This window comes from Ambystoma mexicanum, chromosome 2p, assembly GCF_040938575.1.
Source record: "Ambystoma mexicanum isolate Mex_15411 chromosome 2p, UKY_AmexF1_1, whole genome shotgun sequence".
NCBI lineage: Eukaryota > Metazoa > Chordata > Amphibia > Caudata > Ambystomatidae > Ambystoma > Ambystoma mexicanum.
Window position 1 is genome coordinate 282,608,315 of NC_090923.1, and position 1,088,540 is coordinate 283,696,854.

The 1,088,540-nt window shown below is 46.0% G+C and overlaps 1 protein-coding gene across 5 annotated transcripts; it reads right to left on the bottom strand.

Annotated features, from left to right (window-relative positions):
- Positions 1-90,068: 90,068 nt before the first annotated feature.
- PFKFB4 (6-phosphofructo-2-kinase/fructose-2,6-biphosphatase 4) lies at positions 90,069-723,030 on the bottom strand. 5 transcript variants are annotated; one of them, XM_069643562.1, is made up of 15 exons: positions 429,278-429,510; positions 415,980-416,096; positions 370,257-370,353; positions 350,837-350,903; positions 345,957-346,031; positions 339,462-339,518; positions 328,422-328,543; positions 309,335-309,542; positions 296,402-296,548; positions 255,082-255,186; positions 252,165-252,294; positions 195,456-195,518; positions 182,745-182,809; positions 180,510-180,602; positions 90,069-95,557 (listed from the first exon to the last, which is right to left on the bottom strand). In XM_069643562.1, exons 1-14 carry the CDS (start codon positions 429,375-429,377, stop codon positions 180,543-180,545), a joined length of 1,413 nt encoding a protein of 470 aa, XP_069499663.1. In that variant the 5' UTR covers positions 429,378-429,510; the 3' UTR covers positions 90,069-95,557; positions 180,510-180,542. The 5 variants fall into 5 exon arrangements, with proteins under 5 accessions (XP_069499663.1, XP_069499665.1, XP_069499662.1 ...); XM_069643564.1 differs by lacking the exons at positions 180,510-180,602; positions 429,278-429,510 and adding an exon at positions 722,720-723,030; XM_069643561.1 differs by lacking the exon at positions 180,510-180,602 and having other exon boundaries at positions 429,278-429,509.
- Positions 723,031-1,088,540: the final 365,510 nt, after the last annotated feature.

Consider the following 1,088,540-nt stretch of genomic DNA (forward strand, 5'->3'; position numbering starts at 1 on the left):
ATATCTGCATCAAAGGGTTAAGCGAGACAATTGCAGATACTAAATTGAAAACTACGGTTCAACAATGTTTAGGGAATTTGATAACGGAGGTCCAACCGGACGACAAAGGGATTGATAGGTTTCATAGAGCGGGCCTGAAGAGGAGAGAAGCTGTAGCTAGGCCCAGAAATGATGATGTTGCAATATCTTCATATGCTTAGAAAGAGAATATTTTACGAGCAGCAAGTACAGCAGAAGAAGTCGCAATATACGGGACTCAAATCCAGTTGTATCAAGACTTGGCATTGGTAACTTTACAAAAGCGAAGAGATATGAGTCAAGTAACAAGCTTTGGTGATGAAGCAGATTCGGTATAAATGGACATTTCCTTTTGGGTTGGTATTCGCACTGAAAGGGACACAGAACCGCATATAAAATGGGCTGAGGGATTGGCATTGCTGAATTTCGAGGAGAGGCATGAAGAGAGGCAAGCAGGGTCTTCTACTCGATGAGGAATGAGACGATGGGATTGGTCCATGGTAACGAGGAAGATGGGTGGTCATGGAGCAAATATAAAGGTTCCTCAGGGGGAAAGGACAAGGTGGAGGGCCAGAAGGGAGGGGTGAAGGCACTTCCTGAAAGAAGAAATACAAGTTGAATCAAAGAAGGAGTCGAGGTAAATTTAGACAATTAATGGTTTAAGACATGGCTGGTGCAGGGGGCTGGTGGAGGTGGTCTTGGAATTCTAGGTAGGTGTTAGGATACTTTCCAGAGGGGATGTCCCCAGGTTTTACATTGGACCACAACTCGGGGCATGACTCCGGGAAATATCATAGGATAAGGGGCCAGGGCCTGGGAAAGTGGGAAGGGATGAGGGAGGAGGTTAAAGGGGGAAGGGGACAGAGTACAAATATAAGGAAGTACCTGAAGTTGCGGAGGAACATTGCTATATATTTACATTTAAAGTTGTAACGTATAATATTAGGGGATTTAACTCAACGGAGAAGAGGAGAAAGGTAGAAACTAGAATCAAAAAAGAACAAGGAGACATTATAATGCTGCAAGAGACACACATTAGGATATGTCAGTGGGTAAACTAGGACTGTTTACTAGAACATAGCAATCTAACACAGTGGGGAAGACCTTGGGGTAATGATAGGATTTAGGGACTCATTAAAGGCAACAGTAGTGCAACATACAGCGGACATGGAGGGGAGTTATCTGTTTGTGGTAGTGCAAATAGCACAGACTGATCACTTTGGCAACGGTGTATGCACCAAATACTGTTCAAGGGGCATTTTTGCGGGAAGTCGTAAGTAAGTTGGAAGATTTCGCAAGTGGGGAAATAATACTAATGGGAGATTTTAGTATGGCTTGGGATCCCAAAGTGGATAGGAGTGGAGGTCGAGGGAAAGTAACAGTACAACCATCACGAATATTGAAAAACAGCTTTGAAAATGTAACATTGCGGGAAGTATGGCGGACATTGAGAGGAAATGAAAAGGGATACACGTGTTTCTCACATGCATATCACTCCCTCTCGAGAATAGATTACGTATGGGTATCGGTGAAATTGTTGGGAGAGGTGAGAGCTACAGGTGGGATCAATAGCTCTATCAGATAATGCCCCCCTAATGGTTCAGTTTAGAGACAAGGGACCGCGAGCTGGGTTGTGGGCTTGGACGTTTCTTAGGGAATTTCCTAGGGAATTCATATGATGAAGGAATGGCTGTGAAAATAAGAGGTAAAATAGAAGAATATTTCTCAATTAACATTACCCAATCAGTTACTATTGAGCGAATTTGGGATGCTTTTAAGGGCAATCCTTCAGGGAGAGCTTATAGCACTTAAAGTTCAGCGGGAGAAACAGAGGGCCAGGATAGAAGTGCACCTGGAGACCCAAGTGCGGGATATTCAAATAGCTACCGCTAATCTTAGAACGCGGGCTCTTTCCAATAAACTGAAGGAGGTAAACACCCAATTAAACTTACTGCGGACTAGGAGAGCTAAGAGATCTTTGTTGCTAACTAAACAGAGATATTATATTGGCGCGAATACAGCTGATAGATTGTTAGCCCGACAATCAAAAGGAATAGAGGCTGCAAGGCTGGTACAGCGAATAGCACTGCCCAATGGGTCAATGGTTACTAAGACGGAGGAAATAACAAACGTTTGCTTCTACATGTCAGGTTATCCGGAAACCCGAGATACAACAGTACACAAGTGAGATAAAAGTACCTAGAATAACGTCAGAAGAGCACCAGAATTTAGATAGGATAATAAGTGAGGCAGAAGTGATAGAGGCAATTAGGGTATTACCTAGTAACAAAGCACCAGGACCCGACAGCTTCCCACCAATCTTTTATAAGAAATATGCTAAACAACTTGTCCCGATTTTAAGGGAATTGTTCAATGTGATAGGGGTCAATAGGGTAGTGACATCAACTATGTCAGAGGCCAAGGTGGTGGTTTTTGGGAAGCACAGGAAAGACCCGATGAAATGTGGGTAATATAGACCCATTGCCCTGCAACATTGATGCAAAGTTGTTTACGAGCATATTGGCTGCGAGATTGGCGAAGTGTTTGCTCAAGCTGATTCATATGGATCAGTCAGGATTTATAACGCGTAGACAGACCTCTGATAACATTAGGAAGGTTACCCACTTGATCGAGGAAGGTTAACATAAAACAGATTCCCGCAGTTTTGGTATCTTTAGACACGGGAAAGGCGTTTGATCGGATAGAATGGCCTGATTTTCGGTGAACGGTACAGATGGGAATGAGGACTAAATTTGTTCAGATGGTGCCAGCTATTAAGCTCCCACGTGGCGGTTGGTCATAAACAAACAAGTTTCCCGTAGCATAAAAGTGTGTAGAGGCACCGTCTGGGTGCCCATTTTTGTCACTTTTGTATGCCATATATCTGGAACCATTTTTGCCTGGAATTAGAGCTAGGGAGACCATACAGTGAATTGCGTTTGGAGGCGAGGAATATAAGATTGCGGTATTCACAGACGATATGCTGCTGACATTATTGAAACCCGAATGTTCATACCAGTGTCGGGGAGTTTCTCCCGGGGTCGGCTGGGCCGTCCGTGGACCTCCAGGCTGGGAGGCCCCAACTCCTCCCGTGTTTCCCAAAAATGAGTATGAGACACACACAAGAAGCAAGGTGGTTCTGCTATTTATTGAACAACGGCAGGGATGGGTCTAGGATCGTACGCGTCCGTCCAGACTCTCGAAATTCATGGGGCTCGCAGGCCCCTTTTTGCCTCAGTATGACGCGCTACTTTCATCACCTGGGAACGTTAGCGAAAAAACCTATCGCCACTCTGGATTGGTTCCTCGAGTAGTAGGGTTAGTATAGCATACATATAGAGAACATTGTTAGTGGTTAAGGGTCAGTCAGGTGGTATACTCTGGCTGTCCCTTCTATTAGATACTTGAAAATTGTTACACAAAGACCCCTAATGATTGGCTAATGTTAGTGGCGTCAGTGATGAGTGCCCCCATGTTCTGATTGGTCCACTCGCGAGCCCCCCAGCCTGGGACCATTGTTGTTCCCAGCTCGCGGTGTACCCGTCATTTGCAACAATATGTAACTATGTGTTCGTGCAGACAATGCGTGGATTTGCTCATAGGCCTGAGAGCAGACCATTCCCATCGCTGTAGGTGTCCATTGGGTCATTTCATTGTTGCAGCCTGTGTCCCAGACGTGGGACCCAGGCGACTTCTCCCTCGTGGGTTTGGCACCTTGTCAGGTTTGGCTTGGTCACGTGAGGAGAGACCATGGCTGAGGCAGAATTCTGCACATTTAAAGTTGTATTTGATTCTGCGTGCCTGGTTTTGCTTACAGGTGTGACCTTGGCGTCGGCTGGTAGCATATGAGTTGCAACATCGCTCCCTTGGCTGTCGGCTCTCGCTGGGCTCGTTCTGCATGGTCAGCACTTGTACTCTTGCTCGTTCAGTGTTCATGGCGGCTCTTGCTTGCGGCCTACTTGGGCCTGGTTCATAGGTGGGGATATGTAATGCACAGTACTTATGTTGCGGTGTGACATGGCTTTATAGGCAGTATCATGTCTTCGTTGTATTTTCATCACGATGCAAGGGTCGGGAGAAGCGTCAGCAAGCATGTAAACGAGTGCTTTGTGCGTCTTGTGTTGCTGCATTTCGGAAAACCTATGTGAAAAATAATAAAGATGCGCGTCAGCGGGTGTATCTGTCACCTACGTCATAGCACTGAGTATATTCTTCGTGTGGGTTGGTGTGGGAGTGTCCAGTGTGCACGGTGGCATGTGTGTTCTTGACAGTTGGCTAGGTCGTCATGGCATCTCTAACGATATGGATGCTTGTTGTTGAGGTCTTAGTCGAGTTCATCCATGTCGCAGGTGTCGGCTTGAGTAGGGCAGGCTGGTGGGCAGGCTGGTGGGCACATCCGTATGTTCTTGAACCAGGGTATTTGGTCGTCTGGTAGATATACGAATTCATCTCGTGGCGGGTTTCTGGGCTGCGATCCTCTGGGACAGTGTCGCGAGGAGATTGGGGGGGAGTCTTTTCTCCCATTCTCCAACTTCAGTCCCGACTTGTCGACCACAAACATATCATTTTCCTTATCTCCTCTTACTCCCAGGTGTCCATAGTGGTTGACATGGTCCACAAATGACCAATACATGTATACACAGCTCCCTCCCGGTTTGCAGTATACCCATCTTCCGATATAGCTCCTCGGGTTTCTTGGGTTTTCAAGCTCTACGGATGGTGGGTCTAGGTGATTGGCGATGATCTGTCTGCGCAGTTTCTCTCTTTCCTTTATTATCGTGTCTGTGTGCTGGTCATCGTCAGTTGGCATCAAGGGGTGCATGCCGACCATTTCGATCATTTCGTCTGTAGTACGTGCCTTCCTGGCCTTCCAAAACCTTATTTTAATCAATGCAGCTCCAGCCAGTATTATGCATCCAACTATAATCTTCAGCCCGTCCGACAGCCATGATGGCATCCATGACCATAACAATGAAAACCAGCTATCATCCTGCTTCACTCCTTTACTTTCTTCCATCATCTTGGAGTGCATCTGGGCCAGTTGTGATACTGCTTCGGTGAGTGTACCATCATCGGCATTGTTAGCAGGAATAAATGTGCAGCATGACTGTCCTCTCTTTGCGCAAACTCCTCCCTCCATCGCTGTGAGGAGATCCAATACATATCTGTTCTGTAATGCTACCATTCTCACCCCTCGCAGTTCCTCTTTTATTGCATTGAATCCATTTACTGTTGAATTAATCGTCATCATTAGTTCCCATCGTGCTATCTGGAGCCATTTAGCGTTTGCATAAGCTTGTAGTCCAGGGTGTATTATTGACGAGAAGAACATAGCAGCTCTGCTAAATAACCTGTGTTCTGGTGGGATAGAAGTGAGTGCTGTTTCCGACCTTCCCCACAGGTAGTTTCCTGTTAGGGGTTCTCCTTGTCTCTTTTTCCTGTTTAGGACATTATTGTTGTTGTTGTTCTCTCTCTCCTGTGATTGTACAGATCTCTTCTTCCTCTTGTTCCCTTCATCCATCTTGGGGAAGTTGGCCATATTCACATGTTTTTGGGGCACCACTAGCGATGGTACATTGATGTTACCATTGTGCATATACCATTCCACAACGGGGGCAGGGTGTGATATGCCTTATTTCCGCAGGCCCAATAGTGATCCATTATCACTGCCGTTCCAGCACCCCCCTCTGGTAATTCTAACACGTTTCCACAGTTGGTGTTGTATCCCACCTCCACATCTCCTCTGTGTTGGTAGCATAACTTGGGCGCGGTCAGAGGTAGTATGCTCATTGGGTCTTCATCCTTCTCCATCCATGTCAGCATGGGTATGTACTTGCCCCATGTCTTCCAACATCTGTCATTGAGTTCCTTTATGGTGGTAATATTTTCTCTTGTTACCATGTTGCTGCCGACCACTCCTATGTCCCATTCATTGTTCATGTATACCTTTCCTGTTATTGTTACAAGTGGCTTATCCCAACACCCTTGTGTACCAGGAACTTCAGTGGCGTACCAATCACATGGTAGGTATTGTAGTGTTACTTTCTTCGTTTCTCCCTTTTCAGGGCCACTTGTCATGTATCTGAATGCTTCAGCATGCAAACTGCTCTTGTGGTAACTCAAATATGACTTGAGGAAATTGTTTTCGTATGGGTATGTGTCTCTCGTTTTCCACTCCATTCTCATCACCGTTCCTTGAAATCACCCTCTCGTTTGGAATAGTGCCAGATATACTATACATCGTGCCGTCTTTTCTTCTATTTCTGTGGCGACGAATGTTCGAGAAGCGCTCATGGCGTATGGGATCAATAGCAAACATAACAGCTGTCTTCTGTTGTCTGCTTACCTATTTGGGTCATGTGCTGGTACCACATGTTGTTCGAGACGTGTGCTGAATCTGTTATGTAATGATCAATACCCTTATTATCTGAGTATGTGCTGCGTTTAACTCTACTTCCCTTATGCGGAGGGTTGCTAGTACCACTTGACGTCACACCTGTTGCAGCCGTGGGAGGGGGGTATGTTAGGTTTGGGTGCAGCCATAATATTGATAGCATAACTTTTCTGCCATACAGAGGCAGCCAATAGACCAGTGATGACCAATACTCCTATCATTTTTATTACAAAAGCTAGTCTCACTGGCATTTGCTCTTACCTTGCTGCAGTCTGGCAGCTTATTCTTGCGACGTTAAAGTTGCCCGCCTGAAAATTCTCAATACGCTTGTTATTATTGTTAGTTGTTGCTATTAAGCTCTCCCTATCAAGTAATCGTTCAGTGCCCAGGCGAAGAGCTGTTCCCACGCCAACCTTAGTGATCTATCTCTTAGAGCAGGTAAGTGCTGGTGAAGATGGGGAAATGATTGTTCTATGGCCAAATGATTGTTCTATGGCCAAAACAAATGCGGTGTAATATACGCGTATCCTCCTTCTTTTTAGGTACTTTGGCCTTCTTATATGATATACAAATTGGTGTGATAGGGCTTAAGGGTTGTTATCATCCGTGGGTAGCATCTACTCCTGGGCAATGTACACTGGGCAAGTTACTTATTTTCTTGACAATACAATTACACACGGTACCTGCATGTGCGAGAGAAGAAAAAGAGAAGAAAAAGAGAAAACATACAAGTGTTTACATGTGTGTGCACAAAACAATGTCCTTCAATTGGGGGGTGACCTTAGCGGGCAGGGGGTTTGGGGCTCAATTGGCGGAAGTCTGTTTACTTTTCGATCTCGTGACCATGGGATGGGCTGTGGGCAAGTGTGCAGTGTCTATTTCAGTACTTGTCTCTTGGGACTCTGGGGGGTGATCGGGTGCAGTGACACTAATGTCGTCAGCTGTGGTCGACGTCTCCTTCTCTGTAGCCAATGCTGTCGTTGTTCTTCCAATGGCCCTGTCGGTAACGCTAGGGCGGGTCTGGAGTTTGTAGATCTTCATGTCGTGTAGGTGATTCCAAGCACGCTTATCCTGCAACTGCTCTGGTAGCTACCTCTTGTACCAAATGAGGGCCAGTAAAGCGTGGGCCGTTCCACTTTCTATTGAAGTTGCGGAGTAGCACATGGTCACCTTTAGCAATTTTGCTTAGTCCTTCCTTTTCCAGTTCCTTGTTGGTGTCTTCTTGTTGAGAACTCTTCGACCCGCCCCGCGTGCGCTCAAGCTGTTGAGATACAAACGCTACACTAGTAATCAAGGAAGACACATATTGATACATTTCGTCACCAAGAACAGTTGCAGTGTTTTCATAGTCTGTGAATGCTCTTGATGTAGGCGTTAGAGGAAGGCGCATTTGACGTCCTGTCACCACCTCGTGAGGAGTGAGGTCGTGATCAGACCCTGGCCTATTCCTTAGCTCAAATAGAGCTAGCGGGAGACAGTACAACCAGCTCTTCTTGGTTGTTTGCTGTATCTTTGCTATTTCTTCTTTCAATAGGCCATTCAGGCGTTCACACATACCGTTGGCCTGCGGTTGATATGCACACGCAAATTTATGCTTAATGCCCAGCAAAGACGTGATGTGCTGAAACATTTCATTAGCAAAGTGCTGGCCGTTATCTGACCGCAACACTTCACACAAACCCCACCTGGGGAAAACCTCTCTCACTAGAAATTTAGCTGCTCTGAACGCATCTGCATGTGAGCAGGATCCGGCCTCGATCCACCTGGAGAATGGGCATACCACTACAATCATATAACTATTTCCTTGACATACATTGATCATATCAACGTAGTCAATGTGAATGTGCAGGAAGGGTCCTTCTGGCCGGGGTATAGTACCTTTTATCACTTGCAACGTGTGACGGCCGTAAACTGTTGACATGTAAGGCAATTGCTGATAAAATTTGTTACATGGGAATTTAACTCGGGGCAGAACCAGTCTTCCCTAATTCGTGCTGCAATTACTTCCTTTCCTGTATGAGCTGGGTGATGGAGCTGGGCCAGGGCGGTGTTCAAGAGTGCCAATGGCATGACCACCTTTCCAGTGTTACTTTGACGCCACAGTGCGTCAGTTGGGGACATCGTGCATCCTCTTTTTGCCCATAGTTCCTTTTCTGCCATTGGTGCGGCCGCCTGTAATTCCATTATCTGTGGCTGGGAGATGGGTGTACCCTTCTTTCATCAAAATCTGTTTGGCTATCCCCCTCCCTCTCCCTGACTCTGGGGGGTTCTATATTTCACCAAAGTACACCGCATGTTTGGCATCTGCATCTGCCGTTTCATTCCCTTTTCAGATATGATCTTCTCCATTAGTGTGTGCCGGACACTTGACCAAAGCTATTTCTTGGGGATCATTAATTACTTCAATTAATTCAGCTAACAAGAGAGCATGTTGCACTGGGGTGCCATCAGCTCTCCTAAACCCCCTTCTCTGCCATTTTATCAACCCCGAGTGGACAGTTGACGTGACATATGCGCTATCAGAATATATAGTAACTCTTTTGTCAACGCTTTCCTTCAACGCAAAGATCAGTGCAACCAATTCTGCTGCTTGAGCCGAATAATGCTGTGGTAACTGTACACATTTCACCGGGACACACATCAAATCTTCTGTCATATTTACAACTGCTGCCCCAGTTCTCCTTATCCCATCACTTAGGTCTATTGTCGATGACCCATCAATGAACAAGATCTCTCCACCATTGAGTGCATCCTCTTCAACTTTCCTAGTGCATGAATACATTTCGATAGTCTGCGTACAATTGTGAGCATAATCACCTTCCTCAATAACTTCCGCTATAAACCTTGCTGGGTTAACTGTAGTACATCTGACAATTGACAGTTCGGGCCTAGACAAAATGATCTCATAACCTGACGCCCTCTGTGTGGTTAGGGTGGACTTGGGCTTATTCAATATTGCGAACAGTGCATGTTCCACAAATAGTGTGGTTGGGCACCCCATTGTAATAGACAATGATTTCTCTGCCGCAAATGCAGCTGTGGCGATACTCTGTTCGCAAGTAAAATGACCTAACATAACAGGGTCCAAGTGACTGCTGTAGAACGCTAATGGCTTGTGTCCCATGCTGGTTTTCTGAGTCAATACTGCTTTCATTACTGTTGAGTCGCAATGTGAAAGATAAAGAACTGCCGTTCATAATCTGGGGTGGCCAGTACCGGAGAAGTTGATATTGCGTTCTTCAACTCGTCAAATGCTTCCTTCATTTCCCTTGTCCACCCCAATGTTTTGTCCCCTTTGTGTGCTTCTCTCAATGCTTCAAGTAGGGGTCCTATGTATGAGCTGTAATCAAAAACCCATGCTCTACAGTAGTTGCACAATCCCAGGAACTGCTGCAGCTCCCTCACTGTTTGTGGTAGTGGCGTGTTTGATATAGCTTGTGCTCTTTGTGGTGCAATCTCTTTGTGGATATTAGTTGACCAATGTATAATACCTGTTCCTGACAGTACTGTAACTTTTCTTTGTCTACCTTGTAACCTTTTTCAGCCAATACGGTCAACATTTTCAATGAGTCCTCCCTGCACCTTTTCTCGCTTGTGCTGCAAATTATTATGTCGTCAACATATTGCAGCACCGTACTTTCCAATTCAACGTTTCCCAAGTCCATCTGTATTACTCTGTTGAAAATTGAGGGTGACTCGCAGTACCCTTGTGGTAACCTGGTGTGTTTCCATTTTGTGAAGCTTGTCAAGTCTTGTGAATCTAGATGCAGGGGTATTAAGAAAAGGCATTTTTTAGGTCAATCACTGTGAACCGTGAGGCCTCGGCTGGAATTCCACATAATATTGTGGCCGGGTTTGCTGCTATGGGGTATTCTGCTTCCACAATGTTGTTCAAGGGTCTGAGGTCCTGGATAAAACGCCAAGACCCTCCTTTAGCTTTGCGCACTGGGTACACGGCCGTGTTACATGGTGATTCTGATGGTACCAGTATGCCATTATTTATTAGGGCCGTTATTGTTTCATATATGCCCTCATCTGCCTCTTTCGATAGTGGGTATTGCTTAACTCTAGGGAGTATTGCACCCTTTTTCAGCTTTATTCTTACTCCCCCGATACTCTTTATGCAGCCCACGTCATAGGGACTGGTGGTCCACAGTGATGTTGGAACTTTTGCCATATCTTCCTCGTAAAAGGGAACTGGGGTAGATGCGGGTGCTTCAAGTGCCATTTCAATTTTCTGTGCCACTTGCTTATATGTCACTCTTAATCATATATCCACACTCATCATAAATACCATTTCACCCTCTTCCTTGTCTTCTGAAAAGAGCTCCTCATCTGACACCTGGGTGAGCCTGCATCCCTCAGCCAGGGCTATCACTGCCCTCCATGCTCTCCCTTCCCGGTCTTGGGCATGTACTGCGATATAATCAGCAGACGCTATAATACTCTCAATGCTCACCGAAATCACCTTCCCTTCTGGTTCATTGGCCGTTGTCTCAGGCCTAAACAAATATGCTGCTGGCCTCCTCCACATCTTTCCTTCTATTCCTGGCATCCAGGCGAATGCCATGTCCGTTCCGTACTGGAACAGTTCGCCGTCCACTGGCTCAGCCCTAGTTACTGTCTGTCCACATTATGCTTGCAGTATTTGTCGTGCCGTGAGCATGTTTATTCTTGGAGTGGAACAAATTATGCCATCCTCCGTGAAGGAGATTGTCATATTTAGCCTGCTCATTATGTCCCTCCCGAGTATGTTCACTGGTGACTCCCTTGAATACAGGAGCGGGACAGACAAGTCATAATCTCCAATAGAAAAGGAGATGTTATCAGTAAAGGAAACCAACCCCCTAGCCCCAGAGAATCCTTGGGTGTTCATGGCCTCACCTGACATCTTAAATTTACCTTCCCTTATGCAAGACCAGGTCGCCCCAGTATCAACAAGGAATGATCATTTTTTGTCACCTATCGTTACCTCAATGCGTGGTTCCTCCGCACTATTCGTTGTTATCGACAGGATGGGACACACCAAGGACGTCTGTGGGCTGTCCTATTGTGGGTATAATGATTGACCACTTCCTGTGTAAGGGTTGTGTCCCAGGACAGTCACCCTTCCCAATTGTGTTTGTTGTAGCTGTGTATCAGTGGAGGTTACCTTATGGTCCTGTATTTGAGTGGGCTGCTGCACTTGGTGTTGTTGTGTTATTGCTACCTGTTGTTGCGGTAGTGAATATGTCTGTGGCTGTTGTTGTGTTACTTACTGTTGCTGCATGCTGCCCTGTGGCAGCCCCTGCAGTTGTTGGTAACCCTGCTGCTCCCTTGTAGGCCCTTGTTGTCCTTGTCCCCCCATGCTGGTGTGGAGGGTCTCATTCTACATGTACGTGACATGTGTCCTAATATTCCACAAATCCAACATACAGGTGGTTCCCTGGTCTGCCATGGGAAACTTCCTGAATTATCCTGGTACACTGGTTGCCCAGTGGGGTAGAAGCTTCGCAATCCTCCCCCTTGCTGTTGTGCAGGATAGCCATATCCCCTTCCCCTCATCATTCCTCCCCTTCCCCCGATGTTATTATAATATCCAGTTCCTGATGTCATGTATCCTCCTCCCATGTTAGCCGTGTATGGTGGGGGTGGTGGCAGCTGTTGCGTTATAATTCGTGGTGATTGTGGTAGTGGTGGTATTTGTAGTTGTGAGGGATCCTGCGCTGCCACTACTTGCGTGGGGTTTGATGTCATTGTTGTTGGTGTAGTTATTAGTGCACCTTCCATCGTGTACTTAGTCCGTTTTTTCTGCACTAATTTAGCCTCTTCCGCTTTTCTATCTTCTTCCTTTTGTTTCATCTTTTCTTGCCACGTCCTTAAATGGTGTACTATTGTCAGTTGTATTTCCGGCCAAGCCTTTGCTTCCATCCCCACTACTTTCTTCAATTGTTTTTGTACTGCCTCCGGGAGCCCTTGTATTAGTATGTGATAAAATATTGACGGTGTCTTGTCCCATTGCTCTCTAGTTTCCATGCACCACTTCTCCTGAATCTCCTGGATATAATCAACAGGATCTTCGTTCTCACGCATCTTGCGTGACGTAATTGCTCCTATGTCTGAGGTGTCTGGGTATTGTACCCTCAGTGCTTGCCATAATGCATGTCTGCAATTCGCAAATGGCGCCCCGTCATGTGATGTGTTTGTTATTGTCACCCCGGGGAAACCCGCTCTCTTCCAGATGTCATCTGCTGCATCCCCTAATATTGATATTAGTAGGCCCTTCACGTCCCCCACTGCTAGTTTCTGTCCTGCAGTGTGTTTTTCCATCTCATATATCCATTTTCCCGCTCCTCCACTTAGTGATGGGAGCCTACACTTTATATTTTCCTTATCTGCATGCTTCCAGGGGACGTATTGTGGTCTAACCCCCCCTCTCTCCAATAGTGGCATAAGATTGTGTCCCATCTGTCCCCCCAGTTGTCGCGGTGTAGAGTCCGTATACCCCTCCTCTTCTTCTGTGTCGTCTGCGTCATCTGTTATGTCCATATTTCCCCCACTCATAACTGTTTCCCCTTCATCTCTTCCCCTTCTTTTATTATTTCCTTTATTTGATGTGGGCGTGTGTGTTCGTTCTTCCTGCCTGCGTCCGGGGAGTGTGTTCAGGAGCGGGTGTGGGTGGACATGTTGGACGGGATGATGAGGGTGTAGCTGCACGTGTTTGCCTTCCCGCCATTCCTTGTTCTCCTTCCTCACTTCCCCCCAGCTCTTCCTTCCTTCTGCATGCCCATGGTGATTCCCTGTTGGTGCGGGTGATGTACAATTTGTCTAAGCTTTCCCTTTCGCTGTTTCTTCCTTCTCCCCCCATTCCTCCTTCTTCCTCGCTGCAAAAATCATCCAGGAGCGACAACCCCCAATCTGTCTTTTTCCCCCTAATTGTCACTGTTTTTAAATCCATTAGATCGGTTCCCCCCACTTCTTCTTTACCAATTGCTCCCTTTTGTGCTACTTCTGTGTCTCTGCATACATAGTTCCTTATCCCACTCTCTCCTCTCCTATCTCCTCTTTCCCCTTCTCTTTTCTCTATTTCTCTGCCTATTTCCTCTCTTTTCTTTTTTAATTCCTCCATTACCTCACTACTCATCGTTTCTAATATCCTTTCTTCCTCTCTCCTCCTTTCCCATCTCTCTCTTTCCCTTTCTAATATGCTTTCTATTACACTCCCTTCCTCGTATTTCTTGGTGGTTTCTGATAGTATTTTTCTCTTCCATATTTCCATTTCCTTTTCTTTCTCTTCTTCCTCCCTTTTCCTGTCGTGCTGCGCTGCTCGAGATACCCTTTCTGCTACCGCCTTCATCCTTTCAGCTTCCCTCTTCCGTTCTTCAGTTCGTTCCCTCATTTTTTCTAACTCCTTCTTACTTTCCATCCTTTCCCTCCTTCTCTCTCTTTCCTCCCTCTCAAGCTGTTTTATTAGGGCGTTTTGCTCATTCCTTAACTCCGCCAATCGTTCCTCCAAAATCTCCTCCTCCTCTCGTAACAGCTCCCTTTCCTTCCTTTTTCATCCTTCCCCTTTTATCTCACTCTTACTCTCATCGTCTTCATTCATTTTCCTTACTACCTCCTTCTCTACTCCCGTTAATGTCCCTCGCAATTTTAATAGCACCTGTGCAGCTACCCACTCGTCGTGCTCTATGGCTGGGATTGGTTCGTCACTAGTCTTCCCTTCCCTTGCATGCATCTTCGTATAAGTTGGGCCTACCGCACTTGTCACCTCCCCCCCCTGTGTAGCCACCTGTAGTTGTATATGGTGGTGTGCTGGGTTCGAATACCCCTCAGCCGCCGTTAGTTGCTGCCTTACCACTTCTCGTAGTTCCGTTACAGGATATAAGCCCCCTTCCTCCTTTTTCACTACTTTCGCTAAAGGCATGTCGTCGGCCCGTTCCTTTTTTATTTCTGTTTCATTTACGTTGCTAAGCTTTTCCTCCCCCTCTCGGCCTCTTCCCGTGCACTGTGTGCTTTCAACCTCCTTTTCCCCATTCTCTTCTTCCTCCTTAATCTTCTTCTCCTCCTTCATTTCCTCTACAGTGAACATTCCAGTCGGTCTTGGTCGGGACTCCTAGAACATCCTCCATAAGTTAAACACCTTTACATGGTGCGTCAACTTCTTCCCCTTGTATGTGTTGTGTAGATGTGTCAGTAGCGAGTGTTGGACGTATGGGTCGAAACTGCCGTTAGGCGGCCAGGGTGTCGTCATTTTGTTCTCCGTCCCTTGTGTCCATTCTATGCTGTATTTTCTCCCTATGGGGTGACAGTGTTTTACATATATGCTGTAGTGGGGTAGTGAGGGTGTTCCCCCCACACTCCCGATCCTATCCCGTATGACATGGTTGCACTGTGTTGTTAGCTCCCTTCAATATAGTAGTCGTTACCTGGCTAAAAATAAACTCAATCAAATATGACAATTGCAGATGTGTTACCTGGCCCCGTAGTTTTGAGACTTGCGACCGTCCGCTAAAAAGAAAAAATCAGTCAAATATAACTCTTGCAAGTATGTAGTCTTTTCTCTGTCTTTGTTTCTCTTCCTTAATACTGTTACGGCCAAGGCGCACGTAGCCCCCTGCGGCTGCATGCCCTGTGTGACGTGCTTATACAGCCGTCCCACTTTTCTTCACCCCTCCTCCTCCTCCTTCCTCACTCGTCGTGGCTGGCGTTCTCCGTGCACGGTCACTTCCCCCTCTCCACCTGACCCCGATTTAACGTTGCCGTTAACCTCCGTGCCCACCCCCTTACCACTATTTACTTCCCCACCACTCTTCAACAATGCTGTGTGGTCGAGGTATCCTATGAAAGCCCTACAGGTGACGTCACCGACCTCTTCTGAAACTATCGGTAAGATCTTTCACACTTCAGAAAGCTCAAAATAAGTTTTGCTATTTGTCCCCGTTAACCCCACAGCTGTCCTCTTGTCACGCCTGGAACAAGGTAACCAATAATATAATCAGACCGCGCATGCTGCGTCGCCTCGCGTGTGATACGCCCCTCAACAGGAGGGCTTAACCAGCCAATTATCTTCCGTATTAGGCAACCAGTTAGCTACCGCCTACAGGAAAACGTCATCTATCTATCAAGTTTTGCTGCTCGATCAATAGGGATCCTCATCTACTCATTGATCAATAACCGCCAATTCGTAGGAAGTCACACACACACTCCTTACAGGTGGTCACGACCTAGGCCAATCAGTGTCTACGAGCGGCCGCACGTGATGTTTTCGTGCTCCGCCCATTCTTCTCCGTAACGTAGCGGACGGCTCTCGCGCTTATCCAGCTACCATTCACTTCACCGTCAACACTAATTTATCAAATCTTCGCCGTACACCTTGGTAACACCTCCCACCGCCCTTATTTCATTCCTCCCCCCTCCCTCACAATCTCACATTGCTTGTTGGGTGTGGCATACTCACCAAGTTCTCTTGATGCGGTCGACTGCGTGCACCCCTCCAAGCGCCTCGCCACCTCCCCTCGTCTGGACCACGTCAGGACACTCGCCAACCGCGGGCGGGATACTTCTCAACCGGCTCCCGAGGGCCAATATCTGGATTGCGCTGTCCGGTCTTCTCGCAGTTCCGCGATGGTCCTGTAGTCCTCAAAAGGGGGCAGCGGCAGAGGGGTCGCGCCGCCGGGCCTCCTCGCAACGAGAGTACTCGGAAAAATAAAAAGGTAGATCGTAACCAGATCTCAGCAGTGCCTCCAACTTGTCGGGGAGTTTCTCCCGGGGTCGGCTGGGCCGTCCGCGGACCTCCGGGCTGGGAGGCCCCAACTCCTCCTGTGTTTCCCAAAAATGAATATGAGACACACACAAGAAGCAAGGTGGTTCTGCTGTTTATTGAACAACGGCAGGGATGGGTCTAGGATCATACGCATCCGTCCAGACTCTCGAAATTCGTGGGGCTCGCAGGCCCCTTTTTGCCTCAGTATGACGCGTGTAACGCTCACCTCATTCCCACGGAGGCGCGGGTCTTGGCAGGAAGGTGTCTGTGACTCGAAAAGTGATGTGCAGGACTCGATTGGCTTCTGGGGTCGAACCTCTTTGCACTGTGTGTCGAACTCGAAGAGTGAGGTTTCTGCAGGTGAAAGAATATGGGGGTTAATGGCCTGGGTTGTTGAATGTCCCTCTCTCTCTCTCTCTCTCTTCCCAGCTTTTCTGTAGAGCCCCCCCCCCAGGTCAACGTGCTCACCTTAGATAGGTGAATGCTGGGCTCTCCATCTGCGTCTGGTGCAGGGTGCCGTTGCCAGTTCCTTCACTGGTGAAACATTGGCCTCTTGAATTCAGAGGATGGTTACCGTTGTTATCTGCACGAGCGGTGAGATTCTGGAACCTTTTGTCTTTATAGTCTTTAAATGCGTGGCACGTTAATATTGAAGACTCTGTATAATGCTTTTCCCTTATGTATTGCAGGACTCTTGGGATGGAAGATGGAGTGAAGCGCCTGGAAATTCGTAAGTATGGCAAGCGCTCTAACTGTCTCTTTCCTTGCAGCTTAGTTCGTGTTAAAGAGACGCCGGAGTATTCGCAGGCGTTTTATTGCGACGAGCGTGATGGGCGTGAGTAAATACCTGCTTAATGTCTTTTTCTTTTGTCTTTCAGATGTTGGTTTGCAGCGCCGGAGTCAGCGGAATGCTAGTAAGTTTTAACTATACTTTGTCTTCTCAGGCGGCGATGCAGAATGAAGAAATCCGGAATTCACAGCGTGCCGGTAAGTATAACAATGCTTTTGTCTTTGCAGGCGAAGGTGCAGCGTGAAGACACGGCCGCTGCTGATGGATCAGGTGAGAAAGCACCGTGTGTAGAGTTTGTCTTGCTAACCTGTTGTTTCTTGTCTTTTGCAGGTGCTGATGTTGACTGGATACAGGGATGTTAAGTATCATTCTTGCAGGTTCAGGATCGAAAGAGGAAAGGCTGGAACAGACTCGGTGAGCGTTCTGCTGCAGATGCAGAATAACGTGAAGCACATTTCATCTATCGGGTGTGGTTTAAATAGCCTTGGAGTGATGAGGCGTCTTCTTCCACGGCCCCGCCTAGGTAAGAAAAGAGTTCCAGTTTCCAGAAGAGTTCCAGTTTCCAGAAGAGTTCCAGTGCTGTATCCAGGGACTGGAGCTGCCCCACCCAGGAAAGAAAGTAGTTCCTGTTCACAGAGGGCTTCTAAGTGGCTGGTAAGTAAGCAGCATGGTCTGCTGCAGGTAAATCCACCCAAGCACTTTCACACCAATTATGAGCCCGGCGCTTCCAGTGCCGGGACCGATGGTTTTGATGAGCCTGGTGCCACCGGCGCCAGGACCGGGTCCAAAAGGTCCCAGGAGGGACCGGCTGGTGCCTAGGATTAGGGTTAGGGGCCTGCTCCCAAGGACGTTGGGCTGGTCCTGGCTCCTTGGGAACAGTGATCATGACAGCACCCCCCCTCAAGGCCCCTCCTAAGCGTGTCTTCTCCGGGGGTTTTGGCTTGTTGGGGTGATTCAGATGGAATTTCTTGACCATACGAGGTGCGTGGACATATTCTGAGGGTTCCCAAGACCTCTCCTGGGGGCCGTATCCTTTCCAATCAACCAGATAATATAATTTAGATTTGGAGATTTTGGAGTCTAGGATGTTCTTCACTTCGAATTCAAGTTCTCCATCTACTAAAACCGGTTCTGGAAGTTCAGTCAATCGGGTTTCTGGTTGTACTGGTTTTAATAAGGAGACATGGAATACTGGATGTGTTTTCATATGCGTAGGTAATTCCAATTTGACAGCCACCGGATTAATTATGGCAGATATGAAATAGGGTCCAAGGTATCTCGGGATGAAGGTGCGGGGTCCTTTTAGAGGCAGGTGCTTAGTGGATAACCAGACCTGATCTCCTACAGCGTAGTGAGGGGCCTCTTTACGGTGTCGATCTGCTCCTTTTTTTAATTGAGCTTTAGCTCTTTGCAGATGGGCAGTGGCTTCCTTAAAAGCACGGGTGATTTCTGAGTGCAAGTGATCCACAGCAGGTGCTTCAAACTCTTGGGGAGGATCCAGGTTGGAGGTTCTAGGATGGTGTCCGTATAATAGGAAAAAAGGAGTCTTCCCGGTTCCAGAATGAGTCGAATTGTTGTAAGCGTATTCAGCGATCCAAAGAATATCCTTCCAGGGGTTTTCAGTTTGTTGGAGCATGCAACGTAGATATTGTTCTAGTGTCTGATTTGTCCTTTCGGTTTGTCCGTCAGTTTGGGGATGGTGACTGGTCGAAAGTCTTACATCAATTTGGGCTAGACGACAGCAACTGCGCCAGAAGTGGGAGATGAATTGGCTTCCCCTATCGGAGACTAAAACCGAGGGAAAACCATGTAAGCGAACGATGTTTTCCAAGAATTCTCGAGCCAATACTGAGGCTGAAGGTAGACCCTTCAGGGGAATGAAGTGAGCCATCTTGGAGAATAGATCCACGACTACTAAAATGGTAGTATACCCCGAGCATGGAGGTAAGTCGGTGATAAAATCCATGGACAAGGTATGCCATGGACAGGGAGGGATGTCTAGTGGCTGTAATAGGCCGGCTGGTTTCTGCTTCTGACTTTTATTCTGGGTACACACACCGCAGGAGATTACAAAGTCTCTAATATCCTTTTTCCATGATGGCCACCAGAAATGTCTTTTAATCTTTTCCATGGTTTTGGTAATGCCAGGGTGACCCTCCATTAGAGAGTCGTGATAACAGGAAATTACTTGTTTTTGTATTTTCTCACAGGGCAAGTGCAATCGTCCTCGGAGGTATGGTAGGTCTTGATCCACTGAGAATTCTTTTCCCTTTAATTGCCAGTCCTGCAAATCGGCCGGAGTTGGGAGTGATTTAACCGTGGTCTTGATGTCTTCAAAAGATTGAGTGCTGACCAAACCCAAAATCCTTTGTTCTGGGATTATGGGTATTGGTTCTGGATTGGTCAAATGTTCATCTACTCCCATCCGGGAGAGGGCATCTGCTTTTCTGTTCTTACTGCCTGGTCGATAAGTAATTATAAAGTCAAATTCAGCCAGAAACAGAGCCCAGCGAAGCTGTCTGGAAGACTGAGCTTTGGCCGTCTTTAGATATTGTAAATTGCGGTGATCAGTCATTACGGTGACTGTGTGTCTGGCTCCTAAAAGATAATGCCGCCATGCTTTAAAGGCCGATCTGATAGCTAAAAGTTCCTTGTCTGTAATTGAATAGTTGATCTCGGGAGCCGAAAACTTGCGGGACCAAAAGGCTACAGGGTGTAACTGGTGTGTGACCGGATCTCTTTGTGATAAAACTGCCCCCATAGCAAGACTAGAAGCATCCGTTTCCATGATGTAGGGGAGTTCTGGGCGAGGATGTTTTAGAACAGGTGCAGAAATGAATTTAGCTTTTAAGTCCTGAAAAGCTTGTTCTGCTTCAGAAGACCACTCAAAACGTTTGTTCTTTTTTAACAGAGCGGTGATGGGCTGGACTATCCGAGAAAATTCAGGAATAAATCTGCGGTAAAAGTTAGCGAAGCCTAACATGCTTTGAACTCCTTTTACAGAGGTTGGTGATGGCCACTTGATGATTGCATCGACTTTCTTTGAATCCATATGGACTCCGTTAGGTGACAATATGAATCCCAGGAACTCGACTTCAGTTACGTTGAAAACGCATTTTTCAAGCTTAGCAAAAAGATTATGTTGACGCAATCTCTCGAGAACCTTTTTAACATGTCTCTGGTGTTCCTCTTCGGATGATGAATAGACAAGGATGTCATCAATGTAGACAACAACACACACATCTATGAGTTCTCTAAAGACATCGTTCATAAAATATTGGAAAGCGGCAGGAGCGTTACAAAGTCCAAAGGGCATCACTTGATATTCGAATAGCCTGTACTTGGTGCGGAAGGCCGTTTTCCATTCATCGCCCTCTTTTATCCGTACCAAGTGGTAGGCTCCTCTGAGATCCAATTTTGTATATATACATGCGTCTTTGACTTGGTCCAGGAGTTCAGAGATCAAAGGTAACGGGTATCTGTTTTTGACGGTGATTTGATGCAGGGCGCGATAATCTATGCAAGTCCTAAGGTCTCCTTCCTTTTTCGGAACGAAGAACAAAGCCGATGAAGCTGGAGATTTTGAAGGACGAATAAACCTGTTAGCTAGGTATTGGTCCAAATATTGTCTGAGGTGAAGATTCTCTGGCTCGGTGAGGGCATAAATCCTGCTGCAAGGAGGAGTTGTTCCGGGTATCAAATCTATTTGACAGTCGTAAGACCTATGAGGAGGCAGGGTGTTAGCTTGATCCTTCCGGAAGACGTCTTGGAATTCCTGGTATTCGGGAGGTAAATTGGGAACCTCCTCCGAAGAGATTGCCGCCAGTGAAACATCAGGCCTAGGATAACAAGTGGAAAAACATTCTGGAAACTGAACCGTCTTTGCCCGCTAATCGATCTGAGGATTGTGCTTCTCTAACCAAGGGATTCCCAGAATGATCTGGAACTGAAGAGCCTTGATCACATCAAACACGATTCTCTCCCGGTGTCCATCTTGACTCACTAACGTCACTTCTTGGGTGGCATGCGTTACTGGTCCGGAGGCTATCTCTGTGCCATCCACAGTAGTAATGACGTCTTTTACAGCCTTAGGGACAAGGGGTAGATTCATCCTTGATACCATTTCACGGTCCACATAATTTCCGATTGCTCCACTGTCGATGTAAGCTTCAATTGCATGCAAACGATCCGGACGTTCAGGACTAATGAGGACCATGGGTACCACGAAATGCGAGGTCACGGGACAGATCTTAACGCTCGGCAAGAGGACCTCTACTCTTGTCGGGCTAGGTTGTTTCCCTGCTCAGAATTTGTGGTACAGGTATCCGCGGCTCCTACAGCCTTCTTAGCTGGTTTCACTGGACAGTCCCGAAGAAAGTGTCCTGAGTTTCCGCAATAGAGGCATAATTGCAGCTGCCTTCTTCTTTCCCGCTCTTTCTGGGTTAAAGGTCCTTTCATGCACCCTATTTGCATGGGTTCCACCGTGTCAGCTCCCCTAGTAGAGTTTTGTGGTTTAGAAAACACTCGGGTATCAAATTTGGAACGATCTGCCTTCCTGTTCTGCAGTCTGTGGTCCAATTGGACAACTAAGTCAATATAGTCTGAGCATTCATGTGGAGGATTCACAACTTGAGGTAACACATCCTTGAGCTCTCCACGCAGGCCTCTGTAGAAAAGCGTTATTCTCTTATCCTCGGGCCATTGAGTTTCCACTATAAGTCTGTTGAATGAGGCTATATAAGTCAAGAGGTCTTGATTACCCTGTCGTAATGAAAGGAGTTCATTGTCCAAGGCCTGCCCTTGTGCGTGTCTTGCGAACAGTTTCTCCATGCTGGACTGGAAGGCCTGGAAATCATTTAAAACCGGATCATCCTGGGTGACTAAAGGGATCGACCAATCTGCGGCGCTGCCACTGAGATAAGAAAGCACGAAAGCCACCTTGGTCTGGTCTGTTGGGAAAGCAGCTGGTTGACATAAGAAGTGTAAGCGGCACTGGTTGATGAACACCGCAAATTTCTTTGGATCACCAGAAAAGCGTTCGGGCGGAGCCAAGGGCACATTACCGGGCAGATTGATTTGCAATGGATTTAAAGATGATGCAGAAGGATAACTTCCTCCTGGAACGGGCAAAGGTGTCTGTCCTGCCTGCGTTTGTAGCAACTGCCTAGCGAGGTCCTCAGTTCGCTCTTTGGAAATTATCAGTTCTCTTCTTAGAGAGTTTGTTTCCTGACGAGCTGCATGTACTTCTGCTCTTAATTCTCCGAGCAACTGGGCTAGTTGATCAGTGTCTGAGGTTTCCATTGCGCCTGGGTAGGAGTATTGTGGTGGGCTTCGCGTTCTGTAACGCTCACCTGATTCCCACGGAGGCGCGGGTCTTGGCAGGAAGGTGTCTGTGACTCGAAAAGTGATGTGCAGGACTCGATTGGCTTCTGGGGTCGAACCTCTTCGCACTGTGTGTCGAACTCGAAGAGTGAGGTTTCTGCAGGTGAAAGAATATGGGGGTTAATGGCCTGGGTTGTTGAATGTCCCTCTCTCTCTCTCTCTCTCTCTTCCCAGCTTTTCTGTAGAGCCCCTCCCCCCCAGGTCAACGTGCTCACCTTAGATAGGTGAATGCTGGGCTCTCCATCTGCGTCTGGTGCAGGGTGCCGTTGCCAGTTCCTTCACTGGTGAAACATTGGCCTCTTGAATTCAGAGGATGGTTACCGTCGTTATCTGCACGAGCGGTGAGTTTCTGGACACCTTTTGTCTTTATAGTCTTTAAATGCGTGGCACGTTAATATTGAAGACTCTGTATAATGCTTTTCCCTTATTTATTGCAGGACTCTTGGGATGGAAGATGGAGTGAAGCGCCTGGAAATTTGTAAGTATGGCAAGCGCTCTAACTGTCTCTTTCCTTGCAGCTTAGTTCGTGTTAAAGAGACGCCGGAGTATTCGCAAGCGTTTTATTGCGACGAGTGTGATGGGCGTGAGTAAATACCTGCTTAATGTCTTTTTCTTTTGTCTTTCAGATGTTGGTTTGCAGCGCCGGAGTCAGCAGAATGCTAGTAAGTTTTAACTATACTTTGTCTTCTCAGGCGGCGATGCAGAAAGAAGAAATCCGGAATTCACGGCATGCTGGTAAGTATAACAATGCTTTTGTCTTTGCAGGCGAAGGTGAAGCGTGAAGACACGGCCGCTGCTGATGGATCAGGTGAGAAAGCACCGTGTGTAGAGTTTGTCTTGCTAACCTGTTGTTTCTTGTCTTTTGCAGGTGCTGATGTTGACTGGATACAGGAATGGTAAGTATAATTCTTGCAGGTTCAGGATCGAAAAAGGAAAGGCTGGAACAGACTCGGTGAGCGTTCTGCTGCAGATGCAGAATAACGCGAAGCACGTTTCATCTATCGGGTGTGGTTTAAATAGCCTTGGAGTGATGAGGCGTCTTCTTCCACGGCCCCGCCTACGTAAGAAAAGAGTTCCAGTTTCCAGAAGAGTTCCAGTGCTGTATCCAGGGAGTGGAGCTGCCCCACCCAGGTAAGAAAGTAGTTCCTGTTCACAGAGGGCTTCTAAGTGGCTGGTAAGTAAGCAGCATGGTCTGCTGCAGGTAAGTCCACCCAAGCACTTTCACACCAATTATGAGCCCGCCGCTTCCAGTGCCGGGACCGATGGTTTTGATGAGCCTGGTGCCACCGGCGCCAGGACAGGGTCCAAAAGGTCCCAGTAGGGACCGGCTGATGTCTAGGATTAGGGTTAGGGGCCTGCTCCCAAGGACGTTGGGCTGGTCCTGGCTCCTTGGGAACAGTGATCATGACAAAGCGCTACTTGCGTCACCTGGGAACGTTAGCGAAAAAACCTATCGCCACTCTGGATTGGTTCCTCGAGTGGTAGGGTTAGTATAGCATACATATAGAGAACATTGTTAGTAGTTAAGGGTCAGTCAGGTGGTATACTTGGGCTGTCCCTTCTATTAGATACTTGAAAATTGTTACACGAAGACCCCTAATGATTGGCTAATGTTAGTGGTGTCAGTGATGAGTGCCCCCATGTTCTGATTGGTCCACTCGCAAGCCCCCCAGCCTGGGACCATCGTTGTTCCCAGCTCGCGGTGTACCTGTCATTTGCAACAATATGTAACTATGTGTTCATGCAGACAATGCATGGATTTGCTCATAGGCCTGAGAGCAGACCATTCCCATCGCTGGAGGTGTCCATTGGGTAATTTCATTGTTGCAGCCTGTGTCCCAGACGTGGGACCCAGGCGACTTCTCCCTCCTGGGTTTGGCACCTTGTCAGGTTTGGCTTGGTCACGTGAGGAGAGACCGTGGCTGAGGCAGAATTCTGCACATTTAAAGTTGTATTTGATTCTGCGCGCCTGGTTTTGCTTACAGGTGTGACCTTGGCGTCGGCTGGTAGCATACGAGTTGCAACATCGCTCCCTTGGCTGTCGGCACTCGCTGGGCTCGTTCTGCATGGTCAGCACTTGTACTCTTGCTCGTTCAGTGTTCATGGCGGCTCTTGCTTGCGGCCTACTTGGGCCTGGTTCATAGGTGGGGATATGTAATGCACAGTACTTATGTTGCGGTGTGACATGGCTTTATAGGCAGTATCATGTCTTCGTTGTATTTTCATCACGATGCAAGGGTCGGGAGAAGCATCAGCAAGCATGTAAACGAGTGCTTTGTGCGTCTTGCGTTTCTGCATTTCGGAAAACCTATGTGAAAAATAATAAAGATGCGCGTCAGTGGGTGTATCCGTCACCTACGAAATAGCACTGAGTATATTCTTCGTGTGGGTTGGTGTGGGAGTGTCCAGTGTGCACGGTGGCACGTGTGTTCTTGACAGTTGGCTAGGTCGTCATGGCATCTCTAACGATGTGGATGCTTGTTGTTGAGGTCTTAGTCAAGTTCATCCATGCCGCAGGTGTCGGCTTGAGTAGGGCAGGCTGGTAGGCACATCCGTATGTTCTTGAACCAGGGTATTTGGTCGTCTGGTAGATATACAAATTCATCTTGTGGCGGGTGTCTGGGCCGCGATCCTCTGGGCCAGGGTCGCGAGGAGATTGGGGGAGGGAGGGGGGGGGAGTCTTTTCTCCCATTCTCCCACTTCACCAGCATTGCTAGAATTGGCTGGAGTGGAGCGGGTGGCAGGTTTGAAGGTTAATATGGGGAAGTCGTAGCTTCTGGAATTAGGTTTATCCCACCAACAGAAAGAGGCATTGCCTTCTTACTCACCATTTAAAATGGCAGATAGTTATATAAAATATCTGGGGGTCAACACAACAAAGAAAGTGTCTCAATTGTTTTATAGTAATTACCCAAAGATATTGCAGCAAGTAAAAGGATTTGGGGAAATGGAACCTGTTGCAAATATCCTGGCTAGGAAGAATAGCTACCGTTAAAATGGTGACTCTTCCCAGGTTGTTGTATACATTTCAAGCTCTTCCAGTTAAGATTCCTGTATCTTTCTTCAGGGTGCTGCACAAAGTGGTTAGGAGATTTATTCAGAGTAGCAATTCAACTTTTAATGGCACCGAGCGATAGTGGGGGAGTGGGATTACTGGACTGGATTAGTGGCTGCACAGTTACATGTCATTCAGGAATGGTCTACTGGGGAAGTTCAGTAAACTTGGGTAAAAATGGACAGGACAGTGGCTCGATGCCCATTGGTGGGAATATGGCAAAAACGAACAAGCTAGACCTCCGAATGCACAGGCTGATATTCTCAGTAGTTTTAGATATATGGGACCGATTATTGGGTAAAGGTGCTTTGTCTACACACCCCTCACCATTCACTCCATTGTCTGAGAACCCACAATTTCATCTAGGGATGATACAAGGTACGCTTAAGCAATGGCGGAGAGTAGGTTGCACAATACGTGACATGGTGCAGGGCGGCGATATTTACTCATTTGAGGAATGCAAACAGATGTTTGGGTTGGAGTAAAAGTATAGGTTGGAGTATTACAAACAGACATTGGCTAGCCGGATCTTGGGGATGGGGGAGGGATCTTACTATATTTGAAAAGTTTATTACTACACATTCGGGGAATAGACAAATGGTATCAAAGTTATACTCGATACTGATGGAAGAAAGGAAGGTACAGGTTTGGGGATATATGCACAGATGGGAAAAGACATTGGAGATGGAATTACTGAGAAAGCATTGGGAACAGTTATGGAAAAATATACCCAAATTAACGAGAACCATCCAGATACGGGAAGCATGGTATAGGGTCATGTACCAGTGGCATTATACTCCTGAAAAATTACATTAAAAGTTCCCAACCTTAACGGAGAGTTGCTGGCGAGGATGTGGTGGGCGGGGAGACTGGTGGCATATATGGTGGGACTGTCCAATATTAAAGAAGTTTTGGGAAGAGGTGACGATTCATATTAAAAATGTGCTTCCCCAGTAGTAAATTGGTCGCCGAAAATATGGTTGTGTGGCTTGTTTGACCAGGAGAATAGTTTACCTATTAAAACGCAAAGCAAAGCCTTCATGCTAATGGTGATAGGTGCATGGTTGGTTATCGCAAGTGCATGGAAAAAGAGAAAAACGCCAGTGGTCAATGATTGGCTAATTAAATTGTGGGGGTTCACAGACCTGGAGTGGATGACATATAACCTGCAAGGGGAACAAGAAAAGTTTCATCAAGAATGGGCGCTGGTTTTGGATTATCTCAATCGTGACTTTGTAGTACAATGGTGTCCAAACAATTTAAGGATTTTGAACATTATGTAGGTAAAATGAATGAAGTTCCAAGGAATTAGTGCAAATATTAGGTACTCTAAGGGTGAGAAAGGAGGGGGGGGGCGTAAAAATGTTTATTTGAAAAATGTCAATAAAAATATTTTGAAAAAAATAGCAAGTGGGGTACAGAAAAACAAAATCCGAAAATCTCCAATTACAAAATGCAAACAACTGGGTTTTGCAAGTTTGTAATTCGAGATTATGGGATTCGGTTTTAGAACGTCGATCAGTATTTTACATAGCGAGAATTCATGTAGGGTATGTTTTTGGTATTACTATATTTATGGAAATGTGTGCTTGAAGCAAAACCATGTTCTACATGTATCTTCAACTTAACGCGAAGACAGCACGTTTTATTTATGAAAATGTAACTTTTAAATAAAACAATGTTTTATGTAAATGTAATTAATAGTGTTGTTTATTTTGACAATGGGTAGTAAAATGCATTTCTTTTTTCTAACATCAATATAGCTACGTCCTAAAAATGTGTCATGGTCACCATTTGCCTGTGGATGGGTTCTTCAACCAAAACCAGAGAATCACGAACGGAACCATTATATCCCTATTCTGGAACAATCGTGCAGATCCTTTTTGCCACTTTGCGGTGCCCGTCATTAGAACTAATGTGGCTGCATGTCATCAATGAACCCATGTGGAAAGCAATGTCTTATTACGGATATGTAATGAATCATCTCTTCTCACAAGCGGAACGCCATGTCTTTGTGAAAATGGATGATGGAGCTCCATAGAATTATAGTTGACTACACAGAACTTTCATTTGCGCAGTTCAAGTGCTGGTATTAAAACATCAAAGAATGGAATCTGAAAGATTGCATGGAATGTGAACATGTTTGTTTGTTTCATTATTTGTATTGCGCACGCATAACCTAGGGTAACAGGGTGCAGCAGTTACATGAATATGCAAAGCTTAGTTACAACAACAAAAATATATACATACAAACAGTAATAGCATGATTATATACATAGATACAGATAAACACAAGTAGGTACAATATATACAGGTGGCAGGAGTGTGAAAGACTTAACACCTGGAAGTGTTTGAAGGCCTACGTCATCAGCCATAAAACAACCTTAGATCGGAAGTTTTGATGGACCTCCGATGGTTCAGAATGGGACATCTGAACCATCGACCTAAACATGATTACTATAGTTTGGAGTAAATGTTCTGTTTTTCCATTGATTATATATGACAAAAGTAGTAATGGCAGTTTGATGTATTCAGCCGTTCCGTTGCATTAAGGAAAAAAAAACTTTCCCGACTATGAGTAATTATTGAAAAGTGCAACTTATCTTTTTCTCAAAAATATGTAAACATTAACTGTGTGTGTGCGCGTGCGCGCATCTTCCGCATTTTGCGTTCGGTTACATGATGGCATAGTTACTGACAGAGGACCTTTGGCAACGCTGTGTGCCAACGTCATGACAAGGGGCGAAGCATATTGGCTTGACATGGCAATGTAATCTTAAGGGGCATGTGTTATGATTTACAGCCACAAGGGCAATTCTTAGGGTTATTTATCAACAAAGAAGATCATCACAAGGTTGCGGTTTCTGACCTAGACGGTTCGCATGTCTAAATATCAGAAAATCGCAGGTAAGATGCATTGGGGGAATTGATCGATAGATGCTCAAAAATACATGCCCTATCCATGGCCCAATAAAAGTCATGAGTGAACTTTTCTTTTAAGGACTGTGTTTCATTTTGTGCTGTCTGAAAGCCAGACTAATTTAATGAAGCAAAGTACTGGTAGTAATGGATATAACAGTAAGAATTGGATAACTTGAGATCTTAAATAAAACAGACATTTAAAGAAAATCTGATAAAATGTAACACAACACCGAAATGCAATGGGGTAACTGAACTTGGTGATGGTTGGGTTCTTAGGGCAAAGCCATTCAGGAAAACTTTGCTAACGATGGAAGTCAGAAGGCCCCAGAAAAATGACAGTCTTGCCCAGGGGGCATAGCGTACCAAGGGAGAAGTATGGGACTAGAAAACAAAAGAGGACACAAGTGAGCAAATAAACAACATGGGTAAAAATCAAGAGCCAGAGCCCCAGCTGGTGTAACAGTGGTCTACTTTAGGTATATGAATTATTGAACAGACATATAGATATCCAGAAGGGAATAGTTTCTTACCTGTAACTCCATTTCTCCAGCATTGGTATCTTTCATGGATTCACATGCTTAGAATATTCCCCGTCGTCAGGCTGGGAATCCCCGGTACATTATATAGACCCTTTCCCGTAGGAAAACTTTTTCGACGCTTATGCGTCCTATCCACCTCGTTTTGCATCATGCGTGCCCGCGCCGTCGGGGCGTCATGACACAAATACAGGCCCCGCCCCCGCGCTCCCTCAGATTTCGGCCCCCAAAGTAGTGGGGGAACCGGTTTGCATGTTCAGGGGAGGCAGGTGGGCGCTTGTGAATCCATGAAAGATACCAATGCTGGAGAAATGGAGTTACAGGTAAGAAACTATTCCCTTCTCCAGCATTGGATCTTTCATGGATTCACATGCTTAGAATAGATTACACAGCAGTACCACCCCCAAAGAGGAGGCGTGCATGCAAACCCATATACTTTGTTCGCAAAGCCCGTTCCCTATGATCATGTATACATCAGTAATCGTTAACACAGGAAAACGAACCACATACAGTCATAAATTCCATAGGATGCAACCCCTCAGCCGGGGCTTACCTTACTGGAATAGGTGTCGAAGCACCGCCTGTCCTATCCGGGTATCTTCGGCATGTTGCTGCGACAGGCAGTAATGGCGGGTAAAGGTGTGTGTAGCCGCCCAGGTAGCCGCCATGCAAATGTCCCCCAGAGGGACTCCGGCCCACAGTGCCGTCGACGATGCCGCTGCTCTAGTTGAGTGAGCTCTTGGCCGTCGTAGAAGAGGCTTCCCTGCCCTAGAATGGCAGTACGAAATGGTAGATGACACCCATCTTGACAGTCCTTGCTTCGAAATGGCTTTTCCTTTAGCACCCAAACCATAGGCCACGAACAGCTGTCTCGTTTCTCTGAACGGTTGCGTACGATGGAGATAAAACTTAAGAGCCCTTTTTACATCCAATGTGTGTAGCATGCGCTCCGCTCCCGAGCATGGCTCTGGAAAAAACGTAGGCAACACAATAGAGGAGTGTTTATGGAACACCGACGGAGCTTTTGGTATAAACTGCGGGTTAGTGGCTAGGACTACCTTGTTCTTGAAAAATCGTAAGTATGGTGGGTCTACCATTAGAGCCTGAACTTCTGAAATGCGTCGTGCTGAAGTGATGGCCACCAGGAAGGCCAATTTCCACGACAGAAACTTTAGAGACGATGATGACATTGGCTCAAAAGGAGGCTTCATAAGAGATGTTAAGACCAGATTGAGGCTCCACTCCGGCGGAAATTTCTTCTCTGGAGGGAAAATCCGAAAGAGGCCTTTAAGGAAGTGCTTAATCAGGCGGTCGCTGAACAAAGGTGCCGAGTGCCGTCGACGAGTAAACCTGGAAATGGCTGCTAGGTGTACTTTTATTGAAGATACCGACAGGCCCTTTTGGGCTAAGAGCAGCAAGTATGGAAGGAGCTGTTCTGGCTTAATCGATTGCGGGGCCAAGCCTGGTTGATCCTCACACCATTGACAGAAATTTTTCCATTTGTACGCGTATGAGGCGTTTGTGGAAGGTGCTCTTGCCGCTTGTAGGATACGCCGACAATCCTCCGGAATCGTTAGCCGACCAAATTCGGCGAAGTCAGGAGCCAGGCCGTCAACTGGAGGCTGTCCGGGTCGTGATGCCAAACAACACCGTCCTGTCGAGACAGAAGGTCGGGGGTCTTCTTGAATCTCATCGGTTCCGCAGCCGCTAAGTGTAGCAGGTCTGAAAACCACACCTGTCTGGCCCAGTATGGGGCCACCAGAATTACACGACATGGGTACCTGAGGATCCATTGCAATGTCCTCCGGACCAGGGGAAATGGAGGGAATGCGTACATGAATTTGTTCGTCCATGGGAAGGAGAACGCATCCCCCAGAGAGCCCTTCTGAGGCCATCTGCTGGCGTACTGATGGCATTTTTTGTTGTTCTTCGTTGCAAACAGGTCTATGGACGGGTGTCCCCATTTCTTGAATATTTGTTGTAGTTGTTGGTCGTTCAGTACCCACTCGTGAACTTCGTTCATTTCTCTGCTGAGGGCATCGGCTTCCACGTTTCTCACGCCTGGTAGGTGGAACGCTAAGATTTGCATGTTGTGTTGTAGGGCCCAATGCCAGATTTTCTGTGCCTCCGTCGATAGGGACCTGGAACGTGTCCCTCCTTGTTTTCTCAAGTAGAACATCGTAGTGGTGTTGTCCGTCATGACACGCACCACCAAGTCCCTTAGTTGCGGAAGAAAAGATTTTAGAGCCCATCGCACTGCTCTCAGTTCTAGCAGGTTGATATGCAGGGAGAACTCCTGCAAGGACCACTGGCCTTGTACCTGTAACATATCCAGATGAGCTCCCCATCCGCTCAGCGATGCATCCGTCACCACCGTCTTTTGGAACTCTGGTTCCAGTAGAGGCATCCCTTTCGTTAGATGAGCAGACACTCTCCACCAGCCGAGTGCTTGAACTAGTTGTTCGTCGACGACCAGTCTGTCGGACCAGCGACCTCGGCTCTGCGCCCAACGGTCCGCTAGAAATTCCTGGCAAGGTCTCATAAACAGACGGCAGTTGTTTATTAGCGGAATGCAGGACGACATGGTCCCTAGCAGGGGCATGTACTTGCGCACCGAGACCCTGGTACCGCCTCTCCATTCCGACGCCTTGTTTTGAAGTTTTTGAATTCTTTCGCTGGATGGTCTCACGAGGCTTGTGTGTGTATGAAACTCCGCTCCTAGGAAGACCAAGGTCCTCGAAGGCTCTACGGAGGACTTGTTGAAGTTTATTGCGAAGCCCAGTTCCTGTAAGAGGGACATTGTGGCTCGTAGACTGTCTCGTGTTTGTTCCTTGGATGAACCTCTGACCAGCCAGTCGTCTAGATATGGATAGACATGATGACCGTCCTTCCTCAAATGGGCCGCTATAGGGGCCAAGCACTTGGTGAACGTCCTGGGGGAGGACTTGAGCCCGAACGGGAGGACCTTGAACTGAAAATGCTTTCTCCCGACGACGAATCTTAAATATCTCCTGTGTCGTGGGCGTATTGGAATGTGAAAATAAGCATCTTGAAGGTCTAGTGAAGATAGATAATCCATGGGTTGCACCGACCTGATAACCTCTTGGAGCTTTAGCATTTTGAATTTTAGGCTCTTTAGCCACTTGTTGAGTACCCTCAGGTCGAGAATGGGCCTCCATTTGCCGTTTGGCTTTTTTACAACAAAGAACCTGGAATAAACTCCTTGTCCTTCCTGTGCTACAGGAACTCTCTCTACCGCCCCTTTTTGCAACATAAGCGCCGCCTCTTGTCGTAGGATTCGGAGGTGGGGCTGTGTCGAGAATAAAGGAAGACGCGGAGGCTTGTCTTTGAATTGCAGCGCATGACCCATGCGAATCGTGTCTAGGACCCATCGATCTGTGGTGATGCATTTCCATCGGTCGAAGTGATGAGAGACTCGACCCCCCAGGACGTTCCGAAGGCCGTCATTGGTTGCTGGTTTGCTTGGTCTTCGTTGACGACGGACCTGAGCCTCGCCGTCTGGAGGCTTGATAATCCCCGCTTCTACGTGCCGACTGGGACGCTCGTCTGAACCCTTGTGAAGAGTAAGAGGGCCTGTTGAATCCACGGTCCCTCGAGGCTCCAAAGCGGGAGTTTCCAGAAGCACCCCTGAAGGGGCGAAAAGAACGAAAATTTCTACCCGTTTGAAGGGCGCCGAGGGACCTAGCAGTATCCGTGTCTTCTTTCATCCCTTTCAGCGCTTCATCAACCTTTTCGCCAAACAGGTGTTCCCCTTCGCATGGCATGTCAAGGACTTTGTACTGTACTTCAGGACGGAAAGTAGTACATTTGAGCCACGCTTGCCGACGAAGCACTACTCCATGGTTGATTTGTTTGAACCCAGATTCTGCTAGGTCAACTGCGATATTGATAGCGTGGTTCGAGGCCGCTTCGCCGTCCCGCACCAGTAACATAGCTGCTTTCCGGTGTTCGTCTGGCAGGTGTTCTAGGATAGGGGCTAGTTTGTGCCACATTTCCCTATCATATCGTGACACGATCGCTAAGGAATTGTCTGCTCTTACTGTCGTCGCTCCGACCGAGAGCACCTTCTTTCCAAAGGCGTCCTGTCTCCTAGCTTCGCTTTCAGGTGGCGTTGAACATTTTTGCTGGACCCTGGCCTTCCTAGCCGCTGCCGCCGACACCACCGAGTCAGACAGAGGCTGTGATGTTAGACATTTTGGAGTGGACTCCGGAGCTTTAAACTTTTTCTCGATCCGTCCCTTTATGGCTGGCTCCGAGAACGGATGTCGCATCGTCTTGAGACCTTCTTGCCACACGTGGTCCAGGATTGGGATGGCAAATACTGATTTTCTCCTTTGACCCATATGGTCAAAAAGGAAACAGTCTTTCTTCTGCTCCTCCGGAATCAAGCCGAATTCAGAACAAGCTTTCCCCATCATTGCATGGAAGGCTCCCACATCATCCGGGGGAGATGGCTGTGACTGGCTCCTCGTAGACTCTAACTCTACATCCGAATTCCATGTTGGGTCCCTCGAAGGTGACAGGGAGATGTCTGACCCTGAGTCCCCCAGTACAGAATCGGACTCCGACAACTCACCCTCCTCCTGTGCTCGAGGACGATCTTTTACTGCCTGGGGAGCCGACGGGTGTTTCGTCGTCGATCGAGCCGTACAAGTTTGCTCGTCGACGGAAGGTACAGACAAAAGTGACGATGAAGTCCCGGGCTGAGGGAACTGCGTATCCAGCCGCTGCAGGAGCTTCTGAAGAGTATTAAGCACATCCAGAGACAAAACCGTCTGGGGGGTCAATAACGTGGACGATATCGGTACCATACCCCCATTCGCACTCGTCGCCGACGTGGAAGGCCGTAAGCCTAAATCCGATGGCTGCAGAACCAGATCACCTTCTCCTTCCGCCGAGCCGGCCGTGTCTGGCTGCAGTAAGACCTCCGGGGGGATCGGGTCATAGACCTCGGGCAGCCAAGCCATGGACTGAGTCTCCGTCGACGGGGGAATCCCCACCGCTGCTGCTTGGACGGTAATAGGCATTGTCAATGACACCGAGGTCGACGAGCAAGTCGTCGTCGTCGTCGAGCCCTTAGACTTCGTCGTCGATTTGGATGCCGACTTCCCGGCTGAGGCTTCCCGACTCATGGAAGACCTGGGACGGTCCCCTGAGGAGGATTTTGACAGCGCTAGCCTCTCCGTCTTAGATGATGAGGAGGACTTTTTATGTGATGAGGAAGATCCATCCCGTTTCCTCTTATGCTTGTCCTCAGAGCGCATTTCAGCTGGCCGTACCTTCTTCGATGGAGGTTCCGACTTACTCCTGGAGGCCGTGGAGCCAACTTCCGAAGCCGGGTAGGCCCCTGCTCCGTCATTAAGCCAGTCGACCAGCCTTCTTTTTCGGTCCTTAAGGGTTTTTGGGAGAAACCCTGACAAATTTCACATGTATCCGCCGAGTGGTGGGGGTGGAGACAGTAGATACAGTCCATGTGGCCATCTCCTTCATAAACCTTTTTGAGGCCACAGGTTGCACACGGGCGAAATAACGCTTTTCCAGACATATTTCTCCAGAATTTGAACTTCGCCGAAGCGAAACAGACAAAACAACCTAGTTTTCACTAGTAGTAAAACACGAGGATCCCACTACTTTGAAAGACGGTTGAAATCTGAGGGAGCGCGGGGGCGGGGCCTGTATTTGTGTCATGACGCCCCGACGGCGCGGGCACGCATGATGCAAAACGAGGTGGATAGGACGCATAAGCGTCGAAAAAGTTTTCCTACGGGAAAGGGTCTATATAATGTACCGGGGATTCCCAGCCTGACGACGGGGAATATTCTAAGCATGTGAATCCATGAAAGATCCAATGCTGGAGAAGTATAGGTGTATTATGATAAAAGGGAACCATCAACAGCAATTCCCAGCAAATGGGACATTTAACATACTGAAATTGTATTACTTGAGATGGATGTTTTGGAAGCTAAAGGCACCAGAATAAAACCACAAGAATGGGACATTTTGTTAAATTGGTTCACAGAAGTGTCTAAAAGAATTGGAGAATCTAGATTAAGGTTTCTGGGAAAATCTAACATTAAGCTAAATCACAAATTAGAAAGTGGAAAGATCAGAGCCGAGGGGGAAAGCGCAAGTAAGACTGATTAAATAATAACTATAATGAGATGAGACAAAAGGAGAGGAGCAGGATTTAGAAAGAGAAAATATGATTGGTATACTAGGGAGTAAATCATGAATGTGCAGTGCAACCGCAAGTAGCCCAATCAGCATGGGTGATCCAGGCACAAGAGCAAACCCAGTGCACAGCATAAGCACACCCCATGCTCAAGACCCAGTTGGGCAAATACAAAGTGCTTCCACTGCAAGCCCTTCACACACCCACGCAAGTATGATATACAACAGAGAAACTGCGCATTTAGAAGCTCACTAAGGCAATTGCCAGGAGTGGGTGATGACTGTAGTGTAGTAACGGTTCGTGATCTGCAGACTTCTGGAGTTTTAAGTAATTTGAGTAAGGCGTTTCCTAACATTAGATAAGCCATCTCAAGAGAGCGATTGGTCAACAGAGGATATACTGTAGAAGTGGCTCAGGCTAGAGACGCTTTGGGGTTCAGAAAATTTCTGCTGTGCATCATGCTACTCGACATCCAGATGTGGGTGAGCGAATCACCATGGTAGTATCAATATGTGACTAAATGGTGTGTCATTTCCTTATTAGTTCAGGAGCTTTTCATATTGTACTTTAGGTTTATACCAGCCCAATTGGAATTCAATCAGTGAGGTTAGTGACTTATATATTAGTAATTGGTCATTTTTGATGAATGAGTAATGAGCGACTATATATTTTAGGTTACCGATTTTGAACGAATTTAGAGTAAAAGCAGCATAACTGCCTTGATAAAGGATTTAGGATCCAAAAAGCAGCGGCAATTGTGAAGTGTCAGCGATTTACATCTTACAGACTGGGCACTTCCTGTTTAAACTGCTTGATGTTTTGAATGTATTTACTTTATTGGTATTAATGTTTGCTGTATTGGGCAACCACCGCTTTTTTTCTGCTTTCACCTATATGTACAACAAACTTGATACGAAATGTTGGTTTGTATCCATAATTTTCTTTTTATGTCAATTGAGTGTGAAATTTGAAAACACCCTGTATAAGTTGTTTTCGTTATTGAAGACAAGTGCTTCATTTATTGAAGTGCGCTATTTCCAGAGCACCCATTTGAAATTGAGTCAGACTGTCTCTCTTTTGAGCAAGTGACTATTGTTTTTGAATTTGTTTTGCGTTACTTAAATTTTGAATGTTCTTGGGATAGGTTCTCTTGGAGTGCGCATTTGGGATACCCGCTGGCGACAATGGTTTTCTATTCTGTTGTCCCATATGGTCAGGGGACTTCACCTGTTTGCACCTGAACATTTAGTCTTTGAATCATTGATTTTTGAGCTTACGTATCTCGGTAGTGCATCTATTTGCCTCAACATTATTCTTATGTATGCCATCCACAGCAAGACACTTCAGGTTGTTCACTTATGCTCAGGCTTCTTCTCTATCCCTATACATCCAGATAGTCAGCACCTTTTTTCCTTTTACACGTGATGGGCGTCATATTTTATGGTCTGGTTTACCCCAGGGGTACAGTGTAAGCCCAAACCCATTTGTTCAAGCCCTGAAAATGGACTTAGAAAATATTAGGTTCCATGGGATTTTTGCATTATGGAAATATGTAGATGAGTTGTTAATTGCCTCCCCTTCTTATGCAAGCAAGATACTGGTACTATTGAAGGACATGGCAGAAAAATGTCACAAACCATCCAATCAGTACTAATGTATATTGCTTGCAGCTCTAGATTACCCAGTTGATGCAGTGTGGTCATTTATTCAAAAACGCACGCCTTCCATTTGCTTGCTGGTGGGATGATGAAGAGCATCATAGAAGGTACCCAAGCATGAGCATTTGAAATGGAGGTGTATAAAATGTTGTGTACAAGTAGTGACATTCACATCAATTCATATTCCTCGAATGGGATAAGATGTCCTGGTCTCACCCACGGATTGACAATTAAAACCTATGTCAAATTTGCAGTCCACAGACCCTGACAAAAAGGTTATGGATGCACATTTATCTTCAAACGTCAGATGCCAGCTAAAACTTTCAAGTGAAATGAATAGCCTTCCAGGGCCGATGCAAGGCTCACCTCCGACCTTGATAATCTGACCACTCTTGTACGTCTCATTAAAAAGAGCATTAAGAAGCCTGATAGACTCTGTTTTGTCTTTTACAGCAGCATAGTAACCCTTCTTTATTGTCCTCTCCAGATTCTGTCCCCGGCTCTTGTAGCCACTCCTCTTGCTCCCTCATCCCCATGCCGTCCCTCCCTCCCTCCCTTCCTTCCTTAAGGTCCTCCCTGCTTTTAAGGAGGACTGACCTTATTTACTCCAACAATATTCACTGCTGCTGGTAAACTGTGGAATGCTTTGCCCCTTGTGCTCAGATGTACCCAGAACCCCTTGGAATTTAAACTTTTTTTTAATACTGGAGCGGATTGCTTCTCTGTGTGTTTCCTAGCGCCAAGATGCCTTTGGGCGAATGAGAACTCTATAACACTCGTTCTCATAACAGACTGCTGTGGTTTAAACTGTAAATGCGTTTGTTATTTTCAAAGAAACAGACATTTAACTTGTGTTATCCAAGAGTGCTTCACCTCCCTGAAACTTCCATGTGCTAAAAAAACAATGCAATGACATCTTTAAAAAAGACATTTTAAACTGAGTACTATTGCCATTTATAATTGCCAAGAATTGTTCACATTTGAGGGACGATTTGATTGGTCTGTTCTCGTCCTAAAGAAATGCAAGTAGCATACCTTAAGATAGCTCGTATGTGACATGCTTAAAAAGCATGTTTGAAGCACTAATTATTTCAACAAAATTATCCTTCTACTGAAGTTAGGGTCAACAATAGTCACCCTGTAGTTGTGGTGAAATTGGTCTCCCCGTAGGTGCATGGTACGGTTTTGCCAAGAGGTGGGGGCGGGGGTGCAAGGTTAGGTGGGGCCAAGCATTTTTAAAATTCTGATTGACTTGAATGTGGAAGAACATTTGTGTTGCAGCTGTAGCCCAAACTGCTGGACACATTTTCACCAAACTTGCACGAGGAGCTATTGATCAGCAGACTTTGCTAATTAAGGTTTTCTTGATTAGCACACACACCTGTTTGATTAGCAATTCTGTACTATTATTTTTAATGTCACCCTGAAGCTATTTGTGCCCAAGACCTAAAATGAGCAACAATACAGGATTTTTGTGTATCGCTGAAGACAGACATTACGAGATGAGTGTCTGTTAATAGTGTAACTGCATGAATGGACACAAATAAATAGATGTGATAAAAAATCTCTGTAAACATTTCTGTGCGCAGCTGTGTGCGGTCAGTATTCCACAGGACAATGTCCCGTACATTTTATGCTTACCCCATCATTTGTTTTGTAAGGAGAAGTTCATAAACCGAAAACAAAAATGTTAAATGAAAGTCATAGCCTGAGGCTAAGTACATAGTAACATGTTGCGGCAGGTTTTACCGGTCATGGATATCAAATAGTTTCATTATAGCATTAAATAACACTTTTGTGGACGGCTGTGCCGCTAACGGCTCCAAGTCCGAGCCAGGTAGGCCGAAGCGCAGCATTCCAGCCCTGTGTGGCCAATAAAGCACTCCATCGATATTTGTACTCAGAGATGCAATCTGTGGTGCAGATATTTTGTTGTTTGTTTTTAAGGGAACCAGACTTTGCACAATTCATGCTTCCCTTAAAAAGAAATTACACCTATGTCCCCGATTGGGGATAACTATTTCCAGGAACTGTAGGTGAGCCGGGAAGTGCTCAGGTGAGTGGGCAGGGGGAGTCATGGTGTATCATTCCAGTGGAGATTCAGTAGTGTCAAGGCTGGGCAGAGGCACTGTGGGCTCACATAAAAGGCGGGCAGCTACTTGCAGATTCTGGTTTGGCCAGCTCTCCCACAGATGATGATATATATATATATATATATATATATATATATATATATATATATGATACATTACTCACCGTAATCGCATTTCTGATGCTTGTATCTGCTTAGATTCACATGCGGTCCATAGGCCAACGTCTAGTGGAAGCTGCAGAGTATTACAGTTGTTTTCGAAACTCGAAAAAACATTGACCGGCCGTGCCAGTAATACTATCCCCAATGTGACGTCCACTGTACCCATGATCCCTCACGTGTGTAGGTCCCTCAGATTGTATTTTTATGACATGAGGTAGAATGAGGTGTAGCGTGAGTACAGTTGTATCCAAGCAGATACGTATTAGGCAAACTCATAAGCATGCATGCGCCTTCTCTCCTAGGGGAGGAAGGGGAGGTCGCATGTGAATCTAAGCAGATATAAGCATCAGAAATACGATTACGGTGAGTAATATATCCCTTCTGAGGTTTGTGGAATCTGCTTAGATCACATGATGTACATAAATTAGCGAGCAGTGGAAGAAGGAGGTGGGATGTGAGAAGGTTCATGAGTGAATAAATGTCTTAGAACCGCTTGCCCCACTTGTGTATCTGTCTTGGAATGGGTGTCAATGCAGTAGCGCTGATTGTAAGTATGTACAGAGCTCCATGTAGCTGCCTTGCAAATGCTGTCTAAGGGGACATTTGCAATGAAAGCCAGAGTGGCTCCAGTACCTCTTGTGGAGTGAGCCCTGGGCATAAAAGGCAGTGTTTTATCTGATAGGGAATAGCACAGCTGGATACATCTGACTATCCACCTAGAGATAGCATTCTTCGAAATGCTGTCACCTCTGCCTGGCGCTATGGAGACAAGCAATTGATCTGTTTTTCTTAGCGTTCTGGTCTTGTCTACGAAGTAGAGGACCGCTCTCCTCACATCTAGTGTGTGGAGTTTTACCTCAGCTGAGCTGTTGGGTTCCTGGAAGAAAGCTGGCAGCTCAATTGACTGGTTTACATGAAATTTGGAGATGAATTTAGGTGAGAAACTAGGGTGAGTACGTAAAACCAGCTAGTCTTTGTGTACAACAAAGACAGGATCCTGCACTGACAATGCTTGGATTTCACGGACCCTTCTTGTGGAAGTGATGGCCACTAAGAACGCCATTTTATAAGTCAGGTGTTTGAGACTAGACTTGTGCATAGCCTTGAAAGGGGGTCCCATGAGCTTAGCGAGTACCACATGGAGGTCCCTCCCTGGCGGCAGGTTAGAAATTGGAGGGTGGAGTCTCTTTACTCCTTCCATACATGCTTTGCTGACCAGTCACTTTCCACCAGGAGACCTTACTATGAGATGTTGTGTAGGCTGACAAAGCCGCCAGGTAGACCTTTAGGGAGTTAAATACTAACTCTGCATCTAGAAAATTGAACATATAAGTTAGAATGTGGGATGGAGCACATTCTATAGGGTGGGTTTGTTTAGTCCAGCACCAAATTACGAATCTCCTCCATTTGTCAAAGTAACAGTGCCTAGTGTTTGTTTTTCTTGATTCCTTCAAGGTATCCATGCATCTCTGTGGTAGGTTGAGATGCCCAAACTCTATGACCTCAGGTGCCATGCTGCCATTTTCATTGAGTGCGGCTGCGGGTGCACAGTTAGTCCTTCATGCTGGGTGAGTACGGGAGTTTGATGGGAGTTTGATGGGATCGCACATCGCCAGTTTGTGCAGATGTGGATACCATGGTTGTCTTGCCCACATAGGAGCACCTAGGATAAGCGTCATCGGTTCCATGTGTATTTTATTTACCACCTTCCTCATGAGAGGGGTTGGTGCAAAAGCGTAGGCAAATATCCCTGACCAGTTCATCCATAGGGCGTTCCTCTTGGAGCCTGGCTGGGTGAACCTGGACGCGAAGTCTTGGCATTGACTGTTTTCGCTTGTGGCTAATAGGTCTATTGGGTGGAAACCCCACCGAGAGAAGAGGTGTTCCACAATGTCTTCGTGTAGTCGCCATTCGTGCTCTTCTGCTAGTGAGTTGAGTTCCCCGGGAACATGTTGGGCTGACAGGTAAATGTTCAGTTTAAGTGCCCATCTCCAAATTTGTTGGGCAAGCCTGGACAGATTGAGAATCAGACCCCCCCCCCTGTTTGTTTAAGTAAAACATCGTAGTTGTGCTGTCTGTAAGGACCTGCACTGACTGGTTCGATAAGAGGAGTTTGAATGCCCGAAGCGCTCTGAATACCGCTAGTGGTTAGAGCAGATTGATGTGGTTCTGAGCAACCTTGCGAGACCAGAGACCCTGAGCTGTATGGTGAAGGTAGTGAGCTCCCCACCGTGTTAAGGAGGCGTCTGTTGTGACAACAGCCTGAACCTCTGGGTTTCCCCTTTCGTTAGATTCTCTCTCGTCCACGAGCGAAGATTCTGTACTAGTGTTGGCGAAACAACACTATACCCTCCCACTGACCACTTGCCTGAGACCACTGTTTTGCCAACCACTCCTGCATAGATCACATGCACAGGCGCGCATTGGGAACCAGTTAAATGGAAGACGCCATCATGCATAGCAAACGCATTGCTTTGCGCACCCTTATTTGGTGAAATGCTTGATATTGAGGAATTTGCAGCAACACATTTTTAATTCTTTCCTCTGAAAGAAAGGCAACCCTCTAGAGTATTTAGGACAGCTCCTAGGAACTGTTTCGGGGTGCTTGGTACCAGACTTAATTTTTTCTCATTGAAGGAGAAGCCCAATTGAAAGAGGAGGTTGATGGTTCTTTGGATGTTTTGTCTGCAAATTAGGGGGGACTCCCCTGTAATGAGCCAGTCGTCCAGGTAAGGGTACACTGGGATTGCCTCCCTGCCCAGGTGCGCTGCCATCACCCCCAGTATCTTGGTGAATACCCTTGGAGGCGAGGCTATTCCGAAGGGTACTACCTTGAATTGGTAGTGCTGGCTCACTATTTTGAAACGCAAGACTTATCTGTGCGTTGGAAACATTGAAATATGAAAATAGGCATCTTTCATATCCAGTGTTGCCATGTAATACCCCCTTTTTAGTAGGGGGATTACCTGTTGTAGCGTAGTCATGCAGAATTATTGTGGCCTGACATACTTGTTTGCAGGGCGCAAATCTAATACTAGGCGCAATGTGAGATCTTTCTTTGGCACAAGGAAGTAGGTTGAATAAATACTCCCATTTACCTTGTTGGCCGGGACGACCTCTATGGCGTCCTTTAACAGCAGTGTGGCAATCTCCTTGAGGAGGATCCGCGGGTGTTCCTGAGAGTGTACTTTTTGCTGTGGAGGGTGGTCATGGGGGCACTCTAGTAATTCGATGCAGTAGCCACCGGATACTGTGGACAGCACCCATCTGTCCAAGGTGATTCCCACGATGCGGGAGTGAAGTTGGCAATGCGCACCCCTACTGGGGAAGCATGGGAGGGGAACTGAAGTGCAACGTCACTGTTTGGAAGGTGGCGTACCACCTCTAGCGGGGCTGCCTCTTGCCCGCCCACAACCCCTGTGCTGCCCTCTCTGGAAGCCCTGGGAAGACTGTGATTGGTTATTCCCCCATGATGAGCTCTGGCTATGGGAATGCTGTCCTCAAAAGCGGCGAAAATTATTGCTTCCCTTCTGTCCAGAGGGTTTGTTAGTGAGTTGACTAAGGGGTTTTAAAGTGTCATACTCATCTTTCGCTGTGTTCAGGGCATCTTCAACAGCTTTGCCGAAAAATACGTTAGGCTTGACCAGCATGTCTATCAGTGTTGGCCAAGTTTCAGGCTTAAATCCTGATTGTCTCAGCCATGCATGCATTTTAATGATCGTACCCTCAGCGATTATTCTACCAGCATTATAAGCCGCGTCGAAGTTAGTCTTAACAAGGCAGTCAGACACTGTCCTCCCCTCGGCTACCACTTGTGCTAATTGGCTTTTTAAAGGTTCTGGTGCAAAGGAGAGTAAAGCAGAAACTTCCTCCTACTTGTGGCAATTATAGCTCGCCAAGAGGGTGGCACTGTTGGCTATCCTAGCCTGATAAGCCGCAGAGGAGGTGACTTTCCTGCCTAGCCATAAATCCTCTTGCTCTCTTTATCCGGGGGAGCCTCTGAGGAAGCAAGTGGGGTGCCTGCTCTCTTCCTCGTGGTGGTGACAACTAGGGAATCTGGCTTCAGTTGTCCCCTAATATATATAAAGGGTCAGAAGGAGCAGCACAAAATAACTTCTCAACATGCTGATTTACTGCACGTGTGAGGTTAGGGGCTTGTAGAGATGGCTAAATCCTGCGCTCAATAGATTTTAGTAGCGCGATGGACTGAGTTACTGTCCTTTTGTCCCCCAAGTTTTGCACTGCGAAATCCTTGTCCTCTTGAACTTCCTGAGTATCAATTTGGAAGTGTTCAGCAGCCTTGGCCAACACCTCGTTAAGGAGGGGTTGTTATCGGCTAAAGAATCATATACAGGAGGGTCCTTGGGAATCAGGGAGCCAAAGGTGTAAGCGGCAGCCTCCTCTTCAGCCTCCTGTTCCTCATCATCCTCGTAATAAGGGTCTGCATCCTGGTCGTCCTCGAATTGAGGGTCAGGATCTTCATGGTAGGAAGAGGGGTCATAAGGCTCCACAACAAAGGGGTCTATGACTAAGCCCTGAAAGGCAGTCTCAGTGCGAGACCTCTTAGGAGGGGGTTGAGGAGACGCGTGGCACCTTGGAACCAGATGGAGCTGAGGTGGGAGGGGTGCTCATATAACTTTGAAAATAATTTGGATCCTTTTCATAAAAGTTGGCCATAAAGGTCATCCTCTTCATTACTCTGTCTATATCTGCAGAGCTCCATTCTTTGGACTTTGGTATCGTAACAGTTTGAGGGGCTAGTCCCAAGCCCACATCTGTGGAAGGTATAACCTTGGTTTTAGGGGCAGGATGGGGTTCTTTAGATCTCTTTGCAGCCTTTACATCACCATGCTTTTCTTTAGGAGTATGGGGATCTTTAGAGGACTTTATATGGTGTTTACCCCCTCCCCCATGGCCAGAAGTGGTCTTTCCAGACTTTTTGGGGCCTTCCGCCTGGTCCAACGTAACGCATTGACTTTCGGGGGCAGGATCCGACACAGGGCGTCGAATTTTGGATTGGACGCAAAGCGTCTCGTCTCGGAAGTTGGTTGGGACATGGCATTGTCGTCAGACAACCGGGTCTCAACGGTAGTTTGATGGGCATCACCTTTTCCATCCAAGGACAGCTGGGCCCTGTCGTGAGGCCAGCGGGAACACCCTTGGGACAGGGATTCGGTGGACTGCACCCTAGGTGTCGACCGTTGCCGATCACTCGACACGTGTGTCGATTCCCGTTGGGGCTAATGTGTTTGGTGGTGGATGTACGTGCTGCGCTCTTGCTGCCGGGTGTGGTCCCCACAACGTGGTTGCCGGCCCGTCCTACAGGGTCGGGGGCCTGCGCCTGGGTAGCCGAAGCTTCCCTGTCACCCTTGCCGTTGAATTCGGCGGCGTTGCTGCCATTGCTGAAAGCGTCCTCTACGTCCATGGCTTCAAGCTGCCTGGCGTAGTGAGCCCAGCGCTTCGTGGATCGGCCATTTAGGGTTTTAGGCTTGAAGAGCCTACAGGCCCGATAAGATGCCTCAATATGGTCGTTCTTCGGCGTTCAGTGGACAAAGGATAGGAAGAAATGTAACATAATTGAAAGTAGATTAAGGCTTTACGCCAAAAGGAACTCCGCACACATGCGTCCGACTAGTATGGCGGAAAAAACAATATGAGAGACCTACATGCGTGAGTGATCATGGGTACAGTGGATGTCACACTAGGGATATTATTACTGGCACGCCCTGTCGACGTCCCTTTTCGAGTTTCGAAAACAACAACTAATACTATGCAGCTTCCACTAGATGTTGGCCTATGCACAGCATGTGATCTAAGCAGATTCCACAAGCCTCAGAAATATAAATATAATAATACAATAAATAGTAGAGCAAAGCGAGCTGTGTGTGTTATTGCAGTAGTTCTGTAGATGTACAGACTTGATGGAAGTATTGATCACTGCTTTGCGTAAACATCTAGCCAGTGTTGTATATTCATTATGCAAGATGAAAAGAAGGAAAAACTAAGTGGATGGTGTAGCAGGCAGAGAACTGGGAAAACTAGGTGGAATATTGGAATTTGCGGCCATCTCACTTATAGGGTAGTCAGTATGCAGCAACAGGGTTATGAGATAGAATGTCAAGGAGTTTGGCATCATCTCCTGGGTAGAGGACCAGTTGCACGATTGAATGCAACCACCACGTCACAGAACTAGGTTTGACATTAAAAGGGTTTGGCTGTGTGATCATCTATGTTTTCACTCATTAATATGAGGCATCTTCCCCAACAAAATGAAATAGAGTTGACACTATGAGATGTAGATACTATACTAACCTAAACTTCACTGAAAAAGATGGAGTGGAGACAATGCACTGTTTTACAGTAGCAATACTGTAATTATGCAACTTACACATTTAAGAATAGATTTGCAGTACTGTCTTTAAATAAAATTGAGTTAACACATTTCTTTGGCAAACAGGATAGTGTTTGATAACTAAACGTATCATCCTGATTTACTTCTGGTTTGCAATTATTTAAAAAAGAAAACTTGTCTTGCCTAGCACTCTCACACAGGCCTTTAGCACTTTTGAGATTGGAAAAGAGGATTATTGCTGCACTCTCTCATGAACTCCATTGAACATCCCGTGAACAAAAATAAGAGGGTGGAGCGAACCCCAAAAACAAGAGAGGAATGCACTGTGATTTGCACTTTCATTGAACAGGGTAATTTAAATAGAAGGCTGTGCTACACAAGTGTCAATTTAAGTAGCAAACTTACAGAATTGGATAGCAATTTGCTATACAATATTGCTTATTTTATGCCTTGTATTGCAACCAACATATAAAGGGAGACCGGTAGGCCTCGCATGAATTAATCAACCAAATGGTCTACTGAATTTCTGTTGATGATATAACAAAATGAAAATGCATTAACATAGGCGGTGACTGCAGCATGGACCGTATAAGCACAGTATTCTTAATATGTTAGTCCTTCCCAGTAGAATTATAGGTCCTTCCTATTAGAATTGTGTGTATAGTTAAACTTGGATTCAAACGATAAGTATACAAGAATGAATAAACATGAATGTGGATACAGAAAGTATACTTAGAACATCAATGCATACAAATCTAATGCACTGGGGTTAATATCTGAAAGGGGAAAACGTACTATGAAGGGATTATGAAACTTAAGTTAGTTATCATAATTATATTGTAAACAAATTGTATTATCTCTCTGGAACCTGCTTATTGTTCCATGCATGTTCACCATGAGCTCAGTCCAAACCCTCTGGACACTAAATTAAGACCATTCTGAAAGTTTAAGGCCTGCACATTTACCGCCTTCATTTTGTGTTCGTTTTCACTGCCATAGTACCAGGTCAAGTCCTCTACTTATCCTGGAAAGTTCATTTTGTTTAGTGACAGTAAAAAGTTGTGTCATAAGTGAGGTAATTTGTGATGTCATCTTTGATGTCCTGTGTGTTGGTCTAAGCAGTGCATGGGCGCGGCGTGAGTTATGGTTAAATAACAAATTGAGCCACATTATTGATCATCAAAATGAAATAACACAGTTGTTGGCTCAGAAACAAGATGGAAATTTAAAAACCAACATGATAGGAGTTTGTGCTGCCACCCAAACTTTTGAAGATCCTGACTGTGAAATCATAGAAGTGATTTTGGACTCACAAATACATTTCCCTTCCCATATGTCTAATCGCCAACAAAATGTCAAATCGGACATTCCGTTTGTTGAAGGTATTATAAAAGAAAAAATTGCAACAGCCACTTTCACTGATCTGCCCGCTCTTGCGAGGGGAACAAAAGTCAGATTGTGGATATAAATCCCAACCTACGTATTCTGTTTTTGACATGAAAGTGGCTAACGAAGCCATAATCAAGTCAAAAAAGAAGAATTGTAATAAACTCTCAGAACAAAAAAAAAGCCAAAAAATGAAAAAACTGCAAAGCAACCAGGAAATTCTTCTACTAAACAATTTATTAATACCCTTGCTAAAGCAAATATGAGATCGACAGCGGCTGCGAGTCTCATAACGAAAAAATATGTTGCCTTAGCTAATTTGAGGAAAAAAATAATAAACAAGCAGATTCTATTCAATTGTCAAAAGAAATTGCAGACCATCCCCCACTAGATGAACTCATTAAATTGGCTGAAAAACAGCAATCTGCACATGACAAAAACTCTGATGCGCTCTTGAATCCTATACCAGTCATCTCTGGTGATCAGAAAATAGATAATAATGAGGTTGGCAATGACTTAGCAGCAGCAAGAAAGGCCTTAAGACATGAAATTGACTCGTATCTTGAATCTCGGAAGTTTGAACCACCAATCTTCCCAATTATAACTAATGGCCCAGCTAAATGCTCCACTGTTACTCACTGACACTATGCTAAAAATGAGTGCAACACCAAATATCCCAGTAAAGCGAGTTTCGTTTGCTGATTCCGTTCCTTCTGGTGTTGAAAACAAGAGCCAAAACCACTCTAGTAACAATAATCTATTACAAACAGATCTGAATGAAATCAGAGATTCTATTGCGCGTTTGTGGCAAATCAATTCCAGATCGCAGTCGGTATCTCCCCTAAAAAAAGCTAATGAAATACACTGGATAAGCTTGCAGTCTGTTCCAAATGTAAAGTCTTTTTCAGGCAAAACATCAAAGCTATCTAACACTCGGATAGTAAAGGTGGAAAACAGACATTCTGTAACACTTTCGTGCCGACAGGACTTAGGTTTGTCATACAACATGAATTGACAAAGCATCCTAAGACTTTTTGCCGACGTGAAATCATTACAAGAAATTCAGTCACAAGATCTTGATCAAATTGAATTTCCAATAGCAGACGACAATACCATAGTTCTGATATGGTCCTGGTCATTAGTCATTCATAACATTATCTGGGCTGCGCGACAGGACTTGTCTAACTTGGGATTCTTACTCACCCATAATGAAAATAATCAAGGACAAATTAAATCTTGCCTGAAACCAGCACTCAGTATTCAATCTTACACCTCAAGAAATCCTGCTGACCCTACAAAAACTATGTATAAAGCACAAAATTATATGACCCGAGTTTAACTAGCCAGTAAGGAACAGTTTGTAGAACTAGCTGTAGTGAGCTGGAACACACGAGGGTTCACTCATTTAATTAACAACAAGGAGAGCATATTGGGGGATTACGATCTAATTTTTCTGCAAGAAACATGGCTCTCCACTACACCAACGTGGAATAATTACAATGTGTTGCTCAATCCAGCTATAAAGGCAACCAGAGGCAGACCCATATCAGGTTTGCTCACGGCTTCGAACTCTTTAGCAGGCATTCAGCTCTGTTCCACACCCTCTTCTAACGCATACATACAATGCTCTTACGTCACTATCTGCTTGATAAAGATTGCATGCCTTAATATATATTGGAACCCTATAGGCATAGCATCTGCTCAGTTTTTCAAAAATGTAACATCTGTTTTGGAGAATGCAATGTTGAAACATGAAACTATTCATTTGATTATTGCTGGCGATCTAAACTTACATCTTGTAAATAAGAAAAAAGTGAAAGATAATGAACACGCATTTATGTGGAACAAATTCATGAAAGCCTGGGATTTAATCATGCTAAATGGTACGAGTACGGCTGATTCGCAGCCTCATGATACTTGGTTAAGACAAAAACAATCAGCCATTATTGATTATATTTTTGTCTCGAGAAGCTTGTTTGCACATTCAAATAATTTTGCTGTCAAATCATCACAAAACAGCGATCATCAACCTCTGACCTTTAAGATCAATCTATGCCTTGCTTCAACTGCACCAAGACATGTACTCAAAGGTCAATATGGAATTAATAATTCTTTAAACTGACTGAAATGATCACATGAATCTTTGATTTCATATTATGACCATCTACAATCTTATAAAGCATCTGTGTCATCTTCTGAATCAAGCAAAATTTCTCCGTTTAGTCTAATGCAATTGTATGCTTCACAACAAAGCACCAATACCAAAACAAGTAAAATCTCTGATAGCATAGTTCGCACTCGGAAAGCATTATTCAAAATCACAAAAAAGAGAAGCTCTGAAACTACCTTTACTTCTAAAAATACAGGCTTTGAAATCTATCAAGACCAGCTATAAAAATTGGCTGAAAGAATACAAAATCACCAAACATCAGAACAATGGAGAACTCATGTTAAATCTAATTAAAAACAAAAACACGGCACAACTCTGGCAACTACTAAATTCAGTCACCACCTCCTCCCAACTATCTTCACACATTAATGGTGTTTCAGAATGTGATTGGTGCCTACATTTTGAAAAAGTGTATGCCGCTCCAACTGCAGATGATACTGAGCATATGATATCTACTCCGTTTTCTCTTGAATTCGACGAGGATGATATCTACTATTTTATCAACAAAGCCAGTATGTCCCGAGCCCCAGGCCCAGACGGTCTATCTAATGCCATCCTAAAAAAGAACATTGACTTATGGGCGCCGATTCTATTCTCACTTTTCCAATTTATTATCAGTCATCAAAAAATCCTGTCATCTTGGACTCAATCGATCATTGTTCCCTTTTTCAAAAAAGGCAACAGGCAAAACCCGCTGAGTTATCGACCTATCGCCCTCCTTGATGCTTCAGGGAAAATTTTTTGTAGGCTGATTTTACGAGAATTAAACAATTGGTCTCTACAGTTTAAACGAAGAGACCCCTTTCAAACTGGGTTTGTTTCGGGCATGGGCACTGCTGTCAATTTAACTATTCTCAATGCCATCAAATGTTCGTATGCCGTGCGGAAGCAACCACTTTACATAGCATTTGTGGACTTTCGCATGGCTTTCGATTCGGTGGACAGGGTGCTGCTAATTCGGAAATTGGTGCGATATGGCTGTCCGGAAAACTTGATAAGAATTGTGACACTATTACATTCCAACACTTCTGTACAAGTCAAACTAAATATGGAGGGTTCACTTTCCAAATTTATCTCGACTGCAAGAGGCTTAAAACAAGAGTGCATCCTTGCATCCACCCTATTCAATTTATTTTTGCTTGACATGGCTGACGATTTCATGAGAACCCAATCAGACCCTCCGAAGCTGGGTAATCACGTTGTTCCCTGGCTCTTATATGCGGACGATTTAGTCCTGTTGTCTCAAACTCCCTCTGGCCTTCTAAAACTACTGACAGCACTTGAGTCTTATGTTGTGGAAAATAATCTCACAATTAATGAAACTAAGACTCAAATTGTTACATTTGGAAAGCTTCCAAATCACTCACATAGTAAGTTCCAATGGACAATATGTGATAAGAAGCTTCAGGTAGTTCCTGAATATAAATACTTGGGCGTCGATTTCAATAACTTATTATCTGAGAAGATAACTGAGACAAAGCTTCAATCCAAATTGACAGGACTCATTTCCCAAGCAAGATTAATTCATGCCAGATTTGGAAAATTTACCTGCATACCGGTAATGAGGTTTTATCAGCAGAAAGTACTTCCTATAATTACATATGGTTCATAATCCTTGCTACCCAGGTCCCCTAATTGTTTGATCAAATTGGAAGCTAAATTCTGGAAAACCATCCTTAACCTACCAAATAGCACCCCTATTTTGTTGCTTAGGTTTGAACTTGGTCTGTTATCAATCCAATCACAGGTCACTTGGAAAATGTTTATTCTTCTAAGAAAATGTATTATGGGGCTATTTAAACAAGATTGTTTAGCTATTTTAGCAAAGTATCTTTTAACATCATCCCACTCATTTCCATTAAAATGGGGAACTCGGGAGGCCACCAGGGGGCGCACAGGCAATGGCAGCCTGAACACGCCGCTCCCGCCGTAACTGGGACACGAAGAGGGACTGAGCCCCCCCCACGAGAGATCTACGGCCCACGGGGCCCGTGAACCTCGGGTGCCCCCCGAGGCGAAGGAGCGGCATCTGGGGACCCCCGGGGGCCCGAGAACGAGCTCCGCGGCCCGAGGGGAGGAGCCCCGGGGAGCTCCAGGCAGCATCGCATCCATCGAGAGGGGAAGCGGCGGCCTGTATTCGGAGGCGCGCGCGATCCCCTCACCCCCCCCGAACACGGAGCGCGCCGGCGCCCCGGCAGAAGACCCGCCGGCGACACCCCCATAACACCCTGCCGAGGAGCCGTTGCGGAGGGGAAGTCCCCCGCTGAGGAGCTGGGAGAAACGCGGGCCGCGACCCGCTTAGGGAGAGGCGGCCTGCCCGCGCTCCCGAACTCGGCGCCGAGGTAGGTGGGGGAAGCCCATCCCAGCCCCCACGCAACCCTCAAGGACCCCGGGGGACCAGCTGCGGGACGCATCGGTGGGCTCGGAGGGGCGAGTCGGCCCCGCCCCCCCCCTCGCGAGCCCCCCCCCCCAAAAAAAAAAAAAAAAGAGGGTCAGGAAGACGCGGGGGGAAACGCCCCCAGCCCTGGAGGGGACACAAATCTTTTGGAGGAGAGTACCCTCGAGCCCATCACTTTCTTAGGTGGAGGCCCCTGGGCTCAACCCCAGGGCGAGTGCCCGCCTGGGGGCTCTCGCAGAAGGAGTCGCGCCTGAGAGCCCCCCAACAAACCGCGATTGGACGACCATAGCCGCTCCCCCCCACCCTAAGAACTGCCACCAAAGACAGAGGACGCAAGGGGGGGAGGGGGTGTGAGGCCCCCACCGGAGGTCGGTGGGGCGAGTGCCCGCCCACGAGAGGCCCCCCACAGAGGGCCACACCAGAAGGTGAGAGAGCGCGTTCCCCGACCGGGCTCTGTCCCTTGCCCCCAGGGACGCACCAGCGGAGGGGAGAAGCAGGAGGACCGAATGAGTTGGCGCCATACCCTCCAGGAGTACCGCTACCAAGGCACCAGCAGGGAGAACAGCGACCCAGACCAACGGGCCGGCATGTCTCATTCCGAGACCCCACCCCTGCCCACCCTCACCATGGAAAAGGGCTTTGCCTCGGTCTTGCAGGAGATCAGGGACATGCGGGCAGACATCGCCCAAAAAATGGAAAACATGGACCGCAGAGTGGACAAAGTCGAGGATAGACTGTCACAACTAGAGTCCAACCAGTCCTCAGCAGCGACCCAGGAGCTGGACATGGCCCTGAGATTAACGGCCCTGGAAAAGAGAGATGAGGAGAGGGCAAGACAAATGGACGACTTTGAAAATAGAGAGCGGAGGAACAACCTCAGAATTTTCGGGGTGCCGGAGTCGGAGGGGGAGACGGAAAGAGACTTAACCAGGGTGGTGAGGGACATCATTACCCTCCTCTTCTCGGATGAGATGACAACCGAACCGACGTTTGATCGGATCCATAGAGCGGGGGGAAGAGCTGGGGGCCCCCGGTCAATTCTGGTCCGCTTCCACTACTACACTGAAAAAGCGAAGGTCCTGGAGGAGGCCAGGAAATCCAGGGAGATAACCTATAACAACGCTCAGGTGGCCATCTTCCAGGACCTCTCTTCATACACGCTGGCCAAACGGAGGATGTGCCGCCCACTGACCCAGATGCTGAAAACAAAGGGGGTACGCTACAGATGGGGCTTCCCCTTCGCCCTCATGTTCGAATACGAAGGCCAACGAGTGAACCTGATTACAGAGGAAGATATAAGGGGAGCAATACAGGAATACACAACGGACCCGACCCCGCGAAGGGAACCCTCCGGGTTCGCCGCGGATGAAGCCAGAGCGCGCCGGTCACGAGGAGAGAGGAGAAAAAAGACTGGCCCACGGAAATTTAAAAAATTGAACCCTCCGTCCCCATCGGCGGACAGGAATGACACGGATCCCGGCCAGGGTGGAGCGGGACTGTCGGACCCGGGCGAAGAAGGGAGCTGAGGCATCTCACGGCAGGCGTCATCAGCCTCGGGGGAACTGTGTACAGAATTCATCACGGGGACTCACCATCTGTTCCGGCCTGCAGACAGGCCGGGCTCCAGGACCATGGGGTCCGAACTTTTGTGGATCCTCCCGGAACAGCAAGTATGAGAGTTACATTGAGGGGGGGGGAGAGGGGGTAGGGGGGGGCTCATGGAGGCTCTAATTTGGATATTCACCCAGCAGGAGGCGGTAGGCTGGTGGTCCGGCCAGTTACCAACAATGGTAGAACTATTTGGCTGGACGCCGGGGAGGGGGGAGGGGGGTAGGGGGTTTGTTGATATCGTTACGTTCACAGGGGGGACCAGGGGTCAGTTGGGGAAAGGTTACAGGACCACCTGGGGGGGAGGGGGGGGAAGGGAAATGGGAGATCAGAGGATAACACGAAATGAGCCGGACAAGGAAAGTGCCACGAGTCAGCTATCCGGTAGCTGGTTATTCTTAGAAAATGGCTGAGGATCTGCCTACCCTGGGCGTGGGCTCCCTTAATGTGAGGGGACTGAACACCCCCACCAAAAGATCCCTGGTCTGCAGGGAATTCAGGAGGGCTAAACTAGACGTGCTTTTCCTTCAGGAGACGCACTGGGCGAAGGGGAAAGAACCAAAGCTACGAGGGGGGGGGATTGGAGAAGTCCTCAGTGCCTCCCACAAGACCAAGAAAAGGGGGGTGGCCATAGTGCTAGCGAGGGACATCGGCTTTGAAGTAGAAGCCTCACTGAAAGACCCAGAGGGACGATTCCTGCTGACGAGGGGCTCCCTGCGGGGCTCCCCTTTAACACTTGCAGTTGTGTACAGCCCCAATGAAGGCCAGGCGCAATTTTGGGAGGGAGTGAAGGACAGACTGAAATTATTCGTACGCGGGCTAATGGTGGTGGGGGGGGACTTTAACATGGTCCTGGACCCGAAAATTGATAGGAAACGCTTGGAATCCCAACCCACCAGGGCTGCAGACGAAATGATGGCCCGCTCCTTCCAAAGGGCGAACACAGAGCTGGGTCTAGTGGACACCATCCCGACCCCTAGGGCAGAACACCCCTCCTTCACATACTATTCTGCAATCCACACATCATACTCCCGTATAGACTACATCCTGGTAGACGAGTCCCTGCACCCATATGTCTCTGGCTATGAGGTTGACCCGGTCCCCTGGTCCGACCATGACCTGGTCCGTACCACCATTATAGGGGAATGGCGAGGTGGCAGAAAAGGGTGATGGAAGTGCAACGACTCCCTGCTGAAGGACGACGTCCTGGTGCAGGAAGTGCAGGACGCCATTGAGGAATACTTTAAGCTGAACGACAATGGCGAGGTGGGTGCGCATGTGCTGTGGGACGCCTTCAAGGCGACCTTACGCGGGGTTCTCATAAGAATGGGGGCTCAGAAAAAAAGGGAAAGGGAGGCCCAAGAAAAATCCCTTAGGGAAAAGATCGCACAGATCCAGCCGGGGGGCCCCCCGGAGGCACCCTTGGCTATGGAACAGATCACGGCCCTAGAAAATCACAAATTTCAATTGAAAGAGCTCTTGTTGCATAAAACTGAACGCAACCTCCAGCTAGTGAAACAAAAATACTATGAGAAGGGGGATAGAGCCGATAAAATCCTGGCCTGGAAACTCAGAGAGGTCCAGCGAAGCAGAATGGTGAGGGCGATCAGAAACGAACAGGGCTCACTAGACCATAGCACCCCAGTCATAGGAGCGGCTTTCCGACGCTACTATGAACAACTATATTCGTCAGAATATGCCGGGGAAGACACTCAGATTGAGGAGTTCCTGGACTCCATTCAGATCCCGTCCCTGACAGGCGAAATGGCAGAAGGTCTAGAGGGAGGGGTCACAGAGGAGGAGGTGGAGAATGCAATCGGTGGGATGAAGGCGGGAACGTCCCCGGGGGAAGATGGGTTCTCAGTACTCTTCTATAAGAGGTTCCGGTCTATCTTGGCCACACACCTGGCGAGGGTGTTCAATGCAGTACTGGAGGGGGGCACCCTGCCGGAAACGATGATGAGAGCCATCATAGTGGTACTGCCCAAGGAAGGAAAGGACCCCACTGACTGTTCCTCCTACCGCCCGATCTCCCTCTTAAATATAGATGTAAAGATCCTAGCCAAGGTGATGGGTACACGGTTAGAGGGGATAATGCCCAAATTAGTACACGGGGATCAAGTGGGGTTCGTGAAGGGCAGGCAGGGCTCAGATAATATCAGGAAGACTATTGACCTAATTCACTATGCCCAGGAATCAGACCTAGAGGCTAGTTTGCTCTCCCTGGACTCCGAGAAGGCATTCGACAGGGTCGAGTGGAGGTACATGCAACTCCTCCTCCGTCGAATGGGCTTCGGGCCTCACGTCAGGACCTGGGTCTCCGCCCTCTATGAAGCCCCAACAGCGAGAGTGCAGGTGAACGGGGAACTCTCTGACTCATTCCCCCTCACGAGGGGAACACGACAGGGGTGCCCACTCTCTCCGTTAATATACGTCTTGACGATGGAACCTCTGGCCATAGCGGTCCGGGCCCACCCTGACATCAAAGGGATCAAAAGGGGAGAAGTAGAGTTCAAGCTCTCTCTGTTCGCTGACGACATCCTAGCGTACTTGGTGGAGCCCAGCTCCTCGCTCCCCCCCCTACTGCGTCTGATGACAGCCTTCGGGCAGTTCTCGGGACTAAAAATAAATGCAGCAAAATCAAAGCTCCTACCCATGAGGGTCCAGGACCCGAGGTTGGACCCCCGGGACAGGTGTGCGGGGATTGCGGTGGGGAGGGATTCCATCAGGTACCTGGGGGTAACCCTGACCAGAGATCTCTCGAGACTGGCCCCGGTGAACTATGGGCCTACCTTGGCGGGGGTTACGTCAGATCTGAGGAGATGGGATGGTATGATTCTGTCCTGGTATGGGCGCATGACAGCGATAAAGATGAACGTTCTGCCGCGATTACTATATTTATTCACCGCGCTCCCAACGGAGGTCCCCACCCAGCTGCTCCGCGATCTACAAAAAGCAATCCGCGAGTTTATATGGCAAGGGCGGGCCCCGAGGATAGGAAAGGCCACTCTAACACTACCCAGAGAGGAGGGCGGGTTCGGGCTACCGGACTTTCTCCTTTACTACCGGGCAGCCCAGCTGCGGGTCTTGCTGGAGCACATGAAGGAGGGGATGGGCACCTACTGGTCATACCTTGAGGATATGGATGCCCACCCTCTGAAAGTGCGCGACCTCCTGTGGCTGCCGCGCAGACTCATCCCTAGCAAACTGAAAACCCACCCAACCCTGGGAATACTTTGGACACTCTGGAAAGAGGGACCCACAACCTCATACCTCACGACATGGCCCTCTCCAATGTCATCGCTTTGGGGCCACCCGCTCAAACTAGGTAGCAGAGGTTTCAGGAGTACCCAGTCCTGGTCGGACGGGGGTCTGGAATGGGCGGGACAACTGTTCAAAGAGGGCGAGTTCCTCGAATACGAGGCCCTGCGAGACGCACTGGGGCGGGAGTCCCTTTCAATCTTTGAATATCTGCGCCTGAAAGGCATCCTTTGCGACCAATCATGGGGCCAGAACCTACGGAGACAGCTGACCCCCTTCGAAAAATTTCTGGACACGGCCACATCAAGGAAGGGGGCGGTCTCCAAAATGTACCGAATACTGAACACCGTTAACTTGGAGGGGAGAAGAGGGTTTCGAGGGTTCTGGGATGACCTGGCGGGAGAACCACTCACAGAGGAGGCGTGGTCCAAAGTCTTTAAGATAGCATTCCATGGGAACCTATTTACATCGGACATGGAGCATAACTTCAAAATCTTACAGGGCTGGCACAGGGACCCGTTGAAACTGTCCAGGATGTTTTCGGGAGTGTCCCCCAGGTGTCCAAGGGGCTGTGGCCAAGTGGGGTCGAGGAGGCATATGTGGTGGTCCTGCCCCAAGGTGCAGGAGTTCTGGGAGAAAGTACGGGGGTGGATGGCCGAGGTCACCGAGGAACTAATCCCACTCAACCCCCTAACGATGTTGCTGGGCCTCCCCCCGGAGGACACTGAACTGTATAGGTACCCAAGAATGTGGGAGACGATGTTACGGGCGGGTAGAGTGGCCCTTGCACAAAGGTGGAAGAGCCCAGAGACCCCATCCAAAGAAGACTGGCTTAAGAAACTCAAAAACATGTTCTTAATGGATAAACTGACGGCCATGGTAAATAATGAACTGGGCTCCTTTCAGGTCAACTGGTATGGGGTCTATGGGGCATGGGGTTGGGACCCCCACTGACAACATGAGAACACTCTGGCGAGTTGGCGGGGGGTAGGTTTGGAATGCTTCAATCAAGGATGTAGGAGTAGCCCAGGACCCGGGAGACAGCGGATCTCATCCAGCCAATTTGGACGTGAGAGCATAGCATACCTCTGTGGCAACGTACAATGAACTACGATGGCAGCTCCAGCTGTCCGACTTTCGAAGTGACTCTGATCTGGGGGGAGGGGAGGAGTTGGGGTGGGGGGGGAGGGGGAGGAGGGAACCTGGGGGTTTTATGACAATGTTAAAAGTGATGATAACAACGCTCCCAGCGTTGCCGTTTGTTTTTTCCTTCTATAAACTACTAATAAAACCAAAGTTTAAAAAAAAAAAATGGAGAACTCACGTATTGGATGCCCTTGTGGAGGCAAATATATCTATTGACCTATTACTCATCAATCCGAACCGGGCAAAAACCAAAATTTTCCAAGCTGACTGGATCAAATGTTCTAAATTAAAAGACTTCAACAGGATGCTATTTGGTCATAAAGAATACCGAAGAATGGCAGACTATTTAGTTAGATGTCCATCATTGAGTTTGAGACATAAAATACTACGATTTCGATTACATCTATGGCCTGTCAATGATATCTTATTAAGACGAGGACTCATAACTAAAGAGTGGAGTTATTGTCGATTTTGTACTAATAGAACTATCTCTGAAACTTTGGCACACATTATTATGCAGTGCGAAGCCTTTGAACCTCAACGACTTAAAATAGCTGAATGTTTAGCCTGGAATCTTGCTGATCATACGCTTAATGAAATATGGCATGAGATTCTTAGCTCCAAAAGGATTTCAGTTAGGATCGCAACAATGCGATTGATTGATTTGGCCTTTCCGTATGTGTAAAAGCCTGTAAATAATAACAAAAAATCAAATAAGGTATTTACCTAGTAACTGAGAAGCTTTTCCTCATTTTACTCTTACTCCAGATGGAGTTTAAGAGTTCAGGTTGATGTGTTTAAAAGCATAAATTCAAGAGGCGATAAATCATCTCCACATGTGAAAGTATGTAAAAATTGTTATATGTTATTTATGCATAAGTGTTTTGTAATAGTTGTTGTATCAGACTTTAAACTATGTATCGTCAGTTTTAAAAAAAATTGTAAAGTTGCTATTGCAACTAAATCAAATTAATAAATTAATAAATAAAAAAAAAGAGTTATGGTTTCATACCATCACTGGTGTATTTCGTTTTTAGGTTTTGTGCCACAACATAACCAAGTTAACAAACCTTTTTCACTGAATTTTAAAGTTTTTTTGAGAGCAACTTAACTATAACGTCCCTTTAACAATGTTTGTTTATAATCTGACCCTAGGGAAGTTCAAGATAAAACCAGAAAAAGAAAGGGAAGATTTGATTTCATTAGCAAAGCGAAAACAGGAGCAGATCTGGCGGAGGGACCCAGAAACTATTTTTGGCCAAATTCAGATTGGCTTAAGAGCAGGCAATAGAATGCAGAGCAGCAGAGCCCGAGTGCCTACACATTGATTGGGGACCTGGGGCAAGTTTATTTACCTTGCATCTGTTCCAGGTATTGAGGAGGGGAGTTGTCTGGCAGAGCCACCCAGATCTACTATTCTGGACACATCCCAGCTGTCCTGTATCTGAAATTCACAAAGTAAGTGAACCTAGTTTTCACATACAAAAAGGGGCCTAGCTTGCTCTGGCACCTGCGTGTACAGTGGATTTAACAGATTTCCAGTATGCTTAAGAGACTTTTTTGCCCAGTTATAACCATGCACTTCGAAGTCCTGAACAGTCATATTTAGTTCATTGAATGTCCGAAAGCACTATGGTGGAAAAGACAATATGGTTACTAGAGGCTGGTGAATCATTATCCCTTTAATTTGTTTTAGAGAAATGAAGTGTCATTTTAAAACGTTTCCTTTTCAACTACGTTTCAATCTAAAGCAACACAGAAATTAAGTGGTTTACTATTTGTTGACACCTAATTCTAAAACGGGGTATATAGCTAGGGATGTATCTATAAATTTATATAATTCAAAGTAAGTTGGTTTTACATTTATAATGATGGAAATCCAAACCTTTTGACCAGGCATGAAAATCTCTTGCTGGGGAACAATGCTTCTTAATCTTTTCCTTACTCACTAATCTCTCTGAGTTCAGCAAGTTGCAAACTGACAATGTATCCATGAAACCACAGAGTTTATAGCGGGCCCGTGAACCTTACAAAAAAATTATTTTGATGTACTGTGGGAAACTAACACTCTCAGAACCCTTGGCACCATAATAAAGTGATGCAAAATAATTTCCCTTAAAAGGAAAAGCTTTTGTTTTCAGCATTGGAGTTTTGGTCCTCTCTGGAAATGCTTTGGGCTCACTCAATTAGGGAGGGATTGCCCTAGCATATCGCTGCAAGATTCCAAATGAGCTTTAAACAGTCAGAGTTTTTAAGACTGCTTGACTCTACTGGATTGGTGGGGTGAGGTGAGTCTAGAGCCCCAAGACCAGCATTTGGTACAGCACTGCAAATGTCAGTCACATGCCAGGTGACAAAGCTAGGATGAATATGGAATTCTGCCCTAACCTCTGACCCATCATCCACTGGGTGTCAGCCAGTCTCTTCAGTCAACTCATTGCTGGTTTCCAGAAACTGTCTGGGGACTTCACCACTTATCTCCTTCCCTTCTCAATGGCTTCCCTCCCTTTAAACCTTTAGGGAAGGCTGGACCTGTAAGACGGTCTAATCCTTTTCTGTTAGTAAATTCCGGGTCATTCAATCCCCTCAGGTTGGTTGCAACAAAGGCATTTTGTAGGCATTTTGGCTACTCCACTTAGTTCATTCATAATTGAATTGGGGTAAATTAGTGCCCAATATGACTTCTTTAGGCAGCCCTAGTAGCATCACCACATCTGTCTTTTGCTGTTCATTCCCAGTGTTGATTCTAGCCCATGTTGTGATCTCTGTGGATACAGGCAACTGGCCTCTGAAATACCATAGTTCCCACCACAGATGCAAACTCACAGGCCCGATACCATTTTAACAGAGGTGGCCCATTTTTAATCTTAATATTTTACACAAATGGTTAGAGAGACTTGAGAGTGCATGCCAGTAGTGAAATGCAGTACGAGGTCCAGGTGAAAAGAGGGCACCCAGTACGTGGCATGCAAGAGCCTTGTAAAAGGAATAGAAAAATGTCCATCTGGTTAGAGGTGCACTGTCACATGCTGGTTGGACTACAATCACCAATTACTTGTAATCAAGTGAATAACAAACCGAATTGAGAAAAGATCTCTGGTCTTTTGATTGGGTGCACTAAGTGGTCTTGTATTGAGTACACGCCTTGTATTCAGACAAAAGAAATGTCAGATTCGAAGAATAGAGCAACTTCAATTAATTGTTAATCAATGGGAAACACAAGAGCTTGCTCTTCACATGTATTGTAGTGTAATAAGGTGAAGGAGTGCAAGTCACAAATAACATTTCTTTACTATTTATTTTTGTTTTGGTTAGTTTTTCAAACTGGGTGTTTCAAATTGGTTTAGTTATTTCTCCTGAGGAAGGTTCAGTATTGACAAGGATTGAGAACTGAAACATGTTGGGTATGTAATCAGCAACCTTTTTACAAAAGTTCTAGACCAGACCATTTGTGGCCATTTTACGTCGTCAATAAATGATATTTTTGTAGAGAAAAATAAAAATCAATAAAATATATTTTGTGTAAATAATTACGATTGAGAATGGGCCAGCTCTGTTAAAAGTGTATCAGGCCTTCGTATCTGTGGTGTGTACTATGGTATTTCAGAGGTTTAGACATTCTCAGGTCTTCACACCATAGTATAAATCCCAAGGTTTCTCCATTTGTATTTCCATTTACAGGGAACCGACGCCAGGCATAGGGGGATTAACTTGCTTAATGAGAGTAAATCTGATCAAACAGCAGTCTGTCAAGTCCATGAAACCAATACGGCCCGGAAATGTTGCTCGACCTGGAGATCATAATAAGGGTGCCCTGGCCTTCCCTGCACAATGATTTTGGTTTCTTCAGCCAACTCCAGAGTTTGATATCACAGTTCCAGATCTGCATTGTCAATGTATTCTGGAAAACAATAGCTCAAGTGCATTGGTTCAGATTCTGTTCGAATTTGACAGATACAAGTCATATGTTCCAGCTGACTGCAGGCATAACATCAGACAATGGTTTGCTCCAGTGTAATTGATGCTTTCATCTGGGTAACTCTGCCTCCTCCTAATTTCCCAGAGGGGTTGACTGACCTTTCCAGGTTTCAGTGGAGTACTCGGTGGGGCCATATGTCTGGGACCACAGTTCAACTGAGGATAGAGCCTTGCAAAAACTTGGTATCTCTAGTTTCTGTTACCGGACGTAGTTTCTGGAATGGCAGATCTGCACTGTAGTGTGTTGTGCCTACTTTATGCCATTTATAGCGCACACCTTGGACCCAAGGGCATTGGGGGCAGACAAGTTCACAAAACAGAACAAAAAACAAGAAATGTGGTTCAGCTATCCGCTAGGAGTCGCTATGGAGCTGCGTTATTGAAGTTAGAAGCATCTGTAATTAAGATAATAACAGGGTTTTTAGATCTTTCTTGAATGCTGTCGGGGGGAATGGCTTCTTAAGGCTAGTGGGAACTGATGTCAAAGCTTGGGTGCTGCCAGAAAGAACGCCCCGTTCTCAGCTTTCTTTGTTCTACTACGTGGAAGGAATAGATAGTTTTGACCGCAGGACCTAAGTGCCCTGCCATTGACTTTCTCAGTAATGTGGGCCTGCAAATATGACAGCATAAGGCCAAGTTTACATTTAAATGTATTAACCAATAATCTGAACTTGGCGCAAGCCACAACAGGAAGCCAATGCAGGGAGCACCTGGCTTCTGAAAGCCAACTATCACTCTAACTGCCCCGTTTTGTAAAATCTGATGTCCGAGTCCAGCTTGCAAAGACAGATGAAGAGATTACTGCAGTAGTCCATCTTTGCCCCGATAATGACTCTAGCTATGGTTTCCGTGTTAGCTTGTGATTAAGGGGTCTCACGGGTGCGTAAAAAGATTAACATATTAGACGGCAGCAGACAACGCTGGTCGAGAATCACCCCCAAAATGTTTTGTTTAGGTAGGGGGGGCCATATGGTCATCCCCAGCCTAAAAGATCTATAAGCCGGGTCCAGCTTGGCTATTGTAACCGAGTTACCCACAAACATTAATTCAGTCTTCCCCTTATTCAAGGCAAGGTTATTAAAGATCATCCATTTCTCAATGAGTGTAAATACTCTGTTCAATTCCTGTTCGTCACGCATGTGATTGCCGGAAAGAGGGACCACACACTGGGTGTCGTCCGCGTAGTTCGAGAACAGGACCCCTTCCTGCTCTGAAAAAAAAGAAAGGGGGCATGAAAATGTTGGAAGCAGGGGGGAGGTACTGGCCCCCTGCGGTACTCCAAAAAGGACACAAATCAGAATGGCTTCTGCCTCCTCAGAACATACCACGCTCTGCCTATTCTCCAAAAAGGATGCAATCCAGGACACAGCGGCAGGCAATTGGCCACCTCGGCCAGTCTCAACATCAAAATGGCGTGTTCAACCAAGTCGAATGCAGCAGACTGGTCCAATGAAATTAGCTGGGAGAGGGCCTTTATCCAGCCGTCCCAGTAATCTTGACTTCAGATCAAGCAAAGAAGTCGCAGTACCAAAGCTTTGTCTGAAGCCAGATCGGTAAGGATTCAGAATGGGTATTGGTTTAGGTGCTGGGAAATCTGACTATAGGCAACCCGATCAAGAGGGTATTTGTAATTGGGCAGCAGTTAAGAGGGTTATCCACTGATAACCCCGCTTTTTTCAAGATGGGTGTGACCATGGCTTGCTTAAGGTCATCAGGGACCTTAACCTCATACAGTGAGGTGTTCACAAAAGTGCAGATTGATTTTTATAAGAGTTGGTGGGCACGTTTTAATAATCAATGAGAAGCAAGAGTCCCCTCTCCATCTAGTCGCCTTTAACTACTGCACCCATGTGGCCATTTGCATGGCCAACTTCAGGCTTCGTCTGTGGAGCTGCCGCACAGGTCTCTGCAGGAGTATTGGCAGGTAGGCAAAAAACTCTGATCCTGATAATGGACATCCATTAGGTTTTTGTTAATGATATTCTGCGTCCAGGTCCATCTTTTCTAGGGTACTGTAACAGATTGTCATAACACCATCTCTGAACACAGCGTAGACATTTATGTGCATGTGCTGAGAACTTGCTATAAATCCACAAAGTGTACATACATAATGACCATATACCTAATAAATACATTACAAAATTGCCCCCATCACATTAAGCACAGACATTACGCAAGGTAATTTTGATTGATGTCTTGAATATATTCATCTAACATCCCTACTACTGTTTTTATTGTGCATTTAGTTTGCAATTCGAACGTTTGCACAAAACAGTAGTTGATCACAAATCACTTCAATTTAGAACAATCCCCAAAACGTATATAAAATAGCCTGAACACCAACAATTCATAAAATACATGGACGTCCATCATTCAATACAATTAGTCATAAGATGGTCCAGCAACCATAAAATCCCAATTTACAGACCTTAACATTTCATCAATTCCTTAATCAATTCATGTTTCGATCAGTTTCAGAGGTGGAGACTGCAGTAGGAGTGGCCAGCTCCTCGCAGATTTTAAAGAGTTTGGCTGTGTTGTTAGAGGCCACAGAAAAGCGGACCATCTACTTGGAGAGGACAGAGTCTGTATTGCCTTTGGAGCAGCTGGCAGGCCAGTTTGTCAGAGGATGCACCCAAAGCCCTCCCATTCCTCTCAGCCATCTAGCAGTTGCGTTTGAAGCCAGCAAGGTCCGAGTTGTGCAAAGAGTTGCACTTGGAGGTAGGCTTCAGCCGAATTCTCGTGACAGAGGCAAGGATGTCCAGAGTGTTGGAGATCGACAGATGCAGATTAGAGAGGGCTGTGTCAGAGTGCGAGTCAGCCGAAGGAGTAGGCTGAGCAGAGACAGTAGCAGCAAAGGCGTTCACTGACACTCGCTCCAATGACAGAGAAAGAAGGTGGCAGTACTGGGGTAGGCTTTGCTTGAGGGGCAAGAAGATTCAGGTGAGAGGAGAGCAGAAAGTGGTCAGTCCAAGAGAGAGGAGTGGCAAGAGGGTGAGAGAGGGGGGGATGTCTGAGGAGATGATAACATACAAAGTGTGTCCAGCAGTGTGTGCTGGACCAGAGGGTAGAATGGAGAGAGCGCATAGGTTAAGGAAGAAAAAGCCCAGAGGAGGGATTGGAAGCATCCAGGTAGATGTTGTGGTCTCTGAGGAGGCTGATCCAATGAGGGAAGAAGAGAGGTCAGCCCATTCTGAGAGGAAGAGGGTGACCTGGCCGTGTGGCCTGTAGATGGGGGACACAGTCTTAGAGATGCCAGGAGAGAGAGGAGCCAGCAGACCAGGGATTCAAAAGATGAGTAGGCCTGCGTAGGATTAACATAAGCAGGGACCCTTTCCAGAAAGATCATTGACACACCATCTCTGGGCAAAATGGTTCTGGGCTCAGAGAGGATCTTGTAGCCCTTTGGAAGGTGTGTCAAAACTCATGATAGAGCTGGCCGTGAACCATGTGTCGGTAAGAGCGAGGACATCCAGGTCAGGGTCTTTGAGGAGGTGGCAGATGTCCGAGGAATGTTTGACAGCAGAGTGAGCGTTGAGAGTAGCTATGTGGAGCAGGTTGCCACATTTGAAAGCCTTCCGTGGTGGGGTGCAGGAGTGGAGTACACCCAGTGGAGGCAGCATAAGTGCCTCAGAGTGGGTAGAGGCAGTAGACCGAGTTGGCATAGGGGCCAGAGCAGAGGACAAGGTGGGTGCCAGAGACTGTGGAGGAGGAAAGAGGTAGCAAAGGGGCCAGAGGTGTTATAAGGAGTGGCAAGAGCAATGAGGAAATGGATGAGATTTGGGAGACGTCGATCAAGAAGGAGAAGATTGGGCCGAGGGCCCTTCACCATGACGCTACCATTTAGCTACACATTGATGATGGTCTTGGAGGAATAGAAGGGAGCCACAAGGACCTCCCACCAGGTTTCATCATTAATTTGAGAGGAGGAAAAATGGGAGAGAACGGAGTCCATATGAGGGGTCCATAGGTCTGGAGGAAGCACCGATGTGGGTATCCACGATAGGGAGGCCTAGGTTGGAGAACAGGATATCCCTCTTGAACTTTTTCCTTCCATACTTAATGAGATGGATAGGATAGGAGCAGTTTGTAAAGATGGGAGAGATTGAAAGCAACATAGAGGGAGCGAGGAGGCAAGAAAGGAGAGTGAGGCTGGAAGAGAAGCCCATCCCACAGCCCCGCACCACAGGAAGCACCAGAGGGGGAGGTCTCACACAGAAGGAGGCACACAGGAGGCAAAAAAGATGGTAGAACACCACAGGGGAATGCAGGGGCAGTGTGGACGGAAGACAGGGGGGGTTAGGGAGCACACTGCTGAAATAACACATAGATTTGGCTTTCCTAAAATGAGGGGAAAAGGCAGAGTTTCAGCACAAACAGCAATGAAAATAAAACAGATTTTACTTTCCTAAAAAGAGGGGGAAAAAGGCAGTTTCAGCACAAATAGCAATGCAAAAAGGAAAATAGACAGAGAGATGTGAGAGATGGACAAGCAATAAGGTTTACAGAGATGCTCATGAATGGTGCGATATGAAATAAAGTAGAGTAATTGGAGGGGTGGGTCAGTTTTGCTTTGCTGACTGACACCGGCATACACCATCTGGAGCTGCTTCTGAGGTGCTGCTTTTAGCTCTGGCGCCCTTGACCATAGGTGGGTGCAATGAGCAGGGGAGCGCCCTAGATGCCAGAAAGACATAGGGCCAAGTAGCCAATGGGCGTCGGGCGGGACTAAGGGAGGGGAAGCAGTTAGCGCCGACGCGCGAACCAAACTAATTACATAATTGCACGAAATCCCTATCTCCATGACAACGGATGTTTGGGCCGGGGATCCCACACCAAGATGGCCACCGTCCGGCCTCCCCGTACGCATGCGCGGGGTTGCCGAGACAACCTTGAACGCGCCCTGCGGCCGCGCTGCTTTCAGTACAGCAGTCGGCGCAGTTGGAGAAGCTCAGTGACACGGTGAGTGAAGGCATCGACATGAATGAGATTACGATATGGGCAGGCTGCACCTCGATGCATGCCGTACGCTGGGGAGGCATGAAGGGAAGTATATTGAGATACCGTCTCCTCTATTCCACTCTAAGGATCGGGCATACATTGGACTACTGTCCACTGCCTGAGTCCATATTGGTACCTTTGAACAGAACTTAAATTCACAGAAAATATTACTTATTCAATTGTAGGGTTCTCGCCGTACTGTGCCCGTCGCCTCCCAGTCTCCTACGATTGCCATCTGAAGACTGGGTGAGTGCATTGGTGCTGCTTTAATTCGATTTCTTCGAAGGTTAAATCTGACTCTTCTTAGGTTACTTACCTTGGCTCCCTATTTTTGATTGTTTTCATGATAGGTCAAATTCTGGATCTCTCCAGCCCTCGATGATAGGTCAGTAACTTTAGCCTCCCTTTATTTTACGTTTAGCCTCACTCTGTCTTTATTCTTGTTAGTTAACTAAATGAATCCCCCTTGGAGTTGCCCACAGGACCAGAATTAGGAATCTACTACTTCTTGTAGCACACCATATATAGGAACAGCGAAGCCCCCACCCTGAAGATGGATCTGTGATGCAAAACTTGTTGGTTGATTGTTTAAATCTAAAAAGGGTTTCCCTGGAGGGAGTCAACCACTCCAAGAGACAAATGCGTCTAACACACTTTTCACTAACAATCAAAAAATTGTTTTTTATTGCTATGCTCACTATTTGTTTGAAGTATCAACCTTTTGTTTGAAGTGTCAATGTTTCTTGATATTGTCATGAAAGACAATGTTGAAATGTATAACTTGTATTTGTGTAAAACTAGAGAATTAAAAGATTCTCTGAGAATTAAGTTTGAGACTGGGTCTATTGAATGAAAAATATCATTTATTTATTTAATGAAAGGTTTGTGACAAAGCATAAATGCTAACTATTTGTATCTAATCAGAGTATCTATAAATGCACAAATATATATCTAAACCTCCCACAGGTTAAAGTCTACCAAAGTATTAATGAATGTTGATTGGGACTTTCTGTTCCATTAGGAGTGCATTTGGGCCTACTGGGTAGAAATACACAGTGCTGTTTTTTTTGACAATTTCCATGTCCCAAGTGGCCTTGTGATGTTTGCCCGTTTGCACCTGACATAGCAATTATAATCTCGTTACACTTAAGTAGAGAGATATATCTGAAAGTTCAATATACATTGTTTTATAAATCGGAAGTAGCTGTGCACCCCAAATCCTTTGTATCTTAAATTACATTGCCATGAGACTTTGCTGAAGTCAATTCCGGTATCATGTTACCTGTAATAAAGACATGCTACATACACATTTATTTCTGGTACATTTAAAGTGTGCAGGCAATTTAAAGATGGGGAGGCAATGTGCATTGCATGTTGGCTTGTAGCAATAAACAGGAATCATTTTTGTGTTGTTCCATGTTTTTAAAATGCATCCGAGGGTACAATCCAGGTTCTTTCTATGTCCATAACAGCGTTTCTTCCACAGGCACCAATCCTGTTCTTTTATGTTTCAAGTTCATCAAGAGCAGATTATATGGATGTTCATAATGGAAATAAAAGCCCCGAATTCACCAGAATGGAAGAATTCAGAGTTAACATAGCCTTCAAATTACACATTTGGTAGGAATAATCTTCTGATATTCCCTTTCCAGATTACCCTAAAAATTATTTTTTTAAATGTGCTTTTATATCACACTCGTGCTGGAGACAAGCCTTTAAGTGTGGGGCTGGGATTCATCCTCGTGAGGGTCTGTATTGCCCCCGAGCCATCCTCCCAGTACACCACCCCTTGCCCCCATTAACCAATTTAACTTGAAGACTATTGTGATTAATCTGATGGACTCATCACTATTTTCCCGCAGTGACCTCCTCCCATGTGGCCAGTGGATGGCAGCTGCTTCCTGATCCTGATGTTGGCTATGTGAGGGAGGATCACATGGGGAGAGCTAACCTCTGGGTAAATACCATAGCTTCATTGGATGAGACATGGAAGATGAACCTCTCATTTGTAACACTCTGATGGGGGATAGCTCAGGGGCAACACATTAGTCTTGGATGCAAGACAACAAAGCACAATACAAGTTTAAATCCCGATCCCGTGCTTAGAAAACAATCTCTAGTATTAAGCGCGTTATAAAAGAACAATTATTATTAAAAGAGTGCCGATTTTCACTCATTCCAATTTACAGACCAAATTTCAAACATTGACTTGTCGGCCAAACCCATTAGAAACGCTCCTCGAATGTTTCATGCAAGTTAGCTAAACTACTGTTCCCTAGAAACACCTTGATGAAGAAGAGGAATGCAGAGCAGGAGAAGCACAGGCAACGCTCTAGTTGTTGGTAGCATGCACTTGTGCCTAGGACATTTAAAACAGGACCACCAGAAACCATGGTAGACTGCTGGTGGTTGCAGGCTGCTCCTCTCTGTGCAACCGATGTGTTGAGAGAATGACAGTGGGTGGAGAATACGGGAAACACAAACATTGTCACTGTGTTGTGTGAACCTTTTGCCTTTGAAAAATGCTTTTGAAACTTTAGCTCCCGCATTAAACTGTGTTCGAAAAGTAGCAAACTGACAATATATCTGGGGAGTGGCTGAATTCAGGGTCCTGCAAACCTCATGAAATGACTCCTTTGATATACAGGGCCAAACCTACAGTATTAAAACACTTGCAACCATCATCGAGCAAAGCTAACACATTTCACTTAAAGGTAATTGTTTCATTTTCTTTGTTGGGAGTGGTTTGGTTTTCTGCGTTTGAATTTTCAGTCTTCACATGGAGAGCTTCAGGCTCAGTTGGATAGGGGATGCACTAGCTTTGCCCTGCAAGTTTCCACACAGGATTTGGGCAGGATTCGTGCTTTAAGGACTGGTCGTCCCTACTGGCTCGGTGAGAGTAAACCCTGCTTCCCCACTCCCAGCCCCATACAGCTCCCTCAGGTCCTACTTTGCCAGACCCCAGAACCAAGCATGGTACTTCATCATTCTAATTGGCACCTGTGATGAAGTTCTTTTCCGAGCAGGTAAAGGCTGGGGGACACGGTGGAGGCCAAGCAGGATTAATCACACTCTGCACTGGCTATGGACTTTTGGGGCAGAGACAATTGTAAGAGCAAGGGTTCAACAAGCACAAGTCTCTACACGAAAAAGACCTGAGCTCTTCCTGACAGATTTCAAGTGGCGGGAGCCAGGGAAAGTAATGGAATGATGGGTTCTAGTACAGCAATTCCATCCTGTGTGCGCGTGTTTTGACAATCCAAGATGGTGGACAGCCACTAAAAGCATTCTGTTCATGAAACAAGCAAGGTTATGGTCTCCCATGCAGCAAGCAGTAAGACCTCACTGGGACAGACCATGAGAAATACATTTCCCAAACAGATAAGGATCACACCTGAACCATGCAGAGAGATGGTAATCCCTGCGGTTGCACCACATCCTTATAAAAGTGAACTGAGCAGAGTGGTGTCAAAATCTGGCATGAGTAAAGGTGCAGCCCAGGAGTGAGCTGGAGGCAGAAGGAGTTGTAGAATGCTGCTGTGGAAAAGGCTGCTGAGTGGATGAAGTAAACTGTAAAGAATGGAGGGTGGAGAGAGAAGAGCAGGAGGAGGTAAAGCTGTAAGGGTAGGGAGGCTGTAGTTAGGACGAAGTAGATGAAAGAGCAAAGGAAGTGGTTGTTGGTATGGTGGGAATTACAATTAAAAAGGAGGTAGAGGTTTATCAAGTATGTTGATCAGAGTGGAGGGGAAACTAGCATGTGGATTACCATTCTGGAGGCATCGGGAGAAGCCAGTAATGATCAAAGGGCTTGTAGAAGAAGGGCATCTGAAAGGGTCTACCCGGACACAAGATTATCGCAACACAGCAAGGAGGCAGACGAGGGTAGGTTACTGGGCAAAAGAAGTAGCCCCCCCCATCAAGGAATGGAAGTGCAAAACCAAACCAGTTTTATTGGCCCAGTCTTTGGGGAAACATTCCTCCCTCCTGCTAATGCTGTGCCTAGATCAGGCATGGGTGCACCTGAGCTATGAGGACCAAGCGAACAAGTGTTTAGAGACCAAGACCCGCCCAGACTCAAGCAGCTGGAAAAACAAAGGAAAAATTCCTAAATCGGGGTCCAAGAAAAAAAAAAGTGCCAGGGTCACTTAATTTCCTGCCTCCGAAGATATTTCAGAGTGGTATATTTATTTGTGTGGGAAAAACTCTACAGATTATCACAAAAAGACACACCAAGTTAAGTGTTAGCACACATGTTATCTCCTGGGAAGTTCCCAAGCTTGAGGAGAAACAGGGGCGAGACTGGGGCTTGCAGTAGGTGGGGGAAGCCTGGACACTTATTCTGTATACTTGTATCCATGAACCATCCTGAATAAAGAAACTGGCAAAGTCCCAAAAATAAGGATTTGTGTCTTAGTTGTGGAATAATGTGCTATTTTATACACTTCGCTAGGTGGATTCTAGGGATTTACAAATTCTAGGGATTTGCATCAACCCATACTTCACCTATGAGCATATATATATAAGCAAAATATATTTTCTGTTCAAATAGCTAGGCCCGCTTTGGTATAGAAATGCCAACAAACTCATTGGAATTCTTGTGGGCGGCAGACCCTCAGTTTAGTCTTTGTACGAGGCCTAGATGGCTGAGCTGTGATTTCCATCGGCCTTCCGCTGCCCAGACCCTCAGTTTAGTCTTTGTACGAGGCCTAGATGGCTGAGCTGTGATTTCCATCTGCCTTCCGCTGCCCAGACCCAGCATCCCAGCCAAGCATTCACAGAGTGTGAAACTCTCCCAGCTGACACGTTTCAGCAGTAACGCACACGTAACCAACATTCTTCTTATGGGCTCTTCACTAAAGCTGCATCTATTGCCAGACACTTCAATTTAATCAGGTTTGTGCCTCACACATGGGCATGCACAATATACATTTGGCTAAGAAAAATAGTCTGGTGAGTTTCAAAAAATCCTCATTTTGTTATGCTGTGGATGGCAAACCTGTAGAGATTACCTTAATCTGGCAGCTACCCAATGTCCGTCCCAGAAGGTGGAAAGAATGGGTTTCCTGTAAGCTCGCCACTCCCACCAAAGCTCCCTAGTGCAGCGTGAAAAGGGTAAAGATCTCTGCTTAAAAAAACCTCAAGGAAATTACATTAATAATTACTGCCCAACAAATAGGCCCAATTAATAAATCGCTCTCTCTCTGACCTGCTGCGCCCAGCAAAATAATCTCCATGACAAGCATAGCAACAGGCAAAGTCTGCAGGATATCAAGTACCGAATGGACACCAGTATGGAGGACTGTGGTCCCCTAAATTGGCCCTCGCATGGAGCGAGGGTGGAGTAATATTTAAGTGAATTCTGAAGACACCGCGTCTGGGAGACACATTTGTTGAAATCTGGTGAAACCAAAGTTCGAAAAGAGACCTGAAGTATTCATGGAGTGTTTTGGGAAACCAAATATCCATTGAAGCAGCCACATGAGGAGAAGCCTTCACATTATTAATTTTGATCGCGAGTATATATTATTTCTCATATCCAAATTGAGTGTGTCCCGTGCAGCAGGTCCAGATGGGTTACATAATGTCATGATTAAACAGCATAAACATCTATGGGCAGATATTCTATTTGATATGTTTAATCACATCATGATCACTGGTTTGGTTCCTATGAATTGGCAAACATCAATCATTCTACCAATCTTTAAGAAGGGAGACAGAATGGATCCAGCATCGTATAGACCAATTGCGTTGCTGGACTGTCCTGGAAAAATATTCGCCCGCCTTGTCTTAGGAGCGTTTAATAACTGGCTGGATCAATCTCACCTTCGAGATTCCTTTCAAATGGGTTTTGTTCGGGGTTTGGGTATTGCCGTCAATTTGATAACTTTAAAAGCCATCATCCATTTGAACATGCAGTGCAAACAGACAATTTATATGGCTTTTGTTGATTTTAAGGCAGCTTTTGATCTAGTCCTGAGGGAATTATTATTTAAAAAATGGATGGATGCAGGATGCCCCTGGTATATACTTAAATGGATCATCCAGCTGCACTCGAATACATCGATCTCAATTCGTTTGAATAATGAGGGTCTTTTATCTGACCCCATACAAACCACTAGGGGTTTGAAGCAAGGCTGTCATTTGGCGTCAGCCTTGTTTAACTTCTTCCTTCTAGATTTTGGTGCATGTATTACGAGTGTAACTGTTGATTCAAGCAGATTACAAGGTGTTCCTATTCCATGGCTCTTGTATGCCGATGACATGGTGTTAGTATCTAAGACACCCTCCGGTTTATGTTATCTGTTAAGTGCATTGGACATATATGCAGAACGAAATTGCATTACCATTAACACCAAAAAAAACTCAGGTAATGCAATTTGGCAATACCAAAGGGCGTTCTTCGTGTCGTTGGCAAGCACAGGGCACCAATTTGCTGGTTGTAAAGTCCTATATTTATTTGGGGATTTGTGTTTCTAGTAGACTATCGGATAAAACACAAGAACATCATTTATTAATGAAGCTTCAGAATGCCCTATCTCAACTTCGAATAATTCGGGCAAAATATTGCAAATTCAGTATTAAACCTTTGATCATTTATTATAAGCAAAAAGTTGTCCCTACGATCCTATATGGTGCTGAAGTTGAGATAGGTCTAACATATAAATATTGGGCTAACTTAGAAAGTAAATTTTGGAAGAGAGCGCTCATGCTTCCCAGCTCAGAGTCCATATCAATCATTAGATATGAATTGGGTATTACATCACTCTATGCCACATTCAAATGGAAGCTGTGTCTCTTATTCAGAAAATGTATTATGAAGGAGAGTTCTAATGGTTTACTTATTATATCCAACTATTAACTGGCAGCTAGCGACCATTTCCCAAGAAAATGGCGTGTTACCATCTTGAAAATTCTGTCAGGTGCTGATATTTCAGAAACCTTACTCATCGAAAACCCTAATACAGCAAAGAGCAAACTATGGGAATCAGATTGGATTAAAGCCCGTGAAGCATGCCTAAAAATAATTAAATTTGAGTCGAATCCTTTTGCCATAAAAAAAACAGGGGTATTTGGAAAAGTATCTAAATCATTCACCACACCCTAAACATCGTTCTGACTTTTTGCGTTTTAGATTGAATCTCTGGCCGACCAGAGAAATCTTGTTCAGATGGAAGAAGACTTCAGCTCAAATCTGTCGATTTTGTCATCAGCAGGCTGAAACATTGAAACATCTAGTGGTTGAATGTGTTACCCTTTTACCCCTTAGAATAATGTATTTTAAGCATTTGATTAGTAAACCTATAGTGATGCATGATGGCTTTTGGCTAATGATATTCCAAGGTCATTCTAAACAACTCCGGTATGCACTGGTTAACTTTCTCAATGTTTTAGAAATTAAGTTACCAGAAATTGATGTTACTATAACAGCTTAGCTGTGATGACTATTTGTTTTCTTGCCTTGGAATGATTATGATTATTGATGTAGCTGAGCTAAGAACTATTATATTACGTAAATAGCGTTCTTAACAAAGGTATAGATTTACTTTCACTTGCTCTTCTAGTGACTGTAATTTTCTGTGTTTAATGTACTTTTAAAAAAAAAAAGGTTCAAATGTTTTGATAAATTGTTTTATGTTGAAAGATCAAATATTATTGATCAAAACAACAATAAAAAAAAAAAAGAGGAGAAGCCTTCGAGAAGGAACACGATACAAGGAACTGGGAAAGGTTTTCAAAGAAAATGTTTTGTTTTACTAGATTAGGGCTGGACATTTAACATTAGGTTTTGAGAACTTTTGTTGCCCAAACATTGGCACATTTGTGTTAATAACTTAGGGTAGCCAGGAAGCTTAAACAGACTCCTTATGATCAGGGTTTGAACTGCTGGCCACATCATTTAGAAATTGCTTTGTAGAATAAGGGCTCACAAGGTGGGTCAAGGACTTCTAGGAATAGGTTAAGAACATTCTGCTGGCCACAGCATTTAGACGCCGATTTATAGAATAGGGGTCACAAGGTAAGGCAAGTTTAAGAACTTTATGATTTGAATGCTGAACTCTGACATCTGGAGAAAACATTTCTTTGGGTTAACCCAGTCATGACACTATGTACTTTAGAAATGTCAATAGAACTTAAAGCGAACACTCAACCCTGTGGGTGTTTACTCCAACCCCTTCCCAGAAAAGGGATAACATGTCAGGTGCGCCATTGGTCGACCCTAATAAACTGGCAAAGTAATTACAACTCATCGTTAAAACCTGTATATTAGTCAATTACAAAGCATATTATCTTACAATTAAGGTCCTGGGGTTCGCAGTTCATTGAACGTCCTACTCAGTACTTGTCTTTTAATGTGGGTGGACCAATGTAAGAAAAAGGAAAAGGGGGGGGGGGGGCATATGTGGTACGGTGGTGGGACTGTATTAATTGCTGAATTGATCTATGGTAACATAACTGTGCTTAAGGGTTATACATGATCATAACTGTTTGGGTCTGGTATAAAGTCTAGACCGTGGATCAGGTTGGCCTTCAGTTTGAATCATGCTTACAATTCATGGCTCGTCCAGATATGGAGGTGTTGCATGCCTGCTGTTGGGGAGCAAACTGAGCTGGAGTATCTAGTCAATTTTCTAGGTCACAGCAGCAGTATTTAACTTGAAAACCACATGTTTTTTCGAGTGTTTTCATAATGGAAACGAAGACACGGTCAGACATGTTTGAAGAGTGCCCGTTTAATATCCTCCAGTATTCTCTACATAGGGATATGAGTGGGACAGAAACTCTGGTCTCTAAAGTTCAGCTCGATGTCTCTACCTGAATGAGACGTATTAGGGTTGATTGCAATATAGGGTAAAGATTTGATCAACAGCATCCGGAAGGGGGGGGGCGTGAATACTCCACTAGCTCTTCGCTGTGAAATGACAGACATAGATGTCAAGACCAGTGTCCTAGTATACACGTAAAATGCAAACTGCTATGATTGAATCCTGGGGATGTGAACAGGGAGAATATGTTAAGCTATCTAGCCAGCCACAGCACAAATAGTGCCACAATTTGGGAGTAGGGACATAGTGAGAATTAGATGACATGGACTGCTTTTAAGAATCACAAAACGGAGTTGTGGGAGAACACAATGCTAAAGAAACAACTATATAAGTGAAAACCGCAATTTACACACAATACCAATAGTAACATCGCAGGACATGAGGGCAGCGAGTGGCCAAATGATACTTTGAAGTAGAGATGGGTCTGCGATGTGCATGTGAATGAATAAACCACATTCAATAGGGGTACGTGAGAATAATCTAGACGACTCTTTCCCCTGTTCACATCAACACGATGCAGTAAAAAGAAGGTTTGTGTCGCAGCATGCAGTTTGCCATAATGCCACATGTAACTTGTGTAGACACTCACAACTCATGCATTAGTAGGAATTACCACAGGCTTATTCTTTCCTTTTTAATCAGCCAAACACACAGAAGGCCTTCATTTATTTAAGCTTTCTGATGCACCACAATCAGGGGTCAAGTCCTAAAAGTTTAAGTGGGGGGGGACTCAAACTGAATGGGATCAGACGTCGCCAGAAATTAGCATGTCAAGGTGAAATATGCAAAGCCAATTTAATGAAATGTGCGTAACCACGAGAGGATATTTTCTTCTAATAGTGTTTTTGAAAGCGATAAAAGGTGTGCATGTTTTATACTCCATGAACCAATACAGATGTTTTTTCCTGGAACTTTCAGTATCGAAATGGGACATGTCACCTTTAGTTGTTTGTAATTTTTCATTATGTTATATAGTGCAGTGAAGTGTCTGGCCTGCAAACCTGACGGCAGTAAGATCCCCGAGGTTGGCTTTAATTTATAAACTGAAGGAGGACATTCATTTTTTTTCATTTTAGCTGTGGGGGAACTAAGTCCATCCTCTGAAAAAAAAAGTGGGGGGATTCAGTCCACCTGCGTGTACCCTCGACTTGAGCCCTCCACCACATGCATACAGAGGCTTCATGGAAGTAGAGGCCATCAACTGTACGCAATGGTTTTACACTCCTATCCAACCATGTTCAGTCCTGTATAATCCTTACTCTTAGGGCAGTAGCCATCGGGCAGCCTTTGGGAAATGCAGTAATAGGGGGCAATCTCAGAGAGATCGCCATTTATTACAATTGTTTCTGGTGAGCGCTCCTATACAGAGGGCAAGCAACTCAAATGTTGCCCCAAGTCCCATGCATCTCAGTGTGTTAAATAGATAAGGCCATTTTGCGTTATTGAAAACTTTCTGGGCAATGAGACTTCGCAGTCTTGCAATGGTCTTCTACCATGCGGTCCACACCATACTTGAGTAAGTCAAACTTTGAGGTGCCCAAGCACTATTAGAAGATTGATTTTTGCATCAATGTTCATTAAGGATAATTTGATAATTCCTTGGCGTTGCAAGTAGGTTTGGTTTGTTAAGTTATCAGTTCAAATCATTTTGAAGCCTGTTATTGCAGAGCCTTTTGAGAACTGGTGAAAGGAAATAAATTCATGTTTTACCACATTCTGCTCCATTTCCATCTAGGCATGGGGCCTTCTTTTTTGTGTATGCTTTATCGCCTTCCATATTTTATTGCAGTGAGAAAAAGTTAATCATAGTGACTACTGCACTCCCAGTGCAGAGTCCCATTTCTACCATACTTTATGGGCATCACCTTACTGTAAAATCTGAGCAGATCTCCCTTACATTTTCAAGCGTGGGTCAGACCACACTCGACTAGCCCTGAATCCTGGCGCCCCACCCATCTTTTTCTCATCAGAATTGCGCTAACTGCAATAAAAATAAGTGGGTCATGTTGGGGAAGGGGGAATCTGGACTAGGAGTACAGTAGTCATTACGGTGAGTGACATTCGCACTCCTATCACCCATGTAGGAGTAATTACAACACACCACTACTCACCTTTGGGTATAGGCAACCTAGCTGACTGCTCATGCCCCATCAGATTGGAAACGGCCATCCAAACAGCAGGGTCAGAAAATGGCACAGGGAATGCCCAGATATCTGCTTTGACAGTCCCACGAGGCATGCCTTTAAAAGGCCACTGCCATAGCCTTTTGCCCTTACAGTTTGCACTTGGATTCCATCAGGAGGGGCTTTCTTCGGAACTTTGAAAGCCTCGACAATGCTCTACTCTGTCCATTTAGCAATGGAAGCTTTACACTCTTGCCCACCAGGCACTGAAACACAGAAGGCGTGAGCGCGTCGACTTTCTAAACTCTTAGGCATTGGCTAAGTAGAACTACAAGGCCCTTCTGACAGAAAGGTAATGCAATGTGTCCGTTCCCGACTGAGGATTGGAGAAGAATTCTGGTAATACTATCTCTTGGTTTATGGTACGCAAAAATGCTGGTTGGGTGAGTTGTCTTTTTAAAAGACTGCATGACTGGCACAGCCAAATCCTGTATTTCGCTCATTCTTTTGGATGAAATCAAGGCCACAAGATGGTTTTCAATGTGCCCAACTCAATGTCAACCAAACCCACGTGCTCTTATGATGTATGTGCCAGAGTTGCCAAATCTATGTTAAGGACCCACACAGGATGGGTGTGTCTAGTTTGCAGAAAAAGCCTGACATGCCCTTTTCATGATTGGATTGGCAGAGGAAAAATATTATAGTTTCAGAATTCCTATATGCGCCAACTGCTACAAAGGAAGTGTGGAGATACCCACTTGCACACCGATTAGGCTAAATGGGCAGAAATCAACAATGCATCGTTCTGGGAACAAAAGAGAATCCAATCCATTTCCCTCAGCTCCGCCCAACAGAATCGCAGCCATCTCCTTTTAAACTGTGCGCAAGTGGAATCCTTTCTTAGCTGCTGAATTACTCAAATGATCCTCAGACAGCCCAAGGAGAACGAGCTTCAGCTTTTGAGGAATCATGCCGTTAGCACTAGCGACTGTGGAGCTGGATGGTGGACCGACTCCTCCCCCTTATATATTCTGCTGCAAAAGCATGTGCTGAGAGGGTTCCAGAGCCAGGGGCCCCTGAATTGCCAGCAGAGCCAGGTCTGAAAAATACACCATAAAAGGCTGGGAAAGTGCCACCAGAATCATTGTACACCCCTTGGATGACTGAACGTTGCTGATCAGCTTCTGCTTGAGGGGGGTTAGAGGGAACGCATAAGGACTCAACTGGTTCTAATTCATCTGGACCTTGTCCCCCCACGTCAATCCCTAATCTTGGCCTCCCCATGAAGCTAAACTGGGGCACTTTGCATTGCACTTTACAGCGAACAAGTCCACCTGTGGGTGACCCAAAAGGTCAAACACAACCTGAAAAGTCTACAGAGGGAGCTTTTATCCGCCATTGTTCACAGAGTGTGCCCGGGGAAATGAACTGCCCTGAGCAGGATCCCTTGACCAACGCTAGGTCTCGACAGCCAGCATGCTTGCTGATCTAAAACAATGAAGTGTTGAATGTCCGTTCGGATCAGCACAATGTGGCCACGCATGATCGGAAAGAATGATTAGTGCAAGAAAAACGGCGTTGAGGTTCAGATGGGTCATACGCCTCTCTCTGTTGGGACTCAATAACACTCTGCAATCAGTGATTGGGACCCAGGAGTCGCCCCCCCACAACCCTCAAGGAAAAAGTAATTATCATTGGCATGTCCAATGGGATGCCAGAGGGGCACGCTCATCAAGTTGCACTCTTCCTTCCACTAGAGCAAATCCTCTTTCACTGATGTGGGGGACTGACACACTGTCCAACGGTACCCACTTCTGATCCCAAGCCACCACCCAGTGTAGCTGCAAATGAAGCATCTTGAGCATGAATAAAGGAAGACACACTAAATTAATATCATCTGCCAGAATACTTCCCCTTCCATGAATTTATCCAGTTGGGAGATGGCCCCAAAGAAAGCCACCTTGGCCCAAGTTGGGTGCATTCACGGTCGCTGGTGTGCACATTTGTTCTAGTTTAGTCTGGACAAATAAGTATCGACTGTCTGGATCTGTCTGCACGTTTAGGACCTGCATGTTTAAGGTGTCATGAAGCGCTAGGAGAACCCCTCCCATTTTGTATTGTGCACAGGCTTGGTAGATGCACATATACCCCTTCAGCATTTGCACTGCTTTGTCTCTTATACTGATATGTGTTTCTTGGAACATCGAAATATCTGCACACTCGTTTTAGAAAGGCTTGGAATGTTTTCCTTTTAGCTGTGGAGTTCACCCCCCTAAAATTCTTCTGTATGTATTGTTCAACTCTTATCTGATGCAACACTTTCTCCTATCCACTGATGATTCCCCCTCCAAACCTTCCCTTGAGCAAAACACAGTTCTCAATACCCACGCCCCCAACCCTAACGACCCTGGTCAGGTCATAGTTACTATTGACTCTGGAGATCTCCAATCCCCAGCCAGGACCCTCTAACTCCATAGTAACTAAATACATTTCTGAAGAGGATCTACTTCCAGCATCGCGATTCCAAAGCACCCTGGTCCAATCATTCATCAATCCGTGGAGTCTCCCGAGGGCCTACAGTCCTTACAACCTTCCCTTTGTATGACTCCAGCATCTCCCATCTCCTGTCCACTCCAGCTCCTTGATCTCTTGATGTTTTGTTGAGGGACTGATGAACCATTGATATATTTCCAATCCCTTGATTCAGCCTCCTATTAGCAGTCTCATGGGTGTTTTTTTCCCTTTGCCTCATTGCAGTATTTTCTCCCATTCCCAGGCTCTTCTGCCTCTCCCAGTCAGCTGCCTGATCAGTTTCTGTATCTCGCCTTCCTCCCCGATCTAGTTTACACTCAAGCCTTCATCACGTGTTAATTTGTCGTTGTTTAATGTCTCACGTGAAGAGCAACCCAAATGGAAAAGACTATCTCTAACCTTTTTCTGGTGCAAGGCTCCAGTTACTGGCCCCATTATTCTCCATTTCTGTAGCGTCTCTTATGTAAGGTCTTTGATAGAAGTAGATCTCAGTCCCATTTACTGTAATGTTATGTCATTCGGGCTGCTTGTAGACTGGTTTCTATTTGCCCATAAGATGTTCAAGCCTGGTTCGGTCCTTATTGGGACAGCTCTATAGATCCCATCAATCCCTACCTCTTCAGCTGGAAGGTCTGCGACTAGGTCTCCAAAGCAACAGAACCATTTCTTTGAGATCTTTGTCAGGAACACTTTCCAGAAGTCCTTTATTGCGAATGTTTGATCTACGCAATCTGTTTTCCAGGTATTTGCATTGGATGTCTAGGTTTTGAGATAATCTTGACAATTGCTCCAGTGCTTCATCAGTTTGGCCTTGTCTGCTACCTTAAAGCGCTCAATCCTTTGGGTCTATCCTTTCCTCTAGCTTCACCAGCTCTGCTTTCAGCTCATTCACGGATTGCATCAAGTCTTCCTTCAATGCTGCAAATTGATCTTCAAATGAGGCCATGATCTTTTCCTGAACCTCTTTTAGGCATTCAATCAGTTCTTCTTTGCTCACCATCATTTTGGTGGTGGGTGCACTTTGTTGTAGGTCCCTTGGGGAGCCAAATCTTCCCTGTATTTCCTTTATCCACTGTGTCCTGGTGCCAGATACACTAAAGCCCCCCTCTGCTGGGGAGCATGTCCGATTCGGACACGCCCATGGCCTCCTATGCGTTGGGCCGTGGCATCGACAGGACCCGGGTCCCTTATTCAACCCAAGGTCCGGCGCAGTACTGTTTAGGCTCTGGAGCCTCCTCATATTATTCTCATCTGCCCAGAAGGGGCCATGGCTTCTCCCAGCTCCTATGCCATGTAGGGGGGAGGGTAGATAAAGGGCTCTATACATTATTCCAGACCGTGTCCTCTTGGTGCCCTTAAGTGCTACCCATGCCATCACCTGGTGCACCATGTAGCTACTTTTTGGTGTCTCTCCACAGGGCCTCTGGTGTCCTGGAACCTTCTGCATAGGTTTGTACGTGGGTGGCTCTCACCCCTGCCTGTGTTCTCCATTTGCAGCCATGGCCCTGAAGGTTTCTACTGGGTTGCCTTCGATGCCTGGAATTCCTGGATTACCGGGGAACTGCTCCTCCTCTGGTCCCCATGGTCGTTTCGTTAGGCATGCCCACTGTCGAGTGCCGCTCTCCCCGAGCCCCAATCTGAGTGAGAGCAGATGCAGGCGGCCACCAGTGGCGTGTTCCCCTGTTAAGACGCTCTGCCCTGCTCTCATGTATCTCGCCCGCCCCACCTTGTGTCCTCAGCTGGTGCAGGAGCATCCTCAACACCCTCCTTCTTGTGGCCTTTGCGCTGCTCTGTTCGATTCCCTCCTTCCGGCATCGACAGGTGTGTTATCGGGGAAGGGAATGGGGAGGTTGGCTTTGTGTGTTTTCACATCCTTCTTACTTGAATTTGAGCTTGCTATCTCCTCTAGCTTTAGGATTGTCAAATAGTGTGGTACAGGAGTGATTTCCTTCCTATACCTAGGCATTTACCATTGGCAAGCTGTTTGTTCTAAGATGGCCCCCCCTGCAAGACTATCTTAGAGCTACAATGCACTTGACTGTGGTTACGTGGTTAGTCTGTTCACATGACCTTAATCCCCATCATTTAAAATGGCTCTGTGGCTTTTGAAACCGCCGTCCAACCGTGTCCCGGGGTCTTTTGCATTGCTGTGGGCATCCCATGCTATTCACCAGGTAAGAATGTGTTTTTACTGGATTCATTATGCAGACAAAGTGTAGGGTTGGGGTCTTTGTTTTCACTCACGGACCGTTCCACCACTTATTGTTTTGCATACCCTTACCTTGACACAATGGAAGATGCCTTTATTTGTCCACACCGTTCTTAGGAAGAACAGGTTGGTTTCTCTGATCAGGTACTCGAATTGGATTTGGCATCTCTTTGTGCCTACTATTCAAAAGGAGACATCTGGGTTGGTCTTGGCTCTAGATGTTATGCTGTCTGCCACCGTTGGGGACTGGTCGTTTGGCTGGATATCGCTAGCAGTATTAACTGGTGTCCCTTTGGGATATTTGTAATATGGACCATGGACTTGAAGTAGTTTTTTTTGTTCATTTGCATGAAACAGTGTTTGATTTGTCCAATGGAATCAATTAGGAGTTATTGCTTTTTTATTGTACTTTGATTACATTAATTGGCTGTTTTAGCCGAAATTCGAGGAGGAGATCTTGCACCAAGTCTGCTTACATCTGTGACTTTAGACAGGGGATAGAAACACATCATCTGACATCTGGTGCATCGCTGACATACAATTGCAGCTCAATGTGTCCTATAGAAGAAGGGACAAATTAATGTGTTTGTTTTGAGTTACACTATTGCATTTAATTGTACACAGTTCTGTCGTTTGTTTTGTGGTGCTAATTCAATTGGTGTTGTATGAGGGAGATCGTTAAATAGCCTTTGTTTTTTTGGCATTATTGATTGTTGATTTGTTTGAATTATTTCTGCTTTACTTATTTGTCTATGAAGTTATATGTTCTGCATTCTTTGTGGAATGTTTTTCTATGTACTGTAGGTGTGAGCTGCATTTACAACTCCCAGAAATACATGGTTTGTAGCAAACAAGTCCTTACTTTAGCTAATACATTATTTCCCTTTTGTAAACCCTTGGGAATATGTGCAAATTAACTACATTAATTGTCTTTGAACGTGACAGTGAACCCAATGTCTTGATATGTCCTCTCCTTCAAGGCCTTGCTGGTCATGGACTGGCAAGACTCGCCATAGTAGACCTTGTGATCCACCGCAAGGCACCAGAGGCATATCCTATGCTGATCTGTGATCGGCATTTCCGAGTCACAGTCTGCACGCCTCGGACCCTGTTTTAGGAGTAAACATACTCGCAAACACAATTTACATAATAGAAATACTTCCGCAGCAAACAAACCGTTCAAAGCATGTTGTGCATGTGGAAAAATAGAACTGAAGTAATGGTCGCAGTGAGTGCTATTTTTACCAATGTTTTACGGTCAAGGGTGGGGATAGAAGCCACTGAGGGACCTCCAGGACGCGCAAATGTTTCCAAAGCTGCAAGCAGGATATCGGTATATCAAAGAAGAGGAATCTTGTGAGATGCCATAATATTAGAAATATCTTTGAAAATAGTTTGATTGGATGGAGAAATGCAGTCCTAACAGACAAGGACAGATTTTAACGGAAGGCAGTCCTATGCTTAAAATGAGCAGCTGATTGTTCAGAAATAAACGCGTGAATCAGGAAAGCAGACATTGAGCTGGTTTTCCCTCCCAACTCAAATGACCCATCCCTGTAAGAAGCTTCATAAAATATGTTGTAGAATTGTAAATGAATGAAGGACTTTTTATTGATGGTGCAACTCCTTGCTCTTCTTATTATTACCTGTTAACATTCTTTCAATGGGATGGTACGACGACATATTCCATATCTATGACAGTAATCACCACAAGCTGTGCTGCTTCGGAAAATCTTTCGCCGTCCTGCGTCAATACACTGTACACGACAGCCGTCGTCACCGGATGTTATAAGTAGGACAAACGTAGCCTCAGTTATAGTTTTTTCCCAGAACGTGTGGCACCAATCTTCTGCTAGTATGACCACAGAAAGCGTTGCAGAAACGTAAGCTGCAATTGCATAAGAAATTCTGTAGCGGTGCAGGTAGCGATATGGAATAAGTCGTCAGACCACCCCATCGAAAGAACATTACCAGGTAAGAAAGTAACTTGTTCTTCGAGGGGATTGGGTCCTCCGATGTATTCCATGTCTATGACAGACTCCCAAAGCAGTACCAACGTATGAGGAGGGAAAAGAAGAACATTGACTCTTACCTGGTAACGTTCTTTCGATGGGATGGTCCGACGACAAAATCCATGTCTATGACAGTAATCACCACAGCTCTGCTGCTTCGGAAAATCTTTCGGCGTCTGCGTCCGAGGACCTCCTCCGACAGCCGACGCCACCAGATGTTATAAGTAGGACGCACAACGCCCGTAGCCTCAGTTGTAGTTTGTTCCCAGAACGTGTGGCACCAATCGTCTGCCAGTATGACCACAGAAAGCCTTGCGGAAACGTAAGCTGCAATCGCATAAGAAATTCTGTAGCGGGGAAGGCAGGGAGGGAGCAATATGGAATACGTCATCGGACCATCCCATTGAAAGAATGTTACCAGGTAAGAGAGTAACTTGTTCTTCCAGGGGATTGGGTCCTCCGACCTATTCCATATCTATGACAGACTCCCAAAGCAGTACCAACGTAAGGAGGTGGGAAAAGAATTCAGCAAAAGAAATTTAGAATGCACAATCAAATTGCAGAGCAAAGGACCGCCATGCCAGATCCTGCCCACGGATGGAATCGAGGGAGTAGTGACGCACAACAGTATGTACCAAAGCCCAGGTGGCTGCATCACAGATGTTACAAATAGGAACACCCTTTGTAGGGCAGTAGAGGCAGCCATACCCCTGGTAGAATGGGCCCACAAGCAGACCGGTGGGTCCTTACCCACCAAGCGGTAACACTCAGAGATAGCCAAAATAATCCAGCGAGACAAAGTGTTTCGTCACAGCTTGTCCCAAACGCTTTACAGCGTAACCAATGAAGAGTTGATCATCCACTCTGACCCGGGACATGCGTGAAATATAAAAGCTTAATGCTCTCTGAGGATCAAGCCTATGGAGGAGGATAAAACGCCAGAAGAAAACCTTCTGGCCTAAATGAAATTCCGACACCACCTTCGGAAGAAAGGAAGGACGAACTCTAAGGACAACCCTGTCCTTATGAAACACAGTGAAGGGTGGCTTAACATAAAGTGCCTGTAACTCACTCACTCAGCGAGCGGAAGTGACCGCAACCAAAAATACTGTTTTAAGAGTTAACAGTCTCAAAGGGCATGAATGCAAAGGCTCAAACAGAGCACCCATAAGAAACTTGAGAACAAGGTTCAAATCCCATCCGGGCACCTGGAAAGGTGACGGAGGGAACACATTAGTGAGCCCTTTCAGAAACTGAGAAATTAAAGGAATTTTAAAATAGGAACACTCTTCAGACGAGCGCTTAAATATGAACAGCACCGCCAGGTAACATTTAACGGTACCCACTTGCAAGCCCCTGTGGGCTAAAGAAAGCAAAAAAGACAGAACCATGGGAATGTCACATGCAAAAGGATCCACATTCTCAACCCTGCACCAGTTGCAGAACTTACGGCAACGGCACAGGGACTTTGTTGCGGGCCGTCTGGCCGAGAGCAACACCTCCATCACGTCTTCCGGGAGGTCCCAATCCTTATACCTCAACCTTTCAGAAACCAAGCGTGAAGGTTGAGGGATCTGACCTCTGGATGGAGAACCTGACCCCCTCCCCCCGTGAGAGCAGATCGTCTCGGTAGGGAAGACGACGTGGAGGGCGGGCAGATGGACAAGTCGAGAAAGTCCGGGTACCACGTCCTCCGGGCCCACGCCAGAGCAATGAGGATCATCCGGGAACCGAACCTCCGTAACCTCCGCAGTACTTGCAGGATGACGGGGACTGGAGGAAACGCATAAAGCAGTGGGAATGACCACTCCACCACAAACGCGTCTCCTAAAGGCTCCTTTTGGAGGAAATTCCCACGAGCAGAACGTCTTGCACTTCCGGTTGACACTGGAGGTGAAGAGATCCACTTGAGGGAATCCCCCAAAATGGCGAAGATCTCCAGGAGAATCTCCTAAGCCAACTCCCACTCGTGAGAGATCGCGCTCTGCCTGCTCAGAGCATCCGCCGTCTCGTTTTAGTCTTCAGCCAGATGAACTGCCGATTTCGAAACCTCCTGCTGGATTGCCCAGAACCAGAGCTGCATCGCCTCCCTGCACAGCGAAAGTGATCCTGCCCCCATCCCTCCTCCCCCTTTTTGATGAGGTAGTGCATGGCCACCGTGTTGTCCGTCAGGATCAGGAACATTCTTCCCTCGCACAGTCGGCAGAAAAGCCTTCAGGACTAGCCCGATGGCCCTCAGCTCCAACAGATTGATATGGAGTCTGGACTCCGACGGAGACCAACGACCGCTGACTGTCAACTCGTTGGCATGAGCTCCCATCCTGTGAGGGATGGGTCCGTCACAATCGTCACCTCCGGCCAGGGTAGCCAAAATGGAGCCCCCTTCATCAGATTGTCTTTGACGGCCCACCACAGAAGGTTCTGGGCGACCGAGGACGACACCTGAAGAGGGTCCGACAACCTGCCGGAGGACAGACCACTGGAGCTTGAGCGCCCATTGCAAAGATCTCATCCGCAACTTGGCCTCTGGCACCAGAAGAAGGCAGGATGCCATGAGGCTGAGCAATCTCAAGAACTCGAACGCTGGGAGACTCTGGGCAAGCTGAAACTTGTACACCATCTGCTGAATGTGATGAGCCCTCACCTGGGGAGGAAAACACTGCCCCAGGGACGTGTCGAGCACAGCTCCGATGTACTGGAGCCTCCGAGTTGGTGTCAAATGGGACTTCAAGTTGAGGGAGAAGCCCAGCTTGTGGAGGGAGTGGCAGGTGACTGACAGATTATCCAGGACTTGCTCGGGAAATCACGCCCTGATCAACCAATCGTCCAGGTAGGGGTAGACGTGAACCTCCCCCCCTTTCCTGAGGTGCGCTGCCACCACCACCATGAGCTTGGTGAAAACCCTCAGAGCGGAGGTCAATCCGAACAGCAGGAATATGAAAACTGAAAGTGCGAGTCGCCAACCGCGAACCTCAGGTACTTCTTGTGCTTGGGATGGATTGGCACATGAAAGTAAGCGTCCTTGAGGTTGAGAGACACCAACCAGTCCTGGAGTTGAAGGGCCTGAAGACTTGAGAAAGAGTAACCATCTTGAACTTGTCCTTCCTGAGGAGCTTGTTCAAACCGTGCAAGTCCATGATGGGTCTCAATCCCTCGTCTTTCTTCTAAATCAAAAAATAAGGGGAATACTATCCCTTGTTCCTCTCCGCTACAGGCACCAGTTCAATGGCACCTTTCTCCAACAGGGATTGTATTTCCTGCGCAAGGAGTGGATCCAGACTCAAAGAGATTCACTGGTGGATTGTCATGAGGCCTCTGCCAAAAGGAAGACAGTAGCCGTGGGCTATGATCTCCAGAACCCACACATCTGAAGTAATGGCATGCCACTCTACAAGATGCTGCGCCAGCCTTGCCCCCCAACCGGCGAACCATGGGACATGGCCTCATGACTGAGCTGAAGTGGCTGCGGCAGCCACTTCAGCTCAAAGGCAACTGCCCGAGCGGCTTTGGCACCTCGAGTACCCTGTTTTCCACCTCTGGTACTCCTACGGTGGCCCCTTTGACTTGCAGCTCCTCTCGATTTAGCAAAAGATGAGTAATCTCAAAAGGAACCTCCCCTCCATTGCTGTCCCCTTGGACGAAAAGGCGGAGGTTGGTGAACTGCAGCGCTCAACGCCTTCGCTTTAGAGGTCTGCAACCTCTTAAGGCTCTCGTCAGCCTTGCTGCCAAAAAGATGTTCACCATCAAAGGGCATGTTGAGGAGCCGGGCTTGCATATCCGGAGCAAACCCCGACTTCCAACCACCCAAACCTGCGCATTACGATGCTCACCGCCATGGACTGGCTGACACAATCTGCCATGTACAGACCCCACTGAACGGACTCACACATGGCATCCTTGCCATCCTGCACAATAGCAAGAAAACCGTCCCGTTCCTCCCCTTCGGGAATATGATCAGCCGCTAACGAAATACAGTTCCACAGAGTGTGCGTGAAACGTGATAAGGCACACACAGAGTTGGCTGCCTGTAAAGCCATACCCCCTGAAGAAAACACGTTCTTTGCCTAGCCATCAAAACGATAGTCCTCCCTATCAAGAGGGATGATACGGTACGATGCCTGCTTTGCTGGGGCTGTAGCCGCCTGCACCACCAAACTCTCCGGAGTGGGGTGCGTGGTAATGTAGCAGGGGTTGCTACTGGCTGGGGGGTATTTTTGTGGCAAAGACTTGCTCACTGCCGGGAGATTCTCCAGAGCAGTCCAAGCTGCTGCCACCCTTCTCTGCAAGGCCATATGGAATGGCAGTACCGGGTCAGTCGGTGGACCTTGGTTGAGGATATCCATCAGGTCATCCTGCAGAAAATCCACTGGTGGCGCAGATCACCCCAAATATTCTGTGACCCTCGACATAAGGTGCCGGTACGAGGACTCGGCATGGGTGCCAGGCTCAGGCCCACAGAACTCCACCTCCAGAGAGGTGTCCAGACCACTTGCGTTGTGCAACGACTGCCGCAGGTCTTCAATCTGGCTATGCCCAGACAAAATCTCGTCACGTACCTCCTCAGGAACAATACCTTCCTCAGACCCTTAATCCACCTCAGAAATATAATCCATAGGCTGGAATGAGGGCACAGAAAAAGGGACAAAGACATTTTTAGCCTTGGCCAGAGGCTTTCTAGTGCCACGGGGTCCCTCCGACAAAACCGCCTTGAAAGGCATCGATGGAATCGGCGTCATCGAGCGTGGCGCCGACGGGTTCGACACAGTCCTCGAGGGCGGAGCCTCATGCATGTCCTACGACAGACTGGGCGCCGAAGATGTTGATGGCTTCCTCGGAGGCGGAGCTTCGAGAGAGTCCCTCGACGACATTGGCGCTGAAGGCGTCAATGTCTTTTTCGAAGACCTCACAGGCTCCGACGGTCTCGAGGGCGTCAAGGACCGGGACCTGGAGCGGGCATGTCTAGAGCGACCATCCTGGTCCGACCGGGACCTCGAAGGTGCCCGGGTGTTCGCGACGACCGCTCAAACCTGAAGGCGTGCGAGTGGTGTCTCTAGCATGGTCACGGCCGGCCTCTTTCGACGGCGTGGACGGACTGGAGCCCTGCGACTGAAAAATCACCAACATCTCCTGCCGAAATGAATCCCATTTCGCAAGAGTGGAATGCTTGTTGGGACAAGCTACCCGCTGACGGACGAGGAAGGCGACCAATGCCGGCACTTCCGTGAGTGCCTCGAAGAGGCAGAGGAATGGGGCGACCTACTCCTGGACCGAGACCAACCCAGACTTACGCCGATGATGCGGAGAGTCGCCCCTCGAAATGTCAGTCGAAAGCCCAGTAGATCTCGACTTCCGGGGCTTGGCCACCTTACCTACAGAAAGCTTCTTACACTCCTGCAAGGCCTTCGATGAAAGCAACTGGCAGTCTACACAGTCATCCGTGTCGTGGTCCTCCCCGAGCCACCAGAGACAGGCGTTGTGCGAATCCGTCAACGACATCTTGGAACCACAGTCCCGACACTTCTTAAAACACGGCCGTGGGTTGGAAGAAGACATCATGGAAATCTTCACAACGAACAGGTTCGAAGAACTGAAAGAACAGAACTCAGAAGAACAAAGGCGCGCTGAGATCTCCGAAGCGAACACGTTTGCAGAAAAAACGGAACTGAAGCTACGGGCGTCGTGCGTCCTACTTATAACATCCGGTGACGTCGGCACGACGGAGGCCCTCGAGGACAGCGTATCAACGTCATCGACGCAGGAGCCGAAAGATTTTCTGAAGCAGCACAGCTGTGGCGATTACGGTCATAGATATGGAATACGTCAGAGGACCCAATCCCCTCGAAATATTGTTATTCCTGTAACAACCCAGATTATTAAACCATCCGTTGGGCACATTCTACTATAATGGCCCTCTATTAGCTTACCTATTGCAGAGGATATTATTAAAATTACTCTAAAAAAGTTGGTCAAATTCGCCCCATATCGAATGGAAACAGTAACTTAAAAACACATGAACTAGGGAATAATATTTCAAAAAGGTGAAGAAAGTTAACCGAGAAACATGCATGGTCTCTAACAAAGAAGGCACAAAAAGCATTTACGAAAATAATTCAAAGCCAGTCAAAGTTTTGGTTTTTTACTTTGATTAATTTTCATTAGCAACATCATTTTTTACATACTCTCTTCCAGACAGAGACAACATAACAGTCCAATACAGTATTGACGAATTCATGAAATGGTTCTGTACATTACATTTCGGCATAATGCCAGAGCAAGAAATACAGTAGAGTGTTCATTTCAATATTCAAAGTCATTCTCACAATATTGAACAGAAAGATTATATATGCTCATCTGATTACATGCGACCGATTTTCCTTGGATAACGATTGAATATTAAATGTATCCTGCAAAGCGCATTCAATAACATTGGTATATAGTTGCACATACTAAAGTCAGAAAGAACAGCACTTTATTGCAAAGGTACATTCCAAAACAGTAAACCGTTTATATTGTCAATTGCAGACAAGCCGGGTCAATTATTCAATACAGAAATCAAATTAATGCGACAAAGATTCACCAATTTATATTCTGTACATACTTTTTCCTTATAGGGAAGCAATGGCTTACTGGGTCCATATTTGCCAATATAACAGAACCATGGCAAATAAATCAGATAGTGGGGTAAAAGACACTTGCATCAAAAAATAAAACCAAGGACGGATGATCTGTAGATAACAGTGGCCCAATTGAGCATCGCAAGCTACGTACTGGCAATAAAACACTTACATGTGCAATTATGTGCAGGTCTTCAGAGGGCTTTGGTGGTAAACTTAATGGTTAATTCTATAGCTGGTGAATCAACAATGCTACACAAGGACCAGAACTCTACATTTCCCAGATAGGATTCTCACAGTTACATTGCAAGTACCATCTACTCATTTGTTGCTGCATAGTAAAATAAAACCTTCAGATGTGATGCATTATAGGTTAGGAAATTATTTAAAAATAGACCTAATGGAATATATACAAGTTATGCTCTTCTTTGTTAGAGGTATCACACACATTTAGCTTTTTGGGTGTCTATTGCATTCACTATTATCCTGACATTTCTAAAGTGCAGTGGCCAAGTTGTACATCAAGGCACCTATAGAAGGTGCAAATAATTCCTATAAATGAAAAGCATTTATGGTTTCTTATCACAATGTGTACAATTTACTCTTTTTTTATAATACAATATGTACATCATTCATTTAATAAGGGTTTCACCAATACAGAATTTCTATTACATTCAAATGCAGCTTTCAATAAAGAGAATAACTTTAAAACTAAACTATGTTAATCTATCCCTTAATTCTTAAAATCAACACTTATTTTTGCAATCTGTCAAAACATGGCAAGTTTGGGTAAACATTTTCAGAAGCTGGAGTGTCAATACGTGAGGCATGACCCTTAAAAATGTAAACATTTGAGACTTCATAGCTAGTCCCGTGGAATGGTAGGAGTGTGATTTACCACTTAAATTGCTCATTTTTAAAGCCATTGTGGACGGTGGAACAAGCCCGACACCATCTGGAGTGATCGCTTGCAAACAAGACACCAGAGATCCTCAGAAAAGATTGGTTAAAAATTAGCATTAGGTTTACAAGGCCTTTAAAAATGGGTATTTAAAGTGAGGCAACCTAAAAAATATAATGCCCAATTGCTCCTTTAATACCTGGTTTACCTTTTACCACTCAAGGGTTGCTATCAGTGTTTTGGTCAGTCTACCTGGAGGTCCATTCAAGTTCAGTGAAATGACGTGTTCTCTTCGTCTGTGCTTAAGGAGGAACACCACACTTGAGTGAAAGGTTTCTCTGTGAACCCCACCTTAAATACTGGTCAAGGGCACAGACTTAAAAGCAGCCCAAGAGAGCCTAGTTAAGGTTCCATGGGCATTGTGGCACTAATACAAATAGTGTAACCGAAGCAATGTCCACTTTACCTGGCATTTGATTGGTGATGGTGGTAAAGAGAATAGAGATGATGTACCCAAAACTGAAAAAGCCAATGAACGATAACCACATCTCTAATGAAAGAATGGCTAGGCATAAAATCTTGTTGCCACTAGTCAGATGAGACATTTTGCAGGTGACATTTTGCACAGCTGCAGAAATGGTCCTAGTGAAAACAGGTATTGCTTCAATCATTTTTTCAAAGGGAACATTATGCCCCACGTTAAACATCATTCAAAATAGCACTGCATTTGAGCAAAGTTTCTGTAATACGGGCTCCAGAGGTTCTAACCAATGCTTGCTGCGTTCAAACCTAAGTGGAGGCTGCATGTGCTGTGTTAAATAATCTTCAACCCTGTAAAACTGGCTAAGCATTACACCACTATGCAGTATTTGATACCACTAAAAACTTCAATGCAGCTTTTGATGGTTACTTTGGAGTTAATGAAAAATTGTATTCTTCACTTCATATACCGTCATGTCACTTACGGCACTTCAAAGGAACAGAGCACTGTATAAAATACTTTGGCCAAATCTCATCTGCCTCTGAATTTAGGGCGGTTAACAAGATGATTTGGCCATGATTAAAAATAACAGCTGTATATTACTACATTCTTATCATACTACATTCTTATCATACTTTAATGATCGAAGCGTAGGCGGTTTGAGTGCAAGCATTCCGGAGGTATACATTCTTAGTTTTTCCCCTTAGGTTGAACCACATTGTGGTTACGGGAGAGTGCCTTCTAACATTATCTATTCTCTTTAGAATGAAACATACCATATTTTTTGTAAGGTTGTACCCGCTTTTCCCCTTCTCTCAATTGGTGAAAAATTGACACCTAATGCTAACTGATTCAGATCTGCCAGCTGTTAAATAACTATACAAATGAGTATGGAAGGAACATTACCATTCTATTGATCAATGTTGTTCTTACCCTCCATTCATTCCAGAATACTAGATTATTGGAATGTCACCACCAATGATTTGGAAGTGAAGAAAGCATCAACACACCAGGCATACAGTGACAATGCAAAAATAAATTCTACACCCCTTTCAATCAAAGCTACTGGGGGAGAAGAACAAAAGAATGAACGCTAGAAGACGAGGATAATGCTGTTCAAGTTGTTGATGTGCTTATCTTTCTAAAAAGCAACATGCTTGTGATAGGTCACAATACATACTTTTCGTAAAGAAGCAGATTATGTTTGGGTGCAATGGTGAACTAGTCTACATTTGTATTGGCTGAGGGACAAGACTTAAATGTCATGGTAACTTCCCTCTTAAGACCCAAATCTCAATAAATTAGAAAAAGACATATTGAGTTAGATTGAGCCATCATCCCAGGATTTTGGTTTTCTGAAAAGGCCCACACCATCATGGAACCACAAATCCAAGATGTTGATATGTGCTGGGGAAAACGGACATGGTGTTTCCCTAAACTATAATTACTCAAAACAGAACTCGTTTTGACACCCGTCATGTATTGCATGCCTTCAAATGGCAGAGGCCCTGATTCTAATTATTTGTGCGTAAAACAGGGATTTGCCTGCCATTCTGCCCGCAAATCCCCATTTGACGAATGGGGAGTTGTGGGCAGAATGGCAGGCAAACCTCTGTTTTACATGCAAATAATTCCATGAATCAGGGCAATAGGGTACAACTTATTCAGACCATGAGGCCTCTAAGCACTAGCTAGAGGTAAATGAGGTGCAGCAGCATGTGTTATAAAACACAAGTCTCTTTAATAGATGTACCATAATGGTCTAGCTGCCTGCAACTGTTCAATAAGTACAGAACGCTGTTTGGAATCAGGATTGGCGTATTTTCCGCAGTAACATGTGTAGACTTAATTCATACAGCTTTGTCCCATTTTCCGTAATCCTACGAGTGCCACTCCTTTCCCTGTACACATGCTTTACAGAACGGTAATGTGGATGAATTGGCTGAAGTAGAACTAGGAGTCTTCATAGGCATCTTTTGAGCAGATGTCGACACTTCCAGTTTCACGGATGAGAGGCGGAGGACTGGTCCACGGACATTTCTATAGTGCTCAAACCCGGTTGTTGCTGCTTTTTCCCACCCAAACAACCACAAAAGACCCAGAATGTGCGAAAGGTAGAAAGTTATGCCCTTTCTGAATAACTCCCCGGATCACCAGTGATCACACCCATTAAGGTGTGCAACTGTACAAGTTTAGAGATGGTCGTGATTTTTTTTTGCACACAACCAATTGCTGCTGCTTTTTGGTACATTGGGCTGGCCCACAATGGTACCATGCATAGCTCAATTTGTGCACTTCAAAGTCGAATGGATAGTCTAGCTTTATAATTGAGCACCACCGTACACAATGACTAAAGGAGCCATTACAATCAGTACCCATTCGCACAATAGAATGTGAACACGATAAATAAAGTAAATGTTATTTGACATCTTCTGCTGAAAATGACACCCAAACAGATTGCCTTTCACAAAATGTTAAGATTTTAAAAAAATAAAACATACAACCGATTAGAATTTGTTTTCACAAAAAGTATGGATGGGTGTCTTGAGCAGCTGCTTCCTTTAAATCTTCTGTCAATTGATTTAAAAAACGAACGGCGATGAGCATGGGGGGGGGGGGACACGAGACCAAAGCACACTATTAAGCTTTACATCTCATCTCATTGCCAAGTCAATCCTTTGTCTAAAATCAACAGGAAAAGGAATTCTTAACACATGATTGTAAATACTTGAGTCCCGTGAAGTTAATAACTCATACACTAAAAATGAGGGAATAAAACTATTAAAAGATTATACTAAAAATACTACATGTTATTGTAAAATGAAACATGTTATAATATAGCCAATTTGATCAAATCAATACTTAACAATAGTTAAAGAGCCAAGTTGAGGTGTTCTCGCCCACGCTAAAGCCAATGCAAAGCTTAGTAGGGAAAAGCACATAAAAAGCTACAAATACCTGCCCAGTAATACACAGACACATTGGCTCTTTCACAATGCGAGGCAGCATTTAAAAAGTTGAGGAACAAGGAGAAAAATAGCAAGCAGTGTCTAATTTAGCTGAAATGCCTCAAAGTATAAACTACTAAGTATGCAACAGCTATATTGAAGGCAAAAATAAACCGGAATATCCAAAGTGTTCATTTACATATCGCTCTATAACTTGTTTAGGGACTGTTTTCCAACAGGTTTTCCTAGCCCATGGATTCACCTGATTGACATTCACTTTGATCCACAGGAGCAGAACAGACATCCATACAAATGTGCACACACAATGGCAAATTTACAACAAGAAACATTTTCAAATCCATGGTCCATAAAAATATATATGTGAAAACATTAAACTGGTACATTCCACCATAACTGTCACGGTCTCCAGGAAGCCCGGATATCTAACAATGCATATATTTCTTTAAAATCGGTATCAAATGTGGAGTATTTGTGCATCGGAGTTGCTTGACTGCAGAATGCTGCATCCCATCTTGTGTACCTGAGCAATATATCCTGCAGTAGTACAGTACAAGGAAATTTGGTTGTGCCGGTGGACATGATATTCACAGATGGTTCGGCACAGTCTGCAAGGCGTCCTCTGTTGTTCGATCAACATCCACATTCTAAAATGAAGTAAAAATGAGCTTTAGATTACACACAATGTACTTCACCAATCACCTGAAAAGCCCAGTGGATGCATGAACCAACCTAACCGGCACATCTGCATGATCAGGCAATATAATATGTAGGAATGGGAATTGCACAGTGATAGCAGGTGAAAATTAGGGAACTTCCACCAGATAAGTGACCCATTGATAACATTTGCATTTATTGCTAGTATTGATTTGAAAAAACACAAGTAAAATACTTTGCCTTTTATCAATGTGTGATCTTAGCACATAATGGACTGGAGTGTTTGGAAAACATGTTAACGGTATTGTGGATAATAAAAGATATCTACGTTAACGAGAGAAAAAGGCATGGATGGCTTGAACGTTATGACTGGACCGAGCTATGAGCTGCAATGTAAATGTCTTGGCTATTGCTCTAAATCAGAGACCAGAAACTGTGTGGCCAAAGTATTTTTGTAATTCTTAATTGAATAGTATACCTATATAATATTTAGTCATTGCATTCACCTACACATTACCTATCCCCACCAGCTTATTGTAACAATAGATATATTTTTTTTATTCATGTCATTTGTATAGCACGCATGCAACCCAAAGGCATTGAGGCGCTGTTACACGTACAATACCACTAGTCAAGCTAGTGTCATACAGACAGTTTCAACATATTATTTCAAAGTAACAAAAAGGTACATTAGCCATGTGGCAGTACTCCTATCTAAAAAAAAAAAGCAAAACAAATAAAATCAGTCAGGAGGCAGTGTCTACTGGCAAGTAGGGGCAGTGGCTGGGGAGCGAGTTCAGGATTAGGTGAAAAAATGAGGTTAGTGCCTTGCGGAAGTTCCAGTAGGATTACTCTGCCCTTGTTGAGGCAGATATGGTTTATTTATTTATATTTTAAAAGCGTCCTGCGGCCCAGAGGCATCGTGGCGGTGTTACAGTACATTCACTTAGATACAGTTTACAACAGATACTTCAAAGGCAGTATTACAAATTGAACGACAATGTAGAGAAGGTGTTACAGAGGAACAGTGTTAGAAACAATCCAGTCTAGCTGAATAGCTTGGTTTTTAGCGCCTTTCTGAACGCTGTGAGAGAGTCTACGTTTCTTAGGCTGAGTGGGAGGGTGTTCCAGGCTTTTGGGGCTAGCACTTTGAAACTGGTGCCGCCAGCTTTGGCTCTGTTGAATGCTGGGACTGAGAGTAGGTGAGAGTATTGGTCTCGTTTTGGTCTGTGGCTGGGTACATGATGTACTCATTCAGCTAGGTAGGCTGGGGCGTAAGAGGCATCTGTGTGATCGTGAGGGCCTTGAATTTCATGCGCTCTTTGACCGGGAGCCAGTGGGCATCTTTTCTTGCATGAGAGATGTGCTCTCTCCTAGAGATACTAAGGGCAGCTCTAAGGGAATTGTTTAGCGGCGCAGTTTGCAATTTGTTGACGTTATTGGCAGAAGTACTTAGGAGTAGGATGTTACAGTAGTCCAGCTTTGAGCCAATGGTGGCTCTTGCAATGTTGAGGCGGTTTTTAGGCGATCAGTGGGGTTTCAACTGAGTTTATGATTTTTGTTGTGAGAGCAGCTGATGACGAGATGGCGCTGACTTTTCTTTCCATTGTTAAGGTGGAGTCCAAGTATACACCAACGGTTTTTACTGCAGCAGAGACTGTAATAACAGCGTTCTCGATGCTGAAAGAGCTGCATTTGTTCTCTTTTTTTAATCTTTTTTTTTTAGAGGCTCTTTGGGGCCTACCAGTAGAATTTGTTTTTTCCCCCGTTTAGACATCGGTCATTGGCTGCCATCCAAGCCTACATGCGCGCATGTCTTCTGGAGAGTGTTTAGGTCTTGCTCATAGTCACCTGAATGAGGGAGAAGAATGTGTGTGTTGTAGGTATTGTTGGTAAAGGCTATGCAGAATTCTTCTAGGTCGCTAAACAGTGGAAGTGTGAAGAGATTAGAGTGGGGGAGGTGCAGGATCCTTGTGGGACTCCACACCCAATGGGGGATGGAGCGGCTGATGCCTGATCAGAAAAGACCCTCATGGTTCAGCCCTCCAGGAAGGAAGTAATCCAGGTGGTTGCTTCTTGGGAAAAATGAGCAGTGTCTCGAGAGATGTTTACACAGGATCTTGTGGTCTACCAAGTCAAAGGCAGCCGAGTGGCCCAAGAGTAGGAGGAGTGAGGATTTGCCCTTGTCCGTGGCTTCAAGTAGTTCTAAGGTCCCGCAGTGCTGATTCTGTGCCCTGACTAGGACGGAAGCCAGATTATCTTTTGCCGAGGATGTTGTGTGCTTCCAAGTAGGACTGGATCTGCAGATAGGAAGCCTTGTCCAGAAGCAAGAATGGAACGGTGGTGGTTGGACAGTAGTTATGGGAGTCAGGGTCAAGGGTAGGTTTCTTTAGCAACATCCGAACCCAGGCATCCTTAAGGGAGGGTGGGGCAGTACTTGCAGCAAAGGAGGCATTGATAAAGGTGGCGACAATTGGGGCCCTCACACACCACAACAAGACTCGCTCTGGTCCCCGGGGTTACAGATTTATTGAAAATAAGGGATACCTGGTGTATCTCTATGATCCTAAAGGTGAGTATATGTAATAAGTGAAAATGGACCAATAGAACAAGAGGGACAGGAATATGTTTTTCACATTACTTTTTCATAAAACAACTTATTTTCTAAATGTCCACATATTTACACATCTTATAACATAAAAAGGCTCAAAAATAAATACTGTTCCCATCATTCACAGTTCATTCATATCCCATCTATACCAATTTCATATTCAGCAAATCTCGTTACACGAGTGTTCTTTTGTTTCCCAATAGTATGACAAACAAGTGTGACTTCCAAAGTATAACACTCTTATATTTCAAAGATGTGGGTCCCTGTTGACAGTTTACAGGAACTTGGAGTATGTCGACACGTGTTTTGGTTGGGTTTCAAAATTGGTGGGAAACTCCTTGCCCGGATTGTTCTAGCCAACCTTCATCAGACGGAGAACAACATTAAATAGATGTCCTTCCCCCAGAAGCTCACTGTCTCACGAGCCCTGGTTCTCTCAAAGCTGGACTACTGTAACAGGCTCTATCTTAATCTGCCTGCCTCCACTCTCCGCCCTCTGCAACTCATCCAGAACAGAACTGCGAGACTTGTCCTTGGCCTTAAGCCCAGGGACTGTATCTCTCCAGGACTGAAGTCTCTACACTGGCTCCCAGTGGCTGCGAGGATAAAGTTCAAAACCCTCTGCATTGTCCACAAGGCCTTCTGGGGCCTGGGGCCTAAATACCTTCAACTCTCTCTTCCTAAATATCTTCCTTCCCGAGCCCTTCGCTCATCCGTCTCCAACTCCCTCTGGGTCAGCCGCTTCTCGAAGCAACGAGCTGGGGGTAGATCTCTCTCCGCGGCAGGGGCCTCCCTCTGGAACAGCCTTCCTTCCTCCCTGAAACTTGAGGAGAACCATCTACGGTTCCGGAAGCACCTCAAAACCTTCCTCTTTGCTTCTGCTTTCTCTCTCCCTCTCCCCTGCTAATTCTTCGCTGCATCTGCACCGAATCTGCAACTGGGCCACTCTCGCCGACCTCGGTCCTGGGCCCAGCCACTCTGCACTTGCACTGCCTCACTGGCAACCCCTGCTCTGCGGGACTGTCTCTATCCCTACAGCCCCCGTTCCCAGCACTTGTCTGCACTTACCTTGCACTTGCCACCAGCTGGCCCTATTCATTTTATTATATATACTTACCTTGTACTGCACTTGCCCCTTCCCCTCGCGCTTTGTCCCTTCCCCTGCACTTTGTCCCTTCCCCCTTCCCCTGCACTTGCGCGATCTGAATGACACCTGGCCTAGTAGGATCGTTGTCTGTCTTCCCCCGTTTCCCCCTCCCTGCCTTGTCGCGCCTTGAAACGCTTGTGTATAGGTGCGTTACAAATGCCATATCATATCATACGATGTCTCAATCGTAGATAGGAAGAGCCTGGTAGCCTCCACTGAGTTTCCGGGGACAGTTGTCTAATAATGGATTTAATCCATGGTTGTCATGTCAATTAATAAGGGCTGCGTGTCCTCTACTTGTAGTCTAGGTTGTTGGTTCATCTAGCCATGTGGTTTGTAATCCAATGGGTACACGCAAGCCTGGCTTGATGGTAATTTAATCCCAGTAACACAAGCTTCTGTGTATTTACCAAACGTACCTTTTGTAATCCAATTGCAGACTTTGTAATGTTGAATCCCCTCAGGAAGGTAAATCCCCTGTGGGTAGATGTCCCAGAACTGAAATCTGTCTGGTGCGGGGTTCCAGCTATTCAACAGTGGTCTGGAGAGCCGTATACAATCAGCGGCTCTGGTTAGACGGAGTCTCGCCTTCTGCTCGCAATTCAGTTGCAGTTACCAGGGGTGCGAGTCAGCTGGTACATGGAGCGCAGCAGTTGGTGCTGGCTGCCCTCTACCTCCAGTCTCCCTCCGGTTCCGCCCCAGTGTCAAAGTCACAGCTCCAGCAGCACATCACAGTGGCTCAAAGACAATGAAGGACACAAACGCGGAGTATCGTTTTGTTCCGGAGGCGGCCAAGTTTCTGTTCAGCCTTCTGTCCGCACACCCAGTACGGTGGTTGGTGCCAGCAGCACTCTGACTCCAGTCCTCCGGCACAGCAAATCAGTCGCTCGTCCCTCACGCCCCACGAGACTGATCGTAACTAGGAAAAGGTCAATATGCAGCCGGGGCAGTCAGGATTCTGTTGTGTGGCTTGATGTGTTGCAGTTAAGCAAAGAAGCCGATGTAAACCCTTAGTTGGGCCAGGGTGCAGGAGCTCTAGATAAGAGCCGGCATCTTGGTCACCATGCAACAGCGCCCACAAATGTATTTATATTTGTTGGTTTAAGGTGTACAGTTTTAATTTTCACTTTCTTTTCAGCATGTAGCAGTTCAAAAGAAACTGAACACTCACTGTACGATTGCATCAGTACAAAGCTAAATTTTTCAAAAAATACAAACATCATGCATGGTACGCATCCGCCAAGCATGTGATCCGGCGTTGACATGTTTTGATATATTCACTTAGCACAGATTGCAAAATCTTCTTAAGATTGTCCAATTTTCACAAATTTAGCAATTCATTAAAATTCCAAATTTGATTTGCAATTCAAACTTTTATCTAGAATGGTTAATTGGTTTTTTAGCATTGAATATTGTGGCTAAACAAACGTTTGAGGTCTTTCCCAAGTCTAGAACATGGCCTCCGATGTATGAGGAAGCGTGTACATGACGCCACACGTTTACATGCACATCGTTAATCAATGCTAAACAATATAAAAACAAATTCAAAATGGTGACCGCAGTTAACACGCAGGACGCCGGAGGATTTCTCCTCTTATGGGCAATTTACTAGGTGAGCCAAGGTACAGGTCTAAAGAGAAACCGACATTTAGAGGACAATGTGTTATTTTAACAATACCCCGCCTACAGGTACTTACATTGTGGGTTTACTCCCTCTAGATTTTTTTAAGTCCAAATAATTGGGGAAAGTGTAATAAAGAATGGGGGATACATATAAAACAAATTCTGCTTTCAGAACATAGGGAATTAACCCTTTTATAGGAGTTGGAGGAATTGAAAAAAGGACAAGGACCTTGCGACTCGGGTATAACAATGAGGGTAAATAATTAGTTACTAATATCTATCACTAAAACACTATAAAATGCATGCAAAACACACAAGGTCAAATTTAGCAATCGCCAGCAGAGAGAATGTTACTTTGTTAGATTGAATGAATGCAAGGTTAAATATAATTCATAGGAGCATTGAACTACAAATATTCACTGAGGGAGACATACCTTGTAAATGGAAAAGGCACTTTTAAGCATGGAACTGGGTTAATGCAACCAAATGACAATAGGTGTTTGAATACAATAACGGATTACGACGTATGTTGAGATTTTGTAATACAATGTTCAAATAATGCTGTATGGCGCTGTTCTCTTTTCCTAACAATTCAACCTGATACCAACCCCAATTTTATCTGTTTGACTATACAACGGGGTTAATGCATTAAATATAGTATTTTGAATGAGACTTCTTGTTGTGCAATTAACTAACGGTTTTGAGACTTCTTGTTGTGCAATTAACTAACGGTTTTGAGAAAGGCCTTGATGGCCGAAACGCGGGTCATTGTAGACGGGCACACATGAAGTTTAATTTGGTATTTCAAGACCCATACTATTAATAAATAATTAAAAACATAAGGAATGTTTTGAATTAGAATTGAATGTGGGAAATTATTACTGAGAAGCAGAGCACACTACTCCATGGGACCCTGTTGGTACTGACCAAGGACCTTAACTGCTGCCAGCTGGAACCAATCCTGAAGGCAATACATACCTATGCACCCAGGTTCTGTGTACAGTTTCCTCTAAAGCCACCTTTTGAAAGTGTTCCCATGTCCTTAGACCTTGATCCAATCACAGATGTCAACCTCCACCGGCACCTGGCACTAGGAATGAAAGATTTCTCTGCCACATGCACCCTGGTTGATGCTTGGCTTCATGGAACTTCATTGACCAAGGCCTTTTTTGACTTAGCTGGTTGCTGCCCTTTGGGGTAATTTCCCAATTGCTTAACCATTTTGATTACTCCTGTGTCAACCTACAAAGAATTTAGCACTTTCCTGATGGAGTCTGTCTTTGAAGGTAGTAGAGAACAGATCAATCCTTTACGGTTACAATATACATACTGAGTTTGTCAAATAAGCATTATAGACCGAGGACATATTGACAAAATGCAGTTTTAAACTTTACGCAATCCTAAATAAAAGTGTTTGAGTGGGTGGAGGGAGTGTGGATGTGAAAGAGTATTTTTAAGTATGTGCGGCATGCGAGTGTGCCTACCTGTAATTTGTTACCAGCCCATCCCCTCCCAAGAGCGAAGCTTCCCTGCTCTGTCACACTAATAATTGAGAGTTTGGATGAACTTGATGGATATGTTTTACACTGAAGGTCATTTCTAAAGACTTCACTCGAGCAGTTCTGAAAGCCATCCCTAACAACTGTTTGAACAATATCCAAAATAGCGGGTGGTCGCGCACATTGGTGGGGTCAGAATCCCTCCCGACGGGGTTGCCCTAAAAGAAGTCCACCATGCTGAAGGACCATAGCTCAATTACAGATACACTGAAATTTGACTGCATCACCAAGTCCTAAGAGAACTAAACTGGTTCCCTCTTCCGGCCAGGATACTGTTCAAGTCTGCATGTTGTTGGGTAAGAATTAGTGCAGTCCAAGTGGGACTACACAAGTCTTATCTCTTGGTATTGTGTAACCCACCTTTTAATATAGACCTGTACTACACAAGGTGGTAGTGTGGCTGAGCAGCCAGGCTTATCTTAAGAGGGGTAATGGGAGCTGTACAATGAAATCAGTAAATACAAAATATCCAAGTAAACGCTTATACATTTAAAGTTCTATAATAAAGTATGTATTTATACAGAAAGATATTTAAAGCATTCTTTAAAAAGCAGCAATTAGTTGTAACATTAATCCCAAGTTAGGATTCAATTCAAAAAGTAAACAATAAAGCAGGTGACTAATTAATTTGTATGTTACACATGTTGCAGCACCTAGAGGTGACATCAGCTCAGGTCAGTATAACATGTATGTTGTTATCACCTTTGCAGTATTGAGTTATTTAAGGAAGCAAAGGTTAGGGTTAAATCAGAAAAGACTGATAGGCTACAAGAACAGTTAGATGCTCCCAAAGTGATGCAGGCAGTCTATTATCCCAGCATTTAAGTGTTGAACATTTAAAACCTGTAAGGGAACAAGCACTGCCAAAGCCAATAGGTTCAGGAGGCCTTTAGGGAGCCGGGATAGCCAATGTCAAAGTGTTCTTAAATAGTCAGTGTTCAAAAGAGAAATCACAGCAACTCAAGAGGAGTCACCTTTAGAGAGCACAAGCTGTAAGGTCAGTGCAGTAAGTTGAGGTCAACTTAGGGTAGGGTTAAATTGCACTCCCAAAAGGTAGAAAGCAACCCAAATTGCAAAAGGATAATATACCCCAATCCACATAGTACCTTTGAAGTGAAGTTGTTCCAGCTGGATGCCTTCTGGATGCAATCCTGCAGAACCTTGTTCTTGGTCCTTGGTCGTGGTGACCAAAGGGAGGACGTCTGGCGGGCTCCTGCGGCAGCACTCGAGAAAGAGAGGGGGACTCCGCAATGGATTTCTGTCAATTCAGCGGCTCTTTGTGGTTTTGGCACCTTTTTCTCAATGCCAAAGAATAATGAAAAGCTCTGGTTAGAAGTTACGGGATCGCTCTGTCCTGGACTCTGGTGAGGGGACTCTGGGCGGATGCAGATTTCTTGCTTTTGTAGGTTCCTCTGGATGCCCATGAAGATTTGGCCGAATTTGCACTTCGGAAGATAGTACACTCTCAGATGGTCTGGGTAACCAGGGTATTGGGCTTCTGCAGCCTTGGAAAGTCACAGCAAGTCGGGGGTTGCACCAAAATAGAGTTTGTCTTGAGGCTAGTTGGTCCCATCAGCCTAACGGAGGAAGTCATCCCACACGGATTGTTAAAATGGATTTCTGAACTCTGACCTGGAGGGCAGAGGTTCAGAAGGCCAGCCTAGTTTCTTGGAACAGGGTAACCTCTGGACAAGCCAGACTAATCAGGGTAGCTATGGCAGGCGGTCAAGACTAGGTCTCAGGAGGGGCGAGGGTGACTGAAGGACCTCAATGAGCACACAAAGCAAGGACACTTACAAATTACTCCAGACAGGTGTTATATTAAAACTAGACCCATTTATCACAAGGCCTATGTAACAGACCATAGCACATTAAGTAAACCAACACACTATCAATACAATGTATATACAAGACCATTTGGGTCTAAAGGGGTTAAATGCACAACATATGTTGATAACCTAGATGGGAAGGAACCAGGCAGTGCGGATAGTCTTTAGGCCCCTTCGACATCGATACCACACCTAACTAAGAGGCAGTCCAAGCCCCAAGAAGAGGAGCCTTGTGCTCAATAGTACATGCAATGCAAGCGCACGCGGTTGTTCCATTGGGCAAAATAGGGTCTCTTCAGGGGTCTCTAGCAGCACGGGAAGGTGGATGAGGCAATAAAGAAAAAGTTCCCACTATTCAGGGAGGCCCTCCACTTGAAGGCAGAGGCAGTTCCATAGTGCGGGATGGAGTCGCTAGTTTGCACTAGCAGTGGAAAGGAGAGGGGCCCCCAGGGGCCAATCATGCGTAAAAGGGGCCCTTGGCACCAAGGGCCACCAGTTAGTGTTGAAAGTACTCACTGGTCCCAGGTGCACTTGGGCCCAAACTTCGCCCGTTCAGTCCACTCGGGTTGCAGGTTTGAAGGCGGCAAAAAGGACGTCTCTGCGGCTTTCAGTTCCTGAGATACAGCGATGATTCCCAAACGGGACAGTGTCGATTTCTCAGCTCCGGGTGGATAAATCGACGATGTTTCACTGCAGCAGGCTTTAGGGGCAAGAGGGTCACAATTGCAGTGTACCTGCAAAAGACGTTGCCACAGCAGGGCAACACGGTAACCGCGTTTACTCCGGTCTTGGCACACTCGTCTCACTTCAGAGACCTGGGAATACCAAGTGTACGAAATTCGGCGTGAGGGTGCCGTGGACACAGAGCTAGAAGTATACCAAGCTTCGAGGGCCTCCTCGAAACGGCAGCAGTGACCGAGCAAAGCAACTGTGCAAGCTGGTCAGTGCACTGGTTGATCCAGGGACACTTCTGAGAAAGCTTACTTGCAAGTTTTGATGAAAGTGCCGAGAATAGTTGGTCCCACTATTCCAATGGGTCAAAGTGTTTTTGCAGACCTTCTAGGACTAGATGCAGAGGGGTCCCACGGGACGACAGCGGGCCCAGTGTGCAAAACCTTCCAGCGAGTCACCAGCGGTTCCTCGACTCGGCTTTGTAGTTGCAGGATACTTGGATCCTATCCTTTTTTCAGTGAGAACTCCAGAGATCGACATGGTAGGGGTGTTTTTGGCCTCCTCTTATCCAAAGTTCCCTTCGCGCCAAAACGGAGAGGACCCAATGGGAGATCTGCTCACAAACACTCCATACGTGGACCAATCACAGACCACGGTGGTCCCATTCGTTCATGGCACTCTAGGCTCTCTGGCACGCAGGATGTGTATTCGACTTAGACGTTCCAGCCCACATCCTGGAGGCGCACACACACAAGGCATGCAGAAGCCCGCGAAAGCATTGGGTTTCGTGGGAAAGTGCATGACCAAATAAGGACTCACCGGGTCGGCTCGACCTGGGGAAGGTGAAGGGGCAAGATGGCCAAAGGACAGGACAAAAACTTGTGGCATGGCTATTTGTGCCAAACGCGGTTAACAGTTAACATGGCAGGAAAGGGTTAAATATAATGCAAAAAGATAGCTGCCACCAGTCCTGTCCATGATACATCTGCACAGTTCATAGTGTATCTAGGGCCTTTGGAAAATGACTAGAGACCCAAGTGTGCTGAATGGTAAGATGCATGGCACACTTGTTGCATGTTGCACAAGAGTTGCAACATTGGAAAAGGACTAAGGGAAACAAAGTATCCAAGCACTGACTGTTTTAAGGGCATGTCAGTTTCCCCATAAAAAGTGAGCGAAAGCCCAGTGGAGTGCAGCTGAAGGCTGTGTTTCTCTGGCAAAGTCAGTCTAAACAGCAGCAAAAAGTTTGGGGGTGTACACATGGAGGGGAAATTACATACAATTATGAAATCTTTCCTAACACAGGTCTTCCATGTCTATTTGAAAACGGGGACATCACAGCTGGAGGGCTTCACTGGGCAGTTTGTGGTCCAGGAGGGTGTTGCTGGCATCTTTTGCTTCGGATGTTGTCCTCCAGTGTTCGACTCTGCTTCTAGTCCCAAAAACCTTGCTTTTTATGCAAGTTCCCATTCATTCACAGTCCTAGACTGTCACTCACACAGCAAGGTGGCTGTCCTCCAGGGGTAGAAGATATATATATATATAGGCCTGAAGTAGCGGCCATGTAGTTATGGTTAAGTTGCTAAACCCATAGGAAGAGCACTTTTTGGGCGGCTTATAACTACGCTCCCCCTGGACGAATCCTCACCAAACTGGAACCCCTCCAGGACAGACAGCCGGCTAAGAGGAACTGATTTCGCTCAGGTATACCTAGAGACAAAGGACAGGGAAGTTTCGGGACCCTGCCTCACTTCCTGCCTTTCCAGACTCACTGGAACTTGGGCGGGCTTCAGGGCTGAAGCCCGCCCAAGGAAAAACACACAAAGGACTCAAACCTGATGCAAAGTAAAAGCCAAGAAAAAGGAAAGAAAAAAAGGAAAAAAAAGACTGTGGTCCTTCTGAGAAAATGGTCTCCCTTGGGTGCTGAACTGCAGCTGAGGTATCTGCCTGCAGATACATGTCACTAGTTAGTAAAAAAAGAAACTACTGCCACCAGCCATTCAAGAGTTAGTGTAACAAAATGTTACATGAGGAAAGGGTTAAAGGAGTTACTATGTAACCCCTCAGCACTCCACATAAGGTTGTGCGTGCTGGACACAAAGTAAAGGTAAGTAAGACGGGTCATCTTACTATTCTTGCGAACAGTAGTTGACCCAAGAAAATGTAGTTAATCATTGACTTCTCAGTGGCACTGCACAATAAGGTGCTGTGTGTCAATGCAAAAGCAGATGCCCATGGAGTTTCCAAGACTCCATAAAACAGTAAGGAACAGGTGAAGGCAGAGTGTGACTGTGATCGTGTGCAACGGAGCACTGCCACAGTCTCTGCCTGCCAGTTTATGGTGGATTGACACGATCTGCTACTCTACATCGCGGCTGCAGGACTATTTTCAATGGAGTGCTGCAAAAGAAGAAAACCCTACTCTGCTAAAATGAAGGCTCCATCAGCAGATGTGAACGAGGGCCGTCGCCCGCCTGAATCCCACAGAACAGTTTCAGACCCAGGACCAGAGCCAGGTACAGATCTTCGTTCCCCCCCATCTATGGAGTGAATGAGGGGGGGGGGGGGCGTGCCTATGTGAGCACCGAAGAGGCTGGCGTTACACAAATTGTTACGCCCAAAAGCCAGTTTGCCGAACTGAACCGGCATGAACAGTGTACAGTGAACACTTCCAATTTGAGTGCAACGAACCGCTTCAAGATGGCCATGGTTTCGTAGATAAGCCGCTGCCCCTTCTTACTGTGGAAGTTGAAGTGACAGCAACTACTAGTAGCGCAATCCATATCCTGCAATCTGAGAAATCAACTCTAACGCAGACGCTTGAGTGGGCTTTCACTTTTTTGACGGATGCTTCTACTCCTGGCAATTCCATATCTGCTGCTTCGGATCAACGGCCACTCCTGGCTACAGTTGTTGGAACAGTGGAGGTCTCCCATCCTGAGCCTAGACTTCCTAGTAATAGAGGGCTAGGGGACAACAGTAGTCTGGGGAGGGTGAGCAAGCACCTGTAAATGTTGCATTAACTAAAGGCCACCAGCAAGAGGACTCCACTTGTGGCTCGAGTGAGGGTAGGTCATCTGGAATGGTGACAAGCCCTAACACGCATTTTAATTTCACTCGGAAGGAACGCCAATATGTTTATGAGCCCTTCATCGCATCAAGGAAATCTGCATTATTCGCCCCAAGTGGTACTAAAAGGACTGCGAAAGATGTAACGCTATCTTGTAATCAGAGGCAACTACCTTCAGGCCCATCACCTGATTCTAGCATCTGAGCCAATATTCTTGGTGATGGCTCAAGAGAATGCCAAAACAAGCTGTCCAGATATAATGTGGCTGAGAAACCCCAAGGTACGATAACAGAGTAAAGTGGGTGGCCTGGGGAATATACCAATTTGTCACAAAAGGAATATCTGGCAACCGCGTACATTGACTTTGGATGGTGATCCAAAATATGAGTTTTGTTTTCAGGAACTTTCAGTAAGATCTGATATGAGGGATCAACTTCAAGGGACAATACATTGCATGGCCATCAATGCTTACAGGCTGAAAGAAATCTCGGATCAAGTAATGCTAGAAGCCTCCCCAACTGGCGATAGAAGACTATGGATCCCTAAATGTTGCAACTAATTCTAAAATCAATCACCTGCACTCCATCAATTGTGCTTTCACAACCTACCGCCGACTCAACCCCAGGTTCGGGAGGACGTCCGAAGGATAAGATGTACTCCTGTTGGTGCAACTCAAAATCCTGCAAGCGAGCCAATGGCCTCCATCGTCAATGGATCTGAGCTTAGAGTTCAGGGAGGCTCAACCATTGTCCCGGACAAAGAAAATTACTCTCATTTGCACAAAAAAAAAAACAGTCCACATCAACATGTGGGAAAGTATTGTGTGGCCTCACATTCCACTCAAACAATTCAAGATCCCTCACCTTTGAAACATACCGTATCTGTGACCAATCAACCGCTCAACTCTGATTTTGTGCAGATCGACACTCAGGGCTACCCGTCCTCCGCTCCATTCATGAAGCTCTATGAGCAAATGGGGGAGCAACTTAAGGATCAGACTACAGTACTCCCGCTGTTGCGCTCTAAGATGGTGTTTGTAGAGGGATTTGTTTCAGCTATCCCACACAATATGGACAAGAGTACTGCCAACGTATCGAACCTCCTCCATACCATCTTGTATCCAATTATTAAAGAAAAGGAAAACCGACTTAGGTCGAGGTGTTTTGACCTGACAGAAGTTAATCAAATCGGGTCCTCTTCTACACCTCCTATTCCAACTAAAGAGGCTCAAATTATTTTGCAACCCCCAAAGTGCAAATCAACAGTCACAAACCAATCAGGAAATGACCTTTAAACAAATGCAAACAGATCTCCCTATGGCATCTGAACAAGGACCCATAATTAGTCAAAAGAAATCTGCACCTGAAGAAAAAAAAAAAAAAAAAAACACCTCTGCGAGGGATGCAATTACTTCAGATATTGAGGCACCTGCACAGACTAAGCCATTGTTACAGCTCGCCATTGCCCCAGAACTTACATCTGACACCGGGTTACCCAATGAATTCAATGTGGCAGTACAAAGAACTTGTGTGAGATCTTTGTAAAAGCAAAAAGTGCTGGCAACACTCAAGGTTGCACAGCCCAAATCAGCAAGGCAAAGTCAATTAACAAGAACGATCCAAACAAGAGGGGTAGCTGGTAAAGGTGTTAAGAAAACAAAAAACAACCTCAATCTTTAAACAAAACGTTTACCAGTAGTAAAGCCTTTATCAGAAACATCACCCTACCAAAAGTAGGGATAAGGCAGCAAGGCTCATCTTAACCGGTGGATTCTGAGCTCCGCTCAATCAATCAGCCTACTTCCAAGACTTCGGAGAGAATTGAAATCACGGAATCATGAGTTAAGATGAAGGGGATGAAGTCTTGCCGGAGGTTGAAGAACAATATAATGAGTCATGTACTCCTGAGAGCGAAGATGACCAGGCCGAAGATGACAAGCCAGAATGGCCGCACCGACCAGTAGGCCCAAAGCTTCTTGAGCTTTTGGGCAGGCAATTGATCCAGGCTAAGCGGGCTCTAATACACCGAAGATGCAGATGGCGGACGATTGCCAAATTCCTGCAGGCCAAACACACTGCCGGTTTGGGACTTCATATTGCCAGAAGAAGATCCCCTTCGCGCTAGAATACAAAAGTTTATCGTATGGTAGCGAAAGAACTGATACAGAAGATTCTTATGTCAACTCACCCTTGAGAATTATGAAACCAGTGAGCAAAACTAAAGGAGTGAATGCCGCTGACGCACCAAGGAATCAACAAACTGCGAAGATTGGCCTAAAATCTAGAGAGTCAAAATAAATGTGTACCCTCAACACATCTACTCTTGGAGAGAATATTATCTCTGAAAGACCGATTAATCCTAAATAGGGCCAATGTTATCAGGCTCCTTTACCATGTGCCAACTTTTTCATCTTTTGATCTGCTCTTAATTGAATTCCCAAAGGAGGAACAGACTGACTGAGTGATTCTACATGTGGCGACTCCGTTGGTAGCTCAGCGCTTATTGGAGGAAGCTAACCACCTGCGCCCGATGGGCTTTGATCTTGTTGAATATGATGAACCTGATCAACATGCAGCTGATCAAACCAAATCATGATTCGCCAAACTTTACAAACATGGAATGACCAGCATAAAGAACTTCAATGGGCCAGGCAAATAGGGGCCCACAATATCCAAGATCAAATATTAAGAAGTGGGAAAATAAAACTCTTGAAAAAGAGGAAGGAGCAGAACATTGGAAGTGGCTGCCTGGGCTCCTGGCTTACAAGATAGGGAAACTAATGCACAGAAAAGGCAGATCGGAAGCAGTCCAAACTTGCTAGTTGCAATACAAGGTGGTTCACTCACCTCTTTAACAGCGTACAATCGGATCTAGGTGAGCATGACTGTATTCTCCTCCAAGAAACATGGCTAATGGAACCCCCCCCATTGCAGAAGGATATTCCATCTATCTTAATCAAGCGGTGAAAGGGAAAAGAGGTCATCCTCAGTCGGGCCTCCACTTTGCCATTAGCCATCGACTGCAGTTTGAACTTTTAGAACTATACACGCCAAATTCTTTTTTCCAGTTGGTTGGCGGAAAGATAACCACGATTAATTTAGACAGAAGAATTTTTCATTTATTAACTTCTATTGGAACCCGGCCATTTGTGCCCTGAAAAGTTTCCCAGAACAAGTAGCAGCCAACATCGAGTACCAAAGGGTGAAATGGAAGGACCCATATGTCATCATGGATAGTGATCTGAACTCCTACTGTCTAGACAATTATGGAAGGGATACTATGGACGACTTAGCAACACCACCACCCTCACAAACTAGAGGTTACCGCTGGAGATCTACGATAGCCTCGAGAGATCTATTGATCTTAAATGGGAACACAATGGGTGATATCCCAGCACAAGCAACATGGCACGGCACGAACGGAGCCCAAATTACTGACTATATCTGCGTTTCACGAAATATGATGGGGTTGATTAATGGTCAAGCCTAAAAATGCTAGTGACCATAATCTACTCTCCTTCGTGTGGACTGCGCTTGATAATACCCCTGGCCCTCTGTATAAGGAGGAGCTGGTGGCCACCCCGGGCAGAAACAGATTAAGGATAACTTCAAACAATATTATTTCCCTCCATAGACAAAGGTGGAGAAGCTCCCTGAGCATGTTTAAAAAAAGAGCTTAAGACCTGGCTGTTCCACTAAGGCACTTTCCCGCCCTTCCATCGCTTTGGTGGTGGGTTCCTCCACCGCCTGCCTCTTTTTTTGGACTTGTAATGGTTTGTGTATCGTCTGTCTTGTCCAGGCCGTCAAACCTACGGGTTTATGGATGTGCATTATAAATAGAATAAAGTAAAAGTAAAGTAAATCACCCGGAACAACTTTGCCGACACAATTTTACCCATAAACTACTCATCTCTGCTTACAGCCTATGAGATCAAGAAGGGAATGGGGAGGAATCCTCCCATTTGTAGATTGCACGTCTTTGACCAGGTCATCTGGCGGAAATAAACAAACTAAATCAATAAAAGTTTTGAAAAATAGTGCAACAGAGTCAAAATTAGAGATCCATAAATTAAAGCAAAGCTATCACAGCTCAGGCAAAATTCATAAAAACAGCTCATGCGCATGAATGCTGAAAAGAAACTTATGTCAATAAGATCAAGAAATACAGCAGAAATCTGGGCTATGATTAAAAACAGATACACCTCAAGACAGCCTGCTACAAACCCTATACAAGCTTCCATATGGATCATTGCTTGTTCAAAATACTCTGATTCCAACGAAGATCGAAGTCTAAGCCACTGGATAACATCTACCTGGCAGGGTGTCATCACCTTAGACGTCTATAGGATAATCGGAGATTTGGAAAGCTTGAGGGCGGCGGGCCCAGGCGTGATGACAAATGTCCATCTTTTTTATTTTTTTAAAAATTATTTGGTATTACATTTTCAGAACATATAAACCAACAAGTGGCAGAGGGATACATTACATCTCACAGTACAGCAAAATTTATTTAAATACAGCATAAATCATTTCCCCCACCATTTCACATTTTATCACCCGAATTCATTAAACATATCAAGACCATATAAGTTGATTTGTGGATACAAGATAGGAGGGGGAATTCAATTTCATTAAAAGAGGGAAAGATATAGACCATAATGAGAGAGGAAGAAAGAAGAGAACGAGAAAGAAAATAAAAAAAACTCAAAAGTTGGCAGGCCAAAGGTTCATAATGGGATTCACAAAATATTTCATTAGTGTCGGCTGGAACAACATTTGCTCTCTTCTGAAACAAAATACAGAAGTGGGGTCCAAGTCTGTGTGAATTTTGAGAGCTTCCCCTCTAGCATGGCCGTAAGCTTTTCAAGACCCAACAACTCCCACACCTTCACCCACCAGTATGCTATGTGTTTCCAAAAGCAAACCCTTGTAATTCGGCCTGCTGTAAGTAACTGAGCGATTAGAGCTGCTCTGTGACCGGACATCGGTAAGGACCCATCCTCTGGCACTCCCCCAGTATCATAACCTGTGGATCCATGGGAAGCAGGGAGCCAGTGATTTCCTTGATTTTGGATCGCTCCTCCAGCCAGAACGTTTGTATGACTGAACAGTGCCACCACATATGCGCTAGGTCGCCACGCTCGCCACAGCCATGTCAGCATGTATCTGGGTAATCAGGATTCATTGCATGTAACCTGCTCAGGGGCAAGTACCATCGAAAAACAAATCTTGATCGCATTCTCTTTCACTACCGCACATCTGGAGCTCTTCTAGGCTATGTACCATGTCCTTTGCCATGACTCCTCCAGGATCTCTAAACCAAGTTCCTTCTCCCAGGCCACCATGAAAGGGAGCTTTTCTCCCACCGGGACATTTTCCTGGAGTCTGTAACAGGTGAGCCTGCTGACCCTCAAGAATGTTGAGCTCTATGCCTAGTAGGATTCTAGGAGGCAGCCAGAGGGGTATCCCCCGTTCGTCAACCAGTGACGAAGTTGCATATACCTAAAGCGTTCGGATTCAGGCACTCCAAACTTCTCCTTGCACTCAAGAAACGTTAGAGGTTCCTGATTTACATATAGATCTCTCAATCTCAGGGGTACCTCTGGACTAGAGCGTTGGAATGAACTAGAACAGAGACCTGGGGTAAACACTGGGTTCTGGGTGATGGGAGACAATGGGCCCAGGCCAGATGTGATTCCCCTTTGTGTACATGCCTTATCCCAGCTCCGGAGCGTTGTTGGCAATATCTCACTGTGGCATCTGAGCCTTTTTAGGGAGGACAGGAGATAAGCTAGCGGGAATGGGGCCGCTGTTTGCTCAATCTCCTGACACTTAGGGGGTTCCAATGAATTTGCCCAAGTTAGCATTACAGCAACCTGAGCTGTCTTGTAGTCACGCGAAATAGAGGGTAGCCCCACACCACCTAGCAACCTCACCCTAGTAAGAAGTTTGCAAGGAATTATAGCTTTCTTCTTCCATCAAATAAACAGAGATTTCCCTTTGCATAGCGATGCGCTCCCTTTTGGGAATCAGCACTGGCAAGGAGTGAAAAGCATATAGGAGCGCCAGGACAAGGGACATCTTGAACGCGCTAACCCTAGCCTATCCCTGAAATTTGAGAGTCACAATAATGGAGCCATTCCTCGGCTTCCCTCAGTAGAGCGGGTATGTTAGCCTTAAATAGACCTGTGAAAGTCTGGGTCAATTTGATTCCTAAGTAAGGGCTATCGGTGGACGACCAGGGGATGGGAGAACGCCGCTTGGATACCTACCAGCCCAGAAGGGGATTCTGTTAGTGCCATTCCAATCGATTTAGCTGGGTTCACCTCAAATCCAGATATCATTGCGAACCGGGTCAGCCGCTCCATAAGGGGCGGAATAGTTATGGAAGCATCATTTAAGAAACTTAACACATCATCCACATATAGATCTACCTTATGGCTCTGTCCCGCATATTCAAAACCCTGAATTTTAGGGTGAATCCGAATCTGCTGGGCTAGAGGCTCCATCGCCAGGGCGAAAACCAAGGGGGACAAGGGGCAGTCCTGTCTAGTGCCTCTGCCGAAACCGATCAATGGGGTCCAGCACGCATTCATTTTTACTCTTGTCGAGGGGATCTGAAAATTTGAGAGGATCAATTTCGAAAAACTGGGGCCAAAGCCAAATCCCTTCAACACTGCCTCCAAATAGTCGAATGATATGCGTTTCAGGGTAGTAGGGACAGTCTGCCTGAGATCCCGGGGGCCAAAGCAATCAGATTTATCACCCGTTAGATGTTATCATATGTTGAGAAATTGCGTATAAAACCAGTTTGATCTTTTATCAGTACTGTGAGAAACTCCCCCAGTCAGCCAGCTATTATTTTACTCAACACCTTTGTGTCTGTTCAGCAAAGCAATAGGCCGATAGGACGTGCAGTCTGTGGGATTCTTTCCTGACTTCAATACCAAAGTCTTGATAGATTCCGCCATAGATTCAGAAACAGAACCAGTAGCCCAAATAACATTAAAAAGCTTTGTTAAATAGGGGGAGAGCACTGCACTAAAAGTTCTATAGAATTTGTGAGCCTTCTGGTGTCAGCCATGGGGAAGGATAAGTCAACAAATAGAGTACCTTTTCAATTTTTAATTCCTGACTGTTACTGAAGGAAACCATGTGGCCAAGATATTGCAATAAAGGAAAAAAGGGGGCGCCAGACACGTGATGTCAGTGATGTAATCAATGACATTTGTGATGTCATCTTTGATGTCCTGGGTGTTAGTCTTTGCAATGAACGGTGGTGGCGCGAGTTATGGTTGCTTAGCTTACCATAACTGGCGAATTTCAGGTTTTTTTTCCGGTTTTACTTGGAACCATAACGTCCCTTTAACAACGTTTTTTCATTGAATACATATATAAAATAAGACGTGGGGGGCGCTTTTGATTGTCAGGTATTTTCCACCGAAAATCAGACAATACAAAATTGGACGCCTGATATATACGGATGATGTAGTCATACTGGACCAGACACCAGTGGGATTCCAGAGGCAGATCGATGCGTTACACAAATATGTCACTAACAACAACTTGGAAATAAATCCATCCAAATCAATGATCATGGTCTTTAAAGGCGCTTCTAATGGCAAGATCAAGAAAACTTTCTTGTGGCAACTGATGGGGAGTAAAATCCCTGTAGTTAAATCCCTAACATACCTAGGAACTTGCCTAAACACAAGCACGAGGGATATACCGAGATTGGAATCATTAAGAGCCAAAGCCAAAAATCTGGCATCTCAAGTGAGGATTTTGATGAGATTTTGCGACTTCTCTTTAGTACCACTAGTATCATTCTATCGAATGAAAGTCTTGCCTATTTTGACTTTCTAAGCGAAAACATCTTTCACATTTGAAGGTGAAAACGGGTCTAAAATAGAGGGGCTCTTCTGGAAAACGACACTATGAATACCCAGAAGTACACCTATCCAAGCCATTCGGATGGAGTTCGGCCTTACATCAATTAAAACTTATCTGGAAAACCCTATGTTTTTTGAGGACATGTCTGGATACCTCCAAGACTGGAGGTTTCCAGGTATTAAGAGAAGCCCCTCCTGAGAAACGACCAGACACTGTCTGAATGGCGATTTATCGGTAAATCAATCCTGCTTGACCTAAACGACTCAGAACTATCTTTATGCAACAATCCGGATAAAGTTAAAAACAAATTATATATCCAGGATTGGATTCATACTCGGGATGAACAACAATCCAAGAAATATTATGGAAAACCATTCCTAGAATCAAGGAAGGAACAAGTTACTTACCTGTAACTGTTGTTCTCCAGCATGGGTCTGGCATGGATTCACATGCTCATGAATATTCCCCGTCGTCAGGCTGGGAATCCTCGGTAAAGACAAAATCAGTATCAGTTTCGTTTCTGATCTGTCTTTCGTAGTAGTAACCAATCACCGATCTCTGCGTCATACTGACCACAGCCAATGACTGCCCTCTACCTAAGCCCCGCCTCTGGCAGCCATCTTCAGATTTGGTAGCACGTGAAGTGGCAGTATGACCAAGTGAAGAGCCGCAGAGGGGTAGGCGGGAGGGTTCGCATGTGAATCCATGCCAGACCCATGCTGGAGAACAACAGTTACAGGTAAGTAACTTGTTCCTTCTCCAGCATGGGGTCTGGCATAGATTCACATGCTCATGAATAAAGAATACATAGCAGTACACACATGCACAACCACGGGAGGTGGCAAAGGCTCAACATTAAGCATTACATCAAACTCAACATTAAGCAATTCTTACCTCCTCACCAGGCTCACCTTAGGCGAACAGATTGCGCAGCACTGCTTGGCCGACCCTGGAATCTCGATCGACGCAGTAGAATTTCGTGAAGGTGTGCGTCGACCTCCACGTAGCAGCCCTGCAGATGTCCAGCAAGGGCACACCAGATAGGAACGCCGTGGTAGCTGCGATCGCTCTGGTGGAATGGGCTCTCGGACGGCCAGGCAGCGGTCGGTTTGCCAACCGATGACAGTACATGATACAGCCGGAGAGCCATCTGGAAATGGAGGCCTTTGAGAGAGCCTTCCCCTGATTGACAGGTCCAAAGTTCACAAAAAGTTGTGACGTCTTCCGAAAACACTTTGTGCGGTCCACGTAAAACTACAGCGCTCTAGCCACATCCAGCGAGTGCAAAGTCCTTTCGGCCGGCGACGAAGGCGACGGGAAGAAAACAGGCAACACCAAGGGTTCGTTGAGGTGGAAGTCCGACGGCACCTTGGGCATGAAGGAGGGGTGCGTCCTGAGCACTACCCTCGTGTCGTGAAAAGTCAAGTACGGGGGCTTGCAGGAAAGGGCCTGGATCTCTCCCACTCTTCGTGCGGAGGTGATGGCCACAAGAAACGCTGTTTTCCACGACAAGAACTTCAACGGAGCCGAGTGCAGAGGCTCGAACGGAGGTCCCATGAGCTTGGTCAGCACCACGTTGAGCTCCCACGCCGGGGCCGGAGCCTTCACCGGCGGGAACGATCTGAACAGTCCCTTCATGAATTCTTTCACCAGACGATGAGACCACAAAGACGTCCGCCCCGTGGTTCTGGTGTATCGGGAGATCGCAGCAAGATGAATCTTGATGGACGCGTGCGCCAGTCCAGCCTTGGCCAGCGTCAGAAGGTACGGCAGTACCTGGGGAGCCGTAATCCGTAGAGGGTTAATCTTCTGTGCGTGGCACCAGACAGAGAACCCCTTTCATTTGTGTCCATAGCATTTAAGAGTTGAGGACGCCCTGGCCTTTGCAACAACCTCTCTGCAGTCGGCCGGTATGTTGTATCCTCCAAACTCTAACGCTGCAGGAGCAAGGCCTGCAAGTTCAGCGACTTCGGGTCGTGATGGAGGATGGTGCCTCCTTCCCTGGAGAGAAGATCCGCGTCCACTGGCAGCTTGATTGACGGGGACGCTGACAAGTCCAGAAGGTCCGGGAACCATATCTGCCTCGGCCACGCAGGTGCGACGAGGATCATCCTGCACCGTGACCTCTTGAGCTGGTTGATGAGCCGGATCAGCAATGGCAATGGAGGGAACGCGTATAGAAACAGGCCCTCCCAGGGGAACGAGAAAGCATCGCCCATGCTCCTCGGCTGGGTAAACCTGCTGGCAAACCTCCGGCACTTGGAGTTCGTCGCCGTCGCGAACAGATCGATCTGGGGTGTGCCCCACCGTCGGAAGAGGCAGTCCACTAGATCCTGTCATAGTTCCCACTCGTGGCACGAGTGCAGCTCTCTGCTGAGCGAGTCGGCGATGGTGTTTTTTATCCCTGCCAGACGAAACGGCACCAGAAACATCCCTTGGGCGACAGCCCAATGCCACAGATCCTGCGCCTCGTTGGACAGGGCTGGGGATCTGGTACCGCCCTGCTTCCTGATGTAGAACATGGTGGTGGTGTTGTCGGTGAAGATCCTCACCACCTTGCCCTTGAGGGACGGAAGAAAGGACCTGAGGGCCCAAAACACTGCACGGAGCTCAAGGACGTTGATATGGAGGGACTTCTCCGTCGGAAGCCAAAGGCCTCTCGCGTGCAGATTTTCGGTGTGCGCTCCCCACCCTTCTAGGGAGGCATCCATGGTCACTGTCTCCTAGTGGCCGGGGGTCTGGAAGTCCATGCCCGCCGTCAGATGCGCGCGGGTGCCCCACCACTGGATCGCAGGCGGATGAGATAAATGCAAGAAGATGCAACCAGCATCCGCTGCACCTTGCCCAAGATGGCCCTCGTCCTTTCCTCCGACGGAGAGGCCAGAAGCGACAGTGTGTCGAGCTTCGCTCCCAGAAACAGTGCGTCTTGCGCGGGCACCAGGTGGGACTTGGCGTAGTTTATGGAGAATCCCAGGTCCGTGAGCAGTTGGACGGTCCTTGCCGTGTGCTCCACGGCGAGCTCCTTCATCTTTGCTCGGATGAGCCAGTTGTCCAGGTAGGGGTAGACGTGGATCCCCTCTCGGCGCAGCTGCACCGCGAGGCACTTGGTGAACACCCTGGGTGCCGACCTCAATCCGAAGGGAAGGGCTCTGAACTGGTAGCGACGCCCTTGGACCACGAACCTGAGAAACTTTCGGTGTCCCTTTAGGATGGGAATATGGAAGTAGGCATCCTCCAAATCCAACGACGACAGGAAATCGCCCTCTTACAGTTGTCCCAAGATGTGTTGGAGGGTGACCATACGGAACTTCTGTGCCTTGATGAATTTGTTCAGTCGTCGTAGGTCCAGGATGGGACGCCATCCTCCAGTCTTCTTCTTCACGAGAAAGTATCTTGAGTAAACTCCGGAGCCCCGAAGCCTCTTTGGGACGAGCTCGATGGTGCCCTTCTTGAGCATCGCCTTTACCTCCAAGAGAAGTTGAGGGACGTGATGTTCTTTCCTGGCCACAGGGGGGACGCGTGGGCACCTCTTTAGAAACTCGAGCGCGTGACCCCGAGCTAGGGCGTCCAACACCCAACGGTCGGTGGAGATGGACTCCCACACTCTGACGAAGCTCGCCAGCCGGCCTCCCACCGGGGTGCTTCGGTGGGGGCCCGACCCCACGGCCGGTTCAGTCCTGCTTGGACGAGGCTTTGCCGCCTTGTCCTCCTTGGCGACGACGGCGGGGTCTGCCTGGCTTGCCTCTTCCCCTGTAAGCTTCCTGTGACGACGAACGGGCCGCTTGACGGTAGGTGGAAAATCCGCCGCTGGAACCTTTGGAGGCACCCCGTTTGCCTCCGCCGCTCCGAAAGGGCGGCCGCCGTTGCTGGAGAACCCCAAGAGCCCGGGCCGTCTCTGTGTCCGCCTTGATGGCTTGAAGGGAATCGTCCACTGTTTTCCCAAACAGGTTCTTTCCGTCGAACGGCATGTCCAAGTCTCTGGTCTGCACGTCCTGACGGAAGTCAGTAGCCTTGAGCCATCCACGCCGCCTAAGGCACACACCGTTGCCCAATTGGCGAAATCCAGTGTCAGCGATGTCCGTCGCAATCGTAATGGCGTGGTCCGACGCCACCTCTCCTTCCTGCAAGATCTCTAGGGCTTCCGCCCTCTTGTCTGGTAGGAAGTCCAGCAGGGGGGCCAGTTTGTACCACAACTCCCTGTCGTAGCGGGCTACGATAGCCAAGGCGTTGGCCGCCCTAATCGTCGTCGATGACTGCGTCCCATCGTGTCTAATTTCTTTCCCTCGCCGTCCATCGGGGAGGTTGACGTAGAGGCCGCACCCCCCCCCCCCCGCTTTCTTCCTGGCCGCCACGGAGATGACCGAGTCCGGGGTCGGCTGTGCCCGAAGGCACAAGGGGGCCGCGTCCGGGACCCGGTACTTCTTCTCGTACCGATCCCTTCTAGCCGGCGTCGTGGATGGGTTCTTGAGGAGGGCGAGGCCCTCATCCCAAATATCGTCTAGTAGAGGTACCGCGAGGACCGTCTTCCTCTTGGTCTCGCGCCGTTGATAAAGGAAACCTTCCTTCTATTCCAGGCAGAGCTGGAAAAGCTCGGATGCCCTGGCGATCATGGAGTGAAACGATCTGATCTCGTCGGGCGGGGAAGCCCGGGTGGGAGGTGACGACGGGAGATCCTCGTCGTAAACCTAGTCGTATGTACCCGTTGCGGCCGTGTCAGTCCCTGTATCATCCCCACGTGTCGTGGATGGGGAGGAGGGCTGAACAGGGCGCGATGGCTGAAAAGGAGGTGGAGGATGAATCCTTCTCTTAGGGGGAGGGCTCCCAGAAGGGCCTGGCTCCGGGTCCCCCGTCGGGAGTGGTTCCTCCGTAGGTGGTAGCGGCAGTCTCGTCCTCATCTCCGAGCATAAGGACTGTATAGCCAACAAAATGGCCGCCGAGTTGTCTTGCGGCACTGGTTGAGGGAGATCCGACAGGCGATCAGGAGCCCCGTCGGCATCCTCGACGCCCTCGTCGTCTTCCACGTCGGGGTCCCTCCCGACAGGATGGCCTTCTTCCACGCCAGAGCCGTGGCCTAAGACTTCGATCAGCTCCTCCTCAGAGGTTGAGGCCGAGTCCACGACGACCTCCTGCCCCCCCCTTTTCTTCTCCGTCGGTTTCACGGGGGTCCTGTTGGAGGACTCCCTCCGCGGTGGCAGGGAGATTCTGGGCCCCGGGGTCGCCACCACTGGTGTAGCCTCCACAGGCTGAGCCAGGGCCGCCGCGACTGTCTCGATAGAGGCCATGGCCGGATGGATCAAGGCTTTCACCACCTTAGGTGCGCTCACCGCCTTCTCCTTGGGGGGGGGGGGGGGGGGGGAGGGTCACCACCTCGCTCCCCCTCCAATGGGGCCTTAGGGCACCAACGGGGTCTCTCCTGGAGTTTTGCCGGGTGCTCGGCCTTCCTTACCCGAGCCAGAGCGTTGGCTCGTGGTTGATGGCGCCGGGGGGGATGCGCCCTGCCTGGCACCCGTAGAGCCTGACCGTTCGGCGCACCCGGTGCCAGCAGACTCACAGTGCTTGGCCTTCTGTTGGACCCCCATCGCCGGGGCGCCCTCAAAGGTCTTAGAAGCCCGCTCGGACCTTTTCTTCTTCTCACCCGTCGAGCCCTTCTCCAACCAGCTTGCGAGACGGGATCGACGGTCCCTCATGGTCCGCTCCGACAAGTTCTTGCAGAACTGGCAGTCCTTCTCTACATGAGTCTTGTCCCCATGAAGACAGTAGAGGCATCGCGAATGTTCGTCTTCCTTAAACACATTTTGCAGCACGCATCCAGGGCAGCTGCGAAACAGCTTGGGACCGGGTGACGAACTCGCATCCTGGGCCATCTCGAAGTAGGCCGCGAATCTTCTGGAATCCTCCAAGAAGTTGATTTGACGAAATCTTCACCCTTGAGGGGTGTAGGAAAATCCTGCAACGGGTAGCCGTTAACGGGAGTAGAAACGGCGGAGCTTGAGGCTCGATTAACCGAAAAAATGTGAAAATTCACCTGAAAAAGCGCAAAGCACGCAGTAAAAGCTCGGGAGCTAAGCATGAGGACTCCCAACACTTGAACGTGCGGTAAAAATCTGAAGATGGCTGCCAGAGGCGGGGCTTAGGTAGAGGGCAGTCATTGGCTGTGGTCAGTATGACGCAGAGATCAGTGATTGGTTACTACTATGAAAGACAGATCAGAAACGAAACTGATACTGATTTTTTTTCTTTACCGAGGATTCCCAGCCTGACGGGGAATATTCATGAGCATGTGAATCCATGCCAGACCCCATGCTGGAGAAACTAAATTCATTACCTAAATATTTGGAGTTGTTGGTATTTCAGGGACCAATTCCTGAGGTTCCGTTTAAATCTCTTTCCAACTAGAGAAGTTTAAGTGGAAGGAAAGGATATTCTCTGGGAACAGAATGTAGACTGTCAGGACGGAACCTTAATTGAAGTACTAAAGCATTTAGTTCTGTTTTGCCCAGTGATTAACGAAGTCAGGCTGCTTCTAATGACTGAGGTGATTCCATGAACACGAAAAGTGGTTAGCCTTGGTGAAACTGCTGGGTTTGATATGTCAAAGATAAAATGGCAAAGATCTTAAAAAAAAAAAGATAGATTTTTAACTGTATTGCTTAATACCTGAATTTGTTTAAGAAATGTTAATTGGTTTTGTAAAGAATGGCAAAAAGTTTACTGGTTTAACCATGTAACACCAAAGAATAAAAATATATATATATTTTAAAAAAATAAGGAACATCGAAAATCATAGTCAGGATAACATGAGTGAGAAAAAGGCCCCACTCACTCGGGAGTAAAAATGACAGAGCCCTGAATCCAGTTAAGAGCTGGGGGTCTGTAAGGTTAAAAGGGATTTGGCACAGAAATGAAAATTCTCCCTAACACAGGTATCATCTACAAAATTGTTGCAAACACATGTACCTGGTCGCTAAGCTCCATATATGTAGTGGCACACTCACTGTGTGCTGCAAATCGACCAACCGCCTCAAACCACAACTTGCCGGCAAACAATCTTCCTCTTGTTACGTACTCACCATTTGGAACTCTCTGTACCAGCTCGGAATGACTTCACAATTTCCCTTAACATAAAACTCTCAAAACACGGCCTTTCAACAATCTGACCAGGACTAATCCAAATGGAGCAACAAACTACAACTCAGTACTACACTACTGTTAAAAGATGCAAGGCCAAATACTGGCTACCCACACCCTGTGCAGCTCTCCGCTGCTCTTGAGCTAGGTTTGTGATATGGAGAATTTTCATTTAGTACTCAAATCCTCCCACCTTAGAGACCCCCAGCTCTTTTGCTGGACTTTAGGACTTTTTACTTTTAACCCTGGAGTGAGGAAGACCTTTTCTCACTCTCACAGGTTTGCACCTGATTTGGATTATGTGTGTTTCACTGTTTTTGGAGTCTAACAAACACCATACGTATCTACGTTTTGTTTGGTGACACACAGCACCTTCAGTGCAGTGTCCCAAAGAAATCCTTTTGATTTCTCATAAGGCTTAATAATAAAGTTACTCACTGTAGTAACTACCTTACTCCTAGTCCATAGTCCCCTTTCCTCCATACTTTCGGGGACATTCTGTCCTGTGGGACGGGACCGGGACCTTTTGTAAAAAAGCATCAAATTGAAAATTTTTACGCGGGGTACCGCACACGGCCGTAACCCCGCCCTCCTTAGCTCCTCCCCGCACATCACCCTTCAGTCCTTTTCTATCGCCAGGTCTGAGACCTTTTAAGCAATAATTTATAATAATAATTTAAGCAATAATAGAGCATACTTATTAGAGGGGACAGCGGGTGGGCATATGGAGGAAAGGAGACTATGGATTAGGAGTAAGGTAGTTACTACGGTGAGTAACTTAATTATACTCCTACGTCCCGTCCCCTTTTCTCCATACTTTTGGGAGATTACCAAGCACTCCTTAAAGGATAACGGGTGGATGGAACTCCTTTACTGAAAGAGGTTTTTAAGAACAGCTTGCCCGAACTGATCATCAGCCCTGGAGCTCAGGTCTAAGCAGTAGTGTTTCACAAAAGCTGATGGGGAAGCCCACGTGGCTGCCTTGGCAAAGGTTTCCCAGGGAACATATTTTTGTAAGGCAATGGCAGCTGCCTTGCCCCGCACAAGATGGGCATGAATTCCCTTTGGAGGTTGAAGGCCCTGAACGGAATACGCTTCAGAGATACAAAAAGCAATCCATCGGGATATAGTTGCTTTCGAAGCCTGCTTTCCTTTCCGAAGGTCACCAAGAGCTGAGAAGAGTTCTGAAGATTAACATCTGAAGAGCCCGCCTTACATCCAAATTATGTAGAACCCTCAGCATCTGAAGCTGGTTCTGGGAAGAAAACTGGTAAGGAAATAGACTTGTTCAGATGAAAATCCGATACCACCATTAGAAGGAAAGAGGGATTGGTCCGGAGGACAACCTTATCCTTGTGAAAGGTGAGGAATGGATGTTTTACCGACAAGGGCTGGTGTTCGCTTACACGCCTTGCCGAAGTCATCGCAATCAGAAAGGCCATTTTTCATGAAAGGAATTTCAAGTCTGCTGCAGCCATGGGATCAAAGGGTTTATGACAAAGCAGTAAGGACCACACTCAGATCCCATTTAGGATGCGGGTTGCGCACAGGTGGATACAGATGCAACAGACCTACAAAGCGCCTTTTAATGACCGGGTTTGTCAAAGAAAAAGAGCAAGAGTCTGGACAGGTAGGCAGCAATAGCTGACAAATAAGTCCTGCAAGACAAAACATGCATGCCTGAAGCTGCCAGATGAGAAATGAAGGACAGCACCGTGTTGATAGCATATTCTCTGGAGTCCAGCATTCTTGCTAAACACCAGTGACAGAAACTGAGCCTCCTACACTGAGACCTGGTCGAAGGTTTTCTAGCCGTTTGGCTAATATGCATATTATCCACAGACAAATTGAAGCTTTCTAAAGATTTGAACTCGGGCACCAGGCCGCCAAGCTGAATGATTGTGGGGAGGGGTGCCACATCTGCTGATCGCTCTAGTGAAGCAGGTTGGGAATGAGCAGAAGCCTGATCAGTGAGCAGACTGACAGATGCTGAAGCTTCGAAAACCAGAAAGTGGCTGGCCACCACAGGTTTATGAACAGGAGTGCAATTTGATGTGCTCCTGAGCTTGCATAGCGCCCGGTGAATCAGAGGATGAGGTGGGAAGGCGTAGGCCCTCATGTTGTGCCACGAAATCCCCCCCCCCCCCACCAAGGGAAGAAGCTCAAAGTCCGTTCCTGGAAGCAGGAAGTTCCCTGCTCAATGACGTTGCAAAGAGGTGCACTTCTGGAGTGCCCCAATGGCGTAAAAGATTGGAGAGGATCTCCGTGTTCAGCTCCCACTCGTAGTGGAGCACCGCTCGCCGGCTGACAGTCTGCCGTTACATTCAGCTGGCCCGGAATGTGTAGCAGCAACAGACACTGTGCTGAAAGGCACATTCCTAAATCTGAATGGCTGGATCTACAAGGGGAGGTGACCTGGTACACCCCTGCTTATTAATGTAAAACAGATACTGCATTGTCCGAGCGGATGCGGACCACATTGTTCACAATCCCTGGCTTGAAAGCTGTGAGTGCCAGGAAAATTGCCAGAAGCTCCAGATAATTGATGTGAAATTGTATGTCCCGCGACGACCACAGATCGAAAACCTGAAGATGATCAATCGTTGCGCCCCACCCGATAAGGAAGAAGTTTGTCGTAATGGGGTACTTGCCTTATTGCCTTTTAGCTGTGCTTTTCTCAGTTGGGAATTGCAGTGGTTTACCTTTTAGAGTTGATTCTAACTCCCTTTTCACAGGCTTAACAGTTTGTGAACTTACAAGTGATTTTCTACAAACTCTCTAACTTTGTGCAAGACTTTCTGATCTAAAAAGTGCCTCAGCGCCATAGACACTGTTCCAATCGACTTTGGCTTTCCTTGCTCCCTGAAGACTCTTCTAGTCCATTGACTTTGATATTGTTTGTCCCTCATAGGTGGTAACTTATTGTGAATTGTTAATGCTGGGAAAGGCTTGTCTAGATTTCATTAGAAGTTTTAGTTGTCCTCACATTTACTGAGAACCGGTTTAACCTTTTCCTTCCTTAAGCCTTTTGCAACCGCAGAATCTCCAAGTATAACTGGTCTAATATATAAATGCCATTACTATTCTTGTGAGTGAAGTTACCTCAGGGTGTAGGAAATGTGTAAGAAGCATATCCAAAGACTATCCATTAACTTGTTCTGATTCTGAAAAGCAACTTAAAGTACGTTTACCTTGTTTCACGAATTGCCTTTTTAAAGAACGCTTATTTAAAAATTGACGTTAAATAATCATTTATAACTGAAACCGAGTGCAAGTGTTACTTGGTTACTTGTATTTACGGATTTAATCTGTACAGCTCTACCGCTCACATTTACCCCTCTTGAGAGAGGGGCCTGGCTGCTCAATCACTACCACTCTACTACTTGCGATCCTTGGACCTCCAGCAATGGAACCAATGATTGAAGTAAGTGGGCCCTGTGAATCTCTGAACTTTAGGGGTGTTTCTAGTGGAATCAGAGTAAGGCTGAAAAGCATTAATAGCTGACCCCCTCTGGCAACCTCCACCCTGCGCTCCTGCAATGGGTTGTACAGGGGCCAAGTCTTAACTCTACCACTCTTGCCTGGTGGTGATCAGGGGAGTTCTGGACATTATCCCTCCCTGTAGCCCCCATCCCCAAGTTCCCTTAGAGTGGTGTGATTGTGAAAGGACACAATCGTTTAAAGGTATTTTTACATGGAGCCTTTGGGCAGTCTCCTCAAAGATCCCAATATAGCCTTCGACCAATATGTGGACGATACTCTGTTGTACAGGAGAGTAAATTGCAAGCAGGCCATCATTCATCTTTGCAAATTATCTAGCCATCTTCCAATCCTGGATTTCGACTGCCTGCCTCAAACTAGACCCATACAAGACTGAATGTGTACTTGTTAGGGAGTTTTACAATAGTCCACCAATGGTAGGACTTGAAGACTCACACTTGGGACACAGTGCTCCAAATCTTAGTATAGGCCTGAACCACAGGTTTTGTTGGTAGCAATAACTGAGCAGAAAGCCCCATCTCAGGTGGAAGAAAGAGCTTTAGGCAGTGCAAGGAACTTGGGAGTATACACACAGGCCCAAAGAAACATTGACACTAAAGTTATATACAAATAATGGCTTATTTCATATAAACACAAATTTAAGTTATTCTTCAGATGGTAAGTACTAAAAAACTCAATAAGCACCAAGCAATTTTCACAATTAGTAACACTTAAGTACAATTTGAGAATGGCAGTTTGCAATTCAAAAGGTGAGTAAAATACTTTTGTATTGATCGTTTCAGATAAGATAAATTAAACAAAACCAACACAAGGTAAGTAAATAATTTCACAAAGGCCGAACACATTAGAGGTCCATTCCCATCTAGTTACGAGTGTCAGTCGGATTGGAGGAAAAAACAGGTAAGGAACAGCTGTAGAAAGTTTAAACGTTCCAGAGGACGTCCTCAGTAGCAATTAAATTGATAGTTACTCACCGCAGTGACTAACGTACCCTTAGCCCATAGGACTCTTTCCTCCATACTGTATAGGGGTCGCTCGCGAGCGACGGGAGACAGAACCTTTTTCACCAGAAAAAGGTTCTTCCCCTTTAAAATTTAGAGGCGCGTGGGGGCGTGGCCCTGGGAGCATGCACTCATCTGACTCCGCCCACTGGAGCCACTATTCAGAGCCCATTGACGCATCGACAAAATTCAGCATTGCCTAATGACGCCAGTATTATTAGGGGGGAGGATGGTGCGACGTATGGAGGAAAGGGGTGTTAGGGAGAATTCTCAAAAATGTGCCAATTCCCTTCACCTTAGAGATACCCGCAACTTTGCTGCATTTTGAGGACTTGATTTTTTTTACCTAGAGAGAGTGACCCTCTTTTTTCCCACACTCTCTCATGTATTTTAATGTGTGTTTTACTCTTGTGTTCTTTGATGATGAAGTTTTAGACAACTCCATAGGCATCACCTTTTCATGTGTGTCACACAGCACCATCAGTGCAGTGACACAGGGAAGCCCTTCAGGCTATCCCATGGTTTAAATACCTTCTCTGGGATAAACCACTGTTTTCCAGAGAAAGTAAAGTGAAATTGTCTTTAAATTCCTAGACTCAGCACACCTTATCTCACAATAGAGTGCTGGAGGAGTTACCTAGTATCCCGTGTCTAGAAACTCATGTAGCAGTCAAATGCTACCATTTCCTCTCGAAATGGCTGGTGGCAGTGGTTTTCCAACCAACTACCATGATTTTTCCTGACCGCGAACACCGGTAGCGTTAAATCGCGGGAGCCATATTTTTCAAGATGGCATCTGAGCCCCCTTTGTTTAAACAGGTCCCGGTCTTCTTTTTGCACCATTTCTTCTTGGAAAGGTCCTTTTAGAGTTTGTCTCTGCGCGCCCAACCAGGTTTGGGCCCTTTGTTTCATCGCCTTTGGGGGGCTTCAGGACTGAAGACCGCCTCTGGCGCCCGAGTGTCTGGGGTGGGCAGAAAGTGAGGGAGGTGCCCAAAACTCCATGTGCTTAGTCTCCTAGCAGACCCAAATGCACTCTGGAGGGATTGGCTGGCTGACTGTCCGGCAAGGACAGCCATCCTGCTGGGTGAGTGGCAGCTAGGCTGGAATGAATGGGAGGAAACTGGATAAAAGGAGAGTCTCTTGGCTTGGAAGGCAGAGTCGACCACCGATACGAAAGAACCGATGACTAGCTTGAAGACGACGGCTGCAGCAACTCCTGGACCATTGGTTTGCCCGGTGAAGCCCTGCTGCAGGTCCGCATTGCCAAGTTAATCTCAATAGAGAAGCCATGCAACTCCCTTTGAGTTGGTGGGAGCAATCAACTCGTAAGCCAGGACCTGGATACCATTCTCAGAGCTGGTTGTATTTTCCTCAGAGAGCTGCAGGAAAACTAATAGCCAGGGAGAGGGACACTAGTTTGTGTGCTTGTCTAGAGCTACCGGAATTGAAGATTTGCCAAGTGCCAGTTTTGACCAGTCCCAGTGCAGAAGTCCTCCGATGTCCTCCCTCTTGTCCCCACGACTGAGGCTCAGGAAGAGCGAGATCTGCAGGAACTGCAAGGAGCAGAAGTCTTCAGCTGCATCTTTTTCTTCATTGTAAGGTACTGTGACAACCCGACCGATAGAACTTACCTCTCACTGCAAAAGTGGTTGGAACTTTGGCAACTTGCTGGCCTAGTAAGCCTGTGACCAAACATATGATTCTTTCTTTTACAAACTATTTCTGAGAACTTTGGCAAAGACTTTTCAGTTTAACTACCAGAACTGCTTTATCCTACACAAGACTTTAGCCCATTGACTTTTGCCTAACCTATTGCATTGAATCAGCTCCTCTGGTGAACTCAAACTATTTGCACCGTCTAAAGAGTAACTATCTTCTTTTCGTTAACCTATGCCTTTTTGCTCCTACTTCAAAGTACTCCGAATGCCATTTTGCTCCTCCTTCAGTACTTTACATTGTACGTTTCTGAGGCATAAACTACTTTGAAGTATATTTTTGTTTGATATAGATTGCCTTCTTCTAGTGAATGTTTTATAACTGACTGACTAATAAATAATTAAGTGTTTAACCAAGAAACCTTGAGTGTAAGAGTTTGTTTGAATATGTGTGATTGTAGACCTCTGTGTAACATCCTTGCAGCTCACATTCCCTCTTGAGATAAGCCTGGCTGCTCAGCTCCGCTACCAGAAACTGTAGTACAGACTTATACCGAAGGTTGGTTTTGCTTACACCTGTAGTCATAGTTGTGTGTAGTGGTCCCAAAGGGTACTGCATACAAGCTCTGCCTAGCAAGGGGACTATGGACTAAGAGTACGTTAGTCACTACGGTGAGTAACTTAATTACTCATGTCCCGTTCCCTTTGCTCCATACTTTATCAGTGATTTCCTTAAGAAAACATGTTTCTTAGAACCGCCTGTCCGAACGCTGTGTCTGACCTAGAGGCAGCGTCCAAACAGTAGTGCTTACAGAAAGCCGAAAGGGTGGCCAAGGTAGCCGCCCTGCTGATGACCTGCCACGGCACATGCCATTGGAACGCGATGGCCGTGGCCTTGGCTCTGGCCGCATGGGCATGTAAGTAAGCTGGCACAGGTTTGTGTTGCCCCTCAGGCCTCCTTGATGACTGTGACCATCCACCTTGTTTTGGAGGCCTTGGAGGCCTGGCAACTGGGCCTTAACCCACGAGAGTGACAAACAAGGCGTCTGACCTGTGGACAGCCTTGGTCTTGTCCAGGTAGCATGTTAGCACGCATCTGACCTCCAGACGGTGTAAGACTATTTCCTCATTGAGATGGAAGGAGGTCACCTTGGGTAGGAACGCATGGTGCGTTCGCAGGACGACTTTGTCCTTGTGAAAGGTAGTGTAAAGGCTCTGAAGCCACCAGAGACTGGATCCCGCTGCAAGAGCAGGGCTGTCTTTACGGTGACCAGCCTGATGTCCGGGATCAACATTGGCTCAAATGGTTTGGGCGCCAACGTGCCCAAACACAACATTAAGGTACCACACAGGGTGTGGCTTCTTTATAGACGGGAGAAGCCTGGGGAGGGCTGCCAGATGTCGCTTGACCACAGGATTGGAGAAGAGGCCCTCCTCCGAATTCCCGTAAGCCCCTATGGCTGTCAGATAGGTGCAGCATGTATCCACCTGTACGCCAGGTGGGAGAGGTGTGCCGAAAAGGAGAGCACGCCGTACAAGGTTCTCCCTAGAGTTGGCCCAATGACAGAATCTAGACCATTTACTGTTATATTGGCACCTAGTAACAGTGCCTCTAGCTCCCTGTATGACCTCTAAATTAGCCTGAGCTAGGCTCAAGTTTTTCAGAGTGACCTGCTCAGAAAACCCGTTGTGAGGGCTAGTTTGTGATTAGCAGGGTGGAGTACCCTGCCCCCCTGCTTGGCCAGGAGCTTGTAATTGTCCGCCCCCCAGTCTGCAGAGTCTGTCCACTTTCAGGTTGGATTCCCCTGGGTGGTGTACAGCCATGAGGTAGATGTTCTCCAGAGCCCATACCCACATGCTGACTGCTAGGTTGCCTGGTGGGGTTGTCTGTCTGGATAAGAACTGTCTTGCCCTCAATAAAAGGGAGAAAGGCCCTGAGAGCCAGCCATCTGGCCTTCAAATTCTAGCCAATTGATGTGGGACACTCCTGCCGAGTCCAGACTCCATGGACGCTGTGGTTGTCCAGGGAGATCCCCAGCCCTCTAGGGAAGAGTGTTTAGTGACTGTGAATTGAGGTGCCAGCTGTTGGAAGTGCTTGCCCTCCCGCAGGTTGCAGTCCGCGGACCACCGCTAGAGGTCGGAGTGGGGAAGGGAGGAATGTTGACTGGCTCCACTTGGGAGCCCTTCTCTTGATCCCATGAGGCTGTGAAGTGCAGCTGTAATTTTCTCATCCTGAGCCTCGTGTGAGGTACAACCAACAGGACTGCTGCCATAAAACCAAATAGGCATTGGTACCCCCTCCCCACCAGGCCGAGGTCACTAGCCTGAAGAGGCAGTGAGCTGTGGCTCCCTTGATGGCTGCAATCTTGTCCCCCCAGGGAAAGACTCACAGAGCTCGTGTCCCAGATGATGCCCAAGAAGGTTAGGCTCTGCGTGGGCTGCAGCTGAGGCTTATTGAGATTGATAGTGAACCCCAGGCTGTGGTGTTCATCAGTGCGGAGGCGGTATGGTGAATCGCTTCCGGAGGTGTGGCCCGAACGAGCCAGTCACCCAAGTATGGGTAGACGTGGTGGTCCTGGGCCCTGAGGAGGGCTGCCACTGCATTCATTAACCTGGTATATACCCTGGGCGCCGAGTTGAGGCCAAGGGTAGGCACCTTGTATTGGAAAGGAAATGGCAGCCAATGATCCTGAAGCGCAGTAAGGAACAATGTGGCTACGTGTAGCTAAGCGTCCTTCAGATCTGGTGAGCACGTCCAGTATCCCCTGTCCAGCGTTTCCGCAATAAGAGCTGGCTTAACTATCTCACATTTTTGCAGGGGGGGGGGGGGAAGAGATTGATGGTGGAACGGTCCAACAACTCAGGCCTGGTTGGTTCTTCTTCTGTATGGTGAAAATCCTGGAATAGAAGCCCAATCCTCACTGGGACTTCTTCCACTGCCTGGCTCTCGACGAGCGACCGGATCTCCACCAACAGAGTTGTTGTCCCAATCTGTGGGAGAGGAGGGAGGAGAGGAAGGTATTGGTAGGCGGTACCCCCGTGGAGACGAAGGTGAGGATCCCGGGGGTCCGAAAAATTCTGGTGCCAAAATTGCAAGTGAAAGGCAAGACTGCTGCCCCCCCCCCCCCCCCCCCGAGACACGTGGACCTGAAGGGGCGTGTCCTGCCTTCTTTCCCTCTGAGGCAGTTGCAGAGAAGGAAGATTGGAAAGACCCCCTACCCCCCCATCCCTTTTGTTTCCTCCGGTGCTCCGGAGAATGGTCAGGGTCCCTGGATCTCAGTTCTTGGATGCCCTGGAACCTGCCAAACGCCTGACCCTTGTCAGAGCATTGCTGCGACTGGGTGTAGGCGTTAGACGCAGCCTTCATCTAATTCCTCATCCGTGGTGTAGTGGAAGAGGTCACTACCCCCGAATGGAAGGTCCAATAAGCGTTCCTGGACATGGGGATTAACTTAGTAGCCCCGAGCCAGGCCATCCTTCTCATGTCCGTGGCAATGCAGATGGCCCGGCCAGAGGTATCGATGAGGGCCACGGTGGACTCTGCGATGTGATGCACTACCTGCTTGGCGGCTCCTAGGCCAGCCTTGAAGCGAGTTTGTCTCTGTGCCGGACGTTGTGGGGCTAAGTCTGCAATTTCCCGCAAGAGCCTTTGATTAAAGGTTGCCAGCATAGCATTCGCATTGGCTTGACGCAGGTGCAATGAGGCGTTGGGAGTACAGCTTTTTTCGATACGCCTCCAAGATCTTCTCCTTGCCCAGTAGCATTGAGGACGAGGTGGCTGAGGACGACAGGCTTAGAATAGAGTGATGCCACAGCGATCACGGAAGAGTGTGGTTGAGGATGCGCTGAAAGCATGAGTGTATTCCCCTCCATGTGCCGATTGGCAGTTTGGGCAAAGTGTGGCTTGACCCACCCCTTCTTGGCCAGGGCAACTATGTCTTTCTGCATCAGGATCGCCGTTTTGGTATGGGGTCTTAGGGTGAGGACTTCTGCCAAGACCCCCTCCTCAGGCTGTTCTACCTCGGGCTGAGGAAGGCCCAAATATTCTGCCAAACCTGAAAGGCGTTCGTGGAAGGCCCTGGCTGAAGATGGCGTGTTGGGGTCCTCCTCCTAGTAAATGTCCAGAGTGCTCGGAAGATCTGGAACAGGAGTGCTGGGCGCCATGGGCTGCGGTGTGGAAACAGTAGCCGGTGGCTGCTGCGGAAGCTGGTTTGGAACTGCCTGTACTGTGGGAGGCAGGGAAGCTGGAATCGGCTGGGGCAGCGGTGGTTGCGCTGGGGCCTGTGGCACCGGAGCCGTAGGAGGAATGACTATGGGTGCCGGGGGCAGGTGACCTTTGGGGAGCATGTCCCCGATGGCATCTCGGAGGATGGCCCTCATCTGGAGAGTTTGCATCAGCCCTAGGAAACTTCTGAAGATTTTTCTACCCGTCTTCGGAGGCTGAAGAGGTGGCAGGTGATATTGACGGAGTGGCTAACGGCTGCTCGGTCCGGGGCACACTACCTGTGGTGCAGGGGAAACCTTTCCTGCAACGCTTATGAGTAAACTGTAGTTCACGCACCGGGTTGACACCGGTCCCACCTTGTGACTCGTTCTTCCAACCACTCTGCCCCCTTGGCCATGATGGCGGTACTAGGGCATTGCCCCTCGGTAGTAACCCCAGTAAAAGAACCTTGCAGTCCCTCAGCACTGACACTGGAAGGATCCGGTGACCCCTCGGCCGAGAGGCCGGTAGCTGGACTAGCCTCGGTAAGTGTGCCGGTACTAGGGTGTTGCCCCTCGGGAGTAATCCCGGTAAAAGAACCTTGCGGTCCGTCAGCACTGACACCGGAAGGATCCGGAGACACCCCCCCCCCACTTGGTCATGAGCCCAGTAACTGGACTAGCCTCGGTACGTGTGCTGTTGCTAGAACCAGAAAGGTTCCTCCTGGTCGGGTGCTTCTTTGGGAAGGAGTCGCCTTTACGGGGTGCGATCGTAAATAGAGCCTTACCTTCAGCCTCAAGCAATGTTTGACGAAGTCCTGCAGATCCCCCGGATTATCTGTAAGAGCTCTCTCCACCTAGCTGGCCTGTTCTTCAGTGCACGTGGCGTTGGTTGGTCACACGTGGAACAACCTTTCCAGCTGTGGTCGGGGCCAAGGCAGCTGAGGTAAAAGAAGGGGGGGGGGGGTTCGGATGTAGGGAAGAGCCCCTCGCAGGCTGGACACCTGCTGAAGCCCGCTGAAGTCGACATGCACCGGGAAGGAGCATGTGTCGGAGGACCAAGTACCTATTGAAAAGAAAAAGACTAAGATAGAAAAATATCTGGGGAAGAGCGCATGGTATTACATGGCCGAAGCCAAACCCAGGAGCGCTGGTGAATTCGGTCTGTTCCAGTCAACACAGAAAATGGGACTGAGGAGTGGCACCGGTGGGAGGAGTCAGGCGAGTGTATGTGCGGGGGCATGGCCCTGGCAGCATGCCCTCTAAATTTAAAGGGAAAGAAGATTTTCTGGTGAAAGGTTCCGTCTCTCGTCCCTTGCGAGGGACGCCCATACAGTATGGAGGAAAGGGGACGGGGCGTAAACGTACCATTTTTGTTGTATCAGGGACTTCGGAGAACTCTCCCTGTGGGCTCACAGGCGTTAGGCATGGGCAAGCGTGTATTAACACACTCGCAAAGACACAAATCAGCACTCCAGCAACACAGGAGCAGCAATTTCACTCTAGGTAAGTTCTATGAAGAGTCCGTTAGGGGAATTTTCCTAGAGTCCTACTTGTAGTAAGACTTTAGTAGGTTACCGCAGTGGTTTGTAGATCTCCAACTCTTAGCATCAGTCTGTACGCAGGACCTTGGTAGAGTGGCAGAGTAGTCCTGCTCATTTTAAGAGTAAGAAGTTAGCTGCAGATAAGTACACTAAACCTAGTTAGACATGCACACCAAAGAGAAACTATTTATATCAGAGTGTATTTTTATATTCACACCAGTATCACTTTAAACGTTTACACTAGAACACACTTCGGAATACTTGAGAATAAACTTCAAAGGGATCTTTCACTTTTGTGTCTGTTTGTGGTTACATTTGTAGCAAGGTTAGAAAAGGAAAAGTCAATGCCATCGTATTATCGGATACTGCGCACTCATGCGGTTTTCAACCGTTTAAAAAGTAAGGCATTTACTCTACAAATAGATAGTAAAGTCACTTTAAGGGTGGAAACTGGTTAGTGTAACAAGATTCTAGAGAGGGTTTCTTCGCCCTTTAAGTCTCTTTGCGTCCCAAAAAACAACCCTAGCTGAAAGCTTGAGAAGCAACAGAATATGAAGAGTTCCTACAGATTTCTTAGTCTCTAGTGTTATCAAAGCAGCAAATTAACAACTAACAAGGGAGACCTAAAAAAAGCACTCGAGGAAGGGACACAAGCAGCAGCTTGCGTCGGAAGAGGGGTTACCCTGCACACCCCTATTTATACTCCAGCGCTCTGCAGTGACTTCTTCAAATCAGGTAAGCAATACCTTTTTCCCCCCACAGTACCTTAGGTTAGAAGACAAGGTTCATGCTGGATGCTCCACGATTATGCTGCTCTGGGCCCGACTTCCGGATTCCTTGGTCTAATGAGTGAAGGCAGGACAATGGACAGGATCTCTCAGCAGCAGTCTCAAGGGAGGACCTGGGGCACGACTTTCAGCAACGTCTTATTTAACTCTGTGGTTTTGGTGCCTTTTCTGCAGCACAAATAAAGGACACAGATCGTCCGATCAATCTTTTTCACTTACTGCAGTTTCATGCTCTGATGAGGGGGTCTGGGCAAGTTAGATCGGATCTCTGGAGTGTCGTTACGTTTGCAGAGATTTGGAGGGATTTGGCCATTCCATGACGATGCACTCGAAATGGGCAGCAGGCCTCCTAGTATTGAGGTTCCATAGCTCAGGAAACTCCTAGGATCTTTGGAGAAGGGTCAATTCAATGTTTGTCTTGGGACTGGTTCTTCCCACCAGCCAAATCAAAGGAGTTGTCCTGGTTAGGGAGAATTCTCAGAAATGTGCCAATTCCCCTCCACCTTGGAGACCCCTAGCAACTTTGCTGGATTTTGAGGATGATTTTTTTTTAACCTGGAGAGAGTGAGACCCTTTTTCCCACTCTCTCATGTATTTTAATGTGATTTCTGGACTTTGTGTTTCTTTTGGGTGTGGAGTCTGATGAACTCCATAGGCATCATCTTTTACATTGTGTCACACAGCACCTTCAGTGCAGTGACAAAGGGAAGTCTTTCAGATTTCCCCAAGGTTTAAATACATCCTCTGGGATAAACTACTGTTTCCCAGAGCAGTAAAGTGAAATTGACTTTACTTATATTTGTAACTTTCTAGACCCAGCACACACTGTCTTACAAAAGGGTGCTGGAGGGGTTACCTAGTATCCCCTTTGTCTAACTTCTCCGGTAAGAGTTTTATGTTACTCTTTCTTCACTGAATGGCTGGTGGCAGTGGTTTAATTTTAACTACTGTGGTGTGCATTTACCGCGCGCTGCGTTTGCAGCTGCAGTAAAGCGCCCAATGGTGCCATTTTTGTCAAAATGGCCTGGTCGTCTTTTTTCGCCATTTCTTTGTGGAAAGGTCCTTCATGAGATTTACTCTGCGCGCCAACCCAGGTTTGGTGCCCTTGTTCGCTTTGCCTTTGGCAGGATTCACGAGTGAAGCCCGCCTCTGGCTCCAGGGTGTCTGGGGGTGGCAGGAAGTGAGCGAGGTGCCCAAAACTCCCTGTGCTTAGTCTCCTAGGAGACCCAAATGCACCCTGCTGGGTGACTGACAGCTAGGCTGGAATGAATGGGACAGAACTGAATAAAAGGCAAGGCTTTCGGTTTGGAAGGCAGAGTTGACCACTGGATGAAGGAACCGAAGAAGAACTTGAAGAGGACGTCTGCTGTAACTCCTGGACCGTTGGTTTGCCTGGTGAAGCCCTGCTGCTGTACTGAAACTCCAAATTCGTATCGACAGAGGGGCCCCTGCAAGGACGCCTTCTCCCTTTGAGTTGGTGGGACCAATTAACTCCAAAGTAAGCCACGTGGACATTATCTCGGAGCTGGTTGCTTTTCCACAGATTTGCTGCTGGAAACCAAATAGCCAGGGAGAGGAACACCAGATTCTGTGTGTTGCTTCTAGGTTGGCCAAGAGCTCCAGGAAGATCCTCCAGACTCCCAGGAAGCAGAACTGGTCGAGCCTGAGCCCCCCTCAACAGAGTGCAGGACCCCAGAAGCAAGGGAAGTCCATCGACAGCCAGGAACCGCAGTGATGCTATATGCTGTAGTTGCACGGAGCTGTAACATCGAAGTGGCACTTGTTGGAAAGATTGCCGGTTGCGAGCGGTGACCGCCCCATTGGAGTGCAGGAGTCCCCAGAAGTCCTCCCTCTTGTCCCCATGACTGAGGCCCAGGAACAGTGGGATCTGCAGAGCTGCACAGGAACACAAGTCATTTGCTGCATTTTTTCTTCAATACAAATGTACTGTAAAGTCTGAGATAACTTACCTCTTATTGTAGAGTTGCTTGCATCTTCTACCACTAACAGGTCTAATCAGCGTGTGGCCCTACATTTGATTCTACTTTTCTTCGAAGACTTCTAAAACATTGTGCAAAGACTTTTCTACTTATCAACAGGAGGTGCTTCATCCTATGCAAGTATTTTGCCCATTGACTTTGGCCTAGCCGGTTATACTGAATGACTGCTGTGGGGATCCAAAAGTATTTGCCTGCTTAAGAATATTTATGGTCTCTTGTTTGTTCTAATAACCTTTTCCTTTTACCAACTCCTAACAGTATTCTAAATACAAACAGTTAGATTAATGTCCCCAGCACCCTAGCTACTGAAGTCACATGAGGGTGTAGTTTTTGTCTGTGGGCCATCCCAAAAGGGTTTTCACTGATTTTAGAATATTAAGAGTGTGTGTTCTGAAGTGTATTTGAGTGTTACTTGTATATTGCTCCCTTCTGAAGAAGGCTCACTCTGAGAAATTAATTGTTTATTCAGGAAACCTTGTCTATAAGTGTTTATTTGAATACTTGTCACTTTGAATCTCTGTGAAACTCCACTACAGCTCACATTAACCATTCTTGAGATCCGCCTAGCTGCTCAACATGCTACCAATCTGTAGTACAAGCTTATACCAAAGGTTGGGTTTCCTATTACCTGTAGTCAGAGTTGTTGTAGTGCACCCTAAGGGTACTGCATACAAACGTTGCCGAACAGTCCTCTTCCGAGCTGCTCTGTCGCACAGAAAAGGGGGTCAGGACACCAGTGCTCGTTTCACTGTGTTGCAAAGGGTTTGCAGGCATCTCTGGCTATCTTCTTCCGTTACTTCAGCTTCCAGTGGTCGACTTGCTTTTCACTCCAGAAGCCTCTTCTTTAAACAGTTCCAGTACACACCTTGCTCAGCGTTTTACAGAAAGGGGCGTCTGGCTGTTCAATCAGGACAGCCAGACCCTGTGTGGAAGCTGGTCCTATTCAGGCACTCTGGCAGACAAAGGACAAGGGGGTGGAAAACTACTCCCCCACTTCCTGCCTGCACCGACACTCTGGCGCCTAGGCTGGGGCACCCAAAGGGTCCCGCCAAGGGCAAAACACACACATGCCTCCCCTCCCAGGACGGTAGAAGAAGGGCTGACAAAGAACAACCACGCTAGTAATGGCGAAAAAGAAGGGCGGCCCCATGTTGCTACTTGGGTGTCCCAATTGTGCACCACTGAGGCTATGGACATAGCCTTCCAAAATACCTTCCTTTTCGAGCCTTTCCCTCAGCTACCTCCAACTCTAAGGGTTAGATGCCCCTCGAGGCAGGGAGGGGCAGATCTCTCTCCTTTGCAGGTGCCTCCCGCTGGAATGGCCTCCCTGCTTCCCTCAAACTTCAGCCAGACCACATGAAGTTCCGGAAGCAGCAGGCCAGAAGAGGAATTTGAGCTTTCTCCCTCCCCGTTGACCTACCTGTCTGCTGTACCGACTGGTTGCTTGGCTACCCTGTCTCAGAGGGTACCAGGCTCCTTCTTGATCAGTCACCCTTGCACTGCCTTCGGGCCTACCATGCACTTAGGGGCTGTAACTAACCCTACAGTCCCTTGTTCTCCTTTCACTACCCAGAGCCGCGTTGCCCTGACTGGACTCAGAGCATTGCTGCACTGTGTTAGTTAAGATGTTCATAGAAGAACAAGTTACTTACTCCTGGTAACGTTCTTTCAATTGGATGGGTCTCTAACGTATTCCTCATCTTCGACATGTAGTGTCCACAGCTCGGCTGCTTTGGAAATTTTTCGGCAGAGGACGCCCTGCGTCTAGGGCATCGGGTTGAGAAGGCCTCCATTGAGGGGGATGTCATTGGATGTTATATGTAGCATGCACGGCACCCGTAGCCTCAGTTCTCATTTCTCCCCTCCCCCCCTCCACGTGGAGCAGAAGTGGCCACAAATCGGGCCTGACCGTACTCAACCTTGTTGGAACGAAAACTAATAGCACTGGAAATTCTACAGAGGGGTAGGTTGGGAGGGTGATGAGGAATACATTGGAGGAGCATGCAGTTGAAAGAATGTTACTAGGGGTAAGTACATTTTTCTTCGAATGATTGTGTCCTCCAACGTATTCCTCATCTTTGACAGACTCCCAAAGCAGTATCCATAATTGGAGGAGCGTGAAGAATTTTGTCAAATTAGAAATTAAAGGGCAGAATGAAGGATTGCCTTACCAAATGCCACAACTTGAGCATGGGAACTATCCAGGCAATAATGCTTGGTAAACGTGTGCATTGAAGACCACGTTGCAGCATCACATATGTTCTTTATAGGGACACCCCTTTGCAGGGCTGTTGACGTAGCCATGCATCTGGTTGAATGAGCGTGCAAACCCTCAGGAGGGACCATTCCCGCCAGAGTATAGCAATCAGAAATAGTGAGGATGATCCACCTAGACAAAGTCTGTTTAGACACAGCCTTGCCTAGTTTGTGTCTGGTATACCCCACAAAGAGCTGGTCATCCACTCTCACCTTGGACATTCTGGACATATAAAAGCTCAAAGCTCTCCTAGGGTGCAACCTATGAAGCCTTTCCTCTTACTACAACGCGGAGGAGGATAGATGGCAGGTAGCATAATTTTCTGACTCAAATGAAAGTCTGAAACTACCTTAGGCAGAAAGGAGGGCCTGCCTCAACACAACCCTGTCCTTGTGGAATACAGTAAAGGGTGGCTTGGAAGAAAGTGCCTGCAACACGCTCACTCTACCTGCCGATGTAAGAGCAATCAACATAATAGTCTTAAAGGTTAACAGTCTCAATGGACATGAGTGTAAAGGTTGAAATGGAGCGCCCATCAGAAATCGTAAGACCAAGTTAAGGTCCCAAACCTGAACCTGAAAAGGTGAAGGCGGGAACACATTTGTGAGCCCTTTTTGAATCTGAGTAACCAAAGGAATCTTAAAATAAGAGCATTCCTCGGATGAGCGCTTAAAGATACGGATGAGCGCTTAAAGATAGAGAGCGCTGCTGGGTAACCTTTAATGGTCCCCACCTGAAGACCACCGTCAGCCAAAGAAAGTAAAAAGGATAGAACATTGGGAGTTGAACACTGAAAAGGTTTAACATTCTTTTCTCTCCACCAGTCGCAGAACTTATTCCAAGGGCAACAGTACAGAGACTTGGTTGCCGGCCGCCTGGCCGAAAGAAACACCTCCATTACGTCACCCGGGAGGTACCAATCCTTGTATCTCAACCTTTCAGAAACCATGTGTGAAGGTTGCGAGTCTTGACCACTGGATGGAGAACCCGACCTCGGTCTCCTGAGAGGAGGTCCTCGCTTTGGGGAAGACGCATCGGAGGACAGATGGACATTTCAGGAAGATGTGGGTATCACAATCTCTTGGCCCAATCTGGAGCAAATGGGATCATGCGGGACCCAAACCGTCTTAACCTCCTGAGAACTTGAGGAATGACAGGGACTGGAGGAAATGCATACAGTAGCGGGAATTCCCAATCCACCACGAACGCGTTTCCTAGAGCTCCTCTCAGAGAAAATGCCCTTGAACAGTACTGGCCGCACTGACACCGGTCGCAAACAGATCCACCTGCGGGGTTCCCCAAAGGGCGAAAATCTCTTGAAGGACTTCCTGAGCCATTTCCCACTCGTGGGAGACTGCGCTCTGTCTGCTCAGAGTGTCTGCCGCCATGTTCCCCTCTCCAGCCAGATGAACTGCCACTAGGGAGATTCCTTCCTGAATCGCCCAGGACCAGAGCTGCATCGCCTATCTGCACAGTGGTAGGGACCCTACTCCTCTCTTGTCGAGGTAACGCATGGCCACCGTGTTGTCCTTCATTATCAGGACATTCTTCCACCGTACAAACGGCAGGAAAGCTTTCAGTGCTAGCCCGACTCTTCTCAGCTTCAAAAGATTGATGTTAAGTTTGGATTCCGATGGAGACCAATGACTTTTGATGGCCAGATCGTTGGTGTAATCTCCCCACCCTATGAGCGAAGCGGCCGTCACTACAGTTACCTCCAGCCATGGCTGCCAAAAAGGTTCTCCCTTCATGAGGTTTTCCTCAGAGGCCCACCACAGAAGATCCTGTGAGACCCTGACCGGAACCTAGAGGCGATCCGACATCTTGCCTGAGAATTGGTACCATTGAGTCCTGAGCGCCCATTAAAGAGACCTAATTCTCAGACGGGCCCGACACCGGAAAAATTCAGGATGCCATGAGGCCCAGCAACCTTAACAATTCTAAGGCCGGAAGACTCTGGGCATTCTGAAATTTGGTAAACATGTGGAGAATGTTCTGAGCCCTCACCTTGGGTGATGAGCACTTCCCCAAGGACGTGTCCAAGACAGCCCCAATGTACTGGAGCTGTTGGGAAGGTGTCATATGTGACTTCTCCCTCAATTCCAAGAAGCCCAGGCAATGAAGGGAGGGACAGGTAACGTCGAGATGATCCAAGGCTTGTTCGGGAGAACGCGCCCTGATCAGCCAATCGTCGAGGTAGGGGTAGACTTGAATTTCCCCCCCCCCTTCCTGAGATGCGCTGCCACTACCACCATTAGTTTGGTGAATACCCTCGGGTGGAGGTTAACTGAAATGAAAGGACTCGAAACTAAAAGTGCAATCCGCCAACAGCGAACCTCCGGTATTTACTGTGCTTCAGATGGATCAGCACATGAAAATAAGCATCCTGAAGTTGGGAGGATCTGAGAAAGAGTGACCATGTTGAATTTGTCCTTCCTGAGGAACTTGTTCAAGTATCTCAAATCCAAGAAGGGTCTCAGTGCTCCGTCCTTTTCGGGAATAAAAAAAAAATGTGTACCAGCCCTTGTTCCTCTCTGCTACAGGCACTGGTTTTATAGTGCCTTTCTCTAGCAGGGTCAATATTTCCTGTACAAGGACCTTATCTGGTACCCTCAAAGAGTACTCCCGGTGGATTGCCGCGAGGCTTCTGTAGAAAAGGAAAGCAGCACCCGTGGGCTATTGTTTCCAGAGCCCAAGCATACTATGTAATGGCTCGCCATTCTACCAGATGCTCAGCCTGCCCCCCACTGGTGAGCTGTGACCAAAGGCCTCAGAGCGGTTTTGAAGCGGCAGTAGCAAAGCCTGAAGGCAAAGAGGCGGCTGCTGCTTGAGCAGCTTTGGCACCTCTACCTCGTCCACCACGAGGAAACTCACGTTGGCGTCTTTACCGGCCATTCCTCTTGCCCTTCCAAATGAGTAGTAATGAAAATGATCTACCCCTCCATTGCCATCTGCTAGGACGAAAAGGCAGAGGCTGCCTAACAGCAGCGCCCAAAGACTTGGCGGCTGCCTTACAGGTCTGCAGCTTCTCAAGGCTCTTGTCAGCCTTGCTGCCCAAAAGGTGAGACCTGTCAAATGGCATGTTCAGAAGTCTATCCTTCACATCTGGTGCAAAATCCCACTCCTGCAACCACGAAAATCTGTATCACGGTGCTTGTAGCCATGGATCTACTGACACTGTCAGCAACATCCAACCCAGACTGAAGAGATTTACACATGGCTTCCTTGCTGTCCTAAATAGCTAGGAAGCCCTCCCTTTTCTTCCCCTTTGGAAATATGCTAAGCCGCCTTAGATATGCAATCCCACAGAGTTTACGACAATCTTGCCAAGGCATAAGAGGTGTTGGCCGCCTTCCACGCCATACTCCCAGTTGAAAATACCTTGAGCGCCCATCCATCCACACGCTTATCGTCCCTATCCGGAGGGATGGTAGGGTACGCAGCCTGTTTCGAGGTAGCCGTGGTGGTCTGGACCACCAGACTCAGGTGTGGAATGAGATGACAGATACAGGGAGAGTACGCCCCATGATGGAATTATTTGAACATTGGCATCCATCGATTGAAGAAGTTACCACTAAGCAGTTCAGAGTCATCCATACTGTTAATCACCAGCTGCCCAGTTTGGGTAAGAGTATTATTCCTTCTATTGATAACTTAGATCAAAGCTACTTTGTATATTAGCAAGGTCATACCGGCATCACAATATATATATTCTCTCCCTTAGGTAGGGTGGTCAATACCTCTCAGGAGTAGGATAAACAAGCCAAGTGATCTAAGATATCACCAGAAAGAGAAGTTGTTGTATTCATTATATTTATGAATCAGAAAGGTTAGTACCATTAATTCAGCTGTTCTCTAGTGCTTTCTCTAGCACTGTCACTTATCTCAAGAGTTATTTTTACATTAGACTTCCATTTTTGCTCATTAGGATATGTATATAGGATGCAAATGAGCTAAGGCATTGATTAAAACAGATGAGGATTCAGACTGAATCACAATCAACTACAGATTATTAATACAGTTTGCATATCATGTAAATATTGTATAACGTTTTTGAAATTTGCATATAACCAATGTACTTGCGACGTGATGTGTTCTGAAAAACGGTCTAAATGACTTTAGTTATTAATTGGTAATCTAATGATATCTAATTTTTTCCTAGAAATTGTGAATGTACACAATTGCCCCTGAAGAGAAATTCTCTCAATGCGTTGGGCCATATGGAAAAAAACAAAATTTGTTTTGAAAATGAATCACTGTAGAACTTGTATGACTATTACTTTTGACCAAGACTAACCTATTATGATTAAAAAATTTGACAGCCGTACACCAAATAACTTTTATAAACTGTTAGGCTTATTTGACTAAGCCATTGAAAGTGTGCAGGGGATGGGAGTTCCTTCACAATGAACTTTTCTGTTGATCTTCGTGAGATGACAGATAGCCAGGGTCGCTACTGGAGGGGCAGTATTTTCTGGTCAGAGACCTGTTCACCACCGGATTAGTCTCCAGGGTTTCCCAATTTTTGCCCACCCGGTTCTGCAGAGACAAATGAAATGGCAATATGGGATCTGTAGGCGGACCCTGATCCAAAATGTCCGTAAGATCATCCTGATCATAGTGGGCAGTAGGCCTGGCCCAGCTCAAATACTCCACCGTTATCGCCATAAGGCGTCTGTAAGAGGAGTCGGCACGCTCAACAGAATCTGGTCTACCGAACAGCAGCTCAGGAGAAGTGTCTATACCACTTCCATTATGCAAGGAATCACAAAGATCCTGCATCCTACTCTCCTCTGAGATGAGGCATTCTGTCAAATTAGGAGTCCCAAGCTGGAGACCGAAAGGAGCCTCACCTTCATCAGAGTGGTCCTCCTCCACAGAAATGGAGGTGAGAGACTAAAAGAAAATTCTCTTTGGCAGGAGTACACCTTTTCTCATGAATCACAGCCAGAGGCTTCAGAGTCGACGACTTGGACACCGCATATTTAGGTGGTTCTGCCATTGCCGGGGGCTGCGCCGGTAAATTTGGCACCGATGACACCAAAGGAGACGGCGTGGACTACGGCGCTTTAGGCATCGAGGGCCTGATCGGGGTGGAGGACAAGCCAGGCACTATTGACTGGCATGGTGTCGACGACTTCGAGGGTTTGGACGGTTTCGATGGAGACCAAGACCGTGACCTTGCTTCAAGTATCGAGCGATCCTTAGTAACCTTGGCTGAACGAGGCCTCGAAGACCTCCCGATAGGGATTGTGCCGTTTGGCCGGGATCGAGGGTGCGCAAGTATCCGGCCAAGACCCTTCCCTGCCGGCTTCAACCGAAGGCGCGGACGGGGCCTTGCCCTGCCTTTCCAAAAGGTCAAGCATTTTCACCCGGTAAGTTTCCCACTCCGCGGGCGTCGAATATTTGGACGGGCAACTCACCCTTTCGGGGGTGCCGCCTGAACAAGACGAGGAAGGCGACCAGCGGTGCCGTCTCCAAGCGCTTCGACGAGGTGGACGAGCGGTGGGAACCACTCATGGACCTTGAACACTTTGCCTTCTTTATCTGAGGAGATTCACATCTCGACTCATTAGTTGAAGGCCCAGCAGGTCGGCACTTATGGGGCTTGGACACCTTGCCTACTTCGTTTCCCGCAAGGCCATTCCAGTCATCGATTGGCACTTGGAGCACGTATCCGTGTCATGGCCTCTGCCGAGGCAGATGCGGATCAGTGATGGACATCTTGTATCCGCAGTCCCGGCATTTTTTGAACCCGGACCGAGGTGTCGGAGTGGAAGACTAAGACAGATCAAAGAAAACTTCACAGCAAATACTAGAAAGTACAAGGCGCGCAGAGTTTCACAAAGCAAACATGTTTGCGGAAAAACGGAACTGAGGCTATGGGTGCCGTGCGTGCCACTTAGAACATCCGATGACGCCACCCTCGACGGAGGCCCTTGAGGGACATCAACCCGATGCCATCGACATAGGGCGCCCTCTGCTGAAAAATGTCCAAAGCAGCCGAGCTGTGGACACTACATGTCAAAGATGAGGAATACGTTAGAGGACAATCCATTCAAAATGGTACATTTTTCTGGCCTGGGTCAACCCCAAAACGTTTTGCTTTACTAGTGGGATATTTTTCCTTAATACCACAGTGAATGGGAACCTTTTTCCACACTCGCAGCATCTTTTACTCTTTTTATGGGTGTTATTTTTTAGACTCTCCATAGTGTCTTTTTAAAGTTATCCTCTTTAACAACTTATTGGCAATAAGTGCCTGTTGTTGCTGGGTTGCCCTAGGGGCTCCCCGTTTAACTTTCTCTGGCTAACCTTGAGAACTACAGATCCCAAGAGTAGAAATGATCTTTGGATCCCTTTTCCATTTTATTTGGTGAAACCAGCACACCCCACCTTATGTGGAGTGCTGGGGTGATACAATGTATCCCCTTTCACATTAAAACTAACAATTCTGTTACAGGAACAAGTTTACCTTCAATGGCTGGTGGCAGAGATATCTTGTATTAATTTGGTGCACCTTTACCGCGGGCTGTGTTCACAGTTGCAGTAAAGGCAACCAAGGGTGCTCATTTTATCAAAATGGTCTGTCGTCTTTTTTTGCCATTTTAGTGTTTGTCCTTTCTTGTTCCTTCCCTTGACATCCAGGGTGGGAAATTCCCTTGTGTGATTTTTATCAGCCGGAATTCCCCCACACTCCCTGCCCAGGCTCCAGTCGGTCTGTGGCGGCAGGAAGTGAGAGAGGAGTCCAAAACGCTGCAGCCCTTTGTCTTCCTCCTTGCCTGATTGGTGACAGATCACAGTGGGGGGGATGGCTGTCTTGATTGGACAACCAGACCACTCCTTGTTGTAAGATGCAGGGAGAGAATTCAGAAGTTGTGCTGTAGTTCCTGTGAAATACTACGCACCTAGAAGCTGAAGACAAGTCGACCGCTGGAACCAAAACCAAAGAGGATGATTAAAGTGGCTGAAACTATTTCCAGCGACCGGAGAGCCTGTTGTGTAAACTGAGCTTGCTGTAGCCCTTCCTTCCAATCGACCAGGGGACTCCAAAAATGACGACGCTGACCCAGAGCCTGGTGAGACACACTAGACTCAATATGACCTGAATTTTGTGCCATCCCACGCATAGCTGCAACCTTGTGGCACTGCATACCCCAATACCCTGGGACCTCAAGCCATTGTGCGGTGCACTGTCTTCCGAATTCCAAATCTCGCTGAAAGTTTGTGGGCATCCTGATGTATCTCAAGAGACACAAATGGAGTATGAAAAGTCCCCTCAACAGAGTGCTGGATCTTTGTAACAACGAGAATTCAACAGTGATTTTCTGTCTTCTTCTGTGCTCCTTGAAAAGGCGCCAAATTCGCAGAACCGCATTCAGCTGTGCCGATAACTTTGCCTAGAGCCTTCTCCATTGATCCCTGCTGCAAAGTTCCTTCTGGGTCTTTTTCAGTCACCATGACAAGGAATCCACTGACCGGGTATTTGGCTGCAGATCTTGAAGTCCTCCTGCTGCAATCTTCAATGCTGAGGTACTGCGTTGGCCTGGGTATGTACTTACCTCAAGTCTTAGTATTTCTGTGCAGCTATGGGCATTTTCTGTGATTGGGAGGTATCTCATCTAGTACATCTAGTCCTGCTAGGGTGTCTTCTGTGAAGCCCTAGACCCTCATCTAACTCTAGAAGTAATTACCTGTTTGCCCAGTCTTCCAAGGAACTCTGACTTCTGCTACTTAAGAACCTATCCCGACACTGTCTGTTGGTCACTAGATCCTAGTGATCCCCCCCATACACCCCCTTCTGCCACTGAGAACACTCATGTTCCAAGAATAAGGGAAAGACTTAAGGGATTGGGCCTTTTTCCTCGGAAAGAAAATAAGTGTTTAAAAGTTACTTACTTGTAAAAGAGTTGGTTGGTAACTAACTCCAAGAGTTAACAGTTACACAAGTTCTTACTTACCTAGGATGTGTGATGCACTATTCTTAAAAGTATGGTTAAAATCTTTCTCTCCTTATAAACCGTTTTGCCATTCTAATAGAAAGTAGATGTGACAATATATTACTCACCTGTGATTAAATTGTGCATCTTCCCAAAAGGTGTTGGTTTCACCAGATTATGCCCGTTAGGATAATTGTATGAGTGTCCTCCCAATGGGTCTTGCTTCCCATGGACTTGCTGTTAGTCTGTCCAGAATAAGGCTATATTAGGTTGTTGCCTACCTAGATTAAGTGAGGCATTCAGTAAAGTGTAACATTAGGTTTTGCTTTCCCTATGCTGTTGTAGACAGCCTCACTGAGTCTTAGGTTCTAAGTCCAATAAGTCATACACAAGGTACTTGTACAGCTGGGAAAGATCTAACCTGGATTTAATCGTGAGGTAAAAGTATACGGCTTTTACTTAGCTCGAGTTAGCTGTGTGCCATCCCAAAATAAGCTACAGGAGTATTTCACTGATCTCAAAAGCACATGCAATTGAACATTACATTCTTAGGTTTTACTCACCTAGTATAACTGTGTTATAACAAAAGTAGTTCTAGGCTTTTACTGTACCTGGAATAAGTGTTCCACTATCCACAAAACGTATACTGTCCAGTTGACTGATTATGTGATTTGTTACTGAGATTCATTGTACAACTGGTAGGGTCTACTGCCCTGGCATTACTAAATGTAATGTGAAAGTAACACATTTTATTTTCTCCCCAAGAATAGATGTGACCTATACTGAATGTGTATGAAAAGGTTTCGACTTCCTTAGAACTACTTTTAGGTGTTCCAAATCAGGTTTATGCTTTGTCTGTGCACCTTAAACCATAGTGTGTTTTGATAATTGTGATTACATATAATGTGTGATAGTACTTTTTTACCCGTAGATTTATCTGGTTCTACTTGTATTTAAATAAATCCTTTATTTTTACAATACATAGTGTTTCTTTGGACCATTTGTATTACAATTTCATTTGTACTGATTCTACAGCCCTCTTTCCTGCCTAAAATAAGCCTGCCTGCTCTGTCAACGCTACCAGCAAACTCATGTGGCACAGCCTTATACTTAAGAGTGGAGTCTTGTACTGCCTCAGTTGAATGATTTTACTAAGCCCTTAGTTGGATTTCAGAAAAACGGTCTTAACACTCTGTTTCTCCCCGTTCTCCCTTGCCCACAACCCCAGCCCCCCACCCCCCCCCCCACCGGCCACACTTTCCCCTTGCACTTCTCATTCTCGCCGTTAGGGAGAATTCTCATTTCAGTGCTATCTCCCATCTACCTTGGAAACCCCCAGTTATTTTACTGGACTTTAGGACTGTTTAATTGTTATCCTGGAGAGAGGGACATTTTTCTCACTCATGTATTTTCTGTAACGCTCACCTGATTCCCGCAGAGGCTCCGGTCTTGACTGGGTGAATGCCGTATCTTCAAAGGTGATGTGTAACACACGGTTGGCTCTTTGGGCTGGACCTCTGTGCACTGTATGTCTGACTTGAAGAGTAAGATGTCTGCAGATAGAAAATATGGGATTAATGAACTGGGGTTATTGGGTGCCTCTCCTCTTTCCTTTCTCTTCTCCTGTAGAACCCCAAAGGTTAACGCCCTCACCTTAGGTAAGTGAACGCCGAGCTCTCCATCTGCCTCGGGGCAGGGTGCCGTAACCAGTTTCTTCACTGGATAAGGGTGCAGGCCTCTTGACCTCAGAGGACTGCTGTTCGTCGTTTACTGCACGAACGGTAAATTCTGGGCACTTCAAATGTCTTAAAAGTCTTTTGTAATGATATCTCTTGTTTTGCAGGGTTCCGGTGATGGCGGATGGCGGGCTGATGAGAGTTGAGGATCGAACCCGCGTGAGGAATAGAAGCGCCTGGAAGCACGTAAGTAAGCGCTTGTAGCCTGCTTCACGATGCGCACTGTCCCTTTTATCTTGCAGGTACAAGTTCGGAGCTTTAGAGAAGCTAAAGGGTGCTGGAATACCCACTGGATTCGGCGTGGGAAGGAGTAATGGCACGTGAGTAATAAAGTTGCCCAATGTCTTTAAACGCACCTTCTTTTGTCTTTCAGATGCGGGATGCAGCGCCGAAGGCCTCCGGAGCGTGCAAAGAGCTGGTAAGCTTTTGTCTTTCAGATGCCGGAATGCAGTGCGAAGACCTCCGGAGCATGCGAAGAGGAGGTAAGCCTTTGTCTTTCAGATGCCGGAATGCAGCGCGAGGCGTTGGTGACAGCCGATGGAGCAGGTAAGAGATGCGCTGCCACTGAAGACCGTAGTGCTAACCTGTTCTTTCTTTGTCTTTACAGGTGCTGCTGAAGACTGGATTCCAGGATGGTAAGCCTTTGTTCCCTTAGGCCCAGGATCAGATGCAGAAGACACGATGACCATTCTGCTGCAGAGAATGAATAACACAAAGCAAGATTCATCCATCGGGTGTGGTTTAAATAGCCTCCTGTAGTGCTTAGATGTCTCCTTCCACAGCCACGCCTAGGTAAGAAAAGAGTTCCTGCTTTCCAGAAGAGTTCCAGTGTTCTGAACCTAGGGAGTGGCTCCTGCCCCACCCAACAGGAAAAGTAGTCCCAAACAGAAGAGGATCAGGGGTTCAACTGGCAGGTAAGTAAGCAGCATGGTCTGCTGCAGGTAAGTCCACCCAAGCATTATGAGCCCGGCGCTTCCAGCGCTGGGACTGGGCATCTTTATGAGCCTGGTGCCACTGGCGCCAGGACAGGGTCCAAAAGGTCCCAATTGGGACTGGCTGGCACTCGGAACCGGGGTTATGGGTCTGCTTCCAAGGGAGTCGGGCAAGTCCTGATCTTTTGGAAGCAGAGATCATGACATTTTCTTTGATTTGAACCCTGTGTATCTTTTGGTTTTTGGAGTCTGACAAACTCCATAGGCATCATCTTTTTTTATTATGACAGTGTCACGGAGAAGTCCTTTGGATTTCTGCTAAAGTTTAAAAACCTTCTCTTTGATAAACTAATGTTTCTAAGAGTAGTAAAGTGAAATTGACTTTACTTACCGTTTTCTCTTTGTAGAACCAGCACACACTATCTTACATAGAGTGTTGGAGGGGTTACCTAGTATCCCCTTTGTCTACCTTCTCATGTAACATTTTTATGTTACCATTACTACATTTAATGGCGTTTTTCCGCAGGCGGAATCATCCGCTGCAGTATTGCACCCATGGGTGGCCATTTTGCCAAAATGGCTCTGGTCTTCTTTTTCGCCATTTCTTGTTGGAAAGGTACTTCTTGAGCTTGCCAAATCAGGTTGGATCCCTTTGTTGATTTTGTCTTTGGCGGGATTCACTGTTGTAGCCCACCTCTGGCGCCAGCGTGTTTTAGAGGGCAGGAAGCAAGGGAGGTGCCCAAAACGCCCTTTGCTTAGTCTCCTTGGTTACAGGAATGCACCCAAAGGTTACTGACCGACTGGCTGTCCTTGGGGGTCAGCCACCCTGCTGTATTAGTGACAGCTAGGCTGCGAATGAATGGGAACGACTTAAATAAAAGGCGAGGTATTTTGCATGGAAGGCCGAGTCTACCACTGGACGAAGGAACCGAAGAAATAAACTGGAAGAGAAGCTTTGCTGCAACTCCTGGAACGTTGGTTCGCCCGGTGAAGCCCTGCCGCAGTGCTGAAGCTCCTATTTTGACATCAACTAGAGAAGCTAGGAAAGGACGACTTCTCCCCTTAGGTTGGTGGGACCAATCGACCACAAGACGAACTCCATTGCTGCTGCAGGAACTGAGTGCCAGGGCACAGGAACACCAGAATCTAATGCATCGTTTTTAAGCCGGACCCGAGCTCTAGGATGATCCGCCGGACTCACTCGAAGCACGGCTGACAAAGCCTCAGCCACCTCAACAGAGTGCAGGACCCCAGAAGCAAGAAAAGTCCACAAGGTGTCCAAGAACCACGGTGGTGCTATTAGCAAGAAGCTGATTGTGACCATCGCTACTCCCTGTTGTCCCCACGACTCAGCCTCAGGAACAACAGGATCTGCAGGAACTACAACAAGAATATAAACCAGCTGGAACCATTTCTTCAGACCTAAAGGTAATGTGAACTAAGGGGTACTTATCTTGTGGGTGTAGCTTGCCTGTTCTCACTGGAGACTTGCACTGGCTGCCCTTTGCAGAGTTGCTTGCAGCTTTGCCCTTCACAAGCCTCCCAGCTTGTGGCCCAACAGCGATTTATTTTACAACAAAACTCTTAACATTGAGCAAGACGTTTTACCTACCTTCAAGAAGTGCCTTAGCTCCCCTAGACTTTGCTCAAGTGACATTGGCTGTCCTGGCTACCTGACAGACTCCTTACCCTTCGACTTTGTGTTTTAACTATCCCTCCAAAATGTCATACATACCTTACTTGTATAGCTGGGAAAGGGTCAACCTCCATTGCATAGGGGGCGGGGGGGTTGAAAAGTGCTTACCTGTTTACCATTGTTTTCTTTCCTAACATTTTCCTTTTTGCCATTTCAGCATTACCATTTAAGTGTGAAAAGTGATACATTAATGTCCACAGTGTCCTAGCAATTGAAGTCACCTCAGGGTGTAGGAATATCTGTGTGCCATCCCAAAAAGGTATCTACTTACTTTATTGAACTGAAGGAGTGCTCTGAAGTGTATTTTTATTGTTGCCAGTTGCTCCCTTCTAAAGAAGGCTTATTTTAAAACTGTTAAATAATTATTTAATCAAGAAAGCTTGAGTAAAGGTGTTATTTGAATACTTGCCACTGTGAAACTATGTTGCAACCCTACAGCTCACATTGGCCTATCTTGAGATAAGCCTGGCTGCTCAGTCACACTACCAACTTGTGTAGTACAGGCCTATACCAAAGGTTGGGTTAACTATTGCCAAGAGGACAAGAATGGTGTTGTGTCCCACAGGGTCACTACATACTATCTTGCTTAACACCCCTGAACCCCCAACTAACTCTAAAAGTAAAGTACTTACTTGTTCTAACAGTCTTCCTTAGGCACTGACATTTGCTACTTAGGAACCTATCCTGACCTGCCTGTTGGAGACTAGACCCTAGTGACCTCCCTTCTGCCACTGACCACCCATGCTCCACGAATACAGGAAAGACTTCTAAGGATTGTGCCTTTTGCCTAGAAAAAGAGAATAAGTGTTTAAAAGTGAGTTACTTGCAAAAGAAGTTGGTTGGTAACTGTAACGCTGATAGTGAACAGTTAGTTACAAAAGGTATTACTTGCCTTAGAAATGTTCTGCCATTCTGAAAAGTTATGTAGGGTTAACTTACTTTAGTAATGTTCTACTGTTCTGAAAAGTATATTTAACATCTTTCTTTCCTTGGAAACTGTTTCGCTATTCTAATACAAAGTAGATGTAAAGTTATTTTACTCACTGTAAATTGGCTGGGCCGCTTTGCCAAAAGTAATGCTGTTGGCTTCACTAACTATTTATTTCAGTGAATAGGTGTATAAGTTTCCCAAATGGGTCTTGCTTCCCCTGACTTGCTATTAGACTGTCCAGAATAAGTCTGCATTGGGTTTTACCTACCTAGAATAACCTTGAGTCATTCATAAATTAACAGTGGGATTTGCTTTTCCTGGTCTATTTTAGACCGACACAAAAACTGTCTGGGGTTTATACCTGCCTTTAAGTTGCGATTGCTCCTTTAAAACGTGTATAGGTTTTACTTACCTTGAGGTAGCTGTTTGCATCCTAAAAGTTATTGCTTACCTCAATCTGCGTTTTACTGATCTCAAAACGCACCTGTAATAGAATATTACATCCTTAGGTTTTACTCACCTAGTATAACTGGTTTATCACAAAAGAAGTTAAAGGTTTTTACTTTACCTAGAATAAGTGTGCCACTGTTCACAAAATGTATGTTGTCCAGTTGGTTTACCAAGTGATTTCTTTCTGAGCGTCACAATACAACTGCTAGGGTCTACTACTCTTATATTTCTGAAAGTATTCTAAAAAGTAACTATTGGCTTGACTTCCCTAGAACTCCTGTTAGGTGCTCCAAAATAGGTTATATGCATTGGTCTGTGTACCTTCAAGCATAGTGTTGTGTTTTTCTATAATGTGTTCATATGATCTGTGCTGGTACTCATTTCCCCCAAGATTTTTCTGGGCCTACATGTATTTAAATAAACCATTTACTTTTACAATACATAGTGTTTCAGGGTTTCTTTGGACCATTTGTATTACAATTACTTTGTACCGATTCTACAGCCCTCTCTCCCGCCCAAGAAAAGCCTGGATGCTCAGTCTACGCTACCCTGAATTCAGGTGGTACAACCTTATACTAAGAGTGGAGTCTTGTACTTGTAATGTCTCATTTGAATGGTTTTACTAAACCCTTAGCTGGACTTTGGAAAAACTGTCCTAACGGTCCTTTAGCCAGAAGTCGAAGAGCTCTATGGGTAAGGGTCTAGCTATGGTTGTGATTGACGGGAGGGGTGCTTCGTAGCGCAACGGCCAGGTCCAGTAGTACCTTGACCTTGTTCCAGCACTTAAAATGAGAAAGGGTAGAGGATGGCTTAGGGGCGGCAGTGGTGTGAGAATGGAGAAAGGTATGGGAGTGGTCTATCCAGATGAGGGGGTGGAGGTGGCGTGTGTGGCCAGCAGAACGAGTAGGTCTTCCGATATGCTGGGTGAGGTTGAGTGCCTCAAGGCTGCTGACCAGTGGTAGAGGCATGGAGTTGTTGGAGAAGTCAAATCAGATGTTAAAGTCTTACAGTAGGCTGAATGCTGGGTGGGTAACTAGAATGCCAACAGCCTATGCGACTCACTAGCAACCAAAGTGTGTCATAGCCGGGGGGCTGGGGGAGGTCTGTAGACTAGTAGGAAGTTGTGTGAGAGAAGGCAAGCGCGTGTTTGACTAGAAGGGATTTGCAGTAATCTGTCCTAGGTTGTGTTTCAATAGACTCATCGAAATATGAGGTTTGTGCAGGATGCTAATCCGCCTCTGGAAGGTTTGTTGTGAGTGATGAGTGCGTAGTCTGGTGGGAAAGCTTCATGAGCGATAGGTGAGGTCGTCCGAGAACCAGGTTTGGGATATGAAGATAAGGTCGGGGTTCACGGAAGTTAGGAGATCAAAGATGCTGTGTTTGCTCTTGGCTACAGAGCAGGCATTGAAGAGGAGGCAGGTTACTTTATCAGAGGTAGAGTTGGCAGTGTTTAACTGGATGTCCGGGGTTGGCTGGGCTGGAATGCTCGGGGGCGTCGGAGGATGGCTGTTCGTGGTGAGGAGAGGGTTGATTGGGAAGGGTAGTGAAATAGGGCTGATGTAGGTGGTTAGGGGAGGAGGATACTGTGGTGGGTGGCGCGGGTGGCTAGGGACCGGCAAGAGATGTCAGGCGGTGGCAGGTCTTCGTCTTAGTAGTGTTGTGGGAAAGTTTGGGTGGTGGCGAAAGGCCCAGAGGGATGAGGTGTGGTGGTGAGAGATGGTGGGTAGTACAGAAGTGTCTGGCTAGCTTCTTGATAGGGGATGGTGCACAGGGGCTGGAAAAAGGGGAGGGATGGGGTTGAGGGAGAGAGAACTGTCTACAGGGAGGGGGAGAGGGGCAGGTCAGGTGGAGGGCGTGGTAGTGGGGGGGAAGGAGAGAGGAGTTGCATCGACAGGTGTAGAGCAGGCGAGGCCTGCAAAGTAGACGGCAAGGGTTGTCTTCTACCTTTGAGTTTTGTTTGGGTGCTGAGGGAGTGTGCGAGATGGTAGCAGGGGTCAGCAGGAAATGGGGTAGAGGCGATGGTTCAGGAAAGGGCAATAAATGCTACACTCAGTGAGAGGAAGGAGCTTACCGGGTGAGGCCATTTGACGGTGGTCAGTGAGGTAGGGAATGCTTGCCGAGGTGGGTGTGGTCAGGGTAAGGGAGGCGGTAGCGGCGGGTAGGGCGTAACCTGCCATAGCATCTCACGATTCCTCTCGGTTGGTAGTGGAGGGAGAGAGAGAGGAGAGGAGAGGAGCAGAGAGGAGCGGAGAGATTTTTTTTTTTTGAAGGGTGTCAGTTTGGAGGCTGCTGGGGGATAGAGAGGGGGCGGTTGGGCTGAGGGGCACCTCCCCTTGTGTGAGACATGAGCCGAAGCTGGGGTCTTGTGGACTGTTTGCAGCTTAGGTGGCGAGAGACGGGGGGGGAAGTGAAAAAGAGGCAGGTTGCGTTTCTGAAGGAAGGTGAAAGGGTTGAGCTGGCAGAGGGGGGTGTATTTTTGGTAGTGCAGAAGATTCCTCTGGACTGACAGTTGGACGCTGGGACGCTTTGTGAGGAGGAGGCCTACTGCTGCTTGGGGAAGTTGAGAGGGGAGGAGGTGGAAAGGGAGGGAATGCGTCGCGGATGAAGCAAACAGTGAAGGAGTCAGTTGTTTCTGGGCGCCCATACTTTGTAAATCTAACATAGAAAAGATAAACCTTTCACTGGGTCACATATCATTGTGGCCTCATAATTCCTAGCGGCGAGAACATGGAACAGTCACCCATTGACCAATGAGGTTATTAGAATAGCTCTGATTGATCTCATGTATGAAGGTGTTTACTTAACGACTGGATTGTGCTTTCAATGACCATCACCATCCCTTTTAGCTAGTTAAAGAAACCGTCATATGATGCATATTCGGTGCAATATTACTTTTCTTGATGCCACAGCCCACATGTAATTATGGCTTTTGTGCTTGTGTGAACATTTGTGCTGTGCCCACTACAAACCCTCACAGTGCCTTTGTAAAATTAAGGTACATTATAAAGGCTATGCTGCTTTAAACTCTTTGTAACGGAATAGAACTTTTCACCATCCCACAGTGTAACTCGACACAAACCCTATGCTTGTCGACTGATCCAGAGGTCATACCACAAAAAGTACACTTATCTTCACCAACAGCCCTATGTACTTGAGTGCAACGCGTGTGTGAGGAGCATAGTAGCTCAGGGTTCTCTGAATCTGAACTTCCCTCTATTTGTCAAATGGGAAAAAAAAAAAAAAAAAAAAACAGTCTTGAATTTGCATTCTGAAATTACAAAATAAACTAAAACCTCTAAGAAAATACATTACCAAGGGCTCTACTCCCTTGGTTTGGCCAACAGACATTGAGTCTTGATAGTTTCAGTTTCAACTTCGCATGCAACTAGTCCAGAAATTATATGTTACTCGCCATAGTGACTAACGTACTCTTAGTCCATAGTCCCCTTTCCTCCATACTGTATGGGCGATTACAACTGATGTAGCTCTAGGGTGGAGAGGAGACCCAAATAGGTTCCTGAGAACCGCCTTTCCGAAAGCAGCTTCAGATCTGGAGCCGGCATCCAAACAGTAATGCTTGCAGAAAGCAGAGGGAGAGGTCCACGTGGCCGCCCTGCTTATGGATTGCAAAGGGACATGGCGCTGGAATGCAATGGCCATTGCCTTGGCCCTTACTGCGTGGGCATGCATGTTGGCCGGGAGCGGCTTGTGCTGGCCCTCATACGCTTCTTTGATGGCAGAGACCATCCAGCGCCTTGGGATCAGGAAAAATCATACCAAGGACTATTTCCTTGTTCAAGTGGAAAGCAGATGAAACCTCGGGCAGAAATGCCGGGTGTGTTTGCAGGACTACCTTGTCTTTGTGAAAGATGCAATATGGCTCAGAGACGACCAGCGCCCAGATTTCGCTGACTCTCCGAGCCGAGGTAAGGCCATCTTGATGGGGACAAGCCTGATGTCCACGGATGCCATTGGCTCGAACGGTTTGTGCGCCTGTGCGCCCAATACTATGGTTAAGGTCCCACACAGGGTGCAGTCTCTTGATAGGCGGGTATAGCCTTGAGAGTCCCATCAGATGTTTGACAATAGGGTTGGAGGAGGAGAAAATGCCCTCCTCCAAGTTCCTGTAAGCCCCAATGGCTGCGAGGTATGTGCAGCAGGTGTCCAACTGCACGCCTGAATGAGCGAGGTGGGCCGAAAAGGAAAGCACTTAGTCCAAGGTGCACACCAGGGGGTCGATTTCCTTGGAGTCTGCCCAGTGGCAGAATCTGGTCCATTTGCTTGTGTACTGGGCCCTGGTAGCATTGCTCCTGGCGCCCTGTATGATCTCCAGATTGGCCTGTGAGAGGCTAAGGTACTGAAGTGTTACCTGCTCAGGTACCACGCTGCGAAGGCTAGTTTCCCACGCGCACGGTGGATGACTATGCCCCCCTGTTGTGCCAGAAGATGTGATAGGCCCGTCAGGAGGTGAATCGGGGGCACTTCCGAGAGACTGAGCAGCTCCAAAAACTATGGCCTGACCGGCCACCCCTATTAGAATGAGGAGTTGGCAATACTCCTTGATTTTGCAAATTACCCTGTGAATCAGGGGAGTGGGCGGAAAGGCGTAGGCTTTCATGCCGGTCCACTGGAGGTGAAATGCGTCACCCAGAGAGCCGGGGCCCTGATCTTGCCAGGATGCAAACTGGGGACACTTCTTGTTGTGTCAGGTGGCAAAGAGATCCACCTGGGGGAGACCCCACCTGTTGAAGATCTCCTGAATAACAAGGTTGTTTAGCCGTCACTCATAATTGTCTGCTCCCAGCCTGCTGAGCCTGTCCCCTTCCAGGTTGGATTCCCACGAGAGTTGGACTGCCTTGAGGTAAATGTTTTCCAGGGCCCACTCCCACATGCTGATCGCCAGTCTGCACAGAGGAGGGGATCTGGTGCCTCCCTGATTGTTGACGTAGTACATGCTGGTCGAGTCGTCTGTCTGGATGAGGACAACTTTGCCCTTGAGAAGCGGTTGGAACGCCCTGAGCATTCAGCTCTAGCCAATTGATGTGGTATTCCTGCTCCTGTCGAGTCCAGGTGCCGTGGACCGAGAGATCGTCCAGGGTAGCTCCCCAGCCCTTGAGCGAGGAATCCGTGGTGATGGTGGCCTCCGGAGTGGGCAGCCGGAAGGGCTTACCCCTCCGCAGGTTGTAGTCTCTGAACCACCAAGTCAGGACTGGGTGGAGAGATGGAGGAACGTTGATCATCTCGGCTTGAGAGCCCTGCTCCTGGTTCCATGAGGCTGCGAAGTGCAGCTGAATCCTCCTTAGTCTTGTGTGCGGAACGGCTAATAAGACTGCTGCAAGAGATGTTGGTACCACCATGCAGAGGTCACTTCTCTGCTGAGGAAGTGGGCGGTGGCCCTCTTGATGGCCGAGAGGTTATCCTCTGACGGAAATGCCTTCTCGGAGCAGGTGTCCCAGATGAGGCCCAAAAATGTCAGAGTGTGCGTAGGCTGCAGCTGTGACTTCTTCAGATTGAGCGAGAAGCCGAGATCGTGCAGTGTGTTCATAAGGGCATGGGAAGAGTGGTGAACGGCTTCCAGAGATGTAGCCCTGACAGTCGAGGTATGGGTATATGGAGGCCCTGAGCTCTGAGGAGGGCCGCCACTGCATTCATGAGTCTGGTAAAGACCCTGAGGGCCGAGTTGAGGCCATAACGAAAGACCTTGTATTGAAAATGGTAGCCCATGATCCTGAACCGTAGGAAAGAACGATGGGGCTGCCAAATCGGGACGTGTAGGTACGAGTCCTTCAGATCCAGGGAGCACATCCAGTCTCCCTTGTCCAGTGTCTCCGCTATAAAAGCTGGCGTAACCATCTTGAATTTTTGCAGAGGTAAGGAGAGGTTGAGGGTGGAAAGGTCCAGCACAACTCTCAGGCCCGCCTGGTTCTTCTTCTGAATGGCGAAAATCCTGGAGTAAAAGCCAAAGCCTTGCTGAGAGGCTGGGACTTCTTCCACTGCCTGGCTCTCTACGAACGACCGGATCTCCGCCAAAAGAGTTGCTGTCCCAACCTGTGGGAGTGGAGGGGAGGCGGACACAGAGGCTGGGATAGGAAGATAGGACCCCGTGGACACTACGGATAGGATCCAGGGGTCCGTGAAATTCGCCAGAAGGGGCGTGTCATGCTTTCTTTCCCTCAGAGGTTGCCGCTGAGGAGGAGGGGGGGGGGGGGACTGGAAAAAGCCCCTACTGCCCCCCTCCCCTTTTTGTTGCTTGTGCCGGTTCTGAGACAGCGAGCAGTCCGGCTGCCTGGATCTGTGTTCCTGGAAGCCACGGAACCCTCCGTATGTACCACCCCTTTCTGAGCACTGCTGAGATTGGGTGTACGATTTGGCCGTTTGCGAGCTGTTTTTCTCCTTGTCCAGTTCTTCGTCCGTAGAGGAGTGGAAGAGGTCCCACCCCCTTCAACAGTAGATCTAGTATGCGCTCCTGGACATCCGGGTTGAATTTTGTTGCCCAGAGCCAGGATGTTCTTCTCATGTCCGTGGCAATACAGATGGCACAGCCCAAGGTATCAATATGGGCCACTGTGGATTCCACGAGGTCATGCGCCACCAGCTTGGCCTCGGCTAGCCTCGCCTTAAAGCGTGATTGGCATTGGGCGGGGAGTTCCGAGAGGAAGTTCACAATCTCCCGCCATAACCTTTGGTTGGCGGCTGCAAGCATGGCATCGGCGTTGGCCTGACGTAGATGTAAAGAGGTGTTGGAATAGAGTTTCTTGCCATATACCTCCAAGATCTTCTCCTCCTTGTCTAGCAGCGCCACAGAGGAAGAGGACGACTGGGGCTTGGAGTATAGTGATGCCGCAGCGATCACCAAGGAGTGTGGCTGAGGATGGGCCGAAAGCAAGAGGGTATCCCCCCCCTTCCATCTGCCTGTACTTAGTGTCCAGGTGTCGAATGAATGGCTGGGCTGAGCAGGGCTTGAGGCAACCCTTCTTTGCCAGGGAGACTACATTGGTTTGCAGTGGAATCCACAATTTGTCAGAGGGGCATTGTGTGAGGACTTCAGCTAGAACCCCCTCTGGCGGCTGCTCGACCTCGGGTTGTGGGAGGCCCAGGTACTCCGCCAGACCAGCAAGACGTTCGTGGAAGGTCCTGGCCGAGGATGGCGTGTCTGGATCCTCATCCTTATCCTGCGGATCTGGAGGATCCTGTGGAAGAGGAGTAGTTGGCGCCAGAGGCTGGGGTACAGCGTGGCTGAGGAGTTGGCTGTGGAGCCGGAGGAGGCCACTGCACCGGGGCCCCGCTGGAGGTGTCTGTGGTGCCGCTAGCATGGCGGGAATGACTTCCCTGATGGCGTCCTTGAGGAGAATGCCCATCCGAGGTGACTTCATGAGGCCAAGTAACCTCTCGAAGAAAACCTCCTCGCTGACTGAAGCTGTGGGCCGACGGGGTAGCGGGAGGCTGCTGAGGCCGCTGCATACCCTGTCCATATGGACACAAAGGAAAGCTGCACTGCGCGCAAGCGGGTTAGGCTGTAGGCCACGTACCTGGTTGAAGCCAGTCCCACCTTGACACTCGTTCTTCACCGGATTCCTGGAATTGCATCAGATGGGTGCCTCTTTCTGGTACAGCGGCCATTTTGTCAGGCTGCCTGCCATGTGCCTGCCACGTGTTGCTCGGCCGCAGGGCCCAGCCTCCTCCAGGACTCTTGTTTGTGTATCACAAGGCCTACCCTGCTCCTTGGGCCTAGGCCGTTGGGTGGGACACCCTCGACCCGTGGGGCAGTAGAGCTGCATTTAGGGACCCCCCTCAGATGTATTTCCGGTATTAGGACATAGCCCCTCAGCCATGGGGCCCGTACAAGAGCAGAGCCCCTCGGGTGGAGGCCCAGTAAAAGAACCTTTCCGGTCCCTCAACACGGTCACCGGGAGGATCCGAGGATCCCTCGGCCCGGAGGCCGGTAGCGGCAGCAGCCTTGGTGCGAGTGCTGGTAGAAGGGCCTGATCGGTCCCTCCCGCATGAGAGAATCCCTGGGAAGGAGTCTCCTTTGCGGGGTGCGATGGAGAATATCGGCCCTACCTTGGGCCTGGCTCGACGTTTCATGAAGTTCTTGAGGTCCTATGGAGGAGACTTCTGGAAGAGCTTCCTCCACATGTCTAGTCTGTTCTTCAGCGCTTTTGAGGACAGCGAGCCACATGCTGAACAAGCTTGCCAACCGTGGTCTGGGCCAAGGCAACGTAGGCAGAGGGGTCTGAAGTTGGGAATAGCCTGCTGCAGGCTGAACTCCCGCTGAACCCTGTGGAAGTCGACATGTGCCAGGGCGGAGCGTGACACCTGAGTGCCGAGTACCTGAATGACAAAAAAGACCACAAGAGAAGTATCTGCACGTGGAATTACATGGCCGAAGCCAAACCCAGGAGCACTGGTGAATTCGGCCCGTTTCCGTCGACGCGGAAGGGGACTGAGGTGTGGCACCAGAGGGCGAAGTCAGGGCAGCGCATGCTCCCTGAGCCATACCCCTGCATGCCTCCAAATTTAAAGGGGAAGGTTTTTTCTGGTGAAAAAGTTTGAAAGGGGACAGGACTTAAGAGTATGTCGGTGCTATTCAAATAGCTCGCAAGAGATAGTGCGGCCACATTACGCACACTAAATAATCACATGATCTTTAGTCAGCTTTCCAACACAGTTTTTTCGGTTTTCTTTTTTTCTTCCATTTCTACAGAGCAGGCTGGGCGCTCATCCATCTGCATCTGCATCTGCTTCATGGTGCTGGGAAAATAAGGGATGCACAGCAGGTAAGCACACTGGACTATGGGCTTTAGCACCACTAGAAAATGGCCGCCGCCATTGCAGGCACTCTTGTGCCTCCAGACTGAGCACGCCCTTTCGTCAGCTGACTGGCAGCCTTTACAGTCTTTGGGCCAACTGGGGAGCCGGGCCAAGACCCACACTTAAGGGCCCCGTCAGGCCTGTCCAGGCGAGACCACTGAGCCACACCATGCTGAACCGTTAACCTTTACAGTTGATTTGTCTCTGCGTCCACTTGTCCATTTCTCCGAGCTCAGGCCTGTCGATCCGTCAGTAAGCACTGCTCCACAACGTCCTCTGTTCTACGGGCATGCTGGGAGCCTCGGCATGCCAGCAGCCAACTATTACTTCCCCCTTGCATCCGCTATGTGGCCTTCCCACTTAACTCATTGACTAAACCCCTCATCTACCTACTTGTCTTCCCTGCCAGAGCTCCACACTTGGCATGCTCTCGTGGTAGTGAGCAAAGCAAGCTGTCTCCCTACAACACACCTATCTACTGCCTGTGTTATGATCCTTTGAAACTTTCTATGCACCTCACTGCTACACTAGGTAGTCTGACTTGAACCGGTTGCTCTATACATTTTTTGGCTTTATGTATGCTCTGTATATCCAATTCTGGGCATTCAGGTTCTGCCTCTTACACTGACGTGCTATTTTACTGTGTTTTCTGAATCTCAAATCTGGGCATTTTTTGGTTTCCGCCTCTTGTACTAATTGCTGACGTTTGACTGTTTTCCTGGCATTCTAATCTTCTTCTAATCCCTCAAATTATGCTAAATGCGTTTGCCTCTTCACTGAATTTGGGGATCCCTAATCTAATTCCTGCTTGCATTTAAAACCTGCTGCCCTGTTTAGATGCTGGCATTTCTCAGGTATTCTTGAACCTCTGAGCTAGGTATGTACAATCTGCTACCCTTGCTTAAATCATGTTTAAAGTACCTACTTCATCTGTGCCTGCTTGGCTGCTAGGAAACTGGTGAGTTCTCGTGCACTGTACAGCTCCCCGTCTCTTTCCCCTCTCCCTTGGCATCCTTCTGCGCCCCACTCCCATTTCACGCTCAAACAGTGGTGTACGTGCGCGATATAAACAACATTTATTTGAATGTGTAAAGCATACAAAGAAATATCAATATCATATCCCCTATCTATTCTAACTGCTTTTCTACTTCTTATCCTCCCTACTGTTCGAATTCGGGAAGGAAATGTTTAAGAAGCGTCGCCTGGTCTCAAACCCAGGTCTGCCCATTGCCGACAACTATGTCAATGCTCTCTACATGCAGACTATTACTGACATTCTCTTTGTAGTTTCCTCTCCGGACATCAATGTCTACTTGAAAGGCACTATCATTGCCCAGGGCTCTCAGCCCAACCTCCTCCTTCTTGACATGTGACGTCAATCTCTCATTAACTTCCTCCCTTCTCCTGCCACTTCTCAGTCTTCCACCCCCTTCCTCCCCCTCTGGCGATGGTACCTCTTCCCTGTACCACTCCTAGAAAAACATTTAAGCAAGCAGCTTCACTTAGCTACTCTCAATACTCGCTCTGCTGTCAAAAACTCCTGAAATTTGCCACTGCCTCGAAGACTTAGACCTGGACATCCTCTAGCTCACCGAGACGTGGTTCAATGTCAGTTCGGTCACTGCTTTTGATGCTCTTCTTCCTGAGGGCTACAAGATCCTCTCCAAGTCCAGGCTTGGAGACTGGAGTGGCCCTTGTGTTAGGGAGAATTCTTGTGTTTGGGCTAATTTCCCAAACCTAGTGAATCCCCCAGCAGCTTTCCTGGATTTTTGGGGTTTGTTTTTTTCTCCTGCTAAGAGTGAGACTCGTTTCCTCCCACTCTTAGGCATGATTTGAGGTATGTCTGATTTTGTGTGCTTATGGGCTATGGGGTCTTTTACTCCATAGGGTATCATCTGTTTGTGTGTGTTTTACACATCACCCTCAGTGCAGTAACACAGGGGTGTCATAGTGACCCCCAAACAGACTCCATATCCTGGGACTGACTACTGTCTCCCAGGGCATGTCAACTCACCATTGACTTTACTAGTCCAAAATTGTTAACGGAACCAGTACAAACCATCATATTGTGGAAGTACTGGAAGGGGTTAATTCGATTGCCCCTGGGTCTGTTTTCAAGGGGGCACTGTCCAGTCCCCCCCTTGTCGAGTTTCTGGCTGGTGGAATATTTCCTCTGGGATTTTCCCATTGATTTTAAACGCACCACTTTTTGGTGCAATGTTAAAGATACCGCCGGTTTATTTATTTAATTTTAAATTAACGGTTGGGTCTTTTTGCCAGAACTCTTTTCTAAAATGGCGTTCGTATCCGTCTCTGTAACTCCAACTAAGGTCGAGTCCTTTGTTCCACTTTTTGGTGGGCTTCTCCACAGAAGCCCTCCAAATGGTGCCACTCTGTCTGGGTTCCACAGGATGTGTGGGGAGGGGAATTGGCACCCTGGACTGCATTGCCTTAGCAACCCAAGTGACTCTATTCTGATTGGCCCAGTGGTGAGCCGCCCGGCTCACCACTTAGCATGTGTGAGTGACAGATAGGCTGTTGAATGGGGGTTTTTCTGCATAAAAGCAGGGCCTTTAGGACTGGAACTTCAGAAGTCGGCACAGGACCTAAGAATCCGAAGAGGGAAGAAGCTGAGACATCTGCAACAACGACACCACCGGTGGAGCCCTGCTGCAACAAACTCGCCACTTTCCCCAATGACAAGAGAAGATCTTCTGCTGGACGAGTCTTCCTGCGAGCTGGTGGGACCAACCAGTTCACCCCTTTCGCCTTCCAAAGACGTCTCTTGGTCGAATCGCCCGTGCCAAGCACCCCGGCGGCCGGATAGCCAAGCTTCACCACTTTCACTGTGAATAAAAAGAACGCACCTTTTACCAACGAACTCCGCGGCTGGTTTCATCCCTGTGCAGTGCATCAACTCCATGTTTCCTCCTCGACGAGATCCTCTCTTCCCCTGATCGAAACAACGAACTGCAACCACTGCCAGGAACAACCGCCACCATTGGAGCTTTCTCTCTCTTTAAGGTACTGTGTTCTGCCTGGCCTCCCTTTCTTCGGTTTGCCCAAGGTGACCCTTAAATCCTTGGCTTTCCAACTGTGTTGGCCCCAGACCTTCTAACTAACTTCTTGAATCACCCCAACCTCTTTTGAACATTCTGCAAAGACTTTTAGTGCATTTTAAACTGTGTGATCTTGGACACATTTCGCTTTGCTCCATTTAAAGTGGACCAGGCCTATGAACTTTGGCTCTACAGTGTATACTGCCTTTATTCCCTTGCTGAGAACTCCTAAAAATGTTGGGACCTGTTTTATTGTTATGCTATGCCTTTTTCTCTCCCTTTAACTTAACTATTGGAGTGCCATCTAGGTTACGTGCTCACATCTGTTTTAACAAATTGTGGTGTTTTAACTCTGACTTGTCTAATAGTTATCAAGGGAGGTGTGTATACTTTACCTGACTGTTTTAACTTACGTTTGATTTAGAGTGATAGTGTATTGCCTCAAGTGTGTTTTAAATAAATTATATACTTTTGATACAAAGCTCTGGTCAGTGTTTGTTTGCTCTGTGTTATTAGCCCTATTGTGTATACTCTATATACTGCCCTACTCTTCTTGAGAGAAGTCTGACTGCTCAGCTACAGCTACCAGGTAAATCTGGGTGGTGCAGACTGCTACCAATTGGGTTTACTGCTTATTCCTGTTGTCTTAATCTTTTTACAGTGTACCCTAAGGGAACTGCACAGGATTCTGCCCAACACCTTGTCTTCCCTGATTGGACCCCGCCTCCATCATATCCATCCAATATGACACCTCCTTTGAATGAGGGGAGGAAGGATAGCTCAGGGGCAAAACGTATGTCTTGGAAGTAAGACAATGCGGTGCAACAGGTTCGAATCCCGATCATGCGCTTAGAAACCACTCTCTGGTTTTAATTGTGTTATAAATGAATAATAAATAGAAATGTCTTGTCTGCAAGCTTTGCATCTCTCCTACCCAGTAGATCACTCTCGCTACCATCTACAGGACCCCTGGGCCGGTCTCCCTCCTCCCATCAGTTATAGAAAGCCTGTCCCTGTGGTTTGGGTTGTATGGCAGACAGGATTCATTTTTTAACAGTCTGTAGGTTTACAATTCACATGAGGAAACGCTGGATTAGGCAGCATTTTAACCAGAATATTATAAGAATCTGCACTGAGGCAATTAACTTTTATGAATACCAATGATGTCACATTTTTATGTGATGCAGCCAATTTTATTAAGGAAGCTTTTAATGTGTCAAATATTTTATGGAAGAGGAATTTAGTTGTATATGTGTTCGAATATTTTCTGTATTGTTGCATCATTGTTTTAATGGACGCATCGTCCAAATAAAATTAATTTCTCTCCCTTTCTCATTCCATCGGAGTGGGCCGACCTTGCCTCTTCTCTCCCGACTTCTACCTCTAAGCTTCTGAGATTTCAAGATCCATCTAGACTCTCCTGATGCGGCCTTACCCTTCTGCAACTGACTTTCCCTCACCATTCTTCCGTCTGGTCCGACTCGCTCTGTCAGGTACACTCTGGATGTGCTCATCTCAGCGCGCATCTCAGCTGACCCCTCTATAACCCTCTCAGTGCAACTCTCTCCTCTTGGTCTGATCATTCTCCTCTCATCCTGAGCTTCTGGGCACCCAGGTAAGCATCTGTCTGCAATGCCAGCCACCTTCTCTGTCATCTGACCGATGAAGCGAGTGTCAGTCGCAGCCTTTGTCGCCTCTTTTATTGCCCCCCCAGCTATTGACTCTCACCGACTCCTTGCTAAACTCCACTGCTCCATCTCCAACACCCATGACATTCTTGCCCCTGCCATGAGGATTCGCATGAAACCTGCCTCCAAGTGCAACAGTTGGTATGATTCCGACCTAGCCTTGCTGAAAAGCAAGTGCAGAGTTGTGGAACTGTAATAGCTGGTTTTCTCACACATCCTCTGACAAACTGGCCTGTCGCCTTCTCCAAAGGCATAACAGACTCTCCATCCGGTCCAAGAAGCGGGTCCATATTCAAGCACACCTCTCTGGGGCCCCCAACACAGCTTAACTTTTCAAAATCTTTAAGGAACTTGCCAATCCTACTGCAGTCTACTTCTCTTACTTCCCACACCATCTGTACAGCTTTGGCCTCCCAATTCACAACCAAAATGCAGGCCATCCTGTCTTCACTCTCATCTCCCCTCCATCCTCCTGCACTTGAGCCTCCCTTGGCCCCTCTCTCGCCATCCCTACTACTCTCTTCTCACCCATAGCACGGGATGAGGTCACCAAGACTGATTGCTCTATGAAAGTCTCCTCCAAACAGGTGCTTCCTTGCTCCTCTAGAACTATGAAGGACAATATTGCTGCCCTCACTCCCTCTTTGGCGGAGTTCTGCAATCATTCTGTTACCCCTGGCTCCTTCCCATTACCTCAAGCACCCCCTCCTAAAAATGCTGTCTGCTGACCCTTCCTGTCAGGGTAACTACCACCCCATCTCCACTATCCTCTGCCTGGGCAAACCTTTGGAGAAGGTGGTCATCGCCCAACTAATCCACAATACTGAATCTGTTGGCTGTCTCCACGACTAGTCTGGCTTCAGAGCAGCCAGATGCATGGAAACTGCTCTCTTCAACACCTGTGAAGACTTGCTCACAAACCTCGACTCCAACTCTGCTTCCATTCTCAACCTCCTTGATCTGTCCTCTGCCTTTGGCATGGTCAATCATGCTACCCTCTAAAATCAACTGTGCATCACGGACAGGACACTGGCTTGGCTGACCCCTTTCCTTTCGAATCGGTCCTCCCAGGTTCAAATGGGCCCTTTTCTCACCTCTACCTCACTTGCGGTGTCCCCTAGGGGACTATCCTCTCGCCGTGGCTCTGCCCCTCCTGCCCACCCGATCTCCACCTTCTATCCTCACTTCCAGTGTTGTGGATGACACTCTGCTCTTGTTTAGGCTTCCTTCCTCTCTCATTCCTTATTGCATGACTGCTATTCAGGCATGGTGTGTGCTTCTAACGATCTCGGTATTAATGCCGGTAAGACAGAGATCATTCTCATTGGAAGCCCCCACCCCTTTCCTACCCTACTACTCACTGGACACCCTGCTTGGGCCCTCTCCACTCACCTTCTTATGAGGCAATAAACCTGGGTGTCATCTACGACTCTTCCCTCTCCTTCTCACCTCATATCGCTGAACTTGCCAAGGCGGCTCACTTTCAGCTTAACCTCCTCAGAGGCATTTTCCCTTTCCTCGCCTTCCACCAGAAACTCAATGTCTCTAGGGCTCTGGTTTTCTCCAGGCTGGACTACTGCAAGAGCCTCTTCCTCAATCTGCCCCTTTCCTCCCTCCGTCCTCTTCAACTGATCCAGAATAGGACTATAGGACTGCAAAATGTATCCTTGGCCTCAAGCTCAAGGACTGCGTCTCTCAAATCCTAAAATCTCTCCATTGGCACACGGTAGCTGCAAGGATCAAATTAAAGACCCTCTGCATCATCCACAAGGTTTTCTAGGGCCTGGGATCACACTACATCCAACTTTCTCTCCCTAAATATCTCCCTGCTAGAATCCTTCGGTCCTCTAGCTATAACTCTGCAGGTCAGATTTTTCTTCTAGCAGAAAGCGAGGAGTAGGCCTCCTCCTCGTAGTCCTCCTCCTCGTAGTCCTCCTCTTTCCTCCTCCTTTTTCCCCCTTCCGCTTCCTTGCTAATGCCCTCTGCTGCTGCGACTGGCTGCCTGGTCCCTTCTGAGTCTTACATGGACAAGGCCCTCCCTCGACTAGTCTGCCTCAGCACCCCACCCCCTACCTGTGCTTGCCTTTGGGCACTCTTCCGCGACTAGACTACTGAGCCTCGTGTTAGGTATGAATTGGTGTAGTCACACTGGGTGAGACTATACAACACGTATCTGCTTGGTATTCGGTAACCCACCTTTTAGTATAGGTCTCAAGAGGGGTAAATGTGAGCTGTAAATGAAATTCACAAATACAAGTAGCTAAGTAACACTTACACTCAAGGTTTCAGATATAAATAGTTGTTTATTTAACATCAATTTTTAAATAAGCCTTCTTTAAAAAGGAAAGATATGTAACACTCAAATATACTTTATCATGAAAAATTCTTCTGAGAATCTCGGTGCAGACAACAGCCAGGATTCAGTGTAGGGGATTGGGCCCCAATTTAAAATAGGTGAATATCGAAGTACAGGCTATTTAGCCGGATTGAGGAGGAGTTTGAGCATCACTACTTAGGATTATCAAATTGAAAGAATAGGATTCATTTCTCACACTATTATTATTGGAAAGCAGCGCAGAAGAATTTTTCATACTGTCAATTCGGAATCAATAAGACTGCAACAATATCAAGTGATTGTGCCCTAATACCACCAGTGTGCCTTGAGGATGACCAGAAGGGTCGAAACACGTGTCGGCTGTTCATAATCGGAAAGAATAAAACCATTATCGAATAATCGCACTGATGCAGTGATTTAATTCAGATAACAGTGGACTTTCTATATTTCTCCTTTTTTGGAGGGTTTAGAGCGCAAGACTACCTTCTCCAATTAGAAATCACTTAGGCTGTCAATCACACAGCAGGGGAGAACCTCCCTCACATCCTGCCTTTTCAGACACACTGGAGCCAGAGGCAGGTTTCAAGACTGAATCCCTCCAAAGGCAAAATGAACAAAGGGCTCAACTCGGCCCTGACGGACAGAGTAAAACACAAGAAAGACCTCACAAACAGAAAATGGCGAAAAAAAGACTGGGGCCATTTTGACAAAATGGTCACCCATCGGCGCTGTAGTGCAGCTGAGGTTTCAGCCTGCGGTAGAAAAGCACAACGGTAGGAAAATTAAACCACTGCCACCAGCCATTTAAAGTAGTCAGATAAGGGTTACTAGGTAACCCCCCGCAACCCCCCCACTCCACATATGGTGGTGTGTGCTGGACCTTTAAAGAGAAAAAGGTAAGTAAACTCAATTTCACTTTACTATTCTTGGGAACAGTAGTTCACACAAGAAAAGGAATTTAAACCCAATGAGAAATCTAAATGACTGAAGGTGATGCGTGTCACCATATAAAAGTTAGATGGCTATGGAGTTTGCCAGAATCCAAAAACAAAGTAAACACATAATCCAAATCAGGTCAAAACACTTGAGTGTAAGCAAAAGGTCTCAATCCAGGGTTAAAATTAAAAAATAAATCCCAAAAGTCCAGCAAGAGAGCTGGGAGTCTCCAAGGTTGAAAGAAATTTGCACAGAAATGAGAATTCTCCCCAAAACCTGGTCCTCCCCCGTTGCCCCCCCTCACGCCCCCCCACGCGCGCACACATGCTGGAAATGCATCGGAGGGACAGGGCCTCCGTATCCTTGTCCTTTACTGCTTTTTATCGTGTTCTGTTGTGTTTTCCGCACAGGAGTTCATGTGGGACTCCTGGCGGTGCAGCTCTCTCAGTTTGGTGAACAGACCCATGGGTAGGGGTGCAACCCTGTGCCCCTAGTGTATGTTTTTGGGCACCTGTGTGTGACGCACAGAGCAGGGTACGGGCTGGTGGCAGCTCTGTGCTGAATTGACTGGTGCCCTGAGCGTCCTCCATTTTGGGATGCCCAGGCCCTGTCACTGGAATCGGTAGATTCCTGATGGCGATAAAATGGCCCCCATGGTCTCTTGCCTTCCATCGCCTGTTACCCTGATCTTCCCGAAGTCCCAGGAAGCCCTGACTCTGTCCCTTCTCCCTGACTGGCTGTTGGGTGGCAGTTCCATATATGGTAGTGTGGGGAAGTGCTGACCAGACTGTCTGGAGCCTTCCCAACGACCGTATGTTGTGGGTACGCCTGTGGGTGGGACGAATACGCATTTTATTTTGTGGGTGTCTAGTATCTGGTGGTTGACACAATGACTTAGACAGACCTGCCCGAAACCAGTATGAATGCAGTATGAAGTGTTGAATGGCTTGGTACTTGTCCCAATACACATAACTTGTTGTGAGTGTCTGGAGAGAAGTGAATGGCCTGCATGCACTGTGTGCCTGATTGGTTGCCTGCCTGCATGAACGCCCTTCGTAGTGATTGGATGCTCGAGTGTGACCCAGCGGAATGAATAAGATCAACAGTATATCTGGGGATCTCTCACTGCTAGGAATCGTGTTCAGAGCTGAAGTCCAAACTACGAAGAGTAACTGGCGTGAAACTGACGCTTTACCTTGAAGCCCTGCTGGAAGAGAAGAATTGATGTCGCTCTACTTCGCAATCTGAAAGCTGCTGTGTCTCCAAGGACTGACCTAGAGAGGACCTGGTAAGGCGCCCTCTGCCCGAGCTACGAGGGACCATCGTGCACCAGCTAACCTTTGCCAACGCTCCCTGGTAGAGAGATCTTCGACAGGCTGCTGACCCGATATGGGGACTGCTGCGGAACTCAAGGAGAAGCACCCGGACTGTTGTCTGCCAGTGTCGACGACCGCCATCGCCGACCGAAGCCGCCGTGCTCCTGTTTGCCTAAGAACTTAATTGATCCAAGGACACTCTCGTCCGCATAGTCGCCGCTGTATTCTGCTGGAGAAGGCCTGACCGTCGACGCGCCAAGGAGCATCCACCAGTGGGTTTCCCGCCACTCACGACTCGATGCCCTTCCTGGGCCACAGTTCTTCAAACTCTTTGCGGTCCAGAACTATTGACACCGAGGTGCCCCGCACGCCTCTTCCTTGCAGGACGTTTATGCTTCCCAGTCAACGAGCACCGCTAGGAACGACGCGGCCACTTCAACGCCATAGCTTGACCTGTTCCCCGTCGGACGTTAGACGACTCGTGACTCCTGCCTGAAAGGGAGGACACTCAAGAAGGGCCATCGATTCCCCGATGAGGAACGCTACAACGCCAAGGTACATTGGGGTTGCAGAACTATTGGGAAGTCTAGTGTGAATATATGGACTGGGCTTGTATCTTTCGTCTACAGGTTGCCCAGGTGGTGGGGGAGAGGGAGGGGGGGGATCTCCACACAGAACTGTGTCTAGGTATCGGGCCAGTATTCTGCCAATTGCTCAACCCATCTTGCTTTCCTTCCTCTCTCTACTGCTGGTTTCCTCTTTATTTTGATCTGTGTGTCATTCTGACCGTATGCACTTTAATGAGATCCGATAACGTTAGTGGTACCACTTTAGAACTGTATATATTTAACATTGCTGATTTTCGGAGTACAAAGTGAGTTATCGTGATATTGTATATATCTTTCAATATTAATTATATAAAGACTGTTGTAACCGATAGTGTGTGGACATTCCTTTGTGGGTGCTTGGGGACTACACTGTACTTAAAAACCAGCCCGCATCACCTTCCGAGCCGAGAAGCAAGGCCTTGATTGCTCGACCATAGCTACCAAATAGAGAATCTTGGCTGGGGTCCTCTGTGCCTCTCCTCTACCATATAGAGAGAAGAAGTACAGTCACCCCCCACCAGCAGTCTACACACACACACACACACACACACACACACACACACACACACGTTGGCCCTATCCCACCCCGAGTGCACTTGCCCTCCAGACTCCCCATAGCACTTATCCTGCACTCGGCCCCCTTCCTTCTGCACCCCCCCTATCCAATTACCTTCCCTTTGCCCTGATATGGGCCCCCTGCACTTCTGTTTGCTGCACTTGCACGATCTGAATGTCACAAGGCCTATATGACCGTTTATCCTCCTCTGTCCCCCCCCCCTTATGTCTTGTGGCACCTGGACACGCTTCCTGCTGCATAGGCCCCATACAAATGTGCAATAAAATAAATACTGTTGCCTTATTGGAAAAGCAATTCAGACCTGAAAACCTGCATAATTAACCAACAAACCGATCTCACTCACCAAACCTCTATGCTACAGTAGGAACAAGTTACTTACCTGTAACTGTTGTTCTCCAGCATGGGTCTGGCATGGATTCACATGCTCATGAATATTCCCCGTCGTCAGGCTGGGAATCCTCGGTAAAGAAAAAACCAGTATCAGTTTCGTTTCTGATCTGTCTTTCGTAGTAATAACCAATCACTGGTCTCTGCGTCATACTGACCACAGCCAATGACTGCCCTCTACCTAAGCACCGCCTCTGGCAGCCATCTTCAGATTTGGAAGCACGTAAAGTGGCAGTATGACCAAGTGAAGAGCCGCAGAGGGGTAGGCGGGAGGGTTCGCATGTGAATCCATGCCAGACCCATGCTGGAGAACAACAGTTACAGGTAAGTAACTTGTTCCTTCTCCAGCATGGGGTCTGGCATGGATTCATATGCTCATGAATAAAGAATACATAGCAGTACACACATGCACAACCACGGGAGGTGGCAAAGGCTCAACATTAAGCATCTTACCTCCTCACCAGGCTCACCTCAGGCGAACAGGTTGCGCAGCACTGCTTGGCCGACCCTGGACTCCTCCCTGGAATCCCGATCGACGCAGTAGAATTTCGTGAAGGTGTGCGTCGACCTCCACGTAGCAGCCCTGCATATGTCCAGCAGGGGCACACCAGAAAGGAACGCCGTGGTAGCTGCGATCGCTCTGGTGGAATGGGCTCTCGGACGGCCAGGCAGCGGTCGGTTTGCCAACCGATGACAGTACATGATACAGCCGGAGAGCCATCTGGAAATGGAAGCCTTCGAGAGAGCCTTCCCATGATTGACAGGTCCAAAGTTCACAAAGAGTTGTGACGTCTTCCGAAAACACTTCGTGCGGTCCACGTAGAACTTCAGCGCTCTAGCCACATCCAGCGAGTGCAAAGTCCTCTCAGCCGGCGACGAAGGCGACGGGAAGAACACAGGCAACACCAAGGGTTCGTTGAGATGGAAGTCCGAAGGTACCTTGGGCATGAAGGAGGGGTGCGTCCTGAGCACTACCCTCGTGTCGTGAAAAGTCAAGTACGGAGCCTTGCAGGAAAGGGCCTGGATCTCTCCCACCCGTCGTGCGGAGGTGATGGCCACAAGAAACGCTGTTTTCCACGACAGAAACTTCAACGGGGCCGAGTGCAGAGGCTCGAACGGAGGTCCCATGAGCTTGGTCAGCACCACGTTGAGCTCCCACGCCGGGGCCGGAGCCTTTTCCGGCGGGAACCATCTGAACAGTCCCTTCATGAACTCTTTCACCAGACGATTAGACCACAGGGACGTCCGCCCCGTGGTTCTGGTGTATCGGGAGATCGCAGCAAGATGAATCTTGATGGACGCGTGTGCCAGTCCAGCTTTGGCCAGCGTCAGCAGGTACGGCAGTACTTGGGGAGCCGTAATCTGTAGAGGGTTAATCTTCTGTGCGTGGCACCAGACTGAGAACCTCTTCCATTTGTGTCCGTAGCATTTAAGAGTCGAGGACGCCCTGGCCTTTGCAAGAACCTCTCTGCAGTCGGCCGGTATGTCGTATCCTCCAAACTCTAACGCTGCAGGAGCCAGGCCTGCAAGTTCAGCGATTTCGGGTCGTGGTGGAGGATGGCGCCTCCTTCCCTGGAGAGCAGATCCGCGTCCACCGGCAGCTTGATTGGCGGGGACGCTGACAAGTCCAGAAGGTCCGGGAACCATATCTGCCTCGGCCACGCAGGTGCGACAAGGATCATCCTGCACCGTGACCTCTTGAGCTGGTTGACGAGCCGGATTAGCAGTGGCAAAGGAGGGAACGCGCATCGCCCATGCTCCTCGCCTGGGGAAACCTGCTGGCGAACCTCCGGCACTTGGAGTTCGTCGCCGTCGCGAACAGGTCGATCTGGGGTGTGCCCCACCGTCGGAAGAGGCGATCCACTAGATCCTGCTGTAGTTCCCACTTGTGGCACGAGCGCAGCTCCCTGCTGAGTGAGTCGGCGATGGTGTTTTTTATCCCGGCCAGATGAAACGGCACCAGAAACATCCCTTGGGCGACTGCCCAATGCCACAGGTCCTGCGCCTCCTTGGACAGTGCTGGGGACCTGGTTCCGCCCTGTTTCCTGATGTAAAACATGGTGGTGGTGTTGTCGGTGAAGATCCTCACCACCTTGCCCTTGAGGGACGGAAGGAAGGACCTGAGGGCCCAAAACACTGCACGGAGCTCCAGGACGTTGATATGTAAGGATTTCTCCGTCGGGAGCCAAAGGCCTCTTGCGTGCAGATTTTCGGTGTGCGCTCCCCACCCTTCCAGGGAGGCATCCGTGGTCACTGTCTCCTGGTGGGCTGGGGTCTGGAAGTCCATGCCCGCCGTCAGATGCGCGCGGGTGCCCCACCACCGGATCGCTCGTCGGAAACTCTCGAGTGTGATCCTTTCCTCGAAGCTGCCAGTCGTTTGGATCCAGCGCGCGTCCAGGAACTCCTGCAACGGGCGCATCCGGAGCCTGCACATGGGAATGAGGTAGATGCAGGAAGACATCATTCTGAGGAGGGACTTGATGGACCTCACCTTGGCCGCGTCGGTCACCAACATCCGCTGCACCTTGCCCAGGATGGTCCTGGTCCTCTCCTCCGACGGGGAGGCCAGAAGGGACTCTGTGTTGAGCTTCGCTCCCAGAAACAGAGCGTCCTGCGCAGGTACCAGGTGGGATTTGGCGTAGTTCACGGAGAATCCCAGGTCCGTGAGAAGTTGGACGGTCCTTGCCTTGTGAACCACGGCGAGCTCCCTTGTCTCGGCTCGGATGAGCCAGTCGTCTAGGTAGGGGTAGACGTGGATCCCTTCGCGGTGCAGCTGCGCCGCCACCGGTGCGAGGCACTTGGTGAACACCCTGGGTGCCGACCGTAGTCCGAAGGGGAGGGCTTTGAACTGGTAATGACGCCCTTGGACCACAAACCTGAGGAATTTTCGGTGCCCCTTCAGGATGGGAATATGGAAGTAGGCATCCTCCAAATCCAACGACGACAGGAAGTCTCCTTCCTCCAGCTGACCCAGGACGTGCTGGAGGGTGACCATCCGGAACTTTTGCGCCTTGATGAACTTGTTCAGACGTCGCAGGTCCAGGATGGGGCGCCATCTCCCCGTCTTCTTCACGAGGAAGTATCTCGAGTAAACTCCGGAGCCCCGAAGCCTCTTTGGGACGAGTTCGATGGCGCCCTTCCTGAGCATCGCCTTTACCTCCAGGAGAAGTTGAGGGACGTTAAGTTCTTTCCTGGCCACGGGGGGGACGCTTGGACACTTTCTTTGAAACTCGAGCGCGTGGCCCCGGGCCAAGGCGTCCAGCACCCAACGGTCGGTGGAGATGGACTCCCACACGCTGACTAAGCTCGCCAGCCGGCCTCCCACCGGGGTGCTTCGGTGGGGGCCCGACCACACGGCCGGTTCAATCCTGCTTCGACGAGGCTCTGCCGCCTTGTCCTTGGCGACGACGGCAGGGTCCGCCAGACTTGCCTCGTCCTCTGTAGGCCTCCTGAGACGACGAGCGGGCCGCTTGACGGTAGGAGAAACCGCCGCCGGAACCTTTGGAGGCGCCCTTGCTTCCGCTGCTCCGAAAGGGCGTCCGTCGTCGTTGCAGAACTCCAAGGGCCCGGGCCGTCTCGGTGTCCGCTTTAATGGCCTGAAGGGAATCGTCCACTGTTTTCCCAAACAGGTTGTTCCCATCGAAGGGCATGTCCAGGACTCTGGTCTGAACATCTTGACGGAAGTCCGTAGCCTTGAGCCATCCACGCCGCCTAAGGCAAACGCCGTTGCCCAACTGGCGGAACCCAGTGTCGGCGATGTCCGTCGCAACGGTAATGGCGTGGTCCGAAGCCACCTTACCTTCCTGCAGGATCTCCAGGGCCTCTGCCCTCTTGTCGTCCGGCAAGAAGTCCAGCAGGGGAGCCAGTTTGTACCAGAGCTCCCTGTCGTATCGGGCCACCATAGCCAAGGCGTTGGCAGCTTTAATCGTCGTCGCTGCAGACGAGATGACTCTGCGTCCCATAGCGTCCAATTTCTTTCCCTCGCCGTCCGGTGGGGAAGTCGATGTGGAGGCCGCACCCCCCCCGCTTTTTTCCTGGCTGCCGCGGAGACGACGGAGTCCGGGGTAGGCTGTGCCCGGAGGCACAGGGGGGCCGTGTCCGGGACCCGGTACTTTTTCTCGTACCGGTCTCTTCTAGCTGGCGTCGTGGAAGGGTTCTTGAGGAGGGTGAGGCCCTCCTCCCAAATGTCGTCCAATAGAGGCACTGCGAGGACCGTCTTCCTCTTGGCCTCGCGCCGCTGATAAAGGAAACCTTCCTTCTTCTTCTCCTCAGGGCAGAGTTGGAAAAGCTCGGATGCCCTGGCGATCATGGAGTGGAACGATCCAATCTCGTCGGGCGGAGAAGCCCTGGTGGGAGGCGACGACGGTACATCCTCGTCGTATACCTCGTCGTCCGTACCCGTCGCTGCCGTGTCAGTCCCCGTATCATCCCCTCGGGTGGACGGGGAGGAGGGCTGGAAGGGGCGCGACGGCTGAAAAGGAGGAGGAGGGTGGATCCTTCTTTTCTTGGTAGGGGGAACCCCAGAAGGTCCCGGTTCTGGGTCCCCCGACGGGAGAGGTTCCGTCGGCTACGGTAGTCTCGTCCTTATCTCTGAGCATAAGGACTGTATAGCCAACAAAATGGCCGCCGAGCTGTCTCGCGGCGCTGGCAGAGGGGAATCCGACGGGCGATCAGGGGCCCCGTCGGTACCCTCGACAATGTCGTCGTCACCTGCGTCGGGATCCATCCCGACGGGCCGGTCTTCTTCCACGCCGAGGAGGAGGAGCTGGTCGAATATACGACGACGCCATGCCCCCCGTTTTTCTTCCCCACGGGGGATTTCACGGGGGTCCTATCGATGGGCACAAAAGAGGACTCCCTCCGAGGTGGCAGGGAGACTGAGCCCCGAGGTCGCCACCACTGTCGTAGCCTCCACAGGCTGAGCCAGGGCCGCCGCGACAGACTCGATAGAGGGCTTGGCCGGATGGATTAAGGCCTTCACCACCTTAGGTGCGCTCACCGCCTTATCCTTGAAGGGGGGGGGACAGTGCCTCGCTCCCCCTCCGCCTTCGAGCTCGACCGGGGCCTCTCTAGGAGCCTCGCTGGGTGCTCGGCCTTCCTCTTACCCGACCCAGAGCGTTGGCTCGTGGTTGATGGTGCCGGGGAGGGTGCGCCCAGCCTGGCGCCCATAGAGCCCGACTGTTCGGCGCTCCCAGTGCCAGCGGACTTGCGGTGCTTGGCCTTATGTTGGACCCCCGTCGCCGGGGCGTCCTCAAATGTCTTAGAAGACCGCTCGGATTTCTTCCTCTTCTTCTCGCCGGACGGGCTCTTCCCTTCCAGCCAGTTGGCGAGACGTTGATGGCGGTCCTTCATGGTCCGCTCCGACATGTTGCCGCAAAACGCACAGTCCTTCTCCACGTGCGTCTTGTCCTCATGTAGGCAGTAAAGACAAAAAGAGTGTTCGTCCTCCTTGAAGACGTTCTGCAGCTGGCATCCAGGGCAGACCCTGAACAGCTTTCCGGGCGTCGAGCTTCCCTTCTCCTGGGCCATGACCGGGCCTGAGAAACTTCTGGAGTCCTCCAAAAGCGTAGCTCGACGAAATCTTCACCCTTGAGGGGCGCAGACGAATCCGACACGGGTCCCCGTTGATCGGATGGAGAGTCGGTGGAGCTTGAGGCTCTTTTGACCGAAAAAACGACGTTTTTGAGAAAAAACGTGAAAAAATAGCACTAACGCTCGAGAGCAATAGCACGAGGATCCCAACACATGAACGTGCGGTAAAAAGCTGAAGATGGCTGCCAGAGGGGGTGCTTAGGTAGAGGGCAGTCATTGGCTGTGGTCAGTATGACGCAGAGACCAGTGATTGGTTATTACTACGAAAGACAGATCAGAAACGAAACTGATACTGGTTTTTTCTTTACCGAGGATTCCCAGCCTGACGACGGGGAATATTCATGAGCATGTGAATCCATGCCAGACCCCATGCTGGAGAAGTTGGAACGCCCAACCACACACCAGACCGCTGCCCATAAACCACTCAACCAATGTACAATTATTTGCTAAAAAAACTCAAATCCTATCACTTCAAGATAGCCTATAGAACCAGCTACCCATTGACCAAGCTTGAATTCACATTAAAACACTACACGATGTCCAATATTTTTATAAAATGTCTTAGGTCTGTGCTCCAATTCTTCCGATTTCTTTTAGATTGCTTTCTTGCGGCCATATTTATAAAGTTCTGTTTTCATGATACCTGCTAAATTTTGACAAATCTTAGCTATGGGTTACACATCCAAAGGATAACCTCAGGCACAAAACAATAAAAGTGAACATGCTCGATATGACTTAAGGTAAACTTAGTGGCAATGGCATCATGTGCTCAATTTTGTTTGTTTTTTTAGACGTTAAATCTTTAATCCGTCTTGTGAAAAACTTCCATTCAGGTGTTTTATCTGGCAGGGAGTAACGGAGCATTTGAGTCTTCAGAATTTACAATGAAGCCTTGTTCAGACACACATGCTCATATGTGACCTCTACGTCTAAAGCATTTGCTACACTTGATTATTCGCCTTGCTTAGTTTTTCAGTAGGGCACAAACCCCACATCGGGACTACTGCATTTGAAGTCTTGCTAAACAAAATACACGACTGACCAAATAAAGCATACTCATTTTTATATTTGTATCCCATATCGTTAAAATGTTTGTGTTTAAAAATAAAATGAAGCTGTAATGCAGCAAAGTTTTTAACGAGGGATTAAAGTAATTTACGTTAAATTTAACAGATTAAATTTAAATGCATCAATTTGGTATATAAACGTGTTCCATCATAAATTGGTTGATTTAAAGCTCAATAGCTTCCCAGATCACAATGTTCGTCAATTCTGCCCCGAAAATAATGTAAATAAATTAGCAAACCGTCAAGAAGCCATGCATGTGTCATATTTTGGGCTTCTTTAACAAAAACTAAAATTGGTCTTTCTTCCATAAACGAAATTACTTTAAGAATTAGGTTTTCAATTTGCAGGGTTCATTCTGGAGTGATTGAAATGATTGTTTTTAGTAATATCAAACTTGCACCTTAATATTTCCTGGCAGAGGACGACTCAGGTGTCACTGGTGATCAGGGACCGTGACAAGGGCTTCCGCAGGAGGTCTGGATATATCTACATTCTGTGTAATAAAGAACAAGTTCCTTACCCGCGCATATTGCTTTTTCCCCACAAATCATGCTCCCTATCAACAAGCTCGTTTTTTCTTTGTTTTATGAACTAGAAAAACATTCATAAAGGTAAACACTGGCGAGCCAAATCAATGCAAAATCAAACTTGCATGTACAAACGCTACAGCTATTTGTTGCTCTTAATCTTCCACACCTGAATAGCAAATAGGCATACAGAATTGACCAAGTGGTGATATCCATGTGAACTGATATCCAAGTGAACTGTGTAACCGCTCAAACAAGGAGAGGGCAGACTCGGATGTCATCCACTTGAAGAATGATAATTTCAGGACCTTTCAGAAAGTTACCAAGGAAACCAATTAAGTGTCAAGAGTCTGTTCAGATTAAGGTTATCCACTAGATAAAAGTGTGTGATACCATAACTGCAGATGGAAAATGCAGAATTAGTGTTGAGCAAGAGAATTAATAAAGAATCACTGTACAAATAGGGCCACATTATTGATGGTTAAAATCCAGTCAGGTTCTCAATAGGACTAAAAAGACAGTTCTGCAAATCTCACTGAGTTGTATTAGATGAAACCGTGCTTAAAATGTTCATGCAAGTCAATGGTTCCACCGTACATTTTAATCTGTAGTCAAGAGATTCTGGCTATACATGGGGGGAAAAAAAAAGATCAGCAAATGGAGTTCTCCTAGGATCATTAAAGGGAGATTTAAGTGGTGCTGCACTGTGGAGCATCATGTGATGGAATACTACAGCTATACAAATGAGAACTACCATAAAAGAAAAAGACATGGGTGGCATCTGAACACTTAACTTCACTAACTCTTTTAAATAACAAATAGTCATTCAAAACTACATCTTGTGTACATCTTGCTTGTTCCACCAAGTTATTTAACCTTTGGAACATGGTATTCTTATGTGCATCACTACTGGTCAGCAGTGGGTACAATCCAATAGCAAAAAGCATATGTACACCTTAATATGAATATCCCCCATGTCTTGGGTCACTCAAAGTGGCTAATCTCCCTGGATTCCTTTTTTAGGGATAGCTCTCTAAACTATCCTCACTTGCATGTCTCTTCCATCTCCCCATGAAGGCAGGCCCCCTTCCCTTTAGTCCCCCAGGGAAAGACACTTGCAGCCAAGACCCTCATGTTTCCCCGCCATGGACAATCCCTTCTAGGCCTGCTCTAAACGCATGCACCTTCAGCCTCCTCTCCCCACCCACCCCCTCAGCATGCCTGTCTTGACATGCCCTCACCCTATTGTATGGGCATCTTCTGGTGGCTTCCTTTAAACCTTCCCACCATTTCCTCCAGTATTAATTGTCCACTTACCCTTGACACACGTTTCACTGTTCCCACACCCAGACAGCCTTCTGTCCTCCAACCTCCCTTTCACAGCATCTATCACTACCCTTCGAAGAATACAAATGGCTGCCACAACATTGCCCAAGCGATCCCACAATTCTCAACAGCATATATATATATATATATATATATATATATCTTCACTTGGTCCAGGGTTCTGTGGAAAGGTAGGAATCGCTGCATCAAATCTAGAAATCGGGATTCTTGCAATAAATAAAACATTTTAAAAAAGTGCCTTGACTGCTATCGACCACTTCAGATTAGGTAGGATCCATATGATGGTATCAATGGCTGCTCGGTTACAAAACATACCTGATCTAAAGCTTGCCTCCAACGTAGAAACACAGGGTTTAGATTCATTGGTAGTGGCACAAGTAGTATACTTTCAAATGAAATGCATTTTACTTCCTTTAATAAGTAATATTGCATCTTACCTGGCCCATATAATTCTATTTGAAAATGTGCACATCTGGTAAGACTTAAATTTGCCCATCAAATAGACATTCTGATTAGACCGCTTTAAAAATACCATGAAAGGTGAACCCCATAACCTCTAGAATGTGGCATATTAAATGACAGGAATTTTTGTTTTATACCAATTCTGAAAATACAATGTGGCCATTTTACAAAAAAGCTAATTTAGAATCCAAACTTCACTCAACGTTCTGTCCATCAGCAACAGGTTATTAAATATCACTACCCTTAGCCCTGTCAAGGCACTAGTTATTTATGTTAAAATACTTAGTGCGACCTCCTACCTCAGGCCGATCACGGTGTGTGTTCACAGCTTCCACATTCAGGTCGATAGCATCCACTTTACAGCCTAAAATTACCAGGACAGAATTGCTTACATTAACAGCGCTACAAAACACTCTGAAAAGTACATCAATCACAGGCCCTTAAGCCAACAGTTGTGGGTTTACAATGTGCATTCTCCTGCCAAAATATACAGATAATTAAACTCTTCAGTTTTGATTAAGTTTGGCAACACTACAACAGCAATGAAAATAGCCATCCTCGACTTGTGCACAGACCAACCCATTTCAAGCATACATATCTGCAGATCCATTACATTTTCGTGACTTCACCAAGATGCCGACTCAAAAATGCCCACGAGTCCAATTACTGCAATTAGTCCGACTGGACAAGCAGTTGGAATTTTGGTAAGGGGCTTGTTCAGTGTAATTGGAGTCCGGGGTTGTGGGTATCGATAAAGTTAAAAAAAAAAAGTTTTTTAAAAAAGGACTCTGCAACGCCAGTTCCGAGCCATGTTGGTGGAAGGGAACTGACGCCGCAGGGACAGAGATGAGTTTGCGGCACACACAAGTGTGCTGCCGAAAGGTAAGTGGGGAGGGGAAAGAAAGGAGAGGTGGGGAGGGGACGGAAAGGGGAGGTAAGAAGGGGACGCGGGCCAAAGTGATCTGTGTGATCACTGTGCCCCGCCATAACGGAAGTCAGCATTTTGAAAGTCCACATTATGGCGCGGTGCAGTGATCCCAGATTCATATTTCCTTCGAGAATATCAGTGAGAGTCAAGCTAGGGCCATTGAAGATGATGGCTTACATAGATGGAATTCATGTTGGTAAGACAATGACAGTGGTTTATATGGGTACACCGGAGCTAGTGGGTTTTGTAGATACAATAGCACGATTCTGTGAATGCAGGGATGTTGGTGGTCAAAGTGAAATGACAACTTCATAGTGAACTGTTAACTGCACGTAATGTCACGTGGATCTCCTAACATTAAAGACATTCAGAAAACACTCCAGCAAAACAGCAAAGTAACAACCCTCCAGTATTTACGGATGCTGATATACAGTAGAATAAAAGGATCCTCCATTAGATCCAAGCCAATTCGACCAACTTTAACATTACAGGTGTCTCAATTTTGACTTTTCAGATTTTGTCAAATTGAACCATAAATCTTAATAATTTTTTTTTTAACAAAACATGCATCTTTCCATCCAGAAAAATCAAAAATGAAAACAAGAAGATTCATACATTCCCATGACGTCCCAACATTTCTCAACAAGGCAACAGTGTCATCAGATGATAAAAGACGTTTGTCAAGTATCCCCTGCCCCTCTCCTTTTCCACTTTAATATAAACCATTCATTGCCACCCTAAACATTTTTAGCAGCATAATTGCAAATATCAATGGACAAGATTCTCCAGCTGTAATCCAAGACCAGATCACTTCGTCATCTCCATTACATCTATTGTCAATAAGTTCACCAATGTACCTCGTGCACATCTCAGTTAATCTCGGACAAAACAAATGTTTTAATGTCAAGATTCAGCTGCGAGTTGCAGAATCTACACTTGGAATCCGGGACTTCCGCATATAATTTCAAAATGTGTCTCATTGGTAAAGTGTTAAAACGAAATCTCATGAATTGCATGCTCTACCATTCATATGGGAAGTGTTTCAGGTATTTGGGCAGGAAGTCATATGCCTTCATTTCATTCTTCAGATGGCTTTAACGAAGGTAAAATAACCTTACCTTCATGGTCCCAATCCAGTCATCTTAAAATAATCTTTTGGCTTTTCCCGCGTTTGTTAGAAGGGTATCCAAAAAAGTACCAAAGGAGTCCACCAGGGCTAGACATGTTTTCCCCCTTTGGTCCACGAGCTTGTTATATTTCAAATTGTTTTTCAGTGTTGGAATTAGAGAAGGCACAGGCTTTGGTTCCAAAATATATTTTAAAAAACAGGGATAGCGATTTCCAGACAGAGCTGTCGTAGATCAATATCAACCCAAGTTCGTACATTTTGAGTTAGACTCTATATCTTCCTCCAAAACAAAACTTATTTACCCAAACTGTTCCATGGGGTGAATGTGCATGCCTCTGCTCCATAGGTCAAGCATGCCACAACCTGTGCTTTGTAAAAGGACAATATCTGTAAAATGGAAAATCTACAGTATTACTCATAAATCAAACCGCCCTGAGCCGCAAGACCTTTTACTTTTATTTTCTGATCTTTCTGGTGCAAAACATCTACCAAACTAGGATGCATTTGTATACCAAGGTATATTACGGAAGTGACCTGGGATAAGACCTGGTTGCCCAAGTGCCATTTAAAGGTTTTTTTCCCCCCGTCTACCTTTCCTAGAGGAGTAGACTAAAATGTTTGTTTTGGCAACGTTTATTTCTAGGCCATTCCTTTCAATATATTTTTGTAGATCTGTTAACGCTCTTTAGGCCTATAGGTGTCTGGCCCATAAGGACCATCATCTGCACATACAATATGTGATATTTTATGGCCATTTACCTGTGCAGCGGAAGTATTAGTCTGGTCCCTGTTGGTCCTTAGATCTGCTAAGGACAGGTTAAATAAATTAGGGGCTAGGGGGGGCATCCCTGTTTTAATGCTCAATGGGTGGGAATTTCTTTTGTTAATGTTCCCTGGTCATTCAATTTAATTTGAATTCTAGTAGAGGAATATAGGGCTTTTATAGGTCCAGTATCCCCTTTGGGGGGTTTCTCAGCCTCCATTTTTGCCCATAGCAAATTCCTGTCTATCATGTCAAATGCTTCTCTCAGGTCTATAAAAGCGAGATACATTTTCAATTGAGTTGTTAAAGCTCTCCTTATCAGGATGTTTCTCAGAAAAAGATCTAGCTTCATCCCCACTCCCAGGATAAATCCAGATTGGCATGGGTCTAAGCCATTAGTCTATTTCATCCATTTCCTTAATGGTTTTAATAGCAGGGCTGCAAAGAGTTTCCCTAAAACATCCAGGAGGGCGATAGGTTGGTAGTTTGAAGGATCGGTCCTATCGCCCTTCTTAAAGATGGGGACAATAGCCTTTCTCCACGAGTCCGGGATAGTCCCTGATATAATGACCAGAGTAAAGGGGTAAAAAAAGAAAAACAGCTGCCAAGCCTCTCTGTGGTTCTTCCTCAGTGACTTAGTCAGTCCATCCGCACCTGGTGCATTTAATGCATTGGCTTTCTTTATTAAGATCTCTAGATGAAGTCTATCCATAGGAAAGGTCCATGGTAGGTTTGCATCATTCCAGACTTCCTTCGGAAGGCAGTATTCCAGCCCATAAAGTTCTTTATAGAAGGTGCACCAAGCCTCTTCTGCCACCACGTTAATTAAGGCAGATCGATTTGAGGTGGTAAGGCTATTTAGCCATTGCCAGTTCTGTTTGATATCTTCCTTTGCTAGGGCCCGAAGCATTAGTTTCCGCGTCTTTTTGAATTAGTTCTGATTTGTAGCCGCACATCCAGTCCCTGTATCTAGCTCTTCTGAGTAGTTTTCTCTCCTCCCTGATCTTTCTGTCACTAACATGATTATGGAGGTGGTTGTTGAACCCTTCCTACTTTAATTGGTCTGGAAAATTCCACCATGGGTGCATAATTTATATCCGCTAGTTGTTCCCATTGTCTGTCAAAACTCCCCTGCAAAATTGGGATATCTTGGAATCTCAATCGGGTTCTTGTGTTGGTGACCACCACCCTACTTGCCCATCTTTCCTCGCTCCTGTCCCCCCCCACAATAACCTCAAGAGGGCATGATCACTAGTTTTTTTTTGGTAGGACCTCCATTAGGTGTGCGTCTCCCAATAGGTTTGAAGAAACAAATATGTAATCTATAATCGAGGTTTGGGTGCCATTTGACCAAGTCGCCCGTGCTGGCTTATCTCCCTTGATTTGGTCATTATGCATCATTGCATTTGTCCACCAAGGTGTACTTAATCGATTATTCCTCCCAAATTCATCAATGCAAGGAATATTTAAGTCCCCTCCCAGTATCACAAATATATTCTTATGTATTGCAACAAAGAACTCTAGGGCTTCGGTTATCTCTTATCAGGACATCTGCTTTAATCATCAGGGGGTTCCAATAGACGTTCATCAATAGACTCCATATGGGTTGTTTGGCCACACCAAATTTTATCGTCACGTGCAACATCTACAGGAAGGGATTTGGATCATTGACCAAGTACCTCCATACCATTCTGTTATTTATTAAAGTTAGTAACCTGCTGCCGGTCTACCCTTCCCGCTACTAAAGACTGGATTTAAATAAGAGGTATAGCCATCTAAACTGGGGGGTTTCCTTCTCCGGAGGCCTGTAATGTCCATATTCCCGCTACTGATGTCCTTGTCAAATGGTAGGTGTCTGCGCCCCCCTGGTGTTCCAGCAGCCGAACGTCCATGCTTTGTTTCGTGGTTACTGGATGTGCCTGGACAGTGCGTTTGTAGTTCCACGATTTGTAGTTCTCTGCACTTCCTTATAGGGTTTGTCTTCTGTTTCTCTTACTTTACTTTCAATAATTCTGTCAGTTTTAAAAGACACTTTAAGCGAGCCCTTTTGGCTTCACTTGGTGATATGTGATTCACTAATCTTTCCCGGTGCGATATCCCGAGTTTCCGTTCTCTTGTTAACTCTGGACTTTCCAGCTGCTGCACCCCTTTAAGAACATTTTTGCTAAGTACTGGTCCATGGGTTCTTTCCTCCAATAGACATCCTCTCACTCTTAGCTTTTCATCCGCAAACCAGTCTGATATTTGGCTGCAGTCGATGTGCAAGGTCCGATAAAGACCCTTTTATCATCCCTGACCGAAGATCTAAGATTACTCTATCTTTTCAGATCTTCCGATTTGATGAACCTTAATAAGGGGACAGGTTAGAAGAGGTTCATCATGTTCAAACGATTAAGGATAAATCGATCTTCCCCTGGGAAGAGGTGTTGGAGTTGTACTGTGTGGTCATCAATGTTCTTTCTCATCCTTACTCTCTCGTACTTTTTTTCTTTCAAAAGCCTTTTCTCCAGAATCCTCTTTAGGATTCGACATTACTGGTTTTGGACTCCTCTCCCTGATATCAATCATCTCATTCCTATTCAGATGGATGCAAGCTCTTTGCTATTCCAAGGTTAGAAAGTAGGAATCCTCGCTGGCTCTTTGCAGTCGAGGTATAGATCTTTTGTCCTCCCTCTCCTCCGATGTGCGATGACTTTTGTAGGGGGTTTTACCCAATACCGATACCTTTGATTGGTTTCCTTTACTTCTTCTATGTTCTCTTTTGGTTCTCTTTCATTGGCAAAAGGCTTGGATGTATTTGCCTCCTCTTCATCATTAGTGAAAGCTGAGATCCGATAAAGCTATGTCCTTGTCCAAGAGACTGTTTACCCCCTGATGCGAGCTAGAATTCTGGAGATTCGGTTCTTGTAAACTTTTAGTTACCATAGTTTTTAGACTTTTTGATGGGGGCTCAATAGAGCTCCTTACATTCAAGGCCGGTGGAGTTGTGATGTTTCTTACAAAACCGTTTGCCGCGCTAGATTTCCTTTTTTAGGTTGAAGGGAGATATTTTTTTTTTTTGGGCTCCATAAGGTTATGCTTTTTCTCATTAAGGCTGCGCTTCCGAGGGCAGTGACGAGCCTTGTGTGTTATTGAAGCTAGTCCCAGTTGTTAAGTGTACAGCTTCCTGGCAGAACCCCCTGTTGGATCTTTTGTTAGGGTCTCCGTTTGCAAACATTTATCTTAGGATTTGTCTCTTCTTCCTTCACACCGAGGCCTTGGCTCCAGTACTTCTCCTGATCCCATCCGGGCATTGGTTTTTGATACATGGCCTTCTCCATCTGCTCTCCATTCGTATTTAATGAAGGCTTTAGTTTTGCAATGAAGTCTGAAGTTGCAGAATGTGGTGGTTGAGGTGATGCACTTCTTTTTTCTGTACCATTTTCATCAGCAATGTTAAAATCAATTTGATTTCTTGGCGTTCTGCTTCCAAGGTCACATGCATGATCCTTTGTACTTGGTTTGCAGCCGCAGCCTCTTGGTCAACCCTCGTCTGAAGTGAGGTAACAAAAGCCTCGATGTAGATTACTTTCGAGTGGACCATAGCAAGTAGGGGAGCTTGATCTTTAAAGTTCTCCTTTATTGCTTCATATAGTTTCACAAATGGTGCAGGATATATTGTCAAAGCTGACATTAAACTGTTTTGGGTATATATGGTCGATGCTGTTAATGGATTTAGACAATCCCGATTGTTTGCGCAAAAAGACAGTCGTCCAATGATGTTGAAGGAGATCTAATTCTTTCCATCTCTATAGACTCTCTGACTAGATCTTCGCTTTAGCATTGTAGAAGACATCTCAGCCTTTCCTAGATATTCCTTCTTGAACAGGATTTAATTTGATGACTTAACTCTATCCAAATACTTCTCTACTTGTATAGGGCTGTGCCTGATCGGTGACTCTTCTCTTTCAGCCGTTGAGGGTTGCTTATTCTCTTTTGATCAAAATAATTTCTTTCCCAAAAAACATGCTATGTCTTATGGTGATGGATTGGTTTCCGACTCCCTCCCTTGCATTATTCCTAAGGAGGGAGGTCGCTTCCGTTTTGCTTTGAGTAAAGAATTCTCCAAGGGAAACCGGCTTAGATTCATCATTTTATTCAAGGGAGTTGCCAGGAGGTCATCAATTGGTTTGGGATTGTTCAGTACTTGTGTCTCAATAACCTAAGGATTTTTAACCTCCAACATTTCAGCATCAGTTAAATCTAGAGTAGACCTTTTTCTGTTTTATTTCTTTAGGCTGTATCAATGAGTTTCCCATTTCTCCCTTGCTGGCTCAAATTTTTCTGCAATCCGGCATGAAGCTGAGGTTAAAGGTGATTTTTTTCCTTTTCAGTACTATTGCCACTCCACTTTCCAGTCCCTCGGTTTTATCCTCCTTCCACATCTGTACATTTTGGGAGCTCTTTTGGGTCCAAACGGGGGTTGGAGTCCAGGTGTCGGCGCCAACAAGGTGGTTTGTAGTATGGTTTTGAGATTGCCTTTGCCTTTGGCAGAGCGTTTGAGTGCGCATGTGGGTAGGGAGGCGGGGGTCGATCTTCCCTCTAGGCGATTATCTGTGGCAAACTTCGCCAAATTACAAAGTTGCATCTCAGGAAAAGTAACAGTGCGTTGTGCAAGAGATGGAAAACGCGAAAGGCACCTACACTTACTCCAAAGTAATTGCCCTATGTAAACAGTTTCTTTACAGACTCGCTCCCCACCTTCCTCACGGTTCACTAGGAACACACAAAACACTCCGTCTCATTCCGCTACGCATCTGAGACAATGTTTTTAACTGTTTCAGGAATGTCACGGCCAAAGTTTGCAACAGGTTTTTCACTGCGTTCTGAACACATGAAACACTCCGTCTCATTTCAGATTTTGTTCATCTAGATTTTGCAACATGGCACGAGAGTTGGACAGCAACATTTGAGGATAGGTATCTGCAAACTTTGGAGCTGTAGGTCTAAACATCTGGAGACACAGGGATTCCAAATAACAATAACGATCCTACTAGGCCTTGTGTCATTCGTATCGTGCAAGTGCAGTAAGAAGAAGTGCAAGGGAGAGGGGAGTGGGAGGTGCGGGTAGTGATTGGAGCAGAACGCGATAATGCTAGGGTGGGAAGGGAAGTGCAGAAAAGAGTGGAGAGCGTGCAAGTGCTGGGGGCCATGGAGAGAGGGCCCCAGCGGCTAGGGGAGTGCCAAGGGGAGGCCAGGTGGACAAATGCCAGGGAATGCAGGGAGTGAAGGCCCACATGCGAAGTGCGAGAACAGGAGAGGAATGGGCGAGGAAGACCTGGTGCCCTGTAGGACTCAGAAGGAAACTGGCCGCCAGCTAAATGCAGCAGATGGAGGCATTAGCAGGGGAAGGGTTGAGGGAAGGAAGAAGAGGAAAGTAGGGTCTTGAGGAGATTCCGGAATTAATGGAGAACCGGCTGAAGCCTGAGAGGGGCAGGGAGGCCATTCCAGGGGGAGGCCCTTGCGGAAGAGAGCGATCTACCCCCACTCTCTGCTTGACAAAGTGTCTGATCTGCAGAGAGTTGGAGCTAGAATACTCTAATAGGGATGTATTTAGGGGGAGTGATTTGGATATAGCAGGGTTGCAGACCCCAGAAAGCCTTGTGGATGCTGCAGAGGGTTTTGAACTTGATCCGCGCAGCAACCGAGAGCGAGTGGAGATCTTAGGGCTGCAGAAAGGGCGTCCCTGGGCTTGAAGCCAAAGATAGGTCTTGCAGTTCTATTCTGCATGGGGTGAAGGGAGGAAGGGAGGATAAAGGCAGATTGTAGGTTGGTTACTGAAACAACATCTTCCTCAGAGGACCAGAGCTCTGGAGACATTGAGTTTCTGGGGGGGTGAGGATAGGGAGAATGCCTCTGAGAAGGTGCAGCTGAAAGTGGGCCTTCTTGGCACAGTCTGCGATGGAAGGAGAGAGAAGAGTTGAAGAGGACACCACTTTTTTTTGCCTCACAAGAGGCAAAGGGGACCCATGGAGGGCGGTGTTGGGTAAGAATGTGTGCAGTCACTCGGTGTGAGACTATGCAAGACTTATCTGCTTGATATTCGGTAACCCACCTTTTGGTATAGGTCTGCACTACACAAGTTGGTAGTGTGACTGAGCAGCCAGACCTATCTCAAGAGGGGTCAGTGTGAGCTGTAAATGAAATCCATAAATACAAGTGTCCAAGTAACATTTACACTCAAGGTTTCAATTATAAATAGTTATTTAACATCAGTTTTAAATACACATTCTTTAAAAAGGCAAAGGATTGTAACAAAACGAATAAATCAGTGAATAATCTTTGGATATGCTCAATACATTTCTCCTACAATCGGAGCAGACTTCAATCACAGGGATAGTATTTGCATTTATATATCACACCAAAATACTTTGTAAATACGGAGATGCAGAAAGAAACAGCTAAGGCAAAAGGTTAGAACAGTTTCTCAGAAAATGTGAGGACAACTGAATCCTCCAATTAAGTCTAGCTAAGCCATTCCCAGCAGTAACCGGGATTAACAAGCTACAACTTATGGTGGAGCGGGGGGAGGTGGGGGGATAAGAAATACCAATGTTAATGGATTTAGAAGAGTGCCTTTAGGGAGGAAGGACCGCCAAAGTCATTTGGACACAGTCTATAATTCCGATGCACTTCTTGGATAAAAGTCTTGCAAAATGTTCAGAAAAATCACTTGTAGGGACACAAGCTGTTACGCCTGTGCAAAGGTAGTTGAAATCAACTCAGGAAGTAGGCAGGTCCAAGTCTCCAGTGAGACAGTATGACTTCATGACTTAAGGCAAGAAGGTAAGTACCCCTAAGCCCGAAAAAGTACCTTTGGTAAGAAGAAAGGGGTCTAGTTGGATTCAGTCTTGCTACAGCCAAGCAGACCCTAGTTCTTGAGCCTCAGTCGTCGGGGAAAAAGGGGGAGGACATCTGGAGGGCTCCTGCAGCAGTATTCGGGAAGGTAGTCAGAAACTACAGGTTTTCTTAGTTTCAGAGGCACTTCACGGTTTCAGCGCTTCGCAAACACTGATGCAGAACGATGGACACTGGTTGGACTGTACTTGCGCCCTCGGTCCTGCACTCTGGTAAGGGGGATTGGGATTTCCTGCTTCTGGAGTGACATAAGGAGGCTCCTGGAGCATTTGGCTGGATTGGTTGCGCGGCAGACGTTGCACTCTACTATGGACACTCAACTCCTGGCATTGGGCTTCTGCAGCAACTGAGAAGCACAGCAAGTCGGGGATTGCAACAAAGAAGAGTTGGTGTCGGGGTTAGTTGGTCCCACTAACCCAAGGGGAGAAGTAATTCCGTCTGGAGCTTCTCTGTCGAGGTGAAAAAGGATGTCAGCACTGCAGCAGGGCTTCAGCGGGCAATTCAAGGACCAGGACGTTTGCAGTGGGTTCCTCTTCACGGTTTCTTCAGATGTTTCTTCCAGTGGTCGACTGCCTGCAGTCACAAGAACCTCGCCTTTTAAGCAAGATTTTCCATTCATGCACAGCCTAGGCTGTCAATCACAGCAGGGTGGCTGCCCTTTCAGGACAGCCAGTCGGCCAATCAGGACTTGTTTCGTTCAGGCATTCCTAGAGACAAAGGACAGGGGAGTTTTGGGACTCTTGCTCACATCCTGTCCTTCCAGACACACTGGAGCCAGCGGCAGCCTTCAGAACTGAAGCCTGCCAAAGGCAAGACAAGGGCTCAAACCTGTCTCAACGCACAGAGTAAAAGCCAAGAAAGACCTCACAAACAGAAAATGGCGAAAAAAGACGACCAGGGCCATTTTGACAAAATGGCCACCCATGGGTGCTGTACTGCAGCTGAGGGTTCAGCCTGCGGTATAAAAGCACAAGGGTAGGAAAAATTAAACCACTGCCACTAGCCATTTAAAGTAGTGAGGGTAACAAATAAAATGTTACATGAGAAAGTAATAAGGGGCTACTAAGAACCCCCCCCCGCCAGCACTCCACATGAGATGGTGTGTGCTGGACCTACAAAGAGAAAAGGTAAGTAAGTCAATTTCACTTTACTATTCTTGGGAACTGTAGTTCACCCAAGAAAAAAGGTATTTAAACCTTAAGGGGAATCAAAATAATTTCCCAGCGACACTGCACTGAAGGTCCAAAATCTAAATCAGGTAAAAACACGAGAGCGGGAGAAAAAGGTCCCACTCACTCAGGAGTTAAAATTAAAAAGTGCTAAGTCCATCAATAGAGCTGAATGTCTAAGGTTGAAGGGAAGTAGCACAGAAATGAAAATGTTCCTTAACAGGCGGCCAGAGGGTAGGAGGTAAGGAGGGAGCTGGGATCACAATGAGAAGGATCTCAGTCTTACTGGCATCAAGGCAGAGATCGTTAGCAGCGCGCCATGCCCGAACAGCAGACAGTCAGGAATTAGAAAAGAGGCAGTGGAGGGAAGCTTGAAGGAGAGCTGTGCGTCGCCTGCATAACACTGGAAGTGAGGAGAGATGTTGGAGATCAAGTGGGCCAGAGGGGCAAGGTAGATGAAGTGCGAGAGGAAGATCCCTGAGGGATGCCGCAGGTGGCGAGTGTGATGGAGGAGAGAAAAGGGGCCAGTTGAACCTGGGAAGGTGAGGAAGGTGATCAACCAGTTCAGTGCTAGGTCCGTAATGCCAAGGTCATCACAGAGCCGATTTATAAGGCTGGCATGATTGACCGTATCAAAGGCAGAGGAAAGATCAAGAAGGATGAGAACAGAAGGAGAGTTGGAATCGAGATTTGAGACTAAGTCTGTACGGGTGCTCCGGAGTGCAGGCTCCGTGCCTCTGGCAGCTCTGAAGCCAGATGGTGGTCGTGGAGACAACCAACAGATTCAGTGTGGTTGATCAGTTGGGAGATGACCAGCTTCTCTAAGAGTCTGCCCAGGAACGGGGTACTGGAGAGTGGGTGGTAGTTAGCCAGGCAGGAGGGGTCGGCAGGAGTTTTGAGGAGAGTGTGCAGAAGGGTGCTTGAGGGGTAGAAGGAAGGAGCCAGTGGCAAAGGAGTGATTGCAGAAATCAGTCAAGGCTGGAGCAAGGGAGGCAATGTTGTTCTTGAGGGATAGAGGAGCACCTGTTTGGAGGAGACTTTCATAGAGAGGACTAGTCTAGAGATCTCATCCGACTATGGGCGAGAAAGAGAAGGGTAGGCGGTGAGGAGGGCCAAGGGAGGCCTGGAAGAGGGAGGGGTGTAGAAGAGAGAGGACAGGATGTCCTGAGTTTTGGTTATGTGGAGGCCAGTGCAGAGGGTCAGGGATGGCAGAGGAGAGGTTGAGACTGCTGTAGGATTGGCAAGTCCTTTCAGATTTTGAACAGTTCAGCTGTGTTCTTAATGGCCACAGAGATGCTGGCTTGGATATAGGCCTTCAAGAAGATGGAAAGTCTAATGCCTTTGGAGCAGGCGGCAGGCCAGTCTGTCAGATGAAGTGCCTGAAGCCTGCCACTTCTGTCTTTCAGAGATGCTAGGTGGGAGTCATTCCAGGTGTTACGCTTGGTGGCAGGCTTCATGTGGATCCTCATGACAGGGGCAAGGATGTCCAGGGTGTTGGAGATGGAGAGGTGAAGGTTAGCAAGGCCTGTGCCAGCGTGAGTGTCAGTTGCTGGAGTAGGAGGGGGAATGAAAGTGGGAGGGACCATGGGGGTCAAAGTCTAAATGTCAAAAGTTCCAGATCCATGATCATGGAGATCATAAAACAAGATGCAAGCCCCCACCGCCCCCACCTCCGTCCTAGGATATCGTCTCAATGTTAATGCAACCATTTCTATTCAACTCCAAGTACTACTCTACGGCTCAGATTTTCACTGCCATCAACCTTCCGAGAGTAATATCCAAACTTTTACTGCTAAAGTGGACCCAAAAGTCCACTTGCGCGCACCTATTATGAAAACCTGGTTCAAATACATGTCCTCTGGGCAATCAATGTCACCTTGCGGACACAGCATCTACTTTCTTTCTTAAAAGGCAAAACAAGTAAATAACCAGCAACAGTCCCTTAAATCGCCCTGTTCTCAAACATGCAATGCTTTTTGGGGCCGACGTATTGAGGCCCGATTAGTACAAGAGCAAAAAGAACTTCAACAGTACCATTTCATTCCATGAGTAAGGATTTTGCTAAAACAAATATGCCTACCAGGACATCCGGGTTTGCGGTGTTGCCGAGCACATTTTACTTACCATAAGCCACTGGGGTGAGTTGCAGGACAGTGTGAAGCGGGCACTTCAGATAAGGCAGCTGTTCTGTGAAGTTAAAAAGAGACATGCATTAAACTTGTAAACCGTAAGCAGTTAAACAGTGAACCAGTCAGAGAAAATACATGCCAGCCACCAAATGAAGCAAAGCGTTTCTTTCCCATTTCAGACTATCCGATACCCGCTAATCACTTTTATAGATCATTTTCTGTATGGTTCATACCTTAGTGGCCACCAAGGGAGGCAGGATTGTAGAATATTCCATCTACTTGCAATCAGTGCCCTGCCCATTAGTAAGCTCATCACCAATTGGAATCTGGTTAGCGTTGCTCCAATTAAAAGCCATCGGGTACAGGGTTTGTGTTTTCATCTTGGAAACTACGATGATGGAGCTGCTTCCTACCAATAACTCTCACCGATGGTGTGTGGCCTGAGAGCATTACAGTAACTACGTGAAATTGCGATTCTGCCCCGCCTGAAGCAGTTACGAGAAATTGATTTTTTTTTGCTTCCAAAAGGGTTCTAAGAAGTCATAGTTCTGTTCAAACCTGCTGGCTTTGCCAATGCTGTTTTGAAGTAGCACATTTTTATTACGCCTTTAGCGGGTTCACAACTCCAATTAAGTTATTAACTCTCAGAAGACTGCTTTGAAAAAACACTGGCAGGCACTTCAAGTGCAAAGTTTGATAGTGAGGCTTGAATAAAGCGATCTCAAAGAGCTACCACGAGGAGGTGTTTTGGGCGGAGAGGGGCAAGAACTGGGTGGGAATGGCCATAGGGATTAGCATGGCCATGTGTAGTGAATGGCTGGGCAAATAGCCAAACACCTACAAGCCATCTGTCCCTCCTCATATGCCATTCCTCTCCATCTGTACTCTAAAACAAACGTTTCACCTTCTAGGTGTCGCAAGCGACAACTCGTATCCCAAACAAAATACCTTGCATTATCATCAACCAGACTACATACAACAGATGCGTCTTCCCTGCAACAAAACAAAATACATAACACAACTGCCACCTGGACCGAGAAGCTCATAAGCAATGGGATTTGCAATGGCAGGTCACTCGCATTTGTATTCCTTTTAGATTGTGTACACCACAAAGAGCAAAAGGTTTCCACCATGCTGTACACAATGATATCAAAAAGCCAAAAAAATCAAGAAAACCGAATACAGGCAGAGCCTAGAAATACAAACTAGTATCCAATGGGGTTGCTGTAATTTCTAAACCGCAGTACTTTTTCAGTGAGGCCCTAGAAGGACGAGAACTCACCATTATCTGGAACGAGGAACTAGTCAAGCACAACCAGACTTGCAAATGTATTGGCTGTAGGAGGATTTATAAATTCGTCTCATTTCGGTTTGGGTTCAGTTATCTGATCAAAATTTCCTACAAATATTTCAATACAATATCTCCCGCGATAAAGCACGTTCCTGTACAGCGCTTCATGGTGGATTTGCTCTGCTTCGAAGAGCAGTGATAATATAGCCTTGTAGCCAGAAGCAGGGATCCTCATAACGGGTTAAGGACCCGCCGGCCAAGTCATAGCCCGAGGGCCATCATGCCAAACAATGGCGCCTCTGGGGTCTAGAGGGCAACTAGCACATAATGGTAATAGCAATAAAGCTTTTGGATTTGTGGCTAAAAAAATGCAAATTTAATCGGGAGTAAATAGAGAAAACATGCTAGTACATTCAATGTAGTTTTATGTTGTAGTACTTTAAACAACAAGGTTGTCTTTATATGGTATGCGTTTTAATTGTAAGCTTGGTTAAACTGGAGGATTTTGAACAAGGGCATGCATTTGGTGTAATGTAAAAGCATTGCTCAATGTTTTAAATTTCACTTTAATGCATTAGGTGGGTTATTGTCTCACTTTTGGTAGAAAGAAATCTAAAATACAATAGTTAATGACCATGTTCAGATTGGCTGAGAGGTCAATAATGACCTCCATGTACTAATGTGCAATTATTATCCAAATTAATTTGTATACCTCGGAAGGATGACTGACAGTTGGCCCTGCAGTGGGAATCGAACTTGCGAAGTGCAGGCTTCCCTCATGTGTGATGCCAGCTGTTAACTCGCCAGTTTTCCACCCGGACCCCATGAGGCCTAGTTAATGAATAAAATAAAACCATGAAAAAATCGGCACACACTACCCATGCAAAATTGGGTTATGGAAGGTAAATAATGAAGGGCTTCAGTCTGGACAGGTTTGCCATCTGCATCCTTAAACTCTATGACCTGCCCCTACCTTGGCCCCAGGTTCCTCCGGGCCATCCCATCATGGCCACCAGGAGGGGAAGGGGGGGGGGGAGTCCTGGCCACACGTCCCAGGTGGAAGCTTGCGGCTCAGGTAGGAGGATGGTGTACATCTGCATGTTACTGTGCATTCACTCTGCTACCAAGCTTCCTGCAGGAGATACCCTTTCCTATAGAAATCTCTTCTTTGTGATAGCCTGGCCATGGACAATAAGTCTGTTCCTTCAAGGCAGACGAGCCTCGTGCAGTACTGGATTGGTCTGCAATTGCACTGCTGGCCCAGAACACCACTGGCAGAGGATCTAAATGGAGGCCAAGGAAAGGCAACCCATTGTGGGAAAACGAAGAGCCACACACTCAAGAAATCGGTTTAAACGCCACAAACGTGTAATCTACTTTTTCTTTCCGTGCCGTTAGTTTCATTTTGTTTAAATGTTATTTCGTAACGCGCCAACTCACAATAGAATGGGTTTACAGGGCTGGATAGAAACAGCGCGGGGTAGTGCAATCAAACAGTCACGAGAAAGTGCATTTCTTTTTGACTTCGACTGAATGAAAACACTGAGATCTGGGGTCTCAGGCGGGGTGTGTGTGCCGGTTTTGGTGAGTGGCACAGGAGACAATTAGACCAAGTCGTGGATACACAGGTGCATGGCTATTTGAACAGGGCCGATTTGAGGGCTCTCTTAACAAGGATGAAATGTGGTTTTGTCCTGGGAGTGTCTGGAAGATTGTTCCACAGTGTAGAGGCAATTGCAGCCACCGCCCCCCCCCCCCGGCCTAGTAGTAGTATGTCAAACGAACTTTAAGCTTGGCACGGACGAGGCAGGTGAGGAATTTCCCTGAAACACTGTCCGGCTGGCGTTCTGTCGTCCCGGATCGCCGGCCGGGACAGAGTGCGGGCGCTGCCACTTCCCTGGGCTGTCGCTGTCAGCACGGTCTGCCTGGATGTCGTCCTGCCACCTCCTCCATCCAGTATAAGCGTTTGCCGATGTTCCTCCCCGCTGTTGCTTCTGCTGCTGTCTGTGTGGTAGTTCGGTGGGAGCAGGGCTTTAAGCGAGCAAGGGCTAGGTAGTAGGGGAGCCGAAGTATGAATTTCCGTGGGGGCTAAATGTAGGAAGCAACATCACTGCCAGTTATAGGACAGCACATTTGCACGTAGTCGCCAACTTGGTGCACCAGTGAGCAGGGGGGGGGGTTGGGAGAATGGGGAGGGGTTGGGTGGATGAGGCGCGTGCAGCGCAGAACAGTGGAAACATTGGCTAGCATGTACTGCATATACTAAAGTCAAGAAGGAGATTTAAGCCTTCGAGTTGCATTCCAGTAGGCCATCACTGCCCCTACTCCACCCCTCTGAAATCATCCAGGTTGTAGTAGCCCTCAAAAGGCAGAGCAACACAACTAGGATGGGAGAACGAAATGCCGTCCCATCCGAGTGTGTCAAACGTCAGAGGAAAGACTGCGTGTGCCACCTACCTTGGAGCACAATCTGACTAATTTGGTGCAAATCTCGCAAGTGGGAGCATGGGAATCCCCTGCGTGTGTGTGGGCTGCAGACCCCGGATCACATGCTCAATTCTTCAGTGTGAAACTCTGGCCCAGGCTCTTTGGTCAAGCATTCAGGATGGGTCTGACACCTATTAACAGTGTGCTATATTGAGTGGGCACCTCACTCCTTTGAGCATAGTATAGCCGTTGCTGGTAATCTCAACTGAATGTACAGTTTCCCTCTTGGTCCTCTCAGTGACCCCATGTATATTAATGGAGTCAGTCTCCCATCTGGGAAGACCATTCTACTTCTGTTAAAACACTCTGAATTGTCACTCCAGTTTTCTCGATCTATAGATCCATACCATATTCATTCAATGTGTGTGCAGGGGTGATAACTTGTGTCAGAGAGCTCATTCTTTCATTCAGGAGAGATAAAGGGGTAACAACCACCTGTATGTGGGACCAGGCTCATTTTGCCCCATGGCCCCTCCAGAAGGAGTGAGCAGGTTTTAAGACCCTGCTGATTCTGCTATCCAACAGGCTTGAGCCTTCTATCCCTTGCCCCATCACGGCTCCCAACATCCTGAGCGGCAGCTTATGGACAGCAGGCAACTCCAGACATGCCGGTTGCCAATTGAATGTAGACAGATCTATTTAGACACTGGGAGAGACCCATGAATCCACATTGGTGGTGAAGAAGCACTCAACATACAGAACACAATGGTATAGTGTTGCAGTCCTGCTGAGAAATGACAATTCTGAGCATGTGAGCAGTAGGCTGGATCAGTGCTGCCCCATAAAAGGTGTAGAAGCCTCTGTGAGAAGTGGCAGTACTGTCCCAACGGGGAGAAGTGTAGTATTTTCACATTAACTATGCTTAAGAACTTTGGGTTATTGAATAGTGCTGCTACATTCCGAGTAATTCCATCCCTTTAAATATATGAGCTCTTGTATAACCCCGACAGTCTTGAGTTATTCTGACGATGACATACTTGCTCAATAGTTCTGGTTCTGTATCATTAAATGTACTTCAGATCTTTAGAGTATCGGAAGGATAGCTCAGGGGCAACGTGCTCGCCTTGGAAGCAAGACGACACTGAGCAACACCTGTTCGCTCCCTCGGTCCGCGCAACACAGGTTCGCTCCCTCGGTCCGCGCTTAGAAACCTTTGGGTAGTACACGCATTATAAATAACCAATTAAAATAAAAATAAATACATCTGTTGAGAAGTGCTGGGCCTTGTCAATAAGAGTGTAGCAGCTGAACTGAGAGGTGCTGATGTTGTCCCATCAAAAGTATAGCAGCCCCACTAAGATGAACTAGCACTGCCTCAACAAAAGCATAGTATCGCTGAGAAGATTCAACAATTATAGAAGGCCTGTTACAGCAGTACTATCCCATCAAGAGTATAGCCAGCTAACTGATGAGTACCAGCATTGCCCCATTTCAAATATGGCAGCTCTACTAGAAAGTGCTGGCTCATACGCCTCTGCCACGACTTCATTCTGAGGGGATAGGGGGGCGGGCCCCGCAGCTCCCCGTACTCGGCGCCCCTGGGCTCTGTAGCTTCTATCTAGTATCAGCATCAACAGACATTCGGACCTTCCAGTAGCATCGTGGGTGCTGCATAGAAGCCCAGCGTTTTACTCTGTTGCGTTGTCGGGTCATGGTGGCGAGTTGGGGGTCCGGGCCCGGGACTTCTACCATTGCATTGGGGCGCCATTTATGCAGGATGGATATCGGATTCTGGGCGGGTCATGAGGAATGTAGTCGCTTGACGCATTTGTGACCGTTTTAGAGCTGGCCTCTCGCCCATGTTTTTGGGCGGCGGGGGGGGAGGGGTGGGATGCTGACCCACTGGCCATTGCTCTACAGTTGAATGTGATTGTATTTTTTACTGGAACATTTTTTTATGCCCCCCCCCCCCAATCCGCCTGTTTCCCTATGTTTTTAACCCCCAACCCCCTACCCACCGTTTTTTGGTAAATATCACTGGATACCTTTTGCTGGACATTCATCTTCCCGTTTTCCGGTTCATCATTGCATTTTCTTTGTAATTGCTGTCTCTTTCATGTTTCCTGTTGTATTTTGCTACCATTTATCTATTTTGTACCAATTCATTCATTGATTATAAGGCGTCAGGTGCAAGCACTCTAGAAGTAACAAACAAGATTTTTAGGCAGATTCTGGTGGCAGCCATTGGAGTTCCTAGGAGGGTCCTAAGATGCGTCTCATGGCATGATTTGGCACAGCCTGAAACAGTGTTTTTGAGGCTTGGTAAAGTCAAGAAATGACAGTAGTTAATATGGTACCACCAGAGCTTTTGTCGTCAACTCTTTTCTGGCACACTTCTCAATAATGGGTGCTCTTCTGTAGCACGTAGAATTTAAAGTATGCTTTACCCAAGATTGCATCGATTTGCAAAGTGAATGACATCTATATCTAGGGTACAGCCAAGGTTCTTGTGGGCAATTGTGGGTTGTTAGGCAGTCATGTCATCTTGCTAGGATTGGGGTTGCCAAACACAAGGACCCGATTTAGCACAATTAAGGCAAAGATTAGGAAGCACTTGGTGATGTTGTTAAAAGGCATCTTTTCCTATTGACGTTGAAGGAGATTTGTGCATCGTCAGCACAGATTGAATCTGGAGAAAGGATTGGCCCAGTGCGAAAACTAGGGGCCTGATAAGCATTAAAAAACGAGGATGAGAGTGGAACCATCGAGGACGCGCAAGCATAGGCGTCGTGGTTTTGCGCTGAATGCCCCAATTTTCACCTGGGTAGTACGTCCAATGAGAAATTACATTAAGAACTTTACCTTTGATTCACATGGTAGTGTCAAGTCTTGTTAGGCAAAGTTTGTATGCAGTACCCTTTGGGACCACTACACACAACTAGGAATACAGGTGTAAGCAAAACCAACCTTTGGTATAAGTGTGTACTACAGAGTTTCGGCAGCGGAGCTGAGCAGCCAGGCTCATCTCAAGAGGGGAATGTGAGCAGTAATGATGTTACACAGAGGTCTACAAAAAGTGTTCAAATAAACTTACACTCAAGGTTTCTTAAATACTTGTTAATTTATGTATCTGTCACTTATAAAACATTCATAAGGAGGCAATTATTTATCAAACACAAATAGACTAACACTATTTCATAAATACTTTTCAAGAGGAGTAAAAGGCAAAGATTATTAGAACATGAAAGGTTACAGTTATTCTTAAACAGTGCAAATATTCACCAGAAGAGTCAATTTAATTCAATGGGATAGGCAGATGGGGAGCAGGTGCAAGTGGATCTAGGTCACCTGGCCTAAGCCCCGCCTACCTGGTGCCTTTGCAGATGGGGAGCAGGTGCAAGTGGATGTAGGTCACCTGGCCTAAGTTCCGCCCACCTGGTGCCTTTGCAGATGGGGAGCAGGTGCAAGTGGATCTAGGTCACCTGGCCTAAGCCCCGCCCACCTGGTACCTTCCTGCCTGCCGCTTTTTTTCACCAATTAACAAGCCCCGCCCAACTGGTGCCTTCCTTCACCATCACGGTCTTGTGGCCAATGCTGGATTTGACTTTTATGGACTTCATTCATTCACAGTGTGTCACTCTTTCTCAACTCTCATGCTTGACTTCCTTTGCATCTTGTACTCATGGTGGCCCTGAATCATGCTGATCCCATCTTCATCTTGTATCCTGACTTGCAACATTATGTGTTACTACTGACTTCTGCAATTGTATTCGCTCTCCACTCTTGCTTCTCCACTCTTTGACTGCTTACTCTTTTCTCTCCTCCTTTCCCTTCTCCCTTTTCCTATCTTCTCCCCTTACTTTCTTCTATGCACTTACTCTATCAGAATGGTCCCTGGACCTAATATGATAGCAACCTCGTCCGTTTCCTCCACCCTCCCATTACTGTTTTTTTCCTCCCCACCACCCCTCCAGCACTATCTGAAATGTCATCAGGCCTAGTATGATAGTTGCTTGTTTTGTTCCTCCCCTCCCTTTCTCCACCCCTCTCCCTCACCTTTTGTTTTTCTCCTGCTCTACCAGAAATGTCGTCAGGCCTAGTACGGTAGTCGCCTGTTTGTTTCCATTTCCTTCCCACTCTCCCCCTCCCTTCCTTATCTATGTCTTAGCTCTTGCACTATCTGAAATGTCGTCAGGCCGAGTACGATAGTTAATTTCACATCCTTACTGTTCATGGCCTGTAAGAATGTGGTGGTATTTTCCCTTGCCTTGAAGCGCTTTGAAACACATTATGTATAGGCGCTAATCATAGGCCAAAGCCAATGGGCTAAAGTCTTGGAAAGGATAAAGCAGCTCTGGTAGATAAACGGAAAAGTCTCTGCAAATGTTCTTAGGAATAGTTTGTAGCAAGAAGAATCATGTGTTGTGTCACAAACTGATTAGGCCTGTGAGTTGGGAAAGTTTCAAGCACTTTCACCACGAGTGGTAAGTACTCTGATTTGCCAGTACCTTTACAAAGGAAGAAAAAGATGCAGCTGATGACCCCTCTTCCTGACATTTCCTGCAGATCTCGCTGTTCCTGGGCCTCAGTCATGGGGACAATAGGGAGGACGTTGGGGGGACTCCTGCACTGAGACTGGTCAAAAAGCGGGCAAATCTTCAATTCCAGTAGCTGTAGTCAAGCAAATGAGCTGGTGTCCCTCTCCCTGGTTATTAGGATTTCCTGCAGCACTGAGGAAAATGCAACCCAGCTCCGAGATCGGTATCCAGGTGGCTTAGTGTCGAGTTGATTGGTCCCACCAACTCAAAGGGAGAAGTCGTCCTTACAGGGCTTCTCTGTTGAAATGAACTTGGCGATTCGGACCTGCAGGCTTCACCGGGCAAAACAACGGTCCAGGAGTTGCCGCAGCCGTCCTCTTCCAGCTCGTCTTCGGTTCTTTCGTTCCAGTGGTCGACTCTGCCTTCCAAGCCGAGACTCGCCTTTTATTCAGTTCTCTCCCATTCATTCCAGCCGAGCAGTCACTCACCCAGCAAAGTGGCTGTCCATGCCAGACACTCAGCCAATCACCAGAGTGCATTTGGGTCTTCTAGGAGACTAAGCACAGTCAGTTTCGGGCATTTCCCCTCACTACCTACCCACCCCAAAGACTTGGGCGCCAGAGGCGGTCTTCACTCCTGAAGCCCACCAAAGGCGAAGGAACAAAGGGACCAAACCTAGTTTGGCACACAGAGAAACTCTAGAAGGACATTTCCAAAAAGAAATGGCGAAAAAAAGAAGACCGGGACCTGTTTAAACAAAGGGGACCTCAGACGCCACCTTGAAAAACATGGCTCCAGCGATTTAACTCTCCCGGTGTTCGCGGTCGGGAAAAATGGTAGTTCATTGTAAAACTACTGCCACCAGCCATTCTGAGAGGAAAGGGTAGCATTAGACTGCTATATGAGTATCTAGACACCGGGGATACTAAGTAACCCCTCCAGCACTCTATTGTAAGATAGGGTGTGCTGGGTCTATTAATTTAAAAAGACTAGTAAAGTCAATTTCACTTTACTTACTCTGGGAAACAGTTTACCCCAGAGAAGGTATTTAAAAATGAAAAGATTATGCCTATGGAGTTGGTTAGACTCCATAAGCAAAGAAAACACAGGAGTAAAACACACTTCAAAACACAAGAGTGGGAAAAAGGGTCACTCTATCCTGGTAAAAAAAAATAAAGTCCTCAAGATCCAGCAAAGTTTCTGGGGGTCTCTAAGGTGAAGGGAATTAGCACATTTGTGAGAATTCTCCTTAACAAGTCTGGAAATTGAGTGATCCGCTTTGTCATGCCCTGCTGATATGGTAAACACAGACAAGTTCACATTCAACGCAATAAGAATCTCTTCTCCCAAGAAGAGGAGGGTAGTTTCTGTACCCCTTAATGGTTTGAACCACAATTGGTAGTCATGAAGCAAGTCGAACCCTTTGCTAAATTTTAATAGTTGCGTCATTGCAGTTTTCCAATTTTTTGCCAGGAGGGGAATATTGGAGATCGGGAGGATATTATTTCGAGGCTTTCTGAAGTGGCCCCCTCTTTGAAGAAGTTTGGAATTATGCCGGTTGTGAAGGTGCAAACGAGGGAAATTAAAGACAGTGCAGGTTTATACTTCTAGCTAGACCAATGCTAATTATTAGGAGTGGAGGTGGGTTTGAAAGTTCCAAGGCTGGTTCTTCTGAATTTCGTAAAGGCCTGGGCTACTTTGCCCCATAGCTCTTCATAAGGAGCAAAGTTAGTGGTTATTTAAGGGGTGTGGGAGTTTAGTTTAGTTATAGAGCGCTCCAAGCCCTTGAACAGCTGGGCGCTAAACTTGCATGGTACTACAATACAGACAGTTTGTGAGGAAGACAAGATAGAGCAATTTTTACAAAATATACAGTTAGGTAGCAGTGCGACAAATAGTTACAGCAGTACTGTAAGATGACAAAGATCACTAGATTTCCATATATACAAGTCAAGTGAGGGTCTATGCAGTGATGCGGGTTAGGCAGCTATACAATGGTGGAGGCAGATTGCGTATATAGTGCTCTACATATTTCATAATCCTAAAACCGGCTATTTATTCATGCTTGACTGTTCTGAAAGGATGCCATCTTCTCAGTCGTACTCCATATCCCCAGAGTTGGGTTTTCCAGAGAAGGCGGTCTTCTGAGACATGGGTAAATCTTCAGCTATGTTCGAACTTTTTCATGATTCCCCTTAGTATGCGTTAATTAATGAACCATTTATTAAATTTTATGCAGAGGTTTAGTTTTTTTCTGGATGGCAGCAGCAGGGTGTCAAGAGATCTGGTATGTTCTCGGTTGAAAGATTCAATCATTTTACTGTGGTCCTGCTTTGTGCGAGTGTAAAGCTACTGGATTAAAAATTTGGTAATAGAAGTTAAGCTCAGTGACCTGAGGGGTCTGAAAAAACAGGCTTGTCACAATCTACATGGGCGTCCGAGAGTGGGACTTGGGCTGTTGCCGCCATTTATTCATTATCAGCTGATGGTTGCACCAACGTACTGTGGTATGAGTGGTCAGCTCCGATGGGATGTTAATTGAAAAAGTCCAACACGTTTCTTTCCCTGTGGGTGGGGGTGCCGACTCATGTAGAGAAACCCTGGTTATTCTGGGATGATCTGAACAGGCTAGGGAATGTGTCAATATGTGAATCTAATACGTCCCAGTATTAGGATTCTATGCCAAGACCGGAGGTTTGGGTTATGCTTTTCCTTCTTTACTCAAAACTCGAGCGACACTGTAAAGCAACAAATAAATAAAAAATTCCACAAAAATAAAGAACTATATTTCCCGAGTAAATTGTCTTTTTTTGTAGTCCATTTTTGATATGTTAACTTGAGTCATGTGATCCGTCCTGCCAATCCCCTCACTGCCAGTCCAATAACCTACTCTCCATCTCTTTGTCCTTCCTCTTTCTTTGCTGCTCGGGCAGCAGTTAAGTACTCATTTATTATCATTACATAAGAAATTATGTAAGAGAACGTTATGGGTCGTTGATGTGAAAATTTAATATGATGTAGATGTTGCGCATGCACCAACTTGAGAGTTTTGTGACAGAATTTACTATGGAAAACTCTTGACAGGGAAGGGCGAACTCTCACACATAAGCGGGTGCAGCGGGACAGGATTGTTTTTCCGGTGTCGGCCCGAAGTACATTTCCATGTGGAGAGTGAGCCCCAAGACAAGGACAGAGCCCCTTAGGACCAGTGGCGGCTGGTGAGTTTGAAAGTTGGTGGGGCGTAAATTTCCCAGGGCAAATTTGGTAGTCCGTGGGTTCCGCGCCTCTCGCCGCTGCAGCCCCTTCTCTCCCCTGGCTTATTCTGGTTATCTGGACTAGAAAAAAAAGCATGCAAACAACGGGGGGGAAACGTCCTCTGGCTCGGGAGGACAGTAAACAGGATAAAACTAGAACGGAATGAGTTATTGTGTAGGATTCCTGTATTTCGGGGTGCAGAAGGATGGGGACATTACACGGGGGCAGCCTTTGGGGTCTGGGAGATGAGGGGCTGAGACATGGGATGGTTCTGTGACGCTGAGAAAATGTGGTGTACAGTATGACCCATGAAAAGGCTTCTAGGCAATGGGGTGTAAGTAAGGGCACTAGCTAGCCCTAGGGGTGATAGCTGAGAGGAGGCGGGGGTTGCAATGCGGGAGAGGTAATGGGAGGCAGAGCCATATGACGGGGTGAGAGCACTGCCGTGGCAAGGGAGCTATGTGGAAAGGCGGGGGTGAACCGTAATGTAAAAGAAGACCCAAGGCGTGGCCGGAGTCAGAGATGAAATGATCAGGGGAGACTAGAGAGGCCATGAGGTGGGGCTGGAATTCAGAAGCAGTGAGGCTTGTGCCCTAAACGGTGTAACTGGGTGCGGACTGAGTCAGGGTGAGGCGAAGGGCTAGGCCAGCAACGGGTGCAGCGTGCACCTCACGGCTGACGATTCCTGCACACTGCACAGGCACCACATGTCATATCGGAGAGTCCCATGAACAGCTCAGGAGTCATCGACTTGATGGCCAGGCTCTGCAGCCCTATTCCACTCTAATTGCCAATGTTACCTCAACACAGCCATGAGCACTGCTGGGCCATTTGCTGATACTTCCGCATTGGCATTGCTGAAGCACTGACTGTCACTGCTACCATTGCCACACGTAATGACCCCTGGGCCGTTCCCTCCAGCCCCGAATAATACACTTGCAATAATCACTGACAACCAGAAAAACCTGCATGCGTCTTCGCGCATATTCCAACCGCTTTTTAACACATACCCTCAAAACCAAAAGAGGATACCCCTCCAATAGTGATTCTAAAGATACTAGTGTGCGTGTTTTAAATCTTTAATACGCCCTTAGTGCTCAATAAGGCCCCAGTGTGTGAAGGGTGACCTCCCCCCCCCCCGCCGCCTCTGCGCTTGCGCCACCTTGCTAAGGGTGGACTGGCCTATAGGGAACTCTGGAAAAAAATGTATATATATATATATATTTTTGGTAGGCCTCTGCGCCCTGGTCCTCTATTGTGTCGGTATTTTCAAATGTTCCATAGGAAACTTGTTGGGTTTGCTGAAAATATGTAATGTGTGGAGCGGCTGAGCCACTTTGAAAATTATTGCCCGGGCCTCATCTGATTCCCCAGTCCATCCCTGCGCTGAGCGCTCCACCCCTGCACTCCCCCTGGCCCCCCCACTCTGGGGCATGCACTGTGCCTGGCACCTAATTAGGTCATAAAGGACCGAGCGTTTCCAGCTGGCTCCTTTCCCCTTCATCCCTTATCTTCACATACCACTTAGGCCACTTCCCATCCATACGAGCGTGGAGAGCTTCCACTTATTGATTTATTATTATTTTTTATATATTTATTTATACGCCCTCCTCCCCGTTCCTCCTGCCCACCCCCCCCCCCCCCCTCCCCCGCAGCCTAGCTCCCTCCCTCACCTTCCATGCTGAAGTTTAACGTTCTTTAACCAGACAGGGCAAATTGGAAGCACCTTGGAACCGTCTCCAGGTTATCCGTCTTGTCATCGTGATCATGTTTAGAAAGTTGCTGCTGGCAACAAGATGTTTTATTCAAAAGTACATACAGTGACCACATTTGTCCTCTTCGGCAAATTTTTTTATTTTTAAAAGCAAGTTCCGAATTAGGTTCGAATAGGGTTTTAGATGTCTACAAATTAAAACGTTCCCATTTTAGAAGTGTACATCTTTAAATCGCAGATTCTTCAAGAGAAAACAAACATGCAAGGTTAATCAGGAAGTGCTGGCTTGCTATTCTGTACATCCATTCAGGCGCATGTTAAAAGTAGTCAGTGATGATGTGCTGTGCCTTCTTTACAAGAAATGCGTGATCAACCGAAATATATCTCTAAGAAGACTCCTGTCAGATGTTGAGGCATCTGTGCAAATGCAGTACAACTCAGATGTCTTGAACATCTGAATCATTACTCGTTAAATTCATGTTTCTAAAGGACCAAGTTGCCCCATCCAGGCCGTCCAATGGCCTACCACCTTAAATCGACGTGACTTGATGTAGTATGATACACTTCAACAACCACCACTGTCCTCCTTCTGGGTCCTGTCATGCCCCCTGATTTCCTGCATCAACAGACTATTTCATGATTCAGTCCTTTTCATCTATAGATAAATCAAGCATTGGTTTGACGACCTTCCACTATAATAAGTTGCCATGAAGTCCACTGAGTGCTTCTATTGCCAGCCGCGGGCCGCGACCACTCCCGTGGCATGCAAATTGTGCTGTTTTATATTTTCAGCATTTTTCTACAAAAAATGCTGAAAATATAAAATGGCACAAGTCACCAGGGGCAGGGAGAGCCTTTTTTTTTAGAAAAATGCTGAAAATATAAAAACGGCACAATTAGCATGCCACGGGAGTGGTCGCAGGCCGCGGCTCATGGGCAGCAGCGCACGCCTGCCCTGGGCCTTGCGTACCGGTCCGTGCCGTGGCCCAAGGCAAGGCCCTTGGCCCACGATACGGACCAGGGCAAAAAGTAGGCCCAGGCCAGGCGGCCCGCTACCATCGTCGCCCCAAGTTGAGGCAGTCAGCGAGTCGGCAGACTCGGCACTGCCAGTGCCGAGTCTGCCGACTCGCTGACTGCCTCAACTTGATATGATATGATAGGTTATTTATAACACGCTTAATACCCAGAAGTTTCTAAGCGCAGACCCGGGGATCGAACCTGTGTTGCTCCATGTCGTCTTGCTTCCAAGACAAGCACGTTGACGCTGAGCTATCCTGGGGCGACTCGAGTCGGGCGAGCCCGCTACCACCAAGGCTCGCCCGACTCGAGTCGCCCCAAGTTGAGGCAGTCAGCGAGTCGGCACAACACTCCACTCCAGCAACACTGAACGACGCGTAGGCCCTGGCCAGCCTACACGTCGTTCAGTGTTGACTGGGGCCTGGACCCGGGCCGCGTGGTGGTGGACCACAGTTTGGGCCCGGGGAGGGGGCAGCCGCAGGGGTAACACTCCCGAGTCCCCAGGCCCAAACAGATATTAATAACAAACAACAACTAATGGGGTACTTACCGCGCTGGTGCAGCAGCACCGTGTGTTGTGTCGACTCGTCGGGACTCGGGCAGCTAAAGAAAGAAACAACAGACGGGTGTGAAGGTGGCGCAGGCTCACGCACACACCCTGCGCCGCCAGTCGTAGATACAGCAATGTCATTGGCTGTTTGCCAGCCAATGACATTACTGTATCCATGGCAGGGGAGGGAGGGAATAAATAAGTGCACCATTTGCGCACATTTTCTACTGGCGGGGCCACCGCTGAAGCGCCCCGCCAGGCCTTTAGTTAAAAAGGGGCTACGTAGAGTGCATGGAGATACGAGCTCCACGCACTCTACTATAAAAAAATATACTAAATTGGGACGTGCCCCGCAGCCGGGCCCGGCCCTGGGCCTACACTATTGTTTCCTTGTCACAGCGCCCCCACGCTGTTGGCAAAGGAAATGCACCATCTTCTAAGCTAAAAGAGATTGAATCAGAGTTCTCTGATTGAATCTCTTTTAGCTTTTTTTTTGGGGGGGCGGCGCCCGGCCGCCCTATCATAGTAGCCGCCACTGCTCAGGACACCTATCATGGGTAAATAAACCTGAGAATAGAACGGAGCACGACAAGAATGCCTGAAGCAAGGTGTCGCAGCAGGGGAAAGTAATTAACACTCAGAAGAGTAAAACAACCCTTTAGTGAGGGGAACTAGCCCCACCTGGTAGCGAAACAATATATACTCGTTCCCAGAACAAATTATTTGTAATACAAAGAGAATTGTCAGCTGAAAGCAGAAGGTGCACAGCAGACAGGCACAGACCCAAGCAAAACTGAAGAAAAAGGTCAACCCCAGACCCACATTGAGCTGAGCATTGCTGGGAGCAGGCCCAAAAAACCTGTGGTGACCACCCAGTGTGTCAAAAATGCACAGCTCCAGTGAGGAATACAAGGTACCCCATACCAGCAGAAAATGGGCTAGCCCGGCAGGGGACAAGCAGTACAGATTATACTAAACGCAGAACTAGGTCCAATCGTCCAGGGCAGGAGCTTGGTGGACGACTTAACATTGTACTCCGAGGGGATGCAAGTCCTAAGAGGAGAGACCCCAGACAGATAACATTAGGGGTAAGGGGGAAGAATGAACGCCCGAAAGGCGCGCAGCAACCAGACCCCCCAGGGCACACCACGCAGAAAGAGTGGTGGTGAAAAAGGAGTGCAGTGTTGGGGTAGGAGGGGCGAAGGTTACACAGAAGATGAGTCCAATTCTGAGGATCCTTTGGTCCCTGCTAATTTCCAGCCCATTTCCCTTTTTCCTGTTGGTGTGAAATTAATTGAATCTTTGGTTTCTCCATTGTTGGTAAAGTTTTGAGAGTCTACATCTCTGCTTGACTATTTCCAATCAGGTTTTACACCTGGCCAGGGCACAGAGACAGTTTTGGTCTCAGTGCTCGATGAACTCACGCTTATCACTGATCAGGGTGTAGTATCAGCTCCGATTCCTTTAGATGTGTCGGCCGCCTTTGATCACTCCACCCTGATCAGTCGTTTAGCAGCTGCTGCCATGACAGGTCCGGTCCTCGCTTGGTTTCACTCTTTTCTGTCTGACCGGTCACAGCGTCTTTTACTTCAACCTTTTCTTCCCGCAGTCTTGGCTCGGTTGTGTGGGGATCCGCAGGGCTCTGCACTGTCCCCCACCCTCTTCAAAATCTATAGCCGGCCTCTCATCGCTCTCATCCACGCTCACGGCTTGAGATGTTACTTATATGCTGATGAAACGCAGATCTTGGTTAGGCTGGATCTGTGCTATCTAGCCCATGCCGCTCAGCTGCGAGATTGTCTTGTGGTCATGGGTGCCTGGATGGCCGAGAATTGGCTAAAATTAAACAGAGATAAGACTGAGGTTTGGGTGATGGGTTCCTCTTTTGCCTCTTCTCTGTGAACTTCTTCCTTTTGGCCGCCTTCCTCTGGTCCTTTTCCTGCTGCTGTTCCAGTGGTCAGGAACGTGGGTGTTAAATTCGCTGCTTCTCTGTCTATAGCCCCTCAGGTTGATGGGGTTTGTCAAGCAGGCCACTACCAACTGAAGATTCTAAGGAAGGTCTTTCAATTTATCCCTGTCCATCTGCGAGCCCCAGTGGTCTCTGCTTTAGTCCTCAGTAAGATTGATTACTCCAACGCCATCTGGCTCAGCCAGATTACTTGATAGTGTCTGCAGGTTCTTCAGAACTCGGCTGCTCGCCTTGCAACAACGCCCTTTTTCGGGAGCATATTTCTCCTTTTTTGAGATCTCTCCATTGGCTGCTGGTGACCAGGCGTGTTCACTTTAAATCCCTGTGCCTAGTGTATCAGGCATTTTATGGTATTAGCCCCGAGTACCTGCAGCAAATGTTTCAACCATATGTCCCCACCCGTGCCTTATAATCTGGTGGCCGTTTTCTTTTGGCTATCCCCAGGGTCCATTGTGCGAGAACTGGTGGCTACTCTTGTTCAATCTGCACTGCTTCCTTGTGGAATGCTCTTCCCATCTAGGTACCATGTGTTCCTTCCGCTTGATTTGTTGGTTCAGCTCTAGTGCCAAGTTGCCTTCAGGTGTAGGCTGCGCTACACCTTTTGGGGGGTGGAAAACTATGACATACCAAAAGTGGGACAGAATGGCAGGAGAAAGCTCTGAGGAGCGAGACCCCTCATCCCGAGGACCCCTACAAAAGAAAGCTGCCAAGAAAATAAAACAGCAAATTGAGGATAAAGAGAAAGGCAAGGTGTTCAACTCGGATTCTCATACATCCCATGTCAGTGGAGTGGAGTGGGAGCCCCCCCCCCAAACCCCCACCCCCAGAAATTGCCAACTATTAAGAGGAGGATTAGAAAACCTCCATAAAAAGAGGCCAGGAGAATGCCCAAGACCACAGGTACTAGACTGTGCGGCAGACAACCCACAGAGATGTTATCCTTCATGGGAAGGTACAGCAGAGGCATTAAGAAGGGAATTGGTAGGCCCTGGCGTTCATGTCAAGACAAGGTATTAAATATTCTGGGCCCTATAACAAAAATATGGCAGATGGCTGAAGAGGCAAAACAGCCAGAGCAGAAGGTAGATCCGGACATCCTAGCGGGATGGGCACAGAGGCAGGCAATGCCAACACCGCCTTAACTACAGAACGAAGCAGGTCTATTTTGGCAAAAATTGACCCAAAAAGGAGTGAACTGGCCACCGCCGAATCGTCAGCAGACAACAAGGGCAAACTCTTGAGATGCATTACGTATGCTGCCATAGACAAAGCCTAAGCATCACTGAAAAGGGTGTTTGGACAGAAGGCTTTTGTAAGGGCTGGCAGAGGAAGGGGCCGCTCAGCATGCTGCTACACCTCATACAGGTCCAACTACAATAGCAGGGGCAATTGAAGAGACCAGGAAGAGTGCAAACCTAACCCCTTCTTTCAGTAGAGCAGAAGAGGCAGAGGCTGACGAGAAAGTGGCAGAGGCCAGGAATCAAACTCAGGTGAGCCTAAAAGCAGGGGTACCAGATGACCCAGTGAAACCAGAGATCCCAGTAATAGGGGGAGGGCAGCTCTGTTCTTAAAACAGTGGAGACAGGTATCAGGAGATGCTTGGGTAGGACAGACAGTACAGGGATTCCAATTCGAATTCTATCAGGAGCCTGTACAAGCAGTATACCGAAGACTAATGAGGTCCTGCGTAGAAGACAGTCTTATTAAACAAAGACATTTTAGAACTAGAAAGGAAACAGGCCATCATACAGCAAGCAGAATCAGCGCAATGGTAAATAAGCAATATGTTCATGGTAAAGGGAAAAAGGAAACAAAGACCAGTGAAACCTCAGAAATGTGAACGCATTCATTATATACAGGCATTGCAAGATGGAAGGAATCAATCTTTTGAGAGACACATTACACACAGGGGATTGGCTAGTGAGACTAGACCTCAAGGATGCCTACTTGACAATACCAATTGCAAAGGAACAACGGAAGTTCCTTTGATTCTGGTGTGGCGAGCAAAAGTGGGAATTCACATGCCTCCCATTCGGGTGAGCGTCAGAACCCTGGGCGTTTACGAAACTGAGAACAGCGGTCAGTCACCTGAGAGATAAGGGCATCAGGTTGATAGTGCACCGAGACTACTTCTGTCCGATGGGGCAGGACAAAGTAAGGCTAGAACAACAAGCAGAAGTAACTATCCTATTATTACAGACACTGAGTTTAATAAATTGGGGGAAATCAGAGTTGAAAACGAACGCAAGCGATAGAATTTCTGGGATTTGTGAAAGACGTGAGAACAGCCACACTCCGCTTACCAATAACTAAAGTGAAGCTGATCACGAAAGAGATCAGGAATATACTAGCGAAGGAAGAGTTGTCCTTAATAGAACTGGCCAGATTGGTAGGGAGATTAGCGTCAACCATTCAGGCAATCTTCCCAGGGCCCCTACACTATAGGGCATGCCGCCGCCTGAAAATGCAACACCTACAGAGAGGACTGTCATACGAACAGACAGTACCGATATCCACAGAAGCAAGGTTGGAACTACGATGGTGGTTGTCACATGGAAGCGTGAGCGATATTTGGTTCATCCCGGACCTCATTATAGAGTCAGATACCAGCCGCTGGGGCTGGGAAGCCCATTGCGGGGAAATGACTAAGGAAGCAGATGGTCAAAGGAGGAGGAAGAACTCCATGTCAATTGTCTGGAACCGATAGCGGGGTCTGTCGCAGTGAAATGTTGGACCCAGGACAGAGCAAACTGTTGTGACCTACTGAAAATGGACTCACCTCAGTCCCTTTGACACGTCGTCTAGTTTAAAACGGCCAAAAATTGCTTTATTAAGGGGGTGGATGGTGGGCAGTATGGAGTAAAGGGACTATGGAGTATGTTATTCACTGCAATGAGTAACTTACTACTACATCCTGCCCCCTTTCCTCCATACTGCATGTGCAATTACCACTGATTGAAGCCCCAGGGACGTGAGACATTGAAAACCTTTGAGAGCGCAGGTTCCTCAGGACAACTTTTCCTGAACGCAGCATGTGATCGTGCACTGCCATCTAGACAATACTTTCAGAATGCCAAGGGGTTAGCCCGATTGTCGCTGGCCTTCTGAATTAAACTCATGTTGCCCTGAAACAGGTGTAGGTGCTGCAGTGTTGCGTGCTCAGGAACCAGCCTGCTAGGGCTAATTTCTCTGGGGAGGGTGAACCACTGCCCCTGCCCCCCCTACTGTCAGAGGCGCAGCGCTCTCCCCACTGGAAGGGGCACTGGGGAATGCGCACCAGGGAATGCGCGGAGAGCCGTACGGTGTCCAAAAACCATGGTCTAGCCGGCCACAGTGGCGCTATGGGGATCAGCCGCAAGAGTGATCTCGCAGAGGACTGTGGATCAGTGAGGGTCAGAGGGGATGCGTAAGCACACATCCCATTCCATTGAATTTGCAAGGCATCCCCAGTGAGACTCTGCCCTGTCCCAACCTGGCATCGCTGGTTCAGCTCCGTGGTGAACAGGCCTATCTGGGGCTGGCCCCACTTGCTGAATATCCCCTGTAGTACCTGCTTGTTCAACTGATACTCTCAGTTTTCGACACCCAATCTGCGGAGTCTCTCGGCCTCTAGGTTGGACTCCCCCCAGGAGGAGGATTACAGAAAGCCATCTTTGTGGGCTATGGCCCATTCCCATATCTCAATGGTGAGCCTGCACAGGGACGGTCTGTCTCGTCTATATACAGACTGGGCTGTTCTTGATCACTGCTAGTAAGGCCTTAAGAGCCAGCTGAATGGCCGTTAGTTCCAGTAAATTGATAGGACTCATCCATTCCTCGCTGGTCGTGACACCATAAACAATGGTCGCTCATCGTGGCTCCCCACCACTCCAGGTAGGAGTCTGTTGTGATGGTATAGGCCGGCCAGGACTGATGATACTGGAATCTCGCCTCCACCAAACCAGATCTTAGCGAAGTGCCACTGCGATGGTGACGGATGCTACTTGAAAGCCTGTTTCTTGGTTCCAGGAGGATGCAAGATGTAATTGCACCCTCATGTGTATGGAGGCTTCTTTCTGCAGTTTGATGGATTTTGAAAGAAGGTAGGAAGTTCTATGGATTGATTTTCATGGAACTTTGAAATTAACTTAGGTGAGAACCTACGATGTGTTAGGAGGACATAGTTGTCCTTGTGTATAATAAAAAAGGGTCTTGTAAAGACAAAGCCTGTAGCTCACTGACTCATCTTATGGAGTTGATAGCTACTATGAATGCAGTCTTGTAAGATGTTTTAGGCTTGATTTGCGCATAGGCTCAAATGGTGGACCCATGAGCTTGTGGAGCACAACATTGAAATCCCAAGCCGGAGGAGGGCTGGAAATTGGGGATATAGCCTCTTTACCGCTTCCATGAATGCCTTAATGACAAGGGCTTTCCACCAGGACTCCTTGTTCTGTGAAGTTGTGTAAGCTGACAGGGCCGCCAGATGCACTTATGGAATTAAATACTAGGTCGGAGTCTAGTAGGTAAAGCATGTAGTGTAGAATGTTAGCTGGAGAACATTCCGTTGGCTTATTGTTTGTGATGTTCACCATATCACAAATCTCTTCCACTTATTAAACTAGTTTTACAAAGGTAGCGGGCGCCCCTCTCTCGCAAGAACAGACATGATAACCTGTTCAGTGGTTATTAACCACTTGAGAGTTCGCAGCCACTGCTTTTACTCACTGTGCCTTTCACAGATGGGTAATATCCATTTGCATATCAGTCTTTGTCCTGCCCAGGGGCAGTCCAGCACCGAAATACAATGGCAATTCCAATCTGAACGAGAGTACCACCAGCAACCCCATACACGTGTTTAACCCTTGTTGGGGATCATCAATGGGGTGAAGCTGATGCCACTCCAAGCACAGTGAGAGGGAGACCACGTCTGGTTGCCCCCAGGAGACCTAGGGTTACCAATCCCAGGCTCCTTAAAAAATAGTTTTACAAAGGTAGCGGGCGCCTCTCTCTCGCAAGAACAGACATGATAACCTGTTCAGTGGTTATTAACCACTTGAGAGTTCGCAGCCACTGCTTTTACTCACTGTGCCTTTCACAGATGGGAAATATCCGTTTGCATATCAGTCTTTGTCCTGCCCAGGGGCAGTCCAGCACCGAAATACAATGGCAATTCCAATCTGAACGAGAGTACCACCAGCAACCCCATACACGTGTTTCACCCTTGTTGGGGATCATCAGTGATGATCTTGCGAGAGAGGGGCGCCCGCTACCTTTGTAAAACTATTTTTTATGGAACCAGGGATTGGTAACCCTAGGTCTCCTGGGGGCAACCAGACGTGGTCTCCCTCTCACTGTGCTTAGAGAGGCATCAGCTTCACCTCACTGATGATCCCCAACAAGGGTGAAACACGTGTATGGGGTTGCTGGTGGTACTCTCGTTCAGATTGGAATTGCCATTGTATTTCGGTGCTGGACTGCCCCTGGGCAGGACAAAGACTGATATGCAAATGGATATTTCCCATCTGTGAAAGGCACAGTGAGTAAAAGCAGTGGCTGCAAACTCTCAAGTGGTTAATAACCACTGAACAGGTTATCATGTCTGTTCTTGCGAGAGAGGGGCGCCCGCTACCTTTGTAAAACCACTTATTAAACTAGCAGTGCCTGATGGTGTGTTTTCGTGCCTCTAAGGATATCCATAAACCTCTGTGGAAGATTAGTAGCCAAACTAGGACTTCAGGAGCCAAGCTGCCACGTTCATAGACACTGGGAGCGGGTGGAGGGATGCCCCTTTGTGTTGCGTCAACATGTTCATTAGGTAAGAATTGGTGCAGCCACACTGTGCGAGACTACACAAGACTTCTCGGCTTGGTAATAGGTTACCCACCTTTTGGTATAGGTTTGTACTACACAAGTTGGTAGTGTGACTGAGCAGGTAGGCCTATCTCCAGATGGGTAAATGTGAGCTGCACTGATGAAATCAGTCAATACAAATATAATATATATATATATATATATATAAGGAAAACACACAGGCCCCTGAACGGTTGTAGCACTTCAAAGAACCGCTCTGGTAGGCATATGTAAAAAATAATATTCCAGCACACAAGACTTTAGCTATTCTAAAATATCAATTTATTTAGGCATAATACAGCACAAATACAAAAACAGGGAGTAAGTAATACGTCCCTGTGACAGACACAAAGTGCTACAAAGCACTCACCCCATGGGTGGATGTAAAGTCACGCGTTCCGCCTGAATGCTCAGGCTTCCTCAGACCTTCTAAAATCCAAATGCGGCTAACACATCATAAAATAAAAAACCACTAGGCCATTCCAGAGCACCTCCGTGCGTCAAGCATCACGTGCCATTTGAGTCATATGACTACTAATCGAATAGAAGGGGTAGTCTCTTTGACACAATGACCTCCATATTGGAATGGTCAAGCGTCTATGTGGTCAATGTATAAAGGCATAATTACCGAAGCATATCTGAATAGACATACTAGGACCAATGATAGGCTACTGCAGTGCTAATCGCACGGAGGAGGTGCCCGGAACCGCTACTAATTAAAACATTGTCAATATAATCAGATGTGTAAAATCTACGCACAAGTGTGCTCATGTATCATTCAGATGACTAACAGTGGCTCAAAATGGCCACTCCCAGACATCCGCCCCCCCAATAGGGTGAGTGTTCCTCAGCCTAGAGACTGCGAACTGAGCATCAGAAATATCCTAAATATTAGAGTAAATACCCTATTGCGTTATGTATATACATAAAATTATTGTTATCATCGTGTACCAGGCAAGTGCCTGTAGTCTAAATAAAGACCAGCTACAACTGAATAAGACATATACTCATATCTAACAAAGTGCAAGTGAACAATCAACCTTTCCTATGTCAATGCCTCAATATAAACAGCAATTCTATTTAGACTACTATAAAGCCGATATTTTGGATGTTCCTGTTTCGAAAAAACTTCTAGCAAAGAATAAAGCATGTAAACATTTGTCATAAGGCGCGAGTTAGCAAACATTAATTGTTTCGGAACCCCAATATAAAACTCTAACTACGCAATTTGGACACTTCTTACATAGTGCAAAAAAGCCAACAGTATTTCCTATATCAGTACCTCAGTGCAAATCGATAGCAGCTCAAAATAGATGAGAAACTATAAAGTGGCGAATATAAATGTACCCATTCATATCTCCATCAACAAGTGAATAACAATTCTTCCAAATAATCACAGTTGAATAAAGTGCAGTGCAATGAGTGAAACCACTACTGTTCCTGATATAGAAACAACAAGTCTTCTGTAGAAATTTCATAACTCATACAAAGAGTATAGTGATGTTGTAAAACAAATGAGTATGAGACAATATAAAGTATCTACTTCATGTTAACCCATTCAAGATTGCAAAAACACATAAAGTTCAGCATCCACATTCAATCCTTTAGGTTTCAAGGTATCAAATTTGCATATGAGTGTGGCTTCCAACTGTCTCAATTTCAATTCACGGTTACCAAGTCTTTTATTTGGAGGTACATGTGCCAACCCCGTGAAAGATAAAAATTGAACATCACCATTATGCTTTTCTTGAAAATGACTTGTCAAGGGGTATGTTAGATCACCATTTTTTATGGCTCTGTAATGTTGTAAGATCCTCATCTTCAGGGGACCAATTGTAGAGCCTATATAGTGAAGACCACAGGCACAAGTGATGGCATATACAACATATTTGGTGATACAGGAAATTCTATGTTTGTATTTCCAACATTCACCGTTGGCACTCCTAAAAGGAACCATCGATACATGTTTACACAATTTACAATGGGCACATTTGAAAAAGCCAAAACTATTTCCATGACTTGTATGTATGATAGGTGCTGGCTTGGTTTTAACCATACTTGGAGATAACATAGTTTTGAGAGTAGGAGCCTTTCGATAAGTGACCTGAGGGAAATCGTCCAACACCAACCTAAGGTGAGGATCCATGAGCAGCACCTTCCAGTGTTTCTTCATAATCATTTTTATTTCTTTAGCATGATTATTAAACCCTGTAATAAGTCTAATCTTACTATCTTTAGCTTTGATTTTTCTGTTTAACAGGGATTCTCTCGTAACTGAGGCTGCTTGAATAAAACTTCTAGAGACGGCATTCTTGTCATAGCCTCGTTTAACAAATCTGTGACCAATATTTCTAGCCTCACTCATTTAATCATGGTGATTACTACAGGCTCTTTTAGCTCGCAAAAATTCTCCATAAGGGATGGAGTCAATTAGAGCTCTCGGGTGATGACTCTTGGCGTGGAGAGTGGAATTAGAACTAGTGGGTTTTCTGTATAATTTAGATGTCAACTTGTCATTTACTACCTGGAATTCTACGTCCAGAAATACCAATTTATGTTGGCTGCTGACTACCGTTAATTCTAAGTTTAACATATTAGTATTGAGTATCTCGACATATTCAGAAAGTTCCGATTCTGTCCCATCCCATATGATAAACAAATCGTCTATAAAACGGTACCAGACAATGACATGTTTAGTCCAATGTTCCAATTCCTCTGCCCACGCCTTGCGCATCTCCCACCAACCCATATAAAGGTTGGCGTATGTTGGAGCCATACAAGACCCCATTGCCGTTCCCCTTATTTGTTGGTACAACTGGTCTTCATAAAGGAAATAGTTATGTTCCAGACAAAAAAGTAGCATATCTAATAACATCTGATTGTGTTGTCGATAACTGATAGATCTCCTTTCCAAAAATGATTGGCAAGCCTTCATGCCTGCTGCATGTTGAATCGATGTATATAGAGAAACTACATCAATGGATACAAGAAAATAGTTGGGCTCCCAATAGATATTTTCTACCTTGCCAAGCAGATCTGCTGTATCTCGTATATAGGAGCTCAAGCTCAAAACAAATGGCTGAAGAAAAAAGTCCAAATATTTAGATGTATTCTCTAATAAACTCCCAATGGAAGAAACAATGGGACGACTTGGAGGGTTTATTAGTGTTTTATGGATCTTAGGACTGAAATATATCAAGGGGGTCACCGGATTAGCATTTTTTAGAAAAAAGTATTCATCTCGATTGATGAGCTCTAAATCACTCCATTCCTTTAGTTTGCCAAGATATTCTTGTTTGGTATCCAATAGTGTATCCATACTTATAGGTGTGTAATTCATGTTATCACTCAATTGTCTCTTCGCTTCTAGCTCATAGTTGGCACTGTCCATCACGACTATCCCTCCTCCTTTATCTGAAGGTCGTATGACTATGGAAGAATCTTCTTTTAGTGTCTGAAGAGCCTGGAATTGCATATAGTTCAAGTTCCGATTTTTAGGGGAGAGATTGCTAGATAACTTCTTTAGATCTTTAATCACCAACTCTTCAAAGATATCTATATGTCCACAAGTGATGTTGGGGCAGAAAGTGGACTGGGGTCGAAATTTAGTCAGACAGTTTAGATCAGTAGGGATCCCAAATGTGGTTTCAAACATTGAATTCTCTAACCTGATATCATCCTCCATATTCGTTTCGCCCAATTCTTCCATGTCAGTTAAACATAAGAGGCTAGCCAAGTCTCTTTCCGATAGTATAGAAACCTCTTTGGTTGCCTCTTTCTTTTTAGAACCTGGATTGGCCTCAATTTTGGTTGCATGAAATTTAGTCAACTTCAACTTGCGGGTAAATTTATATAAATCTACCCTAGTGGTGGTATAGTCAAATGCATGCGAGGGACTGAAAGAGAGACCAAGGGAGAGAACTGAGGTTTCATGATATGTTAGGCTTCTTTTTGAGATATTGAAGATTTTTAGTTGGAGGTCTTGTTGCCTCTGCTTTTCCCCTTCTGTTTCACTCCAGATCTCGTTGCCATCGGCGATTGATTGTCTGTGTTGAATCCCTATTCCCCCTATTGGGGGGGCGGATGTCTGGGAGTGGCCATTTTGAGCCACTGTTAGTCATCTGAATGATACATGAGCACACTTGTGCGTAGATTTTACACATCTGATTATATTGACAATGTTTTAATTAGTAGCGGTTCCGGGCACCTCCTCCGTGCGATTAGCACTGCAGTAGCCTATCATTGGTCCTAGTATGTCTATTCAGATATGCTTCGGTAATTATGCCTTTATACATTGACCACAGACGCTTGACCATTCCAATATGGAGGTCATTGTGTCAAAGAGACAACCCCTTCTATTCGATTAGTAGTCATATGACTCAAATGGCACGTGATGCTTGACGCACGGAGGTGCTCTGGAATGGCCTAGTGGTTTTTTATTTTATGATGTGTTAGCCGCATTTGGATTTTAGAAGGTCTGAGGAAGCCTGAGCATTCAGGCGGAACGCGTGACTTTACATCCACCCATGGGGTGAGTGCTTTGTAGCACTTTGTGTCTGTCACAGGGACGTATTACTTACTCCCTGTTTTTGTATTTGTGCTGTATTATGCCTAAATAAATTGATATTTTAGAATAGCTAAAGTCTTGTGTGCTGGAATATTATTTTTTACATATGCCTACCAGAGCGGTTTTTTGAAGTGCTACAACCGTTCAGGGGCCTGTGTGTTTTCCTTACATATACGGATTTGGCTAAATTCGTTTTTCTAGCACCAGCCACCGAATGAGGGAGAGCGCCATCTTTTAGCCAAATTGGTTTCTCAATATATATATATATATATATATATATATATATATATATATATATATATATATATATATATATATATATATATATATATATATATACACACATACATACATACGTTTTAGTTAAGCATTCTTTAAAAGGGCAATTGTTTTTAAAGTCAAGTAAACTTTGTAAACACTTTACAAAGTCAATAAAGTTGGTGAATACTCTTTGAATATGCTAATACATTTCTCCTACACCCCTAAATTACTTCAATAACAAGGATAGCATTGCATTTATCTTAAACACCAATATACTATTTAGACTCTGGTTTTCAGGAAGGAAGGGTTAAGGAAATAGAAAGGTTAGAACATACTTTCTCATAACATGAAGACAGTTTGAATCCTCTAATGAAATCTAGGTAAGCCTTTCCCAGCAGTAAAGGTTTTCAACAAATTACAACCTATGAAGGGACAAGCAATGCCAAAGTCGATAGATCAGCAGGGTGCCTTTAAGGAGCCAGGACAGCTAATGTCACTTGGACAGTCGAAGGTTCTGATGTACTTCTTGGATAAAAGTCTTTCACAAAGTCAGATAGTTCAAGAAAATCACTGAAGGAACACAAGCTGTAAAGCCTGTGCAATGGGAGTTGAAATCAACTCAGAAAAGGTAATCCAGTGCACTTCCCAAGTGAGAAAGCAAGACTTATGGCGTTAAGGTAAATACCCCAAGCCCACACAGTACCTCTGGTTTGAAGAAATGTGTTCCAGCTGGATTCCGTCTTTCTAAGCCAAGCAGACCCCTGATCCAGACACTCCGTCGTGGGGACAAGAGGGCGGACGTCTGGCAGGCTCTTGCGGCAGTACTTAGGAAAGGTCTTCATCAGCTACGGATCGTCTTCGATTCTGCGGCTCTTCGTGGTTTCAGCGCCTTGCAAACAGCACTGATGCAGAAGGATTATTCCTGGTTGGACTTTCCTTGCTCCCCCGGTCCTGGACTCTGTTGAGGGGACTCTGGATCGGGGTTTCCTGCTTTCGAGTGTCCTTCGGAGGCGCCTGGAGCTTTTGGCTGGATTCGTTGAACGGAAGATGTTGCACTCTGTTATGGACACTCAACCCCGGGCATTGGAACTCTGCACCACTGGAGAGGCACAGCAAGTCGGGGGTTGCTCAAAGTGGAGCTCGTCAAAGGGCTATTTGGTCCCACCAGCCCAAGGGGAGAAGACGTTCCATCCGGAGCTTCTCGATCAATGCGAAAAAGGAGGTCAGCACAGCAGCAGGGATTCACCAGGCACTTCAAGATACTAGAGGTTGCAGGGGGCTTCTCTTCACTATTTCTTCTTTGGATGTTTCTTCCAGTGGTCGACTGCCTGTAGTCCCAAGAACCTCGCCTTTGAAGCTTGTTCCCATTCATTCACAGCCTTAGACGGTCAATCACCCAGCAGGGTGGGTGTCCTTCCCGGACATACAGCCAGCCAATCATGACTGGTTTTGTTCATGCACACCTAGAGACAAAGGACAAGGGAGTTTCGGGACCTTCCTTCACTTCTCGTCCTTCCAGACACACTGGAGCCAGGGGTGGGCTTCAGGACTGAAACCTGCCCCCCCCCCCCCCAAAAAAAAAAAATCACACTCACAAAGCGCTTAAACCTGCCTTAACACAGAGTAAAAGCCAAGAAAGACCTAACAGAAAAAGGCGACAAAAGATAAGGGCCATTTTGACAAAATGGTCACCCCCATGGGTGCTGTACTGCAGCTAAGGGTTTAGTCTGCGGTAAAAATACACACTGGTAGTAAAAAGTAAACCACTGCCACCAGCCATTTAAATCAGTAACTGTTTCTCATGAAAAAATGTTTCATGAGAAATTAGGATTAGGGGCTACTAGGTAACCCGCCAGCACTCCACATAAAATGGTGTGTGCTGGACCTACAAACTAAAATCAGATCAATTTCACCTTACGATTCTTGGGAACAGTAGTTCACCCAAGAAAAGGTACTTAAACCTGAAGATACATCCAAAGGATTTATCAGTAACACGGCACTGAGGGTGCGGTGTGTCACCATACAAAAAGTAGATGCCTATGGAGTTTGTCGGGATCTCCAAGGTGGGAGGAAATTAGCACAGAAATGAAAATTCTCCCTAACAATGTTGTATGTGCATGGCAGCTTGATTGGGTTACACATTGCCAGTTAGAGCAGATGTGGAAACCAAGGCTGTCTCGCCCACATAGGAACAACCAGGAGTTACTTCTTTCTGGTGCATCTTGTGCACTATCTTGCTCGGAGCGGGGGGTAGGGGGGAGCTTAAGCACATTTCACAGACCAGTTCATCCACAGGGCATTTCCCCTTGGACCCTGGTTGGGGAAACCTTGTGCGAAGTCTGGGCATTGTGCGTTTAGGTTTGTGGTGAACAAGTCTAGTGGAGGGTGACCGCATTGTGAGAATATTCTGTCTAGGATATCTCCGTCAAATTGCCACTCGTGATCTTCTGGTAGAGGGTGTCTGCCAGAGAATTGAGCTCCCCTGGAACATGTTGAGATAAGGAACATGTTCCGCTTGAGTGACCACTTCCATATTTTTTGGGACAGCTTGGACAGACCGAGCGTGTGCCTCCTTGCTTGTTCAGACAGAACAAGGCCCTGGTGCTGTCCGAGGACCTGCACCGTTTGACCCTTGAGATGTTGCTGAAAGGCCTGAAGCGCCTTGGAGGAGTGCCAAGAGTTCTAGGAAGTTGGAATATCTTTGGGCAGTAGCATGTGTTGGGCTGTGTGGTGGAGGAAGTGTCTCACTCCCACCCCCATCCGGCAAGTGAGGCATCTTTCGTTAGGATCTCTTGTGCTGGCGGAGCACAAAAAGGTTTCTCCTTTAGCAGATTGTCCTTGGACCATTATCGAAGAGCCTGAATGAGGGTTAGCAAAATAACTACTAGATCATCCCACTGTCCACTTGCCTGAGAACACTTTTCGCTAACCATTCTTGCAGTGTGCACGCGTGAGCGTGGAACCCAGTGAATGCATGAGGCCATCATCCCGAGCAAGCGCATTGCTCTGCGTACAGTTATCTGGCAACTGACCTTGAGGTGAGGTACTTGCAACAGCATATTTTGTACTCTCGTTTGAGGGAAAAGCCAGCTCCTCTTTGGTCTTTAGAATAGCCCCTAGAAATTGTTTTATTTGGCTGGGGACTAGACTATTTTTTCTCGATGGGAAAACCCAGATTGAAGGGAGGGTTTATCGTTTATTGCATATTTAATTTGCAAATCTGAGGAGATTCTCTGGCGATTAGCCAGTCGTTCAGATAAGGGTATACTAGGATGGACTATCTGAGCAGGAGTGCTGCCACTACTGCAAACCCCTGAGTGAATACTCTTGGTGCCGAGGCGATGCCAAATGGGAGTACTTTGAACTGGTAGTGTACTCCCCGTATTTTGAAATGCAGGTATTTTCTGTGCGCAGGGTGCATAGAAATATGAAAGTATGCATCTTTCATATCCAATGTTGCCATGAAGTTTCCCCTGTTTAGAAGTGGAATCACCTCCTGGAGCATGGTCATGCAAAACTTTTGGGGTTTGAGATTTGTTTGCAGGGCGCAGATCTAATACTGGTTGCATGGCAAGGTCTTTCTTTGGAACAAGCAAGTACGTTGCATAAATACCCTGGTCTACCTGGTTTGCAGGGATGATCTCTATGGCATCCTTTTCCAGCAGCGCCTTTATTTCTTGCAGCAGTATGCTTTGTTCTTCTGCTGTTATTTTCCTCTGTTTCGGTGAGTGGTAGGGTTGTTTTTGTAGAAGCTCGATACAATACCCGTCTGCCACCGTGGACAACACCCACTTGTTCAACATTATCCTCTCCCATGCATGGGAGAAGTGTGAAATTCGGCCTCCTACTGGAGTGACATGGGAGGGGACCTGAAATGGCATGTCATTGTTTGGGAGGGGTTGAGCCTCTCCCAGGTGAGGTTTCGCCCATTTGATTTCCTCTTTGAAAATATGGAAGAGGAGCCTTGGCCTTGCAACTGGCCCCAAGATGAGGACTGTCCACCCTGAGCGTAGCCTGAGGAATGTTGAGCCTCCTGACCCAGAAATCTCCTAGAGTTTGGGGAGCACTGTTGGGAATAGGTTTTGTCCGTCAACTGCCCAAGGGATTTAAGAGTGTCTTATTCCTCTTTGGCACTCTTCAGGGCATCTTCTACAGCCTTCCCAAATAACATATTTGGCTCCACCGGCATGTTTAAGAGGGTTGCCCGAGTTTCTAGCTTAAACCCCAACTGTCTGAGCCAGGTGTGGTTCTTGATGAGCGTTCCCTCTGCTATGATGCGTCCTGCATTATCTGCTACATCAAGGTTGTTCTTTAGGATGCAGTTTGATATGTTTGCATTCTGGGATGGTCTTCAGTAATTGAGCCTTTAGTGGTTCTGGGACGGCTTCAACCTGGCGTTCCAGGTCATCCCATTTGTGGCAGTCATAACTAGCTAACAGTAGTGTTAGCGATTCTAGTCTGGTATGCTGCAGAGGAGGCAACCTTTCTCCCAAAAGTATATAGCTTTTTGATTTCCTTGTTTGGCGGGTCTTCTGCCGATGCCAGGGGAGCGCCTGCCCTCTTTCTGGTGGTGGTGATCACTAAGGAATCTTGTTTAGGTGGACACCCAATATACGGGGTCAGTGGGCACGGGTCTGAATAGTTTCTCTATTCTGGGGTTCACTGCCCTTGTGAGACTAGGCACCAGTAGGTATGGCTGGATGCGTTTTAAGACAGGCTGCAGGAGTGGGATAACTGGGTAGTGGACTTCTTGTCCCTACGAATATCCTCCACAAAGTCTTTGTCGACCTGTGCCCGAGTGTCGATATTGAAATGCTGCGCTGTAGTAGCAGTTCATTGTACTGAAGTTGATTGCCAACAGGCAAATCTGCTACCGGCTGGTCTGGCGACTGGATCACGTAAATGCGGTCATAAAACTGGTCTTGACTATAAAGGTCCCCCTGAGACCCTGGGTCTCGTGAGGGGTCATCATAATGCAAGCCCTGGGAGGGGTCTTGGTATGTGAGTGCCTATAGCATAAGTGCTAGACTAGGGCTCAAGACAAGACTTTTTGGCAGGGAGCTGCTGTGCTGATGCCCCTGGCTGTGAGGCATCTTTAAGGATTGACAATTGGTCAGGGTGTCTGTCCATGAAGTCTACGAAACAGTCTCCTGATTTTATTGACCTGTTCAGGTGTATATTCGCATGAGGGGGGGAAACCCTGACATCACAGGGATGGCCTGGTAGGGAGTTACATCCTTGTGGTGCATGGCCTCAGAGAGTGTCTAAGGGGGTTGGAAAACCCTGCCTGTGTCTTTTGGGGCCAAGGGCATTGAAATCTGCGTTTTTTCTGTGATTTTGCTTTAAGCAGAGAAGCACTGGCATATTTTTTTAATTAGTGCCTGTGTTTTCTTGGGGGACGCCGAAGCGCCTTCCGCTGCCTGTTTTTTGGCGCACGAAAGGAGGGCCTTTTTATGTGCAGTGTCCGAACCGACTTTCGCTTTCGGTTTTGGGGAACTGTCATCAGGCGAAAGCATACATGATGGCCCAAAGGACAGTGAAGAACCTGAGGCTTTGTCTCTGGACACCGCATGGGCCGCAATGCTCGACGGAACAGTGTGGCCGTGGGGTATGTTTTTAGTGTCTGTGCTTCCGGGTGTCTTCTCCATTAGAGGGCCTTCGGCCTGCTTGTTGGAGTCGGGGCCCGTCATGGGGTTTTGACAGACCCTGCTCGCCCTCGGTGTCACTCATGACTGATACTGCCTTCGCTGGAGTCTTCTGTCACGTCGATGGAGGCCTCGGCCTGCATGGCTTGAGCGGCTCAGCGTTTGGTCCGCCAATCCTTTGAGGGCTTTGGCAGAAAAGGTTTATAAGATTTACAATCTTTTTCGGGGCAATCCCTTGGGAGACAGTGATTGCACACTTCGTGTGTGTCCTTCCACAGGAATGTTCGGTGGACGGATGGGCAAAATTTAAAAGGAGTTTTGTCCATTATATTTTAAAAGGGCAGATTGGTGAGAAAAGAAAGGGGATGATAGAACAAGCATTCTCTAAAGAGGCACCTCAATCCCCACAGTAATGGGCCGGGAGGCCTGTGAAGGCCGTGTCTGATCAGCGATCAGTCAGTTGTCGACGATGAGGGTGTTCAGCAGTCAGGTGGTCATGCAGCAAAGTGAACAATTACTGCTTTAGTTAATTAAATGCATCAGCCTGGAAGTGAACTCTGCATTTTCGACTGACTTAGATGGTGGAAAAAAACAACCTGAGGGACCTCGACACGCGAAGGACCATGGGTACAGTACACATCACACTAGGGATAGTATTACTAAACACGCCCGGTCGACGCCCGTTTAATACTCTGCGACTTCCAATAGATGTCAGACTATGCAGAGAATGTGATCTAAGCAAGTCGACAAGCTCCAGAATGATATTAAGTTTTTGCTTTGCATTTCATGTGCTTAAACAATGCTTTATGTATAGCAATGCCCTGGAAGCAATGGAAGCAAACCAAATTACATAATAAACTAACCTCCTTTCATAACTATATACATTGTCATATAAATATGTTGAGCAATAAGAGCATGGCTTTAGTTTTATTCCCCCCACCATCCTGCATGCAAAGTCATAATAGCATGCAGATTAATGTGAACCTAACAGTTCCCCTTGGGTTTTACAACCATAGTCATTTCATAAAGCATGCAGCACTGTGCATGCTTCTCACTTCTGATCACTTCCTTCCATTCACATTTCTAAAGGGACTAAAGTCCCTGCTAATAGTTCCCCTCCCCCCACCCCTCATTAGTGCCTAATGGTTCACATTTGAATGCTCTGTTGACGCAAAGCAATGCGAGAGCCCCTCTGCTGCCTGGAGCTCCTTGGGACATTGTGCAGGCAGCAGGACACCTCTCCCGTTCGGAAAGGTTAAGGTGTCCTGCTGCCAGAACAATGAGCGTGCGGAGCAGGAATTGCTCAGCGCACAGTGTCCGGCCAGTGCCGAACAGGAGAGGTGTCCCATTGAGAAATGTCCTGATCTGGCTCTTAAAGGAGCTTCAGGGGGGCAAGCTGCACCCTGGGAAATCCCAGAATGCGAATAGCCTCACGCCCGGCTCTGGGGCGGACATGGGATTTAACGTCTTGTAGCCTGAGTAGAGGCACTTGCTTCGCTCAGTCCTACAAAGCTTGGGCTGGCAGGCTGTTCAATCCCATGTCCGCCCCGCCACCGGGGCGTGGAAACTACGATATATCCTGGCTTTTAGACGTCAGAGTGAAGTGGACTTTATGGGCCCATGAGTAAGGAGGTCCCGTGGGAGGTCTATTGAATTTATGAGGGGATTTTGCTGCATAGTAATGAGTAGCAACAGATTTCAAAGTTTGGCCTGGAACTGAATGCTCCCAATGCTGTGGCCATTAATCCGTTGTGTTACTTAATGTTGGGGGTAGTCTCTTCCCATCTAAACCATTTGTGAAGGGGGCTGGGATAGGGTCATGAATGAAGAATGTTTTTACAGTAAAAATCAATTTGCTCAGTTATTTGGATATTATGGAGGTTCTGCATTAGTGACCTAATAGTTTAGTGTATGAGATGCTAAGATTTTTTTTCAGCATTACTTTTTAAAAATATTTCTTATCAACGCGTGAGAAAATTAGAAAAAGCCTGTGACTTGCTCAGGACAATCATCGGTAGCCGGTCAAATCTAACTGCTTGATAAGCTTAGGGGAAGGCTCTCGCTGTACCGCACAGGGGTCTGGGACAGGAGGAGGGGAGTGGGGGGTGAAGAGAAGAGCAGCACCCTTCGGTGCAAGATATGGGAATAAGGACAAGGGCATGTAGCAATACAAAGCAAATGCAACATAGACCTCAACAATATGTAATGAGCAAGACGATGCAAGTACACACTTTAGTTACAGCCCAGGTGGTGTAAGAGTTTGTTGCTGGCAACGCATGAAAGTGGCTCATGCCAGAGTTGCTTATGATTTACTATAAAAGGAATGTAACATGTATGGGGAGAGCATTCAAAGGTTCAATCAATGCATGGCGCGGCATAGGATTATAGGTATAAACACTGCATCGCTCCTTGAAGAGCCAGCAATCACCAGCAAACCTCTATTTAGGGAATGCTGTAAGTCACATGCGCTAAGCATCATTTAGGGAAAGCATGGTTTGAGGTGCACCTAGACCTGAAGGCCCTCGTGATATGCTCTAGAGATATGCATAGTGTAATGCGCGAAGCATCACCACCTCAACTAGAGAACCTGATGCCAGCCTTATGAATGCTCTGCCTCGCTAGTAAGGCACTATGGAGCGGGGAGTAGTGGGGAGAGAGCCGGAGGGGTGAGGGGGTCCACCAAATAGGGGTGGGGACTGGGCAGACGGCTAGTAGGCTGGCCATGGTCGGGGAAGGCGAGTCCGTCAAACAGTTGCCACCCACATTCAGAATAACCGTCAGGGAGGACAATAATGTGTGGTCTGGGTTAGCCAAATCAAGTCTCGGATGTTGGCCAGCCTTGGAAACAGGGCTTCTTGTAGTTTAGATGGCACTGATGTAGTACACCCTCCCAATTCTCTCCCCATCCCCCAGTCTAGGGTTCAGAAACAAGAATATGGTATGGACAGGCCTACTGCACACCTGTAGATTTTTTGCCCACTATACATATTCATTATGGGGACTTCCTGATCCCCCCTACCTCTCGAACCGGTAATGTGGTGTGGGATAAATCCAATCAGGGCACCGGTGCAAGCCAGTATTGATCAACAGGCTTCTGGGTATGTGGATAGCACTGACGTACGATGCTTTTTCAGTTCTGGGGCTGAGGAAAGGGGTCACTCCGCTGCACATATACATAAATAGTGCGGAAGGAATCGGTTATGCACAGCTGGACACTGTTGATCACATAGGCTGTTATTTGGCGATATCTCTTTTATGGAACACAAATTATCACTGGAGGCACATCCCAACACTACCTTCCCTATTAGATTGTAAAGAGCAATTATTATTATTTCACACTCCTGTATTTTCGATTTTTAAAAACAAACATTCCCTTGTACATTTCCCTACCAGTTAATCAGTGCTTAATCTGTTGGAGTAAAGTATCTAAAACAGCATTTTTATCGCGCCGTCTTAAAGGTTTTTTTCCACTGACATTAAACAAATCTGCCTCTTAACTAAATGCCTCCGTGGTGGGATACCACCTTAAAAATTCTAAACCCACATTCTAATGAACACTGCTGCTTCCAAACTCAACTGCAGGTGGCGCCATATGACAAGGCATGAAGTTTATGAGAGCATTTTAATAAGGTGCCTCTGAACAATGTGAATGTAGCTTCATAGGAAGCAAGAAAGAAACCGCGTTCTCCCTTTTATATTAACTATTGTGGGTTAAAAGAGAGCGTTGTACTGTCCATCATGCACATCACGAGGAGTTCGATGCACACATTTACAGGTTAAGATCAACATGTGTGGCTTTTACGAACTGTATAAGCATTAGTCAATCATTCTGATCACATGCTCAGGTACTCAACTTTTGGCAGGCATTGACCCCCACTGTCTAAGTACTTGCATCATCACCAAGGAGTGCCATTAAATGCCATGGCCACAAACCACTGGCACGTATTGACAGCAAAGACCCAGGTATGATCATGAAATCACTGCACATTCCCACTAGCCCCAAAGATTTACATAAAACGTCCAAGTACTCATCCCATGACTAGTGGGTGGCAATACCACACAATAGTGAGAGTACCCGATCATGTGCCAATTAAATGCCCACTTGTTCACACCAATGACATGAATTGTAATTGCTTGTCTTTATAGCACTAGGGATTGTCATCAAATGGTCAGGCATATCACTATACACATCTGGCTAATCCATTATGCCAATGTGTACCGAGTTTCCTGCAATACCAGTGAGAGAAATGATTATGAATCTGAAGCTGAAGCTGGCATTAATAGCCAGATTTGGGAAAACTCCTTCCCAGTACCTTAAGAGGTTTAGGACCCTCAAAAAGACTGATGATACCCCTTGGGCTACCTGGGTATGTGAATGTTTGAATAACTTAGATGGTTGGGTTAAGGACTAGAGAGTGAGCTCCTTTGAAGGAATGCAGACATTTTTTGTTAGAATCAATTTTTGATGCCTGCTCCCCTGAGCGGAGACAGCACAAAGCTGACTCAAAAGATATTGCACAGGCTGCTGACTTGTGGGTAGCCAACAGGGCCACTAACAATGGCCATGGTGAAACTCACAAAAAGGAAGAAGGGTAGCAGCACAAGAAAGAGGGAAAAGAGAATTTTAATTCCATCCATAAGAAAGTCACAAACATAACAAGGGTAAAATCCATGGGACACCTGGTAGGTCTAGTGAAACCTCTGGTGCCAAACCAGAGAGGCCAACAGAAACCCCATTCCAGAGAAAATTTGGGAAATGTTTTGTATGTAGTTCTGTAGATCATGTGAAAGGGTATCCCAGATGTAAGGGTAAACCTTCAGGGGTCCACACTGCCTCCATAGCCTTCATCCCTGAGTGAAAAGCCCAAATGGCAAGTGCACACTTTCAATTATTGGCTGACGACCCCACTGGAGTTCAAGCCAGTGTTTTAGTGTCCCTGGGTCTGTGGGGACAACAGAATATGGATTTGTAAAACTCGATACCAGATAACACTAAAGAATATTAGAAAGGACAGTGGTCTTGTAAATGGTCAGGAGAGCCCTGCCATCAGAGACACCGGGGCACGCATTACAGTGGTAGATGAACGTTTTTTCAAACCCGAGGATGTAGCTAGGGCACCCAAAAGGTCCCACTAAACTTCCAGGAACCCCTATCCAAATGGTTTCTATTCTGCCAGCTCTCATCCAGTGCAATAATATGACTTAGAATTGCTGTTAGTTTACAGAATGAAGTGCCAGGGAGAGTCCTGTTGGGAAATTATTTGAAAACTCTGGAGTTGCATCTAGTACCCCCAGCCCTCCAAGCAAAAAGAAGCAAGAGCAAACAAGACTGACCAGAGAAGAAACCTTGAGCGACTCAGTTTGAGGTGAAGGAGATTTTTTAAACACCTCCAGTCCACAGGAAGGCCACCCTTCTATTTCCAAGAAAGAGACGAGGAAATCCAAGGTCTATGGGAGAAAGAAAGGTCTCAAACCTAAACCTGTTCACAGGACAAGGACATCCCTGAGAGGATTGTGCCAGGTCACCCCAGTGACCCCTTTCCCCACTGAGGCTGAGTGGGAGGACCAACCAAACTCTGTAGAGACAGCTACTGGTGACAGAGGTGGAAGAAAACCTTCCCGACGTTGGAGATCTGGATCCAAGAGACCATCCTGAGCTGCAGACTTTACTTGCAGAAGGTGACAAAGTGTCCCTCTCTAGAAGGTATGCGCCAGCAGACAGCTTCCCAGCTGGAAGGGCAAGAGCCAGGGACGCATATGCTTTACTGGGAGTTACTGGGAGGATGGCCTCCTCTACAGTGAACCAACTGAGTCTACCCCAGGGGACTACAGGAGACTGCTAGTGCCCCAGGAGGTGAGACAGAAGTTCCTAATGTTGGCACATGCAATTCCTCAAGAGGACCAAAGAGGTTATCGCTGTACTTCTACTGGCCAAGATGGGGGCGGATGTAGAGAAATTCCATAGGAGCTGCCACACTTGTCAGACTTCTGGCAAGAGTGGGTCCAAGAATGTGGCACCATTAGTGCCCTTCCCTGTGTTGGGAGCTCCTTTTGAGGGTGGGGATTGACATTGCTGGTCCCCTAGACCCTCCAACTTCTTAAGGCAACCAATTTAAATTGGTTGTGGTACACCATGCTACCAGGTATCCCCATGAGAACGGTTACTGCTCAGGCAGTGGCTAAGGCCCTCCTTGGTATCTTTACCAGGGTAGGTTTCCTAAGGAAGTCATCTCTGACAGGGGATACAATCTTATGTCCCACTACATGTGGAAGAACTGTGGAGTGACCTACAAGTTCTCAACAGCCTACCATCCCCAAACCAATGGGTTGGTGGAGAGGCTTAACAGAACTATGAAGATCATGATGAGTGCTTTAGAGGAACCCCTTAGAATAAAGTGAGACCTTCTACTGCCAATGCATTCTCTTTGCTTATAGAGAAGTCCCTTATTAGGGAGAGTGCACATTTCTGTGCTAATTCCTTTCAATTTTGGAGACCCCCCAGCTCTTTTGCTGGACTTTAGGACTAACTTCATCCTAGAGTGCATGAGACCTTTCTCTCAATCATGTATTTCTGATCTGATTTGGACTCTTATTTTTGGAGTCTGACAAACTCCATAGGCATCTACCTTTGTATGGGGACACAGCACCTTCAGTGCAGTTTCACAGAGATGTCCTTTGGATTTCTCTTAAGGTTTAACACCTTCTCTTGGATGGACTGCAGTTCCCAAGAGTAGTAAAGTGAAATTGACTTTACTTATCTGTTTTTCCTACGTAGGTCTAGTACACCCCATCTTATGTGGAAGTACTGGGGGATTAATTATAAGCCCCTTTTCCTACTTACTCATGTAACATTTTTTATGTTACCCTCACGACTTAATGGCTGGTGGCAGTGGTTCATTTTCCTACCACTTTGTTTTTAACGTCAAAATGGCCCGGTCTTCTTTTTTCGCCATTTCATGCATGTGAGGTCTTTCTTGGGTTTTACTCTGCGCGCCAAACCAGGTTTAAGCCATTTGCTAGTTTTGCCTTTGGCAAGCTTCAATGCTGAAACTCGCCTCTGGCTCCAGTGTGTCTGGCAGGGCAGGAAGCGAGAGGTGCCCGAAACTCCTGGTCTTTAGTCTCCTTGGTTACCTGAATGCACCAAGTGCTCATTGGTTGGCTGGCTGTCCTTGCAGCACAGCCACCATGCTGTGTGAGTGACAGCTAGGCTTTGCATAAATGGGAGAAACTTCCATAAAAGGCGAGGTTTCATGGACTGAAGGCAGAGTTGACCACTAGACGAAACACCTGATGAAGGAATCTGGAAGAGCAGCTTGATGTACCCTCCTGAACCCTTGAGTTTCCCGGTGAACCCCTGCTACAGTGCTGAAGCTCCAATTTCAAATCGACTAGAGAAGCCCGGAACGGATGACTTTATACTTGGGTTGGTGGGACCAACTGACACCAAGATTAACTTTGCTGGAGGACCTTCCCCAACTGGCTGTACTTCTTTGCTGCTGCTGGAACAGAGTGCCAGGGGTCAAGAAATCCATAGTAGAGTGCATCGTCTTTAAGCCGGACCAGAGTTCCAATAATATCCTGTGGACCCTCCCAAAGCAGGACGACCCAAGCCCAAGTCACCTCAGAGTGCTGGACTCCAGAAGCAAGGGAAGCCCATCAAGTGTCCAAAATCCGCGGTAGTGCTATTTGCTGGTAGCTGAAACCACGAAGTGCCGCTGAACTGAAGAGAGCATTTAGCTGCAAACGACCAGCGAACTGCTGTGCAGAGTCCTCCAGACATCATCCCTCTTGTCCCCACGACGGAGGCCCAGGAACACGGGATCTGCAAGTCTGCAGCCAGAAAAGAAGTCAGCTGGCTCCTCTTCTTCAAACCTAAGGGGTAACTTGCCTCCTTTGTAGCTTGCATCATCTCACTTGAGACTTGCGACTTGCAATAGCTGCTTTTTGCAGAGTTGATTTCAGCTCTGCCCTTCACAAGCGAAGAGGTGCCTCAGCTCCATAGACATTGTTCAAATTGACTAGCTGTCCTGGCTCCCTGCAGACTCTTTTGAACCATTGACTTTGATACTAACTGTCCCTCTTAGGTGGTGCATATGTTTAACGTGTATTGCTGGGAAAGATCTAATGTAGATTTCATTATGAGATTGTAAAGTGCTCAAATGCTCCGACAACCTGTTAACCTATTTCCTTCCCTAACCTTTTCCACAACCGCAATGTATTTAAGTACCAAAACATGATTTATAAAAGACAATATTGCCTAGTAACTAAAGTCACCCCAGGGTGTAGGAAATGTATTGACAGCATCACTAACTATATCTACTTGCTTAAACTAAATCTGAGAACATGGTATGAAGTGTATTTGGATTGTTGCATATTGCCCTTTTAAAAAAAAAAAAGGCTCATTTAAAACTGACCGTTAAATAATGACTTTACTAGAAAACCTTGAGTATAAGTGTTATTTGGATACTTGTATGTGTGGAATTTGATGCTACAGCTCACATTTATCCCTATTGAGATAAGTCTGGCTTCTCGGTCACACACCCAACTTGTGTAGTACAGACCTATACCTATAGTTGGGTTAGCTAATACCAAGAGGACAAGACTGGTGTACTCTCCCACAGGGTTAGTGCATAGAATCTTGCCTAACATCCCTCAAGCAGGGGTTTGGTTCAGCCCCTTTGAAATTCTTTATGGTCATCCAGTCAGAGGCCATTTGGCCCTGATCAAGGAAGGGTTGGAGAGTGTTCCTTCCCTACAGCCAGTGAGAGTCACTGACTATGTGCTTGGCCTGAGGAAGAGGATGGCACTCATGACAGAAGCTTCAGAAAACACGAAAGCAGGTCAAGCTCTGGACAAACATTGGCATGACCAGAAGGCCAACATGGTGGAGTTTACTCCAGACCAGCTTGTTTTGGTTATGGTACCTACAAGGCAGAGGGCCGTACAGGACAAATGGATTGGACCCTTCAAGATTGTGGGTAAACCCGGAGAGGTCAATTATTTAGTGGACTTGGGCAATCCCAAGGAGCCACCTAGGGGCTATCACACTAACAGTCTGAAGGCCTAGGTTTCCATACCAGACCTAGGAGCTTTGCTTCTAGCCTCTGATCAAGAGGAGAAGAGTGAACATCTCCTTGATCTTCTCAGGGGCAACCATCAGATGAGACAATTGTAGGAGTAAAGCTCCCTTTAGATTTGACTATGCAACAGGAGTGCAAGATTGTTGAATCAGTTTGCCTCCCTGTTCTCATCGACATCAGACCTGACCCCTTGGGACCAGCATGATATTCACACTGGTGACCGTCCCCCTGTCAAAAGCTGGGGTTACAGAATGTCAGACCATGTATGATCCCACCCAAGGAAGAAGTCAAGAAGATGCCTGATCTTGGGGTTATTGTGCCTTCGACAAGTACATGGGTTAGTCCAGTTGTACTAGTACCAAAAGCAGGAACCAAAGAGTTGCGATTCTGTGTGGACTATAAAGCTCTTAATGCAGTCACCACAATTGATGCCCACCCTGTACCCAGGACAGATGAGCTGGTGAACAAGCTTGGTTCAGCCAAGTTCCTCAGTACATTTGACCTGACCTCAGGCTACTGGCAAATAGCTCTGACAGACCATGCCAAGGAGAAAACTGCATATTCCACCCCAGTAGGCCTCTGCCCGTTTAAGGGCATGCCTTTTGGACTACAAAATGCACCCGCTACATTTGAGAGGATGGTGAATCAAGTTCTGAATGGGTTAGGTGACTTCTGCATGGCTGACCGGAACCATCTGACAATAAAGGCTAGTAAATGTCAAATTGGTCAGAGTAAAGTGGTCTACTTGGACATGAGGTAGGAGGAGGTGAAATAAGGCCACTGCCTAGCAAGTACAAGCTGTGCAAGACTGGACCACCCATACTACTCAGACCCAAGTGAGAGCCATCCTAGGTCTCACTTGGTATTACAGGAACTTCATTGAGAATTATGGGACCATAGCTACTCCCTTGAATGTGGTGATCTCATCCAAATTCCCCAAGAAGGCCAGGTGGAATGAATGACTCAAGAAAGCCCTTTGTCAAGCTCCAGTCTTGAGAGCTCCTGACAAAAACAATCCTTCATTGTACGAACAGATGCTTCTAACACAGGGGTAGGTGCGGTTTTGAGTCAATTGGACGTGAAAGGCAGGTAACACCCCATCTGCTTCATCAGTAGGAAACTGAAGGACTGTGAGACAAAGTCGGCAACTATTGAATATGAATGTTTTGCCATTGTGTGGTTTCTTTTTATTGGCAGAGGTGTAACACACACGTTAAAGCGCATGATGTATACAGCAAGTACGATAAATGCAATGCATTAGTCACAGTGATACAAGTATGGCGCGCGGGCGAAGAGCAGACTAATAGTTTATGACGTGCAAGCATTTCCTGATGGGGCCGGGGGATGAGCCATCCTCAGATGCCCCCTCCTCTTGATTGTTGAGGTAGCTATTAAATTCGGACCATATGTTCCTGGGGCAGGAATGAGCAGGGAGCATGGTGCGGTATTCTTCACATTTCCCAGACCATGTGAGCAATCACAAAATTTCTGAAATACCGGGGGGAGGGGCTTTTCCAAATTTGAAGTATGCATTTCTTAGCTACCATGCAGCTGATATTGAGGAATTTGGACATGCGTCTGGTATCGTCGGTTTTCCACACCCCAAACAGGATCCCCAAGGGGTCGGGGTCGATTCTAGTGTCAATTACTTCAGTAAGTGTTTCTAAGATTATTTCCCAAAATTCCCCCAGTTTATTGCAAGTCCAAAACATATGTAGGTGATACGCTTTCTCCGCCCTGCAGTGGGGGCAGGAGTTTACAGTGGTATGGGCAAACCTAGAGGTCCTACATGGGTATAGTACAGTCTGTTCAGTAGTTTATACTGCATGACGCAGTAGCGGTAGTTGAGGGAAACCTTTTGAGTATGTAAACACATTTTCTCCCACACCTGGTCGGAGATCTCCAGGCCCAGTTCCTTCGCCCACTCATCGCACGCCCCGGGAGTCTGGATCGAAATGGTCCCCTGTGATATCTTACACAGAGAGGCGACGACATCATAGGTGCCGCCCGAATTGGCAATGTATGCGATCGCCAGGGTATCCGGGGGGTTCATTAGCGAAGGAGGGTCATGTAGCTCAAAATGCAGACCAGAGCCTATAATATTGCAGGGTCTCCAAAGCAGACCCAGTATGTCCCGGCTTCCATGTCTGGGGGTCAATGAACCTGCCATCGGGGTAGAAGTCAGCCAACGCCTGGTAGCCTAGAGCACCCCCAATGTCGAGCTAGAGCAATATCGTGTGTTGGTTCCAGACCAGGAAAGGCCCACACAGGTAGCCATTTATAATATGGAGGGGATTCTGCAGTGCAGTGTAACAAACGAGCCCAGGTATGCAGGGTGGTACCAACCGGGTCAATGGGAGAGTCGGGTACATAGTGATGGTGTAGTATGAGGGACATTATATTGGTTCCGGCCGCTGCCAAGCTTTCCAATTTAACATGTGGGCGGGTTGGCGAGCCGGGGTACCAGTGAGAGGCGTGTTGGGCCTGAGCCATTGTATTAGATCGGGAGCGGTGAACCCCCCTTGTATATAAGGGAGCGTCATATCAGTCCATTTCTTGCGCACCGCGCCAGAGTGCCACAGGAACCGTGCACATGATGTATGTAGTTTGGTGAAATATTTCTCCCCGGGCCATATGGGTATGTTACTGAAGGTGTAGAGCAGCTTGGGAAGTAGGACCATTTTGATTGGGGAGAGTGCATCGACAGTGGGAGAGATAGCCACCGCGAGATTTGTCTCCACTAGTGCTGTGGCCAGGTAGTTATCTGCGAGCAGGGTGGGCTTGGCTAATGATACCTGGACTCCCAAATATCGGGTTCCTTCGGGGGACCAGCGGAGAGGATAGTCGGTGGCTGGTTGTTGGGTAGAGTTAGTGAGCGGAAACACCTCAAATTTCGAATAATTGTGAATCCTGAGTGGGTGCCTATGCGCGTGTCTCGTATATGGGGTTGAGATGAGTGGTATAGTAATACATCTGCATAAAGGGATACGATTTCGGGGGTGTCTTTTAGTCTTATTCCCCTATGGACATGGAGTACTCGGACGTGATCCGCCATTGGCTCTATAGCTAGAGCAAAGAGGATCGTGGAGAAGGGGCAGCCCTGTCGGGTGCCCCTGAAGAGTGTGAACAGATTGGATGTTAAGGAGTTAGCCCACACCCGCGCCACTGGGTAGGTATATCAAAATTTAATATATTTTGATCATATTCGGGCCAATGCCCATTGACTAACACCAGCCACATGTACCTCCAGGAGACCATATCGAATGCCTTCTGGGCATCGAGTGTGACCGTTACGGTGTGCGCGTCCTGGTCAATACGGGACATTACATTGAATAACTGCCTGATGATATAGGAAGTGGACCTCCCTGGTACGAAGCCTGCTTGGTCTTTATGGACCAGGTGTGTCATGATTGGGAGGAAACGGTTCGCTAGGACCTTGGCAAAAATCTTAGTGTCCAGGTTCATAAGAGAGTGGTCTGTATGACCCACATTCGTTGTCATGCTTAAGCAATCCCGTTATGACGGCTTCGCACAAGGAGGGAGAACTGACACGCGGAGAGACTCATCCCAGACTTCCAGCAACTTGGGAGCCAGTATAGCAATGTGTTCTTGGTAGAATTCCGCAGTGAGTCTGTCCGGGCCCAGCGATTTACCCTTAGGCAAGTCTGAGACAGCTCTGACTATCTCGTCCAAGGTAATCTGGGAGTGCAGTTGGTCTCTGGTGGAGGGGTGGAGTGGGTATTTGGTCAAGCAACTCCCGCATGTGGTGGTCAGTGTGCTCAGTGGGTTGACAATATAGGGACATGTAAAAGTCAGTGAAGATGACTAAAATCTGTTTTAGCACTCCTGCTTCCCTGGATATGGACATCCCCCTGATATCTGCTTTGAAGGCGTCCCACCTGACCCCAATGGATGTGGCCTGGGGGGTGTTCTGTTCGAAGAAAGACTCAATATCGGCCAGTATATCAGCCTTGAACACAGTGTCCTTAAGGGCCTCAGATTTAAAACACCACGTGCTGAATGTCGGGACAGGCGTTCCCAGTTCCACCGATATGGTAATCGGGGTGTGGTCAGACAATGTGCGAGTCAAAATCTGTGCTCCCTCTACCCTGCCCATCACTTCACTTGACACTAGGAACAGGTCTATTATGGAGGATCTATCGTGGACAGGGGAGTAATAACTGTATTTGCACCGTTGGGGGTATAGTGTCCTCCAGACATCACGGATGTGGAGTGTCGTTATGTGGCTGTGTAGCCTGCGTGCAGCGCCGGACAGGGATCGGGTGGTAGTGCCGGTCCTGTCCAGGTCAGTGTCCAAAATGAGGTTCATGTCCCCTCCCCCCATATGATCTGAGTTCCAACGTAGCCTAGCAGTATGGTTGCCACAGTATCCACAAACTCCGGGAAGTCCACATTAGGGCCGTAGGAGTTCACAAGCAGGTACTCGGTTTACTATAGTGCAGTGCAATGTGACATATCGTCCATCGGGATCTATATAGCTCCTGTGTAATACAAATTTAATGTATTTATGGACCAACGTCAGCACACCCCTGGCTTGGGTGGAGTAGGAAGTGAAGTACTGTTGGGGCCCCAAGATGGTGCCATGTTCCCCGCCAGGCGGCCATTGGAGTGCGTTTCTTGTAGGAGCAATATTTTGCAGCCATGTCTTAGCAGAGGCCATGATTTTGCAAGCCTTAGTATGGTTACTCAATCCCCGGACATTCCAGGAAATTATGGTAGTGGGCATTTCAGTTATTTAGGGCACATCCCAGTACGCGCGTCGTGGCATGCGTTTGTAGATTGCTTGGTCACAGCTGAAGCGCTTCAACATAGCGCGTTCTGGCAATCTGCCTCCGCCTTTTAAAATATAACTCCCCAAGACCCTCCCGCCCCCCTCCCTCCCTCAACATACAGCAACTGCCGGTGGCGCCCAGTCGCTCCCACATCCGCCCACCCCCAACACCCCTGAGAACATGGGTGTCATCCCAAGGCCGATCCCAACATGGACCAACCACCTTTTGGCCCAACAGGGGACCACATCAACTAGGAATACGAACATAAGGTTGCAACTGCAGTGGGGTGCCCCGTTGCAGTGTTGCCAGTGCCACAAAAACAACGTAAGTACTGGGGTACCGCAAGGGTACGCGAGTTCGGCTTTGTAGGTCCTTAGAACGTAGTCTACCCTTAGAGAGCATATGGGCCAGCAGGCGATGTCCTACATGAGTAACTCAGGGCAGTAGTTCCGATCAGCTCAGCTGGAGAATAAGGAGATATATAGGAGAATGAACCAGTATCGCTTTGCGGTTGAGCTGGGTGCCGTAGAGCGGCTTCATAGTTAGGGCGTGCAGAGTAATAGCTCAAGTGACAAGACTCCAACAAGCTAATAGCTTTTGCTCTTAAGAGGCAGATAGGAGTCGGAAAAAGTAATTGTCCATGTCGTCCTCATGAGGGACGTTGAGAGGTATCTGAGCTTCTATAAACTTCACGGCCTCTTCGGGAACTGTGAAAAAGTACAGATTCCCCTTAAATGTGAACTTCACCCGTGCCCGAAACAGTATCGCGTAGGGAATGCTTAGTTCTCGCAGCATCTTCCTGACCCCTAAAAACTGGCTCCCTCCTGCTGTACCGCCACAGAGAAGTCAGGGAAGATCCCAATTGTCTGGGAGCCCAGACGCAGCTCCCCCCTTTTCACGGGACAGGCGAAGGATGAAGTCCCTATCCCTGTTATTGAGAATTTTTGCGATGATAGGCCTGGGGAAGTCGCCGGGTGCGGGGCACGATGCCAGGGCACGATGAGCATGCTCCACAGTGAAGGGGAACAGATCGGGGTTATCTAGCAGATCTTTTAACAGATCCTCCACCGCTAGCTCCATGCAGCCCTTGAGTGCATTTTCAGGAACTCCAATTATGCGCACATTGTTCCTGCGCGATCTCGATTACAGGTCATCGCATTTGGCTTTAACCATTTTCATGTCTCGACTAAGGGAGTTAAGTGTCCTGAAGGATGTGTAGGTTGTCTTCATTGGCACTTATACATGTTTCACCTCAGTGATCCTGGTGCCAGCGTGGTCCACTTGGGATTTGAGCGACGTGATGTTACCATTAATATAGAGTTTCTCATGGAAAGAGGCAAAGTTCTTGGTCATGGAGTCCAGTACAGGGGCCAGGACAGGTGGGGATGAGGTGAGATCATCTTGATTAGTGGATGCATGGCCCTGGTCCGATTTAGGCGTAGCTTTGGCAAATTTATCCATAGCTCCCACTTTGCTGGCGCCTCGGGATCTGCTGGACTGGCTCTAGTTGGATGTGAGGTGTTCGCCGCTGGACGGTATCAAGTGTTGAAGCGCGGTGGCCACACTAATGGGGTTCACGAAATATTACAGACAGCGGTGATGGTGGAGTACATAACACCGTAGGGTGCAGATGTATCGTGGTGATAGTTGGTGCTCTGGTTATGCACCAGCATGAGGAGTGGTTGTTCAAGTGTTGGCTCGCCGACCGGGTTGTGTTACGCAGATCCTGCAATGGCGGTACAAAAGCGAGAGCCAGCAGGGGAGAGGTATGGGCGATCCCGGCCCCTCACACGCACAGCAGGGTGTCTCTTGGTAGGTGAAGTCTCAGTTGGGGAGCCCTGTGTGTAGGAGCAGGGTTCGGCGCCCCAGGCAATCAGGCGTAAGACACTTCCTCAGGCACAGGGCCACCCCTGTGCAGGAATGGAGGCTAGCGCCTCAGCTCAGACCCATATACAGCAGCTCGGGGGCGGTCGTCGCAATACCAAGATGGCCTCTCACATCGCGGTGGGTGATTGAGGTTGGTGCAGTAGTTGTGCGCCCTATGCGGAGAGGAGTGGATGTTCCAATGCGTGTTTCAGGTCAGGCAGAGGCTTGACGCTCAAGCGCTGGTGGTGTAGATGGGAGGCAACAGGGGAGAAGTATGGGTGAGCACGGCACCACCACCCATCTGGCCGGCCCCTCCACAGCTGATTAAGTCGCGAGGGAGCCCTGCGTGCCAGTAACAAAATGAGGATCTGCTCCCTAGGGTCCAGAGTCCCCAACAGTGGGGACGTTGGAGCTTAGCGCAGGCAGCCCCTCCAAGAATCAGAAAAGGATGTGCCTCCCCCTGCTCAGTAGAAAGAGTTGTGTAGAGAGGCGGCAGAGCTATTGGGGCACAGTTGAGAGAGTACCCACAATGTTCTATGGGTGGATCCCCAGCACCCACCGCTCAGCCTTCGGGGTGGCTTTGCCCGTATCACTCTTGGCATCCAGTGGAGGTGATGGAGCACCCGCCCGCGCCGCGGCCCCACCCCCCAGCCGCGTCCGCTCAATCCTCGCGGCACCAGTTCTGAGGCAGGATAGGCAGCAGCCCAGCCCCCACGATGGCACTTCGCCCAGGCAACGGCCGCCCGCTTCTGCGGCGGCGGGGGCCAAGGCAAACAGACAGTCAGGTCCCCAGGGCAAGTCGCACAGGTAGAGTGTGTAGAGGGAGCCGCAGGGAGGCTCCAGCACTCCCCTCGAGGCTTAGCAGTCAGCCGGATCAGCGGGCCCCGGCGGTGAATAAGGCAGTTAAGCAGCGCGGGGCAGCCCCGGGGCTCCAGGAGTTGCAGGATGTCTCTGAGGCAGGGGTTCCACCCAGCACCACCCCGGCAGTCACATAGGATCAGGCAATCGGGCTCAATAGTGGCACGGCTCCAGGGTGTACACCGTAGCTCCCCCAGGGGCGATGCTCAGGCGAGCGAATGTCTGCAGCAATGATAAGCAGGGCAGCGGGCGGTCTCACCCACAAGACCACGCAAGGCAGGCCGCACAGAAGGCAAAGTGTCAGGCGGCTGCAACTCGGGCCCCTGATGCCGATTTTGCCCAGGATCACAGGTACATGGAGAGGAGGGCGTCAGTAGTCAGCCCGTAAAATGATGGCCGGGAGCACAACGGATGTCTGCCAATGTTTGCAGATGAAGGCAGGCAAACACGGAGCTCACAGGCTAAGCAGCCATTTTCTGGGCTGCTCAACAGCGCCCACTAGGCCATACTTTTATGGTTCTATTTTTATTTTTCAGACAGACCACCAACCCCAATCTACTGTTCCCAAGAATAGTGAAGTGAAATTGACTTTACTTACCTTTTCTCTTTGTAGGTCCAGCACACACCATTTTATGTACAGTGCTGGGGGTTACTTAGTAGCCACTTTTCCTACCTACTCATACATCTTTTATGTTACCCTCACTACTTTAAATAGCTGGTGGCAGTGGTTTAATTTTCCTACCATTGTGCTTTTCAACCGCAGGCTGAATCCTCAGCTGCAGTATAGCACCCATGGATTTGGTCAAAATGGCCCTGGGCTTCTTTTTCGCCATTTTCTGTTTGTGAGGTCTTTTTTGGGTTTTACTCTGCGCGCCAAGCCAGGTTTGAGCCCTTTGTTCGTTTTGCATTTGGCGGGCTTCAGTACTGACCCGCCTCTGGCACCAGTGTGTCTGGAAGGGGAGGAAACGAGGGAGGTTCCAGAAAATACCCTGTCCGTCGTCTTTAGAATGCCTGACTGCACCGAGTCCTGATTGGTTGGCTGGCTGTCCTTTCAGGACAGCCACCCTGCTGTTTGAGTGACAGCTAGGCTGTGCATGAATGGGAGAAACCTGCTCAAAAGTTGAGGGTTTTGGGACTGAAGACAGTCGACCACTGGGAAGAACAACCCGACGAAGAAACCGTAAACAAACTTTACTGCATCCTCCTGGACCTTTGAATTGCCCGGTGAAGCCCTGCTGCTGTGCTGAAACTCTTTTCTGATTGACAAGAGAAGCTCCGGAAGGGACGACTTCTTCCCTTAGATTAGTGGGACTAATTAACCCAGAGACGAACTCCACTGGACTACCTTACCCTACTGGCTGTACTTCTTTTCTGCTGCAGGAACCGAGCACCAGGGGTCGAGCTTCCCTTTGTAGTAGCAGAGTTAGGTTTTAAGTCCTTGGGGGTATACATTCCAAAGCGGTTTGAGGATAGGTTTGTTGATAATCTGCTCTTTTGGGAAGAGGGAACGGGTGGACATTGGGGAAGTGGAAGATTAGGTCTTTATTGTGGATGGCGAGGCTGAACTGCATCAAAATGATGCTGCTCCCCAATTATTGTTCCTCTTCCAAATGATGCCAGTGGTGGTCCCAACGGACTTTCTCTTGAAGGTGCAAAGGGAGTTTCTGCAATTTCTTTGGGATGGAGTGTTGGGAAAGTTTTAAATATCAATGATAAATCTTCCTGACCTGTGTCATCCCCAGAACTTTTTTGCTGGAATGGTAGATTATTTTTCCCTATACCTCAGTGGGTGGGAATCTTTTCCCACACTCAGTCCTTTACTGTTTTTATGGGTGTCGTTTTTAACACTCTCCATAGCATCTTTTACAAGTTATACTTTTTGACAAGTGTTTGGCAATAAGTGCCTATTGTTGCTGGGTTGCCCTAGGGGCTCCCCTTTTAACTTTCTCTGGCTGACCTTATGAGAACTACAGTTCCCAAGGGTAGAAAGGATCTTTGGATACCTTTTTCATTTTATTAATTGAGACCAGCACCCCCCACCTTATGTGGAGTGCTGGGGAGATAGGGAGTATCCTCTCTTCTCATTTTAAATGCAACATTTATGTTACAAGGACAAGCTTGCCTTTAATGGCTGGTGGCAGTGAACCTTTTTATTAATTTGGTGCACCTTTACTGCGGCTGTTTACACAGCCCCGGTAAAGGCACCCATGGGTGCCAATTTTTACAAAAATGGCCCGTCTTGTTTTTCTGCCCTTTTAGTGTTCCTTGTCCTTTCTTGTTCCTTCCGACATCCATGGTGGGAAATTCCTTTGTGTGATTGTCATCTTAGGCGGGAGTGCCCACACAGGCTCCAGCGTGTCTGAAGGCAGGAAGCGAGGGAGGAGTCCAAAACTCTGCAGCCCTTTGTCTTCCAGCCCGAGTGCGAGATTCCAGTTCAAACTGGAAGGCTGGCTGCCTTGAAAGGATTGCCAACACCCCCAAGTTTGAATGTTGCAAGGCTGTTTGATTGGCTGGGTCCCTGCATAAAAGTCTGAACCTGGAAGCTGAAGAAGTAGTTGAGCACTGGAACGAAAAACTAAGAGTAAGATGAAGAATACACGGCTGAAACGATTTCCAGAGACCAGCAAACCTGCTGTGTAACCGGAGCCGGCTGTAGCCCTTCCTTCCACTCGACGTGGGGACTCTGAAAACAAGGACCCAGAGCCTGGTGTGACCCACTAGACCCAAGACCTGCCTTTCGTGCCATCTCACGCTGTGCTGCGACCTTGAAGGGCTGCAATAACCCATTACCCTGGGCCCTCGAGACATTGTGCAGTGCACACTCTTCCCAATTCCGAATCTCGCAGAAACTTTATGGGTATCCTGCTGGATCTCCAGAGGCACGATTCCAGTCCGAAAAATCCCCTCCGAGTGCTGGACCTCGCAAATGACGAGAATTCGACCAGCAATATTCAGGTCCACTTCCAGCTGCTGAAAAGGGCTCCAAAATCCACAGAACCATATCCAGCAACGAGCCTTCACAGTTGATCCCTTCTGCAAAGTCTCTTACAAGGTCTTGTTTTCAGGCACCACGATAAGTAATCCACCGACTGGGTATTTTGCTGAAGATCCTGAAGTCTTCCTGCTGCAACTCTTCTGTGCTGAGGTACTGTGCTGGCTGAGGTATGTTATTTAACTTCATCCATGGTGATTTCTGTATAGCTTGGGGGAGTTTGCTGTGATTGGTAGATGCCTCATCCAGTTCACCCAGACCCCTGCGGAATCCACGCAGGGGGTCTTCTCTGAAGCCCCTGGACCCTCAACCAACTCTAAATGAAAATACTCACCTGTTTGAACAGTCTTACTTAGGAAATCTGACTTTTGCTACTTAAGAACCTATCCTGCTACTGCCTGTTGGACACTAGACCCTAGTGACCTCCCCTTCTGCCACTGAGAACACTCATGCTACAAGAATAAGGGAAAGACTTTTGAAGGATTGGGCCTTTTGCCTAGAAAAGAGAATAAGTGTATAAAAGTTACTTACTTGTAAAAGAGTTGGATGGTAACGAGAGAACAGTTACAAAATGTATTACTTATCTTAGAAATGTAATGCCATTCTAAAAAGTAGATACAGGTATTTTACTCACCTGTGAATTGGTTGTGCCCCTTTGCCAAAAATAATTGTTGGCTTCACTTAACTATGTCTTTCAGAAAATTAGAGTGTACGTTTCCCAACTGGGTCTTGCTTCCCCCGACTTGGGGTTAGCCTGTCCAGAATAAATCTTCATTAGGTTTTACCTACCTAAAATAACCTCGAGTCATTCATATACAGTAACATTGAGTTTTGCTTTCCCTAGTCTGTTTTAACAGACACAAAAAGAGCCTTAGGTTTATACCTGCCTCTAAGTTGCCAATAGCTCCTGTAAAAAGTGCATAGGTTTTACTTACCTTGAGTATAACTTATCCTAAATGTTATTACTCCCCTTAGCCTGTGAACTGAAAAGCAATTTTAATTGAATATTACACCCCAAGGTCCAACTGCCCTAGAATAACTTATCCTGAATCAGAGTTACAGGTTTATACTGTTCCTAGAATCGGTTTCACAAGATCTGAAAAGTATATTGTCCAGTTGACTTACTATGTGATTTCTTCCAGAGCGTCACGGTACAACGGATAGGGTCTACTACCCTGGTATTACTGAAAGTAATATAAAAGTAACTATTGGTTTTGGACTTCCCTAGAACTCCCGTTAGGTGTTCCAAATAAGTAATATATGCGTCGGTCCGTGTACCTTCAATCATAGTGTTTGTGTGATTATATATAATGTGATAGTACATATTTCCGCAAGATGCATCTGGGCTTACTTGTATTTAAATAAACATTTTTTTTTTTTAACAATACATAGTGTTTGTGTTTCTTTGGACCATTTGTATAAAAATTTCATTTGTACTGATTCTACAGCCCTCTCACCCTCCTAAAATAAGCCTGTATGTTCCGTCAACATGACCATGAACTCAGGTGGTACAGCCTTATACTGAGAGTGGAGTCTTGTACTGTCAATTGAATGGGTTTAGGAAGCCCTTCGTTGGACTTCAGAAAAAATGACACTTTTCAACATGCGCCTATTCAGTTTTATTTGCATTGATGTCCTTCGGTTTACAGCTATTTCGGCCTAGGGGTCTTTTTCAAAACAGGACATGAACCCAACGGTGCATAACTATTTCTTGCAACTGGGTAAGGTAGTGTTCATAGATAGTTCAGTCCCGGGTTAATCCCTTTGCTATTCTCTCATAATTAGGGAAAATCACAGCCTTCCCATACCACCGTTATTGTCTGCTAGAAATCCAGACTTCATTTTTAACCTGTACACTAACAGTGGTATGGGAAAAATGTGATTTCTCAAATTTTTTGTGATTAAGGGGCTAACTCCAAAGACGCCTCATATGTGTCAAAAGTCACAACTTGACTAATTTAACAAATCAAAGGAACTCATCCTGGTCGCAGAGAGATTCTCCCTGAATACCCCAGGCTCAGTCTTAAAATTCTTCAGCAAATCTGCCCTAACCGTCAGAGCTACGTCTGTTTCACACCAAGCAAGCCTGGTCCGTGTGGACCAGCTTGGGTTATACAACATCTAATGTTGATGCTAGGACTCGGGTAAAGATTTTTGCATCTACATTTATAGCGAGATAGGGCGATAGGATGTGCACCGCATCAGATCTTTCCTCTCCTTCAGGATATCAGGAATGATATCCCTCGAAAATGAGGGGAGAAATTTCCCCTGCATCCATGATGCCATTAAAAACCTTTACCAGCTGGGTGCTAGGAGGTCCACACAACTTGTAAAAGCCTGACGTGAGGTGAAGCTGCCCTTCGCAACGGAAGATGAAGCATGTCACTCATGAAGCAAGAATAGAGGCAACGTTGGGATTCTGTGTTAACCAGAGCTTTAAGACACTAACCTCTAGTACATACTGCATTGGTAACTCTCACTAAAGGTGCACACGGATGTGAAAATGTGACTGCCACCACATAAATAGAATGTTTCAGACTAGCATTACATAAGTGGAACAGCACACAGTTAAAATTAATCGAAGCATCTCAGAGACAATCCTAAAGATTGCTAGGAGTTAAGCAAAAAGGAAGCCATAATTTTACATTGCAATAATTGGCATTATTTTAAATGAAATGTAAACAAAGATTAAAAATGTAGCCTCTATCATTCCCACAAGAAATCCACTGATGACCCCAATAACTCCTCTTTCTATAAACCAATCTACCTCCTGTCACACCCCCTCCCCAGATTACTCGATAGAAAGTGGTTTCCAACCATATTGTAGACTACCACAAGTATCTCTTTCTGCGATTCCCTCAAATCAGGTTTCTAGTGCAAACCCTCCACTGAAACGTCTCGTCCACATTTCCAAATGTTTTACAACTGCTCACCACTCGGTCATCCTCATCCTGCTAGACTCTTCCCAGACTTCAGCACCATATCGGCCCTGGGGTCCATTGACCCCCCTCTTTCACACAATATTGGGTGGCCTCCTTTTCTCTCCAACTGGGCTTTCTCCATCTCATGGAATTCATCGTGGGCACCCCAAGGATCAGTCCGTAGCTCACTTCTTCACTCTTTGCACCTCCTCCCTGGATCCATTCATTGCATCTTTTGTCCGTACACCACTTTGATGAGGACACCCAGATAGGTTTCTGCTTTCCCCGTCTCTGAATACATCAGCAGCTGCCTCTCAGCCATCCGCCACTGGATGGCTCTAGGTTTCCTGAGAATAAACTCTTCCATTCAGCCATTTCTCCTTCCCAGCAATGCCAACCCCACTATACCATTCTCATCTCCTTAACCAAAGGCTTGGAATTCTTTGGCAGCAACCTATTCTGCCCAATCTCACCCACTACTCCAAACAGCGATCTCTTTTCTTGTGCTTAGCAAACTTGATTACATCAAGCCTACACCTCATGGTCTTCCTCTCTACTCCTCTCCCCTAAATAAAGTTCTCAACTTTGCTACAGGTGCCCTGCACAAGCTAACACGATCGTCCCACGGCACCACCATACTGCAACATCAATCTCTAAATTCCTGCCGGCTACGAAGCTAAACATGGACCTGCTCCCTCCCCCCTTGCCGACACCCTCTGTCCCATACCCTGTGTACCTTCTACTTGCCGCCTCCAAAGGGACGTCCCCCAGACAACAATTACTGAATCATTAGAATAAGGACAAACACCTTAATAAACAAGGAAAGCGCTCTTCCCATCCCTGCACACCCCCTCTCCAACTCGTCCTGATATAACCCACCTCATGTCCCACAAGCATGTAATAAGTACACTTATCACATGTATCGGCAGTAAGCCCCCATTGTTTATCCCATTTATGATTGCAGCTAATCTAGGTATTTATACTAACCCTACATAAACTTTCACTCTCACATCAACCTACTACTGTACAATCATCCTACCCAGGGAATGCTTCCATGCCACTTATGTACATTTGTTTGAAATGTCATTCCTATTGCTCAAAAAATTAAATACAATTAAGGTGCTGTACCTGCGGTCTTGTCCAGAAAGTATGCAAGCAGGCAGCGCATTACAGCTTGGTGACAAATAACAAGCACGTTCTCCTGTCGCTCCAGCTCCATGATTACCGGCTCCAGCCTCTGAACAAGGTCTTCATAGGACTAATGGAAGACAGAAGAGAGGTTACTCAAAAACAGAGAATTCCCTTTGTTGTGCAAGAATATTCTATTAGTGCACTATTTTCCATGTAAAATAGCCACAAACGTCATTTGTAACGTGCCACTGTGCATGTACAATTTTATGGATCAGCGCAATGGTTTGAAAAAAAGAGAAAAGAAAAAATAGCACACCAGCTATTGAGATCAATTCCGCTGGCTGCATTTTTCTAATAAATCACTTTCTGGACAGACCAGAACTTCATCAAATTAAGTACAGCAAATCTGTTAATTTAACAGTGGTCATCCAAAGGATTTTACCTAGACAAACAAAAGCAAGGAAGAACAAACATTAGATGCTGGATAAAACAAGCCAACTAATATGTAGTTTAAATTCTATAATACCAGCTGGCAGTCATCACGTAAACACCAAAAGCAGAAAAACACGGACAGCTGCTTGGTGGGGCAGGGAGGCGCTTAGGGGGATATTTTATCAGATGCAAAAGTAGTGGGGATTGTGTGGAGTGGAATGCAAGCAATCTGGCATTTCAATGGGTGGATGGTAGTTGTGCGCGAGTGGTGGGTGCAATCTGACGGTCATGTTCAAATGGAAGACAGCAGCAGCCCAAAAGCATTACTACCAACCCACACAAGTGCACAAAACCCCAAACAATGAACAGGGAAGCAATCTTCGCCTGAAATGGTTTTGTGGGATTTGCTGTTTATTTGAACGGCCTGCATTCATTCTGCTACAACAGTGTTGAAAATGGACAGCAAACCTTGGCTTTTTTAGTCCAAAAACAACTGCAGTCTCGATTCCTATAATGCACACATTACAGTGATGTTTGAATATCTTTTCTTGTATGCCTCCAAAATGTATCATAGCATAATGCTACTTAATGGCAAGACTGGGCAATACATGCTGCTTTCCACAACATTAGTAGGACTGCAAGCATTTAACCACGAAAAAGAGCTTGCTAGAGCACAGATGGAAAGGGTTCATGCTTTCAACTGTTCTGGGAGAAGTAACTGGAGGCCACAAGAAGCTACATTGTCAAGTATTCCCCTCCCCTTTACACCTGGGTTAATGTGAGTTTAGATCACTGCTACACAGGAGGATGAATACTGCCATACACACGGTTACTGATCAAGTAAAAACAAAATGGTATAAACCAAATGCCTTTTGCATTGATGCTAATAGCGGAAGAAGAGCATCTGCCCCTCACACAAATAATACTTTAGCTTAGCCTACAGTTTCGTTCTCATGAGATTCTGCATCAAGTTGCCCCTACCCAGCATGGACTCTTCGGGTCAATACCTGCATACACTGAGCCAATGTGTGGGCTGCTGTTGTACTCATTTGAGATCTTGTGTTCTCTGAATTAATTCGGCACAATCGGATTACATCGTTTTCATTAGATGAAATGCACCTTGCTAAATTGGTTGCCACATGTAATTCATCTTTGTAATCTTCCTTGAAATGTATAACTTCTAGGTGGGTCACTGTCCCCTGGCTCAGTGGCATGTCAAATGACGGTCAGCCACATATCAACCGCTTGACTTGTCTGACTTTTTGCTCCAGCAGGCTTCAGTATCTCCAAGGATTGTAATGATGATTCATAAGTGACAAAGCACTCAAAAGGTTTTTATACTTAGGGTACCACATTATTTGTGGGAGGAAAAAGTGAAGGAAAGCCTCATTTAGAGTCTACAATCAAACTGCTTGATAATAATGACAACCTGTCATTTCATACTTTAATTTGTCTGTGGATTATACGTTGTCTTTGGAAAGGCACTACCAGACGTCACCATACTCAATATTTCAGTTTACACAAATTGAGGGAAATAAACCATTGACAAGCGTTATGTCAAATCTATTCAATTTACAAGTTTAAATTAAAATGGAGTCTTGTGTCCATAGTACGAGATGCGCATTACAATACATTCTAGTGTAGGATTACTAGACTACCATCAGCTACAGTGTGCTCAAACTAATTGTCAGCTTTTAGGCAGTAGGCACACAACCTAAACAATAAAATGAACACAGCACTTCTGTAATGTGCCATTTTATGCAGTGTAGTACAATACATATTTTACACAAAGCAGAATGTTAAGTAAAACAATGGGTTTCTCTATGGGGTTGGTATTTTGTGTTTCAGTGTTTGACTCGAGCTGAAAAAAAATTAAAGTAATGTCCAATGTTTTGTATGACAAATAACTTACCAGTAATGTTCTTTCTGTAGCTTGAATCTGCTTAGAATAGCATGCCTTGCATAGGCATGTACCCCTCTGATGATATGTAATACTCTGCACCCAGCACTAAATGGCAGCCTATGCAAAGCATGTGAATCCAAGCAAATTCACACGCCCCAGATTGTGCTTTGAGCTGTAAGGAATATACATAAAATATCTTCGAAAGACTAGAAAGTTCGATGTTAAATTATAAACCTTAGGCAAAGAAATCACACAGAAATTACATTGCTTACTTTTATTGATCTAGAAAACAATATTTTAGCATGTTCCTGTTTTTATCAGCCCAAACAAATTACAAAAACCAAAATCATTTTTTTTGACAGAACATGTATGAAGAAGGAAAACCCATTTCTGTCTAGTACCTTCCACCTTGACCTTGGATTTCACACTGATACAATATGGGCCCTTAGCTGTACATAAAGAAATCCATGTGAAAGAGCTCCATCCTGCCGACGAAGATGCTCAGACCGACCAGTGGATTCTTTGCATGACGGACCACCATTTTCCCTAGTTTCAAGGGGCGTGAACTTCTTAACATACCTCGCCTTTTGGATATCGGTATCTGTATTTGTCTTGATCTCTCAAAGCAAATTCCAAAGGAAAATTTTCCTGAATCTCTTCATATCGCATTTCCTCACACACACCCTAAAAGTAAAGAAATGCCAAAGACAATTAGCAGCAGCATTGCATCAAAAAATTACAATGGGGCTCACCAAGAGACTTAACTGTATGTTAGAAATTGAAAGAGCATGTATGTTACTTTATTACAGCGATAAACTGAAAAAAAGAAAGTTTATAATATTGGTCTCAAAAGAATGAATACAAGATTAGAAATGTTGAGATTAGACTTGCACATTCCTGAAGTTCTGTTTTTTTAAAAAAAACAGGACGGTAAACCTAGGTGGGCATTAAGAGACTGGAGTTAGACTGCAATGCAGCACACATTGCCAGAGGATTGTCACTTTCACTACATAGATATAAATGCCTCCCAAATGGGTCCGACAAGATACTTTTGAGATTGGAGGTAAAAATGAGGTAATACAAATAAAAGATCCTTGAGGCCAATTATTGCATTACTTCATAAGTGTTATTTATATAATGTGGATTTGGCTTTGCAGGGGACAGTATCTAAGTGTTATGTATTCAAGTCCTTTTACAAATCTGTTACATACATCGTTACACATACAGCAGAAACAGTAGATGGCTCAGTGAGTAAGAACTTGACTCAGACATGGGGGTCAGCCTACAGTTTGCAAATTTGAATGTGGAAGAGCAGGCTTGGCCCTTAATCCTTCCAAGGTTGATAAACGGATTACAGTTGAATTGAGAAAAAATAGATTGAGGGGGAAGAAGCAAAGCATCCAATGCTATATGCTATGCTATTTATAACGTGCTGCATACCCAGAGGTTTCTAAGAGCGGACCCGGGGATCGAAACCATGTTGCTCCGCGTCTTGCATCAAAGGCGAGCAAGTTGCCCCTGAGCTATCCTCCCAAGACACATAAAACAGTACATTATTATTCCGAGGGGAAGGAGGCATACATTGGATGCACAGCTAGTAGTGTAGTCCTGAAGTACTGCAGAGTGGTGGTTGGGGGGTGGGGGGTGGATAAGTAAATTAGCTATTCTTCAATATTGTAGGTGTAGAAAGAGAATAATGTTTCCTTGCTTTCCAGACTCACTGGAAGCTATTAAATCATATGATGAACTGTAGGATATCAGTGTATTTATGGAGGTCAATGATCAAGAAGTTCTTCAGCAGGGCTTGACTAAGCTGAACTGCGGATCTACAGTGAATTCATAAATACTCTTTCAAAACCCTTGAGTAGCTGCCCCGGTGCTGCTTTGGACATAAGGTCTACAGCGACCAGGGTTTCTTAGACTGCTTAAACACTCCATATCGTTCACTCTACATTCTAGATTCTATGTTCTACCTTCACATTCCAAGTATTGTAGGATGCTACTGTTAGGGACAATTTTCATTTCTGTGCCAATTCCCTTCAACCGTGGAGACCCCCAGCTCTTTTGCTGTACTTAGGTGTTATGTTGGCGTCTTCCAAATAATCAGACAGGTTTTATGGGAACAATACTTCATTTATTATAGAGAGCCCCAAGGTGAGTACACTCTACAATGGCCGGCGATAAGACTGTTGACAGCACTCTCGAACAAAGCTGAGTTTGAGAACGGCATCAGGACTACATCACATTAGGGCTTGTGAACTCCATAGGCATCTGCTTTTTGTATAGTGACGCAGAGCACCTTAGGTGCAGTGTCGCTGAGGATTCCCTTGGACTTCTCTGAATGTTTAAATACATTTTCCTGGGTCCCACGAATAGTGAGATGATCTCTGCCTTACTTCCTGTTAGGCAAGAATTGATGTAACCCTGTGAGAGACTACACAACCCTTGTCCTCTTGGTATTAGGTAACCCACCTATTGGTATAGCCCAGTATTATACAAGCTGGTAGTGTGACTGAGCAGCCAGGATTATCTCAAGAGGGGTAAATGTGAACTGAGGGCTATAGCAATAAAATCCACAAATACAAGTAGCCAAGTAACACTTATACTCAAGGTTTTTGTTAAATATTTATTTAACAATAGTTTTTAAATAAGCATTCTTTAAAAAGGGCAATATATGCAGCAATCAAATACAATTTAAAATACTTTCTGAAACACAAAGCTAGTAGATACTCTTTAGAAATGCTTCTTACACACTTCCTACACCCGTTGGTGACTTCACTAAGACAGTAATTGCATTTACATATCACTAGTACATTTTGTAGATTGAGGTTGCAGAAAGGAAAGGTTAAAGGAAGGCAAAAGGTTAAACAGGTTCTCAGAGCATGAGAGCGCGATAAAAATAAAATATCACAAATATATCACTTGTCAAGGGTAGAGCTGAAATCAACTCTAGCAAAGCAGCTACTGCAAGTCTCAACTGAGAAGAGCAAGCTACAGACACTAAGATAAGTACCCAAAGTCAGAACAGTGCCTTTGGTTAGAAGACGTGTTCCAGCTGGCTTCTGTCTGGTTGCAGCGATGCAGATCCTGGGCCTCAGTCGTGGGGACAAGAGGGAGGACGTCTGGAGACTCCTGCTGCAACAATTCAGAGACAGCTACAGGCTCTTTTAGGATCAGCGGCACTTTGCGGTTTCAGTGCTCGGTAAACAGCACCACTGCGGATCTTGGATACCAGTCAGGCTTCCTTCACTCCTGCACTCTGATGAGGGGACTCTAGCTCTGGTAGTCCTGCTTCTGGACAGTCCTGGGGAGACTCCTGGAGCTTCTGGCTGGATCACAGACAATGCACTCGACTACAGATTTCTCGACCCCTGGCACTCAGTTCCTGCAGCAGCAAAGAAGTACAGCCAGCTGGGGAAGGTGGTCCAGTGCAGTTAGTCCCGGGGTTAGTTGGTCCCACTAACCCAAGGGAAGACGAGGTCCCTTCCGGAGCTTCCCTTGTCGATCAGAAGAAGGAGTTTCAGCACAGCAGCAGGGCTTCACCGGGCAGTTCAATGGTCCAGGAGGATGCATCAAGCTTTGTTCAAGATTTCCTGGTCAGGTTGTTCTTCCCAATGGGCTACTGTCTTCAGTCCCAAAACCCTACCCTTTTAAGCAGATTTCTCCCATTCCCGCACAGCCTAGCTGTCACTCAAACAGCAGGTTGGCTGTCCTGAAGGACAGCCAGCCAGCCAATCCGGACTGGGCGCATTCAGGTGTCCTAAAGACAAAGGACAGGGGAGTTTCAGGAACCTCCCTCACTCCCTGCTCTTCCAGACAGTGCAGCCAAAGGCGGGTTTCAGTACCTAGTGGAGGGGCATAAATATTTTCCACAAAAATGTCATAGCGACCGAGCACAGTGAGGGAGCGCGAACCAATCAAGGGGGCTGCAGGGGTTTTTCCCCCGTGAATATTTTTTAAATATCGAGTTAAAACGTTGCAAGATGACAGCCATGGCAGACGCCGAGCACTGCGAGAGGAAGATCTGACGCAGACAGCGTGACCAGCCCAGACTGGTAGATGGCAGAGGGGCGGGCGTGCATGGTCAGTGCGGCACCCGGACGAGCAGAAGCCAAGCCCCTGCACGGAAATGGAGGTCCACAGATAGCGCCGGTCGCCACTACACCTCTTCAGCGAGGCAGGGGCTAGCAGAGACCCGACCACGTGAAGCGGATAGAAGGAAAGGCTGCATTGAAGCCGGGGAATCTATGCAGAGGGGAGGCTGTGACCGTGCGCTTGCGGCACATTGAGGGGAACACTGCCTGAGACGCCCGACGCTGGGAACCAGCACTGGAGGAGACACAAGGCGGGCAGGAGACCAGACAATATCGAAGCACCCCAGGTGAGGAAACGGGTGACGAAGGGGCATGCAGACTGAGCTGCCATTGTCCGTAGAGTGTGCCAGGCAGCAAGACCGGCCTATGGGAGGCATACTAAGCGGCTATAGTTCAAGTGCCGGCTGAACCGGCAACAAGCAACAAACTGGGGCAGCACCAGTTTACACAGCACGCGTCAGTTGAGAGGACACAAGACTACGGGAGGTGGAGTAACAGGTCTGCAGCGTAACACAACAGAGGTGTTGGGGCATAAAATAACTGGGTTCAGACCGAGGTCTGAAGCACAAAAACACACAGATAAGGCATCGCAGAGTATCAGCACACAAATGACATGAAACTACCGCCCGCCCCCATCACAGCATGGGCACAGCGAGGCCCAGCAGTGGAAGCGCTGAAGCGGCATCCTGGACAGCACCCATAACTAGCGTGCTGCAATGGTCAGAAACCACAGCGTAACAGAAAGCTGCAACTGCTGATTGGCCCAGGTGACAGTGACACAATGCGCCCGGTTGAAGTAGGGAGGCGACTTATCAAATACTGCGACAGGTCTCTATCTAAACGGAAAAGTAAAGTAAAGGTTACAATCATGGACTCTTTCAATGCCATTACACCTAAAGGGCAACCAAAGAATGAGGCAATGGCACAACAAGTGCAACCAGACAGAAGCCGGGACCAAAAAAAACCAGGTGGATGCAATTCCAGCCCTGAAAACCTTCATATATATGAAAATTGAGGTCAAATCTGACATGCAGCTAATGCGGCAAGACATCTGCAATCTCATGGAAAGGGTCCCGAACACAGAAGGACTTGAAAGAAACAATGGACACCACTAACGACCTGGAGAAGAGACCATCAGAACTAGAAGGGAGAAATGCGGTTCTCGAAGCCAGGGCAGAAGAAGCTGAAGGCCATGCTAGGCGCAATAACGTGCATCTGATAGGAATTCCAGAGGGGATGGAGAACTCGAACCACACGAACATTGTTGAAAATATGATTCTGAAAGAAATTGGGCAGGTAATCTCTCACAGGGATTTGTGGTGGAGAGACCACAGGTCCTTGCAAAAGAAACCACCTCCCGGCTCCCACCCCCGCCCCATGATAGCAAAAATACTCAATTTCCGAGACACAGAGGCGATCCTGAAATTCTCAAGAGAAGGTGGGGAGATGCTCCGAGATAGCTCCAACATAGCCATATACCCGGACTACATTCCTGTGATCCAACGGGCGAGGAATTCCTTTGTGCCAGTTAAAGCAAGGCTTCGGCAATTGCATCTTAAATATATGTTGATGTATCCATGTAGGGTCAAGGTAATCTACAAAGGGCGACCGTTTTTTCTTGAAACGACTGCAGCAGCCACAATGTGGATGTAACACAACAACTTGGACCGGGGGAAAAACGAGTTACCCGAGCGGCGCCTGTTTGGAACAGATATGTGAGGTGGGGGGGTCCTTGGGGGTGGGGGGGTGCTTGCCAACTGAAGTGGACGCAGGAGAACCATAGTAAGGGTTGAACATGCACTTTCATAGCAAATCAAGATATAACATATTTGGCAGGAGGAGGACCGGGACACTTGGCCACGGACGAAGACCCCGCAAACTGTTAGGTGCCGGCCTGTTGTCGGCACCGCACAACTTGCACAAGAAGACCCGGATGGGCCAAGAAGGTACGAGGTCACTCTAGCGCTGCAGTTGGAGCAGCTGCTGAGCGCAGTTCTGTTTTTGGTTAAGCATTACCTGTTGGCTGCAAATGTTGGGTGCAGTCTGTTGAGTTTGAACTGTTTCTTGAAATGTTATATGGTCTTCACAGAAAGCTTGGTAGTGTGCTGGGAGGGGGGCGGCCGACCAGAGAAATGGTAGAACTGAGGAGCTGCGAGAGAGAGAGGGACGTTGGGGCAGCTGGAGAAGGGGGCGGAATGTATGGGAGCTACACTAGGTAGAGATGGCGGCTGATATAAAAGGTACTGTCATGGAATGTCAGTGTGATGGGCACTTATATGCGCAGAAATAGAATCAAATCCTACCTGGAGGAAGAAATTCTCTATAGCAATGTTGCAGGAAACCCACCTCACTGCTGAAGGCAATAGCAAAGTGGTGGACCATTGGGGAGGGCAGGGGTTTGGGGCTACTTACTCTAAATATGCCTGCGGGATATACACATGGATAAATGACGCAGTGCCCTACAGGCTTCTGACTTAAGTGGTGGATGCGTAGGGAAGGTATCTGATACTCAGGGGGAGTATACAACTGGAAATCTGTATAGATAACACCTAATTGCGGAACCGCAGCGTACCTGACCAAGCTGGGCGCGAAGCTGGCCCCATATCGGGGATGTTTTTTCATATGGGTGGTGGATTTCAACTGTGTCCGCGACCCCACACTAGACCGATCAAGCCCACCACCATAAGGGACAAAACTGACCTTGTCCATGCTAAATGAAGTAATAAAGAAGCTGGACTTGGCGGAGGTATGTAGAGAAATGCACGCTGAGGACAGGGAGTTTTCTTACTACTGTTCTCCCAACAAGCTATACACCAGAATCGATTACCCAATGATTGACAGAATGCACCTGCCCCAAATAGTGTCGGCATCTTACCTAGGCAGATCAATCTCGGACCACTCACCACAAGATCCTCCGGACTCAAACGTCGGACCGACTGACCGAGCCCAACTCTCCACATCTGGGTGGGAGACCTCTGAAGCAAGGACAGTTCACCTTGACAGCCAGAACCAGCGTTGTTACCAGTGCAGGTAGTTGAAACGCGAAACAGCCAGTGAAATTGAAGTTTGCCAGTTGCGAGATTTGACCAGTCGCAGTGCAGTGCATGAGGTCCCCCCCCACCCTTACGTCCTCCCTCTCGTTACCGCGACTGAGGCCCAGGAACAGCGAGATCTGCAGGAACTGCCAGGAACAGAAGTCATCAACTGTATCTTGTTCCTCATTGTAAGGTACTGTAAAACAAGACAGAACTTACCTCTCGCTGCGAAAGTGATTGAAACTTTTGCAACTCACAGGCCTAATCAGCTTGTGACCCAACATATGACCCTTCCATTTATACTACCAGAACTGCTTTATCCTATCCAAGGCTTTCGCCCATTGACTTTGGCCTAGCCTATTGCATTGACTCTTCTGGTGATTTGCACTGTCTAAGAATAATTGTAGTCTTTCATGGTCCGATATCCTTTGCCTTTTACTTACTTTTTAAAGAGTGTACAGAATTGAAGTATATTTGTGTGTTACTATATGATTGTCTCCTTCTAATGAGTGTTTTATAATTGAACTGATAAATTATTAATTGTTATAGAAGAAACCCTGAAGAAACCCTGAATGTAAGTCTATTTGAATACCTGTAACTGTGTATCTTTGTGTAACTCCACTACTGCTCTCATTTCCCCTCTTGAGATAAGCCTGGCTGCTCAACACGCTACCAAAACTGTAGTACAGACTTGTACCAAAGGTTGGTTTGCTTACATCTGTAGTCTTAGTTGTTTGTAGTGTTCCCAGAGGGTACTGCATACAAACTTTGCCCAACACTGGTGGCAGACGTTGAGGATAAATTGTAGCGTTGTTACATTGAGAGTTCTGCGTTACTTTTGTTCAAATATTTACCTTCAAAAGGCTAAGCTCCACTAGAAAAGCAATTGTAACATGCCACATATGGATAACTTCAGACAGGAAGCCCTGATCATTTTAACAGTAGATCAACTCAATGAAATGTGTAATGTCAGGAATCTCTGTTAAAGGAAAGAAAAATGAATTGGTTGAAAGATTGTTGAATCAGCAAAGTATGGGTAGTAGGTCTGTCACACCTGCTATCTCAGAAAATGTGGAAAATGTTGATGAGGATGATAATGATTCAGAGTCTAACTCTAATGTTATTGAGGGGTCAGAAGAGTTAGAAGAGTTTCAGGATGTGAGCCCCTCTTCACCTCAACAAGCTTTTAGGCCTCAACCTTTAGCCACAGGGACCCTACCAGGTCCAGTACTGAGTCCAGAATGTGTCTCTCCTGAAAAAATGAGACTCGAGTTAGAGTTCAAAAGGCTACAAATGCAAACTGAAAACAATCATCAAGAAATCAAACTAAGAGAAACGGAAATATAACATGCTCTTGAAATGAAGACATTGTCTCTTGAAAATGTTTCAATCCCAGAGTCTTCTAGGTCTTCCAGTCCTAAGAGACCTCACATGCTTAAGGAAGCTGTGAGTATGTAGGAGGTGAAACTTGATATTTGATTGGTAGCATGCTTTTCAATATAAATATGGGATTCAGGGTTTCACAGGGATTCAGTTGATTCCTTGGCTTTTGTCTAGGTTCCCCCAGGTTGCAACTGATGCTGTAATGGAGGTGGGGGAACTTGAAAGATTGGAGTATGAAAACGTGAAGCTTATTTGGGAAAACTCCTTCCCAGTACCTTAAGAGGTTTAGGACCCCCAAAGAGACTGATGGTACCCCTTGGGCTACCTGAGAGTGTGCATGTTTGAAAAACCTAGATGGTTGGGTTAAGGGTTACAGCGTTAACACTTTTGAAGGAATGAGAAATCTGTTTTTGTTGGATTCTATTTTTGATGCCTGCTCTCTTGAGTCGAGACAGCATTTGGCTGACTCTAAAGAGATTGATCCCAAGAAGCTAGCAAAAGCTGCTGACTTGTGAGTTGCCAAGAGGGCTACTCAAGGATTCTGGGGCTCCTCATAAAAAGGATGAATGGAAGCAGCAAAAGAAAGATGAGAGAATTCTAAAAACTCCCATCCAAAAGGGGGCCAGAAACAGAAGGGTAAGCCACATGGGAAACCAGGTCATCTAGTGATAACTCTGGTGCCAAACCAGAGGGAGGTCAGCAGAAGCCCCCAATTTATCAAAACATTTGGAAAATGTTATGTTTGTGGGTCAACTGACCATGTGAAAGGGGATTCCCAGATGCAAGGGTAAACCTTCAGGGGTCCACACTGCCCCCTTAGCCTTCATTCATGAGGGAGAAGTACATATGGCAAGTGGAAACTTTCAACTACTGGCTGAAGACACCATTGGAGTCTGTCAGTGTTTTAGTGTCACTAGGTCTGTGGGAACAGCAGAATTTAGATGTATATAATTCTATACCAGATAACACAAAAGAATACTATAAGGACAGTGTACTTTTAAAATGGACAGGAGACCCTTGCCATTAGAGACACTGGGGCCAGCATTACAGTGGTGGATGAAACCTTTTTGCAAACCTGAAGATGTTGCTAAGGCACCCGAAAGGTCCCACTAAGCTTGCTGGAGGCCCTATCCAAATGCTTCCAAGACTACTAGCTCTCATCCAGTGCAACAATCGGACTATAAAGATACTGGTCAGTGTACAACGTGAGGTGCCTGGGAGATTCCTGCTGGGGAATGACTTAAAAACTCTTGGAGTTGTATCAAGCACCCCCAGGCATACCAGTAAAAGGAAACCGGAGCAGGCAAGGATGGCCAGAGAGCACACCCTAGATGACTCTCGAGGTTGTTACAGGAGAACGTATAACATCCAGTCCACAGGAAAAGGTCAACTTCCATTTCCAGGAAGTTGAAAGGGGAAACCCAAGGTCTCAGGAAACAAGAAAGATAGCACTCCTGTGCATGAAACCAACACATCCCTGAGAGGACAGTACAAAGTCACGCCTGTGACTACTCCACCAGCTGAGGCGGAGTGTGAGAAACAACCAGAAGAGGTTGAATACGCTGCTGAGGATTCAGAGCTGGAAGACGACCTTCCCTGTGTTGGAGATCTGGATCCTAAAGACCATCCTGAGCTGCAGACATTACTGGCAGAATGTGGCCCCTGAAGGGCAGACTTCAGCAGAGGTCAAAGTGTGTCCCACTCTTGAAGGACTTCGCCAACAGGCAGCTTCCCAGCTGGATGGGCAAGAGCCAGGGAAGCACAGGTTGTACTGGGAGGATGGCCTCTTATATAGTGAACCTACTGAGTCTATCCCAGGGGACTACAGAAGACGTGTAGTGCCTCAGGAGATCAGACCAGTTTCTACAGTTAGCCCATGGGATTTCTTTAGCTGGTCACTTAAGCTTTAAGACGACCAAGGAAAGGACTTCTCTGCATTTCTACTGGCTTAAATTGGGATCTGATGAGATAAATTCTGTAGGAGCTGTCAGACCTCTGGCAAGAGTGGAGTCAAGAATGTGGCACCTTTTGAGAGGGTAGGAATCGACATTGTTGGTCCCTTAGACCCTCCTACCTCTTCAGGCAACGATTTATATTGGTTGTGGTAGACCATGCTACCAGGTATCCTGAAGCTATACCTGTGAGGACTGTTACTGCTCAGGCAGTTGCTAAGGCCCTACTTGGTATTTTTACCAGGGTAGGTTTTCTTAAGGAAGTAATCTCTGACAAGGGATCAAACTTTATGTCCCACTACATGCAGGCCATGTGGAAAAACTGGAGTGACTTACAAGTTCTCAAACGCCTACTATCCCCAGACAAATGGGTTGGTAGAGCGATTTAACCAAAATATGAAGAGCATGATAGGTGCTTTAGAAGAACCCTTTAGAAGAAAGTGGGACCTTCTACTGCCATGTCTTTTTTTGCAGAGAGAAGTCCCTCAGGAGGGAGTTGGATTTAGTCCCTTTCAAGGTCCTCTATGGTCATCCAGTTCGAGATCCATTGGCCCTAATTAAGGAGGGGGTGGAGAGCGCTGCTTCTCCCAAGCCAGTGAGAGTCACTGACTATGTGTTAGGTCTCCAAAAGAGAATGACACATGACAGAAGCTACTGATAACTTAAAAGCAGGCCAGGCTCTGGTGAAACATTGGCAGGACCAGGAGGCCAACATGGTTGAGTTTACTCAAGACCAACTAGTTCTAGTTACTGTGCCTACAAGGCAGAAGGCCTTACAGGACAAATGGATTGGACCTTCAAGACTGTGGGAAAACTTGGAGAGGTCAATTATTTGGTGGAATTAGGCAATCCTAAAGAGGGCCCCAGGGTCTTTCACACCAACCGTCTAAAAGCCTATGTCTCTAGACCAGAACTGGGAGCTTTGCTTCTAGCCTCTGCTCGGGGGGGAGGAGGAGGAGAGTGAACCTCTACCTGACCTCAGGGGACAACCTTTAGATGGGAAGATAGGAGTTAATCTCTCTTCTAATCTGACACTGGAACAACAGGAGGAGTGCACATCTCTGTTAAATCAGTTTGCCCCCCTGTTTTCACCATCACCAGGCTTGACCCCTTGGGGTCAGCATGATATTCTCACTGGTGACTTTACCTGTTAAAAGCAGAGGTTCCAAAATGTCAGACCATGTAAGAACCCACATAAAGGAAGAGGTCAACTAGATGCTTCATCTTGGGGTAATAGAGCCATCTACAAGTCCTTGGTCTAGTCCAGTTGTGCTAGTACCAAAGGCAGGATCCAAGGAGTTGAGTTTATGTGTGGACTATAGAGCCTTTAATGCAGTCACGAAGACTGATGCCCATACTTTACCCAGGACAGATGAGCTGGTGGACAAACTTGGCTCAGCCAAGTATCTCAGTACATTTGGCCTAACCCCAGGCTATTGGCAAATAGCTCTGACAGACCATGCCAAGGAGAAAACTGCATTTTCGACCCTAGCAGGCCTCTACCAGTTTAAGGGTATGCCTTCTGGATTACAAAATGCACCTGCTACATTCCAAAGGATGGTGAATCAAGTTCTGAATGGGATGGAGGACTTCAGCATGGCATACTTGGATGCCATTGCAGTGTTCAGCCCTACTTGGAAAGAACATGTTGACCACTTAGGATATGTATTGCAGGCTCTTGAGCAGGCCCATCTGACCATAAAGGCAAGTAAATGTCAAATTGGTCAGAGCAAAGTGGTCTACCTCGGACATGAGGTAGGAGGAGGTGAAGTGAGGCCAATGTCTAGCAAAGTACAAGCTGTACAAGCATGCCCCCCCTACTACTCAAACCCAAGTGAGAGCCTTTTTAGGTCTCACTGGTTATTATAGGAACTTCATAGAGAACTATGGGACCAGTGCTTCTCCCTTGAATGTGGTCTCCTCACCCAAATTCCCCAAGGTGGTCAGGTAGAATGAAGAGTGCACAAAGGCATTTGAAGGACTTAAGAAAGCCCTTTGTCAAGCTCCCGTCTTAAGAGCTCCTGACTACTACCAAACCTTCATTGTGCAGACAGATGCTTCCAATACAGGTATAGGTGCAGTTCTGAGTCAGCTGGATGAGAAAGGTAAGGAACATCCAATCTGCTTCATCAGCAGGAAGCTGAAGGAACCTGAGACAAGGGGGGCAACCATAGAACGTGAGTGTTTTGCCATTGTGTGGTCTCTGAAGAAGTTTAGACCATACTTGTATGGATCTACTTTCGTGATTCAGACAGACCACCAACCCTTGAGATTGTTAATGCAGATGAAGGTGGAAAATCCTAAATTGTTAAGCTGGTCAATCAGCCTACAGGGGTTTGATTTTACCATTGAACACAGGTCACCAAAATGCTGATGGTCTCTCCAGAATCTATGACCGACTGGAGTAAGGAGATTCATCCAGGGGTGGATTAAATCCTCCTGTCACTTAAACTGGGGGGGACCTACCTGTCTGGACCTCTACTTCAGCCGACATGGACCCTGGGCTGGAGCCCTAGCCGCAGGAGCAGCCTCCTCTCCTTCCCGCAAACATGAGCGCTGCCGAACAGCTGATCCTCGACGGGAGCCGAGCACAACCATATTCATCCAAAGACCACTGTGAGTAATCATTGCTGAGATCTGCCTACTACAGCCGACAAGGTTGGTCTCTTTTCCCCCACCTGGGCGCATCAACATCGTGGAGCTGCTGCTCCAAGATCACTCTGCCCAACACATCACGGCCCCTAAGATGGCCCCCGCAACCGGCATGCAATTTGTTTACATCAGTTGCTTAGCAACCTTGCCTCCGACCAGAAAGCGTTAGCCGGGCCCAACACGTCTAAGGCAGGCCTAGGGCCTGGATCCCCGAGTAGCTGCCTATCCCATCTCATCAACCAGCACTCCCAAACACAGAAGCTAGGGACCGTGCTCCACCGAGCCACCATCCCATACACCTGCCAGTTCATCCATGGCACGTCTACAGCTTACGATCCTCACACTCACCATCTACCTCCATAACATCCACACCAGCTCGGTACCCCAAGGCACAAATTAGTTTTCAAAAAGTGATTAGCAGATTTTGCTAATTACAATTTTTTTTTGATTAGCAAATGAACTAATTTGATAAGCAATTTTGTACTAATATTGAATGTCACCAGAATTAGTTGTACACCAAGTAGAATTAGCAAGAATGCAGAAATTATTTCTATATCTCTGACGTAGAAGTGTGAGAGTAGTGAGTGTGCATGTAGAGAGGACCAAGTGTGTGAGCTAGGATGCAGGAGTGAGAACTATGGTGCGAGAACGAGAGCTTTGGTGCAAGAGTCAAGAACTATGGTGCGAGAGACAGGTTTGGGCAAGGCTTCAAAAGAGCCAGGGTTAAAGAGTGTGAGAGATGGTGTTGGAGAGCGCCAGAGTGCAAGAGAAGGGGTGTGTGGGAAGCTGGTAGAGACAGAGTACCTGTGTTTTGTGACAGGGTGAAAGAGAAAGCAGGGTGCTATAAAGGGTGCCTGGATGTGGAGTGCTGGGAGGGTGAAAATCAGCCCAGGTAAGGTGAAATTTTGAAAATAAGGGTCCGTTAAAAGATACAAAATGTGGAGGGCAGGAGAAAGGCTATGAATGATGGGTGCCGTGTGTGTGGAGTAAAGACCCTGCAATCTCTGGAATTTTGGTGGGGGAAAGCTTTCACTGATTGCTTTTTTTTTGGGGGGTTTGGTTATGCTTGCAGGACTGCGCCGGCGCAGACTCCCTGCCCGAGTGTGGCTTTATCTCTGCAGCAATGACTAACGCTTCCAGCACATTGGAAAAAAGAATGCAGGTGAAGCTAAATAACGCACATTTATTTTGCTTCACCTTTCATTCTTTTTTTACAGACTTTCAATGCTAACGTGCATTTCTTTTGCTATTGTTCCTTTTGCCAGGTTAGGGTGGACTCAGCCCCATTGAACCACAGCCAACAGGTTTACAGGCTGGACAACTCACTCCTGCACTAAACAATTAAGGTGAAATGCCCAAGTTTGGTACTGCAAATTTCAGGGAAAACCTTTGTATTGGTTCTTGGAGTTTACATGTGCACATTGTAACATGATTATTTTATAGAAAGCGAATGCCTTTTGTCCTATGCAATTTGAGTGGTTGTGAAAAGGCAATTTAATGAAATATACATATTTCAATTTGAACTGACAGTGTTAGAGAGCAAGCGCTCTCCAACACCCAGCACCCGACGTAATTCTACGAGCATTAGGCTGTGTTATTACGGTGGGTGCTGGGTGCTAGAGAGCGCCTGCTCTGTAACACCCAGCACCCACCATAATAATGCAACCTGCTGCTCGTAGAAGAGGCCTTCTACGAGCAGCAGGCTGTCTTATTACGGTGGGTGCTGGGTGTAAGTGGCTGAGAATAATATATCTCCTGCCCGCTTACACCCAGCACCCACAGATTAATAAAAAGAGCCCGGCTCCCCCACCCAAACCTCCTTACCTCTTCAAGTTGGAGAGAACTAACCTCTCACTGTGAAAGTGCTTGAAACTTTTGCAACTCACAGGCCTAATCACCTTGTGACCCAACATATGATTCTTTTTTACAAACTACTTCTAAGAACTTGTGCAGAGACCTTTCCGTTTAAACTACCAGAACTGCTTTATCCTATCCAAGACTTTAGTCTCTTGACTTTGGCCTAGCCTATTGAATTGACTCTTCTGGTGATTTGCACTAAGAATAATTGTAGTCTTTCATGGTCCGATATCCTTTGCCTTTTACTTACTTTTTAAAGAGTGTACAGTATTGACGTATATTTCTGTGTTACTATGATTGCCTCCTTCTAATGAGTGTTTTATAATTGAACGGATAAATAATTGTTATAGAAGAAACCTTGAGTGTAAGTGTGAATCTTTGTGTAACTCCACCACTGCACACATTTCCCCTCTTGAGATAAGCCTGGCTGCTCAACACACTACCAAATCTGTGTAGTACAGACTTATAACAAAGGTTGGTTTGCCAGTTGTGTGTAGTGATCCCGGAGGGTACTGCATACAAACCTTGCCTAACATTACATACTCACTGCTTCTTTAGGCATGCAAGGTCTCTTTGGACTGGAAGACCTAGAAGACTCTGGGATAGAAACATTTTCAACAGATAATGTCTTCATCTCAAGAGCATGCTGCATTTCCAATTCCCTTATCTTGATGTTTGGCTTCAGCTTGGATTTGTAATCTTTTGAACTCCAACTCAAGTCTCATTCTCTCAAAAGATACAAACTCTGGACTCAGTACTGTACCTGGTAGGGTGCCAGTGGCTAAAGGCTGAGGTGGAAGGGCTTGTTGAGGACAAGAGGGTCTCACCTCATGAGACTCCTCTTCTGACTCTTCTAGGACAGTTAGATTCTGAATTATCATCCTCAATATTATGATCCACATTTCCTAGGTTAGTAGTTTTAACAGACCTACTACCCAGACTTTGACGATTCAACAATCTTGCAATAAGTTCATTTTTCTTTACTTTAAAAAGGGAGACTCCTGGCCTTTGACATTTCTTTCAGTTCTACTGTCAAAATGACCAGGGTTTCCTGGTTGAAGTTATCCATATTAGGCATGTTTAAACAATTGCTATTCTAGTAGAGCTTAGCCTTGTGAAGGTTTATTTGAACAAAAGCAAAGCAAATCTTAGTGTAACAACTCTACAATTTATCCTCACCGCCTGCCACCAGTGTTAGGCACGATTGTATACAGTACCCTTAGGATGCACTACAACAACCCTGACCTCCTGGCAGTAATAACCCACACTTGGTAAAAATCTGTACTACACAGGTTGGTAGTGTGGACGAGTAGCCAGGCTTATCTCAAGAGGGGTCAATATGAGCTGTAGGGGAGTTACACAGAGGTTCACAGTGACAAGTATTCAAGCCGGCACAGGGTATGTTGATAAACAATTATTCATTTATTTACCGGTCAGTTAATATAAGCCTTCTTCAGAAGGGAGCACTGTAAAACACCACACAAATATACTTCAAATGTACACAATCTTTTAGTTCAGAATCAGTAAATACCCATTTGGGATGGCATACAGCAGAGACCTACACCCTTGGTGACTTCAATTGCTGGAGTGCTGTTGACATCAATGTATTACTGTTGGCTTCTGAATTAGTTGAGAGCTAATAAAAAAGCCAAAGTTAATAGGCAAGAGTCTATATGGCCTCAAGCAGTTCTTTGAAGATGGGTAGAACAGTCTTAGCACAATGTTTCAGAACTCTTTGAAGAAAAATATGAATCAATGTAGGGCCAGAAGTGGTTAGACTTGCGAGTAGTAGAAGATGCAAGCAATTCTACAGCAAGAGGTAAGTTCTCTTAGACTTTGAACAGTACCTTTAAAATGAAGAAAAGATGCAGAAGACTCCTGTTCCTGTGCAGCTCTGCAGATCTCACTGTTCCTTGGCCTCAGTCGTGGGGACAAGAGGAAGGACTTTGGGGGACTCCTGCACTGCAATGGGATGGTCAAAACTTCACTTTCAGTGGCTGTTCAGTGTTTCAGCTCCTTGTGTCTACCGCAAATAGCAACACAGGGGTTCCTGGCCGTCGAGATGGACTTTCCTTGCTTCTGAGGTCCTGCACTCTGTTGAGGGGGCTCAGTCTCAGTCCGTTTTGCTTCCTGGGAGTCTGGAGGATCTTCCTGGAGCTCTTTGCCAACTTAAAAGCAACACACAAACTGCTGTTCCTCTCCCTGGCTCTACGCTTTCCAGCAGCAAACCTGTGGAAATTTAACCAGCTCCGAGATGGATGTCCAGGTGGCTTACTTTGGGAGTTGATTGGTCCCACCAACTCAAGGGGAGAAGTCGTCCTAGCAGGGGCTTCTCCGTCGTTGCGAACTTGGCATTTCGGCACTGCAGCAGGGCTTCTCAGGCAAACCAACGGTCCAGGAGTTGCAGCAGGCGTCCTCTTAAAGTTCTTCTTTGGTTCCTTCGTCCAGTGGTCGACTTTGCCTTCCAAGCCAAAAGACTCGCCTTTTATACAGTTCTCTCCCTTTCATTCCAGCCTATCTGTCACTCACCCAGCAGGGTGGCTGTCCATGCCGGACAGTCAGCCAGCCAATCACAGAGTCTCTTAGTAGACTAAGCACAGTGAGTTTCAGGCACCTCCCTCACTTCCTGCCTACCCCAGACACCCTGGAGCCAGAGGTAGATTTCACTCGTGAATCCCCACCAAAGGCAAAACGAACAAAGTGACCATACCTGATTTGGCGTTCAGAGTAAATCTTAAGAAGGACCTTTCCACACAGAAATGGTGAAAAAAGACAGGGGCCATTTTGACTGTAGCTGAGAAAGCAACCTGCAGTTAATTCACACCACGGTAGTAAAAACTAAACCACTGCCACCAGCCATTTAGCAAGGAAAGGGCAACATAAAACTTACCTGAGAAGCTAGACAAAGGGGATACTAGGTAACCCCTCCAGCAACCTATTGTAAAATGGTGTGTGCTGGTCAAGAAAGTTACAAATCTAAGCAAAGTCAATTTCAGTTTACTGCTCTGGGAAACAGTATTTCATCCGATAGAAGGTATTCAAACCTTTGGTAATTCTGAAAGACTTCCCTGTGCCACAGCACTGAAGGTGCTGTGTGACAATGTAAAAGATGACGCCTATGGAGTTTGTCAGACTCCATAACCAAAAGAAACACAAAACTCGGAAATCGCATTAAAATAAATGTGTGGGAAAAGGTCTCGCTCTCTGCAGGTAAAAAAATCTAGTCCTCAAAATCCAGCAAAGTTGCTGAGGTAGAGGGAATTGGCACATTTCTGAAAATTCTCCCCAACACCCATTCTGCTCTCTCCCTCACCATGTTTCAGAGGGCTGCATTCCTGAGTGCTTAATACTCACCAGCAACAGGAGATGGGTGCTTATGCTCTTACCACCCCAAACGTAGAGAAGGGGGTATCTGTACCATTACACATGCAGATAAGATTTTTCCCTTTCATTTCACTGGAGCTCAACACTGAGGTGAAAATTGTTGTATTGAAAAGAAACACAGAGATTATGTGGGATAGTGAGTAGGTGTATGCAGTACGTGCACATATGCAAATGTCTGTACTGTGGAGATGGGTAGAGCCACTACGTTGGCCCACAGAGACCTTCATCCAAAGTAAGTACCACTTGTACGAGTTTGGTATTGCACAACTGTTTTCATTCTATAGACAACCTGGATTGTTTTGAATGAGACATGGATTACTCTTTTCAACACATCTATCAAGCCTGCCTTTTCTTCTCCTCTAACTGGATGTTCCCATAATCATCTCAGTGGCGGAGGCATCTTGCATCATTCTTCCTGGATCCCATTCCCCTCCCATAGCCAATCTCTCCTCTTCCTGTGAATATCATTTCTCATCCTTTTCCAACGTCTTTCCTCTGTCCTTGCTTCTGGTTTATATACCTCCCAGGCATGCCTCTAGTTTGTATGAAGACTGACTTTTCTTTCTTATCTCCTTCCTTTCTTTTACTGTCTTGACAACTTAATTCATCATATTTCCACCAGTACACGTCTTCCCATCTTATCCCCTTCCTGGACTCCTTTCATCTTAACATCCCTTCCCCCAACAGGTGTCTGGCTAATTTGAGCTCTAAATGACCCAATATCTTAGTCTGTTCTCATCCAGTCTACTCTTCAGATCAATTCTCTCCTTCTACTGCTCATATCCCGCCCCGATTCCTAGTCCTCCTACCCCTCCACTCTTTATTCTACCAGCAGAACCCACGTAGCTTCAAACCATCTTTCTCTTCAGCTCATCTCCCCTGTCTTCCACTGATTTTACCTTTTTACCAACTACTACACCTCTAAAGTATCTGCTTTAAGCTTTTGTCTCTAGACCCTACTAGTTCCATGAGCTCTCAATTCCTTCACTTCGTGCTCCCTATAGAATTCATTCCTTCGTCTTGCACCAAAACTTACTTACTTACGATTTGATACTTGTTCCTCTCCTTCGCTCCATATCTCCTGTATCAGTCTTAAAGCATTCCCTCGCCTCCCTTTCTAAAATCTGTTCTGTTTTCTTCCTGCTGCTAACATTGTAAAGCCATCCAATTGTTTTTGCACCGCTTTTTCTAATCCTGTGTAGCACCTTGAAGAAAGCGCTTTATAAATCTCAATAAAATCCAAATAAATAGTACAAATTAATAAGTCTGGGATGTCACAAACACTATGCTGGAGCTACCCAGTTATCTAGATGGTACTTTTGTCAAAGGAACTGGGAACAGCGTGGAAGTGGATATGAGAGAGCAATAATGCTCTTCCAGTGGCCAACTCTTCTATAATGCTGAAGTGCCGGAGGAAAATGTTGCTTCTTCACCATGCATGCAGCATCCATACTTGGGGCCATGGAGAGGACTTACATGGTTGAACAAGCATAGGTGCAGAACTGCAGCGCTTTAATCAGTCTCATTAATCCATGTGAGGATGGGCCTTTATAGCAACTGCTTTCTTACGAACTGTATATATTTGCCAACTAACCCTTCACCTTTTGAAATGTAACTTCCACTGTAACCAGATATGCACTCCTATGCAACTTACGCTGTATACCTACGGTCTGGGCGTGTAATAAATGCCATAAATTAAATACATCGACAGCATAAAGCAGCCTCCAAGTTTGGTGGAGGTTAAGCGGCAAGTATCTGTGCATTTGACGCCAATTATTAGGCAGGTTCCCAAAACTTAATGGCAATACATGTAAAAGAGGACGTACCTGTGTAACTGATGACAACAGATGAATAGACATTTGCTGACAAGTGGTAGCAGTGGACGAGTATTTAGACAGTTGGGGCAATCTCTGGCATTGGGTTAAATAGCTATGCATTGGATAGCAATCCATGTTAAAAGGTATAAGAAATGAGTTTTAGATGGCAAGCCCCAAAACTGATGTGAGGACATGGCTATCCCTAGCAGTGGGGAGTAAACTTGTTCTTTTGTTGCCATCTATGAGTACCTTAACATGATGGCTCTAGGAGGAGAGGATCAGGGCAAACTAACTATATTGCAATTCAAAAGCCAAAAAACTGTTGAATAAAAAAGAAATCCCTTTTCAGGTAATGGGAAGATCGTGGCCCTAGCTTCAAGAAACAGAACATTGCTTTAGTGAGAGCAATTATTTAATCATAAGTATCTAGTGATTGCGTGGGTGTAAAGGTCAGCATAGGTTACAATTACAAAGTTAGACTGCATAGAATACAGTTGCATATAACAGTTTATAATCCGAGGAATGGGGTAAAGTGATTTGCTCGGCATCACAGAAGTTAGTCTTGAGCACTGCAGGTTTTTGAACGTGATGGTCTGGAATGTAGCCACCAAATACATCTCCCCATTACTGTGGGTTAAAAATCTTACATTCAGCATGTGAGGAATTCGACCATCCGCACAGGGAGAGTGCTCGTCTGGGCTTTTTGATTTTTATTTATTTAAAAAGAATAGCTGATAGGAGTTCAACCTCCGGAATATTTGTGGGGCCATTCCCGCATATTTTCCGCGCTCACTGCACAGCAGAAAAATAGTCGTACTCTGGGAGGACACCGCTTATCAGGGCCGCCTTCCCAGTCATGAGTAGCTGACACCCAACAGCTGTGGGTACATCAAAAGCCTCCGGCCGTGGGCAGCCAGATTAGCATTTCAAGGCCCCATGGATTTGCATCTCCATTGTTACACCTTGCTGGTGGTGGGCAAATATTGAGGAATGTTAATTAGCAGGCCTCGAAGAAGACCTGGGTGCAGGAGGGGACAATGGAAGGGAGAGACCAGCACCTATTTGTAATGCAATGTGTCAACCTGGTACCAACACCCCTCCTTGGTAAGAAAGGGCAGTGAATATCCTGTCTGGAACCACTCATTTCAGTGCAGGGAAGTTGGTGAATTGTAGGAGACGAAAGTCTGCCGGAAACCCTGTACTTCAATGGGCTCACTCCAAATCATAAAGTGAGTTTTGTCCTAAGGTGAGGGCTGGCTTGAGACATTTGCTGGGAGGAGGAGCGACGTTTGTTCGGTACTGAAGCCGGGCCTATTTGTGCATCGCTTTGTTAACTAGCATGCTGCTGCCAATGAAATCACATTCTTTTGAAGCGGATCCACCCCTCACCGATCAGATCATAGGAAGACTCTGCAAGGAGTAAAAAGGGCTCAATTGGGCCTGAGCTGAAAGTACAGTCTACCTTACATCTTCCGCCAGTGGAGGAACTCCAGGTGTTCCAAGAGGGAAGGAACCACCCCCCACCCTCTTCCTCCCCCCTAAACATCTCCCAGGGACCAGAGGGAGATACTCCACTCAGAGGACCCACCCAGCAGCTCCAGAACCGGTACCCAGTCAGCACACAGCGTTCCCTGCTGGGTTCTGACAGCAAGCTTTCTTTTTTTTTTTAAAACTTTTTTTTATTAGTGGTCACGTATAGGCTGTCACACCACAGCACATCTGTTTAACTGTTACATCAGGAGTAAAATATCTGTTACATTTCACATAACAATATTATGAAGACAAGTCAGCATCAGTAATCATATTACATAGATAGGATCTGAACGGGCCCCAAATGTCCTTGGGTCTGCATGCCGAAGGTCGGGTTAAAACAAACTGTTCCTCAGACTCGTTGACATGCGTCAGTTCTTGTAGAAATTGGGTCAGGGTGGGCGGGAGAGAACTTTTACATTTCTGTAAAATACATTTTTTGGCAATAGCGCATGAAATGTTAAATAATCTTCTAATATTCTGATTGCTTGCCAATCAAATCGGGGGGCACCTCAGTGATTTCTTCCAGCAGCTCAGCCACCGCCCTCCAGAATCCCCTCAGTGCCGGGTAGTCCCAGTACATGTGAAAGGATCCAGCCTGGGCTGACAGCAAGCTTTCTAGGTAAGAAGTGCTGGAGAGTCTCTGGACAAATGACAAGGCTGTTGCCTTCCATCACTTCCATCACTCGCCTGAGCTTTGGCCGTCCGCCGTGAAATGACACGGGCCATGCGAAGAGGCTAGGAGGAGTGCCACACAAGCATTATCCAGCATCCATCTTTTTAAGGACAATTTCGAGACAGAGTTCTTGATCTGCATCTGGCTGCACCGCTGACTTCTCACGCTGCAGTCACCAGAGCAGTCGGAGACGCCTCGACCAGCATTCCAGGTTCGTCAACCAGTACAAAGACATTGATTCTTGGCCTGAGCCGCCACGCCGGACAGCATGCAGACATCTGTCTAGCCTCGCTTGCCGCTCTGCCTGGTACCCACAGATGTCTCCTGCCACTTACTCTGTCTCATGGGCTGCGAAGCGCCCTGGAACTGCCTCGACGCTGTCTAGCACCAAGAACTACTTCCGCACCAGGTACATTGTGTTTCTGCCCCCCTGGTCCTTCTCCGAAGGCCCGTAGAGACAGTTACGACCCTTTGCCCCTTTGGTGTTGAAACCAAATAACCTTGAACAGTAAGACTGGATACTGACAGAAGGGTAGTTGGTAAAGCAATCAGAGTGCATCCCTTTCCTTTATGAAACTGTCTGTCCTCTGTTCCTTTATAGTGTGGGTTGTAATTGTAGTGTGCTTGAACTGTCCAACCTTCACTGGACAGTCCCGTTATGAAAGGATGTAGGCAGTACCCTATGGGAGACTGCACCTGCCTTGGCCTCTTTGCAATTCGTAACCCAATCTTTGGTATAAATCTGTACTACACAAGTTGGTAGATTGACTGAGCAGCCAGGCTCATCTCAAGAGCAGTCAATGTGAGCTGTAGGGTTGCAACATAGGGCTTAACAGTGACAAGTATCCAAATAACACTTACACTCAAGTTTCTTGATTAAACAATATTTATTAATTTAACAGCCAGTTTGAATAAGCTTTTTTAGAAGGGAGCAAATATGTAACACTTAAATATACTTCAAAATACACACTGTTTCAATAAATCAGTAGATACCCTTTTGGGATGGCACACAGACACTTCTTACACCCTGAGGTGACCTCAATAACTAGGACACTGGACATTGATATAACACTGGTACATTTAGAGCAATAAGGAGTTTGGTGTCAAAAGGAAAAGGTTAGGGAAGGAAACCATGGTGAAGAAGTTTCTCCAACAGGTAAGCACTTTTGAACCCTGCAATGCAATGTAGATTAACCCTTTCCCAGCTATACAAGTAAAGATTGTATGACTTTTTGGAAGGACAGATCAAAACACAAAGTCAGAGGTTAGAAGTGTCTTCAGGGAGCCAGGACAGCCAATGTCAATTGAGCAAAGTCTAGGGGAGCTGAGGCACTTCTTGAAGTTAAGTAAAATGTCTTGCACAATGTTGAGAGTTTTGCAGAAAAAGACATCACTGTTGAGCCACAAGCTGGGAGGCTTGAGATGGGCAAAGCTGTAAGCAACTCTGCAGAAGGCAGTAAATGCAAGTCTCAACTGAGAGCAAGCAAGTTAAAGAGTTAATTACCCCTTAGTTCACAGAACCTTAGCTCTGAAGAAATTGGTTCCAGCTGGTTGCTGTTCCTGTTATAGTATGGCAGATCCTGTTGTTCGTGAGCCTCAGTCGTAGTGACAAGAGGGAGGACGTCCGGGGACTCATGTACTACGATTCGAAGGTCGGCGGCAGCAATGAGCAAAGTTCATATCAGCAGCACTTCATGGTTTCAGCTTCTCGCGAATAGCACCACCGGGGTTCTTGGACACCTTGTGGACTTTCCTTGATTCTGAGGTCCAGCAGTCTGTTGAGGTGGCTCAGGCTTGGTCAGCCTTGCTTCGAGGGAGTCTGGAGGATCTTCCTGGAGCATGGGTCCGGCTTAAAAACTATGCACTCGATTCTGGTGTTCCTGTCCCCCTGGGCCTCGGTTCCTGCACAGCAATAGAAGTACAGTCAGCAGAGAGGGTTTCCAGTAGAGTTAGTCTTGGGGTCGATTGGTCCCACCAACCCAAGGTGAGAAGTCTTCCATTGCAGGGCTTCTCTAGTCAAGGCGAATTCGGAGCTTCAGCACTGCAGCAGGGCTTCACCGGGCAAACCAATGGTCCGGAGTTGCAGCAAGCTTCTCTTCAAAGTTCTTTTTCAGATTCCTTCTTCCAGTAGTCGACTCTGCCTTCCTTGCAAAAGACCTTGCCTTTTATGCAGGGTCCTCCCATTCATTTGCAGCGTAGCCGTCACTCACACAGCAGTGTAGCTGTCCTCCAAGGACAGCCAGCCAGTCACCTTGGGGTGCATTTCTGTAACCAAAGAGACTAAGCACAGGGAGTCGGGCACCTCCCTCACTTCCTGCCCTGCCAGGCACGCTTGAGCCAGAGGCGGGCTTCACTAGTGAACCATGCAAAAGACAAAACAAAGAAAGGGACCAAACCTTGTTTGTCGTGCAGCGTAAATCTCAAGAAGGACCTTTACAACAAGAAATGGTGAAAAAAAGACCAGGGCCATTTTGACGAAATGGGCACCCATGGGTGCTATATACTGCAGCTGAGAACGCAGCCCACGTTAAAAACACAAATGGTAGAAAAAAGTAAACCACTGCTACCAGCCATTAATTGTAGAAAGGGTAACAAAAATGTTACATGAGAAAGTAGACAAAGGGGATTCTAAGTAACCCCTCCAGCACTCTATGTAAGATAGTGGGAGCTTGATCTACAAAGTTACAAAAGGTAAGTAAAGTCAATTTCACTTTACTGCTCTTGGAAACAGTATTTCAACCAAGAAAAAGGTATTTAAACCTTTGGGAAATCTAAAGGACGTCCCTGTGCCACAGCTCTGAAGGTGCTATGTGTCACAATGTAAAAAGGTGATGCCTATGGAGTTTGTCAGACTCCAAAACCAAAAGAAACAGTGTTCAAATCAAATAAAAACAAGTGAGAGTGGGGAAAAAGGTCACTCTCCAGGATAAAAAATGCAAAGTCATAAAGTCCAGCAAAGTAGCTGGGGGTCTATAAGGTAGAAGGGAATTAGCACATTTCTGGCACATTTCTGAGAATTCTCTCAGACAAGTATCTTTCATCATTGCGTAAAAATTGTATTTTCGCTGTGTTGCAACTAAACAATCCATGACCTTACGGAGAGAAGCCTGCCATTCCTTACACGTTACCAAAATTGGACAAGGTTGTTTTTATAATTTACTTGTATTCCAATCTGTTCTTATCCCTTCTGGTGTACTAGAGGTGTGGGGTTGATCGATGGTCTAGAAACAGATATTCTTTCTTGGAACACTGGTGCCTCTGAAATTGATTCGTGGTTTAGACTCAAACCGAAAACCACTGCAATCATAACAACACGGTTGTATTTCTGATTGAGGTGGCATGAATATAAAAAGTTTTTAAAAAACAAGCACTTACCGGGCAGCAGCCTTCCTGCCTGCCTGCCTGCATTCTGTGCCCTCTTCATCTCACTAATGAAGCAAAAGCCGCAGCTGTAATAAGAGCTAGCAGCAGGTGGCTTTTGTTTCATTAGTGCCATGAGGGCAGAGATGAACTCAAGCACAGGAGGCTCGTCCATTTCACAAAATGGACACCTCCTAGTGCTTGATTTTAAAGGGGTTTAAACATTATTTGTGTAACATTTTACATAGGAACTCTCATTAAAAAGATTATATATTTTGTATTATTGCCCACCTATTAAGCCCATAACATTTTTGAGCGCACTATTGCTTTAAATACCTTCTCTTGGATAAACTGTTTCCAAGAGCCGTGAAATGAAATTGACTTTACTTACATTGTGTAACTTTCTAGACCCAGCACACACTAGCTTAACATAGGGTGCTGGGTCTAGAAACCCCTTTGTCTAGTTTCTCATGCAACATTTTTATGTTACACTTTGCTCGCTGAATGGCTGGTGGCAGTGGTTTACTTTTTACCACCATTGTGTGTTTTTACCACTGGCTGCATTGGCAGCTGCAGTAAGGCACCCATGGGTGCCCATTTTGACAAAATGGCCCGGTCTTCTTTTTCCGCTATTTCGTGTTGGAAAGGTCCTTCTTGACATTTACTCTGTGGGCCAAACCAGGTTTGGTCTCTTTGCTTATTATGTCTTTGGCGGGATTCACGAGTGAATGCCACCTCTGGCTCCAGTATGTCTGGCAGGCGAAGGAAGCAAGGGAGGTGCCCGGAACTCACTGCGCTTAATTCCCTTCGTTACAGGAATGCACCTAAAGGCGATTGGCTGGCTGTCCGCCAAGGACAGCTACCCTGCTGTGTGATCGACAGCTAGGCTGGAATGAATGGAAGTAACTTGTATAAAAGGCAAGGATTTTTGGCTTAGAAGGCAGAGTCAACCACAGGATGAAAGAATCCGAAGTAGAACTTGGACGAGAAGCCTACTGCAACTCCTAGACTGTTGGTTTGCCCTGTGAAACCCTGCTGCTGTGTTGAAGCTCTGAATTTGTCTCGACTAGAGAAGCCCTGCAAGGACGGTGGGACCAATCAACTCCAAAGTAAGCCTCTCTGGACATCCTCTTGGAGCTGGCTGTATTTCCATTGCTGCTGGAACCAAAGTGCCAGGGAGAGGCACACCAGATTGTGTGTGTTGCTTTTAAGTCGGACCCGAGCGCTAGGAAGATCTTCCGGACTTCCATGATGCAGGACTGACCAAGGCTGAGCCACAACAGAGTGCAGGACTCCAGAAGCAAGGAAAGTCTGAAGTGGTATCTGAGAACCGCAGTGTTGCTATTCGCTGTCAGACGCAAGGAGCTGAAACACTGAAGGACCACTGAATTGAAGTTTGCCCTTTGCTGCCGCTGACTGTCCCCTTGCAGAGCAGGAGCCCTCTTGTCCCCACGACTGAGGCACATGAACAACAGTATCTGCAGAGCTGTACAGGAACAGGAGCCAGCTGAAACCATTTCTTCTAAACATAGATACTGTAAATTCTAAGAATTTACCTCTTGTTGTGTAGCGTTGCTTGCTCTCATTTGAGACCATTCTTTGTTAACTTGCAGAGTTGCTACAGATTTGCCCCTCACAATCCTCCCGGCTTGTGGCCTCTTAAGTGTTCTATTTTTCAACAAACATTTCTAAAAATATTGTGCAAGAATTTTTACCTACCTGCAAAGATCTTCAGCTCCCCTAGACCTTGTGCAATTAACATTGGCTGTCCTTGCTCCCTGAGTGACTGTTCTTACCCCGGACTCTGAATTTTCTTTTTCCCAGGAAAGGGTTAATTTACTAAACATTGGAAGGTTTCAAAAATACTTAGCTTTTTATGAATTATTTGTTAACCTTGGTTTTATTCCTCTATTCTCTTTTACACCAAACTCAGTATTGCTGTAAATGTACCAGTGATAAATCAATGTCCACAGTGTCCTAGCTATTTAAGTCACCTGAGGGTGTAAGAAGAGTGTGTGCCATCCCAAATGAGTATCATTTCATTTAGAGACAGTTTATTTTGAATTGTATTGTAAGTGTTACATCTATTGCTCCCTTCTGAAGAAGGCTTATACAACTGACTGCAAAATAAATTCATTGTTTTATCAAGAAACCTGGAGTGTGTTTATTTGGATAACTGCACTGTGAACCTCTGTCACAACATTACTGCTCACATTGACCCCTCTTGAGATAAGCCTGGTTGATCAGCCACACTACCAACCTGTGTAGTTCAGACTTATACCAAAGGTTGGGTCCCTATTGCCAGATGGTCAAGGTTATTGTAGTGCACCCAAAGGGTACTGCATACACTCTTGCCTAACAGAGCAATACAATGTGAAGCAACTAATAAGATTATTGATAATCTTTGATTATAAAAAAAACCCATGTTAACGACTTGGTAGAGACCAGATATGATTGTAATCATTGTGTAGTTTAAGCTGAATATTTCATCAACCTCGATGCAATTTACATGTCATGCAATTCAAAGGTCAGTTTTCATCAAGCGGCTTCAGATTGCATCTCTATACTTCTCAGCATTTTGAGCAACAGGTACAGTTAGGAAATGTCTTCCTTAATCTGGGCCAAGAACCAAAGCAAATCGTTACCCAATATAGCAGACGGAAGAGTGTGACACAAACCCGGCGCGGCTGCGCTTTCGAAGAATGTACTGTGCAGACTGCCACTAGGACAGAGAACTGTTGACCACGTGAAGTACCAATACACTCGACAAACTGAGAAATTAACACCAAATCAATTAAACAAGGTTAAAGTACAAATTAAACTAAAGCTTAGCATTGCATATGCTTCCTACGGAGCAGTACTGGGGCTCTCAAAGGCACAGTGCACCACATACAATTAAAAGGCAATTCCAAACTTAGAGCACAAATCAAAGTTCACTTTGTCTGATGCAGTTTACATCGTGGAGAACAAAGCCGAAAAACTTTGAATAAACGTCAACTCTTAATGATGTGTTATTTGTATAGCGCCTTTATCCAAAGCGCTTTACAGAGCACATATTTAACCTACAATATAACCCAACCGAAATTGGTACTCATTTATCTACCACGGAAGGATGAAAGGCTGGCCTTGCCGGGATTCGAACCTGCCACGTGCATATCACGCTCAGATCGCAGCAGCGAGCGCTCAACCCGCTGAGCTACAATAATGTACACATGTACAATAATGTAAAAACCGGTGTAGGACGGTTTAACAGGTTGAACCACAATTCTCCAGCTTATACCGGTAGGTTACACCTTGTAGAATAGGAAATGTGGTCAGGCAACAAGAGGAACTTAATTGAGAACATCATGCACAGATTAATTCTGAACATTTTGGCTCTGTGAGCATACAGAAAGAATTACAAATGTAAAATTAAAATAGATATTTATAAACAGATTCAACAGTGAAGCTGAAGAGAAGCAAAATATTAGTCTATTCCTGATAGAGCGGCCTTATGACCTCATTTAATAATAGTGTATTGGTCATTTTTAAAGGATACAGCACAACAACCATATTTTGTGTCTTTAACAATGGTTATTATATCCAACATTACTCATATTGATTATGTGTTGGTTGTTGGGGGAGTTTTCACTGTGAGGTAGACTTTACAAAACTATCCCAAAGGTTTGTAGATTCCCCCAACTCATAGTAGGAATCTGTACTACCATGAAACCTTGGTAGAGTGGCAGAGCAGTCAGGCTTATCATAAGATATGCTCTGAAGGTAAGAACACTGAGCCCAGTTAGTAATGCGCATCAAAGAAACACTTACACATACATTTATATTAAAATAAACATTTATTATATTTACACAAGATACACTAAGATACTTCGTACAACTAAGCAAAACACTTGGTAATAGTCTAGAATACTTTTGAAAGGCCACTGCTTAGTTTGTAGTTGCTTGTCGTTACAATGGTTAACGCTTTTGAGCGTAATGCCAGTTCTACTGTATCATCGGTACTTCCGCACACTCGCCAAAGTTATGAGAAATACGGTAAGTACATTTACTCTGCAAAACACCATAAGATTATGTCTTTTAGGAAGGAAAATAGTTGGTTAGTGTAACACTAGCAGGACTTAAAAGGATAGTGCCATCAAAAATGTTATTGGCTAAAAAGATGGCCCATAATCAAAAATATATATATAAAAAGTATTTTTAAACAAAGTTCCTATGTAGAGTTTTGAGAAAATGAGGCCCAAACTCAAAGCCTCCTGTGCTCTTGTTAATTTCTGCCCTTGCGGCACTAATGAAGCAAAAGCCAGCGAGCTGTAATACACAAAAGCTACCAGCAGGTGGCTTTTGCTTCATTCTTGCCGGAGAGCAGAGATTGACACAACCTGCTGCTGGTAAGTGCTTTACATTTAGTTATTTTCTGGAAGCACTGATAAATAAATGTTGAGGTTTTCAAACCGCATTTATAATTATGTTTGCTGTGGCGTCAGCTTTGAGTCTCCTGGGCTCCCCCGACCAAGGTATTGCCAGGATGATTGGCTATTCTCAGAAAAAAGTGACGAAAGAAATATAGCGATGACTGCAAGAACTACAGCGATTGGTGAAAATAGAAATGTCCTGCCAGTAGATATCAATGAACAAAACCAGAGTCAAAACTAGGGGTCTACCGAGCTTCGCCTTCGAGTAAGTATTCAGCCAAATTCCAGCTGAAAAAAAGCTATTTGGCTCCGACCAAGGTCGGGGGAGCCCAGAAGACTCGAAGCTGAAGCCACAGCAAACATATACAACGCTGTTGTATTTAAATATGCTGCTGTTTTCTTTCTACATTTACCGGAGCCCGAGAAATGTAGAAAGAAAACCACAGCATTTAGAAATACAACGCTTTATTTCTGACTGTGGCGCCTTTCGCTTTGAGTCTCCTGGACTCCACCCCGCCCAGCCCAGGAGACTCCAAGCGAAAGGCGTCACAGTCAGAAATACGTTGTTTTATTTGTGATTGCCATGGTTTTCCAACCACAGCAATCAAATACAACAACGTATTTATAATTGATGCACCTTTGCTTTTTTCACTTTTTTTTACGTTTTCTGTGCTTCCCCGGACTTCGGGAGCACCGAAAACATAAAATGAAAGTGAAGGCAGCCTCTCAAGCTCATGTACAGCTCTCAGTATTTCGGTGAACCCATTGTGCATAACCGAGGTGGAGTGTTGGACGAGTGCCTGGACCTGTGACATGTCTGCTACTCTGCTGTCAGTGTTGGAGTAGCTCTTTCACCTCTACTACTGGGAGGCTGGAGGCGGACCCTCTCCCATAAAACCTAACTCTCTACTTAGAGCGGCCGCGGAGTGTCGGACGAGGGTGAGTAGAGGGTGGACTATGGAACATCAACATCAACTGAACTCAATTTCTTGTGACTTGCCAAATGCTCAGGCACCTTGTACTCGGAGCCGCACGAAATTGCCAGGCATTGGAGAGTCTCCAGGTGACCATGAAGAGGTGGCCAACAGTGCAAAAAAGACTGCTGCAGAACAGGCATGGGAGCGGGCTACAGAGGAACAACGTGTGGATAAAAGTAAATGCTCAAACCGTGAACATACTAAACATCAGGACCCAGACAACCCAAGTCCGCTGTGCACGAAAAAAAAGTCTTCATGAATCAGGTATATTCAAAGGCGACCCCCACCGAACAGGCAGATGCTTGCACGGAGCTCATAGACAGAAACCTTTAATCCTCTCCCCCACCCCTGATAAATCCCTCCTTACCAGATATGAAAAAGCCACAGAGTCCGGGGCTGCACGGCGAGTTCGCCCGCCCAGAGTCTTTGCAACCTGCGATCTGCGCAGGGGATCCTGGTTTCGCCGGCAGGGCCAGGCATTGCCCCGGCAGCGACGAGAGAGACAGTGGAAGCAACCACAGCGGGGTGGGCGCCCCGCTGTGCAAGACGCTTCTTCAAAAGGGGCTAGGCGCCAAAGACAAAGAAGCTTTCTGCTATCTGCAGGAAGAGGCTCTCTTGATCTCAAAGAAAAAAAAAACAGACCAAAAACATCAAACCCATCCACACAAAGTTCCCCCTACGAGAGCCTTGACTCGCTCGGTTACGTGGATGCAGTGGACAGTCAAGTAAAAAAAAAAAAAAACAAAAATAGAAATGTTTGATGATAAATCAGACTTCAACATTTGCCGGGAAAATAATAAAAGTGGAGCAGCCAACGCACAAAACTCCACTGAAATTGAACAAAAAATAAACTGAGCATATAGAAGAAAGGACCAACGTCTAGCATGGAAAAAGGATGTAATCAACCTTTTCAACAGAAACCCACACACTTTATCACAAGAAAAACAAAAACCAATACACAAATTATGGGGCAAGTGGCCCACACAAATTAGCGGTTCCTCAAAAGTATAGACCACGAGCAAACCCAGCATCAGAAGTTCAATCAATAAGATGACACTTTAAAAAGAAAGAACTACCAACTCCTTTGAAAAATGACAGAACAGGAAAAAATGAAAATGGACTTGACAAAACAGCAAGAGACAATGGAAATGTGGGACCATGACCCTCTCTTGGCCTCTGGGAGATGTGACCAAACGAATTGCCAGGATGCTTGGCTATTCCCAGAAAAAAGTGACGAAAGAAATATAGCGATGACTGCAAGAACTACAGCGATTGGTGAAAATAGAAATGTCCTGCCAGTAGATATCAATGAACAAAACCAGAGTCAAAACTAGGGGTGTACCGAGCTTCGCCTTCAAGTAAGTATTCAGCCGAATTCCAGCTGAAAAAAAGCTATTTGGCTCCGGCCAAATAGTTTGCTATTTGGCTCTTGCCGAATACTTTGACATTCTCATTTGAATACAATGCAACATGAACTCAGAAAAGCAAATATAGACTTCAGTTTGCAAAACTGAATAGCAATTTGTCTGGTCTAATTCTATCACACAGCTGAAAAATATCTTAAAATGTAATCTGCTCGAGGGCATGTTTTGTTACAGATTCATAGACATAAAAAGGTGCTCATCTTGTAAACTTAGCTTCCAACAATACAGGAAAATCTTTTCTTTTGGCGATTGCATATATGTGCAATGCACTTTTTTCACTTGGAAAAAATAAACTGAAAGAAATGTGCATAGATACTTTCAGTTCCCGTCATGTCACTTCCCCATTGCATGCGTCATAGTCCCCCCTGTTCTTTTTTTAAGGACTTCAGTCCTGAGTTTAACAGTATCTGATATTTTATCAGGAATGATGAGTTGCATAGGTTTGTGTATTGGCGAGAAGGAGTGGCTAAGATAAGTGAAAAGTGAGCAGCATTTATTTAGGTGGGGTGAATAGTTGTGAGATGGAGTTCATGCAATTCAGATTTCCTCTTGACTTGTGTCCTGCATGAGCCGACATGAACCATTATATACAAGGCAGTCCTTTTGCATTTGTGAAGCCTCCTGCTTTAAATGGCACTGAATATGCAACAATCTTTTGTAAATTTGGTCCCTTCATTTTGGTTAAATCTGGTTTATTTCTGGCTTTTATACTTTAAATAAAGATGCTACATTAATTACAATGAAGAGAAATAAAAGTATAGTATGCATTTAAAATGGTGCTTTGTTTTTTTTTTAATAAGTGTGTTTTGAGGTTTGGAACATGATTTATTAAATAAAGCAACTATTCAGCTTCATATTCGGCCGAATACTAAATATGCTATTCGGGACAGCCCTAGTCAAAACCAAGCTCCAAATGAAGTAAACTTAGAAGATGTACCGTTGATCCTTAAAGAACCTATAAAATCATCAACCCCTCAGATACCGAGAATGAAAAGAAACATTGGAGAAGAAGATGCCAACAACTCAAACATGGCTCTGAAAAAAAAAAAATAATAATAAGACAAAAATCTAATGATCCTGGAAGAGAACGAAAATAGGAAAGAAAACACCAATGAAAAATGCTTCCGTCATCCAACCACAAAAAAGCAGTGAAAAACTGCCACAAGAACTGATGTAAATTAGAGACTCACAGATTGAAGAAGACTGGCACATTTCTCTAGAAAACACTAGACCAAGAACAACCAGACCAGAACTAGTAGCAACACAGAACCAATGGTCATATGCGGACATCTGTGCCAATATGCAAGCGGCAGTTGGCTCAATGTTGACGATAACACTAGCCCCTTTCCTTAAGTTATATGAAGCTCTCCATGAAAACTACAGAGATCAATTGACCTTATTCTCTTTTATGCAAACCAAGCTAATATATGTAGATAACTACATTGATGCCACTAAAGGAGGACCCGAGAAAAAGAATCAGAAAATCTCATCTTCGAGACATTCATTGATCCAATGGAAGATGCGCGGGATGATAAGAGCTTTCTTACATTGTTTCAGGGATACCATCAACTTACTCAAACCGGAAACTAGCAAAGACCCTGTCCAGACATAAATAAAGACATAAAGGCACATCAACGGAAGAAGTGGATATAGGGCCTAGGTCCACAGTAAACACAAGGATGGCAAAAGAGGATGTAAACATGAGTAAGAAAGCTGAAACTGAAAAATAAAGCAATAGTCATTATCGACAGGCAAGAAGCTGCCACATCTGAGAAGAGAAATGTGCGAAATCAGGGAGAGCGCCTGGAAAACTGCAAAGCAGCATAGGATGGACAGCACAATGATTGCTCAAAAACAAAACAAAGACATGGTCCCTCTGTTCAATGTGGAAAATACAATGGATCCAAAAAGGCAAGACTTGGGAGCAAGGCCAAAGATACCTTTACAAAAGCAAAGCAATAGACAAAAGGTGGCCTCGTAGAATCTAAAGAAAAACTCTAAAAACTTGCTGAACCAAAAATGTGTGACGAATTAAGGAACGCGACAATTTATACGAAACTTGAAACCATTAGGAAAAGTGAAATTAACCTCGAGCCAAAAAACAAATGCCAACAAAGAGAATTAAGAGTTATCAGAACAAAGGGAACAAGAACGAGAATAAATCAGACGTGGAACCAGAAATGATGGAAGAAAGCTCCACAAGTGCCTCTATCGATCAAGAAGCACTGCTACTCTTGTCAGTCTATGAGGATGAAAGCAAGAGAGATAGATGAGCAGGAAGGTGAAGACAAAGTGAACAGAAAACAGTTCATCGAACGATGAACACAAATGCATAGAGATATCACCGATATTTCGTACACTGCAAGAAAAAAAAAGACCAACTAGAGGCAAAAAATGAAATAGAAACAAAGAAACGTAATCTATTCAAAGCAATGTTAGACCAGACAAATCAAGCCCGAGAAAGAACGAAAATACATCCCAAGGAGTATGCAAAAGAAAGAACCCCAGAAACAAGGGGAAAGGCAAGACACAATGAGTAATCAGAACAGACGAAAACAAGAGTAAAATAAGAGCAACACATATAAACTACTAATGGAGAGAGTTTTAGGAGCTAAGGACGGACTGATACTAAACAGATCAAATCTAATGAAGCTATTGCACAATGTGCCACAACTGAGAGTCATTGAAACCAAGGACATGAGAATCTTGGCTTTTCCCAAAGAAGAAGAAACGGACCGAATCGGCATTCATCAAAATTCAAAGGTGATCATGAATTTAGTATGGTCGGCTGCGGACGAACTCAGTACTTGGTTTCGACATCAAGATGGAAGGCTGATCAGAGTGAGCACCAAACAAAACAGAATGCATCAAAGAAAAAAAGCCTTGAAAAACCAACGTACTCACCTGAGGAGACAAACAGAGGATATGGATTACAGACCAATAAGGTTCTCTCCAACAGTGCTACAGGGACCAACTGCACTCCGTATGAGAATCAAAAGGAAAAGACGAGAAGATGTCAGATGCTCAAACAATGGAAACAAAAATCGACATGGAAAAACCATGGGGCTAGCTAGCGGAAACGCTAGCAACAAAAGGAAACTGGTAGACCGAATGCAGAGAGCTGCCAGAACCGACTCGATTTGCATCTTGGAACACAGGGATTTCAACATTCGATTGAAAAGTTAAATGAGGAAGTGTTGCAGGCCAATATCATCTGCATCCAAGAGAGCTGGCTGCAAGAACCCCCAAACATACATGGAGCCTCAGGTTTCCTAAATAAAGCCTAATGAGGGAAAAAAAGGCCGACCCTCGGCAAGCCTCTTAACAATCAAAGAACAACTATAGCGTAAACATATTACGCACAATATATCCATCTCCTCTTATACAAATAATAATCATGCAACAGGAAGCAAACGAAAGCAATAAACAAAAAGAACAAAATAATTCAAATAGTGTTCAACTTATTTTGGAACATAACAGCCAAGGACGGTGAAATGCTGGTAGAAACAGTCACCAAACATATAGACCCATTGAGATCAGAATATCGAAGCCCGGCCATAATCCTGTGTGGAGATCTAAACAGACTGCATTAATAGAAAAAATGCAAAGGAAAATACCACTAGCCATAACCGACAAAAACAGTCAAGATCTAAAAAATGGCTGACAGAGATGAAGAACCGTGATCTCCTACAAGTAAATGGAAATGTAAATGGAGACCTAGAGGGTAATTTCACATGGGCATCTCACAATGCAAGTGCAACATTGGACTACTTCTTTGTTGATCATGAAACATTCAGCAGAATAACCTCCCTGAAAATCATACCAACAGCCACCAGTGATCATAGAATTCTAATTCTCTGATGTTTAGTCCCAGCCAAACACCCAAAAAAATTATGTTGAACCTAGAAAAACATGGTTAACTGAAGTAAATGGGAATAATGGACTAAACAGGCTGAGATGGTCAACAAAATCAATCCCAACATTACTAAAATCAATAAAGAAATGGGAAACTTCAACAGAAAAAGATGTCTAGTATGAAGCTTGCCTTTAGAGAAGCCAATGGAACAAATAGAAAGGCCACAAAAAACACGACTCTCAATAGCGGAAAAAAAGACAGCTAGCAAGAGCCTTGAGAGCATTGAAAACAGAACATCGACTGTGTAAAAACTAAAAAAAAGGGCATTAAAAATGCATATCGGAACTGGGATAAATCACAGAGCATTACTTTTTCAAAAAAAAATATATATAATACGCTGATGACAACCGACAAAAATGCTAAATTCCTCTTGAGTCTGCTAAAATCAAAAAACCAAGCCTCAATGAGCAGAACTACTTAATCCCATTCATGAAGCAAAATGGAGACAATATTTCCAAGAGATATACAATTGTGAGGTTGTGGAGGATACCCCGCCACAAGAAACAAATGAAACTGGATGGAACCCAACATTCAATAAAATCTAAATTTTGCAATTGATCACAAAAGCAAGTAGATAGAGAGCCCCAGGGCCTGATGGCCTGACAAACGAAACATTTAAGCAAGCCTCGGAACTATGGGCAGACATGCGTCTAGTACTCTTTAGTAGAACTGTAAACAGAGGATGGATTCCGGACTCATGGTCAACATCGATAACCATTCCCATACACAAAAAAGGAGACAGAGCGCCCCGATATTCATCACCAGATAGCTCTTCAGGACGTGATTGACAAACTTTCTGCTGGCATACTCCTTAAAAGACTGAAAGAATGGTTAACAAGCTCAGGAATTATGATCATAGGCAAGCTGGGTTCGTTGAAAACGTAGACTGCAGCCTAAATCTACTAATTCTTAACCTACTGAAAGCAAAAACCATTAAAGAAAATAAACAGTTTCTAGCCTCATAGATATGGCCGACAAATCCTATGGTCCAAGATGAGAGCAAGGCTTCCCGCCAGATCTGATAAACCATCAAAGCTCTGCATACAAACACATCGATGCAAGAGAGATTGGACCAAAAAGGAACCTTATCCAGTGCAATTGCAACAAAGAGGGCTAAAACAAGGCTGCCCTTTAGCATGCATAATTTACACCTTCTATATCCTGGAAGTGAAAGTGTGTTTGAACCGTCGAGAGCATGTTCACCAAAAATAGGTGAAACCAAAATAGGTAATCTCCTGTATGCGGATGCCCTAGTAGTCATGTATAAAACTCCAACTGGCTTACAGAAAAAAAACTGGATGCCATGAACACATGTGAAAGAAAACAAAATCAATCCAGAAAAATCAGTAATAATGATAATTAAAAAGCCAGGTCCAATGGCAAAAAGAGCTTTTAGATGGCACATAGACAAAAAAGAAATAATAGCGAAAAATACAAAATATCTGGGAGCGATGCTAAGTGCCAACTGGAGTGATCAGCCCCGAATTGACCATCCTCTGAATAAAACGGACCAGTTAACAGCACAAGCATTAATACTGATAAGCAAGTTCTGCAAATTTTCAATACGTCCGATTGTGGAATTCTATAATGTGAAAGTAATTCCATCTATTACATACGCAGGTGAGACAGCACTGAGAATCCCTTGGGACACCTGGGACAGACTCGTAGCTAGGTTCTGGCGGACAGAATCCCATCCTGTGTCCCAATGAGTAATAGGACACAAACTGGGACTATACTCAACGCAAGCTCGAATTGTCTGGAAAGCTCTTGCTACATTCAGAAAAATAATATTGTTTAACTGTCCACCACAATATACAATATTGAAAAGAGAAACAGAAAAAATGTCTTTCTGGCCACTAGTAGAATGGAATGAAAAATGCAAGGAAATTGCAAAACTTGAGCGTAACAGAGGTTCTGCGTAGACAACCAAAGAAAGCGAAAACACTTGTGCTGTCTATTGATCGGTCAGAAACAAAGTTTGCGTGCAGCCTCGAATTTTCACACCCTGTCAACTAAGATCACCAGATCGTCACAGATTTTGCCGGGATTCTTAGAAAAAAATGCAAACCAGAACCATAGAGATTTAATCATGTGCTTTTGCTTGAACATTTTGAGAACAAAAACCAACTTGCTGAAATATGGCCTGCTAAAGGAAAAATACCGACTGCAAAAAAAGATGAAGAATCAACACGACATCTAACTTTGTTTTGTCCGGAACTACGACCAGAAAGAGGACGCCTGCTACAACCAATACTAATGCCAATAGGTGATCTAGAACCGGACTTATGGTGGTCAGCGTTGTATGATGAGCCAAATCGAAAAACTACAAGAGGACTGGGAAGGCTTCTGGAATCAATGTTAAAGAGATTGGACCAAATTTAAACTGAATTATTGTACAAGGGACCATATAACAAGTCCAACAGGCAAAAGGGAAACGCATAGCCAAACAAGGACTCAAACTGATGGTTTGACTTGCGTTTGTGAAAGTGGAAACATTTCTTTTAAAAGCAAAAGTTTGTATGTTTTACACTGAATGCTTTAATAAAAAAATAAAAAATAACCGGGGCTATGGACATAGCCTGCGGTAGAAACGTACACAATAGTTGCCGCCAGCCATAACTGGTAGGTTGTCTATGTGACTAGAAAGTCACAGGAGCAGAGAGAAGGGGGGATACTAGACATCCCCTGGACACTCCACATAAGGTGGTGTGTGCCAATCTCTCGTGTATAACGTTTTTGGAGGGATATCCTGAAGAACTACATTTACTCTAGGCTAAAGAAAAGAATCTCTAATGAGCATGCAAAGGGTTCCCAGCAACACTGCCCATAAAGAGCAGTGTGCTGCAATGGTGAACTAGAGATTCCTTTAAGAGATATGGAGGAAAGTAGACTCCATAAAACAGGTAAAGAGTTCCAAAAGACAGAGCCCATAAGATTGAATGAGTGGAAAAAGGCTTCACTCATTCAGGATTAAAGAAGAAGATCCAGAAGTCTGGGGGTCTAACTAGGAGAGTTGGTAAAGCATAAACAAGATAAATCTGTTAGGCAAGATTGTATGCAGTACGCTTTGGGTGCACTACAACAACCCGGACCTCCTGGCAATAGGAACCCAACCTTTGGTATAGGTCTGTACTACACAGGTTGGTAGTGTAGCTGAACAGCAATGCTTATCTCAAGAGGGGTCAATGTGAGCTGTAGGGGAGTTACACAGAGGTTCACAGTGACAAGTATTCAAGCAGACACTTGCACACAAGGTTCTCAAATAAACAATTATTAATTTATCAGTCACTTAGAGTAAGCCTTCGTCAGAAGAGAGCAATAGAAAAGTAATACTCAAATACACTTCAAAATACACACTCTGAATAGTCTAAAATTCGTGAAGACCCTTTTGGGATGGCCCACAGTTACAACCCACACCCTCAGGTGACCTCAATAGCTAGGGTGCTAGGGACATTAATATCTTACTGTTGCATTTAGAATACTTTTAGAAATTGGTTAAAGGAAAAGGTTATTAGAACAAACAAGAGATCACAAATATTCTTAAGCAGGCAAATACTTTTAGATCCACTAACAGAGACATTCAGTCATAAGTTAAGCCAAAGTCAATGGGCAAAAGTCTTATATGGGCTGCAGCACTTCTGGTAGGCAAGTAGGAAAAGTCTTTGCACACTGTTTTAGAAGTCTTTGAAGAACAGAAGAATCAATGTAGGGACACAAGCTGTTTAGACTTGGGTAGAAGAAGTGCAGCAGATGACTTCTGCTCCTGTGCAACTCTGCAGATTTCTCTGTTCCTGGGCCTCAGTCGTGGGGACAAGAGGGAGGACTTCTGTGGACTCCTGCAATGGGACTGTCACCGCCCGCAACCTGCAATCTTTCCAACAAGTGGCACTTCAGTTTTTCAGCTCCTCGGGACTACCGCAAATCGCAACACCATGGTTCCTGGCTGTCAAGATTGACATTCCTTGCTTCTGGGGTCCTGCACTCTGTTGAGGGGGCTCAGGCCTGCTTCCTGGGAGTCGGAGGATCTTCCTGGAGCACTTGGCCATCTTAAAAGCAATGCACACAAACTGGTTTTCCTCTCCCTGGCTATTCAGTTTCCAGCAGCAACTCTGTGGAAAGGCAACCAGCTACGAGAGAATGTCCAGGTGGCTTACTTTGGAGTTGATTGATCCCACCAACTCAAGGGGAGAAGTCGTTGTCCTTGTAGGGGCTTGTCCGTCGATATGAATTTGGCGTTTCAGCACAGCAGCAGGGCTTCACCGGGCAAACTAACAGTCCAGGAGTTGCAGCATGCGTCCTCTTCAAGTTCTTCTTCGGTTCCTTCGTCCAGTGGTCGACTGCCTTCCAAGCCAAAAGCCTCGCCTTTTATTCAGTTCTCTCCCATTCATTTCAGCCTAGCTGTCAGTCACCCAGCAGGGTGGCTGTCCTTGCCGGACAGTGAGCCGGCCAATCACTACAGCGTGCATTTGGGTCTCCTATGAGACAAAGCACGGAGTTTCTGGCACCTCCTTCACTTCCTGCCCACTCCAGATACCCTGGAGCCAGAGGGTGGATTCATTTGTGAATCCCGCCAAAGCGAGGAAAGGGACCAAACCTGGTTTTGCGCGGAGAGTAAATCTCAAGAAGGACCTTTCCACAAAGAAATGGTGAAAAAAAGAAGACTGGGCCATTTTGACAAAAATGGCACCCATGGGTGCTTTACTGCAGCTGCAAACGCAGCCCGCGGTAAATGCACACCACGGTGGTTAAAATTAAACCACTTCCACCAGCCATTCAGTGAAGACATCCCTGAAGGTGCTGTATGACAATGTGAAAGATTATGCCTATGGAGTTTGTCAGACTCCACAACCAAAAGAAACAGTGTTCAAAATCACAGTAAAAATACACGAGAGTGTGGTGGAAAAAGTGTCTCACTCTCTCCAGGTTAGAAAAATCAAGTCCTCAAAATCCAACAAAGTTGCTGGAGGTCTCTAAGGTGGAGGGAATTCGCACATTTGAGAATTCTCCCTAATCTCCCTAACAGTTGTGCAAGAATTAAAATGTATGACTTGAGGAAGTGAGATATACATAGATCACTGAAATGAGCACTAAATGTAATCACAATTCAAATAACCTACAGTCCGAGAACTAGGTGCCAAATCTCTACAGAAACATGTTCCACAGTGATTGTTCCTGGATGCAATAAGCAGTTTGCCAGTAGGTAAATACAGATTTGTAAATGTGAAGCTCATATAGTTAACCACAGGATTTAAAAGGCACTTTCTAGCCACAGAGTATAATGGCCTACCAGAGAGAAAAGGCACACACGTATTTTGAAGAAAAATATTCCACAATAAACACATTAAGTATGGTTAATGGCACTGTGGGTCTTTATAGGAAAATGCTAATGGTTTATTTTTGTATTACTTGCCACAGACTGCATGGACCTACCGCATCAATTTCATTTAAAACTTTCCACTGTTCGTAGGGTACTCCCAAAGCCTCTGCAGTCTGAATGGTCCTTTTCATTTGGCTTGTCCACACCTTCAGATCTTTGATGCTCTGCTCATTGATGAACTCTGCCAAATGCTTGGCAAACTGCAAAAAAAGTGCAGCAGGTAGGAGAATTTACAGATTATGTTTCAGTGAAGCCAACATTTAACAGTTCCCAGAGGGTTTTTGGAGAAAAAGTAAACCAGCAGTGGCATGAGTTTTTTTTTTTTTAAAGCATTTTATTCCAATGTTCTGTTCCCATTATGCGTACACACAGCTACCCTTTTATGGTGTACAGACATTTCTGTATTAGCTAACAAAATATTTTATGCAGGAAAATGGCTCTACCAATCTGTAGAATGACAGCTAGGTCCATCTGAGGCAGGCTTAAACCTCAGCACACATCCAAGCCCTACATTATTTCAAGTACATAGAGCCAGTTATGAAGCAAGGCAAATGCTCATTTAAACAAATATCGGGGTGGGCCAAGAATTAAAAAAGGAAAAATCATTTATGTTATCAATCTTGTTTATTGAGCGGTCTAAAAGGGTAACAGCATGGGAGTATGACAGGTCTTATCCTAACCAGGTATTATTATAAAGATTTTTGGGCAATAGTTTTCCCCTCGACTAGTCTTTTATGTCTCTCCACAGTGGATGATTGGAGTTAGTTTCCTACAACTTTGGACTGACTAATGTACGATGACTGCACACAGCATTTTAAATGCAGTGGCTTCCTTTTCATTCTCTTCTTGGGTGCACTACTGTTCCCAAGAAGTAGGTTTCACCTCCCCTTTACATTGATTTAAGTGACTCAGTACACCCCACCGTATCTGGTGTGCTAGGGGGATACAAAGTATTCCCTTTCTTACTTACCTGGTAAAATCTTTGTTACAATTTTAAAGTATACTTGAAAGGCTGGTGGCAGTGGTTTTACGTTGGTGACCGTTTAGTCTTTTTACGCTAAGGCTGTTAAATCAGCCTTGGTAATACACAGAAGGGCCACTATTCTGCTAGAATGGCGGGCTCTTTTTTTTGCCATTTCTCGTTTGCTTGTTTTACGCGTTTGAGGTCTTCCCCTGCCATTCTACATGGGAACAACCTCAGTGGAAGTTTTGTCTTCCGAGAGAATCCTTTGTATTGCCTGGCAATACTCCAGAGTGTCTGAGAAGCGAGGGAGGAGTCAAAAACTCTGCAGCCCTTTGCCTTTCACTTGCCTGAAAGGAAGCAGATCCCAATGGGGGGTGGCTGTCCTGGTTGGACAGCCAGACCGCCCTTTTCTGTAAACTGCAGGGAGAGTTTGCAGAAGTTGTGCTGTAGTTCCTGATAAATACTCCAAACCTGGAAGCTGCTGACAAGTAGACCATTGGAGCTGAATCAGACAAGGAAAATTAAGAAAAGCGTAGCGACTGAGAGCCTCCTGTGTAACTGGAGCATGATACAATCCTTCCTTCCAATCGACCTGCGTGTCCCGAATGCGAAGACTCTTTCCCAGAGGCTGGTGAGATGAGACCTGCATTGCAAGCTATCCCACGACCTGCTGCGACCTTGCTGGGCTGCAAACCACCAATAACCTTGGACCTCGATCCCAAGTGCAGTACATGGTCTTCCGAAGTCTCAATCCGTCTGAAACTTTGGTTGACTCCTGCTGGATCACCAGAGTGCATGACCAAGAGAGAGAAAAGACTGACCAGCAATATTCGCACATCTGGCTGCTGGAAAAAGGCAACAAATACACAAAGCCGTGAGAATCCATGAAGAGTCCTCTGGAAGCCTCTTCCGACGAATACTGCAAGTTCCCATCCAGTGTCCAGTTCTCTCGTCTCTAGACCAAGAATCAAGCGACCGGGTTGTGTGCAGCTGCATCCTGAAGTCATCCACTCCACAGCTCTTCTTTTCTCCTAAGGTAATATGCTGACTTGGGTAATACTTGGCTTACATCTTGTGTGAATCCTTTGAGGCTGCTGGGGTGATGTGTGGTTGGGAGTTTGTCCATACCACTTGCCCAGTCCTCATGCTAGAACGAATATAGGGAGGCTTCTCTAAAGTCCCTGAACCCTTAACTAACTGAAGCGAATACTTACTTGTTAAAGAAGAGATCATCTGGAACTCTGACTTTCCTGCAAGTGTACCATATCCTGACTTGCCTACAGATGGCATCTAGACAACTAGGGCCTGTCCCTCTTTTGCCCCTGAGAAAACTAATGCTATAGACTAGGGTAGGACTTTATGAGATAAGGATTCTGTCTTGAAACGTAAAACAAGTGTAAAATTACTCAGTTAGTGTTTAACTGTAACAATTGCTAGTGCAAGCCACTACTAGTTAAACAGTGGAATCGTCATTACTGTAATTTTCCTGTAACAATTGTGGTAGCGAGCCACTACTATTTAAGCAGTCACATGAAAAAGTATATAAGTTTACTAACTTTGAATGGTGTTGCCCCCATTTTAAAGAGTAATAAGTGTTGGTACTGTTTTAGTATTCTTAACTGAATTAGTGTAAAAGCTCACCAATAGGGTTACCGACCTTGATATACATTGCGTCTTTCTTATAGTGCACCATTGGGGTTTGCTTTCCCTGCTCTGCTTCATACAGAGTTAAAACGGTCTCTGAGTTATACTTCGCTTTGAGCTGCTGATAGCCCCTCTTAAAAGTAGATAGGTCTTACTCACCTTGAATATCTGATGATACTCTAAAGTTGTAACCCTGGGCTAAGCTTCCCTGAATATCTTTGGTGCTATTCAAAAATAGTTTCATCAAGTTCTTATATTAGCTAGTTATACCCAGTATACTTTAAGAAGTGTATAATGCAGTTTGTGTATAATGCAGTTTCTATTAGGTATCATATAGTTATGCACCCATAGGTCAATTACATACCTTGAAATACATAGTGTCTTTCTTAAAGCATAATTGGGTTTTGCTTTCCCTGAATTGCTTGGTTCATTCTAAAATAGTTCATACCTTTTTTTTAAATTTCTTTATTATATGACTCATCTCCTCAACAGTGACCATATACATTTAGCATACTTTTGCAACATTAATTATCATAAGATCTATGCATCAACATTTACTTGTCATGGATTAGGCCATACATTCGGACCATCGAGTGTTGTGGACACGTTGCACAGTCATTAGTGGGATGGTCATGCAACTGGTAAATCCGTCACTCTCCTGGAGTTCTTGTACTCTTTCCTGTGGGGGTGCCACCGAATTATACCAACATGCTCACAGTCCAAAGCAAAGTGGTGACTGCAGTGAATGGGCTTAAGATGTTTTTGGGCCCATTTTGCAGCCCGCACAGGTTTGCATATTCTATATCTGTATCACTCAATCATATTAGGTCTTTTAACTGTGTTTTCACCCCGGGGTGCACCAAGATACACCTTCTTGCTATTATCATTCAAGCAGAGTGTAACTTGCGGTATTGTTTCGGCAACCCAGGGAGCCACCCAAACATGCAACATAACAATTCACTCGGTACCTTGTGCCCCAGCATCTCAGCCATGATACCCACCACTTCATCCCAGAAGGGCATAATTTAACGCACGCCCATAGCATGTGTATCAGGTCGGCTGGGGCCGTGTTGCATCGCGGGCAAAGTATAGTATTTGCAGGTTCCCCAGCTTCTGGCTACTCCTTCGATCGCCACCCCCCCCCACCCCACTCTCCCATGAGGCGAGTTTCCTGTAGCATGACAATTTTAGCCCCATGTCGCTCACAATAATATATTACCTTGCGGGCTTTGCGCGGGTTAAATCCCTGCACATTCCAGGTGATTATCTTATGTGCCATGACTCGGGAGAGGGCTCTGAACATAGGCGACTCCCCCCACCCCACCCCCCAACTCTTGGCCACGTTCACGAAATGCAAATCCTTTTTGAAGTAACCTAAACCAAAAACCCCAGGAACTACCCACCCTCCCCATCCCGCAGACCCCAAACAGTCCCATTTCCACCTCCCCCACCCACAACCAGCAGTTGTAGGTGCCCCCTCCCAAACCCCCCCCACCCCCCATAATACCTCCACCACCCCCCAACAATATTAACATGGGCAACAGCACGGGGCGCTGGACAGCGGTGCCCAAGTGACCTTAATCGTTCGGACCTCGAGGGGAGGATATGTATCTTACATATGCCGCCAGACTTATTCATTATATTGTAGGCAAAGGGTTATCAAGACCAATCGGGAAGAGCCTGCTGAGTGTCTGTTCGACTGATGTCCTCAAACAGAGCAGGAGACATCAAGGCGGATGTCGCTTCATCAGACTTTTCCAATGGTTTGTTGAAGAGTCTCCGTAGATCATCCTGAAGTCAAGGAAGTCGTGCACTGCACCAGGGTCAGTAAAGAAGTGGGTCTGCCCGTTATGTTGAACCCTTAGTTTTGAGGGGTATTGCATTGAATACAGAATCGCTCTGCGCGCTCATTTTGCCGCAATGAAGGACAGGTGGGCTTTCTGGAATGCTGAGCGAAGTCTGGATAGAAAGATACTCCAGCGCTCTCGTAGGTGAGGTCCCCTTGATATGCGGAGTATGGTGTCTCGGTCCCGATAGTTCAGGATTCATGCAATGACAGGGTGAGGGTTCTGATCCGGTCTCGGGGTGATTCGCGACACCCGGTGTGCCCTCTCCACCAGAAATTGGGAGGAAAGGGATGGGCCTTGCAGCACATCCATGATTAATTTCTCCATGAAGACCTCCATATTTTGCTGCGAAATTTATTCCGGGATCCCGACCACTGATATTATTCCTTCTTGACCTCGCCTTTAAGTCCTCGTTCTAGTCTCTTGTGGATTTTACTTCCAGTCACAGTTTCCCAATTGCTTGCAACGTTTCATTACCAGTGTCTTCAAGCGAACTTACACAGGTGTCGACCTCCAAAGGTCCTGCTACTTTCCTTATCTATGCGTTCCTGCATTCGGTCTACTTTATATGCCATTCCATCCAATTTTGTGTTGATGGTAGCGAAGCCAGATCGCATTTCCGCTAGCACCAGACTCCGCTCTGATGGTGGATTGCTCACGCTTGTGCCGGCAGACTGCCTCTTGGGGCTCCGTGGATGACTTTGTGAGGGCTTCCTGTGGTGCAGTCATCTTATTGCTGCCTTTACTTAGCCCCTCCTTTTGGGTGGATGGCAAGCGGGACTGTCCCTTATTTACTTTTGCCATATGGTTTCCAGCGGGGGGCACTTCAGTTGACCCCTGGCCCAGGTCTGAGTCGCATGGGGGTGCAGCCTGGGTGGTTGCCAGGCCTGTAGCAGTTCATAACTGGTGGTCCCTGTGCTGTTCCCGGCATATTAAAAGGGTGTGAGGGGTTCGTCCCTGCTACTAGATCGTTCTACTCGCTTCAGTTGTAGTGACACCTTCGAGGTGGCCTTGTGCTGCCTTGGGGGGGATGACCTATCGTCATTCCTCCGAAATCCAGGTTCCCCCTCCCCGTTCGTCAGTCGTTGCCATTCACGGTTATAGCTAGTTCTTAGCTGGATCGCAGTAAATCACCTATAGCGCCTCCTAGTTAGTATCTGGATTTGCAACCCCCACCCTGTGGCCCGCGCACATCCGGTGGCACCACCTCCTGGTGTTGCTGGGAGGTTTAACTAGGAGATCAGCCCAATATGGGGCGCTGTGGTATTGGGGGGGGGGGGTAACCTGTGTAGGGTGAGCTGCTGGGTGACATCTCACCACCAAGCCTTTTGGGTCTGAGGAGGTGGTCCTGCCGTAGTTGGACTGCCCTGAGCTTCGGCCTGCTACCAGCACGTGATGGGGCCTTCAAATTGTGTTCCCTAGAGCTGGTGGCCACCTTACTAATTGTCACTGGGGAGCTGGGGCTGCAGTGGTTAATGTTGAGGTATTAGCGTGGATCACTGGGAAGCGCCGTCTTCCTGTCTCTCCCCATCCCCGGGGGGGGGGGGGGGGTCGACCAGGGGAGGGTGCTATCCCTTCCCCCCAGCTGCCGAGATAATTGCATGCTAAGATGTGGGGGGCGACCAATGTGGCCCGTGGCCCTGCTCTCGAGTCTTTGAACTCTGCCCCGTTCCTCCCTGCCTCGGACACCGGCCCCCCCTCGCCCAAGATGCAGCGCTCTCCTCGGTCCTGCGCGCATGGGCAGTCCCCCCTAAGCACCCCCACCCCCCCAACCCCCCACCGGCCCCCCAGTGTTGATATTTATCATAGAGTAGCATAAGGCCCCTCCAGAAAGTACTGCTCTGAACTGTGTTCGACAATGTAATACCTTTTATAAAGTGTATACTTGTACTTGTATTTCTGTAACTGAGCATCATTGCATGACTGATAGTGTCTACTACCCTTGAATTACTGATGGTATATCTAACCTGGTTTTACTCCCAACAAATAGATGACTGCCATTCTGAAAGTTTAGGTTTGAATCACCCTAAACTGCTTATTGCTATTCTTGATAAGGTTACATTTTGGAATGTTCAGGTGTATGCAACAAAACTTCCTTTATCACAGACTACTTTCACTCCAGCTCTCTTCCCCTTAGACCTTCTTGCCATCACTGAAACCTAGATTTCTCCATCTGACACTGACACTCTAGCAGCCCTACACGGCTCCAAACAATCCTGCATTCACTCTCCTCGACTGACTTGCAGATATGAGGCAGACACCTACTCTCTTCCCGTCTCAATGCCTCCCAAATCCCCAATGCCACGTCCTCCCTTACCCCTTTTGAATTCACCATCTCTATTGCTCTGCCTCACTCAGATCATATCATCTCTGTCTACGGCCTCATGGTCCCACTGAAGCATTCTTTGATTCCCTTGGGCAACTCCCCGATTCCCTTTCCACTAAACATCACCTCATTCTCATGTGTGACTAACCTTCCCTCTCCAACTACTACTCCGAAATCGGAACTTCAGTCTTTTCTTAGTGACCACACTCTTCATAACCTACCTTCCCACCCACACAGGGGGGTAACCTTTGGATCTTTTTCTTCGTCTCCAACGCTCTCTCAGCCACTAATGCTACTGTCACACCATCCATATCTGATCACTCAATTGTTTCAGCCACCATCTCCTCCCCGCCCTCTGACATTTCCTCAACACTTGCCTCACCCATTACTAAAAAGGAAATGGAAACCTTCTGCTATTCCCCTTTCTCTCCGACCTACAGTTCTCGCTCTCCTCCTTCACACCAGATACCTCTTCCACCAACACTGCCTTCTCCAGCTTCCAATCCCTACTATATCACTCATTCTCCGCTCACTTCCCACTCCTTACTTTCACCCATAAGTCTCAGCGTCCTCAACCATGGGTCATCCCATTCATACGCTCTCTGCACAGACATGTGTCGGCTACTGCACAAATGGAGGTGTACCCACTCACACGAGAACCTGCAACTCCACCTCTCTTCCCTGAACACACTCAAGTCCACTTCTGATAAAGCTAAAAAGGGAATTCTACCTAAGCCTCACTTCAACCATCCTCGCCGGCTACATGGCACCCTAAACTCACTCTTGCTAAGTCTAGGACTTCTTTTTAGACATTTTTTGTATTTGTTTATTGATCAAAAAGTTTAACCTTAACAAAAGAAACAAAATATGAACAACTTCACTAAAATCAGTCAATCATAAGACATATCATAAAACCTTTCACAAAATTAACACATTTACTAACTTCATTTTCTTAAATAATACAATTCATAGTCATTAATAAAATGCATCGTTAGGTTACAAAACTTGTTCCTGCCAAACCTAGGGAGTTCAAAAAATGAACAACCAAACTTGCAATAAAAGACGGATACCCTTGCAAACAAGCCCAAAAGTATCACACTCCAAATCTTCATATTGTGCGAATAGATTTTTGAAGGGAATTGATCTCATACCTCAAGTTTGGGCAATATACCACAAGATGTTCGATCATTTCAAATGTAACTTCCCTTTTGCAAAATCGACAAAATGATCGATCCTGTGGAATTTTCCTCCATCTGTGCATAGTCTTGTGTAATACAAATTCCATCTAAAATGTTGGAAGTCTTACTAACTCTAGGACAAGGAAGCATCTTTAAATGACCAGCTACTATACCCAATTGCTTATGCTCCTAAGCAAGTTATGCTAAACTAGGTAAATTATGTAATAAATTAAGTGTTATACCAGTCATTATTCAGTGTTCTTTTAACAAGCTCAGGATTGTCGATAAGAACAGATCGAGTTAGACCACAGGCATTCAGGATTACCTCACAGCGTTCTTCAAATATTACAAAAGTATTTATATTTTCCATCCTGTTTCCTATGTCCAGATAAAAGGTATTTTCTGTTGGACTCTGAAATCTACGATATAGTGCAAGAACCTGCCAAGTGCCGTTAGTCCTCAGAGAACCAATTCCAAGCTTGTACCGGATGGCTACAGTCGAGACTGCATTCGGGATACCCATTCCTCTGCGCCATATGTAACTCATAAGCCAAGTGCCCATTTCGCAAATAGTTCGACTATTTAAAAGTTTCAGGACAGCTTTCCCAAAAGAATACCTAATCAGGGCAAGGCGAGGGAAACAGTACCTTGTCCTCATGTATATCATTTGTATAAAGAGCTTTTCCTCCTTTTCTCTTAGGTAATTCTTTTTAAAGAGTTTATTCAAGTGACTTAACCGGGAACCCCACATAATTTAAGGAATCAACCCTCTCCAAAAGGTGTATCCTTCAATAACCACCTCTTAACTTACTCCCACCGCCCCCATTTATGAATGTAAGAATTTTAGTTTTCTGAGAATTTATTTTTAAATAATTCTCCTATGGATATCTAGCAAACGCGTCCAATAACCTCTGTAGGCCTACACCCGTACAGTCTGCTAAGATTAAATCGACATAAGCTAGCCAACTAATGGCCAGCACCCCCGTCTCCTGATTTTTGGAGACACAAAAGATGCAGCTTCCAGGCACTCTCCTATATCGGAGAGTAACTGAAAAGATAGGGGGCCGAAATGCACCCCTGTCTAAGGCCATTAGCGCTTGGAATTTTCCGTGAGAGCACTCCTTGATTCATAGATATATGGTTTCATTCAGACACTTATATCTAAATAAGTACATCCAACAGTGCATCAAGAATTTCCCAAGAGTGCAACTTCTGTCAGAGTTTGTTACGGCTGAGCAGGTGAAACGCGAATGATAAATAGATTGCTGCTAAGTGGATATATTTATAGGTTCCCGAGTAAACTAAGCCCTGCAGGCACCCAATAATGAATCCATATGAGTTGGTTCCATGTAATTTTTAACTGCGTCAATTCTTTTTTCTATCCGTCCCCTACTTAACTTGAGAGGCCACTTGTCGCTAAACAATTCAACATATCTTCAGCGTCTGCCTGTAAGAGAATAGCTTTGTGATTTTCCACCCAGTTTTTCAATAAGTTGACCAATTTTAACAATTTGTTATATAATGGAAGACCTCATCTCCCTATTCCGTTGATCAAGATCTGGGTTGTACTGATGGGGTTTCTTATTCATTCCCCCATTCTTTGATTTTCTACCTATTTTCCTTTCAAAAGTTTGGTTGATAACCTGGCCAAAGAACAAGTCAACAATGTCATAAGTGAACATCTTTAACTTCCATTCAAGCAAAGAGGAAGAACAAACATTGGCCATCTCACTATTTAGGTCCTGTAAGGAAAGTATGGTATCAAACAGCGAAGAGAGACAAGTGATCACTGTTCAAGGGTGTTCATTGAACTTCAATGAGTTGGTTGACCACCTGTCTAAACCTAAATCTAAGGATGGGAGAAAGCGAAGACAATCAAAGTAAAAGGGCCTATACTAATAAACCTATTGCCAATCCTTGCTTCTAAATACAAAATGGTGTGGGACAATAGTGTATGCACAAAGAAAAGTGTTCAAGAAAATAATGTCAGGATAGGGGAGCAGTTGGCTTCCCTTCCCCACGTTTTCAGCATGGGGCCAGGTGGCACATTCGAGCTTTGCACACACTGGCTTCTCTGCAGCGAGGATACAGTTCAAAGTATAGGTATTGTGGACTTCTGCCAAAACCTCCTTTCCAATAACAGTCTCTTATTGCAGAAGGCTTGTCGTAACAAACGAGCAGCAAAATTCCTTTCTTATCAGGATTTTAACATGCATAAATTCTCACTTCCAGGATTCATCATGGGTCTCCATCCTTCAGGCTTGGACCCCTTTTTACCACAATGTTCACAACTGCTCTGCCTCGTTCAGGCTGGGACCATGGATCTCCCTCGTTAAGGGTCGGATCCCTTTAGCACAATGTTCTCGTTTGGTCTCCCTCGTTCGGGCACAGAGCAGGTCATCTCACTTTATGTTTTCCTCTTGATATCAAAAATTGAAGACTTTCGAATGTGCGCTAGCTTTTGCGTAAACCACTGCAGGACCAATTCGATTCACTTCACAAAGTTATCAATCTTCTACTTTCATTTCTGCCATTTCTTGGCGGGATACCTTTACAGAGACCTTCGATTGAACATGCACGCAGCCACGGACCACTCGGTCACTGGTATTGTATCTTTTGCATTCAATGTTGAAACGTGCATCAGCAATTAAGCTTTTCTCGCGTCTTGGAGTGCAATGTTAAAATCACTACAGTTCAGGCAAGTAAAAATTGTTTGCACAGATGGATACACACATTAGATGTTTGCTGTTGCAATACTCAGCTAAATAGTAGAACTTTAGATGATAAACTGTTAAGTATAGTGGTGCTTCAGGTTAGCAAATCATTCATCAACCAATATTTACTAAACATGCAATACTAGTAGGTAGGCAACTTTTGGGAAAGCCCTTTAGAAGTTCAACCCTATCTGGGGAATGAGTGTCTCAAAATGTCAGATGGGGACACAATGGGGGGGACCAGTGATCTTTGGGCGGCAGAACAAATGAAGGCAGACGCAATCAATGTTGTCAAATATCAGAAGCAGCTTTTTCTTAACAAGTAACGGAACTGGATTCAGAAAAGGTTCAGGGGACGAGGTAGGTCACCTGAAGATTTACAACCTCTAGGACGGATATCCTTAGGCTTGGTAGAACAAGGTTGGGTTGTCCACCCAAAACTTGACTCAAAGCTCAGGAGGAGTGAACAGCAGCACAACGGCCCAGCTAAGTACCCAGGAGTCAGAAAGTAACTTCATGATGAATAAAAACAAAGTCACCAGGAGGTCCCCACAGGTAGACGACTGCAACACTGGTTTGGGTCTTTGGCCTTTGCGGCTGGAAGGCGATGGAGTAAGAACATTTGGCGGGAGCAGGCGGTTAGACACAGTCACAGGGATGCCCAGGAGGTGATCTTCGCTGCACTTTGTTCTGGAGGCCCAACCCAGGCCTTGTAGCCGTGACTGTTTTCATCTATCAGACTTTCTTCATTCTCTACGTCCTCGACTCTTCTAAAGGGACTTCTATGATTAGGTCGGAGTCTCCGTAGGACCAGAAAGAGGCCCACAGGTTTGTTGCCAGTACCACGTTCGAAGAGAAGAGGCACTGCAGCAGTTCCAGAGGTCCCAGGATATAAGGGTATTGCAGGCTTGGAAGGTCGTAGCAATTCATGGGATAACTGGTCACGAGACTGGTTAGGCCCACCAGACCAAGGGAGGAAGTCATCTGGTCTGGATCTTAACTGTCGCACAGATAGAGCTGGAGCAGCAGCGGTCACTGAGTTCGCTTTGGCGGTCGCTGGAGGTAGCTGCAGACGTTGCCTCTTCTTCGGAATGGATCTTCTAGTGGTTGACTGGCTTCAGCATCAAGACCCTCACCCTTTATGCAGGAAGCCAGTCAATCAACATGCTACATTCAAACTTTGGGCGGTGGTTGTCCCAAGGAGACAGCCAGGCACCCAGTCAGAACTGGATTCTAAGCAGACATACTGGAGAACAAGGACCTGAGGAGTTTCAGTGTCCTCTCAGATACACTGGCACCTCCTGGCGGGAGCCGAAGACTAGGAGTGAGCAGGACTCTCACCCCCTCATCCCTCCACCTAGGTTAGCAGAGGAAGGCTCAAGAAAGGGCAAACACTAGGATTGGTAATAATAATTCCTAGGGTATCGGGAATGTACCACTCATTTGATTCCACCAAATCAATGAGAACATAATGTGCATGGAGTATTCAACTAGACACTAAAACCCAACATCATTTGTTTAACAAACATCTTTAAAACATACAAAGGACAAGTTAAAGACATTCTAATAGAAACCATCACAAAAAGTGGCGAGTGCCTAATGAAGCGTCCCGTGCCTATCACTTGGCAGGTGAATACAAAATGCAAATACAGTACAGAACAATTATATAATCAAAGTACAAAAAAAATGGTAAATACATTTTATGAAGAGCACACGTTTTATAAAACGAAGACCACAAATGTTATCCCCAATAAAGAGTGCCTAATTAACATGTAACTAATGTCCATGTAAGGGCAACAGTACCTATATTACATATGGCGTTCTCAGTGTCCACGAAATAGGACATTGCTAAAACTGCAGCTCCACACCTGAAACAAACACCCCGCTCCACCAACCCCCTACAAAACACCCTGTTGACCTTAACATGGGACAGTCATTATCTTCCCTGCTAAGTGTGGCAATGGGGTTACACATTGGGTTCTTGGTTTGCAGCATTTAGTACCCAACATGAGGAAGAGGTTTTTAAAATAAATTAAACTGACGTATGCCAAATCATACTACTGTCCATCGCTCACTACATGCACAAGTTTAGAATGAGTCATCCTTTGAAATAAAACAGAAACAATATATTTTTTTCCAACAGTTAACGGCAGATTGGTCAAACAAGCTCCTAGAATTCAGATCTACAACTGCCAGAAGTGACAACAAATTGCTATTACAGGAAGATATGCATCCTGAAGCCTAAAAAGAACGATAGTCATGTCCATTCCAACATAAGGATATTAAATAACCGTTATGAGTTTTATAACATACCTCTTTTCCTCGCTGGGATAATCCAGAATCTCCACCTATTTTGCCTTTTAAATTTAATTCACTTTCTCCATGACGACAGAGGTAGATTGAACGAGGAGCAACATGAATATTCATGAGGTAGTATACGATCCGACTCTGAACATGGTCCATGACTTTGTTTACAAGGTAGCGTCTTCCAACATCCATGATTTTAATATACGACAGATTCCTACCGCAAGATAAAGCAAAATAATATTAGTTGCATTTTGGGTTGCTTCAATATACACAAGGCTTACGTGATGCAGCTTCACATAAAAGGCAGAGAACACCCAGCATCCCACTTTTATTTATTTATGGTTTATTTGTATAGCGCCTATACACAGAAGTGTTTCAAAGCACTCAAGGAGGCGGTGGAAGGGGGGGGGGGGGTGATGGACTGTGGAAAATAACAGTCATTCAGAGCCCTGAACTTTCTGAATGATACAGGCCTGCACAGAGCAGGGTAAGTGGAGGAATAAGTGCAAATAATACATAGACATCAAAGTGTTATCTTCACTGTTCTGACAACAATCTGTACTTTTTCAAAGTACCTTACACAAATAGGGTAAGGGTGGGTGGGGGATAGCAGGCGCGTAAGAAAATTAGACTACTGGGCATTACTACGCTCTGAGTAGTTGGCAGTTTTAAGGTATAAGGGAATGGAGAGGAGGATTGAAAACAGAAAGGGGGGACAAAACCACAATACAAGGAGGATAGAAGAGGAGAGTGCTAGCAGAGAGGGTGGGGGGGGAGGAGGAGAAACAGGGGGCAGGAAGTAGAGGTTGCAGATGGCAAAGCTAAATTGATTTATTTTGGACTGTCGGGGTCAAAACACATGCAGCAACTGGGAACAGCTAAACTATTTTAGGCAGGAAAAGGTGAAAAAATGCAGCTACTGAGAGTGAAGGTGGGACAGGAAGAGGGTCGATGAGGTTGGTTGAGGGAACTAACCTTCAGAGAAAAAAGTGATTTCAGGTGTCCAGATGTATGGAGTTCCTCAGCCTCCAAGTGCACGTTGGGGTGTGTAGGAGTGGACCCCCCCCCAGACCCGGACAGGGAGCAGACAGGGCCTAGTTGTGGGCCTTAAGTGGGGGCCGGGGTCCCACTGCCGGCTCCTGTGATTGGAGGGCAAACGTGATTGGAGGGAAAAAAGGACCAGTGTCCCAATCACAGCAGAGATGGTGTGTAGGGGAAGGCACTCGGTGCCTGGCATATACTGCAGCCATGTTGGAAGGTCCCAGCAAACATCGTAGGAGTAGGGCCCAGCTTTTTCTTTTTAATGGACATGTGTTGCAATTACAAACGCGCCTCACACAGAACGATGAAATTTGCACTGGAGCAGCAACCGGAGCGCGCTTGATTTCAAGCTTTTACAGTGCTTGAAACCGAAATGCTGCCTAAGACACGCTAAATGCTATAAGAAAATGTGTAGAATAATTTTACAGACCAGAGCTGAAATACTTATTACTAAGGGTACAAACATAAATCTACAAACATCCATCACTCTAAAACCCTCTTCAAAATGAGGATTAGAGATAATTATGCACTGACTAGCATGAGTGTTAGGAAAGATTTCTCTTTTAGCAACTTATCCTCCATATTTCTATAGACTCTTCTGTCAGTATGTTAGTTACGCCTAGTGTTACATTTGCTTCTGGTTGGATTTGGGTAGTTTGGGTGTGTGTGTCTGAGAGGTTTGGTGTGCTATGCTTGTTAAAAGAAGGGAAGGAGGTGTTAGGATTGGTCTAATTCCCTGTATGCTGGTGCAGTAAAGGAAGGAAGTGTTAGGGTTGGCCTTCCTTCCTGTATGTATGAGGTGTGCTTGGACTGATGTCTATAGAATGTAGGCTGTGAGCGTGGAATGGTGAGGAAGGAATGCTTGTGGATGAATATTGCACTTCCTGAGGAAGGCAGTGAAATGTTATGGTGGAAGGTGGTGTAGGGTTCTGGAAGGGAGTGTGCGGGAGCTGGAGAAAGTCAGTTGGAAGGAGAGCAGCCAGAAGACGGTTGGGGGTCTTTACATATGTACATGTACTTATCTTGGTAATCAAACCTTGTTACCATACAACATGTGGCGGCTTGTCATTACAATGGCGATGAGGATTTGAAAAGATCAAGCGAGAACCCCAGCCGTGAAAACTAGAGTGCCGTGAGAGGTTGGAAGGAGCAGTTCCAAGCGAAGGAGGCAGACTTAAGGCGGAGAACACCTGACTTGGAAGGCAGAGGAACGAAACGGCCTACTGGCAGCTCAGGAATTCGGCCGTGTGAGGGACAAGCAATTCACTTTTCGAATTTTGTATGCTCAACAAGTGCACTTCGGTGGTGCGGGAGGTATGTTTGGATTTCGGATTTCTGTGTGTGCGATTTCCGGGTAGTGTTTTTTGGGCCAACTGCTCAGTGCCTCTTACCGCATCATTTAAACGTGCGAGGGCGTCCGCGTGAAGCCTGGTGCTATTCCAAAGTTCTTGGGTTCTAGGCTGCTGTATCAAGGGAGGAGGGTTGGCCGATCGAAGCGTAGTGCACATACGCGCCAGCAACGCTTGCCATTTGTTTCCGCATTGTGATGCAACGTCATATTGCCCGGCTTGTATTACGCTCCTCGGCAGCAGAGAAGAGTGCGTAAAGCAACCGAGGCAGGAAAATAGCCCCAGGATTTTGCGGAACTCATCCACCGCACCAGGTACGCCCAGGGTCCAACTGGGGAGGCGTGCACGTCCCGGGTGAGGGATTTATTGCTGTATGTTTGTAATCCACTTGGAAAAGTGGAAAGGCTTTGGATTTTGTCCTGTCGTTTTCAGCAGGACAGCCATCGATTTTGCATTCTGATAAATAGTACAACGTGATGAACAGCGATATTCGAGTACAAGAGAGTGAAACATGGCTATGACAGGAGTGCCTGGCCCATACATGTTCATGCCCAGCACAGGCCCTTCTATAATAAAATGGGCAGTATGGAAAAAAGGTTTCTCGCATTATAGTAAAGCAGCTTGTGGAAACAGCCCATCAGCTGAACGTAAGGTGTCCACGTTAATGAATTTTATTGGTTATGATGGACAATGACTTAAATGTCCCTGACACCAGGTATACGTACCGGCAGCTGCTCCAGAATATTGGCCCCAATATGGAGATGGTTCCACCACCCCCCGCAATTCAGTGGTGACAAAACAAGGCCAATATGAGCCCACATAGGAGAAAAAACCAGAACTGCAAACCGAGGCAAAAACACCACGAGACGAACCAGCGAGGCAGAGAGGGACTCCCAGCGCAGCCGTACAGGCGTAATGGAGCAAAGCCGCCACAGAGTGCGCTGCAGAAGAACACCTGTCCCTCGGGTGCTGATATGATATGATATGGTATTTGTAACGCGCCTATACACAAGTGTTTCAATGAGGAAAAGGGCACCAAGAAGCCAGAGGAGAACCAGGCAGAAGTACCGGCAGAGCTGGAAAAGGCAGCGGCAGGCATCCGGCAAAGGACCGCAGAAACTCTGCCCCTAAAGCAAGGAGGTTCGGGAGGGAGGCAAACGCTCTAGTAGACTCCCCCTGCCACGGGGTGCGGAGGTGCGAAGCTCTGCCCTAGCAAGCGGGGAGGAACACCGCGAGCTCCACCAGTGGAGGTGGTGGAACATGCCGGAGAGGCCACAGAGCAACAAAAAAACAGGGGAGTGCTGCATCTAGGGGAGGCGAGGGGTAAGCATCAACAGCAGTGCTGCAGGCGAACCCGTAAGGAACATTTTTGGGCTGCGCACACACGAGGTGCACAGATTAAAGGATTAGTACGCTCTCACATTCCAGCCCCTCAGCTAAGTCAGCAATTAAATAAAAAGGCATGCACACCAACAACAGGGGTTGAGTTGAGGGCCATAGCGCAAGGCCTACCAAAGAAAGGTACCCAGTCTGGAGAAGGGGGGATACAGGGCCCCCCCCCCGCCGCTCACCCCTGAAGGCTTACTTAGGGGCAACTTTGGCTCTGCCCAGCAAGGGATGAGGGGATACAACACAAGCGGCCCGGTAAAAATTGCCTCACCTACTCTAGGTCTAGACCCCCGGACCCCAATGCAGTCCCTCCGCCTACGGGGGCATGGAGAACGGACTAAGACTGAAACCTGCATCAAGCAGGGGTGAGGGGCAACAATAAAGCCAAGACAAGGGGCCGGAGGGCACCTGGGAGTGAATCGCACATAGGTCTGTGCTCTACTGGGTGGGGGACTACAAGGAGACTACCCCCAGATCCCCAGGAAGACAGGAGAGCCAAAGACTCAATCAAAATTAGATAAGCTGCAGGTAGCGGAGCAGGGGGAGCCTCTACGGGGACAAGGAAGGTGAATATTAGCATACCAGGCTTGGCTACCTGAGAGCCCAAAACCCTGTCAAGGGATAAAGGCAAGAGCGGCGACAGGCAAAGAGACAGGCTTGAAGGAGAAGGACCCCAGATGACAACCAAGCCGAAGGGGAGACCACTGAGGGCACTGCCTCCGTCAGGGGAAGCACAAGGCACTCCCTCTTCAACGTGGCCCTCAGCGGATCCAGCTAACAACATGCGAAAGGGCAATCCGGTCTGACCGGCAGAGAGGAAAGCTCAGGAGGCGGAGGAGAGCCTGGCGCCAATGACGAGACAGGACTTCACGGGGGAAATGCAGGCGCTCCAGGAGTCATTGGCAAAGATATTTCAGGACCAGTTTCAATTAATGCACGTCGACTTGAACTCAGCCCTGGGTGAAATGAAGCAGGACATAGGCCAACTTGGGCTGCACAGACATTCTTGAGAAGGGGCTACAGAAGGTAGACAAGGAAACCACTCTGAACAGTGAAGCAATTGAACGCCTAGATGTAGCAATTCAAAATATGGAACTGCAACTCGAAAATATGGAGAATAGGTCCCGTAGAATCAACATTAGAATCAAGCACCTACCGGAATCGATTCAGGACAAGAACTTGAAAGAAGTGACAAGGAATATTTGCAGAACTACTGGGGGACCAGCAGCCAGGGGACATGGAACTGGATCGCATCCACAGAGTGAGTCGTCAAAATAAGGGACCCAACGCACGACCCCAAGATGTCCTGGCGGCCTTCGCCAGATATGGTAAAAATGAGGCTGTTAGAAGAGCATCAAGGGCCTAAGAACCAGTAATGTACATGGGGGCAAAGCTTGAGCTACATCAGGACTTTGGGAACAGTACCCTGGTCAAGCGACGCCTCATGAGCCCAATCATTAAGGAACTTGTCAAAAGGAACAAAGTACAAATGGACTTTCCCCTTTGGTTTGGTGGTTGATTGAAAGGGAACCCAAAGTAGAGTGACCACCCGCAAGCAACTAGGGGAGGGACCCCCAACGCAGGGGCATAGACCCCGGGAGTGGTCGATAGGGGGGGGAAGACTTAGAGGGGAGGGCCCCTGAGAAGACCGCCCCCGAGGGACAGAGAATGGCAAACAGGTCTGGGGTCCACAGCACATTAACAGGGGGGGGGGGGTAAGGTACATTTGAAGGCGAGACAGGGGTGGTGGACACTTGAAAATATAGAGCACCTGGCGGGCGGAGAAGCTTGCGTCGGCCCCAACTAAAGTAGGAGGAATAGCCTTGGCAATCAAAAGCAATCTAGATTTCAGAGTTTCGGGAACATACGCAGACACATATTACTCAAAGGGGAATGCATGGGAAGGGATTACACCCTTGCGTCGGTCTATGCACCCAACACGAGCCAAGAACGCTTTCTGAATGACATGCTGGGGTGCTCTAGGCATTTGCAAGCAGCCAGATTATTAAGATGGGAGACCTTAATCTTGCCTGGCAGAAGGGACAGGACCGAACATCTTAAAGGGGAAGGTCGGGCGGGAGCTGTCTCAATGCCCCACCTAAGAGACAGATTTCCCTCCGTGGGGCTGAAAGATACCTGGTGAGCAATGAAGGGGGAAGGGAGGGGTGGGGGACACCATCAGTAGTCTACGGAACGCAATTGAGAATAGACTACATCTGGGTGTCGGCAAACTGGGTAGAGTGGAGATGGGTCCACTGGTGATAGCGGACCATAAAATCGTATCCATGAGAATTAACCTCCAGGGATGAATTGCGGGAGTATGTAAATGGAAGTTCCCGGGGGATCCTATTAGAGATGCCATGATCCGGGAGGAACTGGGGGACAAGATCAAGGCATACTTTGAGACTAACAAGAGGCGACACACAAGTAACAGTATGAGACTGGATGATTTCAAAGCAACAAGGAGGGGAGAGCTGAGAACGACAAAGGCGCTCAGGGACAAATCAATGAGCCCTAGAGACGCAATTGGAAAGGGAGGTGGAAGGGACCAGAACCCAGGTAGGCGCTACACCCAGGAGAGTGTCGCTCAAAGCATATAGGCAGGCAGTGGGCCAGTTGAACGTCTTTAGAAATAAGAAAGCCGAAGGGGCCTTGCTTTTAGTCAGGCAGAAATATTACGCTAAAGCCAATAAGGCAGACAGTATTTTAGCTCGTCTATTGGGAGGGGCGGGAGCCCAGAACACTGACTGCAGTAAGGGATGAAAGGGGGGGGGGGGGAAAGACGCCACACCCGCACAGAAGAAATACAAGACTGCTAGGCATTACGAGGCCCTATGCATCCCAGACTCTACAGTCAGAGGCGCAGGGAGACTACTTGAAGGGAATCCAGCTCCCCAAAGTAGACTCAGAGACAACGGAAGCCCTGAGAAGGGAGATAAACGAGGAGGAGGTTTCCCAAACAATAGCTAACCTACCACTAAAACAAGGCCCCGGGGCCGGATGGCTTTACAGCAGCCTTTCACAAAGCATACGCATCGCTCCTTGCGCACCACCTGACCCTCCTGTATAACACTTTCAAGTAAGTGGGCGGCATCACCCAGTCTATGGAGGAGGCTAAAATCATCCTACTTCCAAAACCCAACTAATACCCCACGGCATGCTCTTCGTATTGGCCGATAGACCTTAGCAACAGAGATGCCAACATTTACACCAAAATCCTGGCAAATAGACTAGAGGGCTTCCTCCCGGCGCTGATCCATCCGGTTCATGCAGGCTTTGTTTTGGGCAGACAAACGGCAGACAATATAAGAAGGGTGGCCCCACCTAGTCAGGTTATAAGAGAATGGTTCTCGGGGAGCGAGGAGAAACAATGGAGTAAAATGGATAGGGCAGTCGCCCAACATGACCTGAGGGACGTCCTATGGTTACCAAAGCACCGGAGGCCGGCGCACATGTACAAGAGCGCCATTACCAAGGAACTGGCAGACACATGGGATAAGGTAGTGAGGACACAGGGAATAACGTCCTTCCCGTTCCATTTTACACCAATATTTGGCGATGGGGATTTTTCCCTGGGCTTGGAGCGGGGGGCTTTTAGTAAATGGAAAGAAGGGGAATGTAGGTGCATTAAGGCATTAAGACATGTTCCAAGACAAAGGATCCGCACATACCTAAAACGTAAGCAGGCATTTGGGATTGGAGAAGAGGAGAGATCGTTATTTCCTAATCTGACATTAAAAGGTGACAATGAGGCAAACCACCCCTTTGGAAAGATTCCTCTTCAGCAAGAACAGCTCTAGGGGCCCGATCTCAAATATTTACAGAATTCTGGAGCACACTTGCCCCCCCTTTGCCGCCTGCTGCCCATCCAGAGTAAAATGACCATATGGTGAAGTGGGAGCAGATTATGGGTGAAGAAATTGAAAGCGAACAGTGGGAAAAGCTCAGGAGGATAACCGCAGTGTTGCTATTTGCTAGAGACGCGAGGAGCTGAAACCGCGAAGTGCAGCTGAATTGAAGTCTGCCCATTGCTGCCACCGACCTCATTGTAGTGCAGGAGTCCCCAGACGTCCTCCCTCTTGTCCCCACGAATGAGGCCTAGGAACAGTATCTGCAGACCTACACATGAACAGAAGCCAGCTGGAACCATTTATTTTAACCAAAGGTACTGTAAAACTAAGGGGATTTACCTCTCATCATGTAGCCTTACTCGTTCTCAGTTGAGAATGGTCTTGCTTGCTTTTGCAGAGTTGCTTGCAGCTTTGCTCCTCACAAGCCTCCCAGCTTGTGGCCCTACAGTGATTCTGCCTTTTTCTACAAACCCTTCTAAAACATTGTGCAAGACTTTACTTGTCTACAAGAAGGCTCCAGCTCACCTAGACTTGTTCTCATTTAACATTGGCTGGCCTGGCTCCCTGTACGACTCTTCCTATCTCTGACTTTGTACTTTATCTTTCCTCCAGGAAAGGGTTAATCTACTTTGCATTGGGCGTTAAAACGTACTTACTTGCTTCAAAATATTTGTGTAACCTTTGTTTTATTCGCAAACCCTTTTCTTTGACAACAAACTCAGTATTGCTCTAAATGTACCAGTGATATATTAATGTCCGCAGTGTCCTAGTTATTTAAGTCACCTCGGGGTGTAGGCACCTTCTGTATGCCATCCCAAATGGGTATTTGCCGATTTAGAGAAGCTAAGAGTGCGGATTTTGAGGTGTGTGTTGCTTATATATTGCTCCCTTCTGAAGGCGTATTCAACTGACAAACACATTAATAATTGTTTAATTAAGAAACCTTGAGTGCAAGTGTGTTTGAATACTTGTCACTGTGAATCTCTGTGTAAAGTCACACTGCTCACATTGAGCCCTCTTGAGATGAGCCTGGCTCCTCAGCCACACTACCAACCTGTGTAGTACATATTTATAGCAAAGGTTGGGTTCCTATTGCCAGGAGGGTCTACCAAAGGGTACTGCACACAATCTTGACTAACAGCCTTGGTGAACTGGACGAGAGGATCCCCAACCATATAAAATCACCCCCAAAGCTTCCCAGGAATCACGCAAGGCTTAAGGTGGGTAATACCCAAGCCATCACTGTACCTCAGCGGAGAACAGTAGTTTGCAGCAGGAAGTATTCAGGATCTGCAGCTGAAAAAACATTGTCCTTGAATTCCTGAATTCGTGGTGACTGTAGAAAGGACACTGGAAGGGAATTTGCAGCAGGGATCCACAGAGAAGACTCCAGGCAAGAGTTTCTTCGATGCTGGTTACGGCTCTGGTTTTGGCACCCTTTTCAGGAGGCAGGAGAAGACTGAATAACACTGGTCAGATTCTCGTCGCTAATCTGAGCTAGCACTCTGGTGAGCGGACTTCAAAGACTCTGGAGGTCCAGCAGGATGCCCATAAAGACGAGAACCACCGCGGTTGAGGTTTTGTCTTCGGAAGGAATCCTTTGTATTCTCTGCAGAGGCTCCAGAGTGTCTGAGAATGCAAGAAGAGAGGGAGCAATCCAAAACTCTGCAGCTCTTTGTCCTTCACCTTGCCCGATAGGAACCAGTTTTCAATGGGGGGCAGACTGCCCCCTTTCCGTAAACTGCAGGGAGAGTTTGAATACTTTGTGTTGTAGTTCCGGATACTCAGGTTCTGGAAGTTGCTGACAAGTCAACCACTAGAGCTGAATCCAACGAGAAAGATGAAGATAAGACATCTGTAGTGATTTGCAGCAACCGGCGAGCCCGCTGTGTACCTGGAGCCTAATGTGACCCTTCCTGTCAGTCAACTTGGGGGTCCTGAATGCAATGAGGGGCTGGTGTGTTCTACTAGCCTGAACAAGACCTGCAAAACGAGTCATCCCTCAACACGCTGTGACCTTCCGAGGTGCAAACCGCCAATACCAGGGGACCTCGAGCTTGAGTGCAGTGCATGGTCTTCCAAAGCCTGAATCCATCCGAAAATTTGGTGAACTACTGCTGGGCTTCCAGAGACATGATTCGAATCCCTGAAGTCCCCTTACCAGAATGCAGGACCGAGAGTGATGAGAATCTAACCAGCGATATTCGTCCTTCATCTGGTTCCTGTGAAAAGACACCAAAGCCACGAGAAACCGGGATGAATCCTTTTTGGAAGTCTCCTTTGGCAACTGCTGATGAAAGTTCCCATCCAGTGTCCGTTTCTTCACTCTGCCGACCAAGAATCCAGGGACCAGGTCCTGTGCTGCAGCAGACTGAAGGCATCTACCCATAAGCTCTTCTTTTCTCCTAAGGTACTGTTTGCGCTTGGGTAATACTAACCTTAAGTCATGTGTGAATCCTGTGTGGCTGAGTGGGTGATGTGTGTTTGGGAGTTTGTCCATACACCTTGCCCAGGCCTAATGCTGGGGAACCTTCCGTGAAGTCCCTGAACACTTTAAACTAACTCTGAAGTTATCCTCTGGAACTCTGACTTTCCTGCAACTGAACCTATCCTGACCGGTCTACAGCTTGCTCCTAGACCACTAAAGTCCACTTTCTGCCTCTGCGATCACTAATGCTTAGAATAGGGAAGGACTACAAAGGGTAAGGTTGCTGTCTTGAAAAGCAAAATACATGTAAAGGTATTTACTTGTAAATGAGTTGGTGTTGTAACTATCTCTGAGAAATAAGCTACAAAGCGTTACAAAAGTTATTACTTACCCTTAAGTTGCTTGTTGCACCTTTAAAAAAGTATAGAAGTTGCTTCACATACTTTGAATAGGGTTCTAGTCTTCTTCAAAGTAATTTTGTTGGTACTTTTTTATGAATCTTAACTGAATGAGTGTAAAAGCTTACACTAGGTCTACCTTCCTTGAATAACGGATTGTCAATCTTAAAGTGTACTAATAGGTTTTGCTTTCCCGGTTCTGCTTAGTGCATTTCTAAAACAGTATTGAGTTAATACTTGTCTTGGATTTGCTTGTAGCCCCTCTGAAAAGTATATAGGTCCTTACTTGCCTTGAACTGCCTATTGCCGTTCTTAAAGGTCTGCTATAGTTCTTATTTAACTTAGAATTGTATAATACACTTCTGAAAATTATCTTCAACCATCTATTCCTGGATTAGTAATAGTGTAAAGGTTATACTGGCCTTGAATAGCTGTTGCTTTTCTAAACTTCTAACACTGGGGTCCCTGAACTGTTCTAGGTCTTTTCTAAAAACGTTATAAACGTTTCTGTGCTAATTGTTGGTGCAAGCCACTACTAGTTAGAGTGGAACGGTCATTTCTCTAACAAGTGTGGGCGTGAGCTACTACTATTGAAGAATTGAAGAAATCACTTGAAAAAGCGTTGCTTATGTTTTTTATAATTGGGTTTATATGCTTTTATAGTACTTACCCAAGATTTATCTTGGCCTACTTGTATTTAAATAAATCATTTATTTTTACAATACATAATGTTTCAATGGACCATATGTAGGCTACAATTTCTTTTTACCAAGCTACAGCCCCCTCTCCCCAAGATCAGCCTAGCTGCTCAAATGTTCCCAGGTGGTACAGCTTTATACTAAGAGTGGAGTTTTGTACTGCCCCAGATGTGGTTTTATGAAACCCTTAGTCGGGCTTTAGAAAACCTTTACTAACAGTCACCCCAAACACTTCCTTGCACTACTCAATGGATCTAGTTTTCCCACCCTTTGAACATATTTCAAAGGAATTCTCATTCTCCCTTCATGTTTTAAATGAACCCCACTCCTAGGCTATATAGAAATGATGGTTAAAATGTATTCGTTTGTGGTTCCAGGAACGAGGCCACTGCAATTTATTTGCAAAAAGCCCAACATCTTGGCACATGCCATTACGGGGGAGTTCATACATTGCTCTTAGTCTAGGCTTGGTAGCCATGTCATGTTGCACAATGGTTTTCCACAGTCTCATCTATATTTTTCTAGGTATTCAAGGACTTAGTGCTACTACCCTCGTGCAAAAACCACAACTGAGAAACTTGGAAGTATCGTAGAATATGTTGAAATGCGAGCACACCCTCCCCCCACTTGCGCCACCCAACAACCCCCCTTTGACCCAAACCTAAAATAGCAGCTCTGGGGACTGTGCACCAAGTCCTTCCAAACAAAAACAAATACATGTTGTCAAACCTTCCTGAGAATTAAAACTAGGACCATTATTGGGAGAGCTTGAAAAAGACATTATTCAGGGAACTATGTTCATTTTAATTGAAGTGACCTTGCCAAACCGGGATATTGCTTAGGTCTTTTAACGTGCAATGTTTGATTTGACTGATGCTAAGAGGTCCAGATGGTTTGCCTAATAAAGGGTTAAAACGCAGTGGGTAAGAAATGCTCAAATATATTATTTAATTGGACTTATATCTAAAACTTGTTGTTCTCCATTCAACATCCATGGACACATTCAAAGCCTCACTTCTAACTTTAGAGGAGGTCGAATGTAAAAATGTCATCACTGGCAAATAAAATCAATTTTGTGCTTTTGAATGGTTTTGCGAATACCGTGGATCTGACTCACAGCATTAGCCAATGGCTTGAAAGTCTCGGCAAACAGGAGGGCGAAAGGGGACAACATTGCCTGATCACCCTAGCCTCACTGATAGATAGCCCTCAACCAATACCTTCACAGAAGCACATGCATACATCGTGAAAACATCACATGCTTTAACAAAAGCTCCTCGAGGAGGTAAAATGCTTTTTCCATATCAAGGGCCAACAGAAATGCAGCGAGTCACTTCTTTCTGGCTGTATTTTTCAGACTTCTTATGTTTCGAACACCAAATGCTTACTGGCCCATCACTAATTCTGGACTGGTCAACACCCACAAAGTCTGGGAGAACATTTTTAAGACTATTCGCCAATATGTATGCGTATAATGTTACATCTGTATGGAGGGCCGCGATAGAGTGATAGGCACGCCAGTACTTAGGATTGCTGCCCAGTTTGTAAAGAACCACGATCCTCGCTACATCAAGTCCATAATTCGCATATTGCCCAAACGTATCGTCCAGCAGTGTGTTCTCATTCTTAGCTGAGGCACCAGTGATTTTTATTTTTTTTATTTTTATATGTAATAAAATGATTCAATGTGATTCAATAAAAGTGGGACTAATAATTGCATAATAAACCATTTATACAAAATAAATAAAGACATAACCATGGTGCATTCTTTTTTTTTCCAGAGACTTTACCACTACTAGGATTTCTTTCTTCGATATGATGCTATTCAAAGATTTTCCGTTGTTCCCCCGAGATAACAACGCAGCTGTTCCGGTCATTTATACCCACTATTTCCAGTTTCTCCAAGTTGTAAAGCGCTCCATAACATTTGTGAAATCTGACAACCCAACTATACCTGCAGATCATAGTATTAGTTTGGCAACTCTGTATATGGCAGTGAGCTAATTCCGTTTTCCAGTATGCAGAACCCCAGTATACTTCAAGGTTAATGTTAAACATTCCCAATATGCCAGTTTGCAAAATCCCAAAATATATCCAGTCTAGAAAATCAAATCCATATATAAAAGCAGTTTGATAATCCCAGCATATAAACAATTTGTAAAAGCCCAGTATATTACCAGCATATAACACATTTTGCACAGTGTGTAATCATATTGTTCAGTATAAATAGTTCCAGCATAATCACACTTTAAAACTACACAATTACAGTAAGCTCAGTTTATAATTACGCAATGCCAGCTTGCCTTGTTTGCAAATATTCAAAGATTAGCCAATCCAATTTCCGTGTATCCCCACCCCCCCTTCGCGCTCACAGGTGTTGCCCGTTTTGCTTGATTCTACTACCCTGCTCCACACCCCTCCTCCCGCCTACTTCTGCAGGAGTCTGTCCTGATGTTCTGATCTCCTCTGACCTTCCCCCTCTATCCCTCTCTCCACTTCTCTCCTGGAGTGATCACTTTCTCCTTTCCTCCCACCTCACCCTCCCTACCCTGCAGGCCAAGCCACCTCCATCACTGCCACCCACCTTCTCGGTCATCCGACCCATGAAACGTGTGTCAGTTGAGGCTTTCGCTGCCACCTTTTCATTCCTCTTCCCCCTCTGGCTGACTCTCAACCTGACAGTCCTCTGTGCGCTTCTATATCTGATACTCTTGATATCCTTGCCCCTGTCATGAGAATCCGCCTGAAGCCCAAAGCCAAGTGTAACTCCTGTTATGCCCCAGACCTCGTCACCCTAAAACACAGGTGTAGGGTGGCCGAGAGGAAATGGCGTGCTTCAAGTTCATCCTCTGACAAACTGGTCTGCTGCCTGCTGCAAAGGCAATACCGGCTCTCCGTCCTCACCAAGAAGAGCGCCCATATCCAAGCCTGTATCTTTGCGGCATTTAACAACTCGGCTGAACTCTTTAAAATCTGCAAGGAACTGGCCAATCCTGCCGCAGTCTACCTCTCCTGTCACTTCCCAGGCCCTCTGCACAGCACTGGCTTCTAATTTCATTTCTAAAACTCAGGACATCCTGCCTTCTCTCTCTCCTCCTTTCACCCCCCCCCCTATACTCCATGCTCTTCCTCTGGCCCTTCCTCAGCCACCCCTCCTCCCTCGTTCCCGGCCTTTACCCTTTTCTCTGCAGACGAGGTTTCAAGACAAGTCCGATCTATGAAAGTCTCGTCAAAACAGGTTCACCCCTGTTCCTCCAAAACTATCAAGGACCACAGACTCCCTGGCTCCTGCCCTGGCTGATTTCTGCAACCACTCCTTCGCCATTGAAGTCTTCCCTTCCCCCGTGAAGCACTCCCTTGTGCACCCTCTTCTTAAGAAACCCTCTGCAGACCCCTCCTGCCCAGCTAACTATCACCCAATCTCCATCACTCCCTTCCTGGGCAAGCTCCTGGAGAAACTGGCCATCTCCAAGCTCAATCTCCACACTGAATCTGTTGGTTGTCTTCATGACCATCAGTCTGGATTCAGAGCTGCCAGAAGCATGGAAACTGCTCTCCTGAACATCCGTGAAGACTTGCTCACCAACCTTGACTAATACCCCGTGCGTGCTCATCTTGCTTGACATCTCTCATGCCTTTGGCACTGTCAACCATGCCATCCTGCTCAACCGCCTCCATGATAACCTGGGTATCACTGGTCAGGCTCTGGCGTGGCTGTCTTCTTTACTCTCCAATCGACCCTCCCAGGTCCAACTGGGGTCCTTCCTCTCCGACCTCTTTTTCTCTACCTGTGGTGTCCCCCAGGGATCTAACCTCACTCCCTGGCTGTTCAACCAATACCTGGCACTCCTTGCCCACCGCATCATCGCTCTCTGTCCCAACTTTGTGCTATGCAGACGATACCCAGCTCATTTTCAGGCTACCCTCGGCCGCCTCCTCTCCTTCCCTCATCCCTGCCTGTGTGCCATCCAGGAGTGGTGTGCCGCGAATGACCTCTGCCTTAATGCCAGCAAGACTGAGATTCTACTCATCGGCACACCCACTCTCTCCTTCCCTGCAGCTCTCTGGCCGGCCTCTCTTGGCCCTCTTCCTACTCTGCCTGCAAGGCTAAAAACCTCAGAGTTATCTTCGACTCTGCTCTCTCCTTCTCCCCTCACATCTCTGACGTCTCGAAGAAGCCACACTACCAGTTGCACCTCCTTAGAGGTATTCTTCCTTTCCTCTCCTTCCCCCAGAAGCTCACCGTCTCCAGAGCCCTGGTCCTCTCTAGTCTGGACTATTGTAACAGCCTCTTTCTTAATCTGCCTGCCTCTACTCTCCACCCTCTGCAACTTATCCAGAACAGGACTGCAAGACTTGTCCTTGGCCTCAAGCCCAGTGATCGCATCTTTCCAGGACTGAAATCCCTGCACTGGCTCCCAGTGGCTGCGAGGATTAAGTTCAAAACCCTCTGCATTGTACACAAGGCCTTCTGGGGTCTGGTGGCGAAATACCTTCAACACTCTCTTCCTAAATATCTTCCTTCTCGAGCTCTTCGCTCACCCGCCTCCAACTCCCTCAGTGTCAGTCGCTTCTACAAGCAACAAGTTGGTGACAGATTACCCTCTTCGGCTGGGGCCTCTCTGGAACAGCCTTCCTGCCTCCCTGAAACTCAAGGAGAACCATCTCCGGTTCCGGAAGCACCTCAAAACATTCCTCTTTGCCTCTGCTTTCTCTCCCCCTCTCCCCTGCTGATTTCCTGACTGAAACTGCTCGGGTTACCTGGCCACCCTTTCGGATCTCTGGCCCAGGCCCCGTCAATTACCCACTTGCACTGCCTCCCTGGCAACCCCTGCACCTGGGGACCGTTCTGTACCCCTACAGTCCCCCTACCAGCACATTTGTCTGCACTTCCTTGTACTTGCCACCAGCTGGCCGTTTTAATTCTTATTTATTCCACGCCCCCCCCCCATGTACTGCACTTTCCCCTCTCCCTTCCCACGCGCACTTCTCTCCCCCCCCCCCCCCCCAATGCACTTGTGCGATCTGAATGACACTTGGCCTAGTAGGATCGTTGTCTGTCCTCCCCTTTGTTATCCCCCTTTGCCTTGTCGCACCTTGAAACACTTGTGTATAGGCACGTTATAAATGCCATATCATACATTCTGGTTTCACCATCACAGTCTTGTGGCCAATGCTGGAGGATTCATCATCACAGTCTTGTGGCCAATGCTGGATTTGACTTTTATGGACTTTATTGATTCACGGTGCATCACCGTTTCTAAACTCTCATGCTGCACTTCCTTTGCATCTTGTACTCATGGTGGCCCTGAATCATGCTGTTCCCATCTTATCTTGTATCCTGGCTTGCAACATTATGTGTTACTACTGACTTTAGCAATTGTATTTGCTCTCCCATCTTGCTTCTCCACTCTTTGACTGCTTACTCTGTTTTCTCCTCCTCCCCCTACTTTCTTCTATGCAGAATTGTCCCTGGATCTAGTATGATAGCAACCTCGTCTGTCTCCTCCCCCTTCCTGTTCCCTCCCCACCTCCAGCACTATCTGAAATGTCATCAGTCCTAGCATGATAGTCGCTTGTTTTGTTCCTCCCCTCGCTTTCTGCACCCCTCTCCCCCTCACCTTTTGTTTTTCTCCGGCTCTACCAGAAATGGCATTGGCCTAGTACAGTAGTTGCATGTCTGTTTCCATTTCCTTCCCCCACTCTCCCCCTCCATTCCTTATCTATGAACTATCTGAAGTGTCATCAGGCCGAGAACGATCGGTAATTTCACATCCTTACTGTTCATGGCCTGGAAGAATGCCATTGTATTTTCCCTTGTTCCCTCCCTTGCCTTGAAGCGCTTTGAAACACATTGTGTATAGGCGCTATATAAATAAACTATCATATCAAATATATCATCACTGGAACAATACCAGTCCACTACCAGTTTGCAAAAACCCAGAATACTGCCCTGAAGAAAAGAACAAAAAAAACTCTGCATATTATACATTATATAAAGCAAGCTTTTTAATTGGCGAGCGCCTGCTTGCGCAGCTCAAACTGAAAAGCACACACATTCCCACGCCCAAAAGAACACATCACGTTGACTTTCTACCTACTAAGATGTTCACCAGTAATTTAAAGGCTTCCATGCCTGTCTGGCCGCCTAATGTGGAAGACGCCCCAACACTTACAATTTTAAGTGCAATCAAACTTTATTTTCAGGTTAGTTATTCAGTCAGACATCAATGTCCGGGTCTCAAACAAAGCATTTACACTGCCCCTACTCACGTACCATCTCTCTCCTCTTTTCCCTCCTGTGCCCTCTAATTTGTGTTGGTAGAATGACACACTTTGAAGCAGCATAGCTACAAGTTACAAATATCCTGCAAAACACACCAGAACAGTGAATGAAAACTGCCCCGAGTGCACCCAGTGTAATGAAAAAAGCAAGACTACAAAGGTGAACTTTAGCAGAGGATTGCCTGGTGTAGGATATCCAGGAAACTGTAAATGAATGAAAAAGGAACAGTAACATTTAAGGTAAATATTACACGCAAATGCTGCTGATAGGAAGGCGACCTTTGGTACAGAAGGGTTATAAATCTAAAGGCTAAGGGAGATCGTTCCAGAAAAAGAACAGTGGTGAACTCTGTACAAGAAACTCAACCATACTAACATTATCCGGGGTGTCAGTGATGACGATTTCCTCATCAGAGGTATGGTACATTCATGTCAATGTGGGCACATTTAATGGGCCAGGTAATCATCGTATTTTTGATAATCGGGTACACAATACTGTCAATTTAACATCAACCAGGACATCTCAATGGGGAAGTCAACAGTCCAAACTCTTTTTCCTCAATACCTGGCCGGGCATGCTCGGGAGGTCTTTAAAATCTTTCTCTGCACATGCGATTATGGATTATATGCCTTTAGTGAAATACAATACTGGCTATAAAAACATGCTTTGAGAAAGTATAGTAACCATATCACATGCCTCTGACTCAAAAGGCCGGCTTTGTATCAACCCTCGTATCTCGCACACAATGAAGATTAAGTTTCATTCCACTTGTTCCCTCCAATAGAAAACGTAAGGTGAGCAAAGGAAAATACTTTCGCAACCAGAGAAAAGGCTTCCAAAGTCCATGCAAGTGGCTCATGAAGCACAATAAATCCAAGAAGACATCATTCCAGATAACTATTAGTGCACCACGCAAAAGAGAAGCTCAATTAAAGTGTTGCAATACAGGGTCTGTTCTACAGCCAGCATAAAAGGTATCCCATCCAAAAGTCTTGCAAGCAGCTTTAGCAACCCACTTTTCCTGTTTCTTGGTCCGATTAGAAAAAACCATCAATGTTATGATGGGTTAGAAAAAGCAAGAAAACAATCCTTCCACCTAAAACGTGAGAGTAGAAACGCCCATTATAGTTAACAAATCACCCATGCCGATGAAGCCCCACCAAATAGCCATCCCTGAGACGCTGCCTCTAGTTCAAAGATACCGAGCAGTGCATTGTGCCTGCATGCCAATTAGTTCATACGCTAAACTCCTATGCTCCAATCACAAGGATGGCAGACGATGCCACACAGATCCGTAATGAGGGAGGGATTCGTATGTGGTTATCTGTATCCTGTATAGTGTCTGGCTGACAAAGCTATGCATAAAAAAGTGTTACACTATAAGAAAAATAAGTGACAAAAATTATGTTTGAGCTCATTTGCATACCCACAAAGAACTCTCAAATAGAGGTGAACTTCCAGGGATGGGTTTGAGGTGTGTCATGTTTGCTGAAACGGCCTCATAGTTACGGTAGGATTTCTTATACTTTTTTTTAAACCTGCCATAGCATTGATTTGTTCAAATAAAATATCTGTGGCACTGCGGAGACCTTTCAATTGAGTCTAGAAATCATGTTTTCTAGACTTTCGAAGTCATTAATTGTTGATACTTACTTGTCTAAAGATTCACTCAGTGTCTCGTAGGAGTTCTTGTAGCATTCTATTCTCTTCATAAAATCATCCGTAGCTTCATCATTACTACAGTCCAAGTAGTCGGGACTGCTCAGTTTCACTTGCTAAATGAAACAGGAAAACGATTAGTGTTTCTCTAACTTAAAGCCAAAACATTCAACGCAAACTCAAAATATGGGGTAACCAGGTAATTGTCCCCATACTGGTCTTTCCTTAGATATTTGATAGTAGGTGTGCAAGTCAATTTAGGTGAAGGGACTCCAAATAAAATAAATTCAGAAGACACCCACCATGTAAAAGAACAGCAATTATTCTCCAAGAGTATGTCTGCAAAAATGTAGAGTATGAGAACAATACACAAATGCAACCACACTAGCATAAAAAAACAGCAACATGACAGTTGGCATCAACTTTATATCCAACTTATTTTATGTAGTAAACGGTTTCCTTGTACAGATGAAGGTTGGTCATACAGAGAAAAATCTATGCTGGTCTTCCTAAGGCTAAAAATGTTTTTAACATTTAGGAATGTGGTGCACAAGGCACATACGCACTGAAATCCATAGGTTTCATGTGAAAACAGAGTATGCACTTGCTGCCCAATGTTATGTGCATTCACTGCCACCCACATGTTCGAAGTGGAATTATGAGCCAGATAACATGGCAAGGGCAGGATGAAGGGTGGTAACAAGGCCAACAATAAAGACAAAACAAATAGAGTGCATAAAACATCAAACTATAGCCAGAGAGGTTTGTGAGGGTGGCTATACATTGAAAAACAAGATCCAATGACGCTGCAATCGTGTACGATTTACACGTTGGGTATTGTTAGGGGAGTTTTCCTAAGCCCCACTTGGAGCTAAGACTTTAGTAAGCGATCCCAGTGGTTTGTAGACCCCCCCCTTCTTAGTATCAGTCTGTACTACTCATGGAACCTTGGTAGAGTGGCAGAGCAGTCAGGCTTATCTTAAGAGGAAGATGTGGGCTGAAGGCAAGTACACTGAACCTAGTTAGTAATGCACATCAAAGAAACACTTACACATAAATGTATATCAAATTATAGATTATATATATATATATACACACAAGAGTCAATGTTAAATACTTGGCACAATAAACCAACACACATAAGTCAACTTTTAAATACTTTCAACAGGTCACAACTTTGTTGGAAGTTGTTGAATGTATACAATGGATACAGTAGTTTGACAGTTCTATAGGTAATACTGCGCACCCACAAAGTAATATCATAATTGTGTTTAGTCTGCATACACACACAAAATAGTATTTTTTGGGAAGGAAAACAGTTGGTTAGTGCTATCCTAGCAGAACTGCAGGTTCTAGAGGCAGTTTCGCGGCACAGCAAGTCTTTCAAAGTCTTAAACGCAGCCCGAGCTAAAAGGCAGTTCGGAGAGGCTTAAAGTCTTGCAAAGCAGTAGAAATCAAATGTTACTGTCCTTCTTGTCTCTAGGAAGGAAGATTCAAGAAGGCTTAACAAATGTTATAGACCATGTTAAAGGACTCGAAAGTGACACACGCAGAGGCTTGAGGCGGAGGTAAAAGGGGGTTGCCCTGGATACCTCTACATGCAATCCAATTCTCTGGAGCGTCTTTCTGGAATCAGATAAACAATACCTTTTCCCCACAGTACCTTCGGTTAGAAGAAAAGGTTTGTGGTGGATGCACTGCAACAATGTTGCCCCTCTGGACCCGACCTCCGGTTTCCTCAGTATGATGATTGATGTCAGGACAATGGATGGGATCTGTCCGCAGCAGTCTCGGTTGGGGTGGGGGGGGGGTAAGGTATCTCTGGCACGGCTTTCAGCAACTTCTCTGGTCACTCTGCGGTTTCGGCACCTTTTCTGCAGCACCAACAAAAGACACAATTCCCCTGGTCAAACTTCGCTTCCTGCTGTCTCACTCTGATTAGTGGGCCTGGGCGCGTTGGATCAGATCTCTGGAGCGTCCTTGAGAGCTCAGCAAAGATTTGGACGGATTTGGCCTTTCCACAATGATGCACTCGAAATGGGCAGTTAAGACTCCTGGTATTTGAGTTCTGCAGCTTTGGAAACTCACAGGACCTCAGTAGATTGCTCAAATCAAAGTTTGGCTTGGGACTGGTTGCTGCCACCAGTCAAAGGGAAGGAGTCGTCCTGATCGGCATTCCTCGGTCGCACAGAAAACTGGGTCAGGACAGCAGTGGTCACTTCACGGTGTTGCAAAGGGTCTGCAGGCGTCTTTGGTCATCATCTTCAGTTACTTCAGCTTCCAGTGGTTGACTTGCTTTTCACTGCAGGAGCCTCACCTTATATACAGTTCCAGCACACACCCCTCTTCAATCTCTCTCAGCAATTTACAGAAAGGGGCGTTTGGCTATCCTATTCAGGCACTCTGGCAGACAAAGAACAGGGGGGTGGGGGCGGTGGAAAACTCCTCCCCCACTTCCTGCCGGCCCAGACACTGGAGCCTAGGAGGGGATACCCAAGAGTTCCTGCCAAATGCTCGGGAGGATTGCTCAGGGGAAACATGCTCGTCTTAGAAGCAAGGAAGAGGTAAGGCTGCTCCATTGTATCTTGAACTATTTCGGCAGCTTTGGGGGTCTGTTACGGGCCAGGACTACTAGAGTCCTCTTTCTAGCCCCATCACACCAGCCCTCTGCCTCGGTTTCGTGCCGATCCTTGCTCTTATGTGCAGGATCGACCGCCTGCGCAGAGGGCGGGCGCGCCGCCAGCGCGCCAAAAGCGTGCTCAAGGCAAGCCCGTCTGTGCCGGGATGGGGGGGGCGGGGCAGGGGGAAACGGCCTGATAGAAACCCTTTGCTCTCTCTTGCTCCAGTAAACACAATTTGGCCAGCTAGGTGGAACCACTGCTCTCCCCCTACTGCTTCTGCCTTTACTAACACTACTAGTGGCAAGAAGTCTGCAATTGGAATACCCACTTTACTTTTACTGAACACCCAGTCCCTCCCAGCTCATACTGGTGAAATCCGGGAATTGTTATCCAGCAGGCAGCCTGCACTTCTCCGCCTGACAAACATGTCTGGCACAGAGTTCGGCGCCTGCATTGGTTCAAGCCATATCTTCTGCTTACTGTATCATTCATCATGACTGCCCACCCCCACAGCGTGAGGGGTGGCTGTTATTTTCCATGCTGAATATTTCATCACCCAGTTATCTTGCTCTCATAAGATTAATATGGAAGCATTACTCTTCAGATGTGCTATCGCACCTTCCCGCACCAGTCACTTTCTGCTCATATATCACCCCCTGGACCTATGGGAAAGCTCTAGTGGATTTAGTGGCAGATCTGGGTGTACAATATACCAACTTAGTGGTGCTAGGCAATCTCAATCTCCACTTCAATCTCCCTAGATAAAATGAGTTGAGCTCTTTTTTTTGACAGTTTATCTGATCTTGAACAGCACCAACTGGTCCAAGGCCCCACTCACATTCATGGTAATACTCTTGATGTGGTATTCTCAAAGGACTCACTGCTATGCCCTGGGCTCATTGAACCAGAGGTATGGTCTGATCACCACTTAGTATCCTGCACATTCAAACTTCTGAGTCCACCTAGTAAGCTACTTCCTCCAAAAACCCTGCTGCGCTCTTGGCGCTCGGTCGATACCAAAGCAATCAGCGCTCAAATACCATCAACTGCTAGGCCATCATCGCTGAGGCTACTCTCTCAATCCCTCTTGGACGCTGCAGACACCTGCGCCCCACTAAAATTGGTTCAGGGCCGTAGGCTACCTTCTCAACCATGGTTCTTGGGACAACTTAAAACGCCTGCCTGAAACTAAGGCAGACGGAATGTAAATGGCACAAAAATTATGATTCTGTCTTAGAGATTCATACAAATCCTGCCTCTCTACCTATCTGGCCGACGTCAAAATAGCTAAAACCACCTTCTTCTCTGAGAAGATCGAAACTGCGCTATGTCAGCCAAAAACCCTCTTCTCTATCGTCAAGTTATTAGCTTCCTCTGAGACCCTTACTTCTAGGGTTAAACCCTCTCAAAAGCTGTGCAATTATCTTGCTTGATTAATAAAATTTAAGTAATCTGCACAAATATTGCTAAATCTCCAGCTATACAGACTCCAAATGTTGTCAAGCCGCCACCTGCTCTCCCCACTGAACCCCTTGCTAACTGGTCAACCTTCCCTCTCTTTACCGAGACAGAAGTTCTAGCCGCTATTCAAAGAACCAAATCCTCCCCTCCTGAGGATGCCATCCCTATCAAAATCATGAAGAACGCTCCAGAATTCACATTGGCAATAAATAATTGTCAATCCGGACTTGTCCCCTTGGAGCTGAAATCCACGAGGCTCGTCCCCCTTCTTAAGAAGCCTCACGCGACCCCCACGGTTCCGGCTAATTTTCACCCTATTTCTTTGCTCCCTTTCCAAACTATTGGAATCTCTCATCACCCCTCTTCCATCCGCCTTTCTGGAATCCTCAAAGGTCTTCAATCCTGCACAGGCAGGATTTAGATCAGGGAGAGGAACTGAAAGCGTGCTGTTTCCGTGCTGGCGATATGTCCAGGCTAGTTGACTCGGGTGGGGTTGGTGCTTTGATTCAGTTAGATCGGTCGGCCGCGTTTGACATGGTTGACCACCCCATCCTGCTGTCACGACTGGCAGATCGGAATATCCGGCCAAGTCCTTGCTTGGTTCGCCTCTTTCCTATCAGACCGCACAAAACTCTTGCTATGCCCCCTTTCCTTTCCTCGTCCTGTTCTCTTACTTGTGGTGTCCTGCAGGGCTCTTCACTTTCCCCGATCCTGTTTAACATCTACATCTGGGCACTGGTCTGCTTCATACAGGCCAATGGCCTCAACTGTTACTCTTATGCCGACACTCAAATCTTGATCCGCCTACATCACTATCGAGTAGATATGTCGTGCCTTTGATGGTCTGGGTGCCCTCAGCGATTGGATGGACCAGAACTGGCTCAAGCTCAATGGTGACAAGACCGAGGTACTGGTGGTGGACTGTCCCCCCGATCCCTCACTCTGGACCACCGCTTTCTGCCCCGCCTCCCTGGGTCCTCTTCCCAGCCCAGTAAGGAACAAGTTACTTACCTGCAACTGTTCTCCAGCATGCGTCTGGCATGGATTCACATGCTCATGAATATAAGAATACATACCAGTACATCCATGCACAACCACGGTAGGTGGCAAGGCTCAACATTAAGCAATACATCAACTCAACATTAAGCATCTCTTACCTCCTCACCAGGCTCACCTTAAGCGAACAGGTTGCGCAGCACTGCCTGGAGGACTCTGGACTCCTCCCTGGAATCCCGTTCGACGCAGTAGAATCTCGTGAAGGTGTGTGTCGACCTCCACGTAGCAGCCCTGCAGATGTTGAGCAGGGGCACACCAGACAGGAACGCCGTGGTAGCAGCGATCGCTCTGGTTGAATGGGCTCTCAGATGGCCGAGCAACGGTCAGTTTGCCAACCGGTGACAGTGCATGATGCAGCCCGAGAGCCATCTGGAAATGGAAGCCTTCGAGAGGGCCTTCCCTTGGTTCACAGGTCCAAAATTCACAAACAGCTGTGATGTCATCCGAAAACTCTTTGTGCGGTCCACGTAGAACTTCAGCGCTCTAGCCACATCCAGCGAGTGCCAAGTCCTCTCAGTCGGCAACGAAAGTGACAGGAAGAAAACAGGTAACACCAAGGGCTTGTTGAGATGGAAGTCCGACTGCACCTTGGGCATGAAGGAGGGTAGCGTCCTCAGCACCACCCTTGTATCGTGAAAAGTCAAGTATGGAGGTTTACAGGAGAGGGCCTGGATCCCTCCCACTCGTGCGCAGGTGATGGCCACAAGAAACGCCATCTACCACAACAGGAATTTCAAATGGTACCGAATGCAGAGGCATGAATGACTGCCCCATGAGCCTGGACAGCACCAGGTGGAGCTCCCATGCCGGGGCCGGAGCCTTCACCGGCAGGAATGACCGGAACAGTCCGTTCATAAACTCCTTCACCAGGCGATGGGTCCAGAGAGATTATCGCCCCGGGGTCCTGGAGTAGCGGGAAATCGCCGCTAGATGGAGGTGTGCGCCAGCCCCGCCTTGGCCGCTGAGGATTAATCTTCAGTGCACTGCACCAGACAGAGAACCTTTTCCATTTGTGTCCATAACACGAGAGTCGAGGGCGCCCTGGCCTTTACAAGCACCTCCTTGCAGTCCGCCTGGATAACGTACCCTCCAAAATCTAGCGCTGCAGGAGCCAGGCCTGCAAGTTCAGCGACGCCGGATCGTGGTGGAGGATGGCGCCTCCTCCGATAAGGAGATCTGCGTCCGTCACCAGTTTTACTGGAGGGGGTGGGGGGGGGGGGGGTAGGACGCTGACATGTCCAGAAGGTCCGGGAACCAGATCTGCCTTGGCCACGCCGGTGCGAAGGGGATCATCCTGCACCGTGACAGTTTGAGTTGGTTGAGGAGTCGCAACGGCAACCGAGGGCACGCATACAGGAACAGGCCGTTCCAGGGGAACGAGAAGGCAGCGCCCATGCTCCCCGGCTGGGGAAACCTGCTGGCGAACCTCTGGCAATTGGTGTTCACTGCCATCATGAACAGGTCAATCTGGGGATTGCCCCATTGTCGGAAGGAGGTCCACTTGATCCCATCACAGTTCCCACTCGTGGCACGAGCACAGCCCCCTGCTGTGTGCGTCGGCAATGGTGTTTTTTATTCCTGTCAGGTGAAAGGGTCCCAGAAACATCCCTTGAGCAACGGCCCGATACCACAAATCCTGGGCCTCCTTGGACAGGGCTGGGGATCTGGTGTCTCCCTGCTTCTGGATGTAAAACATTGTTGTGGTGTGGTCAGTGAAGATCCTCACCACCTTGCCCTTGAGGGACGGAAGGAACGACCCGAGGGCCCAGAACATGGCTCAGAGCTCCAGGACGATGTGTAGTGACCGCCCCTCTGGCAGCCAGAGGCCTCTTGCGGAGATCTCTGGAGTGTCCCCCCCCATCCCTCCAGGGAGGCGTCAGTCGTCACCGTCTCCTGATGGGTGGGGGTCTGGAAGTCCATAACCGCCGTCAGATGCGCGCGGGTGATCCATCACCGGATCGCTTGTCGAAAGGTCTCGTTGAGTGAGATCCTGTCTTCGAAGTTGCCCGTCACTTGCATCCAACGGGAGTCGAGGAACTCCTGCAGTGGTCGCATCCGGAGTTTGAAAATGCGCACGAGGTAAATGCAGCAGGACATCATGCCGAGCAGGGACTTGATGGACCTCACCTTGGCCATGTCCATGGTCGACAGCCGTTGCACCTTGCCTAGGATGGCCTTCGTCCTTTCCTCCGACTGAGATGCTAGTCACGCCACTGTGTCGAGCTTGGCTCCCAGGAACAGGGCGACTTGCGACAGTACCAGGTGGTATTTTGTGAAGTTGATCGAAAATCCCATATCTGTGAGCAGTTGGACGGTCTTCCTTGTGTGTTTGACGGCGAGTTCCCTTGACTCTGCCCGGATGAGCCAGTCGCCCAGGTAAGGGTAGACGTGGATCCCCTGTAGGAGCAGCCACGCCACCACCCTGGGTGCCGACTTCAGTTCGAAGGGAAGGGGCTTGAACTGGTAGTGCCGTCCTTGGACTACGAATCGCAGAAACTTTCAATGTTTTTTCAAGATGGGGATGTGAAAGTAGGCATCCTCCAAGTCCAGCGACGATAGGAAGTCTCCTTCCTCCAGTTGTCCCAGCACGTGCTGGAGGGTGACCGTCCGGAACTTCTGGGACCGAATGTACTTGTTTAGATGAAGGTCCAGGATGGGTTGCCAACCGCCGGTCTTTTTCCTTACAAGGAAGTACCCAGAGTATACTCCGGAGCCTCTTTGGGACGAGCTTGATGGCTACCGTTAACATCGCTCGTACCTCCACGAGTAGTTGCGGGACGTGGTTTTCCTTTCTGGCATCAGGTGGAATATGGGGACACTTCCTACGAAATTCCAGTGTGTGCCCGTGGGCCAGGGCTTCCAACACACAACGGTCGGTGGAGATGGACTCCCACACGCTGACGAAGTTCGCCAGCCGGCCTCCCACCAGGGTGCTCAGGTGGGGGCCCGACGCTATGGCCGGTTCAAACCGCCGCCCTAGCCTCCTTGGCAACGAGATCCTCCTTGCTTGCCGTGTCCCCTGTAGGCCTCTTGCGACGAGAAGCGGGCCGCTTAGTGGTAAGCCGAGGAACTACCGCCGAATCACTTGGTCTGTCTTTACCATCTTTTCTGACCAAGATGTCCTTATGGCAATTCACCTGCTTAAATTAGCCTCGCCTGCTAACTATCCCTCTTGTTCACCACAAGGAAATCACTGGTGACATTGTCTGATCATGATGGATGCATTCCCAATTTCTTGAAATATGCACTCGTGATTCCCTTACTTAAGAAGCCTTCTTTGGATCCATCTGTGCTTACCAATTTCCGTCCCAGCTCACTTCTTCCTTTTCTTATGAAGTTGTTGGAATCTGTTGTCGCACCTTTGCTTTCCTCTTTTCTGGAGTCCTTAGCTTTTTTTTATCCCTTTCAGTCGGGCTTTCGGCCTGGGATGGGTACAGAATCAGTCCTTAACCTCTGTGCTGGATGATCTCGCCCACCTGGTCGATCAGGGTGGTGTCGGCACAGTGATATTGTTCGATCCATCTGCTGCGTTTGAAACGGTTGACCATCCCACCCTGATCTCTTGGCCATCAGCGGCCAGCTTGTCTGGCCAAGTCCTGGTTCTCTGCTTTTCATGCTGATCGCTCTCAGTCTGTCTCCCTCCCCCCTTTCCGTTCTAAACCGGTTCCGTTAGCTTCAGTGTCCCACAGGGATCCGCATTGTCACTGACACTACATAAGCCCACTTCTCTGCCTCATTCAGTCCCATGGTTGTAAGTGCTACTCCTATGCCGATGACACGCAGATTCTGGTTCGCCTTGATCTCACTCGGCCAGATACTGCGGGGCGGCTTAGGTGTTGCCTTGATGACGGCAAACTGGATTAAACTTAACAGCGACAAAACAGAGGTTTTGGTTGTCTGTACCTCCAACCCCCTCTCCCTTCTGGACGGCTGAGTTCTGATCAAGTTCTTTGGGCCCCTTTCCCATGCCTGCCAACTCGGTAAAAAATATGGGTGTAAAAAATGCTTCATCTCTTTCAATGGAGGATCAGGTTGCGTCTGTCTGCAGTGCTGGCCACTCCAAACTAAAAATCTTGCGGAAATTTCTCCCTTTCATCCCGGCCCAACTTCGGACTCTGGTTGTGGCTGCTCTTGTACTTAGCGCAGTTGACTATTGTAACTCGCTCTACCTTGGTCAACCTCGCTATCTTAAGAACCGTTTCCAGCTCCTCCAGAATGCAGCAGCTAGGTCTGTTCTTCATCCTCCTCTGGGTGCGCATATGTCCCCTTTACTTAGACAGCTTCATTGGTTTCCTGTTGAGAAGCGTGTTCTCTTTGAAGTCCTTATGCATCATCCATCGTGCTTTCCATAAAGTGGGGGCGGAATATCTTCAGGCTAAGTTCCCTCCCTATGTTCCATCTCATCTTCTCCATTTCCAGTCTACTTTTCTGGTCCATTTCCCCTGGTTCAGACTGTGTGGGTGGGCACGCCTTTTTTAGTTGTTATGGCTAAAGTTTGGAATGCTCTCCCCTACTCTATGCAGGCTATCTCTGATCACTTGGCTTTTCACCGTTCTCTTAAAACGTTATCTGTTCTAGGTCTTCAGTCAGTTATGTTTGCCTTTGGGCGTACATGCGCTCTACAAGTTCCTATAACATAGTATAAGATAAACCTGGCTGCTCCGTCTATACTACCCTGAACTCCGGTGGTACAGCCTTATACTAAAAGTGGAGTCTTGTAATGCCTCAGTTGAATGGTTTTACTAAGCCCATAGTTGGACTTCAGAAAAACTGTCCTAACACTTACCTTTCCCAAGACTTACCTTGGCCTACTTGAATTTGAAACAAACCCTTTATTAGGCCAAGGGAGTGAACATGATGGAATTACTTCCATCAGGACAGGTTAAAAAACAAAAGCAAAACATTTGGGGATCCATAGAACTAAGGAGGGGAAAAAAGCTAAAATAAATCTTTCCCAACCGCAGTCTAGCGGAAAAGAAGAACACAATTGAAGACCGCAACTAAAGCTTATAATCAATAGAAGCTAAAATCAGAAAAATTTCAACCCGCACATAAGTGAAAACAAGACAGAGAAAAATAAAATTTTTACTTGGTATGAATCCTGTAATTGCATGCAAAAATAATTATGAATGCTGCATTATTAGTGTAATGCTGTAGCAGGTCTTTCATGCTAGAAGCTCTTCTTCAGGACTCAGTTTCTAAGTGTCAAGGGACCGATTACAGAAACTTTGCACTGGAGCAAGTGTAATTGTGCACAGTATTAGCATAAGCGGCCATAGCCGCTATATATTTCAGAACACTAACAGACTACTAGCCCTGGCCTTTCAAATCTGGGCCCAATCGGTCCAGCGGTTTTTGGCTGTATGGTCTAGCAAAAACATACCTTTTTTGTTTATGGGAAAATGAATGGGGACTAGGCTGAAAGTGCCTTTTTTTCTTAATACCTTTTTTTTTTTTTTTTTTTTTAAAGAGTCTCACAAACTTTTCAGTCGAGGGGCCCAGATATACACAGCGGTCTGCAAAATTTCAGCCAAATCTGTCACACAAGTCAAAAGTTATTAGCAATTCATTTTTTCTAGTCCCTATGTAATTTGGGCTCACCTTAACTACAGGACGGCGACTGTCGCATTATGGTATACGTTCATCCACTCTTTGGAACTGTATGAGCTTGCCTATCGCCGTGTTCTACAACACACACATCCCTCTTCAACATATACTCTTTATTAAGTGGTGCAAGCTTTGGCGTCTTTGGACCAATGTCCCTGAAACAATGCTTCACTGTGATCAACATTTTCTCCTTTACTTCAAAGCAGGACTAGGGTATACATTTAGAAGTCACAAAACAAGTTACATGAAAGGAATTAAGCTTTCAATAGTTGCTATACATTGCACTCACCACAATATTTGCTGTAATGACTTCAGGATCGACACATATAGACTCAACGAAGAAAGTCTACGTTTAAAAAGAAAAAAACAAAAAATGAGAGGTTACATTTCCAAGGAAAACAAATGTCAGCAGCAAAATGCTGATATTTACATTCAATATTGTGTGCATGTCTCAAAAGCAAGCTGAATACATTTTTTACAGTAAAATGAACAAAAGATTTCCTGTTATAAAGGGCAACATTAATAAGTTGATTACGAATAAAAAGGTTTTCCGATTTCTCTAAATCTGTAATGCGATGCCTTACTTCCCTTTAAAATGCAAAACCTCAAACATGGAAAGAGACAAGTGCCCCTTAATAGGGAATAGCAACAAGCACAGCTCTAAAATAATGCAAGCACAGAGGGGTTTTCAACACAGTAACGGAAAGTTCATCTGTTGTCTAGAACGGTTCATAATTGGCAGCCAATAAACTGACAGAACCTAATGAACATTTACAATGAAGAACCAGTCTCATGCAATCCTCACCTTACATTACTTGAGAACATTTTAAATAACTGTGGCTCGATTTCCTTATGCAAGCTGCTTCCCCCCCCCAAACAAGATCACTTAACGTGTTTCCTATGCATTTTGGAAATATTATGCATGAAGGACCATCTAAAATTCAGGAAACTCCTAGACACCTAGCTGTTCAACTCAGAACTGGACAAAAATGAATGAGCCGACACCCACACTGCACGGAATAAACACAAATGGAAAGACGGGGACTAGGCCAGACAATAAGTACAGGGAAGTAGAGGGGCCTCTGAATGGGAGGAAGAACAAGGTGCACCCATGTGCATGGAGGGCCCTACCAGAAACAAAGGAGAGAGATAGGACAACCTAAGTTGAACCACAGAAAGAGGGCATTCGAATTAAAGGGAAAAGAGTGTCGAACGAACATATAAACCACAGGACCCAGGGAGCTCAAAGGCACAGGGAAGAAGTCCCTCCTCCCCCGCCCTCAAGGGGCACAGGGAGGCGATGGTGGCTGCACACCAAATAGGTTGGACAATCATCAGGGGCTGTCCTCTATAAATCTGTCAAACTACAAACATAGCATGAAAGGCACCTGCTCCTTATGCACATTATCGTTAAGGACAGAAAAATGTCAGGCCTATGAGTGTGGATACACTAAATGGATCAAGTGAAATTAATTTGTTTGTCCTATTGTGTCTTTGTATGATGTTTTCTCGGGGGTTTGAGTAATGTGTATATGTATCATAGGTTCTGATCTTTGTATTTGATAATAATCTTGTGAGTGTTCTTAGATTAATGCTTTTTATAGAAATGTTTTAGATTTGTACTACGTTGAATTTTGATATGAAACAGCAATACAATTGAATACGAGATATTTAGGTCTCGGCTACTAAGTCAATTTTTTCAGGACTGAGCAGTAGGAAATAACACGAGATAGTCACTGAAAGTGTTGACATTTGTTAGTCCCTATCCCTTCTTTTTGTATACATATATTCCGTTGACTCCAGACAGTAGAGATAGGGTCCCCCCCCAGATGGGTGAACTTTTGGGGGGTTCTTATAACCTGTATTATATTGTTACTCATTTATACAATTCTGGAGGTTGCAGCAAGATCAAAAAGTGACCGGTGCAAGGCTTTGACTTAAACATTACCACTATCTTTGCTCTGGGCAGCCTCACATGCCATAATACTTTAGTATATCTGTCATTAAATAGGGGACAAGCCACTGGCAAGGAAGGCTTGGGTCTGCCACCAAAAAGTGCAATTTAATCTCAGCTGCTTGGCCATGTCCCCACTGCACTGGAACACAAGCCCCTAGACGCATTTTTAGACCCGGTGGTCTTATCAAATTGCTAGGGCTACCCACATAGGTGGCAGTGCCAAGACTGAATGCAAACAATGGTAAGAAAGGCTTGTTTGGGGAGGTTTCCTAAAGTCCACTTTACTATCCCAATGGTTTGTAGATCCCAACTCTTAGTACCAGTCTGTACTACTCATGGAACCTTGGTAGAGTGGCAGAGCAGTCGGGCTTATCATAAGAGGAAGATGTGAGCTGTAGGTAAGTACACAACATAGTGAGCAATGTAGCTCAAAGAAACACATACACAAATCTACATTTATATGCACACAAGATATACTTTTAAATATAGTACATTAAACCAAAACTCATAAGAATACTGTAGATACTTTTAAGTCACTCCTTAGTTTGTAATTGCTTGCAGTAACAATTGTTACAGCTTTTAGACATTATCGGTAATCTGGTGCACCCACAAAGATATACAATAATTGTATTTAGTTAGCAAAACCACATAAGTAATAGTCTTTTTGGAAGGAAAACAGTTGGTTAGTCAACAGTAGCAGAGCCTAAGGTTTTAGAAGAAGTTTCTTTGATCACTAAGGTTTTTAAGGTCCAATTGGCAACCCAAGCTAAAATGCAGTTCAGAGAGGCTCAAAGTCTTGCGAAGCAGCAGAATAGAAAACGTTCCTGTGGATACTTTCTAGTCTCTGGTCTTAAAGATGCTGGTAGATTAACACAACGAAGAACCTGTCAAAGGACTCGCTAAAGGGACACAAGCAGCAGCTTGGGTCGGAGGGAACGAGGGGGGATACCCTGGATACCTCTACTTGCACTCCAATGCTCTGGAGCGACTTTTCGTGTTAAAGGTAGGCAATCCATTTTCCCCCAAAGTACCTTTGGTTTGAAGACATTTTTGTAGCCGAATTCTCCTCGATGTGGCAGCACTGGACCCGACCTTCTGGATTCCTTGGTCTTTCTCCAGTCAGTCAGTGGTTTTGGCTCCTTTTCTGCAGAACCACCAAAAGACTTGATTTTACTGGTGAAACTTCTTCGATTCATGGAGTCCTGCACTCTGGTGAGGGGAGCTAGATGAGTAGGATTGTGTCTCTGGAGGTTCTCCTGGAGCTCAGCAAAGCCTTGGACGGTTTCGGTCTTGACAATACGATGCACTACGATTGGGTCGAAGGTCTCCTAGTATTTGCGGTCTGCAGCTCTGGAACACCTTAGCAGCTCGGGAGATGGCCCAGACTGTAGCTTGTCTTAGGGCTGGTTTATCCCACCAGTCAAAGAAAGGAGGAGTCCTCTTCAGAGTTCCTGCGTCGCTTCACTGTGTTGCAAAGGTTCTGAAGGCATCTCTGGTTGTTGTCTTCTTCGGATAATTCAGTTTCCTGTCGTGGACCTGACTTTGACCTCAGGAACATCACCATTTATTCAGGCTCAGCACACACTCCTCTGCAATCTCTCACAGAAGTTTACAGAAAGCGGCGGGTGGCTGTCCAATCAGGACAACCGGACCACCAGAGGGAGCTGGTTCCATTTAGGCACTCAGGCAGACAAAGAGCAGTGGAGTGAAAAACTCCTCCCCAACTTCATGCCTGCCCACACACTGGAGCCTAGGTGCGGACACCCAAGGGTTCCCGTCAAAGGCAAAAATAAACACAGACCTAACCCTCCCAGAATGGTAGAAGGGCTAACAAAAGACAACAAGGCTACAAATGGCGAATAATGAAAGTAGCCCACAAGTTGGTACTTCAGTGCCCCTATTGTGCACAACCAGGACTGTGAATAAAGTCTGCGGTAGAAAATAGCACAATAGTCGGTAGAACACGTCCACTGCCACCATCCATAACTAGAAGGTTGTCTGTGACTAAAAAGTCACAGGAGCAGAGAGAAGGGGAATACCAAGTATCCTCTTGGCACTCCACAGAGAAATATTGCACTGGAACACAGTTCAGAGGGATGTGATGAGGGGCATAATTTATAGTAGTTTCTGTCATTTACCCAACGATTGACTACCCATGCCTAGGTTAATTACCATGTCATTCCCACCCACTACCTTCCCTTCCTGCCAAAACCCCTCTTCAAAAATCTGAACTAGCTCCATCACAATGAAATATCAATGTTTGTGCTATACAGGCCTGCCAGTCTTTCTACAAAGCATTCTTTCGAGTGTTAATGACTATTGCCTCTGTAACTGTTGGTGTAATAAAAGTCTCTTCAGGTTTGTCTACAGCCAGTTATTGTATAAGTTGTATGTGTGTTATCACATCTGTCTTGCATTGAAGTGCTGTTTAAAACAATCTATCAGAGCCAGCTGTTTGGGCTTGTGTATAGGTATTGAACAAGCATTAGGCAGGTAATCAAATCATATTGCCTTTGCCGCCACATTCATTCCCCTTCCTGCCTCTGACTCTCACTGACAGCTCTCACTAACCTTCAACTCTCCATCTCCAAAGCTCTTGACATCCTTGCCCCAGTCATGAGTATCCGCATGAAGCCCATCTCCAAGTGCAACATCTGGTATGAACCCAACCTGGACTCTCTGAAATGCAAATGCAGAGCAGAAAAGCCTTATTTGGCCCTCTGCACTGCACAGTCCTCCCACTACATTACTAAAATTCAGGACATCCTGTCCTCACTCTCCTATGCACCACTCCCTTCTCCCTCTCCTGCTCTCAGGCCTCCCTCTCCCCTTCCCTTATACTCTCCTCCTCCTCTCCCATATCACCTGATGAGGTTATTAAACAAGTCTGTTCTATGAAAGCCTCACCCAAACAGGGGCTTCCCCTGCTCCTCTAGAACCAGCAAAGACAATATAGTCTCCATTGCTCCAGCCTTGGCTGATTTCTACCATCACTCCTTTGCCACTGAATCTGATCCTCCACTCCTCAAGCACTCTCTTGTGCACCCTCACCTGAAAAAGCCATGTGTTCAGGCTACTCCTACATTAACACCCAATGAGAATTGGCACATTTGATTACAGAAGAGGGCCATCCAGTTAAACATTATTGAAGACAGGTCTGAATGTGGTAAAATATCAACCGATTCTACAGTTAGGCGGGGTGCTGAAACTGCCGAAGTCCGGTTACACAATCCTACATGTCCCTGAAATGTTATTTGGCCATTTTGTAACATCTGGAGCGACTGGATAAATGCAGTAGGTCTAACTTACTGGACATTATCCATCAGGGCACTTCCCCTGCCTCTGCTCTGGTGGAATGTTATTTACTAATGATGGTTTTCTCCTCTCAGCTACAGTACTGTTGTGAGAACATACAAAGAATGCAATGCTACCTTCAACATAAGCAAGGGCCACCAGCTTTGTGGTTTGTAGCCTTAGGGGAGGGAATGGAGGCTTTGGAATGATTTGGGAACTCAAAAAGAACCAGGTTCATTAACTGGACAATGCTGCAACAGGTACACACTTTAGATGTTGAGCCACTCCTCATGCCGATTCCAATGCACATTCCAGTCTGGGACAAAGAACGGACAGGCACCCATTTTTAAAAAAGTAGAGGCATTTTATCGCAACTGTTCCTTCAGCAAAAAAAACGTACATTTTCTGTTGTGTGGCAGAAATCATAGGCGCTTCAGAACATTAACGACCCTGACAAGAGACATATTTCCCTCAAACCATGTGCAGATTGCAGGTATGTTTGTGCTTCTCTTTCAGTAATCCAGATAAGTAACAGTTTTGCTCAACTGTATAGGGTGCAGGGTTCGAAATTGAGGTGTGCTGGTAGTTATTTAGCTCCTGCTTCTAGCCTAGGACAGCCTGGCTAGCTTGAAACCAACGGCTAACAGCTACCAGGATCTACTTTTGACTCTCCAGCAATTGGAGCCTTACAAACATGCATACACGATATTTACTTGATCATGTGAGAATGCCAATTAAGAAGAGTTGGGACACATTTGAACACAAAGAATCATACATAATGGCCAAAAAGGGAGTATCTCATGTGAACGTTCTATTCTCTGCAGTGGGTACTCGCTCCCGGTTCCCCGGCGATAGCTGCTACCTACAGGGTGATGCCCGACACCCAGGCGCTGGCTTTAGCTCCTGCTCATTGAATCTTAATTTCAAACCCTCGGGGGCTCTTGTCGAAATACAATATACACAAAACACAGTTTTCTACTGTTTTACACAATAGTCTAGGCCGACTAGCTCTCTATTTAAACAGAGTAAGCAGTCCTACAGATAAGTATTTGCAGAAAAATTATTTTGCACCATCTTTCGGGACGTTGGACAGCAAGAATTTTTTCAGTCTGTAAAAATAGTTTGGGCATTTTTCTTGCAATCCAAGCGATCTTAGGTGCAGCAACATTACTCTTTGTGGAAGGAGCTGCTCACGCAACTGATTTAAACACATCACCTGAGTGAGCAGTGCAGGTGGAATAAAGGCCTGAAACATGGGTACCCGTTACCCCCCCACTTCTTTCTTGGTAGCACCGACTCATTTGTAAGAGTACAATAGACTGATAGACCACTTATCTTGATCCCGAAGATTAAGAAAGGAAAAATACTTAAAACTGTGAGATAAATTTATAACCGCGTCCCTTTAAACTATTAAAATTAGAACCAAACTTGTGCATTTTAGTAGTTTCAGAATTGGCAAGTTAAAGATCCGGAGCACATTTCATTCAAAAAGGAGACCGGTTTTACTCAGCAGTACTTTTATATTTGTCTCACCTTGAACCCATGCTGATCAGCAAATTTCAGAATGGTCTCTCTCCTTTCTCGGGTAGTATTTGTTGCATCAAAAACCTGCACATTAAAATAACAGTTTAGAAAATACAAATGGAAAAAATATAATTTCAGAAAGTGTTCATTCACTGGCCCAAAACAAGATTATACTTCAAACTATACTATAAAATAAGCTTCAAACTATACATTATAATTATATCACAAAAGAAACCATCTGCAACAGCAGCTATGTAACAAAAATAATATAAACTGCTCAAATACATTGTTCCACAATAAAGTACACTTTACCTTGTACAATCCATAAGAGTAATAGCATATAAACCCCATCAAATAGCACCAAAAAAAAAAATGGGAACAAGATTTAAACACCCATTGACAAATCCAACCGGTTGGGCTTGTGTGTAGGCATGCTATCTGCACTTCCCTAATGGGGCTACCTGGCCATAAAATGATAACAGCTGGGAAATGCTACGAGTATCTGGGCCTAGTGGGGCAGTGCCTATCAAAATGCACAATCCCTATACAAGATACAAAACAATTGGCTCTGCCAATGCTGGTTTTTAAGGAGAATGCATTCCAAGGACAAATGTAAAGGTATACATTCTGCTTATAAATCAAGTTGTTGATGGTACCCTTGGTTAAAACAGTTTTATCATATCAGGTGCTAGTTTTCAGCTGCAAATAAGCCATAAGCTTTAAAAAAAACTGCTAGGAAAGCAGAGCTAGACTCAGATGCCAGGGATATGTGTTTTGGGATGGGTTAATAGTGGGAGGGAATGGCCATAGGGTCAAGCATGGCCATAGGCGGTCAATGGGTGGGTAAATAACCAAACAACCACAATAGGCTGTGTGTCACGTCGCTCCTCATATCTGGTCACTCCCATCTGTTCTTCCTAGGACAATCGTTTTTTGATTCATAGGCATAGTTTACAGCGGCACCTTATACCCTAAACTTAAAAATCAACACGCTGTTAGTTGAACGATGTACTGAGGAGGGTGTATGGAGCTTCAAGGCAGCAGTTGCTGGTTTTATGTGGTTGAAGGTGCAATCAGGAGATGCGGGCTGGAACTTCAAACGAGTGGCATAAGGGGTAACAGCCTGGAGATTCGCACCCACAAGAAAGGAATTCATTAGTTACCTAGAACGTTTCTATGCACCATAAACAAGTGAAGTGATTGAGTAACGTTTTGTAGGAGGTTGACACAGAACAAGCTGCAACATATTTTCGTTTAAGGACAATTATAGAAGTCCTGTTCATTCGATTACATTCCATAAAGCAACGTAGGCTAAGGTCTAATATAATAAAACCGAGGCTTGATTTGCTCACAATACATTCAGTCCACAGTACAGGGGGGTGGACTATTCCACCCCGACCTCAGTCCCCCTCACCCCTCCATGGTCCACTGCACCACTTGTGCTGCCACAAGGTCTAAAAAAATGTCACTCTTGCATCTAGAGAACTACTTCAAGAATTCAAATTTGGCAAAATATGATTTGTTGCGGCCTAGTTTTGAATGAAAGTTAACTGGTTGCTGAACAGGCTTTGTAGTTAACTCAAGGGTAACCAGAGAATAACCATTGTAGAATCTCCCTGTAATCACTCTCCACTTTCCCGCTAATGATGCAAATTGTTTTAGGTTACTCAAGATTGTAATAGGCTTATATTTAAAGTTTTACTAGCCAAATCATCAGATCAAGGATACTCTCCTTGTGGTCCATGTTGCAGTCTTTGCCTACGTTAATATGATGTCATCTTTGATATCTTGGTTGTTAGTTTGAGCAGTGCATGGCTTAACATAACTGGCAAATTTGTTTTTTTAATTTTATGAACGTCCCAGAGTTCCTCGATTGGCCAAGAGGCATTCAAGGACACAGAATCAGAAAGTGAGTTCGCTATCGAGACGTCATCAATTTGTATTTACTTACTTTTAGGGAATTAAAAACAAAAAAAAAATAAAAACATACTGGAACAATGTACACCAAATTTGCAGAAGCAAACCCTTTGGGACCAGGTCACCAATCCTCGCACAAGTTTGGTGCAAATCAGTCCAGCAGTTCGGCTGAAGTCGGGAGCAACATTGCTTTCCCATTCAAGTCTATCAGAATTTCAAAGAGTTTGGGACACGCCCCCCCCCCTTACAACTTTGCCCCCCTTGACGAAATCACACGAAAGTTTGCAAAATAATTCATAGCTTGGTCATTATTTTGTTTGCAAAGTTGTGTGCCGGTTTGACTTAAGGTGCCAAAGTTATTTGCTGCACAAAAACGGTTATTATGGGAAACCCACCTTAACCACAGCAGACACTAAATATATAGATTGCATTTACTTTAATGAATCTACTGTCGTGACCCTGTAAACTGGTGGGAGAATCATGGTTGCCAACTGTGTGGGACGGACTGCTGGCGCATGTACACGTGCGAAAAAGTGAACAAAATGAACGGTCTGCTGAGGTCAGAGGGGACGACGGGGTGGAAGGTAAAAGAGGGGTAGAACTAGAAAAAGGAGCAAGGGAACTCGGGCCACGTGGGGCCCTGAGCATCTTTAAAAGCTTTTTGTTTGACGCGTTATATTGACCATTTCTGCAGGTTTCTACTAAAGTTGAGAACGTTTTGTATTTGACCTTCACAGATGATGCTACACACACAATCCATACCAAACAGACCGGCATGCAAGGGAAGGACTGCACACCTCCCCAAAATAGGGGACTTTGGCCAAATCATACTGGGGCAATAACATCCACTGCACAGCACTGATCCATCATCACACAAACGCGCATACCTCTATCCACAAACCATAGTCGGGCAGAGATTAAAACCACCCCGGAAGAGACTGCACATCGCTCTTACTGTATAACAATGTTGGGCCTTCCAAAGGCCTGTGCTGGTACAATTGCTCGGCAGCCCTAGTCACCAAACTCCCAGATGCTCAGGCGTCGCCTCAAACATACAGGAGGCAGGCGATTGCAAAGACCTAAACTTTACAGACCTTTCACACTGCCAGGTCACTCAAAGGTGTCCTCAGAGCGTTCATGTCATGCAAATAGCATCAGTGGTTTTTTTTTTTTACATCTCTGCAAGAACTCAAGAGTTACCAGAGAACTCATTTCGGGTGGAGCTCTCTGCTGACCAGAGTGAATCAAGTTACTTGGGTGCTTTAAGATTGTGGAAACCTTAAGTCATAAGTGCAAGTGCATAGGCGCTGCCTTGGATACTAAATGCAAGCTGCCTCCCCACCTATCGTGATTCTCAAACCCTTTCCTGTGGATCGATACTGGGGGCCATTGTAGCTGCTGGAAATCGGTATCTCTTCCCAGTATCGCATAAGAATAAATAAAGAAATCGACAATTGGCCCACTTGTGACCTGCACACAGCATGTTGCCTCCATAATTAACACCCAAGGAAGACCTCTAGTCCCAAGCAGCCCTGACTGGATGAGGGTGTAGGAGGGGGGGTGGAGTGGTGGTGGATAAACCAGTCTTTGGGCAATGGGGCGAGGGTGAAACGAATATGGACATGTACACACACATGCATACCTAAGGTGAACCCAGCGTGTGGTTGCCTACGACCAGTGCATTTATATATATTTTGGCTTTCATTGCAATGTATAGATCCTGCATACTATACACTCTAGTATAGTTGTGTAATCCGCTTCACAACACCGATTTGTAACCAGGACACCCCGTTCCCAGTCCTCAACTTTAATTTAAAAAAAAAAAATAATTGGTATGAGTGCCAATGTCCAATTAAAGATAAGACAACAATCCCAGAATGCATTTGTGGGTTAAATGAACACTTTATTGCAAAGCGGTGCCCTCGTCCCACAGAGACATTGTGGCACCCTACTACATTTATTACAGCTTCAACACTATTAGTTATGCAAATCAGTTAAGACATTTCTTCCTACAGTAATCTCTTAATGCTGCCAAAAAAGATCACCAGAATACTAACATGGCTTGGCTCGTGAAGGTATTATTTATTCCCAATCTATGTTGGCGACATTGTTATTATTGATATCACAGGCGGGCTCTATTAGAGGTGTATGCAACCTTCGGCTCTCCAGATGTTTTGGACTACAACTCCCATCAGCCCTAGCCAGCAGTGAACAGTCAGGGATCTTGGAAGACATAGTCCAAAATATCTGGCAGCCCAAGGTTGTAACCCCCGCTCTAACTGATGCTGGTTTAAATTCATTATTCGCTGCAAAGGAGGACTAACATGCCTGTTGATAATCCAGATATCAACTCGTGAAGACCAACCAGGCACATTGGTAGTTTTACAAAGCCTCAGCTCAAGCACATCCAAGCAGTCCTCGATTACAGCATTTAACACAGGGTTTTAGGATCCACACACCCTACATCTGAATACGATGCAGGGATCGAAACTGCTGGGAATGCTTTTAGCTGGATCAGCTTGCACCAACCAGCTGTATTTTTGAACTCCAAGGTCAGCAAGTGAAGTACTCGCATACCTATGCAAAATGAACTCTTTGCCTTTCAGAAGGTGTATAAAGCAGTGTTTGGGCACTTGCAAATGTTGCACTGTATGAATGTATGTGACCAGTTGGCTTGGAGAGTAAAGAGAAGCGTGGAGGCGGTTTAGGTCAAGCAAATCAGGGTGGTCTAGGCTACAAGCTGCAGATGTGGTGCATGATATCTTCAAGTGCAGTGAGGAGGAACAATCATTACCTTCACACATACGTCAAGACTAATGCAATCAAATTGATTTACATCCAAAGATAGACATTTTCTCAATTAGAAAAAGAAAACTTAACGGCAAATTCATGTTGGTCTGACAAACAGCTCAATGACTAAATGAATGCAGGACGGAATATTTAAGATCAACATGGAAAAAGGCAAAACTTACTGCCACGTGTCCTCCTTCTTCACAGAGGTATCGCTGGACATCATTCAATGCTTGTAAGGCACACTGTCTTCAGGGAGAAGAAAGAACACTGCTAGCACATGCCAAGTTGAGATCTTAAACACCAACTTTGCAACTACATTAGCTGGATCTAGTTTGCAATATAATATTTCTAATTTAAAATGTTCATGAAGCCTTTATTTGCATTCTGGAGGCAACAGGTGGACATATATTAAGTTGTACAAATGTTGTTGAACTAAAATTACGTACATTTTGCCAGTCCATTTGCTTTCACCACACACGAAACCAGGAAAACCAAGTTTTTCTTAAAATACTGCTCATTTTTTACTAATACAAAAAACATTCTTCAGTCTATTATACATATACGAATAATCTGAAATCTTCTCAAATTGATTTTTGCTATAGAGAACAACCCTTTATTTATTGCAATGAAAATTACAAATCAGACAAGAGACATAATGCGGATAACTGGCTGGGCAATGGTGAATCATTTGTCATGAAGGAGAAACCTCTCTAAGGAGGTACGGGTGGCCAAATTAGCCTGTCGATAATGGAAGCTTTGCTCAAGTACAGAGTAAGTGCATCTGCATTTTTGGTCAACGGAAAGGTGTATATTGAGAAATAGACTTAAATTGTTCTGCTATTCACAAAAATATAACTCCATGAACTGTATTTAGAAAACAGCTTGATGGGACCGACAAAGGCAGCAACTGGGTTTTGTTTGCACAGATTGTGTCTTCCAAAAACATGCAAAAGTCCATCCCCTTGCATATTAACCCTATATAGTTTGCGTAACTATTGGTCTTTGAGGGGCAGATTATATAAAATTAGAATGAAAGGAGTGGTTCGGGTTTCTGCAATGGAGGGATGCTTGCAACCTGCATCCACAGTGGGAGCAAGTATTTGAAACTACACATCTCATGATAACGGTCAACATTTCTTAGTCCAGATGCAGTAAACTAGACCATCAGAATTCAGATGTGGGGGGTCTGCATATACCTTGCTTAAGAAGGAGCTGTTGGAAAAAGAGTTCACACTTCGGTTTGCAACCAGCAAATAACGGAAACGAGGCGTTTTTGCCCACGTTGAAGCAGCTTACGGCATTCTGTAGCAGCGTGACCACAAAGGTGATGGGTGGAAGGTTTTGAATGAATCTGTACCACTGGCATTGCTCTGGGCAACCTTCCACACCACCGTTTTTTTTTTAGCCCATCTGCACCATTGGTGGCAGTATCTGACTGATTTGCATATGGCTGGACTCCTTTTGCAATGCCGCAGACGGGCTAAAAAAAACAGTGGTGTGGAAGGTTGCCCAGAGCAATGCCAGTGGTACAGATTCATTCAAAACCTTCCACCCATCACTTTTGTGGTCACAGTTTGTCTCACTATGTGAGAGAGGGTATGCCCAGACGTGGGTCCCTTGCTTGCTGCGCCATAGGGAACCAAGCTGCACCACACTGAGGTCCAACAAGGCCGAAACATGTTCGGGGTTGCTTGTGTTTCCGTGCAGAAGGGACCTGGCCTAGCAGTTTGGACTGGGCTGCTACCATTGGTGGCAGTACCTGGCTGATTTGCATATATGAGTGGACCCCTTTTGCAATGGCGCAGACGGGCTAAAAAACGTTGGTTTGGAAGGTTGCCCAGAGCAATGCAAGTGGTACAAATTCATTCAAAACCTTCCACCCATCACTTTTGTGGTCACATTCTGGAGCAGCGGTAATTAACCTGTAACTCTCTAGGTGTCCACTACAATTTGCATAATCCATCACCATTAAGTCGGTTGGGGGTTGTAATCCAAAACATCTGGACCGTCAGAGGTTGAATGAACCTAGAATGTATAGGGATACATTTGCATACTGGGAATAAGGTAATAAAGTTACTGTGGTAACCAGACAGGATCTCCGGGTAGCTGCAGAGACAGGGATGGGGAATTCAGTGCAGTGCCAGCAAAGTAAATCTGCAATTGTACAATTTCTGGCTCTCTCGCAGTAGGTAACATTCTTTAAATCCATTTCCTCCCTGGAATAGGAGTACTGCTTCTGCTATAACTATATGCAAGAACTCGATTTGCTGTTGGGAAATTCAATTGTTGCCAGTGTTGCTGCTTTGGACAAATGAGCCTAGTGAAAAGTTCACTTGGACAGTGCTTTGGTTATCGATACCCATATTGAATGCCACAAGGCAGAAATGCCGGCCAATGACTTCCTTATGTAGACCCTTTTCACTGGGTTCACCCTCTTCCTGGGAGTTTTCTGCAAGTGAGAGGGGGGGGGGGGGCAAGGGAAAACGTGGAATAGGAAGTAGGTGTGTGAACACGTGTTTCCTTTTAGCAGACATATCCGCCCATGAGGCTTTCTTAGCCTCCTTCTTTGAGCATATGTGCAAATCCTTTTTGTGCAACCCCTTCATCCACTTGCTATGTAGAGGTGGGATGAGGAGGATTCAAAAGCGTCTGTAAAAGAACTGTGCATGTTTCCTCTTTGTCCTTCATTCTTCACTTGCACACAGCCACCGGGCATCACAGACAAAGTAACAAATACCAGGCCTAGTTGATTGGACTTTCAATTCCCCTGTGCAACTCCCCTATGCATCTAATAAGGAGTATGCTGCTTACCTGTAACTCCTATTCTCCAGCATTGGTATCTTTCAATGATTCACATGCTTTGAATATTCCCAGCTGACAGGCTGGGAATCCTTGTTAACCTTAATATTATAGCTTATAATAAAGCTTTTTAGGCTCACTTTAGTAGCACATCATTGTCCTTTTGGGTGTATTCTTCCCCAGACAACAGGACGTCTAGTATCTAGCCCCACTGAGGAGCCCATCTTCAGAATCTAAACCCAGAGAGATGAGAGTTTGCTCATTATAGGCTTAAACTTTACGGGGTGGTATAAGTGATTTCAATCCGGCACACACCCAAGTCAAAGCCCAGTGTGTAGTGCACAAATGAAACCCTTATTTATTTTTGTTTATAAATTCAATATTCTGAACAATATACCCCTCATATCACACCCTTCTCCTGAGACCCCGCCGGTCACACTGAACAGGGAATCAGGCTAGTTTGCAAAGGTAAATATTAATGTATTGAAAATTAAATCACAATATGTTTTAATAGATAGACAATCACCAATGGGGTGACAGAACACTGAAGAATATCTTTAATACACTAGGAATAAGTAAGGAGCAAAACAAACGCAGCACAGAAAATAATACTTTTGTGTTGGTTCAGATCAGATAGCACTATGGTTAGAGGTTTCCCCTGCAACACCCCTCAACCCCCAATAGGCAATGTAAAGAGATAGGAGGAGACAGCAGGTATTCAGGAATAGCACAAATGAAACAGAATATCAGTCACACTTACCCTTTCAAACACAAGAAAAAAACGGAATTGACTTTAAAATGATCTTTAGAATAAACTGGGCAAACACTAAATATGGTCAAAAATACTTAAATGGTTATAAATTCCTATGGGAGCCACTTTGAATAGGTGCAAACAATCACAAACAATGATTTAGTCCGCAGGAAACATTTGAAATCTTAAGGTCCAAGTCGGAAGCAGTTTAAAGCTATTTTACACGTGTAAACCTTTCAGATTTTAAAACCGTGGAAAACTTTTCCTTGCGCGAGATGCGCGATAATGGGAGAATCGTTCTTGGGTTCTATGGATGATAGGTACAAGTAGGAGTTGAAATTTCGTTTCTATCATGAAAACTGAGGGAGTTAGAGGTTTTAGTAAAGGTTGTTTTTGTGAGATAGGCGGGTGAATGGAAAACAGAAATGCACTTTTGAAAATGACAAATGGGTTTGCTTACACAAGAGGACTATGAAAAAGCGAATACAACACAGGAATCTTACAGTCACGCGATCAGCGCAACCCGCCTGCTAAGGAAACTCGACTTCTTCAGATAAGAAAAGGGTCAGCGCAGAGATAGTTCTAACAATACTGGTTCTGAAGGGAAGGATGGGTTTGAGGTAGGGATAAGACAATGCAAATATACTATGGGCCACAGTTCTTCCTACTAATACTCACAGGATATGTTTTTAAATGGGGCCGTCGGCTTTGGTCATTGGATTGAGTCTGGTCTAGGAAAGACAGCACATCAGGCACGGTACTGGACCAGCCAGGATGGTCGCCGGATTTGCACATGATCTGCCCTCCTAGTCTGTGGGTATTTGAGTCAGCTGGATTGCCAGTTCCTCAGGCAAGACTAGTGGTGGCAAGCCAGAGAATTTCAGGACACTGGTTCAAAAGGCCTTCTCACACCACTTTACTGGGTGGAGAGAAAACATGTTAGGATTTGGACCTTGCTGGAAATCAATAGTTCTCTATTGCTGGCAAGAGATTTGGCATCTGGAAGAATATTTAGGGCTGGACGTCGAATGCTGGATCAGAGTGCTTCGTCGGATTCAGGAAAGTGAGTGGATCTGTGAGTCCCTATGTGTTGTCAGCTGTCTCCATTTATCCTTTAAAATGACATCACAAAGGGGGTGTATGGGCCGGCTTAGCTAAGCTTGCCCCTGTGAGCTGGGATTGGACCAAACTTCATCTCCGCCTTGCAATTTGAGTGATTGGATCAAGGCCGGATGATGTCACATTTTATGATTTGCTTTACAGTCCTCAGAGACATCCCTTTAGCCACTGCTCAAAATCAGATTTGATACTAAATGTACATTTCAACATTGGTCACCTTTATACAAATCACACAAAGATATCATAATCCATGTGGCAGATATTCCTCAAAACCCCGCAGCGGTAGCATCTTGTCTCAACTTTACAGAATTTTGCCCTTTTCGCTATGAACACAATTTCCAAATTTTATGCAAATTTCCACAAATGTGCGTGTTTTAACGTAGGGATATGCATGTACATTTTCACAATTCTATCATTAACACATTTTGCATAAAACCACATATATTGCCATTCCTGTCCAGAACATGTCACACAGTCTACCGCCTCTTCACACGTGCAGCCAATAATTAAATTAACAGCTCTGTCCTTTTTATATTTTTCACCCTTTTGGATGACAAGTTAGGAGTCTTTTAAGACTGGTTCTTCATTCATGTTTAGCAACAGATGGTCCGCCCCTTTTTGGCTCTGTGCAGTCCAGGGCATCCCCCCTCTTTGTTTGTTCCTTCCAGAGGCCATTTATGACCCCGTTCACACTTCCATTTCCTGGGCTGAAGTTCCGTCATTGATCCTTCCATTTCTGCAGACAAGATTCTGTTATAATCTTCTGTTTGAGTGTGGAGAAGTGTTGTGTATAGGCATTTAGGAGTTCTTCGCAACAGCGCAAATGTCATTTGTATGCACATTTTGGGGTTTCACTTGCAAAGTGCTGCTTGCTCTCCCTGCACCCTGGTTGCTGGTCATGGGGGCCACTGGCACATTTCTGCAGGGTGTGCTCCATTCCACCACACATTCACCATAGGTGGCAGGTTGTGCATATCTTTTTATGTGCTGAAGCACACGGTTTTTGTAGGTTTTTGGCGCACAGAAGGGTTTTGCCGCCATTGTTGCAGTTTCTTTCACCATAACTGGCAGGGTGATGCCGCATAACAGAGTGGGTCAATACATGCCACAATGGTTGGTGGGCGGATGCAAATCCATGAAAGATACCAATGCTGAAGAACAGGAGTTACAGGTAAGCAACATACTCCTTCTCCAGCATGGAGATCTTTCATGGATTCACATGCTTTAGTACACAGCAGTTTGGATTCTTGAATTGGAGGTGGTAAGCGAGAAAGGCATAGCTTATAGTGTAGGACAGCTCTTTCGACCATTGCCTCTGCTTCCCCTGATCCTGCCATACAGTAGTGCTTCACAAAGGTGTGCAGTACTGCCCAGGTTGCTACACAGCAAATGACTGACGGGGGGAATCCGAGCCCATATGCTGCAGATGAACCCACTGCTCTGGTAGAATGCTCTTGAATGGACCCTTGCAGGAGGGCCTACTGGCTTGCTTATTCACCGTTGTGATTGTCGAGGAGACCCAGGTTGCGATTCCTTGCTTGGAAATGGGTCGACTCCTGGTAGGTGCTACAAACAGCTGCGACGTTCGCCGAAAATTTTTAGCCCTGTCTGTATAGAACTTAAATACTCTCTGAAGATCCAACAAGTGTAGTGATTGTTTTGCTGGACTAGTAGGTCTCGCGAAGTACGCTGGTAGTGTTACTTCCACTTGTAGGTGGAATTCTGATAGTACTTTAGGGATGAAGGTGGGATTTGGTGTCAGGACGACTGTCTCAAAAGGTACAGTGGTTTGACAGATAAAGCATGCATTTCAGATACTCGTCAGAATGACGTAACTGCTAAAAGGAATGCTGTCTTCCATGACACATTTTATGTCCGCAGTAGCCATTGGACCGAAAGGTGATCTCATTAGTGCTCCTAGGACCATAGGCTCTACTGCAGAGGTAGTTTCTTTTGTGGCGGATAAGTGCGGAAAAGACTGCTCATGAAATGTTTTACTATGGAAGATGTGAGCATGGGCGATCTATTCTCTTGTATCCAGAAATTGATCTGCAGACTAGGGATTGCCTATGGGTTATATGATATGATATTGTTCTGTGAACCCAAGGCATGCTGGTGTGTTTTACCTTAACTGTTGTGGTGGCAATTTATGGCCTCAAATCTTATTGAATTACAGACAAGGTATGTTTCTCCCTTCATTGTTTTCAGTTCAGCTCCTGAAGAAGGGTAGTCGTTCCCTAAAACACGTTGAGCATACTTCAAAACTTCAAACTGAACACTGGTTACCCAACTGACCATTGATTATCTAATATTACGTTTATGTTTATTGAATTTATATAGCGCTTTAAGCTATATTCTCTTATGTATCAATACTGCATACATGACATTTATTTAGCCTTTTTTTGGCTCCAATGGTGTGCAGGGTACGGGAGGCCTCACAAATTGGGCTCTTCCACTTTATGTTGATTTACAGCTTCGTGTTAGGGCAATCATTCCTCCCCTGCACCCTAAACTTATTAGAATTGTTACATTGGAGGGGCGCTGTTGAGCAGTAATGGGAATGGTGGCTTATATCGGAGCTCCTGCCCCAACAAAAATATGTCGTATAGAGTGCCTGCAATACGAAATGTCTACCGACGAGGAGGCGATTGCTAGCTCGGGGCAACAACTGGCTCAGTTTGGGGACCTTCGGCGAGCTGCAAGTCATGATAAATCAGATCGGCAGAGCCGGCGATGCAACACTCTGGCGGAGGCATCCAGAAGCAATGAGGAAATCCCAACAAGAGTCTGGTGCCGTGAGGCCTTCACTGGGGAGAACCACCAGAGCTGAAAGACCCAACTCAGGGTGAAACATATCCTACGAGATGCGAGAAGTCTCATAAGCGTGGTGCCGGTTCGGACAGCCTTTGACAGAATTATATACAGCAATGGTGGTCGGATATTTGGGGGCAAAAGTTCGGGGCCTGAACAATCCCAGTAAAGCTAGGAAGGTTACAGCATACCTGGATCACCACTCTCCCAAAATAGTGATGCTATAAGAAACCAATACATGATGGGTTTGCATTTAAGTAGAGGCGACAGATATTATACAACCTACTCATCTCAAGCTAGGGGAGTCCGAACTATGATGCATCAATTGCTGCATTTTGAAGCAGAGGAGATACAGACGGACCCTGAAGGCCGATGTGTTCTAGTGAGAGGGGTGGCATCAGGGCGAAAGTGTTATATTGGTGAACACCTATGGCCCGAACATAGACGATGAGAGATTCTATACCTGAGTGAGATATTGGTGAAGATAGGAGACGCCCCCATCATATGGGGGGTTGATTTTAATACGATCTTAGATCTCCTTATGAACCGATCAAGCACCACACGGCACGATTTATCTGGCGCAGCAAAAAGTATTAGGCAAGTGATGGCTCAACTTGGACTTGTTGACGTGGGGAGGGACGAACACCTGAGAGAGGCCGAATATTATTCTACGGTCCATGCTATGTCACGGATTGATTTCTGGCTACTCCCGGCAGTGGGGTGCCAAGCTTGCGTGGCAGCAAAATTCTACCTTGTACTCTGTCAGATCACGTGAACTCTGAAACACACCAAAACCCAGTCCATTGTGGACAATGCCACAGTCCATGTTTACGGACAGCGCGCTGGTAGAAGATATGTGGGAAAAGATTGAAGGATTATTTGAGACAAACGAGGGCTCGTTTCCGTCTTAGGTTAGGAAGAATTCTCATTTCTGTGCTAATTCCCTTCAGAGACCTTGGAGAACCCCAGCTCTTTTGCTGGACTTTGAATTTTTATCCTGGAGTGAGCGAGACTGTTTTCTCACTATCGTGAATTTGTGATCTGATTTGGACTCTGTTTTTGAAAGCCTGACAAACTCAATAGGCATATACTTTGGTATTATGACACACACCTTCAGTGCAGTGTCAGAGAAGTTCCTTGGATTTCTCATAAGGCTTAAATACCTTCTCTTGGGTGATCTACTGTTCCCCAAGAGTAGTAAAGTGCAATTGACTTTACTTACCTGGTTTTCCTATGTAGGTCCAGAACACCCTATCTAATGTGGAAGTTAGGGGGTTACTTAGTAGCTAGCCCCTTTTCCTACTTACACATGTAACATTTTTTATGTTACCTTCACTACTTTAAATGGCTGGTGGTAGTGGTTTAAATGTTCCTACCATTGTGCGTTTCTACCACAGGCTGAATCGTCAGCTGCAGTAGTGCACCCATGGGTGCCCATTTTGTCAAAATGACCCTGGTCGTCTTTTTATCTCCATTTCTTGCTTGGGAGGCATTTCTTGGGCTATACTCTGCGCGCAAACCAGGTTTAACTGGTTTGTTCGTTTTGCCTTTGGCAGGCTTCATTACTGAAATCCGCCTCTGACTCCAGTGTGTCTGGCAGGGCAGGAAGCGAGGGAGGTGCCCAAAACTCCCTGTCCTTAGTCTCCTTGGTTATCTGAATGCACTCAGTGCTGATTGGCTGGCTTGCAGAGTTGATCTCAGCTCTGACTTTCACAAGCCTAACAGCTTGTGGCCCAACAGTGATTTTGTACAAACTCTAAGATTGCGCAAGACCTTTGTGGTATCCAAGCAGTGTCTCAGCTCCATAGACATTGTTAAAATTGACTTTGGCTGTCTTGGCTCCCTGCAGACTCTTCTGACCCATTGACTCGGATTCCAACTGCTCCTCATAGGTGGTGCAGGGTTTAACTTGTATTGCTGGGAAAGATCTAATTTAGACTTCATTGGGAGATTGAAGAGCTCACATGCTCGGAGAACCTGTTAACCTTTTCTAACTTTTTCCTTTTGCACAACCTGAGCATTTATCAAGCACAAAAAGCAATATATAAATGCCAATACTGTCCTAGTAATTGAAGTCAACCCTAGTTGTAGGCAGTGTGTATAAAGCATCTCTAACAAGTATCTACTTGCTTATTCTAAATCAGACAAAGTGTTACGAAGTGTATTTTTATTGTTGCATATTGCCATTTTTAAAGGAGGCTTATTTAAAACCGACCATTAAATACATATTTTTTTTACTAGAAAACCTTGAGTGCAAGTGTTATTTGGATACTTGTATGTGTGGATTTCGATGCTACAGCTCTACAGCTTACATGTATCCCTCTTGAGATAAGTCTGGCTGCTCAGTCACTACCAACTTGTGTACTACAGACCTATATCAATAGGTGGGTTACCTAATACCAAGAGGACAAGACTGGTGTAATCTCCCACAGGGTACTGCATACAATCTTGCCCAACAACTTACGATATGGGAAATCTTTAAAGTTTGGTTGAGGGGCAAGATGATTTAGATCACACCAGGGGTATTGAAGGCTACCAGGCAGGAGTTGACCGAGGCAGAATGCGTGTTACGCAGATTAGAGAATGAATATGGTATAACAAATATGGTGCTCGTAGGAGTAATTCAAAGGTAACCTGCTGAAGTTCCATGACCTAGCGGACCGAGAGATACGTTACATGTCGAAACCTGCCCAGGAAGTCGTTATGGTGAGGATAGGCCTGGATGCTTATTCATGGGAATAGTGAAAGGAGAGAAAGGGGCGAAGCCCATCACAGGGATTGAGGGAGCAGCCAGGAAGTTTTTGACGACCACAGAGGCGATTAACACTGAGTTCCTACAATACCATAGTAAGCTGTATGCTAATTCAGACACCTGTATGGAGGAGGAAGTAGAACTATATTTAAAAGATTGCTCTCCTGGGTCTTCCCACGGAGGTTTGTATGTCATTAGATGATCCGATTAATAATGAATAAATAACGAATACAATCACTATGCTGTCTGCCGTTAAGGTTGCCGGGCCCGATGGACTGGGTATAGAACTATACAAGACATACAGTGACATCCGAGCACCACAATTGCTCAGGGTTTGGGAAGAGGCATTGCTGACGGGGCAACTTCCACACACGCTTACAGATCAGTTATCTCCGTTACCAAAACCAGGCAAACCACTGAATCAAGTTGTTTCATATCAGTGTCATTAATCAATACTTTGATGCTAAAATGTATGCTAAAGTATTAACAAATGGGCTTCTCCCAAACATGACATCTTATACATCCAGACCAGCCTGGCTTTGTCTCGACACGATCTACAGCATTTAACTAATGGCGCCTTTTTGGCATATCACACATTAGTCAACAAGCTCAGGCAGTGGCTGCATCCCTTGATGCAGTGAAGGATTTTGACTCCGTGTCCTGCAATTATTTGTTTAGGGTACTCTAGCGTTTCTGGGTTGGGGGTTATTTTCTCAGCTGTTTGAGACTCCTAAATACAACCAGACAGCTAGAATACAGACTTACTGGGCTTCATCTCAAGCATTCACGCTTGAACGAGGAACGCAACAGGGATGCCCATTTTCTCCATGGTTGTTCACGCTCCCAATAGAACCACTGGCACAACAGATGAGGGAACGGCACGCAGATAGGAAGATAACACTTTGTTTGCGCTTTGAAACATTTGTGTACGAGCGCGATATAAATAAAATCTAATTTAATTTCAGTTACACACAGCGGACCACCCCAGATTATCTCCCTGTACACGGATTACTCCTTAGTGTACATACGAAATCCAGAGGTGAAACTAGGGCTAGTGGCTAGGTTTACTAATTATTCAGGGTATATAATCAACACTACTCAATCTGAACCGTTTCCACTCATGGACAGTAGTAGAGTTCCGATATATCTTAAGGGACTCAAACGGGCCCCAACTAGATTTAAGTATTTAGGAGTGACGTCATCTCGTACACAGCTGACACTATACGAGAATAACCATGAGAGGTACCTTAGTGCTCTTGCAGTTAAACTAGAGCATTGGGATAGATGCCAGATATCCTTAGATGGTAGGTTATCCCTGTTACAAATGGTGGTGATACCCAAGCACTTATTTTACTACTATATGGATATGGCTGGGCCAAAATTTGTTTGCAAAGCTTCGCTCTATGGCAGTGCAATTTCTGTGGGGAGGCGGTATACCTCGTATAAACTGGGAGGGACTGACGGAACCCTATGAGCGGGGGGGAGGGGGGCCTGGCCGCCCCTGAATTTGAATGATATTATCTGGTTGCCCAAGCACAATATGCTGGACACTGGTATGTACCTGGCCGCAGTGCAGTACACAGATTTGGAACAGTACGGTGCAGCCCCAACAGACCTTAGGTCAGTAATTTTGGACGGCTGCTATACAGATGTGTACGTTTGACCCGGTGCGTATGACAGTGAATGCATGGGCCTGAGTGTTTAAACGCTTAGAAATATCAACTCCCTATAACAGCAAGATCAGTTTTTGGAATTGCCCCGCTCTTCCTCCTACCTATGACACCGACATATAGCTGTCATGGGACCAGACCAAAGAAATGATGTTAGGTGACCTATTTACAGGGGGTAGATTTGTAACGCAAGAGGAATTCAAAGAGATATTAGACACAAACCCAGTTAAGGTATTATAATACTTCCAAATTAAAGCTGCGGCGTGCCAAGATGGCAGTCGATCCCACAGTAGCCAAAATCATGTGAATGTATTGATGTGATAGCATCAAGTGATATGGCAAGGGGGCAAGGATCGGGGCTCTATAAGGCTGTACAGGGCGTTCAGAACCCACGGAATACAGCAAAGTCTAAATGGGAGAGAGATCCGAACATGAATATTGACGAGACGTAGATATTGTCTTAACGAAGGAATTTGAACTGAAAGCAAGATTTCGATAGCAAATTCGATTCACATGTTTTGGAACTGTCCTGAAGTGTCACAATTTTGGCACGATGTAGCTGAAGTATTGAATGATATGTTTGGGATACCTCCCACACTCCTTCCTCTCAAATATTTACTGGGCGATATTGGAAAGGGTTCTATAATTTCATATATTTCTTTTTTACATTTCTATAGCACACAAAACCATTGGGCATTTGGGTGTTGTGCTTAAGAATATGGTTACATTCAGTTACCTTTCAGGCTTAGTCCAGGACAATGCATTTAACTTAGTGTTAATACATGGAGATTCAGTTACAGTGTCATGCAGTTACGTTCAGGCTTAGTCCATACCATTACAATTGTACATTAGCAAATACCTTTCCTAATTCCCCTAGGTGAGCCTTGCCAGCAGGAGCTAAGGGGGGGGGGGGGGGGGGGGAGAGGGGGGCTATGAGTATAAAAACAACGTAAATTGTTTAAAGTATGTTGCATAGTTGCAAAGAAATGAATCTTGTTGAAATGGAAATCGAAAGTTGCACCCTCATGTGACGAATGGCTCAAGGAATTAACTTGTGTAAATGAAAAAAAGGAGGGTTATGCGATGACTGTAATTGGGATGTGCAGACCTAGGGATATATGGGAACCATTCTGTGAATACAAGAACTAGGTCATTGGGGAATGTATAAAGAAGCAATGCCATTGTAAATGCTGATGTGCAATGTAAACCGATACAGTATTTATCATTGTGTGGAATGGTGGGGTGGGGACTGTCTGCTTAAATAAAGGTTTAACACACCGCTTTGTGAGTATATAGAAATTGCTACCAGGTGCACCTTAATGGATGTATGTGATAAGCCATCTATAGCTAACTTAAGCAAATATGACTATATTGAGTGGGTGTCACTGCTGCAGAGCGCACCAGCTACAAAAGCGATCCCACTTGTATCCATAGGATATGTTGGTGGATTCTGCTCTTGCTGCTTTCAGAAAGTTACTGCATTCTTGCGAGAGTGGGACTTGGCAAAATTCACAGGAGCCAGGCCTTTAAAGTTGAGAGATCATGGTGTAGAACCTGTTGGTTGTACTTTGAGAGCAATTTGGGATCCTGCCCCAGAAGAATTGAACAGTCTTGAGATAGGAGGTCAGAGAACCAGGATTGTCTCGCCCACACTGGTGCTATCAGAATGATTGTGCATTTGTACATCATGATCATCTGCCGCACCTTGCGCATCACAGGAATTGAAGAGAACGCATACGTGAACATTCCTTCCATCGATATTGCAAACGCATCTCACAGCGATTCGTCACGTGGTTATCTGCTGGCAAACTGGGGACATTTCTTGTTCTCCCATGTGGTGAATAGATCGATGGGAGGTGTTCCCACCTTGTGAAGATCTCAGTTTCCTGTTTGCCAGTTGCCACTCGCATGCATTTATTGATTGCATAGTGCCATAACTGTTGTGCTTCCGTTGACACCTTGTGCCTCCTTGCTTTCGTTAATAATACAGTCTGTCAACACTCTGACTACCTCGTTTTCGAGTACTGGTTGGAATGAGTGGAGGGCTCGTGACACAGCTTTCAATTCTAGGACATTGGTATGGAGTTTGGACCCTAGGGCACTCCAGTGGCCCTGTGCCGATAGGCGATTGGTGTGTGCGCCCCACCTTGTGAGTGACGCATCTGTGACCAACTTTTCTTGGAAAGGTAGCTCCTTGAATGGCATCACTCTTGTGATGTGGGGGTGCGTCATCCACCATTGCAATTTGTGTGCTATTATGGATGTTACTGTCTGTTTGTCGTTCCAGTATCCATTTGTTTGAGACCATTGATACACCAGAAACTCCTGTAGCGGTCTCATATGTTACTTGCAGTGCTGGATTAGAGGTATGTTCGGAACGATACTCTGCTGCCTGGACAGAATCTGGTCAAGAGAAGAGGTATTGCCAGTGTCCTTTCCTGGGACGGTGGAGCCCACCCCATGACTGTTGAACTGAGCCCCTAGAAACACTAAAGTGTTTAATGCGTGAAGCAAAACTTGTCTGAATTTTTGGCAAAACCGAGGCATGAGAGGCTTCCAGATATGTGTTGTACAACTTTTTTCGTTTTGGCATATGAAGGTGCCCGTATCAAGGTAGGGGTAAACGTGGCACCCTTCCCTTCTTAGACACAGCTACTGAGGATAGGCACTTGGTGAATGTTCTGGGTCTGAGCGTAATACAAGGATAGACCCTTGAACCGATAATGGCTGGTTTCTACGACAAACCTTAGGAACTTCCTGTGTACTTTCCAAATTGGGGGGGGGGGGTGTAAATACACATCCTTGAGGTCCTAGGATGCCGGAAAGTCTCCTTACTTTACCATCTTTATGACGTCAGTTAAAGTAACAATCTTGAATTTTTGCTTTTTGACATATTTGTTTAGCCCTCTTGGGTCTAGAATTGGGCCCCAGGACTTCTCCAGTTTTCAGACCACGAAGAACCTTGAATATGTTCCCTTGTTCCTTTGATGTTTGGAACGTTTTCGGTTGCATGCTTTATCTGTAGCTTTGCCACCTCACTATTCAGGATTTTTAAGTGCGGTTAATGTAATTGCAGAGGAGGTGATCTTTTGCCGAATTCCTGTATATGTCCTTCCTTTATAATGTCTATGATTTGCTTCCATTGCAGCAGATAATATTGCAGGATGGCTCACACTTGCTGCAGATGTTTTAACGTGGGCGCTTGGAAGTGATGGGAGTCAGGCTTGTTTTTGTTGTCTGCCTCTTGAGGAAGTTGCTGCCCGACGGCTCCTTGGGGCCGTTTTGTAGTCTTTCTGTTTGTAAGGATATGACCTTCTGTACCCTTGATAGTAGGTCCAAGAATAGGAAGACCCTTGTTGGAAGGACTCGACACCTCTGCTCGTGGTTGCTTAGCATCCTGAGACTCCTCGGAATGAACGAAAAGTGAGTCACACTGTTGGAGTAGTAAAGATCTTGCTGTAACCGTGTCTGATTCCTTTTAACACCTCATCTATTTTGGGTCCTAACAATGGTCTCCATCAAAAGGCATGTCTACTATTTAGAGTAGATGTCTTGCCTGAAATCAGAGCATTTTAACCATGCTCGTCTTCGCAATACCACCACCTTGCTGATCTGTTGGAAGACAGTCGCTGTTATATCAACCACAATATTGATGGCATGATTAGATGAGTTTTCTCCTTCTCGCAGGATTTCCATGGTTTGTTGGTGCTTTTCCTTTGGCAGATGCTCCAATAGTGGAACCATCCCGTTCCACATCTGTCATATCGGATGACTATCGTCAGGGAATTTGCTGCCTCAACTGTAGTGGCTCCAGTGGCCAAAAATCTTTTCCCCAAATGCATCCTGCTTTCTGCAGTCATTCTGGTGGTGAAGTGTATTTCTGGCATTCTGTGCTGGACTTTCTCCCAACGACTCCGAAACCGACTCAGGAGTAGGTTAGGATGTCGGGCACTTGTGGGAGGCCTAGAGCTCTGAATTTCTTTTCTAGTTGCCCTTTTAGGGCAGGTTCTGAGAATGGTCTCCATTAGTAGAAATCCTACTTCCCACGCATGGTCCAAAATGGGAGTGGACATCAGTTTTCCTCCACTTATGCATTAAATCAAAAAGGAAACAGTCCGTCTGTTCAGAAGGGACCAGACCAAATTCTTTTCATGCTTTCTGCCCGGTGGTGTGAAACTCCCATTTCATCTGTTGGGGACTGTTGGGCAAGCAGCTCGGGTACAGAGGTAGGACCTGTATCACCTTCATAACAGTCATCTTGTTTTGTAGAGTGGGTAGTAGTACTGTGTTTCTCCATGATCATTAGTGGTTGATAAGTGCAGTTACCCCTCCTCATGCTCGCGATATGTCGAGTGTGTGGGCCTTATTGAACTGCTTGACCCATTTAATGGCCGAGGCCTCATTGGCCCGATAGGTGACCGCCTCAGGGGCAATTTAGAACGTCTGGAGGAAGTATCGTTGGCGTGACTGCTTCTCTGTGCTGTATGCGTTTCCTGCTTTGCAGGATTCAAAGGAATATTAGAAGGACCTGGTATATCTCCACACACCTCTGGCTGGTCCTGCACTAATGGCAGCCTCCCATCTAGTTGTTGGACTAGAGCCTGCAGTGTGAATAATATTTGAAGAGATAACGACTGAGTTTAGGATTGGCTCAGTAGGCTAGGATAGGATTGGCTGAACTGGGAGGCCTGGGTCTGTGGGTCTCAGCGAGCGCCTTTTACATTGGTGAGCTTAAGGGTGCTTCTCCTGGAGATTGCGGATTTGAACATGGATCCTCATCAGAGAACGGAGGTGAATAACCTTGTTCAAACTCAGTCTATATGGTATTCTAATATTTGTTCAGGCAGTATTGAAGAAACTGGTGACAAGGATGGTTCCCTTCTTGTAGTTATTGTGGGCTATCAACCTTCTTGGAGGGTTGCAACTGCTTGAGTGTAATTATTATTAGTATAGGCCTTTCTCCGGTAGATATAGTAGCTTCCACCGGGTCTTCGTGCTTTGCTCTTTCCGCAACCGCTTGTGTCTTTTAAAATGACTTCAGTGGTTGTTTCCCACTTGGATTTACTGTTTTTTGTGATCTGACAAGGTTTTGGTCATTGTGACCCCCTCCAGCGTTCTTATTTGTCTCTTACAGGCTTCCAGGTAGTGTTGGTGGACAAGGAGTTTTTTCCGACCGTTTGTGCTAGTAGTGGTTGTCGAAGGAATTCCTATTGGGGACTGTATTGGCATAAGAGGTATCTCATGCACTGTCGATGCCGAGGTTGTCCGTGCTCCCGTCGTCTTTGTGGGTTGGTTCGTTGTCTATGGGTTTTTCACTGACAGGGTCTTGGCTCTGACTCGGTCATCGAAGGAGGTCTTGGGCGCAATGAGTTTCACAGCTGATGGGGCAGCAGTTACCGTCAATGACGATGCAGTTGAGGGTTTCCGGCCTCTGGTTGACAAAGGGGCTATGATTGAGGGTTTTATCGTCAACGAAGCCCGTGACATCTTAGACTTGCCTCTCCAGTCGTTGACGGAACAGCCGTCCGTGTTGGTATTGCCAACGGTGAATGTCTATCGACGGTGCAATGCAATACATTTTTCCTCCTTTTTCTTTTCAGAAACGGATGGCAATCTTTCTTCCGACTTGTCGCTGGGTTAGGGAGAATTCTCGGAAATGTGCTAATTCCCTTCTACATTGGAGACCATCTCTTTTTGCTGGACTTTAGGATTTCATTTCTAACCTGGTGAGAGTGAGACCTTTTTCCCCACTCTTATTTTTCTGTGATTTGGACTCAGTGTTTCATTTGACTTTGGAGTAGGACAAACTCCATAGGCATCATCTTTATTTTGTGACACACAGCACCTTCAGTGAAGTGGCACAGGGGAGTCTTAGATTTCCCAAAGGTTTAATGACCTACTCTTGGTGAAACTACTGTTTCCAAGAGCAGTAAAGTGAAATTGACATTTACATTTTGTAACTTTCTAGACCCAGCACACACTATTACAATAGGGTGCTGGATGGGTTACTTAGTATCTCCTTCCCTTTGTCTAGTTTCTCATTTTTATGTTACCCCTTCTACAATTGACTGGTGGCAGTGGTTTACTTTTTCCTACCATTGTGCGTTTCAACCGCGTGCTGCAATTGCAGCTGCAGTACAACACCCATGGGTGCAAATTTTTCGCCATTTCTTGTTAGAAAGGTCCTTCTTGAGATTTACTCTGCGCACCAAACCAAGTCTGGTCTCTTGGTTCGTTTTGTCTTTGGCAGGATTCACTGGTGAAGCCTGGCTCTGGCTCCAGCATGGCTGGCAGGGCAGGAAGTGAGGGAGATGCCCGAAAATCCCTGTGCTTAGTCTCCTTGGTTACAGGAATGCACCCAAAGGTGAGTGACTGGAGGGCTCAGAGGACAGCCACCCTGCTGTGTGATTGACAGGTATGCTGCGAATTAATGGGAGAAACCTGCATAAAAAGGAGAGGCTTTTTGCTTGGAAGGTAGAGTCGACCACTGGACGAAGGAATCCAAAGAGGAACTTGGAAGAGGCGCCTGCTGTAACTCCTGGACCGTTGGTTTGCCCGGTGAGGCCCTGTTGCAGTGCTGAAGCTCGGAATTTGCCTCAACTAGAGAACCCCTGCAAAGAACGACTTCTCCCCTTGGGTTGAAGGGATCAATCGACCCCAAGACGAGCTCAACTGGAAATCCTCAGAGCTCGCTGTACTTCCATTGCTGCTGCACGTTAGGGAGAATTCTCAAGAATGTGCCAATTTCCCTTACCTTTTGGGACCCCCAGCAACTTTGCTGGATTTCTAGGATTTGATTTTTTTACCTGGGAAGAGTGTGGGCCTTTTTTTCCACACTCTTCCATGTATTTTGATGTGCGTTTTGCTTTTGTGTTCTTTGGTTATGGAGTTTTAAAACAACTCAAGAGGCATCATCTTTTTCTGTGCGTCATACAGCACCTTCAGTGCAGTGGCACAGGGATGTCTTTCAGACTTCCCAAGGTTTAAATACCTTCTCTGGGGCCGACTATTGTCTCCCAGAGCATGTAAAGTTAAATTGCCTTTACTAGTCTCTTTAAATTTACAGACCCAGCACACACTATCTTCCTATAGAGTGCTGGAGGGGTTGCCTAGCTTCCCCCGAGTCAAAACACTCATGTAACAGTCAAATGTTGCCCTTTCCTACTTTAAATGGCTGGTGGCAGTGGTTTAGATCAAACTACTATGATTTTTCCGGACCGTGAACAACGGTAGCCATATTTTTCAATATGGTGCCCAAGACCCATCTGTAAAAATGGACTCTGGAAGGTGTCTGGTTTGTGTGGGTTTGTTTGTTGTGAAGGTAGGGGGTCGAGGGGGGGATTTGTGGTGGAGGGCCTTTTATATAATGTAGAGTCCTCTGAAAGCAATCATCTGCGGTATGGGGAGCCAGTGGACCTGGGAGGGAACTGGGGTAATGCATGAGCATTTGGTTAAGCGCATAATGAGTCTTGCTGCTTCATTTTATGACTTGGGGTGAAAGGGTGTTAAGGACCCCATAGAACCAGTCTTAGTCAATGCTTTTCTTTTACTGGTCCTCAAAAATGAAAAGGCACTTGCATATCAATATGATTATCACACTTATTCATGAATGCAGTTATTATAGGATTTCCTTCTTTTGGCTAGAACAGCAGATTACCATACAGTAGTAACAGTTAAGAAGTAAATATTCAACATACTTTCTGACTTTCAAGCCCTCTTCATTTTCCGGAAGGAAGAATTCGAAGGATTTGAAGGTTTTGACAAAATCACGCCGATACTGGCCAACATTAAATGCTAGGGAGAAAAAAAGAGAAGACTTTAGAAGCAATTTCCAAACCAGATAAGTATTTGACCGCTTGACATATGGAATTGCACTCATTTGTGCTCAACTAGCACCAAGCAGCAGTCTTATGTAATCTACGAGGTGAAAATATGAGGCGTTTGAAATTCGTCTTCACTGACGTTGCTCTCAATGTTCACATGCTTTGAGAATTTCCTTTGATTGTCTACTGTTAGAAGTAGAGACAAATTAAATCCTACAAAGAATAGAGAAACAGCCTCAATTTCATTTAAGAGTCTACCTTTCCGATCCTAAACGATATGTTTTGAAGAAAGTTGAAAGTGCCTTCTTGTAAACACAACTTTAATTATTTTTAGTAGTCCTCAATCATGTGTCCGCTGGTGGGTATCTGTGAAAAAGTTAATTACAACCAGAGTTACACTGACAGACTAGTCATATAACCCTAAATAAACCTTCAAGGCCAACCTTAACCATAATCTACATATTCTTCCCCCATTACCTATAGTCAAATAGCTTACCTCTATTTCCGTACAGAGCAAATGCTATTAAGCGGTATGGGCTAGATTGAGCGGTACATAAACAGAACTAAATTATTTTGTAACAAGAACAGACCTTCAGAGTCTGACTCCATTAATGTGCTTTTAAACTATTTGCAATTAATAATCTGGTTGGAGGATACAAATTATGGATGAACATCAAGATGGATTTCTAAAAATCAACCCAGAGGGAAAGAGTTTGAGGTGTGACTAATCAAGGGTATTTGTGCCTTCTCCTCAAGGGGGAGCCAACCCCTTTGAACATAGGCACGTGAGCCAGCTCTGCAATAACCTTCCTAGGGTTAAGTGGGACCTCACTGGGAGTGACTCTCCAATAGTGGACAAGAACCCCCATTCCAATGAACAGCTCCCTAGATTGCTCAACATATCGACATATATAGGACTGCCTGCTGTGAAGAAGATTGCAACATCTTTATATTTGGCTGCAGGTAATGCTGAAGTGAATCTATCAAAAAAAGGAAAAGAGGATGTCTCTTTAAGACGAGAATTTAACCGAGACGAGTGGAGGAAGGAAGAGGAGAGAGTATGTCTGTCGTGAACACGCTTTGGAGGGGCGGAGCAGAGATAAGCTGCAGAACCCACGACTTTCTAATCAGTGAGGAACGCCACCGTGAGAAGCCGGGAGGCCGGCGAGAACGGCAACAGGGAAACCGCTGTCCAAGAAGAGAGTATCCATGAGCTGGTGGTGGCATGACCATGAACGCCTTGTGGTAGGCATGCCAGCTGAACAACACAGACCATCAACGCTGGGTGCGCAAGAAGCTCCCTGCCGCCCGAGTGGCAAGCACGAGAACGAGACCCTGCCGGAAAAGCCAGAACGGGAAAACTAACATGGGAGGAAAAATACCTGAGCTTTGCCGAGCCCTGCAACGTTCCCCTATGCAGATGAAGGTACCAGGGAGAACAGGAAAAGCGGGAGGCCTCTGGAGAAAGAGTACATGAAGAGTGTACTTCGTCCTCATCATAAAGACAGGATACGAGGAATATAGTTCTTTGATAACCAAGGTGAAAGGCTCATAAAGCAAGTAACAAATAACCCTGTGAGGAGAAAAAAAGGGGAGACAATTACCCTGGGAAGAAGAGAAAAGGTCTTATGAACAAAGCAAAGCCCAAGCACGGCTTCTGAGGAATGTGATTAGATCATCAGAGGCCCAGATAATAGAAGATAGAGTAAAAGACAGAATCCAAGAGTGGGAGCATATCAAAAAGGGAACAAGTCCCAAGCAAAGTAGAAAAGGATGAATTGAGTGACTAAAAGCACCTTACATGAAGACAAGAGTGAGAGACTATCTAAAAAAACAAGCCATAGGCGGCATTAGCTTAAAGAGAGCATCAATCGCAGAAGTGTTTTACAAAGGCGACAAAAGCTCAAGGAGGAGATATGCAGAGGTTACTAAATAAGATTGTATAAAGAAACTGAAGATATTTCCATACAGTGACCATCAGAAACTACGAGAAGACCAGAAGAAGCAAGACGTTCTCTTGTTTGAATTTAAGTTGGTTAAGTAGTGGTGGGGTCAGGTAGGGCTGGGGTTGGACCAAGGCCATTTTTACTTTGGGACTTCCGATGACAGACGAGCACCATTAGTTTCTTTAGATATGTAGGGTGATCCCTATAGCAATAGGAAAAGTTAGGAGTTTATGAATTCTATTCAATAAAATTATATAATGTTGTTAATGTGCCCGACTCCTCCTTCCAACCCGCCAGAGGCCACCCTAGTTATGGTTAACAGTGAGTCAAAAAATGTTGCCAAAACCCAATCAATGCACTGCGGGGGAGCAGTCGAGGCTTAATCTTAGGGTAGTGAGAGTGGCCTACGGCCCAAATGAGTTCACACAGAATAACACGCAATCATTTCGTTTAGATAGTATTTTTTTTAAAAACTTTTTTTTAATTTATTTTTTAAACAAACGACAACATTACGCCATGAGGCCTCCCCTCCCACCCACCTTCCGTCAGATTGTAAAAGGATATAGCACGGTCTTAACAGTAAAAGCAAATGATTGTTGCAGATAGCATCCTAGTGGCCATAGGGGTCTGTGAGAAGTCACTTATGGAGAGGAGCTGTGCAAGCCAAAATAAGGGTCCCAGATGTCCGGAGTTGTCGCGTGGAGAGGCAGGGTCCTGATGAAGTCAGTCTCGATATCCTGACAGAGTGTTATGTCTTGCAGCCACGATTGGAGGGAAGGGGTGGGGCGTCCCCATATCATTGCAATCCTTCTGCGTGCCAGAACCAAGAGTCCAGCCAGTTTCCGTATTGCGGATGGTAGGTTCTTGGTGAGCCAAAGTAGTGCAATTGTGGGGTCTGGTGTGATTTGGTCGCCTGTTATTGCGGATGTCTTTTCCAGTACTTGTGTCCAGAATTGGTACACGAATGGGCATTCCCTGGCAAGGTGAATAAAGTCCACTGACGGGGCCGCGCAACGTCAACACGACGCCAGAAGCGTTGGCCGGTGTTTGTGAAGTCTCGATGGGGTGCGATATACCTGATGCATATAGTTGGAATGTATGTTTATTGCGTGTGTTCAGGGACACCTTCTGAGTCTGCCTTAGGATGATAGACAGTATGTATAAGAACTTATTTATTGGGCCTTTCAGAACACACCAAGGAATGAAACTAGCAGGTAGTATTACTGCACAAAACCATTTGTGATGAATGTATACTTTCACCGATAGATTCACTTACAACACACCAATCAATATAGATCGAGGTAAGTAATCAGATGCAAGTAAAATGAATACGGTTAAGTCCAGCCCTAAGATGTATGGGGCTTAGTACCCAATGGTCATAGGTTCCAACACATGTTTCTCCAGGGCAAGTATTCTCTAAAAGGAAACAATGGCATGCAGTGGTGATTTAAAACAGTTCAAAATTATTTAAAAAGTATAACTAGTATTCTTTCAAAGACAGGCGAGCTCTCCTCTCTCTTTAAGTCCCAAAGCTAGGCCAGGGATAGGAGACTTGACCCATGTTTGACGACCAAAGGTAGGTATAGAGGGAGTAGGGAGACAAATGGCTTTGCACCCAATGTTAACCTACGGAGGGCAGGGGGCGACAGTAACAGGATTGCTCGTTTACACACATGTGGAGATGCAAGGACGATGCTGTGAGTCAGACAAACCAATAAGTTGTTTAATAAAGTGAGAGCACAGACAGCAGCGGGTACCTCAACCACCAGTCACCAAGCTCTCTGCCTAACAGACCATGCGTTCCGGAACACACGTGTTTTTGAACACCCACATCAGTAAGACATAACATCTTCCTCCTTACGAAGGAACAGAAACAAATTAGGGAAAGGAACAGGAAATTGGGAAATAACAGTATGCAAAAATATCAATTTAGACAGCCAACAAAGTAATATTGATTAAATCACCAAGCAAATGAATAAGGTATTGCTGAACACACTAAATCCTTAAGGTTGGTGGGAAACTTTTTTGCTCTCCCAATCACATGACACTCAGCCGACGTTCTTATCCAACCTCCGTACCAAAGCACCACCCTCACTGACCACAGCTCCATCATCACAGTGCCTGAGTAGAACTGACCCCTTCTCACATAAAACCAGTCTATCCTTGGACCATACTTTTCCTCCATAAACCACCACAACACTGTTCCTTACTACTGCAATCCTTTTAGGCCTCAATTTGCTCTCTAAGCATTTGAGATCATACCTGGGATTCTTGATCAAAACCCAATGCCCAACTTGTCACTCACGTTCCTTAACCTTGAAATTCTCGTCAAACACTCCTTTACATTGACACTGTGCCTCTTCCACCATTCTCATCACCTCTTCTCGATTCACACTCACAGTGCACGCCAACCCCATCCATCACAGACACAATTTCGTCCCCGGCTGGCGTCTTTTCAACAAGGCAAAAGGGGACACTTTAGTCACAGAGTGTGGTGTGATGCAGTAACTCCATAGCATGCATTACAATACCGCACTCTACAACAACCCCCACCCTATAAGCCAACTGAATGCCAACCTTAGGAAATCTAGTGACAGGCTCCACCAGCCCATTTGCTCTGGGGTGGCACAAGGCCACGCTCGATGGTTGAATGCCAAACTGCAGCAAAAGTGTCCTCATTGCTTCTGAACAGAAATGCACACCATTATCTGTTACAATTTCCGTAGGAAACCCCTCACGAAAGAAAATCTCATAAAAACATGACACCAATTCTGCAGCGGTTGCCTCCCTTACGCCTTTCCACACTATCCATTTCGACTGGTGATCCACCAAGACAAAAATTAACTTGAAACCTTCACCCAGCCCTTGAATGGGTTCCATTATGTCCACTGCCAGCTTTTGCCAAGGCTCCCTGGCCACCTGCACCAGCTGGAGTGGCATCTCATGCACAACTTAACTCTTATCCCTGGTTAAATAGTTCCTACAATTCCTTATCTCTCTTTCTACACCACTATATATTGCTGGCCACCAGTAACTGTCTCAGCATCCTTTCCGTGCTATTGGGCCACAATGCCCTTAGTAAGCAATTCCTATCAGTTTGTCCCTGATGTCTTGAGGGGCTATCACTTTATGACCCCCCCTCCTGAGTTTTCCTCCAACCAGTGCCAATTCATCCTTCACTTCATAGAAACAGTCAAATTTAATTTCCACATTGTTCCTGCTGGACCACCCTGCCACAGTCCCCTCACCCACTTTGCTAAAAACGACATCTCTCTCCCCGCCAGCCTCCATTCTTCTTCACTCAAAGCACTCTGCTCAATACTGGTAACAATCATTTCCTCTTCCTTTCCTTCCATCTTGTCACCCTCATTACCACATTCCACTGGAAGACGAGAAAGACAGCCAATCTGCCACCACATTCTCCTTACCAGGCACATAGCACATCTGAAAGTCATAATTCTGTAACCTGTAAGGAAATCATGGTGGCAACAGTAAAGACAGACACAAGTGATGACAGTTCAAGGGTGTTTATTAAACTGTAAATGTGGGTTGGAAAAAAATTCTAATATAAACCTACATCTAAGATGGGAGCAAGCTACAACCATCAAATAATAAAAATGCAGTCCGGTGTCCTGCCAAATAAAAAGGGCCTATACTAAGAAAAACCTATTGCCAATCCTTAAGCTAAATACAGAGTGTGGGATAAAGTTCATGGGAAAGAAAGCGCTGACAAAGAATAAATCTGGATGCGGTAGACGGGGTCTCCCTTCCCCCCCGTTTGAAGCACGGGATAAGGTAGGATTCTGGAGCACAGCACACGTTCGAGCTTTCCCAGCACGAGCCAACAGCTCCGCTCTCAGCGATCAGGGCCTTTGGTGGTTAAGTCTATTTTCCACAAAAAGTCTCTTGCCTCTGTGAACCAGATGGGTTTTAAAAAAAATAAACAAGTTATTTTTCCGTATACACAGTAGGCGACGACGTTTCACCCCTAGATCCCCCGTCTTCCGGGCTCAGATCTACAAAATGTTCGTAATGACGTCAGGACCTCGGTAGTGAAGTTCTCTCGTTTCCGAGGGCCTGACATGTTCAACGTACCAAAACAAAAGTTCAACTAAAGTTCCGAAGTTCTTCCGATTATACTTGAGTGACACTTCTTCACCGCTGGGTCCCCCTCTTCTGTAGTCAGACGCCTTTCAAATATCAGCCTCCCTCCATCCGGTTCACTCTGGCATGTATTCAAAGATTTTCTCTGTAGCATTTTTAAATCGGCATTGGTCGGTCGGTTCACTCTTGCCAACATTTCCAATTTACAATTATTTTAACAGTTCTGAAGATGCAGGATTTGCTCCCCTTACCTTCACAATCATCTGCCGGTCGAAGGCTTTCAACTGTACAGAGGATTTTACTAGACCCCTGTATGACCACTTTGACCCCCCCCACCCCCCTTGCTTCCTAGGCCTTCTGGTAATGGTAGTTTCAACAAAAGGGTAAACACCCAGAGTTTCTCGAGTGAGCACCCATGAGGTGCCGGACTCCTCTATAGCCGTTTTTACCCACGCGTATCAATAGTTCTTTGAACTTTAATTAGCAGCCTGCAAATTACGTTCAACACAGTTCGGTTTCTTATCGGCTCTCCCCCTCAACTCAGTGACTGTTGAACCACTTGCATTTCTTGTCTCTAGAGTCAAAGCCGGTACCATGGGGGCAAGCGTCTCTCCCCGGCTTGGTTGTCAAAGGAGAAGGGCCCTGTCTACGGTTGACATCTGCTGCAACACACGCTGGCTATTGTTTGCGGTCTTACCCTTCCTGCTGCAGAGGTTTCACAGGCCTTGGTCATAAAGGGCAAGGTTGCCTCTCTCCTTGATACCCTCTCGATTTGCACCGTATTTATCCTCCTCTTGAACTGCCGTGCTGAGTTAGCTCTCTCGTCAAGCGGTCGGCCTTGCTCGTATCGTGCTCCACCATTCATCCATGCGCAGGCAGAAAGGAAAGGGGGGGGGGGGGGTGGTGGGGTGTGTGTGTGTGTGTGTGTGTGTGTGTGTGTGTGTGTGTGTGTGTGTGTGTGTGAGAGAGATTCTGGTTGGGACATGTCAGCTAAACAGTTTTTGCATTAGTCCATTGTCCTTCATTATATGGGAAGGCGTGTGTGTTGGAAAATGTGTTAAATGGAATTAATACTGGGGGGTAGGGGGTTTGTGACCTCAGAAGGAGGAGATTGGTGAGGTTTCGGAAACAAACGGGAGTGATGGGATTATTAGTGAAATAAGGTTGAATTGTGGGAACGGTAGTGTTTGGTTAATGCCGATTGAGAGTTTGGAAAAAATAATGACCAGAGGGACATGGAATTTTCGGAGTATTCGGGTAAAACAGGAAAACAGATTTTGGGGGACACAGTTTCTGAATGTAGCAGGGTTTGCTATATACGGAGGGGTCATTGGATCTGGGCAAGGAAGATTCAATGGCAAAAAGGGAGGAAGATGTAGTCTTAAGGAACGCGTCGTCCTCTCCTTCCCCGGTTTAATACTGCTGCTCACTTAGGGTCCCCCCCCCCTCCCGAGCATAACCCTGAGTTCCCCTTCCCAGGAGATCCTCCCTTGTTCATCTACCCCTCGGATTGGGAGCTGAGGGGGCTAGTTCTTCCCTGGCCACCTGAATAAGGGATTCCCGGATCTACTTGGGAGAATACCCATGAGGTTTCTCACAAACCCCATTATCCATTTAGATATCCTGAGCAAACCCTTGGACCAATTTCCACAAATTAACATTTGCACCTAAGGTCTGCAATCAGTTTTCACTATAAATAGTTAGCCCCACAGGAAGAACTAAAATGCATCTGGTAATATCTTGTGGCAAGTTGAATGAACAGCGGGTCAAATTCTTCTCAAACATGTTAGTTATAATTATTGAATTAGATAAAAATCAGAACTGGGGCGTATTCATTTCAAACACAAAATGGTCTGTGATAAGAGCTCTAGTGCAGTTTCTAGAAACTGTTCTGCCCAGAGAGATAAAGCTGTAATGACATTCTACAGTCCAACTGAAAAAATGTTAGCTACGTTTTTTTGTTATTGTATATATGAATGTTTTAATCTTGTGTTTAACTTATTGTAAATCAAAAAATAACTGTTTCACTTTTAATATTGTTATTGTGATAATTGTAATGTGAAATAATTGTTTTGGTTTTTGAAAAGTGGATTTATTCAGCTATATCAAAATGAAAAAAGAAATAAAAAAAAATGCGTAATGGCCCAAACCACAGCCAAAATTTTTCTTTCAACCACCGAGTAGTTTCTTCTGCACATCTTAGTGGCCTAGACACAAAGGCCATCACATGGTCTTCCTTCCCACTGTCCTATTGCAACAAAGATGTTCCCAATCCTAATAAACTGGCGTCCCTAGGCAACAATGTCTTTTGTCCACTCACAAACCCCCCCTAAAGGGGGTGCATCAGTGATCCCCCTCTTAATCTCTTTGTAAGCTTCCATACATTCATCTGACCACATAAAAGTAACCCCCTTTATCAGCGACGCCCTCAACGAGTCGAGATGAGGCCAAAAATATGTGTGTGTGATAAAACTCTGCCATACCCATGAAATTATCTCAACTGATCTTTATCTTGCAGTTCTGGAGCCTTACTTATTGCTTCTACCAAATTGTGTTTAGGGGACATTCCTGGAGCCTAAATTCTGTGCCCAAGATACTCTACCTCACGCACCCCATTTACTGCGCTGCTCTGTTAAACCAGACTAACACAACCTCTCCAGTACACTCCTCAACACCTTGTCATGTAGCTCGATACATTCAGCAAAATAAGAATGTCATCCTGAAAAACAAGCACGTTATTGACACCCACTCCACTATGCGTTGAAAGACAGCCGCAGCGTAAGCCAAACCAAAGGAGATCCTGTGATAATTTTCCTTCCGTGGTGATGAACACTGTTACATCCTGACATCCTTGTGACAACGGTACCTGCTGGTAAGCAGCAGACAGATCCATAACCGTGAACCAACTCGATCCTCAGCCAGAACCTCATATGAACAGCAAGGGGTGTCTCTCCGCTAAAATGTTTTTGTTCAGGTCTCTCAAGTCAACGCATAACTGGAACTTCAATGTTCTTTGGCACTACGACCACCGGGGACAACCAGTCCATCCCATGCACACGTTCCATCATTCCTCTTTGCAAGAGGCCAGCAAGTTCCACATGTAGCTGCTCCTTCATGTGGTGAGGAACAGGCTGCACCTTATGTACCACTGACTGGGCACTTGACTTCATCTTAATGCAGTGCTCAAAGTTCCTTGGTAGCACAAAGACCCCAAAGAATGCCTACCAAAAAGCAAGTCCGTAGAAAGCAACGCAGAAGAGCAAATGAAAATTAAAAAAAAAGTGTCCAAAATAAGCCTCCATCTGTATGCAACGCTCACCTGATTCCCACGGAGGTGCAGGTCTGGCTTCGAGTGCTGATGCTTCTTCAATGGTGAAGCGCAGGACTCTGAAGATGGACAGGAAGGGCCCTCTGGCTTCTCCGGCTCGTAGGAATTTTCCCCTGTGCGTGAAAAGGGAGTATTACCTACTGACTGAGTTATGCTCAAGCCTCCCACTCTCATCCAACCCTCCACGATACCCTTCCACGATTCCCTGTGAAGTCTCACCTTAGGGTCTGAAAGGACGAGCTCTCCATCCTGCTTCTGATGCAGGGGCGCGTTGAACCCAGTTACTTCACTGGATTGAGTTTGGATGGGAGTTCAGGTAAGCTTGATTATACTGGTAAGGCGCTGTAAAAGTTCTGTTGCAAGTTCAAAAGTTCAAGCTTTAAATAATAATGTTCATTGTATTTTTTCAGGTGATGAATGAAGATTCCTTTGGAGACTTCTTGCAACAAAGCGCTAAAGTTTAAAAAGGACATCCTGGTCTCCAACCCAGGCCTCCCTATCGCTGACACCTACACTAGTGCCTCCTCCAAGGAAACTCTCACTGACATCCTCTTTTTCGTGCCTTCTCCTGACCTATGGACCCTTCATATGGTCTCTGTGCTCTCTCCTTTCTCCTCTTCCCCCATTAATGGTGGCACCCGTTGGGATGTCCTCTTGGCTTCCTTCCACTCCTCTAAGGCCATCATTAATGTCTATGCTAATGGGACCGTCTTGGTCCAAGGCCCTCAGGCCAACCTCACCTCTTCGATAGACGCTTCCCACGCCTCATCAACTTCCTCTCCTCTCCTCTCCTGCTGTGCCCCCTCCTCTGTCCTCGACTAACTTGCCTCTTCCCTCCCTCCCCACCCCCTCTCATGCTCCTTCACCTCCGCAGGGCGTACCTCTGATCTGTACCCCTCCCTGGAAGTCCTTCAAAGATGGCAAACTTCTCCACATTGCCACTCTTAACTCTCGCTCTGCCGTCAAACATTCCTCTGATATCTGCCGCCTTCTTGAGGAACTTGACCTTGACGTACTCGGTCTCACTGAGACATGGTTCACGGCCAGCTCTGTCACCAGCTTTGACACACTCCTACCCGACGGTTACAAGATCCTCTCTGTGCCCAGGCCCAACCGTGCGGGGGGAGGTGTGGCCCTTATCTTCCCTGAGTGGATTCCTGCCACTGTTACTCCCATGCAGACCTACTCCTCTTTTGAATGTCTTGTCTGCCGACTCTCTCTCTCTCTCTCTCCTAGCCATTCCCTTACTGTGGCTACGATCTATCGGCCACCTGGTCAAATTTCCTCCTTTCTCTCCGAGTGGGCAGACCTCTCCTCCTCACTCCTGTCCTCAACCACTCAACTCCTCTTTCTTGGAGACTTCAACATCCACCTGGATGCCTCCTGTCCCCCCTCTGGACTCTTTCGCAACCTCTGCGACTCTCTCTCACTCTCTATTCTCCCGTCTGGGCCGACTCATTCTGCATGGCACACTCTTGATGCCCTGATCTCCACTGACCTTCCCCTCTCTGTCCCTCTCTCCACTCCTCTCTCCTGGAGTGATCACTTTCTCCTCTCCTCCCACCGCACCCTCCCTACCCCACAGGCAAAGCCACCCCCATCACTGCCACCTTCCTTCTCGGTCATCCGACCCATGAAGCGCGTGTCAGTTGAGGCTTTCGCTGCCACCTTCTTACCCCCTCCTCCCCCTTCGGCTGACTCCCACCCTGACACAGCACTCTCCACTCCGCTATATCTGATACTCTTGATATCCTTGCCCCTGTCATGAGAATCCGCCTGAAGCCCAAAGCCAAATGTAACTCCTGGTATGACTCGGATCTCGTCACCCTTAAGCGCAAGTGCAGGGTGGCAGAGAGGAAATGGCGTGCTTCATGTTCATCCTCTGACAAACTGGCCTGTTGCCTGCTCCAAAGGCAATACCGGCTCTCCGTTCTCACCAAGAAGAGAGCCCTTATCCAAGCCCGCATCTCTGCGGCATCTAACAATTCGGCCGAACTCTTTAAAATCTGCAAGGAGCTGGCCAACCCTGCTGCAGTCTCTACCTCTCCTGTCCCCTCCCAGGCCCTCTGCACGGCACTGGCCTCTCACTTCATTTCAAAAACTCAGGACATCCTGTCCTCACTCTCCTCCTATAACCTCCCCCCACTCTATTCCCTGCCCTTCCTCTGGCTCTTCTGCAGCCACCCCTCCTCTCTCCTTCTCTTCCTTTCCCCTTTTTTCTGCTGACGAGGTTTCAAGACAAGTCCGATCTATGAAAGTCTCATCAAAACAGGTCCACCTCTGTTCCTCCAAAACTATCAAGGACCACATTGACTCCTTGGCTCCTGCCATTGCTGACCTTCTGCAATCACTCCTTCGCCTCTGGAGTCTTCCCATCCCCTCTCAAGCACTCCCTTGTGCACCCCCTTCTTAAGAAACCCTCTTCCGACCCTTCCTGCCCAGCTAACTATCGCCCAATCTCTATCACTCCCTTCCTGGGCAAGCTCCTGGAGAAACTGCCCATCTCCCAGCTTAATCTCCATGCTGAATGTGTTGGTAGTCTTCATGACCATCAGTCTGGCTTCAGAGCTGCCAGAAGCACGGAAACTGCTCTCCTGAACATCCGTGAGGACCTGCTCTCGAACCTTGACTCTAACATTCCATGTGTTCTCATTTTGCTTGATCTCTCTTCTGCCTTTGATACTGTCAACCATACCATCCTGCTCAACCGTCTCCGTGATAACCTCGGTATCACTGGTCAGGCTCTGACGTGGCTGACCTCTTTCCTCTCAAATCGACCCTCCCAGGTCCAACTGGGGTCTTTCCTCTCTGACATCTTCTTCTCTACCTGTGGTGTCCCCCAGGGATCTAACCTCTCTCCCTGGCTGTTCAACCAGTATCTGGCACTTCTCGCCCACCACATCGCCGCTCTCTGCCCCTACTTTCAGTGCTATGCGGATGATACCCAACTCATTTTCAGGCTACCCTCGGCCTCTTCTCCTTCCCTCATCTCTGACTGTCTTTCTGCTATCCAGGAATGGTGTGCCGCCAACGACCTCTGCCTTAATGCCAGTAAGACTGAGATTCTACTCATCGGCACTCCCACTCCCTCCTTCCCTGCTGCTCTCTGGCCGGCCTCTCTGGGCCCTCTTCCTACTCCTACCTGCAAGGCAAAAAACTTTGGGGTCATCTTCGACTCCACACTCTCCTTCTCTCCTCACATATCCGACGTATCTAAGAAGTCACTACCAGCTACACCTCCTCAGAGGTATCCTTCCTTTCCTCTCCTTCCCCCAGAAGCTCACTGTCTCTAGAGCCCTGGTTCTCTCTAAGCTGGACTACTGTAACAGCCTCTATCTTAATCTGCCCGCCTCTACTCTCCGCCCTTTGCAACTCATCCAGAACAGGACTGCAAGACTTGTCCTTGGCCTCAAGCCCAGGGACCGTATCTCTCCAGGACTGAAATCACTACACTGGCTCCCAGTGACTGCGAGGATCAAGTTCAAAACCCTCTGCATTGTCCACAAGGCCGTCTGGGGCCTTGGGCCAAAATACCTTCAACTCTCTCTTCCTAAATATCTTCCTTCTCGAGCTCTTCGTTCATCCGCCTCCAACTACCTCAGGGTCAGTCGCTTCTCCAAACAACGAGTTGGGGGCAGATCTCTTTCCACTGCAGGGGCCTCCCTCTGGAACAGCCTTCCTACCTCCCTGAAACTTGAGGAGAACCACCTCCGGTTCCGGAAGCACCTCAAAACCTTCCTCTTTGCCTCCGCTTTCTCTCCCCCTCTCCCCTGCTAATACTACTGAAACTGCACTGAATCTGCAACTGGGCCATTCACCGTTCTCGGCCCAGCCACTCTCCCCTGCACTGCTCTCCACGGCAACCCCTGCACTACGGGACTGTGTCTGTATCCATACAGCCCCCCCCTTCCCAGTCTGTCTCCCCCTTGTTCCGCCCCCCCCCCCTGCCTCGTCGCGCCTTGAAACACTTGTGTATAGGCGCGTTACAAATGCCTTATCATATCATGTATCAATGTTGATGGCTTTTCCCCATAGGGGCCGGGGTTCGGAATGCCGTAGATATGGCGCCGACCCGAAGTGAAACGTGCAGTTCCAGTAAAGATCTGGTAAGTCCTAGATGAGCGCTCAGGTAATATTTTTGTATTCGCTCATCTTATGTCTTTGTCTTTTTTCCCCATAGGGGCCGGGAAATGCTTGGAAGCAGCAAGACCCGAAATGAAATGGGAATGACCCAACAGGTAAGTCTTAGAAGGAAACTGAGCTTTTCCTATTCCCTTCCTTCTCTCACCTCGAATTCTTGTCTTTTTCTCTAGGCTCTGGGAAGTGGCTGTGTATCCGGATGATCGCTGCTGAAGATGGAGGAATCCAGGAAAGGTGAGTGAAATGCAGCGCTGCAGCGATCGTAACGAAATGCTTTTTAAAAATGATGTCTCTGTGGTGCAGATTAGCTGGTAGGTCTCTTGTCTCCCTTTGCAGGTGACCCAGGATGCTGACAGGCGTGGCTGAAGTCCAGATGCAGGAGCTGACACGGTGAGCGCCCAGCTGCGAGGAGCAGAACAACGCGAAGCGTGAGTTGCTGATCGGGTGTGGTTTAAATAGCTTTGGAAGAAGTTCCAAGTGTGTATCCTTCCTCCGATCAGGTATGTATACTTCCCCGACCACACCCGGGTGCAAAGTAGTCCCACAGGTAAAGTAGTTCCTATTCAGGCCTCAAGAGGGCCTGGATGTGGCAGCATGGTCTGCATCAGGTAAGTGCACATTAACACACTTGAACACATGTCTAGCTTTATGAGCCTGGCGCCTAAGGAGCCAGGACAGAGGTCCAACATGAGCCTGGCGCCTAAGGCGCCAGGACTGCGTCCAAAGGGCCCCAGCTTGGGCCCGCTGGCACTCCCCTGAGGGACATGATGCCTGCCTCTGGGGTTGCTGGGTCGGACCTGGCTCCTTGGAGGTAGGCATCATGACACTGTAGCAGAATTTGTACAAAAAGTTCAAACAAAAGATCTAATACAGTCATTAAGCGAAACAAAACAAGTTCCAGTACAATAAGGAAACAAAGTGATTAACAAGAATTCAGCTACCACTTCTGCCAACAGTGCTCCTATAAATCTTGATGTAGTGGCAAGTAACCATACCGGAAAAGGTATTTTAGAGAAAAAAAATTCCGACAGAGTCCTTCAGAATCTTATAAAAACAGGAAACAAATCATGCACAACCCTTAAAACCTACCGTAGAAAATTATTCTTAGAAGTTCTCATAGTCAGTGCAATCCTTCTCAAAAGGAAGTTATTTATTTTAGTGTTAAACAGAATGAAACCACTAACAAAACTAACTACTGAACTACAAAAAAGACTTCTCAATAAACGGAATGTCAACAAAAATAACTTCTTAAATATCTGTGGAGGTGAATGGAGTCACACCACAAGCACAGAATCATATTTCAATGAATAAGCATACAAACAAAAGCAAACAAACACAATTGCCGTACATAGCAGTGGACGAGGGTGTGAAAAACGTAATACCATAATGGAACAAGAAATACTGCTTACAAAAATATTCCCAGAAAACTCAGTATCACCTCTCCATTCGACTGAACCAGAACGTCCAGTATACAAATGGCCGTGCACGTCAATGTGTAACATTGCCAAAAAATCTTTCAAATCTTTATGCAAGTTCCTCAATCAGTATGTGAAAGGCAAAGACAAAATCAAAATGAAACTACTACAAAATATGGATACCTGTCCAGTGCGCAAATACACAGGACTACAAGGACATTAGCCTACATTTCAGGACCCATTTGCAAAAGCACCTTGCATCATATCAAAATATCAACACATCATCCAACTATAAGAAATCTAGTCTATAAACTATACTATGCTATGCTAAAAGTCCTGCTTTAGCACTAGCCAATTTAAATAACAATCTTCTACATGGTACAGCGAAAGACCTACTTGAAGAAATAGAGCATATCTAGAGAAAATATTCTGGAAGTGAAAGACGCTTAAAAAATGCAATAGCTTTACAACAGACTAGCAACAATTGTACAGATGGCAACCCTCTACTACATACATACAAAAAGAAATACAAAAATGCTAAAGTACATCCGCTGAAATACCAAACCATGTGTGTGTGTTGCCGCAGAACATTTTATAAAAGTAACAAAAACTGTAGACGTACCATACAAAATACAAGACAATGAAGATTTCAAATGGTTTGAATTAGCTCTCTACCTTATAGCAGAAAACAAATATGAAATAACTACACTTGACAACAACCAAACTCCTTCACGTGCTATCACAAATAACTTGGAATTATTCCCACTACCTAAATCCCTGCAACAACTCAATTTATATGAGAGCATAATAACTCAAACAGTGCACCCATTTTAAGTAATAATACGCCTTCAACCAAAAACAGCAAAATTACCTCCCTCTGAATTAGTGAAAGGCATTTGTGGCAAAGTAGTTTATTTACCATTAGATCTGAAAGAAAATGTGCACACTCTGGTTGTGCAACGCCCAATAGAGCAATCTTTAATTGTCTAATGGTATACCTACAAAAGACAAAATAATTTGGCAACAACTCACTTACATAAAGTTAGACAAACCTTGCAATATCGAAAAAAGACAATGAATACTACAAAGAAATTAATATTGAAGAAAACCTGAGGGAAACCACTGAAATAATTCAAGAGTTACCAGAAACTGGTCAATTTGAACTTCTAGATCCTGATGTACTAGAAACGTACCAAACGCGACAAACCAAAGGATCACCAATCAGCATATGGGAAAAAAGTATAGAATCACATGCTTTTCCACTCTTTTCTACTGGGAAACGAGGAAGGTAAAATGATAGACCCACTCAGATAACAGCATCAGAATACTGCTCGTTACGAATGTATTCTGAAGCTCCCAGAGTTAAACAAAATGTGGAAAACATATTCCACCTACTCTTTGAAAGTCAACTAGCAACTCTATGCTACGGAGTTGTACACACATTGAAATCAGGTACCCACTTTCAAAATATGTCAGCTACGCAATTACTACAAAAAGTGCAAGAAAAAGATGGGGTTTTACAATTAAGCATTACAAATCTGTTAGCAAACATGCGTGGTACTAAAGATTACTGGTTCCGACGTCAAGGAGATGTACGTTGTATGATAAGAAACCTTGCCCCACCCACTTCGTTTTTTGCATTAAGTTGTGCGGAATATGCATGGGAAGATTTACATGATTTCCTATGCATATCAAACAAAAACAAACATAGAAATACTAACACCTGGAGAACTTCTCTCTCTAAATCCTGTTAATGTTTCAAGATATTTCCATCATCGCTTAATTGATATGCTACACTTTATTTGTAATAAAACTGTTCCCCCCCATCGGAGAAGTGCACCACTTTTTTGGAGAACAGAATACCAAGCCAGAGGAGCACCACATATCCACATGTTTATAAGATGCTCCTAAATTTGGTCAAGACAGTGATGCCAGCGTTTTATAGTTTATCGAAAATATATGTCACTTGTCAAATTCCATCGGAAGCAACAAATGGTGATCTTCATGCACAAACTGTACAATTTCAAAGACACAAATGTGGGAAATATTGTCGTCGCAAATACAAAAACAAAGGGAAATACTACACCAAATGCCGCTTTGGTTTCCCTAGACCAGTTACAGAAACAGGTGAAGTGAACAACTTCATGTCTTCAGTTAGACATAGTGTTAAAAGGTAAATCACCTAAGAACACATTACATAAAAATAACATGAAGCAAAATATATCAATGATTACAATGCAATCATTGCCCTCTTATGGAATGCAAACATCGATGTACAGTACATTGCAGACAATTCCACTGCAGTTGCACAATATGTTAAAGCCTACTTAACCAAAGCAGAAAAAACAGAGCTTCAAGACCTCTGGAATGACCCATCATCGGACAAAACACCGTCTCAGAAATTGTATAAAATGCTCTCTCAGAATGTGGCTGCTATGAAGCTGCAGATCGTTTAACTGGTACTGCTTTGTATGGAAAATCTGAAAATACAGTATGGCTAAGTCTTGGTCCTGCTAAAACTAAAAAAAAAAAAAAAAATTCTGATGATATACCACATAGAAACAATAGCCAAAAATGATCCCAACAGCCAAGAAATGTTTTTAAAAAATGTACTAGACACATACTACCCAAACAGGAGTACCACTTTGGAAACCATGTGTCTATACCACATAGCCCAAAACTTCACATACAAAAATAATATAAAACCCGATGCAAATAAAGGTAGATACAGAGTGGCAAATTGTGAAGGCAGCTTAGTGAAACTTACCAAACAAAGCTTAATTAATCATATCAAATTATCATTAAAACCTCAACATAAAGAACTATATTACATGTCCCTGCTACAACTTTTAAACCACCAAGGAGAAAAGAAGAAGAGTTATTAGATATCTATGACTCCTATGAAGACGCTTTGAAAGCAAATGAAAGCACTATAACCAATGTAAACTTTACACAATGTAAACTTTACACAGTACAAAACAATGTTGTACAATGAACAGCAACACGAAAAAGAACTCTAGGCCCAACTAGATAAGGACACTCCCGACAGTAGTCAACCTTCTGTAACAGGAAGCCAAGAACCACTGGGACAGCCACTAATAGTAAATGAGGCAAATGAGGCAGAATTAGCTATGACAGAAGTGGAAAACACCATGTCTCACTATGAAGAAGATAAAGACTTAACTGTACTGCAATCAAAACTGAACAATGAGCAGCGTAGCATTTTTCAAGAAGTAAAAAAAATTGCACATGGTGTACAACATGAAAATAAAGAATGTACCTGCCAAAATTACAAACCTATACTACTATACGTCAATGGTCAAGCTGGTTCAGGCAAAACATTCTTAATCAAAATCATCAGCAAGTTCCTTCAACAATTGACAAACAACAAATTGTAAGCTGTTGTAACTGCCCCCACAGATTTAGCTGCCTTCAACATAGGTAGTGTCACTTTACACAGATTACTACTCCTTCCAGTAGAAGACCAAAACAAATTTGACTATTACAAACTTTATAAAGATGCTGCAATGGAACTACGCAGAGTGTTAAAACAAATGGAAATGCTACTAATAGATGAAGTGAGCATGGTCTCCAACCTAATGTTGGCTTTGATTCACCTCAGATTACACGAAGTCCTCAAAACAAACTACAAGGAGCTCTTTGGAAGAAAACATTGTTTTCGGAGATCTTCAATTGACACCAGTGAAAGGTGAACATATTTTTAAAAACTTAAGACACAAACTCTGTCGTAAAACTGTTGGCAGCATAGGAAATGTCAACCTTTGGCAACATTTCCAATACAGAGAATTAATTGAAAATATGCGGCAGTCCGCAGACCTCACATACGCCAACATTTTAAAAAGTATTAGAGTTGGTGTACTACCTCAAGAAGCACAATCAATATTAAAAACCCAGCACATCCATGCACTGTATGGCCATAATTCATGTGCTACTGATGTCATGGAAAAATTAGCACACAAAAATTCACTTGCATGTCCTTGATGCCAACTCTTGCAAGCTGTTCAAAATTCAATGCAACAATGTTGAAAAAAGAAATGCTACCAATAATAGAAATTTGCTCCTCAGACAAACTGGACATACATGGTATGACACTACCCATGTGTCAACAAGCCACAACAAGACTAAATACCTTAGAAAACTCGATCTCCAACACAGCTGGTTTGGAGAAAATATTAAAATTATCTTTAAACTGTAGAGTAATGCTTAAACGTAACCTTGACGTGGAGCAAGGACTAGTTAATGGAGCACTTGGTACAGTTGTTGGCTTTCAAACATACCCACGTGACAACATTCAGTTTGTCAATATTCGCTTTGACAAATTATCAGAAGTAAAAAGGATAGGACACTCAACAGCTCGATTCCTTCTTTCCAAAGACATGTATGTATGCAGAGAGCAATTTTTTCTAACTCTAGCATACGCAACCACCATTCACAAATCACAATGTCTTACTCTAGATAAAGCATTGATAGATATTGGGAACAGTCTTTAAAGAAGGCAGGAGCTACGTAGCACTATCATGCTTACGTACACTTGATGGTCCATTTCTAATCGACTTTGATGCAAGTAAAATAAATGCCGATATTCCTTGCATTTTAGAATACAATAGACTACGTTCACTGTACACCACCCCTCCCCCCCAATCTAAAAAACGTATCCTGTTCCACAGAAAGGAACACGCTGTAAAAGAAAACTACTTCACACAGAAATGCAACAGGATCTCACTGCAAATTCTCCAAAGAGTAAAAGAAGGTAATACTTCATCAATTACTACAACCAAAGAAGAATCTACTACTCAAAGTATCTCAGGTACTTCAAAGAAGCAACACACACTCCGAAGAAATGACTTGGACACAGAACTATCTGGTCCATTCAAACTTTGAAATATAACTGGTGTAAGTTGCTACGCAAATGTAGCAATAAATATTCTATTCCAATTGCCACCAATGTTTAATGTACTTACTACAAGTACTGGAAAACAAAAACATACCTATAAATGAAATCTTCCAGATTTCATACATGTGGAAACATACATGCACTCTGCAACAATGTGGCATAGGAATAAATCCCCAATGAACGCTTCGTGTATGTATCCATACCCAACTGTGAATCCGTTCCATTTCAGCAACTTGTACAAAATGCAAACCATGGCAGATTATGTACTACCTGCAATTCAGATAATCGCTCCACCTTACAAATACAAAACACATAGTAAATACTTAATATTAATGCTTCTACGTTACAATGCAGATGGTACCAAAAACAACTGCAAGCTGACTGGATTCACACATGGTCAAGTATCACTTGGTAAGAAAACCTTGACAACAATAGGTATAATCTACCACGCAGGAGCCACAACCAATGCAGGTCACTACACTGCATATATTAAAAAAAAGAAATGTGGATGGTTCGAATGCCCTTATAGTACCATTACTCTAAATCAGAGATTACCAGCAAATTATTATAAAGGCTTATTTAATCTTCTTAAAACCAAAATTTAATAACTAATCTGTGCATAAACATTAACAAAACTTCAATTACAAAATTATAAACTGTTAGAAATGGCCAACAGGCATCTAACTGCCAGGATTCTGCAACAACCCAACAGATAGATCAGCAATTGAATATAAATAAACTATAACCAGTTACAATTCGAAAACAGGTATCTAACAATCTGCAACAAGCCAACAGATAGCACATTAAGTAAACACTGTGTACCATAACAAAAAAATATTTTTTTAATCCAACATGGATTTTTTTCCCCCACAGAACCAATGATTTAAGAAACAAACAAAAACTGAGCAAATTGCACAGTACACTGGTTTGTAAACTACAAAATATGAGGGTTGAAAAAAAGCTCAAATGTCTATTATGCAATGTAATAAGTCTTTATAAACTACCTACATTAACATGATCTTTTCTTTTATCATAGAAATTGAATAAGGAAAATCTGCTCCAGTTACCCAAGTCATGTAAAAAATATATCCAATGACAAAAAAAAAAAAAAATCAAACAGTAAGCATATTATAATAGAACTGAAATACTGCTCGATAACATAACCATTGAAGCAAACATCTAACAATAAACCACAATACAAAATGTTTACTTCCATGGATATGTTATACTGCCGTGCTTCTTACCAAACTCTACAATCTTAATGACATGACGTAGCCAAAACTTCACATACAAACTATACAAATCAAACAGTACACAAACTGTAGATTGGCAAATATTTGATAGATATTCGATTCTATGGGTGTGATATGCTGCAGTAGTTGTGGCCAGGGCCTAGAGTCTTGGGTGCATGGCCAAAGGCCGTACCACCGCAGCATATCACACCCATAGAATCAAACATTTTAACTGGCTATATGGGTGAGGACAAAGTCTCCAACCCATATAGAGTGCAAGGAACAATGCTAGTCCTAAGGGATAGTATAGAGCATTTTAAGCTGCATTGCTCAAACATTTTCATATTACTGCACTGTTCAGTATGTTGCAAGTGTCCACAAATAAAGATAGAGTGGATGCATAACCCATACATTCTGCAGAAGACCCAGTGTACGAACAGATGTTAAGACCTAAAGCTGCCTGTCCATGGATAGGGAATTGCCCATCAAATATTTATTACTGAGATTAATGACCAGAGAATTAACAGTGATATTCCCTAAACAGCCATATTTGGAGACTTCAAGGAAGGAGAGAATCCTAAAAAGGACAAGCCATGTGACATTTCTTGAAAGTGACTAGATGGGATGAGCAAGCTGTAGAATTGTTGGAGGCAAGATATTACATGCTATTACATCACAGTGACTAGTATAGAGGAGAAAGCTACAGAATTGGTTTTGGGCAGGATATCATTGTGTGGCTGTAACTGAATGTGAAAAGCATGTGCCATCTTCTTTTTGCTAGTATTCTCCAGGAGGGAGCAGAGAACCCCAGTGACCATGTTGCATTACATACACTCATGTTGCTCTTGTCATTGAGTAACATGGAAGAGAAAATCCCAGAACTGGTTCAGCACGGACAGAAATGTCCTTTTAGTGACTGTAACGGAGCATGCCACCGAACTGTACATACTACAAAAGAACATTCAAGACACTCCTGCTTTTGCAAGTGCCTTTTCTCTGTGCACAGTTTTAGTGCTGTGAATGGATTTGCAAGTGAACTAAGCAGCATGAATCTGGAGGCAGTAGAGGGTTGGGCCTGTAGCGACACCCCCCATGAAAGTGACCATGTCCAGAATTGAACAATCTGGACTCGGAGATTTAAGTCTTAGTATGCAGACCACAACCCTTGTTTTCTTCTCAATAACCAGTCCATTGCATCTCTGTGCATGATGGAGACGAGAATACTCACCGTAGTAACATTATGCTATTTGTCAATACTTCTGTCCAAAAGAAACTAGACCCCAGAGTTAATTTGGTGTTGAATCCTATACATGCCAGAGAATTAACAGTGAGATTCCCTAAACAGCCTGAACAGACTTTTATGGAGAATGCTGAAGGCGAATGGCTACCACAAGATATTACATTTCACTGGGGAGCACTGCAGTGTGAAAGTTGCCCGATGTGGTCGGTGAGCAGAAAACAAAGAACTAAGTTGCAGCATGTGGTTACAGGTTGCTGCTCCCATGCCTTGTTCTCCACAGACATTTCTGCAGCTCCTACCTGCAATGATGAATCCCCACAGAAGCCTGTAGAACTGAAACTAGAGCCATAGGGAATCGAGGTGAGCAACTCAGCGGCGCTCCATGCAGCTAGCACAGCTGCAGGACAACTGTATTTCCAAGCAGGGTTTTAAGAGCTCTGGAAGATGCAGACACACAATGAGAGGACAAACACAATTACATGAATCAGCCAGTGTGAAGGCACTACACAACATAAGCAAGAGCAATCTGAGGAGAGAACCGAAGGCGTACTAAGGGGAAATACGTATAAAGGGACACATATGAAACATTTTAACTGGCTATATGGGCTACTGCATTGCATTTTTTATGTCCGCGGTGACCGCGGACATGACGAACACACCAGGGGTGCCGGGCACCTAAACAAATACAGCATTTGACCCATCTCCTACTCCCCACCCTCCCCAAGCACTCTTACACAACAACACACTTGCCAAAGTTGTATTTCTCCCCCTTGCATTTCACCACGCTGTCCGCGGATCCAAGATGGCGGGCGCATCAAAACAATACAACGCACGACACGCTTCATTCCAGCCAATCAGTGAACACGCTGCATGTCCGCGGACATGACGCAAGCCGATTAGCCAATCAGTTTCCTGTCCGTGGAGCGAACAGGGAAGTGCGTCTGCGGAGCGGACATAGATATCACTAATTTTTTGTGACCTACTTTTTGGTCATTTAAAAAAAAAAATAAAAAAAAAATGACTGGACGTATTTTTACTAAATTTACAAAAGCATGCTTTTGGGACCAATCTGCTGCTCCTGCCGCAAACTTGGTGAAAATCCGTCCATCGGTTTGGGCTGTAGGTGTGAGCAAAGTTTTTTCCCCATTCAGTCTATGGGGCAAACAGAAGTTTTGGGACCACCCGCTATAACTTTGCCCTCTCTCACCAAACTTTGCAAGAAAATTCAGAGTGGGCCATATACTTTTTTTGCAAAGTTTGGTGAGGATTTGTCCAGGGGGAGCAAAGTTATAGGCCGCCCAAAAAGTGCTATTATTCCTGGTCAAGGCTGCATGTAATTAACTTTTGTTTGTCTTGCTGCTCGTACACTTTAATTGCCCGGATTGATTTTTTGGCTAATCAGGGTTGTGGGCCTACCTTACACTGAGCAGATCACTTATACCATATCACCTTTCCAGACCTTTCAGTGGCATCATGCTTATTAGGTTCTATTTCATATCATTTACTCAGTTTCATATAATAAAACACGCAATTTAAAATATTTAGCCTTATATTCAATAATGCATATTTAAAAACCTAAAAATATTTATTACAAGTATCCCTAAAAGAAATCAAGGAGGGGTGAGGAAATATTTTTGGTGCATTTCCATATCCGTTACCTCCATGCACCTAATGGGTTTCCAATAGGTAGTCTGGATATCCCACCTATACCAAATATCGCACACTGATGAGCAGCAGATATAATTGGCCCAAGAATACATGGCGCCACGGTGGGATGAGGTCATAGCTCAGCGCCTCTGGTCACAGGGGTGAAGAGGCATGTGCGTATCCCCCAGTGTATCAAAAATGTTCACAGAAGCAGATACTCATTTCTCACATGGGGGTGAGGGGGGCATACTCTAATCCCTAGTGGAAATACTTGGCAAAGGTGCCAACTGAGCAACCAGGAATACCACCCCGCAGAAATGCAAGTAGTTTGTTGCGACAGCCCTATATTGGACATTTGCATTCTTTGACATTACTTATTTAAAGTATTTCTTCTACATGTTGGTCCTTTCTGTAGGAATATTGGAACTTAGCCAAGTACCAAAAGGAAGAGCCAACGGTATCCTAAAGAACCTTTAGTTCACATGTATCCAAAAGGGTTTGAAATTGAAGGGAGATGGGAGCCATTTAGCTCCTGCTTGCAGCCTAGAAGAGGCTGGTTAGCGCCACCGCAACAGCTACCAGTAGCTATTTCTGGCTCCCCAGGCACATGAATGCCGAAAAAAAACACCCATGTACATTTAACTGTGTGCAATTGGGGCAATCTAAACATTAGGACAAATCTATGGGCCTTTTCAATCCTAAAGGATTATAAATAATGGACAAAATTATAGGTTTGCATTGTATGTCTAAGTTACATGTGGAAGTATGACATGTATTAGATACTCGTTCCCCGGTGGTAGCTCCTGGTCACTGATTAATGCTGGATAACCAGGAACGGTTTTGAGCTCCTTCTCCAATCTTAATTTTGAGCCCTGCCCAACAATTACGAAATTAGGTGTTATGCAGTCTGGGCTAGCTAAAGCACATAAAACCCATGTCCATTATTAAAGAAATGTGTTCTATGTCTTATTACTGTGTCGAACATGGGAGGTGATGGAATAAACTGAAAAGTCAATTGAGATTTAATCAAAATATAGGGGGGGGGGGGGAAGGCTTAAGTTCTAGAACACAGGCAGCTTCAACAGAGATCTTCCATATCAAGCACTTGGACCTTCTATCAGTCTCTCAGATATCGTTTTGCTTTAGTGGCCCCACGTAACATAAGACCAAATTATGTTGGGCATTTCCAGACCTTTTCTTAAAGAAGCATGCATTCCGTTAGGTCTTTTTTCTATAGGGTCTGGGCCAATCCAAGCCCTGGCACCAATTTCTTGTTCATTAATATCCGTCAGTAACTTCCCCATATAAATATTGGTGCAACTGCACAATTAATAAGAGCCTTTTTGCAACCCATGTTATGGTTTTGTTTTGACGATCAGGCATATGAGATGAATCGCACAATATATATTTTTTAAATTTATTAGTGCTTGGTTTACTTCAAACCTTTCCCATACAAAATACAATTTAACAGTCTTAAAACACTTTCATCAATTATACACCATCAAATCAAAAAGAAAACACCATCAAATCAGAAACAAAAAAAAGCCCAAACTAGTCATAGATCACTGTGGTACTTTAAAAACTTAATCTAAAAATGTTAGCCCAGCGATAACCAAGGACAGGTTTTCACCAGCTAAAAACATGCACTGACATTCTTCATCCCGAGATAACAAGGAAACATTCTTAAACTTTTGTAGATAGGTTGTCCTCAATCTTACCAAAGCTTGACACTTATCTTTTAGTGTTTCAACAAAAACCGTTGCTTGACAAGAAAACGACACTCATCCCTCCAGGGAGGTTGGTTCCATTGAAACATTACCTCCTTGGTAGGATACAGATTGACGATACGTGCTAGTAAATTTGACCAGATACCTGTATTCAAAGCTCAGGTTCAGGGAAAGTTTATAACGATCTTTCTTCTCCAGAGTGTCGATCCAATCCTGCTGTGAGTTTCTGTTTAACCGATTCACGATTCATCACTAGTTTCTCCATCGAGGTTTCAGAGGCCCAATGTATACATTTATGTTTCCAGAGAGCAATAGGCCATGTAACCTCCATTTGTCCTGTTTTTAAAACGTCATAGGATAGAGCACAATCATACATACCACATTTCCGCACCAGAGAGATTTCCGAAGAATCTTGGAATATAGTGACTGCAATCCTAATTCGTAACAAATTGTAGCCACTGGGCGGCTCCTTGGAAGACTTGATACTTTTCTCCAAAACCATCCTTCTAGGGTTTCCCATAATTGCCATGGCAAATGTATGCCTGCCTCTGCCGGACAAGATAGGATTGCCACAACCTTTTGCTTGTAAAATATTAGTATTTGGAGTATAGTATACCTACCATACCTTTTATGTAGAATAAAGATTGCCCACGCTAACAGCACATGAAGTCTTCATTCTATTAAAGACAAGGAGGCGAGCATTATGCTACTCTTTAATTACTGCCATTCAGCATTTTCAACAAAACATTTAAAACCGTAACATTTGCTCTTTTTTTCCCTTATGTAAAAAATACCAAATATGATGGGTTTTAAAAAGTTCTAAAATCACTATTCTTTTCTGCACTACCTCCCCCATGATCCTCCGGGGCTAGTAGTCTTGACCTCTCCTGATCCACCTATCCGGGAGCAGGTCGCAGTATAAGAACCCGCCATGATAGTCCTCTGCCTCTTTCTTTTTCCACTCCATTGTGTACTGAACTCGAAACTGTCCTCTATTTGATCAACTGTGACCCTGGAGAAAAACTGGAACTGACTGCTAACTTGCTAGGTCCTCCGGACCAACTTGAACAAACTTCTTAACATCTTAGATCTGTGTATGAAGTCAAGCCGCTTTCTGATCTTCTCCTACGAGAAATGGAAAATCCTTCATGAGGGCGGGCCAACAACATCTGAGCATCAAAAATAAATATACAGGTTCAGATTTTTAAAATACTTCATTTGGGTGAGATATAATGCTCACCTCCTTGTCTTTAATAGAATGAAGACTTCCTGAGCTGTTAGCGTGGGCAATCTTTATTCTATGACAAGACAGGAGGCTCGCATTATGCTTGTTCAAAGATTGCCACCACTGCATTAGTAATATTAGAGACAGGCTTGAAGTAAAAGGTTTTAAAAGGTCGACTCTGAGGACCAATCTGCCGATTTCATAATGTCCTGAAGAGATAACCCAGCTGTAAATGCTTTAGAAGCCATCGCACCACCCACGGAATGTGCCCCAAATATTGACAGATCAATTCCAGCCCATTGCATGACCTCGCGCACCCATCTAGCGATAGTAGCCGCTGCAACTGCGTGATAAGGTTTTCTGCGCGCTATAAGCAACTGGGAAACCCCTCGCGGTCTAAGGTGCTCTGTGGAGACTTCATAATCCTTGATGCACTGAGCAACGCATAGCTTTTCATTTTCTGTGAAGTAAGGGTATGAAATCACTCCCGACCCAGTCTTCGTTCTTTTCGCTCTGTGAAAAGCTACTCCTTCTGGATAGAAGATATTTCTATCGACTTCCAGCGCCTTTACGTCCGATACTCTGTGGCATGATGTAAGGCACAATAACATTGCCAGCTTACCTGATAACTGCGAGCGGGAAAGATTTTGTTCGCTGGCCATCTAAGGAAAAGTTCGAACACTACTCTAACATCCCATAAGACTGTTTACTTCGGTTCTGGGGGCTTTCTTATTTTTATTCCTTTGAGAAGCCTCAGGACCACTGGGTGCTCGCCTACTGCGATCCCTTCTATTTTATTGTGTTCTGCTGAGATCGCTGATCTATAAACACCTATAGTTCTAAAAGCTCCCCCTTCTTGAAATTTAGTCGCCAGAAAATTAAGAACTTGCACTAAAGGGGCTGAAACGGGATCCAGACACTGGTCTGTGCACCATCACGCCCAGGTTTTCCATGCAGTGCTATAGCTCCTGGCAATTCCCACTTTCTCCTGAAATGCTGCATGCCAGCAAATGCAGCTTGCCTGTTGCTATCAGGGGAGGGCTCTGGACGGACAGTCTTAGTAGAAGGTCCGGCTGATGCGGAACTATTTTTGGAAAGTTCCATCGCTACTGGAAACCAGGGCTGGGATTTCCAGAGTGGTAGTACCATCACGAGTTCAGCGCGATCTCTGCGAACCTTCGCTAACGCTCTTGTGATCATGGGAGGGAATGCGTAATGAAGCGCTCTGTGCCAAGTCTGTAGAAATTCGTCCTTACCCGCTGCTCCCGGGTCTATCCTCCAACTGAAGTGTGTATGTGTTTGAGCGTTCAGTCTGGATGCATGTGTATTGGGCCCCAGCGCTTCTGCAGCTTCTCGAAAACTCATGGGTGAAGTTTCTAATCGCTTTAATCTATCAGATACCTCAAGTTCCAATCCGCTACCTCGGTGAGAGCTCCTGGCAAATATTCCGCTGTGACTGCAATATGATGTTCCAGGCAATAATGCCAGAAATCTTTCGCTAATTCTGTTAGTAGCTTGTACTTTGCCCCGCCTAGCTTGTTTATGTAGCGAACTGCGGAGATATTGTCCATCTTGAGCAGGACACAACACCTTGCTTTGCCCTTCGTGAAGGCTCGCACTGCAAATGAACCTGCTAACAACTCGAGGCAATTTATGTTCAGCTGCAACTCTTGATCTGACCATTTTCCTCCTGTTTCTATGTGCTCGCATCTGGCTCCCCAGCCTGACCCGCTTGCGTCCGATTCTATAACTAATTCTGGCGCGTCTCCGAAAATGGCTCGGCCGTTCCACGCCTCCATATTCTGAAGCCACCATTTGAAGCTTGGTGAGCGCTTCGCTGTCTAAGGTCACCAGTTGGTGATAACCTACGCCCCCTTGTAGATGCCTGATCTTGAGACGTTGAAGAGCCCGGTAGTGGAGTGGGCCTGGAAATATTGCCTGAATCGAGGCGGCTAACAATCCCACTACTCTAGCTAGACATCGAAGCGAAATAACTTTCTTCGCTATCACTACTTTGAGCACTTTCTTTATCGCTCTCACTTTGTGATGAGGGAGCTCGAGCGTCGCTTTCACTGGGTCTAAGGTGAAGCCCAGAAATTCCAGTCTCTGAACTGGCCTTAGTTGCGACTTGTCAGAATTTACTAAGAACCCTTGAGAGGCCAACAGCGCACATATCCATTGTACGCTCTTGATGAGTACCACTGTTTATGGCTAGTACGAGAATATCGTCTAGGTATATGATAATACGTATCCCTCTCTCTTATGGCGGCTGCCACTGGCTTCATCACTTTGGTGAAGGCCCACGGGGCGGACGCCAACCCAAATGGGAGACGAGTGAAACGCCAAATTTGGTCTTTCCACCGGAAGCGCAGATACTTTCGAAATTCCTGAGCTATCGGAATTGTAAGATAAGTGTCCTTGAGATCCAGGCACGCTAAGTAGTCTCCTTGGCGGAGGAGATCGCACAGAAGGTGAATGCTTTCCATCTTGAAATGATTGTACTCGAGCCATGCGTTTAAACTCTTCAAGTTTATGAATGGCTGAGTCTTGTTCCCCCTGTGGACCAGAAACATGATGCTGAGGAAACCTGGCTCCTCTTGCATATCTCGCTCTATAGCTCCTTTGTTTAGTAGACTGAAGAGCTTGTTGTGCAACAACTCTAACTCCTCGCTTGCCATATGTCTGGGGGAAGGTTCTACTCTGTATGGGGTTTCCTACAAGCTCCAGGCACATCCCTGCTACTGCTTTTATCACCCATGCATCGCTCAAAAATTGGAGAGTTCTCCCTCCTACTCTTACGATTGTTGTACTCAGCGGCCGTGGCACTGGGTTGTCGATAAGATCCTCTCCCTCTCCGACCTCTCGGAAATCAGATCTGGATGGGAAGGTGATATCTTGAGGTTTCCCTTCCCAGTATTGAGCTCGTCCCTGGGGCCTGCGCTGGTAGTTGTAGCGACCGGACGTTCGGCCCCTGTGTCGTCCGGTCCCGGAAAAAACACTGAGCTCTAATGCAGAGTATGTGCCCACAAACTGGGCCATCTCTTTAGCGAAAGCTTTGCCAAACAATAAGCCTTTGGCATTTTCCCCTGCCTCATAAGAGGTTAGATCGCTTAATTTTTCGTCAGTCTTCAATAAGACTCATCTCCTCCTTTCTGACGAAAGTGCTCAATTACCATTTCCCAGAAGACACACTGCCCTCTGGGCCCAGTTTCCTAAAGCGAGGGGCTCTACCGGCATCTCTGTGTCCTTCGCCTTTTCAGCCAGGTCCATTATTTTTGCTAGTGGGCCTGCTATGTCCAACAGCTTGTCCTGGCATCCTCTCCAGGCGCGGTCAATACCTTTCCTAATATCACACGCTGACTTAGTCACGAACGTGACCATTTTGGGATCTAGGTCTGGAGTTTCCGCCAGCTTCCCTGGTAACACTGGCCTAGGGCACTCTGACCTCATGCGTGAACGCACCTCTCTGTCCAGCGGCTTTCTTATGTGCTGGGACATGTACGCAGGCACCCATTCTGAAGATTTTGGGTGCCTGATAGTCTCTGGATCCGCAGCCTTTGACCTAGTTGATCACAGCTTACTGGTGTCAAGGCTCAGAGAGGTCGCCAAGTGCTCCGCAAATGCATCCAGATGGATTGCCTCCTTTCTGGGTCTCAGAATGGTGAGAGTTTGCGTGGGCGATAGCCAATCTGCTCCAATTTCTCAGGCATGCGGAGTTCCGCAGGGCTCCTGTCTTTCGCCCTTGCTCTTCAATCTCTATATTCGTCCCCTTCTTGACCTCTTAAACAAACTAGGCGTACAATATACAAACTACGCCGATGACACTCAGGTGGTTATACAGCTGAGTGGCCTATATAGCAGCGATTCTGCAACCATCAACAAAATATATAAAGCTATACAAGACTGGATGGCCTGCAACTCTCTGACCCTTAATGATAAAAAAACTGAAATCCTCATCGTGGCATCTAAAAACATTAGGGCGAAACTAGATCCCGACTATGCTAGCTTCCATATTGCTAATAACACCATTCTCGTCCAGAAGAAGGTCAAGACCTTGGGAGTTGTTCTCGACGAAGATCTGTCAATTAAATTTCACGTTTCCAGCATTAAAATCAAGCTGTGGTCTCAAATAAAAGAATAGGGTACATTCGCCCATTCATATCACAAGAGAACTGCGCTCTTCTTTCCACCGCACTAATTAATTCTAGATTGGATTACTGTAACAGCCTCCTTGCGGGCACCACAGCTCTCAATATCCAATCGTTACAAGTGGCTCAGAATAATGCTGTGCGCAATATTTTTATTCAGTCCCGTCGCGCACACATTTCCAATTTCAGGAAAAAACTTCATTGGCTCCCTATCAAACAAACATCGGATAACCCATAAGATATTAACCACGACCCATAAATGCATTAGTCTCAGCAGTCCCACCTACCTGTCAGACCGCATAAGCATTAAGCCAAACGTCACGAACCTTCGGTCATCCTCAGCCATTATTCTCAAACAGCCAAAAACTAGGACAGCTAAACTTGGAGGTACTACTCTTGACGCACAGGGACCCCTACTATGGACCAAACTTCCAGCCCAGATGCGGCAGATTCAGAACTACACCGTATTCAAACGCGCCGTAAAAACATACTTTTTCAACATGGAATAAATTCTTTGACTTATCTCCTTCTCTGCTCTATACAGGTTACTCTATATTTTTGTCTGTCCTGTTAAGTTTCTATGTGCGCCCTGAGGCCTACGGGCATGTTGGCGCTTTACAAGAATGAAAAATAAATAAATAAAAACAGGTTAGCGGTGTTCTCCATATCTTGAGGGTCAACATTGTCTTTGAAGTGTCGTGGGGTGTCTTCATCCCCTTCCCCCCCCCTCCTCATCGGGCGAGTAGCCCTCGTCATCCTCCCCTAAATTATTCACCCCTGGGGTAGGGGGTCTGTCCTGGCTCTCTTTCCGTTTCTCCGGGAAGGCTCGTTTTAGCCTAGCGACGGGGTCGCTTACATCTTGGGGAGCACCATCCTCCCTTTCATTAGTGCTCGGGGGGGGTGGAGGGTTCAAAGAGTGTTTGCTCTTCCAAGCTACCTTACGCCCCTTTGGTTCGACCCCGTCTGCGGGGTGTCTGGCTGACGGCCCTGCCTCTGGGCTCTCTGCCCGCCTTTGGCAGTTACCTGCTTCTGTCTTTCTGCCATCATCGCCTCCAAAATTTCGAGCCTTTGTGTTCTAGGTTGTACTCCTAGCGAGACTGCTTGAGTCAGCGAGTCCCCTAGCACTTTCTTAAAGCTCTTCGATGAATCAGCTTCCTGGTGGGAAGGATCCTCCTCCCATTCTTCTGCACTCCATTCCGGTGAAGTTGATGGCGTTCGGCCAGGGCTTCTGTATGCAGCCATCACTACTGTTGGCACTGCCAACTATCAGCTTGTCAGCCCTGAGGAGTGGGAAGGCTGTACGAGTAGTGGAAGTAAAAGCCTTAGCAGGATAATCCCTTTCTCCCCTCTGCACGGTAAAAATCTGCTGCTTTTTTTTTCCCCCTCAAATTCCCGTGCTGTGGAGGCTTACTGTCACTCTCTGCTTCGTGACATAATGAAATCGTTACGCGCGAGCGTCGAGTTGTCCCCAGGGAATGCCGGGAAGCATAAATCCTCCCGCTCCCCTGGGTCCTAGAGACCGTCGCGCTCTCGGCGTCTCCTGACAGAGCGGGGCCGGCAGCCTAAGACGCGCGTTCGCTCGCGGCTCCGACACCCGCTCCTGCTATATTAAAATCCGGAATTTACTCACCTGATAAAGTAAATGTATTTATTAACATGCGGACGTTATCGACGTGTAAGCGCGCTGAACTCGTGAGGTAAGCACTAATTCCTCATTCAATTAAAGGAAATAAGTCAAGAAGACAACAGGTGTAATACAAATAATCATTTTGCTAATATTGAAGTAATTCCCGAAACTTATCAAGAAATAAGAGAAAGGTACTTATCTCAAAATGGCAGCAAAAAGAAAGAGGCAGAGGACTATCATGGCGGGTTCTTATACTGCGACCTGCTCCCGGGTAGGTGGATCGGGAGAGGTCAAGACTACTAGCCCCGGAGGATCATGGGGGAGGTAGTGCAGAAAAGAACAGGGACTTTAGAACTTTTTAAAACCTATCATATTAGGTATTTTTTACATAAGGAAGGAAAAAAGAGCAAATGTTACGGTTTTAAATATTTTGTTGAAAATGATGAATGGCAGTAATTAAAGAGAGTAAAGCATAATGCGAGCCTCCTGTCTTGTCATAGAATGACTCCCTGTGCAGCTACTATTTCAGTTCCAATGCAAGGGTTTTCGTTCAAACTTTTGTTCAGGCGAAGCCCCAAATATAAAATAGAATTCACGTGTTCCAATATTTCACTCACCACTTGCCATCTGAATTATAATTGGTTCCCCCTCAAAGAGCTAAAAAACAGCATTTTCATTTTTTGAGTGTTCATTTTAAGGTTGTTAGCCAACATAAGCTTGCAACTGTGTCAACCTACGTTGGAGCCCTATTAGAAGGACCAAATAGTCTGCATAGAGCAGCCAAGTTACAAACCTTCCATTAATCTTGGGAGGAGGGGGCCATGACCTGGCTTCTTTCAGAAGTTCTTCCATGTCTGATAAGTATAGGTTAAAAGGGTGGGTGCTAGAAAACAGTTCTGCTTCAACCCTTTAAGTTTCTATAACTGAGGAGAGAACACCTTGGGGAATTTAACCTGACCTGCATTCTAGAATTAGAATATGATTTAATAAGCTTGAGGAGGTCTATGGGGCAATTCCAAGCTGAAACTTCTTCCATAGCCTATCTCTGTTCACACTATCAAAGGCTTGTTCTAAGTCTATGAAGGCCAGAAATAGCTTTACATCCTTTAAGCGCCCCTAATTTCAAAATATTTAGTAAGAGGTAGTTTAGGTCAGTCCCCACTCCTTTAATAAATCCTGTCTAACAAGGATCTAAACCGCCTTCTTCTTAGCCCATGATTCTAAATGACGTTAGAGTATTGTAGCAAAATGTTTGCCAAGGACATCTAAAAGCACTATAGGCCAGTCATTTTTTGCATTTAACCTATACCCATTTTTAAAAAAATAAGTTTTTAACAAAAACAAAAAAATGTGGCCTTATTGCCCATGTCCGTGAGCTGGGCGTAGCCTTTGCCTTTAAAATCTGGAGAAATAGCAGAAAAGCAAATTTAGGCCATAGTTCTGGGGCTTTCAAGTATATAGTTGGTCACGCCATCCGGACCCAGGGAGTGAAACAAACTCAATCTTTTGATTAGGTCCTCTTTATGAAGTACAGAACCCATGGGTCAGAACTTTGCTCCATTTTCTCTTCCTCGACTATCAGAATGAAGCGTAAAGAGAAGTAAAATGAGTAACTCACCTAATTTCCTTCACCCCACTGGTCTGCATAGCGGGCTGGAATACTTGAGATGTGTTTCTTACATATTGCTCTCAGCATTAACTCGATTTCCTGCTGATACCACAACATTTTAAAAAGGAGTTAAGCCAGTTCCTATACTTTTGTATCTTTTTTTTTTCCCGGATGTTTGATAGTCTAGTTATGTCCGGTCTCAAAATCGAGGTCTGTTCTCAGCTTTCCACTGGGCAACCAGGATCTTGTCCTACCTATGCTTTGGGCAAAACTCTGGATTTTGATGCCCCGACCTCCCTTCGTAAAACCGCAAAATGGGAACGTATTCCAAGTCCGACTCGTCGCCATTCGACGACTCAATATTTGGACACGATATATCCGACAACATTACATTTTATACACAATCTAGTCCTCCCCTGGTTAACATGCAAGGCACCTATATCGGCCAGATCACGAGAACACGGCCATCCCTTCCATATCAATTTTATCAGGGAGTGGTCACTGTTGGACATTGGACGAATTAGGAGTGGCTCAAGACAGCAGGGTTCGGGACAAACAAATAATCCAAGGTAGCTGTTGCTTGACCTCGGCCCCAGGTTAGAGACCCTGGCATGTCTCCCTTAATCTGGCCATTCAACATATAACAGTCTCGCTCATTCAATTCTTGAACCCATGCCACTGCTCCCTCTTGATCTCTAAAGGAGGTAGATTTAAGTAAGGGCAACAGGTTTATAGCCATCTGATATTTAGATCCTCCACAGATAATAAAATGAGAATTAATTTAAATTTAAAATCTAAGACACAATCGTCCATCTGATCACACACCGAGCCAATAAAGGAGTTGCGTCTATCATACCCAGATTCGAATATAAGTTGAATAGACAGACAGACACGACCCCTCTTTGACCAAAGTGAGGAGTCGTGAATAAGGTGCACCATTTAAAAACAGAAAAATGGCACAAGGTGGGTGGACCGGATCCAGGTTTCCTGCAAGCATAAACTATCATACGACAGCAGATCCCAGATATCGTCCCCGCTTCCCTAGGGGTGGTGCAGGGGGGGAGGGGCGGGCTGTGGGCCGGGTGGTCCTTCCCATGAGGACAGGAGGTGAGGCCGCTACCCGACAGTCTCCCTGGGGGTGGTACTCAGTGGGTGGATCTCATGGGAGGGAACCACACCCTACGGAACTAAGGACGATCATCTGCGAAGAACGCTGTATACCCCAAATATACCACACCCTCCCTCATCTTCCTGTCCTATATAGCAGAACATGATTTCACACCCTTTCATGTACCTATGTAAGGTAGAGCATCCAAACATCTTCCAAAGTACTGAAATGAGGAAGAGTTGCGACTCTCTATGAATTCTTCAAAAGTACTGAGACAAAGAAGATTACAAGCAACCCAGTGGGAAGAACATCAGTACTTGGATGAAGAAGAGGGGGAGTAGTGGAGAAAACTCAGCGGAACCAACTCTAGCAGCCAAGTCAATATGGAATATCAGTAAGGTGCCAATACCTAAAAAGGGATGCACGTCAGAAAAGCGAGACCAGGGGTACCGAGACACGAATCGAGAAGCTGAATCCTCCAAAAAACAGGGTTGAAAGTAGGACCCTTTCCCCTGCTGGAAGCAGACCATGAAGGTCTTCTTGATGGAAGGAACCGCGCTGCACATGCAGGCAACGCAGAGCAGAAGCAAGCAGCAGCTATGGAGACACAATGGCTGGGGCGGACGATGCATGGAGCCCGGTTTATTTAACCACATGAATCCATATTGAATTGCATTGTCCCTGTGTGTTATGAGATCAAAACTTAGTTGCAGAAGAGATCAACTTCGAGAGCTGGCTGGAGCCGAACAGAACCTCCATGGAGATGGGGGCTTGCCAGGGCTAGCTCGTGGGAACAGAGGACAGATCTGGGAACCCCTTAAGGAGGCTAAAAGTACCCTGGAGTTCAAGGCTTGGAGGAAAGCCTGTGAGACTGCATGGCAGGCTAGTGAACCAGATCTGCTATTCTAACTAAAGAAGCCATAATATGAACAATTATAGTGCCAGGCAGGACCAGGTCTAGCTTATAAATGGAAGAGCAGCTGGAAAACAACCAAGGGAAGCGTGTCATCCCCCTGGGGCTAAGAGAAGTTGGCAAAGAGCCAGAGATAAGGGAGTCCTTTCCTCTGGCATCCTAATAGGGTCTGAAAAAGACCAGGGGAAGGGAGAGATCCCCACTGCGTGTTGAACTATCTACAAAGTCCAAGAAAAGAGACAGGGAAGAGAGATATTCCTCTGTTGCTTGTTGAGTTGTCACAGTGAGTCCAAGAAAAGCCAGCTGTGAGGGAGCCATCACCCTGGTATGGTGAATAGAATAAGTAATTTGAAGAGACTTTCTTATCTTTGCCGGTCATTGACAGAGAAATCCTCCAAGAGAACTGTTGGAACGTTTTGCTTTATGCAATTTGGTGAGCACAAAGCCTCGGTCCAGAAAAAGAGAGGCACTCTTTTCGACCAAGAAGATCCTTGTTTTGCCTTAGTTAAGAGTTTAAGGGACGGAAATAGGTTTGGACTCAGGATGGTAGACTGTTTTAGATAGACATTCTGACCGAATACTTAGTAATTAGTTGAGGCAGGGAAACACCCCCCCCTTTAGTGCAATGGACTGTTAGGGTTTTCCTCTTATTTTGAGCCAAATAAAGTCTAACCACAACAATGCCACCTGTGTGCCGATGATCTTCTACATGTCAGGGCACAGCAGGGATCTAGTGTGGCAGCCACCTGTATGGGGACCCATTTATCCAGCAGATGCCATCTCTGTCCCTCTTGTAGAAACATCAGATGGGGAAGAATGGCATCTGCTGGACGAACACGGCATCAGAAGCATGTAACAGCTCCAGGACCACAATCCCAAGAAGCCCCGGGAGCAGCACATCCAGGAACAGGCACACGGGGCCTGAAAACCACGCGGACAACGCCCAAGCTACTGCGCATGCGCGAGACGGGATCGCGCATGCGCAGACAACAAAACTCTGTTCGCGCTCGACTTCCTCATGGGCAGACGCATTTACCAGAGCTCCGAGAAGGCAAGGAGGCGGGGGGGGGGGGGGGGGGGCACGGGGGGAGGTTTGAGGCCCGGGAGGCACCCGATCACTAAGGAAACACTAAGGCGCATTTTGGACATCAGACGCAGGGAATACCGCATGTTACTAATCGCATGGAAGAATGTGTGCGAGCTGATCATTGGTGAAATCGCGTCATTTTAAAACACGCGCACTAATACTTTTTCATTTGGCAGACGCAGCTCACGGTTTCAAAGGCACTACTGGGGGCCAGAGACAAAACCGGACTTCAGACAATCACCGAAGCCAAGTTCCTTATAGTTTCTTTGTAGTTACGATCTGCATTGTGTAATTGACTGCCTGGCGCTGGGCCAGTACAAAACAAGACACTTGTGCATATATTTTCCTTGTTACCAGCACATGCTATGTAGTTTAAGTAGGGGGCTTTACAGTCATTGCCCATGCCCAATGTGTAAAAAGTTCCAGGTTGAGAGTCTAAGCAAAAAGCACTGTAGTAGGTGCCCATGTCGTCCTGTGTGGCAGACACTGAAGTAAGTGTCAAACAATGGTGAAGACGCTGAATTAAGTGTCTTGGAGTGCAAGCTTCTGAATCTGTGTCAAGAAGCCCAGCACCTACTCTTACTCAGTGCAGCAAAACCCCTAAGAGTGATTCTGTGTGTATGCATGAAGGTGTTGTTGGTTGGTTACACTGAGGCACCTTCTAAACAACAAGAGACCAGGCGCATGCTTTCTCCCAAGCTCTCTACCTATCCATAACTTCTTCCTCAACCTCTACCCGGTGATCCTACTACCCCGTACCCATCCAATCCGTGGGCCCTAACCCTCTTTCCCCGTAGTTGTTGCGGTGCCCAGTGTGCATTAAGTCCCAGGCGCCAAAACTGCTAAGGGGAGGAAGGAGTTTGTGTTACTTCTGCGCTGGATCAGTCTGCGACACTACACCCTTAAATATACCATCTTTTAGCAAAAACTACAAGTCCCAAAATCTAATGGAAAAAACCAGGTCTGGATGGCCTGCTCACAGGAAATTTGAGAGCTCAGCATTATGTGCCACATTTTTTTATGTTTTATTAATTTACCGTATTGCGTTTCACAAGCCCCTTCAATAGAAAGCCCTTGTTCGCTTGTTGAAATTATGCTAATTATTAAGGTGATTGTACTACAGTACTGTTTCCAGCTTTTGTTTGAGGTATTGGAAAGTGACAAATTACAATTTTTAGAGTGACTGTTCTGTTTGCCTACTTATTAAGATGAGCACCTTAATCTTTGCTAATGGGATAAGTACTCTGTTTCACTATCACATATGCTTGTACTCATTTATTTAACCACATAAACCCATATTTAATTACATTATCCCTGTGCGTTATGAGATCAGAACTTTCAGTTGCATTGAGATTTTTTGCGATTTTGAAAATGTTTAATGTAGCAAGGATTGGCATATTAATCTTCTATTGTCCCTGCAAGACTGATAAAAACTCCTGGGCTGGTCTGTGAAGGCTAAGGAAGAGTGAAGTCGGAGGCAATGGCCAAGTCCGATAAGAAGGACCTTCAGGATATTCACTGTCGCATTGATGGCATCTTGGGCAGCCCCAAAGCAAGATGGTGCCATAAAAGCCCAGAAAAAACCGTTGAACACAGCTTCACGCACATACATATACATATGCTGCAAAATGGCAGTCGGGAGAGGATTCAGAATTGATGGACTCGGCGAAAATAAATTAAGCTCAGTCTCAGTAACCATTGCATCACAACTCTGCATACATCCTCTGTTGCATGGACTCTTCCCCTGTTGCATCTACCTTCCTGGTGTTTAGTCTCTCCATCCAGCTCTACCTTCCCTTTCCAATTGTTACTTTTTGTGAGAATCCGGAGGGTGGTCTCCTGAGCAGGACCCATAAATCCCATATCCAGGTGGCCAGGACACAGCCATCGCCGTTGGATCAAGTGGGGTAGGGTCACCAGGGTAGGGGAGCCTGGGAATACACCCCAGATGAGACATGGAAGGACACAGTAACTCTAGATCAGCCTCCCTTCCACCCAATGAATCTCCCTTCCCCAAATCCAGCAACCCCTCCACATCTTGTAAACCTATTAAATATCCAAACCGTGCGACTGTGGGAAACTACATTTCCCAGAGGTTCCATGTCATTTCATTGCAGGATGTTTTTTCGCAGGTTTTTTTTACCACGATTTTTAATGAAACATTTTTGTTAAAGAATTTGTGGTAAAAAACCCAGCTAAAAAATCATCCCGTGATGAAACGATGTCGTACTCTCCCAGAATTCCTGTCGTCCTGACATCCTTCTCACCGTCCCACTGATTATATCCTGAACTCCCAGTCTGCTTCAAACATTACCATTCCCACAATCCCCCCCACACTCCCTCATTTCATTTCAAGTTGATAATCCCAGTCATTCCAGTTTGTTTCACAAACCATACCCTGTAGGATATCTGGAAGGTCTACCACCCACCTCTTTTGATACCAACACTCTTACACAGTAACAGACAACGGACTAACACAAGAACCGTTCACCTGGCCTGGCCCGACACAAGGATCAGGCAAAGTCAGGCAATTGACAATAACCACACCTGACAGCCCTCTATCTTCCCCACAGAGATAAAAGGCAGAGCACGAAAGCACACTTCGAGCAAGGCTGAACGCACCAGGAGACAGCTACACCAAACCAGCAGTACAAAAGGGAGAAGAAAAGTGGTGAGACTGGGAAGAACAACGAAGGGGAAGTTGCCCTTGCCAACTCAGACCCGCAAAGCCTCCAGAAGGGAAATCTTAAGACCAGGAGTTACAGCTCGCGTGCGGAGCAAATGGTACACAGGGGCGTCCCACTTTGATAACGCAGGTGGAGAGGCAAGCCGACTACTTTGGTACTATCATTGACTCCAGAGAACAAAGACACGAAAAGGTTCAGCACAGCCGGTGAGTCAGAGGAAGCTGATATCAAACTGAACTGTGTTAAGCCCAAGGTTGTGAGTAGCAACATTTTGAACGCAAGAAGAACGAACTGTGTATGTTTGAACTTCAAAGAAAGCCCAGTTGAGGTCCAGGTGCAGAGGGGTCTGGCGCCACGTGGGCACTCATTCAAAAGGCTCTGACCAGGACCTATTTGGTTTGAGAACTACAGCAACCAGAAGCCCTAGGAAAGGGTGGTGTGAGGCGTCAGGGTGGTCCTATAAGGGTAGGTCAAATCCCTCATACAATTGAAAGTGTCTGATCCGTTGCTAGAGGAAAGGAACCCCATTTTCCACTACGATTGTGAACTGAATTGTGGCAAATGTGAACCCAACAGAGGGATGCCGAGAGAAAGCAAGGAGAAGGAAAACCTTGCTTTCTGATGAAAAGGAGTAACAGATGAACTGTGCTAAAGAAAGGCTGTAGTCAACCCGAGGGAAGGAGGCCCAAACTACGAGACGAATCCGAGCCCGACAGAGGGAGAATCCTAGGGGCGAGAGGCAAGATCACCGAGTGAACTTTTGTTTGATTATTTTTCATCAAGAGTCATACACCCGTGAACATTGTGTTGACAAAGAGTAACCCCAATGGAGGGCTGTTCGCAGTGGGGAATTGTTTAAAAAGACATTTGAATGAAATAAGCAATATTTGAAAGGCTGTTGTGAACCCGACGGAGGAAAGCCCAAGTTGCAAGAGGGATCTGAGCACGGCGGAGTTAGATCCAAGGGGCGAAGAACAATCATCCAAGGTACAAGACTACCAAAGAAACCTTTTGTTCGTTTGTCATTGTGAAGCACCACAGGCCTTCTGAGGGAAGAGACTTTTGCAGGAAAGACTTGGCCTAAGAAGGTTTTTGATATCGTTCAACTGAACTGTGAACCTCGTGCTGACGAAGCCAAGGAGTCATGCCTTGTCCTGTGCTTCAAACGTGGGGAAGGGAGACCCTGCCATAACAACCTGACTTCGTATTGTGAACACTTCATTCTTTTCTGGTGAGCATTATCCCACACTCTTTGTAATTTAGCAGTATGGAATTGGCAATACGTGTTTTTTTTTAGTATAGACCCTTTGACTAGACGCCACTAGGACTGCCTTATTTGATGTGTATAGCTTGCTCCCATCTTAGATTTAGGTTAGGCGTTTTTCACACTCATTATAAAGTTCAATAAACACCCTTGAACTGTGATCACTTGTGTCTGTCTTTACTGTTGCCACCACAAGTTCCTTACATTCCACACTCTGAACCTGCAGCGGTTATTCCTGGCAACTGCTATTTATCCCTTGGGAGTTGTGTACTGCTCCTGCTTGTGTTTTTCTTCCCTCCACTGCAAGTGTTTTTCCTCTGTCGACTGTTCTCCTAGGATGGTGTGACAAATTGCAGGAATTTGTATCTTCTCCCGAGGGGAAGGGGCCTCCCCCAGCCCTCTGTGAGGCTAGGGAGATTATGCCGCTCTGCAATACCGTCCCTAGGGGTAGAGGCAAGAGAGACCTGATCGGGAGAGACTTGGGGACAAGGACTCTCGTTCCTAAGGTTTGGGGGGTGGTGGGGGGGGGGACTCCATAGAGGACATTCCAATATAACCCCTTGCACAAATATAACCCTATGCACCCTTTGAGAATAAGATCTGTGAAGAGAAAGCCAATATGTGTTATTGCCACCTTGCAATAGAAAACCTCCTAAGCTCCCATCCCAGTGGGAAGGAGGGCATTTGGAGGAGATGAGAATCTGAAAGAAAAAGGTTTACTACTAGAGACTACTCGCTAGAATCGATGTATCCATGCAGGGGAAGCTCCATTGAAAACCTCAGTTCAAGAAGGGGAGTAGCCTGGGGAACTCCAGGAAGAAGCAGAGTTTCAAAATGGCACAGACACTGACTTCAGAGGGAAGCAAAGGCGAGACGTATAGCGTCCTGAAGTTGTTAGAGACCAATAGGTGACTGGCGTGCTAAAATCAGTAGCAAGGAAGGCGGGGGAAGTGAAGCTGGGCGTGTGGTGTCCCGAAGCCGAAAAAGAAGGATCCTGAGACTGGTGGCGTGACCAAGGGAGGGTCGGGATGGAACTAGGTTTGTGGTGGACCAAGGGTCCCTGCAAAAACACTGAAACCATTCTGCCACGGCAGACTGGTGACAAGCAGGTACACAAGCTAACTACGATGGAGGAGTGGACGAAAAGACATGAGTTGTCAGATTAGGAGAGAAAGCCGATCCTCAACAAACGAAAACCCTGGTGACATTAACTCCAAGAAAGGAAGGAAACACATAACGGGAGACCCGTTATTGGAACGCTCGCATTCGTCACAGCCAAGAGAAGAAAAATAAAAGCGTGAATGAGAATCATCATTAGAATGCCCGTCGTCGTCAAGAAAGATAGTCTATCAATACCAGAAAGGAGAGTGAATGAGAATCGGAATGCTCATACTAGTCTCAGTCCAGAGGGAAATATTGTGAAGTCAGTACAAAGAGGTGAATGAGAAATGTTCTGGAGTGACCCAATTCATAGCACCCAAGGCGGCCTAGGTCAAATTATAAAAGTAATCTGAGAACAAGTTGGAAATTATATCCAGACACACAACAAAGGGGAAACCAGACTATGAACTATTCATGAAACGAAGAAATAGTCCAGAAAGAAAAAGATACTTGCTGGATGGGTTTACCAAATTAGGAGAAAAGGATAATTCCTTATAGAGGAAAGAAAGAAGAAACAAAAAAAAGTCTAACGAATGAATGAACTGTACCAACTATAAGTGGCCACTAAAGATCATCTATTGAAAAATGGTTGAGAGATAAGCCAACAAACCTCAGGAGACACCTTCTCCTGACTGTTAAAATAGTGGTAGGGTCAGATAGGTTAGAGTCGGACGGTTTCACTTCTAGACATTCACTGACTAGCACCTTAGCTAGTTTTGTTAGGTAGGGACGTCATATAGAACAGGGAAAGATATGCTTTACTCCCATTCTTTAATAAAAATACCAGTTAATTGTCTGACCAAAATCTGTGTCCTTCGTCTGACTTACCACAGTGGCCTCACCCTCCCCTGTTTCCATCAGGGGCACAGTGGGTGCTCAGGGAGAGAAGCCCTTCCTATTCCCTGACCAGGCTAAAGATCCCCCTCAGGTCATGCCGATCACTGTGAGGAGGTACTTTAAATGAGGCATAAGTGACAGCTTTTTTGGACTGATGATTGTGGGCCAAAGTATACATCCACATATTCTGCATCCAAATTTGAGAAAACCCATGCCATTACAGTCCACAAGCAAGAAGGAGGACATGCTTGTGTTTACTATATGTATGTGTAACTTATTTCAGGTGCAGCCGACATCCCAGAACATTGGGCAAAGTTGTGTGTAATGCAGAATCAATTTATCACGTACATCCCATGCTTACTTATAAAAGATTACCATTGTGTTTCAAGGTGTGGTGGAGGTGGGGGGGGGGCTTTTGTTCCTTAATATGCCAGTCTGCTCTCTGGTCGTCCCAGGGTAAGTGGGCAAATACCTCTCCCGATAATTTCTTCAGTACATCCTGACATCATGGTAAGGCTAACTCTGGATCTCCATCTTGGAGGAGCTACCTCTGGATCTGCTCTCATTTCAGGTCAGTTCCAGCTATTGGAGCATTTTGCAGGTGCTTGGAGGGTTCATGTATGTCCTTTTTTCTATTTTATCAAAGGACCTTTACCTAGGGGTCACCAATGAATCATCTTTTCTGATGGTATCACCTGTGGAAGAGAGCATGGAACCATGTTCGGTGGGACTTTGCTGGAACTTTATTTTAATATATCAAAGAAATGCATTTAGAATGTGGGTCTTGTTGGGCAGCAGAATTTTGTTTTGAACTTGCTAATTTCCTGAACAGTCACTCAAAATGAAATATAACTAATTGGAAGTTCATTTTGAGCTACTAGGGTTTGCAACACATGATGTTCACACTTTTGAATAGCCAGAGACCACTGACGAGGGAAAATTGAGATCAAACTCCTGCCACCTCATCCCAGGCACATCAACAGAAAGAACAGCAGGAAGAATAAGGAGCGCTCTCATCATTTTTCACCAGGCCCCAGTGCGCCCATGGGTGACAAATATGCTGAAAGACACCCACTTCACCAACACTGCAACCTAGCCTCAAATGCAGCAGTACCACCGCGCAGAATTTACAAAACACAAGAATTCATGTTTAAAGGCTTGCAGATGCTCACATGAATTAACCTAAAAGCACTATAACTCATCAATTCATGCATTATCAAACGGCACAGTGTAAAGCCATGCTTCAGTAAAATAACAGCCAAGTACACTTGGCTTACTGAACATCAGTCGCTGTGCGGATTCGTGCTGGCTTCAGGAATGCGCCTCGCAAACCCAGGAGCAGCTCAAGGCCTTGCAGTAAGATAAGATTCTTTTCTTTGAACGACAGTGAACTCTGGCAGACAAGCAATTTTAATTCTTCATAAATACGAGTAATTCAGAGCAGAACCCGCAAGGCCCAGTCTTTTTTCTCTGGGAACAAAAGACATTTTCGCAAGATTCAGACATCATTTGAAACATAATTGTAACAAGAATGGCGCAGCTCTGGCCAATGAACGCTGAGTGCCTAGGGGCGAAAAGCCTGCTAAACTAAAATTAATAAGAAGAAATTCACAATGCAACGATTTTAGAATTAGGTAATGGGGGAGGAGCAGCCAAGCCAGCCCTCTGACACAAAGGTCCAATGATCAGGCTTCCTAGAAGGGCACTATAGGCCACCTACCACTCGGCAGCCAATCTCAGGAGGAGATAGGTTTCTGGGAGCTGGTCTAATTTTGCGATGTCAGCCTACAGTGTGTTGCAAAGCTGGCTTACAAGCCAGTCTCTGAGACGGTGCCTGGATTTTCGCTGTGCACGAAGCACTGTGTTTTTTTGCTGCCCAGAAATAAAACAGTTTGGAACATGCTGCTTCTTTCTTGGACACTGCTGCATTTTGCTTCTTGGGCAAACCTTCTCCCCAACAAGAGGATCACCCCAGATCTTAATCTAAAAGGAAAGTGTTGCAAATCAATGTTTGAACCGCAATATCCTCGGTCCCCTACCCCCACCCACAACACTTCGGCTTTCAGGTTTTGGACGAAACAGGAGATTATTGCACAGTGCAGATGTGGGGGTAGATCAGGGTAAATATTTAGGCTTGGTAGAATCAAAATTGGGATAGAATAAGTAACACCGTTTAGAGCAACAGGTTTACAAACGCAGTACAGAATTGGTGCTGAAAAGTGTAAGACAATTCTTACCCTTTGTAGGGACTCCAATCCAGTTGAGATATCGTGTTAATTTCTTGGAGATGTACGTCTTGCCTCTGGCTGGAAGACCCACCATGACAATTAAAGTCGGGCAATTGGTCATGCATACTGAAAAAGGAGAAGGAAAAAAAAAAAGTTAAACCTATCGAAATGTAGAACTACTACAATGTAACAATTAAAAACACTTCCCAAAACTGACATTTTTCAATGAGGGCAGAGATCTGTCACCCTTTTTCAATTACATTCCCATTTCTATGCTACCATCAACAATTTGTTTTTAGATGGAAAAGTAAAAGTAACCTGCATGACGACTGTTTCGCCATCAGTGGGTTTGGGGCAGACTAATGAGTTCCGTCAATGATACGTGGTGAACTATTTCAGAAGAATGGAATATACCTTTTGCATGAAATGTCAAAGGAGGAAGTGAATTTAACGCCGATGTAACATGGGCGTTAGTTGTGGGCTTGGCGCATGTGCCGTTTATTATCATGGCAATGTGTTCTGAGACATAGGGCTGGCATATTTGTGTGTGTGTGTCGTCCTGTGATCTGGCTGTTCCTTAAAATGCCCACTATTGCTTGTAAATATTTAGTTTTGGCAGAGCATTCACATTGAGATAAGAAATTGAGCAAATGGACATTGCAGCCGATTCTTATGTGAGAACTTTCAATTAAATAGAACTATATTGAAAAATCGTAATTGTCAAGTTACACAAAGTGTCAGTTTAAGGATAGGACGCATGAAACGAAATACTTTGAATGTGGCTGGTTTAAATTGCCTTTTCTCAAGACAGGTCTTTGATTTAAGAAACAGTGTTCTGGGTTTCACAAATGCATGCAATCAATTACCGTTCGAATCAATTCTTATTCATTCACAGGATTAAACTCCACCAGACACGTGTTATGTTGAAGGATCGAATACATATCAAAAAATCCATCAGGTTGGCATGACTACTGGCCAGCAGGTGAGAGGCTAATTCACTGCGGAGGCTTAAAATACATTGCTCGGTCTTGCACACAGCTTTCACCGTCAGTTCTGGGGCATAGTGTGAAAGATCAGCGTACTGATTGCATCAGACTGGAATAGACCGGTTTTAAAGTTCCTGCAAACAGTTTAATTTCCCAACCTGAATTTCTTAATCTCTTTAGACGACAGCTTCAGCAAGCTTCCTCAGGCAAAATCTAATTTGTTCAATCTTTTTTATTTAGCGCTGCGTAGTTTTTTTATTTCGTTCAGTCAATACAGAAAGGCAATCATGTTCTCAGATGGGCCAAGTAATAAGACAATGATTTTCGTTAACACTCGTATGAAAATGTCACTTGTGAATAGGTTGAATTTCACTCACCGGAGGGTCTACCGAGCACTACAAATGACCCTACTAACTCCATTTTCAGTTTTTCATAAAGGGTGCTTCTGTATCAGCAACCAACAGACAGGGGTGTTGCTAGCTCTGGAAAGGATCGAGGGCTAGGCTAATGTTGGGACTGTCGGGACCGAGTGCTAGCTAGACTTTTGGTTGTATCCCCTCAGTTTCTATCCAAGACTACAACCAAAAGACCCGGGGCTATAGCCCACTCAGCCCCTCCAGAAGCAATGCCTCTGCTAACAGGTATCAAATTGGTTTTAGCAGCAAAAGGTGCTTTGAGAGGCAGCAAGTTATAGTCCTCTGCTGCACTCCCACACAAACACTAGCCCGGCCGCAGCCTCAATGTGGTCTTCAGGGTTGCCTTTGGAAAAAGGCATGACTCACGTCTCTCCTTGCTTCACTATTACTTCATGGAAAAAAGGAGCATGCCCAAGTCCCCAGTGAGGCATAATAGACAGTATTGAGCAGCTCCATCCCTATAAACACGTTGCAAAGTACAGTAATCCGGAATAGACAACGCTCAATGAGGTCATTTTTTATGTCATCTTTGATGTTCTGGGCGTTACTGTTAGCAGTGCATGGTGGTGGCACGAGTTATGTTTGCATAGGCAACCATAAATGCACATTTGTGTTTTTTTCGATTTTACTTGTAACCATAACTTCCCTTTAACAATGTTTTTTCACTGAATTTGATAGGTTATTAGTTAAAATGTTTCATGATGTTACATCACTGTATACAAGATATTAATTCCACTTAATATAAAAGTACTAGAAACATCCTTTAACAAACATACGTTTTGCAAAGCATTCTGGTGTGTGTCCTTAACAGCAGCGCATGCCGGGAATGCAAGTCATGGTTGAATTGCCTAAGGCATGAGGCTCCACCATGACCTCAGCCCTACCAAACAACCCCCATTATCCACACTACCTACCCAGCATCCTAGTTCAGTGTCCACTACACCTTCATAATGTGACCAATAGCCAGTGCTCATAACTTGCATGGCCAGTCTCCAAAATTCATGGGGCATGGGTTTCGGCCATGCCACTCTGCCAAATAAGCAATTCAGAGTAGACAATTGCCCTTGCCGAGGTGCATTCCCACTGCCCAGAAACCAAAGTTATCACTAGTTTTCGTACTTCCATTTTGACACTGGAAAAAATGAAACCGGACATATTTGCAAAAGCATGCATTCAGGCCCTTGTTGATGCTTCTCATGCAAGTTCGCTGCAATCTGGTACAGCACTTCAGGCTGTAGCCGCAAGCAGAATCTTGTTTCCCTATTCAAACGTTTTCTGATTTTGAAAACCTTTACCACATTGATGGCCCCTGGTGGTCATGCCTACTTTAACCCCATTACCAGTCCCTCGTGGCCATGGCCAGATTGCCATGACCACAAGCTATACCTCAGTCACCAAATGTAGATCACTATTTTGTGGACCTCCATTATGACACTTAAATAAAACACAGGACCTATTTGCGAAACCATGCTTTCGGGTCCTTGCCAGTGTTCCTCGCACAAGTTTGCAGCAAATCCATCCATGGTTTATTTTTTGAAAAGGGTTACAATATATGTACAAAAATAGTGATAACTTAGCCCCCACTTGGCAAAATCCATTCAAACGCACAAACATTCAAGGTTGGGTCTATAATCTTTTTGAAAACTGAGACAGACATGGTATCAAAAGATGATACAAACTAAAGTATCGAAGTTCGAAAACCTTTATTTTCTCTCCCCAGATGGTCTCCTCACCTCCACCTTCACCCCTACACAACACTCGCTATTTCTGTGATGCAGTTTGCTTTTAGATGTTGCGCAGAGGTTACAGTAAAGCTTTGTGTTGCAAACTCAGTCCCTGGACCCCCTCCAACTTACAAATTTCACTTGGTGCCCGCTAGCCCCCCCCCCACACTCTCCACCGCCACCTCTAGACTGATGGCAATTGCATATTTATTGACCTGCAAATAGCCTTTTCCCTGCTTCTCATTTTCGAATATCCTCAGCTACATTTGTGGTCATCTCTTGCATTGGGGGTCTAAATACCAGCTTAAGTCTCTGTTCCTGATTAAAGCCAATTCTTGTCTCCCAGGCAATGCTAATTTTCCAGCAATTCTGCAGCAGTCCCACTCGGTTATCAGGCAGTTCTCCCGTATCCCCACTGTGCGACACCTTATAAACCCATAATTGCCCTTCCTGATCCGTCATTTTTAAAATTAGGATGTGCCAGTTTATTGGCTCTTAATTGTGATTGGACCTCCATTCTCCACCCCCTTAATCCAAGCCTAGCCCCTTTTCCTTTTACCAAGCCTGAATTCGGAGAGGGACGAGTCCAACCCCTAGAATTTACATGCATTTCAGTTTTGCATTTAAAGAACTACAAGGTGACAAATCTCATGTCTAAAGAAATAAAAAAAAAACGTATATATATATATATATATATATATATATATATATATATATATATATATTTTCATTGAAAAAAACTTTAAAGGGACATTATGGTTCCAAGTAAAACCGAAAACCCCCTGAAAAAAAAGCTAAGCAACAATAACTCATGCCACCACTGTGCACTGCTAAGACTAACACCCAGGACATCAAAGATGACATCACAAATGTCATGGATGACATCACATATCTGGGCCACTTGTTTTTGTTCCTTGACACATATAGGCCAGGTGGTTTTGTTCACTGGCAGTCAGAATAATAAAATTAAAAAAAGGTGCTATATATCTAGAAGTTAACCTTGTCATATGTTCTTTAAGTACTTTCATTAGGATTTTGTCTCAGCTCATGGTGCACATACATGGGGAAATGAGCAGGCCTCCAACACACAATTTGTATACATGAAAAACTTTAATGTCATTAATATTTTCTGATGCAGTTTTTCTTCCTTACTTTAGTTTCCCTGTACGTGCCTCTGATTTGTATGCACTGTGGTTCTTCATATGTATTGTTTGTACCAACACAAGTGCTGTAAGTCTGAAATTGTTAGCTAGTTATTACATGTTTTACATTACTCAAAACTCTGATAAAAGGTAGCATTCATTATTGTACTATCCAAAATTACAATATTATAAATAGTGTAGTTCTATGGTGCATGCTGCAGTCATTGCCTATGTTTATATATGATTAGGTTTCTGTATTAACAACAACACTCCAATACAATATTAAACAAGTACATTCTTTAATAGATTAAGTAGTTCATGATAGGTCTCCCGATCACCCCTGACATCTTGTTACCAACAATATAAACAACTCCTTGTAGAGACTTTATGAAAATGCATTTCACGTGTGATGTCATCAGTGCTGTCATCAATTACATTTGTGATGTCATCTTTGATGTCCTGGGTGTTAGTCTTAGCAGTGCACGGTGGTGGCGCGAGTTATGGTTGCTTAGGTTACCATAACTGGCGAATTTCCGGGGTTTTTCAGTTTTACTTGGAACCAGAACGTCCCTTCAACAACATTTTTTCAGTGTATTTCAGGGGTTTTTACCAGTGCATGCTATTTTGCTACAACTTACTAATATCATACTTACCCAATATAGCAATATTTGTGTCCAATTTACAAAGTTTCACCTTAAAACTCTGCCATTTCCCACCATCTGGAATCATTTTTAACACTTTTTGCAACTATTTCAACTAGTTTTGCATCCGTAGAAGTCGAACATCTGACTTGATAGCGGACCTTCCGGACAGTGCCACATGATCATACGCAGGCGCGGCATGATGACGTGTCCGAGAACCCGCCCGCACTTCACGATAAGATCTCTGCATGGCGGACAGTTCAGAACTGCATTTTCTACTGATCTAGGAACTTTCAACTTCAAAATTTCCCTTGCACAGCTCAAACACCTATTCCTATTCATTATCCATTAACAATCTAGTACACAGTACATACTTTTAGCAAAGCTGCTATTTATCTTACCCCTCTCATATTAGTGTTTGGTTCCTCTTCCCTCATTTTCCTCCCCCCCTTTCGTTCTCAGCTCTCCTGCCAAAAAAGATACATCCAAAAACAACAAGAGACATTCCTTTAGGAACCACCTTTCAGTTAAAAACTAAACAAACTAAAAAAATAGAAAACGTATAGACTCCATCTACTTTATATTTCTTAGTAAAGTACATAAAGTTCAAAATCCTTTTCCAAGATGGCCACCATGGAAAGGTAAGGCAAAGTTTCCATGCAGGGCCCCTCTTCGCTTTCCATAGCAGCCTGCTGAAGGCAAAACGAGAACCCTATGACCAAATTACCACAAGCACATTTTTCTTCCCTTTCAAATCTATCCTAATTTCGAATAACTTTACCACAAACCAGTCCCAGATTGACATGGCCACTTTAATCCTACGTTTTGTCCCTTGTGATCATGGCCAGTAGCCAAATTGTCCAGATCATGACATTATTCCATGACCTGGACAATCTGGTCACTGCCCATGGCCACAGGCTACCCCTCAGTCACTAAAGGTATACCGCTATTTTTTGTAGCTACATTATGACACTTGTCAAATAATAAAACACAGGCACATTTGCAAAACCATGCTTGAAGGTCCTTGCCAATGCTCCTTACGCAAGTTTGCTGGAAATCCACCCATGTTTATTTTTTCAAAAGTGTCAAATGTATACACATACAATCGTCATATAACCTAGCCCCCACTTGACAAAATCCATTCAGACTTCACGAAAACATCTATAATCTTTTTCTAAACCTTTGTCAAATGGCACCACATTTATAAGCCTTTCCATTACTGTCCACGGACTCGCAGCACAAAACGCTTCTTGCAGCCATATCCCATCCCATCCTCATCACCCCTCACCTCCCCAGAGATTATTTGATAAGTTTGACAAGTGGAATGTTGTGTTTTTTTTTTTTTTTTTTTAATATGTTCTCGCAATGTCTGCGGACATTGGCAGCTGTCCGCAAATCCAAGATGGCGGGTGTTTCCCAAAAATCTGACGTACTTCACCATCCAATCAGCGAACACGTCGCATGTCCGTGGACATGACGCAATCAGATTAGCCAGTCGGTGTCTTGTCCGCGGAGCAAACAGGTAAGTGTGTCCGTGGAGCGGACATAGATATGTGCACACTTGAATTCCTGGTTCACCCCACAGCTAAGAGCACTCCGTAAATCCAAACGCTGCGCCGAAAACCGTTGGAAAAGTCACCCATTTGACGTGCATAAAGACGGTTTCTTCCTGGCCTCGCTTACATTCAAAGCAGCCATTATAGAAGCGAAAAAAGAATCCCTAAATAAATCGCATTCTGCATGCTGACTCCAACTCTAAGGAACTATTTAAGATCCTAAGCTTGAAACCCCCGTTACCCCCCACCCCCCGACACCTGCATTAAAGACAGCAAATGGTGTGCCAATATCCAGGCAGCATTACTGAATAAAATCACCATGCTTCAATCTAAAATTACAGCCAAACAAATTAGCCTAAAATTGGACAATCACCCGCCAACCTCCGCAGGGGCCTTCTCCCCTGATGTCGATTTGCCTTTTCACCGCTCACCAGTACGGAGGTAGAAAACATTATCCTGAGGATCAAACCATCCAACTGCCAGGGCGACCCCTGTCCTGCCTCAATTATTAAGGAATCCGCCCACGATCTGGCCCCTTTCATCACATCCTTCATCAACGCATCCTTCAAAACGGGTACCGTCCCTGATGATGCTTGGGTGATTCCCCTTGCGTAAAAAACCCTCCCTCGACCCCAGCATACCTACCAACTACCGACCCATCACCACTGTCCCGTTCCTGTTGAAAATCCTGGACCGTGCAGCATACCTGCAAATCCAAGAGCACTTGGAAGCCAATAATCTCCTAGGCCTCAGACAATCCGGCTTGCGCCCCAGACACGGAACTGAGACAGCTCTATTAGACTTAAAAACCCAGATCGAAGTGTTAAAGGACAACGGCAAACTTGCCTTGTTACTTCTACTTGACCTCTCTGCGGCCTTCGATCTGGTCAATCACCAAATCCTATGCAAGCATCTTCACTCAGCCGTCCACTTCTCACCAACAGCTACGGCCTGGATCAAATAATTCTTGAGCAATAGATCTATGCGGGTCTTTCCTCAATCTGCAGCTGCAGATCCTTCCCCGATTCACTGCGGCGTCCCCCAGGGTTCTTGTGTGTCGCCAACGATCTAACGTATTTACAAAACCACTCCTTGATGTACTTGACTATCTGGGTGTCTCCTATATGAACTACGCGGACGACACCCAGATACTCATTCCTATCACTGGTGACTACGTGGCGGACACTAAGGCCCTGAATGAGGTCTACCTGTTCATCCAAGCCTGGATAGCGCAACACCAGTTATGCCTCAAAGATGACAAGACCGAGCTCCTCATCTTGGGCACTACGCAACGTCTCAGTAAACTTGAGCCTTCCTAGCGATCATTTATCATCGATGGCAACACAATCCATGTTTCGAAGGACACCAATTCTTGGCGTCTATCTTGACGCCACTATCACTAACCCGACAAACGCACGCAGTCAGATCCTCTTCAGCCTACACCTGCAAACTCATTACAGCCTGCAGGCCATTTCTGACTAGACCCAACACGGTCACCTTAGCCAGAACTCTCATCATGGCCAAGATTGACTATGGGAGCACCCTCTACCTTGGAACGAGCCAAGAGAACTTGAACAAACTGCAAATTACCCAAAATAACGCTATCAGAGCAGCTCTAAACATCCCTCGAAACCATCACATCTCGGAATCCAGATCCAACCTACACTGGCTACCGGTCAAACAGAGAATTTCACTGAAAGTCTTAGGCCTCACCCACAAATGCCTAGCTAACCAAGCCCCACCATACCTTTGCAGCCGGCTTTCCCGATACACGCCTACCTGCCCGCAAAGAACGGCTCAGACCCACTGCCTAACCATTCCCAGGTTCAAACCCCAAAAGGTGGGTGGATCTAGCTTCCCCGTCCTAGCCTCTAAGTTTTGGAATGCTCTCCCTCTCACCATCCGTGCTGAAGAAAGCTTTAACGCCTTCAAATCTAAAACCAAATCCTGGCTCTTTAACCAACCATGATGCCCAGACCCACTTCGGCAAACGCTTGCCCCAAGCTACGTCTGTATATATTGCTTGTATGCCCTGATTACTCTGTACTGTAAATTTGTTGAATATATGTAACTGTTTGCTTATGTAACCATGTCTAAGTTGCGCCCTGATGGCTCCGGGCCTGATGGTGCGCGTTACAAATACAAATATCACCAATTTATTGTGACCTACTTTTTGGTTTTTAAAAATAAAAAAAAAAATAAAAAAAAAAAAAAAAAAAACACAAAAATACTGGACGGATTTTCACCAAAATTACAAAAGCACGGTTTTGGGACCAAGCCGCTGCTCCTGCCGCAAATTTGGTGAAAAGGTTAAAGGTTGCTTAGCTGACCATAAATGCAAATTTCTGTGATTTTCCAGTTTTACCTGTAACCATATCGTCCCTGTAACAACGTTTGTCCACTGAATTGCATAGGTTTTGACTAGTGCAACGTAACCATAGCGTCCGAAACTCGTACCACTTTTAGTCAATGCACACTTCCGTTTAGAAAAGGGTGGTTTAGGCAGGACATGTGTCAAAGACAGTAAGCCTCGGGAGACCTGGCCCTCCTCCCACGTGCTCCCAGCCAAGATCATTTGAGGGCGCTTTTGAGAACTGCCCGCAGGGTAGCCTAAAAACATACCAATGTGGCTAAATATACGTTTATTCGCACAATACTTTTTCCAGACACAACCGGAGTTTATGACGCCCAAATGTGTGAGCTCTCTTCCAATCTACATTGGGCAACAGTGCTCGCATTGGTCACTCTCACTCGGAGGCACAACAAAGGCCACGTATTCTCTTTTAACTCGATGTTTTTATTGTCCCTTTGTCGGTCGGCCGAATGTTAAGAGGGCACTGACTAAATACAGGCTGGCTGTGTGCCCGCATTTAGTTATCACGAGCTGCAGATGTCACAACTCGCTATACGCAAGAAAAGTGTGACCCAAATGCCTGACAATGTAGAGAAAACACATTTGTGCAACTTTCAAACGTTAAAAAAAAACTTTCGACATTTGGGTGAAAAACATAATACCTCTGCAATTTAAATGTATAATCAATCATTCATTACTGTTATAAGGCTTATTTGTGTAGGCGGCAAAACTGATACACATGACAATACAACTAAATATCACTTTTTTAAAACCCCCAACATTTTACAGCTTATGTTTTGGGAAGACCAAGCTTTTCCCAAAACGATTGTGTCTTGTTATGGGCGATATACAGTCTATGCTATGACATAAAAGCACTACATATACCGTTTGTGCGTCATTAGTACTCACTTTTACTATGGTTACATTCCATACTTCAGACACTGCTAATCTCGCTGACCAGAAGACAAAATATGGGGTGGAGTTTAAGAAGTTTGTGGGGCCAAAGAATCGAAAGTATAAAGGAATACTTTAAAAAAAAAAAATTTTAAATTAAAAACGACGTGTAGCCTATGTAAATATATGAGTGATCTAACCGATTCAGTGAATTTTCGTATGTGACATGAAAGGGAGTGTGATCTATTGTAAAAGGCGTTTAAATATAATTAAAGAGGTAGGTTACAACCCCTTATTTCTTTGAGGAAATACATGACTCAGTTTATGATATGGCATTTGTGATGCATCTATACACAAGTGTTTCAAGGCGCGACGAGGCAGGGGGGGGGACAAGGGGAGACAGACAACGATCCTACTAGGCCAGGTGTCATTCAGATCGCGCAAGTGCAAGGGTAGGGGGACTGGGAAAAGGGGGAGGGGAAAGTGCAGTACATGGTTAGTAGAATACAAGATAAATAATAGGGCTAGCTGGTGGCAAGTGCAAGGTAAGTGCCGGGAGAAGGGGCTGTAGGATACAGAGACAGTCCCGTAGTGCAGGTAGGCAGTGCAGGGAAGAGTGGCTGGGCCAAGGACCGAGATCGGTGAGTGGCCCAGTTGCAGATTCAGTGCAGGTTCAGTGATTTTAGCAGGGGAGAGAGGGAGAGAAAGCGGAGGTAAAGAGGAAGGTTTTGAGGTGCTTCCGGAACCGGAGATGGTTCTCCTCAAGTTTCAGGGAGGCAGGAAGGCTGTTCCAGAGGGAGGCCCCTGCTGCGGAGAGAAATCTACCCCCAGCTCGTTGCTTGGAGAAGCGGCTGACCCTGAGGTAGTTGGAGGTGGATGAGCGAAGAGCTCGAGAAGGAAGATATTTAGGAAGAGAGAGTTGAAGGTATTTTGGCCCAAGGCCCCAGAAGGCCTTGTGGACAATGCAGAGGGTTTTGAACTTAATCCTCGCAGCCACTGGGAGCCAGTGTAGTGATTTCAGTCCTGGATAGATACAGTCCCTGGGCTTGAGGCCAAGGACAAGTCTCGCAGTCCTGTTCTGGATGAGTTGCAAAGGGCGGAGAGTAGAGGCAGGAAGATTTAGATAGAGGCTGTTACAGTAGTCCAGCTTCGAGAGAACCAGGGCTCTGGAGACAGTGAGCTTCTGGGAGAAGGAGAGGAAAGGAAGGATACCTCTGAGGAGGTGTAGCTGGTAGTGTGACTTCTTAGAGACATCAGATATGTGAGGAGAGAAAGAGAGTGTGGAGTCGAAGATGACCAAGGTTTTTTGCCTTTCAGGTAGGAGCAGGAAGAGGGCCAAGTGAGGCCGGCCAGAGAGCTGCAGAGAAGGTGGGATTACAATCATTCTAATGACAAGACTTCAATATAATATGTTGCAAAAATCATACGTGTTTTCTATATTGTATTTCCTGAGTATCAGAAGAAAAACAAACTCCAAACGTCCTTAGCTGACCATGTGCCCCTAAACGTGGCTTAAAGGGACATTTACTGGGGGGAGAGAGGTAATGGTCTAACCCATTCAACTTATAGTCATTTGCTGATTCTCTGGGATGAGTGACTATCGCCATCGTTTCGTTAGGTCTGCATGATCATTCGGTCAAGTCTTGCCGAACATGTGTGCTTCAATAGTTACCTGTTCACATTCCGAGAAAGGTGCATTGCTCTGTTGTTGTCACACCCGGTTCACTGGCCTTTCTTTGGTAAATGTGCTTCCCCAAAATCCCTGGAGACACCCCGACATCCCAGGAGTCACACCATCCTTGCTCCAAGCTTCACTGCTCTTTGTTCAATCTTCCTCTGAGTCATATTACAAGACCACCATAACCTTCCTTTAGGTCGCAAGCTTTTCTGGTCACCCTCATTACATTCTCTGTACACCTGGTTCGGATACCGGTCTCCTTAGGTTAATTACTTAAATAGTAAATCTCCCTCTCAGCTATGTGATCGCCTGTACCCTTCTATGCCATTTACTCCCAATATCATTCATGGTCTCTAAATTCTGTGCTCCCCTAATCGGTCAGTTCTTCTGGAAGGGGTGTTGCTAAAGTGGTAAACATTGGTTAATCACCTTTACTCTGGAACTGTTCAAATATGCCAAAGCATACTCAGATGAAGTGGCTCATGCCACAAGCTAGATATTCACCCTCCTTCTAAGGGGCTTGTGCTTCCGTAGCACCACTATCCCTTTCATGCTGATGTTGAGAAATACACACCCAGTTCTACTGAAAATTTTAGTTTGGGCAATTAGGTTTTGCTCTAATGCAATAGTTTCATCTTAGAGGCGTCACTTGTAACACCCATCAGCCGAAACTATTGAAGTAGAGTGCAAATAAGGAGAAATGGCATATGAGGAGGGACGCACAGCTTGTAGGTGTTGGTTATTTGCCTACCCATGACTGCCGATGGCCATGTTAATCCCTATGGTCATTCCCAGCGAGTTTCTGGGCCTCCCTGCTAAAAACACCTCTATCATGGTAACTCTGAGCTCACTTTAATCAACGTTGCACTGGACGTGCCTGCCTGCCTGTGTTTCTTCAAAGTATTCTGAGAGTTAATGACTTAATTGGAGTTGTAAACCTGGTACTCTTACCCAAGTCCGCCCTCAGCCACTTGATGTATGAGCACTTATGCATGTCTGTCACTGGTGTCTTGTTACAATCATTGGCAAAGCCAACTGTGTTGACTGGTTGGTCAGTATTTGGCATTACCAATTGCCAGGCACTGCTATAGGATGCAAAGGTATTCGCACCAATTTGCACCGGCTACCATCAATAGGCAGTTAATATCACTGCGGTAGTGCCTGGCAAGTGCCTTTTCCATGCCTGCACAAAAGCCCAAACTGTTGGCATTGCTAATGCTCGTTTATGACTGCTATTCTGCTTTGGTAACTAATGCTTCCAGCAGGGCAATCTGCTTCCCCGTGTCACTCACCCTTCAAAACACCGTACTCCCTGGTAATTCACTTTCCTCGGATGGTGCGCTTCCCACATCCCTCAGTCTCAGCCTTAATAAACGAGTGCCCTTCGTTTGCGGAGGGTGGCCACGCTCGCCAAACCGGGACACATCCTTCTCTGGGCGGTGTGCGGCCTTTGCCCCTCCCCACCCTTTCTCTGAGATAGGTGCACCCGTTACGTCATGTGGCCACACACCTGCTGTAAGGTGCATCTTCGCCAATAAACCCCATGGCCCTTTCTTTCACGGAAGTGCATCACCAGACGCATTTCTTCTTGGATGGAGCAAAGATTGTCGGCGAAAGATTACACAGGGTTTCCACTGGATTTAGGTGTGGCATATATATACTGATATTGAACTAGTTACTTTTTAGCTGCAAAATAAAAATACTAAGTAGCCAACATAATCGATAGGTAAGCTTGCCTCCACGTCCCATTACACACCGACGACTGGATCCACTGCCCAAGTGCTAGATGAGCAGCTCTACAAAGCCACACTTAATAACTTAACCATCTGCAATGGATGCCCCCCTCCTTCCTTTGGAAGCGGGCTTCATTCTCTGGTGGCTGGCACAGCGCTCCCCGTCGCACGGCCACTCACTCACCCTTCCTCTGCGAGGTGTGCTTGCCCGGCAGCCCGTTGCTGTAAGGCACCCATATCTTCTTGAGCGGGTTCTGCGTGAGCTCCCGGGGCGACGCTGTCATCCTGGCTGCTGCTGGCGTGGCTGCTGGGTGTTCTGCTGCAGCGCTGCCTCCAGAGCATCTGCGGACCAGCGGCAGGCAGCAGACAGACAGTGTTTACTCCTCCACGCACCGTGTCTGCTCTCCGGGGGACGGCCCACTCCAGCAGCGAGCGCGCGCAAGCCAGAGACACAGACAGAGGACTGACTCGCAGGCGGGCAGCTGGGTAATATAAGTGGCGGCCATCTTGGAAAGGCAGCATGCTCCTTGCTTACAGGCACATCTATGTAAACCCCCTCCCCGAGCAATTTTCGAACAATCTACCATTTTGCCGTGACCTCGACTGTCGCCTGAGAGCGCAGTGTGCTCCCATGGCAACACTATAATTCTGAATAGGTAAGACCAAGTATTGCTGATCCAGTACCTCGATTCATTCATTCTGTTGATCCATGAGCGCAAGGTGTCCCCATTTTACAACAGGCGATGTAGCGTCCTCGTAGAAACTGGAAGATCAAGGAAGCTGTGCAAAATATGCACTGTCTGGATACGCCACAAGGCACACCTGTCATTCTAAGTTAAGCGCTACTTGCACACACAAAGGTATTATACAGCACAACAGCCAAGATGTACACACGATCATGGGCCGATAAACGTTCACCCGTAACCCTCCCCTTGGAGTCCAACCCCCCCCATTCATTTTTTCGCAGTTTATTCTTCTGAAAACTGGCGCATTCTAGAAGATCTCAACCACTGTATTTTTGTGGCTGCGTTTTGGTCATTGATTTTTTTTAATCGAAAAAGGGAAACTAGAGGCACAAAATGCAAATTGAAAAGCGTACAGTTTTCAGCCGGATAAACTAAGAACAAACTGATGGATGTTGTAAAGCCTTATGCTAGACATTCAGGATGCATCACTGAAGTACAGACCAGCTGTAGTCTAGGTTTGGTTCCAGGTAGGCTTTATTCACACAAGTATAATCTGTACAATACTCCAGTTACTCTTCATGTATTTACAGCACGCGTAGACATGGACAGGAACATAGGAAGGTATAAACATCACTAACAAAGGAGCAGACCCACCGGCCATCCATTCAACCCAGCTCAGGCCCCCAACTGACACTCACAGAATATTCACACACAGATCCACCCAACATTCCTCTGAGCTGCATTCATGCACCAACATTCTACAGCAAACATCCAGGCCAGTGGCAGGACAAGACTACATTACAACATCTCCCTTTCATACCAGACTCACCACACACAACATCTGCCTTTCATAACAGACTCACCACAGACTCACCACAACATCTCCCTATCACCAAAACCATCTAACCAAAACAAACACCTTCCATTTGGACCTGCCAAATCCAAACACAGAGCCTGCCACACTCTGGCACCAACCATACACAACCAAAGAAGCCAATCATAAATCCGGGTGGGAAAACGGGGTGATCACGCATTTGCCCCGCCACGGACCCAGTGTCACCACAACCATGACACCCAAGGGATAGTAGTCCAAGTCCAACCATCTAACACACAAAAAGAGGTGTTGCCATGACAGGTCAACAATTGCAGAGGGGCTACTGAGATCACTCCTCTTCCTCTTTACACCCTCAAAACACATCCAAATACCAATCGCTCCCACTTATCTCCCACATATCACCAACACGCTGAAAAACAGTTACTACCACAACCAACAATCAAACTACAACCATTCAGGAAGAACATACGCACATAACACTGATCACCAAAATCATGCAAACCAGACACTACCAGACCCATGGCAAGACACCAAAAAACAAATGAAATGCTCCTGGTAGCATTAACTTTTTGTTTAACATTGCTATAATAACTAAAACCATAACAGCTTAAAATGTTTGGGTACCCTAACAACCTATACATTGTTTACTTTCCTTAGTGCACTGTATTTACATTTGAAATTCTCATTAAGCATAGATCCTGAGACCTTTTCTTCTTTTACTCAAAATTCTTTACTAAAGTCACTACACTTTAACAGCATTTGCATTAACCTTTATAAACCTCACACCTCTTGTATTTTTACTCCATAAGTGCGCATCTACTAAAGATTGCCGCACCATCCAACCAAAAATAATTTGCCGAATGTCCCCAACAACATGACCTCAACCACACCTGCAAAAACAAGTGGTGTGGCCGCCAGAAAAATTAAAAATTTCCCTTTACAGTGTCATGCATCAAACATACAAATTCCACTTTACTTTTTCTGCATTTACTTTTGCAATATTCACCATTGTGACAAACTTTTCCCTGTCACTAAACTTGTCACTAAAATATATAGTCTAACAACCATGAAGTCCTGGGCCACAACATAAACACATTCCACAGGACAACGGCCCATAACAACTTAGGGTGTCACGTTACTTACTAGTTTCACCATACATCAAACACAATAAGCCACTTCACATTATGATTTGAATACACATTGAACATTAATTTCACTAATGACTTGAGTATACAGTGCATCATCTAAACATACTGCATGCTGTAACTTTACTCACCATAGATAAAACTTATTTCCTTAATGTTCCAAAGCTACTCAATAATTCAGCGCAAATCACCACAGCATTTCATTTGTTAGTGTAACCCAAGTACCTATAAATACCATTACTTCAAAAATGATAATGTCCACCTAAAGAAAAAAAACGTTAGCAGTGCATAATCTCTTTTGCAAAAAAAATGAGCTTCATTGTTACTCGATACTATACAATCACCCCAAATTGCTGCCAACCATCTGGTACAATATGCACCTCACACTAGCATTATCTACTGTTAGATCCACACGTAAATGCTTGTCTGCCACAGACGCATAATCTCAAAAATTGTCCATGAGCATTCCTTCAATACACAACGCTGCATGTTGTGTTTTACCTATCCTGACTATGTGGCTATTCCCTGTATGTATGTGTGCCTGAGTCTGGAATGTTTGGTATGGAGTGTTCTGGTTGGAATGTTTGGATGTGAGTGCCTGTGTTCCATTATTGCCAGTTGGAAACTTAAGCTTGGCACAGGGGGACCGGTGGGTGCTTCTATCTTATGAACTTATCCTGTATTATTCCTAATGTACTTACCTGTGTACCTGTGGACTTACTAAAGATACCTAAACCTAACAAGGCTCCTGAGTGGTTATTTATAACCATGGGATGCTCAATGGTGAGCATTTATTAGCTCAGGCATGGTGCCCGGGGCGGTTGTGAGTGTGAGTATTGGTTGCTCAATGGTGAGCATGGGATGCTCAATGGTGAGCATTTATTAGCTCAGGCATGGTGCCTGGAGTGGTGGAGTAGAGGTTGTTGGTTGCTCTATGGTGAGCATGGGATGCTCAATGGTGAGCATTAAGTAGCTCCGGTATGGTGCCTGGAGTGGTGGAGTGGTGGTTACTAGTGCGAGTTGTGGTTGCTCAATGGTGAGCATGGGATGCTCAATGGTGAGCATTTAGTAGCTCAGGTATGGTGCCTGGAGTGGTGGAGTGGTGGTTACTAGTGTTATTTTTGTTTGCTCTATGGTGAGCATGGGATGCTCAAGGGTGAGCATTTAGTAGCTCAGGTATGGTGCCTGGAGTGGTGGAGTGGAGGTTATTGGTTGCTCCAGGGTGAGCATGGGATGTTCAATGGTGAGCATTTGGTAGCTCAGGTAGCTCAGGCTTGGTGCCTGGAGTGGTGGTGTGGAGGTTATCGGTAAAATGCTCAGTTGTGAGCATTGGTTTCTCTAGAGGGTGTTTTGAGGACGCCCATAGTGGAGTTGAAATAGTACGCTTTAGGCAGATAGTAGGGTGAACCCTGTAGATTGTGTTAGCACAACTTGTTGTTGGTGAATGATGATGCAGGGTTATTGTTGTGATGTAGGTGGTAATGGTTGTGTATGAGATTGCGGGCTGGTTCCCTTGTAGCGAGTTCCATAATAGGCCTGTTATGGTTCTAGTGATTGTTTTGGAAGTGTGTTAGCTAATTGGCAGGTACTCTAAGGACTTGGTAGGGGATAGCTTTATGCTAGGAGCAGTTTGCTGGATGGATGTTTAGAAGGATCGTTTTTTTATATACATACATGTTAGTAACACTGTTCCTTCTGTTTCTTCCTTTGATTGCATGGTTATGTATGGGGGGAGATGTGTTGTGTTTTACCTATCCTGACTATGTGGCTATTCCCTGTATGTATGTGTGCCTGAGTCTGGAATGTTTGGTATGGAGTGTTCTGGTTGGAATGTTTGGATGTGAGTGCCTGTGTTCCATTATTGCCAGTTGAAAACTTAAGCTTGGCACAGGGGGACCGGTGGGTGCTTCTATCTTATGAACTTATCCTGTATTATTCCTAATGTACTTACCTGTGTTCCTGTGGACTTACTAAAGATACCTAAACCTAACAAGGCTCCTGAGTGGTTATTTATAACCCCTAACCCATATCATAACACTGCACTCTAAAACATTGCTGAAACTTACTCCATCAGACAACAAAACGCTGAACTTCTTTATATTATATATCACCTGGTCGTGTAATTGGCTTAAGAATCATCTGCATACAGACCTCCAGTGTAAAATGACAAAATCGATTATACTGGCAACACTGTTCACCGTTAGAAATCATATTTGCAGGGATAAACATTTCCAGAGCAAAGTCAATTATTTTTTTTCTTCAAATCACTTCCATTTCCTGGAATGTCATCACGTTGTTGCCACGTACAACAACCTTTCTTCTAACGTTCTGGTCTCCACATACAGAGAAAAGTCCTTCACGCACAGTGAGCACATAAATCACTGCGTCCTTTGCTTGGCTACACTGGATGAGCATTCCACAACATCATCATTTGTTTTCAGTAAACCGGGAGGTAGGATCACGCTGGGCCTGGACTCCAACTGCCACTCAAGCCAGCCCAGCACCATCAGTTATCAAATATAAAACCCCCCACACGGCTTTCGAGCGGCAACGCTGCTCCCAGTCTTGTTGCCATGGCATTCTTCACATTTCTAGCCGCAGAATAATAACATTGCTGCCGCAGCGCGCAGGGAATTTTACTCTTCCATTTTTTTTTTTAAATACTTGGAGGACTTATACAACAGGAAGCACCCCCTTCCTGTCAAGAGTAACATCTTGATAGCCTTGCTGCACGTCACCGCGCCCTTGTTATTTGTGCTTAAGCATTTCGAAAAGCGGTTTATATTACATGTATTCAAACTCCCAACCATTGTTTGATACTTTCCACCTGCCAATTCGCCAGTTACTTCCAAACAGCAGGGACTATTGCATCTTGTTTGGGGATCTCTGGGCCATTATCATTTTTGGGGACCTCCCTCCCAGAGTCCAGTCCAAAGTCATTTTTAATTCCATTTGCTGGGCAGGATGGTCATATTAAAGGCTTTGAACGGTGGGTCACTCTAACCCTGCTTCCCCCCCACAGCACTCCTTACTGTACATTTCATGTTGCTGCAGCTTCTCTGTTTGCACATTTCAGAGTCTCTGTTCACCATCTTCACCATGTTCATTATGGTTCCCGATTTACCTCGTCACCAATGTTGTAAGGCCTTATGCTAGACATTCAGGATGCATCACTGACGTACAGACCAGCTGTAGTCTAGGTTTGGTTCCAGGTAGGCTTTATTCACATAAGTACAATCTGTACAATACTCCAGTTACTCTTCATGTATTTACAGCACGCGTAGACATGGACAGGAACATAGGAAGGTATAAACATCACTAACAATGGAGCAGACCCACCGGCCATCCATTCAACCCAGCTGAGGCCCCCAACTGACACTCACAGAACATTCACACACAGATCCACCCAACATTCCCCTGAGCTGCATTCATGCACCAACATTCTACAGCAAACATCCAGGCCAGTGGCAGGACAAGACTACATTACAACAATGGACTCCAAGGCGACTTAGTTATTTGACAAAAAGCAAATACTGGGGGTGTAGTATACAGCCGTCTCCATACCAAATGAAAAATGGTTCTAAAAGACGTTGATGTAGAGAGAGGACCATTGCAAGTGAGTGCCAGTGACACCCCTGCACCCCACCGTACAATGAGGAGCGAGAGCAGGAAGCATCACTCGGTTGTGCTCCTGATGCCGCATCAAATGCATCCTGCTGTCTCACAGGCGTGACTTAAATCCATGTCCCCGGTCGAAATTTTCCATCACTGGAAAGGGAACTCGATAGTATTCTATTTGTGCAAATTATTATTCTTTTTAGCATTGCAAACACATTATTGCCCTATTTACTTAAGACATGACACACCACCTTGACAGTAAGTTTTAGGTGAATTAAAATATCGCAGGCATATGCAAATTCACACTTTTGTGGTGCGTTTGGAGTCCAATTTCATTTGTCATTTTACTCCTAATGTAAGAAACTCATGGTGGCAACAGTAAAGACAGGCACAAGTGATCACAGTTCAAGGGTGTATATTAACCTCTTAAGTGCCATTGAGGTTCCCCCTCAGTGCCAATGGGTTTTTTTTTAAAATCGCGGTATTCACCGCCCAAATCTGCCAACATTTCCCCCCTCATTAACCCCTTAAGTGCCACCGACGAGCCGGCTCGTCGGTGGCAACCTGGAGCGGTTTTTAACGACGAGCCGGCTCGTCGCTGGCATTTAAAGGGTTAAACTGTATAATGAAGATTACCCCTGCTAATAGCGCAGGGAGTCTTGATTCTATTAAAGACAAGGAAGCAAGCATTATGCTTCAACTTTATTTATTTCCTGTCTCCAGCAGTTTCAACAAACATTTTAAAACTTTTGAAACTTTTTTTTCTTTAAAAAAAACGACATTTCCATTCAGCTTCAGTCTTTTCTGTAGTCCATTCCAACACAGTCACGTACTGCTACTCCTTCCTGTTCCTTCCTTCCTCCCTCCTCTTCTTTGCATGCTCTAAACTGCACTCTGTCTCGCAAATGAACTGTCAACTCGTAGAACCATGGAAACCTGATCTATTGCTGATCTGTACCGCTCCCATTCACTTGGGATCGTCTTATCTGTCGATCTCTCAGCCTGAGCTTGCACTAGCATGACTCAGTTGTTCTTCTGGTCCATCCCCTATTAAGATATAAGAATGCATTAGGGCAGGGATACACTACCCTATTGTTCAATGCAAGAAACTATCGTTAAAGGATAGTTCCGGGACTTTTTTTTTATTGTCCCTACGGGTCGGCCATGTGTTTGTAAGCATAAATCGGTAGATCATAGGAAACTTTCCTATGGACCTTACCCGACTTTTCGCCCATTATCGCACTCGAAATCAGCCTCCATTTTGTGATAATCCTATCATTCCGCCGCATCGACCTGGCTCACCTGCCTTTGCGGCACTAAATCAAATCCCCCGCCCCTGAGCCTGACATCAGCAGACGCGTACTGCCCATTTCAAGCACGTCTCGTGTCAACAATCGCTGCGCCTCAGCTATTGACGTGTTGCCATGGAAATGGCAGGACGCCTCTTTCCCCAATAAGTATAAACAGACCGTTTCACAACATACAGCAGCAGATTTTCGATTCCATTCCTCTCTCTGTGTTACTTTGAGTATTCTGTGACTCGTTTCAGTGCTCTGGTCAGCTACCTTCGCCGCTTGTAGCCCGTGTGAACACCTGTACCATCTCTGTAAATTATTTTACTATCTTTACCGCACAATGGCCACAATAATGCCGTATATGTACGAGCCCGAGTACACCGAGGAGGAACTACTGGAAAGGCAAGCACGCGAAAACGATGGGGATTCGGACGGCAGTTGGGAGGACCAGTCAACGGATGAAGAGCCTGGACCATGTCGCATGGACGGCGTCTCCACCTGGTGCACGTGCAATCGGTGCGAGCTAATGCCAACTGAGGAGGAGAACTGCTGCTGCCGTGAAAATTCCGGGTGCTTGGCCTACATTTCGGAAAGCGAGCAAAGTCTGCAGGAAGGCGAGCAAAGTCCGCAATGCATCACCGAGCTGCCAGAGTTCAGGGAAGCCTGCCTCTCACGGACAGTGTTGAGGATGATGATGGTGCTTATGCACGAACTTCGTGGCACTGTTCGTCCGCGTAATCCGAGTAACGAGTAAGTATACTCTGTTTGTGATGTCAGTGATGCCACCACTATTTCATGGTCGTCTCCCACATATAAAATTACATTTACATATCATTCGAACGCATGTAAATTGGTTCCATATAGTGCATTTTCTAGATATAATTTTTTTCTAAGAAAAATGACATGTGTTACCTGAATCGACATTGATAAGAAAGTTTGGTCAGTTTAATACAGTTTGCATCTTTTTTTTTCACAGGTGGTACAGGCTGGTGGCCTATCGTTGCTTCACTTGGTGGCTTCACGGGAGGCTCGGACACCGCGTTCGGAGAGTAATACCTGCCTGTGCGGTACTTGCCATTAGACAACATTTCCCCAGTGACAGTGGACAATACCGCGGATTTTCCCTCGATGTGCTGCAACCTCAACTTTACAATGTGTAATGTTTATTATTTATGTTTAACTAAAATCTAAAATAAAGCCCAACATATATTTTAACAATGGTTGTTTTGATTTTTTAAATGAATCTAGTGTATATTCTCCTGGGAGGGTGAGGTATTTATAAACTCACCCCCCTGCCTTCCATGTAGTAGATCCTGCAGCCATCCTCTTACATTCAGTTAGATGGCCTCTCCTTGGTGAGGCCCTGCGGCAAACGGGTCTTGTCTGCACGACCACCGCCCCGATCCACCCCCCCCCCCGCCCTATCAAAGGCAGTTCGCACCAGGGTACTTGCGCTGCTGGCAAGTGGAGCTGTCAGGGAGCGATAAAGGCCAAGAGGTGCCAAAGACCATGTACACTTCAAAGTGGTCTATAGAGCATGGGTTGTTGTTCCCATGTCTACCTCCAGACCCCGTGTCTCCTGCCAAGCATCCCCCCTCACGCTGGACGCCCCCCTGCAATCCACATAAGTGTGTCTCCATTCACGAGTCTTCCTGTGTCTTGTCTGCACGACCACCGCCCCGATCCACCCCCCCCCGCCCTATCAAAGGCAGTTCGCACCAGGGTACTTGCGCTGCTGGCAAGTGGAGCTGTCAGGGAGCGATAAAGGCCAAGAGGTGCCAAAGACCATGTACACTTCAAAGTGGTCTATAGAGCATGGGTTGTTGTTCCCATGTCTACCTCCAGACCCCGTGTCTCCTGCCAAGCATCCCCCCTCACGCTGGACGCCCCCCTGCAATCCACATAAGTGTGTCTCCATTCACGAGTCTTCCTGTGTCTTGTCTGCACGACCACCGCCCCGATCCACCCCCCCCGCCCTATCAAAGGCAGTTCGCACCAGGGTACTTGCGCTGCTGGCAAGTGGAGCTGTCAGGGAGCGATAAAGGCCAAGAGGTGCCAAAGACCATGTACACTTCAAAGTGGTCTATAGAGCATGGGTTGTTGTTCCCATGTCTACCTCCAGACCCCGTGTCTCCTGCCAAGCATCCCCCCTCACGCTGGACGCCCCCCTGCAATCCACATAAGTGTGTCTCCATTCACGAGTCTTCCTGTGTCTTGTCTGCACGACCACCGCCCCGATCCACCCCCCCCGCCCTATCAAAGGCAGTTCGCACCAGGGTACTTGCGCTGCTGGCAAGTGGAGCTGTCAGGGAGCGATAAAGGCCAAGAGGTGCCAAAGACCATGTACACTTCAAAGTGGTCTATAGAGCATGGGTTGTTGTTCCCATGTCTACCTCCAGACCCCGTGTCTCCTGCCAAGCATCCCCCCTCACGCTGGACGCCCCCCTGCAATCCGCATAATGCCACGACATATACACGTCATTCATTCACAAACACACCCCTGTTTCGAATTCTTTATAACCCACTTCATATTTCTAATGAGAACTTCTTTGCGCTTTGCTAGTCAACCCGTGAAGGTGCTGGTTATCTGCTCTTCGTCTCTGTGAACTTCCGTGACCACTTTGAGCAAACTCGTCAGTTTGCAACCTGTGAACTGCTCCCTGTTCTACGACAAGAAACTACTCTGATCCCTGCATCTAACTGTTTGTTCGTCAAGGTAAGTCCATGTACCATAATCATTTTGCGTCCAATTTTTTAATTTATATCTATTTGCTAGTAGTCATCAAATTGCATCCATGTTTTCTTTTCGTTCACGACAGTACATGCAAGGAACTAGTCACATGTTCTGAGTTTAGTCAAATTACTTTTTCTATTTTTTGAAAGTTATTGAAATACTTATCCGCATGTGAATAACGTGTATAGTTCCAAGAACCAAAACGGACCTTGCATTGAACCTTTTATGTGTCATTTAATGTTTTAACACATTGGTATTCATAGAGAATTGTTGATCTTTACTTTTCAGAACTTTCCATAATGCCTGCCTGTTCCATTGGCGGTTGCCCTTCGAAGACCCATAACAAATCTGAAGGTACTATAATGCATGTTTTCCCTAAGACAATAGATCAGATAAGAGAATGGGTCCGATATTGCGGATATCCAGCCTCTGAGCTAGAAAGTAGAGTCCTAGAAGTCTTTGCGGACAAGAGGGGTGATCGATACCGCATCTGCAGCAGGCACTTTAGCCCAGACATGTACTCCACATCATTGCTAATAAAGAAGAAAACACCGCGAGCGAGGCGAAAATTGCTCTCAACCGCTATTCCCACTCTATTCGTCCACATCCCTCCACTGGTGAGTCAAGTTTACGTATTTGTCTCTCGGCCTTGCGGTAGTGTGTAGCATTAGCTAACAATAATTTCCCCATTTATGTATCCACTCAATATGAAGGCGGAAGATTCTCCATCCGTGTCGTTATTGCAGTCATCAGCCACTTCAAGCGCCTATCGGGTAATCTTACTTAGCTATTCTGACACTGACTTGTTTTAGGCATGTAAATCAATAGTTTTAATTGATCGTGTAATTATTTTACCTAATGGTACACCACAGTACTCGTCCTCTAGTCTTTGTTTTCAGTTATAATTATTGTTATCCAAAATAATGCAAGTACTGTCTTTCAGGGAGATGCTGAGGAGTCCAACGCATTGACGACAACCGTAGATGTCACTCAGATGCTCGAGGTACGTTTCCGGACAGTTCCATCGATGGAGATCATCAGATCTTGCATTCTTGTAGCGTGATTGTTACACACAATGTTTCTTTCGTTTTTAGCCATTGGTATGTCCTTCTGTCGTCGCCCTCCTATGTGTCTTCTTTTTTCAATATTGTGTTCATTACTAATGAAAGTCCTATGTTTCAGGGAGTCGATGGAGCATTAGTCCAAGAAGAAGGGGGAGCATGCAGTTACGGGTCGGCGCAACAGCTTGCAGAAGTGTGCACCGCAGTTACAGCGTCCCTTGATGTTCTTATGCATTTCGAGGTATGGATACTGACAGATCAATCATGCGAGATCAAATGACGTGATTACATCCGCTATACTTCCTTCTTTATTAACGCAAGTACTATGTTTCAGGGAGCTGACGGAGCTTCTTCAACAAGAACATCACCCCTAGTAGTTGATGCAGATCTCTGGGTGGTGACACTTCCAACGATGGAGCAAATTGAATCATATTTAGATATCCATTATTTATTTTAGACAACTGATCATTTGTGCAGGTCTATTTAGATGAGCCGTTGACGCCTGCAGAAAGTTTATGTTCTTTTAAACAAAATAGAAAACCATACTAATGCAATTACTGTGTTTCAGGGAGTTGCTGAAGCGTCATCTTCAATAATATCATCAATGGAAGTCTATGCGGAGCCCGAGGTATGGATCTTGACAGTTCAATCTAACTAGATCAACAATGCGTGAACTATTGTCGTTTGAATGTTCTACACAATGCGTTCATTCGTGTTTTGCTATTGAGATGTACGTATGGGTATTGGTCCCCAAGTACATTTTGTGTTTTCAATATTATTATACATACTAATGAAAGTTCTATGTTTCAGGGAGTCGATGGAGCCTCAGTGAGTGATGGATGTGCTTATCATGAAAATATAGTCGTTGCAGCGCGAGAGGAAGTGGAGACATGCACACACGAGTCGGAGCAACAGCGTCCAGATGTTGAAGTTCGAGGCAAGAAAGTTTCAAAGAAAAGAAAGCAAAAGAAGGTTAGTGTCCTGTTCACTATATTATGTTGTCTTTCACTGTCAATAGTTCAATACTGTAAGTTGTGTTTAAACTGAACATCCCTTTTCTAATCTGTCCTCTAGTTGCGAGTGGGTGTAAGAACTAGATCTACACAGACAGTGAAGCGAACGAGAGATGTTGCTTGTCAAACCTTTTGGCAGGGACTTGAGACTGGAGATGCATCGTGCCAATGGGAAGAATATGAAGTGATTGACAACGGAGCTATACCACCACCAGCCATTGATAGTGAATGTCCTCCTGGTAGTTTGGATGCAGTCGGAGATCAATTCACAGAATCCACACCCGCAAAAAATAAGAGCGCGCGAAAGTTGAAGACATTGTTTTTTTCTCCCATCTCCGGACAAGGAACAGATGTTGCAATGGAAGAGAATGAAGTGGACGACAATGAAACACCATCAATATCACTCAGCATAGCGGAAGACGATATCAGAGATTGTACCTTTCATGCGAGTGACATGTCCTCAACGTTACAGGCCGAACCAGCTGGGATGCAGAGTGACAGTATAAGGAAAGAGGCCAAATTCATTGTATTCGATAGCTGTTTGATGGATATTATTATGATGATGAAATGTGGGCATTGGGTTGGTGGGGAAGTATGTGGGGAGCCATTGATTAATGTGACTTGTGCAATTCGAGGCACTAACCTTAAAATACATGCCACCTGTACACAATATCATCCGTTCGCATGGTCTGCACAACCCATGCTGGGGCAACTGCCAGCAGGCAATCTACTTTGTGCAGCGGCCGCACTTTTTAGTGGTTCAAGTTTTAAAAAGTTACAGTATTTCTTTCAGTTTGTGGGAATCCATTTCATTGCGAAAAGTCAGTTCTACAAATACCAAACCGATTATCTATTTCCAGCCATCAGCGAAGCTTGGAGAATGGAAAAAATGTCAATGGAAAGTACATTCGCGGGCAAACGCTTCAGGCTAGCCGGTGATGGACAGTGCGACAGCCCAGGATTTTCAGCCAAGTACTGCACCTACCACTTTCAGGACATGGAAAGTAAGAAAATTGTGAGTTCGGTGGTCGTGCAGGTGTCACAAAGTACATCCTCAGTGGCCATGGAGAAAGTTGGCTTTGTAGCATCATTGCAAGAACTACAATCGCGGGGAATGGTGATCGACCTGATAGCCACGGACAGACACGTTTCAATTGCCAAGACAATGAGAGAAGAGTACAAAAATATAAATCACCAATTTGACGTATGGCATCTTGCAAAAACAATCAATAAAAAATTGTCGGCTGCAGGAAAAAAAAAAGATATGCAAGGTATTTCACAGTGGTCCAAGTCAATCAGCAACCATCTTTGGTGGAGCTCAAAAACATGTGAAGGGTCGTTGGAAATTCTACTGGAAAAATGGCGGTCAGTAATGTTGCACTGTAGCAACGTACATCGATGGTCGACAAATGAGCATTTCCACAAATGTGAACATGGCCATTTGTCCACAGAGGAGGCACGGAAGAAGAAGTGGTTGATTCCTTCATCACCCACTCACAAGGCCATTGAAAAGATTGTATTTGATAAAACTATAACAAGAGATTTGAGGGGACTCACGGAATTCTGCCACACAGGAGATTTGGAGGTGTTCCACAATATGTGCCTAAAGTACAGGCCCAAAAGATTGCATTTTGGCATGGAAGGCATGATAAATCGGACTCTTCTAGCGGTCTTGGCACATAACCATAATGTTGGCCGTCAACAAAGTAGGACGACCGGAACTTTAGGGACGCTTCGCTACAATAAGGCCTTCACTAAAAGAAGTAAACAATGGGTGATCAAACCAGTGTTTGAGGATATGCAATATGAGTTTATTGAGAGACTTATCGTAGATGTCCTCGATAGGCACATACATGGAGTGGTGAACGAACCTATGCAGGGGACAACTGCATTGCCACCCAACATTGCCTCTGTTCCATGTCCACCTAAAGCAGAGCTCATTGAGAAATACACATCACGGTTTAAATGATTGTAATTTGATTGTCTGTTCTCTCGAGTCTCCTCATGTTGCAGGCCCATTGCAATTAAACCAAACAGTAATATAAATCATTTTTACAAAAATTATAGAATGTTTCCGTATTACAAACACATGGCCGACCCATAGGGACAATAAAAAAAAAGGCACGCAGACAAGATGCCCTTACACTAACTGCAGCTAACTAGAAATGTGTGCTCGCTCAAAGTGAAGGTCAGCTGCTTTGATGTTTTGCTCGGGTGGCGGAACGGCCCACGACCCAATATAAGGTTCTATTGTGATTTGACCTTGACAGGCCGGGACCATCCTGAAAGACTAAGAAAAGATAATGAATAAAATTTCAGAAACGAAACGATGAGCCACGTTCATTAGAAGAAGTAACGTCGGCAAAGAAGGAGTGGTGTTTCGGGTCTGCCCTACACAGAGACACAATGGAAAATGCAAATATAATGTAAGTAACTTTTGATGAGTTTATACCGCAATTTCATTACTATACAGTGGCTTTAAAGACGGGTTCAGTTGTACTTGTTCGTTCTATGTGGCATATTGTTTTCTACCGCGCACTATCTTGAGGAGAAACATCTGCTTTTACTGAAGCACCTCAAAACCTTCCTCTTTGCTTCTGCTTTCTCTCTCCCTCTCCCCTGCTACAACTGGTCCACTGTCTGCGACCTCGGTCCTGGGCCCTTCCACTCTCCACCTGCACTGCCTCCCTGTCAACCCCTGCACTGGGGGACTGTCTCAGTATCCTACAGCCCCCCCCTTCCCAGCACTTGTTCTGCACTTACCTTGCACTTGCCACCAGCTGGCCCTATTTATTTATTATTTTATGCTACTTACCTTGTACTCCACTCCCCCCCCCTCCCTGCCTCGCCACGCCTTTAAACACTTGTGTACACCCAGTAGCGCTGTCCTCGCTATGATTTTAATAAGGATCTGATGGTGAGACTAATTTCATTTTTTATGTTTTTAGGTACATCATTCACTACTGTCTGTGTCACGAGTACCAGACACCGGCGGACGGCTTCTACAGCCGCCAGTTGCTTCTCCGCGTGAACAACGTTACCACCCTGACCATTTTATGGGACGATCGCCAAGTACAAGTATGCCCTTACGCGGTACTAACGGTTAGATGCAACATACCTACCGTTGTGGTGGCCTAGTGCCTCGTTGTTGGAACAGCCATGCGATTATCAGTGCGACCGAAGAGCTTATTTTTATCGTAAACCAACACCCTGTGTACTGCACACGAACATCGCTTCCCTCAAGACAAACTAATTTGGATCGAGAGCAAAGAAAAATGCAAATCGCTGAATATTCTCTAAACATTTGATGTGCAATAAACGTACTTTGCCAAATGTACAATCTTGCCGTTTGCTTTTAAACCACGGTTTCACATTCCGAATTGTGGCGCTGTATTGTGAGATGCTCTAAGACCCTGTGTACAGCAAAGGACCATCGCGTTCCTCAATACGAACTTTTTGGAACATGAGCAAATAAAAATGCAAATCGCTGAATATTCTCTAAACATTTGATGTCAAATAAATGTACTTTACCACATTTACAATCTTGCGGTTTGATTTCAAAGTACAGTTTCATATTCCGAATTGTGGTGCGCTGTATTGTGAGCTGATCTGTGTTGATTTCCGGGGTCTGTGTGGAGTCGCGTAGAAGACGCCTGGGCGCGTTTGCCTACGCAGCTCAGTCACGTCACGGATAGAGGCGGGGAATATGAATGTTTTGATAAAGTCTGTTTCAGGGGCGGGGGATTTGATTTAGTGCCGCAAAGGCAGGTGAGCCAGGTCGATGCGGCGGAATGATAGGATTATCACAAAATGGAGGCTGATTTCGAGTGCGATAATGGGCGAAAAGTCGGGTAAGGTCCATAGGAAAGTTTCCTACGATCTACCGATTTATGCTTACAAACACATGGCCGACCCGTAGGGACAATAAAAAAAAAGTCCCGGAACTATCCTTTAATACAATCGTAACACAAACATTGTCATTCTCCTGTGTATCTTGGGCGGGAAAGTAATTTTCACCTCCTTGTCTTTAATAGAATGAAGACTATCTTCATTCTATGTCAAGACCGGAGGCAAGCATTATGCTTGTTCAAAGCTTCTCATTACAGTCGCTGCCATTGATTTAACAGGCTTAAAGTAAAACGTTCTAATAGTATTGTCGCTGGCTCAGTCGGCCGCTTGCAGAATATCTTGTAGCTTTGCTCCCTGCGTGAGCGCTTTAGAAGCCATTGCCCCTCTCAATGAGTGCGTCCCAAACTTTGACATATCTATGCCTGCCAACTGCATCACCTCTCGCACCCATCTGGTTATGGTGGTGGACGCTACTGCTTTATGCGGTTTGCTGCGTGCTATTAGTAATTGCGTGGTCGCTGCTGCTCGCATTTCTGCTGTCCTATTTTCATATTCCCTTATGCACGCTGCTACGCACCACTTGGGGTGCTCGTGTAGATAGGGTACGATATTGTGGAGCAGCCTTTCTTTGTTCGCCTTACTAGTGTGAAGTTGACCCCATTGGGTCCGTATATCTTTCTGTTGACGTCTAAGGCTTTAACGTCTGCCACTCTCCTGCATGATATCAGGCAGAGTAACATGGCGAGCTTCCCCGACAGCTGTTTCAGGGATAGGTACCTGTTCCCCGGGCAGCTGACCAGAAGCCTCAGCACTACCGTCACGTCCCACAAGTGTCCATACTTTGGCTCTGGGGGTTTCCAGAACCAGACTCCTTTGATGAGTCTGATCACTGCAATGTTCTCTCCTACTGGTATCCCGTTGATTGGTAGATGTCCTGCCGAAATGACAGATCTGTATACCTCTATGGTCCTAAAAGCCTTCCCGTCTTGCAGGGGTTATGCTAGGAAGTTCAGTACTGCCTCTAAAGTGGCAGACACAGGATGAAAAGGTCTTCTCTTGCACCACCGTGCCATCTATTCCAAGCTGCATCGTAGCTCCGTCTAGTGTATGGGGCCCAAGATTCTGCGATGAGTCGCACAGCTTGCGCCGAAATGCCCGTGAGCGCCCAGCGTCTCCGGCTATCTTGCACATCATCAGCGGGAGAGTCCCTCTCACTCTCACTCTCAGAGGATGAAATGACCCAATTGGGTCCGTGAGCAGGTGTTCTCCTGTTGACAGCATCCTCGGATAGTCCGTCAGTAGTTCCATCAGTGATGGGAACCATACTTGAGACTTCCATAATGGGGCCACTATGATGATGTTCGCTGCTTCCCTGCAAGCTTTCACTAGTACTGTGCTCATCATTACGAATGGAGGGAAAGCATAATGCAGGTTCCCTCACCAGTCCTCGAGGAAGGCGTCTGCTCCCTGGGCGTCAGATCTAACCTCCAACTGAAATATTTGCTTTTCTGTGCATTCAATCTGGAGACAAATAGATCTGTGTGCACCGGGCCCCACAGGTTCTCTATTCGCTGGAAAACTCCTACATCTAGTTTCCAGTCGCTGGAATCAGACAAGTGTCTTAAGTTCCAGTCCGCTACTACGTTGAGTGCTCCGGGGAGGTACTCTGCTGTCACTGACGTCCTGACTGAAGGCAGTACTGCCAGAAATCTTTGGCTAGTTTTGCTAGAAACTTGGACTTTGTTCCACTTAGATGGTTGATATTTCTGACTGCTGAGACAATTTCTATCTTCAGTAAAATACAAGAGTTCACCTTGCTCTTTAAGAAAGCTTTGATCGCAAAGGATCCTGCTAGCATTTATAGACAATTTATGTGCAGCCGGAGTTCCTCCGAGCCTCATCTGCCTCCCGTCACTAACTCTCTGCACTGGCTGCCTCCCGTCACTAACTCTCTGCACGGGGCTCCCGAACCCGCTCTGCTGACGTCCGACTCTTAGGTTGGGCCGGTCTCCAAATATGGTCTTCCCGTTCCAGGCGTCCATATTCTGGAGCCACCACACCAGCTCTGTTCTGGATCTGACGTCAAGGGGTACTGCTTGATGGTATTTTAGCCCCTGTTGTAGATATAGTCTTTGTAGGGCTCGATAGTGCAGAGGCCCTGGAAATATTGCTTGGATCTATGCTGCTAGTAAACCCACTATCCTCGCTATCGTCCTTAGCGATAATATGCTTTTGTCCAGGCAGCTCCCGATCTCTCTTTTGATATCTCTCACCTTCCTGGCTGGTAACTCTAGTGTGGCTGTCTTGGCGTCTGTGGCAAACCCGAGGAAGTCTATGCACCTCGTTGGGGTTGTGTCTGACTTCTCTATATTTACTAGGAATCCGAGCGATGAGGAGTTTAGTCACCCATCTCATCTGATAGAGCAGGGTCTCCTTGTCGTCAGCTATCATCCTTCTCTCCCTGATTGCTGCTGCTATCGGTCTCATGAGGTTCGCGAAGGCCCACGGCGCGGAGGCTAGGCCAAATGGCATTGTCATGGATTGTCAAAATTGCTCGTCCCAAGCGAATGCTAGAAAGGGGTGGCATTGCTCATGAACTGGAATCGAGAGGTATGAGTCCTTCAAATCTATCCTCGTCAGCCAGTCCCCTTGCCTTAGTGTGTCTCGCAGCTGATGGATTCCTTCCATCTTGAAGTGGTGGTATACTACCCAGCTGTTTAGCTCTTTTAGATTCATTACGGGCCTGACCTTCTCTTTCCTGTGCACTAGGAACATGTAGCTGACACTTCGGTGTCTGGGTGCGTAAATCTATAGCACCCTTCTGTGCTAAGCGCTGTCCAGACTTTTTCTCTCTATGTGCGCCATACATATCAGGGGGTAAAGGGGTATATGAGTCTAGTGCGGTGTCTGCGTAAATTCTAGCAGTAGTCCTTTGACTGTCTGTCTCACCCAGGCGTTGCTGGAAAGCGCGTGCCAGTTCCGCCAGAATTGCTGTGTCGTCCCCCCATCTAGTGGGTATGTCCCTTGTCTCACCTGTGGGGAAGTTCTGTCCTCTGCCTGATCCTCTTCTTCTGCGTCCTCGCGGGATCCTCCCTCTTGCAGGGAAGAATGGGTCCGGCTGCCTATTGTTCCAATAATGGGCCCTACTCGTTTGAGGTCTTCTCACACCTTGATAGCGACAGGGCGCTCGACAGCGCCCGGTCTCGCCGAAAAACTCCACCCAGAAAGATTTGTCTGGTGGATGTTTGGGTTTTTTCTAGTGAGGTACATGTACCTACAAATCTGCCCATTTCTTTTCCAAATGTCTCGCCAAATAGGAGCCCGTGGGCTGCCTCGCCTGCTTCGTACGAAGCTAAGTCCCAGATTTTGGGGTCGATCTTCAGTAGCAGTCCTCATCCCCTCGCCGAAGAGATGGCACAGTTGGCGGTGCCCAGTAAGCACACTGCTCTCTGCGTCCAGTTTGCTTGTATGTCAGGGTCAATCTCTTCTTCCGTAACTCCGGACCGCTGTGCCAGGCCCATTATCTTTGCCAGGGGTCCTGCAAGGTTGATGACGTTCTCCTGGCAGCTTCGCCAGAACCTGTCTATACCCTACCTGGGGTCCTTAGATGTTTTCAAAACGAAGGCCAGCATTCTGCCCTCATGCGCTGCCTTGCTTCCTTCTCCAGCGCTTTGCGCAGTCTGTGGGTCATGTGCTTTGCCACTCGTGGTGATGGTTGCCAGTCTGTGGAACTTGGGTTTTTTGATTAATTCGGGTTTGAACATGTCGGATATCTCATCGGACTCCTCTTTCCTTAACTTCTTTCTTGTGGGGGGTTGCGGTTCATCCTCCTCCGCTCCGTCCTCTCCTTATTGGGAGGTGGGTGGCAATTCTGGTGGCTTTTGCGGCTCTTCCTCTGAGTCTTGGCCTTCATTCCCCATATTTTCCTCCCCTGGGTTAGGGGTCGCGAGGTGCGGCACCACCGACTTGCGCAAAATGCGTCCTTTAACTTCTTGAAGGCGTCGGTAGCCTCTGGGGCCTCCTTGTCTGCCCAGTCTGGTTGACCCGGGGGGTCAGAAGAGGTTTTCCTCTTCCAGGTCTCGTCACACCCCTGTGGGCCTTCTGTTGTGCCCTTTGTGGGCATGCTTTTTTGTTTGTCGATGCTCTTGTCCTTCTAGCTTAAGAAAGTCTCAATCTTTGCCAATCTTTCCCGCAGGGGTCTCACGCCTTGTGCCACTGCCTACACCAGCGAGTTGCCTAGCACCTCCCGGAAGCTGTAGGCCAGGTCCTCAGCCTACTCCTCCTCACTTCACTCAAATTCTGCCATTCTCCTTAGGGTGCTTGTGCCTTCTTAACATGGGTTCAGGTCTTGTGGCACGTCCACTGCTCTGCTGTGGGCTTATTCGGTGGCTTGCACCAGTTTGGCTCTGTCTATGAGCTCTGTGCTCACTCTGCAAGCCTTGTAAGGCAGTTCTCACTGCTCTTGATATGCAGTGTCACAGCGTGTTTATTTGCTCTTTTTCGCTTTAAATATTGCTATGCAAACTCTCCCTGCCTCGTGGAAGTTTAAGTGCTGGCTCCGGCATATGCGGATATTTCCTATTTATTCCGATTAATCCTCTGCTTTATCTCAGAGGCTTCCGGCATTGAACTGTGTTTCACCAGGCTCGGGGCGTGTCTCCTCCCCTCTGAGGGTGGGGGCTGCTGATACTCCCCGTTTACCCCAATTGTTGCGCTCGTTATTCCCTGTGAGCGTTTGTGTTCTTTTGCCGGTGTCCACGTTGCGGCTCCACTCCCTCTTAACCCACCCACCCCCGAGCGCTCCTCCTCCTTGTTGGAGAGGGCTGAGGCGCTCTACCTCACCTGGAGTTCGGAGGGTCCCCGGGTTTTGATGTACACGTGCTAGCCAACATTATAAACGCGCTGGTACTCGCGTTGCGCACATTAAGGCTGGTAATTTTAAATCTGTAATATGCAATAGCACTGTTGCGCTTCTCAGTAAAGAAATAGGTGACTTATCTGCTGAAGAGCAGGAAAAGAAGAGGAGGAAGGAAGAAAGGAGCAGGAAGGAGTAGGAGCCCGTGACTGGGTCGGAATGGACTACAGGAATGAATGAAGTTTAAGGGAAATGTAGTTTTTTGAAAAAACATTTTTTTAAAAGTTTTAAAATGTTTGATTGTTGAAACTGCTGGAGACAGGAAATAGATGAAGTTGAAGCATAATGCTCGCCTCCGGTCTTGACATAGAATGGATGAGAAAAACATCTAATCTCAATCTAAGATGGGAGCAAGGTATGACCATCAAATAATAAGACAGTCCTAGTGGTATCTTGTCAAATAAAAAGGGCCTATAATAAAAATTCCTATTGCTAATCCTTACAACTAAACTACAGAGTAGTGTGGGATAATGTTCTAAAAAAAAAAGAAAGAAGAAGTGTTTGCCAAATGATAAGTCAGGATGCTAGGGATGGGATCTCCCTTCCCCACGTTTCTAGCACGGAACAAGGCAGGTCCATGGAGCACAGTATACTCCTGGGCCTCGCTAGCACGAGCTCACAGTTCCTTTCAACAATGCATGGACCTTCTGGGGCCAAGTCTATTGCCTTAGAAGGCCGATTGAACCAAAACAATAAACAAACAAAAAAAAGTTCCTTTGGTAATCTTTCATCTTGGGCGATTGCTCTTCAACCCTTTGGATCTCCTCAGCCGGGCTCTGATCCATCTTGCAATGTTGGCCTCCCTCTTCCGGGCTCGGACCCCTCTTGCAATGTTGGCTTCCCTCAGTCGGGTTCACTATGGCCTTTCACTCAAAAACATAGTATTCAGAAGTCTCAATGTCTTTTTAAACAGCTATCCATTGTGGGCATCCCTCAGCCGGGTTCACACTTATCGTCACAATGTTCAAAGGTACATCACTGTTTCCCCTCAATTCGCATCTGTGGGTTTGCATCTGCCAGTTTCACAGTTCATTCAGTTTGGCATCCCTCTTTTGTGTTCACGTTTGCCAGTTTCATTCACCTTTCTCCAATACGTCAAAGACTTTCGAGTGTACGAGGGGTTTTGCTCGACCATCGTAGGACCCCTTTGACACTTCTCTCCGGCCTCTCTTTAGGCCTCTTGGCTTTCGTAGTTTCAACAAAACAAAAACACAATCAAATGAGAGCCCCACAGAACCTGACCACTGTGCTTCTGAACCTTTTACTGGGGTTTCATTTAAGTTCATTTATACAAGTTCTTCGTTCAACAAGGTCATCGCCTGCAACCATGGGCCCAGCACAGTTCGTTTTTGCTATCTTCTTCGACTGACCGGCTGTGCTGAACTGTCAGAGTTTTCTTGTCTTGCGAGTCGAGGATGGCACTACGGCAGCAAGCGCTTCCTCCCGCTTTGGCTATCTGCACAGGGGATCCCCGTGTGCCGTTGACACCTGTCACACCACACGCCAGCTGTACTTCCCGGTCTTATGATTTCCCTTTTGGAGTCTTCACAGGTCTGAGTGTAGGAAAGTGTTCATGTCGGAAAAATGGGACGGGGGTAGAGCTTCTAGGGGTTAGAAGGAATGGGGTACAGCGCCTCGCCCGTCGGTGACCCACTTCCACTCCCCAAAAAACCCCCATCCAGGAGATTGTTCTTCCCTAGGAACTGGATCTAATAGCGATGGCTATGTGCTGGCCACCTGGGTGACAGATCTCCGGGGACTAGCGGGTGAGACACCTTGTTTATCACACCAAGCAGTCCATTATTTAAGACAATCTCCAACCTATAGCATAATACTGATTTTCCATACAAATGTTATAGAAAGTCAAGATTCTATTAAAGACACAGAGGCAAAGGATTATGCTTTACTCTTCTCTTTGTAATTATTATTATTATTATTATTATTATTGTTATTATGGTATTTATTGAGGGCGGACCTAGCTTCAAGAAGCAACAGAGGTATACACCAATGCAGATACCTAACATAGTGCCTTACAGAGGTGTACAACATTACAGATGCATAACAGAGCATTTTTAAGTGGTAACAACCAAACAGATATACAGCAGGGAGCGGGGTTGGATACATACAGAGGGGGACAGACAAAGGGTACAGCTGTACCAGGTGGCAGGGAGGAAAGGGGGCGGGCAGTGTCTAGCGAGTCGGGACGCGAGGGACGACATGATAGCCTAGATGTGGAGGAGAGACGCCTTAAAGAGGTGGGTCTTCAGTTCTTTTCTGAATTGTAGGAGTGTGAGGAACAGTCTGATGCTGATGGGGAGGAAGTTCAATAGTCTTGGGGTATAGGCAGAGAAGGCTAGTTTTCTGGTCCTTTCCTTTTTGTAGCATCAGATTTCAAGTCTGCACTTGTCTTGGCTTCTGGTGATGCACTGTCCACCGGAGATGCAGAGTTTCTCCGCGAGGTAGCTGGGTGACTTGAGGGAGACTGCCTTATAGATGATGCAGCAAGACTTTAAGGTGATTTGTGCGTGCAGTGGGAGCCAGCGAAGGTCGATAAGGGCCAGGGTGATGTGGTCGTATCTGCGTAGGCCCCTGATGAGGTGTGCAGCTGTTTGTTCAGTCTCAAAGCAAATACGTCTGTCCTGCATGGACCCTGAATTTCCAAGTCTGAAATACCGATTTGTCTGTCAGTCGCTGGCGTCCCTCAGATACCTTGAGTTACAGTCTGCTACCCGATTCTGAAATCCTGGGAGGTATTCCACCGGTACACTGACATTATTCTGAAGGCACTAGTGCCAAAAGTCTTTCGCTAGCTCTACAAGTTGATGTATTTTACAGCGGAAAAATTGACAATTTTTAGCAACACAGGAACATGCTGTCTTGAGTCCAACACTTCACTGCGAAGGACCCCACCAATATTTCCAGGAAATTGATGTGGAGAGCTAACTCCCTCTCTGAACATCTGCCTCCTGTTTTCATCTCACCGCAGTGGGCTCCCCAGCCCAAACGGCTGGCGTTCGACTCTATTATGAGGTCCGTGGAGGAGCCAAATATCACTCTCCTGTTCCATATGTCATTCCCTGTCTGAGATGTTGAATCTTCAGGCATTGGAGGGCTCTGTAATGGAGAGGCCTTGAAACCCCCCCCCCCAAAAAAAAACCTTGAATGGAGGAGGCCAGACGTCCTACTAATCTGTCTAACTCCCTTAGCGATATGACCTCTCATGCTAGCATTGTTTTGATCTCCTTTTTGATCAGGTTTACCTTTTCTTTTGGTAGACAGAGTACCTTCTCTAGTGTCCACTACAAATCTTACAAATTATATCAATTGAGAAGGCGTTACATCAGACTTCTCCCAATTGATCAGGAATCCCAGGTACTGCAACAGGTCGGTTGTGATTTTCACCTGTTCCAGTAATTCCCTGTTCTGACTCATTAGACAGAAAGCGTCCAGATATACTATCAATCTGATGTCCTGTTCCCTCAGATGACTGATCACTGGCTTCATCAGCTTGGTGAAATACCACAGGCGGATACCATCCCAAATGGGAGACTTGCCTTTCCTTGCCAGAAGAATTGTAGAAAGTGGTGATGGCCCCGAGTGATTGGAAAGTCAAATATGCATCCCTGAGAGCTAGTCATGCCAACCAATCTCGTAACCTCAGCTCGTCTCTCATGAGATGGATTTCTTCCATCTTGAAATGTCTGTAAACTAGGAATTCATTCAAATTTCTTAGATTTATCGCTGGTCTGGTCTTTCGCCTGCCCTTCACTAAGAACATATTGCTTATAAACCCACTCGAGGTGTCTTGTCGCTTGCACAATGGCATTTTTTGTTCCAATTCTAAAATCTTTTTGTCTAGCAATATCTCGTCTTCTTTGTTGAAAAGGATAGGCCTTGGCCATGCAGTCTGAACTGGTTCCTGGAAGAAATCTAGTTGGAAACTCTGTACCGTCTCTACTACCGAGGAATCTCCAGATAATTCTTTCCATTTCTCTATGCGCTGCGCCGTCCTCCCTCCCTACCTCAGGGATTACAGACCCTGTCTGCAGAACTCGAGAGTCCCATGTCGGCCTCACCTGTGTTCGCCTGCTGAGCTCTAGTTGCTGGCTCACCAACCTCTTCCTCTGCCCCTTCCCAGAGATTGGAAAAAGGGGCTTGGCTTCCGCTCTTCGTAATCTCCGAAGCTGTTCCTATTGCTGTAGTTGGACCTTCAGGTTGGGAAACGGCTGGCTGAGCGGCCCCTACCTCTGCCAGCCAACCTAAAAACCTTGCTTCAGAACACTCTTTTTAATGAAGCTTGGGCCTTGTCCAACGCTGCATGAATGTTGCAAATGTTGCCATCTCCTCAGTAAAGGAGTCGCGAAAGAGGTTCCCTTTTGCAGCAGCCGCTGCCTCAGATCTTGCCAATTCCCCCATCTCGGGGTCCGATTTTGACTAATATGGACCTTCTCCTTTCAGTAGTTAATGCGCTGTTCACATTTCCCAGGAGGCATAATGCTCTTTAGGCATAACCTCCCATATCTTCCCATGAAAGAGAGCATCTTCTCATCAATCTCTGGTGTGTCTGCCACCCCCTTGGGGACATTAGGTCTGGGGCATTCTGCCCTGGGTTTATTTCTGGCTTTGTTGGATAGTGGAGTCCGTAGCCTTTTCTTGATATATGTTGCTACGTTATGTTAACTGTCATTTATAAAGCACACAATCGCCAATAAAGGCATCATGGCGCTATTGAGCTCCATCTACCAAGAAAGGGAAAGCTAAAACAAATATGTTTTAAGACAATGCCGGAACATGAGATGCTCCTCAGTCGCGCCTAGTGAGTAAGGAATGGAGTTCCAAAGGCGTGCTTCCGCAACTGAAAAAGAACGACCTCCAATATGCGAGACCCTGAAACAAGGTACAGAAATAAGCCGGGGATGAGCAGACCGCATAGCCCAACCCGGATCATACGGGCGCAATCTGTCCTGAATATGTTCAACTCCACAACTAGAAAAAGCATGGTGGATCAAACACAGCGACTAGCATTTCTCACGTTTCTCATCCATCCAGCCAGTGCAGCTAACAAAGCACCCAAGAGATGTGTGCATGCCTAGGTGTAGACGTGGCACCCCTGCCGCGGAGTTTGCAGCACTTGAAGACGCTGCAGAAGATTTGCAGGCTGCACAAATAATAAGGCATTGCAATTGTTGATGGTCGATAGAATAAGAGAAGTGTAAGGAAGGCATGGTATCAAACAGTAACACAGACGCAAGTGACCACAGTTCAAGGGTGTTTATTGAACTTCATTTGGGTTTGAAAAACACCTATCTAATCCTAAATCTAAAGATGGGAGCAAGCTACGGCCATCAAAATAATAAAAACGCAGTCCTAGTCGAGTCTGTCAAAATAAAAGGGCCTATACTAATAAACCTCTTGCCAATCCTTACTTCTAAATACAAATAGTATGGGAAACAATGTTATGCAAAAGAAAAGTGTTCAAGAAATGATATGTCAGGATATTCAAGCCGTTGGATTCCCTTCCCCACATTTTTAGCATGGGGCAATGTGGCACACTCAAGCTTAGCACAATCTCTGGCTTCTCTAGCACGAGGATGCATTTGAAAACGGTACCCAGTCATTTTACCAAAAACAAAACAGAGTGGTAAATTTCACAGCAGTGCATAATACCGAAAAACACTGAAAGAGTTAATTAAATATATTCATTAAATATATAGTGGGTAGTGGGGTAAGGGGTTAAAATGGGCCAGGATGGGCTTGGGGTGGTGTTATAAGGGTAAAAGAATTCAGTGTTTTTTTATTATTATGTGTTTTTTAGTATTATGGTCGCGGTGGAATGTACCACTCTGGAATCTGGGTCGGTAAAATCGCATGTAACCTTCAAAAGGTCCACGTCATTGCCTTCTGTGCCAAAGTCGCTATGCCATTCAAAGTCTCTTAATTCAGAGGGCCTGATGCGACAAACACACATTCAAAAGTTCATTTTCTTCAGGATTCTTATGTAACACTTCTTTGGGTGATTTTCGATTCACCCTGGGTCCCCCTCCGCCGGACTCGGACCCTAGTTTGACCCAAAACCTTCTTGAGTGATTCACTGTTCATCCCGAGTACCCCTCTGCAGGGCTCAGACCCACTTTAACACAAAGCTTTCAATTGATCTCCCTCTGCAGGGCTCGGATCAACTTTCTCTTACTTGGCTTTCTTTAGAAATCAAAGACTTTCGACTGTGCGCAGGATTTTGCTCAACCCGCCGCAGGACCACTTTGATTCACAATTACTTGCTTTCCTCTTGATATTCCCTCTTTCTCAGTTTCACTTTGCCAAGTCTCAGCTGGATACCTTACAAAGACCTTCAACTGAGCATCTACTCTGTGCCGGACCACCCTGTCGAGTGTAGTATATCTTGCTTTAAAAGTTCAAATCACTCATCCGCAGGAGAATGCTAGCAAGTCATCCACCAAGCTCCTACCTTGTGAGATTGACCCCAAGCCTGCACAAAATGCTCACTGCACTGCTTTTTCCATGCTGGGATCTACCCTTTTACGGCTTGTGTGGGGTTCGCTGTACTCCCCACTCGAGCTGTGCATTGTATTAATGCTGGTGGGTCTATCTGGGTGTTTTGGGCCTGCCCAGTCTCTTAAGACTATGCAGCTGCTTTCTAGTGGGTCTGGGCATAAAACAAACTCAGTAAATATTTAACACTGAAGTGATAATCTAGTCATTCATCTCACTAGACTAATCCGGTTAATTTTCCCTGCCAGGACAACCTGTTGTGTTGTAACAGCCAGTGGGTCTGGGCATGCCTTGTGTTAGCACTGCAGGTTTTCCCACCTCTGTGCCGTTTATAAATACAATATATATTGGGCAGCCTGCTGGCCTGATGAAATTGCTCCTTTTTGGAGGCTGTCAGTAGATGGCACTACAAGCCGGTTAGCTGGTCGTGTTCGAATGTGAATATTAGTGATCTTTCTCTTTTTGGTGCTTTCCCGCTCCATAATAATCCCCGAGCGTATGACGCTGGAGACGCTTTGCACCTTCCTAGCAAGCTGCTAGCAGATGGTGATTGCTTTCCTGTAAGCCTGTCCTGAACGATAGTGAAATGCGTGACTTCATCTGAAGCTCTTGTGCTTAGAATTTTTCAGATCGTACACTGCCCATGTACTCCTTATGCCTGCGGAAGTGCTCTGCTGCACCGGAACAAATTATCCCATCGCACTAATGTAGCTTTCGCAGTACAGTCCTCCCCTCCGTTGCTCGCAATGGCTGCAGCGGCAAAATAAAGCGGGTGCCAAATCAAGCCCTGATGATATGAATAATAATAATTTTGCATTTATATAGCGCTACAAAACCTCAGGTATTTGAGCACTGCTTATTTATCGACCTTGGAAGGATGAAAGGCTGAGTTTGGCCCTGCCAGGATTCGGACCTGTGACAGCAGGCTCGGCACAGATGTCAAAGCGAGCGCTTTACTCGCTGTGCTATCGGACCGGCTGATGGCAGAAGAAGCTGTGACTAAGAGCACAACATCAAAAATCACTAAATATTTCTCCGGCCCAGGCGCAACAATAGAAATCCATGAAGAACCACGGGACCTTGTGGGTTTTGTAGAAGAAAGAGCCTGTACTACGGCTGAACTGGATAACAACAATTCCCTGCTACACCTCGGTTATAGTTTAGAGGGACAAATTACTGAACTAGAAAAAGCCACTGCCGCAAATTCCCTTCAACTAAGCAATAAGAATCATGACATTGGCAGAAACACCCAAACAAATAATAGTCTAAACGGCCAGATACTTACAACAAAGCTGTCCTTCTCTCCTCGACTCACTGGTTTAATTGATGAAACTCCTATTAGTACCAGTGATGACCAGGTGATTGATATCTCACGCAACAACCAAGCTAAGGAAGAACGCCTGTACGATGATAAATTCAAAGATATTGAGGCACATAATGTGGCAACAAGCTTTGCTTTAAAAATAATGTTAAAACTATTGCACAATATTGCTGGCCAGGTCAATTAAATGCCAGGATGTTGGCGAGCTTGAGAAACTATGATAACAAAATGAAAGGGCGGGTTGTCTTAAGTTCCAATTCACAGAAACTACCACCTGCAACCCAACCTATTGAGGGGACCAGGGAAAAAGGGCATGAAAACCTGGAATCCACAAAGAAGGATGATGGAGGAGTTCAATTAAAGAGAGAAAAGATATGGAAAGGCAAGATGGCAAGAAACACTGTGAAGATATCACAGACAAAGGACGACCCGGTGGAAACAGAAACTGCGGCGCAGAGGGCTAAAGGTCAGGGCTCCTCAAAACGTGCCAGAAAAAAGGCAGCAGCGTGTAGAGCAAAAAGAAAGGTAATGCAATCAGGGAACCTTACTGATTGGTTACTCAGATCGACTAAAGCAAAAGCGAAAATAGCTATGGTCCCACAAGCAGTTGAAGAGGTTTCCTCAGAAAGTTCTATGGAATCCACAAGAGTGTGTCTTGACTGCAGCAGTTCATCAGCAGATTCCAAAAACAATGAGTCTATGAATGAACCTAGACTAAGATCGGGGGTTCACATGTCTAGCAAGAATGGATGTGGAAAGAACACGAAGATCCCCATACGTCCACAAAAGAAAAATAATGGTCTTGAGAAAATATTCACCATTAGGGGAATAGTTAAAGGGAAAAAAGACCTATAAACCGAAGCCTCTTGATGGAGATACTTGGTAATCCCTTGCCCTTAAGGTTAATTAAGAGTAAATACTTCGAATTTGTTGAACAATGTTCAGGCATGATTACTAAAGCCCATTGTTATTCGGATGAGGTTGTCAACTTAATTCGATTAAACTCCGATGAGCTAAATATGCGTGGGTATGAGTTAGACTGTGAGTGTATGGCAGATGCTACAGAAAAATATAAACAAACTAATAAGGCTAAATAGGACCTAAAGAAGTGTGGGAAACAGGGCCTGAATGAAAGACCAAATGCCAGTGTGAATGGCGATTCCAATGTAAGATCTCATTGGCTCTGTTCGTTTCTACCACCTATGAATAATAACAGCTGAGATGATATTAAAATAATCTCATGGAATACTAGAGGTCATGGTCACCTTTTCCAGGAAGCAGGCTCTATTGATCTTATATGCAACGCATCTATTGTGATTTTGCAGGAAACATGGCTTATGTCTCCAGCTCATTTTGATGGTTATACCACATACTGCCGGATAGCTGGGAGAGGGCAAAAAGGGTGACTTTATGGAGGATTAGTAATCTTAGTCGCCAATGATATCCCATCCAAGGAATGCTTCCCTGATGTCCCCAATCCAAATGTACTGGGGGTTGAAATCCAACTAGGTGCGGAACAAAAAAATATTATTAATTAATATCTATGACCCTTCCGGTGATGAAAATACATTGGAGATACAACTTGGTGCATAGAAATATGCTAGGAGTGGCTATGGGGATGATATGAATGCTGATATAATAATAGCAGACAACCTGAATGCCGAAATTAGGCTAGGTAATGGCTGCCCCAAATATGACTATATGGACAGAGGTAAAAACAATTTGAAAGACCGAAGGTGGATAACCTTTTTTGATGGGATTGACTTAAAAATGATCAATGGTATAGGAAAGGAGGATACACTGTTGGCTCATACATGGTCTAACAAACCGTTATTTCTCCACGTTGGACTATGTATTTGCTAATACCGATAGCTGCCCTTTATTTCTACATTTTCAAACTAGTTTCAATGAATTTAATGACCATGCTATTGTTAATACTAGTCTGGCTCTAGGCGCTATTAAAATGTGATGTAGTGATAGGGATGGGGCAGTAAACGTGAATGCTGCTGGAAACAAACTCTGGTGGTCGGATAAAAATCTTGAAAAGGTGGTAAAATGGAGCAGCGGTCCTGGAATTGAATACAAATGCATGGATAAAGCGGAGGAGATAGTAATGTGGATTACCTCATCTATGCATGGCTTTATGCCAATGGGAAAAATGTCCGCTATGAAATCTGGGGTGAAAATGAGTAAACCATACGATAACATTGTTGCATTTGAAAAGAAAAAGAAGGCACGGGCTATCAGAGCTATAGAGCATATGAATGTGAATCCAGAGTAAACTCAGATTAGAAAGGGCAAAATAAGAAATGGGTACCGTAATTGCTGAAAGCGGCATTATGCCTCTGAAAACAATGCAATATGGCAAAGCATGATTAGAATCCTGCTAGATGGGGATTTGAAGAAAATGTGGGCTAAAGATACAACAGTGACCAGAAGTACCCAGGATTCACTTATCTGTAGCATTGATTAAAAACAGCCGGGAAACATTTCTCGTCAATAAATTTGATGGTAAAGATTTCCCCCTGGAATTAAGACCATTGCTGGAATTAAACATTGAGTTAGAGGATTTAATAGCTATCATTAAAACAATGAAATTTTCTAGGGCACCTGGCCCCGACAGCCTTTGTAACATGATTATTAAGGATAACCCTGAGTGTTGGGCGGAAATGCTTTTGACATTATTTCATAACATAACAGCTGCTGAGGTGGTACTGGAATCTTGGAGGACATCCCATATTATTCCAGTATTTAAGAAGGGTTCCAGACTCCTCCCTGAGAATTATCGCCTCTTGGCATTGACTGATGTCACTAGTAAGGTTTATTCTTAAAGAAATAAACTTGTGGATAGCCAACAACAATGTATACTGCCCATTCCAAACTGGATTTTGAAAGGGGTTCTCGACAAATTTGAACATCGTAACTACAAATCTGATGATAGAGGAGGCAAATTCAAAGAAAGACTTGCTACTCTATTTATTATTTGTTGATTTTTCTTCAGCCTTTCATACTGTAGATAGAGCCTTGTTATGGAGTAAAGTGCAGAAAATGGGCATGCCGGATCATCTAATTTATGCATGTCAAATGATCTATAAGAATAATACAGCAAGAGTAAGACTAAACAACAGTGGCGGTCTTACCGAACAAATTCTAATCACGAGGGGAGTTAGACAGGGGTGTGCACTCGCACCAAACCTTTTCAACTTGTTTATCTCTGGGACAATTTTTGTCAACAAATGTAATGCTTTACCAAAAATGGGAGATAATAAGATTAGGTGTATTGGCTATCCCGACGATCTCATGATTATGGACAATACATATATAGGTGTCGTAAGAAGTACCTTAGAAGTGTGTAAGTAAGCAGAAAATAATGGGCTGACGATAGCTCTAAATAAGACTCCATTTATGGCCTGGGGTCGAAGTGCTCGGGGGGAGAACGTTTCTTGAGAGTCAGTTAAGCTTGATTACTAGAACTGACTACTATAGATATTTTGGAGCTGATCTCTTTGCTGGAAAAAATAAAAATCTCAGGGCACAAGAAAATAAGAAGGTTAAGGCATTGGGCCTCATTAGGAGTGTTGCGGTAAGGCAACAACGGTGCCAGTAGTGCTACCGGCGCCGTTGTTGCCATGCCGCAACATTCCGAGTCTGCTCGCAGGTGCCGCTCTGGATGCCTGGTCAGATGAGGCATGCAGAGCTGCACCCGCAAGCAGACGAGGATGGTAGCAATGGTACCGTTATGAATGGTACCGCTGCTACCATCCTCCCCATTCCCATTGAGCCCTATGGGGGCTCAAATGGGAATGGGGATGTACCGGGTCCGGATCCGCGAAAGGGAATTACTGGGCCCTCCAAGGTCGGTATGGCCCGGTAAATCCTCTTTTGCGGGACCCGGGCTACCTCCAAACTCGTAATGAGGCCAATTGTCTATTATTGCAGCTATTAGGATTTTCAAAATAAAATAAAATCGCAGGTTATTCATTATGTGGCATACTGAGTATTTATGAACAAAAACTCTCAGCTACCTTTCTGTATGATCTACAAACATCTATCTGTGGGCCGATCAGTTGGAGGGGCTGATATGGAGGAATGTTTTGGGACTAACTAACTACACCCCAATGGCAGTTATACGCCTAGAATTAGGTTTGATCTCTCTGGCGACGCAGATAGAAATAAACAGAGGAAAACCATTTATAAGGATTATGTATGCTAATGCTCAATCATTAATATCTATTATGACAAGTGCTCTGGTAGAAATTAAATGTGATGCTCTACAGCGATTTAAAAAGCGATGTATGAAATTTTTGGGAAAAATAGGATGGTGTCCTCACTGGGAATAAGGGGAAGGTGCCCTCCTTAAATCCTTTAAGAACGCTGCAGAGAAATGGGACTGGGTCATAAATCATGAGAAGATTGGGGGGATGAAATCCCTAAGGTGCTTCTCAAAGCTCAATTTCCGCTATAAAGAGCCACAGACATATTTTAAGATATTACCTTCGTCAGTGGTACGAAGAATATTTTTAGCCACGTACTTACCTCATGCCCAGTGTTGAAAGTTGCCTATGAATGTTACCTGAATAAGTACGTTATCACTCGTGAACTATTTTGGATGAGAAGTCTAGCTGGGCATAACCAGGGTTTGACTATATCCATTACTCAGGTTTGGAAGGCTGCTGAAAAGTATCTGTCACGCCTGGATGCTGATGTTAAACTGCTTGAGAATCTCTAGTAAATATTGGCTTGCCCTGTGACAGTATGCTAGGGTGCTTTTGATGTTGGTATGTAATAGGCTTTTATGTCTGGTGTTCTAAGTGGTTCTGTTTCTTTAAAATGTACATATTGAATATAAGTTGTTTATTCGAATGACATTTTTTTCTTCTTTGTATTATATTTTAGATATTTCGATCTTTGTTGCTTTTTCTTTGCTATATTTATTTTTTGCTCTATATGTTTTAGCGTATATAAATATTCTTTTATGATGTGTGTAAAAGTTTGTTTGAAATATATACACACAAAAAAACAAAATGGTCAGCCCTTGACTCATTATTCTGACCAAACTGTCCCACAGACCTTTCATCGTACGACTGGGATGAGGAGGAAACAACTAGGAGTTATGTACACTCCCCTGCATTTACACCACTATGGTACTTAAACAAGGAAGAGGACTCTTGAGAAGTTCCACTACAATGGTCAGGAATGTCCCACTAATGAGTTTCACCAAAGTCAGGCAATCAATGTGGAGGACTTGCACCTGCAGCCTACTATCAAGCCGCAGTTGTTTAAGAGGGAGAAGCAGGAGAGGAAGGAAGGGCGAGAGAAGGAGAAGGCGAAGGACGCATTGTATGGAGGAAGCGGCTGGAGGGAAGCTGGGACAAGCAGGAGTGTGAGGGAGATGCCGGGATCAAGACTGTCGATGAGAGGGTCGAGAATCATGCCATTCCTCCTCCCCGGTGCCCACAACAGAAGCTGTGGGGCACCAAAGACTCCAAGGTGCTGCCGGCTGCATGCAGAGTGAGAGAGGCTCTTGACAAACCATGCCATGGAGGAGCATGGCTGTGAACTGCTCAAGAAAGCGAGCGCTGCTCGCTGGTAAGCCTGCAGGAAAGTGAAGCCAAGAAGAGGAACCTAGAAGCCTGGCGGAGTGAACGCTTATTGATGAGTTCGGAAAAGGGAACACGCGCATCGGGTGCTCCGGGACTGAAAAACTGAAGTTTCTGAATGCCGAACTAACTGAATTGTATTGTACATGCAAATGCTACAGAAGGTCAAATGAGATGACTGTGAACAATGTACAAGCTATTCAGTATAAGAAGTACTTTTGAAAGAAGCAACCATCAGTTTTGAATACTGAACTAACTAAAAGATACATTGAGTATGGTTTGAATAAGGCAACAAAGCAGAACAAATGCTTAATCATTAAGAGCATTTATGAATGCAGTGATATGATATGATATGGCATTTATAACGCACCTATACACAAATGTTTCAAGGAGCGATACTAAGATGAAGTGAAAGCAAGGTGGTGAAAAGGATGAAAATACCGCATAGTGAATTGTATGAGATACAAGTCGTGGCAAAGCCAAAAGGACTGTCAAGAAAAATGTGAAATAAGTATTGATGCAAGATACAAGAGTCCAAAGGACTACAGGTTGAATGAGGAAAACCTCTGTTGGCTTGAATCTGAAGAACAGAGAAGTACAGCAAAAAGGTTATCAGTTGCATAACCTGTGATGGGTGGACTGTGTGGTCCGATAATTGCGCCTAGACTGAATAACACCTGTTTGAAAAGAACCAAGAAAAGCAGGGCTATCGGTTGTGTGACCTGTAACGGATGGTTTGTGTGGTCCGACAACTGTGCCTAGACCGAATGGCCCATTGAGAACTAACAAGAAGTTGAATTGATACTATTGTGAGAGCCAGAAGATTTAAATTGACTTTTGGGTTTTTGCCAGCTGAAGGAGTCAGTGTCTTGGGAAAGAAACCCCCAAGACTTTATGAACTGTGTTGAATCTTGGGGGAAGGGAAACCTAGAGGCCTTTTGAAGAACTGTTGAACTGGGTTGAACGCTTCGGGAAGAGAACCCTGAGTGCTTTGTGGAACTAATTTGAACTTGAGAAAAGGGGAAGTTGAAGAAAACCGAAGAGCTGAAAGAAGCTCAGAACTTTACTTTTGAACACTATTTTAATACTGACATCCCTACACATTGGGTCTCATTATAATTCTGCCCGTGGCCGTGCCGGTAAAAACGGCAGACTGCCGCCGAAGTTATGCTTTTTTTCTGGCGGCGCCGGAAAAAGTAACTCCCCATTCGAGTTCCATAGTACTCAATGGGAATGGGGAGGACTGATACACCGGCACTGTGTGAAACAGTGCCGGTGCATCCGTCAAAGTCTGTGAGCGGGTGCCTCTTTCTGCCTGCCAGGTCATACCTGGCGGGCGCAAAGGCACCCGGCCCACAAACTTACACTCTGCCCATCCGGTAACAACAGTGCCGGTAAGCCTACCAGCACCGTTGTTACCGGACTGGCAGGGTTGTAATGAGGGCCATTGTGTAGATTTAGCTTTGAGAGCATATAGGTTTTTGGACACAGACAGACTATTTATTTGAACTGATGGACTCTGACTATCCTTTGTTTTCTTTAGGTAGGGAAATCCCACCTTAGCATAGGGCAAGTTAGGCCTTCAACCATCCCGATCTACAAAATATATAAAGCTATTGTTAGAAAGTTGAATCTGTTGTCTGTGTCTTACTTCATGATGCCTTCACAACACACATCAAAAACGTACATCCACTCAAAAAAGAATATCACTGTAATGCTTACTCCTAACCCCACATACATTTCATCAATACATTAATTCATAATTATGTGGCAGAGCTCTCCTTCAAGACACAGGGCCTCAATACAAGTACGACGGTGCAGTAACCAAATGGCAGTAAAGCTGTGGTAACCACACCACCATAATACAACTTTGGTGGTGAGGCGGTGAAAAAACCTCCAGCAAAATGCTGGAAGTAATTCCGCAGCCTTACCGCCCAAACAACTTTTAGATTCATATGCACTCCATAAACGGGGACTAACACTGCCACTTGTAATCCGGCAGTAATTCCTGCAGATTTAGTGGCGGTAACGATAATTGCATTCAGTGGTATTCCAGTGGATGTACCACCAGAATCCCGCCAAACTTGTAATGAGGCCCACAGACCTTTGGCACTCACTGCTGCTTCATTGCAGCAAAGTGAATGTAGTGTGGCTAGAAATGCTGTGTTGGTCACGCGAAGTACAGCTCGTTATTGCAGATACATGCCAGAAGAAACGCTGCATGTGGTCTAAAAAACCAGCTGGCAAAATGTGGGCTAGTCTTATACAGGCGTCATCTTTGCTAGAACCTGCAGGGTACGCGCAGGACATGGCAGCTTTAGTAGCAGAAAAGGGCAGACTGACACGATAACAATGAGGATTAACAATTGTATTAACAATTTAAATGTTTTTGATTCTTTACCGAGCATCTAGAAACGATGCACTGAAGTTGTCAGTCACCAAAGCCTGATGAGCGGAAGAGAGAACTGAGACAGGGAAGTTTAGATTACTTGTCATGGAGATTACACTCGAGCAATCAGGGCACTACCCCCTCGTCTAGCTTTCCCCTCCTGGCACTCCATATGTGTGGGGAACCCTCTTGTAGACAGGCACTCAATAAACCTAATTTTAATGGACAGGTGATAAGTAAAGGTTTTGAGAACTGCAACAGGGAATCTCAATACCTCCTCGTTTAGCTTCCCTCCTCACAGTCCCGAATATGGGAGGATGTAGCAAGCAGTAAGACAACAGAAAAAAACTCGGAGGATCCTCTTTCTCTCACCAGGCACCCAAAACCTAGAACGACCTACCTTAGAATATACGGAACACAACAAACCACCTAGCATTCAGGAAACTCCTCAAATCATGGCTCTTCACAGCGTAACCACAACGGAGACGCACTAGAATGCGCAGACATTAAAACAAGGATGGAAATAACTCCAACCTCGGCCACTCTCAAATTGGAAAAACACTCAAACCAAAGAACCAACCACTCGACAGAGCATAAGATATTATGGAAAATAGCCACAAAAGGAAGGCTCCAGAAACTGATCAAATACCTAGACCCAGACGAAAGCTCTCAAGTGACTCACCCACTCGTACGTACCGGACGGACCATATCTAGGCCGGCAGACGCATTTAGATAGAATTGTGAGCGTTGGCATGGCCACACATGGACGGAACTGTGGATGTTGGCCTGCGTTGCATGTGGATGGGACCTTGAATGTTGTCATGCCCGCACTTGGATGGAATTGTGAATGTTGGCATGTCCATGCTTGGATGGAGTTGTGAATGTTGGCCTGCGTCACATCTGGATGGGACCTTGAATGTTGGCATGCCCGCACCCACGCGGGACCTGAAGACTAGCACAGGCCACACTTATTTGTGGACATTGGCCTGCGTCGCGTCAGGCTAGGATTGATTGAAGGATAGCATGCCCGCGCCTAGATGAAACTTGAATGTTGGCATGTGCCACACTTGGAGTTGTGAGCACCGGCCTGCGTAGCATCTGGATTAGGTTGTGAGTGTTGCCATGCCCACACCTAGACAGATTTCTGGACACTGGCCTGCGCCGCATCTAGATGGGACTGTGGGTGTTGGCATGCCCACGCCTGAATGGAGTTCTGGGCGCTGGCCTGCGCCGCGTCTGGATGAGATTGTGCGGGCCGGCAAGTGCCACACTTAGACAAAAATGTGAATGCTAGCATGCTAAAGGTCATGTAACCCACTAACCAATATAAGCTCAAACTCTGCATACTTATCTTACTCAAAAAAACTCACACAACCATCTCTCGCACAAAAAGCCGCATGCACTTCACAACACTGCAACAACACATAAGCCAGAGCAACAGCACACGCGGAATGACACCGATCCAATACCCGCACCAAAGCTCAGCACCCGGTGTACTCCGAGTTGAAGCTGCACAACAGAACACCACTCCTCTCACTATCCTACTCCCTCTTCACCCTACTAACTAATCCCTGCCCCTAATCATTTACAGATCCGCCAGAGCGCCTGGAGACCAATTCCGTTGGTGACAGTGCGCGGTACAAATACCTTTAACATTTAACATAAATAAAGCACAACAACCTGGCACTGACCGCAGATAGCAGATCAAGTGGGTTGCTATATCGGCAACAACACTGTGAAAATGTACTGGATGTGCGCCTTCCAGGTGAGATCTGTAATTGGCCATACACTTGTGCAGGGAGTACTTTGTTGCTGCTTTATACCAGAGAGAGACACCTTTGCGTTCTGCCCATAACGGGTGCTTTCTTCTGAATACTTGAGGGCACTGCAGTTCCGACTGCCTCATGCTTTGTCATCGGTGAAGGTTTTAAACTCTTCTACACTGGTCAAAGAAGTCAAAGAAAGGCTGATCCTTGTGAATGTTGGTTGGCATGGATAAACAGATAGAGCTCTGCATACACAGAGAATGAAAGCAATGTTATTCTTGTGTAAACTCAGGGTCCAGCCTTAATACCAACTTCCCATGGAAGATTGTTATGTTGATTTATACTCGGAGACGTCTTTATGGGAGGGCAAAAGGGGCAGATGCCCTGGGCCCCCACCCTTGAGGGGGCCCCCACATGGCTGCCTGATTGAAATCAGGTCAGTGCCCATTTGTTTAACCTTAAATAACACATACCATGTTTTATGTTGTGCTGCTGAGATGCCGAACCTGCAGCCAAACTGTAAGATGACCAGTATATTTAGCTTGGATCAATTAAGCCTATAAAGCTTTTGCGTGCCCCGTTTGGCCAGTCATGATAGCAAAGCTGCTGTAGTATTCTCACCCTTCTGTGGGCTATATATAGATCATGTGCCATACTGAAAGTTGAAATTCATGTTGATAAATTTGAACGCCATGATTGCTCAGAAGATAGCTCTGTTTGTTAGGTACTGGTTACAGAGATTTGTGGAGGCGGTGACCAAGGATTCTTTAATCCCATAATTTCTTTGGTTCAGAGGTGGGCCCCAAAGGAGTCTGTGCCCCAGGCCCCAAGGTTCCTTAAAATGGCCCTGTTTATACTGCATACCGATACCACCCAAGGGCAGTCTCCAGGCGCTTTTCATGGTACTTCAGTACATGATGGCTCTAATTCACCCTGTCTGCGAGCTCATATAATTGCCACCAGGAAAATAGTCTCAGCCAAAAAGAGGAATATCCTCTGGTGGTTTAAACAATGGGCTATGTAGAGCCTCCGAGACCAATGGTGGGTAGACTCGTTGGGGTAATGGTGTTTACTCTGCAGGATGCTGAGGGGGAAGCTCGGTCAGGTAATGGTGTTTATGCTGCAGGATGCTGAGGGGGAAGCTTGGTCAGGTAATGGTCTTTACACAGCAGGATGCTGAGGGGGAAGCTCGGTCAGGTAATGGGGTTTACGCTGCAGGATGCTGAGGGGGAAGCTTGGTCAGGTAATGGCGTTTACGCTGCAGGATGCTGACGAGGGAAGCTCGGTCAGGTCTGGACAAAGGTTGTCCTATGGACTGTGGTGGGTAATCGAGAGGCAGTAAGGCCCAATCTGTCCAGAGCTACAGACTGGCGCGTCTCTCTTTCTTGAAACTTTCCCGATGGAAAACAGCGAAGCCCCGGCGCAAGTCTTCATGTATTTGCCTCCATTATCTGGAACACTTATTTTTAATTTTCGTCTTCCCCAGTGTTGTTGTTTTTTCCCTGTGACTGGAAAGCTCTGTGTTCCAGCGCTCCTAGTTAGCGCAGCCCAGTGAATGGCTCACTGCTCCGGAATCTCTGTTTGTTTTGTAAATGTTCTTATCTCTCTGCTATTTACCCCAGTCGCCGATTGCTTTCTATGCCCGGTTATAGATTTCCAGATATTTAATTGTGGCATCCCCCATTGTCAAGCAGCCTGGTTGGCGCTATTACAAATTCATATAATAAAGCAACACATTTTATGTAGGCCTGGGAGAGAGTATGATTATTTGGCACCACAGGCATGTGTTTTGTCTTCACAGTAATTATTACTAGTTAGTACCCGATTGCGAATGTTTTATCTATTGTTGACAGAAACAAATTCAGTTTGTTAAAGAAATAAGTGGTTTACATAGAATTTGTGTCAGACAGTTGGTTTGGCGCCATATTTTCATTGCAGTAGGCATCCGTTTCGCAGACAACCCCTATGTTTTTATGAAAAAAGCTAATAAGTTAGAGACCGTTCACTGAACCATGCTTAAGAAAGTGTTTGAAGTATTTTCAGATGATAGGCCTACATTATAAATCTAGCGGCCAACATGTGTTTTAAAGAGGTTCTACCACCTTTATGTGAAAGCAGTAAATGCAAGCTCACGGTTGATACATTTGGAAACAAGCATTGGCAATGCCAACAGTTTGGGTGTTGTGTAGGCACTTGCCAGCACAGCCGTAGGGGTATTAACTGGCCATTGATGGTAGCAGGTGCAAAATGTGTGAGTACTTGGATATATAATAGCAGTGCCTGGCAAATGCCTAATACTTATATACACGCCAAAATCATTGGCTTTGCCAATTCTGGTTTTTAACAGGACTTCTGTGAACGACACGTAGAGTGCTTATAAATCAAGTGGCTAAAGGCAACCTGGTTAAGACATTTTTGTTACACCAGTAGTGGGTTTCCAACTCCACTTAAATCATTAACTCTCAGAAGACTGCTTTGAAAAAACACTGGCAGGCACTGTGAGTGAAAAGTTTGATGGCACGGCTTGAATAAAGCGAGCTCAAACAGTTCCGCTGAGGAGGTGTTTTGGGCGGGGAGGTATAGGAACTGGATGGGAATGGCCATAGGGATTAACACGACCATGGGCGGTTAATGGGTGGGCAAATAACCAAACAACACCTAGAAGCTGTGTGTCCCTCCCCATGTGCCATTTCTCCCTATCTGTACTCTAATGCAATAGTTTAGGCTTATAGGCGTCGAAAGTGACGCCAAATAGCTCAAACAAAAAATTACTTTGAAATTAGTAATAAATAGCAGGGTTGGATATAAGTTTTCAACCATTGTTTAGAACAATTGCTATGTCTGCAGCATACATAATTTAGAACTATAAAATATATTGTTTAACAATTACTACAATTGTAATACTTTTTTTAAGTAGACCTTAAGTGATAAAAACAATATTTAAATTAATGTATCCTTAAATGCGTGATTGGGAGGGTAGCTCAGGCAACGTGCTCGCCTTGGAAGCAAGACGACACGGAGCAACACGGGTTCGATCCCCGGGTCCGCACTCAGAATCCTCTGGGTATTAAGCGCGTTATAAACAGCCTATCATATCATATCATTGATTATTAATCTTGTATTAAATATTCGAAATATATGTTTGTATTACAGCTGCGTTGACTAGCAATTTGTGTAATATGTAATGCCCACACAGAGCAGCAGCACAGGACGTGCAGCGAATCTCCTGTGCCTCTTGGCTGGGAACCTTCTGTACAGGCTGACATGTTCCACTGAGCAGTACAATATCAGGACTTGCTTTCACGCCCGAGATGAATGAAGCACAATTTCACATATATCAGGCCAGAAGAGGCAGTTGGAGCAGAACGTTGTTTTGTCTCTTTGCAGCACAGGACTCGTGCACTTTATCTCTCGAATATGACATTAGGGAGCCATTGCGCTTCCTCGTTGCAGTGAAAGAGAGACAATGGCGCCTCACACCACAAACTGGCAGTTCTCTGCACATGCACCCCTCTGGCAAGCCCACTTAGAAGAAATCTACCCACCCGCTTGAAACGAGACTACTCTTACACAATATATCTTTGTCCTGGAGAAACACAGTCAAAAAATGTACGGAATAACCTTGGTAATGTTCCAGAAACATACAGGATAGCTCAGGGGCAACGTGCTCGCCTTTGAAGCAAGACGACACAGAGCACCACAGGTTCGATCCCGCACTTAGCAACCTCTTGGTATAAAGCGCGTTATAAATAACCTATCATATCATACTAAAACACTACAATGGCTAACAATGGCCCTTTCTTGAGAGCACTATCAAAGTCTTAAACGAAGTGCCCATGTTTAAAATTCGACAGCTGATAAAAGTTTATTCTGGGTTTGGTTAAGTAAACGCATAATATTTCTCAGCATTGACATAGGATATATTGGCTGCATCCCATCATATACTGATTCAAGTCAAGGGGGGTGCGTGGCTGATATTGCCAAAGCCTAGTGCATGATGGTGCATCTGTTGCCTGTGTGATAGGTGGGTGGGTAGATGAACGAGTGACTAAGTGCCCTTATATGAATGGAGAACTTTGACTGGAGCAGTTTTGGCAAGTGTGGGCCTAGATATTGAAGTGCTTGTTGTGTGGAAGGGGTGGGGTTTGTTCCGGGGTGACAGTTCTAATACCTTGACGGTATGCCAGGTACATTGGTGTGTAAACCAGGTACATTGGTGTGGGTTGCCAGTGGACTGAACGGGCGTTAATATTGGTCTTATGGTACATCAGGGTAGAGCCATTTGGTATGTGTTGGGTTCAAGGTGGGGTACTTTATTTGGTCGGTTAGGTACTGATTTATGGAAGGTCCTTCTGCCTGTTTTTCACCTACACAGTTTCTTGTACTTATTACTACACTCGACTCAGACATTTTCTCAGTTTCATTTGTCCTGGTATCACCATCTAGAAGCTTTGGCCTATGATTTTGTTCCCTGGTTGCCTCTTTGGCTGTTCTTTTAAACAGCCGGGTTTTTAATGCGTTTCTCAAGCGGAGGTAGTTTGGCAGGATCAGGTTCAGGTTGCAAGCTGGTATTCATTGTGCAGCCATACCCTCTGTGTTTTGCTGTGCAACAATAGGGTACACAATCCACAATCACCCACATATAGTCAACGGTGACCCCACAGTCAATATGTTGGCTCTTACTGGAAAAGAGGGAGCACAGCACCACCATGCAATGGGATGCAAGATGTATGTGTTTAAGTGACCTGCACAGGCCTTGTCAAGATCTGCAAGCATCTGTGTGACACATATCATCACAATGGCCCCCATTACGAGTTTGGTGGTAATTTCAATGTATGTCTGTGGAATTACTGCCAAGCTCTTCTACTGATAGCACCACTCAGCCTGGATGACTAACCGCTGCATTAAGAGTGGTGGTCAGGCAGCGCTCATAGGACTCATTGGGGATATTTTCAGATTAACCATGAGCGGTAATTCCGCTGTGGTAAATCCATATTTATTTGGCCTTGGAGTGGAGAATTTACCTCTATTGCTAGAGGTAAAACCTCCAATTTAGGATCAAACCTTTAATCCAGTGTTGCCAGTCAGTAATAATGGCTGTAATTCTGTTACTGCTGAAAAAAAAGAGTCAGCAACTTAATTACTACCACTTTCTTACCGCACCTCAAATTTGTAATGAGGCCCACTGTGATTGTGAATGATAAATATCCCATATTAGGGTATGTATTTAGCAAGGGTTTAGCTTCGGGAAGCGAAAGCCTGCTTTACAATCCTAGGGGGAAGAACACAACGATAAAATATCCCATAGTCTGATTATGTCATGACTCAGCACTGCACAGTATTGCACTAAGTCTCGCTATGCAGCAGCTAACTGTCGTATGGTGTTGATATAAGGATCGAAAAAAAGGATTTGTTGAGCAGAAGCTAAAAGCAGCTCCTGGGAATTCTGTGTCATCTAGTAAGCAGGCACTATATCCAGGGAACAAGGAGCTTGCACACAGCTAGTTGCAAGAGGTATACTATAGCCTTTTGTTCAGTTTCCAACCCATCAAGGTTTTAATGTCTTTTAGATGTGTCCCAATACTCCTTTTATACACATCCCCAAACACCTGCATTTAATGTTGCATGGGTATGTTTCTATGGCACCAGTTGGCCTGGGAGACGAAAGGTAGCTCCTGTAGCTGTTGGTGTTAAGCTACCAATGCTCCCTAGGCTACAGGCAGGAGCTGAAATAGCTCCCAGCTCCTGAAATGTTTAAAACCTTGGAAGACAAACCCTCACACAAGACTAGTGATTGCATGATGTATGTAAACCATGGTGTGTTAGAAAACTCACCTCCAATACTTCGACTTCTTGACTACTGCCCGAGCCTCCTCTAATGCCTTCACCTCTACACTTTGCTACTCAAGCACCCCCAGTTCCTCACACTCCTCTCCTCACTGCCTCCATGCTGGTTTGACCTCTATGCACAAAATGCTCCTCTATACAGGTCTACCATTAGTCATTATATCTATTCCTGTGCTAGTCCCTGGGTAATGCTATTACCCGCTACTCCACACCTTGCACTCTGTCTTCTAGAGCCCTTCCCAGTCTTACTCGCCCACCATGCGAACCCTCGTGTTCCCTGTCATTCTCAATTCCGCACCCAACAATGGAGCTCCCTACTCCATGAAGCCAAAACGCCTTCAACTGCTATGCATTCAAGATGGTCCTCAAGCTCAACTTCCTTCACATTGAACGGGCCCTCGCGCTACCCTGCTGCATGCCAGAGTGCTTCACTGAGCTGTGCCACCTGATAACGGCACCGTAGCGCACATGTAATTAACGCAGACAGGGAATGACCAGCTGGTAGAGCTGGCATTCCCAGATAGCAGTGCACCCCTCCCCCCCACTTTGGAAAGGGGGGGCAACTGCTAGTCTCCCTTCAGAAAGGTGGTGGCACTTTCTCCTAGTTTTAAACATTAGTATAGTGTTTCTTGTTCAGAGAAGAATTGCCATAGCATTTCGGTGTGGACTGCCCCTGTGGGCGGGACAAAGACTGATATGCAAATGGATATTTCCCATCTGTGAAAGGTACAGTGAGCAAAAAGCATGTGCAGCAAACTCTAAAAAAAGGAACTTGGGGTTGGTCACCCTAAGCTACCTGGGGGCAACCAGACGTGGTCTCCCTGCTCACTGTGCTCAGAGAGGCTCAGCTTCACCTCACTGATGAGGCCCAACAAGGCTGAAACACGTGTATGGGGTTGCTGTTGGTACTCTTGTTCAGAGAGTAATTGCCATAGCATTTCAGTGCTGGACTGCCCCTGTGGGCGGGACAAAGACTGATATGCAATTGAATATTTCCCATTTGTGAAAGGTACAGTGAGCAAAAAGCATGTGCTGCAAACTCTCATCTCAGAACAGGTTATCATGCCTTGTTCTTTCTGGAGAGGAGCGCCTGCTACCTTTTTTGAAATAGTGTTTCTCGCGCCTACAAACACTTGTGTACAGGCGCGTTATAAAGGCCTTATCATATCATATCCCTTTGTAATATAATGGAACCAGGTTTTAAGTCTTCTACATGTAACATTGTAAAACTGTGAGAAACATTTGTTGAAGAACATTTTTGCAAACCTGATGATAGTCGTACCTGCTTGAATTGAGAAAGGGGCATATCATGAAGTTCAGTGGATATTATTTGCAGATTTGTTGGTCATTCTGGAAACCTAACTATATTTGACCACTTGTTCCATCAACAAGCCGAGGCCTAGTGCACACCCTGAAGCAGTGCAGAAGTGTAGCTGAATGGGCGGATTGAGTTAGGCAATACATAATAATAAGGCCATACTGGTTGGTAATGGTTTTGCTTGGTGTCCAGTCATTTCGTCGAAAATAAAAGATCGAATGACCATTTGGTCGAATACCAATTGGTCGAAAAAAAAAGGTTGAATTTTTTTATTTATTTATTTATATATATTTTTTCGTTTCGGTTGGTAAAAAAAAAAAATAATAAAGAAAAAGGGGGGTTGGGCTGGAAACCCCCATTAAAAAAAAAACCCGACCATTTTTTCGACCATTTGGCATTCGACCAAATGGAATTCGATCATTTGGTTTTCGACCAAATTACTGGTAACCGGTTTGCTGCATTAGTTGATAGACCTACGCAGATCACCCAGCATAGCCTGCCCCTACAGCATTATTGCCATTAGCACTGCATAGTTTCGTATGAAAAAAAGGGGGTCACTTGGGCACCAAAAAGCTTGCTCACACAAAAAAAAAGTAAAATCAAGATATCAAGAAATACATCTGTGGCAATACCCCATTTTCAATGTATAGGGTGGCCAAAGAGAGTGAATGCAAAGTCACTGCCACGGCCAAAAAGTTCCAGAGGCGACGGGTAGGTAGGAAATAGGAGGAGCGAGGGAGGGAGCCAGAGCAGCCAACTACTAGCATGGAATATGGGCTTATATTATTGGGGCTTATGCCATTAAATTCATCCTGCGTTTAAGCCACCTCGTTGGCCGATTAGCCTGCCCCAGTTGTTTAGGGGAGTAATAACCTCTGATATTTAAGTTCTTTTTGCACATGTGTCCTTGTGTCCACTGTGAATCTTTGCCTAATGGTTGAAATCGAGTTAATTCAAAAGACATATGATTAGAATAGGGGGCGCTGATCTGGAGAGTATCCCCCCATTTCTGCAATTGCCACAAAACTAAGCAATAGCAACAACAGGCAGACGCAAAGCGATACACTTCAAACAGGGTTTATTGGGGATATTTACACAGTTGGGCCAAAATGGCTATAGCAGGAAGGCTTTGACAGTTCTTGGTTTGGTAAGTCTCACTACACGCTCCCTTCCTGGAGAGGCTAATATGTTCATAGTTACTGACATTCCTTGGTTTTTAAGTGCCCACAGCACGTCTTGCTTGATGCCTGGGTCCCCGGGCCTAGTCGTCAGCTTCACTCCCTTGATGCTGCAGGAACACCCTCCCTGGGATCTCCAGTTCCACATGTGCCAACAGGGGAGGCCTTACAAAGGGTTGAAGCTGGGCCTCCGTAAAGATTTACTAACTTTAGTAACACTTTCAGCTACTCATTAAGGACTTGCAAAGCATTAGAGCATCCCCCAAAGAATGATCAACTTGCCCTTGTTTGCTACCTCTCCAGAACTGGGCTTCTGTCTCTCTTGTTCCTAAGGTGGAGCTTTCTTCCACTTATTTTCCACTCCCCTGCTTCCTGGCTTGTATCTCAAGACTTTTGGACAATAGTGCTCTTTGCCTCCTTTGTTTCAGCTGTGGTTTCCCATAACTTCCTACATTGTACTCCTTTCCTCCAGATGTACCATCCTACCACAACCCGAGTGGTCTCTCCTCCTTCCTCCTCACGACTCCTGCCAACCTCCACCTCACAACTCTGAAGAGTCTCCTCTCCAGCATTCTCTCCACCATCCTCCTGGAAACCAATCTCCTCACAACTCCTTTCCACTCTCTCTTCTCTGTTCACTCTAGTTTCCCCCATGATGTTCTGTTCTTTCTCCTTGCATCCAACTCTCCTTCCTCCACAGTCCTCGCACCTCCTTCCTTGTCTCTGCCATAGCTTGCTCTCTCCTGTACTTTCTGTGCCCCACTCTCCAACTCCTCCCACCCACAACTAAGCTGCGAGGTTTGTTGCCTTTTCTTTTTTACATATATCCGCTGCCTCTGTGCCACATACACCACGAGTGGGTGCACCAGCTGGAAATAATAGTTTATAGATTCTGATTGGTTTATTCAACTTTACTGTTTTAACGGACCTGATAATAATTGTGCCACATGAGACTCCAACAGGATGCGGACCAAGCTCTTAAAAAGCGTGTCTGCTATCTTAGAATGGATATGCACAGTCGGTGTGCTGCCGGGTAGACCGCTCTCATGCAATGTTCCAACTCACTGATGCAGTATCTATGCCATGCCGCAAACAAGCATTGGGAGTCTTTCAGTTTCATATTGCTTCTATGACCTGTGAGCTGATCCAAAGATGTAATCCTAGCAGAGCAGACTTCAGGGAAGCAACACATTGTGGTTGTCAAATCTCTTAAAGTGACCAGAACAGCATGTGTATGTCCACCTTCACAGTCCTCTACCACAGAGCTGTAGTATTTTGGCAGTGGTACAGACCATTCCCCAATATACATCTTCTAGACTCAGCATCATTTCACGGGTGATGGTAAAAGGCCCCTGTGACCAACCCATCCAGCACCCCGAGAGACAGGCAGGTGACTTTGTGAGTTGGGGCATGCCTGCACATTGCTAGTTCAAATCAGAGTATTCTTTTCATACTTCTGAGGTGGATAAATTGTGTACCATTAAATAATTGCAGCACTATTACATCACGTAATGCAGAAAGACTGGAGCGAACAGAATAATTATCGTCTCTTCCCACAGCACACTTGAAGCACTGGCCTATGAAAACCTTCCAAAGTGATCAATATGCTGGACATATGTTTGATCAACAGACTCACGCTGGAGACCCAAGTCAATGCAATAGTCAAAAAATGCTTCTATCATCTCTGCTCTGTTACAGTTTATGTCCTACTCTTTCACACAGAGAGTTGACAGTCATATCTCCAGTTCTTTCAACAACTGACTACGCAATCAGCATTTTACCAAAGTATGCTAAACTACCTCACCAACAAACGAACTGATCCACAACATAGTAGTTAGCTCACCAACAACCTCTCTGAGAGCACCATTCTGGCTACCGATCAAACAAGGATCCCCTTTGAGGCCCTATCCATCGCTCGCTGAGCTGTTGAGAGTCATGGAGCAGAATAAGTTCAAAACAAAATCTTACTCTGCCTGTCAACCAGCGACCTAAGATCGAGAAATTATGTACTAATAGACACCATAAGATTCTGCAGTGTAAGACACGGGTTCGGCCTTTTCCACTACGGCAGCCAAACACTGTAACACGCTATTGAGGGATGTCCGCACCTTACTAGCCCACCTAAATTAAGGAAAAATCTAAACACCTGGCTCTTCAATGCATAATAAAAACAAAGTTTAACAAACCCCCATCACAAAGCTGTAAGAACACAATAGACCAACTTCACACACAGATGCAAGCAAAGGAAATACCATGCCGGCTCCTGACTATCCACCAGGAATTCAATGCACAGCATTTAGGAACTAAAGTGACTAGAAAACAATATATCAAGGCACTGACAAAGCCCTAAAATAACTCCTTCCACATCTACCGGACTATCTCAACCACAACAGTGGAAATGTTCGTGCATCAAACAAAAAAAAGCCAACCATCTCTCAACACAACACAACCGACATTTAAAAGCATTTCATAAACCCACAAGAACATCCGTTCCTTTTTCGCTGACCATCAATACCCCTTGACCTTACTCACCACACACACATGCAAGCCATCACCCAGATTTGATTTAAAAAGGCCCTCTCCACAGACTTCGCACAACACAAAATTACCCTGATAACGCCAACCGACTTCCTCATCCTTTGGCCAACACATAAGCCCAAGACTGCCTCTCTGGACACAAAGTGTTCCATGCCTGCTACACTTCCAAACTAGAAAGCTATCATGCGATCAGAACTCGGAATACTTCTGATCTGCTTCCTCAACACAAAGCACGGCAACCTTGCCTATACCTATCCTCCACACCCACCTACTCGCCTTCAGATCCGCCAGAGCAGCGATCTGTGATACAAATGCCAAAAGCAGAACATATTCTGCATGGGCAATCCAAGGATCCCCAGACACTACTTGTCAATTACCTCGTACTGCTGCTATGCCATCTCCTTGATGTGTATTGCTACTAATCAGGCAACACCCCAGACCATTACTGTCCCGAACCCTTGCTCGTTCTGTTACCAGTACAGCGGTGGGAGGCCATTAAGGGCCTGGTTTTGAGTGTGGCAGCAGTGGTAAAGCATACCGCATTTCCGAATACCACATCTTTTACTGCTCTGCCAAACTCAGATTTTCAGTGCTGAAAATTATTTTTGCACCTGCTTGCATGCAGAGATAATGGGCCTCATTACAACTCCGGCGGCATTTTTTCCGGCACCCGCGAATGGGCAAGAGCCAGGTCATGCCGGGCTCAGCGGACCCGGTAATTGCCCATTTGCGGCTGCCGGAATCAAGGGCCTCCCGATCCCCATTCTGCCTCAGAGGGCTGAATAGGGATGGGGACGTCAGATGCACCGGCACATTCAGAGTTGTACTGGTGCATCCGACGTGCTCTGCTCGCGGGTGCCGTTACACCCGCCAGGAAAAATCTGGCGGGTGAGATGGCACCCGCGAGCAGAGCTCGTAGTATGGTGGTCTGGGAACTACGGTACCGGCATGCTTACCGGTACCGTAGTTCCCAGACCGCCATGCTCGCAATGAGGCCCAATGACTTCCACACAAAAATACACATGTGGTATTAACGCATGATCACAAAGGCATCCGATGGACTCTATAATGGGGATAACAGAACAGTCTGCATGACACTGAATCATGCGGACCTCTTTTTTGCACCACTGTAAAGCGCACTAACAGCCCTTAGGCATGGAGGCGCTGCTGCAAGAGAGTGTCTTAGTTACAGGAACATTTCATTGCTCTGGGTTACAGTGAGCAGCGCAATAGAGTTAGACACAGGAGGTTGCTGCGGCCACTTTCCGCGCTTGTATTTTAAACGTGCTGCTTGTTTCAGTGTGGTCGTTTTTGCCATTTTTGTTTAATTGTTATTTTTTTTTTAATCGAGGTGGTCTCCCATACATACAAACCCCATCTAACCCCAAACACCCCCCTCGCCGCCCCTCCTCTCCCTATCCCCCTCCGAGCATCCCATCTTCTACCCCAAACCCACAAAACACATTTCAAAAAACCAAATCCGGCGAAATCAATGGCAGTGAAAACTGCACGTTGAAAATACAAACATGTAAAGTGGCCACGCGAAAACACGGCACACAACCAGCGCCTGCTGTATTATCGACATGGATACATATTTGGCTGCACTAGATCTTTCAGGCCCTTTAACTGTGCCCGGGCCTAAGCACCCCTCTTCTTCAATCGATGCCCTGTGTGTGCCCTGTTGTGTTATCTAGCTCAATCCGATGGGCCTGCTTTCTGCGCAGCTCGAACATAAAGATAGCCACTTTTCACTAGTTTGCACCACAGCCACGACTGCTGTAAAAGTCCTCAACTGAATGTGTTTGCAGAATGCAGCAGTGATTACAGGGAAAGGGTTTGAATTCGTTTCCCTGGACAAGGAGTTCAAACCTCTCTTGAAACAATCAATTCAAAGCAACTGCACTGAAAATCAAATCCCAAAAATCCATCAGGATTCCCATGGATGCTTTTTTCGAGTGACCATTTTAGTTTCCTTTTCGATAACTCTTTTGTGTCACGTTTGGCCAAAAACACCCATTCAACTCATACAATGTGGTTACATGTCTTTATACCGAAGTGATTTATAAAGAATGCACATATATCGAATATTTTATATTGAACATTTTTATAGTGAATGCACTTTTTTTTGGGCCCCCCCCAACCCGTTTCCCACCGCTAAAAACCCATCCCAACTGTTTCCCAAAAATATTTAACCCTTTACCCCACCCGAAATGCATTCACTATAACATTTTCAATATAAAATATTCGATATATGTTCATTCTAATAAAAGATTCAATATAAACAATGCATACCTAAAATGTAAGCACATACCATGATAAAATCATAAGTGACCGCAAAAATGTCATGCAAAATTGTATTTCAAGTCTAGGATGAAATGGAGTGTTCCAAGACAAAAACTAAGTTACATGACTTGGCCATAAGTCACTAATCGCCAAGACTCATCCTAATGCAAATGGGTCCAGAAAGAACAGGTTCTCAAACTCCTAGAACACACAATAGTTCTTATTTTTTATAGTGTGTGAAGGAATGAGAGGGATTTTGATGTTTACTAAACCTTTAAGTGTCCAGCGCCAGTAAAGACAAGTGTATGGATTTCTAGGCCGGGCAACAAATCTTGAGTCACTTGAGAGAAGGCAGGATGAAAGTAATCTCAGCAAACATCTAGGCAACCATAACCAGGCAGCCAGCAGCATGCAGGGCAGCCGTTAATGGCAATAGATAATTAGTTGGGTGGTCCACCTAATCACCATTTCCTAGTCAGCTAAGAGATGACTTATTCGCACCCCGGTCAGTGTGTCTGACCAATCAAGGGGCAAGGAATGCGCCTGCCACTCCACCAAGGTCTGCACAATAGCCCCCAGCTGCCTTTGCTCAAGTGTTCTCATCGGTATCTGAGCCCAGGTCTGCAGTTTCTTTTTTTTTTTACATAGTGTGTTCTCTTCTAAGCTTTGTCTCCACCAGCATAACTCACTCCCTTTCTCATTCCCTATTATTTTGTGGCCCACTTCACTTGGCCAACACAGGTGCACGCCTCCAGGTTTATCTCCTTCATTTGCCACAAACCTGCACTCTAGCTCCCTTGGTTTGGCCAATGAGTTAGTCTCTCCTACTCCTCCACTTTGAACCTTCTGTCAAAACATGACTTTCTATCAAGAACACCATCCTCTCTCCCACCACAATCTGGAGGTTATGCCTCTTCTTTTATAGCCAGGTTGACTGTATGATTGCCAGAACGAAAGCTGTGAATAGAGCCCCACCGTCACCCCCACTCCCCACCAATGTGCTTCCATCTCTTCCCACAATCTTGGTCAAAACAGGTGTGGTCTATGCGCTGGCTGACGCGGCCCAAAATTCTAAATACACTCTCCAACATATTGAAATCAAGCAGCCTACTCATGGTGGCCGGATGATCCAGAGCTCCAGGTTCTCTGTGTCCCTGTGAGTGTTTTTGTTAATTGCTGGCAGCACTGAACTGCAAGCACGTGTTACCTGTGTTTCCAATGACTACTAAAGGATTTCTGTTGGCCGTCAGTCCGCAGTCTATGCTGAAGATTGTGCAACTGGTTTGTGCCCTAATTCTATACTCCTGCTCTATGCATGGACCACTGACGAGGCCTACAGAAATCTGGTCGATCATATCTTGTTGCTAGAAAGACTGCGTAACTTGTCAATTGCTCTGAGTCTCCACTCTTAACTCCGAGACTGTTTGTGACTTGCTATTGTCCTGGACGGACACCTTAGAACCATGTTCAGATATTGTGTGGACAGCCAGACCTTTAGACTAGGTTTCAATAACGGACTTTGCATTAGCCCCTCTACCTTGTACTGTTTTATTTACACATCTCTCCATTAGATTTATATATCTATCCAATAGACCATCCTCTATCTCCACCCTAGAGCTACAAAATAAACCTGATCCTCGTAAGACCCCTAGAACGTTTGTTGAAAGCCAAATTAGGGCTTGAACTTTGAACCTCTGATCCTTTAGCTTATGAACCTTCTTCACTTAAGTTATGTTGAACTCCTTCCCGGCACAGGCTTGCTTAGTTATATCCTCTCACATCCTGCAACCCTGCCTGAACTCTTGGGTAAGCTTAGTCGAAGAGAGAAAGAATTACTGATCTCCAATTTGTTTAATTAGGGTATCATTTGGTGGTGGACACCTTGTGTTGGTTGGAAACACGTGATAATGCTTATGGCACCAGCCAAACAGGCCAAGTCCTTTTTGTTTTGAAGTTTACCTTCACTGTTTCTTCATTATAAAACACTGTAATCAGCCTGGTCTGGTACCACTACAGTAGACCTTGCCTGGGGTGCTCCTTTTCTCCCTGCTCAAGACACCCATGCCAGAGGCAAACGCTTAACCTGGAGCTGACCATTGTTTAGTACTTTTTGAAAAGGCTTCCATTACAAATGCGGCTGTGATCATGAAAATGCATGACGGCTGTTAAATGTGTCTAGGCAGCTCTAAACTGATGGGATTATTCACAAGAATCTTGATATGCAAATTACAATGGCGAGAACGATGCTCACGAATAGCTTCTTTTTGGCTACATCACACAAACATAAGTACAACCATGTACTTTTCAATACAGTATTACTGAGTATTGCTCACAATGAAGAGTACTTCGACTATTCTAAAGAGTTGAACTTTTATAACAGATACAAAATCTTTTCTTTCTTTTAAGAGGTAATTCCAGTATCTAAAATGTAAAATCTCTAAAGTAAAACCTACCCTTTTACAAAATTCTGAGGACATAATGGACATAGGCTACCAAATATCAGTGAAGCATTAACTAGAACTTGCGTGTTGAAACACACTTCTTGTATTCCAATGCAACTTCTTTAAAACTATTGTGAAAAATGATGTGTACAAATGAAGGAACAGGTTGTGGTTCACTAAAAGCACCCACTTCCTAAATTATATTTCCCGAAAGCATTGCCTTGTGTAAGTCTAGATTGTTGTCCATTACATTATGAAACACATTCTAGTCATTGGCACCACCTCAGAAAAATAGAGCCGGCAAGCTAGCTCAGCTAGTTAAATGCTCACATCAAACGTCTATGATCAGCCTGTGGGACAGAGGATCAGAGACAACTCAGGCATTCACGATTCTGAGGACAAATTGGGCAATAATGCCTATTACCAGGGCACTTTGTTTTAGGAACTTCGTATGAAGGCCTATATAAAACATCATAGTGTATGTAGCCTCTAGCTTTCTGGCCCTGGCAAGCGCACACTTTTAATGTATCCTGGGTCAGAAATTGGACCAGACTGGAACTACCCCACCATCCCAGACCACCCGGTGAGGTGCTGAGCAACCTGCAATTAACAATATTCACACAGGAGATGGGCCACAAACCTGGGTTACAGATATTGAATATGGCACAGTACCCCGGAGGGGAGTTTTTAACCCTTGCAGACGTTTAGATTATAAAATAGATAAAATTCTCTACATCACTTTTTTCACTCCCTGTCAAAATTCCATTTACAGTTTGTTCCTTTCTTCCTGAGGGTAAAGGCTACCCATCTAAAACAGATTCCACACCATGTGGACCATGGCATGTTCCCGGGTCACTTCTTCCACTGAGTTCCCCCTTTCATGCAATACTGCCACCTTTCCCGCACCACCTCTTTGCCCCCCTGGGTTTCTTATCTGTATGTAACATTGGCAACTGCGGTCTGTCCTTAAATGCATTTAAAGGGACCAATATATCAGCCAATGTATACACAGTGAATAGTTCAAATTACAGTACCTTCCATGACTGGCACCAGGTTCACCAGCTTCCACCTTCCTTTCAAAATCTTGCTCTGTTGCGGGTGGTTACCACGGGTTGTCTTGTCTCACCCGGGCACTGTAGGGTTGACATTGCTGCCCCTTATTTCATCTGTGGTGGTGCTCTAGTTATATTTCAGACATACAACAGCCAATCCTTTGCTAGATCTGCTCTCATTATGTTTCAGGGCTATTACAGCCCATATTTCCTCAGTGGCAAAGTGTTATTTATCTCCGGGTCCTAAGAGGAGCACTCTTTCCTCTGTAGAGGAGCTTCATTTATGTTTCAGAGCCATCAGAGCCCTGCTTCCCACCGTGGCAGGGTTGCTTTGCTTATGTGTTGATTCCCTGAGTCGACAAGTCCTCCTTTTGGCTCCACCCATGCACCGCTCACCAGAGCGGAGCCTTCAATGAACCACACACTCCAGCGATGAGCACTGGCTGTATAGGATGTGCGGCAGTGCTCCAGGTAAGTCTCTCACCACACTCCACGGGGAGGGTTGTGGTACATCAGAAGCAGGAGTCGGTCATAAAGGTGGCACTATGTCTCCTAACTTTTATTTTATACAACAAAACAACACCTACCTTTCCCTGGCTCTAAAGGTAAATCCCAACCTAAAGTAAATGTAACTGAGTGCTCGTCGTCAGGATGAATGTCCAACCACAGTAACTGTCCTCTGTCCCAGAATTCCTCGAACCCCTACCTCGAAACGAAAGAAATAACTAAGAAAGTAAGGTCAGGAAGATGGTCCCTCCTACTGAAATAGTGCACCACAATCATGTGACAAATGGCTGCTAGAGAATAGTTCATGTTCAAATGAAGAGCCAAGGGAATGACTCCCTTCTCCTGGTTTTTCATGTTCCAACCACGATGACTGTGTCTAATACACTGGTGATAATTCAACATAAACAACACTCTTCTGGTCTTCGAACCTCCTTTCAAGCTTCAATCTGTATTCTGTTGCTTTAGGGTCTGATTTAACAGCCTCTCCTGGTGCAACGTAGGGTTTCTTTCAAGTCAAATAATTCTTTTCAAGAGCCCTTGTAGCTCTCCTTTCAAACTCCTTTGAGGATGAACTTAAACTCCTCCTTTTCCTGGATTCTACCCATTGAGGAGACTTAGCTACTTCGCCTTTTTGAACTTGAATGTCTCTCAAACAAGCACTGAGATTCAAATGGCTGCTAGGACATAAAATGCCAGTCTTGATGTGATCTTCCTTCTGACTCTTGGTGATTCCTAAACCAGGGAGGCCTATCCTATTGCTTCTCATCTCTTTCTCCCTTATATCAAACTCATGTTGATGAATGGGATGACTCCCAATGTATTTGATATTTCTATTTCTATTATTTATTTATTTTAACATTTGTGAAGCGCACCAAACTCTTAGGAGTCAGGGCACTGGTTGCAAGTAAACGGTACATCACACAGAAACAAAAAGGACAAATAATGTAGACCAGCGCATGAGGATCAGATACATCTGGGTCGTAATTGTCGTAAGGAAGCAAGTCCATGGTTGTGGTTTCCAGCGAAAATAGCAGAGTCTTAAGATGTCTACGGAATACACAGTATGATTGTTCAGCTCTGAGTTCGTGTGGGAGGGGGTACCAGTTTTCAGCGGCAATAACCGGGAAGCTTGTACCCCCAGCTCTTTCCAGTCTGTTCCTTCAGGGGAATCAATCGGTTGATGTAGTATGAATGGATGGGTCTTGGGGATTTGGCTTGTTGCCGTTTTTGGGAGAGATAGCTGGGTGTGGTGTTAGTTATACCTTTGAGTAATGGCCAATGTTTTTAACAGAATCCGCTGTTGAATAGGGAGCCAGTGAACATTTTGCCTTGCTGATGAGATGTTCTCTCGCCTGAAGATGTTCAGGGCAGCTCTAAGAGGATTATTCTGAATAATCTGCAGTTTGTTGAAGTTTCAAGCCGAGGTGACTGCAAATAGGGCGTAACAGTAGTCTAGTCTTGATCCTTTAAGTGCCCTAGCAATCGTGAGGCAGCTGTCAGAAGATAAGAAAGGCCTGCAGGCATGGCTCAGTTTTGCTGTGTGTGCAACCGAGGAAGCAATCGCATTAGCCTGCCTGTTTAGGGATAAGGTAGAGTCTAGGTACACACCTAGCATTTTAACTGCATGGGAAATTGGAATTGTGTTTCCATCAATGATGAAAACTTTGTTATTGGAGTCAAGTTTGTTGAGGGTAGTGTGGGATCCTGTCAGGAGGAATTCCTTTTTTTATCATTGAGGCATAGCATGTTTGTAGCCATCCAGGCTTGGATGATGAGGTCAAGTGGAGTTCAGGGTGTTAGTGTCGCCGGTGTAGTTGCCTGTGATAGGCATGAGGATATGCGTATCATCCACGTAATTTGTATATGAGATACCATCGTCATCCAGGATGTCAAATAATGGTATCATGAAGATGTTATATAGTGTAGGGGAGACACATGATCCTTGGGGGACTCTGCAAGAGATGGGCGTGGGTTGGGCTGAATCTGTGTCAGAGAAGACTCTGAAGGATCTGTTAGACAAGAAGGAAGAGATCCAGGAAGTGGCTTGCTCAAAGAAGTCCACGGCAGAGGTCGGTGCTGCCATAGAATACGGTGATCAACAAGATCAAATGCTGCTGACAAGTCCAGCAGGAGTAACAATGAAGCCTTACCCGAGTCTTGAAGTGATGAAGGTTGCCAGTGCTAAGGCGCACTCCTTGATCACCCTTGGTGGGCAAATATCTCCTTGGCATCTCGAGGGTTTAAGGCATTTGATGATTTGTAGCATTTCGGATTCTTGGCATGCAGGTGGGGCGAGGACATGCTTCTTAGAGGTGGTCACAGTGAGGGAGTCTTTTTCTGTAAGGTGGGCAGTTTGTCAAGCAAAACATTCTGAATGTTGGCACACCAGGTGGTATCTTTATTACAGCTTTCTCTGGGAGTTGTAGGTGTTTCTAGTTCACGCAAGAGTGCAACGAGTTCTCGCGAGCTGGAGCTAGAGTTTGCAATCCTTAAGTTGTAGGTGGATTTTTTAGCTAGGAGGCGTGCGTTTTTGTTAGTCATCACTAAGGTTGCAAAGATGTTTTTATTGACCTCAGATGGGGTGTTTTTCCATGTAGTTCCGGCCTTGCATTTATTTTAGGCATAAGGCTTTAAAGTCAGGGGTGTACCATGGGTTGCGGTGAGATAGAGGATTGGCTTTCTGTTGAGTAAGTCGAGCCACTGTGTTGACGGCCTTAGCCATGGTAGTGTTGTAGATTTCGACGAGTGTGGCATGGTTGTCGAATTGGGTAACAGGAGAACTAATCTCACCTAGCAGTGGTAGACTATTGGCTGCCTTGATGTTCCTTGAGTCCTGCAATAAGGTGGGAAGTTTAAGGTCAATGGTGGTGTGCGTTGTTTTGGGTGTCGGTATAGTGAAGACAATCACAATGTGGTCTGACCAGGGAACAAGTGCATTGGACGCGATAGTAAAGCAGTGGATTCTCATGCAATGGGGGTACGAGTATTCTTAACTGATCCTGTGTCAGGGTTTCGGTGACTCTTGTTTGGGCAAGGTATGTGTCTGCATGTCTCGCTTATTGGCGGTGGGATAATCCAAGGTGCCATTGCGTTATCAGAGGCATTCTTTTCTCTGCCATAGTGGCAGTACTCCTGAGGGTGAGCCGATCGTACTTGCAGGTGGGGGGTATGGGTGGGTCGGCTAGCTTGTGACTGGTGGGACACAAGGATGAAGGCTGTAGCATGGGGTAGGTCAGGAGGTGCTCACGTTTCTTTAGAGGCTTATGGGCAGTGAATAGGTCTGAGGAGTTGGTCTGTAATGTGTGGGTTTCATTAGTGGGGGCTGCCTGAGTGTAAGGCTTGGTAATTGGCCCAGGCGCATTCTTAAACTCTAGTTATGAGTTTCAAAGGTTTCAAAGGTTGGTACAAGAGGGTGGCAGCTATTAAGGGTGGCTACCCGAGAGACTTGGGTGTTCCTGTGAGCTGAGAGTGGTTTACCTGTGTGGACAAGTCTGGACTCAGAGTGTAATTTAGTGTGTCCATTACTGGTTTCTGTTAAAGGGACATGATGGAGGGGCTTTAGACTGCTGGGCTGTTCTCAATGATGTGGTGCATGGTGACATGGTGTGGTTTCTGCACGTTTTTGGTAGGTTGTGCCAGGTATGAGGGAGATGGGTGATAGGGATCTTGAGATGCAAGGAGCCACTTGCTATGCGTGGGAGGTTTTGCTATTTGGCTGCATGTCGCTCAGGTCTAGAGGAGCGTCTGTGCCACAAGTATCCAGAGGGGTTTGCTCAGGATCTACCAGCGCCATGCATCCGATGGAAGGGGGGAAAGGACTTGGTGTAGGCGAGGGATTAAGGGAGCACAAGTAAGGAACTTTTGTGAGGCCTAAGAGGGCACAGAGTACGCATCGCTACAGTCAAATTTAGTGATGTGACTTGGCTTACCTTTGCCATTCATAGTGCAGAGGTGTCCTACAGCAGGTATGGACAGGGATATTTCAGTACAGTCTCTGAGGAGGGAGATCAATCAAGGTGTCTTCTCACACTGGCTTTCCATTTACCACCCCCTCTGAGACAAGGGAGGTCCTTCTTAATTGTATTCACATTTGAAGCAATTTGTTGGTAGTCACAGAGACGAGGGAGATCACTCCCCGAAGTTTCACAGATTTTTAGTATTTCTGCATTCATCAATGAGACCAGGGAGATTAGTCCCGGTACACTCTTCCCTTTTTGTAGCTTTGGCTTGACTACTGGGATGAGAGAGATTGCTTCGGATTCTGCTGTTAGCTGGCCCCACTCCCTTACTGGGTCTCCGCGTGTTCCCCGTTGCCTGTGTTTGTAGTGAGTCATGTCACCAGTTCTTCCTGGGGCAGTGGATCACTGTGCCAGCCTTTGGGACTGTTTTCCTCGCTCTCCAGCTTCCTGCGAAGACTCCATGGGTCCCTCTGCAGCTCAATAGTATCTGTACCATTCGTGGACCAGGCGGTCCACTTCTAGAAGGTCTTGCCACTGTTTTCCAACTTCAAACTTCGTGGACCGCCCTCACTCAGTCGGGATGCAGCGGACTCCCTTGATTTTCCCCGGACGTCCTCAACAGTACTGATCAGATTCCCCTGTGTTCCATAATCTCACCCATTTATAATCTCACAGGCTCTCCAGGGGTCACACCTGGTGCTTCTCATTTCAGGTAGTCCTCATCATATGAAAACGTTCAACAATGGAAAAAGTATTTTCGTCATACGCGAGCACTATAGCTTTTACTCAAAGTGTGCGTGATACATATTAATTGTGCAGAACAACTTCCACGACGAAAAACAACTTCCACTAGCTTCCACTCTTATGCGAGCCACTTTAAAGCTGGTAACAGTTAACGGCAGGAGTTTAAGAATGAACCTGAACGCAGAACTTCACTCACCGGGTCCGGGAACACTGCGGTCGTCTTCTTCTTCTTCTCCTTCTCCTTCTCCTTCTCCTTCTCCTTCTCCTTCTCCTTCTCCTCCTCCTCCTCCTCCTCCTCCTCCTCCTCCTCCTCCTCCTCCTCCTCCTCCTCCTCCTCCTCCTCCTCCTCCTCCTCCCCCTCCCCCTCCCCCTCCCCCTCCCCCTCCCCCTTCCCCTCCCCTTGGGACCCACACCCTTCTTCAGCACGGATGTTTTCAGTCCTGCTACGCCAACTTGGAGTCTCCTGCACTCCTCTTTCCCTCGGCTTGCTTTTTTGCTACAGGCTTCAGCACAGCTCTGCAATTACAGCCACTAGGCACACCTGGGAAAACGTCCACGTTCAACACGTCTCGCTCAGTGCAACCAGGGTTTGTGAACACAGGACACTCTCAGAACTTGCAAGTGAAATTGTTTCTCTCCTCGTCTCGGCGTCCCTTAAGTGATCACACTTTCTCGTAAACTTCCAGCCTTGTGCTCTTCTCCTTCTACTACTACTGCCAACCTCCCAGCTCCTGTTCCAGCTTATTTCTCAGCTTCTTCTCCCTTCCCCATCCTGCTGCAGCCTTTTACGACATTTAGGTGGGGCAATTGTTTTCAGGTGCAGGCTATTATTAATTGCCTGACCTTGGCAAGGGCTGTTGGTCCCAATTGCCTGTTCTCTACTTGTCTTTTCAGGCCTCTTTTTCGTCTTCGTTTTCTTACTTCTTGTAAGGTTTTAAGGATAGATTTAATTCCTTAGTATTGGTAATAGTGGGGCCATACATTGTATCTCTATTAGATGTGTTAGACAAGGCAACACTTTCACTCTCATTATTCCTTTTAGTGTACCTTTGATATAGCACTCTACTCGCTGTGCCGGTCAAGTGGCACAGCGAGTAGAGCGTTTGCTTTTACATCCGTGCCTGCTAATGCAGGTTTGAATCCCGGCAGGGCCAAACTCAGCCTTTCATCCTTCCGAGGTCGATAAATGAGCACCACACACCGTGGGTAATAATAAGCAGCGCTCAGATACTTGAGGGTTTGTAGCGCTATATAAATGCGAAATTATTATTATTATAGAGTAGGACATGTGATATTGGGGACAAAAGGATTCCTTCTTTTGGTACAATAGGGTAGAGTATTATACCCTCAGGGTCTACCACCTTAGTTTTAACAGGAGGATGCGAGATATTAAAACAGCAAGCAATCACCTCATCTGGAATAGTGGTAATTATATTCCCTTTGGAGAAAAAATACTGCTCCTCATCCCACAGAAACCTCCTCACTACCCTGGCCCTGTCTCGACCCAGGTGATCCTCCAGCAGTACACCCCCAGGGTTAGGATCAGGAAGCATCTGCCCTGCCCTAGCCACCTGGGAGGAGACTTTAGGCTGGGTTTTAGTGAGGGATCTGCAGGATTCTTCAAACTGCTAAGCAGAGTGAATACACGGAGAAGGGGGAAATCATACTGTATGAATATATCAGTACAGTGAAAGGCATAAGCACATAAAGTGAACAAATAATAATTAAAAGTAGAACATTTCATTCTAGCTAAAAGTTGACCCTGTGGAACGAGTACAATATGTGACCATGTTGCAAAATATGAGCAAATGTTACTTCTTCAAAATGAACGTGTAGAACGGCAAACAATCTTGTGGGTTCATAATACAAATGTTCAGCGACAAACGCTATGCCTTCGTACTAAAGGACCATTTTTCAAAATTACCAGAAGTCAAGTTTGTGTGCTACGTCGCTAACTAAACCGTGGTCATTATTCTGAAGCAAGTGATTTTGAGAGTAGGGTGACATGCAACCATACTGTTAGACAATGGGCTGAAGTTTGGCAACAACATTTTTAAAGGATATGGATATTTAGCACCATACTACGGACCTGAGCCATATACAATAAACGAAATGTATGGTCGAGCAATTCTACAGATTGATGAAGGGTATTGTCCATGCAGCTTTGCACAATGGTGCTCACATATGCAAGACCATACTATACATTCCATTTATGTATAGGATATCTCCTCCTACCTCAGCAGGGTTCTCATCTTTGGAAATCATGCACGCTAACCATGCAATTCGGAGTGCAAATCTTAGTAGTTTATTAGACAACGTAGTTTGGAATTTAATCAGGAATGCATGAATATCACCTACGATGGTACTTCGTAGTGCAACATTAGGACACCAGAGTTCAAGAAGGGGGAAACTATATAAAAAATAAATACGAGAAAAGGTTGCCTTGGTTAGTCCAGAAGGTTCAGTGCAAATATAGTGGCCCTTAAGTTTTTCTTAGATTTCAAAGAATTCTATTAAGACTAATGATGGTTCTAGAACAAATTTTGAAAGGATGGCTCCCCAGTCTGGGGATTTCACATTGTGAGAAACAATTTGTCTTCAAAGGGCCAATAGGGTCCTGGAGAAATTGCTGTGAACCACTGACACCTATTCCCAGCACAGCAATAATGGCTCTCAGCTTCTGCCTTTGCAAGCACCATTAAACCCAGCAGGCCAGCCGCCTCTCTGTTATCAGTTACTCTATACCCCAGGCAACATCTGCCCAGCTTACAGCCACTAATATGTGACAGCCTGCAGTAGAGCGGTGCCGGGAAGAATGCAAACTTAGGGATGTTATTCCAGAGAGCATAAAATAGAGGAAGGGTAGCTAGTACAAGCAGAAGAGATATCCACCTTCCATTACATCACTCACAAAAAAATATTTTCATGCAGTGACGGACAGGACACAAAACAAAAAGCCAAGAGGCTGGTGAGGTTTTAGAGGGAACGCTTGCATGACAATACCAAAGGGGCTTGGGAATGCTACCTGACAAAGCAAAGAGGCTGGTGAAATCTCTGATGAACACTTTTCTGACAAGGAAAATGATCAGTGTAAGTATATGAAGAATACTTGACTTACTAAACAAAGAGAATGCTTACCCGAGAAAGCCAAGAGGTGGATGAACGTCTTTGAGGAATGCTTGTCCGAAAGTCGCTAAAGAATATGTACCTGATAACAGAGAAGTTGCTGAAAGCCCAAGAAGAAGCTACAATGCTCTATACCACAGTTGTCTAAGGAAACCAAGTTGTTGTCAAGAAGCATTTAAAAGGGCAACTGAACAACAGAGTCACAAGCTCAGAGGGACAGTTTAATAAATCACTGGTGATGGACTATTAGGAGGTTACTGGAAGACTAGGCGAGATTGAGAGGGGACAAGATCCAGCAGTGGAAAATCCTCCACAGAACAGCCTGTTTTCCAAATAAATAATGGTTTAACTGCCACTGTCCTTAATAGAAAAGAAAACATAATATTTCCTGGTTTACCTTTATTTTTATTAACTGCTATCTGATACTTTTCACTTTTATTTTCATCCATTGTTGCTTGTTGAATGGGTTCTCTCATTTGTTAACATCAGCCCATTAACATTCCATTATACCATGTTCATTTTTAGATTCTGTGTCAAAGCTACCTATCTGACCTTACTGGTGGGGCCACCAGGAGAAATATGTCACTAGAAGCTCGATGATGCAGGGTCCAGGGGCCTAAACTAAGATGAAGTTATCCGTGGATAAACTGCACACCCTCATATTATTGATTCATATGAATTTATGCGTAAAGACGCTGCATAATCCCCTCCAAAACAAAAAACCCTATTTAAAAGTGTGTGTTTTGGACACAAGACAGCATGTCAAAACTCATTTGTTTCAGGTTTGCTTAATCATATTTTAATTGTAAAAAACTTTTACAAAAGGGTATATCAAATATATTAATAACACATCTATAAAAAACAATTGTTAAGAACACACATTTTATCACATCAACAAAAAAAGCTCACATCTCACATATCATTACCTTGCATACTCTTTCATCCCCATGCATACGAAAAACCACTCATACTTGTGCAAAAGACGCAATCCTGAAAGTTTTGTTCTGTGACTCAGAACATCCCATTCGTATGGGTTTGATATTTTAGTAGTTCCAAAAGTACCTATTTAACAGTATTTTTTCCATCAAAGAATATAAGAACACTGGGTAGGTATTCCAAAGTGATTGTTCATGGACCCATATTAATCCCCATATTTTATCTATGTAAACCCAAGTTAAAGCCAACTATGGGAGGAGTAGGCTCTATGGTGTTGTCGACTCGAGTTTCGGGCTGCCAGAACGGTCTATACAACTTCCATCTGGTGCACCTCACCAGGACGTATACATTACAACCAAAAACACAGTTAATAAAGACAGAATTCAAGTTGATGTGAATTGACAAAATTCGTTCAATTTCAAAGAGCTAGTTTCTTTTGCTTCACAAGGTGTTCAATAATGGTAATCCAAATATGTTTTTTTCAGAAAGCCGCTTCCAAAGTGTAAAAGCCTCAGGTATGGTCTCTTCATATGTTGTTCACAGGACCCAGCCAAGGCTGCATTTCCTTCTCAGTTGCAATATTGTTGTGCCTTAATTCGCAAAGATGTTATTTCCTCCCTGCTGGATATATTGCAGGACAAGTGGTTTGAATGCGTTGAGCCAATGGCACGGGATCCCTGTATTCCTTCCCAAAAGAAGACACTGGATGTGGACAGTGTCTCACACACAGGATATCAGCAACCACTCATGTTTGTTTTAGGGTCGGTCAGCCGTCTGGGAAAAGCAGGGTCCAGGGGCGGCATGACGAGGATCCCCTTGTCCCCTCACCATACCATATATGGGAGGCAGGGGTAACTACAAAGTGTGTAGAAGTGCATGTCACTTTACGGGAACAGACTAAGAGAGACAAATGAACCTGCACATTCCTCTCTCCTTGCAGAAATCATTTACAAAAAAAGAAGAGCAGGATCTGAACTAAGACAGAGAACTCCAACAGCAAACCAGCCACCTCACAAGCTCTCCCCACCCATACCACCAAGACCAGTTAGTCGAAGGAGTCCTCCTCGATGGAGGGGGCAGGGAGGGGCAACCAAAGAGAGCATCACATATAGTGAGTGTCCAACTAATTGCAAGGCCCACATCTGAGCTGCAAGTCATCCCCAGGTCTGGGGTCCATGAGCTAATCCCCATACCAGCTACTTAGCAGGACATACCAGAGTTCCCTGAAGTAAGGAGCTCCAGCCAATTGACAGCCGAAAACATAGCACCGTTTCTACGTGTGCCTGCTCTGCAGGCCCCATTTTCCAAAAACCCAGAAACCCTAGCTAACACCTTTAAACAGGTCGTCACCCAAGCAGTTGACGTCATTGCTCCACTCGCCCTTAAAGAAGCCAAAAAAGCCAAACATTCTAATGCATGGTTCTCAAAAGAACTGCTTGGCCAACGTTCTCAGAAAGGCTTGCCCTCTCCGCATGGAAAGCCAACCCCTATGAAGCCACTAGAAGTGCCTTCAAAGCCATTTCCATAGCACACAAAGCCAACATCACACTATCCTTCAATGCAAGTATTAATGACGCCAAATCAGGATCCAAAGAAATCTTCGCCATCTTTAGGGAGTTGGAAAAACCATCCACTCATCCACCCTCTCTCCTCAAGGACAAAAGCTGGTGCAACAGTATTCAGTCTGCCATGCTAGACAAGCTCAATTCTCTACAAACCAAAATTTGTGGCCATCAAAAAGCTCTTAACCGTCTCAGACATCCTGCACAGGAAAAAGCCCACGCACACCAAGACTAAGTCCTCCCCACCTTTTGACTTTAAAGATATGACAGAGCTGGAAGTTATCGCCCTGCTCAAATCTATCAAACCTTCTAACTGCAAGGGGTATGCTTGCCCACCCCAACTCATCAAAGAATCGGCACACAACCTAGCACCCTTCCTAACCGCATTCATCAACTCATCCTTCCAGGCTGGCCACGTTCCAACTGGACTTAAGGAAGCGTGGGTATGCCCACTCCTTAAAAAAAGTCCCTGGACCCAACGGTCCCAGGGAACTATAAGCCCATTACCGCTGTCCCATTCTTATTCAAAATCCTGGAAAATTCCTAGAAGATAACCGTCTCCTTGGCCTGCGGCAATCTGGCTTCCGTCCACGACATGGCACCAAAACGAATCTCCTAGACTTAAAGAATCAAATGGACGATCTGAGAGACACAGGCAAACATGCGCTCCTTCTGCTCCTGGACCTAGCTGCATCCTTTGACCTCGTGGATCACAACACTCAGTGCCACCATCTAGCAACTGAGGCCAACTTCTCCCCTAAAGTGTGTGACTGGATAACCTCCTTTCCCCAAGAGAGGGACATGAAAGTCTTCTCTGACACAGCATGTGCTACCCTTAGCCACATTAAATGAGGTGTTCCACAGGGCTCCTGTATCGCGCCCACGCTATACAACCTCTTCACAAGGCCTTTGTTCAGCATCCTTGACTCCTTGTGCATATCATATACCAATTATGTGGATGACACACAGGTGCTTATCCCACACACTGGGGACTATGAAGCAGATATGAACCCGCTCACCACCATTTACTCTACTATCCAATCCTGGATGGCAGACAACTGGCTTTGCCTCAACAGCTAAAAAACAGATCTTCTGCTTATAGGGTCACCCTCCATCCTGGGCAACCTCGATCAGCAGTACATATCCTTCACCATTGATAATATTCTCATCAAGGTCTCCAACAACGTTAAGACACTTGGAGTCTACTTAGACTCGGATCTGACCATGGATAGACAGGGTAATGCCATTGCCTCCTCGTCAGCCTATTATTCTAAAGTTCTTAACGCAGCCAGACCCTTCCTATCATGCCAGAATTGCCTCACCATTGCTAGGGCAATAATTGGACCGAGGCTGGATTACTGTAATGCCCTTCTCGTAGGGACCTCTTGAAAAAATCTGCCCAAACTCCAACTGGTTCAAAACAACACCCTAACGGTGGCCACAGGAACCTCAAGAAAAGACCACATTTCCGAAGTGAGGAGGCAGGCCCACTGGCTCCCGGTCAAAGAGAGAATTGTCTTAAAAATCCTTGCCCTCACTCACAAATGCCTCCACAAACTTGCAGCCCTGTACTTGGCTCAAAGAATAACCAAGCACACTGCCACAAGACCTCTGAGGAAGGGCTACTCCAACATGATTCTCACACCTAAGACTCGTAAAGTCTGCGTGGGGGGCTCCAGATTTCCTACACTGGCTGCCACCCATTGGAATGCACTCCCCACTCACCTAAGAATGATCGAGTCCCACGAAGCATTCCGCAAAGCAATCAAAACCAAGCTTTTTGTCTGAAAGTAAAATGTCAATGTTCACCTTGTAAAATGATGTCGTTGTATTAATTAACTGTATGTAACTCTGATCATATATGTATTTCATGCAGTTTGTATTTGTAACCAAGAGACCTTTGGTCGCCCGTTAACATCTGAATCAAAACCTCCTACAAAATTCTTGTAGCAGCGCCTCGATGCCCCTGGGCTGCAAGTGCGCTATGCAAATAAATAAATAAATAAGAGAGGCGCTAGAAGGTGAAATTAAGGCACTATAAATAAAGGTCCTGTGGCAGAAGACTGTGGGAGTTGGAAGAAGGGGCTCATTTCGGGGTGGCTGGCTAACAGTGCTGAAGGAGCAAGAAAAAAGTGGTTTGGAAGATGAATTCCCAGGATGCGAGAGAAAAATCCAGAAAGCTGAGAAGAGGTTAAGAGGAGGGGAAAGGAAGAGCTGACAAGAGTGAGGAAACCATGTAACCCAATCTTACAGGGTGTAGGATGGGGGCTGGATGGAGAATGTGCGTGTGACAAAAACCACAATGAGGTAAAGTAAGAGATGGAATATGTCAAGAAAGGGGAACAGACATTAGTGAAAGCATCTACAGGCGCAAGCTCAATAAGTAGATGTCAAGGAGGAGGGACAGTTTAGGTTGAAGAGTCAAAGACGCAAGATGCTGAGAGCAGGAGGCAGCGCAAGACAGAGAAGGAACCTCATAGACAGTCTAGGATTGCCTCCTATATTCCTATGGCTTGGGTGCCTGACTTTAAGGCAAACCCCACCTACAGAAAAACCATCTGGATACAGTACAAAAACCAGCTGGGAGGGGGAGGAAGAGCCTTCCCTCTGCTGGAAGACTCAGGCCAACGAGTAGGGACTCGAGATCCCAGGTAAGAAAATGTAAGAGATACCAGCAAGTGGAATTACTGACACCAGAACTTGGTCTGGCGGAATTACCGCCAGATTCCAAGTGCGGTTAGCCAAAGTAAATCTCCATTTAATGGAGCCCCATTGGACTCCATGGGGGATTGTGCCGGTATTAATCCTGGTGCCGGTAATAACAGTGATTGTAAGCCAAGTAGTTTGCAAAATGACCTCCAGCTCGTAGCTGGAGGTCATTCAGCCACCTCACTGGGACACTTAGAGTTGGCCGGTGCAATAACATGATGTTATACGTCAATACCGGCGCTTTACACCGCCTACTCGTGAGGCCCGCTAACAGTTGAGTTCACCCCAAGAATTGACCAAATCATGGTCAACAACTACCTTGAAACAGTTAGGATAGTTGAGTTAGTTTGTGCACATTCCTGGCCCTCAGAGAGTTAATCTGGATTTCCCCTGTAAAATACTCCTGATAAAAAGTGTGAAAACTATTTGTTTGCATCTGTCCTGTGTTTGATCCCACTCATCTTCATGAAAATTCATATAATCACTTAATACAAATTCAAATTTACCTGCAACCCTTTGCCATTACTCCTAATCCCAGCTGCTTGTTCAAACAAGTTTGCGCCTCTAAGGTCACAAAATGAGGATTAATTAAATATCAGTGCACCTAGAAATGTTTCCAACCTTTCATGTGCCTGATTTGGAGAGCTAAAATGTTTTGTACGATTATGAACCTTGGAGACCTTACCTTCTGTGTTTTTCTACCCTGACTGTTCTGTTCTTAAAACATTATTTTTATTGCCATTTTTCAACATAACCGTCACTTGTGTGCCAACATTAACCACATCCCGCAACACCCACCAGTAGGTACATTACATCTTATTTGAGGTATTACATTTTTAATTTCACTTCCCCGGGTATCATGTGTAGACTTGTGCCTCTTCAGTCTCTTGGTGGCTGTGATAGGTTATCGTCTCTGTTTCCTGGATGTGCCTAATCTAGTATTGTGTGTAGGGGTTCCACATGTCTTTAATGCCAGGTTGGGTACGCATTAGAGAACCATAGCCCATTTCCATGTCATTGCAATACAAAATATCAGCCCGCCAGTGTTCTACCTAAGGGTTTTGCCCCCTCACACCCGCACAGAATTGCCACCCGCCTCTTAGCTAAGATCAGGAGAAATCATATTAGTTTCCGCGTACCTTTGGCAATCGATTTGGTGTAACCAAGTAGCACCATCAGTGGGTGTAGTTCTATACTCCCACCCGTTAAGTCACTGATTGTCTGAAATACCTGTTCCCAGAAAAACAGGGTGGAACGACATCCCCATGCTACATGTAGAAAGTCAGCCGAGGTGGTATGACATTTTGCACATCTACTTGAAGTGTCTGGGATAAAAACTTTAAGTTGAGTCGGTGCAGTGTAAAATTGATGCAAGTATTTGAAATGAATTAATTTGAATCTAGCGTTGATAGCCCCTTTCCTCGTCCCTTCGCAACAGTACCTCCATGTGTCCTCTCCTAAGGACAGCTCCCATTTTTTTTTCCAGGAGGCTGCTCTTGTTTCCTCCTTTAAAGTGAGGCTCATGGCATACATAGCTGAGTTCACTGTTACGGAAACTAGCCTAAAGTATTTTATCTATTTTATCTAGTATGGGGGCTACCTCTGGTTGTTTGGGGAATGTCGGGAACAGTTGTCATGTGGCCACTCTCAATCTGTAATACAGAAATAATTCCAGGACCGATAGTTCCCCTTTGCTTTTCATCTCTTACATTGTTATACATGTCCCGTCCGGAAAGAGGATACTATAACAGGTCACCCCCAGTCAACTCATAAGGGCAACAAAGCCTGCCTCATTAGTAACAGGGATCCCTGTTGTGTATTACGGGCAATTTGGGATAGTATAGGATGTCTCCTTTGGACTTATGTTCTATGCGGGTCCGCACTCTTCATTTTACTTCTACCTTGTTGTTTATGTGTGATATTCTATTGGGTGCTGTGAGGATGATGGGTCGCAAAAGTGATTGCGCCGCAATTGCTCTTTACACCTCCACGTGCTATCTGTCCCCTTGCTCCCCAAACCAGTAGAGAAGAAACCCTGCTTGAGCCACATTATAATATGTTTCAAATTCCGGCAGTGCAAGACACCCTGTATGGGTGCAGAAACACTAGGTTGTTTTCCTGCCCATATAAACTGCAGGTTCGCAGATCTCAACTCTCTGAAGTATTCTCCAGGTACTGCTATCGGAACATTGAGAAAAATGTATAAAAACCTGGGGAGTAGAGTAATTTTAATCAGGGAGATTACACCTAAAGGTTAATTTTAATCAGGTAGATTATACCTAAAGGTTAAGAGGTAGGTTCATCCATCCATCCATTGCCCCCTGGCCTGATCTAGTGCCTTCTGGTAGTTGTTTTTGAACCATATGCCATTGGAAACCCCACCCGTCCGGGTATTGTTTCACGCTGTTTGTTAGTGGAAACAGGACTGATTTTGTAGTATTCACTTCAGTCCCCAGAGGTCCCCGAAACATTGAACATCTCGCATAACCGGCTCAAGTTTGCGTCAGGGATCATTGATAAAAAGCACCATCTCATCTGCATATAGAGCGATCACCACTCTATGGTTGTATAATTGAACCCACCGGTGCAGGTGAGTTTCCCTTATTTTCTCAGCTAGTGGATCTATTGCCAGAGCGAACAGCAGGGGTGAGAAAGGGAACACCTGTTGGGTGCCCCTTCCCAGTACCATGTTTGGTGTGAGTTGGCCGTGCACCCTTATCCTGGCAATAGGCCGCTTGTAAAGTAGAAAACTAACAAAGGAGTAGGTGTCCCGACAGGAAGAAGACTGTGTGATATAACAGTGCAAAAAATCACTGTAAACTGTCTCATAAATAGCTACTAAAGAAGGATCACACCGTACAGAGTGTATGTAACTTACACCTAGTATGGTATCCTTGTGTTCACTCTCTTCAGGAAGGAGAGCCTAAACACTGTGTTAAACAACACGTAATTGCATGTCCCCAATACAGCTCTCAGACATTCAGGATCTAGGACATTACACCAAATACTTAGCATTTATGCAAATTGCACATATTTATTCTTTTTAACCAATATTTCACTAATGATAAACACGTTTCTTAATAAACTATTCATTATGTACAATACAACAAAGAAAAAAACCTGAAAGCAAAGTCAGGAATTAGGAAAGCAAAAGAAGAAGGAGAATTTGAAAGATCAGTACAGGAAGGCTGATATTCAGAACAAATTCTTCGCAGAACGATAATCAAATTGTATAGCATAAATAGTATATGTGGTACACAACATTTTATGATCATGGCCTTGACTGTACACTGCTCATCTCTCATTACATCTGTTTCACTTATTCATAGGAGATGAGAGGTTTTCCTGATGGCTAAACGAATTATAGTTTACAAAGGGAACAGTTTTTGTTAATAAAACAATTCAAACTGCTGTTATTGGAATGCCTCAATAGTTGTTAAGTCATCTAGGGGTCTTGTAAAGTAACAACACCATAGTTATAAATTGTTCTCCCAGCCCCATCCGACGTAGTATAGTAAACAGAAAGGGCCACTCCACTGAAGCAAACACTTTAGTTGCGTCCAGCAGGGCAGCCACTAATGGTTCCTCCTATTGCACCGCTGAAAGTATCCTCCGCTAAAACATAGGAGGTAGAGTGCCCTGCTATGAACCCTGATTGATCTGCCCTCACCACTGTTCGCATTAGGGAGCTAGCCGAGAGGCCAGTATTTTGGCCAGAATGTTGTTGTCTAGGTTGATGAGAGAAATCGGATGGCAGGAGGAGCAGTCATTCGGAGGTTTGTCCAGTTTGAGTAATACCACCACCATCGCCTCCTTTAAGGACTCGAGTAGTTGACGATCTTGCAGGCTCTGCTGATATATTGCAATAGGTAGGGGCAAGTTTATTAGCGTAGTGCTTATAAAACTCTGCCGTGAACCAATCAGGCCAGGGGATTACCCGAAAGGGAGGGACTTAAAGCGCCCAGCACCTCTTCCAGTGACACCTGGTGACCTAGCCATTCTCTCTCCTCGTCCGTGCACCAGTGTAAGGCTACCTGATCTAGGTGACTATTTAGCAGCTGTTGGGTTTGACAGGAGTATAGCCGACTGTACAACTGGTAGAATTCCTGGACTATTTCTGTATCTGCAAATCTTTCCATCCCTTGTTCGTCTGCTATTGACAACACCCGACCCCTGAGGTTATCGAGCTTTGTCGCTTTCGTCAATATTCTACTTGGTGTTTTCCCTTCCCTATATTGTCGTATCGCCCACTCGATAGGGAGGATAGCTCAGGGGCAACGTGCTCGCCTTGGAAGCAAGGCGACACAGAGCACCACAGATTCGATCCCCGGGTCCGCACTTAGAAACCTCTGGGTATTAAGCACATTATAAATAACCTATCATATCATAACCTGTATATGGATAGAACAAGTGAGGTATGTGAATAGAACGGATGACGTATGCGGATGAAACGGGTGACGTATGTAGATGGATGACGTATGTGGATGGAACTGGCGACGTATGTGGATGAAACGGATGACGTATGTGGATAGAACGTGTGAAATATGTGGATGGAACGGACGAAGTACGTAGGTGGTACGGGTGAAATATGTGGGTGAAGTGCATAAACAACTTAGAATACACGGAACAGATCGAAGTAAATAGAACAGATTCGAATGCATGAAACGGATTGGGGTACGTGGAACGGATTGGAGTGTGTGGAACGGCCCGGAGTGCGTGGAGCGGCCCGGAGTGCATGGAGCGGCCCGGAGTGCGTGGAGCGGCCCGGAGTGCGTGGAGGGGACTGGACTGTGTGGAGGGGACTGGACAGTGTGGAGGGGACTGGACAGTGTGGAGCGGACTGGAGTGCGTGGAGCGGACTAGAGTGCGTGGAGCGGACTGGAGTGCGTGGAGGGGACTGGACAGTGTGGAGCGGACTGGAGTGCGTGGAGCGGACTGGAGTGCGTGGAGCGGACTGGAGTGCGTGGGGCGGACTGGAGTGCGTGGGGCGGACTGGAGTGCGTGGGGCGGACTGGAGTGCGTGGGGCGGACTGGAGTGCATGGGGCGGACTGGAGTGCATGGAGCGGACCATTCAACTAGAACACAGAGATACTATGACAACGTTTGGTATAACTGTTCTCATACCAACATCTGCCGCATACTCCCCATAACTCTAAGTAAACACTGCTGGTTACACTCCCCCCAGCCAGGCGTTCTCCTCAGGTCTAAGGCAGCCACATTCGGTCTGGATAAATCCTGCCAGAACGAACACATACTCCTGATCTCTCAACCACCACACCTACGCTAAGAAGCAGCTATTACACGAATCACACACCAGCTGCACACATATCCGGTGCTCACACGCACCTTTGACTCTCTCTACTCTCTCTACTGACTTGAACTCCGGTTCCCAAGGACGTTCAACCTACCAGCGCCTTCAGACCATACCAATGGTACATAAGGCGCTATATAAATGCAAAGTAACATAACATAACATATCTCTCTGCGCTAGCTCATTGAAATCCAATAAGTGCTTCTTAATCTCTGCTTGTTCTAATTGGGACGTTGTGGGTGCTGCCAACTGTAATGTTTTTATACAGCTCTCCTCAGCGGACATTTCCATCCTGATTTGTTGCAGTACCCCGATTCTCTTGATATGCACTCCCCTCTTATTACACACTTAAAGCTCTCCCACAAGATACAGGTCAATCCCACTGACCCAACATTGATTTAAAAAAACCTGTCTATTGCTTTGGTCAGGCCTTCTTGGAACACTGCATCGGCCAGGCCTCTGCTCTTAAATATCCAGGATGGCCTCCCTCTCTCTCAATCCGTTAATTCAATGGTCATTAATTCTGGGGCGTGGTCTGATAATGTACATGCAAGGATGGCTGCCCCCGTGACCCTCTCCATCAGTGTGTGTGAGACCAAGAACAGATCTAGCCTTGACGCAGAGTCGTGCGCCAAGAAGTGGTGCATGTATTGTTGTGTTCCCTAGTTACTGATCCTCCATACATCCCCAATCTCCCATGTTAGGCATATGCACTGTATCTTGTCATTCCTCTTGGGTACCGGGTAATGGGTGTCTCCCATGCAGTCCCAAAATGGATCCATGACCACGTTGAAGTCTCCGGCCCACACAATTTCCCTGAGCGTAAGTTTCCCCAAATGAAGATCGATCCAATCCAGTGTCTCTACTTTATCTTGGTTTGGGCCGTAGTAATTGACCAGTGTGTATAATCTACCTTCTATGGTTCCCTGCACCCCAAGTCCCTGCCCTTCATGATCCTTGATCATAGTGGTCTGGCAGACCCCGACTAAGCTATGGATGAGAATGCACACCCCTCTTGCATATTAAGAATAAGAGGAAAAATATTGATGAAACCCCCTGCTTTTCCCAAATTTTGATTCCATCTCTGATGTTAGAATTGTCTCTTGTGAAAACGCAATACCCACCTGGTGTCAAAGCATATATAACAGGACCTTACAACACTTAGATGGGTAGTTCAGACCTCTTACATTCCATGTGATGTATATAAGCGTTCCTGACAATGCATTTCATTGCAAGCAGACCGGTTCCAGATTTCTTAGTTTCAAGTAGTCTACTCTCATGAAACCCTGATGTTTACCGCTCCGGAGTACCTCGTGATTCATACCTACCCTACTTTCTTCACCTTTCCCACACCACGCCATCACCGACAACCCCAACCTGTCAGTATATTGAGCGCCCTCCACCACCCTCTATTGATCACCCCAACATATCAGCGTCATCTCCCCTGCCCCCTTTTGTCAAACTTAAGCTTCCGTATTGAGGGGTGGCTTAGTGCCCAGCCATCCACCATACATCTGCTATATTAACACTTGTGACCCGGCTGCCCTTGGGTCAAACTGCCTACTTTGTAACGTGCATCACTTATTGAATAAGGATATGGCACTCTGGATGTGGTGTTACCCATTGTTCCCACATTGTCTGGGGTTCCTTGGTTGTAGTTCAAGAAAAGCATTGGCCTCCTAAGGTAAGTGGAAACAATTGCTTGTGCCTCGTGTTCTATCCATAATTTGGCTGGGAACAACATAACATATCGAATGCCCCTTTCCCGCATGAAACCCTACCTCCCAATGGTCCTAAAGATAGCGTTTTATTAGTGTTCCTGTCAAGGCATACCACATGATGGTGCAGTTCCAGATAAACAATGGCGCTTGATCCCTACTTCTGGTCTCATCCTCAGCAGGCAAGGGGCATAGAGCTCCACCCCGTTAACGACTTACTAGGTAGATGAGAAGCCCTTTGTTCGGGCTGGCTTGAACCGATGTGATCCATTGGCTTCAGTTCAACAACCTTGTTTGGTTATCGGTTTGCTTTTTCTGGCGTTCGAGCTCCGGACTTCATTCACCTGCTGTCTCGAAGCTCCGGAACCTAGCCTGACTGTTTCTTGCTCTCTTGCTGTGGTCTCAGTGCCGTTTCATGGGCCCCTGGCTCACCACAACTCCTTTGCGGCAACACCATATCTTCTGCTTGGCCTCTGGCCTTCTCTGCTACTACATTCGGGGTTCTGCAGCATCTCTTGCATCTTCCCCTCTCTGACTCTATTGTCTGGGTTACAGCGATTCCACAGCGTTTCTGCTCCCCTTCCTTCAATGCTGGTTTGAACAGTGCAGGCTCTGTGCTTCCCCTACTGCTCCTCCTCCTTACGTTGGGACACTGGTAGGAGCCCTGCCCTGCTCGCATATACATGTTCTCCTCCTCATTCAATATATGCCCGTGCTTCAATGTCCTCGACTCTGTGGATTGGAGACTTTCATTTAAAGAGACAAGCTCTCTTTCTTGTTGCAAATGACATACATTAACTTTTCTTTTATCCAAGTCTTGAGGCTTGAAACTTCTTGGCATTTCAGAGAGTCACTTGTAGGCCATTATATGCACTGGTTTAGGGAGTTCCTCACAGGAATGGGAGTCCTTGTCCCCAAAGGGGGAGTCTCTACCGTTGAGGTCTCACTTGCCTAGACATCTAGGGTGGGTGTTGTGGAGCAGGCTCACCTCCCTAGCCTCACAGAGGGGTAAGAGGGGGGGGCTCCCCCTTGGGGAAAAGTGAGAAATTCCCTTGAGTTGTCACAATATATATTCAAATTAATTCAGAAGGATGATCCACAGCACTGCATAAAACTGTATTTATACTTAAAACAGACCTATCCACGTATACATCAAGCCCTTCTCACATTCATATAAACAAGCTCAGTTGTATCACAATGCAATATTGCTTGATGCCTTGGCTGGTCGGTGTGAGGAGCGCCATACTGGCTCAACAAGCAGCAAATCTGGTCCCACTGCCTGAGAGTCTCAGCTGGGGGAAAAGCCCTTCCAGTTCAGGGAGCACAGAATAACTCCTGGAGCAGGTCCTGAATTTAAAGCAAATGAAAGTTCACGTCTTACCTTTGCTGAGTAAACGGGAGAGTGAGGACTGATGCATTGCTTCACGAATGTCTAGACCCAAGCTAGATGATATTCATGGTAGTTTATTTTTAAACCAGAACTGCACACAATATGTTGCACCAATAAAAACAGGCATTGAATAGGTCCACTCTGGATGCCTGATTTGTGCTACTTCTGCTCTGAAGAATGTGATAAGCGTGGCTCTAACGAAATCATCAATAATCATCCACGCATCCAAATTTTAAAGAACCGAGGATTGGACCCACTGTGGCAAAGCACTCGCAGGACAAGGCTGAGGTGTTGTGCAACACAGGACTGCAGGAGATGCAACCCCTCAACATATAGCACATTGCGCTACATTCCACACATCCAAACCTTTAAGAACCGAAGATCGGACTCTCGGCCGCAAAGCCCTGGAAGGAGAAGGCCATGGTGTTGTGTGAAGCAGGACCACAGGAGACGATGCCTGTAGATACTTAGCATGTTGCGCTACATTCCACGCATCCAAACCTTTAAGAAACGAGGATCAGATCCTCTACGGCAAAGCCCTCGCAAGGCCGCAGTGTTGTGCGGCAAAGGACCGCAGGAGACGGTGCCCGTAAATACATAGCACATTATGCTAAATTCCACGCAACCAAAGCCCTTGCAGGATAAGGCCGCAGTGTTGTGTGACAGGTGTTTGGCGACAAAGGGTTCGGAACGCAGAGTGTGAGCATGCAGCGTAGCCGTCAACCAGCTGCGACCGCAAAGTAAGACAGGTGCGGGCAGGGGATGCAGCCATTACTGCGGCTTACTAAACTGCACTACCTCACGCTTACTTCCATTTCAATGCAAATCTCACCCTGCACTGTCTCTACGCATCCATTATGTTGTCCCTCTCCCGGGTAGCCGTACTTTGATTTCTGTGTCTTTGCAACTGTTCTCTACATTCTTTTGCATCTTTCCCATTTGTCCCATCTAGGTGATTGTTCTGGACTCCATCACTGTTCCTCTGCATTCCCCTGCTTGTTCTGCATTTCCCCCCCCCTCTAAGTGAATGGCCTCTATCACTGTTCTTGCATTTCTCCTGCATTCTCTGCATCTCCACTCTAGGAGAATGTTCATGGGTGTGCTTGCACATGTCTTGCTGTGTCCACTAGGCCTTTCTCCTCTTCTCTAGGTTCCCTCTTATGCTGTGATCACTGCTGTTGACCCCCAGGCCTTTCTTTCTCTATGCTGATCTGAGCTTGGTGGGCACCCATCGCTTCTCCACTTGCTGCCTGTTGTGCCTTAAAACATATAGGTGCATAATAAATAACACATCGATCAATAAAACAGTAGATAGTAGTTTGGGCAAGACTTTCAAGACAGCAGTACATCCTGTAAAGTGGATTTGGAGTTCAGACCGAATGGTGGCCATTTCATGTTCTACTCATTTTATAGAACACCACTTAAAAAGGGTGTATGTAAAATGGCAGTCAGGGTCAGCTGTGTTCTTACTTTGAGCAGGCCTTCTGTCCCACACAGGCTTAGCTGAGTACCATAGACAAAACTGAGCATATTGTTAAGCACCAGTGCATCGGTCTTGGAGGTGGGAAATCCGTACATTTTGTATTTTATTGAATTTGTATAGCGTTTACAGCACAGCGATGAACATTACTAAAAGTGGTACACCAGAATTGTACAATTAGACTGACATTAATGAAACATTAGGATAACGAAAGTAGATTTTTCTGGGAAGCATGGAAAAGGTGAAAAGAGGTAGCCCAACAGATAGGGAGCAGAAGCAAATTCCTAAGTATAGGAGAAAACAATAAAAAAAGAACAGAAACTGGATGAGACACATGGAGGTTTGGGGACAGCGTGAAGGTGATGGTGTTCAGAAATGAGAGAACGAGTAGGGGTGGAGGGAGAGGCAAGATAGGAAGGGGCAAGACCATGAAGGCATTTATAAAGCATGCCGAGAAATTAAATAGAAGTCGGTTATCAAATGACAGAAGGGAAGTGGAGCATAGATGAGTGGTAATAGAGGCCAAAGCGGGTAAATAGAACATAAGATGAATAATTCATTACTTAATGTTTTATAACACGCTTAATAAGGTTTATGGTCTTTGCATCGAATATTTTCCATTGAGGGTCTTTCCCATCGAAAATTTTGCATTGAAAACATTTGCATCAAATGCATTTTTTTTAAAACAATCTTTAATGGGGCCCCCCAACCTCCTGGTTTTTACCCTTTAATCCACCACCCCAAAATTAACCCTTTAAAAACATGCATTTAATGCATATTTTTTAGATGGAAAGTAATTTGATGGAAAGTCCATCGATGGATTCACCAGATACCGCTTAATACAGGAGACCAGTCTCTAAAGGCGGGTCCAGGATTTTAACCTGTGTTGCTCTGCGTTGTCTTGTTTCCAAGACAAATGCGCTGCTCCTGAGCTATCCTCTCAGCCAGAATACTGGAGTGTAGGGAAGTCTATACCAAAGAAAGGTATGCAAACAAATGAGTCACATACCCTAGCGTTCATGCCAGTGAGCCGTTACTCGGAGCTGGGAATCACATTTTTGTATAAAAAGTGTCAGAAGGAAAAATGTTAAAATCTGTAACTCATCCACCATATGTCACGCTGAGAGAAAAATCTAATCTTTTTGGTTCACCTAAGTGAGAGTAATCTGATATGGATCAGTAACAGCATCACATTTGAGGAACATGCAGTTTGAGAAAACTACAATTGTTTAATGTTCAATTATCCAAGATGACATACCATCAAATAGGAGTAGAAGGTCGGTGTAGAAGTCACTCCCATCAGACTGCCCTCTTCATTAATATGCCCAATGAGGCCGGAGGGGATTTTTAGGGTGATGTCACTTTGGGAACACTGGCAATCACATACACCTACCAATCGAAATAAATGACTTACACAAACTTCTAAAGGGAGTGGTTTCTGCTCTATAAAAGTCCAACCCCTTAGATTATGGGGAGACTCGCACACTGGCTCGCTTACTGCCTGGCTGGCTAATGAAGGAGAGAAAGGAGAATTGATAACAACAAAAAAGGAAAATAGAATATATTGCTTTTTTGGACTGATGGGCCCACCTGTTCATAAAGGCGGAGAGAGTTGAGCCATTTCTTAAGAAGGTGCCTATATGTCTGTGAGGCAGAAAAAGAAATTCATATGCGAGCATAATATTAAAGGGAAATAATCTTTGAGGGGAATGGGAAAAGACCATGGTCTCGCTATTAGTTTGGCAGTATCCCGCCGGTAATTACAGTGGGATACCAGAAAACAGACCGACCGTTACCAGTGCCCGTTATCCCGGAATTTCCAGGATATTACAGGTGCCATTAACTGCAGTAATTCCCCATTCTATGAGGTCCCCTACGACTCCATGGGGGGGAATTGCCAGTATTACCGGCATCGGTAATACCGGTGCCGGTAATACTGGCTGTTTTTTGCCAGTGGGGGCCTGATTTACCTCCAGCTTTTTGCTGGAGGTTAATCAGTCAACCCACACTGCCTAACAGAATTACTGCCATTTTTTTACCGCAATGCCAAACTAGTAATGAGGGCCAATGCCATTTTTAGTTCTGAGGGGTGGGGTATATACATTGATTGTGCATCCTGAGAAGGTAAGGAATGTTTCAGAAGTGTATGTGCTAAAGGGTGTGTATGTGCTAAGGGGTGTGTATGTGCTAAGGGGTGTGTATGTGCTAAGGGGTGTGTATGTGCTAAGGGGTGTGTGTGTGCGTGTGCGTGTGCGTGTGCGTGTGCGTGTGTGTGTACACTGCAAGATGCCCTGCTTCCTTCTGTGTATAATGATAAAACATAGAAAAAGTATTCTGTGAGTCAAAATGATATTTCGCTGTGTGCATACCTAGAAAAGTAATGTAAATGTAAGTAATGTCCTGTTTGCATCACCAAGCAAAATTCTGTTACTGGTACTGAACCATTCATCACAAACGGCGGAAGGGTAATTAACTGCTACCCATTCTTCCGCCTTTAAGCACAGTTGTCCATTAATAATGAGAAAGGTACACTATTAAACAGTAATGTAATAGAAGCACCACTGAAGGGAAACTAGCAAACTGGGATTTTAAACAGAAATGTTTCTCTTTAGAAGTGATTTACATGCAGGAATGTCAAGTAGCAGATATTTCAATTGAGTTTGCTGGAACACTGTTTGAAATTCTGGCAGGTCTATTGAGTAAGGGGGAGGTATCTGTTGTCAATAAAAGGAAAGTAGAGAGACTTAGGTAGGCAGAGATACTGTGATTACATTTTGTTTTATCAAATGAAAGCTTTATACAGAATTCTCATAAATGTTTCAATCTATAGTAGATGGATGCTCAGGGTAAACCAAATGTGTAGATCGTGATGTGTGTTTACAAAAGTCGATTCAAACAAATACCATAGAGAAATTATGCAACCAGTGTATTGATCGTTCTTCATTGAAGTTGGAATTTCATAGATACATCATTTTTGTATATTTAATTTGATTCAATTATTTTGATTTATTGATAGACCATCTGTGCAACAATGCGCGTTTCCTGTCCCGAAAAGGGGAGGAAGGTATTAGGAAATCAATATTGTTAGATTGGGGGTCCCAGGTTCATAAAAATAACTTTATTTAATAAATACAAATTGCGCGTGCCTGATTTAGGTTGGATGGTAAATCCCCCCAAACTAGGTGTCGCCCGATAAAAACATCCTACAGGAGATGAAAACCGAGCAGAAGGGGGCGAGATTTTAAGTCAGAAGCCCGACCAGAAGAGATAAGCAGTATTCGAGTCAGGAAAGGACAAGCGAGAAAATAAGAAGTTTAGTAGCATCGGGAGGGGGGCAGGAAAGGATGGGCATGACGAATGTTATAAAGGTGATAGCGGCAGGTGTGAGGAGTGGTTCATAGTCCAAACATCGAAAAACAAAAAGGTCGAAAGTCAAAATATCTAGAAAAAAAGGTCAAAGATTTTATTCGAAATGGGGGTGTTACCCCCCAAACACCCCTTTTTCCTTTTTTTTAAACCTTTTTTTTAACATACGAGAGCCAAAAAATAAATATAAATAAAAAAATAAATTATTAGATTTGTTTTTCGACTTTTTTTTTACTTTCTTGTCTTTCGACATTTTTTTTTAAATATTTGGACTGCACACAGTGAGGAGTAGTAGAGATGTGTTTAGTGAAAGAGAGGGAAGAGTAAATAGCTCAAGATGTCTTGCTGTGGAAGAGAAAGGGAGAAAAGCAGGTGGAAAGGATATACCAGGGGGTAGTCAGAAGGAGGGACAGTGGAGGTGGAAAAGAAAAGAAGTTCAGTTTTGGATTGGTTTAAATTAAGAAAGTGGGTATGCATCCAGTGTTTAATAACTGAGAGGCAGGCAGAGGCCTTAGACTGAAGGGAGTCAGAAAAGGTAAAGAGAAAAATTGTTCAGTATCATCTGCATATAAATGCGGGGAAAGATTAAAGTAAAATATGAGTTTTGAGTGAGGGATTTGTAGCATTCTCTATGAGGTAGGGTGAGAATCTAGAATGTGGAAGGAAGTAGAAAGTTGAGAGGAGACCAGAGAAGAGTTTGGTGGGGTGAACACATGTTCTTGAATAAAGAAGACTGTAATCGCTTACCTGTTCTTGGTTCCTGGTTCATTTCATTAGTGACGAGGATGGCACATGAGGGTCATCAGGGAATGACCAAAACAAAGCAATTAGACAGGACTATTGGTGGCCAGGTATAGATTTACAGGTTGAGAGAGTCAGATAGTGTGCAGTGTGTAAAGACACCACCAGGGCAAGTGTTACAAGCGTGGAACCTAAGACCTTGATATCCATTACGTCTGTACCTTGGGAATGGGTAGGTCTGCATATCGTGGCACCTGTGAGGACTCTAGAAATCCTGAAGTATTGTGTTGTGTTGGTGTACATGCTATCACACTGGATGGACATTCCTTGGGTGCAGAATGTTTGTACAAAGGATATTATTTGTATTTTATTGAATTTATATAGCCCTTTAATCCAAAGTGCTTTACGTGAGAACAAGCAAAATACAACAAGCATAAAATGGCAATTGAATCACATCTCGAAAATAGTATAAAGAACAATTTACAATATTGCAGAGGTGAGGAGGGAGTAGGGAGGGGCAGGTGTGTGAGGGAATGGTAGGTGTTAGTGGAGGTAAGAGTGGGAGTAAGAGGGAATGCAAAAATGTGTGAGGAAGAAGAGAGGAAAGAGTAAGACTAGATGAGAGCAGGGAGTGGGGAGGAAGGAGGTAGAGAGGATGGAGAGGGTAAGGAAGAGCAGTAGTAGGAGGTGAGGAATGAGGGGGAGGGAAAAGAATGAGAGGAAACGAAGGGTGCTAGGGAGGTGAGTGAAAAAGTTAAAATTTTAGAGAAGAGCGAAAGGAAGGGTAGGAGGGGGAAGAGCGGATGTGAAGGGGGAGGCGGTTCCAGTGGAAGGGAGCAAAGAGTTGGAAAGAGCGGAAGCAGGAGGCGGAGGGGGCGCAGGGAGGTGGAGGAGGAGAGAGTAGGAAAAGATTAGCAGAGCAGAGAGAAGGGGTATAGAAAGTAAGAAGGGAGGAGAGGTAGGGGGGGCAAGACCATAGAGGGATTTGAAAACAAAACAGAGGAACTTGAATTTGAGCTGGGAGTGAAAAGAGAGCCAACCTAGAGAGGTGAGGGAAGAGGAGATGGAATCGAGACGTGAGAGAAGGCAGAGGGAGCGGATGGCAGAGTGGTCGATAGATTTGAGTGGTGAGAGGTGAGAGGAGGGGAGTCCAAAGAGAAGGGAGGAACAGTTTTAGGAATTATTAAATGCCTAGATTCTTTTTTTTAGAAGGGAATGTTATCCTTCTACCATTGTATTAGACAATGGTGTTCAACTTGTTTCCAAGGAAATTGAGACTTTTATTTTACGAACAATGGTATAGAACACAAGACTAGTTCAATATATCACCCAGAGTCCAATGGTATAGTTGAAAAAATGTAATAGAGTCATTAAGTACAACATTAAATCTGCCATTTCGGAAGGGGGAGACAGGAGGAAAGCTGCTGAAGACAGAGTGGTGGCTTATAGGTTTACGCCTCATGCTACGACTGGAGTGTCACCTTTTGCAATGCTGAGAGGGAGAAAACCTAATACCAGAATCTGTCCGGCTTGGCTTGGCAGAGCGTGCCTTAAGGACATCAATATGGATTTAGTTAAGGAGAACATTAGTAAAAAGCAAATATCCAATAAGATTTGCTTTGATGTCAGAAAGACTTCGAAGAAAGGTACAGTCCAAAGAGGAGACTGGGTGCACATCAAGTTTCCACAGGGCATAGTGGAAGGAGGTTTGAGTTGGTCTAAGCCGGTAGAGGTTATAAAAAGGTTGCATGGTTCTTTGAAAGTAGCAGGAGGACGAGTGTGGAATGTCAACAGAGTATGCAAGTGTTTTGATCCCATGGAACTGCAGATCAGAAGAGGACAACAGGTTACTCAGGATGTTCATAAAGACAAGGCTGTTAGGGCTGGGCAGTCCAGGTTCTTGGCCCCTCCCAGAAGGGTCTGTGGAAGACCGTTATATTTGAGATACTATGTTGAGTGATAACTCTGCTCTTGTGAATGAGATGTGAAGGTGATTGGTGATTGTTGCAGGATTAGAAGTCTTCTTATACAAATGTTTTAAAATAAAAATGTAATATGCTAACCACGAATGTTCTGAAATGTAAATTTTATATGCTAACCAATTTCTTACTGTAGTAGCAATTTTGAGTTGAGTAATACTATGTACGTTTGCAAACAGTTTTATATTATGTAGGTTAATATCTGGTTCAGAAATTTAGCAGTAGGGCAATTTTAGTTTTAGTAATGTGTGCTGTTTCAATACTGTACAAAAGGGAGATGTGAAGCATTCTCTATGAGGTAGGGTGAGAATGTGGAAGGTAGTAGAAATATGCTTTAGTGAAAGTCATTTGAGAGGAGAAGGGTCCGGCGGGGTGTACACATGTTCTTGAATAAAGAAGACTGTAATCACTTACCTGTTCCTGGAACATTTCCGGATTGTATATACATAGCAGGGTCTCATTATTAGTTTTGCAATATAAAGTAACATATATTCAAACGTAATTACTCCATATGTTACCCGATTATCATAGAACAGATGTGGGAGGATTTGCAGTTATCAATTGCCCAATTTGTGACTGACTATCTTAAACCTCAGTGATGGAGGCAGTAGACACCAGTAGCTCAATCATCAATAGGTTTGGACAGATTGATTCACTAGAACCTCAAATAACCCCATTTCTGGATGATTCAAGCAGATCGCATCTCAGACAGATTTGATAAGAATTTCAACCTTGCTTCAATGTTTGAAATATAAAGGGGACAAGTGGCTGGAGCTCTTTTTCAGTCGTAGGCAGCATCATTCGGAGATGCAGAAGGCCATTACTGGTGGAATGCTTGGGAAATTTAGGGAAGTGGGAATAAACTGAATTGAGATAGTGTCATTGGGTGGCAAGGGTAGGAGGTGGTAGTACGTGACTGGGAACTCGGTTAAATTCAGGATAGGTTAAGTCTTTAGTTATACAGTGCTGTGTGGCTCATTCAGGGATATGAAGTGGGTGAACAACACAAGTGCAATTTAGTGATAACCTCTGTGCGGGAGAGCAGCTTGGATGACTGCTAGAGACAGAGAGAAATTCAACAAAACACGCATTCTGTGCCTAAGTGACTGCAAACAGAACATGTGCCAAGATACAAAAAAATGTGCACCTAGCTTGTGATTCACACTAGGGAGGCCGAGGGGCAGGAAATCCCTGAGGGCAGCTTTTGGGAGTGTCATGTTCTCATCATTTTGTTAGGACAAAGATGCAGAGCGACAGGGAGGTGGCGATGATGGAGACAGTAAGCGAACAGCACATTGGAACAGGTCATCGGCACCCAAACAAGACAGAAGTAGAGGAGATGTGCTGCTCATGGTCTTTTCACACATGCAGTAGAATTTGAGTTGTGCATTGGGAATGCCAGAATTGCATGTGGTCAACTGAAGATATTATTCAACTCAAATTTCACACAATGTCGCACGTTGTTCTGGACTACTACATGCACATGTATTGCACCACCACAGTGGTTCAATACCTGTGCATGTAGTAGTCCAGAACAGTGCTCATCCACCGTGACCAACAGAGAAAGTTGCACTTTTAGTTCCTTAGACCATCTCAGGGGCAGAATGGGTAGGGTCCTACCAAAGATCAGAGAAGAACACCACACAGGGAGGTTGAGCAGTTGGAGGAGATTGAAAATACCAGGTCTCTATTATCTCCACTACTCCTGTCCATAGGTAATCCAGACAATACTGATGATGATTAAAAGGACATGTGTGAAAATGAAGACAAAGATTAGCGTCTGATAGGGTCCAGTGCTTTGATCACGAGACGTTCTTGCACGAAACGTAAGTTACATGCTGCAGACCGCATGGCACTAATCATGTGACTACGTTCTTATTCGAATATGGAAAAAAAAGCAGTTTCCTTTTCCGTTCGCATATGCTGTTCGGATTACCAACGGGACGGCAGCCATGGATTAAAAAGAGGAGGAATCCCATAGAAAGTAAGGAAATTCCCAAGATGGGGGAGCAATGCTAATGTGTACACTCCTGTTGTCGTGCTGTTAACATTGCATTGTTTTGATTGAATTGCACACTCGGTTTCCGTACGTTGAGGCGGAATAGCAACAGTCTTTTGATCCAACAATGGATATGGTTTGGGAAGCCAATACATCTAAACGTGGCGTGCTCTTTCCCTTTGTGTTTCTGTGTCATTCAGGGAACGCAAATGCACAGAAGACCCACTGCTGGCGCACTGCATGAGTTATAAAATGTCTCTTCTTTTAATCCAGAGGCCTGCCGCACGGATGTGATTGTCAGGCATGGGAATTTGCGTATGAGTTTTCATGCATCTTCAACAGCTGGACAAAGTAATCAGAAGAAAGCGCTGGGACAGCGGCATTGGGTTGCCAGAAACGCAATCCGCAGCAGAACCTGGAGGTTGCCATGGAAGCTTAGTGACACGTTGCTAAGGAGGAGTAACGTTCGTGCACGATCACGACGTTGATCAGGTGACCTTGGGTATTTAGCCCCTCCTCCTTAGTTGCTCAGCCCTTCTGATTGAGCATTTTTGGCGTTCTGTTCCTTGTCTATTAGTTCTACGAAGATGCTCGTGTTTTGACCCGGATTGTACTTGTTTTTGGCTTTGGATTACCCTACTGTTTCGGCGAACTTTCCTCATAGTTATTCATGGTTCTTGGATCCCTGGCTTTTGTGACCCGATTTCGTTTTTTCCTTCTCCTTGACTGTTGTGCGGCAAATGATAGGTATATTTGGACTCGGACCGGCTTAAGGATTTCTCTTTAGGATTGTGAATTCACGTCTAGCGTGCTCTGGTATTTGGGACTGCCTCCGCTGCATCGTGGGACAGCCTCTGCTGCTCCGCGGGACAGCCTCTGCTGCTCCGCGGGACAGCCTCTGCTGCTCCGCGGGACAGCCTCTGCTGCTCCGCGGGACAGCCTCTGCTGCACCGCGGGACAGCCTCTGCTGCACCGCGGGACAGCCTCTGCTGCACCGCGGGACAGCCTCTGCTGCACCGCGGGACAGCCTCCGCTGCACCGTGGGACAGCCACTGCTGCACCGTGGGACAACCTCCCCTGCGCCGCGGGACAGCCGCTACTGCAACGTGGGTTTTCGAACCCTTGGTAGAACTCTTCCCCCACACCGTGGCAGTACTGTTTGTTGTTGCAGATTGCTGAAGGTGGTTCCTGTCATCCATTCATTCTACGGACTCTCCCATGGATATTCCCTAGTAAGGACATTCTTGTGTTAAAGCTCACCTAGTTCAGTATCCTTATTCTCTCAGGCACATAGCCTTGCTTATAGTGAATATTGTTTGTTTGCAGAACTTTTCTGGGCCTTTTCTCTTAACATGACCGTGGTAATACTTACCTACTGTTCAGTTCTCTCAGGTTAGGGTATTGAGTTATCGATTAGAATCGCGATTTTCAATCATCAGTCTTTTGGTACTAATTGTGTTATTTTCTCCTACAGCCACGTGGTCTCGGTGGGATATCCATTCTTTCAACTAATTGATTCCTTTTCACTGTGTATTTCTTACATACAAAGGGGTACATTGGTGGGAAGAATTCTTCTTCTACACTACGGGTCAAACTTGTGAAGAGGAATTCTGACAGTGATTCAGTTAGCAATAGTTTTACTCAGAAAATTGTTGGACACCGTATTAGCAGAATGACAGCTATGTATTTATGTATCTTCTGGGAAGCACATTTTCCTCATCTAATTTATTTAGTTTTGCAACTGAGCCGTGAACCTGCATCCTTTTTTTCTTGCAGGTTTCCGCTTTGAGTTTCTCGTGTATGGCGACAGAGGATGGTGTGGTAATGTATTAAATATCCATCACCTCCTTCAGATATCAGTGAGTATAGCACTGCTTGCATAGAACACTGTCCTGAAGAAAGTGGTCTTAATAAACACATACCACTGAAACCAGTAGGCAATAGATGCTGCAATAGGAGGCAGTAATATACTCACCTAGCCAAGCCGCTCTTACTCAGAGCTCCTCGTGGACTGTTAGTAACCTTTCAGAGAGAGCCTAGAGTTAATGTGTTCATTATAGCAAACTAAGGCTGTTGTAATAGCGACCATTAATTTTAACCTTAGAGAACCTAGGGAAAAAAGGTCAGTATTTCTATAGGTTAATACATTGAATTGTACCTACAAATAGACTACTGAACAATGCCAATGATGTTCTCTTTTTAAATTATGAGGGAAAGAGAGTGGTCTAAGAGGGAATTGTGGTAAATAATCACAAGACAGTGAGTTTCGAAGTACTTAGCAACCAATTGGCTGTTTTGTTCTTCTTTTTCTATCTACTTTTAGATAAGCGGCACACCCGCGTTATCTAGAATTAGTCACCAAATAGGTAGGCTTAGATAGAAAATCCTGCTATCCTTGTGTCTCTACTAGTGGATGTACTTTTAGTCCCTCCTATGACCACTGTTTGATTTAGAAGCCTGTTGCTTAGTACTATCGTACAGATGTGTTTTGCCTTTTATTGTGTTAAAACCTGAATGTTACGGCAAACCCTGCTCACTTGGATGGATATCCGCCCCCCACCCCCACCCCCCTTGTGTTCATTTTCCCTCTCCATACCATCAGATAAGCAGCATGCCACCAACAAGCCTCACAATTATCCATGAACAAATTAGCTACTGCATCAGTGTTTTTGGGTGGGACACCATGACCAGGCCAACCTATACACTCGTAACTCAGCAATGCAAGCAATGATCCCTCATTGCATCAGGCCAGTGTTGCAGCACATGAACGACAGTGACTGCTAGATGTTAACCTGATTGGGATGTTGGAAATAGACCCATAGTCCTTTGTGTAAAATCCTGCATTCTGGTTATGCATACAGTCAGGTGGGTACTGCAGCATTCTGTGGGTGCAAACACCCATTGCTGTGCCTTGGCCAGGAAATAGCTAGGATCCACTCCCTCATTGACAGCTGGATTGCTAGGTATCCTGTGATAAAGACATAGGAGAAAAGGTTGCCAGGATGCAACATTTCCCCAAATTTGCACTCTCAGGAAAATCAAGCTCTTTCCACAAATATTCTGTTGAGGAGGATATAATAGTAAATTTAATCAGTCCTACAATATGGTGGGGAAGGCTTTTGAGGGTGCAGGGAATAACCTCTCTGGTGGCCCCCCGCCCCACCCGACAACGTTATTACATAAAACCGATTGCTAGTCATCTCAGCCGAGGTTGGGGACTCATTCACATGCTACATTATTTTGTACCACCAACAAATGCGGTTCCTCATGGTCATCAAAACCAAGGACCTCCCCTTGCCCTTTCTTTTTATCCCTGCTTCACACTCTTCCACCAACACTCCACTGCGCAGAAGCATTCAGGTTCCTCGCCAAAGACTACTGTGGTGAACCAGAAGAAGGGCTCGGTCCACTGACTGACATGTTCTGAAGAATCTTTATTTGAAAGTAAAAGAGAACTCCTAACTCGCCCTATTTCTTGTTCCATGATGTTTGCTTGTGATAATTTGTTTGAAGCCCATTTGCTTGAATGTTCGATTTTATTTCTTTTTCACATTTCACCGCAGAATAAAATGGGGGAGAGGAGGAATCCCTCCCCCACATCCCTCCCATCTTAATAAATATCTAAACCGAACCCCCATCTACCTTTGCGACAAATATGTTAACAAATAAATAAAAAAAAGATCAAATGGGACTCTAACAAATGGGCCTGCGAGCAAATAGGCCAGTTCTCCATTTGTATGAGGGAAGTTCCCTCCCTAAAACTAATGGTGCTCAACAAAGAAAACAGTCTTTGATCCAACTTTCTAGGTTCCATATGTTAATATCCCCGCAAAAATAATGCGATACAAAAATATCAGCATATTTTTGCGGTGATATTGACCCATGGACCCTGCGGGGGACAGCCCCGCAACCCATGCATTATTTTAAACTGTGCGGGAGACAGCCCCGCAAACCCCGTTCCCACAAAATATCCTCCCCAAAATGATCGCCTATGGTGAGACAAACGGTCATATGTACGGTGATATTTTTGGTGGGGATATTTTGTAGGGATACCATTTTCTATCCATCTAATCTGGATTGAACTAAAAAGAAAGGCCGGAGCAATGTCATCTTTTTCGGCTTTTGCCTGGCCCAACCACTAAGGCGCATTATCGATAGTTTCAAGTTTGTTAATATTGGACCCAATACAACAAGTTCTCAGCTTTCTTGCAGCCTTGGTTCAAATAAAAAAGTCCCTCCTTATGGTTCCCTCTTCCGCTGGAAACAAGGGTTTCTCTGAACACCCCTACAGGGTCTCTTTTACCACAGTTCTCTTTATAATGAGTGCATGCTGCTGGGACTCCCCAAAGTCCTATGGCCTTCTAACAGACTTGTCTTTTCTCAGTTCACATAATTCACACAGGGTGCTTGCCCACTTGGAATTCCTGAGGTACCCGAAAACCTCTTTGGTTTTCACAACCATGGCAAACATTTTTTGTATATCTTTGACTCTGGTTCACATAGGGCATTTGCCTACTCAAGTTTCTAAGGCTCCTGTAACCTCATCGGCTCTCCCAGCCTGGATTGGAAGTATTTGTACTTTTTAGCCGTAGTCTCTCCCAATTACTGCTCGATCCTGCAGCCAAGTCCTCGGCAGACAGCTTGGGGATCAGGGCTCCCCACAGCAAGCCGGTCTCACATTGGTTACTGGGCCCTGAGCATACCATGGCCTGTCTGTGGTCACGCCACCACAGGAGAAGGGGGACTCTCCATCTCTGTCTCTTCTCTCAACCTGGATTGCACAGACAGAGAAAACACCAGCCTTCCGGCTTCCCGCTAGCATTAGCCTCGCTCTCCACTCTCCATCAGGCTCTGTGGTCCAGCTCATCTCCACCCCTTCAGGGCGTCTCCTACAGAGGGTTGGCCTCTGAGTTTCCTTTATACCATTTACAGTTTCTCTCCTGTTTGTCCCGCCATCATGAACTACAAAGGGGTGTCCTTGTTCTGCGCCATTTGCGCTCAGATGAAATCCAGCATTGCCTGAAACAACAGGAAGTAAGGACTGATACGGGTTGGTGTAGTCAACAGGAATACAATTAGGTTGTACACGTCCCATGTATGCAGAAAATGTATTCCGGTCTGGGAGGTCCTTCTCTGATTGGGAGTCATCGTCCCCGGAAGAGGAGTCACTCCAAGTGAGGTCGCACTTGCCTAGACCCCTAGGGAGGGTGTCCTGGAGCGGGTTCATCCCTGTAGCTTCACGGAGGATGGCTCCCCATTTAGAAGAAGGGACGAATTGACCAAATTTGTCACATAGCCCTCCTGTTAAATGTGAGGCTCTCCCTTGATTGGGAAGTGGGAAACGACTTAGAAAGTCCACGTTGCCATGCTCTTTTCCTTTTCAATGTTCTACCAAGAAACAAAATGCTTGGAGATCTAAAAGCCATCCATGACTCGGGCACTGGAGTGTTCCCTCAGACTTATCCAAGTCAGAAGGGAGTTATCAGTCCCGAGCTATAACTTTCTTGCTGTCAAATATTACTGTAGATTGATGATTGCCCACTTGATGGCTATCACTAAAGTTCAACTGTGGCATAAGACTGGTATCTGGGAAATAACCTCTGGCTAGTATACAATATAGGGTGTTCCAGGAAATCATATTCTTGTGATAGCAGCGCTCCCAATCTGACCTTGGAGACATTAGTCTGTAGAATGAACTCCTGAATCAGAATCATCTGGTTCTCAGTCCGAAAGATACATTCCAAAAATCAGACATGGTGAATGACTGAAGAATTGTTTCTTAATGTCCTTGAGCGTACGGGACGTGCTTTGCATGAAGTCACTAGGACTAGACCGCTGTACATCGCACTTTCGAATCATAATCACTTCGGTCCGTGAATAGGCTGTAACCAGCATTATTTTCGTGCTCGGTGGATAGTATAATATGCATCTACTTTGGGTTTCCCTTTCATTTTCATTGGCTAACACCCTATTTTGCATTGTTTATGTCATCTGGTCACAACTTTGTCTTAGTCTCATTAGCATGGTTAGCATTCAGAGTTTGAGTTCCCTCTACCCATGGAGACTGTTCTTGTTTGACTCTCCATTTTGTCCACCACCTCCTGATTTTTTATTAACAAGTTGGTTTGAGATTCCTTAACTATTGTACTTTGGGGATGGATGTTGTTCAATTTCTCAGCTGCTGCATCTTTGGTTAAGTGCAGAGATCGTAGGATTTTATTTTCTTAACTCCTTTCCTCTCGAGGTTCTTAGATTTCTTTGGAGGATCCATGTATACGCCTGACTTTTTCTTTTGGTCATCTTGTTTATTACTGATGTTATTTATTGATCCTGTAGGAGGTTGGGCTTACTTCCTCAGAGTTTTTTTTCAATTCCTTCCGTCATTCTAGTTTGAGCTATTCTGTTTATTAAGGTATTTACCCTACTCACAGCTGCACAAGTAGCATCTTCATTTTGTCTACAATTGTCCTTATCTTGATCTCGTAATTGGTTCTCCCGGGTATCCGTTGCAGCAGGTTCAGCATTAGCTGATTCTTTGTTCCCAACAGGAGTTTTATATCAGTACCATCGTGTGAGACCTTACTACATCTAGAATGTAGTCATAAAGATTTACAAATGCACTCAGAACTTGGATGGAGGAACTTGGTACAGTCAAAAATGGATCTAGGACTAAGGTATATTAGACAAAGAATTCTTTGTAGATTGTATTGGACCCCTGCTCGAATGGCCAAGCTAGGATTGTTGGATAACGATACCTGTTGGGGTTGTGGTTTTAATGGGGGCACCTTAATATGATTATTATTATTTGCATTTTTAAAGCGCTCACACAGCCCGTGGACATCGAGGAGCTGTTACAGGATCATCCATATGCTATGGACATGCTCAAGGGTATCCACCTTTTGGAGTGAAGTCTTGAATAGATTCAACATTATACTGGGGGACTCACTCCCACGAACATCTTACTCAACGATTTTGTTATCAAACAGAGAGAGAGAGAAGGCAAGGCCAAAGTGAGAACAGATTGAATCAACAGGGTATTGGTAATGGTGACTAAACAAATATTAAAAGTTGGGAAATCAAGGAAAAATCCAAATGTAGATGATTGGCTGTTAGATGGCCGCACCTTGTCTAACTTTGAGAAAGTAATGCTATGGAAACAGAAGCGAGGGGAGCATTATCTTCTAATTTTGGGTTCTTTTAATGAATTTTACAGCTGATACTCATTTGCCACATGCATTATTTTCTGTATGAAATAGTTGAGGGATTATTGTGATTTCTATATGGTGTTGTGTATTGTGTTTGTTGATGTTGTATTGTCTGTTGTCGTTGGATATTTGATATTTTACTGTGAAATAGTGGTTTGTAGTAGTACATTAAGGTTTTAATTTTATGAATCTTACTACTGTTATGTTTGATCGTTTAGCAGATATATGTATTTCACAGTTTGGGTGCAAATCCCTGATGTTATAGATATGTTGATGTTACCTTTCTTTTGTATGATTTGTTTCTGAAATAATAAAAAAAGTGATTTAAAAAAAAACTGCATTTAAGGCAGATATTGTGGTTGCAGATAATTTGATTCTTGCATCCTTTTATAGGAATTATGTAATTTCCAGAACTCCTCATTCATCCTGGACTTAGCCAAATTTGTAAGATCTCTTGATAATAGTTTGGTTAACATTGAGGGGGTGGTTGAACGTGAGGAAGACTGTACGCTGTTATCCCTTACTTCCAGTAAAGAATTTATGAATGGCCCACCTGAATGGTCCGAGTTGTAGGCCAAGCTTTCCACGGGACCATCTGTTACAACCATAGCGTCCAGTTCCAACACACTGGGGTCATTTATACTGTCCAAGGAGTTCCGTAGCTCTCAACTCACACGCTTTTGGCGGGTGTCAGCTGCCTTGTAAAGGGCTGACTCAGCCGCCAAGCCTCCTGCACGCCCATTCATTCCAATGGGCGTCTCACCCGCCAAAAACAAAATCGGGTGATTTCACCCACCTTTGCAACACAAATGGGAGAGCTATGGAGTTCAGGAGAACTCCTGAGCTGGACTGATCTCGGTACTAGTCCCGGAGGGAGGGAAGGAGTTGTTTATTCTCTGACCAGAGGAAGCTGTAATTGCTTGTTTATCTAAGTCATTCACTCTTCCTTTATCCCAAATGATGTCGTTTTTTTGCCTTGAATTATGGGTTTGGCTATGGGAGCACATAGCCATAACAGAGTCCACTCCTACTTCTTGCTTCCCACCAATATGCTCACCCATATCTCTATGGTGTTGGTGTTGCTGCTCTTGTGAGCCTCCTGCGAAAAGTGGTTTTCTGGCAGAGATTTATGTGTAAGCAGCAGAAACTACTTTACAATTTAAGAATTAAGTTGCACCTTACCAGCAAGTTGTAGCTAGGCATGGTGCTTCCCACACCAAATGCATCGTCTGCCATAAACTGCTACAAACAGCAGATCTCTGCAGCGCTCCGCTAACCGCAGGGTTTTTAAACAATCCAGCAAACTTTATAATGGCCGGTGCTGTGTCAAACAATGTCCTCTGGGAACGAAACACACAGCCAAACGTTCCTGCTACAAACTGCAGATGTCTGCAGAACTCCTGCTTTTCTGTCCATCACAGTATTAAAAGGGACCAGGTCTTACAGAAACACTCCAATCGGTAGATTTTGCTGCAGGTTCGTTTGTCTGAACCCCACTGTGCCTCAGTCGCAATGTTTTGAGTTATTTACACAGCTTTTAGGTCCTGTAGTCGGACCTTTACATCTCCCAACTTGTTTTGCAACCTTTCAGGTTTCTTCGGAGAACTGACTATGAATGGGAATGAAAAGAATTACAGGTATGTACTGCAGAGTGAGAGCATGAAATGTTCCAGCAGATGGCAGCCTTACTCTTTAATCCTTTGGAAGAGTTAGTAAAGTAACGTCAACCAATATTTAAACCTACAACTCTCGCTGCCAAATAACCGACGAGAAATTTACAAATGTACCTATTACCATGTGTCATCTACCCACGGCCTGCGCCACTTGCACAACCACTGCCAAGCCACTATGCCCTAATTCAAAGAATCTGCCCTCTACTCTTTCCACATTGTGTACTACATGCCTGTTCGACTATCCCCTTGCATCATTATCCCCAGTTCGAACCCATGCTCCACTCTCAGCCTGGAGCACACACACTGGTTCAGTGTCACACTATTCCTTTGGCTGTGATGCCATCGCCTTTTTACTGTGCACCACTGAACCACACTATATTATGCTATTTTATTCCCCATTGGGACAGAGGCATTGCTGCAATTGTGGTGCATGGAGCACACCCATACCCGGCATTTACACTAGTGTAGGGCGAGGAGATTTGCATCAAGTCCGAATGTATACATTGGACCCATATTTGTTGTGACTGGGGTTCCCAACTCAAAGCTTCTTCTGTTCTCTTAAATGCGCTGTTATTCTGTCTACATTGCGCTTTTGTCAGTCGAAGGCCCAGCAGACAGGAATCAATGGGGTATCGATTGGGAGGCCAAGTTCACCTTCAGTGCCTTCTCATTTGAAAACTTCTAAATCTTTGTGAAAAGTGCCCATTTTCAAGCTGTTACATTGATAGGCCATCTACATTTTCTAGCTAAATATCCATTACATACTACTTTTGTGAAAGAAAAGGTAAACTAATACTTTAAACATACTTTAAACATATGTGCAAAGCTGTTTGACAAGCAAAAGAAAAGAGTTACTTTGTTTGGAATGGAACATTTTATTCACAGAATGCAAAACAAGATACATGTATGTTTCAAATAGTAGTGATAAGAGCAGGAACATATGTTTGATAAATACTTAAGCAATAAGTATTGTTACGAAGTGACTCGCATACCTTCTTATGGTTGACTTGCCGGGTTTATTAACAGCTTCACAAGTACCTTTACAGGCAGTCATTTAAGTTACATAAAGGACATTGACACTGGCAGCCCATCACCCAGGCAGGGGTTCACCAACTGACCAGGGCTGGAACCTTCACTCACACATTCCAACACTCGGACATCAACACTCCACATGACATCACAACATTCCTGCTCACCCAGGCAAGACATATACAACACATCTCCCCCTTTACATTAACACACTACACACAACACATCTCCCCTCCTTGCACTTATCCAGAACATACAAAACACCACGGGACACGCCTCCACTCATACCAACACACCTCATCCACACAGACTCATATGACCAGGGCAGGCACACCGCATGTGCTCAAACACTCTGACTCTCATCTTATCCTAGTGCACTGGCCCGGCACACCGAGACCAACAACTAAATATTAGCACACTCTGGACCCTGAAAGGTGGAGCGAGTCTTCAATAGGCACGCAGTACAGCCAGGAACAACAGCCTGCGCACAATAACATTAGTGGTACACGACCACAAGGTAGAAGTACATGTGTGACCTTTCATGCCCATCACCAACAGACATGTCCTACAATCACCGGGGGCGCTACCACCCGCACACATACCTCTTTACCCATGTGCGACTGTAATAACTGTCACACCCCGACCAACTGGGGGCGCTACCGCCCAGCACAATAGCTATAATTAAAGCAGGACTGTACACACAGTCGCACCTTGTCTGGATGGAGTTACTACCACTCAGAATAGCTATTACCCTGCATGACTATAAACACAGTCACGCCCTTACTCTAATGGTGGCGCTACCACCATGCACAAATATACGAGGCCTCACCATGCATCTCAATTATTGCAGGCGCTACCACCACAATCCAACGTATACCGTTAACTCATGTACGCCCCTACCACAGACGCACCCATACCATACTTAAAACTATGCTGAGATCACAACCCATCTCAGCATATGGTAGGTTAAACGTGTCGGCTAGGCACACTCATCATCAGCCAAAGCATACTCCTAACATGTCGGTCAGGCACACTCACCATCAGCCAATCTATGCTTCTAACATGTATGTCAGCACCATCCATAACCCGAATTAAAGGCACTCATAACTGCTCCCATCCATACCCAACCCGACCAAGCATCACACATCATAATATGCAAATTACATAACATTGTTCTTTGCATTTGCATTAATGTGTTCCTTAAAAACCATACATTATCATGAAGGCTATAGCATATAGTCTTCAAAAACATTAGATGCACCCAATCCATCCAGAATCCAGACTAAAAGTCCATGTCACTATGCGACCTAAACTGCAAATCCTCAAATTAGTTAAAAATTGTCATAAGAGGCAACATCTATTAACCACGCAACACTAAACATACCATACCAAACATTGCAAGTGCCAAAAGTCCATGTTGCTAAAATACGACCCAATTAGCTGCAAATCCTCAAGGTGTTAGAGCTATCACACTCGTGCACTCACACCATCTGTCCAATCATAACAATAACAAAGTTTGCGATTAAAAGTCCATGTGCCCAAAAATATGGAACTCCAATCCTGAAAATATTCAAATGGGTTATTATAAAGGCAATATATTACAACTATTACACTTCCATACCCATAGCTCCCAAACACAGCCTCTCCACATAACCAAACACAACACCCACAGCAGAAGAATACATAATGGCGTCCGGTGACATTTCAAAGTATCCACTGCACATGTTAAATATCAAGCATAACATATTGCCGTAATTCCTAATAAAGTAAAGGATACATCAAGCCACTATGCAAGGGGAAGAGTCACCATCCTGTTCAGTCCCCACCTGCTGTGCTCCGACGCTGCTACCGTAACATCTGACGGTTAGCAAAACCATTTTCCTTAATCCATTGTCCAAAATGCTCAGCTCGGCTCCTTTACGCGAGACTCGGCTCCTTTGCACGCATTCCCCTCTAACAAGCGTGAGGGCACTCGGGGACCATATCAACACTCCACATGACATCACAACATTCCTGCTCACCCAGGCAAGACATATACAACACATCTCCCCCCCCCTTTATATTAACACACTGCACACACTAGGCACTACACACAACAAGTACCGGGCTGGATGGGGGGGGGATAGCATTACCACTTCAGGTAATGCCCCAGGGTCCATAGTTACAGGCCCCAGCAAGGGGCTTATTGCTATTAGTACCCAGACCCATTGAACCGGGGTTCTGTGAGAAACCAAAGGGGATCTCTCTCTCAGGTGGCCAGGGCATGGCCATCGCCTTTGGATCCAGACCCTGAGGGTGGACCAGTGCGGGCAGATCACCTGGGTCAGGGGTCTTCAGGGAGTGGGGGTGAGACAGTTGATGGTGAGACGCGGTATTCCCCCCTTTTTGTTCATCTAGCCCATCCTATTTTGTAGAATTTTCCGAAGTCCCAAACCCCCCCCCCCCTTTTTGCACAAACAGTGGGCAGAGGAAGAGGGTCACTGAGAGTAACCAGGCTAGCTCTCTCACATCGTACTGGATAAGTCCCATTAATCGGGTCAGGAAAAGTCAGGCACTTTACACTAAGTGCATACACCTGATACCAGTTCGCTCTCCTCAAACGTATAAAAGGCAACACCTAGAGACACACTCTGAGCAAGGAGGAACACGAGTACGAGCAGAACTTCCGGGGCGAAGGTACACCTACTGGAGCTGAGCAACAGACCAGCGGACGAGAGCAGCAGGACGAAAAGCCCAAGGGTTCCTTACTGGAGGTTGTTGCTTCTGACAGACCTCGAAAGACACCTGGAGAAGGCCAGATCCCACAAGTGAAGATTGCATTTTGTTTCAAGAACGCCAGCGACCCTCCCGGGTTAACGGCAGAGTTGGGGAGGCGAGGCCAAGCCTGTGGTACTAATCATGACTCATGAATTGGAAATAGCAAAACAACAAAGAAGCGCACCCAGCCGGTGAGTTGGCAAGCAACCTAAGAGACCGGTGTGTGTTAAAGCAAATGAAGTAGCAACATTATATCACAAGTGAAGGCTGCATGCATGTGGAAGAGCACGAAAAGAAAGGCAGACCTGTGAATTAACTTTGAAGTAGAAGGCAGCTGTGAGATCAGTGATACTAAGTAACCTAGTGGTCTGGCGAAAGAAAGTAGCCCATTCGAAAGTCTCTGTGAAAGTGAATTAAGCAAGAGTGAAAGTGAACTTTGAGTCGAAGTGGTCCTGCGGTGGTCTGTAAAGAAAGCGCGCTCGTTCAAAAGTCTTCGACATCCGAAAGCGGTCCAAGCCTGATTGAGAGAGACCCAAAGTACAATAAGCTTAGGGTAGGGAGCCCCCCCCCCCCCCCCCGGCAAGTCTGTGTTGAACTGTAAAGTGGGAGGTTTGAACCCAACAGAGGGGGGGCTACGTGAAGTGTGTGCTGTAAGGTCTGAGCCCGGCAGAAAGCGACCTTTGTGAACTTTACGTTGGAATACAATTTTGAAAGTCAAGAAAGAGACTTTAATCTGGAAGGCCTGTCGGGCCTCAATCCATGGTTTGGAACTGCTTAGAATGTTAGAAACCGAGTGCATCATCCTGCCTAGAAGGACAGCCTTGCTCTGTGAGGTTCAAGGTGAGGTGGAGAGCTGGTTCAACCACCTTTATTCTGTTGACCACTGATTTTTCCTTTGCATACAATTCTCCTTGTTACACTTTTTGTACAAGAGATAGGGTAGGCATTTTGATTTGACGGACTCCACCAGGACCATTTTATTTATCGTTTGATGGTCGAGACTATTCCCATCTTATAGTGCAAAATAGGAGTTTCTCCGACCCCAACATTTTCAATAAAGGTTTTACAAATTGTATCCATTGTGTCAGTGGCATACTTGTGATACGATTCCTTCCCTGCACTACTAATAGAGTCTTTTGGGAAGTTGAGAAACGCCATCAGCATTTCACAACTGACAAGCTGTCCGCCATGGAACCGTGAGAAGGGACTACATGTAGTCCCTTCTCTCTTTCCATGGTGGCCATTTGCACAGCTGCGGAACCAGCGAGGGATCAGGCAGCCCAAGGTAGGTGGAGTGGGTGTGGGAGGGGAGTCAGGGGGGAAGAGGACGCCGGGCACCTGTCAGGAGAAGATGGCTGCCAGCAATGAGGAGGCTCGGAGTGGCAGAATTACCGTATGGCAATGTCCCCACTCTGGGCCTCATCTTTGGTTGGGAGGACTAGGCCACGCCCCCACCAGGTACTAATTCCCGAGATGCCTGAAAGTGTGCCATGTCACGCACAAACAGCACATCTCCTTTCCATGCATGATGTCCCTTGTAGACCTGCACTTCTAATGGAAAAGCAAAACTACTAGAATGCAGAAAAACAAACAGGATGCACCCTTCTAATCCGATTGCCCAGCAATCATTTTGCAGGTATGCAGTATCAAATTGCTGCACACCCCATCAGTTTAATTATTTTCTGTATCATGACCTACAAATATTACAAGCAGCTCAAGGTGCCCAATCATACGGGGGACCAACTCATGCGGTCCAGGTTTTTATGTTTTTGGTGGCATTCTGTACCTATAGTGCTGCATTTATAATTGCATAATATTAAGTTATGTTAAAATGTTTTTGAAAAGCACAGCATTCACAGAACTCCCAGGTTTCCCATGGCCATGCGTATGAAGGCCATCCAGTCCTGTTTTTGCAGGGATTTCTGTGACTTGAAAGTATTTTGTATCAGAGCAAAGTGTGCACCCTATGTCAGTCGATATTGCAAAATGCTGATGACAAATAATGTGCTCCTGAGATATGATCACCTGCTGCTCTGTAAGGTGTACTGCTGAATCTCCAACATGTTCAATATGGAGGCAACAAAGTCGTCTCTGAATTCTTCCATTTTGTTTTTGAAAGCGCTTTCAAATGTACTATTTGCTCATAATCTTTAACACGTTTCTCGGAGAGGACCTCCCCAACACCCTCATCAAAGTGCCCTTTGATTATTTAAACGCAATCTGACAATAATATTTTGAACTTATTTAATTTGTGAGGTTTTGTATTTAGCTCATGCCACCAATAGGCAGCTGTCGAGCCCTGTGTGGGGGGGTGGTGGGTGAGGGGGGCGGGGTGGGAAGGGCAACAGATTAAGAAAGACTAGAAGTACAGGACTAGAGGTGCTAAATTGCACCTAGAAACACTTGTGTATAGGCGCATTATAAATACCAAATCAATCAATCAAGAAAAATGTTCTGTAAGGTACTAGAAACATTTGAATCTTCAAAGTTCTACTGAAGTTCATAATGTCGAGTCTGTGGTGCAGCTAAAAAGAATGTAAGAAATAAAAAGAAGAGTTCCAGCCTTAAGAACCCTGATGACGCAGAGTATATTTTGACAGTCGGTAATCAACCACTTTAGAGGAAGCCAATCATGGGCATCTGGGCAGCTGGTTTTTCACCTATGAGATCATCTTTGATTCTAAACCATGATCAAAAGCCATCCAAAGTTGACCAAAGCTATCTAATATCAGCTTTAACAACAAATAGGTTAGCAGAATGAGTAAAAGGTCCGAGGTCTTTGATGTTGGCAGATGTGTTGATGACATAAACGAAAAAAACTATTTGAAAACCCAGGAAGCCTTTCTGGGTATTGGGTGCACCCAAATAGCAGCAGGATACTTTGTAATCTTTTTAAATAATCAGTTAATACATTCCATCAAAAACAAAAGACTTCACAATGCATATTTTCTCTGTATAAACCTTTAGTGTATTCAAATATCATCTATATGTACAATGAAAGCAGATGAGGTGTGTCCCATGCATTTTGGACTCTGGTATTCCTTTGTGAGAAGCTCCTCAGTTTCAGGATCTTGTACACGTAAACCCAAAGATTTATTGTTGCAAGATTCAGAGTTTATTTTTATTTTGTTATATTGAAGACAGATATTTCCCAGAGGATGGACTCCTAGGTCTGAAATGCACCTCAGTAGCCCAAAGGTTGATATTTATCCCATCTAATGCCTTTTTCCGGTGTGCACCAAATACCTGTTTTGTAGTGTAGAACTGTAAATTAACCAAACCACCTGTTTGACTTTTAAAAATAAACAATAATCTGCAAAATTATTGAACGTTTCTTTGAGTAGGAACTCCACCAATCATCCCTCCCAACTGTTTGATGTTCTTTGAAGCCTATAAAATTTGTATCAAAGTGTTTTTCACATAAAGGTGAGTATGATCTGAGAAGTAAAACTTCAACCTACGCTGGTGACTAGTATACTTCCTAAGGTGTTGCAATACCCAAAAGAGTCACATTATTATACATGGTCTAACAGTTTGAATATTAGAACTCATTTGATTAATATATTCTAGGTTCTGGTTCTTCTATCAGTGGTCAGTCTTCAGACAAATTGTACACCTTAAATGTACACCTTAAATGTAGCAGGGATGGCATAATAAACCGTGGGTAGATTGTGATTATTAGTGAGCTATATTGATCCAGTTGAATGAAATAATATTACAATTGTTGTCATTTGTCTTGTGGTGCTTAAAACCATGCTGTTAGGTGTGGCATGCCATTGAACCCAGAACCCCAGACAAAGTGAACATTGTGTTTTTTCCCCACCAAATATCACACTTTGTCGGGATTGTGGCTAATAAAAACTGGGGCAATTTGTGCAAGGCAGACCTCTGTGGATTCCCACGGGTGTCCTCTTTTGGGAAATGCATGGGGTTCCCCGTTTCCTTTGCTGGCTTCGACACCCTAGGCCCAAATCTGTAGGTTGCCCACATGAACAAAATGGGCAGTGGCGAAGGGCTTCGGGTTCCCAGTGGGTTACCCTTTTCCTTTTGCGCCCCCGGTAGGTGCACCCACACGTGTGAGGTACCGTTTTCATCGGGACACGTGTGGGGACGCGGGAAGGTAGGCCACGTGTTGTTGGCGGTGTGTTTCGGTGGGTGGCCAGAGCGAAATGTCTGAGAATTGTCTTAATTTCCGGCCAATTTCAGAGACATTTCCCTGTGGCCACTCACCGAAACACGTCGCCAACAGCAGATGTCATACCTTCTCGTGTTCCCACAGGTGTCCCGACGAAAAAGGTACCTCGCATGTGTGGGTGCACCTACCTGGCTGGCAAGGGGCAAGCCGAAAACGCAACCAACCCCCAGTCTGTTTGCAGAGGGGAATCTCAGCCATTCTGCCGACCGGCACAACATACAGATATGGGCCTCGGGTGTCCAAGCCTCCAAGGAAAACAGGGAACCCCATGCATTTCCGAAAAGAGGACACCCATGGGAATCGGCAGAGGTATGATTTGAGCACATCGCCCCAGAATTTATTACCCAGACACCCCCGCAAAGTCCGAAATGTGGGGAAAAAAAACGCATTTTCCGCACATTTAGCTCGGCGCACCCATCGAAACACGCCCCCAACAACACATGGCCTACCGTCCCGCGTTCCCACAGGTGTCCCGATGAAAACGGTACCCCACATGCGTGGGTGCACCTACCTGGCTGGCAAGGGGCAAGCCGAAAACGCAACCAACCCCCAGTCTGTTTGCAGAGGGGAATCTCAGCCATTCTGCCGACCGGCACAACATACAGATATGGGCCTCGGGTGTCCACGCCACCAAGGAAAACAGGGAGCCCCATGCATTTCCGAAAAGTGGACACCCGTGGGAATCCGCAGAGGTATGATTTGCGCACATCGCCCCAGAATTTAGTACCCAGACACCCCCGCAAAATCCGGGGCACATTTCGGACTTTGCAGGGGTGTCTGGGTAATAAATTCTGGGGCGATGTGCGCAAATCATACCTCTGCGGATTCCCACGGGTGTCCTCTTTTCGGAAATGCATGGGGTTCCCTGTTTTCCTCGGTGGCTTGGACACCCGAGGCCCATATCTGTACATTGTGCCGGTCGGCAGAATGTCTGAGATTTCCCTCTGAAAACAGACTTGGGGTTACTTGTGTTTTAGGCTTTCCCCTTGGCGGCCAGGTAGGTGCACCCACACATGTGAGGTACTGTTTTCATCGGGACACCTGTGGGAACGCGTGACGGTAGGCCATGTGTTGTTGGGGGTTTGTTTCGATGGGTGCGTCAAGCGAAATGTGCAGAAAATGCGTTTTTTCCCCAAATTTCGGACTTTGCAGGGGTGTCTGGGTAATAAAATCCGGGCCGATGTGCGCAAATCATACCTCTGCGAGTTCCCACGGGTGTCCTCTTTTCGGAAATGCATGGGGTTCCCTGTTTTCCTCGGTGGCTTGGACACCCGAGGCCCATATCTGTACGTTGTGCCGGTCGGCAGAATGGCTGAGATTCCCCTCTGCAAACAGGCTGGGGGTTGCTTGCGTTTTCGGCTTTCCCCTTGCCAGCCAGGTAGGTGCACCCACACATGTGAGGTACCAATTTCATCGGGACACCTGTGGGAACACGTGACGGTAGGCCATGTGTTGTTGGGGGCATGTTTCGATGGGTGCGCCGAGCGAAATGTGCGGAAAATGCGTTTTTTTCCCCACATTTCGGACTTTGCGGGGCTGTCTGGGTAATAAATTCTGGGGCGATGTGCGCAAATCATACCTCTGCGGATTCCCACGGGTGTCCTTTTTTTTTGGAAATGCATGAGGTTCCCTGTTTTCCTCGGTGGCTTGGACACCCGAGGGCCATATCTGTACGTTGTGCCGGTCGGCAGAATGTCTGAGATTTCGCTCTGAAAACAGACTTGGGGTTACTTGTGTTTTAGGCTTTCCCCTTGGCGGCCAGGTACGTGCACCCACACGTGAGGTACCGTTTTCATCGGGACACCTGTGGGAACGCGTGACGGTAGGCCATGTGTTGTTGGGGGCGGGTTTCGATGGGTGCGTCAAGCGAAATGTGCGGAAAATGCGTTTTTTCCCCAAATTTCGGACTTTGCAGGGGTGTCTGGGTAAAAAATTCTGGGGCGATGTGCGCAAATCATACCTCTGCGGATTCCCACGGGTGTCCTCTTTTCGGAAATGCATGGGGTTCCCTGTTTTCCTCGGTGGCTTGGACACCCGAGGCCCATATCTGTACGTTGTGCCGGTTGGCAGAATTTCTGAGATTTCCCCTCTGAAAACAGACTTGGGGTTACTTGTGTTTTAGGCTTTCCTCTTGGCGGCCATGTAGGTGCACCCACACATGTGAGGTACCGTTTTCATCGGGACACCTGTGGGAACGCGTGACGGTAGGCCATGTGTTGTTGGGGGCGTGTTTCGATGGGTGCGTCGAGCGAAATGTGCGGAAAATGCGTTTTTTCCCCAAATTTCGGACTTTGCGGGGGTGTCTGGGTAAAAAATTCTGTCTGGGGCGATGTGCGCAAATCATACCTCTGCGGATTCCCACGGGTGTCCTCTTTTCGGAAATGCATGGGGTTCCCTGTTTTCCTCGGTGGCTTGGACACCCGAGGCCCATATCTGTACGTTGTGCCGGTTGGCAGAATTTCTGAGATTTCCCCTCTGAAAACAGACTTGGGGTTACTTGTGTTTTAGGCTTTCCCATTGGCGGCCATGTAGGTGCACCCACACATGTGAGGTACCGTTTTCATCGGGACACCTGTGGGAACGCGTGACGGTAGGCCATGTGTTGTTGGGGGCGTGTTTCGATGGGTGCGTCGAGCGAAATGTGCGGAAAATGCGTTTTTTCCCCAAATTTCGGACTTTGCGGGGGTGTCTGGGTAAAAAATTCTGGGGCGATGTGCGCAAATCATACCTCTGCGGATTCCCACGGGTGTCCTCTTTTCGAAAATGCATGGGGTTCCCCGTTTTCCTTGGTGGCTTGGACACCCGAGGCCCATATCTGTACGTTGTGCCGGTCAGCAGAATGTCTGAGATTTCCCTCTGAAAACAGACTTGGGGTTACTTGTGTTTTAGGCTTTCCCCTTGGCGGCCAGGTAGGTGCACCCACACATGTGAGGTACCGTTTTCATCGGGGCACCTGTGGGAACGCGTGACGGTAGGCCATGTGTTGTTGGGGGCGTGTTTCGATGGGTGCGTCAAGCGAAATGTACGGAAAATGCATTTCTTTCCCCAAATTTCGGACTTTGCAGGGGTGTCTGGGTAAAAAATTCTGGGGCGATGTGCGCAAATCATGCCTCTGCGGATTCCCACGGGTGTCCTCTTTTCGGAAATGCATGGGGTTCCCGGTCGGCAGAATGTCTGAGATTTCCCTCTGAAAACAGACTTGGGGTTACTTGTGTTTTAGGCTTTCCCCTTGGCGGCCAGGTAGGTGCACCCACACATGTGAGGTACCGTTTTCATCGGGAAACCTGTGGGAACGCGTGACGGTAGGCCATGTGTTGTTGGGGGCGTGTTTCGATGGGTGCCTCGAGCGAAATGTGCGGAAAATGCGTTTTTTCCTCCAAATTTCGGACTTTGCGGAGGTGTCTGGGTAAAAAATTCTGGGGCGATGTGCGCAAATCATACCTCTGCGGATTCCCACGGGTGTCCTCTTTTCGAAAATGCATGGGGTTCCCCGTTTTCCTTGGTGGCTTGGACACCCGAGGCCCATATCTGTACGTTGTGCCGGTCAGCAGAATGTCTGAGATTTCCCTCTGAAAACAGACTTGGGGTTACTTGTGTTTTAGGCTTTCCCCTTGGCGGCCAGGTAGGTGCACCCACACATGTGAGGTACCGTTTTCATCGGGACACCTGTGGGAACGCGTGACGGTAGGCCATGTGTTGTTGGGGGCGTGTTTCGATGGGTGCGTCAAGCGAAATGTACGGAAAATGCATTTCTTTCCCCAAATTTCGGACATTGCAGGGGTGTCTGGGTAAAAAATTCTGGGGCGATGTGCGCAAATCATACCTCTGCGGATTCCCACGGGTGTCCTCTTTTCGGAAATGCAAGGGGTTCCCTGTTTTCCTTGGTGGCTTGGACACCCGAGGCCCATATCTGTACGTTGTGCCGGTCGGCAGAATGTCTGAGATTTCGCTCTGAAACAGACTTGGGGTTACTTGTGTTTTAGGCTTTCCCCTTGGCGGCCAGGTAGGTGCACCCACACATGTGAGGTACCGTTTTCATCGGGACACCTGTGGGAACGCGTGACGGTAGGCCATGTGTTGTTGGGGGCGTGTTTCGATGGGTGCGTCAAGCGAAATGTGCGGAAAATGCGTTTTTTTCCCCAAATTTCGGACTTTGCAGGGGTGTCTGGGTAATAAAATCTGGGCCGATGTGCGCAAATCATACCTCTGCGGATTCCCACGGGTGTCCTCTTTTCGGAAATGCATGGGGTTCCCTGTTTTCCTCGGTGGCTTGGACACCCGAGGCCCATATCTGTACATTGTGCCGGTCGGCAGAATGTCTGAGATTTCGCTCTGAAAACAGACTTGGGGTTACTTGTGTTTTAGGCTTTCCCCTTGGCGGCCAGGTACGTGCACCCACACATGTGAGGTACCGTTTTCATCGGGACACCTGTGGGAACGCGTGACGGTAGGCCATGTGTTGTTGGGGGCGTGTTTCGATGGGTGCGTCGAGCGAAATGTGCGGAAAATGCATTTTTTCCCCAAATTTCAGACTTTGCGGGGGTGTCTGGGTAAAAAATTCTGGGGCGATGTGTGCAAATCATACCTCTGCGGATTCCCACGAGTGTCCTCTTTTCGAAAATGCATGGGGTTCCCCGTTTTCCTTGGTGGCTTGGTCACCCGAGGCCCATATCTGTACGTTGTGCCGGTCAGCAGAATGTCTGAGATTTCCCTCTGAAAACAGACTTGGGGTTACTTGTGTTTTAGGCTTTCCCCTTGGCGGCCAGGTAGGTGCACCCACACATGTGAGGTACCGTTTTCATCGGGACACCTGTGGGAACGCGTGACGGTAGGCCATGTGATGTTGGCGGCGTGTTTCGATGGGTGCGTCAAGCGAAATGTGCGGAAAATGCGTTTTTTTCCCCAAATTTCGGACTTTGCAGGGGTGTCTGGGTAATAAAATCTGGGCCGATGTGCGCAAATCATACCTCTGCGGATTCCCACGGGTGTCCTCTTTTCGGAAATGCATGGGGTTCCCTGTTTTCCTCGGTGGCTTGGACACCCGAGGCCCATATCTGTACATTGTGCCGGTCGGCAGAATGTCTGAGATTTCCCTCTGAAAACAGACTTGCGGTTACTTGTGTTTTAGGCTTTCCCCTTGGCAGCCAGGTAGGTGCACCCACACATGTGAGGTACCGTTTTCATCGGGACACCTGTGGGAACGCGTGACGGTAGGCCATGTGTTGTTGGGGGCGTGTTTCGATGGGTGCGTCGAGCGAAATGTACAGAAAAAGCATTTTTTTCCCACATTTCCGACTTTGCGGGGCTGTCTGGGTAAAAAATTCTGGGGCGATGTGCGCAAATCATACCTCTGCGGATTCCCACGGGTGTCCTCTTTTCGAAAATGCATGGGGTTCCCGTTTTCCTTGGTGGCTTGGACACCCGAGGCCTATATCTGTACGTTGTGCGGTTTTTTTTTCCCAAATTTCGAACTTTGCAGGGGTGTCTGGGTAAAAAATTCTGGGGCGATGTGCGCAAATCATACCTCTGCGGATTCCCACGGTTGTCCTCTTTTCGGAAATGCATGGGGTTCCCGGTCGGCAGAATGTCTGAGATTTCCCTCTGAAAACAGACTTGGGGTTACTTGTGTTTTAGGCTTTCCCCTTGGCAGCCAGGTAGGTGCACCCACACATGTGAGGTACCGTTTTCATCGGGACACCTGTGGGAACGCGTGACGGTAGGCCATGTGTTGTTGGGGGCGTGTTTCGATGGGTGCGTCGAGCGAAATGTACAGAAAAAGCATTTTTTTCCCACATTCCTGACTTTGCGGGGCTGTCTGGGTAAAAAATTCTGGGGCGATGTGCGCAAATCATACCTCTGCGGATTCCCACGGGTGTCCTCTTTTCGAAAATGCATGGGGTTCCCGTTTTCCTTGGTGGCTTGGACACCCGAGGCCCATATCTGTATGTTGTGCCATTTTTTTTTCCCAAATTTCGGACTTTGCAGGGGTGTCTGGGTAAAAAATTCTAGGGCGATGTGCGCAAATCATACCTCTGCGGATTCCCACGGGTGTCCTCTTTTCGGAAGTCCATGGGGTTCCCCGTTTTCCTTGGTGGCTTGGACACCCGAGGCCCATATCTGTACGTTTTGCCGGTCGGCAGAATGTCTGAGATTTCGCTCTGAAAACAGGCTTGGGGTTACTTGTGTTTTAGGCTTTCCCCTTGGCGGCCAGGTAGGTGCACCCACACATGTGGGACACCTGTGGGAACGCGGGACGGTAGGCCATGTGTTGTGTTTGTGTGGTTTTCATAACGTTTTGACCCATTTGCTGGTGCCCTTTGTCTCACAACCCTTTCTTTTCCCAAATGTGACCTACATTTAATCGCTGCTTTAGCCACCATACACTTTTGTAACCTGCACACGTCACCTACCCTTGAAAAGGTCTGCCTGTGCTCTTTCAGAAAATGTATGGCTGCCGTTCCTCACCACATTGGTTTTCCCAATTTACACATGCTAAGTGCGTCTGGTCAGGCCTTGAGCGTAAAACTCCTGTGTACCATGGCTCAGTGTTTGGCTTGTGGTATTGCTTGTTTTGTAAAAACACTACAAAAATGGTATGCTCTCCTAACTACAAGAGTCGGGGGAATGTAGCGGAGAATTGCTTTTCTCAAAATTCATAGAAGCCATTGCCGTACCAAGCCAACCATGTCCAACACATACCTTTTTTTTCAGTCATTGTCCCGCTTTTCCCCCATTCAATGGCAGTTTCCCCTACCTAGTTGTTGCCTGACCTATGCAAATCACCCCTTCCTAAACTTGGAATTTTGTCTACTTTTCAGAAATATATGCCTTTCTGTCCTCCAATTTGGCTTTCCTGCCCTTTTCTTCCATTCCGTCCATGCATGTCCAATTGGCAAAAATGGCAAAAATCGCCTACCTCGCACAAAACGGTTGATAACCACATCAAAATATTTTTTTTCCATTTCCACTCAACCTGTTCCTGAAAGCCAACACATTGGGGAACTCAGCACAGCAAACCATTTGTTCCTAGCTCTTACAAGGAAAAAAACACAGGCTTCTTTGTACATCATTTTCTTTTCACACTTTTTCCTTATTTTCTCTCACCCTCCTACAGCAACCTGGGATTCCTGGGTGGCGTTACGACCGCCTACATGCGGGAAAAAAAGGAGCCAAATTTGGCCGAGATGTCTCATGTAACAAAAAAGTTACAAGCCATTGAATGGCCACATACCAAAATCACCAAAAAAGGCCCTGGCACTGGGGAGAAATACCCATGGCACTTAAAGGGTTAAGTATGGATCTTTAGCGTTCTGTTAAAGTGCTGTTAACAGTATCGTCTAGTCCGAATGTCTAATGTCATAAATTCAAAGTTTCCCGACTGTGTTTGATAGCACGGGTCTACGTGGGTTTCCCCTGTGATATAATAGATTGCCTAGGCTTGAGACAGTGTTCTTTAACTAGAAGGTCACAATATTATTCAGAATGCGAACGGTACCATGGGACTCAACTTACCTTGCTAGACTATTATGGACTGTTTCTGAGCTGTGTAGCATTCTGGCGAGTGGATCCTCTTGTGCATTGGCTTTTTTCGCAACGCGAGTGCTATTTTGTAATATGTGTTTAAACATTAAGCAGCATTTGTATTGGTTAAATATAGTGTTGGTAAACCACTGTGCATCTTAAAAGAGGAGTTCAGTTAATGTGTATTGCTTAGTTTGTTGGGATTTCAACGTAGTGATGAGTATTAGACACTCTCTAGAGTTCAATCAAGATTCTAAATAATTTTAGAACGACTAAAAAGGCATGTGCAGTTCTATTCTGGGGTGCTGGTTGGCTAGTTTGTTGAATTTAGACAGTACTAATTTATTATGACGTATACCTCCATGTTTGTTAGATTGCAAATTCAGTCCCTTCAAGATGAGTTAAGTATGTCCTGTAGACCCAAGTACGTGGGTTCCCAAATATTCTGATGAGTGTTCAGGTTTGGATAAGATAGTGCACAGTAAAATATTTTAATCGGATATTTAGGGCTGTACTTATATCCTAGTGTCATGTAAATAATCAAAACCCTAAATTGTCTAATGTTGTCATGCAAATATTTCATAATTTTCCTCATAATATCCAAATATGTTCTGACGAATACATTTATTTAGTGTATTTATTTTAATTTGTAAAACACACTTAACTCAGAGGCATCTAGGCGCTCGTTACAGTAGATCAAGGTCTGAGGAAAAGTGAATAAATTGATATAGAAGGATTCAAAAGTGTTCAACTAATTTGTTGAAATGCCAGGTTTGTAGGGGTTCAATGTGTGATCTGTGTTAAGACCATCTTTGATTGCTCTTAGTTGAAATATTGTTCTGGCTTCTTTCATTCTCATTTCGGCTTCCCTGTTCCCTCCTCTTTGCTTCCAGTCAATTCTTTTGAGGACACAACAAGGTATTTCTTTGAGGTCACTATTCCCATGTTCAGATGTCCAGTGTCCTGCGAATGGGTATTGTGTTGCCAGTTCAGAATACATATCACTGGGCATTTGTGTTTGCTATATGGAAGACAGGATTTGCCTCAATGATGGACTCATAGGTCTGAAATGCATTGGCCACATAATAGTGGATATTTATAGCATCTTGTGCCTTTGTGTTTTTTCTGGTGTGCACCAAATACTTGTTTTGTAGTCCAGAACTGCAAATTAACTAAAGGGTGTTGGCCACCTGTTTGCATTTTATATACATTTAAAATAAACCACAATTCAGTAAATTATTGAAAGTTTCTTGGAGTCGGGACTCCACCAATCATCCCTCCGAGACTGTTCGATGTTCCTTGGAGCCTATCAATTTAGGATCACGTTTTTTCAGCAGGTTTGGCACAATGAGCTAGTCGTCTTTTTCCAAGTTCCTTGAAGAATATCCAGAAAGCCACCATTGTACAGTGGTCTTTAAAGTCTTTCTAAGTTTGAGCAATATTCTGGTCCACATGTTTGTGAAAGCTTAAACAATGCATCATATGTCACTAAACCTTTAAAAATAAATTTTATGAACAAACCCTTAACCACAAGTTAGATTCATTCACTTTCCGATTCAAGTGCATTTCAGAAGACCTTGTTAACATATATTGCTTAAATCCTATATGTCTATAGCGGTTTGTTCCCATTTCACTGATTTTGGAATATTTGCACCATGTAGAAAGTGGTTATTTAAATTACACCCAAAACATTGTTGTCTGCCGTCAAAGATTTTGCATTAGTAGATGAGCTATCTGCCAGATTTTAACATATATATTTTTTAAAAAATCAACCATCCAAAGTACTCTTGTTCTGGTAGCCCTAAGACATTTAGAATGTGATTCTTAAACTCGGAACTGTCGTGAAGCGAAAGGGTAATATGAATCAAACTAGATGAGCTAGGCAATGCCTCTGTATTCTATTCTTTATATATTCTGTTCTGAAAACGGCATTAAATATACAAATATATATATATATATATATATATATATTTGTATATTTAATACATATATATATAAAAGGTGCTTCTTAATCAACGTAAAATGAAAATGTATACTACTTAAAAAATGTCTTCTACCTGGTCTAAGATAATATACGGGCAGCATTATCCTCTAGTTCAAATAAACATATGACAACCCTGAGCACAACATGTTATTTATATGTGTTTAGGGCTCGCCAGCACAAAAAGCAAGAATCTCGCTGATTCGACTTCATGAAGTATGTTAAATAAGCATTGCGAGAACTATTCTCATGCTCCTGCCTGCAGCTGGAGAACGCCCATCGGGAGTGGATTTTAGCACCTTGATCGAGTAATATTAACTGAAATGCAATGTAAATAGAGAGTATTATGTGTTCTTTATTTACCACAAAATGAGAATCCACTTCACTTTCTTATGGGAATGGTTCTCTTTGAGGCTGATCTGACAGCCTTTATTTATGTATGACCGCTGTACACGGTCTGCTTTTTTGGGTGTTTGTGTATCACTGAGTCTGGCTTTATTTAAAATCCATGTTTTAGTGGCAGGAAGTCTCCTTTCAGATTTAATGCATGTTAGTATCTCACAAAATTCGTCTTTCAAATGTGTTGCACGCATTTATCATAGACCTTGGATTGCACATACTATATCTTCTCTCCAAGTGTGTGTATCATGTAAACCGTTAATTAATCTCCTTACCTCTTTCCACGTTGAGGTGGGAGACCCCAGTGTGTTTGGCTTCGATGTAAGAGCCACACACCCGCTGAGCTGGCAAAACCCCCATAAACGACTTCCTACCTGCTCACTCACGTCCAAAACCCCTACTGGCATCCTGCTTCCATACATACCTCAAGTCCACATTTTGGCAGATAGGGCACAGTGAGATCAAATGAAATGCCTATGCTCGCTTACTTTTGTTAAAAAGTGTAGCCATGATTACAGCCCAGTCTGCAGTTCAGACACCGGACTACATATATCTTCTCCGCTCTAGCGGGAGCAAATGTTTATTAGTGTCTGACCAATAAATACATCCACACAGAAACATGTTAAGGAAAACAATTCTGACCAGTAGGACTATCATTGTACCAATTCTGGAATACCGGAATGCAGTATTCTGTGAGCCCAAATAATGTCCCCTGGCACTACGTTACAACATAAACAAGGGTTGATGGGTAATTCTGCATGACAATGATGGGTGCAGACAGGAGAGGTGGATACCAGGAGCGGAAAAACATGTTCGTCATTAAACGTCTCTGTTATTGGTAGCAGAAGAGCCACCTACCTCACAAACGGACAGTACAAAATGTCCTTATCCCCTCTTGTTTTCGGTGGCAATAGGACACCTGAAGGTTCACTGCTAGTCAGGGATGATGCCCTGCAGTGGCCTCATCTTCTCATAGCACGTCAGCCCTTAATATAAGCTGCAGTTGCATGTATCTGCCTGATCTGTGGCCGAACATGTCCAGAGGCTCACAAGAAGTAAATTATATGATCTGATAGTTTATTTTTAACACGCTTAATGCTCAGAGGTTTCTAAGCACGGACCAGAGAAACGAACCTGTGGTGTTCTGTGTCATCTTGCTTCTAAGGCAAGCACGTTGTCGCTGAGCTATCCTCCCGAGACAAATGGAGCCATCAACTGCCCCAAAGACAACATGGTCCTCGCTTCTCTCTGGATAAACGGGTAAGCTCCTATAAGCCGACATAGGGCAGGTTACCACACTTTCACATGGAGGGAATCTGTCTAGGCTCTCTCCTATTATTGATGTATAAGCGCCTTACAAATGCACAATAAATAAATAAACAGATATCATCAAGAGAAACCGATTGAGAATGGAAGGACGAGAGGATTCGCAAACTCCATGATCCGGCTCAGTCAATGCTGAGTTGTGGGGCCAGAGCAGGAAGTTTGTCAGGCGCAACCAGTCTGGAGCCAGGAAAGATTGCATTATCTGTTGCTCAGCGAGCCGGAAATACAGCAAGTTAAGATGCAGACAAACCGGAATGGAAGGTGTAGGCACTATTAACTACATAGGAAGTTTTAGACGTTTGAAACACTAATTGTTTCAACTACTTTTTACAGGTTAAAAGACTATGACCGCAAATTACTATGTGGGGGGAAACAACTATGAAACTTAACACCGTTTTAGCCATATTTCTCTTTCAAAGTAAATGGTGGAAGACTTTTGAAATCTTGCCCACAGCTGCATTTGAAGCATTACATTGTGAGCCAGAGCCTGCACCTCTTTTGAATCACTCCACACAATGTTGCCATTTTATATCAGTATGTTATGTTAAAGGTATTTGTACCACGCACCGTCACCAACGGAATTGGTCCCCAGGCGCTCTGGGGAATCTGCAAACGAGAAGGTGGGTTGGTTTAGTAGGTATGATAGATTGGTTCACAGATATGTGGATCACAGCCATAACCAAGTATGTAGTGTGCAGAGGAATTCGCTTCGATGATCAAGGCAATGCTCACACAATATGATGCATTACAAGAAGAAAAAAGTCATACGGATTCAATATAATATCTCTGAAATTATAATCCATGCTAAAATCCAGGGGAGGCGAAATGTAATGTATTTAATACATTAAGCATTATTAAAAATGAAGTATAAATAATTGAATAATGATTACTAAATCAAAGAACGATTACTAATAAAATCCCTGAACAGTTTAACATGTATACATGGAGGACCCTATTCCCAACGCGGCCCAAAGCCAAGTACCTTTATAAAGTCATGGCACTATAACGTGACTTGCAATATCCGGTTTTCTTTTACAGTTGGGAGTATTTTATGCCTCACAATACATGGCCGCCCAACGCTCCCATCTAATTATTGGTCTCTCTCTTACACTAGTGCAAGAATCTTCCATATAGAGATACTTATAAACCGTGTAGAATATGTTAGGTTGAAAAAGCACATATACAATTCAGCTTTTAATGTGTTGCAAAATAATATGAATACAATACATTTAAACATTGTTTTGTGGTTTAAAATAAGCTATAGCATGCAGATGGATTCCTGCTATCCCGTGTTAGGCTCGAGTAAAGCACAACAGAAGCAAACTACCATACACGTTTCATCGATGGTTGTAAAGAGTCACAGAAAGCTATTTCCCAAGAAAGTAATCTGGAAGCCGACCCATGGCTTTAAAAAAGTGTTCTGGTGATAGCTGGAATTCAGCCCTGTGAAAGCTCAAGCAGCAGACATTGGGAGGTCACAGACCAACTTCCAAAAAGCTATTACCATTACAGTAATATTTTCTTATTAAAGGTGACTAGTGATATTACTTACTACTATACTGTAATAAATGGGATACAGTACCCGCTTCTGTACGTTATAAGGATATTGCAAGTCGCAGAAGAATTTTTAATCCTTATAATACTTGGCCATGTACCGTCATCCTCATTAAACCGAACACCTTGCTTAATGCAATGATACGTATGATCAATGTAGAAACTTTTTGGAGTTTAAAAAAAAAAAAGCAAAAAAAAAAAAAGCTAACAATATGCGTCTTCTAATGTGTTGCAGAAAGAAAGTCTAAGCAGTTTAATAAAATGCATCTAAAAAAGTTTTCTGGATCTCCTTAAGCAATACATGCATATTCTTGCTCTCATGTGTAAAACGCCAGCACTGCACAAAATAAAAATACTACAGTCAACTGTTCTTTATCAGTTCATGGTTGCAAAACGTCACAGAAAGCGATTTGATAAGACATGAATTTGTAAAGCTTGTCGCGGCTTTAATTAAGTGCTGCAGTGGCAGCAGGAATTCTCCTATGTACTGTATCAAGCCGCAGGACTTGTTACGCCACAATGTGGTAACCGATTACAGCGCAGAATGACAGTCATAACATTTTCTTGTGTCGGGTCAGTAGCTATGTCTCAACTAGTCTGTAATATGAAAATGATTTACAGACTATGATACGTGGATTGCAGGCTGCCATGCATTACAAAGATATTATTTACAAGCTTTTAAGCAGATGTTGCTGGCTGCCATGTACTATAGATTAGTACCCAGCGGAGGCGGGGTGGTGTCCTCCAAGCCAATCAGGAGGATCAGAGTTGGTGCTTTACCACATGGTAAAACCCCTTCTCTGAGTCTCCTCAGAAGCAGGAGGACGCCATCTTCTCCGCCGAGAATCAGGTAAGTGGAGGACGCCATCTTCTCCACCGAGAATCAGGTAAGTGTGCCCGCGCTCCCTTTCCACTCCTTTTCCCCACCCCACACTCAATTTTCACATCCCCCACCTAAACCCTCACCACTTACTTTGCGTTCCTCGACTCTCACCGGTTTTGTTACTTATTCCTATACTGTAAGTACTTAGTTTTCGTGGCGTAAATCTGTCACGGCTATAGCTGTCATGGAAGGGCAGAAGGGACGTATAGTTCCCTTCTCCCTGATGGCCATCTTGTTTTTTTTTCATGTTGAGAAACGGCAAACAGGCTCTTTCTCTACTTGGCAAAAAAAACGATTCGTATCCCAGTACATGTTGGGATACTAATAGCAATAAACCCTTCGGGGCGGGGGCATTAGCGGGCCAGGTAATGCCCCGGCCAGTTAGAAGGCCAAGCAAAGCGATGTCTTATATAGCCTCTAATATGAAAATTATTTACAGACTTTGATAAGTCTATTGCAGGCTGCCATGCATTACAATGATTTTATTTACGGGTTTTTAAACAGATGTTGCTGGTTGCCGTGTGTTATAGAATAATATTTAGAGCCATAACAATACGGAGTAAATCCCCACATCTGCATTTATGGACCTCAATAACAAGTAATAACGAAACACCACACCTCCCTTTAGTTTCCCTCCTCCAACTTTTTAAATTTTTTTTTTTCAAAACCTTTATTTAGAAGAACCAGGGAGGACAATTAGCATATACAATTGGCATGGCCAGCCGAATAAATTGTAAAGCACAGTAGCCACCAGTGGATAATACAGTAAAAACAAATCTCAGTCTTAAACAACATTCAAACCAAACATCTTCTCCCACTTGTGCAGACAATGCAAGATTAGTCCTTAAAAGGGACAAATGTCTTTGGGCCTACATGAAGAAGGCACCGTAGCAATGAACATGTCTTCGTTCGGAAGTAAAAGTCATGTCACATAGCCATTCTGAGTGAATTGGGACATATATCGAGTTCCAGTGCCAAAGAATACATTTTTGTGCAACTACACATGCTACTTTAAACACCCGCCGGGCGACTATGGACACCTTACCTATGTCACCAAGCAGGTATTTAATAGGAGCTTACGTGGGAGGTTCTGAAAAGATCATACAGAATTCTGGAAATCTTACCTCAAAAGTGAGTAATACTTGGTAAAAGGGCGCAGAAGTACGAGCCGGACACAGTGGTGATATATTTTTGGGCAAAGACGTTTATAACACAAAAAGGCTGGAAAAATGTCTCTCTATCCCTAAATACCTTGTGGGGGTTCCTTGCTATAAAGTAAACTGATGAAAAGGTCAGGAAGTCCGAAAGCAAAAAGTCTGCCACTGTCATGTCAAAAACCTACTTCTGTCCCTAACACATACATTCTTAGATAGCCTTGAAAGGGTATTCTTTACTAAAAGAAACAATGTTCTTAGCGTTCTCAATGTACAGAAAAGTTCCCAAATTAGCTGAAAAGAAATGTTCAAAAATCACAAAGTTCCAAGATTGGGGTAGGGCCCCTTTCCCCTAGACTTCTTCTTTCGAGAGGCTGGATCAAAATTCAGGTAAAGTCTCTTATATTTTTCGTCTTTACATCCTATTGACTCCAGATACCTCTCCACCAAGTATAGGAATCACTTTATCATTCCCATGCTCGTTTGTCCCCCTGGTTTCCAATCCTATATGTGGGTGCGAGTCCCAAACTCGCAAAGATGGTTCGACGTCCTCTCTTGCCAAACTGGGTAATTCTCCATAAATGTCTCTTTCACAGAGTCCCAGACCTTCTTGTGGTTAGGCCTTGGTTTCTGATATGTGTGTGGGTCCCAGACTCGCGCAGCAACTTTGCTCCCCCTTGGCTCACACTCCTGCTAATTCATCAACTTGTTTTGGTTCTCTTTTGGGTCCCAAACCCTCTCTTTTGTGTGCGGGTCCCATACTCGCAAGGTGCTGTTACTCCCACTTGGTTTACTCTGTTGCCAAGTGAGCAACTGGTTTGGATTTTGTTTTAGCATCCCAGACCCTCTCTTAAGCTTCCGCAGACCTCTAATAACCTCTGGTAAACCTGCACACCTGTTTTCTCTTTCTTGAACAGTACTAGCGTTTCCCCAGTCACTGTGTCGCTCGCTGAGGCTCTGACAACCTTTTGGATAGAGGAAGGTTCTGCAGCCCTTTGAGCGGCGACTATCCTGTCCCGGCTTCGCATCCTGCGCTGCAAGTGGTTCACGGGAGCTGGGGTAGCCTCGAGGTAAGTACCGGCATCAACGCACTCTGCCCTCCGAGTTTGGACCTTTGTTGGCCTTTCCTCTACCTCGCACTGTGGCTTCCCGTTTGGCAAGCGACCCGTTGTACCTTCACTGAGACCCTTTCACTCGTGAGGCTTGTGCCACTCAGGCTTCTCTCTCCGCTGTTTGACAGCTGAGTTTCTTTTAAACTCCTGCACCAGCTGGCTGCCTTCATTCCAGCAACTGACATCTCGGAATAAAGAAGACCGCTCACTTTGTTTCTTTGAAGTGATCTTCCTCGCCTCAGTACTAGCTTTTCCCTCTAAAGCGGGATGCTTAAAGTCTTTGGATATTTCAAGTTTTTCAATGGTATTAAGATGGTAAACTTTACAACAGAATATATTAGTTCTCCATACAAGGGAGTTGGGGGGTGGACTCAGTATTGGAAAGGCGGATGAATACAGTGTTCCCGGAGAATAATCGCTCCCAGTTCCATAGAGGGCTTCCCTCCCCATGTGATCCTCCCTTGGTGCATCAGCCCCAGAGGGATTATTGTACAGTGAACGCACAGCCCTGGTCCCCAGGGAAAGGTCTCCCCCTAGGGAAGAAGGGATGACATCCTCGGATTCGTCACATCTGGCATTCCCAAAACATATGAATAGTGTTGGCCGGAGACCCCCCAGTCTTCATACAAATAGCTGAAGCTACTTGGACAAATGTGGCCTTCTTCGCTGGTGTGCAGTTCAGATGGTTTAACAACTTAAATTGGATCAGCCTATACCTGGCACATATAGACACGTCCTTTGTTAGTCGACAACATATTTTCCATTGAACCTCGGAAAGCTGCAATACAAATTCTGTTCCCACCTTGACTTCATTTACGTTTTAGGAGGTTGATAACTCTGCACTAGCCCATACAATTTAGAGACTAAACACCAAGGCTCACCCCCAGTAACAATTGAGTCTATGAGTGAATGAGACTCTGGCTCTTGTGGGAACGACTGCCAGAGTTGTCTGACAAGAGCGCTCATTCGAAAAAACTGTAGTACCTTGGTGGGTATGTTACCAAGCATGTCAATTGTGCACGCTCTCCCCAGGATTCTTGCAGGTCTGCAGCGAAGGATGGTGGTATATCTGGAATGTTCCACAGTGGAACGTTTTTATGATACAATATAGAAAGACCCAATCTTCTAAAGAGCCTAGAGATATGCACCGGACGAAAGTACAAGAATCAATGGGCCTCATTACGAGCTGGGCGGTATCCTGACGATGGCGGTATAATTCCCCATTTATTTTGATTCCATTGGACTTAATGGGTCTTTTTTGGCAGAATTACTGTGGAATTTCCACTGCAGTAATTCTGCAGATTTTTCGGTAGCGAGTGGCAGAATTTATCTCCAGGATTCCTCTTGAGGTAAATCCTCCACTCCAAGCCCAAGCTCATAATTTGGCGTAGTAGTAAAATTTTGCCACTTACCGCCATACTTGTATTGAGGCCCGATGTACTTAGCACTGAAAATCACGGCTTTAAGGGATGTGGGGGGGGCGCCCAATATTTCTCAAGTGGCAGATGGACCACTTTGAACCCAGGAGAGTGCCAAAAACTAGCAAGTTGTGCATTGGCGGCTAAATAGTGCAATTCAAGTTCTGGTGCCGCAAGCCCTGCTCGGTCGTATGGCTCCGTTAGCTTCTCCCAGCTCATCCTAGCTGTGTGGAGCCCCCAGAGAAGTTCAACCACCAGGGACCACACTACTGTAAAGAAGGCCCTAACCAGCCAAAATGGAATTTGCAAAAGAAATATAACAATTTAGGGAGAACTATCATTTTCAAGAGGAAGAGCCGCTCAGACCCTACGTTTCTCAGTTAAATGTGGTAAATGGACATCATTATCCTCATACAATGATTCTGCCTCCTTGAAACATTAATGCTAAGATATTAAAACCGAGAATGAAACCCAGCGAAATCCAAGCACATCAGGAGGAGCAAGACTGACATCAGTCAGGGCAAATATCTCATACTTAGACCTGTTAATACTGTATCCTGAATACTCCGTCAATTTATAGAACTCTTCCATCATGGGGCCGTGATTCACCTCTGGATCTCAAACATATACTGGGGTATCATCAGCATATAACAAGAATACTTGCCGACGTCCAGTCATGCGAATGCCCCTATGGCCATGCCTTGATCTAGTAAGTGCTACGAGTGGCTCTATAGTAAGTGGAAAAAGAAGGGGGACAGCGGGCATCCTTGGAGAGTCCCCTTACCCAAGTGCATACTCTGGGACAAAGTGGTGTTCGTGCACACCCTAGCTGTGGGATGAGAGTAGAGAAGTCAGATGCAATTTAGGAAGTATTACCCAAATCGGAAACACCGCAGGATCATAAATAAGTACTTCCATGACAGAGTTGAAAGCCTTTTTTGGTGACTAATGATGTTGCTACTGCTTTAGCGTGTGGGTCGATTTGAGAGGGGATACAGAATAGTCTCCCGAGGTTAAGTGCTGTGAAACGAGACGGAATGAAGCGACTGATCAGGGTGCATTTATGAGGGACAAGGGGCGATTTGACGTCATCTCAATTGACAGTTTACCAGGCCTAACACCACATTAATTACTGCTTCTTGTAAAGATCCAGGGATACTCCGAGAGGCCAGTGACACTTCCCACACCTATAGCAAGTGAGGGACAAGAATGGATCCATACTCCTTGTATAATTCAACACCCAGCCCGTCTGGCCCAGGAGCCGTACACGACGACAATGCTGCAATAGCGGCAACTAATTCCTCGGCTGTGATAGGTGCATCAAGAGCAAGGTTTGCTTCTTCTGGCAGTAGCAGGAGCCTTATACTTATACTTCCAAATATTCCACAATGCTTTCATCAGAGCATGTGTCTCCATTTGCATACAGTTTCGAATAATAAGCTTTAAATGCTGCAATGATGTCGCCTTCAGTAGTGAGGATTACCCCAGCCGTGATTTCCCAGTATGGTATGAATTTTACTGTCAAGTCTTTCAGCTCTAGCTAAGGACCTTCCGTATCTGTCCGCCTCTCCAGATCTACATGCAAGTACCGGCCTGGGCATATATAATACCTCTCTGTCGGCCAGCTCCTGGAATTTTGACAAATTACCCTTGATCAAGCCCAACAGCGCCTTATTATTTGTTCTAATCAAGTCTGATCTAAGTGCCTTAAGTCTCCCACTGGACCATGACAAACAACTCCCATCGTATAAACACTTTAAACGTTTCCCACACTGTAGAATTCTGTGTAACGGAGCCAACATTATTATGAAAAAAGTCCTCTATTTTGTCATCCAATGCCGCTGTTAGGCAAGGATCAAGCAACATGGAGGCAGACATTCGCCACATTGAGGCGGGAATTTAACAGTGGCCAAGTAGAAGAGTTATCACTACTGGGCAGTGATCTGAAAATGTATCCGGGAGGATCGTGCATTTCTGTACCTTCGTCACTAAGTCAGCAGCCAGTAATCTATCAGAGACATCCATTCATGCACTGTTGAATAGGACGTATATAGAACGTGGATGCCAGTCTCTCCAGACCTCAACCAGGCATAGCTGTGATATAATCTGTAACAAAGCATGCGCTGCAAGTGAAGTGGATCTGGGAGTGTCAGCGGAACGGTCACAGACCACATCTAAGACGGTGTTAAAACCCCCTTCCCAAACCACCAGAGTATCTATAGCATCAATGTGATGCTGGAAATGCATCAGAGGGACAGGGCCTCTGAATCCTTGTCCTTTACTTTTTTTTATCGTGTGTCCTGTCGCGTTTTCTGCCAGGAGTCCATGTGGGACTCCTGGCAGTGCAGCTCTACCTAGTTTTGGTTTGGTGTACAGACCCATGGGATACCCTTATGGCACCCATGGGTAGGGGTACAACCCTGTGCCCCTAGTGTATGTTTTTGGGCACCTGTGGGTGGCCCACAGAGCAGGGTATGGACTGGTGGCAGCTCCATGCTGAATTTGACAGGTGCTCTGGGTGTCCTCCATTTTGGGATACCCAGGCCCTGCCATTGGGATCAGTTGATTCCTGATAGGAAACAAGATGACCCCTGTGGCCTCTTGCTTTCTATTGCCTGTTACCTTGTTTTCCCAAAGTCCTGGGAAGCCCTGACTCTGTCCCTTCCCCCTGACTGGCTGTTGGGTGGAAGTTCCATATATGGTGTTGTTGTGAAGGACCAGCTAGACTGACTGGAGCCTTCCCAGTGACTGTATGTTGTGGGTACCTCCTGTGGGTGGGACCTGGGTGAATGGAGTGTGTGACCAATATACACTCCTTGTTGTGGTTGTCTGGTTTCTGGCATGAGAGACAAAGACTGAGACAGCCCTGCCCGAAACTGGCCTGAATGCAGTGTGTAGTGTTGAATGGCTGGGTACTTGTCCCAATCCACATTCCTTGTTGTGAGTGTCTGAAAGGGAGGAGTGTGGCCTGAATGCACTGTGTGCCTGATTGGCTGACTGACTGCATGAATGCCCTTCTGTATGATTGGCTGCTGAGTGTGTGCCAGCAGTGTGGATGAGAGACAGAATAGTATATCTGGGGTCCTCTCACCACTGGTAATTGTTCAGAAGCGTTCTGGAGCTGAGTCTCCACTCTAAGAGTAACTGGAACTGCTGATCCTCGATGCCCAGCTGGAAGAAGAAGACTTGCTGCTGCATTTGCTTCGACCGATCCGAAGGCTGCCGAAATCGTCGAAGACTGACCCGAGAGAGGACCTGGTAAGGCACCCTCTTCCCGTGCTCCGAGGGACCATCGAGCACCGCTCCATCTTCGCCGAAGCGCCCTGGAAGTCAGACCCTCGAAAGGCTGCCGACCCGAGACGGGACCGCCGAGGAGATCGAAGTGAAGCACCCGGACATCGCCGCTGTCGAAGTCCATTGCCGTCGACCAGGGTTCGCAGGTTTGTGTAACCGCTGGAGGCCCGTCGAAGTTGTGTTGCCCAGCTGTGGGGACCACTTGACGTCGTGCCGCCGACGACCGGAGCCGCCCGCTCCTTTGCCTAAGAACATTCGAATCGAAGGACTCCCTCGCCCGCATCGTCGACCGCTTTGTCCTGCCGGAGAAAGTCGAGGACGACCAACGCGCCGAGGAGAAACCTGCCGGTGGGTTTCCCGCCACCCGAAGACCACAAAGACTCGAATGACTCGACGCCCTTGCTGGGCCCCCGTCTCCACAATCTTTGCGGTCCAGAACAATTGTCATCGAGGTGCCCCGCATGCCTCTTCCTTGCAGGACGCCGATGCTCCGACGCCGACTAGCACCGCTTGGATCGAAGCTGCCGCCTCATTGACGCCGTTCTACCCTGTTTGTTGTCGGACGTTCGGCGCCCCGTGTCTCCCGCTTGAAAGGGAAGGCATTCAAGAAGGGCCGTCGATTCCCCGACGCCGAACGCTGAGTTCCTCGACAGACGTTCGACGCCCCGTGTCTCCCGCTTGAAAGGGAAGGCATTCAAGAAGGGCCGTCGATTCCCCGCCGCCGAACGCCGAGTTCCTCGACGCTTCTCGACGCCTCTCGACGATCCGTGACTCCCGCTTGAAAGGGGGTCGCTCAAGAAGGATCTGTCGACGCCTCTTCGAAGGACTCGACTCCACCAGGTACATTGGGGGGGGTAAAAACATTATAGGAGGGAATAAGACTTGCAGAACAATATATGGACCGGGCTTGTGCTATATCTTTATTTTACAGGTTGCCCAGGTGGGGGGATCTCCACACAGAACTGTGTCTAGTGGTAGGGGCCAGTATTCTGCCTATTGCTCAACCATCTTATTTTCTCTCCTCTCTCGATTGCTGGTTTCCCTCTATTGATCTGTGTGACATTGTTACAGTATTGTTGATGCACTTTAAGGAGATCTAATACAAAGTGTGGTACCACTTTAGAATTGTATATATTTGCCATTGTTGATTTTCCTAAGTACAAAGTGAGTTATTATGATAAGTGTACATAACCTTGAATATTGATTATATAAAGTCTGTGTTCTAACCAATACAGTGTGTGGACATTCCTTTGTGGGGGCTTGGGGACTACACTGTACTTAAGAACCAGCCTGCATCACCTCCTGAGAAGCTAGGCCTTGATTGCTCGCCCATTACTACCGTAATAGAGAATCTTGGCTGGGGTCTTCTGTGCCTCTCTTCTACCATATAGAGAGCAGAAGTACAGACACCCCCTACCGGTCCTTTACACTGGCGGCAGCGGTGGGATGCTTATGGTTTTAAGAATCAGTGTATAACCGTGCCACTTACAAAATATCTGCACTTTATTAAATTAAGGTTTAGTTGTGTACAAGATAACTGCATTACAAACAATGGAGTCTATTGCAAATGGCAAATTGACCCGGATGAGCTTGGAGGCTCTCCAGAGTGCTTGTGAAGCCAGGGAGTTATACTTTGTGGATAAGTCTAGGGCTGAGCTGATAGCTGCCCTGGTGGACTACCAGACTGATGGTGAAACTCTTGATGAGGGGGGGAATGCAACCAATGAGGACTCTGCCCCTGGGGTTTCTGCTGAATCTGTTTCTGGGAATGCCGTCATTCCTGCTGCCTCTGTTCCAAACCCCAGCAATTCCTTGGAGCTTGAGTTATTAAGGATGAAATTGGCCTTTGAATACCGCAAGTTGGAAATAGATGCTGAACTTAAGAAAGAGGAGTTGGCTCAACAAGTGGAGCTCAAGAATAAGGACCTTGAACTCAAGAGCCAGGACACTGAATGTCAGAGAATCCAGCTAGAGAAAGCTAGAGTGGAGACTTCAGCGAAAACCAGTGAGAGTGTCAGGTCCCCAGCCACCAAGTTTATGAAAGATTTGGTTGGTGTATTTGTGGAGGGTTCAGATATCCTCCAATGGATTGAAGCGTTTGAAATGGCTTGTGCGATTCATGATGTTGATAAAAGAGATTGGGCTAAGTGTTTGTTAAGCAGAGTGCCTCAAACTGGATATGACTGTATTCTGAAGCTGAGTGTGGAAGAAAGGGGTCAGTATGAGTGTATGAAGTCTGCTTTGATTGCCAAGTTTGGCAAGACACCTACCCAATACCTTAAAAGGTTCAGGGATTTTAAGAAAAGAGAGAATGTGTCTTGGGTTGACTGGGTGAGTGCTGCGCACATGAACATGATGGGGTGGATTGATGGATACAAGGTTAAGACTTTTGTTGAATTGTCCCACCTCTTGTTTTTTTTAGCATTTTTCTGAAGCCTGTTCACCAGAGCTGCGTCAGTATGTGGCTGACCAGAACATTTTGGACCCCTTTAAGATGGCTAGGTTGGCTGACAAGTGGGTCTCCCACCGGGTGTCCCCTAAGGACTCCAGTGGGAAGGACAAGGACAAAGAAAAGGGGGCCTCTCAGAAAGCTGAGGAGTCCCACAAGCAGTCACAGTCGGGTAACCTAAACCTTCCTCTCCCAAGACCCACAAATCTAGTAGGGATAAGTCATCTGTGGGTGGGAATAAGAGTAGTGGTCCACCTGCTGCAAAGCAGGCTCCCAGTGGTTCCAGTACCGTACCCCGCACTCCTGGCACTTGTTGGGACTGTGGGGCTCTGGATCACAAAAGGGGTGACTCCAAGTGTAAAGGTAAGGCACTTGGAGTACAGGCTGTCAGCCTGACCTACCCTTACCCCGTGTCTGAGGTGGAGGCCACTGTCCTCCCCTTCTCTACCGGGATCACATTTGGTACTCCGGTAGAGATTTCCTTAGTGTCCTTGGGGCCTGGGACCAGTATGCAGAAGTACTAGTGACTATCCCACAGAACACCCATAGGTTTTTGAGAAGTGTCCTCTTGAATGGCCAGCCTTCTACTGGTTTGAGAGACACTGGGGCAAGCATGACAGTGGTGGACAGAACCCTTCTCAAGCCAGAGGACTATGTAGGTGCTCCTCTGAGAACCACCAGGTTAGCTGGAGGGCCTCCCAAATTATCGCCTGTAGCCTTAGTCACACTCATGATTGGAGACAAGAGCGCAAAGCTTCCTGTCCTGGTTCAGGACAATGTCCCTGCTAACATTCTGTTAGGAAATGATCTAGTAGAGTTGGGGTTGATCTCGGATGGTCTTCCCATGACTGCTGCTGCAGTCACTAGGTCACAGGTGACACCGGGTCTGGCTGTGAGTCAGGTACCCGAGCCAAAGGCGAGGCCTAAGGCAAGAAGAAGGAAGACCAAGAAGGCCACCTCTGTGGAGGGAACACCTTCTCTTCCTGCTGTTCCGACAGCACCCATTGGGATCCATGCTCCGGACGGGCTGGGTCCAGTGGAAAACCCAAACTCAACTCCTGTGGGAGAAGAGACAGAAGACTCTCCTGTGGGAGAGGTTCTCAACCCGTAGGATCATCCCGACCTTCAATGCTTGTTAGCTGAAGGGGGACCCTCCCGGGCAGACTTCTGTTAGGGACAGAGAGAGTGCCACTCTCTCTAGGGACTGAGGAAACAGGCCCTGTCCCAGGCACAAGGAGAAGTGCCTAGGACGTTCCGAATTTATTGGGAGGGTGAGCTCCTTGTTAGTGAGCCCACTAAGCCTGAACCTGGTGCCCTCAAGAGGTTGGTGGTACCCAAGGTTTACAGGCCCTTCCTACTGCAGTTGGCGCGTGAGGTGCCCTTGGCTGGTCATCTTGGGACCAAGAAGACTAAGCAGAGGCTCTCTGCCCATTTCTACTGGCCACGGATGGGAGTAGAGGTGGAGTCCCACTGCAGGACCTGCCCAACTTGTCAGTTGTCTGTCAAGACTGGAGGCAGTGTCATTGCCCCACTGCAGCCATTGCCAGTGGTTGGCACACCATTTGAGAGGGTGGGCATCGACATTGTCGGTCCCCTTGATCCTCCCACTTCAGGTGGACATCGGTTCATCCTGGTCTTGGTAGATCATGCCACCAGGTACCCTGAGGCAATACCCCTTCGGACTGTTACTGCCAAGGTGGTTGCCAGGGCTCTCCTGGGCATTTTCACCCGTGTTGGATTCCCCAAGGAGGTTGTCTCTGACAGAGGATCCAACTTCATGTCTAGTTACATGAAAACCATGTGGAAAGAGTGCAGGGTAACCTACAAGTTCTCCACCTCTTACCACCCCCAGACCAATGGTCTGGTTAAGAGATTTAATAAAACTCTCAAGGGCATGCTAGGGGCTTTGGAAGAACCCCAAAGGAGGAAATGGGATCTCCTCCTGCCATGCCTACTGTTTGCTTACAGAGAGGTACCTCAAGAGGGTGTTGGTTTCAGCCCCTTTGAGTTACTCTTTGGACATCCCGTGAGGGGGCCCCTCGCCTTCATCAGAGAAGGCTTGGAAGCCACCCCTCCAGGTCCCGCCAAGCAAGTGGGGGACTATGTGTTAGGCCTCAGACGGAGGATGACACAGATGATGGGTCAGGCAACAGCAAATCTCAAGGCCAGCCAGGAATTGAATAAGTACTGGCATGACCTTAAAGCCTCGCAAGTGGATTGGACTCCGGGACAGGAAATCCTTATGATGGAGCCTACCAAGCCTAGAGCTTTGGCAGACAAGTGGACTGGACCCTTCAGGATCATCTCCAAGATGGGCGAAGTCAATTATCTGGTTGACATGGGAGCCTCTGGGGTAGCCCCTCAGGTATTCCATGTCAACAGGCTCAAGCCTTTCCACCGGCGAGCAGAAGTCTCATGTCTCTTGCTAGCTTCAGGGCAAGAAGAGGATGAGAGTGAGCCCCTTCCTGATTTGCTGCATAGCAACCTTCAGGATGGCTCAGTGGAGGGAGTACATCTCTCTCCGGATTTGACAACAGAGCAACAGAGGGCCTGCAGGGCTTTGCTCCAACAGTATGCCTCTCTGTTTTCACTGACGCCAGGCCTTACACCGTGGTGTAGGCATGAAATTGACACTGGTGACAGTGTGCCTGTCAAAAGCAGGTGCTACCGTATGTCAGATACCGTCAAGAACCACATCCAGGCTGAGGTCGCCAAGATGTTGGATCTGGGTGTTATTGAACCCTCAACCACAGTCCCTGGTCCAGTCCAGTGGTCCTTGTCCCCAAGGCAAGTTCCCAGGCGGGTACCAAGGATTGGAGGTTCTGTGTGGACTACCGAGGAGTCAATGCCGTCACCAAAACTGACGCGCACCCATTGCCCAGGGCTGATGAGCTCGTGGACACCATAGGTGCTGCCAAATTTGTGAGCACCTTTGACCTTACCTCAGGCTATTGGCAAATAGCTCTGACGGACCATGCCAAGGAAAAGACGGCCTTCTCAACACCTGAGGGACTCTACCAGTTTAGGGTCATGCCTTTTGGTTTGAAGAATGCCCCTGCCACCTTCCAGAGATTGGTCAACCATGCGCTCAGTGGGCTGGAAGCCTTTTGTGTGGCTTACTTAGACGACATTGCCGTCTACAGTTCCACCTGGGAAGAGCATTTGACACATCTGGATAAGGTGTTGCAGGCCTTGAAAAGGGCTAACCTCACTATCAAGGCCACCAAGATAGCTCAGGGGAAAGTTACCTATCTTGGTCATGAGGTAGGAGGGGGTCAAATCCAACCTCTCTCCAGTAAAGTACAGGATGTACAGAACTGGGAGACTCCCACTACTCAAACCCAGGTGAGAGCCTTTTTGGGCCTCACTGGGTACTATCGCAATTTCATGGCAGACTATGGAACCATAGCTGCACCCCTGACAGCTCTAACTTCACCCAAACAGCCTAGGAAGGTTAATTGGACCGAAGACTGTCAGAGGGCCTTTGTAACGCTCACCTGAATCCCTTGGAGGCGCGGGTCTGGTCTGGGCGTTCTCCGAACCTTCCAGAGTCACTCACAGGTCTTTGGCACCACCCTGGAAGGGCCCCCTCAATGTGATCTTAATCCGGAGAGCGAGATGTCTGCGGGCAGAGAGGAAACATGGGTTAACGTCTGCCTGACGGGGTTTCGGCCCTTTCCCCTTCCTGACACTCCTACGACTCCCCTAGGCCGCACATGCTCACCTTAGGTAAGTAAATGCGGCGCTCTCCATCCTGCGTCTGTGCAGGGGCGCTGTAGCCAGTTACTTCACTGGACGATAGTTCAGCCTTTTATTGCGGAGGTAGAGTCCAGAAGGCAAGACCGTCGTTAGCTGCACGAACGGTAAGTGCCTTATTTGAGTCTTTGATTGTCCTTTCAGAATCTTGCCTCTTTGCAGGTCCGGTATGTTGATCCGGTAAGTGGAAAAGTCCGGAGTTTTTTGCAGGCAAGCAAAAGGTTCATCTGAAGTTAAATGCACTTTTAAATGTCTTTTTCCCCTTTTCTTTCAGGTCGCGGTGCAACCGGCGATGAAGACTGATGCCGAAGGATCGTGCCGGAGGACCACTTGAGGCACTTGAGTAGAAATGGAGTCCTGAGCTCTAATAATGTCCTTCTTGTATTTTACAGGTGCGGACAAATGGCGCAGAACGGAGCTCGCAGAGACCGTGGCACAGGTAAGCAGATATCATGGAGTTATCGCTAACCTGTATTCTTTGTTGTTGCAGATGGCTGGAGAACGAAGAATCGCGGCACGGGGCCTTGGAAGGCGCCGACGGGTGGTAAGAGCAGCTCTGGTATTTTCTCGTGCTACTCTAATGTTCTCGTTTTCCTTTTCAGATGTCACGGAAGGCTGGAGCTGGATTTCAGGAAGGTAAGTTGAAGATTGTCCTGTTTTCAGGTGCAGAAGAAGAAGATCAGCTGGAGCCGACACGGTGAGCGTCCTGCTGCTATTGCAGAATAACGCGAAGCACGTGAATCCAATCGGGTGTGGTTTAAATAGCCTTCAGTAGTGCTTAGGCGTCTTCTTCCAAAGCCTCCAGAGGTAAGAAAAGAGTTCCAGTATGTGGTTCTTGGGAGTGGTGCTGGCCCCACCCAGCAGTTAAAGTAGTCCCAGCAGGATTGGATGAAGAGTTCATCCTGCAGGTAGGAAGGCAGCATGGTCTGCAGCAGGTAAGTCCACCCAAGCACCAATCCCTTTTATATGAGCCCGGCGCTTCCAGTGCCGGGACTGGGTCCCTTTATGAGCATGAGCCTGGCGCCACTGGCGCCAGGACAAGGTCCAAAAGGCCCCTACGGGGGCCGGCTGGTGCCTGGAATGAGGATCATGACCCTGCTTCCAAGGATGTTGGGCTAGGTCTGACACCTTGGGGCCAGTGGTCATGACAGCCTTTGATGGCTTGAAAGAAAGTCTGTGTAGGGCACCTGTGTTGTGTGCGCCTGACTACAGCCGACCCTTTATCGTCCAGACGGATGCCTGCGGCACCGGAATTGGAGCTGTCTTGTCCCAGTTAGATGACAAAGGGAGAGAACATCCTATCATATTCATCAGTAGACAACTCAAGGGTAGAGAACTTAGGTGGGCTACTGTTGAAAAGGAGGGTTTTAGCATAGTTTGGAGCCTTAGGCGTTTTAGGCCCTACCTTACTGGGTCTACCTTCAAGGTCCAAACAGATCATAAGCCCCTGAAGTGGCTTATGCAAATGAAGGGTGAGAATCCGAAATTGCTCAGGTGGTCCATTAGCCTGCAAGGGATAGACTTCACCATGGAGCACAGACCAGGGAAGAGTCACGATAATGCAGATGGCCTTTCCAGAAGGTATGTTGACCGTCTGGATGAGGGTGTCTATCCCGTGGGAGATTAGGCACCCTCCACCTCAGTCTGGGGGGGGGGCGACTGTGATGCTGGAAATGCATCAGAGGGACAGGGCCTCTGAATCCTTGTCCTTTACTTTTTTTTTTATCGTGTGTCCCGTCGTGTTTTTTGCCCAGGAGTCCATGTGGGACTCCTGGCAGTGCAGCTCTACCTAGTTTTGGTTTGGTGTACAGACCCATGGGATACCCTTATGGCACCCATGGGTAGGGGTACAACCCTGTGCCCCTAGTGTATGTTTTTGGGCACCTGTGGGTGGCTCACAGAGCAGAGTATGGGCTGGTGGCAGCTCCATGCTGAATTTGACAGGTGCTCTGGGTGTCCTCCATTTTGGGAAACCCAGGCCCTGCCATTGGGATCAGTTGATTCCTGATAGGAAACAAGATGGCCCCTGTGGCCTCTTGCTTTCTATTGCCTGTTACCTTGTTTTCCCAAAGTCCTGGGAAGCCCTGACTCTGTCCCTTCCCCCTGACTGGCTGTTGGGTGGAAGTTCCATATATGGTGTTGTTGTGAAGGCCCAGCTCGACTGACTGGAGCCTTCCCAGTGACTGTATGTTGTGGGTACCTTCTGTGGGTGGGACCTGGGTGAATGGAGTGTGTGACCAATATACACTCCTTGTTGTGGTTGTCTGGTTTCTGGCATGAGAGACAAAGACTGAGACAGCCCTGCCCGAAACTGGCCTGAATGCAGTGTGTAGTGTTGAATGGCTGGGTACTTGTCCCAATCCACATTCCTTGTTGTGAGTGTCTGAAAGGGAGGAGTGTGGCCTGAATGCACTGTGTGCCTGATTGGCTGACTGACTGCATGAATGCCCTTTTGTATGATTGGCTGCTGAGTGTGTGCCAGCAGTGTGGATGAGAGACAGAATAGTATAGCATTTGCTTCGACCGATCCGAAGGCTGCCGAAATCGTCGAAGACTGACCCGAGAGAGGACCTGGTAAGGCGTCCTCTTCCCGTGCACCGAGGGACCATCGAGCACCGCTCCATCTTCGCCGAAGCGCCCTGGAAGTCAGACCCTCGAAAGGCTGCCGACCCGAGACGGGACCGCCGAGGAGATCGAAGTGAAGCACCCGGACATCGCTGCTGTCGAAGTCCATTGCCGTCGACCAGGGTTCGCAGGTTTGTGTAACCGCTGGAGGCCCGTCGAAGTTGTGTTGCCCAGCCGTGGGGACCATTTGACGCCGTGCCGCCGACGACCGGAGCCGCCCGCTCCTTTGCCTAAGAACATTCGAATCGAAGGACTCCCTCGCCCACATCGTCGACCACTTTGTCCTGCCGGAGAAAGTCGAGGACGACCAACGCGCCGAGGAGAAACCTGCCGGTGGGTTTCCCACCACCCGAAGACCACAAAGACTCGAACGACTCGACGCCCTTGCTGGGCCCCCGTCTCCACAATCTTTGCGGTCCAGAACAATTGTCATCGAGGTGCCCCGCACGCCTCTTCCTTGCAGGACGCCGACGCTTCGACGCCGACGAGCACCGCTTGGATCGAAGCTGCCGCCTCATCGACGCCGTTCTACCCTGTTTGTTGTCGGACGTTCGACGCCCCGTGTCTCACGCTTGAAAGGGAAGGCATTCAAGAAGGGCCGTCGATTCCCCGACGCCGAACGCCGAGTTCCTCGACGGACGTTTGACACCCCGTATCTCCTGCTTGAAAGGGAAGGCATTCAAGAAGGGCCGTCTATTCCCCGCCGCCGAACGCCGAGTTCCTCGACGCTTCTCGACGCCTCTCGACGATCCGTGACTCCCGCTTGAAAGGGGGTCGCTCAAGAAGGATCTGTCGACGCCTCTTCGAAGGACTCGACTCCACCAGGTACATTGGGGGGGTAAAAACAATTTAGGAGGGAATAAGACTTGCAGAACAATATATGGACTGGGCTTGTGCTATATCTTTATTTTACAGGTTGCCCAGGTGGGGGGATCTCCACACAGAACTGTGTCTAGTGGTAGGGGCCAGTATTATGCCTATTGCTCAACCATCTTATTTTCTCTCCTCTCTCTATTGCTGGTTTCCCTCTATTGATCTGTGTGACATTGTTACAGTATTGTTGATGCACTTTAAGGAGATCTAATACAAAGGGTGGTACCACTTTAGAATTGTATATATTTGCCATTGTTGATTTTCCTAAGTACAAAGTGAGTTATTATGATAAGTGTACATAACCTTGAATATTGATTATATAAAGACTGTGTTCTAACCAATACAGTGTGTGGACATTCCTTTGTGGGGGCTTGGGGACTACACTGTACTTAAGAACCAGCCTGCATCACCTCCTGAGAAGCTAGGCCTTGATTGCTCGACCAAAGCCCCCGAATAGAGAATCTAGGCTGGGGTCCTTTGTGCCTCCCCTCTACCATATAGAGAGCAGAAGTACAGACCACCCCCTACCAGTCCTTTACAATCAACCATTATGTCGGCCAGGCACCAGTAGAAATCGGGTCACCCAAGTTTGGACCATATGTATTGGCCAATATAATTTTCTCCCCAGCCAAAATAACCAACATCACCATGTATCTTCCCATGGGGTCAATATAACTTGGTCATGGTGAACACAACAAAAGAGTGAATTAAGGTCATTACTCCCTGTGCCTTCAATGACTATTCTGTGTAACACCTTTAATGCCCCCATTTAGGAGCAAAAGCCTCATGCACCCCTTCCACCCCGTGGGTTTCCTGCAACAAGCATGACCTTGGGGGTGTGCTTCTCAAGATAAACAAGTAGCTTCCTGGCCTTGGTTGGATTGTTGAGACCCCGCACATTCCATCAGTTAAATGTCATGACCTCCTCATCATTATGTACACTTCTCTGAGACATTTTCACCTATCTGGTATGAGAGAGCACACTGCTGTGTTGATGTGTCATGCCGATCATGCAATATATCGTCTGACCAACCCCAGTTAACCCAGTCCCTAACACCCCCCAGCCTCACCGCCGTCCCCAACATGACAGTGCATACCCTGACCAACTTGCATTGAGATACCATGAAGTACAGTGCAAACAACAGCTTCTCAAACATATACATTTATTGTTCAGCATGGCACAAGTAAAGGAACATTGAGCCCCTCACAGCCCCTCACAAAAGGGGGATAGAGAATTGATTACGAGGGTGTACTATTTTAGTCACTCCCCAGAAGTGGAGGGTACCACCTCAGGCAGCAATGGGATCATAGCTTTAATATATGAGCAGGCTTCCCCAGGATTTTCAAAAATGTGTGCTCAGCCCCCATGTTGAATATGAAATTTCGATGGAAAGAGGATAGAGTAGGAGATTTGCCGTTCTCTCAGCAAAAGTTTGACAGGGTCATAGGATATCTTGGCAACTTGGACGGATGCTGAGAAGTCGGGGTACATAGAGATCTTACTTGCTCCGTATTGCACCGATCCATGCTCCTTCAACATCCTCAAAAGGTGATCACGATCTCTGTAGTTCAACAGCCTCGTAATGATGGCGCAAGGAGATAACCCTACCTTTGAAACTGGAGCCAGCGCACAATCTGCCCTTTCCAATATGAAATTTGGTGATAATTGCATATCGCCAAGGAGATTCTTCAAAATACCTTCCACAAAATGCTCCATGGGACCCTCGACGGCACGTTTAGGCACTCCCACAATTCGGATTCCTCTCACTGCCGTAGTGTCTTTCCTCACCTTGGATAATTATTGGTGGTGATGCTCTACCTTGTCATCCAGGTCGCCGATACTTGTTTCGGCCACGGTTATGCACCTACTTTCCTTATCCAGTTTGGCACACAGGGAACTGATGTTGGCCACAATACAATACAATACAATTTTAAGTTAAACAAGGTTAACCATGTGCACCAGGGTGTCTCTCAGGGCATCCATAGTATTGGTTTCTGTGCCCATGTCGCTGTCTTTCGCAGGCGTACACTGGTGAACAAATCCATATGCCCACAGTTCTTCCCGGCTCCTCTGGTCATCTTCCCAGCCTGGATGCGGCCACACTAGCCATGATGCGACCACACCGGTCTGGCTAGAGTGTGTGGGCAATTTCAGCTACCTGCAACGAGTATTCCTCCAGCGCACACCGATTAAAGGATAAACAGCAGTCTGACAGTGAAAGAGTAGGCCTTTTGGATGAGGCTTCTTTTTCAATGTTCTATAAGGTCTCAGGGCTGCTACGCTACGCCTACTCAGGGTTATCTCTAAGTCATTACAGCAAATTATGGACCTTCGCTCTGCATGCACCACCGGTTCTGCTCAGTGACCCCACTTTGTAGAGCAACTCACCCTCAAATCTAGAAGATCACGTTAAATTCCTCCCCACGTGGGGGCCTTAGATGGGTCCCGGTGCTGGTGCAAGATTCCAGGCACCAGGCAAAGTGACCGCCTGTCACATTTTTCAGTGGAAGTTCAAGCAATCAACTTAGGATATATGGGCCCATAGAGCAGCTCAGCACCCTGTACCGTAATCAACAAGTCCAAGGATGGCACTTGACATCAAACAGATTCACAGATTACTCTGGGGATGTAGCTATATCCGATCACCGTACCGGCAGCCCGATGACAATCTGCCCCCTGCTCGTAGGTCTCGGCGGAGCCCAAATCGCCGATGTGGCAGGAAACCGCAGTGTCAGGCTGGAGCTGCACGCAGTTTCGCGCCTCACCACTGGATATTATAGAGCAGCACACAACTTCAACCTGCCCATGGAGTGAGTAAAACACTCCTCTCCCCGTCCGCCACCACACGACACAACCGCAAATGTTGTCAGGGGCGCAATGTAGGATTTACTGAGTGAAGGATGTTCGCCAATGCCACAACACTAAATCTAAACTTCGATTGCAGTCCGTATACCACCATGTTTTCCCCTTTTCAAAATGAATACGACAAAAATTCCTGGTGATACCATACATTTTGGTAACGTTTCTATACTGATATAAATGCCAATTGAGTCACATACAATGTTACATTGATTTTTTAAAATCGTTAGAAATGTATATGAAGTCTTCATTTTTTACAGTATTAGATGTATTCCACTATTTCTAGAAATCATTATTTTACCGTGTTCCATTTATGGAGTGCCGAAATACGACGAGGAGGGAAAGGGCTAAGGGAAGGGTGCTGAAGGGTAAAGTTACTGAGGCATGGCGCTTCAAGGGCCAATCGATTATAGAGGCACAGTGCCCAAGGGTCAAATGGTAAATGACACAATAAGGCTCATTAAAACAAGATGAGCGAGCAAAGGGTGAATAGTTCATCATGGACCCATATAGAATTAATACAAAACGCAGGGGGTAGTCCATAACAAATCAGTGTGGAAAGAGGAATATATTTGTAAACAAGGGAGGAAGTCAAATCAGCAATGTGCGATTGAAGATTATATAACAGATGATGGGAGAATAGAAAGAAAATACTATATGAAGAACAGAGTTAATACAATCATGTACAATTGAAGACTCATTGATGTCTGTGGGGGTTTCAAAAGTACACAATACACAAGAGAGTCAATACAATCCTGTGCAACTGAAGGCTCAATGGCGCATTATGAGGTACTGTATGAAAAACCCACAATGCACAAGGAGAGAGTTACAAAACAATGTGGAAGTTTATTGATACAAGATGAGGGAATAGAAAGTAACGATGGATAATGTGCAAGGATTGGAACAATACAGTAGCGTCTCATTACATATTGTATAAAGAGGGCCTAGCACAGTTAGAGGGGTTTAATGAAATGTTGCACCAGGACAACAATTACGCTATCACCCCTGTGTTGTATACAGTGCCAGTAACAACCTACCAGCCCGAACCTAGGTAGACCAGAGCAAACCGAGGCCTCATGGCCGTTACCTTTCCTGTACGCGACAGAACAATGCTATGATAGCTATTGGTCTGCCGGCGCTCCCTCTGTGGTGCGAACATTGAACATGGCTTTTTTACCCCGAAGGACGAAGGAATCCACGTGAATTGTGCAAGCCCAGCAAAAAAAGATCGCAACCCCCATAGTGAATGGTCCCTTTTCCGTTCCTATGGCTACCTCGAACAGATGGGGAGGGAGCGCAGCAGACAGAGTTGGAATCCCTGGGCAACAGGTACGTCTGTAGGGGGGAGTATCGGGGTGGGTACACAATGGGCCTCATTACAAGTTTGCCGGTCCGGAAACAAGGGTGCCGGTAAGTTCCCTGACACCCTTGTTTCCGGACTGGCAAACTGCTAGTTTGCCTGCCATGGCTGCTGCGCCTGACCGGTCTGACCCTGCCGGGCGCAGCGGCTACGGTAGGCAGACCCTTCATGGAAGCGCTGGCACCGCTAACGGTGCTGGCGCTTCAGAGTTACCACTCCCGTACAGTCCTATGGGACGCTATGGGATGGGGACTTACATTTTACCAGCGCCTGACTTCCCAGGCCACTGGACATGTAATCTCCTAGTGGCCCTGGAAAGTCAGGCGCCGGTAAAATATTACGAGTCCGGTTGGCAACCCGCCGGTAGAACCGGTAGGGTTACCACCGGACTCGTAATGAGGCCCAATGTCTTGTGTATCCGAGGGGCTGTATTACAAACAATCCATCCTCTTCTTCAAACAATGCTACAATATTAGTACATTGCAATACATTCAAACATAAGTGCCATGTAGATTACAGCAGAAAAAGACGTAACTATTACTTAAAAGGGCAGCGCTTTCTTATGAATCATGTATAAGAAGAATCATCCACGTCCCCAGATCACAGTTTGTTGTTGCTGTTTCCCCTTATTCAGGGATCTGGATCTGAACGTCAAGAGCCAATTCCACTTCATGTTTTTATTATAGATGCACAAATTACACCTAAAAACAGCGACTCTAAATGAGTGCTATGTAGTTGAACTGAATCCCTGTTGTAGTTTGGTCTCCCCCAGACCAGACTTGGAAATCCCTCTGATTGGAGGCGACAGGAGGCAAGCCTTCATTCATTTGCCGGGACACAGCTTAGGACTTTGAATGCCACTTTCCCCCATTGAGCCTATTTCCATTAGAGAATACACCTATACTTTAGAAACCGTAAAGTTGAGAATGTACACCTTTAAACATGAAAACATCCACATCACTATAGTGAAATTCACAGTACAAAGGATGCGGTCTTTCTCGGAGGCTAGTACTTGACCTTAAGTAAATATTCATTACAATGTGCAACAGATAATCTGTGTGCACACGTATGTGTCTCTAATTATCTTTGTTACTGCGCATCAGTTTGCCAAGCAAATCTTATAAAAGTCAAGCATGCTTTCTCTGACAACTAAACAATTTTGGAAAGTAATGCATAAAACAAACATACTTGTTTGGTCATCAAATACTGGACAAAGGGGTTTTGACTGGGTAAATGCTTCTAAACTCTGACAGTTGATGGTAAACTCTTAATCCAGGGTATCAACCAATCTAGCATTTACTCCTACACAGGTCTGCAGCCATTGTCTCTCGTACAGATCCATGAAGCTTTCATTATGTTATGTTACGTTATGTTCAATTATACCGTGCGTATACCGCGTGCCGCTACCACGCAAGGGCAGTCTCCAGGTGCTCAAGTGGCTCTATAATAGAAGAGGGCTGGGTGTGTTATGGGAATAGGATAGGTTCAGAACCAGAAGGAACTGGAGTCTGTGAGCGTTGTCTTGCATGTGGGAGTTGGTTTGGGAGGCCTGTGTGTTGTAACCGTATGGGTAGGACTCGGTGCCTTGGATGCGTGCTAGTGTTTGCGTTGGGCATGTGTGCCTTGTGATGTTACAGTGGGGTTTGTGGTCGTGCGCACTGGTTAGTTGTATCCATAAAGGGTCCAGAGTTGCAGATGGCTGTTAGTTGTTGAAATATGTAATGGCTGTGTGCATCTGTATAGAATCGGAGGAATTATTATGGACTATGAGCAGGTTTGTTGCCTCTAGTCTTGTTTCCAGCATCTTAGAGGTATATTAGGGTGTGAGCGTTTAATTAATTCTGAGTGTTTGTGTATTGTGGCTAGCCCCTAGTCATGTGTGGTGGCATTGGTTATGTTAGAGGAGCAGGAAGGGGGGAAATGAGTTAGTAAGTCAGTCGGTTTGACAATGTCTCTGGCATGAATCTTTGTTTGCCGCTCGATGGTATCTACCAACCAAATTTACCATTCTTGCCCCAGGAATGACAGTCACACCAACACCATCCTTAAAAATAGCGGAATACAATTCCAAGGCAAGCAAGAACCCAGGAGCCACCTTCCAGAGGGTTATCAAAGATTTTTAAAAACAAATAACCCAGACTCATTTGTGGGGGTAGCCTTCAATACACAGGATGTTCCACCCTCGCCTTTCTTATCATAATGTTTCCTTCTAGACTGGTGACTATTTATCTTTCCTTCAAACCCTCCCCCACATCAACATCTAAGAAGCTACACTTGATTAAATTAATTATTACCTTTCAGACTGATTAGTCTCCCTCTCCTGGAACATGAATAGCCCAGAGCAGACTCCTCTGCCAGTGGTGGGAGTTGCCAAAGGGTCTGCCCTTGACCCACAACTCTTTAACCTATGTACTTCCTCTCTTGGTAAGCTTATCCCCTCCTTTGGATTCTCCTACACTCCTAACATCTTTTCCCTCTGACCTCTTCTCCCAAAGGTCTAATTGCCTTACAGCTATCTGCCACTGGATGGTGCTTTGTTGCCTTATGCTTAACTCCTCTTAGACCGAATTACCTTGCCCATTCTGGACCACCGCTCTTTCCTTACTCCATATATTTCCACCTTACCATGCCCACTATCCATTAAGGTCCACAACCTTGGGTCTTCTCTGACAGAGAGTTCACACTCCAGCACATTTACGTATCGACTGTCACCACTGCAACGTTCACCCTGGTGGACATTTGAAATAAATGCCACCAACGGCCTCCCAATCAACTTAATCCTTGTCTTCACCCTTGCGCTCGATTGACTTAACAAGAGCTCTAATCTAGTCTTGAGTCTTGCGCTCTACTCATTTCTCAATTTTGCAATCCTACCCCTGTACAGCATGCAGCATGCCTCTGTGTCACCTCTACTCCGGCTGGTTCTCTACGCAGCACTGAGCCCTCTTCAAATTAATTGAACTTGTCTTCAAAGTAATCAATAGCCAATCACTCCTCATTCTGACTGTCTCCATTGCCCACTACTCCCCAGCTCTTACCCTTGATTCATTCATACACCCTATTCCTTTGCTCGGTTCCCAGCTGAGACCAGTTTGCCGTTTCTCGATTCTGCTTCTTTTCCCTCCTTGCTCGTCTACTTTGGAACTACTCCTCCTCCGCAAACCATGTATTAAAATATGCCCTTAAACTCATTGCCTTATTCAGCACACCCCCCTCCCCTTTAATCCCCTCCCATCCACTTCTGTACATAATCAATATTCAACCACATATTTACATTTTTCTATTGTACAAAACGTATGTTGTCAGTCTGTGCGGTCTCCAGTCTTTGTTCCCACTAGGATTATCCTCCCCACCTCCTGGCCAATTATCACCTCGACCTTTTGTACAGCACCCTGCACTCTCATGCTTATCCTCATAAGGATTTACTTATAGAACCAATCACCTCTTTGCACTATAAAATACAATAAATGCCCACTGGCACCTGCGTCTCAAGTTCTTGGTCCAGCAACTTGCCCATCAAAACCTACCAAGGGCATTGAGATTTGGAACAACAAAGAAAGTCCGGCCCTCCCCCTGCTACAAAACACACACACAGGGGAAAGCGGCCATCAGTCCTGGCTTCTGATATAACTTACCCCGCATCCCGAGATGGCAAGAAACCATATCAAGTTCCGCAAAGCCTTAGAAAGTGCACTACACAAGCAGATATTTCCAAACTGCGTGACTTTCATGCCTACGGTGTGAATGCACCTCTGAGTGCATTATGTTGTTGATTGGATTGCAATTATATTTAGCTAGGGTAGAATGACTATGCATTAATGTACTAATCGAGACATTTCTCTTACTGTATATTTCTTTTCATGGCTTAATCAAATGTACATTTATCTGCACATATTCTAACTTGTATTGCGCTCCTTGACCTAGAAGAGATTAACACTTTAGGTAATTGACAATGTATCAATAAAATAAATAATGTGATATGACAACATCACTGGCTGTGAATGCTGGGTCCTGTAAGGAACATAATGATGCAGTCCTTTTCAAAAGGTCCAATGAGCAGGCTAATAAAGAGGCTGTCCTATAGAAGGGCACGTTTTACAGATGCAGTGTGCTATTGGGTATCCCCCTTTACTTGGCCTAGAAAATCTCCCCCTACAGTTATTGAGTCTACCTCCACTTCGACAGTCATTTACTTTGCCAAACGTTTACTTCTCCATGCCTTTACTTCACCTGCATCTCCATGTTGTGAAGGAGGCAATGCCTGTGGGTAAGATTAGCTAAAACTTAGGGATGGGGTCAAATATGCGGGTGGGGAGAAAGAAAAAAAGGCGATACAGTGGGTCTCCCCTCGTAATGACAAAGAGAATGATGGGGAAAGTGAAAGACCAGGAAAGTAAAGGTATGGGGAAGTAAATGTGACTAAGTGAATGTATGACGTAGTGAATGCAGGGGAAGTAAAGACATACGTCTATTTGGTCGCTGCTTTGGTAGGCGCTGCGCCAGGCCCCCTAGCATGTATCCCATGGCCAACAGCCTTTTAGAGTGGATACAACAGTCCACCGGTTCCTTTGTCCTCAGCTTCTAGTATTTGTACAGGGATGCGATTCATGGTTGAGATGGGCACCATTATTGACCCCCATGCATCTTCCCGGTCCTCCAGTGCACTCTTCCAGTGATCAATGCTCTTCTGTTTTCATGCAAGTGTTTGGGGCATGTGAAAATAACATGAGAATGGGTCAGAACCCCCCCTCTCCAATCGTACTACCTCGTAATACATTGTGCTTTTACCGAAGCGCAAGATCTGATCTCATTTAGAGGCCTTCTAGCCCCAGCACAAAACAGTATCCCTGAGGGATCCAGCACAATCCCCTGTCCTTATTGTGGACATGTAGAATAAGATTATAATGATGAAACTTTCCACCTAATAAATGTACAATGTTCCCATTACCATTGCTCCAATATCGCTGCAACGGAGTAGGCAAAGAACATCGGTACAGGGATGCTACAGCCTCATCTATTCAAATGTATTCAGAATTGCATTATAATTAAGCAGGTGTGCATGGACTGTCTAATATGAATTCATAGTTGATGCTGAAAAAGTGCATCCAGGTATTGTTCGACATGGTATAATTGCTGCTCTTAAAACCCTCCCTATAATAGCATTATATCATGCAGTATGTTCCATTGGGATTTTAAATGGCTCCAGGGTGGTAGGCAGAACAACATGTACTTTGTATCTTTCCATGTAATTGACATAACAATTGTGCATCTCTCAACAAGACTCCTTTTTTACCAAATGACCTTTAACCCAGTTGCAGTTTGGCACAAGACTGAAAAAAACGCCCTCTTGCCCAACCCTCATCGTACCCACAGAAAAGCTGGGACAACCGCCAATTTAGTTAATCCAGGTGCTTTTGTTGACAGCTTAGTTCGCAACGTGCAAATACACGGCTTAAGCGTTCTGTATGCACAGCGTACTTTCTGAAGGTTGCTTTGATTGAGGGATTTCTTAAGAATGGGTTTTGCGGCACAAAACTGGAGCTCTACCATTGCCATAACATACCCTGTTTTGCTGCGGATGGTACACACAAAAGGTGAGCAGCCTCACCCACGAAAGTACATGCCACTACCCTTCTCGATGAAATTGCTCATCCTTAAAGCTTATAAAAACAAGATGAATCATAAAACACATTGTAAGCAGTTGCTAAGAAATGAAGTGTCGGTAGCATGATATAACATTCGATTGTGGTAAAGAATTCACGCTGCAAATTTCTTACACCACGCCAGTTCTCAGAGAATAACTTTATCTGAATGCTATGCAATTGTAAATTCTATGTCAAGTCTCAGAGGCTCAGATTATGCTCATCTCAACTCTACTTCTTGAGCAGCCAACAAACAGTTAACATCAAATTGGAACACTGTCAAAACACAAGGTCCATTGAAAACTTGCGAACCATTGGTTAAACGCATCATGTGGATATTTATTAGCACCACAATGGCCAATTAATTGACATGTGGCCTGCTGAGAGGCTCATAAGTGAATAGAGACACCATCAATAAGTACAGTGCACTGCATGCTGAACAAGTCAGCTATTAAAAAAATAAAAATGGAGTGAAGACAGTGAGAATGTCCCAAAGATGCAGCTCCACCCTGGAGTGCTCATGCGCCTGTGTGGAGATCATACCATTCCCGAAACACCCTTTGCAATAAAAAAAAGTAAAGGGGAAGGATAGGAAGTATGATTCCAAGGAACACATAGAAGACTCAGGGGGGCACAACAGCACAGGTTATGTCTGGTGCCATCGACAGTGAGAGCCCACATTGAATGGAAAGGGCTGCACAACACAGGCCAAAGCGGGGCCTACTTGAGGTGCTGATCATGGCAAATCTGGCAGAGAGAGCGCAGGATGCAGGAAGATTTCCCAGACAACCGGGATCGCTAGCGCCATTGGTGGAGTTCGACATAGTGGGGACTCCTTCAAGGCTAGGTCCATGATGGGCCCTGTGGGTTGAAAGGCTGGAGATGTGTATTTTGACGTTACAGGTGAGCTAAACGACAATGCCAATAATTTAACCCTACTGTGTTCTGCTGGTCCGGCTGCTCACAAGATCTGGAAGACAGTATGGCCTGCTGACCAAGCCTATGGTGCCGCGACAGTGGCTCCCAATGGCTATTTCAGCCCAATGGTAAATTCTGACTTATGAAAGATTCATCCTAAGGAGGACACAGCAGAGGGAAGAAGAAACGCTGAAAGTCTTCCAGGTGGTCACAGTTAATTCAGGGATATTTTTCAGTTAGGCTGAGAAAGCAAATACTACGTGAGCTGGGTATCACCTTGGCTCACTATTGGAATTGGGAAGGTTGCATGAACTCGCAAAAGTGCGTGCATCCAAAATGGATGCTACCATGAAAGATGTCAAGATTGAAGATGGATTCACGGTGAGAAAGCAGCCAACAAAGCCATCCAATAATGGCAGAATGGGGAGAGGTGAATAACAAGCTGAAGCCGTTAACTTTCTGCCCACAAAATGGATACAACCTACCTCATTCAGATAAGTGCCCAGCGAAGGGACACACATGCAGCATGCTAAATCTCTTTGCGAGAGTATTTCGGTCACTAGTGCACTACATGCAACCGAGAAGCAAGGCGAAACAGAGGCCACCATTCCTGAAATAGAAGAAGAAGATTTCCAAAGTAGACCCAACGGAGCAGGAAAATGAGCCTGCTGGAGAGGAGGGTGATGAAGGGGAAGCATTCTTCATATCTACCGTGCTAGGAGCAGGTCGGAGAAGCAAACGGCCGCTGCGATGCACAGTAAAGGTACAAAACACCAACATCCCGGTAGTAATAGATACGAGGGCATCAGTGAATGTCATGGAGCCGTCTCACTATTAATCACTGCGACAGCCCCCTCCACTGTCTCCAATGCAAGTGCAATTATTTACGTTTGTGGGAACCAAGCTACTATCGCTACAGATCAAGGCACATTTCTATGTCACCACAGTCAGTGAAGAGACTCTCGTAGACGGTGCAGCTGCAGAAGCATTAAGGATCATGAATTTTACACTTTCCTTTCATGCAGGGAACATTCATTCACTGGTTTAAAGATCTGACTCAGTATTTACGGAAATAGGGCGGATGAAGGGTGAGCCCATTCACCTTCATATTGGCGAGGCAGTCCAACCCGTAGCACTTACACATAGCAGGGTGCATTTAATCTTCGAGGACAAGTTGAGGCAGAGATTTGGAATTGGTGGTACTGGACATCATAGAGAAGGTGGATGGGCCTACACCATGGGTGTCTCGCATTGTAGTTGCCCGAAAGCCCAAGCAGCCTGACTCACTTAGCATGTGTGTCGAGATGCGCCTGCCCAATAAGGCACATAACACCAACCATTGATGATGTGGTGTTTGACCTGCATTGGGCAGTTTTCTTCTCAAAACGGGATTTGAGGGCCGGGTACCACCAGCTGGTCTTACACCCGGACCTCAGGTACATCACCACCTTCAAATCTCGCAAGGGGTTACATTGTTACAAGAGGCAGAGTTTTGGTGTCTCATCTGCGACGGAGGAGTTCCAGAATGCGGTGAGAGGTACACTGGCAGACATCCCTTGTGCAATTAACATCAGCGATGACATTCTGATATTAGCGAATAAGGTGAGGGAGAGCAACTAGAATGGTTGGAAAAGATAATAGAATGTTTCCAGTCATTGGGACCCACTCTCCACAGAGAAAAATGTGTGCTTCTCCCAAAAGAAATTGAATTCTTTGGCTACATCTTTAAGACAGAAGGAATTCGGCAGATCCCAGCATGGTGTGGGCACATTAAGAATGCCAAAGCCCAGTGAACTTGTTGGAGGTGAGGAGCCTTTTAGAGATCGTCACGTATTGTGGTCGGTTCATAAAGACTCTGGCAACTCTGTCTGAACTAGTAAGGTCCCTTAACAAAGAAAGACATGCTGTGGCAGTGGACGTCGCTGGAGGAGGAGTTGTTCTGTCAGATCAAGATGGCTCTCACAGCAGAGAGCACAATGGCTTTTTTTGATCCATGAGGTAAAATAGAGCTGGTGGTGGATGACAGTCTGTCTGGGCTGTGGGCAGTGGTGCTACAGGAAGACAAACAAGGGATGGTGAAACTGGTGGCATATGCAAGCAGTGCACTGTTGGCTATGGAGTAGAGGTATTTACAGATTGCGAGGGAGGCCCAAGCTGTATTATAGGGCTGCGGTCATCACCATCTCTACATTTATGAGAAGCCTATTGCTGTAATTACTGACTACAATCCCCTCGTTCCGATGTCAGGGTCATTATCGATACCTCCAGCGCGAATTGAGAAGTGGCTACTGGCGCTTCAAAAATATGATGTGACCCTTATCAACTGACCAGGAGGGGACAACACAGCTGATTATTTGTCCCGACATCCCTCCCGGAAGAACGCTAAATCATCAGTAGAGAAAGGAGTATCTAAAGACTATTGGCCTCATTACTGTTGGACTCAATAGGAATGGGGATCATGGAAACACCTGCAGTATCTCGTAATGCTGCCAGTGTTTCCTCGGCTGCCTGCAGGTCAAACCTGGCGGGAACATCACCTCCCGCCTGCAGGAGTCGGGATCAGGCGGTCCTGAAACAACGGTGGCGGCGGGTTTACCGCCACCGTTATTTCCGGACCGCCTGATTTGTAATGAGGCCCTATGTGCCTGGTAACAGAAGCAGCCGTCCCCAAGTTCATGTGGATGAAGTTGATAAAAGCAACGCAATACTACAGTGAGAAAGCCCTTATAACACAGAAATTAGAAGAGGAGGTAAGAAATGCTGAAAAGCTCCATAAGACCCGTCAGACGCCCAGAGCCTGGCGAGACCTCAAAAAAGCTAGATCCAAACTCGAAAACCACATGGCGGACAGAACAGCGCAATTGCTTTTAAATACTAAGCAGTCATACTACATACACGGGGGGAAGCGAGCAAATTACGCAAACAGAAAGCGCGCAACCACATTACCCGGTTAAGAAACAGTAGGGGGTATTACAAACGGGAGATAATGAGAAATTAGAAAAATGGTCCACTTCCACAAAAACCTGATGTCTAGTGGGAACCTAAACGCAGCGGATCAAGTGTCCTATTTGTCGGCCGTACAATTACCACAGATCTCCGAACAGCAGAAAGAACAATTAGGTGCCCCTTTCACAACACAAGAAGTGGGTGACGCGATAGCAGCACTGTCCAGGGGAAAGGCACCCGGCCCAGATGGTTTGGGGAACGGGTTCTACAAAGTTTTCCTCATCCAACTGACAACTCCCCTCACACGTCTCTTCAACCTAATTAGGGATAAGGGAGCTGTCTCAAAAGACATGGGACACTCGGTCACAATTCTTCCCCTAAAGCCGGGGAAAGACCCGGTGGAATGCTCCAGCTACCGCCCCATTGCCCTCCTCAATACTGACGCAAAACTGTATGCAAAAATACTCGCAAATCGGTTGGCGACAGTATTGCCTGAGATAATTCAAATTCATGCAGACCAGGCGGGTTTCGTACGGGGAAGACACACTCAGGATAATGTCAGGCGGGTAATGGATATCATAGACTGGGGCACCGGAAGCACACAGAAATTCGCTATCGCCGCACTTGATGCCACACGGGCATTCGATAGCATAGACTGGGAATACATTCGGCAGGTGCTAGAAGGTTTCGGCTGTGGGCCAACATTCACCAAGATGGTGCTGGCTAATTACCAGTTTCCATCCACACACCTAATAGTAAACGGCTATACATCAGAAAGACTCAATATCCAGAGAGGTACTCGGCAGGGGTGCCCCCTCTCCCTCCTTATATTTGCCATGGCAATGGAGCCATTCGCCCACAGGATTAGGGAGAACTCGGGTATTAGGGGAGTGCGAACAGGTGAGACCCAACATAAGATAGCCCTATACGCAGACAATATTATGCTTTACATGGCAGACCCAATGCACACGTTACCCAATATAATTATAGAACTGCAGAGATTCAGAAAAATATCAGGGTTCACAATAAATTACGCCAAATCCAAAGCACTGAATATAACTGAGGGTAGAGGAAACATAACATACCTAGAAGAACGCTACCCCCTACAGTGGCAAAAACAGTCCCTGGAATACCTAGGGATCCGCATCACTAGATCCACAAAAAACCTGCTTAAAGCGAATATCACTCCCCTTTGGAAGCGCCTGCAAGAGGACTTACAGAGATGGGACCTCCAGGAATTAGCTTGGTTTGCTAGGATAGCGGCGATAAAAATGACCCTGCTACCCAGGTTGCTGTACGTGGTCAGCTCCACCCCAGTGGTGATCCCCCCGAAACTGATTCAGCAACTCCAAAAAGCTGTGCTCAAATTTATCTGGGGGAATAAGAAGCCTAGAATCCAAAAAAATATCATGACGCGCCCAACCCTTCTGGGGGGCTAGGAGTGCCGGACATAAAGAGATATGTTTTAGCTGCCCAATTGGCGCCAGCATTGAAATGGGCAGGCAGTGACCCCCTCCCAGGGTGGGGGGAAATAGAACAGTTCGCTACCGACACCCCACTACGTGTGCTTCCATTCCTTAGACCAAAAGCACGAGAGAGGCGTGTTATCCCACTGGAAGGGACAAAAACAACACTTCACAACTGGGACACAGCGATCCATGGCAGGGGAGAGCAAGCTAGGTCTGGGTCCCATGTCCCCTATTTTACACAATCCGGATTTCTCGCCTTGGCTCCAACTGAGATTCTGGGATGGCTGGCAGGGAGCAGACGCAATGTCCCTACGAGACTTGTACCAAGACGATGCTCCACTATCCTTTGATCTAGGCAAACAAAGATTTGGCATCACTGAACAGCATATATTTAAATATATACAAGTGCGTCACTGGATCTCGCACCCTGCAGTAAAAAGGGCCGGCCTACGCCCCCCAGTAGGCTTAGAACGAGGGGGCACAAGGAAAAGGGATTACCAGACTGTACAAGTTACTAGACAAATCGCAAGCAGATGATACCCTCCAATACATGAAGGATTGGGAGCGGGACATGGGGGAGGAGATTACTCAGGAAGAAAGGAGTCAAATCTGGAGGAGGCCTCATAAACTATCCAAATCCACTGCAATCAAAGAATCAGCATATAAGTTATGCTACCGATGGTATCTGCCCCCAAACAGAATACATAAAATGAATCCCACTTACCCCTCAGACTGTTGGCGACAGTGCGGTGAAAGAGGTGACCTTTTCCATATGTGGTGGTCGTGCCCAAAGATAAAGGTGTATTGGAAAGAAATTCTGAGTTTAATCAAAGACATAACAGGTGCAGCCCTGCCACAATCCCCCAAGGTCATTCTGTTGGGGGCAGTGGCAGAAGGGACTTACGCAGCTTCAGGGAATAGAGCAGCCCTCATCACCCACCTACTAACTGCAGCAAGGTTGACAGTCGCCCAACGATGGAAAACAGTGGAAGGCCCTACACCCCTTGTTGGTGGATGAAAGTGTGGAGAGTTATGGCGATGGAGAACATTTGCGCCACAAAGTCAGCGACATACCTGAAATTCCTAGCCATATGGGAACGACTTCAGGACTATGTGGGGGGAAAGGGAGGTCCAATTCTTTAAACCCAGGATTTTAAGAAACATTCACATCAGATAATGACAGCAGAAGACATTGTGGAGGGAGAAGCTCAAAAAACTTTTTTTTTGCTCTGGTTATCACCTTGATACAGTTTGGTTCAGATTTGCTCTAAGGACTAGAGGGTGGGATAGGGTGGGTGACGGTGGGGGGTTCTCGGGAGGGAAAGTTGGAAGACAATAATAGTTTCAAGGCCAAAGTTCGGGTAGGCCAAAATAATATGTTTATACAGTCAATAATGGTTGTATTCCTGATGTAATCGAAAGCTAATTGTTGTTTTACATGCTAAAATGATTGAATATAAAGTTGGTTAAAAATAAGGGAAGAGGGCGGGAAGGGTGGGCAAGGGTGTAAGGGATCGAGAAAAGTATGAAGAGAATACTAGACCCAATGACAAAGTTTCAGAATGTTGAATAATGGGTTCACATGGGTAACAATGTTTATAACACATGTTGGAACTAAAGGCCAATGTTTGTCTTAAGTAAAAATGAAAATAAAGTTGGTTAAAAAAAAACAAGTAGCATCAGGAGAATATGAATGCTTTCAGATCATGCAAAGGGCCATCACATGTGGTGATTGGAAGCAGGTTTTAATGCACTTGGACAAAAGAAACAGGGCGAAAACAACGTTGGAACAGTAGTGGAATGTGAAAAGTGAGGCAACTTTTGTGGCTCAAATTGGTCCCAAAAGTGATAGAACTAGCTCATCATGGTTATCAAGGAACTGCCAAGAAAAAAGCCAGACTTCATCAGAAAAGTGTGGTTCCTGGGTTGGAGGGACTGGTTGATGCTTATGTAAAATCATGTATATGGTGGCAAGCAACTGTGTCAGCACAGAGACCACCACCCATACAATCCATGGAGAGAAGCCATAAGCCTTGGGACAAGGTATACATTGATCTTTGGGTCTACGAGTAGAAACTATAATTTCCTAGTCATGGTTGACCCGTGGTCCAGGTACCAGGAGGTAGAGTTTGTGGCGTCCACGGCATTGGGGATGTCATTCCAGTGATGAAGAACATTTTTGCTACCCATAGGTACCCCTTGGAGGTGTGTATGGACAATGGGCTGCTGTTTCAGGGGGAGGGTTTCCAGCAGTTCATGGAAGCCTGTAGCATTCAGCATTGGAAGATCCCTCTGCTGTGACTGAGGGCCAATGGTGAAGCGGGGTGCTTCATGAGAACGCTGACCCTCTTATAACAAGCAGGTGAAATCTGCTGCATCCAGGTTCTGGCATCCCTTCTGCTTGGTTTGCCAACCATGTGTCTCCTTCTTTCTGCCTCTGCTACTACTGTCTGCACTCCAGCCACAGTTACAGCTCCGTCTAATTGCCTGCACCTGAGGGGGCCTTTTATGCCTCCCAGGGTCCTTCAGGAGTGGGCTGTTACTCTTAATTGCCTGACTACTGCTACAGCACAACTCTCCAGTCCTCTTCCTCGTCCAAGTACTTGTGGGCTTATGCGACGTGTAGTCCTTAACAACAAAATCAGCTCTTTTAAACAACTTTTTAATTTTAAGGGGAGATTAATTTCCTTTAAAGTTATTTGAAAATGAACCATTAGAATTGGTTGTTACAAAGGAAGGCTGTTTACTTAAGGCACCATGTCTAGATTGCTTTACATTCTGTCTTTGGGAGTAAGAAGGATTTTTAACCCTAAATACCTTGAGTGTTTTTTTCTGTTGTCAAGTCTTGTTCAATCTGTATGGCATTTGTGCCCAGAGCCAAAGACCTTGTATCTGGTTCAGATATATTATAATGCCAATAAGCGATTACATGCTTTGGCAACTTGAAAAGGTTCTCCCTTTTAAATGACAAATACTGTGTCTCATCCCACAGGATCCCCTCACCACCCTGGGCCTGGTCACCTCCAAGGTGATCCTCCTGCAGTGCACCACCCGCAAGATCAGGATCAGGAAGCGTCTGCCTTTCCCAGGCCACCTGGGAGGAGACTTTAGGCAGGGTTTCATTGAGGGATACGTAGGATACTTCACAATTGCCAATGTTATAACACCAGCCTAGTTATCATTAAGTTATTGTAAATTCTGGACTGGAGACGGAATACAGCCCCTGCCCACAGCCATCAGCAAAACTTCTGCCACACAGACCAAGGTGGCGGACATGTACATTAAATAACACCCGAATTGTGTCTATCACATTCTTAAGTGGACTCTTGATCCCTGCACTTCCACGATACCAGCATGAAGTGCTCTGAAACAGACAGAAGGCATGATGAGTGCTTCACATGTAACTAATTCACTCCAATCTGGCCAGCATTAAAAACCATCATCCCTGCTAGTGCCATTAGATATTTCTGCTGCTTTTCATATGGTTGACAACTAAATAATTAGGTCTACTCGTTCCTCACTGTGGGATTCCTCCACTGTTCTTCACTTGTTTTCTCCATACCTCTCAGACCACACTTATTCAGTATCCTGGTCCGGTTAACGCTCCTCTGGCTGTCCGCTCATTTACAGGGACCCCAAGGCTCCGTGCTTGGCCCTCTAGTCGTGTCTTTAATATTTTTGTCACTTTGATGCAGATGACTCACACAATTTCTTTTCTACCATCTCCGATGAACTTCACTCTACTCTTTCGCCATGTTTGTCAGCTATCCAGAAATTGAGATTTTGTGATTGTTTGCAGCTTAGCCCTTCCAAGGCCGAAATTCTCTACTTGGCTGCTTCTTTCCCTTCTTGTTTGCCCATTCATCGATTTACTTTCCTCCCTCCCATCTTCCATTTTTGTACTCAGCTCGTAATGTAGAAGTCATATTTGACCACTCTCTTTCTTTCTCCAACATATGTCAGTTACTGCTCAGTCAACCAGTTTTGTTTTATATACATATAAACTGCAGTACTTCAATTATTGCTCTGCTCTTTTGTTGATCATCCTGCATATGCTCTTCCACCCCATCACTGTATCACTGTATCCTAAACTCCTCCATTTGTCTTGTATTCAGTTTATCATCAAGATCATGTACAACTCCTTCTATGGCTGCTTTTCTCCATTGGCTTTCGATTCCTCTCCTGATTCTAGATAATTTTCTTTGCATTTTTTAAATGTGTTTATAGTCTAGCTCTTCCTTATCTTTCTCTTTCAATTGCTCTATATTCTCTTTGCATTCTCTTCATTCTGCATCTCATTTCCTTTTGCTGCCCCGTGTCTTCCTTGTGCCTAATTTCGTTTCTGGTCTTTTGCACTTTTGGGTCCAAATTATTGGCATTCATTACTTTCATCTGTAAGCTCTGCTTCTTTTTATCTATGTCCACACTTCACTTAAAGAGCATCTTCTACCCCTTCTTCCTTTGAATAATACATTATTGATAATGATTTTTAAACGTGTTGTCTCATTCAGGAAGATTGAACTGCATTGTTTGTCCAGCGCTTAGGAGAAAACACTATAAATTCAATACAATGAAATTAAAATGTGTACAAAAACAACAACAAAAAAAACATACGTCCATTTATCGTTAAGAGTTGTGATGCCAAAGTGGGGTTTTTGGCTCACAAAGATGGATTTAGTATACAGCTCATATGATTTATGGCTACACTGTAGGTTTGAGTTACCGTATATTTCTTTGAATACCATTTTACCTAATGAGACTTCACCATATCCATTTCACCGAAAATGCTAAGGGAAATGGTATATGTGTAAGGCATAATAGGTGGGGTGTAGGGTAAGGGTATAAGTTAGGGTAGGGTGGGGTGAAGGAAACTGGGGGGGGTCTCCCCCGCATTTAAAAAAAAGTAGAAAAAGTAAAAAAGTAGATTTCGTTTTTCGGTGAAATCTCCATTAGGTGAAATAGTTTCGAAGCAATCACATACATCTGCAGGTTTGTACCCTTGGCTTGCGACGAGCAGCTAAGCATACATCTTCAGGCACTGAATAGACTGAGTATCACGCATTACATCAGTAATCTTGCAACATCCAGGGTAGCATCAGCGTGCATGCAAAGCAACTGCTTGAAACTGGTCGGACAGGTCATTTAGAATGAGCACCTTCATGCCAGTGGGGGTCAGAGGGGCTGGAATGGAACAGAACATTTTGAGCAAAGTATTGGATCCCAGCCGGGTGGAGGTGTTGCATATTTCCAAGTTGGGGCTGATCCAGAGTTAGGGTGCGATTATAGAAGATCGCAAATATAGCTTGGCAAAAATGTGTGTTGAACTCCTGCTGGATAGAACCTAATGCTGGCTTAAAGCAGCACATCTCATCTACAAATCGGTTCTCACAATGGAGGGGGCACAATGGAACATTTTCACAACTTGTACGTGATTACCTCAAAGTACAACATCATCAAACAATTCCTGTTAATAATGACCAGGAGCATGCCACTTGTCCTGGAGGCAAGACTACTCCGGCTATCACTGGTTAAAATCCTGGTTCTGCGTTTAGAGGCTGAATACCGGCACGAAGTGCAATATATGAATCCAATTTAATAGCCTTTATTGACTTAGCATTAATCTGAATACGGAAATCAAGCCTGGTCAATCCGGGGCTCCAATCATTACCACACCCAAGCGCTAATTCCAAACCCTGGTTGCATACGCTAGGAGGGGCCAAGGGGCCAAGAGCGTACAGAAAGGCAGGTTCAGAGCGTAGCTCAGAGGCAACACATGTGTCTTGGAAGCAAGACAACGCAGCGCAACACAGGTTCGAATCCCCTTCCCGTGCTTAGAAACCACTTGTTGATATTAAGAACGTTATCAAAGAACAATTATAATTATAGTGGTGGGTGGTTGCAGAAGAAATATACTGAAGGAGTTGGAAGTAAGTTGTTCGGTTTTGAAGGAGAAGGTGGAAGGAGTTTAGAGACACAGGAAGATGGAGACAAGAGTTCGAGAAGAGTCACCCTGTGAAATCATAAAAATACAATATTACGGCTGTTACACCAAGCAAAAGAAAATACACCGACACGGGCTTATAAAGATTCCCAGAATCTTTATTACGAAACTGAACAGTATTCAACTAAGTACACAAATAGCTATTTGGCTGTCAATACATCACAGAGACCACCAGCAGGGTTCAATGTGAGCAGAATTTGCTAGCTGGACATCGGCATATTTATACAGTTTATTATAATGATTTCCAGCCTCTTACAAGTTAAGAATACATTGGGCTAGGGTCACCCCAGGTTCACTTTCCTAATTTACATATCTCGTGCATGCGGTTTACTTTTAAATACATTTACTAACTGACATTATTATTCTCTAATTTAACGTTACACTCTTTACATATTGCTTTAAAACAGATCAAACAAATGTTTCGCATGTCGTATTTGGATAGCATTATTGTTCTCGTATACTCGTAGGTTAACATTGCTAATTCAAGTAATCCCCTGATCCCGAGGTCAACAAAGGACAAGGTCTACATGACCCTAACATGTAGCCTGAAGGCAGGTTGGACATTAACCCTCCTACAGAGGTTGAAGAGGTTAAGGCAAGAACAAGAGCACACGAGACAGCCATTTTAGACTACAGGGTGACTTTGTACAAAAACTAAAATGGCGGTTCTAACCTAAAATGGAGGCTCGAGGCTTGGGGTCATGACCTTGTAATACGGGTTTCCTCACAAAGCGACTGGCCATAGGCCAACATATACGATGAGGACAAAACAATATTATATCAGTTCTAACTACCCGAGAGAGAAAGCTGGTCGAAGTCCTTAGAAGGAGGTTGGTGGAGGTCAGAATCAGCAGGACAAGTTTGGTGGAAGTCATCAGAAGGAGATTAGTGAAAGAAATTAGGAGAAGGAGGAAGTAGAACATCAGGAGGAGGCTGGAATAGAACATCAGGAGGAGGCTGAAATAGAACATCAGGAAACAATTGTTTTAGAAGAGCAGGAGGAGGTTAGAGCAGAATATTAGGAGGACATGAGAGTTCAACATTAGGAGGTGGATAGTGTGAAAAGCCAGGAGGAAGTGCAGGAGCCTAGTAGGTCATGGCTAGCCAGTTTCAGGAAGGAACAACAGGTTATGCCTAAGGTGCGGTTTAGGTGTGAGACCAGATCTGAATAGGTTAAACCCACATTAAGAGTAGGATTAGTATGTGGCATGACTTCAAGGAGGAGCAGGACTAGGGTAGTAGGCAGGGGCAGATGGGAGCAAACAACACTTTAAGAGAGAGAGGTGAAAAGATCCTATTATGCTAATCTGTGGAAACTGGAAAAGGCCAACCTATTTGGCTTGGTAATAACAACGAGGAGAAGCTCCAGACATATCTGCATAGGAGAATCAGGGATAGTTCCTCAGAGACTGTGTGATAGGGAGGTACACTGAACTGTTGTGAACTTGATAAGGAAACCCTTTAACTGTTCGAATTTATGAGAAGATTTAAGAGGACACATATAGGAAGAGTTACCATCTCTCCTTCATGGGCTAGTTTCCAAGTAAAATAGGGACATAAAACTTGCTAACAGGATAATGTTAAGTGTTACCATAAATAAATGAAATAGGAACCATAATATCACAAACAGAAAAAAACAAAAATCAAGCTTTTACTGAACAAGGAATAACACACTTTTCAAAGAAAAGATAAACAAACTCCTCATCCAATTGATGTTCCAACATAAATTCAAATAAATGAGAACCCATGAACATAAAAAGATATTGAAAACTAGACGAGTATGACCGAAAAGCTTCTGAGAACATACTGAAATCCTTGGTGGTGTTGGTTCTTGCATTTTGCGTATACCAACATTTTGGAATATATTTTTGTGGCTGTTTCATTCCATGTATCCCCAATGATTTGACCATCTTTCTGCACATATTACCATACCAGCTGTTGTATTGTATATTTACCAAGCTGTCTGCACACATACATCATACCTGTAAATCACAACTATTGTACAAATAACAATGTGCCGTGTTTTCCTAAGTGCACGTCATTATGTACATTATAAACATCTCTATGTATGTAAATTAAATGTTGTAAATCTGAAGTAGGAGCTAAAGTATACAGGAATCTTGGAGGAAAGAAAAATGTCGCCATGTTCTAGAACTGTGGAGGTGTAGGCAAATGCCCTGGCCCAGGATCAGGTCGACATGCCTATAGAGATCTCTGGAGATTTCCCCAGAGGCCTCTGTACCCTGGGACTCTTGTGTGGTAACCTATTTTATTTCCAAATGTTCTCATAGGAAAAGGGTTGGGCTTGGTGAAAATGTGTCATTTGGGGCCACTTGGAATATTATTTCCAGGCCCTATTTTGGTTCCCAGTTCACCCCTGCCCTGGACACATGCTTAGCTGCCCTACTAAATCACTCAAAAACGAATACAACTGTGTATCTGCCCCTCTTTATTTTTTAACTGATTTTGAGAAGAGGATGTCCTGGAACATTATTCCATTTTCTGTTTGACCCTCGAAAGTACCCTTTTGTGTTAAATAAAAAACATTATTCCTTAGCTTAAACGCTTTTAAAAGAGTAGCTAAGTCAACATGCCAATTCTGGCTAATGTGAAAATCGGTATAATTTTATTTGCTACTAAAACTACACTAAATGCACAGCGACAAAGCCAAATGTTTTGAACTGACTGATGGGGTAGTCATAAGAACTTTATGCATGTCTTACTGTGCAAAGCGCATTATCAGAACCAAGAATTATAATTAAAATTATTTTCTGATAGAAGATGATTACAAGATGGTCAGTATGGTAAACTCATATTGTACGTGTACGAGAATAGAGAAGGTGGTCAAAAGCACCAGTGAGGGCCCCTGGCTGTTTTGCATAATATTAAAGAGCATATTTCGAACATAAGATAACAGATTTTTGTATACAAAAAATATACCGTTGATAATAAGGTTGCATGCTTAAATCACTAAGTACGTAATGCACACTGGGTTTGATGTTCATTTCATTTTTCACAACACTCACCCTAACATTAAACTGTTTTTATATAACAGCCTCAGAAGTTGGATGAGAGGTAAAATGGTTGGAACATCGGTCACTGAATTCAGATGTGACAGCTGAAAAGAGGCCGAAATGTAGAGGCAGCAAGGCTGAGAGGGGAAGGTGTTGCAAAGACATCCCTTGACAATTTTATATATATATATATATATATATGGGATACATTACTCACCGTAATCGTATTTCTGATGCTTGTATCTGCTTAGATTCACATGCTGTGCATAGGCCGACATCTAGTGGAAGCTGCGGAGTATTACAGTTTGTTTTTCGAAAGTCGAAAATGGGCGTCGACACAGGGCGTGCCAGTAATACTATCCCTAGTGTGACGTCCACTGTACCCATGATCCCTCACGCGTCTAGGATCCCCAGATTGTGTTTTTCCTGACATGAGGTAGCATGAGGAGTAGCGTGAGTACAGATAGTCCAAGCAGATAGACAGAAAGGTAGGACTACAAGCAACCATGCGCCTTCTCTCGGAGGGGAGGAAGGGTGGGTCGCATGTGAATCTAAGCAGATACAAGCATCAGAAATACGATTACGGTGAGTAATGTATCCCTTCTGAGGCTTGTGGAATCTGCTTAGATCACATGCTGTGCATAGATTAGCGAGCAGTACCAAAAGAAGGAGGTGGGATGTGAGAAGGGTCATGAGCAAACAGGTGTCTTAGAACCGCTTGTCCCACTTGTGTATCTGTCTTGGAATGAGTGTCAATGCAGTAATGCTGAGTAAAAGTGTGAATAGAGCTCCAAGTAGCTGCTTTGCAAATGGTGTCGAGGGGAACATTTGCAATGAAAGCCAGAGTGGCCCCAATGCCTCTAGTAGAGTGGGCCCTTGGCGTAAAAGGCAGAGTCTTTCCAGAAAGAGAGTAACACAGCTGTATACAGTTGATAATCCACTTAGAGATAGCGCCCTTAGAGACGCGATCCCCCTCTTTGCCTGTAGCTACGGAGACAAACAGTTGATCTGTTTTCCTTAGCGGTCTGGTTTTATTTATATAGTATAAGACCGCCCTACGCACATCTAGGGTGTGTAGTTTCACCTCAGCCGAGCTTTGTGGGTTTTGGAAGAAAGCCGGAAGCTCGATGGACTGGTTTACATGGAACTTGGATATGAATTTTGGTGAGAACCTAGGGTGTGTGCGTAAAACCAGTTTGTCCTTGTGGATAGTAAAGAAAGGATCTTGCACTGACAGAGCCTGAATTTCACTGACCCTTCTTATGGAGGTAATGGCTACTAAGAAGGCCGTCTTATAAGTCAGGTGTTTGAGACTACTTTTATGCATGGGTTCGAAGGGGGGCCCATGAGCTTAGCTAGCACCACGTTGAGGTCCCATCCTGGCGGTGGGTTCGAAATAGGAGGGTGAAGTCTCTTTACTCCTTCCATGAAGGCTTTAACCACTGGTACTTTCCACCACGAGACCCTGTTATGGGATGTGGTGTAAGCCGAGAGGGCTGCCAGGTGTACTTTCAGAGAGTTAAAAACCAACTCTGCATCCAGCAGGTGGAGCATGTATGTTACAACGTTGGAAGGAGTGCAATCAACTGGGTTGATTTGTTTATTCTGGCACCAGATAACGAATCTTTTCCACTTGTCAAAGTAACAGTGCCTTGTATTTGGTTTCCTGGACTCTTTTAGAATGTCCATACACCTCTGTGGTAATTTGAGATGTCCAAATTCTATGACTTCAGGAGCCATGCTGCTAGGTTCATAGAGTTGGGTTCCTGATGCACTGTTTGACCTTGTTGCTGGGACAGAAGGTTGTACCAGGCTGGGAGTCTGATGGGCTCGCACACCGCCATCCTGCGTAGGTGTGGAAACCATGGTTGTCTCGCCCACATGGGAGCAACTAGGATGAGCATCATTGATTCCTTGTTCATCTTGTACACCACCTTCCTGATGAGAGGAGTTGGTGGAAAAGCGTACGCAAACATCCCTGACCAGTTCATCCACAGGGCATTCCCCTGGGAGTCCGTTTGGGGGAACCTGGATGCAAATCCTGGGCATTGTTTGTTTTCGCTTGTGGCGAATAGGTCTATAGTGGGGAAACCCCACTGAGAGAAGAGATCTTCTACTACGTCTCTGTGAAGGATCCATTCGTGTTCTTCTGGGAGGGAGTCTCTGCTTAGAGCATCCGCTAGGGAATTGAGCTCCCCTGGAACATGTTGCGATGACAGGAAGATGTTCCGTCTGACTGCCCATATCCATATTTTCTGGGCAAGCTTGGACAGATTTGGCGAACGAGTCCCTCCTTGCTTGTTCAGATAGAACATGGCTGTCGTGCTGTCCGTCCTGATCTGCACCGACAAGTTCAGTAGATGGGGCTCGAACGCCTGCAGCGCTCGGAATACTGCCAGAAGCTCTAGCAGATTGATGTGGTTCTTGGCTACTGAGTGAGACCAGAGACCCTGAGCTGTGTGGTGGAGATGGTGAGCTCCCCACCCAGTTAGGCATGCATCTGTAGTCACCACTGCCTGTACTTCGGGATCGTAAAAGGGTTTCCCCTTTGCGAGATTCTCTCTTGTCCACCAGTGTAGGCTCTGTACGAGTGTTGGCGAAACGACCACTAGATCGTCCCACTGACCACTTGCCTGAGACCACTGTTTCGCCAACCATTCCTGCATGGGACGCATGCGCAGACGCGCGTGGGGGACCAGGTAAATGCATGACGCCATCATGCCCAGTAACCGCATAGCTTTGCGTACTGTTATCTGTTGACCTGACTGATAATGCAGAATTTGCAGAAGTATATTCCGAATTCTTTCTTCCGAAGGGAAGGTCAATTCTTTCTGAGTATCTAGGATAGCTCCTAGAAACTGTTTTGAGGTGCTTGGCACCAGACTTGACTTTTTCTCGTTGATAGAGAAGCCTAATTCGTGGAGGAGGTCGATAGTCCTCTGAATGTTTGACCTGCAGATTCCTGGGGTTTCCCCCGTTATGAGCCAGTCGTCCAGATAAGGGTACACTGGAATTGCCTCCCTGCGTAGGTGTGCAGCTGCCACCGCCAGTACCTTGGTGAATACCCTTGGTGCTGAAGCTATCCCGAAGGGCAGTACCTTGAATTGGTAGTGGCGACTGTCCACCTTGAAGCGCAAGTATTTTCTGTGCGCCGGGAGCATGGAAATATGAAAATAGGCATCTTTCATATCCAAGGTTGCCATGTAATCCCCCTTTTTTAGGAGTGGGATTACCTCTTGTAGCGTGGTCATACGGAATCTTTGGGGCTTGACATACTTGTTGGCAGGCCGTAAGTCCAATACTGGGCGCATTGTTAAATCTTTCTTTGGCACAAGGAAGTAAGTTGAATAGATACCCTTGTTTACCTGGTGTCCTGGGACGAGTTCTATCGCGTCCTTTAGGAGCAGATTGTAGATCTCCTCGAGTAGGATCTTTTGATGTTCTAAAGAGTGGACTTTTTGTCTTGGAGGATGGTTTTGGGGACGTTGCAGTAGTTCTATACAGTACCCCTTGGATACCGTTGACAGCACCCATCTGTCGGATGTTATCCCTTCCCATGCCTGGGTGAAGCTGGATATTCGTCCCCCTACTGGGGTTGCATGGGAAGGGACCCTGAAATGAGCGTCACTGCTTTGGTGGAGGCGTGTCGCCTCCTTTACTGGGGCTGCCTCTGCCTCTACCACGTCCTCTTCTACTAGCCCTACCATACCCCTGGGTAGACTGTTGTGAGTTGGTGTTCCACTGTGTACCCTGGGTGTGGGAATAGCTATTTCCTCTATTGGAATTTTGGCCGCGGGGGCGACGAAAATTGCCGTTCCCTCTTTGGTTAGGTGGTTTTGTAGTTAACTGGCCAAGGGATTTGAGGGTGTCGAATTCCTCCTTAGCGTTTTTTAGAGCGTCCTCGACTGCCTTTCCAAACAGGAGATCACTTTCCACTGGTTTGTCTAAGAGTGCAGCTTGTGTTTCTGCTCTGAATCCCGACTGCCTCAACCAAGCATGTCTTTTGATGACAGTCCCTTCTGCTATAATCCTACCCGCATTGTCTGCGGCGTCCAAAGTTGCTTTTAAAATGCAGCCTGAGACGTTCCTTCCCTCTGCACAAATGCGAGATAGCTGGCTCTTAAGGGGTTCGGGAGCGGAATCTATTAGTGCTGCCACTTCTTCCCACTGATGGCAGTTGTAGCTGGCCAACAGTGTGGTGGAATTCGCGATTCTGGTTTGGTAGGCTGCCGTGGAAGCTACTTTTCTACCGAAACCATAGAGTTTCTTACTTTCCTTGTCGGGGGGAGCCTCCGAGGAAGATAATGGGGTTCCAGCTCTCTTGCGGGTGTTAGTTACGACTAGAGAGTCTGGCTTAAGTTGGCCTCTAATATATAGAGGGTCCGACTGGGCTGCTTTAAACAGCTTCTCTACTCTCGGGTTTACAGGTCTTGTCAGGTTTGGGTTGATAAGGGATGGTGCTATTCTGCATTGAATAGATTTCAGGATGGGAATGGTCTGGGCTACTGTCTTCCTTTCCCCTATTAGTTCCTCCGCGAAGTCCCTCTCTTCTTGGACACCTTGTGTGTCTATGTGGAAGTGGTTAGCTGCCCGAGAGAGCAGTTCATTCAGGAGGGGCTGATTATCTATTGGGGAATCAGACACTGGGGCTTCCCTTTCGACTGGTGAGTCCATTCTGAAAATATCTGGGCTATTTTCTGGCTCATCCTCGTCCTCCCCGTAATAATCTGACACTGCGAGATCTTCTGGTGTCTCAAAATCCTGACCCTCTATAAGGGAAGAGTCTCCTTAGCCTGTAGGGAAAAGGCAAGAATAGGGTTGGACCTCGAAGGGGTCTGAAGCCTTTAATGGTGTCTCGACCCGGGGCCTTTTATTTGAAGGGATAGGGTCCCTTGAACCTGAGGGAGAAGATTCCTGAGGGTTTAAAGCTAGGAGTTGGTCAGGGTGTCTTTCGAAGAAATTTGCTAAGGAAGACATTCTTGACATTACTCTGTCAATGTCCTCGCATGACCAGAGTTTGGAGCTTGGGGTGACCTTGCTGGAACTTTCTATGGACTGTCCCTGAGAAGACTTGGACTGGGAAGTCAGTTCTCTTGTTGTGGGGGATTGCAAGGGTTGTTTCCTTTGCTGCTTACCCCCTTCCCCGTGGGTGGAAGTGTGTTTACCATTTCCCTTATCTTTCGACGCCTGGCGTCGAGGATCGGAGGTGGAATCCCTGTGTTTCGAACTAGGCTTCGAAACTGGGCCCTCCTTACTACCAAGTGATGTACCCTTTCCCTGGGGTGCAGGCTGGGGATGGAAGTCGTGTTCGTCTCCGGACGAGTGATCTTCCGTGATGTTAATGGGCGAGGCACTCTGTGCAAGTGTGGAGGCTTGCCTGACGGCGTGCGGCGACCTCTACCGGGACCCCCCAGAGGACGTCCTTTCAGACCGCTCCTTCTGTGCCTCTTTCCGAGGTTTCGACGACGTCGAATCTCGGGTGGATTTTTTGTGTTTAGCGTGTGTATGTGTAACGCTTTTGTCGCCGGGGGACTTCCCCATAGTCGCCGGGACGGACGACCTTCCGAGGCCGGGGACGTGCGTTAGGCTGTCTTTCGACGCCTTGGTGCCCTCGCCGTCCGAAAGTCCGGCGTCGCTGCCGTCGCTGAAGGTACCCTCCGCCTCCATAGCTGCTAGCTTGGCGTGGTGGGCCCAACGCTTGGTGGAGCGGTCCTTAAGAGTTTTAGTCTTAAACCTACTACAGGCCCTGCAACCCGCCTCGGGGTGGTCTCTGGGCAGGCAAAGGTTGCACGTAGCGTGCTTATCTACCCAAGGGTATTTCTTATTACACTTGGGGCAAAACTGAAAGGGCGTACCCTCCATACGCGCCTGTGGGCAGCGGGCAAGTGTGTGTAGGTAAGAAGGTGTCTATAACCGAGTGTGGAAGTGTACCACCCCCCACTCTCCCTACTTGTAGGGCCGAGGCCAGCGGCCCAGGCCCGAGCCGAGGCGGAAGCCTCAAGGCCCAATCCGTCGGGTTTCGACGTAGATCTCCTCCCCGGTTCGGCGTCGAGATGCTGATCGACGTAAGGGTGACAAAACGGGGCAAATTAGAATTAGTTTTGAGTGCAAATATGGCAAAGCCAGGGAACTCCGATGAAGTGCTTCCGACCAGAATGGCGGAAAAAAACAATCTGGGGATCCTAGACGCGTGAGGGATCATGGGTACAGTGGACGTCACACTAGGGATAGTATTACTGGCACGCCCTGTGTCGACGCCCATTTTCGACTTTCGAAAAACAAACTGTAATACTCCGCAGCTTCCACTAGATGTCGGCCTATGCACAGCATGTGATCTAAGCAGATTCCACAAGCCTCAGAAATATATATATATATAGGATCAATTATCATAGCACCTCTAATCTACACAAAACATGTCTTTGCTTGGAGAATCAAACCATGTACTGACATTTGCCATTCTTACTCATTCTCAGTTAGAAAGGCATTTCAATAAAGCAGTGTCGTTTTTGTTAATTCGAGAGTCATTAAAAAAGTGTGACTGCAGACCGGTAACTAAAAAACAATTGGATGCTAAGGGGCTCCGAAACACGTTGTTGAAGGGGCGGTGGCAGAACGCCCTCAGCTGCCAATCCAGGAGGCAACTTCCTACCGTATGCTTATTTAAGCGTAGATACCTGTTGGGTACAGTATGTGCATTTATTCCACTTGCCAATGATGAAACAAAAGCAACAAAATTACATTTTGTGTAAAAGTCAATTAAAAAAAAGCATTGGAGGAAGTGAGAGGGGAACCCAGGGGACGTCTGCTACCTTTTCAGATGCCTCCAAACCACTTTACGACCGACGCCGTAACTATGCACCTCGTAGAAGGCAAATAAGGGTCAACACATCATTATTTCGCCTCCATCCCTTGCATCCTCCCCAGAACCTCGCTCACGTGCTGTACAGTTTCTGGCGAGGATCACACCGCCGAGAGAGTGGAGGGGTTCCATTATTTTCTCTCTAGGCCTATTGGAGGGTGGTGGGGGATTGGGGGTAGTTTCGGATTGGCCCCAAGGCCTTTCGGCCCGTGGCCCGGCCGAAATCGTCGCTGCAGTGGGGGCTGGTTTCTGGCCACGCCTGGACCAGTTTGGAAGAAAGAAAAAAATATATATTTTTTTTCCAAATATTTATTTTTTATTTTTTAAAAAGGCCCTTCATCCTTCTTAGGTTGATAAATGAGTACCAACACAGGTTGGGTGATATTGTATGCATATTTGTTCTATAGCAAAGAGCTTAAGCGTAAGTAAGTGCTATACAATAACGTATCATTTGGCCTTGGACGTCTGCTTGGATTCACACTAATGTAGTGTACTTAGGGACAATGCTATTTGATGCCACTTACTGCTTTGTCAAGGGGTGAAAGGTCGTGTTTCATCACTTCCCGGGATGTCTCTTTGGGGTGGGGTCTAATGACATCCATTCCGGTGATGTCATCAGAGGTCAAGGATTGCGAGGGGTGGGCCACTTTTTTGAGGCAAGGGGTGGGGCACTTTTTGTTTTGGATCACGGGCCTATTTCTTGTCCCAGTCCGACCCTTATTGGGGGGTGGGAGGCGTGGGGATGCACCTTCACCAGGAGTCGCTCACCAAGAGCAAGTTTCTCGTTTCAGGAAATAGGGTGCATGTTGAACGATATTACAAAGGTCCGTTCCACGCACTGTCCGCGATCCAAAAACATCTCATTGCGCCAATTAAAAGACTGTCTCCTGTTGAGACCCATTTGATCGTGCACGTGAGAACATTCAAACGCATTTCTCTTATTCTTCACCGATTCCTACTCGATACAAGATTTTGTTTAAATGAGGCTCCGTTAAATACGAGGAAGTCTAATTGAATTTAAAAAACGTGTGCTTGCAACACCATTTCTCGAGAAGACATTCCGCATATTGTGAGGCCTGGACTATGAGGCACGCCTTCTCCAGCGTTGCACCACGGTTATGAAATAGTGTTTTGCCTTCTGCGTAGCCAACTCGCCTCTTGCATCATTTCCGCAGGGAATCTGTTTCCATTGTTACTATAACCAATCTCCAAACTGATAATAGCTTTGTCACGTGCGACCACGAGCGCCCTTCCTTGGTTCACTTTGGGACAGGAAACGGATGTCTATGAGCCTCCGTTGCGTTGCACTGCAAAACATATGCATACGTTATTTTTCTTTTGATTACCATTGTACATATCATGTCCAAATACTTAGAACTTTTTTTGTTTCCGTGCTTATCCCGTGTACCATGACATGATTCAATAAAATTAACCCTTTAAAATCATTTTTATATTTTCTCTTTATCACTTTATGGGAGTGAAAACAATGGGCATCATCACGAGTTTGGCGGTAATTCGGTGGAAACTCCATAGCAATACCACCAAACTGGGTATCTCTGTCACGTGGTATTATCACAGGATCACAAGTGTTGGTAAAGTGGTGTATATCCCAAGTTTTGGAGTCCATAGAACTCCATAGGGATTCTTAGAGAATGTACAGCAAGCAGCAATACCTCGTGAAAATGCGACGATTAAAACACAGTAACTAGCTCAGAGGGAAGCCTCATTCGTTAGCCACAGAGTCTGGCAACCCTCTTAGTGATTGATTTTTAGGCTTTGTATCAGAGGCAGCACTACAATACCCCCTGCAGTAACCAAAACTAACGATATGGAAAGTAAAGGCAGATGTATACAGTGCTTTGGCTGAAAACCCTTTTTCTCTGCACTCCTGGGATGTAGATGTGTTAGAATCATCACCGTGCCACTTTGTGACATGTGTTGTGCTTTTAATAATAATCCATTATTGTGGCAATCCTTGTGCAAAGAAGGCCCGCTGTTTATCCATCTTCTCATATCATGTTTCCATTGGGAATGACATTTTTTGCCAGGGGTGTTGCTAGGTCTGGAAAAGATCCGGGGCTACACTAATGTCGGGATTGTCGGGACTCGGGGCTAGCTAGCCTTTTGATTGTAGACCCTGTGATTCTATCCGGGTCTACAACCAAAAGCCCCCTAAGCCCCCTCTGCCCCCTAGCAACACCTCTGTTCTTAGCCTTCCTCCTGCTACATGCTGCCCAGCAAACTATCTTCTGCTGTCTGTGGAAGACCGATTCCAATTCAGCTGTCGGTTACCAAGATTTCACGTATTCTGGTGTTTTCATAAAGAACAAATGCAAACGGATTTGTTTTTGCTTTACAAATCACGCTTTACAGTCTGAAAATATATACTTATAAGGCAAATGTCATATGCTCGGGAAGATATTTTTATAGGTCAGCATCACCTCTGAAAGGCTGGAGGAGCTGTGACAGACTAGGCCACATGCCAAGCCACAGACTGCGAAAGAAAGTTAGTTGCACAGGGGCACTTTTGCTTACATCTCAGGATCATGTCTAAAAGGATGGCTGGGGTAGATCAAATACTTTCATATAGCAGGCACACCTCTAAAATAATGAAATCATTGCATCAGAGGCAGGAACACCTTGCCACAAATTCATTTTCAGATCATAAGCCTCACGACTTGCCTAATGTATGTGCGAACTGGGCATCTGGCCTGGGCACCAGGTCACTAGTGGCTGCCTGAAGCTTGTCATAGTTTCTCGCCGTTTCAATACATTCATTTGCAGATTTTTTTCAGCAGCTGACATCTCAAATGTCTGGCCCCCATGCCGGGTAATTCTTATCTTTCGGAAACTGCAAGTGCCTAAAGATGTCTGCAGAGTTATAACTTGAGAGCAAGCTTTGGAATAAGTATTCTCAGTTTTTTTCATTTTTTTATTGTTGTAGTTAACTATTTCTATCCGTATTGGGAATTATGTTATATTTATCATTATTTGTCAAACTCTGAACTATATCATGTTTCCTATCTCGCAGCTGGTCAATTGCAAAAGAAACAATGTACAACTTGACAAGTTTCAGTTCATATTAGAAACATGTTTAGAAGCACTAGAGAGTGCTGTGGGAAAGAAACTATGCTTTTATATTATGTGTCAACAATCAAAAGCATCAAATCAGCATGACAGCAATCCTTTCAACAGAATGAGTGCTTATCTCTTGAAAATGAGCTACTTAATAGCGAGGCGCTCAGGAGACTGGCAGTCTTTAGTCACATGGGTACAGTGGAGAAACGTTGCTGAACATGTTGGGGGGGGGGGACATGACCTCTGAACAAAAGGTGCCCCATTAAAATGAATGGGGACAAAATAGTGTGCCATGAAAGTTGGGGGGGACAAACACCCCCGTCCCTCTACAATTACGCCCATGCATGGGTAGCGCTCCCAAAATCCAAAAAGGAAACATGGCAATCTCTACTTTATGGTTCTGGGTCAGGAACCAGAATTCCCATTTAGAAAGATGTAAACAGACTAATCCATAGCATATCAGTAGTGTACTATTCATACTTAATTGCCCGCAACCCATGTTAAGCTGCCGCTAGCAAGGGCTAAAAGCCATTAAGTCCTGCTAGTACCGGCACAGAGAGGCTCTTGATATGATATGGCATTTATGACGCACCTATACACAAGTGTTTCAAGGCGCGACGAGGCAAGGGGGGGATACAAAGGGAGGACAGACAACGATCCTACTAGGCCATTCAGATCGCACAAGTGCATGTGAAGGGGGAAAAAGGAAAAGTGCGTGGGGGAAGGGAGCGGGGAAAGTGCAGTACATGGGAAAAGTGGAATAAATAAGAAAATAAATAAAAGGCCAGCTAGTGGCAAGTAAGTGCAGACAAAAGTGCTGGTAGGGGGACTGTAGGGATACAGAACAACGGTCCCCAGGTGCAGGGGTTGTGGGAAATTGGCAGGGCCTGAGCCAGAGATCAGAAGGGTGGCCAGTAACCCGAGCAGTTTCAGTCAGGAAATCAGCAGGGGAGAGGGGGAGAGAAAGTCGACGCAAAGAGGAAGGTTTCGAGGTGCTTCCGGCAACAGAGATGGTTCTGCAATTTGTTGAGCAATTTGTACCCCCCTGCCGGGTGTCAAAGATGATCCCTCATTTTCACTTTCACAATGGCAAGCCGTTGTGGTGTGAAAGTGAAAAGAAAGTTTAAATAATTTTAAAACATGACAGAGACTGACCTTACATGGGTGACTGTCGAGGGATCATGTAAAATGTGAGGGTCGCCCAGACATGAGAATTTACTCTTCGTGCCTAGAGAGCAGCTGCACCTCAGTCAGACATCAATGATGATACCAAAGAAGAAAAACGGCAAAACTAGATGATCGGATTGTGCACACACCTCAAGTAACATAAGGATCTTGCCAAAGCCTTCGCTTAGCGTCCAGTGGGACAACACATACAAATTAAGCTTTGGCGCCCACTGCACAAGGCCTTTTGGAGATGAAAATGACTTGTATTTTTGTATTTTCTGGACATTCGGGATGTCATTTCTAACAGAAAGGATGTACATATTGTCTGAGGTTGCAGCTGGTATTCTTAATCACTACTCTGGGATTGTTGCTAGTAGTCTTAATCAGAGAAGTGCCTAGCCTTTTGGTGTTGAGCTGTCTTGTGGTTGAGACGAAACTGATATGAAATGGATATGTCTGCTCTAGTAAGGAGAAGGGAGTGGAAACAAGATTGTAGACACACACTCTTAAAATGGGCACCACCCAATAGCACAGGTTATTTGGCCATTTTCTATTCGAGGGGCCTTGCACATTTCTGGCTAATCTTTTATTTTGTCTACAAATTAACACAAAATATAAGTAGTTGCAAATTTGATGGTGACTAACTAATTATTTTATAACACGCTTGGGATTCGAACCTATGTTGCTTTTGCCTGCTAGAGAAGCACGTTGCCCCTGCGCTACCCACATGGCACAATTTGTTTAGGTTTTTTTACCAATTGATGCGTTTGCCAATTTTCCTGAGCACTGAACAGGCCATTTCCCTGCCTTTTGTTTTTTTATGCCATAGTTGATGAAGTGTTTGTGATCCATGGTTTCCATCCAAGGTGTGAAACTGACTGGTGAGTCAGATAATTTTGGCAATGGTCTTTAGAGTATCCCGATGAATGCAGCTTGCACTATCCACCAATGAAAGAGTGAGTGCTTGGCGGTTTTGGTAAAAATTATTACAAGCAATTGACAAATGGAATGCTAGGGCATTTTTCAATCATTTCTCACGTAGCTAATTGCAAATCCCTGGGACATCAAGCAGGTTAACTTTTCAAAGGTGGATTTGTACATTTGGATAAGTTGATTGTGAATTCTACAACATTTACAGATGCTCCCAGGAATTATACTGTCCAACGTGGAGAATTAGTCATAGAATAAGGCACAAGCTAATTTCTTACCTCACCATTAAAATTACATCATTTCGTTCACACTCAGTGACATTCGACTGATCTGTCACTACATGCACTCTCCCATTTGGTTTCTTGCAGCACCTCATTGCAAAATGGCCCTTCTCTTGCACAAGAACATGTATTACCAACAGCCGACAACGCCTAGCATTTGCCAGAGGGCATTTATTACTACATCTGAAACCCACATTCTCTCCTCTCACATGGACACCATTGGAACCCTGATTGGGCACCGCCTAAATCTGCGCCTTGCTTAACTTATTTTTCTCCCTATTTTTGACCACACAAACGCCCTCAGTTGGATGAATTTTCAGTTTTGTTTGAATTTGTCATACAACATCTTCATGGTCCTCGAGTTCTCACTTTTGTTTGCCAAGTCCGGATTTTTGAAAGATGGTTGAGGAAGGCCTGCATCAAAGTTTGGTCTCTTAGCAGCTGGTGAGCACTAACACTTTCGCAATCACAAGTTACAGCAAGACACGAGAATACTGCGATATAGTCACGAACAGTGTCACGACTGACTTGTTTTCAGATATGACATTTGAGCCTTTTCAGCACTTTATTTTTGTCCTCCTTATTTTTACTTGTTTCATTTAAACTTGTATACAGAGCTCTTTAAACAAGCATTGACAAAGCCAACAGTTTGGACTTGTTAAAAAAAGAATGTTTATGTATGGCATAGTCATTTGCAAGGCACTGATATATTGGTAGTACTTGGCCTTAAGATCGCAACAGCTAGAAAATGGAGCGATGAACATGAGGTCAGAACCTGGCAAACGCTTATCTAATACCGCAAGTAAAAACGGTTGGCTTTCTCTTGCCTTTATTTTTAACAGGATTTGAATCCATGAAAGAGATACAAGTCAAGTGTAGTAAAGACATGTTTATTACACGAGCAGACATGTACAGCAACATTAGGCCATCTCCTCAATACCTGTATTTCAATGCAATAGTTTTAGATTATAGGTGGCTTCCAAGCGCCACCTAATAGCCCAAACGAAAAGAGAACATTAGCTCCTTCCAACCTAAATAGTGAAGCTCTGTCCACACGGATCATGTTTCTGTGCATACCTGACCTGCCTAGGAGCACACATATATTCCTTCATTTTATATTGCTTTCTTTTACTGTTGGAGTTTGGATATTTTATTAAATGAATGGATTGAATGATAATAAAGAGTATTATGACACTAGGGCCTTTAGAGCTGCTCACACAATATTAGGAGGCCTCAGGTATTCGGGCTGCTGGCATGATAGCATGCTGACTCTGCTCTGGGACTTTGGTGCTGTGAAACGGCGTGCTGCTATAACAATGGGGGGGTGGGTGGGGTTGTTATGGGAAACTGACTGGCGAAAAAGTGCCAGTTGTCCAGGATGGGAGGAAGGAGGCAGGAAAGCCCTAGTAGCATGACCCAGTACAATGGGTGCACAAGAGGGTGAAGACAGACTATCCGGATGAGTACGACCGATTAGGAGGAACTCACTCACAAAGAGTACAAAAGCAACGTCCCATTGTGGAAGACACTCTAAGGACGAATTACCCCATAGTGATAAGTTCATTTGTTTGTTTCCAAACAGTTTGTGAACGCGCTGTGGATGCACTGTCTGCAGGGACGGCGTCAGAGCCCTTCACATTTATTAAATGAAAGGGGTCTCGGAGGAGCCCATCATACCTCTCAACCCTTTTAGTCCTGTGGGTGGGTGAAAACAGCAGATTTCTTTTTGTGCGGGTGACAGCCGATTAAAGAGAATGGTTGTGTAAGGTGGATGGCGGATGAAAAAACTGGTTTCCAAGACGGGTAACACCCACCAAAAGAGTGTGATTTCAGAGCCGTGTCCCATATTGCCGGTCAGCAGTCTATTAACACAGCAATATATTCCTTTATATATTACTTCCGTTCTGGGGCTTACAGTGTGCGCATTGCAGCGCTCGCCTTACAAGCTGCGTTTGCTGTACCCCGTCCAGCCGCAACTTCCATTGGGGAAAACAGAAGTGCTATCACCTCCTTGCCTTTCAACACTGGTTCTTCCACATCAGCCATTTGCTTACAAAGAATAATTCATAGCTATTCAGTGGGCATTCAGTGTTTCAGCTCTCTGCTGGCTTGCAGTCTCGTAATAATTGCCGCATATTAACCTTATCTTTATCTCCATTGTAATGTATGCTCATCACGGGTGCTTCAGACTGCTTTCCGCTCTAAGCAAGAGGGGCCATCATGTTGAAATGGGCCCCACACACATTATCAGGATGGGCCGGATGTCTACTTGCACCTGTGATTGTTCCTCTTTCCAAACAAAGAGAGGTCCATTGGAACAGAGGCCTACTGGGAAACGACCGCCTGCCCAGTGAGCCAGTCCAGGCTTACATCCTATGCAAGCAGAAAGATTGGCCTGAGCACAGTGCTGCAATCAAGGTACTAGGTAAATCTGGCATTAGGTGTTGGGCACTCTCTCCAACACACACAGTCCCTGTCAGTTTCATTCCACAGCTCCTGAAGCACATTATCCTCTAAGAGAAAAAGAGATATTTTGAAGCGTAGGGTTCTTTTTGAAGCCGATGCAGTTGTAGCAGTGGTAGGCATGCCATTCAGTCTGAGATGATATTGACTTTGCCCCACACCTACGAATGTCACCAAATCCCTGTGTGTTGGAAAATCGCTCTAGATTCCCAGAGACTAGTCCACATCTTCTTACCTTACACCTCCTCTCACTAAACCAAAAGATGCAGGGCTCTGAGGCTCACCCAGCCAACAACATAGAGCACTGTCAACTCATTCTTCTCCTGCCCTTTGTTCCACCCAGGCATATCTCACTCACATCACATTTCCTATCTCCTAAGTTAGAGCGGCTGTAGGAAAAAGGTGACAGGCAGGTTTCTCTGAGAGACCAGCAATGCTAGAGCAGCGTCTGTCACATGTTGCTCTGCATGAAATGTGACAGACTCGATCGTGGCCATGTGCATTTTGCAAATACACTTACCTCTATGGAGGATCCAGTAAAAAAATCATCAAACGCCTTCAGGTGGTTCAGAATGGAGCAGTTAGAGTGGTATCTGGTCTTGCATATAGGGTACATGTCTCGGAGGTACGTCTAGCACTACACTGGCTGCCTGTGGACTCAAGAATCTCCTTTAGACTTATGGTCATCACATTTAAATGCCTTCAGGGCAAGATGCCCACCTACCTGCAAAGGTACATTGGAATAAAATCTTCGGCCAGAAACCTTCGGTCCAACAACCGGAACCTGCTCCAGCAGCCCAGAGTCAAAGGCAAAAATACACAATGTGGTGCTTTTGCCTCTGTTGCACCGGCGCTTTGGAACACTCTGCCAGACCAACTGAGAAACTCATCATCCCTGAATACATTTAAGAAGGGCCTTAAAACCTTCCTCTTCAAATAGTTGCACCTGGTTTGCGGTTCTTCTTTCCATTAGATCGTTCGGCCTCTCTATCTCTATTTTTTTCTGTGTCCTCACACCTATGGGTTTATGGTGCGCCATACAAATGTAATAAAGTAAAGTAAAGTAAATGGACTCTATCACTATCCCCCTATTCCAGGCCACCTCCCTTTTCAACCTCCGATGTTGTGAGTTGGAGAGGTAAGTCTCTATGTCTCATTCTGTGCATCTTACGCCTCACACCCACTCTATAGCCATCCTACATACTAGAGTAGCCTAATACTGGGCTCACTAGCGATCTGTCTCACTCAATACTCTCATCTCTCTTTCTCAACAGGCAGACTCTCTGAAAAGTCTTGTAGGGGTGGAACAAAAGTCAGTCATGTTTTTCTGAATACCTCTTTCCCCCTCCACCCTCCACCCTCCACGCCTCAAATCCCTCAGAACTATTCATTTTTATTGTTATTTTTTTAAAACATTTTATGTGGGGGAAAACAACCTTTAAAAAAAACAGAAGACAAAGGTAGAAACTTTAAATAATAAAATAAACTGTTACATGAGAAAAGAACTATTACAAAAAACGCGTATAAAACAGTAGCCTAAAAAAAAGAAAATAGGCTTAAAACATAAACGTATCGAGAGTATTTTGATACACTGATTCAAGAGTCAATGCTCTTAAAAATGAGGTGACCAACACAACAACAAAAGTAGCAAATCAAGCTAGACAATGTCTCTAGATTAATGAATGTTCCCCCCGAGCCAACAAATCAAACCTTTTAAAGAAATTCAACCTCAATCCATGAACCACAGGGCAGTAGACCAACAAATGCTGAAGGCTTTCGATTTGGTCTTTATCCTGACAGACCCTACAAAATGCTCATTCTTCCTCCACCAGCCCAAATCGGACCAAAACCTCTTTGGTGAGCACAAGGTTCCATCAGAACCTAAGAAATAAACACAGAGTACTCTTGTCAGGATAGATAGCCAAAAAGGGGGCTAATGTCCCCCAACCTCTTGTGATCCTCCTGCAAGTGAGACAGTGAAGCATATTGGTGGAAACAATCAGTCTTTAGAAGTGCTCACAGCACAGAGTCCACTCTATTAGATTTAAAAACAAATATCCTGCAGCACACGGACAAAGGTAAAACCGCTCTATTGATGGTCTTAGATCTCTCTGCAGCGTCTGACCCGGTGGACCATTCCATCTTGCCTTCTTCCTAAAGGAGGCGGCCAGCTGGGTCCTCACTTTCCTATCGAACGGCCAAAGTCTTTCATGAAGATGCCATGCAAGAGAGTCTTTTGCTAATATGCGGCATGACACATGGATCATGCATATCCCTGACTCTATTAAACATATTCACGCTTCCTTTGTTTGAGCCCTTGGATTCTGAGGGCATAATGTATGCAAATTACGCGGACGACACACAGTGTCTTATCCCTCTCACTGGCAATCACTCCCTGAATACTGAGACAATTAACATTGTTTACAATCACGTTCATACATGGATGCTGTACAATGGCCTGGCACTGAATAATGCAAAAACAGAGATAACGATTGCTGGCACTGCGTCCAAGTTGTGTAAACTCGTTCAGGCTTTTTGCTCCTTTAAAGTGGCTGACTGCCTGCTGACTGGCGACTAACAAAAGTTAAGAATGTTGGAGTAGTCATTGACCAAGAGCTCACCATTAAGGCCCATATCAGTAGCCTACTCTCAATCACATCTTATTGTATCAAGCTCTTAGCTCAAATCAGACGTTTTCTGGATTCTCCTAGCTGCAATACTTTGGCGAGAGCTATTTTTGGTACTCGTCTTGATTATTGCTCTATTTTTCTACAAGGCGTGGGAAAATGTGAACTTTACAGTGTGCAAGTTGTCCAAAATAACGTGATTGGAGCGGTCCTCGGTCTACAAAGGAAGGATCAGTTGTCAGTGGCAAGGAGATCCCTACACTGGATTCCTGTTGAGAAAAGGATTATGTTCTGAACAGTGCACTTGTCATGCTTGCGTCTATCGGAAAAGCCCCGACTACCTCTCCAATCAGCTATATTAGCTTCAGAACAGGTGCACTCTGAGGTCTAACAACTCAGGGTACTGCAAACACCAAAAAACACATTATTTTTGGTAGAAGTAGGGTGTTTCCCTGCAGCAGTCCTGTACCTTTGGAATACACTCAACCCCCTCCTTGACAACCTTCAAGTTTAACATTTTCGAATGACCTTTGACCACTGTTGATACCTAGTCTCACCTTTCTACCTGCTTTTGTTTTATGTGAGTTAGGTTGTCCCAGCGTTTCTATGCCTATGGGCCACGTCGCAGTGCTTTAGAAATAAAAATAAATAAATAATCATCAGTGTGCATCCAATCAAGATTATACAACGCATGTTTTACTTTGATTGGAATCCCCATCAACTTACTCGCAGTACAACCACATTCAATAATTAAGGCTGTGCAAAACTCATCAAATTCTTACAACACTCCACATACATTTTCCAACAAGGTTTCTTTCAGATCCACAAAAAAAGATCTGTGGCAAGGTGGCACGATTTTCCTTTGGAGTGAAAGACACTTTGACTGAGCTCTAGCTTTCAAGGAAATTATTTCCAGCTCATATCGCATTGCGAGTAGAAGGACAGAGCCAGGGACACGAAAGACTTTCCCCCAAATCAGGACTTCAAGTACAGGTAGGTACTGCAAGAAAGTCAGATTGTAAACTTCAATTCCATATAGAATCTTCGGTACAATTTTCCCTTCGTAAAAGTGAATACAAGGCAACAGGGAAAACCTACATTGTCCACCCTTCACAGCTGATTTGCCATAGCTATGACACGGGTTTTAAGCCAGGACCCCAATTTGACCAGAACTATTAACCCATTTGTGTAGTCTGCCAATTCACGAGTAGGCCAGCTCAAGTCTGCTTAACTTTTCTCTTCTACTCCTCTTTTCCCAATGACACCACTAGAGCAGGTTGCCTGACCCGCAAAGACATTCTTCTCACCTATCACACCATGTCCCCAAAGTACACTTGCCTGTAGGGAATTTTCGCAATTTCCCAATGTGAAGTTCTTCTCAGAGGCTGATTTGATGTGGCAGAGCGGTCACATGTCAATCTGTCCGACATATATCCCATCTTTTATGGTCGCACCTACCTATTGCTAAGCCTTCCAGTTTCCCTGTAGGCCTATTCTGCTGGAGTCTTGCAACTCATCCTCATGCCTCCTGCTTCCGACACAAATGCATGTTCGTGCAGTATTAAATCAAGAATACTGCCAGCAACTCTTTACTTGCCTTCTCTGCTGTAGTCTGCATTCCATCTCTGCCCCTCAGACCTGTTGGCTCAGGCAGGAGGACTACCAAGAAAATATTCAGTTAGCGTTGAAAAACAGTTTTCAGCAAAAATTCATTGGAATATCTTTTTGAAGCCAAAATTTGGTACATCTCCAAAATTGAAGAAACTATGCAGCGGGCAACATAGATAAATCTATAGCTCCCCAATGTTTTAAAGCTTTTAAAGGAGACAGCCTGTCTTTTAACAGCAAAGAACCCACCGAGTGAGTAAGTGGCCCAAGAATATCGCATCCACCAAGAAATCTTTGGAAACCTGAAATTTAGTCGCTTCATTTTCGTGGGTTTCCGATACTGTTTAAAAAGAAATGTTATGAAATAATTAAATACTTTAAGAAGCTACACCATTCTCTGCAGCATGACATGTATGTGCTCATCAGAAAATGGCGTGCTCTAAAAAAAGTAATATCCTCCAAACACTTTCGTGCCATAGAGCGGATTAATCCTATCGGTGCATTGTGTTCCAGCAGGCCATTTACCACCATGCGCTGTGGGCAAAGAGAAATAACACAAGTTTTAAATACTGTGCCAGGAAATAGGTTGTCTATCAAAGTTGCTTTAAGAGTGAGTATATCCGCAGAATTCCTGTGCCAGACAAACTGCAATTGGAATTGCTGCTTCGCGTGTAACGTACTGAAAGGTGGTCCTGTATAGCACAGTGTTTGCCATTTTGGAATATTCAGCCACTTGGCTCCAAGTCCTGGCCTGCGCGTTATAGCTGGCAGGAAAAAGAAATAAAAGCAGAATCAATCTGGAGGTTTGCGTGCATCGGGCGCACCCGCATAACGTTGTCGCCTGGCTGCAAAATGGACTGTTGCGTACAATGTCCATAGAAGCAAGAAGACATCAGACAAGGCAGCAAGCCAGTAGGTCCCACTGAATCCGGTTTCGCAGCTGGAACACACAGGCGAACATGGCATTGCAGAATGCAAGCCCCCATTGCAGTTCTCTGCGAGCGACACCTTGTAGTAAACTAGGAACTATTTTCGGCTGCAGGCTGAGCCGCAAGATGCTCGGAAAGTTCCCAGGGTCTGCAGGAGACACTCTGCAGCAGTGGCAGCTTCTTCATAGCATTCCACGATTGCTTCCTCCATAGTGACTGTCACACTTGGGCTAGTGCATGTGTCAGGGAGGAGCAGCATCTGTGTTTGGGTCGGGGACAGAGGGACATTCTCTCCTGTTAGGCAAGATTGTATGTAGTAACCCTGTGGGAGACTACACCAGTCTTGTCCTCTTGGCAATAGGTAACATAACCTTTGGTATAGGCCTGTATTACACAAGTTGGTAGAGTGACCGAGCAGCCAGACTTATCTCAAGAGGGGTAAATGCGAGCTGTAGAGATGTAACATAGAGATTCAAAGTGACAAGTATTCAATATGCAACAATAAAATACACTTCAAAAATGCACTCCTTCAGTTTCAGTTAAGTAAGTAGATCCCCTTTTGGGGTGTCACACACACACTTCCTACACCCTGAGGTGACTTTGATTGCTAGTACACTGTGGACATTGATACATCACTTTAACACTTAATGCAATACTGAGGTTGTGGAAAAAGGAAAAGGTTAGGGAAGGAAACAAAGGTTAACAAGTTCTCTGAACTGGTAAGTACTTTTAAATCCCCCAATGAAGTATAGGTTAACCCTTTCCCAGCAATACAAGTAACTTATGTGTGACCTATGAGGGACAGATAAAACACAAAGACAAAGGGTCAGAAGAGTCTTCAGGGGGCCAGGACAGCCAATGTCAATTGAACAAAGTCTTGGGGAGCTGAAGCACTTCTTGTAGATAGCACAAAAGTCTTGCACAATGTTAAATAGAGAGTTTGTGGAAAAAGAATCACTGTAGGGCCACAAGCTGGGAGGCTTGTGAAAAACAAAAGATGCAAGCAACTCTGCAAAATGCAGCTTCTGCCAGTCTGCAGTGAGAACAAGCAAGTTACCAGCAACAAGAGGTATGTACCCCTAGTTAGACAGTACCTTAAGTCTGAAGAAAATGATCCAGCTGGCTTCTGTTCTGGTTGCAATCCTGCAGTTCCTGTGTTCCTGGGCCTCAGTCATGGGGATAAGAGGGAGGACGCCTGTAGGACTCTTGCACTGTCCTTTGAAGGTCGGCGGTGGCAACGGCACTTCACGGTTTCAGCTACAGGCAAATAGCACCACTGCGGTTCTTGGACACCTTGTGGCCTCCCCTTGCTTCTGGGATCCAGCACTATGTTGAGGTGGCTCTGGCTTGGGTCACCCTGCTTCAGGAGGGTCCTCAGCATCTTCCTGGAGCTCGGGTCTGGCTTAAAGACGATGCACTCGTTCCTGGTGTTCCTGTCCCCTGTCCACTCGGTTCCAGCAGCAGCAAAGATGTACAGCCAGCAGGGAGAGGTGTTCCAGTTAAGTTCGTTTTGGGGCCAGTTGGTCCCACCAATCCAAGTGAAGAAGTCGTCTGTTCCAGGCTTCACTAGTCGATACGAAAATTGGAGCTTCACCACTGCAGCAGGGCTTCACTAGGCAAACCAACGGTCCAGGAGGGTGCAGCAAGCTTCTCTTCCAGTTTCTTCTTTGGTTCCTTCTTCCAGTGGTCGACTCTGCCCTTTCTCCAAGAGACCTCGCCTTTTATGCAGGTTTGCCCCATTCATTCGCAGACTAGCTGTCACTCACACAGCAGGGTGGCTGTCCTCCAAGGGCAGCCAGCCAGCCAATCACCTTTGGGTGAATTCCTGGAACCAAGGAGACTAAGCACAGGAAGTTTCGGGAACCTCCCTCGCTTCCTGCCTTGCCAGACATGCTGGAGCCAGAGGCCAGTTTCAGCACTGAAGCCCTCCAAAGACAAAATTAACAAAGGGACCAAACCTGGTTTGGCGCGCAGACTAAAACCCATGAAAGACATCACAAGCAAGAAATGTTGAAAAAAGAAGACTGGGGCCATTGTGACAAAATGGGCACCCATGGGTGCAATACTGCAGCTGAGGATTCAGCCTGCGGTAAAAACACACAATGGTAGGAACATTAAACCATTGCCGCCAGCCATTAAATGTAGTGAGGGTAACATAAAAATGTTACATGAGAAAGTAGGAAAAGGGGCTACTAAGTAACCCCCCAGTACTTCCAAATAAGATGGTTTGTACTGGACCTACATAGGAAAAACTGCTAAGTAAAGTCAATTTCACTTTACTACTCTTGGTAACAGAGGTTTACCCAAGAGAAGGTATTTCAACCTTAAGAGAATTCCAAGAGAGTTCTCTGCGACACTGCACTGAGGGTGCTGTGTGTCACAATACAAAACAGATGATGCCTATGGAGTTTGTCAGATTCCAAAACCAAAAGAAACAGAGTCCAAATCAGATAAAAATATATGAGGGAGTGAGAAAAAGTTCTCACTCCAGGATAAAAATGTAAAGTCCTAAAGTCCAGTAAAAGAGCTGCAGGAGTCTAAGGTAAAAGGGAATTAACACAGAAATGACTAACATCTCCCAGTTTAAACAACACAAGCCGGCAGGAGCTTCCAGCTGACGCTCTGCTCGGTTCATACTGCTGCTGCCAAATATGGATTTAGCATATTTACAAGATGGTATCCATTAGTAATGCTATGCGCTGCCACAAAACAGGGTTTCAGAAAGATTATTTAAACTTCACATGTGGCTTTTTGAAAATAATGGCTTGCTTTGGTGCAACACATTTTATGAATAGGTAAATACATCAAGCACATAGTAAGTTAATACAAATAACATTTTCTGCTGCAGTTCGGGACACTTTAACACAGCAGAATTATTTTTTGTGAGATAATCTTCATTATTATACCCAATACTGAAAATAACTGTGTAACCGGCTGCACGGTAGTTACGATGCTGTGTGCCTGTGTGAACTTTATCCAACATGGCCGCCAGCATGGAAGAGCTCAGAGCTCGAAGAGCTCTCAGATGGGCAGGAATGTGTGGGATTAGCCATAGGGATTAGCATGGCATGCGGCAGGGAATGGGAGGGATCAATACCCGAACAACACCTAATACACTGTGTGTCCCCCCTCAAATGTCATTCTTGTGTAACCCTTGTCAGAAACCCTTTTCCCTATGTACACATGCTTCAGTATTTTAATGCAATAGTTTGGGCTATTAAAATGTGTCACAAACAACACCTAATAGCCCAAACTAAAAATTCAAAGGGAGGAAGGGAAAAAGAACTTGCAGTGTTTTTAAGAACATGCTAGAAAGATCAGGCTAAAAGATAGGGTGTAGGTTTGGCTGGGTTAGGTGAGGATAAGAGGTACATTTTGAGGGTTTTGTGCCAGTTGATGATGCAAGAAGATGCATGGATGTGGGGTGGGGGTTTTTCCAGGCTCTGGGTGCCCATTGGGTGAAGCCCTGTTTTGGTGCACATTTTAGCTTGCAGAGTGGAATGCGTAGGAAATGTATGTTGTCTTGTTTAGTGTTTGTGTGGTAGATGTGTTTCAGTTTGTTGTGAAGGTAGTATGGGGCTATGAGGTGGATTGCCTACTAAAAGATGCAGGGTCCTTTGAAAGCAAATCTCTGATTTATTTGTAGCTAGTGGAGCTGGGAGAGAGCTAGAATGAGGTGTGAGATTTTGGTTAAGTGCAGGATGAGCCTTGTTGTTGTGTTTTGTATTGCTTATAGTGGAGCCAGAGTGTTATTGGGGATTACAGTGAGGATTGCATTTCCATAATCTGGCTTGAAGAGGACAAGTGCCTGCACTGGGGTTCAGAAGTCATTAGGTGGAAGGATGTGTTGTATATTGCATAGGAAGTGTAGCTGCAGGTTGTATGCTTTGGTGACAGCAGCTATGTGGTCTGTAAATGATAAGCGGGGGTTGAGGCTTGTTGGATGTCTGCTCTGCTATGGCTGCAAAACCCTTGTGCACGCCAAAACCTCTGAAAATCGCGCTTTGCAACGCACAAAAAGATGGCTGCCCAATCTGCCACGCATGTTGTCAGTGGTGGAACAGAGATCTCACTCCTGAAATATGTCACTGTGCTCCACAACAAGTAAAAATGGAGTACAGAAGGAAAAAACAGTGTTGCTAAATGAAAACCCAAAATCTTGCTTTAAATCCCTTTTTTTGTTGTTGCTGAAACTGCAAAATGCCGGTACAAAACACCCTCAAACATCCAAAATTCTTGCTGGGTTCTACAATTCACTTAAGAAATCATTGTGAACTTGCAAGGTCCTGAAAAGCTCAAAGCATAAAGGGATTTCTACAGCAAAAGCAGCCTGTCTGTGGATTTCAAAAATCTCTGTGCAGCAGTGGACTGCTGAGATGACAGCTGTCAAGAGCCTGCCTGATTAAACTTTAAACATGTATAAACTGAAATCAAATGTTTGCAATCTAAGAGGCCTGTTACTGAGAGTAACCATCTTGTAATTGTTTTGATCCCATGGTTTAAAATCTTGAATCAGAATTCTAGCTGCTATTTTGAAATCACAGTTTGTTTTAAGCTAAGGGAAAATGCAACAGAATTAACAATTAAATCAAGCCTGGCTAAAAGCTACCAAACTAGAATATCAGGTTTCTCCACAGAAGGATGGCCTTTACCCCCACCAGGAAATCACACCAAAGCAGTAATTATAGGGTTTAGAAAGAACTTTGTCTACAGAGGCAAAAGGGAACAATGAACAGCTGCTGCTAAGGAAATGCAGGGTGTGAGGACAGTGGTAAATGGCCACTGCAAGGAGAACATGGGGGATGGCTCCTGGGCTTCCAGGGAGAGACCAAGGGGTGGAGCTAAAACAACCATTTGTTGCTTAACAAGGACAAAGAACACATTTTAAAAAGACGGATAACTTAATGTTTAAAATTGTGAAAAATATGAAAATAACAGATTTGTGAATCTAAATTTTGGCTGCATGTTTTAAGAGGCGGCAAAATCGTGTGACATGTTCTGGAAAGAAATGGCAGGAAATGTGATTTTACACAAAATGTATTTCTGCTATAAGTATGAAACTTGATACACTTATGCCCATGTTAAACACACACACTTGTAGAAATTTGCTTAAGAATTGAACATTGTGTTCCTGATGAAAAGGGCAATATTCTGTGAAACGCTGAGACAAGATCCCACAGCCACAGAGTTTTGAGGGATAGCGGCTATATAAAATATGTAATCTGTATATGTGATTCTTATAGAGGTTGCACATGTGTAAATAGGTCTGGTGCCAAAAGTAGATTTTGTGTTCAAGGGGCTTGTGGTGGATTCTCTGTCTCATAAAATCACACCATAAAGGTGACACACTGTTGCCCTCCTCCTATCAAGGCAGAGAGGAGACTCTGACCTATACACCTGTCAAAGGTGCAAGCTTAGGCTAAACCAGCCCACACACCCCCTTTATTATAGCATACATAGAGACAGCTCACCACTGAAAAGGACAGACAGATTCACTCACTATCCCGATGCTGGCACAGCACCCTGCTGCTGAACTCTACATCTTCCTTGCTCCAGACTCCAGAAACATGGAAAAGCAGAAACCCATTGCATAGCTGAATCATTTTCAGCTAGGCCTCTAATTCCAGAACCAGAACCCCACAAACCTAAGGGGAAGTATCAAAATACAGCCGAGCTGTGCTGTACTGCTTGCCTGCTGAAATAATTATCATCAGAACCAAGAAGGGCAGATCCAATCCGGGCCTGTGCCGTGCTGTGATCAGAGTGCATTGCAGATACAGTCCAGTCCTGTGCCGTGACCAGAGTGCCTTGCTGATTGCAGATCTAATCCGATGTGCCCAGCTGCCTGTCCTAGAACCAGATCCAATTCCCTGACCAGAATCTTCACGGACCAGAATCCTGACGGATCCGTTTAAAAACATATCTAGTGAGTATCTATAGATAGAACTGTGTCACTAGCATATGTGCCTGGCTTAGTTAATCCCTATCTTAAATCCATCCCATCTGGTATTCAGAACCTGTGTTGTTAGGAGTATTTTTGAATTGTCTGAACTCTCTATCCAAGCCTCCTATCTTTCTCCTGTACTAGTATTGTTAAAACTACCTCTGCGCTGATATTTTCTCTTCTGAAGAAGGCGAGTTTCCTCTGCAGGCAGTCATTCTGATCAAGTGGCTGTGTTCCTGTGTGGTATTCTTTTTGTTCATAGTCATCCTCTAGTGTAAGAAATCAATTTGTCTTCTTAAAAGTGCATCCCTGTTTTTCATTCTTGTGCCTATCTCGAAAAAACAACCTCTACTAAAACGTCCATAACCCCCTCAGTTGTTGTGCTAGAAACAATATTTCAGCTTCTGCTTGTAGCTAACATCCACAGCTTTAAATCGCAACTAAAACCTCATCCCAAATCCATACGGTTCTCCCGTTATTGTAATTATCGCGCAGTGAAAAGTTTGCCGTGAATTTCATTTTTGGGAAACAGCTTTTGATTGCTTCCGACTTAAATGTTAAGATTTCAAATTGTTTCTTGGTATTAAATCATTGCTTGTGTTCGTGTGCAACTATCCAAAGCGGCTCCATAAGAATTTATAACAATTTCAGCAATTTTGACCATATTTGGTGTTTTTGCCCAGTCCATTCTAAAGATAACTTTAAAAGCCATTCTGACAGCTTGACAGTCAATTCGGTTTTCTCTTGTGTTTGCTGGGGGAAAGTGGGATTGATATTTTGTTTACATTTTACCATTCCTGAATACCTGCTCTCTCCTCCTATCTCTTTACATTGCCTATTGGGGGTTGAGGGGTGTGCAGGGGTAACCTTTAACCACAGAGCTATCCTATCAGAAACCACACACAAGTATTATTCTGTGCTGAATTGTTTTGCTCACTACTTACTCCTTGTGTATTAAAGAGATCATTTAGTCTTACATCACCCCATTGGTGATTCCCCGGCCTGGAGGTGGTGTAGCCCTGATCTTCCCTGAATGGATTCCTGCCTCCATCATCCCCACTCAGACCTACTCCTCTTTTGAATGCCTTGTCTGTAGGCTCTCCCTCTCTCCGAGCCGCTCCCTTACTGTTGCTACACTCTACCGGCCATCTGGTCAACTCACCTCTTTTCTCTCTGAGTGGGCTGATCTCTCCTCCACCCTCCTGGCCTCTACTTCTCAACTCCTCCTCCTCGGGGACTTTAACATCCACCTGGATTCCCTTTGTTCCCCCCTTCTGTGCTCTTTCGCGACCTCTGCGATTCACTCTCCCTTTCTATCCTCCCCTCCAGCCCGACTCACTCTGCTGGCCAGACACTTGATGTCATGATCTCCTGTGGCCTCCCCCTATCTACTCCCCTCATCACTCCTCTTTCCTGGAGCGATCACTGCCTCCTCTCCTCTCATCTTCCTATATCCTCCCCTCAAGCCAATCCTACCCCAAGACTGCCACCCACCTTCTCAGATATCCGACCCATGAAACACGTGTCAGTTGAGGCTTTCGCTGCCACCTTCTCACCCGCTCCACTTCTGGCTGACTCACACCCTGACGCAGCCCTATCTCTCCTCTACTTCTCTATTTCTGATACTCTTGATGCTTTTGCCCCTGTCATGAGGATCCGCTTGAAGCCCAAAACCAAGTGTAATTCTTGGTTTGACTCCGACCAAGCTACACTTAAACGTAAGTGTAGGGCGGCCGAGAAGAAATAGAGGGCCTCTTGCTCATCCTCTGACAAACTGGCTGCCTATTCCAATGGCAATACCGCCTCCCTGTACGTACCAAGAAGCGAGTCCATATTCAAGCCCGTATCTCTGCGGCAACTCGGCCGAACTCTTTAAAATCTGCAAGGAGCTGGCCAATCCTGATGCAGTATGCACCCCTCCTATTGCCTCTCAGGCTCTGTGCAATGATCTTGCCTCACACTTTATCTCTAAAACCCAGGACATCTTGTCCTCACTCTCCTCCTCCTCCTCTCCTCTCCCCTGCCCTCTCCCTCTCTGCTTGTTGACCCACCCCCAACTTCCCCTCCTCCCTCTTTCCTCTCCTGATGAGGTCACTAGACAATTCCAATCTATGAAAGCCTCCTCCAGGTAGGTCCATCCCTGCTCCTCCAAAACTATCAAGGACCACATTGTTACCCTTGCTCCGGCCCTTGCTGACTTCTGTAATCTCTCCTTTGCCTCTGGCTCTTTCCCCTCCCCTCTGAAGCACTCCCTTGTGCATCCTTTCCTCAAAGAACCCACTGCTGATCCCTCGTGTCTGGCTAACTATCGCCCAATTTCCATTACTCCCTTTTTGGGTAAACTCCTGTAAAAGCTTGCCATTTCTCAGCTCAACCTCCACTCTAATTCAGTTGGCTCCCTCCATGACCACCCATCCGGCTTCAGGGCTGCCAGAAGTACGGAAACTTCTCTCCTGAACATCCGTGAAGACCTGCTCTCCAACTTTGACTCCAACAATCCCTCTGTCCTCATCCTACTTGATCTCTCCTCTGCTTTCGACACGGTCAACCATACCATCCTGCTAAATCGTCTCCGTGACAACCTGGGTATCACCGATCAGGCTCTGGCCTGGCTGACCTCTTTTCTCTCTGATCGACCCTCCCAGGTCCAACTTGGGTCCTTCCTATCCTCTATCTCCCTCTCCAGCTGCGGTGTTCCCCAGGGGTCAAATATTCTCACCCTGGCTTTTCAAACAATATCTGGCAACTCTCGCCTACTGCATTTCCATCTATTGCTTCAATTTCCAGTGCTATGCTGATGACACCCAACTCATTTATTTTCAGGCTTCCCTCGGCTACCTCCTCTTCCGCCCTCAACTCTGACTGCCTAATCGCCATTCAAAAATGGTGTGCTGCAAATGATCTTTGCTTTAACGCCAACAAGACTGAGATCCTCTTCATTGGTACACCCACTCCATCCTTTCCCATCACTCTCTGGCCGGCCTCTCTTGGCCCTCCTCCTGCCCCCATAAGCGAAGCCAAGAACCTCGTGGTTATCTTTGACTCCACACTTTCCTTCTCTGCACACATCTCTGATGTCTCCAAAAAGTCTAACTTCACACTACACCTCCTTAAAGGCACTCTTCCTTTCCTCTCCTTCCCCCAGAAGCTCCTTGTCTCCCAAGCTCTGATTCTCCCTAGGTTGGACTACTGTAACAGCCTCTTTCTAAATCTACCTGCCTCCACTCTCCGCCCTCTACAACAAATCCAGAACAGAACTGCGAGACTTGTCCTTGGGTTCAAGCCCTGGGATTGTATCTTTCCAGCTCTGAAATCCCTTCATTGGCTCCCTGTGACTGCAAGGATTAAATTTAAAACCCTTTGCATTGTCCACAAGGCTTTCTGGGGCCTGGGTCCTCTTTACCTTCAACTATCCGTCTGTAAATACCTCCCCTCTAGAGCCCTTCGCTCCTCTACCTCCAACTCCCTCAGTGTCAGTGGTTTTTCTAAGAAACGAGCTGGTGGAAGATCTTTGTCTTCTGCGGGGGCTTCCCTCTGGTATTGCCTACCTGCCACTTTGAAACTTGAGGAGAACCATCTACGGTTCCGGAATCTCCTCAAGACCTTACTCTTCGCCTCTGCCTTTGCCCCTCTTCTCCCCTGCTGATTTTGCTTTCTCGCTCAGCAATGACGCACCGGGCCAACCTCTGCCCTTGGGCCCAGGTACCTGCCCATCCTGCCACCCTTCTGCACTGCCCCCTTGGCACCCCTTGCACTGGGGCCTGTATATGTACCCATACAGGTCTCCCCACTCTGTCTGCACTGATCAGTTACTCCCTATTCTGACTAACCTTGCACTTGCCCTCACAGGCCGCACTACCACTGTTTTTTGACTCGCCATATTTATTTATTTATCCACTTCCTATTTATTTGTCCTCTCTTATGCTCTGCACTTTCCAATTTCTCCCCCTTCCCATGCACTTTCCCCCTTTTCCCTTCCCCATGCACTTGCACATTCTCATTGTCACTGGGCCTAGTAATATCATTGTTTTGTTCTCTCCACTGTTCCCCTCCCTTTGCCTGGTCGTGCTCTGAAACACCTGTGTATGAGCGTGATATAAATAAAATATCATATCATTAGTGTATACCCATTAAAACATAGTGAGATTAAATTGTAAATACATAAATAAATATTTTAACTTTGCAAACCAGCCTGATTCCTGGTTCAGTGTGACCGGGGGGTGGGGGGATTTCCAGGAGACGGGCGTGATAGGAGTGGTATATCGTTCAGAATAAAGAACTTTTAGACAAAAATAAATAAGGATTTTAGTTGTGCATTACACGCTAGGCGTTGACTTGGGTGTGTGCTGGATTGAAATCACTTACAGGCTGAAGCCAAGGGACTGCACTCGGTCTCGGGAGGATAGCTCTGGGGCAACGTGCTTTACTTGGAAGTAAGAGGACACCGAGCAACACAGGTTTGATCCCCGGGTCCACGCTTAGGAACCTCTGGGTATTAAGTGCGTTATAAATAACCAATCATATCATTTCACTGGTGTGGAGCGAGAGATGTGTGGGTTATCAGTAGTGGGTTCTTTCATCCAGGTTGGTTATATGCCAGGTTGGCAGATGAGAAGGTATTCTATTCTGTATGGACTAAGTTTGAAAAAGTGGGTTGCCATCCAGCTGGTAATAATGGAGAGAAAGTTCATCAGGTAGTGGAGTGAGGAGGACAACATTTTGAAGTACATTCGCGTGACATATTTGTGAAAGTGGACGTTGTCCAAGCAAAGAGCTTGACTAGGGGATTCGACCTCTAGTTTGAATAGAAGGAAAATAGTGAAGATCCTTGTGGTACGCAATATTGCTCTTTGGTAGATTTGATCCTTATGGGGGTGGCTATATAGATGAAGTGTGTCCCGTCAATGAGGAAGGAAGTAAACCAGTTGGGGACGAAGCCTGGTAGTTTCATCCTGTGGGACAGAATGTTTATGAGGAAGATGTGGCCAATGGTGTTTAAAACCTCAGAAGTTGATGAATACTAGAAGGGCTGTGTGTCCTTTGGGAGTGGTGTTGTGGAGGATGTCTAGTATGTAAAGTGTGGCCGTGAAGAGATTGCCTGAGGGATTAAACACAGTTGAATAGAAGTGCGGACAGTGAACATTCTTGCGGATTGCTCTACTTCACTGGAGTGGGGTTTGATTTCTTTGGGGGTGGGTATGGACAGAGTGTGTTCCGTCAGTGGGGAAGGTGGTAAACCAGTTGAGAATGGTGCTTGAGAGTTTCGGAGAGATGTTCTTTAAACTGTGTAATTTGGAGCACTGGCTTTGTTTTGGCTGTGATGGTGTCTTGGTTGATGGAGTGAAAAGTGTCTCATGTTTTGGGGAGTTTGGTATTGGGAGGTGGCATGGGGTCTGTAGAGGGGTGGGCCTGTTTTATAGTGTTTATTTATTAGTTGAAGTAATCAATGTGGGAGTTGCAAACTAAGGTTAGTGGTAGTTTTGAAAGTGGCTTGATGATTTTGAAAAGTTTCTGTGTGTGACTAGTGACATTTGCTGAGGTAGTGGGCGGCTTTGGCACTGCGTATGGCCATCTTGTATTTGGATCGGCAACTTTTGAGTGTTGTTTGGTAGAAGGGCATGGTTTCTATTGCTCGGATCTTTCTAGACATCGCTCTTCCTGATTGACGGTGAGGAGGGGTCCTTGAACCAAGGCTTCTTGTGGTGATTGTGGGATTTCTGTTTTTTTGAGGCTTCCATTTGGTTGAGTGCTTGGATGGTGGTGTTGATAAAATTGTTGAAGCATAAGGTGGGGTCCGTGTGAGGGGAGAAGCGATTGTATGAGTGGTGTGAAAACAAAATTTGTGATGCATTTGATTTGTCTTTCTGGGAGTCAAGGGCAATGTGTGGCTGGTAGGGGGGGTGTTGTGTAGGGGGAGTGAGTGTGCCGAGTATCGCAATGTGGTGTGCCCATGATAGCCAGATTACATTTTACAAGATATCAGGAGTTCAAGGGTGCTGCCTGGGAGCTGTGTGACTTAGGCGAGGTTTTTCGGGGAGCTTGATGTGAGGATGCCGTGCCGTTCAATATTGGGTTGGTCCATTAGCTGGAACTACCCGAGTTATATCGCCATGGTAGATATTGGATCAGAGTGAGCTGTGGCTTTTGTCATAAAGTAGACCATTTAGATTGGAAGTTGGGATTGTTAATGAGGTGGATTGTTAATGAGGTGGATGAATGAATGCGAGGTGAGAGTGTGATGGCGGGGAAAGCTGCGAAAGGGCTTCAAATTACACCCTCTGAAACACTTGTGTACGAGCGCGACACAAATAAAATATCAAGTCATATCACCGTGGATGACTGGGGTTGCGGAATGTTTGTTTGTTTGTTTTTTTTATTTGTAGTGCGCACCTAACCCAGGGGTAGCAGGGCGCTAGAGTAACAAGAGGATTGTAAAGCTTAGGTTACAGAGAGCACAATAGTTGGAATCCAGCTGAGGTTACATTGCTGGAAAAATCAAAAATATTGAGAACCAATACAGCAAGTTATAGCTACAGGAAATATACATAGTTTACAGGTTATATAATATGTCTAAACATAAGGATCGTGGATATACACAATTTATGTACAATTTACAATATTTATAGTATAGCGCAGCAAGGGAGTACGTTAAGTGTCATGTTCCTTGATCCAGAGGATGGTATTGGATCTAAATTGTGGGTAGGGAAGGTCTTCCCTGAGGGATGGTGGTAGGGAGTTCCAGAATTGTGCTGCTTGTGAGTGAGTCTTTGTATACGATAGCAATTCTACCACTTTTTTGTCTTGCCCGTCTTTGTGGTGGATGAGGTAGTGTGGGGGAAGAATGTAAGTGTGGGGAGGGGTTCCAGCCATGTCGCTGTGAGAAAAGAGCCTGTCAGGTGTGTGAAGTGTGAGGAGGTCATTGATCACGAGTGTTTGCAAGTGCAGAGTGGCACTGGAGGAAAACGCATGCAGGATGGTGCTACGGAGGAACATTCAGGCTGCTAGTTTGTGGCTGTGGAAAGCAGGGTTCGAGTCACAATAAGCAGAAGGAGAAAACTCAATCTGTGCGAGTCTAGACACAGATTTAAAGGATATAAGTCTGGTTTCCAAACATTCAAGACTAAGTTCATACGCATTGAACTCCAATTTTTAACATGGCCAACTTATTTGAAGGGCAGAACACATTAGCGCCCTTTTCCTCCATGAACGATGCAAACAACTCTTGCTCACATTATGTGAGCCAATGAAGGTGACCCAGGTGCCGGCAAAAACCTTGAAGGCAAGTTCACAGGCTGCGAAACGGTTAGAGCGTAATTAGAACCTGCTGCTTTGTCAATCCTGGTGGAACACAAATGTCGCTCAATATGTCCATAGGCACATTAGGTGCAGTTGCAACGTGACACAACACGAGCTTGTCACTAGGATAACAACTCATGTTGTGTGGACAATACATATATGTTTTTTTTAAACATAAAAGTGGGGGTTTCCTTGCTATTCTATGACATTCAGCAATGTTGGTACCAAGTGTCAAATAAAAGTTTCAAACATCCCAGACAGGATGAGTATCATGCAAATGGTTCTCAGCCTTCAAACACTCCTCTAATATGTGAATGGTTGCATCGATTTTCTGCGGCCTGGAATTGTTTGCTTTTATGTAATCATAGAACAACATAACAAAATGCGGAAAGATCAGCGTGCAACTTCCCTGTGCACTTTAGCGTAGGACTAGACGACGTGGAGAACTTAAGCTATGTTAGTGTGAAAAGGCGATGGTTCAGACATTACTGCATGTTACCCCTCCTGGGAGCATGGTAGCCTCCAGGACTTGTGTAATGGTCACAATGTGGGACCCATGGGACCAAACCAATAAAAGGGACACGCTGTTTCCAGCTTGTCAGTCGATCCCGAACTAACTCCTGCGTCGTGGTTGTAAGTATGTGTCCACGTGGCCCGGCATCAAGACTGTGCCCCTGCAGGCAACACCGTCCCAATGGACTTGTAAAGCCATGTGATCATGGCCCTGGTTGCTACCTCGGCCTGGGTGTCCGTACCGCCGAGGCTGCTATGTGCCCCCAGCCAAGGTATCTGGCTCCGGTGCCCCCTGCAGTCTGCCAACCCCGGTATGTAACTCTGGTGATCCGAATGCCATAGGGTGCCCCCTACGGTTTGCCCTCTGCATGCCTGCAGAGCGGGTGTCTGCCTCATGACCCAGGCGCTCGGAGCAGCCTGCACGGAAGCCCACGGGCAGGCCGCCAACAGATACCGACCTTGTGAATTTAGGTTTCATGTGTTAGGTAGTCAAGGAAACTTCTTTGAGATTACTCCTTCTTGCACCTTAGAGCTGTACACATGGGGGCAGTCTTTGAGACTGGAAACCTATGGAGAGGTTCCACTCTTTTCCCTTCCATTGAGTGCATCATGCAGAGTCCACTTTCACGGTGGGTTCCACGCCGACGTTGGGGAGTCCGGGAGCTCCGTGAGTTAAGCTGCCACAGATCTGAACTGCTTTCAACCTGCAACCCACAGATTCAAATCCCGACGAGATTGACTCAGCCCTTCATCCTTCAGCGGCAGTGAACTGTTTAACATGTAGCACGTCTCACAAGCCCCACATGAAAAGCAATGTATTATTAGTATGCATTAAACAAAGGGATATACATGAGCGAGTGTACCATCTGAGCCGTGCTTTGAAGTGAAGCCCATACAGCATGCTAAAACACAGATGTATTCAGACAGGTTCCCTTGTAGTAAGTGTGGTCCTTGGGGGCATATAAAGCTTATATTTCATATCGACGCTATTTTGGACACCAACACAAAATATGGATTTGATGGAACTCAGAGGAGCGGGACACAATTACATTCAATTGCTTTCCTTAGCCATGTACGGCTCTGCAGTGGCACACCTCGCCTTATGAGAGTGGCATCACAAAGCGGACACAGAGGCCAGGCCTCCGCCACATTCCTCCTGCTTGAGGTTCCACTCCCCGGAGGCAGTTTCTTGTAACCTAACCTCATATCAATAAGCGCTGTCTGCAAATAGCCCTGAACGTTACCACTTATTCAGTTCATTTGAAATGTTCACAATGTACCGAGATGAGAGAGGGCTGTACAGTAATAGCTCTCACACCCCGGAGGCGTGCGTCTCCTTCCAAACTGCAATGCAAGAAGCAAGGGGAGAAGATCTGGGAAGGTCACAGGGATAGCTTTACTAGCAAGGACTCCTATCTACGCCCCTAAAAGCTGAAATACACTTTCCCGGCTCAAAACAAGAGCATATCACTCCCTTCTGTTGGGAAGTAGGGAGCAAAAGTTATTTTCAGGGGGTAACAGGTGGTTTTCATGCTCCAACGCGGTATATTTAAGCCAGTAAAAACATATATATATTTTTTTAAGATAGGTGTATGAAAAGATATTTTGAGAAACAGTGCATGTGACAAGTAGGGGCATACCTGTTGCTTTTTTCTGGAGAGTTTATTCCCCTAATTTTCGTGAGTAAAGAAGGTGTGGAATGAAACCGTGCACATGAATTGAATGTCCGACCCACCCACTTCTCCACAGATGTTGACTAAGCAATACTGCAATTTTCCAGAGCACGAGTCTTCTTTGCACCAGCGCATACTATTGTCAGTCCAATACATTGCAACCTGGCCCCTTATTATGGTGGGCTAATTTATTTATTGGTGAGATAGATAGAATTAAAAGACCAAGAAAGCTATGGTGGGTTTAAAAAGGTTTGAAAAAATAACTAGTGTTGGGAGGACAGGGGTAGGACTGTAAAAGTAAGTCTCAGTACTTGGAGCATTCAGACGTGGGGGAGCAGTGCTACAGTGCATAGATATTGCAGTGCACACCAGGCGGGATGGGTGCACCGCTTACATAATGACAATAGTAGTAACCACATGGCGAGAAAAAAGATGCAGGCACACAGTCACAAGAGCTCAGCACAGTGAGCACAGTCATTGGGTCCCCATCGTTCTGGATCTAGTAGATGTGAGGGGTCATAAATGTGAGACGGACAAGTAGAGTTTTTTCACAAGTATCCATTTTATTAAACAATAAGGGTGAAACGAAACGCCTAACATTCCCTAACCTAACAAGGGTTTACCAACCTGCCAAGCTAAGGCTAATGGAAAATGACCCAATGTCCAAGAATCTCTGTCCTTCACACGTATACATATAACAAAATCATACAGGGATTATCTGGCTGTTCAAACTTCATAAAATAACATTTAAATTCAAAACCAAGAAATAAACGTAAATCCTTGTAACCAAGGTTAAATCCACTTCCCCTTGACCAATTCAGGATGTTTCAAACCAAAGTTCAAAATCAAGAAAATTCTTTTCAAAAGCAACGTTACCCTCCAAGTGTAACACAAAGTTTCTTTCATTTCATAAGACCTACACGTGGCATTTGAAATGTCTTATTTTTCAAACAAGGTTCTTCAATCCTGAAAACAAGTGTCAGAGTTTCCACAAACTTCTGCTTGTCAACCAGAAAGTGTTTATCTTCATACATCCAGTTAGTATTCAATATAATTATTCTCTTTTTTGAATACCAATTACTTTGTCTTAAACCACATTTCCTCTTAAGTAACAGTTTTTTCAGGATGGTTTATAACAGTTTATCAGAACACATTTAGGGACTGATTCCTGGAATTATTTGCGCTGAAAAACGGGGATTTGTGCGCCATTCTGGCCGCAAGTCCCTGTTTAACAAATGGGGATTTGCAGGCAGAATGGCGCACAAATCCCTGTTTTTCAGCGCAAATAATTCCATGAATCTGTGTCTTAGTGTTCGTGCGCCTTTCTTTCCACCACAACCTTCTACCACACTGTAGTACTTCAAATTGTCTTCTTCCTAGTCCACTCACCTGCCAGGACTAACCACTAATTGTCCTGGTATACTTTCCTGCCAGGATAAAACTCCTACTACTATTACCAGTACTTTGTGGTGAGGTGTGCTTCAGACCTTCCACACTTCCCTCTTCAATGTGGAAAGATAATTCAACAATTGTTTCATGGATAAGTCTTTTGATTTCCAACAATAACAAGGGGTTTATAACTTCTTTCAGAAGGATTTAACACACATTGACAAATACCTTTCTTTGGTTTAGACAATGTTGGTTTTAATCTTCTTTTACAAGTGATCTTCCTTTTTGTAAATCACATTCACTTTGTTTCAATATTGTTGCCCTTTCGCAATAGTAGTCACAATATTCTTTAACTTGATCTCTCTTAAAATAAGAGTTGCATCCAAATTGCTTCAATTCAATAGTTTGTTATTCAAAAGTTTGGTTTTGAGCCAGCAGTCTATTTCAGAGCCCCCCGTGATTGACTGACAAACGCCAAATCACCAGTCTTTCTGCGTGTCTCTGCTGGACCTGCTGCTCCTTTTTCTTCGGTCGTCAGGCTTGCACAGGCATCTGACAGCTCCAGTAACGTTTCTGTTGCTTGCGCCTAATGTAGTTGGAGCTCTCACTGCTCCACTTGTACTCCGGTGAATGCCACACACCGGAGCAACACGCAGGAACAGGAGAGCTCCTCTCTCCAACAGGACAGCTATCCACTGCACCGCTTACGCTGCACATCCTCTGCATTCAGGATTCCTGACTCCTTTCACTGTTTCAATGCGTCGTCCCACTTATAAAACAGCGACGGCACAAGCAGCTCCCTCTCCCTGCTGCTTCTGTTGCTTCCACTGCTTCTTCTTAATGGCCCGCACCCGAAGGGTCTATAAATATTTGAAGGTTCCACTCAGGTGTGGGTCACACCTGAGTGGAACCAGACTGAGTGGAACCAGTGCACTAGACTGCACTCCGCAGTTCTGCAACCCTGAGCCCCTCTTTCTCATCTTAGTACTACGAGCATTATGGGACTTGAAGTCCCTAATGGTCTTATTCATTTTAACATTATTTAGTTCACTCTGTTTTACTAGGTTATAGAATGTACATTTAGGGGAGGTTCTCAAAAGAATTAATGATTGTTTCTTGATTTCCCAATTCAAACATAATGTTCAATTATAACAATCTGAAGTAGTATTAACTGCCTGATTTTTACTTATTTTGTTTCCATGTTTACCATATGGGTGGGAAAAGTCAGACTGGACCAAAAGGGAGCCCTTTCGTCACCAATTACAAAATCTAGAGGAGTGAAACAGGGGTGCCCTCTCGGGGCAACCTTGTTCAGCTTGTTTATTTCGGATGTGGGAAGTTTGTAGAGGCAATAAGACGTTTTGCCCCGAGGATAAATGGAAACAGACTGAGTTAAATCCTGTATGCTGATGATATCGTTTTAATAGATGTCACTCAGATTGGTCTATAGAGAAAATTGTTGGCATTAAAACAATACACAGAAGTAAATGGTCTAGTGATCAATCCAACAAAAACAGAGATATTAGTGCTACGAAATCTCACAGGCTCGACATGAAGAATGTCAGAAAAATTCAAATGGGTAATCAGTGAAAAACCGATTAAACGTACGATGGAGACCCAATATCTAGGATTAATCATAAATTCACGCATCAATGACGACCAAATGGTGCAGAAAATTAATCGGAAATGTAAATCCTTGACAGCCCAGGGAACTGTAATAAATAAAAAGTATGGGAGTTTCACCCTGAAACCGACAATCGAATTTTACAAAGCGAAGTTAATTCCAGCATTGATTTTTGTTGGAGAAGCGATGTTGGGATGCCCGGCTTCAATATGGTCATGGTGAGAAAACACATACTGGAGGAAAATTCTACAGCTAACATGCTCTCAGTGTATAGGAAAGTACTTGGAGCGGACGATCTACCGCAATATCAAATCCTGCGCACAGATGTAAATATCCCAGACAAATCAATCCCGAGTAAGTGGAAGCAAAACTGCGCTGCCATTCTAAAACAACTGCACGCGGATCAACAAACACTAATTCAAAATCCCAATGCCATCAAAAATAAATTGTGGACTGGTGTGAAAACTTTGAGCAGAAAGCTCAAAATAGGTGTATGGCACAGGTTGCACCGGAAGCAAGAGCTCTGAATACTCTCCTAAAATGTTTGGAAATTTGCCTGTGCAGCAAAAAAAGGAAAATCTTTATGAAATTCCACCTGAACCTGTTCCAAACCAAAATCGTAATGAATATTAGAAGCAAAGCTAAGAATCCGGATGACGGTTGCAGGTTCTATGGGTCAGAAAAAGAAACGCTGAAACACCTGGTATTATATTGTAAGAAACTCACCGATATAAGAACCACATATCTAGGGACTGAAATCACAAAAAGACCACATCTGAATGGAGAGGATTGGTGGAACTTGATGGCGGAGGGAACCGACAAAAAATTAACCTTTTCCGCCAAGTTACCTTGTCATTTTTCCAAATAAAATGTTGGTGCAAAGGACTGAGGAGGCTGCCGCCGGTTCGAACTTTAAGATTAACATGTTAACACTATGAGCTCAGGAACAACATGATGTAAACGTTGAGCTTTATTTTTGTACATACAAGAAGCCAAACTGTATGTTTGTTTTAGTCATAATTGCATATTTGTAACACATGGAAAAGAATGGTTTATGAATGCATAATATTTTGAAAGTTTGTAATGAGCTATAAAAAAAAAATAAAAAAATATGGGTTTTCACACTTCATGCCTTTGACTTAATTGCTTACGATTTAGGCGTGACCATAAGCCTCTTATCTCCACCTTGTTGGAGGCAGTGAAAATAGACACGCGATCATCAGTCGTTTCATGCCGACTATCACTCTAGGCTGTGTCTCAGCGCTAAAAGACCGGCCTGCCTAGGTTTGTGTGCTTACCAAGATGATTAAACATATACAGCCAGGATTTTTAAAGATCTTGGACTCAGACATACCACACTGACACATTACTCTGAATTGTACACTTGACACAGGGGTTGTCATGTTAATGTACTTAATACAACACCCGATATTCTGAGGGCTCTTATTCTCATTACACAAGCTAAAGCAGAAGCAGATATAATATGACATAATATCACACCAATTAACAAGATTGCCATGTGGGCAAAGAGCATGTTTGAATAGATAAATAATAGAACAAGTAGTAGCTTTAGTTTAACAGCATGTGTAGCCTTGGAGCTATGCTACACTATACTACACTCCACTACACACCATCAGTCTAAATGCACGCAGCAAGTCCCCACCCTTTACTCCTGTTTAGAGCAGAATGTGGTTCAAATGAAAACAGTGCCTTCTGGGGTTTACGAGTTCTGCTTAGCTAGGCCCGACTGTCTCCTTCCTGCTGCTTCTCTGCTCAGGACTCCTCTGCTCTGTACCCTTACCCAGCCCCACTGGCCTCGATGGACAGACAAGTCTGCTGATCTCCTGTTCCTCTTTTTTCTTGGGCTTTATATGTATGAATGAACATAGTTCCCCTGCCCATGTGTGTGCGTCATGTCCGCTATCTGGAAGAGTAAGGCTTAGAGCTCAGCGTGTGACTGTGCTCATTGAATAGGTATCCTATGTACAACTCCATTAAGTGGGTTGTAGTACCTCTGAGTGAGAGTTTTGTACTTGTTCAGTGGCTGCTTCCACTGTATTCCATGGGCCTTGGCCTAGTGAAGTTCTGTCACTTGTTACTTCATAGCCTTGCAGACGTGCACCACATTTCTATTCGTGTCTGCCTATTTCCTGTGCTCGAACCCTTATCAGATATAACACTCAATGGTGTCAAGTCAACGCTCGCACCTACTGGTGTGCAGTCTAAACAGGCACCTACCATTTGTGGTTTGCTCATCTGCAATAACAGGAAAGCACCACTTCCTGGACTTTGCTTAGGCCAAGTCATATTCGTCCAGTGAGTGTGCACAATAGCTTTCTGTCTAAAACGTGTTTTGTATGTTTGAACGTTTAACAGCTGTCAGCTACATTTGTCATTGTTTCACTGGCCGCATGAGCTATTAAGAGCGGTCTTAAATTAGGGTTGTTTTCATATCACCTTGGGAAAGTCTTGGAGAGGAAGTCGTACTTTGACAACAAGCCATCAGATAATTCAGGCATCAGGGAACCCCCACCCTCTGAAGAAGATGAATATCATGTTTCTCCTGACGGAGTCCATGCATTCCCTTGATGGCTTTCTCCTCCCATGTGATCGACCCAGCTAATACTGCCCCCAGGGTTAGGATCAGGTAGCGGCTGCTTTCCCCTGTTTACATGGGAGGAGACTTTTGGCTGGGATTCTGTGAGGATTCTGCAGGATTCATTACGCAGGACTGCCCTTGTCCTAGGGTCAGTCAACCAGGACAGGGTGACTGAGTTCACCCCTCTTCAGACATCAGGGTATGTCTGCTTGATGAAACACATCTTAGGCAAGTATTTGAATTTGGGGAGGTTTTCTTCAGATTTAACAGATAATGGTATAATGTACTAGCAGTCAATTTGGTACATCCCTCTTTTAAGCTATCACATTTTGAGTGGCATGCAGTGGGAGATCCGGGGAAAACGGTCTTAAGTAAAAAAAAAACAGGTTTTAAAAAAAAAATTAAAAAAAGACTGATTTAGAAAGACTGCTCTGTGACCACACAGAGCGGTCTTTCTAAATCAACCTGTCACGCCCCTGCCACACACGAGCACATGCACGGGCTGCCAGGCATGCCAGGACCCAGAAGCACCATCGGGGGAGAATGGGTAAGTGTATGTGTGTTTGTGTATGTGTGTTGTGTGTCTGTTTGTGTTTTTGTTCTGGGGAGTCTTGGGTGTGCAGGGAGGCAGCAGGGGCTGAGGGAGGGGAGTTCCGGGGGTGGAGGGTGAAACCCCATGATTTCAAACAAAATCCTGCAGAGAGGGTGGGGGAGGGGGGGCGCAAAGCAACATTGTCTTTTTCACTTTTTGTAGGCCGCCTAAAATCGGCGGAAAGAAATGTGTCTTTTTGTTAGGGCAACCTACAAAAAGTGAAAATAACACGTAGAACCGGGGAAATCTATGCATCAAGGCTTATGGAAAGCTTATTTATTTGATGTCTCTATACGGCTGGAAACCTTCTTAATTCTGAAAATAGTTGTAGTTAAAATAAAGGTTCACATGTCAATATTGGGGTGGGATCTATGCTTTTCCATTGCTGGACCTCACCATTAAAACCATCTCCCTACCTGCACTTTTGGACCCCTGCTGTCTGCACTTACCCTTGCACCTGCCGGTCGCACTTCTTGTTATCATTTTGATCCCATGTACAGCACTGCCCCCTCCCCTTTCCCCTGGCACTTTTACCCTCCACCCTCCCCTGCACCTGCGCAATCTCAATGTCACTTGGCCTAGTAAGATCGTTGTGTCTGTCCTCCCTCTGTTCCCCCTTCCTTGCCTCGTAGCGCCTTGAAACACTTGTGTATAGGCGCGTTACCAATGCCATATCATATCATATCTCTCAATCCAGCTTCCATCTATGACCTCTTTCCTGGCCTTTATGGGAAACTTTAAAACTCATCTTTTCTCCTAATTTCAACTGCAATTTCTCTTTCAATATCACCTGCGCCCAGGCCCAATTTATTCTGTTCGGTACCCGATTTGGGTTTTGTGATACACAAATAATTCAAATCAAACCAACATGCAGCAATGCAATTACAAAGAGGGCATTGGAAGAACACACCGTTTGATAATGCTGATATTTGGGGTATTGGTTTTCTGGGCTGTTTTCCTTGAGCACCTCAAGGCAACAAGGTGTCCTGGGGTCATTTGTCACCACCCTGTTACATTTTGAATATTTATATATTTGTGTCAGTACGCTGGCCAGTAGAAATGTCGGTGCATTTACAGTTCTAATGCATTTTGGTGTTGAAGCATGGGAAGTATCGTGGAAAGACCCATGTACACGCTCCGAGGAGGAGTCTTACTTGTTCTAAACAAATGCAAAGCTGGACCTGCCCTGGCCTCCAAAGAAAGCGGTGCACAGGGATAGCAGTTGAGGGATTCTCCAGGGCTGAAGTGTGTAGGGGAGAAAACCCTTTCCTCGAGTCTTTGACCAGAAAGGTTAACATGATGGCCACAATTCGCAAAAAGCTGCCGATGTATCCTTGAAGGATTGCCAAGTATCATGCAGGACTCTCCTGATAGTACGCAACCACCTTTATGCCAGTTCTGTAGATGAGTCAATTTACATCTTTGCGAATACCTGGTGTGGACACAGAGCACAGGGCCATCCGCACCCCAGCCAGCTCTCACTCCACCTATCACACTTGGATCACTCACCCAGTACTACACCGATATTCCACACTGACATTCCATTCATGCATTCAGGAGAAACAGATCCTCACAGCTGCTTCAACTTCCATGAGCCAACTTCTCACCTAGGAAGGGGAATCCAGTACACTTTGCTAAAGGGACACTTTAAAAAGTGAATCGTCGTATGTGCAAGTCATTTGTGGATGCGTTGTACCCCTATTTCTAGAGCAGCAATTGGGCAGGGAGTAGGAAGAGTTGTGCTCTGGCAAGGCGAATTTGGTCGCAACGCTGTTCCGCCCTGGGCCCAAGTCTGCAACATGCGTAGCCAGGCATGCCTCAGGAGGCTCATGGGAGGCATTCATTTACAAGCTCTGCAATGCATCCAGAACAGGTCAGGCTTAGATTCATGCGGCTTGCAGGCATTTTACCATTGGGAGAGCCCAGTACTGACTTAGAAGTTCTTCATGCATGGGTCACTATCAAAGACATATTTCAAATGGAAACTTCTGTGGTCCATATTGGACTTTCAGAATGCCGTTTGCTTTTAAGCAAAAAACCAAGACTCAGTCCCTCTTATTTATTTATTTATTTATTTATTGCATTTATAATACGCCCAAACCCGTGGATGTAACTGCCTAGTTACAGACATCTTTGCATGAATGGGAACGGTTATAGTAATACATTGGCATACAATACATTGAGAATGGCTTGTTAGATACAGACTTAGCATTAAAAGAGAAGGGTTAATAATACATTGCGAGCAGATATGGTTATTAACTAATCAGATTGCAGAGCCCCAAGAGTAACGGTAGGTTTGGCTAGTATTAAATAGGCATGTTTTTAGAGATTTCTTGAAGCACTGGTGAGAGGGCTCCAATCTAGTGAATGACCCCTCGGCTGCGCTCAATTCAGTTCTTTGGGGAGATCAGGTGCTGCTCCACCCCTCAGCCCAGTGGTATTCAAACTTTTCTGTGCTGATCCCCCCTTGAGTAAAGATATTGTAGTCAAGCCACAACTAGAATAAACAGATTGCTGCTACCCCCTCAGCCTCCCCATACCATATTTGGTTGTATTTTCCATTAAAAGCAGTCACTGTACGACCGTTTTAGAGACCCTCGCGTCCCCCCTAGACACCCTTCGGGCCCCTCAAGGGGGCCAGCCCCACAGTTTGAAGACCACTGCCTCAACCCTATTCACACCACTCTGGCCATTCCCTCCCCGCACAAGGGGAGGGGGCAGAGTGAATGTTCTTAATTTCCAGCACAGCCTATTGTAAAAGGTGAAATTGAAACCCGATTGTTGGTGTGGCTGGTATATCCCCAAGCACATCCCTAATTCACAGAGGGATACGTGTCAGTCCACTCGGACTCGGTCACAGCTGCAAGAAACACAAACGCTCTTCCGCAGAATGAGCGATTTAATGCAGTTTTACGTGCCCACCACGGAAATATGGGTGGAAATATAGCTTGCGTTTCAGGTGATGGGTTAGATAAATACGACACTAAGGCTTGTGGCTGACAAAGATATGCATGGAGTGCCGAGGCGGGACATTGCTAGCACTCGCAGTTAGGCCATCCACAAAAAACGTAGGTGCCTCCTCGGAACCTGGGAAGCAGTGTATGGATTCTGCTTGCCAAAGAATGCGATGAGACTCCTGCAATAAATAGCAATTGTAATTGGTTATTTATAATGTGCTTAATAGAGATTTCTAAGCGCGGACCCAGGGATCGAACCTGTGTTACTCCCTGTAGTCTTGCTTCCAAGGTGAGCATGTTGCCCCTGAGCTATCCTCCCGAGACAACGATTTGTCAGTTCTTATGTGACTGAGCTCTTGAGTACCTACCATGCGGGCAGCGATTGGCGATGAGGCCCAGAAGAGGAGTGTTAGGGATATGGCACTAACTGCCGCAATGTTCTTGAAGAAACCCAGTGTGAGTGGTCACATAGAGGAGGGAACACACAATTACTAACACCAGAATAAAGTTAAAGCGTTTTATTAAGTAAAACCAGGGCAGTTTCTATTCATCTTGGAGCCCAGGGCGAAACGTCAGGATGCGCCCCCCCCCCTTACTGACTGGCACACGTCACTCCCAAACTACACCTCTGTCGCGCAACAAAACCCCTCCTCTTTATGAATAAATAATTGTTATAAAAATGAAGCTGGTTTCATTACATTGTAATTCAAGTACTTTACAGAAGAATCCTAACATGAAAACACTGCTGTTGTTGCCCAAGTAAAAGGTTTTCCTATCACCTACTCTTAAGGAAGGCTTTGCCTGAATACAGTTTCAAGCTGTCTGTACTGGCACACTGCGGTGTGAACAGCCTACTGGGGCCTGAGGGTCCACTGACCAGGCCCTGTGTTGCAGGTGTTCTGTTTGTACCACCTCACTTGTATTTCGCATGGGGCAATACTAAACTAACCATATGAATTATTTTCTGATAGAAGGTTATCATTCCAAGATGGACAGTCTGGTACACGCTTATTGTACTCTTTCAGAATACCTCTCTAAGAGTGGGAAAGGGTACAAATAGCACCAATGAGGATTCCTGTATGCTTTGCATTAAATCACAGAGCATGTCAGGACTAGAACAGCGATCAGAGATCTCTATATTTGATAACCAAGTCTGTGATCAAAGGATTGTATGTGTGAACCTCTAAATTCATAACTGATGCATGGCTTGGTGCTCACATCACGGTTCACAAAACTCACCCAAACATTGACATGTTTGTAACCATGAACCATACATGCTCATTTGGACAGCTTATATTTTTGGATGCGGGCATAAAATGGCTGCAACATCAGCTCCTCAAATGGGGTACAAGGGCTCTTTTGCTTCTTGTTTCTGAAGAATTTTAGAGGAGGAAAGGCTGGGTCTCAGTGTGGGCTTGCCCAACCACAATACAAAAACATATATAGGGAATTATATCTACAGACAGGGCAGGATACTGCACAAGAGAGACCCAATAAACAATGCACAGAAAGGCTACACAGAAAGGATTGTACCACTTTCAAACTTTGGCCTGACCAGTAAAAAGCTGATTAAGCGTTTTAAACAAAACTGGCTTCTAATGCATGGTACAGGGTCCCCAGTTCCTCAGCCACTACCTCCTCAATATTATGCAGGCCTCAGGGGTTATTTTGGCAAAAAAGAGCAGGACCTTTTATCCAACAGAGCTGGAATTAGCATCTCTTATTAGTGCCAGCCTGCAGCTAGTGAACATCATAATGTTGCAGTGTAGAAAGGGCGTTTGGCCTAGTGGATTTACAATTTGAGGAAACTTCTCTGATTGCTTTATGTGTTGAAGTGTGAGCACAGTATGGCATGCTCATCAAAGCCACATACACAAAACATTCCAGTGTACTCTTGTATGGACATTGGGCACATCAGACAAAAACAGGTCTATGCGCTTTTACAGAAGGGAGCACTACATAGGCACCATTAACCAACAGGGTGGTGACTTGTGCAGCACAAATAATTTCTGCAAACATATCACTGCATTGATTTGCCATGGACTACGGATTGCATGGTGACACACAATGAACTCCACTTTCGTAATCCAGGTGCCAAGTGACATTGGGCCTCATTACGACCCAGGCGGTAAGTTACCGCCTGGGTCGTACCTTTACCACCATGGCGTAAACTACGTTTACGCCATGGTGGTTGGCGGACTTACCGCCCCATTCCGAGGTTGGCAGGGCGGTAAGTCCCCAATCCCCATTTACCCTTCCCCATTCCCATTTTTGCCCCATAGGGCATAATGGGAGTGGGGAAGGCGTTAATTACGCCACCGTAAATTACGGTGGCGTAATTAACAACAAGGTCCCTTAGCGCCATGGATTTTAACACCTGCTAAAAGCAGGTGTTAAATCCGCCATGGCGCTAAGGGACCTCGGAACAGGCGGTAAGGGTCGGCACGGTTTACACCGCCGTAAACCCCTTACCGCCTGGGTCCTAATGAGGCCATTGAGTTGTCTTCTAGTGTGAGGGCAAGCCAGTGGTTGGCTTGTTTAGACAATTAAAAGACCTTTGATGCTGAGCAGATAAATTTAGTCCATGTCCGAAAGCAGCCTTAAGCAAGAGAATTAGAGTTAACCTTCCAAGGGATGCGCCATATGTAATTAAAAAGTAATATATAAAAAGAAAAACGTTTTGGTGTGTTAAATAAAGAGACATGAAAATAAAGAAATTAGTTAAAAACTTTTCTGTGTGACACGTTAATTCTCTTTGAAGAATGCATAGGTTTGGTCAGCTAACTGATACTTGTGCTGGCCTGGTGAATAGAAATGCCCCATGTTCAGTTCTTAACACTGAAATGTTAAGCACATACTCTGTAAAACCAATGGCTTTTTAAGTGAGCAAATTTATAAATTGCCCCACTTGCAAGGCTGTCAGCAAAAAGACTGAGGGGCACAGGTGTGTGACTCCAGAGCATCTCACATGCTGCGTTTGGAATATTGATTACTTTGTTTGCATATTCCAAATGTATCCAAGCCATCTACAAGTCGGCAGAGGGAAACCAGTCGCACATCGCAGAGGAGCACTCACCAGCACAGCAGACTGCTTAATCGGGTATCCGGTAAACTCAGAAGCAGCTTTCTGGGTGGGCTGCTTACTGCGCCCACCTGCAGAGCAATTTAGCACTTTGTGCCGGGCCATCGCCCACTCCGCCTGGGCCAAGAAATGGGGACGAGTAAAACATAAGGCTATTGCATGGACATTGAATTGTTTCAGGATGGCTGTAACCAAGTGTTTTGGGGAAGGTAGTCCTTGAAAGATGGATTGAATACTGTATTGTACTTGTCATTTACATAGCATCTTTTATCAATATTATAGTCTCAATCCGCTAGTGGTGTGTACGCCCTCGGGGACCGAAGTCCAGAGTGTTGGAGGTCACAGAGTAAGATTGGAATGCAAGTGTGCATTTGGCCAAAAAAGGTTTTTTAGGGCTGGTCAGGCATGTGGATGGGTGCTGAGAGAAGTCAGGAGATGGCGTGAGTGGTAGAGACTCCCTATGTGTTCAGCGTGCTCATATTTGTCATAGGTCTTCGCTGCATACGGATAGACGTCAGAGGTGTTGAGGCGTAGTCTGGTGTAAATAGGTGGAAAATTATGTGACCAGCACGACTGAATTTGGTCATTGTCCTTGCTGTATTCTGATGTGTGTGGGTAGCTATGGCTGCGGCCAGTTTCCACCGGAGTGGTGCATTATATGTACCTAGCAGATTCGGTGAGGACTTGCTGTATGTGCACCCAATCAGGTATTGGCTTCCTCTGTTGATTCTTGTGGCTGCAATAAAACATTTAGTGACAGCGACAGTCTGAAAAAGGGCTAGGACAGGGTAGGGGGTGGGCTGGGACAGCTGGGGAGAATAGGGAGGGAGAGCAGGGGGGTGTTCTATGGAGATCGGGAGAGCAATGTGTTGGTGGCGTTCTACGATGAGCATGGCCTGTGCGAGTTGTGGGCCGCTTGAGTGTGCGAGAGAGTAGGATGATTTGTTGAAGGGGCTGTTTTGGCCAGGGTGGCTTGTGCTGCACTGAGGGAGGGAGGGAAGTGTGAGTTAGATGTTTGAGGGGGGGATGGGTAGAGGGCAGAGAGTCTAAGGGATGGGGCAACATTGCCATATGTGGTGGTAATGGTAGATTTGGCAGGGGCAGCTGGTTAATAGTGAGATCTACACTGGGGTGCAAAGATGGGGTGTGGGTGGGTTACATGTCTGCGAGATGCCCAAGCTGCCTTATTCCTGTGAGGGTGAGGAGGGGCATGAGGGGCCAGGGTTTAAGTCGGACGGGCGGGGGAAGCGGTGTGAGGTGCAGGCTAGTGAGTACTGAGGGGGTTATGGAGAGTGGCATGCCAGTGAGCTGCCCGAGTCGTCTTTGAAAAGTGAAATGTTGGCTGCAAAGGGGGGGCTTCTGAGAGAGGGAAGAAAATTGGGGGAGGAAGGGGAGGAGTAGGATAGGGTGTGGTACGTCTGGGGCCAGCATGGCAGGGCGAGGAGTGAAAGCTAGACTCACCTAGAATCAACAATGGCACAGCAACGGGAAACACTCCGATTCAATTTCAGCACAGCAATGGAAAATCACCTAGAATCCACTTTTGGTAGAGTAATGGGAAATACTCAGGTTTAACTTTAGCATAGTAACGAAGACACTGCATAAAATCAACTTTGACACAGCAGTAGAAACCACCTAGATTTAACTTTGGTGTGGCAATGGAAAAACACCTAGATCTAACTTTGGCACAGCAGGTTAGAAAGACACTCAAGATTACACTTGGGCGTAGCAGTTGAAGACCACTCACATTTTAGCTTTGGTAGAGCAATGTGAGAACACCTAGATTTAACTTTGGTACAGTAAAGGAAAGCACTCTGATTTAACTATGGCACAGTGATGTTAATGTTAATGTAAAAAGGATATTTGTACCACGCTCTATCACCACTGGAGTGGTGCCCTAGTGCTCTGGTGGTTCTGAAAAGGAAAAAGGAAGTGGGGGGGTGAGGTTAGTGGGAGTGAGCGGGATCAGTGCAAGAGAGCAGTGATGTGCTGTTGGCGGCTTCAGCTCGGTTAACACCGTCCACTGAGCTTGGGGGTAGTTTACCGTTCGGTAGCCATCGTGTGATGTTGTGCGAGGCTATATTGTTTGTTGTTGTGGTGTAGTCAAGTTTCTGTGGTTTGTTGTGCTTTAAGGTTGTGGTTGTGTCTGTTAGAGTTTGAGAGGTGTATGCGGAGGGTGAGATTGTTAGTGGGTAGGTCATTGGCCTCGCTACATATAGGTGATATGTGCTAAATTTCCACGTTCTTTCTGGGTGTGGCTCGTTGTCACGCTCACATGAATCTCTGCAGGAGCGATGGAGTTTGCCGAACTCGGCCCTGCCCTCTTCTCACCCGGAATACTGGGATTTTAACTTGGAAGGAGAACGACTGGTTAATGAGTGGTGCTACCCAAACCCAGGGAACCCCCTCTCCCCTCTGTGTGCTGCAATATAGTGTCTGGGGGCTCACCTCTTAGTTTGGGATGGCAGCCTCTCCGTCCTGCCTCTGCAGGGGCGCTACGGTGCGGGACCAGCAGGCTGTTGCGCTGACTTGGTGCTGGTTTTGCTGGTTGCTGCACTGGATGTAAACTCCACCGTTTATTTTGGATAGTGGAGTTCTGGAGCCCCCAAAGAGTGTCCCAAGGCCAGTTACCTCACTGGAGCCTTCGTACTGCAGGAATAGCAGATGTGCACAAAAGGAGTCCTTTTCGGAATAAGGAAAGTGCTATATGTCCTTGGAATCCCAGTTGCTTCACTGGGTTAGCGCGTGTGAAAGAGTTCAGGTTCATATTGTCTATGAAGGTCTTTGCCAACAAGTGTCTTTAAGTCCTAACCTGCTTTTCCTTTGTTTTATCTCTTTGCAGGTTGACGGAGTCACTCAGGGACGGAAAATCCGGAAGAGCTTGCAGAGAAGATGAGCGGGAGTGACTTGTTGGTCCGCAAGTGGAAAAGGAGTCGCGAAAACTCCAGAGGGGCGCTGAAAAAAGGTGAGTAGAAAACCGCTTAGGTCTCTGTTCTTCTCTTTTCAGGAGAGGTGGTCGCAGTGAAGAAGACTGATCTGCCGGTCACAAGGGCTGAAGAAAGCTGTAGAAGTCTCAGGACCCAGGTAAGCGTGTGCTCGAAGCTACAGAAAGCACACAAAGCATGGGTTGCTCATTGGGTGTGGCTTTTATAGAGAGCCAGACCCGAAGACTAGAGTGTTCAACTTAGTTCCGGGTTGGCACAAAAAGGATCCATATTAGTGGAAACAGGAAGTCTCATGTTATTCTATGGGAGTAGGGAGTACCAATTGATGAAATGGATATTAACTCTATCCTTGCTCACCATGCTTTCACCCACAGTGCTCCTGTCTGTTTTCCCCTCTTGCCATGAATTGAATATGAAGGTGACTTGGAAGTGCTAGCTACGCTAGTGCCCATGACACTCGTGACTATCTGCATTTCTATCTGATTCCGGCCCTGGCTAATATTCACAATCCTGTCTATATAGGACGCATGCCAATGTTCACTATTGTATCCAGATGTGGCACTGACCTACCTTCAAGCCTGTCTAGAAGCAAATCAAGGGAAGAAGAGGATCCAGCTGGCTTCTGTTCTGGTTGCAGTCCTGCAGTTCCTGGGTTCCTGGGCCTCATTCGTGGGGACAAGAGGGAGGACATCTGGAGGACTCCTGCACTGCAGTTCGAAGGTCGGCAGCAGCTATGGGCTCTTTCCAAATCAGCAGCACTTCGCGGTTTCAGCTACCGGTCAATAGCACCACTGCAGTTCTTGGACACTTGATGGGCTCCCCTTGCTTCTGGGGTCCAGCATTCTGTTGAGGAGGCTCAGGCTTGGGTCATCTTGCTTCAGGAGGGTCCTCAGGATCTTCCTGGAGCTTGGGTCTGACTTAAAAATGGTGCACTTGTTTCTGGTGTTCCTGACCCCTGGCACTCGGTTCCAGCAGCAATAAGGAAGTACTGCCAGCAGGGAGAAGGGTTCCAGCAAAGTTAGTCTTGGGGTCAGTTGGTCCCCCCAACCCAAGGGAAGAAGTTGTCCATTCCGGGCTTCTCTAGTCGATACGAAGTTGTAGCTTCAGCACTGCAGCAGGGCTTCACCGGGCAGTTCAATGGTCCAGGAGGGTACAGCAAGCTTCTCTTCCAAGTTCTTTCATCTGATGTTTTGTCCAGGGGTCGACTCTGCCTTCTGTTCCAGAGACCTCGCCTTTTATGCAGGTTTTTCCCATTCATACACAGCCTAGCTTTCATTCACACAGCAGGGTGGCTGTCCTGCAAGGACAGCCAGCCAATCAGCACTGGATGCATTCAGGTAACCAAGGAGACTAATGGCAAAGAGTTCTGGGCACCTCCCTCACTTCCTGCCCTGCCAGACACACTGGTTCCAAATGCTGGTTTCAGCACTAAAGCCTACCAACGGCAAAACAAACAAATGGGTTAAACCTGGTTTGGTGCTTAGAGTAAAACCCAAGAAAGACCTCACCAGCAAAAAATGGCGAAAAAAGAAGACCGGGCCTTTTTGACAAAATGGGCACCCTTGGGTGCATTTCTGCAGCCGAGGATTCAGCCTCCGCTAAAAACGCACACTGGTAGGAAAATTAAACCACTGCCACCAGCCATTAATAAGAAGTGAGGGTAACATAACATTTTTTACATGAGTAAGTAGGAAAAGGGGAAACGCCTAGATGTAACTTTGGCACAGAGATGGAAAGCTACCTAGAATCTACTTTGGCACAACAACAGCAATTGAGCACACCTAGACTTGAACTTTGACACAGTGGTGGAAAGACACTCAGGTTCAAATTGGGTGCAGCAGTTAAAAACCACCTAGATTTAACCTTGGCAGAGCAATGGGAAAACGCATTGATTCAACTTTGGCACAGAAAATATGAAGGACAGCAACAAGGAAAGCATACACTCTAGATCTCAGTCCGTATCCCTTCTTTTGTGGAACACAGGCCTATCTGACCCTTTCTGGATTTGGAGCTTCCTTCCTTTGACAAGTGCCCAAAATAAATGCTCTGCTTCACTGGGGTTCTGTGAGGAATTGCCTGGCTTTTTGTGATTTTCATTAATTAATAAAATGATGCAGGTAATTCCATCTCAAAAAGGGAGACCTACCAACCAGGTCCCCCTTTTGTAAACTCCATGCCAAAAGTATAGTGCACACCTGTCTCTTGCGGAATCAGTAGCCAGATTTGCATCGCCTGTACCCAGAGCAGGTTCAGGCCACAGGCCACTGGTGCCCTCTTAACAGCTACAGTGATAGCCAAATCACTACAGCACAGGGATTGCAAGATTTGCACCTCTGTTCCAAAAACGAATTAACTGAGTATACTATCCTGGGGCCACGTTAAACTGTAAATCTAATCCAAACCCGAGTTACGGTATTGTGGGTAGTATCTTTTATAATTGTACACGACACATAACATTGGTATCACACATAGGTCAGCCTATGAGCCCAGATCAGCTGTGGAAGGGTTATGTGTATTCCCTCCAACCAGGCTGTCTTTGCTACTCCCAGCAAGATTGTAGTTCTGGGGCTTGTCTCTTTTTGATCCTTTATGAGGGCACGTCACACCCACTCCAGTGAGACAGCCACTCCACAGGAAGCTGTCCTATGAACAGCAATCAGAGGGCACATCCTTCACAAAAGAACTAGCCTCACTTCAGGTGCAGTCTAGGAGGTTAATGCTGGTTGGGCTTCATTGTAGATGGGGGCTTGAAGTCCTCCCCCATCCATTTAATCATGCTTGACAGTGTGACCGCTAAGGTGGAGTGCTTCATGCTAACAATGAGAGGCAGCTTCTCTCTTCAGCCCATGCTGGATAAGGCAAAATCCATCATTCACCTGATCTGCTGATCCCAGGTAATCAGGGTGGGACCGGTGGCTGCCCTGCTTTGTGGTCTGGGGCGCATGGCTGTGAAACCTGTGAGAGCTATGTGAGGCCGAACCTGGGGGTGCCATGTCCAGTGAGTTAATACCCGATTTAGGTGTGCACACTGTAATGCTTCAGTGGTCCAACACTGGGCTTGACTAGCTGCGGCCCGTTTCTCCTCTATTCCATGCCCTCAAGTGTTCATTCTTCTGGCCATGACCAGAGGATCAAACAAAACACATGGCCTCATGGCATCATAACCAAACACCCTGTCCATGGTACCTCCACCACTGACGTTGTCACCGATGGCCAGTTCCATAGATACCACGGAGCAGCATCAACTGGATCCGATAGTGGAAGCCATGCAGAGCAGATTTGCCTCATAAAATTACAAATTAGACAACCGTTCAGGAAACATTGGCTCACTGCGAGCTAATCTTTCGAAGGAAAGTGGCTGAATTACCCATGCTGAAACTAGAATTGGCGACACAGAAGATAGGATGACTGCAATGGAGACAGACATTTCGACCCTCAAAAAAGAGTTGTCACTCACCAGAATCAAATGTGAAGACCTCGAATCCCAATCCAGGCAAACCAATGTACACATTGTGAGGGTGCTGGAGACATCAGTCAAAGGGCCCATAGAGTTGTTTGTGGAACAAATCCTGAATGTGATCCTAGATAAACCACAATTCATCTCCCAGTTAATGACCGAGAGCACCCACAGGGCCCTGGAACAGGGACGTCATTTAGGGGTCGCCAGAGGGCGCAACTGCGACCTCTGAGGTCTCCCTTGCGACCTCTGTTAAAAAAAAAAAAACTTTTTTTTTTTTGTAATGCAGCCTCCTGGGCTGTGGACAGCACCATGTGGCTTTTTACTTCTGGAGTGGCTGGGTTTATTTTTCAGGCCCCTTAAAAAAAATTAAAACAACTAAGAACAGGAGTGCCACAGGTTTAACACTTTCAGCACTGTCCCTAAATAAGAAAGAATAGGAATACAAAATAATGTGTCTTTGTGTAATTCTATACAATAATTGCCAGACTCATTAAAGGTTTATTTCAGGCACACTTCAGGGGGTGAGTCACTGATTTAGTCTGTTCTTAAATGCCTCAACTCAGCCTTTCATCCTTCTGAGGTTGATAAATGAGTACCAACACAGGTTGGGTGAAATAGGGTGTATATTTTTTCTATATAAAGGGCTTAAGCGTAAGTGCTATATAATAACACATAATTATCATTTGGTCATGGACGTCTGCTTGCATTCACAGTAATTTGGTAATATGGGCCTTTACACATTGATCTTAATGATACATATGGCGATCCATTCCTGTATGATAGTATAGTGATATCGTAACCATATTTTTCGTAGTGTACAATGCTTTGTGATGCCACTCCCTGTTTTGTCAACGGGTGAAAGGTTGTGTTCCATAGCTTCCTGCGATATCACTTTGGGGTGGGTCTAATGACATCACTTCCTGTGATGTCATCAGGGGGTCAAGGGTCGTGTGATGTCACTTCCGCTACCCCTGGCATTTTGGTGAAATTATGTCCCTGCCCTGGAACCTGTACCCAAACTTTGGTCCCGGCCGAGAACTATCACCACGTGGCTGCTTAGGTACAGAGACAGAGATTTAATCCTTACATTTTCAAAGAGTCCAGCTGAGTGTACATTCATGCAGACTTTGCGCCGGCTGTCCAAGCAGCGTGTCGATCATTTGACGAAGGTCAAACAGCTCCTCAGAAACAGGCAAGTGACGTATGGGATACTGTTTCCATCCAAGCTCAGAATTCAAATTGGAGGCAGCAGACACTACTTTATACTGCCTGATGGTGCCTTGTCATTAATTGAGTCTGCAATTCCCCCCAGGTTGCCAAGACAAATGGACACATTGAAGAAAAACTTGCAGAACAGACCTCTCCGGTGACAGAAGAGACTTGATAACACTGCTGCATTCTGTTAGAAATCCAAAGTTTCGGACAGACTGGGTGGCAAGCTCCATGTTAGTTGTTGTATCTCCACATTGCCACAGCCACTATCCTGAGACTGTACTGGTTCCGGGTCCGACTGATGCACTGGGCAAGGATCATAAATACCACAACTCCTTGGTAATAATCTGGAGTAGTCGGTGTGCTAACCATTGGAGACCTGCTGATGAACAGCGTGGGTGCTCCATTACATGACACTGTCCTGTGATCCAGAGCACACACACATTACCACTCTGAAGCAGTAGTAGTTAGGGAGAATTCTCCGGAATGGCTAATTTCCCTTACCTACTGAGTCCAACAGCAGCTTTGCTGGATTTCTAGGATTTATTTTTTTCACCTGGTAAGAGTGTGAGCCTTTTTTTCCCACTCTTATATGTGTTTTGCTATGTGTGTTTAACATTTCTTTGTGTTCCTAGACTGTGGAGCCTCACCTACTCCACAGGCATCATCTTTTTACTGTGTGTTACACAGCACCTTCAGTGCAGTGACACAGGGTTGACTTTCCAACTCAGACTCCATTTTCTGGGACTGACTACTGTCTCGCAGAACATGTAAAGTTGCCATTGACTTTATTAGTCTCTTTAAAATCCAAAGACCCAGTACAAACTATCTTACATAGAGTACTGGAAAGGGTTAATACTTATCCCTTTTTGTCTGTTTCTCTTGGAGCATTGTTTCGCTCCCTTTTCATTAAGACTTGGCTGGTGGCAGTGGTAACTACCTTATTTTTCCTACCGCGCTTATCTTTTAGGCTATCTTGGTAGACTCAAACTTAAACCCGCTGGACCATATTTGTTGTAATTTGGTTCTGGCTGGGTTTATTTACCATTTCTTTTTGTAAAAGTCTTTCTCGTGTTTATTTCTGCACGCCAAACCAGGTTTGGTTCCTTTGTTCGCTGTCCTTTCGCGGGCTTCTGCACAGAAGCCCTTCTTAAGCGCCTGAAAGTCTGGGTAGGCAGGATGTGAGGTAGGGGTTTTAGGACCCCTGCCATGGGTTCCCTTGGCAACCAAGTCGCACTCCTGTATGATTGGCTAGGTGACTGTCCCGTCAGGACAGCCACCCTGCTGTGTGATTCACAGCCAGGATGTGTGAATGGGGGAAAACTGCATAAAAAGCAAGTCTGTGTGGCTGGAAAGGCAGAGTCGCCACTGGAACGAGAGAACTGAAGAGGAGCTGACAGAAGAGGATCCCTACCACGACTGAACTGCCCGGTGAAGCCCTGCTGCAGGTCCGAATCTTCAGACTCCAATGACAGAGAAGATCTACCAGGAATCTTCTTACCCTGAGCTGGTGGGAACAACCAGTTCGCCCAAACTGCAAGCCAGGTCTCCCTCCTCCGGTCGAATTTGCTGTACAGAGCTACAGTGAACCGGATAGCCAGGAAGCTCGGACCCTGCTTGGGTTTTAAGGCGCGCACCTTTTATTCGTTGGTCTGCTCTGCTGCTGCTTTCTTCCCTGGGCAGTGCAGGACCCTCCAGTCTTCCTACTTCATGTCAGTTCGACAGTCGTTTCAGGAACCGTGACCCTGCAGGACCTGCCAGGAACGTCTGCCTCAGCTACAGCTTCTTCTCCATTTTAAGGTACTGTTCAAATCCGGTTGCTCGCTTTGTCCAGCCATGGTGTAAGTGCGTAAAACCTTTCGCCAATCTGAGGGCTTGTCCTTCTGTATTCTTTAAACTAACTTTCCTGCTGACCAACTCCGTCTGGAACTCTTGGCAAAGACTTAACCGCGAACTACCCTGAACTGTGTGATCTTGAGCAAAAGACTTTTGTCCTATTGACTTTGGCCCTAAGCCCTTTTGATCTAATTCCCTCACTGTAGTTCCTTTTTCTAGATTGCCCTGCTTACTTACCTGTTGGTGCTGTCCAATTCTTGTCTAACTTTGTCTTTCCACTCCCTTTTAAATTATTGGAGTGCCATTTTGCTCACACTTCACATGGAGCTTAACTTGTCCAGAATCTATTGGGTGTGGTGTAGTGTATTAAGAGTGTGATTTTGAAACTGCTTTACTTTAGTGAAATGTTTTACAACTGATGTGTAAATAAATGTATATTATTTTACTCAGAAACCTTGAGTCAGTGTTTGTTTTAATCATAGTAATTGCTGTACTTTGTGTAACGTTTGATACTGCTCACTTGCTCTTGAGATACGTCTGGCTGCTCAGCCATCGCTACCACTTTACTGTGTAGTACAGACTTGTACCAAAGGTGAATTTGTACTGTCACTTGTAGTCTTAATTGTGTGTGGTGTTCCCAAAGGGTGCTAATACTGCCTAACAGTAGTATCCCTTCGACAAGAGTGTTTAATATTTACACCTTGTTGGGTGCCCCTGTGGTGCATTCAAGTGTTAGCGTGCTGTTCGCAATGCCACCCTTGAATTTTCAAATTTTCGAATATTTTGATGAGGGGGATATGGGTTTCACTGCCGAGTTGGAGGGTCAGTGTTGTTTCTGGATACAGTTATAAGGTTGCATCAATGTGGCTCTACACTGCTCAATACTTTATGCTTCAAGGTACTAAAATTACGATTGGTACCAGTGTACTGATAATACTCGATTATGTCGCCTTGACATTCATCAGCACCAGTGACGCTCCTTAGCTGGAACATGCGCAGTATCAATAATCCGGTGAAAGGTTGGAAAATGGTGGTATATTCTGAACGCCACTCACACCAAGTAGTGGTGTTGCAGGATATGCATGCATTATGGCTGCTGCCCATGGCGCCTTCGCTCCCAGGTGGGGGGAAAGCTAGTTATTACACCTCATACTTATGGCAGGCACGTGGGGTGCTTACCATAATCCATCAAACACCCCCTTCCAATCAGCCCATTGCATAGTGGACTCTTGCGGCAGGTATGTTCTACTATGGGGGAAGGTGGCGTGCACCCACGTCGTATTGATGAATACGTATGGCCCCAATATATATACACGACCCTACTTTTAACACACATTTAGCTTCAGCCCTAGATGCCTGGGAGGGTCTCCCGATGATACGATCTTGAATGTGGAGATAGATCACTCTACCAGCACCCACACGACTCCGACCAGTACCGCTAAGGCTATCACACAAGTTATGGAACATTTCCGGCTAAGAGACACCTACAGAAACTTGCCCCCTCAAGCCAGACAGTACACATGTTATTCCGGAGTATGCAATATGACGGCTTGAATCTCCGACCCTTCCCTCATTTTGCAACCAGCTGCTAGGTGTCTCAGGGTTTTGCACTCTTTATAAATGTACAAATAAATACATACATTGTATTGACTGCTGGCTGGTCTCCTCTTCATTACTTGGCCTAATAGTTAATTGTGATACCCTGCACCTGCAGCACTTACTCAGATCATTCTCTGATAGAACTGTCACTTAAAATAGGGGCCAATCGCCCTCCTCCCTTATGGAGACTAGCCCCATCGGCACTCATAGATACTGCATTTGCACAGACACTGATAAAACCTCACTTTATTTCGAAACGTGACCTGGTGGAAAAGGAGACACATTATTTGAGTAGACCAGAGGCTTTGCTGGGGGGGGGGGCTAAAGGGGCTATAGCCCCCGGTCCTTTGGTTGTAGCCCTGGATAGAATCTCACAAGCTACAACCCCACAACCAAAAGGCTAGCTAGCCCCCAGTCCCGACAGTTCCGATATTAGCGTATCCCCGGGTCTTTTCCAGACCTAGCAACACCCCTGGAGTAGACCCATACTGGCTCATAGATACAGGGAGGCTGAAAGGCCAGGCAGAGCTCTTGCTCGGCCCATAGGATCAAGCACTGGCACCATGACAGTTATGGGTGTACAAACATTTGAAGGGGAAGTCCACACAGACAATGCCTCCATATGTGAAGCCTTTTCTGGGTTTTATGAAATTGAGTATTCAAATCACAACATCAAGTCTGCTTTGGACATGAAGGTGTAGCTATCTGATGTTGTGCTACCAACAGTTTCAGTGGAATCGCTGAACACACCCTTTATTTCGGTGAAAATGGCTACAGCAATCTAGGATCTTCCATCTGGCAAAGCTCCTGGCTCCGTTGACCTAGTTGATATTTTACAAAGAGCATAAACACACCCTTGCACCGCTCAGCTGCAGGTATGGGATAAGTGTATGGATAATGGCAAATTGCCATCCATGTTACGTGAAGTGATTAGAACAGTCCTCCAAAAGCCAAACAAGCAACTGGAAAGAATAGGCTCCTATTGTCCCAGGAGGATAGCTCAGCGGCAACGTGCTCGCCTTGGAAGCAAGATGACACGGAGCAACACAGGTCCGCGCTTAGAAACCTCTGGGTATTAAGCGTGTTATAAATAACCTATCATATCATATCATATCATATCACCCATTAATTCTCATTAACACTGACGCTAAAATCTTCGCCAAGCACATGGCAAGTAGAGTTATGCCATTATCGCCACACCTGGTTCATTCGGACCAGGCTGGTTTCACGCCCTCCAGATCGGTGGCTTCAAATCTGAGATGCCTCTTCTGGGGGATACTCTCACAAATCAATCATCAGGTAAAAGCTGTGGCCGCAACTCCTGACGCAGAGAATGTGTTTGACTCGATCTCCTGCGATTATCTTTTTTCATTGCTAGACTCTGATCGTCCGGGGACTTTCTTCATCAAGTGCCTCCAGCTATTGTACTCCAATCGCCTAGCAAGAATACGAGTGAACAGGGTTCTGTCATCTACTATACCACTGGGAACGGGCACGAGACCAGGTTACCCCCTGTCCCCACTCCAATTTGCATAGTGCATTGACTCCCTAGCGGATGTTATCCACACAAAACATGGGCATCGTGGCCTACGTATTTTGGGCCTGACCTAATATCTCTATATGCAGATGATGCTCTAGTCTGTGTCAGTGATCCAGAACTAAATCTCCTCTTCATCCTGGAAGAAATACAGAAGTTCCCTCAGTACTTGTGGTACTGTGTAAATCGTTCCGAGTCAGAACTGTTCCCGCTAACACAAACCCCTGCCTAGGTATGATGGTATTCTTTTGGGCTCCGAGACAATCACATGCTTAAGGATTAGAGTATCGAAATCCGTTAAATCGCTATGCCGACAACATAATAATTCTTACTGCAAAAATGTATTTTTGGTCCAGATTACACTCTCCTCATATGACCGGTTGTCACTCCTGAAAATGGTTGTGGTGCCGAAACTCCATCATTTCAACAATATACCTTACAAAATCCTCTGGTGGCTAGGGGGATGCCAGATTAGCTTGGACGGACATGGTAAGCCGGTGAGATCAGGGAGGCCTTATTTTGAATTATATTATTTAGTCGCCAAAGTGAAACTTGCTGGTACATTGTTACGCGACATCGCCTGTACAGCGGCACGTTGTGATAAAAAAAGATTAGTGCTCAACTGCTGGATATGCACATGAGTAGGTCTGGTGAGAAATGCTACGATACGTGCACATTTGGTCTGGTCCAAACGATGGTTAGTGCCTGGGCTAGATTATTTTGACCTCTGTTTAGCAGACAGGAGCAGCTATGTGGCTTCCCAAATATCTTACCTATCCAGGATAAGATATAGAAACGAAATGGGACCCTGAGAGCAGGTTTACAATGGGGGAAATGTTTCCAGACGGGAAGTTTGTTACCATGCCAGAGTTCTCTGATAAATTGGGCAGCACCCCGGTGCTACAGTTTCAACAACAAGCAAAATATTTGCTGGGGGATATAGGCAAGTCGACTGTGAAAAAACATAATTACTTAATTTAGCTTGCCTAATAGCCAAGAAATGAATTTTTAAATTTGGAAATCGGGTATGGCCCCTACGTACTCTGTATTGGTGAACCAAGTAGCATATTCAAATGAAAGAGATGTACATCGCCACTATACCCCTAACTGCCATTAGAATATATGGGAGGGATACTCGGCCTATATGTGCAATACAAGTGTTGCAGCTGCTGCCATCATGTGAAACGCTAACCTGCATACCATGGAATGATTCATTCCATTGCCTGTATCATTCACACTCTTTATAAGACCAATCGAAAAAATAGTGCATGCGGATGAGTATGATGTGTAAACACTGCTGCCAAATAATAAAGTTAAAAAAAATGATATATATTTTTAAATAACGTGAACATGTTGCAGTATTCTTGCTACTAAAGAGGTCTGCCCTGTGAATGGAGATAGCTCAAGGGTGCCAAAGGGATGTCTGTAACATGCCGCTGAGAGAGGTTTACAGACCGAGTTCAGGTTGAGTTCATGTGTGTGGTGGGTAGTACCTATTGTGATCTACAGCATATGAATGGCTATTTAATCTTTGTAGCAGAAGGTGGAAAGAAAAAATATTGAGCAGTTTAGTTAGGAGAGTAAACAATCAAGTAGCCATATATAGTAAGGCACAATATTACACAGCAAAGCATGGCAAGGGCTAGTCAATGCAGAGAAGCCACAACAAAGCATTACATGTCATTGCAAGGTATGAAAACGCCTACCAAGCAAACATTTCCCCACAATCCGACCACTGGCCTCTAAGGACAGCTCCTAGTTCACCTTCTCACTTTGTAACCGTCTCTCATTCACTTTCCAATAGATACATTGTATACTGTGTGCAACAAGGATCTGGAATTAGCTGAAGAGTGGAAGGGGACTGACTGAGGAATCCACTCGTCACCCTAAGAGAAGTGCTAAGGATTAAGAGAGGCATGAATATTCTATACCAGTTAGATATGCCCAAAATATGAAAACCCCAGGCAAAAACTTCATTTGTATGTTGGTAGACTGACAGAGTTGTCTCAAACTTTACTCTAGCTTGCGTAACTGCTGTGCTCAGTGGGGCAGTGAGGAATCGGAGGGTGTCCTCATTTCTTTCCCCGGTATATCCTCCTCCCACATGGCCAGGGAAAGGCAGTCGCTTTTGGATTCTGACCCTGGAGGTGGATATGCGAGGGAGGATCCCGTGGGTGGAGGACCTGCGGAGTGGGGATGAGGCACCCTTGGGTGAGACACAGTATCCCTCATTTCCCTTCCCAATGAGTCAAACATCACCCCAAGCCTTTATAGGGTATTATCAAACTATACCCTATTATTCCAGAAACACTCTCCCAATATACCCCAATCAGGTACTGAGACGAGGAAGAGACAACCCAGAGTTATACTTCCTCTCTTTATTAACACAGATATGCACAAACACCACTCTGGCACTGGGACGAGGAGGAGGGATGCCAAAGTACCATGACAGTTATTCAGTGAAGGAACACTGCCTGCACCTGGGGCCTGGAGGGTGGTATAAATGGCCCACTCAGGTAAAGCTAATGGGATCGCCTGTGGAATGCTTGCAGGAGAAGCCAGAGGAGAGACCAGGGAGAGGTGCGCCTGAAATGTCCAGAAGCTGCAGAGTCACTGCAGTGGAAGCGGGAAAGGTCTTCGGTGGCAGAACTCATCTACAACCCCCCAGGAGTATGAGGGACTCCTCCGTTCAACCAAGGTGTTGGAGATCCTGTAACCAAGGCACACCAAGCCGGGAGCAGCGACAGCCACAGAGAGCCTGCCAGTGCCAAGAGCAGTACCCGGAGACAGCGTACCCAGTGAGTAAAAGAGGTTTGAATGACTCTGGGACGCTGTGGGGTAAATCGCGTACTCTGTGCAGGTTGGATCACTCACGAGGGACAGTTTAGGCACTGTGAATTCCGGTCCAGCTTGAAAGAAAGACTTTTGGCAATATACTAACTTGAAGGCTAAGAAAAGTGAATGGAAAGATTTGTGAAAACTGAACTGTGAATTAAATGAAATTGAGAAGGCCAAGAAAGGTCCGAGAAATTGATGTATTTGAAAAGTATGAAAATGCCTGTGAGCAGGGTGCAAAAACGTCAAGGAAACTTCCCGTCTGTTTTGCCATCTGTCCTCTCTCGTTCAGCTGCCATCTTGAAACTGCTGTTTCCTTGTGTGCTTTGCCTTGCTCACAGTGTGCTCTCATGCTCTGCCTTTTATCTGTGTGGGGAAGCTTAATGGAAGTCAGGAGTGTGTGATGGTCAGTAATTGCCTGAACTCGCCTGACCATTGCATTGGGACACGTCAGGTATACTGCTTTGGTGTTAGTCTGTTTTTCTCTCATAGCAGGCTGTCTGTGAGAAAGCGTTGTGTTGTAAAAGGGGATGTGGGGTAGAGTTCCTAAATATCCTCCCTGGTAGGGTGGGGTAAAGGTGTTTCAAGGAAGGGTATACCGCGTCTCACCATCCATTATCCCACTCCCACTTAAAGAAGCTTTGAGCTTATTTAAACACTTTTTTTAAATTTCATGCTTACATCCCTACACATTATATTCAAATACTTGTGAGGGCAAGTATAGGTTTTGGACAACGACAGATATTTGCTTTGGACATCCTGAGAAAGGCTCTCCTTCGTTTTAGTTGGGTAGGGAAATCCCACCTTAGCACAGGGCAGGTTAGGCATTTTCCCAACCTTTTCTTCACGGGGCCTACTAGGGCCTACTAGGAATTTAGACCATCAGCCAAGAACATAGTTTATAAGGCATGGTCCATAATCCCTGGTCATTTCTCGCAGAAATCTACCTCTGTGCTTTAAACAGGTCTCAAATTCCTGTCACAAAACTACGGACCAAACTGTAAACGCCGAGACCACTCTTCATCAAAATTACCCACAATGCAGGATGCATCATCCCATAGCTTAAAAGGGGCGCTGCGGCTGCAGGAAGCTGCAGAGAAGAATGCTGGCTGGCATTGTGAGAAAGGTGGAAGAGTTGACACCTGGGGTGTTGACAAAGACAGAAAGAAATACTCCCAAGTTCCCTTCATTATGAAGCTCATTATTAATCTTGTAATTGAGTGGGAGAGGCTTAAAAACTCTGGAATATGAATACGCTTTTGGGGATTGTGGGTAAGATCAGCACCACTTAATGTAAAGTTAATTGTGGTACAAGTACGCCAAAAAATCAAATCCTTATATTTAAGGGTGTTTGTGTGTATTAAGCCTTCATGATGGTTCTGGTAAGTGTAATTTGTAATTTGAGCCAGCCGAAAGGAAGGCGTCAGGATTCAGCGGAGTGGTGCTGTCGGAAGCGGCTGATTACGCGGTTGTGAAAACGAAGCGCACCACCCACAGTGCGTCTTGACGGACCTCCGCTCGAGCCTCCGAGTAACGCTCCTAGGTCCTCTCCTCTAACGAACGGGGGGACACAGAGAACGCCTCAGAGAACGCTATTCGGACACGATTTGGAGTGGTCGGAACAGCGCTAGAACAAGCGGTGTGGCTACGGAGTGGCAGTGGAGCAGAGCTGTGTGGAGGCCTGGGGTAAATCTACGCATCCAAAAACAAGTAAATTAATACCACAGGCTGCATTTACTGGTCCAATCATCTGCCACTTGTTGGCAGACTTTGGTGTGCATGATTTTGCGGCTCCTGCTGCTCAATCCTTCTCACCCTGAATGGTGTAAATACGGGCGATTGTTAATTCTAATTGGGGTAAGTTACCTCATTCTTCACCCACACCCGCCTGCTTAACTTATTTTATATAATTTTGCCTTCTGCTGCTGATTTAGCTCTGTTTGAGATTATTGATTACTGGCAAGTGTTTGCCAGTGACGCAGGATACACTCAGACATTTTATCTGCCGGGGACAATTATAGAAATTTTGTTCATTTACTTAATTAAAGAATAGTGCATTGGAGAGTGACTGTGGGCTCTTGCCTTTGAACACTCCTTGAACCCTTGCACTTGAACACTGTGTGTGAACCTGTGATTGCTGTTTTTGAAGTGCTAACACCCAGTGCATATTTCGATCTGATGCCGGGGAAAGCGTCAAATCGAGGAAAAGGGGTGACCCATGGGAAAAAACTGTATGGACTTCGATCTGCGAATCTGCGCCCCACTCCCGAGGCGTCCCCCGCAAACAAGGATGATGGAACCAGAACAGGGGTGAGCTCCACAGGAGTGCAAACCCATTTTGCAGGTCCCCTTGCATTTTTCAGAGATAAAACCACAAGACAAGATACATACATTCACACATTAGAATTGCCTGCGCATAATCTGGTGGCTAATACTAGCTACCGACCATTGGACCTTGATAATTACTCTCTACTACAACTGTGTTATGCCCTACAGGACCATTCCACAGCTCTTGTGGATAGAGGGGGGAACGAAGCTCTCTCGAGTAAAATCTCCCCAGTATTACCGATATTTGAAGAACAAGAGGTAAATGTGGTGACAGAGTCTCCTAATATTGCGGGCCTAGGCAATTTGGGGCCCCTAAACAAAACTGTGCCTACATTGGTATTAGAGACATCGAAAATTGAACTGGGGGTTCAATTACGATTACTCCGCAGGAGGACACCAGACTTTCGGCAAGCCCCAATCTTGTGCCGGACTCTGCAAATCCAAATAGCGAGTCATTTCAGGTGGACTCCATTTCGCATGACTCATTCAGTACTGCCCAAAACAATGGAGTACTGAACTTTGCAGTAAAGATACTGCTAAAACTATGTGGCACCATACACGAAGATTTGAAAAAGCAAGGTTTTCCTATTGCAACACTAAATAGCCATTTGACTTCTGTTGAAAAATCTTTACTGAAGCTAAAATGGGACTCTCAGTAAACCGACTTTGCCCGGACAAGAAGCCACAGTATTTGTAATACCTGATACTTTTTTAAGACCCGAAAACAGTGACAATTCCCATTCCAGCTAAGATAAATGTGAAAAATGGACATGTAATACCCCTAAATCAAGAGTCAAAAAGGAAGGCTGCACACATTCCCACTGATTTACCTACAATGGGGGACAAATCACTGGGACCTGATCAACCTCTGAACTCTACACTACGGCCTAATAGTGCTAACTTGTCAAAAAAACAAAGAAAACGAGCGGCACAGAAAAAAAGGCGCTCTGCTCAGACATTAGGTACTCTTACACGTTGGTTGATTGATGAGGGCACCCATCCCTCAGCCCCTTTGGTACCAGATATAAATAATTCTATCTCAGTCTCAGAAATGAGGGTGGGGGTGCTGCCTACCTCAACTGATATCCAACCATCTATAGGTGTTCTTGCAAGTGTCACCACCCCTCAGTCACTGACTCCAATGCCTGTATGTTTGGATCCAAAGACTTTAACTATCTCGCCAATACAGGGTTCCAAAGGCACTTGTCGACTAAATCGACCTCTACTGCTGGCTTTACTCAATAAAATACCCTCCCTTAGAATCTTAAACTCTAATGACTTTGACTTTGTTGAACCTGTTTGCACTGCTGGGGCTCATACTACCAAATTGCACTGCAGCCTACCAGAAACCATATCCCTAATTAGATTGCACAAAGACTCATTAGAATGCCTGGGATATGCGTTGGATTTGCCAGTTATTGAAGTGCCAAAAGATGGCTGCACTAAATGTAATTGTGCTCAAGCAGCGCACTCAAAAGTCATTAGTCAAGAAATGCTGCCAGTTAAATACAAGACTAACTGCACTGATGAACAGGGGTGGGAATGGCTGAAGTCCATGATTGCGCTGAAAACTAGCTCAGATTGAAATTGGGCAGTTGCCAGTTGGAACACCAGAGACTTTAGTCATTGGCTAAATGGGAGCACCTTTTCTAAATTGTTGGCGATCCAGGACGTTTTTATGCTACAGGAGTCTTGGTGCACTTTTGATGTTGAGTTTGATGGTTTTACCACCTTCCAGGTTGCTGCTGCCAGACAGATACGGGGTCGCCCGAGTGGTGGCCTGCTGATCAGTGCTAGATCTTCATTAAACCCTAAATTGGTGTATCAAGCCCCCCCTGGAGGAAACATACTGGCTGTACAGGTTTCCCCCTTGGGGGGATTCGGCAATTATCGGGACATACTAGTGATCTGTGTCTACGACCCCCCCCGGAGAAGCCTACACGGACCAAATTGCGGACCAATTGGCCAACATTTTTACTGCCTGGCAAGCAAGTGCCAGTGATCAGGCAGTTATTGTTGGAGGTGGCTGGAATGCAAAATTGGTTGATGTGGGTGTTTGTGGGGGCTATCGACACGTTTTAGATCATTGTAGTTTTCCTGATGAAAAATCAAATAGAAAGGGGAAGGCTTGGCTAGATCTGCTCAGGGAGTGCTCCTGTACGGTTTTAAATGGGCGCGCCGAGGGTGATCTCCCCGGACACAATACTTGGATTTCTGGTTCTAAAACAGCTATTTTAGATTATATGGCCATCTCAGACTCCCTATTAGAATATGTTTCACGACTGCAGATGATATCTAACTCCTATAGTGACCATTCTGTGGTTGTATTAGCAATGACTGGTACTACTGGACAAGAGGAGTGGTGTCCCTGTAGTAACGGGACTACTAATCAGGCGGGAAATAGGATCCGCTGGTCTGAAAGGAATATAGAAAGGTTGAACATGTTCGCTTTTCCTATGCACTGCCGCATAAAGCAGGTTCTTTGGGGTAAAAACCCTGAGGCGATTGAAGAGTGGATTGGGGGATTGATTCGGACGGTCACTAGGGGGAGATTTTCGCCAAAGATAAATTGGGGAGTAAGTGTAAAACGATATTTGATATAAATATCCGGGATCGTAAACGGCAAGTGAGACGTGAACTCAGGGCTTGTAGAGGGGCAGATTATTCCTTGGCAATCCCTTACGAGATAGGGGTTCGTATGAAGTTTCTCAAACGACAGTGCCATACTTGGCTCTTCCATTATCATAAATTACAACAAAGAGGGAGATGGGAAAAATGTATTCAGATTCTTGGCAGCAGAGATACTCGCAAAATCTAGCAATCACTGACTAAGATTGACGGTGGGCTGCTAAAGAAAGTTATAAATCCAATCCCCTCTGATCAATGGGTACAATATGTGAAGGGTAAGCTCTACAATCCTAACATTTACTTTCATTACAATATGAGTCACGCAGAACCTTGGCCTCTTCCTATGAGCTTTAAAACTATTAAACAAGTGATTTTAAATTCCAAGAGATCAAATGCACCTGGTCCAAACGGCTTAGCAAATTCTGTATTGAAAAAAGACCCAGATAACTGGGCTCAGATCCTCCTAGCGCTCTTTTCCCGGGTTTGTCGCTCTTGCACTGTGCCAACGACATGGCAAAGGTCGGTGCTGATCCCGGTTCACAAAAAAGGTGAACGAGGGGAGGTCACCAATTACCGACTTTTGTCCATGCTGGACGCTACGGGCAAGGTCTTTGCGAGCCTGGTGCTTAGAGAGTTGGAGTCTTGGATAGCAGCTGAACACGTTCTTCACCATGCCCAGACTGGATTTAGACCTGGGGCTAGCACCACTCATAACATCAGAGTGTTAGACTCACATATTAATACCACAAAGAGTAATAAAGATTCTACTCTATATATGTTATTTGTTGATTTTACTAGTGCATTTGACCAGGTTATAAGAGAAAAACTTTGGATCAAGTTGATTAGCCTCAACTGTCCTATCTGGCTAGTTCAAATTTTAATAGCACTACATAGTGAGAACAGGGCTATGGTAAGATTAAATAATGATGGTTCTGCGACTGAACCTATTACTATTAATATGGGAGTAAAACAGGGATGTGTAGCTGCGCCCACGTTATATAATCTGTATATCTCTGATTTACTTCCTCGTATGAGATTGAGGTCTAATTGTCCCCCTAGACTGGGGCCAACCCCTGTGGTAGGCATGCTCTATGCAGATGACCTGATACTGTTCGACAGAACAATATCTGGTATAAAGAGTCTGCTTGAGGAGTTAGCACAGTGCTCCTCTGAGCTGGGTTTGACCATAAACTTGAGGAAGACAAAGGTAATGCGGATTAGTAGTAAGGGATCTATTCAGCGGGGTATCGAATCAAATTTGGGCCTGATCAAGTTTGCTGATTCCTATCATTATTTGGGTCTGGAGTTTGACATAACTTCTAATTACAATAGGATAATCACTTGTAAGAAAAGAAAAGCCAAACTACTAACACTACAGGCATGCAAGTTCTCAAGAGGAAATGCTGGCTTCAGTCTGGCAGGTACTATAAAGTTATATCAGCAGTGCTTTGTCCCAGCTGTACTCTATGGCCTTGAAGCATTAGCTATGCAGGACCTAGACTGGCTCAATATATTAGAAGGCCAATACTGGCGAGCTGTGTTAGGCCTGGGCCCTTCATGCTCTATGCAATACTTGAGACTTGAGTTAGGCCTAACCTCATTGAGAGGTATGGCTTTGCGTGCCAGGGGAGTTTTCTATTTAAAATCTGTCTCCGCAACGAAATGTAAATAACTTTCGATAGTGGGTAACAATTATGATACAGAGAAGCTTAAGCGGGGTGATAATTTTAAAACATTGAATGAATCACTCTTCGTTGAGAGTGGTTGGATACATGCAAAAAAGAAAATGCGACCATTTATTCATCTGAAAATCTTTCATGCGCAAATTAAATCATTGGGACTGGTGTGAAAATTATTCCCACCTTGAAAGGCTGAAAGGGTACGATGCTGTGGTTAATGTAATACACATGTACAGGAGAACGCAGCCTTACTTGATATTATGCCCGGATCCAACAGTAAGAGATTTCCTGCTAAGGCTTCAAACTAATCAACTCCAGGTACTTGCTATTACCTGTGTGCAACAGGGCCTGGTCCTAAAAGATAGAATTTGTCGTTTCTGTAAGAATCCTAGTAATTTAGAAACGGCCAGACATGTTCTCACCTTTTGTCCCAAACTGGGCCCGTTATACATGAACCTATTGGGACAATGTGTACAAAGTTATGAGAGCATTGTTGGAGATTCGTTCTGGGCCTACTATCTTAACTCATATACAATATCCTCTCAACTTGCCTTGTATAGAGTATGGACTAGGTTAGAAAATTATTGTTATTAACTTAACTTGGATTGCTTGAATTGATTTCATCAGGTTTTAGTGACAAACTATTTATCTGGGATACATTGATAATGTGTTTTTAGATATGTGCATATTTTTATTTTTATTGCATTATTAGAATTTCATCAATTTTTACTATGCAATCTCAATGTATTTTTATTGTGCAAAGATGTGTGAAGAATTGATGATAATGATGACGATGATGATGAATGTCGTATGAATTGATATGAAGCTATATGTAGTTATATGAAGATATAAGAAGTTTTATGAAGTTTGCATTTTGTATTCTGTATTTTTATAATCGTGGAATTTTGTAACTTTGTATAGTTATGAAAGATATGTTTTAATGTCTCTATGGTGAAAGTATTTATCTCGTTCATTGTTATGCTTTATGTTTCTATGTTATATGAGATATTGTGTGTAAAGTTATAATATTTGAACTAAATCACAATAAAATTATTATTATCAAGTAATTTGTTTCCTCTGAACCATCCGGCATGCGTTTCGCGAGTCCTGCACTTTCCCAATGCACAGCATATTGTTCAACAAACAAATTATAAAACGGACCCATGGAAATAAATAAATAGAATGAAAACAATTTTACGAAAAAAGAATACACAAGAAATAAGAGCAAGAAAGAAATATTATAGGCAATTAACGTGAAGAAAGTAACAAGAAGCGTTTATATCGCCCATTCACCTAAGGGTGACCTCTCAATTAGGGCGGTTACATCGATCAGTAGTAGTGCAGCTACATAGGAAATCACATGTTGTTGGCAGGCTAAAGTCCTTGTGGAGGAACAGATTATCTGGTAGCCATTGCGAGGCTGGTGGTTCAAATGATTAATGTGTCCATTTCTTAAGGAGGAAGTTTCACATTGGCATTTTTACGCACAGTTTTCAAGTTGAAAATCATGTTGCAACTCCTATCATAGGACAATGTTTGCGGTAGCTGAACCAGGCTGGTGGTACCAATCAGTTATGCAGCTTAATCAGTCAACACTACAGACCGTGGAAGAGCTACTGCGGGAGGGGAGGGGGTCGGGCTCCTTCCCGGTTACCTCCTACCCCTGACTGCACGACTGGCATTGCAGTTGGAAAATACAAACGAGAGGTCGCACACGATTTTACAAAGTGCAATGCATGTTGCAAGCCCCCACTTCCCTGGCATTGGGCTTTCGACGCGCAAGGAGAAGTGAACTCCCAAGCCTTTCTTTGAATTTTTGGGAAAGGCCTCGTCCATGCTGTGCCCGTGTCCCATCACTATCCAGGGGTCATGACCTCTGTGGCATGCTAGCTGCGTCCTGCTTACAGTGCCAGCCATTTGCAATGCCCTCTCTGCATTGTGCAGCGCCATGCCGCGCGTGTGTATGTATATATAGCATGTATGTGTTTGGTGGGTAGGTGGGGGCGACACCAAGAATATGTGGACCCATCCCAGCACCATGAATGTGATTTAGAGTGGCACTCTGAGCTTGGCATGTTTTGCGAGCCCCTTCAGTGAAGGATTTTACAGTGCCAATTCTTGCATACATTGCGGCACAATGGGCATGAAACCCTATAAATTAAGGGGCAATACTGCCAAACGCATTTAGACAACAATAATGAACCTATGCGTTAGCGTGGGATTTCTGCCATTTATTATGGGGACTATCATTAAAGTGTTTGTGGCAATACTGGCATATATTTAGGCACAGGCAGGATGAGCAAGTGTTTTCACTTTGGCATATAGTGTGGGCATCATCAAGGAATGGCAAGCATCATGAAATGTAGAATTCTCCTTTGAACGGTTGATGCCATGGTACCCTTCTATTAGATGTCTTCATGTCTCACTCTGCAGAACCAAATTGTAAATCGAAACCTTTAGTAACCAGTTATTCCCCCAATTTTTTTGTTTTAAATGATACCCTAAAATTCACCCGTTATTTTAAAAAATGTTCTCAGGGCGAAACCACCCAAACAACCCCACATTTCTCGGGGTTCCCTCGCTATGCTTGGTCACATACACTAATTTGTGTTAATCCCCTGCAAAAGCAAACAAATAGCCGCCCCTGACCTGCAATTATTTTTACTGGGAGTGCCCTCTTAGGATCCTGCGTCCACCCAATATCTAAAGGCACCTCCACTCAGGATTCCAGATGCATTTAGCTCATGGAAATACTCTGCCAAGGACATTGGATTAATGATGGTCTGCCACCAGCCATTCTATTCTGTTAAAAAACAAGTTCTGTATGTGAGCATGGTCACTTACTATGACATGTTTAACAATTGTATCTTCAGAGTGGAAGCACATTTGTGATCTCAGTATGGTGTTGGATAAGGAAGTGGTTTAAACATTATATATGATATGATAGTTTATTTATATAGTGCCTATTCACAATAGTGCTTCAAGACAATGGAGGGAACAAAGGAAAATACAATGACATTATTACAGGTCAAGAACAATAAGAATGTGAAATTAACTATCGTACTCGGCCTGACGACATTTCGGATAGGGCAAGAGCTAAGACACAGATAAGGAATGGCGGGGGAGAGTGGGAAGAAAATGGAAACAGACAGGAGACTACCGTTCTGTGCCTGACGACATTTCTGGTGGTAGAGCTGGAGATTGACAAAAGGTGAAGGAGAGGGGCGCAGAAAGGGAGGGGAATAACAAAACAAGCGACTAATGTACTAGGCCTGACTACATTTCAGATAGTGCTTGGGGGGGGGGGGGAGAGGAACAAGTATTGGAGGGGGGCAACAAACAACAAACAAGGTTGCTATCATACTAGCTCAAGGACAATTCTGATGGAGTAAGTGCATAGCAGAGAGTAAGGGGAGGGGATAGGAAAAGGGAGAAAGGGAGAGGAGGAGAGAACAGAGAGTGAGCAATGAAAAAGTGGAGAAGCAAGAGCGGAGAGCGAATACAATTGCAGAAGTCAGTATTAACACATAATGTTGCGAGAGAACACCAAATACAAGCCAGGATTCAAGATGAAAATGGGAACAGCATGATTCAGGGCCACCATCAGTACAAGATGCAAGCGAAGTCCAGCATGAGAGTTGAGAGAGGGTGACGCACCGTGAGCCAATGAAGTCCATAAAAGTCAAATCCAAGCATTGACAAAAGGCGTTGATGGTGAAACCAGAATGTATCAAGACAGACTCCTGCAGAGGAAGGATGTAGGGGCTGGGGAGCAGGGTAGAAGAATCAAGCAAAATGTCCACACCTGTATGCGAGAAAGGGTGGTACAACGGAATATCACGGGCGACCAGAGGTGGGGATGGCATGTGGGGACAGAGTAAACACATGTTGGTGCATGCTTACCTGCTGTCTGGGCAGGGGTTCGGGCCCTAGGTCTTCCTGGTCCGAACAGGCCCAAACAGGAATTGACCTTTCCTTCATCTGCCCTTCACTTCGGAATCCCAGGCGAGAGACGCCCTTGTTAAGAGCAGAAAGGAAGAGGCAGGGCTAAGAAGGTGGGTGGGGTTTAGGCCAGGTGACCTAGATCCACTTGCACCTGCTCCCCATCTGCAAAGGAAAAGAGGCTGGAGGGCTGCTTAAGCAGGGAAAAAGAGCGGCAACCAGGAAGGCATAATTAGGTAGGCATATCACCAAGTCCAAAAGCAAAAGAATGCTGGACGTGTTATCTCAGGAGATCAAAAGGAGTTGATAATTATCTGAAATACGGGGAAGGAAAAGCTTCTCAATTTTAGGGAAATGTATGCATTTGTTATGCAAAATGGAGCGGATATAAGTACTGCAATCTTACCATACGCTAACGCTGGCAGCATCACTGTATAGTTAGTTGTTTTTCTTTTGTTTGTTGTTGTACGCCTCCCTCACCCCACATTAGTATGTATATGTATATGCAATTGGTTGTTTCTGCCCAACAGTGCACAAACAAAATGCACACATTTAAATACAAGTCTACGAAGGGAGAAATTAGCTGGAGCTTAAGTTGTACGCCAGTGGGTATACTACTATGAAAAGAAAAATGTTTCTCTCATATTTGTAAAGTGGCGACAGTCCGTTTTGTGTGTTGGGAGGCGTGTCGATGCTGGAATCAGTGATGACGTATGCCATTTTTCGGTTTTCCCATTTTTTGGTGGCATAAGCTACCAAATATTGCCAAAACAATTGCTTCAAGGGGTTCCAATGGTTCTTCGTAGTTGGCATGACAACTGGAAATGCTCTGCCATTCAATTGCCAACGCATCAAGTGTTCGCTCCTGTAGTACTAACCAGATATACTCCAATAGTGGCTTGTTTCCCGTCTTTTCTCCCAATCAGGAGTACTGTCATAGGTCACGTGTCGGTGTGAATTGAGCCACGAGGGATCTCTTTTGGCGAAGGAGACTGAGGCAGGCAGGCAGGCCTCCCTTCTAGTTTTATTTAGAGGTGGTGCTTACAATTAAAAAGAGAGCGAGGCACGTTGACTACTCAGAGTGCCTCTCCAGTGAGCATCTTCCCGATCTGGAGCAGGAGAGGGTGTCCGTCTCCCCAGGGTGCATCTCCCATAGCTGCAGGAGTCCAGCAAAGTACCCTGTGCCTTGGGCTGGAACAGGGTCAGCCGCAGCACCCTAGGGTGCAGGGGAGGCACTGTGCCCCCCTCAGTGTTGTGTGAAGCGCTCCGCCTGCTCTTCGGGGACAAGAAACTGCCCTTGGCCAGGCAGGTCCTCCTTAAGTCTGGCTATGCACTTGTGGATTACCTGAACCAGAACTGGGCCATCAAGACCCGCTCCGGTGAGTGCTGCGCGGGGGGCACTCCTTTGTGCATGGAGGCTCGGACAGGTTTGCGCACTCTGAACGGCGGGGACTGCATACACCCCGCTCCAGTGTTTGTCCCCATTAACAAACGGCCCGCGTCAGTCCTTCTCCCAAGGTCCCTCCCTGCCTGAGAGCCATGTCTCCCCCCCACGCCTCTTTCTACCAACCTTTACCTGGGAGGCGAGTGGGCTGCTGCATGCATCGGTCGCAGCTTGAGGTCTGGGCACGGCAGTGAGGGTGCTAGTGACTGAGGGCAACGGTCCAAGAGGAGAGAGGAACATATATAGCCTGAACTTCCGAGAACAGTCTGCCCCATCATGGCTCCAGGGCATCCCATCAGAAGTTATCGGCCTTCATGGCCTGCTCCATTTCGTGCTGGACAGGGTCCTACGTTTAAGGTTCCGAGATCACACACAATCTCACTCCCCAGTTCCTCAACTGTAAAGTCCCTGCTTTCTTAAAATAACAATTAGAAACTGCCCGCAGGAGACGTGCACTGTGTCCAAGCCGCAGATAAAATGCTGGGACGTTAAACATTTAATACGTTTGAAAAATGATATGCAAAAGCGGTTTATAATAACTCTTTACTACAAAATTCTAGGGATGTATTTTTCATATTTTACTGAACAAAACGACCCTGTGAATGTTGAGATGCGGGCTGGGTTCCTGTTCTCAAATAAACCACAGAGAAACCCCCATTCTTTGCAGAAAGCAGCGCTGGTTATGTCTTAAAGGAAATCTATACATGATAAGAAGCCCCTAAACCTCAGACCTCCAGGAGGACCCAGCTCAGTCTATGATGAGACCACCAGGACTCACCGTGTGTAGGTGAGAGGAGCCGCAGCACGAGGAGACGTAGCCAGGAGGTCGCCAGACAATCTCACAGACGTGAGGCTTCCAGGGGCCCTTCCACTTATAGTAACATGGTGAGAGGAGCCACAGCACGAGGAGACGTAGCCAGGAGGTCGCCAGACAATCTCACAGACGTGAGGCTTCCAGGGGCCCTTCCACTTATAGTAACATGGTGAGAGGAGCCACAGCACGAGGAGACGTAGCCAGGAGGTCGCCAGACAATCTCACAGAGGTGAGGCTTCCAGGGGCCCTTCCACTTATAGTAACATCACATAGCGGAGGCGCTCGCTTTTACGGAGGACCTAGGTGGCTGTGTAGCCGTGCCCCTTCCTGAGCCCCCCGAGCCATTTATCTTCTCTGTCTTGCCTGTATATGAGCAGGGAGTTGGCAAGGGCTTGGAGCTATATATCTAGGCGTTATGTTTACTGAACGCTGTGAATGGGGAAACTGTGAGATAGACCAGGATTGCCTCATAAAGCTCTACTTGTGATGGCAAGAGAGGCGCAGGCGCTGGCTACATGGCCGCATTAGTGGCATCACATGATGTTCTGATCCTGGGCGACATCCTGATGAGTACAAGCAAAGGTTCCTTCAAAGTAAACACCAGGTGGAAGAGTGGTCTTGAACCCCTGGGAAGGGAATATTATTATTTTAGCCTAGAAATGGCAAGTACCAACTTTTTCTAAAACGACTGCACCTCTTACCTAGCTCAGTGTAGTAACGTCCGTGCTGTGTGCCCCAACTATGAAACTCAGAAAGGGAACACAAGGCGCAAGCAATGAACAACTCACACACTTCCGGAAACCTCGGATTTAGGCACCGGCGCATTCCCCAGCAGCCCGCCTGGGCAGAGGCGAATGTTATCTTACTTGGCTTTTGTACTGCACCAAATCACCATCGTAGGGCACCCAGGCTCGCCCGTGGGTGGCAGCCTGGCAGGGGCTTCCAGACCATGGTCTGCCAGAGGACAGGAAAGGGAAGGGAAGAGGATGGTAAAGCAGAAGATAGATGCTAAGACATCATGCCATATACCAGCCCTTATGTTAATGTTAAAGGATATTTGTACCGCGCAGAGTGGGCCCCTGGCGCTCTTACAGAGCAGAACACAGCATAGCGCAGGCACATAGCAACAGTGCGGCATAGTGTAACATACCAAACACATAATGACTTACCCCAGGCTAGGAGCACCTGCTGCTCCTCTGGTGGGTAACAGAGTGGGAATGGACATACACGGGCCGGCTCTCTCAGTCTTGCAGTTCCAAATAGGACTGGATGGAGGGCTGGATTCCAATTTAGACGCCTATACAAAGAGCTGGCTCAGATAGGAAGCTGAAATCTTTGAATGTGTGAGCCCGGAATTGGTGGTGTGTCATCCTGACACTATTAGCATGCCTTCAGCCTGCATCCCGTTTAATTTTGGATTCCTTTACAAAACCCTGTACACTATCTGCAACTGTTTGATAATGCCCGAAACTCTCTGAACTGTCCACCAAAGGACCATGTTGTATTATATCTGTATATAGGTAACTGCCTGATAATGTTCTAAACCTCTTCTTTTGTCTACCGCAAGACCATGTTGTTTCATATTGGTATGTTGTATTCATCTAAAGCGCCTGGATGCCTCAGTGCAAGGCGGCGCTATACAAATAATAAACTAAACTAAATTGGTTCGACCTCGGAGGGGTGAGAGCACTGCCACAAGGACGCCCTGTCATCTGAGAGTGCCAGGAGATGTGTGGCTGTCGAACCTACACTAAACCTTGAACTGAGAGCATCCATAGCGCTCAACTGTGCCTGCTCACCCATGGGATGTCACTGAAGGCCCCCTGCCCCTTTCTGTTGAACTGAGAGCATCCATAGCGCTCACCTGTGCCTGCTCACCCGATGGGATGTCACTGAAGGCCCCCTGCCCCTTTCTGTTGAACTGAGAGCATCCATAGCGCTCACCTGTGCCTGCTCACCCGATGGGATGTCACTGAAGGCCCCTTGCCCCTTTCTGTTGAACTGAGAGCATCCATAGTGGTCACCTGTGCCTGCTCACCGGATGGGATGTCACTGAACGCCCCCTGCCCCTTTCTGCAACAGCTGCTTCGCCATCCACTAGCTTCAGTACCTCGACTCGTATGCCTCGCAGTTGCTACTTCATCCAGAACAGCCAATAACAGCAGGCCCACATCTTCCAGGTGACCCTAAAACGTTGGAAAAACTGTAAGGCTGCAGTCCCGGACAGCTTACCTCAGGCAAAGATCTAACAACTCCAGACGGAAAGACCCAAAGAATATTTACCCCTCACTCTAGAATTCTACCAAAAAGAACCTAATCTAATAAAATGAAATAATATTTGTGAGCGTGCAAACAAATAAATGAATTAGTCCAAGTCTAATTACATATCCCATTCTGTTAAATTCACTACCTTCTATTTTGTGGATTCCCAGCCAGGTGACTATAAATGCAACGTGCAAAGAACATCAGTAAACGCCCAAACTATTGACATTGCCAATGCTTGTTAGTTCCTGGTTTGAGGATGCTAGAAGTACCTCAAGGGTGAAAACGAGGCAAAACACACTAATTTTGAATTGGGAGAGTCAATAGCCGAAATATTCTAATGGCACGGATAAGACCCGATTCAAAGCAGGGGAAGGCTGTTTGGCCTTTACAGGCAGAGTTGATAAATTGACTTACTGTGAATTTTGCTACAAAGATTTAGAAGAGTGATTCGGAGAGAGGCCATTAGTCTAATAGATAGCAAGTCCGATGTACCGTAATACTGAGCGCCATTTTTAGTCCCTTGTACAGTGACGCAAGACTTGCCTTGGAGCTAATAGCAAACGATACAGCCATAATGTAGCGGAAGCAAAATCACTCAACTCTAACCTACTGTAATAGGAAATATACCGCTCACGCAGAGGCAGAGTAGGTGCTAGATTTACCATCATCTGTAACATCGTTTGGAGAAAGGATTGTACATTTGGTAGCTATTTGCATGGATGGCAAATAATTCTGGCGCACGGACGACTACCATCAACAAGGGGTGCCAACCAACACTTGGAAAGATAGAAATTAGTGCTGGGGCAACATCATGGCCAATTTAAGGTGGGTCCTGGAGTACATAACTGTGAATAGTCCCTCCATCTAAAATTGTATCTCTGTACGTTCTCCCTCAGATTCAAGAGAGAGGCAGGCCCACCAGGTTGCTTTCAAACGTGGTTCCTGAACAGTTTGAAAACATTTGCATGGACTCAAATTGTCCTTTTTTTATTTTTTCTATGTAGTGATTTTATGTTTACAACTCTTGGCTTTGAAGTTGGCGATGTCCAGTTGCAGTGACAAGTTGCCTGACTGACCTTGCTGGTGAATGATGGGGGTCGCCTAGGGAGCTGGGTGCCACCACAAGCCAGGGATGCCTGTGGAGGTACTCATGACTTCCCCACCGTGACAAGCATGGAAGGCAGGGGCTCATTGCATTGCTACAATCCAGTCCTGGATAGTCGCAAATTCTCTGGCACTCAACAACAACAAGACAGAGAGCTCCTCATTGTGGTCACTGGGCAAGGGCTTACAAAATTGGACATCATGCATAAGAGCTTTGACATCGCAAACAACCAGTTTATGGTCATGGATTGCATTAAAACCCTCGGTGTCCATTTGAACGCTGAATTGATTATGCAGTTTCACGTATCACATACTAGATCATCCTTTGGTTACGTGGTCAGACTTCTTAATCAAATTAGGCCTTTTATCTCAATCACTAATAGATCCGCCTTAGTGAACTCGAGACCAGACTATTGCAAAAGTCTCTTAATTGGGACTACACAGGGGAATCTTCGGTCTCTGCAAACCACCCAGAACAGAGCTGTGAGAGCAGTTTTTGGTCTTCTTAAACAAGATCACATCACGGACTCTTGTGGGACTCTGCATTGGCTGCCTGTTAGGCAAAGGATCATACATAAACCTTTGGCCCTGTCCTACAAATGCTGGACCTACATTGCGCCTGCATATCTCTCAGAGCGATTAGTCGTTGATCACCCCTCCAGACAGCTCCGCTCGAACCACAGACATAAATTACAACAACCACGTTTCAGGCTAGCTAAATTTGGAGGTGCTAGTTTTTCTGTACACGCCCCAAGAGAATGGAATTCCCTCCATTTGGTTATGAGAAAATCCAATTCCTTGTCCGCTTGTCCGTATTTAAACAGGCAGTTAAAACCTACTTGTTCAACATTAAGCCAGGCTAAACTTGCTTTTATTGTTGGTCTCTTTGCCCTTCTCTTTGACTCTGACTTTTGTTGTATGTTTTTGTTGTATGTTTTGTCTGTCTTGATGTGGGCACTGAGGCCCAGGGACATGTGGCGCGTTAAAAAAATAATATAAATAAATCAATCATACATGGAGCAAACCTTTAGAGGGAATTGAGGAGTAGTGGTTCTGTGGAGCCGGCAGCTTCTGCTTGCCCAACACCCAACGTGCAGGTCCAGAAATCCCATATAAATCTACACAGAGAAAGAGAAGGACCTGAACAATGACACAAGATAAAAGTGACAGTAGTCCTCGATCTAGAGCTCCACTCTCATACAGTTAAGAATTGATAGAGCCAGGCTATTCTAAACAGAGAGAGGACCGCCCAAGGGGAGGGTTAAACCAGCCCCAAAGTCCACATCAGAGCTAGAATCCATCTCTTAGGACGGGACCCAGCAGCCAATCCCCAAGCTACCTATGTGTTCACAGCCGAGTCCCCTTACAATAGAAAGAGGCTTGTAGGGGGGGACAAGACCTTATAAAAAGGTAAAACCTTTGTCAGAAATCTGTGTGAAATAAGAGAAAGAGCTAATTCGCAACTGACTGGAGAGGTGAATAGAAGAGCTGTAGCTGGACCTGGATTAGGAGCTGGAGCTAGGAGACGGCATGACAGCCATGAAGCTGAGACAAGAAGGAAGCTGCAGAAGGTTGGACCATGGAGCAGGGGAGTTAAGAGACCCAGGGGGTTGGGTAAAGGATGACCCAATGTGCTGAAAAGAGGAGGGCCCATAAGGTTGAAAGGAGGTGACCCAAAGGGTTTGGAGGATAAAGACTCAAAAGGTATTGAGGCGACAACCCTGAAAGAAGAAGGGAGAAGAAAGACCCGGAAGGAGGGGGAGGAGGCAGACTCAGAAGGAGAGGGAGGAGGCAGACTCAGAAGGAGGGAAGTTGGAAGGGGGGAGAGAAGACAGTTACAAGATGGGAGAGGATACAGAGTCAGAAGGGTGAGGAGAAGACAGACCCATAAGCATAAAACGGGTACAGACCAAGCAGGTGGGAAGGAAGCAGACCCAGAAATGGGAAGGGCACAGACCCAGAAGGCTGGGAGGAGAAAGGTCCAGATATCTTCAAAGGGAAAGACACAGAGACCTAGGAAGAGAAATACCAAGAAGGTTGGGAGAAGAGAGACCCACATTCTCAGGAAGAATTATCAGGCAAAGCGAGGCGGGCAAATAAACAGAAAAGGATGGAGGAAAGAGATAAGAGGTTGCTAGAGCAGTTTGTTAAAAGAGTTGGTGGAGGGGAGAAAATAGCAAAGGAGGTTGAAGGAAGTGAAGAGGAGAAATGGAGGAACATCGAGGGGGTGAAGGAGGTGATAAAGAGAGAAGTCTGGAGAAGACTTTACATGGTGAAGAGATGGAAGATCAGGCAAGAGGAAGAGAAGGTGGTGCAAAGGCCGGGAGGATACCTCAGATGCAACACACTTGTATTGGAAACAAGGCAATGCTGAGAAGCATGGGTATGATACCAGCTGCTGCGAATAGCGGCTGAACTCTGGCCTAAGGCACGATCGAAAAAAACAATGCAATAGATTCTTTTACCCTAAAACACCAAGGTGTACACCTCGGAGGGATGGAGGAGCAAGCACAGCATAAGATATCAGGAAGGGGCAGGAGAAGGTTAGAATGAAGGATGAGAAAAATATATGTCCCAGTGCAGAGTATTTTAGGGACAAGGCTGAAAAACAAAGTGAAAGAGCAGGAATGGATCAGGTTGAGGAAGAACATAGACACACAGAGAGGGAGGTGGTGAGAGACGTATTGAGAACATGGTCAGGTCTCTAGGGCAACCTCATGTCTTCCAGCGACTGCAATCCTTGTTTGAAGGTCTGCCCGTAGTGACCAGGTTACAGGGTCTGCCATCAGGCTCCAGTCCGGAGAATAGGATCGGGAAGAGCAGGCCCCTGCTCATCCACGATTTCACTTATTTTCAGACCATAACTTCCATGCAGCAAATCCAAGTTCAGTCTATCTGCCTCATTTCAAAGGCCTCATATTGAATGTACTATGAAGAAGTGTCAAAGAAATGTCATAATTCTTTTATCCTCCATTTCAAACATTCCTAGCCCCTTTCCATATACTGTATTGATTAAGATGTAAAAAAAAAAGAAAATATGGAACACTCAATCCAGTTACATTATGAATGTATTATTTTTTTCCATCACTATGTTACATTTCTTCTATTGAAAAACCTTTCATTTAAACTTTCATATTTGCTTGCGTATGTAAAAACCCATTTTTGCTCCGTTTTTTCGGGGGTTATTTCATTTGTATCTATATTTTCACATATTGGGTGGGAAATCTGGAAACTTTAGTTCAAGGGTACTTGGCATTCATATATGCTAGATGATGGATAGAAAGCTAAAAGGTTTGGCATCATTACCATATGGGCAATATCCTCTCTGAACTAATCTAATGTTCTAGCCCTAGCTATAATAATATCTGCCAACTTCCTCTGTGGTTGCAGTGAAAGGTCTTCTACATTTCTTTGGGTGATGTGACGAATCATGAGTTTCTGTCACTTCTCCCCAGAGGGGAGCCTTTCCCTGTAAGGCTGGGGAGATGAGCCCACTAAGCGAAACACTCCCAAGGGGTAGAGGCAAGTGGGACCTCACCGGGAGGCAGTACCTTAAGTGGCACTACAAATCGAGCTGGGGCTCATCGAGGGGGCGTGGCCTAACAACGGGGGTCTTCATGGCCTGTTAGGCCACGCCCCCTTGACGAGCCCCGGCTCAATGGGCTACTGGCACCCCTGCCACGCAGCCTTTTGTAGAGATTAGCACCCTCTCCCCAAAGGGGGAGAGGGTGCTGATCTCTGCATTTATTTTGTATAGGCTTGCCTGGCAGGGGACAGCGCCTCGCCTATTCAGCCTTAATGGTGATGCTGCCCCTAGCCAGCTGAGGAGGGGCAGCGTCACCATTAAGGCTGAAAGGGTGAGGCCACTGGAAGCAGAGGCCTTTTCCCTAAAGATTAAAACTCCTGCGAATCCGCGGGAGCTTCAGTATTTAGAAAGCAAGGCCTCTGCTTCCAGCGGCCTCACGTTTTCTCCATAATGGTGGCGCCGGCCCACGTGCATCACTTGATTAAAGGGATGCCTCGCAGGTGCGGCGCCACCATTGTGGCTAAAAGGCATTTTTTTCTGAAGCTATCGCTCACGAGCGAGAGCTTCAGGCTGTAGAAAAAAATGCCTTTTCGTGTAGTGGCCGGGGCTGCGGGGGGGAGATTAGTGGACCCCGGCAGGGCCCCGCCTCAAAACTAAATTTCGGAGCCTGCCATCCACCACTAACAGCTCCGAACCGAAGAAGACATGAGGAACAAGTGGTTTGCTATTTTTGGGTAGAAGCATTAAATCAACTTCAGAACGAATTATTATGTAATACTGAGAAGAAGAAGTTTGGACGAGCTTGGAGGGAAGCTGGCGTGCAAACCCGACACACTAGGAACCTGAAGCAGGAGAAACTGAGGGAAGTCTCAGGTGAGCACTCGAACCGTAGGTGGTAATGTGACCGAGAGTGGTGGACTGTTGAGTCTAATAACAACACCAAGACCACAGACCCATCCGTAGCACGGAATGGGCACAGTGCGCGCAAGAGATAGAGAAACCTAGGAGCAAGGTGCCAACCTGACTCATGGAGGAGGAAAGAATCCCATCGTGAACACAGGCCCAGTGGCGCTGACCCCAAGAGAAAGAGGTAACAGGGAAGATCAGAGACCCGGAAGGGATACTGAATATAACGAATGGAAGAGTCATACTCGTCCCGGTGAGGACCTGAAGTGAAGATTACTAAAGAAGAGAGGGAAATTATATGAAAACACTGGTCACAGTAAAGACGAAATAACGAAGAATACTAAGAGCTAGTATTTGAACCCCGATACTCATAACAATAGGGAAAGAGCAATAGGGAGCAGATAATCGTTACTGGTACATTTATACTCGTCCCAGTAACAATAAAGACGTGGAAAAAAATGAGAATCGTTATTGGAACGATCGTACTCGTCACAGTAACTATTAAGTGGTGAAGGAAAGTAATATCCTTTTGAGAGCATTTATACCGGGTCCAGCCAAGGAAAAGATTGCACAGTGTATAGAAATAAAGTGGCAAGTGTGATAAACAAGGAGAGAGAGGGAGAGAGACAGAGAGAGAGAGAGAGAGAGAGAGAGAGAGAGAGAGAGAGAGAGAGAAAAAATCATCTTGGGAGGGGAAGCCTAGGAGTCAAGGACACGGTAGAGGAATTGAAGATCCCCATTTCTGAACTATACAAACTGACTAAAGGAGCTGCCAAAAATTACCTATGAATAAGTTACTAAAGTGACTGTTCTGGGAAGCAGGCCACAGGAGAAGGGAGTCATTCACCGGAGCCTTAGTTGGTTTTTGATAGTGATAGGGACAGAATAGATTCGCTTTGGACAGGGGACAGATCTTCCTTATGGACTCACTGAGGAGCATCTGTGTTAGTTTGTGTTAGGTAGGAAAAATCTGTAGTTTAGGGAAAGTTTGCACCCTTTCATTTGATTAATAAAACTTAAAAATGGTAGACACAAGTCTCTGTCCTTCTGACCCGCCAGTGTCCATGTTGAACCCGCATTGATGACAAACATTTTCTATTGACCTAATCACACTCTTACTATGCAAAACATTATTAAAGACATCACTTACTATTGACTGGCCTCTCTAAAATATTCTGTGAACATTCAGTAGTTTTGGGGTGAATAATCTACATTAATAAAGGCTACATCTTTGTTAATCAGTTTACAGAAAATGAGTTCCAACTATTTCTTTGTAAAATGTGCAAACATCTTATTAACCACAGGTAAGGGATCCATGGGATTTTGTCCTAATCATATCTGTCAGTTGCTTGAGGAAGTTTTTCTGCTTTAATAATAATAATACTTTAATGTGATATAGATTGAAAAATTCAAACTTTACACATATTACTTATACATATTCAAAAAAGGAAAATTTAAAATATGCAATTTATACAATTGTGTAAGTATAAAAAAGTAAAGGAAAAGTCAAGTATATCTAAATACATATAACTTGTACAATATCCAAAAGTTTCCCAAAAAACTTCATAATAAAACATTTTTTTTTTTTTTAAATCATTTCAATCATTTAAATCCGGATGCCCATCGCTTTTTCAATCTGGAGCCATACATTATATAATGCAATAAAAAGATGTATGTTTACTGTATTAGTACAGTATAACCAAAATTGATTTTCCGGTATAGATTCCAGATTATGGGCAAATTCTCCTAGATATTTAACAATTGTGGGTCTCATTGTGATGCATTCAGTTAATAGATGCTTGGCTGTCTCCAGACTTTCAGGTAGGTTACATATACGACATATTCGTTCTACAGTTGCGATCTTTTCCCTAGGTCCCACATTACACAAGGTCGGTAGTTGCTCCAGACGGAAAAGAATAATAAACCGTCTTAGCCTTGTGGAAGGGCATAGGTACAGATATGCCTGAGGTTTCATAAAATTGTAAAGTCGATACTTTACAAAGGCACATGACTTTAAACACCCTAGATGGGAAAAGTTCTCTAACCAATCCCAGAGATCTACCTTTTTCCCCAGTGCTGTCATGACCTCCTGGGAAATGGTTGTCCCTCTGTCAGTCCAGCCAATATCTCTCAGAAATTTGGTCATACTTTTCTGGAGAGGAGAGGTAGTATCTTTTTTACTTACTTCTATATGCATGGTAACCAGCATAGGGTTAAAATAACTATTCTTCATCTTGAGATAAAAGCCCACCCTCTTTTTCAGTACCATTGCTTTAAGTGAGGGTAGACCCAACTCCAGCCTTATAAGGGCCATAGGAACACTAGGGGGTAACCCCAGTATGCGTCGCCAAAATTTTCCCTCAACCACTTGCAGCCAGGCTAGATCAGAAGAGGTTAGTGCTTCCAGGCCATACGTAATCATAGGCGCAAACACCTGTATGTACAGGTGTCTCGTCCCCCATAGTGTAAAACCAGCCTGCCTCCTGGTAAATGACGCAATTAAAGCTGTAACTTGCTGCGCCCTAGTTCTCCTATTTTGTCTACATAGAGAGTAATCACCCCAAGGTTCAATTTCAACTCCTAAGTACCGATAGGAAGGGGAATAAAGTATATTATCATTCTGCACCCATAGCTCAACACGAGAGACTTTTTTCTTCGTGAATCTAATCACTTTGGTCTTATCAAGGTTAACAGCTAACCCATTGATCTTTGCGTATTCCCATAGTGCTACCGCTGAGCGCCTAATACCAGCAATAGTGTTGTCGAAAATGACCAGATCGTCCGCATATGCCAGTACTGCACAAGTTGTATCCCCTACTTTAGGTGGGCAGTTATTCACTTCGGCCAACACTATTGGGATATCGTATACGTACAGATTGTACACCAGTGGAGCAGTTACACATCCCTGTTTTACTCCCCTATCTTGTCTCACTTGTCTAGTCAAGGATCCCTCTTGATTTAATCTGAGGCACACCATGGTGTTATAGTGCAGCTGTCTTAAGTAGTAAAGTAGGCTAGGCGGGCAACCCATAACTTCCAGCTTTGTCCACAGCCTGGCTCTAGGTATAGAATCGAATGCGGCCTTAAAGTCAATGTAAAGGGCATATAGCAGGGGCTGTCCCTTGCTAAGTGCCCGAGTTCGTAGTGTGTCCATCACCCACAAATTGTGTGTGGTAGAAAAACCATGCCGGAATCCACATTGGAACCTACTAAGAATGTTAGTCTGTTCAGCCCAATTCTGTAATTCCGTGAGCAATAAAGCCGCAAAGAGTTTTCCCGTGGTATCCAGCATGGAAAGAAGCCTATAATTATTTGGATCCATACGGCATCCCTTCTTGAACACCGGCACCAATATCGCCGTTTGCCATGAACGGGGAATCATCCCCTGAGCTAATACCTTTTTAAAGAGTATTGACAGAAGAGAAGCCCAAAAAGCCGGGTGGTTCTTAATAACTATATTCGCTAGCCCATTCGGGCCAGGAGCTCTAGAAGCTTTCAAGGTTGCTATTTTATTCAGTATGGCCTCTTCCGAGGCCTCAAAGGGCGGGGGGAAGGGATTCTTCACTCTAGATATTATGGGTACATCTACCTCTCCAGAGTTACGGTCCAGAAGAAATCTTACCCAGGATTCCTCTCCTATAGGATTGTCCAGCTGACCCTTGGCCTTCTCTCTGTTCTCTTTCAGTAGCTGCCATATATCACGCGAATTTCCAGCGCAGATAGTGTTTACCAGCCTCTGATTTCTAATATTCCTCTCTGTATTTCTGATGGTTCTGATACTAGCTCTATATTTGTTTTTAGCTTTTCTGACTTTGTCATAGTAGAAGGAACCCGCTATATTCAGTCTCCTAAACCCCCGCAATTCTGCTCTTAGCCTTCTCTTAGCATCACGAATATCCTTATTATAAGGCTGAGTGGTACCTCCGGGATTTATCATAACGTTTTTCCTTGAGGTCGCATGTAGTCCTGAGAATTCCAGGATCCATTCTTCTATTTCATTTACGGTCAGCTGTTCAAAATGGGGAAGGGGAGCCTGGGCTTGAGATAAGAGTGCTTCCGTCGCCTTTTTAATGTTTCTCTCCGACCAGATAATTCTAGTGCCTGTGCAATTGGTTTGTATATTGCCTATATTACACTTAATGGCGGGAGAGAGAGAAAGTTGAAGGGAGCACTCGAGAGCCGCATGGTCACTCCATTCATTGGGTATGATTCTCATATCATTTACTATAGGCAACATTTCAGGACACATGAATATGTAGTCTAGGGTGCTGTATGAAATACCATTAGACCATGTCTGTTTCCCCGGCCTATCACCCATTGTTCTACCGTTAATCATGGATAAATCCCATGTCTCAAAGAATTGTAGCCACCCCAACCCTTCACTCTCTCTTTTGTCATGGGTCATTAGACATTTTTCATTCAGGGCAGGGTATTTGGCGACCAGCTGATCATCCTTCATATGACAATTAAAATCACCCATCACCACTACCGCTAAATTGCCGGGTCTTTGAGTCCAAAAAGTCAATAACTCATGAATGGCTTCTTGTAGAGATTCCCTTATCAATGCTCCCGGGGGATTAAAGAGGTTAATCAGTAAGAATCTACTGTGCCCATAATCCTTGGGATAGTCAACCTCAACCGCCAGATGGTAATCAGTGGCATTGACCAGGATCTTCCGCGAGTTGATCGTATTAACCACCCCTATAATAAGTCCCCCATAAGGGCGACCCTTATCCCCTCTTTTGGCAAATGTCTGATGTACTACAAAACCGTCCAAAAATAGAGAGTTCAATGCCCATGTTTCCTGGAGACATATACAGCTATGCTTCAGCAATAAATCCATAGACCCTTCTGATCTCAGAAGATGGGCAAAACCCCGACAGTTCCAAGAAACGAAGGAAAAGCTTCAGAGGTTCTGTATCATTCGCGGAAGAGCTTCCAACAATGTTTTGAGGGCTTGTTGTATTTCAGACATCGCCGTGTTTTCTGGTGCCTCTTGATTGACCACATTATCTTGCACCACTAGCTTGTCCAATGGAGTTTGTAACTCCTTGGTCATGTAATCCTTAGTTTCTTCAGTAGGGTCTCTCTCCTGTGGATCTACATCAGTAGCAATATCTACGGTTATCAGTTCTTTTTTAAATTTTCTGACCAGCTGAGCTGTGGCTAGGAAAGTACAGTGAATGGCGGAAACATTTGGATTCGGGACCTGCAAGGGTTCGATGAAAAAGAAGTCGTCGGATTTCAAAACTCTCAACTGTGGGATATATTGTAGTCGGGTTAGGAATTCTGATCTTGCCAGCCAGGGATTTTTACCACTAGGGTAGAGGTTCTTAATGTAGCAAATACGATTCACATTACATTCTTCATCCGTGCTAATTTGCACGGGCCGTACCGGCTCTGGTGTTTCATCTGTACCAGCTGAGCCGATCTGATCCTCCGGCTCGACTGTGACACTATCATCTTGATCAGTGTCTTCATCAGAGAGGCCGTCTAGATCTGCCTCCTTAAATTTTTCTCCTGGTACTAACCAATCGGCCAATGACCCCTTAGCTTCTGCGGCTCGAGCTACTGCTCTCGCCTTTCTTTTTCTGGCTTTTTTGGAACATGTTTCCGCGGCTGCTTTAGGTCTTACACTGGAGGGTATAGGATTCGTTGCTACTTTCTTGCTTTTCAAAGCCCTTTTGGCCAATCTTCGTTGTTTCCTCGTAAGCAAGATCCCGGGGCTGTGCACGATTTCTAGATCCTCTACAGTTATTACTGAAAGGTTTTCTATAGGAGGATTGACCTCCAGGTCCTTGTCCAGGATCGCATCTTCCGCCACTTCTTCCATTCTCTCCTCTGCTTCTTTCATCTCCTCAATGGTATGAATAGCATCCGAGAGGTTCGCTTCTATCTCATCCTGCGGGAAGTCCTTCCGCTCTAGTGCCCTCGTAATATTATTCGTGTTTGTCAGTATGCTCCCAGTCATCTGCAACAGTATTTTGAGTGCAAATTGTAATGACGCTACAGATGATTGGAGCTCCATAATGGCCGTGTTGTTAATATACGGATTTAAATCTTCGTTATCCTCCTTCTCCGGATCATCTTCTATGGAGGCCATCGCTAGATTAGGAGATACCGAGAGACGTCCACAGCTAGACACAGGATTGGCTTCCTCAGGTGTTATATTATTACTTTCTTTATGGTGAGTAGAATTATTAGATGCCTTTACTGGATTCTGCGTTACCATCCCTCTCTGAATACTCAAGCAGAGGTCAAGTAATGAGTTATTATCAATATCCTCATAATTTGATGAATTTAGTAAGATACTCTCCTTATTCCCTGGCTCAGCGATTACCTCATTGATTGTTGAGTTAATCTCCGGTGGTGGATTTACTCCAAAAAAATCTGTGATGGCTCCTTGTGCCACAGGCGTTGTGTTAAGATTCTTTTTGCTTTTATTACCTTTCTTTCTATTTTCCTTGCCATCGTTTACTGGCATAGTCATGCCTCTCCGCAGGTTGTAATTTGACTGTGGTGCTTTTTTCCCTCGCTGCATTTCCTCAGCATGATAATTCGATCCGTGGGAAAATACTGAATTAGAATCCTACTATTTATACTACCCTAGAACAGTCACCACGATTCTGTGCCTGAAAAGACCAGCCACCTCTATAAGTCACGTGCCCCAGGCAACGTTATGATTAGTGGATAGCTCACGGAGGAATATAAATGATGTGGGCATGGGGAAGGGGCGGGGGGGGTGTGTGTGTACTGAAGGGAACCACAGAGTACCCCGGTGGGCCCGTTGTCTGGGGCCTGCACAAAACACACCACACCTTATCAGTCGTCCAGGCCCAGCTGTTGCCCCCTACTCCAGCCCCAGTCTCCCCAGCCAAAGCACAGCCCACACCACTACCACTCCCGTGGTGGACAGTCACGTATGCCAGCACACTGGGGTACTCGGGTCAGGGAACCGGAAATACCAGCACCCACTACGTTCCTGTCGCCCAGTGCTCAACCACCTACTTGTGATACTCCGAGGTGTTGCCTCGTCTCGGCACACAGTAGGCTCTTGTGGCTGCTGCCTCCGTCCTGTTCTCCGTACTAGAACTCGGTCCTCGTTGCCTCAGCCTTGGCGTTACAGCGCCTCTAAGCTCGGGGTTCCACCGAGTATCCCGTACCTCCTGTGCTTTCCCGCATTGCTAGCACCGTCAGCACCGTCAGCAACCCGCAACTCACAGCAGCCCGCAGCAGCCCACAGCCGCGGCCGCCGTAATGGCGGATTAGAGTAAAGGACCTTCCAACCACAGAGTCCACAGAGTCAAGCCGCACTGTCGTCCTGCCACAAACCGAGACACAGCCGCTTCCGACTCTCATGGGCTTTTCCACCAGTGTTTCTGCTTTAGTGAATGCCTATTGAATTGTACACACCTTCCAAGCAATTCATGGTTTGATAATTGTTCACCATTTCTAATGCAAGGCATGCCATCTGTTGTAATACATAGCGTCTGGCTGATGTTGCATACCTGAATATCTTTGGCGATCTTGAAGCATGGACTCCAGACGTTCCGCAAGAGAAGGGATGTTAAATACAGAATGCGACACCAACCCGGCACACAGCTGAATATGAAAACACGGTTTTACAGAATCAGCTTCCCACGCCACCGAGGATTTCCCTGGATTATTGTGGCACTGGGTCAATGCAAGCACTTACCAGGGAAACTAATGTTGAAGTCTGGATCAGGATGGCTGGGGATGACTGCTTCAGGCGAATGTGATACAGTAATGCTCTGGACAAAAGCAGCACCAGCCAGGTAGCGCACAAGGTGAGGCGCCAATAGGGAACCCCAGAGAAAAAAGGGGCAGACAATGAAAAAGTGGGGCAAGGGGCTGACAATTAAAAAGTGGGGCAAGCAGGGAAGGATAGACACAGTTAGGGAGGAAAGGAAGGAAGTTGCAGAACTGAAAGGGCAGGACATGGAATAAAAGACAAAACTGGTAGGTAGATTGGCGAAAGTCGGCAATAGAAACTGGGCAGAGGAAGGCACAAGGGACAAAAACTGAATAGGCAGGACCAACTGAGAGGGAAGCATTTACACATAACGGGAGTCTGGAGGCAGCATTACCTTGGAGTGTTAAGATGCGGATTACTGGGGGTCAGAGAGGTCCTTATAGCTCTCCTGATTCAACAGCGAGGCATCAATTGTACATCATTTTTGAAGTGGTTTATAGATTAAACATCTTTGCTATGATTCCTGCAATTTGTGAACCTTCCTTGGTGTTCTATTACAACGGCAGACTCTGAATGTTGTATCATTTCACTTCATGCCTCCACTATATACACGCATCTCTCATTGATGGTTAGTGGGGCCATTGGATTTTCTCTTAGCCACCATTTATAAATGCCTTTCTCCTTCTGTTTTTTCCTCAACCTCCAAACCTGTGACTTTCCAGTAGTTTCTTTAAATATATTCATCTCCCTAAGTTTTTTTGCTAACGGATCTAGACAAAAATAGTCAATTACATTCAATGTGTATTGTTTGGCATAACCAAATCAAAAAACACAAAGCCCATACAATACTCAAAATGCATTATATGACCACTTGCAATACCAATTCATTCAAATGTATGGAAAATAAGCAAACCCATCAATTTAAAAGCTGTATATAAAGCCACTCACAAGACCACATTCAATATCAATTCGTATACATTGAAAAAACAGAAGTAAATGCATCCATTTGAAAGCATTGCAAATATTTTAAGAATATTTAATCATAATCCTACATTTTAAGAAAGAGGGACTAGGAAAAATGCATTCCCAATATAATTCCACCTTTAATTTCCAACTGCAATTAATTCATGAGTATCCCACACCTGTTGTTTCCATCCAAAAGCTATACACAACGTGCATGACTCAAGCCCTTGAGACAGTATTCTATGATTCACATGTTGAAGCTTGCCCAGTGTGTCTGTTTATTTTCTTGCAAATGTTGTTGAGTCATGAACTCTACGGATGCTTGGTAACATACATGGAGACAGACCTCTGCTTGGCTCGGCTAAGTTCTCTGCAAAACTATTCTATGGCTATAGTAACATTGTCTCTGCCAAAAAAGAAAACTATATCAGAGCGTGAAACTCATTCTCAGTTCCAGACTTCATCTTTACTATAAACGGATTTTCGTCTCAGTCTCCAGAAATTCCTTCGAGCGGAAACACCCTTCAGAACATAATTTGATCTGCTGCCATAGATTCTTTTAATAAGTATTTGAACTACAGCAGCGGAACGGCTTCCGAGAGCCAAATTCTCTGTTTTGCCATCCAGGTTTCATAGCCACGTCCATTGCCCGCTTCCATTCCCACCCTCCAGAAGTGTGAATGATTTCCCCCCAAAATGTTACTACCAGAGAGACCTTGTGTACAATTGAAACGCTGTTATTTCACACTGTCTTCTACCCTTTAACGAGACAAACCAGAGCACAAAAACTCTGTGCCTTGATTTAATGTATTAATGTATTTAATTTAAATATCATGAACAACCTCAAGTTGCATTTGAGAGCAACCACTAAGCTAATTGAACAGGAAGGCATTTCATATATGCCCGAAGGTGGTGAACACGATGTGGTGCTCCAGAGGCTTGGAGGAAGTGGGTATTTTCAGGTCTTCGCTGCCTGAGTTGCAAACTACCAGCCTCCCTTGGATTTAAGTGGCTCCTCTTGAGACTTTCTCGAATGTCTAACATAGGTGCAAAGGCTGAAATACAGCCACATTTTAGGCTCTTTCCAATGTATTGGTGAGGCAAGAAGTTAATCCTGCTTACAGGGCATCAGTATGATCCAACATCGAGTTCATGGATGCTCGCAATATCAGCTCCATGGTGGTGAGAGAGGTCTGTGGATTTCTTCAACTTTTACAATTGAGAAGGCCAATAGATCATTACCACGTGGAGTATTTTTAGTGGAACAAAATGAGCTCAGTTGCTCTAGTATATATTTCCAGATCGTTCTGCTGCACCCAGATTTGAGTCTCTATATTTCCTCTGCATAATGTACTACTGCCACCGGAAGCTTCCCCAGAATCCTAAACAATGCGAGGCACCTACATAAAAAAAGAATTGGAACAGAGGGAACCACTCTCTACTCCAGAGGTCATTTTGATCTTGGTTGATGTTAAGAAGCCCTGTATAACATACTACACCTTGATCTCAAGGAAGGACTGAAGCCATCTCAGGTTAGCTGGGGCTGATGCAAACTATCGCGGATTGTATATTTAAACAGATGGTGGGTCCAGTATCAAATGCTGACAAAAGGGAAGACTTAACTAGCAAAACCTCAAAGGCTTCACCCGCGGCTGCCAAAACATTATACAAGAATCTCATCAGAACAGTCTCTGTCCCATGTCCTCTGTGAAATCCTGATTGAAGCAGAAAAGGCATAGTGTTTTGGTCCCATAAATGCTGCAGTTGACCAACTACCACTCTGTCCTTCAGCTTAACTAGTATGGAAAGGTCAGCAAGGGACCTTTAGTTGGACATAATAGTAGTAAACGTAACCATTTGTGAAGGTAAAATTAATCTGATTCGCAATTCTACACATGAAGAGATTTCTATATGTTGTACTAATAGCCAACCTTGGGCAGGATCTGGAGCAGAATGAGTTGGTTTAAGACTAGTTAACGGAAGTGAGATTACACTGGAGTCAACAGAGTTAAGACATGGATGTTTGAAGAAAATATTGCCTTACTTGGAGATTGTGATGCACCTGTAGTTTTTATATTAAAGGTATGCCATATCTCCATGTAAGTGGATTTTTTTGTTCATCACACCAGCTCATTTCAGGGGGCGTCTCGCTAGGCACTGGCCCGTGTCACCATATGTCAAGGACCTCTGGAGCATCGACATCTCATTTCTTTGCCAAGGAGGCTGGAAAGCAGGATTGGGATGTGATAGGAGTGCTCAGAGTTAAACAGAAGCAGGTTGATGCATGGACACTGTAAATCCCTTGATTTGGTACCTACATGTCAATGAAACAGCAGTTTGTCGTTTCAAATAATCTAGAAAAGTAAACTTCATTACACAATTGTATTCAATATTTTGATGTCATATCTCTGCATAATGTTTATAAGATTTGATAGAATTAAAAAATCTTGCTCTCAAATGATTGCTTTTAATTGTCTTTGTAAACCATGGGGGATGCAGAACAGGTGTGTCTTAAATAACACTTATTCTACTAGTAGGGATCCTGCTACTTAAGTGCAGTTAATAGTTCATATATTAGGAATATAAGAAAATGAGAACAAGTGGTTTCGCAAAAGGCAACTATAGCAAAGCATTATTTCTGAGCCATAAATACATTTGGTTGATTTGGAAGAGGAAGGCGATAAAACCCACCATGCTCCCTTTTTGGTTTCACTAAATAGCATCTGCAATGATCTGAATCAAAAGAACAGGCTGCCTCCAAGTTTAGGGTGGAAAATTTGATTTGGGGAACCTGGTTATAAAGAAGAACAAATTGAAGGATAGGCTTCATTGATAATTAAACAAGCCTGGTTATCCCCTCCAACATGTTTGTCGAATGCTACAGTATCGGATGGCCTTTCTGGCACATTCCTCATGTGATCATTCAATTGGTTGCATAGGAAAGACAGAATGCGCTCATGCCTGATCGCCTCAGGGCAATCACGCATTTGATGAGAATATCTTGCATGTATTACTGTAAACAATTGCAAATGGGTCTTCCTCAGGTCTACCTGAGGACTCCTTTCCAGATCTTTCAAATAGAGACAACTCTGATCATGTGACGCAAATCCGATAAGCCTTACACTGGTTGCCAATTTGATTTAAATAGGTGTATCTTTAATCCAATGTTAGGTAAATGAAGATACATTTCAGCGCCACAGGCCAAGTTTGAAATTCACAAAGACTTGAAGGGAGGCAGAAGACCCACTGTCCAGGTAGATATTAAAAGCCTTGCTCTTTGTGTTCTTCAGCATCCCGTGAGCTTTGACTTTTTCAATTCTGGTTATGGAAACATTTGTATTTGAATTTGCATTCAGAAAGGTGATAGCTGGTAGCTGGAGCACTAAGAGACCCAAGGGTAGTGGGGTGAGGGGCAACTAAGCAAGTCTAGAAGGTGTTGAACTAATCACTGAGGGTTAAAGACGGTCAAAACTGACAGTACACAACATTCGGATCTGCCCACTGATGTCAAGCCACCTGACAGGGGCAGGTTGGGGGTGATCAGGAGAATCTTGAGGCCAGGACAAGCCACCTGCTCTCCTATGACGTGAACAATGGAGGTGGTACACAGTAGATCCCCCAGACCCTCTCCCCTATCCCAAGTCTATTATGTAAAGATACCAGAATGGGGGTGACCGACCAGGTCCGGGGACACACTGAGGTATCCAGCAGTGTGAAGAGTGCTTCTGTAGGAATACACTTATCTGTTGTTGCATTTCAGGAAGCAAGAGGGTCGTTTCCAGCCTACCTCCTGGGAAGGCACACTGAAGAACCAGCAAGCAGCCCGCAAGCTTGTTGGCACTTCATGGAATTTTCACACCATAAACAGTAGGCAGGAACAGGTCAGTCATATCGTGGGTGGTGTGAAACAGAAGTCCTGAGAGATACTTCCCACTAGAGAAGCAGGAACCTAGAGCATTGGGGCAGTGGGCAGCCATGGCAGGCCCCGCATGAACTCAAAATGGTGTTGCAGGTCTTTAATCCCTCTGCCAGCTCTTCCCTTGGTGATTTATCAATGAGCAAAAACAACAGACCAGAAAACCACACGAGTATCATGACTAGAAAGGGGGCACCCCTACAATGAAGTTAGGATACAGGGACCCTGTCCAATCTGGCAACCAGAGAATATTGGAGCAATTAAGATAGCTGCATCAGTTTAAAAGGATCAACATTTTGTCATAGGTGCCCCTCTGCGAGAACGAACATGGCCTATTGACCTGCACTTTTGGAAGGTACCCACTCGAGAGTCCGCAGTCACGCTTTAGCCCACTGTACCTTTCACAGATGAGACATACCCATTTGCATATCAGTCTTTGTCCTGCCCACATGAGCAGTCCAGCACCAAAATGCTATGGCAATTCCCTTCTGAACAAGAGTGCCAACAGCAACCCCAGACACGTGTTTCAGCCTTGTTGGGAATAATCAGTGAGGTGAAGCTGTGTCTCTCTGAGCACAGTGAGCAAGGGGTCCACGTCTGGATGACCCTGGGAAACTTAGGGTGACTAATGCACTTGAAATAATCACAATTTAGTGATATGCGCCAGAGATAGTCAGCTAAAGTGTGGCTGCAGATCCCAATGAACCAGTCATTTAGTCACAGAGGGGCGCCTATAGACTATTTTATTTTTGTTGGTCAGTTTAAAAGGAGTTAGAAGGAGTGTGACAGAATGCCATCTAACATGAAAGCCCTAACATTTTGATTTGTATTGTTATGAAATTATCTTGGTAAATCCGTTTCTGAAAATGAGGTCTGCTAAACAGGCTCAAAAGGCTGCATACAAACATTATTGTACGCAGGTGCCATGCTATAACCAATAGTCTGACATGACAGCACAAGCTCTGCTGTGGCACAAAGCATGTTCAAAGGTCCCTTGTGCATCCTTGACAGCTTCTAAAACAAAGGCAATGCAGGAAGAGGTTGCAATTAAAGTTCTGCACCTACAATCTAAATTATAATTGTGTGCCTTTATCAGCCTGGTGGCAGATAAATGTCTAAATATAAGCTATGCCTGCCTGTGACATGGTGACTGATACATGCACACAATTATGAAAGCCATAGTAATCTGATATCACACCAGTGTCAGCTCTGCGAGCAGGTCACAGATGTGACGGGATTGATGCGTATTGGCATCTAGCCTGAATGTCTCCATAGCTGTTTAAGGGATGTTGCTTCTGTGATTCCACAGTAGGAAAGTAAATCACTTGCCCATGAGATTTCCTGGGAATGGTGCTTCAGAGACAACACGGATATGACAAATCCAGCCTCACAGCAGGGTGCTGATCACAGGAATGTCTTTAAATCCAGCAGGCGTGGAAATGGGATGGTTAGAGTAGCCATAGAAGAAAGGATTGCCTGGAGAGGAGTCCCGTTATCTTGCTTTCACTTAGGATTCTCTTCCCTTTCCTTTACTCTCCGTTTCCTGCAATCAAGACATTCTAGATGTGATTGTGAGAAATTCGACCATCCACACGGGGAGAGTGTGCTCGCCTGGGCTTTTTGATTTTTGAATAATGGGAATGAATGATGGGAGATCAGCCTCCGAGGACTGTGTGAGGCCATTCCGCACCCATTCCCTCTGCTTCCCGCACAAAACACAGTCACATGTACTCCAGGAAGACATAGCCTACAGTTGCCATCTTCCCATGTCATATTCAGCTTGAATGTGACAGCCCTGGGTACATCAAAGCATCGCCAGAAGGGGGAAGGCACACCTTCCTCCCGCCATGAGCAGCCTAATTTAAATATCAAAGGCTCCATGGATTTTTTTTTTTTTTTTTTAAATCTGTTTTATTATTTTCATTGTGTCATCAACGTGAACATACACAAAAAACAAAGTGCAATCACACCCATCCCACCCTCCCCCCTCCCTATCCCAACTTGTCCGGGCCCAAACGTGTTACACCACCAGTTCATCCACGTGATTGTTGTGGGTCATCTGTGTCATCGCCAGAGGAGCTTCCCATGTTGGGGCTGAACAGCGTAACCGTTAGCTCCACCCATTGTAGTAGGTCGTCTGAGGTGTCCTGCCTTTGTTGGCACTGCGCCATCTCCCAGACCGCTGTCTCTGCGTTCGTCCATTTGCGGAGGTCTTGCCACCAAGTCAACAAGCAGGGGGCCCGCGGGCGCTTCCAATTCATTGCAATGCGTCTCTTCGCCAGTATATACATTAGGTCTTTTAGTTTATTGAGTGGTCTGTTCTTCTTGCTTCTGGGGTATATGCCGAGGATGCATGCTTTTGGCGTATGAACTTCTAGGGTGATGTTCGCCTCGGCCACCTTGGCTTTGACCTGGGCCCAGAAAGACTGAATGGCGGGGCATCCCCAAAACATATGTATCATCGCCGCGTGGGCTTCGTTGCATTTGGGGCACCCAGTGGTCACAGCTCCACTAAATCTGGAGATGACGTCTGGTGTGAGATACGCTCTATTCGTAATGTAGAATTGGATGAGTTGGAACCTGGCGTTCCTGGATACTTTCCTGTGGTATCCCATTATGGCCCCCCATTCATTGTCTTCGAATTGTGATCCTAGTTCCTGTTCCCACGCCGCCTTACACTGGAGGTTTCGTTGGGTGACGCTGTCTAGCAGTGTGTCATATATTCTTGAGGTCTCATGGCCACCCTCGGCCGCCCCGAGCAGGTCCTCAATGTGTTCGTGACCAGTATTTAACGGATCCGTTGGTGGCCAGCGGGTCACCAGTTTCCTAATCACTGCATTGTGGAGTAAGAACTGTCCCGTGTGGATACCAGAGACTTTTTGTAACTCCGCGAAGGTTAAGATTCCCTGATCATCCGCCAGGTCGCCCAGGGTAGCTACGCCGCAAGGTTCCCAAGTGTCTCTTATTATCCTATGGCTTCCCGGTCTGTTGGCCATGATGGCGGCTATAGGGATCTGAGGAGAGTAGGGGTCAGGGATCAGTGCAGCCTTGCAGGCCCTCCGCCAGATTTGGACGCCCAAGAGAATCAGGTATGAGTGAGGTTGTTTAGACTTGGGTTCAGACCATAGCAGGTCCCTGAGGAGCAATTGCGGGACTTGCGGCTGTAGCAAGCGAGTGTCCGTAGTGGCCTCGTCGGCCATCCATTGTATCACGTGCTTCAATTGTCCGGCCAGGTAATACAGTTCGAAGTTGGGCACTCTGAGGCCCCCCTTGTCATACGGTCTCTGCATCGTTTCGAGGGCGACCCTACGCCTGCCATCCTGCCACAAGAATGTTCTGCACAGTCTGTGTAGTTCGTTGAAAAATTGTCGTGGTATGTTGTGTGGTACGTTGGTGAAGAAATACAGCAGTCTGGGAAGCGCCACCATTTTCAGCAGGCCCACCCTGCCCGCTACCGATAGCGGCAGCCTGCTCCAGAACTCCATTGACCTTGCCAGGCCTTCCTTTGCCCTCACTGTGTTCAGTACGTGCTCAGTCTTGGGGTCTCTGTGCACTCTGATGCCCAGGTATTTGAAGGAGGAGGGTTCCCAGTTTAGGGCAAGATCGGGGAGCTGACCGGCCATTTTCCCGCTCAAGGCGGCGAGGGGGAATAGGCATGATTTGTCCCGGTTGATCTGGATCCCCGTGTATCTGTGAAATCTATCTAAGGTTTCCAGTATGTAGGGCAGTATGTGTGTGGGGTTTGTTAGATAGAGGAGCATATCGTCGGCGTACATGGAAATCACATGGTTCACCCCATCTACTAGTATGCCTCCATCCCCGTATTCCTGTCTCACATATGCTGCCACGGGTTCTATAGCTATAATATACAGCATGGGTGATAGGGGGCATCCCTGCCTAGTTCCTCGAGAAAGCTCCCATTTGTGTGAGAAGGTGCTGTTGGTGCGTACTCTGGCCTCTGGATTGGTGTAAAGGAGTGTGACCCATTTTATGTAGCTGAGCCCTATTCCCATCTTAGACATGGTGGCCAGGAGCCATCTCCAGCGCACTGAGTCAAATGCTTTAGAGGCGTCAAGGGATGCTACTGCACATTGTGTCCGTCTGCCTTCAGTGCTGTGGATAACATGGTGCAGTCTGCGTAGGTTTTCCGTAATGGTTCTACCGGGCACATATGCTGTCTGGTCTTGGTGGATCAGGGACGGGATGACTCTGCGTAACCTCATGGCCAGGATTGCTGCGAGAATCTTGCTATCTGTGTTCAGTAGGGATAGCGGCCTGTACGAGCCGCACTCTGCGCCATCTTTATCAGGTTTCAAGAGGGGTATGATGGTTGCCTCTCTCATGGTGCTGGGTAGTCGGCCTGTGTCGTATGCCTCGTTGAAGACTTGGGCAAGTAGTGGGGCTAGTTCGGCTTCGTAGGCCTTATAGAACTCGCCCGGGAGCCCATCCGGACCTGGGGTTTTCCCTGCGGGGAGCGTTCTAATGATCACTGCGACCTCGTCGGGGGTTATTGGCCCTTCCAGGGATTCAGCCGCGTGTTCCTCGAGGTGTGGTAAATCAATGATGTCCAATACATCCCCTATTTCAGTGTCTGTTGGCTGTGAGGGGTCGGTGTAGAGGGCCTGATAGTACTTCGTGAATATATGGTTTATGGTTGCTTGTGAGTACGTGTCTACGCCTTCATCATCGCGCATGTGGCAGATAGGTATTCTAGGGGTTTCCCGCTTGCAGAGCCACGCTAGTAGCTTGCCCGGTTTGTCACCGAGGGCGTGGTTTCTTTCGATGTATTTCGTGTAGCTGAGTTTCCCGAGGGCCTCCCAATGTTGTAGACAGGCCTTCTTTAGTTCGATTATGCTATGTACGTGGGCTGGGTCTGAGGAGGCCAAAGATTCTAGTTGCTGCAGCTCGTTTTCAGCAATAGCCAACTTAGCTGTGATAGACTTTTGGGCCCCCCCTATAGTGGCTATCGCCTCCCCCCTAATCACTACTTTGTAAGCTTCCCATGCCGTGCTGACATGTTGGACACTGTCCTTATTTGTCAGCCAATAGTTCGCCGTGCATTGCCTAATCTGTTCTTGGAAAGCCTTGTCTAACAGTGCTTCGCCTCTGAGTCTCCATGTGGGTATGGGGGGTCGCGGTGCCGTTAATGTCCAGGAGGTTACTATGGGGGAGTGATCAGACAGCACTCTAGCGAGGTATTGCGTGTCTACAAATGTGTCTAAGTGTTCCTCGCTCACCAGTAGGCTGTCGATTCTAGTGTAGACCGCGTGAGGGGGTGAGTAAAAGGAGTAGCCTCTTTCTTCCGGGTGCTGAGTCCTCCAGAGGTCTAGCAGGGCGTATTGATGTAAGAGGGCTTTCAGTATTTTAGCGGGAGGGGAGGGGCGGGTATGTTTGTTATCCGATCTGTCCATACGCGGGTCAAGGGTGCAGTTATGATCGCCACCCCATATGAGCGTGCCGTCTCTGTCCGGGCTAAGCCGGGTGTATAAGGAGCGGAAGAAGACCGTCGCATCATGGTTGGGGGCATAGGTGTTTACTAGGCAGAATTCTCTGCCGTCTATGGTGCCTCTGAGCAAGGCCATCCTACCTTCGTTATCGATGTGGGTGCATGCGAGGTTGACGGGAATGGTGGGGGCAATCCATATCAGGACTCCCCGTGCATAGTTAGAGTACGTGGTGCCTATCAGGGTTCCTCTCCATCTCTTAGCCAGTGCCGCAAGTTTCTGTGCATTCAGGTGGGTTTCCTGCAATAGGGCGATTCCTATCTTGTGGCGTTTGAGGAAGGTGTGGACCCTGTGTTGTTTGATGTAGCTGTTCAGGCCCCTAACGTTCCATGACATGACTTTAACAACGTTAGTCATGGGTGTAGCGTGAGTGTGAGGACGTGGGTGGGCTGCCCTGTGGTGTCGCCCCCCGGCCTATCAGTGTATGGTTCAGTGGCCTGCTCTGGCGGTGGCACTTAACAATACTAGTTTGAAGTGGTGATGTGTGGTGGTCAAGGTGGTTCCGGACTTTCCCATTAACTAACTGGGACGGGATGCTAACGGGCAATTTCCCGACCCTGCAAACAGTGAACTTGGCGTTAGCCAATAACAGAACTAGTCTAACGGGGTTCCCCCCATCCTGACATCCCCGTTTCTGCTCCATTAGACCTACGGTCCTCTGGTGCCCTACGGGCGGGTTAGATACCCAAAGAGATTCGGGGGTGCGGGCCAATCCCCTTGGTAGTGTCCGATACCAAGCGGTGCCATTCGGTCAGCTCCAAGACACTCGATGGTGCCACAATCTGCAAGGTGAGATTACTTCGCATACGTCCCGATAAAGTGGTTTCATTAGGCTTCCTTGGGGGTGCCGTTTTCTCTTGTTTTCCGTTGCCTTCCATCTATGTCAGGGATCTGCTCCCTGTCCATCCATTCATTTATATCTGTCGGTGATTCGAAGAGGTGCGTTCGATTGTTATGGATGATCTTAAGTCTGGCCGGGTATAGTAGCATGTATCGCAAGCCCGCATTTTTCAATCTGGCCTTGATGTGGGCGAATTGGGCTCTGCTCCTTTGGACTTGGAGGGTATAGTCCGGGTAGATTGCGATTTTGGCGGAGCCAGACTCAATGTGGCCCCCATTCCGTGAGTGGGCCAGGATAGTCTCTCTGTCTTTGTAATTGAGGACTTTAGCTATTATCGGCCTTGGCGGGTTCCCCGGTGGTGGGCGCTTAGTGAGGGATCTGTGCGCCCTCTCGATGGTGAACCCCTGAGACAATTTGCCGGCACCGACCTCTTGCAGCAGCAGATTTTCGACAAAGTTCGTGGGGTCGTTCCCTTCCGTCCCCTCCGGCAATCCGATAATTCTTATGTTATTGCGGCGTGCCCGTCCTTCCGCCTCGTCCGCCCTGTCTTCGAGGTTCTTAACTTTCTGGGCTAGGGCATCTACCTCTCTTAAGAGGCGAGTTTTGGCGTCAGTATTTTCTTTAACCTGGGACTCCAATGCCTCCGTTCTGCCCGCAATGGAGCGCACATCTTGTCTGAGTAGGTTTAAGTCGATGGCCATGGCATCTATCTTGCCCTCCATGGTTTTTTGGAGCGCCGTAATGGCTTCCAGTAGTTGCGAGTTCGTGGGTTCAGAGGGTCCTACCTCCGAGGTCGTCGAGGCGGCATCTGGTTTGAGGGCGCCAGTGGCTGCGAACGCCTCCATGGTTGTCTGCTTGTGCTTGTTCCTGGGGCCTTTTGCGGACATCTCTTGTGCGGGCGGGCTTGGAATGGGGGGCGCCGGCGGGTTGGGGTGCTGGGGGGCGAGGATTATGATCTCGGCAAACCCTTGCTTCCGGAGCGCCCCGGCCTCCAATAGGGCCGGTGGTAGAGTGCACCCTCTCTCAGGGATGATGCAGCAGGTTCGGTCGACGAGCCGAATGTCCCCCCAGCCCTGTTCCCACTCCGTACCTCGTAGCGCTGTTACCGGGTCTGAGCCCTTCGTTGTGCGCCTCTACCGCAGGGGAGGCGCACGGGGCAGATGCAGTCTCCGGCCGTCGGTCGACTGGGCCAATTCCCCCTGGTAGCCGGAGTCCGAGGCGAGCCTCCTTTTCCGCTCTGTGTTGGGCGCGATCCGGCGCTCGTCTCTTCCGCGGTCAGCAAGCGGTCGCCATTTTGAGTCGTGCGCTTTCCTCCTACACCACGGCGTTTCTCCTCGGTGAGGCCACGCACCGGCCCCAAAACACCGTCGGAAGGTCAGCCGACTGTACCGAAGCGATCTTCGGGTCGCAGGTGTAGTTTCATTTAAGGTGGATGCAGGTTGTGGGCAAAATGATGAGCGCATCAACGGAGCTGCTACGAAGCGCGGCTTTCTCACATGGCGGTCGGCCACGCCCCTTAAAAGGCTCCATGGATCTGCATTCCTTTTGACTACCCCGGCTGGTGGCAGTATACTAACGAGATAATTGAAGCAAGCCTAGAGGAGAGGCTTGGTTGCTGGAAGAGACGCAAAACGGGGGTGGGGGGTGTCCTGCCTGTGGTAGTTTGGTAATTGCAATGTGATTCAAAGCAAATTAGTCAATTATAGCCAAAGACTTTAGTAGGAAATTGTTACTTTTACACTTTTACCGTGTAATGTGCAATCATGCAAAATTACAAACATACACTCAATTTTGGTGATGTAAATCAGCTTTACAGTGTGCTGAACTTGATTTAATTTTTAGATTGTTGACTAATAGGGAGCAAAAGTCAATCTGTAGTCAAACGAGGGTGGCGTGGTTAGTTCCCTCTGTACACGTATCAGAATTACTTTGTACAACAAAAAAGTGTGAGCAACACAAACAAGGAGTTCACAACAAGCATTACTTCATGCAGGAAGTCAAATTAGTGCAAAACAATGCAATGTTAAAACACCACTGTGGACCATATAGACAGAGAGAGTTGTCCACAGTAGACATTACTTCATGCAGGAAGGCAAATTAGTGCAAAGCAATGTGACATGTATCAATAAGTGCACATATATAATGACCAACTTGGAGCACCTAATACTGCAATGTTAGTAACCTATGTAGATACATATGCTTTATTCATTTACAATATCCTAGAGAAGGCATAACTGATATGGATAGTCTAGGAAAGAAAAGACCTTGGGAAGGTCTATCAGAGCCAGGCTAAGGAAGAGACAACAGGAAGGCAGGACTAGCACCCCTTTGGTATGCAATGAGTCAATTTGATGCTAGTTCCCACCTTTCTGTATGAAAGGCAGTGAATGGTCTGCCTGAGTCCAGCAGTTAGCACAGGTGCCCCTGCAGAGCAGACACCTTTCAGAGGGATGAAGCATGTGATTTGGGAGAGCCAGGATGTCTGCTCCCAGCACATACTTCAAGGAATGCCTGCGCTTTAATCAAGAGTGACAGAGGTCTCAGTTAACCAGGGAGACACTTTGATCTACAACTGACAGGAATATGGGTGGGACTTAGGCATAGGTTGTCACCCCTTGTCTGTCCTGTTGCAGAGCACCCTGGTCCTGACTTGATGCATAACAGAAGATTGTTGGTGGGGACCCAGGATTGGTTCATTAAGGTATGCTTAGCCTGCACCAATCACTGGGGCCCATTTGGCTTTAAAAGAGAGCTGAACCCCTCACTTAGCCGATCATCTGAAGACTTCGAAAGGAGTAAGAAGAAAGACTCATTTAGACCCGAGCTGAAGGTACAGTCTATCTTACATCTTCCTGCCAGAGAAGGAAGGCCAGGTGTTCCAAGAGGGAAGCAATATCCCTCTCCTAAACATCTCACAGGGAACAGAGGGAGATACCAGACTCAGAGGACCCGTCCAGCAGCTCCAGTACCGGTACCCAGCCATCACACAGCGTGCTCTGCTAGGTTCTGTCAGCAAGGTTCCTAGTTGGAAAGCCTGCAATCACTTTCCTGAGCTTTGGCCCATCCACCTTGAAAGGACACAAGCCCTGCGAAGAAGCTAGGAGGAGTGCCACACAACCATCATCCAGAGCCCATCTTTTAAAGGACATTTTCGAGACAGTAGAGTCCTCGAACCATATCCGGCAGCACCGCTGACTGTTTGTCATGCTGCAGTCACAAGAGCCATTTGAACCACCTCGACCAGCATTCCAGATCCACCAGCCAGCACAGAGACAATGATTCTTGGCTCCGAGCCACCACACCGGACAGCCTGCAGACGTCTGGCACTTTAAGAGCAGAAAGAGGCCAACGGTTCCGCCTCTAGCAAGAACAGCAGCAGTGGCTCAAACCAGACTGTCGGTGTAAGTCTCGATGGCAAATCCCCAAAGACAGTACAGGCTTATGAAGTGGGGAAGGTTATTTTCAACTGATTTGAAGTGCTCTTACTGGCATTCCAGCTGCAGGAGGTGGATGAGGTACTGTGAAGTGCAGCCCTGATGAGTCGCTTACCAACACCAGGGACTGATGCAATTCTTCAGTTAACTTCTGAGGAAAGGCCCGTTTATGAGAGCATGAAGACAGCCATATTCAGGAAGTTCTGCAAAACCCCTGAACACTATCTCAAGAGCTTCAGAGAGCTCGGAAAGCAAAGTGGGCAGACATTTGAAGCGTTCACACACTTGTCAGTCAAATATCTGAGCGGGTGGGTGACTTGTAACAAAGTTGACATATTTAAAGGGATGTACACTTTTCAACACATGTGAGCATGTGTTGAAAAATTGTGAGGTTGACCTATACCAGCATCTTGTGGACAAGACTATCACAGACACTAGGGAGCTTGCAAAGGCTGCCGACAGGTTTGGAGTACTCAAGTCCAGAAAAAAGCTCAGGCGAGCACACCCCAACCGGAAGAGAAATCAGCAGACAAAAAAGTAAACAAGGATGGGAAGGACAAAGGTCCAATCCTCTTCAAAGTCAGGTTCCCCAAAAGAACGAAGGAAACCCCCAAACTCTAGTTCGCTGTGCACACTGAAAAAAAAAAGAGCACAGGCACCCCTAACACTTGTTAAGGATTTCAATCAGGCGACACACACCTTGGTCTCGGCCTAATATGTAGCACACAACTGAGATGCTTTTCTCCTTATTTTATGCAGATTCAATTTGAGATGGTACACAACTCGTATCACACCCGCTTTTCAAATACCCCGGGTCACAATGGACCATGAATCAGGCTGGTTGGTGAAATGCAATATTTACTTATTTATTTTAAAATTCAAAATAAATCATAACATTTTTAATATGGGGCAGCAATAACCAATGGGGTGATAATTACAATCAGGATGTAAGCAATACACTTGGTTTAACCTTCTAGTGGAACCTATACAAAACACCATGGAATAAGAGCACTTTTCGATTTAGGAAAATAGCACCCAAGTTAGGATTTCCCCCTGCAATTTTCCCTCAACCCACAAATAATTCAATGGATAGAAAGACACAGCAGGTAATCAGGAATAAGAGGCAAGAAACGGAATCCAAATCCGACCTTCCCTCACCAAATAAGAGAGGAAAACAGATTTTAAACCCCTTGCAATGTTATGAAATGACACTCGGGAATGGCCAAATAAATAATTAATGTGCGGTTAAAAACTGTAAGGTAAATACAGTTTCTCACTAAAGCCATAATGCATAGACACTAACAATCACAAGCCATGGATTACCAAGAGCATACAATTGAAAACTGAGTGGAAGGTTTAACACATGTTGCAGCAAAATGGCACGTGTAAAAAGTTGCATTTCTTTTCAATTCCTGCTTCAAATTACCCAAACAGTTTTTAATAAAGATGGGTGAAATACTCTGATTTGGAGTGCGGTTTTTGGTTTGGGGGATAGATATATATCACAGGGACACTCTAGAGTTGAAAATAGCTATGAAACTGGATGAGTTATGCAAGATATAAAAAGTTGCGCTTTGAGTAAAATGAAGCCGTGAATAGGAAAGGAAATCAGTTGTGACAAGAACAGTTAAGATGGACACAGTAAGATCCAAGGTTGATTTGCGAGTTCAACCCCGTCACCCCAGCGCCCAACCCTGGCGGAAACCAGTCCGATCACTCGAAATAGGACTAATGGCCTATGATTACACAAGGCAAAATTGAAAAGAGATGGCGCTAGCACTTTAGAAAGTCACGGGCAGGGTGCAGAGATAATTCTAACAGTTTTAACAAGTTATCAGGATAAAGATAGGATGGCTTATAGAGTGGGATAAGGGCAAAGGCAAGACAAGACAAGATAGGTTATGGTTTTCTATGGGGTAGGGATTATACTCACAGTCCACTTTTAGTTTTGGGATTTTTGGACCACATGGATGCACGCCTGGCAAAGGAAAACAGCTGGGCCGTTCTGGTCACCAGATGGCAAGGGCAGCGGAATGGCAATTCTGGTCACTGGATACTAAAGAAGAATGGTGTTCCTATAAATGATAGGAACTCCCGTCCCCTGCACACCTCTAAGTATTGGATTGAGAGATCCAAACAGAATTTAAATGAATATTCGTTTTTTCACTAATTTTTGCAAAATTACTGGCTTAACTTCTCATAACATAATTTTTTACATTGAAAACTTAATGAGAGAAACTTATTTCAATATACACAACAATTTCTATGGAATGTTTGTAGAAATAATAGTATTTTAATAATGTATATTAACATAAGTCAGAGTTCAATTCACTCAGAGAAATTTCATTTTCCTTATTAGTTTAAATAAATTCACTTCCTCATTAAACAAGTGTGTTTGATTCGTTGGTACAAAAGATAGACCTAAACTTAGTAGGTCTAACTGTTGTATATTGAATATTTTGGTCGTGATATTTATAATTAGATTTGAGTTTTCTTTTTGCCCCTTAGGTTTCTTCCTTCCTCTTTGCGCTCGCCATCTTCTAAAAAATCGGGTGCGTCTAATTGGATTTCTTCGTTCTGTGGTCTCGGGATTAATCCTGTTGGAGCAATTCCTGATGTTGAGGGTGTTGGTTGCGTGGGAGCTGGGTCTCTCCCTTCACTCGATGCGTCACTTGATGGTTCCGTGCTTTTACTGCCTCTTCTTGGTGTTTTTTGTGGTGGCGTTCTTTGTTTTGCGTTCTGGAATTGTTGATTTTGCTGATGGTAATATTCTTGCCACGTATAAACTATATCTCTTGATTAGTCCAATGTGTCACGACGGTACTTTCGTATCTTCCTCTGCTCTATATCTTTCTTATACGAGTCTAGTTTCTCATTCGTGAAGGCCAGAACATTCTTTAGTTCATCTACCCAGGTTAGCGAAACAAGTTGATCTTTCAATTCTGTTATTTCCGTGTCTAATTTGGACAGAGATGAGGCTAATTCTTCAATCGTCAAAAGGATTAGGTCTATTGAACATTTGTTTAGAATTCGTTCCCACCTAGCCACAAAGTCACTGTTGTCTTTACGTCTAGATGACGTTTCCACTATTCCATACCGGAAAGGGGTGTTTGAAGTCTTAAAGATGAGAAGAAAAAGAAAAAGAATACATATCACTGTTTTAACTGTTGATTTGGAATTACCAGTATGACAATGTAATACTGTGTTTAAATGTATAAGTTTCTGCTCCTGAAGAAGAGAGGCAAACTCTCGAAACGCGTAGAGCTCTGAAGTAGGAATGTTGTAGCTTTCTTTAACCTTGCATATTTCTCTGAGTGAATTGAACACTGACTTATGTTAATATACATTATTAAAATACTATTATTTCTACAAACATTACATAGAAATTGCTGTGTATATTGAAATAAGTTTCTCTCATTAAGTTTTCAATGTAAAAAATGATGTTATGAGAAGTTAAGCCAGTAATTTTGCAAAGATTAGTGAAAAAACGAATATTTATTTAAATTCTGTTAGGATCTCTCAATCCAATACTTAGAGGTGTGCAGGGGACGGGAGTTCCTATCATTTATAGGAACACCATTCTTTTTCATTGTATTACTGACCTATGATACCAAGGTCGATTGTTTTCTCCCCGGCACCCCAAAAGATTATTTAATACATTGACAAGCCAGTGGAGCTTTGAATTGTTGAATTTCCACAAATTGTTCACTGAAATATAGGGTGTGCTTTTTCCTTTTGCAAATACTGGATACTAAAGGTCAACTGGACGGCAGGATTGCAGCAGGCATTCAGTTAGTGGGCAGCAAGCCAGTCTGATTTCAGGATGCAAAAGGTACCACAGCTTTCCCCTTTGGTTATTTGGGATTTTAGTGGATTTTTCTGGATCAATAATCTTGCTAGAGTAGGAATCAGCTATGCTTGGGTTTTGCAGTGGGCTCTGGAGTAGGGTCAGCCATGCTTTGGCCTTGTGGTGGGGTATGGAAACTGGATGGAGCAGATCAGGAACGCAGCGCAGCAACTTCAGGAAGAGTGTTGTTTGTAGAATCTTGTCAGGGACTCCTATTTATAATGCATAGTGACCTCATCAAAGTATATCGCTGGGCAGGCTTAGTTAAGCACACCTATAACTGACGGGATTGGTCAGGGGTGCTAATCTCCACCTCACTCTCAACTGGTTGGGATTTCAAAGCAGGAGAGCAGATTTATGATATGAGTTTACAATGTCCATAAACCTCCCACAGTTATTTTAGCCAAAATCCGATTTTGCCCAAACAGTACATTTATACAGTGGAAATCTCTTAGCAAATTATATACACAGGTTACATATTTTGTGTCGAACATCCCACTCCAACTCTGCAATCCATGAGACATTGTTTCACCCTTCTGACACTTTTTGGTAATTTTGAGTATGAACAATTCGGCCTAAAATTCCATAACTTTATACACATATGTGGATCATCATAAGGGATTCATTGGTATCATTGATACTTTTCTTATAATCCCCAATACTTTGCCATTTCTATTCCCAAGGTGTCAGTGACTTCTACAATGTCTCAAATTATAAAAACACAAAATCACTTTTAAACTGTGAGATTTTAAAATGTTTACAAAGTCTTGCTGCAGAGATAAAAGTCTTCAAAGTTTATTTATAAAATAGTCTTTGGAAACAAATGGCAGTCCTTTGTTCCCCATATTTGGTCATAGCTTCCAAGCTACCCCCCTGAAGGGCAGGGTCATCATCTTGCCAGAAGCTTGAAAAAAGTCAGGCAGGACCAGACAAATTCCTTAACTTTTATGCCAAAACGCGCCCAGTAAAAGTGCGCAGACAACCAACCTGTCTGATGTCTTAGTCACTCCCAAGTGACCCGCTAAAGGAATTTGGTGAGCCAAATCCAAAAGGAACTTTCTGTGGTATTGGGGAACCACTAACCTTCTGGTGTCCTCGCCCTCGGAATCCTTTGGCTCACTGTACAGGTGTCCATCCTCCCAGTACACTTTGAACAGTCCAGGGGCCTCGTCCTTAGCCTGCTCCTCCGCCTGCTTCATCAGACCCACCAGAGTGGGACACTCTTTCTGGGCTGTGTATATGTCAGTCTGATCTGGGCCCTCAGCTGATGCAAACTCATCCAGCTTGGGCAGACCCTTCAGATCTGTGCCAACCTAGTACTCCACCTCTGGTTCCTGTGCTGGGCCAGGCAACTCTGAAGTCACGGGGTCCCCTGCTACCGAAGTAGGGTCCTCCGTGGCTACTAGCCCTTCTCCCGCAGGAGTAGGAGACTCAGTAGTCTGTGGAACTGGGCTAGGGGCTACCAGTCACGCCAGACCTTCCAACAAGCCCTCTGGAAGCACTCCAGACCCTAAGGCTTTCAGAGCATTCAATCTGGCACTCTCTTTGGTCCTCGATCGTGTAGCCACTGCAACTATTTCGGGATCAGGAAGATCATTAGCCAACAGACATGCAACAGGGATGGAATCTTTGACCGCTACATGGTGCTGGGTCATTACACCTCGCCAGCTGAACTCTACTGTCGACAAGGGCACTTACTCTTACCATCTATTCCACTTACTCACAACTCATGCCCATCAATATACTGGCCTGGCTGTACCCACTGCCGGGTGACAGAGGTGACGCTAGCCGCAGTGTCTCGGACCGCAGGAGTTTTGTGTCTATTGATGTAAGAGTGCTCTAGATAGAGTTGAGTATTATTGGGAAGTGGGTTTCTTCTGGAGATCCGGTGTCATTCCCACTCAGTGTATTCAATCCACTGCCGGGTGAGCCAAGCCAGTATATTGATGGCGAGGTGAGTTGCCTGGCGCATCATCATCAGAGGAGATCTCCTCTGAAGCCTCCTGCAGAAATCACAAAGACGTGCAACTTTCTTTTCACATATCCTTGTCCTAGAAATTCCATTTTCAGTAGGCTCAGCCTAGACTAGATTCTGTCCAACCTAATAATTATCACTGTGGTTTTAGTATCTGCTTAGAGAGGCCCTCCTGCCTGTTGGTAGCACGCTCCCCCCCCCTAGCAGAAACCTATTTTTCTTTTGGAACTTGCAAAATTCAACCAATATAGTTTAACAGTTTTACTTTCTTATATTTGGTCCTGAATTAAACAAGCCAGTTGAATAAAATACCCATGTGTGTATTTTCCCCAGCAACAAACCCCTCACATTGCTAATTAATGGCAGGTTTTCATTCAACAGCTTACTTTTAAAACGGCCTTTCTTTCCTTCAGTTTGCAAAGCCCATTTTACATGTGTGGTGAAAGGCTGGCATTTCTTTTTAAATTCGGTTTTGCATCTCCCTCTGGATTCCCACACTGTCTTGCAGCTATAATTATTTTCTGGTATGCAGGAGTTTTGTTTGAAGCACAGATGTATTGAAATTGACATGGTTCAGATAGCTGGAGTTTCTTTGAACTACTGAGCTTTGATACTTTGTGATGAAAATGAATGTGATTTCCCGTGTGGGTCAAAGTGGAGTTCCTTGTTGATTTTTCTCAGAGTTGATTTGGCAGGGCCTGTCATTCAGAAATCATGCCTGGTTTTGCTCAAGCACAATGGAATATAGTGGGTATGGCAGGGCCTTATTAATCACAGTGGTTTAGGGAGGCCAGATGGGAATAGCGTCAGAGCAGCATTTTTAAAGGTGAAAAAGTTTCCTTTTTAATGGGGATTTTGGGCTTTCATCAAAGCAGTGCTGCCTTTTCACTTTATTCTATTTGTATATGTCAGAACACACTGGCACGCTCCCTCCGTGTGTCCCCTGGTTCCATCCTGCTCAATGTGTGCTTGGCAAGAAGGTGCAGACTTCTTTTTGTTGCTGCAAAACGCAGTTTTAAGGCCATGGTGCTCAAAGGAGCCACCGCAACTATTTTGCTGTTTCTGCCCAAATGCAGCTTGGTTTTGGCAAAATTCTGTTCAGTGGGTCAATGTAGCCCACACACGGGGCCATAGGAAAGGGGATCCTGCTTGCAAAGGCTTAGCCAAGCAAGCTATATTGAATGTTGGAATCATGGAGGAGGCCATCATTAGTGTGGGCCTCTCAAAGGAGGAATTCCCACTAGGCCAGGGAGTGGCCGATTGTGGATTGAATACACTGAGTGGGAATGACACCGGATCACCAGAAGAAACCCCACTTCCCAATAATACTCAACTCTATCTAGAGCACTTGTACATCAATAGACACAAAACTCCTGCGGTCCGAGACACTGCGGCTAGCGTCACCTCTGTCACCCGGCAGTGGGTACAGCCAGGCCAGTATATTGATGGGCACAAGTTGTGAGTAAGTGGAGTTGATGGTAAGAGTAAATGCCCCCTGGTGACAGTAGAGTTCAGCTGGCGAGGTGTAATGACCCAGCACCATGTAGCGGTCAAAGATTCCATCCCTGTCGCATGTCTGTTGGCTAATGATCTTCCTTATCCCGAAATAGTTGCAGTGGCTACACGATCGAGGGCCAAAGAGAGTGCCAGATTGAACGCTCTGAAAGCCTTAGGGTCTGGAGTGCTTCCAGAGGGCTTGTTGGAAGGTCTGGCATGACTGGTAGCCCCTAGCCCAGTTCCACATATGACTGAGTCTCCTACTCCTGCGGGAGAAGTGCTAGTAGCCACGGAGGACCCTACTTCGGTAGCAGGGGACCTCGTGACTTCAGAGTTGCCTGGCGCAGCACAGGAAAGAGGTGGAGGACTAGGTGGGCACAGATCTGAAGGGTCTGCCCAAGCTGGATGAGTTTGCATCAGCTGGGGGCCCAGATCAGACTGACATATACACAGCCCAGAAAGAGTGTCCCACTCTGGTGGGTCTGATGAAGCAGGCGGAGGAGACAGGCTAAGGACAAGGCCCCTGGATTGTTCAAAGTGTACTGGGAGGATGGAAACCTGTACAGTGAGCCAAAGGATTCCGAGGGCGAGGACACCAGAAGGTTGGTGGTTCCCCAATGCCACAGAAAGATCCTTTTGGATTTGGCTCACCAATTTCCTTTAGCGGGTCACTTGGGAGTGCGCACTTTTACTGGGCACATTTTGGCATAAAAGTTGAGGTATTTCTCCGGTCTTGCCTGACTTTTCAAGCTTCTGGCAAGTCAGGTCACAAAGGCCCCCCTAATTCCACTAGCCTTGGTTGGGCGGCCTTTCCAGAGAATAGGCATGGATATTGTGGGTCCGTTGGATCCTCAAACCAGCTGTGGCAACAGATCTTGGTGGTGGTGGACCACGCCACAAGATACCCTGAGACTGTCACTCTGAGGAGCATCAAAGCCCCTGTGGTTGTGAATGCTCTGATTGGGATATTCTCCCCTGTTGGATTCCCCAAGGAAGTTGTTTCTGACAGGGGATCAAACTTCATATCAGTATATATGAAGGCTACGTGGGAAGAGTGTGGCGTCATCTACCGGTTCTCTACCTCCTTCCACCCACAAACCAATGGGCTTGTTGAGTGTTTCAACAAGACCCTGAAAGGCATGATAGGTGGCTTGGAAGAGCAGCTTTGGCGAAAATGTGATATTCTCCTGCCATACCTTCTGTTCACCTACAGGGAGGTGCCACAGAACGGCTAGTGTTTAGCCCCTTAGAGCTTCTGTTTGAACACCCTGTACAAGGTCTCCACAGTCTAGGGAAGGAGGGATGGGAAAGAAAACCCTCATCCCCATCACAAGATGTGGTGGACTATGCACTCGGCCTTCGGTCTAGAATGGCAAAGTACATGGAGCAGTCGACAAAGAATCTAAAGACCAGTCAGGAGATGATGAAGCACTGGCACGACCAGAAGGCCACAGTGACAGTCTATTCTCCAGGCCAGTGGGTGTGGATTATGGAGCCTGTCAAACCCAGTGCCCTTCAGGACTGGGCCGTACTTTGTGCTGGAAAAGGTCAGTGAGGTGAATTATCTCATTGACGTAAAAGGACCTAAACAGATGTGCAGGGTCTTTCACGTCAACTGGCTAAAACCCCATTATACCCGGGATGACTTGGTCATGGCGTTATTGACTCACAGAGAGACGGACAGAGGCGATGGATCCTCTCCCCGACCTCCTGCACACTGACGCCACAGATGGGTTGGTTGAAGGTGTCAACCTTGCAACAGACCTGTCAGAACAGCAACTGACAGACTGTCACTGGTTACTGGGACAGTTTGCCGGTCTGTTTTCTCTGACTCCTGGTCATGCAGATTGGTGCACCCATGATGTGTACACTGGAGACAGTAAGCCGGTGAAGACTAAAATTCACCAGATGTCTGATAAGGTCAGGTACTACATCAAGGAGGGAGCTTCCATGATGTTGTCACTAGGAGTGATAGAGCCATCTGGTCACTAAAAAGACCAGTAGTGGGAAGACTGAAGTTTGCTTTTGTGTGGACTACAGGGGGCTCAATTCTGTCATGAAGACCGATGCTCACCCCATTCCTCGGGCAGATGAGCTCATTGACAACCTCGGCACTGCCAAGTACATGAGTACTTTTGACCTCATAGCCGGGTATTGGCAGGTCAGCTTGACAGATGGAGAGAAAGAGAGGTCGGCATTCTGAACCCCGGAAGGACATTTTCAGTTCACTGTGATGCCCTTCGGATTGAAGAATGCCCCTGCCACTTTTCAGAGAATGGTTAACCAGATTTTGTCTGGACAGGAAAACTTCAGTGTCGCCTATTTAGACGACATTGCTGTGTTCAGCCACATCTGGGAAGATCATGTATCCCAACTGAAATAAGTGCTTTCAGATCCTTTCTGGTGTTCTAGACGTGTGGGGTTGATTGATGGTTTAGAAAACGATATTCATCCCTGCACCACACGTGCCCGGAAGCCGATTCATCACAGTGATGGCATAAGACAAAGGGCAAAGTGCACTTGTCACAACATTGGGGATTGGACTCCTTACATCAGGGTTTATTTTGATAATTGGGCAATTCCTCTGTAGCATTTTGCTTTTAAAAGGAGAGGGGGCATCCTCATTCTTTGGGTCATCATTGGACACCAGGAAGAATAATACACTTTTAAACCTCTCTTGTGAATGCAGTCATTCCAGAGTCCTCTGCCATTGAGGTGAAGACAGGAGGCATCCAAGGCAGAGGAGAGCGCTGCTCCCTAACCAAGCCCTGGGAACGGTGGGGGTGAACTGCTTTTGGACCATGGCCTTACTGTGGCTGCGCTGGAACCTGGCGTGAAGGAATCCATGTAGGTGCCAGCCAAGCTCACTAGAGTGGGAGTGAATCAGAAGGACTCACCTTATCCTAGAGCACTTGGATTGGCGCTCGTTGCAACCTGAAAGTCCAAGAGCAGCTACAATTCTGCTTCACTGCCTCAAGCTACATCAACTGTTCGACACCCTTCTAGCTGCCGCAGAACAACTGTTCGACACCCTTCTAGCTGCCACAGAACCCACAGTGCTTTATTTGGCACTGCACGAACTTCGAACTGCTTACCTGCATCTTTGAGCCCTCTCTAAGCTGCCTGCAACAGTGAAGATCACTTCCACCTCGACTGAAGCACTGACTCACCGCTGTGGAAGCATCCGACTCACTGCATTCCGACCTTTGCATCGATCAAACAGAAACTCATTTCGACCTGACTTGACAGCGGACACAAACCATGCAGAGCTTTGTCCTGATGCCAAATCATCAATAAAACAACATAAATCAATCGGTCTTGACACTGAATTGATTGTAGGGAAGCAGATAGAAGTCCAGCTCGATGCTGTCAAGCACCCGAGAGCCCAAGACAAGCAAATAAGGTACTGTGAAGAGGCCCTTCCCAGTGGTCAACTTTAGAGATGATAATCACCTTAAAGCCCCCATTCTCTGCCTTTTTCTCAAAAAAACATTTTATTGAACCCAACATGTCAATGAAGACCCTGGGCACCCCTGCCCAGAGTTCGATTCTACAGCAGCTTGCATTTTCTGTTTTTCTGTACATGGGTGGGTTTGTGCTTGTGTTTTTAGCTATTTGCCTTTTTATTATTTAATTAAATGTCTCTCTTTATATAGACCTTGATTGAACCTTGTTTTATTTTGGAGTCCTTGTACTATTCCTGTTTGAGTTTCTGTTACTATCACTTCACAGTCCCCTTGAGAGTGTATCCTGCGCTACCACACAAGGTAGAAGGACATAAACCTTTTGGGCTGTGCCTGTTTCACCTTTACGATTGCTGCCGATTTAGAAATAGTGTGGGCTTGAGTAGGTGGTTTAACCACTACTCGTCCCTGTACTACTGCAGAGTAGTAGTAATTTTGTCACAAGGAGGTGGACAGTATCAGAGTTAAGGGTGCTAGTGCAAGTGGAAAGAGAAACAGTAAGAGCAACAAAAGTAATTTGCAGAGAGGTTTGGCTAAGTCATTGAAGCAGGACAGCAGGAGCTTCATATGGCATATGGCCAGATCATGGCCAAGGAAGCATGAAGTGAATACCTGTTTACAATCCACCAGTGGTAGAAAACCTAAAAAGGCACACCAAGGCCAGGAGATCATTGTAGTGTATTGTACTCGTCATTCATATAGCGCCTTTCACCATTATTATAGTCTCAATGCTCTGTTAGTGGGAACAACCGCCGAGGACCGAAGTTCAGAGTGTTGGAGGTAATAGAGCAAAAATGGAATGCGTGTGTGAAATTGCCCAAATAAGGCTTAGCAGGGCTGGCCAGGCTACAGTAGAGAGCAACGCACATGGACAGGCATATGGGTGTGTGCTGAGAGGCATCAGAAGATGGCGCGAGTGCTATTGACTCGCTATGTGTCCAGCGTGCCCAAATGTGTCACAGGTCTGCCCTGCATTCTGATGTCAGAGGTGTTGAGGCATAGTGTTGGGCAACGCATAGCGATCAGACCAAAAAAATACAACCCGCTAGGGAAAACGACTTGAGAAAGGAGAGTGTTTTATTTTGTATACAAAAGAAAAAAGGCGACATGGCATCATAAATCTGCTGCCACAGAGCTCTCTGATGTCCTCTGTACAAGATTCAGGTTACAAACACACACACCGTCACGCATGACACAGTGTTAATCCCCCACCCTCATTGGCTACCGCCTACATACATGCCAATGATTACATATAGCCCATTCTCCAATTGGCTCTGGTGTCTTCTTGCTAATCTTCACCCCTCGTGGGTGTCGTCCTCGTCCATCATGGAATGCTGGAATGAAATTGGTTAACATCTGCTGGCACCCTCCTGCCTTTTATCCTAACCATGTGACATGCACCTGGTTATCAATGTGAACTCAGTGGGACTCTTCGAGGTCAGCCTGGTCCTTGCGGACAAGCAGCCCTTTTCTCATCCCAGACACATTGGCGTCCCATCATGCCCTCCTCACTGTATGGGCATTATTCTTAGCTCTTATTGGCACAAACCATAGATCATGTCATTCTCTGTTGTTATCAGTTCCCCTACCCGAGATTGAGCCTAGTGTCCAATAATCAATCCATTCACAAAGGATTTAGAGCCCATTTCCCTGCACATCTGGTAGTTCAAATAGAGTGACCATCATTCTGGGGGGCTCTAATGCCTTAAATCTTGGTTCATGTTTTAGCATCCTCTGCCTTCACTCTCAGGAATACAACCTTGGTACTAGGCTGCAGCCCTTCACACTTTGTCGGTTGCACACATTCCTACCTAATTAGTTCAGAGACCTAACTGATGTGGGGGCATATGTGTGTTCTGTACCATGCGTGGGAACCGGGATGCAATGATGGGGCGAGGAATAATGCCTTGTTGTTCTGTGTTTTCGGTGAGAACATGGCCTACGAGGATTCAGGCCTACTCGTATATATCTATACACACTATGTCCTACATAATGCAATTACACAAATACTACCAAACTTTGCTACCTAACTTTCCCCTTCATGATTTCCTACTCCAGCCAATCGTCCCTACCCATGACACACACCCTTCCCCTTGCACTGACCCGTGCTCATTTCCATATTCTATTATATTTTTCACAATCTAAATCGTCTAGGAGGGGCGGTGGTCTGGACATGCACCCCACCAGTAGTCTGGTGTGAGTAGGCAGAGAGTTACGTTAACAGCACAATTGAATTTTGTCATAGTCCTTGCTGTAATCTGATGTGTGCAAATTGTCTTCTTCGGTTGATTCATGCGCCTACGATAAAACGGTTACCGACAGTCTATGCTCCAACTATTTGAAACAAGAGGATCCCGGGTTGAACTTCCAGGTTCTTCTCGGTGGATAATGTGGTGAGTCTACCCAGCTATCGAGCGCTTTCAGAACCTTTTCAGTTGTTACCTTTACGATGGGCGGCCCATCCTATACTTCATAGATGCGCAATACTTTCCCATCCCCCCCCTTCCTTCCCGATTGATTCTGGGGCTGGTTCTTGATTGCCCTTCTGGAGTATTGTACAGGGGACACCCACCTGGCCTACTGGTGCAGGACATGGACAGGGCACATATCCTGCTCTGAAAATTCACTGGAGTGTATCCCAATCTGCCCGGTTTTGATGGCAGTGATTCTATCACAACCACTGCGTGTGCTTGACTGTTTTACAGTATATACCAGGTGCAGTGATTCATCAATCCTGTGACATTTCATATATGAAGGGCTGCGATTCAGCTAGTTGTGCTCGAGGGAAGCCAGGGTCATGATTGGTGTAAGCTTGTGTGTGTGTGTGTGGTCCGAGCCGCCGCCGAATAACTTGCTTCAGAAAAGTACCCAAGCAGGGGGTAAACATTTCTGCTGGTAATCATTTTGGGTTTCCACCAAATGTAGGGGGATTCATAAATAGCTGCCGATAGGTGTACTCTTGGTCTACAACCTAGAAGTCTAGGAAGGCGAACCGTAGCTGGAGGGTCTCACTGACCAAGGATCACCCAAGGCGAACTTAACAGAGCATGCTGCGAGTGACATGGGATAGGCAGAAGAAGGCTACATCCCCAGAAACGTATTTAGTTGTGGGCTAGGGAGCTAGGCTTGGACTGGGACACTAGATCCTCTTAGATCACACCCCTGCATCGTTTTGCTGCTCTACCCCGGCACCTTCAGACAATGGTATATTCCGTTTGCATTGTCTTACACACCCCATCCAAATCTTCCTGTGCATTAAAACATAAAACTGCTGAACTTCACTCTTTGCATGTCAAGTGTTTTGTAGTTTACCGCCGTGACACCAACCGCATCTGGATGCCTCCCACCATGCCTTCTGAACCCCAGATCATTCACCCCACTCTGACTACGTGTTCCTAGAGTGCATTTTTTTCATTTCCAGTGGAACGATTCTGCTCTTATTTCTTTTATGAAACAACAAAAGATAGCTTTTATTTGAGGGGGAAATAGTGCTGCCATGTTAAAAATGGAATTTGCAATGCACAACTAGATTTTGTGATAGAGAATAAGTGCAAAGTTAGCTACCAACATTTCCTCTTGCAAATGTAGAGTTAAAATGGTGTATTTGAAAAAAAGAAATCAGAAAAATCATGCGGTACAACATTTGTGTTCCTAAAACTTCCCTTTCGTTCATGACAGAAGCTGCAGTCGTATGAAACTCTGAAGGCAGATCATTATTTTTCTTCATTCTGTTTATATGTACTATCAAATGGGCCCAGAAACTGATATTTCTATGGACAAATCACTGAAAGGGAATTACTGCTTGCCAACCCCTGCAAAGCCTATTGAAATCCTGGGGTTTTCAGGAGTAAAAAGCTGCTGATGGAGCACTTAAGCATTCTTGTGGTTGATGTAATGAAACATTAATTCTAAAGTATGGGTAGATCTTGGTCATAGTGAGGACATATGTCATGTGATCATGAATAGAGAGAATCTCTGGGAGCAAGGGGATCACAATCTTTAATTGGCTCTCCAGATGTTTTGTACTAAAACTCCCATCAGACCTAGCCAGCATAGTCATTGGTGAGTGATTATGGGATTCGTAGTGCAATTATTCTGTAGAGATACAGGTAACAGATCCCTATTTTTGAGGTTTCAGAAATTAACAATGACAGACTTTCTCAATTACCCATTGGTTCGATTGATTTTTGACATTGTACAATGACTCTTTTGCTGATGCACATAATTTGCTTCAGTGATGCATCTCAGTCCCCAAAAACTGGAAGAAGAGAAACTGCTCAAACTGAATGCGTTCAAGTATACGTGTACTAGGGTTATGACACAGAAGCAGCGCATACATGAAAGAGATATCAGAACATTACCATCAAACCAGGAAGATGTGCATGGTGTGACTAAATCTCTGGCAGGAGACTAGGGAATGGCGCCTGAAAGTTCCTTTGGGCTGGTGAGCAGCACCCATGCAGTGATGCTGGTCCCGAAGGAAGTATAGATGGGGAACCTCCAGGGCCTGCATCTCATACCTAGCATCCTGTGTTATGGCCCCCAGGACACACAGCAACCATTCCCTTTGTCCAACCGTTGTGCCATGTAGATAGATACGGGAAGGTTAGAAACAGAACAGGATGCTCGCTCCCAACCTGGTATTATGGTGCTCCACGAGACACATGACCTACTCTCTAGATACCATAGTCCAGAAGGACACCTACTATTGAGCAAGAGACAGCATGAGCCAGCCCAGCACAACGTTTAGGATGCTTGTGGTTACACCAGCAAAGCAGAGACCCTCAGGCAGAAATGCTACCTCATGGCAGGTATCAACAGAAACACCATGGAGTGAGGTAGCCATGGCCGCAGACCACCGTTTTATAACCTCAGTTAGCGGGGCAATAGTGCAGCTCCTGAAACAAGTGAATGCCTACAAGGAAAATGTAGTTTGTTCATCTGTCTGCTGTTTGATTGGTCCACTTACAGGTCTCACACAGCTTCTGCAGTTTTGCATTCTTGAGCCAAACTACTGGGTCAGACCGAGCATTAAAGGGTCAACAATCACAAAGAGGATGGAGGAGTTAGGAGTTTCACACTGTTCCGAGAGCGAGACTATGGACGACTTTAGAATTAATCTTGGCCTGGTGGGAATCTCAAATTGAGGAGGTCCACACATAGGATTCTCGGTTCATGTGATAATGTCCCTGCAAAAATGTCGTCATGCAAAATATTCACCGAAAAATATCAGTTTTTTTGTGGAGACATTATTAGATGGAACATGCGGGGGATGCCCACACAACACCTTTTTTTTTCTTCAAGGGGATATGGGGGATGCCCACGCAACCCCATTCTCTCTCATATATAGTTGCCACAAACTTTTCCCGGCGATATTATGTACGCCGACCATATATATTTAGGGACATTATTGCCCGATACCCAATTCTTTGGGCTTAAGTGTAAACCAGGACTGTACCTGGAGGGAGCAGTCGGTAAAAGGCAGGACTGACCCTAGTCAGGTACAGTGGCTCTATAGTCAAATCTGCCAAAGAACATGGTTCTGGGCTGTGCGTGGAGCCCTGGCGGCGTACAAGGCCCAGGAGGGTCAGACAGCCCTCTATGGTGCCCAGCTGTGGAGTTGGTCTAACAGCTCCAATCTGCCTGTAATAGAAATACATTTTTGAAAAACCTCTTGGGCCTACCGAATCCTGCGCCAGGTTTTCAGGTTGCCCTCGAGTTAAATCTACAACCTATTGAAAACGCATGTAGAGCAAAACCAGTGTTCTATGGGACAAGGCTGTGGATCAATGAGAACCTACTTAACTATCGTGGGGCAGTAGGGCATGTAATGACCCAGGAAGGAGCAATGACTTTGCCATGGCTATCAGTTTTAAACAATGAACTCTTAGTGCTTGGGCTCTCTGACCATTGGTCTAAAATGAACACTATCAATGGCAATTCTATTGTGGTTACAAGGGAAGCCGAAATTGGAAGGACATTGTTGACTTTCTCTCAGTTTCATAGATATTGGTCCTTAAAGCAGAATGAAGGTTATGCACACGAAGCGGACGTGATCCCTCTTCTCCAAAGCTCGCCTGAGCATACTTCCTCTGGCTGCCTGGAGGTCTAGGTGGAACCCAGATGTCAGTCCGATTTGCCCTTTCTGCCCGGATACAAGTGAAGAAATTGTACATTTCCTACTATTTTGTCCTAACTATGGCGACCTGAGAAAAAGATCCTTAAAATCTCTTTTCATCTTGCGCTCAGTTATTACCACAGCTGAGGCCTTAACATTGGGTCTAGCAGCTAGAGATCAACGTGCTATTTTCTTAGGGCATGGCGACGAAGATCCAAACTTGTGAAACAGCTCCCAGGTACTAGGTGGACTCTAAGGGCAGTATAGTGCCCACGAATAAATCCCTTGTGGTGAGAGGAGAGGAGTTTTCATTAAAATTATCACCATTTCGAACTGCACAACCAGACCACCACATGGATTTTTTTTATTGATTCCTGTTATATAGAATGTACTTTATGCACATCGGCACTTTAGCAGATTTTAATTGTTGATAATTGTCTGCCATAACCAGAGCGATCAAACTAATTGGGTGATGTTAATGTAATGATTGCTTAACTTTCGTGCATATTTGCAGGAATTTGACCACCACATGGATCCTTCTTTGGGTCCTGTAACATGGAATGCATTTTATGCACATTGGCACTTTTGTAAAATTGCATTGTTTATAAGCAGATTGGTTGAACTAATCGGCAACACCTACATGACTGTTTAAGCTTCAGAGTCCTGTGATTTCCTTTGATTTTATACCATGTTTAATGTTGTGCTTTTGATGTTTTTATGTGTTGGCTTTTATGGTAGAATTACCAAAATAAAGAATGAACGAACGCACGCTAGGAGTTTGGTGGCAAAAATGAAAAGAGACTAGTGGAGTGTGAGGCACAGGATAGGGGAAAACGAGGGTGGACTGGAGAGTGAAGAAGAGCAAAGAAGGATGAGGACAAGGAGGAGAACAACTAAAGAATCTGAAGAGTGGGGTGAGGGAGAGAAGAGTAGAGGAGGAAGGAGATCTGGCGAGAGTGATAAAAAATAAAAGTGGTGGATGGGATATCAAAAAAGGAGAACAAGATAGAGAGAGGGTGGAGCAAGATAGCGGCTTCTTAATATGTAAAGGAGAATTGTATAGCGCACCTCTGCCATTTTGGAGGACTTGTAGAATGCGTCTTGGCAAAAAAAAGGAGGAGGTGTTAAGAGTGACAGTGGGGCAGAGGGGAAGATAGGTGCAGAAGCTGAGGTGTTGACGAGTGCTGGCTAGTAGTACCAGTAACCTGAGCGTCAGTGCTATTTTATGAGGCTAGTGGTGTTGGATTTGTGTTTTCTTGGGAGGGAGGTAGCAGTAAGGGGGGGTCAGGATCCATTGAAAGATGGTGCCATGAGACTTGGGTTAAGTGCTGACATGGGCAGTGGGTCTTTGATAGAGCAGAAGAGGTCCTTGGTGCCGGCATGGCTCCATCAGCCTTAGTGTTGAAGTAGGAGGCTGACATGTGCGAAGCCGGTCGGTTTGTGACGTGACATGCAATGGAGAGGCAAATCAGTTGTTTGGCGATTAGGAGAACAATTGTGATTAGTGAGGGCTACAGTGATTTGATTTCACATTGTTGTTGATCTTGGGATGGCAGCTTTGTCATGCTCTTGGACATCACAGTGATTTGGGTCACACAAAACGGGCAGAAAGCTAATGAAAGGGACTCCAATATTTTATATTTGATCTATATTTATTTTGTCATTTTACTTACTCATGCTGGAATCATGAAGACTACTGTTTATTGTTTATTTTTCCTTGCATTTTCTTACCCCTCCTCCCGTTACTAAGTCACCTCATTTGTTTGAAAATAGTGAAACTTTTGAAATAAACTTTGTACACTAATAAAAAAATAAAAAAAGAAAGCTAATAATAGTCACTGAGAACTGCACTAAGTTCTGATGGGTGGAGATCTGTGAAGAGACTGTCAGTATGAAGAACCTTGTTGCATAAGCAAGGCCTAATATGTGTCTGCCATTCTGCAGAGACTAGAACAAGCTTTACAGATACCTGTAGAAGGGGACTGTACTTTCAATGAATATCGGTTTCTTCTGCATCAGAAAAGACGATGAATTCTCTGGAAGGTGGCAGGGTAAGAGGTCTCTCCTGATTGGGTCAAGCGGTGGGGATGGTACACTTGGAAAGGCGAGATCTTAAATTGTCATGCACCGATCCTGATGTAGCCACAGGGGAGGCCAGGGCGCAGTGCATCCTCACACTGAACGATCAATCACAGGATGTCACACCTCTGGTATTTTGACAACACAAGGACTGGCTGTTCTAAATCACCACCTAACTTCAGGAGAGTAAAGGGTGCCAGCATGTCACCATCGTCCTCAGACCTATAATTAACTTTTACAATATTTGCAAGGTTGTTAAAGCCACAGAGTCATCAGCACAAGCAAGGTATCCGAGTAATGCAGCCCCACCCCTCACAGGTGTCTTTCTATGAGATTTTATGGCACTGAGAAACTAGACCTTCTCATCCATTCGCCTTTTGCGGGATAGTAGCAAACGCCCCCTGTTCAAGGGAAACAACATATATCAGGAGGAGCACAGGTGCTCTTTGCCGAGTCCGGTACAGCGGACTGCCATTTGCAGTCATGTGCATTGTGGTACTCACAACACTTAGGCCATTTTAACAGGGAAGTAAATTATCAGTAGCCAGGGTTATCAGCTGGGGCAATGCCCTTGGTTCACGTGTCACTGCCTCTGCGACCCCTGACCAACTGACACAACGCTTATATGTAAAAGAGCGATTTATTTCAAATTAACTTGTTTGGTTGTTAGAAATCCTTGTTGAACTGAAACAAATCACTCTTTGAGAGTTTTAACGGTGTGTGTGTGTGTGTGTGTGTGTGGACCACAGTAGCGGCTGGTGAATGTTTGAAGTGGAGAAGCATAAAAATGTGTCCCAGATATTCCATAGCGACTGAGAATAGCGAGATGCCTGAACCAATGAAGCGTGGTGCAGAGGGGTTCCCACCCACAATTGTTTTAACTCATGGTTTAAAATGGTGCATTTTAGAGTAGACTTTAAAAAAAAAATGGGTAAAAAACCAGTTTGCAATTGGTTTTGAAGGGTAACTCATGAAAAAAATCCAATAGATGCAATTCACCAACAGTGCGCAGTAGCATTTCTCCAACACATTTTTTTACGATGCCTTTGCCCACAATATGTGCCTGTATAAAACATTTTAACAGTGCTGTGCCCATACATTTCCATGCCAACTTCACCATTATTCCCTCGTTTTCCCATATAAGAGCATACACCCGTTTGCTTTGCACACAATGTCAGTTATGATACTATAAGAAAACATGTCCATGTTTGTTCTGCCAATATATGGCAGTATCGCCACATAGGAACATACTCCCGTTGACTTTAACATCACAAATGCATGGCTCAGTAGGAAAACGTGTCCAAACTGGCTGCACCAAATAGCCAGTCTAGCTACATAATAACACTCATCATGCTTGCTTTATCAAAGAAGCCAGATACAAAACGGCACACCATAGTAAGAATACCACTGATCATGATTGCTTTATTAAAGATGGCCAATACCAAATGGCATGCCACAGTAAGAATACCACTTATCATGCTAACTTTGTCAAAGAGGCCCAATACAAACTGTCATGCCACAGTAAGAAAAAAAAAACAGTGTTGCTTCATAATCATGCTTGCTTTGCTGAAGATGCCCCATACTAAATGTCACAACCCAATAAGAAATTGCTAGACTGGTTGCATAAAAATGCCAGTCTAGCTTCATAATAACACTTATAATACTTGTCTCATCATCCATGCCCAGCAAAATATGCCATGCCTGCCCCCCTGTGCACCAGAACCTCAAACTCTTACATGATCACATTCATTATAAATGTAATTAAGAGTGAGTGTGAGGCAAGGGGGGTCCATGGGCAGATGTGTGTCATGCAATGGGTTCCAGGGTACAGCCATAGCATTTCTTACTGGGTATAGATGCCCAGTAAAATGTGCCATGCCCACCCTCTGGGGGCCCCAAGCGCCTCACAAGCACACAATCAACTGTGAGTGTGCGAGGTGCAGGGAGCCCAGGCATGGCATTTTTTACTGGGCATCTATCATAGGTACTCAGCCCCCCTGGGCACTTCAGTGCCAAACATGCACAGACTCAATTATGTGGGTATGCAAGGCGCTGGAGGGTTTAGGGGTCAGGCATGACATTGCATGCTAGGCGCTAGGAATCCCAGCAGACTGGGCTGGCATTCTTTACTGGGCATAACCTGTAAAAAATGACATGTCTGCCTCACTGCCTCACATGATGAATGTGATTGTGTGTATGCAAGGTGCTGGGGGCTCAGGGGGCAGCCATGGTATTTTTTACTGGACATAGATGCCCAGTAAAAAAATACCATGCCCGTGCCCTGGGCCCCCAGCTCCTCACACATGCACACAATCAATGTGATTATGTGTGTATGCCATGCTCTGTGGGCCCAGGGGGCAGGCATTGGCTTTTTTGGGGGGGGGGGAAATAAAATTTTATTAGCATTTTATAACATAGAGAAGAGCAACTTAAAGAATAAACCATCTTTCACAACAGAACACTTGTCCTGCCTGCATTACGCCCTACCCCCTGCACCCTCCCATCCCCTTCCAGCACACAGAAGAACATATAACCAGGGGCGTTGCTAGGGGGGGGGGCAAGGGGGCTATAGCCCCTGATCTTTTGGTTGTAGCCCCGGATAGAATCTCAGGAGCTACAGCCAAAAGACTAGATAGCCCCCAGTCCCAACAGTTCTGACATAAGCATAGCCCCGGGTCTTTTCCAGACCTAGCAACTCCCCTGCATATAACAATTAGAGCCAACTGCACATCCCTTCCATTCCCAAACTAAAAGCATAGTGTGTATCTAAACCCTGCTGCAACAGTATCATCACCTGCAGCTCCTGCTCTACCAGTGGCACAGAGCAGGTTCAGAGGGATGCGTTTAGCATATGCACCTGGTGTACCAAAACTATGATGATTATCAGTAGCCCATGCAGGTGCAAGGGTAAACTCTAAATATAGACTATGCCCAAGTTGAGGATTGTTGCATGGCACTGCTCATAATCATTGCACCCACATCCAATTTGATATCACACGTGTCAGCTCCTGTGAGCCAGCTCAACTATGGATGGTGATGTGTATTCTGGCTAGAAAGGCTAGTCCTGCCAAGAGAAAGGGTGAGGGTAGGTAAACCCCTCCACCGGAGACAGCTGCTCAACAGGAAGCTTTTCTGTGCCCAGGCATCAAAGGAGTGGACCCATTCAAAGGGAGTAGCCTCACCTTTGTGGGATGTATTGACCCACTTTTGCTCTGCCATGCTGCATCACTGTGTATGATGGTGCCAGAAAACAGCAAAATGGCCGCAAAACCCTTGTGTGTGCCAAAACCTCTGAAAATCACGCTTTGCAACGCACAAAAAAATGGCTGCCCAATTTGTCACGCATGTTGTCAGTGGTGGAACAGAGATCTCACTCCTGAAATATGTCACTGGGCTCCACAACAAGTAAAAATGGAGTACAGAAAGAAAAAGCATTGTGTTGCTAAATGAAACCCAAAATCTTGCTTTAAATCCCTTTTTCTTTGTTGCTGAAACTTCTGAATAACAGTACAGATCACCCTCAAATATCCAATATACTTGATGGGTGCTACAATTCACTTAGTTTAAGAAATCATTGTGAACTTACAAAGTCCTGAAAAGCTGAAAGCATAAAGGGATTTCCACAGCAAAAGTGGCCTGTCTGTGGATCTGTCAAAAATCTCTGGGTGCAGTACCCTGGGCCGCCTGAATAGACAGCTGTCAGGAGCCTGCCTTATTAAACTTTAAACACGTATAAACTGAAATCAAATGGTTGCAATCTAAAAAGGCCTGTTACTGAGAGTACATCATACTGTAATTGTTTTGATTCCATGGTTTAAAATCTTGAATGAGAATTTAGCTGTGATTTGATACAAGTCTGCTTTAAGCTAAGGAAAAATTCAACAGAGTTAACAATTAAAATTATGCCTGGCTGAAGCCACCAAACTGGAATAACAGGTTTTCTCACAGAAGGAAGGTATTTCCCCCCAGCAGGAAATCACACAGAAGCGTTAATTATGGAGTAGGAAAGAACCTGGTCTACAGAGGCGTGAGGAACAATGACCAGCTGCAACTAAGGAAATGCGAGGTGTGAAGATAGTCGTAAATGGCCTCTGCCAAGAGCAAACAGGGAGGAGACTGCTCCTGAACTGCAGGGATACAAAAAGAGGCGGACCCAAACAACCATCTGTGGCTGAACATTAACAAAGAACACTTTTTTAAAAGAGTTATAACTTGCCAGTTAAAATTGTGAAAAATATAAAAGTAACAGATTTGTGAATCTAAGTTTTGGCTGCACGTTTCAAGAGGTGGCAAAATCGTGTGACATGTTCTGGAAAGAAACGGCAAGAAATGTGATTTTACGCAAAATGTATTTCAACTAGAAGTATGAAACTTTATACACTTATGCCCATGTTAAACACGCAGACTTGTAGAAATTTGCTTAAAATTTGGACATCGTGTTCCTGATGAAAAGGGCAAAATTCTGTGAAAAGCGGAGACAAGATCCCACGGCTATATGGTTTTGAGGAGTAGCTGCTGTGGAAAATATGTTATCTGTATATGTGATCGTTATAGAGGTTGCACATGTGGAAATATGTATTGTGCCAAAAGAAGATTTTGTGTTCTAAGGGCTAGGGGTGGATTCTCAGCCTCATAAAATTACACCATAAAGATGACACTCTGTTTCTCTCCTCCTATCAAGGCAGGGAGTAGACTCTGACCCAATCACCTTTCAAAGGGGCAGGCTTAGCTAAGCCGACCCATACACCCCCGTTGTGATGTCATTTTTGGGGCATAAATAGAGACAGCAGAGAGCAGATAGAGACAGACAGATTCACCCACTATCCTGATGCTGGCGAAGCACCCTGCTGCTGAACTGTACATCTTCCTTCCTCCAGACTCCAGAAACTTGGCAAAGGAAACCCCATTGCATAGCTGAACCATTTTCAGCTAGGCCTCAAATTCCGGAACCAGAACCCCACCAACCAAAGGGGAAGCATCAAAATACAGCCGGGATACGCTGTACTGCTTGCTTGCTGAAAATAATACCATCCTAACCAAGAAGGGCAGATCCAATCCAGTCCTGTGCCATGCTGTGACCAGAGGGCCTTGCAGACCCAATCCAGTCCTGTGCTGTGCGGCGATCAGAGCGCCTTGCCGATCCTGCCTAGTCCGATGTGCCCAGCCATCTGTCCTAACCCAGATCCAATTCCTTGACCAGAATCCTGACGGTTCCATTTAAAAACATATCCAGTGAGCATCTATAGAAAGAATTGTGTCACTGGCATAAGTACTTTGCATAGTCAATCCCTATCTTAAACCCATTCTATCTTGTATTCAGAACCTGTATGGTTAGGAGTATTTTGAATTGTCTGAACTCTCTATCCAAACCATCCTATCTTTCCTCCACAACTAGTACTGTTAAAACTATCTTTGCGCTGATCTTTCTCATCTGAAGGAGGCAAGTTTTCTCCGTAGGCAGTCATTCTGATCAAGTGGCTGTGTTCCTGTGTGGTATTCGTTTTGTTTATAGTCATTCCTAGTGTAAGAAATCCTTTTGTCATTTTTAAAGTGCAGTCCTGTTTTCCATTCTTGCGCCATTCTCGAAAAAACAACCTCTACTAAAACGTCCATAATTCCCTCAATTTTCGTGCTAGCAACAGAATTTTAACTTCTGCTTGTAGCTACATCCACAGCTTTAAATCGCATCTAAAATTCCAAATCAATACAGTTCTCCCGTTATCGCGATTATCGCGCAGTGAAAAGTTTGCCGCAAATTTTAGTTTTGGGAAACTTTTACACGTGTAAAACAGCTTTTAATTGCTTCCGACATGAATTTTAAGATTTCAAATGTTTTCCTGGGATTAAATCATTGCTTGTGTTTGTGTGCAACTACCCAAACCGGCTCCCATAAGAATTGATAACAATTTGAGCAATTCTTACCATATTTGGTGTTTTTACAGATAACTGTAAAAGCCATTTTGACAGCTTGACAGTCAATTCCGTTTTCTCTTGTGTTTGAAAGGGGGAAAGTGGGATTGATATTCTATTTAATTTCTGCAATTCCTGAATACCTGCTCTCTCCTCCTATCTCTTTACATTACCTATTGAGGGTTGGGGTGTGCAGGGGGAACCTCTAACTACAGTGCTATCTGATCTGAACTAACACAAAAGTATTTCTGTGCTGAATTGTTTTGCTCACTACTTACTCCTTGTGTATTAAAGAGATTATTCAGTGTTACCTCACCCCATTGGTGATTGTTGTGTACCTCTTAAGACATATTGTGATTACATTTTAAATACATAAATAAATCTTTACCTTTGCAAACCAGCCTGATTCCCAATGTGACCGGGGGTGGGGTGGTTCCAGGAGAAGGGTGTGATATGAGTGGTATATCGTTCAGAATAAAGAGCTTTAAGGATTTCAGTTGTGCACTACATGCTAAGCATTGACTTGGGTGTATGCCGGATTGAAATCAATTACACACCAAGGTGCTGCATACCAAAGGGACCCTTAATCCTATTGAGAAGAGAAGGGGTGAGGTTAGTGTAAAGTTGGGGGCAGATTCCACCATCTTGTTTCTCTCTTCCTCCCTCTCCCTCTCTCCCCTTCATGTTCACTCCACATCCTTTAGCACCAAGAACTTTGGGTGTGATTTCAAGATCAGGGACTGGACCCCTAAAGCGGGTTAGCTTTAGTCCAATCACTTGTTAGCTTTATAAATAGTGGTCTGCCACCATTTCTTTGATTTACTCTGGAACAAAAACCAGAGACTGATTAATTGAACCTCTTTTTGGAGACTTTTACTTTCTAAAGCTCTCAACCACTGAAGTGAAGAATGGGCAGTCCACGTCAGAGGGGAGCTTTGCCCCTTAAACACAGACCCTGAGCAGAATCATCCTATCCTCGAGCCCCTCAAGTTGGTCTCACTTCATCTGGAGGACCATATGTTAGAAAACAAACACCTCGATCCTTAAGGTAGAAATGGAAGAAAGGTCATCGGTACATTCAAGACTCACAGCAAGATGGCATCTCTTACATGCCATTAGCACTTACAAAGGAGCAGTCTAGATATTTTCTAAAATGGCGCCTGAGCAACCTCTTCTGGCATCATTCTACTTATGCCGGCACCCAGGTCCGTTCAACGTGTCGCTACTTGCTAATGCTCCTTTCACTTAGGAAAAGCTTGCCATCCTATACGGGCTCTACTGTTAAATCCTCTCTGTGTCCTTCGTCGTTCCCTTTGATCTATTGATCTACTTCCATCGTCATTTCTTGCCTCACCTTGTTTCTGTTGTATTTCCCGGCCTTTGCTACCTCAGCGCTCCTTCACCTCTTCTGAGCTGGCCATTTGTCCGCCTCTTCTCCTGTTTTCTTTCTTTCCTTCCTTTCCTTGATTCTTAATCCGTCTCTTTCCTTTATTCCCCTGCTCTGAGGAGAACTTTGTTTCTATTTTCCTTGTTCCTTGTGCTCTAGTGTTATTTTTGCAATGCTCCACTGCACGTGCCTCGTTTATTCTGTGCACCTCCAAACTCTGCTGTAATTCCATTCCTTACTTTGCCTATTTCTTTCTTACCAAGGCACTCCCTTCTTTCTCTGTTTCTTTTTTCTGACGTTTGTGACAGCTTTCATCTTTCTCCTGTTGTGAATTTGGGAGATCATTCTACTTGCCATATTGCAGAATTCCCAACATCTGGACCTTGTACAATTAGAGAAACATCAAGAAACCACTAATTGGACTACACATTTCTTATCCCCACACCAGTTCCTGATTCGGGTATTGTTCCCTGTGAGAGTTTTCTGAGGGTGTTGCCCACAGGGTGCAGACACCTGTTCACTATCAGGCCTCTGAACACCTGGCGGGACTCACCCCTAAGCATCCTTGTCTCGCTGCAACATACTGTGAGTAATCCTTTGAGATTCAAAACATATCTAAGACCAGACCAGCCTCAAAGCCAGTCAAACAAGCCGCGTGCGATGCTGAGGGATCCCACCAGTGCTGCTTTACAGCACTCCTCTGAACCTTCAAACAAGTGCCTGCATCTTGAGCACACTCAACACTGCATTTTTCCCCCTCGCTGAGCCAGTCATCTGCTAGGGTTGAAACAACTGCTCGACGTTGGGACCCGACTCCAACTGCTGGAGAGTCACTTGCCGACTCAAACCACAACAACCCTACCTTATTCACCCTCCTGCTTCACTGAACCGCATATTGGAGCAACAGGGTCACCGTTTTGGCAATTGCTGTCTGCCAACTCAATCTGCTGGAGCATCAGTCATCGACACTTCTCTGCGGTTACAACCCGGCCAGGCACCACTTCAAACAGATCCTAATGAGCGCTACAACCTGCTTCACTGAAAAGCCACCTTCAAACCGCACAGAGCTACCCCATTTGAACCTCCTTGACAGCCGCTTAGCCCTTAGGCACACACGATCCAATGTACCCGAACTAGGCTCGAGCCACTAACATCACTGCTTGAAGCTGGGCTCAAAGCAGTCGCCTCGCAAAGGAACCCGAAATAAAGTACTATCGGGCAATAACTGCCCACTTGGTCCATTCTGGGCCTGGTTAGGCCACTTATGCACCTTTTCCATCCAAAGACATATCCTTTTTCAAGAACAGGGGGGGTCTTGCTAGTTTTACACCGCCGTTTTATTACCCAGAGTGTTGAATTGTGCTATCTTTGCTTTTTTTCTTTTATGTCCTCAGGGGTACGTTTTGTGTAGTGTTTTCTATTTAGTTATTCTTTAGATGGTGTGGTTTTTTTAAATTATATGTATGTTTATAGAACCTTAATTGGACATTCCCTTTATTTTGGACTGTTATGCTTTGCTGTTTGGGTTACTTCTGAATCACAGTCACACCCCTCTCCCTCTGCCCACATTACCACAAAAGGCGAACCAAGAATAACTCGCAACTGTGCCAGTTTTACGTTTGTGGTTGTGTTGGTGTTGGGTGTGTAGCCCTGTGGGGTTTGCGTGGGCATCTTAGCCTCTACTCATCCTTGTGCTTCTACAGGGCAGAATCTAGTTCGTCACACAATACATCTAATTGTTTTTCCTGGTGTCGCCACACCTACTGGACTCCATTTTTGGAACACAGTGGCCCTTCTGCAAGCACTCAGTTGCCTGACCTCATCTTTCTGGCCGACTCGGACATTACGTCGACCCCGGCACCTGAAGCGGGAACATGGATCACATACATGGATGGAAGAGACACGAACACCAAGAAAACAGAGCGAAGTCACTTTCATAAGTTGACTAAATCTAAAAGTTCATAACAGCAGGAAATTCTAACTAAATCTAGCCAATCTTTGCGCTTATGAGAGGGACACCATTCAGTGCCTTCCTATCGGAACAGTGGGGCACATATTTTGACAACCAGAGTCCGTTGACATGTTTCTAAATTCAAATATAAAATCTCTTTCAAAGGTGTGACATTATGGGAAACGTTCAAGAACAGCGAATAGGCTTTTGGAAATGCAATACAACATTGTGCCTACATCCTTCTTTCCAAAAACAAACATATGGCAGAGTTTAGAGCCTGATCTTGGCCAGCAGAGGGGTTAAAGTTCAACCGTTCTCCCCTGTTACTTATTGTTCTTGCTCCTTTTCAAGCGACACTAGCCATTGAAGGCGTTGGGGGTGCAGATGTGCTTATAAATACACCGTTTTTTAAAAGCAAAATCAACGAAAACAAATTGCAATTAAAAGAAAAGTATTTTTATTTTAAATAATAAGACTGTACACTTTTGTTATCGTAGAAAGCAGCCCGCGAGCTCATCATGAGAGAAGTTAGTATTTGACATTATTTGGCATTTCACCCCTTCCTTCTTCCAGTGTGCGGCGCAATCACGGAGAATATGTGTGCCAGAGACAGGGTGGCAGGGACCGTGAAGGAAGGCAACACATGGTTGCTGTGTTGTGGTGACAGCGTGCGTGCCTGCCCTTCTCTCACTCCGTCAGGCGGATGGGGCAGGCATGCAGGCTGCTGCCGAGCCGCACGTCCACACCGAGGCAGCCCTGGCGTTGCTCACCCCCTGTCATTGAGTCACAGTGTACAAAGGAATGCACGGCCCGGGTCAAGGATTCTCTGACCCTCTTTGTCGCCCCTAAATAGGGCGAGAAGCCGGAAGAAACGCAGTCAAGCTGCACTGAGCTCTCCTCCAGTGAGTACGTGACCGGAGCCTGTTTGTTTACCTCGCTCTGCCTCGTCCCTTCTGGTTACACGCCCTACAACACCCCGCCCACGCCCCACAGAAGAACCACGGCGCAGTGTGTCCTACCTGTCTTAGTCAAAGTCTGGTGCCTGGAGGGGCTGCTACCGGAGTCCTTCATCTTCCAGGGGGTCCTGTGCGAGGATGGCGAGGGCACTCAGGGACAGCTGCTGCGATAGGTTTCAGAGTAATCGCCCACTGGCATGGCTGGGACCGCTCAGGGCAGATACCATCCTTCAACGCCCTGACTTTGGCTCCTGTGTCGGACCCGCGGTGCCATGCAGCAGAGTCCAGTCTCCTCTGCCAGCCTCTATACAGCACCCAAAATAAGTAGTATGCTTGCTTTCTCTTTCTCTAACCCTGGCCTCGACAAGTCAAGAAAGGGGCGTGGGCCGGGAGGCGGCCTTCCTCTTACTGGAGGAGGGGCAGGCAGGGGGTGTAGCATCAGAGTTCCACAATAGGCAACACACAAAACAGCATCTGCCCACGGACCATGTGTTGTCAGCGGGTAGAGATGAACTAGTGGCAGGTAAGGAAGGGTGGGATCGTGTACAGACAGCTGACGCCTCTCGTCCTCACACAGCCTGTCTTATCGAATGAAGAGGTCAGAACGGACACCGCTTGCACTGCTGTTCAAATCCCAAACTCTTCTCTAAATGGAACTTAGCTTGCCGTTAAATTGACTCAAATAACAGTTTTCAAATGGCGCTTGTCACTGTGTGCTGTTTCCTAACACTGTACACAAATTGCTGCACTATGTTCTAAGCCAGACACCATCTCTGCAATATGTAAGCCTAAAATGGCCCCGTGAACCACCTTGGAGCCTGCGATCCCTGCAGGCGGCAAGCAGCTCTCGACAGCGAGAGTTTAACTCGATGAGCTATCTTACCGGCCGTGCACAGCAGTCGATTGTTTTTACCCAACAAAACCACATTTTGAAGTTGTAGTTCTATATTAGCTTGCAGTGTTGCTATGCAATGCACGACTCGCATTGTTCCTGCAATGAACTGTTGTACGATACTATGTGGTAGTCCTGTAGGAATACGTATTCCCAACTGGAAGGGACCCAGCATTAAGAAGGTGACGTGAAGGTTGTCTATTCAAACCCTCCGTAAAATAGATACTGAACCATTTTCACTAACTCACAAAAATGAAGCTTATAACATAGACGCACCGGCACTGTCAGACCCCCACCGCCTCCCCCGCCCCAGCTATGACCCGCTGGTGGCCCTGCGCTCATTGGCGCCTAATTCCCCCTAACAAATTCAGGCCAGGCATAATTGTATTTCTGGCAAAACAAGACTGCAGTTTATTAATTATGCACACAACACATTTATCAATATTTATAACATTATAACATGTAAGTCAACACAGACGCAGCGTACGTGTTTCCTTTCTCCCGGCACCCCCGTCGTTCGTATCCCTTCAGCTTTCTTTTCATCATTGGATGACTTTTGTACTTTTTCTATAACCCAGGTTTCACTCCCTCAACTGTTGTGGTGCGCTCTACGCGCACACCAATGCCTGTGAGCCCCCTCCTGCTACAGACTGCACAATGACACGCCTGGGTAGTTCGGGCTCCCTGGTCGTTCTGCGCGGCTGGGAACGCCCCCTTTATTTATAGTGCACGCGGCAGAGTCCAACGTCGCTCCGCCGCGTTTGTGCATCCCTTAATGGGGCAGCATCACACTCCTCCTTTTGCATATCAAAACAAACAATGAACAGAGGATGCTTAACAATTCTAACCACTACATTCACTGCACACAAAAACCTGGCGGCCCTTTAATAGCAGCCACCCGGGTCCCTGGGACATTCAGGGCTCCCACTCACAGTCTTACTCCAACACAAAGTCCGTGAGACGGGCAGGTTTCCCTCGCCCAGTCCTCTGGGGGTACCTCCTGCCAACATCTCTGCTCGGAGTTCCTTCTCCCACCGGCTCCCGAGCTGGGGAGGCATGGGGAACCACCCCCTTTATCCGGAACTTCCAGTGCCGTCCCGCTGGGTGACAGGTCAGTCCTTGGTTCAGTCCTTGGCTCTCCCAGGTGCTTGAATAAGCTTGCATTGCGTGTTACTGAGGTGTTCCTGTCGGATGAGGACACCATTGACCCTTTTACCACCACCGCATCCAAAAGTGCCGGCTCAAAAGTCAGCAACAGTTTTCCTTGGGGGTGCCGGTTCTTTACCAGTACCTCGTCCCCGGGCACAAGCCTCTGCGGCCTCAGTCCTCTCCAAATGTTCTCGGTTGCCGTCCGTTCACGGTGCTCCCGCTCCACTTCTTCATTGTTGATCACGACAGGCTTCTGCTCGCCGAGCTCTGGTAGTAAGTCTCGGGGGCACCGTTGGAACATTGCCTCCACTGGAACCACCCTTGTGGGGGTATGGGCAGTATTGCAGTATCCTCTCAGGAATTTGTACAGTGCCCTTTGCAGGCACTTGCTTTCCCCTTGGGCAATGCAAAAGACCTTATTGAGTGTCCGCATCATTCCCTCAGCCTCTCCATTGGCCCGGGACCACATCGGGGTTACCTTGCGGTGATGTACGCCATACTCCTCCATCAGACCCGCAAAACTGTCCCCTTGGAATGATGGGCAGATGTTGGAGCAGAGCACCATGGGCAGTCCATGGGTAGCAAAGATCTTTTCAATAGCCACCGCCACCTTGTCGAAAGCCACTGACTCAATGAACTCCATCTCCGGGTAGCGGGACCATGGTTGACTTGGCCTCCTGTGTTCTGGCTGCCAGCAAGTCAATTACCATTCGCCACGAGTCCTGTTGGATGGCCGACTTGAGTATTCTGAAGCAGTCATCCTCGCCAGATGCTTGTTCAAGGACCTGTATGGGAACAGAGTTGGGTGTTGCAGTGCCCACCACGAGCTGTACATGTTCATCCGCCTCCTCCGCGCACGTGGATGGCACCCCACCAGTGCCCTCTAGCGGGTGTCTCGACAGATAGTCCGCCACATTGTTGCTTGCCGGGTGGTATACCAGCGACACACTCAATGGTGGTACAGAGGAATTCACACTTCTCTCAGTGTATTGTCAGGCCCAGAGAATGTAGGCGTTCAAAAGTCTTGGCTAGTTTCACCAGGTGGTCAGACTGCGATTTGGCAAACACAAGGATGTCATCACTAATGTTTAAGATGCCCTCCAGATCTGCCAGCGCTACATGAATGATATTCTGAAATACCTCAGGTGCGGATGACACCCTGAAGCTCAGCCTCTTGTATCTATAGAGACCCCTATGAGTGGTAAACGTTGTTATGTACCTAGACTCGGGGTGTAGTACCACCTGATGGTACCCCGCCCGTAGGTCCAGCTTTGAAAAGAACCGGGCACCCTGTAGTTCAGTGATGATGTCATCAATCGTGGGCGTGAGGTGTCGCTCCCTCTTAATGGCCTTGTTGGGCAGGCGCAGTCTGGTTGTTTCGGTTTTGAAGCCACTACAATTGGGGATACCAACGGTGTCGGGCCCTCAACCTTCTCTATTATGTTCAACTTGACCAGGTTGTCAAGTTCTTTATCCACCAGATCTCTTAGGTGAAATGGGACCCGTCGATGCTTGAGGGCAATGGGCTGCACCGAATCCTCTATGAGTAGTTTAACCGGGTCCCCAGCCATCTGTCCAATTACTTCAAACAGAGCCGTGTGTTTCTCCAGGAGGGTTGGAATGTCATCCACATACACGGAGTACACAAATGTAACGATACCCAGTGCCTCTGCTGCCGCAGAGCTCAGCAAAGTGTTGCTGCTGACTGGTGTCACATAGAATCGGGCCCTTGTTGCTGACCCACCATGTTCAACATCCGCAACAAATGCACCGTCTAGCTGTATTGGGTCTGCTCCTCCAAAGGTGAAGATGCAAGCCTTCGGCTTGGTCAGGGTTGGAGGGCATACCATGGCATCATAGTGTTCACAAGCCATAACGTTCACTGAAGCCCCTGTGTCTACCAGTACAGGGACTGAGGACTCATTCACCATCACTAGACATCGAGGGTGCCTCCTTGTTTTCGCCTTTGATATGCCTATCTTGGATACGAAGAACACGTTTTACGTCTTCTTCCTCCTCTTCCTCATCGGGAGCCGGATTGTCCTCTGCCTGATCAAGCTGAGCAACAATTGAGGAGTGTTGCTGCCGGCAGAAACCAGCCCGCACCGGGCCTCTGGACACCACCACTGAAGCAGTGGCCCTGCACATCCTAGTGTAGTCGTCGGGACCACCACACCTGCCACATGTCTTTCCGATCGTCGGGCATTCTGCTGGGTGAGGAATGTCGTATCCACACTTGGAGCACGAGTTGACAGGAGCCGACCCCCTCTCTCACTGACTCATTCCCCCACGTCTGGCTCCTTTACCACGTCCGACTGCACAGATCTCTTCTATCTTGCTGGGGCCTACCCCTGCTTCCATTCGGGACGCTTGCAGGTCGGAAACCTCCTGGCACCTCCCTATTTCCAGAATGCGTGGCATGGTGATGCCGGGCTCCCTCAGGACTTTTCTTCTTAGTTTGCCAGACTTGCAGCCCTGGATCAGCTGATTCCTGATCATTGTGTCAGGATCCACGCATGCACATGGCACCGCCAGCCTTCTCAGCCTTCCATAGAATGTGTCAAGTGTCTCGTTGTCTTTTTGGCGTGCTGCCCCCATGAGAAATCTTTCATAGTCCACATTGACAAGGGGTAAGAAATAATCATGGAGAGCGTACTTCGCCGCAGCATAGGAGACATCACGTGGCTGAAGCGACAGGAATACATCATACACAGCTGGACCTGCACAGTACAGCAAGGTGGTTAGCTTGCTGTCATCATTAGTCGCTATTGTGGCAGGGAAATACATCTCCAGTCTGTCCATCCACATCTTCCAACGTGGCCCCAGGCCTGAAGGTGCCCCTGAGATATCAAACTCAGGCATTGGTGGTAACGCACCCGGGGGTCTTGCACCTGGTAGTTGTGGTGCTGCCATTACGGGGGGCTGCGGTGGAGGTTGAACAGCTGCTCCAAGAGGTAAGACTGGAGGCTGGACAGGTGCCACAGGAGGTTGTACGGGAGGTTGGACAGCTGCCACAGGAGGCTGCACTGGAGGTTGAACAGGTGCTTGAGGCTGACCCTGATCTGGTTGCCTAGAGCGCACAGGCACCTTTGTGTGAGACACCAAAGGCCGCAACTCAGGCTCTCTCCTCTTGCAGGCACGCATAATGTCGGTCAGCAGGCTCTTTCTCCTTGCAGGCAGGCAGATAACACTTCAGTCCTTCCACCAGCTTGAACCTGTGAATCGCCAGCGATGTTGCCAGGGGTAGTTGTCACCAATTGTCTTCCCCTTTTTGTCGTTGGGAGTCCCAAAAAGTGAGCCAGGTGGGCCCAGAGACTGTCCTACTGGCTTAGCAGGCCTCTCCAGGATCCACCATTCACTTGGTGAAAAATGACAAAAATAAGCAAAATTTCTGTCCAAAACCACAGCATGTGGTATTGGCAGCTCTCCACTGCCAAGCGTCAGGGACGTGATTTAGGGGTCGCCAGAGGTCGCAACTCTGACCTCTGAGGTCTCCCTTGCGACCTCTGTGGACTCCATTGTGACCTTTTTTTTTTAGTAATGCAAGCTCCTGAGCTGTGGCCAGCACCATGCGGCTCTTTACTTTTGGAGTGGCTCAGGCCCTTTAAAAAAAAAAAAAAGAAAAATAAGAACCGGAGTGCCACAAGTCTAACACTTTCAGCACTGACCCCAAATATGAAAGAATAGGAATACCAAATAATGTGTCTTTCTGGAATTCTATACAATAATTGCTAGCCTCATTAAAGGTTTATTTCACTTCAGGGGGTGAGTCACTGATTTAGTCTGTTCTTAAACGCCTCAACTCAGCCTTTCATCCTTCTGATTTTATTAAATGAGTACCAACACAGGTTGGGTGATATTGGGTGTATATTTTTTCTACAGAAAGCGCTTAAGTGTAAGTGCTATATAATAACACATCATTATCATTTGGTCATGGTCGTCTGCTTGCATTCACAGTTATTTGGTAATATGGGCGTATACACAGTGATCTTAACGATACATATAGCGATCCATTCTTGTATGAAATGTACATCACATTATAGTGATATAGTAGCTATATTTTTCATAGTGTACAATGCTATGCGATGCCACTTACTGTTTTGTCAACGGGTGAAAGGTCGTGTTCCATCTCTACTCACAATATCACTTCGGGGTGTGGTCAAATGACATCATTTCCTGTGATGTCATCAGGGGGTCAAGGGTTGCGTGATGTCACTTCCACTACCCCTGGCATTTTGGTGAAATTACGTCCCTGCCAAGCGTTCCAAAAATTGGCCTTAGATGGCCTTTAGAAGTGAAAGAAATCACTGCCGCGGCCTTCCTAGGCCCGGTCACAAAATGGTCACCGACTGAGTGGACTGCCTCCTGCCCTGCGGCATGATCGAACGGTGCTAATGTTCTTAGGTAAACAAAAATCGCCGTCGGTTGTCACTGCCTGGCCCGAGATGCAGCCCCGCCTCATCGCCACTGTTGTGGTGTGCTCTACGCGCACACCGATGCCCGTGAGCCCCCTCCTGCTACAGACTGTACAAGGACATGTCTTTGTAGTTCGGGCTCCCCAGTCGCTCTGCGTGGCATGGAACGCCCCCTTTATTGATAGTGCACGCATTTGAGTGCAACGTCACTCCCCCGCGTGCGTGCAGCCCTTAAAGGGGCAGCATCACACCAACATTCCTGAACCTCCCACTCGGGCCAAATTGTGTGTCCCCAGATTTTGAGCTGTGAAGAGTCCTGTTATCTACTTCTTTTCAATAGCTGGAGCTGGAAGCAGGAAACGGGGGGTATACTTCTTTTCCAGACCTTTCTGTCCCCGCCATGTTAGGCTAATCATGGGGCTAACTGCTTATGTCCCTTTTTCCTCTGCAAAGAGGCCTTTTCCTTGCTCGATCATCTGGGAGACCACCACGGCAAGAAGAGGTTATATTGCCTCCTCGTCCCCTTTTTAAATTTTTTAGTTTTTCATTCAAAACCATGCTCTCTCAAAATATCTTCTAAATTCAACAAGAGCACGTCTGAACCCACCTGAGATGGGTGGACCCCATCTTTATTATAGTACCCTGGTACTCCCAAATGTATAAGGTCGTGTCTAATCGTTGAAAAGCCTCCTTGTGGTTCTGGAAATGCGTTGGAGGGACAGGGCCTCCGTATCCTTATCCTTTACTGCTTTTTATCATGTCTTCTGTCGTGTTTTCCACACAGCAGTTCATGTGGGACTCCTGGCGGTGCAGCTCTCTCTTTTGGTTTTGGTGAATAGACCCATGGGATACCCTTATGGCACCCCTGGGTGAGGGGGTACAACTCTGTGCCCCTAGTGTATGTTTTTGGGCATCTGTGTGTGGCCCACAGAGCAGGGTACGGGCTGGTGGCAGCTCCATGCTGAATTGACTGGTGCTCTGTGCGTCCTCCCTTTTGGGATGCCCAGGCCCTGTCATTGGAAATAGTAGATTCCTGATGGAGACAAGATGGCCCCTGTGGCCTCTTTCCTTCCATCGCCTGTTACCTTGAACTTCCTGAAGTGCCGGGTTGCCCTGACTCTGTCCCTTCCCCCTGACGGGCTGTTGGGTGGAAGTTCCATATATGGTAGTATGGGCAAGTGCTGACCAGACTGGCTTGAGCCTTCCCAATGACCGTATGTTGTGGGTACACCTGTGGGTTGGACCTGGGTGAATGGAGTGTGTGACCAATATGCACTCCTAATTGTGGATGCCTCCTTTCTGGTGTTTAACACAATGACTGAGACAGCCCTGCCCGAAACTGGTATGAATGCAGTGTGGAATGTGGAATGGCTGGGTACTTGTCCCAATACACATATCTTGTTGTGAGTGTCTGGAGAGAAGTGAATGGCCTGAATGCACTATGTACCTGATTGGCTGCCTGCCTGCATGAATGCCCTTCACAGTGATTGGCTGCTTGAGTATGACCCAGCGGAATGAATGGGAGATCAACAGTATATCTGGAGGCCTCTCACTGCTAGGAATCGTGTTCAGAAGCTGAAGTCCAAACTACGAAGAGTAACTGGAGTGAAACTGAAGCTTAACCTTGAAGCCCTGCTGGAAGAGAAAAATTGCTGTTGCCCTTCTTCATCAATCAGAAAGCTGCTGTGTCTCCAAGGACTGACCCAGAGAGGACCTGGTAAGGCGCCCTCTTCCTGAGCTACGAGGGACCATTGTGCACCAGCTGATCTTTGCCAGAGCTCCCTGGTAGACAGACCTACGACAGACTGCTGACCGGGGACGGGGACTGCCACAGAATCCCAAAGAGAAACGCCCGGACTGTTGTCCGCCACTGTCGACGACTGCCACCGCTGACAGGAGCCGCCATGCTCCCGTTGCCTAAGAACTTTCGATTCACGGATGCGCTCGTCCGCACCGCCACCCGCCTTATCCTGCTGGAGAAGGCCAACCCGTCGACGCGCCGAGGAGCATCCGCTGGTGGGTTTCCCACCACCCAAAGACCACAGAGACGCCAACGACTGATGCCCTTGCTGGGCCACAGTTCTTCAAACTCTTTGCGGTCCTGATCTATCGACACTGAGGTGCCCCGCATGCCTCTTCCTTGCAGGATGTTTACGCTTCCCCGTCGACGAGCACCGCTAGGAAAGAAGCTGCCACTTCACTGTCGTAGTTCACCCTGTTCTCCGTCGGACGTTCGACAACCCGTGACTCCTGCCTTAAAGGGAGGGCACTCAAGAAGGGCCGTTGATTCCCCGACGAGGAATGCTACAACGCCAGGTACTTTGGGGTTGCAGAACTATTGGAAAGTCTCTTGTGAACAATATATGGTCTGGGCTTGTGATATATCTTTATACTACAGGTTGCCCAGGTGGGGGTATCTCCACACAGAACTGTGTCTAGGTAGCAGGACCAGTATTCTGCCAATTGTTCTAACCAACTGCTTTCCTCTTATATCTATTGTTGGTTTCCTTTACGAACTGATTTGTGTGACATTTAACCGTAGAGTTGATGCACTTTAAAGAGATCTGATAGTAATTTTGGTACCACGTAGAACTGTATATTTGCCATTATAGATAACCGAGTACAAAGTGAGTTATTATGATATTGTACATAACCCTGAATATTAATTATATAAAGACTGTGTTTTAACTAATACAGTGTGCAGACTTTCCTTTTTTTGTGGGTGCTTGGGGACTACACTGTACTTAAGAACCAGCCTGCATCACCTCCTGAGAAGCTAGGCCTTGATTGCTCAACCACGCACCAATGATAGAGAATCTTGGCTGGGGTCCTCTGTGCCTCTCCTCTACCATATAGAGAGCAGAAGTACAGACCTCCCCTCCGGTCTTTACACTGCTCCACTGCAGAACTTTGCCATGGCCATACTCAATTTGTTCTGGGACTTTTCCACAGACATGTGTGAATTTGCCACTCCCCATATGTATCTAGGAATCATTTTCAATTCACAAGTGCCCACCTCGTTGCTCAATGCCCAGAAAGTGGTGCACATCTCTTTAAGCAACTGCCCCCTTTCAAGCTGTGCCAAATGATTCCCCCTCAGATGGATTATTATTGTGTCAGGGGGGGTCCTTCGTCACTCAGTTCCTCCACTATAGCATTTAGTTCAGCCCATTTCATTCTCCGCTTGCCAAACCAGCGTATGTCAGACTTGTTAAATTTGCTTCTTCCTCTCTCCTTTCTGATGTTATTTTTTAATGTGGTGTTTAAAGCACAGACCTAGCTCAATAGCAGCAGAGCGCTGTACAGGGTGCAGGTTTCCAGTATTTAGGCTGCCATCTTTTAACAGTAGCGCAGTACTGTGAGGTATGCGCATCAGTATGTGCGTCCTTAGGAATTAGTCCTTGGTCAGGTTTTGTTGAAAGAACCATGTTTTGAGAGATTTGTGAAATTGGAGAATTATGGGGGCATTCTGAGCTGACACCGGGAACGAATTCCAGAGTGTGGGTGCATAAAAAGTGAAGGATTGTTGGCGGGTCCTCTCTTTGCAGACGAGTTAGGATTCAAGCCGGTTGGTCGATTTGCTGCGGAAGGAGCATCTGCCACCAAATGTATTGAGCTTAGCCATCAGGTACGCTGGTGTGCTACTTGTGACTGCTTTGTAGATTATATATGCAGTCTTGAACAGTATCCTGGTTTGGAGTCAAAGCCAATGTAGTTTGCGTAGGATGGCCATAATTCGGTCAAATTTCCATGCTCCCGTAATAATCGGAATTATGCCATTGATGTGCAAGACCTCCACCAGGGCCTGCACTATGATCACGAACCGGGGATGCAGCATTACCCACCCCACAACAACACCAGCAGACAGGGAGCGCGAGCACCTTTGGCGGCGCACCCAATGGCACACTGTCCCCTTTTCAAGGTGCTACCATAAGGGGGGGGAAACCTTTTCTCGTTCCCAGGGACAGATACCTATCTAGACTAGGACAGCCCACAGAGAGCACTTGCATATCCAGTCCTGTCGATGACCCTAAGCCCAGAAGAGAAACCCTTGGTAGGGGCAGAGATAGGAAACCAACAGTTCATCTGATTGTTAGATTCAGGCGCTGAGAAATCGTGCATCAGTGAAGGCGACTTTCTGCTAACTGGCAAAACCTTCGACATGCAGGGATTCTCTGGGGCTATTTTAATGGTTCCATATACAAAAGATTTAGATGTAAAGGTGGGAGGAAAGGTAGTACGCGTCCCCTATTGTACTCTGAGAGCTCTCTTGTCAACTTGCTCGACAGGGACCTGCTTAGCAAGTTGAACATGATGATCTAATTCACGGACAACAGTATTGTCTGCGTCACGACAGGCATGTGCTCAATGAGGGGGATGCTCATAATTCACGCCATGGCACATGATGTAGTGGTGTGCAGAATCCCCCTTGACCCAGACATGTTCATCTATGGCATAAAAGTGCTTGTGCAAGCAGTGCCGCAAATTGCCAAAGCCTGTTGGAGAGTGCTAACCGATTTCATCTTCCGCCCTGTAGTGTCCCCAGAGTTAGTAGCAGGCACCATACTAGATCTGCAAAGGCTGTTGGTAGCTGCCAAAAGGATTGTTTTCCTTGGCATAGACAGCCAGGGATGCCAGTGGCGCATGTTATTGTGTATTCATCTCACCGTGCCCCCCAAAGAATTGACAGATGCAGAACATTTTGAGGACAATGATGATGACGAAGAGATAATACTTGAGATTTGCATCCCCTGTGACATCATGGTGCAGTACAGGAGAGTGCAGAGCCCCATAATTGCTGTTGTTGCACCATCTCCCTTCATCCAGGGTGATTTACAGCACATGCCAACACAGTTGAGGACAACTAACCCACACGATGTTGGGCTACTAAAAGAAGTGACCTCAGTGAAGATCACACTAAAGAATGCAGCAGTGAAACCCCAAGTAAAACAATACTCACTATCAAGGGAGGCAGAAGAAGGGATAAAGGACACAATACAGGCCTTACTGCACCAAGGGATCATAGTGCCCTTACCTCACCGTGCAACATGGCCATATACCCTGTCAAAATAACAACAGGGGTAATTGAAGAATGATCCAAGCTCTCCGTCCCCCCAATGACATAGTACAAAAGGAATTTACTCTTGTTCCGAACCACGCTGTAACGCTTACCTGGGACTCCACGGGAGTGTAATGCCTTCTCAGCCAGAGGTTCTGTTATTTGGGCACTTTGGGACTCTTATTATGTGAAAACGACAATAATAACAATAGAACTACTGTAATTTCTTTTTTGCTGGAAAGAACTATATTACAATGTGCCTTTGATAATCCGCCCTTCTCACCTGTGTTTGTTTTGTGGACCTCTCCATCCTGTATTCTACAGGGGTGCGTTGGTTTGAAAACTTTTAACTAGAAAGGCTGCGGTGTTCAAATGATTCTTGTCAGAATAATGTCCTTGCTTTTCCAGAGTTATCTTGGGTAAGTATTTGGTAAAAAATATTATAGTTTGTCAGATTCTTAGCAGTCCCTATGTTGGAGAGATCTCTCTTCCTAATATTTTTCCTATTATTTTGCAGGTTCTTGGTTCTCAGAAAAGGATGAATGCTGCAGAATGGTTGCGAATATACTCGGTTTGATGAAACGTTTAATAACCTTAAGTTCATCTTAACTGAGTAATTGCAGCCTTCAGAGGCGAGCGCTGTAATAACTAAACGAAGAAAACTTGCTGAAACTTCAGGTAAGCAACATATGTAAAACTTCTTTCTTATTTCAATAAGTTCATTCATTAATGAAAACACCATTTTGTTTGCAGGTTTTTGGAAAGCTGTAGATGAAATACCTTCGGGTGATGCAGAGTCTGCTGAAGAAACTTCTGAATGAAGGCACTGTGGCCGCGAACGAAGACTGCTGTGAAGAAGATGCTGCGGCTGTGAAGGAACCTCTGACAGAAGATGCGGGGACTACGAAATAAACAGCTGACTGCAGAAACGCTTCAGAAATACTTTGGTTCGGTAAGTCTTTAACATTCAAAATGGCACGCTTATGACTGCTTATGACTGCAGTACTGACACAAAAGAGCCGTTGGCCTACTAAAGCGGTACAATAGATCCAGTAATGCAGGGACAGTTTGCATGCGAGCAAGCTCTTCCTGCGTCTGCCTCCGCTATCGAGAAAAACTTCACAATCGTGATGGGATGCTCAGTAACGTACGTGGAGCACTCAGTGTTTGTGATCTTAGAAACATTGAAGTCCACCCTGACCACCCAGAGAGCATCCGCATACGAGATCATGATCTCAAAACCTAACATCCATGTAGTGGGCTGCAAAACAGTACAGCCTGCCACGTTCCTAATGGGAACGTGCACAGATTAAGATTTAGAACAACACTACTGCGCCACATATGAAGGTGAAGAGGATTACATCCCCAAAGCCAAAGACAGTTCACTTGAGGAGGGTGAGGTGCTCTCTGTTGATGGGTCAGCAACAATCGACCAGGACATAGGTCAAAGACATACTGGGGTGGCAGTGGTGCGCTTAGAAGCAGTACAATACAGAGCATTAGTAATGAAAAGACTACCTATGCATTACTCAGCACAAGCAGCATAACTCATAGCGCTGATAGAACCGCTTTGAGCATCTAAGGGCTGTTATGTAACAATCTATTCAGACTCAGCATACGTCACTACAACCGTGCCCGCTGTTGTCTAGCGCTGGAAAAGAAGGGGCTTCCAACAGGTAGACGGTTCACCTGTACAACATGCAGCACTACTAAATGCCCTGATTTCCGCCCTGACGGAGCCATCTTTAGTGGTGGTCATCAAGTGCGCGGCCCACACCAATAACTCTGACAACATTTCTTTGGGAAACTCAGCTGCAGATACGGCAGCCAAAGTGGCAGCGTACCTCCCAGTAGCCACACCTGCTAAGTACGTTGTCACTACCCTTTCAGCACGACTGGAGAAGGACCCATACACGACATGGCCCACAGCACAAATAATAGAGCTCCAATGCAGAGCAGCACAGGAAGAAAAGGACATTTGAATTAAGCGAGGATGCATACAATCATCCACTGATCTCTTATGGAGACAGCAATGCACAGGCAAGGCAGTAGTGCCCATTGAACTACTGCACACAGCATTTGAGCAACTGCACTACCCCCTCACAGTTCAAAACAATACATTACAGCAGATATACAGGAAGACTGGTTGATAACGAACCTCCAGGAACACCTCTCAACCATGGTCCTACAGTGCACGACATGCCAAGTGTTCAGCTCTGGAATGACACTGCACATGTTACGAGGCACCCTGCCCCGCCCCATCGGGCCTTTTTGCGAGCTTCATAATTACAATGTGGACATAGGTGAGAGATGTAACGGAGCGTAATATCTCATTGTGGTAGTGTGTCCGTTCTCCTGGTGGATTTACGCCGGCCCTTGTGCCCGCCCGATGCCAAATGTGTGGCAACATTTCTGGTCCATGAGGTTTTTCCCTGATTGGGGGTGTGTGATGTTTTGAGGTCCGATAATGGCACCCACTTTTTTAACGAGTTCTTCAATGAAATGACCGCACTACTTGGCATATAACACTGTATGTGTCCAATTGACCACCCCCAAGAAAATGTCATTGTGGAACGAATCAACAGCCTACTCAAAAGCCAGCTTTCCAAACTTTGTACCATCCTAAAAAAAGAATTGGGTGCATTGTTTGTCCCTAGCCCTGTTCAATTTGCAAACTCAGCCAAGTAAGGACCACCACCTCTCACCACACAAAATAGTAACAGGCAGGCGCATGCAATCACCCATCTCCCCTTCAGGAGGGCATGAGATGCCCATAGAGCTGCAGCAGTTCTGGGCGAGGAGTTCAAAGAATAGGTAACTAATCTAACACGTGTGATTAAATGCGTCTTTTGACAGATCGCACCACCTAACCCAGACAGTCATCAAAGCACTGCATATCAACCTGCTCCAGACACCATGCCCACCCAACCATTGCTGCCGGGGAAGCTAGTGTATGTAAGGAGCTTTGTGCGCAAGTGGAACAATCCTATGTTCCACTGGCCTTATGAAGTGGTATTTTCCACTCCTCTCGCAGTAAAGGTGAAAGGGCTTTGATATTGGATTCACCTCTCAGACATTTGGATGACACCACCAAATTCCTCACCAGTATCCTAAAACAAGACAACCAATCTACCTCACCATACTTAGCCTAATGCTGCCAATATAAGAGCATGTACAAGCTACCGAACATGCATTGCTGCTTAAAGCATAAACTCTGTAAATTAAAACAAATTATCTCTCTCTCTTTCTCTCTCACTCTATCTCTTCCCTCCCTTTTCTTACCTTTCCCCTCTCTTCCCCTTTCGAACCCCCCCCTCCTTTCACCCTTTTTTCCCCACCTGTTTTTGTTCCTGTTACAGGAGGAGGAAAATGGTGCATTCAACAACAAACTATTGATTGCATAGTGATAGAAATGTTACTAGTTCTATTAGATTATATTCATATAACTGCGACATAAAGTGGTCTCAAAGTGGACAACGCAGTCTGCAGTCAGAGGCTCTTTTCCTGTGGACTGTTATACTGATTAACTTCGGGAACAAGATTGTGAGCCTAGGTACTCCCACGCTGTACCTTTAAAGCTGGGGACACTGTGTAGAGCGGAGGAGCTCCACCCCACAATTCACCCATAAGACCCAGCGGGATCTGCAAAGAGGCTGCAAAGTGATCTCAAAGTGGAGAACACAGTCTGCAGTCCGCAGACAGCAACAGAACGGGGACACTAGATCTACCTGGCAATACCAAACAGTGAGTACCAGGCCGGGGATCAAGGGAAAAGGGCACTAATCGCAAAGTTCTTATTTCACTTGAAGTACTTGGAAAATTAGACAAATAGCCATCTACATGTTTGTCTTGCCAGGTCTGGTGAGCAATTCTAAGGCCATCAGCCTCTCTGTGGAAACTACCTGGTCTAGTAATTAAGCAATCATACTTGGAGGCTGCAGGGCTCAGTCCCTTTGATCCAAGTAATTACTGAGTTCATTTTGCTACGTGTCAGCTTTCAGTTCCAAATGAGGCTAGAGGGGAATATGCAGAACTTTAAGCAAGGTGCAGCGGTTTGCGATACTGTGGTCCCATAGGCATGTCTGGTGAACACTTTTGGAGAGGGAGAGGAGAGGAACGCAGACACGCTCCCAAGTCTAGTAGAAGCAAGCGACACGTTAGGTGCTAAGAACCCCGGGGAGACAAATAGCGAGGCGGTCAAATGGTCGACGGATGACCCCGGGAGGCAGGGGGTCTGCCCCTTCAACGTTACGGCAGAGGTTGGGCAAACAACAATCGTATACCGGAATCTACTGGAAAATTGGGGGGGCCCGACAAGCCATGAAGATAGTGCTAAAATCCCCAATAAAACAGCTGAAATATCTAGGCACTCATCATTGCAATCAGAGACCCTTGGGCCCACAGCCAATATCCAGAGGGCAGGGGCCATTCCGAAAAGCACTATTGTAGCTGGAAAAGTCATAGAGCCAGCCGCAGAGAAAGACTGCAAGCTTATTGAGGATGCGTATCAGACACCTCTTTACACTTTTTGCAAGGTGGCTAATAAAGACCGTTAAACAAGCAAACCCAATCCTCCCTAAAGACTGTCTGGAAACCAAGGGGCATTACCCCAACAAACGTCATATCAAATCAACAATTTTTCTATTTTAATCCTAATGAGAGCTTGGTCCCCCGAGAAACCATCAAGGAAGGAACCGGGAGCGCTGTGACATCCAATATTACAGTCAATCATGTGCGAGATACAGCGAAAGCGGGGCAAGATATGGCTATCCAGGAGGTAGGAGGTGGGTCAGCCCCGAACACAGAGGCCGCACCCCAGTCAGTAACAAAGAAATCAAACCCCATGGATCCATGGGGGACAGGGGGTGAGGTCACCCGTACCCAGATGGAAATCAGAAATAACAGTACAGGGAGAAAGGCCCTGACTCCCTGTGCCCTAAGGTCTTGGGCACTTGACATTGATTCCTCTAAAAATGGACGATCGGGGTTGCAAGAGGAGAAGCCCTTATTGCCAATAAAAGGGCCAAATTAACATCTGCAATACATCTACCATCAGCTCTGAACAGTGCAGTGAACAGCAAGAATCCTAGAAGAGTGGGTGCTAGAGGGGAAGAAAAGCAAAGCACAACCAATCTTCTATCGGACGAAGACCTTTTATTGGACATGGCAGCGGCCTAAGTGGAAGATCAGTCTACAGTGCATCTGGAGATAGATGCAGGCCTGATAGCGGCCTTAACGATCACAATGGTGCCATTTATGAAGCTGTATGAAAATGGAAGCGAACAAATTGAAGATCAGACCACTGTCATGGCCATGCTCCATTCGAATATTGTATTTGTTGAAGGCTTCATAATGCCCCAAGGCACCCTAGATAAAAACACAGCCCAGATAACACACATTTTACACAGCATCATCAACCCAATAATAAACGGAAAAAGAAGGATTGACCTTGAAAAACAAATAGCTGATTCTAAACTAGAAACAGAAAAAAGGGACAATGCTGGTGTAGTAGATTTAAGTGACAATCTTGGGGAACAAATACCTCTGAGTAGGACTAAGACAAAGGTAGACAACCGGGCCCTCGAGGCCATACTTCTGAACCCTACTGTCGAAGAGATCAGCAACATCATTAGCTATGGAAATCAAGAAATTGAAGGAAGTAAAGACATAGAGGGGAGAATATCAGTTAGTACCATACCAGAGGTGCCAGGAGGACGACTAATCACCAACCAGCAGAAATCGAACAGCTCCCCAAAGAAATTTGAAATATTTTCTAGACTTCAGGAAGGGAGAAAAGATGTCAAAGACCAGAGAAGGTCAGCGCAAACTAAGAGAGAAGCTTTAAAATTGAAGCTCTTAAAATATAAATCTAATATAAGAAAAGCAGAGATCTTCCCGTCGAATGCTCTCTCGGGGTAAAACACCCCTAGTAAAAAATGTGGCTCTTCCAAAGCATGGTGGATTACACATATGACGAGAGCGATCAACGAAATTGCTACGAAGAACCAAATTGTCATCAAACATGGCAACTTTAAGGGTATATATAAAAATGCTGGTAGGCAACTATAGGAAAACCAGGAGTACGATGAGATTGCAGACCTAATGAATCTGTCAACATACTCTGTGTCAGAGGAAGAGGAATCTCCCGACACGAGAAAAACTGAGGATGTGAGGCACCCACGAATGGCTATTGAAATGGATAATTCTAATAATAGCGAAAGAAGTAGTGACAAGGATACCAATGATGACGAGGAGGCCCAAAGAAGCGAGGCGGAACTGACCAAGAGCAAAGACATAGATGCACCCGGAGTTCCTATAGCTCCAGCCAGGACTAGGAATGAAATGACCCACAGTAAGGTTGAATCCCATCCCTCCATCACCCTCGACAACTTCTATCCAATTGAAAAGGTAAAAAGGTGGGATTCTTTAAAACCTTGGAACAACAGAGGAACGATTTTGTGAGTCAAGCTAGGGCCAAAGGGATTGATAATCCACCCGTGCCACAAAACATAGGAAGGAAGAGGGGCAAGGATCCTGTAAGCAACGATGAAATGGTGCTAGACACCTTTTGATTATTGCTGGAACGGATCCTATATATATATATATATTACATGGACGCGGTAGCGTCCATGTAGTTATGGTTAAGTTGGTGTTTCCATAGGAAGAGCATTTTTTGTGTGGCTTATAACTTCGCTCCCTCTGGACGAATCCTCACCAAACTTTGTATATAAAAAGTATATGGCCCACTTTGAATTTTGTTTGCAAAGTTTGGTGAGGATTCGTCCAGGGGGGGAAAAGTTACAGGGGGGGTCCCAAAACTTGTGTTTTTTCCTATAGACATAATGGGAAAAAACTTTGCGCACGGCTACAGGCCAAACCGCTGAACGGCTTTACACCAAATTTGCGACAGGAACGGGGGCTTGGTCCCGAAAGCGTGCTTTTGCAAATTTGGTGTAAATCCGTCCAGTAGTTTTTTATAACATGACCAAAACGTAAGGCAAAAAAATTAGTGGTATCTGTGTTCGCTTCGCGGATGGACTTCCCTGTTCGCTCCGCGGACAGCACCCCGATTGGCCCATGGCCTTTGCGTCATATCCGCCGGCATGCAACGTGTTCGCTGATTGGACGGCGAGGGGCGTGAAGCGCGTCAGATTTTCTGTGGCGCCCGCCATCTTGTATTCGCCGTCGACCACGTACAGCGCGGTGAAACGTGGATAAAAAATTGTATTTAGTGCCGTGTGTTGGTGTGTAACAGTGTTTTGGGAGGGTGGGGGAGTATGAGATAGGTTCAATGTTTTGTTTTTTTATGTGCTAGACGTTTTTGTTGCGTTCGATTTGTCCGTGGAGAACACGGCTGTTCTGACATTTTGTAAATAAACTAAATGGTGGGGTGTTTAGAGGACGGAGTATGTGTCATTTTTGTCCGCAAGGAAGGTAAAAATGAGCTATGAACACTCACGGTGTACTTAATTGTTCGTAAATACACAAACTGGGGGTGTCCTCAGGACGCTGTCCGTATTGTAATCTGTCTAGTTGAATGTGTTCTAAGAACACTCGCGGTGTCCCGAAATGGTTGCAATCACACAAAATTAGGGTGTTCTGAGAATGTTGTTTGTATTGTTCGTTGTCAGGGTGAAAGTGTTTTAAGACCACTCCTTTTGTCCGCTAATAGTACAATTTCCTATGGGCGCCAACCGACTTTTTGTCCACTAAAGAAACGATAAATCCAGCTGGTGTGAGCCGACATTATGTGATAATCCTATGATTGGCGCTATTGACCTGGCTGACTTGCTTTTGCGACACTAAATCATATCTCCCGCCCCTAAGCCTGATATTATCAAAGCATTCATATTCCCCGCCTCTCTCCGTGACGTTACAGGGTGCGTCATCAAACGCGCCCAGTCCTCTGCAGTCCTAAGTGACTTTACACAGAACCCGGAAGACAAAACATATTATGTCACAACACAGCGCGCCACAATTCGGAATATGAAACAGTGATTTAAAAGCAAACAGCAAGATTGTAAATTTTGTAAAGTACATTTATTTAACATCAAATGTTTAGAGAATATTCAGCAATTTGCATTTGTCTTTGTTGTCGATCCGCAAAAGTTCATGTTGAGGCACGCAATGTTCCTTTGCGGTACAGAGGGTGTTAGATCAGCTTACAACTCAGTGCGCCACAATTCGGAATATGAAACTGTGGTTTAAAAGTAAACAGCAGGATTGTACATTTGGTAAAGTACATTTATTTCACATGAAATGTTTAGTGAATATTCAGCGATTTGCTATTGTCTCTGCTGTCGATCAGCAAAAGTTTATTTTGAGTCACGCGTTGTTCCTTTGCGGTAGATAGGCTGTTGGTTTATGATAAAAGCAGTAAATGGTCGCTCTGATAATCGGAAGGTTGTCCAACAACGAGCCATTAGACCACCCTATTGGTTGGTATGTTGTTTGTAGCCGCTAGTACTGCGTAAGGGCATATTGGTCCTTGGCGATTGTCCCATAAAATGGTGAGGGTCATGAAGTTGCATATTTGGACCTGCACCTGGCAGTTGAAGACCCCATCCGCTGGAGCGTGTAAATCGTGACATAGGCAAAATGGGGCCACATACCTGTTTTAAAAAACATAAATTAGTCTCACCAGCCGATCTTCATTAAAAATCATCATTTTATTTATTAGGGTGTGAAACTATTTGCTATCGAAGATAGTGCAACGGAGTATGTTAATAATAAAATAATAATATGTTCCCATTCATATAGCGCTAAGAACCGTGAGGTATCTAAGCGGTGCTTATTATTAACCACGGTGTGTGGTGCTCATTTATCGACCACGGAAGGATGAAAGGCTGAGTTTGGCCTTGCCGGGATTCGAACTTGCGTTAGCAAGCTGTGCACGGATGTCAAAGCGAGCGTTGTACTCGCTGTGCCCCTTGACAGGCTACAGTGAAGTGGCACAGCGAGTAGAGCGCTTGACCGCCTATAGACCGGTTAAATTATTTCTATTAACCCACCCTGCGTCGTCTGCCTTTTTCAGAGCCCTCTAAATGACAGGGGATCAATTCGGCGGTGATAGTGCACGGTAGAAAACATTATGCCACTTTCAACGAACAAGTTCAACTTGAGCGGTCTTTAATGCTACGCTATTGTAATTATATTTGGTATAAAATAATCTAAAGGGTTACTTGCAGTACAATTGCAATTTCCATTGTCTACGAGTAGTGTAGTCCCAAAATACGACTATGCGTGTGCGAACGATCTTTCTTATAGTGATATAATATATAAAAGTGGTTTTGTTTCAGAAATGTCATCCTTATCTTCTCTTACGTTTTAGCAACACTCCTTCAAGAGAAGTCTTTCATCACAATCTCTGTCTGTCAAGGTCAAAACACAATACAACCTTATAGTCCGCTTCGTGAGCCTCTCCGGGGCCCGAGAAAAAAATGGAAGCAGCTGACCTTCACTGTGAACGAGCATAAATTGTTACTTTGCAACATTCTGTGTAAAGCCATCTGTGAGAAGTTGGTTTTTGCATGCCATGTTTGTATATTGTTTGCGTGATATTAAAAAAAGTTTGTTTAAGGGATGTTATGGTTCGAAGTACAGTCGAAAGACCCCTGAAAATCGCAAGTTATGGTAAACTATGAAAAATAACTCGCGCCACCACCGTACACTGCTAAGACTAACACCCAGGACATCAAAGATGACATCGCAAATGTCATTGATGAAATCACTGATGACATCACATGTGTATGTACTTTTCATGGAACTTGTGTACTAGGGATTTTTATTATAATGTTGCGAAAAAAGTGTCAAGGATATTGCAATAAATATCATACCGTTATTAGTGCTTTGAACGATGCATCGATATAAATAGCATTGTATTATGGGATTCTATCTAGTATACTGAGCTACTAATGGAGAAACATAGCATTGTGTGCAGAGTACAAGGTGAAAGTATAATATTTGTAATGTTAATATGTTGAATAATGAAATGATCACTGTCCTGAAATGTTCAAAAATTCACAAAATGGGGGTGTTCTGAGGACGTTATTCGTATTGTGTGATTGCTTAGCTGTATGCAATGAGGGAATGGCACAGAGAGTAAAGTGGACGCCGTCCGCGGACACCGCGGCTGTTCGTGGACAGGGCGTGCTACATCCGGGTTTTTCCAGGAAATCCAACATGGAAAAAAGACTGTACGGATCAGCCAATCAGATGTCGAGGTTGTGGATTTGTGTTGAAAGAGACTGTGTGTGGTGAAGATGGCAGAAGTAGAGAAAGTCAGGGTGTTGGTGCTTGGAGATATGTTTGTGTATGGTTTACAACAGTACGCTCAATGCAGGCATGTTTCAAAGAACTTTGATGTGAAAGGAGTGGAGGTGGTGTGGAGCAGTGTGCCTGATTGCAATGCACAGGGAATTGTACAAGTTTGTGAGGATATGGCCATGATGAACAGTCCGCATGTGGTAGTTTTGCACTATGGTGCTTTCCATTTGGGCAACGTCGGTGCCCCTACTTTGTTGGCTGATTTGGAACGCTTGGTTCAAGCCGTAATGAAGATCCTTCCAAATGCAAAAGTAATTGGATTACTACCTAGGGCAATATGGGACAATAGTTCAGTTTTTTGTCCTCAGCAAAACATTGCTAGGTGTGTCATCAACCGAGGCATGTGTGCCTTCATGCTTAGAGCTGGTATGTTCTTCTGTAATAATGAGAATATTGATGCCAGTAATGTTGTTAATTTCAAAGATGGCATTTCTTTATCTTTTACGGGAAATGCCTTTCTATTTTGGAATGTAAGGGTTGCTTTGGAGAAGGTTATGTGAAGATTTTAGGAGTAAAGTAAGAAAAAAAAACAAGAAAAAAATACAAAATAACAGTTCTCTGTCAAGCATCTGTAAAAAAAACAAAAGAACGGCTCTTTTCAGAGCCAACTTCAAAGGGGAAATGGGGCACACTATTTAAATTTACATTCACCACGCTCAGATTTTCGATATGTCCGCGGACATGGCGGTAGTCCGCGGACATGAAAATCACTACGAGGGGGTTAGTATGTTCTATGTTACATGTATATGAAGTCAGGGATATTATGGTTAAGTTGTGCTACTAAAAACCTATGAAATTCAGTGAAAAAACTTTGTTAAAGGGACGTTATGGTTAAGTTGCGCTACTAAAAACCTATGAAATTCAGTGAAAAAACTTTGTTAAAGGGACGTTATGGTTCAAAGTAAAACCGAAAACCCCCTGAAATTCGGCAGTTATGGTAACATAAGCAACCATAACTCGCGCCACCGTGCACTGCTAACACTAACACCCAGGACATCAAAGATGACATCACAAATGTCATTGATGACATCACTGATGACATCACATGGCTGGCTCTCCCTTTTTATCCTTTACTGACATATCAAAGCCACAAAGGTTTCTTCAGTAACAGTCAGGAAGTAAAAATTGAAAAGGTACTATATTTGTAGACTTAAGGTCAAGTCACATCATATGAAACATATACATAGCGGAAGACACAGGCTTGAAAGAGAGCAATCCTTTCTGTGCATGAAGATAATCATTAGGGTTATCAGCATTTTCTCATAGTTTTATTTTTATTACTCTACCTTCCCTGTATATGCTCATATTTGTATACATTATACTCACTCTCCTTTCCTTTGGGTGCAGTCACATCATGTGATACACATACATATGGTAAGTAGCAGCTTTGAAACAGAGCAATAGTTTCTCTGCATAAAGACAATCAGTTAGGTTATGAACTCTTTCTGCTACTACTTCTGCTTTTTTGTTTACTTCACTGTCCCTGTTTATACTCATATTTGTATGTGTTGTTGTCTCTTTGTGTTTTGTCTGTTATAATTATGTATTAAGTGAGTTTTATTATCTACTTATTACATGTTTCACAGTACGCAAAACTCTAATAAGAAAGCAGTTATCATTTCAGTATTCAACATGGCAAGATTATGAATATGGCACCTTCATTATGTATGCTGCACACATTCTATCCAGTATAGTAAGCATGAGTAGCTTAGTATACTGGATAGAACTTCATAATAGAATGCTATTTATATCAATGCATTGCTTAATGCACTAATTAGCTCATGATATTTATCCCAATGATCCTTGACAGTTTTTGGTCAGCATTATAAGAATCCCTTGTACAGAGTTTTTATGAAAAGTAAATGCACATGTGATGTCATCAATGACATTTGTGATGCCATCTTTGATGTCCTGGGTGTTAGTGTTAGCAGTGCACGGTGGCGCGAGTTATGGTTGCTTATGTTACCATAACTGCCAAATTTCCGGGGTTTTTCTGTTTTACTTTGAACCATAACATCCCTTTAACAAAGTTTTTCACTGAATATATATATATATATATATATATATATATATATATATATATATATATATATATATATATATATATATGTTAAGGGGATGTTATGGTTAAGTTGCGCTGCTAAAAACCTGTGTAATTCCCTTAACAAAAATTTATAAACATCATATCATGGTTCCAAGTAAAACCAAAAAACCCCTGAAGTTCGCCAGTTATGGTAGCCAAGGAAGTATTGGATGAGGCTGAAGCAAGAGAGGTGATCTCCGAGAAAACACGTAGATTCCTAGAAAAAACACATCCCATTACTCCGGTGATATATATTCTCCCGAAGATTCATAAAAGACTTACCAATCCCCCGGCAGGCCCATCATAGCGGCAACTGAGAGCATATTGGAGCCATTGGGAAAGTATTTGGATAAAATCCTACAACCACTCATACAAGAAACCCCGACTTACATTAAGGACACTACCAAATTCTTAACAAAATTGAAGGAGGTTGAATTTGTTAACACAAGGGATACCCTCTTTTCTATGGATGTGACCGTTCTCTACACCAACATCGTACATCTCGCTGGACTAGAAGCCGTGGAATTGCTACTTCTAAGTAGCAATAACTACCAAGGCGACAGATTATTTGTATTGACACTGCTCAAATTGGTGCTGATGAACAACTTCTTTCGATTTAAAGAGAAATTCTATCTTTAAGCTTCAGGGACCAGCATGGGGGCCGCTATGGCCCCAGCATACGCAAACACATATATGTAATATCTGGAAGAAGAGCACAGTCTGACATCTGCAAGGTGGCTAGGCATCTGACCATCTATATAAGATATATCGATGATGTGTTCGGCATCTGGTCAGGCCCAGATGATGAATTGAGGGAATTTTTTACTATGATGAATGCTATGCACCCGAGGATTAAATTCACTACCCAGACGAGTAAAACACTGATCAACATTTTGGATGTTGAACTTTATGTTAAAGAAAATCGTCTGGAGACAAGAATTTTCACCAAAACTACCGATAGAAACAGCCTTTTACTGGCAACAAGTTTCCATCCTCGAAGGACGATTGACAGCATTCCCCTGAGCCAGTTCTTACGCTACCAGAGGAATATCTCAGAGAGTACAGAATATCAGAGACAGTCAGCTTCGCTATGTAAAAAAATTTGGAGAGAGAGGATATAATCCCACCAAACTATCACAAATTGAGGAGAAAGTGGCGACTATTGAAAGGGACACCCTGCTCACACCCAAGAACACCAAGAAAGATGATTCCATGGTGTATGTCACCACATACTCAGCACAGAGCAAGAAAATCCGGAGTATCATTCAAAGAAACTGGCCAATGTTGCAAATGAACCCACAGACACAACCACTCCTCCAAGATCTTCAGATTTTTGCTTACAGAAACAGCAATGCTTTAAGAAACAGTTTAGTCAGAGCAGATCTGCCTACTACACTGAGTGTATAGACAAAGCACAAGGGCACTCAACCATGTCATAACTGTCAACATTGCAGCAACCTCATACCAGGCAACATAATCTCGCACCCACACACAGGCAAACCCATTATACTCAAACATTCATGCACCTGTGATTCTACAAATGTAGTCTACGCTCTGAAGTGCCCCTGCGGTTATTATTACGTGGGGATTACCACAAGAAAGGCAAAACTGCGCTGGCCTCCGCATAAGTCCAACATCCAGACCAAAAACTTGATCACCTGTGGCAATGCACTTTGTGGAAGCGAGACATTCAATTGCCCAATTGAAATGTATGATTTTAGAACAAGTCAAACTGGGTCCGAGAGGGGGAGATGTACAAAAGAGACTACTCCAGAGGGAGATTAGTTGGATTGACCTTTTGGATTGCCTCAGCCCAAGGGGCATGCATTGTGAATTTGATTTAATGTGTTTTCTTTAATACATTCCATGTTGATCCAGTTTTTTGCTTTTAACAGAGTAATGCCTAGTTAACAGTTTGTTGAGACATCATACATCTGAAAAAGAGTGTGTAATACCATTCATTTTCATCTAAGCATCAGTAAGTATGCAGGGCTTTCATTTTGACCCCTACACAAACAACTCAATGTTTTGATTCAGGCTGTGGTCCTGCAGAATGTGAACTGGTTTGGGACCAGGAGTTTCATTGAATAACTCTGTAGCATGATGGACCTGTGGTATGGCGATGGAATGTGATTTTTTAGCAACTGTATAACTCATTCAAGAATGTGAACGGCATAACCGGCAGGGTGACCAGTTGAATCCTCTAGAAGATTCGAATACTGATTACTGCAAAGCACATTATTCAAGGTGCAATGGAGAGTATAGATTTACGGAAATAACTATCCTGATCATTTTTGACAACCAGTTGACAACTAGATTGACAGTCTATGAGGGTACGATGCAGGCGGGTGCCTGAGCATCGACCCACCTGTGATGACTGTTACTCTTCTGTAATGAAGCGGGGGGCAGGGGCAGTAAGCAGTTTTTGACTGCCGTTTTGCCCCTCCCCCACCACTCTTAATTCAGGTATACCTCCTCTCCGAGTAATTTCACCAGACCGGGTTTACCAGATCGAATTGACTCATCATACTGGATGGTGTTATTAGTTATTAAGCCAGACTTACCCGTACACAGATCTGGGAAGGGATGTGGATACACTACACGAGAACGGCAATGCAGCGCATGCTCCATGCACGTCGATAGCAACAGTAGCTATGGCACGCACACGCAGCACTGCGTCTGCCCTCAGTATATGCCTCATGAGTTTAGCCACTACACACAGCGTGTGGTTGGACCAACGGGATCGTTTGAGAATATACGACCTAGTTGAGCCTTATCAAAGGATCTAATAGAGACACGATTGCTTCACGCACTACGATCGTGTCCGAGATACGATGTCCCATATCAAGATGGCGCCCGCGCGGGGACGCGTGTGCGTGGCTGCTCCCATGGCAACCTACTTTGCTTGGGAGAGCAGTGCAGGCGTCCTTGTGACGGGCGTCTTCGTTGGGCGTCCCGCAGGCAATTCCCTTCCAAGTAAGTTACAAGTAAATGCAGGCAATTACTGATCACGATCGTTGAATTGTGTAACTAGCACTGATTCAAAAATAGTGGCCAACAGCCCACTCCAAAGCTTACGTTAATTACAGCCTTCTGGCTTGGGAGCGTAGGATTTAATATCACCCCCCTCTCTTTTTCTCCACACCTCCAGTTGCTCATTGTTGGAGCCACAGCCCGATACAGCCATTGCACCCGGCGAGACATTTGGGTCTTTTGACCGGGTGAGTCATGATGAATTATATTAACAGCACTGTAGAGTTTGACTCTGCACCCATGATCTAATACTTACAAACTGTTTAGCTATGTCACTTATACCATACAGGTGGCCATGAATTATCTCTGCTTACCAAGGAAAGCAGGTCAGTCTATCTCCATTTAGGAGAGTTACTTATCGAGTTCCTCCAAACTCTATATAAATCTAATGAGTGTATCCTTATACTTTGTAGGAATCCCTACCGAATTTTGTTGAAACTAAAACACGTCCTGCTCTGAAGATGGATTTCCAATAAAAACTGAAGGGCTTTGGCACTGATTACTTAATATGAGTGTCTTTCGAAAAACTTCTGAGCAGAGTGAATGTAATGGCTCACAAGCAGGGAAATACAAATTTGAAAACTGTCTTGTATATTAATTACTTTATCATGTTATACTGAGATAAAGTGTATTTTACTTTTGTTCTTTACCGCATACGGTTTGTTTTAGAGCATTCTTTTAGCTCAATTGAAATGCTGTCCTTTGTTTTCGAATTATAAATTGACTTGTATGAACTAATCTATGAATTAAATTCGTTTTTTTCACACACATCTAAGGTATTGGTGTGGTGTAAATTAAATCTGTTTTAAACAAATCTGTTTATGATATGATGTAATGACAATCGGGTCTGTCTCACACCTATTTGCTCTCAGCCGGATTCATTCTTGGTTGGAGAATCACAGCTAGACAGGGCCGAATGTACCCGGTTGACTATTTGAAAATTAGATCAAGCCAATCACACCACTCTGAAGACTGTTGAAAACTGAGCCTTGTCGAACAAATATTCCTGCGAGGGAGTCTTTAGTCTCTGCAAGGCAGAATTACTACTTGGGACTAGTTCCCGCGAGGAGTGCAGCACAGGGTTACCGGCTGGCAACGGTAGGTGCATGTCTTGTTCTTCATTAGCCTCATTACCACCCACAAACCCTCCACCGTCACCACCTCCCCAATGGCCTGCAGAGGGATATACAGGTGAGGATGTAGAGATGGAGGAAGAAGAGGAAGAAGAGAATGAGGTGGAGGAACTCCGCACTGCTAACACTCGGCGAGAGTCGTGAGTGTGGCGGTTGTTTTCCATTTTAGGGAACGTACCGAAAGCACATGCAAACTTTGTGAGGTGTAACCAGTGCCAGCTGGTGCTCAGTCGCTGGAGACCTGCTGCGGCAGCTTTGGTACGACAATCATGAAGCGACACCTAACTTCGTTCCAGAGTGCGGACATTTGCAAGGTGGTGCCATGCAAAGAACGTAGTAGATTGAGTTCCTCCACAGCATCCTCCGTGTCCGATCCTCTCACCACAAGAGGCTCCTGTGGGGGAGCGCATCCCTCCAGCTGCCTCACAAGCCATTCACAATGCTGTTGACCCTCACCTTTCGAGGGTCACAATATTGTGTGTTTATTGTGACGCAGTACTCTGCAGGGGGGAGAGTCTGCGAAGTGCTTTTGAGGCTACGGTCACGGAGCACCAGAAGAACTGCTCCCTACCTAAGTAAAGGCTACCCTATATCTTTCTCTCTGCACCTGCCCCTTCTTATCCCTGTGGTTGGTGTCCCTTCCTTACCCTCCTTTGCCTTCCTCTCCTAGTGTCTCGTGTCGTCAAAAGTAGTAAACTGGAAAATTACAAAAATTAACAAAAAGGCTCTTTTCAGAGCTGCCTTTCGCAGTTAATGAATAGAACTATCAAGTGACGGTTGTAGGCCCCCGCGCATTTTTTGAAAAGTCCGCGGACAGTCGTAGGACACACATAGTAAGCTTAACAAAACCAATGGACATTTTGCTGGGGGTAAGTGGTGGCTATGAAAAGAGCCTTTCGGTGGTAGTGTGTGTCCCTCAAAATATTATGTTTAGAAAAAACGGATTGTCACATACGTGACTATGATGTCAAAAAAAGTTGTAAAGCATTTTGTACATTGCGAAGAAAGATCTGATTGCCAGCATATGTGAGATGCACTCCATCTCTACGAAAAATTAAAGAACTACGAAACAAAATATTTTCATTATGGAATGAGGACATGCCAACCTCTCTTAGAAAGGCACAAAAAGCCTTATTCATGTTGCGCCTCTCTTTCTCCATTTGTGGACCAAATGCAGAGGAACACAACCCTATCTGTCTTTGTGCAATATGGGAAAAAACAATTTGGCAATTTGGAAACATGTCCATGACCTTCGCAAGTCCTTCCTTCATTGCAAATTGCAAAGCAATTCCAGACACATGCCCTAAACTGTTTCCTCTGCAATGAATGATAAGTATGTCCGGATGATGCTCTGTCTGTAAAGTTGCACAGAGAGGTACCAAGTCCAGCCACCTCTTTCCACGCATGCCATGCCAGTGCACTTCTACATTAGGAAATCCAAGATCTGCACATAGACCGCAACTTTCAGCATGCACCTTCAACCAATATATCCATGAGTCTCCCAAAATCCATATAATCTGTTTTCGAGCACATAAAGCTATGGCTGTCTAGTCTCTTGTCAGTGAAAAGGCGTTCTCACTAAATGTCTCAGAACAAAACACGCCCACTGAACTTTACTGACCAATCCTTAGCTTCGCACATTCTCATTGGCATGCGTCTCCACCACAGAATCGGCGCCGCCTGCAAACTACTGCCATGTTCGCGGACAAGTACAGGATGAAATCGTGAGGACTGTACATTTAAATATTATTCCCCTTTTCCCCTTTAAGGTGAGCTCTGAAAAGAGCAGTTTTTTTATTTTTTGGGCAGATGTCATAAAGACATCTGTTATTTTGTATTTTTTAAATATTTTTTCTTCTAACTATACTCCTAGAACCATTACAGAACCTTCTCCAAAGCAAGCCTCACATTCCAAAAGAACATGGCATTTCCCAAAGAAGATAACGCAACACCATCTGCTTCAAAATTAGCCGCTTTACTGGGCACAATGTTCTCGTGGCTGCAGAAAAACATACCAGCGCGTAACATAAAAGCATGCATGCCGCGATTGATGGTACATCTCCCAATTCTTTGTTCTGGACAGAAAACAGAAATGTTGTCCCATTTTCCTCTAGGGAGTAACCCAGAAAAATTTAATTTCGCATTTGGAAATATGTTAATGACTGCTTGCATCAACTGTTCCAAATCGTCCAACAAAGTAGTGCACTCAAGTAGCCCAAATGACAAGCACCGTAGTATAAAAGGACCACATGAGGAGTGCTCATCGCACGCATCTCGGTGCAAACTCGGAGAATTGCTGCAACATTGCGATCAGTCTCAGCGCTCCACACCACCTCTACTCCTCTCACATCGAAATGGTGCGCTACATTCCTACTTTCCGCATAGTGCTGTAAACCATGCACAAAAATATCTCCAATGAACAAAACCTTCACCCTCTGCACCTCTGCCATCTTCAGTATACGCACCGTCTTTTTACACAAAAGAGCAATGTGAACATCTGATTGGCTGATGGCTACAGTTCCCTTTCCATGCTAGATTTGCTGTAGAAACCCGTATGTGACACGCCCTACCTGTGCACAAGTGCTGTGTACTTGCAGCACGTAATTCTTAACAAGTCCTTCTACCCTTTCCACATCACTCACAGATCCATTCCCTCATTGGACACACCTAAGCAGTCACACAACCATCAACAATCAGATTTAACATCCATACATGTAACTCCGTCATCACAATTTCGCGCTTCAAATGTACTATTGATCACTCTAACTGCAAGTTGCATATCATTGCAAAGCACCTACTTCGAAAAATACTGTTCAAGTGTCACGGATTTCTACGTACATCTCCATCGATGCGCACATGCATGCATATAAAGTACAGGTATGCATATTTTAATCAGAGAACATGTGCAACCCGTGTGATTTCATTTAAACAAATGAATGCTACTAATTCTGCATAGCCAATACATACCAAGGCTCCCCCTTTAAGTCTGATTGTTCATTAACAAAGCGCACTACTTCTTACTGTCTCCCGCATAACCTATACATACGTTACAACCTTCCCTATTTAGTATGAAACTCGATTTTCCATTAGAAAATGACACCATTTTTTACTGAATACCGCCTACATCAATGCTTCTTCCAATGCGATCATATGAGAAAAATAAACGCTCCCGATTGCTGTGGTGACATGGCCCTCTGAGGGTCTCCTGATCTTTCGAAATCGTACTTGTAATAAGAAAGTACCGACATTTTTGCCAGCCACTGTACTGAACTATCGCTTACAAACCTCTCTGCTACAGATATCACAGCTTAAAAGAAACAAGGCATTTTCATAATCTAAAAATTTTACTAATTTCTGAAGCACTTGCAACTAAAATACTGCAAGTAACATAGATAGGCAGCACATAGTGAAGTGAAATGCACACATGCACTGTGTGAAATATCAAAGGAGAATACTCCGACGACAGATGCAAAATTAACGTCTACAGCAACATCACTACTTTAAACACACAAAGTTACTAACTTTTTACAATCACAGTGAAGACTACTGTCCTCAAAATCAACAGCATCTACATTGCAAACGACATATCCGAAGAAGGCTGGTCATTCTGTAAAAAAAGTAAGTACAGAACGACCTTAATATTCTAAATATTCCTGAAACAGAGAGTGTGGGTTATGTATTTAATTTGCACACCAAAGCAAACAGTGATTTCTGAACCATTCACCCACAAATCACCATTTATTAAACAAAGATTAACAGGCAGAATGGCTCACAAATCCCCGTCTGTTTGGAACCCAAATAACATACAAACGCCTTACAATTTTAGTAGTAGAAAACAAATAGCTGTTTCAATGTAATGCCATTACGTTTACTATTAATGCATCTCCTCACCACTAGGCCTCTTTGTACTCTCATCTGAAGCACATTGTAGTAGTATACAAACCAAAAAATATCCTCCCCAAATCATTGTGAGAGACCAAAGCACATTCACCATCACAAAGAGCTTCCCCATCAAACTCATGCACGCATGCACACAGCACACATACATTATACAACAGACCAAACCATTCCTTCTTTTTTCAACAGACCCCAAAGAATGCCTACCAAAAAGCAAGTCCGTAGAAAGGAACGCAGAAGTAGAGCCAATAATAATAAAAGTGTCCAACCTAACCATCCATCTGTAGCTGAGTTTGTAGAGAACGTTGGAACAATACAGCTAACACAGTCATTTAGCAAAAGAAGGGAAGCTTTAACTACCAAAACTTTACTTCCTCCAACAAAATGTGGAACGAAAGACAAAACTCTTCACAAAAAATTGGCTACCTGTACTCCTAACAATGCTACTATTAATCCTGATATAGTTACCAGAACCTATACTAAAAAAAAGTATTTTAGCCAAAATGTTTCATCATAGAGTCCTTCAGAATCTAATAAGAAGAGGACCGAAATCATCCTCAACCCTTAAAACGTACCGTAGAAAATTAATCTTACAAGCTCTCGCGGACAGTGCACTCCTTCTGAAAAGGAAGTTGTTTATATTAGTATTAAATAGGATGAAACCACTTACAAAACTAAGGGCCAAACTACAAAAGAAACTTATCAATAAACGGAATGTGAACAAAAATAACTTCATATTTGTGGAGGTGAATGGAGTCACACAACAACCACAGAACCATATTTTAATGAAGAAGCATACAAACAAAATCAAACAAGCACAATTGCCATCCATAGCAGTGGACGAGGGTTTGAAAAAATCAATCATAGCATCATGGAACAAGAAACACTGCTTAGAAAAGTATCCCCTGAAAACTCAGAATTACCTCTCGATTCGCCTGAACCAGACCGTCCAGTGTACAAATGGCCATGCACATCAATGTGTGCCATTCCTAACAAATTATTCAAATCTTTACGTCAGTTCCTCAATCAGTATGTGAAAGGTAAATACAAAATTAAAATTAAAGTGCTGCAAAATATAGATATCTGTTCAGTGCGCAAATACACAGGACTACAAGGACATTCATTAGCCTGCATTTCTAGACCTACGTGCAAAAGCACCTTCCATGACATCAAAAGGATAGCAATACATCATACAAATGTAAGAAATCTAGTGTATAAAATATACTATGCTAAAAGTCCAGCTTCAGAATTAGCCAATTTAAATAACACTCTTCTACATGGTACACCCAAATATCTACATAAAGAAATGGACTGTATTCAGAGAAAATATTTTGGAAATGAAACCCACTTACAAAATGCAATAGTTGTGCAATAGTTGTACAACAGAGTACCAAAAATTCTGCACATAGCAACCTTTTATTACACACATACAAAAAAGAAATACTAAAATTTAAAAGTGCATCAGCTGAAATACCAAACCATGTGTGTGCGTGTTGCCGCAGAACATTTTACAAAATGAACACAACAAATATAGACGGAGCATTCAAAATAGAAGACAATGAAGATTCCAAATAGGTTTGAATTAGCTCTCTACCTTTTAGCCGAAAACAAATATCAAATAAGTGAACCACTAATATGTTGCAGTTACTGCACTACAAAACTAGACAACAAACAAACTCCTTCACGTGCCATCACAAATAATTTGGAATTGTTCCCACTACCAAAAACCCTGCAACAACTCAATTTGTATGACAGTATCATAATTCAAACAGTTCACCCATTTCAAGCAATTATACACCTTCATCCAAAAACAGCAAAAGTACTTCCCTCTGAATTGGTGAAAGGCATTTGTGGCAAAGTAGTTTACTTGCCATTAGATCTAACAGAAAATGTACACACTCTAGGAGTGGAACATTCAATAGAGCATTCTTTAATTGTCTTGGTAAATGGTGTAACAACAAAAGACAAAATAATTTGGCAACAACTGGTGGACTTACATAAAGTTAGAGAAGCCTCGCAATATCTAAAAGACAATAACGAATACTACAAGGAAATAAATATTGAAGAAAGCTTAAGGGAAACAACTGAAATAATTGAAGAGTCAATAGAAACTGGACAATTTGAACTTCTGGATCCTGCTGCAGTATCCTCTCTTTTGGACCAGTACACAATTCATCCATTGCATTCCGATGAAAGCATAGATGATGCACTAGAAACTTACCAAATGCGACAAACCAAAGGTTCACCAATGGGCATGTGGGAAAAAAGTATAGAAGCACGTGCTTTTCCACTGCCATTTCCTACTGGCAAAGGTGGAATATACGATGATAGACCCACTCAAATTACAGCATCAGAATACCGCTCATTACGAATGTATTCGCAAGATCCCAGGTTTAGACAAAATGTAGAATACATATTCCACCTACCCTGTGAAAGTGAACTAGCAACCCTATGTTACATGTTGCACACATTTTGTAATCTGGAAGCCACTTTCAAAATATGTCAGCTACGCAATTAATACAAAAAGTACAAGAAAAAGATGAGGTTTTACAATCAAATATAACAAATTTGTTTTCAAACATGCGTGGTACAAAAGAATACTGGTTCCTACGGCTCGGGGACGTACGTTGTATGATCAGAAACCTTGGACCACCGACTTAGTTTGTTACACTAAGTTGTGCAGAATATGCATGGAAAGATTTACATGAGTTCCTACGCATATCAAACAACAACAAAACCGACATAAATTTATTAACACCTGGAGAACTTTGCTCTCTAGATCCAGTTAATGTGTCAAGATATTTCCATCATCATTTCATTGCTATGCTACACTTTATTTGCAATAAAACTGTTCCTCCCCTTGGAGAAGTGCAACACTTCTTTTGGAAAAAAGAATACCAAGTGAGAGGAGCACCACATATTCACATGCTATTATGGATCAAAGGTGCAGCTAAATTTGGTCACGACACTGATGCCACTGTTTTGCAATTCATCCAAATGTCACTTGTGAAATCCCTTCACAACGGACACATAGTGACCTGCATGATGGGCAGATTTTACAATTTCAAAGACACAAATGTGGCAAATATTGTCATCGCAAATACAAAAACAAAGGGAAATACTACACCAAATGCCGCTTTGGTTTCCCTAGACCAGTTACAGAAACAGGTGAAGTCAGCAACTTCATGTCTTCAGTTCGACATAGTGTTAAAGGTAAATCACCTAAGAACACATATTAAATAAAAAGAAAAGAGGAATCAAAATACATCAATGATTACAATGCAATCATTGCCCTCTTATGGAATGAAAACATAGATGTGCAGTACATTACAGACAATTCCACTGCTGTTGCACGATATGTTACAGCCTACTTAACAAAAGCAGAAAAAACAGAGCTTCAAGTCCTCTGGGATGACCTATCATCAGACAAAACACTATCTCAGAAATTGTACAGTCTAGGCATAAAAATGCTCTCTCATAGAGAATGTGGTACCTATGAAGCAGCAGATTGTTTAACCGGTACTGCTTTGTATGGAAAATCAAACAACATAGTATGGCTAAGTCTTGGTCCTGCTAAATGTAGAAAAAGAGTTCTGAAATCATATGAGGACATAGAAACAATTGCCAGAAATGATCCCAACAGCGAAGACATTTTAAAAATCAATTTACTGGACACATACTATCCGAACAGGAGTAGGACTTTAGAAAGCATGTGTCTATACCACATAGCTCAAAACTTTGCATACAAAAATAATATAAAACCCAATGAAAACAAAGGCATATATAGAGTCACAGATTGTGAAGGCAGTTTAGTGAAACTTACCAAACGATGCTTAATTAATCATGTTAAATTGTCATTAAAAACTCCTCAACAGAAAGAACTATATTACATGTCTCTGCTACAACTTTTTAAACCATGGAGAAAAGAGGAAGAGATACTGGATAACTATAACTGCTATGAAGATGCTTTCAAAGCAAATGAAAGTGCTATCACCAATGTGAACTTTACGCAGTACAAAACAATGTTCCACAATGAACAGCAACACGAAGAAAAACTTTAGGCCAAGCTAGATAAGGACTCTTCTGACAGTAGTCAACCTTCTGTAACAGAAAGCCAAGAAACACTAGGACAGCCACTAATAGCAAATGAGGCAGAATTAGTTATGACAGAAGTGGAAAACACCATGTGTCACTATCAAGAAAATATAGTAGACCTAACTGTACAACAAGCAAAACTTCACAAAGATCAGCGCACCATTTTTGAAAACGTAACAAAACAAATAACACATGGTGTAAAGCACGAAAATAAAGAATGTACCTGCCAAAATTAAGCCAGACCAGACTAAGGGCCTGATCACGACTTTGGCGGTAACCCTTAAATCTGGCAGTAGCGCTATTACCACCAGATTTAAGGGTCCACCAAATCAGGACTTCGGCGGATTTCGCCCCAGCTCTGAGCTGGGGGACATCCGCTGAAAATTCGTGCTATTACCGCCGGCGGGAAATCCGCCGGCGGTAAAAGCGTGAAAATTCCCCATTGAGCCCAATGGGGAATGGGGCATTCCCGAATGGGCTCAATGGGAATGGGGATTAACATTACTGCCGAACTCGTGATCCGGCACTATTAGCGCCGGGGAGTCTGGCAGTAGGGCTAATACAGCCGGCAGTAATACCGCCGGCGTTACTGCCAAAGTCGTGATCAGGCCCTTAAGTCTCAGGAGGGGTGAGGGTGACTGAAGGACCTTAATGAGCACACAGAGCAAGTACACTTACAAATTACTCCAGACAGGTGTTATATAAAAAATAAAGACACATTTATTATAAGGCCTTTTGTAACATCGACCAAAGCAAAGGAATCACAGTAACACTAAGTAAACCAACACAACACTATCAATACAATGTATATACAAGACCATTGGGGTCTAAAGGGTTAAATGCACCAAATATGTCAACAACCTAGATGGGAAGGAAACAGGCAGTGCAGATAATCTTTAGGCCCAGTTCGACATCGACAATTCACCTAACAAAGAGGCAGTCCAAGCCCTAAGAAGAGAGGAGCCTTGTGCTCAATAGTACATGCAATGCAAACGCACACGGTTGTTCCAATGGGCAGAACAGGTTCTCTTCAGGGATCTCTAGCAGCTTGGGAAGTGGGTGAGGCAATGCAGAATAAGTCCCCACTATTCAAGAAGGACCTCCACTTGAAGGCAGAGGCAGTTTGAGAGTTTGGGATGGAGTGGCTATTTCACAATAGAAGTGGAAAGGAGAGGGGTCCTCAGGGGCCACTTGGGTGTAAAAATGGGACCTTGTGTTAGGTGCCACCAGTTGGGGTATTGAGTACTCACCTGTCCCCAATGCAAGCAGACCCAAACTTTGGCAGGTCAGTCCACTTCGCTTGCAGGTTCGAATGCGGCAAAAAGGACATCTTGGCACATTTCAGTTCCTGAGATACAGCGATGAGTGGCGATTTCTCCGCTCCGAGGGGATGGATCGCCCCAGTTTCACTGCAGCAGGCTTCAGGGGCAAGAGGGTCAATAACGCAGCAGACTTGCAAAGGACGTTGCAGGGGCAGGGCAACACGGTAACCGTGTTCACTCCGGTCCTGGTGCACTCATCTCACTTCAGACCTGGGAATGCCAAGTGTATGAGATTCGGTGTGAGGGTGCCATGGACACAGAACTAGCAGTATTCCAAGTTCCGAGGGCCTCCTCAAAACGGCGGCGGTAACAGATCAAAGCAACTGGGTAAGCTGGTCAGTCCACTGGTTGGCACCGGGACACTTCCGAAAAAGCTTACTTGCAGGCTTTGGTGAAGGGTTAAAAATAATGCGAAAAGATAGCTGCCACCAGTCCTGTCCATGACACATCTGCATAGTTCATTAAAAGTCCAGTGAGAGTATCTAGGGCCTTTCGAAATGACTATAGACCCAAGGGTGCTTTATGGTAAAATACATTGCACACTTGTTACATGTTGCACAAAAGCTACGACATGAGGAAAGCACTAAGGGAAACAACGTCTCCCAGTACGGACTGTTTTAGGGGCATTTCAGTTTCCCCATAAAAAGTGATCGAAAGCCCAGAGGAGTGCAGCTGAAGGCTGTGCTTCTCTGGTAAAGGCAGTCAATGGTGTCTAAACAGTAGCAAAATGTTTGGGGGTTGACACATGCAGGGAAAATTACATATAATTATGAAATCTTTCCTAACAGCAGGAAATGACGCTCCGTTGCAGAGCTGAGGCCTCCTGGGATACAAAGAAAAAACTGTGGCCTTCATGGAAAGGACGTGTACACAAATATGGACAGAGCACATCACACAACGGACATGGATTGCAGCAATGGAGAAGCCAGCAAAATTGCACAGAGAGAAGAGCTGTGCTGCCACAGCGATTGAACTCTCTTTGTTAGCTCCAACGGGCGATGCAACAGAACATTGTTGATTCCAGATCTGAAGAGGGCCACAGCAGCACTTATGGACTACTAATGGGTGTGTGGCCAACAAGCGTACTTGCACCTCCCACCATCATGGAGAGGCTCTTGTTCGCTGGCCACGCTACACTCAGCGCTACAAGTAGTCTCAGATGAACACCTGAAAGGGAGGCCAATGCCTGATGAAGCACCAACAGTGTCTCCAACGACCGAAGAACAAATCCCACTACCACCACCAGACTTTCTCATCCTCCCTGGGAAGAACCAATATGACAAACTGCAAAGAAAAAAGAGAACATCGAACTATCCAAAGACTCATCAGTACTGCTTGAAGAAATACCCGAAGAATCCAAGTTGTTTAGCTCTGCAGAAACTTTCTTTACATCACCTTTGCTAGCTGGCGTACAAGCACAAGCCAACACCAAATGATTGCAGACCGTACGCTGGGAACTGTCCAGTTGGCAAATGACACTGAGCATGGGTTCAATGTCATAAAGGTTTAGCTGCGCACCTTGAGACTGATGACGATGCAGAAACGCTACGTCTTGGATATGCTGACGGCGATGGAAGGAGGCATGTTTAAAAAGATCGAGAGTTCATGTTGCACGTTCATGCCTTCTGAAGATTCAGAAAATGGGTCCATGTCACACATCTTAGCTGCAGTGCACGACCTGGGAGTCCAAATGAAAAAGGGAGCTGGCATTCAAGAGGAGGACTGGTTTACAATGGCAAGCTGGGCCTCATCCTGGCTGGGAGCACTGTTGAAGATGCTGGTACCTGTCATCGTGTTCATTCTGGTCCTTTTTTGCACCTGCCAACTGGTTCTCCGATGTTGGGCCAAAGCAGTGCCTAATAGCACAATGATGATGGTTTCAATTGGCATTTCAAAAGTTCCTCATAGCACAAATACAGAAATACAAACTGACAACCCCATTCCTTGCATGGTTCCCATACCCTATGGAGATGAAGTAGACAGACTGTACCACATGATTATTGTTCCTCCCCCAGACCTTGAAAATTATAAGGAAGTATGGGTTGATTTAGCAGGGTATGGGGGTTGTATTTATATGACATGTACCCCCGAAGAATATACACAAGTGGGAGAAAGCCAGCAAAATATATGTAGGGCGTTTATGCCAATAAATGGAACACTGCCATAGGAAGCTGTGGTGAGGAGGGAAAATGAGCGCAAGTATGCAGACAAAAGAGGGGAATGTTGGGAAGGAAATTAGCCTTTCACACCCCCCTAGGCACTTTAGGGTGAGGTGAGTTCTATAAACAGACATGAGATGTACTAGGGGACAGAGGGCTGTGCTAAGAAACCCAGCACAAACACAATATTGCAGGAATTATAGATGCATAGACTTAGTGCGTGCATATAAAGCGACACCATTTTATAGTTATGGTAGACACATACAGTCCTGTATAGCTGCGCGGTAAACGTAGGCCCGGCAGAGAAACCTGAATAGGCCCAAACACTGAGGGCAGATGAACCTGCAGTGCTTATTCCCATATAAACTTCCCTATGTTCCTTAACTGTTGCAATTACTTATTATCCCAGAGAGGAATGCACCCTGCAAGGCCACAAGACAGCACCAGGCTCGTTGCTGCGCACATTCATCACAGCCAGGCTGTTGGGAAGGCGCTAGTGCTTTTCTTCATTCCCAAGCTTCCCAAGCACTTTAGAATTAGGCAATACTTCTGTTAACTGTTTTCTAAGCACTACAAGAGTCCAGGTGGGAGGAGGGTCACTAAATGATGATAGATCGTATTTAAATATAAGGTGCAAATAACTATTTAGCTGAAGGGATTTCTAATAAATGTTACATTGTACTTAGTTTAAAATCTCAAAGCACAGTGAATCCAGTTTGTGCTAAAAAACAGACTACAGGCATTGCCTGGTGACGGCTAGCTCTGGCAGAAAGCATGAGGTAAATCTACAGATGTTTCCTGTCTATCAAAAGCCAATGGAGACTAAAAAATTAAATGCATGACATACAGAACTGTGAAATCAGGTTTAAAAAAGATTGTAGAAGCACATAAAAATATCAGTAAGATGAGTGGAATATGAATGAAAATGTGTTCTAAAAATGTTTAGTTTTTCCTGGGGTCGAGGCCTCAAGGTTTGTAAAATTCTGCACGGCTGCAGTGTGTGTCTATGTAAGGTATTAATATGTTAAGTAGCATGGCTGCCAGAAATTACTGATGATGAAGAAAAGAAGACTTTTCAGAATCCCTTGAAAGGCAAGATGGACAGTTTTGGATGAGCTATGCCAGTATCCAGTAACCAAGCTGAACAGTATATAAGGCACCTGCTTGGACTCAGTCTGCAGGAGCCAGCCATGGAAGACATAATGCTGGTCTGTTGTACAGATTAAAGTTTGTTATCCTTGCAAGATGAAGACTCGTGGCCTTACTTCCCTAGAGGGGTGCATTTACTCTGGTCTTAGCGTGATTAGGGGTACCCCAATATGTGTAAGGCAGGCCAGCTTCGTAACGGAGGAAACTTGAGTGAACAACACCCACGTGAGTATACTCTTGATAACAAAATGGGAACATGTATGTATGATATGGTGATGTGAATGATATTATGGTGATGTGAATAATGTACAAGGTCAATGGAATATATGGAATAGGACTTTTGGTGATGAATTATGAAATAGGACTTTTGGTGATAAAGAATAGATTGGATAGAATAGATTGGATAGGACTTGGGTGATGTGTTAAGAATTAGATTGGATAGGAGGTGGGTTATGTATTGAAATTGTCACATATTTTTGTTTTTCTACTTTTTATAATGAAAAAAGGGATCCTCATCTTATAAGGACTGTGAAGTAATGGATCCTCAGCCATAATAGGTTGAGAAGGTAGTATGACTCATTATTCTTTTATGACAATAAAAGCAATGGGATACTCAGCATAAAAATACCGGGAAGGTGGTATTACAAAGGATGCAAGGAAAAACAGTAGTGGCTCGGTAAGGAATGGGCCTGGATTTTAGTCATATTTTTTAAATATTTTCTCTTGCTGTCTCCTGTGGTAAAAAACAAAGGAAGGTGGATGAGTCACTGAGTCTCTGTATATGTGTGAAATCAAAGTGTGAAAAAAAGTGGGTTGATCTGTATTTTTGTGTAAAAAGCTGAAGCAGGAGAGAGGGTCTAAGTTAAGTATTAGGGACACGCGCAACATTATGGAGGAAGAAACTCCAATTAAACATATGCATAGGGCTCTGCCACTGTATTGTGACACAATAAATAAACAATGAATAGTAGAAACAAAGGAAGGGGGGACGTCCTGCTCCTGACCAGAAACATGCTAGAAAAAATGTCCATCTTTGTAGCAGCAAAATATGAAGGGAACAAGTCTATAAAAATAAGAGATTCTCAATCTCTGTCAATTAGTTGAGGTATGGAAGATCAGGAAGGTGAAAAAGAGATCCAATGTAAGGGGATACACACCTTAATGACGAAACCTACAGTAGGGTATAAAAACCCAGTCTGTAAGCCTTGAGTGGTAGAGAGAGTGTCAACAGGATTATCTGAATTAGCAACTAGGGGGGCACTCAATAGCTTTTGCACCTCCATATAACCCATCCACATTTGCTGATATGCCCACAGCATTGGTGTACCCAGATGGTCCACAAGTAGACATAGACGATGAGTTGAGAGCATTGCGGGAAAGGTTAGTCAGGTAACAAGAACCTGAAGAAGTATCACCAAAAATAAGGGTACCGGTGCAGAGAACAGGGTATTGGAAGTCAGAAGAATTTTTGTTTAGGTTCAACCCTGGGGCAATAAGAAACGTTTGTGTTGAAAAAGATGATGGACAGAGGGTATGGACAGTCCTGGGACAAGAGGTAGAACAAGCAAGGGAAAATGGAGGGGATGATCAAGGTGGTAGATATACTGAAGAGGCAGGGCAACAAGGAAATCAAGGAGAGGAGGTGGCGAGAAACCAGCCCCTGCCATAACAGGCAGTGAGGAAGGACAGACCAAGAAAAATACCAGATTTAATCATGGTAATTCATGATCAGAATACTAAACGGCTAGAAAACAAAATAGATATGCAGATGCCTCTAATACATAAAGGAGTAGGGATAACTCAATATGTACCATGGCCTCAAATGGACAAAAATAATTTGATTAAAGCTCTCCCCCAGCTTATAGCCGGAGCTAGTAAATGGATCTCTAAAACAAACAGTAGGGGTAGCCTTAGCACTAGGAGATTCTAAGAGTCTACTGGTCACCATAGCTGGGGACTAGGCTGAGGACATAGGGGCCAGGGCTTTGATAAGTCTTGCAGATAATGAACATGGTGGAGCAGCCTTTGATGAGGGAAGGGCAAGGGCATGGGCTGCCCTACGAAGGATATACCCAGATACCCCTGACTTACATTCTTTAATGCAGTGCACAATGGGCGATGATGAGGACCCACAGCAAATGTGGAGTTGAGACAGTACCATTTTTCTATTTTATTGTAAAGAGGGGACTACCAAAAGAGGTCCAGAAGGCACTAGATACAATTGTGGGAATTGAAGCCAAAGGGTGGGCAGAGATACAAAGTATAATAGTCCACAATTGTAAGAGAATCAAGGAGCGGGACAGGGAGATCGTCCAGAAGCGGCAAACTGATGAGGCAAAACTAGTGGAAGAGAAACTAAATAAAGTTGTTGTTGAAGCACAAGTGAAGGCACCGGCTCAGGGAGAAAGGGCAGGAGACACTCAACAAATTGGGAATGCTACAATTGTGGCACTATGGGGTGAAGGTGGACAGGGACAACGGGTGGGGGGGACAGTACCCCAACCCACAGTGGCAGTATGAAGGAGCACCAAGGGGAAGAGGAGGGTTTTCAAGGAGCAAGAGCAGGAGGCTCTGGGGGGATAGGGCCCTGGGGATCAGGTTTGGGAACATCACAGTGCTGGTATTGTGGGAAATGGGGGCATTTCGCATGGAAGTACAGGAAAAGGCCTAGGATGAGATTTTAATATGGGCCATCATCTCCAGGGCAGAGATTCAAAGGGACTCAAGGAAGGAGACAACAACAATTTGGTGAGGGGGGCAAAATCAGTTCCTTTATGGGGCTGACAGGTAAGGGCAACATGGGCAACAACTGCAGCAGGGTGAGGGAACACAGTTTAACAGGATGGCAGGGGAACAGGCGCCCCATTCTAAGGAGTTGCAATGACGGAGTGGCCCTTTTTCATTCTTCGGGACCTGATTAGGACAGCCCACAGAAATCACTTGCATGTCCAATTCTATTGATAAGAACACACCCTGAAGAGGAGCCCTTGGTGGAGGAGTAAATAGGCAATTTATATTTATGGTAGATTCAGGTGCAACCAGATCATGCATCATGGAGGGGAACTTTCCATTATCAGGTAAAACTTTTTACATGCAGGGATTCTCTGGGGCTATTTCTACAGTTCCATACACTTAGGAGCTGGATATAAACATGGGAGGGGAGGTAGGATGAGCCACATTGTTATATTCAGAGAGTTGCCCTGTGAACTTGTTGGGTAGAGATCTGCATAGTACAATAAATGTAACTATATAAATCAGAGATCAAGGGGTAGTGTGTTCCACTCCAGGAATGTGTGTAACTCGAGCAATGGTAATAATGCAATAGCAAGGGAGTCAGTAGTCCATGGGGTTCCTGTGGTCCTGGATATATTTATTTTTATGGTATTAAGGTATTAGTAAATGCAGTGCCTCAAATTGCGACAAAATGTTGGCAAGTACCTACAGATTTTATTTTCCAACTCATGGTGCCACCTGAGATGGTGGCAGGGGCAATATTGTCATTAGATTTATAAGGACCAGTAGTGTCAGACAAAAGAGTAGTCCTGATTGGAACAGACCATGTTGGGTGCGAGTGGCGCACAGTCCTATGTGTAGACTCGACAGTACAATTGAAGAAAATGACTGATGAGGAGTTATTTGAGGACAGTGAACAAAATGGGGAGATTATTTTAGAATGATATGTGCCAGCACAATTATGGACTGTTAATCCACTTGATGTTGGGTTACTGAGAGATGTGACCCCAGTACAGATTACATTGCAGTCAGGTGCTTAGCACAATAATCCAGTATGTGGATGATCAGTTGGTATGTAGTGAAAATGAACATCAGTGCAGGAGGGATTCTGTTGCATTATTGTAATTGCTGGCTCCCAAAGGGTACAAGGCAAATAAAAAGAAGCTACAATACTGCCAACAGGAGGGACTATACTTGGGACAGCTAATTTCTGCAATGGGGAAAATATATCACCAGATAGGGCGGCAGCAGTACGCACCGCCCACAGGCCCAGTGCTGTGAAGGAAATGCAGCAGTTTTTTGGGCTTATGTAATTATTGTAGGACATGGATCCTAGACTATGCAGTCTACACAAGGCCACTGTTACAAAGTCTCAGGGAAGGACAGAGGACTTAAAAGTACATTTGAATGGACTGACAAAATGACTAGACAATTTCAGGACTTAAACTATTTGCACGGTCCCTGTTTTATATGCAGGAGTTTTATTTATTTTCCCACTCTGATGAATGGCTCATGCATTGACCGAAGGAGACATACTATATGTTGATGGGTCATAAATAATTGACCAGGCGACGGGACAGAGGAACACAGGGGTGGTAGTGGGGCACGGTAAAGGGGGGAGAAATAGTGAACATCCCTGTAGAAAGTGAGAATACAGTTCCATACGCAGCATTGCCCATATTACAACTGGACCAATATCATCTGGGGAACTGATCATCCCAGGTTTAAAGGTCCATATGAGGTGATGCTCTGTACTCCTCTCGACGTCCATATGAAGGAGTTAGATATTGGGTGCATCCCTCGGATGTCTGAAGACCACCTGAGACAAGGCAAAGTTTAGTAAGGGCTTGGGCAAAGAAGAGGCATTTTTGTAGGATCCATGCCAGGGTGGTGTGGAGTGGCACACGCCTGATTTTTTCTTTTTTCATTTTTTAATTTCTTATTGTTTTTTCTTGTTTCAAATTTTTATTTTTAGATTTTTCAATGTTTTGAAGGTCCAGTAACCGGTTGGTCCTGGTGGAAAAATTGTCTCCCTCCCTCCCTCCCTTCCTCCATCCCTCCATCCCTCCATCCCTCCCTCACTCGCTCACTCCATTCCTCCCCTCTACTTTTCCCTCTCCCTTCTCTCCTCCTCTCCTCCCTCTCTCTCTTTCTCTCTCTCTTTCTCTCTCTCTTTCTCTCTCTCTCTCTTCCTTTCGCTCTTTCTCTCGCTCCCTCTTTCTCTTTCTCTTCCTTTCTTTCTTTCTTTCTTTCTTTCTTTCTTTCTTTCTTTCTTTCTTTCTTTCTTTCTTTCTTTCTTTCTTTCTTTCTTTCTTTCTTTCTTTCTTTCCTTCTTTCTTTCCTTCTTTCTTTCTCTCTTTGTTGATAACCCTTTTTCTCCTCTCCAGGAATAAGCAAAGATGGCTGACAGACCTCTCTGTTATGTACGGATAATGATAATAAAGATTGTATGTATTGTAGAAATGTATCAGTATAGTTGTTTTGTGTGACACTGGTCGTGGTTGTTGGGGTGGATAAAGGGATGTATGTTATATGGGGTGGCCATATAAAGGGGGGGATGGACAGTTGGGGAAACATGCTAAAATTAATGTCTATAAAAAAGGAAGTACAAAATAGCTCTCTTTTTGCCAGCCACCTCTATAAATGTTCTTAGATGAATGAAACGGGAAGTATGAATGACGTATAACTTATATAAGGAGTAGGGCTTTGACACTATTTCTGACATCCAGCATTTAGAAACATTGAATAGCTGGTACTCTGATATGCGCATTCCAGGAAGGAAATCAATGAAAGCTGTTACGTGTGTGCACTTATCCCGCACACATCAGGGGCTCCTAAGGTTTTAGTTCCACATCCAGTCCCAATTACTGAGGCACAATGCCTAGTACATCTTGCACTACAGGGGATAAAGGGCACATTCCAGGCACACAGCGTGCAGTTGAGGAGCATTGATCTAGACCCAGCATTATGCAATGGCAACACAAACTACTGCCAGTGTCTACAAGTACCATATTTTTCCTTGGGAGGTTACTCAAATGACAATGACAAATGGCAGGGCACCACAGTGATGTGCCTGGCAGATGGACTGATCGAGTACAGTGGAGAAGCAATAGCCCAAATAAAGACTGTGTGCGCAAATATGGTCCCATCACATCACAAGGTTGACCATGGCCGGTGCAAGAAATGTTGCCACCCTAGGCAAAGTGTCCGATTGGCGCCGCCACTTAGGCACATGAACACATACCTGTCATGCTGCACCTGGTACAAATATTGAAATGCTGCACTTCAAGGCCCACATTAATTCTGCCTTACAGAACAGAGGTCTAAGGTTTCCCATCGCCATGTGCGAGAAAGCCATCCAGTCCTGTTTTTGCTTGGAATTCTGGGAAGTGAAATTCTCCTAAATTCCAAGTGGGGGAAACATATATACCAGTATAAAACACATTTAATTTTATATGCAGGCAGATGCCAGTATTTCCATATATGAACTTTCTCCTGTTGGATTTGACAGTAAACAATGCCAGGCCACTGTAAGAAAGCATGTCCATGCTGGGTGCACCAAGCCAGTCTAGCAGCCTGCCCTATGGATGCTGCGACTACCTGAAGCATCCTGCGCAGACATGTGACTACCAGCACCACCCTGACACAGGCCCAATGAGTAGCTGCAACATATGCTATTCAGGCATTGTGACTTTTATGCCCAAACCTCTACTTGTGGGAGGTATTGCGAAACAGCTGACGGTTACTGGACTAAGATTCCCTGGAACAAGAAATCTCAGTGTTGACCACATGGCACAGAAAAGTGAGGAGCTGCTCAAACTTCCTCACATTGGTTCTTCAAAAAGCCTATTCTGGCACAAGCCACTCTGCTGAGATTGGCAATAAGGATGCAAGGTGGTACTTCAAACAGGCCACATTCAACCATCAGAGGGTAAAGACCTTTCACCAGGTCCCCATTCAACAGGTTAAGCTGGCAACTGGAGTGACTCAGCATGGTAATGTTCTCTGTGAATGGCCAGGTTGGAAAACATTGTAATAACCAAAAGAGTATTAGGGTATCATATTTAAGTAATCATATTTGTGATCATGGTTGCATAGTCCTCGTTTGGCTATTAAGATAAAAAGAACTATCAAATGTGTGTGATAGGTGAACATATCTTTTTTTTAATTAATTACATGTTTTCTAATGAAAGAATTTGCAAGCAGTCCCAAGGCCATATGATGGCTCAGTAAGCTTAGGTGTTATGGCACAATAGTTATAGATAACCGTGATAAAAGCGTGCTTTGCAGTCATGGAATGTTAGGTGACTTGAAAAGATAGGTCTATGCTGAAAGAAAGCACACAAATCTAACATTGCTCGCTCATGTTATAACATAATAAACATTGCCCTTACAAGAGAGGAGACACAAAGGGCACAAAGAAGTTTTGCTTTGAGTCATTTTGCCCATTGAAATATGTGCCTAATAAAAAAGTAAACCTAAAGATAAAGTCACAGCAATGATAAAGAAATTCACCCAATATAAAGCCACATAGCAAAAGGTTTGAGACCTTGTAACCCCTATCGACAGACCATGCTGCAGGATCAGTGAGGATGACTGTGCACACTGCTCTGGGAGAACCATCTGTATTATTAGCTCAGAAAAAATGTGCACAGAGGGGAAATATGTGGTACAGAGAGAATGTCTCATCATACACATGTATTCTTAAGGGGCATAATGTTTTGTGGCTCCAGGACTCTAATGCATAAAGCTGGCATACTATAGACTGCGTTACAAAACTGTACTCAATCTAGCTAAGTCTTATCTCAGTTGAAAAATCACACATTTATACAATGCAGGTTAAAGGGGTGACTGTTGCCTGTCTTATCAAGTGCCTTGCAACATGCCGCCTGTGCCTGGCCCCAGTTATAGGGTTGTTAACAGAAACACAGAAAAAATGAGTATTTAGGCTGAGTTATAGACACTGACAAACAGGACGGTCTGCAAATATGGAAACCCAGAACAGTGACACACTCATTAGAAGGGAGAAGTTACATTTGATCATCATTCCTGCCACAAAGCTTAAAAAATGGCTTTATATTATGTAGTACAATGCACGTCTTCAAGCATAATAAGACTATAAGGATAGCCTGTCTATTGCATTTAGAGAATCCTATGATCCCGAGATCTTAAGGTAGCCTCTCTGTCACACCTAGCAGGTGTACTAAGATAACTGGTCTATTTGCGCTTAGAAGACTTTGAGAGTAGCCTATCCATAGTGCCTAGAAGAGTTTATAAGGGCAGCTAGTCTTCCCACACAGATGATCTGAACACACAGCAAGATCAAAGATAAGCTTCATTTGTGCTTAAAGGAATGGTTCGGTCAAAATATTTTATTGCCCCTACGGGTCGGCCATGTGTTTTTAAGCCTAAGTCGCTCGATTTTAGAAAAATTTCCTATGGACCTTACCCGAGATTTCGTCCATTAAACGCATGCGAAAAGAGGCATCAGGGAGCTGCCATTTTGTGATAATCCTATCACTTGCACCATCGCCCTGGCTGACCTGATTTTGCGGCACTAAATCATATCCCCTGCCCCTGAGCCTGTCATCAGCAGACACGTACCGCCCATTTCACAACGCCAAAGCACGTCTCGTGTCAACATTCGCTGCGCTTCAGCTAACGACGTGTCACCATGGAAATTGCAGGATGCCTCTTTCCTCAATAAGTATAAACAGACCGTTTCACAACACACAGCAGCAGATTTTCGATTCCATTCCTCTCTCTGTGTTACTTTGAGTATTCTGTGATTCGTTTCTGTGCTCTGGTCAGCCACCTTCGTTGTTTGTAGCCCGTGTGAACAGATACCAGTATTTTAGTTTGTTTAACACACAATGGCTACAATAATGCCCTACATGTACGAGCCTGAGTATACCGAGGAGGAACTACTGGAAAGGGAAACACGCGAAAACGATGGGGCTTCGGACGGCAGTTGGAAGGACGATTGAACAGCTGAAGAGCCTGGACCTAGTCTCATGGACGGTGTTTCCACCTGGTGCACATGCAATCGGTGCAAGCTAATGCCAACCGAGGACGAGAACTGCTGCTGCTGTTAAAACTCGGGATGCGTGGCCTACATTTCGAAAGGCGAGCCACGACCGCAATGCATCACCGAGCTGCCAGACTTCAGGGCAGCCTGCCTCACATGGTCCGTGTTGAAGATAATGATGGTGCTTATGCACGAACTTCGCGCAACTGTTCGTCCTCGTAATCCGAATAACGAGTAAGTATACTCTGCTTGTCATGCCACTCCTATTTCATGGTCTTCTACTATATCCAAATTTACATATACATATCATTGTAACGCATGAAAGTCGTTCAATAGTGTGCAGTGTCTAGATAGCATTTGTCCGAGCAGAATGCCATTGGTTACAAGAATTGTCATTGACAACAAACGTTTATTAAACTTATCTTGGTCATTTAAAAACAGTTTGTTTCATTCCTTTTCATAGGTGGTACAGGCTGGTGGCCTATCGTTCCTTTACATGGTGGCTTCACGGGAGGCTTGGACACCGCGTTCGAAGAGTAATACCCGCCTGTGCCGTTCGTGCCATAAGAGAAACGTTCCCGAGTGACAGCGGTCAGTACAGGGAATTTTCTCTCACTGTGCTGCAACCTCACCTGTACAATGTGTAAAGTCTTGTAATTTTGTGTCATCAAAATAAGATACAAAATAAAACACCACATATATTTTAACAACAGTTGTTTCGATTTTTTAAATGAATCAAGTGTGTCTCCATTCAAGGATGGACGTCAGACATCTTTGCTCCGAATGGGTGAAGGTCGTGTCACTGTGAAGCAGGGTGGTCACTATCTAAGCTAACATAATATATTCTCAATAATGCATGCACTAAATAAGACTTGTTCAAAGTCTTTCAGTCGGTTATGTCTCTATAAAAGTCACACATATATCTATACTATCAATCAACATTGGATTATACAGGCCTTAGGTTAAGGGTCTTGACCACTATAATACACAGTTTGAAGTGTGGGTCTGTGCTCACAAGAATCTCCGGTATGTGGCATTTGTTATTGATAGGCAACGATATACTGCAGTAGGGGTCTAATGTTAGTTGGGGATCTGCTAGGTGGGCATCATGGCGTGGTCAGTGGTCTGGCACATGAAGAGAATACCTTGCAGGGACACAGGGTCAGAATGGCAGTAAGTTTCCACTGGCGAGGGTGCGTGGGCAAGGACACGTTTATGGAGATGAATGAGCTATGTGCTTAGTTCAGGCTGGTTCACATGCAGGACAGTGATTTCAGAGGAAGAGTGATGTGTTACATTTATTAGCTGTTGCAAATACCTCTGGAGTTTTCCAGTCAGAGTGGGAACGAGGGTGGGGGCCATGTGCTCTGCGCAGTGAGGCCTGGTCACCAAGATGGAGTGGAAAGGGGGTACAAAAATGGATGCCCCGTGTCCTGCTCAGTGGTCCCATCTACGCGAATGTCAACCAAAGTTAACATCACATAAGGGCAAGGGGCGAACCCACTACTGGAGGCGCTTGGTCCGAGTTTCTACTGAGAAGTAAAAGATGAGAGGGGCCTGATGGCCCCTCGCTCCCACACACTTGCCTGCATGCCCACCGGCCCATCCATCCAATCCCCCACTATCAAAGGCGGTTCGCACCCGGGGATGAGCGCTGGCATGGGGGGCTGTCATGGGCGCAAACGGCCAAGGTGCCCAACAGCATGTAGACTTCAAAAGGTATTCCACACCCAGGGGCCATCGCTCACATGGCCTCCTCAGACCCTGTGTCTCCAGGCAGGCCTCCCCTGAGGCAGGCCGCCCCCCTGCAATCCACATAAGTGTGTCTCCATTCAGCAGTCTTCCTGTGCCTTATCTGCACGCCCATCGGCCCATCCATCCCACCCCCCTCTATCAAAGGCGGTTCGCACCCGAGGATGAGCGCTGGCATGGGGGGCTGTCACGGGCGCAAACGGGCAAGGTGCCAAACGGCATGTACACTTCAAAAGGTATCCCACGCCCAGGGGCCATCGCTCACATGGCCTCCTCAGACCCCGTGTCTCCAGGCAGGCCTCCCCTGAGGCAGGCCGCCCCCCTGCAATCCACATAAGTGTGTCTCCATTCAGCAGTCTTCCTGTGCCTTATCTGCATGCCCACCGGCCCATCCATCCCACCCCCCTCTATCAAAGGCGGTTCTCACCCGGGGATGAGCGCTGGCATGGGAGGCTGTCACGGGCGCAAACGGGCAAGGTGCCAAACAGCATGTACACTTCAAAAGGTATCCCACGCCCAGGGGCCATCGCTCACATGGCCTCCTCAGACCCCGTGTCTCCAGGCAGGCCTCCCCTGAGACAGGCCGCCCCCCTGGAAACCACATAATACCACGACATACACACGACATTCATTCACAAACACACCCCTGTTTCTAATACTTTACAAACCACTTGATATGTCTCATGAGAACATCTTTGTGCTTTGCAAGTCAACTCCTGAACCTTCTACCTGAGAAGCACTGAGATCTATGCTAATCTGCTCGTCGTCGTGCTATCTGTGACCGCTTCGAGCAAACTCGTCAGTGTGCTACCTGTGGCCATCTACCTGTTCTCCTGCAACATACTGCTCGGCCTGCTGAATCCAACTGTTTGTTGGTCAAGGTAAGGCCATGTATCCTAGTCATATTTCGTCATTTTTACATTTCTATCTATATGTGATTACAGTACCCAATAGAGCTATGGTCATTGGTCTCATTGTTATTGACTTGAGTTTCAATTGTTATGCTATCAATAGATCTATTTATTTTCATCGGTGTCAATTGTCATCGAATTGCATCCTTCGGGGGTCCCGTCTATAATGTAAGCATGTTTCCTTTTCGTGCAAGACAGAACATCCAAGGGACGAGTCACATGTTCAGAGTTTAGTCACATAATTTAAAAAAATGTCTGTAACTTATGCAAATACTAAGCCGCACATGATGAACTGGTATAGTTCCGGCGACCAAAACAAACCTTGCATTGGGCATGGTATGGTTCATTTACTTTTTTATGACATTTTTATTCATCAAGGTTTTATAATAATCTTGATATTTACTTTTCAGAATTTTCAACAATGCCTGCCTGTTCGATTAGCGCTTGCCCTTCGAAGACCCATGCTAAATCTGAAGGCACTACAATGCATGTATTCCCGAAAACTGTTGATCGAATAAGAGAATGGGTCAGATATTGCGGATATCCACTGGATGAGCTGGAAAGTTGAGTCCAACAAGTCTTAGAGGACAAGAGGGGTGATCGATACCGCATCTGCACCTGCACTTTTCCTCAAACATGTACGCCACATCTTGGGTAACAAAGAAGAATAAACGGCGAACAACACGAAAATTGCTCGCAAACGCTATTCCAACTCTATTCGTCCACATTCCGCCACTGGTGAGTCAAGTGTCCGGATTTAGCTTTAGGCTTTGCGGTAGTGTGTAGGTAGCCGAATGGATTAATTGATATTTTAGGTGTTGTGTCCCTTGTAATACTCCCTTGTAATACTTTCGATATTGATATGAGTGTATAGCTTTTTGAATAATGACATTTATCAATAAATTATTTTTCGATTTTATAACCCCCAAAGGAAATCTATTTATGGGCACAGGGAACTGTACTATATTGCGCATTTTCAATAGCATTATTCTCAAGTATTCTGTCGGTTTACATGGCAATTTTTTAATATTTTCATTTCATCATCAAACAATAATTTACCTTAACAACTGCTTGACTATCCACTGAATCTGAAGCAAGAACATTCTACATCCGTGACTTGCCCGCAGTTATCAACCACTTCTAGCGCGTATCAGGTAATCATACTTGGCTATTCCGCTACAGACTTGTTTTATGCATGTCAAGTAATAGTTTTTATGTATCGTGTGAATTTTTTACCAATTGTTTGGTCAGTGCTTTCCAATTGATGTACACCTTAGTTGTCGTCCCCTGGTGTTTGTTTTCAGTTATTTATAATTAGTGTTATCCATACTAATGCAAGTACTGTCTTTCAGGGAGATGCTGAAGCGTCCACCACATTGACAACAGCCCTAGATTTTCTTCAGCAGCACGAGGTATGGATACTGACAGCTCCATCGACCGTGATCATCAGGACTGGAACACTTGTTGTTTGATTGTTCTACACCATGTTTCATTCGTGGTTAGCCATTGATATGAACCTGTGCGGTCGACCCCAAGTGTGTGTTGTGTTTTCAATATTGTAATCCTTACTAATGCAAATACTATGTTTCAGGCAGTTGTTGAAGCGTTAACCCACGCACTTGATGCCGAGCCTGACATTCAAGTAATTCCAGGGGAAGCGGGACCATGCGGATACGAATCAGCGCAACAGCTTTCGGAAGTGCGCACCACATTTACAACATCCATAGATATTCTTCATCAGCACGAGGTATGGATACTGAGAGCTCCATCGAGCGTGATCATATAACGTGATTCCATTTGCTATACTTTCTTCCCTATTAACGCAAGTACTGTGTTTCAGGGAGACGATGGAGCTTCCACTACAATCACAAGATCCCATTTAGATGATGCAGATGCAAAGAAATCGGAGAAATAAGTCGATTAAATCTGATCATATTTAAATATTCCTTGATTCTTTTAGACAATGCAACATTTGTGGTTATCTCTTTATATGTACCTGTGCCGTCGACCCCAAGTGTGTGTTATGTTTACAATATTGAAAACCATACTAACGCAAGTACTGTGTTTCAGGGAGTTGCTGATGCCTCCTCTTCAATACAATCATTTGTGGCAGTCCATGCAGAGCCAGAGGTATGGATACTGACAGCTCCATCGAACTAGGTCATCAGAGCTCGAATACTTGTTGTTTAATTGTTCCACACAATGTTTAAATTGTGTTTGGCTATTGAGATGTACCTGTGTGTTCGTCCTCACGTGTGTTTTATGCTAACAATAGTTTGATACACAATAATGAAAATACTATGTTTCAGGGAGTCAATGGAGCCTCATTCCGTGCTGTCTATGCGGATACAGAAAATACAGTCGTTGCAGCGCAAGAGGAAGGGGAGACATGCGGATACAAATCGGAGCAACAGCGTGCAGATGTTGAAGGTGGAGTCAAACAAGTTGCAAAGAAAAGAAACAAAAATAAGGTTAGTTACAAACAGTTCATACCTTTAGAATTTTTTTTGTGCTGGGGACTATTTTATGTTTTTTTCCAGTCAATTGTACTACACTTTATCTTGTGTTTAAACTGAACATCCCTTTTCCAATCTGTCCTCTAGTTACCCGTGGGTCTACGAACTATACATACACAGACAGTGAAGCGAATGAGAGATGTTGCTTGCCAGACCATTTACACTATGGAGGAACTATTAATTCAGACGCGGTGTGTTGAGACTCGGGATGCTCATGTCCAATGGCCAGAACATGAAATGAATGTGTCCGGAGAATCCAGCAAAGTTGTATTGGACCATTGCTACAGTACGACCGCACCACCGCAACAACATGATACTGGATGTGTTGAAGATAGCTCTGAAGTAGTCGCAGATCAATTCACACAATCTACACCCGCCAAAAAATTGCCACCAAAAAAGCTGTCGACATTGTTGTGTTCTCCCATCAATGTTGAAGTAGCAGATGTTGAAATGACAGAGAATGAACCAGCAGCAGCATTCACCGACGCATCAGAACTTGATAGCAGCGATATTTCTTTCAAATGTGGTGATATGTCCTCAACGTCACAGGCCGAAACAACTTTGACGCCGGATGACAGTGTAATGAAAGAGGGCAAATACATAGTATTCGACAGTTGTTTGATGAATATTATAAGTATGCTGAAATGTGGGAATTCAGTTAGAGGGAAAGTATGTGGGAAGCCATTGATTCATGTGACTCGTCAAAAACAAGGCAGTAACGTCAAAATAAATGCTGCCTGTAGATCAGTGGTATTCAAACTGTGGGTCGCGATCCCCTAGGGGTCCGCGGGTGCATCCCAGGGGGGCCCTGAGAGCTCAGCATGAAAAAAGATTTTTTTTTTTTTTTTTTTAGATTGGAAGAAATGGGCAGGGGTGGCCCACATGGGCGGGCTGAAGCATGAAACTGTCTCAGGCAACAATGAAAAAGTGGCCCACAGTTGTAAATGGATATTCATTCCTTTAGTCACAGACTGGGCCTCATTACTACTATGGCGGACCAGTAACAACGGTGCTGGTAAGCTACCGGCACCGTTGCTACCGTTCCGCCATAGTAAGAGTTGTGCTCGTGGGTGCTTGACAGCCCCCGCCAGGTCTGACCTCAGCTCGTCGGATGCACCGGCACTGTTATTAACGGTGCCGGTGCATCCGAGCTCCCCATTCCCATTTGAGCAATATGGGGCTCAAATGGGAATGGGGATCTACCGGCACATTCGAAAGGGCAATTATCATGTCCGCCTAACTCGGCATGACCTAGTAATTGCCCATTCGCGGGTGCCAGACCCGGATGCAACTCCAGTGGCAGCCGTGCCGGTTTTACCGGCACAGCTACCGCCAGAGTAGTTATGAAGCCCACTGTTTCAATAGTACCCAAAGGGGTGCTTTGTGTTAAAATGTAAGTAAATTGTGATATATTCAGCAACAATGGTCAACATTACTAACTGCATAGTTAAGTAACTCATCAAAATGGTCCACATTGGCCAAAATGGTGGCCCATTTTGATTGGCCCAAACTAGCATTTTACATTTTTGGTACAGGCATTGCCCTATAGGCCTGTTCGAGCCTGGCAGCTCATCCATAATGGCAAGAGGCGCCCACCCAGTGGCCCCTCACCCATTATGGAGGAGCTAAGGAGCCAGCCCAGTGAAACAGTGAGCACTCCCTCAGCTGCTTTATCCAGCTAATGGAGTGCTCCTGGGCTGGCTGAACTGTCAAAGGGAAACACTGTTTCCCTTTGACAGTTCAGTTTAGTTCCCCAGCCGCACATGCTCACTGAGCCATGCAAGTGCTGGGGCATTTTGCTTCGCCAGCATTGCATAGCTCATTGGAAATGCTGGCTGGGGCACTGCATGTCTGTATGTCCGAGGGGGAGCTCCTGCGCCTCCTCGCACATACGGACAGAGCAGCTGGAGCAGGCCGTTTCAGCACCCACACACAGGCCAATGCAGAAGGTACGTTTATGTTCATTGTTTTTATTTAAACATGTGTATGGATGCGTTATGAGTGAGTGTATGGTGATGGATGCTCATGTGAATGATAGAGTGATTGCTGTATGAATGTGCAGCGCCTTGCATATACACATAATCATGTTCATTGTGTTAGGACCAGTGGGGCCCAGGGGACAGGGATGGTATCTTTTTACCGGACATCTATCATTCAAAACCCTCTGCCTTGTCCACAAGGCTTTCTGGGGCCTGGGTCCAAAATACCTTCAGCTATTCCTCCGCAAATACCTCCCCTCTCGAGCTCTTCACTCCTCTACCTCCAACTCCCTCAGGGTCAGTCGTTTATCAAAGAAACGAGCTGGGGGTAGATCTCCGTCTTCGGCTGGGGCCTCCCTCTGGAACAGCGCCCTGCCACTCTAAAACTTGAGGAGAACCATCTTTCTTCCTGCACTTATCAGACCTACCCTGTCTGCTGCCTTAAACGTAGCACTTGCACATTGCTGGCTGCAATACCACTGTTTGTTGCCTTTATTATTTATTTATTGTTATTTATCTGTTTCTCCTCTGCTTCGCACTTTCCACTTCTCCCCCCTTCCATGCACTTTTCCCCTCACACTTGCGCGTTCTCAATGTCACTGGGCCTAGTAAGATCGCTGTTTTATTCTCCTCTGTTCCCCTCCCTTGCCTTGTCACGCTCTGAAACACTTGTGTATGAGCGCGATAGAATGCCTGCCCCCTGGACTCCCAGCAACAATTGCAAACTGTTTGGCTATTTACCCATTTTTTGTTAAAAGTATGCTCTACAATGCAACATTTTAACCTATTATTTAAAACAAAATTCACAGGGGGAAACCCCCCCGAACCTCCCCTTAATGCCCCTCCACTTAAAAAAGATTCACCAGCCGCCACTGGCCCTCAGACTGTGTTGGGAACGGGATGGGGCAACCGAGGGACTATGGTGGGAGCACAATGGGCGGGAACCATGGGATAGTGATGGGAGCAGAGTGGGGAGAGCCCTGGGTGTGTGATGGGGTGGGGAGAGACCAGCGACTGGGTAGGAGTGGGATGAGGGAGCCCAGCGACTTTGATGGGAGCAGGTGACGGCGCGCAATATATACTGTCCATTTGGCATTTCTGGGGGGTCCCGACCTGCCCAAATTTTGCTCAGGGGGGCCCTGGCCAAAAAAGTTTGAAGACCAGTGCTGTAGATTAAATCATACGTTCTCATGGTCTGCACAACCGATGCTGGGGAAACTGCCAGCAGGCAATCTACTGTGTGCAGCTGCCTCACTTTTTAGTGGGTCCAGTTTTAGAAAGTGAGAGTGTTCTTTCAGTTTGTGGGACTCCATTTCATTTAAAAAACACAGTACTACAAATACCAACATGATTATCTGTTTCCGGCCATTAGTGATGCTTGGAAAATTGAACAATTGTCTCTATCAAGTACATTCGAAGGCAAACAATTCAGGCTAGCTGGCGATGGACAGTGCGACAGCCCTGGATTTTCTGCCAAGTACTGCACTCAGGACATGGATAGTAAAATTGTGAGTTTGGTGGTCGAGCAGGTAACACAATGTACATCCTCAGTGGCCTTGGAGAAACGAGGATTTATACAATCAGTGGAATATCTACAATCGAGGCGCATGCACATCGACCTCATAGCCATGGACAGACACGTTTCAATTGCCAAGACAATGAGAGAGCAGTTCCCACATATTAAACCTCAATTTGACGTATGGCATCTTGCTAAATCAATCAATAAAAAAATCTCGGCTGCAGGGAAAAAAAAGATTTGGAAAGTATTTCAGAGTGGTCCCAGTCTATCAGCAACCATCTTTGGTGGAGCTCCAAAACTTGTGAAGGGTCAGTGGAAATACTACTTGAAAAATGGCAGTCACTGATGCACCACTGTGCCAACGTGCACCGCTGGTCAGAAAACCTACATTTCCACCAATGTGAACATGGCTCTTTGTCCCAGTGGAGGCACGGAAGAAGAAGTGGTTGATTCCATGTTCACCGACACACAAAGCCATTGAGAAGATTGTTTTCGATAAAACTCTATCAAGAGATTTGAGGGGACTGACAGAATTCTGTCACACAGGAGGTTTGGAGGTGTTCCACAATATGTGCCTAAAGTACAGGCCAAAGCGCTTGCATTTCAGCATACAGGGCATGCGACATAGCACTCTACTTGCCGTCTTGGCCCATAACGAGAATCTCGGCCGTGAACAATCTAGGACTATGGGTAATGTAAGGATGCCTCGCTGCACTAAGGCCTTTTCAAAAAGAAGTAAGCAATGGGTGATCAAACCAGTCTATGAGGAAATGGAGTTCGACTTTGTCAAAAACCTTATTGTTGCTCTATTAGAGAAGCACAGATATGGAGTTTTGAATGTTTCTGTGCAGAGCACTGATCCATTGCCACCCAACATTGCCACTGTGCCATGTCCACCCAAAGGAGAGCTGGTTGTGAAGTACAAATCCCGGTTTAAATAATTGTAATACGATTGTCTTTTTGTAAATAAATGTTATTGTACAGTGTACATACAAAGTATTCTAACCCTAACCCCTACCTTCACCATCCTGGGTGGCGAATAACCTGGGTGTCATCTTTGAATTCTCTCTCTATTCACCTCATATTGCTGACCTTGTCTATATGTGTATGTATATATTTTTGTTGCTGTAACTAATTTTCTCAATCTCATGTAAATGCTGTGCACTGTTAACCGAGGGGAGGCTCGCGTATTGCAAATAATAAAATAAACAAACAATAAATCTCACTTTCAACTCAACTCCTCGGATACTTTATACTTTCCCTGACTTTCCCCAAAAATTAAAAGTCTCAATAGTTATGGTTCTTTGGGGCTGCAAAGCTCGCAGACAACGAGGACAAAATTGGGGGCCTTAGAACGCGTCAAGCGAGCCGTTGCAGATAGGAGAGAAGCCAGTTTGCATTTGCACATTGAGGCGCAGTACATAGATGGATTCGAAACTTCAAGTTCTCACAGATGGCTTTACTACGGGATGTTACAAAGAAAGAATGTATGCTCATTTCTAGTGAAGGTCAGCGGCTTTGATTTTCAGCTTGTGGCCTGAAGAGGCCCACAACTTGCACTGGCAGTCTAAGGTTCTATTGTTTTTTGACCTTGAGAGACAGGGACCATGCTGAAAGAACTTCGTTTGAAGGGGGGGTACTAAGAGACGATAAGGCAGAAAATTCTGAAACTAGACCGAGTTTCATGTTAGTTCACTATACGAAAAATCGTTGTCAAGAGCACAGTGGGATTTACGGACTGCATTACGCAAAGACACAATGGAAATTGCAAATATAGTGTAAGTAACTCTTTAGACGCTTTTATACCGGAATGAAGGATTAATGAATGGATGCATGAATAAATGAATGAAGGAAGAGCTAGGAAAATGTTTGTGGGATCGTCCTTGTAGCGGGCACATGGGCATGCAGTTCCACATTCCACACGCATGTCGACAAACAGTCGTTTCTCATTGTGTGCCAACCTCGATTTATTTCGTTACTTTTCACCTTGATTTTAGAGCCGAACATACTCCATTGCACTATCCTTGAAAGCAAATAGTTCCAACTCGGCTGCAATAAATAAAATGAATAATATTAATAAAGATCGGCTGGCGAGACTAGTTATAATTTTTATGTTTTCAAAACAGGTATATCCTTCCCTACTGCGACTGCCACCAGTTTCAGACCCCGGCAGACAGCTTCTTCAACCGCCAGCTGCAGCTTCTTGTCAACATCTGCACCACTTTGACATTCTTATGGGACCATCGCCAAGGGCCCATATGCCCTTACGCGGTACTAGCGGCTAGAAGCAACATATCAACCTTTAAGCTGGCCTAGAGCCTACTTGATGGAACAACCTGTGGTTCACTGTGCGACCAAAGTGCTTCTTTTAACGAAAACCAACACCCTGTGTACCATAAAGGAACAGCGCGTGACTCACGATAAAACGGAACAGTTTTTGTGGATAGAGATAAAAGAAAATAAATGGCATTCCGAGTTCATATGGCAATTGCTGAATATTCTATAAACATTTAATGTCAAATAAATGTACTTTACAAACTATACTGTGTTGCAGTTTGATTTTAAAGTACAGTTTCATATTCCGAATTGTGGCGCCCTGTGTTGTGAGTTGATCTGTGTTGGTTTCCGGGTTCTGTGTGAAGTCGCGTAGAAGACGACTGGGCGCGTTTGCCTACGCAGCACAGAAACGTCACGGAGAGAGGCGGGGAATATGAATGTTTTGATAATGTCAGTTTCAGGGGCGGGGGATATGATTTAGTGCCGCAAAAGCAGGTCAGCCAGGTCGATGGGGCAAGTGATAGGATTATCACAAAATGGCAGCTCCCTGATGCCTCTTTTCGCGTGCGTTTAATGGACGAAAACTCAGGTAAGGTCCATAGGAAATTTTTCTAAAATCGAGCGACTTAGGCTTAAAAACACATGGCCGACCCGTAGGGGCAATACAAAATTTTGACCGAACCATTCCTTTAAGGTACATATAGATGCACCACTTCGCTGGACATCTGTTGCAGGCACGGCTATCCATCCACACACTTTAGAATGCAACTACAACAAATTCAGTCTAGCTGGACACGTAACGTCTTCGCCTTACACCAGATTTGCATCCGCACCTCTAACATTATAATACATTGACAACCTATGACAATATTCGGTCTAGCTGGGGACACATCGAGTCTCTTGCACTAGGTCGCTGTCATGACCTCCCCCAGCACCCGTGCACATGCCTGAACACTTGGGTTGCTTACTGGAGCCTAGACAACCAATATAACTCCTAATCTTGGTCTAATGCACACGCACATACTAAGCCTTTTCTGAGAATGTTCCCATACCTGGACTTTGGTCCTCGAGGGCGTTCCCACCACAAGCATGTTGAGGCCATACAAATGGGAAAAGGCGCTTTATAAATGAAAACTACTATTTGAGTAGCAGCATAGAAAGGAATTGCTTCTGCAGACATGATAACTTGGAGGTTTAAGGCAGGACACTCCTCTGCACTAATTTCAAGCCCCCTCCCCTTTAGTTGAATACACCCTGGCAAGGCCTGGCTCATAGTTTTGTTTTCACAGTGCGACCTACAGTATTCCCACTTAAGCCCACTCTCTGTGCCTTCAAAACCTACAGGCCGATTCATGGAATAATTAGCGCGGCGCAAGTGGGCAAAAACGTGCGAATCGCAGTGGAATAGCGAAAATCGCAGTGGAATAGCGAAAATCGCACGAAAAGCAGCGCACATCGATTCATGGAAGGCCGTGCGCGAGAAAACCATCGGACGTGCGATAAGAAAGTGCGCGGCGCACGTTGGCGCACAGGCCATCTAACGGCATGCGCCAAGTCACAGCGAAAATCGCACAGTCCACAGCGAAAATCGCACATAGCGCGGCGCACGCAACAAAAGTAGGCGGAACACGGGGCGTAACACTCGGAATGGGGAACAACTTGCCAAAATGTGGGCGTCACGGGGGAAGCACAGGGTAAAAGTGCGCAGAACGCCCACACGCTCGCCTACAACACGTATTCATGGAATAGAATAGGTCAAAAAAGCGCACGCTCAAACCAGCGCACAGGCACAAACACGACCGCCACAAGAAAGCAGGCGGTAGCGTCTCAGCGGCTGTAAGAAATGTGCGCCAAAAGGTGCGCCAACAAATAGCACCCATATACTGCCATGATGAATGTCCTATACTGTGGCCCTCCAGGACAAATGAGGTGCAAAGGGGTACCCACAAACACGGACACGCTGACAAAAAATACGTGTGCGCGGGAAGTCTCACACGCGATTTGGCCGGGTACGTGGATTTCAGGGGTGTGCGGGAAGGTCCACACGCGATTCCATCAGGGTAGGTGTATTTCAGGGGTGCGCGGGAAGTTCCACACGCGATTACAGCAGGGTACGTGTATTTCAGGGGTGCGCGGGAAGTTCCACACGCGAATAGCCTGGGCGCGTGTATTTCAGGGGTGCGCGGGAATTTCCACACGCGATTCCAGCAGGGTACGTGTTTTCAGGGGTGCGCGGGAAGTTCCACACGCAAATAGCCTGGGCGCGTGTATTTCAGGGATGCGCGGGAAGTTCCACACGCGAATAGCCTGGCCGCATGTATTTCAGGGGTGCGCGGGAAGTTCCACACGCGATTACAGCAGGGTACGTGTATTTCAGGGGTGCGCGGGAATTTCCACACGCGAATAGCCTGGCCGCGTGTATTTCAGGGGTGCGCGGGAAGTTCCACACGCGATTACAGCAGGGTACGTGTATTTCAGGGGTGCGCGGGAAGTTCCACACGCGAATAGCCTGGGCGCGTGTATTTCAGGGGTGCGCGGGAATTTCCACACGCGATTCCAGCAGGGTACGTGTTTTCAGGGGTGCGTGGGAAGTTCCACACGCGAATAGCCTGGGCGCGTGTATTTCAGGGGTGCGCGGGAAGTTTCACACGCGAATAGCCTGGCCGCGTGTATTTCAGGGGTGCGCGGGAAGTTCCACACGCGATTACAGCAGGGTACGTGTATTTCAGGGGTGCGCGGGAAGTTCCACACGCGAATAGCCTGGGCGCGTATATTTCAGGGGTGCGCAGGAATTTCCACACGCGATTCCAGCAGGGTACGTGTTTTCAGGGGTGCGCGGGAAGTTCCACACGCGAATAGCCTGGCCGCGTGTATTTCAGGGGTGCGCGGGAAGTTCCACACGCGATTACAGCAGGGTACGTGTATTTCAGGGGTGCGCGGGAATTTCCACACGCGAATAGCCTGGCCGCGTGTATTTCAGGGGTGCGCGGGAAGTTCCACACGCGATTACAGCAGGGTACGTGTATTTCAGGGGTGCGCGGGAAGTTCCACACGCGAATAGCCTGGGCGCGTGTATTTCAGGGGTGCGCGGGAATTTCCACACGCGATTCCAGCAGGGTACGTGTTTTCAGGGGTGCGCGGGAAGTTCCACATGCGAATAGCCTGGGCGCGTGTATTTCAGGGGTGCGCGGGAATTTCCACACGCGAATAGGCTGGGCGCGTGTATTACAGGGGTGCGCGGGAAGTCCCACACGCGATTACAGCAGGGTACGTGTATTTCAGGGGTGCGCGGGAAGTTCCACACGCGAATAGCCTGGCCGCGTGTATTTCAGGGGTGCGCGGGAATTATCACACGCGATTTGGCTTGGTACGTGTATTACAGGGGTGCGTGCGAAGTTACACACGCGATTAGGCTGGGTGGGTCCTGTCACCCTCGACGGCCCCTGCAGGCAGCCCACAAAACAGGGGACTACCCTGCACACCTGCTCATGTCTCCCACCACCCCCACCCCCCCAGTCACCAGGGGTACCCTCCACCAGGCCCCCACTCATGTCTCCCACCACCCCCACCCCCCCGCCACCAGGGGCAGCCTCCACCAGGCCCCCACTCATGTCACCCACCACCCCCACCCCCCAGCAGTGCAGGGGCAGCCTCCACCAGGCCCCCACCCATGTCTCCCACCACCCCCACCCTCCCGCCACCAGGGGCAGCCTCCACCAGGCCCCCACCCATGCCTCCCACCACCCCCACCCCCCGCCACCAGGGGCAGCCTCCACCAGGCCCCCACTCATGTCACCCACCACCCCCACCCCCAGCAGTGCAGGGGAAGCCTCCACCAGGCCCCCACCCATGTCTCCCACCACCCCCACCCTCCCGCCACCAGGGGCAGCCTCCACCAGGCCCCCACCCATGCCTCCCACCACCCCCACCCCCCCGCCACCAGGGGCACCCTCCACCAGGCCCCCACTCATGTCTCCCACCACCCCCACCCCCCACCATCCAGGGGCACCCTCCACCAGGCCCCCACCCATGTCTCCCACCACCCCCACCCCCCAGCAGTGCAGGGGCAGCCTCCACCAGGCCCCCACCCATGTCTCCCACCACCCCCACCCCCCAGCAGTGCAGGGGCAGCCTCCACCAGGCCCCCACCCATGTCTCCCACCACCCCCACCCCCCCGCCACCAGGGGCAGCCTCCACCAGGCCCCCACTCATGTCCCCTATCACCCCCACCCCCCCGCCACCAGGGGCAGCCTCCACCAGGCCCCCACTCATGTCCCCTATCACCCCCACCCCCCCGCCACCAGGGGCACCCTCCACCAGGCCCCCACTCATGTCACCCACCACCCCCACCCCCCAGCAGTGCAGGGGCAGCCTCCACCAGGCCCCCACCCATGTCTCCCACCACCCCCACCCTCCCGCCACCAGGGGCAGCCTCCACCAGGCCCCCACCCATGCCTCCCACCACCCCCACCCCCCCGCCACCAGGGGCACCCTCCACCAGGCCCCCACCCATGTCTCCCACCACCCCCACCCCCCCGCCACCAGGGGCAGCCTCCACCAGGCCCCCACTCATGTCCCCTATCACCCCCACCCCCCCAGTCACCAGGGGCACCCTCCACCAGGCCCCCACTCATGTCTCCCACCACCCCCACCCCCCACCATCCAGGGGCACCCTCCACCAGGCCCCCACCCATGTCTCCCACCACCCCTACCCCCCAGCAGTGCAGGGGCAGCCTCCACCAGGCCCCCACCCATGTCTCCCACCACCCCCACCCTCCCGCCACCAGGGGCAGCCTCCACCAGGCCCCCACCCATGCCTCCCACCACCCCCACCCCCCCGCCACCAGGGGCACCCTCCACCAGGCCCCCACCCATGTCTCCCACCACCCCCACCCCCCCGCCACCAGGGGCACCCTCCACCAGGCCCCCACCCATGTCTCCCACCACCCCCACCCCCCCGCCACCAGGGGCACCCTCCACCAGGCCCCCACTCATGTCCCCTATCACCCCCACCCCCCCAGTCACCAGGGGCACCCTCCACCAGGCCCCCACTCATGTCCCCTATCGCCCCCACCCCCCCGCCACCAGGGGCACCCTCCACCAGGCCCCCACTCATGTCCCCTATCACCCCCACCCCCCCGCCACCAGGGGCACCCTCCACCAGGCCCCCACTCATGTCCCCTATCACCCCCACCCCCCCAGTCACCAGGGGCACCCTCCACCAGGCCCCCACTCATGTCCCCTATCACCCCCACCCCCCCGCCACCAGGGGCACCCTCCACCAGGCCCCCACTCATGTCCCCTATCACCCCCACCCCCCCAGTCACCAGGGGCACCCTCCACCAGGCCCCCACTCATGTCCCCTATCACCCCCACCCCCCCGCCACCAGGGGCACCCTCCACCAGGCCCCCACTCATGTCCCCTATCACCCCCACCCCCCCGCCACCAGGGGCACCCTCCACCAGGCCCCCACTCATGTCCCCTATCACCCCCACCCCCCCCGCCACCAGGGGCACCCTCCACCAGGCCCCCACTCATGTCTCCCACCACCCCCACCCCCCAGCACTGTGGGGAACCTGCCAGCAGGCCCCCACACATGTCCCCCTGGCCCCAGGTCCTGACGATACACAATCATGGCAGTAATGGCCAGCATACCCAGCACAAACACCCAGGCAAGGATTGCATCCACCCACATAGTGAATGCAATCACATGACACAACCCCAATGCCAAGTATGCAAAAGAACACATGTCCGTCACACACACATACACAATGGGTGCAAGTGAATGTCAAAACCCATATCATGACATGTAACAAACCAATGAGAAAATAACACAAGTGTAAGAAAATATAAAAAATGTATTAAATACCAAAAATAAGTGAACTTTTCAAACATACAACGATGTGGCTAAGTAAATAAATGGTCCATGTCCGAGAACAAAAGTGATAAACAAAAAAACAAAGGAATAAAAAATAAAAATGATTTTGTCCAAAGCAATATCATGTCATAGGAAATTAATGAAAAACCATTACGTCATGGTGAAAACAATAACAAATTAAAAAAATGTATCTCCCAAAAAAACAAACTATATACAGGAATGTTCCAGGGTCCATGAGCCCAACACCAAAAATGAAACCTACCACTAACTAATGAAAAATATATGTACAAAAAAATGGCCATTGTCCGAGCGGTCCAAAATAATAAAAATAAAAAAAGGAAACCTAGCACTAACTAACTAAATAACTATATACAAAGGCAGCGGGCAAGTCCTGCGGCTCACTTGGTGATGTTGCTGGCCAGGGCATCATCGAACTCCATGTCGATGTCCTGGAGGCGGGACTCTGTCCTGGCCCCGAGGTCTCGCAGGGACAACCCCATGTCCACCTCAAACTCCCTGCGAGCTTCCTCGAGGCACTCAGCCCGCCTCAATGCCCGACGCATGGAGAACTCCGCCCTGACCATGGCGAGCCGCTCCTCTTCCGCCCGCTGCCGCTCCGCACCTATCCGCTGGCCAAACTCCTCCCACACGGAACACACCACCATCCCAGGGTTGCCCTGCCCTCCGGCCGATGCCTGCCCCTCTGATCTTGATGGCCCCGAGCCATGATGCCTCCCACGTCGAGCCCGCTGCTGCCTCCGACGCCACTGCCTCTGCCAGCACGACGGCATCCAGGCTGATGGAAACCACCGACGCCGTCGTGCACGTGCCCTGCCCGATGATGCCGTCACATCTTCCATCTGCTGGGGTCCACTTGCTGTGTTGTCCACCCCTGCTGGACCTCCGACTCCCAACTGTGGCAGGGATGGGATCCCCACCGAGCTGGCTGCATTGGTCGGGGCAGGTCCACAGGGGGCCCTGGTGGCATCTGGGCCGTAGGACGGCAAGGAGAACGACCGGTGGATAGCCTGCACAGAGGAGGAGAGGGCCGTCAGATTGGCCAACACATGCAGGAAACCCCCGAACATGGCCGATCCCAATTGGGCCACGTCGGCACGGTGCACTTCGTGATGACGTGCGTGCTCCTCCCGGGAAGCACGCACGTCATCACGAATCACAGCCGTGCGCATCGCGACCCCAATCAGGACCTTCTCCACGTGGCCAGGGGTTACCACGTCCGCAGGTGGAGGGGAGTCAGGTGACATGGACATCCCCTCTACCTGCGGACGGGCCTGGGACGGGGCATCCCTGCTGGTGCATGGTGGTGCACTCACAGGGTCAGGGACAGTGACATGCACAGGCCCCTCCACGGTGACCTGTGCTGCCTCCTGCCCCTGGCCCTGGACTGCACCACTTGCACCAGCAGGGATGCTCCCACCAGGCCCCATGTGTGCACCAGTGTCGGCCTCCTCCTCCTCTGTGCAAACCACCAACCTGGATGGCTCCGCACCGTCTCCCGCCGTAGCAGGCCCCTGTGGGGGCTCCCCCACCCCTTCCGCTGCAGCCGTGGGGGCATCCCCGCCGCCTTGCTCCACAGCGCCGTCTCCGCCCTCTTCTTCACTAGCCGCTGCGTAGAGGGAGACAAAGGACACAAGCATCAGGCTACTGTACAATGGTCCCCTAGACAGGAAGCAATAGCAGATGAGCACCACTGTCAAAGTACACTTCCATCATGTCCCTCCACAACACATGGGTCAGTCCAGGCAAAACACACACAGTAACAGGCATGGTGCATGCAATGGACATTTCCATGCATGTCCAATGGACTCTTGAAACATTCAATGATATGTAACTCACATGCATCATGGCTCATGCATATCACATGCACACACTTCACCTCAGTCACATCCATCTGGCCCCAAACACACCGAACACAGGCGAAACAAGGGTAAGTTGGGTGCGTCACTGAATCTGTGCATTGTCACACACATGTGTCATGCATCCATGCCATGCACAAGTCACAGACACGCAGGTCAGGCACACAGACATGGCTACCATATATGTACCTGGCATCAGCACCCATCCTTCACCCCCATCCATGTCCAGGTACAGAGACTGGCATGCTCTCATGTCCAAAATCTGCATAGGGCTCCCCATGCCGCATTTCAACACATGCAACAACCATGTGGGTCACACATCACTGGTCGCACATGCATTACCATGATGTCCCTGCACACATACATGCATACATGGCCCATGGCACACATACAGGCAAGTATCATAGAACCAGCACACCGCAACATGCCCTGTCTCACACAGTAATGCTTGGACACATACCGCTCAACTCCAGACGGGCCTCCCTCTCAAGGACCTGGGCGTGGAGCGCTGGGCGTACGCGTTCCAGGACCCTCTTCTGGATGGAACTCATGCTGCCCCGGCCCCCCTCCACGAGGCGCCGGGCCTTCACAAGGGTCCTGGACCTCAAGTCCTCCCAGCGCTTCTTGATCTTCTGGACGTTGCGGGTTGCCACCCCCTCCGCGTTGATGGCAACCACACAGTCGGCCCAGATCCTCTCCCGTCCTTCCTTGCTGGCGCGGGACGATCCAAAGAGGGCATCATACTGCCCCAGGACATGCTCCACCAGGACACCAACTTCGGTGGCAGTGAAGCTGGTGCCCCTCTGCCCCTCTGGCCTGGGGTTGCCACTGGTGCCAGATGTGGAAGTGCCCGACATGGCAACCCCAGAGGCAGGTGTGGGTGGGCAACTGGGTCCTGGGGCTGGGCTGCGGAGCGATGTAATCCCAGTTGGGAGTCTTCAGTTCCAGCAGGGGTGGACACAGCAACTGGACCCCTGCAGATGGCTGATGTGCAGGCACCAAATGGCAGGGCACGGTGGCAGCAGGCAGGCAGGCAGGCAGGCAGCAGCAGATAGCACGTGGGAGGCTGCTCGGGGCACTGGGGGGCAGTAACTCGGCCTTCTGGGCCGGAGCGTGGTGTTCCGTGTGTTTTCGGGTGGCCAGCTTGATACGGAGTGATTTGGCACGTGAAAATCCTGCACGTCAGCGTGAAATCCGAGGAAAGGCCCTTAGCGCGTAAGCGCGTCAGCACGCATACGCGATTCTATTGGACCAGAGTCCCTCAGCGCGTAAGCGCGTCTGACGTGACCCGCACGGGCGTTCCCCACTCAGCAGGTGATGACGGAACACACGTGGAAATACTGCACGTCAGAGTGTCATCGCGTGATTGGCCTATGTACGTGTATTTCATTGCGTGTAATTGGACAAAAGTGTGCGTACACGCGATTGGCCTATGTACGTGTATTTCATCGCGTGTAATTGGACAAAAGTGCGCGTACACGCGATTGGCCTATGTACGTGTATTTCATCGCGTGTAATTGGACAAAAGTGCGCGTACACGCGATTGGCCTATGTACGTGTATTTCAGGGGTGCGCGGGCACTTACACACGCAAGTACGTCAGCGCACCTGTATGCCTGCTGCGTGGGAATTTCCACACGCTATTGGAGTGGGAACTAGATTCCAGGGGTGCGCGGGTCACACGCTCGCCTAGAACACGCGCAAAGCATTAATTTGCGCACTTTTCAAATAACAAGCCAGATGCCAGGATGAACATACCGTTCCTAGCAGCAGTGGCAGTGGGCTACCAAAGGAGGAGGAGGAGGAGAGTCAGGGCCAGAATATTCACACCCAGAACCAGCCTTTTCGGGATGCCTGATGACCAGGTGTATGGAAGGTACAGGTTTCCACCACACATAATACTGGACCTGGTGAGTGAGTGGGAGGATGACCTCACATCACCCACCCTGTGCTCTCAAGCACTCAGCCCCCTGGAGAAGGTCCTCAATGTACTGCACTTCTTAGCCACTGGATCATTTCAGCGGACAAGTGCCAGAGTGGGTGGGGTGTCACAGGCCACCCAGTCACGCTGCCTACACCAGGTCTTGGACATCATCACTGCACGCCCATCAGTCCGCAGGCACATATACCTGCCCAGAACACCTGCTGAAAGGCATGCTGCCGCCCTGGATTTTTACGGAGTGGCACGATTCCCCAAAGTGCTAGGTGCCATCGACTGCACCCATGTGGCTCTACGTCCCCCCAGGGCATCTGAGCACATCTATAGGAACCGCAAGCACTGGCATTCCATCAACATGCAGGTAGTATGTAATGCCAAGGGAATCATCACCTCAGTATATGCCAACTATCCCGGGTCCACCCACGACAGCTTCATTTACCGAATGTCCACCCTATGCCAGGACATAGATGCTGGGCGGCATGGCGATACATGGCTTCTCGGTGAGTATGTATGCCACTGCACATGCATGCATGTTGGATACTGAGCAAGGTCACAACCCCACCAATGATACCAATCACCACCTCCACAGGGGACAGTGCCTACCCTCTCAGCCCCCACATGATGACGCCAATTCGGAACCCCACCACGCCACCCGAGGTAAGATATAACACAGCCCACATTACAACCCGGGGCATAGTGGAGCGCACATTCGGAGTGCTAAATTCACGCTTTCGCTCCCTTGACCGTTCTGGCGGGCAGCTGTTATACGCTCCCCCAGTAGAGTGCAGGATCATAGTGGCAGCATGTGTCCTGCACAACGTTGCAACACGCCGGGGCCTGCCCGTGGACATGGTGGTGGCCCCACATCCCCAACCACATGCACAGCCGCTGCGCATGGGAGGGGAAAGGGCACGAGGGGAGGCAGCCCGTACACAGCTAGTGGCTAATTACTTCACATAGTATTCACTCCCCTGTCGAGTGCACACTGGCCTGGCACATTCCATCTGACAATCAATGATGACTCAACCTGACACTGATCCTGAATGTCTGGAGATTCGACCGTGAAAAGCATATCAGCCTGAGATTGTTCACCTGGAAGTGTTACAATGTGTGCATCCCTACCCACACACAACACCAATGCAGTTTTGTGAAGGAACACATTCAAGCAGCCAAAATTAATACCCACTTGCTAAATGCAACAAGAGGACAGTGCCATGTCACCCAACCCATCCCCAGCACCGCCACACAACACACCGTGCCATGTCATGCTATGTGCAGGTAAACAAAGTAATCCCCACAACGTGACAAGTGTTGCGATGTACAGTGTCCCCAATTGAAACTTCCTACACCTGAAATGCTCACTGTAATGCAGGACAAACAACATACTTGAGCACGTACTACCATAAACATGACTTCAGTAATGTAATAAATCAGTTGTCTCACCACCTGGACATGCCTGCACTCCCACCACTTCCAACTGAACAGTGTTGGTGCCATGTAGAGTTGTAGGTGCACTGCTGCCAACAAGGACCCCATCTCCAGACTAGAGGGCCTTGTGTAGACATGAGGAAGGGACCTGCAAATTGGGAGGCAGACACAGATGATGAGTTACACATCAATGCAACATGCAGTGTACAACACAACAGCAATATGCACTAGGAATGTATACACAGTATTGACTAGACTACCCACACATGTAGTGGGAGTCCAATGTCACCATGTACTTCAATGTCACTTGGGCACACCCTTTGCAAGCCCATGGAAACGGGAAGCAGGAGGGGTGTGTGTGACTCAAACCCAGGCATCTGAACCTAATACATGACAAGCCTGCATGTGCCCAGCCACAATGCAGCGTATGCCCACAGGAACCACGGAAGCCAACAATTTGTCCCAAAAAAATTGGGAAAAATATAAAAATAAAAACAAAAATTTTAAAAAATTAAAAAGATAAAGAAAATCAAAAATGGCCATTAAAGGGCCCGGGTGGGTTGGGGAGGCCACCCAGGAGGTCCGAGGTCAGGGTGCACACCAGAAACCACCTGTGTGGATCCTGGGAAAAAAAAACACCTCCATGGGCTCATGGCCCACACGGCTACCCTATTGTGGGAGTATCACTGCTGTCGCTATTATCACCCTGTGCAGCTGCATCCGGAGGTGGTTGCACTATGGGAGGCAGCCCACGCAAGGCCCTACTCTGTTCCTCCATGGCTGCAAGCATGCGGGTGTGGTAGGTCTCGTTCTGGAGGATGAGGGTGCGGAGGTCCCCATGCAACAACTCACGGGATGCCCGGACCTCCGCCCTCATTGCTTGCATCTCAGCTGAGAGCGTACGGGTGAGACGCTCCAGCTGCTGTTCTGTCCTTTGGTGTGTTGAAGCCTCTAGCTCAACAAGAGTCGTCCTGAGTTGATGTAGCTCCTGCCTCAGGGCTTCCCTGTGGCCCTGGGACTCTATGGAGATGGCCTCCTGCAGAGTCGCCAGTGCCGCCCGCCTGTCCCTGTTGGACGCCAACATGTCCTCCCTGTGTGACTGGCAGATGGAGTCGGTTGAGTGCTCTAGTCGCTCCATCAGCCTTTCAGGGGGGACAATGGAAGTGGCCACCCTATCCATGGCCTGAGCCATCATCTCGGATGATGCTGCCTGTTGGGTAGCCATACCGTAAATGGATTGCTCCCATACGGTATTGCCAGGTGGCGTACGGCCACCACATCGGCGGGCACCACACCTGTCTGGGGCAAGGCGGACTGCGCCTTGCTGTGCCGGCACTGCCTGAGGCTGCAGGACTGCATTCCCCCTCTGATCTGCTGGCCCAGGAACAGGATCAGATGTCGCGGAGTGTGACCCTGCATCCGTAACCACCAAAGGCCTAGCTGCCAACACTGACATCCCCATTGAGGGTTCTGACCCTGGTGCAGGTGGGTGGGACAGAACAGATTCCCTCCCTGGAACACTCACCTGCGATGGCACGTAGGTCTCATCATCCGAGTCAACAGCTGAGTACAGCTCGGGGGAGGTGCAGCCAGAGGCACCCCTTGAGAGCACGACCTGCAGCACTTGTGGGTTTTCACCCACCAGCACACCACGTCCCTCACTGGTGGTTGGTCGGCCCTCGGACCCCTCCTGGCTCTGCACCATCTCCACAACCCCAGCAGTATCAGGTGCGTCTTCCCCTGCAATGACATAATGACAAAGAAATGGAAACCCGCATTAGCACCATGGCACACAATGAGGGCTGTGAAACAAGAGAACCAGTACTTGATTGACACATGTCCCACATGACTAAGACCCTCCCATGCATGCACCCTCACTGCGTATGAAGGGCAGGCAAATGGCACACACTCATTACACAAAGATGGAAGATGAACACATTTCATGCATGCTGCCTGGCAGTGGCATCACACATTGCCCTGTGATTGCCAGGTGACACACACATGCCATCACACAGATGGCATGTGCCATTGCTATTGAGTGTAGATGGAGAGGAGGGCAGCACTTATTCATTCTGTCCAGTTCCCACATGCAATAGCTTTTCTAATTCTGACAGGTCTGCTTTATCACCTGGAGCTGCCAGTCCAAAATGGTCCAATTGCACAGGGACATGTGTGAACATATGATATCCAGGTAACAAAGTAACTCCACTTTACCATGGCCATGCCATACATGTGACTAGAGGACTGAGGAATGCCTAGTATAAGTGGTGGAATGCATACAATCTGTCTGATTGAACATAGGAAAATAATCAACAATGTAGTGGCAAGGTGACACTTCAAGGGCAACTGGCGTGCAGTTGGGCTAGATGTCTACTGTTGGCAGAAGGGATACTGCAATGGCGAAATGCAGCTGCGCAGGATGTGTTGCATGAAGCACATGGCTGACCCATTCGACTCAGGCGCACACACTCTCACCTGGCACACAAACAGATGCCCTCACACACACACCATGCACATGGATGACACACACATGCATGTGCACTCACCGGACAATGCCTCGTAATCAGGCAGATCTCCCACGCCTTGGATCTGTTCCTCCGTGACGTAGGTCCCAGCGACTGACTCATGTGGAGTGAGTTCCATGTCTTCTACTGGAGACCCACCTCCAGTCACTAGAGTTGCGGCATGACTTGAGGCCAGCTTCTTCTTTGCCCTGCGCTTTAGGTCATTCCAGCGCTTGTAGCAATCATTGGCTGTGCGCCTCACGATTCCAAGGGCACTTACGATGTCCGCAATGGTCTGCCAGTGTGCCTGGCGTTGTGCAGGTGTGGTCTTGGATCCTGCAACAATGACCATCTCGTTATCATGTCCGGACACATACTCGACAAGTGCATTCAGTTCCACATCCGTGAAGCTGGGCTTCCTCGACGGACCGGACTGTGTAGCCGTGTCGGGGGCATCAGCCTGTGCCGGACGAGCACTCTTCCTCTTCCGCTTGGAAGGTGGTGGTGATCCTGAGTGTCCTGTGCCGCTCTGGACACTAGGGGCAGGAGCCCTGGTGGGCTCTGTATCAGGTGTGTGGGATTGCACACTCAGCATGGGAGTTGGTGCAGGCATTGGCTCAAGTGTAATGGTGTCATGGGGAATGTCAGCAGAATGGACTAGGACGGACACTGTCCTGGCTGGGTGTGTGAGAGCTGGGGTGGATGGAGCTGCAGCTGCCCCTGCAGCCTCTCTGCCCTGCCTACTTGGGGCAGCAGATGACCTTGCTGCCCCAGATCCACGTGGCATGATAGCATCAACGTGCACCAGCGCACGTGTCGTAGCCCTGCTGACCTGGAAGTCAGCCATGGAGTCAGCCAGGTCTGGTGCCACAATGGGCTGGTCCAACAAGGGCTGAGCATGGATGGTGTCAGCCACTTCAGCCTCAACGGGAGGGGGGGTGGGGGGGGGAGGGGGCGGATGATGGGTGCCCTTGACTGGTCCTCCACACATGGGGGGACAGGCTCACCCTGCAAGTTACGACCACGTCCCCTACCGGATCCACCACGGCCACCACTTGTGGCTCTTCCACCTTTGCCACCCTTACGGAATCCTCGCCTCCCAGCCATGGCACTGATATTAATGTGCGTATGGGAGTGGCTGTAGACAATTGTCCTGGGCAATTGGGGGTCAAAGGGGTTGGGTACCAGATGGTAATTGTACCCTAGTGCTCTAGCACGGCTGATTGTAACCCCTGGGGAAAGATGACGGGTCACGCAACGCACAGGAGGCCCAAAAAAGGGAGATGACGTGCACTCAACCCCTCCTAGACCACGTGTGCAGAAAGAAAAACCTGCACTACGCTGTGGCACCCAGTAACACAAGAATGAACGTATGCGTGTCACACGCAGCCTAGAATGACCTCTGAAGGGGTAGGCTACACACGGGGCAAGCACAGAAGTTGGATACGTGCGTGACTCACTGTCTGCCAGGTAAAAGAGCGTGAAAAATGAGCGCGTTTGGCTGGCAATACCCCCGCCAAAAGAAGATGTGTACGCTGTCTGAGAAGACAGGACAACAGTAGAAGGGGACACTGTTTGAGGGAACAGGCCCAGGTAAACCAGTACAAGAGGAAAAAAGAGAAAAAGCTGTCAGAGGTAACAGGGAGTACGAACTGGAAACGCCGTGAAGTAAATCGCGTGTGAAACGACAAGAAGTACAGAATTCACCCACTCGCTCTCCACGAAAAGCACGTACAAGGAAATGGTGTTCTACATGTACCTTATATACAGGCCCACACGTCCAGCGTCACTTACGCGGCGTGTACGTTCACCAATCACACGCTTTGTCACTCCTGCGTGTAGATCCATTTTCACCAATCACACGCTTTGTCACTCCTGCGTGTAGATCCATTTTCACCAATCACACGCTTTGTCACTTCTGCGTGTAGATCCTTTTTCACCAATCACACGCTTTGTCACTCCTGCGTGTAGATCCATTTTCACCAATCACACGCTTTGTCACTTCTGCGTGTAGATCCATTTTCACCAATCACACGCTTTGACACTGGGACGTGTCACGCAACAATTTCCTGCACGTGCAGGTGACTATAGGCGCGCATATGCTGTTGACGGGTTTACGCGCTAAGGGCCTTTCCTCGATTCACACGCTGACGTGTGGGATTTCACTCCCTATCAGGCTGTCCACGCGTTCACACACGAGAGACCACGCTCCTGGCCAGGAGGCCAAATTACTGCCCCCCAGAGCCCTGAGCACGCTCCCACCTGCCATCTGCTGCTGCCTGACTGCCTGCTGGCCACGTGCCCCACAGTGCTGGTGGGTGGGGGTGATAGGGGACATGAGTGGGGGCCTGGTGGAGGCTGCCCCTGGTGGCGGGAGGGTGGGGGTGGTGGGAGACATGGGTGGGGGCCTGGTGGAGGGTGCCCCTGGTGGCGGGGGGGTGGGGGTGGTGGGAGGCATGGGTGGGGGCCTGGTGGAGGCTGCCCCTGGTGGCGGGGGGGTGGGGGTGGTGGGAGACATGGGTGGGGGCCTGGTGGAGGGTGCCCCTGGCGGGGGGTGGGGGTGGGGGTGGTGGGAGTCATGGGTGGGGGCCTGGTGGAGGCTGCCCCTGGTGGCAGGAGGGTGGGGGTGGTGGGAGACATGGGTGGGGGCCTGGTGGAGGGTGCCCCTGGTGGCGGGAGGGTGGGGGTGGTGGGAGACATGGGTGGGGGCCTGGTGGAGGGTGCCCCTGGTGGCGGGGGGGGGTGGGGGTGGTGGGAAGCATGGGTGGGGGCCTGGTGGAGGCTGCCCCTGCACTGCTGGGGGTTGGGGGTGGTGGGAGGCATGGGTGGGGGCCTGGTGGAGGCTGCCCCTGCACTGCTGGGGGTTGGGGGTGGTGGGAGGCATGGGTGGGGGCCTGGTGGAGGCTGCCCCTGGTGGCGGGGGGGTGGGGGTGGTGGGAGACATGGGTGGGGGCCTGGTGGAGGCTGCCCCTGCACTGCTGGGGGGTGGGGGTGCAGGGGGACATGAGCAGGTGTGCAGGGTAGTCCCCTGTTTTGTAGGCTGCCTGCAGGGGCCGTGGAGGGTGTACAGGGAACACCTGTGAGGACCCACCCAGCCTAATCGCGTGTGACTTCCCACGCACACCTGTAATACACGTACCCAGCCAAATCGCGTGTGATAATTCCTGCGCACCCCTGTAATACACGTACCTGGCCAAATCGCATCCCTGTAATACACGTACACAGCCAAATCGCATGTGATAATTCCCGCGTACCCCTGTGATACACGTGCCCTGGCTAATCGCGTGTAGAACTTCCCGCCTACCCCTGTAATACACGTACCCTGGCCAATCGCGTGTTAAACTTCCCGCGTACCCCTGTAATACACGTACCCTGGCTAATCGCATGTAAAACTTCCCGCATACCCCTGTAATACACGTACCCTGGCCAATCGCGTGTTAAACTTCCCGCGTACCCCTGTAATACACGTACCCTGGCTAATCGCGTGTATAACTTCCCGCCTACCCCTGTAATACACGTACTCTGGCCAATCGCGTGTTACACTTCCCGCGTACCCCTGTAATACACGTACCCTGGCTAATCACGTGTATAACTTCACGCGTACCCCTGATATGCACGTTACCCGCTTTGCGTTCCTTGTTTGGCAGCCCTGTAAACTGGTCCAGGGTTAGCGCAGCCCTTTGCGATGATTTTGCGATTTTGATGGCTTTTCCTTGCGCGAGGGCGTTCTTGGGGGCGTTACTGGCGCTGCTGCAGGGTCGCTGCGATACTCTGCGCCACGGCTGGTTTGGGAGCATAAAATCCATGAATACGCTGTGCGCGGAAATCGGTTTTAGCGCACGTGCCTGGCGCAGACAATCGCACGCGGACACTCTGCGCCAGCCGCTTGCAACACTTTTCTGCGAAATTCTATGTATTACCCTGCTAGTTTTGGGCAGAGCAACGAACCACATAGCAACTCCTTGTGAAAAAGGTTATTTAAATGGGAGTGTTATTTAATGTATTTGCTCTCCATAATGACAGACAGAAAGGCCCTAACAGAGGAAAACCGAGATGAGACCTCAAAACTAAGGACTAAGGAAAATGGGGATGGGGCAAAAAAAACATAGAAAGCCTCATTTCCCACTCCCCAGGTACAGTAAATAATTAAATAACATATGTGTACAGTGCAGCCCTGTTCTGTGATGTATGGGGTTAACTGCAGTGCCATCTCAAATATTTGGTAAACTACAATAAACTTAGAACTAAAGGAAAGCATATGAGAGCGGCAGCTTTCTGGCTGCACATAACAAGCCCATGTTAACTTGAGCTCTGTGTCTTCCATGCTTAGCCTAGGAAGGTGCAGTGCAGCAGGCCGGCTTTCAGGCTGTGCTGTGGTCAAAGGCAAAGCTGGTAGCAGATGGCAGAGCCATTTCCTGAAGGACAGATGGACACACACACACACCTCAGTGCCAGAAAACACAGGCACATCTGTACTGATGTTTGTTTAGCGCCCAGAGCCACAGACTAGAGGTTTCGAAGCGCAGTAAAAATGAAAGGCAAGGAGCCTATGGGGGCAATGAGTCTATGCCGACAGCAAGCAATGGTATTGTTCCAGTCACATTTTCCGTGTCACTCAGCTTCTGCTTTCCTCTGCTATTATTGAATAGGTAATCAGTATTGGCAGCTATATGCAATGCACACAGTTCTAACAACGGTCCCGGCCCCTGCCTACGCTTGTCCCTACCCCTCTCCCTGCTGACCAGCAGACCCTATACAATGTATAGTCCACGGCCATAGGAGCCACAATTATTCACACATACATGTATACACTCATTCTACCTTCTGCTTCCATAAATCTACTCTCTATGCCACTCAGTTTGGTTAATGCTGCCCCGAGACCGTTGAGTCAGAACAATTCCAACAATAGGGCACCCCTCACCTGCCTGTGCTGTGTGTGTGTTTGTCTGAGCCCCTCTCAGCAGACAGGGCTGCCACCCCTGCCCACAGCAGCAGGCTGCAGCTAGTGTGCAGGGCGGGCCACAGACAGTCCAGACCAGACGACCGTCCAGATGAGAAGAACATCATAAAGCCCTAGTCATGAGGGCACATGCAGTGCTAATGCGCAGGTGTGCCCTGAGGCCCTTCACACAGCGTGCCACGCCCACACCAGAGTTCCAACCTTAACCTCACAGTGCCTGCTGTGCTGCCTGCTGCTGCAGATAGTGCCAAGGGTGCTGACCTCCTCAAAACTCGAGAGAAAGAATAACAAATATATGCATACATAAAGAATCAGTGGTTATTGCCTTCGGCAGCATTTGCCGCTCTAACATTTTCACATTATAGGCAAGCGCCTAACCTTGCCGAGTGGTAGCACCAGCCCTGAGGTTGACACGGATTGCAACAATGAAGATGTCAGTGCAAGAACATAGAGCCATAGACTCAATGAAGGAACAGATCCTGGTGGTGCAAACACACAGTGCAGCCACACTCTTGTGATCCATTATATGACGAAAGGTACTGCAGCAGTGATGGATTAATACTGGGTTTGTGGCCGACAAGCCTACCTGCACCTCCTACCATCTTTGAGGGGCAAGTGTTCACTGGCCACCCTGCACTCAGTGCTACTAGTAATCCTGGAAGAACACCTGAAGGGAGAAGAAATGCCTGTCGAGGTGCCAACAGCCACTCTAGCACCTAAAAAAGCAGAAAGAAGCTTGCAGATCACACAGGAATTTGGTATTCTGACAGAAAAAGGACAATTTCAGTGGCAGGGAAGAAAGAAGAGATCAAACTGTCACAAAAGACTGTTCCCGCACTCTTCAGAGGAATACCTGACGAGTATCAGCCTTTTAGCTCAGCAGAGACTTTCTTTTTCATCTTTTTTGGCTCCTGGGGTACAAGCAGTTGCTGCCCTTTTATAGAATGGGTCACTATCCCACATCATCAAGGCAGTGCACAATCTAAGTGTTCAAATGAAGAAAGAAGGTGGAGTTCAGAACAAAGATTGGCTATCACTTGCCTTTGGGTCTCATCATGGGGGCAGCAGTAAAACTACTGGTGCCTGTGATCGTGTACTTCTTGGTCCTCTTCTGCATGTGCCAATTGGGTCTCCGGTGATGTGTTCATATAGTCCCTAATAGTGCAAAGATGATGGTATCAATTGGGGGATCTAAAACACCTTGCCATACAATAAACAGCGAAACTCAAACTAATATTTCTGGAGTTGTAGATAGGTCGGGTGTGGATGAGTTTGTTACTGTAGAAGTGACGAAAGGGGTGAATGTTGGGAAGGAGCTAGTGCTTTTCTTCATTCCCAAGCACTTTAGAATTAGGCAAGACTTGTGTTAACTGTTTTCTAAGCAGTACAAGAGTCCAGGGGGGGGGGAGGGTCACTAAATGAAGATAATTAGTATTTAAATATAAGGTGCAACTAACTATTTAGCTCCTGGAATTTGAAATACATGTTAAATTGCAGTTAGTTAAAATCTCAAAGCATGGTGAATGCAACATGTGCTAAAAATAGACTACAGGCATTGCCTGGTGTCGGCTATCTCTGGCAGAGAGCATCAGGTAACTCAGCAGCTGTTCCCTCTCCATCAAAAGCCACTGGAGACTAAACAATTCAATGCATGACATACAGAACTATGAAATCAGGTTTAAAAAAGATTGTAGGACCACATAAAAATATGAGTAAGATGAGTGGAGTATGAATGAAAATTAGTTATAAACATGTTCAGTTTGTCCTGGGGACTAGGGCTCAAGATTTGTAGCAGTGTGTGTCTATGTAAGGCATTAATATGTTAAGTCGCATGGCTGCCAGAAATTGCTGATGATGAAGAAAGGAAGACTTTTCAGAATCCCTTGAAAGGTAAAAAGGACAGTTTTGGATGAGCTATGCCAGCCTGCTTGGACTCAGTCTGCAGGAGCCAGCCACAGAAGACAGAATGTTGGTCCGGCGGGGCAGAGTCCTCATCTTTGTACAGATTAAAGTTTGTTATCCCTGCAAGATGGCGACTCATGGCCTTAATTCCCAGGAGGGGTGCATTTACTGGTGTGTGCGTGATTAGGAGTACTACAATATGTTTAAGGGGTGCGCCTGTAAATTGGGCTACTTTTCAAGGCCTACAGCAGACCTCCAACCCTCACCCAGCTACCAGGATTAATGGCATCCACCACTGACCCAGTCCAAGAACCCCTGAATTCCGCGATAGTGGTTGACCTCAGACCGCCATCCATAAAACCAATGGTCATAAAAGACCTAAACAAACACGACCATTGAACCTCATTCCAAAAATACACCCTTTGGACTATGAGGTACAGGGAGGAATACATTATAGTTCAAAACGAGGGTGGACGCCTTGGGTGCGGAGAGTGCGATATGAACCAAGCAGAGTATGTTTGGGTCAGCATGATCTTGTTCCTCCCCCTGTGCCAGTCCCCAAGTTTCCCAGTTGCATGCCATAATGATATAGTAGTATTATCTTGCAAAGGTAACTCTGTAATAGCAACATGAAGTGCCTGACCTTCAATTCCTGGAGAGTTGAGCCCAGCCAACCCCACGTGAGAGAAGACAGAGGGGAGAGACTGGAACCAATTGCAGCCTGGCATCCCCTATGGACCAGGCCCATCTCACTAACCAGCCACGCAAATTTTGACTATGTGGTGATGACGCAGTGATGCCTTATAAGCTCATGCTTGTACCACTTGAGCCCAGATCATTCTCGAGCAGCAGAATTCTTTGCTTGTACCCTTACTTCTTGTACGATTCAAACTTGTTATCCTTGCAAAAAATCTCTTGGCTTTTTCCCCTAGCGAGTTGCATTTTTTCTGGCGTGAGCGTACAGGGGCGTGCCTTCAAAGGTTCAAAAGGATTGGTGAGAGGATGGAGCCTTGGGGCACTCAGCAGGAGACCTGTAGTCAGTTAGAATGCAACACGTTGGTATGGACAGCCTGTATTTGCCTGAGAGGTTGGAGGTAAACCAATTCAAGAATCCCATCCTGTCAGCAAGGAAGGAGAGAAAGATGCAGGCATCGTGGGTATTGAATGCAGCCGAGAAGTCAAGGATGAGGAGGCATAAGTCGCCCTTATCCATGATTTGGAGAGCATCATCCACCACTTAGTTGGGCTGTCTCAATGCTACACTTTGGGCAGAACCCTGACTGATAGTCATTTAGGAGGTGGAGTTGTTCATTTCTGATGAGAACTTTTTCCAAGATTTTGTCAATAAATGGGAGGTTCATAATGGGCCTGTATTTGGCCCGGTCATCTTGTTCTAGGGTTGTTTTTTCAAAAGAGGGAATGATCCTTCATTGATGATGTTGAGGAGCGCATTGAGCGCTGGACCCATAAATTGTTTAATGATGGAGGCCGGGATTATATCATCACAGTAGGTTTGAAGGAGGTAATCATTTTTAGGAGATCTGGGAGAAAGAGAGGAGAGAATTGGGTCCAGAGGGGCAGTGTGCATTCCAGGGTGCAGGGGATGCTAATGCTGTGAGAGGTTGATTCAATGGTCTCTCAGATTTTGTCTATTTCTTTAATAAGGGCCTCATTACGACCCAGGCGGTAAGTTACCGCCTGGGTCGTACCTTTACCACCATGGCGTAAACTACGTTTACGCCATGGTGGTTGGCGGACTTACTGCCCCATTCCGAGGTGAGTGGGGCGGTAAGTCCCCATTAACCCATTTACCCTTCCCCATTCCAATTTCTGCCCCATAGGGCATAATGGGAGTGGGGAAGGCGTTAATTACGCCACCGTAAATTACGGTGGCGTAATTAACAACAAGGTCCCTTAGCGCCATGGATTTTAACACCTGCTAAAAGCAGGTGTTAAAACTTCCATGGCGCTAAGGGACCTCGGAATCAGGCGGTAAGGGTCGGCGCTGTTTACGCCGCCGTAAACCCCTTACCGCCTGGGTCCTAATGAGGCCCTAAATGTGTTGATTCTATTGCATTTTTCCTGAATTGTTGGTACTTCAGGTCGGGTGAGGGTTTGGTAGAATACTTTACTACTTCAACGAGGGCTTTTCTCCTATTAGAGGCTGATGCGACGGTGGTTGAGTATTAAGCAGGTTTGGCCTTGGTAATCAGAATGCTAAGGTATGCAAGCAGAGATTTGAAGTTGGGAAGGTCTCCCGAGTTATGGTTTTTGCGCCACTGTTTCTCTAGGGCTCTGATTGAGTGTTTGTTGCAGGCTAGCCGGGGATGTATCATATGACGGATGGTGTGATCTAAGTCCGGGTGAATTTTAGGGGGGCATAAGTGGACACCAGTTTCAAAGCAGAGTTGCTGAATAATTCCAAGAGGTCCAAAGCATTTTCTGTGGTGGGGAACTCTGCAAAGTTTGCTTCTAGCTCATTCACTGTGAAGGTTCTGAATGAGCAGTGTTGAGTGAGGGGCGTTTATCCTGATCTTTGTGGGCCGTAGTCGAGTGGGTAACTGATAATGGAATGGCGGCGTGATCAGACCAATCTGTGACTCGGGGGCATTAAAATCACAGAGAAAGACATTATTTGAATGTGCTAATTTGGTAGAGGAGAGTACGTTGGAGATTTATGCAATGAAAGAGTCACTCCTGTGGGGTGGTCTGTAGATGAGGTGGAAGGCGATGGATTCCTTGTGCAATAGAGGCACCCGGCAGGGGAGTGAACACTACCATTTGAACACTAGTGAGAATGGGGATGGGCTGTCGAGGGAGGAGACACTTGGTGATATCTTCTGGTGAGTAGCAGTACTAGTGATAAGGTTGTAGGTGAAATGCAGGCTAGCGGGACAGGCCCTTGGCCCTATCATGCCCGAACAGGCACAAATAGGTGAGGTCTTTGTCTTTGCACATCCTTTCCGGAGAACGCCAGTGATGAGGACGCCTAAGGAGGACTGATTAAATAGGTGGTGGGTGGAGCAACTGAGTGGCAGGGCCTGGCCACGTGCCCAGCAGCCTATTCAATGCTATCTGCTTGGGGCTGGCCTACAGTCCTTAAGTAGAGGTTTGGAAGGCGTGAAAACTGGAGGTGGGCGGAGCAACTGAGTGGCATGGCCTGGTCTCGTGACCAGCAGCCTACTCAATGCTGTCTGCCTGGAACTGGCCTACAGTCCTTAGGTAGAGGCTTAAAAGGCGCACAAACTGGAGGTTGGTGGAGAAACTCTGTGGCAAGGCCTGGTCACATAACCAGGAGCCTACTCATTGCTGTCTGCCTGAAGCTGGTCTACAGTCCTTAAGTAGAGGCTTAGAAGGTGCAAAAACTGGAGGTGGGAGGAGCAACTTAGTGGCAGGGCTTGGTCAGGTGACCAGCAGCCTTCTCAATGTTGTCTACTCGGGTACAGTTACAGTTCTCAAATTTCCAACAGGGGCTGCTTCTGATTTCCTCGCCCCCTCTAGGCCAGCCATCAACCCTGCTCCAAAAGAGCCACCTTCCCCTGCTGCTACTAGTAGAGCCCTTTTCACGGAAGCTGCCAAACTGCTTACAATATCTCTGCCACTCGTCACTTGGCTGCCCCTGAAAGGCTTTTGCCGATATCCTTTTGCGAATGTACCCTCACACATCCTCATCTTCCCAATTCATACTAGCGAAGAATCTGCATCTTCAATCCAAACACCTTGTTTTATTGCAGCCATGCAACCCCCTTATTCCTCTTGCCCCTCATGAATGCGCTGTTCTTCAGTAATCAGTGATGTTGTGCACCCAGGGTACTTTAAAACTATTATAGCAGTGTTTCTCTTGAAGGAATATAGCCAGTTCATGATGGTGTGCTCCTTTCTCACCCTCTTCTTGGCCTCATCCCTATCCTCCTCCTTCTACTCCTTTTTCACCAAATCCAAACCTATCTGTACTAGCTCCATCTGGGAGAAAATATCAATAACATTTTGTTCCAGATCTTCTAGTTGATTGCGACTGGGACGTGCCAATCCAGCCCTGCCACCCTTGTGGCCATAGATGTGAAACCAGGACTGCTCCTAACCCCCACTGCAGATGCTAGAGCTCCTCTTTGTGCTTCCAGGGACGTCATTTAGGGGTTGCCTGGGGTCGCATTGCGATCCCTGAGGTCTCCCTTGGTATCCCTAAAAATAATAAAAATAAATTGAAGCTCATGTGCTGTGGCCAATGCCATGTGAATGTGTGGGATATATTGACCCACTCAGATGTGCTTTACCACATCACTTTGCTGCATTGGTACAAGAAACAGCAAAATGGCTGCGCTAACTCCTGTGTGTGCCAGGATCTCAAAATTGCGTTTTTACAACCACCAAAGAAAATGGCTGCATCACCCCGCCACACACATTTCAGGTGGGGAGGAACAGAGTACACACCGCAGGAGTGTGCCAGTGTTCTCTGCAACATTTAACATTGAATTAAGTGAAATAGGCAACATTGCCTTGCTGAAAACCACAAAATTCCCTTTAAAATGACATCTTTTCCAACCTTTAAAAATGCTATTTTGAGGCTAAATCCATCCATGTACTATGAAACTGCTGTGATTGAAACGGCCCGGCCATGTCCAGGAGAAGTCATTGTGCATTAGCAAAACCATGGCCCTCATTCCAACCCAGGAGTTAAGGGTATAACGGCGCCGTCGGCGCCGTTAACCCTTAACGCCTGATTTCCACCTTAACGCCTGCTTTTAGCAGGCGTTAAGTACCAAGGCGCTAAGCGTCCTTGGCGCTAATTACGGCACCGTAATTTACGGTGCAGTAATAAGCGCCTTCCCCACTCCCATTATGCCCTATGGGGTAAAAATGGGAATGGGGAAGGGTAAATGGGGATTGGGGATTTACCGCCCCACTCACCTTGGAATGGGGCGGTAAATCCGCCATCCGCCATCCACCATGGTGTGGTAAAGTAGGGAACTTACCACCTGGGTTGGAATGAGGGCCCATGTCTAGTTCCTGAATGACAGGCCCTGTCATCTTAGCTTGGAAAAAAATCAACCAGGGGCTTTGTTTTCAGTTTACACGGGAAACGTGTCTATTTGCTTTGCAAAGGTATCTAAAAATCAGCTGTTCAGAGAAAGACTCTAAATAGCTGAGCCATGCCTGTTTAAGTGCATCCATGCTGCAGAACAACTCCAGCATTCAAGAGAATAACCATAGCTGCATGACAGTGTGTGAATTTGCTGGAAATTAAAATCGAATTTAGAAGAAAGAAATGTTAGCAGTTTTTAAACATATGTGGTAAAATGGGCTTTGCTGACTGAAGATAAATGGCCTATTTCAAAGTAATTTGTTGAGTGAAGGCTTGCTTACTTAGCAATGTACAGGGATTATGTGGCTGGTGATAATACATGCATAGGCTATTTTTATTCCACAGGTTTGTTAAATGAAGACTCAGAAATCAGGAATAAAGACTTTCAAATCAATTGAACTGAGTTTGCAAGCTCTAAAGAAAACCTTGTCTTCCACTTGTTTTCATTTCCAGCCCTGTAACTTCCTTTAGGAAGTGAGGCACACCATAAACTTCCAGGACACCAAACATGCTAATTGCCAGCTTGAAAAACTGTGTATGGGACAGGACAATGCGAGTTCACAAGCCTATCAGACATTCGTCTGGGCTCCAGGATGGGACAATAGCAGTCTTGGGACACTGACCTGTCAAGCGTGAAGGGCAATAAAACCTTCAATTAAGATAGAGGCCCCCCAACCTGCTTGAAAGAAACTGCCAGTTGGTGTTAGCTGGGAAGAAAAAAATGACAGACAATGGCTCCCATTTGTCTTAAGACTATTTTATAAAGAACTTTAAAAAGACTTATATTTCAGCTGTCAAAAGTGATAAAAATGTGGAATTTTCACAGCGTAAAAGTGGAATTGTGGGCTATGTTTGAAAACTTGGTAGAATGTTGTGACACACTCGGACAGAAATGGTGATATATGTTGTATTAACATTAAAGCATCCATGGTGCAAATGTCAAATTTTGTACATACATCCCTGGGGACAATTCACATCTAAGTATAAAATTGCGGAATTTCAGGCCAAATCCTGAAATGTGTCAGAAAGGCGAAACAAGGTTGCACAGACTGGAGGTTTGGACTAATCTGTGCTGCACAAAATATGTAACCTGTGTATCTGACTTACTAAGAGGTTGCAACTGCAGAAGTATGTGTTTTTGGCAGAATCGGATTTTCAGTAAAGTAAGTGTGGGAGTTTCTAGATACAGTAAAAATCAACTCATAAACATGACATCACTTTTCTGGTATCCAACCAATTGTGAGCAAGGCGGAGACTATACCCTTGCCCAATCCTATTGTTAGGGGCGTGGGTAGTGAATCCTGCCCCTGTCATATACTCTAATGATGTCATCTGGCATTATAAATAAGGGCCCCTGACTAGCACTCAGGACACACTGATTCCTGACTGATTCCTGATTTCTTTCCCGGCGTCCTGTCTGTTCCTATCTTCCTGCAATTATCCATCTAGAATCCAGATCCCAAACACAAGGCCAAAACTTGCTGATCCTGCTTCAGCTAGGCCTCAATTTTTAATTATCCCAAATAACTTGCCCAAATAACCAAAGGGAAGCTGTGGTGTTTTGGGCAAGCATCCTGAATTTAACCTGACTTGCCGCTCACTGCATGCTGCTACCATTTTATCCAGTAACCAGAAGTGTTACCCGGTATCCAGTCCATGCCCGCTGATTTTGTCTGGCTGTCCTGTATTAGATCAGATCCACGTGGTGATCCAGAGCACTGACTGTCCAAAATCCAAATTGGACTGTGAGTATCAATAGGAACCATAGAACCTTAGCATAACTTGCCTTGTCCTATCCCAATCTCTAAACCATCTTATCCTTACCTTAATAACTTGTAACATTGTCGGAATACTTATTGCAATCCTGTCATTGATTTATCTTGCTAAACGCCATTTCTTTAGTCATTTTGATCTTGTCTTGTAAATCCTAAGCTATCAATCCTATTTCGAGTGATCAGACTGGTTCCGCCAGGGCGGGCGCTGGGGAACTAGGGTTGAACTCATGAATCAACCCTAGAGCTTACTGTGTCCCTCTTTGGTATTCTAGCCTGAATGCTCTAGTATAGAGTAAAACTGTTCTTGTCCAAGCTGAGTTTCTTTTCTGTTTTTAATACACTATTTTTCTAAAAACGCCTCTTATTCTACATTCATATCTCCCTCTGTTTAATAGCTAGAGACCTCATTTAACATCCTGATTGTACCTAAGATCTATAGCTACACCCCAACAAAATATCCTTCACTCCAAATCAGTGAATTTCACCCATTTTTATCAAAAACCATTTGGTTAATTTCCGGCAGGAATGAGCATTTTTGCAAAGTGTTACATGTGTTACTTTTACTATCAATTGTTTTAAACCTTACATTCATTTTCGAATTGTATGGTTTTGCTCAATCTATTGCTTATGCTTGCTTGTAACTTTCCAGTATTGCTCCCATAGAGAATTGTATTTATTTAAGGATTTTTGCACATATTCATTGTTTTCTTCAGCCATTTCCGAGTGTCACTGTAACATTGCAAGGGTTTCAGATCTGTTTTTCTCTCTTGTTTGGGGAGGGAAGGTTGGATTTGATTTTGGTTTCTTATTCCTCATTCCTGATTACCTGCTGCTTCCTTATATCTATTTAGAATTGCTTATTTGTGGGTTGAGGAATATTGCAGGAGAAATTCTAACTTGAGTGCTATCCTTCCCAAAATTCAAAAGTGTCACTATTCTCTAGTGTTTTCTATCTGTGTTGCTAAAGGGTTAATTTAAGTGCATTGCCTCCATTCCTATTGTATTATCATCACATTTGTGATTGCTGCCCCATATTAAAAAGTGTATGATATCTTTGAATTTTAAATAAAATAAATAAATACATATTGCCTTTACCAACCAGCCTGGTTCCTGGACCATCGTGACCCGGGGTATTTGAAAAAGCGGTGTGATATGAGTGGTGTATTCCTCAAATATTTAATACATATAGATCACAAAATAAGCATTTCAGTTATGCGCTGCATACTAGGCTGAGACCAGGGTGTATCGCCTGATTGAAATACTTAACAGCTCTTTGTTTCTAGAGTGGCTGGCTTTCTTGTTCAGGCTTCTAAAAAAAAAACAGGGGGATCCACAAGTGTAACACTTTGAGCAGTGACCCTAAATAGCAAAGAATAGGAATTACAAATAATTTTTCTTTTTGGAATTCCATACAATAATTTCTAGACTCATTAAAGGTTTATTTCAGGAACACCTGAGGGGGTGAGTCACTGATTTAGTCTGTTCTTAAACATCTCAAATTCACAATGCAGACAAAATATTCCAAAAAGCATTTAGAATTGTATAAGCAGCCATTTCGGACTATGTATTTTGCTTTTCACAAGTTGCAGTTATAGCATGTTTTTTTCTGCCAATAAATATGGTGATCCATTCTTGTATGAAATGTTTATCACGTTACAATGATATTGTCACCATATATTTCATAGTGTACTAAGGAACAACACTATGTGATGCCACTTCCTGTTTTGTCAAGGGGAAAAGGTTGTGTTCCATCGCTTCCCGTGATGTCACTTTGGGGTAGGGTCAAATGACATAACTTCCTGTGATGTCATCAGAGGTCAAGGGTCATGTGTTTTCACTCCAGCTACCCCTGGCATTTTGGTGAAATGACATCCCTACTTGTTACCCCAAATTCTCAAGTCCACATGCCTCTTCTGGGGCACCAGCCTTTCTTAAGGCCTTGCCGTTACTTATAGTATTCCTGGGTTTTCTTCACCCTTGTTCTTTTCCACGTTGGCCCCCACTCGCTGCACATGCTGTGCCGTAAGGGCCGTCCTCTCTACAACCCTGCTTGATGCACTCCTTTCTCAATCATTCTGTGCTGTATTTGTATTGCCTTCCCCACTTGTGCCCGCTTGCAGCCCATCATTTTGTGCATGCATTCACATTATCAACAAGTATCTTGTCATTATTGCTACGTAGTGTATTCTGAACATGGGTCATCACCAATCTGCTTATTTGCTCACCCAAATCACCTGCATCAGTCGCTGCTGTTGAGGCAACAGGCAACTGTAATGTTCTACTTCTCACAGTCCCAGGGCTCGTCCGCGTTCTCTTTCTCACCGCTCTCTTCGGCTGCCTCAACCGGCTTCCTTGAGGCCTTCCTAACCCTCAGTGGTCTTTTTGCCAGTGGGAGGGTCTCCCGCAAATTCTCCCTTTCTTTTCACCTGCTGTGCTCCACTGCTCGTCATTGCAATCACTGGCTCTTCTTCCACATGCTGTGGTTGCGTGTCCAGGATCAACATCCAATACTTGCACTTGTTGATCTTCTTCTGCCGTTGCCTGGGCCACGAGCCATTCCACAACTTTCTCCTTTGTGGCTGCCCTGAACTGGGTCAAAGCTGTCTCTAGAGTTGGAATGATTTCCTTTCTCCTCCCCTGATCTTTCCTGGATGGTGGAAGGAGAACCTTCTTCCCGGTCCTTCATTCCTTTCTTCTTCTTCATGGTTGTCTTTCTTTCCTTGAAGAAGTAAGGTCTGTCATGGAGAGAAGCCACTATGTCTGTCTGGGGAAACAGATGGACCAGTGGCCCCTTCCCCAGAACAGCCTGGCAGGGAAAAAGCCAATTAAGGCAAAAAACACTGAGGAGGTTACCGTGAGCTATTAGTCCAAAAACAGTATCCTCAAGAGAGCAGCCAGGTGAAAGAGTTAAGTAGGTGATCCAGGTAAGTTCAGTAGCCAGCCAGAAGCAGCTGGAAATAGCATGAGGCAACGAAAGAGGAAATCTCCAGGTAAGTGGAAATACAGGAATCAGAAGCTCTACGTAAGGTAGAGAGCAGAGAACCACGCGGAAACCAGGAGGAGAACCCAGGACAGATTCAAGGAAAGCCGAGCACCACCGGGGGAGAAAACAAGACGCCGCACAGAGGAAGAAAAGCGGGAGAGGGACCAGGCAGAAAGGTCAAAGAATACAAGACGCAAACCCTATACTAGCGTCTCACCCATAAGAGAGCACACAGGGAATTGCAATGAGCCGCGCTGGAAATGCCGAAGAGAGTTATCTCATACGGCGATGGCCATGTTGAAAACAACTAGACCATAGCTCCGCGTTCCGGAGTTACGTGGTGGCTCAGTGATGGCAGACAGTCCATCTTGCCCAGAGGCTCCACAGGGGAAACGGCGTGACAATCTGTTTCCATTGACCTTCTTTTCTTGCTCTTTGCTCCCCAGCTGTGTATCTCCTCCTTCTTACTGCTTCTTTTCTTCCTTCAGTGTGAAAGCACCCATTCCCTGACACAATATCCAAAAAAGCCAAATAACACACCCTGCTAGGGAATGAGACCAGGAGATGGATTGCAAGTGGAACAAAGTTTATAAAAGATAAGTTGTGCATGGTGAGAACTCTGATGCCTGGAGAGCGCTCTGCCAAACATTACAAGGGCCGCACATTATAAAGGAAAACTGCATCACTAATGACACCATACCATAGGTGCACAGTTCTGTAACACAATTGGTGAGACACAATGATACAGTATACATCTATAAGGGATGACCCAGCGGGATTGGCTGTTGCTTGGGTGTCGATCCCGCAGCACGTGGGTCAGCTGGGCTCATCTCCATGGGGTGAAAGTCGTTTTGGCAAAGAGTGATACATTCCCCAACTGTCTGAACTACAATAACAGGATATGAGGGAATGAGACCAATGACGAGCATAAATGTTTGACATGAATAGGGGTTCTTCTCAGAGGTTATATATACATTCCAACCTCTAGCACCCAGGCACCCATAAACTCTGTGCCCCAACCTAGATGTGCGTTTTGGGGGTTTTGATCTACCTGATGCCTCATGATACGAATAGACATGTGTTAGGTGTAGGAAGAATATATTGGCGTCCAGATTAGGGCTATGGTGGGTGTCCTCATCTGGTCACCGGAAGGGGTCAGATCTGTATCTGGATCAAACAGCAGAGGGGCACGGGCTTAGTGGACGGCGGCTTGGTGAAAGTGGTGTTCAAGGGGGCACAGGCAGGTTAGTGGTGATGGATGGGTTCTTAGGCTGGGGCCTACTCCTGTCTCATACAGTGCAGTGAGCTCATCTTTCCCCTGGGTGATACTAACTATTACAACTATTACAACAATGAATTGTTGATCTTCCGTGAGAATAGGACTTGTGCGGAGCTGACAAGAGGCAGGGGTGGCCTGGGCTGTTTGTGCGAGGCGCTGGGCAGGGCAGAAACAGGCTTCTAGAGATCCCTTTCGGGACTAGTAAAAGATGGCATCTGGTGTGTCACAAAAATGGGTCTCTGTGCTTCAATAAAACTTGGTTATGTGTTTCCTTTGTTAGTAATTAGAGGGTGATTAATACAATTTGCACGTAGGAGAGAGGGGGACGTCTCCCCCCTCTAGCAAAAGCGAGATCCGTCCATGCAGGGAATGGTAAGAGGGGCGGAAAAGACCACCTCTCCCCCAACAAGGTCTTTTATTTATTTGCCTTATTATCATTTTTTTTTAACTTAGTGCAGATCAAGGAACATTTGTGGCTTCTTGCTTGCTGCATCCTTTCCGCTGCCCGGCAAGCTGGCTCATTCTTTTATTTCCTTATTACGTCACCATGCTGTGGTATGCAACACTAGAGGAAGGTACCCTTGGGCACAGATGCAACTCTTTTACCAGCCGACGTCTTTGTGCGCTACCCGGCTGACTCACTGCATACAGCATCCCTCCTGCCGTCGCCAAGACACTGATGTGGTCACGGAACCTGAGGACCCAGTAAGCTTAACCCAGGGTAGGTCCTCCTCCCCTCCACTTACAATTTGCCAGGCTGTGTCCTGTGATGCCCACTGTGGGCAAATTCCTTCTATCCCAGCCAATACCTTCAGCAGTCCTAAATACAAATAGTATGGGAAACAATGTTTTGCAAAAGAAAAGTGTTCAAGAAATGATATATTAGGATATTCAGAGCATTGGCCACCCTTCCCCACGTTTTCAGCATGGGGAAAAAGCGGGACACTCGAGCTTAGCACAGTCTCTGGCTTCTCTGGCACGAGGATGCAGTTCAAACATTAGCATCAGGGCCTTCTGTGCCCAAGTCTCATTGTCTTACAAAGTCTCTTCTTCCAGGTGGCCTGATGTGACAAACAAACAATAAGTTACTTTTCTCTCAGAATTTCACACGCACTCAATTTCTCAGGTGGTTCACTATTCACCTTAGATCTCCCTCGGCTGGGCTCAGATCCTCTTGAAGACAATGCTCATAGGATTTTCATGTATCCAATTTCTCGGGTGATTCATGGTTCATCCCGGATCCCCCTTCCCCGAGCTCAGATCACTTTCAACACAATGTACAATCAGTATCCCCCCACCGGGCTCAGACCAATTCTAATTTACTTTAACACAAAACTTGCTTTAACCAAAAGCTCTCAGCTGATCTACCTCATTCAGACCAATTTCCTCTACTTTGTCATCAATTTTCTTTATTCTATTAACATCAAAGACTTTTGATTGTGCAAGGGACTTTGCTTGACCCGTTGCAGGACCGCTTCAATTACAATCCTTTGTCATTCTTTTGCTTTTGCCACCTCCCAGTTGGATACCTTACAGAGACTTTCTAATGAGCATGCACGCTGTGCAGGAACACTCTGTCTAATGTTTTGTATCATGGTTTCAAAGATCAATCACTGATCTGTTGTCCAATTTTACTTGCGTTGGTTATCAAATGTGCTTCATACACTGTTTGCTCACCGATCACGATACAATGTTGCTGCTTGCAAAATTGGCTTCTACACAGACCAGTCTGGTATCTGCCTCCCCAACTCACCGTCTGTGTTGATTTCACCGGCACTTCCTTGTTGTAGGAGCCAAGGACAGTACCACAGCAGCAGGCGATTCTCCCCGCCTTGATTATCGATGTGGGAGCGCCCCGGTAACCTCCGACACACAATGCAGGATTCTTCCGCTGAGATTCCTGGTTTTACGTTTTCTATTCTTGAGGTTTTGTGAAAGTAACGGTTCCTTGTTGAAAAGGTCAAGGGCACTTCCCACCTTGCGATCCCCTTTGGTTTTGCTGTCTTTCGCCTTGTGTTAAACTGCCATCTTGGAACTGCTGTTTCCTCGTATGCTTTGCCTTGCTCAGTGTGTGCTCTCATGCTCAGCTTTTTATCCGTGTGGGGAAGTGTAATGGAAGTCATTGTGTGTGTGTGATGATCAGTATCTGCCATCCGGTGTCTCACTCCCTGAAGACCCCTCACCCAGGTGATCCTCCCTCACTGGTCCACCCCCGGGAATTGGATCCAAAAGCGATGGCCGTGTCCTGGCCACCTGGATGACAGATCCTGAGGAGTAGCGGGTGAGACACCTTGAGGTTTCCCACATATGCCAAAGACCTGCCCAGCCCCTCACCCCCAAGATTGAATCTCTGCAGCACTAACACAGGTGATCAGCTGCAAATGCTGTTCCACGTGTCTTGAGGACGCTGTTGGGGCTAGCTGAAACCCCTTATGTGGGACAAGCTTCCCTGCTACTTACAGGATTTGTAGAATAAAAGAGGCCGATCTGCACCCCCTGCAGCTATTTAACAGCCCTAGTGTCCAGTTCCTGTTGGTCCTCCTCCGACCCACCACCTTCAGCTCCTTCCTCACCTAAGGTACTTGACTCCGAGCTGTCTTGTAGCAGGTCCCTCCAAGAGAGGTAATCCTTTTTTTTTCTTGCAAGGAAAATGCCTGCCTCGAGTAGAAGCCACAGTGGCCACCTGTAGGCTGCAGCCCTGTGACTCCTATCCTGGGAAAAGGCTAGAACATGGGGAAAAAAGCCAGGAAGGCTGAAAAAAACCCATCAATTGGAAGTGGAAAGGCTGTCTGAAGTGCTGTGTAATTCCGATGAATAATCCCCTGTTCAGACTTGTGTCCGCAAAAGTTCCATAGGACTGTTAGTAGTGGAAGATAAAGGGAGACGGAGAGCAGCAGTGCAGGGTGCGGACTCCTGAAAGGAATAGCTGGGGCATGTTGGTAAGACAGAAGAGCTACGAAGTAAAGTAGGAGCTGAGGAAAGCGGTGAATGGCTAGGGCACCGGATCAAGGAAGGCACTAGAAAGCCGGCAGGAGTAACGAGCCAAAGAAAGATAAGAGGAAAGATAGAAAAAGAAAAGTAAGACAACCTGGCGCGCGAAAGACACGAACCAGCAAGGAGAGAGATAGGAGAGGGTGGGGCGGAGTCTTGCGAGAAACAAGAAGATACAGCTGAAGCTGACAGCGTACTGAAAAGAGAGAAACACTCCGGTGTGGAACCCAGAGAGGAAAATTGCAGAGCGTGTAAACCGTAACAGGAGAAATTAGCCTCACGGTTGCAACGTGCCATCCGCTGGGAGTACCAGGGCTAAGTACCTCCCAGCGGCGGCCATGATGGAAAAGATTAGAGTGCTACCTCCAAGTCGTATAGGAACGTGGATGCACAATCAATGGCGGGGCAATCGCCACCGCTGCCACAAGCACCAGTGTCTTGGGCGCATGACACCTGGCCCCAGGCCTCTGATGTCTCCTGGCCCCATTTACCATTAAATTGCATTATTTTGATTTAGCAAGGTGAGAATTGCTCTCTTGTTAAACAAATACTGGTCGTTTTTTGTATGTGATGGGTTGGAAAGGATACCTGTGCTTTTGTACCAGCAGGATACAAAAACGTCACACTTCAAGAAAGAGGGTGCTTTATTAGCAGTTCATGCTGAGGGTCTGACCAGAAATCTGTTGCAAAACTGATATTTCACAATTGTCCACAGAGATAAGATGTGACAATTGTTACTGGAAGACATGTTTTAACAAGAGGGGTGACTTTTCCTAACCATTTTGGGTAGGAGGGCAACATTTCCTCTGCAAATCACAACCCAGGTACAGAATGAAAGAACAGATAAAAGACGTATGCTTGAGTAAAACATCATTAACCACCTGAACAAGAGGAGTTTTGGCTGAGCTGCAGTTTTCCAACCTGGACCTGAAGGAGCTTTTCGGTCCCCAGCCCTGGAAATGCGACTTCTTGTTCCCATTTCCTACTAAACTTACTTCCTTATGCCTGGAGGAGAGTTGCTGCCTGCTGACTTTGCCACTCACCACAGAGCAGGAATGGCGAAAGTGCCTTTGCATTTTTTCTGTTGAAATCTGTCATGGAGCTTTGGGGTCCGTGAGGAGGTGCTTATGAAACACTTTAATTTGGGACATTAAAAGTGCGGTTCCCACACATTGCAGAAGATTACCTCCTTCTGGCAGTCTCTATGAATATTCTTAGCACCTCATCACTCATAAACACATGTAAATATGTTAAGTAAATGTGTGCTTGTGCAGTTTTGCTGGACATTTACTACACTGACATGATGCAGGTGATAAAATAGCTTAGTGGGTTGATGCACCAGCTGCATCCCATCCGAGCCAACTCAGACTTTGATCCTACTGAAAGTGTTCAAATGAATGCCATTGAGTGGGTCTTAGAAACATTTGTTGATTACAAGAGTGTTAAGAAGCTGCATGATTGTGTTAGGAAGTGATAAAAATAATGTAATTCTTGGAATATACATACTTTTATTTTTAATTTTGAAAAGTTGGCAATGCAAAACTTCTTTAAAATGTGTGAGAAAGGCTTTTCTTTTCGATTTATTAGGTACATTGAAAGGAAATGTGTTCTGAGATTTGTTCACAATTAAGGACCTTCTTTAATTATAAAGCCTGAAGCAGGTACAACATTTTCCAAGTGTTCTTTGGCAATAAGCATGTCAGAACTAACCATAGAGATCATAGAACTGCAAATTTGCAAACACAAGCCCCTAGCCACGTAAACACACAAACATCCCCAGCACTGTGTATGCACCAACCCACTGAACTGCACACCCACATTGCATGTCATTGCACATACACCCTACTTCATGGGACACCAGCACCACCTAGCACTGTGCATACACATCTCCCCACTGCACTGCACACTCCAATGCCAAGCACAGCTCCTACTGCACTGCACACCCACACTGCTCTATACTCACATCATCCACTGCACTGCACACATACACACAGCCCCAACACTGCTCTTCACACACTTTTCCCGCCCTGTACTCGCACCATCCCAAAATTGCATGCAGTCTTACAGCCCCAAATCTGCTCTGTACACACTGGCTCACTGTCTCCAGCACTCACATGCAGGCTCCTTCAGTGCACACATGCTCACACACTGCCCACAGTGTTGTACTGTACACACAAATCAACCTCACCACCACACACATGTCCCCAGCACTTAATTTTGTAGTGTACAAAGACACTCTAACCATAGCACTGTGCACACGCTGCCCCAGCACTGCACACACATACTGTCCCAACACTGCCCATACAACCTGCCCCAGCATTGATTGCACACACAGCACTTCTTCAACATGGCCTCAGCACTAACCAGCAAGCACATACCACCAGCCCAGCACCGCATAACACACTGCCGGAAATACTGCACAAACTCTACTCCCCCCCCAATGCTCTGTGCCCACATCACCCTCAGAACTGCACTGTGCACACATACACAACGTTCCAGCAGTACACTCTACACATATCTCCCCACAGCTCACTCTGCCCCAGCACAACACATATTCATCCCACTGCACCGCACACTGACCTACATGATATGTATTTGAGGGCTAATGGACATACTGAGGTCTTACTGTACTGGTGGTCATAATGATATCATATCTTGCTTTATTGTGATAAATGCAAATAATGGAATTTTAAATCCACGTGCTAACTTGGTACATTTAAATCTGCCATGGCTTTTGATAATTTATCATATTGGTATCTGATCTTTCTATGCAAAGTGGGCATAATGGATGCTGCCATTCATGTCCATGGTGGGTGTATTGGAATCTTTCACTGCTGTGCTATCTATACATCAGGGAACCGTGCACTGCCTCCTAACTGGAATCATGGAGATTGGCACTGTTATATTAATTATGCAAAGCCTTGACAATGGTGTGGGTAACTGGGTATTGAATGATAATGTTGCAAGAACCTGGTCTATTAAAGGCAGTACCTAGTAATGGTAGGCATACCTTGAATTTTGAAAAGAAAACCTTGAAATGGTGAGTGCCAGAGCGTTTGATGTTGTTACCTGGAATAGGGTACCAGAGCACGTCATGACAATACCTGACAAAATGTGGTACTGTCTGGGCACATGATGGAAATAGCTGATTACCATTGGTGCCTAGAGTTATGATGACAATGCCTATACAATTCTTTAAGAGCAGCCAAAACTGTTGGCTTCATCAATACGTGTTCTAAGTGGTGTCTACAGTGTTACAGCAGCCATGGTAATAGGCAAATGAGTAATTGGATCTGATGACATTTATTGTACTCATTATAAACAATTGGATTCTTATATTGCGCTTCATGTCGGAGTCCAGCCTCTAAGCAAGGGCCGGGATTTGAACCTGTGCTGCTCGGCGTTGTGACAGAGCATTGCCCCTAAGCTATCATCCCAGCCCTAGTATCTGTGACTCCTCTTCCTCTTTCAAATGCTCCTCCACCCAGATCCTCTTCTTTTACCACCAATCTCACACTAATTTGTTAACATCTCTCCTGTCTATTTCCTTTCACTCTCCCCTACCCTCCATCTTCCGTTCTCTTCCATTCAACTCTTCCACCAACCGGTGAGAGGCTCTGAACTGATTGATAAATATCCAGATATCAAATATTTCCTTCCCTCTGGACAATTAACAACTTTATCCAGAATCAACAAGTATTCAGTCTCGGAACTGGTAGACATTTTTTGGAAAGATCCTTCCCATTGAAAGAGCTTTCATTGCACAGGTGAAGCCAATGTGGATCCTCTTAACTGTTCCAGCTTTGTCCTGTGAGGCTGATAGAAGCTTCAGTGCTTTGTATCGACTGAAATCCTTGCTACATTCAACTATGTCTCAGAAAAGACTGACTCATGTTGCTGTGTTCAGTAGAAATAAAGATAACATGGATCTGGAAGAAATATAAGCAATAGCAAAATAATGTGTCATGCAAACTGAATGCCACAAAAAATGTAACAAATGTTCATGTTCCTCAATGACTATGAAATAAATTGCCCTTTTTGCTATGTGTGTGGCTATTCTTCCAAAGAGAAATGGTGAAGGAGAAGTCAAACAGTAGTCAAGGAGATGGGGCTGATCAGTCCAGATGGAATTTCATGTTTATCCTATTTGTCATATTGTATGTATTTTATATAATGGTATCTCTGGTTTATGTGTCTTTGGCCCCTTTTAGATAAAGCAGTGTGTTATGTAGTACATATGTATGAAAACCAAATATATATTGTGTAACACAACCTATTTTGTGGTTCAGGTTATTGTTTATGGATGGCTGAGATGTTTTATCAATAACCAGATCAGCACACACCACACTCTTAATGCTGCTTGTGAATGTTGGTGACAACGTCAATGGTTTATATATGTGAATGGTGTGAGGATGGGTCTGTCTTGATCTCCTCTCACTCACCATGTCATATTGCCAGCATTCTGATTGAGCTTCCATCAGTATTATCCTGTTAGTGCTCTGGGGCCTTAGGACTCTGAACTTCCTGTGGCACACCATGCAACAGAAATCATGCTATGTGGGTTTCTTCAAACTATGCCACCTTACTGTTATTGGACACCGGCAGTGTGGCTTTCTCTACCAATGTATTGTCAGGGATATAAGGCTCCAAAGTAGTTTATGTAGCAATAGCTCCAAAGGTACATTAAAAATAAATAAAAAACAAATATGGATTATTTGATGTTGAATACAAAATTGATTTTTTGAGACAATCATACGCTTCTCCCTCCTGTGCCGCATGTTATAGGAGTCCAGCAGTGCAGAAATATATCTCTCATTTATTTATTGTATTTGTTGACAGCGCCCAAACTTGTGAGTATCGCGCACTGATACATTAGTAAACAAGACAGAACAGAAATAAAGTACATAAGCATGATAGTAAATGCTGCAGAGAGTCAGGTAGTGGGGATACCCACTTCATTTCCTCATTTGGAGGAACCTCATTCAAATATTGATGTTTACCTTTGTTTGCATAAAAGTCAATCCATTATTGTGATCCGCTATAAAACATTCTTCAAGTGTAACACTGCAGTTAAACAATATAACAATATCAAACCCGCCTCCCTCTCACTACAACTACATTGAGATCTTCAAAGCCATTTAGAGAACTGTTTCCTTCAAATATGTGTTGTTAGATTTAAAATGTTTGAACATTTGTTTTAGCAGTGCACACATACTTTATTTCTGTTTTGATCAAAATTACAATCATGATATGATTGGTTATTTATAAGGCGCTTAATACACAGAGGTTTCTAAGCACAGACCCGGGGATGTAGTCTTGCTTCCAAGGTGAGCACGTTGCCCCTGAGCTATCCTCCCGACACAATCATCTTTACATTTTGTGCCATAGATGAGATATCTACAACGTATTGGAAGTGTATCTTTATTTTTTAAACTGCCATTATTTGGTGTTCTTTCTTAAAATAAATCTAACAACGCATATGTTTATAGGGGTTTTAACGCTTAAGCACTTAGCCGTATGGCAGTTTGGATTGCGTATGTAGCAAAGTCCCCAAGGTGTGCCCTGTCTCCCCAGATTTTGAGTGCCTCCTACGCCCCCACCTGGTGCCCTAATGCCCCATTCAGGGAAGCTGCGCCATCTCGAAAACGCAGTTTTTCTGCTTTCACAGATTCGTGTTGTTTTTTTACATTTTCCATGAATGGTAATTTCCCAGGTACGATTGACCAGTTCCCTGCTGTAGCTTTTCAAAAGATGAATGCATTCAAAGGCCGCTAATGAAAATGAAAATCTTAAACGGATCCAGTGCCCCATGCAGTAATGTTAATAAGTAGCATGTATTTTGGTTGCTGACCAGTCCTACAGCATTGCATCTGTATGAAATAAAAGGCATCTGTTTTACTCAGCCCAATGGCACGCCTTGTATCAACATGTGAAGGAAGCAAAAGAGGATGGGCCAACTTGATCCAACGATCCTGGGCTAGAAACGTAGCTCTTCAGTTTAAAGGGGCCACGAGTTTCAGGGGGGCACCCAGCAACTGCGCCCATGTTGCCAGTCAGCAGTCTTATAACAGGGCAATATATTCCTTCCTATATTTCTTTTGTTCTGAAGCTTAGAAATGCGCACTTTGCAGTCCTCGCCTTATAAGCTGCGTTTTCTGGAGCCCTTCTGGTTGTCACTTCCCTCAGAGTCTACAGAAGTGTTATCACCTCGTTGCCTTTGAAAACCGATTCCTCCGCATCAGCCACTTTCTGACAGTGAAGGAATTCTAGCTTTTCAGTGGGTATGTAGCGTTTCAGCTCCCCGCTGGTGGTCTCTTGATAATCAGTGGCTATTAACCCCCTGGCTGTACTTCTTTGTCTCCATTAAAATGGCTGCACTCCACGGGTGCCTCAAACTGTTTGCCCTAAGCAAGGTGTGGCCCCAAGCCATCATGTTGAAATGCGCCCCACACATCTTCGGCTGGGCCTGGACTAGCTGCACTACAAGGGCATGAACCCAATCTGCTTTTGTACCATTAAAGAGTGTGTGTGGGCCATGCTGGAAAAAGCAGAATATTCCTCTCGAGGGGGGAACCAGGTGAAAATTGTCAACCTTTGTTAATGTTAAAGGATATTTGTACCGCGCACCATGGCGTGTAATCGCTGCTCGATTTAGACGTGACAGCGAGAAGGCCTCGTGCTTCTTGCTCAGCTCATAAGGACAGTGACACATTTCTGCCAAGAATGTTATCATTTCCCCCGAAATTTCATTTTTTCTTTATCTCGACCTATATATGGCTTATGTATGGATAAGGGAAACCCCATGCAGTTCCTGTGGTGCAAGACAGCACCCCCCACCCCCCACTTTTATAGGATCTCGTATGTCGGCCAAAGTCTGTTAATGTGTCGCCGGAGGAGGGAAATATCTTGGCTCACGGCAACATTTTTCAGGTGGTGTGGCTCCAAAATGTCCAAGTCAGGTCTAGCTAATCACCATCCAGTTGTTCAGAGGCACAGAATAGCTTTTAGACAGGTAATGGAAAGCTAACAGCTTTTACTATTTTCCAGGTGCTGCCATACTGTCCATGAGATAGCCATAGTTGGGAAATGGTGCTAGTATCATGGCAGTGCGTGGAAGTGAATGGCAAGAGTCTCTCTAATGCTAACACAAAAGCAAAAACAGTTGTCGTTGCCTATGCTTCTTTTAGCAGGAATTCAGTGTGAGATACAGATCAAGGACAGACATACTTCTTACAGATAAAGTGACTTAACTCATTTTTGGTTAAGACAGTTGTATTGTGCCAGGAGCTGGTTTATGGCTGCAATTAAGCCATCGCCTTTCAGAAGGGGAGAACAGAGAAAGACTCAAAGAGATACCAGGAGGATTTGTTTTGGGCATGTAGTGGGTGAGAATGGTCATATGGACTAGCATGGCTAGCGGAGATCAATGGGTGGGTGAATAACCAAACGACAACCACAGGCTCCTTTTCCCTCCTCATTACTCTTCTACATTCACTTCCCGGAACAATAGTTTCAGCTTATCAGCAGGGCCTTCAGTGCCACCTAATACACTAAACTAAAATGGTTGTAACTACCGGCTGACAGGTATGCAATGTGGATGGATGGCCTTCCCCAGCACATTACCTCCACGTCCCACTTCCTCATGCCAGTACATACTTCATGAAGGCGACCCACCATTCCGACAGCCTAACTACTGAACACTCTCAACTTTTCTTAGGTTCCTCTTCACCATCCCTGCCCAAAAAAGGAACCGTTGTTCACCCCGTTTCCTGATTGTTGTATGTCCTTCTGAACAGTCTTGTATGTGTCTGCTGGGTTGGCTGATAAGTTATGGGAAATGCCTGCCGTTAGGCAGTTGAGATGACCTACACAAAGCCTTCCAACAGTGAGTGTTCCCAAAGTGAATGCCTTTGAGTAAGCCGAGGATGCCCCCCATTCCACATTTTGCTCAAGATTCAGTGACCAAGGATCATGTAAGTTGGATACCTTGAAGTTTCTGTGGCCAGAAGCTTTAGTCTTTGCCATTCCCCCTGATCCTGTTACTTCCGAAGGATCTCCAAAAGATCAGGAGGAGCAGACTTCAGGTAACTCTGGTAGCTCCATGCCAGGCCAGAAATTGGGGTAGTTTGCTCACCTGTGCAGATGCCAATTTCCCAGACGGCTCTCTACCAATCAGTGAATGGCATTGGTGGGCTTACCTTTTGAAAGATAAGGCTTACCACAGATGGGTCTAGAGAACAGGGCTTCCTCTACTGGACACTATCTGCCAGATTGCTCTTTGCGATCTGAAACAGCGCCGCTGTTGATAATTCCCCAGTTTCAGCGTACTCGAATGGGTGGTCGCTCCTTCTCAGTTGCAGCGGCTCAACTGTTGAATACCTTGCCCTTTTTGCTACGGGCTACCTCTGATCATTTTAGCTTCCGTTGCTTGCTCAAAACCTTATATTTCTAAGTTCTTTTGCCCCTGATGTCCTCTAATGCCACAATGCTCCCTGCGAACATGCGCTTTATAAAATCGAGTAACTTAATATAACTCCTAGACTTACTCTTCCTCGTTTCAGTACTCAGGATGCACCCATTTCCTAGTCTGAGGGTGAAGCCTAAGGAAAATTGAGAATTTTGAGTCGTTAGCTGTCAGAAAGGCAGGACCCCATCATGAAGCAAGTACTAGGACGAGGAAGAGTAGGAGTAGGCGTAATTAAGATTTTTGGTAAATAATACAAGCATTTCACATCATTCCTCAGGCGTCCATGACTACATTTCATGACTTTTAGAGACTTGGCTATGACCATGAACTCGGTGGTCTTTCAAAGTCATCCCCGGGGTTGACCTTTCACAAGGATCCATGCACTGGTGTTGTATGGTATCCTGCATCCTCATGGTAGTTTGTGGGTGGCAGTGTTTGGTAATCTTCGGAGCCACGCTCACTTAGATACCCCGCCCACCCCACAGATGGCTACAGCCATACAAACAGCGTAAACATAGAATATGGAAATACAGTGTGATAGCCCACCCTCCAACAGCTCTGTTCCTGGGATTGGCCAGTGATGTCTTTGTAGCTCCACCCCTGCAGATTCCCTCATTTGTGGGGGATGCAGAATATCATGGAAGCCAGGAGTGCAACGCGGGCTCGGGGCTTCCGTGCCCCTGAACTCCTTAGCAGTTCAAAGGAACATGCTTCTTGGCGCATTTTGTTTCTTCCAGGCAATTCTACTATATGTTCGGCTCATCAAGCACTACACGTTTCCTTCCCCGAGTCACAGCCCCCATGGTACATACAGGCTGCAATGAACTTGACAACTCGTTTCCTTCGTCATCAGCAGCGTAGCCTTTCCAGTCACCCTGAAAATATGCAACAGTTAAAGCGAGCAACACAATAAAGCACCCATTAAAAATGTGTTTTGATGTCCTTAGTTAAATGGTCTAACAACCATACATAACAACACACCTCCAAACCTAAGTGAGTTTTTTAAACCTCTTTTATTGTGTGTCTTAAAGTTCTGAAAATAGTTGGTACATTGATATTTTGCCTTTTGCATCTTATATTTTTCCATTCAGAATGTGGAAAATAAAGGTACACTGATATTATTTGGCCCAACATGCTGCTGCTATAAGTAGTTACATGTTGTCATGATGTAGCTTGTGGGAGGCAGTGTTTGGCAATCTTAGGAGCCACGCTCACTCAGTAGCCTGCCCTCAGAGCTACCAGGTGGGCGTGAGCTACCAGGTGGGCGTTGTTTCACGGCCTTCACTCGGTCATGGGAAGCCGAATATCATACTGTATGGTATAATATACAGCTTCCCATGTTGGGGGGATCCCACCGTGTGTCGTAGAGAAGGGCACGCAACAGTATGTGGCGCAAGTTATGTGAAGCTCACGGTATACCTCCAATTTGAATACTGTGCAAAGTTACATATTTCACAATACAGTGGGAGAGTGATATGGGGTGTGCACTAACACAGCTTTCCCCACAGCAGGATCTGGGAACTACCGAGTATTCGCTCAGTTGTATATTTGCACATAGACTTGTCAGCATGTTCTTATTTTAAACGTTATAAAGACTACAGTCAAAATAAGGAAAGTTGTACTGACAGCAGATGGGGCGCTTAAACATTTTTTATGGCATAATTAGCCTTTCTATATCTGATTCCAACATCAAAACAGAGCAAGCACTGCAGGAGCCTCTCTTAAGGGTAAAGGGGGAGGTGGGCTGTAGCATCGTTGTATGTCACGGGGCTCATTTAGTCACACAACACTGTCATAATGCAGGGGGTGCACGGTAGGGTCTCCATTCAGCATGTGCCATTGGGAAGGGCAGTCAACACTATTTTACAACATTTTTGTTAAACTCCCTGTTCACCCCGGGCTTGGTGAACTGTGCACACGATCACACATTGCTGCAAGTGACTGGTATGGGATGCCCTATGTCATGGGGGACATAGGGCATCCTATCCCCTATGCTGTTCAATATATATATGCGCACTCTGTGCAGCTTACTGGTGAAGGAGGGGGTGTCGTTTACAAATTACGCAGATGACACCCAACTCATATTAGAACTGGATGGCAGCCATCATGACGCAGACAGTGAAGTAATAGCTAGGGTTTATGAGATAATAAATGTCTGGATGCAGACAAATTGGATGTGTCTGAATGACTCTAAAACTGAGTTGATGCTGTTTGGATCTAGTCGTCAGCTTGCCAACTTGGGGGCAGAGTATAAGTCATTTAAAATTAAGAATGCCACTATCCAGGTAGTCCAGAAAGTGAAGACCCTGGGAATGATGGTTAATGCAGTGGTAGACTCTCATGCCCAGACTAGCTATCTACAAAAAAACACGGCATATTGTTTAAGGCTCATGAAAGCCATTAAGCCGTACCTTAATGAGGGTAACATGGCTACTATAGCCAGAGCCATTATATTATCAAGGCTTGATTACGGCAATGCCCTGTTGTTAGGGGCTTCCTCTAGGGATGTTTCCAGCTGTCAGGTGATTCAGAATAACGCGGTTAGGCTGGTCAAAAATCTGAAGAAAAGAGACCATGTCACTGCAGATAGAATAGCGTTACACTGGCTTAGAGTAGAGGATCGTATAAAATTTAAAGCCCTCTGCCTGGTGCACAAATGCCTTTATGGCTCTGCTCCAGAGTATCTGAAAAAGAGACTAGTGCCTCACACCCCCAGTAGAAGTCTCCATTCCGGGGGCAAATGCCTGTTGATCGTTCCCAAGTTCAAGCTGAAATCAGGGTTGGGCAGCTCCTTCTTGGTTCAGGCGCCTAGCTTGTGGAATAGTGTTCCGGAAATACTTAGGTCCGAAACAAACCTTCTTGCTTTCAGGAAGGGCTTAAAAACATATCTATTCAGATGATGTACTAGGATAGGATGGTTTAAGGACAACTTCATGGTTTAGCCTTGGGCTGGCCTCTTTCTGTGTTCTATGTTGTGTTTTCCGTTCGTTTAAGCGCCCTGATGCCCTCGGGCTACCGGCGCTATACAAAAATGAAATACATACATACATACATGGCTAGAACACCATTGGGTTAATGAGCCTCCAGCCCCCTCCCTGAAATTTTGGGCTGTTCGTATGGAGATGAAATGCAGACTAGTGAGAGTCCGAGTAATTACTTTCCTTTTGTCTTCAGCAGTGCTGATCTTCGGCCTGCATTCAGCCATCACACACTAAAATTGGGCATTTCCAACTGAAAGACCCCCTTTCCCCTTACAGTTACAAATATCAATTCTGTGTCTGCTTCCAAGACGGTTCTATGTGATTAGGGTGACCCCCTAAATGTTGACTTTTTTTGTTTCGACCCCATTTTCACCCCATATATATGCGGGGAGAGACAACAGCAGTCCCCCTACATGTATTATGGTAATTCACATCCCCTGCCTCCCTGGGGTTAACTCACAATGACACAAGTGGTCTTCTTGTTTTATGTTTAATCTGGTCCCAACCAAAGTAGAGGCCCCCATATAGCCCCTCCCTGGACACCCCCATGCCTTTTCATTGTGGGGGTGCAAGATATCATGGCCTGATTGCACCTATGGTAATTTGCATCCCCTATTTCTCTTGGGGTAATTCACACTAACACAAGTGGTCATCCTGTTTTATATTTACTCAGGTCCCAACCAATGTATCAGCACAATCTATCTCCTCCCCGGACACCCCCATACCTTTCATTGTGGAGGTGCATGATATCATGGCCTGAACGCACCTATGATAATTCACATATCCTGTTTTTCTTGGGTTAGCTTACACTGACACAAGTGGTCACTCTGTTTTATGCTTACTCTGGTCCCATCTGATGTAAGGGCACCATCTATCTCCTCCCTGGAGACCCCCATCCCTTTTGATTGTGGGGGTGCAAGATATCATGGTCTGAAGACACCTATAGTAATTTTCATCCCGTGCCTTCCTGTCGTTAATTTACACTGACACAAGTGGTCATCCTGTTTTGTGTTTACTCTGGTCCTAACCAATGTAGAGGCATCATCTAGCCCCTCCTGGAACAAACCCATACCTTTTGATTGTGGGGGTGCAAGATATCATGGCCTCAATGCACCTATGGTAATTCGCATCCCCTACTACCCTGGGGTTAATTCACTCTAACGCAAGTGGTCATCCTGTTTTATGTCTACTCTGGTCCCAAACAATTTATATGCACCATCTAACACCTCCCTGGACACCCCCATACTTTTTGAGTGGGGGATGCAATATATCATGGCCTGAACGCACCTATGGTAATTCGCATTCCCTGTCACCCTGGGCTTAGCTCAAACTAACACAACTGGTCATCCTGTTTTATGTTTAATCTGGTCCCAACCAACGTAGAGGCACCATATAGTCTCTCCTGGGACACCCCCATACCTTTTCATTGTGGGGGGTGCAAGATATCATGGCTGTTTGCAGGGACGTCATTTCACCAAAATGCCAGGTGTAGCGGAAGTGACATCACATGACCTTTGGCCCCTGGTGACATCACAGGAAGTGATGTCATTTGACCCCACCCCAAAGTGATATCGCGGGATGCGATGGAATGCGACCTTTCACTCATTGACAAAACAGAAAGTGCTATCACATAGCATTGTACACAACAAAAAATATGGTTACGATATCACTATAATGTGATGTATGTTTCGTACAAGAATGGACCGCCATACGTATCATTAAAATCTGTGTGTATAGGCCCATATTACCAAATTACTGTGAATGCAAGCAGACATCCATGACCAAATGATAATGATGTGTTATTATATAGCACTTACGCTTAAGTGCTTTATATAGAAAAAATATATACCCTGGCAACCCCTAAATGACGGCCCTGCCTGATTGCACCTATGGTAATTTTCATACCCTATTTCTCTTGGGGTAATTCACACTAACACAAGTGGTATTCCTGTCTTATATTTACTCAGGCCCCTTCCAATGTATTGGCACAATCCATCTCCTTCCTGGACAACCCCAAACCTTTGCATTGTGGGGGTGCATGATATCATGCTCTGAACACACCTATGGTAATCCGGATCACTTGCCTTCCTGTTAATTTACACTGACAAAAGTGGTCTTCCTGTTTTGTGTTTACTATGGTCCTAACAAATGTAAAGGCACCATCTTCCCTCTCCCGGAACCCCCATACCTTTTGATTGTGGGGGGTGCAAGATATCATGGCCTGATTGCACCTATGGTAATTTTCATCCCCTATTTCTCTTAGGATAATTCACACTAACACAAGTGGTCTTCCTGTCTTATATTTACTCAGGTCCCTTCCAATGTATCGGCACAATCTATGTCCTCCCTGGACACCCCCATACCTTTGCATTGTGGGGGTGCAGGATATCATGGCCTGAACATACCCATGGTAATTCACATACCCTGTTTTTCTGGGGTTAGCTCACATTGACACAAGTGGTCATTCTGTTTTATGTTTACTCTGGTCCCAACCGATGTAAGGGCACCATTTAGCCACTCCCTGGACACCTCCATACCTTTTGATTGTGGGGGTGCAAGATATCATGGCCTGGACACACCTATGGTAATTCGCATCCCCTATTTCTCTTGGGGTAATTCACATTAACAAAAGTGGTCTTCCTGTCTCATATTTACTCAGGTCCCTACCAATGTATCTGCACCATCTAACCCCTCCCTGGACACCCCCATACCTTTTTATTGTGGGGGATGCAATATATCATGGCCTGAACGCACCTATGTTAATTAACATCCCCTGCCTTCCTGTGGTTAATTTACACTGACAAAGGTGGTCATCCTGTTTTTGGTTTACTGTGGTCCTAACCAATGTAGAGGCACCATCTAGCAACTTCCAGAAAACACCATTTCCTTTTGATTGTGGGGATGCAAGATGTCATTGCTTGAACGCACCTATGGTAATTTGCATCCCCTATTTGTCTTGGGGTAATTCACACTAACACAAGTGGTCTTCCTGTCTCATATTTACTCAGGTCCCTACCAATGTATCATCACCATATAACCCCTCCATGGACACCCCCATATCTTTTGATTGTGGGGGATGCAATATATCAGGGCCTGAACACACCTATGGCAATTCGCATCCCCTGCCTCCCTGGGGTCAGCTCACACTAAAACAACTGGTCATCCTGTTTTATGTTTAATCTGGCCCTAACCAATGTCGAGGCACCATCTAGTCCCTCCCGGACACCCCGCTACCTTTTGATTGTGGGGGATGCAATATATCATGGCCTGAACGCACCTACGGTAATTTCCATCCCCTGTCTTCCTGTGGTTAATTTACACTGACACAAGTGGTCATCCTGTTTTGTGCTTACTCTGGTCCTAAGCAATGTAGAGGCACCATCTAGCCCCTCCCAGAACACCCCCATACCTTTTGATTGTGGGTGTGGTGTTGCAAGATATCATGGCCTGTTTGCACCTATTGTAATCTGCATCCCCTATTTCTCTTGGGGTAATTCACACTAACACAAGTGGACTTCCTGTCTTATATTTACTCAGGTCCCTACCAATGTATCGGCACCCTCTATCTCCTCCCTAGCCACCCCCCTACCTTTTTATTGTGGGGATGCAATATATCATGGCCTGAACAGACCTACAGTAATTTGCATCCCCTATTTCTCTTGGGGTAATTCAGGCTAACACAAGTGGTCTTCCTGTCTTATATTTACTCAGGTCCCTACCAATGTGTCAGCACCATCTATCACCTCCCTGGACACAACCACACCTTTTCATTGTGGGGGTGCATGATATCATGGACTGAACATACCTATGGTAATTCACATACCCTGCTTCCCTGGGGTTAGCTAACACTAACACAACTGGTCAACCTGTTTTATGTTTAATCTGGTCCCAACCAATTTAGAGGCACCATCTAGTCCTTCCCTGGACACCCCCATACTCTTTCATTGTGGGGGTGCAAGATATCATGCTCTGAACACACCTATGGTAATTCCTATCCCCTGCCTTCCTGTGGTTAATTTACACTGACACAAGTGGTCATCCTGTTTTGTGTTTACTCTGGTCCCAACCTATGTAGATGCACCATCTAACCACTCCCTGGACACCTCCATACCTTTTGATTGTGGGGGATGCAATATATCATGGCCTGAACACACCTATGGTAATTCAAAATCCCCTGCCTCCCTGGGATTAGCTCACACTAACACAACTGGTCATCCTGTTTTATGTTTAATCTGGTTCCAACCAATGTAGAGGCACCATCTAGTCCCTCCCGGGGCACCTACATACTTTTTGATTGTGGGGGTGCAAGATATCATGCTCCGGATGTAATTTGCATCCCCTGCCTTCCTGTGGTTAATTTACACATACACAAGTGGTTATCCTGTTTTGTGTTTACTCTGGTCCTAACCAATGTAGAGGCACCATCTACCTCCTCCCAGATACCCCAATACCTTTTGATTGTGGGGGGGCGGGGTGCAAGATATCATGGCCTGATTGCACCTATGTTAATTTGCATCCCCCATTTCTCTTGGGGTAATTCACACTAACACAAGTGGTTGTCCCATTTTATATTTACTCAGGTCCTTACCAATGTATCAGCACCATCCATCTCTTCCCTGGACACCCCTATACCTTTTCATTGTGGGGGTGCATGATATCATGGCCTCAACATACCTACGGTAATTCACACACCTTGTTTTCCTGGGGTTAGCTCACACTGACACAAGTGGTCATTCTGTTTTATGTTTGCTCTGGTCCCAACCGATGTAAGCGCACCATGTAGCCCCTCCCTGGACACCTCCATACCTTTTGATATTGGGGGGTGCAAGATATCATGCTCTGAACACCTCCATGGTAATGCGCATCCCCTGCCTTCCTGTGGTTAAATTACACTGATACAAGTGGTCATTCTCTTTTGTGTTTACTCATGTCCCAAACAATGCAGAGGCACCATCTTTTTTTTAATTTTTTTTTTCCTTTATTTGTTTTAGTTTTTACAAACTTTTACAAAATGTTTTAAAATTATATTAAAAGGATTCATAGTTAAGAAGAAAACTTTTGCAAATGCGTAGTTTACATTTTACACAATACAATTTCTTAAATCTAACAACATAAATAAAATTTACAACAATATATTGGAAAAGCATTTTTTACATAATGATATTAAAACAGACTTTACTCTATTTCACATACATGCTCTATGAATGATAGCACTCTTATTCTCATGGACATGGATTCTCCATGTAGCATTTTTGTTCATAGGAGATCTCTCAAAAGCCATACATTATTTACGAATTCTTTAAAATACATTTCTCTTTTGTCTAGTAAACAAGGGCATTCTGACATAAGATGACGTAGGGTTTCCAGTTCATCCTCATCTTTACAAAATCTGCAAGAGCCTACGACCCCGTCATGTCGTGCTCTTATACTTTTAATTTGATTAGTTGACAGCACATTCATACGAAATCTCATATAGCCAGTTTTCATTTTCTTACTAGGAAATTTCAATAGGTAGTGTTCCATTTCAGTGACTTGTTTTCCTGCTGTTAGTACTTGTGTATATAGTTTTCTATCACAAATTATCAAGCAAGTTTTTTCCCAATCGTTCAGCTTAAGTCTTTCTTTTACCAGATTGGGATTTTTCCCCAGGATGTCCATTGTCATACCTATTTCATCAAGTAAAGCTTCACATTCCAACCTTAGACTTGCTATGTATCCATTAGTATCGTTCACTCTAAGCTGAAAATATAGTGTATTTATTTTAGAGAATTCATTCACATTTGCTCATGAGACAAAGTTTCTTCCACTGAATCAGACTAACAAGAGATTGTATGCCCAGTTCATATCTTATTACCTCAATTGGGATGCATTTAGGGAGGAAGAACAGTGTTGATTTCCAAATTCTGCTTTCTACAGCTTTATATTCAATCTCCATTGTATTAGGCCAGAATTCAGTTCCGTACATAATTGTTGGCAGTACCTTACTTTTGTAGAATTCTCTGCAGGGTTTGAGGGAATATTTACCATATTTATTGTCAATTCTGTTCATTTGATTTAACATACAATTAACTTTTGAATTGAGATAATTTACCAGAAAGGTCCTACTAAACTTAGCCACTACAGGGTACCCCAAGAATTGAAAGTTTTCTTTAACTAACAGTTTGTTATTGTCCCAGTTCCACCCGAAATTGGTCTTTTGTTGCTTTTACCCACCTTTTATGAGTTTGGTAACAACTGATTTGCCTGGGTTGATCTTTAATTCTATTCCCAGCACATATTTATCAAAAGCTGTTATGAGTCTTTGAAGACCAACAGACGTATTGTCTATGAGGAGAAAGTCGTCTGCGTAGCTTGCCCAACAAATTTTCAGATTGCCAAATTTAGGAGAGACCGGTGCCGAAGCGTCCAGAGCTATGCCAACTCCTGCAACATATAGATTGTACAAAGTTGGTCCAAGGAAGCATCCTTGTCTAATTCCATTGTCAATGGTACATTCTCTAGACAGAAGACCATCCAAGCCTATCTGTATTCTAGATTCATTGTGCAAAAAAATAATCATGCTCAACAAGCCCTTAGATATTCCATAGTCATCCAACTTCTGCCAAAGCAAGTTTCGGTTCACACAGTCGAAAGCTTTGCTTAAGTCCATGGATGCTATATAAATTGGGACATCCATGGACTTCCAGGCGCAGAACTGAAGGCAGTTTATCAATATACCTCCACAGTCTGACCCCATATTTTTGCGGAATCCTATTATTCTGGAATCTAAGATGTTCTTTTCTTCTATCCAGTCGTTTAATCGTTCCAGTACGATGGAGGCAAATATTTTGAAATCTGCGTCCATTATACTTAAGGTTCGATAATTTACTGGTTCTTCCCTTGCACCTCTTTTGAAAATAGGAACCATATAGGAGAGCTTCCATGAGTCAGGAATAGTATGAGACTCTATTATGTCTTGAAATTGGATATATACAATCTTGGCCCATAGGTGAGAAGAGTGTTTAAGGATGTTATTGGTAAGTTTATTGGGACCCGGGGCACGAGAGGTATTAGCTTTTTTTATCTTTGCCTCAATTATGTCAGTAGTAATATCTAGGTCCCATTTCTCCGTTTTTTGCGTATAATCTACTATCTTTTCAGATGTAAACATTTGCTTAATGTATTTCAGCCACACATCTTCAGTTATGGGATTTGTCATTTTTCTCCAATTATTATCATCTTTTTGATTTATGAGATCCCAAAAGGTCCTAGTGTTTTTCCCCTGCAGGCTTTCTAACATCTTTTCCCCATCAACCTGGAGTATTCGGACACGTTCCAGTTTTAACCAATTTGTATATTTCTGTTTTAACTTTCTAATTTTTTTTACACCATTCGTGTCGAGGTCAGAGCTCTTGGCTATTTTCCTTATTTCCCTTCTAAGTTCATTTTTTTTAGTTCTAATTTCGATAGAGTATTCGTGCTTATGTTTTGTGTTTTGGTTAGTCTGAGGCGTAAGATTTGCTTCTAATACATTTTTCAGGTGTACAGGGAAACCCTTTACAGAATATCTTGCAATCTTACACTCAAGCTCACAAGTGTTGAATTCAGTTAACATACATTTGTTGAAGTTATTGATTTTTTTCTCAGACCACGATTACCTCTAGTATTCACACTAAGGTCCATTAAATTTGTGTCCTTCCTATTGGGGTAGATTGAGAGCCATTTTAGTTCCAGCAATAACATTGAGTGGTCACTCGTACTTGTTTCTCGCACTTGTGTATTTTTTACTTTAGGGAGAAGTTTGGTGGATAAAAAGATGAGGTCAATTACAGAGCTTATACCTCTAGCAGCCCAGGTGGCTTTGTCATTTTCCAGGCATTGTAATCCCCACCCTGCAGCCCAACTCATCCACATTCCACCTTCAACTTTCTTTCTTTTACACATTTTGATGTTAAAGTGGTCAGTCGAAAAACAATCTAATATTTCTACTTCATTCAAATTGCAATTAGCATTTAAATCCCCAGCAAGTATGATACTAGCGTCACCATATTTGAAAAACCATTCATGTAGATTTAGGTCCAATTTTGCCAAAATGCAATTGAGATTGGGATCCAAAGTTCTATAAACATTCAACAGAAATAGAGTTTCTTTCATATGTCCCACTACTCGTGTCCAGACTGTTCCCAGAATTTCCCCATGTATATCACACATGTCTTCACACTTTGACATTCCAATTTCTTTTTTAACAAGAGTAGTAATACCTGCTCTGGGTCTACCCAGCAGACCTTTTTTGGCCAGGATAGAAACAGTGTCAAACCCATCCCAAAGAAGCTTTTCTGTGAGCCATGTTTCTTGTATAAATAGAAGGTCCGACAATTTGAGATCACAAATTTCACCATTACTTGTTAAATGCTTATTTCCCCTAGAATTCCAACTCAAAATTTTTAATATTGACTCAGTCCTAAAATGGTTGGCTTAAAGCTCTCACTTGCGCAATAGATTCTTCTAGGACTTCTGCTACCCGTCTAAATTTCAAATGTTCATTTTTGTCTATATAATTTACATCCTGTCTTTCAGGTTTTTCGCCATTCCACCGTGTTACCTTTTTACCTTCGATCACTTCTTTTTCAATTTCCCATGGGCCTACATCATAACCATATTTGTGAAGGCTCTCCACCTCCTTCATTATAATGTTTCTAACCAGAGGAGAGTATATCACGAGCCTGACATAGTCATTGTTCCACCCATGTATGAAATCTACGAGTTGTATGTCCTCAGATGTTATTAAGCGTAGTTCAGGGATTTCATCAAATAACTCCAATATTTTTCTCCTATTTAGGGATACAGGACCTCCCTCCTCAAACAAGTATTGTAGTGTCAATCCCAGTGCATGTGGGTATTTGGGTTTACAAAGTTTACAAACTCCGAAGCCATAGCTTACATCTTCACCTCCATGCATTAGGTCATTATAATTATGTTGGTTACCATTCTTAGAGTATTCTTCACTAAATTCATCCCTTGCATCTCTCCCTTCATTCTTTCTACATCCCTCTATTCTCTTATTCCTAAGTTCCTCCCTTCTTATACCTATAGTAGGTTGTGGTTCATTCCAGTTATTTTCCTTCAGTATATCCCTTACTATATTCTGAACACTTTCTTCGACTGTCATTTTCTCAGCTTCTTTTTTACTTTCTGGATTTACATACTTCTGTTTTTCATTAATACTTTCACAAATTGTTGTTTCTCTACCCTTTGTTTCTCTTCTCTTTCAACCTCTCCACTTATTTCCCATATACTCTCCCTCCAATCACTGTTCAGCTTCGTGTGCTGTTGTTTAGGAAGCATGGGGACAGGCGATTTAAATATATCAAATACAGCTCTTCCTTCTTTTACCGGGTTAGGAGGTTTGGGTATGTCAACCGTGTGTCTGCCTTCATTTACCTTATTTATTATTTGCTCTTTCTATTTACCCTTAATTAGCTCCTTAGATGTTATATCTCCATTTTTAGGCTTGGGTCTTCCTTCATTGGAAATATTAGTCAATTTGTCAGGCTTTTTTCCTTTCAACGCGTCACTAAGTCTTATGTCTGAGTTTTCATATTCGGGACCATTTTCGTTGGAAACTCCTACCTTCGATCCCGCTTTGACTTCATGCTCATCATTTTCATTGATGGCTTCTTGTCCAGTAAGACCCTTTCCTATATTGCACAGAAATTTTAGTGAGGATGCCTATCCAGTTTTTAATTCAGCCGCTTTTAACACTCTCTGTTTTTTTTTCTCCCTTTTTCTTGAATTTTTTGAGACTACTAACTTGAAGTCATCAGCGTCAACTTCCATGTTCTTACTTTTTGCCACCAATTCTTCTATTAGGTGTGTAGAGCGTACTGCGTCTTTATTGTTGTTATCAACCTGTGGGTTAGTTATGCTACCTTCCTTACTATTTACAGCTACTTTTTCGCTGTACACTTTTCCCACTGTAAGACCTATGTTGTTCTCTAAAGGAGCATACACCACATTTGCACCTCTGGTTTCCATCACCTTTAGTCTCTCAGTTGTATGTCCCAAACATACTATTTGTTTAGTGAGTTCACTGTGAAGCCACTCTTTAAGTTCACATAGTGAAAAACAGTTACTATCTTAGAACGTATTTCCGAAGAACTTAGGTAAGGAGAGTGCAGATATTTCATAAGTCTACGGGCTAAGAAAATAGTTTGAGTTCATTCTTTATACACACGCCTTTTATTTGCTATCTAGTATTGTTTTGTTCAACTAAAAGCACAACTAAAAGAAAACAGACGTCCTCAGTATGCAATATAAAAGGTTTACCTTGGTAATTGAATCAAAAATACTGGCCCCCTCACCGCCTCACCCCGAGCAGCGAAAAGCCAACAGTCGCTACTTAGGAGCTACTTCGGAGCGCACGCGCAGGAGCACGCGGCCTCTGGGTAATGTAGTTGTCTCAGCGGCAGAGGAGGGGCCAGCTCAATTAATGCCTACAAACAAGTAAAATAGGATATTTGAGCACTTATAAAGTGTATAAAGTACATCACGTTGTAGTATAGCATCCTATAATGCAGGGCAAAGCAGTTTATAAGCGTACCAATTATACGAAATTGTAAAGTCCAAGTAGGGTCCAGAGTCTTCTCCCAGCCAACAGTCGCTACTTAGGAGCTACTTCGGAGTGCGCGCGCAGGAGCGCGCGGCCTCTGGGTAATGTAGTTTTCTCAGCGGCAGAGGAGGGGCCAGCTCAATTAATGCCAATTATACGAAATTGTAAAGTCCAAGTAGGGTCAAGAGTCTTCTCCCAGCCAACAGTCGCTACTTAGGAGCTACTTCGGACCATCTAGTCCCTCCCAGGACACCCCATATTTTTTTATTGTGGGGGTGCAAGATATCATGCTCTGAACACACCTATGGTAATTTGCATCCCCTGCCTTCCTGTGGTTAATTTACACTGACACAAGTGGTCATTCTGTTTTGTGTTTACTCTGGTCCTAACCAATGTAAAGGCACCATCTAGCCACTCCCGGAACACCCCCATACCTTTTGATTGTGGGTGGTGCAATACATCATGGCCTCAACACACCTATGGTAATTCGCATCCCCTGCCTCCCTGGGGTTAGCTCACACTAACACAACTGGTCATCCTGTTTCATGTTTAATCTGGTCCCAAACAATGTAGAGGCACCATCTAGTCACTCCCGGGACACCCCCATATTTTTTTATTGTGGGGGTGCAAGATATCATGCTCTGAACACACCTATGGTAATTCGCATCCCCTGCCTTCCTGTGGTTAATTTACACTGACACAAGTGGTCATTCTGTTTTATGTTTACTCTGGTCCTAACCAATGTAGAGGCACCATCTAGCTACTCCCGGAACACCCCCATACCTTTTGATTGTGTGGGGTGCAATACATCATGGCCTGAACGCACCTAGGGTAATTCGCATCCCCTGCCTCCCTGGGATTAGCTCACACTAACACAACTGGCCATCCTGTTTTATGTTTTTTAATCTGGTCCCAAACAATGTAGAGGCACCACCTAGTCCCTCCCGGGACACCCCCATATTTTATTTTATTGTGGGGGTGCAAGATATCATGGCCTGGACACACCTATGATAATTCGTGTCCCCTGCTTTCCTGGGGTTAATTCACAATGGCATAAGCGGTCATCCTTTTTTATGATTAATCAGGTCCCAACCAATATAGAGGCACCATCTAACCCCTCCCTGAGCACCCCAGTACCTTTTGATTGTGGGGGGTGCAAGATATCATGGCCTGATTGCACCTATCGTAATTTGCATCCCCTATTTCTCTCAGGGTAATTCATACTAACACAAGTGGCCATCCTTTTTAAGATTTACTCTGGTTCCCCTTAAGCGATGTATACGCACTCTCTAGCCCCTTCCTTATTGCCCCAAAACCTTTTGATCAGTGAGGTGCACAGAAGGTGGACCCAAGTGCTGAATAAACTGTTAATGAATTGCGTGCACATTGTATCGGAGTGGTAACCAGTGACTCCAGAGTGAGCTGTGATTGTGAGTGTATGTGAGATGGAGGGGTAGTGTGGTGTGCAGGAGGAAGAAGGGGTGTAGTAGAAGAGTGTTTATGTCGAAGGAGTATAGAGGGTTAAAGTGGAAATGAGAGGTGAGTGGTAGAGGGAGGGAGTAGGGAGTGGTAGAGAGGACAAAGCATAGGCAGGAGTTGTAGAGGGTCATATAAAGGGGTGGAGACTGTCATAGGTGAAGGAAGGGAGTGTGAGAGATAAAAGAGCGAGGAGTGTGAGAAAATGGAATGGACAGAGGTGGAAAGAGGTAGAAGGAGATAGTGGAAAGGGAGAGAGGTGGAGGCTAGAATGGAAAGTTTGGATAGCAAGAGAAGGTGGGAGAGTAGGGGGTAAGACTTGAGAATGGTAGAAGAGTAAGGAAGTATAAGATCATGGAGCAAAGTGAAAGAGTGAGAGCGAGAGAGTACGGCTACCCAGTTCTATTTTTATGCAAAATACATTTCAACGGATTGCTTTTCTCCCGCAGATTCCTCATCAGATAGATATCCATTCCAGTGTCAGCTGTTTGCAAACCTTTCGACATGGGGCGCTAGTGCACTTCAACTCGGCCGTCGATTCCTCTTGACTCGATGCAGCAGTCGTCAACTCCAGATGTGACATAGGTCGCCCTACATATACTGCATCACTATGCCCCTGTTCCTCAGTTCCTCCGTTTTTCTTTTTTCCACATGCTAAGCACGCTGCTCATCGGTACAACTCACTTTCTCTCAAAGAAATATTCTTTTCAACCTATGAATTTTCATCTTATTCAACATGGTTTCAACATTATGTCAGCTCCCAAGCTGTCAGGCATCAAGCAGTGCAAGGACTGTTGTTCCAAAATGTCCATTACCGACCGACATAGAGTCTGCGTGTGGTGCCTCTGCATAGGTCATGTCAAGAAGGACTGTGGTTCTTGCATTAAAATGAACCCAAAATCACTACGGGAGTGGGCTGTGAAACTCACGTTAAATTGACCCCCATCAAAATCTCTGGCCTGCCTGACTGGCTGGTCGTCGGAGCTCAAGATGCAGGGACCCACCCCAGCAAAGGATGTTGGGCACCATAAAGAGACCAAAAGGCGATCACATTTGTGCAGTCATTCCTCATTCTCTTCTTCCCATAAAATTAAATGGCGTCATCGACGAATGTAAGATTCTGGTTCGTCTGACATACGCGTTAAGTCGGTTCAGGGCCTACATCTAGGACCAAGTGGGAGGTTTTTAAAGAGCAAATGCTCGACATGTTTAAGAAAGCATCTGCAGGTACGGGTGACTCCTCGAAGCAGCACACTCCATCGGCTCCAGTGGTGCCCATGCCCAAGGAAACCGTGTTGGCACCTGATCCCTTGGGCTCGGCGCCAACTGCTTGCAAGGCATTGGCACAGCTATCAGTGACATCTGGTGCCCTCTGATGTGGATCCATCGACGTCGATGTCCGACTGATCGTACATGCCTCAGTGCTGATCTGATTTTTTCGCCACTATGGTGTCAATATTCGGTGACAATGATGCCCACGAGCCATTTGACGTTGATCTCACATATTCGGGCAATTGAAGCCCAGATCTTGTCTCTGATGTGGCTGATTTGATGGCCGTGGCAGAGGGACTTTGAGATGCTAGTGGTTTGGACACATCCTCTGATGGGTATTCAGCATGCCCACTCTTATGGTTGTGCAAGTGCAAAGTATCGTTCCACAGTGGACAGGGGAGTGGATACCATAGGTTGCAGTTCTCCACGCAGACCCAATGTCAGGATATGATCCGATTGACATTTTGGATGAGGGAGCCCCTACAGAAATAGCCATGCCTTTCAATATGGCCATTCCTGACCCCATCACCACCTTGTGGCAGGAGTCTTGTACCACAGCACCTGTGAATTATTTCTTCATGAAGAAGTATAAACTGGCAGGAGGGGACCCAATTTACCTCCTCTCTCATCCTAAGCCCAAGGGGCTGGTCGTACAAGCAGCCACCATTAATACTAGACCATCCACATCAACTTTATTCTCCCTATGGACAGGGAAGTTAAGAAAATAGATACCAAAGTATTTTTGTCGGGCAGTAGGGCCCTAAAGGCAATCAATGTATACTGCGTATTTGCGAAATACAGCTTTGGGCTTTGGCAAATCATCAGGGAAGCTTGCCAGTACATTCCCAAATGTACTGGCAAGATGCCGGGAGATGCCGGAAGGCTTTTTGAGGATGGTGAACAATGGTAAAGAGCTGGCCAGGCAGTCCTTGCCGACGGGCCTGGACGTTGCTATAAGTTCTCCCCATGCTTCTCCGGTTGAGGGACAAATAGGCAAGAATTGGCTGCAATGGTGGGAAATTACCTCTGACGCCTCGGTCCTTCAGCTCGTCCAATGGGCGTACTGTGTGCCTTTTCTAAAGAGCCTTCCGAACAGACCACCTCCTCAACAACCGAACAGGTGCTCCAGGAAGAACTGCGAGCCCTGCTTTTAAAAGATGCCTTGGAAGAGATACCTCCCGAGCAGAGAGGATTGGGCTGGTATTCCCAATATTTGCTGGTAACCAGGAAAGGCAGAGTACTTCATCACATCTTGGACCTCAGGGCTTTGAAAAAGTTCCAGCGGAAGGACAACTTCAAGATGGTGATGTTGAGAGAAATTCTCCACACTCTCAGACTCCTGGATTGGCTGCTGTCGTTAGATCGGCAGGATGCATATTTCCACGCGCTGATCCAACAAAAGCACAGGACATTCCTGAGATTCCTCATAGGGGACAAGCACTACACGTTCAAGTTGCTCCCCTTTGGGTTGAACCGGGATTCATGTGTTCCCATACCTGGACGATTATTTGATCCGAGGAAGGTCGGCAGAGCAGATTTTGTCCCATCTCGAGGACACTGGCTCACTATTCCACAGGCTGGGTTTCTCCCTGAATTTACAGAAGTCCCACACAACACCAACACAAAAGCTCCAGTTCATCAGAGTGTCCTGGACACTGGGGTGGGAAGGGCTACTACCCTGAGAAGAGGGTCACCAGTGTCAGACGGATGGTATGACTGTTCCAGAGGTGAACAGAAGTAAAGGATCAATTGGGGGTTTATTTGCACAGAACATTTATTTGCACATAAAAAAAAGAAAACAAATTAAATTACATCATATCAACAAGCTAATCTTTAAGCCAGAAGCCGGAAGCCTCTAATACATTTGAAAAGCTGTGCAAACTCACACAAACGGATGACCCATTCCATACATACAACATACTTCATTCAAACCAACCCAAACATGTATTTTTCAAACAAACCAAAGCAGCAGAAAAATAATGCAGCAATAAATATTGTCTGAGATAAATTACAAAGGGAATAAGCAAAAAGGCATATGAATAAATTGATTCAACAAAATTGACTTGTTCTAACAAGACCTAAACAATTTTCTCAAGTCCATAAGTCTACCGGGGTGCAATGTATAAAGCATGATAGTATCTCATAGATCCATGGACCCTTTCCAGAGCCTCATGGCCTCCTGCATTTTCCTAATCCCAGAGGCTATACTGCGTATGCAGTCTCTGTAGTGGCTTTTACAGGAACAATGGTCCCAGTACTTCAGCACCTTTAAAAGACATTCTAAAGATGTGTTATGCTCACCTGGCTCCCACAGCGGCGACGGTCGTACTGGATAGCTGCAGCCTCCACCAACGTGAATTTTAGTGCAGAGATGACTGACTGTACTGGCCTGCTCAATTTCGTCTGCTTGACCCGTAGCAGTATTCTCCTTATGGTTTTGAATGATGAGCTCTCCATCCTGCGTGGAGTGCAGGGGCGCGTAGATAACCAGTTACTTCACTGGTCCGAAGGAATTGGGTGAGTTCCAGACGAATATTGACTCTGAAGTAAGTGGCGAGGAGCCGTAAGCATTTGGTTCTTAAGAGTTCAAAATGTCTGTTATTCACCCTTGTCCGATTCCTTCCTTTGTCTTGCAGCTTGAGTCCAGAGGAGGTTGTCCCGTAGCAGCTGATTGCGTTTAGGTAAGAGTCTGTGTTACCCAAAACTGTCTGGTAGAAAATGCCAGTGTTTAACCTGTTGCTTTCTCTCTCCTTACAGGTGCAGCAGACGACGATGTGGCGTGTAGAAGAATAACATCTCCGGCGGTAACTCGGTAAGTCTATAGTGATAATAGAAATTGTCTTTGTTGGTTTTCTCGGCTCACCTTATTGTCTTTCTTCATCCCCTTACGTGCCGGGAGTTCGGCGATGAATGATGGAGCAGCGCCGGGTCGAGGAGGTGCTGTGAAGACTGGTAAGTATAGCGCAGCGCTGCAGCTGGTGGTGCAACGCGCACAAAATAAAGTCTTTTCCCTTGTTCGGATGCGCGAAGGATCCAGGATCAGATGAAGAATGAAGGTAATGTTCTTGCTCTAATCTTTTCTTCTTATTTCCCTTCTTTCTAGGAGCTCCGGATTTGTGGCGGGCGTGGCAGAAGACTGGATGCTGGACTGACAGGCACAGTGAGTGTTACGCTGCAGGATGCAGAATAACGCGAAGCGTGTGCTGCTCATCGGGCGTGGTTTAAATAGCCTCCAAAGTAGTCCCAGGTAAGAAGTTCCCCAAGACCACACCCGAGTAAAAAATACTCCCTGAAACAAAGTAGTTCCTTCCAGGCCTCACGTTGGCTTGGATTCTTTGCAGCATGGTCTGCATGAGGTAATTTTCTTCATATAAGCATGGCACCTATGGCGCCAGGACTGATCCCATATATGAGCCTGGCACCTATGGCGCCAGGATTGAACCCAGATAGCCCCTAGCCGGGGTGGCTGGGTTTTCAATAGGTGTCTGGATGCCTGCTCCCTGGACTGATGGACTTGGTTTGGATGTCCGCGGGTAGGCATCATGACAAGATGTCCAGGTCGGTGGCCAACAATCTCTCTTGGTAGTCCAGCAGCGAGGACATGTTAGTGGGAGAACCCTTCTGGCCTCAATTACCTCAGACCAGGGTGGTCACAGATGCATCTCTGAATGGTTGGGGTGCTCACTGCGAGGAGTTGCAGATGAGTGGCCTTTGGTCCACAATGGAAGCCCACTGCCAAATCAACAGGCTGGAGGTGCAAGCAATCAGATTAGCCCTGGAAGCTTTTACGAATTCTCTCAAAGGGAAGCAAATCCTCATCATAATGCACAATACTGTGGCCATGCAGGGAGCTGTGCGCTGTGAGAAACATGGAAGCACTCTCATAGGGTTCTTCTGTTCAGGTGGCCAGGAAAGGACCATCACTTTTAGATCATGACCCTGGGGATGGACTAGCGGGTGAGAATCACCTGAGCGGAGGATCCTTGGGGATTGGGGAGAGGGTGCCAGACGGCCGAGACACGGTCTCCCCCATTTCCTGACATTGGCTTACCCTACCCTTCCTCAGCATTTGTAGGATCTTGCTGTTCATATTCAAGTTATTCCCTGAAATGACAAAACGTACTGAGAAGAAGTAGATGCCTCAGAGAGTAATACAAAGTACTTATAGGAAATACCCCTATAGTAATGAGGTGAAGAGGGGGGCTGAAGGTCAGACATGTCCCAGTAATTGGCCTAGTTGGAATCAGGCAAACCAGGTGAGTGAACCAAATCTGAAACCCTTTAATAGTTCCTAGGTGTATAAAAGGTGGAGCCCCAGAGAACTTAGAGAGCAGCAGGGAGCAGCAGGAAGGCCAGTCCAACCCGCAAGAAGCCAAAGGAGAACGAAATGCTGAGACACTGAAGGACTGCATGGTGAAACAGAGTGGAAATGTGTGGTGAGGGAGCCATGTCTCCAAGGAGCCGGTGAAGGCAGGGGAAGGGAACCGTGGAGAGTCGGTCCCTTCACTGTGCCAAACAGTGCTTGTTCCCCTGAATGGAAGTACCATTCCAGGGGTGCCTGAGGGGCAGGCGGTGAGACCCTGACCTCAAACACAAAAAATCATCTGAACGAGGAACCTAAAGAAAAGAGCGCCGCAACCGGAGAGTATCAGAGAATGCGAGAAACCCAGTGCGTGTATGAAAGTTTCTGAGTCACATTGTTTCGAGTGGTCGCATGCGATCGGCACATTCTCGAAAGCCCCTGATCAAAGCAGAAGAACAAAATTAAATTAATGCAATATTAGAAGAGGATTTTGTAGAAACAATATATCAGAGAAATCACCTCTGAAGGAATTATGTGCGTTCAAAAGTCTCTGATCAATCAAGGATAATAAGAAAGTATTATGAACTGTTAATGCTATGAAAACAAGAATAAAAGCTGTGAACGAGCAGCTGAGGGGAGCCAGTGAAGTGTGAGTCAAATGCTGAACGAGCAAAAGTAAGCTGAATAAGTTGAAATGAAGGCTGAAATGAAAGCCAATCCAATAAAGTGGAATTTAGAAAAGAGAGCCAAGGAAGTGCCAAGAAAGAGAAATCATTAATCTATGGACTTGTGAGCTTCTGAGTTGTTTGTGAACCGCCAAATCAATCTAAGCCAAGGTGGCAGAAAGCTGGGGCAAGGGTTGCGTGACAGCTAATGGGTGGGCTGTGCGGCCTGTCAACTGCGCCTAGACTAGGATGCCCCAACAAGCCCAGGAGTTGGGGCAATTGTGAATACAACACTGAAACGAGATAAAGTTGAACATTGCGAGATTGTTTTGTGAACCAGTGCTTGAAGCTTGGGGAAGGGAACCCTGAGCTCATTTGGAACATTGTTTTGTAAAGCGGTACTGTAAGCTAAGGGAAGGGAACCCGGAGCTCCTTTTGAACTTTGTATACTGAAACCAAGTGTTCTTGAAATAAGAGAAACCCAAGTCCTGACAGAACATTTGAAACCCATAATCCCAAGTCCTGACAGAACATTTGAAACCCATAATTATTGGAACTGTATCCTGAACTTGGGGAAGGGAGCTAAAGACTTCTTCAGACCGTGGGCCTCATTCCGAGTTGGGTGCAAAGGGATTACCGGCACTGGTAAAGACACTGCTGCTTGTAAACCCTTAGCGCCCTATTCCGAGGTCCCTTAGCGGGTCCTCCTTTAATGCCTGGTCTGACCAGGCGGTATGGACGGGACCCGTTAAGGGACTTCAGAGCTAATAACGGTACCGCAAATTCCGGTGCTGTTATTAGCTACTTCCCCATTCCCATTGAGCCCAATGGGGGCTCAAATGGGAATGGATTCTTCAATGGGGACTTACCGGTCCCGCAAAGGTCGGACTACATCGGTAAGTCCCCATTGAACCAGGTCGGAGTCGGTACCGGTATGGGAGGTAGTCATGGCGCAAAAAGCGCCATGACTACCAACATACTCTGCATGAGGCCCTGTGTGTTGAACACTATTGAGTTAGAATTACCCTACACTACATTTTTGTATTAGACATGAGGGAAAGGATAGGTTTTGACACAGGCAGACTTTTGATTTGGACCTACGGACATAGACTTTCCTTAGTTTCTTTAGGTAGGGAATTTCCCACCATAGCTATAGGGCAAGTTACGATTTACACACATCCTGATACTTAATAAAGATTCTATTGTTGAATTTGCAATCTGTTGTCTGTGTCACCTCTAGACACCATGCCTGTTTCACAGTGCTCAGTCCCCCTTTTCAGGGATGTGATGCAGCTGTGCTTCTGGCTATTGACCTCCCAGCTTTCTATGAGCCCCCACATCCACCCAAGGATGATGAGCGGTTCTATAGGCTAGACCCGAAAAGGGTTCTTAGCTTTTCTGTTGCGAGAACGGCAGAGTTTAGAAAAATTGACCAACTATTTGTAGCCTTCTGGTTGGCAAGAAAGGGTTTGGCTGACTTCAAACAATCCGTCTCTAGGTGGATTACGCTTTGCATTTCTGATGAGGAATCTGTGAAAGAAAAGCAATCCATTGAAGGAGAGATTACTTACCGGTAATGTTCTTTCTATGGATTTTTCTCCCGCAGATTCCTAATCACCCTCCCATCCAAACCCGCTGTGAAAGCTCCTGCAGTTTGATGAATACCTTATTTACAGAACGCATGAGGCAAGCTACCTTTTTAAGGGCTGTTTTATAACTTCTTTGTGTTTTATGAAATATTTTATGGTTCTGTTCTTCACTTAAAAAAATAAAAAAGAAAGAAACAACCTCATTGGGTGAATCTTTTCTTTGAGTTGTGGTTGTTTTCAGCTGAATCGTTAGATTCTTCCTCCACAGCAGCTGAGCTTTGTGGAAAAAAGATGAGGAACTGAGGTACGGGGATGTAGTTACGTGGTATAAGTACGGCGACCGACATCACGTCCGGAGTCGACGACCACTGCATCGAGTCAAGAGGGATCGAAGGCCAAGTGAAGGTACACTACGGCCCCCTGTTGAAATGTTTTGGAGCAACTGACACTGGAATCTGATGAGGAATCTGCAGGAGAAGAATCCATAGAAAGAACATTACCGAGAGTAATTTCTTCTTCTGCACCACTTAGGCTGCAGAAGTGGCGGCGCTAGGTGGTGCGGCTTGACGTTGTTCTGACGGGTCCTCTCCTCTAACCTCCTGCTACGATGGTGCAGTGAGCAGCGAGCACAACGCTTGCTGGCAAGGGATTGAGGTCTGCAGCGATTCTTCCCAGCCTCATTAGCAGCCACCTAAATCTCCCCATCTCGCTTAGGATACCTTCTATCCTACTTCCCTGCTGCGTACTACTTTCAACTTTAACACCTAGCTACATCAAGCAGAGACCAGCAGTGAAAGCTAACGGAAGGAGGGCCAGATTGTTCCGGCCTTCCTCCCTGGAGCTCAGATAGAGGGGGCCACTTTCAGGGCCATAACAGGCTTAGAGGTGTGTATGTGAGGTAAGCATTTATACCTACCTACTACCTAGCCAGCTCTTTCTTGATTCACATTTGGGGCTGCCTAACAGTGCCAGGCACCATTTAATTGGGCAACTTCACTACTTCTCAGATTGCCAATGGATGCGGACATTACCTCCACCCTTGGTGGGGTACGACCTAACGACCCCCCGACACCACAATAAGGGACGAGCCTTCTATGCGCTACGCAACTCCGACCCCCATAGAAGAAATAACGCGCTATCAGAGGTTATAGCTCAAAGCGCCGAAAGGAGGCTGAAACTCCAGACAGAGAAACATTCATTTAAAAAATATTGCACGTTAATAAAAACCTTATGGGGGAACTTAAAAAAGTGGAGAAAGGCGCGTGTGTGCCCCCACGTAGGTTTACACCGCTCCACTTTAAAGCAGCTAATAGTACTGAGCAGGTAACTCTTAATGAGAGTAGTCCCAGGTACAAGGATCAAGAAGGGGTGTTAGTAGATTGCACCCCAAAAGTGGCGAATTCGGAGACACCACAAAACCCTTTAAATGGAGCTCAGATAGAGGGGGCCATAGCCCCGTGTACGCATATGGGGATTGGTGACCCCACAAGTTCTCTGACCTGGCCTCGGTTTAAAGAACAGATTTTGCTTGATATTGTTGTCTGCACAAACTTGGAAGATTTCTACAGGTTGAGGCTGTTCTCTGGTTTCAAGGAGCGCACTACTGTAGCGCACTATAAGCTGAAGTCTATTCAAGCAGCAAAAGACCAACTCGATAAATTGACACAAACCTCATTGTTACCACAAGGGGTCCAGCAAAGCTGCCAAACGGGTGGTGAACTGCTTTCCATATCTGGTTCCTCCCGGCAGTAGGAGCCTGGTTTACCCGTTTCCTTATTAGAGGTGGTACACCAACGGGCCGCTAACATTCTCTCTTCCTCCACTCCCGACTTAAATCCCTCCAAGCAGTCATCAGTGCAACAGTGATAGGCTGCTTAACATCAGGTGGGGCAACTAAGCCCTCCCCTCAAAATGGCCACTACGAATGTCACTAAATACACGACGTTCCATTGGTTACACAAACTATAGGACCCTTGATTACATGTTCCTCTACAATTGGTTGGCTTCTAACCCACATCGGTACTTTCCCAATCATGTTTAGCAGCATGCAGGCTGAACATCCAGGTGTTAGTGGGCTCATCTAGAAACTAATTCCCACCAATTATTATATCAATCGATTATCACCTCCAAGGTCCAGTGTCAATTAGTGTTTTGAAGTTTGGTCTTGAGTTTGTGCTGTGCTCTGAGAAATTTTAAGGAGTGAAGGCACAACCTGCCCTCATACGTAGATGTGACCACCTCAATCATCCAATTTCTTTCTTCCATGTGACTGGACACCATGAAATCAAGCCTTTTTGTGTATTTTATATTATTTTTTAATAGTCCTGTGACGTATTTTGTTTTGCTCAAGCCTCCTGAACAGGAGCCTCTTGTTCCTTCACACAAATTGTATCCAATGTCAGCCAATTCCTGTTTGATAAGACTTTTGGCTTCCTGACTCATTCAACTCCTTCTGTTGAGATTAATTTGTAATTAAAATTGCTTTTAACTGTGACACACTGAAGAAAGGTCTTCTTTGCCCATGTTTATGTTCAGTACTGCTTTATAACGTGAAGTGGAAACATCCGTCTTTTATTTATTTCAGAGGTATATATATATATATATATATATATATATATATATATATATATATATGTGTGTCTATATTGGCGCTTGCCGCAAACTATTTACTATAAGGCTTGAGGCTAGCTTTCAATATTACTCTGCTGCTTGCTTTTCAATTGCGTCTGTACACGTGTAAAATGACTTGATATCTTTATCTGTTTCTGTGGCATAAACTTCTTCACCCTGAGCACAAGATGTCACTTATCCTTGTTGCTTTCTTGATGCCGTATAGAATATCTGCATTCTCTGATCTCTGCACCTCTTCTGTGTGCGTCATCTCTTTCTGTGTGATGTCACCATTCATCCTTGCCTTTCATCTGCTCTGTTTCTTCGGGAATCTCATTCAAATGGCCATCATATTGCCTTGCATGCAGGTACAATTTCTCAATGGGTACCTTGCCTCCCAGACTCTCTTAGGTATTGGTACTATTATGGGTACTGCACAGAGTCCACGCTCTGCTCTTTTCTGATTCAATTGTTCTGCATTCATCACATACTTTGGTTCCCATTCTATAGGTAATAAGTGTGGGGCAGTTGGAGGGGATGTACTTGGCTCCTCTACAAGTGTTTTCTTTGTTCTTCATCTTAATCAAGAGTAGCAGCTCCTGTCCTATACTGTGCCTGTGCATCTGGAAGCCAAACCGAGGTCAGGAAATCAAACCTCTGACGACCTTCTATAGATCTGCCAAGTCTGGACCAAAACAGAGCTAAGGGCAGTGAGTAGTGAAGTCACTTACCGTTGGCCCTTTGTTCATTCAAACGCATTTATGCATTGAAGGTCTTTTGGCCTTCCTATTGGCTTGGGTAGTATTCGCTCCCTCAGAAATGTCAAGACATCTTTGTTCACCGTAGCAGAACCTCACCTGACTTTTTCTTGCATCCTAAAGAAGTACTTTGTGATCTTTACGCACAACCGTGCGCTTTTACGTGCACTTCGAACATTGAGCACAAGGCTCCAGTCATCATAAGGCTGGATTTAGAAAGTTAGAGTTGTCCTCTCTGAAGGTTGTCTGTGCTATAAAAGTTATTCGCCCTTTTCCTTGGCAGGTATTGGTGGAGTTCTTAACTTTCTCACACTGACTCCAGTGATTGCATATATGTTACATAGTGTGTTGATTGTGTGGTATTTTACTTTTGAATTTTATGATTCATTTGTGTTTTTATTCAACCTATGATAAATAGTATATTTTTAGCATACTACTGTCTAATGGTATTCCTGGCGTTTCACTGTGTGTGCTCATTAGAGACTTCTCATGACTGTCGCCCCTCCTGACACTTAGCCTTGAATGCTCTCCAAGCTACCGTGAATTGATCTGGCTATCTTCCCAGTAGTATTCCCCTGTTCCACGAACATAGGTGGTCTCCTAAACATCTGTCCAGCAGGGCAGATTTGAGAAATCTGTTGTAACAGTGACATGCAGGAAAAGTACAATATGGGTATCCAAGCAAGTGGCACACACACAAAGAACAGGATTGAAAACGCCATCATACATTGGACAGATGTATCATGGTGTGCAACACTGCAAGGTACTAACACACACCAAACAGGTACAACATGAGAAGCAGCAGCTCCAAATTGCTGATGCAGGAATCAGGGAGGTCATTTCACCAAAATGCCAGGGGTAGCGGAAGTTGCATCACACGACTCTTGACCCCCTGATGACATCACAGGAAGTGATGTCATTTGACCCCACCCGGAAGGGATATCGCTGGAAGCGATGGAACACAACCTTTCTCCTGTTGACAAAACAGGAAGTGGCATCACATAGCATTATACACTATGAAAAATATAGTGTTAATTATAATTATAGTGGTTACGATATCACTATAATGTGATGTACATTTCATACAAGAATGGATCGCCATATGTATCGTTAAGATCAGTGTGTATAGGCCCATATTGCCAAATTACTGTGAATGCAAGCAGACGTCCATGACCAAATGATAATGATGTGTTATTATATAGCACTTTCGCTTAAGCGCTTTATATATAAAAAATATACACCTAATATCACCCAACCTGTGTTGGTACTCATTTATCGACCTCAGAAGGATGAAAGGCTGAATTGAGGCTTTTAAGAACAGACTAAATCAGTGACTTATCCCCTGAAGTGTGCCTGAAATAAACCTTTAATGAGTCTGGCAATTATTGTATAGAATTACACAAAGACACATTATTTTGTATTCCTATTCTTTCACTTATTTAGGGACAGTGCTGAAAGTGTAAAACTTGTGGCACTCCTGTTCTTATCTGTTTTAATTTTTTTTAAGGGGCCTGAAAAATAAACCCAGCCACTCCAGAAGTAAAGAGCCACATGGTGCTGTCCATAGCCCAGGAGGCTGCATTACAAAAAAAAAAAAGTTTTTTTTTTTTAATAGAGGTCGCAAGGGAGACCTCAGAGGTCGCAGTTGCGCCCTCTGGCGACCCCTAAATGACGTCCCTGTTCCAGGGCCCTGTGGGTGCTCTCGGTCATTAACTGGGAGATGAATTGTGGTTTATCTAGGATCACATTCAGGATTTGTTCCACAAAGAACTCTATGGGCCCTTTGACTGATGTCTCCAGCACCCTCACAATGTGCACATTGGTTTGCCTGGATTGGGATTCGAGGTCTTCACATTTGATTCTGGTGAGTGACAACTCTTTTTTGAGGGTCGAAATGTCTGTCTCCATTGCAGTCATCCTATCTTCTGTGTCGCCAATTCTAGTTTCAGCATGGGTAATTCAGCCACTTTCCTTCGAAAGATTAGCTCGCAGTGAGCCAATGTTTCCTGAACGGTTGTCTAATTTGTAATTTTATGAGGCAAATCTGCTCTGCATGGCTTCCACTATCGGATCCAGTTGATGCTGCTCCGTGGTATCTATGGAACTGGCCATCTGTGACAACGTCAGTGGTGGAGGTACCCTGGACAGTGTGTTTGGTTATGATGCCATGAGGCCATGTGTTTGGTTTGATCCTCTGGTCATGGCCAGAAAAATTAACACTTAAGGGCATGGAATAGAGGAGAAACGGGCCGCAGCTAGTCAAGCCCAGTGTTGGACCACTGAAGCATTACAGTGAGCACACCTAAATCAGGTATTAACTCACTGGACGTGGCACCCCCAGGTTCGGCCTCACATAGCTCTCACAGGTGGCACAGCCATGCGCCCCAGACCACAAAGCAGGGCAGCCACCGGTCCCACCCTGATGACCTAGGATCAGCAGATCAGGTGAAAGATGGATTTTGCCTTATCCAGCATGGACTGAAGAGAGAAGCTGCCTCTCATTGTTAGCATGAAGCACTCCACCTTAGCGGTCACACTGTCAAGCATGGTTAAATGGATGGGGGGGGACTTCAAGCCCCCATCTACAATGAAGCCCAACCAGCATCAACCTCCTAGACTGCACCTGATGTGAGGCTAGTTCTTTTGTGAAGGATGTGTCCTCTGATTGCTGTTCACAGGACAGCTTCCTGTGGAGTGGCTGTCTCACTGGAGAGGGTGTGACGTGCCCTCATAAAGGATCAAAAAGAGACAACCCCCAGGACTACAATCTTGCTGGGAGTAGCAAAGACAGCCTGGTTGGAGGGAATGCACATAACCCTTCCACAGCTGATCTGGGCTCATAGGGCTGACCTATGTGTGATACCAATGTTATGTGTCGTGTACAATTATAAAAGATACTACCCACAATACCGTAACTCGGGTTTGGATTAGATTTACAGTTTAACGTGGCCCCAGGATAGTATACTCAGTTATTTAGTTTTTGGAACAGAGGTGCAAATCTTGCAATCCCTGTGCTGTAGTGTTTTGGCTATCACTGTAGCTGTTAAGAGGGCAACTGTGGCCTGAACCTGCTCTGGGTACAGGCGATGTAAATCTGGCTACTGATTCCACAAGAGACAGGTGTGCACTATACTTTTGGCATGGAGTTTACAAAAGGGGGACCTGGTTGGTAGGTCTCCCTTTTTGAGATGGAATTACCCGCATCATTTTATTAATTAATGAAAATCACAAAAAGCCAGGCTTTTACCCCCTTACCACATGGCAATTCCTCACAGAACCCCAGTGAAGCAGAGCATTTATTTTGGGCACTTGTCAAAGGAAGGAAGCTCCAAATCCAGAAAGGGTCAGATAGGCCTGTGTTCCACAAAAGAAGGGCTACGGACTGAGATCTAGAGTGTATGCTTTCCTTGTTGCTGTCCTTCATATTTTCTGTGCCAAAGTTGAATCAATGCGTTTTTCCATTGCTCTGCCAAGGTTAAATCTAGGTGGTTTGTAACTGCTGCACCCAAGTTGAACCTGAGTGTCTTTCCACCACTGTGTCAAAGTTCAAGTCTAGGTGTGCTCCATTGCTGTTGTTGTGCCAAAGTAGATTCTAGGTAGCTTTCCATCTCTGTGCCAAAGTTACATCTAGGCGTTTCCCCTTTTCCTACTTACTCATGTAAAAAATGTTATGTTACCCTCACTACTTTTTAATGGCTGGTGGCAGTGGTTTAATTTTCCTACCAGTGTGCGTTTTTAGCACAGGCTGAATCCTCAGCTGCAGAAATGCACCCATGGGTGCCCATTTTGTCAAAAAGGCCCGGGCTTCTTTGTTCACCATTTTTTGCTGGTGAGGTCTTTCTTGGGTTTTACTCTAAGCACCAAACCAGGTTTAACCCATTTGTTTGTTTTGCCTTTGGTAGGCCTCAGTGCTGAAACCAGCATTTGGAACCAGTGTGTCTGGCAGGGCAGGAAGTGAGGAAGGTGCCTGAAACTCCTTGCCATTAGTCTCCTTGGTTACCTGAATGCACCCAGTGCTGATTGGCTGGCTGTCCTTGCACCCTGCTGTGTGAATGAAAGCTAGGCTGTGTATGAATGGGAGAAACCTGCATAAAAGTCGAGGTCTCTGGAACAGAAGGCAGAGTCGACCCCTGGACGAAACATCCGATGAAAGAACTTGGAAGAGAAGCTCGCTGTACCCTCCTGGACCGTTGAACTGCCCGGTGAAGCCCTGCTGCAGTGCTGAAGCTACAACTTCTTATCGACTAGAGAAGCCCGGAATGGACAACTTCTTCCCTTGGGTTGGTGGGACCAACTGACCCCAAGACTAACTTTGCTGGAACCCTTCTCCCTGCTGGCAGTACTTCCTTATTGCTGCTGGAACCGAGTGCCAGGGGTCAGGAACACCAGAAACAAGTGCACCATTTTTAAGTCGGACCCAAGCTCCAGGAAGATCCCGAGGACCCTCTTGAAGCAAGATGACCCAAGCCTGAGCCTCCTCAACAGAATTCTGGACCCCAGAAGCAAGGGGAGCCCATCAAGTGTCCAAGAACTGCAGTGGTGCTATTGACCGGTAGCTGAAACCGCGAAGTGCTGCTGATTTGGAAAGAGCCCATAGCTGCTGCCGACCTTCGAACTGCAGTGCAGGAGTCCTCCAGATGTCCTCCCTCTTGTCCCCACGAATGAGGCCCAGGAACCCAGGAACTGCAGGACTGCAACAAGAACAGAAGCCAGCTGGATCCTCTTCTTCCCTTGATTCGCATCTAGACAGGCTTGAAGGTAGGTCAGTGCCACATCTGGATACAATAGTGAACATTGGCATGAGTCCTATATAGACAGGATTGTGAATATTAGCCAGGGCCGGAATCAGATAGGAATGCAGATAGTCACGAGTGTCATGGGCACTAGCGTAGCTAGCACTTCCAAGTCACCTTCATATTCAATTCATGGCAAGAGGGGAAAACAGACAGGAGCACTGTGGGTGAAAGCATGGTGAGTAAGGATAGAGTTAATATCCATTTCATCCATTGGTACTCCCTACTCCCATAGAATAACATGAGACTTCCTGTTTCCACTAATATGGATCCTTTTTGTGCCAACCCGGAACTAAGTTGAACACTCTAGTCTTCGGGTGTGGCTCTCTATAAAAGCCACGCCCAATGAGCAACCCATGCTTTGTGTGCTTTCTGTAGCTTCGAGCACACACTTACCTGGTTCCTGAGACTTCTACAGCTTTCTTCAGCCCTTGTGACCGGCAGATCAGTCTTCTTCACTGCGACCACCTCTCCTGAAAAGAGAAGAACAGAGACCTAAGCTGACAAGCGGTTTTCTACTCACCTTTTTTCAGCGCCCCTCTGGAGTTTTCGCGACTCCTTTTCCACTTGCGGACCGACAAGTCACTCCCGCTCATCTTCTCTGCAAGCTCTTCCGGATTTTCCGTCCCTGAGTGACTCCGGCAACCTGCAAAGAGATAAAACAAAGGAAAAGCAGGTTAGGACTTAAAGACACTTTGTTGGCAAAGACCTTTATAGACAATACGAACCTGAACTCTTTCACACGCGCTAACCCAGTGAAGCAACTGGGATTCCAAGGACATATAGCACTTTCCTTATTCCGAAAAGGACTCCTTTTGTGCACATCTGCTATTCCTGCAGTACAAAGGCTCCAGTGAGGTAACTGGCCTTGGGGCACTCTTTGGGAGCTCCAGAACTCCAAAATAAACGGTGGAGTTTACATCGCCGAACCAGCGCAGCAACCAGCAAAACCAGCACCAAGTCAGCGCAACAGCCTGCTGGTCCCGCACCGTAGCGCCCCTGCAGAGGCAGGACGGAGAGGCTGCCATCCCAAACTAAGAGGTGAGCCCCCAGATACTATATTGCAGCACACAGAGGGGAGAGGGAGTTCCCTGGGTTTGGGTAGCACCACTAATTAACCCATCATTCTCCTTCCATGTTAAACTCCCAGTATTCCGGGTGAGAAGAGGGCAGGGCCGAGGTCGGCAAACTCCATCGCTCCTGCGGAGATTCAGGTGAGCGTGACAACGAGCCACACCCAGAACGAACGACTCACCCCCTGAAGTGTGCCTGAAATAAACCTTCAATTAGTCTAGCAGTTATTGTATATAATTCCAGAAAGACCCATTATTTGGTATTCCTATTCTTTCTCATTTAGGGTCTGTGCTGAAAGTGTTAGATTTGTGACACTCCTGTTATTATTTTTCTTCTATTTCTTAAGGGGCCTGAACAAGAACCCCAGCCACTCCAGCAGTAAAGAGCCACATGGTGCTGGCCACAGCCCAGGAGCTTGCATTACAAAAAAAAATAAAACATTCTTTTTTCTTTTTCTTTTTCTTTTAGAGGTCCCAAGGGAGACCACAGAGGTCGCAAGGGAGACCTCAGAGGGACCGCTAAATATCGTCCCTGGCAGGAACCCAAAACTCACAGTCTAGGCAGCAGTTCTGCAAAGTTTCGAAAAGTACACGCTTTCCTCACAAATGCAGCGCACACAGTTACTATATGCACAGGTCCAGAAACAGGAACCACTTAGGCAGGGCCAGCACAGCCTTTCCTCAAACAAGGACAACATACATCAGGCTATTGCAATTTTCCCTCAAAAACCATTAGGTACTGCACGGGCAGGGCTAGTGGACGCTTTCCACAAACAGGCTCATCATGGGCAGTCACTTCTAGCTTCCAAAACTACCAAGTATACATGGACAGGGCTGGTGCAAGATTTCATCTCAAAAATATATGGCATTACTACAGGAAGAGCAACCTTCTCTCACAAACAGTTCAGCATTGTTGAGTGAAGATTGCCTCACAAGAAAGTCAATGCAAGGGTCCCTTACAAACAATTACAGGTATAGAGTGGACAGGTCAGAGCATGTTTCCAACAGAAGCGGGTACAAGTACAGAATGGAGAAGTCTATTACATGTTTCCCTAACTAATGGGTACATGGACCACATGGGTGCGGCCCGGAAACTTTTCCTCAAAACAGATAAATTAAGTGCAGGGTCACTGCAAGCTTCCCTCCCAAACGAGCACAACATAGGCAGGGTCAGACCAAGTCCCATGCAAACAGGTACTGCCACAGCATGCCAGTTAGTGTAAGTCTGATGCAGCATGGTTTACAGCGAGGGCAAGTGCCCGCAACAGAAAGATTGCACGGCATAGGCTGTGGCAGTGCAAGTTTCACTTGCAAAGAACAGGTATGGCATGAGCTCTAGATCCATGCAGCCTACTAGCTCCCATGGATGTGGAGAACTCATCTTTCATATGACCTACTACCCCAATACAGCAGCTTTTAGCAGTTATCGTGTGGTGGCTGCGGAGTGGGGTAGGTACAGAGGAGAGCACAGTGCAAACTTGCCTGCTTTATTGCACTCGTAAATAGCTCATCACCAAACTTACTAGAGTGGGATTGGAAGGACCAGGTGAAGGAGGCCGTAAGCGCAGCTCTTGCTGGCCTGCAGAACACACACAAACACACCACCATTGCCAATTGCAGAAAGTCTGTATTCCCAGGTCTGCCCAGTATGCCCACAAGTTAATCTCTGACTGTACAAGGAGGTGTGAAGGGATAGCCAGAGAACAAGTCTTAAGTCCTAAGACTGGAGGGCAATGCAGCTTGGAGCATATGTGGCCATTTGGAGGGCATGCGCACTGCAGACAAAGTGCCGTCTGCGTCTGCTATGTTCACTGACACACCCAGTATTGTATTCGTTTCTCCGTGTTTTGATTCAGACAAAAAAGTATAAGCATTTCACTTCATACAAAATCAAACAACAATAAAAGAAAAAAGCAAAGAAAAGAAAAGTTAGAATCAACATTTCTCATACAAGGTAAAATGTGTCTTTTTAAAACAAATTTCATGAAGACATCACATCAAAAGAAGGGGGGGGGGGGGCTCAGTGTCCACCATCATAAATCCGTTATTTTTTTTAATATCAGGGCAAGGCTACCCGTTAGAGCCAATATCAGGATCTGCCCTGGCCAGCCATCAAGCTAGACCATACAAGTTCATTAACATTTTCCATTCTCAAGTGATTTTGCCTTTCTTTTTGCAGGGCCGGGCAATCGGCTACCAGATGCTTAATAGTTTCTTTATAACCAAGTTCTTACAAAATCTACAGCTCTGGTTGCTCGATCCCAGCCCCCAAGTACTCGTCCAAGGTAGGGATTTGATTAAGCCTAAAACGTAGGTAATTTGTACTATGTTTAAGGCAAGGGAAGATATGAACATACTTGGGGAACTCCTCTCTTTTTTGTGAGAAATGTACTGTATTCAACATACATACTCTAAGTCCCCACCTGTTCCGAGGAGATCACCCAGTCATATTTATGTAGCTTGTTCTTAACAGTGGCCGTGTTGTAAGAAATATCTTCTTTAGATGACCCTATCAAGGTAAGTGTTTCACTCATTTGTTCCTTGAATTTTGTTATAGAGACCGCGGATGCTCTGGTTTGCTCCGCCCCCCAACTCTGATAGAGAGACATAGCTGCCGATTTAATAGCTTTGCACATTCTGCCATTTTCCTCCGTTTGGTTCTAGTCCCCAATGAGATCAGCCCATACTCTTGCCTTATCACAGCGTTAGGGATGGAAGTGGACAGCACCAGTGTTTTCTTAAGCAACATTCCTTGAATGGTATTGAGGAAGTCCCTCAACTCAAAAAGACAAAGATCTAGACTGTAAAGCAAGGTAGGTTCCACAGTAGAAAGGTAGTATTGAAGGAGAGGGTTAACGGAGAAGTGGCATGATTCAGTATATACCCTCTTAATTTTTGTCAGCAGAGACAGGCTCTTACCCCTTATCACGAGTTTCCAACTCTCCTTGGAATGTGTGTTGGTGACATGGTAACCAAGATACTTAATGGATTTCACTCTTTCAAGGGGATCCCACCCACCCTCCCTATCATGGTTTTCAGGGTTCTATTGTTCGTGAAAAGAATGACCTTCGACTTCTGGCCGTTAAATCTGAGGTTATTCTCAACTGCATATTCAAAGAACAGTGTCAATTTCCTCTGGAGCCCTAACAGTGTTAGGTCAAACAAGACCACATCGTCAGCAAATACAATGCAGTCCAATGACACTGAGCCCAGCTTCGCAGGATTAGTAGTACCTCCATCCCAGACACAAAGTAAGTCCGCAAGATAGAGGTTGAAAAGGTTGGTGGCCACCACACACCCCTGCCGCAAAACAACATGTGTAGCAATGGGGTCCATCATGGCTCCTTCCCCAGTCAATCTCACTCTAACAGTTGTGTCTCTGTGAGGCAAGACCAGCATCTGCACCAGAGATAAAGGGAGATTCATACCCAGCAACTTCATCAACTGCCTGTCACATGCCTTTTTGTGCCCAAAAGATGTACCTGCTTGTGAACCACACAGCATGTTGGTTTAGATAGTAGGTGGGAGTTATTTGATCGGAGTGCTCTCCGATCTGGCAGCCAGGCCAGTCTGCTAACCAGTTAGCAGGGTACCTTGCTATGAAGGCATTTGTGAGTAACCAGAGCATATGAAAGGTAATTCTGCTATCAATCATCAACCAGTGCAAAGCTCTCCTTGCAGGTGAAACGTGTTTGGATCTACACAGGCCCTCAACAAGACATACTGTGTTATTATGAATCACCTTCAGGTGAACCATTTCCCCTCTGCCAATTCACTAGAGGAGGCTTGCACAATAATCCAAATGTGCCCCAATAATTGCCCTGACAATGGTGGCCCAGTTAGATGTATTAAGAAAGGGCTTAAGTTGCGCAAGGAATTTCAGGTGGTATGCAGAGCTTGAGACCAGACTCTTGATGTGCAATTTCATGTTCAGTTCCTGATCCAATATGACAACCAGGGGCACCGTGGCAATGGCACAACCTGCAATCTGGATCAACTGGTGTTCATTGCAAGCTTCCAAAGCTGGGGAGCGGTACCTGCAATCATAAGCTCTGTTTTTAAGTTGTTAAGTGCAAGACCGTTGTCTACCATCCACGACTCAATCACATTGTAGATGGTGTTGACAGTGATGGAGTCTTTACCATGATCACCTGAGAGCGGGATGAGACAGTGGACCTCATTACACTCTAGGCGGTGAGCCATGGCGCTATTAGCGCCATGGCTCATGCCGGTAAAATACCGGCACCGCCTTGGCGGAAAGGGGATTTACCGCCCCATTCCAAGGTTGGAGGGGCGGTAAATCCCCCTTCCACCATTGCCCTTCCCCATTCCCATTTCTGCCCCATAGGGCTCTATGGGAATGGGGAAGGCGCTAATTACGGCACCGCAATTTTGCGGTGCCGTAATTAGCTCCGAGGTCCCTTAGCGGGTTGGATTTTAACGCCTGCAAAAAGCAGGCGTTAAATCCCCCAACCCGCAAAGGGACCTCGTAATAAGGCGGTAAGGATTTACTGGTACCGGTATTTTACCAGTACCGGTAAATCCCTGCCGCCATCCGTGTAATGAGGCCCACTGTGTATCAACAGCATAGTTCACAAAAACCACCTCCTCTGCCTCAACATTTCAAACATTGTGAAGATGTTAACAGTGTAGATGAAACACATGATCTCCGTGGTACTCCACACAAGACCAGGCATTCATCTTCCGTGGAGTCATTACAATACATGTTGGCTTTACGGTCAGAGAGAAAAGAGCAAATCCACTCTGCAGCCTCTAATGAAAAAGAGGCCCAATTTCGCAATCTGGGGACGAGTATCAAATGGTTCACCAAGTCAAATGCAGAGGATAGATCAATGAGCATCAAACGTGCTGTTCTCCATTTATCAAAAAGGTGCAGAATGTTTGCCCTGAGATCCAACAGGGTGGGCTCAGTGCTGTATGCTCTCCTGAAGTCTGATTGCTTATGCCCTAGTGTATTATGTGCGTCCAGGAAATCCTGGGTCTGAATGTATGCCACCTTAGCTAAGATTTTTAACAAGAAAGGTTTGTTAGATATAGGGCGGTAGTTCTCCGGTCCGGCTGAATCTAGGGAAGGGTTTTTTTGTAATGGGGAAATCCAGGCATGCTTGATAGCAGATGGAATGCTGTTATCCTGAAATGAGCAATTCGCACATTTTGTGATAAGTGGAATCAGCTGCAGCGCACAGACTTTGACTAGCGAGGTAGGGCAAATGTTAAGGACATCATGTCACCAAAATGCCAGGTGTAGCAGAAGTGACAACTCACAGTCCTTGACCTCCGGTGACAGTGACGTCATTGGACCCCACCCTGAAGTCACATCACGGGACGCGATGGAACACGGCATTTCACCCCTTGACAAAACAGGAAGTGGCATCACATAGCATTGTTTCTAATTACACTACGAAAAATATGGTTATGATATCACTGTCAACTCATATACATTTCATACAAGAATGAATCACCATATGAATTGTTAATGTCAGCGCGTATAGGCCCATTTGCCAAATTACTATGAATGCAAGCAGACGTCCAAGGCCAAACGATAATGATGTGTTATTATATAGCACTTATACGTAAGTGCTTCATATAGAACAAATATACATACAATATCACTCAACCTGTGTTGGTACTAATTTATCTAGCTCAGCAGGATGAAAGGCTGAGATGACCTTGCCAGGAACCTAACCTGCAAACTGCAGAGCACATGCACATTGCAGCAGCGATCGCTCAACCCACTGAGCTATCTTACTGGCTTTAGCTATCAGAAAACGAGCCGCTCAAGAAACACAGAACCACATGCTGCTGGCCACAGCCCAGGAGCCTCAATTAAAAAAAAGATATATATTTTTTATACATTTTGTTTTTTTAGGGGTAGCAAGGGAGACCTCAGGGGTCACAGGTGCAACCGCTGGCGACCCCTAAATGACGACCCTGGAAAATGTTCTCTTTGCAGGTGGTTGGTTTAAGGTCAGACAGGACCTTTGAGATTTCTAGTTCCGACACTGCTTTAAAGGTAAAGGGGAAAGTCGCAGGGTGTGGAATTCTGCTTTCTTTGCCAGTCCCGGCTCTGTCCATGGAGCTGCCTTCAGTGGCCACATTGTCTTTAATTACCTCAATCTTTTTCATCATAGCCCCTTGTATGGCGACACAACATTTTGAGTTTTAGTACCATGTTCAGAGTGAGACAAGAATTTTAAAGCGCTCTCTTGTATTGGAGGACGCATTCTTAATTCTGTTGTCATAAGACAGTTTTTTTGCCTAACAGATAGCAGGTTTGTGGGCTTTGGCGGAAATGGTATATTTGTTTTTATTTTCAGTGGATTGGCTAATTTTCCATAGTTGGAAAGCCCTATTCTTAGCAGTTTTCAATTTTGAATCTCTGCCGAGTACCAAACCTTTGACGGCACTTCCTTTGCCAAGCGCTTTTTCTCTAGCGCCAGACAAATTACTGTGCTGGTCATCATTTGATGATAGGCTTCTGCTAGATCATCAACAGAAGTCAAGTTTGGCAGGTTGCCCATAGTGGATGCAAAGTGTGGCACCAAGGCTGGGGCAGTTAATTTGTGTAGATTTCTATAATTGGTCCAGATTTTTATTCATATGATTTTAGGGTGTAAGGGCTGCATGGAAGATTTAAATGAATAAAGTAGTCCAACCAGGGACAAGTGGAAACCTCAATGTGAGTTAAGTCCACTTTATGCATAACAACCCAATCTAGAGTTCCTCCCTTGTTATGCGTTGCTGTTTTGACCTGTTGGAAGAAATCCAGTTCAGCCAGAGTGTAACTGACAATACTAGCCATGCTGTTCATTGGGTCTGTAAGGCCAAGATTCATGTCCTCTAAGATAATCACTTTGGAGGAAGGTTTAAGCAAGGGAAGAATCACATCACATAGATGTAAGAGAAAATCTGGCATTTTATCCGACGTTCGATATACTAGGAGGAAGTTGATAGTGGTATTGGGGATCACTGGCAATTTGACCGACGAAATATCACACTTTACCAGCGTGATGCCCTCAATTTGGTGGAATTTAAGTGACACCTCATAAATCAAGGCTACCTCCCCCTGTCAATCTATACAATATTTGCAGAGGATTTTATAGCCGATAGGCATGGCTAAGGATAGTGAGGGTCCCGCTGCTGCATGAAGCCATGTCTCTGTAACAGCACATATGTCAATTTGATGGTCTCGAATGTGATCTGCCAACTCTGTAGCAGGTCTGACCAAGGAACTTGTATTTATCAACAAGCATTTCAGGCTTTTCAATTTCTGGGCAGAGGATGGCTGGTCAGGGTGTAATCAAGTGCAAGAAGGGCCTGGGGCTGTGTCCGAAACAGAAGACAAAGGACTGCTGGTAACATCAGCATTGTTAGGCGACATCACCCCTAAAATCTGTGGGGTGGCTAAGCTTTTGCAATGCGAGTTATGCAAGCAGCCATTTGGATTGGCTGAGTTCGCTTTAATGATACCACTTGTAGCATACCTGATAATAGGGGGATTGTTTATGTCGTGTATTAACTGGGTGCCCTCAGGCACTTCATTAGATAGATGTAATAGCATGCATAGGGGTTGGTTGATGACATATGTTTTCCTCCCATCTAGCAGCTGCACATGGTTGGTGAGCCATGCGCAGACACTTCTCTAGAATGTTTTGCCTCTTCTTAACTCCCTGTGCGATGGTCAATACATGATCAGACATAATGGAACCTTATGAGAAGGCTTATAGTGAACAAAGAGAAAGCAGAAATACCTACAGAGCGCAGCATTCCACGAACCAGACTGCTAGGGAGAATACTAATTTCTGTGCATATTCCCTACTACCTTAGAGACCCCCAGGTCTTTTGCTGCACTTTAGGACTTTACGTTTTTATCCTGGAGTGAGTTCCCACTCTCTCAAGTATTTTTTCCTGATTTGGACTTGTGGTTCTTTTGGTTTTGGAGTCTGACAAACTCCATAGGCATCATCTTTTTGTATTGTGATACACAGCACCTTCAGTACAGTGTCCCAGAGAAATCCTTTGGATTTCTGCTAAGGTTTAAATACCTTCTCTTATCATCGGGTCCCCCTATATGACGTTAACTTTGGGAACTACCTTACGTCTTTAATTTTTTTTTTTATTATTATTTTTATTGGTTTGTTACAAACCTTTAAAAAAGACTAGATAAACAGAACGAAAGACAAATATTATAGCACTTCATTAGGGAGCAAAAAGGGAAGGTTACACATATTTTATGCTAGAACCAATTAAAGGGACCAGTTTGAAAGAACTCTGATGCAGGAGCAAGCTCTTTGACTACAGCGAAATGCTTTTGCGGTTATGTTCCCAAATAAGACTCTGCCTGTACTAGTTTTTTCTCCATTGATTCTAGAAAGAATGTTAGTTGCATAGTTAGTTTGCGGTCTGAGTCTTGAAAATACTCTCTCCACCACTCATCAATGGACAGCGATGGTTTTGCCAGAATGAACCTTCCCAAGTGCTTTGATCGATCTTGTCTCAAGGTTGGACATAATAGTGTTAAGTGCTTCAGGGTTTCATTGCTTCCTCCACAAAGCCGACATTTAAGAGGAGCCATGCCATCTTTTTCCCATATGCTCAGGTTTTCCCTTGTGCAGAATTGGTTTAATCGATATTTCATAAAAATAGACCTTTGATTTTTTCCTGGAAATTTTGTTAGGTAAGCCTGAGTTTCGTTTAATTTTCTTTCCTGATGAGGAATCAATTTCATGATTCTGTGTTTTAGACGAATGTCACCGGTATCTATCCAGTCTTGTTCCCATAGCCTGGATTTGAACTTCTTTGGATTTGTTTGGAGTAGTTTTCTGTTTACACCTATGTCACTTAGCATTTCTTCACAGGGATGAACCCACTGTGACAATACACTGTTACAATTGGCATTAAAATGTTGTACTGTGGTTCTGGTTTCTCTGTGGTTATTTTGCGATATTCATTTAATGTCTTCCATGTTATCCTTCCATCGATGGACAGGAGACTAAGCTCGTGTCTTATGCACGCAGTAGGCACTCCAGCCAGAAGGCGCAACACTTTCGTCCAAAATGAGTGTTCTATGGAGGCCCGCAGATCCGCAGAGCAACCAATGGCCCAGTCAGCTCCATGAATTAATGCTGGAATGACCTTCAATTTATAGAAGGCCAGTACGGGTTGTAAAGAGTGTTTGCCGTACTTCTTGATCAGGATGCAGGCTTGCGCTGTCAATTGTCTACATTTATCTTTTGTACACTATACCCAGGGAGCGTCATTAATACTGGAGCTCAGGCACGTACCTAGGTACATTGATTGTTTTGTTATTTCAATGGTTGCATTGCCCATTTTCCAAATTAACCTTTTTTTCACAGCATGTTCTTTGTTCTTTTGCAAGTTTTGTAGGATCAATATTTCTGATTTTCTTGTGTTGACACTTAGACCATTTTGTTGGATATATTGGTCCAGGATGCATAGTTTGCACTGAAGACCTATCGGTATGAGATCCGAAAGGACCAAATCATCAGCATATAAGAGCCAGTTCACCTCATTTCCATTGATTTTTGGAGGGAATATGTTTGCATCGGCGTATGCCTCCCCCAAATCTGAAATGAATAGGTTGAAGATTATCGAGACTAAGGGACAACCCTGTTTAACGCCTCAATGAGTTTTTATGGGTCAGATAGGGTTCCATTTTGGTCCAACCTTATTCTTATTTCGGTGTCAGTGTGGAGGGCTTTTATGGCTAGAAGAAGACTCATAGGACATTTCCAGGCATCCATCTTCCTTCATAGTAGTTCCCTGTCAATGCTATCGAATGCTTGTGAGAGGTCTACAAAAGTGAGGTAGATTTTTTTATCCATTCTTAATGCATCCATTTCGATCAAGTTGAGCAGTAAAAGATTGAGACCACAGCCTACCCCTTTTACAAAGCCTGTTTGCCGGCAATCCAAGTGGTTAGTATCTTGAATCCACTTGAGTAATTGTTTTTGTAGTTGCGTGGCAAAGATTTTTCCCAGGACATCTAGTAAGGAAATCGGCCTATAGTTGGTAGGGTCCTGTTGCCTTTTTTAAAAATTGGGATTACAATCGCTGTTTTCCAACTTACAGGAATTGACCCTTCATTTGCAATTGTTGAGAACACCTTCACTAGAAAGCTAGCCCATTCCTCGGGATTCTGTTTGATTATGAAATTCTTGAGTCCATCAGGTCCCGGGGCACGCGAAGATGAGCTCCAGCATATACTCTGTACAATGTCCTCTTTATCAAAGTGAAGATCCCATTTCGCAAGTGGTGGCAGAGTTGGATCAGTGGCAGCACACTTGTTCTCATACACAGTGTGAAAGCGTTTAGACCACTCGGTTTCGCTCACCATGTTTGCTGCGATTGCTCGTTGTTGACAGTCATTATTGTTTATGAGCTTCCAGAACTCAGAGGAGGTCTTGTTATTAAGGCTAGCAAGCATGGTTTCGCTATCTTGTTGGTAGACATAGGCTTTATGAGAAATTTGCCAGTTTTTGTATTTTTGTTTACTGACTTTTATTGCCTGCTTTTGTTTGTCCTTTTTCAGGTTCTCGTGTTGTCTTAGTTCTTTTCGTAATTGTTGTTTCCTTTTAGCTACTTCTTCGTCATATTGATGTTTTGGTTGAAACAAACTTCTTTTGGCTCCATTGTCATTAAACTTGAACTGATCCAGTAGGCATGTGTATTCCACTTTCTTGTTTATTGCAACACTTAGATACTTACCAAGCGACTCTGTAAGGAGCTTTACTTCGTGTGGTTTTATTTTTAGTATAGATCTATTTGGCTCCACTGTAACTTGGTTATTCCACCGCTGAGGCTTTTTGACATTTGTTGCCTGAATGGTGAGTTTGAGATGACTGTGGTCACTACTAGGATTAGCAGTAATTTTCAAAGACACAAGTCGTTGTCCTAGGTTTTCTGAGAAAAAGAAGTAGTCTATGATGGACGACTGATTGGCGCTTCTCCATGTTTTCTGTGGAGGGATGTCTCCTTTGATGTTTTCATTTACCATTGTTATGCTCCTTTCCTCAAGGGCGGAACACCATCTTTTGGCCAATTTTTGCAATGCATTTTGAGTTTTGACATAATTTTTGCTCTCATTTATGCAGGCTAAATTCAAGTCTCCACAGCAAATTATGTTTGGCGCTTGTTGGTCACTATTTATGTCATCGATTAAGTCGCACGCCATTTTTATGAATTTATTTGTTCCAGCATTTTTATGATTCCAGTAGAGGTTAAATATATGGATCTGGCTTATGAAATAATTTGACACATTTTTTTCTGCCACCACAGTGTGCTGTATGAATGTTTTTTCTCGATCATAGTCAACAATCAAGCAGATGGTCGTCCCTTTTTTCTTGTTATTGCTGCATTTATTGCAACCTCATATTCATCAGATATCGGGCACGTGGCCATCCATTTTTCTTGTAAACATATAAAGGTCAAGTCATCACATCATTTTCTGGTTTCCTTGAACAAGTGGGAGAAGCCTCTCGTATTCCAAGATAGGATGTTGATGTTTGGGCTATCTAGCCCATATTGGCATTAGCTTGAGTGACTCCCCAGGGCGTCTGCTAACCAGTTCCAATTTGTGTTTTTGACTTCGGCCGATGTCACGGCTTCCTCAGCGTTTTCACTTCCCATAGAATTTACATTTCCATGAATCGTAATTTGGATTTTTTCACCTTGTGTGAAAGTTTCTTGGGATTCAGACATTTTTTCAGTCTCAGTTCGAAGGCCCTTAATCTGAATAGATGTATGCTCTCTTGCTTTCAGATCATTGTTCATCATGGGTTTAGACGTGACTATCGCTGGCTTTGGTCTTGTTCTTTGACCCTGCGTCGAGTTTTCCTTGAATTATATATTTGGAGGTGATGTCACAAATTCCTCATGGATGTCAAACCCCAGGGACAACAAAAAGGGGACTGCATTCAAGAGAAGGTTGCAGATTAGCCTGGAATCTATGTGAAGCCAGACTTTGGCATTTTGTTGATCGTTGACGAACTCCACAGTTTGAATGTCATTTGGCTCTATGGAGCGAAGTCCTGGAACATGATGTAGCAAGCGTAGAACATTATATCTATTTAACGTCAGACCATCTTTTGTGTCCAGAATGCGTTCAAGGATCAGTGCATGTTTTGCAATTTTTCTCTGTTTCTCTACACAAGGGCTGTTTTTTTTTGTTTTGAAGTCCATCGAGTTATGTCATTTCTATCAATGTTTGTTTTGATTATAAGATCACTTGTATAGATTTGTCTGTTAATGGAGCAATTTGGAGCTATCGTTCCACATTTTGGTGATGGATCCTCCGCGCTCCCTTCTCCTACAGTAAACCTAGAGGCGGTTCTGTTGATAGGACTTTTTGACAAACCACATTGGGCAACTTGCCATCTTCTTTTCTCATCCATGGTTTCGAATTTATTGTCTAACTGGACTATCTTTGTTACCTTGGCAGTGTTCGTAGGTAGTACCAGTTGACAAAATCGTCCACCTCTTAGGTGATCTTCAGTCGGTTTTGGCACTTGATTTTCATTTGGTTGCACTTCAACCGGTTTAGCGCAGACTTCTTTAATTTGCTTGTCGTTGTCTTTGTGGCCTGAGTCTTCTTCGTAGATGGATAAGTTCATGAGCTCACTCTAACTGATTTCCGCACTTTCGTCAAGAATGATTAATTCCTTAGTTGGTGGTGTTTTGTTTGGCTTTGATGTGCGCTCATCTTTTTAGCAGATCTCATTTCTCTGATCCTATATTGTTGCGTTTCTTTTTACATTTCTGATTTTTTGGATTTTTTTCCTGAGATTGATTTGCATCTGGGATCGGTGGTTTTTGGAATATCCCATAGGTTTTATCCTTTTTTGTATTTATGGCAGGTCCACAGACCTCACCAGAGCCAATAATGCCATCACCATTGCTCGATGTTGATGGAAAGGCCTCCTGCAGGCCTGTTTCAACGGAGACACCCGAAGCATTCTCCTTTGCATTTGGATCAGAGATGCTTGCTTGAGGTTGCAAAGCTTGTGAAACTCGGGAGTCATCCAATATGATTGGGACGTGATTGGATGTTTGAGACTGTGACCCCTTTGAAGCTCCAGAGTCATCTGTTATGGTCGAGGCCATGACTTTACTTTGTTCATGCTGATCTTCAACCTCAGCAACACAAGTTAAGTCAGTCAAAGGACTTTGTGGACACAAATCCAATTGCTTACTCATTGGTGGCAGTGTGTAAGGTTTTGAAGTTGCTTTCTGGCAATCCGGCAGTTGGTTTTGACAGTCCTTGTTTGGCACAGTCTTAGACACCAATTCAATTGGAGCGAGAGGAGAGTGGAGTGGAGATTTTTCGACATCATCTATTCTCAACTTTTGACTCTATTTGAGCAAGCCCGGAGCTTCTCTTGTGACTTCAGCCAATAGTCTTTTGTCCTCGCTGTTGGCACATTTTTGGTCGGCTAAATCCTTCAAGGACCGATCAATTCTTCAGATGTTTTCCCATACTTTTCCATTTGCCGCTTCACAATGAGAGTCTGCAATTGGGAATTTGGAATTCATCAGGGCGGACAGAGTTGTCAGATCTTTTATGTTATCATTAATTTGCTCATACATCTTGAGCATAGGGGCCATCACTATAGTTAATGATGACATTACAAAAGGTCTTAAGTCATTCAAGGCCTCCTTTATCAATTTCTGGTCATGGGCATCCTTCGGGACTTCATTTATTGTAGCTTTGTGTATCATGCATTTTGCTTTTGGCTGATTCCGTTGTGCAGAAGGAGTGTTGGATGAGGACTCATCAATGGAAGAGGAATCGGACTGATCTTCTGTGCTCACCATGATTACTGGTACTTTGCATGGAATTTTGGCTTCCTGTTGGGAGGAGAGTCACTGGAGGACACACGTCTTCTTTTCCTGGCACCTGTTGGCCAATGATTCCAAGCAATGGTCTCTTTTACGGGAGGCGTATAATGCTCAGGAGAACTGCGGGGCTCTTTATTAAACTCCTCCATGTCGGCTCTCGGGTCGCTAGATGGAGCTGGTTTTGGAATTAAGGACCCATTCATCTCTGTGAGATCTTGCAGCAGTTTATTTACTATCGCCAGGGAATTACGTCGGTTGGAAGATGACTGTGGTGTTTCTGGCTGATCCCTCTGTTCCCTATTTTTAGGGGACGCTGGGGGTACTGCATTAGGGTGTGGACTTATATCCTCCACCTCATCCTGGTCTGATTTCTTTTTTTTTGTAGGAGTCACTTTAGAGTCATTTTTAGGTTTAATGCTTCCAGGTATAGAGATCAGCACTTCCTGATTAGAGAATGGCTCCTTGATTGGATCACTTAAAGCAGGGGAAAGCATGTTAGCATCAGTTCTTAACCCTTGGCTTGCAGGAGCAGTATCAGGACCGCAGGGAGGGGCTATCACACTCTCCAACCATGCGCCTGTGTTTTCTGACGTCAGCCGCCACTCTCTGCGAGCACGGGCACCCAGCTCCAAGCCCGGGGGCGGCTCAGAAGCCGGTACTGCTCATGCAGCCAAGACACGCAAGCGGTGTACAACACCAGCTGGCATGTCAGCGTCTCCACTTGCCTGTGAGGATGGGCCTGGTCCCCCCCACGCAGCCTCTCCTAGACTAGCCGAAATCACTGCAAGTGGATCGGCTCCACGCCTCGTGAGAACACGCCCACCGACAAGCACGGCAGCCCCACACGGCTCATCCAGGACCCCCGAGTCCACAGAGAGTTGACTGCCAAAACCCACCATCTCGCCGCAATGAGGCAGGTTAAACATGTGCTGTGAAACAGTTTGTACTTTGTGAGAATACTCACTCGCATTAGCGGAATTGCTTATGCTTCTATTCTGTGCATGTTTACAATGCAAAGAAATTACACGGGCAGCCGGGGAGGAGTTTTGGATTGATTTTCTTACTTGCAATGTCCGGAAGGCAGCATCTGGACGGCTGATGGGGCCAGTTGTATTTTAGGCTCTTCCTTGTTCGCCGCACCACAGTTGCAATCGTGTAAGGGGGTGATGAATTGTTTGTGGAGGGAGTTTGTCACGATCCATAGTGATGAAGGATGAGTCAGGTGCAGTGCTAGCCTCGAGAGCCTCCAGAGACTCACGAGACTCTGCTCCGACTCCGCGCCGCTCTGCGGTCTGTAAGGGGTTTTTATGCCTCCATCCCCTCACAGTGATGATGGAAATAGAAAGTTTACAACAGCAGCTCCACAGGTCAGCACTCCAGCAGGGTTTAAACAGAGTGACAAAGACTCACGAGACTCTGCACCGACTCCACGCCGCTCCGCAGTCTGTAAGGGGTTTTTATGCCTCCACCTACTCACAGTGATGATGGAAATAGAAAGTGGACAACAGCAGCTCCACAGGTCAGCACTCCAGCAGGGTTGAAACAGAGTGACAGAGACTCACGAGACTCTGCAGCGACTCCGCGCCGCTCCGCGGTCTGTAAGGGGTTTTTATGCCTCCGCCCCCTCATAGTGATGATGGAAATAGAAAGTGGACAACAGCAGCTCCACAGGTCAGCACTCCAGCAGGGTTGAAACAGAGCGACAGAGACTCACAAGACTCTGCACCGACTCTGTGCCGCTCCGCGGTCTGTAAGGGGTTTTTTATGCCTCCACCCCCTCACAGTGGTGATGGAAATAGAAAGTGGACAACAGCAGCTCCACAGGTCAGCACTCCAGCAGGGTTGAAACAGAGTGACAGAGACTCCGCCTCTTTAATTAGAAAAACAACTGACTGGGCTAAACTTCCGATTACACCAGCTGGGCGGGTAGCCGTTCTCAAAATGATAGTATTACCACAACTTCGAAACAGATTCCAAAATGTACTGCTCTGGCCAGGCCGCGAATTCTTCAAGTCACTGACCCGGACCGTTAATGACTTTCTCTGGCAGTCAGGGGCCGTCTGCCGAAAACTTGAAACATTAGATACTTCAGCCGTACAGAGTGGTTTAAGTGCCCTCAACTTCGAGGGGTACTGGATTGCTGCACAAGCTCACTTTGCGGTGTTCTGGTTTGATCCTGATAGATCTTCCCCCCAGTTAAACTCGAGCTCATGGAGGCTGGAGAGACCGATGTTCACTACTTGGTTCTCCCTTCCCTGAGTTTCAAACTAGACCCTATGGACCCCACCTGGAAATGGACGGGTATCCCACGGCCATTTCATGGTGACCTCCCGCTGTGAAACTATCTCCCTGATTCCCCTCAGGTGGACGCTGCAATGGTTCACCAATGGGTCAACGAGAGTCTTGCTACTCTAAGAGATGTTTTCACCTTGGGAATCTTTACTGAGTGGCCTGGCCTGCCCGAATCACTGCAAGATCGACCTTCCCATTGGCTACATTACGCAGGGCTTCGCCAATCTCTCAACAGTAGATGGCATGTATTCCCTTCAATCCCACCTGACAACTCCTTGCTGGCTGAGATCATGTCAGGTGGTGCCTCTGGCATGAGAGTCTCCAGATCGCACAGCCTCCTACAGGGTAGAATGTGCCGCTCATGGGAGAAGCTAAGGGAGTCATGGAGTAGAGATCTAAGCATTGAAATCACTGACCAACAATGGGAATTTATGTGCGCCTGCACTCAAGAAATCTCCCTCAACTCCAGATTTAAATTAGTTCAATTTTAAATCCTCCACAGGTACCACTATACCCCTGCTAGGCTACACCACATATCTTTAGATCACTCTTCCGAATTCCCCAGGTGTAGATCCGACGGCGTAAATTATATACCTATGCTCTTGTCCTGCCCAAATCTCTCCTCATTCTGGAGGGAAGTGTGTGCTACCATATCCGAAATACTAGATTGTACCATCACACCATCCCCTTTGACCTGTCTTTCATGAGCTTCCCCGTATGGGTCACGATCTTAAGAAACTGGCCGGGCTGTGTCTGCTGCTTGCGACCCGCTGTGTTCTACTACTCTGGTTGCATCCTAGAGCTCCCACGATCAACTAATGACTTCACGCTGTCACCTGGGCCTCTGACAGGGAGCAGCACTGGTCTAGCTTGCAGCTGGCGGCAAGCAGACCCAAAGACATCTGGACCCCCTTCCGATCATATTTGCTTTCCTCTCCCAGCGAAGATGAAGACCGGGATGACCTCTTGTCCCATGTATATGATATCCCATGATTTACTTATCTGCTCTTTGGGTACTTCGGTTGAAGAGCCCAGGATTCCCGGTATTATGGTCCTGCAAGGCCACATGCCCAGACTGTTTATCTTTTCTTGTAATCTGCTGATTGCTAATGTGTTGCTTGCTGTTCTTTGTTGTACTGTCGAGCAAATTAAATAAAGTAAAAAAAAAAAAAAACCTTCTCTTGGATAAACTACTGTTTCCAAGAGTAGTAAAGTGAAATGGACTTTACTTACCTTTTTCTCTTTGTAGACCCAGCACGCCATCTTATATGGAGTGCTGGGGGGTTACTTAGTATGCCCTTTGTCTACCGTCGCATCTCACATTTATTATGTTACCCTAATGGCTGGTGGCAGTGGTTTAATTTTCCTACCATTGTGGGTTTTTACTGGAGGCTGAATGCTCACTTTGTCAAAATGGCATTGGTCTTCTTTTTTCGCCATTTCTTGTTTGTAAGGTCCTTCTTGAGATTTACTCTGTGTGCCAAACTAGGTTTGGTCCCTTTGATCGTTTTTGTCTTCGGTGGCATTCACGGGTGAAACCCGCTTTTTTCTCCAGCGTGTCTGGCAGGGCAGGAAGCGAGGGAGGTTCCTGAAACTCCCTGTGCTCAGTCTCTTTGGTTAAAGGAATGCACCCAAAGGTGATTGGCTGGCTGGCTGTCCTTGGAGGACAGCCACCCTGCTGTGTGAGTGACAGCTAGGATGTGAATGAATGGGGCAAAGATGCATAAAGGATGAGGTCTTTTGCAAGGAAGGCAGAGTCGACCACTGGAAAAAGGGCCCAAAGAAGAAACTGGAAGAGAAGCTTGCTGCACCCTCCTGGACCTTTGGTTTGCCTGGTGAAGCCCTTCTGCAGTACTGAAGCTCAATTTTTTGCATCGACTAGAGAAGCCTGAAACAGACGACTTCTTCCCTTGGGTTGGTGGGACCAACTGACCCCAAGACGAACTTGACAGGAACCCCTTTCCCTGCTGGCTGTACTTCTTTGCTGTGGCTAGAACGAGTGGCAGGGGACAGGGACACCAGAATTGAGTGCATCATTTTTAAGCCGGACTTGAGCTCCAGGAAGATCCTTAGGACTCCCTTGAAGCAGGTTTAACAAAGCCTGAGCCACCTCAACAGAGAGCTGGACTCAAGAAGCAAGGAGAGCCTATAAGGTGTCCAAGAACCGTGGTGGTGCTATTGCGAGTAGCTGAAACCGCGATGTGTCGCTGATCTGGAGAAGGTCCATTGCTGCCGCTGACCTTCATTCCGTAGAGCAGGAGCTGCAGGACTACAACAGGAACAGGAGCCAGCTAGAACTTTTTCTTCAGACTCAAGGTACTGTGTAACTAGGGGTACTTACATGTTGTCGTGTGAAGCTTGCTTGCTCTCACTGAAGACTTGCATTTGCTGCCCTTCGCAGAATTGCTTGCAGCTTTGCTTTTCATAAGCCTCCCTGCCTGTGGCCCAACAATGATTCCTTTTACAACAAAACTCTTTTTAACATTGTGCAAGACTTTTGTGCTATCTTCAAGAAGTGCCTCAGCCCCCCTAGACTTTTTCTCAATTGACATTGGCTGTCCTGGCTCCATGAAGACTCTTCTCACCCTCTGACTTTGTGTTTATCTATCCCTCAAAAAGTCATACATAAGTTACTTGTATAGCTGGGTAGGGGTTCACCTATGTTTCATTGGGGGATTGTGAAGTACTTACCTGTTTGGAGAAACTTGTTAACCTTTCTTTCCTTTCCTAACATATTCATTTTTCCACAACCACAGTATTGCATTAAGTGTTAAAGTGATATATCAATGTCCACAGTGTCCTAGCAATTGAAGTCACCTCAGGGTGTAGGAAGTGTGTGTGTGACATTCCAAACAGGTATCTACTTACTTAACTGAAACCGAAGGAGTGTATTTTTGAAGTGTATTTTATTGTTGCATATTGCTCTTTCTACGGAAGGCTTATTTGAAAACTGACTGTTAAATTAATAAATAATAATTTTAATAAGAAACCTTGAGTATAAGTGTTATAATACTTGTCACTGTGAATATCTATGTTGCAACCCTTCAGCTCACATTGACCCCTCTTGAAATAAGCATGGCTGCTCAGCCACTCTACCAACTTGTGTAGTACAGGCCTATACCAAAGGTTGGGTTACCTATTGCCAAGAGGACAAGGCTTGTGTAGTCTTCCACAGGGTTATTACATATAATCTCACCTAACACGGATGCTAACCGGTGACCACGACCTCATCGAATGCACCGGCATCAACCACCGCTGACGTGTTGAAGAGAGGCACGGATGCTGGGAAATGTAGTTTCCTGGAACTACTAAATCAACTTCAAACTTTGAAATGGGCAAGCTGAAGGCTGGTGATTAGCCGAGGATCAAAAGCAAGATCTAAAAATCACAAGAATGGAATCCTGGCAGGGGAGCATACCAGGTGATCCATACCAAAGGCATAGAGGTTTAATCGCAGGAGAGAATACCAGGAGCCTTTCCAAAAGAAGTTATTAATTTAAAAGACGCTTCCTGGCAGGGGACTATACCAGGAGGTTCTTTGTAAGAAATGTTTGTTTTACAAGCATCACATTAAGAAAATATGTTCATCATCTAAATAAACTACTGTTGACATCCTTAAGAAAGCAGGAACTTGAAAGGACACTTCCGCCATCTTTAAGAAGTAGTTGTGTAAAAGGAACATATTTGTCATCCTTGAAGTGTGCTTGTGTGAAAAAGATACTTTTGCTAACTTTAAGGAGTCCATATTTGAAAGAGACGTTTTGCCATCCTTAAAAACTGGTTGCTTGAAAGAGACATCCAGGGTTATGTTATGTTATCAATGCTTATAAAGCGCACTGTCACCCAGGGGTATCTTGGCGCTGGAATATCACAGGACAGGCGGTACACTCTGGCCTAAAAAAGAAGAGTCTTCAAGGATCACCTAAATTGCAGGTGGTTAGTCAAATTTCTAAGTGGGGGCGTAGGGAGTTCCGAATTTTGGTGGCCGCCACTGAAAAAGCCTACCCACCCACTCTAGTGCATCGAAAAGTAGGAACACAGAGCAGGCCAGCAGACCTAGAGCAGAGCTCCCGATTAGGGAAGTAACAACACATTTGTCCCAGAGATATTCAGCCCCATGACCCCGGAGAGCACAGTGGATGAAGCAAAGTGATTTGAATTTAACACGCTGGGCTACAGGTAGCCAATGTAATGCCCGTAGGACAGGAGTAATGTGAGCCCCATACGGGGACCCCATGGCAACTCGGGCTGCAAGATTTTGAAGGTGCTGAAGTCGCTGGACTAAGCCTTTAGGCTGGGCAAGATAGAGTGCGTTACAATAGTCCAAGCGACTAAGAACAAGGGCAGCCATGGCTGGGGGCCAGAGCTGGGAGGGTATGAGGGGAAGGACTTCAAATGGAAATGCCCCGCCTTACACATCACAGAGACCTGATCATCCATGGAGAGAGTGGAGGAGACCATAACTCCAAGGTTTTTTTACAGTCGTTGGACATCCTTCAGAAGTAGTTGTGGCACTTTACCAATTTCCAGGAGCCCTTACCGAAAGGAACACTTTTTCTATTTTACCAAAGACTTCTAGGTGAAGGGAGGGAAAAAAATCTCATTTAAATCTATGGATTGTTATGTTGAACTCAGCTATTCATTTTTTGAATACTTTTCGCTAAACTTACATTAGAGACATTGTCCTTACACTCTTAGTAGTTTTATCTAGTGCGAGGGTCAGATTAATATTTTGAACACAAGGACAGTGTTTATAATTTTGATGATAAGACACCGACAGACCTTTAGTTTTAGTTTCCTAGGGAGGGAAACTCTTAAGGATAGGTGCAGATAGATCATGCAACCCTTTCCTTTTAATAAAGATGTCTGATGTTGAAAACACTACCACTTTGTGTTGTGAGAAACCAGAAGGTGTCTCACCCACTATTCCCTGCGGATCTCTCTCTCAGGTGGCCAGTCCACTGCCATCGCCTTTGGATCCAGACCATGGGGGTGGAGCAGTGTAGGAGGAACACCTGGGTGAGGGGTCCTCAGGGAGTGTCAGTGGGACACCGGATGGTGAGATGCAGTACCCCTCTCTTTCTTTAACACCTTTACCTCAGCCTATCAGATAGGATACGTAGGAACTCTACCACTCCTCCCCCCTTTTCCTACACAAACACTTTCACGTGGCCAGCCCGCTCTGGGAGAAAACAAACTAACAACCGAGCAGTATACCTGACGTGTCCCAATACAATGGTCAAGCGAGGTCAGGCAATTACTGACCATCACTCACACCTGACTTCCATTAAGCTTCCACACCGGGATAAAAGTCGGAGCACTAAAGCACACTTGGAGTAAGGCAAAGCACACGAGGAAACAGCAGTTTCGAGACAGCAGCAGAACGAGAGAAGAAAGATGGCAAAACAGGAGGGGATCGCAAGGAGGGAATTTCTCATGACCTTTTTGACAAGAAACCATTACTTTCAAGAGCCCTCTCGATTAGAAAGCATAAGACCGGGAAACCAGGCTGAAGAATCCTGTATTGTGTGTCGGAGATACACAGTGCCTTCCCGCATCACTAATCAAGGTGGGGAATAGCAGCAGCCGCCGTGGTACCGTCCGTGGCTCCAAGAATAAAGCAGTGTCAGTCAGTGAAATCAACGCAGCCGGTGAGTTGGGGAGACCGATACAATACTGGTCTGTGTTGAAGCCAAGGTTGCAAGCAGCAGCATTGTATGATGAGCGCTGGAATGAACATTGTTAAAACGTGTTTGATAAAAGATTAAAGTAAAGTTGAATGCTGATGAGTGTTTGAACTTGGAAAAGAAAGATACGTTACCTTTTGACAGAGTGGTCCAGCACTGCGCGTGGGTGCTTAATTGAAGGTCCCTCTACGATATCCAGCTGACAAGTGCCACAAGTGAAAGTTAAAGGTTTGTATTAAGTAGAGAACAGAAAATTGTTAATCAAAGTGTTCCTGCATCAGCTCAAGCAAAATCCTGCACACAGTCGAAAGTCTTTGATTTTGGTACAGTACAGAAAGTTTGGAAAATTAGATACATTTGGTCTGAAGGTTTTGTGTTAAAGTGGGTCTCAGCCTGAAAGAGGGGTTCCTGGGGTTAAACAGTGAATCACCAGAGATGTTGTGCATATTAGAATCATGAGAAGAAAGGAACTTTGAATGTTTGTTTGTTGCATCAGGCCCTCTGAAATAAGAGACTTTGAATGGCAAAGAGACTTTGGCACAGAAGGTCATGACACTGAGATTGTGAACTGCATCCTCATGCTAGAAAAGCAAGAGCATGTGCTATGCTCGAGTGTGCCTCCTTGTCCCATGCTGAGACGTGGGGAAGGGAAGCTAATGGCTCAATTATCCTGACATATTATTTCTTAACACTTTTATTTTGTATAACGTTGTTTCCCACACCATTTGTATTTAGAAGTAAGGATTGGCAATAGGCATATTAGCATAGGCCCTTTTATTTTGACAAGACACCACTAGGACTGCGTTATTATTATTTGATGGTTGTAGCTTGCTCCCATCTTTAGATGTACAATTAAATAGGCATTTTTCAAACCCAATTGAAGTTCAATAAACATCGTTGAACTGCGGTCACTTGTTTCTGTCTTACTGTTTGATATCATGCCTTCCTTTATATATGGTGTTGGAAGTGGGATGCGACTCAATTGAGAGAAATTGGGGGACCCGAAAATTCCAGAACCTTATTTATAGGGCCTCAGATCCCTCTATCGCCATGAAATTATCCATAGGTTTTGATATCTGTAGTAGCAGAGAAGCTACTATACATTCAGGGAAAAGAGGGATGATTCCCACGGGCGCAAACCTAATACCCACGGCGGGATGTTATATAAGATTGGCCACAAAATCTGGCCTGACTTGGAAGTTTGGTCTGGATGTCCTAGCTGGCGTCATAGATCCCGACTTCCAGGGAGACATAAAGTTTCTCATACAGAACCATGGCAAAACTTCATTTGAAGTACATTGTGGGGACAGAATTGCACAGGGAATTCTTGAAAGGGCTCTATTTCCACGTTTTGAAGAAAGTGAACCAGAAGAAACTTTGGAGAGCCGATGGACCATCTACCACTGGGGCAAAGTGGGAAGAAGAACCTACCATCCTTCCATATCTAGCCTTCGCCCAGCTAAATGATCCAGCACCCGCAGAGGCTTTCTTACAGGGGATTCATGAAGGGGAAGGATTAGAGAAGGGAATCCCTTTTTTCTTCATAAAGCAAGGATTACTGTATAGAAAGGAAACCTCTAGATAAGGCCTAATAAAACTCAGTAATCCCCAAAACCCATTGAAAAATCGTACTAGAGATTGCACATTCTCATTTGACAGGAGGACATTTAGGACAATCTAAGACCCAAGCTCACATCAGTGGGAAGTTCTACTGGCCAGGTATGCATGCTCACATAAAGAACTTAATTCAGATATGTGAAATATGCCAGAAAACCAGTGCGCATATTAGCTTACCTGCCCCTCTGAACCCCATACCAATAATAGAAGTCCCTTTCTCCCGAATTGGGATGGATATCATTGGACCGTTGGAAACCTCTAGACTGGTTAACAAATATGTCCTTGTAATCGTTGATTACGCTACTCGATACCCAGAGGCATTGCCCATGCGGAACAACACAACCCAACAAATCATAAAACACCAATTACCATTTCATTCTAGGGTTGGTTTCCCCAAGGAAACTCTAACGGATCATGGATCCAATTTTATGAGTAAACACATGGGGGAAGTTAAGGAATTACCACATATTTCCACCTTAAGAACCGCAGTTTACCACCCACAAACATATGGATTGCTCAAGAGATTTAACATAACCCTGAAGATGATCTTGAGAAAGTTGGTAGGTAAGGATGGGAAAAACTGGGATTGCATGATCCCCTGTGCCCTATTTGCAGTAAGGAAGAGCCCTCAGGCATCTACCGGATTATCCACTTTCAAACTACTTTGTAGAGAACCTGATAGAAAACAAAAGACACCACTTTACCACGTAAATCTCTTCAAAGTCCTCCCTTTTGGCCTACATGTGGGCCCTGCCACTTTCCAAAGGCTTATGGACAGGATATTCCAACCCTACTCTGATTTCTGTGGTGCCTATGTTGACGACATAGTCATTTATAGTAAGACTTGGGAAGACCATCTTTTCCATCTCTTTAATATTATGAGGGCCCTCAGAGAAGCTGGTTTAACTGCCAATCCATCCAAATGTAAGCTGGCTCAATCAGCCGTGAAATACCTTTGTTTCGTTGTAGGGAATGGCAGTGTCCAGCCTCAATGAGAAAAAGCGAAAGCTGTCCTAGATACCCCCATGCCTAAGACCAAGAGAGACCTCAGGGCTTTATTAGGATTAATTGGTTATTACCGTAGGTTTAGCCCTAATTTCTCAGACAGAAAAGCTAGGTTGACAGACAGATTAAAGAACGATGAACCACGAAGATTAATTGGACTGACGAGGACTATGTATGTTACAACAACTTAAAACAAACCTTGTGCCAGAAACCGATCCTAAAGGTGGTAGACTTTTCAAAAGAGTTGTGTTACAAACTGATGCCACTCTCAAGGGTTAGGAGAAGTAGTTTTGTCACAAATGTGTGATGGATTTGAACACCCTATTCTATTCACTAGTCGAAAACTCTTCCCACGTGAAAAAACCGACTCCGTGCTGGAATTAGAGGCCCTTGCCATCAAATGGGCCATCACCCAACTGAGATACTTTCTCCTAGGATGGAAGTTCACACTGGTCACAGATCATTCTGCTTTAGTATGGATAAGCCAACGAAAGGACTGTAATCCTCGAGTCATGCGATGGTTCTGAGACCTGCAACCCTGCTGTTTCACTATAGAACATCGAAAAGATAGAGACCAGGAGAACGTTGATTTCCTTTCTCAGTTTCTCTGTGGACCATATTGCAGCTACATCACACAGGGGAAGGGCATGTGAGAAACCAGATGGTGTCTCACTCACTAGTCCTCACTGATCTCTCTCTCAGGTGGCCAGGGCACAGGCATCACCTTTGGATCCAGACCCTTCGGGGGGACCAGTGCGGGATGATCACCTGGGTGAGGGATCCTCAGGGAGTGTGACACTGGATGGTGAGACGCAGTATCCCTCTCTTTCCTGTAACACCTTTACCCCAAACTATCAGATGGGATACGTAGGAACTCTACCCCCTCTTTCCTACACAAACACTTTCACACAGACAGCCCGCTCTGGGAGAAAACAGAGTAACACCAGAGCAGTATAACTGACATGTCCCAATACAATGGTCAGGCGAGGTCAGGCAATTACTGACCATCACTCACACTTGACTTCCATTAAGGTTCCTCACACGGATAAAAGGCCGAGCATGAAAGCACACTCAGAGTGAAGACAGAAGTAAAGTTGAACTGCTGATGAGTGTTTGAACTTTGAAAAGCAAGATACGATACCTTTTGACAGAGTGGTTTGGCACTGGTGCTCAATCGGGGACTTACAATTTACCGGCGCCTGACTTTCCGGGCTGCCGGGGTTGTAATCCCCCGGTGGCACCGTGAAGTCATGTGCCAGTAAATATGTACGGCTCTGGCGGCAACCCGCCGGTATCACCGGCATGGTTACCGCTGGACCAGTAATGAGCCCCAATGACTTTCCAAAGAGTGATGGCGTCTACAAAACCTTCCGACTTAAAGTGTTTCACATGTAGCTGGAAGTTCCTTCGGGGATGCAGTAGTGTTAACAAGCTGACTCACAATTTGTGTTAGGCAACTGATATTCCGAATTTTTTGCAAGATGGCTTTTCAGTTGGCCTGGCATTGGTGCCTCTTTCTACTCTTGTTTCTAGGCTGTGTTGCGCTTTCTCTTTTTTTATACGCCAGTGAGGGTGTTGGTTCCCATTTGTCATTGATGTTGAGAATTCTGCACTCACATCATTTTCAGCTATTGAAATTGATTTACAGAATTTTATACAGCTCTCTACTGCTATGGGCATGGTCTCTGGATGCTCTGGTGGATCTGAAAGAGGGAGGTGCTGAGTTTGGTTGGTGGGGAAATATGAACAATGCAATATAGCTTTGCTGTTGTGTTGATGCATGCAATTTGGAAGAACCTGGGTACTGTGTGAGTGTCTGTTTCTAGCTGTTTTTATGTCAAGGGTGCAAGAGGTGTCTGTGTCCAGCGATTACCTTGTGTGCGGATAGTGTGTGGATTGCTTTCTTCAGCACTGTGATATATAAATTGGTTAGAGATGTGTAGCGTTCCGATGTTTGAGGACTGTTGGGATGGATGTTCAGTTGGCACATGTAGGTGGCTTAGTTGATCTGCGTATTGTGCATTGTGTTATGAAGCTGTGGCAAAGTCCACTGTCTGAACTCAAACAAATAAGAAGAGAGGAGGGTTTTAGAAAAGCAGAAAAGCAAGAGAGCCCTGCCGACAGGAGAAAAACAGATTGGGATTCCAACTGGATTTAGCCGATAGGAACTCTCCTTAAGAAGGCATTTTCCAGATTGAACTGAATTCAGAAGCTTTTTACCAAGATGGAACTATGTGAACTGATTTGGGAGCAGATGGACTGTGATGTGCCATAACATGCTCATTTACCTCTGGAGCTTAATATTTTAGTTTGATTTAGAGGTGAGTGTTTGGATTGCTACCTGAAAACATCATTACCGGTAAGATAGCTCAGTGGGTTGATTGCTCGCTGCTGCAATCTGTGTGAGATCTGCAGGTTCTAATCCCAGCAAGGCCAACTCATCCTTTCACCCTTCCGAGGTTGAAAAATGAGTACCTTAGGTTGGGTGATATTGTGTGTAACTATGTTCTATGTAAAGCGGTTTGGTAAAAGAACTATATAAATAACACATCATTATCATTGCAGTGAGTGTTACCTTTCCTCTGCACAGTTCTCTTTCTATGAGGTTCTCATGTCTGGCTAACAGGGAATCTAATCAGGCCTTTAAAATGAAAACAAAATATATGCCTTCACAATACCCTGGATATAAAACACCAGACTTCCCACCCATGGTCCTTTCAGTAATACCAAACAGTGTCCTACCCGTGGAGGCACATGTCGCACAGATGAATGTGACGGAGGGAATCGCATGCTAGTATTCAGTGTAATGAAGTTTACAGTAAATAATCAGAGCATTTCCACTTTGTCCATTACCCTCCAATTTGGCCTTATTCTTTGAGGAAATAGTAAGCATTGGGTGTAATCTTCGACCAACACTCCTCAGCACCCAACCATGAGTCATGCATTAAAAAAAACGCATAAGGAAATCACGTTTTTTAACACACAACAGATGCAATAGATGAAGTGCCATAATAGCCCTCATGAAACAGTCATGGAAGAGCTGCTAGTGTAAAGATAAACGGTGAGCAAACAAAATGGCTGCCTACCAAGGAAGAGTGCTACCAACACTTGTCATGCATCCAATTGTCAAACAGACAGATAAGAAACTGAAGGAAGAAGGATCATTCTCTGAAGTTAAGACATATCAAGATGACCAAGGGAGGTGTAATGAAGACGGCAGAGACACCAAGTAAGTTTACATATATCACAATAAGTTTATTGTAAATCAAGATCCCAACACAGGTCCATCCGCATGGATGTCGTTGTACATGTCCACTTAAGGGGGCCGTTAACCGTCAGCAACTGTCCCTTGGCAGGCATGTGATAGCAATCCAAAATGGAACGTCGGTCTACCATTGCGTGTGCAACACTGAATACAACATATGCTTCCTCTTACACATATCAGGTGCATAACAAGAAAAGAATGCAGAGATTAAGAAAGGTAACGAAAGCACAGCATAACCTGAAAGGAAAAACACGATGAGCATATGCAAGAGGAGCATAATAGGCAGCAATAATGACAGAACATGTGCTGTGCATAATCGTCACGTTTTAAACGTCTCCTTCTCACACGGCCTGTTGTGCTATGTGAACTCCTTTCCTCATAACTCACATCATTTCCATAGGCCTCATCTAGACCACCATGTGCACCTTCCTGTATATCATCACGATTACCAAATGCGTCACAACCTCTGCACAAAGAAGGAATTTCCTTATTACGCCCCATGTCTCCATCATTGTCACCACCACCCTTGTACAATCATCTCCCCCATCCCTAAACGAATCCCCTTGCTTCTCAACAGAAACACATTTCTTCACATCCAGATGCTGCACAATAGCAACACAGTGTATGCTCTACCGCCTTCCATAGGCTCGAAATAGCTAGAGCAGCTCTCGGTGCACTTAATGGCTTCTTTACTCACACATATCATCTTTCCCTCCACAAGCTTTTGCTGAATTCCGATGTGTTTATCCTCACCAAAGCAATGTGGAAATAACTCTGAACGCATCTTTCTACCCTATATATTCTCAAATGGTGTTACGGCCATTAGCACATGTGGCGTATCTCTGAACGCTCTCATCATTTCTTGGACACTTTTCCTCCAATCAAGACCATTAGCAAATGCCAATTGAATTGTCTTTTTAATATGGCATTGGTGCGTTCAATGACCCCATTGGCCTTGGGATTGTACAAGGCTGTGCAGTGACTGTCGATGCCATTAGCATCCAAATATTCACGCATCTCCTGCGACACCAGCTGAACTCCATTATCAGAAATGAAGTGTGCAGAGTGTTTTGTGTACTAAGTTACAGAGAGGATGCTGTTTCTTCCTGCTACCCGTGGAGTCTGTTTCTATCTACACAAGGCTCATGCTTGCTTCATTAACACCGGCTGTTAAGATGGATTTCTAAACTCTGGTGTGCAGAAGTTTAGGAGGCCATCCTAGTTTAGTGGAACAGGGGAACCTTCTGGACAAACCAGACCAATCTATGGTAGCTTGGCCAGCAGTCAAGACTAAGGGCCTCATTACGACTTTGCCGGTCTGGAAACAAGGGTGCCGGTAAGCCTACTGGTACCCTTGTTTCCGAACCGGCAAATTACAACTTTGCGTGCAGGAGCCGCTGCCCCCAACACGTCTAACCCTGCCGAGCGCAGCGGCCACGGTAGGCAGACTCGTCACGGATGCACGGACCAGTAGCATTAGCAACGGTTCCGGCACCTCAGTGAACCCATTCCCATGGAGTCCTATAGGATTCCATGGGAATGTGGAACAACATTTACCGGCACCTAGCTTTCTGGTCCGACCGGTCTCGTAATGTCCCAGTGGCACCGGCAAGCTAGGTGCCGGTAAAATGTCACAAGTCTGCAGATTACTCCCAGACATATGTATATGAAAAATACATTTATTATACTTTATACCTTATACTTTGTACTGGAAGGTACTTGGCACATAGATAAAAAGTTATCAAGAAATGGCAACATAGTTGAAGACTAAGGGAAACATAGTTTCCCAGTACTGACAGCCTGAAGGACGTGTCAGTTTCCCCATAACAAATGAGCGAAAGCCCAGAGGAGTGCAGCTGAAGGCTGTGCTCCACTGGAAAAAAATCAGATTAGGGAAGCCAAACATAAGCAAAACATTTAGAGGGGTTCACAAATGGAGGGAAAATTGCACCTAAGGGAAATCTTTCCTAACACCTGCTCCAATTGGTGTTTTGTGCTCTGTGGTTCCACGGTCGAGCGGTTCTGAGATCAGGACATACAACGCCTGGAACAGCTATGACGGAAGAAAGAACAGTGAGTGTGGGAAGGAGCAGCCATTTGCTTCACCTTAGCATTGCTCTGGGATGCACACTGGGAACTGTCACTATAGGGGCCCTTGGCATAAGGGTCCTTTCAGACAGTGGTTTCAGCAGGGACGGCAGTGTCTTATCCCTTTGACCTGCTAAAAACCAACAGCTTGTTAACAACAAGATAACTGGGACATGAAAGAAAATAGTAAAACGAGCACTAAACCATATCACTTAAGGGGTTCTGATCAACACACTGACCACCCACAGGCACTGACTACAGAAGCTGTCTTACTGGGGCAAGGCCCAAAAGGGAGACACTCTGCCCAAGGGAAGATTACAAAGTTCTTCCCACAGAAGAGGAACAAATAATATAGCCAAGTTCTGATGGCCGATCCCGCACCTAAGGACCTGAGCAGGCTGAGGGAATTAGAGTGTACAAGGATTGACCTGAACATTCATGGGGAAATAAGAATGGTGGAAAGTGCGTATGAGTGCTTGAGAACGTCACCTGGGCTATTCAAAACACAAAAGGTAGAAGTGATTGGCACGCTGATCAATCCCAGGACACCAACAAAGCAGGATGAGCTCTCCTTTGGTAGTAAGGATCAAGCTTTCCCAGCTTGTGAGACGAACATGACAGTATACCCAGAACCCAGAACCCAAAGATGCAGGGACGAGTTCACTGGCAGCACTGACCATCGTATTACAAGTCTTTATTAGACTGTACGATACGGTTGCCCTGGAAGCTAAAGCCACCCCTATTGCCCTGACCCACCTTAATAAACAACTTGGGGGGTGGGGCTGTTGCCATCCCTGGAGCCGGTAGACCGGGTTAGTTTAACCCCGGTGATCAATTGCCAACTATGTCTAAGGCCACAATTTCAGGGTAGGAGCTCTCTGGCAGGGGTCGAGAGTGAGCCTAAGGTAACTCTGAAAAAGTCCCCAGCTACTCTACAGGCCAAGACCATGACGAACACGAAAAGAATCAAAGAACATGAAGATCGGGACAAAAGACACAATAGGGGGTCTTGAAAATTCTTGAGGTCTATCTGGCCACTCCCAACCAAGAGACATGGGAAAAAAGGTGCAGAGAATAAGGTACCACACAGGACAGAAGAGAACACTGTACAACTAAAAGGAAAGGGTGGAAGTAATTGCACCATCCCAGGGCGAGCAGAGGGGCTGGTCAAGGTTTACAGCGGCATCAGTAAGGATGCTTCGACACCTGCCCCCAGATATGATATAAAAGTGCTGCAATAGAAGACAAACTTGTCAAAGAAAGAAGATTCAGAATAACTATGAAACGTGCCTTGCGTTGCATCCCGAGTCAAAGAGGGCAGAGGTATGCCCAGCACTGACAAAAGTTAATGGCAGCAACTTGCAGTACTCGGGTTATGTGAGAGATGCGATTCAGGTACGACGTAAGCAATTGTCTCAGGATAAGATTCCGGCAGAAACATCTGTCGATACAACCCCAGGGGCTCGGGCAACTGTAGCAGCCCATGACTTGGGCAGGAGGGAAATGAAGTCTCAAGAAACCAGGGTTTCGCATTACAGAAATCGGGAACTCAGCCCATTATCTTTGACTCTGTCTTTGAGGAGGAAAAGAATATTCCACTCAACAGACGATGCATTCTGACCTTACTAACCTTAATGCCAGCACTAAAGCATATTTCTTTGACAGACATTCAATTTGTCCACTTGTTTGGCCGCCAGCGACTCGGCAAACACATGGGGCCTCATTACATGGTAGGAGGTAGCCATGCCGCTATTAGCGGCATGGCTACTCCCTTACCGCATACCGGGTCCAGGTAGGCGGTATGGGGACTTACCGGGTCATTCCGACCCTGGAGGACCCGGTAAATCCCCATTCCAAATACCATTTCCCATTCCCATTTGAGCCCTCATAGGGCTCAATGGGAGTGGGGAAGGAGCTAATAACGGTACCGCAATTTGCGGTACCATTATTAGATCTGAAGCCCCACGGCGGGTCCCGTCCTTAACGCCTGGTCAGACCACCCTCTGCTCGCCCTGGGATGGTCAGACCAGGCGTTAAGGACGGGACCCGCTGAGGGACCTCGTAGTAGGGCGCTAAGGTATTACCGGCACCGGTGACCTTACCAGTGCCGGTAATCCCTTAGCGACTACTGTGTAATGAGGCCCATGGTCTTTTTCTACTCAAGGCTGATTGAAAAGTTGGAAAGCGAATGTCAAGAACAGCTGCTGTTAAACGGGTTTGAAACTTATTACCCTAAAGAAGGAGCTGGACCACTAAGAGGCAGGGGTGTTGCTAGGTCTGGAAAGGATCCGGGGCTATGCTAATGTCGGGACTGTCAGTACTTGGGGCTAGCTGCCCTTTTGTTTGTACCCCCTAAGCTATTATCCGGAGCTACAACCAAAAGAACTGGGGCTATATCTCCCTCAGCCCCCCCTAGCAACACCTATGCTAAGAGGGACAGAACATTTTACTATTCAGTGTTTTTGTGATCAAGATCAGCGGTGGCAGGTCGAACAGAACGAGGACACAGCAAGATGGGGTTGGCGATCCAGCTCGCTTCCAATCTGCCCAAGAAAACACCTGGGCTTCTAATGACACTGCCATTGTCATTTGCAGCTGGAACTCGAGAGGCCACAGCTTCTTTATAAATGCTGACCATAATGTATTATTCAAGGGGTGGACGTTATTTTGTTGCAGGAAACTTCGTTAAGGAAGACCACCTCCTTGGACGGCTACATGTCTTTCGTCAGCAATGCTAAGTAGGCGCAAACACGGAGACTGGTGGGCGGGCTTTTTCTGTCAGATATAAATGGAGAGGCAGAGGTCTGTTCAGCTAGTGAAAAAGAACACAGAGGGTTTGCTGATCATAAAAGTAATTGACTTGCTTTGTGGACAAAAGGAATAATCCCTCATGATCAACATTTATTTTAATCCTAGGATGAGTGTGTTTGAGAGAATCACTGATGAGATTGAAAATGCCCTGCTTGATTGGGAGAAAGAGGTGGAAGGAGGGCCTTTTGTCTTAGGAGGGGACTTTAATTGTAATTGCATGGTTATATCAGGAGAGTTTCTGGAGTTGGATGGGTGGGAGACTAAATGTCTAAGTACTGGGCCACTTGAAGGGAAATTATAGGGCGGGAATGGTCTCTCTTCCTCTCCAGATGGGATATCACCCAAGCAAATCTGATGGGGGATGGACATCTAAAGGATATCCTGACTTGGGCCAATGCCTTTATTTCTGCAACCATCGATCGATTATATATTCACAAACAGTATAGAACGTGCTAGGCTCCAAGATTAGCAAATATTACTGACTAATCTGAGTGATCACTCCATTCTTGTGTTAATGGTCCTAATGCTGCCACAGTTGGAAATAATGGAATCTATGAGTGATACAAATCTTTTCATTGGGGGAGAAGAGGGAGGATTGATCCAGTGCAGCTCCAATGTGGGGTTATTAAATAAAAGGCTGGCAGCATGGTGGGAGGGACTAAGTCCAGAGGACAGGAGGGGAATGTGCCCAAGAAAACACCGCCGGCATCTTTTCTAAACCTTTTGGAGAAGCTAGGGAAAGTGGGGGAACTGGTGCAGGGACGCCACTTAAGGTTAAATAATGAAGGTCATTGTCACACGTATGATAGGGAGGTGAGTGAGAGGAAGCGCCTGCTAACTAACCAAGGAAATCAGGTCAGTGAAAAAGTCTAAAGGGCAGAATAGGCTTGAGGAGACAAGGGCCTTAAGCTCCCTGAAGCAGAAATGCAGACTGTGGAGAAAACACCATTAGATACGGAAATGCATCTAAAACAATTAGGTCACCCTACTAAAGTTGGTCAAGAACGATATGTAGTGGATACGAAATCAAAAGAGCAGACCCCAATCAGTGCTATGGACATCGGGAGTGGGTGAGGAAGATTGGGTACATTTCTCCAGTCAAGATTTAGTGAGGACCCTGTTCAATATAGTCAGGGGGCTTTGGATGAGGCACAACTGCAGGCATGGGATGTTAAGTTCGAGAAGGACGACCTGGAATTAATTATTAAGAACCAAAATAATTCCAGGGCAAGCAGGCCAGATGGCGTTACAAATAAAGTAATGAAAAATAACCTGCATTTGTGGGATGACAGCTTGAGGAATTTATTTAGGCAGATAGCTCAAAAAGGTAAGTGCTTGGATTCATGGCACGATTCTATTCTGATTCCCATTTTCAAAAAGGGCGATAGGGGATCCCCTGGGAGCTACCCACCTATTTGATTTTAGACACCACCTCCAAGTTGTTTGCGTCTATGGTCCTGATAGAATTGAGAACCTGGGCAGAAAAGACAGACAAACCGAATACATCCGCTACAGACTCGCTTTAGAAGAGGGGTGGGCACCCTACAGAGTGGAATGACTCTCCACGCCTCCCTGTCAAAGGTCGGCGGTGGCATGCACGCAAATCTGTACATAGCTACTGATGACCTCTCAGCAGCCTTTGACAATGTTGATCTCCGACGTCTTTGGAAGAAGCTGTCAGATTGGGATATTGACCCAGGGCTGTTGGCCATGATTCAGATGCTATGACAGTAAGACAAAAGTCTGGCTTAATGATATGATATGATATGGCATTTATAACGCGCCTATACACATGTGTTTCAAGGCATGACGCGGCAAGAGAGGGGGAACAGAGGGAAGACAAAGACAACGATCGTACTAGGCCAGGTGACATTGGGATCACGCAACTCCAGGGGAGGGGGGAAAGGGTAAGTGCGGGGGAAGGGGGTGGGGGCAGTGCAATACATTACATAGGATCAACAGTAAAGAATAAATAAAATGAATAAATAATAGGTAAAAGTGCGGCCAGCAAGTGGCAAGTGCAGGAGTAAGTGCAGATAACAGGTGTCAAGAGCTGGAGGGTCTGTAGGGATACAGAAACAGCCCCCAAGTGCAGGGGTTGCCAGGAAGGCAGTGCAGGTGTGTAGCACATGGGGGGATGAGGACCTGGGCCCGAGATCAGAGAGTAGTCAGGTGACCAGTTTCAGTCAGGAGTTCAGCAGGGGAGAGGAGGAGAGAAAGCAGAAGCAAGGAGGAAGGTCTTGGGGAGCTTCCGGAACCCAAGATGGTTCTCCTCAAGTTTCAGGGACGCAGTTCCAGAGGGAGGCCCCAGCCGAAGAAAGAGATCTACCACCAACTCGTTGCTTGGAGAAGCGACTGACCCAGAGGGAGTTGCAGGCGGATGAGCGAAAAAAGCTCGAGAAGGAAGATATTTAGGAGGAGAGAGTTGGAGGTATTGAGGCCCCAGGTGGTAGAAGGCCTTGTGGACATTGCAGAGGGTTTTGCACTTAATCCTCACAGCCACTGGGAGCCAGTGCAGAGATTTCAGTCCTGCAGAGATACGATTCCTGGGCTCGAGGCCGAGGACAAGTCTTGTAGTCCTGTTCTGGATGAGATCAGAGGGCAGAGAGTAGAAGCAGGTAGATTCAGAAAGAGGCTGTTGCAGTAGTCCAGCCTAGAGAGAACCAGAGCTCTGGAGACAGTTAGCTTTTGGGGGAAGGAGAGGAAGGCAAGAATACCTCTGAGGAGGTGCAGCTGGTAGTGTGACTTTTTAGAGACATTCAGAGATGTGAGGAGAGAAGGGGAGAGTGGAGTAGAAGATGACCCTGAGATTTCTAGCCTCGCAGGTGGGAGAAGGAAGAGGGCCAAGAGAGGCTGGCCAGAGAGAGACAGGAAAGGAGGGAGCAGGTGTGCTGATGAGGAGAATCTCAGTCTTACTGGCATTAAGGCAGAGATTGTTGGCGGGACACCACTCCTGGATAGTGGACAGACAGTCAGAGATTAGAGAGGGAGAAGAGGTGTTGGAAGGGAGCCTGAAAATGAGCTGATTGTCGTCCGCATAGCACTGAAAGTTGGGGCAGAGAGCGGCAATGCGGTGGGCAAGAAATGCCAGGTATTAGTTGAACAGCCAGGGAGAGAGGTTAGACACCGCTGGAACACCACAGGTAGAGATAGAGATAGAGGAGAGGAAGGACCCAAGTTGGACCTGGGATGGTCGATTGGAGAGGAAAGAGGTCAGCCAAGCCAGGGCCTGATTGGTGACACCCAGGTTATCACGGAGACGATTGAGCAGGATGGCATGGTTAACCGTGTCAAAGGAAGAAGAGAGATCAAGTAAGATGAGGACACAGGGGGTATTGGAGTCCAAGGTTGGAGAGCAGATCTTCACGGATGTTCAGGAGAGCAGTTTCTGTGCTTCTGGCAGCTCTGAAGCCAGACTGATGCTCATGGAGATCTCTCTAGAGACATTACGGTGTCAAGGGGTGTCCGACAAGGCTGCATAGTCTCATCGACCCTCTTCAATCTGTACATGGCCGATTTATGGAAGGAAGCTAAGACCTAGGGAGGTTATACACAGAGGTGGAGAGATATGCAGGGGGGATGCATTGCCTATGCAAATGACATAGTGCTGATGGATTACACCCCAGCAGGACTACAGCGCTGCCTGACTGGGCTTAGAAACTACCTGCAAAAGAACCACCTTATGGTGAAGCCAGACTAATGGTCATGGAGATCTCTCCAGAGACATTATGGTGTCAAGGGGTCTCCGACAAGGCTATGTAGTCGCACCGACCCTCTTCAATCTGTACATGGCTGATTTATGGAAGGAAGCCAATACCTGGTGGGGTTATGCACAGAGGTGGGGAGATTTGCAGGTGGGACATGGTCGATTTATGGAAGGAAGCTAAAAACTGGGTGGGGGTTATGCACAGAGGTGGGGAAATTTGCAGGTGTGATGCATTGCCTATGCGAATGACGTAGTGCTGATGGATTAGACCCCCCAGCAGGCCTACAGTGCTGCCTGACTGGGCTTAGAAACTACCTGCAAAAGAACCACCATATTGTCAATCCAGCTAAATCCCTTGTAATGACATGCAGTAAGAGGAGGAATAAAATCAGTTATACATGGAGGATCAATGTTCACCGATACGGAAGGTGAAGTGTTTGCAATATATGGGCTTCTCCGAGTGTTTTAAAAGAAAAAAGAGAACTGAGAGGAAAGATGGAAGAAAGGGTTGGGGCATGTTTGTCTTTTTCTAAGAGAGTGAAGGGTGCTCTATGTGAATTCTCACTCCTGCCTCTCATAGAATTTTATTGGGTCAAGATGTCTTTGGTGGTTTTGTATGGCTGTGAGTAAACAGGTGTAGAAAATTCTTCGATGTTATGGAAGGGAGGATTCTGAAGAAGTCTTGCGGCTTGCAACGTCGGTGCCTGTGTGTCTCATTAGACTTGAGTTGGGGCTGGTTTCATGGTGAGAACAACTTATGAAGCGCAGCCTCACTGTGTTTTTTAAGATGGCGAAAGCAGAACATCCGCAGACAAATTACTTCTTAAATCTCACGATGAGGAAAGGAGGGAATTCCTTTCTTTTTAAATTAAGAACAAAAATGGGAAAAGTTCATGGGAGAGCTGGATCTACGGGTATGGTTTTGGATGCCTTACTTTTCAATTTATTTTTATTTGTTATGGCTGTGAAAACACAACCTTTCAAATATTAATAAAATATAACATAATACATTCATATAAGATTGTTTACAATATAAAATTCAACATAATATTAAGTCCATCTATACCAAAAATTTTAAATATCTAATACATAAAATTTCTAGTACTCTCTACATCGAGTTTAGCATGACAATTATCTAATGTCCCTATATCCTAGATCATATTAAAGTGCTTGCTCCATTAAATTCAAGGATTTCACAAATCTGATCATTGCTAAATTCATTTTTACCAACTGACTATTAACACAGAATAGACCACAATTCATCAGAGTCTATTAAGTGATGCTCTGCAAACATGTGTTTAAAAAAGCACACTCTTTCATCTAGTAAGGCCGGACATTCAAAGACCAGATGTTTTAAGGTCTCAGTCTGGTTCGGCATAATACAAAATCTGCATTCTTCATTTGGACTTTGTTTTCTCATTAAAAGAACCTCATTCATGTGACATAAATTCAACTTTATTCGCAGGAAACTCACCGTACTTTTTGGGTCCGGAAATTTTATTAAATAATGCTCTACACAGTGAAGTTTCCTATTTCTGTATGGAAAGTTCCTAAGGGATTTCAATTTCATACATGATTCTCCTGTTTTAATCCAATCGGACCACCCCAATTTTTATTACTTTTAACTTTCCCTGGATTGGAAATAAGGAGGTTATCATCAATGTTTGCCTCTTCCATGACTCTCTTTATCTGCGACCGCCAGGTTGTTATATTAGGACATTCTGCCTCCATGATGTACTTTCCCACTTTGTACATAATGGACTGTTTTAAGATCACCATCAAGTATTTACGGTATAATGAGAGAAGTTTCCACACATAGTTAGCATAAAGAGACAAGATACCCAATTCCTGTCGTAAACTGCACATAGAAACAGTTTGAGGTACACCAGTAACTGCTTTCCAGAACTTCCCCACCATTTTTAACCACACCACTTCTGGTATGCAATCTCTCGTCTCTGCACCATACACCAGAGTTGGTATAACCTTTTGTTGATAGAATGTAACTGCTGGTAATAATGAGAATTTCCCATATTTTGCCTGCACAATTTTTGCTTGGGAGATCCCAGTCCACATTGTTTCCTCAAGGTCTCGATAGTAAGGCTTATCACTCAGACTATTACTGATATTTAAATTCAGAGACCACTTCAAGCTTTACATCCTGTAGGTCCCACGATCTTGCTTTTTTATCCACTTTTTTGTTCATGCCTAGAATCAATATTTTACATTTCGTTTGATTTATTTTTAATAAGTTTGCACCAGCAAACTTACTTAGGCATAAAAGAAGGGCACGCAAACCCCTGGGAGTTCTAGCCAACAACACAAGGTAATAGGCATAGAACAGCCAGGGGATCGCCTGGCCTCCCAGTGGGGGAGTGTCCGATACAATCTCTGCAAGGTCATGGCATATTTCAGAGCTGAAGACGTTAAACAGGGTGCTAGGCAATACACAACCCTGCTTCAATCCTCTCCATGTCTCAATTGGTTCCGATAAAGTACCATCCATTGAAAGTCTAACTTGTACAGTGGTGTTTAAGTGAAGTTGATTTATCCAAAAGACTAAATGATTCGGGCATTTGGCTCTTATTAACTTTTCAATCAGGAGTTTCCTACAGATAGAGTCGAAGGCTGCCTGCAAATCTGTAAAGGCAAGATACACTGATTAATTGTTCACTTGTTCTTGCCTTACTAAAAGTAAGGATAAAAAGATGGGACAATATATCAGACCTGCGAGACATAAGCCGATTGAGAATGTACATGGGTTATGAAGCAGTGTTCCTACCAACAAAGGAACCCATGTTAAAAAAAATCCCTTCAGCTACGCTTCGAGAGTGGTACCTATTGTTTATGTTTAACTGCCTTCTGACGTTGGAAGTAATGGGGCTCAAGTCGAGGATCGCTCTGGAGATGAGAGCCTGTAGACTGTGCGGGCAGGAAACAGAATCACTGAAAGATTTATAATGGACTGTCAAAGGTTACAGGACAGAATGATTCACATGTTGGGGCCTTTCGTCAATTCACCAGCGGGCATTATAACAACTGACTTGTGGCACAGGCTCTTGACAACGTCATATTTTGCGCTCAAATTGGTCTTGCTGAAATTCTTGATTTTGATTTTCTAAAGTTTGGATGAAGTGATCAGGGCAGCGATAGTAGAAGCCGAGAAACTGGGGGTGGTCTAATTTAGGGGGGTGTTATGGGCCATTCCAAAACTACATGGATTGAAAGAGCAGAAGGATCAGGGTAACTTGTGGAATGTGATTGGGATTGGTAAATGATTTATTGAATAACTAGGAGGGGCTAAAACCAATTTAGTGTATTTATTTTAGAGGGCTTAAATGCTGTGTATTTGATTTTATGTCGTGTAAGTCTCTGTGTGTACAGGGATTTTTATAGAAAAAGTTGAATGCAATATAAAGTAAAAAGTACCATGTGTAGTAAAATCTATTTCTCTTTTCATAAAATAAATAAATAATTGCTAGAACTCACAACAATTGGATAACCTTCTCTAAAGAACAAACCTTTCCATGATATCAATCACGCACTTGGTAGAAATACTTTCCACAAACTCCACCTCAAACTACCTAGATGCTTAGTCTAGGTGGCAAATCTATGTTCCTGCCCCAACATGCTCATGAGCCCCATAAAATCGATAACCACTTTCTCCCATGCCTGCTCTGGAACATCCACACTCCCAATCTCGATGTTCTGGATCTTTAACAATTTATCACTAGCCCGACAAGGAACACCAACACCCACCTCCTCATTCACCATGTCCTCCATAACAGGCCCCCAAAACATGGCTCTCAATCTGCGTTTTGTTAAACTCTTACTAAGCTGGCCACCATGAGCATGCTTAACCAGTTCTCTTCGAAGCTATGTAAGAGGTACCAACCTTCGCCTCTTGTCAAGCCCCACAAAGAGCTGCTGACATCGTCCTGAACCTTGTAGAACAGTGAACTGACCTCCTCACCAGAGCGCCACCCTCGCTGGGTCCTGACCACAGCCTCCTTCAATTCCATATCACATTCAATGCCCTCCAACCAAATCTCCTTAGAAAATGCACAGTCGACAGTATTCATCACCTGCACAATCCACTCATCCCATACCACATCCCCTGCATAGAAACCATTATGGGAGACCTTGATAAACAATCTGCCACTGGATTGCAACACCCAGGAAAAAATGTCATCACAATGCAGACAACGATCTAGCTATCCTTGCTGTAGCCAAACCCGATCCCCTTGTGGAAAATGAATGCGCCAAAGGCTTATGATCGCTTCTTATTACATAGGGAATACCCCACACATAGGTTTCAAAGTAATTCAAAGCCCAATAGCTTGCCAAACTCTCACGCTCATTTGTAGAATACATACACTTGGTCGCCGTGAGGGCATGCAATGCAAATGCTAGCGGCTCCTCCACCCCTTTCTGGACTAACTCAGTACTGAACCCAATCCACAGGAACATGCATCCACAATAAATATCGTACCCACCAAGGGATCAAATCTGTGTAACATGGGCGTGTTAGCCACTTCCTGCTCCATCCTCCTGAATACCTCCTCCTCTTTCTTCCCACACACAACCTCTGCCCTCACTTTCAACAGATCTCTCAAAAAAACACACTTTGCTGAAAAGTTTTCCATGAATTTAGCATGCAGCTCCATCAAGCCGGGTAATTACCTCAACTCATCCTTGTTTGATGGGGTCTTGATCTCCAAAATTGCATCAACCATCTCCAGGCCTTTGCCGGGCAATCTGTCACCCAAGAATGACACCTGATGTACTTTAAATTGACACTTTTCTTTCTTTACAGTCACCACCTCTGCCTCAAATCTTCTCAGAACTTCATGCACGCTCAGATCGTGTTCCCCAGATTTTGCACCCACTAAAATATCATCCTGTAAGCATCTTATCCCAGGAATATTCCCTAATAAATCCTCCATGATCTTCTGAAAGACAGCAGACGCTGACACCAGGCAAACAGGCAATATTTTAAACTGATAGACCCCCATGGGTGTTATAAAAGCTGTCAGTGCTCTTGATGTGTGATGCAAATCCACCTCATGGTACACTGATGACGGGTCGAGCGTGGAGTACCACTCCGCCTCCTCCATGGTTGTTAACATCTCATTCACTCTGGGTAAGGGATGTCTGCTCACCAAAATATTGTGATTCAAATCACTTAAATTGATGCATAACCTGGTCCGACCATCAGGATGCTGGGTCACGACAATAGGGGACAACCATTCCACGCGGGCGAGCGATCCTGCACATAAGCGCACGGGTCTTGTGAAAGCGAGGCAGGGAGGATAAGGCCACGGGTATATGCATGGCATATGAATGGCAATATCTGCTAGACTTAACAAATATATCGAATAAGCAATGCACAATAAAAAAAAGCAGGAGGAAGTAGCTTCCTTGTTATGGCTGGACAGGCATAGAACACCCTACTCAGTCCCTAACACAGGTCCACTCACATGGATGTCACTGTACCCATCCACTGAAAGGGACCATTAATGGTCGGCAATGGTCACTTGGCCAGCATGGAATAGCATTCCAAGATGGAACGTTGGTCTGCCATCACGTGCACTACACTAAATATATAACAGGAGGACCTTTTTAACCAGGGTCCATCCATTCGACGCTGGGAGGAGCCTAGCCACACACTGGCCCACACATATGCCTTGGATCTGAAAAAGAGGGGGGACACGGCAGTCTAACAAGGAGTGCAAATCTACAAAACAGTGACATCAATGGAAACTAAAGTCTATTTACATAACCTAACAACTATCAGTACACAAGAGAAATCCCAGTCAAGCCTGGGGGCCCAAATAGGCAAACAAACAAACAAGGGCACCGTAATCCGCTTCCTTTAAGCAATCTACACCAACTCACACAGTGAAAAGTAGACGCAAGGCTTCAGGGCATCAGAGTATACTATATGTTTGGTATCCCTGTGATAAAAGGCTCAAAAGGGATCCAAGGTATTAGGCAAGATATCTACCACAGCCCTGACCTTTGAAGAACGTTGCACGGCAACTGCACATCCACAAGGAAGAAAGCACTTTCCTTCAAGATTGAGAAGAAACTGCTGACGGTCATTTACAGACGCCTTAGTAAACGTATAATGGTATCTCCAGACAGGGAGCCTATTAGCATCACCCCTAAATATCAGGACTTAAGGCATTACAAACTCTGCAGAGGGGATACAGGAGAAGAATCCAGCAACAAAGGCAGAAGTGATATTAAAACCCAAGCAGCCAAAGCACACTGTAATCTCTATTCAAGTGTCTAGACCAGTCAGGCATCCTGGCCAGCTCTGCGCTATTGCACAGTTTATTCGACGCCAACACTCTGCCACCATTAAATAACTGGACATTTCTTTAAAATAATGGAAGTGGAGGTCGGTTAGAGAATAGTAAGAACCAAACCATTCACAGTAGATCTGGAGCTAGAATCAACCATATTCAGAAATAAGGCTGCCTGCCACACAAGGACATGGCATCAGAAAACGCGTTGAAGTACCCACTAGCCACTCCAGGATATGTGGTAAAGTAATCTGTATTCCTGCTGCAGAATCGCGCATATGACACAGGTGTCAGGTACACAGAACACATTTTATCAGACATGGAATAGGTCATGTAGCATGCAAAACCAGTTCTACCAATCAGCATGTGGCTGCTTGTTACAAACTCTTAGTGAATCATAATGAAAGCCTAACAGAAGGATTCGCGCCCTGTATGCCACAGCATACGACATCCAATCAACCCCATGTCTGGAATTCAAGTGAATGAACTCGAAGAGAACCCGGAACAGAACGCCACCTTCCCAGGCATTTACAAAACAAAGCACAACATTGCAATCAGCAAGGACAGACTGCAGGGTGCATGGATACTTCCCTAAGACAGATTCCAGGTGTGCCTGTACACAGGGCCAAACTCAGCATTGCTGTAGTTGCCATTCATAGAAAAAGAGGAACCTTTAATTCTGGATAGTGGCACGCATGTCGTAGTGTTGAGGCCATATCAGTGTAATAGGAGAGACTGCTTCCATATGGTCCTGTGAAGCAAAATAACGATGTACATGGCCTGATAAGGAATCGGACTCCCATCACGTAGAATATAACATTCATATTCCCCTAATTAATACATAAGGAGAAATAATCAACACTTATGTTGACAAGAGCAGAGCCTGAAACTTCATGCGGCAGCAGGGTGTCATCACATCTGCACAATCACCAACATTGGAAACATTCAGGGCATGTCTTATGTGCCGAGAGGACGGTGCATACAATTGACGGAGTCAGAACCACCTCAAAGCTTTCCTTAAAATGCGTGTCCTTCTCTTTACCTCCCTCACCACCAACAACCTCCATGTTGGCTCCTTCTCCTGGTTAATTTAATTTATTTTGAAGTCGCATTTCTTCGTCTTTCCTTGCTACCATCGCTCTCTCCACCACCAGATCCAAATTCAAACCCGATTCTTTGGTACGCTATTCTCTAAACTCCAATCTTCACTCCTTGCATCCTGCCTGGACCAAGTGTAATACCATTAAGCTAACCCTCAGCTCCCCTTCAGAACAATATCCGCCCAAGCATTCTGTCATGAGCCTCTTCACCCCAACCCTGGATTACTCCTGAAATCGGACTATTTAGGATAGAAATGTGTTTCCATCTTGTCAGGCTCTACACCAGGCCCGGCTCCAGGAATTTTCTACTGGGTGGGCCAGGTTTGTGACCGGGGGGCCCTAATTTCATTGGGTGTGGGTCTAGGTGTACCCTGCATAAAGTGCTGGCGTTGAACCAGATTTCCCACATCCGTGATCCAGCAAAAAATATCTTCCCAAATCTGGAAAAATACATTTGCACCCCTCTTTAAAAATAACAGTACAGAGCAAAAAGAGCAGCAAGGAAATTAGTGTTGCAACATCAATCTACCTATCTTCCCATCACATCTTCTCTCCCCTTTCTATCATAATCAATCATCCTTCACCTTTCACCCCCAAGTCACCGGCCTTCAGCTCCTCTAGCCACTATTCCCATTTACCTTCACTCCCCCCTACTCCCACCAGCCACGAGCATGCCTTTCTTGGTCTGGCTGGGGAAAATCGAGGGTGATGCCTTCACCTGTGAGAGGGCTGAGCAGTGAGGCCCCCAGTCTTTGTAACATCTCAGATGGTGTTCGCCCAACAATGCATTTCTGAACACTGTGGCTACTCCCAGCAGGCCCCGGAGGAGGTGTTTGTACACCCTCCATCTTGTTGTGAAAGATAGAGCCTTCCCTCCAGAATACCGAAGCAAGGAATAGGAGATTTAGTTTCTTACGAAATTACATTTTAAACATAACATTTTATAGGTTTTTGTCGCAAATTTTAATTAAGTTGAGGGTGTGAGGGAGTGCTAGCATGTAGGAGAGAGTGCTAGGGCTGGGAGAGCTGCATCAGGAGGCAGATGGTGCAGGTTGAGGGATTTCCAGCCTCTTGACATCTCTCCTGGTGGGGTGTGGCAGGGAGGAGAGGGCCTTGCTCACCTGCCATGCCCCTGTACATCATTGTCTGGTTCATACTATTTACATATTGTTTATAATACTCAATTGTCCATGATGGCATTTTTGTTTGATGTGTTTACTTTGATTTGTTATTGAATTACACAATTTTGTTCAATAAATGTGGCCTGTTATTTCCAAAGAAAGATGTGGATGTGTGTTCCTGGTGGATCCTAATGCTCGTGCTGAACATCTATTAAACCTTGAGTGATAATATTTGGAATAGCTTATAATGCAAACTGAATCACTTCTAGGGGCAGCTAATTTTAGCATGCAAGACATAGTAACATTAAATAATTTGTCCAGGATCATTTGAGCCCAGCCTGAAATCTAGATTCTTGACCACACATCTTCCATGCTCAAGTTGGTACAAATATGTGTTGAGGTTTGGTATTGAATGCCTAAAATAATACTCCATTTGATACAGATTACTTGCACAAGTCACATGATAAATCATCATTGTAGAAACGTGTTGATGAAAAGAGTAAGGGAGCACTTTATTTAGAATCCTAAATTGCACAGGAAGGGAATCACTCCCTTTTCCAGCTTTTTCAAAAATGACCATTCATTAATGTTAATGTTTCCAACAAGTACTGCTAAAGTAAAGAGTAAAACAGAGATGAATATCACCTTCACTTTTCCACTATATGTCTGGAAAAGTGTAAATCACTTCCACAATTAATGATTGTGGGAGTCATCCTCAATGAATTCCTTTGGAAACTGCCTGCTTGTACCAGTTGTAAATGTCAGGCAGATCCCATAGGAATCCATTGGTTTTCCGTCAACAGGAAAATACATGCTGGTGGAAAGTCAATCGGATTTGGTAAAGGAACCTTGTTAACTCCAATCTGCTCTCCAAATTCGTCTGCCAGATCATAAAAAATCCTGCAGCTCATAAAAAGTGGCCGTAAATGCATTGAGCACTATTTCTTTCACTCCGCTGGACTTGGAAAATTACCCCCTATGAACATAGCTTTATTTTCCCTATCCTGAATGGAAGCCTACAAGCTCCAGCATAGAAATTAATGAGAATTTACAAAATATCTCATACAGACACATAGTGAAATTAAAGCATGACAAGGTCATTGCTTCACACAGCTTGTTCTGTATTCCCTTAGTTTTTCATCACCCAACAATCACACTTAAATAGCGCAAAAAGGGCACACAGTCATTTTTGCTGTTGGCTGTTCTTCATCTCTCCTCGTGAATCTTAACTTTGGAGCTTTGGAATTTTCACTACCCACACGCAGGCTCATTTCCCTTCAAGGCTTGAGGACTGAAGTCCTGCCCTTCCAGGAAGCCGGAAGAACAAGGCGTACTTAAAGGATTGTGTGTAGCCCTTGCAGCGATAAGCCAGCACGCGAAAAGGGTGCACCGACATTTTTGCTGTTGGCTGTTAGCTGGGAGCTTGGTGTTTCCCCCTCTACGCTCTCCTCACCGCACCGAAGAACGAGGTAAGGGTAAAACTTTACCTCTCAACTTCCTGTGCATTTCAGCAGAATGGCAACCGCACGTTCCACAGAGGATCTTGCAGACATTGGGGGTCATTACAAGGTTGCTATTCGCGGCATGGCTACCCCCTTACTGGATACGGGGTCCCTCGATTGAGGAATTACCGGGCAATTCCAACCTTGGAAGACCCAGTAATTCCTCATTTAAGGTACCCGGACCCGGTACCAACTCATTCCCATTTGAGCCCCCATAGGGCTCAATGGGAATGGGGAGGGTGCTAACAACGGGCCCGTTAATAACGGGCCCGTTGTTAGCACCCTGGTATGCTCGCGGGACCCAGTAAGGGTGCCTGGTATAACCAGCAGCTCTTACTGGGTCCCACGAGCAAACCTCGTAATGCGGCGGTAGGGATTTAACAGGGCCAGCAGCTCTACCGGCCCCGTTAAACCCCTACCGCCAACCTTGTAATGACCCCCTTTGTCCACCTTTGTACTTTGACAAAACTTGGCAGACCACATAGCGGCCGGAGACTGCGGGCTTCGTGCCTTTGATCCGGGCCTGCTATTGTGAACTGCCATCTGGAGAAAAGGCTAATAGTGAGTCATTTACGGGCTGTTTCGGCGATTACCTAGCATATCACTGTATAAACATCTATTTCTAAAAGTGCTGTTCCAACACTTTGCTTCAATTATTTTCTTTGGGGCTGGGTGTTTGTGAGACTCACTACCACTCATCAAACCCATCTCCACCCACTTTCAGAAATATGAACCGGGTAGTATATATTCTATGCTCCGTTATGCCGGTAATGCGGCAGTCACATCAAATGGGTGTAAAGCGCAAGCATACAGACATACAAAGTATCTTACGTAAGCCCATGCACATTTCATGTACTCCAGCTCCACGGATCATCCAATCGAAAAATATCAACAATGGTAAACCCATTGCTAATGCAGATATACGATCTTTCTGCCAAGACAAGACCCCAAAGCAACCTCCCACTAAGGCTATGGTACCCAAAATATCAATGAATGGCATGGCTAATGTCCTGTAACTTCAATTGAACAAGCTAAAACAAATGTACATCAGACATTCAAATTTTGGAGAACAGACTTTGTTGGTTCCTTTGATACCTTCTGATGTCCCTTCCCACCCTTCACTGGATCTGAATAATCCTTGTGCTATTTTAGGTGTGGGTAGGGTCCCTGAGTCCAATAGAAAGCTTCCTAACGTTTCTCTTTCAGATAATACGGTGTTACAGGGTGACCCCGTTCGACCAATGGTTAATATTGATTCTGAAGAACAAAACTGCTGTCCCCAAAAACATTGCAGTTATCGATCTTGACTCCAATGAAATAGAATCCTTTTTACAACAAAGCTCTGATAAATTGTCATGTTCACCAGAACATTTTCAGGATTTCAGTCAAGCTACCTCTGAATTAGAGGTATCACACATCGCACCGACTCCATGAAAAAGGAACTCTGTAACACAATCATCACCATCATCTCAACCTTCGGCTTCACTGATCCAAATTACACTAAATGCCCTAAATCTAACAATAAACACCTTGGTCAAATTATTTGACTCCTTAGAGACGAAAATCACTCTCCAAGCATCACAGTTGGCTATGATTCTTGCCTGGCAACAAAACCATGACTCTGGCTGCATGACTATGCCAAGGGCTGACATAGTGGTCCCGGCCTGTGATGTTCAAACCAATAAGGTTTCTTTGCCGAATGTCCCCTTGGAAATTACTAAGAAGGCCAAAATGCATACTGCATCAATCGCAGTACAGGTTGATTACATCACCTCACTTCCTGTGATTGATCAAATGATCACTGTAGATACACAAGATTCTTTAACAACTCATATACTGGCACCTATACCAACCCCTATCACAATTGAAAAACGAGCATTCACCATCTTTACCAAAGATGCTGAAAATAACATAAAAGCTCAAAAAACAACAATGGGGAAAAAAACCGGTCTGCGAAAGAAAATCCAAAAACATGGTAGCAATTAAGACTGTTACTACTTCAGCGACCAAACAAATTTTCAAAGGTTTCAAACTTCCACCAAAAAAGGGTCTGTCATTAGCTGCGACTGCTGTCGCTAAGAAATATTTGACTAAATCTGATACGTAACAACAAATTAATACATCATATGCCCCCCTTGATGATCTTGTTGAAGTTGTGTATGATATGCATGACTCATCCCAGGTTGCAACTCACACTCTTAAGGATGCAAGGCCAACCCAAATGATTTCTAAAAATACGATGAAAATGATGCTTTGGATGCACGACGAAGAGAAATTAGAAAAGAAGTAGATGCCTATATGGTTGGCTTTAGGCCCAAACTACTTGTCAATACTCCGAAAATGGCTTTCAAACGCATAGTTAAAAATTCTGTAATTGAAAAACACATAAGAAATCAGGATACATCTCTAGCCATTATAACCACCAATTCCAACCCAACTAGAGGACGCGACATGTCCTCTCAAACTATGAGATTGGACGATCCCATTGTCGTGAGTGGAAACACAAAGTTGGGTTTGCATTCTGATTCAAACTCAGTGTCATTTGCACCTGGCACAACTTGGAAAGATTGCCAATATGTCAAATCAAGTCCTTCAAAGGGTCATGCAACAGCCATGGCAAGAGAGGTAGATAATATTTTAAAATCAATAATGCTACCCAAACCGATACAACTGCCTGGAGTGCCTAAACCCTTGGAATCAGATACAATAAAAAGAAACAAACAACCTACTGGCTGCCCCTTTTCCATTATAGAGGGCTGCAGACAAGCATCTTTCACGCAATATGATCTAAATCGGCAGAGTATAATGTCCTTATTTTCAGATGTCCTGCCCTTGGAAGATATAGGTTCACAGGACATCGACCAGGTTGAATTTCTCAATGATAAATCATTGACCCTGTTCAGGCTATGACTGAGATCAAGAGTTGTTTTAAATACCATTTGCGGTGCTAAACAACAATTGTTTGATATGGGTTTTGCCTGGCCTTTGAGTATAACACGCAGATTAACAGACCATCTCATCTCAAAATATCTCAGTTTGCCCCAACCCAAATATGAACACAATTCAAGAGGATAAGACGCAAGAACACAATGTATGTGTCTGTCTGTAAATGTGCTGGGAATAATAGTTAATAATAGTTAACAAACCGTACCTGTAGCTCAAAGGGTTTTGTCATTACTTTGTTGGAGTACCTGTGGCTTTGCACATTTGTTGAATAACATTGATAATGGCTTGAATAATTCTGACATGGTGGTTTTGCAAGAAACCTGGTTGACGGAAGCTCCGGTCTGGGACAATCATAATGTTCACTTGGTTCCATCACTGACAGGGCCTAAGGGTCGACCTACTTCCGGACTTTTCACGGGAATCAATGTTAACTCAAACTTAACATTGTCTCCATGGGTTTCTCCTAATGCTCATATTCAGCTGACGAAGATAGTGGATCATGTGACCACCTATGCATTAGTTAACCTATATTGGAATCTCAAGGCAATCTCTGTCGATCGCTTTTTCCCCGATTTGAATGATGTCTTTGATCAAATTGTTCTCTCACCAGATGTGTCACACACCATATTTGCTGGCGATCTGAATCTGCATTGTTTAGACACTCCTTCCTCTCAAAATCATCACAGAATGTCTAAATGGAAACATTTTGCAACATCACATAGTTTGCACATGGTGAATGGAACATGTCTGGATGATATTCCTCCCGTGGAAAAGAGAAAAACTGAAAGCTATTATCGATTTTGTATACGTATATGCTGAATTGTTTTCCAAAAGTTCAAGTACTTCCCACCTCGCAAAGTGATCATAATATCCTTAGGATGGTATGGCAAGTATCCTACACCAAAAGTTCCTTGTACCAGCTACAAAGTAATGGGACCATGCATTTAAATAATGGTTTGAATTGTATAAAATATTCAGAAAGCACATTGGCCCATTTTGATTTCGCTTTAGACAAAGCTTTCTCCCATTCTGATCCCAATACAAACGGGCAATTTACAAACTATTACAATCTTATGCTATTATTTTGTAATTACAGATCTCCATATTCGCACAAACACAATACTAGGCATACTCTTGATCCTGAAATCCAACAGAGAAAGGCTAGACTCTGGGCACTCAAAAGGAAGGCAATGAACCTTACCCCTAATTTAAGGATTAAAGCATAAGTGGCTATTAAAACTAAACACAAAAATTGGATGAGAGCTCGCAAAGCCCACATGTATCAACACGATAGGGAAAAGATGCTAGAATTAATTCAAGCTAGAAATACAGCTCGAACATGGGCGACACCAAATCAGGTGGGGATCGTTATACTCCTATTTTGGAATACAAAAAGTGTCAGCTGTTTAGTTAGAATTTTGATATAGATGACATTTTTAATTTCATAAAAAAGGTGAGCAAATCCAAAGCCCAAGGCCTGGGTGGACTTTCCAATTTTGTATTGAAAAATACCCGGTACATTGGGCCAATATCCTATTCAAAATCCACAAACATAAACAAGACACAACAACTACCACACTCCTGGAAACATTCAATTGTAATACCCATTTACAAAAAGGGAGATTGTACTACATCACAGAGCTACAGACCAGTTCTTCTTAATGCACCAGGGAAAATCTATAGTCATATTATGCTGAAACAACTAAATCAATGGACTATAGATTCTGGTAATTTAGACCCCTTTCAGACAGATTTTGTGGCAGGACTCGGCACCATTCCCAATATAATAACACTCAATATGCTAAGAGCAAAGGGGGCTGCGTGGAAACAGCCACTATACATGCCTTTTGTAGATTTCTGCATGGCCTTTGACTCAATTGACCGACAGAAAATGTTTAATAAACTAATTTCCTATAAATGTCACCCTGGGGGTCATTACAAGGACACTTATTAGCAAGTGCGTCTTACCCTACAGGGCTTACTGTCGTCCCCTGTACAAACATATCGTGGTTTGCGCCAAGGTTGTATTCTGGCATCCATGTTGTTTAATCCGGACAATGGGTGGAAATTGGAAGAGGCAATAGCAGATGCTCCCAAACTCGGCCAACAAAAACTGGCCTGACTGCTATATGCAGAGGATTTAGTTCTGATGTCACAAACACCCAAGGGTTTGCAGAATCTGCTTTCAAAACTTGAGGAGTATGCAAAAGACAACAATCTCATGATTAACACAGAAAAAACTCAAGTTGTTATATGTGCTGCAAAAGCGGGGAAGAAATCAAATACATTTCAATGGAAACTACATCATTTGAATTGAATGGTCATACAGGAGTATAAATATTTGGGTGTGCTCTTTAGTGGGAACATTGCCAGTTCAACTTTCCAGACAACTGTTGAATCAAAACTTACACACCTAACCTCACATGCTTAGATTCTAGCCTTTAAATGTGGTAAGTTTTCATACTCCCACATTATGATGTTTATTCAACAAAAAGTCATACCCACTCTTACATATGGGTGGAAGCTATGTTACAGTGGACCCCCATTAAATGGGAGATAATAGAAGCTCGGTTTTGGAGGGCCATTTTGAAACCTCCCAATTGTGTACCTATGACCCTAGTGAGGTTTCAATTAGGCTTAGTCTCCTTAGCTACACAGGTGGCTTGGAGAATATGTGCCTATTTCAGAAAATTCATGTTGGGTGTTGCTTCGAAAACTCTCCTAAGTACTGTGGCTTGTTATATGTTGACAGCAAGAGATAACTTTCCAACTACGTGGCGAAATAATGTAATAGATATCATCACTTCTGCCGACCTATCAATCGATGAACTATTAACTAATCCAGATAAATTTAAGCTCAAATTGTATAGATATGATTGGTTTGTAAAAGAGAGAAATGCACTTCATACTGTGATTTCAATGTTCTAATATTTGGTCACAAAAGGCTTGGACTATGGCAGATTATTTAATGCGCTGCCGTCTTCACATATTCGCAGTCAGTATTTGAGACTTAGGTTGAACCTATGGCCCAAAAATGAAATACGTGCCAGAAGAGGAATAATACCCAAGGGAACGAGTCATTGCCGCTATTTTGTAAAGACCTTGAATTCAAAGAAACCACGCAACATTTGGTAGTAGACTATTTGGCATTGAAGCCAGAACGAGAACTTAATTTTAAAAATCTCATGGCTCTAACATGCAATGAAACTAGTGATGACATTTGGCAAGCTCTTTTCGCAACTGCAAGAATGTCAGTTAAAATTGCCCTAGCAAACTTTTTGATATGGTTTTACCACAAACAATTAACCAAAAGAATTATCAAAAGACTGCAACCAGTGGCAACCTATCCTCTTAATTGTGGACTGCCAAATTAATTATGTTTTCTTTCACCGAAGTGTACATTTTCATTCTTTCTCCTTTTCCTAAATTTTGTGTTTAGCTTGCCTGTTGGTACAATGAATTAATGTACTCTTAATAATACATGTGAATTTTTTAAATGTCATAAAACTATTTGTAAATATGAATTATTTGTAAATATGAATTGTAAAATAAAGTATTTGAAAGGTTGACTTTATCAACCAACCAAATAAAAAAATTAAAAAAATAGCTTGTTAAAACTCTATATCATTTGAAGAAAAAAGTGCTGCAGCAATGGTCGTTGGCTCTTACCTTTTGGCCATTTCTGATCACTTCCTGTTGTAAATAATGTGCCTCTAAGACACGTTAAAAAGACTACACCTCACTGGGAGGCCCTGTTCATCCTTGGATGTTTGTATGTGAGGGGAGAGAGGCAAAGAAGGGGGGCATGGGCATGTGTTCCTTGTCCAAATGTTAAATCCACCCTTGATTGCACCCTCTAACAAATATTTAAATATTTTGTTTTAATAGAGGTACACCTTTTACACATTTCCCGCAACAGTATAGGTAACGCTCTTCTCTCATTTTATTTTACAGGTGTTAATGTTTAATTTCCGGCACTGCCTAAACACCCAGTACCCAGGATTTACATCATACTTTCCAAACAAGACCCACAATACACATGATGTACTCTGTTTGAATGCAAACTCAAGTCAGTTTTAACCATGAAACATTCCGACAGAGTAGACTAGGCTTCCATTCAGACAAAGATACATTCTATTTAGGTCAGAACCCCACTGGAAAGTAATCATGAGAAGATTTGAAACTGGTCTATACTTGCCATGCTAGCCTTATCATTTTCAGGCAGGGCCTTGTAGGACCAACTCAGTGAGGTGCATCTTTATTTCCTAGGCGTAGCAAGCAAGGCACCCACATCTGGGTATATACACGTTCACTTAGGGAGACAAACTGGAGCCAACATGCATTGGCGAATCACAACTTTGGGGCTTGATTAGGCATGGATAGGCATTTGCCAGGCACTGACATAAGGGTATGTGGCATGATGGAGTAAGGAGACAGACAAGACGGTATCATTTTGGCTATAGACTTTTATTCAAACAAAGAAAACAACCTGTCTCTTCCTATTTCAAGAGGGATTTTCCCTACCTGAACACAAAATAACTTGGGTGCTCGTTAGGATGTAAGTCAAAAGAAACTAATATACCATCCTCTGTCCAAACCAACTACTCTATCCCCACCACTAACAGATAAACCAAGAAGAAAAGGGTTGTTGACTTAACCACAGTCTCTTTTTATGGAGGTCTGATTTACCAAATATACCTAGACAAGGAGAATGACTCCCTTTTCCTGGTCTATCCTTGGTATATCCGTGGAGGCTGTTCCTTGATAGTTCTTTGCACAAGTCTTTAGATGTCTATTTACTTACTCCCAAGAATTGATGAAAAGAGTTATGACTTTATCAACTCTTATTCTTATTGTCAGGACTTTTTATATATTGACTATTGGGGAGATTACTACCTTCAAGCTCTTGATCCTTCTGGTACCTTTCACATGTGTTGAGTTGCCCACTGCGACGAGGGAGTAGGAGTTCACTCCCGAGAAACTCTTGAGATTTATGCTTTCTTATGTCATCACTGTGATGAAGGAGATCACTCCAGAGGAATACTTGACTTTTGGTTCTTTCGGTATCACTACTGTAATGAAGGAGATCACTCCAGAGGAATACTTGACACTTGGTTCTTTGAGTATCCCTTCTGTGATAAGGGAGATCACTCCCGAAGAATACTTAACTCTAGGTTCTTTGGGTATCACTACTGTAATAAGGGATATACCTCCCGTGGAATACGTTAGCTTTCTCACAACGCCCGTTAGCTGTATTTTAACTGGGGAGTGCAACCAGTTCTTCCCAGGGTCTCAGGTCACTGTCGGTTCAGCACGTGTTCAATGCGTCTTCCTGCTTTCCTCCTCTTTGGTCTGTGCGGTTCGGCTGAGCTGTTACTGCTGTGTTTTATGGACCACACAGTCCACGTCGGAGAGACCACACCACTGCTGGATTCTTCCTGCATCATCAGCGAGTCAGATTAGCTCTGGCTCATGTAATTCCTTTCAGCTTCATCTTCGGAGACCGACTGTCTCTCGGCGCTTCGGGCAGCGCTAGTTTGAATTTCTCAGACGCTGCAGGACGGACACTAGCTTTCCTCACTGCTCTTCCTGCTCCCGAACACACAGTCCTTCCTTGGTCTTTACTTTATATTGCTGGGCCTGACCCAGTGTAGCGTCAATGTTTGTTGTCAATGCCTTTGAAGTTACCTTCATGCCTCCCAGTGGCCACCTCATCACAGCCCTTTGGTCATTTATTCTACTGTTGTTTTGAATGTTTCTTTGGCTCTTCCTCATCTCAGTCCTGTCTGGTCTTAGAGATGCAACGGTAGAGACTTCACAATAACACACATTAGTAGCTCAGGTTGGGAGGCAGAGAGAGTTAAAAGTCGATGGAGGTCTTTTACGGGACGGGAGTCCTCATCCCCATGAGGGGAGTCCTCCATATGAGGTCCCCCCACTTTTTACCACTTCTAGGGGGACTATTGGGTAGCGGCCTCACCTCCCTAGCCTAATAGGTAAGGGCTACCCTCTGGGGAGAAGTGATGAGAACCAGTGAATCGTCACAAGCACGACCTGGTCATAAGATGGGAAAAGCTGCAAAACGGTGAGAGTACCTGGGTATATAATGGAATTGCTTAGCAAATATCGGTCTAATACCTATATGCCAGCCAAAACTGTTGGCTTTGTGATTGCTTGTTAAAGACAGGACTTCAATGCAAAGAACAGAGGCATTGACAACAATATTGCTTATAAATTCAACTTGCTGAAGACACACATTAAGAGATTTTTATTACCCCAGGAGTTAATTTAAAGAGGCAATTATGTAATTAAACACTCAAAAGAATGCTTAGCTATAACACTGGACGACACTATACATTTTGTGTTGCTTTGTGATGGAGATTGCTCAAAGAGTTCCAGAAAGGTTACATTTTGGTGGCGAGGGGCTGGCAGTTGGTGGTAATGCCATAGGCATTTACATAGACCTGGCTGGTCATTGGGTGGGTAAATTACCAAACTCACCCACAGGATGCATGTTTATCCTCATATTTTATCTCCATCCTATTTGCTTTCTACTACTCTGAATCAATTATAACCACTTGCATTGCTCTGGGCAGCCATCCATACCATTGTTTTCCAATCAGCCTTGACCATGTCACTAATCACAAACTGCTAGACCACCAGGCCTAAACATGCATGGGGTTGTTAGTGTTCCAGTGCAGCAGGGACATGGCCTAGCAGTTGAGATTGAACTGCACCTTTTGGTGGCAGCACCAAGAGTCATTTGCTAATGGCTTCTCCCCTTCTCTAATGGCACAGACATACTACATAATTATGACATGGAATTTTGTGTAGAGCAACGGTAGTGGTAATGTTGAATTCAAAGCCTTACATCTATCACTATTTGATTTTACTACACTCTCCCATCCTGAATTACCTTTTTGTTACTACCATCCTTATCTTTTCACTTATATTTAAGTAGTTAATGCAGCAGAATATATCACTTAAATGTAATTTGTAAGGGACCCAGTCAGATGATGCACCTTCTGCTGAAAGCTGTGTTCAGGGAACATCACCTGTCATTTATTGTTTGGTATGGTATGGTATGGCAATGTTTATTTATATAGCGTCTATACACAGGCAAGGGTTTCAAAGCGCTCAACGAGGGAAGGGACACAGGGAAAAACAACAGTCGCTAAGAGTCCTTGAATTTCTGAGATGATAACGGTCTGCAAAGGCAGATTAAGTGAATATTATCCATGTAGCAGTTTAGATACAGCAAATAGGCCTGCCAGTGATTCTGTTTTTTTTCTCCAAGTGCCCATTAGGGGGTGATGACAAGGGAGAACAGACAGAATGATCTTCAGGCAAGGCTGTATAAAGATCGTGCAAGTGCGGGAGGGCAAGGGACGAGCAGGGGAACATGTGCGCCCAGTCAGTAGAGACTGGTGAAGTGCGGAGAGAGAAGCTCTGAAGGTTTTATTACAAGTGCAGTGGGTTGTAGGGCCTTGCAGCAAGTGCAGACTGCAGAGGGACTGACAGGGGTGCCTGGGACCTGTGAGACTCGGAGGTACTCCAGGTGGCCAGTCAATAAACTGTGTGGGAGGAGGGAGAGGAGGAAGAACAGAGGGCTAGGTTAGCAGGGTAGGGTGGGAGAGACACTGAAGAGAAGTCGGAGGTCTTGCTGAGTTTCCTGAACTTGAGAATGTCAGGCTCAAGATGGAGGGTGGCAGGGAGGCTGTTCCAGAGGTAGGTACCTGCTGAGGAAAGAGATCTCCCTCCAAATCTGTGCTTGGAGAACCAGCTCATCCGCAGAAGGCTGGAGGTAGATGAGCGGAGGGCCCAAGAGGGACAGTATTTAGGAAGGCAACGTTGCAGGTAGGTAGGTCCTTGGCCACAGAAAGCCTTGTGGACAATGCAGAGGGTCTTGAATTTGATCCTTGCCGCCACGGGGAGTCAGTGAAGGGTTTCCAGCACCAGAGAGATGCAGTCCCTGGGCTTGAGGCCAAGGATGAGTCTCGTGGTTCTGTTCTGGATGAGTTGCAGAGGGCTCAGGGTGGAAGCGGGGAGGTTGAGGAAGAGGCTGTTGCAGTTGTCCAGCATAGAGAGAACTAGGGCTCTGGAGACAGTGAGCCGCTGAGTGAAAGTGAGAAAAGGTAGAGTGCCTGTGAGGAGGTGTAGTTGATAGATGTTTTTTGAGATCTCGAAAATGTGAGAGGAGTAGGAGAGAGTGGAGTCGAAGATGACCCCAAGGTTTTTGGCCCCACAGGTAGGGGTAGGTGAAGGGCCAAGGGAGGTCGGCCAGAGTGAGAGGGGGAAAGCGGGGTAGCACACTTATTCAAGCTGGCTGGCTACTACTATTTTATTAAGCATGATGTGAAAAGATGCCATATTCCCAAAAAAGAGAAATGTACTTTAAATTACAGAAACCAAAATTGTGATTTTAGTTTTGAGAACATAGTAGTAGGCAGCTAGCTTGAATAAGTGTGCTACCTCAGTTATCGGGTTAATGGCCCTCCATCACCCTAGTCATTTCATGGTTGTGGGGCATAAAGCATTGTCTAGGGCAAGCAAACAAATCCTGTCCGGGCCTCCTTCGGTTCAGCCTCTCAGAATGATGCGTCTGAGGTTGCTGCTGGATGTTTAGAGATGAAATCCACCCCCCACCTACCACACCCATATACCCTTGGGTTCCAGTGGTATTTAACACTTGGGGGGGGCTGCACCCCCTGTCCCCACTGCTGGAGCCCAGGTCTGCTCTACACTCATGGAGGGGACAACAAAGTCAGACAGCGTGGCAGCTGCTGTGCCGCCTGGAGCAGCGCCGCATTTCCAGGTCTACCGGGCCCAATAATGCTTTGCAGTATGACGTGGGCACGTTATCACGTTGATGATGTCATTACATTTACCCACCCTGCAACTCAGAACACTGCCCACTTATGCCAGTATTCTCCTTGTAAGCAGCAACAGAACAGGGCTGACTACTCCACATGGTTTATTGGTTCATTTCCTGTTCGTGATTAGCGTTAGTGAGGTCGTGATTACAAATCCTTTTGGTGTTCTCGACTTTTAGCTATCGTTTTCTTGGATATAGCTCTCTGCCATTGTCTGGCTCCAGGAATTTTGTGCTTGAACTTGGACTCTTGTTTTTGGAGATTCATTTGATCGTCCTCTTGATTGGATTTGGATTGTGGAGATGTGCCCTTCACTGTCCCTGATGTTGTTTCTGTCTTACTCCTGTTGGACAGTGACCTGTTCCTCTATCATTTTTCCTGTCCTTGGTGTCTCCAAGAATAATCAACTGTTGATTTTTCCCTGTCCTTTAGCCAGGCATCCTCATGCCGTTCGGGTTAGGTCCCTTGAGAACTTGCTAGCCGATAGGCGGTTGCCTGACCTATGGACTTCATCATCGTGGTAGGAGATACCCTGCATAGGTTCATCACTTCTTTTCTGTTTGCTACAGGTAGGATTTGGAATACTGGGGAATGGAGGAAGGGTGGTGATATGCAAAAAAACATTGAATGTAATCAAAAGGAAGACTGTACAGGGATGACACTAAATTAGGGTGAGTTGCCCTTTCAAGGGTTTCATGTTAAAGGCTTAATACATTCTTAACCAGAGTTTTTAAGTAAACAGAAGAGAAGTAAAACAATGTTTTTCTTCTCTTCTCCTCTTTCTTTCTTTCTTTCTTTCTTTCTTTCTTTCTTTCTTTCTTTCTTTCTTTCTTTCTTTCTTTCTTTCTTTCTTTCTTTCTTTCTTTCCAGAACTAGCCCCTGAGGTGGGATTTCAGAGAAGATACAGCAAGAAGGTTGCAATAATCTGATCAAATAATTATTGATGGCTTAATCCTGGAGGAGGATGTGATTACCTTTTGGCCTCTGAAACTGGTTGACAGTGGTCTAGTCTAGTCGTTGTAACAACACACACCTGAGCTGGACCTTTAAATATTTAAAGACGCTTCAGGTCCAACTTAGTAGAGAGCAGTGAGAGCAGTGAGAGCAGTGTGAGCAGCGTGAGCGGCCGATGCAGCAGCAGAAGAAAGAAGAGTCTGGCACCGGCAACTTTTCATTAGCGGGATGTCGCACTGAGAAAGTGGCAAAGGTCGGAGATCCAGGCGGATGCAGAAAACGCACAGCAGGAAGCAGTGTTTGGCTCTGCTGTCCCAAAGGAGAGAGAGGTTCTCTGTATCCTGCATCTTGCTCTGCTGAGAAGTTTCTATTGAAGCGTGGGTGGAGCAACGGTGCTCCATTGACAGTTAGAGCAAGCAGAGGAAGGTGACGCAAGGCTGTCAAACGTCGGCAAGGACCTGGCGTGTAAGGAAGCAGAAGCAGCAAGTCCACAGGAGGCGCCAGAACAAACCAGTGAGTTGGCCTGTTAAGAGGTAACCCGGGGCGCTCTGAAGAAGAACGTTGGGCAGAAGTACATCTTGTGGCTAAATTGTGGTGGAAAGGAAGTGATAATTCCACTAATGTGTTTTGATGAACTGTTATATAAACCATTAACAAAACGACATTGCTCATGAAGAAGAAATGTAATATGATGCAAAGTGATTTGCTTTCAGAGTGGAGAATATTCATTGACATTTGGTTTGATTTATGAAGAGAGAGGCCATTTTGGTTTACCAAGCAAAGATTGTGGAAGCTCTGATCATTGTCTTCAAGATAACATATTCTTGTTGGAACTGAATTAGTAAACTTAGCCAAGACAGAGGACAGTTTTGAACTGTGCATTCTACTTGGCTAATGAAAATTAACTTTGGTTTAAAACATCCTGTATTGATTCAGGGGAAGGGGGCTCCACCCTGTTCACAAGGATACTTGTTTATTGTGTTTCTGAATTTCTATGTTATTGTATGAAGCTCACATTGCCAGCACTTCCTGTACGTTTTGTTGTGTGTATATTAGTGTGAGAGACAGATACGTTTGGACATCAGGTCACGTTTCTTTAGCCTTCGTTTGTCAGGTAGGGAAATCCTTATTAGGCTAGGGAAAGCTTGGCGTTCATCGCACCTTTTATTATTTGCTAAAAATGGCTTCTTGTGAGAGAACTCTATCTACTTTTCTTTCTCGCATTTCTGACCTCCTCACAGTGCGTATTTCTGCTAGAAGAACATTGGTCCTCTCAGTGAACAAAAGCATACATATTAAATGTAATTGCATGGGCTAAGGGCTGATGTGGGAAAGTGGAGAGGAGTGTGGGATGTGGCGAGGTGGGAAAGGGATAGATCTATGAAGACTGCCAATGATAAAACAACCCATGTTAGCAAAACACTGATGAAAGGGTTGTCAGTTGGGACAAATTGGAGGAAGAAGGCTGATACAGACTATAAATCATTGCCTCCTCATCAGCATTCCTTATCGCAGTCCTACTCTTTGTGGTGAGGCATCACCAGAAAACAACATTAGTAGTACCCTTGAAATATTTTTTAAAAATAACCTCCCCTTCCTTTCTTCCTCCTAGTCAGACACTAGTCAGACTGAATTGTTCAATTCATGATGGAGACATGTCTCTGGAGCTCACTTCCACATGACAAACAGGTGAGTTGTCATTCCTTTCTGTCCTATTAGGTTGCTCTAAGTGGTAACATTTTAATTTCTGTTCTGCTAGTGGCCTGAAAGAATATCGGGGTAGTTATGCACCAAAAGTGTCACAGTCCCTGCTGAGCTTAAGCATGGTATTCTGCTGTGGTCTATTGTGCTTCAAAGATCTGCTGAGTTAGCCCATTATTTAAAGAGCTTCTACAACAGTGTTTGGTGTGCATTTAAGGTTATGGGTCCTGGTCAACAAAAAAACAGGTCCTGCATTTTTTGTTTCTATTATACATAGATGAAGCACTCTTGGAATCAAATGAAATAAACTTGCAGGACTGTTGTGTTAATATAAGGTAGTAGTGTCTGGTAGAAGCTAAGCTCCCTCCTAGGCCCTTTTTGGTTTTGGAACAGATAATAAAGTGGAGCCAAGAAGCAATCTTTGTGTTTGGCATGACAACTGGAAATGCTTTGCCATACAATTCCCAACACACTAAATGTGAATTCCCATTGTGCTAAGCGGATGTAATCCAATAGTGGCTTGTTTAACCTATTTTCTACCAATCAAGAGTACTGTCACATGTCACGTGTCTGTGTGACTTTTGCCGCAGAGTGATTTATTTTCGCTTCCTCCCCAGAAGCTCTGCGGTTTTGGGAAAGGAGATACCCACGTTGTGCAAAACACTTCGGCCATCTTGGAGTTGTAAGCTTAACTTTAGAGAACATGACACATTTTGGTGAAAACCACTTAATTTGAAAAATAATTATAATGCATGTGCTGTTTTATGTCTACAATATTTTCGTACAGTCATTGTGAGCCATGTGCAGGGAAGCATGAATCAACGTCACATTGTTCATAGCGCCCAGAGTTGAATTAGGGCACAGAATGTCTATTCTCCGAACAAAATAATTTGTGCCCTATGTGTTTCCAGTGGTAAGGCGAGCATGGTGCCCCTTCTGTGCGCCCAAATATGCGAGCGGCCGTAGAATCAAGGCTGGTAGATTGCAGATTGCAGAGCAGCAACAGAGCTCTGTGCCCAAGTGGGAGAAACCATACAGAGTTCCATGTCTAAGGAGCAGCAGCAGAGCAGCTCCATGGCTGTGGAGGAGTAGCGCACGATAAGCCACCCCTGTGCAGTGTCTGCATGCTGGCCTCTAGCTGATGGGTAGAGTGTACAGCCAACAGGAGGCGGTAGCCAGTCTGCTTTGTGTGACTCCAGGAGCCTGGGTAGTGTTGTATGGCACCCCTGTAAGGGGCCATGGTATCTCCCAGAGTGTTTTTATGTGGTCACATGGTTACCCATGTGACCAACTTAATAAAAGGCCTGAGCCGCTTCCGGCTCGGCAGTCTGACCACCATCCGGCTCCAGTGTCATCTCTCAAGCACCATGCTGGTGCTGCGCTGCATATGCTGGCCCAAGGACGGGGCCCAGCACGAGGACGGTGCACATGCCAGTCAACGCCGTCCCTGGGTGATCCTACCGCCATGTAAGCATGGCTACTGTGGCGACCCCTGCCTGGGTGCCCCCAAAGCCGGGGCCGCTGTGCGCCGGGGGCCCCCGGCCACGTGCGTTGCTCCGGTGCTCCAGAGCGGGTGAGGTGACCCCCACCCCTGAGTGCGTGGCGTGAACGCCGCCCCCCAAGAACCCCGTCGGGTGCTCCCGACATGAGTATGGGGGCTGCCCGGTGATCCGGAGCAGCCCCCACAACAGGTAGGAAATCCTCCCTGTGTTTCCCCACCAGTACAAGGAATCTCCAAGGCCTATGCTCATCCTGCTCTCCCTGCGCTGCTAGCAGGGTGGGGCCGGCACAAACCAGTGGCGGTCAGTGACAGGAGGCATCGTCTGGAGGACTAGGCAACCTATCTGCGCTTCCCTGTACATTCGTATTGGCTTTGATGGCAACTGTGAAAATGCATGTAAGTAACATTTCTCTTTGACTTTAGGGTTTGCAGTACAGCCAGATGTCCCAGTAGCTGAGGCATTATACCGCCAGAGCAGAAACTGAACATCGCAGGAAGGAGCGGTTGCTATGAGTTTGCGGGGTTCATCATGGTTGATGGGTGATCCAGTGGTATTTGTGGCGGGAGTGTGGGTGGTGATCTTGGACTGGAGAGCTTGTGACATGTCTGTTCTCCCCTGGGTGCTACATTCTTTCCCTGAGTCTCTATTCTTGCCAGTTGTCATCATGAGCAAAGCCTGTTCATTCAGACGGAAACAAGCGTGCTTCTATGACTTAACACTTTCTTTCTATCGCTAGTAAAACATTCAGGGCATAGAAACACGTGGTGCGTAAACCTACAACTGCAGGGTATTTCGCACTTGTCCTGCAAAAGCAGACATGCTTGGCAAAATGTGTACCCCTTCTTTGTGTCAACTGTCACCTGTATGCTGCATTAGTATGTATTACATCACGAAGCTCATGTGTCTCACTTAAAACATCGCAGGAAGGAGCGGTTGCTATGAGTTTGCGGGGTTCATCATGGGGTGTCTCACTTAAAACATCGCATCCACGATATGTACATTTTAGCGTACTGGAAACAGAGCCTTAAAACGTGGCGATCTTCACATGCACCTGGAGTTCAGTGTCGACAGACTGTGAAGGGGCCCTGGACGAAGGTCACTGGCTACTTACCTCAATTTCTAAACATTGGTCACCATTGCTGTAAGCACTGAGGTAAGTACCTGGCCAGGAGAGGCAGAACTCTGTGCTTATCTGTTCCGCTGCCATGGCTATGCTCAGAGGTGTATCCAGGGGAGTCCACAGCAAGGCCTGGGGCACCTTCCCTAGCGAGAGGATCTTACATGGCTGTGAAATACATGCTTGCTTTCTGCCATTCCTTCTACTTGCAAAAGTACCATGGGACCATTTCTCCGTGCTCGTCAACAGGGGAAGCACAGTATGAAAGATTTGCGTTCATTGCTTTTATGAACCGCGCACGTGCTTTTGTGCCAGGCAAATTTGATCAGCGAAAATGATTGTATGTACAAATAGGATCCGGCATTCAAATGGTTGATGGACTTTAATATTATTAATATTAAAGTATTTATTGAGTGCGACATAGCTTCAAGAAGTGACAGGATCCAGAAGCAACATAGCGCTTTACACCACTACCCATCCTACCCTTCTTTCTCTACTCAACCCTACCGCTTCTCTCTTTACCCCCACCATGCACCGTATCCCATTCTCTGGGTTCACCCACCCTACACCCTTTATTCCCCGACACACCTTACTCCACTCTAACCCCTCTATTCCTCCATCCACATTCCCCCTCTCCCTATAGCCTCTCATCCTACCTCCCACACTATCTCTTTATTCCTTACACTCATGACTCTAGTCCATTTTTGCTCATATTTCCTTTTGCTCATCATCAATGTCACACTTTATCAATGGCTTCCCCCCTTACTCTATTCCCCTTCTCATTCTGCACCCCTTATCACATCCTCCTTTGAATCTTTGCACTCTTCTCCATGCACCCATGTGCCTATAAAGACAACATGGAAAGAACATCAGCAAACACCAAAACTACTGCAATTGCCAATGCTTGTTTCTATTATAATTGATGCCTAGCTTCAGCAGGAAGCTTTCATCCCTAGCAGTCCTGCTATTGGTTCATTTATTTAAGTTGATTTATATTATATGGCACCATTTGTGTGCACAGTCATTCCGAGGTACCCCAAGTGGAAATAGAAACGCGAGCATATGAATTACACAGCTTTGCTCTATTTAAATCAGACGAGTGCATTTTGTGGGGGTGAATTGGTAAGTGCTGTGATACATAGTTGTACCAAAAGGTCAAGGACCGATAAGATATCACTCACCTTCGCTCATGCATTGCAAACATTCAATCGTTGGATGACAAGTGGCCACCAAGGCCAATTTGTACTCGTAGACTACCCCTCCAATTAGGAACCCTCTCGAAGGTGCCAGGGAAAAATGCGATTGAATGGGTTCAACCCCCATCTCACCAACTCAGCAAAATCCCTATTCTTCATTGTGGATAGTAATCTATACTTCGAACAACACATTGTGAAAAAGGCTCAAACACTTGGTATCGGATCTCTCTACTCTGCAAGATCAAGACCCTCCTCCCACTGCAGGCCCTAATGAACTTTCATATCAATGGGGGTAACACCCTCCTCACATGGCTCCCAGCTGCTTGTCTGTCCCCCCCTCAAAGCAGCCCACCATGCACCGTATATCCTCATCACTGGCTAAAGGACATTTAACCTCATCACCGCCTCTTGGGAATTACACTGGTTCCCATGACAGCTTAGGATCTAGTTCAAAACCGCATACCTGATCTACAAGGCAACCACTAGCATGTTGCCTGCCTACTAGACAGCCAAACTAAAATCAACCAGTGGTACACAGTCATCTCACAGTAAGATCAGCACCAGAAACTAGACTGGCTGGCAGGAAAGAAAACTAAGAAGCATTGAGTCTCATACTACGCTGCAGTACCCTGGGACTCCATTCCAGTGGCAATCTGAACTGCTCCATTCCCCTTCAGTTTAGGAAAGAACTGACCACCTGGCTCTTGCAACAGCTCCTTTGTGTAACCTAGATTCCCGCGATCTGTATATTTTACAGTGATAATTATTACTAAAGTTAACTCGATGACTTTTTAACTTTTTGCTAGCAGTGATATTTTGTACCTGTACAGTGTTCCATTGCTCCCGAGCTAGGCTTGAACTATATAAACATATCATAATAATAATAATAATAATACTAATAATACTTATAATAATAATAATAATAATAATAATAATAAATTCGCATGCAGGGACACACAATACAAAAAGACCAGGATCCTGGGGTTCATACCCGAGGATCCACAGAACAAGAAGCAAAACAACAGCTAAGTGCAGAGGTGTCCAGTCGTGTTAACACAGAAATGTCACTGTGTGATTTTTTGCCACGCTTTCCTAATGGAATTTTTGCCAAGAAATGCTGGAGGGACGTTTTAGTGAGGCAATACCGGACGAGGAGAGGGTTGGTGGTGGGTGGACGGGGGTGTTGATCTCCCACTGCATATTTCTGCCAAAACAAAATCCATAAACTGGTGAAAACATTACTGCAGTGAAATTTCTGATGTGAAAGCACATGTAACAAGTGCAGGGCATGTAAGTAATCGCCTTACCAATATGCAATAAAACAATAAATAAATAAATAAATAAATAAATAAGTGGCAAACCCCTGCATGGGAGCGTGAAGAGATGACCTACTGAGAGAGGCAGGGGCCAGCTGCAAAGCCACACATATGCACGACCAGGAGAAGTGGCAGGAGAGTGTGCACGGTCTCAGGAGAGGAGGCAGGGCAGCAGAGACCTGGCAGGCAGCCTTGTAGGCGTGTGGGCTCAGGTGGGGTTGGAATGGATGATCACCACCCTAGGGGTCCACGTGCTCCTAGAAACAGAGTGACTTTAGTTCTTATCCGAAGCAGAGGTGACTTTCTTCTTCTTTGAGGATATCTGACAGTGTGTTACAGAGGTAGGCCCAAGCAGCTTTGATCAAGCTACTCCCACTTTCTTATTTTTAGGTTGCTATATAACTAGAGACCTAGAGGATTCAAATGTCAGGGGTTTGGAGCGGGCAATGTTTGGATAACACCCACTGGAAGTACCGAGCCCCTCATCCCCAGCAGACCCTATGGATGATACTAAGTGTTTTAAAGTTGTTTCTGGGCCCCACTTGGGAGCTAGTGGATGGATTACAGAATGGGGGTTATGTGGTTGTGAAGTCTAAGACCATGGACAAAACTACCCACCATATTCCGAATGACCTGGAGTAGGAGGAGTCCTAGGGAGGCCCACGGAGAGGCTATTGCAATAGCCCAGCTCCTAAAATCACATTTATTCTGGTAGCCTCCAGCTTGTGGGGGAAGTTCAGGAAAGCAGAATATGTTTGTGAAGCTGTAGTTGGATAATTCTGCAGTGAGAAAGAGGAAACGATTGAAGATAAATCCCAGGGTACTAAGAGAACGGACCATGGTTGGGGCAGGGCCAAATAGATGGTCCAAGACAAGGCCAAGACAGGGGTACAGTGGGAGGGATATGAGAGCCTAATTAGATTATCTCAGTCTTAGAAGATTTAGACACAGTTTGTATTCAAACATACAGGCCTGGACATGTGGAAGTCAGAACAAGATTTGTCCCGGGCTGAGGAATGGCCCTGGTCAAGCCTAAATGCTATAGGGAACAGAGGGTGATATATATAGAAGGGTTTTTCTTAGCAGACCCCCTTTCTACTAAAGGGTGAGAGGCAAGACTGGAGAATATATAAATAACAACCCTCATCTTGCTGCAGTGTTGGCTGGGTGTTGCCTTTTATGGTAATGAGCTTCCTTCTGATCTCTATGGTACCCACGCATATGATTCATTGGTTAATGAGCAGGGCCACGCCATGTGATCCTTGATGCAGTTGTGCTCTGTATTGTTTCCTTCACTCCCAATTGAATGCCAGTGACCTGAAATACCTGGTTTAATCTGGAAATGTGATCCCTGTAAACACTGTGATTTTGAAACGCCAGTAAACAGGCTCTCAGGAACTCAGGATTGCTGGTTTAATGAGGGTGCTCTTTGTGCTTTCTGTGGAAGCTTTGTGTGACTGCTGTATTAATAATTAATGAGTTAAGCAGCAGCAAAGAGCTGAATATGGCGTTTGCCTTTACTATCTGATACATTTATATTACAACCTGGGCGGTCTCCAATTTTCTTTCTTACTTATGTGCTTTTAACCTATTTACGGATTGTTATTGCTTTGGAAAGGGTGATCCCTGACACAAGCGCTAATGAAGTGTGGTATAGTATATTACATCAATTCATATCCCAGTATATAGACCAAGGGCCTCATTGCAAGGTTGGAAGCTACAGAAAGCTGAGGTGGTAATAATGGTTTTACCTCCTGTGTTTTCAATCCTCCCGACTATAAATTTGTAAGCCCATGAATGGGTAAAACCACCTGCATATGAATGGGTGGTGTTACCTCCAGAAACATTGAGGCATTCCTATTTTCCCGGGTGTTGTTTCCACTGGTGTTAATGCCTCCTTTCTCCAATAAAGTCCAGTGGGTCTTCAGAAGGAGGCTAATAAAAGTTCATAATCAGACGAGGTTCTTATCTGCGCCTCACCCTTGAGGCTTTCAGCTTTGGCCCGACTTTAAAGAAAATGGTCCTAGCGAACTATCAAGCCCCTAAGACCCGGCTGAGAGTTAATGGCCACCTGTCGGACCCAAACTCTCTCACGTGTGGAACGAGACAGGGATGCCCACTATCCCCCCTGCTCTTTGCCTTGGCCATGGAACCTTTGGCCCAACGAATCCGCCGAAACCCTCAGATCATCGGCCCGCAGATAGGCCCTGCTCAACATAAAATTGCTCTCTACGCAGACAATGTGTTGTTAACCATCACAAACATTAAGGCTTCCATGAGTGCGCCCCTGACCGAAATCCATGGTTTCGGGAGCGTAGCAGGATTCACCATTAATTTCTAAAAATCAATGGCTCTCGGAGTGGGCCTGGGCCCAGGCGAGAAGGAAGCCCTGGAGAAATAAAGCCTGTTCCAATGGAGCACCCAATCTATCCCATACTTGAGGGTCCAGATCCCGCCCACCCAACGAAAGTTTACCAGGCAAACTGTCCCCCCCTCTTTGAGGAATTGGAAAAGGACCTTTCCAGTTGGCAGTCGCAGGAGATATCTCTGTTTGGCCGCATTACGACATGCAAAATGAACCTGCTCCCTCTGTTCTTTTATGCCTGCTCCTCCCTCCCAACCTTAATCCCACTGCCCCCCCTACTGCGGCTGCAAAGGAAAATGATTGACTTTATCTGGAGGGGCAAGAAAGCACGGATCCCCCGAAGAACCATGATGGCCAGCATGAAACTGGGAGGTCTAGGGGTGCCAGACCTCTGCAAATACAAAATAGCAGAGCAGCTGGCCCACTTTCAAGCAAGGGGAATCGCCATAGGGCGCCCAAAGTGGGTAGAGATCGAACAATCCCGCCTTCCCCTCCCCCTATGCTTCCTTCCGTATATCCCCACCGCACTACGCCGGACTTGGCCAGGAGTGTTGACTTCTACAAAACAATCGATAAAGGCCCGGGAGTGGGCCCACAGACAGAGGTATCCCAGGGGACCTGAGTACATTCACCCCAATCTTCCTTAACCCAGCTTTCTCCCCGGGCGCCCACCCAATGAACTTCAAGAACTGGGTAGCAGGAGGCCTCGAATCGCTGCTCTTCGAGGGGGACACCCCCCTCACCTTCGAACAATGCAAAACGACTTTCCATCTGGCGGAAACAGATAGATTTACCTATGCCCAACTGAGGCACTGGTGCTCCCACCCCCAGACCCAAGCAGCGGCAACACGAGCCCCTGCCCCACTAGAGCTTACTGTAAATGAAGATCTTGGCCCTCTATAAACTGCTGCAAGAAGACCCCTTCCACGCTAAGCCTTCCTATATTCCTCAATGGGAGGCGGACCTAAGTCATGCTATAGATGGGTGGACATCTGGACAAGAACGCTCACAGCATCCCGCTGCATCACTAATCGGGTATGCGCCCATAAATTGCTTTTGCGCTGGTACTAACACCCCTACGCCTTCACCACTTTCAGCAGGCATTGGATCTCCACTGCTGGCGTCTCTGCGGCCGCCCAGGTTCCTAACTCCACATGTGGTGGACATGCCCTAGGTAAAGGAGTTCTGGAACCAATGCCTTGCCACAATAAAGGACATCACCCAAGTGACAATACCGCTAGCCCGCAAGCAAGTCCTCCTGGGGATCCCATTACCAGACTCTTACCCGAGAACAGGAAGGAGGTCAGCGTTAGTATCTCAATTTTTGTTGCCAGCCAAAATTACGGTGGCCTGCAGCTGGAAGTCCGTGGAAGGACCCCTGATGACCCTCTGGTGGGTTAAACTTTGGGACATTCTGATAGCCGAAAAGGTCACAGCAGCAAAAGCTGGTCTGCTCCACTGATTTACAAACATTTGGGCACCATTGCTAAACTATGACCAGAACTACCCGGCCCTGACCTATAAGCCACGCTTGATCGCAAGAGCCCTCCACTTTATCAGCGAACACTCGCTGCCTGGTCCGTCCGAATGAGGGCCGAGGACAAAACCCAGTTGGGGAGACCTGGGGTGGGATAAAGGGACATCATGCCAAATGCATTCTAAGAGGTTACAAGCAAATGCTACTGTATATGTTCACTTAAACACTGAGTTATAAATAATCAAATAAAAAAAATAAAAAACAGCTATTATGGTCATGAGAAATGGATTTTCTAGCTGCAATAGCTGAACTGCATGTCAAATCTGAACCCCGGATACATGTTTGAATTCTGCAGAACACAACAAACCACATGCATTCAAAAGGAATACATTAATTCAATATATGAATTATGCTTAATTCACGTACTTCTATAATTCCATTATGTGTGCTGAGACAAAAATAGGGATTCAGAATATTCTCACAAAGCTGAATATATAATTTCCATTAATATCATATACGCTTTTAGAGAATTATACCATTGACATTGCATCCTCCTGAACTATGGGTTAGTTCCCATCCACTGGACTCACTCCTACCTCTGTTGTCTATCACCTTTCTTTCTGCTTGTTCCTCCATGCTTAATTAAGATTCGCAATGCTCGTAATAACCTCTTGCTAACATCTGATTCCCCCATTTGGAAAGTCAAATTTTGCTGTTTTTGCTTTTAGCTTGAAAGACAAATCTTGCTGTTTTACTTTTTTGCTTAAAGTCTAATTTTGCTGCCCATTTCTAATTTCTCTGAACTCTGCTTATAAACTGTTACTTGTCTGTAACTTGCTGGCCCAGTGACCTTTCTACTCCCCTCCATCCCACTCCTACCTGCTTAGCCCTCACTTCCACTCTCATGGCACTTTCTGTTTCTGCTATCTTTTCCAACTGCTTCTCCATTGACTATCCTTTCCTTCTCTCCAAGTATGGCAGGAAGAAGTTCAAAAAGGATATCTTGGCTTCCAACCCTTGTCTTCCTATCGCCGACACCTACTCCAATGCTTCCTCCAGACAGATCCTCACTGATATCCTCTTTGCCGTTCCTTCGCCAGATGGATGGACTCTTCATATGATCTTTGTGCTCTGTCTTATCTCCTAATCTCCTATTAATGGTGGCACTCCCTTGGAAGTTCTCATGGCTACCTTTGACTACTCTAAAGTAGTCAACCGCATCAACCAATCAATTAACAGACGTTGGAAGGCACGTCTTACACTAACCAATTATAGTGCGACTTTCACACTGCACAATCAGAGGTGGCCACTAATCGAGCCCTCTTTAACAATTTTTTTCTTTTCTAAAACCTGTGCGCCATAAAACCTATCGGAGCACGGGCAAACAGATTGATTCAATCGCATCCCATAACCAAGCAACTTTGAACTCTGAAACTAGGTAAGAGGGAAAACAGTATTATTGCGAAACCCGTCCGCGGATTTTGAAATTTCCTTTCTTAAACGCGATGTTGTTTTGTCCCTGTCTAATCACCCTTTTCAGATTGGATTAACCACTACAGAGGCATGAGTCTCACAAACCGCTGTCTCCTACTTTCCATTAAGTACTCATTCCACGACAACCGGGACCTAACATCAATTAAAGGGAACGCCTTTGCATTCCAAATACAAATTCAAGGTAGGCAGATCTTAACTACCTTACAGCTTTGTTTATCTTTTTACTTCATTTTCTTATTTTCATTCACTTTAATCTCAACCCAATAGTCCATAATGACACATGCATGTTTTTTCATGCACCTCTTTTGTCTATTTCTATTATTTTTTTCTAAGGTCAGCAACACGGAAGTCAAGAGCCTTGCAACCTTACCTGTTACTTGCAAAAATATCGAATCCGGCAAAGTTTGCTCTCACCTTTCTGAAAAAAGCACAGTCAGTCAGTCAGGTAGGCTACTTAAATTTGATCTGATGGAATTTTTAACAAAGAGAAAGACTTAAAGCGCTCTGAATTGTTTCTTAACTAAAGTCCATATCCAATTATTTTTCAAAGTGGCTGCTTTTACTGCCACACCTTCTGTGATGTTGTCCCGCTGCTGAGATCATTTCTGGCCTATTGCCTCAGATGTTCTGGCCCGTTTAATTTCGGTAAACTCCTCATCTGGCCATTCTAATTAGAACTACAGTCAGATTTTATGGCATATTTTGTCCCTTTTTTTTTTGGCTTACACTCCCTTTGCACTCCCTTTGCAAGCAATCTTGATTGAACTCAGTACCTAAACCACAGAGCAAAATATCTTGTCTGCTTCCCCACAGGCTTCAGTTGTTGTCTCTTTCGCTCAGAGGAAGGCCATTTTTGGAAGTTAAATGCCAGACAGGTGGCTTATTTGCCGAAACGTGTCCCTGATGTCTGTCAGTATTTTGCGTGTCAAAAAATTATGTTAAGACACCTAAACGTTGTCAGACCTGTATAAAGTCATTAATTGAATATTTACTACAACTAGAGTGGAGATACATATTTCTTATGAATTGAAGTTTAAAAAAAACTTTTTTGCATTCTAGTATGATGTAGATATTGTTATTATAGGTTTTTCTTACTATAAAATGACCTATTCTGTTGTTTGTTTAATGTTCTTTTTACATATATGCTTTGTTGTCTCATAAGTGTCACAATGTTTTCATTGATCACCTATGCATTTTTCATTTATTTTTTGGTCTAAATGTAGACCCTCTCTTTTTTGTAACACAATACTCATTAAAATAAATGTTGTTCTCTCTCTTCGCTTCAATACCATCTTGATTGCTTTTAAAGTTTGACCTAGCCATCAAATTACTTTTTTGAGTGATTTCGCTATTGACACACTCCACATTTAAATCATTATTTTCATTAGCATTCAAATTACTTATCAGCAGGTTGGACATTATTGTGTTTGAGCCTAGTAGTCCCGCTCCACTGCTGTCTTTGGGACACTCGCCCAATTTTTGTGTTTTAAAAACTTTAATGGCACTGACATGGTCCAAGGCCCTCAGGTCAATCTCCTCCTCTTTGACAGGTGCTTCCCTCGCCTTATCAATTTCCTCTCATCTCCTGCTGTCCCTTCTTCTCACCCCTCAAATACCTTGCCCTCTCTCTCCTCCTCCTCCCCTCCTAGGGCTCCTTCTTACCCTCCGCAGGCTGTACCTCCGATCTGTACGACTCCCTGGAAGGTCTTTAAGGCTGGCAACCTTCTTCATCTTGCCACTCTCAACTCTCGCTCTGCTGTCAAACACTCCTCTGACATCTGCCACTTCCTTGAAGACCTAGACCTTAATGTCCTCAGTCTTACTGAGACATGGTTCACGGCCAGATCTGTCACGAGCTCTGACACTCTCCTTCTAGATGGTTACAAGATCTTCTTGACACCCAGATCCTTCCGGTCCGGTGGTGGGGTAGCCCTGATCTCGTCATTTCCTCTTTTCTCCTCCGATGAGGTCGCTCATCCCTGTTCCTCTAACAATATCAGGGACCACATTGATACCCCCGCTCTGGCCCTTGATGATTTCTGCAACCTCTCCTTTGCCTCAGGTTCCTTCTCCTCCCGTCTGAAGCGCTCCCTTGTGCATCTTCTTCTCAAGAAAACCACAGCTGATCCTTCTTGTCCGGCCAACTATCGCCCAATTTCCATCACTCCTTTTCTGGGCAAACTCCTTGAAAAGCTGGCTATCTCTCAGCTTAACCTTCATTCCGATTCTGTTGACTGTCTCCACGATCACCAGTCTGGCTTCAAGCATGGAAAGAAAGAATTTAGAGTTGGACCAGGGTTTAATAGGGAATTTGGAGCAGCATCATTCAATCTTGCACCTCTCCAGAACATAGTAATTACGGATAGGCCTTCAGGTCGAAACTGGAGTTTGGGGAGCCCAGGTTACTGACTTCACCCTGGAGTGGAAATAACCCACCCCAAAGTTCCACCAATAACGAATTTAGAGTTGGAACAGGGTTCAAGAGGGACATTGGATCAGCATCATCCAATCTTACACCTCTTCAGAACCTAGTAATTGCGGATAGGCCTTCAGGTCAAAGCTGGAGTTTGGGGAGCCCAGGATACCGACTTCACCTTGGAGTGGAAAAAACTGTTGTTCATTGCTATGCCTGTGGTAAGAACACACTTATTGAGCATGTGTCTGGACAAGCCTGAGCAAGAGCCTTGGATAGTAGTTATTATAATCCAAAATTGTGATCGGTGCAACGTGATGAATGGTGTCAAGTACCCAGTCTCGTTGCTGCTGGCTTCAGGGTCTTGCAGCTTTGCTTTCCATACTTCTTTGGTGATACAGACTGTGTTGGGCTGTTAGTATGGTGCAGGGGCCAACTCCCATGCCCCTCCCCTACAGAGACTGGCAGAAAGAGGACTCAGAGACCAGCTCCCCATGCCACGATACAGCTTTCCGTGATTAACGTGATGTGGAGACAGGACACGTGCTGGCTGGGAAAGCTCAGTGTTGACTATTAAGCGGAGTAAAGGCACTCCGGTTTGTGGAAAAGATGTTGAGCAAAGAGTAAGAGGCAGGGAGGAGGAAGCAGTAGAAGCATATGTAAGGCAAGGCAACAGAGGCAGGGGAAAAGAGGAAAAGCAAAACATGAAGGAAGGATGGAGGGACTGGCAAAAACAAGGTAAGGCGAAGGCAGGACAAAACAAGGAGGAGAGCAAGGAACCATCCAGGATGAAAACACAAGGAATGAGGAAACTCAAACCAAACAGAGCGTATTGTGATACATCAGTGTGGTAATTAAGCAGGCTTCAAATAGCCCGCTGCTCCCGCTTCACGTTAATCACAGCTGGCGTCATCTCCATGGCAAGTGGGAACGCTGCATAAGCCCAGCAGATATCGGGAACCCAAACGGGTTACTGCGCATGCGCGCAGACAAGACCACATGGCGGCGCCCATTACAGATGTGCTGGAACAGTGATTGCCTTCTGTCTCATGTCACCAGCCTGCTTGTGCCACCAGCCGATTCCCCTATGTCAATGCTGCCAACGAGGATACTCCTCCAGGTAATATGCTGTGGGCTGTGGCTGTGACAGGCCCTGGGCCTGACACCTTGCGCCCCTTCCTGGGCACCAGGCTTCCAAGGGAAATGCATGTGAAAACACCAGACCAAACAAGGAGTATGGAAAACCCAAGCAGGCTACCAGGACCGGGCACATACAGAATAGCTCCACCAGTCTATCAGGTAAAACAGATGACCACGACGAAACTTGGAGTCTTAAATCTCCCATACCTCATATTCAGGCAAACCATTGACATCCAGAGGGGGTGGATGCGAAGGATAATGTCCGTAGGAGTCCTTCAGGTACGGTTTCAACAGAGATACGTGGAACACAGGGTGTACGCACAAAGCAGCAGGTAAGAACAACTGGAAAGCCACAGGTGAAACTCGAGCCAAAATACAAAAAAGGCCCCAGAAACTGGGGAGCCAATTTGACAGGCAAGTTCTGAACCAGCAGGTCCCTGCTGGAGAGTCAGACCAGATTACTGATCAGATAGGAGGGGGCGGTAGACCGCTTGCGGTCGGCTATGGTGTTCTGTAGTTTTCCTGAGTTCTGGAGCTCCAGTGCCACCTTTTTTTGCACTTGAGACAGGCGTTGAACCCAGGTGCCTGCTGATGGGACAGTGCTCTGCATGGGAAGATACAAGGGCAGGATCTTTGGGTGCCAAAACTAGGTACAACAGAATGGGCTAGTTTTGATGGAGGAATCACAGTCTTTGTTATAAGCCACCTCGGCAGTGGCAAATACTCTGCCTAATTAGTTTGTAAGGAATTTGAAATAGCAAGTAAATATGTTCCATGGTCTGATTGGTTCTCTGTCTGGCCTATGCTTTGTGGATGATATAGAAAAATGGATTGCCACTTCACAGATTGTGCCAGGAAAATGTATTTTGTCCATAGGTTTACACGTGTTTCGGCCCCTGGCCTTTCTCAAAACTGGACATATATTAAATCATTATGTAAAATATAACAATTGTGTGTGATGACAGAAAAACAGGGACTGGAGAAGGGTAGGATAATTGAGTAATGAAAAAAGAGAATGTGTAAAATTATAAAGAAACCCACATTATTTCAAGCTTCATGAAACATTATACATACATTCAAATCCAATGTTTTCTGTTAATAAGACTAAAACCTCCTGATCGATATTGCTGATTAAGTACTTAAGGGCTTTATTCACCCCAAAAACTGATGGTCTGTTTCTTGTAATTGCTGAAAATGTTCATTAAAAGACTGGAATTCTGGGATAATCCCTTTTCCTAGAATGTAAACATTGTGTATTCAAAATTGCTCACCAATAAAGATGAATTGTATGATAGCTATTGTAGCCATGGAAAGTAATTAGACCCGTTTTTGTGTTAACAGATTGATGGATTGTTTCCTAGCTTGTGCCTTAATCTCCTTTAACCAATGGTTAGCAGGTTAATCAAAACTACATTACTAACAATACTTGTGTATTAATCTTATATTAATTAACAATTGGTTGTTGATCGCATTCCTTATACCGGAAACCCATCCTTCCACAAATCACCAAATTATAATTGTCTAGAAAGGCCTTCCTAGGCCTGCTATATTCTATAAACTGATTATAACTGTAGCCATCCAGCGGCCAGCCAGTGGCACATAGTTTAATCCATATGTTTCAAAAAATCCAACAGCCAACCAGTGTCTGCTAGTTTTGATCCATGTGCTTCCAAAGCAAAAAAGATTGTTACATGCATATTGCAACCGGTAAATATATTATTTAGTATACAGAAACCCACAATTAAATCATAAGAACGGGAACAGTTCCAGTTACAAATACTTCAAACCGGTATAGAAAAATCTCTCAAAAATAAAGAACTCTGTTCTCCACGCGGCCGCGTTATTGACAACAAATGCAGTCACCATTCTACAATTCTATATATACCTGCATGGCAACCTCAGGCCCCACCCACTCTACGGTCTTACTATTACGCGGTGGAACGCTTGCGTCTTAAATTTCCTTCAATATACGTGCCAGTATTTATTTATGAAAAGATATATTTACCTGATTGCTCAAATTGTCCATTCGTACTTGGAAAAATAATGGCGCGCCTCGTACAGATTAAAGCATGATCCTGTTCAATACATTCTATTGCCCATCATGTAGCATGTTGCACCAAATTAATAGTACAATCTGTAAATATAATTCAATGCCATTATTCTGGCTGCGCAAGTAGGAAGGAGCGCCTTCATTCAATTAGGGCTTATTTATGTATCACTGTTAGGAAAGATTTCCATTTTATGTGTAATTTTCCCTCCAGTTGTGTACCGCTCCAACTTTTTGCTTTGTTTAAAGACCATAGTCTGACTTTACCAGAGGGGCACAGCCTTCTGCTGCACTCCCCTCGGTTTTTCGCTCACTTTGTTATGGGAAAACTGACATGCCCTTAAAGACAGTCAGTACTGGGAGACTTTGTTTCCCTTAGTCCTTGTCAATGTTGCCACTTTTCTGCAACATGTTGCAAGTGCACAATGTATCTTGCAATATAGTGCACTTGGGTCTTCCTGTCATTTCTAAAGGCCCTAGATACTCTCGAAGGATTTTTTAGAAGTTCAGGTGTGCCTTGGACAGGGCTGGTGGCAGCTTATCTTTTCATATATTGTTAACCCTTTCCTGCCAGGTAAACCGCGGTTACTGCATTTGGCACGAATAGGTGGCCTGGCTCCAAAATGGCCATGCCACAAGATTCTTTGTCCTGTCCTTTGGCCATCTTGCCCCTTCACTTGACCCGAGTCAGTCCTTATTTGGGCATGCATTTTCCCATGAAACGCCAAGCTTTCGTGGGCTTCTGCATGCCGTGTGTGTGTGCTTACAGGAAGTGGGCTGGACTGTCTGGTTCCAATACACATCCTAGGTACCAGAGAGTCTGGTGTGCTATGAATGCCTGGGACCACCGTGCTCCGTGATTGGTAAATATATGGTATGCCTGTATGTGAGCAGACAGATCTCCCATTGGGTCTTCTTGGTTTTGGCGCGAAGGAGATTTTGGATAAGAGAAGGGTCCAAACACACATACCATGTCGATCTCTGGAGTTCTCACTGAACAAATGAAGGATAGGATCCAAGTATCCTGAAACTAAGAAGCTGAGTCGAGGAACCAGTGGTGACCCGCTGGAAGGTTTGGTACCCTGAGCCCGCTGTCATCCCGCTGTACTCCTCTGCATCTGGTCGTCCTAGAAGGTCTGCAATGACGCTTCGACCCATTGGAATGGTGGAACCAACTATTCTCGCCACCTTCATCAAACCCTGCAAATAAGCCTTTCGGAAGTGTCCCTGGGCCAACCAGTGGGGTGGCCAGCTTGCGCAGGACCTTTGCCCTGATACCGCCACTGTTTCGAGGAGGCCCTTGAAACTTGGTACATCACAAGCTCTGTATTCACGGCACTCTCACACCAAATCTTGTACACTTGGCTGGAGTAAAGAGAGAGCGCCTGAACCAGAGTATATGCGATTACCGTGTCACCCAGCCGTGGTGACGAACTTTGCAAGTTCATTGCAGCTGTGCCCCTCTGTGCCCTGAAGCCTGCTGCAGCGAAACTGGCCTGATCCATCCACCAGGAGCAGAGAAATCGCCACTGTCCCATTTGGGAATCATCGCTGTAACTTTGTCGCTGAAAGTGGCAGAGCCACGAGATTGCTGCATCTGAACCTGCAACCGAAATGGACTCGACTTAACTGTACTGGTGCTTCCGTGGTCCCCATTCCCATTGAGTCCTTTGGGACTCAAATGGGAATGGGGATTTACAATTTACTGGTGCCTGACTTCCCGGAACGCTGGGGTTGTAATCCCACTGTGTTACCGGCAAGCCAGGCACCAGTAAATATTACAAGTCCGGCACCAACCCACCTGTAGCACCGGCTGGGTTACCACTGGACTTGTAATGTGGCCCATTGTGCAAGTCCCACATTTGTGGAAACCAATTCTTATTGGATTCAACCTCGTTATATGTCTTTCTGTCAAAGGGCTAGGTAGAAATGATGGACTGACCTGATTTTTCAGTATTTGAGCACGCTTGAATATTATTGACGAGCTGAGCTGATTCAGCCTGGAGAAGGAGCAAGTCGTGTGAGACAGGACCTGCAGCCAAGGCCATGAGATACAGATGACATTCCAATCCACAGATGATAAAAGCACCAGCTGCAGTAAATGCGAATAATTCCTCATAATTTAGAGCCACACCACTCAAATTCGTGGTCTCTGAACATGTGACACATACGAAGCAGACACACAGCGACCAACGGTGGGAAAGAGAGTCGGGCTCAGGCTACCAGACATAAGACTGCAACAAATATGTTACAATGTGAGACAAGTGTTGCACCGAGCAGGAGTGCACCATCATAGGCTAAGGTGGTACACACAATTCACAGTGCAGACACATATTGGGCCTCATTACGAGTCCGGCGGTAACCGAGGCGGTAAAACCACCTGGTTACCACCGAACTTGTATTACCATTCCGCCTCTGTGATTCCCGGAATTACCGGGGCATTACAACCTCGGTGACCCGGGAATCACAGAGGTGGAATGGTGTAAATCCCCATTCCCATTGAGTCCCATAGGACTCATTGGGAATGGGGACCATGGAAACACCGGCACCATCTCGTGATAGTGCCGGTGTTTCCACGTCCGCCTGCAGGTGGGCGGTGGTAAACCCGCCAGGTCAGACCTGGCGGGAACGCCACCTGCCGCCTGCAGGACTCGAGATCGGGCGGTCTGGAATTAACAGTGGCGGCGGGTTTATCGCCACTGTTATTTCCGGACCGCCCGACCTGTAATGAGGCCCATGGTCTTTCTTCTTACCTTGAAAAGGTACACAGAGAGTTGAAAATCTTTGCAAATCCCAGGCATGGGGATGTCAGCTCTATCCAATCACAGTTTAGTACCCTAGGGGTGGGTAGCAATGGGCAAGAACCAAATGGTAAACCCACCGCACTGCAACATTGTTATTGATAGTAGTTTGGGGTGGACCAGGCCAGCCCCCTGACATGCAAGGACAGTAGAATAACATGTATAGTGTTCACTATAGATGGTAAGGTACTCAACACCCAATCGTAGAGCCCGATAGGTTTTTTTGGAGAAGGGCCCAGGTCGTGACATCCCTCTGACGTAATTGTAGTGTAAAACCGGCATGCGAGCCTAGGAAGAGTGAGTTGTGCATGGATTTACCTTGTCCCCGTTCTGATCCCTGTTGGTTTTGTCTGTAATAAACCACAGTTTGAACTTGCCATTGACTTAGTCCTCTGTGTGTCTGGGAAGGAGGTAGTTGGGCTCTCCAAGTCAGAGGGCTTCCAGTGTCCCTCTGGCATACCTGGGAGTTCTTTCCAACAAGTTGGTTGCAGAGGTGATGGCTGCCTGCGCCAGCCCGGCACCAGGTCGTCTTTTTCGCCGAAAACCAGAGAGGCTGCGGGACCCTCGCACATTTTGAGAAGACGGGAAAACACGTGCCCAGGTAAGGCCTGGCAGGAGCTCCTTGTGAATTATCCTTCCCGAATTCAGCGAGTTGTCCAGGCACACCAACACGGAGAGGTGAGCGCCTTGAAGAGGAGTCGGCAGCCGAGCAGCACTAGCAGACCTCAGAGTGTAAATATTGACCCTGTCTAACGGCAACTGTGGGTGAGCAAGAGTATTGAGTATTGTCAAGTATTGTTTAGTAGTGTTGAGTATTGTCAAAGTATTGTTAAGCATTGTTAAAGTAGTAGGGAAAGGAGCGGAGGTAGAAGTCCCTTTTCTATGTTTAGCGCACATTCAGTTTTAGAGGTAAAAGTTCTGGTGAATAACCTAGACTATTGATTTGAGGGCTTAGATGACAGAAGATATTTAAATAAAGGTATTCCTGTGGGTTGGGCATTTTAGCTCGGGTCATATATGATGCTATCCACGTAAGGGTTAGCAACGGAGCTGGCCTAGATTGCGGAAGGGGAGTCGACTGGTTAAGTCTACTAGAGTGAGACGTTTCACACACTAGGTGACACAGCGGGTGCAGTTCGATCACAAGAGAATATTGGTATACGGGAAGGCAGCTGTGGGGTTTCTGTGTGGTTTGGGAGTGACAGGCTATTATAGTGTGCGCGCAGTATTTGATCTTCCTATATTATTCTGTTAGATTGATGACATCACCCATAGGGTTGCACATAGGACACGGAGAGCATAAGACAGTGAGAAGCTATTATTGGAAACTTGGGATTAGCAGACGAGGTGAACCAGCGGCAGTGCGCGGAAGGCACATGTGCAAGATTGTGGGTGTGCCTGAGGAGGCAACGAGTGTGAAGGAGGAGCGGTATGCAGGGGCATGCCTGATAAGTTTGGGAGTTTGAAAAGGCTCATAGAACCTGAAGTATTGTCATGATTTTGTGCCTTCTTCCCTTAACAGCGGACTGTCGAAATCCTTGACTTGAGGTCAGGTAAAGGAACTGGTAAAATGTATCAGAGAAAATGTGAGGGGGGACATGCCCCTTCAGCACTTGTGTAAGACATTAAAGCCTTACAGAGAGAACATTTGTAAATATAGCAACTCCCCCTCCAAGTGTAGCATTCGGTGATATAGATGAGGAACAGAGGATATATCCAATGTGGGAACTAAGGGCGGCAGAGGGGTATTCGAATTTCGACGCATAAACCGCCACCATATACGAAGGAAGAGAAGCTGAAAGAGGCAAGGGAGCCAGCCTTTGACCCAGAGGCGAGCAGTGAGGCGCAGCATAGCGCGAAGGAGGGGCTCAAGGGTATAACCACGAATGAATGGATAGCAGCACAGGTACTCTTAAAACTTCAAGGGAAAACGAATGGAGAGGCAGAAGGGGTGACCGAAGCAATAGAAGGTCTGAAGAGGAGCAGTGGAGCAACAGATTGGGCAGAGATAATGGATGAGGAAGATAGGAAGGAAAAGGATAGGGAGGTGAGATTATAGCGCAAGGCTAGGGAGAGAAGGAGAGAGGAGAAGTTGTAAAGGGAGGATGGGGAATGAAGGAGGGAAGAGGGGAAGGAATGCATGGAAAGAGAATGGGAAGAAAGGATTGAGAGAGATTTCAAAGAGAGGAAGAGAGCGGAAAGGGAGATGAGGGAGAAAGGGGATAGGAAGCTGGAAAAGGTAGAAAGACAGAGAGAGATAGCAGAGAAAGAGAAATTTAAGTTAGCCGAGAGAGAGCATTGGAAGTTACAGTTGGACAGACTAGCAAGGGAACGAGCATGCAGGGAGGAATACGAGCGGACAATAAGGGTGGTAAAGACACAAGTAGCACTAGTTAGTGGAAAATATAAACTTGAGGAGGACAGACGGACAGAGCCAGACAGCACAAACTCTCGGGGCAAGAGCACAACAGAAGGAGGAGGAGCAGGCCTAGGGGCTTGGGCGGGAGGAAGTAGGTTCAACTTGAGAGACATAGATCTCAGCATGAAGCCCAACACAGACTTGACTTCGAGGAGACTGAGTGTTGCAGACGATTTCTGTAGCAACATGGACACTGGATCAGAAAATGAGGACAAGTACAGTGGGGACAAGAGGGGGGAGCAGTTTCAATCCCAGTCCGCGGGATGGGGACAGACAAACCAGTGTCATGTGAGTTTAGTACACACACACAGGGAGAAGGAGGGGCCCGCTCGTAGGAGCAGTTACAGCAGGCGGATGACTTTTGCACCTCACACAGCACCTATCTCAATAGATTAAGGGATCTCCCAGGACGAAGGAGAGCGGAGACAGCCATAGCTTGTTCGAGGGGACGATTGACTAGAGTGTATGACGATAACAGGAGAGTGCCAATATTAGAACCAATAGATGTATACGCAGGAATAGATAGCGAGATGGGGACCGCTAAGTGAGACTGACCAGGAGGACACGCTAGGAGGTCGCATTCACACAGATTAGAGAGAGGAGGGGTGCAACCTCAGTATGTGCTATGGAAACACACTGACAAGGATAATGTGAAGTGTAGGTTACCATTGTTGAGTGCGGGAGCTGGAAAATGGTATCGAACTTGGGAGACACAGCTGATGATGTATGGAAGAGGGCGGGGTTCCCAGCGGTGAAGACACAAAACACTGGCCATGACGGGTTGCCATTTGCAAACTGCAGGGCAGCAGTATGGCAAGCACTGAGGACACAACACCCAGACATGTCAGACATTGGGGACATTACATCACGCAAAATGAGGGAAGATGAAGACCCTGTGCAGTACATTCAGGAGATTCAAGAGCTTTGGCACCTTAAAACTCGAGAGCCTTTTGACAAAACTGTAGCAATATTCTATCATATACTAGTGCAAGGGCTACCAGAAGCAGTGCAGAAGAGTTTAAGGAAGTATGGATGGAAGCGAAGTGGTCCCAAGAAATACAGCTCACAATAGTTCACCAATGTAGACTGTGGCAGGAGAAGGTGAAGAAAAAGGAAGAGGACAGGAAGGCAGATGAAGCAAAACTAGTACAGAGAAAACATTATCGAAGTATGCGATGGAAGGTGCAGTCATAACCAGCCCCACCCCAAAAACACAGCAGCCGCAGCAACAGCCACATCCACAGCAGTTTGCACCACCCATGGGAGGAGGGTGCATGGGGTGGGCGGCCAACAGCAAGGGTTCCGAGGAAGGGGAGGCCAACAGAGAGGGACTGGCTATGGCTCACAGATGCATCACAACCAAGGGGGTTTCCTGGGGGAGTCGGAGTTTAGGGGATATGGTCAACAGATGCAGCAGAACCCAGGGGACTTTTTGGGGTTTTTCCAGGGGCAAGGGACAGAGCTACCACGGTGTTGGGCATGTGGGCAGACAGGACACATTCCAAGGGTGTGTCGGTACAGGGGAATGCAGCATAACTGCGGAGGACAGGGCCAGCATCCCTACCACAGAGAGCAGGATGAATGTTATGCACAGGACCAGCAGCAGCAAGGGCAGATGCAGAGCACATATCACCGCATGGCACAAGCACACGCACCACCAGCACAGGTACCACATATGCCAGCAACAGTACCACAGTATCTACAAGCACCACAGATCCGAGGGAACACATAGAAAATTGCACAGATACAGAATGACGATGCACCAGCACACGTGGACACTGTGGTGACAGTACCCATCAGACAACTGGGGGGAGTGACCATGGTGGGGAACAACCCCTTTACAGGAAATGAGATGTCCTAGTACCCTCAATAGGACAGTCCACAGATGAACTTGATGTGTCCCATCCTGTTGATCACACCCAACCCTGTGGAGGAACCTCACATAAGGGTGGCGATAGGTGACAAGACTTTTTCCTTTCTTGTTGACACTGGGGCGACTAGGTCCTGCATTAGGGAAGGAGCATTTACATTGTCAGGCGATATCATGAACACTGAAGGGTTCTCTGGGGCACGGGAAGTAGTTCCTTTCACAGACAATATCTCATTTTCTATCGGAGATCACAATCTATCACTACCTTTGCTTTACTCCCGACAGACACCTGTAAACATTCTGGGATGAGACTTAATGAGCATATTGAACATGACAATCTCATTCACAGACATGGGAATAATATGCTCCACATCAAGAATTCACATGTTAAATGTAAGACACATTGTCCAAGCATATTGTGGACACACGGTACAGAGGGGGATGCCAGTGGACCCAGAGATGTTCCAGTATGGAACTGACTTTCACATTGCATGGATTCTAAGCATTTCAGGTAAAATGTGCCGAGTTGCAAACTAGTATCTATTCAGGCCAGAAACACCAATGGATGAGCCAGAGGGAACAATAGTGACGATAGAAATAGAGCCAGTGGTTGCAAGAGAAGATTGGATTGTATTGCACGGGATGGATGACACAGGATGGGCATGGAGGGCAGTGATTGCAGTGGCAGAGGGATGCAGGTTGACAACAGTAATAGGTGAAGAAATGTTCAGGGAAGAGAGGCTGGAAATAGAAATGGTGTTTGAAATTAGTATGACCTACTGGTTACAGATTCACTATAGAGAGGTGCCACAGAGAATGACACTGGCGCTGGAGGCGCAACCAGCATTTTGGGAGGAGGACATGGCTAAGGTACCTAGCAGCCTATGGACCACAAGTCTCCCTATGATGAGGCTTGTATAAAGAGCATAGGGTGAGTGAAGATGAAGCTGAAGCAAGAGGCAATTTTACCAACATCTCCAAAAAGTACAATTATAATTCACCTAATATATAGGCCCCCAGGTCCTCCTGGATCTTTTGAAGAAGATATCATATCACTAGTAGCCGAGAGCTCTAAACCCAGGACACAAATCACAAATGATCAAACTCAGGGATTTCAACCTCGGCTACAATGACCCCAATGACCCACCAGCCACCTCCGTGGCCAATGCACTAGCTGAACATGGCTTCTTACAAATTAGCACTCAACCCATTCATACGAAAGGAAGATTTCTCGACTGGTTAGCGGCCCTCAACTGCAATATTACCCTTAAGGACTCCTCACCACTTGCATGGACTGATCACCATCTCCTCTCTCTAGATATCAATATCAATAACCTAGAGCCTAAAAAGTCCCCCACTGCACCAGCATGTCCAACTACGAACAAATGCAAAATTACAGCTGAAGCTTTAATACCCGTGGTAGTCCCCACACTTAATGCACTACCTGTCACAGTTGGCCTGAACCTGTTGGTCAACACCTACGAGTCCATGTCTAAAGCCATCGACACCATTGCCCGATTAAAAATGCGTAAAAAGGTAAACCCAGAGCGCACTTGAACTCTTGGTACACCCCTGAACTCAAACTACTTAGGACAGAAAAAAGAAAACTTGAGACACTCTGGAAAACTTCACCCTCTACAGAAAATAAATCTAATCTTACTAATATCACTGCTCCATATAAAAATGAGATAATACGCACTGAAGTGGGAAAATGGAAAAACAGACTCCCCTCTTTCCCCTCTCGCGCCTGGCCTAAAGGTTCACGGCCCAAGCACCCGCCACGAGAAGAGTTTGCCCATCTACCAGACGACCAGATACCCTGGTACAGGAACATACGGATGTGTCCATCTGCCTGCCCAGCAGCCCGCCCTGCCCATGCCGATGACTGCGGCATGGATCAACTGGACTAAAACTATACGTCGTTAGAGATGCCATGACGACCTAGCCAACGGATAGCACACCTGTGCCAACATACACAGTGGACACTCCCGCACCAATCTACATGAAGAATATACTCAGTGCTATGACGTAGGCGACAGATATACTCACGGACGTGCATCTTTATTATTTTCCATATAGGCTTCCAGAAATGCAGAAACGCAAGACGCATCATGAACTCATCTAAAGAGCTTGCTTACGCTTCTCCTACACTTAGGTGCCGCAATGAGAATTATAACAAAGACACAATACTGACCATAAGACAATATGAGACTATAACCTAAAGCGCCTGTGCACCAGACGGTTCCACCTATATACTAGGCCTGAGTAGGCCGCAAGCAAGAGCTCTCGTGGACGATTAACAGAACAAGAGTCAGGTTGCTGATCCTGCAGAATGAGTCTGGGGAAAGCAGACAGCCAAGGTCGTAATGTTGCAAACCCACATTCCAAAAAGCAGACCATCAAGGGCACGATGTTGCAACCTCGCACGCCGCGCACCAACATCAAAGTCGCACCTGCAATTAAACCAGGCACACAGTGGAAAAACAATATTAATTGTGCAGAATTCTGCCTCAAACACGGTCCCATCCCACGTGACCAAGCCGAACCTGACGAGATGCCAAGCCCAGGAGGAAGGAGGCGTCTCGATCCCTCATTACAAGACACAGGCAGATACACTTGAAAGGATCAATGGACACCTGCAACGATGGGAGTAGTTGGCCGTCTAGCTCATGAATAAGTCTTCACATTGTCTGCATGTACCAATAGTGAAACATTGTTGCAAATTGCAGGTACACCGAGAGCTGCGAACAGCGATGGTCCCAGGCTGGGAAGCTCACGGGCGCGCCAATCAGAACATGGGGCTCTTATCACTGACGCCATTAACATCAACCAACCATTAGGAGTCTTCATGTAACAATTCTCATGTATCTAATTGTAGGGACAACCCAGATATATCACCTGACTAAACCTCGGCCACTCATATTATTCTCTATACGTATGCTATACTAACCCTACCACACGAGCAACCAATTAAGAGTGGCGATAGGTTTTTTTTGTTAATTTTCTAAAGTGACGCAGGTAGCGCGTCATACTACAGTAAAAAGGGCCTGCGAGCCCCACGATTGTGTGTGTGTCAGGTCAGACGCGTATGATCCTTGACCCATCCCTGCCGTTTGTGTTTAATAAACAGCAGAGTCACATTGCTTCTTGTGTGTGTCTCATACTCTATCTCTTTTGGGATATACGGGAGGAGTTGGGGCCTCCCTGCCAGGAGGTCTGCGGACGGCCCCGCCGACCCCGGCAGAATTTCCCCCCGACAAGTTGGAGGCACTGCTGAGATCTGTTTAAGATCGGCATTTTTTACTTTTACTTTTTCCAGGCACTCCAGTTGCGAGAAGGCCCGGCGGCGCGGCCCCCTCTGCCATTGCCCCCTTCTGAGGACTACAGGACCATCGCGGAACTGCGAGAAGACCGGACAGCGCAAGTCGAATATTGGCCCCCGGGAGCCGGTTGAGAAGTATCCCGCCCGCGGTTGGCGAGTGTCCAGACGTGGTCCAGACGAGGGGAGGTGGCGAGCCGCTTGGAGGGGTGCACGCAGTCGAGCGGCCCCCCATCAGGAGAACTTGGTGAGCATGCCACGCACAACAAACAATGTGAAATTGTGGGGGGGGGGGAAAGAATTAAATACGGGAGGCGGGAGGTGTTGCACAGGTGAACGGCGAAGGTTTGATAGCTTAGTGTTAGAAATAGAATGAATGATAGTTGAACAAGCGCGAGAGCAGTTGGCAACGTAACGCGAGAGAAGGGGGCGGAGCACGAAAACATCACGTGCGGCCGCTCGTAGAAACTGATTGGCCTAGGCCGCGACTACGTGTAAGGGTGTGTGTGTGTGTGGTTTCCTACGATTTGGCATTTATTGATCAATGAGTAGATGAGGATCCCTATTGTTCGAGCAAGACACTCGATAGGTAGATGACGTTTCCCTGTAGGCGGTAGCTAGTCAAGTTGCCTAAATACGGAAGATAATTGGCTGGTTAAGCCCTCCTGTCGAGGGGCGTATCACACGCGAGGCGACGCAGCGTGCGCAGTCCGATTATAGTGTTGTTTTGGTTACCTTGTTCCAGGAGTGACAGGAAGACAGCTGTGGGGTTAACAGGGGTAGATTGCAGGTGTATTTTGGATTTAAAGAGTATATGAAGAACTTACCAGTAGCTCTACGTGATCGGTGACGTCACCAATAGGGTTTTCATAGGATATCGCAAACACGAGGCATCCTCGTTGTGAGAGTGTTGAGGAAGAGAACGGTGGTAAGGGAGTAGAAACGGAGATAAACGGTAAAACGAGTTGACCGAGAAAAGGCGAAACGGGGAACGTGGCTGCGCACGGAGAACGCTGGCCACGGCAAGTGTAGAAGGGGGAGGAGCACGTGAAAACAGGACGACTGTATAAGCACGTAATAAGGGGTACGCAGCCGCAGGGGGCTATGTGCGTCTCGGCCGCAGGGGGCCGTAAGGGTGTTGTATAAAGGAAGAAGGGCAGAGGAAAATGTACAAATGTGACATACTATATTTTTATAATTTCCCTTAAGCAGACTATCGTAAGTCCCCAAACTTACGGGGCCAGGTAACGATATAAGGTTGTATATTGTAAACTACTAGTGGGATAAACTGACACCAGATTAAGGGAGCGTAGCGAGTGGAGCTCTACTATGTCATACGGAACAGGATCAGGAGGGTGGGGGAACACCCTCACTACGCCACTACAATACATATGCACAACACTGCCACCCCATAGGGAGAAACTGATAAAGTATAGCATAGAATGGACCCAGGGGACGGATAAAAAAATGCTAACACCGTGGCCGCCTAACGGTAGCTTCGATCCATATGCCCAACATTCACTATTAAATCATCTGCACAATACATATAAAGGGAAGAAGTTGGCAAACCACATGGAGGTGTTTAACTTATGGAGGATGTTCCAGGGGTCCCGACCAGGACCAAATGGAATATTCACTATGGGGGAAATACCAAAAGAAACAGAGATTAAGGAGGAAGAAGAGAATGGGAAACAGGGGAATGAGGACCCAAAGAACACGGGGAACAGAGGTGAGGGGGGAGAAAAGAATAATAAAGCAGATGAAATAAAAAAGGAACCGAGCAATGATATACCCATAGGAGCGGGAGTAAAAACAGAGGGAGGGGGGTTGTACCCTTTAAGAGAATTGGGAGAAATAGAAAGAGGACAGTTAAGGGCGGCTGAGGGATACTCGAACCCGGCATACAGCCCTCCACCATATGTGGCTCATAGGAAAATGCCAGCAGGGGAAGGGAGGACTGGAGAAGACCAGTCTGTGGAGATAGGAAATGATGAATGGGTAGCTGCACAGATATTATTAAAATTACGAGGTTCATTAACGGGAGAAGAGAGGGAGGTAGTGAAGAAAACAGACGAGGATAATACCAGGGAGGGTGAATTGAGGGGGGAAGAGCTGTTAAGACAAACAGAAGAGATTTTGGAGGAACGATTAGCAAAATTAAGGGATGAACAGAATGAATTGACCAAGCAGCTTGAGAGGGAAGAGAGAGAGAGAGCGAGGAAAAGGAAAGAAGGTAAGAACGAAGTGGAAAAAATAAGGGAACGAACTGAGGAGCAAAGGAGAGAAGCTGACAGGGTAAAAGCAGCAGCAGAAAGGGTATCAAGAGTAGTACTGTGGGAAAAGAAAAGGGAAGAAGAAAAAGAAAAAGAAATGGCAATATGGAGGAGGAGGTTACTATCAGAATCAACTAAGAAATACGAAGAAGAGAGGGTGATGGAGAGTATAGTAGAAAAAGAAAGGGCGAAATGGGAGAGGGAGAAAGAGGATGAGAGAATATTAGAACAGATGAGAAGTGAAGTGATGGAGGAATTGAAAAGGAAGAGGGAGGAAAATAATAAGGAGATGGAGAAAAGGTATGAAGGAGAAAGAGGAGATAGGGGAAGAGAGAGTGGAAGATGGGGGAATATATATCATGACACAGAAGTAGCAACAACATCAGCACAAAGGGGAGCGGTTGACAAAAGAGAAAGAGGAGAACTGGACCTAATAAATTTACAAACAGTAACGATCAGGGGGAAAAAGACCGAGTGGGGGGTGCCGTTTATAAATAGCTTTTGTAGTGAGGAAGAGAGAGTGGAAAGTGAAGGGAGGAAGAGTGAAAGGGAAAGCTTAGATAAACTATACATCACCCGGACCAATATGGACTCACCATGGATCAGTAGGAGAAAGGATGAGATGGAGAGAAGTGAGGGGGGAAAGACAGGAGTAGAGGAAAGACGGGCAAATGGGGACGCAACATCCCCATCCCCATCATTCCCATCACGCCCTCCCCTATCGCACCCTACAGGATCAACCACCTCACGTTCATTACGCAAAATAAAACTAGCTCCCTTCACAGACGAACTGACACCCTATACATGGCGGCTTAGAGACCTCCCTAGTCGCAGGCAGGAAAGAGGTGTACACATGCCCACATTAAATACAGAGGAAGATGGAAGAAGGGGAAAAGATGGAGAAGAAAGGGGTATGAGCAGGGGAAATACAAACGAAAGTGAAAATGCGGAAGAAAGAGAAGAGGAGGAAGGGTGTGAGGACTCAATATTATGGAACAGAAAGGGTGAAACGGAACATAATTTAATGCCACTGTTGGAGAGAGGTGGGGTTAGATCACAGTATGTTCCTTGGAAGCATACCGATAAAGAAAATATCAAATGTAGGCTCCCATCATTAAGTGGAGGTGCGGGTAAATGGATATATGAAATGGAAAAACACACTGCAGGACAGAAGCTAGCAGTAGGAGATGTAAAGGGCCTTTTAATATCAATATTAGGGGATAGAGCGGATGACATATGGAAAAGAGCGGGATTTCATGGGGTAACAATAACAAATACATCGCACGATGGGGCACCGTTCGCAAACTGCAGACATGCACTATGGCAGGCATTGAGGGTACAGTACCCAGAAACCTCAGATATAGGAGCAATTACATCTCACAAAATGCATGAGAACAAAGATCCTGTTGATTATATTCAGGAAATCCAAGAGAAGTGGCGCATGGAAACTAGAGAACAATGGGATAAAACACCAGCAATATTTTACCATATACTGGTACAAGGGCTCCCGGAAGGAGTTCAGAAACAACTAAAGAAAGTAGTGGGAATGGAAGCAAAACCATGGCCCGAAATACAACTGACTATAGTGCATCATTGTAGGACATGGCAAGGAAAAATGAAACGAAAGGAAGAGGACAGGAAAACGGAAGAGGCTAAACTAGTACAGAAAAAGCTTACTAAGTACACAATGGAAGGGGCACTAATAACTACACCTCCAACAATGACCCAAAGCCCCACACAAGTAGTGGCTACACAAGATTCCTCACAAATACCACCTTCACAGATTACAACACAACAGGTGCCGCCACTCCAACCATACACGCCCAACTTGGGAGGAGGATACCCAATGCAAGGAGCTGGATATTACAATTATAAGAGGGGGAGAGGAGGACTTATGAGGGGGAGAGGGTACGGGTATGGTACCCAACCGCAGGTGGGAGGATTTAGAAATTCCTATCCCACAGGGCAACCAGTATACCAGGACAACACCGGGAGCTTTCCATGGCAGAATAGGGAACCACCGGTGTGTTGGAGCTGTGGACTATTGGGGCACATGTCACGCACGTGTAGAGTTAGACCAGGAACACCATCATGGAATAGTGAGGGACAACCACGGCCCGCACAAGTACAGCAAGGCATACCACAACAGCAAATGTTGCCACAAGGAAATGAACAACAACAACAATTAACACAACAACAGCCCCAACCATTGCCACAACAACAGGTAGCGATCACACAACAACCACAAATACCACAAACGCAATTGGGTAGGGTGACGGTTTTGGGACACAACCCTTATACCGGGAATGGCCAGTCGTTGTACCCCCAATAGGACAGCCCACAGACGGCCTTGGTGTGTCCCATCCTGTCAGTAACACCTAATAGTGCGGAGGAACCACGCATAGAGGTAACGATAGGTGACAAAAAATTATCATTCCTTGTTGACACCGGGGCGACCCGGTCTTGCATAAGGGAAGGTAAATTTAAGATGTCAGGTGAGACCATGAACACCCAAGGATTTTCTGGGGCTAGAGGGTTGGTTCCCTTTACTGATAACATTCCCTTATCTATTGGAGATTACGATCTGTCAGTTCCACTTTTATATTATAGTGCTTCACCAGTAAATATACTGGGGAGAGATATAATGAACAGGTTGAATATGACGATCTCCTTTACTGAGGACGGCATAATTTGCTCTACTCCAGGGATTAACATGCTCACAGCACGGCAAATTATGCAGGCATACTGTGGACAGACAGCGATTAGGGCGGAGCCAGTAGATGGTGAACTGTTCCACATGGCAATTGCATGGATGCCAGGGATAGAAGGGAAAATATGGAGAAGGCCAGCAGCCTATCTGTTCAGACCAGAAACACCTGTTAATGAACCAGAAGGGAAGGTGGTTTCAATGGATATTGAGGGCATTATTGCAACAGCTGATTATATTGCTGTACATGCCCAAGACAAAGAAGGAAGAGCATGGAGGGCAGTGATAGCATTAGCAGAAGGATGTAGGCTCACCCAGGTGTCAGATGAAGAGCTGTTTTCAGATGAAAAGGAGGAAGGTGAAATGGTGTTTATGATGAGTGTGGAAATATGGCTAAGAGTGGCCTACAAACAAGTAGCACAGAAAATTGCAATGGCACTTGAGGCACCCACATGCACCCCGGTCCCTTTCTTTAAGGACGATATGTCAAAGGTACCCAAATCATTGTGGACTACTGGCCCCTATGACGTGGGCTGCATAAAAAGTATAGGGGGAGTAAAAATAAAATTGAAAAAAGGTGCAATACTCCCCAGAGTAAAACAGTACCCACTATCAAAAGAGGCAGATGAGGGCATATATGAAACCATAACGGCCCTTATAAATAATGGTATATTGGTCCCCTCAGAATCACCATGTAATACGGCTGTGTACCCAGTGCGCAAGGCTAAAGGAGGGTCTTGGCGCTTTATACAGGACCTCAGGCCCTTGAACAACATAGTAGAAGCAGAATATCCCGTAGCTGCAAACCCGGCCACAATATTGTGTGGCATTCCGGCAGAAGCATCACGATTTACAGTGATCGATCTTAAAAATGCTTTTTTCTCAATACCGTTACACCCAGACTCACAAGATCTGACGAGCTTCACTTACAGAAACGCTAAGTGGAAGCACACCAGATTACCACAAGGGTATTGTGAATCACCTTCAATTTTCAACAGAGTGATACAGATGGATTTGGGTAACATTGAAGCAGAAAGCACGGTGTTGCAGTACGTGGATGACATAATAATTTGCAGTAAAAACGAAAAAACATGCAGAGAGGACTCATTAAAGATGTTGACAATATTGGCTGACAAAGGTTACAAGGTAGACATGGAAAAGATACAGTACTGTCAGGAACAGGTACTTTACATTGGTCAGCTTATATCCCAACATGGAAGAAAGATCGCACCACAAAGAGCACAAGCTATTTCGGCCACTCCATTGCCACAAACTGTAAGGGAACTGCAGCAGTTCCTGGGGCTCTGCAACTACTGTAGAGCTTGGGTATTTGATTACAGTTCATATATAGGGCCCCTGCTTGAGGCGTTACGGGAAGCTAATAAAGGGGAGAACAAATTGGGGTGGACGAGGGACATGAAAGAAGCTTTTGATGAATTAAAAGATGTGATATCAACTGCTCCGGTGCTGGCATCCCCAGACTATGGGCGGCGATTTTTTATATTTTCACATTGCGACTCAGCAGTAATGAAAGCCGTGTTGGCTCAAAAAACAAGCATGGGCTACAAACCAGTAGCATTTTACAGTGGCCACTTAGATCCTGTAATGTTAGGCCACTTCCCCTGCGAACAAGGTCTCGCCGCAGCCGCTTTTGCGGTGGAGAAAGCATCAACAATAACCATGGGGTGCCCGACTACACTATTTGTGGAACATGCACTTTTTGCAATATTGAATAAACCTAAATCCACCCTAACCACGCAAAGGGCATCAGGTTATGAGATCATTCTATCCAGAGCGGAACTATCAATTGTTAGATGTAGCACGGTCAACCCTGCAAGGTTCCTAGCAGAAGTAATTGAGGAGGGAGACTATGCCCATGACTGTACTGAAACAACTGAAATGTACTCATGTACTAGAAAAGTTGAGGAAAACGCACTAGAGGGTGGTGAGCTGTTAATTATTAATGGGTCATCAACCATCGATCAGGGGGATGGTGTGAGGAGGACTGGGGCGGCAGTGGTGGAAATGATGGAGGTACCGGTGTGTGTGGCAGTGAAATGTGTACAATTACCACAGCATTACTCCGCTCAAGCAGCTGAACTGGTCGCACTGATCTTGGCGTTGAGGGAAAGCTTTGACAAACGAGTGACTATATATTCCGACAGCGCATATGTTACATCAACTGTCCACTCAGGGTTGTCGAAATGGAGAAGAAGAGGGTTTAGGAGAGCTGATGGCACCCCAGTGCAACATGCTCTCTTATTGGCTGAACTGATTGAAGTAATAAATGGCCCCCAGGAACTAGCTTTAGTAAAATGCACCGCACACACCAATGGTGAAGATCACGTCTCAAAAGGGAATGCAGCAGCAGACGCACATGCAAAGTATGCTGCATACTTTGGTGAGATATGGAACCCCCCAGAGTCACAGAGAGGGAGAGGGAGGGGAATAGCAAAAGAGATGTTGTTAAAAGAAGGGTATACCCATCTCCCAGCCACACAGATTATGGAGCTACAAGCGGCTGCACCAATGGCCGAAAAGAAAATATGGGTAAAAAGAGGATGTACAATGTCCCCAACTGACGCACTATGGCGCCAGGGTGGCACTGGAAAGGTTGTAATACCATTGGCACTTTTGAACACTGCCCTGAGCCAACTACATCATCCAGCCCACACAGGCAAGGAAGTAATTGCAGCGGGAAGACTGGTTCTGCCCCGAGTTAAATTCGCATGTGTCGAATTTTATCAGCAACTGTATCACATGTCAACAGTTTACGGCCGGCCACACTCTAAAGGTGATAAGAGGTACTATACCCCGGCCAGAGGGACCTTTCCGGCATCTCCACATTGACTATGTTGATATGATCAATATATGTCAAGGAAAAAGGTATATGATTGTAGTAGTATGCCCATTCTCTAGGTGGATTGAGGCAGGGCCCTGTTCACACCCAGATGCATTTAGAGCAGCCAAGTTCTTAGTGAGGGAGGTCTTCCCCAGGTGGGGAGTGTGCGAGGTGTTAAGGTCAGACAACGGCCCACATTTTGCAAACGAGATGTTTCAGCACATCACATCGCTGCTGAACATTAAACATAAATTTGCATGTGCATACCACCCACAGGCCAACGGTGTATGTGAACGCCTAAATGGCCTATTAAAGGAGGCAATTGCAAAGATACAGCAAACAACAAAGAAGAGTTGGTTATATTGTCTTCCATTAGCATTATTTGAGCTGAGGAATAGGCCAGGGTCCGACCACCACCTCACTCCCCATGAGGTGGTTACCGGACGTCAAATGCGCCTTCCCCTAACGCCAACGTCAAGAGCATTTAGCGACCATGAAAGCACTGCAAGTGTTCTGGGTGATGAAATGTACCAATATGTGTCTTCTTTGATTACTAGTGTAGTGTTTGTGTCTCAACAGCTCGAGCGCACACGGGGCGGGTCTAATAGAAGCCAACAAGAAGACGCGGATAAAGAACTAGAAAAGGAAGGACTGTGTAAGATTGCTAAAGGTGACCACGTACTACTTCGCAACTTCAATAGGAGATGGAATGACCCACGCTTTACTGGTCCCCATCTGGTAGAGGAGGTATCAACAAGAGCAGTAAAGTTACAGGACAAGCGTGCCTGGAACCACCTACACGACGTAAAGATCTACGGACAACAGACCCGCCCCAGCGCCACCGACAGGTCCATTGAGAGAACAGCAACAACACCGACAACAGAAGAAGGAGGTTCTACCACAGCCAGCGGCTCAAGTATTCCCATACCCTGTCACTCCCCAGACTCCCCAGAGACAATAACTGAAGAAGAAAGGGGTGATCCCCATCCAGCCCACCCCATGATCACACGCTCAAAGAGTAAAACAACGCCCACCGGTTGAACCCAAACACCCCCTGCCCACCATCCACTGACCCCTGTACCCATTACAGTAGTAACTGTACTAAAGGACATTGCCACGCACAAATACACATGTAAACACGTGAATGCTCTCTTCTTTTCTCTCGCACACGCAGGAACCGCGTATTAATGTATTGCTAAGAAGTAGATAACTAACAAATTCACTGCCCAGGAGTAGATGGTACCCTCAGACGATAATTACCCAGAAGAATTGTCACACCAATTTGTATATGAAATAAAAAGGTCAACGTACCTGAAAAAGAAAAGGGTACGAGTTTACTACACAGCGTTCCTTTTGGCCATAGAATATTCGATGCCCCACCTCCACCCATACTTACCTGCCCTAAGAGATAGATCGCTCAGAGTAGCGTGGGAACAGCTCTTCGCCTGGGCACTGAATGACTATTTGATAGCGAGAGCTTAACAACTAACATTAACCAGCATATTAAGAATTTTCAGGCGGGCAACTCTAACATCGCAAGAATTCGCTGCCGGACTGCAGCAAGGTAAGAGCAAAATGCCGGTGAAATTAACATATGTAATAAAAGTAATAGGGATTTTGATAATCACCGGGTTCGTAGCTGCCTCTGTATGGCAGTACAGCTATGCTACCAATATTATTGCTGTACCCAAACCTAACACACCCCCATCCCCAGCTGCAACAGGTGTTACGTCAGGTGATATTAGCAAAATTGCGCACAAGCAGAATAGAGTACAACGCAGCACATACTCAGATAATAAAGGTATTGACAATTATATACAAGATTCAGCACACGTCTCAAATAACATATGGTATCAACACATGACCCGCATTGGTAAGCAGACAACAGAAGACAGCTGCTACGTTTGCTCATTAATACCATACGCCATGAGCGCTTCTCGAACATTTGTTGCCACAGAAATAGACGAAAAAACGGCACAGTGCATAATATATTTGGCACTGTTCCAAACGAAAGGAAGATTTCAAGGAACAGTGGTGCATATGACATGGAAAACACGAGACTCATACCCATACGAAAACAACTTCCTGAAGACTTATTTGAGTTACCACAAGAGCAGTTTACATGCTGAAGCATTTAGATACATAACAAGTGGTCCTGCAAAAGGAGAAACAAAGAAAGTAACACTGCAGTACTTATCATGTGACTGGTACGCCACTGAAGTCCCTGGTAAATTAGGATGCTGGGAGAGGCCACTGGTGACGATAACGGGGAAAGTATACTTGGACAACAAATGGGAGATAGGAGTGGTTGGCAGCAACATGGTAACAAAAGAAACTATTTCAACTATTGATGCGCACAATCACAGATGTTGGACAACTTGGATCAAATACGTGCCCATGCTCACATGGATAGAAACGGATGAAGACCCGATAACAAAACTGCCGTTGACTGCGCCTAAAGTATGCTACCAACATAAAGGAGAGGTGGACGTAGGATATAACACCAATTGTGGAAGCGTGATGGAGTTACCTGAGGGGGGAGCAGGAACAGCAGTGATAATGGACCATTACTGGGCCTGTGGAGAAAAGGCATATCACACGCTGCCGCCTCTGTGGAATGGTGTATGCACGATGGTGCACGTCAATGTACCATCGCTAGTGGTACCCCAGAAGCATGTGAATGTGGCAAACTTTCCCAAAATGGATGAAGGGGACAAGAGAAATAAGAGATCTGCAACGCCTCAGGGGGAGCCAGGGAACAGGACCAACGGCAATGATACTGTCCTAAACAGACGGAAAAGACAAGGGGAACCTCTGACAGGAAATTACCTATGGGGAAGGTCGGAAACGGCACTCACTTCGATTCCGCCAGAACACAGACTATTCAGCAGAGCAGCAATGTTCTTCTCCTCAATAATACATCCAGGGCTGCAGGCTTACGTGAACGCAAAATGGCTCCAGATAACTAGATGGGAACTAATGATGACCATCAATTCTACAGTAAACGGATTCAACGCAATAAAAGAAGAGCTGCAAGCAATAAGGATGGTAGCACTGCAGAACAGATATGTATTGGACCTCCTCACTGCCATGGAAGGAGGAGTTTGCGCAAAGATAGGACAATCATGCTGCACATTCATTCCTGCCAATGATGCTGACAACGGTACATTGACAGAAGCAGTTTCACAACTGGCCCAGTTACACTACAAAATGGTGGACGAAAGTAAGGGTGTGAAAAAGGATGAGAGCTGGTTTTCGCTATTATGGTCATGGATGCCATCTTGGCTGTCAGATGGACTGAAAATTATAGTTGGCTGTATTATTTTGGCTGGAGCTACACTGATCATAATAAGATTTTGGAAAGCCCGGAAGGCACGCACCACTGACGAGTTGCTTGAAATGGTCGGTATGCACCCACTGATGCCAGCAGATGACGGCCAACACACAGGCATAATAATACAAGAGAGAGAGAAATTGCGCAACCAGATCATCACCAACCATCTGGACCCACCATCGGTGAAGGTCGAGAACCCAAGAAACCCCAGGAGTTACATAGGGAAATGGGTATACTGTACCCCTGGAGGAGCCTGTGAGTATATGTATTGGTCATTTGAAGATCATGTTAACCATTATGGACATTTAGGAGGAATAACTAAAGTGTGGAGAGTAAGAGGAGATAACGAAAAGGATATGTTTGTGGTCGACAAGTCGACCAGAGGGGGGACTGAAGTGGGAAAATGGAAAAACAGACTCCCCTCTTTCCCCTCTCGTGCCTGGCCTAAAGGTTCACGGCCCAAGCACCCGCCACGAGAAGAGTTTGCCCATCTACCAGACGACCAGATACCCTGGTACAGGAACATACGGATGTGTCCATCTGCCTGCCCAGCAGCCCGCCCTGCCCATGCCGATGCCTGCGGCATGGATCAACTGGACTAAAACTATACGTCGTTAGAGATGCCATGACGACCTAGCCAACGGATAGCACACCTGTGCCAACATACACACTGGACACTCCCGCACCAATCTACAGGAAGAATATACTCAGTGCTATGACGTAGGCGACAGATATACTCACGGACGTGCATCTTTATTATTTTCCATATAGGCTTCCAGAAATGCAGAAACGCAAGACGCATCATGAACTCATTTAAAGAGCTTGCTTACGCTTCTCCTACACTTAGGTGCCGCAATGAGAATTATAACAAAGACACGATACTGACCATAAGACAATATGAGACTATAACCTAAAGCGCCTGTGCACCAGACGGTTCCACCTATATACTAGGCCTGAGTAGGCCGCAAGCAAGAGCTCTCGAGGACGATTAACAGAACAAGAGTCAGGTTGCTGTTCCTGCAGAATGAGCCTGGGTAAAGCAGACAGCCAAGGTCGTAATGTTGCAAACCCACATTCCAAAAAGCAGACCATCAAGGGCACGATGTTGCAACCTCGCAGCCGCGCACCAACATCAAAGTCGCACCTGCAATTAAACCAGGCACACAGTGGAAAAACAATATTAATTGTGCAGAATTCTGCCTCAAACACGGTCCCATCCCACGTGACCAAGCCGAACCTGACGAGATGCCAAGCCCAGGAGGAAGGAGGCGTCTGGATCCCTCGTTACAAGACACAGGCAGATACACTTGAAAGGATCAATGGACATCTGCAACGATGGGAGTAGTTGGCCGTCTAGCTCATGAATAAGTCTTCACATTGTCTGCATGTACCAATAGTGAAACATTGTTGCAAATTGCAGGTACACCGAGAGCTGGGAACAGCGATGGTCCCAGGCTGGGAAGCTCACGGGCGCACCAATCAGAACATGGGGCTCTTATCACTGACGCCATTAACATCAACCAACCACCAACCATTAGGAGTCTTCATGTAACAATTCTCATGTATCTAATTGTAGGGACAACCCAGATATATCACCTGACTAAACCTCGGCCACTCATATTATTCTCTATACGTATGCTATACTAACCCTACCACTCGAGCAACCAATTAAGAGTGGCGATAGGTTTTTTTTGTTAATTTTCTAAAGTGTCGCAGGTAGCGCGTCATACTACAGTAAAAAGGGCCTGCGAGCCCCACGATTGTGTGTGTGTCAGGTCAGACGCGTATGATCCTTGACCCATCCCTGCCGTTTGTGTTTAATAAACAGCAGAGTCACATTACTTCTTGTGTGTGTCTCATACTCTATCTCTTTTGGGATATACGGGAGGAGTTGGGGCCTCCCTGCCCGGAGGTCTGCGGACGGCCCGGCCGACCCCGGCAGAATTTCCCCCCGACAGCACCAAAAAAGAAACTTTCAACTCCTGAATAAACCAGGCAGGATCTAGTACTAGAGAACTATTCAACATTTAAAATGAACTAGAAAACCCTAATCCTCCTGCAAATATCTGTACGAAGGACAGACCCTGGTGCACCAGCATTCAGAATGCCCTCGCCAACAAAATCACAGGGCTCCAAACTAAAGTAGAGAACAAACGACAACAACTTACCTCTGGCAAATCTTCCAGCCCAACTACTCCACCTCCCTTATAAATTAACTTCACATTCAACAAGGTAACTATACCTGAGGTACACAAAATTATAGTTTCCCTGAAACCATCATTCACCAGCAACTCAGTCCCAAGCAACTTGAAACAATCATGGGTTCTCCCTCTACTTAAAAAAACAAAACAAACACTAGACCCGTCTATACCGACCAATTATAGACCGATCACCACTGTCCCGTTCCTACTGAAAATCCTAGATAGGATTGCTTACCTGCAAATTCAAGACTATCTAGCGACAACCCAACTACTAGTAATCAGTCAATATGGCTTTAGACCCCAACATGGAACAGAAACCGCCCTTGTTGATCTCAAAAGTCAGATCGACGAACTTAAAGATCAAGGCAGTGTTTCCATCCTACTTCTTCTAGACCTTTCAGCAGCCTTTGACTTGTGTCACCATAAAATCCTATGCGACCACCAGTCATCGGCATCTCACTTCTCCTACTCTGCTGTCACATGGATTCAATCCTTCCTCGCAAACAGAACCATGCGTGTCTTCTAACCCACAGCGGTGTCCGACCCGACCCCCATCACCTGTGATGTCCCTCAAGGTCCCTGTGTTTCGCCCCCTTTGTATAATATATTTACAAAGCCACTATTCGACAAATTGGTTCATCTGGTGTGTCGAGGGTTTTGACCCATGTTGAACCAATAGACTGGGTAGATGTGGGGATGAGCTGTCGCCGCCCATCATTCCATCCCAGAGTCCAGGAGAACTGCGCAGTTGTGCGCACACCAAAATAATCGGCTGACCTGTCACCCACCAGTGCGAGCGTGCTGGGTCAGAAGAGCCATGGGTGAAATGGGGTGCCAAAGAGAAAATAACAGTGTTGTTAGACCAAAAGCGCCTTCAAATCACCTTTGTTTTCCTGAATGGAAGCTCAAAGTGCCTATTTCAAACATTGCAGCATATTCAAAAATCTTACTGAACACCAGCAGACATCTGGCAGAATGAAGTGTTGTGTGCATACAAAATCTGGGAAGATGAAGAGCCCAAAACAATGTTTATAACAAGACTGGCTGAGCTGTGGATGTCAGCAGCTTAATTGAAATTGGATTTAAAACCACTAAAATCAAAATGTTTAAATTAAATGAGTGACCTACTTTTGAGTGTCACATAGTTTGCAACTGTTAAACGTCATGGTTTTGAACTTAGAATCAGCATTCTAGCTGCATGTGTAAAAATTGTAAGTTTGATTTAAACTGGGACAAACAGGACATTTAGCTGAAGCTTGGCTTAAAGAAATTGAATTCTGCCTGACAACTACCCCCGACAGGAGTTGAACTGGCTCAACAACTCTTCCCAGGCCTGGCTGCATCCTGCTGCCCCCACCAAAAGGAGATCACACCCCTCTGATTGAATTAAAGGAGGGGTACCTGCAGACTTCAGGAAATTGAACAAAGCTCTGTCCTGGACTCAGGCAAATGTTATATTGGGGGGGTCGTAAATGGCTTCCTCTTGGGAGAAACTGGGAGGGGCAGTGCCTGTGAGAGCAAACTGAGCTTGGGGGAAGTAGATAAACCAGTTATTCCACCATGTGATGTGGGAAGCCACACCCCTTTTTGACCAGGGCATAATTTTCAAAAGATAGATAACTCATAGTGCGGACTGGTCAAAATTATATAAATAATATCATTATTCTTGGGATTTTTCTGTGTACATTTTAAGAGGTGTTAGGACCCTGTGGGAAGTTCTTGGGGATAGTAGCGGGAAAAAAGGTTGTTACTCCAAATGTATGCATGTTAAAAATCAGACGCTTTATCATCTGAAACCCATATCCCTGGTGCACATTTGTGTAAAATCTGGAAAGGTTTAGAGGTCATTATCAATGATGAAAAGGGGAGAATTCTGTCATAAGTGGGCACAACATCGTACAAAGACAGGGATCGGATGGTTTGGTGCTACAGAAAATATGTTAACTGGACCTATAATATTAGAAAAATGGTACACAGATAAATATGCATTTGGATCAGAAATAGATTTGTGTGCACATTGACAAGGGGAGTGTCTTTCTGTAAGCCATAAAGATGACACACAACCCAGCTCCCCAATCAAGGGAGAGAGAGAGGAAAGCTTGGCCAATGATAAGTGAAAGGGGCAGGCTTAGCTAGGCCCAGGCACACACCCATTTTCAAAACACATAAAAAGGAACATTGAAACCCAGGTAGGGACATTCACTTTCCACTTCTTGCGGGACGCTTTGCCGGGAGACTTCAGACTTCACATCCAGAGATCCAGACTTCAAATCAATCAATCTCCAGAGACCAGAAATTAACTCCAGAATTTGTAGCAGAGAGGCCTGAATCCACAAGCTGAATCCTCTCCAGCAGGCCTCAAAACCAACCAAACTATTCAACAGCCGGGCGAGCTGTTTGAATTCTTTGCCAAGAACTTTTGCAAGAACCTGTAGCAGTATCCAGAAAGCAGTGCTGTATCCGGAACCAGAGAGAACCACAAACCAGACTGTTGTGAGCAGAACCGGTGTTTGACAGACCCAGAGAGCAGAGCTGACCCAGATAGCCGGGACTTCAGAACCACCCGCCGGAAGTCCCATCCAACCTGACCAGACCTTGACAGCTTATTTCAAAAATATAGTGTGAGTACTCACTGTGCCAAACCAATCTCTTAGTTTAAAATAATCTAATCCAAACTATTTTAGCCTATTAGAACTGCCTCCTAAAATCGTGTCATTCTGTCATTTTTAAAACTGAAAACTGTCATCTGTCATTCTGAGCTTTAAAATTTCAAATCCGAAAAACTACCTTTACTAAATCGGCCGTATCGCCGGAACCGTTTGGGCTAGGCTAGGCTTATAGTGCCTCCGGAATTGCGCTCGACTCACGCGACTAAATTTGCCGCGATTTGACATTTTGCTTAATTTCAGCCACGTGTAAAAATATTTGTCCTTGCTTTCCTTGCTGAAATTCATGTGCAACCTGACAATCATTCATAGAGCAGTGCTAAAGTGATCCTGAATTAATTTAAAGTATCTCTCACTCACCCTGAACCTCCTATAGGGAATTAAAATCATTTTAGCATATTTTTCACTTCTTTGCATACCACCTTTAAGTACTTTGCCTGTGTTAAAATCAACCTGTTTTCCTCTAAGCTTGCTAGGGGGGAACTGAATTATATTTGATTGCATTCCTGAGAACTGTGTGCTTTCCTCCCATCTCTTTACCTTGCATAGAGGGGGGGTGAATTGTCAAAGAAAAGTGATTACATTGTCTTTTGTTGAAGTCATATCAAGTTTATTTTCTGTACTGCATTTTCATTCATCATTGCATTGTCCTTGAGCCATAAAAGCATTCTCAGCTACTTTATCCTCTCTATATCACTTCTAAGCCATCAAAAAGAGTGTACCACTGTAACATTATCCATTGTTGATCACTATCATCTTCACAAGTGTGCTATCAAACATTAATTTAGTGTGATATATATATATATATATTGTTTAATTTTCAAATAAACCTTTTAAATTTGCAAAACAAACCTACTTCTTGGCTCAGCGGGGTCGGGGGGATTCTGAGAGAGGGGTGTTACATAAAAATACATCAATAAGGGCTTCCATCAGCATCAGCATCCCAGACAGCATTTGACTTAGCTGTAGTTTTGAATTGAAGTCGCTTACAGGTGTCACCTACACCAACTATGCAGATGACACCCAGATACTCCTAACATTATTAGGCAACTACAACTCTGACGTCGGCCGGATTAACAAAGCCTTCACGATCATTCAGGCATGGATGGCCACACATGGCCTCTGCCTGAATGATGATAAGACTGAATTGCTCCTTGTTGGCTCACCCAACAACCTGCTGAAACTACAACAGCATCCTCATCAATGGAAACACTATACCCATTGCCAAAAGTGTAAAAATCCTTGGTTTCTACCTTGATGCCAACACCAACCTCTCTAAACAAATATGACTGCCTCAGCCACTGCCTACACAGGCAAGCTGACCAGGGCCTGCAGACCCTTGCTGTCCTCTAACAGCTGCCTTATATTGGCCAGTGCACTCATACAGTCCAAATTGGACTACTGCAAAGGCCTATACTTAGGTGCCAACAAATCCATAATCAACAAATTGCAGATTCTGCAAAACAACGCACTACGAGCTGCATTAAACATACCCAGGAGAGAGCACATTTCTACTACTAGAAAATCGTGCAAGTGGCTCTCCATACAAGAAAAAATTGACTTAAAAACCATTTGCCTCACCTACAAAGCCCTGAACCACCAAGCCCCACCTTATCTCATTAACAAATTTACCCTGAAATCATCTGCCAGAATCACCAGATCCACCAATAGATTATGCCTGGTGGTGCCCAGATACACCCTAAAAAGAGATGGCGGAACCAGCTTCCCGGTTCTAGCTTCCCAACTATGGAATACACTTCCACTGGACATCAAATCCATCCCAACCTTTCAATCATTCCGAAATCATGTCATTACATGGCTACTGAATAAAAACTAACACCACCATACCTCACTCTAGACATCATACATACATACCTACAGTATACATTCTTTCCTGCCATGACGCTCAAATGTATTGTATGTATTGTTTTGTACCATACCTGTATATACTGTATAAACTGTCTAAATTGTATAAACTGTATCCTGTAACCATTTACCTTAAGCGTCCAGTTACCCCTGGGTCAGGCGCGCTATATAAATAAAATAAACAAACAAACAAACCAAGAGTAAAGCAGTGTCCCCTAACCAAAGAGCAGATGAGGGCATTTGTGAGACAATCACTGCACTAATTGAGAGAGACATTCTTTTACCATTAGAATCTCCATGTGACACTGCAGTGTACCCAGTGTGCAAGGCAAAAGTGTGGTCATGGCATTTCATCCAGGATCTAAGGCTTCCAGGCATCCTTTAGTTGTAAACCCAGCAACAATTGTGTGCAGCATTCTGGTGGAAGCTGCCTGCTTCACGGTCATTGATTTGAAGAATGCATTCTTCTCACTGCCACTACACCCAAGCACAAGACTTGACCAGCTTTATGTATAGAAATCAGAAGTGGAAACACACTCGTTAACCACAAGGGTACTGTGAGTCACTATTTATCTTTAACACAGTGATACAGATGGACTTGTGCAACATACAGATGGAAAGCACAGTTTTGCAATATGTAGATGACATTCTGATTTGCAGCACGACAGAGGACCAGTGTAGGAAGGGCTCAGTTCACATGTTGACTGTGCTAGCTGACAAGGGGTACAAGGTGGACAAGGCCAAGTTACAGTATTGTCAGAAGGAGGTGTCATACATTGGACAGACAATATCCCAAAATGGCCGACAGATCACCCCACAGAGAGCAGAGAAAATACACAAGACACCCAAGCCCACAACAGTGAGAGCGATGCAACAGTTTCATAGTGTTGTGCAACTATTGCAGAGCATGGGTCTTTGACTACTACAGTACATACATAAGCCCATTATTAGGCACACTGAAAGAAGCACAGAAAGGAACAAAGACACTGATGTGGACCACAGAGATGACTGAGGCCTTTGAGGAACTGAAGGTGGCAATAAGCACAGCACCAGTGCTAGGGATCCCTGACTAAAAGAAGGAATTTTCCCTATTCTCCCACACTTGACGGTGTAGTGATGAAGGCAGTCCTGACACAAAGGACAAGCATGGACCATAAGCCAATAGCTTACTTCAGGGGGCAGCTCGATCCAGTAATGAGAGGTCATTATCGGTGTGAACAAGCTTTGGAAGCTGCCGCCTTCGCAGTGGAGAAGTCAGCAGCAATAATGATGGGGTGCACACCACTCTTTATGTGGAGCACGCCCTCTTTGCGATACTGCAGACACCAAAGAGCATGCTGACTGCACAGAGAGCATCAGGGTATAAGGTGATACTATCAAATGTAGGCTTGAAGATAGTGAGATGCAAGACTGTAAACCCAGCAACATTTTTGGCAGATATCCTCCAGTCAGGAGACAATGCACATGACTGCACAAAGAACATAGAGATGTTCAGTGAGACACGCAAGGTAGAGGAGGACGCACTTGAGGGGGGAGACGTGCTCTACATAGACGGTTCCTCAACAATTGATCAAACTGATGGGGTCAGACATACTGGGACTGCAGTGGTAAGACTGAAGGAAGATGGGGCAAGTGAGGTGATTGCAAGTGCATGAGTACAATCTCATTACTCAGCACAAGCAGCAAAACTAGTGGCTCTCATACTAGCACTGGAAAATAGCATAGAGAGGTAAGTGACAATCTATTCTGACTCCACCTATGTGACGTTGACAGTACACTCAGGACTGGCACAATGGCTCAGTAGAGGGTTCAGGAGACCAGTGCAGCATGCGCTATTACTGGACAGATTGATCGAGGTAATTGCTTTTCCAACACATGTAGCAATAGTGAAGTGCCAAGCCCACACAAAAGGGGAAGATCCTATCTCAAGAGAGAATGAAGCAGTAGATTTTGAGGCAAAATGTGCAGCATATTTCGGAGAACTATAGGAACTAAGAGAGAGACGCAGTTCACAATGAGGAGCGAGAACCATGATACTAAAGGAGAGTTACAATTTATTACCAGAGACGCAGATCGTGGAGTTGCAGGGAGCTGCACCAAAGGAGGAGACGAAACTATGGGTTAGGAGGGGGTACTCAATGTCTCCGACAGATGCCTTATGCTGACAGAACAACACATGCAAAGTGATCATGCCACTAGCACTATTGAAGACAGCATTAGCACAGTTGCACTATCCAACACACACACACAGGAAAGAGGTAATTGCTACACGCATTGGAGAAACATGGTTATGTCCTGGTTTGAGGGAACACCTGGACACATTTTGTATGTAATTGCTTGACTTACTAGCAGTCCACAGCAGGGCATACTCTGAGAGTTGTGACAGGAGCCCTGCTAAGACCAGTAGGCCCATTTCTGCATTTACACATGGATTATGTGTATATGATCCAAGTCTGCCAAGGATACCGCTGCATGATAGTGGTTGTCTGCCAATTCTCCAGTTGGATTGAGGCAGGTCCCTTTTCACATGCTGACGCCCTTAGAGCAGCTAAGTTCTTGGTTAGGGAGGTTTTCCCAAAATGGGTCATGTGTGTGGTCCTGCAGTGTGACAACGACCCTCACTTCGCCGACTAAATGTTTCAGCACATTACAGCACTGTTAGGCATTCAGCATAAGTTTGTCTGTGTGTACCACCCTCAAGCAAATGGCGTGTGTGAATGCCTGAATGGACTCCTAAAGGAGTGCATAGCCAAAACACAGCAAAGCACCAATAAAAATTGGTTGCACTGTTTGCCTCTTGCACTGTTTGCAGTGCACAATAAGCCAGGGTCCAACCACCATTTAATGCCCCATGAGGTGGTGACAGGATGGCACATGGATCTTCCCCGGGCTCCTCCCAAGAGGGTACTGAAAGACTGTGCGAGTAGTGCAGATGTGTTAAGACAGGAAATGTATGAACATATCACTTCTCTGGTGGCTAGCTCTTCTTTTATCTCTCGACCAGATACAGCAGATCCAGGGGGGTCTAGAAGACAGCATGGAGATCGATGGCAACAATGCACCACAAGATTGTGAACTGAAAAACGCTGTGAAGATTGGGGACATTGTCCTCTTGCGTAATTTCATTAGGCGCTGGAATGCGCCTCGGTTCACCGGCCCACACGTGGTAGAACAGGTGTCAGACTGCGCTATCAAGTTAGCAGGTAAAACGGTCTGGAACCACCTGCAAAAGGTGAAGCCCTACAAAGCAGTGTCCTCGCCTGGCAACAAAGTCTCTGTGACTGACAGGGCTAACGTTCAGGACCTAGGAGAGTTCCAGGTGTTTTCTGAATTTACACATCTAGGGAGACAAGGACATCCCATGGTCATGTGCTCCCAAGCAGCAGCAGTGGCGACAGGAACACTTGTAGACATCGATTAAGGATACACTGTCTGTTATTTTTCTCTTCTGCACACATAGGGTCTACGCGAAAGCTGAGGAGACTGTACTGTTTGTGTATATTGATTTTGCCTTCTACCCATCACCTAGAAACATTCTCCAACCAATTTGTACCCACTGTAAGGGGACCTAGCAGATTCCGAGCCCGATCCCCTGGAGTATTTATTTTATTGATATAGTTGTAAAACAAAAAATACAACCTTTCAATTTACAATCTATACAGTTTATAACCAGATTTAAAAGAGAATACGAAGAAACAAAAGAATCAACCATGCTAAAAATAGCAAAAGGAAATTTCCTGATATAGACCGTGTTAATACAATTCTACACTAAAAAAGTCACTTAAAGAAGTCCAGAAATGCAAATAAAATCTGAATTAATTGTAAAAAATGTCTAAAACACACTTGCCTATGCTTCACAACAATATGGATAATATACAATTTTGGGTTTTCATTTTGTTTTGTCACTCAGGTTAATAAACATCCATGTTCGAAGCTCCATGTGGTACATTAGATATTTGATCAGCAATTCCAGTATAGTACAAATGTAGCTGCATAGATATATACAATTGGACCATGAGGCATTCTCAGACACATTTTACATTTAGCATTTTTACTGTCTTGAGAAGCAGGTGTAGTTCATCTACTATAGTTGCTTCAACACAGATAGAAATTAATTCATATGGTTGGCACAATATTCAAAAAGAACAGGAATTGTACGATGGCCACCCTAATGGAATTTTTAGTTGTGCAAAACAATAAATGCCATAGGGTTTCTGAATCCATGACCTTGCAACAGCCAAAATGTTTTTTCAAAATTGTATCACGTGCCTTTTGCAGTATGGGACATTCTGCTAAAAGGGCACAGGGGTAAAGGAGATGCACTACTGGAAACGACTATGGTACTGGGATAAGGCGTTAAAAGGAAAGGGGACGAAATTAGGCAGAGGCCCACTCACACCAATGGCCCATAACCCTGACTTCACACCGGGTATGCAACCCAGCTTCTGGACACATTGAGGAGGAGGGCAACCCCTGACTCTTGGGGATTTCTACATAGAAGGGACACCCTTAACATTCGAATGATGGAAAGACAAGTTCCAAACCCCCAAAAGTGAACGTTTCTGCTACATCCAAATTAGATATTCGATCACGAACACAAAAGTACGGGAGGGGGCAACCCGGGACCCAATAGGACTGGATAACTCACTGTAAAAGAAGGAGCACCAGAGAAAGGGGCGTCAAGACTCTACCGGCTGATGTGCGGGGTGGATCCCGAAGAAATCTTACCATACATGCAGAAATGGGAGCTAAATTTAGGGAAACCAATAACGGTGGAGACATGGAGGCAAATATGGCGCCGGGCCACGAAAGGCTCCAAATGTGTCAAAGAGGCAGCATATAAAATATGTCTGAGGTGGGACATGATGCAACAACAAATGCACTCAATTAACACAAGCTATCCCCCAACATGCTGGAGGGACTGCGGGCAACCTTGGGACCTGAACCATATGTGGTGGACCTGCCCAGTGGCGGAGACGTATTGGAAGGATATTTTGAGTCATATTAAAGAGGTGGTGGGGGTACAACAGACTCTCGAACCGGCGGTGGTTTTGCTGGGGGAAGCAGTAGAAGGAAGTTATGCAAACAAAAGGAATAGAGTGACCCTCATCACCCATATGTTGAGTGCAGCCAGAATTAATCTAGCGCAGGCGTGAAAAAATAAACAGGGGCCGGTGATGGCAATGTGGTGGGTGAGACTGTGGGGAGTGATGGCAATGGAGAAGGTGACAGCATTGGCATATGGCTCTTACCCGAAATACCTGAACACGTGGATGCCTTTCCACGAATTTATGGAGGACAGGGAACAAATGTACTTTAAACCTAAGATCCTCCGCAAGGTTTCTATTCTGTGAAGATGGAAGACATAGGAGGGTGGACATGTCTGCAATGCACTCAAATGTATCGAGCAATGACGCTTCTGTTCAACCGAATGCCGTTAAGATTACAATGCGAAAGGGGGTTGGGGGAGTTATAACTTTTAAACTCATGAGCCTTGATAAAGATTGAGATGAGAACCGATAGGAAGAACAATGACAAGAATACTATACACTGTTTCTCATATGCATGTCTGTAACTTGAGCTCTTGAGAAGTAAATAAAGTTTGTAAAATAAAAAAAAGATGATTTACAGACTCAGATTGCCCAATCATCTGACAAAAACGGCATACATTGGCTGCTTGGGGTATCATCTTGTGTCTGTCTAGGAGCTCTTTAGTAGGTTATACATTTAAGCTAAATCGCAAGAATGCATGTCTTGTTAAAGAAGCAGGACATTTCACAAGATAGGATTCAGGATTTTGATATCTTTTATGAAGGTACGGATTATTGATTAAATCCTTGTACTTTTCACAAGCTTCTCTGGTATTTATCCAATCTTTGAGCCAGATTTTATGTTTGGCTTTTGTAGGGTTAGATACCAGAAGCTCCATTGATATACCAGCCCCATTTAAATTAAACTGCTAATGATCTCCGTTCTCCAGGCTCGACTTTTGTACATAGCTGGATAAGACATTTAGTATGGTGTCTGGTTTGCTTGATAGAAGGCCTTTCCTGTATAAGGAACACTGCTTTCAGATAAGTGTTCCATAAAGGGATGTTAAACCTAACTCATGCCTAACTATGGCTATTGGTTGGCTTCATAGTAAAGACAGGACTCGCTTCCAAAAGCGTCCTTCGACCCTGAGCCAAAATGCCTCAGAATTCCAGAACTTGGTTTCAGCACCATAGAGTAGTATTAGTATCACCTTTTGTCTGTAAAAGGTGATAACAGGTGGGTAGGAGAATTGTCCATACTTTGCACTGATGATCCACGCCTGCGATATGGCTGTTGTTAATTTGTTATTTAGATCATTAATGTATGGAAGAACTTGAGGATGATCATTGAGGTTAATTCCCAAATAATGATACTCATACACAATTTGAATGTCCAAATTGTTAAATGACCATCGCCTAGTAGTTGGGTCATTATTTTGCTTCCCACACATTAGGATTTGGGTTTCATCAAGATTAATTGATAAGTCATTTAGTTCCATGTATTCCGCAGTGCATTTAGAAGGTTGTGTAACCCTCTCAGTGTTTTTGATATTAAATCCATGTCATCCTCCTATAATAGCCAAGGAATGGATGCATGGCCAAGCTTTGGTGCATCTGCTAGAACATTTGATAATGTGTTCTTTATATCTGCAGTAAAGAAGTTGAACAGAGCTGAAGCTAATATACAGCCCTGCTTCAACCCTCTGCATGTCGGGATGATTGAAGGCATGTCTCCAATCGTGGTTAGCCAGACTTGTATTGTTGTATTAGAGTGTTATAATCCTATCAGAGCAGAGACAGTCTCGGGGAATTTTGCCTTGCAGAGTTTGTGCATTAGAAGTCCTCTGAACGCCATGTATAGTTGGTGGTGAATGAGCTGAGAATGTGGTTGATGGCACTAATCGACTAGGTTTACAGTAGGGCCTAATCCGGGAATGAAACCTGCCTGGAATGGATCTCTATGATCTTGTTTGTCTAGCTTGGTGTTAAAGTTTAGCAGAATCAATTGGGCAAATATTTTGCCCGGCGCGTCCAAAAGGGCGATAGGTCTGTAGTTGGCAGGAGATTGCCTGTCAGCCTTTTTGAAAATGGGGATAATAATCAAGTGTAACCACGAAGGTGGTATCACTATAGTGCCTATTTTTTGAATGAAGATAGTATGTACAATTTTGGGCCATGATTCTGGATGCTGCTTGAGCATGAAGTTGTGTAGGCCATTAGGGTTAAACGCCCTGGAAGTACTCAATTTGTGGATGTAATAAACAATGTCCTCCTCTGTAATCAGCATATGTAGTTCATTTGTCACAGGAGCTGGCATCGTAGGAGCAGTAACGTATCTTAGGCAATGCATATCAGGCAGAGAAATGATTTATCCATTGGTGCTCAGACACAGCATTTATTTGGATGGAGGGCTGGGCCAGTCCATGCACCTGATTGATCAATTGCCATATTTGAGCTGAATTTTTGCTCTGCTTCGAAGCATAAGTTCACCATCTTGCTGGAGCATTAAGACTCGTCTTGATTTAAGCCAATTTTTGTATTGCGATTTGATTCGTTTGAGGGCAAGGAATCTAGTGATTGCTGGGAGATTCCAGATGACACATTTTGCCCTCAGAAATGCTGCCTTCCTATTCTGTAATGCTTGATCAAAAGTGTGGACATGTTTGAAGGTGGGTTTATTTGTCATGGATTTAAGTTCCCTAAAAAGCTGCAGAGCAGTTGTATATGTATTCTGACTAGAAGATCTAATACAACTGTGTAATTTAGTTAACATTTCATCAGACCCATAGGAGGCGGTTTAGGCCTCCAGAGGCTGTAAATTGAAATTGAAATGTTCTAATGGTGGTGGGAGAGCTTTCAATTTGCCAGGACCATGATAAAGTTAAAATGTCATGGTCACTTTTTTGTTGCGCCTGATTGTTAAACATGTTGGCAGCAGCAAATAGATTATGATCAACATAGACATAATGTGCCATGTGCTTTGCTGAGGCACATCACTTGGAAGTGCTCCGTTGGTCATCAGAAGATGTCTGTCGGCCATATGGCTTGCCATTGCTGCTTCAGGACATGCTCTACTGGAGTAGTTCCTTCAAAAAGATTAAGATTGATATTTCCCGCCAGAACCATGTGAGTAATGGTAGAGTTGGATGTCACTATATCAAGTACCTGAATGAGATTATTAAAAGAGACGGTTGGGTGAATGCCTCTGTCGCTCCTGTAGATATTGATAATGGCGATGTTCTTTACTGCCCATTTAAGTTTGACTAGCTGAATATAGTGGTTAAGGGATGCCCAAGGCAAAAGTGTCATGTTGGCTATTGCTTTGATGCAAACTAACAGGCCAGCCACAGGTCTGCCCTTGGGAGGCAGTTTGGCTGACATGGTTAATACAATATGGCCTGGCCAAATAGGTGTCTCTGACCGGTATGTCTCTTGAAACAAAACTATATCAAATTACTCTAGATCCTTGAAATCAGGATACAGAAGATGCAAAAAAACCTGTGTGTTCCAGCTCACAAAGGACAGAAATGCCTTCTTACATATTTGTTGCTGTTATGCCTGAGAAACTTGTCTTATCAGACATTGACTTGTGGATCTTTCCCCTGCATGATCGCCCCTCGCTCTGGGATGGAGCATGTAATGTGCAGTGGATGTATCGATTGTGGAGCAATCGTTGGAGTGTTGGGATTATGGCTGGAACAGATGAATCTCTAAAAGTATCTTGACAAAGCAAGAAGCACAACGAGAATAGCTCAGCTCTTGCATGTCAGACAGCATTGAGAACCACACCAGAGTGTATCCAAAGTCTTACTACTGTCAGATTGGAATCACTAATGAATTCAACCTTATTGATGTCGGCAGAGGTAATGTCCTCTAGGCTTTGAATATCGCTATAGATGTTTAAAACACTTGATCTGTTCAAGTCGTATTGCGAATGGAGACATGTTCTGCACTGCAAAATTAAATAGTGGAAATGATCCGCTGTTGTTTTAAGGGGAGCAATAGATTCTCGCGAGACCTTCAAGTTTCTACTGTGGTGTACAGGGAATGGCTTTTTACAATTTGTTACTGTAAAATTCACATCTCCAACTATGTCACCTGTAGGCACGACAGGCTCGGACAGGGCAGACACCCGCATTGGCTACGGTTCGCAATGATAGAAATCGCGGATGTCTCTTTAGCGGCAGAGAAGTGCATGGTTCTCGCTGGTGTGTGAGTAACTTGAATGGCCAATTTCATGATCTCTTTTTGTGGCAGCATTTCAGTTTTCGGTGTGTACAAACCCCAGGGCATCAATGTTGTTTGTCAGCGTGCAGCAGTAAAGTTGCAGTTCTCTAACAACTGTTGCTTCACAAAAAGAGGGATTGAAGGAAGGGAGGGGGAACTCACCCGACCAAAGGCCGGCTTTATAGAATGTTGAACGTGAAACGCAAAGCGGCAAAAATGAAACGGACGAGGCTGCCGCTGCCAGCTACTCAGCTAAGCAGCCAAGCAGCACACTTCCACCACACTTCAGATAGGCATGCCCGCAGCCTGTTTGTTTGTGGAATTTTTGGTAAGTGGGCATGGTCAGTGTTAATTGAGCAGTTGTTCACGAATGACAACTCACAGGGAAATGAATAGTCCAACATGGATAGTGTCCAGCAGCTAAGCAGCACACTTCAGATCCCCTGGAGTATATTATCTTGCCTTTATAGAGTATCAGGCCCAAACCTACCCTCAGCTTGTGAACCCCCAGTACTTGCCACTCTAAGGGACCCATCAGTAAGACGGCTGTGGGCATTTCTTTGCACATTTCAGGTGGGCAACTGTAGCACTGAGTTTACAGCATCCATCAGCCTAAGTGGAAATGAGGGAGACAATAAAGAACATTATCAATATGTTGTGTCTGTTACGTCCCAGTTGGTTGATGGGATTCATATTCTGACAATTATATATTGTTGTTATTGCTACCGCTGTGCCCTATGCTAACATTTTCCCGACCCAAGCAGGAGGAACGACCATGTCAGGTGGACGAAAGAACACTGCTGATTAGGTAAGGAGAGGTAAGCGCAGTGTTGACATAATCATGAAGGGAATTGACATGTATCTCACCGACACAGCTCAAGTGTCTAATAACATGTGGGACAAACACATGACAAAAGTAGGTAAGGAAACCACTGGGGAGAGCTGTTATGCCTGCTTGTTAATCCCCTATGCAATGAGGGCCTCCAGACCGTTCATAGCAAATGAAATTCTCGCATCAAGAGTACAATGCCTGATGTATCTCTTGATGGCGCAAACTCGATGAAGATTTCAAGGGAAGACAGCCATGCTGAGATAGATGTCCACAGGAACATTCCCGTATGTGGATAATTACATAAAGACATTGAACATGATGAACAGTTACTGGCAGCTAGATGAATGATTACAGTACATTACTGACAGACCCGAGAAGGGAGAAACAAACACAATCACCTTGAAGGAACTGCCATGTCCCTGGATGAGAGTAAGGGAGACAGGAGGAGAATCAGGATGCTGGGAAAGACCACAGATATAAGTGTATGGCCAAGTATACACAAACAATGGATGGCAAGATGGAGTGGTGAGAAGCCAAGCCCTGACTCTAGTGCAGTCATCAGTGAACAAGGTACAGGAAGTAAATGACAAGTGCCTGAAGGAATGGGTAGCAAGTGCAAAGTTGCTGACATGGGTGGAGAACGAAGCTGGTCCAATTCTGATAATACCTGTGAAGACCCCAGCATTGTGCTATAAGAACAACAGCGAAGTTGATGTTGGTGAGAAAGTTGGGTGAAAAACAATTGAACAACTCGCAGCTATGAAGATGGGAACCGCAGTGCTGATGGATCACTGTTGACCTTACAGATCGAAGGCATGCGAGAAGCTGCCACCTGACTGGGGAGGGGTTTGCTCATTGGTACACATCAACATGCCTTTGTTGGTCATGCCCAGAAGGGATGTGAAGCTCGATGAGTTCCCAAAGATGGACAACAACAAATGAAAGAAGAGTTCGATTGAGGTGGCATCCACTGCCAAGACAGAGACAGTGGAGAATCAAGCGGGATTGAACAGAGGAAATTACTTCTCAAAAGCATCAGAAGCAGAACTAGACGAGATTCCAGCAGAACACAGACTGTTAAGCAGGACACAAATGTTCTTTGCATCAATAATAACCTCTGTGCAGATGTACACCAATGCAAAGTGGTTATAGATCACTCGCTGGGAGCTGATGGTAACAATCAATTGGGTTCAATGCGATAAAGGAAGAGCTCAGAGCAATAAGGTTGGTGGCGCTCCAGAATAGGTAGGTTCTGGATCTTCTCATGGCTATGGAAGTAAATACAAATAAGGAGTTCCTGTTGCAAATTCATACCTGCCAACATCAAAGATAATGGGACACTATCAGATGCAGTGGAACACCTGGCGAGGATGCATGCCAAGATGGAAGATGAAGCACGGGGAACAGGGAAATACAAGAGCTGGCTAGCATACCTATGGTCAAGGATGCCATCATGGCTGGCAGACGGACTGATAGTGATAACGGGAGCTCTCGTGTGAGCAGCAGCATCAATGTGTGGGATCAGAATCTGCATGGCCAAATGCAAGAAAACAGCTGAAAAGGCGATCGGAATGCAGTACCTGATGGATGTAAACATAGGGGGAGCAAAAGACGAGATTGTTGCAGAAAGAGACACACTCAGAGAAAGAATTGCAAAATGCCACCTATTCTCAACAGAATCCATGAAGCTGGAAAACCTCATGTGATCCAAAGTACTATGAAGGGAAGTGGGTCTGGTGCAGCCCCAAAGGAGTGTGCTGTTACATGCACTGGTCGTTCAATGACCACACAAACTACTATGGGCACCTTGGAAGGATAAAGAAGATATGGCAACCCAAAGCAAAAGTACTGTCAAATAAGGATGTGGTCGACTGGTTGACCAGAGTGGGGACTAAAGAGGGATGGGGCAGGCTACCTCCTCTTCCCTCTCCTACAAAATTCATGACACAGAAGAAGGCCAGGAAGCACCAGCAATCACACTTTCTATTTTGTACCAATTCCTGGTGGTCCCATGATTAACAAGTATTTCGATAGATATCCCCTCAGCCAAACATACTTAGACATGTAGGACATGTGCCATCCGCACTTTGGGACACAAACACACACTCACATACATGAAGAACATGAGCGTACAGTTCTATAGTTAGAGGATAGATACATATACATGCTGTCATTGCTTTTATTATTTTTACCATTAGCCAAATGCCGCATGCAGAAACCTCAAGAAGCAAGAGAGCCATAAGAAAGCTTGCAGATGCTTTTATGTGACTAACCCCATGGAACTGCAGGAGCACCTATGGGACTGGACTGAACCAAGTGCGACTAACCTATAGAGAATGAAATATAGCATAAACCCTGTAGAACCCTCTGTCATGATTCCTGCCCCTCATGTCCCCAGACCTCCAAGATGTCAGGCTGGAGCCAGGCCACGATCACCGACATGGCCCTCAAGGGCCTATCCATCCCTCCAAAGACTCACTTGGAGTCAGACTTGGCGCTTGTGGCACCAGACTCACTCACTCCCATAGGATAACATTGGGGATTGGACTTGTAGTGCATTGATGGGGACAAGATGGATGCCCCCACATATTTCGGTTCCCAGAACTGCATGTGCAGTCTAGTCTTTTGGGTGTGGTTCAGCCCTTAGACACCTGGGATACCCAGAGACTATTTAAGCCACACCCAGGCTGAGAAACATGCTTTGCGTTTTCTGCACCTGCAGCGTGACACTCAGCGTGTTCGGATCGGTCTCCAGTAGCCCTGAATCTTTCTTCTGCGCTCAGCTCCTGCAAGAACAAGAACACCGGTAGGAACAGCCTTACCTTGCGACGCTTCTGCCCATCATTCATCGCTCCTTCTGTTCTGCGGGCATCTTCGGCGGTGTCATTCCCATCCCGGCACTCCGCTTCCTGAGTAAAAGGGAAAATAACAGAAAAAAGGCATTAGTAAGTGTTCAGCAAATCTTCGCTTATTTTTAAAGACTGTACAAGCTTCAAACGCTTACCTGAATCCCAGCCGCTCTGGGGGAACTCTGTCTCCGGAACTTCTCATCCATTTGCAAGAGGGAAAGGACACTCCAGGTTAGCGTGGAAACATCTAGAGGTGCCGCATACAGTGCTTACTCACCGCATTTCTTCTTCATAACCGGCATCCACGCTGCAAAACGTCGCAACACCTAAAAGACACAGAAAAAGAAATCAGTTCAATACAAATACGAAAGGGAGAAGGACCCAGGTTGTGATGTCACTCTGACGTAACTATAGTGTAAAAGCAGCCTGCGAGCCGAGGAAGAGCGAGTTGTGCATGGATTTTCCTTGTCCCTGTGTGGATCGCTGTGGCTTTTGTCTGTAATAAACCACAGTTTGAACTTGCCATTGACTGAGTCATCCGTGTGTCTGGGAAGGAGGGAGTTGGGCTCTCCAAGTCTGAGGACATCCAGTGTCCCTCTGGCATACCTGGGAGTTCTTCCCAAAAAAGAGTTTTGACCGATAGTGAGAAGTCCACCTCCCTGATACATGATTTTCATGCACCTGAATCAACTATAAAAGTGAATTGCTTGCTTTTCCTATCTCTGACCCCACCAAGGGTTTCTCTTCAGGGTTGAGGGTCATTGACAGAACCGGACACGAAATAGTTCTCTGTGGGCTGTCCTAATCAGGGTATGTGTTTCCCCTGGGAAACAAAAAGGGGTTTCCCCCCACTACGGCTGTGCCGAGGAAGGGGGCGACCATACCATTTGTTACTCTGTTGAACAGGGTTGTGCCACTGGCCTGTTGAAAGTTGTGTAGAGGTGTGTGCTGTTGTACTGGTTGATGCTGGTGTATTCACGGACCAGATATCTGCGGGGGTAACTGGGTTAAGCCTGGTGTATCTCATAGGGTATGGAAGTCATTATTATACACCATCCCTGGCCTGCTCATGCATTCTCTTGAAAAATGCCCTCGCTTTCCAAGGTTCCAACATTGTGAAGGCCCCACCCCCGGCCCTATTCCTCCGAAAAGCCCTCCCTTTCCTCCTCAAAACCCACCTCATCCTCACTGTTGTCCTCCTTGTTGCCACTGTGTGTCAGGGTACTGAGGATCCCCGCCCCACTGTCCTTGCGCTCCTTCTGACCAAACCACAGATATTCTAGCATTTGCTAACTCTTGGGCGCTTCCTGCCACCTCTGACTGCACTGGTGTAGACACTGATGCCGCCACAGCAATTTTAGCTATTTAGTTTTGTACTAGTTTTGCTTCCTCTGCTTGTCTGGGACGTTTCCCTGTTGCAGTCTTTTATCTTCTTACAATGGTGTATTATTATGCACTGTATTTCGGCCCACCCCTTTGCCTCAATGCCCACATCTTTGTCTAGTGCTTTTTTCACATCTTTTGGTATTGCCCGGTCCCACGAGTCACCTGTTTCCACTCTCCACATCTTCTGAACTTTAAGAATAAACTGAGAGGGGTCTTTGTCATCGCCCGTAGTGCATAGCATTATCGACTGCATGTGGGGTGTGTCAGTGAATGCTTGCTGTAGAGCGCCCCATGTCTGTGCCTGAATCTTGTTAAATGATGCTCCATCGTGTGCATCATTCCCCAAATTCACTCCTGTGTATACTGCTTTTACCTACACAGCTACAGCCTGGTCTCTAATAGTCACTATCCATAAGCTTTTCATGACACCGATTGCCAGGGATACCCCAGTTGTCTGTTTCTCAAATTCATAAATCCACTTGCTTGCACCCGCAGGGAGGGACGGGAGTGCTTTTATCAAATTGTTTTTATCCATTTGCACTAATGGCACATACTGCGGTCTGCCGGGCCCCTTATGTGTAAGGGGCATCTGCATCTTTGCCCTACACTGTCAAACCTTTTTCCACTTCCTTTTTTCATTGCTATTGCCATCCGGCCAAACCTGCTCCTTAACCAAATGTCCCACAAACTCTCCACCCGGGGAGTTTGTTCTGGCACTTGCTCTGCCTCCTCGTCCTCACCATCCTCGATCTTATCAATTGTACTCCACCCGTCTTTCTCTCCTCTGCGAGATCCTAAATTCTTGAAGCCTTAGTTATCCGCTCGCTCACCCCATTGACCTTCTTTCTCTATATGTACATTCTTTATGGCTGCGCTGTCTATTCTGAACAAAGTCTTCTGTTTTCCACCCATCTAATCCTTGTTTTGCTGGTTTGTCGGTCTTCACTTCCCTCTGTGGTGCCAGCAATCTGGTCAATTCTGTTCGTGCCGAGGCCAATTCTACTTCTAGGTCTCTTTTATCGATATCAGCATGTGCTGGGACATCCGGATGGGATACATCTGGGGGTGGTGAGCCTGTCGCCTTGGTGGGCTCCTAAGTCAGGTTAGTATAACCTACTGTGCTGCGAGCTGTCAATGGATATATTGCCCCTCATTCAGCTGATGCCCGTCCTCCTTTCCTGTACACTCACCCCTGCTATCATTTTGTGCTCCTCCCTCCCCAGAATATTCTGTATCTTTGAACATTTTCCAAAGTTCTAATATTTTGTTCCTCTTTTGCAACTGTTTCCTCTTATGTTTGGCTATCAAAAATATGGGCATGTGTTCTACAATACCCTTATTATGGGAGCCCTACTCTCGTCATGAGTGGGCCACCCCCCTTCTCTTGTCTCCACTAACCTTTGCTTGAGGTACTTCTCGATTCTGTCATGATTCAGTGGCAGAGCCGTATACATATACTTGATGGGTGTTTCTCTTATAATGGCCCTTGCACCTTACTGCCTTTAGTCCTTTGCTAGCACGCTGCACACGCTGCTGATGCACGTCAAAAAAGTGAGTACTTCATCCCCTGCTCACTGTTAAAAAAATAAAATAATACTTTTCCCCCCTCATTTTCTTCCCACACACCCACTCTCACACTCCACACACTCAAAACACACGGCTACTTACACAACGCCCCTCCTCGGGCCTCCATCTTACACTATAAAAACACGAACAAAACAAGCTAAAATAACAAGCTAAAATAAAAACTAATATTCCCGAGCCCACTACTTATGCAAGGCTCCTACTTGCTTCCTTTTTCCTCTGTTACACAATATAAGTGGTACCACCTTCTCCCCTCGCTCAGGAAGGCTCCCTAACACTCTGTTTTCCTTTCCTTAATATTCTCCTAAAAATATGAATACAAAAGAATGCAACAAACCATATCCACTCCACACCAACAAACTCACTTTCTGCTCACTAACAACCTTCACACTTTCCCATATACCCGTTGCATGCTTGTTATCGCTTGCAGGGGTGTACTCCCATGTGGTTGTTCTCTGTCACAGGGTTCCCAATAACACCATCCTGCACTCTCCTCTGAGCTACACCCCGCTCCGAAGAGCAGACAGGAATTCTGCCAAGATGGATCCTGTAAAACAATTCAGGAATATGCATTTTTCAGGACTGGTCGCTGTAAGTGAGCGCGGCCCCTCCATAGAAGCGGCCTGGAAGCCTCAGCAGGCACGGCGGGCTCTGGGATCATGTCGGGGTAACCAAATGAAGGCACACCCCATTACGCTCACACCAGAAAAAATACAACCCACTAGGGAAAAAGGCCCAAGAAAGTCTTGCAAGGATAGCAAGTGTTTATTTCCACACAAAAGGGAAAGCGCCAACAAAGAACTCTGCTGCCGCATAACACTGTTCCAAAAAGTGTACAAGCAGAATATTATAAGGAGACACAGCATCATAGATGACGTCATTTATACAGTGAAAACCTGTATGGCTGGTTGGTGTGACCCTATATATGGTCGGCCTGCTCCTTAGGGGATGCCAGGTCATTCGTCCCAGCCCAGTCCGTCCATCTTCCATCACGTGGGTTCTACTGGGCTCATCGTCTCCAGGGAACCAAGGCTGAAGAAGGAATTAACTACATTTATGAACAGTGCTACCTGGTAGCCTCGAAAACTGGCACAGGGGTAGTTTCGAGGTCACACTAACCCACACACACTTCACTCATTCCCAATCGCGGAATTAGCTCCTAAGGCTTCCACCCTCGCTTTTGAACTATAATGTATCCCTCCCTGTACCTCACACTACAAACCATGTCAAGATGAAAAAGAGCTGGGATGAGCATACTCTTAGATCTTTATGGTTGATTGGTTTATGGTCGGTGGTCTGGGGTCAACTGATATCTTGAAATTCAGGGGTCTCAGGACTAGGGCAGTTGTAGGGGCTATAACTCGTAGTTAGCTGGGTGGGGGTAGGAGGCCTGCTTCGGCCTATTTGTGATAACATGTACACCAAGGCGCCCAGCACTGTCTTGTGGCCTTGCATGGTACATTCTTTACAAAACAAACATATTGGCAACAATCTTAGAACAAAGAAGGGTTTCTGTGGCAGTCAGCGGTGTGGGCCTCTCTCACCAGCGCTTGGGTCTGTCCAGATTTCCCCTTCAGACTTGCGGCCTGCGTCTAACTTACTAAATACTGCATGGCCGTGCAGGCCTTGTGCTTTGACTATGGCTACTAATATCTACTAAAATGGTGTTCACTTGGGTACGTGCACTATGGTCCTCATTATGAAGTTGGTGGTGTGTTGCCGCCAACCTCCTAACACGGAATCTGGTAACTTGGAATCCAGCACCTGACATCCCGGACGGGGGAAGTCAGGTGCCAGATTTTGTAAGTCCCATTCCTGTGGAGTCCCATAGGATGTCAAGGAGTTCCCCGCTTCTCACCTGAGTTCGATCTTTACTGGATTTCTTGATCGATGCCTTCTTGCGGACTGAACGAGTCTGAATAAGGCTGCACGAGTCTCTTCTGACTCCAGCGTGCGTTCAAAGTTATGGGATGCAAGGATCCAGGAATCCGGGAAATTAACATAGTGCGCTACAAGCACACGAGTCAGGAATCAAGAAAGGAAGGAAAGGGACTAGGAATGGGTTAGGCTGGAATAAGCAAGGGAACAATACCGCGAGCTACGGAGCACACGTCTGGTCGCTACTTCGCAATAGCATTGAGACGCGCGGAGCCGCGGGAGACGTGGTCTATAAATAGAACACGCTACGTCCAAGGTGTAGAGCGAGGAAGGTGTTTCACAGTGGACGGCCATGTTGAAAGTACAAGGGAGTGTAAGCCCTGTTGAGACAAGGACCAGGAATTCCAAAAGGGGCGTGTTCTGTAGTTTGTGACAGCATGCCTCCTCCGAAGACCCGTTCCTCCGGGTTTGCCCGGGTGTATAAGGTGAAATCTTCTGAGTAGTCGAGGGGCCTTGAGATTAGAAAGTGGTTCCCAGGTTCTTTCACTAGGAGGATATCCTTTCCATTCAACCAGGTATTGAAGCTGACCCCGTTTATACCTGGAGTCACATATTCTGGATACTTCATATTCCAATTGGTTGTCGACCAGCAGAGGAGGAGGTCGGCAGGATTTCCGGGAGGATTGGGTGAAGGGTTTTAATAAGGATGTGTGAAATACTGGGTGAATTTTCTTCCAGGAGTCTGGTAGTTTGATCCGGTATTTATTTATTTATTTATTTGCATTTGTTGAGCGCACAGCAGACCGAAGGCATTGTGGCGCTAGTTACAGTGTTTCTTAAACTTAGTTACATACAATTGGTGCCCGGGGTTACATTGGGCAATGATTATGCTTTACTGACATATACATATTGAGCACGAGAGAGGTCAGGTTTGCATGTTAGTTGAATAGGGCAGTTTTGAGTTGTTTACGGAAGGAGAGGAGAGATGTCTCCGCTCTGAGGTTGGTGGGCAGTGCGTTCCAAAGCTTTGGTGCAAGGTAGGGGATTGAAACTGGATTGATAATTTCCTTGATGGGAAATGGACCATAGTACCGAGGGGCCAACTTGTTTGGCCGTAGATGTTGGGGTAGTAATTTTGAGAACAACCAGACTTGATCACCGATTGCATAAGGAGGACCTGGTCTTCTTTTGAAATCTGCATACCTCTTAGTCTGTGTTCTGGCCCTCTCTAAGTTTTCTATGGCCTCCTGGTGTACGTTGATGAGGGTTTCTATCCAGGAGTCGACAGTAGGTACTGGTGCAGGATGAGGGAGAACAGAGGGTAGAACCGATGGATGGAAACCTTGGCTACAATAAAAGGGACTGGTCTTAAGTGCTGAATGATCGGAATTGTTGTAGGCGAATTCAGCCACGGGTATCAGGAGTGACCAGTCATCCTGAACCTTGGTGTTTCCAGAATTGAGAGACGTATTGAGGTCCCCGATCAGATATGATCTTGGAAGTAAGTCCATGTAAACGGAATATGTGTTCCAGGAAGATTCCAGCAAGCTCTGACGAGGATGGCAGTTTACACAGGGGTGTAAAATGAGCCATGTGAGTGAACAAGTCTATGGTAACCATGATGGTCGTGTATCCTTGGGAAGGTGGTAATTCCACAATGAAGTCTGTAGCAATGAATTCCCGTGGCCTTGTTGGCAGTGTAGGTTGCAGTAGAAGACCCGCCGGTGTCTTGTTATCATGTTTATTTTGACTGCAGACAGTACAAGCTTTGATGTACTGCTGTACGTTGGTCTTCATTCCAGGCCACCAAAACTGTCTTTGTATAAGACGGAGGGTGTTGGTTATGCTACAATGTGCGGAGTGAACAGTATCATGACAGAGGTTTATTATTCTTTCTTGTAATTTCTTTGTAGGAATGACCAGTGCATTGTCCTTGAATAAATATCCTTCCTTAACTCTTAGGTTGCATGGATTCTTCCTTGAGATATCCTTCCAGAGGTCAGAGGATTGGGTTTGCACTTGAATTTCTTCCAGGAGGTTGACGGCTTGAGCTACAAAGATCGTGTGGGGAAACACCTTAGGTTAGGCCTTGTCTTCAGTAGTTACATAGTCAGGACGACGAGATAAGGCATCAGCAATCATGTTTTGTGATCCGGGAACATGAGTGATTTGGAATTGGTACTGGGCAAAGAGGTAGGCCCAACGCGCCTGACGACTGTTCCTGCACTCCAACGACTGTAGAATTTGAAGATTCCGATGGTCCGAGCGGACCTGAACTTTATATCTAGCACCCAGAAGTAGATGTCGCCATTCAGTGAAGGCTTGGCAGATGGCTAACAGTTCCTTTTCCAGGACAGAATAGTGTGTCTCACTGGGAGTCAGGGTTCGTGAGAGGTAAGCAATGGGGTGTTCCAGTTTATCCTCAAGTTCCTGCTTCAAGACCGCTCCTATGGCGTAGTTAGAGGCATCCGTTTCCACTAGGAATGGCCGATTTATGTTGGGTTGTGCCAAGATGGGGGCTTGCGTGAACTCTGTCTTTAAATGTTGGAATGCCTTATCTTGCGGTGTAGACCAGACAAAGGGGGTGTCTTTCTTCAAGAGGGCAACGATCGGCTGAACGATCTCGGAAAAGGTAGAAATTAACTTCCGTTAGAAGTTGGCAAGCCCCAGGAAGGATTGAACTTGTTTCACGGACGTGGTAGCGGGCCATGCCAGTATAGCCTTTACCTTTGAAGGGTCCATAGCAATTCCTTCTGGGCTAAGGATGAATCCTAGGTAGTGAACAGAAGTAACGTAAAACAAGCATTTTTCGGTTTTGGCTAAAAGTTTGTGTTCACAGAGACGTTGTAATACTGCCTTTACATGTTCTTCATGCTTTAGGGGATCCTTGGAAAAGATCAATATGTCATCCAGATAGACAGTGACGAAGAGGAATAACATGTCAGAATACACCCATCCATAAAACATTGAAAAACTGTGGGGGCATTAGCTAGTCCAAAGGGCATGACTAGATATTCATAGTGACCAAAGGGTGTTCTAAAGGCTGTTTTCCATTCGTCTCCTTCCCGGACACAGATTAAATGATAGGCACCCCGGAGATCCAACTTCGTGAATATTACGGCGCCTATCACAGCTTCCAGGATATCCAAGATCAGAGGCAGTGGGTACCGATCTTTGAGGGTGCATTGATTTAAGCCACGATAGTCGAGGCAAGGTCTGAGTTCCTTGGTGTCCTTCTTGGGAACAAAGAACAATGAAGCACCCGCTGGAGATTTTGAGGGTCATATGGTGCCGTTTTCAAGGTTGGTATGCAGGTATTCTCGGAGGGCCTTTTTCTCTGGTTCGGAAAGGATGAACATTCTGCCGAAGGGAATCACTGCTGAGGGATCTGCATCTATGGCACAGTCTTCAGGTATGTGAGGGGGTAAGGCCTCTACTATGGCAGTTGAAAATACATCAGCATATCCCTGATAGGCCTCTGGGACTTGTATGATATTGGAAACCATGAGTGGTGTTTGCTGGTCTCTTAGTGGTTCTTTAGGGGTTGTCGAGGAGGGATCCAGGAATAGACAGTGGGACATACAAAACTCTGAGTCTAGGAATAGTGATCCTGCTGTCCAATTGATATACGGATTGTGCTTCTGTAACCAGGGCATACCCAATACCATGGGGTAATGAGCTGACTTAATGATGTTGAATGTAATCCGCTCTTGGTGATGGTTTATGGAAAGCTGGATCTCTTTTGTCTGCAGGCTTATGGGTCCTGAAGTGAGGGGTCTTCCGTCGATTGCTTCCACTGGCTGCATGGTGCTGCGTGTCTCGTAAGGAATATGATGACTAACAACCCAGTCTTGATCAATGAAAATTCCCAGAGCTCCGCAGTCTACCAAGGCCATAATGGGATAGGTCTTATTCTTGGAGGGTGACAGGAAGGCCTGTAGTATCACCAAATTGTTTTTTTCCAGGAGAGTTCAAGAATGGAATTGATGTGGAGCAAACATCTCTCTCCCGAAGCTCTGCTCCATCTAGGATCGGGAGCTGGCGTTTCCAGAACGCCGAGGAGGGGCTAGAGGACACTCCCTAACCAAGTTTTTGTCTGAGGCACAATACATGCACAACCCCGTATGAATCCTTCTCATTCTTTCTTGCGGGGATATAGGTCCACGGAAGGCTCCTATCTGCATGGGTTCTGGTTCAGAGACTGAGCCTGGGTTTGTGTCCGTCTTGGTGGTACTCTCAAAGGACAGCTTTGGAGGAATACCTCTGGATTTCTTCTTCTCTGCCTTCCTTTCCTGGATATGGAAATCTATTTGCATGGCAAGGTCCGTTAGTGCCTGGAATGAGTTTGGGGGAGCCTCTCTGGCCAACTCATCCTTAATCTCCTCATTCAGTCCTCTCCTGAAAAGGGTAAAACTCGCATCAGGGGACCAATCAGCTTCCTTGACTAATTGCTTGAATCAGGTAACATAGGTGAGCATATCCTGGATCCTTGCTGAAAGTCTAACAGGCGTTCCTGGGCACTATAGACCTGCTCTGGATGGTCAAACATGGTTTTAAGGGCTTGTATGAAGCCATCATAGTCATCTAGTAGGGCATCACCGGAATTAACGAGGGGCGTAGCCCAGGTTAAGGCGTTTCCTGAAAGGTGGGAAATTATGAACCCCGCCTAAGCCCTGGGAGTTGAAAAGTAGTAGGGCTTAAAAGTAAAGTGGACCAAACATGAACCCAGGAATCCGCGAAGGGTTTTTGCCGACCCATCGTATTTGTCCACTATGCCACCCAGCAACACACTTTCTTTTGTGGCAGAATCACGGGATAGAACTAATTGTTTGAGAGCGGCGTTTTCCACCTTTAGATTCTGCACCTCGGTTGATAGCTCTTGCATGCCACGCATCAGGTCCTGGACGGCTGCTTCCATGTCCATATCGAGTTCGGTCGGTTGGCGTCTTAAACTGTCAAGGAGTTCCCTCCTTCTCACCTGAGTTCGATCTTTACTGGATTTCTTGATCGATGCCTTCTTGCGGACTGATCGAGTCTTGAATAAGGCTGCAAGAGTCTCTTCCAACTCCAGCGTGCGTTCAAAGTTCCGGGATGCAAGGATCCAGGAATCCGTGAAATTAACAGAGTGCGCTACAAGCACACGAGTCCAGGAATCAAGGAAGGAAGGAAAGGGACTAGGAATGGGTTGGGCTGGAATAAGCAAGGGAACAATACCACGAGCTACGGAGCACACGTCTGGTCGCTACTTCGCAATAACATTGAGACGCGCGGAGCCACAGGAGGCGTGGTCTATAAATAGAACACGCTACGTCCAAGGTGTAGAGCGAGAACAACGGCCATGTTGGAAGTACAAGGGAGTGTAAGCCCCGTTGAGACAAGTACCAGGAAGTCTAAAAGGGGCGTGTTCTGTAGTTCATGACATAGGAACTTTAGCGGTGCCAGTGCTTCCGTGACAAGTCTGCCTGCAAGGGCATTTGTGCCGGGTAGGGTCAGACCTTCTGCGCTCTACAAGAACCCTTGTGTCAGTACCGCCACACATGTAATGAGGCCCTGTGTCTAAATGTCTACAATGCATACAATATGACCATTTGGGGACCTTTAGGCGCCCTCCACCCACACCTTGGCCTATTATAGTTCTTTCAATGTGGCTCCTCTCACTTTAAAGCACCTAGTGGGGTGGGATGGGCTCTCACATAATCACACAACCCTAAACCAACAGTAGATGCCAAATGGATATTTGCTTCACCATCAAATCTGGAGGCCAAAGGACATAGACACATACAATATTTAAATCCTGAATGCTATCCACCCAAACTTTTCACATCCATGACAGATGAGAAAAAAGCACAAGGAAGAATACATATGTTTTGATGGAGCTACCTGGAAGGATGAAGCCCACAAGGTTACATTAACATGGAGAGCAACAGTAAAGACCACTGCACCACATTCAACCACGCACACAGTTTCCTATCTCATAACGTAAGGAATGTGAGCAATGGCAGTTTCTTAAGGGGCAGTTGTCAATACCTATATTTGACGCGTTTTCACAATTGAGGTTATGCACCAGAAATCATGCTACCACCTTGGCGTATGCTTTGTGTGGATTACGTCTGATGGCACACGGAAAGCTCATTCCATTTGGTTTCTCCCTCTGCACCATTTTCTCTCCTGCAACTTTTCTCCATCTTCTCTGTGCACCTCCGCCATGCACCCGTCCGTCCCATTCACCCCATGACCATTCACGTCTCTCTTGTTTGTTTACTGTCTCCTACAGTGAAGTTTGTGTTGAAAAAAGAAGGGGAAATGGTGATGGATGAAAATGAAATTGAAGAAAATGAGCTTGTTCTGGTACTTTCCCGTATCTTTCTGTCATCCAGGTTCAATTTAAATGTGTTTTAAGAAGTAACGAAATCCAGGCTTGGAGAGGGCTGAGTTCTTTTTAATTGAATTTATTGGATTATTATTATTTTTTTGGAGTGTTGAATTGATGATGGAGGAGCCGCATCTGATATATGTCATATGTTAAAGGTTTAATGTATGTAAAAATGTTTTATTTTTAAACTTTTAAACCAAGAAAACATTAATAAATAAAAAAAATATTACTGTCTCCTACATGTTTTTCTCCCCTTACATCGTTGTTGGACGACCTCTCAATCACACTGGCTCTACAACCCTCTTCCTTCACCACCCCCATGCACTTCTCCCTTGCGCTCTCTCTCAGCAGCTTTTGTACTACCCCTCTACCTTCTGGGCTTGCGCCTCTCATCTGCTACATTCCATTTCTTTCTTCAATCCAGTCTCGTTATACATCGAACCTGTGGTGCTCCGTGTGGTCTTGCTTCCAAGGCGAGCACCATTGCCCTGCGCTATCCTTCCGAGAATCAATGCAGAAAGCATTCCAACAGCCCCATATATTTTGGAAGACATTCCATTCAAGACCAGTCCTCTCGCTCTTAACTATCTCTCCTAGTCACTGTCAGCCAGTGTCCCGGCAATGTCAGAGAGTACATGAATTACCCTCGGGGAGGGTCAAGTGAATAATTAGAGTGGCTGCCAGTCACTGCCCACCCCCACAGACACATCCACAAATGGCCTGCTGTCATCTTCAATGTGTTTTCACTCTGACTCATCTGTTGAAAGCAGTACTGCAGGAATGTGGCTGTTGTTTTTCTGCTCTGCTCACCTCAGGCACGCATCCCTGACCTAGCTCTGCCCTAAGTCTTGTATTGGGCCCTGGATTAAGGGCGAGGCACGACAGCATAGTTGTTTAATCATAACAAAATACATCTTAACTTCTTGTGTGGTGCAAGCATGCACAGGGTGTTCATCAGGGACATCATTTCACCAAAATGCCAGGGATAGCGGAAGTGACATCACACAACCCTTGACCTCTGATGACATCACAGGAAGTGATGTCTTTTGACCCCACCCTGAAGTGACATCACGGGAAGCAAAGGAACATGACCTTTCACCCCATGACAAAACAGGAAATGGCATTACATAGCATTGTTTCTGTGTACACTACGAAAAATGTGGTTACGATATCACTGTAAAGCGATATACATTTCATACAAGAATGGATCACCATATGTATCATTAATATCAGTACGCATAGGCCCATATTACCAAATCACCGTGAATGCAAGCAGACGGCCAAACGATAATGATGTGTTATATAGCACTTACGCTTAAAATGCTTCATATAGTACAAGTATACATACAATATCACCCAACCTGTGTTGGTACTTATTTATCAACCTCAGCAGGATGTAATGCTGAGTTGACCTTGCTGGGAATCGAACCTGCAGGTCACATACACATTGCAGCAGCCAGCGCTCAACCCACTTAGCTATCTTACCGACTATAGCCCTCAGAAAACCAGCCAGTCCAGGAGCAAAGAGCCACATGCTGCTGGCCACAGCCCATGAGCCACAATGTAAAAAATAAAAAGTTTTAAAAAAAAAACATTTTTAGGGGTAGCAAGGGAGACCATAGGGGTCGCAGTTGCAACACCTGGTGACCCCTAAATGACATCCATGGTTAAGATTTATTTTTAAAGTCCACTGCAAAGATGAAAGAAGCCGCCCATCACGCATTGCAAGGGAGCTATACCCCCAGCAGTGCTTTGCAACCAGGGGTAGCAGAGGCAAAGGTAGAGGTAGCAAGGGGACTGCCAGGGGTCGCATCTGCGACCCCCTGTCAGCCCCCAACTGACGTCAATGCTTTGCAGGGGTCGAAATGAAACCCAGCCCCTTTCACTGAAGTATCATGCTGTCAGTGCTTCACAACTAGCGCCATGTCATTGAGGACTGGAGAAGGATACATGAGCTTCAACCCATTCCCCTACATCACAAATCACTCTGCTGCAAAGTGATGATCACTTTCCGGCACTCCATGTTATGCTATAGTATAGTGTACACTCCACACACTTCGCCCACCAGCAACACATTCTCCACCGTTATTATGTTATTCTTTAGTTAAAAAATGGCAGGAGGCCGCACACACTTTTTTACTATTACCTCTTGTTAATCCCACCCTGACACCTGCCCAATAACAAAGGGGGAGCTTGCACACATGACTTGAAGCCGCTCCCGTGCCAGCAACTTTGGTAACAGCCCTTTAACGGGTACATAAACGGTTGTGCGCAGTCATTGATATTGTCCCTCCCCACTGGCACCAGCCGTGATCAGATCAGCGCCTTCAATTTGGTGACCTATGAAAGCCATCATTAACATTACTGTCTGGGCTTGCCCGCAAAGATATTTAAGTTGTAATGATTTCCAATAAACTTCCCAATTCACATTTGATGGGTGCTCCTGCCAGCGCTTGTGGTCACAGATGGTGTTCGGGAGTCCGGGGGTAGCCAAAATATTTCCATGTACTATAAGTTCAATTCAACAATAAAAATGGTACAATACAGACTACAGCATTTTTGCGAACAAGTCTTTATTCAGAATTAGTTAGTACCCAGCGTGGGAAAATGTCAATAAAATAAATGCACCGATTGGTGCGTTTCGGAGCCTTACCTGATGCTAATCGGAAAGACGTTGCAGTGTGCATCTTGACCTGGTCCCGACCATTGTTTCCATGGAAAGGGAGAAGGGACTACTATTTCCATGGAAAGGGAGAAGGGACTACGTGTAGTCCCTTCTCCCGGTCCCCAGGTGCCATTTTCTTTCTTTTCTTGAGTCGAGAAACAGTTGCAGCGCCGTTTCTCGATTCGAGAAAAATTGCAATTAGTACCCCGGTACAATGTGCCGGGGTACTAATGGCAATATTACCCTCAGAGGGTGGCCATTACTATTCTGGTAATGCCCCCGGGGCTCCGTTAAAGCCTAGCTTTGATCAGGCTTCTAACCATGGCCCCGGGGAATTACCAGACCGGTAATGGCGCCCCTCCTCGGATCATATTGCCTAAGTAGTGCATGTACAATGCAAGTTGAAAACCATCAAGTTGGTGATTATAGCGAGCTGAGCTCTGGGGCAGATGTTAGATTTTATGTGGGCCCTGAGGCCTCCCCGTAGCATAAGCACACACCTGCAAATGAACTCCCACGGACATGTCTTACAGCTTCGGGGTCCCAGCGGCAACTGCCTCGCACGGGCTTCCCATTTATTCACTGCGCATGCGCGAGCCCGAAGGAGGCCCAAGCATGCGTTTAGCAACGCATCTCACTCCGTAATATTCCTCCTTTTCTTTAAAGAACAAACAGAGACAAACAGCACGTTATCACATGGCCCAACAGGGGCTAACACTTGTGGTGCAAACACACAATCAACAGGCGGACCCAGCGGGGGTCATTACCGTCGTCCCTGCACTCAAGGATCAGTGTCCATTATAAAGTCCCGAAACTGGGCGGGACATTGGCACCCTTCCCGACTTGGGTACCTTCGGCTGCTGTTCTGGGACAGACGCAGAGAATCTATTGGTGGCTGGTCACCTCCACCCCTGTTGTCCTTGGGTGCCGGACTGGCACTCAGAGTTATAGTTCCATTGTCAATTGGACTCTCCTCGGATGAGCGGGCTTCTTTATTTTTGAAGTAGCATGCGTTCCGCGTAACGGTCCCTCTCTTATCAGCGGCTGTTACCATTGATGTGTGTTATGCCCACGGGTTTTGGCTCATAGGTCAGGGATAGTTGTCCTTCTGGATGGCGTTTGCAAACTAGCACTGTGTCCCCCACGGAAATGTTGGGTTGTTGGAGGTTTCTCCTGGCGCTCTCTCGCTCATTACGTGTCTGTTGCTCCACTCGTATTCTTTGGTCATCGATATTACCCGGCTCTCGTGCATCCACCTCCGGTATGAGGACGCTGGGGCACCACTTGAAGTGGGCTTCCCCGGGTGCTACCCCTGTGGATTGACTAGGAGTAGCATGGTACTGCCGGAGGAATTGGAAGAGGTTTCTCCATAGTTCACCTCATTGGTTCTGGGATATCCTGAATACCTTATTCAAAGTGTGCATTTACCTCTCTGCCTCACCATTGGCCCTCGGCCAGAGGGGGGTCACCTTCTGGTGCTTTATTCCACACTTCTCCATGTATTTCGCAAACTGTTGGCCCTGAAAGGGGGGTCCATTGTCTGAGCATAGCTCAAAAGGAAATCCATGAGTAGCGAAGAGTCTTTCCAGTGCTTGTATGGTGTGATTACTGGCGGTCGAGTCTACTAACTCTATTTCGGAGTACCAGGACCATTGATCTATCACTGCCGAAAAGTAGGTGCCCCTCCCTGTAGAGCCAAAGTTTGCGTGCACCGTGCCCCACGGTTGGTCACTTCTTTCCATTGACTTGATGATGGGTTCTCTTGTCGCCGGGCTGGCTGCTTGGCACCAAATGCACTAATGAATATACTCGTCCACCCGACGATCCAGGTCTGGAAACAACACCTTGGCTCGTAGGCGTGCCTCGGTTTTGGCTGTGCTTTGGTGTCCGCTGTGGACCAGTTCCAGTACCTTCTTCACCCGTGCCCGCGGTACGACAATCTGATGCCCTCGCAGCATTAACCCTTCTTCGGAGATGAATAGTTCATTTCGGGAGTGGCACAGTGCTTGTAGGTCCTGTTGGGTGCTCCTCTCTCACCGGGTGGTGTTGGCTAACACCATCTTCCAGTCTTCGCTGGCCATTGCAGACTTTATGAGCTGAAAACACTCCTCGGCTTGGGACGCGTCAGCAAGCTCTGGTATGGTCATGGCTATGGGCTTGGTGGCCTCCACTACGTGACGGATTACCTCGGCACAGGCCTCTTCCTCTGGTCATTCCTGCGTCCGGCAAGGTCCGGGGTGGAGGGATGAGTAGTCTGCTGGGTTATTCGTGCCTGGCCTGTATTGAAGCTTCACTCTATATTCCATCAGAGACAGCATCCATCTTTCATTCCATGGGGGAGGTTTGGAGGACCCGCCCGCCATGATGGGGCTCAAAGGCTTGTGGTCGGTAATGACCGACAGGGGCTTGCCCAATATGTACAAGCGGAAATGTTTGCAGCCCCACAGAATGGTGAGCTCCTCCCTCTCTATCTGAGAGTACCTCTTCTCAGTGTCAGTCAGGGCCTTGCTGGCGTATGCTATCGGATGCATCTGGCCCTGTGCATCCGGCTGTAACAGCACTGATCCTAGTCCCACTGGACTGGCATCAACCACTAGTTCCGATTCTCTCTTGGGATCAAAATATGCCATGGTTTCTTCCCCGGTCAGTGCCGCTTTGATAGCGTTGAACCCCTTCTGTTCCTGGCTGGACCATTCCCAAGTGGCATCATTTCTTGTGAGGACCATCAGTCGCTCTGACAGTGAGGCCAGGTCCGGATGAACCGCCCACAATAGTTTATCATCCCCAGAAAGCTTTGAATGTCTGAAGGGGATTCTGGGGGTACTGCCTCTCTAATGTCTCGTACCTTCGCCGGGTCTGGTGAAATGCACCAGCATGGAACACAAATCTGAAGAATTTGATTCTGTCTTTAAAGAACTCACACTTCCCCTTGTGAAGTGTCATGCCTTGGTCCCGGATCCTCTCAAGAGTCTTCTCCAGCCTTTTAACGTGCTCTGCCTAAGAGGATGCGAATACAAGAATGTCATCACTTAAGTTTATTACTCCTTTTAGGCACGCAAGAGCCCCTCGGATCACATTCTGAATGACTTCAGCAGCCGGCAAGATACCAAAACTCAATCTCTTGTATTGGTATAGGCTCTCATGCGTAGTAAAGGTGGTAATGTAACAGGAATCAGGATGCAGCTCCAGCTGGTGGTATCACAAGCGGCGGTCGAGCTTGGAAAATACCTTGGCACCCTGAAGTTCCCCTATGACATCATCAAGCATCAGTGTCAGTTGGCGCTCACGTTTGATGGCCATATTGGGCAGCCGCATGTCCATGCAGATGCGCACTGCCCCAGGTTGTTTGGGTTTCGCGGCCACTACTATCGGGGACACCCAGGGAGTGGGGCCCTAGACCCTCTCAATTATGTCCATGTCGATAAGGGTTTGTAGTTCATGTTCTACCTGTGCCCTTAGGTGAAAAGGGATCTGCCGATGTTTCAGGGCTGTCGGTCTCACGGATTCGTCAATGTGAAGACGTATGGGATCCCCCTTTAACTTGCCTACACCCTTGAATATATTGGCATATCGCTCCGTGATGTCGTGTATGTCGGACAGGTATACGGACATGGCAAAGTGGACAATGTTCAGGGCTTCGGACGCCGCACAGCTTAACAGAGAGTGTGGACCGACCTCTGTCTTGAAGAACTTGGCTTTGATGGAGTGTTGGCCTTGGGTGACTGACGTTGTGAATGCCCCTTGTAGTGGTAGGGGAGTGTTGCCTCCAAACGTGAAGATCTTGGCTTTGGTCCCTTCGAGCGCTAGAGGGCCCGGCAGTGCTTCGTAATGTCTGGCAGCCATGACACACATGGATGCTCCTGTTTCTATCAGCATGGGTGTCGGTGTCTCTTCAATGTTGACCACACAGGTGGGTTGACGTCGCTTCTGTGACCCTGATTCAATGTTTGATATAAATAAGACTTCTTCCTCTTCTTCTTCAGCAATATCTAGCTATTTCATCCCTTGTTCAACTGTGGTGACACTCTTTTGCTTCTGCGGGCCGCCGCTGCTGACTCTCGCTGGGCCCCTTGATACAGCCACCAGGATGGCCGCCCTGCATACTCTCGCATAGTGTCCCGACACCCCACAGCGTCCACACACTCTTGACTTTGCTGTACACTCTCCAGCGTGTGGAAGCTCATAGCTGCAAAATGGACAGAGTTGGGAATGTTCAGGCTTTTGAAACGACTCAGGTCTTTTTGGAGTCCATCGTGGCTTTTGGGCCGAGATCATTGCAGAGCGTCCAATGGCAAATTCCTCTTTGCTTTTCCCAGGGTGAACGGCTGCGTCCATTCTGACGCCTCTACTTTCTGCCAGCTCATAGGCCCTCCCCATGTTCAGAATCTGGGCCAGTTTTAGGCCAGGTTCTCGGAGCACCTGATGTCAGAGTTTCCCTGAGCTGCACCCTTGGAGGAGCTGATTTCGCACCATTCCCTCTTCGTTCCCCCATCTGCACGTGCTGGCCAACTGTCTCAGCCTCCCGCAGAACTAATCAAAGTTTCCTCCCCAGACTCTCTCTCGGCGCACATGACAAACCTGTCGAAGTCCTGGTTCGCCAGGGGCAGAAAGTGTTCTTTGAGGGCATTTTTGACGTCCACGTATGTCGCTGCCTGGGAGTTGAGCGATTCGAAGATGCGATGTACCTCGGACCCTGCTGAATATAACATGGTTGCCACCTTGGCGTCGTCTTCAGTCTCTCCAGTGGCTCGGAAATACATCTCCAACTTTGTGACCCACAAGAGCCACTTGGGTCCAAGTTTGGACGCGGGTCCTGACAAGTCAAACTCGGGCATGGGTGCCAAAGTAACTTGCTGTCTTTGTGGTGGTTGTGCTTGGGCACACGCATCTTTCTGGTCTCCCATGACCTCCGACCACGCAAGCTGCTCACCCTGATGTTGAGGTTGCAAGACTGCTCTCCTCGTGGGAGATTCTGTGCTTCAGGCTGAGAAAACCCACAACAAAATTGACTCCTCCGGTTGGCAATGCTGTCCACAGGGTCGTGGAAGAGAGGAAAACAAATTAGTCCAGATGCATTCTCTGGCTGAAGAGGCTGCAGCAGATCAAAGTTCAGCCAGTGCGCTGGTAGCCACAGCCATCTGGGGTCAGACAGCTGTGATGGTTCCAAAAATTGTCTTGTAATATGACACGAGCAGCGCACAAGCACCCGCGAGGGCCGCAACCGTTGTATAATTAAAGAAAATGGCAGCCGTGCGTGCCATGTAGGAATCGGCAACTAGTGGGCGCCATGAGAAGTATCTTATGCTGCACCGGAATGCTGCGCCAGATGCCCCCCCCCACTCAGGGCCGTCCTTGTCACCAATGTCGCCTCCTCGTAGCACAAGCACGCACCTTCAAATGAACTCACACGGACACGTCTTACTGCTTGCACGCACCTGCAAATGAACTCACACGGACACGTCTTACTGCTTTGGGGTCCCAGCGGCAACTGCCTCGCACAGGCTTCCCATTTATTCACTGCGCATGTGCGAGCCAGAACAAGGCCCGCGCATGCGTATAGCAACGCACCTCACTCCGTAACAGCAGACAGCAGCTGTTGCTTTCAAAGCCAATATGAGAATGGTGGCTCTGGTTGGCATATTTATGCTTGCTGCACAGATGAATTTCGCATTATTCTCTGTTGTCAGACCAGGGCATTCACAAATTCGAAAAGCATTTCGGAAATGAAATGTAGCCCATAAGGCGCTATCTTGCCACTGCACTAATCATGGATCTGGATCTTTGTTACTCCAGTTTTTGACTGCAGCTCCCATTTGCCGCAGCCAACAGGCTCAATGGTGAGCGGTCATGGCAGTTGTAATCCAAGACATCCAGAGAGCTGCACGCTCCAGGCTTCAACTTGAATCACTGTACAGTCCTTACATTAAATACAGTGTTTGCATCCCTGCTCTCAGTCCCAAGGCATCCCTTTTGGGATCCCTGAGCATGGATCTGTACACAGGATTTGTATACTGATCAGGGAAAAGAGTGTAACTGCCTATCCTTCCTCAGGTAAGGCAAACAAAGGTACATTAAAGTCCCATTGCATACCTGCATCTGAAACGTAGAACAGGTTCCCCCCTATGCTATTTGAATGAAATCTAGTGTTGTGTTGTGTTTTACACAATGCAATTCCTGTGTCTATATGTAAGAAAAATTGCTAAAGGGTGGGGGAGAGTTAGTCCACGCCAAATGCAAGAATGAACTAGAGGCGAGCCTTTTAGGTGAGAAGGCACCAGTGCAATGCAATGTCTCTCCCCCTTCAAATGAGACAAAACAGAAGTGATACCGTAAGAATATGCATCCACGGTATGCACTTGCCACTCCAAAGCAAGGGAAAAGCAGGGGTACTTGCTTTGACCCAACTTCCTCCCATAAGCTCGTACCTCATATTCTGCTTTGTCCACCGGTGAGGGTCGCCGAAATTAGAATACGAATGTCTCCACAGCCCAGACAAATGCAGAGCGCATCTATAAGTACACACATTATTCTGATGGGCCACTGCTGCTCTTTGGTTCTGGACAGCTCCCTTACTAAAAAAGCAAAGAACTTCCATAAACCAAGCGCACTACCTTGCAAAACTCCACTTTGGCCACTCCCGCCCAATGCACAAACGGGCTCTGGCACCTAAGCATAAATAAATAAACAGAAGTGCCCTGAAAAGTCACTTGCCAAACCTGCTAAGTGGCATGGATGAACACAATGCCAGATATTCAACACAACAAGTACTGTAAAGTCATTACGGTAATTCAATGTGTGCTGTGCACAATCTGCATTGATTACTGTTCGTCATGCTATGCTATGTAATGGTAGAAGCACCAGCCAGCTAGGCGGCATTACAAATGTTACAATACATCCAGTGTTCCTTATATTGTATTTCTGCACAGTATGTTACTTACTGGGGTTTATACTGCACATCTCCCTCTTCCTTCCCATCACTTCTGTCACTTACAGTAAGGTACTTTTTCCTGCATGCAACTTGTGTTCTTTAAGTAAGTTATTTCACTATATGCGTCTGTAGAGTGGATGCCGTACACCACTGCCGGTGCCAACCTCATGGTCTCACTCTCTCACCTCTCTGTGTCTGTTGCTCTGTCTTTCTCTCTCTCTCTTTCTCGCTTCTGCAGGTTCCTGCAATGTGTTCTGCTATGTGGTAGTGTGGTAAATTATACTTACATATGTTTCTAATATGATTTTTCTTAGCAGAGTCCCCCAAGAATTGATGGTTGCCCACCTGCAAGAGGACCTAGAGAGCATCATCCAGCTAGTAAGCATTGCAAGTAATACATTATATTCTGGGTTCCTTATATTCTCCTACTGCACTGTAGGTTACTGTGGTTTATAACACACGTGTCTCCCTTTGTACAGTATGCCTCTCTCACTTCTGTCACTGGAATACAATGGCCCTCATTACGACCCTGGCGGAAAGTGACTGACCGGAGCGCCACAGCGTAAATAGCGTTTCCGCCATTGCACGAAGGAGCAAAGTGCGGGCCATTCCGACCCATCGGGCACGAGCACCACGCCACGGCGGAAGTGCAAAGTCCGCGATGGCGGAAATGACCCCAAAACGGCCCACACCGCCGCCGTACGGCGCCCTAGGTGCCATACCGCCACCCCTCTTAGCGGTCACCGCAGTGTGCGCCTACCGGAAAGTACGGTGACCGGAAATATACGGAAACGGAAGTAAAAACATGGGCCCGGAACGGGAAACATCCCGCCGTACACCTATAAAACCACTAAAACCACACAACCACTAAAATCACTACCCTGAAACACACCCCAACCCGTCACCCACCCTAGCGAAACCAAGAAAAATGGGAAAAGTAGCGAAGAAAGCGTGCGACCGCAAGCGGCAGGTCCACTTCTCCCGTGAGGAACTCACCGTGCTAACAGAGACCCTCCAGGAGAATGCTGCCGTCGTCTTCTCCACGCAAATGACCAGAACGGCACTTGCAAACAAGAAGACCATATGGGCTCTGGTGGCACAGCGGGTAAATGCGGTGGGGACCGCACCCCGCACCCCACAGCAATGCCGCAAGCGATGGGACGACCTGCGGATACGCGTCCGCAGCATACTCTCTGCCAACCGCAACATTGCCACAGCCACCGGGGGAGGTCCTGAATCACCCATCAAGTTGACCCCCTGGGAAGAAATCTGTGCCTCCACCATCGGAATGGAGAGCATAGAGGGAGTCGGAGGGATGGAGAAAGGAGTGCAGACATCCGAAGATTCAGGTAGGTGGGCCCAATAAAACAATGCCAAATCCACACAGTCCATCCATGTGAAGTACCATGCGTCCACATAGTGCAACAGAAACACATGTCCAGGAGAACGTCCACACACATCGGCCTGATAGCGCACGTTAAAACCCACAATAAATACATAAATAATTAAAAACCCCTAATACACGCACTACACGTGCAGCAGGCACACCCTAACTGCAGGCTGCCAACCAACTGCACCCTCACTCCACACACAAATTAAAGCACCTCCAAGGCCCCGACCCAAATCACCCTCAGGTACCACCCCAAAGCATGTGATACAATGCCATTCCAATTCCCACAGACCCATCAATAACCCTCGCCCTCCTTTACTCCACCACAGGGTCCGATCCAAACGACGAGCTACAGGACACCCCTACCAGCACACCTGCAAAGAGGGCCAAGACCAACGGCCAGAGACCCTCCACCTCAGCTGCACGCATCAAGACACGGCAGCAGCACAAATCAGGTGGCAGCACAGAGGAGGGAACATCAACAGGCACCCCAGCAGCCAGCATGCCCATAACACCACCACCACAGGTCCCCCCAATGGATGCCACAGAAGGCACTGCCTCTGGTGGCAGCAGCACCATAGGTGACACCCCATTGATGGCAGCATGCTCGGACACAGAAAACGGGGATGTCGAAGTCAGATCCATCCATGACCTGTCCCAATCCCCCTGTCTGTCCCATCCCGTACAACATGAGGATACCACGCAGGGGCACCCACAAGACGACGACTGGCCATCCCCCACAAGCCCTGTGGCAAGGCAACATGAGGACAACAGCCCCTCTGTGGCACCCCCGCAAATGGCCATGGCCCAGCAGAGGCAACAGTCCCTCGACCAGTTAATCGTACAACAGCAGCAACTGGCCACACTCCTCAAGGACCATGCCGATGAATGTGGGGGCACTAAGGCAGACATAGAAACATCAACTGAGACACTTAGGGCAGAAATGGAGAGAGGTACAGAGACGCTAAGGGCACAAATGGAGAGTAGCACCGAGAGCCTGAGAGTCCAAATGGAGAGTAGCACCGAGAGCCTGAGAGTCCAAATGGAGAGAAGCACCGAGAGCCTGAGGGGGGAACTGCATGCGACGTCCAAAGACGTATGTGCCGAACTTGCCGCAGTGCGCCGTGTGCTCACTGAGCTCTGGCAAACCCTTAGGGACATGCATGGACGTGAGCAGGCAGACACATCATCCGTTGCAAGTTCCGTCCAGGGCAGCCCCCAACGTAGATCTGGAAGGAACCTGCGCTCCACAGGCAGGGGTGCCCCTGATACCCGCAGAGGGGGCTTGCAATAGCGACAGCCCACTGACAATGAGCATCTTTGGACACTGGTGTTCGGGGGGGAGGTAGGAGGGTGGAGGGGGTGTGTTGGGCTCACTTGGGTGGCGGGTCGATAGGGTGTTCAACATGACATCACATATGCCATAAAAAGTGCACGATCAACCAATGAGATGTGTGGACATTGATCTGTGTGTACTAGGCCATCATAGGCGTACAGTCCATATTGTGCATGTCCCAGACACACGCAGTGCCACGAGTCCCGTGTCCATGTATCAGCCACCAGGCGTGAGTGCTAGAAGCATACATCAATGAGATGCTGACGAATGTCACGGGCCTCCGGTGCCTCGCAGACTCCATGAGGTGCTGCCACATCCCCACCCTCATCATGACCATCATCAGGTGCTTGCAGTTCTGCGTCAGGGGGCATGGGCACATTTCTACGTACGCACATGTTGTGGAGCATGACACATGCCATGACCATCCTTGCAACCTTCTCATGGCGGTACAGGAGTGCCCCGCCAGACCTGCGGAGGCAGCGGAAACGAGTCTTCAGTAGGCCGAATGCCTGTTCAATGACTACACGGGTACGTGAGTGGGCATGGTTGTAGTCCTCCTCATGCTGGTCCCGTGGGTTCCGGACTGGTGTGAGGAGCCATCTCTTCAGTGGATATCCAGCATCACCTGTATGTGGACGAGAAACGTATGATGTGGAATGCCATTGATACGTACGAACACCCCCCCCCCCCCTTCCTGCCAGGTCATTGCCAATTCACATACCCCACATAATCATGCATGTAATGAGACTCACCGAGTAGCCAGGATCTGTTCCCTGCGTGTCGCTCCATGTAGCGTGGTATTGTAGAGTTCCTCAAGACCATAGAATCATGGGTTGATCCAGGGAATCGGGCACAACAATGTGTAATGATCCTGTTGGAGTCACACACCATTTGTACATTCAGGGAATGAAATTGTTTTCGGTTGCGGTACTGGGCCTCCATGGCATGTGGGACGACCAATTCCACATGGGTGCAGTCGATGGCACCAATGCAACCCGGTATGCCGGCAAGTGCATGGAATCCCACTTTTGTGTTGGTAATTTCCTGCTCCGAGCGTGGTAGAGAGATGTAGTCGTCTGCGTGCTGCAGGAGGGCATCGAGCACTTGAAATAGTGTCCGTGAGAACAGTGGCTGAGAAATGCCATGCAACTGTCCGACTGTGTGCTGGTAGGTGCCTGTGGCCAGGAAGTGGAGTACAGACACCACCTTCAGTAGGGGTGGGATGGCGGTTGGGCTATCTATCATGCTGACAAGGTCAGCCTGTGTCATGTCCACAATGGCGGCTATGGTGTCCCGGTCCAGACGGTAGAGGGTGTGGATCTGCTCATCAGTGAGGTTGAGCGGATGTGCTCGGAGGCGTGGGATTGCGGGCTGCCTGCGTGGTGGTAGTGGCTGTGCTGGTGGGCCTTGCTGGCCCTGCCTTGGCCTCCTCCTCCTCCTGCGTCTCCTCCGTGCGGCTGGTTGTAGTTGGTGTTCGTCTTCTTCTTGGAGTTGGAGCACTTGCAGTGCTATCAGGTCCCCCAGGGCCAACATCGCGAGTCCTGCCGGTAGCATTTCGGTGTGGTTGTGGGAGGAGACTGGGTGTGCAATTTATGTGTTTTCAGGCTGTATGGCCTCCACCTGTGGTGATTAATTCCACCTGTGCAAACTGCTCTCCCCTTTGGCCGAGCACGTCCCGCGCACAACGCTGCAATTCGGGGAATGGCATCTTGCTGTTGCAATCATGTATTTGTACCCGATGGCCGTGTAAGATTGGTTGATATGTTCATTCTGCTGTGGTCCCATTGTATCACATACTATCTGTGCAGTCGCGAACAGACCTGTGAAGGGTCAGTGGAACGTATTACTCGAGTAACGGTGGGCCCTCATGCATCACTGTACCGAGTTGCAACGACGGGCGGGGCGTCCCATTTGTGGGTGAAGGCAGTTGCCATTTTCACACACAGCCGCACTCGATGGAATAATTAGTGATTTCAAACGGCCACAGATGCCTTTTCGACGTGATGTTGCAAATGAGGAATTCGAAGGGCGGCGCTTTCGGTTTCCAGCTAGCGGCGAGGAGATGCCCACAGGTCTGACTGCAAATATAACGTTCTATTGTTCAATGTCCTTGAGACAGGGCCCATGGCGAGGAAGCAATGATTGATATGAATAGTTTGGGATGCGCAATAGCTACGTGGGCGATGAGGCCGGCCGTTCCCAAATACATGTTACTTCACAACACTGGAATTACGGGCTGGGGCACTGTGGATTTTGCAGGCTGCATAACGCACAGACTCAATGGATGTTTCTAATGTTATGTGAGTAATTATTCAGGCGTTTTGATCCCGGGATGAGGGAATGATGAATGGATGCATGGGCAGGTGATTTGATACAGAGTTTGCCATGTACAGGGCTTCTTGGGATCTATCCGCCTCCCCTACGCTATGTGATGCAGGGCTGCCATAGTGGGACCATCGTCTATCTGGCCTTGTTGAGCCCTCCCTGTCTCGACGCGCCCTCAGACACTTGTGTCCATGCACGTTAACATTCCCATCTGATGGATTCTGTTTTGACAGACGCATGCACAGGTACACTCGTTTGTGATGGTGTTTGCACCTCGATATAGATGGTTATGAGTCGCAAGTGGTTTTGGGGTGGTGATGATCCTTTGGAGTGGGCTAGCATGCATATGGCTGTGGATTTCGTGTGATCATTGAAGTGAGTTGTTGGAATGTAGTTCTGATGGCCATTCTGTTCTTTTTCTTTTCTTTTGGTTGACAGGTATCTCCTCCCCTTTTGCCACTGCCATCTGTATGCCACTCCTGCAGATGGGTTTTACTCCCGACACCTGCTGCTTCGTGTTAATCAGTGGAGCAGCATTACGATCTTATGGGACGATCGCCAATGGCCCACATGCCCTTACGCAGTACTGGTGGCTCGGAGCAACATTTCGGCCTTTCAGCTGGACTAGTGCCTCCCCATTGGGACGGCCCTGCGGTTCTGTGCGCTTCCATGTTGCCTTTTCGTACGTGAATGTGGCTCTGTGTACCATGGGGGAACAGGGCGACACACAAGTAGTGGCTGGTCATTTCTTGCGGATGCAGCCCACAATGGTGATTAGTGTTTTGGAGTTCATGGCCTGATGGCTGTATGGGCTTGGTGACTTTGATGTGCGTAAAATTTCTATTCTGATTTGGCCCGTGTAGCGTTTTTCTTTGCAAGTGATGTGGCATATGCCTATTTGGGGGGCGATGTATTGTGAGGAGATCTGCATTGGGTTCCAGCTTCGGAGTTTAGTTGCGTGGTACTGTACTGGGCGCGTTTGCCTACTAAGCCCGTGAGGTCAGGGATGGGGGCTGCCAATATGACAGTTTGAATGTTGTCATGCTCAGGGGCGGGGGATTGGGTTTTGTGTAACAGATGCCGGTCAGCCAGGTGGACTGGTGGAATGATGTGATTCTAGGAATATTGCTGGTCACATGTGCCTGTGTTTGCGTGCGTTTCTTGGTAGGGGACTGTGGTCATGTCCATTGGGATGGCTTCTGTATTCGTGCCATCTGTGCCCTGCAGCTCCCATTGGCCCCTCTTGTGTTTCTTTTGTTCGTTGCCATGCATGGGTGACTTGTACATTTCAATGGTTGCATTGTGACTTCATTGCACCTAAGGGGAGTTGTACTTTGTGGGCAGGGAGCGGTGTACAGGCACTCAGTGGGGCCGTTTACGGTTGATTCGCGATGCCGTACTTCTCACCATGGCGGAATGGTACATTACGCCATGCCTGATGGCGTTAGGTACATGTCCGCTAGGGTCGGAATTGGCGTACCCTTGCGCCATGGTGGTGTTTGCGGTTTCGCATGGCGCGCGCGCGCGTGCTTGGTGCAGTTAGCGTTGGCGTTCACTACGGTGTCGCTAATGGCTTAATACTTTGCGGTGACGGGTCATAGTCGCACCGAGCGCTATTCGATGGCGGTATTGCATTTCCGCCATCGTTTTCCGATTTCCGCAAGGGTCGTAATGAGGGCCAATGTATTGTACAACCTGCTGACGATGCAAATCTCTCTCTCTCTCTCTCTCTCTCTCTCTCTCTCTCTCTCTCTCATATGGTGATGTGCTAATATATTCTAATATGTTCTAATATGATTTTTCTAACGAAATGTCCCCAAGAAGCTCCACATTTTGAGAAGGAGGTGAAGGTGGAACGGCTGTGAACTTCACCATAGAGGTGGATCCTCCTCCCAACCCCCACTACTGCTGAGTGGACCAAAGCTGTCACTTTGGCTCCCACATTCCTGCAGGTCCTTACCATTGGTGGCTTGGACTTGCTTCCAGCTCAGATTTTGGGTAAGAGACAGACTCCTGCAGCCATTCTTCAGACCTACGTTGGAGCAAAAAATCCTTCTATGAATAGCAGCCAGTTGATGACTTTTGCATTGGCCCTGCAACCTCTCCAGTGAAGCGCTGCTCCTCTTCCTGATCTCCGAAGACCCTGGTTGCTGCTTAAGTCCTTGGACTAGTGCGACCAACTAGTCTTGACGCCACGAGGATCCAGCCCTTTAGAGACTTCGGTATTGTCCCCGGATTGGCTTGTAGATTGACCAACTCCTTATTGGCTACCTCACCCACCAGAAGCGTCACCATTCTGCATTCAAGTCTGGAACTTTGGTGGTTGCCAGATTGTGCCACAAGCCTCCTTCTCCCAGAATTCCATCTTTCCATATTCAAGGGAACCTGTACAGGAACAACTTATGTGACCATGACGGGAAGGGCGACTGTTGTCACCAGAAAATGGTGAGAGAGAGTCACTTGAACTCGTCTTCCTCCACCCAGTGAAGTGTCCCGAAGAGGTCTGCATCATTGGAATCTACATTTCTTTGCCAACAGGGATTGCATCTGGCAGTTGCACCTGACCGGAAGAATCCTCGAACGTGCAACCCCTGGGCACCTCTCACTGGAATAAAGGATAGGAGACCATGCTCCCAGCAACCCCAAGTCAACACATCATGATCCCTGGGAGAATAAGAGTCAGGGGATACGTAAACATACCTGTTCCCCTCTGTCCCCCTTAAGATAACATTGGGAACAAATCCTTTTTTCTCCTAACTCCCTCGTGCTCACCTTTGGTCATCGAACCTCGGTTGGGTATCCTGCCCTTGGGTTAGGCTTTGGTCTGGAAGAGAGAGAAGAAGTTCTGTGTCTTCTGGTAAATTGTTGCTTAACTTTTATAAATAGTTTAAAACTATTCTGAATCACCACCAAAAGTCCATTGCATCCTTTTAGAGAACCCATACGTATGAGAAACCTTGTGTTGGAACCTATGATTTTTGGGCACTAGGTCACAGACATCTTAGTGTTTGACTTCGAAAATATAGGGAATTTAACTTGTGACTGGTTCTAATCATCGGCATTACTTACCTGCTTTACATGGAAAGTTATTTGATGATGTATATTAATTGAACATACTGGTGATTGTATATATTTGTATTATTCTTAGAGTTTTGCATGATAACAATACCCACTCATTTTATTTTTTAGTGTGTTTTAGCAGGCACATCTGGAATACATAATAAAACAAGAAACCAGGATCACCAAGAGTGACAGGTCCACTTAGGCAAGACGAGTCACCCAGGATAACCAGGAGTAGAACAAGGGGAGGCCCTTCACTGAGAGTGCATTGATAATGAACAATTCACAACATACACTTAATGCAGCAGAAACAAGTGTACAACAGAAAGGAATGTTGTTCGTACCTACAGTGAGATACGACTTGTTTCAGACTTGCATAGAAATCACACAATTTAAGAGAAAAATTTGACTCCAACAACATTTTGGGCAAATAGTAACTGAATAAACAACTTGTGGAACTGGCCTACATGTACCATTGAGGCACTACCCCCATCCAAATGGTATCACATGGTACCAAATGGTATCAATGGTACCAAATGGTGAGTTGATCACTCACAGAGACATTACACAGTCGATCACTTTCAAACAAGTTGTGCTAAAACTTTTGAGTTTGGAAAAAGATAACCTTTTTCATAACAATTGCAGTAAAGAAGAAATAAAAGTGCTGCAGTTCCTGTCTGAGAATTCAGAATTTACCATCAAACTTGCAGACAAGGGCAGCACCACTCTGGGTATGAATACAAGAGATTATAATCACATGGTACAAGTACACCACTCTGACTGCACTAATTATCAGATAGATTCTGGCAACTGACCCAATCAATTCTCTTAGAGCTATGATTGCCCCTGTAATTGAAGAGGCAGAATCAGAAGGGTACATTAGCCACAAGGAAGCGGTCTTCCTCACACCGCACCATCCTAAATTACCAGCCTTCTATGCACTCCCAAAGACACGTAAGGGGGTCTGCCCACCACCAGGATGCCTCATAGTCTCAGGAATTGGGTCTATTCTAGAACCGCTGTCAAAATTTGTCTATTTTTACATCAAGGACGAAATACCGAAAATGCCATCCTATGTCAAGGACTCTATGGCTATGTTGAACCTTTTAAAAACAATAGACTTTGATGTACCTACCCAATTTCTTGTTACCTTAGACATCAAAGCTTTTTATACCAAGATACCTTTTACTAGAGCTGTCGGCAGCTTTCGATTTAGTTGATCACAGCATCCTAACTACTCACCTGACCACAGCAGCCTCCTTTTCACCCAACACCACTGCCTAGATTCAATCCTTCCTCTCAGACAGAACTATGAGAGTCTTTTCCTCCACAGCTTCAGCAGCTACCTCTCCAATCACATGCAGAGTCCTGCAAGGATCCTATGTCCCTCCAACTTTGTATAACAGCTTTACAAAGTTGTTGTTCGACCACCTAGATGACTTGAGGGTCCCCTACACAAATGACGTGGATGATACATAAATTATCCTCACTCTCTCAGGATCTTACGACAAAGATTCCACACTCCTAAATGAAATGTACCTCAAAATCCAAGCCTGGATGGCCAACCATGGTCTTTGTCTCAATGGTGACAAGGCCGACCTTCTACTCATCGGCTCAAGGCAACACCATAACATCAAAGGGTCCAAGCATGCCAAAACACTTGGAGTCCATCTGGATTCCACTCTCTCCCTCTAAATACAAGTAAATGCAACAACCTCTGCAACTTATTAGACCTCTAATTTAATGAACGCATGTAGACCTTTTCTGTCCACCATCAGCTGCATCACCTTTGCTAGAGCGCTTATTCTCCCAAAATTGGACTACGGCAACACCCTATACTTAGGCGCCAGCAAACATAACCTAAACAAGTTACAGGTTTTGCAAAACAATGCCCTCAGAGTGGCGCTAAAAATTCTCTCTCTCACAATATCTCATAAGCTAGACACAACATTAACTGGCTCTCAATACCAGGCAGGATTACCTTCAGAACCTTAATGATCACACACAAATGCTTATCAAACTCGGCCCCCAAATACCTGCCCGATAAATTCTCCAGAAAGACCTCCCCGAGACCCACCAGAGCCAACTACGTATACTGCCTTAATATTCTCAAGTTTAAGCTGCAGAAAGCAGGCTGCTCCAGCTTTCCGGTGCTGGCAGCTAAAACGTGGAACTCCCTGCCACCTGCTCTGAGAGACGAACTGTCCTTTCCATCTTTCAGACGCAAGGTAAAATCCTACTCTTCTCCCTGCTTATCCAGTGATGGCTCCCAACTCCTGACTCCACACCGACCTCAGAATGACTCAGGCTTAGATATGTAACACTAAGCGAATTCTTCAAGCTGGACCCCTCCTTTAACCATCTCTATCTGTGTATAAACCTTGTATATACTTGTTATCTTCTGCTATATCATTCACTCTGGCCTGTAACATAGGCTATAGCTAACTTTTGTACTTTCCATGTATCTTGTGCATCTTGTATATGTATATTAGAACACTGCGTGTTCCTGTAACATTGTCATTTTTGTAATGACTGTTGTTCATCTAATTTAAAGCGTCTAGTTACCCTTGGATTCAGTGCACTATATAAGCAAATAAACTAAACTAAGAAGCTACCTCACTAGTGCTCCAACAACTACCTATGACCAAAGACAACTTGGGCACAGTATCACCAGTGCTAATACTCCAACTAGCAGAAATCACTCTTAGCAAAAATGTCTTTATCAAGAGACTTTCTTCGCCCAAATATCGGGATCGGCCATGGAGGCAACATTTTCACCATGTTTGGTCAATATCTATGTAGATCTCTTTGAATAAAAAACATGGATATATACGAAGAACCCATTTACAATTGTTTGAATGAGAGAAACCCGCATTTAACAATCTCGTGTGATATGTTAAATGTTAAAGACAGTCTATCCATTTCTTGGATCTTATGATTAAGGACCAAGATAGTACTTTGGGCACACGTGTGTATAAATAACCCACAGATTGGAACTGTCTGCTTGCCTTTGGCAGTTACCACCCAGGCGTACATGCTAGACATAAATAATGTAAAAGGAGCAAGGAACTCACATGAAGAATCAGGTGAGACAGAGGGGGTACCCTAAGAGGATTGTAAAACAGGAATTGAAACTTGCACATAATATCCCGTGGGACATCACCCTTTAACAAAACCGCAGACCCAAAGAGGGAACATAGAGGACAGCTGTGTTCAGCTACTGTCTGCTATTTAAAACACTGAAACAATACATTTACGTTTTGCAATAAAACCGAGGCAGAACATAAGAGACAGGTTAGCCCATGCAATGACTGGCACCAATGTGGATGACAAAGGGGTTGGAGATCAGCCAACTTTATGGACCCAGGGCAGTCCTACAGGACATGCAGCATGTGGGTCATGCTCTGTATGTAAGAAGACACGCAGGAGCAAGACTGGAAAACCCCATGGGCACAAAAAGCCTTTGCAAACTGTAACACCACTGGAGTAATATATCTTATCACTTGCCCGTGTGATCTGAAATACGTAGGGATGACTGAAAGGAAAGGACAATACACAAACGGCTCATCAAACATATATTATGCATCAGGACACAACGAGTCACAGCGCCATTGGAAGAACACTTAGTTAAACATGGTCATACTGTAGAAGACTTTTCCTGGACCACAATGGAAAACATTAGACTACCAAAGAGGGGAGGAAACTACACTGAACTCCTATTTCAGAGGGAGCAACCATGGATTTTTGGCTCCAGATACACGTATGCAGGCTAAACAAAGAGATCCGGGGGCTGAACTGGCAGTAGGTGCACATTAATGACATCACTGTCCCTAGGTGCCTCGAAGGCAGGAGTCTTAGTGGTAGCCCTTGGATAATTTAGGGCATCATAATGGTTTATAAGTGAATAAAAGGAAAGAAAAGGAAGGTCCGTCTACCATGGGATGTCCAGAACTTTTTGGACATGCCATTCAACACTTCTAATTGAAAAATGACTAACAAGCTCACACCTCAGTGAATACATTTATAGAATATTATATCTTGCAATGTCATCCATCCCTGACTGCATATAGATATTCTTACAGGGAGGTAAGAAATAGTCTGTTTAGAGATTGCTGAACACAGTAAACATTTGAATAGTGGTTCAGCATTAGCTTTGATGCAGGTGAAAACATGCCAGCATTTAAAAAGAAATTATTTGCTATGCCGTGCAGTGCTCCCACCATATGGTCATTCAATGCAGAGGGCTAAAATCGAGACAGTGGGCCTCATTATAAGTATGGCGGTACGGTATGAACGGTGCTGGTACGGCACCGGCACCGTTCATACCGTACCACCATACTATGAGTTTCCCTCGTGGGTGCCTGACCTGGCGGGTTGTGCAGCACCCTCGAGGGAGACCCGCGGATGCACAGGCACCGTTACCAACGGTGCCGGTGCATCCATGCTCCTCATCCCCACTCTGCCCTGTGGGGCAGAATGGGGATCGGGAGAACGGCCATACCGCCACCTGCGAATGGGCAATTACCGGCCCATTCAACTCGTAATGGGCCGGTAATTGCCCATTTGCGGGTGGCGGGGCTGGTAACAAGCTTTGCGGTAGCTGTGCCTGCCATACAGGCACGGCTACTGCCAAGCTCCTAATGAGGTCCAGTGTGTCTTAAACAACCTTAACTGGGTTGTTCAAAGCAACTCGGAATGGGGCTTGCCATTCAATGAATGGAGAAGTTCTCCTTTCCAAGATGGCCCCTTGGGCCAAATCCATTCACGAAGAACTAATGTGCCCCATGTGACCACCGTCACATGACCGCAATAGTTGCAGACTAAAATAAATGGAGCCTGCCACTAGGGACGCTCATTTTTGAATACACAATCCGCGCGCAAAGAGAGGTGCTGAGCAAGGATTAACCGCTGATCATCAACCAGGAGGTAAGATGCGCGCATACTGCATATTACAATGTAGAAAAAGCAATTATGTAGACACTTGGGGTTTGGCGATACCATAGATTTAACCGAATGTAATTTCACCTAAGACAACATTGATGGAACTGAACATTGTGAGGCTGCTCCATTTAGTTTGACATGGATGCGAATTACAGACATACCAACTATAAAAATAACAGCAGGTTGGTGCAGTTCTTTGAGCCTTTCCTTTCTGTGAATGCATACATGGAGAATTATACACACAAAATGGCATTACATTTAATGTTTGTAGAAGCAGAGTATGTGCTCAGAATCTCAAAAGAGTGTCCTCTAGCCCTCTGTTTAGGTTAATGATCAGCCGTCTACAATAATTGGTTAACAGGAGGATTTATCTATAGGCTTAACCAAAGCGTTTGTGTATTTTTCCTAAAGAAGGTTGAAAATGAAATGCCACCGAAACCGGTCGACCCTCATCTCGGATATCCTTTGGAGTGATCTTGATATGGATACCTATTAGGAAAGTAGATCTGCTCCTTTCTTTTTAAGCTCACACGTGTCTCTATTTACTTTTCAAAGAACTTAAAAGCAGATTAATTTGAAACCACATACTAGCATATTGGGGTGGTGTAGATTACAACCTAAATCCCTTGCGCAAATGTTTGATTTGTTTCATTTCATGACATTGATTTTTACCTTTCTACTATGTGCTGACTCATTATGTGGAATCCAGAAACGATTGCCTTCTGGCTAGTAATTGGTACTTGTGAGCAAAAACAGTGAGTTTGTTTCTTGGTGAATGAATAGCGGCAGTTTAGCAAAGGGAATGTCTCCTCCTGTACTATCCCTATTAATTAGGCAGCACACCACCTCTCTCTAGGGGCAGGTACCACCGAGGGGCAGCGTAGTTCTTTTTTCGAGGGTCAGAAGGGTTTAGTTAGAGATTTGATTCATTCAAGGCATTAAAACACTTGTACTAATCAAGGTCACTCATGTGTGTTATAGTACGTTCCTCTGGTGGCAATGTTACAGTATCTGAGTTACATTAGGCTCCCTGTATATTGTTGCTGAATTGTGTGCCATTCTGTGTGGACTCATTGAGGCCCCCTGACCATACTCATATTTTCTAAGACTAAGTCTCTCGACTGCTCTCTATTGATACCTTGATTGGGTTTTGGCTAAACTCTCAGAGCTCCCCGTTCACCATAACTGGGGTAGCCTCCAAAGAAATGGCCACCAATCCTGATTAGATAAATCCATTTTAACAAGCACCCACTCCTTCTCATCCACACCGACATTGCTCACAGTCCTCTCCTCACCCACCACATGCAGGTCCCATGGCTTCTTTAGCACCATTGACCTCCACTCCCTTTCTTTTCAAATGTCCAGCATGACCTACATCCCCTACTCCAAACCACGTCTGAGAGTTGGTCCCTGTTGCCTAGTCATGTAATGAAAGCTTTCAGTAGACCAAGTGCGAGTGGTTAAGAACTTTGAGCATTGCCTGGGCAGTATAGTATGCATACTGTACAAACATTTTGTCACTCGAGCAGTATGAACCACGGTGTAAGAGTGAACTTTGATGGGTCAGACAAGAAGGTGGCATTTCCTGTTATTCTGGGGACCACTATCCTTACCTTTGTGCATGCAAAATCCAGTGACCAGACCTAGCCTTATAATAGAATAAATTCATTATTGTGGATGAAAACGTGGAGTCCGTTGTTCCCCGTGCTCTCCATCTCCTGACCTGCCCCCTTTAGTCATGCAGACTAGTGGCAGCAGCCCTGTACACCAATGGCAGCTGTGAACCGTGCCTCTTTCATCCCACCCACTTTTTTCCCCATTGGCCCCAACACTGGAATGAGTCAACCTTCCACCCTGTACCCACACACCCTCTCCCCTGCTGATCGAATGTTCCTTCACCTTACCCTCCTTTACTTATACTTTGTAGGCAACTCTTTGCTTTAACGGGACTTCTTACCATACCGTACTGCACTCGTTTTTTTACTCCTGCAATATAACTGTTGACAAAAGTTCTATTATGTATGTTCTTCTTCATGTAATGGTTCACTGGTCATGTATAAATGCTGAGTAATGTAACATAATGGTACAAACATTTTATAAAATGGATTTGCATATTACTTTCAGCCCCATTGCGCTCCATGACAACTGGGAGCACCGGTTTATTTTTCTTGCACAGGTGTCTAAGGGGAGAACCAGTCACCAAAAGATGTATAGGCCCTCTGAGAGTTCTTCCTTTTTGGTGGACTTGTGCTCATGGACTTATCTCTTGAATTGTGCCCAGATCAGCTCAGTATGGTTTAGGCAGGTGCTTGCAGGGTTGTGCAAACCCAAGTGGACCCTGTTCCACCATAATGCAGCTGCAGAGGAGTGGTCTGCATCATTGTCCTTCACAATGCCTGGTTTGAGGGTGTTCCCTGCATATTTATAATCTCTGTATGCCCTCAAACAAATCATGGGTACAAGGCCCATCTAAGAGATGCTGTCCCAGGCATGTATGTGATTGGATGCTTCTGGTAGGCTTGCTTGAAAAGTGTTATTTCCTCCTGAATGTGAATCATCATTCAAAGGGGATGGTAGTCTTGTCCATGAACAGGATATCCTCAGAGCGTTTCATTGTTTCCATCTAGAACCTCACATGGGCAGCCTGCTTTTTCTTATTGATGCCACAGATCACTGGGCAGAGTCTGTGAAGCATGAATCATCCATTGTTATAATGAAAGAAAACAAATATTATCTTGGGCGGGTGTGAGGTAGAGTGTGGTGAGGGTGAGAGGTAGAGTGGGTGAGCAAGGTGAGGTAGAGTCGTTTGAGGATGAATGGAGTGTGGGTTGGGGTAAAGTAGAGCTATGTGAGTGCGGAGAGGTAGAGTTGCTGTGTAGAGTGAGAGAGTGGGTGAGTAGTGTTAGGCAGAGTTGGTGAGTGAGGTGAGGAAGTTGCAGGGTGAGCGTGGTGTGGGAGATTGGGGTAAGTGGTGCGAGTTAGAGTTGGTGAGTGGAGCGAGCAGGTCGAAGTAGAATAGCTGAGCAGGTAGAGTTATAGTCCAGTGAGGGAAGTCACATAGTGGGGTGAGTGCGATGAGCAGGTTGAGGAGGTACATTGCAAGTGTGGTGAGTTAGAATGGGGTGAGGTACAGTTCCAAAGTAAGTGGGTAGGGTGGGGTGGGGTAGATTGAGGTGAGCTGGGCGGGATAGAGTGGGGTGAATGGGTAGAGTGGGCAATCGTAGTGAGATAGAATGGGGGAGAGACAGTGGTGTACAGTACAGTAACTGCTCTGGCTCAGTAGATTACATCTCTGCTAATAATTACCCTGTCATCACACAGCAGCATTGTGTGTAGCTGTCTAGCTGCCTTATCATCTTGTTGCAGCAGCTGATTTATGATCTTGCGCAGATTCCTAAAGTAAAGGATAGAAAAAAGAAACAATGTTAATGTACAATACCGTGACCTAAGGTTAAAAGTCCCAGCAATCCTCTATCTCTCAAATGTTTCATTCCTCCTACTTCTTGCTTCCACCTTTTGATCTTACCACTCCCCCGACTCCACCTTACTGCTCCCTCTACCACTAGTACCATCCTCCTCCCACTACTATACTCCTCCCTCCAAGTTACTCAAACTTCTTCTTTCCACTCTGTACAACCACTTCACATTCACCCCTTACACTAGTTTACCTTACCCACCACATACACCTGACCACTCCAAGTGCAAAATAACTTTCACTCCTAATCCAATGCCTCTCAATCTCCTTCTCCTCTTCTCCCCCACCCCCAAAATGCCAGGGCAGGGGGGGCAGGGTGGAGGGAGAGACATTAACGACTAGAAGCACCGGGATGGTGGTGGCAGGTATTTCAGAAGACCAGGTAGACCAACAAGACACCTTTGGGGCTTTTAAAAACCCAAGGAAAGCTGTATCACGAAAACCCATTCCATAACCCAGCCCTTGATCACAGTCAGATCTAATCCCATAGTTCTTTGGTATGCAATAATGTGAACCAATACGTAAAGTTGGAGAATTTCCCAGTTTACAGTATCACAGATTAGTTATGAATATACACACACATACCAAGCAACCAGCATTTGCTGCAAACATTCATGACGCCTAGGAGTCTTCTGCTTCACAATATGCATTCATTATGGATACATCTCGGAAAGTTTCCATTATAATAAGTATTCATGGGGTCTTCAAACGGGCCACCTGGACACTAATGGAATAATGCATTTTAATGCGCCTGAGCCCTTAAAGAAACTAGCCATATACCAGTAGCAGCTCCAACTACATCAGGATGTGAGGTGATGGCATAGAAGGCACTTTCCACCTTGATGGCCTCTTCTGAAGTCTTTGGCAAGGGAATGAACATTTCCATTTTTTCAAATATTACTGCCAGTACCTGTTACGGGCAGTATAGCAAGCAGACGTTGACACACCTAAAGTCTTTGCAGCAGGTCAGTGAAATGCCCCTGAAGTGCAACACAGGTGTCAACTTGACTAGCGAGATTATAGCTGTTCCATGCAACTCTTAGGATCCAAATCTCTCTTGATGGGCTCAGTAACCATTACGAGGCCCCCGTCTTGTCTATATGATGTCATTATCTGCTCCATGACGTGCAAGACGGACACATTTACAAGACTCTGATAGGTCTGACTCTTTTACCTACATTTGCATTGGTGCCATGTCTTGAACCAGCTATGCATTCTGGTTCACTGCCGTCATCCTTCGTACATCACGCAAATGGGGATTAGAAAATGCTGCTCCAAAGTATGCAAATTATCATTCCTTTTTTAACAGATATTTAAATGCACTTCATGCAGTCCATAGAAAAACTCACAGGTTGGAGTATATTGCGATCAGAATTAACATTGCTTCTGCCTTGTTTGGTAGCATTGTGCTATACATGACTGCATGCATATGTGTTGTGACTCATGTATGATGTGCTTCCACATGATCTCCTTGATTGCTGTGCTGCCCTGGAGTCTCACAATGTCACTCCCAGCCCTCTTTCTTCCTGCATGTGGATGTCATTGCCTGTGGGGACCATCTTAATTTAAGGAGTAAATTGCATGGGTGCCCAATTCCATTTGCGTGAATTTTTGGTTAATTTGCAGAACGATGTGTAAAAGAAAGTGTAAAACCTTGCAGATCGAGTTAACACGTTTGTTTTATACTTTGCACTGCAAAGAAGTGCAAAGGAATCCAGCGATTAACGACTGCAGGAGGCCTTTACAATGGATTACTTAAGCAATAAGCCCCAAGCAGGAGGGGGAGGGGCATCACCACTTCAGGTAATGCCCCGGTGCCCATGGTTACAGGCCCGAGTGACTGCACCCTCTGAGAGGCACTTATAGCTGCGTTTTGCAACTGAAAAAAAGTAAAAAAAATGGCCACCGGGGAAGGGAAAACAAAGTTCATTTTCCCATTTCATGGCACTCAGTGAAAACAATAACTAAAATGAAACAAACAAAATGGCGAGGTCTCTAGGGTTACGCTTTTTGTGCCACAGTTTCTCTAGGGCTCTGATTGAGTGTTTGTTGGAGGCAAGCTTGGGAGTTTGGTCTTAGCATGGCTAGTTTTTAGTGGGGCGTTAGCATCCACCAGTTCCATAGCAGAGTTGTTGAATAATTCTATGAGGGCCGAGGCATTCCCTGTGATGGGGAAGTCTGCAAAATGTGCTTCAAGCTCATTGACTGGGAATGATTTGAATGAGAGGCATGGAATGAGGGGGCATTTAGTCTGACATTTGCTGGCCATAGTCAAGAGGGTGAGCGATAGTGGGGTGGTGGCATGGTCAGACCAGTCGAGCAGGATAGGGTCTGCACAGGTGATGAGGGAGTATTTTGTGAGAGTCTAGGTTGGCTTGATAGTGCATGGGGGAGAGCACAGGTGGCTTAAGGTACATGGAACCGGTAAGTTTGAAAAGTGTGGTTGTCAGCTTGAGACCAGGGGATGTGAAAATCTCAGAGAAAGACATTGTTAGAGTGTGTCAATTTGGCAGAGGAGAGTACGTTGGAGATGTCGGCAATACAAGAATCACTCTTGTGAAGTGGTCTGTAGATGAAGTGGAAGGCGATGGATTCCTTGTGGGATCAAGGGATTCAGTAGGTACGTGTTTCAAAAGAGCTTGTTCTGGGTGAGGGCATGATGGAGTATGGCCAATCGCGTCTGTAAATGATTGACATTTTGTCTCCTGCCCTTCCTGACCAGTGGGCCTGTTGGATTTACATGATCAGCTTTCTAGCACTACTAGAGAACCCCAACCATGGCGCGATCTTCGGAATCCAGTGAACTTAGGCAGCACTGTGGTTGCACCCACTACCTCTCTAAAGTATTGCTAACTTTTCCCACCCACATGAAAAAAGTAAGTGTCCCCTGCACGCCTCATGTAATAACGATATAGTGAGTCAATAGAGCTAAGCAACCATAACTCGCGCCACTCCGTGCACTGCTAAGACTAACACCCAGGACATCAAAGATGACATCACAAATGTCATTGATGACATCACATGTAAAATTCATTTTGATCAAAAGTCCTTACAAGGGGTTGTGTTTATAATGTTGGTAACAAGATGTCAGGGCTGATTGTGTAATGTTAAACATGTAATAACTAGCTAACAATTGAAGACTTACTACACACTTGTGCTAGGACAAGCAATACATATGAAGACCCACAATGCATACAAATCAGAGACACATACAGGGAAACTACAGTAAGGAAGAAAAAAACAGCATCATCAGAAAACGTTAATAGCTTTAAAGTGTATCTTCATGTATACAAATGAATTGTGTGTTTGAGGCTTGCTATTGCCCCATGTATGTGCGCACCATGTGCTGAGATCAGACCCTAAGGAAAGTACATATGACAAGATTAACATCTAGGTATACAGCACCTTTTGAATTTTTATATTCTGAATGTCAGTGAACAAAACCACCTGGCCTAGATATTTCAGTGAACAAAAATAAGTGAGCCAGATATGTGATATCAGTGTTGTCATCAATAACATTTGTGATGTCATCTTTGATGTCGTGGGTGTTAGTCTTAGCAGTGCACGGTGGAGGCGCGAGTTATGGTTGCTTAGCTTACCATACTGGCGAATTTATAAGGTTTTTCAGTTTTACTTGTAACCATAGCGTCCCAGTAACAAAGTTTTTCCATTGAATTTTATAGGTTTTTACTAGTGCAACTTAACCATAAAGTCCCTTTAACAAAGTTTTCTCACTGAATTGTATAGGTTTTTATTAGTGCAACGTAACCATAACATCTCTTTAACAACGTTGTTTCAGAGAATTCCATGGGTTTTTACCAGTGCACGCTATTTTCCTACAACTTTCTAATATCATACTTACCCCAATATAGCAACGTTTGTGTCCAATTTCCAACATTTCACCTCAAAACTCTGCCATTTCCCACCTTCCAGCATCATTTTTAACATGTCTATACTTTTCCCACTGTTTTTGCTCCTGTCGACGTCCGCGAAGTGTCTGACATCACTGTGGATCTTCGGGACAGTGCCACGTGACCATACATAGACTCAATACATTTTTCCAACATTTCTATTAGCATTTTGTGCTATGCTAATGGGAATAATGTGGCGTTCATTCCCGGTTCCAGGGACTGGAACGGGGGATAACGGCCAAGTTATCGGCCCAAGCGAAGTGCGTCTGTGTATGCCCTGATGCCTGCGAGCTTTGGTGCATTATAAATAAATATCGAGGGCTCTGGACCATTATCCCCCATTGCAGCCCCTGCAATGGTGGATAAAGGCCATTAGCAACCCTGGTTCCCAAAGCGAGAACCCGGGGTGCTAAAAAATAGATTTTTTCTTCCTACAGGAAGGACAATCCTTTTCCAAGATGGCCACCATGGAAAGAGAAGGTGGCGCTCAGTACAGAGCCCATCTTCCCTTTCCATGGCAGCCTGCAGAAGGCGAAGTCAGAACCCTATGACCATATTACCACAAGCATGTTTTTTTTCCCCTTTCAAATCTATCCTACCTTCGAATAACTTTATCACATAGCCGGTCCCAGATGGACATGGCCACTTTAAAAAAAATGTCATCCCTCGCGGTCAAGGCCAGTAGGCATTGTCCCGGCCATGACCTTATACCATTACCCGGACAGTCTGGCCACTGCCCATAGCAACAGCTATACCCCAGTCACCAAAGGTATATTTTTTTACCTACATTATGACACTTGTCAAAAAATAAAACACAGGCACGTTTGCAAAATCATGCTTTCAGGTCCTTGCCAATGCTCCTTACATGAGCTTGCTTGAAATCTGCACATGTTTTTTTTTTCAAAAGTTTGAAAATGTATGAACATACAATAGTCATATAACTTAGCCCCCAACTTGGCAAAATCCATTCAGACGTTACACAAACATTCAAGGTTGGGTCTATAATCTAACTGAAAACTTTTGTCCACATTCGTCAAACGACAGCAAAGTTATAAGCCATCTAAAAACGTTGAGACCCCCTCTAATTTAGCCTCCTCTTGAGTAAATCCCACCAAGCTTTAGAAAAACATTTATGTCTACCTATGAAATCGTTTTTCAAACTTTTGTGCAGATTCGTCAAATGGCACCACATTTATAAGCCTTTACAATATTTTGGGACTCCTGCTCTAATTTTGCCCCCTCCTGACAGAATCCCACCAACCTTTGCAAAGCCTTCAGTACCAGGTCTAGAATGGAATTACGAAACTTCATGCAGTTACATTGAGTGGTGGCAAAGTTATAAGCTATCCAAGAACTGCCCCCGAACACCTGAAGTGTCCCCGAACTTCACAGGACTGTTTGCGGCCATTAGGACCGTTTGCAGACTTTTACAGTGAAAAACACTTTTTTTTGGCTTCTTATGGCCATATCCCATCCCATCCGATCCACATCACCCCTCACCTCCCCAGAAATAGGTTTGACAGGTGTAATATGTTTTTTTATGTTTTTACTGCGATGTCCGCGGACACCAGCGAATGTCCGTGAATCAAACATGGCGGGCTTTTCCAAAGATCTGATGCACTGCATGCAATCAGGGGGCGCATCCGTCCGCGTACATCACGTAGCCCTCTGGGTCAATCGGAGTGCTGTCCGCGGACCGAACAGGGAAATGGGTCTGCAGAGTGGAGCCAGATATCACTCATTTTTTTTAACCTACATTTTGCCCATTTAAAAAAAAAAAAACAACTAGACGGATTTTCACCATATTTACAAAAGCACACTTTTGGGACCAAGCTGCCACCAAGCTGCCACTCCAGCCACACATTTGTGAAAAATCTGGCCAGCGGTTTGGGCTGTAGGGGTGAGCAAAGTTATTTTCCATTCAGTCTATGGAACCCCTTATAACTTTGCCCCACCTTGACGAAACCTCACCAAACTTGCCAGTTGAGCAACTTAACCATAACTACACGCCCGCTACCGCAGGCCATGAAATATATATACACCATTTAATTCAATGAGATTATACCATTATTAGAAGCATTACACTTACCGGAACATTTGGTTTACTTTGTAGATGAGAGTTGAAGCTGGAAGATTGATGCAAACATATGAGCTTAATGAATATTTCACTTCTGATTAAGGGATTGCACGTCCCGAAATGGGCTATGCTCTTTTATTTTAAACTGTACTATTATTATGACTATTATTCTTGTTGTTTGAATGTTTTTTGTGCAATGTGATGAATAAATATCATGAAACTGACAAAAAAACATTCATACTAATTATAGGTGATCACAATGCCTATCCTTAACCATTAGAAAGTAATTCTATGAACTCTAACAAGATTTGACTCACTCTATTGTTACTACATGAGGTGTGCAGGGGACGGGAGTGTCCACTAAAGACACTTATTTTTTCTGTGATTGTACATTGATGTCTTTTGTTGCCAGAGCCACATTTTCTCCCCTGCACCTGAGAAAATCCTTGCACATAAATTGTTCTATATTTCATGTTCACCTAGGTGTGCGCTACTGATATTACTTTAAAAAAAAGAGTGATTCAGAGGTTCATAAAAACAATACATTGGTGGTTGAATGGTAAGTCAGGTGGAGCTATTTTATGGAAGAAATAGCGGGAGGGTCTGGATAGTCAATATTTGTTGAATAGGCACGTTTTCAATGATTTTTTGAAGTTGACCAGGGTTTCTTCATTTTTGATTCGGAGTGGTAGGGAGTTCCAAAGGGTGGGGGCCAGGGCTCTAAAACTGCCCCCCCCCCTGCTTTAGTGCTTTTGTGACATGGAATTTCCAGTAGTACCCTGTTGTTCGATCTGAGTGTTCTATTGGTAGTTTTTCCATTATGGTATTGTTGAGGTAGATAGGGGTTTTGTTTGTGAGACATTTGTAAACAACGCATAGTGATTTGAATAGGATTCTGGCTTTGATAGGCAGCTAGTGATTTTCTCTCCTGATGATGGAGATGTGATCTGATTGCTTTATGCCTAGGGCTGCTTTATTCTGAAGCAATTGTAGTTTACTTGTGTTTGTTTTAGAGGTTCCTAGAAGGAGTATGTTACAGTAGTCTAGCTTGGTTGGTATCAGCGCTGTGGCTAGTGTTATGCAATTGGTGGGTGTGAGGTATTGGCGGCTAAGCACAATGAGTTTCTCTGTGTATGCTGTCGAGGATGAGAGTGCTAAAATGTGTTTGCACATGGTGAGGTTGGCATCTAGGTAGACGCCAAGAGTTTTTACATGCTTTAGAACTGGTATTGACGTGCCATCAATATTGATATGAGTGTAGTCAGTGTGGAGAACCAACGATAAGGACCTCAGTCTTCTTGTCATTGAGACAAAAACTATTCAATGGAATCTAGTTTTGAATGATGGCGTATATTTTGTTAATCGATTGGGTGACATGTGCGTAATCCCCGGCGATGGGGATGAGGATCTGGGTGTCATCTGCAAAGTTTGTGTAGATGACACCCATATCATCTGAGGCTGAGAAAAGAAGTTTGATATAGGCATTGTATAGGGTGGCGGAGAGGCATGATCGTTGGGGTACTCCTATTGGGACCGCTATAGGGTCAGCCGCTTCTTTCCCAATGGCGACTGTGGAAGTTCGATCAGCTAGGAAAGGTTTGATCCAGAGGGTGGCCTCTTGCGAGAATCTGCATTCTTTGGCTAGTGCGTCACAGAGCTTGTCATGGTCAAGTAAGTCAAACACTGCTGAAAGGTCCAGCAGGGGCAGTATTGCAATTTTTCCTGAATTCTTTGATGGAGTCTGTTTGTATTTTGAGGTCGGTGAGAGCGGTTTCAGTGTTGTGGTCCGGTCTGAAACCTGATTGTCTAGCTCCTAAGAATGTGTTCTGTTCGAGATGCGTTTGTATTTGGTTGTTAGCTATTTTATCGATAATTTTAAGAAGGAATGGGACCGTTGTGATAGGTCAAGTTGGTTGGAATTAGTGGGTCAAGTGATGTTTTTTTAGTAAGGGTGTAACCCAAGCTTTTTTGATGCTGGCTCGGACAAGATTGGAGCTAAAGGATGCATTAACAAAATTTAGGATGAGCGGTGTGAGGGTGGGGGCACATAGTTTGACTAAGTGTGCTGGGAAGTTGTCTCCTTTACAGCTAGATGCCTTACGTTTGTATATAGTTTTAAGCACTGTTTCTTGGGAAACTAATGCAAAGTCGAAGACTGGGGTGTTAGATGCTGTGGGGCTGGAGTTAGAGTCTGCCAGTGTAGGCTTTTCTGCTAGAATTTTCCTTTTAGTGATGATTTTGTTTTGTAATAGTTGGATCATAGCGACTAGGGTGTCTTGGATAGTGGTGCACCATTCTTTGCTTGGTTGGACAGGGTTGATAACCGGTATGGGGTTTTCCAGCTCTTTGAGGATAGAAAACAGTTCTTTGGAGTCTGAGGAAGCATTACTGATTCTAGTATTGATAGCATTTGCTTTATGGGCAATGATGGCTGATTTGTACATTTTGTTAGCTGAGTTAAAGGCTTCAGTTGTTTCGGGAGATTGGGCTTTAGTATATCGATGTTCACATGCGCGTTTGATGCGCCTAAGTGCTACTAATTCCTTGTCAAACCAGAAAGATGGTTTTTTGTTAGGGCATCTGGTTTTGGTGACACAGGGTGCTAAGATGTCAATTGTGTTAGTGAGGCACTTAAGATATGTATCTGCAAGGTTGCAAGGATTGTCATTTGTAATCATCTTGTCTGTAAGAGTGTTTTAAGGATAGGGTTGAGGTTTTCAGCTGTGAGGTTGCAAATATTTCTAGTTTCATAGGATAGCAATGTGGTGGGCTTGGGTAGAACAGGTTCTATGCACAAGATGGAAAATTTGATGCTATGGTGGCCTGTCCAAGGCAGAGGAGCGATTGTGTCTATGGAGACTTGGGTATTAAGTGATAGCACCCAATCCAGTGTTCTACCTTTAATATGGGTAGGTGCGTTCACAAGTTGTGTGAATAGCATGTCTTTGAGGGCATTATGTAGGGCTTCCGCTTTGGGATTCTGGCCATCGTTAAAGCCAAGGTTCAGGTCGCCAAGGACGATACATTTTGTTTTGGGCTTGATCAATGGAGTTAATAGTAACACTATGAGTCTGGCTGAGAGTTTTTATTAGGTGCTCTGTACATTATTACTAAGTTAATGGTGGTTTTAGTTTAGTTTAGTTTGTTTATTTGTGAAGCACGGCCAAACCCTCAGGTAGCTGGGTGCATTAAAACTTGTGGACAACATGGTTACATATCGTTGCACGACAAAAAGTGCATACATTCAATGGTACACAGAAGAATACAGTAGGTGGCAGGATACAAGTGCAATAGCTAGTATAGGACCAGGTTACAGGGTGGTCCAGTTCATTTATGGGCTAACATGTGCGGTGGAGATATAAGGAGATATAAGGAGATCTGATCAGTGAATGGGCGGGTAACATTAATTTAGGCAGAGAGCCACAATTTCACGATAGCTCTGACGGGCCAGAAGGAGGCTTCCGATCTGATATATAGAGGGAGTGTGTTCCAACATTGTGTGGCGAGAACTGGGAAGCTAGAGCCTCCTGCAGTTTTTAGGTTGAATTTGGGAATCTGCAGTTGGTGCAGGTATGATGTTCTGGTGGGTCTGGACGACGCATGTCTAGAAAATTTGTCAGACAGATAGCGTGGGGCAGTCAGTGACAGGCATTTGTGTGTAATTACAAGGGATCCTAGTTTGATTCTGTCTCGGATAGGGAGCCAGTGGACTTCCTTGCTGGCTGTGGAGATATGTGCTTTACGTGGGAAGTTGAGAGCGCATCTAAGGGTGTTATTTTGCAAAATCTGGAGTCTGTTCAGATTTTTGGTAGTGGTGCCGAGGAAGAATGTATTGCAATCGTCTAGCTTGGATAATATCAACGATCTGGATAAGGTGAGGCAGCTCGTAGTGGATAAAAATGGCCTGCAGGCATTAATAAGTTTGTTGGTATAGGTGGTAGATGAGATGGTGGCATTTATTTGTTTTTTCAGCGATAGGGTGGAATCAAGGTACACACCTAGTGTTTTGACCTCTTTGGAGACTTTTATAATGTTGCCATCAATAGTGTCCAATTTATTGAGGCGAGCCTTGGAACCTACGATGAGCAGTTCCGTCTTGCCATCGTTAAGACAAAGGCTATGTGTGGCCATCCAGGCTTGAATTTCTAGGTAAATTTCATTGAGTTTTGCAACATCTTCGTCATAGCGCCCAGTGAGTGTGATGAGGACTTGGGTGTCGTCTGCGTAATTCGTGTAGCTGACACCCAGATCATCAAGACGGTCAAAGAGAAGCTTGGTGAAGATGTTGTAAAGTGTAGGAGAAATGCAGGAGCCTTAGGGAACTCCACAATGGATTGGGACAGGGTCAGCAGCAGCTGAAGGGGCGAAGACCCTAGACAACCTATCAGACAGAAATGACTGAATCCATTTAGTGGCATTCTGGGAGAATGCGGCAGCCGAGGAGAGGTGTTGTGTGAGGATCTGGTGAAACCAGGTTAAAGACAGTGGGTAGATCTAGCAGGAGCAAAATGGCCAGATTGCCCTCGTCTTTGGCTTCGTCCATTTGGATTTTACATCCAGGAGGGCTGTTTCGGTCCCGTGTCTGGGTCTAAAGCTGGATTGTCGCAAGCCGAGAAGGTTATTTTCTTCCAAATGTTGTTGTATTTGGAGGTATGCCACTCTATCTAGTATTTTGACGAGAAAAGTTACTGTTGTGATGGGTCTGTAATTCGTGAGAGTGTTGGGGTCTAGATTCGTTTTTTTAAGAAGGGGGAGGACCCAGGCTTCTTTGAGGTTGTTGGGAACAACTGAATTCTTAAAGGACGAGTTAATCAGAGAGGTGATAAATGGGGCTAGATCTTTGGCTCCATCTTTGATGACTGAGGCCGGACATTGGTCACCTTTGCAATTCAAGGGTTTGAGGGTGGCAAATATCTTTACAACTTCATCCTCAGTGACTGGGGAAAAGTGGAAAAGGAGGCCGTCGGGAGTGGTGTGGCACTTATTGCTTCTAAGGTGGTCTTTAGCAGAGAGGTTGGCTTTTTTTTACTCTATTTTGGCTTGTAGATTGGCAATTTTGTTTGATAGGGCTAGTTGGATATTATTGCACCAGGCTTTATCCTTGATGCAGTCCTCTGTGGGTGGCAATGGTGATTCAAGCTCTCTTAGAATAGACAATAGTTCTTTCGTGCCAGATTTGGCATTGTGTATTCTCAGGTTATAAATCTCTTTTTTAGCATTTAAGATAGCGGATTTGTAGGAGGAGGCTGCCGATGAGAATTTATCTTTAGGGGTAGGAGAAGGAGCTTTTCTCCAGCTAGTTTCTGCCGCTCTTTTAATGTTGCAGAGATCTTTTAGTTCTGCTGAGAACCATTTGTTGGTGTGGGCGATAGGTTTGGACTTTCATTTTTTGAGAGGGCTATCTGGTTGAGGGCAAATTCCACTGTATTGTTGTAAAGATCTACCAAGGCAGATGGGTTGTCATTCTGAGTAGCGAGGTTAGCTTTAGCGATGGGCATGAGGAGCAGTCTGAGGTTATCTATGGTGATGTTGCGATTGTTCCTGGAAATTATTTGGGGTGTCCTGGTAGGGAGTGCTGTTTTAGGTGTGGTTTTGGGTATCGAGAAGGTGATGGTCTGTCCATGTGCAGGGGGTGATGTCTGTCAGTGAAAGGTTGCAATTAGCGTCTGCTAGCCAATCTAGAGATCTTCCTTTAGTATGTGTAGGTTTGTCGATGTGTTGAGTTAGGCCTAAGTGAGTGATGGTTTCGTTGAGAGAGGTAGCATGACTGTCATTTGGGTCATTGAGTCCCAGATTGAAGTCACCCATGATGATAATTTGTGATTTGGGTTTGGTGTTAGTGGTAAGCAAAAGAGAGATATCCTCTTCAAAGGTGGATAGGGCGCCTGGAGGTCTATATATAACGTGTAGGAGAATGGTTTGGGTCTTAGATAGTGGAAGTTTGATGGAAAGGAGTTCAGCTGAGGGGAAGGTAGTATTGGTTACTTCTCTGATCTTAAGGTTGGATTTGGCAAAAAGTGCCACTCCCCCTCCAACTCCGGTTTTTCTTTCTGCACGGAAGATGTTGTAGTCGTCGGGGATGGCTAAGGCTAATGTGGGCCCAGCTGCTTGGTGGAGCCATGATTCGGTGATTGCAATGAAGTCTAAGTGGTTGGCAGTGAGAAGGTCTGCAACATCGGTGGCATGGACTACCAATGAGCGTGCATTGATGAGTGCACCCTTAATGGAAGTGGGAATTGGGATAGCATTTGTGGGTGGTCGGTTATGGAGTGTTGTACAGTCCTGGTTAGCTGAGGATTCAGTGTGAGTTGTCTGCACTGTGTGAATCTTGAACTGTTTGGTGATCAATGCGAAGGACTTATGCCTCAGGCTGGTGCGATAGCTAAGTCTAGCATTTCTCAGATAAGTAGGGCAATCTATGTCCAAGTTAACAGTAGTTGGTGTGTTGAGGAGGCGTGAGCCTAAGCGTGCATTTCTTAGAGGTGTGGGGCATGGATGAGAGGTGTAGGCGGGCAATCAAATCTGTTTATTCAATCTACTGGCGATAGGAGTTCAGGGTAGCGTGGAAGAGTCTTGTTGATACAGTTCCGTGATGGGATGTTGTTGAATAGCGGGAGGAACGTTACCATGGCCAGAGTTGCCCTTCTTAGAGTAGCCATCGAGGGAGGCAAGAAGCTGGCTAGTGGCTAGTGAAGGCTAGAGTATGTGGTCGAGCAGGTGAATAGTCGAGGGTAGCTGGGTCAAGTTAGTATTGATAAAAAAAATAATAAGCTAGTTATAACTAATAAACCACTTAGGTAAATAGTGGCCGTTGAGCGGTGTGATAATGATAATCTTGGATGTAGGGTGCATGTGGGAGTATGTTCACAAGGATGAGCAATAAGGATTAGGCTGGTTTAACAAGTGTGGCGATATGTGTTCAGCACCAACAGTAGGTAATCTCACACCAAGATGCAGAATGACTGATTCAATGAGAGTGCAGCATTTAGAAAGCTCTGCTAAAGTGGTGCTGCTTGAGTGCAAATGGATGAGGAATAAACAGGACAAACCTATCTGACATGGACATAATAAACAAATTAAACAATGATATAGGTAGTCATTAGAAGCAATAATACAGTAGTCTAGCAGCGTTATGTAATGGTACAGCGTTAGCTATTTGACATAGTGGGCGTCAGTCTGGTATAATGGGAAAGCATATTGGCAGGCCGTTGTCTATTGTTTGCGGGCGGAGCGGTTTGGTGCCAGCAAGAGGCGCTAAGAGCACGCGGGGTTGGGTAGTTAGAGGTGCTTATGTGAGGCATATACGGCGATGTAGCAGCATTAAGCTACACAGGAGGTTAACAATATACGGAATAGACATATGACAGAAAGGGTGCAGGCATACAGTAGCGAGTGAGGACTTAGTAGGCTAAGCAGTATGGGCAACAGTTCCGGTCGCTTACCAAGTGGAATGTTCGGTCCTGGTGGCAGTAGAGACAGCTGGGCAGCACAGCGAGGCCCTCGGCCCGTACGGCTCAAGACAGGAGCCACGCCTTAATGTGTGTGCCTTTGTGGGTGTGCCGGCGTTCGCCTGCCGGCATTGGATAGGCTGCTAACAAGCAGGTAGGGACCAATCAGATCGCAGGGAGTGCACCTGATGATGAATTAGGCCAGGGGAGCCATGGAGATTTGGCGAGCGGCCATCTTTGAATGACTAGACCTTGTGGCAAACAAAGGAGGCTAGCATTCAAATGGTGGTTCAGGGCAGGTTTCACAACAGAAACGAAGCAGCAGCTGGATAGTTGCACTTTGGAAGAATTCTACACAAATAATCCGGGTATTGCGGTGATCTCAGCAAATTCAGATTCTTTTGCAGAGATGTGGCTGATGAGGGGCCAGGGGCCGACCTTTCGTCCGGTGATGCCCCTGTTCTCATCCTGGGTGGAAGCACTGCTCCTGCAGTGTGGAGGGGCTCCAGCTCCTCCTCGGATACAAGCACATGTTTTGCACAAGCACAATGTTTTGAGATCGGTAGCAAGTTTAGGGAGTAACATTTTGTATCCCTCTGGATTATCTATGGGGCATTCTCTTAGTTTGAGGTGTGTTTTTGCAATAATGGCTACTCCCCTACCCTACTGGTTTGGTTCTATCCGTTCTGAAAATTGTGTAGTTGGACAGGATGGCTATGGCTCGTGTGGGTCCCGAGGCTTGGTGGAGCCAAGTTTCGGTCACTATGAGCATATCTAGTTCCTGGTCAATTATATAGTCATGTATTTCTGGGGCATGGGCTGCTATGTATCGTGCGTTAATGAGTGCTAGTTAGAGATCTGTGATGGGTTGGGTCAGTGGGCTGGGTGGGAGTTCCTGATTTTATTAAGGGTGTCTTAGTGCTTTCTGGTATTTATGACGGTCTTTTTTAGTGAGATAGGGAGTCCTTCCGCAATAGGAGTTGTGGGAGTGGTTTTAGGATGTGTAGTGGCTTTGAAGGTTGGGCGTTTAAGCCTTCTTGACCTGAGTTGTTGAATTTTTTTGGTGAGCTGAATAGTGCTCAGTTTGCACTGTTCTCTTTTTGTGCAGTCTATATTGCTGACAGGCATAGAGTTGGTGTGAGTCTGTGCTCTGGGTTGGTCGCATCTCAACGCGTCTAAACTCGAGAGGGAGTTCCTTTTGGTGGGTCTACGCAGGGAGGATAATGTTCTTGCAGCTTGCAGCTGTTTGAATCCCCCAGTTTATGATTAGTGAGAAATGGCTTTGTGTTGGGGAGGAAAGGGGTCGGACATGGGATAGAGTGTTGTCTAGGGCAAGCTAGTTTACTGAGTCCGTTTAAACGGGGGACGAAGCGGGCTCCCATGCACAACAAGTCTGATGGCACAATACAATAGGGAAACATGATTAAAGTAATCTAGGCTGACATTGCTAGTGATTGGTGTTAAGCTAAGCAACCATAACTCGCACCACCACTGTGCACTGCTAAGACTAACACCCAGGACATCAAAGATGACATCACAAATATTATTGATGACTTCACTGATATCACATGTCTGGCTCACTTATTTTTGTTCACTGAAATATCTAGGCCAGGTGGTTTTGTTCACCAGAATATGAAAATTCAAAAGCTGCTGTATATCTAGACATTAACATTGTCATATTTTCTTAAAGTACTTTCCTCAGGGTCTGTTCGCAGCTCATGGTGCACATACATGGGGCAATAGGCAGGCCTCAAAAACACAATTAATTTGTATACATGAAAATAAACTTTAATGCTATTAACATTTTCTGATGATGCTGTTTCTTTCTTCCTTACTTTAGTTTCCCTGTATGTGCTTCTGATTTGTATGAATTGGGGGTCTTCATATGTATACTTTCTACTAGCAGTAGTGTGTAATAAGTCTTGAATTGTTAGCTAGTTATTAAATCTTTAACATTATACAATCCCCCCTAACATCATGTTACCAACATTATAAACACAAACCCTTGTAGGGGCTTTACATCAAAAATAATTTCAAATGTGATGTGATCGGTGATGCCATCAATGACGCCATCAATGACATTTGTGATGTCATCTTTGATGTTCTGTGTGTTAGTCTTAGCAGTGAACGATGGTGGCGCAAGTTATGGTTGCTTAGCTTACCTTAACTGTCGAATTTCTGGGTTTTTTCGATTTTACCTGTAACAATAACGTCCCTGTAACAAGGTTTTTCCATAGAATTTCATAGGTTTTTGCTTGTGCAACTTAACCATAACGTCCCTTTAACAATGTTTTTGTTAGTGAATGTCATAGTTTTTTAGTAGGCCACTGTAAACAGAACGTTGCTTTAGCATAGCGTTTTCTGTAAAGAGGATAGGTTTTTCGTACGGCAACATAACCATAACGTCCCGTTAACAATGGTTTGTTACAAATTCCTTGGCTGCCCTCATGAGAAACGTGTGGAAAGGGCAAATTGTCTGGTGTATGTATCTATTTGCGCTACCCCTTACTTTTCCGAATAGTGTTGTTGTATCGTACCAATTATAGATGTACATAGTAAATGTTGTGTAGTGTGGCAGTAGGCTCAATTTTTTTGTTAACAGGGCATGATAAATCTGTGCCACACAGTACTGGCCGAGAGGAGTACAAATGAGCAATATGGACGTTTCCTAGGGACACTGCACCTGGTTGGCGTATGTGCAATCACACTGCAAGTATCCATAGGACTCCATTAGTGGCAGCATTTTCGAAGGCACTTTGAAGTAGTTGTGAAAGCGCACGTGTTTCCGTTCTACACCTAGACCCATGCATAGGTCATCCACTGTATGCTGGTAACACCGCCCCTGTCACCAGCCCTACGGAATCATGCAGTAAGCTACCGCATTTAAAGTACTGCTGCCGACTTCGTGGGTGGCTCTGCAAACCTACCAATGTGTGGCTACAGTACTCCTAACCGTATAACGGCCACTGTTAAACAAGGACCAGCAACCTGCATTGTCACGTGGCCGTGTTAAATGTTGCATTACTTTCCTTTATCTGCTGCTTGCCTTTCCATGACCCGTGAAACAAATACATTGTGTCTGCACTCAGTGGTGTGACAGAACGTATAAAGTGGTCGCCTGCCATTCGTACATTTGAAGACAACATGTAACTGCAGGTGGGACAGTTTGTACTTAGTCTGCAAAATGGTGAAGTTGCTGCACCTTCCTCACGCACATACTAATACATCTAAAGGCAAGTAAGAAAACAGCAAAATATGCAGACACAAACAACCTTAGTGCCGGTTAGAAAAGCGATGTAGCTGCATGGGTCGCACAGAATAAATGGCTTCCTGCTGCACGTAATGAAGCCGTGTTTCCCATCCTTGTAAACATTCTTGTATTCTACAATGTATGTATATCCGTGAATGCTACCCCTAACACTAATGGCGTAGCATAAACTGTTTCTACTGCATATGATGACAACTGAAAACAAAGCACAAAGAACCAGTGGGCAGGCTACCACCCTTCCAGCAATTACGTAGAGTACTTTCATGTACAGCATTTTGCACATCTGTTCGGGGCAACAAGAGGGGCACTCCTGTAGGGCAACAGAGCTGTAAAACAACCTTTGCAAACCATATGCAGCGCGACAGACCCTTACTCGGCAAAGGGCATTGTACTGTGCATGTACTGCAACGCACTACTGTGCAGAGGGGGCGTGGGAACGATCCTTATGGGAGAATTACAATGACTGGCGCGGCGCCTATATAGGTGAGGACCGCCCAATAATTCTGTCTCCCGGCACGTCCCCTATAGTATCCAGACAGGTGCTGCCCCTTCTGTACCGGACCTTTCCTGCCGTTCCTTCTGTGGCGTGTGTGAGAACACCATAATAAATAAAAACAAACTGTGAAAGGGAAAAAGGTAAATAAAGAAAGCACCTTTCACAGATCAACAACAGAATTGCCAACGCACGCATGCAGGGCGGGGGGCGTGGCAGTGTGGTAACCACTGTAGTTCAATCGGTTACAAAGGAGGTTGTTGTACAAAGAGGTTTTTTTAAGTGTTCCAGAGCATTTTCAAGAGAGCCACAGTGCAACACTAAGTACAAAAAAATTTCACTACTTTCAAGAAGGGCACCAAGCCAATTTAGATGGGGTGTGGAAATTCTGGATGGCTGCCATAATAAGAAAAATGTTGTAGCTGGGGAAAAGTATTTGTGCTGTGAAACGTCATAGTCCCATAGGCGAAGGATGCCATTGGCACATGTCGAACAAAGCCACAAATACTCTTTTTTGCAATGTACCGCGCTGCCTGCATTCACGGACCAAATAGGAAATGACAACGCCACCTCAGTGGCTTCATAATGCCATAGAAACGTATGCAAGAGATATGAAACAAACGCATGAACTGGGCAAGTGCCTCCTTCATTGCAAACAGCACTTAAGGTTGTGTAACATGCTGCACCTTTTTCCCTGCACAATCAACAGCAATAATACTGGCATAATTGCGTGTCACCAAAGTGTCACACAGAGAAACCAGAATGTGGCACTTCCTTGTAGCTACTCCATAGCACTAACCATGCACATGATAGATTGCAAAATGAATAGCCACTGCACAGTGTTTTCCATTCACTTTCACTCAATGCATGTCGGAATCCCCTAAAACCTGCATGTGGTGCCTCGTGAAACACACAGCCATATCCACACCCTCTGCATTGCTTTCGACAAATACACCATGTACCACAGTCTGTCCATACACACCACACCCACAAACTTTATTGCCCAATCCCATAGCCTATGCAGGCCCATTTCTATGGCCGTCATCTGCAAAAGCGGCGTATGTAACACGTACTACCCTTCAACTACTGTTTTATTTGTGGATTTTATCTGCTGGGCGCGTGCAGGAATGGGGGAATAACGTTCAACCCAGCGAGCAGATGTTGTTAGGTGTGTTGGCTCTTAAAACATTTTTTTTTCTTTTTGTAAATGTGCTTTAGTGGAAACACCTTTTTTTTGCTTTCTTCATACGTAAATGTGTGTTTTCAACGTCAGCTCCCAATCTTATAATAGGGTCTTCACTGCAGTGTGTAGATTGTGAAACAGCATTTCCTTGCCACTGTGCGACAAAGACATGCCATTTGCCTTGAAAAGGTTTATGTAGCACGAACCAATGTTCTCATTCTGACAAGAAAACATCCCAGCAGAACTCACAAAGTGACACATGCTTCTATTGATGAGACCCCTTCCGACCTCTGGCTGGCGACAGGAATCCTTGGAATACTTCCACACTATTCTCAGGGGTATACATGAGAAAAGCACCTTGGCAGTAGGAAAAATGCGCTGCACTGCTTTCATCATAATCTTCAGTTGACTAAACACACAGGCACAAGGCATGTAACCCAAAAAGAAGGCTCCAAAGATCACAAAATCTACAGTTGCCGAAGAATGTCGACATTGTAGAAGTAGTCCTCCGAAACAGCACGATTCGACACTACACCACAAAGCGTCCACTCCCTCCAAACCGAAGTTGCAAGTCTTCTTGGAGGGCAAACACGCACAGATCTTCCACAAAGCCATCACCCACGATGAAAACTGTCTTGTCATGTTTGCCAGCCGCAGCACACAAAGTAATGGGAAAACTGATTGCTGCCCTTTCCTGTGACGCACACATAGAGCACCTGATTGACCAAAATCCATAGTCTCATTTCCATTGGCCACCATGGTGAGAAGCGCAAAATGTGCCACGTGCCTTTCCCCAATGAGCCTGAGGGCCGCGCCCCAGTGAGGCAGGAGGATTCCTTCCAGCTGTTGGAGCTCTTTCCTGGACGTACACCCCGAGCACCTGATTGGCCAAAGGCCATTTCCTATTTCCATTGGCTAGCATGCTAAGGAGGGCAGAATGTGGCACATGTCTTTTTCCAAGTATCGCGTGGGCGCTCCCCAGTACAGAAGGAGTCATCCTTCTTCGTGTTGGTGCACTTTCCTGTGACGCACACCCTGAGCACCACCTGATGGGACAATCGCTGCAGTCCCATTTCCATAGGCCAGCATGGTGAGAAGCGCAGAATGTGGCACATGTGGGTCCCCAAGTACGTTGAGGGCCGGGCCCGAGTGAAGCAGGAGACCCTCTTCATATAGGCGCACACCCCAATCATGTGATTGGACAATCCCCACAGTTCCATTTTCGTGGCCACTACTCGCAAAATCCCTCGATGTAGCTTTCGCGCTGCATGCGGGCATGGGGGTAATAACTTGCAACCAGGGTAGGGGTAGTTCATGGTAAGGGGCGACTCTTCAAAGAGCCGGTTGTTTATTTTTGTTTAGATGCTTTCTATGGAAACACCTTTTTTTCTGTTTTCATTAGCTTTTGTGAGTTCTTCTGCTCACATTATTACAGTAAACTCTTCACCGCAGCCTGTAGACAAGCAAACAAAACTTCTTTCCCAATGGGTGACAACAAAATGCCATTTTCTTGGAAATACTCCAAAATTTCCACAACTAATGGGGTAATTGTTGCAGAAGAACATTGCACGAGAGGACAAAAAAGTATACATGCTTCTGTTGATGAGACACCTTCTTCCGTCTGGCTCAGAACAACCATGAGCAGTAGGCCATACCATTCGTGGTATTATGGATGAGAAAAGCACCTTGGCGGTGGGAAAAAGCGTCCTCACGACATTCAGCAATCTCCTCAGTCTACGGAACAAATGTAAGGCAGGTAACCCATATGCATGCCGCCGTAATGGATGACGATGACATCTACTACTGGAAAAGTGGCGAGGTCTTTGCAAAGTGCATGTATATCGGCGAAATTGCACTCATACACAGCGTGCACGATGCACCCACTCCTTCCAAAGGAAAATTGCCATCAAAGTGTCTTTGCAGGGCATAGTTGTGCAGATCTATGACAAAGGGATCACCTACAGTCAACACAATGCGTTTCGTCATGCCAGCCACCCTCAGTACGCAGTATATAAGGTACAACAGTTACACCTCCACTTCCTGTTAACCACACCCACACTACCCGATTGGCTAATTCCCACACTGCCATGGCAATTAGTCTTGGTTGTGTAAAGGACAAATTTTGGCATGCAGGCCTCCCAAAGTAACATGAGGAACGCACCCCTGTAAAGCTGGAGCACTCCTTTTCCCCTTTCCCATGTTCTGTGCAGCTCCACTTCATTGGGTTACGCGTAAATAGGCACACACGTATCCACCAGTCACATCGAAGCCGCCATCATCCAACACTGTCACTCTTGTACACTTGAAATGTACAGTTACACATTTACAGTACAAATGGTGTTCCTTTCCAAAGCACATCCACTACAAAGTTCAATGAAAGTATGCACAATTTCTCCATCCATGTACATCGACATAGCCACAATGGATGTGGCACGTGTAATCCTGAAAGTATCGTGTAATGCACTACATTTTCATGATAGTGTGGGGGGTAAACAATATCAAACTGGGTAGGGGATTCAGTCTTCTATCGCAGATGTATGAAGGTGTTTTTTTTTGTGACGTGCATGCCAGCAACTTTTTTTAAAATGTTCTCTTTATATGCATTTCTGTTTGCCTCTCGTCCCATTTTTACCACATTCTGGTCAATGCTCCTTGCATAGTGTAAAAGAAAACGGCATTGCCAATGGTGCTCAAATAAATGCCATTTCTACGGAACCACTGCGTATTTTGTGACCTCATGATCTCATAGTGGGTGGAGAACATGCCAGCAGTCTGCATAAAGTCACACATAATTCTATTTATAGCACACCTTCCGACCTCTGGCTGCGGACAAATTACACTGTCATGCACCCAAACTCCTCTTGGTGTTATGCATGAGTAAACGACCTTCGCAGTAGGTAACATACACATCACTGCAGTGAGCAACCTCTTCAGGTGATGGATTAATTGTCCACACATCCTGTAACCCAAATGTAGACTTCCATAGTGCAGCACGACAAAGTCAACATTTGTGACGGACGCCACATATCTGCAAAGGCGACCCATACCGTCGAAACTGCAGTCACCCTGACAGGCCCAGAGAGTGTCCACTCCTCCAACCCGAAATTACCAGCAACGCCTCTTGGCACACAACACCTGTGCAGATGGCTTACAAAGGTATCACCGAAGATAAGCACTGTGCATCTCTCCATCTCGACTACCCTCACGACACAGTATTGGGAGGAAATGGTACCGCCCCTTCCTGTGAACCACGCCCTAAATTCCTACTTGCCTATTTCCCACAAATCCATTTCCCTTTCCACCCTGCTCATAATGGCAGGATGTGCACGTGCACTTTCCCATCTACAGTGATGGCCACGGCCCAGTAAAGCTAAAACAATACATCTTCCCTATGCACAGTCACTTTTTGCAGCACTCCCCTATTGGGTACTGTCAAATGTTAAAACAAGCCTGCATCAATGACATACAAAACCTCTGCATTGCACACTGTCATTTCTATATAGCACTCCATATGTACTGTTAAACACTCTCAGTACACGTTCCGTTTCATTGCAAAGCCCCTCCACCAGAAACATCTGCTAAATAATGCACGACTGCAGCATCCACAAAGATCCTCAGACGCACCCAGCACATCTTTGGCGACCATGTGGGCACCTACCATTATGCACAAATATAACATACATAGCAGCACTTACACCCAACTCCCCCAAACCATAAAACACCCATTCACGAAAACGTGTCAAACTTAGCAGAATCCACAAACATACCATAGCCTGCATTACCCCTACGCACTGCCATTCACAAAGTATTGTGTCACTGGCAACCTATGCACAACAGCTGCACAATATTGAGCCTACTTCAATAAATCTGCACACAGCACAGTAACCAACCACATATAAGCTGCACTTCAACCATACCCACTTCCATACTCCCATTATGTACACACTGCATCCTGTGGCCACACTGTACAACTTCACACTGAACCATCTCCTGTTGCACACCAAATACTGTATCACGTTGCAACTATCACCACAACCATGGAATGCACAATACACGCTTCGCAACTCACTTGTAGTGCTATAGCACATCGACAACGTGCTCCACACCCATTCTCCAAAGATCACCACTCTGTGCCTCATGCACTATTAAACCTGCATTGCTCCTGTGGGTGTGCTCCTTGCACACAGTCCCTGCACCGTAATGCAATAATGCATGTCACCACCTGCCACTATGCACATACGCACCACTGGCACCAGCACTCCTAACCACCTCCACACTGCAGTGGACATGCACAGTGTTGCATGGAACAGTTACCATAATGTATGAACATTCCACTGTTTCCGGCATCCCTACGCCCTTTCATTCACATACTATTGTTTTACCGAATTCCAATCAGAAGGTATTGTGTCACTGCCAACGTAACCACAAAATGTTTACAACATTGCCCATACTGCAGGCATTGTGCACACAGCACACTATCCAAGCACAAATAAGCTGCCCTTTACCCATACCCTCTACCAAACTTACAGTATGTAAACACTGCACCCAGAGCCCACACTTTGTGACTTTTCACTGCAACATCTGCAAACACAGTGTACCACCATTGAAGTCTGTAGCAACAAGTTGCAACAGTTACCATAATGTACAAACAAAACAATCTCTCCTGCATCCCTGTGCACTTTCAATCACATACTATGGGCGTACCCACTTCCATTCACAAAGTATTGTGCCACTTCCAACCTACCCACAATCTGTTTGCAACACTGGCCTAGAAAGGCTGAAATGTGCTCCAAAACCATTCCTTACACGTCACCACCCTCAAGTGATGCACATTCAAAAATGCATTACTGCCATGGGTGTCCTCAAGGCCTAGGCTCTTGAGTGCATGCCCTATGGCTTTCAGCCATGCACCCAATAATCTAGGCCTTGAACACACCCACATCAACGTAATGCCATTATGCATGTCACCATGTCAGCAAGTATGACAATCCACATACACACCACTGCCACCAGCACTCCTACCCAACCTGTACAGCACCATGGTGCTAAAGGACACCAAATTGCACCACTTAACATAACGCCAATGTGGGCAGCTAACATTAAGCGCAAACAAAACACCCATGCATGAAAACAGGTCACAATTACAAGAATCCACAAATACACCACAGCCTCCGCCACCACTACCCACAGCAATTCACAAAGTATTGTGTCACTAACCTCAACATTGTGCCTACTTGAAGAAATCTGCACACAGCATAGGCCGTGAACACACCCACAGCAACGTTACGTCACCATGGCACCCACTACCACCATCCACATACACGCCACTGCCACCAGTACTCCTACCCAACCTGCGCACCGAAATGCAGCAACACATTGCAACAGTGACCATTATGTGCAAAGAAAAACACTCTCTCCTGCACCCCTGTGCACTTTCATTCACTTACTATGGGCGTCCCCACTTCCATTCACAAAGTACTGTGTCACTGCCAACCTACCCACATACATTCTGGTCACTACACTAGCCCTACTGTAACCAATCTGCACATACCACACTATACAAGCACCACCCTGTACCAAATGCAGAGTCAAACATGCGTTCCTATGGTGGGTATGTTGCAGCACTAAGCTCTTGAGTGCAGCTGGGGAGAAGGTGTAAGTGGATCTAGGTCACCTGGCCTAAGCCCCGTCCACCTGGTGCCTTCCTGCCTGCTGCTCCTTTTCACCACTTAGAAAGCCCCGCCCACCTGGTGCCTTCCTGCCTGCTGCTCCTTTTCACCACTTAGAAAGCCCCGCCCACCTGGTGCCTTCTTGCTTGCCGCTCTTTTCCCTACTTAAGGAGCCCTCCAGCCTCTTTTTCTTTGCAGCTGGGGAGCAGGTGTAAGTGGATCTAGGTCACCTGGCCTAAGCCCCGCCCACCTTCTTAGCCCTGCCTCTTCCTTCCTGCTCTTAACTCTTAGATGAAGGGCCTCTCTCGCCCGGGCGTCCAAAGTGAAGGGCAGTCAAAGAAAAGGGCTATTGCTGTTTGGACCTGTTCAGACCAGGAGGATCCAGGGTCCGACCCCCTGCTAAGACAGCTGGTAACCATGCACCAACATGTGTTTAGACCTTCTGTCCCAACAGGCCATCCCCACCCTCTCTGGTCCGCCCGTGTTGTTCCCTTGTGCACCCCCACCCTTCCTGCACACAGGAGTCTGTCCTGATACATTCTGGTTTCACCATCACCATCTTGTGGCCAATGCTTCATTTTACTTTTATGGACTTCATTGATTCACGGTGCGTCACCCTTTCTCAACTCTCATGCTGCACTTCCTTTGCATCTTGTACTCATGGTGGCCCTGAATCATGCTGTGCCATCTTCATCTTGTAGCCTGGCTTGCAACATTATGTGTTACTACTAACTTCTGCAATTGTATTCGCTCTCCTCTATTGCTTCTCCACTCTTTTTGACTGCTTACTCTGTTCCCCGCTCCGGTCTCCCTTTCCTATCTCCTCCCCTTACCTTCTTCTATGCACTTACTCTATCATAATTGTCCCTGGACCTACTATGATAGCAACCTCGTCTGTCGCTCCCCTATCCCCTTACTGTTGCACACCCTCCCTCCAGCACTATCTGAAACGTTGTCAGGCCTAGTACGATAGTCACTTGTTTTGTTCCTCCCCTCCCTTTCTGCACCCTTCTCCCTCACCTTTTGTTTTCCTCCAGCTCTACCAGAAACGTTGTCAGGCCTAGTACGGTAGTCACCTGTCTGTTTCCATTTCCTTCCTATCTGCGTCTTAGCGCTTGCACTACCTGAAATGTCATCAGGCCGAGTATGATAGTTAATTTCACATCCTTACTGGTCATGGCCTGCAAGAATGTAACTGTATTTTCCCTTGTTCCCTTACTTGCCTTGAAGCGCTTTGAAACACATTGTGTGTAGGCGCTATATAAATAAACTATCATATCATGCCCTATCCCCTACGGCCTTCGCGCATGCACCCATTAGTCCAATCCTTCCACAGACCCACTGCACCTTCATTCACTCATGCATGCCACCAAGTCGCCAACTACCAAAGTCCATCTGCAGCACACAGCCACCCGCGCTCCGACCGTCCCTATGTCATGTGCAAATCACTCCCCTTCTGCAATTCACCTGCCACCACTCACCACGAAAAGAGGTTGCCGCAAACCGGTTGCGGCAGAAGCTATGGGGCCGTTATGACAGCTGCCTCCAATCACCACACACAGTACTCGCCTACATATGTCGCATTAAGCACTTCTCACTCCCCCACCCGTTCTCTCCCTTATTGCTGCCAACGCATTCCGTACAGTACATTTTCGAGACCCTTCCGCACTGTCCTCTGATACACCATGGCGGCTTTCCCAAAAAATGTTGACGTACACCACGCTCCCTCCAGCCAACCACTGGCCGCGTTCAAACTTCTCCGACAGCACGCCGTACCACGAGCCAATTACACTTCTTTCCACGGAGCAAACCCAGATATCACACATTTTCTGGGACGTACATTTCAGTTCTTTGCAACAAAACTACTGGTCGGATTTCCACCAAACACACAAAAACACACTTTCTGACCCAAGTACCCGCTCCTGCTGCAGATTTGGTGAAAATCTGTCCAGCCGTTCGGCCTGTAGCCGTGCACAAAGTTTTTCCCCCTTCAGTCTATGGGAAAAAAAAATTGGGACACCTCTATAACTTCCTCCTTTCCCCCATCCCCCCACATGAAACATCCCCCAACTTGACGAAACAACTCAGACCAGGCCATATACTTTTTTTGCAAAGTTTGGTGAGGATTCCTACAGGGGGAGCAAAGTTAGAAGCTGCCGAAAAAGTGCTCTTCCTATGAGTTTAGCAACTTAACCATAACTACACGGCCGCTACCGCGGGCCTTGTAATGTCACAATACTAACGCTTCCTTAAGCCACTCCCTATTAGTGACTGGGCAACAGGGGCCCAGTGCTTGTGCTAGGAGTTTTGTTGCAACGGGCAAAGTGCACCCTTTGAGTGTTTTGTGGTCTTAGTGACATAATAGCCCCCCCATTACTGCTTTAGCCCCAGTCTCCTGACCGGAACTGCTTGTATAGTCACGGTGAGCCATATTCGTGCAAAGACTAGCATTTGTCACCCAATACATACCGACCATTGTAGAGTATATCAGCTGTCACATCCGCCCTTTAAAGGAAGCAGCTCCCATAATGTATAACAAGCCGGGTGCAGTTCCCAGGGAATTATGCTTCACTAGACAATGCTCACATCCTAATTTTGACTGAATGGGATATAAATATAACTCGTTGACAAGAACGCTCGTGCCATGCTTATCTGGCTGTCAAAAACGCGTTGCTGCCATAGTTAGCACAGCAGCGGAGTCTATTTCTGAAAAGGGCAGAAGACGTTCCTCTGTTATGCAGACAGTTAAGTAGTCCGATATTAAACCCGGACGATTTAAACCTCTTACCGACGTGTTCGGTCCTGTAGACGATTAAAGCCTTGATCCCTTTATCTTTCCACAAGATGTTCTCCGCCGAAGTGCAGGGAACTGCTGGGCCGACATGCTGCTTGCGTGCAGCCTTGCAATCTTCAGTGTTACAGCGATAATGCAAACATAACTTAACATTCATTCTGGAAAGGTCACAAACATGGGGAACCAGGCACGAGGTGGGAATGATGTAATTCCTTTCTTCGGCCAGATGCCCGATTGTTCAACATTTGCATCGTTGCCACTAATTTAGAAAGTGCACCGAGTGCCTGTTTTGCTTCTTTTGCATCACAAAAGGCAAAAAAAACAGTATTTGCCGCAATGGTGTAAAATGTTTCTGCCCAAGAAAAGTGCATGCACCAAATGTAGGTTGGACCCAATAAACACCACGAACCACTGAAGGAAAACGGAACACACAAACGTATTTCCTGTTAATTCAATGAGCAACAAAAAGATTCTGCTGCACTTTTCCCATTTGAAATATGTGTAGAGGGGTTGGGGGGAGGGCGGCATTGGAATTTACATGAACACCCACAAACATGTGGTAGAAAAATGGTGCTGAGTTGTTGTACATCAAATCCAACTGCTGTCTTACACTCAATCCTGTGACTGTTGCGGACATGGGGAACTTACTCGGCACAAATTGAAACAGCTTCCAATCAGATATCACCCAATTGCTTTGCCCTCCCCAAAGTTGCCAGTTTCATACATTATTGGCTCAGAAGGCATGAGTGACGGCATGATTGATTTCTGTCGCTATTGTGAAAAAAGAAAACATGGAGTCTTAACTAATGGTTATGAGGAAACGCTTATTGAGGAAATGGAGCCAAAAATTCCCTTGTCTCCGGTTTTCACTATGTTCCTAAAAAAAGGGAAACAAACCTTCACATCATAAATGAGCAAAAAGAAATACAAGTAACATTATTGTTATTAACTATGCAAAGTAGCAGTGTACGACCCGGGCGTTAAGGGATTACCGGTACCGGTAAGGGCACCGATACCGATAATCCCTTACTGCCCAATTCCGAGGTCCCTTTGGGGGTCCTCCCTTAACGGCTGGACCGGCAAAGGGACTTTGGAGGTAATTACGGTACTGCAATTTGCGGTACTGTAATTACCACCTTCCCCATTCCCATTGAGTCCTATGGGGGCTCAAATGGGAATGGGGAAGGGCCATGGTGAAGGGGGAATTACCGCCCCCGCAAACCTTGGAACGGGCGGTAATTCCACCATTCACCATGGCGGAATCGGTAGTTTACCGGTGGCAACCATGGCGCAGATAGCGCCATGGTTACTGCCCGGGTCGTAATGAGGCCCTATGTCCTTTTTAGCCAGAGAATACCAAAATAAATAGAAACTATTCATATATATCAGATAGAATTAATTTCACCATAAATATTCAAGCAAACCTCCAGTAACTTAATTTAGATTTCTGATGAACTACACGTTATCTACCGAGCCTGAGGCTAGAACTTTACCATCCACAGAATACGCATCCATTGTTGTCCTTGGAGTCACAGTATTATCAGTTTTGTTGGGCAATTCTGATCCATTTACTTCCCATAAACACCACTATCCAACAACAGTGCGGTCTAGAACATCTTTCCATAAAAAGATACTTAACTTTCAACACGAGCAACGAAGCAGACTTGTTACTTGATCAAATTAAACTGATACACACAGCCTTTCATTCCTCATCAGAGTTGGGTGATCACACTTGACATCTGACCAGGATGGTGGACAATGCATGACCAGACTCCCCTCTTTGGCACAATGAAAAAACCCTGCTCTCCAGTGTTGAATCGTCTCCAAAGCAAGAGATGTTTGGGCAGTGCCAATCTGCCTAGGCTGTTCTTACACAAAGCAACAGATGGTTTCAGAACACACTGCATCGCATATCTTCGTGGAAAACCTTTCAGCAGTTTATTATTGATGTGGCTGCTCGAAGATATGGCAAGGAAATGCCACAGTAACAGGTCCAATCATCAAGAATGCACTGACTGCAGTAACAAGGGACATGCCAAAAGCTTACACAGGCCCAAATAGATTTCTTGCCATAAATCCCACTATTAGCCACCCAAATGAAATGGGTTTTATAGGGATGTTGCACAATGTGGGCATCATGGAACTCCCTGATACAGTCAAATTGGGCACCAAAAGTCCCCCTGAAAAGCAGACCCCCTCACCCCCACAAGTTATCCAGACTCTGAGTGTGCTAATGGAGCAGACTCTAAATAGTGTGTTTTGCAAATCAGAGTTGCAGGCTACAGAACCATGCAGACCCAAACCAGTCCGGCTCTGAATTGGAGCCATGCTTGCACTATAATATGGTGGTGTATCAACCTGCTGGGACTAATGCCTTGCCACACTATTCTTTCCTTCTTGGTACAAAGGGTAGATGGTTCTTTATGAATCCAGCTGCTAAACATCTGAAGAATACTAAGATTTGCAGAACAGCCCAGGGCTAGACCGCATTCTGGGAGAAGTCCCTTGGCAGCAAGAGACTTCCATTGAAACAGACTTCAGCAGTGTTGCATATGGTGGTGAAGACCGGGCGGAAGATCAACATGCTCCTTTCAAATTAGGCACAACCTTAAATGTGGCTCTTCAACCACCCGACAGGATGGAAATGCACGTTCGCCATGGACACCATAATGGCTTGGAAAGCTCCGAATCACCAACATTAGCAATATCACAGGGCATGACGCAAATCTTTCTATGGTAGCCAAAGCTGCTGCTGCTGCTGCACATCACAGATCAGTTGCCAGTAGTGGACCAAGAAAGCTCCCACCCCACTAGCCAGTTATGTGCACTACACAAGCATGTCAGATGTCTTGGGGAACCGGTCGACCGCTATTCTAACCTGAAGTACGCTGCTGCCAGGACGTCACCATGCCCTGGACTGCAATGATGACTACATCCAATGATCAAGGGAACAGGGAAAGCAGCTTGACGGAGATCTCCTGACTGCAGACTGTCTGCATGACCATGAATCATTATTCCAAAAGATCTGCAGTGCTGGAGCAAACTCCAAGTTCCTAGGAGATTCGGGTGGGGATAGGGGCACCAAGCCCCAATCAAAAGGATACACATTTCAAAGATTCTGGAGGCTACTAATCAGTGATGTCTACCACATTCATTATAAGCTTCTTCCAAGGAAAACTAAAGGTGGGTTGCCTCCCACCCCCTCTTGAATGCCCTGCTTTCCGAAGTGTGGGGCACCAAAGCTCCTCTTTCTTGCTCTTCACTTATGGCCAACCCTTTTGGAAGACTCCCTTCAAGCTCTTTAATGCAACAAGGTGGCGGAAAGAACTCCAGGGAAATAATTACTTTTGTGGATAAGCACTTAAAACAATGGACAGAATTTGTAAAGCAATGTCAATACTGCACCAGAGCCTGATGTATTTATGTAACCTCTCCCCTCCCATACATTAAAGTAAATATAGTAGACATTACATTCCTTTTTTGCAACATATTTTCCAGTTACGTTTGTAATTTCTTAGAGACCCGGATCCCAGAAAATTCTCAAACTTACCCAACATAGTAACATTATTTCACAAGGATAATATAAATTGGAGTTGGGACAGAGTTGGAATGCAGTCGTTGCAGTCCGGCAGCGCTACATTTTTTCTCTTTCCATTCTTGGAGGCGCGACAGGCGCATAAATACCCAAAGGGCCGTGGAGCGAGTTGAGACAGTGTTGGAAAGCAGTCGTTGCAGTGCTACTTTTTTCTCTTCCCATTCTTGGAGGTGGGGCAGACCCATAAATAAATACCCAAGGGACCACAGAGCGGAGGTGGGCAGAGTTGGAAAGCAGTCATGGATATGGATGTAACACACAGTGCCGCTCCCAAGTAAGGGTGTGGTAAGGGTCTGCCTTAGATTGGTCTGTTTGCTGCTGTGGGCCGTGGTTGCGGGAGTGCGATTGTTGTGCCCGAGGCATTTTTTTAGCCAGCCCACTGTGCCTGCTAACTTGTCGGCTAACACTTTATCCCTTTATCCGATCTTCCCAACTTGCGTATTTACACATTTGTATTTGTACATTTTTTATTTAAAGTAAGGACTATTTTTAAAATGCAGTTGCCGACAGATTTGCCCTTGGATCTAAGGTTTTTTAGGTTTCCTTTTTTCACCTCACGCTGCCTGTAAGTGCAGCGTTTGAGACCGACTGACCGACTGATTAACCAGCAGGTGGGGGGAAAAAATGATTCCACCCATAAGGCCTCAGGGTGGAGGTAACTAACCCCCTTTATCTTGTAATTTGATGGGCAAACTGGTGGAAAACTACATCTAACCCCATGATGGCCAGGAGCAGATACCCGATGGTTCAGTTCAGATGGGTAATTTATGGGACAGCAATTTAATTGGCCTGTTGACGCCAAAATAGACACATATTTGGAAACCACGGACTACAAATCAAGCTTTTACCCAGTCTCCGATTGCTGGCCAATGTTAGGCAGAATCCTGTGCAGTGCCCTTAGGGACCACTACGCACAATTAAGACTACAAGTGGCAATACACGTTCACCTTTGGTACTAGCCTGTACTACACTGTTAAAGTGGTAGCAGTAGCGGAGCAGCCAGACTTATCTCAAGAGCAAATGAGCAGTAGTAGAGATTACACAAAGGAACCACAATTACTGTGACTCGAGCAAACGCTGACTCAAGGTTTTTTGGTTAAAAAGTAAAAGTACATTTATTTTTGTCCATCTGTTTGCAAAACACTTAACCTCTATAAAAATTAAAACCACATGTAAAATACACTACACACAACCAATTGACTTTGGATGAGACAACTCAAGGTAAGTACCTTATGATTTTCTGGACCGGTGTTGTGAAACAAAAGACATTACCAGGAATACATATGCGATCTCTTTTTTGACAGTAATGACAGTTCAGCTTTACTAAAAATAAGCGTTCCCACGGGAAGAAATGTTACTGGGGTAAAACCACACTTAGCACCTGAATTACCGCAAGAGAGTTGGGGGCAAAAATCATCAGCAATATTTTTGTTAAGGCAGACAGAATCAGAGAACACTTTCTAACCCAAAGATAAAAGTCAATAGGCCTGTGCCAATGTTAGGTGGAACACGGTTCCTGTTGTCGACAATCACACAGTCAGATAGTTCAAGAATGCCAGGAGTACTTAGATATTGTCAAAAGAGGAAGAAAAAGTTATAAGAAGGATAAAAGACAAGGACGAGCCTTGGATGAGCAGAAAAGGGGTTCACCCTAGTTCCTCGAAGTCAGACAGTACCTTATTCTCGGATGAAGCTGGTGCCACGGCAGTTGTTCCTGGTAGTTTCCTGCAGACTCACAGTTCGTGGCTCTTCAGTCGTGGGGACAAGAAGGAGGGCGTCTGGAGTGAGCTGCACTATCCAGGGATGAGGCCAGCAGCAGCGACAGTGAATAAAAGGTGCGCTCCTTTGAAACAGGAGAGGTTCTTCAGATGGCTATCCAGACAACTACAGCGGTGTGCAGTGATTTCAACCACAAAGAGGATCCTCTGGCTGTGGAAGATGAGCTATTTGACCCCATCAGGCTCAAAGGAAGAAGATTCCGGACTGGATCTTCTCTGGTCGTCGAAGGGTAGATAGCTCAGGACTGCAGCAGGGCTTCACCGGGACTTGGTAGTTGCAGCAGCCGTCTTCTTTTCCGCTTCTCTTCGATTCCTTGTAGTTCCAGTGGCGACTCTGATTTCCAGCCCAAGAGTCCTGCCTTTTATGCGAAAATCCCCCATTCACACAGCCTGGCTGTCAATCACGCAGCAGGGGGATTATCCGGCCTGGACAACCACCCCAGCCAATCATGGCATGGTGCGACTTGGGTTTGCTAGGATACCCTTTGCAGGGGGTGACTACACCCCTCCCTCACATTCGGCCCACCTAGACACCCAGGCGCCAAGAGGAGGGCTTCTCTGCAGAAGCCCGCCAAAAGACGGTGAACAAAGAAGGCAAACCTGGTTTGCCGCGCAAAGTAAAACACAAGAAGGAAGGACTTTAACAAAAAGAAATGGCGAATAAACCCAACCGGAGCCAAAAGAAAGAGTATTTGGTCAAGCGAGTTTATGTTCGAGGCTAATATAATAGCCTGGAATAATACCACGTTTATATAGTATAATTGCGGTAGAAACATTAGGGTAGATACCACTGCCACCAGCCAAGTCTAAATGTTAAAAGAGCAAAACAAAGCTCTGAGAGGCACAGACGAAAAGGGATAGGAATTAACCCTTTCCAATACTCCATGTAAGATGGGGTGTACTGGGTCTGTAGTTTTAAATGTGACTATGTAAAGTAAATGGCAACTTCACCTATTCCTGGGGGACGGTAGTCAGCCTCAGAAAATGGAGTGAGAGGGAAGTCTTAAAGACAAACCTGTGTTACTACACTGAAGGTGCTGTGTAACACAAAACTGGGGCTCATGGAGTGGTGTGCTCCAGAGCCCAAGAACACACAGGCAGTAAAAATACACATGGCAAAGCACTGGTAAGAGTGGGCAAAAGGCTCACACTCTTACCAAGTGGAAAAAATAAACTCCAGAAATCCAGCAAAGCTGCTGGGGGACTCACTAGGTGAGGGAAATTAGCCATAGTATGAGAATTCTCCCTAACAGCCAAACAATTGACTCTTACTTTGTTAAATCAATTGGAACTAGCACGGAGATGAAGTCCATTGCGCCAATTAATAGATCGCAGCGAGGTAGCTGCTCTGCTACTTACGAAACCCTGACCCAGAATCAGGTCGTCTACGAATGATTTAGCACCAGGTTCCCCACGAACATGCGGTGCACTACGGGCGAGAGAGGTGGCCCCCTTCTGTCCACACTCGAATCCCGAGGCGAGCGGCTCTACGCACCGGCCCAGAGGCCGGCTATCCTAGGCCAACCGAGGCTCCACAGCGCTGCGCTTGGCTCAGAGGATGACTTTCAATAAACCACCAATTAAAGGTACACCATTTATTGACCACTCCATTATGCTGAATAAGAATTGTGCTGCTGACTTTGGGGGGATACAAGACTTTAGTATCATCGACTTTGCAGAAACAGCGTTGGGAGGCCATGGTGGTGCAGTTGTGGATGGGCAGTCTGAGTAATCCAGCAAACCTGTGATGCTTCAATACTTAATTTACCTACGGTATCAACACATTTTATGGCAAATGAGGTAGCAAATGCGGAAAAAGGTTATACGATCTCCACAGGTAAAGGGCCTGGAGGTTTTGGGGGAGGCTGGTTCACACCTTAAGAGAGGTTGATGAGCGAATACGTTTGTTATTGTTATTGTTATTTTGCATTTATATAGCGCCTTATATACCATTGGTATGGTCTGAAGGCGCTGGTAGGTTGAACGCCCTTGGGAACCGAAGTTCAGGTCAGTATAGAGAGTAGAGGGAGTCCAAAAGTGCGTGTGCGCACTAGGTATGTGTGCAGCTGGTGCGGAAATCGAGTGGTAGCTGCTTCTTAGTTGTACGTGTGGTGGTTGAGAGGTCAGGAGTATGTGTTTGCTCTGGTTGGTTTTACCCAGAACGAGTGTGGCTGCGTTAGGCCTGAGGAGAACGCCTGGCTGGGGGGTGTGAATCCAGCAATGATTACTTAGAGTGATGTGGAGTAAGAGGGAGATGTGGATATGAGAACAGTTATACCGAATGGTGTCATAGTATCTCTGTGTTCTAGATGAGTGGTGGTGTAAGAGGGAGAGTAAGCGTGGGGTGTGGCATGATGTAGGTTTTCATATTAAGCATCGTCTGTTGTACAAATTCGTCCGTTCCTCATATTCGTCCGCTCCACACATTCGTTCAGTCATTATCATCGTCTAGTTCACACCCTCGTACACTTCTAAACGCTGCTGGGAACAGTTCTGAATTCAACTTTCACAGAGAGGCTATTGGGTGCATCTTTCAAGTGTAACTGGGTACACTTCTAAAATGCTATTGGGTACACTTCTAAATTAAGGTGGGAACCGTTTTACAATCAGCTATCAGATAGGCTATTGGGTGCAGCTTCTAAATGCAATTGGGTATATTTCTAAAATGCTGTTGGATACACTTCTAATTGCAAGAGGGTACAATTCTAATTCAACTTTCTCTGAGGAGGTGCGGGGTACAGTTCTAGTTGCGAGTGGGAACAGTTCTTTATTCAACTTTCACAGAGAGGCTATTTGGTGCAAACTTTCAGGTGCAACTGGGTACACTTCTAAATGCAAGTGGGAACAGTTCTAAATTTCAGCTTTCACAGAGAGGCTATTGGGTGCAGCTTCTGAATGCAATTGGGTACACTTCTAAATGCCGTTGGGTACATTTCTACATGTAAGAGAGAACAGTTCTAAATCAACTTTCTCACAGAGGCTAACCGGCGCAACTCCCGACTCTAATTGGATACACTTCCAGGAGCAGGTGGGAGCAGTTCTAATGCGGGTGGTAACGGATTTAAATTCAACTTTCGCAGAAAGGCTATTGGGCGCAGCTTCTAAATGCAATTGGGTACAATTCTAATGCAGGTGAGGACAATTCTAAATTCGACTTTCTCAGAGAGGCTATTGGGTGCAGCTTCTAAATGCAATTGGGTACACTTCTACATGCAAGAGGGAACAATTCTAATTCAACTTTCTCAGAGAGGCTATCCGGCGCAACTTCAACTGCAATTGGGTACACTTCTAGATGGAGGTGGGAGCAGTTCTAACGCGGGTGGTGACAGATCTAAATTCAACTTTCACAGAGAGGCTATCGGGCGCAGCCTCTGAATGCAACTGAGTACACTTCTAAATGCAGGTGGGAACAATTTTAAATTCAACTTTCACAGAGAGGCTAATTGGGGACAGCTTCTAAATGCAAATTCTAGTGTATCTTTCTCAGAGGGCTATCCGGCGTACTTCTAAATGCTAACATTCACAATTCCATCTAAGAGTGGACATGCTAACATTCACAATTCCATCTAAGAGTGGACATGCTAACATTCACAATTCCACCTAAGAACATGCTAACATTCACAATTCCATCTAAGAACATGCTAACACTCACAATTCCATCTAAGAGTGGACATGCTAACATTCACAATTCCATCAAGGAGTGGACATGCGAACATTCACAATTCCATCAAGGAGTGGACATGCTAACATTCACAATTCCATCAAGGAGTGGACATGCTAACATTCACAATTCCATCTAAGAGTGGACATGCTAACATTCATAATTCCATCTAAGAGTGGACATGCTAACACTCACAATTCCATCAAGGAGTGGACATGCTAACATTCACAATTCCATCTAAGAGTGGAACATGCTAACACTCACAATTCCATCAAGGAGTGGACATGCTAACATTCACAATTCCATCTAAGAGTGGACATGCTAACATTCACAATTCCATCTAAGAGTGGACATGCTAACATTCACAATTCCATCTAAGAGTGGACATGCTAACATTCACAATTCCATCTAAGAGTGGAACATGCTAACATTCACAATTCCATCTAAGAGTGGACATGCTAACATTCATAATTCCATCTAAGAGTGGACATGCTAACATTCACAATTCCATCTAAGAGTGGAACATGCTAACATTCACAATTCCATCTAAGAGTGGACATGCTAACATTCACAATTCCATCTAAGAGTGGACATGCTAACACTCACAATTCCATCCAAGAGTGGAGATGCTAGTATTATGGCACTCTATGTTATTGGTAGGTAAGATAGAGTGGCGGGGGTTTTCTGGAGTAGAGTGATTGCTCTACTCCCCACCCATGCCACACTCACGGTTTTTGTTGGCGTTTGTTGGCTTCCTTGGCGTCCCCTGCGGACACCTGCTGACACATCCTGGAGCCGCCTCTGTAGGAGCCGCCCTTTGCCTTGGGGCCCTTCGCCAGAGGGGCTGCTGGGCAGAGGGCTGCCCTGGGAAAGTCGGGGATAAAGGGGAGGTGGACGAATCAGGGCAAGGGGAGGACAAAGGGGGCGGGACTGAGGGAGGAAAGCTGCCGTGCACAAGGGAGGCAGCAAGGGCCTCCTGGCCCCAAAATGGTGGCATGGGGGGCAGGGGCACAGAAATTCCTTTGTGGGGGGCATCTGGGGTTGGCTTGCCCTGCGCAGCACTCACCTGCTTCCCGATGGTAAAGGAAGCAGGGAGGCTGCCGCGGGTCGCTAGGCCCGAGCCCACGGGCCCAGTTAGCCAATGGGAAACGGGGGGCGGGATGGGAGGCGGGAGCAGGGATCCAGGAAGGAGCGGGGAGAGGGGACGCAAAGAGGGTACAGGGGCCTGGGGGCACAGAAATTCCTTTGTGGGGGGCATCTGGGGTCGGCTTGCCCTGCGCAGCACTCACCTGCTTCCCGATGGTAAAGGAAGCAGGGAGGCTGCCGCGGGTCGCTAGACCCGAGCCCACGGGCCCAGTTAGCCAATGGGGAACGGGGGGCGGGATGGGAGGCGGGAGCAGGGATCCAGGAAGGAGCGGGGAGAGGGGACGCAAAGAGGGTACAGGGGCCTGGGGGCACAAAAATTCCTTTGTGGGGGGCATCTGGGGTCGGCTTGCCCTGCGCAGCACTCACCTGCTTCCCGATGGTAAAGGAAGCAGGGAGGCTGCCGCGGGTCGCTAGACCCGAGCCCACGGGCCCAGTTAGCCAATGGGGAACAGGGGGCGGGATGGGAGGCGGGAGCAGGGATCCAGGAAGGAGCGGGGAGAGGGGACGCAAAGAGGGTACAGGGGCCTGGGGGCACAGAAATTCCTTTGTGGGGGGCATCTGGGGTCGGCTTGCCCTGCGCAGCACTCACCTGCTTCCCGATGGTAAAGGAAGCAGGGAGGCTGCCGCGGGTCGCTAGACCCGAGCCCACGGGCCCAGTTAGCCAATGGGGAACGGGGGGCGGGATGGGAGGCGGGAGCAGGGATCCAGGAAGGAGCGGGGAGAGGGGACGCAAAGAGGGTACAGGGGCCTGGGGGCACAGAAGCCTGGGGTTTAAGCCATCTCGCTGTGTCAGCATTGAAATTGGTTCTCAGTTAATTTGTAAACTTGTATGATAACGTGTTGCATCCACTGAAAGAACAAAATGTAATGCTAATGGGAATAAATGACAAACTTGAGCAGTTAGGTATCGGTCATTTTCGTACCAATCCATTTCCAGCTGCACAACAGTTAAGGGGTTATTGATATGGATCCCATAGTTATTGTAATGCCTCCATTAATGCTACTGAGGCAGTTATTTCTTGTTCGAATAAAATCGAAGGGGTGGAAACCCCCGAGCTGGAATGCTCCCAATGTTAATGTTAAAACTACTATCACTTTGGGAAAAAGGGGTGGACATCAACCATTTTGTAAGCCAACTGAGGTTGCCTCCTTTGGGACTGACCAAATTCGACAGCAAAAGGGGAAAGCAATAAAAGATTAACAGGATGTAAACAGTCCCTTATGTTGCTTTAATGGCAATAAGTCCAATAAAAATCCCAGGAAAAGACCTTTGTCCCTTTGTAAATAAGCACAGGGGGAGTCCATGGTGGTACAACAAATGAATACCCAGGGGAGAAATAAAAGCGGTGTATCAATAAGGATGCCGTCGGTGGTTGAGGAACGGGCAGGGGAGGTGAAGGCCCTACTAAACAATGAATGCAATGATGTGATGCCCCACCACAGGAGGTCTCCTTTCCAACCCTGTGTTAAGGAAGGTATAATTCAGCTGAATAGAGATTCTACCACTCAGACTGGGACTGCAACTGTGGATGACGTAACATCAGGGGGTGGGGCAATTGCCATTATACTGGATGAGACAAAGATGCCCATTGGGGGGTATCCTCAAGGGCAGGGCAACCAAGAAGTGAAGATGTGGGGTCCATGAAACAGTGGACGTTGCAAAGATGGACCCAATTGTATGCCTACAAGCAGGCGGTTTGCTTAATGTTGTACGAAGGTACCTCAGGGGAACATTGGTGGAATTACGCTTATGCCTACGGCTCAGGCTAGGGGATGTCTGTCTAATGCTGCCCGATTCCCGATCCAACATGTGGTTGTAAGACAATCTGTACAATTGAAAAATATTTTCAGCTTGCGAGAGCATGGCTTTGATTCTAAACATCCCCACATAACAGAATATACCACCAATGATCTGAAGTCGGCCCAGGGGAATTGTATTAAAGATCGTGTATTTTGGTCCCAACAACAATGCTTGCAGAATCTACCTCAAAATGTATACCCGACATTGAATTTGGTGGTCGGGCAATTGTTGGACAAACAATATAGGTGTAAGGTGAATGTGGGGTATGGGCAAAGGGATGAAAGAGGTTTTGTTAAAGCCAATCCCTATAGTGTGCTACACCAAGCAAAGGGCGGTGACATTGCTTGGGAGGCAAAGATTTAAATAAAAAGGATAATCGAGCCAGTAAGGCTTCACCTATATCCTGCCTTAGTGGACAAAGTAACAACCAACCTAAACTCAGGGACTTCCAAACCCAAAAGGCTACTTGTACTGTTGGCTTGAATCGAGGGAATGTACTTACCATCTTTGCAGAAATGTCTACATTGTGCCTGTTATCAGTTGATATTGTCTGAGTGGCATTCCTGAATCAAGCAGACACAGACAGTGGTCTTCTTTATTTTGGATCACACCAGGTGAAAGAGCTAGTTTACTCTTAAAGACAAAAACTGAAAAAGCTGGGATTTGATATCCAAAACGTGTCAGAATTGGAAACTCAAGGTATGAATTTGTCGGGGGGGGGGGGTCTCCAATAGTGATTCATTCCAATTATGCTGGCTGGCTAAAGGTCAATTAACTTAGTCAGGGAGCAAGAGGATGTTAATAAGTACTTGGTCACATCCCCTTTGTGGAAAAGGCAAATCCCATAGTGGGCGTAGGCTAGAGGAGAGGGGCTCTAAAGAAGTATCTATGAAGGTTGTCTCGTAAAATTCTAGAGGAAGTCAAAACCTGTTTGGTAATATTAAAACAGTGTAATGTAATTTTCCTCCAGGAGACTTGGTTACTGGATGCTCCTCTCCTCAATAGCTACCAGGTGTTTTCACAGTCTGCTAAACCCAGTAAGGGGGCAGGGGAGAGCCTCGGGGGGTTTGCTGATTGCAGTGAGTGCTTCTCTGGGTTCAAGGGTGGTTTTACTCCCAAACTTCCCGTTTGGGGCGATGGCAGTTGCCCGACAACTTCTGATTTACATAAGAACCTGTTAATTGTTAATGTTTATTGGCATAGTGGAGTTGAAGAACTGCATGGTTTTCTGGATGTTATCTCAGGGTGCATCAATGCATGGGTTAACTTTTTCCTAAAGGAAGAATTAATATTGCAGGTGATTTCGATTCAAATTGCATTTTTCCAGAAACATTAAAGGGTAATTGGGATGTGACTGGGGATAAGATATCTAAGGAAACCAGGGTACGAAATGGCTGGTTATGATGGTTTACTATGGAGGCCATGGGCCTGTTTCCAATTAATAGAATCGGCCTGGGGGAGGCACGGGTACAATCAACTTAGCAGCGGGGGCGAGTTCGTCGACTTTGGACTACATTTTTGTAGATTCCCATCTATTAAACTGTTGCGTGGAATTCACAGTAGAATGGAACAACTGGAGTGGCCATGCGATGTTGAATGCTGAAATTTAATTGTCTGATGGATTCACAACATATAACAATGTACCCTGTGGAAACACATTGTGCAGTTAATGCCGTTCGATGGTCTAAACGGAATATTGAGATCTTGAATGCAAGTTGGAACTAATCATTAGAGGTACTCCCTTGGATTGGAAAATTAAGGTTTTTAACTCCACGCACTTCGATAGATACATGGGTTAGTGTTTTGCTTTTCCGTCACATGTAAAGACCTCAGAATTACTCACCCTATTACACAGACTGAAAGTTCTTGGACTCAGGAAGGCAATAACGTACACTTAGACCAGTAATTAAGAAATAATTGGCTCTTTACAGGCCCTTTATTCATATTCCATAAACATGCATACAACTATGAAATAAATGCAACTCGTCCTACATAGATACATGGACAAACACAAACACAACAAGCATACATCACTCTTAGGGCAGTCGTAGGACAAAGCTTCATCTCAGCCACTGCAACACCACCCAGTCCCAAGGCAGGTAGGCAGAGAGATATTTAGTTAACTAACGGGGTCTGGAGTGGAGTGTCCTCCGTCTCAGCGAGACTTCATCACCCGGGGTTCCAATTCTCTGTCACCTCATTGGGATACCTCTCTTAAGCTGGACGAATCCCCACCGCTCATAGGTTACAGACTGCCTTGGCCAAAGGACAGACAGCAAGTATTGGAGCAAAGAGTGGAAAAATCCAGACAGTGGAAAAACCCAACTTGCCTCTCCCGCTCTCGTTCCCAGCACCCCTTATCAATGCACCTGCACATTTCTGACTCTCCTCTCGGCTCGTCCTTGAGGGACCAATGCAAAAACTATCCTACACAGTGAACTCATCTGCTTCATGCTAAAATATTGCAAACGCTGTGTAAATCATGTCTGCCCCATAACTGAGCTCGCAGCAATGTAGACTTTCTTGCCATTTGGGAGTGAATGTCCAAAATGGCAGCGCACCAGCACCATGTTTAGCTCATTTTCACAAACGCACTACAGTGAGTTCAATGGGAGAGTGAAATCAAATCCTAACTTTTCTAACCATGCATTAGGGAAAACTACCCATGTGTATAATGAGGATATGGCTGTTGCTAAGAGGAAGCTGCATGGTGAAATTAGGGCCCTGAATTGACCTGGAAATCTCAATATTATGCAGGAATTGAATAAGTTAAAACAAAAATACAGGAATTTCTGTAAATCTAAAAAGGCGCTTCACACATGATCTCTGAGCCTTTTGGGCACCGATTAATAATTTGGAGCCCTTGTTCCAAATGAATGAATTCAACCAGATTATGGAAACTCAATGGATTGATTTCTTCACAGAAATGTATATCGGTTGTTCTATTGAGACGGATGATGATCCGGCAGTTGGAAGTTATATCCCTCCCTCTCTGTGGATACTGGAGTTAAAGTATGACAATATTGGGATTTTGATTTAAAAAAACTAAAAAGTCCAGAGCTTGCAGTCCCAATGGACTTACAAATAATACCTTGAAATCGGACCCAGTTTGCTGGGATAAGGTGCTATTGTTGTTTTTTGGGAGCATCTTTGACTAAGGGTGTTTTCCTCTGTAATGGAGTACTGCTAATATTGTGCCAATTTTTAAAAAAGGATACAGGTCAGACCTAGACAAATAATCAACCCATTTCTTTAATAGATGCAGATTCTACAATGTTTGCTTCTGGTCTTTTGGGTCATCTAAGAAATGTGGGCCAAGTCGACTCTGAGACTAAGCCATTTCCAGACGGGCTTTCGTAAGGGACACTCTACGAACCTGAATGGTTTAGTGGTTAGGGCATTGCAGGACATGGCTTGGGGAATCCAAATGGGTGTACATATCTGGCCGCTATCGATCTTTCAATGGCCTTTTAAAGTCTCAATAAATAGACTGTGGTGTAAACTAGCAAATTAGGGGCTCGCAGGAAGGCTGTTTTAAACTTTTGATGGGGCTCTATGAGAACTCTGGTATTCGTGTCAGGTTGAATAAGGAAGGTGTCCTATCAAAATGTATTCACGTCTATATGGGCTTGCGGCAGGGATGTACTCTGGCGCTGTGCCTCTTCAACCTATTTGATTCCATTGCGGCAAAGTATCCAGCCGGGCGGGTTGGATTGCTCCCAAGATTGGGTCAATGAAAGTTGAATGGTTGGCTCAGGCAAACGATTTCCTTTTATTTGAAAATTCTTGCGTCAGCCTTCAATGCCTGCTTTCAAAATGTCCCCAATTCGCTGAAGACAATGGTCTTGCAATTAATTCCGGCAAGACCAGGATCCTAGCAATATCACGGGGGAAAAAGTATAAATCTAAAGTTTGGTAGTTGGAAAATAAGCCGATAGGAACAAATGACTCCCCGATTTATTTTGGTTTTCATATAAATGCACAGCCAGGCTTAAAAAACATTAGACAGACTCTACTAAATAAAGGGAAGTTGTTTATTAATCAAGTCTTAAAAGTTGATAGGAAAGATGGTCGATTCTCGATCAGGGTGGTGTTAAATGTGTTTGAGGGCAAGATAGTCCCTAAATTGATATATGGTTTGGAATTGGTGGACGAGTCTATCTTTAAGGTACTGGATAATATTGAGGCTAAACTATTTCATAATATTTTGAAAGTTCCAATCGCTATACCACTGGCTTCTATCAGGTTAGAATTGGGGAGTATTTCATTGGGGGTACAGGTGCAATGGTGGTTGCTCCCATTATTCTCAAAATTGATTGCCCAGATGCAGAACTCCTTATATTGGGTGTACAACTAAAAGTCAAAGAGGATCAGCGGTATACCAGGGTCTTTCTTCCACTTTTGAGAGTGAAGTGTTCCCACATTTTAATGAATTTGCCAATGACAGGGACACCTTGCTGGCCAATGCAGAGAAAGTCAGGAAAGCCCTTTATGACCAAGACTGGGCGAGTACCACTAATTTATTCCATTCCTATCCCTCTTTGAGTGATTTGGCATATGAATATAAAAGACGTGGAATTCCATTGTTCATCTTATCTCAATTTCCATATCATCTCTTTGGAATGATCCTACTGAGGCTATGCTGGAATTTGCTTTTATCGAAAGAGATTTTATTTAGGAGACATATTACTCAGCAGGAGACATGTTGCAGGTTTTGTAACAAGGGTCCAATGGAAACGCCAAGACATCTATTAGAATGTGAATCATTAAATAAGTGTAGAAAGAAATGTATTTTGAAATTGTGTGATTGGAAATAATGTAATGAAGTCAGCAAATTGTGATTATTATTGGATGAGATGTATAAATATAAATTCTGTATCACAGGGCCCATTGGTGGCCGGTTTTATCAAGACTATGAATCTGATGAATTGATTAATTGAAATTGTGCTTTTGATGTGTTTTTTCTTTCCCCAAGATATTTGTTCTTGATTAACTGTTTTGTAAAGGATTTTTTTATTTTAAACCAGTTACAAATTATTTAAAAAAAAATAAAAATAAATATTAATTGGTGAAATGGGAAAGCTGGGATTTGAGCCCAGTTTTCAATGTATTACAGTTTGTAATTTTCTTTTTTTTAAAATGTATTTTTATTATTTTAAACAAACAAAACCAACAAACAATACAGCTTTTCGGGACGTACATAATCAATATCAAACCGTCACATTATAAAGTGTTATTCTCCGTCCTCTCCCCACCCCATCCCATAAACTTGAGCCGGCTCATCCGTGTCATCCACAGGAGGGTTTTCGGGAATCGCAGTGCTTGTAGACTCGTCTGAGTCTTCTGTTTCGTAGTTAACCTGGTGGGGGTTTACCATAGAGATCACTAATTGTCGCCAGGCTATCAGGGGGCCCACTTCCTCCTCACCCCCCCTGGTAACGGCTTCAAACCATACTACTGATTCTGCTTCCGCCCATTTTAGGAGGACCGCCCACCATGTCTCCACCCTGGGTCTGTGGGCCGCCTTCCAGCCCATTGCGATCCTACGCTTGGCCAGGATGCAAGCCAGGTACTTCATCTTGCTTATGTGCTTTAGATTGCGTGGCCTGGGAAAAATCCCGAGCATGCATGCCCAAGCCGACCCCACATCCAGCACCACTCCCCCACCGGCCATCAGTCCTTATTTCGTATCAAAATCTGTGCACCTCAGGGCAGGCCCAGAACATGTGTAGCAACCCCGCCTCCACCTCCCCGCACCTGGGGCATTTCTGTGTGGCCGAGCCTCCAAACCTGGCTATTTTCCCGGGGGTGACATACAACTGGATCTGTTGGAGTCTCACATTTCGGGACACCTTTTTATGGTACCTTTGAGCTCTCTCCCATTGCCCCTATGTCATGGGTCCTCCTACCTCCTCCTCCCAGTCCTACCTCAGTTGAAGCAGCTCCTTCCCAGCCTTTGCTCTCAGGAGCTCGTATACCCTGGATATTTCGTGCCCGCCCTCTGAGACATCGTACATCGTTTCCAGGGCAGCATCAGGTTCTTCCGCCAACACCGTCTCAGGCCACCTCTCCCTCACCCGTTTCGTGAGTCTGGTGTAAGTTATGTATTCGCCTCTATGCACCCCTGTCTCCTCCTGCAAACTCCAGAATTCCAATACCTCCCCTTCCTGCCATATATCCCCGAGGGTGGCCAGGCCCATCGGTTCCCGGTATCTACGGACTACCTCAAGCAATTGGGAGTCGTTTCCACACAGCGCCACCAGCGGAACCTGCTGCAAGAGCGGATCCGGATCACCCACTGTTCTCCAAGTCCTGTGCCAGACCTCCCAACCCAGCTCCAATAGTCTCCCTCTTCCCACCAGTTTACTCTTTTGTAGCCAGACCGTCTCTCTCAGAAAGTATGGAGCCAAGTTGCCCTGCAAAAGTCTAGCTTCTGCCAAGTCCTCTGACGACAACCACCTGGCCACAAACAGCTGCCCTGCCAGATAATAAAGCTCAAAGTTCGGCAAGTTCATGCCCGCCCTGTCACACAAGTTCTGTAGTTTCCACAGGGCTACTCTGTTCCTGGAGTTGCCCCATATGAAGCTCCTGCACATACCGTGAAGTCTCTTGAAAAAGCTTCTGGGAATCAAATATGGGACATTTACAAAAAAATGTAAGTCTGGGCAAAACCACCATTTTGATCAGAGCTGCTCTCCCCATCATAGATAGGGTTAATCTAGACCAGAACACCATACTATTCTTAACTCCCTCGATTGCTTTCTCTGCGTTATGTTCGTGCTCCGTTTCTATCCTATGATACATTTTTACTCTCAGATACCCAAATGTCTCATGTTGCCAGGGTATTTGCAGGATAGGCAGCCTCTCCAACGGGACACTCTTATACCTTCCCAAGGGGAACAAACTAGACTTCCCGGGGTTCACCGATATGCCCGAGAGGGTGGCATAACGATCCATCACCTCCAATACATATTGCAGGTTTTCCTCCGGGTAGCGCAAATAGAGGAGCAGGTCATCTGCATACAGCGATATCAGGTGCATGCCACTTGTCGTACGAATCCCCACCTCCCCGTATTGTTGTCGCAGGCATATTGCCAGCGGCTCTAGCGCCAGTATGTATAACATGGGTGACCAGGGGCATCCCTGTCTGGTCCCCCTGCTGAGTTGCCATTTGTCTGAAATTGTGGATCCCGTTTTAACTCTCGCTACCGGGGTCAGGTGGGTAACATCTGAACCCACCTGATGTATCCAGGTCCCATTCCGTATCCTTTCAGGGTCGTTTTCAGCCATGGGCACCGCACCGAATCAAAGGCTTTGACCGCATCTAGCGACACAATAGCCAACTCGCCCGTGCCCTTCCCGGTGTAATCAATGATATGGTGCAGCCTCCTATGGTTGTCTGTGATATTCCTACCAGGGACATAGCCCCTCTGATCTGTGTGTATCAACTTGCCAATCACCCTCTTCAGCCTATTGGCTAGCACTGTCGTGAGTATTTTACTGTCCTGATTGAGCATGGACAAGGGTCTATAGGACCCGCACTCCATGGCCGACTTGCCTGGTTTCAGAAGTGGGATGATCACTGAAAATATTCCTCGATGGCCTCCCTCAGGTCCTCTCGAAACCCCGCATCTTGTAACGCCTCAGTTCTGAGTCTCCATGTCGGGATGCGCGCCCTGGGGGGTTGGTATCGCCACTCTGCGACCAAAGGCGAGTGATCGGATAATACCCGAGCCTTGTATTCCGCTCCCATCATTTCTCCCAATATCTTGGCAGCTGCAAATACATAGTCTAGCCTTGTGTGCAAGTCATGTGGTGCTGCGTAGTGCGAGTATTGTCTATCCAATGGATGCATCTTCCTCCAAACATCCACTAGTCCTAGGTCTTCCAACGGTGTCCCCAGCGCTTAAGCCGCTGGCTTCCCTGATTTGTCATCTGACCTGTCTATTCTAGGATTCAGGGTACAATTAAAGTCCCCTCCCCACACTATCGCGCCACCCACCAGGGGGCTAATCTCACTGTATAGGGACCTAAAGTAAGCCGCCGTATAATGATTAGGAGTGTACAATGATGATATACACCTCTCTGTTCTCCAGGAGTCCTGTTACCACCACCATTCTGCCCTCTGGGTCTATTGTCGAACTGAGCACCTGGAACGGCACGTGCGGTGCCACCCATGTGACCACCCCTCTTGCATATGTTGAATACGTGGCCCCCATGACACTACCCCATCCATTTTCTCCTGACCACCTCCAGCTTCTCCTTCATGTGGTGGGTCTCTTGTAGCAAGGCTATATCAATACGCATCCTTTTTACATACAGCATCACTTTGTTGCGTTTTAAGTAACTGTTTAGGCCCCGCACATTCCAGGTCACCACTCTAAGATTACCCAATGCCATCTAATCGATGTGCTCCCAATCCACTCCTCCCTCCGATGCTTCCCGTGATGGCCCGTTTACCGACTCTTACCCTTCCCAGCTTCAACAATTCCCCCCTCCCTGTACCCCAACTCCACCCCACTGCACACAACCCAACACCTCCCCCCACCTGACCCTACCCCAACAAATGCCCAGCTCCATCCCTGGATCTCAGGCCCACCCGCGTCTGGTCCTATCTAGCGTCCGAGGACTAGGACCCCGCAGGGCGTCACCGATCTAACAGTGACCTAACTAGGTGTACTACTAATGGGTTCAAGGGATGCCTCCTAGGTGCTCCCACTTATCTATTTAGGGTTGTTGCGCCCAGCGGATCCTGCCAGCCGATCTTGCAGCGCACTCCCCACAAGCTTCATTTAACTCTATATTCAAGCCCCAATGTCCTAGCCATGTCCCCAAGGAGGACATGGCTGCGTGCTACTCCTGCAGCCCCCATCTGGATATCCTGTTCCTGAGGGCGGCCCTGTATATCCAGCCATTCCATCGCATCCTTCGGCGTCTCAAAGAACTGGGATTTGTTCTTGAAGAACACTTTCAACTTGGCTGGGTAAATACATATAACGAAGGCCTGCTTCTTTTAATCTTTTCACCGACCCAAAGTTCATCCTGCTACATTGTACGTGCAGAGTATAGTCCGGATATGCCGTGATTTTTGCCGACCCCCTTTCGATCATTCCTCCCTTCCGAAAAAATGTGAGTAATCTTCTCCCAGTCTCGATAGTTCTGATTTTTTGCGATCAACAGTCGCAGGGGGGTTCCTGGGGGCGGTCTCCTTGTCAAGGCCCTGTGCGCCCTTTCAACTGCGAATCCCTGGGTCAGCACCCCACCAGTTATCTCCTGCAGGAGCATGGTTTCCACATATTCTGTTGGGTTGGGCCCCTCCATTCCATCCGGCAAGCCAACAATTTGTATGTTTCGTCTGGCCCGCCCTTCCGCCGACTCCGCTCTGTCCTCCAGGTTGCCCACCCGCTGCACAAGGGCAAGTAGCTCCGATCCATGCGCGGTGCACGCTGCAGTATTCAGGGCCATCTCCTTCTCCAAGTTCCCGGTTCGCTCCGCAATCGTCCGCACTTTCTCTTGGACCGCACCAATCTTGAGGTTCAGGCCCACTTTCAGTTCTGTTACGCTCACCTGGTTCCCACGGGGGCGTCGACCGGAACTGGGCCGCTCTTATTTCCACCAGCGTGACGTGTAGCGCTGAGATGACTGACTGGACTGGCCCGCTCAGCCTAGTTTGTCTGGCTCGCAAGAATATTCTTCTGCAAAGGAGAAGAGGAATTAACCACCCGTGGAATTGAGTGTCAACCCACCTTCCCCACTCCCGTTGTCTTTCCACTGATCACTCTTGATGTCCCCTCCTTAGTCTCACCTGATGGTTTGGAAGGATGAGCTCTCCATCCTGCGTCGACCGCACGGGCGCGTTGAAGACCAGTTACTTCACTGGCGTAGAGGAATTGGTGAGTTCCAGTTATTGACTCTAAAGTCCAATTGTTCATAAGAGTTCAAATGTCTGCTCTTCACTCTGTCCGATTCCTTGCAAGTTGCCGATTAATCCACTCGAAGATTTCCAAATGGCACTCGGTAAGATTCAGGTAAGTCTATTGTGTTTTTCCCCTTAGGGGCCGGGGTACGGCGATGAAGCAGAGTTGACTGTGCCGACCTGAGATGAGGTGAGACCCCCGTGGTAAATCAGGTAATTTTTGTGGGGGGTAACTGGTATTGTCCTTGCTTTCTCCCCTTAGGGGCCGGGGTACGGCGATGAAGCAGAGTTGACTGCGCCGACCCGAAATGAGGTGAGTACCTCCCGTGGTAAATCAGGTAAGTCCTTGGTGGTAGCTTGTATGGCCTTAGAGAGTCCCATTGCTCACCTTGCTGTCTTTGTCTCCTTAGGTGTCGGAGGGTGGCCGCGAGATGGAGAGAGCGTGATGGAATGCTGAAGTACCGCCAAGCAGGTGAGTTCAGCGCGGCGCCGTAGGAATGCGAAGCGATGCTTCAAAGACTTCTGTCTTTCAGTTCCGTGGCGAAATGGATCAGGATTCAGGTAAGGATTAAAGTTAAAACTCCTGTTCTAACCTTTATCCTTTTTGTCTTCTTGTTTCAGGAGTCCCAGGACTGAAGCGGACGTGGCTGAAGACTGGAGCTGCTGAAAACACGGTGAGCATTACGCTGCAGCAAGCAGAATAACGCGAAGCACGTGTGGCTGTCCGGGCGTGGTTTAAATAGCCTTGGAAGATGATCCAGGTAAGTATTCTTCCACAGCCCCACCCAAGTAACAAAATAGTCCCTTCAGTAAAATAGTCCCTTTTAAGCCTCATTTGGCTTGAGTCTTCATGCAGCATGGTCTGCCTCAGGTGAGTATGCAGCATGGTCTGCTTCAGGTAAGTTATCAATAATGAGCCTGGCGCCCATGGCGCCAGGACTGACTTTATCTTTATGAGCCTGGCGCCATAGGCGCCAGGACTGTACCCAAACAGCCCCTAACTGGGGCTTTTGGACATGCTCCAAGTGGCATGATGCCTGCTTCCAGGGCTGCTGGGCCTGGTCTGGTCTTCCGGGGGCAGGCATCATGACAAGTTCGTTCATTGCCAGGCCCAGTTTAGTCTCCCAGGCCACTTTCAAGTCTGCAATTGCTGCTAGAACCTCCTGGATCGTGCCTGGTGCCTCCGCCTCTGTCGTGGGGGTCTCCTTGCTTTTGCCTCCCTCCGCACCAGGGGGCGTCTTGGTGTAGGCCTCCAACGTGGGCTGTTTGGTCCTGGGTCTAACAACTTTATTAGACATCCTGCCGTGTTGTCCGGGCGTAAACCAGCTGCACCTCCCCACGCACAAAGGTCTGCGTGGCACCAGGCCACTCTTGGCAGTATAGGGCCGTAGCGGCTATGCCCATGTGTGTCTTGGTCGCTCGCCTCACCCTTAGAGTGGGCTGTGTCCACCCACGTACTTGCGCACTCTCTGTGTTGTGACTCCGGTCTCTGCCTTACTCCATGGGCACCTTCCAAGTTCGGTCTGACTTCACTGCGGGCCCAGCATCAGCCGCGAGTCTGCTCAGCGGGTCTCGGCAGTTACAATCTATGCGCATTTGGGCTCCGGGCGCGTGCCTCTTCGGGCGTCTTGCTGTCTCGATCTTGTCCCTCGGCTCGCAAAGCATAAACACAGCCCGGGCAGTCCGCCTTCTTTCCTCCGCTTCTCGACACCATGGCCCCTTCAGGTCTATTGCTTAAAACAGGATCCAGAAATCCATTACAGCTGCCGTCTGATCCTTCCGTCAGTTATCGCTGCAGCGCACCCATGACCCTCGATGATCCCTTTGTTCCCGTGGCCATTTTGTTTCCATTTTTTGAGTCGGGGCCCGCAGTTATACAAATGGGTATAACTTTGTGTCCGTGCATCCCATATGCACCAAAAGTTCAGCGAGTACACCGCCCACCTTAATGGTCACGGATGTTAATTCACAGTGCTGGCAGGCATCCATGCGTGCACTTTTTCCCCAGGGCCAATACAGGATCGAAGGAGCTCCACCGGAGCACGTCCCTTTACATGGCAGTCCTAGCCACGCCCCCGTTACAGTTTGTAATTTGACAGCAGGTTACACCTCCTCCCATCCCATCTTTAGTTTTAGAACAATGCAAAGTGGCGAAGCTAGAGAATTCATTGGTAGAGGAGAGCCCTTGCTGAACCAGGGGGTCTGGGTTTGATCTCAGAGACAAACATGAGCTCACATGGCAATAGACCCATGCCTGCTTCCTGCCTCCCCAGCCCAAAACTCAAAACCCATACCTGTATACCCACTACCACAACATAAGAAGCTCAGTTGCCACCCTACCTCCTCACCAGTATGCTCAACATACATTGCTAAAATTATTTAAGGAGTAACATAGGGTACAGATGGTATAGAGGCCTTCTCTACATATGGTTATGGAAAATAAGGCACACTGATGAAGTGATATGCTGAGGATCACAATGTATGAAGTGCTGAATGTGGGGATTTGAGCCCGGTCTTCCTGGTTCCAGAGCTTCCAATTCAGATAGCAGAGGAGACCTCATCAAAAAAGAAAGGGGGGAAAAGGGTCCTGCTAGTCCAACAATTGGATGCAGTGGCATGCAGGTTAGCAATAGATCTCAGCAACAGTCAATTTGCTGACCTACCTTTCCAGATGTGTACCTGCATCTCATTTACGCTATTTTCCTTAGCCATCAACCTCTGGAATCCTTCCCTTGGCACCACATTCGAAAGGCCCACTGCTTCTTAAAATTAACTTTCAGACCTTTGTTTCCTTTTCGAACCATCCTTTAACTATCCACCCTTCAATTCCCTTCCCTTGCACACACCTCGTTCCCTTGCCCACTTTGCTCAGTCACAAATTCCTTGCCACTGATGCTCAACACACAAAGTTCATTCCTCGACGCTCACCCCCTTCCATTGCCCTACATTAGAGTTAGACTCTACACCACTTTGATTTGTCCGTCAGTCTCTGCCAGACATGACAGGAAGCCGCGGTCAGGACCTTGCTGGTGATGGTGCCTATGGGAGCCTGCATGTTGGCAATGCAGAGCAAAAATCAGCAGGCAGAGGTGGCTTCTTTTGTGCTCCCAAGTTGCACTTTCTTGGAAAGTCGGCTACATCTTTCAACTTAAGGAAGCAAAGAAAACTGCAAGCGGAATACTCTTTGGACCTGGTGATGGAGAGGTAGAGGAAGTAAGAGTGGCCGATTATAATTATGCATGTTTTCAAATAAGGTGGCGTGTGCGCGTTTCAGGTTCTGTGACAGAGCTAATGTGTTTAAGTGTATCTGTGACAGTGTAAAACCCAGGTGGAAATATGTTTGTGTTCATGAGACTTTGTATATATAGATCCGATTCTGGTGTTGATTTGCAGGAGTGTCTTTTGTTGGCCACATAAGAGAAGAGTGTTCTGGACAAGAGAAAAACGATCACAGACTGAGAGGGTCATTCAAAGTTGGGTGGTAACAGTACGTCAGTATTTGGGAAAAACCCATAATTTTATCAATCACCCTCTAAAAGGTTTGATCAAAAACCAGCTGTGGTATTCCATGGAATACCAGCAGTGGTATATGTGGCAGACTTTTTGCAGAAAATCCACCTATTTTTACCTCTTCCATGGGGAGCTGCTGCACCCCATACACCATTGGTGTGTTACAACCCAAAGATGTATTGGGAGAAGTGGTGTCAACATTACCACCCAGAGTCACAAACTGTATGTACATGCTTCTGTAGCCTAGACTCCTCTCCCTCCCAATCACTGTGGATGCCTATTTGTGGGGGTCACCTAGGCACAACTACAACATTGCTGAAATCAAGACGAATGCCTCACCCCATTTACACAGAATCTGAGCAGGCTTTGCAGCACTTGGTTACTTTGTAGCAGTCTAGATGCTGAGTGATTGTCTTTTTCAATTATTATTTTCACATTTTGGAATTCTGGACAATGGGGCAACAGCTCTGCCCACTTCAGGGGAAGATGTCCCTTTGCCTTCCACCTTACCAGTCCGGCCTTGCAACCAAGGTACTTAACTGCAGAAGAAATCAAATCAAGCTTCCATTCATTAACTCAAAGTCTCTGAGGTTATCATTTTCCCCATTCTTCTCTTTCTGGTCCAAAAGATTACTTGGTAGGATGTAGCCAGTCTACTTCTTGTTTTATCCCTCTTGCACCACCACAGCTTGGCCTTGTATCATCAGGGCGGGTCCAACAGCCAGACTTTCAAAGAACCTTCTAAGGATCACATTGACTATACAGCTTATTGGGCTTCACCTTTCTTGGGCTGCTGGAGACTGTCTGCGCACAGTCTCCTCCATTAACTCAGGAGTGTCCTCAGGACCAGCCCAGTCTGCTTCCCTGCCTACTTCCTTCTGATCACTAGTGATGGACTCCCTCATTCATGTTTCACCATCTAAATCCCCACCGTTGACAGCTCCACTTCTTCTCCCTTGTACTTTTCCGCATCCGCCTTAACATTGTTCTGTACCTGGTTTCCTCTTCCAGTCTTCTCTACGATATGCTCTTCACCACCTCACTCTTACTTCTGTGCTCTTCTATAAGCTCCTCTACCCCTCCTTCCTCGGTTCTCTCCTTTTCTCCAAAAATCCTTGGATTCTCTGCTCCTCTCTCCTCCTCGGATGTTCTTTTCAACACTCCTTCGCCCGTTTGATGCGCCATCGCCTCCTTTCCCTCGCTGTTCTTGGCACCTCCTCTTCACACATTTTCTTCCCCTCTCTAGGCTCTCCTACCCAATATACACGAATTTACTCTAATCCTGTTCAGCACCCAACTACTACATCTTGCCTGATCATTTCTTCTTTCATATACAATAGCCATTTCACTTGCTGGCAAAGTAATGGATAGCTTGACAGACAAAGTTTTGTCGTGAACTGGTCCTGTGATTGGCAAGATTGTTCGGATACCACCAAGTTTACAACATCCAGACTCTCAAAGAACCTTCTAAGGATCACATTGACTATACGGCTTATTGGGCTTCACCTTTCTTGGGCTGCTGGAGACTGTCTGGGCACAGTCTCCTCCATTAACTCAGGAGTGTCCTCAGGACCAGCCCAGTCTGCTTCCCTGCCTACTTCCTTCTGATCACTAGTGATGGACTCCCTCATTCATGTTTCACCATCTAAATCCCCACCGTTGACTGCTCCACCTCTTCTCCCTTGTACTTTTCCGCATCCGCCTTAACATTGTTCTGTACCTGGTTTCCTCTTCCAGTCTTCTGTACGATATGCTCTTCACCACCTCACTCTTACTTCTGTGCTCTTCTATAAGCTCCTCTACCCCTCCTTCCTCGGTTCTCTCCTTTTCTCCAAAAATCCTTGGATTCTCTGCTCCTCTCTCCTCCTCGGATGTTCTTTTCAACACTCCTTTGCCCGTTTGATGCGCCGTCGCCTCCTTTCCCTCGCTGTTCTTGCCACCTCCTCTTCACACATTTTCTTCCCCTCTCTAGGCTCTTCTACCCAATATACACCAATTTACTCTAATCCTGTTCAGCACCCAACTACTACATCTTGCCTGATCATTTCTTCTTTCATATACAATAGCCATTTCACTTGCTGGCAAAGTAATGGATAGCTTGACAGACGAAGTTTTGTCGTGAACTGGTCCTGTGATTGGCAAGATTGTTCGGATACCACCAAGTTTACAAGTGCATGGATTTAGGTTGCAGATGCCAGAGTGGGACAATTCTAACTCTTGGTTTCATCCAGTGATCGTTTATATCTGGGGCCACATTGCAGACACCCATGCTCTTGTCCTTTGGCTGAAGGCATGTCTTCTGCTTCAGAATTTAGGCTCAGCTTTGTGAACTTATGTCGTACAGATGCAAGTTCCTCCTCCAATGAGAACATTGGCCACAACCCAAGCCTCTGATCGAATCACGCTGTTAGTTACATTTTAGTTACATTTGCTAGAGCATAGGCACCGGCCATAGCCACACCACGTGGAGATACAGGAACCATCTCATGGTGTCCATCAAGCACATCTCTCGTTGGCCAAAATTTGGTGCACCATGGTTACCAATTACAAATGACATTTACTGTTGACAAATTGGTGGGGTCTGTTCACACATTACAAGGATCTGACCCTTTTACATGTTTGCAAGGGATGGCATGACTTGGGTCAGACCCTTTTACATGTTTACAAGGGATTGCATGACTCAGGTTTTTTTCTGTGAAGGCTGGCAATGTCGTCTTTGGAGCTATAATGGGATTGTGAACGAGAATGCGTAGATGGACTGCAGAGCCTTGGGCATCTTGTACAAAACTCCTCCTGAGCATGGACTACACAGCGTCCACTGTCCTCACAGGTTCCTCCCCACACCAGAATCATGGAACTTCATCACAGCCCCCAATGGATAGGGGAGAATGCAACGTTGGACATGAACAGAAGAGGCCACCCAAGGGATCCCTGCAGCAGCTCCAAAGTGATCTTCACCCCTTATGACAAGAGATGCATACTGGCATATCCCCAAATGCAAGTTCCTACTGTAAACAAAAAGGGCCTACATACCAAGAATCACAGCTCCTGCTAAATCACATGAACTGAGGAATTTGAGAGAATAAAACTTCCTTGAAAGGGGGAAGCCTCACTCTCTGCATCCAAAAAAAACCTGGCAGCTCACTAATCTTTTCAGGGCCAAAATAGTGGATTATTCCCATGAGAAAGACTACTGCAGTGCCATCACCTGCAGGATTACCCCAGTATGACCAAAACGTTTTCAGGAAGTTGATACCAACACTGTGTGCAATAGTTGGACATGTACTAAAGGATCCTGTTCATACAACACAGATCAACAAGTTATCCGCTGTTGTGGGAGATCCCATTGGCGAGCTACACATTCAGTTCTAAATCATTTTATATTCATGTTTATTTGCATAAATAATCCTATCAGGCATCAGGTTTAGCTCCAGATACCATTCCCCCTCTCACCCACAATGCTCCCAAGCTCTCCTCGTCTTTCACCCTCTGTATTCTCCTCTTTATTTGGCACAATACTCCATTGCTTGTTAGCTACGTACACATTGCATAAAGCCTATACAGAACCTTTCTTTGTGCCTCTAAATGGAGTAAGTTTGCTGAAAATGTTGGGAGTCTGGGGAACATGGCTTCTAAAGGAAAGGTGATCCTGCCAAATGAACCAAATGAAGGGGACAAAAATGGTTTGCCACAAAAGTTGGGTGGACAAACACCCTTGGCACAATGCCCCCCCCCCCCTTAAAATTACACCCATGGTGCCTCTTCCTTTGTGTTTCCAATAAGGTGAAAGTCCATCTGCATAACTAACACAATGAACCTTTAGTGTCCATTGGATCACTCTTTTCGATGATCGCATTCTTCAATCCCTCACAAGACGATGTGGACTGCATTCTTTCCACCCACATGCTGTCAGTAGCTAAAAGTGTACACAGTGTAATCTCATAAGGGTTTCCATGGTGCCTTGCTGGACATCATACAAAACACTTCTCAGAGGGACAATTGCCTACAGCTGAATGTCGGCAAAACAGAGATCAGAGTTCTTTGCTGGGCCAGCAATTGTACTTCCGCCTTAGAACAGTTTTCCCAGAGTTGTTCCTGGAAAACACCAAGATATAGAAGACTGAACAATCTAGGGAATCATACCTGTTCCCTAAATTACCCTGCAAGCACCTGCTTTGAAGATTAAAGCCCACTTTACATTGCATCTGAATCTAACAGGGATTGCTCAGGGTCTATGACTGGACTATTGCAATTCCCTCTCTAAGCAGAGGTTGGGAAGAGTTTAATAGCATGCTTTCAAATTGGCCAGAATGACACAGTCTGATTAGTGGGTAGCCTTCCGGAAAGAGATGTTCCCTCTCTTAGAAGCTCTGTGCACTGGAATGATTCTAAACTGGGTTATCTTGGTCAACAAACATTTAGATGGCACCAACCTACTTATTTAAAAATATGAGAATATCCTAAACACAAGCCTGAGCCTTGATGTCATAGGAGTAAGGTATTTGCCCTGTCCTCCCTTGGAATAAAGCTAGGTAATGGTTTTGAGTTGAAAAGAAAAAAAAACTGCATTTAGGAATAGTCAAATCCCAATTCAACCACAAGTCTAAGAAATACCCATTTGTTTAGATTCATGGTACCATGTCAACTTTCCCTCAGGAGGTTGTGGTGTGTTAACTGGTGCATTGAGGACTCAAGAGTGCTCATTATAAAAATACAATTTCCATTTAATTCCAGCTGAATCCTTATTCATCTGACGCCAAAACGGTCTGGGAGCCCCTCTACCGAGAAGGAACATGGCCTAATGACCCGTTATATGGGAAGGTTACCACTCAGGATGGTCTACAACCAAGTTTGAGTTCAGTGCACCCTTCACAGAGGAGACATTTCCATTTGCATATCTGCCTTTGTCCCACCCACAAGGGCAGACCAGCATCGGTATGCCTGCCAAATCACCTCTGAACAAGAGTACCAACAGCAACCCCAGACACGTGTTTCGGCCTGGTTGGGCCTCATCAGTGAGGTAAAGCTGTGCCTCTCTAAGCACAGTGAGCAAGGGGTCCACGCCTGGATTACCCTGGGTAACTTAGGGTGAAACCCAAAGTTCCTAAAAATACACAAAAAAGGAACGCGGTCAAATAACTTGTTCTTTGGGAAGGGGCCCACTCGGAAGGAAATTCCATAGAACGGGGTATTTGACCCATGTTTATTCTCAGTAGAGGGGCTCCCACCCTCCTTTGTAAATTTGTAAAACTTAGGGTTTCACCCTGAGTAACCCAGGGTAATCCAGACATGGACCTCTTGCTCACTGTCTTAGAGAGGCTCAGTTTCACCTCACTTATGAGGCCTGACTAGGCCGAAACACGTGTCTGGGGTTGCAAATGTACCAGCTTTCTCAGTTTGGAGATCAGTATTGGCAGCTATCTGACCATTTCAACTTTGGCGTAGTCTTAATATTGATCTACCACAACTAGGGTGTGTCTGCATCTGGTAGGGAGTGAACATCTGTGCTGACCCTCTCCAAGGGTTTCTTCTCAGGGCACGGACCAGTGGGTTGCAGGCAGTAAAGTGGTGTTGTTCGCTTCGCAGTGTATGCCCCTTGCTATGGTCATTTCCACAGCTTGCTGAAGTCCTGGGAACCAGACCTTTTCTCTCAGGCAGGCCTTTGGCTTACATACCATGGACTATGTGGGCAAGGTGCACAGCGCCATTTGTCAGGGATGCCGGGATCACAGACTCGGGAGGATGCCTCAGGGGCAACGTGCTCGCCTTGGAAGCAAGACGACAGGGAGCACCACAGGTTCGATCCCTGGGTCTGTGCTTAGAAACCTCTGGGTATTAGGCGCGTTATAAATAACCTATCATATCACAATGTGCAAGTCTTGCAATGGTAGACCTTCCTCAGAGACAGACAAATCATCTTTCCCAAGAAGAGGACTTGGTGACATTGTGAACATTGTGCGTTGGTGGGCTTTTAAGAATCCATTGCCTTGTGCGGTGGCAAGTGCATTTTGGATCACTCCCAGGCACTGATCTAGGTCTGAGGCTGCTTTGAACTCTTCGCGAGATAGAGCGTGGGCAACGTTGCTTAAAGGGACCATATTGACATGCAGCTCCAGGCAGACAGCCATTCTTGTTTCCTTGGCAGTGGCCTCTCGCGGGTGTGAGAAAAAAGCCTTCAAGATTTCCTTTCTGAGGGAGGTATTCTATCGTTAGATCCAACTCTTGCAGTGGACGCATCCATTTCTCTATACGGGGTGGAAGACGTAGCAAGTGGAACTTGCACATATTCTTATTCAGAGTGAGTCCTTTGTCTTTCCTCTCTAGGACAGCTCTCAAGCAACAGTGTTATTTTTTTTTTTGCAAATAAGCATAGGTCTTCACTCTTGTTGAAGACTCAGAATATTGGCAAATTATTCCACCAATCGTGTTCTGTAACACTTCCCTCCTCCAAGGAGGAGACACCAAAGCACAGGAATTTGTAGAAGTGCAGACCTATGCCAGACAACAATCTGTATTACATGGCCACTGTAGTGGCCATGTAGTTATGGTTAAGTTGCTGTTTCCATAGGAAGAGCACTTTTTGGGCGGCTTATAACTTCGCTCCACCTGGACGAATCCTCACCAAACTTTGCAAAAAAAAGTATATGGCCCACTCTGAATCTTTTTGCAAAGTTTGGTGAGGTTTGGTCCGGGGGGGGCAAAGTTATAGGGGGGGGGGTCCCAAAACTTTTTTTTTCCCCATAGACATAATGGGAAAAAACTTTGCGCACGCCTACAGCCCAAACCGCTGGACGGATTTACACCAAATTTGCAGTAGGAGCGGCAGCTTGGTCCCGAAAGAATGCTTTTTTTTTTTATTTGGTGTAAACACGTCCAGTAGTTTTAAAAAAAAAAGACAAAAATGTAAGTAAAAAAAAATTAGTGATGTCTGTGTCCGCTTTGCGGACACACTTCCCTGTTCGCTCAGCAGACAGGACAGGGATTGGGCAAGCGACGTGCGTGATGTCCGCGGACATCTGACATGCTCTCCCATTGGCTGTAGTAAAGCGTGTAGCACGTCTTATTTTCAGAGACGCCCACCATCTTAGTTTATTGTTCGTATATTGGCATCTGTGGCAAGCTCTGCGTAACTTCAGACTTCACAAGTGATTATCACAAAGTAACAAGTGAAAATACCAATGCGATAAGATCAGAGGACAGCAGGGCCTCCAATGGGGCTGTGTGAGGCTCATGTGGATTACACTTCCTGAACGTCCCAGGCTGCGGCAGACTTGCAGGAGACACGCCAGCCATCGGTACACGATGGCCTGCGGAGGACCGGATATCCCGTTCCCCCCACCCCCGCTCATTACCCATGTCTCCCTCCTATATCCCCCCCCCCACCCCCCGCTCATTACCCTTGTCTCCCTCCTGTACCCCCCACCCCCGCTCATGCCCGTGTTATACTTGCCAACTCTACAGATTTAGGCAGTAGGCTACTGCTTTATAAGCAGTCCTACTGCCTACAGATTTCAGTGACAGTTCCTACTGCTTTTTACAGTGGCAAGTAATTTATGTGACTCTAGGGCAGGCTCCAGGACAAACCATGCAACACATTAATTAGTCTGTCTGTGCGGTGGACGGGAAAACGATTACTTTGAGTGATGGACTCAGACCAATCCAGTGACCTGACAGCTACATGATTCAGCCCTGCACTCTGGCTGGGACAGGCCTTAGGTGAACCACCACTGAAGGCAAGTGGCAGAGCATACCACATCACACAGCATCTTCCTATCGGACAGAGGAGGATATCAGTCTCCATGTTGGTCAGTTATTCATCTTGCACTTGTACTGCAGGAATACATATGTACTGCACGTTGCCTACCAGCTCTGTTTGATTACCTTCTGTGAAGTTAGGTCATTGAATTCAGTGTTAACTTACCATTCAGAATTATACATTTTAAACATTTGAAGATCTTTCCATGTTGTGCTGTTTAATGGGTTTTGCATTTTAGAATGTTCCAGTGGTGCCAACAATGTATGTTTTGCATTTTCCTGTGATGTCTTTGGTCACAGAATGTTGGCAAGTATGCCGTGTCTCCCTCATGTTCCCCCCACCCCCTGCTCATATCCCCGTGTCTCTCTATTGTTTCCCCCCCACCCCCGCTCATTACCAGTGTCTCCCTCCTGTACCCCCCCACCCGCCGCTCATGCCCGTGTCTCTCTTGTTGCCCCCCACCCCCGCTTATGCCCCGTGTCTCCCCTGTTCCCCAACACACCCCTGCTCATGCCCGTGTCTCCCTCCTGTTCCCCCCACCCCCGCTCATGGCCCGTGTTTCCCTCCTGTTCCCCCCCACCTCCGCTCATGCCCCGTGTCTCCCTCCCATTTCCCCCCCCACCCCTCGCTCATGCCCCGCATCTCCCTCCTGTTGCCCCCCCCACCCCCCACTCATGCCCCATGTGTCTCTTCTGTTACCCCCAGCCCCTGCTCATGCCCCGTGTCTCCCTCTTGTTGTCCCCACCCCCCGCTCATGTCCGTGTCTCCCTCGTGTTCCCCCCACCCCCCACTCATGCCCCACGTGTCTCCCTCCTGTTGCCCCCACCCCCCACTCATGCCCCATGTGCGTCTCTCCCGTTACCCTCACCCACCGCTCATGCCCATGTCTCCCTCTTGTTTCCCCTCATGCCCGTGTCTCCCTCGTGTTCCCCCCACCCCCCCACTCATGCCCCGTGTCTCCCTCGTGTCCCCCCACCCCCCCACTCATGCCCCACGTGTCTCCCTCCTGTTGCCCCCACCCCCCACTCATGCCCCACGTGTCTCCCTCCTGTTGCCCCCACCCCCCACTCATGCCCCATGTGCGTCTCTCCAGTTACCCTCACCCACCGCTCATGCCCCGTGTCTCCCTCTTGTTGCCCCTCATGCCCCGTGTCTCCCTCGTGTTCCCCCCACCCCCCCACTCATGCCCCGTGTCTCCCTCGTGTTCCCCACACCCCCCGCTCATGCCCCATGTCTCCCTGCTGTTGCCCCCCGCTCATGCCCCGTGTCTCCCTCCTGTTATCCCTCACCCCCCGCTCACACCCCGTGTCTCCCTCCTGTTACCCCTCACTCCCCGCTCATGCCCCGTGTCTCCCTCCTGTTGCCCCCCACCCCCTCTCTCATGCCCCGTGTCTCCCTCCTGTTGGCTCCCACCCCCCTCATGCCCCGTGTCTCTCTCCTGTTGCCCCCCACCCCCCGGTCATGCCCTGTGTCACCCTCCTGTTGCCCCCCGCTCATGCCCCTTGTCTCTCTCCTGTTACTCCCCCCACCCCCTCTCATGCTCTGTGTCTCTCCTGTTGGCCCCCACCCCCTCTCATGCTCCGTGTCTCTCCTGTTGGCCCCCACCCCCCTCTCATGCTCCGTGTCTCTCCTGTTGCCCCCCACCCCCGGTCATGCCCCGTGTCTCCCTGCTGTTGCCCCCCCACCCCCTGCTCATGCCTTGTGTCTCCCCTGTTCCTCCCCACCCCCCTCTCATGCCCAGTGTCTCTCTCCTGTTACCCCCCCACCCCCTCTCATTCTCCGTGTCTCTCCTGTTACCCCCCACCCCCCGGTCATGCCCCGTGTCTCCCTGCTGTTGCCCCCACCCCCCGCTCATGTCCCGTGTCTCTCCCGTGTTACCCATCACCGCCACTCATGCCCCGTGTCTACCTGCTGTTGCCCCCCACCCCCCGGTCATGCCCCATGTCTCCCTCGTGTACCCACCACCCCCCGCTCATGCCCCCCACCCCCGATCATGCCCCGTGTCTCTCTCCTGTTACCCCCACCCATGCCCCGTGTCTCCCTCTTGTTGCCCCTCATGCCCAGTGTCTCCCTCTTGTTCCCCCCACCCCTAGCTCATGCCCCGTGTCTCCCTCCTGTTACCCCCCACCTGCCGCTCATGCCCCGTGTCTCCCTCCTGTTGCCCCCCCCACCCCCCGCTCATGCCCCGTGTCTCCCTCCTGTTGCCCACCACACCCCGCGCATGCCCCGTGTCGCTCTGCTGTTGCCCCCCACCCCCCGCTCATGCCCCGTGTCTCCCTCCTGTTGCCCCCCGACGCATGCCCCGTCTCTCCTGTTGCCCCCCCACCCCCCGCTCATCCACCGTGTCTCCCTCCTGTTGCCCCCACCCCCTCTCATGCCCCATGTCTCTCTCCTGTTGCCCCCCCACCCCCCGCTCATGCCCCGTGTCTCCCTGCGGTTGCCCCCCACCCCCCGGTCATGCCCTGTGTCTCTCTCCTGTTCCCCCCCCACCCCCGCTCATGCCCTGTGTCTCCCTGCTGTTGCTCGCCCACCCCCCGCTCATGCCCCGTGTCACCCTGCTATTGCCCCCCGCCCCCCGCTCATGCCCCTGGTCTCTCTCCTGTTACTCCCCCCCACCCCCTCTCATGCCCAGTGTCTCTCCTGTTGGCCCCCACCCCCTCTCATGCTCCGTGTCTCTCCTGTTGGCCCCACCCCCTCTCATGCTCTGTGTCTCTTCTGTTGGCCCCCACCCTCCTCTCATGCTCCGTGTCTCTCCTGTTGGCCCCCACCCCCTCATGCTCCGTGTCTCTCCTGTTGCCCCCCACCCCCTCTCATGCTCCGTGTCTCTCCTGTTGCCCCCCACCCCCCGGTCATGCCCCGTGTCTCCCTGCTGTTGCCCCCCACCCCCCGCTCATGCCCCGTGTCTCTCTCCTGCCCCCCCACCCCCCGCTCATGCCTCGTGTCTCCCCTGTTCCCCCCACCCCCCCTCTCATGCCCAGTGTCTCTCTCCTGTTACCCCCCCACCCCCTCTCATGCTCCGTGTCTCTCCTGTTACCCCCCACCCCCCGGGTCATGCCCCGTGTCTCCCTGCTGTTGCCCCCACCCCCTGCTCATGTCCCGTGTCTCTCCCCTGTTACCCCCCCACCGCCACTCATGCCCCGTGTCTACCAGCTGTTGCCCCCCACCCCCCGGTCATGCCCCGTGTCTCCCTCGTGTTCCCACCACCCCCCGCTCATGCCCCCCACCCCCCGATCATACCCCGTGTCTCTCTCCTGTTACCCCCACCCCCTGCTTATGCCCCGTGTCTCCCTCTTGTTGCCCCTCATGCCCCGTGTCTCTCTCCTGTTACAACCCACCCCCCCTCTCATGCCCTGTGTCTCTCTCCTGTTACAACCCACCCCCCCTCTCATGCCCTGTGTCTCCCTCCTGTTACCCCCCACACGCCGCTCATGCCCCGTGTCTCCCTGCTGTTGCCCCCCCACCCCCCGCTCATGCCCAGTGTCTCCCTCCTGTTGCCCCCCCCACGCATGCCCCGTGTCTTTCCTGTTGCCCCCCACCCCCCGCTCATGCCCCGTGTCTCCCTGCTGTTGCCCCCCACCCCCTCTCATGCCCCGTGTCTCTCTCCTGTTGCCCCCCACCCTCCTCTCTCTCATGCCCCGTGTCTCCCTCCGGTTACCCCCCACCCCCACTCATGCCCTGTGTCTCTCTCCTGTTGCCCCCCACTCTCATGCCCCGTGTCTCCTCCTGTTGCCCCCCAGTCATGCCCCATGTCTCTCTCCTTTTACCCCCACCCCCCTCTCATGCTCCGTGTCTCTCTCCTGTTGCCCCCCCACCCCCGGTCATGCCCCCCACCCCCCTCATGCCCCATGTCTCTCTCCTGTTACTCCCCACCCCTCTCATGCCCCGTGTCTCCCTGCTGTTGCCCCCTACCCCCGCTCATGCTCCGTGTCTCCCTCGTGTTCCCCCCACCCCCTGCTCATGCCCCATGTCTCCCTGCTGTTGCCCCACATCCCCCTCTCTCATGCCCCGTGTCTCCCTCCTGCTACCCCCCACCCCTGCTCATGCCCTGTGTCTCCCTGCTGTTGCCCCCCACCCCCCGCTCATGCCCTGTGTCCCTCTCCTGTTGCCCCCACCCCACGCTCATGCCCCATGTCTCCCTCGTGTTCCCCCCATGCCCCATGTCTCCCTCGTGTTCCCCCCCACCCCCCGCTCATGCCCCGTGTCTCCCTGCTGTTGCCCCCCACCCCCCGCTCATGCCCCATGTCTCTCTCCTGTTGCCCCCCGCGCTCATGCCCCGTGTCTCTCTCCTGTTGCCCCCATCCCCCTCTCATGCCCCATATCTCTCTCCTGTTGCCCCCCCACCCCTCAGTCATGTCCGTGTCTCCCTGCTGTTGCCCCCCACCTCCCGCTCATGCCCCATGTGTCTCTCCTTTTACCCCCACCCCCTCATGCCCCATGTCTGTTACCCCCACCCCCCTCTCATGCCCCGTGTCTCTCTCCTGTTGCCCCCCCACCCCCCGGTAACACCCCCCACCGCCCTCTCATGCCCAGTGTCTCTCTCCTGTTACTCCCCACCCCCTCTCATGCCCCGTGTCTCTCCTGTTGCCCCCCCACCCCCCGGTCAAGCCCCGTGTCTCCCTGCTGTTGCCCCCCAGCCCCCGCTCATGCCCCGTGTCTCCCTCATGTTCCCCCACCCCACGCCCCGTGTCTCCCTGCTGTTGCCCCACACCCTTCGCTCATGCCCCGTGTCTCCCTGCTGTTACCCCCCACCCCCTCTCATGCCCAGTGTCTCCCTCGTGTTACCTCCCATCCCCCGCTCATGCCCTATGTCTCCCTCGTGTTCCCCCCACACCTACCCCCACCACCCTCTCATGCCCCGTGTCTCCCTCGTGTTACCCCCCACTCATGCCCCGTGTCTCCCTGCTGTTACCCTCCGCTCATGCCCTGTGTCTCCCTGCTGTTACCCCCACCCCCCTCTCATGCCCTGTGTCCCTCGTGTTCCCCCCCCCCGCCCCCCGCTCAGGCCCCGTGTCCCTCTCCTCTTACCCCCCAACCCCCTCTCATGCCCCGTGTCTCCCTCCTGGTCCCCCCTACCCATGCCCTGTTGTGCTCTCTTTATACACCCCGTGTTCCCTTTCCATGGTGTCCATCCTGGTAAAAGTTTTTCCTTTCTACACCGGGATGCCGCAGGCGTTCCGGTTTGGGAAGAAAAATCTTATTTACCACCCCGGGTTCCCACTTTGAGAACCTTGGATGCTAGTGGTCTTCATCCATTGAAAAGGACGTTATGGTGAAGTTGCACTAATAAAAAACTATGAAATTCAGTGAAAAAAGGCAAAATGCAGAATATGGCTCCCTTACACCATAAGGCTAAATGCATGCAGGTATATATCAGTCAATAATAGTGGAGGGGCTCCACAGGGGCACAGCAATGGCTGCACTACCCACCCACACCACCAACCCCATGCGTTGTTGCAGGCCAGGCACCCTGGGCAATGACAGGCCCTGAGGCTGCTCAGCTTGGAGCCACCCCCTGCTGCCAGCCCCCAGCTGATGGGTGCCATGGGCCCCACTGTTAAGAGGGTGGGTAGCTAAGGCTTCCACCAATCAATTGGAGAGTAGGGGAGGCGGGAAGAGGGAAGGAGAAAAGGCCTGGGGAGGGACAGAGGGGTAAACAGGGAAATTAAAAACAAAGCAAAAGAGAAAAAAGAAACAGATGGGGGTCTGAGGGAAGGGGAGAAGGCAAGATGGGGGAGACTCACCTGGTTTGGCGTGGAGGCTGCAGGGCCTGCCTGGGTCCTCTTTAGCTCGAAAAACTATTCAAAAGTATACAACAAACTGAATAAAAGCAGCCAAATGATACTGGTTACACAACACATGAATGCTGGCACTAGATCATATTCACAGATACACAATAGGTCATTATGGAAACATTTCAAATAATGTTTTCGGTTACCAAACCAAATTAAAAAAAACACAGACACTATAGTCTGGTGACTACAGAGTTTAACTAGGGAAAAGTAACGCATGTTCTGTCGCAACAAATAGGATTGAAATTTTCTTGATAGAGCCACAAAGGAGAGTAATAAAGCAGAAGGAAATAATTCCAGTTAATGCACAAGTTACCAGATAGCTTAAAGGTATGGTCTAGTAAAAAATGTTATTGTCCCTATGGGTCGGCCATGTTTTTTTAAGCCCAAGTGGCTCGATTTTAGAAAACTTTCCTATGGACCTTACCTGAGTTTTCGTCCATTAAACGCATGCGAAAACAGGCACCAGGGAGCTGCCATTTTGTGATAATCCTATCATTTCCCCCATCGCCCTGGCTGACCTGCTTTTGCGGCACTAAATCATATCCCCCGCCCCTGAGCCTGTCATCAGCAGACTCATACTGCACATTTCCGAACGCCAAAGCACGTCTTGTGTCAACATTCGCTGCGCTTCAGCTAATGACATGTCGCCATGGAAATGGCAGGACGCCTCTTTCCTCAATAAGTATAAACAGACCGTTTCACAACACACAGCAGCAGATTTTCGATTCCATTCCTCTCTCTGTGTTACTTTGAGTATTTTGTGACTCGTTTCTGTGCTCTGGTCAGCTACCTTCGCCGCTTGTAGCCCGTGTGAACACCTGTACCATATCAGTAAATTACTTTACTTTTTTTTACCACACAATGGCTACAATAATGCCCTACATGTATGAGCCCGAGTATACCGAGGAGGAACTACTGGAAAGGGAAGCACGCAAAAACGATGGGGATTCGGACGGCAGTTGGCAGGACGAATCAACAGATGAAGAGCCTGGGCCTAGTCGCATGGATGGCGTCTCCACCTGGTGCACATGCAATCGGTGCAAGCTAATGCCAACCGAGGAGGAGAACTGCTGCTGCCGAGAAAACTCGGGATGCCTGGCCTACATTTCAGAAGGCAAGCCACGACCGCAATGCATCACCGAGCTGCCAGACTTCAGGGCAGCCTGCCTCACACAGGCTGTGTTGAGAATAATGATGGTGCTTATGCACGAACTTGGCGCAACTGTTCGTCCTCGTAATCCGAGTAACGAGTAAGTATACTCTGCTTGTCATGCCACTCCTATTTCATGTTCTTCTACTATATCCAAAATTACATCTACATATCATTGTAACGCATGTAAGTCGTTCAATAGTGTGCATTGTCTAGATAGCATTTGTCCGTGCAGAATGCCATTAGTTACAAGAATTGTCATCGACAACAAATGTTTATTAAACTTATCTTGGTCATTTAAAAACAGTTTGTTTCATTCCTTTTCACAGGTGGTACAGGTTGGTGGCCTATCGTTCCTTTACATGGTGGCTCCACAGGAGGCTTGGACACCGCGTTCAAAGAGCGATACCCGCCTGTGCCATTCGAGAAACGTTACCGAGTGACAGCGGTCAGTACAGGGGATTTTCTCTGGCTGTGCTGCAACCTGACCTGTATAATCTTTAAAGTCTTGTATTTTTGTGTCATGAAAATAAGATACAAAATAAAACACCACATATATTTTAACAACGGTTGTTTCGATTTTTTAAATGAATCAAGTGTGTCTCCATTCAAGGATGGACGTCAGACATCTGTGCTCCGAATGGGTGAAGGTCTGGTCGCTGTGAAGCAGGGTGGTCACGAGCTATCTAAGCTAACATAACATTCTCGATAATGCATTCACTAAATAACACTTGTTGAAAGGCTTTCAGTAGGTTAGGTCTCTATAAAAGTCACACATATATCTATACTAACAATTACCATTGGATTATACAGGCCTTAGGGTCTTGACCACTATAATACACCGGTTGAAGTGTGGGTCTGTGCTCACAAGAATCTCCGGTATGTGGCATTTGTTATTGATAAGCAACGATATACTATCAAAGGCGGTTCGCGCCAGTGGATGAGCGCTGGCATGGGGGGCCGTCAGGGGCGCGAAAGGCCAAGGTGCCAAAGTGAATGTACACTTCAAAAGGTATCCCACGCCAAGGGGCCATCGGTCACATGGCCTCCTCAGACCCTGTGTCTCCAGCCAGGCCTCCCTTGAAGCAGGCCGCCCCCTGCAATTCACATAAGTGTGTCTCCATTCAGCAGTCTTCCTGTGCCTTATCTGCACGCCCCAGGCCCATCCATCCCACCCCCTCTATCAAAGGCGGTTCGCACCCGGGGATGCGCGCTGTCAGGGGCGCGAAAGGCCAAGGTGCCAAACTGCATGTACACTTCAAAAGGTATCCCATGCCAAGGGGCCATTGCTCACATGGCCTCCTCAGACCCCGTGTCTCCAGCCAGGCCTCCCCTTGAAGCAGGCTGCCCCCCTGCAATCCACATAAGTGTGTCTCCATTCAGCAGTCTTCCTGTGCCTTATCTGCACGCCCCAGGCCCATCCATCCCACCCCCCTCTATCAAAGGCGGTTCGCACCCGGGGATGAGCGCTGGCATGGGAGGCTGTGATGGGCGCAAACAGCCAAGGTGCCAAACAGCATGTACACTTCAAAAGGTATCCCACGCCCAGGGGCCATCGCTCACATGGCCTCCTCAGACCGCGTGTCTCCAGCCAGGCCTCCCCTTCAAGCAGGCCGCCCCCCAAAGACCACGACATACATACGTCATTCATTCACAAACACACCCCTGTTTCTAATAATTTATAAACCACTTGATATGTCTCATGAGAACATCTTTGTGCTTTGCAAGTCAACTCCTGAACGTGTTACCTGGCAACCACTGAGATCTACGCTAATCTGCTCGTCATCGTGCTATCCGTGAACTTCTGTGACCGCTTAGAGCAAACCCATCAGTGTGCTACCTGTGGCCACCCACCTATTCTCCTGCAACATACTGCTCTGTTTGCTGAATCCAAATGTTTGTTGGTCAAGGTAAGGCCATGTATCCTAGTCATATTTCGCAGATTTTTAAATTTCTATCTATTTGCGATTAGAGTACACAATAGTGCTATGTACATTGGTCTCATTGCTATTGACTTGAGTTTCCATTGCTATGCTATCAATAGATCTATTTATTTTCATCTGTGTCTATTGTCATCGAATTGCATCCTTCGGGGGTCCAGTCTATAACATAAGCATGTTTCCTTCTCGTGCAAGACAGAACATCCAAGGGACGAGTCACATGTTCAGATTTTAGTCACATCATTTATACATTTCTGCAATTTATGCAAATACTAAGCCGCACATAATGAACTGGTATAGTTCCTGCGACCAAAACAAACCTTGCATTGATCATTGTATGATTCATTTACTTTTGTATCAAATCTTTATTCTTGAAGATTGTATAATAATGTCGATATTTACTTTTCAGATTTATATACAATGCCTGCCTGTTCGATTAGCGGTTGCCCTTCGAAGATACATGCGAAATCTGAAGGCACTACATTGCATGTATTCCCGAAAACTGTTGATCGAACAAGAGAATGGGTCAGACATTGCGGATATCCACTGGATGAGCTGGAAAGTAGAGTCCAACAAGTCTTACAGGACAAGAGGGGTGATCGATACCGCATTTGCAGCCGGCACTTTTCCTTGGACATGTACACAACATCTTGGGTAACAAAGAAGAATAAACGGCAAACGACACGGAAATTGTTCGAAAACGCTATTCCCACTCTATTCGTCCACATTCCGCCACCGGTGAGTCAAGTGTCCGGATTTAGCTTTAGGCCTTGCGGTAGTGTGTAGGTAGCCGAATGGATTAATTGATATTGTAGGTGTTCTATCCCTTGTAATAATTTCGATATTGATATGAGTGTATAGTTTTTTGAATAATGACATTTATCAATATATTCTTTTTCGATTTCATAACCCACAAACGCAATGTATATATATGGGAACAGGGAACTGTGCTGTATTGAGCATTTTTCAAGTATTCTGTCGCCTTACATGGCTATTTTTAATATTGGCATTTCATTATCAATCATTAATTTACCTTTACAACTTCTTGACTATCCCTTGAATCTGAAGCAAGAACATTCTACATCCTTGACGTGGTCGCAGTCATCAACCACTTCTAGCGCGTATCAGGTAATCTTACTAGGCTAATCCGCTACAGACTGTTTTATGCATGTCAAGTAATAGTTTTATTCTATCGTGTAATTATTTTACCAAATGTTTGGTTAGTGCTTTCCAATTGATATACACCTTAGTTATCGTCCACTGGTGTTTGTTTTCAGTTATAATTAGTGTTATCCATACTAATTCAAGTACTGTCTTTCAGGGAGATGCTGAAGCGTCCGCCACATCTACAACATTTCTAGATGTTCTTCACCAGCAGGAGGTATGGATACTGACAGCTCCATTGAGCGTCATCATCAGAGCTGGAATTCTTGTCGTTTGATTGTTCTACACAATGTTTCATTCGTGGTTAGCCGTTGATATGTACCTGTGCTGTCGACCCCAGGTGTGCGTTATGTTTTCACTATTGTAATCCTCACTAAGGCAAGTACTATGTTTCAGGCAGTTGGAGCGTCAACCCCTGCCCTTGATGCAGAGCCTGACATTCAAGTAATTCCAGGGGAAGTGGAAGCGGGACCATGCGTATACGAATCGGCGCAACAGCTTTCGGAAGTGCGCACTACATTTGCAACATCCATAGATATTCTTCAGCAGCACGAGGTATGGATACGGACAGCTCCATCATGCGTGATCATATAACGGGATTCCATTTGCTATACTTTCTTCCCTATTAACGCAAGTGCTGTGTTTCAGGGAGACGACAAAGTTTCCACTACAATCACAACATCCAATTTAGATGACGCAGATGTAAATAAATTGGAGAAATAAGTCGATGAAATGTGATCATATTTAGATTTTCCTTGATTCTTTTAGACAATGCATCATTTGTGGTCATCTCTTCATATGTACCTGTGCGTTCGACCCCAAGTGTGTGTTATGTTTCCAATATTGAAAAGCATACTAATGCAAGTACTGTGTTTCAGGGAGATGCGGATGCCTCCTCTCCAATACAACCATTCATGGCAGTCCATGCAGAGCCAGAGGTATGGATACTGACAGCTCCATCGAAATAGATCATCACTGGTCGAATACTTGTCGTTTGATTGTTGCACACAATGTTTAAATCGTGTTTGGCTATTGAGATGTACATGTGTGTTCGTCCTCACGTGTGTTTTATGCTAACAATATTTTGATACATAGTAATTAAAGTACTATGTTTCAGGGAGACGATGGAGCCTCATTCCATGCTGTCTATGCGGATACAGAAAATATAGTCGTTGCAGCGCAAGAGGAAGGGAGGACATGCGGAAACGAATCGGAGCTACAGCCTGCAGATGTTGAAGGTCAAGTCAAAAAAGTTGCAAAGAAAAAAAAAACAAAAAAAGGTTAGTTACAAACAGTTCATAACTTTAAAAAAATGTTTGTGCTGGGGACTATTTTATGTTTTTTTCCAGTCAATTGGACTCCACTTTATCTTGGGTTTAAACTGAACATCCCTTTTCCAATCTCTCCTCCAGTTACCCGTGGGTGTCAGAACTATACATACACAGAGAGTGAAGCGAAAGAGATGTTGCTTGCCAGACCATGTACACTATGGAGGAACTATTAATTGAGGCGAGGCGTGTTCAGGCTCGAGATGCTCATGCCCAATGGCCAGAACATGAATTAACTGTGTTTGGAGACTACAGCAAAGTTGCATTGGACCATAGCTACAGTGCGACTGCACCACCTCAAGAAGAGGTTATTGAATGTATTGAAGATAGCTCTGAAGTAGTTGCAGATCAATTCACACAATCTACACCCGCCAAAAATGTGCCACCCAAAAACCTGTCGACATTGTTGTGTTCTCCCATCAATGTTGAAGTAATAGATGTCGAAATGACGGAGAATGAACCAGCCGCAGCATCCATAGACGCATCAGAACTTGATATCAGCGATATTACTTTCCAATGTGTTGAAATCTCCACAACGTCACAGGCCGAAACAACGTTGACGCAGGAAGACAGTCTAATGAAAGAGAGCAAATACATTGTATTCGACAGTTGTTTGATGGAAATTACAAGTATGCTGAAATGTGTGCATTCCATTAGAGGGAAAGTATGTGGGAAGCCATTGATTAATGTGACTCGTCAAATAAAAGGCAGTAACGTCAAAATAAATGCCGCCTGTAGATTAAATCATAGGTTCTCATGGTCTGCACAACCGATGCTGGGGTAACTGCCAGCAGGCAATCTACTGTGTGCAGCTGCATCACTTTTTAGTGGCTCCAGTTTTAGAAAGTTGGAGGCTTTCTTTCAGTTTGTGGGACTCCATTTCATTTCTAAAGCGCTGTACTACATATACCAACCTGATTATCGGTTTCCGGCCATTAGTGGTGCTTGGAAAATTGAACCATTGTCTCTAGCAAGTACATTCGAAGGCAAACGATTCAGGCTAGCCGGCGATGGACAGCCCTGGATTTTCTGCCAAGTACTGCACCTACCACTTTCAGGACATGGATAGTAAGAAAATTGTGATTTAGGTGGTCGTGCAGGTAACACAATGTACATCGTCAGTGGCCATGGAGGAACTAGGATTTATAAAATCAGTGGAATATCTACAATCAAGGGGAATGCACATCGACCTCATAGCCACGGACAGACATGTTTCAATTGCCAAGACAAAGAGAGCAGTTCCCACATATTAATCATCAATTTGACGTATGGCATCTTGCTAAATCAATCAGTAAGAAAATCTCGGCTGCAGGAAAAAAAAAAAAAAGGTTTTGAAAGTATTTTGCAGTGGTCCCATTCTATCACCAACCATCTTTGGTGGAGCTCAAAAACTTGTGAAGGGTCAGTGGAAATACTACTCGAAAAATGGCGGTCACTGATGCACCACTGTACCAACGTTCACCGCTGGACAGCAAATCAACATTTCCACCAATGTGAACATGTCCCTTTGACCCCAGAGGAGGCACGGAAGAAGTGGTTGATTCCATCTTCACCGACACACAAAGCCATTGAGAAGATTGTTTTTGACAAAACTCTATCAAGAGATTTGAGAGGACTGACAGAATTCTGTCACACAGGAGATTTGGAAGTGTTCCACAATATGTGCCTAAAGTACATGCCAAAGCGCTTGCATTTTAGCTTTTGGGGCATGAAACATCGCACTCTACTAGTGGTCTTGGCCCATAACAGCAATGTCGGACGTGAACAATCTAGGACCAGGGGTAAAGTAAGGATGCCTCGCTACACTAAGGTGTTTTCAAAATGAAGTAAGCAATGGGTGATCAAACGAGTCTATGATGAAATGCAGTTCGACTTTGTGAAAGGCCTTATTGTTGCTGTGTTCGAGAAGCACAGATATGGAATTTGACGTTTCTGTGCAGAGCAGTGATCCATTGCCACCGAACATTGCGACTGTGCCATGCCCACCCGAAGCACAGCTGGTTGTGAAGTACAAATCCCGGTTTATATAATTGCAATAAGATTGTCTTTTTGTAAATAAATGTTATTGTACAGTGTACCTGTAACCCTAACCCCTACCTTCACCATCATGGGTGGCGAACAAGCTGGGTGTCATCTTTGAATTCTCTATATTCACCTCATATGTGTATGCATATATTTTTCTCTTGTCTCATCTCATGTAAATGTAAATGCTGCACACTGTTAACGGAGGGGAGGCTTGCGTATTGCAAATAATAAAACAAACAAACAATAAATCTCAACTCCTGTGGTACTTTATACTTTCTCTGACCTTCCGCCAAAAATTAAATGTCTCAATTTGGGCTGCAAAGCTCGCAGACAACGGGGACAAAATTGGGGCACGTAGAACGCGCCAAGCGGGCCGTGGCATTTGGGAGAGAAGCCAGTTCGCATTTGCACATTGAGGCGCACTACATAGAGGGATTCTAAACTTCAAGTTCTCACAGATGCCTATACTACGTGATGTTGCAAATAAAGAATGCGAAGGACAGCGGCTTTGATTTTCAGCTCGCACCCAGATGAGGCCCACAAGTCGCACTGGAAGTATAAGGGTCTATTGTTTTTTGACCTCGAGACAGGGACCATGCCGAAAGAACTACATTTGAAGGGGGTGCGCAATAACGTAAGAGACGATAAGGCAGAAAATTCAGAAACTAGACAGTTTCATTTTAGTTCAGTATACAAAAAGTCGTTGTCAAGAGCACGGTCCATTTTACAGACTGCATTACGAAGAGACACAATGGAAATTTCAAATATAATTTAAGTAAATCTTTAGACGCTTTTATACCGGAATGAAGATTTAATGAATGGATGCATGAATAAATGAATGACTGAAGAGCTAGGAAAAGCAAGGAAAACGTGTTTGTAGTGGGCACATGGGCATGCAGGTCCACTGGTCTCACCGATCTCGGTCCTTGGCCCAGCCACTTTTCCCTGCACTGCCTACCTGCACTACGGGACTGTCTCTGTATCCTTCAGCCCCTTCTACCGGCATTTACCTTGCACTTGCCACCAGCTGGCCCTATTTAATTTGTATTCAACTAACCATGTACAGCACTTTTACACCCCCCCCCCTTCCCGCTTCCCCATGCACGATCAGAAAGACACCTGGCCTAGTAGGATCGTTGTCTGTCTGCCCTTGTTCCCCACCTGCCTCGGCGTGCCTTGAAACACTCGAGTATAGGCGCGTTACAAATGCCTTATCATATATTATATAATTCCTCACGCATGTAGTCTAACTGTCGTTTATAATTGTGTGTTGGCCTCGATTTATTTCGTTACTTTTCGCATTGATTTTAGAGCCGAACATACTCCATTGAACTATCCTTGCAAACAAATAGTTTCTGATCGGCTGTAATAAATAA

Coding starts and splice junctions, on each gene's coding strand:
- PFKFB4 (XM_069643562.1), bottom strand. CDS start 429,377: ATGACAGCGTCGCCCCGGGAGCTCACGCAGAACCCGCTCAAGAAGATA. Junction 416,097..429,277: donor GCACACCTCGCAGAGGAAGG/GTGAGTGAGTGG, acceptor CTCCTTTTTCAG/TATGCATGACCAATTGCCCG. Junction 309,543..328,421: donor CTGAGTGAATCTTTAGACAA/GTAAGTATCAAC, acceptor ATCTTGCGGTAG/GAATCTGTCGTATATTAAAA.